The 1,051,299-nt window shown below is 44.3% G+C and overlaps 8 protein-coding genes, 2 long non-coding RNA genes and 2 pseudogenes across 86 annotated transcripts; 6 read left to right on the top strand and 6 right to left on the bottom strand.

Annotated features, from left to right (window-relative positions):
• Positions 1-313,345: 313,345 nt before the first annotated feature.
• On the bottom strand, positions 313,346-323,992 carry LOC134738647 (uncharacterized). Of its 2 annotated transcripts, none has more exons than XR_010124552.1 (3): positions 323,903-323,992; positions 320,210-320,828; positions 313,346-317,436 (listed from the first exon to the last, which is right to left on the bottom strand). It is a non-coding gene; the product is annotated as an uncharacterized LOC134738647 (long non-coding RNA). The 2 variants fall into 2 exon arrangements; XR_010124553.1 differs by having other exon boundaries at positions 320,521-320,828.
• A 148-nt stretch (positions 323,993-324,140) lies between these two features.
• On the top strand, positions 324,141-331,933 carry LHX1 (LIM homeobox 1). Of its 2 annotated transcripts, XM_063655686.1 has the most exons (6): positions 324,141-324,581; positions 325,074-325,701; positions 327,604-327,830; positions 327,927-328,204; positions 329,519-329,684; positions 330,071-331,928. In XM_063655686.1, exons 2-6 carry the CDS (start codon positions 325,532-325,534, stop codon positions 330,448-330,450), a joined length of 1,221 nt encoding a protein of 406 aa, XP_063511756.1. In that variant the 5' UTR covers positions 324,141-324,581; positions 325,074-325,531; the 3' UTR covers positions 330,451-331,928. The 2 variants fall into 2 exon arrangements, with proteins under 2 accessions (XP_063511756.1, XP_054312886.1); XM_054456911.2 differs by having other exon boundaries at positions 324,141-325,701; positions 330,071-331,933.
• Positions 331,934-335,983: 4,050 nt separating this feature from the next.
• AATF (apoptosis antagonizing transcription factor) lies at positions 335,984-452,095 on the top strand. The gene is made up of 12 exons (XM_054456910.2): positions 335,984-336,516; positions 337,512-337,703; positions 340,184-340,594; positions 341,068-341,205; positions 376,306-376,420; positions 378,204-378,405; positions 378,934-379,098; positions 380,464-380,547; positions 408,393-408,460; positions 410,329-410,409; positions 420,629-420,700; positions 451,825-452,095. Exons 1-12 carry the CDS (start codon positions 336,426-336,428, stop codon positions 451,886-451,888), a joined length of 1,683 nt encoding a protein of 560 aa, XP_054312885.2. The 5' UTR covers positions 335,984-336,425; the 3' UTR covers positions 451,889-452,095.
• Positions 452,096-480,354: 28,259 nt separating this feature from the next.
• On the bottom strand, positions 480,355-812,149 carry ACACA (acetyl-CoA carboxylase alpha). Of its 9 annotated transcripts, none has more exons than XM_054456897.2 (56): positions 811,573-812,149; positions 735,198-735,244; positions 725,592-725,844; positions 679,852-679,984; positions 678,248-678,386; positions 672,918-673,027; positions 672,055-672,136; positions 670,966-671,064; positions 669,233-669,339; positions 665,726-665,836; positions 658,539-658,748; positions 654,237-654,407; positions 653,087-653,248; positions 652,578-652,741; positions 647,802-647,952; positions 646,915-647,018; positions 643,489-643,570; positions 642,906-643,051; positions 641,723-641,873; positions 639,968-640,102; positions 639,478-639,624; positions 638,261-638,449; positions 636,835-636,935; positions 635,354-635,442; positions 629,854-629,978; positions 621,271-621,384; positions 619,923-620,036; positions 618,447-618,536; positions 616,658-616,776; positions 605,448-605,471; positions 602,634-602,777; positions 601,768-601,864; positions 600,749-600,856; positions 595,444-595,500; positions 595,155-595,199; positions 588,407-588,448; positions 587,119-587,334; positions 586,147-586,302; positions 583,287-583,490; positions 576,176-576,331; positions 574,242-574,388; positions 556,800-557,069; positions 550,717-550,814; positions 546,472-546,592; positions 545,027-545,137; positions 525,248-525,391; positions 524,539-524,659; positions 520,873-520,969; positions 517,708-517,804; positions 516,532-516,667; positions 508,282-508,459; positions 506,732-506,844; positions 493,154-493,308; positions 492,318-492,488; positions 484,262-484,398; positions 480,355-482,786 (listed from the first exon to the last, which is right to left on the bottom strand). In XM_054456897.2, the coding sequence occupies exons 1-56, from the start codon at positions 811,608-811,610 to the stop codon at positions 482,663-482,665; spliced, it is 7,152 nt and encodes a 2,383-aa protein (XP_054312872.1). In that variant the 5' UTR covers positions 811,611-812,149; the 3' UTR covers positions 480,355-482,662. The 9 variants fall into 9 exon arrangements, with proteins under 9 accessions (XP_054312872.1, XP_063511573.1, XP_063511576.1 ...); XM_063655503.1 differs by having other exon boundaries at positions 600,749-600,862; positions 811,573-812,043; XM_063655506.1 differs by having other exon boundaries at positions 600,749-600,862; positions 725,592-725,754; positions 811,573-812,042.
• LOC134738639 (high mobility group protein B1-like) lies at positions 538,433-541,982 on the bottom strand (annotated as a pseudogene).
• Positions 557,634-558,157, top strand: LOC129016985 (large ribosomal subunit protein eL20-like; annotated as a pseudogene).
• C19H17orf78 (chromosome 19 C17orf78 homolog) lies at positions 774,759-789,459 on the top strand. Of its 2 annotated transcripts, XM_054456908.2 has the most exons (7): positions 774,759-774,816; positions 776,524-776,610; positions 777,785-778,030; positions 783,742-783,867; positions 786,402-786,526; positions 786,979-787,101; positions 789,382-789,459. In XM_054456908.2, exons 1-7 carry the CDS (start codon positions 774,759-774,761, stop codon positions 789,457-789,459), a joined length of 843 nt encoding a protein of 280 aa, XP_054312883.2. The 2 variants fall into 2 exon arrangements, with proteins under 2 accessions (XP_054312883.2, XP_054312884.1); XM_054456909.2 differs by lacking the exons at positions 783,742-783,867; positions 786,402-786,526; positions 789,382-789,459 and having other exon boundaries at positions 786,979-787,067.
• Positions 812,150-812,175: 26 nt separating the features above from the next.
• Positions 812,176-887,222, top strand: TADA2A (transcriptional adaptor 2A). 16 transcript variants are annotated; one of them, XR_010124524.1, is made up of 17 exons: positions 812,188-812,261; positions 816,600-816,723; positions 828,826-828,932; positions 832,238-832,297; positions 842,976-843,067; positions 845,733-845,890; positions 847,785-847,873; positions 849,925-849,997; positions 863,671-863,734; positions 867,236-867,279; positions 872,094-872,204; positions 874,121-874,192; positions 877,241-877,373; positions 877,935-877,978; positions 881,370-881,443; positions 883,616-884,390; positions 884,857-885,101. XR_010124524.1 is itself a non-coding variant. In XM_054456884.2 (17 exons), the coding sequence occupies exons 2-16, from the start codon at positions 816,699-816,701 to the stop codon at positions 883,799-883,801; spliced, it is 1,332 nt and encodes a 443-aa protein (XP_054312859.2). In that variant the 5' UTR covers positions 812,188-812,261; positions 816,600-816,698; the 3' UTR covers positions 883,802-883,844; positions 885,231-887,222. The 16 variants fall into 16 exon arrangements, 15 of the variants coding, with proteins under 15 accessions (XP_054312861.2, XP_054312859.2, XP_063511582.1 ...); XM_054456884.2 differs by lacking the exon at positions 884,857-885,101 and adding an exon at positions 885,231-887,222 and having other exon boundaries at positions 883,616-883,844; XM_054456883.2 differs by lacking the exons at positions 812,188-812,261; positions 884,857-885,101 and adding exons at positions 812,507-812,637; positions 885,231-887,222 and having other exon boundaries at positions 883,616-883,844.
• A 5,257-nt stretch (positions 887,223-892,479) lies between these two features.
• Positions 892,480-895,310, bottom strand: LOC129016980 (uncharacterized). Its single transcript, XR_008494984.2, has 3 exons — positions 895,070-895,310; positions 893,871-893,964; positions 892,480-892,824 (listed from the first exon to the last, which is right to left on the bottom strand). It is a non-coding gene; the product is annotated as an uncharacterized LOC129016980 (long non-coding RNA).
• On the top strand, positions 895,218-920,515 carry DUSP14 (dual specificity phosphatase 14). Of its 8 annotated transcripts, none has more exons than XM_063655518.1 (4): positions 896,639-896,791; positions 917,696-917,783; positions 918,816-918,916; positions 919,198-920,515. In XM_063655518.1, exon 4 carries the CDS (start codon positions 919,290-919,292, stop codon positions 919,884-919,886), a length of 597 nt encoding a protein of 198 aa, XP_063511588.1. In that variant the 5' UTR covers positions 896,639-896,791; positions 917,696-917,783; positions 918,816-918,916; positions 919,198-919,289; the 3' UTR covers positions 919,887-920,515. The 8 variants fall into 8 exon arrangements, with proteins under 8 accessions (XP_054312856.1, XP_063511590.1, XP_063511588.1 ...); XM_063655521.1 differs by lacking the exon at positions 896,639-896,791 and adding an exon at positions 898,118-898,471; XM_054456881.2 differs by lacking the exons at positions 896,639-896,791; positions 918,816-918,916 and adding an exon at positions 895,218-896,466.
• A 4,902-nt stretch (positions 920,516-925,417) lies between these two features.
• SYNRG (synergin gamma) lies at positions 925,418-1,014,928 on the bottom strand. 38 transcript variants are annotated; one of them, XM_054456858.2, is made up of 23 exons: positions 1,014,739-1,014,928; positions 1,005,815-1,005,855; positions 1,001,664-1,001,785; positions 992,037-992,167; positions 990,941-991,046; positions 990,263-990,374; positions 984,765-985,067; positions 983,012-983,245; positions 981,974-982,051; positions 977,441-977,637; positions 976,293-976,541; positions 974,446-974,579; positions 968,443-968,561; positions 968,167-968,229; positions 960,155-961,099; positions 949,004-949,597; positions 947,411-947,574; positions 946,223-946,276; positions 945,355-945,451; positions 943,019-943,167; positions 927,508-927,618; positions 927,149-927,184; positions 925,418-926,030 (listed from the first exon to the last, which is right to left on the bottom strand). In XM_054456858.2, the coding sequence occupies exons 1-23, from the start codon at positions 1,014,813-1,014,815 to the stop codon at positions 925,899-925,901; spliced, it is 4,248 nt and encodes a 1,415-aa protein (XP_054312833.2). In that variant the 5' UTR covers positions 1,014,816-1,014,928; the 3' UTR covers positions 925,418-925,898. The 38 variants fall into 38 exon arrangements, with proteins under 38 accessions (XP_054312833.2, XP_054312837.2, XP_054312838.2 ...); XM_054456862.2 differs by having other exon boundaries at positions 949,004-949,462; positions 1,014,739-1,014,902; XM_054456863.2 differs by having other exon boundaries at positions 949,004-949,459; positions 1,014,739-1,014,902.
• Positions 1,014,929-1,018,544: 3,616 nt separating this feature from the next.
• On the bottom strand, positions 1,018,545-1,048,691 carry DDX52 (DExD-box helicase 52). Of its 7 annotated transcripts, none has more exons than XM_054456874.2 (15): positions 1,048,389-1,048,691; positions 1,047,163-1,047,364; positions 1,038,716-1,038,846; positions 1,037,539-1,037,724; positions 1,035,462-1,035,605; positions 1,034,003-1,034,114; positions 1,032,213-1,032,285; positions 1,031,361-1,031,564; positions 1,029,844-1,029,934; positions 1,026,898-1,027,020; positions 1,026,627-1,026,777; positions 1,026,374-1,026,449; positions 1,025,266-1,025,337; positions 1,023,794-1,023,886; positions 1,018,545-1,019,783 (listed from the first exon to the last, which is right to left on the bottom strand). In XM_054456874.2, exons 1-15 carry the CDS (start codon positions 1,048,473-1,048,475, stop codon positions 1,019,726-1,019,728), a joined length of 1,803 nt encoding a protein of 600 aa, XP_054312849.2. In that variant the 5' UTR covers positions 1,048,476-1,048,691; the 3' UTR covers positions 1,018,545-1,019,725. The 7 variants fall into 7 exon arrangements, with proteins under 7 accessions (XP_054312849.2, XP_063511571.1, XP_063511572.1 ...); XM_063655501.1 differs by having other exon boundaries at positions 1,023,783-1,023,886; positions 1,048,389-1,048,582; XM_054456873.2 differs by lacking the exon at positions 1,018,545-1,019,783 and adding an exon at positions 1,019,828-1,022,143 and having other exon boundaries at positions 1,048,389-1,048,582.
• Positions 1,048,692-1,051,299: the final 2,608 nt, after the last annotated feature.

Genomic DNA, 1,051,299 nt, shown 5'->3' with positions numbered 1-1,051,299 from the left:
GCTGGGACTACAGGCGCCCGCCACCACGCCTGGCTAATTTTTTGTATTTTTAGTAGAGACGGGGTTTCACCGTGTTAGCCAGGATGGTCTCGATCTCCTGACCTCGTGATTCGCCTGCCTCTGCCTCCCGAAGTGCTGGGATTACAGGCGTGAGCCACCGCGCCCGGCCTAAGATCTTTTTAAAGTCAAAGTTACTCCTCTCAAGAAAGAGGACAGAATTCCTTCATAAACTGCACTGATCAGCATCTGCCCCCCTTGAGCTCCCTGTCCCTGACTGCCATGCAGGCTCTGACCCATCCCTGCTTCATTCTTGGCCAAGCGCCTAGTGTAGTGATGTTTCACTTTGGCTTGTCATTGGGGTCAAGGAGGAGGATATTTTTAATATTTCAGAAGCCCAGCGGCACCTGACTGATTAAATCAGAATCTGTAGAGAAGGAGCCATGTGTTGGTTTTTATTTTTTCTTTTTTTTGAGACGGAGTCTTGCTCTGTTGCCCAGACTGGCGTGCAGTGGCACAATCTCAGCTCACTGCAACTTCTGTCTCCTGGGTTCAAGTGGTTCTCCTGCCTCAGCCTCCCGAGTAGCTGGGATTACAGGCATGTGCCACTACGCCCGGCTAATTTTTGTATTTTTAGTAGAGATGGAGTTTCTCCATGTTGGCCAGGCTGGTCTCAAATTCCCTGACCTCAGGTGATCTGCCCGCCTTGGCCTCCCACAGTGCTGGGATTACAGGCGTGCACCACCATGCCCAGCCGATATTTCTTAAAGCTACTAGTTGATCTCATTGTGTGATCAGGTTCAAGAATCAGTGGCCTTTGAGCCACTCACTCATGTCCAAGAAACTGCTTCCCATGCACACCTGTGCTTCTGAGCTCATGCCTGAAAGTTTAGGTGAGGGTGAGCTTTCATCTGTCCCTCAGGTTCCGGAAGGTGCTCATTCCGGTCCTGGCTCCATGGCTTTCCACTTAGATGGCTTCTCAGCCTCCTCATCTTGGGGATAGTACCATTAATACCAGCCCTATCTACCCCCTTCCTTTTCAACAGAAGTTATAAAAATAAAATGAGAGAGTATCGGTAAAAGATGTTCTGTAAACCAGAGGACACTGCACCCAGGACTAGCACACAATAATACAGACTTTGATGTGGTGGTTAATTTTGTGTATCAACTTGACTGGGCCATGGGTTGCCCAGATGCTTGGTCAAACATTCTGAGTGTTTCTATGAGGCTGTTTTTGAAAGAGATTAACTTTTACATTGGTAGACTGAGTCAAACAGACCCCTAATGTGAGTGGGTCTCATCCATTCAGTTGAGGGCCTGAATAGAACAAAAAGTCTGACCTCTCCCAAGTCAGAGAATCCTTCCTACCTTCAGACTAGACCTGAAATATCAGCTCTTCCTGGATCTCAAGCATGCTGGCCTTTGAATGGAAATGATACCATTGGTTTTCCTGGTGCTCTGGCCTTCAAACTCAGGCTGGAATGAAACCATCAGCTCTCCTGGGCGTCCAGCTTGCTGACTCACCCTGCACATCTTGGGACTTGCCTGCCTCCATCATTGAATGAGCCAATGCCTTATAATCTCTTGAACACACACACAGTTGGTTCTGTTTCTCTGGAGAAACCTAATACACTTGATGAAAATGAATGTAGGTGTCCCAGTGCTCCCTGCATAGGGGGTGCAGGGTTCAGCTTGCTCTCTAGAACTAAGCCCAACATGGAACTTAGAAGTTGGAGTAGGGGCTACTCAGGTACCCCACCCCCCACAGACTCCTCCATGGTGGCTGGAACCCGATCTTAGCTGCCCTGGGCATGCTGTTCATCAGCTTTCCCTGTCCCAGTGGTCTGGGCCATCTAGAAGACTCTCCTGGGCTTAGTCAGGTACAGGAGTCTTCTCCCTGCTTCACTCCCTGGGCAGCAGGCTGGCTGGCCTCTGGGAAGACAGGTTCACTTAAACCAAAGGGGATTGAGGCTTAAATTACAGGCCACACACACACAGGTGTGTGCTTATTTCCGGTATACAGGCAGTCCCCCAACAAAGAGGGAGGGTCTGAGGTCCTAAGGATGAGGAGGATGAGGTCTGATTCTCCTTTAAGCAGCCTCTGGTGCCTGGCGTGGTGTTTATACACCGAGTGGACACTGCTCAGCAAGTGTGGGTTAAGTACACGGGAGCTGGGGAGGCTGTGGCCGTGGGTGTGAAGGGGCTGGGTGGGGGTCCATCCGCTGCAGGGTAGAGTTGGAATGAAGTCAGAGGAGAGAGTGGTGGTTAAGAGCAGGAGCCTGGCTGCCAGACAGTGCTTGCTTTGAGTTCCAACTCTGTGGCTTGCTAGAAGTATAAATGTGGACATGTCCCTTAAATTCCAAGCCTCAGTTTTCATCTTCTATAAAATGGGGATGACAATGGTGTCCACTTCAAAGGATGGTGGTATGGATTGAAAGAGGTCATACATGTAAAACCCTCAGCCCCATGACTGGAGGAGCATGGTAGCTGCTCCTCAAAGCCTCTAGGGCCAGATCTAGAGGTCAGGGCGCTGGGCTGTGCTTCCCAACCAACCTGGCCTCCGTTTTCCTGTAGGCTCTGGCCCCTTTCATCTGCAGTGCACAATGATTTACCACTGGGAACTGCTGGAGGGAGTTGAGGGAGGAGAGGGGTTGGAATGACATTTGTAGGATCCCCCTTTGTCAGGGCTCCAAGATCCTGAGATGCTAAGACGGAAAAGGTCTAAGAAGAATTGGCAGTGACTTGGTATTTTCGGAGCAGCTAAATCAAGGCTGGCACCCCAGATCCTTGCTGCAGGCCTGAATATTTTTTTGACAGGAGGCTAAATTGTCAATCCCCCTCCCCCTACGTTGGGGTCCTGAATTAGACAGCACCCCCCCACCCCCGCTCCGCCAACACACACACACACACACACACACACACACACACACACCACCACTACCACCACCGACTCCTGCAGGGCCAGGTGCCAGGGATCCCCACAGTTTGTAAATGTAATCAACCTTGAGGTTTCTCACTTCCACAGGTGCAATTAGCATGCCCATCTGCTAATCCCTGATTAATGGTGTTTACAAACATGGGGCTCCACTGCAGAGCCGCTCAGCCACTCCCTCCTGGGGTTGTGAGGCAGGGGTCTTCCCCGCAACCTCTCCCCACTTCTTCAGGCCTCCTCACCAGCCGGAACCCCTCTGCCTCTCCTTCCCCAGGCAGTGAACAGAGCTGGAGGTCCCTCCTCCTCCTCCCCCGAGCTTTCTGGCCCCTTCTCAGTGTACACATGTGGAAGCAGAGAGCAGGGAAAGCAGACAGGGAGGCTTGGCGGCAAGGCCAGGATCCTACTCATCCCTGTCCCACTGATTCAGTCTACCAGTGTCTTTCTTCCCAATTCTGAACTTCAAGGATGTGTACTGGGCATGCTGCCTTTATTCACCACTCAGCTCCAGCCCTGAGGCCACACATACATGTCCCCCTGCAGGAGTTCTCGGTGGGTCAGAAGTCCGGTACCAAAAGCAGGATGTCAGACAGTGCCGGGTCCACATGTGGGCCCTACCTTAGGCAAGTCACTTACCCTGATTGAGCCTCAGTTTCTTAATCTGTCAAATGGAGATAAGAATACTACTTACCATGTAGGCTTAAGGTTTGTATGTGAGGATTAATGATGGGATACATGAAAAAGACTTAGCACAGTGCCCGGGACACAGTAGGTGTTCAATAAATGTGGGCTTTTAATTGCGATGATGATGATGACAATGATGATGATGATGATGAAAGGAGGCTTTTGAAGCTAAAAAAAAAAAAATGCCCAAGAATGCCTCCTCCTCCTCTCACCCCGCTCTCTGGGGGGAAGGGCAGGTCCCAGCTCATTACTGGTGGGGGCTGCATAGGGGGAGGTGTCAGATTGGAATCACTCCTGGGTCTGTTTGCAGCTTCCCTGTTTCATTAACACCTCCCTAGTGGTCTTCAGCTCATCCTGCTGGGGGAGGTGCTCCAGAAAGTTCTAACGGCCTCCTACCCAGCCCAGAGCTCAGTGCCTCTCACTTCTGGGCCTGTGCGCCAGGTGACATAGAGGCAGTTTTATGCTGGCCGCTGACCAGAGGTTGTCACTGTCCCCCTCTCCTGAGGGTCCTGGAAACCTGGTCAGGGGACGAAGCACCTGGAGCGGATCCTTCCTTTTATCCTCTTCCCTCAACCTCTAATCCATAGGTTTTAATCCCCCATCTCCTGGGCATCGCAACATGGCCACTTTCCCTTCCTTCAGAATCCCCGTGTGAACAGGGCGCAGTCTCAGGTTCCCATCCCACCCGTCTCTTGCTAGCTGGATGCCCAAGGCAAGATACTTGTCCTCTAGGACATTTAGTTGTCTCTTCTGTAAAATGAGGATGTCATACCTCACAGGGGGTTAGCACAGTGCCCAGTAAATTGTAAACTCTCAATAATTGGAAAATATTGTAGTTATTTTATGGGCAAAACAACTGCTCTCAAAGCTATCTTTTTAAATCGCAGAACTGTGTGTAGCCCATTGGGGGTGGGTGGAAGGGGAGCAGGGCCAGAGCCTGAGGACCATTAGCACCTCCAGAGAAGCTGGAAAGGGCACGAGTTCTGCCTCCCAGTTAATTGGCTCAGCTCCTTCCCCAGATTGGGAAAGGGAGAGGGGTTGCTCTTTGAATCAAGACCAGGAGATTTCTACCTCAGGCTCTGCAAAGGCTGCTTTGAAACAGGACTCCTCCTGACTGCACTCCAAGGATTTTTATGGAAATGCCTGTCCTTTGCCCCTGCCGTGTGCCCTCTCGGTCACACTATTCCATTTCAGAGGACACCCTTCACCAGCTGCTGTGGGCCGGGGAGGAGGGGCTGGGCCTGTCTTTCTCCTGCCCTATCTGCAGCCTGGCCCTTCTCCCCCTCGGACTCCGGCTTTCTTGCTAAGGTTTGTAGGCATCAGAAGGGAGATTCCATGAGAAGCAGTACCTTTGTGGTTTATCTGCAACCTGAGAAAAAAATCCATGGGCTGGCCGGGCGCAGTGGCTCATGCCTGCAATCTCAGCACTTTGGGAGGCCGAGGTGGGCGGATCATGAGGTCAGGAGTTTGAGACCATCCGGGCCAACATGGAGAAACCCCATCTCTACTATAAATACAAAAATTAGCTGGGCATGATGGTGGGCGCCTATAATCCCAGCTACTCAGGAGGCTGAGGCAGGAGAATCCCTTGAACCCAGTAGGCAGAGGTTGCAGTGAGCTGAGATCGCGCTATTGCACTCCAGCCTGGGCAACAAGAGCAAAACTCCGTCTCAAAAAAAATAAAAAAATAAATAAATAAATAAATAAAAATAAATAAAAATTCATGGGCTAAACAGCTCCCTTTAGAAAGAGGAAACTAAGCCAGGCGCGGTGGCTCATGCCTGTGATCCCAGTACTTTGGGAGGCTGAGGCAGGTGGATCACCTGAGGTCAGGAGTTCAAGACCAGCCTGGTCAACATAGTGAAACTTCATCTCTACTAAAAATACAAAAATTAGCTGGGCATGGTGCATTCCTGTAATCCCAGCTACTCGGGAGGCTGAGGCAGGAGAATCACTTGAACCCGGGAGGCAGAGGTTGCAGTGAGCTGAGATCACGCCACTGTACTCCAGCTTGGGCGACAGAGTGAGTCTGTCTCAAACAACAACAAAACTTTCTTGCAGGCCCCCTGCTCCCTACAACTGCAGACACATAAGCCCTTCCCGCCCTCTAGGAATATCCCTGCCCCACTTAGACCTCCCAGCAGGAATCAGCCTTACTGATTTTGTATTCCGAGGTCCCACCACAGGGCCAGGCACGTGCTGGGTGTTTCACAATGATGCATGAACAAGTGAATAAGTCCTGAGGTTGGAGGCTGATTGCCTCCCCTTCCTCTTCTCTGCAGTGGGCTGGAGGGGCAGATCCCTGAGCATGCCTCCAGCCGGCCTTGACCTTCCACTTTCAAGCAGTGTCAGAGGAGGCAAGTCAGAAATCATCCCCAGCCACAGCTGGTCTTGCTTCTCTGAAACAAGGGAGCTAATTGAGGCTGAGGAGACGCTTCACAGACTCCCTCAGCCCCTCAGCTCTGCAGAGACCCACCTGTGCCAGACTTTCCGTCGACAGCCCCTTGCATAGATAGGGGTACCAACCTGGGTCAGGCACTGTGCATGGGGCTGGATCTTGTCTGAATCAGAGCCCTGAGGCCGACACGCACTCTAACAACAGTCTCGCTTCAGTGAGTATGCAACCTGGAAGCCGTGTGCTTGGAACAGGAGGAGGAGTGATGTGGTGATGATGATGGTACTAACATTTGTTATGCACTTACCATGGGCTTACATGCCTCATCTTGTTTCCCTTACCATACTTTCGTTTGTTTGTTTGTTTTCTTTTATAGACAGGGTCTCGCTCTGTTGCCCAGGCTGGAGTGCAGTGATGCAATCATAGCTCACTGCAGCCTCCAACTCTGGGCTCAAGTGATCCTCCCACCTCAGCCTCCTGAGTAGCCTCCTTAGCCACTATGCCCAGCTAATTAAAAACATTTTTGTTGTTGTTGAGACGGGATCTCGCTATGTTGCCCAGGCTGGCCTTGAACTCCTGAGCTCAAGTGATCCTCCTGCCTTGGCCTCCCGAGTAGCTGGGATTACAGGCATGAACCACCGCCCAGGCTTCCTGAGTTATCTTGACAAGCTCTAAGTGGGGCATTCCAGTGGAGGTGCTGGGAGGCACCTCCATCCAGTTTCCCACTGGCTTTAGCTAGTGTTCTAGGCTGGGAGCCCAGAAGTGACAGCTCAGGGCTACTGTGGGGTGCTGCAAAGAGCCTTGGCCCCACTGCTCCCAGATTTGAAGGCTCAGGCCTGGGGTGAGTTTCTTAACCTCTGAGCTTAGTTTCCTCCCTGTAAGATAGAGCCAATAACTGCTTTCACCCACGGTTGTGCTGGGAGGCTTGAGAGATGATGCCCTTGGCATATGGTAGACCTTCAATAACCCTTCCTTCCTTTCCATCTTTTTTTTTTTTTGAGACGGAATCTTGCTCTGTTACCCAGGATGGAGTGCAGTGGCCTGATCTCTGCTCACTGCAACCTCTGCCTCCCAGGTTCAAGTGATTCTCCTGCCTCAGCCTCCCAAGTAGCTGGGATTACAGGCACCCACCATGACCGTACCTGTCTAATTTTTGTATTTTGAGTAAAGGCGGGGTTTCACCATGTTGGCCAGGCTGGTCTCGAACTCCTGACCTCAAGTGATCCACCCGCTTTGGCCTCCCAAAGTGCTGGGATTACAGGCATAAGCCACTGCGCCCGGCCAACCCTTCCTATCTTGCCTCTTCCTTCTTCTCAGCAGCCTCCCTCTGTGTCTGCCCCTTTGCCCTTCCTAGCCTGGGGTCTGGCATCTCCTCCCCCTTCACCTCTGCCTCTGGTTTCTGATGAGCTCTGTCCTGTCTGCCTGCCCTGGCTGGGTCACTGGGGGCTCTTTGCTGTTGCTCCCTCTCTGAGGCTGTGTCTGCACACCATGCCTGGACCTCTCCTTCCCTCTCCCCACCGGCTTCCTGTGCCCTCGGGGCTGATCGATAGCAGCCGCTGGTTATCGATTGGGGTGGGTGTTCAAGTGTGACTGCCGCAGGCTGATATTGATGGGCAGAATTGGTGCTGAGGTCCCAGTGGAGCAGCAGCTGGGCAGCCTGGGGCTTTAGGGGGAAGTGGGGTTCTCCCCCCACACTTGAGGGGACCTGGGAGTGGGAGTCCTTAAGGGGGCAGACACCACAATGATGAGATTTGGGGCTGGGGGCAGAGGGCCTCTAAGGACAGAACGCCAAGGCTTAGCTTAGGCTGTCATTCATCAAGTATTTATTGAGCACCTACTATGTGCCAGCTGGGGATATAGCAGTGAGCAAGTCAGCAACAACCAATAAGTAAAATTATATAGTATGCCGTAAGAAAAGTAGAGCAGGGAAAGGGGACATAGAGCCCCGTGGTTGGGGGAGGACACAATTTTAAACAGGGGGACTGTAAACAAAGGCCTGGAGAAAGGGCAGGAGTGAATCCCCAAGAGCATTTCAAGCAGTGAAACTCTTAAGTGCAGAGGCTTCTGGGTGGGAGTGTGCCTGGTGTGCTCTAGGCCAGTGTGGCTGGAGGGAGGTAAGGAGTGGGGACAGTGAGAGGAAATGGGACAGACAGAGAGGTCACGGAAATAGAGGCTGGGTGCCACTGGGAGCGGACAGCCCAGGGCTGGAAGCTGCCCAACTCCAACCTGCACAGCCTCTGTACAAGGGTAGCTTCCAGAACATGGTTCCAGAGCCAACTGACAAGGTCCCAGACACTTTACCTGCTTTGTCAATGAGATCGTGTGAATTAGGTTCTATCATTACCCTGTTGCAAGGCTGGGGAGACTGAGGCTCAGAGACATTTGACAACTTGCCCCAGGCCATGTGACAGAGCTGGAACTCAAACCCAAGTCTGACTCCAAAATTGTGGCTTTTGTTGTTATTGTCTTAGCTGTTTTTAAGTGTACCAGTCAGTAGTGTTAAGTATATTCACATTGCTGTGCAACAGCTCTGCAGAGCTCTTTTGCCTTACAAAATGGAAACTCTACCCTTTAAACCGCAGCTCCCCATCCACCACCCAGCCCTTGGCAAACACCATTCTCTGTTCTGTTTCTATGAATTGGACAACTTTAGATACCGCATAGAGTGGAATCATACAGCATTTGTCTTTTTGTGACTGGCTTATTTTAGCATCATGTCTTCAAGGTTTGTCCATATTGTGGCATGTGACAGAATTTCCTTCCTTTTTAAGACTGAATAATATTTCATTGTCTGTATACACCACATTTTGTTTATCCATTCATCCATCAATGGGCACCTGGGTTGCTTCTGCCTCTTGGTTTTTTTGAATAATGCTGCTAGGAACTTGGGTGTGCAAATATCACTTCAAGATCCTGCCTTAGGCCAGGTGCAGTGGCTCACGCCTGTAATCCTAGCACTTTGGAAGGCCAAGGTGGATGGATCACTTGAGGTCAGGGGTTCAAGACCAGCCTGGCCAACGTGGCAAAACCCCATCTCTACTAAAAATACAAAAATTAGCCAGGTGTGGTAGCGCATGCCTGTAATCCCAGCTACTTGGAAGGCTGAGGCAGGAGAATTGCTTGAACCTAGGAGGCAGAAGTGCAGTGAGCCAGGATCGCACCAGTACACTCTAGCCTGGGCAACAGAGTGAGTCTCAAAAAGAAAAAAAAAAAAAAAAAAGACCCTGCCTTCAGTTCTTTTGAATATATACCCAGAAGTGGGATTGCTGATCCGATAGTAATTCTATTTTTAATTTTGTGAGGAATTGCATACTGTTTTCCATAGTAGCTGCACCATTTTACACTGTACCCAACAGTGCTCAAGGGTTCCAATTTCTCCACATCCTCAATAAGACTGGTTATTTTCTGTCTTTCTGATGGTGGCCATCATAATGGATGTGAGGTGGCATCTCCTTGTGGTTTTGATTTACATTTTTCTGGTCATTTGTGATGTTGGGCATCTTTTCGTAGGCTTGCTGGCCACTTGTGTGTCGTCTTTGGAGAAATGTCTATTCATGCTCTTTGTTCATTTTTAAATCAGGTTGTTTACTTTTTTGCTATTGAGTTGTAGGAGTTCCTTATATATTCTGGATATTAACCTCTTATCAGATATAAGATTTGCTAGTATTCTCTCCCATTCTGCAGGTGGCCTTTTCACTCTGTGGGTTGTATTCCTGGATGCACAGTTTACATTTTGATGTAATCCTATTTTTCTACTTCTGCTTTTGTTACCTGTGCTTTTGATGTCATAAGAAGTCATTGCCAAACCACTCCTCTATGCTGTCAATAATTCTGCCTTTTGGTGGGTGGGAGGGAATGGTCAGGGACTATTGCAACAGTTGAGGGAATAAGGACGTGTTTAGCCAGGAACATGGAAGCCCCCAGGTGGTGCGAAGGCAGTGCTTATGGTATTCCAGTTACAGAGGGGCTTTCATGGAGCAGAGTGATGTCCCAGAAGGCAGAAATAGGACCAGTAGGAGGCCCAGGGAGGCAAAAAGCAGCTCAATCTAGCAAGATTCCAGAAGTGGAAGAGGATACCTTGGAGGTAGTGAGCTCCCTGTCACTAGAGTCGTGCGAGACCTCAGTTGATCACTCAGAATATTTCACAGGGGCTTCAGACAGAGGATATGTTTGGGTTGATGGCCTCTGATCCCTTCTATGATTCCATAAGGAAGGAGGGAGCTCCAAGGTTCAGCCAGCAGGGTGGGATGGACGGGACTGCAGCTGACAGGTATCCCCTCCTCTGTGCCTGGGGAAGTCTTGTGCTTTGAAGCCTAGCTGTGCAGGAGATTCCCTTAAGTTGCCATCACCCTGGAGCCTGAACCCAAGCCCTGGCCCAACCCATCCATAGGTCTTGGAGACCTGGACTGGAAGAGAGGAAGAGAGATTAAGCTGTGCCTCCATTGCCTGCCAGGTGCTGCTCGTAGGCAGAATGGAAGAAACAGACTTTAGAACCTGGCGGACCTTGGTTCAGGTGCTGCCTCAGCCATTGGCTGAGTGGCTTTGGGCAATTTCTTTAATGTCGCTGATCCTACTTTTCTTCATCTGGGAGCAAGGGGTTGTCACCTCTCTTGTGGGGTTTACTGCAGAATAACAATAACAGGGGCCTGGAGTCTGGCAGGTGCTCAGTTAACCGCACTGATCAGAATTAAGCTCCTTACAATTTCCTTTTAGCACCCTTGGAAGCCAAGGACCTGAGCCAGCTGCACCCCCAACATACCCCGTCCTGTGACTGCTCCCCATGGCTTGTCCCCTGCCAGCCTCATAACCTGGGTGGACCTCAGCCTTTTATCTCCTACTGAGGGCTGGGAGTGCAGACTCCGGATCTAGAACCCAACAGGGCCACAGTAGACACCCAAGCCAGCTCAGGGCCCCTCTCTTGGTCTGATGGGTGGGGCTGAGTGGCGGCCTGACACTGACGTCCTGTCTGTCTGTCTGTCCTCTGCCTCTTCCTGTCCCTGTAGCTGCTGACCCTGGTGTTTCCCCACTTCCGGCTTCCCAGTCCCTCTCAGCCCTGCACCTTGTGCCCCCACTCACTTTGCGCATTGCACCCAGAGATCGCCCCACAACCACCAACCCAGCCCATTGTGGAGAAAAAATAAAATCTCATTAAAGGCCATCGATTTTCTTCCAAATTTGCTGTGAGTACACTTTGAGGCTCTTCCGTATTCCTGCCTGCTCCCACCTCAGCCCCTCAACTACCCCTGCAGCTACGCTGGGGAAACAGGGGTGTCAGGGTTGGCAGGTGGTATGGAGGGCAAGGGGGCCCCCAGCCCCCCTTAGCCGTTCAATGTGGCAAGACCCTGGATATGTCACTGATTTCTGGGGAGAGAGTATTTCCCCGTCTGTCTGTCCCCGTCTTCCTACAGGACTTGGGCTGTGTGTTGCATTGTGTATCTGTCTGTGTGTCAGTTTGTGTTTTGTGTGTATCTCTGTGGTGTGTCTCTGTGCATCTGTGTCTTTTCATTTCTGCATCTGTGCATCTGCCTCTGTGTGTACAGGTGTGTTTGCGTGACTGCAGGGGGTGTGGGGGGCTGGGCTTGCAGTTGAACTCTGGATGCTCTACTGCCCATGAGATAGCCAGCCTGAGGAAGGGGCTTGACTTGGGATAAACCCAAGATATGATTCTCCTCCATCAAGGACCAGAGGCTGGGCTGGGATCTAAAAAGGGCACAGGCTTCCCTGCTGCCTGCTGCCCCCTCCTGTCCCTATGGAAATGGGACACCCTGCTGATTTCCTTGTGATGTTAGATTTGGGGTTTTGGGGGCTGGTGGAAGAGACTTCAGACTGGGCGTGGTGGCTCACACCTGTAATCCCAGTACTTTGGGAGGCCGAGGTGTGTGGATCACCTGAGGTCAGAAGTTCAAGACCAGCCTGGGCAAAATGGTGAAACCCCGCCTCTACTAAAAATACAAAAATTAGCTGGGCATGGTGGTGCGCACCTGTAATCCCAGCTACTCAGGAGGCTGAGACAGGATAATCACTGGAACCCAGGAGGCAGAGGTTGCAGTGAGCTGAGATCAAGCCACTGGACTCCAGCCTGGGCAACAGAGCAAGACTCCGTCTCAAAAAAAAAAAAAAAAAAAAAAAAATTCAAACCTCATATGGGGGCATCATTTCAAACCTGATGTCGGGTTTCTTCATCCCCTAATCTGAACTAAAGGGTCCCAGGTGGGGGACATTTAGAGTTGGATGGACATATACTGGCCTGGTGAGTCTGGAGAGAGTGGACTAAGAGAGAAGGCTGGGCAGTGGCGGTGCCCTGCAGGGGTATGGCATAAGGGCATTCATGTCTGCCTGGGTCATGTTCCTGGGGTAATGTCAAACATCAAGGTCAGCCTTGACAGGGACAAGAAAAAGTCACAGAAGGGGCCCTTTGGCCTTTGTTGGGTGGGGAGGCTTGTGACCTGGTTGTAGGCCGAGCCTCTTCCCTCTAGCCTATTCGCTAGGCCCAGAGGTCAGCTGCGATCCTGAATTGGCCCTCTAAGACCTGGGACACTGCCCCACGCCCCAGGGTGGGCATCTTGATGGGGCCCCTACTGATAAGGGGCACGGGGTATGTTCCCAGGTGTGTGCCCTCAATGAAGTATCACTGCCACCTTTTGCCCCATCCCTGCACAGGCGTGTCATGTGAGTTCATGGCTGTGCGTGTGTGTTCTCCCTGCAGCCTCTGCCGGGGAGCTGGAAGCAGCCCTTCGGATTCCAGGGACAGGCCAGATTTATGACACTGGGAGAAATATTTAGGCCTGAGACAGTTTGGTTGTGTTAATTATGGAAATCTAAAGATAATCTATATTTAATGCTGAATTTTGTCAAATTTGCTAAAGAATTAGGGGAGCGTGTGCAAACAGTGACACTTCAATGAAGAACAAGGTGCAATTAAACTCTGAAATTTACAGTGGAATAATTGGAGAGCATGACAAATATAGTTATCAGCAGCAACTAATTAGGGGTCTGCTCGAGGTTTCTGGGCTTGATTAATCTCGCCTGGATGCTAATAAGTTATGTAGAGCAGATGATAACCGGTTTGTCTCCTCCTTCCTTCTACCCTCTCTCCAAAGCACTTGAGGGGTAAGAATGTGACCCATTCAGTTCATCCCTCTGTGCAGCCCGGCCTGAAGGGGAGGGTGGGGGCACTCCAGCTCCTATGCTGGGACCCCTGCCCAGGTAGGGATGATGTGAACACCTTGCGCCGCCCCTGCTCAGGCATCCTGGGGGCTCCCTGGCTGGTAAGTTCTTCCTGGTGTCTCACTTGAGGCTTGTTGGGATTGGGGGAGAGTGGCTTGGAGCCTGTGTTGGGGTCTCACTGAGCCTCAGTGGGCCAGATTCATTCCCTTGCTATTGATGTAGCCATCTGACTCTCACCTCTGCTTCCACTTCATGCCCAGTGGGAAGCGGCACTGGAAGCCCCCGCTTGGACCTGCAATAGATCCCATGCACCGTCTTCCTTGGCTGGGCACTTCCCTCCCTCTCCCCTCCCAGGCTTCTGCTAATCTTCCTCACTGCTGATTGTGGCCAAGCCTTGTATCCACTGATTAAAGTTTAGGCTGGAGCTGATGTTATTACCCTGTTGGAGTGTGGCCAGCACCCTGGGCACCACCGCCAAGTCCAGCTGTGAAACAAACACCACCGCCTCCCTTTCTCTGTCTCTCACCCTGTCTCTGATTCTCTCTGTGTCTAGTCTCTCCCCTGTCCTGGAGCCTCCCTCAGACCTGCTGCCCTTGTCACCCTTCAGGGGCCTACCCGGTATGACCAGCTGGCGGGGGAGAGGTGATCACCTTCCCAAGAACTCTACCTTCCGCCATCCACCCCTTCCTCAGAAGTCCTCCTGTCAGCTGCCCCACCTGGGGTCCCCCAAGGCAGCTCTGTGCATGGACCCCACCCTGAGCACCCCTTGCCATCTCCAGCCACTTGCTCAGTGTCATTGGCCACAGGATGGAGACTGACAGTCTCGGATGAGGCTGATGTATCCAAAATGGGACATTGGATGAACTTCTTCTATGTGAATGTCATCAATACAACCGGGTCTCTCAAAGCATGAGCATCCGTGAGCACGCATGTCATAGGAGGCTGGGTCTCTGCTGTGGCTGGTGGAGGGGATGCTGGATAGGACAGGGGCCTCCAGCGTCTCCTTCAGAGAGGAGATGCGTGGCTTCCTTGAGGTCTGCTTCTCTTCTCGCTTTTGGGATGAGGAGCTTTGGGGTCAGACACACCCAGACTTGTGTCCCGGCCCTGGGGGTCCTGGGCTCTTCTTTTCCCATGTCTTGTTTTCCTTCTTGTAGCACAGGGATAATTCCTTCACAGTGAGGAGCGCAGGAAACGGGCTAGGAGCTGAGCAGGCCCCGAGTACATGGACGCCCTCCCCTCCCCACTCCTGCTCCTTCCAGCTCCCCACCCCTCCACCCTTCAGGTGGACTTGCACACTGTTTTAATCAGTGCTAGGATGCTGACATGAAGGAAGCTGGGGTGGGAACCAGGGCCCAGAGCTTCACCTCACCCCAAAGCTGCTTGAGTCAGGGAACCCACCTAGCTTGAGGTCTGGTGTGTAAAGATAAGAAAAAGGCTTTGTAAAGTCTCCAGCGAGGTCAGAGGTGCTGCTCTTGTTAGTGAGTAACAATGTGCTGGAGGAGTGAGTTCCAGTAGGCTCCTCACCTCTGCTCTCTCTCCACATGATAGGCCTAAAATGTAAATCCTGTCATGGCCTACCCCTGCTCAGAAACCTTCAATAACTCCCTATTGCCTCCAGGATAAAGTACAGAGCACAATGGTCAACACTGTCCACAGTTGGCCCCAGTCTGGTTGTTTCTTTCTTCTTCTTCTTCTTCTTCTTCTTTTCTTCTTCTTCCTCTTCCTCTTCCTCTTCTTCTTCTTCTTCTTTCTTCCTCTTCTTCCTCTTCTTCTTCCTCTTCTTCTTTCTTCCTCTTCCTCTTCCTCTTCCTCTTCTTCTTCCTCTTCTTCTTTCTTTCTTCTTCTTCTTCTTCTTTCTTCTTCTTCTTCTTCTTTCTTCTTCTTCTTCTTCTTCTTCTTCTTTTCTTCTTCTTCTTCCTTCTTCTTCCTTCTTCTTCCTTCTCCTTCTCCCTCTTCTTCTTCCTCTTCTTCTTCTTCTTCCTCTTCCTCTTCTTCCTTTCTTCCTCTTCCTCTTCTCCTCCTCCTCCTTCTCCTTCTCCCTTTCTTCTTCTTCTCCTCTCCTCCTCCTCCTTCTTCTCTCTTTTTTTTTTTTTTTTTTTTTTTTGAGAAAGAGTCTTACTCTGTCCAGGCTGGAGTGCAGTGGCAAGATCTCGGCTCACTGCAAACTCCGCCTCCTGGGTTCAAATGATTCTCCTGCCTCAGCCTCCCGAGTAGCTGGGATTACAAGCGCCCACCACCACACCTGGCTAATTTTTGTATTTTTAGTAGAGATGGGGTTTCGCCATGTCGGTCAGGCTGGTCTTGAACTCCTGACCTCAAATGATCTGCCTGCCTCGGCCTCCCAGAGTGCTGGGATTACAGGCGTGAGCCACTGCACCCGGCCCCTTTTGAGCTTCTTGAAGTCCCTTTGCTGTACCCACCCAAACGATGCCCTGTTCCCCAAACTCCCACAACACCTGACAATCTGTAGGCTTTTATTGGATCAATTTCCATTTTCTGACATGCTTTCCCTCCCACTCCCTCCCCACAGCCACTTTCTGGGAGGCCCAGCTCAAATCTCATCACCCGCTAAAGCCTCCCCTGATGCTCCTAGTTCCTCCAGCCATGCCCCCGCCCCCGAACCCCCAACCTGAATTCCCTCTGGTTGCACAGCTGTTCCTTGCATCTGTATCAGGTGCGTCCACCAGAGGGCGACAGATACTGCGGGCAGAAGCAAAATAGCCCCAGGATTGGCTGCGTTTCCCCTCCCCGCCCCCGGACCCATCCTGCCTCTGCTATGCTGTCCCCTGGACTTCCAGCCTGGCATCCTCACCGCTGGACTTCAGGGCTGGAGGACTTGGGAACAGTGCATGTTGTGTCCCTTTTCTGCAGAGCTGCCATCCCTGAAGATTTGGGTGAAATGACAGAACCAGCTGCTCTTGTTTGTGTAGTGCGTGAGTTTCCCAGTCACTGTTGACATTCTGGGTCCCCAGGGCAGGGTTGAGTGGCTTTTTTTGTTTGTTTTGAGATGGAGTCTAGCTCTGTTGCCAGGCTGGAGTGCAGTGGCGTGATCTCGGCTCACTGCAAACTCCACCTCCCGGGTTCAAGTGATTCTCCTGCCTCAGCCTCCCGAATAGCTGTGATTACAGGCGCCCACTACCACACCCGGCTAATTTTGGTATTTTCAGTAGAGATGGGTTTCACCATGTTGACAGGCTGATCTCAAACTCCTGTCCTCAAGTGATCCGCCTGCCTCAGCCTCCCAAAGTGAGCTACTGCACCCAACTGAGTTGGCTCATTTTACAGATGGGGAAGCACACCTTGATCATGGCTGTGTCTTCCAGAGACTGGAAAGTCACGGGTGTAGAATGCTGTGGACAGACTAACGCTTAGAGCAAATTTGCTGAGGGTGACGTGGCCTGTAAGGGGAAGGGTTGGCACTCGAACCCAGGCCTTTCTGACTGCTGGGTGAGTGTGTTTTTCTCCACATCAGTTTTTCTGATTATTCAAGATGTAGGTTTAATTCTGTCATCGTCACAGCCCTGACTCTGAGGCAACTGTAAATGGTGCCCCAGGCCTCAGACCCCAGCCCCCAAATCCCCACATGCTGCGCATCTGTGGACAGGTCACCGTCCCCTCTGAGCCACATCTTTCTGTGAAATGGTCAGGTGATGTGTAGCCTCTTCCTCACAGGGTTATTGTGGGACAGAATGAGATGATGCCCGCAGAGACCCCTGTGCTCCAGGATGGACCCCCTGTGAACCTGGGCTGGGACACTTCCCCAGGGGCTCTTAGTCTGTCTCTTGGGGGCTGGGACGGGGAATGCAAACACCTGCAGGTCTCCTTCAGCCCCTCTTGGGGGAAGGAAAAGAGACCTGGGGTCTCCTTCCTCAGGATTCTCCAGCCCTTGCAGCTGCTGGAAGTGAGCGGGCTCCGTCGCCATGGCAACGTGGGCCAGCCGCCTGCAGGGCCGGTCCTGTGCCAGCCGCCGTTGACCTCACTTAGGATGATTACCTTTCGGCAAATAAAATAATTGTGTTAATAAAGAGGCCGTTCGCCTCTCATTCCCTATCCCGCTTTGCCTGTTTCCCATCCCCATCCGGTGGAAAGAAAGGATTCTCTCCACCTGGTTACCCCTGGCCTGTGGGATGCCTTACTCTTAAATTGTTGACGAGACCCCGACTGGGTTTTAATCTTGGCCAATATTAATCGTGTCCCACCATTCCCATCTTGCCTTCTGCCTCCTTGCCCTGGTGTCTCTTTTGAAGTTGTACAATTGAGATTATACTACTCATCCTGTCTTCTTTGGACATTTTTTTTTTTTTTTTGAGACCAGCTTGGTCACCCAAGCTGGAGTGCAGTGGTGCGGTCTCAGCTCATACAACCTGCGCCTCCTGGATTCAAGCAATTCTCCTGCCTCAGCCTCCCGAGTAGGTGGGATTACAGGCGCACACCACCACGCCCAGCTGATTTTTTTGTGTTTTTAGTAGAGATAGGGTATTGCCATGTTGGCCAGGCTGGTCTTGAACTCCTGACCTCAAGTGATCTGCCCACCTCGGCCTCTCAAAGTGTTGGGATTACAGGTGTGAGCCACTGTGCCCAGCCTGGACATATTTTTGAACATCAACAGGGCCTCCCAAGCTATTATAGTAATAAATTCTATTTTTTGAGGGTCTACTGTGTGTTATACTCTTTATGAATGCCTTTGCAAATGCCCTCTGTCTAATCCCTTTAACAACTGTGCAAGTCAGGAGCTTCAATACCATTTTACTGAGAGAGAAAATGTGTATGTGTATATTTTGAGTCTGGGTCCCTCTATGTTGCTCAGGCTGGTCTCAAACTCCTGGCCTCAAGCAATCTTCTGGCCTTGGCCTCTCAAAGTGCTAGGATTATAGACACGAGCCACTGCACCTGGCCAAAATGTATGTTTTGACAGGGTTAGAAACATGTGTTGGTTCAACTTCTGGATTGCAGAACAGGCTTCTCTAACAGTGCCTGGGAACATTCAGTTCAGCTGCAGGCAGATACACGCTTGCCATGGGCTCAAAACTGGGCTGGGCTTCCAGAGGGGAAGAAGAGAGAAACACAGACCCTAGGAAGCGCCGAGTCAGGGATCAGTGGGTGGGAGTAGACGGATATAACCATGGAAAATGGACATGCAGGATGCAGTGTGAGATGCAAGGTGCAGTGTGGCTGGTGCTCCAAGACCAAGAGAATGATGGAGACCCCGTGCCAGGTGCTGCAGAAGCAGACCCCCAGAGAGACACTGACTCAGCGATGGAGGCCATGAGAGGGATGAGGAGGATGAGACTGGCAGTTACTGAGCCTCTGATAGGCAGCTGACACTTTGCTGAGTGCTTCAAACTTGTTATTTCACACAATGCTCATCACAACCCCATTTTACAGATGGGGAAAGTAAGGCTTAGAAATTTCAAGTGAGTTTCTCAAGGTTACACAGCTCATGTAGAGCCAGGATTCAAACCTAGATCAACCTGACCTCCCTGCCTGGACTCAGTGGTCTTTTGACTCCATCAGGCTGATCAAGGATGGAAAGAGAGAGAGATAGAGGAGAGTGAGTGAGAGAGAGAGAAAGAGAGAGAGAGAGAGAGACCCATGAAACAGATTGAGCAAGGCATGGAGTGCAGGCTTCGTGCTCAGGGTGGGGCCTCTTTTGGGTTTGACAATGCCTTTGCACCTGTTCTTTGAGGCTCTTGTTTAAGATTTGCCAAAAAGAGGTCACCCAAATTATGGCCGATTTAGAAAGTTTGCTTTTCACCAGTGCACACAAAATAGTGCAAAGAGATTAGGCTCTTCGAAAGGTCATTTTAAGCCTTTCAAATAGTGATTAAGTCAGGGCCCTGCAGGCAGTGTCATCCTACGTTCTCACACTGCAAGGGGACTGCCCTCACTGGATTCTGGGGTGTCTCCCATGACTAGAGGAAAAGTGTCATCCGGACACTATGATAGAAGTCTAGATTTGGCGCTCTCTGTGAGTCTGAGGGCGTCTCCCCTTCTGCACCCGGCCACCCCCATGAGAGGTCCTGCCAAGTGAGTGAGCCTGCGGCGGCAGGGGGTGCAGTGCCCATCATGCACACTAGATGGCGCTCTGACATTGGACAAGCCTCTGAGCATGTGGCTGCGTAGTGGCCAGAGGGCAGGGCGGGATGGCTTTGAGGGGAGGCTGGTCTCACCGGACCTGACACCCCGACCTAGGGTAGGCCAAGGGGCACCGGAGATGTCAGAAGCCAGGCTAGGGACCAGGAACTCTGCTTCTCCACCCGTGACTCCTGGTCATTCTTGGGTTGGGGCTGAAAGCGGGGCAGTGGGAGGAGCAGAGGGACCAGAGGGCAGCTGGAGGGGAGGGATGGGGGTGGGAGAGCACATCAGCAGGCCCTGGCGGGCCAGCCCAGCACCCCTCAGCCGGGTAAGGGCCTGGGGAAGGCTGTCCTCTCATTGGCCACTAAAGCCTAGGGTTGTAGACCTGGGGTCTCCCAGGAGTGGTTTGGCCATCTGCCTTACCCTTAGACAAGAGGGCTGGGTAAGAGGCATGGGGGCTTGTTTACAATGCCTGCAGCTGGTAGGAAAGGAAGCCTTGGCAGATGTGACTGAAGGATCAGCTTTGCTCGGAGGGCAAGACCCAGGCACAGGACCCAAAGGCCTCAGATTTGTGTCCCTGTTTAGGCATGTGACCTTGGGCAAGTCGCTAAGACCTCTGCTTCCTAATCATGTCTGCTTTCAGAGTTGGGAACCTTGAATGAGATCACGCACACAAAGGCACTCAGCACACCAAATGCAGGACATCCCTCCTGTCCTGCCAGTTTGCAGAAGTGGCATCTTGCATTGTTTCCCTGCCTGCAGGCCCAGTAAACACTCAGTGCTATTGAGTGATTGGTGCCTGGGGGTGGAGGCAGCTGGAGTTGGCAGTGTTCCAAAAGGGGCCTCCAAACCTTGTACTCGGGGGAGTATCCTTGAGAGACCCCGTCCTCAGATGTCCACATTTTCCATGTTTGGAAATGCACGCCTTGGAGCTGGGCCTGACTGCTCCGCTTGCCCGCTCTTTGTCTCGTCCCTTGTCTGGGGCTCTGTGGGATCTAGAGAGACAGACAGAAAGGAAATCCCCAGCACTTGCTTGCGGGAGAAGAAAGCAGAGGGGTGGGCTTTTCTGGGACCTCTTCTCCAGCAGTCTGCTTGCTTACTTACCTCACATCTGGTGCCGGAGGCGGAAACTGAGGCAAGGGAGAACCTTAAGGACAAACTACAAATCCCTAAATGCTGGTAGGGATAGGAGAGTGAGGTGGTGAATTGACTTCCCGGCCCCATTGCAGGGACTGAGGGGGTCTGTTACCCTCGACTCCTGGGGGAGAGGTCTCTAATGGTTCACTAGAGACATTCGAGGAGTTAGGAGATGGGCAGGGAAAGGTCTGGGAGGAGGAAGTTGAGGGTAAGGGCATTGGGGGCAGATTTATTTGGTTAACAAATGTTCCACAAATGCTCAGTGAGAACCTCATGTGGGCTAGGCACTGGTCTAGGTGCTGGGACTTGGGGGCCCAGGTGAATAAGATTCCCGCACTGGGCGAGTTTCCTGGAGTAAAAATCAGGCTGGCTGGGGCTTAACTCTATGTGGCTGCCCCGTATCATCTAACACCTCTAAGACCCAGTTTCATCATCTGTAAGGTGGGGATAATAACAATGTCTCCCCCATGGGATGACCGTAAATGTTAGATGCACGGAAGGTGCTTAGCACCCAGTTCCTGCATTTAACAAACGTGAACGGAGGTGGAGTTTATCAGTATTATTGTGATCAAAGCTCCGGAGAGTGTGACCTTGAGCAGATTGCTCACCCTCTTTGAACCTTGGGTTCCTTATCTGAGAAATGGGTTCATGACATCTGCCCTGCCTATTACCACAGTACCCTGTTGTTAAACCAACTGAGATAATGCATGGGAGCACAGGGGATTTGTAAACTACATCACACACAGAGGGGAATGGTCCATTTAAATGGTTTGGGGTACACGTGTGTGCATGTATTTCTGCACATGTGTGACTATCAGAGACCCCAGCATTTGTGCTCCATCTTTCCTGCAGGTTTGTGTCCCTGTTTAGGCATGTGACCTTGGGCAAGTCACTAAGACCTCTGCTTCCTTTTGTGAAAGGGGCTAATCATGTCTGCTTTCAGAGTTGGGAACCTTGAATGAGATCACACACACAAAGGCGCTCAGCACACCAAACGCGGGGCGTCCCTCCTGTCCTGCCAGTTTGCAGGCCGTCTGAGCTCAGGTCAGCTATCAGATGGATGGATATATGGTATCTTGGCAGTTCATGTTAGGAGTCTCTCCCTGGAGCCCTGGGGCCGGAACTGAGGTGCTGGCAGAGGTGTGGAGATGAGGGCCAGGCCGAGAGTTGCAGCATTTCTCCAAAGACCTTAGGGAAGTGAAGAAATAAATCTTTCTCAGAGATGGAGATGGGATTAACCCTTCCCCCTACCTCAACTCTGGGCTGGGCAAGGTTGTCTGCAGAGGTTGGGGGTCCTTGCTCCCCTCTTCCAACATCCTCTTCTCCATGCACCTCTCCACAACTGACCCCTTTCCTGTTAGTCTTAATTCCTGCTGCCAAGCTACAGAACAACCCAGGGAAAAATAACCACACCTGGGTAATTTTTGTGTTTTTAGTAGAGACGGAGTTTTGCCACGTTGGCCAGGCTGGTCTCGAACTCTTGACCTCAGGTTATCCGCCCGCCTTGGCCTCTCAAAGTGCTGGGATTACAGCTCCACACCTGGCCTGTTCTAGAGGTTTTTGATGTACCCCTCCTGGCTCCTGGTACCTGCTCACCTGCATGAATACTTGTTAGTGCCCAGGGCTCCCCAGCCCCATCTCCCCAACCAGCTGACTGAGGGGTGGAGCCAGGCAGGGTGCAGCTTGGGCCTGAGGATGAAGAAGCAAAGAGCCAAGAGAGCCAGCTCCCAGCCATATATACCCATTTCTAACCTCTCTTCCCCATGAAAGGGGCGGTAGGAAGCAGTGTGGTGGAGTGGAAAGAGAGTGGGTGTTGGACTTGGCCAGGCTGGGTTCAAATCCTCACTAGCTGGGGGTGTCTGGGGCAAGATGGGATGGTAAGAGGACCTAGCCTGTGGGGTGGACATGCAACCTTCATGGGATAAGCTGTGTCAGGTGCCTCCAACTGTGAGTCCAAGCCTGTCCAAGTCTCAGTTAACGAGGATTTGGGCAATTTTGTGCTCCCCCCTACTGCCATCTCCCCACCCCAATTCTTTCTCAGCTCATTGATTGATTGATTGGGTAAAAGGATCATGGAGAGGATGCCATCCAGCTGGAGATATGGTGTGAGCTGAAAATCCCAGAGTATATGTCCTTTCCAGGACAGCAGAGACGAGAAGAGCTTTTCTGGCTGGGAGATTCCAAGAAGGCTTTGTGAAGAAGCAGCGGCATTAACCCGGGTTTCTCAGTGGGCTCAGACTTACAGGTGGAGAAGGGAAGGGGATGCGGTGGGAGGAATGGCATGGGCAAAGGCCTTCTGTGAGAAAGCTGGGCACACAGCTGTGAAATGGCTGTGAATAGGCTGCTTTCCTAGAGCAAAGAATAAGTGCGGTAAAACGGAAAGGGCGTTGTTCCCAATTCCTGGATTATTAAAACAAAAGTGGGATATATTGGGAAAAGAGTAGGAGGCTGAATTATTTGGATAATTACAAAAATGTTCCCTTAAATCCCCGATTTGCTTTGCTCCCTGTGGGTGGCTTGCCTCCTTTCTCCTTCACCACAAGGATCACAGGCTTCAGAAACACTGAGGGGAATGTCCCCAGAGAAGAGCCCCTCCCGTCTCCCCCTCTCCCTCAGGTCATCACTTTGCCTCCTTAACCCCACTCCCACTCCTCAAAGAAAGAAGGTGGTGTTGGAGGAAGACTGGAGGGGGAGCCCCCTATCTGAGGTCCCCAAACTGTCTTCAGAGAAAGGGAGGAGCAGCCTCAGCTTGGCGTCTAGGGCCCTGTTTCATCCTTGAGTCCATGAGGGAGGAGGATTCTGCTCCCTGCCAGAAACATTCCTGTAGAGTATCTGCATCACATCCGGCTCACACCCTCTTCCTTCAAAGAACAGATACCAGGAGATGGTGTTTGGGCAAGGGGATGGAGGAAGGAGGGGGAGAGGAGAGGGAGGAGGGGATGAAGAGGAAGAGGAAGAGGAAGAAGACAACAAAGAGGAGAAGAGGAGGAGGAAGAGGAAGAAGAGAAGGGGAGGAGGAAGAGGAGGGGAGAGCAGGAAAAGGAGGAGGAGGAGGAAGGGGAGAAGGAGGAGGGGAGGAGAGGGAGGAGGCTTAGGCGGCCAGCTGTCAGAGCTGCTTATTTTATTTTTCTTGCTCCTGGAGCTGGCTGGCAGAGTGGTCCCCGATAACAGCAGGAATGGAGAACATGGGCCGAAGGAGGAGATAATTTAGGCCTGTTTCCCTGGCTGATTCCACTGTGCCTCCCTCTATCTCTCTGCCTCTGATTCTCTCCTCCTCTGTCTCCCTCGTTGTCTCTGAAGGAGACGAATTCCAGGTGACTCCCAGGGCTACACTGTGCTTCCCGGGAGCTGCGTGCTGGGGGTGATGTTTGTCCCTCCTCACTGTAGACTGAGCTTGGGATTTCTCACCCCCCAGTTACTTAGATGTGGCTTTGGTCTTCTTTGGGGCCCTAGGGTGGGTGGGGAGCCCACATTTTCTCTCTCCCCCATTCTTCTAGAGCCCAGCCAGCCTCCATGGGCCACCAACTACATCCTCCATGAAGAATCTTCAAAGTTCTAGAGCCCCTATTCCCAAACCATTTCCTATCTTTTTTATTACATGGACTTACTCCAAAAAGGAGCGAAAGAACTTGTACACGTTTCCATTCTGATCAGTTCTTCCTGGATTTTCTGGGCATTTTTGTTACCAGGTGTCTGAAAGATCCTGAGTGCTATGAACTGGCTTTCACATCTGTGACCCGCTGTAGCCCTCCCACAACACTGGGCCCAGGGGTGTTGATTTTCTTTTACAAATGGGGCAACTAAGGCATGTTAACAGCTGAGCCTAGGTTTGAACCTGGTTCCGCCTGTGCTGGTGCAGAGCTGTTTCCCCTGGGATGTATGTCTCCAGTGTCACTGCCCTTCCACTGGGTTTCCTACTTTTACCTAACATCGACTCACACGGTCATTTTTGGGGTGGCAGGGCCTCCTGTCTTGTCGTTTTAATGGCCACATGGCATTCCATCATGTTGATGGATCATTTTGTTTGGTCACTCCCTCATTGTTGGATATATGCGACGTGTCTAATTTCTTGCTATAATAAATGCAACTGCTGTATTTTGTTCAAATTACTGTTGTTATCTTCATCCCCTGTATGTTCCACGAGTAGGTTCAGGAATGGAAACCGGGACTCTTTGTCTCAACAGGGTCTGGGGTGGTGGTCAGTACCTGGTGTTTTGACCCAGAACATGATTAAAGCAGGGATGGGTGGCAGCCACCTCTTGGGGCTGCCTTGGATTCACCTCCAGCCAGAAGAAGCTACAATGCCCCCTTTAGGGGCTGGCACATTGATGCACTGTAAATTCTCCATGTGCACATGTGGCAAAGTCTGGACCCACTTCATTGACACATAACATGGTTTATTTCAACGTTACTCAGAGCCAGCACCACTACAAAATCTGGGGGGTGAAAGGACCCATAGTATAAATCTGCACCAAACATTAGCCAGGGAATTTAATATTAGTCAAATGGCCAATGTTATTAACTGGCTTAACACAGAAACTGCTAATGGATTTCTCGAAACAAGTAAGAAGGCTTAGAGAATAGACTAGTTAAATGTTATAACCATAAAGTTCAGTCTTTAGCCATAGCAACTCTGTTTGGTGGAAAGCATACATTTTATGAACAAAGTGAGTAATTTGGGAAAAAGGATCAAAGACAGGAGGAGACCCTTGTTTCAGTTCCAGTGTAAAGGGAGGTTGGTGGTGCAGGTGGTGAGTGGATTTAGGAATTCAGATGGCCTTCCGGGGATGTGGGGCTCTAAGAGCTGGCAGAGGAGGGAAGCAGAGGGCCCTGGTCACTGAAGGGATGAGGAAGCACCAGATCCTCCTGATCCACGGGGAGGTGAAGGCACAGAGCAGGAAGGAACGCGCCTGGGGTCAGGATTGGATTCCTGTGGAGTTCCAAGCATCTGAGCCAAGCTGCCTCCTGGTTTTGCAAAGCATGGATATTAATAAGGGTGATTAGTAATCATGACGTGTGAATAATAAGGGGATGGTTAATTGTCCTGGTTATGATGAACAGCAGTCACTGGGAGAGGGTGGGGCAGCTGGGACCCCCAACACACATTTACACATACTCGCTCCCGTATGAATCGTTCCTGGCTGCTGCTTACGAGGCAGCAGAACCAGCAAGCTAGAAGGGGATCCGTATTTTTTTTTAATATAAAACCTAATAAGGCCGAATATAAAAATTCATTTATAATTTCGTGGCTGGGTGCAGTGGCTCACACCTGTAATTCCCGTACTTTGGGTGGCTGAGGTGGGAGGATTGCTCGAGCTCAGGAGGTAGAGGCTGCAGTGAGCTATGATCACGCCACTGTACTCCAGCCTATGTGACAGAGCCAGACCCCATCTCTAAAAAAAGATAATAATAATAATTTCCTTTTATACCATTGTGAAAGGACACATTCACAGCAGAAACTCTGGAAAATATATAAATATATGAGGAAGAAAACAGAAACCACAGTAAACATTTTGTAAACACTGTAAACATTTTGTAAACACTGTAAACAAATATACATTGGAGGTGTATATCCTCCAGCCTTTTCTTCCATGCATACATAAATATAGGCATAAACAGTATTTACTTATTTATTTTCCACAGGGTCTCATTCTGTCACCCAGGCTGCAGTGCAGCGGCAAGATCATGGCTCCTTGCAGCCTCAATCTCCTGGGCTCAAGCAATCCTCCCACCTCAGCCTCCCGAGCATCTGGGACCACAGACATGCACCACCACACCCGGCTGATTCTTTGATTTTTTTGTAGAGATGGCTTTTCCTATGTTGCCCAGGCTGATCTCAAACTCCTAGGCTCAAGAACTCCTCCCGTCCCGGCCTCCCCAGGTGCTGGGATTACAGGCATGAGCTGCTGTGTCCGGCCTATGAACTGTATTTGAAACAAAACATAATTAGGATGGTATCCTGCATGGCATTTGGTAACTTGCATTTTTTTTTCTAACTTACAGATACTTTATGTGCTCTTCTCCATGGCATTAAATGGTCTTTGAGAATGTGGCTTTTTAACAGGGGAACATTATTTGGGGCAATGGGGACTCTGTTAGGAAAGAAGTCCATCCTTTCTTGCCTCCCCCAGTTAGGAACGCTGCAAGGTCTTTGGGAAGGTGATGCTGGGGTGGGGCGGGTTACCTGGTGGGTCCCTGTGGTCAGGAAGTGGGGCAGAGAAGGGGGCAGGACTGCTTCAGAACCTGAGCTTGATGGAGGAAAATGTCTACTGAAAACAGTTTTTCCTCATACTCAGTTGAGGGTGGACAGCAGCCAGAATCCTTCACTGGGCACGGTTAGAGCCTCATACTGCTGTTAGCACATGGTCCTAGAAACATCTTTGAACCCTTCTGAGCCTCAGTTTCCCCATCTGTATGCAGAGGAAGCAGCAACTATCTCTTGCTCACCTCCTTGTGGACTGTCATCAAGGACTGAGATACAAGCCCACGTATGAAGTCAAAAAGTACTGACGATGGAGCTCCCATCAGGTAGAAAGAAATGGGACAGACCTCAGGGTTACAGAAGAGAGGCCAAGAGACCTAGCCTTCCCACTGGCCACCTGTGAGACCCAAGGGAAGCCCTGTCCTCTTGCCCGAGACTTGCACGTAAACTGCAGGGCTGCACTCGGCAATCTCTAAGTATCCTGAGAGCTTCCAGATCTGCACTTCTCAGATAGGCCAAGCTGGATCTGGCTACAGACGTTCAGGACACCTGGCTGGTGCCAGGGTGAAGGAGGGTCAGTGCTGCTGCTGCCTCAGTGCCCTTTTCTTGGGGAAAGGGTCACAGATGGAGCCACAGACCCTCTATGTCATGGTTGAGCCACTCTGGAGAGAACATCTTCTGGTTTTGCCTGTGGAGATGGGGGAGTGTGTGTGATTTCATCTTTCTTAAAAATGGGAAAGAAATCACATGACAGGAAAGGATGGTCTAACTTCAAGGGCTTTCCCACCAATACCAGGAAACCTCTGACTGCCTCCTACTAAGCCCGCCTCCCCCTATCTCAGCATTGCTCATCACTCCTCTGCATTCATGGACTGATGGCAGATGGGGCACCGTAGAATCACTGGCACTTACATAGCTGTCACTTTGTCAGCATTATTATGCAATTTTTTTCTTTCACCCCACCCCTCTTATGCAATTTTTATCCATTCGTTTGTTAATCCACTCGATACATGAGAAGTATCCACTGTCTATTTCTCGATACATGAGAAGTATCCACTGCCTATTTGACCTACTGGCCCTGTGACCATGGGCAAAGTGCTTCAGCTTCCTGTCTTCAATGTCCTCATCTGTAAAATGGGTCTATTGTAATGTAACAAGTTAATGAATATCGTTAATGTAACAAGTAAAATGAAATAGTAGGCTGGACAGGGTGGCTCACACCTATAATCCCAGCACTTTGGGAGGCCGAGGCGGGTGGATCACCAGGTCAGGAGCTCGAGACCAGCCTGGCTAAGATGGTGAAACCCCGTCTCTACTAAAAATACAAAAATTGGTGGGGTGTGGTGGCAAGCACCTATAATCCCAGCTAATCGGGAGGCTGAGGCAGGAGAATCGCTTGAACCTGGGAGGCAGAGGTTACAGGGAGCCAAGTTCGTGCCGCTGCACTCTAGCCTGGGCGACAGAGCAAGACTCTGTCTCAACAAAAAAAAAAAAAAAAAAGAAAGAAAGAAAGAAATAGTAAACGTAGGGTGCTTTGAACAATGCTGGAAACATAGTAAGTGCTTGATATCTATTTGCTGTCACCATCAACACCATCATCATCATTACTGCTACTGCTCCTGTTGTGTGCCAGGCGCTGTGGGTAAAGCGAAGGCTGAGACACAGTTCCTGCTTTCAGGGAGTGCACAATCAGCTGCTTTCTCTGGGAGCTCCAAAGAAGGGAATGCAGTAGAATTTTGACAGGCAACCCCTCCACTCCATGCCGGCTCCCAGCTGTGGCTCCAAGACGTGGCCCCTGCCACCAAGACCCAGGCCAGTGTGTGGCTTCACCCAGTCCTTAAAAAGAACCAGCCCCTCCCCCCAGCTCCCTCTCCACTGCAGCAGCACGAAGGCTGCTTGGAGAGGTGACAAAAAATTAAAATTAAAGCTAAATTAAAAAGAAGATTCCCATTTCCTCTCCCCATCGCACTTTCCACCTTAATTTTATCGCATCTTCCTTCTCGTTTTATTGACTTTTAGAAGCATTGCCACAAGATTTAGTGTGGAGCAGGAGGGGAGGTAATAAATGTGGTGCTCCCCTTGCCTCCAATTAATTCTTCCAGTGGGTGGGGGTAGGTAGAGAAGAGGTGGCTGCCCCTGGATGTGAAGCCCCGGGAAGAGGGATGCTTTAAGACCACAGAGGTGGGGGAGATACCTCATGGTGGAAGTGATGCTAGCTTTGGTTTTTGTCCCTTCCCTGGACTCGTTTCCTCATGGCAGAGAGAAAGAGAATCAGTCCCAACCATGCTAATCAGGCCAGAAAACAGAAATCAGAAATTACACTCTCCCTGATCTAGCTTTAAAAATAACTCCAGAAATCTCCCCTCCTCCCAAACTCCACCCATATTTCTTGGGATGAAGATTCCCCACCCACCAAACAGGTCTTTACTTAATTTTATTTTATTTCATTCACTCTTGGTACAAGGCATTTTTTCTTTGCCCCATCCCCCCTTCTTCCTTCCTCTATTTTTTTGCTTCTCCCCCCGCCGCCCCCATCTCTAATATCATTTTCACCCACCCACAGAGACCCTACGTGTTTGTAATTTTCTTCTGACTCTAATGGCCCTGGTTTCCCCTCAGTATTTAAGCGGAACAAGACAGAGGTAAGTGGCAAATAAACAGCGGTTCCTATTTACGCTGCCAATTTTGGTTGATGTTGGAAAGTCTGCCTTTAAATTAACTCTGCTGCTGTCTGATGCAGAGGAGTGTCTGCCAGGCGCAGAGAGCAGCCGGCTCCCTGCTGCCCAGTGCAGCCCCTCACCGTATTACCTGCCCGGGTTAGCTGGAGGATTGGGTGGTGGGTGGGTGTGGAGAGCTGGTGCCCAAAGTGGTTTATTTTTTTTTAAACAGGCCTCTCCCCTCTTCTTGGCTTTAGCCTTTCACCTCCATAGGCCAGTGGTTCTCCAAGTGTGGTTCCCTGGCCAGCAGCATCAGGGACATGTTAAACGTGCAAATTCTCTAGCCACCCCAGACCTACTGAATCAGAAACTCTGGGGGTGGAATCCACCCATTGTGTTTTTTAAAAACAACTTTATAGAGGTATAATTTACATATCATAAAATTCACCCGTTTTAAGCATACTAGTCAATGGTTTTTAGTAAAGGTATTGAATTGTGCAACCATTGCCACAACCCGGTTCTAGAACATTTCTGTCATCCCAATAAGATCCCAGGGGTCAGTTTACAGTCAGTCCTCTCCCCATCCCCTAGCCCTAGGCAACCACCAATCTACTTTCTGTCTCTATAGATTTGCCTTTTCTGGATGATCTTTTGGATCTGGCTTCTTTCACTTAGAATAAAGTTTTGTTAACAGCTTTATTGAGATGTAATTCATATACCATACGATTCACCCATTTAACATGTACAATTCAATGGCTTTTATATTCACAGAGTTGTGTGGCCATCATCACAACCAATTTTAGAACACTTTCAAAAGAAACCCTGTACCTCTTAGCTGTTCTTTCCAAACTCCCCTAGCCCCCTCAATCATAGGCAATCACGAATCTACTTCCTGTTTCTAGAGATTCTGGGCATTTCATATAAATGAGAAATCATATAACATGCGGTCTTTGGTGACTGGCTCCTTTCACTTAGCAAAATTTCAAGGTTCATCCATGTTGTAACAATACATCATCAGTTCAGTTCTTTTTGCTGCTGAATAGTATTCCACTGTATGGATGTGCCACATTTTGCTTATCTATTCACCCCAAAGTTGTGGACTTTGGGGTTGCTCTCATTTTTTGGCTATCATTAATAATGCTGCTCTGAAAATTCTGTACAAGTCTTAGCAGGAACATAAGAAATCTGTATTTTTCTTTCTTTTTTTTTTTTTTGAGACAGAGTCTTGCTTTGTCGCCCAGGCTGGACTGCAGTGGCGCCATCTTGGCTCCCTGCAACCTCCGTCTCCTGGGTTTAAGCAGTTCTACCTCAGCCTCCCGAGTAGCTGGGATTACAGGAGCCCGACACCATGCCCAGCTAATTTTGCATTTTTAGTAGAGACAGGGCTTCACCACGTTGACCAGGCTGGTCTTGAACTTCTGACCTCAGGTCTGGTGCTTCCTGGCGTCATTCCCATCTTCCTGAAGAGCCACCCTGGCCTCGCCATCTCAGTCAGTCAAACCACTTGTGCAAAGGCTCCTTCCCCTGGGCTCTGGACCCTGTAGGAATCCATCCCATTAACAGCTTCCAGATAAACCCAGTTTGAGACAGTTCCTTAAGCTCTGGGTACTCAGTTTTCCAGGCTGGTGAAGGCTGTGAGAATGCTGACCCTCTGGGACGCGCGGGGGGCGGGGGGCGGGGGGAGTCCCTGGCTGGTGCTCTCATTCCAGGCAGGCAGAGGTTAGGGAAGGGTAGCTTCCCTAACCTCTGTCTGCCCCATTTTCCACTAAAGTTATTTTGGGCTCCCAGTAGGTTGCTGGGTGGACTTTACATCGCACTTTGACATCCTGCCCTGTCACCTGGCTCTTCTCCTTGGCTCGGCCTGCCTTCCCCCCGGACCCCGCCGCCTCCACAGCGCGCCTCCAACACCGCTGTCTCTGGCCCGCGCCCCAGAGCGCTCCCGGCTTTCTTTCCCATCCTTCCCATGAGCGGAGCCGGGCCTGGGGCGCCTTAGGCCGTGACGATCTGCAGAAGTCTTTGAGAATGCAAGATCTTTTGGAGCCCTCGGTCCGCCAGGGCCAGGTCCAGTCAGGACGCCCGGCTCAGACCCCTTCCCAGCCTGGGGTGGGCCCAGGCCCGTCTGCCCCCACTGCCTTGTGTTCCAGGAGCCCCCGCTCGGAGCCCAGACCCCCTGCCCGAAGGTGAGAGTGCCGCTTCTCTCCGTCGGGTGAGAAGCCAGCCCACGTCCCGCCGGCCAGGCACGGTGTCTTTCGGGGCGCCCCACGGGAATCCCTGTGCCTCCATCGGCGCCCTCGGCGGCGGGGCAGTCTTGGCCCTCTCCCCTCGCCCCTGGACCCGGCCCGGCTCGCGGGTGTAGCTCTTCCTCCGGCCCCCTTCCCTTTCCGGGCCGCGCGCCCGCCCCGCATCTCGGCGGCTCCTCGGCAGTGTTTGTTTTTATTGGACGCACAGTGACCGTGACGGGCACCGGGCGCGCGGTCTCATCACCACGATGGGTGTGCATGGCGCGGGGCGGGGGGCGCTGCCGGCCTCGAGCGAGGGAGTGGGGAGGAGGGGGTGCGCCCGTGCCCTGCCCGCCCCGAGTTCCCGGGTCCGCGAGCCAGCACCGCAGCGAGCCGCCCTTCTGGGCCGCTCCTCTGTTTTCCTTTCCCGTCCGTTCCCTTTGCCTCGGCTGCTCGGAGACATGTCTGGTGGCGATCGGGGACCCAGAGCCCGGCGGCCGCTCCTGTCCCCGTCCCCGCGATCCCTGTCCCTTCCCTTCGTCTCCCCGCGCAGCGCTCTCCGCCGCGGAAACTTCGCGTGACGCAAACTCCTGGGGGGGGACAGCGGAAAGGGGAGCGTGTACCTTGTGAATTAAGAGATTTAGTCACTTGTGGAATGACTTTATTTTATAGCGACTTCCTCCCCGACTGAGTGATGTTGCATGCATTGGTTGTATTTATAACTTAATAGCTTTTCTCAATTTTATTATACTTTTTATGATACTTGTGGCTTTATGGGACTTCATAATTTTTCTCAGATTCATTAAATTCAGCTGAGGGTGGAGCTCATGACTGGAGCAGGTACCCGACTCCAGGATGGCAGCGGGAGCAGGCGGGGTGCCACCCTCCCCACCCTCTGCCCCTCCTCAGTTACTGGGCCTTTTACTGACTGCTGGTGGCTATGGTGGTGGTGGTGGTGGTGGCGGCGGTGGTGGAGGCGGAGGCACGGTGTCTCTCGGGTGATCTTGGCTTAGTTTTCTCATCTAGGATGTGGGATTTGCGGGGAAACCTGCCTCAGAGATTCCTGGCTGTTTCTCAGGCAGCGGCCCACTTTTGGTGATGGACTGTGTCTGATCTAGGCTTGTACCCAGTTCCCTCGCTGCCTTCCTCTCTGCTTCTTTCCAACACTAACTCCTAGAATCAGAAACGCTTCCAGATGTCCCAATCCAGCCTCCTCACTCTACAGATGGGAAGACCGAGGCTCAGAGAGGTGCCACTCCAGAACCAGGGGCAGGCAGACCCGCTTCTCTTCACTCCCACTCCACTGCTCTCTGCTGTCTCCAGGCAATGGCCGCAGACTCCAGCTTTGCCCTCAGCTTCCTTCCTGCCTCCAAATTTAATGTCCTGTTACGGTCTCAGAGGGAAGAGTATCATCATCATAATAGTTAATATTGATAGAACACACACAATTATGTTCTTTAATCTTCACAACAGCCCTGCCAGAGTAGCTACTAGTGTTTACCATTCTACAGATGAGGCAGCAGAGGCACAAAGAGATGAAACCATTTGCAGAGTAAGTGGCAGTGCTGGGGTGGAGAGACTCAAGACTACTGTACTCTGTGGTGACCTCATCTGTGGTACACTACGACCACAGTCACAGCTAAGCGGATTATTTGCATATTTTCCTGATGACTTCTCTCTCTCAGAATTCTTTTTTTGTTGGAAGGAGGTGGGTGGGAAGAGCAAATAGTCCAGAGGATAAATTAACAGAGCAGGGGCTCTTAATTCTAGAGCTGTGATCTTGGTTGACAGAGTGGGAGAAGGCAGAAGGGGATGTGGGTCAGCTGTGGGTGGAGAGGATGGTGGGGGCACTGGCACGAGTGTCTCTGCTGCCCTCAGGCTTTCTGGCATCCAGGATGGTAGTGATTACTGATAGATGGCAACTTTAATCAAGTGCCAGCACCTGCCCTACTCAGAGCCTTCCAGGGGCTTGAAGACCTCTTTTATTTCTGAGACTCCAATACATTTAAAAATGAAGAGATACCAGACAGGGTTGCAAAGGTGTCATCTGATTTACATTCCACAAGTTAACACTTTTAACTCACAATAGACGATGCATATAGTTGTACCGCTCACAGGATCATTTCAAGGCTTAAAAGATGGCGAATGTAAGGTAAGTTCTACGGCAGCAGATGTACTCATCCCCTGTCTTGGTCCTTGCTGTAGCTCCCGCATCTAGAGCAATGCTTGGCACGCAGGAGGTGCCCCACCATCTTGGCTGCTGCTCTGATGAGTGAATGGTGCACTCTAGCATGGGTTGAGAGACTCCAGCTTAAACCTATGGGAGAAACACCTTCTTTCAACCCTGTTGGGATATCCCTGTGGCTGTCAACAGACCCCATTTGGAGATTATGGTAAAAGGATAAATTGGGGCCTTTGGTGGCTTTGAGGCCAGAGTGCTGTGGCCAGCCTGCCCCCTCCCTCCTAGCCCTTGTCCCACACAGGCCTTGTTGCTCCCCTTGCCAGCCCTTCTCAGGGTTTGCCTCTCTAAGGGAGTCTTCCTGGGCCAACCTTGCCAAATCCATAACCCCCTGATCCTGTTACTTAAAGGATCAGTCTAAATCAGAGGTTCCTGGACCCTTGCACTGCGGACCCTCATGCAGGAGGGGGCCCTGGAATTCTTGCATAGAGGTCTTTCGACCACTAGGTCTGCCTAACTGTACTTGGAGACCAACAGAAGCCCTGTCGTGTTGATGTCTTTGTTTTTATTTTATTCTTTCCAAGACTATTGTGAAGAGTAAATTAAAATTCTTTAAACGTGTTCCTGGATTTATTGTAGCTTTGGGTCATCAGGCATTTCGTCAATCAACAGATGTTAGAAGTACAACCACTAGTGTGCGGGTGACTGCATGTGGCTGGTGGGGTGGTGAGTAACTTTTGGATGCTAAAAAGGATCTTTGGAATCTGGAGAGTTGGACACTCCTGCTTAGAGAATGCTGTCTTTGTGTGTTCACAACTGCCAGGTTAACCACTCACATGGTGTGGTGATGGTGTGCTGTATATGTGATCAGAAAGTATATTCAGTCTCTCAGATGAGACTGCAGGAAGGCAGTGGTGGAAAGGGTGTGGAGTCAGGGGGCCTAGGTTCGAACCCTTGCTCTACTTGTGAACTAGAGAGACATCTTGCGCCAAACCATGACCTCTTTTAAGTCTTAAGTTTCCTCACCTGTAAAATAGGTGAAGCAAAACCATCTCCGTCAAGGGGTGATGATGACCAGGAAAAAGCTTGTAAATTATCGAATGCCAAATCAGTTGTCACTATGGTAAGCATCAGCCATCAAATTCTTCACATACATGCAGTGGGCTCTCTGCAAGTCAACTGGCCCAGCCCATCGGAAAATGTAACAGCCCCTGCTGGCTCCTACCTTGCCTGGCTCCCCAGCCTGAATGGGAGCTGTGCCCCACGCTTACTCTGCTCGGAGCCTCCATTACGGGCCTTGAGTGCAGGACCCTCAAGATGCATTTGTAACTTTTATTGTTATATCTTTTAATTTTATTTTGCTCTCTCCACTGTCTTGAGCAGGGGAGATAGGGAGCTGGTATTTATTGCTGTTCCTGCGACCTACCTCTTGGAATGTATGTATCAGTTAATTTAATCTCTTCTGGTTTTATTTAAACTGTTTTTCCTGATTCACTCTCTTCACTTCTCCATCCAGAGCCCCTCCTCCTCCATTTCCCCCCCACCTTTGCCCCCTCCCCTCTGGTCCCACCCTCCTTTCTGTGTCTGCTTTGGGCTCTGTCCCTTTCCTCCTCCTTCTCCCCCTTCCTCCCCGTCTTTCCTCTTAGTCCTCCTCCTCCCTCCCTCCTCCCACTCTCTCCTCCCTCCTCCCTGGCCTCTGGTCTGGGCCTTTCCATTCCTGGGTTAAGGGAGGATGAAGGGGCCTCTTGCACTGAGGTTGCTACAGTATTTTCCTGGCTTCCACTCCCCCCTCTTCTCTCTCTCCCTCTCTGTCTCTCTCTGCCCCGTTGCCTGATTGACATTTACAAATTACCCAGCTGAAAGTGTTCAATCCCTGACCCGCCTGTTTCTGTTCAGCAATGAGTGAGATTTGCAAGCATTTTGTCATATAATTACTGCAAATCCCTTGAAAATTTCCACAACAAGGCCAGATGAATGGTAATTTGGGGGCCTCCAGCCCCCAATTGCCTCAACAGAAGAAATCTGAGGCCAGAAATGCAAACCAGCCCCCGATCCTTGGTATTTATTTATTTATTTATTTATTTGGAGGGTCAGGAGGGGCTCATTGGTCGTTTTGTTTATTTCCCCTAGAGATTTCTGAGGAAAACTTGAACGGTGCAGACGCATACTTCTCCACCTCCTCCTTGTACGCATGCTGTAAAATATTTGGATTGGGAGATTTATTTGCTTTACATGAGTGTATTTGTGCTGATTTTATTGTATTGACTGGGTGCATTTTTTCTGCGTTCTACTACAGTTTTATTGTGTGCCAGTCGTGGGCATACATCACCCACATTGTTTTCCGCAAAAATTACGCCCCATTTCACTCTGTCTTGATAGGACTTACTGCATTAGTACCTGAGTGCGGAGATTTGCTGCTGCTGTAGCTACCCTGCCACCTGGGGCCACTCCATCTGGGCAGCACCAGGCACACTGGGCCACAGACACGGATACCTGGGTTTCTGTGGCCACCCCTGTGTCCCCTAATGTCTGGTAGTCTTGGCCTGTAGACCTGGGGAGGGGGATGGACATGGTGGAGGGGGACTGCAGTTGGCCATAGGGTCAGTGGTCCTGGGGAAGAGGGTGGAAGAGGGCACAGCTGAGCAGTAGGTTGAGGAGGACATGGGGATCTGTTAATGTGTCTGCTTCCTGCCAGCATGTGAGGACATTTCTGCCCACAGGGATTCATCCCTGAGAAGCAGGCACGGGCCTTTCACAGTCTCTCCTAGGGACTGATAAGTATGATGGAAACCATGAATTTCACACTTACTATGGGCAGGGGGTGTGGCGGATAGCACGGTTGTTCTCCCCATTTTACAGATGGGGAAATGGCGGCATGGAGAGACTTGGCCACTTGCCCTGGGTCACATCATTAGGGAGTGGCAGGTGGAGATTGGAGTCCATGCTCCCCCGACCCCAGAACCTGCTTTTTCACCCCCTCACGAAGAATAGGAGAAAGGAGGTAGGTAGTGAGGATGGTGATTTAAGGCAGAGGAGTTTAAAGCTGGAAAGGGTCTTAGAAACCATCTCACTCACCTCCCTGAAAGATGGGGAAACTGAGGCCCTGGGGAGGTCAGCAATTTGCCCAAAGCCAAGCAGACTATGGGTGGTCAACTGAGCGAGCCTTATTTTCCTCCTTCTCCTGGGGCCATTTACAGGGTTGGGGTCTGGCTTTTGGGTGTCTGTCTGGCTTATGTGGCTACTCCCTGGTGTAAGTTTCTGTGAATGTGTGTGTGAGGTTGTGTGTGTAAGAGTGTGTGTACGTGTACATGTCAGGCAGAGTGTAGCACCGTGAGTGTGCCGTGGCTGATTTGGTGGATGAGATGGATTGCCTGATGCAGGCCTGGGTCCCCGCTGCCCCTGAAGGTGGCAGTGAACTTGGCCTGTGGTCACCCCTCCAGGTTCTCTTGTCTGGTGGTTCCTGAAGTCGCCTTTCCAGTGACCACGTTTTATGGGGGGCTGGAAGATAGGTTTGGGACTGACATGTTCCCAGGACTTCCCGAGTGACCCTCCCATGTATAGCCATTTGTCCCAGGTGATCAGTGAGTGCACGGGAAATGCAGTGGATTGATTTAAACATCTCAGCCCTCACCCCTCCATATACTTTTTTATTTTTTAAGTCAAAGCTTATATAATTAAATTAAAAGAAAATATGTCTAATAATAAACTGTATTTCCTCATGGTAAAGTCCCATTTTTGAAGCAAGGTTGTAATATCATATCTAGAAATGTTTTCCCTTGGGTATTAGCTGTCTCTTCCAGTTAATTGTTTCTATCATCACATCAGGAGCTTGTAAGGAAGGGGTGGGGAGGGGGGTGCGGTCCTGCCTCCTGCCTCAGCAGTGCCACCTCCAGGAGGATCCTCCAGAAGGAAGCTGCGCAACATCAGAGGCTGGGCGTGTTTGAGGGTGTGGGGTCAGTCCCAGGCCCATGTGGCTCAGCTGCCTCGTGAGGGCAGCTCTGGACACAGAGACCCCTGCAGGTGTCGCCAGGGAGGCCTCTGCTCCTTAACCAGCCCCACAGGCAGTAGCATGTGCCTGCCCTTTGGCACACACGTGCCTATGTGTGTGACCCACCCCCATGTGCACAGATGTGCTTGCACACACAGACATCACAAACCTGTAGGTGGACAAACTGCCACATGCAGACACCACCTCACTTGTGTGCACAAATGCATGCAGACTTGTGCACACTGTAGGCACACTGCAGCACATGGGGTGTCGCAAGCTGATTTTTTGTTTTTTTTTGAGACAGAGCCTTGCTCTGTTGCCCAGGCTGGAGTGTAGTGGCGTGATCTCAGCTCACCACAACCTCCACCTCCCAGGCTCAAGCCATCATCCCACCTCAGCCCCCTGAGTAGCAGGGAATATAGGGGTACGCCACCACACCTGGCTAATTTTTGTATTTTTTGTAGAGATGGGGGTTCACCATGTTGCCCAGGCTGGTCTTGAACTCCTGGGCTCAAGCAATCTTCCCTCAGCCTCCCAAAGTGCTGGGATTACAGGCGTGAGCCACCGAGCCCAGTCACAAACTGATTTTATATTTGTATAAATACCACTCTTTCCCTCAAATTGAAGTCAGCCTATGGCTTCAGAGTCAAGAGACCAGGTTCCAGCTTTCTCCCAGTGTTAATCTGTGTGACCTGAGGCAACTCCATGCCCTTTCTAGGCTTGGGGTCTCTCTCTTGGTAGAAGCTCTGATGGCCCCAAGTCTCTCTGAGTTCTACCTTCTCTTCTCGCAGTTATGGCCTTCTTCTCACTCAGGGTTTCTTAGAAGGAGGCACGAAGGGGATCTCTCCTTCTTCCTGAACTCTAGCCCCTGCTTTGTCTCCTGGCACTCAAGGTCCCCAGGCTTCCTCTAACCACTTTTGGTCCAGAGGCCTTTCTTCACAATGCTAAGGTCCTGCAGTGTCCAGAGGCCATCGCAGTTCAGGCCACAAATATGGGAAGTAGGCAGCAGTGAGCCTGTCATGGCTCTGCCCTCTTCTCAGCAAGCCTGGAATTTGGGTTTGCACGGAAAGCTTTAAGGGGTCTTCTGGGTAGCCCCTGCAAATCCTAGACACCCTCTCCCTGCAGATCTCCATACGCAATGGCAAAGATGGCTCATCCCAGCCAAACTGGAGCCATAAAGGTATGAGATCAGTAAAGGCCCAAGGGGCTGCCTGAAGGAGAGGAGCAGGAAGGAGGAGATGAGTGGCTGCCGAGGTGGCAGGGCCAGTAGGAATACTGGCATTCTTTCTTTTTTTTTTTTAGATGGAGTCTTACTCTGTTGCACACGCTGGCGTGCAGTAGGAAGATCTCAGCTCACTGCAACCTCCGCCTTGGGGTTCAAGCAAGTCTCCTGCCTCAGCCTCCTGAGTAGCTGGGATTACAGGTGCCCAGCACCATGCCCAGCTAATTTTTTTATTTTTAGTAGAGACAGGGTTTCACCATGTTGTCCAGGCTGGTTTCGGACTCCTGACCTCAAGAGATCCACCCACCTTGGCCTCCCAAACTGCTGGGATTACAGGCGTGAGCCACTGCACCCAGCCAGAATGCTGACATTCTTAACCCCAAGACCATCTGTCCCTGAGGACAAGGCTCCTGACTCAGTTTCCCCTGACAAAGCCAGAAATGGAAGTAGAAAGTTTTGAGACAGGTGTTTGTATTTGTGTCCTAGATGGATTTTCACAACATCTCATTCTTCACTCCCCCTAAATGAACACCCTCAATGGTGGGGGTTGGGAAGAAGGGGGAGAAGGGTGGTAACCAGGGGCAACCCTCCTTTCTCTCCCTCATCCCGAGTTAATGCCACTGAAGAGCTCTCCAGGGCCTGCGAATCACCCACATAATTATGCCTGGAGGTAATGGGCTTGGAGAGGTGGGGGGGGGGGGGGCGCTGAGGGGCAGAGGGGAGCTCAGGCCAAGGGATTTGTTGAGGAGGAGGAACAGAGCGATCTCCCCCACCGTGGGGGGTGGGCTGGGACAGAATGTGGGCGCTGGGCAGGTGTGGATCTCAACTGTCAACCCCGCATCCCAGGTCTGCTTTTCCCACAGTGACATTGGAAGTCTGACCTGGGGGCTGGGGGAGGGGAAGGAGGGGATTATGTGTGGCAGTTTTTCCTGGCTTGGAGTCTGATTTCTTTCAAGAATCCAACCTGAAGTCCAGTTTGTCTTCTATTGTCTGGTTTGAAACTTGGTTGTGTGTGTGTGTTTGTGTGTGTGTGTGTGTGTTTCTCACGGGTTTCCTAGTTTGGGGAGAGGTAGGTCAAAACCAGGTACCCGACTTCAGGTTCTTCTCCTTCTTCTAACTTCAGTTCTCTCCTTGGAGGAGGGCATGTGGAGGAGGGGTGTCATGTCAGACACCTCCACTTCCTAGACACAGGAGGGAAACTGCTACCGCGGCTTACAGCTGCCAGCTCACCCCACAACACATTTCTACACAGAGGCTGGAGAGAGCGTGAGTGTGTGTGTGAGAGACAGACAGACGTACACAGGCAGAAACAGGTAGCAAGGGGTTAAGCTGGAGGGGTCTTTGCAGAGAGTGGGGAGGGGGCGATCTTTGAGGATAAAGCTAACTTCCAGGAGCAGAATCCCAGATTACAAGGCAAGCCAGGGAGCGGGGTCCAATGGCTGGTCTACGTCATCAGTGTCTAGATGCTTCTCTGCCTCCTCCTGCCAACCCATCGCAGTTCCAGCACAAATTTGCATTTAAATAGAGATTTTTTTTTTTTTAATGAGAAGGACCCAAGGGAGCCCCCAGACTATTAAGTTTCCTTCTGGGGGCTGTGCAGAGCCTTCTTCATTTGCCCCTCCACTCCAGCCTCCACCCCTCCTCCCCCAACTGTCATATTATTCTGCAGCCATATATTCTGAGGGACAGATGAGGCCCTGGCTCTGACAATCTGGGGGCACTTGTGGGGACAATGGGGCCAGTGCTCCTGGGAAGACTGAGAACGTGCAGCCCTCGACCCTCTTTGTCTGCTGTGCCCAAGCACCCCACCTTCAACTCCTTTAGGCCTGGACTGTCGGTCTTGTTGCCGGCTCCGGGCTGCAGGCGATAGTGGCAGAATCCGTGTTATCTCATCACATTGGGCAGTGTGTTAATTAAGAGGCAGGAGACCCTATTTGAGTCTTGGCTCTGCTATCCTGAGGCTGTGTAACCTTGGGCAAGTTGCTCAACCTCCCTGAGCCACAACTGTCCCATCTGTGGAATGGGGGTAATGATAGAATCTTCCCCATATGTGGGTGTGAGGTTGAATGAGATAATGTGGCATGGTGCTTAGCAGAGTGCCTGGCACACTGTATGCCCTCGATAACCAAATTGAGAAGATTGGATAGAGCGAGATTTCAAGAAAAGCGTCTGATGCTGTAGTGGAAAGAGCAGGATCTGTAGTCGAGAGCCTGGGATTCTTTTCCTGCAGCCTTAGTTATGAGCCATGAGGCTTTCCCATCTATGGCCTGAACTTTCCTCCTCTGTCAATTGGAGATTCTGAGTTAAAACTCACCTCAGAGGGTTTTTGTGAGCATCAAATGATACGGCCAGGGCTCAGGGTCCCCAGCACACAATTGGTGTTCAGAAAATATTAGTTCTTCTCTCTTTCTTCTCCCACAGGGTGGGCGGGGCAGAAAAACATCCCAGGGGCTTGGAGAATGTTTGGGAGGACTGGGGCCGGGGAAGGTGCCCAGGGATTTGCAGCTCAATGGGAGAGGGTATGGGTTGGTCCTAGGACCCCAAGCCCGGATGAGTGGGGACATGACATTGTGTGTGTAGGGGAGGTCACGGGAGATGAGGGTGTCAGCACAACTACGGCTGATGGCCGAGGAGCCTGGGAGGGAAACTGAAGGAGAAAAGGTCAGCTCAGGTGGTCCCCCCACCTACCTCTCCCCCAGCTCCTCATCACTGGTTCTGGGAGAAGGAAATGAGACGTGACAGATCTCTGGCCACCTGGGATAGGCTGAGAATGGAGACAGGATGGGCATAGGAGGTGCGTGTGTCTGTGTGTGTGTGTGTGTGTGTGTGTGTGAGAGAGAGAGAGAGAGAGAGAGAAGGAGGAAAGTAGGGAGGAAAGGAGAGAGACCTGTTATTCCTGATTCGCCTGTCCCACCATCCCCTGCCCCGGGACCCAGATTAGTGCTGGCATCTCAACTAGCAGAGTGACAGTGACAAGTTCTTTCTATGGTTTAATTTCCCTCTCCCTCCTCTTTCAAATCTTTCTCTCCTTTCCCTTTTTCTTTTTTTCTCTCCCTCTTTTTTCTCTTCTTCCTTCTCTTCTGTTGTAGTTTCTACTTCCTTTCCTCTGTTTCTTTTCCCTTTTTTCTTGAGACAGGGTCTTGCTCTGTTGCCCAGGCTGGAGTGTGGTGGTACGATCTAGGCTTATTGCAGCCTTGACCTCCCGGGCTCAAGTGATTCTCCCACCTCAGCCTCCCGAGTAGCTGGGACTATAGGTGCATGCCACCATGCCTGGCTAATTTTTAAATTTTTTATAGAGACAGTGTTTTGCTATGTTGCCCAGGCTGCTCTTGAATTTCTGCAATCCTACCACTTTGACCTCCCAAAGTACTGAGATTACAGGTATTAGCCACTGCACTGGGCCTCATTTATGTATTTATTTTATTTTATTTTATTTTCTGAGACAGAGTCTTGCTCTGTTGCCCAGGCTGGAGTGCAGTGGTGCCATCTCAGCTCACTGCAACCTCCACCTCCTGGGTTCAAGCAATTCTCCTGCCTCAGCCTCCTGCGTAGCTAGGATTACAGGGGTTAGCCCAGCTAATTTTTGTATTTTTAGTACAGATGGGGTTTCACCATGTTGGCCAGACTGGTCTCTAACTCCTGACCTCGTGATCTGCCTGCCTCGACCTTTCAAAGTGCTGAGATTGCAGGCATGAGCCACTGTGCCCCGCCCTCTTTTTTTATTTTTAAGGAAATAATGTCTTACAGACAGACTTCAAGAGCCTCCCCCAACCGGCCCCCAGGGCATAGCTAGCTCTTAAGGCACCTGTGTGAGAATTAGGACCCTACGGGAAGGACCTTGCCCTGTGGGTACAGGGTGTGGCTGGTTGATGGTGCTTTCTATGAACAATTAAAGGCATCTTTCCTTCTGATGGGGAAGCCTCATACCAGGGCACGAGTTAGCTGGTGGAGCAAAGGGTGGACTTTAGCCCTTGCTTTCCTCCTTGTGCGGTGAGCAACCTGCACACCCATATAGGGCAGTCCTCCACCCCTTTTCCCTCTTCTTCCTCCCACTGAGGGGCCATTCTATACTGATGCTGTTGTGTATCCCTCGCATCTACATGTGTATATTTCCCCCCTTTTCTCCCTTCCCTTTTCAATTCCTTTTCCCTCTTTCTCCTCCTGTTCCCAGCACTCACTGTGACAAGTCTTACACACCAGTCTCTTTGTATGCCTTTGTATGTCTTTGTGTAGCAGCCTTAGTATGTGTGTACATTATTATTGCTACATGGGATGGGTGTTCTCGTGGCATTCTTTCAGGGATTGACACATCATAGGTGCTCAAGATGGTGTGACTGGGTTGTGTGTCTATGTGTGTCTCTCTGTGCATCTTGGCTCTCTGGCACTCCCCAGCCATTCCTTCCCCAGAGCTTAGAAGGGAGAGGGAATTAGAAGGGAATCCCACAGGGCTGAGGGCTTATCTCCTCCAGTCTCCTCTCAGCCTCTTCCTGGTCCATGGCTGTTTCACCATGATACTCAATCTTCCATGGAGACCCTGAAGAGGGTCTTGCCCTGCCCCATTGGCCTTGAGGTGGGGCCCCCTCTGCTTCCCTCCCCAGGCTTCCTAAGGCCTCCAAGCCAGAGCTGGTAGGAGAGTGGCAGGGGAGGGGGGAGTGGGAGGAGGAGAGGGAGCCCAAGGAAGCTGGGCAGGGGCTGGCGGCCCCTGGGACCCCTTTCTACAAGGACAGAGGCAGCACCAGCTGCTCCACAGAAGAAATATTCCCCAAAGTCAGAGTGGTCATCTCGTATTTTAAGTGGCCCTTATTTATCACCATCCTCCTGGGCTCCCTATCGCTGCAAATGATGATAAAAGACAGCGGTGAGGGGGGCGCGGGGACTGCTCCCGGCTGGCCCTGCTGCACCAGGGGAGGCGCAGGCACACAGCAACACACGGGCACAGCGACATGCATGATGACATACACACACAGATGCAGACACAGACACGCAGTACCATCCATGCCAACAGCTACACACACACACACAGTGACATGCACACACAGACTTAGCTGCAACAGTGACATGCCCACAAATGCTAACCACAAACATACATGCTGGGGGACACCCAAAGCTGTGAACATACACATAGCCTGATACAGGCACAGGGACACATTCACTTGCACACACATATACCAATATGCATGTACAGTGATAGACATACACCGGCACACACATGTGACAAACATGTCACTCACCAAAACAAGCACGCACTCACATGCTCACCCCAGGCACTCACACCTCAGTGTACAATACCCACTCCTCGAGCCCACCGTGCTGATGTATCCACCATCTTCAGTGTGACTCTACGTGTGTCTGCCTCAGATGACCTCTGCATAGAGTCCACTGTCTCTATGTGGCAGCCAGCTCATAAGTGTGTACTCTACTCCATCCACACCTAGCCAAACCCGTGGATGTGCAAATGCATTCATAGTCCAACAATATAATGAACACCAAACCTCACCTCTCACCATACACAGAAATTAACTCAAGATGTAAAACAATACGACTTCTGGAAGAAAACGTGGGGGAAGATTTTTGGGATCTTGAGGTAGGCAGAGATTTCTTGGATAGAACATAGTCATAGGCTAGAATTGCATATCATTGAGCACAAGCTCTGAAATCAGAAAACCTCTCTTTGATTCCTGTCTTATTATATAACTGGCTGCATCGAACTTAGGTAAGTTACTTGCTTTCTCTGAGCTCACATGCCTTCTTGTACAATGAAGGTATAATACTACCTACCACTCTGGATGCCTGTAAATTTCAGAGAACTAATGAATGTGAAATAGTCTTTTTTAAAATTTTTATTGTTTTTGAGACAGGGTCTCACTCTGTCACCCAGGCTGGAGTTCAGTGGTGCAATGTCATTGCAACCTCCGCTTCCCAGGCTCAAGTAATTCTTCCACCTCAGCCTCCTGAGTAGCTAGGACTACAGGCATGTGCCACCATGCTCAGCTCATGTTTTAGTTTTATTTACTTATTTATTTATTTTTTGTAGAGATGAGATCTTGTTATATTGCTCAGGCTGGTCTCAAACTCCTGGGCTCATGTGATCCTCCTGCCTTGGCCTCTCAAAGTGCTGGTATTACAGGTGTGAGTAATGGTGACTGGCCTGAAATACCCTTTGAAAGTTGTGATGCACTATATGAAGCTTGGCTAAATAGAAAAGTTTTGTGTATTGTAATTATTCACACACATACTTAGGCATACCTCTTAAATAAGCAGTCCATAACCCACACACCTTCCTGCCTGCTCACTCAGGGGAGCTGGGATTGGGGCTGTCACATTGACCTTCTCCTTATCCAGGGAAGTCTCCCTCCACCCTAATCCCACACCCGTTTCCACATCCAGTTGCCAATCAGCCTCCCTCCCCAGCCTCAGCCCATTAGTACAGCTCCCTGGGGGAATCTATTTTTTAAAGGTTATTAGCAGATTATTGGTTCTTTATCAACCTCAGGCCCCAATCTCCAATCTCCCAACGAAGCTATTGTCGCCTAATAAGATGCACTTGATAATCTTGGCATAAAGGTAGTGGAAGGCCTGGCGGGGCGGGGGCAGCTGGAAGGAGGGAAGGGTTAACAGCACCACCCCAGCCCCCACCCTCTCGGTCCTCAAATAGCTGAACTACTGTATGTTGTAGTTTTCAACTGCAAATCATCTTTAATAGCAGACATCACGGGATGGCTCATTACATTAAGCTATTTTTCATGCTATCTCCTGTAATATCCTCTAATCCAATGCGTTTCAAATCACCTCGGGCTAAAATAAGAGACATAGCGATGTAATAGCCTAGTGTATTAGTGGGTTAATTGCCCTGTTGTACTCTTTCTAGTAGCTATCTCTGGAATGACTTCTATATTAATTGTAAATTGCTTAATACATTTAACTCCTTGCCACCGCCCTATCCCCTAACGAAGGAGGCCACTACCCAGTTGCTTGTGTGTGTGTCTGTGTGTGTGTGTGTGTGTGTGTTTTGTGGGCACTCCTTTCCAACTCTGGTTCCCCTCTGTCTCCTTGGTCCAAGCTGGAAGAGCAGGTTTGGAATATATTTCTCTGTCTAATGAGTGGAAGGGAATGAGACATGCATTTATCGAACACCTACTATATGCCAGGCCCTGGGCTAGGCCTTTTCACCAAATGCTGTTTCATTGGAGCCTCAAAGACCCTGAGTAGTGGCAGCATTCAACTCAGAGGTCATGCAACTTGTTCAAGGTCACAGAGCTATGATACGATGAAGCTGTGGTTACACCCAGACCCGAGGGCTCCTAAACCACAGTGGCTGAGCGTGGGGCAGGACCCTGGGGCTTTGGACATTAGGTCAGATGCGGTCAGCAGGGTCCTGGGGCAGCTCCTGGTCTGCAGGGGAGAGACACAGTCCTTGAGAGACACAGCCCTTGACCTGTGGGAGTCCCCAGCCTGTTGGGAGAGACACAAGCCTTGCACTAGGGGAGTTCCCGGTCTGTTGAGGGAGCTCCAGCCTCTAACCTGGGAAGCCCTAGTCTGATGGGAAGACAGATCCTCTGCCAAGGGAAGCTCAGCAAATGGGGGACACAGCTCCTGTTTTGGGAGCATCCACTCTGACGGGAGGGATATATGTTTGCTCTAGAGAGTCTCTGGTCTGATGAAGAAAATGTCACTTCTGTCCTGGAGGAACCCTCAGTCAGATGAGGGAGACACTGATCCACACAGGGAAAACGGAAATAAGGTGCAAATGAATGACAGGCAGGCAGAGCAAATGCACACGGCAGACAGTGAGCTCAGAGCACAAGGGCAGAATCAGCCCTGGCCTGCGTGGGCCTCAGGGCCAGACTAGGGGTCCCTCCCTGTTCGTTGCCTCTCTCTCCCTTCCTAGATGTGTGGTCTCTGAACTTCCCCGGGGCTGCCCCTCTCCCAGTCTGCGCAGGGAAGCACCCTGGCCAGGGCAGAGGTAGAGACCTTCTCCTCTTGGTGCTGACAGCCCCAGCCGGCTCCCCCTTTTCCACAGAAGCCTCCAGCGGCCTGTGGGACTGGGGCCTTGGGACTCTCTTTCCTCCTCTCTGGACAGGTGACAAGTGGGGGTCCATGGGGGAGAGGAAGGAGAAAGACCAGGGAGGCGGAAGGAGCTGAAGGATGAGCATAGGGCCTGATGAAAGGGTGCCAAAGTCACAAGTCACAAGGACAGACGAGTGTTTACCTTCTACAAAGTAGCACTTTCCACACACACAGGTACACACACACACACACTTGCGCACACACATGCATGCACACACATAGGTGCACGCACACACAGGCACACACACACACGCACACACATAGGTGCGCACACACCCGCACACTGCGCACACGCACACACACACAGGGACACACGCATGCACACGCGTACACGTGCGCGCACACACGATGCATTCTGCGTACCAGTCATACGGGAGTCACAGGATTGAAATATTCTTGTCCCGCTTTCTCGGGGCACATAGCTGGGCAGAGGGACCCAAGTTCAAAGTTGCCTCACGGAGCCTTCTTCCCTCAGGGGCGGTCCTAACGACCTCAGTCTGCGACAGAAGCGGGCCTTGGAGGCTCTCGGTGAGTCTGGGCCCGGGACTGTGGCCTCCTTGCTCCCTGAGCTAAGTCCTTGGGCCAAAAAAAGAGAAAGAAGGAAGAAGAAGGAAAGGGAGGGGAGGGAAGGGACGCGGGGCGGAGGGCGCAGCGGGGCGGCCTGCGGAGCCGGCGTGGCTCGGGGTGGGGGCTCGGCCGGAGTTCCCGCGGCTGCTCTGCCGCGGCCGGCTCGGGAGCAACCTTGAGCGCGGCCGCGGAGACAGTGATTTAGGTGCCGGCACCGGAGCGTGAAGGTAAATGGCCACATTTCACCGTCGGGAGGTGAGCCGCAGGCGCCCGCCCTGGCCCTTCCCCCAAGGCCCCGGGCTGGTGGGGGCGGGAGTTTTGCTGCCCCTCTCTGACCCGCTCGGAGTCCCGCCTGGGAGGGCGGCGCCCCCAGGGTGCAGGACGGGAGGGCTGCGCCCGGCTGGGGGGTGAGCAAGACCCCTAGAGCTGCCTTTCCCGACCCCTTCCTGTTTGGGGGGCTGTTTCCCTCACTTCCCCGTCGCCCTGGCCTCCTCCCCAAAGCTGCTTCCAGAGGGAAGCTGAGAAGCAAGTGCTTAAAGCCACTGGCACTTGGGGGCGCCACCTTCTCTCAGGAGAGGGTGGGTGGCGGCACCTCCTGGGTGCTAGTCTACGCGCAGGGAGCTTCCCAGCTCACCTCCTCTACTCACCGGGTTCCAGTGAGGCGGGGCCTGCCTTATCTCCATGGTGCGGATTGGGAGCTGAGGCCCAGGAGCTCGAGGGACCTGCGGAAGGCCACGCGGCTGGAAGGGGTGGAGGAGGCTAGGGACCCAGGCCCCTGAGCCTCCTGTGCTCTATTGCCTCTAAGAGGTTTGAAGTGGGGTGAGGTGGGGGGTGCTTGCGGGTGTGGGAAAGGTTGGCATCTGGCCGACCTCACTACTTTTGTGTGTGGAAGTCCTGGTTATAAAAATAATACAATGGCCAGGCGTGGTGGCTTATGCCTGTAATTCCAGCACTTAGGGAGGCTGAGGCAGGAGGATCGCCTGAGCCGAGGAGGTGGAGGCTGCAGTGAGCCGTGATCATGCTACTGCATTCTAGGCTGGGCAACAGAGTGAGGCCCTGTTCTCAAAAAAATAATAATAATACATGCTCTTCACATTAAAAAAAATGCAGAAATGTGGGTGTGATTTGAGAACCCTTCCTCCTTTGGGACAAAGCTTCCTTCCTGAGGCCCTGCCCCTCCTACCAGGTGCTGAGCCCCTTGACCCCTCCCGTTCTAGGTAAAGCAGATGTGAGTGGAATGCTGAGATGAATTGTTCGATTCATTTCGCTGTGTTGCTGAAGAGAGGAAAAAAGAAAGCGAGCCATGTCAGGGCACGCAAACATTGCCTGCGCAACGGCATAGCATGGCACGATAGCCCCCAGCCCATCATTTTCCAGGCTCCAGCAGGATGGCAGAACAAGGCAGGGTAGAGGGGCTCAGGGCACAAGGTCCTGGCCAGGGAAGTCTCCAGCCAGTGCCAGTCTACACGGAGTCCTGCAGCAGATGGAAGGGAAATCGTTCCCTGGCTCCACTGGGGCATCTTTGGCCATTATTATTCATAATGGCTGCTTTTTACTGGAAACCTACTATGTGGGTGGTGTACCTCTAATCATGCCAGCAGCCCTATGAAGTATGTATCGTTGTCCCTATTTTATGGATAGGAACACTGAGGCCAGGCCCCTGGCATAAGACCCCATTGCTGAGAGGTGGTGGAGCTGGGATTGGACCCCGGTTCCACTGACCCTAAAGAGATTCTTGTTCCCGCAGCCACTGTCTCTCTACTCCACTGTCTGTGTCCTGGGGGAGAAAAGGGGCCTGCCGAGGCCTGGGGGAGCCTGCTTGGAGTTGGATGGTGAAGGAGACTGACCTTTACCACATCGATGTGGTTTTCCTGGGACCATTCTCCTAAGAAGTGGGGGCGGGACCCTGCTTAGAGAAGGGGGTGGTGGGTGAGGTAAGTGGAGGTCGAAGTTCTCATCTGGTCTTCTAGTTTCAGGGGCTCTGTGGGCCCCTCACCCCATGTTACCCCCAAACATGGGCAGAGAGGAGTCAAAGGCAGATGGAAGAGAGTCGCTTTGTGGGCAGTGACCTGAAGGTTCCTGGGTTCTGAGGGTCCCAGAGGAGGGTGTCTGGGGTGGGAGAGAGGTCATCCTTCATGGCCTGAAGACCAGAAGAGGGTGTCAGGGATGGGAGAGAGGTCATCCTTCATGACCTGAAGAAACCTTGGCTGGGCCAGAGAAACTAAGTAGGGGTTGGAGGCAGGTGTAGAGTCTCCCTTCCCCAGAACAGGGCCCCTGTGTGGGAGCCAAACAGGCACAGGGCCCAGGTGCCTAGCAGGCTGAGTGGTGCAGAAAGCCTGAGTTCCTCACTTCTCATAGCTGACATTTATGAAATACCTACTATATGCCCCAACTGTGCTAAGCCTTCTCTTAATGCTGACAGCTATCTTATCCAGTAGGAACTTTTATTAACCCTGTTTGACAGACGAATAAACAGAGGTGCAGGCTCCCATCAGCTGAGACTCTCCCAGGCCTGCTTCCACCCACCTGGGTCAGGAGGGCACAGCGTTTGGGGAGGGGGCTCCAACCCTTTTAATCTCAGCACAGGGCCCGGCACCTGGAAGTCTTCAGCAGATGGAAACTCTTGTCATTATTCTTGGCTTTTAGTGGGTAGAGCTTCAGGCTGGGGCCAACTTGCCTTTCAACCCATTGTCTCCTTGCTTGGCTCTGAGAGCCAGGGGTCCCATCTTCTTACCTAGGGGCCTCAGGGCACACCTCCCTCCCAGCTTCTTCCCAATCTGCCTTTCTGCCTCCATCCTGGCCCTTGATCTTGGAAAGATGCCTGTAGCGGCACATGTGTGTATGTGAACACGATCGAGGTGGAGTGGGTGACTTCAGAGATGTCTCATTCTGTGATGAAGGCCCGGCAGAGAGCAGGGAAGGGTGTCCTAGAAAACCCCTCCCAGGACAGGCTCTGATCCTAGGTCAGGGATCTCTCCAGCCTTCACAGAGTGGGGAGCTTCAGGTTCCTCACTCCCACCCTTTCTGAGCTGGGACTGTCATATGGATAGAAGTGGGATGCGAACCTCTTTCCCTTCATCTGTCTTCACAGTGGTGACAAGACCAGGGGAATATCCTCTTTCTGGGTCCTCAGCCGTCTGCTGCCCCCTTTCTTAGAATCATTGGTTCACCCAGTGCCACACTTGGCAGGGATCTCAGATTCCAGCTGTTCTGACCCCATCTTCTGATAGATAAGGAAAGGGAGGCACAGAGAAGGGGAGTGACATGCACAAGGTCACACAGTCAGTTGGTGGCCAGCCTGCCGTCTCCTGGTGATGCTGGGGAAGGCAGCCAGATGATCATCACATAGAGCTCCCACAAGACTGTCCCTCCTCTTTCCTGGGGTGTTGTCAGCTGAAGCACTGGCCACCCCCTCCCCATCCCCACGCACCAGGCAGAATTGTCTTAGTGCAGCAAATTGTTCATACACATGTAAGCAAATATCTTCTCAAATTATCTCTTATCACCAAACAGGCTGCGATGCTCACCGGCTGGAGGGCTGAGGTTGTCTTTCAATCCACTGATGATGGGGAGGGGGCAGGGAAGGGGGGGCCGGCTGACACCAAAAATAAACCAGCGGAGTGGGGATGGTTGTCGCAAGGGGCAGAGCGAAGTTGTCAGGCGGCGAGAGCTTGTGAGGCGGCAGGACGATAATGTGGCATGACACTTCTGAAATGAGCGGCCCGTTGCCATGGTGAGCAGCCAGGAGGGACCGGCTCTCCCGAGGCTGAAATAAAACACGCTTTAAATGATGTTTGATTAGAATTTAGATCATGTAACCGAATACCTCAGTCCTCCTCTTCCCTGTGCTTTTCTGCTTTTCTTCTTTTCTTCTCTATTCCCCTTTTCTTCCCTCTGTCCCCACCTCTCCCCATCCCAGGGCAGACACAGATACACTCACACAGGCACACACCCACATGCACACACATGCAAATGTGCACCCAGACACACACATGCACCTGCATAAGCATAGGCACACACATGCAGATGTGCACCCAGACACACACGTGCATGCATAGGCACACTCACATGCACACACATGTAGATGGGCACCCACACACGTGCGTGCATAGGCACACATACGTGCACATGCACATGTGCACCCAGACACACATGCATACATATAGGCACACACATGCACACATATGTATATGTGGACCCAGGCACACACGTACACACACATGCAAATGTGCACCCAGGCACACACATGCACATGCACGTGCAAGTGCACACCTGCATGGACACATACATATATACACACCTACCTTTCTCCTCTCCTCACCCCAGTTGTTCCATGCCTCAGTTGGACCTTGAATCAAAAATTCCAGCTCAGAGCAGATGCTGAGGATGCCTTAGAGGGCCACAGCACTGATCCAGGATCAAGGGCTTGAGTTTCTGTTCTTTTGCTGTAATAACAATAATATTAAAACAATACAAGGCCGGGTGTGGTGGCTCATGCCTGTAATCTCAGCACTTTGGGAGGCTGAGATGGGTGAATCATGAGGTCAGGAGATCGAGACCATCCTGGCTAACATGGTGAAACTCCATCTCTACTAAAAATACAAAAAAATTAGCGAGGCATGGTAGCACGCACCTGTAGTCCCAGCTACTTGGGCAGGAGAATCGCTTGAACCCGGGAGGCAGAGGTTGCAGTGAGCCAAGATCACGCCACTGCACTCCAGCCTGGGCGGCAGAATGAGACTCTGTCTCAAAACAAACAAACAAAAAAAACAAAAAACAATGCAAATACTCCAAGTCCCTTGTTTGTGCAGCCCTTTATTCTTCATAAAGCTCTTCCAAATGTAAGTTCATATTTTGTTCTCACACACAAAAAGTGAGAACAAAATATGAACTTGCATTTGGAAGAGCTTTATGAAGCTTTTTTTCTGATCGTACCCATTTCCTAGAGGAGGAGCCTGAGGCTCAGAGAAGCCAAATGTCTTGCCCAGGATCATGCAGCTGGCAAGACACGAACCCGGCACTTCCAGAGTCTGCTCTTTGGGTTCTTGGGGGACGCCCCTGTAGGAGGAAGGGAGCACAGCCAGCTCCCTGTCCCCTGGATGCTCAGACGTTTACTTGTCCAACATGTTTTGAACACTCACTTTGCCATTGGCTTTGGCCTGAGTAAACCAACTAAGGTATGGGCAGAGAGACCCTGGCTTGCATCTAGAGGGTTTTGGGACACACATTGTGATGTTCTGGCTATATGCCCCCATTTTTTGGTGTAGTAACAGATTTGTGTTATGTTTGTGGTGTTTTTCCAGGGCGTGCTGCCCAGGTGGGGAAGACAGCCAGTCCCAGGGATGGAGGGTGCTCCCATGATTCTTTGCTTGCTTGCTTGCTTGCTTGCTTTTTCTTTCTCTCTCTTTCTTTCTTTCTCTTCCTTCCTTCTTTCCTTTCTTCCTTCCTTCCTTTTTCTCTTTCTTTCTTTCTTTTCTTTTCTTTCGATAGATGGGGGTCTCACTATGTTGCCCAGGCTGGTCTTGAATTCCTGGGCTCAGGTGATCCTCCTGCCTCAGCCTCCCAAAATATTGGGAGTATGGGTGTAAGCCACCGTGCCTGGCTTCTGCTGTGATCATTGAGAGTGGGTAACAGAGGGCAGGCTGGTGCTGTGCAGGCTGGGAAGCAGGGGTGCTCCCTGGACTCCCCATTGTTCGTGCCCCCCCAGAGCTTCTCTGAGGCCCTAGAGAGGTTGTCATCATCCTATTCTATGACGAAGAGACATAGCCTGTCCCAGTGTCCGTCTTCCCTAACAGACCAGTGTCTCCAGATAGTCTCTCTGTTTACCAGCCGGTCCATCCTTTCATTCATCACTTCGCCGGCACACACTTGTTCTGCACCTGCTGTGCACCTGGCTCTCACTAGAGTCAGACCTGGTCTCCACCTTCACAAATGTGGGGTTTGTGGGTAGGTGGCCTGGAGACATACACACACAGACACACACAGTCTCCTTTAGTGCAGAGTGAGAAGTGCTCTGATGGAGGAGGGAGCAAAGTGCTCTCGGAGGGTCAAGGATGGGATACTCCCTGTCTGGTGGGGATCAAGGAAGTCTTCTTGGAGAAGGTGACATTTGAAGAAAGAGCAGGAATTCCAGATAGTCAAATAGGAAGAGGCAGCCTAGGAGGAGACACCTCAATGTGTGAGAGTCCATCCTTACTCAACAGGCTGGAAGCTCCCTGGGTCAGGGAGGAGGGTGTCTCTCTCCCATCAGACTAAGATTTGAAAGGCAGAAGCTGAGCCCTTGTGCACACCCCCCTCCCAAGACTGGGGATTCCTTGAGGGTGAGTTGATATCTCCTATTTCTCTCATCCTTTGTTCCAAATTGCAAGGCATTTATTTCTTTGCATTTCCTGTTAGTTCTATGATAGCAGGGAACCTGCTTTATACATTGTGTCTCCCTAGTGTCTGTCAAGGGACTTGTTCTATACAAAGGAGTCAATATTAGGCTGGGTGTGGTGGCTCACGCCTGTAATCCCAACACTTTGGGAGGCCGAGGTGGGAGGGTCACGAGGTCAGGAGATCGAGACCATTCTGGCTAACAAGGTGAAACCCTGTCTCTACTAAAAATACAAAAAATTAGCCGGGCGTGGAGGGGGGTGCCTGTAGTCCCAGCTACTCAGGAGGCTGAGGCAAGAGAATGGCGTGAACCAGGGAAGCGGAGCTTGCAGTGAGCCGAGATCATGCCACTGCACTCCAGCCTGGGCAACAGAGCGAGACTCTGTCTCAAAAAAAACAACAAAGGAGTCAATATTTATTGAGTACTTGCTGTGTGCCTGGCATTGTGCTAAAGGCTTCGCATGTTATTAACTCTTTCAATGCTTACAACAGCCCTTTGAGTCAGGAACCGCCACTGGCCCCATTGTACAGATGGAGAAACTGAGTCTGGGAGGTTAATTAGTTTGTCTGAGGTCATATAATTAGCAGTTGGCAGAGTCAGGACCCAGTCGTAGGTGGTCTGGCTTTGAAGGCCATGCTCTCACCCCGAAATCTCATACACGGACCTTAATTATCTGTAAGTTGGGTGGGCTCAGCTTCCCCACATGACTTGGAGGGGCAGCACCTCATGGCCAGCTCCAACAGCCTGGGCGCCGCTAGCTTTGGAGAAACTCTTCGGAGCTTTCAAGGCAGTAAAGAGTGAGTGTGGGGTGTGGTGAGGAGTGAGGCCACTGACAAGTACCCGGGGTCCCCAAGGGAGAGATGGGGGGTGGGAGAAGCACACAGGTCTAGAGGGTTTAGCTAGAGTTGGGAAAGGACTGAGGAAGTGGGGCCACAGAAGTTGACAGAGGCAGGTAGGCAGGGGCAGTCATTGCCTAGAACCAGGTCTCCCCCTTCCCTTCCCCTCCTCTGTCCCTGTCCGGTCATGGTCAACACTTGAACCCAGTCCTTCACTTCCAGCCCCACAGCCCTGCCCTCAGCTGGCCTTCAGCCCCCTCACCCGGCCTCCCACCTTCCTCCTCTGGCCACCAGTTAGCTTCCTACAGCAGATTCGACTGTTTTATTCCTCTGCTCCAAGACCTTCCATGGCTGTGCGTGACCCCCCCAGGCAGCAGCCCAGATCTCAAGCCTGCTCTCCAGCCCCGATGTGATCTCATCCCAGCCGTCCTTTCTGGCCTTGCCTCTCAAGTCAATTCCTGGTGTCCTTTCTTATCTGCATGTGCCCTCTCCATGAATCCCTCACTCAACCCCTAGTCGAATGCCTACTGTGTGTGTGTGTGTGTGACTCAGCTCAAGTCTTTCCCAGCCTGGAGCACTTTCCCTGACCACTCCTTCCAGAGGCATGTCTGTTATGTGCAGTTCAGAGTTCCAAGTTGTTAAATTATTTCAAGTTCTTTCCTCAACTCGACTGTAAGCTCCCGGAGGAGGAGATTGTGGATGGCGGCGATAAGTGTGTGTCTGTACCTGCTAATAACAAGCACCTATTCAGTACCAAAACAATTCACATCCAAGGATTCCCAGCCTTTGCGCTGCGTCTCCCTCCAAGGAAGTTTCTGTGTGTTTGGTCCTCTTTGGGCCCCAGTTGCTGGGGAGGGAGGAAAATTGAAAGAAGCCCCCAAATCTCAGATTAGTTTCCATCAGGCAGAGTATTTCTCCCAGGTGAAAAGGATAGAAGTGGATAAAGGCAGAAGGGAGCGTGGGGAGAACCAGGCCGCTGTTGGGGCTGAGGCTGGTGAGGGTTGTGGGGAGACTGAGGCACCATGGCCATGCTGCCGGAGGGAGCAGGAGATGGAAAAAGAGGACTCTAAGAAGTTGGGATTTGTTTTAGGAATGTAAATGCCCATTTACAGATGCTTTGGTCAGAACTGGAGCTGCATTTCAGTGTGCTGTGGTGATGGAATGATGTCTTCTCTGAATGCAGCACCATATAGAGACTGGCCACAGGGTGACCCAGAACTACACAGGTTATGCTGTCACTTGAGGAATGCCTGCCCTGGGCCAGGAGCTACATTTACACATAGCAATGTAGGTGCTATGGATGCCACCTGAACCAATGAGAAAACTAAGCTTCAGAGAATTTAGGAACACTGAAGGGAGAGAGGAGGAGGAAGAGAGGGAAAAAGGTAGATCTGGCCCTGACTCAGAACTTTAACCCTTGACCTCTAATCTGAGAACTACATCTTAGCGTGGGGCCACCATGGCCATTGAGCGCCATGCTGTGGGAGATGTAGCAGGCTCATTGGGCTAGAAAATGAATATATCAGTTTAGCTCTGTCCTTGGGGTCAGAGGTGACCCAGGCCAAGGTCTCTGTAGCCATTAGGAGCCAGATGACGGTTTGATTTGTTAGCCTGGGGAAGCCCTCTTGTGAAGCCTGAGATGGGAGGGAATGGGAGGACCTGGGAGACGTGCAGCAGGGTGGGCCGGGGCCATTGGATTGCTGACCATGAGGCCTTGTCACCATGGATGACCTCCATTGCATGGCTCGCCGTATCAGTGAGCCTCCTCCCGTTGGCATGGGTAGCCTCATTGGGAAGTGGGCACCTTTATAACTAAAAATCACTTCTTTTAGTGGGTGAAGGGTGGGGCTTGGCTCAGCACAATATGGCGGGAAGCAACCCAGGCTTGCAGGTCAGGAAACCTGGGTTCTAGGCCCCATTTGGCTGCAGGGGAGTCCCTGAACGTCACTGTGTGCCTCAGTTTCTCCACTCATAAGTTGTGGATGCACATGCCCATTCTGCTCCTCTCAGAGGATGCTGCAGATGTGACAGTGATTTGAGGGGTCAAGTTCAGTGTTCAAATGCAAGCTGGAGGTGAGAATGGGGTCAGTAGCTCTTTAGCGAGATGAAGCCTCTGAGAACGGGCCAGTCACAGGCTCACTGATATAGTTTGGATATTTGTCCCTGCTGAAATCTCATGTTGAAGTGCAATTCTCATGTTGAAGTGCAATCCTCAGTATTGAAGATGGGGCCTGGTAGGAGGTGTTTGGATTATGGGGGCGGATACCTCATGAATGGCTTGGGCCATCCCCTTGGTGATAAGTGAGCTCTGGATCAGTTAGTCCACGTGCGGTCTGGTCATTTAAAAGTGTGTGGCGCCTCCCCCACCCCACTCTCTGGCTCACTCCTGCTTTCGCGTGTGACATGCCTGCTCCCCCTTCACCTTCTGCCATGACTGTAAGTGTCCTGAGGCCTCCCTAGAAGCTGAGCAGGTGCCAGCACCATGCTTCCTGTACAGCCTGCAGAACTCTGAGCCAATTACACATCTTTTCTTTATAAATTACCCCATCTCAGGTTTTTTTTTATAGCAATTTGAGAATGGCTTAATATGCTCACGCTTGGTGTGGGCAGCCCCATCAGGGCAGATGTCATTAGTGAGATCCCCATAGCCGAAGGAAGGGGCTCAGGCAGGCCTGGAATCTGTAGAAGGACGGAGCCAAGAGACAGGATCCTGGCAGACAGGGACTGTCATGCCTGCTTTCCAGGACCCCTTGGGAAAAAGAATTTTTTGCATCTCTATCTCCCGTCAATTGACTAGGGGCCCCGCAAAGAATAGTAACAGAAATAATAACAAAAGCTCACATGTATTGAGGGTTTACCACGTGTCAATCTCTATTCTAAGCACTTTACCTGCATTGACTCATATTTGCCTCACGGTAACTCCATGTAAAGGTGGTATTTTTATCCCTACTTTACTGATCAGAAACCCAAGGAGTTAAGTGACTTTTCTTAAGCAGTTAAGTGACTTGTAAGTGGCAAGGTCGTGACTCAGTCCCTGATGATCCAGGTCTTGTGCTGTGTTATGCTCTCAGGAAGTAATCCTGAATCCTTTATGCTTCAGAGGGTGACTCCTTGGCTAAAAAGACTTCATTAGTCCCACATCCAACAGCAGGCAGGGGTCCCCACCTCCCCCACCAAACAGCAAAACCTAGACTTGAATCCCAGCCCTGGCTGTTATTCGCTGCTTATGCATTCCTGGCAAGTGAGTTCATCTGTAAAATGGGTGAACAAACATTTGTTGAATACCTGTCATGTGCCATATATATATATTTGAGACAGAGTTTTGCTTTGTCACCCAGGCTGGAGTACAGTGGCGCAATCTCAGCTCACTGCAACCTCCACCTCCTGGGTTCAAGTGATTCTCCTGCCTCAGCCTCCAGAGTGGCTGGGATTACAGGTGCCTGCCACCATGCCCAGCTAATTTTTGTATTTTTGGTAGAGACGGGGTTCCACCATGTTGGCCAGGCTGGTCTCAAACTCCTGACCTCAAGTGATCCGCCCACCTCAGCCTTCCGAAGTGGTGGTGGTACAGGCGCGAGCCACTGCACCTGGCCAATGTGCCAAATTTAATTGAAGCCTCACCACAACCTTATGAGACAGGCATTATTTCCTCCATTTTACAGCCAGGGAAGTTGAGGCACAGAGGGGTTAAACAAATTACCTAAGGCTACGGTGAAATAGGCTGAAACGGAACCCAGCCTGTCTGATTCGGAGCTCATGCTCTCCTCCTCCTTCCTCAGAGTGTGAGCCACAAAGCCTCAATTCCTGGGGTGATGATAAGTGTGAAAAAGGAGGTTTCTGTGATCAACTCTGCTTAGGGAAGGCTGTTTGCAACAAAGTTAAACAGACTATTTGCTGCAGAACTTATCAGAGCCTTTATTGTACTTTTGCACACTGGGTAGTCCCAAGAGCAGAGCAGAGTTAGTATGAACAAAATCTTTGCTGTGAGCAAGTTAGTTGAGGAGAAAGAATCTTGGGGGAGAAGGGTTCCTTGGAGCTCACTTTGGGAAATGTTGTACTTCATCCTGCTGCTTTTCTGACAACAACAATCATGAAGACAGCAGCAATGTTACTAACATCATAAATGAGATCATCCACTGCTTGCAGAGGCTCATTCCTGTAATCCCAGCACTTTGGGAGGCCAAGGCAGGAGGATTGCCTAAGCCCAGGAGTTCAAGACCAGCCCAGGCAACATAGGGAGACCCTGTCTCTACAAAAAATTTAAAAATTAGCCAGGCATGGTGGCACACACTTGTGGTCCCAACGTCTCAGGATGCTGACGTGGGAGGATTGATTGAGCCCAGGAGGTGGAGGCTGCAGTGAGCCAAGATCGCACTACAGCACTCCAGCCTGGGTGACAGAGTGAGATCCTGTCTCAAAAAAAAAAAAAAAAAGGGTTGGGGGGCCAGGCGCAGTGGCTCATGCCTGTAATCCCAGCACTCTGGGAGGCCAAGGCAGACAGATCACTTGAGATCAGGAGTTTGAGACCAGCCTGGCCAATATGGCAAAACCCTGTCTCTACTAAAAATACAAAAATTAGCTGGGCATGATGGTGGGCACCTGTAATCCCAGCTACTCGGGAGGCCAAGGCGGGAGAATCACTTGAACCCAGGAGGTGGAGGTTGCAGAGAGCCGAGATGGTGCCACTGCACTCCAGCCTGGGCAACAAAGTGAAACTTCATCTCAAAAAATAAAAATAAAAATAAAAAATAAGGGATCATCACCATCATTATCATTATAAGCTTTGTCTCAATTGCGATGTTACTTTCTTCCTATGTTATTTGGGAATTTTTTCAGGACATTGCCCTCCTCATTCTCCCCCGATGTTAAGTGCCCTGATTCCTTCCTTGTGCTCAGGGCAGTTTAAGCCTCTAGGGTTCACATTCCTTGTGCCTGGAACACCTCTGTTCTCTGCTCCAAGCTTTTGCCTGGGCTGTCCTTCTCCGGTTGTCCTCCCTTTCTCTCCTTCCCAGCCTTGTTCTTGGAGGAAAGTGAGAGAGGATTGGAGGGGAAGCGATTTGGCCAGGGGCATGTAGTGTGCCCCACCCCAGCCTCTGCTGCCTCCTCTCCCACAGAGCTTGACTCCATAGACCTCCCTTCTGAGAAGCCCTCTCTGATGGCCTCATCCCAGGGCAACCACTTAGCTACTTGGGGCCTCTCTTGGTCTTTTGATACCTACTCTATATTATATACTGTGCAAAGGGTTGGGTTTTTTTTTTTTTTTTTTGGTGTACTATATTTATTTTTTAAAACACAGCTTTATTGAGGTATAGTTTGTGTACCATAAAATTCACCCATTATATTTATATGAAAACTGTTTATTATAATCAAGATTTTACATAAAGAAAAGAGCATGAGTGAGTACACACAGAGGGATGAATTTTTACAAAGTAAAAACATCTGTGTTATTAGCACCTGTCTCAGAAACAGGACACCTTCAGAGAGATTTATTAAAAACATACAAACCAATCCACAAGAATTTCCCTTTCCTTCGTCCGTCCTGCCCTGCTCTTTCTTTCTCATTCCTTCCTTCCTCCCTCCCTTCCTTCCTCTTTCCTTCCCTCTTTTTTTTTGAAATAGAGTCTTACTCTGTTGCCCATACTGGAGTACAATGGCATGATCTCGGCTCACTGCAACCTCTATCTCTCAGGTTTAAGCAATTCTCCTGCCTCAGCCTCCTGAGTAGCTGGGATTACAGGTGCACCACCAAGCCTGGCTGCCTCTTTCTTTCCCTCTCGCCCTTCCTCTTTCCTCTGACGAGGTACCCAGGCAGAGCCTTGAGCTGTAAAGGGTCAGATGTTGAGTGTGGGCAGTGCCTGGGCGTCCTGAAGCACAGATCATTCCTTCTCCCTCCCTCCGTCCCTTCCCTTCCTTCCTTCCTTCCTCTAACCCCTTTATGTCTCCCTTCTTTCCTATTGGCTCTCATTCCAAATACCATTTGGGGTTTATAGTGAGAGGCACAGCCAGAGTAAATGTAAACGCCTGCCAAACAGTGCCCTGGGAGGCAAGGAGCGATGGGGTCAGGAGCTGAAAGACCCAAGTCCTGGCTTGGCCGCTGCCAGTTTCGAGGCCTGCGGCTTGTGACCACACCTCCCTGTGCCTCAGTTTTCTCTTCTGTGAATGAGAATTATGACACGACTGACTTCAAAGGGTGCTGAGAAGATGAAATAAGGTATTTTCCCCTTATGCCTGCCACGTGGTTACCATGTGCTTGCATGCAGGAAGCTCTCAGTGGCACCTGGAAGACAATTGCATTTCTTACTAAGATGAGACACAGATGGTGAGAATCATTGCCATTTATTGAGCACATACTACCTGTGAGGACTTTACCTCTCATCTGCACAACCATCCTGCAGGGAGAGGGCATTATCTCCAGTTTACAGATGAAGAACTGCAAGTCCTGAAGACACAGGTTGCTAAGGGTTGGAGCTGGAGCTTGAACCCAAGGTGTCTGGCTCGAGTGCCCATGCCCTAATCACTGGGCAAGCCTTACATCAATTTCTCCTGGACCCCTTGAGGTCTGGCTGTAGCTGTGAGCCAAGCATGGTTCTCTCCCAAGTGCTAGGACAGGACCAGGCCAACCACAGGGCCGCCCCTCGGCATGCTGAGAAATCGCCTAGGGGCAGGGATGGGGTTTTGGGAAGGGGACGAGGTACCCAGGCAGAGCCTCGACCTGTAAAGGGTCAGATGTCGAGTGTGGGCAGTGCCCGGGCCTTCTGAAGCACAGATCTGCAGCTCCAGGGAGGATCTGGGGCTCTGGTGCAGGGCGCCGTGGAGGCAGGAGTATGGCCCTGTAGGGTGGTCATAGCCGACAGCCCTGGAGCATTAGAGAAGAGCAGCCTGCCCCCTGCAGATCCTCCCACTCCTTTGAAGGCCAGTGTCACCGGAATGGAGGGCGTGGAGCAGGCCTGGCAGGACATGGCTGGGCATGGGGGTGGTGGTGACGCCAGCTGGGGCAGGACTGAGGCAGAGTGACCTGTCCACCACCCCTGCCAAGTGCTCAGGAAATCCTGGGGCATGGCCTGGAGACTCCCACTGGTGGGGTCTGGTGGGGAATATTGGGGGCATCCCCGGTCTGGTGCCTCAGCCAGCCCCTCACTTCTTGGTGGGGTTCTGCAGGAGCACGGACGTCACCTGCCCTTTTGCTGGCCTCGACCGTCCCTGCCCTGACCTCCAGGCTCCCTGGGGCCAGTCCAGACATCTGTATCCATGTTGCCCCAAACTCTGGAGATTCTGACAAATTTCCTTTCATTGCTTCCAGCCATGTTATTTAAAGTAATTAACCTTAATTTATAAATTTTTATATCAAACGGCCTTTTAACTTTTAGAACTGGCAGGAACAGCCTTATCCCTGGGCTCCTAATAGTTCTCCATTTAATCAAAATTCATCCATCAGGTTCCAGTGTTAAATCATCTTTTAATTGGGAGTTACATTCTGGTTAATAGTTTTATAATTCGCCTCCTCTAATAGTTTTTACCACAGGGATCTCGACTCCATTTTTCCTGACTCTATTATTGCTGGCGTGCGATTCTGCGGGGATGGCTTAACGCGGCCCCGCCTCTCTGGCCTCTGCTGGTCGCCTCTTTTGTTCTTGGTGGTCTCATTAATTCCTGAGAAGAGTTCTCCTTCCTCCTCATTACTAGGGCAGAGCTGCTGTCCTCGTGAGGGGCAGGCTTCTCATTTCTGCAGCCTTAGGAGCTCTGGCCAGGAGATCTCCAAGAGAAAGCTGGAGCCAAAGAAAGGGACAGATGGAGACAGAGACAGAAAGACAGAGAGAAACAGAGAGAGAGGGAATATGGAGAGGAAGGAGCACATGGGAAGCCGGCAGGCCCGGACCCAAGAGAGAGACAGAGGCGTCTGGGAGTGGACTGGCTCCTCTCCCGGCTCCTGCCACTGCTCCTCAGCTCCTGCTTTCCTGGGAGTCGGGGCCTGGGGTGAGGCAGGTGATATAGGAGAAAGGTGGGCCTGCCTAAGACCCCAGTGTGGCCTGGAGGAGTGGCTGGGGCTGGAGGACAAGCAGAGTGGGCCTGGAAAGTCCTTGGAGGTCAGCAGGCAGGGAGGTCCCAGTCCACTCCCTGGTCACTCTGAGTTGCTCCTGTGCCTGTTACAGCATCAGAATCATCACAGATGAGCCGAGGAGCCTCCTGGCGGCCAAGAGGATGAGGGTGTAGAGATCCCAAGATCAGAAAGGAGAGACCTGCGGGAGACAGAGAGAAAGGGAAAAGTCAAGAGTGAGAAAAAAAAGGAGAGGGAAGAGAAGGAGGGGGAGAGAAAGGGAAAGAAAGGAAGAGGCCATGTGTGGTGGCTCACGACTGCAATCCCAGCACTTTGGGAGGCCGAGGCAGGCAGATGATTGAGATCAGGAGTTCAAGACCAGCCTGGCCAACATGGTGAAACCTTGTCTCTACTAAAAATACAAAAATTAGCCAGGTAGGGTGGCGCATGCCTGTAATCTCAGCTACTTGGGAGACTGAGGCAGGAGGTGGACTTGACCCAGGGAGGTGGAGGTTGCAGTGAGCTGAGATCGCACCACTGCACTCCGGCCTGGATGACAGAGTGAGACTCCATCTCAAAAAAAAAAAGGGAAGGAAGAGAAGAAGACAGAGGAGGGGTGAGGAGAAGAGAGGATGTGGTCACCTTGTCAGGGAGTCCTGGCCTGTGAGGAGATGGGCCTGTGTGGGTACATGCACATAGACGTGTGCATACATGGGCACTCACACAAACCCACACATGTGCACAGGCCTGAAACCAGTCCTAGGAACAGCTAGTGCAGGGCTGATGCTGGGCTGGGACGTGCCTGAAGCCTGGGGGTGGGAGTCTCTGAGAAGGCCTCCAGGAGACGTGAGCTGCGAGGGGTCAGGGAAGGGCCAGGGAAGGATGGAAGCTGGGCTGAGGCCATTGAAGTGAGCTTCCCTGGGGATGGAGGGCCTGGGTGGCTGGCGTACCCTGAAGTCATGTCTTGCTGAATCTCTAGTCTCCACCTCTGATTGGTGACTTTGCAAGACAGTAGGTCTCAGCCCTGGCTGCACGTTGGAGTCACCTGGGAGTGTTTAAAAATCCCAGTGTCCTGGCCTCACCTCACATCCTGTGATGGTTTTAAAGTAGATCCACAAATCCTTTGAGGCTCCTCCCTTCTGAAGATGGAGTCTAATTCCCTTCCCCTAGAGTGTGGGCTCCTTCTAAAACACAAACGCAGCGGAAGTGGTGTGATTTAGGAGGTTAAGGCAGGGAAGGTACTGAGGCTTCCTCTCTGCACTGCTTTGAGGCAGCCAACTGACGGGTCATGAAAACACTCAAGCAGTCCTGTGCAGGGGCTCATGTGGCCAGGAAATGAAGCCTTTTGCTGGTGGCATTGAGTCATCTCGAAGCAGGTGCTCCAGCCTGGGCTAACATCTGAACTCCAACCTCAGGAGAGATCCTGAGTCAGGACCACCTGGCTCAGCTACTCCTGGATTTCTGACCTCAGAAACCATGGGAGCTCCTAAATGCCCATCAACCAATGAGTGGATAAAGAAAATGTGATTGATATATATATATATATATACATACACACACACACACACACACACACACCATGGAATACTACTCAGCCATAAATACCATGGAATACTACTCAGCCATAAAAAGGAAAGAAATAATGGCATTTGCAGCAACCTGGATGGAATTGGAGACCACTCTTCTAAGTGAAGTAACTCGGGAGTGGAAAACTCAAACATCGTATGTCCTCACTTATAAGTGGGAGCTAAGCTATAAGGACACAAAGGCATAAGAATGATACAGTGGACTCTGGGGACTCGGGGAAAGGGCGGGAGTGATGAGGGATAGAAGACTACACACTGGGTGCGGTGTACACTGCTCGGGTTATGGGTGCACCAAAATCTCCGAAATCACCACTAAAGAAATTATCCATGGAACCAAACACCACCTGTTCTGCCAAAACTATTGAAATAATTTAAAAAACAAAAGAAAAAAAAAGAAACCATGTGAGCTAATGTTTGTTGTTTTTTTAAGGGGCTAAATTTTGGGAGGTTATTTGGTATGCAGCAATAGGTAACTGACACACATTCATTCCATCAGCATCCCAGGGGGTGGGGTTGGACACAGGTGTGTTTTAAAGCTCCCCAGTCGTCTAGTGTGCATCCGGGTTGAGAACTGCTGCCCTAATGCCTGTGTGTGCATGAGAGTGTGTGCCTGTGTACAGGCCACATGCGTGTGTATTGACGGAGGTGCCATGTTCCACTTTTGTGTAACATTTGCCAGGGCACATTTGCCAGGGCATATAAGTACAAGCCCCGCCCACCTTGTGTGTTCCTCTCAGAGTGCATCAGTCCCTCTGTCCCAGGTACTTGTGTCAGGGTGTGGCTCAAGAAGGACTGGGGCATGGAAGGAGCCTTGGAGGTTTTGTGGCCAGACCCACATGGGCTGTTCACCACTTCCTCTCTGTGTGCCCTCTCTGAGCCATAAAGCTCCCATATTGGGACCTGCAGATCAGCACTCTTCCCGAGACTTCAAGGAGGCAGTATTGGAGCTGGTGGATGCCTCCTGGGCTGGTTTTGGCAACGTTTTGGTAGCCCTGTCACTTTTGTTATAATGGCTCTTGGCGTAATGCAATTTGACCTGCAGCTGTGCATACAGGAGAGCAATCAAATGTGTGATTTCCTCTGCAGGACCTGACCTGAAGGAGGGTCTGCACTGGGTGGAGGGCAATTTTAGTCATGGCTGTATTAGGGTTTACGATTTAAGGCCAATTGTCTTGGCCTCTGAAATGCCAACTGGCTCAGATTGGCAGGATGAGGAGTTGGTCTTCCACACTGGAGAATAAAGATGTTGATTCTGAAGCAGGAAGCACAAGAACTTTCTACTTTCGATGAGGCAGGCTGGTGGCTCCAGCTGAGCCCAGACTCCCCCCAGCTGTGTGTCCTGGGCTGAGCCTCTTATTTTTGCTAGGCCTCAGCTTTCTCATCTATAAAGTGGAGAAGCAAATGATCTACCACCTCTTGCATGTGACATACTGTGTCTCCCCACCACAGGCCCTGTCAGGCTGCTGGGTAGCCTAGGAGAGGGACCCTCTGACCCTCAGACACAGCCCAATCCTCAAGACTGTGCCTTCCATTCCATTGGAACCAACTTCACCCTCAATGACCCCCAGCGAGGCCTCCAGGGAAGGTGGGAAGAAAAGGAAGGGTCACCACACACCTGCCTTTGCCCTCCCTAGCAGGGAGAAATCAGGGAGGATGTAGGGTGGAGGAGGAGCTTGATGCCCAAAGATGCTTGGGTTTGGAGTTTCTTGGTGGGTGAAATAAAATGGGAAGAGAAGGAGAAGGAGGTGGAGGAGGAGGAGGGAGAGGAGAAGGCAGAGGAAAAGGAGGAGGAGAGCAGCATTGGTTGCAATCCTGCCATGTGCTCCAGGAGCACTCTGCTCAGACCTTCCAGCCCATTGTGACATCTGAGTTTCATGACAATAAGGATGATTGGTGCCATTTTACAGAGCAGGAAACTGAGGCTCAGGAAGATGAAGGAATCTCCTTGCTCAGTGTCACATGGGCTAAGGAATACAGATGGAACCAGGGTGGGAGCTCTGGCCCAGTGACTACAAAGCCTGGGCATTACTGTGGGGACTCGAGGGCAGGGAGAGGTCCAGGCCTTGGACCAGGCACCTTCTCCCAGTGGGGCCACTGGCCCCATTACTTAGAGGCTGTACTAGGTTAGGGGTGGATGACGAGAATGATGGTGTTAGTGAGAGGTGCCCAGGACTGCCCCTGAAGCGAAAGGATTTAGGTTAGACTGTGGGAAGCATGCGGGTTCTGAAAGCCCAGGGTGGCAGGACACAGGGAGCCTGTGCTGCCTTCTTCCCTGGGACACTCAGGAGCTGGTCAGGAGCTGAGGCTCCCTTCACACCTGGTAGGCCTGAGCCTGAGAAGAGTTGAGGGTTGGCCCTTCAGCGAGGCAGGGGGATTGTCAGGTTGACCAATGCAGGGACCCACCAGCCTGTGTTTGGATGGACAGACTACCTCTGATTCTGCTGGTGCAGTTGGAGATCAAGTTCACAGGCTTCAGATATCAGAGCTTATAGTTCAGCCCCTGTCACTTGTGAACAGAGTGACTTTGGACAAGCCCCTTAACGCCCTGTGCCTCAGTTTCCCTATCTGTAAAATGAGGGTGAGAAAAAAGCTGTTTCATAGGCAGTGAGCATGCTAAATGAGATAAGTGCTTTACAGCATTTAGCCAAGCCCTGGGCATAGAGACTCACCCAGTAAGTGGTGATTGCTATCATGAACTGTCTGGGAAGGCAGGAGGGGGCAGCTTGCTCCAGAGCCTGCAGTTCCACCTGGGTGGCACTGAGTGGTCTGGCATTAGTTTTGTTACCAGAAAGTGGTCTCAATCCAGACCCCAAGAGGGTTCTTGGATCTCACGCAAGAAAGAATTTAGGGGGAGTCCATAAAGTGAAAGCAAGTTTATTAAGGAAGTAAAGGAATAAAAGAATGGCTACTCCAGGCCAGGCGCAGTGGCTCACGCCTGTAATCCCAGCACTTTGGGAGGCCAGGGCGGGCAGATCACCTGAGGTTGGGAGTTCAAGACCAGCCTGACCAATATGGAGAAACCCCGTCTCTACTAAAAATGCAAAATTAGCCGGGCATGGTGGCACATGCCTGTAATCCCATCTACTTGGGAGGCTGAGGCAGGAGAATAGCTTGAACCCAGGAGGCAGAGGTTGCGGTGAGCTGAGATCATGCCATTGCATTCCAGCCTGGGCAACAGAGCAAAACTCCATCTCAAAAAAAAAAAAAAAAAAAAATGTCTACTCCATAGACAGGGCAGCCCCAAGGGCTGCTGGTTGCCCATTTTTATGGTTATTTCTTGATGATATGCTAAACAAGGGGTGGATTATTCATGCCTCTGCCTTTTAGACCATATGGGGTAACTTCCTGATGTTGCCATGGCATTTGTAAACTGTCGTGGCGCTGATAGGAGTGTAGGAGTGAGGACGACCAGAGATCATTCTTGTTGCCATCTTGGTTTTGGTGGGTTTGGGCCAGCTCCTTTACTGCAACGTGTTTTATCAGCAAGGTCTTTATGATCCGTATCTTGTGGCAACCTCCTGTCTTATCCTGTGACTTAGAATGCCTTAACCATCTGGGAATGCAGCCCAGTAGGTCTCAGCCTCCTTTTACCCAGCTCCTATTCAAGATGGAACTGCTGTGGTTCACATGCCTCTGACATTTCTGACTCACCCTTTCTGGGAGACCTTGAAAAAAATTCACCAAACCTCTCTAGGCGTCAGTTTATTTAATTGCCAGATGGAGACCCAAGTCCCTGTTCTTCTCTGGGGATCCAGAAATGATCAGTGTCTACAAATGTGTTTGCAGATGTTCTTGGCCTGAGCAGATAGAGTCCACCCTTCACTATTCAGTTGGGTTACCTCATGGGTCCCCAATAATAAACCTGTTCCCCACCCACACCCATAATAAACTGAAAAAACATTTATTTATTTATGGTTTTGAGACAGAGTCTCACTCTGTTGCCCTGGCTGGAGTGCAGTGGTGCTATCTTGGCTCACTGCAACCTCTGCCTCCTGGGTTCAAGCAATTCTCCTATCTCAGCCTCCAGAGTAGCTGGGATTATAGGCACCTACCAACATGCCTGGCTAATTTGTGTATTTTTAGTAGAGACGGGGTTTCACCATATTTGTCAGGCTGGTCTCGAACTCCTGACCTCAGGAGATGCACCCGCCTTGGCCTCCCAAAGTGCTGGGATTAGAGGCATAAGCCACCGCACCTGGCCTGAAAAAACATTTATTGAACCCCTCTCTTGTGCCAAGGCACTGTGCCCAGGCCACGGAAGTTACAAGGAACACTTGTTGGATGCCACCTCTGTGTTCTAAAGGATGCACAACCATCTGTAACCTGCACAAACCACCCTGTGAGAGAGACATGACAATCACTCCCATGTTACAGATGAAGAAGACGTAGCTTTGAGCCAAGAGGTAACTTGCTGAAGGTCACGTGGGAAGACAGTCAACCAGCTGCAGTGCAAACGCACCTGCTTCTGCCTCCAAACCCCTTCCTGTGCCTTCCATGCTGTCACTTGCTGGTGATTCCACAGTGCGCTCCTGGGAGCTCATGTGTATTGTCATTTCTGCAAATGAGCAACCGAGATCCCCAGAGGTTAAATCCCTGGTCCTATGCCCTTCCACTGGCAGGTGGCCACATCCCCTCCAAACTCAGTTTCCTCTGACCCCAGAACCCCGGCTCACTCCTGCCTCAGTGACCCCCTCCCACCATGGGACACAGATGCCTTTGGGTCCTACTCTCTGTTTTCCTGTTTCCTTTGTGACCCTCTGTGCCCCCTGAATGAGGTCCTGATCATCAGGGACTCTGCCAGCTGGGGAGCTTTGTAAGGTGTAGTCACCCTGGGAGGGTCCTTGCTTGGGCCCACAGTCTTGGGGACTGAGGTCTGTGCAGTGACAATAGAGGATTGTTAAATAAGGAGTCACAATCCTCCAGCACATTGTCCAACCGTGGCCTTTTCCTCTGACACGTAAACGCTCATTGAACCCATTTCACAGGTGAAACAGCTGATGCCTGAATTGGGCCCTTTTCCTTTCATCAATCGGCCAGAGCAGCTGAGACCAAGTCCCTGACATGGCCCTGTGGGCCTGGCTGGCTCTGTCTCTGGTAGAATAAGAGGTGAGATCAGGGACAGAGAAAAAGGGAGCAGGAAGGAAAGCTCAAAGGTAGAGCCAGCCTCAGGGTTGCAGAGCCTATGTGTGTCTGCAGGGTCTGGTGCAGAGAACAGAGAGATGGATTGGTGCTTCTGGTCCCCATCCCTCGGCTCCCAGAGACAGGCTGGGGTTCACCCCGAAGTGCTGGATCCTAGTGGATGTCCCACTGTGGGCCTGAGCTGGCCGCTGATCAGCTTCCTGCCTCACTTTGCTACCTTCCCAGTAGAACTGTCACTCGGCCCAGGGGTGATGGAACAGCTGAGGGACAAACAGGGGACCTGGCAGCAGAAAGGGGAGCAGTAAATCTCAGGGCTTTCAGCACTGCCAGTTGGTGGAGTGGTGTTAGAACCCCTCTGGCCTTATACAACCAAGTGCTTATTTTCCCCAGAGGGAAGCGGATGGTGGGGAAGGAATAGAGGGGAAGAGGCAGAAGGACAGGAAACTCACTGGAGAAGACAGAGACAGAGCAGGGAGCGGAGGAAGGAGCCCAGGGAGACAGGCTGAGTCTGAAGTTGCAGATCCTGACCGGGCTGCTCTGGAGTGGCAGCCAGCCTCAAGGGCCTCCGTTTCCGTGGGGGAAGAATTTGGACTCTGCTTCACGGGGAGCAGGCCTCTGTCTCTTTTGGGGATGGAGACGGGGCAGTTAGAGCTTCCCCAGGCCAGGGGCCCTCCCCTTCTCCCACCCCACGTCCAAGGAGTCTCACGCTTCACCCCAGCCCCTCTACCCTCTGACTTCTGACCTGGGAGAAGCTGCTGGTTCCTGGAACACGATTCCCAGGTCAGTGAACTGCCAGGCTTCAGCCTTAGAAAGAATCATGCCTCTGTCTCACAGATGGGGAAACTGAGGTGCTGGCAGGGGCTTTGGCTCAGATTTGCGCAGATGAGGCTGGGCTCCTCTCCTTCTGCCACAGTGCAATGAACAGTGGCACAGCCCCAGCCCACTGATGCCAAATCCTGGCTGGTTTTTGGTTTTCTGATTAATCCTGTGAGGAGGGGAGACAGACCCAGGCCCCCTTTTCGCTCCCAGCACCAGATAGATGATTCTCTAGGGCGAAGTGAGGCTTAGAGGCAACGAAGGAGCGGGGGAAGGGCAGGAAGCATCTATCAGGGGCCTCATGGGGATGGGTATTTTATATCTGCTGTTCTTTTGACTCATTACCATCTGTGGGGCAGAAATTATGACTCTGATTTTACACGTGAGGAAAGCCAGACTCAGAAAGGTTAATTAAATTGTCTAGGGTCACTCAGCTGGTGAGTGGAGGAAACCAGGATTCGAATCCAGGTCTGGCCCCAAAGTCTGGGCTCTTTCCAAACTGCCATGTGCATGGGGTGATGGATGGACATGGAAGGAGAGCGGCTGTCATGCCCTGTTCCCCCAACCCCTCAAAGTAGGCTGGAGAGAGGAGCACAGGAAGCCGGTGAGGGGATTGTGGGGCTCAGTGGGGCGGGATGGGAAGACACTGCTTGTTGTTAGACCTGGCGAATCTGGGCTGGAATCTTGGCTTTGCCACTCCGCATCTGTGTGGCGTCAGGCAAGTCCCTTCTCTTCGCATAATAAAGCAAGTGGCTTCGAGGTGTCTCCCTGATGTTTCATGAGTGAATGAATGAAAAACAAATGAAGGTGTCAGGAGGAAGCACACCTATTCTTTTTTTTTTTTTTTTTGAGACGGAGTCTCGCTCTGTCACCCAGGCTGGAGTGCAGCGGCGTGATCTCAGCTCACTGCAAGCTCCGCCTCCCGGGTTCACGCCATTCTCCTGTCTCAACCTCCCAAGTAGCTGGGACTACAGGCACCCACCACCACGCCTGGCTAATTTTTTGTATTTTTAGTAGAGATGGGGTTTCACCGTGTTAGCCAGGATGGTCTCTATCTCCTGACCTCGTGATCCGCCCGCCTTGGCCTCCCAAAGTGCTGGGATTTACGGGCGTGAGCCACCGCGCCCGGCCAGAAGCCCACCTATTCTAGAGTCAAAGGCTAGAGTGCCAACGGTGCCTCAGGACAGGTCCTGCGGAGATGAGCCCCTGAACCTCTGCTTCTCTCAACCCACTTAAATGAAGCCCCAGTCTTCCCCAGACACCACGTGGAGGCCGAGAAACCCACTGATAGATGGTGGGTGGGGGTGGACATACTGGTGGCCCCAGTTGGCTTCCTGTCACACCAGGGCATCCCCTCCCATATGAAGTCACCCTGAGATCTCTCTATCCCAGCTAGGTTAGTTGCTGTTAATTAAACCAACTGTTGGACTTAATACCCATCCCATTAACATGTCTCCCAGATCTAGTAATTATGACCAGTGGAGGAAGGGCACGGGAGCTTTGGGTGGGGATGCAGGGGTTTGAAAACCAAGCCAATCTGCCTCACAGAGAAGAGAAGGGGCAAGTTCATTCCTGGATATGAGGGCAATCTGGCTGCAACATTTGTCACCCCGTTGATCGCCAGGGTTGATTTGGGTGATCTGGCTGGCGACACCCGTCCTCCCTCACTGCTCCATGTGTGTCCCTGCTGAAGCTGCACACTTGGAGAGGATGACCTTCCCTGATAGAGGAGGACCGTTCTTTGGTCAAGGGTACACCAGGAGCTGGACTCGCCTGCTGGAACCTCCGAACAACCTCTCAGGTTCACTCCTTGTTTCCTCCTGGGAGTCTTGGAAACATTCATTACAGCCTCAGAATTCCTGGAAGCCTGCTGTGTCTGCATCCCGTGGGGTCTAACTGAGGCCCTCTGGCCACCACAGCCCTTGGGACCCCTTTCCCATTCAGCTTTCTCAGAGCCACTGGGGCAGGGACAGGGAAGTTGGAGGTGACTGTCGTTGGTGCAAGGTAGGGGCCAAGAACTCATCTGTGGGGTGAGAACGGAGGCTGAATGGGAATGAGGATTCCCATTTGGAATCCAGTTGGAGAGCTGGAGTTACCCCAGCTCCACCCACACACACCTGTGTTCAGAATGTTCCCTCTGTAGCTCTTTGGGACCAGGTAGGGCTCCCTAAATCCCTCTGTACTCTGATCGGGCCTTCCTGGAGGGTGGGTGGACTTAGAGGCAGATGCTGGACCTACGCAGAGATGCTCAGACTATTAGTAGGCCCTCCCCTTGTGCCTTCTCCTTCCTCCTTCCCTCCCAACTGGGCCCTCCCCACTGCCCCCAGTGTCAGGGGCCAGCCAGGGCAGGAAGGGAACTAGGGTGGGGCCCTCAGAGGTGCATAAATCATTATTGGCGAAGACCTCAGCCCTGAGCCGCTGGGTGGAGGCTGCTGCTCATGGTTCAGGCCAGGGCATAAATCATAATTCCCCTACAATAGATCCTTTTGCAGCCGCCATCAGGAAAACTGTGTTGGTTTTATCGATTTTTTGACACGGGGGCCTAGGCAGCGGGCTGCTCCTGAATCATTATGAAATGAAACTGATTAGGAATTCATGGAATACTAAATAAACTTTACGAGCCCGTTGTAAGTTTTTTGATGCATGGGGAGCGGAAAATGAAAACTAATGATATAAAAATTACACAGCGTGCTGAGTATTATTATACTGCTATTGATTTGTTTCAAACTGTACATCAAAATCGAAGAGGGCTGGGGCAGTGCCTGCAGCGAGGCTGGGGATATTTGGGCTCACAAGGGCTGGAGGGCTTTTTTTTTCCCTTTTCTATTTTTATTTATTTATTTTCTTTCTCTTTCCTCCAACCTCCTGCTCTGTAATCTGACACCCTTTTCCCCACCTCTTCCAGGGAAGGCCCTGGGGAGCTGCCTCTTCATCCACTCACAGGGCACTCCCTTCTTAGCTGGAACCTGGACCCTGGCTCAACTTGAATTCCTTGTCCTCCCGCTGGTTTCTCTCTGGAGCTGCATTTTCAACCTGTGAGTCTCTCTTTTCCCTTCCACCTCCCCACCGTTTCTCTGGGGAAGGACAGTGTGCTTCAGGGAAATGAGGTGGAGATTCGTTTCTTGTGTAGCCCCTTGCTGTGTGACCTTTGGCATGTTGCTGTGCCTCTCTGGACATTGTTCTGGATAGCAAAAACAGTGGACTCATTAGATCAGGGCCTCTTAAAGCATTGTCTGTGGACAGGCCACTGTCATCTTCACAGCTTGTCAAAAATACCAATTCCTGGGCCTCATCCTTAGATGAACTGACTTCATTCTCAGAAGGGGGAATCTGGGGCCAGGTGCGGTGGCTCACGCCTGTAATCCCAGCACTTTGGGAGGCTGAGGTGGGTGGGTCACCTGAGGTCAGGAGTTCAAGACCAGCCTGGCCAACAGGTGAAACCCTGTCTCTATTAAAAATACAAAAATTAGCCAGGCGTGGTGGCTCACACCTGTAGTCTGAGCTACTGGGGAGGCTGAGAGAGGAGAATTGCTTGAACCCAGGAGGCAGAAGTTGCAGTGAGCCGAGATTGTGCCATTGCATTCCAGCCTAGGTGACAGACTGAGACTCCATTTCAAGGAAAAAAAAAAAAAAAAGAAGGGGGAATCTGTTTTATAAGTTCCCATGGGACTCCCGTGCACTGCAAATGCTGATCTGAAGAGACACATCTGAGCCACTTATCCCATTGGGCTGTCAGAGGTGGCCTTAGAGCTGTGAGTATTGCCCTCTATATTAGTCAGCTTTTGCTAGTTTATGGTGTAGTAATGAACAATCCCAAAATCTCAATGGCTTATAGCAACATAAGTTTTTTTTTTGTTCATCATACATATCTGCTGCAGGTTGTTTGTGACTCTGTTCCATGTGTTTTCATTCTGGGGCTCGGGCTGAAAAAGCAGCTCCAATCTCGTGGCAGAGGGAAAGAACAAGAAAGATGGTGGAAATGTGAGGTTCAAAGGCCTTAGCTTGGGCATGGTCTATGTCCCTCCTGTTCCTATTCCATATGCTGAAAGGAGTCTTACCGCCAAGTCCAACAGTAGGATGGGAAGTACAATTCTCCCACAAGGATGGGTACCAGGGAGAGGCCCTGTAGGGATGGGTTGGGAGAGAAGGGAGTGGATTTTGTAACACGTCATACCAAAGCCTTCTGGGCTTGGTCTTGGGTCCAAGCTGCCCTGGGATTTGGAGTTCCGGGTCTTGTACTTCCACTTGACACATCCCTGTGTCTCCATAGCAACTGTTTACTGACCCCCTCCTCTATTCCCTCTGAGACCCTGGCCATCCTCCTGGGATCTTCAGTGAGCAAAGCTTCGGCCCTCTGGCTCGAAGTGTCTCTGTTTCCTGCATTTCTGCCTGCATGCTGGGGAGGCCTGAAAACACTCACCCTGGCTCCTCAATGGAACTGCTGTGACAATTAGAATTCTTTTGTCAAACTGTTCTGTATCTAAATTCAGAGAGTAAATTTAGATTTTGTGTATTGGATTTTCTTAAAGTGGAATGCGTTCGGTAGCTTTCTTTTTAGCAAGTGTTTTACTTTTTCACAAGAGATGGTTCACACCAGTTATCTCTTTTGCTGGTATTCTTTTTTTTTTTTTTATCAGGTTCAACTTCACATCAACCTGAGTCCCAGAAAGGTTGATGTCTTCCCCTGGACACACAGCATGGCATTCCCAGAGCCATGTTGCTGCCCAGATCTGGACAGGCCAGGGCAGCCTCCTCTGGAAGCCCATTTATGCTTGAAGTCCAGGGACCACTTGTGGGAGACCCACTTGCTCTTACTGGGGTCTGGGAGATGTCAGGGACATCAGTGGCACAAGCTTGACCCAAGGAGACTTCAGTATCTCTCTGAGGACATAGAAACACACTCACGCTGACACTCACATACTCTGCATACAAATCTTTTCAGAACCAGACAAAGTGGATAACACAATGATCCAGAAGGGAAGCAGAGTGCAAGTCTTAAGGTTTGAGTTCAAATTTCAGTCCTGCCCCTAACTGGCTGTGCGGTCTTGCATAAGCTACTTCTTTTATCTGGGACTCCATTTTCTTCCACCGTCAAAGATGAATTTAAACTCAATCTACCTGGGATTGGAGTGGGCAGAGGTGAACACACTGGCACAATTCCCACCAGATGTTGAAGCCTATACAGTCCTAACTCTTTTCAGTTTGGAGAAAGATGCTGATGGAAACCCAAACTCAAACTGGCTTAAGCCAAAAGGAGAAGTTATTGAAGGAGCTCTAAGTCACATCTGGAACTTTGGAGACAGCTGAGATAAAGCCCAAAGCTGGCGGTGAGGGACCACGTGTCAGGGGAGCTTGGAGACAGCCGTGTAGCCTCGAGGCTGCCCTAGGCGAAGGGAAAGGGTGTCCACTCCACCGTCAGCATCCCATTTCTACAAAAGCCTGGCTGGTGAAGTTTCAACCAGGTGAGCCATGAGCAAAGCTGGTTTCTGAAGGTACAGACGTGGGTTCACAGCCAGTTCCACCTTTTCGCAGCTGTGTGACCATGAGCCAGTCCCCCACTGTTTCTGAGCAGAGTTTCTGAGGGTCGAGTGCAAAAATGTAAGTGCTGGCTGCACCCTGGCTTCCAGAGAGCGCTCAGGCAAGACTCACATGCCCTGGGGCTAGAACCTACCCTGGCATGCAAAGCTTATCCCCTGAACCAATATGTTGGCTTGTGTCTTCCCCTCTAGTCTTTGATCAAGGGCAGGGCCACGTCATATTTGCGGTTGTTCCCAGTCTTGGCACTGTGCCTGCTGTGTGGCCGTGTAATCCATGAATGGCTGTGGAATGGAGCTACAGGGAGTGGCTGATGGGATCCTCCACACGGCATGTCTGCCCACATAGGACCTGAACATAGCTGGGCCCCTTCAGCCTCTGTCCTACCCCTGCGCCCACCCTATAGCCATGCAGCACACACAAGGCCAGTTCCCAACATGTGGGTGAACAGTGTGGGTTTCACTGAAGTTTTTGTGGGAAACCAGGGGAGCAGATGGCATCATACAGCACACTCCAGCCTAATCACAGCAGCCCTGGGTTTCTCCCTTCTCTCCTTCGTCATCTCTCTTCCAGGCAGTGCTCTTCCCCTCCTCTCCAATCCCAGTTTCTTTAACAAAACCAAACCCTCGTTTTACATCCCTAACGAAGCAAAACAAAGCCGGATAGGACACAGACCACCAGGCTCCTGCTCCACCAGTATCTCATTCAACCTCCTTTATCTCCATCTTTTTATTGTGGCCAACCATTTTATCCCCACACAGGCCTCTGTGCCCTGCACACACAACAGCTTCCTCAAGCTGCCCTCCATGTGGGTGCCGTGAGGCTCCGAGAGGAGACAGGACTTGCCTCATGCCACCCAACCCCTGGGCAGGGCTCCTCCCTGTCTTGACCCCAGAGGGCCTAGGTTAGGTCCCCTCCCCCCCATTTGTCCCTGTGGTTGGGCATGGGGCAGGATGACACCTGGCTGGCTGATTCTCCTCACAGAGTTTAGGGTGCTACACACACTGAATTCAGATGTGGCTCTGAGCAGCCCGTTCATTCATTCCTGGCTGTATCGACTACAGAATTGAGTGCTACAAGCAAGGAGTTTAGCTCTTATTCTCCTACTGATTTGATGTAATGTTTGGTTTATTCCTGTCCCTTTCTCCCCCCCTCCCCCATCAGTTTGACATTTGCATAGTGTTTCCCTGCAGTTTTGTCGAACACACATGGGGGTTTTGCTGGCAACTCCCTGCTTTGTCTTGAATGGTTTTCTTTGGGGGAGTTTTGAACTCACTGAGGCGTCTTCCTCCCTCATCCTGGAGTTTGTGTTCTTCCCCTGACTGGGGAGAGGGCTACATAAATAATGAGACTTCCCTGGCTCTCGCCACCCGCTGCCTGAGCCTATGGGATTCCTGTTGCCATGTGGCCTTCAATTATTCCCAAGTGTCCTGGGTGGGTGGGGGCCTCAGGTGCCCATGAATAAGTCTGCCCCTGCAGGTGGGTAACCTCAGCCTGCCCACCAAGCACCTCTGCCAACGGTTTGGAATCCTGAGATGCTGGCGCTGCTCAGCCGTGAAGCTTAGAGGCACCCTGGCAGGCTGTCCAGGCCTCAGGGCTTGTGGACACCTGGTGTCTTAGTGTGATGTCCCCCAGAATCAGACCTGATATAAGGATTCAGGGGAGGTGGTTTACTTGGGAGTTGAAAGAAAGTCCAGGAAGGAATGGGAAGTGAGACCGGGAAGGTTACCACTGTGAGTGGCTGAGCTCAATCCTGCCCCAGTTCTCCAGGTTACTCAACACGCCTGAACCCCCCAGGGTGAGAGAGGATCAGGTTGGGACCCCTCCTCCTATTATAAGGCTGCTGAGCCAACAGAGGCAGGGCTCGCTGGGGACAGGGAGAGAAATCTGCAGATTCCTGAGTCCTGACTCCTGCACCTGGACCTCTTTTCCAGCTTGCTCTAGAGTGGAGCTAGAACCAGTGGGATGAGGTTTCAGGGTGCAGCTAGTTGCTGGAGAGGAAGCCTGCACACAGGCAAATGCACCAACAGAACTGGCAGGAGATGGTCAAGTGATTAAAGTGATCAAGCAGAGGTTGAATCATTGCCTGTCCGGGACGCTGTAGGCAGAAGGCAGGGAGCTAGCCAATATTAAACACCTTCTGTGTAGCAGTTCTGGATATTTGGAACTAGAATGCAAGCTCCTTAAGGACTGGGGCCCACATTTTATTTACTTTTTTTTTTTTTTTTTTTTTTTTTGAGACAGTCTCGCTCTGTCACCCAGGCTAGAGTGCAGTGGCACAATCTTGGCTCACTGCAACTTCTGCCTTCCAGGTTCAAGTGATTCTCCTGCCTCAGCCTCCCAAGTAGCTGGGATTACAGGCACGCACCACCACACTCTGCTAATTTTTGTATTTTTAGTAGAAACGGGATTTTGCCATGTTGGCCAGGCTGGTCTTGAACTCCTGACCTCAAATGATCTGTCCGCCTCGGCTTCCCAAAGTGCTGGGATTACAGGCGTGAGCCACTGTGCCCGGCCTGTTTACCTTTGAATTCTCAGTGCCTAGCGCTGTGCTTGGCTCTTGGTTGTAAAACCTAAAATAACACGAAAAATAGCGACCATTGACAGCCACCTACTATATTGTAATGAATCCTGACAACAATCACTCATGGCAGGTACTATAATCTCCACTTGACAGATGAGAAAACTGAGGTTCGGTGGGGTTGAATGACTTGCCCCCGGTCATATACTTCCTAAGCAGCAAAGCCAGGGTTGGAACTCAGGTTTGTCTGCCTTCCCGGGTCCCTGATTTTTCTCCTCCTTGTGGCGTGTCACTGCATCGGGACGGTGGTTGCACTACGGATGTCCCTGGAAGGCCCTCTTGCTTCTGAGGTTCTGTCTTGTTAGCTGCACCTCCCTCCACCCCCAGCCAACCGCAAAGAAAAGGAAAAGTCCTTTCGTCCTCCTCAGGTGGCTCGTGGTGGATTACTTAGCGCTTGACACGGCGTGTCTCTGTGTCACTGTTCCCGGGCGGAATTAAATCAGGGCAGGAAAATATTAATTTGGAGTTGGGGATGGAGGCCGCTCCTTTCCAATTATTCTCCACCTCGTCAGGCTTATCCTGGCGCAAACAAGGAAGGAGGCTGGATTAATTGCTTTGGACTCTGCCCCACTCCGGTCCCAATTACTGGGCCGGCTTGGCTCCCAGCATTATGAAGCACACTGCTGTGCAGGAAATTGTGTGAAATTTTAACGGATTTTCAGATGTAATAATGGAGCACAGGATTCAAGGCCAGCATTCGTGGGGCAGCCGAGCCCTCTATGCCTCGGCTGAGGTTAAGCTGTTTGGGGTTTCTTTGTATATTAAAGGATCATCTGGTTAACCCCAAAGCCCAGGGCCACCAGAACTGTTCAGACTCTGACCCCACAGAGGCAGGGTGGGCTCCTGGAGTGCAAGGAAACCCACTGCCTTCATGATAATAACAACACCATTTCTTGAGCCTCCGCAACGTCCCAGGTACTTACCCCAAACATCTTTAAACCTGAGCCTTTGAAGTTCTTCTTATTTTTATCCCCCTATCTTATAAGGGAAGAAAAGGGAACTCAAAGAGGTTAAGTGATTTGCATAAGGTTTTCTGGCTACACAGCGGTGAAGCCAAAATTGGAACCCAGGTCTGTCTCCAAAGCGACCCTGTTTTCTGTACCACTCTACCTCCTCCCTCATCTTCTATTTCATCTTCTTAAGGATGCATTATTACAAATGTGGCTTCCCTACCACACCGGATAGCTAGAGTAGAGTCCTTTCTTGTTCTGTCTCTGCATCTTCAGCCACTATCAGGGTACCCAGCACCAACAGGGGCCCAGGAGAGGTTTGTTGAACTGCAGTCAACCTGACCCAGTTGGGCATGACCCAGCCCCTGGACTCCAGGATTTATAAATGGAATGAGGGAGTGGGCTACTACAACCCACAGACATCTCTGGGTCCTTGAGGTGAACCCCATTTGAGCCATATGGAAACCACAGAGAGGGTGAGGAGGGGGATCACATCCCCATCCTAACTGTGTAACAGGGGCTGTCCAGATGCTCCCCATATATCGTCTCTGTCCATCTTCACCATGACCCTAAGAGATGGCCAGTTATTAGGAAGTGGGTGTCTAAGGGGGGAAATCTGTTCTATTGTCAAAGGCAAGAGGTGGCTGGTGGCTTGGTCGGCAGTAGGGACTTTGATCTCTGCATGGCCAGCTCTGGAGGCTATGGCATTATAAAAATGCATTGAGAGAATTCCATAAAATCTGCCCAGCAGAGGCAGGCGGCTGGAGAAGAGGCAATAACCGTGGAATATGGAGTGGAGTGGCCAGTGATCATGGAATATGAGAACCCCTGCCTTGGGGGCTAGGCATGACTGGGACACATTAGGCTGCTAGGGATGTATCTGGGGAGAGTGGTTGGATTTGCATTCTGGCCTCACTTTAACAACTGGAAGAAAATTCCTGGGAGGGAATCACAGTATGGCTCCTTGGCCCCCACCTTGAGGCACGACACAGGGGGGTCTATGATGGCTGCAGAGGAGCGGGAGGATAGGGATAGAGCTGGCAAGAGGGGTGACTGACTTGGGGGAGGGGGCAGTGAGAGGGAAGTGAGCGCTATGTAGCTCACGAATTTTAGACTCTGCTGGGGCCACTACATGGAAAGAGAACCAGGTGTTCATGGTGGGCCCAAAGACAAGGACACTGGAGGCAATGAGGGTGGAGGAATGCAGGTGAGGCACACAGGGACCATCATTAGCTGTCCAGTTCCTACCCGCCCCTTTCAGCAAAAGGAGAATTAATTATGTGCAGGGGATGCCCCCTTAATGGCCATCATTTAGTTTAATTTAAGAAACAGATCCCTCCGCACACCCCCCTTGGTCAGCAGCACCACCACTGGCAGCTGCATTGATTAATGGCCTCCTCTTGGATACAGGAGAGCAGTGGTTCTCAAACTGGAGCACGCCTGAGAAACGCCTCAAGGATTCCTTTACACACGGATTGCAAGACTCCATCCCTGGGTGGTGTCTGATAATTTGGATTTCTGACAGGTTCCCAGGTGATCTTGATGCTAGTAGTTCCGGGAACACACTTTGGAAATCACTGTAGTAGAGACAGGATTTCCTGTAGTCTCCCCACCCTCAGGACTCAGGAACTCTGCCCTTCACTGACCCCTCTCCCAAGGGTCCTCTAATCCAATGGGGGCGGGCATAGCCATCTCTGCCACTTTACTACCCTCAAGTGCACCCATCTCTCCAATGGTGTGTAAGACATGTGCATTCTCTGAGCATCACGGTGATCACACCCCTGGGCATTTCTATTCCAAAGAGAGATGGATGAGTGCCAAGGACCCAATTCCTGGACCCCTCTGTCTAGATGCAGTCCCTCCTGAACTGGATCCTGGGGGACCCACCTGATGCACCCTCAGCACCAAGCCAGCCCAGAGGTGTCCCAGGAGGCTGGTCCCCTATTCTGCAGGGCCTCTGCTCCTATGCACCAGGTGAGAGAGGTCAGACGGCTAGCATCTCTGGCAGCCCGGCAGTGGCAGGAGGGGGCCCACAATTACAGACCTAATTGTGTGACCACAGGCAGGTCCCGCCCCCCATTGATTTGGAGCTGGCACTGCGGGCTTTGCCAGGGCTACCATCCAGAGAGCCTGTTTGCACCTGTGTCAAGGCGAGCTCAGGAAACCTAATTAGCTAGTTTGGTGTTTTATAATTAGGTCCTTTAAAAGAATTCATAGGTGGTGATAATAAGCCCATTTAGAAATCTATTAAGCTTTGGGGGAAGTTGAATAGAAACCTTGTAACTATGTGTACACTTGCTTTCTCTTTCCCCTCAGTGTCTCCTTTCTCCACTTTTTTCTCTTCTCTCGAGTCCTTCCTCCTGCTGTCTTTCCCACTCTATCGCCGGAGTTACTGACTCCTGCACCCATGCTAAATGCAATCCTCTTTTATTGTTTAGGAAGTCTTGCACACATACTGAAGCATTTAATCCTCCTCACAACCGTCAGAGGTGAGTACTGTCCTGATACCCACTTTATAGATGAGGAAACTGCAGTGCAAAGAGGTCAAGACACCCATCTGAAGCGACATGTCCTTAAGTCGCTGAGCCAGAAGTGGAACCTGGTCAGTCTGGCCTTACCCCCTCAGCAAAACTCACTTTGCTCAGCCTACATTGCCCGACTCACCCACAGCCCAGTGCTCCTGGCTCCAGTGCTCCTACCAAGCTGGCTGAGTTGACATTTTACACATCAAATTCCTGCTTTCTCAGAGACCTTGTGCCAGGGCTTAGCGTTAACTTCAGATGGGTCTGTAATGAACAATGGCTTCTAATAAATTTCGCTTCTCTGGCAACTTTTCCCACCTGGATTTCTGACAAGGTAGTATGGTAGAAGAGCAGACTGGATGCTCCCCTCCCTCTCTTCCTCCTTCCTCCCACCCTTCCTCCGACTCCCTCCCTCTCTGAACTGGGGCTGAGAAGCCAGAGATGAAGTCAGCCAGTTTCTAACTGAAGGGCTCAAGGGATCCCCAGATGCTTCCAGATCTACATTAGAGACCCTAGCCCTCTCTTATCACCCCGTTTATTTCATTCCGAGCACTTATAACATGACATTCTCTCAAAGATTTGTTCACTTATTCATTCACTTGTTTATTACCTATCTCTCCCCATGAGAATGCAAGCGCTGTCAGGGCAAGGACTTTATTTGTATATATCTGATTCCCTGGAGCCTGCATTGGTTCCTAGCACAGAACAGGACTCAATAAATAGCGTTGAATGAGCAAATGTGTTGAACCTGATACTCAGTTTCCTTATCTATAAAATGGGATAATAATATCTGCTCCGCAGGGTCGTAAAGAGTTTGGCACACAGCAGGTGACCCACAAATGGTGTTGCCCTCACTCCACCCCCTGCAGACCCCAATAAATTAAGCACTGAAATGCCCGGAGAAGCTCTCCTACTTAAAAAAGCCCTTGGATGAATCCTCTTTTTTAGAGGGCAAATAATTTTTCTTTTTTTCTTTTTTTTAAATATAATTGTAAAAATTTTAAATGAGATGAAATCTCTCTATGTTGCCCAGGCTGGTCTCGAACTTCTTGGCTCAAGTGATCTGCCTGCCTCAGCCTCCCAAAGTGCTGGGATTAGAGGTGTGAGCCATGGTGCCTGGCCAAGACTTTTTCTGTAAAGCAAATGAGCCCTCCTAGATTTATCTGCTTTGGAAATTGGGTGCTTTTGTTTATACTGGTCTTCCCTAAAGTGGACTGACTGAGTGCATATAACTATAGAAGTGTATATATTAGTGTCTTGTTACAATAGTTAATGATTATGCAGATTCTGAGAGCGTAAGTTCAAATTGTGCCGCCTTGAAGCATAACAATGACTGCAGAAACATGAAAGTCAGACATAGGGCTGCTGCTCTTTAGCACTGTTGGTAGAGAGCTTGCACTCTGACAGCTGTATTTGGAGCTAGGATCCCCCACTTGCTAGTTGCAATGACCAGTGGCATGACTAGTTGCATGACTGAATCTCTCCAAGGCTGCATTTTTTCTTCTGTAGAATGGGGGACAGTGAGGTGATAGTCATAATATTTGTACCTATCTTATAGCATAACAACCCTGTTAAATGAGGACATGAGATCATTCATTCAAAAAAAGCTTATTGAACACCTACTATGTGCCAAGCACTGTTCTGAACTCTAGCAATTCAGCAGTAAGACATTTGATGCTGCATAAAGCTTACATTCTTTTTTTTTTTTGAGATGGAGCTTCACTCTTGTTGCTGAGGCTGGAGTGCAACGGCATGATCTTGGCTCACTGCAACCTCCACCTCCCAGGTTCAAATGATTCTCCTGCTTCAGCCTCCTGAATAGATGGGATTACAGGCATGCGCCACCACACCCGGCTAATTTTGTATTTTTAGTGGAGACAGGGTTTCTCTATGTTGGTCAGGCTGGTCTCGAACTCCCGACCTCAGGTGATCTGCCCGCCTCGGCCTCCCAAAGTGCTGGGATTACAGGCATAAGCCACCGTGCCCGGCCTGAAGCTTACATTCTAGTGGGAAATAATGCATGTAAAGCTCTCAGAACTGTGCTCAATGAATACTGGCTAGAAGGGTGACTGTGGCTGTACAGTGACATGGCTTATGGATATAGGTTCTTACCTCCATAGCCTCTTCAATGGGAGAAGATGTACACACGGCTGGACACATCTCCATGAAATTGATCTGTGGTGAGATTGAACCTGCTCCACTCTTTCATGAGGGTGGAATTCTTTGCACATGTGTGTGCATGCGTGTGTGTTTTGGAAATGGGTGGGTGTGGGTGAATGTTGGGCCTTTTCAATCTGACATTCAGTGGTCAGGTGTCAACCTCATCTTTCCTTGTACAACTTATTGCACTGTCTTATGCCTTCGTCTTCCATAGTCTGCTTTTGCTCACCCTGTTCCCTCCTCCCAGACTGCTTTCTTCCTGTCTCTGCAAACTCTACCCATCCTTCAAGGTCTTCCTTCATGAAGCTGTCCCTGAACCTCTCCACTGGGAGAAATCCCTCCCTTCACTCTCCATCTTCCTCCTCTCTTATGCTTGTGTCCCTTCCTCCCCATTCCCTTGATCTGTTTCTCTTCCCCTGCTGAACCATGGACTCCTTCAGGACTAGATCCTGTTCTGTCCTTTGCACTGCATTGCCTTACTTGAAATAGATTCTCAACAAACATTTCTTAGGCAATTAAACAAATGCATGGCTCAGAGGATTTATTTTGAATCATCAGACTTTACTTTTTCTGGGGTGAGAGATATGAGGCAGGAACCTGGTCTGGAGCAATAATGGCCTTTTTTGCATTGGCTGTTCTGGCTGTGTGCAGATGCTCCCACTTGTACAGCAAAATCTGCCTCTCTGCACACTTTCACATGCATCCATAAGGCCTGGGTGGTTGTCTTGGGTGTATATTTGGGGGGCTGGTTACGGTGGCAGCCCAGTGCCCAGTGATGGATGAGGGGGGTGGAGGTGACTTTCCCAGGGGAAGATTAGCGCCTGGCAGCTATGATTTGTCTCGTGCCCTCCTGTCCTTTTGCTGGGCCCCACTGCGGAGTCATTCATTACAGAGGCTGCTGTCACAGACTGGGGGCAGGGGCTGAGCAATGTGTGCATGTGTGGGGGTGGCAGGCAAGACCCCTTCCTTAGGAGAGACTCTCATGCCAGAGACCAGAGACCACTCTGACTATGCAGCAGCTCTCTGGAGTTCTGAGAGAAGAGGACCAAGTTGTAATTTACCTTCTAAGACATACCACTGCACTCAGGGGCAACACTGTGTGATAGGGTGGGGAGGGGCATGTCGTTATTCATTCATTCACTTGGCAAAACATTTTACGGAGTGCACACCAGATCTGTTCTGTCCCTTCCAGGAACTCACGATTGCTGAAGGAAGATGGCCATGTACACAGACGGTGTTGGGAGGGAACAGGGGCTGGTGTGATAGGTGCCCTCCAGCCTGGGGCACTTGAAGGCAAGTGAGAAGCCATAGGGGATGGTGGAAAGAGCACTGAACTTGGAGGCTGAAAACTTAGGCTTGGGTCCTGGCTGCATTACTTACTAGCATTGTGGCTTTGGGCCAGTCACTGAAAACTTGCTGATGCCTCAGTGCCCACATCTGTGAAATGGGGCTGTGTTAAAAGTGAAAAAGCTGTCAATGTGCTTATTTATTTATTTATTTATTTATTTATTTATTTATTTTTGAGACAGAGTCTTGCTCTGTCACCCAGGCTGGAGTGCAGTGGCGCCATCTTGGCTCACTGCAACCTCCGACTCCCTGGTTCGGGTGATTCTCTTGCCTCAGCCTCCCAAGTAGCTGGGATTACAGGCACGTGCCACCACACTCAGATAATTTTTGTATCTTTTTTTTAGTAGAGATGGGGTTTCATCATATTGGCGCGGATGGTCTTGATCTCCTGACCTCGTGATCCTCCCGCCTCGGCCACCCAAGGTGCTGGGATTACACGCGTGAGCCACCGCGCCTGGCACAATGTGATTTTTTAAACTGGAAGGTACTGTATAGGTGGGTGGGATCACTGCTTTGTCAGTCCTGTTGCAGGGATGGGATGGGGGCAGGGCAGCCAGATAAGATTCTAGAAAAAAAATAGAACCCCTTCCTCCCAATCCCCACATATTTATACAGTCCTCTGCAGTTTACAATGCACTTTCACACTCTGTATTTCTTGTTCCTTACAACAACTTTGCAAGCCAGGTCAAGGCAGGCATTATTAAATCCCATGTTGTAAGGGAAGAAGAAGCTCAAAGAGGATAAATGACTTGCCCAGGGTTAGTGAGCCCAGTCAGTGGGTGAGCTAAGGCTGGAATTTGGTTCTTTCTGATACCCAGGCCCGATGCTGTTTCCCTGCTTCTACACACCAGAGCCCCTCTGTCCCTGCTCTGGTCTGGATGACATTGCTCCCATCCCCCTGGGGCTCCCATCCCATAATGGATGCAGTACCTTCCCCAGTCCATGCACCTTCATTGTGCCAACTCATGACCACTTTTGGACACAATAATGTCCAAAAGTAGCCATGAAACCAGAGAGAGCACTGTAGGTTTAAGAGTGTTCGATGGGAAGAGGAGACCAAGCTGAGATTTCCCAAGGGCTCTCACCCAAAACTGGTAGGCCAGCTGATAAATTAGTATGATAAGGAGAGAAGGAGAAAACTGAAGAGAGGGGAAGGAAAGAGAAGAAAAGGCAATAAAGAAAGAGAGAAAAAGAAAGGAAGAAAGAAAAGAAGGAAAGAGGAAAGAAGGAAGGGAAAGAAAGAAAAGGAGAAAGAAATGGAAGTTGGGTGACGAGCATGAAGAGGGAGTAAGGGAAAGGGAAAAATAAAAGAGAGTGGGAATAAGACAGAAAGGAATCCAGGAGAGATAAGGAAAGAGAGAAAAGGGGAAGGAGGGAGGCCAAAGAGTCTGGGGAGGGCGCTGGGGGGAGGGCCAGCTCCACTCTGGCAAGGGGTGGGAGATTGAAGGCTGAATCGCAGCAGGCAGTGAAGGAGAGGAATAAGTCATAAACGCTGCAGGGGCAAAGGTCAAATATAGACTGATGGCTCCATTGTTTCCCAGCCGGTTCACCGGAGGACCCTGTTGGGGTCTGCTGAGATGCTTAACCCTTCCCTGCCCAGCCCTTTGATGGTGAGGCAGGTGTGGGGATGCAGAGTGAGAAAAGCACCTGTGTGTCCAGGGTGAGGATTAGGGGGTTAGAGTTGGGATTGGATGGGGGACAGGGTGGGGACTGGGTCATGGAAGAAGGGACTCAAAAGTCCTCTCCACTTCAACTCATAGGAGGTAGAATAAAATGAAAACATACCACCTCTCTTTTTCTAATAGTGGTAGTCCTCTTTTGCATCTCTGTAGAGATTTCCTAGGGAAGAAGGAAGTTCTTGGGAAATGATTGAGTAACACCTATCAACAACAATGATAAATAGTATTAACAAAATAAATAAATGTTTACTAAAGAATAAAATGAAATTCATATTAATTAATATTTATTAACCATTAATATATGCTGTTATTGTGCAGTGCTTATGGGTTTGAAAATAACTTTAACAAACATGTTATTAAATCTAACAATCCTGTGTGATAGGTATTATCAGCACCATTTTATCAGTGAAGAAATTGATGCTCAGACTTGTCCAAATTGTGCCAGTTAGCAGCTTTCTGAATCCTAATCCACAGATCTTTGCACTACCCAGAATTTTCCTTGGGCAGTATCATACTCACCATAGAGGAAAAACAGAGACTTGCAGGAAGGCTTTGGTTATGAAATGACGCTTGCCGGTCGAGAAAACCAGATGTAGTTGGTTAGAGAGGGGATGAGAGGATGACGTCCATCTGTGGGACAGGTCTTCAGAACCACGGACAGTTCTCAGACCACCGTTTCCACATCCCCTCTTCGCCAGACTATGAAGCCTTGGGTGGGTGGGGAGGTGGTGCGGGTGGAATACCACCAGACTCCTTGAGCCCTCCCCAGGGGAGAGCTGGGGGGCTGGAGGATGGGATGTCTACTCCTTGTGGGCTGTAACTCCACCCCCCATCCCATGATGTATAGACTGACAAAGGACTTAATGCTGTGAATACATAAAGCGGCGGAGGCCTGGGCGGTGGAGGGTGACAGCTGCCCTTTAATGCTTGGCTTTTTAAAGATCATGGTAGAGTTCAGAAAGTATAGTCATGAGGTTTAATGATTTAATGGGGACGACTGGGGAGCAAAAATAGTTACTGCACCCTGGGGAAAAGTGACTCCTCATGCATATTACTTTAGCCTAATGGCCTATAACGCCCTCCCCCCGTGCCCACGGGGGGAGTCACGCTACATAGCCGCTGTAATACCGAATGGCCTGATTAAATGCATATTAAACAATACTAAATTGAGGAAAAAAAGGCGGAGGCGGTGCTAAATGTATTTATTCTGTGAGGGGAAGATATGACTCCTCCTCTAGCATTGGACGGAAGAAGTCCTCCTGCCTAGCTGGCTCCCCAAAAGATGTGGTGTCCCAGTGAGATTCAGAGGGAGGTAGGAACCTCATTTCTTTGGGAAGAACTTATAGGGGAAGGCACCTCCAAAATTGGAGGGAAATGCTATACAACCAAGGATCTGGAATGCCAGGAGTAAGAAGGGTCCACAAGATCTACTGTCCCAAGAGGCCCCAGGGATTCTCAGCTTGGAGTTCTGTCCACAGATATGTGGTTTGATTCTAATCAGTCATTTTTGAGAGGCTGCTTTTCTGTAAAATCAGGGGCTACTTTGGGATTCTTGGGTCCACTGTACTGGTCTCCTTACCTGTAAACCACTCCCCTCCCTCAACATGGTCCTGGTGATCAGTTTCTAAAATCACTGATGAGGCTACAGTGAGAATGAAGCCTTAGTTCTTCAATGCACCTGGGTTCTATAGACCATGAATACATGCTGGAATCACCTGGGTAGGTTTTTAAACTACCAGTGTCTGGATTATTCTCCCCAAGAGATTCTGATTCACTTGGCTTGGTGTGCCTCCCAGGTGTTGGTATTTTTTAAAAGCTACCCAGGCAAGTCCAATATGCATCCAAAGTTGAGAATCACTTTAGTAGAGTGTCAGAGCTGGGAGAGACTTTGGAAAGCACCCAGTTTAAGTTCTTTATTTCAGAGATGAGGAGTTGAGGCTCAGAGAGGCCATGACTTTTCCAAGATCCATAGAGATGGACTGGACTCTTGACTCCCAGCCCTGTTTCCTTTCCATTGCACTCCTTCCTTTTTTATGGTAGAATGAACAAGGTCAGATCAGAACCAGTGACTATGAAACATCAGAATCCTGGCTCTGCAGCTCCCCATCTCAGACCCAGGCAGACTCAAGATAGCATTTTTTTCCCCCTGAACTTAGGTAAGAGGGATTCTTTGGTCACTCAGCTCTGTCTGAGATGTCAACACATGTGGTTTTCTGACCCCAAGAACCTTCCAGACCACCTCTCTGGCCCCTAATCCCGTAGGCCCTGGCTGACCTATGGTCTCACATAGTGAAACTTTTTAAGAGCATGGGCTCTGGAGCCAAGCTACGTGGATTTAAAGCTTAGACCTGCCACTTATTACTGGTATAACTTTGGGGAAGTTAGTTAACACCTATGCGCTTCAGTTTTCTTATCTGTAAAAGGGAGATAATAACAGCACTCACCTCATAAGACTGATGTGAGGATGAAATGAGTTAATTGTGTAAAAGCACATAGAACACTGTCTAACATGTAGTAATAGCCATGTAAGTGATAACTATTGTTGATTTAACGTTTTAAACATGCCTCCCTATCGAAGATTGAAATGCATTAAATAGTTCATATATTTATATTTGCCTTCCAACTCCAAAACCCTTAAGGATAGATTCTAGGGCCCACACTTCAGAGATTTTGGCTCTCTCAGATCCTGAATGGCCTCAGGTTCTAGTCAGGATCCAGGTAAGTTCTTCAGACATTGCCTTCCACAAAGTGGAGGAGAAAAAGCCTTCCAAAGCTTGAATGTGGAGAGAGTAAGGAGGACAGGAACATGGTTATGTAGAAGCTCAGCTCCAGGCAGAGTGCCAAGATGAAGGTTCTACCTGTCCTCTGGGCATGTTTGAAATGCTTAAAGATACCTAAGTAGGTGGTGATGGCTGCTAGACCCAAAAAAGCACACTGGCAAGTGAAATTAAGCAGAAAGGAGTCCTGCTTCTGGTTTCCTTGTGGGAATAGTGGTGGCCCATGAGTGTCCATTCACCTTTTTACATACTCCACAGCCTGACTTCATTGAGACACAATCTGATTTCCAAACTGAGCTTCCTGTTTGCTTAGCCACTGACTGGGATGCAGTGAGACAGGCCCCCAAACCATCCAAGGCATGGGCCGCAGTCCACAGTGCTCTTCCCTGTTTCTGGCAAGCACCTGTCCATATGTCATGGGGAGAATGAGACAGGAGTATGGACTTCAAGGAGGCACCATCTTCTCACACTAGTTTCTGAACTTTTAGATGCTTTAGTATAGAACTTTTAGTATAGGACTGTGCAAGAGTAGCCTTCCTAACATCATCGCCAGTGACTACCCTTCCCAAGCCTTCTATCCTGGAACACAGCCCTACCGTCCCCAATTCATGTTGCTCCTTTTGACACTCCTGTCTTGGCTCACCCTGCTTTCTTCATCTGAATTGCCTTTCTCCATTATTCCATGTCCAACTTCTGCCCATCCTTCAAAGCCCAGGTTAAAAGCCATCATCTCTAGCAAGTGTCCTCTGATTCACCCAATGGAATGGTCTCTCTCTGTCTTGAGCACTTTACAGTTTTCATATTTCCCTCCCTCATTGACCTGATCACAAACAGCCTTGTACCACCATTACCTGGACTCCATGGCTCAACCACTAGACTCTAAGCTTCGGAAGGGTATGGGCCCTTGTGTAACCAATCTGCGTGTGCCCCACACTCTACAGTCTAACACCAGGCTTGCCCAGAGTTGGCATGTATTGTTGAACAGATGGTAGAGGGTTGAGTGAATGAGTGAGTATCCTCACCTACCCTGAAGATCAAACCTCATTAAGTAAGAAGGTAAGAGTTAGGCTTCCATAGACCTAGTCAGAAAGACTTAAAAGGAGTAGAAGACATCCCCCTAGAGGAGTCAGTGGCAGAACCTCTCAGCTCCAACCCCAGACCATCTGCTTGGAGGAGCAGGGAGAGAAGGAGAACTGTGATTGATTCCTCCTTTCTGTTCCACCAGATACCCCTCCACACACTCACACACAGCGTCACACACACAGACCTTACTGCCTACTCTCCTCCCTTCCTCCTCCTTCAACTGCATTTAACATAAATGCCCATTAAAAAAAATTCTCCCCTCCCTGTGACTGCATGGGCCAGACCCTCCCACCCCCAGGTCCCTGACGCTCTTAGATTTTCCTGCTGCCACGTTCCACCCTGAGCCATGTCTTCTAGTATTTTGCTTTCAAATTGTGTCTCCTGCCATTTGTGCCACATTTAAAATGCTAACAGTACAGAATGTCATTTACAGAACCGGGGCGTTTGCTCCGGAAAATTAATTTGACTTATTCCTTCTGCCTGTTCCTATCTCCAGGCCAATATTATGCTACTCATTCTACAAGAGTAATACTTAATGAATAGGACTATTAATAATGTCAAGGTCCGCAGGGGCCTGGCGGCTAACGGATAGGCGTAGACGGAAGGAACCCATCACCTGACTCCTGGTTTAATGTCCCATGAAAATATCAGGCACTGCAGTGTAATTATGGAGCAGGGAGAAGCGAGTGGATGACGACCCAGAGTTTCTTAAATATTTTTCAAATTAGTTGATGCTTTTCCTTTTGGGGGAGGAGGATGTTTATCCCCCCACCCCCACTCCATTTTAGTTCTGGTCTAGAAGAGGAGGTGGACCTATTTTCATTAAACATACTCATGCATGCACGCGCACGCACACACACACACACAGTGAGAGAGAGAGAGAGAGAGAGAGAGAGAGAGAGAGAACAATATATAACTCAGAGATGGTAACAGCTACTTTCACCCCAACATGTTGAGATACTGTGTTGGGTATGAGAAGGGGGAAGTGGAGAGCATAGGTTTACATTTAGCAAAAGAGAAAAACACAAACAAGGAAAAGAAAAAGTGGAATTTAAAAATCTGATTTACAGAGTATCCCAGTAATCCTCCTTTCTTCCATGCACTTCCTCCTTTCCCAGTGCAGGTAGAATTACCAAGGTAACAGGGCTTCTGGAGAAAACAAGAGGTCCTTCATTATCTGCAGCCCCAGCCCTCATCATCCCCTTCCCACAGTCCTGAATACCCAAGGAGAGGAAGAGTGGCCCTTGCTGTACAGCTTCTTCATTGCTTGAAGCCTGATTCCTTTCAAGCCCTGAGATTATGGCCCTGGGTTGGCCCACATGGCTGCTTTTATAGGAATGGAGCAGCAGGGTTGGGCAGGAACCGTGGGAGAGGGAAGACGGGAGGGATGGGGGAGGCCAGGACTGGGGGCAAAGGAGCTGGAGTGGGAGTCCTGTATGTCAGTCTCATCTCATGTGCAGAGAGTGGATAAGGATATCTGCCTTGCAGAATGGTGGTGAAGCCATGAGATAATGGGTGTGAAGGGCCTGGGGCTGGGGCTAGCACACAGAGGGGCTGATAATGTTAGTCCCTTTTGTCCAGTTCACAGATGGTGCAATCAGGCTCCACCATAGCAGGAACCAGGCATCTCTTTCTGGTGCAGAGTTGAACAAAGGATACTTGCCTCTTGCCCTGGGTGATGTGTGGGAGCTTCCAGTGTAGTGGGGGAACCTCTGCTCTTGAGGGGCCCTCAGACTCCCATGAAGGAGTCGTGTTCCTACCCGAGGTCCCCAGTCTTATGGAAGAGACTCAGTTTCTGATCTGAGAGGGGCTTCTGGTCTGGTGCTGGGACCCCTGTCCTTGGAGCATTCCCATTCTTATGGAGTAACCACAGTGCCTTCCACCAGGGAGGTCTGCAGTCTTATGAGAGTTCCAGCCCCCTGGTCTGAGAGACATTTTAGTCTTATGGGAGAAATCCAGCTTCCAATCAGGGTGGGGGCCTTCTGATCTGGTTGGGGAAACTGGGCCCTTACGCTGGCAGAAACTCCCGTCTGATAGAGGAGACACAGCCTCTGTTCTGGAAGGCCTCCCAGTTCGATGGTAGAGAAACATTCTTGCTCCATGGGAGCCTAAATATGGGGAGGGATGTATAACACTTGGCATAGTAAAATCCCAGTCTAACGAGGGAGGCAGAGTCTGTCTTTCAAGAGATTTCAGTCTGATGAGAGAACAGGGTGGCCTAAAGAAGGCCCATCTGATGGAAGAAAACAGAGCCTGCCCGTCAGGGAGCTCCCAGACCACTGGGGAAGAGAGACCCCTTGGCCTCAGGGGATGCCAGTGTGATCGGGGAGGGCTTTTCTGCAGTGGCAGATACCCTGGTCTTATGGTCTTATCGGGAAGACATGGTACCCAAGATTGGGCAGCTTCCACCCTTTACAGGGATGGCAGGGCGAGTAAAGGCAGGCAGACTGCAGAAACCCCGAAAGAGGGGAGGCACAAACCGTTCAGCTCAGCTGGGAAGAAATCGGCTCAAGCCCATCAGGGTGACAGATACCCGGGGAGGCTGGGCGTGCCAAGCTGGACCGGTCCGGCCTGGCTGGAAGCCAAGCTGCCCGCTTTTTCTCAGTGCCTGGAGACCACCCGCCTTTTCAGTACCACGGTCAGCGGCCTCTTCTCAGGCGCGCGCCCCAGTCCCGCCCCGGGTTGGGCTGGCATCCAGCCTCCCGGCCCTTCTGCGTGTCCCTCGGCCCACCGGCATCCCGGGCTGGAGGTGTGAGTGGGGCAGGCGACCGGGGTACGAGAGGCGGTGGGGTGCCTCCTCCGCGCGTCTCCGCGAGTATCTGTCTCCCCCATGCGTCCGCTGCTCCTCATAGAGGCGTCGGGAGAGCGTGTTCGCGACCTTCTCGCTGCGCCCGCGCCTGACCCTGCCAAGAGAGGGGACACTTCCTCCACCTCATCCCCTACCCCAGGGTCAGGAAGGGGGTCAAGGCTTCCTCTTGGGGTCAGGTCAGCGGTAGCAGGTCAGGTGTCTCTGAAAGCATGGGGGGTGTGTGTGTGTGCCTGTGCACGCGCCGCGGGTGCGTTTGGGGATGTCGCAGGGAAGAGATCATCTTACTACCATGTCTTCTTGGGGCACTGCAGTACCGAATGATCAGGAGAGGAAATCTTCCTTCTGGCTCTGGATGCCCTGCTCACCGCCTGGGTGGGTCAGGCCTGGGTCTGTAGCTGATCTTGCGTTCCCTTCCCCAATCCTGAACTGCTTGTGTTAGAGTCTCTGCAGGGACATCTGGCTTCTGCCGGGGACCCTGAGGGGCCCATCCCATGCCAGCTGAAGGTGGGGAGATCAGGGGCCCTACAGACATTTTGCCCAGCCCTTCCTCCTTTCTCTCCATCACCTGCTTTGGGCCCCTTAACGCCTGAACCCTAACAGATCCAGGTGGTCCAACCAGACCCTGCTCATTCCACTCTTCGTACCCCCACCTCCCAGAAGCAAGGTAGAGGTGTTGAAGGGCCTAAACACAGAGAGACATCCCACCTCCATCCTCATAAAAGGCAAATATGGAATCAGCAAAAAGAAAAAAAGGCCAAATAAAAAGTCATAAAGTCATCCAATTAATAATTATTCTGAGGGACTCATCAGAATTCACAGCTGGGCCAAGAAAATGGTGGAAGGAGGGGGTCAGAGAGGACAAACGTGGGGGGCGCCTTCTTGTCCCTCACCCTCAGGTGAGAGTGAAGGCGCCTCCTGCCAAGTTCTCGTTTTCTCATTCGCTTCTTTTTTTTTTTATGGGGCATCCTGAGTGTAAAAAATATGACTTGCCTTTATGGTGCTCCAACAGGAATGAAGCTATAAAATTATGAACAGGTTTTATGACGGCTATTCGGGGGATGCTTTTATATTGATGGTATACAGCCTGAATCTGTCTTTTTTGCATCCCACCCCCCTTCCCTGGGCAGGGAGGGGAAGTCTGTGTAACTATTTTTCATGCATTTAATATATTAATTATCCGGTAAATGCTCCCCAGGCTGTGCTCAGGACATTGGAGAGTGACAGGTTCTCAGCGAGCCTCCGAAGGCAGCGCATCAGCCTGCAGTGTATTATGTCGGCGAGGTCAGGGTGGGGTTAATGTAACTTTTTATTTGCTGATTTTTCATAGGCGGGAGCAAAGCTGGGATGGAGGGAGGGAGAGAGAAGGAGGGAGAGAGGGAGGAGAAGGTGCCACAAGAGCAGAGATAATGGTGAGGCAGATCTCTCCACCCCCAATTCACCTCTGTCAATGCCAGGAGGTTTGATTAGGTAGGAAAGGAGCAGTGGCCTCTCCTACTGGCTCTGGCACCCAAAGCCACACACTCCTGGTGACACTCTTGGGCATGAGGCTTTCCCTTGCTGCATCTTGCACCCTTGAATGCAGGCACAGTGTCACCTTCCGACTCCTTCTCACTTGCTGAAACTGAAACCCTGGCTCTCGGGTCTGGAAGAAAAACTATAAGATTACCGCGGTAGTGTCTGACCAGCTTCCCTTTGTATACTCCCAGATAGGTGCTTACACACAGCCACGTGGACTTGTGCACACACAAACTGGCTTTGTCACTCGAGTTTGCATTGTCCCTCCTGCACGACATGTCAGATTCTGATTCCTCGCCCATTCACAAAGCACAGCTTCTGGCAATTAAACAAGGGAAGCGATGAACAGGTCTCACTGGCCACAGTTTCTCTTCTCTGTCAATGATACCAAGAGCACTCATGCCTAGAGCCGAGACCCTGTCCACTCTGCAAAAAAGGAAATCTGTCAGCCAACCCATCTCTGTCTGGAAAGCCTGGGGAGGGGGCTGTTCAGGGGGCCTGATGCCCAGGTCACCACTGGGCCTACGTGTGTGCTCCAAGTCTTGAGAGAATAAAGGCTACTTCTTAGATCAGACTGGGACCTCTCTGTTCCTGGCCTCTTGCCCCCGCCCTGCCATCTGCCGGCCCCAAGAGGGCAGCACAGGTGGGTCTTCTCTGCTTTGACTGGTTAGTGATCATGAATACTTGAGTCCTGGCTCCCTAACGCTTTGAAGCCTTTATTTTGGTTTTTGTTTAGAGTTTTTTTTTCTTTACTGTAAAAATGTTTAATCATTCAGAAAAGTAGAGATATTATTAGCATTATTATTTTAGGATTGGGGTAGACACTTTTGTGTGTTTAGCCAGGAAAATGGCAGCTCCTGCTGAACCAGGAGCACAGACCCCTGGGTTCAGGGCCTCAGCTCTGCCTAGATGTGCTGTGTGATGCCTCTTTGTTCTTCACCAAAGAAGACAAAGTAGGGGCAGGATACTCCTGAGGTGCTGCAGACCCACCTACCTTTGCTCACTGAGGACTCAAGAGTGTGCGCCCACTTGCACATGTCCTATCCCCCTCCAACGAGAGAAGTTAGGAGCTTGAGTTCTAGAAACAGGGTCTTTGCTTTGCCACTTCCTGCTCTGTGACCTTGAGAGAGTTCCTTTCCTGCTTTCAGATTCAGTTTCCCCATCTGTAAATTGGGGCTCATTATATTAGGGGTGCAACCTTATAGGAATGTTGTAAAGAATAAAGAAGTGGAGCCGTGTAAGATGCTTAGCTCAGTGCCTGGTACAAACACTATTGCTGTTGCTATTGTGATTATTACTATTATTATTTTGATTCTACCCATGCCTACCCGCCCTTTTTTTTTTTTTTTTTTTTTTTTTGACGTGGACTCTTGCTTTGTCACCCAGGCTGGAGTGCAGTGGCATGATCTCAGCTCACTGCAATCTCCGCCTTCCAGGTCCAAGCAATTCTCCCACCTCAGCCTCCCAAATAGCTGGGATTACAGGCACCCGCCACCACGCCTGGCTAATTTTTGTATTTTTAGCGGGGACAGGGTTTCACCATGTTGGCTAGGCCAGTCCCAAACTCTTGACCTCAGGTGATCCACCCGCCTCGGCTTCCCAAAGTGCTGGAATTACAGGCGTGAGCTACCACACCCGGCCACCAGCCCATGCAGCCCAACCCCTGTGGAGTCACCACTCTTCTACAAATTTGCAAATTCTGCATTCCAAGTGGCTATTTCCTCTTAGGCATTTGGCCTGAGTTGTGGCATACCATGCGATAGGTGTGCAGTGATGTGTAATTGTGGTCCAAACAGCAGAGCTTAGTAGGCAAATGCCATTGCCATCTCTATTAAGTCAGCAAGGGGGGTATCATTAAGGATGCAACATTGTTGGGCACCTGTAGAGGGCTGGAGGCCTTATGAGGTAGATAATATTATTAAACCATCTCACTGGTGAGGATCTTGAGGATCAGGGAGATTCAGTCAATAATATGCCAGCCTGAGGTCACCAAGTGGTAAGAACCAGGGCTGCGATTTAAGGCCACTGACTGCACAGCTCATGGGCTTCCTGTTTCTTCAGGCTGCCTCTGGCTCCATTTTGTAATGATACCAACTAAAGCAGTGAGAGCAACCTTGTGAAAATCTAAGTGCCTACTATCTGTCAGACACTGGTGAGGGGCTCATGGGGGCTCACAACAATGAGATGTTTTTGCTGGTCTGGAGGAGTCTGAAGGCCACTTGGGGGAGATAAGACATTTAGTAATAGCAGTAGTAGTAGTGCCACTACTCATAATATAAATAACATCAGCCACAATAGTTAATGCTTACTCTGTGTCAGGCACTTTTCCAAGAACATTATTCCACAACCCCATAAGACAGGTATTGTTATTACCCACTGGTCTGTAAATGAAATTCTGAGGTCCAGAGAAGTTAAGGTGAGCAGAACTTGCACAACTTCTAGTGGAAGATTCTGTGTCGGGACCAAGACTGATTCCAGAGGTGACACCCTCAAACTCGTCATCTGCTGTGTGCCAGGTACCCACTTTTCACAATTCTCTTTCAAGTTTAGAATTCTCATGCTCACTTAGGTGTATATAAATGTGTTCGCTCTTTTGTAATTTTTATTTTTGCAGAAGTATTTAATGAGAGTATTTTAAGTGCTGTGTTACTAACCATAATGACAATAACTACTAAATGTCTTGGCAATGAGGTTTGAGGGCCTACTATGTGCCAGGTGTTGTGTTAAACGCTTTGTTTGCGTTACCTCATCTATTTTTTTTTTTTTTTTTTTGAGACAGAGTCTCGTTCTACCTCCTAGGCTGAAATGCAGTGGCACAATCTCAGCTCACTGCAACCTCTGCGCTCCGGGCTCCAGTGACTCTCTTGCCTCAGCCTCCCTAGTAGCTGGGATTACAGGCGTGCATCACCACGCTCAGCTAATTTTCATATTTTTAGTAGAGACGGGGTTTCACTATGTTGGCCAGGCTGGTCTTGAACTCCTGACCTCAAGTGATCCTCCTGCCTCGGCCTCCCAGAGTGCCAGGATTACAGGTGTGAGCCACCGCACACAGCCTCTCGTCTCATTTTCTCAATGTCCTTGTGAGGCGGGTAATATTATTGTCACCTCTGGTTTCCAGATGAGGAAACTGAGATTTTCAGTTGCGAAGTCACACAATAAATGGTGAAGCCAGGAAAATGGTTTAAGTCCAGGCAATCTGTCTCCAGAGTTTGAGCTCTTAACCCAAAGCTCTTCATGAGAGAGAAGCTTATGGAATCCAAGGGAGTTCCCTATCACTTCCCTGCACCCCAGTCACACTCTCCTCCTTCCCCTCAAAGAGCTTTGAGGTAGAATTTTCCCAGAACCTTTATATATGTATGACAATGTATAGAGAGATTTTTCCTCATAAATGTGATCATTCTGTTGTATTGTTCTGCAGATTTCCCTCCTTTCATGTTGATATATGTAGACCTAGGTCATTCTTTTAACTTCTACCTAATATTCCAGAGAATGGGCTTACCATAATTCACCCATTGACGGACATGTGGATTATTTCTGATTTTTTGATATTGAATGCAATGAGCAATGCTTCCTTGGGTATTCTAATACCGGCTTTTCAGGCACATGTGCTCAGCAGCTAGAAGTGAAATTACTGAATGGAACAGAATGTGCCTTTAATATTTTTCTAGTTGTTGCCAAACTGTCCTCCAAAAAGGCTGCATGCTCCCCCCAAGGCATATGGGAGGACCCCCATCTCCTGATCTACCATTAATGGCTATTATGCATATTTTTTTCCATTTTTGCTAAACTCGTATATGAAAAAAAAGTCTTCATTGTTTTAATTTCCCTGGTTACTACTGAGACTGGGGACCTTTATATTTGCCTTTTTTTCTGTCTTCTTTACTCTTTTTATATCCCATTGATGCATATGCTTTGCCCATTTCTTGACTGGGTTGAGAGTTTAAGGTTCTTATAATATTAATTTCCTGATGATTAAAGTAATACATGTTAAACAAAGAACATCAGAAAACACAAAAAATAATAAAGAAAATGGATATCACACATAATCTCACCATCCAGAAATAACACTTGGCATCATATTGGTGCATTTTTGCCACCCTTTTTCTCTGTGCAAATATATGTACTTTCTTTCTTTCTTTTTTTTTAAATGGATTTTTGCTCTTGTTCCCCAGGCTGGAGTGCAATGGTGCAATCTCGGCTCACTGCAACCTCCGCCTCCTGGGTTCAAGCGATTCTCCTGCCTCAGCCTCCTGAGTAGCTGGGATTACAGGCATGCGCCAGCACGCCTGGCTAATTTTGTATTTTTATTAGAGACGGGGTTTCTCCATGTTGGTCAGGCTAGTCTCTAACTCCTGCCCTTGGGTGATCCGCCTGCCTTGGCCTCCCAAAGTGCTGGGATTACAGGTGTGAGCCACCGTGCCTGGCCCAACATATGTACTTTCTACCTCCATTCCTAGCATAGCCTGGTATATATGGCCTTGGACCATTTTCTCCACTTGTCACTATAAAGGGGACATTTTCCTATGTTATTAAATATTTTAAACACTATTTTTATATTTGCTTAGTATTGATCCAATTGATGTGTTAATATTTAGTCATTATTCTAATTGCTAGACATATATAGGCTGTTTCCAGTTTTCCACTATTATATAATAAATAATGCTACAGTGAACATCTTTGTACATAAATCTCTGTCCACATCTCTGATTATTTCCTTAGGATAGATTTCTTCAAGTGGAATTACTAGATCAAAGGGTATACATTTTTAAAGATTTTGATCCATATTGCCAAATTGCTTTCTAGAAGGGATACATCGATTTCCATCCCCATTCACCATGTATGGGACATATATTTAACTGCACACTTTACAATTTAAAAAAAAAACAACCACTTTTCAATTGGAAGGTAAATGTATCTCTTTATTGTCTTAATCTTCATTGTCCCTTGCAGGGAACTTAAACATATTTTCCACTTCTCTTGGCCATTTGTATTCTACGAATTGTCTCTCCATGTTTTCTGCCCACTTTCTACAGGACTTATCCTCATGTTTTAGACAAAAAACCTGAGGTTCAGAGTAGCTGAGTAACCTACCCAGTTACATAGTTGGCAACAGCCACAGCCAGAATCCAAACCTCTCTTACTCCAAGTCCTGAGATCTTGCCCTGTGCTGCTTCTCTATGACTCTAGAGCAAGAATCAGCAAACTACGACTCAGCCTGCTGACTGTTTCATAAATAAAATTTATTGGATCCTGGCCACGCCCATTTGTTTACTATCATCTATGGCTGCTCTTGCACCATGGCAGAGGTGAGCAGTTGTGACAGATAAAGCCTAAAATATTTACAATTGGTTTTATAGAATTTTTTTTTTTTTAGACAGGGTCTGACTGTGTCACCCAGACTGGAGTGCAGAGGCGTGATCTCAGCTCACTGCAACCTCTGCCTCCCAGGCTCAAGTGATCCTCCCGCCTCAGCCCCTCAAGTAGCTGGGACCACAGACACGTGCCACCATGCTTGGCTAATTTTTTGTATTTTTTTATAGAGACAGGGTTTCACTATGTTGCCTAGGTTGGTCTCAAACTCATGAGCTAAAACAATCTGCCTGCCTTGGCCTCCCAAAGTGGTGGGATTACAGGTGCGAGCCACTCTGCCCAGCCCCAGTTTTACAGAAATGTTTTATGGAAAACATTTGCTGACCTATGCACCCACTGCTCTGGAGTAGCACTAGTGTATCATTTCAAATGTCCTAGCAGCCCTCTTTTAAAAAGTAAAAAGAAACAAGTGAAATTAATTGTAAGAATATATTTTATTTTCTTAATAATATCAAGATATTAATATATAAGCACATAATCAGTATAAAGATTATTAATGAGATTTTTGCATTTTGAGGAGGGATACTATCTTTGAAATCTGTTGTATATTTTGCACTTAGAGCACGTCTCAATTTGGACTAGTCAAGTTCAAGTGTTCAATTGCTACATATACCTAGTGGATTACCTTAAGAAACAATACAGCTCAAGAGCCCCAAGTTTTTCACCTGTGAAATGGGGATGGTGCTAATATCACTCACTTTGCAGGATTGTTGCAAGAATTGAATGGGAAGCTGTGTGTGTATACAGTTTGTAAAGCACTGCGTACATGCAATGGTGATGATTATAACTATGGGCTGGGGGATCTAGGGTGACTTGCCTTTCACTCTGAAGATGAGTAGAAATTTAATAGGCAGAGTGTAGTTACTGCTGAGAATAACTCCAATGGTCACACATACATATACTCATACCACGTTTTTGTTTCTTCTCTTCACTGGTTCAGTGTCTTCTGAATAGTATTCAGGCTTAGAGAGGGCGGGAGCAAGTCTTGCTCACTCAGTGCAGAAGAGATTGTTCCATTAATTCCTCAAATGCCCCATTTCCTGTGGGCTGTGCCTATGGCCACTGGAGGTGTCTGTCTCTGAACTGCCCTGCTTGGCTGCCAAGCAGAATTAAAATTTGTCTTTTTAATTTACCACTTTATTCATCTATCAAATACTTACTGAATACCTATTGTTCAACAACCTCTGAGATGAGAGTTCTTTTCATAAAGGATTTCCTCAAAACATATAACTACAACAAAGTTACTGAAATTAAAATGAAAAACAATGAGAAAGAGGTAAACACGTTTAGGCATAGAACCTGTGTAACATGAATTTAGGCTCTGAGCTTCTTGGCAACCAGGGCAAAAAGGGAAATATATTATATTACATAATTTCCACTATCTGGGAGAAAAATGTGTGCTACTTTTTTTTTTTTCTAAAAGAGACAAACTGCTCCTTGGTACTACATTCAAGCAGGTCATCATCACACAAGGCAGTCACACAGGGACTCTGAGCAGCATAATAGACAAAGCCTCCAACTGCAGATTTACAGCAAGTGCAGCCATGGTCTTCCTGTGCTTGTTTCTTGTGTCTGCCCTCAATAAAAGCTGAGGGCACCATGTTAAAGCTCAAACTCAATGGAGGCAATACTACAGGAGTCAAACCTATGTAATCCAGGTATGTGGCTTTCTAGTTTAGCTTGAAGCAAGGAAGGGGTTTTGAATGCCCATGGGAAGGTCTGCCCCAGCTGTCTCTGAAATCCAGTCCATCCTCTTCTTTGCCACTGCCACCACCTACGATGGGTCCTTGTCCTTTCTTGCCTCCTCTTTGGTCTCTCTCCTGGACTCTCTTCCATTGAAAGCCAGCGATCTCTCGGCTACACAGGCCTGATCATCACCCCAACACTCCACCAGCTCAAAATCCATCAGTGATCTCAGTGGTGGGATTTGGGGTGAATTTGTTTGCACTCAGCTTGGAATTTTTAATCATTGTTTGAATTCTTTATAATAAGTATGGATCATACTTGCAAAAACAGTAGGATGATTTTACTTTAGAAAAAAAATCTGGGCTGAGATGCCCAGCTGTGCCGAAATGCTAATGGTGGTTAATTCTAGGTGCTGGGACTATGGGTGGTTGTTACTTTTTACTCTATATTTAAGTATATGTTTAAAGTTTACAAAATCATTTAGTCCTTCTTTTTTGCTTTTTTTGTAACCTGAAACCCACTCACTCCTCCTCTGAGCTCTCACTGTTCCTTTTGCATAGTGACATCATTTATTAGGTACCTACTGTGTACAAGGCACTCTTAAAAAATATTACTGGATTTAAACCATATGTTGAACCCATTTCATGGATGAAGGAACTAAAGGTTGAGAGGTTATGGAGGAATTTGCCTGGGGTCACAGGACTGGAGTGACAGAGATGTGATTAGGACCAGCAGTCTGCAGCCAAACTTCCAGTTTTCCTTTACACTCCATTCTCCTACTCAGCACATTGTTTGTTTTTTTTTTTTAATTTTTAATTTTTATTAAAAAACATTTTTTTTGAGACAGGTTTCTCTGTCACCTAGGCTGCAGTAGCTTACTGCAGCCTCGACCTCCTGGGCTCAAGTGATCCTCCTGCCTCAGCCTCCTGAGTAGCTGGGATGACAGGCACGCACTACCATGCCCGGCTAATTTTTGAATTTTTTGTAGAGATGAGGCCTCGCTATGACCCAGGTTGGTCTCAAACTCCTGGGCTCAAGTGATCCTCAATCTCACCCTTCCAAAATGCTGGGATTATAGACATGAGCCCTGGTGCCTGGCCTCATTGGCTCTTTTATTTCTTTTTTTTTAATACTTCTTTTTTTTTTTTTTTTTGAGACAGGGTCTTGCTCGATCACCTAGGCTTGAGTGCAATGGCGTGATCACGGCTCACTGCAGCCTTGACCTCCCAGGCTCAAGTAATCCTCCTGCCTCAGCCTCCCAAGTAGCTGGGATTACAGGCATGTATCACTACACCCAGCTAATTTTTTTTTAATTTTTTTTTTTTTTTTTTTTTTTTTTTGTAGAGCCTAGGACTTGCTATGTTGCTCAGGCTCATCTCAAACTCCTAGGCTCAAGTGGTTCTCCTGCCTTGGTCTCCCAAAGTGCTGGGAATGGGCGTGAGCCACCGTGCTGGCCTCTTTTATTTTATCTTTCTTTTCTTTTCTTTTTCTTTTTGAGGCAGAGTCTCACTCTGTCACCCAGGCTGGAGTACAGTGGCAGGATCATAGCTCACTGCAGCCTTGACCTCCCAAGCTCAGCCAAGCCTTCTCACCTCAGCCTCCCAAGTAGCTAGGACCACAGGCATGTGCCATTGCCCGTGGCTAATTTTTGTTTTTATTTTATTTTTTTCATAGAGGTGGGGTCTCCCTGTGTTGCCCAGGCTGTTCTCGAACTCCTGAGTTCAAGCCATCCACCTGCCTCAGCCTCCCAAAGTGCTGAGATTACAAGCATGAGCCACCATGCCCGGCCCTCTTTTATTTCTTTGCAGCAGCATAGTACTTGGCATATTCTAGGTGCTCAATAAATGTTTACTATTACACACAGGTGCTTCCTAAATACCACTTCTATGGTGGGAAATTTTTGAAATACTGATTTTTTTCTTCCTTCACAACATCCCTTCCTTTTACCCCTCGGTATCGTTGCCTTAAAGGACCTCAGAGGATGAGGCCTGAGCCCAGGCAGACCCCTGAGAGCCAAGAGGGTGTGGCTGAGAGGTGGCATCTAGATAGCTTCATGGAGAATCCAGTGCCTCGACAGGAGGAGCAGACCCCCTAACGTGCCTTCCATCATGACCTGGAAGGACACAGAACTGAAAGTGCCACTTGGACAAGAGAGAAGATCCTCTTAGAGGGTGCCTGGGTGAACAGATCACATGGAGGATCACGTGATACTCTCTCCACCCGGCCCCCAGCACTACAGAAGCCCTCCCAGACTTAGATGGAAGTCTAGGGAAAGGACGAGAACTCCGAGGAAATTCAAAAATCACTGAGACTGAATTTTTTTCCACTGCTAGTGGCACAAGGACTCAGAATGGAAATTAAATTGCATTAAAGAAAAAATGTTTTATCATAAGAGTCTCTGGACTGAGACTTTTACCACACCGCCCCTAGCTGGGCATTTGCTTGGCTGGAGAAACACATTTCAGGGTGGCACTGGCCTCTGAGCATGCGGAAGGAAGTGTGGAATTCTAAGCCACCTACTGAGGGCAGGGAGGTACTCAGAGTTCGGAACCCGGAAAAGCAGACAAACATCCTGAGACCAAAGTTAACGGAGACTGACAGGTGTTCTTCCCACCGGGAAGGTCTCCCCTTCTGTGTGTGGAGGTGGCCAGGAGGGCCCCCTTGTTGGCAAACTTAGAGTTTCCTCCCAAGGTATTTTTGGACCCATTACGCTCTCAAACAGGAACCTAATTAAATAAATATATATATATATATATATATTTTTTTTTAAGGGATGGGGTCTCACTATGTTGCCCAGGCTAGTCTCAAACTCCTGGGCTCAAGCTGTCCTCCTGCCACAACCACCCAAAGTGCTGAGATTACAGGCGTGAACCACTGCACCTGGCCCAGGAACCCAATTTAGACCCAGAATTCCACACCATTGACCATGGAAACAATGATCTTGGCCTGAAAAACTTTTAGAGCAGATATGACGAGTTGCCTGTGTCTGCATCATTAGTGCCCTGGTGGACTTTCCTTCTAAGCAGCACAGCTCCCTGGGGGACCTTCAAAAGGAGTGAGCCGTGAAATGGCCCCCCAGGGGATAAAAAAGAAGGGGGTCTGCTGAATGAAGTTACTTACCAGTGACCCTGCCAATTTGAGCCTCCACCTGGCAAGGACAGTGAATTTGGCTTTGCCATGGTTGATGCTGCCAGAGAGAGCTTGGGCAGTGGGGTAAGGAGGGGCCACATTAGTGGACCAGCCGGGTGGCTGAGATGTGGTGGGAACATCACTGTGCTCTAGTTGCAAAGTCTGGTGCCAGTTTTCACTCTGCTCTTACCAGCCTGGCCTGAGAAACCCACTGCCCCTTTCTGAGCTTTGGTGCCCTCCGTTAGACATAACTGCCTCACACGGTTGTGGGGAGGGCACTTGGTAAGCTCTTGGTGACTTCCCCTAAGGATCCATCTTCCTATTTCACTAGCAGCAGCCTCATCCAGTCTTAGCTGCAACCCCATGTCACCCGTGGAAATCCTGTTATCCCATGAAAATGCTGTGATTCAATGCAATTAGGATAAAGAGGGACCTGGGGGCTACCACCAATGATTACACTGCAGCTGGAAAGCAAGTGGCCTCTTTACTACCAGGAAGCGTGGGGTGTCCTTCAGCCTGCCTAGTCAGTCAGGACGCTGGTACTGGGCCTCCTGGATGACCCTACGCCTTCTTTAAAGCCAGATAGCCCATATTCCTGGCACACACTTTCATTATGCTCTTCCTTTGGGGTGTGGTGAGGTTGGTGTTAATTGCGGGGCTGTTCATAATAAATTAGCTCTGAGCCTGGAATTTTTGTTTTTGTTTTTGTTTTGTTTATTTTATTTTATTTTATTTTATATTTTTGAGACAGAGTCTCACTCTCTTGCCCAGGCTGGAGTGCAGTGACACGATCTCGGCTCACTACAACTTCCACCTCCCAGGTTCAAACAATTCTCCTGCCTCAGCCTGCCAAGTAGCTGGGATTACAGACGCCCGCCACCATGCCCAGATAAATTTTTTTTTGTATTTTTAGTAGAGATCATTTAGTGAAACCACTTAGGTTTCACCATTTTGGCCAGGCTGGTCTCGAACTCCTGACCTCAAGTGATCCACCCACCTTAGCCTCCCAAAGTGCTGGAATTACAGACTTGAGCCAAGGTACCCGGCCAATTTATTATTATTATTTCAGAGACAGGGTCTCACTCTGCCACCCAAGCTGACCTGCAATGCTACCATCATAGCTCACTGCAGCCTCAACTTCCTGGTTCCACCTCAGCCTCCCGAGTAGCTGGAACTACAGGCATATGCCACCATGCCTGGCTAATTTTTGTGGGTTTTTTTGTTTGTTTTTTGTAGAGATGGGTTCTTGGTATGTTGCCCAAGCTGATCTCAGACTCCTGGGCTCAGGCAATCCTCTCACCTCAGCCTCCCAAAGTGCTAGGATTACAAGCATGAGCCACCACAGCCGGCCATTTTTGTTTTAGTTGGAATATTCACAGCAAGAAAGCCACTGGGGCATCAGCCTTTCCTGTACATTACCTCATTCCATCCTTACTACGCTCTGCTGAGGCAAGGTAGGCAAGCATTGTTTTACGTTTTCAAATCTATTTTGTATCTCTCCATCACCTCTGCCATCTTCCTAGTCCAAGCCACTGTCAATTCTTTTTATTAAGGTTTTCTAAGGTATAGTTTATATTTAGTGAAGTGCACAAATCCTAAGCATACAGCTGGATGAAGTTTTACACCCAGGTTACCATTGCTGAGATCAAGCTATACATTCCCAGCTTTATAGCAGGCTTCCTCTACCTCCCTACAGCCATTATCCCTCCCAAGGATAACAGCTATCCTGACTGCTATTCTTACAGATTCCTTCTGCCTGTTTTTTAACTTCATATAAATAGCACCGTACAGCGTGTCCTCCCTTGTGTTGTGAGATTCACCCATGTAGCATGCATCAATCAGTAGTTTGTTCTTTTTAACTGCTGCATAATGTTCCATTATGTGAATAGACCATAATTTATTTGTTCATTCTATAACTGGTGGACATTTGAGTTGTTTCCAGCTTTTGGCTATTACAAATATAGCTTGTGTCTTTTAGTGGACATTATGCTAGGTCATAGAGTACATTTATTTTTAGCTTTAAAAGGTACTACCAAATATTTTTTTCCAAAGTAGTTACATTGATTTACATTCCCCCCAGCAGTGTATGTGAGTTTCAGGTGCTTCACAACCTCATCAGCCCTTCTTGGTATTCTTGGTCAGTCTTGTAAAATTTAACCACTCTGATGGGTCTGTAGTAGAATCTCATGGGGATTGTACCTTGCGTTACTCTGATGATAAATGATGTTGAGCATCATTTCATTTGTTTATTGCAAGCCACTCTTATCCTCTCATGGGTCACTGTGCAGAACTCCTACCCAACCTTGCTCTTCCTGCTCTGGGCCTCTCCAATCCCTTCTGTCCAGTACAGCTGCAGCAAAGAGTATTCTTAACATAGCTTTTGGGTCCTGCTGCTCTCCTGCTTAAAACCCTTCTATAGCTTTCCCTTGCCCTTTGGATCAAGGGCCAAATCCTTGACCTGTTCCTGCTTTCCCAGGACTCCTGCCTGCCTCTCCAGCTTCATCTAAGACCATTCTGTCCCTTGTACTTCAGCCACTCTGGTCTCTTTTGGGCATGTGAGTTGTTTCCAGGTTTTAGCTATTACAAAAGCTCGTGTCTTCTCCTTCCCAGCATTTATCTTATATTCTCTAATTATATGCTGATTGTTTGATTGATGTCTGTCTCTGCTACTAGACAGTAAGATCCATAGGAGCAAGCCCTACACTTGTCTTGCTCATTTTGCATCTCTAGTGCCTAATGTAGTGCCTGACACATAGTAGATCCACAGTACATATTTGTTGAATAAGTAAATACACTGATATGGTGTGTCCCCACCCAAAGCTCATGTCAAGTTGTAATCTCCACATGTTGAAGGAGGGGCCTGGTGGGAGGTGATTGGATCATGAGGGCGGTTTCTAGTGGTTTAGCACCATTAGTGCTGTCTCGTGGTAGAGTTCTCATGAGACCTGGTTGTTTAAAAGTGTGTAGCACTTCCAGGCCGGGTGCGGTGGCTCACGCCTGTAATCCCAGCACTTTGGGAGGCCAAGGCGGGTGGATCACGAGGTCAGCAGTTCGAGACCAGCCTGACCAACGTGGTGAAACCCTGTCCCTACTAAAAATACAAAAATTAGCCGGGCGTGGTGGCATGCACCTGTAATCCCAGCTACTCAGGAGGCTAAGGCAGGAGAATCGCTTGAAACTGGGAGGCAGAGGTTGCAATGAGCCGAGATTGCATCATTGCACTCCAGCCTGGGCGACAGAGCGAGACTCCATCTAAAAAAAAAAAAAAGTGTGTAGCACTTCCTCCTTTGCTCTCTCTCTTCTGCTCTGCCATGCACCTGCTTCCATTTCACCTTCCTCCATGAATGTAAGTTTCCTGAGGCCTCCCAGTTATGCTTCATGTATAGCCTACAGAACTGTGAGTCAATTAAACCTCTCTATAAATTACCCAGTCTCAGGTAGTTCTTTATAGCTGTGTGAGAACGGACTAACACGTACACCTCCAGTTTACAAATTAAGAAACTGAGGCTCTGAGAGGGAAGGTGCCCTCAGGTTGCAGACCTGAAGCTAGAAGCCACATTTCCTGATTCTTCAATGCTCTTTTCACCATACCCCAATGTCTCTGATGAGATGATGAGTGAAAACATTTTGCTGTTGCTTTTACACAATTCTAGTGTAAGGATTGCTGTGTTATGACTATTGTTGTTGTTATTATTATCGGGTGGCCATCAGAATGTCAGCTCCAGGAGAGCAGCAATGGTGTTTCATTTTCCACTGGATCCCAGCACCTCAGTACAGTGCTTGGAACAGAGGAGACACATTGGTGGGAGTGACAGTTAACTATTGGTTGAATTGCAGCATTGCTGGCATAGACTAGTATAAAGAAAAATGTCAGCTCCTTTTAAAAGCAGATGCTATGGAACTGTTCATATGTTTTCATTTTGCTGGGACTTTATGGGACTGATTATTGTCACCAGAAGCTGGTGACTGGTACCTGGAAATCTGTTACATGCTAAATGGTATTCACTGAGACTCAGTAATCCCAAACTTCCTCTGGTTGCACTTAGGCAGGTCGACTTTCATTTTCCCCCTTGGGAAAAAGTTAGCTTGAATCATGAAGGATGGAAGAAAGAGGACACTCAAAAGGCCACAAGGAACCTACCAAAGAGAATTAGGGCTTTGCTCATTGTTGGCAAGCAAATTGCTGCTGCTCATTGCAAATGAGTCTTATTTGTCCACCATCAAGTCTTATCTGCTCATCGTGGCAGGTCCTGCTGCTGCGCTGCTTGGCAGCAGATGGGTTCCAGGGATGGCAGCTCCGTGGAAGTAATAAAATGGCATTTCTCTTCCAATTGTCTCTCATTGAGACCTCTTGGTAATTCAGATTGATTGTCTTGCAGCCCAGCACAGGGACTGACTGAGTGAAGTTTGTCTGGGCCCGGGCTTTTATTGCTGTCTCAGGAACTGAATGATATACACAGCCAGATTATTCTCCAGCTGCCCAAGGGTTCTGTCCTTTCCAGTCATGGGCAAGCCCTGAAGGTGGGTGAGGCGAGGAGGCTCCTTCAAGTCTGGAACCAGGCTTCTGGACTCCTGGCCCAGTGCTCTGTTTAGAGCAGCTGATACATTACCAGGAACAGGCCTATGATAGTCTTCATCACCTGCCTCGGCCAGGACCACGGTGCCTCAGCATTCCCAGTGGCTTCAGGCTTTGTCTGCAGTGGGAATGTCTTGTCCATCCCCTAAGATCCATCCATCTGGGAGTCCCAAGATGCTCCCAGGGGTGCAGCCCCACACCCTTCCTGTAGCCCTGCCTAAGCTCTTGGTGCCTGAGGGAACGGAGAGAATCAATACCTTCTTAGTTTTGAGCTGTTTATCAGTTTTTTTGTTTTTTGTTTTTGAGGTGGAGTCCTTGCTTTGTCGTCCAGGCTGGAGTGCAGTGGCACAATCTCGGCTCACTGCAACCTCTGCTTCCTGGGTTCAAGTGATTTTTCTCCTGCCTCAGCGTCCCAAATAGCTGGGACTACAGGTGCATGCCACTACGCCTGGCTAATTTTTGTGTTTTTAGTAGAGATGGGGTTTCACCATGTTGGGCAGGCTGGTCTTGAGTTCCTGACCTCAGGTGATCCACCATCCTCAGCCTCCCAAAGTGTTGGGATTACAGGTGTGAGCCACTGTGCCTGGCCTGTTTTGTTTTTATGAGCAGGGAGAGTCAGAGGTTCTGGGGTGCTGAGAGTGAATCTGGGGTCTGGTAGGGCACTATACACCCCCTCACCCCAACAGCTAAACCAACAGCTAGAGTCTCTGCTCTGAAGGCTCTTGAAAGTCCTGTGTTTAAAGGGCCAGGCCCCCACCCCTGGGAGCAAGGCCAACCTCGTGCCCCCTTGTACCCTCTCCTTTCGATTTCTGTAAATTTTTTTAGTTCTCCTCCTGGCCCTTTCTCCTCTTTCCCCCATTTCTGTATCCCCATCCCCTCAGACCCATCTACCCCTCAACCCCATCTGACTGCCAATTGAAAAGGCCTGAAAATAATGTGAAATAATATAGTATCACCCAGAGGCTGCTGACAGGCAGTGTGGCCACCTCTGAAAACAGGCAGGGAGGCAGGCAGGGCAAGGAAATTATAGGCTGCACAAAGGAGAAAAAGTTAAAGTGAGAGCTCCATAAAAGAAAGTGGAACTATTATGCTGCAAAATGCCAACTCATTACAAAGCGGCCAAATAAGAGAGAAATACGGCGCTGCCTGTAATAGCAGTTTACAAGGGAACATTGTACAGCAACAGAAGAGACGCTGCCATAATTTGCTCTAACAACTCCAATTATCCCTTTTATTGATTTGGCAACACATTTAATAGGAGTAGCCACACCTCTTCTGTTACAAATCATTAAAGGTGTTGAACGGTGTAATTTTAAAATTGTCCTCCTACAGTTGTCAGTATGACAGCATAATTCCCCCTGATTTCGGCTATGTAAACACCGAGGCACAGTCATTTCCCCCTTACAAGGCCAGAGATGTTGTCAGCCTGGGGTTTTTGTGCAGAAACATCCATTTAATGCATATCTTTTTTCCCCGGCCCGCTCTCCTAATTGCAGCGAGGTTTGGTTTACTTTTTTTTTTTCCTTTCTCTCTCACTCCTTCCCTCTTTTCTTCCAACTAAGAGGTGTGTGTGATGGGGGAGGTCAGGGACGGAAATAAACAGGCTGTTTGGTCTTCTCTTTCTTCCCTGGCAGCCTTAATTGCTACTTAAGCGTGGGCCCTGCACTTAACATCCGGGGGGCAGGCCCAGTGCGCGTGGTGCAGGCCGGACGCGCTGTGCACAGTCTCCGGAGGCTGCCAGTGCGCCCCCGCCCCACCAGCGCGCCCCCGCCCCACCAGCGCGCCCCCGCCCGGAGGGCCCCAGCGCGCACGCGCTCTCTGCAGGGAGGCCTGTAGGTCTGTGGACCCGAGGCCAGCTCCTAGAGGCTGGGCGGTCAACGGGGTCAAGGGACAGCCACGCTGGGACGGGGGACGGGGACGGGGGAGCCCCTGTGGCGCGACTTCTTCCTCTCCGAGTCCTGTCTGCCCTTGATGGAGCCACTGGTGGGGGTACTTGCTGGGGGTCGGCCACTTTCGCCCCTCCCTCGCCAGCCCGCCAGCTCCCTAAGCTTCTGTGGTTTTTTGTCACCACCACACCTCAGTGTTGAGCTAAGTGAGGAGGTCCCCCCAGCAAATGTATTGGACGGAAGGAAACGGTGTGCGGGAGGAGGCGGAGGAAAGTAGGTCACCCGGGGCTCAGGTGGTGAGAAGAGGCAGCCAGGCAGGGTGGCAGGTGGGGTGTGGCCAGCTTGTTGGGTGTCCCATCCTGTGCTGTTGGGGGCGTGGAGGGTAGTGTGGGGTGGCCAGGGAGGGCTCACGTCCTCATCCCCCTCCTCTTTCCCAGGACCACACCCAAACCCTCTTCAATCCCCTGTGTGTGGGCTGTGGCAGGGGTCAACCTCTTGTGTTCAGGTCCCCTAGGGGCCCACTCCACTCTACTAAGAACCAGGGGTCAGGTGCTGTCAGGGGAAGCCATGTGGCTTGAGGAGTTGAGACCCTTTCCAAATCCACCCCTGTGGAATCTTGAGCAAATCTCCACACCCGACTTAGCTTCAGTGTGGTGGAGGTGGGCCCAGCACCTCTCTTGAGGGAGTGCTGCTGTAGGTACCTTCCAGCAGGCCAGTCTCCTGAGCTGGGATCACCATGAAGCTGGCATCTCTCCTGGTAGCACCTATTCTGGGGCCTTGAGCTCCTACACTCTTACACTGGAGTTGAACTTAAGCTGCAGCAGGAGGGATTTAAGCTAGACCCGCAGAATTTGAGCTCTAAGGACTTGCTTAAGATTGGGAGAGTACCTTCCTCTGCAGGGGGGCCAGCAGAGGGGCTCTCCGGTTGAGGGAGGGTTATGCTGGCCCAAGCATTGCTATCATAGCCACAGCTGGGCTTTGCCTCAGAGTCTGCAGGAGCAGGGCCCTTGGCCTTGGCTCCCAGGACAGTTGGGAGATGGAGGACAGCCCCAGTAGCTGCCATCTTCCTGTCATCTACCCACATGTCTCCAGATCTGTTTGCCTGGATCAGGGCCTGACTCCTGCCCCACATGGGCCTGTGTACCATTCAAGAAGAAAGCTTAGCTGTCTCCAACCCCAGCATTCCCACAAGGGAAAGCTTGAGATCTGCTGAGGGAGGGTCCCGGGAAGGGGCCTTCTTCTGTTCTCCTGTACAGCAGAGGTGTTGGCATGTGTACGTGTGTGTCTGCATGTGTGCGCATCTGTGAACATCTGTCTGTGGCTCTCGTTCTGAGCACCTGTGTGTCTCTGCTTCTGCCTTGTTCTGTCTCGGCACCTCTGGGTGTCTGCGTGTCTTTTTCTAATCCTGTCTCTCTTTTTGTGCTTCTCTGGGCCTCATCTTTTCATCTTTGTGTTTCTTGCTTATTGTATTGTAATACCCATTTCCACGCAGGAATTCTTCTACCAGACCATGGGCTCTGTGAGGGCAAAGACTGTCTTTTGTCTTCCCGTGTGTGCACATAGTAGGAGCCTAGTACATTTCTGTGGAGTAAATGAATGGAGATCTGGCTCTGCGTAAGAATCCCTTAGTGTCTGTGTCTCTGGCTGCCTGACTTTCTGGGTCTCTGTGACTCTCAGAAGCTAGTTTTGTGGTTCTGTGTAGGGGTATACCTAGTTTATTCCCATGCATGTGTGTATTTCTTATGGTAGTTTTTCTCTCCTTGTCTGTGTCCGTTTCAGGTTTGTTGATCTGCCTGAATGTCTCCGCATGTGGCCTCACATCTCTCCCCATGCCTGCTGGTCTCAGAGTATAATGGGTGCTGAGTCCAAAGCAGGTGTTTGCTGGGCATTTGTGGCAGGGGAATTGGACTTCCAAATCTGCCCCCTCTCCACGTGGGTGAGCTTCTCCCAGACTCTCCATCATAAGAGGCTGTGAACACCCGAAACTGATCACCTTCTCAGCCTAGAATGGGAGTGAGCTGTGGTCCTCTCCCTCTCTTCCTCTCACTGTGACCCCAATCACAGCACCTGCCCTTCTCTAATTGGCCAGTGTCAATGGAAGGGGGAAGGGAAAGCTGATGTCCAAGGAGGAAGTCCCATTAGGTGAGCCAGAGCCAAGTTATTAGTGGTTAAGATGTAATTGGAGTTGGTGAATAATCTCATTCAATTCATCACGTATTTATGGCGCATCCAGCTGTGTGACCTTGGGTGCGGTGCTTCACCTGTCTGATGAAATAAAACCTTAATGTTTGCCAAGGACCCTGGATTTCTGAGATTCTGAGTCCCTGAAGCTGGAAGGAATCTCTACCGAATTCCGATCACTTGCTGCTGCCTCTCTCCTTGCCTCTGAGTTATTTGTGCAATTACCTGCATTCCCTCCTAAACTCTACATTCCTTCAGGCCAGGGTCTTATATAACTATCCCCCACAGTTTAGTGCCTTGCACACAGTGGGTGATTTATCAGTTTTTCTGAATGGATGACTGAATGCTAGGCACTGTGATTAATAACAAAGAAATAGAATTAGAAGCCCTGTGCTTAGGCAGTATACAATTTTAGGGGAACGGGGAGGGCAGAGATGACCTTTGCACTTTATATTATAGCTTTGGGAACTTAGGTGAGTTCCTCAGCCTCTTTGTGCCTCTATCTCCTCATTAATAACGTGCAAATAATAACGGCTACCGACTAAGGATTTTGTGAGGATTAAATGTGATCATATGTATAGTTAAATCCTTAGTGTAGTGTTTGGCACTTTACTAAGTGCCTTAATTAATGTGTGTTCCTGCTCTATTCCCAACTAGAGAACAAGCACCAAGCCCTGTGGATTTCAGAAGGGGAGAAATCACTGATGGGTGGGGTTTTTGGATTGAGGCTGGGAAGTGGTGATCTATAGCGAGATTTCTATAGACTGCTTTATTGTACCACATGCTTCTTTTTTTTTTAATCTCCCCTCACTTCCTCCCCTCCCAACACACACGAAGACAAATAGCAGGTGCTCAGAAAGTATTTATTGAATTAATGCAGAAAATGAAGCCCATTTCTTTGTGGCTAAAGATAGCAGATCCCAAACCAGGCTTCTCAATGGAATCACCTGGGATCTTTTTAGAAATCTACTTTCTTGCCCCTCAAATCCAAAATTCACTCTGTCTCACACACACACATACTGATCAGAATCTCCAGGTTTGGGCTCAGAATTAATGTTTTTTAAAGCTGCCCAAGTGACTCTGATATGTGGACAATTTGGGATATCCTGGCTTAGGATATGATCAAGATGATAAATATTTAATGTACATTTGAAAATAATTGATATCAGATTGTAGGATATAAATGTTAAACATTCAATTATAATTTAAATATTGTTTATACAAGCCTGTGTTCATACCCATGTTCCACTCCCATGTCTGCTTAACCACATGGGGGGAATATTGGAGTTGGGGGTGAGGAAGGGTGCATGTCTCAGTGGGGCTTGAAATTGGGACTGGAAGGAGAGCTTGGCCCAGATCACAGACATGAAGCAACCAAAAGGGAAAGAGAGAATGCCGGGCATGATCTGCAAAGCTATAGAAAGAGCTGGTTACTACATCCACTTCCTTTGGCCAGAACTCCACCTCCACGGAGTCCTCAAAGATCTTCTCCTGAACTCCCCACTCCCCAGCCTTGAGAGGAGACACCGGAGCTGGAGGAAGCAGCTTTATCCCTCACTTTGTGGTTCAGTCCAGCCTGTTTTCTAAGGAGTAAAGGGCAGTGGAAGGATAACTAAGAAAATAATAATAACAAATGAAAGCATCTCTGTGGAGCTTTGAGATGGTTTTGTGGTTTTGACATCGTTGGTTTATTGTGTCTGCTATGCTTGTCATTACAAGGAACTACATCGTCTCTTTAGTGTGACCAACACATGCTGGGTCCCTGCTATGTACCAATCCAACCCTGTAAAGTGGAAGTCATGACTATTTCCATTTTACAGATGGGGGACTGTGGCTCAGAACCCAGATCCCTTGACCCCAAGGCTCATGATTTTCCCGCATGCCTTCCTGGGAATGGCTCCAGCCGATGGAGCCTGGGGTGAAGAGACCCACTAGCTCCGTGGACCACACCCTGCCCTTCTCCTTGTGGTCCCTCAGCTCTCCTTTCTTGTTGCTTCCGTCCCTATCCTTTTCCTGAGTGGTCCCTCCTCAAGTGTGTGTCTGGTGCCCCAGGAAGCTCCTCTTTCACCCACCCCTCTACCACCTGCCCTGTTTGATTTGACTTCATTCATTCGCTTGTCTATTCATCTACCAGATCACCTAGCAAGCACTTGGCAGGCTTGGCCAGGCATTGTGCTAGGCTCAGGTATCCAGAGGTGAGGAAGACCTTTCGGAGCTCCCAAGCAAGAGACGGCAGTACATTCAAGGCCAATACATTGGGTTCAGCACTCCAAGGGCAGAGAAGAGAAACCAGCCTCCAACTTGGCCCTGTGAAAACTGGACTTTTCATGTTGCACATGACAAGGGTCCAGCCAGAATGGCTAAAACCACCCACACTCTGGGGGTACCTCAAGCAGTGGGGGGTAGAATCTACCCTGAGGCTGCCCAGCAGATCTGTTGCATGGGCCACGGGCCTTCCTGGGTTGGAAGGGTGCGCCTTCCTCTAATCTTCTACCCGCAGGGCCCCTCAGGAGGCTTCTTTATTCTGGTTAACTTTCAGTTCCCTCCAAATGATCTGTCTTCAGAAGGGCTCCACCTCCTTCTAAGTGGCATTCTTCCCTCGAGTTCTGTCCATCCCACTGTGTGTGTGTGTGTAAGATAGCAAGAGAGATGGAGGCACACATGCATGCTTATATCCCATCTCAGCCTTTCTCCGTGGCTGGTCTTGGGCAGTAACTGAAGAGCTGGAGCCCCCATTCTATGCAGTGAGCCCCACTCTTGCCCTTTGTAGGGAGCATGTGGGCAGAGTCGCCACAGGAGTCCCTATCCTGGTGGGGAAGAGAAGGCATGACTTGAGAGCTCTCAGCAGAGCCCAGGCTCAGGAGAAGAGCAAGCCAGTGGGACAGGAAGGAAGAGGAGGAGAAAAAAGGACAGACCTTGGCAGTGGGATGACCAAGGGCAGAATCCTGGGGCAGCCAACAGCTGCCACCTCCCAGGAAGACAGGAACCAGGGCCCCTTGACAGGAGCAAGACTCCCACCCCCAGTGGCTGAGCCTCCTGCCCGGGAGGTCGGCTGGACCCAACCAGGCCGGGGTTGTATGTGTCCCCCAGTGGGGACAGTGTTGGCAGTTCTAAGGTCTCAAGGGCCAAGGGGTTAAGTGGGCAGCAGGAAAGTTTGTGGTGTCAGCCGTTTTCTAGTTCCCTCTCCCTTATCCCACACCCTGTCCCCCAAAAAGCCCCCAACCCAATCCTCCTCCTCCTGTCCTGCTCCTCCTCCCTTTTCCATTTGGAAGAAGGAGGCTTGCTGTCTTTGTATTTTAACTGTAGCAAAAAGATTAAATTGTTTACGAGCCGGGAGCCTCTGCTGGTTGGATGAGCCGGAAGAGACAAAGATAGACATTCTAATTCTCCCCTGTTCTCCAGGCCTCCGTCCCCCTGGCTGCTGCTAATTCTTTTATCTGCCCCCAACACTCCAGGCATTATGTGCATTCATAAAAAAGGGGGGGTGCAGAGAGCCCTCGCCGAAGCCAGCAAAATTACTGTTCTCTGCGCGGTTTCTCCGATAGCAATCTCTTGAATGCTGATTACTTTTTTCCCCTCTCCCCTGCCCCCTCCCCCTTCCCCGGCACCCAACGTAAGTTGGTGTTTAACCCTTTATCTTTAGCAAGCAGAAAGACATGGAAAACATCTCACTCAGTGGGTGGAAAAAAAAAAAAAAGGCAAGGGGGGGCAGGGAAAGAAAAAAAAAAAACCCAGCACAGAGAAGAATTACTGTTATCTCCTCACCAGAAGAGGAACAGCACAGATAAGGGAAGCCTGAAGAATTAAAAGAAACGTAGCGTTGGGGCTCTAAATTCATGCCGAAGCCGGTTGTATTTGTCTGTCACGGGGGTTCATAATTTTCCGAGGTTGTTTTGATAGACTTATTGTGCGGACTGCATAGAAAACTCATCAGCATTTGTTGCCTCTGAGCGTTATTGTCAGAGGTAACTGCGTGTCTATAGACTGGGGGAGATAATGGCTGAAGTAGAAAGCAGATAAAGCCCAGGCTCTTCTCATTAAGGACTATCTCTGCCTCCGCAGACCGGCCGGGATTGAGTGACTGGGGCAGCAGCATGGGGCATACATTATGCCAGCAAAAGCAAAAGGCGGCAGCATGAGTGCGGGCAGCTGGAGGACCCCATGGCCCTGGATAAATGGCCGAGAGGAGTGCTTGAATGGTGCCTGCAGCATGGTTGGCTGCAGGAGTGCCAGTCGGGGGCACCCAGGGGCTCCCTGAGCTCTGGGGGTTTGCGGCAGAGCAATGGGGGGGGGGGGGTTGCAGTGCAGGCAGTTCTTTGGTTCCATTCTGACATTGCACAGAGGGGGAGACTGAGGTCTGGAGAGGGGAAGGGGTGTGTCTGGGGCCTCCCACTGAGGGAGGGCAGAGCAGGTTCCTCTGATTCTGGGGTCTTTATCTGGATCCATGCCTCACCTGTGCAGTGGCTGAGAGATGGGAGCCTCCCATAACCCAGCCCACTGTCCACGTGTAGATGTGGAGGGTCATATACTGTTAATACCAGCTACCTGTGGGTCCCTCCCTCCCTCCCTTCCTCCAGCACATTTTCTTGGAGTGCCCATGAGAAGCCAGGCACTGGGGAATGTGCGGGCACTCTAGTCACGGGTGCACTGTGTGTAACCCCCCCAGCCATCCTCCTCCCTCCATCTACTATGGAACCACCCTTTTCAGCAAAGGGGGCAGGCAGACCTGGGCAGAGAGGCTCACAGTGTCCTCAGGCCAAGCCTAAGGCCAGATGGGGACAAGCTGTGCAGTGAAAAACTAGAGGCTGGGTCAGCAGAACTGGGCTTTGTGTAGCCTGGGAGGAGGACACTTCTCTGGCCCGTTTCCCATCTGTGAAATGGGAACAATAACGTAGCCCACTTCATAGGGTGGTTGAAAGGACTGATGAGATAGTTTATAGAAGAAGGTTTGTTAGCACGTTGCCTGGACACACTAAGTGTTCAGTAAGCCTGTTATTATCTTCATAATGATTGTTCCTCTGGTGGCCCTAAGGACCTTCGGGACAGCTCAGTACTGCTTCCTTCATCTGACCCAGGGTGGGGCCTCCAGGGAAAGGCGTCTGAGCTGTAAGTGAATGTTTTATCCTTGTCACATGCTCCCATAGAGGGGAGGCCTTGGCATTGTCTGAGTCCATTTCTCTCAGTTGGCTGATGAGAACTGAGCCCAGGGAAGAAAGGGCCCAGCTCAGGGCACACCGCAGGCTCCAGACAGAACTGGACAAAGGACCAGGTCTCACAGCCATGGGAAAACCTTGGATGCTTTCTTTGGCAGCATCCTGCCTTCTGGGTTGCTTCTGCCTGGGAGGCTGGCCAGGCAGGAGAGTACTGGTGCATGCTTGCAGCCATCAGGGGAAGAGGGGACCCGAGGCCCTGCCACCAGCCCCAGGGACCCTGAGCCCATATCTGAGGCTGTTCTGGTCTCTTGCCTCCTCAGAATGACCTGGGCCAGGCTTGGGAATGCCAGCGCTTTTAGCAGTTGATTGATCTGCATTTGGTTTGGCTCAGGCCAACTGAGAGGGGCAGCATCAACACCACAGGGATTTAGTGATTGAGGGGGTGATGGACTACAGACTGGAAGAGGGGCTCCGGACAGACGCTGGGGAGTCTAGAGCGTCAGCCTGGGGGTCGCTGAACACAAAATCTGCAGTATGAGCACAGGAGCCACTCTGGCCCTGTAGGACTAGTGGGGAAAACCAACACAATATAAGTTCTTACAAACAACCAGTGCAGTGAATGAGAAAACTACAGGAGTACAGAGGAGGGAGGAGCCAGCCTGGTCCAGGGTGGCGAATGGAGAGTCCAGGAGACAGTAGAGTCAAGACTCGAAGATTAGATAGTGGACACAGTGGGGAAGGGCATTCCAAGCAGAGGGAACAGCCTGTGTAAAGACCCGGAGGCAAAGAAAAGCGTGGGATGAGTGGGAACAGTGAGGAGGTGGGTGTGTGCATAGGGGAGGGGGAGGCATGTTGAGAAGAACCTCAAATGCCGGAGGAAGAAGACAGGGCTTTATCCAGGGCATCAATGGGGTCCCCTGAGTGTTCCAAATAGCTGGAAATGCTCACCTCCTGGAAAATTGGGCTCTACCAGTGACCACTGCCCTTGTAAACTCCCTGCACCGCACTGTCCCCAGCTGTCACTAACTCAATAAGGGACTGATAAGTGATGGCAGAGTCTGGCAGGAGTGGCAGAATGTGGAGCAGAAAGAGCATAGACTCTGGAATACCTGCATCTCATGGATTTAAAGTTAAATCTCCGTTTCAAGTTGTGTGACTTTGGGGGCTAGGCACGTAACCTCCCTGGACTCAGTTTTCTAATCTATAAAGTGGGGACAACGTCTGTCTCCAAGCATAACTGTGAGAATTATCTGGGGATGGTGTGAAGTGCCTGGCATGTCGCAGCCTTGAAACAAATGCCAGTTCTCCCTCCCCCACCCACCATATGCTGCCAGCATTGCAGCTGCGGCAGTGTGTCCTGGTACCTTGTCCTTGCCCTCCTCAGTCAGCGCTCACCTGCAGGCAGCCCTGTGGGCCGTCACTCATCATCTGCCCTGTGCCCAAGCACTGTCTCCCTTGCTTTTGCTGACCATGATGTCCTGGCTTTGGTCCCAGCCTGTCCTCCTTGGCAGAACACCTGGCATTTCACTCCACCCTCACCCCCAACCGGTAATACCTGTCAGCCCAGCCTTGCCAACATCCCTAGATGTGACCTACACCTGCCTAGACCCACAGACTGTTCCCTAGACCCTTTTGGCTGTCCAGGCCAGACCTGTCCCTAGTCCACCTGTCAGTTCCGTGCTCTGTAACACAGCTAGGTACTGGGAGGTTCTGGACCCTGGAAGGTCTCAGGGTTCCCCTGCAGCTTGGGTTGGGTGCAGGGGTAGATTCAGGGTGGCAGGCTCAGCTCAACCTCACAGAGAGAGTTATGGCTGAGAGTTATTTCCTGAGAGTCAGGAAACTTGGCTGAACTCTAGCTAATGGGCTGTGTGGCTGTGGGCAATACACTGGCCCTCTCTGGGCCTCAGATTTTTAACCAATAATTGGAGAGGATCCATCTCTAAGGCCTGTTCTGGCTCTAATGGTCTCGGATTCTAGGAGGAAAGGGCCAGAAGTCCGCAGCAAAGGTCTGTAACCTCCTTCCTCTGTGCCCTGAAAGGGGCAGCAGAAAAGCCTCACATCCCAGCGCAGCCCCGCCTCCGCTGTCTTGGCGAGGCACGCACCCACTCCTCGGGATTTACAATGGGCTGAATTCATTTGCATGACAAAATTGGCTCGGGTATCCAAGTGTTGCAGGAAGACAAGTGTAACATTACGCAGAACAAGCAGCTGGGAGGAAGGTTACCACCGACAATGAGGGAACAAGATGCCCGCCCACCCGCAGCCTGTGCCAACCTTTCATCCGCAGGCATGGGGGGCTGCCCCGGGGCAGTGTCAGGGGTGGGGGAGAAGAGACCTGCAGGCATGGAAGATGGCTGCCTGCCCAGGGATCTGGGCTGGGTGGATGGGTCGGATGGGAGGGGAACTCCTGCTCCTAGGGTCTTCTCACTGTTAGGGTGAAGAGGTTTCCTTTGCTATTTCTAAATGCCTGCACCATTTAAATGGTCCCAAAGTTACCTCCCCACTCTCAGGACTTGATAACACAAGAACTTAACCACCAACCATGCACCGGTCCACTCATCCACTCTTTCATCCATTCACTCGCTCATCCACACGTCTGCCATCTATCCACCTGCCACCATCCATCCGCCTGCCACCATCCATCCATCCATTCATCCATTCACTCATGAATTTACCCATCCGCTCATCCCCCCATCCATCTGCCTATCCATTCTTTCATCCTTCCACGCGCCTTCCCACTCCTACCCACTCACCTATACGCTCATCTATTTACTAATCCCTCTGCCCACCCATCTGTCCATCCATCTATCCTTCCATCCACCCACTCATCCACTTACTCATCCACCAGTCCCCTCATTAATTCACCCATCCACCCTTGCATCCATCTAACAAAGCCAGATGTTGGACATGTGTTTGTGCCAGGTACAGCACTGGGGATTTCTCTGTGCCTCAGCTTCTTCGTCTATAAAATAAGGGTAATAATGGGATCTACCTCACAAGCTTGACCATGGCCCAGACTAAGTGCTGTATAAGTGTTTTCTGATGTTAATCTTATTAGGCACTGGGGAATCTAAAGGTAAATAAACAGAGTTGCTGCCCCAAAAGAAATCACACACTTGCTGGGGAAAAATGCAAGAAAACTGGCATTAGGGGCCCTCGTGGGATGTGCTCATCTGTAGGGAAATATTAAGGGTTGTGGGAGGGCCAAAGCTTGGGCGTCCTGTCTCATTCCAGGCTCGCTTGGGAGGTAGGAGGGGACAAGAAGTATTGTTATTGATCTTTGTATATTACAGATGAGGAAACTGAGGCCTAGGAGAAGCCCAAGACCACATCACCGCACAGAGACACCAGGACTGAACGCTGTGTCTTCTGACTTGTGGCTTCCAGCAGCCTGGATCATGCTCTTCTTACCTCATTTAGGTAGCAAGAGAAGGCTGCTCCAAAGCTACCTTACTCCCAGGTTGCAGGAGCAGAACCAAGACGTTCAGATCCCTTGAGGAAGATAATGGCTCAGCATGAGGGGGCCTCACCCAGAGCCCTGGGTCTGCTCTGAGCCCCTCACTTAAAGAGGGAAGCTGACCAAATGAGGTGGGCCTGCTCAGGGGACTAGGGTTGGGGGAGGTGGACATCAATTTGGTCTTTGGAACTGAGGCCTGAGCAATGCATTCTGGCTGTGCTATGGGTGGGGAGTGGGGAGCGCACCACGGAGCTTGACCTCAGCATAGAATGTGGACTCTGCTTAACACAGCTGAGGGCTGCATGGGGCACAGGATGGAGATGTGCTGTATGCAGTCCTAAGAAGTGGAGGCAAGATCAACCCATGAAAGCTACAGGAAAATATGCCTACATGAAATGTACAGGAAGGCACATTTGATCATTTCTAACTATAATGATCAGTTCCCACTTCACAGAACTGTTCCAGGCAAAGTGGTCATGTCCTTGTCACTAAAAGCACTGAGATGCTAGAGGGGGCACAGTGTGGTAGAAGAATTGTGGCCTTTGGAGCATGTCAGGCCTGAGTTCAAATCCAGATGTTGCCTGATGCTATCTGTGTGACCCCAGGCAAGTCACAGAACTTCTCTGAGGCTAGTCTGAAAAATGGGAATTAGAAATCTCCATCACAATAGTTTGTGAGAATCCAGTAACAATGACCAATGCTTAACAGTGTGCTGGCCGGGCGTGGTGGCTCACGCCTGTAATCCCAGCAGTTTGTGGGGCCGAGGTGGGTGGACCACGTGAGGTCAGGAGTTTGAGACCAGCCTGGCCAACATGGTGAAACCCCATCTCTACTAAAAACACAAAAATTAGCCAGGTGTGGTAGTGCACACCTGTAATCCCAGCTACTCGGGAGGCTGAGGCAGGAGAATTGCTTGAACCTGGGAGGCAGAGGTTGCAGTGAGCCAAGATTGTGCCACTGCACTCCAGCCTGGGCAAAAAAAAGTGAGACTCTGGGCTGGGCACGGTGGCTCATGCCAGTAATTCCGGCACTTTGGGAGGCTGAGGTGGGCAGATCACCTGAGGTCAGGAGTTTGAGACCAGCCTGGCTAACATGGTGAAATCCTGTCTCTAGCAAAAATACAAAAAATTAGCCGGGACTGGTGGTGCACACCTGTAATCCCACCTACTCGGGAGGCTGAGGCAGGAGAATCGCTTGAACCTGGGAGGGGGAGGTTGTAGTGAGCCGAGATAGCACCACTGCACTCCAGCCTGGGTGACAGAGCGAGACTCCATCTCAAAAACAAAACAAAACAACAGTGTTCTGAGTAAGTCTTCCTCACAGCCAATGTGTCAGACAGGTCCTTTAATTGTTTAAATAAACTTTTCACTTTACAATAATTTCAGCAGAGGTAGTACAGAGAGTTCCCATAAGCTCCCCACCAAGCTTCCCCTACTGTTAACATCTTATGTCAGCAGCCAGCATAGTATTTTTGTCAAAACTAAGAAACCAACATTGGTACATTTCTCCACCTTACTAATGAGGTTTCAGAGGCACAGAGAAGCTGAGCTTCCAGCCCACAATCACAATGCATTATGACACATTCAATGAAATGCAACGTAGGAGAATGCCCAGCACTGATGTCTTTCCCATTCCAGAAAACCTAGGTGGGTCTGGGCTCCACTGTCTGTCTTATTAAGAGGCCCTGGTGGGCTGGGCCTCATCTCTGCACCTGTGTCCATCTTCCCTGCAGCAGAACAGAGCAACAGAGCAAGTGGCACCAGAGAGACCACCCACGGAGGGCACTTTATGAAGAGTGAGGATTGGCTCTGACCAGTGCTTATCAGCAGGCACACAGTAGGTGCTCTATAAGGATTTGTTGCATAAATTAACAAATGAGCAGTGAAGTAATGAAGTAGAGAGCATTTCACTTTGTGTAGAAGACTGAATTCAGGCACTTCCAGGAGCTTTTCCAAATTTAAAGCTCTGGGAACCTGAGATGACCAGTCTCCTCCCTAGCTGGGCTCCATTCCTCCCCTGAGAAATTGGAAGCACCAATTTGCATCCTGCGTACAGCAGGCACTCAACGCATGATGCCGATATTAGTATCTCCACCCACATTTTCCCTTGGTCCCCATTTCACCTCCACTTATTTAAATTTTATTTTACCCTGTTGTGCATTTTCTGCAAGCTGCCTCCAATCCTTGAAGGGGGTGTGTGTGTGTGCATGTGTGTATCCATGGTGGTACATAAAGAAACCAAGAGGCTGGGCGAGGTGGCTCATGCTGGTAATCCCAACACATTGGGAGGCCAAAGTAGGAAGATCACCTAGCCTGGGAGTTCAAGACCAGCCTGGGCAACATAGGGAGACCCCAACTCTATAAAAAATAAAAAATTATCTGGGTGGGTGGCACATGCCCGTAGTCCCAGCTACTTGGGAGGCTGAGGTGGGAGGATCACCTGAGCCCAGGAGGTCGAGGCTGCAGTGAGCCATGATCACACCACCGCACTCCAGCCTGGGCAAAACCTTAACAACAAACAACAACAACAACAACAAAAGCACAAGCATGAAAAGAAAGACACTGTGGAGTCAGTCACTGATGGTAATAATGGGTAATAATGGGGTAATTATGTGTCGGAGGTGAGATTGGTGGGTGGTCCTCTACTTTGAGGTTCCCAAGGGGTATGGCAGGCCTCGTGCTGGGGATGCTGTGATGGAATGCCTAGCCTCTGTTTTCAGGAGCTCAGCGCCTGGCAGAGGGGTCAGCCCATGACACCAGATGTAAGAATCCCCTGGGATCAGCCTGCACGCTCCAGCGGAGGGTCCTCCAGGCACCCGCCCCCAGCATCACACAGGCTGCAGCATTTCTCTGAACCAAGGGCTCTTAGGGCCCTGGCCCTCACATGGGAACCTCCTCCCCACTTCTCTCCTTCAAAATCCTTCTCTTCACTTCCTGTCCCTCCCACATCTCCTCCTTGTCCCCTCAGCAGCCCCACAGCTTTGTGTTGGCCTCTGCCCCGCGATCTCACGCCTCTATGTGGGAGTTTGGGTTTGACTCCCTCGGGAGACTGTGAGAGCCTTGGAAAGAGGAACTCGGCTCCTCCCCAGCATCCAGCACAGTGCCCCTCAAGTGGGAAGATGCGAAAAGGTCCCTCAAAGACCTGGCAGTCCAATACACACCTGGCCTTGGCCCCAGTGGCAGGAGCCAGCAGCACGTCTGAATTTACTCATCTGCAGGGCGGGAATGAGAAAGGAGGGCACGCCCCGGCCTGGGAGTATAGGCCATCACTGAGAGGGTCGCCTCTGGGGCTGCTACTGCTCTCCCCTCCTCCATGGTAACCCTGGGAGCTCTTGGAGCAGGTTCAACTGTGTTCCTCAAAAGATATGGCCAAAACCTAAATCCCAGTGCCCATGACGTGACCTTATTTAGAATAGAGTCTTCGCAGATGTAATTAAGGATTTTGAGATGAGATCATCCTGAATTCAGGGTGGGTCTAAATCCAATGGCTGGTTTCCTTATGAGAGACAGAAGAGGGAGATTTGAAACACAGAGAAACATAGAGAAGGAGGCCATGTGAAGACAGAGGCAGAGACTGGAATGACACCCAGCTACAAGCCCGGGAACACCAAGATTGCCGGCAGCCTCTAGAAGGTGGGAGAAAGACTCCTTCAGAGCCTCTAGAAGGAAGCAGCCCTGCCAACACCTTGGTTTCAGACTTCTGGACTCTGAAACTGTGAGAGAATACATTTCTGTCTCTTGAAGCCACCAAACTTGTGGCAATTTGTTGCAGCAGTGCTAGGAAACTAATGCTGCCCCTTTCTCAGTATCTTGGTTCACCTGTCCCCAGCACGATTTTTTGGCAACCTCTCAGAACAATGAGAAGACATCACCCATCCTTGCCCCTCAATCCAAGGATTGTGCTGGGAGATCTCACCAGTAACACTGCCACCTAAATGCTGGTAACTTCCAGCACATCCTTCCCTGTACCTCAGTTTCTCCATCTGGATAGTGAAGAGTTGGGCAAGCTGATTTCTAAGGTCCTTTCTAGCTTTAAGAGTCCATGTGACCCCAAACTATAAAGCTACTAGAAGAAAACATGGGGGAAATGCCTTATGACATTGGTCTGGGAAAAGGTCTTTTGGATAAGACCTCATAAGCACAAGCAACAAAAGCAGAAGAAGAAAGTGGGATGACATCAAACTGAAAAACTTCTGCCCAGCAAAGAAAACAATCAGCAGAATGAGGTACAGAATGGGAGAAAGTATTTTCAAACTATGCATCTGATAAGGGGTTACTCTCCAGAAGATGTAAGGAACTCAAATAACTCAGTAGCAGAAAACTACTCAGGAGACTGGGGAGGGAGGATTGCTTGAGCCCAGGAGGTTGAGGCTACAGTGAGCCATGGTCATGTCACTGCACTCCAGCTTGGGACCCTGTCTCAGAAAAAACAAAAAAAAAATTATTTGATTAAAAATCAGGCAACAGACCTGAATAAACATTTCTTGAAAGAAGAAATGAAAATGGCCAACAAGTATACAAGTATATGAAAACATGTTTAACATCACTTTTTTTTTTTTTTTTTTTTGAGACAGGATCTGGCTCTGTCACCCAGGCTGGAGTGCAGTGGTGCGATCTAGGCTCACTGCAACCTCTGCCTCCCAGGCTCAAGCCATCCTTCCACCTCAACCTCCTGAGTAGCTGAGACCACAGATGTGTGACACCATGCCTGACTAATTTTTGTATTTTTTGTAGAGACAGGGTTTCGCCATGTTGTCCAGGCTGGTCTCAAACTCCTGAGTTCAAGTGGTCTGCCCACCTCAGCCTCCCAAAGTGCTGGGATCACAGACATAAGCCACTTCATTTGGCCCTAACATCACTAATCATCAGGAAGATGCAAATCAAAACTACAATAAGATATCATCTTACCCTAGTTAGAATGGCTATTATCAAAAAGACAAAAAATAACAAGTGCTGGTGTGGTTGTGGAGAAAGGGGAACTCTTATACACTGTTGGTGGGAATGTAAATTAGTATTGCCGCTATGGGAAACAGTATGGAGGTTCCTCAAAAAATTAAAAATAGCTTGTAATCCAAGCACTTTGAGAGGCTGAGATGGGAGGATTGCTTGAGCCCAGGAGTTCAAGGTTGTGATGAGCTATGATTACACCACTGCACTCTAGCCTGGACAACAGAGAGACACCCTATCTCAAAAGAGAAAGAAAAGACTAGAAAGACAGAAAGACAGAAAGGAAGGAAGGAAAGAGGGAGGGAGGGAAGGAAGGAAGGAAGGTAGGAAGGAAGGAAAGAAAAGAAAAAGGAAAGAAAAGGACTATGATCCAGGAAGGAATAGAACTACTATGATCCAGTAATCCCACTACTGGATCCAAAGGCAATGAAATCAGTATGTCAAAGAGACATCTACAGTCCTCTATTTATTGCAGGGCTATTCATAATAATCAAGATATGGAATCAACCTAAGTGTCCATTGGTGGATGAGTAAAAAAGAAAATGTGGTACATAGAAACAATGGAATACTATTAATCCATGAAAATATGACATCCTGTCATTTGTGGCAACATGGATGGACTTGGAGGACATTATGTTATGTGAAATAAGCAAGGCACACAAAGTCAAATACTGCATGATCTTATTCATATGTAGAATCTAAGAAAATTGTTCTCATAGAAGTAGAGAGTAAAATAGTGGTTACCAGAAACAGGGAGCTGGGGGTGGTGAGGGTGGGATGGGGAGAGATTAGTCAACAGATACAAAGTTATGGTTAGATAGGAGGTGTTCTATTGCACAGTAGGAGGGCTGTAATTAATAGTACTGTACCAGGCACAGTGGCTCATGCCTGTAATCCCAGCACTTCGGGAGGCTGAGGGAGGAGGATGGTTTGAACCCAGGAGTTCAAGACCAAGCTAAGCAACATAGGGAGACCCTGTCTCTACAAAAAATAAAAAGTTAGCTGAGCGTGGTGGAGCATGCCTGTAGTCACAGCTACCTCCCACCTCGGCCTCCCACAGTGGGATTACAGGCATGAGCCACTGCTCCCAGCCTTGCTTTGGGCTTTTCTTTCTTTCTTTTCTTTTTGTTTTTCTTTTTCCTTTTTTTTTTTTCCGAGATGGAGTCTCACTCTGTTGCTCAGGCTGGAGTGCAGTGGTGGCGCTATCTTGGCTCACTGCAACCTCCGCCTCCCAGGTTCAAGCGATTCTCCTGCCTCAGCTTCCCAAGTAGGTGGGATTACAGGCGCCTGCCACCAAGCCCGGCTAATTTTTGTATGTTTAGTAGAGATGGGGTTCCACGATGCTGGCCATGCTGGTCTCAAACTCCCGACCTCAGGTGATCCACACGCCTCAGCCTACCAAAGTGCTGGGGTTACAGGTGTGAGCCGCCATGCCCAGCTCGCTCTGGGCTTTTCTAAGCTCTCTCCATTAGTCCTTACAACAACCTTGTGAATTAGGACTCAATACCCCAATTCCACAGAGGAGGAAACGAAGAAGTTGCGGGGGTTGGCTTCCTTGGGCCGGGCCAGGGATTCTGCAGAAGTGGCAGAGGTACCCCCATGTGCTGTCCAGCTTGAAGAATGGGGCAGGGTAGGGGCACAGTCTTGGTGAGGGTGAGAGATTGCTTACAAGGAACTGAAACATTCAAACTTATTTAAGGGGAAAGGAAAGAGGGAAGAGAGGGAGGGAGGAGGAAGGTATAAAAGAAAGACTATATGGGGGGATTTATGGGAGGATTCAGGGGTCTCTGCCACCGAGAGCCCACTCAGGCCCCCTAGTCCCCTTGCCGTCCCAGTCAACTGCAGATGCTAAATTCTCCTCAGCAGCCCAATCTGGGGGAGGGCACTCTAGGAACACGAGATTGGGCCTGTGATGTCAGGCATGTGAGCAGGTGGTGCCCAGAGCTCTGCTGACCGCAGGGGTGACCTCAGTGAGGGGCTGCCCCACTTAGGCCCTCATGCCTGTCTTCTGCCAAGTGAGAGCTCTGGCTCTCAGTTAAGCAGGTCTGTGATCCATCCGCTCTCTCTAATTAATAATGACAGTAGCACCGCTTCCCGAGCATTGATTGCACTGTGGCCCTGAGATCGGTGCAGAGCCAGCTGCCTGGGCTCCAATCCCCACACCACCACTTTCTAGCTCTGTGGCCTGAATGAGTTTCTTAGTCTCCAAACCTTCATTTCCCATCTGAAATCGGGATGTTCTAGCTCCCACATAAACGTCTGAGGACCAGCCGAGCTCATGTGTCAGTGGGGAGCTGGGGACACAGTAAGCCCTCTTTCTCAGCATCATGGCTATGTCATTATTCTTATTCCTACAACACTACCAACATCGAGGACATACCAAGCATGGTACTAAATGACTCCTTAACTCATTAGTCCTTATGGCCCCAGAGAGGAGGAGACTGAGGCTCCGAGAAAGCACCTGGCTGCTCACATCAGGCCCCTGGTCCACGGCAGAGCCCTGCACACCTGCTGAGCTGTGCGACTCCCAGACCTCACTAAGCCAGAGCACAGCAGAGTCTTCCAAAGACTACAGAATCTTCCCACGTTCAGTGGGAGGAAGGAGGAAGTATTTATTGGGCATCTACTGTGTTCTTATGATGAAATATGAAGTTTACACCTGATATAGGTGGTTGGTCTAATTATTTTCAAGGTAGAGATGAGAAAACTAGGCAGAGAGATTCCGTAGCTTACCTACTGCTGCATGGTAGCACCACGCTGCCCACACTGGGGCGTCGGGCATCTGACATGAGAGCCAGGAGCTTCCCAGACTGGAGCACTGGTGTGTGACTGTGTGGGTGGGAGCGTGTGTATGAGTAGGGGGTCAATGTTTGCCTCCTCCTTCTTCCCACTGAACTGACCACAGGGTGTGCGTGTGTAAGAGAGTGTGTGCTGGTGTGTAAGAGTGTGTGCCTGTGTGTGTAAAGGAGTGTGCTGGTGTGTGTGTAAGAGTGTGTGTGTGTGCTGGTGTGTGTGTGTAAGAGTGTGTGTGCTGGTGTGTGTGTGTAAGTGTGTGCTAGCATATGTGTAAGAGAGGGTGCTGGTGTATATGCATGTGTGTAAGAGTGTGTGCTGGTGTATGTGTAAGAGTGTGCTGGTGTGTGTGTAAGGGTGTGTGCTGGTGTGTGTAAGAGTGTGTGTGCTTGTGTATATGTGTGTAACAGTGCTGGTGTGTGTGTGCTTGTGTATATGTGTGTAACAGTGTGCTGGTGTGTGTGTATGTGTATGTAAGAGTGTGTGCTGGTGTGTGTAAGACTGTGCTTGTAAGAGTGTGTGCTGGTGTGTGTGTATGTGAGAGAGTGTGTGCATGTGTGTGAGAGGAAGAGAGTGTGTGAGAGAATGTGTGTATGCTTGCGGGTGTGTATGTGAGAGAGGGAGAGAGAGACGGGGGATGTGTGTGTGCCTGTGAGAAAGGTATACTTCTGTGTATGTGTGTATGTATGAGAGTGTGTGTATGTGTATGTGTGAGAGTATGAGAATGTGTATGTAGTGTGTGTGCATGAGTGTGTGTACGTGTGTGTTCGTGTGTGCATGTGTGAGAGTGCTCTGTGTGGTGTGTGAGAGAGTGTGCTGGGGTGTGTGTGTAAGAGTGTGTGTGCTGGGTGTGTGTGTATGTGAGAGAGGGAGAGTGTGTGTGTGAGAGGGAGGAAGAGTGTGTGAGAGAATGTGTATGAGAGACTGTGTGCCTGCGGGTGTGTACGTGAGAGGGAGAGAGAGAGACGGGGGAGAGTGTGAGTGTGTGTGTCTGTGAGAGAGAAAGGTATACTTCTGTGCGTGTAGGTGTTGAGTGTGTGTATGTGAGACAGTGTGAGTGCGTATGTGTATGTGTGAGAGGAAGAGAGTTTGAGAGAATGTGTGTGTGGTGTGTGTGTGTCAGTGTGTGGCCGGGGAGGGGGCCTCTGTCTCCTGGGCTGCTTGTATCAGGGACAGTGTGTGGTGTGCGTGGGAGTCATAGGGAGGCCTGGGAGCTGGGAGCAGGCACCAGCCTATTAATGCCGCCCTCCTGAGGTGGATGCAGATAAGTGGCCCCAGGGGCCGGGCCCGGGCTGAGGCCCCTCTAACTGGCTTGTTGCCATGGAGGTGCTAGCTGTGAATACAGGCCTATAAGTCCAGCTCAAGCCTCCCCTTCCTGGCAGGAGAAGACCCCCAGCTGGGGTGTGTTTGTCTGGCAAGGGAACGGCAGAGCCATCCCGTCCACGCCCCCCCCATTATTTAAAGCAAAGGCTTCCGTTCCTTCCATTTTCCCTCAGGAGGGCTGTCCTGGGTCAAGGGAGAAAATGGCTGTCTTGATGGTCGCGACACTGGGGAATGGTGGGTCCCCTTGCGGTTGGGTGACCAGGGCAGGCAGGGAAACACATGTGGTTACGCAGCCACACCTGTGTTCCAGACCGTACAGCCAACCCCACCCAGAGACCAGACTCCTGCTGGCATCGGGGACACTGAGAGGTTCGGGTGGGTCCCCGAGCAGGGGCAAGTTTATGTGAAAACCACCAACTCTCCCGAGGTGGGCTCTACCTGGAGTCAGGACACGTGAGGGTTTTCGTTAATATTTTCTTGTGAAAAATTTCAAACATTAAAAGCCGGAGAGAGCATTTAATAAACCCCGAGTACCCACTACTCAGTTGCAACAATTATTAGCTTTGTCCATCTCGTTTCATCTGTCCTCTCTTTTTTTTTTTTTTTTTTTTTTTTGCCAGGGTAGTTGAGAGCAAATCCCAGATATCAGGTGACTTCATGTGGAATGACTTCAGTAAGTACCTCTCACTAACTGGCCATGCCAGGATCACACCTGAGGAAATTAACAGTAATCCCATGGTGAGTGTCAGCTGACGCTCAGTCCCTCTTTAACTGCACCCCACCTCCTCCCGTAAATATGTAAACCCACACTGCAAGGGTGGATGGAAGCCCATGTGGCCGGGCGGCTTCTGTGCTTTAGCTTTGGAGCCTTAAGAGGGTGAGGGTTGAATACCTGTGGCTTTGGGTGGGTGGTTTGTTTTATGGGGCCTCCCTTTCTTCCTATGCCAAAGGTACTGACCTCTCCCAAGGCTGTCGGGAGGATTGAATGAAATTGTATGAGTACAGTACTGGGTACTTGGTAGGGACTCAACGAATGGTGGCAGTGCTTATGATATTTTCTATTTTGCATATAAGGAAACTGAAGTTCAGAGCAGGAGAGTGACTTGCTCAAGCTCACACAGCTCAGAGTGGTTAAGCTAGGATGGAAGCGTAGGTCTTCTAAGTGCTCTGGGATGTGCGTTCAATACAGCCCCCTCACCCCGTCTAATACTGGCCTTGTCTGCCACCACCCCATACTACAAATGGAAATGACACAGAGGGTGACATCAACAGGTCCCTTTTTCTCAATAGCCACTGGATCATGGTGCTGTGGGCTGAGCAGATGATTGATAGGACATCACCGGGCCTGGCTCTCCAGGAGACCTGGAACAAGATCTTGCCCCTCTCTGGGCCTCAGTTTCCCTATCTGTACCACAAGGGCATTGACCTCCACGTGGTCTTCGAGACCTCTTCCAGTTCTGCTTTGTTCGCACCAGGGTTAGTAACCCTGGGAATGGGAGAGACGGAGATACTTGAGGCTGATGGGGAGTTGCACAGCCCCAGACCCCAGGCTGCAGGACAGTATGGGGATGAGGGCGATCCTCCCATATTGGAGATCAGGGATGGGGTGGCCCAGCTGGGTAGAAGTGAAGCTCCCCCACCCCCACTGGATTGTGAAACTCCTGAAATTAGGGCTGTGACTTGTACCTTAAAAGTATCACATAGATGAGATAAAAAATTTCATCGATGTAATGGATAGAACACTAGATAGGAGATCAGTAAGGAAATAGAAGACTTTAAAAACACTGTAAACCAGCTAGACCTAACAGACACTGCTTTCTAACGGTGATTGAAGAGCACATTCCACCCAGCAACAGCAGAATACACATTCTTCTCAAGTGCACATGGACCATTCTCTAGCATAGATCATATCTTAGGCCACAAATCAAATCTCAATAAATTTAGAAAAATTGAAATTACACAAAATATGTTCTCTGACAACAGAGGAATGAAATTAGAAGGTCAAAAACAGAAGGAAATTTGAAAATCCACAAATCTGTAAAAATTAAACAACACACTCCTAACTAACCAAAGGGTCAAAAAATAAATCACAAGGGAAATTAGAAAATACCTTGAGATGAATGAAAACAAAAACACAACATACTAAAACTTACGGGATGCAGTAAAGGCAGTGCTCAGAGGGAAATTTATAGCTGTAAACACCTACATTAAAATAGAAGATCTCAAATCAATAACCTTCCACCTTACTAAAAAAACAAAAGCAAACTGAATCCAAAGCAAGCAAATAAAAAAATTAGAGCAGAGATAAATGAAACAGAGAACAGAAAAATGATAGAGAAAAATTAGCAAAACCAAAAGTTGGTTGTCTGAAATGATCTACAGAATTGACAAACCTTTAGCTAAACTGACCGAGAAAAAAAAAAAGAGAGAGAAAACTGAAATTACTAAAGTCAGGAATGGAAGTGGAGACCTTGCTACTGACCTTACAGAAATAAAAAGGATTATACAATTTCACTGATAGAGAGATTTGAAAGAAGCTCCACAACATTTCTAGAGATTGGAGAGAACATCCGGAAATAGTTACCAGTAGTTGCCTTCAGAGAAACAGGGCTGGGGAGGGTGGAGCTGGGGTGCCTGCTTTTTATTATAAGTCCTTAAGGGCTATTTTTGTAAATGCTTTGATTGCAAAATATAAGACATATACAGATAAGTGGATTTTTAAAAAGTACTGCTCAGTAATTTATCACCAAGTGAATATCCATGAAACCACCACTTGGTCAAGAGGAACTTTACCACCTCTCCAGAAGCCCCTCCTGTACTCTATCCAATCCTCCTCCCCAAAGAAAACCACCATTCTGACTTTTATGGCAAATACTCTTGCTCTCCTTGATAGTTTTGCCATCTCTACACACAATAGTTGGGTTCAGTTCATGCTCTGGACTTGATAAATCCAATCACGTAGCAGGTCCTCTTTTGGGTCCGGCTTCTTGCATTTTACATTCTGTTTGTGAGATTCCCCATGCTGTTGTAGGAAGCAGTCGTTGGCTCAAATTTTCTTAGCTGTATCATATTCCATTTTATGAGTACACCATCATTTATGTGTCCGTTCAACTATTGATGGAATGGGCTTTTTAAAAAGCCATGTACCTAAAGGTAGGTTGATTAAAATATTTCTGATAAAATGCACATTTAAAATGCAACTCAACACATATTGGTTTAATTTCATCCCTAGGACCCTCATTCCCTTTTCTGCTCCAATAAGTCATGAAGACAGCTTGGGTCTTGGAAGAAAACAGGCCGTTTAAGCAGGAGCCCAGAGGGAACACATCTGAGAGATGCCCACACCCCCATGGGGTCCTCTCATCAGCCCTTCTCCCCAAATTTTCAGCCTCAAATGGGGGAGGTCACACAGATGGAGAGAAACCACTCTCTCCCTTCCACCCAAGGTCTGCAGATTCCTGACACGCATACGAGTGCACACCCAGGCAGACAGGCAAGAGCGTGCCCCCCACACATGAGCACACACACGGGCACCTATGCCTATCCCAGAAGTGGCAATTCCTGCCGGCACCTGACCAGCAGGTGAGGTCTGTGCACGGAGAAGTTGGTGGAAGAAGAGGAGGGTAAAGAGGGGGGGAAAATCCCCTCATTTCTGAAGAAATGTCCCAGATTAGATTTGTAAATCAAAAACCAATATATAACATGCAAGAATTGATCTGTTTTATATTCCTCAGTTACATTTTTGTGAAGCACATTTAGAAGATTTAGAACGTATTTGCGCCTGCTGGTTGGGCCATTATATGCTTGAGTTCATACATCTATTTGTGAGGCTATAAAACAGGCATCGACTACCATGTAAATTGTGTTCTCCACAATAAATTATATGCATACTTGCAAAAATACATAACTGCCGTGCCTGGGCCAACGCGGCCAGAATACTAATGAGGGCGAAAGTTGCTTTGTCCCTCTTCTCCGGCCTAATTTAGCCTCTACATCAAAAATTATGTAGGAAAAATCACTTTATCCTCTCACTGAGAAATAAAATAGCACTCATGGGCACCCTCATCTCTTCCCACCCCCCTTCCTTTTAACCGAACACTACCATTTTCATACTAATTTTAGCTGCTCCAGGTTTACGGGGAGGAAGCCTGGCTGAGCTGAAGCTGGGGTGCCAGTGGGCCGCCTGCATGTATGAGAAGGCTGTGGGAGTGGGCACGTGCACACACACACTCACACACACACATGCATACACACGTAGTCACATTCCCTCCGTGTGGTTTAAATTCGCTTGTGCCAGGGCATGTTCACAGCATGCACACAGACCTACATGTAAATGTGAAGACTCACCCCAGACACACATGCACAGACACTCCACGAGCATTTGCCCACGTGGCACAGATTCATTCCCTCTCCCCGGTACAGACTCCTATGCACAGAGACACGCTGGGGAAATTCAGTTCAGTTCGGTTCAATTCAGTTCAAACAGGTCAGTCCAGCAAACACTGAGCACCTATTATATGCCATGTGCTGTACTTGGCATTGGGACTACTGAGATTTTTTTTAAAAAGACAGAATCTCAGCTTATAGCTCAGGGGAAGAGGCAGCTTTAGGAACAAATGCAGACAAGTCAGTTTGCTGAGGGCTGTAGCAGAGACAGAGCATACAGGTACACACACTCACACCCTGGTCATTGTCAGTGTGCGTATTTTCCAGTACTCATATGTGCACACACACATGCACACAGAGTCCCTGCACTTACACAGGCACATACCTCACACCACATGGACTCACGTGTGCATGCACAACACACACATACACACACCGGTACACTCAAGCATCAGCATAGCCACCCTCCCACTGATACCACATGCTGGTGCCTGCCTCACCTCTGTCTTTCCTGCAAGCCCAAGTTAACTTCACGCCCTGTCTGGCTTGCCCTCTCTTGGGTTCTGTTACTGTCTATCCTGGAAGCAGAGCCACTTCCAACAGCAGGCTGGCTAGTGTTGCTCCCACTTCTCCCAGGGGCCTGCCCAAGGTTCCATCTTGCTAGGAGCTTCCGCAGGCTCACAAGAGGAAGGAGAAGTAGACACAGGAAGATCTCATTTCCATGACCTCAGGCCAGTCCGTGCCCTGTCCCGGGCCTCAGTTTACTCCTTTTCTTTTCTTTTTTCCTTTTCTTTTTTTTTTTTGAGATGGAGTCTCACTCTGTCACCCAGGCTGGAGTGCAGTGGCGTGATCTCTGCTCACTGCAACCTCCCCCTCCCAGGTTCAAGCGATTCTCGCGCCTCAGCCTCCTGAGTAGCTGGAACTACAGGTGCGCACCACTACATCTAGCTGCTTTTTGGTATTTTTAGTAGAGACAGGGTTTCACCATGTTTGCCAGGCTGGTCTCCAACTCCTGACCTCAGGTGATCCGCCCGCGTTGGCCTCCCAAAATGCTGGGATTACAGGCGTGAGCCACCGCACGCCCGGCCTACCCATTTTTAAAATGTGGGAATTGGATGGTCTCTGAGGCCATCAGGCTCCAGATGTCCACAGTTTGTGCTGAAGAAGGTGGCGCCTCAGTCCAAGTCAGAGAGTGTGAGACAACTGCAGAGACGCCCCCAACCTGGAGGCATCTCGGCTCTGCTCCGAGCTCCCAGCCTAAGAGAAGCGTTTGACCTCAGGGGCAGGCCTCATGAGGGCAGGAGAAGTCATGTCCTGGAGAAAAGGAGTGGCAAGATGTGGTAGGGGAGAGAAGACTTGGTGCAAGAGGGCCAGCTCAGATATTTATAGGTGCCAGCCACAGTTCTAGGGGAATTTCATTCTATCTTCAAACACCTGAAGGGCTGCCGTGGGGCAGAAGGAAAGGACTTCCTCTGCATGACCCAGTTGGTAGAACTAGGACAGCGGGAAAGCGATGGAGGCTGCAAGGAGACAGAAGCCTTTGGTTGAATATAGCGATCAGCGTGATTTCTCTGTGCGTGCGCCCGCCTACCAGCATGCGTAGTGTACATTCTGCTGCTGTGTCTTCCATCTCCTTGCAGCCCTTTCTTTCCTCTGCTCCCTATAGCTCATCCTATGGCTTTTCATACCATACTATTTTCTCTTTATCTCAGCTTGTTCTTGGAGTAGAAAATATGTTCTTTTTAAAAACGAAAATCAGATTTTTATTGAGGAAAATATTAAGTTCACATGATGAAAAATTCAAATTGGTCAAAGGGTGTACCGTGAAAAGTAGGTCTCTCTCTCTGGCTGCCCAGGCTCTTCCGGCTCATCATCATCCAGCTTCATTCTCCAGAAACAACCACTGTTACCAATTGTTATGTGTTTTTTCAGAAATACACTGTGCGTGCAAGCATCTCTCTCTGTCTGTTGATCTGTCCTTTATTTAACACAAATGTGAGCATACCATGTGCCCTGATCCTTGCTTCCCCTCTCCTCCCCTCATCCCAACCTAACTACGTAGCTTGGAAGCTGTTTCTGAGGAAAAGTTCTCCATTGGGCAATATCTGACAATGAAATGGGCTAACGAGCTCTCAACACTGGGGATGTGGAGGCACAGGCTAGATGACCACTTGGGGAAAGAAAAGTGGGAGAGTTGGGCCCTTCCTTGGGGAGGAAGGTTAGATTCATGCTGTCTAAGCCCCTTTCCATGAACCAGTTTCTTGGATACAAAGAGAACAGCTCTCTTTATCTTGCGTTCTTCCCATTTCTCCCCACTCCCTTCCAGCACCCCACAAGCTGGGCCAGGGTCACCAGTGTTTAAAGCCGCCCAGCCTTGGCTTCCAGCCCTTGTGTAATTGACAAGAATTCCCCCCCCTCCCTAAGAGATGGCCTCTCTCTGTGCCAGCCACATGCCACTAAACTCCAAATTAAGAGGCCCAGCTGAGATTTCTGTCTTATTCCACCCATACTCCTGGGGCCAATCCTCTCTCATTTCAGGAGGGGAATGGAACTCAGAGTTTGGATTTGGGAAGGGGGGTAGAGGGGGCTCGCCACCAAAGCTGGCGCCTCTATGCTCCAGAGAGATGTGCGTGTCCTACCATGCGGCTTAAGACTTCTCCAAAACACCGTCCCCCCAAATCCAATAAAATTGCAAATTTCACTGTATTTCACAATATCCTAAATAAACATGAACAGCATGCGTTTCTCTTCCTTGCATCAAATATTAATCTGCCCGTGGCCAGCGCCCGCTCCCCCGCGTGTGTGCGCACGCTGGGTAAACACCGGGGAGATTGTGATGCCAGACCTTCCCTTCTCTTCCCAGAGTCGAGAGCATGACAAATTTTTCTCCTAATTACACCTGCCACTGTTTGCCTTCTAATACTGTAAATCCTCCATCACATAGATTTTCAGATTCGGGATTAGGTTCTCTTCCTGTCGTACAAATGATTGGAGGGGGCAGGGATAGGGGAGGAGGCTGGGGTGGCGTGGGCTGCATGGCCTTGCTTTCCACGGTTTCGCTGTGAGGAGCCCTGAGCTGGGCACCGGCAGTGTGTCCAGGCACCTCGCCCTTGTTCAGGGTGGGAAGGAGATGTCAAGAGGCAGTGGGGAGGAGGGAATGGAGAAAAGATACCTGTGCAGGTGTACAGAACCTGCTCACCCCAGGTTCAATAGCCCCCGCTAGGTGCCCAGGAACCCTGGAGATAATAAAGTTTCTGAGATCCAAGGGAGAAGGTGAATGTGCAGCTTCTGGTGCGGTGCCCAGCACGGAGTTGGTGGACAGTGAACTGGAGCTCCCTTCCCCCTGAAGGGGGATGAAGCCATCCTCATCTCTCTCCTGGACTGTGAAACCTGGCTTCCCACTGGTTTCCACCTCACCTCACCCCTCTCCAAAGAACTCATTGTCCCCAGCTGCCATAGGCTCTTTCTAAACCCAGAGCCCTCCATCGAGACAGGCCCCGTCTCAGAAGTCCAGCCGACTTCCCACCATGTTTGAATAGTGTCCAGCCCCATCCTCTATGGCCCTCCACCACCGTCCACCTCAATTCTCCTGCCTCATGCCCTGTCCTCAGGCTTCCTGTCCACCCGCCGTAGACTGAGCCTACCACGTCTACCGCCTCACCCTTCCCCACATGCGCTCTGCAAACTGCTACCTCCTCTTCTTTGCTCCCTCTGCCTGGAATGGATGCCTGTTGAAATTTCAGCTTTCTTCCCAGGTGTTCACCCCCGATTACACCACCTCCTTGAAGCCCTCCTTTGTGATCCCGTGGAGCTTCACATCTACCACGTTTGGGACTCAGACCTTTGCCTCATCCGTCAATGCTGTAGGAGGGTCTGTAGGTGCTTTCAAGGTGGAGTCCAGGTCCTAAGCATCTTTGTCACCTCAATACCTCGCTAGTTTCCAAGTCTTGGCACTGCAGAAGGATGATACCCGGTGCATGGTCGGGGGGAGCATCCTGCTGTTTCTAAATCTCATGACCAAGTCAACTGCCTGCTCCAGCTGTGGGAGAGAATGGGCAGCTGCCCACCTGGCAGGTAACAGGGAACCCCAGCCAGCGCAAGAGGATCAACCCCTCCAGGCTACGGTGACAGAAGGAGGAAGGAGGACATTGAAAAGCCCAGACCTTCCCTTCCCTTCCCCCCTGCAGCCTGCGCTGGTCTGATAGGGTCCCCTCCCAGTTGTCTGTGTGTCTGGAGCATCCAAGCTGTACAAAGGACACCCGAATCATTCTCCAGGGCTTTTGGCGTATGCAGTGTTATTGGCTATTTTAATTTGGTGAGGGAATGCAGGTAACAGCTTTGGCTTCTTATTACCCTGGGGTCCTAGAGGCCCTTCTGCCTCCAGGTCTGCCCCAGCCCATTGGCGCAGGAGGACCCCATCCCACTGTGTCTGAAACCTCGAGCTGGGCTAAGAGGGGCAGTCTTAGGCGGGTTCCAGGCTACCCTGGTGAGGTCTCCATCCTTTCAAAGCTCCCCTGGAGTTGTTCTCGAAGCCTCTCAGAGTCAGCTTGTTCAACTTGAATAATAACTGTCCCTGGCCTTGTCCCCTCCCCACACATTTCACCTTCAAAGGGCCAGGAGAAATTTCCCTAATTAATTAACTCCCCTGCAGCCTGCCCTCCATGTCATTGGGTGATTAATCGTCACTGTGACTTTAAATCCAGGGGCGGAGGGAAGTTGGCAGTGGTGGAGGCCAGAAGCAGGGATGCTGGGGGTTGGGGGAGGCAGCCTGAGGGCCTTTCCTGGGGTTGGAAGACCCCCATCTCATCCCCATTCTTGTCCTTGCCCAGGGCCTGGCCAAGAGGCCCCAGAGCCAGACCACAAATACATCCATCAATAATCAATCAATGAGTCTCAAATAGAGACGGTGAGAACTAGGCCATTCTGGGAGAGGCGGGGTGGCTCCTGCCTATTCTAAAGTCTGCAAAACAGGGTAGCAGTTAAGAACATGGGCTTTGGAGTCAGGAGGAACTGAGTTCTAATCCTGACTCTCTTTCCAGCCGTGTGGCCGATGGCAGGTCACTTTGCCTTCCGGGGCCCCAGTGCTCTCACCTATACAATGGGGATGAGCAAATAGGACCTACCTCCCAGGACACCTGGGAGGATGAAATGAGATCATGTGTCTGAAGCTCTTAGCATGGTGCGGGGGACACAGCAAGTGCAGGGGACGCAGCAACAGTGTGGCTGCTGCTGCTACATCACGGAGGCTGTAAGGCCAGACTCCTCATCCCCAGTGCCCAGCTAGGTCCCTTGCCCCCCCAGCTCTGTTGTCTTTAGTGGCTCTTCTTCCTCACTCAATCCTCTGTGCAGAGTCACACAACCCAACCCAGCTGCTGCACTCACCTGCTGCATGACCCTGGGCAAGGTGCTTACTTTCCTTACGTCTGCATTTCCTGATTTAGAAAATAGGGTAAAACTGCCCTGCCTGCAGGCTTCCAAGGCTCTGGCACACACACAAGGAGGTAGCCCAGCCCTTCCTCTGAGAAGTTCCATGACAGGAAAGACAGAAGGGGAAAGAAATACTTGCAAATTCAGTGTGAGCTATGACAGAGGTGCATGGACGTTCAGCAGGAGGCAGGCAATGGCATCACGGGCTCAGAGTGCAGTGAGGATGAAAGATGATTCTACACATAATAGTTGCTCAGTAAACATCTTTTCCCTTCTCCAGCCTTACTCTCTCCATATAACCTAACTTTTTAGACTCAGCTGCTTTCCACCTCAGAACCCCAATCTCTGTCCTTTCTGCTGAGCCTGCAAAATCTGGAAGGAGGGATAGAAGATGGGCCCCTTGGGGAGCCCCTTCTATCATCACCAACCTTAGCTAACATTTGCTGTTTACTGTTTCCAGGCACTGGGCAGGTGTTCTGCATAGATTAATCTAATTGAATCCTCACAACAGCTCCACGGAACAATTGTCAAGGCTGACCCAGAACCTAAGGGAGACAGACCAGAGGGATAAATCCAGGTAGGCTTCCACTGGAGCTGCAGAGACTTAGGGTTTGAAAAGTGGGTGCGGCCAAAGAGGGGTGGTCCCATCCGAAAAAGCAAATGACTGGCCCTCAGACTCCTGGCAAGACCCAGGAGGCCTGTGGTGCTCAGGTTTATTCATTTCATTCACTAGTTTAAGGAAGCGTCATTGATCTTGTGCCCTGTAGTGGGGAGTTCAGTAAGCCCAGTTCCATCTCATCTCAGCAGCTCCTCTCTGCCGGAGTTCAGCCACCCCAGGTGCTCTGTGAGACAGATACACCGGTGGGAGCCTCTGTGGAGAGTAGGGGTTCGTCCTGCCTACAGAAGGTGTCTGGGACTTAAAGCAGGCTCAGAGGAATCTCCGGGATCTTTCAGTGCGGCTCCAGGCTCCCAGTGAGCCTGTGGTGTGGGGTGGGCATGGGCTGGTGAGGAGTGAAGGGGTGTGGAGGGAGGGGGACCAGCCTTGCTCAAGGTCACAGGGGTTCTTAGTAATAGAACCCAGACCACTGGGCACCAGGGTTTTCCAGAACAGGATTCCCAGTGGGTGTGGTGTGGCTGTGATTGCTGCCATATGGGGGTAGGGGGACAGCTGTCAGAAACAGCATTTGGGGGAACAATCAGGGTGGAAACAGTATCCAGAAGGTCAGGGTGCCAAAATTTTGTAGGCAGCACAGGGTAAATTAAACAGGTTTTGAAGCAAACACACACATCTTACTGCCCCGCCCCTTCTCAAGCTGTGCGACCACGGACAAGTTACTTCACCTCTCTGGGCATCAGTCTGCTGAATGTGAAGTGCTTACTTTTCAGAAAGGCTAAGACAAATGTCCATTTTCTTCTTTTTCCTTTCGCTGCTTGCCCCCTCCCTGGGAGCTTCACCCTCACTGTAGTTCCTGGTGGACTCATTCATTCATTCTACAGGGGACCGATTTAGTACCAGGTACTGTTCTAAGCACTGGAGATAAGGAGTGAACAGACAAAAACATCTACCCTCAGGGGGTTCACACTCTAGTGGAGGGAGACAGACAGCAAATTACATCAGTTATTTAAGTGTCTGAGTGCTTGTATAAGTGCTATACAGAATGAAGCGGAAAGGGGCCATAGAGGGTGTTGTGGGAATGGGTTCGATTTTAAAGAGAGTAGTCAAGGAGGGCCTCATTGAGAAGGTGACATTTGAGCAAAGACCTGATTGAGGCGAACCCTGCTGATTTTGGGGGAAGGGACTCCTGGGCAGAGGGAACAGCCAGCACAAAGGCCCTGAGGAAGGATTGGCCTGGCCAGTTCAGGGAGAGGCGAGGAGGCCAAAGAGGCCGGTGGAAGGAGGGAGGCTGGCATGGCAGGAGGTGAGGTCACAGGGAGGAGGCCAAGGGAGCCAGATGGGGCGGTGCTCACAGACCACTGCAAGGGCTTCGACTCTGAAGGAAGCTGAGAGCCAGGCAGGGTTTGAGCAGGGCAGGTACATGGTATGACATAGAACGCGGTTCCTCTGGCTACTGGTCAAGAGCAGGCTGTGGGGGAACAAGGGTGGAAGCCCATTTGGAGGCTACTGCAGTCACCCAGGTGAGAGGCAGTGGGGGAGAGCAGTGGTCAGATTCTGGATGAATTTTGCAGGGAGAGCTACCCAGGTTAGCCTGATGGATTGGCTGTGGGGTTGAGTGAGAAAGGAGTCAAGGGTGATGAGGCCCGGAGGGGTTAGGGTGGGCTGCTTCTGAGTGTGCTGTGAGCCAGTGCCTTTCTCTTGTATAGAAGATGTCCAGACTGCTGTCTCCAATAGCCTATACCCTCCAGTTCCCTTCTCTCCTGGTCCATGGAGCTCTGTGGCAGCCATTTCTACTACAGTGTGGACCTTGCATGGGAGCTGTTAGGGAGGCATGTGCACACACACGCACACTCACATGTGCGTGTGTTCATGGGCTGCCTCCAAGAGCTTCGATCCTGTTTTATGTGATTGCATCAGAGGCCTCCCTCCTCTGATGAAGAATTGTTAAGGAGGCCAGGTGTTGTGGCTCACGCCTGTAATCCCAGCACTTTGGGAGGCCGAGGCGGGTGGATCACTTGAGGTTAGGAGATCGAGACCAGCCTGGCCAACATGGCAAAACCCCGTCTCTACTAAAAATACAAAAATTAGCTGGGCATGGTGGTGCACGCCTGTAGTCCCAGCTACTCGGGAGGCTGAGGCAGGAGAATCGCTTGAACCTGGGAGGCGGAGCTTGCAGTGAGCCGAGATGACACCACTGTACTCCAGCCTGGATGACAGAGCAAAACTCCATCTCAAAAAAAAAAAAGAAAGAAAAGAAACGTTAAGAAGCTGAAGCCCTTCCATATGTCTGAGCCTCGGTGTATTCATCTGAGAAATGGGAGTGAGGATTGTGGAAGAACCCTGGGTTGGGGTGAGGGCTGGGCAGGTAGGAGCTAGAATGCCTGGATGTTGTTGCCATGAAGCTAGGAGAGGGCTGGAGGTTCAAGAAGGTTTCTATAGATACCTGGGTTGGGGGAGGGGGTGCAGAGGGAGTGGGGTCAAGATATGAGGCATGAGTCAAGGGTGTGGGGTTGGAGGGTGGGGTGTGAGAGGTGGACCCTGGGAAGAGCTGAGGGACCAGTCTGGGAGGGGTGAGGTGCTTGGTAAGTACTTGGTAGAGGGTGCAGCAGGTACTCTGGTGAGGCGCTGGGTACTGCAGCATATATGCAGGGTCCGTGATGAGCCCTCTAGGTATTCAGGGCTCTCTGGTGAATGCGCATCACCTTGTTTACCTCCTTTCATACTCCTGTCACCTTCGCCAGCTCCACACTGCCCCCTGGCAGGGCCTTGTGTGCACCAGAAGTGAGTTCTCCCTGGGGCCTTGGCATTCTGTTCCCTCTGCCAGGATTGCTTATCCTGGATGTCCACGTCCTTTCTTGCCTTCTCCACGGCTCTGCTCACGGGTCCTCCCCAGCCAGGCCTTCCCTGACCCTACCCAATCTGCAGCCCCACCCAGCACTCCCTCTTCCCTTCTCTGACTTCATTTCTTTCCGTAGCGTGTGTCACCATCTTTCATCTATTTCACTGATTTTGCTTATTATCTCCTTCCTCTGAAAGCTAAGCTCCATGTGGGTAGGGACTTCTGTTTTTTTTTTGTTTGTTTGTTTTGTTTTGTATTGTTTTTGAGACAGAGTGATGCTCTGTTGTGCAGGCTGGAGTGCAGTGGCACGATCTCAGCTCACTGCAACCTCTGCCTCCGGGGTTCAAGCAATTCTCATGCCTCAGCCTCCTGAGTAGTCGGGGTTACAGGTGTACAACACCATGCCCAGCTAGTTTTTTGTATTTTTAGTAGAGACTGGGTTTCACCATGTTGGCCAGGCTGGTCTTTAGCTCCTGACCTCAAGTGATCTGCCCACCTTGGCCTCCCAAAGTGCTGGGATTACAGGAGTGAGCCACCACACCTGGCCTGTTGGTTTTTAACGGTGGTAAAATGTACATACAGTACTTATTATTTCAATCATTTGTAAGTGTACAATTCAGTGGCATTAAATGCATTCTCACTGTTGTGTAAGCATCCCTGTCTATACCCTATACTTTTTCATCATCTCCAAAATAAACTTTGAGCCCATTAAACAATAACTTCCCCATCCCTCCTCCCCCCAGCTCCTGGTAACCTCTATTCTATTTTCTGTCTCTGAATTTGCCTATTCTAGGTACCTTACGTAAGTGGAATCCTACAATATTTGTCCTTCTGTGTTTGGCTAACTGTACTTAGCATAATATTTTCAAGTTTGATCTATGTTGTACTATATATCAAAATTCCATTTCTTTTTATGGCTGAATAGTATTCCATCACCTGTACACACAATATTTTGGTTACAACTGCATGCTCTGTGCCTGGCATAGTGCCTGACTCATGGTCAGTGCTCAGTAAATATTTGTTGAATGACTGAGTGAATGAATGAATGACTGAGTGAGTGAATGAATGAATGAATGAGTGAATGAATGAATGAATGAGTGGAAGGGGTGACAAGTCTTTATGGTTTTGTTTTTGTTTTAGAACCATCGCGTTTGAGAGCCTAGAGAAGTGTTTGCATAGAGATGACAATAAGTGCCCCTGGGTGTTGAGGAGAAAGGGGGCTGAGGGTAAATGGTGTGTGAGCAAGGGTATGAAGGGGGGTACAGCTGGTCTCCCCGAAAGGGGTTCCTTCCTGCCCTGGGCAGAGCACCTCCACCCTCCCTTCCTCACTCCAGAAGAGCCTGGGGCGGGAAGTCTTTCGCAGGAATCCAGTCTCAGGCTCCCTGCCCCTGGCCTGCTTTGGCTTCTTCTCTCCCTTTGGGGTGCCTGGAGTGTATGTGGGGTGCTCAGAGTGTATGTAGGGTGCTCTGTGCCTCAGGAGGGGGCCCCAGGTCTGGCAGGCTGGAGACGATGTCCCTGCCGGGCAGCTGTCCTGAACCTGAGATTGCCGAGGGTCTGAACTCACCCATGAGAGGGTCCAGATGTCCAGCCTCATCCCTGCTAATTAGTGCAATTAATTAGCAACTGGCTTCATGGCTCTGGGAGTCCTGAGCTCCTTTGGCACGCTGGAACAGTACTGCAAACAGGTGTCGGGGGAGTTATGGGGGTCAGTGAAGGAGACAGACTGTAGGCTGACCCTTCCCTGGACAGAGAGCCCCCTGCCCAAGAGTGATTGCAGTGGCTTTTCTCTCTTCTATCTGGCTGGGCCCAGGAAAGCCATGCCTGGGAAATGGTGGAATAAAGGGAGGAGGCCCAAGTCCCACGGCCAGAGCTGCAGAAGGAATAGGAAACACGGTGTCACCTATTCCGGGTTGTTGCAGGAAACCTGGGCTCTGCCAGAAGATCCCCTGAGCCCTGCAGGAGATACAGCCCCTGTCCTGGGAGATGTCCCCAGTCTGATTTTGCAGATACAATCACTGCCCTGGGGGAGCTCCTGGTCAGATTGGGGAATTAAGTAGAAGACACAAAGTTGAGGCTGGGCACAGCAGCTCACACCTGTAATCCCAGCACTTTGGGAGGCCAAGGCGAGCGGATCACTTGAGGTCAGGAGTTTGAGACCAGCCTGCCCAACATGGTGAAATCTGTCTCCACTAAAAATACAAAAACGATTAGCTGGTTGTGGTGGTGCACACCTGTAACCCCAGCTACTCGGAGGCTGAGGCAGGAGAATTGCTTGAACCCGGAAGGCAGAGGTTGCAGTGAGCCAAGGTTGTGCCACTGCACTCCAGCCTGGGTGACAGAGTGACTCTGTCTCATGAGAAAAAAAAAAAGGGACACAAATTTAAGAAAACAGTCCCTGGGCTCTTTGAGTAACACAGAGATAAGTGCCAAAGGAAGAGGTCCAGAGAAGGGAGGGTGGGTACTAGGGGGAAGAGCTGTCCTGCTGACCTTGAAGGAGTAGAGGGCAGATCTCAGCGGGATGCCCTTGAACTTCCTGGAAACAGTGAGCAGCAGCACTGAGTTGGGACTCACTTGAGGGAGAGGGTGGCCAAGACACAGCACAGACCAGGCAGGCAAGCGCCTTCGGACTTCAAGCTAGAGATGGGGGGCGCCGAACCTACTCAAGGTTGAGGAGAAAAACTGCCATTGACCTCCATGAATAAGGGCTGGAGGGGTGCGGGCCCAGCTTGGGGGATAGAATCAGAGAAGCAGCAAGCTCCCACCACCTAGGGAAGATGTTCCTGTTGAACGCCATTGCTACCAACTGGCCATGGGCAAGAGAAAGAGGGTGGCTGGGGAGAATCACAGTCCGGAGGGAGGTGTTTGGGATGAAGGGATAAGTATTTTACATTTTGCTTTAGCTTTTTTAAAGGTCCCAGAGGGGCATTCACATAGGGATGACAATCTATCAGGAGGGGGTCTGGGGCTGAGGAAGGCGGTCAGGCCAGAGGTTAAAGATTCAAGGCAGCCTCAACACCTTTACCTGGCACTAATGAGATGTTAATAAAGATGTCCCTATTCTTCTATGTGTGGTCTATGGAACAGCAGCATCAACACCACTTGAGAGTTTGTCAGAAATGTAGAATCTTGGGTCCCATCCTGAACTGACTGCTACGGTTTCAATGTCTGTGTCCCCTCCAAAATTCATGTTGAAACTGAATCCCCAGTGCAACAGGATTAGGAGGTGGGGCCTGTAGATGATTAAGTCATGAGGCCTCCACCCTCATGAATAGATTAGCACCCTTATAAAAGGGCTTGAAGGAACTAACTAGGCCCTTTTTGCTCCTCTTCTTTTCTGCCATGTGAGGACACAGTAACAATGTGCTGTGCTGGAAGCAGAGAGCAGCCCTCTCAGACACAAAATTTGCCGGTGCCTTGATCTTGGACTTCCCAGCCTCTAGAACTTCAAGAAACAAATTTCTATTATTTATGTATTACCCAGTCTGTGATATTTTCATTATAGCAGCACAAGTGGACTAAGACACAGACTAATCAGATTCTGCATCTTAACAGGATCCTCCAGTGATTCATGTGCACATTGAAGTTCAAGAGGCTCTGCTCCAGATGCTATCATTATTCTCCTAATTTTATGGTTGAGGAAGCTGAGGCTCTGATGGTGAAGAAGATGGCGAGGCATTGGCTGGAGGGGAGAGTTCAGGTACTTAAAGGACCTGGGTTTAAAGTTCAAGGGGCATAAGTTTCCCAGTGGGGAGCAGGGAACATATGTTGCGCAGTGCTCTGCTGGTAAATGTTTAACAATTGATTTGAGGAATGGGGGGGATCCTGATTTGAAGTGTTTGCCAATTTCCATGGTGTAACTACTCCCGCCATGGTGAATTTCAAATTACTAACCTGGTGTCACTGAACATGGCCTCGGAAAGAGACAACCATGATTGGCTCCAATACACCACTGATCTATATGTGTACATATGTTTTCTTAGCTTAAGAGAAAAATCCGAAGAAACAGATCCAACCCCTCCCCCACCAGCTTTAACCTCTGTTCACTCCCTCCACACCCCTAAATGTGGACAGACAGACAGAAATACTGGCAGACAGATGGATGGTGCTGTGCTAGTACCTCTGCATATGATTAGCTTATAGTGTTGCATGTGTCTGTCCCCTTCCTTGGGGATAGGATCAGTGACATGTTGGCCTCTGCCCCCTATCCTAACTAAGTGTCACCTTCAGCCAGACTGTTCCAGCAGGTTCTCCTCAGAGAGTGAGCGCTGGGAGCTTGGAGCCCAGGCCTGGGTAGATATCAGTGGTCAGACATGCCTAGTTTACTCTTTTCACCTGGAAACTTGATTTCTCCTAAGCCTGAGAGCACTGTGTGGGTGGAGCCCAAGTAAGCAGCCTGGCGCCATGACCCGCCCCAGCTGTAGCCTGTTCTTCCCATATTACCCAGAGCCTTCCAGGTCTGGGCTGCTGCCCGGTCTTTCTTTTGAAAAGTTGAGGACCATGGGACGCCTGCGCAGAGCTCAAAGCTCTAGCTTCTAGTCTTCCGTTGCTGCTTATTCATGGGTGGTCCTGGGAACCCATTTATGACATTTACACACTTGTTTAGGGTGCTTTTGCATTCATAAAACGCTTGGATGTACATTGTCTCATTTCATCCTGATAAGAATCTTGCAAGGCAGGTGCTATTATACTTTTTCTTTTTAAATTCATTAGAATATTGAACTTTTTTAGTTAGCAGAGGAAGCAGGGCCTTCGTGACATTAAGAGAATTGTGTGACGTCACCAGGCTGGGAAGGGCCGGGCTGCACTGCAATTGAGGTTCAGTTTACCCACAGGTAAGCGAGATGGGCAGACTCAGTTCTCTTTAAAGTCTCTTCCAGCTCTGACATTCTGGACATTGGAAAGGTCAGGGGAAAAAATGCCAGGAGCTCTTTTATTTTTTTAAACAGGGACATTCTGCAGAGTGGACTGGGTGTCTGCGAGTGCATGGATATGTGTGTGCATGTGTGTGGATGGGTAGACATGAGTGTGTGAGAATGTGGCTGTATTGAGGGTACATGAACGTGGATGTGTGTGTAGGCACCAAGGTGTGCCTCTGGGTGTTGGTATTGTGTGTACAGGTGTGGTTGCATCTGTGTGTGCAAGGTGTGTAGGTGCATAGGTGTTGCTGTGGGTGCAGGGTGCTGTATGACAGTGAGTGTGCCAGTGTGTGACAGAGTGTGTGTGGATATGTGAATAGGTGTGTATATGTGAGTGTACCAGTGTGCAACAGAGTGTGAGTGTGGATGTGTGAATAGGTATGTATAGTGAGTGTGCTGGTGTGTGACAGAGTGTGGATGTGTGAATAGGTGTGTGTGAGTGTGCTGGTGTGTGGAGTGTGAGTGTGGATGTGTGTGTAGGTGTGTATAGTGAGTGTGCTGGTGTGAGACGGAGTGTGCATGTGGATGTGTGAATAGATGTGTATAGTGAGTGTGCCGGTGTGTGACGGGGTGTGAGTGTGGATGTGTGAATAGATGTGTATAGCAAGTGAGTGCATATTGGGAGAGAGAAAACGTGGCACAGCACCGATTGACGTCTGTCTGTCCTTCCACCTCTCCCAGCACCCTTGTCCCCTCCTCCCCACCCTGTGGTGCCTTCGTCCTGATCCTCAAAGGCTCTGTGGGGGTTCTGGGGCTGAACGCCTGCCTGCCTCCTCCCCTTCCCCCACTGAGGGCCAGGACACACTCCCGGCCGGAGCGGGTGGCCACAGTCCCTTTTCCCTGAGCCAGTGCCTGCGACGGGTGCTGGATTAGCCGAGGAGTGATACAATGGCACATATGGTCCTGAGTGCCAGGTGCGGCCCAGGGCCCCTTACTCAGTGCCATCGGGATTAGAGCTAATGAGTTGGAAGGAGTTAACAATGCTTCGGGCCAGCGGAGGCCCAGGAGACCTCTCAGGCCCCGCGCTGCGGCCGCCTTTCACCACTGAGGTGTAATCCACTTTGAAATCAAAGGTGGTACAAAGTATGAATTTAAATTTGACATTTACGGCTCCGGTGAGATGACGTATTCTGGAAAGCTCTCTTCTTCTTTAAGGGGGCTGGGGGTGGGAGAGAAGGCAGGGGGAGGGGAGGAGAGTGAAGCCATCTGCTCTGAGAGGAAGGCCCAGGCTTGTCCAGGCCTGTCCAGGCCTGGCCAACTTTCCCCCCATGACTTGGGCTGGGGGAAAGGGGTGGGGTGGGAGTTTTGGGGGCAGATGGGAAGAAGGAGGGGGTGGCATCATTCATCCTCCCAGCCTCAATTCAGAGGGTCCCCCTAGTATAGGGCTCCCTGATCCCTAGGAAGGAGTCCCTAAGAAGACAAAGCCGAATCCTTGCCAAAAAGATCTTTAGCCCCATTTTTTTTTCCTGTTGGAAAAAAAAGTTTTTTTAAACATTGTGGTAAAACATATATCACTTATACCATTTTAACCATTTTTAAGATTACAATTCAGTGGCATTAATTACATTTCACAGTGTTGTACAACCACGACCACTCTGTTTCTAAAACTTTTCACCACCCCAAACAGAAACCCTGTACCTGTTAAGCAATAACTTTCTATTCTCTTCTTCCCACAGCCCTTGGTAATGTCTACTTTCTGTCTCTATGAATTTGCCTTTTCTAGATATTTCCTGTAAGTGGAATTATACAATATGTGTCCTTTTGTGCCTGGCTTATTTCACTTAGCATTGTGTCCTCAAGGTTTATCCGTGTTGTAGCATGTGTCATAACTTAATTCTTCTTAATGCTGTGTAGGATTCCATCCTATGTCTATGTCACATTTTGTGTTTCACATTTTGTGTTTCCATTCACTGATTGATGGACACTTCAGTTTGGCCATCGTGAATAATGCTGCAATGAACATGGGTGTACAAGTATCAGTTTGAGTCCCTGTGTTCAGTTCCTTTGGCTCTATACCTAGGAATAGACTTGCTATCATATGGTAGTTTTAGGTTTCACTTTCTGAGGAATCTCCAAACTGTTTTCCACAGTGGCTGCACCGTGTTACAGTCCCACCAGCAATACACAAGGGTTCCAATAGTGCCACATCCTCTCCAATGCTTCTTTTCTGTGTGTTTCTGTTTTAATTATAGCCATCCCAGTATGATGGAGTGATAGCTTCCTGTGGTTTGTTTGTTTTGAGACAGAGTCTCTCTCTATCGCCCAAGCTGGAGTGCAGTGGCACGATCCTGGCTCAAGGCAACCTCTGCCTCCTGGGTTCAAGCGATTCCCCTACCTCAGCCTCCCGAGTAGCTGGGATCACATGCCTGTTTGCTAATTTTTGTGTTTTTAGTAGAGATGGGGTTTTGCCATGTTGGCCAGGCTGGTCTCCAACTCCTGATCTCAAGTGATCCGCCTGCCTTGGCCTCCCAAAGTGCTGGGATTACAGGCGTGAACCACCGTGCCCGGCCCACCTTCCTGTGGTTTTGATTTGCATTTGCCTGTGCTTAGGGAGGCGGAGCTTCATTTCCTGTGCTTGTTTGCCATGTGTGCCTCTTCTTTGGAACCTGGCCGCATTTGATACACCCAGAAGCTGAGGCTCTCACTCCCCAGCATGCTGTGGTATCCTGCGCCCTTCTCCATTTGGCCCCAGCCCCTCTAGGCTTTTATCCTGCCCCGCCCCCACCCTCGCACTCCCAGCAGCCTCTGCGACTCCCACATTTTCCAGACATCTCCTGGACTCTGCTGACTCTGGACTGGGTGGAAGAAGGGGAGGCATCTGCTATGTGTGGGGCACCAGGACTCCCTCAGCCCGCCTCACTGAGTCCCTTTCCTCACATCCCTCCACAATTTCTCCTACTCACTCTTCCAGGCCAGACAGCGGCCACTCTGGGCTCCCCGAGAACCAGTCCATGTCCCAGCATTGAGCTCCTCATAGTGGATGGTAACTGTGAGCTCCATTGTCAGGATCTTCTCCAAGAGCAGGAGCTGTGCTCCCTCCCTCCCCCGCCAGGGGCCCTCAGCAAGGAGCCCTGGGTCAGGCAGGTGCTCCTTGCATTTTCTTTGATCCTCACTCTGCCACATCTCTGTAAACCTTGGTTTGGGAGAGGCAGAAGGGATGGGAGAACACTGACCCTTGCTGACATGTATTGGGCACTTACTATGTCCCAGGCCATGCTAAGCCCTTTGCTGGCATTGTCTGTCTCAACTTCACAGTAACTTCCGCAAAGTAGGCACCTCTGTTATCTTCTTTTTTTTTTTTTGAGATGGAGTCTCGTTCTGTCACCCAGATTGGACACTCACTGCAACCTCCATCTCCCAGGTTCAAGCGGTTCTCCTGCCTCAGCCTCCCAAGTAGCTGGGATTACAGACACCTGCCATCATGCCTGGCTAATTTTTGTATTTTTGTGGAGATAGGGTTTCACCATGTTGGCCAGGCTGGTCTCGAACTCCTGACCTCAGGTGATTCACTCACCTGAGCCTCCCAAAGTGCTGGGATTACAGTTGTGAACCACTGCGCCTGGCCTGTTATCTCCTTTTTTTACAGAAACACTGAACTCACAGGTGGGCCCAAGGGGCCTGTTTTCCAGCCCCACCCTCCCATCTATCTGTTTGTTTGTTTTGTTTTTTGTTTGTTTGTTTGTTTGTTTGTTGAGATGGAGTCTCACTCTGTCACCCAGGCTGGGGTGCAGTGGTGTGAACTTGGCTCACTGCAACCTTCACCTCCCAGGTTCAAGCAATTCTCTTGCCTCAGCCTTCCGAGTGGCTGGGATTACAGGCGCGCACCACCATGCCCAGCTAATTTTTGTATTTTTAGTAGAGACGGGTTTCACCATGTTGGCCAGGCTGGTCTGGAACTCCTGATCTCAAGTGATCTGCCTGCCTCAGCCTCCCAAAGTGCTGGGATTATAGGTGTGAGCCACTGTGCCCAGCCCCTGCCCTCCTATCTTTGATGGACACTCTTGGGCCCTCCCAAGCCTTCCCTTCTGGATTTTCATACCATTTCATCCCACATCTTGCCCCCAGGTTGGGTAGGGGTGATGAACAGAAAATAACATCTGCCCCCTTACCCAAGTGTAGGCCTTAGGTAGCCCAAGCTCCTCCACAAGAGTGTGTGACTCCTCTATGTGGTGAGGAAAGGGTGAGGGATTCTTCTCCCTCTGCTACAGATGAAGGAACGGAGACTCGGAGACATTAAGCAACTTGTCTGATGTTACACAGACAATGGGGATGGAGATAGGGCTTAGTCTCAGATCTTCTGCTCTCAAATCCAGAGCTCTTTGCTTTAATCAAGTTGCCTCCTTAGAAGCAGAGCTGGTTTCATCAACCTGTAGCAGGCATTTAAAAACACAACCCCAACCTTAGTCAACCTTAGGTTGACTTTCCTCTGCCCCTGAGTTTTCTCATCCCTAAAATGGGAATCAAGAAACCTACCTCCCCCAGTTGCTGCGAGAGGTTATAAGGACTGAGAAGCACCTAGCTCAGCGCCCGGCACATGGAAGGTGCTCCATAAATTACTTTCCCTTCGCTCTTTTAGCACAATCTCTCCCCACTTTTCTTGGGGGTCTGCCATGGTGGGAAATGAGAATTTCTGGTCTGGGAGGTAGTCGACCGCGTTTGAAGTGACAGTGACAGATGGGAGGGTGGCTCTCCCAGGCGCCCGGCCAGCCCCACGGTGCGTGTCCACCAGTCCCCGGACATTCCCTCCCTCTTCCTGGCCCACTATGAGGTGTCATTTGCCGCCTGTCCCTTCTCGTCATCGATTTCTAAGTCGTTAATTAACGGGGCTTGTCAGCTGGGAAGATGAATTCTGTCCTCGGCTCTCGGGGTCTTTTGTTTTGGGATTGTAAATGTTATAGATCTCCCATGATGGAAGGCCATGAGGTCAGGGGGTGCTGGGCTGCCCAGTGGGGGTGGCAGGCAGTGAGAGGAGCTTGTGGGCCTGGCTGGATCTCGCTAGTCTGGGACAGGCCCCTAGGAGCCTTCACAGCAGCCTCTATTGGCTTGGCTCCCTGGGGATGGGGTGGGAGGGAGAGAGGAGTTTTCCTGCCGTCGAAAGCTTTCTTCTGTGACAAGCTGCCCTGTGCCAAATGGTATAGATTCAGCCATGCCCAGGATGGGGACTGGCTGGAGGGAATATAGACTCTACTCAGTCTGATGAGGGAGATAGCATTATCCTCAGGGATTAGCTAGTCTGATGGGGGAGACAGTGTTATCCTTGGGTAATAACCGGTCTGATGAAGGAGTCACAGCTCTGGCTTGGGAGAGCCCTCAGTCTAATAGGGGAGACCGAATTCCTGTTTTAGGAGAACCCATAATCAAATGGGAGAGGTGCAAGTCTGCCTTGGGAACCCGCTAGTCTGATGGAAAAAAACCAGACCCTGTCCTTGGGCACTTATAGGCATTGAGGAGATAAGATATTTGCAGGCAAAAATTCACTCATAACTTGACTTAAGTGGATTTGGATCCTCTATCTCCTGATACCTGAGGCAAACCATTGCCTGAGCCAGCGGGTCCCCTACGCTGAGGGAATCCAGGCCATCCCCCTGCCTCTCATGAAAGATAAGATCTCAGAGAAGGGAAATGATTTCACCATCAGCTGAGCTGAGTTTCAGGAGGGTAAAACTGATGCCAAAGAACACAGATTGATATAAAAATGAAAAATTGTATACTTGGCTTTTGATGACTTGAACTGCAAATGGGTATGTGTTACGGGAAGAGCTTACAGAACACTGACAAATAGCCATGGAGTGGCCATATACATGAAGGAGGCCTGGCTCCTCTATGCAAAGGGAAGCTGGGGGTGGGGAGGGGAGGACATGCTGTTAGTTTTCTGGGTGCTGAGAGCCACTCTGTCCTGCGGCTGAGTAGGGTCTGGCTGCACGTGGACTGGAATCCAGGATAGGCCCTCAGGAAACCTGGTTTGGGCATCAAGATTGCTTCTATCTTGCTGTGCAAACTTAGGGATTTTTTTCCCTGTCTCTGGGTCTCTGTATTGCAAAAGGAGTAGATCAAAGTTGTGGGCCCCCCACCTCCAACTCTCAGAAGCAGCATGGGTGGAGCTCGGGCTTCCATGCCACCAGGTATTTGAGTTTGGTTGTGATCTATTGCTTTGGCCAAGTAGCTCAACTCGTTTGAACTTCATTTCTTTATCTATACATTGGAGATGACAGCAGCACACAGTTTTTAAGGTTGTTGTGATATTGTGGGTAAAGTGCGTACAGCAGGGCCAGGCTCAGTAGGTGTGGCTGTCGTTCTTATTATTTAGGAGAACCCACATCAGATGGCAGAGATACAGCTCTGCCTTGGGAACCCCTCAGTCTGCTGGAAAAAGACAGACTCTGTCCTGGGGAGTTTAGGCATTGAAAGAATAAGATATTTGCAGGCAAAAATCCATGCATAACTTGGCTGAAGTATATTTGGATCCTGTGTGTCCTGGTACTGATGACATTACTAGTAAACAAGGGCCTTAGAGAACCCTTGGCTCACAGGGACCAGCAGGCCCAGTGTGCTGCCCCGAGCCCTGTGGCTGGAGGAACTGCTTTCAGCTCACTGAACGTTTACAGGAACTTCAGGTCTTGTCCCCCCACCTCAGTCATTTTATCACCCAGTCCTCTTTCTGATCCCTGGGACCCTGATCTAGAGAGTAACCTTGATGCCTACCTGCTGCTGGGGGTGGGCAGAAGAGATGTGCCCCCAGCCCGGAGCTCTCAGAAGCTGCCTGGCTCCCAGGTTCCTGCCGGAGCTGGAGGAAACCTAGCCTGGTTTGGGCAATGGTTCCTGGGGATGGGGGTGGCCTCAGCCTTGGGGTATATCTGGGAGGGAACAAGGATGCAGAGGTAAAGTCTTGCTGCTGCTGGTGGTAGGAGGCCTTCCAGGATCCTGTGCTTTCAGGCTGAGATGGGGAGGGGGCCTTTGCTGTGGGACAGCCCCAGGAGGGACAGGGACACTGTGTCAGCCGCCACCCACTCCCTCTACCTTATGAATGAATGAGTCTAGGATAGCAGGCCCCATTCTTGGCCTCCTCCAGAAGTGGGGAGTAGGAGAGGGGAAGCCTAACATGACTCGAATGCAGGGTGCTACTTGTAGAGCCAGACAATGAGTGCCAGCCCTGGATGTGAAGCCAAGTCCAGGGGGCACAGGTGTGGAGAGGTGCCCCCTTAGGTTCCTCCTAAACCCTTAGGTGCCACCTGACCCAAGCCCCCATTTTACAGATGAAGGAACTGACACCTGGAAAGGGCCAGACATTTACCCAGAGCCAGGGCCAGAATCCAGACTTCCGGGCTCGTAGCCCAGTGCTCTTTCCTCATCACCACGTGGTAGAATAAGGCCAGGACTCCACAGCCTCCTTTCTGTGCAATCTGGGTCCCCATGGCCATTTCGGTCATCCCCCAATGTCCCATCGGACAAAACTGGAGGTTAAGGCGAGTGGCTGTGGAATGAGCCGCTGTGGGAGGTGCAGCTTCCTGGCTTCCCCTTCCGGAGGTCTCAGGGTTCAGGGAAGCCACGGTGTGGTGGGCAGGGTGATGGGGACTGTAGCAGAGGATGCCCGCTGGGAGGCAGAAGAGCCCTGCCTGGGGGCAGGGGATGAGGGATGTTGGTGAACGTCTGGGGTCCCTGCCCCAGGCCTGGGGTGAGACGACTCCTTCGTGCGGGCTGCAGGTGCCTGCTTTCCTCCTGCAGAGGTGGCCACCGAGGCTCCTGCTATAAATCATGAGCTAAGGGGCTGGAATCAGGAAGGAGGAGCTGGGCGGGGCACTGTTGGGGAAATTTACAGTGGTGATTTTCTCTTCCAGACTGGGAGCTGAGGGAGCTGTAGTAACTCTGCCATGGCTCCTTGTCCATATCACCCATGCCCCCCTCTGGAGGCTCCATTGACCTCACAGAAGCAGGGGTGAGGTTATCACAGGGAGGATGCAGGAGGGACTTCAGCCAGAAGGTCCCAGACACTGGGATGGTCTGAGTATACAGAAATGGGTGAGTGCTGGAGGCAGCAATGTGCAGAGGCCGGGGTGAATGGTATAGCCTATGGGGTACCACTTAGCCATTTGACAAATAGCAGGCACCTTGCATGTGCCACCTTTGCCTGTGCCAGGTGCTGCCGAACATGACAGATGTGAGCCAAACCCTCTGGAGCCCAGGGGCAAGATGGACTTTTATGGAATAAACTGCAAACACATCCTCCCTGGGGATGGTGAGCCTCCTTGCTGATTCCTTATGGCCAGAGGGAATCTGGAGGAATCACTGCCCTCCAGTGTCTGGGCCAGGTCGGAGGCCCGGGAGCTGCCTTCCTGGCCCACGCTGACCCCCATCGAGGTCTTCATTACAGCTGACTTTCCCATTCCCGCCTCTCACGGTGGCATCTTCATACGGCTCTGGGACCATCGAGTTTCCTGAGCTCTTCTCCTGGTCTCTTCCAACCAAGTCTCAGGGGCCCCAGCTTTCTCTAGGGTAAAGCCTGGCCCCATCTGGACATGGAGAAAGCCCTATCCCCCTCTCCTCCCCGACTTCTCAGAATACCCAGGTTTCCAGGGCAAGGGCTCAGGAAAGATGCTACTGGAGCAACAGAGGTGAGGGGAGAAGGGAAAGGGGCAGAGGCACCTCTGTGGCACTCAGAGAATAATTTAAGATGCCGAACAAAGATTCCAGACCCAGAGGTAGCCTGGGGAGGAAGAAAGAGTGCCACAGACATTTGGAGGCCTGATTCTTGGCTTGGCAACCTATCAGCTGTGTAACCTTGGGCAAGTCACGGAGCCTCAGTTTCTTATCTGTAAAATGGGGTTAAAAACACCCAACATTGTGGCCAGGTGCGGTGACTGAGGCCTGTAATCCCAGCACTTTGGGAGGTCAAGGCAGGAGGATTACTTGAGCTCAGGAGTTTGAGGCCAGCCTGGGCAACATCGTGAGACCCCCGTCTCTACAAAAAATTTAAAAAAGAATTAGCTGGGTCTGGTGGTGCATGCCTGTAGTCTCAGCTGCCAGGGAGGCTGAGGTGGGAGGATCACTTGATCCAGGGGTGTGGAGGCTGCAGAGAGCCAACATTGTGCCATTGCACTCCAGCCTGGGTGACAGAGTGAGACCTTGTCTCTATAAAAAAGATAAAAAAGGCCAGGTGCGGTGGCTCATGCCTGTAATCCCAGCACTTTGGGAGGCCAAGGAAGGCAGATTACTTAAGGTCAGGAGTTTGAGACCAGCCTGGCCAACATGGCGAAACCCCTTCTCTACTGAAAATACAAAAATTTCCCAGTCATGGTAAAGCATGCCTGTAATCCCAGCTACTCTGGAGGCTGAATCGCTTGAACCTGGGAGGCGGAGGTTGCAGCCAGCCAAGATTGTGCCACTGCACTCCAGTTTGGGTGACAGAGTGAGACTGTGTCTCAAAAAAATTAAAAAAAAATTAGCTGGGCATGGTGGCACATGTCTATAGTCCCAGCTACTTGGAAGGCTGAGGCAGGAGGATCACTTGAGCCCAGGAGTTTGAAGCTGCAGTGAGCTGTGATTGTGCCACTGTACTCCAGCTGGATGACAGAGTGAGACCCTGTCTAAGAAAAAAACAAACAAACAAAAAACCTCCCAACATTGCCTTTCATGAGAGTTAAATAGAATAGTTTGTAAATCAAAAGGTACACATATGCAAGCAAAATAAGGGGACAAGATTAAATAACAATAATTAAACTTTATTAAGCAAGCACCTATTCTGAGCCAGACATTGCCTTACTGAAAGCTCACAGTAACCCAGCCGGCAGACATTGTTAGTCTCACATCTTATAAGCAAAGAAACCTTGGTGCAGAGAAGGTATGCAATTTGCCACTGTCTCATAAGTACTGACGGAGGGGGATGGAGGCTCAAACATCTGTCTTCAAAGCCTTAATCTCACCCAAGTCAAGAGGGTGGACTGGTGGTTGAGGTGTGGCCAAGGAGGGTAAGAACTAGAACTTTTGCCTCCCTTCCCTTCCCCTTCCCCTTCCCCTTCCCCTTCCCCTTCAACCTTCGCCTCCCTTTCCTTCCTTTTTCTCTCTCTCTCTTTCTTTTTTTATTTGGCAAGGTCTCAATCTGTCACCCAGGTTGGAGTGCAGTGGCACAATCACAGCTCACTGTAACCTTGAATTCGTGGGCTCAAGTGATCATCTGGCTTCAGCCTCCCAAACTGCTGGGACTACAGGTGCGAGCCACCATGCCTGGCCAGAGCTTTTTTTCAGACATCTTCTATCTACTTTTACTAGGTAATGTTCTCACATAATACAAAATTCAAAAGGTGCAAATGGGTCAGAGTGGAGAGTACATCTTGCTTCTTTTACTGTATAGCCTTCCAGAGAGAACTTATCTATGCATAGTAGGCATATATGTGTTAATATGTTTGTATACATATTTAGATATTTAGATTGGTAGATGATAGATCATTTAAATTTTTTTTTGCAAAAACAGGTCCATAGTAGGTGCACTTATTTCTAGGAAGCACTTCCTGTCAGCCAGAGGTGAGCTCCCTGTGACAGGAGGCGTTTAGACAGAGGTTGAGTAACTGCCTGGGGTGTTGCAGAAGGGAACCCACCATTGGAAGGGCTGGTCTGTGCTTCTAGCCGAGTGGTTCCTGAATCCTCTCTGTCCCTACGCTTTGCAGAGATAGAAATGAGGTGTGGGGAGGTGAAAGGAAGTGACCTGTCCCACAGCGAATCTGCAGAAGAGCCAGTGAAGACCAGGTAGATGAAAATGAGGCTGGGGCCATGCCCATGGGGAGATGTTGGATGATGCTTGAGTGCAAGATGGCAGCAGGCCGGGAGAGGCCCAGAAGAGAACTCACCACGCCGTGGGGGTGAGCAGCAGGGGGGACAGCAGCATGTGCATCTCCCAAAGGCCTCCAGTTTGTTTGTAAAGGCTCAGGCAGGAATCTGCCCTCGTGATCCTGAGGCCTCATGTTTCAGGGCTCAAAGCTGGCCCTGGGGACCGGAGGTGGCAACTGGTGTCTGACCCCCTAAACCTGGGGCCTCCACTGATCAACAGACCAGATAAGGGACAGCTCACCCCCTGACCTTAGGGCCTTGAGGCCCAGGGCGGGGAGTGGGTGGTGGTGCTGCAGTTAGAGGATCCCATTCTCAGGACAGTAACCCTCGAAAGAACTTCTCACCCACTATTTTCCAAGCTTTAGTCACTTGCATTCTGCTTTTGTAATGTTGGCCATTTCTAAGTTCCCTTGTATTTTTAAACTTAAAATAAAGTGCATGTATCTTAAGTGTACAGTTTCATCAGTTTTCTCTTGCGTATTCACCCATGCAGTCTGCCCCATCACAATACGAAATATTTTCAGCACCCAGAAGCCTCCCGCATACGCTCCCACTCAGTGCCCCCCAAAAGTAACTATAGATTAGTTTTATGTGTTTGAACTTCCCATAAATTGCCTCATCCAGAAGGTCCTCTTCTTTGTCTTGCTTCCCTCACTCAACATCATATCTGTGAGCTTCACCCATGTTGTTGGGCAAGGCAATAGTTTTTCCTCATTCATGCTGCCTTGTACTCAGTGGTATGAGTACACCACAATGTATTTATCCATTCTCCTGTTGGTAGACATTTGAATTATTTCTGGTTTGAGGCTATTAAAAACAGTGCCACTGTGGACAGTCCTATTCATGTATTTTGGTGGACACATGACCACATTTCTGTTGGGCATACATTTTGATGAATGGTCCACCATTATAATATCACACAGAATAGTTTCACTGCCTTAAAAATCCCCTGTTCATCCCTCTCCCCACCTCTCCAAACCCCTAGCCACTACTGATCTTTTTGCTATCTCAATAGTTTTGCTTTTTGCAAAATGCCATATAATTGGAATATAGCATGTGGTCTTTTAGACTGGCTTCTTTCACTTAACAATATCGTCTTAGTTTGCCTACCACGCCCTACCATGTCCTCTCTACCCTACCCTACATGTCCTCTCATAGCTTGGTAGCTCCTTTCTTTTTAACACCAAATAATATTCCATTGTGTGGACTTACAACAGTTTGTTTATCCATTCACCTATTGAAGGACATCTTGTCTAGCTCTAAATTTTGGCAATTATGAATAAAGCTGCTATAAACATTTGTGTGCAGTTTTTTTTTTTGTGAGGACATAAGGTTTCAACTGAGTTGGGTAAATACCTAGGAGTGCAATTACTAGATCATATGGTGAGATTATGTTTCCCTTTGTAAGAAACCACCAAACTGTATTCCAAAGTGGCCATACCATTCCACATTCCCACCAGCAATGAGCAAGAGTTGTTGCTGCTCTCCCTCCTCGCCAGCATTTAGTGTTGTTGGTATTTGGGGTTTTAGACATTCTAATAGGGGTGCGCCATCTCATTGTTGTTTTAATTTGCAGTTCCTTAATGACATGGGGTGTCAAGCATCTTTTCATATGCTTATTTGCCATCTGGATATCTTCTCTGAAGAGGTAACTGTTCAAGTCTTTCGCCCACTTTTTAATTGGGTTGTTTGTTTTCTTATTGTTGAGTTTTAAGAGTTCATTGTACATTTTGGAAACAAGCCCTTTGTCAGATAAGTGTTTTGCAAGTACTTTCTCCCAGTCTGTGGCTTGTCTGTTCATTCTCTTAAAATACACTGTATTCATGTTAAAATGAAACTTCATATCACAATGGTAATGGGGAAAGCAGAGTAATTTGCCATGAAAGAAGGTAACCATAAAAATTTAAAAATAAAATGCCCAATGTTTCAAGTTCTTCTGCTCTGACCAAAAAAAAAAAAAAGAAAAAGAAAAAGCCCAGTGTTATTCCATCCTGGCAGAGTCCTGCCACCTGCTTCTGAGCTCTAAGCCTGAGGCTTAATGTCTATTGTTAGAAAAAGAACTAACAAGTGGCAAAAGGTATGCAAGCTGTACCAGCCTCAAACCAAGACCTTCTCGTAGTCAAAATCAGAAAGCTTGAAAAATAATTTAAGGAGTAACTTTTTTTCCATATAAGCAATCTTATTGAATGCTGGTCAACGTAGCACCTGACAGAAACTTTGGGAATCACTGATCTAGTCCACTCCCTCGCCCTTGCCTCTACCTCGGTGCTAAAATCCTTTGATCTTTCACCCAGTGTGTGCGCACCTCCAGTGACCAGGAAATCACCCTTTTCCAAGACAGCCTGTCTCTCCGGAGGAAGTTCTAGTAGGAAGTTCTTTATTGCGTCAAGCCAAGTCTCCCTGCATCCTCCCCTACTTGTCCTACCTCCCCACTTTGAGGAATCCCAGGATCAAGGCTCATCTGTTTGTTCCAAAGAGTCATTAACCTTTTACAGCCTCGGTTTCTTCAGCTAAAAAAATGGGGGATAATAATACCCACTTTCCAGGGAGATCTTTGTGATGAAACGAGATACAGCATGTAAGGTGCTCAGCCCCATGCCTGCTTCCCAGGTGGGTGAGAAAAAAGGAGGCCTTTTGTTGATTCAGCTGTGAACTTGCCACAGGAGGAAGTGGACATGGGTCTGCACCATTTTTTCTGGTTGATGTCTCAGCATCGTTGAGAGGGGCCAAGATTTGAAAGTCTAGGAAGGAACTGGGTCTATGTTCTGATGGACCCCTAGGGATAATCTGATCCAAGCTCTTCATTTCATAGCTTAAGAATCTGGAGGTTAGAGGGGCTGAGAGATATGTCCAAAGTCACAGAGCAAAAGGCACAAAGGCAGAGCAGAGACCTGTGGGGCAGGCAGTGGTTTCTTAGGGCTGAAAGGAGCACCAGACCTGGAGTCCTGAGCCCTAGCTATGGGCCGTGCAGCTATTAATATATAGATACTGTACTATGTGGCCTTGGGCAAGTATTTTTCCCTCTCTGGGCCTCAGTGTCTTCACTTGTAAGATGAATCATTGACCTAAATATGTTTTTTGTTTGTTTTATAGAGACAGAGTCTTGCTATGTTGACCAGGCTGGTCTTGAACGTCTGGCCTTAAGCATTCCTCCTGCCTCTGCCTCGCAACGTGCTGGGATTACAAGCATGAGTCACTGCACCCAACTGACCTAAATGTTTTTGAGGCTATTTCTGGATCTAAAATTCTATGATCAAGGAGGTAGTTCTTGAGCTTGAGGAAAGGGTGGGACCAACTCATCTGAAGACAAAGGCATTCCAGGCAGGAGACACAGCACAAGCAAAGGCTGGGAAGTAACTGGATTAGATTGGGCATCTGGGCGATGAGACCCCAGGGCATTTTAAGTGTACAGAAAAGTACTTAGCATGGTATCTGACTCAATAAATTCTCTTTCCCTGAGCAAAATTTCCCACTTCCACATCTCTACTTCATCCATTAAATGGAGGATAATGTTTGTGGTGGACTTGCTGAACCCAAGTAGTGAAGTCATAGCCCAGCACGAGGCTGCCTAGCTAGCAACTAGATTTCCCAGCCCCAGACAGGAACAGACACTTTTCAAAAGAAGACATACACATAGCCAACAAGCATACAAAAAAATACTCAACATCACTAGTCATTAGAGAAATACAAATCTAAACCACAATGAGATACCATCTCACACCAGTCAGATGGCTATTATTAAAAGTCAAAAAGTAAGAGATGCTGGCGAGGTGGTGGAGAAAAGGAAACACTTATACACAGCTGGTGGGAATGTAAATGTAGTTCAGCCATTGTGGAAAGCAGTTTAGCGATTTCTCAAAGAAGTTAAAACAGAATTACCATTCAACCCAGCAATCCCATTATTAAATATACACACAAAGGAAAATAAATCATTCTGTCACAAAGACACATGCACACATATGTTTATTCCAACACTATTCACAATAGCAAAGACATGGAATCAACCTAAACGACCATCAACAGTAGACTGGATCAAGAAAATATAGACCGGGCACAATGGCTCACCTGTAATCCCAGCACTTTGGAGGCCGAGGCGGGCAGATCACTTGAGGTCAGGAGTTCGAGACCAGCCTGACCAACATAACAAAACCAGTCTCTACTAAAAATACAGAAAAATTAGCTGGGTGTGGTGGTGGATGACTGTAGTTCCAGCTACTCCAGAGGCTGAGGCATGAGAATTGCTTGAGCCCGGGAGGCAGAGGTTGCTGTGAGCCGAGATCACACCACTGCACTCCAGCCTGGTACATATACACCATGGAATACTACTCAGCCATAAAAAAGAAAGAGATCATGTCCTTTGCAGCAACATGGATGGAGCCGGAGGCCATTATCCTAAGTGAACTAATGCAGGAGCAGAAAACCAAATACTGCATGTTCTCACTTGTAAGAGGGAGCTAAACATTGCATAGATATGAACACAAAGAAGGGAACAACAGATACCGGGGCCTGCTGGAGGGTGGAGGTTGGGAGGAGGGAGAGGATTGAAAAACTCTCCATCATGTACTATGCTTATTACCTGGGCGATGAAATAATCTGTACACCAAACTCGCGTGACATGAAATTCACCTAGATAACAAACCCGCACATGTACCCCGAACCTAAAAGTCAAAATTGAATAAATAAATGTTCCAGCCCCTTTGTGGCTCGGGGTGGCCACATGACAAAGTCCTCACCAATGGAATGGGAGCAGAAGTGATGTGTTGCAACTTCCAGGCCTGGCTCTTAAAACACAACTCATATGCTCCTCCCACTTTTGATTCTTTCTGAAGACATGACGTGGGCAGGCCTGTGACCCGGTGTGACCATGTAGACAAGAGCATCACCAAGGGGTAATAGGGGAAAGCTCATGGAGGGAGCCAGGCTCTTGTTTGGTTGTGTGGGGTGGAGCAGCCCTCCCACCCACCCTGTTACATGAGAACAAGGTAAACCTTTCTGTTCTTTCAGCCAGTGGACCCTTTCTTACAGCAGCTCAGCCTTTTGCCATAACGAACACAATGTCTCTATGTGGGTAGGGGCAGAGGGGAAAATCAAGTGACTCCTCAATCTCGAGTTTTGAGGGTTTCTGAGGGCTAGCTTGCTGTTCCTCTCACAAGAAGCTCTGTCTTTCACCATTCTCCCTGGGTGATGGCTATCAGCCCATTAAAATGCACAGAAGGTCCCTATTTTAAAAAAAGGAAAAGGAAGGAAAGAAGGAAGAGAGGAAGGGAGGGAGAAAGGGAGAAAGGGAAGGGAAGGCAAGCATAAAGCCAAAGAAAGATCCCTAGGGTCACAGAGCTGTAGGAAGTCTTAGAGATGACCTTGTCCACCTCCAACCCTCCCAGTTACCTCCCCCGTACCCCCTTTTTTTGCATTTTTTTTTTTTTTAGTAGAGATGGGGTTTCACCATGTTGGCCAGGCTGGTCTCGAACTCCTGATCTCAAGTGATCCACCAACCTTGGCCTCCCAAAGTGCTGGGATTACAAGCGTGAGCCGCCGTGCCCGGACCTCACCCTGCCGTTTTTATAGAAGAGGAAAACAAGTCTCAGAGAGGTATTGTCATAACATAAACGAAATGTTTAGGGGTTGGGGAAACGAGAAGGTGAGGGTGTATGTGCTGTTGTCCATGGTCCTGAAACTTCTCACACTCCAAGTCATTATTTTTCTCTCTCTGGGACCTTGATGATTCCTGTTTGCTCTCTTCCAGGAATTCTGAATCAAGGAAGAGGAGAGGGGGTCATGGGGCAGAAGAGAGGTCACTGACAGAGAGGGGCACAGGGGCAGAAGCTGTCCAGAGGCATAGTCGTGACAAGTTCTCAGGGAGAAGAAGAGAGACTTTTGTTTTGACATTGTTTTCAAACAATGGCGGTTGCCTGGAAAGAAGCCAACCACTCTACAACTATAGCCTAAATACTAAATGACTGAGGAAGAATAAGAAACGTGTGTCTCAAATGATACAAAGCTGTGCATGTGTCAACATGAGCAAACTAATTCAGATGGGCACGTAGAATACAAATGGGAGGGGGATGGGGTTGACTGTCTTTGTTTTTCTTTTCTTGCCTGATGAAAAATTTGCAATTTTTACACTGTCAGAAAGCAATCAAAACTGTGATTATGGTTCACAATTTTGACAGCTAGTTTCATGTACTTTAAGTAGTTCTATTCTGTTTTAGACAATTTGAACAATTTGCTTTTCCCTTGGAAGTTGAGGAAAGACTGCACATGCCTTTAATTCCCACTAAACCTGTGTGGAGAGCAAACCATACAGCTGGCATTTGTTGAACTCTGCTCTAAGCAAGCATGTTGTGCTTAAGAACTCATTTATTCCCCATAACAAACCCAGGTAGATAGGTAGATAGGTGCCATCATAGTAGATGAGGAAATGGAGTGTCAAAGTAGTAGGTACCTGGTCCAAGGTAGCCTGGCTCCACATCCTGTATTTTCAGCCCCTGGCTAGTCCAATTCTTGGTATCTTACTGGGCCACAGCAGAACCAGACATAGGCTTCCTGGTTCCCAGGGTAGACCCTTTCCTTCCTGCCATCTTCATGCAGTACATCTCAGAACTGGGGTGTGTTTACCAAAGGGATATGCAGTGCTAAGGAGTTGCACAGATCTGCACAGACTGAGGCACAGGACTGGTCTTAGAGGGAAAACCACAGGGAGGAAAGAGTGGGTTTCTCTTGAGACCTGAGCTCCAGCCCCACTTCATGGCCCAGAGAGCTCCGGCCAGGGAGGAATATCCAATTTCCAGGCATGGTTGAAACCGGAGCTGGGTGCCCCCACCAGCTTGCCTCCTGTGTTCCTCCTCCATGTGTGCTGAAGTGGAATAGGCGGAGGGCACAAGGGGAAGCATTGTTCCTGCCCCCACCTTGTGCAACCCAGCTCTCAGTGAAGCGTGGAGGAATTTGTGTAACTTTCCTGGAGGTTAAGAGCAGGTCAGTGCAGGGCTGCAGCCCAGGCTACTCTCCCAGCAAAGGGAGCCTCAGGCTAAGCCAGGCGGCCCCGTGGGAACAGAAGCACATACCTGCTGTCCATGCCCTGAAACGGGAGGGCAGCCTGAGCTGCTGGGCGTGAAGATGCAGATCCCAAATCCCCCAGCTGCCCTCCTCCGGCACAGAGGCAGATCATAGAAGCCTGAACTGACAAGGAACCTGGAAACAGGCAACCAAATGCCCACATCTGCCAGGTGGGCACACTCAGGCTCAGAGAAGAAAGAGGAGCTTTCATGAATCATGTACCTTCCTGAGTGCCATGCATTCATTCATTCATTCATTCACTCATCATTCATTCATTCATTTAGCAAACACTTGTGGTGGAATGTCAAGGGCAGACACTATCACTATCCTAGAAGTTTCTATGTATTTCTTATTCTGGTTGGCATTCAGGAGAGACAATAGAGACTCAAAGAGGGCATGAGATCTTTCCAAGGTCACACAGCTGGTTTGAGGCAGGTCTGCTAAGTGTCAGCCTAAGCCTCTTTCCCCTGCACAAAACATGCAAGCGTGTATATATGGTGTATGGAAAGTCAGACGGAAAAGTGGGTCCTAAGTCATTGGATCAACTCTCTTGTCTCCTGGCAAATGATATGACAGAGTCAATTCCACTCAGCAATTGATTTGGTGTCTACTCTGGGCAAAATACTTAATTGATTCTCTTCTTCTGGGAAGATTTCCAGGAACCAACTAGCCTCCTGCATTGGGAAGTTAGTCCTGATCAAATCTTTCCTCCTTTAATTAAGCCATTTTCCCGTTTGTCATACACAGGATGTGAAGATAGCTAGTGTTTCAAGCAAAGTTCTTCCTCATCACAGGAAGGCAACGAGGTTGGAATGGACCATGAATGTGGCAGTACAAAGGTGTGTTCACACTCTGGCACCTATAAAGAGTCAGAGCCCAACAGAGATTGGTGGGATGAATGAATGTACACGAAATTCAACATTTAAATGGCACTCCAAAGGTTTACAGAAGATGTTCATGTACACTCTTTCAGTCCACAAAGCAATCCTGGAAGGCAGGCACTTTATCCCCATGTCACAGATGGGAAAATCGAGGCTCAGAAAGCATAAATAGGTTGCTGAGGGTCACAGAGCTCATGGGCAGCCATGTTAAGATCCATACCTAGACCTCCTAACTCCTAGTCCAGCACTGCTTCTGTGACGCCACATGGCTGAGGTACATGTATGTGGTTCTAGTGGACAGTATTAATATAATGATGGTGGCAGGTGTGTTTCTCTGGCCTTTCTGCAGGGAGGGAAATGCTGAGCTGGTCTGAAAGCCACTTCTTCCTACCCTTGAGTGGGGGGTGGAAGTAGAGGAGAGACATCTATCTGGCCAGATGTGTTGGGAGGGAGGGTGAGTCCATGGCTTGGGTTAATGATACTTGCCGCCCACATCACTGGGTGGTGGGAACAGGTGGCCAAGACTGAGCTGACCAGTGGGACTAGGCTGAGCTAGGAGGCACCAGCTGCTGTCCAGATAAAAATGACCTTTCTTAGCCACAGCTCCCCCAGGGAGAGAGATATGGAGTATCTCATCCATGGTCTTCACCTTAGTGCAGACCCCCATCAGTGCTCAACAAGACCATTACAACTGCCTCGCAAACTGCCTCTGTACCTAACTTCATCCAGTCCCATGCCAGCTTCGTACTGCTGGCAGAGCTGTGTTTATATGGCACAAATTTGTTGGTGTCACTTATCTTCAGAGAAGCCTTCAATCCTCTCCCCACTGGTACACAGCCTAAACTCCCAAGCAGGCGCTCACTATTTGTCCCCAACTTACCCCCTAAATCTGACCACAAAACTCCCCTTTAAGTGCCCATACCTCAAAGACGTTTCCCACCTCGACTCCATTGTTCTTGCTGTTCGCTTTGCCTGGGATGATCAGGTACAGTGACTTGTGCCTGTAATCCCAGCATTTTGAAGGCTGAGGTGGGAGGATCACATGAGGCCAGGAGTTTGAGATCAGCCTGAGAAACAGAGCAAGACCTTATCTCTATTTTAAAAAATGAAATATTGCTGCTGGGCATGGTGGCTCACGCCTGTAATCCCAGCACTTTGGGAGGCCAAGGTGGGCAGATCACCTGAGGTCAGGAGTTTGAGACCAGCCTGGCCAACATGGCAAAACCCTGTCTCTACTAATAATATGATAATTAGCTAAGCATGGTGGCATGCACCTGTAATCCCAGCTACTCAGGAGGCTGAGGCAGGAGAATCACTTGAACCCGGGAGACAGAGATTTCAGTGAGCCGAGATCGTGCCATTGCACTGCAACCTGGGCAACAAGAGTGAAACTCCATCTCAGGAGTGGGGGGAGAAGATTGCCCTTGCCTGGGATGCCTACCTCACACCCTATTGGTCTCTGACATTGATCCCTCCTTCGTCTCAATTTGCAACTCAGTTTTCCTCTTGTGACATTTGCCCCCTTCTTACCTTGTGTTTCTGTTCCTTTTATCTCCTGCCCTAGACCAGGAGCTCCTTCAGTATCTCATTTAGTTCCCCCTGCCCCCCAGCATGGCACTTAATCATGGAAGGGGCTTAGGAGCATACAGTGGGCACGGGAAGGGGCTGGGAAGAGGGAAGGCAGGAGGGGGCATGCTCTCAGTCTAGGATCCAGAGCCAAGCTGAGCTGAATTCAAATCCCGACTCCACCACTCATTAGCCGTGTGACTTTGGGCAAGTTGCTTTAACATCTGTGCCTCAGTTTCCTCATCTGTCAAATAGGGATAATCATTTGCCTCATGGGACTCTTTGAGGATTAAATGAGGTAACAGATTAAAACATTCAGAGCAATGTCTGGCACATAGTATGTATTCAATAAATGTTAGATATTATTTATAATTTAGTTACATAAATGGGCTAGATGAGATTTCATTGTCATGAGAATTTCAAATGGAGAGTGAGAACTAACATTTATTTCTTATTTTATTTTTTTGAAACCAGGTCTCACCTGTCACCCAGGCTGAAGTACAGTGGTGCAATCACAGCTCACTGCAGCCTCTAATTCCTGGGCTCAAGCAATCCTCCTGCCTCAGCCTCCCGAGTAGCTGGGAATACAGGCATGTACCACCTTAGCTGGCTAGTTAAAACATTCTTTTTTTTTTGTAGAGACAGAGGTCTTGCTATGTTGCCCAGGCCGTTCTCAAACTCCTGGCCTCAAGCAATCCACCTGCCTTCTGTAACCTCCCAAAGCACTGAGGTTACAGAAGTGAGCCACCATGCCTGGCTCCATGAAGAACTAACATTTATTGAGCACCCGCTCTGTTCCAGGCAGGGCGCTCGGCATCTCCATGTGCTTCTCCTCATTCAATCCTCACAAGGATGCCAGGAGGTAGGCATCATTCCCATTTTTCTTCTGAAGAATCTGAGGCCCAGGGAGGTTTGCGTGGTGGGCCTGTGGACACAGATGGGAAACCGTGGGACTGAGGGTCAACCCAGATCTGTGTGACTCCATCTCTGTGCTCTCTTTCCATTCAACCTGACCGACTCAGGAATTCAGAGGGAGATCCCTAGGAAGTGGTCTCTAGAAGGAGGCACACCTCCATCTCCTCACAGGCCAGCTCCCCTACCCAATCCCTCACAAGGCCCAGCTCTCCAGGGAGTAAGGGTGCTGGTGCTGAAGTTGAGGGGGGATTACCAGGGTTGGGGGCCTTTCCCGACTTCCCATGGATCCTCTCCTCTTCCTCTCCTGCAGCAGCTGAGCCAGGGCTGTCTCTTGGGTTCAGTCCGGTTGGCTCCAGGCCAATTCCAGATGTCACATCAGGCCTTGGCTTTCAGAAGGCTGCAGGGGGTTCCTCCAGGAAGGGCAATGTGCTTCCTCCAGGGTCCACCATGGAGGTGCCGCTGTGCCACTTGGGAAAGCAGGAGCTCCGGGGAGCCTAACCCACCGATTCTGGGATCCTGGCCTTGGCACCCCTCAGCTGGTCTCAGGCAAGATACTTCAGGGCAGAGGGACTCAGCTTCCCCATATGCAAAAGGGGAATAATCTCTATTCCCCAGCTTGCCATGAGCATTAGTTAAGATTGCAGACTTAAAGCTCCAGGCCTGGTGCTTACTAGATGCTCAGTAAACACTAGTTTCCTGCTTCCTCCACATCCTCCCCCTCTCCCTTGGAACTGTCCTTTGAGGGCTTTCTCTTATGTTTTTCAGGAGATCTGCTTGAAAATGTCCACCTACTGAGGTGCAGAAACTACTCGGGGAGGCTGTACTGGGCCCCTTCTTCCAGCTGAGGTCCTGGTCACTTTGGCCTCTCCCTCTAGGTGTGGGGTGGAGGGAGGACTTTGCCCTGCCTCCAGCCCTGGGGCCTTGTTCCTTCTGACTTGATACTATAGCTGCTGGGATCAGAGGTGACTGGGAGACTGGTTTGGTCGAGAAGGAGGGTAAACGGTAGTGCCTAGCCTGCCTGGACCACTTTCCCATCCCCAGAGGATGCCATTTAACTCCCACTGCAGGTGCCATGAGCCCCAGACCCTGCACTGACTTGGGGAGAGGGTGCACTGGGCCCCAATTTGTCTTATCTCTTGGCCAAATTCCAGGCATTCCCACTGTGAATCCCAGGAACTCAACTTATCCTTGCCTCTCTCGGGTCTAGGGATTAGCATCCCTTCTCCTGACCCCTGATGATACACCTCAGGGAGGCCTGGCCCAGACCTAGTCAGCTGCTTCATCAGCTCTGTGGCTCTGTGCTCTAGAGCTCCTGTAAGGGTGACATGCTTCTCCATGCTTTACAGATGGATAACCTGAAGCACAGAGACGTCAAACAGGCCACACAGCTGGAAGTGCCAGGACCAGAGCCCAAGTTTATCCAGCTCCAAAGCACATGGTCTTTCTCCCATACCCACTTACCTCCCTACCTCCTAGTCTGAAGTGGAAACACTCAACAAAGAAAGCTCCCTCACCACCTAATTGATGTGGCATTGGAAACAGCCTTGTTCTTCCTCACCTAGAATAGACTCCCTTTGCTCCATTCCAGAGAGGGGAGAAGAAGCAATGAACTGCAGAAAGAATCTGAAGGCCACTGTGGAAGGAATTGGCCACGGATGCTGAATGATGACAACAGTGCTGGGCTTGTCCTGACCTGGCCTCACTCCGGCCAATTTTCCCTAATTAACATGGCCCTGGGGAGGGAGCAGGCTGCCTGGAATAGGAGTGAGGAAAGACAGATTAGGGGTCACTCTCCTGGCTTTAACTTGCATGGGCTTGCTGGGTTCCTTTAGATCCCTGCATGAACCATTCAATGCACACCATACATGTCTATTAGGACTCTTGGTTGCAAGTGACAGAAAACCTTCCTCAGCTTCAGAAAGCGGGGAGAGTTTATTGATTCTCATAATGGAATAGTTCAGGGGTAGGTCTGGCTTCGGGTAAAGTTTGATACAGGGCCCAAATGACATCACCAGAATCCATCTCTCAGCTCAGTTGCTTGTGTTTATCTCTATTCTTCAGCTCTGTGGCTGGCAGAAATAGCTGTGCCACACTAAGATACATACTCGCCTACTCCAGTGGAAAAGAGGGAATTTCCCTTCCCAGAAGCCCCAGCATTTCACTGGCTGTGATTGGTTTATATGCTCTGGAGCTCTCACTATGACTGGAGGAGAGGGTGGAGGACACAAAGATTGAATAAACCCAGAGCCCATCCCTGGAGCTGTGGGTGGTATAATCCCACCAGATCACCTAGGGAATGGAGAAGGAGTAGTTTCCCAAACGGAATTTGGGCTTCAGTTTTTAGTAGACAGGGCAGTGAGTGCTGGGCGATCAACAACAATATCCCTCCCACCCCAACAAGGAGAGCCCCAGTCCCCATTCAAATAGCCCAGCTCTGGCTCTGAATCACCCTCTCTGCCCCTCTCCTTTCATCTCATCCCATCCTGCTCCTGAACTTGCAGCTTGGGCTCCATCACAGGACAGGGTCCCTAGAAGCAGAGTCTGAGACAAGGATTAGGGTACATGTGATTCATCAGGGGTGTGGTCCCAGGAGAAACGGTATGAAAGAAGCAGAATTAGGCAAGGGCAGAGATGAGCGAGGATGCAGCCTCAGCCAGATTCAGCCTGATATCACAGGGCACTCTGGAGCATCAGCTGCGCCAGAGAGTTGGTCCCTCCTTGAGGCAAGGGGGCCAGCCTTTTGCACTCTCCTCCCCTCATGTCAATCAGTCATTGGTTATGGGCTTCCCAGGAATGTGTAACCTTTCAGGGTAGGCAGCTCCCATTCAGCCAGTGCAATTCTCCAGAGATGGGGGCAGCTGAGAGCCATTACAGCTAACATGCCCAGCAGCAAGGAGGGTTTGGGCAGAATGTCAGCTACAGGCTCCTTGCCTTGCCCTTCAGATTGAATACTCAGTCCCGTTGTTTCCTTGGCAATGGCCTGACTCCCTCCATGATCCCAGGGCTAAATCACCTTTATACCCCTCTGGCTGCTTAGCAATGCCTCTCCAAGCTTGGGGGACCCTAAGGGCCTCCTACCTCTAGCACTGCTCCCAAGGGTACCCCTGCTCCCACAGGGCCCCTAGAGCAGGAGCCAACCAGAGAGAGCTGCCTTGTGCTGGGATGGAGCCTGGGGCTGTCTTGGACAATGGCAGAGTCCCTGGCCTCCTGGTTTCCTCTGCCTCACTGCTCCCTAGTTCCGACTTTTGTCTGCTACTTTGGCATTGAGCTTCCTGGGACATCTGCCTCCTTCTGGTGTACATATTGGAGCCTCTTCTCAGGATGGTCAATTCTGTTGGCCTTTCCAGTTCCCCCACCCTGGATTCTTCTCTAGGCGGCTGATGCCCTCTGACAAGAATGGTTTAAGTTAAGTCTCTTGCCAGGTGCCAACTGCTTTTGAAGGCTAAGATTCTGTCTTGTTTGAGAGCTTTGCTTATTAGTTTAAGAGTGCTGGGCTGGGCGCAGTAGCTCACGCCTGTAATCCCAGCACTTTGGGAGGCCAAGGCAGGTGGATCATGAGGTCAGGAGTTCAAGACCAGCCTGGGCAACATGGTGAAACACTGTCTCTACTAAAAATATAAAAATTAGCTGGGTGTGGTGGCGCATGCCTGTAGTCCCAGCGACTCAGGAGGCCGAGGCAGGAGAATCGCTTGAACCCGGGAGGTGGAGGTTGCAGTGAGCCGAGATCGCACCACTGCACTCTAGCCTGGGCAACAGAGCAAAACGTCATCTCAAAAAAAAAAAAAAAAAAAAAAAAGAGTGCCTCCCCCATACAAACTTATAGGACAAACAAATGTTTCTAAGACATATGAGCAACAAAAGTTAACATTCTAATATACAAAAAGTTTTTATGAATCAACAATAAAATATGTGAACACTGCAACAACAAAATTGGTCAAAGGACATGGTCAGGAAATATTACAAGAGAAGAAATAGATATGAGAAGGTACTTGACCTCACTAGTAATCAAATAAATTCAAATTAAAGCAGCAATGAGGAATCATTTGTTCACTTTTCCCATTGGCAAATATTTCATGTTACTGAGGATGAGGAGAAATGGCCAGTCTTGTGCTTTGATGGTGGGACAACAGCAGTGTAAAGAAGTACACTTCTGGGCCAGGCACAGTGAATCACGCCTGTAATCCCAACACTTTAGGAGGCAGAGGTGGGAGGATCATTTGAGCCCAGGAGTTTGAGACCAGCCTGGGCAACACAGTGAGACCCCATTTCTACAAAACATTTAAAAATTAACCAGGCATGGTAGTACATGCCTGTAATTCCAGCTACTCAGGAGGCTGTTGTAGGAGGATCACTTTAGCCCAGGAGGCTGAGGCTTCAGTGAGCCATGATTACACCACTGTATTCCATCCTGAGCAACACAGTGAGACCCTGTCTCAAAAAGAAAGAAAGAGAGGAGGGGAGGAAGGAAGGAAGGAAGGAAGGGAGGGAGGGAAGAAGGAAGGAAGTGAAGGGAGGGAGGGAAGAAGAAAGAAAGAAAAGAAAGAAGGAAAGAAAAAAGAAAGAAGAAAGGAAAGAAAGAAAAGAAAGAAGAAAGAAAGCAAGAAAGAAGAAAGAAGAAAGAAAGGAAAGAAAAAGAAAGAAAGAGAAAGAAAGAAGAAAGGAAGGATGGAAGGAGGGAAGAAAGGAAGGAAGGAAGGAAAAGAAAGAAGGGAAAGGAAAGGAAAGGAAGGAAAGAAAGACATTTCTGGAAGGCAATTTGGAAACCCTTGGCAAGCCTGGAAAATGTGTATAACCTTAGAATCTACAATTCAACTTCTTGGAATTTATCCTAAGGAAACACTGAAAGATGTGCCCAAGGGTATATGTGCAATGATGTTTATCTCAGTACTATCTATAATAGCAAAAAAATGGAAATGACTTAATAACCCATAAATAGAGAACTGGTTGAATCAATTATGCTTCACTCATATAATGAAATCATATGCAGCCGTTAAAAATGATGCCTGGGGCATAGTGGCTCACACCTGTAATCCCAGAGCTTTGGGAAACTAAAGCAGGAGGATCATTCGAGGCCAGGAGTTCAAGACCAGCTTGGGCAATATAGTGGGATCCTGTATCTGCAAAAAATAAAAATAGAAAAATTAGCCAGGCGTAGTGGTACATGCCTGGAGTCCCAGCTCCTCAGGAGGCTAAGGTGGGAGGATCGTTTGAGCCCAGGAGTTTGAGGCTGCAGTGAGCTATGATTGCACCACTGCACTCCAGCCTGGGCAATAGAGCAAGACCCTGTCTCAAAAAAACAAACAAAAAAGATGTATGTATCTATTGACATCAACAGAGCACCATAATCCGTTAAATTTTAAAAAGGTTACAAAAGGTCGTGTAGAGTATGCTTCATTTTTGTTGAATTGTATACCTAAGTGGGTACTCCCAGGAAGGAATCTGGAAGAGTAGTCTCCAAAATTTCTAGGTGGTAGGAAGTGGATTCTGTGGTTTGTGCCTTCTATAGGTAACCAGTGCCCAGTGACCATCTGGGTGTGCCCCGTGGTCCCAGTTCTCATTCTGATGGAGCTGACTTGCCCTGGGATTAGGATGACTGACTGTGCCCTTGGATAGGCTCAAGGGGATTGACCAGGGGACATCAGCATGGATTATTCTAGAGATCCTGAGAAAGACTGTGTTGCATAGCAAAGCTCTCTAAAACGTACATGGTGTAAAACAACAACCATTTTATAACCAATTCTGTGGTCAGGAATTTGGAGAAGGCACAACTGGAATGCCTTGTCTCTGCCCCATGATATCCAGGGCCTCAGCTGGGAAGTTACAACTTTCAGCTACAGATGACTTGACCAGGAATCAGCTGGAGAGCTCTTCAGACCTGGAGTCACTGGAAGGCTGAGCTTAGCTGGAGCTGTCGACTGGAGCACCTACATGCGGGCTGAATGTAGCTTGGACTTCTGACAGCTTGGCATCCGGTTCCCAGGGGTGGTGTCTTTAAGAGGGAAGACTCTGGAGGGTATTTTAAGAGTCCAAAGCAAAAGGGGCAAGGCTTCTGACTTAGCCTCAGAAACCACGTCAGCACCACTTTGCCACATTCTCTTGGTTGCAAATGAGTCACTAAAGCCAGCTCAGATCCAAGAGGAGGGGAATTAGACCCCTCTTCTTGATGGGGAAGTTACAAGGTCACATTGCAGAAGAGCATGTAAGATGGAGATATCATGTGGCCTTCTACAGAAAAGACAATCTGTCATAGACAGTCTTTTTTCCCTGCTGGACCCAAAGCTTAGAGATGCGAGATTTGGAATAGCTGTAGCTGCCCTGGAATCACGAAGGGGAAGCCTGCCTATAAAGCCAGCATGGAGGAGATCCAAGGGATGCCAGAGAGTGAGAGTGAGACAGTGTGAGAGAGAGAGCAGATCCAGAGGGCATCATTCGAGCCTGACCATGCTCCTTTGTCCCAAGAGCCAATAATCCCTTTACACTTAAGCTAGTTTGAGCTGTTTTCTACTACGGGTAGAAGAAATAGTTCTAATCAATACAAGAGGATTTTAAGAGGATTTTACTACCTTTTTATACTTTTTCATTTAAAAAATTTTTTAATTCTTTCTTTCTTTCCTTTTCTTTCTTTTTTCTCTCTTTCTGTCTCTCTTTCTCTCTCCCTTTCTTTCTTTCTTTCTTTCTTTTTCTTTCTTTCTTTCTCTCTCTCTCTCTCTTTCTTTCTTTTCTTTCTTTCTACAGTCTTACTCTGTTGACCAGGCTTGAGTACCGTGGCATAACCAATTATAGCTCACTGTAGCCTCAAACTCAGGGCTCAGGTGATCCTCCAACCTCAGCCTCCCAAGTAGCTAGGACTACAGGTGCATGACATCACACCCAGCTAATTTTTATTTTATTTTTTCTAGAGACCAGGGTCTCACTATGTTGTTCAGGCTGGTCTTGAACTCCTGGCCTCAAGTGATCCTCTGGCCTCAGCCTCTCAAAGTGCTAGATTACAGGCATGAGCCACTGAACCTGACCTACATTTCCATATTGCTTGAATTTTCCATAATAAGTATGTTGTATTTTCAGTGTTTCAAAAAATTTTTTTTGAGACAGAGTCTTGCCCTGTCACTCAGGCTGGAGTGCAGCGGCACGATCTCAGCTCACAGCAGCCTTGACCTCTCAGGCTCAAGCCATCCTTGCACCTCACCCTCCTGAGTAGCTGGGACCACAGGCGTGCACCACCAAGGCTGGCTAATTTTTAAATTTTTTGTTGAGATGGAGTCTCACTATGTTGCCCAGGCTGGTCTTGAATTCCTGGGCTCAAACAATCCTCCCATCTCAGCCTCCAAAAAAAGTGTTGAGTGGCGTGAGCCACTGGACCTGGCAAACATTTTAATTGAGCAGCCATTTGTGAGTCACCGATGGCAAACACCCTGACTTTAATCACCTCACATTTTGATCAATCTGAAAAGTAAATAATTTGCCTCCCATTGTCTTTTGTTAAAGCACAGCACCTCCCGCTCCCATGCCACCACCCCTAACCACTTCCTAAGTTTTCTCTAAGATTCAAGCACTTACCAAATATTCCATTCAGTACAGAGTTATCTGGTGTGATGGCCTCTGCACAGCATGGTTCCTGGCCTTCAGAGCCCTCAATCTAGGCAGGAGACAGAAGTGAACAGAATTGTTTTGATCAAGGGCTGTAAGTACTAGAATAGAAGAACAGCATGCTGTGGGAAGAAATGGAGAAAGAAAGGAGAATTCCTACTAAAATGGAGGCGAAGGAGGCATTTCAGGTAGAGGAACTAGCTTGAGCAAAGGCCAAGTAGTAGAGCCACATAGGATGTATGATTTGTGTGGTTAGCATGATGCAAAACAGGTGACTACAGGGTGTCCTTGAATGCTGGTATAAGACGTTTTTGCTTTATCCTAGAGACAATGAGGAGCCACTGGAGGGATCCAAACAGAGAAGTGTCATGATCAGATTTGAGGTGGGACAGTCAACCTGATGGTGGTGTAGACAGTGGATGGGAGAGACCCAAGGCCAGGTAGGTGGCTACTGCAATAGTCCAAGCAATCAGTACTGAGTCCTACATAGCCTTGTGCCCTTGTAGTTACTCTGTCTAAGCCTCGTCTGAGAGTAGGCATTCTCTGCTGTCTATGCCCGGGCCTGTGCTTGAGGAGAGAGGTCATTCTGGCCTTCTGGTCTTCTCCAGAGCCATGCTCTGACCGTGGTCAGCGGCCTCGTCCTGCCAGAGCCCCATTTATTTGGCTTCCCCGCTACACCCAGGTCGTGGTTCTACTTAGGGTGTGTGGGAAGTAGGAGCTGTCTCTCTCCACCCTCATTTAGTCAGCCTGACTGAGGAGTCTCCAGATTGGAAGCAAGTCTTCAAATATTAACGGCGAAAAAGAATAAAAACAAGAACAGCCACATGTATGACAAGACAGTATCAACACTTTGCATGGATTATCCCATGTAATACTCTTGGCAACCTTATGAGGTGGATGCCATTGCCGTGTCCATTTCACAGATGAGAAAATGGAGTCTCTGAGTCGTTCATGCAATGGCTGCTCACTCTGGGGCCTCCAATAAGGCATAGCCTAGAGTCCACACCACAGGCTGGATGAGGTCCTTGGTCTCTACAGCCCGGAGTGCGGTGGCCTTCTTTCTACTGCTGCTTATTTGTCCAAGCTCAACAAGGGTGTCCCCTCCTCTAGTGATCCCAACCCCCATCCCCAAACCCTTGTTGCCACTTCAGGTTTCCCCACTCCCTGCTCTCCTCTGCCCCAGCATGCATCCATCTGGCTGCCCTGCCATGGTTTGCTCATCTGTCCTAGAGGGTGAGCTCCCCAAGGAGAAGCAGACAGATCTCACTCTCCCTGTGGTCCCGTGCCAGCACAGAGAGGCTCTCGCTGAAGGCATCAGATGTTGCAGTGGGAGGAGGGGGCGCCCTGCTGCCCTCCCTGCTTTGGGGCTTTCCACCTTTCCAGAGGAATGGGCTGCCTCCCCAGCCTCCCTCTGAAACTTGCCCCCACCCCTGTGTGAGAGACTGAGAGGGGCTTTCCCAAGCTGTGTGTCCCCTGCCATTGAGATCACATCCCCACCTTCTGTCTTTTCTTTTCCAAATAAGCATCCAAATTCAAAGGCTGTGATAAGCTCTAGCTAAAGGCTGGAAACCAGCTCAGACTCACATACCAGGGTGTCCAACCCATGCCCAACCAGGAAAAAAGAAAGAGATTGAAGGAGAAAAAGGGAGAGAGATGGTCACCAAGCTGAAGGCAGATGAAGAAGTGAGAGAGAGCAAAGTGCCTTCTTCCTGGGAGGCTCCCTTGTGTCTGGAATGATCAGAAATGGGGGAGAAATGGTACAGCCTTCAGCAGACGAAATTGAGCAGTTGTGCTGTGAGGCGAGCTGTGGTACTTAAATGCAATAGCTGATCTAATCACTAGTCTCGTTCTCTGGGAAGCTTTTTGCTGCATTTTAGCACAGAAAAGTGTTGTCTTTCTTTTGTGGCTGGAGCTGCTATTTAAGAAAGAAAAAAAAAAATCAATATGCCTTCTCTGGCTTTCATTCTTTTTCCCCCAAAAGGTGTTTCTTTGGGGAGGGGGGAAAAGATAGAGGGGGGAGTCAAGGAGCGTTTTTGTCATTCATAAGCCATGGTGACAAATCCTTGACATCATTCGCGGTTCCTATCGATCAGCTCCGTCCGCGGCACCAGAGGACAAATAGAAATCATTTGTCTGTCTTGGCTCCCAAACAACCCGAGACAAAGGGCTCGGCCAGCAATCAGCAGCTGGAGGTATTAGCAGCGGGTCAAGTTCAGAGATCAGAGGTCAAACAGGTTGTCATCAGTTTCTCACAGCCATCAGAGCAAGGGCAGGGGAGGGGCGGAATAAAACCCACCACCAACACAGCTGGTTCTTATTAGCCAAATCCTGCCAATCCTGCCTCCCTGCAAAGAAAGACGGGCCACCGCCCCCCCAGGGACGCCCCGGGGTGCAGGGTTTCATGGGCTGGCGGCAGGGGTGTGAGAGGCCAAAGAAGAGAAGAAGCAAGATCTGAGCTCTGCCTCTCGCTGTGTGTCCTGAGCACCCTCCCAAGGGAAGCTCTGAGTTATTCTGTCCTGGGCCGTGAAAAAGAAAGAGAAAGAGGAGAGAGAGAGAGAGAGAAGAGAGAGAGAGAGAGAGAGAGAAGAGAGAGAGAGAGAGAGAGAAAGAGAGAGAGAGAGACCGGGACCTCAGGTTTCTCTGGGAGTCGTAGCAAGCAAGTTAATCTTGTATAATTGGAAGTGGCTTAAATGGCTTGGGAAACAGGGGATGCAGCCAGGGTACAGTTGAGTCACGTTAAGTCCCTGATTACACATCACCTGTTTTGGTTTCTCCTCCCACCCTCGAGATGAGACCCAATTCTTAGGACAATTAATCTAGACAAAGATATGGAAGGATGAGGGTGGCATATCCAGCCCCCGTGGAGGGACATGTATAGTGGGTGACTGGGGAGTGAGGAGAAGCATGACAAATAGGATGGCATCTGACAGCTCTTTTCACTGAGCACTTGCCATCAAGGCTCTGGGCCTGCTGCAGCCGTTATCTCACTGAAGCATCAATGAGAGCCCTGGGAGGGCCTATTGGTTCCATTTCACTGATGGGAAGACTGAGGCCCAGAGAGATTAGATCACCAGTATCATTGAGGCCACAAAACACATATCTGAAAAGTGGATCCCAGGGAACAAAGAAAGGGGCACCTTTGATGGGATCCACTTTTCACTTTTCAATGAGCACAAGTCCAACTGATGGGGACATGTTGAGAGTTCTGGGTCCCTGACCTCGCCAGCTGCTCATTTGGCACACCCCCAAGCACCCAAGGACTGTATTGCCTTACAAGAATGAAAAGACCCAGAATTGGAACTTGCAGCTCCAAGGAAGACCCCCGTGAAGGGAGAGAAAGGTAATTCAGGAGGTTTGGAGCTCACCAAGGTGGGAACACTTTGAGCCCACACTGGCCCAGGCTGGAAGGCAGGACCTCACCACACTAATCAGGTGGTAAATCCAGCTCTCAGGAGCCTACTGGCCCTCAAACCTTCAGTGCCACTGAGTCACGGTGAAACGGGAGGGGGCAAGTTTAGTGCATGTCTGAAGACACATGGTGGCCTGTCACCCAAAGGCCTCTGCTGGAATAGGGGCCCTTCTCAAGTCTAGGGGGCTCCAGGGGACATAGGACACATTTTAATGAAGATGAGTAGGGAATTCTCTGATGCACCCGTTACTTGTTCCAACTCTCTCTCTCTCTCTCTCTCTCTTTTTTCTAAGAGGTGGGGTCTCACTATTTTGCCCAGGCTGATTTTAAACTCCTGGGCTCAAGTGATCCTCCTACCCTGGCCTCCCAACGTCCTGGGATTACAGGCATGAGCCACCACTCCCGGCCTGTTCCAGCTCTCTAAGGAAACTTTAAGATGTGGAAGAAAAAGAAAGATAAAGGCAGTAGTGGAGCTGTGAAGATTGGAGTCTTTGAAGGAAACCTCAATGATGCATGTAGGATAAATATCCTTCTGAAACAGGAGCCCTTAAACAGAACTAAGACCTGTGGCTATAAAAGGGTAGCCTGAGGATCTACACATCTGCACGTGGGATAAAACTGCATAGAACTCAACACACACAAACAAACACATGTGAATGTAAAACTGGTGAAACCTGAATACGGTCAATGGGTTGTACCCGTGTCCATCTCTGGCTTGTGCCATTGTACTATAGCTATGCGAGATGTTACCACTGGGGTAAACTGGATGAAGGGTATATGGGATCTCTCTGTATTACTTCTTACAACTGTATGTGAGTTTACAATGACCTCAAAAGACAAAAGTTATAAAAAGGAAAAATAAACAAAAAAGCATTTTGTCCCCTCAGCAGAGTTCTCTCTGCCTCCTGACACAGAGATAGGAACAGGCACAGTTAGGAGAGGAATAAGTGCTCGATCCACAAGCTCTCTCCATGTAGAAAACAGATAAGAATGGTCTGCATTATGTGTATTTTTCACCAAACCCATCCTTCTGAAGAACATTGTATTTAAGCACACATTATTATCCCATTATTTGGTGAAGAAAACTGAGGCCAGGGTGGTGTACTTATTTGCTGGAAGCCACAGTGGCTGAGCTGGCATTTCAGTCACAGTCAGCTGACTCCAAAGCCTGAGCTCTTTCCACCACATCACAGTGGTCAAGTTGGCAGTGTTCCTATTTCCAGAGCCCCAGAAAGTATGCTCTCCAAGGGTAGATTTAGCCTAGGAAGCTAAATATGCCAATTCCATCAAGCATTCATTAAATACTTTGGCGTCCAGGAGTATGGAGGGGTAGTTTTTTGTTTGTTTGTTTGTTTTTAAAAAAACAAAATAAAAGAGTCCTGTCCTCAAGGATCTGAGTCTGTGGTTTTGCCTAGAAACTAACATGCCTAGAGATGGGCCGAACTTTCCTAACAGCAACACAGGGTCAGAGAAGACGGAGATGTGTGGGAAGGGGGCCTCTTGGAAGGGGGCAACTATGCCTCTTTCTTTTCCTTTTTTTTTTTTTTCTTGCTTTGAGACAGAGCCTCGCTCTGTCACCAAGGCTGGAGTGCAGTGGTATGATCTGGCTCACTGCAACCTCCGCCTCCCAGCTCAAGTGATTCTCCTGCCTCAACCTCCCAAGTAGCTGGGATTACAGGCGCCCACCACCATGCCTGGCTAATTTTTGTATTTTTAGTAGAGATGGAATTTCATCTTGTTGGCCAGGCTGATCTCAAACTCCTGACCTCAAGTGATCTGCCTGCCTCAGCCTCCCAAAGTGCTGGGATTACAGGTGTGAGCCACCACTCCTGGCCTCTTTTTCCATTTTTTTGTTGTGGCAAAATTACACGTAACATAAAATTTACCATCTTAACCATTTGTAAGCGTATAATTCAGTGGTACTAAGTAAATTCATATTAGGTAAAACCATCATTATCATTCACCCACAGAACTCTTTTCATCTTCCCAAACTGCAACTTTGTACCCATTAAACATCTCCCCATTCCCCACCCTCCCCGCAGGCCCTGGCAACTCATTCTACTTTCTGTCTCTATGAATTTGAGTACTCTAAGTACCTCATATGAATGGAATCATACAGTATTTGTCTTTTTGGGACAGACTTACTTCACTAGTGTAATGTCCTCAAGGCTCATTCATGTTGTAGCACATGTCAGGATTTCCTTCCTTTTTCAGGCTGAATAGTATTCCATCATATGCACCTACCACATTTTGCTTATCCATTCGTCTTTTGATAGATACCTGCATTGCTTCCCCGTTTTAGCTATTGTGATTAATGCCGCCATGAACATGGGTGTACAAATATTTTTTATTTTTCTCCATCTTTTTTTTTCAAGATGGAGCTTTGTTCTGTCACCCAGGCTGGAGTGCAGTGGCGCGATCTCAAGTCACTGCAACCTCCGCCTCCCAGATTCAAGCCATTCTCCTGCCTCGGCCTTCCGAGTAGCTGGGACTACAGGCGCCTGCCACCATGCACGGCTAATTTTTGTGTTTTGAGTAGAGATGGAGTTTCACCATGTTGGCCAGGCTGGTCTCTAACTCCTGGCCTCAAGTTGTCTGCCCGCCTCGGCCTCCCAAAGTGCAGGGATTACTGGCATGAGCCACTGCGCCCTGCCACAAATATCTTTTCAAGATTCTGCTTTCAATTCTTTTGAGCATATACCCAGAAGCAGAATTGCTGCGGCACATGATAATTCTATTTTTAATTTTTTGAGGAAAGGGGATGGCTTTGACTTAAGGATCATACAGTTTGGTTTCATTTTTAGTTTGTTTGGCTTGTTCTTTAAAAAAAAAGTAATATATGTACATAATTCACAATTCAAAAGGTGAAGTCTCCCTCCCACCTCTATCCTCCAGTCAATCACCCGGTTCACCTCCCTGGAGTCAACCAATGTTATCAGCTTCTTGCTTATTCTTCAAGAGAGATTCCAGGCATGTACAAATACGTCTATCTATTAGAAGGGTTTCGATAGGTGGAGAAGGGAAGAAAGAAAGGGCACCAAAGAGGATAGACTTGTCATGGGGAGATTCATCCTACTAGGATAAATTTTTTCTGTCTCTGTTTTAGGGGTGTCTCTTATAAACATCACATGATTTGACTTTAGTTTTTTGACTCAATCTTTAAGTCTTTGTTTTTTTAATATGTAGGTTTTGTCCATTTACATTTTTTTCTGTATTTAACTGGTTTTGCCTTATTGATAGACAGAGGGAAAGAATTCCTTTGGCAGAAACAAATGACCCTTAGTTTTACCTCCTGGTTGATTTTTAATCTTGCTTTCAAAGATTCTGATCTTCTAATCTTTGCTGTCCCTTTTACCTTTCTTCTCTAGTGTTTTGGAAGAAGCTTTTTGTTTTGTTTTGTTTTTGAGACAGAGTCTTGCTCTGTCACCCAGGCAGGAGTGCAGTGACACAATCTTGGCTCACTGCAACCTCTGCCTCCCAGGTTCAAGTGATTCTCCTGCCTCAGCCTCCCAAGTAGCTGGGAGTACAGGCGTGCGCCACCACGCTTGGTTAATTTTTGTATTTCTAGTAGAGACAAGGTTTCACCATGTTGGCCGGGCTGGCCTTGAACTCCTGACCTCAAGTGATCCACCAGCCTCGGCCTCTTAAAGTGTTGGGATTACAGGTGTGAGCCACCATGCCCAGCCTGGAAGAAGTTTTTATTCCATTATTGGTCAACTTTTTAACCAGTAAGAATATTTTTAAAAAATATTCTTTAACTTGTAATCATTTAACATTTTATTTTGAGAGTCTTGAGCTCCAAAGAAATAAAGAATAATACAAGCAACACCTATATTCTTACCATTTATCATTAATGTGCCAGTAATCAATGTATTGCGTCTTGGCACCAAACCTGCCATCATTTGCCTGCTTCATGTTACTGCAGCTGGACCCTGTAAACACTTCTCCTCTACACACACTGGTTTTGTGGATAGAGGGCTCTAGAGGAACATCACGAGGCACAGCAGAAGAATGGGCTTCTCTTCCTGGTTCCTGAGTTCAATTTCTGCTCCTGGGACACAGCTGCCAGCAGCGTATGGGAGACCCAGTGGTGCTTACCCTCTGGCAATTTACACTGGCACCCCTGTGGTTGGCTTTCTGCTTGCCAGCCCTGGCCTGTCAGCTGTGGCCCAGCTTTGGCTTGAAGCACCTCGGTGAACCTCTCCACATAGTCCACAGCCCCACTCTCTAAGGTCTGACTCCCAGGCATGGGTTGGGGGTTTCTCCCAAGTGCCATGGTTCCTTGGGTGTGATCCTGAGCCCTAGAGGTAGTAACTGCCCCCCATGTCTGCTACCCTTCTTTAAAGCTACCTTTTCCCCTCTTAGTTGGTAACCACCTTTTATTAGTTAATTTTTTCAGTTAACTGCTTTTTATATTACTTTTTTTCTATGTGGTTTCTGTCTCCTGACTGGACCTTGACTCATACATTTAACAAAGTTAATATTTTTGTCACATATGTTTGCTGTTTGTTTTTTTTTTCTTTTAAGGAAATTACACATTACAGATATAGCTAAAGTCCCTTCTAATGGCCATCCCTGGTTCTATATCCATTCTCCAAGAGGGAACCATTATTATGAGTTTGAGGTAAATCCTTATATTTTAAAAATGTTTCCATCCATTCGTATGTATCCACAAATAACGCATGCTATTTTTACATTTTAAAATGTATATGAGTGATATGCTTTTCATATCGTTCTGAATCTTTTTTCTATCTACCCAGCATTATATAACTTGAAACTATGCATGTGGATATGTATAGATCTAGTTAATTTCTCTTAAACTGTTGTATAATATCCCATCATATAAACATATCATGTTATTAATTCATTCCCCTATAAATGGTCATTTGGATTGTTTTCAATATTTGGCCAGTTGCAAACAATGACGCAATATACATCCTGCATATGCATATGACAGAATTTCTCCAGGGAATATATTTAGAAATGGGATTTTCTGAATAGCTCATAGAGGATGTACTTTCTTTCTTTTTTCTTTTTTCTTTTTTTTTAGAGATAGGGTCTTACTCTGTCGCACAGGCAGGAATGCAGTGGCATGATCATGGCAAGGATGTACATTTTTAAATGTTATTAGATGCTTCTTATTTGTAATAATGCTATCATTTTCTTCATACCCTCATCAACACTTTATTTTATTTATTCATTGTTTAGAGACAGGGTCTTGCTCCGTTGCCCAGCCTGGAGTACAGTGATGCAATCAATCATAGCTCACTGCAGCCTTGACCACCTGGGTCAAGCAATCCTCCTATCTTGGCCTCCCAAAGTGCTGGGATTACAGGTATGAACCCCTGCATCCAGCAACACTTTATATTGTTAGACCTTTTAATTTTTCCCAATCTGGTGGGTAAAAAATAATATCTCACTTTTCTTTTCATGGCTTTAGTGGCTATTTGAATATTCCTTTGTATGAATTGTCTGTTCATGTGTTTCTCATTTTTCTGTTGGGTTGTCTTTTTCTTACAGATTATAGAAATTCTTTATATATTCTGATAGATACATTACATATTGCAAATATCTCCCAGTAAATTGTTCACCTTTTAATCTTGCACATGGTATATTTTGCCTGAGACAAGATTTAATTTTAGCAAAGTTAAGTAATCTATTTTTTTTATTTTATAGGATGTTCTTACTGTGTCTTTCTTGTTTGAGAAATCATTCTTTAACCTGGGTCATGAAAAACATTTTCTTATAAGTTCTTCTAACTGTTTTTCATGTTTAGATCACTAAAACATCTATATTTTACTTTTGTTAATGACATGTCACAGCTCTGTTATTAAATAGCCTTTCTTTTCCCTAATGATTAGTGATGACATCTCTAACATATGCTATGTTCTTATATATAGATAGGAATCTGTTCTTGGGTTCTCTGATCTGTTTTATTGGTTTATTTATCTATTCCTGTGTTAATTAGGATGTTAAGAACCCAAGCTGCTATTATGAGAGTTCCAACAATCATGTGACTTAAAAAACAAAGTTTATATTTTATGCATATAACCTTGCAAGGTGAGCTCTGCTCCGTGGAGCCTCTCCTTCATGCTGCTGGCCCATCATAGGTTGGCCAGGGGCTGTGCTCTTTGTCATGTCCATGCTAGGGCCTCAGCTAATGGAACAGCCACTATCTGAAATGTTGGTGATTGCCATGGCAGAGAGAAAGAGAGCACTGGATGGTCTTGTACCAATCATTAAATGTGTCCTTCTAGAAGTGACACACTTCACTTCAGCTCACAACTCATTGGCCCCATGTAACTGAAAGAGACCAGGAAATGCAGGCCTATCATGTGCCAGAAGGCAGAGAGCTGGGAATGTTTGGGGAACAGCACTAATGACTATGACACACGTGCATTTTAAGTTTATAAATTTCCCTCGAAATACGGCTTTAACTGCTCCTTAGAAATTTTACCCAAGACTTTCATTATCATTTTAAAATAAGCATCTCATTTTGTAATAGTTTTAGATTTAAAGAAAAATTATGAAGATAGGAACTGGAAAGTTTCCATATAACCCCTCTCAATGTCCCTTACTTAACATCTTATATTCGTATGATATATTTGTCATTATTAATGAACCACAATACATTATTATTATTATTATTACTCTGTTACCCAGGCTAAAGTGCAGTGGTGCAATCACATCTCACTGCAGCCTTGACCTCCTGGGCTCAAATGATTCTCCTGCCTCAGCCTCCCGAGTAGCTGGGACCACAGGCACACGCCACCACACCTGGCTAAGAGATGGGGTCTCTTTATGTTGCCCAGGCTGGTCTTGAACTCCTGGACTCAAGTGATTCTTCTACCTCAGCCTCTCAAAGTGTTGGGATTACAGGCATGAGCCACCACAACCAGCTCCAATACATTATTATTAATTAAAACCCATACTTTAATTCAGATTTCCTCTGTTTTTACCTGATGTCCTTTTCCTTTTTCTTTTTGGAATATTTATTATTTTATTTATTATATGAGATCCAGGAGAGAAAGGAGCAATGTAAAATCCAGCAATCCCTAGTGGTATATATCCAAAAGAAACAAAATCAGTATTTCGAAGAGACATCCACAGTTGCATGTTTATTGTGGCACCATTCACAATAGCCAAGACATGGAATCAACCTAAGTGTCTATCAACAGATGAATGGATAAAGAAAATGTATTATATATATACAACGGAACATTATTCAGCCACAAAAAAGAATGATCCTCCTGCCTCAGGAAGATCCTGTCAATTGCAACAACATGGATGGAATTGAAGGAACCTAATGTCCTTTCTCGATTCCAGGATCCCATCCAGGATGCTGCATTACATTTAATCATCATGTCTGCTTCAGCCCCTTTTGTCTGTGACAGTATCTCCGGTGTTCCTTGTTTTTCATGACCTTAACAGTTTTAAGGAGTACTGGTCAGGTATTTTGTAGAATGTTCCTAAACTGGGATTCATCTGATATTCCTCTCATATTTACACTGAGGTTATATTTGTTTGTTTGTTTTGAGATGGAGTCTTGCTCTGTCACCCAGACTGGAGTGCAATGGCATGATCTCGGCTCACTGCAACCTCTGCCTCCCAGGTTCAAGTGATTCTCCTGCCTCAGCCTCCCGAGTAGCTGGGATTACAGGTGCTGGCCACCACGCCCAGCTAATTTTTGTATTTTTGTAGAGATGGGGTTTCACCATGTTGGCCAGGCTGGTCTTGAACTCCTGACCTCAGGTGATCCTCAGGTGATCGGTCCACCTCGGCCTCCCAAAGTGCAGGGATTACAGGTGCAAGCCACAAAGTTATGGTTCTTTTGAGAGGGAGATCACAAAAGTAAAGTGCCATTCTCATGATGTCGTACCAAGGGCTTATACTATCGATGGGATATTGCTGTTGATGTTAACCTTGATCACACAGCTGAGGCAGTGCTTGTCAGGTTTCTCTACTGTAAAGTTACTCCTCCTCCATCACCCCTTCCATAATGTACTTTTTTTTTTTTTTTAGACAGAGTCTTGCTCTGTCACCCCGGCTAGAGTGCAGTGGTGCAATGTCAGCTCACTGCAACCTCCGCCTCCTGGGTTCAAGCAATTCTCCTGCCTCAGCCTCCCAAGGGGCTGGGATTACAGGCACCTGCCACCAGTCCCGGCTAATTTTTGCATTTTTAGTAGAGACAGTGTTTCGCCATGTTGGCCAGGCTGGTCTTGAACTCCCGACTCAAGTGATCCACCCACTTCGGCCTCCCAAAGTGCTAGGATTACAGGCATGAGCCACCACGCCCCATCCATAATGTACTTTTTGGAAGAAAATCACTATCCTAAGCCCACACATAAGGAATAGGAAGTTATGTTCCACCTCCTGGAAGGCAGAGCCTCTACATAATTGAAATTCCTCTGCACAGGAGGTTTGCCTATTCTCCCCATTAATTTATTTATTCAACCATGTATTTGTATCAGTATGGATTCGTGGATATTTATTTACTTTGGATTATAATCCAATACTGTGTTATTTATTCTGTTGCTCAAATTATTCCAGCCTTGGCCACTGGGAGCACTTTCGGTGGGCTCCTGTGTGTCTTAGACATACCCTCGTCAATGTGAGTTGTTTTATATCTGAGCATTTCCTTATTTTTGGCACTAAAAGATGCTCCAGGCTCATCTTCTATATTTCCTGTCTAGTCCAAGAATCAGACGTTTTTCCAAGAACCCTTGTTCTTTTCACTGGAGAATGGTATTAGAAACCAAGATGTGAGCACTAGGTGTGATTGTTGCTACTGGTGGTCATTGCTTCTAGGCCCTCAGTTGGCAAGGCGAAGAAATATATGTGTGTATACTGACCATTTATCCACACATATCTATACAAAATTCTATATGTAATCATCTGTATTTCTATTAAGCTAAACATAAGTTCATCTGATGTCTCCAACTCTCATCCATTACCACATGGATCATTCAAGTTCAAGTTCAATGCTTTGCTTATGTATAACCTCCCATTACAACCACTTGCTGGGAGCAGTGAAACTCTGGGTCCCATCTGTTTACTTAAACGTTCAACAAACCCCCGTAACATGGGTTTCCCTGTATAACAAACCTGCACATGTACCCCTGAACCTAAAATAAAGGTTAAAAAAAGTTCAATTCCAGTATACATATATAATGGTTTCGAATTTCTAACCTTTTCGTTATTATTATTATTATTTGAGACAGGGTCTCGCTCTGTCACCCAGGCTGAAGTGCAATGGTGCAATCTCAGGTCACTGCAACCTCCGCCTCCCAGGTTCAAGCAATTCTCCTGCCTCAGCCTCCCGAGTAGCTAGAATTACATGTGCACACCGCCACGCCTGGCTGATTTTTGTAATATTAGAAGAGATGAGGTTTCTCCATGTTGGCCAGGCTGGTCTTGAACTCCTGGCCTCAGGTGGTCCACCCACCTCAGCTTCCCAAAGTACTGGGATTACAGTAGTGAGCCACCACTCCTGGCCTCATTATCATTTAATTCTAAATATTTAATTAATTGTCATTGGTTTACTCTTTAACTATGAATTATTTAGAAGTTTGGGGGGTTTTTTGTTTCATAACGTAGAAGGTTTTGTTAGCTTGCTTTCTCTGTGGTTGATTTCTAATTTTATTGCATTGTGGTCTGAAAACATGTTCTGTATAATGTTGATTCTCTGGAATGTTTTGAGAGTTCCTCTGTGATCTAATATGTAATTCTAGTAACAGTTCCATGTGTGATTGGGGAAAAACATATAAATTTTGGTACATCTACTCTATGCCATTAAAAACATCATTATGAAAATGTAGAAAGTACACAAATGTTTGAGATAATGTGAAATGGAAAAAAGAACACGAAACACATGTGATATTAGCAGCAATGTAAAATCTTCAGGCATAAAAACAAAGACTGGAAAAGAATAAACAAGAATGAAAATAAGCATTGACTACTAGTGGTAGGATTCTAGATAATTTTTTTTCTCACTTCAAAATTGTATTTAATGTGTTTTACTGTTTCTGTAATTCACAAAACTCTAAAAAATGTTTATCCTGGAAAATATTGGTTTGGATAAATTAACAAAGGCTTAAGAGCATTTAGTAATACAGCCTTTTTTTTTTTTTTTTGAGACACAGTCTCACTGTGTTGCCCAGGCTGGAGTGCAGTGGCGTGATCACAGCTCACTGCAGCCTCAAGTTCCTGAGCTCAAGCAATCCTCCTGCCTCAGCCTCCTAAGTAGCTAGGACTATTGATGTATGCCACCATACCTGGCCAATTTTTTATATTTTTTTGTAGAGATGAGCTCTCACTATGTTTCCCAGGTTGGTCTTGAAGTCCTGGCCTCAAGCAATCCTCTTGCCTCGGCCTCCCAAAGTGCAAGGATTACAGACTTGAGCCACCACACTCGGCCAACAGACATTTTTTGAGCTCTTGCTATGTGTAGGGCACCACGCTAGATCTTACGGATCCAGAAATGCTAAGTCAAGGTCACTTTCTTCAGTTTCTAACTCTAAATGTCATGGCTATGTAGTTCAGAAAGGGCAGACCAAGCACAAGGAATTCCTATACAGGGCACCTAGTGAGAGGGCCCCAGAGAGGTCCATATATGGTGCGGCTGAAGACACCATTGGGAGAAATTAATTTAGACTCAGCTGGGGGAGAAGAGGGTATGCAAAGTTTACGGTGGGATTCATAAAGGATCTCAAGGGGGTAGACACAGGGAGGAACTACAGGCAAAAGGGAGACCTTGAATACTAAAATTTGATATTTGTGTAAGATTTTATAATTTACACACCCTCCTAGCACACACACACATGCACACACATACATGTTCATTGCTTTTTACCTATATTTATGCTATTTACCCTGTGAGGCAGACATTATTCTTTTTATACCCATTTTTACAGTTGAAAACTGAGGTTCAGAGAGGGAAAGCAACTTGTCCAAAGTTACACAACTGGAAAGTGACAGAGGCAGGACTCCGATACTAGTTTTCTCACTCCAGGTGGAGGTTTCTTCATGTAAATCCCTCTTTGAAAATAACTCTTTGGCAATGCACTTAAAAAGAGCCACAAAAATGTCTCATCAAAGCTGTCCCGCTCAGTGAGAAGAATAGTATCAAGTGTCCTCTCAAGAAGGAGCTATTATGAACACAGAAATTGAGGACCAGAAAGTCAAGCTAGGTGGACGGTTGAGCTGAGCTAAAACTGAATTGGGTGTTTTGTGGAACTAGACTCTTGTCCTTTGCTGAGCACAGAAGGGGCCCATCCAGCTACCCCAAAGGGCACCAGACCTTGGTGCTGGGAGCACAAAGCCAATGCAGCCACTGGTCCATTCTAACCCAGCTCTGCAGCCTCTATTCACATAGTCCCTCAGACTGTGGAATGAATGAATGAATGAATGAATGAATGAATGAATGAATGAACAAAAATGTTCTGCTTCTCACCTCCACCTTTTTCCCCACCACCCACCTACTTGGTGTGAGAGCCCTGTTCTCCACTCCCAAAGGTCAACCCCCAACATCCCTCCTCTACTATCTGCAGGAAATCTACTCAACCTCTTCAGTCTGACTTCTCAACCAGTAACTTATCCCCCTCCTCCTGCCACCTTCTCAGCTGCCCCCAAGCCTGGCCCTGGGATGAGTGAAGGTTACCTGGGAACTAGCATTCCCAATACTGCCCACCCTCCCTGCCCCACAATACACACTCAGTTACTGACTCTCCCACTTCTTCTCCCAATTTTCTCATCCCGCTGCTAAGTTGTCCATTTAACTGACATCCTATATGGCTTTTTTTTTCTTTTGAGACGGAGTCTTGCTCTGTCACCCAGGCTGGAGTGCAATGATGCGATCTCGGCTCACTGCAGCCTCCACCTCCTGAGTTCAAGTGATTCTCCTGCCTCAGTCTCCCAAGTAGCTAGGATTATAGGCGCCTGCCACCATGCTTGGCTAATTTTTGTGTTTTTAGTTTTGCCATGTTAGCCAGGTTGGTTTTGAACTCCTAACCTCAGGTGATCTGCCTGCCTTGGCCTCCCAAAGTGCTGGGATTACAGGTGTGAGCCACCGTGCCTGGCCTAACATGTTATATGTATTTATTACAGATAATCTCAAATCCATTTTTAAAGAGAATAGGGTGTGACTTCATTAATAATAATACATATTTCTTAGACAAACACATATTTAACAAATATTTATTGGACACCTATTATGTGTGTAGCTTTGTGTTAAATGCTGGCAATACAGTGACAAGCAAAACAGCTACACTTCCTACCCTTATAGAGTGTACAGTCTAGTCAGGGAGGCAGACACTAAGAAGTATGCTTATAAATAAATAAATACGTACAGTTGTTCCTCTGTACCTGCAAGTTCTGCATCCACAGATTCAATCAACCATGGATCAAAAATATTCTTAAAAAAAAAAAGAATAGGCCGGGCACAATGGCTCATGCCTGTAATCGCAGCACCTTGGGAGGCTGAGGTAGGCAGATCACCTGAGGTCAGAAGTCCAAAACCAACCTGGCCAACATGGTAAAACCCTGTCTCTAGTAAAAATACAAAAAAATTAGCTAGGCATGGTGGTGTGCACCTGTAATCCCAACTACTGGGGTGGTTGAGGCAGGAGAATCACTTGAACCTGGGAGGTATAGGTTGCAGTGAGCCAAGATCGCGCCACTGCACTCCAGCCTGGGCAACGGAGTGAAACTGTCTCAAAAATAAATAAGAAAAAAAAAATACAGCAATAAAAAACAATGTAATATAACAACTATTTACATAGCATTTACACTGTATAGGGTGTTATAAGTAGTCAGACTTGATTTAAAGTCTAAGGGAGGATATGCATAGATTATATGTAAATCTTATACTACCCCATTTTATACAACGGACTTGAGCATCCTTGAATTTTGGTATCCGAGAGGAGTCCTAGAACCAACCTCTCACAGATACCAAGGGGCAATTGTACGTGTGACAAGAGCTTTGAAAGAAAAAAAATAACAGAAGATGCCTACTCTAGATTTGCACAGAATGCAGAGCTAGTAACAGCTCTAATGATCACAACACACGCACTGAAGTCTATACATTTCCCTGTAAGCACTGCTTTAACTGCACCCTCTAAATGTTGACATTAAGTGCATTCATTATCATTCAATTCTAAATATTTAATAATTTTTGTTGATTTCTTTTTAACCCACAGATAATGTTGAGGTGAAGTTTTTTTTTGTTTGTTTTTTGTTTTTTTGTTTGTTTGTTTGAGACGAAGTCTTGCTCTGTCACCAAGCTGGAGTACAGTGGCGTGGTCTCGGCTCACTGCAACCTCCACCTCCCGGGTTCAAGTCATTCTCCTGCCTCAACCTCCCAAGTAGCTGGGATTACAGGCACCCACCACCACACCCAGCTAATTTTTGTATTTTTAGGAGAGACGGATTTCACCATGTTGGCCAGGATGGTCTCGATCTCCTGACCTCGTGATCTGCCCACCTCGGCCTCCCAAAGTGCTGGGATTACAGGCGTGAGCCACCGCGCCCGGCCGAGGTGAAGTTTTTCATTTCAAAACATGTAGGGTTTTGGTAACTCTCTTTTGGTGGTTGATTTCTAATTTTATTGCATTATGAGCTGAGAACCATAATGTTCTGTATATGGTAATTCTCTGGAATGTTTTTAAGACGTCTCTTGTGACCTAATAATTGTCCACACTGGGCTACCATTCCACGTCCAACTAAATAAAAATAAGTCTATACATTTTGGTATATCAACGTATATCAATGCCATTAAAAGGATTATTAAAAAGATCATGAGAATGGAGAGATGAAAAAGCTGCCCAGGAGAGAAGCTGAGGGAAGAAAACGTGTGAAGGCTTTGGGGCAGAAAGGAGCCTTTGAAAGCCTAGACTGGCGGTGAGGCTGTAGCCAAAGAGAGGCAGGAACGGGCAGACACTGATAGGGGTGAAGTAGGCAGGGGCCAATTTATAAATAAATAAAATGGAAAATAATATACGTGAATAATAACCGAATAGCATTACAAGAGCCAGTCATCACCTCCAGGCCCCCACTGGCCTCCCTCAAGAAAGTACAGCGCAGCAGAGACTTCATCTCGAGCTGATTTGGACTTTGGGGGTCAGAAAGATAACTCAGCGGGCCAGTGCAGTCCGCCTCCACTGGTTCCCAGCTGGATTCCCTCCACCACCTCTCAGCCCCAGGTTCCTCACCTGGGAGTAAGATCCACCCCTCAGGCGGTTCTGAGCTCAGGGGACGGACCTAATGGCTGCAAGGCCTGCGTCCTAACGGGCTTGCAGAACTGCCAGCGCCCCGCCCCGCTTCTGTGTCATCTCTCTGCCTATTCGGGGCGCTCCCAAGTGCGGGCTAGCGTGGTGGTGACGCGCCGCAGCTGCAGTGTGCCAGAGCCTGGGTGCGAATGCAGCCATTCTGCTAGCTGTCCCTGGGCCGGCTGCGACTCTGGGTCTCCAAGCCAGTACCCGCAAAAATGGAAGCAATCACTCGATCCACCTCATATGGTGGGGGGAGGGGTAACTGAGCGCATAACTCACTTTAAACACCTGGCGCCGAGCCTGGCACTTAATAAGCGCTCATTAAACGAGGGTGTCCTTGCCTTGCCGTCTCCCGCATTCGGGCCGCTCCCCGCATTTCCACCTCGCTCCCACTGCTGGGTAAATGTTCATCTGGACGGGGACAGGATCGGGAACCGCCCGGTAGGGGGTCTGCGCGGCGGCGTCCTCCCCTCCTCGTCCCGCTCTCCCGCTCCATCCCCGCGGCCTGGCCAAGGGCAGCGCCAAGGGCGCCCGCGGAGGGCGCAGCTGCCCGGGACGGAGCCCCCGCCGCCCCCACCGCCGCGCGGGTGCTCCAGAGCATCCAACTTCATTTCCACTTCAATTTTATCAGCGGCTGGGGAGCCGGGCGGGAGATAGGAGGCCGGCCCTGACACGAATTAGCCCGGAGATTGCCAGATACGCCTCGGTCCGGGCGCCGGCGCCGTGCGCTCGCCTCCCTCGCCTCTCCTTTGTGTCCGCCTCGCCTCTAGGCCTTGCCGCGCTCCATTCCCGCGGCGCTGGCCCGGGCCAAGCGAAGTGCTTTGCCTTTGGCCACGTTGAGCGCACCGAGACTGCCGCGGGCGCGGGGCTCCAGGACCCGTCTGCTCCTGGTGGCCCCAGCTCCTCAGGGTCCGGCCGGGTCACCTGGGCCGATCCTGGCGCGCACGGGCCTCGCTGCTCCTCCCCCGCAGCCCCTCTCGCCCTCCCGGGGACCGTGTGAGGGGAGCAGCTGGGAGCTGCGTCTGGAGGGCCTGTGCGACTGGGCAACTTGTCCTGTGCCTTGTCCATGCCATTACATTCATCCTCCCAAGAACCCTGAGAAATGAGGAGATCGTCAGAGAAAGGGAAACTGAGGCTCAGAGAGGCGACAGTACTCGCCCAAGGTCACGCTGCGAGTAAGTGGTCATCTGTCCATTCCCTAGAGCCTCGGTGAGGGGGGTTGTTGGGCATATTTACACAGTTGGCATTTCCCCTTTACCTACTATGGGAGGTTGCTAGAATTGATTATTCCCCACATTTATTGCAAGTATGATGAGGATGATGGAGGCATTTAGAGCTTCCAAAGACAGGAGCATGACTTCCTTCCACACCCTCTTCTCCCAAGTGCCCTCCCAGGACACACCCCCTCCCAAGCTTCCTCCCCACTTCCCCCTACAACCCCCCACCCCAATCCAGGCTTGACCCAAAGACACTGTTTTGCTGTGTTCCAGCTAGACCAATGGTGGAGGCCCAAGAACCATCTCTGGGACCCAGGGGCGTCTCTCCCCAGCCCCTCCCTAGAGCTTAGGTGAGGAATGCTAGCCCTACCTGGCTCCCCACCTCTGTTTTGGGGTGCTGCTGGGGAAAATTTATATCCCTCTCAGGTTTGGGAACCAATCCCACACTAAAAAGAAAGAAGAAAGAGAGAAGGAAATGATTTTAATTTTTTCAGGTCCAGAAATGAAGCAGAAGTGAGTAAATTTTAATGAAACGGTGCAAAAATGACATCATTTACTCAGAAATCATTAATTTGTCAGCATTAATATTTCAGCTACAACATTGCCTGTCATTTTGTGCCTGCAATGACTGATAAATCTATAAAAGCGTGCTGCTAATTTACTGAATATTTATGTGCAGTGTCATTTGCAGAGTAAGAATGGAATTTATTTCATGCCGAGTTCTGCGGGAGAACATTCCCCACAAACCTTCACCCTGGTAGGTGGGGGAGGGCAGGGGGAGACTCCAAACTTCCTGGAAAACTGGTAACAGGATGAGAAGAAAGGGGGCCCCTCGGGGCTCAGCCCCCCAGCCCCAGAGCACAGGAAGGGAACATCTCACTTTTGCTCAGGTGGTGCACAGGCAACTCCTGGGATCCCCTCCGGGCCCCCATCGTGGCCAGTTCACATTTGACCTCTCCTGCAGCATTCTCCTCAAAGCTATCTGCTCCCAGAAAGGTGCACTGGATTCTGCTGCCCTCTCACCGCAGTGGGAAGGTGCGGTTACTGGCTCGCTGGTGTGGGGCAGGCCCTGGAGAGGATGGCAGGGCAGGTGGGCTGCAGGTCCTGGATGGGTTATCAGAAGAGGGGACCTGAGGCGGGGGGTAGTGGCTCACACCTGTAATCCCAGTGCTTTGGGAGGCCAAGGCAGGAGGATCACTTGAGGTCAGGAGTTCGAGACCAGCCCCACCAACATGGTGAAATACTAAAAATACAAAAATTAGCCAGGTGTGGTGGCGGGCACCTGTAATCCCAGCTACTCAGGAAGCTGAGGCAGAAGAATTGCTTGAACCTGGGAGGCAGAGGTTGCAGTGAGCCAAGATCGCACCACTCCACTCCAACCTGGGTGAGAGAGGGAGACTCTGTCTCAAAAAAAAAAAAAAAAAGAAGAAGAAGAAGAAGAGGGGATCTGAGAAGAGCTAATGTGCCTAACATGGAGTCAGGCAGCCTGAGTTCCAGTTCTGGCTCTGTGAATATTCTCAGTAGTCTGGGTCTCAGTGTCCTCATCTGGAACATGGGAACACTATCAGCATCTGCTTCCAGAGACACAGTGAGGATTGGCTGACCTAATGCATGTAACGGATCCGGGAAACATTAGCTACTGCTGCTGCTGCTGTCACTGAAGGAATCACTGCCAGATTCCCTGCTCCTGGGGTGTTCTTTTTCTGGGTCTTTTTCCCCAGGTGGGAAGTGGGAGGCCCTGAGACCCCATCCCTACAATCCTGAGAGGAACACAACCCCCAACAAGGCTCCTCCCTCCCCTACGTGGGTCTGCTTCCCCAGCCTCAAAGGGGAGCCCCATTCTCCTCACCCACTCCCTTCTCATTTTCATAGGCTGAGTCCCCAGAATTCCACGGTAGTATCTATCCAGAAGCACCTTCCTGAAGCGCCCAGCCCAGCCGGTGTTTCCCTGGCCCTCAGAGCTGTCCATTTCACAGAGAGCAAAATCAAGGCTCTGAGAGTGGTGCCAGCTGCCTAACGACCCCTCGCCCCCACTTCCCCTTCCCCCATCCCAACAAGAGCACGAATCACGAGCCTTCAGGTTTTGCACAATTTTGCTCAATTTCCTGCCTGAATGGCACAGGGCCTGACCCTCTGCAGGTGCTCAGGAAATGTTCGTGGAATCAATAAAGGACAGCTAAATTTCCCATCTTCTGAAAGCTCTTTGTCTCCTCCCTCCCTCCTGCTCCCCACACTCCATCAGGGCGGTTGGTGGCCTCCTCCTCTGCAAAGCCTCTCGAATGGCTCCTTTCTCTTCTTTGCCCCTGCTGCTGCTCTAGTGGAGTCCTTGCTGGCACTTACGCGGGCCACTGCACTAAGCTGCTCAGAGGTCCCTCTACCTCCATTTCCCGCCTCTGATGCAGTCGCCCTGAGCTGCCAGCGCTCTCTCAGGAGCATCCTGCCAGCACCACTCCCTGACTTACAGCTCCAGCGGTCCCCACTGCTGGAGAAATGGCACCCATCTGCCCTTCCAGATCTGGCATGCTGGCCTCTTCTTCCTCTCTGAGAGCCCTGCCTGCTATTTAACATGCAGGTCAACCCTCGTCTGTCTCCAGGGCTTTGCTGTCCCTTCTGCCCAGTGTCCTTCCATTCCTCACAGCCAAATCACATCTATCCTTCAAGGCCCATCACAGCCGATTCTGGTCCCTTCAGAATTCCTCCTTATCCAAGCAAGGCCGCCGGGCACAGGGAGCTGCCTTCTCTCCCAAGCAAGCCCTAGTGTGGGAGAAAATGTCAGGCAAAGGAAAGGAAGGGCACCCATTGTCTACATCTTGGGGAGAACAGTGGACTGGTGGTCAGGGGGCCTGGGTTCTCTTTCTGGTCAGCACCATGTGGCCTCGACCTTGCCTATCTATGAAATGGGCTGGTCCAGATCTCTCCAGTCCACACTCTGAATCTATCACGTTCAAGGCTGCATCTTGCACCAAGCATAGCACAAGGCACATAGTTCCTCAATGAATACTCACTGAATGACAGACTTCTAAAGTCCTGCTCTATGTCAGGGTTCTGAGATTCTGCAACTTGGTATTGTCCAGGCAGACATTTGGGGGATTACCCAGGGACAGGCAGAAGGAACTGCTTCACTACTAACATTGAAGAGTGACAGACTTTCACATAAATGACGTTATTTAATCCTCGCAACAGCCCTGTGGCCTGCACCTCCCCATCACCATTTCATAGATGAGGAAACTGAGGCTAGAAGGTTAAGTGACCTGATCAAGCTCACACCCAGGTCCTTGGCTTCAAATCCAGTGCTCTTTCTGCTGCCCCCCAAATAAATGCTTTCATTTGCTCTTAGAATAAACCCCAAGCTTTTTGTGGCCGGTGAGACTGTGTGATCATGCCCCTGAGATCTTCTTCAAACTCACTTGCCCCCCTGGATCAGAGCCACACTGGACTCTGGCTGCCCCCTTGAACCCTGTAAGCTCATTCCCTCCTCCAGGCCTTTGCACTGCTATTTCCTCCACCTGGAAAGTTTGTCTTCGCCATCCAGATCTCAGCTCCCATGTCACCTTTTCAGAGGCCTTCCTTGCCCACCAAGCTAAAATAGATATTTTGTTTCCCTCAGATACCACCTGACATGGTCTCACATGTCTGTGGCCTGTTGGTTGCCTGTGTCCTCCCTGAGGGGTTCCTGGCTGCCTGTCTGGCCCTATAAGCCAGGTCTCTGGAACGCACCTGGCTGAGAGTGACTATTGGATGGATGGATCCACGCCTCGCAGCTCTGCCTGGGTGTGTTAGAGGAAAACTATGAACCTCCTGTCTTCCAGGAGAAGAGATGGGGTGGTTGGAAGGCAGGGATGTTGTAGGTTGGGGGCACCAGGAATGCAAGGTGCAGCCCAGTCCCAGAAGCTGGATTCCAGAGAAGGGAGGCTGGGAGGCGCTGCCCACCCTTGTCCTAGCCTCGCCCCCCTCCACCCCCACGCCTCACACTCATTTCCTTCCCAGAGTCAGTCTCATTTACTTTCCCTAAAAGCCGCTGGAGGAGCCAATATGTACGTGATGAATATTTCATCTCCTGAGCGTGGGTTTGCAGGAGAGCTGTGATCCCCCGGGGAGGGAGCGCTGCCCAGCCGTGCCTGGGAAGAAGGGGGGCTGAGGGGGGCACTGGCAATAGGCTCTGAAAGAGGTAGGTTTTAGGGTCCACCCACCTGCTCCTGCAGACACCTTTGGTCTTGGGAGGCTCAGAGGGGTCCGGGCAGCCCGAATCTGAGGCACAAATACTTCGTGCCGCGTGGAGCTCCCAGTCCTTCGTTGGGGCTCGCCTGTGGCGAGGGGCAGACGTTTTCCTGAGCACAGAGATGCATGAAAAATGGGGAAAATGAGGCTTAGGGAGGTTGAGAGGGAGAGCGGAGAGAACTACGCCAGGGTTCTGAGGTTCTGAGGTTTGCGCACCCACGAACCCACACTCGGGAGATGTCCAGGCTGGAGGTGCCACTGGCATGACTACGGCTGAAGGTGTGGAACACGTCCTGGTCTCACATACAGCGGCCTCTCAAACAGGAGTCTGGGAACTGTCTCCCCCTGGGGACGGGGGCTAGGAAGCTTCAGCCTGAGAAGGGAAGGGAGGGACAGGTAAGCACAGAGGAAGAGGGAGGAATGAGGAGCATGAGGCTCACTTCGCTCCTGCCCCGTGCCCATCCCCAGCCCCACACTGTGCTCTCCGCCCTTCCCCTCCATGGCCACAGCAGCCAATGACGGCCAAGGCGAGCTTATCTAGCTCTGGAAGCTGCCAGTCCTGGTTGCCAGTCCTCTGCTCCCTCACCAGTTGACTGACCTTTGAACCTACCTAAACCTCAGTTTCCTCATTTGAAAAATAGCATTAGTTATACCACCTGGCCGGGTAATTCTGAAGGGCCAGCAGAATGCCTGGCACATGATAAAGACTCAGGTGATTTAGAGTCTACACCACATACACACGCACACGGGCACACACACACCCCACCATCACCTCTCCTCTGTCATCCACCTCTGGTTTGAAAACAAAGGACCACCCGTTGCCTCCTCCTTCACCAGGCTCTCTCACCTCTCCCTCTACCGTGTCCACCCCTCACCACACACCCCACTCCACAACCTTGAGCCTCTGTTCCCTGAGGAACGGAGTGGGTGTTGGGAAGGAAAGGGAGGTATCTCATCTCCTGGGCCTCAGCCAGCCCTGGGCCAAGATGACCCCTTGCCGCAGTGTCCCCCAGCCCTCTGCAGCCAGACCTGCCCCTCCCCCAGCGGCCAGGCTCAATCCCGTCCCTCCATCCCCACCCACCACATTACCCTCTGAATACTCTCATTATACCATTACTAATTAGGGCTGCTCAGCAAATTGGCGGCTGCATTCGAGGGAGACAGTGTGCGGAGCATATGGCATAATATCGTATTAATGAACACTCTAAATTCAAACCCGGGTCAGCTGCTCGCTTCTCGCCAGTGTCACCCACGCTAAAGGAGGGAGGGGAAAAAAAGCAGTCAACCTTTCCCTCCCTTCCCTTGCCTCTCTCCGAACACACATTCCGCAGCGTGGGCTGGGCTGGGCTGGCATCGCACTGTGGACCTGCATGGCCTGAAGAAGGGCCTCCCTCCCGCCATGTGTAAGCAGACGCTTCTACGATTAGAACTAATTAATAATAAACCAGGGCCATGGCCAGGCTCTTCCCCTATATTAGCTCTGTGGTTCCTAACATCCCTGCCGAGGGGGCTTCAGCACAGGGGGGCGAACTGAGAGCCTCTGAGGTCACGGTGCTTTTTCCGGGTGACAGGGTGGCTGGGCTGGACATCAACCTAGGCTTTCTGCTCTCCAGTCCTGCTTGTCCTGCTCTGTCCAGCGCACAGGTGGAGAATTTGGCTCGTCAAGTTCTACCCGGCACACCTGGGTGGACGAGCACCTTCCTCTTTCTCATTCTCTCTCCCTCGCCGCTCTCCCACGTTCTACAGAGGACGCGAAGAAGATGATGAATTCACGTATGGCCTGGGAGTCTTGGTGGTACCCCCGGCCTCCCTGCATCCTGGGAGGAGGAGATGAAGCGGAAGCTTGGGTGGGGGGCGGATTCTGGGGTCAGTCTGAGGAGGCCTTGGGGAAGAAGTGAGCTCCAAGCAAGGCTCCCAAGAGGAATGGAAGGGCCTGAACAGAAGCTGGCTTGCCCTCAGCCGGGGGCAGTGCCCACAGATGCCCTGGATGGAGCCTGTCCAAGGCGTCCTGTGTCTGCTAGTCTGAGCCAGGGATGAGCCTGAACGGGCCTCCCATGCTATCCGTCTTGCTGTCTGATGGGCTGTTGTCAGTGATCCTCAACAGGATCACGGGTTTCTTGAGCTCCCGATTCCTCATTTCACATCAAGGTAAGAGGCTGCTTCATGCCTGCTGCCCTTGAGCCCAGAGACTGCGGAAAGCGAGGGGCTGGCCACTTGTGCACACATCTCCTATCTCTGCCCAGGCTTGTCCTTGCCCTGATCAAAGCATCCTTCAATTTTGCCTCCCCCAAGAAGCCTTCCCTGATTAAGACCACAGAGTCCTTAGCAACTGAGAGTGTCTTAGAGATTGATCTTAGGTGGTGTCCCCAAATTGAGGACTGGGCCTTTCTATCACAGAAGGGAGGGTGGCCAGATTTTGCCGAAACAAACAAACAAAAACCTCTCCTGCCTGTGCCTGCCCCCACTCCCAACTCAGGGAGCTGAGCTTCCTAAGCTGGGGCATCCTCCGGGTCTCAGGTATGGGAGTGCTCTGGGCTGGGAGTCAAGGTAGATTTCACCTCCAATTAAGTCACAGTGCAAATCCCTTCGGGCCTCTTCTCTGGCTGCAATCTTTGTGAATTCAGTTCCTGACATCCTCCCAGTCCTCCTCACCCAGGGGCTGTGAAGATCAGCAGATATTCCGGGCCCAGGAAAGGGTTTATCAAGACATATTGTTAGGCGGAATCTTGTCAAAGAATTGGAGCTCTCAGGCTCCTCTCTCAAGTCTAACAGGAACAAGGGGTTCCTGTCCACCTCTTGGGTGTATGTGATGAGTGTATATGTGTATGTGTATGTGATGTGTACGTGTATGTGATGAGTCTGTGGGGGAGGACTGGGGATGATTTGGGGTGTTTACTTTCTTAGCAGGGCCCCAATCTGGAATCTGGGAGGAGTCACTTGGGTTTTAACCTTCATTTTACTGTAGGTCTCCAGGGAGTGAGTGCCTTCTTTCTTTACTTCTCCGTCTATGGAATGGGTGTATTCACAGTAGCTTAGCCAGGACTGAGAGATGCTTCTGTGAAAGATCCACTCCATGAGGCTTGAGACTCTGGCCTAGCTGATCATCCACCACTTCCCTCCTCCTGCATTGGCGCCATCAAGATGGAGGTGCTGCCTGACCAAGTGACTGCTCCTCTCCTAGGCTGTCAGACAAGAAGAGAGGCTGGAGTGCCCTGTGCCACCGCCCAGAGACCTCTGCTGTGGGCAGCCTTGAGCTAGCCTGCTGCGGGGCCCTTGCTGCCACCCAAGGTGCGAGAGGCCCCCTTGGCGACAGACGTTCAGCCCTCCGCCGCATGACAGGTGCCTTCGTTTGTGTCTGCAGCACCAGGACCCAGCCTCAGCCACTTGGGGGCTCTGCCTGTGCATGCCGCCCCCACCCCATCCCGCGCCCCCAGCCACCTTGCCTGGTATCCAGGCCACACTGTCTCATCCTGGGCCCTGCCCCACTCGCCACCACTCACACCATGGTCATAGGATCATTTTCCTTTGTCTCCAGAACCCGCACACCCTCCCCTCCTCCCCATAGCTCTACCAGCAGGGGAGCCCAGGAGAAGCAAGTAATTGTCGCCCCTCCCAGCCCAGACTAGCCAGGCGGAACGCAGGGGTGTCAGTGAGCCCTGGATGACAATTATTTATCTGCCCCCACCAAGCCATTACCTCCCCCCGGCCCTGCCCCGCCCTGCTGCTGGACCCCCATCCCCTCCCTCTCTAGTAGAGGAGTAAACAAACTCACCCAGGGAGAGGTGTTGGCTGGTCTCTGGATCTTAGAAGCTGCTTGTGAGGACTTGTCTGGGGGTGGGGACACTCCCACTCCATCTCTCCAGAGGCAATAATGCAACTCTATGTTGCAGATTTGGCTCCGTCGTGCGTGTTTGTGCATGTGTGTGTGCGTGTGTGCGTGTGTACCTGCGTGTGTGCGTGTGCGTGCATGTGCGTGTGTGTGTGTGCACATGTGTGCGCGTCTGGGTGTGCGCATGCATTTGCGTGTGTGCGTGTGTGTGCGTGTGTGTGCGTGTGTGTGTGCGTGTGAAACAAGGTTCCAAGGAGGTCTGGACTCTTCCCAAGGAGGAGAGGCTGAGCTAGAAGGGAGCTGAAAGGCCATCTCCTTGGAAGCCTGAACCTGGGGCCCAGGGAGGTGAGGGACCTTCCCCAGGTGACAAAGCCAGCAGGAGGAACCCTCAGGTCTGGGTAAAGTGTACTTTCCGCAAGTGACCCCTATTGCTAGATCTCTGTTCAGAGACCCTGTAAACACCGCAACCCCACACCCACACTTTTCACACAGCCTTCTCCCATTGGCCCTATGTCTGGGGTGAGAATGGGACCAGCTACGCTACTTGCAGTTCCCAATGCAAAATGAAAGTGCAGGCCCCTTGTTCAGACATTATTAAGGCTTTCAAGATAGCGACAGAAGAGCATTAAACCATTAAACCTTCTAACCACAGGGCTCTGTACACAGATCACCAGCCCATGAACCTGGCCCTGGGCTAGGACCTTGTCAATCTATTTCCTCTGCAGCTGTGAAGACCTTGGGTAAAATCCCCACACACATTCTAGAAGCCTCCCTGCCTGGTACCAGGGTTCCATAGCCACTGCCACCCCCACCACAGCAGTCAGCCCAGTGACTCCAGCCTGGGGAAGGGAAACTGAGTCAGCATTCTGGACCTGGGCTGATCCCCAGAATCAGGTGGGGAGCTGGCCTGGGGGTGAGACTGCATCTGTCTCTTGCAGGGGGCAGTGGGCATAGGCTCTAGCATGAAGAGAGAAGCTGCTCAGAGCCAAGGCTCTGCGGATTTCAGAAGAGGCAGGAGCCAGGGTTTTCTGGGAGCCGTACTTCCTCCGTTTTTCCGTGTATCTTGTAGAGGGCCTGTGTTTTTCACTTTTGTGGGTATGTAATGTTGTATATGCAAAGAAAGCCTGTGCTGTGTGCCTCACGTGTGCACTCACAGCCCAAGTGCAAGGTAGGCTGGCTTACTGCCCACTCCCCTCCCCACCCGGTGCCACCCCCATGGGTGTCCAGGCCCCCATGCCCATGGAGGGCATGTTCCTATCCTCGGGCATTCTGCATTGGAATTCAGGCCTTTGCCAGCCTGTTCCGTGCTCGCTAACTATAAACTATCTGATTTATATTCATTAACCAGTACTAGACAGCGGCAGGCACAGGCTAACTTCAGTGGGGGACAGGCCTCCATCGACAGGCGGACTGCATTTCAGTTAATTAAGGGGCTGTAATTGTTGTCCAGGACAAGGGTCCCCAGGGCACAGGCTTTGTAAATAACTACCCTCCACTGCCCCCATCTTTCACCCCACCCCTCCCTGCCTACTTTCCTCCTTCACAGGTCTCAGAAGCCAGGTAAAGTACCTGGGACAGGAAAGAAGGCTGTGGAGAAGTGGGAGTGAAGACCTGGCTGGCGGGGGATGCCCCTCCTACATCCTTGTAAGGCCACAATTCCCTGGGGTAGGCTGGGGCTAGGCTGGGGGAGCCCTGGGCAGAGCATGGTAGGCTGGCTCATAAAAAATGATTTTACTGCCCAAACTGGCTGAGTCCAGGAAGGTAGGACCCACCTCCCCACACGCACTCTTGCACGCAGGGACAAACACAGACACACAAATGTACACATGTACACCTCTCCAGATTGAGTTATTTATGCTGTTTTCCCCTCACCTGCCTACATACCCACCCTGTGAGCTCAGCCCTGGCACCTGGGCACTGGGCAGGCTTTCTGGCATCTGTTGGGCACAGGGGGACTTCAGGGGGTCAGGCAGAAACTAAACAAGAAGGAGCTGTCATCTCACCAACCCAGAAAAATGAAGGGAGGCACCCACCTCTCATAAGAATTGATGAGGGAGGCTTGTGGCCTTTGGAACTCTCAAATAGGGGGACTTCTGGTCTGATAGGGGATGGGAGGGCCATTCAGGGGCTCCCACTTTGATAGGGAAGAGAGTCCCTCCTCTAAAGAAATTCCTGACATAGAGTGAGGGACGGGAGATGGTCTGGGAAGACGGGAGTCTGATGACGGAGGTACACACTAAAGATGTCCACAGCACCAGTGTGAACAGGTATCATTCAAGTGTGTGGATGGTCCCGGAGAATGCCACAGAGCAGGCAGGGCCTCCAAGGAGACGAGAATCTTGAGCAGAGCTTTAAATTAAGGGATGATCCAACCATGGCAGTGGAGGAGGCAGCTTTGTCCCAGGCCTGTTGCTTCCAGCTCTTCTTTGCACAGACGCCTCCAAGCGCCCACTATGTGCCAGAGACAAGTGGCAAATAAAACTGCCAGGTTCCCTGCCCTCCCAGAGAGCAAAGAGTGAGAGACCATATGTGCACGCGTGTGTATACACACCTGTATGTGTGCAGGTCATATGTACGTATGCCTATGTGCTCTGAGCATATTTTCCAAATATCAATTGAGGGTCTGCTACATTTCAAACACCCTATGGACACAGGACAAAACAGCAAGCATGACATTCACCTGTGTACGTGTGTGGGCGTGTGATACGTGTCTGTGTAATGTGCACATGTGTCTGTGTGTGCGTGTGCAGGCCCTGCAACGGAGCTTTCGCCAGCCCACTCAGGACTTGAGCCAAGTCTCCTACCTTGCAATCATTCTCCTGGAATTACTATCCTTGGATATTTTTGAACCTGTGACTACTTCTGCTTGCACTCCCCACCTCCACCCCTTGCTGTGGGCCAAGGGAGCCTACATGTGTTTTGTTTTCTGCCTAAAAAGGTATCTGCTGATCTTGAGTCACTGAATAATCACCCTAAGTCAAATCAGAATTGAGTTTTGTTAGGCCCGGGTGGGTGGATCGCTTGAGCTCAGGAGTTCAAGACCAGCCAGGGTAGCATGGTGAAACCCCATTGCTAACAGAAATACAAAAAAAAAGTAGCCGGGCTTGGTGGCGCATGCCTGTGTTCCCAGCTACCCAGGAGGCTGAAGTGGGAGGATCACTTGAGCCTGCGAGGTGGAGGTTGCAGTGAGCTAAGATCACACCATTGCACTCCAGCCTGAATGACTGAGTGATACCCCATCTCGAAAAAGAGAGAAAGAAAAAACAACTGATTTTTGTGAACTTTACTCGCAGTTCAGGAGATCTGCACCCATCCTCCACCCTGCACCCCACCCACACCCCATCCCAGGCATAAATCTCAAAGTTGGCTACAACCCTTGTAGCGACTTTTGACAAGGTGCTCTGGAAGTAGGCATTTAACTTGGATCTATCTAGACGGAGTCTAGCAAAGAAGAGAAAATAAATTTCCATGTCTATCCCCCGCCCCACCCCCATTTCCACCTATCAGCCCTTATCTAAAGGAAAAATTAGAGAGTTATTAGGAGTTTGATTAGGGGTGAGCAGGTTGGTAATGAAATTACATTTCAGCTCTTTCTCAGCCCCTGTAAGTATTAAGTGGTTTGATCAATGGTGTTCACACAATTAATTCTGCCTGATTGCAGAGAGTGACTGTATTGACAGCTGGGTTTCCCACCTCGAACTTTGTCTCTTAGCCAAACGTGCCTTCGGGAAGCTTGGAGGGTGCAGGTGGGGGCCCCTGTCAGTGAAGCCCTTTGCTGAATGCCACCTTCAAGCTCATATGGATTATTTTTTCTTTAAGCTTAAAGGAAATTTAGGAATCACATCAAAATTAAATTATTGAGTTCTAGACCAGGAGAAACGAGATCACACACCCTCCTGCACCAGTTTCTTCATTTGAGCAGCATTTCTTGAGCACCCACGCCAGCTCTGAGACCTAATCCTCTCCAGGCTCTCTTCCTGGGACAGGGCAACACAGCCGTCTTCTCCTAGCCTCTCCTGAGTGTTATCCCTGGCTATCAAGAGAGCCTTCCTGTATCTCACTCAAATCTCTGCTGCTTTAATTTAATCCACCGACTCTTGTTGGGTCTTTTAGGGATGTAGAAGGCTGCTTCATATGGCCCTTCATGAAACAATATGCCCGACAACAAAGGTTGTGTTCTTGATGCTGGGGAACCTCCAATTTCTGGGACTCTGCCCACCGTGACATATTTCTTTCCGTCACCCCACCCTGTATCCCTGTGGCCTCTGGACACATTGCTTCAGCAGGGGTGGGGTGGCACTTTGTAGGTTTGTGGTGACTCTTTACATAATTCCAGAGTAAGCCCTGCTGCTCAGGAAGCTTCCCTGGAGAGGTTACATTTCCTGGAGGGGAAGGCTGTAGGGGTGTGGGTGACCATAAGATGCTGGGAAGGCTGAAGGGGCAAAGAGAGGACACAGGTAGACTGAGACTGGGAACCACGAAATTTTCTAATATTGTACTATTTGAACCTTCACTGAAGGACATGTGCTATTTTTTATTTGTCTGTTTGTTTTTTGAGATGGAGTTTTGCTCTTGTTGCCCAGGCTGGAGTGCAATGGCGGGATCTTGGCTCACTGCAACCTCTCCCTCCTGGGTTCAAGCGATTCTCCTGCCTCAGCCAGTAGCTGGGATTACAGGCATGTGCCACCCTACCCAGATAATTTTTGTATTTTTGGTAGAGTTGAGGTTTCACCGTGTTGACCAGGCTGATCTCGAACTCCTGACCTAAAGTGAGCCACTGCCTTGGCCTCCCAAAGTGCTGGGATTATAGGCGTGAGCCACCGTGCCCAGCCAGCACGTGCTGTTTTAAGAGGTGGATTCATGAAATTCTCCCAACTGCCCAATGAAATAGATGCTCTTTTATGCCCCTAGAGCAGATAAGAAAACTGAAGGATAGATGAGTTAAGGTCTCCTCCAACCTAGTAAGTGGTGGGACTTCCTGAGAGGAAGACTGGAAAGGGAACCTGCCTTCCTTGCTCAGCTGGGGCTCACCCTAATGCCCCAAAGACCTCCTCCACCTTTGGGCAGCCTTTCTCCAGCAGAAACAGAAGTGAGGGCTAGCCAGCAGCCCTGGGGCACCCCGGTCACTCATCCTTACCTGCACTTTTTTCTCAATGTCAAGAAGGCCTTCTTGCTAGCATGTCTGCCTCAGTATCCCAAGAATTCCTGTTGAGTCACTTGTCCAGTTCTGACAGCAATGGGCAAATTGTAACATCCAATGCCAGCGCTGCAGCACCAGGGGTTAACAGAGGAACCCCTTGAAGGAAAAGGATTCTGTGCTCCTAACTAGCAGGATGTACTGAGTGAAGAGGCCAGCTGGCCAAAGCCTTGGGTGAGGGGCTCATGGGCCAGGGAGGTGGCCTTTTATCTGTTTGGCCAAAAAGAAGGGAAAGGAAATGGTTATAAGGCCCTCTTTCTTTTTGTAAATGTTTACTCCAGACTCTCAGCCCAACAACCATAATGACCAACAATGAAGCATGCAGTCCACTAATTTTCATCCATTCATCTGATAGGATATATGCATCAACAATACATAAAAACATGGGGACATGTCCGTGATATAGTGTTAAAGGTGAAAGGCAGTATGAACCCAACTTGGAGTCTGTGTGTGTGTGTGTGTGTGTGTGTGGCCCTGTGCTGAGCAGTAGCCACAGATAATCTTGTGTACCCCTGTTCATAATCCTGTGGGGTGATAGTATAATTATCCTCTTTTTATAAATGCGGAAACTGAGGCTCAGAGCAGTTAGGTCACTCACCCAACACAGCTAATACCTGGTAAAGTCAGGATTCACATGTGCTCTTAATCATTGCCTTATAATGATCCTGTATCCTTGGCCAATCCTTTTCACCTTACAAAGGACATTCGTGTTTATGATTTCAAATAAAAATTATTCACAGCCACTCCAACAAGCATCTAATAATGAGCCCATTTTAGAGATTAAGAAACTGAGACTCAAAGAAGTTAAGAGACTTGCCCAAAGTCACAGAGCTAATCAACTGTTGCAAAAGAAGGACTCCAACTCAGGTCTGTACAGATGCAAAACCCTGCACTATTTCAGAGAAAAATAGAAACAGAGATAAAAGAAGCCAACATGGACAGACATCAAAACAGACACAGCAGAGACAGAGTGATGCACAGCCCTGAAAAAGGGAGAAAAAGCACTTCCCTCCCTCTGCCTGTCTCTACTCAAATGTAGAGGGGAAAATATCATTTTAAGCAGGTGCCTTGCAGCCTTGCATTTAAGAAAAACGCATGGAATTAAGTTCCTAAAAAGCTAGGACAGCTGAACCAAACCATCATTGGGGCTTGAAATGAGATTTTATGTTTTCCCCATTCTGGGCACTGAGCCGTCAATGGTGCCACGTGCCAGGCTGGTGAGGACCACTTGTCTGTTACAGGTACCAGGGGATGGTGGCTGTCCGCCCAGCCTGGCCCAGCCCGGCCCTACCCTGGTGGGTGCCAGCTGCTTGCCAGGCCCATGAGAGGGTTCGGCTCAGAGAACATCTGTGTGGGTGTTCTAGCTCCTTGCTGCCCAAAGTGTGGTCCACAGACTGGCAGTACAGCACCCCAGGGGAGCCTGCTAGGGATGCAGAGTGTCAGGCCCTGCCTTCTGAATCAGAATTTTCTTGAACAGGAGCTGGGAGTGATGTGCCTACCCATAGCAGTTTGAGAAACCCTGCTCTAGCTGAAATCTGAAAAGAGGAAGGACGGGCCCAGGTCTCAAAGGCCCCTTCCTCCCGCTGCCTGGGGCCCCCAAATCTGAGCAGCGCACACAGACTCTGGGAGAGCTGAGGCCTGACAGGTTGTGGCTGTGGGTACAGGGGAAGGCGGGAGGGAGGGGCCCACCCCACCTGAACCGCTTGAGGCGCCTGCCAGCCTCAGCCAGAGAGGGTAGGGGTGGGGGTTTGTCTTTGTCAGCAGATCTTTCTGGAAGGAGAGTCAAGGTGCCCCTAGTTCCCTCCCCTCCCACGTGAGTGTGAGAACGCTGTGTGCAGGGATGGAGGGCAGGTGGCCAAGGGCACCAGGTTCACCTTCCCCAGAGGCACCATGGTCTTGACCACCGTCCCTGCCCCTGCTGGCCCCAAGGGGTCAGACCAAGGAGCTGCTTCTCTCCAGAATAAGGAGGACCTCAGCCCCTCTGCTCCCTGCCCCAGCCCTGAGAGAGTTTCCCTTCCTCCTTCCTCCCCCGACTCCTACTAAAGCACATGCTCCCCACAGCCTCCTCCAGGCCACCTGGCTCACAGGGCCAGTCCCTCTGACCATCAGAACCTAGCAGGTGTGGCCCTCGGCTGGCTCCCAGCACACAACTCCTTAAAGAGACCCTGAGAACACAGACTCAGAGGCCATGGGTGGCTGTGATGGCAAAGAGTTGTGCCCATGGTCTCAAGCCTGGGGAAGGGGCTGGGCTGCCTCTTTTAGCTCACAGAAGTAGACATCATCTAGTTCGAGAGGTTCTCAGTCCTGGCTGCACACTTAACTCATTTAGAGAACTTTCGAAAGTACAGAGGCATGCGGCCCAGCCCAGACCAATAGAATCAGAATTTCTTGGGATAGGTGGGAGTGGTAGGGGAAGAGGCATTCGTATTTTTTAAATACTCAAGTGCAGCCACCTAGCCAGTCTACCCACCTCACTGTCGATGAGGAAGTGTGGCCCAGGTAACAACGACACAGCTGCACCCCATAGGAAGGGCTCACTCAGTGTCTCACAGCACAGCCCAGAATACCACCTGCCCAGGCAGCGCAACAGACACCAGCCACTAACAGGTCTACCAAGCTCAGGCGAAGGTGCAGAGGGAGCACAAAGGCCCCTTCCCAGCTGGGCTGGGAGAGCCCTCCTCCCTCACCCTCCAGCTGGGAGTTGGTGGGGCAGGGACAAAAACTGGTGCAAAGAGCTCTGCCCCTCAGCCGCTGTGTGACCTCGGCCAAGTTGCTTAACCTCCCAGACTCTCCATTTCCTCAAGTATTTAAAAATGCCTAGGCTGGGCACGGTGACTCACACTTGTAATCCCATCACTTTGGAGGCTGAGGCAGATGGATCACTTGAGCCTCAAGAATTCAAGACCAGCCTGGCCAACATAGTGAGACCCCATTAAAAAAAAAGTTAAAAATAAAAAAAAAAAGCCTAAATTGCAGACTTTCGGTAAGGATGCCTAACACATGGAGGTGCTCAGTAAAATATTGCTGAATGAATGAATGAGTGAGTGAGTGAATGAGTGAATGAATGAATGAGTGAGTGAATGAATGAATGAATGAGTGAATGAATGAATTTACACCCGGTGCTCTACTTTGACACCTAAGATTGGGAAACCAAACCCAAGACAGTCCTGGTCATCCAAGGTTCCTGGGCTTTTGAAACTTCTGGGAAGGGTGGAGGCAGGTGAGGTGGTGAAGGCTTTTCTTCAAAGGGCAGAGTTTATCCACATGGTTGAGGCCCCAGGATTTCAGGCCAAGGTGTGGGCAACTTGACAAGAATAAGTGTGTCATTCATCTTCCAGAGGCTTCCTGCCCCGGCCTGTTCCACTGGAAGAGCTTTAGCTCCACTGTGGGAGGGGCTGGACTACTCTCCTTCCCTTCACCCCTCTCCCCTGCTGGGGCCCAGCCAAGGCATGGGAGGGGGTGGGCGGGGGGGGGGGTCACCTAGATGCAGTGTTGAGCTGTGCTGAGATCACAGAGATGCTGGTGCGGCTGACCCCTGGGGTGCAGGAACTGGCAGGGACCCCCATCCTGGGCCAGCAGGGGTGAGTCTAGCCAGCAGAGGGAGGTGGGACCCTCTCAGACTGGTGACAGGTAATTGGCCTACTCTGAGAGCTGGAGGAAGGAAGAGAGTGAGGGGAGTCCCTCTCAGCCTCCCCGCTGCCTACAGGCTCCAGCAGCACCCACGGGCACCGCCCACACCACATTCCCAGTCAATTTCCTGAACCTCAAACTTCTCCCTGCTAGCTCTGCTTCACCGCCGCTGCCGCTCCCCTTTCCGTGAAAGCTGCACCTCCTGGACTTCTTTCTCTTATTCCTCCCCCCACCCCATGTCACCATAACCTCCGGTGCCGGTGCTGGCTCCCCACCGCAGGGTGCCCCGGGCCACAGGTGAGACCGGGCAGGGCCCACCGCAATCAGCTCCTTTATCACTGCTTTGATGAGACAAAAACCCTGCGGATGGATGAAGAGATCAAACTAACCGTCCTGGAGCAGGAAGGCGGGGTAGGGAGTATCTCTCAGGATCTGAGCTGCCATCCTGGGGCAGGAGGGGGCACTGGCTTGTTTTCCTTCCTTGAGCAGGTACAAAAGAAGCCACATTCACGTAACCCTGCCTTTGAAGCTTGCCTTTGAAATCTGGACTCCTGGGTCTGTGCCAATCAGGCCCAGACGCCAGTGCCCCCACCCCACCCAGCCCACTCAGCCCTCCACTGATGCCGCTGTCAGGAGATCAAAGTGTCTTGGCCCCCTCCTCACCTGAAGTCTAGGACCCGGGGTTGGGGACAACTGTCAGGACCAGGGCACAAACACAGATTTCAGAGGACTCCCAAACATGCATCGGGCATCTATTATCTGCCAGATGTCTTCACACATAGGGATGGCCTCATTCTTCCTCACAGTCATCATTGTGTCCTGGGTCCCCTTTTACAGATGAGGACACCGAGGCTTTGAGAAGTTAAATAACATATCCCAGCAGTTAGGACTGGAAACCTTCTGATCCCATATCCAGGGCTGTCTCCCCGCTGGAGAGTCCTACCACCCTAAAGAGAGGACAATTCCCAATTCCTGGCCACTAATCCAGTGATATGCTTCAGTCCGCAAAGCCAGCATCTCATAAAAGCCGCCCCTTTCTTATTTCAACGTGCGCTAATTTCCTTCCTCCCCTCCTCTTCACAGGTAGGATGGACAGGCAGCCAGGTGTCTGCCAGGGAGCCCAGTTTTCTTCTCCTCCAGGCACATCAACCCTCACTTTGCCTTTGAATTTCTGGCAGCAAGGACTGGAGAACCCGTGGAACAGGAGTACCCCTGTCTTAACGCTGAGTTCCCCCTTAGAATAACGGAGGGGTGGCAGGGGCCAGCCCCCATGCCCTCCTTCCCAGGTGGAGGGAGGCAGAGCGGAAGACCTCCCCCATTCCAGCACAGGCCGATGCCTCTCTCACCTGACCCCTCACCTGGCGTTCTGCTTCCTCTCAGCACCCCATCTCCTGGCCGCTTACCTCCCTCCAGACAACCCGATCAAAGGCAAGAACCTGGGAGCCATTAATGAGCTCCTCCTCTCCTCCTCCGCCTCTCTCCCCTCTCCACCCCTTCCCCTGCTCTTCCTGCCAGGACATAAATAAGCAATTCTCCCGGGTGGAACAGGCTGGGCAGAGGCGGAAGGACCCTTCTACATCTGCTCCCTCAAGCTGAGGCCCAGAGAGATGGTGACTTTCTTATGGCCACACAACAAATTAGTGGCTGAGCTGGGACCAGGGTAATATTTAGACCTTTGGACGCCTAAACAATGAAGAAATTTTGTTTTCTCCTGCTGATATAGGTGTTTCAAAATAGAAACAATATGAAGCTGTGAAACAGAGCTAATAAATATCAGCTCTGTCCAATAGAACTTTCTAAATGTTTCGTGTGTGTGTGTGTAGACAGGGTTTAACCATGTTGCCCAGGCTGTTCTCAAACTCCTGACCTCCCAAATAGCTGGGACTACAGGCATGAATGCCTCTGCTCCTGGCCCAATAGAACGCTCTGCAATGATGGAACTATTCTCTATTTGTACTGTCCAATATGATAGTAACTAGCCACATGTGGCTATGAAGCACTTGAATCATGCCCAGTGTGACTCAGGAGATAAACTTAATTTCATTTCACTTTAATTGACATTTATATAGCTACATGATATGTGATCATGCTAAGTCGACATCACTTCTTTCTAGATTTTTTGCTTGCAAAATTCTGGTTAAGTTTATCAAAACTGAACTTTTTGGTTTGGGTTTTGTTTTTTTTTTTGGGAGGGAGGGACCCTAAACCACTAAGGCTAACTATTGAGAAAACGTGTCCCATCTAGAACCCAAATTTGGGTCTGTAAAAAGGAACAAATACAAAGAAAAATCCTATGGGAAGGTGTTAAAAGAGAGATAGATTACATCGTGGCGGGCATGGGAGGGCCACCTAAGGGGGACTTTCAGGAGAGGGCAGTGAAGTAGACCTTGAAGGATCCGTGCAGGGGAGGTTAGTGAGAGGTAGGGGCATCCAGGCAGTGGGAACAGCATAAACAAAGGCACAGAGGCAGGAAAGGTAGAGTATGCTCAGGGTCAATGTCTGGTGCACAGGATATATGTAGGATCAGCAGGACATGAAGATTTCCCAGTTTTCTGAGCTGCAAAGATTTCCCAGTTTTCTTTCACCTTGTGCTCAGACCATTGTCCAGTTTTCCCAGAGGACCAATGGTGGCCGTCTCTGCTGGAGGAAGAGAAGACCCATCTGCAGCCATGGGAAGGGAAGGGGCAAGCAAGGAAGGCAGCCAGTGTCAGTGGGCCACGGTGATGGAGGGGCTCTGGGTCTCCCCATCTGCATTCTAACTCTGGCAGAGACACCCAGAGGGTGGGACAGATGCTGAGGCCAGGTAGAATCAGAACCCAAAGGACCTTAGAGCCCCAAACTCCCCACCTAAGTCTGTGCCCCAAGGTCCTCAGTAACAGTATCCTGTTCCAGGTGGTTGGGAGTGAGAAGATATCCCCTCCATGGTCAGTTAGGGATACAAAAAACACAAACTATAAATTAATATAAGAAAGAAAAAATAGTGACTGCAATACGGGCAAAAGATAAGAACAGGCAATTCAAAAAAGAGGAAACCCAAATAAATGATCAACAAATAGAGAAAGATGATCCACTCCATTAGTTCAGGACAGTGCAATTAAAACAGCAGTGTGAGGCCAGGCACAGTGGCTTATGCTTGTAATCCCAGGACTTTGGGAGGCCGAGGCAGGAGGATCACTTGAACCCGAGTTTGAGACCAGCCTGGGCAACAAAGGGAGATTCCATCTCTACAAAAACTCAAAAAATTAGCTGGGCGTGGTGGCATGCACCTGTGGTCTCAGCTACACAGGAGGCTGAAGCAGGAGGACCACTCGAGCCCAGAAGGTTGAGGCTGCAGTGAGCCATGATGGCATCACTGTACTGCTTCCTGGGTGACAGAGTAAGATCCTGGCTCAAAAAAAAAAAAAAAACCCCAAGAAACAGACAGCAACACAAGAACGACAAACAACAGTGTGACATCATTTCAGATCCATTAGACTGGCAAAAATGAAAGTCTGACGATACCCATGTATCGGTGTGGACGTAGAACAACCTAACACTGTTGGAAGGAGATTATTCAAGAGTTGGGAGATTAGTTTGGGTGAAATGGCTCACGCCTGTAATCCCAGCAATTTGGGAGGCCGAGGCAGGTGGATCACCTGAGGTCAGGAGTTCGAGACCAGCCCAGACAACAAGGTGAAACCCCATCTCTACTAAAAGTAAAAAAAAAAATTATTTTTATTATGGTGGTGTGCCCCTGTAATCCCAACTACTTGGGAGACTGAGGCAGGAGAATTGCTTGAACCCGGGAGGCAGAGGTTGCAGTGAGCCACGATCGTGCCATTGCACTCCAGCCTGGGCAACAGAGTCAGACTCCATCTCAAAAAAAAAAGAGTTGGGAAACTATAAATGGATACACCCTCTTTGGAGAGCCATTTGGCAATATCTCAGAAACTGTTAATGTTTGTACCTATTGTTGTATTGATAGTTCCCAGTGACTCACACCTTCCAGTATCCACATCCTCACACATTAACTCTAGGGATGGCCATTGACTTGCTCTGGCCAATGGGTTATTAGCAAGAGTAAGGCAAGCAGAGGCTTAATAAGCACTTTGCACAGGGTGGCTTGTTCTCTGGGACACTACCTCTTAGAATCCTGAGGCCACCATGCTGTGAGAAAGCCCAAGCTAGCCGTATGGAAAGGCTATCGAAAAGAAAACTGAGGAACACACCTGACAGCTAGAACCACAGGCCCATGCATAGGGTCCCGTTGAGCTGCTTCAGATGTTTAAGTCACCCAGGATGCAACCCCAGACATCGTGGAAAGAGACAAGCTGTTCTCACTGTGCCCTGCCGAATTTCTAATGCATAGAATTGTGAGCAAATAGAAGGGATGTTGTTTTAAGCCACTAAGTTTGGGGGAGGTTTATGATGCAGCAATAGATAACTGATAGACCTGTCACCCAGCAATTTCATTCCTAGTTATGAGCCCCAGAGAAACCCTTGCATGTGTGCACAAGGAGAAATATACAAGGATGCTTATTATAGCCTATCAATAAATGAAGGACAAATTGAGGCATATTTCTTCATTCAATAAATATGGCACAGAGCTATTTGTAGGAACAAGAATAAAACCCAAAAACATACTGAACAAAACACCGAAGGTGCAGAAGTTTATATATGGGATGCCACTTATATAAAGTTTAGAAGTATACAAACTCATACAATATAATGCTTACATATTTATAATCTGTAGTTTAAACTTGCATGGAAAGAGTAAATCCTAAATTCAGGAGGGTGATTACCTCTGGGAAGTGGGGGAGGAGAATGAGTCTTGGGGGATGAGTACAGGGGGTTTCCATTATACTTATAATGTTTTGTTTCTTTAAAAAGATATGTATCTGAAGCAAATATAGCAAAATGCTGAGATTTAACAAAGCTGAGTAGAAGATACATGGGTGATCATTATATTATTGTTTATAGTTTTTTTGTATGAGAAATATTTCATAATAAAAAAGCTAATTTAGAAAATAAGAACGGGATGGGAGGCTCTGAATGGTGACAGACAATTTAAGAAGATATAGAGAGCAGGCGTGGTGGCTCACACCTGTAATCCCAGTGCTTTAGGGGGTCAAGGCAGGAGAATTTCTTGAGGCCAGGAGTTTGAGAGCAGCCTGGGCAACATAGTGAGACCCCCATCTTGACAAAAAATTAAAAAATATTTGCTGGGCCCAGTGGTGTATACCTGTAGTCCCAGCTACTCAGGAGGCTGAGGCAGGAGGATCCCTTGAGCCTGGGAGGTCAAGGCTGTAGTGACCTATGATTGCACCACTGCACTCCAGCCTGGGCAACAGAGAACAGCGCCAGACCATGTCCTCCCAGAAAAAGAGAGAGAGAGGGAGAGAGACAGAAATGGAGAGAAGGTTCTGATGCCTCCTAGGCCTGGACCCAGACATCACCTCCCCAGGCCAGCTGCATTCCTGCCCATGGTTTCTTAAGTATTCTGTGTATCCTTATCATAGAAACCCGTCTTTTATTTAAAAAAAATTTTTTTTTTTTAATTTTTTAAGGCTGGGCTCTGTGGCTTACGCCTGTAGTCCCAGCACTTTGGGAGGCCGAGGTGGAAGGAGCACTTGAACTCAGCAGTTCCAGACCAGTCTGGGTGACATAGTGAGAACCTGTCTTTACAAAAAAAGAAAAAATTAGCTGGGCATGGTGGTGCACACCTGTAGTCTGAGCTGCTTGGGAGTCTGAGGTGGGAGAATCGCTTGAGCCAGGGATTTCGAGGCTGCAGAGAGCTGTGATCATGCCACTGCACTCCAGCCTGGGCAGCAGAGAGAGGCTCCATCTCTAAATAAATAAATAAATAAATTTTTAAAAAGACTGCAAATAGTCAAGTTGCTTCAGCCTGGTGGAGAGGGTGCAGAGAAGCGGAGTGGTACTAGAGCATGCAACCAGGACTTAGAAGACCTGAGCGTGAGTCAACTCCTTCACAACTCTCTGCAAGACCTTTTGCAAATTGCTGTCTCTCTCTGAGCCTCCATTTCCTCCTCTGAAATCTGAGGCTGGTGGATTAGATGAAGGAGAGTTGACGGACAGAGCTATCAGAGCCAACAAGGAGCTCCTTCCACACCCAGCCAAGATGACTTCATCTCCATAAAGGAAGGGAGAGCAGGCATTTGAAGAAGCCACTGGGGATTGTGCTACCCACACCTAGCTGAGATGATCTCTCAGGACCCTCCACTCCCAGCATTCTAGGAGTCCATGATATGGTGGGGTCTACCTAAATTCTGTTAACATTGTTGGCAAAATTAATAGGACACATCTGAGGGATCTGATGGACATACTCTCCCTGCCTCTTGGGCTAGCCAGTCCATCCATCCATCCACCCATTCATGCATCCACCCATCCATCCATCCATCCACCCATCCATCCACCATCCGTCCATCCATCCATCCATGCAGCCATCCATCCACCATCCATCCATCAAACATTTATTGAGTGCCTACGATAGGCAGGTACTGTGCAAAGTACTGGAAATTCAGCAGTGTACAAAATAGATGTAATAATAATTAAAACATTAATCTCAGGCTCACTTCTAAGCACTTTTTTATTCTGAAAACAGTTATATGAAGTAACCACTCTAAGTCTGGGTACAGTGGCTCATGCCTGTAATCCCAGAGCTTTGGGAGGTCAAGGGGGCAGATCGTCTGAGCTCAGGAGTCCAAGACCAACCTGGGCAACATGGTAAAACCCTGTCTCTATCAAAAATACAAAAAATCAGCTGGGTGTGTTCGTGCACACCTGTAATCCCAGCTACTCGGGAGACTAAGGAATGAGAAATGCTTGAACCCAGGAGATGGAGGCTACAGTGAGTCAAGATCATGCCACTGCACTCTAGCCTGGGTGACAGAGTGAGACCCCATCTCAAATAAATAAATAAAAAATAAAGTAGCCACTCTATAAGTAGCCATCTGTGTTACAGATGGGGCAACTGAGGCACAGAATGGTTAAATATCTTGTTCAAGACCACCAGAGTAAGTGGCACAGCCAGGCTAGGAACCCCAAGTTCCCACACAGCTAAGCCCTCTGCAGACAGCTGTCCACCCTTCAGGCCTCTCTTCCCAGGCTTTCTCCCCCACAGCTATCTGTGCAGATGTGGGACTTTCTCTCATCTCCTACCTCTGCCTCCAAGCCAAGGCCTTTCCTTGTGGCAGGGAGGAGGGACTGTGAACCACACAGGAGCCAGGTGGGCCCGCTATGTGCTGGAGGGAAAGAACGTGGTCCCTCACATCATTTGTGAAGTTAGAGAGGGCCACTCAGCTCTTGCAAGCAGATGGGAAGGGCAGAACCATCTTTCCAATTGATCCTGGTGGGAGTCCTGGGAGGTGGGTGGGATGGGACCACGTAAGACCCGGAAGTCATCAGTCATATAACTACCACTTATTGAGTGTCCAGCACTGATTCAAGGGAGTTCTTGACAAATATCTCATTTAATCTTCATAAAACTCCCTTAAAGTAAGGGTAAACATTACTACTCCCAGTTTATAGATGAGAAAACTGAGTTTAGAGAGGCTAGGTAATTTGCCCAAGTTGCTAAGCTGAAATTTCAACCCAGGTTTTTTAACTTATTTCATCACTCAACTAATGGTAATATTTGCAGGAGCCAGGTGCTGCTCTAGGTGCTGAGGACAGCAGTGAGCAATGCAGCAAGGTTCTTGCCCTCATGGAGCTTCCATTCCAGTGGGAGGAGGCAGGGAGTAAACAAGTAAACAAATGACGATCATCATCTGAAGTATGACAAGTGTTATGAAGACAATAAAAGTGGGGCTTATGACTGAGAATGCCTGAGAGACCTCCATTCCGTAGCAATACGATGGACTGGACACCCTGCAGACAACCTTCCAATACAAAACACCTAGAAATGCTGGGTAAAAAAATATAACAAACATCTCACCACAGGTACAGTCAAGGTGGCAAAAAATTGAGGGAAATCTCCAGGAGTCAAAACCAAAGAAGACTGCTCCTGTCTTCACCTGGACTCAAGTGAAAATGAAAAAGCCACCAGGCGTGGTGGCATGTGCCTGTAGCTCCAGATGCTGAGGAGGCTGAGGCGGGAGGATCTCTCTCTTTTTATTAAAAAAAGAAATTGTAGAGATGGGGTCTCACTATGTTTCCCAGGCTAGTCTCCAACTCCCGGACTTAAGCAATCTTCCTGCCTTGGCCTGCCAAAGTGTTGAGATTACAAGCGCGAACCACTGCGCCTGGCCAGGAGGGTCTTTTGATCCCAGGTCAAGGCTGCAGTGAGTTATGATCGCACCACTGCACTCCAGCCTGGATGACACAGCAAGACCACATCCCTAAAATGAATTTTTTTTAAAGAAAATGTAGGCCAGGCGCAGTGGCTCACACCTGTAATCCCAGCACTTTGGGAGACCGAGGCAGATGGATCACGAGGTCAGGAGTTCGCGACCAGCCTGGGCAACATGGTGAAACCCTGTCTCTACTAAAAATACAAAAATTAACCGGGCGTAGTGGCGGGTGCCCATAGTCCCAGCTACTCGGGAGGCTGAGGCAGGAGAATCGCTTGAACCCGGGAGGCGGAGGTTGCAGTGAGCGGAGATCGCACCACTGCACTGTAGCCTAGGCAACAAAGCAAGACTCTGTCTCAAAAAAAAAAAAAAAAAAAAAAACACACCACACATATGAAGAAAAAGAAACTGCAGCTGGGTGCGGTGGCTCATGCCTGTAATCCCAGCACTTTGGGAGGCTGAGGTGGGTGGATCACCTGAGGTCAGGAGTTTGAGACCAACCTGGCCAACATGGTAAAACCCCATCTCTACTAAAAAAAAAATAAAAAATAAAAAATTAGCCAGGTGTGGTGGCACGCACCTGTAGTCCCAGCTACTCGGGAGGCTTAGGCAGGAGAATCTCTTGAACCTGTAAGGCAGAGGTTGCAGTGAGCCAAGATTGCCCCACTGCACTCCAGCCTGGGTGACAGAGTGAGACTCCATCTCAAAAAAAAAGAAAGGCAGAGTGTGGGTGGTCGCCCCTCTCACACAGAGCTCCCAGCTGGAAGGAGAACTTCTCTGTGGTGCCCTGAGGAAGGAAGAGCAGAGACAGCAGCTGATGGAAACAGCCACAAGCCTCACATCAGGACCTCCGTTCACTTCTGTTCTCTTGTTTGATCATCACAGCAATCTGAGGGTGTCAGCAGGGTGGGCACCACCACCCCATGTCACAGATGAAGAAACTGAGGATCAGCGAAGCTAAGGGCCTTACCTAAGGCCTCACAGATAAGGTGTGGCTGGGCCCACACCAGAAATGGTTCCTGAGAGGAACATCCATCTGCAGCCTTCCTCCCGTGCCTACTGCCCTCAATCCCACTCCTGCACAGGCTCAACTCCCCTTGGCCATCAGGGCCCTGGCAGCAGAGGGAGTGGCAGTCAAGACACGGCCAGGAGCAGAGAATCTCAGGGCAGCCGTGCCAGCTTCCCAGGCTGGGCTTCCCAACCTCTCCACAAGTTTCCTGGGAAGAGTCCCATGGAATGGGGCACCGGAAACGAACTTTATAAAATTCTCCACAACCAGCCAAGCAGAACCTATTTTCCCTCACAATGCAATTAACAGCACCAACATTTACAAAATATGATTACAAGCGCTTTGGTTAAGTAGAGGAAAGTATATTAGATAGCAGCGAGGGGTTGATCTTAATGTGCATTTTTTCGAGAGACTTGCATTTTCTTTGTGCAAATAAAGAGGCCCTAAATTCTCCATAGGCACTAAAATCAATGCAGTGGAACCATGATAACAAACACAGGCTCCACTTTTTGCTACATCCCCCAATTAATTAAGCCTTTCACGGGCATGTAATTAGGAACATTAGCAAGTCATAAAATTGCCGTGAGTCTTTAAATTATGTGCTGGCCCTCAGCAATTTGTTTTTAATTCCTTCTGAAGACAATGGCACTGCGGGGCCCAATAGATCTTCATAGCGCCTACTGTGCTGTTCGTAACAGCCCTGCCCCGGCTCCCCTCCTGGCAGCTCTGGTGCCCGCATTTCAGCTCCCAGGGCCCAGGAAGTGCCTGGCAGCTTTGCTTCTCCCTTCTCTCTCTCTCTCTCCCGCTTCAATTCCTCCTCTTCCTCTTTCCTTGTGCTTTTCTCTGTCTCCTTTCACCTTTATTTTTATTCTCCTTTTCCTGGGCCTCTTCCTCCTCCTTAAATTCATCCTCCACTCTTTCTTTTTCCTTCCCTTCTTTTCTCAGCTCTTCACATTCTTCCTCCTCCCTTCTTCCTTTCTTGCCCCTTGACTTGCTCATCTTTGTTTTTACTTCCTCTTTTTTTTTCTATCTTCTCTTTATTTCTCCTTTTTTCCTCCCCACTCTTTTTCCTTCTCATCCACTGTTTTCTTTTATTTGTTTGAGACAGGGTCTCACTCTGTTGCCCAGGCTGGAGTGCAGTGGTGCAATCACAGCTCACTGGAGCCTCAAACGCCTGGGTTCAAGCCATCCTCCTGCCTCAGCCTCCTGAGTAGCTGGGACCATAGGTGTGCTCCACCACGCCTGGCCAATTTTTAAAAATTATCTTGTAGGCCAGGCACAGGGGCTCATGCCTATAATCGCAGCAATTTGGGAGGCTGAGGTGGGCAGATCACTTGAGGCCAGGAGTTGGAGACCAGCCTGGCCAACAAGGTGAAACCCTGTCTCTACTAAAACTACAAAAATTAGGCTGGGCACAGTGGCTCAGGCCTGTAATCCCAGCACTTTGGGAGGCCGAGGTGGGCAGATCACGAGGTCAGATGTTTAAGACCAGCCTGCCCAACATAGTGAAACTCCGTCTCTACAAAAAATTAGCCAGGCGTGGTGGCAGGCACCTGTAATCCCAGCTATTCAGGAGGCTAAGGCAGGAGAATCGCTTGAACCTGGGAAGTGGAGGTTGCAATGAGCCGCGACCGTGCCATTGCACTCCAGCCTAGGCAACAGAGCGCGACTCTGACTCAAAAATAAATAAATAAATAAACAAATAAACAAACAAACAAACTACAAAAATTAGCCAGGCATGGTGGCAGGTGCCTGTAGTCCCAGCTCACTGAGAGGCTGAGGCATGAGAATTACTTGAAACAAAGAGATGGAGGTTGCAGTGAGCCAAGATCACATCACTGCACTCCAGCCTGGGCAACAGAGCAAGACTCTGTCTCAAAAAAATAAGTAAATAAACAAAAAATAAAAATTATTTTGTAGAGACAAGGTCTCACTGTGTTGCCCAGCTGTGTTACTTGCACTCCTGGCCTCAGGTGATCCACCCGCCTTGGCCTCCCGAAGCACTGGGATGACAGGCATGAGCCACCGCGCCTGGCCCTCCTTCACTGTTTTCTTGTCTCTCTTCCTCCTCCGTCCCCTCTTCTTTCCCTGCTTCCCCCACACCCAGCACAAGGCTCCTCCCTGCCTTCCCTGTGACCCCTCAGGAGTGAGCCGGGCACAGGGGCTGCTCCCCCTCCCTCACCCTCCCACCAGACCCCGCTCCTGGCTCCTCGATTCCCATCCGTATTGTAAAGAACTAGCCTGACCTGCCACCCTGACCTGCCACCGTGTGATTTGTGGCATCAGTTATATCCCTAGGGAGCCAAACCCTGAAGCAATCTGGAGGTGTCTGAGAGGATGAGGAGTCGGGGTGATGACCCCTGCTCCCACCACCCTTCCTCCTCTGCGGGCCAAGCAGAGGACTGTGGTATTTGCCTTGCTGGCCAAATGCCCTAGAAAGGATCTATGTCTGCCTTGCACTCATCTGCCAGGGCCCCGGCACCCATGGGAGTGTGAGAATCCTGGCCCTGACTGCTATCTGTGGCCCTTCCAAGCCTGTTGCCACTGGCTTCAGGCCTCAGGGGAATTAAGTCTTTGGGCTCAGGCCTTCTAAACCCAGCCCCGCCCTTGCCTCTTCCACCCACATCTCCCTTTTCTACCATCCAGAGGTTTCTTTTCTTTTCTTTTCTTTTTTTTTTTGAGACAGAGTCTCGCTCTGTTGGCCAGGCTGGAGTGCAGTGGCACGATCTCGGCTCACTGCAACCTCTGCCTCCCAGGCTCAAGCGATTCTCCTACCTCAGCCTCCTGAGTAGCTAGGATTACAAGCATGTGCCACCACGCCAAGCTAATTTTTGTATTTTTTTTTAATAGAAATGGGGTTTCACCATGTTGGCCAGGCTGATCTTGAAATCCTAACCTCAGGTAACTCTCCCACCTCGGCCTCCCAAAGTGCTGGGATTACAGGCATGAGCCACCGCGCCCGGCCCCATCCAGAGGTTTCTAACATGAATCGAGATCTACTGGAAGATGTTGACCTGAGCCTGGAATAGCACCCGTGTCTTCCACTACCAGCCCCATTGGCCAATCAAACTGTTTTCCAAGGTGTACTGAAATTTGGGTTAGAGAAGGACCGACTTCTGTCTGGGCCCCTGTCCCTTTCCTTGGTACCACCAGTGTTCCACCCCACTCCTGGAGGTCACAAGACTTCTGTGAAATCTTAGAGTCTCCAAGTTTTAGAGCCAGGAGGAGCATTACAAAAGAGTGTAGTGGTGCAATCACAGCTCACTGTAGCCTTGAACTCCTGGGTTCAAGCCATCCTCCTGCCTCAGCCTCCTGAGTAGGTGTCTATGGAGACTCTTCTTCTCAGTCTCTTCTCAGCTTTTTCTCTCAGTGAAAACCAGCTCTTTCTGTACTTCCCAATGGTGATAGGCATTGCAAGTACTGGATGCTATTTTGAGTTCTACTTGCCTTCTGCTCACACAGCAAGATTGTCTTCTCCACCCTACTGAGGTTAGTCATGGCCTTTGTGTTTTGTGTGAACCAATGAAATGCGAGCAGAAGTGATATGTGTCATTCCGGTGGAAGTATTGAAGAGCCGAGGTACAATTCTCCATGTCTTCTCCCGGCTACCATGGAAGCACATGTGGATATGAAGATATCATGGTGGAGGTGGCCTGGAATCTCTGTCATCACATGGTGGCAGCTTCCCTAGAAAGCTGCCCAGACTCACAGAAGATTTTTTATAAGCCAAAAGTAGACATTTGTTGTGTTAAGCCACTGAGATTTTGATGATGTTTGTCACCACAACATAACCTGTCCTGTCTTGACTAATCCACCAAGAAAGAGCCTCTGATTGGTCCAGCTTATCTTTTTGCCCAGGCGTATCCTGCGAACTTGTTTGTTTGTTTATTTTCTCCTTGACCATTCACTGAGCCAGTGTGGGGATTAGTTGCCTTCAGGTCAGATGCCTACACTACCCCAGTCAGGGAAAACAGTTCTTCAATGTGTAAGCTTCCCCTACTCACCAGAATAAATGTAACTTAACTTCTTCTTAAATGCGATATAACTTGTTATGTTGGCCTACAAGGCCCTCAGTGAGCTTACGCTCTGTCTACCTCTCTCCAACCACATTTTCCTCTTCTCCCAACCCTCTTTCACATTTCAGGCCCCAGAGACACTGAGCTTCTCTTCATTCCCTTATCACATCAGCTCTGTCACAAGCCATCTCTTTATACATGCTGTTCCCTTTGTCTAAAATGCTGTTCCACTCACGTCTCCTCCTGAGGAGATAGTGATTTTAAAATGTTTTAAAATGTTATTGTGTATATTTAAGGCCTACATTATGATGTTATAAGATACATTATCTGGCCGGGCAATGGGGCTCATACCTGTAATCCCAGCACTTTGGGAGGCCAAGGCGGGTGGATCACCTGAGGTCAGGTGTTCAAGACCAGCCTGGCCAACATGGTGAAACCCCATCTCTGCTAATAATACAAAAATTAGCCAGGTGTGGTGGCGCACGCCTATAATCCCAGCTACTCAGGAGGCTGAGGCAGGAGAATTGCTTGAACCCGGGAGGCGGAGGTTGCAGTGAGCTGAGATTGCGCCACTGCACTCCATCCTGGGCAACAGAGCCAGACTTCATCTCAAAAAAAAAAAAAAAAAAAAAAAAAAAGATGCATTATCTATCTATCCAGATGTAGATATAGATAGTAAAATAGTTACTACAGTGGACCAATTAACATATCTATCATCTACGTAGTTACCCATTCCTCTCCTCCCCTCCCCGCCATGGTAAGCGCAGCTATAATCTATTCATCTAACGAAATTCCTGAATACACTATTATTAGTCTTTATGCTGTTTATTAGATCTTTCAACTTGTTCATTCTACAAATTTGCTACTTCCTCTCCTTTGACTTACGTCTCCGATTTCCTTCCCCCCATCCTGACCCTGATAACCAGTCTTTTATTCTGTCTGTATATATTTCACCTTTTTTTTTTTGTTTTTTAGATTCCACCCGGAAGAGAAATGGCTGGGTTGTATGCTTGTTCTATGGTGATCTCATTTCCTTTAAGTATGTACCTGGAAGAGGAATGGCTGGGTTATATGCTTGTTCTATGTTTCATTTTCTTTAGGAACCTCCATACTGTTTTCCTTAATGGCTGCACCAATCTACTCTTCTGTTTTTTAAAGTCCCAGGTCAAAACACTGCATGTTCTCTCTTATAAGGGGGAGCTGAACGATGAGAACACATGGACACATGGGGGAGAACAACACATACTGGGGCCTGTCAGGGGGTGCGGGGGGAGGGAGTGCATCAGGAAGAACAGCTAATAGGTGCCGGGTGATGGGTTGATCTGTGCAGCAAATCACCATGGCACAGGTTTACCTATGTAACAAACCTGCACATCCTGCACACGTACCCTAGAATATAAAATAAAAGTTGATTAAATTAAAAAGTCCCAGGCCAAATATTACCTGCTCTTTCTAGCCGTCCCTGGTCAACCCTAATCTGTGCCCGCACAGCACTCTGCGCATACGGCTAGTGTAGACTTACCACGTGCACTTGAGCCTATTTGCTTATCTGTCTGCCCGCCTGGTCCTTCCAAGACTGTAAGGATCTCATGAGATGAGCAGCATCTCTGTCATCTTTCCATCTGTCTCCTCACCCCAACACGTTGCCTAACAACAACGATGATGAGAAGGCCAATATTTATTGACTGCCTGCCACTGCCCTGCACTGGGCGAAACACCATTCAGAGCTGATCTCTTCAAACATCACTATTACTGCCCTATTCCAGATCCTCCAGAACCTCTATACTCGATTGCCTCCCTATGGTCCTGCAGAGGGTCTTAGTAATACTCTCTTGAATGAATGAATGTTGCCTTCATGAAATTACTAAATGAATAAATTAATTCTGACTTATCCGCAAAGAAGAGACCAGGAATTCATGTAACACATCCAGAAAAAAGCTAAAGATTACCTCCTCCCTCATTCACATAGGCCTGCTTTGTAAACTGCCTAGGCAGCTGTGAGCCTGTCTTCAGGGAGTCTGGAGTCCCCAGTGAAAAGGACACACATTCCCCCTCTTGCTGGCACAGGCAGGCATTCCCTGGCCCTGGCCAACAGCCCCCTTCCAGCCCCAACCAGGACCCACTCGCAGTCTCAACGCTAAGGCAGGTGGGTGCCCCAGGAGCCCAGCCCGGAGGCAGCTGCATTCCCTCAGGACAGAGAGCTGTGACTGGAAGCCTGGCGAACGGAGTCTAACCTTGAGTAAGTGTTTTCTTGTTGTCATCCGCAGATCTAACGCAAAGCCTGCAGAGAATGCGCGCTGGAGACATATATTATACCCAGAGCTTTTTATCTCGCACATGCGACCCTGCCCATCATGAGCTGTGCGTTTTATTCTTGCTGGTGGGACAAAAACCACCTCCCACTGCAGCATATATCAAGGGAAAGAATGTTGAACTTTCTTTGCATTAATATAAATAGCTGTTTAGGCCTCATTCCCCAGCCTGGGACCCTCTGTGCACCTGTCCTTCATCTACTCTATTTGGCATCTGGTTCAAGTTTGGTTTATTTAGAGCCCAGGTCGGCGGGCTTTTACATATTAAAGATGCATTTTAAAAGAGCATTTTCTATTCTAATTTGGGGGAGCCAAGCTCTTTAGGGCTTTCGGGAGCGGTGTCCACCTGATTTACATTTCCCCCATTGGAGCCTAGCCACAGAGGCACATTCGAATGTAAATAATAGTGATGGATACATGTATCTTTAAAGATCCATTTTCTCTCCATTTTTTCTTTCTTTGAGGGGAGGGGACAGGCCAGGGAGGAACTGAAGTATTCAGGCTGTGGGGGCAGAGGAAAGAAAGAGGAGGGAGGATGTGCTGGGTTTCCCAGGAAGGCTGCAGTTCCCAGGGGACAGAAGGCAGCAGTTCAGAGGGCTGGGGGGCCAGGGTCTCTGCAGGAGGCAAGGCCAGTCCCTGCTTTGTCTGGGGAGAGGCTACTGTACTGCGATTGAGCCGGTGTTCCAATATTGGCTCCAGGCTGGGCACGGTGGCTCACGCCTGTAATCCTAGCACTTTGGGAGTAGGAGGCAGAGGCAGGTGGATCACTTGATGTCAGGAGTTCCAAACTAGCCTGGCCAACATGGTGAAGCCCCATCTCTACTAAAAATATTTTAAATATTAGCCGAGCCTGGTGGTGGGGGCCTATAATCCCAGCTACTTGGGAGGCTGAGACGGGAGAATCTCGTGAACCCAGGAGGTGGGGGTTGCAGTGAGTCGAGATGGCGCCATTGCACTCCAGCCTGGGCCACAAGAGTGAAACTCTGTCTCAAAAAAATTGGCTACAGTGTGGCTTTGGGAAGTTCCCTTCACCTCTCTGAGCCCACCAGGCCAAGGGATCATAGAAATCATCCCACACAGGTTGGCCATGAGGAATAAGTGAAGTGACACCTAGGAAACCCTGGCACAATGCTTGACCCACAACCTGTGAGCAGCTTTATTCATGTTGGCTTTTGTTCATTATTATTATCCTTGTAAATCTTGTCTTCTATCCCAAGCGCTGGTGCCCTGCACATGGCAGACACTTGATTAGTGTGTATAAGCTGGACTCCCTTCATTCAATGGCAAGAAATTTACCTGAGCCTGGTGCAGTGGCACACACCTGTAATCTCAGTTATCTGGAGGCTGAGGTGGGAGGATTGCTTGAGCCCAGGAGTTCAAGACTGCCGTGAGCTGTGATCATGCCACTGCACTCAGCCTGGATGACAGAGCGAGACCCTATCTCTAAAAAAGAAAGAAAGAAAGAAAGACATTAACCCAGCTCCTACCATGGGCTGGAGGAAGATGATGATTCAGATATGGTTCCTCACCTCTACCCACCTGCCACTCCTGCCAAGGGCAGGTCTTACCCACCTCCTGGTGGCCTCCATCTAAGCCATGCTCTCTCATACTTTCCATGCCCTAAGCCCAGGACCTCCTCTCCCCTCTGCTTCACCAGAATAGATCCCATTCAGCCCATTCCAGGAAGCCTCTCCGACCCTCCGAGCTGGGTCAGGTGCCCTCCCTGAGGGTCTGGAGTGCCCATTACTTCCTCCCATCACACTGCTTACCATCCTACATGGTAACTGGTATGTCTGTATCTCCTACTAAAGTCCAAGCCCCAGGAGAAGAGGAATTGTGTCTGTTTTGGTCACCTTTATATCCCCAGCCTGGCAGATATTAGGTGCTCAATACATGCTTGTTGAATGAATGAATGTCTGTATAACCAAACCAACACCTAGCACACATTAGGTGCTCAATATGTGTTTGTTAAATAAAATGATGAAGTTGATGCTTTCAAGGAATTCACAGTCTTATCAGGGGTCAATGCACATGCTGCTATTTTGTGCAAATGGAGCTCAGAAGGAGCAGCTGGGAGAGTCAGGAGGACTTCCTAGAGGAGGCGGCAGGTCAGTAGGGTCTTGAAGAATAAGTAGAGATTGTTCCAGAGGAAGAGGGAGAGATGTTGAACAGAGTGGAGATTTTGACAGGGGAGAGACCCCGAATGGGAACACTAAGAGACAGAATTCTTTCCTGGATCTTGGGCCAGGATGCTATTGTTAAGCAATTCGGGATGGGATTCATCTGGGATGTGTTCAAATGTGGGCACAGGTAGAGCTAATTGTGGGGAGCAGGGAGAGGCTGGAGCAGTGCGGTGGGGAGGTGTCTGGCCTCAGCTGTAGCTGGGAAGTGGGAGAGAGAGTGAGGAGAGAATGCCCACCCCTAATCCCTGAAAGGAGACCCAGCTTAGGTGCTCACGTCCAGGCAGGGACCAGGCTTGGTTCCCCGAGCCTCTGAGGGGCTGGGATAGTAAGGATGGAGGAGGAGATGAGATGAAGGTGCCCTCCTGGCCTCGATTTCCCCAGCAAGAAGCTTGGGCTGATAGGATTGCTTCAGAAATCCAAGGGAGAAAGCCTAGAGCCATCACTCAGGAGCCATGGTGGGGAGCAGTGGTGATGTCAGAAGCAATGACAGTGCAGAAGGGAAAACAAGAGTGGGGAGAAGGAAAGAGAATCAGGGACCAGAAGACCCCTTGACCCAGAGAAACAGGAAGTTAGGGTGGGGAGAGTGGGAAATGGGTGTTGGGACAGCAGGGCAGGGGTGCAGAATAGTGGGGGACAGGGGAGCACCTCCCAGGGAGGGAGGTTCAGAGCTCAGCTATAGCAGTGCTGGGAGGAGGAAGGTGGTGGGGACTCTGGAGGCGGAGGGCAGATGAAGATGTTCTTTCATCTTCTTCCCGGCAAGAAGGGGCCGAGCCGTGATAGGGAGAGTGACGGAAAGTCTCATTGGAGCTGTTGGTTTGAAAGAATTTGTCTTTGGAACAAGCTTTTTATCAGTCAGCTTTAAAGATCAGCATTCCTTAGAGGCTGCTCCATCTTCCTCTCTCTCTGTTTCTCTCTCGCATCCCCTCCTTCTCCTGGTCCCTCTGTCTCCCTTCGCATCTCACGGTCCCTTTTTTGGCCCCGCATTTGTCTGTGTGGTTTTTCTGCTCCTGGAAATCCCTTGCCCTCTTCTTCTGCCTCACTGCTTGCTGACAACAGGCCAGGCCCTGCTCCGTGTCTCCAGGTGGCCATGGGGACAGAGGGGAGAGGGCAGGGGCAAGACTGGCAGAGCCACCAGTCTGTGATCTGGGGTGGGCTGTGAGGCCCTGGGCCCCAGGGAGGAAAAGGGGTGGGGAGAGCCGCAGGCCATGGGGTCCCTTGCCCCCGCCACAGCCCCCCTTTCCAAGCCAAAGTACCTTTGCTCATCATGGCCAACTGCCCAACTATGGCCCTCACCTGTCACATGTCCACAGCAGAGCCAGGTTCGAGGAGCCAAGGGAGAGAGGATGGTGCTTACAGGGTGTCAGGCTCTCTCCCATGTCACCCAGAGAGGAGTCTTGGCCTCATTTTCCCCAGGGGAAATTGAGGCATCCCACTCTCATGAGGCAAGTGAGGGAAGGGCAGATGGAACTGATGGTGAGGAGGGGGCTGGCTCGAAGGTCAGAAGGAAGCCAAGCCAGAAAAAGTCGGGGGCTGGGCCACCCTCCTTTTCCAGTCCCTCTCCTTTCTCATTAGCATTTTATGTTCCCCACCATCAACCGAGATAGCCTGGGCCTTATCTCATCTCCTGCCCTGGCTTGGATGGCCTGGAGGATTCTCATTTCCCACCCCTGGGTGTTTAAGCTGAAAAGTTAATGATTTGTTTTTCTTGGAGGGGATAGGGCTGGGGGGCAGGCATGGGGTCACAGGTTTCCTTGGAGCCACCAGGAGCTTCCTTCTTTCTTTCTAGTCCAGGAGGGGCCGTGAGCTAGGGAGGAGGGGAGTCCGTTGGTGGCCTGGGTGTCAGGCCTGAGCTGCAGCTCCAAGAAGCCCCAACCCGGGGCCAGCAACTCTAAGCCATTTCTGAGGTGCCTCATCAGTACCCCACCCTCCAGAGCTTGGGGGTGACCCTCCGGGGCACCAGGCTCCCTCCCCACGCCAGGCCCTGCTATTCCTAGTGTCTGGAATGGGAGGGGTCTGTGCTCCATGAGAAACAGGGAGCGAGCCAGGCCATGTGTACAGAGAGGCATCAATTTCACAGGGCTTGCTCCTGAGTGGGTTTCACATAAAAGGATTAAAGCGAGAGGAAGTGCAGAGGAAATGGGATATTGGACACCTTGTTAAACGGGCTGTCAGGGCTCCCAGAGCGTGGGTGCTAACTCTATTCCCTGTCTCCAAAGAGAGCAGGCCAGGCCATTACCTGAGCGATCAAAGATAGGGCGTGTGAGTCCGGAGAGTTCTGACAGAGCCTGGAGGACCAAGAGCAGGGCCAGGCAGGAAGATGAGGCCTGGACTAGCCCCACTGCCACCTCTCAGGCCTCATTCCTGAGGGGTTAGGGGAAATGGAGGCTCAAAGCTTCCACTTACCTGTGCCTGGGGAGCTCCTGGCCCTGGGATTAAATCACAGCACGATTTGGGCGTGGGGAGGGAGGTGGGAGGGCATTTGACCTAATGATGTGTAGATTACCATTTCCTTCCTTAACACCAAGGGACATTCTTTTTCCTGAGCCCCGGAATTGGCTCAGTTTGTGAATGAGTCTGATGGGATCAGCACTTTTCCTGGAGAGATAAGAGGGTTATCAGGGTGGAGGGAGGTCTTCCTCTGGGAGGAACAGCGGAGAGAAGGACCTGGGGGTGGGGGGCATGCTGTGGGGAGGGTCTGAGTGACCTACCAGCCGGGTAGCTCACCCATCTATACCGGGACCCCTGGCCGTTCCCCCTGGCTGTCCCTCCTCTGTCTGGACTGCTTCCTGCCCACTTCACCCAGCCAATTCTTGCTCATTCTTTATATTTATTTATTTAGTTTTGACTCTCGCTCTGTCACCCAGGCTGGAGTGCAGTGGTGCGATCTCACTGCAACCTCCACCTCCAGCAGGTTCAAGCGATTCTCCTGCCTCAGCCTCCCAAGTAGCTGGGATTACAGGTGTGCATCACCATGCCCAGCTAATCTTTGTATTTTTAGTAGAGACAGGGTCTCGCCATGTTGGCCAGACTGGTCTCGGACTCCTGACCTCAGGTGATCCACCCGCCTCGGCCTCCCAAAGTGCTGTGATTACAGGCGTAAGCCACCGAGCCTGGCCAATTCCTGCTAATTCTTTAGACACTTTGCAGCCCTGGCTGAATGTTCGGATGCCGTGGGAAACTCTACACACTTTCTCAAGCTAGGACCCACCGCAGAAGATGCAGCCGGAATCTCTGGGGGCTCTAGGCAGGGTCTTCAAAGCCCTCTTACAAGTGCCCCAGGAGGCTTTCCCTAATGCCTCAGGCTGTTAGAGACCCACCCCCTCTGTTTCCTCAGCTCCTGAGGTAGGTCTCCACAGGTCACACCTATGACAGGACAGGGTAGTTTTCTGTTTACCTTTCTGTCTAGACCTCCCACCCCAGACTGTGAACGCCCTGAACTTAGGGCCAGGGGCACTCACCATTGCCCCCTGGGCTTAACCCTGCACTTGGTGGGCTGCGGGAGATTGGGAATGAGAGCAGGTCTTAAGTCATCTTCCCATCTCCTCTACCTGCAGCAGAGGCTGCGTAGAGCTGGTCCTGGTGTGCACATTGAATGTGTGATGATCGCATTTCATTTCACCCTCTGAGATGGGAGGATGGGAGGAGAGTTAGCAGAGGTCCCCTCATCTTGCCTAGTAGGGGTGCAAATGGGGTTTCAGGACAACTCCTCCCCTGTTCCCACCCCAACGCCTTTGATTTTTTTATTTTTAATTTTTCTTTTTAGAGACAGGATCTCACCTAGACTGTCACCTAGACTGCAGTGAGGTGATGCAATCATAGCTCACTGCAGCCTCGGAACTCCAGGCTCAGCCTCCGAAAGCTCTGGAAATACAGGCGTGAACCACTGCACTCAGCCACCCCTGACTTTTTTTTTTTTTTTTTTTTTTTTTTGAGATGGAGTCTCACTCTGTCACCCAAGCTGGAGTGCAATGGTGCAATCTTGGTTCACTGCAACCTCCACCTCCCAGGTTCAAGTGATTCTCTTCCCATGCCTCAGGCTCCCAAGTAGCTGGGATTACAGGTGAGCATCACCATGCCCAGCTAATTTTTGTATTTTTAGTAGAGACAGGGTTTCACCATGTTGGCCAGCCAGGTCTCGAACTCCTGACCTCAAGTGATCCTCCTGTCTTGGCCTCCCAAAATGCTGAGATTATAGACATGAGCCACTGTGCCCGGCCCACCCACTGATTTTTAAATGCTTTCAACATGGGGAGGTGAGAATTTAGATCAGAGATCAGCAAATTTTTTCTGCAAAGAGCCAGGGTAGGCCGGGCACAGTGGCTCACTCCTGTAATCCCAACACTTTGGGAGGCCAAGGTGGCTGGATCACCTGAGGTCAGGAGTTCAAGACCAGCCTGGCAAACATGGCGAAACCCCATCTCTGCTGAAAATACCAAAACTAGCCAGGTGTGGTGGCATGCACCTGTAATCCCAGCTACTCGGGGGACTGAGATAGGAGAATCGCATGAACCTGGCAGGTGGAGGTTGCAGTGAGTCAAGATTGTGCCACTGCACTCCAGCCTGGGCGACAGAGTGAGACTCCGTTAAAAACAAACAAACAAAAAACAGAGAGCCAGGGTAGTAAATATTTTAGGATTGATGGGCCGTAAGCTCTTTGTCTCAACTACTCAACTCTGCTGTGGTTGTTCAAAAACAGCCAGAGACATAACATAAATGAGTGGGCGTGGCTGTGCCCCATAAATGCTTTATTTATGGATGCTGAAATCTGAATTTCATATAAGTTTCACATGTCACAACATTTCTCCTGTTGATTTTTTTCAACCTTTAAAAAAGTCATCCTTCCTTCGTGGCCATATACAAACAGGGGCAGGCCACCTGGAATAGGCCAATGGGCCATCATTTGCAGATTCCTGGATTAGGTGAAGTTCCCAATTCCAAGCTTGCAGCCCAGCTCTGCTCTCCCCCGTCCCTTCCACCCCCACTCACTCCTGAGGTTACCAGGGACCTGGGCCACACCAGCTGCCCCTTGATAAGATAAAGGTATGTGTGTGAAGGGACTAGAATAAGTGAGCGGAAATCCTGATCCCTCCAGGGATGGGGGCGGGAGTGTGAAGGCTGTGAATTTGAGAGACGTGCTGATAAGTAATGTGGTTTCACTTCAGGTCATTTCCTGAAAGTCAGATCCACTTTGCACGTGAGGACAAGAGTGGGAGCTTCCGATTCACTCTCAGGGCCTCCAAATTAAAAGCCAAATAGGATGTAGCTTTTGCCTGGGCTGCGTCTTCATCTGTCAAGAGCAGTTATCTTCAGTGTGCCACCGGGGCCTGCTACTGTCTGTCATTCACCCCCACCCAGTGCCTGTGGGGGCATGCACACCCCAGCAGGGGGAGGTATCCAGTAACGGGTCCAAGATACCACGGGTTATTCCAACAAGGAGAGAGGTGAGATTAGGGGCCCCTGAGGGAGGACTTACCCAGCCAGGTCTTTAGAGGAACCTGCCACTTCTGGCCCAAACTTCTAGCCACAGTTTTACCACTTAGGGCCTAGGCTAGATTCTTGGAGGTTCTCTCTGGAAAAGGGTTGGGAATGCTCTACAAGGGCCCAGTTATCTAGAGAGGAAGGAAAATAGCAGAGTCTGATGCTCAGAAACTGCCAGCTCAGGCCTTGCACTGTGGCTCACATCCATAATCCCAGCACTCTGGGAGGCCCAGGCGGGAGGATTGCTTGAAGCCAGGAGTTTGAGACCAGCCTGGGCAATATAATGAGACCCCATCTCTACAAAAAACATAAAAAATTAGCCAATGTGGTGGCGTATGCCTGTAGTCCCTGCTACTCAGGAGGCTAAAGCAGGAGGATCACTTGAGCCCAGGAGGTCAAGGCTGCAGTGAGCTAAGATTGCACCACTGCACTCCATCCCAGGCTAGAGTGAGACTCCATCTCTAAAGAAAAAACAAAAAAACATGCAACAAACTGCCAGCCCCAGCCCCTGTGGGGAGAGATGGGAAAGAAGGCAGGAAGATGGATGGTGACTCAGAGAAGACCCAGAAAGGAAGGGCCTCTGAGTCACATACTCAGATTCCTAATCTCAGCCCAGACCTTGACTTGCTGTGTGACCTTGGGCCAATTGCTTTGTCTCTCTGAGTTTAAATGTCCTCAACATGGACAGTCTTACCAGCTTTGGCCCATCTGAAGCCTGCACAGTTTAAGGCCCACAGGAAGCCCGAGAGAACATCTTGTAGGCCCCGAATGTCATTCCTGTGCAGGACTGAAAGTCAGTGTGTCCCGGAAGACAGCCTGGACGCAGTGTGTTCTGCAGTAGGACCACCGAACTCATGGCACCCTGTTCTTTCCTTGCTCTCCCCCGCAGCAGCAGTCTGGGGGCCTAGAAGCTGAGCTGACCTGTTTCTTTGTCCTCCTTGCTCCCAAAAACTCCATAGGAAAAGACACTCTTTGTAATCAGAAGACTTAGATTAAGACTCAGCTCATCACCAGTCACGTGATCGCTGGCAAATGACCTCTCTGAACTTCGGGATTCTCATCTATAAAGTGAGTCTAACAACATCTCATTGGGCTGTGGTGACAAGTTGTCTTAGGAATATGAAAGTGCTTTGTAAACATAAGGGGCCACGCCTGATACATATTTACATTTTTCCCTCTACTCACAGCCAGTCACAGGCGTCTCACTATGCTCTAATGCCATCCTAGCCATGCTGCAGAGATAGAACCAGAGTGGGCAAGGATTCTGTTGACACCCTGCGCCATCCCCACCCCATGATTTGTCAATGCTGGAAGCTGCAATGCTGGACTCCTAGACTTGATTTATTGGAAAATGGGGCTTTCATTCCCATTTGCTTCAACCAGCCCTGGCTGGGTCCCCACACCCTGGGTAGCTGAGCCAGGCTGGGATGTGGCCTCCTAGCCATGCTCTCTGGGCCCCACGGCCCTGGCCTATCACCTCTGCTCCCACCCAAATCATCCAAGGCCTTGAACCTGGTCTCCCTGCCTTGCTATCTGAGAATCAATGGTCCCACACCTCCCAAGATGACTGAGAAGGGGAACGCTTCTACCCCACCTTCTCCCATGTGTGGGCGCCATGCCTTCTCTGTAAAAACAATCCAGTATTGTTTGAAAAATTACAAGAGCAGAATATGCTCCTTAGAAGACACTTAAATATAGGAATATATAGGAAAAAGAAAAGGAAGAAAGAAATGTGGTCTAATAGCCAGAATTTACAAGGAACTTAAACAAATTTACAAGAAAAAAAAACCATCAAAAAGTAGGCAAAGGATATGAAAAGACACTTCTCAAAAAAATACATTTACGCAGCCAACAAACATATGAAAAAAAGCTCAACATCACTGATCATTAGAGAAATGTGAATCAAAACCGTAATGAGATACCATCTCTCACCAGTTAGAATGGCAATCATTAAAAACTCAAGAAACAATAGATGCTGGCAAGGCTGTGGAGAAATAGGAACGCTTTTACACTGTTGGTGGGATTGTAAATTAGTTCAACCATTGTGGAAGACAGTTTGTGGATTCCTCAAGGATCTAGAACCAGAAATACCATTTGACTCAACAATTCCATTTCTGGGTATATACTCAAAGGAATATAAATCCTTCTACTATAAAGACACATGCACACCTATGTTTACTGCAGCACTATTTACAATAGCAAAGGCATGGAACCAACCCAAATCCCCATCAATGATAGACTGGATAAAGAAAATGTGGTACATATACACCATGGAATACAACACAGCCATAAAAAGGAATGAGATTATCATGTCCTTTGCAGGGACATGGATGAAGCTGGAATCCATCATTCTCAGCAAACTAACACAGGAACAGAAAACCAAACACCACATGTTCTCACTTATAAGTGGGAGTTGAACAATCAGAACACATGGACACAGGGAGGGGAACATCACACACCAGAGCATGTTAGGGGGTGGGGGAAGAGGGGAGAAACTTAAAGGATGGGTCAATAGGTGCAGCAAACCACCATGGCACATGTATACCTATGCAACAAACCTGCGTGTCCTGTACATGTATCCTGGAACTTGAAGTAAAATAAAAATAAAATGAGAGAGAGAGAGAGAGAGAGACAAAAGAGAAGAAAGAAAGAGAGAGAGAAAGAAAGAAAGAGAGAGAGAAAGAAAGAAAGAGAGAAAGAAAGAGAGAGAAAGAGAGAGGGAGGAAAGAAAGAAAGAAAGAGAAAGAAAGAAAGAAAGAAAGAGAAAGAAAGAAAGAAAGAAAAAGAAAGAAAGAAAAAGAAAGAAAGAAAGAAAGAGGAAAGGAAAGGAAAGGGAAGGAAGGAAGGAAGAGACTCGCTCTTGGCCTTCCTTTCCTCTGTGTCTGTGCCCTTCTTTAGGAAACCCTGTGGACTTGCCCCTACTGGAGCCCAAGTGGCTCAGCCCCTCCAGGCTCGTAGGCAGTCAGGGCAGTGATAGTGATAGGACCTCCTTGTCTATGGCCCTCCTAGCAACAAGCCCTGTATACAGTGGGTGCTCAATAAATGTTGCTTGGTTGACCAGGTGAGGGTACATTTCCTGGGATGTTAGTACAGTCTTGTTGAGAGCAAGAGGAGGTAGTTGGTTACCTGGTTCTTGTGAGGCCAGGAAGATTTACATAACATTAGGGGTTCAGAAATTAAGATTTGGGGCAGAATGGCTAGATATCAGCAAAATAATGATCCTTTTAATGACAAGATGAAGATGGGAACTCTAAGGCTCTGTTTCTCTGCTATGGGGTGGAAAGTGATGTCTCCTTTGAATGGAATTTTTTTCATTCATTCATGCAGTCAGCTAATACTCACTGAATTCCTTCTGTGTGTCAGCCTCTGGGCTCAGACATGAGCAAGGAAGGCACCCAAAGAAAAAGTAAGAATATTTTGTCTGTCAATGGATGAATGGATAAAGAAATGTGAGATATAGATATAGATATAGATATAGATAATATTAATCAGCCTTTAAAAAGAAGAAAATCCTCCCTTTGCAGCAACTTGAGTAAACCTGGAGGAGATTATGCCAGACACAGAAAGACAAATACTGCACGACCTCTCTTACATGTGAAATCTGCAATAGTCAAACTCATGGAAACGGAGGTAGGTGGAATGGTTGCTACCAGAGACTAGAGGAAGACCAACTATTGTCGGTCTTGGGGTATAAGGTTTCAGTTACATCAGATGAATAAGTTCTGAAGATCTAAGGTACAACAATGTGACTCCAGTGAACAATATTGTATTGTATACTTGAAATTTGCTAAGAGTATAGGTCTTAAGTGTTCTTACCACCAAAAGGAAAGAAAGAGAAGAAAATGGTACCTGTGAGGTAATGGATGTGTTAGCTTGATTATGGTGAATATTTCACAATGTATACATCTATCAAATCATCAAATGAGACACCTCAAATATATGGTGTTTTTTTTTTTTTTTTTTTTTGAGAGAGTCTCGCTCTGTTGTCCAGGCTGGAGTGCAGTGGTGCGATCTCGGCTTACTGCAACCTCTGCCTTCCGGGTTCAGGCAAATCTCCTGCCTCAACCTCCCAAGTAGCTGGGACTATAGGTACGCACCACCGCACCTGGCTAATTTTTGTATTTTTAGTAGAAACAGGGGTTTCACCATAATGGCCAGGCTGGTCTCAAACTCCTGACCTCAAGTGATCTGCCCCCGCTTGGCCTCCCAAAGTGCTGGGATTACAGGTGTAAGCCATTGTGCCCAGCCAAATATATGCAATTTTTAATTGCCAATGCATCTCACTAAAACTGGGGGAAAAGAAGGACGTTTTTCTGGAGGAAAAGGACTGGAGGTGGGAGAGGCGGGGAGGGGAAGGGAGGGAGGTGAGAAGAAGAGGAGGGAGCTGAGTGGCTGCCTGTTTCCAGGAGGCTGGGAGAACAGTGTGGCCTGAGTCCTAGATGCCCTGGCAGTCCACAGTGAGTGTTGGGGGTGTCCTGCCTCCCGTGCCCTTTGCTGGTCTCCTACATATAGAAACCGCCCTAGCAATGGGAGGAGGGCTGGCCAGGGGATCCCTCAGCATCCTACTCCAGGTAAAGGAAGCTGTTTCTCTCTCTGTGCCTGCACAGCACCTGTAAATGCCATCATCTTAGATCAAACTTAGATCAGACTAGTCCCCCCATACCCCTAAGCAATTGGTGGGGACCGGTTTGATTTAAGTTACCCATGGTGGGCCTGGAGGTGGGTAGGGAGAGGAGGGAATGTAGTTTAAGTTAAAACAAAACAAAACCAAAAAACATTTGTGGCTGAGAGCTCTCAACTGGAACAGTCTGACTGGCTGGGCCCAAAGCCAGAAGACAGGTCCCGGGATCAGGTGACCCCGCCATGCCCTTGGGAAGGCCCTGGGGGGTTGAGGGATTAATGCCACTTCCTCCCCAGGCCACCCTCCAGAGCCCTGCCTTTTCCTATCTTCCTCCAGCCTCATCTCCCATCAGGATCCTTAGTTTGAGGTCTGAAGGGAGGGAGGGCCTAGACCCAAGGACTTCCAGAATAGAGAGGAGGTGAGGGTTCGCTCTACAGCTAAGCCTCAATGCCTACTGCCCCTAACCCCTGCCAGGCAGCCCATCCTAGTCCAATACCAGGGTGAGGCACCAAGGATGCAAAGAAGGTGCTGCTCTGAGGGAGCTCAGCAGGGCACAAGAACCCCTTAAGGGGGTGCAATTAGTGCCATAGAGGTGACATCTCCAGGTGCTATGCAGGCAGAGATGCAAACAGCTCCCTTTACCTGGAACCAGAGAGAAGAGGGGGCATTGAGGGGGGTTCTTGATGGTTGAGTAGGAGTTTGCCAGACAGAGAAGTGGTTGGAGGGCGTTTTCAGCAGAAGCAAAGCATGAGCAGAGCACGCAGGGGTGAAGAAGGCTGGCTGTAAGAAACAGCGGGCTGCTGTGCGGGAGTGGAGCCAGAATGCCTGGTTTGCATCCAGTATTCCAGTTCCTCTCTTTCTTTCTCTCTTTCTCTCTTTCTCTCCCTCTTTCTTTCTTTTTCTTTTTTTAAATTTTTATTCATTTATTTATTTATTTTATTTTTGAGATGAAGTCTCACTCTGTCACCCAGGCTGGAGTGCAGTGGTACAATCTCCACTCACTCCAACATCCACCTCCCAAATTCAAGCGATTCTGCTGCCTCAGCCTCCCGAGTAGCTGGGACTACAGGCATGTACCACCACGCCCAGCTATTTTTTGTATCTTTAGTAGAGACGGGGTTTCACCATGTTGGCCAGGATGGTCTCGATCTCCTGACCTCGTGATCCACCCACCTCAGCCTCCCAAAGTGCTGGAATTACGGGTGTGAGCCACTGCGCCCAGCCTGTGTAGCTATCTTTAGATACACAAATACTTACTATTGTATTACAACTGCCTACAGTATTCAGTACAGTAATGTGATGTACTGATTTGTAGCCTAGGAGCATAGGCTATGCCATAGAGCCAAGGTGTGTCATAGGCTCTACCAGGTAGGTTTGTGTAAACACACTCTCTGATGCTCACAGAGTGATGAAATCGCCTAACAATGCATTTCTCAGAACATGTCCCCATCGTTAATCAACATACAACTGTACATGATAAAGCACGTAGAGCAGTGCCTGGCACATAGTGAGCATTTGATCAATGTTAGCTGCTATCATTATTATTATTATCAGAGAGGTGGAGGGGAGTGGCCACAGAACAAGCTAGAAAGGGAGGAGGAAGCCTGCGTAGGAAGGGCCTTGAACACCGGGCTCAGAAGCTTGGGGTTGATACTGAAAGCAGCAGGGAAACGTTTTTTAAATAGAAGAATGATACAGTTTACAGACAGTTTACTCCAGGACCTGGCAAACAGCAGGCATTTAATAAATACCTCTTGAATGAACGAATGAATCAAGATTGGAGGAGGAGAGACCAATTAGGTGGCCACTTCAGCAACCCAGGTATCCCATCATGAGGGCTGAACCCAGGGCAGCTGCCATGGAGTTTTGGGGGGACCCCCAGCCAGGCACTGGGCTTCCCTGCCCACCCCCACCTGCCCACCCCCCGCCTAACCAGGACAGGCAGCTTCGTGGTCCCCGCTGCTCGTGTGCAGCGCACAACACTGCCTCATAACTCACTGTGCTTATGATGAAGCGGAGCGGTTGTTTGGGAAGACAGCCACTCTGATACACAACAGCCCCCAGGGCCGTTCCTGATGTTTCTCTTCCACCATCCACTGCTTAACATGCCAACTCTCCCTCCCACAGCCTGCTCCCCACGCCCCTCCAATGGCACCAATCTCTTCCCCCATTCACACACACCCCTCCGCCTGCCTCTACAGTGCTGCAGCCTGGAGGAAATTTATTGCAGCTCCAGACTGCTATGGGCAAATACTAATAAAATGCTGTTTTGCTGCAATTTGTTTAATTGGCCACAAAAGAGACGTCGTGAGCATGTGCAGCCTCTGCCCATGCCTGCCTGCCTGCCCGCCTACCCAGCTCACAGATGCTCTCTCCTCCCTCCGCCTTGTCTCCCTAGCTGTGGCTACCGAGAATGGGATAATGCAGAGAGGAGAGACAAGAGCGGAGGCCAAATGAGCCCATCTCCATCTATTCTTACAGCATTTTACTGAGTGAACCTTTCACCCATGAACCTTGGGATCCTGTGAACAGCCAGACTGCCTGGGTTCAAATCCCACTACTTATTTCCTCCTCTTACTGGTGTCACCTTAGGCAAGTCATGCAACCTCTCTGTGCCCCAGTTTCCTCAACTGTAAAATGGAAACGATAGCAACACTGTTGTGAGGGTTCAATGAGCTACTTCCTGTAAAACACTCAGAATAATGCTTGGTCCATAGGAGGCGCAAAATCAATGTGAAGGACTTGGACTGCTTGGGTTCTAATCCCAGCTCTGCCATTTAGCAGCTGTGTGCCTTGGGCACGTTACTTAAGCATTTTGTAGCTCCATTTTCCCATCTGTGAAATGGGGATAGTGATTACATCTATCTCATAGAGTTGTGTGAAGATTAAAGGAGTCAATCAACAGAAAGGGATTGAGAACAGAGCCTGCCACGAAGTAAGAGCTGCAAAAGCATGAACCATTGTTGCTAAACAGACAGTGGCAGTGGTGGGAGCTAAGTGCTCTGGGTGGGGGTGCTCGGGAAGACTTTGCACCCCGCGTTCCTTCTCTGGAGTGAGTTGTGGGGCAGGGGTGAGTCCCCAGAGATGGGAATTCCCAATGGTAAACAGTTCGAGCTGGTTCCTTGTGTCTTGAGGCCAGCGAAAGACCCTCGCAATGGGTTAGGAGGTGCAGTGACCCTGCTACAGCTCCCCAGACAGAGCCTGGAGCTGTGCTGCTGCTCGTGGGGTATGCTCAACCTCCCAGCTGCTCCCCTCTTGGCCCCTGGCACCCACTCCCCGGGGGTGGGCATCTTGCCACCCGCCAGATGGCACTAGCAGAGGCTGGGGCGTTGGGGTGGGTGGGGACGTTAGGCCAGGCTGCAAGAGCTGGGCACAGGGGTCTTGGGACAGATGGGCTTGTGTCTGTCCCAAGAATAGCATGCCTGGGGCAGGGCGGAGGCAGCCCCATGAGGCTTTTGGGAGCTGGCTGAGGCCTATAAGATACAGTGCACATGAGCATTCATACATTTACACACACCCACGCACAAAAATGTGCGGCGTGTTTCCGGCAACCTTGACTCAGCTGGCTCAGGCACCTTTGTCCAAAGGAAACTCACCACTCCTAAAGAAACCTTGCACCCTGACCTCTAGGTCATGAACGCTAGAGCGTGCCACAGGTTACAGGAGGCACTTACACCACCTCCACTCTGAGCTTTGCTTCCCTCATCCGCAAAATGTGGAGACACCTTCCCTGTCTCCTGGGGTGGAGGTCAGTGGCATAGGCCTGAGAAGAGCACCCTGAAGCCAGCTGGCCAAGTTTGGATTTAGGCTTTTCTCCTGGGGATTCAACTGTGTGCCCTTGGGCAAATAACTTCACCTCTCCATGTCTCACTTTCATTATCCATAAAATGGGGATGAAGACAATAGCACATACCTCAGAGGGGTGTCATGAGGGTTAGAAAGGAGCTAATGCCATGAGTGCAGGAAACGGGGCGTGGAAACGGGGCCTGGCACCGCAGGCGTGCCCTCTCTCTGGGCCACTTCATGACTGCTGCCCAGCGGCAGTTCCTGTTGCTGTGCTGGACTCTCTGACCGCCAAGTGTGGGGACTTGTCTCTTCCCTGGCACATGGTAACATTCAGCAAATGCTTCTTGGCTTGTTGGCAGGATGGGTGTCCTGTGCAGGGGTCCCAGCCTGCTAGGGTGGGCAAGTTGCTGGGAAGCTTCCCCAGCGACCCTCGGAGGCCCTCCGCCCTGCCGCTTCATCTGGAATGGTACCATCTGCAGCCACAGGCAATCCCGTGCTATCCCTGCAGCCCTGGGCTGGGTGCTCTGAGCCTCCCTCCTCTACAGTCTACCCACAAATCGAAGCCCGCCCTGCCTCTGACTGCTCCCCTTCCCAATTCAGGCATAATCTCCCCCAAGCAGGGCTTTGATCCCGCCTCCCCCACCTGAAGCCTCTCCCACAACTCCCTGAGCTGCTCAGTGAAGTGCATATATCCTCGCTGTACTTTCTAGGCTCTTCCCCGCAAGGTGAGGGCCTTCCCAAAGCAGCCTATCTTCCATTGTACGGAAGAGAAAACCGAGGCCCCAGAAGGGAGAACGGTGCTGCCTCTCACAGTCCTGAGGAGAGCAGCCAGGAGAGCCGGAGTTCGGGGTGTCCAACAAGGAAAGGACCATGTAAGTCAGGGGCTGGCACTGAACACCTACGTCCTGCCCCCACCCATGAATGGCCCCACATTCTGTTGACCCTCTTCCAATCTTGGGCATTCAATGGAGCAGGGGGTCGGGGTCTGGGAGTGGGGTTGGAGGAATGAGGGAGGTGGGATGGTGGGGGGCAGAGCGTGCCCTCCCTGGCTCTGTGAGGCCGATGCAGCCAGCTGTGGCGAGCAGCAGCTGGATACACACACCAGGATGCACGGTCCCACGCCCTCTGCCAGGGCCCAGCAGTCACGGGAGAGGGAGGCCAGGGAAGGCAGTGAAGTGGCTGGTGAGGCTCCCAGGAGGGGGTGGGAAGAAGGGGAGGCCTGGGGAATGCTCCGCCGGCCCCAGGGCCCCAGGTTTCCCCCAGGAGGCCTCTGGTACTCCTCACCCTGACTCCACCAGGAGGTGGAGTGACTTTAGGGTTTCTGTAGAGGAAGACCCAAGCCGGAGCCTTGTCGCCCACTCCATCTCTGGGGAGCGGGCTGCACTGTGGTCGTAGGAGGGTGGCAGGAGTGGACAGAGTAGCCACAGGCCCCAGGACTGGGAGGGGAAGATCATCGTTCAGAACAACCCAGGAAACCCAGGGGCAGAGGGGTGGGCTCCATGCCCTCTGTTCCCCAGCACCAGGGACTCTCTGTTTGAGTTCCTTTGAGGGGTTAAAGGAATCAGGAAAGAGAGGCGATGTCAAACACATGCTTCTTCCCAAACACTGACTGAGAAGCAGCCTCAGTGAACAGGAGCACAGCCCTTGCCTGCATGAAATCTGGAGTTTAATGGAAGAGACAGAGGACAAGTTCACAGGCACTTCCCCATCTGTGTTTTCAGGGCCATAATAGGTTCGTGCAAAAGCTGGCTTGGACAAGTGGGCACCTACCTCAGTAGGGGATATGGGAGGCTTCCTGGAGGAGGTGACGCCAAGCGAGACCAGGAAGAGGAGGAGGAGCCGGCCAGTGAGGGGAGCCCAGGCAGGGAAGACTGTTCCTCCCGCTGACAGAACAGCATGTGCCATGACCCAGGGCAAGGTGTGGGGGTCATTTTGAAGAACCCAGAGTTCAGAGTGGCCAAGAACACCAGCGGTAAGGCTGGAGAGGTGGGCTAGGACCAGGTCATAGGAGAGTTATGACCCAAGAGCATTTATTTATTTTATTATTTTTTTTGAGACAGAGTCTTGCTCTGTCGTCCAGGCTGGAGTGTAGAGGTGCTATCTCAGCTCACTGCAACCCCCACTTCCCAGGTTCAAGTGAGTCTTGTGCCTCAGCCTCCGGGGTAGCTGGGATTACATGCATGCACCACCACACCCAGCTAATTTTTTTGTATTTTAAGTAGAGATGGGGTTTTACCATGTTGCCCAGGCTGGTCTCGAGCTTCTGGCCTCAAATGATCCAGCCGCCTCAGCCTCCCAAAACGCTGGGTTTACAGGCTCACACTACCGTGCCTGGCCGACCCAGGAACACTTAAGTAGTGGAGGAACAAGCTGAAGTTTGCATTTTCAGATCACTCTTATTGCAACTGGAGAGTAGACAAGAGGCAAGGAGGCCAATTAGGAGGCTGGTGCAGTAGTCCAGGGTGTGCAGCTGGTGTCCTGACCAAAAAGAAGTATTTCAGATGGAGAACTGATGGGAGCTGGAAATGACCGGTTGGTGGAGTGAGAGAGGAGAGGAGAAGGTGGAGTGAGAGAGGAGGAGTGGCTGTAGTACCAGTCACCAACATGTAGGATGCCAGGGTTGGCCAGTGGGGCTGGGCCAGGCCTTGGGTTTAACCTTGGTCCTCTAGAGTGTAAGGAGCCAGCTCCTCCCGTGTCCCTGCCCCATGCCTCCTCCCTGGCCGATGTGCCAAGCACCAGGTCCAAGCGTGTGGCATTCGCTCGCCAAACCCCCTCAGTGTGGCAGCAGTGCAGGGAGAACACGGAAACCTGTAGCCACCTGGTTCTTGCCCTCTGAGCTCTTCCAGTCAGTAGAGGAGGTGGGCCGTGTGTACAAACAACAGCCACACGAGGTCTGATCTGTCCAAGTCCGAACTTTATTGCTTTTGACCACAGGCTGTTTGCAAGGGCAGTAAATGATTAAGGGCCGCATGGGTGGTACGGACTGTCATTGCCTCAGAGAGTCTGAGGAATGGGAAAGCCCTTCTGGATGTACAGAAGAGAATTCTGGTCAGGGCTGGGGGGTGGAGAGGGACAGGGTTGCAGGCAGATTGGGAGCTGGGAGACTGGGTTCAAAGCCCCAGCTATGCTTCAACTTGGCTGACTGTGGCCAAGGACTGTATCTCTCCAGGTCTCTGTTCCCTCATCTGTAAAATGGGGGAAAAGATAAAGCTTAATTAAACTCCCAGTCTCCCAGTCTGGCGTGGGATTGTAGAGTGAATGGACCCAAACAGTCTCTGAGAATGTATGTGCCACTCCTTTGAAAGGGACTGGGGTCCACTCTACCAAGGTCATAGGATTTGTTTTGGAAGGCCAGTGTTTTTAGAGTTAGGCAGACCAGAGTTCAAATCCTGGCTCTGCCATTTACTGGCTGGGTGCCTTTAGCCAAGTGGCACGACCCGTCCAGGACTCCTTGTCTGTAAAATGGGATGGCTCCCCCGGCATACAGGGTGAATAAGATTACTGACCCCCATTGGCATGGGCATGACACCGAATCTCTTGGGCAAGTTCACACCAGCCCCAAATGCCCCAGGGAAAGAAGCCTGGGCCTGAGGGCCTGCAGGGACCTTGGCCATTCTTCACCACAAATCTTCCCAGCTGCACAAGAGGTCCTCATTGCCCACCTCCCTCCCCATCCTAAAGCTTCCCACTGACTCTGCCGAGTGGGGGAGTGGGGCCAAATCTCCTGCCGCTCCCCCTCTGGCCCAGATAACACACACATCAATGGGGACCCTGGCCTGCGGAAACTGGCCAGATAAACACTGCCTGCCTCAGATAACCGAGGCCCTATCGGCTTGGCATCTTGTTCTCCAAACCACAGGCGCTGATGATAAAGGGATTGTGTAGGGGGCTGCATCTGCTGGGGCCCAGGTGGGAGCTTTTTGCAGGTTTTTTGGTTTTTGTTTTTCTTCCTCTCACTATTATTTACAACAAATGTTTGGCCCCTTCAGGGACAAGCCAGTCCTCTGGCAGCCAGGGTCTCCCAACTAGCTCCCCCTCCCTCTCTCATCAAAAGCCAGACGGCCATTTGTTCCCCCTGATGGATTTCCAAGGGAGGGAGAGGAAGGCATTGGAGATGGGATTAGGGGGTGGCAGACAGGCAAATTCTGTTCAGAGCTTTTGGTGATTATAGAAAGCTTGGGAGGGAGGGTTGCTCCTTCAGGGACACCTGATACTAACCAACATTTATTGAGCACTTACTATGTATGAGGTGCAGCTTATTTGATCCAGTGGGAGTGCTAACCATCCCCTTCGTTTCCATTTTACAGGCAAGACAACTGAGGTTCAGAAGGTCACGATACAACTGGTAAGAAAGACTAGAATCAAAGGCCAGGTTTGAAGCAAAGCCTCTGCTCTTGCCCTCTGCACCCTGTTCCCAGGGGCCGCCCCTGCTTCTGGCCCTTTCTGGGGCATGGAAAGGAAACAGGTGGCTGCTCTCCTAGGCACAGAAAAGTCTGAGCCACACCTGGAAGCTGGCTTTGGGCCAGAGCTGGGATGCTGGGCCGGGAACCTGGGCCTGGAGGGGTCTTGCTGGCTCCCTGGCTCTAGGGTTGTCACATCGTGGGTGGCCTTGGAGGTCATCTGGAGCAAAGGTCTCCTGGGACAGACAGGGAAACTGAGAAGAAAATAGACGTGCGACAGGCCTGGGATCAGCCAGCCAGTGGGTGCTGCTTGAAGACCTTGGCTCCAGGTGATCCCAGCTCATTGATTTTACAAATGAGGAAACTGAGGCCCAGAGCAGGAAAACGACTTGCTAAAAGGCTACATAGCTAAAGTCAGTAGAGCTGACACTCAGGAGGCTGAGGCAGGAGGATCACTTGAGCCTAGAGGTTCGAGGCCAACATGGGAGGCTCTCTTAAAAAAAAATTAAAATAAAGTTGAGCTAGGAATCCAACCTAGGCATCTTGACTTGCGGTGCAGGGCTATTTTCACTCTCCCATATTAGACATACACCACCAGATACAGACACAGAAAACCACAGCCACAGAGGCTCAGGCACAAGGGGCAACCCGGGGGGCACAAGACATGTGCACACTTCCAAGTATACGTGCTCACACCTGGCACTCCCACGACACTGTGTGGGACCCGCTGTCCATCCCCCCACCCTAGGACCTGAAGGAGACCTAGCTGGACTTGCTCTCTCCTCCCCTCCCCCTCTCCCCCCACCTCTAGAACAGCACCAAGCCAGGGAGCTCCACGCTGTGCTTAAAAAGGGCACTTAATTTTTCATTCTTAAATGCTGGGATGCTCTTGTCTTCCAGCTTCGCCCAAACCCCTTGGTGGAGATGGATGGAGGCGCGGAACACAGTTATCAGAAAGATTAAGCCAGGACTTGTCATTTTTTTATATCACAGAGCAGTCAGCTCGACGAGTGATGTCCTCCAGTCCGCCAGGATGAGTCCAGAACCTTTAGTGCCAGTAGTAAAAAAGACTATAAAAAACACCATTGGAGAAAGGGTAATGATGAAATTTAACTGCTCCCGATCACACACCTGGGGTCTGCTTGCCAAGGAACCGGGGGGTTCGGCCACATCATCCTTTACTGCTGTGTCCTTGTCTGTGCATTTAAGGTCCTTCCACTGAACCAGAACATGTGTCCATGGTGGGGAGCCTGGGGCTGTCTGCCCCATCCCACCCTGCATGGTGCAGAGCACAGAGAGCGGGAGGGAGCAGGGCAGACTCTGTCCTAGGAGGCCTTGAGACCTGTTGGGCCTGGAAAAGGGGCTGTAGGGCTGGATACCCCAGGAGTGTTGCTGAGCTGCAGGGTTACAGAGGAGCTCCAGCCACAGGGCTACTGAAAATAGCATGGGGCTAGACTGTGGTTGGCTAGAATCTTCCTTCCACTTACCCTTCCTTCCATCCTCCCTCCCTCCCGTCCTTCCTTCCTTCCTTCCTTCCTTCCATCCTCCCTCCCTCCCTTCCTTCCTTCCTCCCTCCCCCCTCCCTCCTTTCCTTCCTCCCTCCCCCCTCCCTCCTTTCCTTCCTTCCTTCCTCCCTCCCCCCTCCCTCCTTTCCTTCCTTCCTTCCTCCCTCCCCCCTCCCTCCTTTCCTTCCTTCCTTCCTCCCTCCCCCCTCCCTCCTTTCCTTCCTTCCTTCCTCCCTCCCCCCTCCCTCCTTTCCTTCCTTCCTTCCTCCCTCCCCCCTCCCTCCTTTCCTTCCTTCCTTCCTCCCTCCCCCCTCCCTCCTTTCCTTCCTTCCTTCCTCCCTCCCCCCTCCCTCCTTTCCTTCCTCCCTCTCCTCCCCTCCTTTCCTTCCTTCCTTCCCTCCCTCCATCTCACTTTATGTGCCAGGTACTGTGTTACCTACATGATTGTCACCTGAATATTCTCACTGCTCTTAGAATACAGCACTCTGCTTACCTAGTTTCTAGCCATGTCTCCCCACCCCAGCCCCTCCTGTCCCATGACCCCATACCACTCTGCCCACTCGACCCTCCAAATGCTCTATTCTAGCTGTATTGAAACATTCAAAATAATTTGCTTTCTTCAGCCTCTGGGCTTTCACGCATGCTGTTCCCTCTGCCTGGAACCCCCGTCTGGCTAACCCCTACTCATTAGCAGGTCAAAGCCACAGCTTCCTCCAGGAAGCCCTCCCTGACATTCTCCAGTCAGCTCCCTTGCCAAGAGCTCCCTGCATCTCCCCTTTGTTGTACGTATCATCACAGTATATTGTCACTGTTGGTTTAATTGTAAGGCATGTGAAGGCCCCTGTTGAGGACACTATTCTGGGTCTGGGAATTTAGCAATGAACAAAACAGACAAAATCCCTGGCCATCATGAAGCTTATATCCCAGTGAAGGTGGGCAGACCAGGACCATCCGTCTCTTTCAACCTTTGTGGACATGTCACTAAAGGTATGGCTGAGTTTAAACCTGAAAACGGGCCAGGTGCAGTGGCTCACACCTGTAATCCCAGCTCTTTGGGAGGCCAAGGCAGGTGGATCACTTGAGCCCAGACCAGCCTGCGCAACATGATGAAACTCCATCTCTACAAAAAAATACAAAAAAAAAAAAATTAGCTGGGCATGGTGGCATAAGCCCATAGTCCCAGCTACTCAGGAGGCTGAGAGGGGAGGATAACTTGAGCCTGGGAGGTTGAGACTACAGTGAGTCGAGATCGTGCCACTGCACTGCGGCCTGGACAACAGAGCAAGACCCTGTCTCAAAAAAAAAAAAAAAATGGCCAGGCCTGGTGCCTCACGCCTGTAATCCCAGCACTTTGGGAGGCCAAGGCAAGTGATCATTTGAGCTCAGGAGTTCAACATCAGCCTGGGCAACATAGCGAAATCCCATCTCTACCAAAAATACAAAATGTAGCCAGGCATGGTGGTGCATGCCTGTGGTCCCAGCTACTCAGGATGCCGAGGTGGGAGGGTGGCTGGAGCTTGGAAAGCGGAGGCTGCAGTGAGCTGAGATTGCACCACTGCACTCCAACCTGAGTGACAGAGGGAGACCCAGTCTCAAAAAAAAAGCCTGAAAAGGACTTTTGAGGTAGGTGGGATTATCGTCCCTGTGCAACAGAGAGCCCTCAGGTCACTGGTTAGGGAATAGCAGGACCAGGGTTCAAACCAAGGCCGGATGGGCCCCCTAGCTTGAGCGTCCTCCTTGCTCAGCCTGCCTGGCCTCACTGGCCCCTTTGCTATTCCTAACATGCAACACGTGCTCTCTCGTCCAAGCCTTTGAACACACGTTTCCCTCTGCCTGGAATACTCTTCCTGCTGGCAACCTTAGGCTCCCCTCTGGTCTCCTTCAAGTCTTTGCTCAAATGTCATTTTCTTAATAAAGTCTTCCCTGACACAACTCCACACACATGCTCCTATGCACCTCATATTCTATATGTTACCTGTTTTATTGTGTCTACCTTTACTAGAGCGTTGGTTCCCTAAGGGCAGAGCTTTTGTCTTTTCTGTTCATTGTCATATCACCAGTGCCTATCATAGGTGCTCAGTAAATATTTGCTGGGTGAACTGATGGACACAAGAAACACAGTGCTGAATCAGGCCGGGTCCCTGCCTTGAAAGGCCTGAGTCTGGCCAAGGGAGACAGTCATTGTCATCTGAGTGAATCATGTTCTAACACAGCAAACTTCCTCCTATCCTTGTCCCCTTACCACCTCAGGACACAGCCCTCTCCCAAGACTCAGCCTTTCTCTGGCACTCAGATTGTCTGTCTGTGGGCAGAGAGTGCCCCGATCGGCCCCAGGGAAGGTGAGCTGGGAGTGGTGGGGTGAGTGGGACCCACAGTGGCTGACCTGGCACAGCCGGCACGGTCCCAGTTCTGGAGCAGCCCTGGGGGAGCTGGGGAGAGGAGGGGCAAGCAGAGTGCAGGCAACAGAGCCCCAGCCCCAGCCCCAGCCTGCTGATGGCATCGGCTCCTGTCCCCACAGTGCCTGTAAAGGGCCATTCCTTGGGACCCAGGAGTCCCAAATGCCAGTCCAAAACTCCACACCTGACCCACCAAGGGACCTTGAGCAAGTCACCTTCCCTCCCTGAGTCCCAGTGTTTTCTCCCCTAGGGATTAGAACTGGCAGGGCAAGGTGGCTCACGTCTGTAATCCCAGCGCTTCGGGAGGTGGGCAGATCACCTGAGGTCAGGAGTTCAAGACTAACCTGGCCAACATGGTGAAACTCCGTCTCTACAAAAATACAAAAATTAGCCAGGCATGATGGCAGGTGCCTGTAATCCCAGCTACTTGGGAGGCTAAGGCAGGAAAGTCACTTGAACCCAGGAGGTGGAGGTTGCAGTGAGCCGAGATCATGCCATTGCACTCCAGTCTGGGCGACAGAGCTAGACTCTGTCTCCAAAACAACAACAACAACAACCTACACAGATGGCTCCAAACCTTTTCAAGGATAAGGACCCCTCTTTAGAATTTTTTACTGAAGCATCATAAACATACACAGTGATTTTTCACAAAGTTCATCAGCATCTTGACCAAGAAATAAAACATTACTGACTCCCAAGAAGTCCCCTTATGGCCCTTCCCAGTCCCTACTTCCCCAAAAGGTAAAGATTGTCCTGATTGTTAACACTAGATTGTTTCCCCTGTTTTCTGAACCTTGAGGCTCCCTTCATAACTCTACAAAATGTTCTTTTGATTTTAGCCCCCAAGATGATGCTCACCAGCTGGAGTTCACGCCCATGTTAATTCCCTCCCACATCGAATCAGGCTGATCTTTGTGACCAGTAAAGTATGGCAGAGATGACAGTATATGGCTTCTGAGGCTAAGTCATCAATGGCAGGTGGCTTCTGCCTTGCTCTATTGGATCACAGCTCTCGGGGAGCTGGGTGCCCTGTTATGAGCCATCCTCTGGAGTGCTCCACATAAAAAGGAACTGAGGCCTCCCACCGGCAGCAGGTGGCAACATGCCAACCACACAAGTGTGCCATCTTGGAAGCAGATCTTCCAGCCCCGGTCAGGCCTTCAGATGACTGCAGTTTCCACCAACATATGACTGTAACGTCACAGGAGACCCTAAGCCAGAGCCGCTGGCCAAGCTACTCCTGAATTCCAGACCCATGGAAACTGTGAGAAATAGTAAATATTTATTGTTGTTTTAAGCTACTAAGTTTTGGGATAATTTGTTACACAGTAATAGATAAGTAATACAGTATTCATTGATTGAGCAATACTCAATGAACCAAGCCCCTTTGGTGTTCAGTCAGCCTTTAAAGGAATTCATTTTAAAAATTATCTGAATAGTATCAACACACACTTGAATAAAGGACTTTCATTTTGGTCCTTTTGACAAAGACATCGTTCAGGCTAAGGACCGGCAATAACTGCAATGTCCCTGCAGGATCTGAGGCCCCAAGTTTGGGCCAGAGTGTGGAACTAATGTTGACTCAGTTGACCTCTAAGGCTCTTTTTATATGAAAACCCTGGACTCAGAGACTTTCAGGGACCTGTCTGCCAGTCCTCACTCCTTCCATATGGTTGGTCAATAGAATGTCATAGTGAGGAACCCAGGCTTTGGGGTCAAGCAGGTCTGTGTTCAAAGCCTGGCTCCTCCTCTTCCCAATCTATGTGACCTCCTCAAACAAGTAGCTTCAAATAAGTATACTCTGAGTCTCAGTTTCCTCATCAGAAAAATTGGAGAAGAGACGCCTGGCTCCTAGGCTGTCGTATGAAGAGGAAATAACACATAGCTTGTCCTTGTGATGAGGCAGCTGTGATGATCTTCAGACCACAGACTGGCTGGGCACTCTCAGGGGTGTCAGGAGACTGTTCCCCTCTCACCCGGCCTGCCCTGCGGGTGGCTGCACCCCTCCTTTGTGTTTAAAGGGCCAGGTGACCATATGGCCACCTTGGCAGGACTTGGATGGAGTGGAGCCTGCTTCCTCTCCCTCGTTAGCGTCGCCCGGGGGCCTGCTCTCTCCTTAGCAAAGGCCTGGATAACGAAGGCCACAGCCTATTAATTGCAGTGACAGTGATAAAGGAAGAGGGGGAGGCTGCTATTTGTCTTGCCCGTAACCTCTCGCATCATTCCAAGATGAATGAAAACTCATTTTCTGCTTTGATTCAGTCTAATTTCTCTGGGCCCCCTGGGCCTCATGGGGGGAAGGGACTCACAGCCCTTGCTGAGGAGGAATCGCGGGGAGGAGGAGAAGGGGTCAGAGGTCACAGAGGGAGGAGGATGGGCTCCACTGGGGAACCAAGATCTTGGTGGGGGCAGTGATTAGAGCATTCAGTCATTAAGCGGATGGCAGGCTGGGGCTTACACAGGTGCTGGCTGAGTGCATTCACAAACTAATCTGGTGAAGAGGTGAATGTGCTACCCACTTCACAGATGAGACAATGGTGGCACTTGGGAGAAAATGGCTGGCACAAGGTCACACAGCCAGTGAGGGCCAACGCCCAGCTTCAGCAGGGAGGAGAGGCTGGCCAGGGTCCTCACTGGCTCTTTCCTGGTCAGTCAGTCGCTCACAGCATGGCGTCCCACCTGGATGAATGACTTCATCAGCACGGAAGTCCCATGGACGGGAAAGGACCATCCAGTAGGGAAGATGCCAGCCTACCTGTCCTTTCTCCCTCGGGGACTGGAAAAGGAGAGGGGCCAGGGGATGGGGAATGGACCGTTTTGTCCATCAAGGAACAAAGACTTGCCAAGTAGGGCCTTGTTGGAATTGCCATTTTCTCTGCTGTAGGATGGAGCCAACAGTCCCCGCTTCCCAGAACCACACGGTGGCTGGAGAGGGAGGTGATGGGCATGTGTGTGAGGGTGCTTCACGCCCACTGCTTCCTCTCTGTCGAAAGGGAGAAGCAAAGCAGTCATCCCCAGATATTTGACCTGCTTTGTCCTAGGTTAACCATCTCCGGGGGTCAATCTGCTCCTTAGTCCCTGCACCTGCCTGTCCTGATCTATCACCTGGGTCCCCTTTGATGGTCCAGAGGTCCCCTTACCACCTCAGGACACAGCCCTCTCCTAAGACTCAGCCTTTCTCTGACACCCAGTCCATCAGCCTGTGGGCGGAGAGTGCCCCGATCGGCCCCAGGGAGGGTGAGCTGTGAGGGGCAAGATGAGCGGGACCCACAGTGGCTGACCTGGCACAGCCAGCACGGTCTCAGTTCTGGAGCAGCCCCAGGGGAGGTGGGGAGAGAAGGGGCAAGAGACTCAGGACCCAGAGAGTGGGACGGGCCTGGGTCTGTGATTTCCCTGCTAAAGTGGCCTAGCAGCCGCAGGGGAGCCGTATGGACTGTGAAGAAGGTGGGAGATAACCCCAGGCCAGCTGCAGGTTCACAGGAGAAACTCAGCTACGTGTGTCCAACGCGCTTCACACAACATCCTCCCGGGTCTTTGGGCCACAAGGTGGAGGCGCTGTAACTGGGAGGAATTTTCTGATGGTGCAATGCATGAGTCAGCATTGGCTCTGGAGCCCGGCAGCCTGACGTGAGCCGCAGCTCTGCTGTGTGACCTTGGGTAAGTTGCTTTGCCTCTCTGGACTTCACTTTCGCTATCTGTAAAACAATCTTCCTCATATGGTTATCAGTTCACTTACGTAAAGCACTTAGAGCGTGTGTCTAAGTGGGTTGGGACAGGCCTGAGCCTGGATTGTGCTCTGAGGGGCTGCAGCCAGGCTAGGAAGGGCTGGTGGAGGATGTGCGTGAGAAGTAAGGCAGCTGACTCGACTCATGGCCCCCTCGCCCCCCACCAATCTATGGCATCCTCCCATCTGCCCCAGATCTGAATTGCAAATGAGCTTCCTTTCCCCACCACTCCAGCTGGAGACAGCTGAGTCCAAAGAAGATGCGTCCCTGCCCCTGTAGGGCGCCCTAGCCTTGTTCTGTCTCAAAGGGTCTGCAGGCGGAGCCCTCAGACCAGGGCCCCTTTCCAGGATCCTGAGAGAGTAGGCAAGGACCAGTTAGAGCCATCTAGCCCGGCATTCAACGCCTTCACAGCCTGGCCTCACCTTCTCTCTCTGCTCCCATCTTCATTCCCATCCCGCATCTCCCACCCCACCCCCTTATCCATAGGCTCAGCCTAAGTCCTATAGTAATGTAGGGAAGGTAGATGATATTTGTTGAGTGCTTACAGCACTGAGTGCTGTATTATAAGCATCGACTTGGATATACCTTCTACAACTCTATGAGGTATGTACTGTTGAGAATCCCATTCTACAGATGGAAGGACTGAGACTCAGAGAGGTTACATACCTCTAGCAGGTGGCAGAGTTGGGACACAGACACACAATCACATCTTGCTCCCTCCAGAGCCCAGCTCTTAACCATTACTCTGTTCTGCCATGAAGCACACCCTGCATAAAATATATAGGAGAAATGAAGTCAGGGAGCCGGGACCTGTAATGAAGAAATAAAAGGAGTTTCTAGAGGTAGTCATTCATCCACTGATTTGATATTTACCAAGCATCTACTAGATGCTGAGCACTCAGGGATAATTATATTGATGATGAGAATAACATTAATGGTAGTAACATTAGTGATAGTGGTAAGACAAAAACTATTGCTGACATCTTCTGAGCTCCTATAATGTGTTTGGCACTGTGCTAGGTCTTCTGTTGCAGAACTCTAATCCTTACAGCAGCCCTGCAAGACAGTTATTATTATTATTATCGCCACTTTATAGATGAGTTCATTGAGGCTCAGAGAGCCTGTATCTAAATTCACTTAGATTTCAAGCCTCTGAGCAAGAATTTGAACCCCTAGATTGTCTTTGAATAACAACAACAACAACAACAACAACACTCATGAGACTGTCTAGCATTTATTGGATACTTTTCAGACAGTCTGCTAAGCACTCAAAATGATCATGTAAGCCAGGTGTCATTATCATCTCCATCTTAGTGATGAGGAAACTGTGGCTTGGAGGTCAAGTAAACTGCTCAAGGTAATGGACTGAGGACACAGTGCAGCCAGGATTTGGAGCCAGGTCCACCAACCTGTGCGCCTTCTATTTCCCCACAATGCCCCGCAAGGAGAGGGCTGTCTAGAGTAAGCAGTTTAAGTACAAGGACTTTATTCTCTCTCTTCTGGGCTAATGCAGCAGCCTCCTACTGGGACTTCTCTAGTTGCTTCTCCTCCAAACCTTCATTCATAGTTATTACCCTACTGACAGAGGTACTGTCCTAAAACTCAACCGGTGGCAGAGGCAGCTAACTGTCCACCAAAAGTTCATGCTGCACCTTTCAAAGGGGGCATATATCACTGGAGGGCACCACCCTGCCAGGTCCTGCATTTCCCAGAGCCCTTTTGCAACTGCTTGAGGCCATGTAATTACTTCTCGTGGGTGGAATGCAGGCAGAAGTGATGTGTGTTGCTTCTGGGCCGAGTGATTAAGAAGCGACTGTACCTTCTCCATCCTCTCTCTTTCCTTGTCCACCAGCTGGAAGTGGGGGATTCCAAGACCTTCCAAGATTCCTCACTCTTAGGGGTGTTGTGGACTGACGTTTGTGCCCCTCCCCCAAAAAATTGATATTTGTAATTCATATTCATAATCAAATTCAAAATTCATATGTTGAAATCCTAACCCAATGTGATAGTATCTGGAGGTGGGCCCTTTGAGAGGTAATTACGGGTAGATATCAGGTCATGAGGGTGAGGCCCTCATGAATGGGATTATTGCCCTTATGAAAAGAGGAGACACAGTCTCCCCTGTCCCACTCTGCTCTCTGCCGTGTGAAGATACAATGAGAAGACAGCTGTCTGCAAACCAGGAAATGGGCCCTCGCCAGACACCAGATCCACAGCAGCTTGATCTTGGACATCCCAGCCCCCAGAATTATCAGAAATAAATGTTTGTTGTTTAAGTCACCCAGTCTATCTATGGTTGGTTGTTATCACAGCCCAAATTGACTAAGACAGGGGTGTAAGGAGGCTGGTGGCTCCTGAATCACCATGTGGAAGAAGTGACCCAGCAATCTAGAGCACCCGTATTGGACTGTTGTGTAAGTAAGAAGGACACCTTTTGGGGGAATCCACTGAAATTTGGGGGTTTACTTATTACAGCAGCCAGGCTTACCTAAAGAATAATATATTCACTCCTGGTTCATAATTTTTTTCCTTTTTTTTTTTTTTTTTTTGAGACAGAGTCTCACTCTGTCGCCCAGGATGGAATGCAGTGGTGATCTTGGCTCACTGCAACCTCCGTGTCCTGGGTTCAAGTGATTCTCATGCCTCAGCCTCCCAAGTTGCTGGGACTAACAGGCATGTACCATCACACCCAGCTAATTCTTTTTGTTTTTAGTAGAGACAGGGTTTTGCCATGTTGGCCAGGCTGATCTCAAACTCCTGACCTCAGGTGATCAGCCCACTTCAGCCTTCAAAAGCTCTGGGATTACAGGCATGAGCCACTGCGCCCGGCCATGGTTCATACTTCCAAATGGGTTCATACTTCTAAATGGTTTCTTCCATCTGAAGAATAAAGCCTAAACTCCTGGCCATTGTCTATAAGACCTTTCACAATCTGGGTTCCGCCACCTTTTCAGTCCCATCTCCCACCCCCACCTTTAAAAAGAAAATGTGTTCAATCACAGAACTGCTCTATTCCCTGACATAGCATGGTCTTCATACTCGTGGGTGTTTACACGTGCTGACCCTCTCTCTGGAACACTATCCTGCTCTTCTCTTTAGAAAATGTTGATTCACCTTTCAAGACCCGTTTTCCATATTACCTCCTCTTTGAAATCTTCCCTTTCTGTAGCAGAGGACGTTGCACCCACAGAAACCTCCACAGATGCACTTATCAGAGTGCATTGTAATTATTTGTTCCTATATCTGATTGTCTGACCAGACTGTGGAGTCCTCTGGGGCTGGACTTGTGGCCCATCAAGTTTTGTATCACCAGTGCCTTACAACATAGAAGGTGCTCAGCAAAGACATGGATTTATGGATAAACTGGTAAACAACCAAAAAGTCTAAAGTGTATGCCCCAAGTTCTGCAGGGCTTAGCCTCAGGCATAAATCCCTCCACAGAGATGAAACTGGGAAGTCTGTTTCCTGCCCTTCAAAGACAAAGTGAGTCCTGGTGCAGTGGCTCACGCCTGTAATCCCAGCACTTTGGGAGGCCAAGATAGGCGGATCACTTGAGGCCAGGAGTTCAAGACCAGCCTGGCCAACATGGTGAAACCCTGTCTGTACTAAAAAAAAAAAATACAAAAATTAGTCAGGCATGGTGATGTGTGCATGTAATCCCGGCTACTTGGGAGGCTAAGGCACAAGAATCGCTTGAACCCAGGAGGCGGAAGTTGCAGTGAGCCAAGATCGTGCCACTGCACTCCAGCCTAGGTGACAGAGCAAGACTCTGTCTCAAAAAAAACAAAAACAAAAACAAAAAACAAAAAAACAAAGTAATACAGGCCCAGGGCCCCAGAGGGAGAAGCAATCCTGTGTCCTATCTTGTCTAAAGTCCCTGAAAATTCCTCCCACGGCCTGAACCCAGATGACCCCTTAGGGCTCATTCTTAAGACAGGGGAGAGGACTGAGGAGAAATGACGGGTTCTAGACTTAAGCTGATTCATTCACCTGCTTCAAGGCCTACTGAGAGCAGAAGGCCTGGCCTCAGCCTCCTCCTGAATAACCGTGGGCTGTCTCCAGGGTTAAACAGGCCTGGGTTCGAGTCCTGGTCCTGCCATTACTCATGGGACTTGGACATGTTGATCATATCCCTGTTTGAAAATAGGAAAATACCACTCTCAGGGTTGTTGTGAAGACCTACAACATTTCTTATTGGTTAGGTCTTACATTTTCTAACCTAAGGATGGGCCTCCTAGCCAGGACCTGGGATCCAGGGCATCACAGTCCCAGGACATCCTGTCTTCCTCCCTCCTATCCCCACCTCCACCGCTGCTGAGGCCCTCTGTCTCCCCAAGAATCTCAGCTGCTTCTGCAATGAGTTCACGCTGGATTTTTTTTTTCTTTCACCAAGTTGTGAGTGGGGACATAGCTGAGACACTTGGGGTTTTAAGTAAAGAAAGAGTCTGATGGGTGCAGCACACCAACATGGCGCATGTATACATATGTAACAAACCTGCACGTTGTGCACATGTACCCTAAAACTTAAAGTATAATAATAATAAAATAAAATAAATAAAAAAAAGAAAGAGTCTGAGACTTGGAGAGATAGGGAAGGGATGGGATGACAAGGAAAGAAAGGAAACAAAGGTAAGACAGGAAAATTTAAAAACAGAGCTGGCCGGGCAGGGTGGCTCACACCTGTAAACCCAGCACTTTGGCAGGCCAAGGAGGGCAGACTGCTTGAGCCCAGGAGTTTGAGACCAGCCTGGGCAACATGGTGAAAACCCATCTGTCCAAAAAGTACAAATATTTAGCCGGGCATGGTGGCACATGCCTGTAGTCCCAGCTACTCCCAGCTAAGGTGGGAAGATTGCTTGAGCCCAGGAGGTTGAGGCTACAGTGAGTTGTGATCATGTCACTGCACTCCAGGCTGGGTGACAGAGCAAGACCCTGTCTCAAAACAACAACAACAACAACAAACAGAACCAAAGACCAAGACACTAAGGCACACAACAGAGACAGAAAGATGAAGACAAAACAGAGAAAGAGCAAGAAAGAGAGAAGCAGAAGTGGAAAGGTACAGCCACGGAGAGAGTGAGTCAGAGGGGGAGGGGGCTGTTGACAAGCCGGGCAAGGACAGGGACAAAGTGAAGGCCCCTCGGCCCCCAGCTGAGCACGGCTTTCAGCCTCCGAGGGTTCTGCTGCTGAGAAAGCAAAGTCTCTTCTCCCTCATTCGAATGAATTTGATATTCAATCAATGAAGATTAACTCGCCCAAGGTAAGGGGGTTTTTCCATCTGTAAGGAAGTCGAAGACGATTATGCAGATGAGAAAATTACCCTGAGATGAGGAGCCTCTCGTATATGATAATTATGTGAAGGGTGGACTCCCACACTGATTAGCATATCTCCAAGACCAGACCCAGATGGAGGAGGCAGGAGGAGCAGAGGTCACCAGGAATCCCCCTCGGAGAGGTGGGTTGGAGATGTCCCAGCCCCTAATGGTCGTCTTTGTAGAAGAGGACACGTCGCCACCGTCAGTAAAGACTAACTGGAACCTTGTTCCCACAGTGTCCATCGAAGCTGCCTGGGCCAGAGCAGGGCCGATCAAGCTTTAATATGAGTACGAAGCCCTGGAGATCCTCCTCAGACGCAGGCTCTGATCTGGGGGGTCTGGGTGAGATTCTGCCTTTTTTTTTTTTTTTTTTGAGACAAAGTTTCCCTCCTGTTGCCCCGGCTAGGGTATAATGGCACAGTCTTGGCTCACTGCAACCTCTGCCTCCCAGGTTCAAGCGATTCTCGTGCCTCAGCCTCCCAAGTAGCTGGGATTACAGGTGCCTGCCACCACACTCGGCTAATTTTTGTATTTTTAGTAGAGATGGTTTTTCACCATGTTGGCCAGGCTGGTCTCGAATCCTGACCTCAGGTGATCCTCCCAAAGTGCTGGGATTACAGACATGAGCCACCGCACCTGGTTTTTTTGTTTTGTTTTTTGAGACGGAGTCTCCCTCTGTCATCCAGGTTGGAGTGCAGTGGCGCAATCTTGGCTCACTGCAACCTCCACCTCCCAGATTTAAGCAACTCTCCTGCCTCAGCCTCCCAAGTAGCTGGGACTACAGGTGCCTGCAACCATGCCCGGCTAATTTTTTGTATTTTTAGTAGAGACGGGATTTCACTGTGTTAGCCAGGATGGTCTCAATCTCCTGACCTCGTGGTCTACCCGCCTCAGCCTCCCAAAGTGCTGGGATTACAGGCATGAGCCACCGCACCCGGCCAGGTTCTGCATTTCTAAGAAGCTCCCAGCTGATGCCAATGCTGCCAGTCCACAGGCCACACTTTAGAGGTCCTGACTCTGTGGTTCTCACCTCTGGTTGCACCCTAGTCACCTGGGGAGCATAAAAAGTAGACCAATGCCTGGGGCTCACTCCAAACCAATTCAATTAGAACCTTTGCAAGAACAGCCTGAACACTGGAATTTTTTTTTTTTTTTTTTTTTTTTTGTAAAAAAAACAATGATTCTAATGTACAGCCATGATTGAGAGCCCCTGACTTGAACGGTGCCTGGAATCCTGAGAAGTCCATGGATCTATTCCAAGTCTCCAGGGACACTCAGGCCCTAAGACCCTCAGAAGCCAGAGGCCTGGGCCGGGGCCAGAGCAAGGGCTATGGAAGAGGCAGGGAAGAGCAAAAAAATGGAATAACCCAGCTTGGGAATGGACTGAAGACACCGCACTGGGTGTGCTGGGGAGCCTTGAACCACAAAAACCAGCTATGGTGTGTGAAATACCCGCTGTGGACTAAGCCCTGCACATGTATTCTCTGTGACTCTTAAATGGGGTTATTTTTAATCCCAATTTGACAGATGAGGAAGTTAGGCTCAGAGAGGCAAAGTGATTTCCCCAAGGTTGTAGAGTTGGGATTTGAATCCAGCTGGGTCTGACCCCCAAAGCTCAGGCCATTGCCTCCCACCCACTGGGGAGGGGCCCTGGGGGTAAGCTTATCCAGGGAAGTTAGTGGCTGGCCCTGGACCCTAAGGCATGACTGAGCTAGGGGGTCCCTCCGGCCTGCTATGCCAGAGGAAGGCCAACCTCACGTGATGGAGGGGAGTGAGCAAGGGCTTGGAAGTCAAACAGCCTTGGGTTCAAATCCTGGCTTTTATGAGCCTTGTAACCTCAAGCAAGTCATTACCCTCTCTGAGCATCTGACGGGCTCCTCCTTGGCCAACAGGGATGATAGGACCAACTTGGCAGGGTTGCTGAGAGAAGGAGATGAGGTCAGGTGTCTCATGTGTGTGCCATGGAGTCTGGGCAGGGTTTTCCTCTTTTGAGGGAATGGAGGTTGGCTGAGCCAAGGCTCAACGGCTCTAGGACTCATCAGAGCCCACTTCTTCGGAACTTTGGCAGGGTTGCCACAGGCTCCTCATCTACTCTGATGCAACACCGATGGTAACCTAGGGCTTTCCAAATGATGCACCGGGCCTGGATCCAAGCCTGTCTGAGTCTGGTCTGGGCTCATCAGCAATATCCCACCATACAGACAGCATTGAGTGTGGCCCTTCTGCCTGGGAGACCTTGGGGCGCGGGCCCCAGCATCTCTCCCATAGCAGATGCCCCATTGCCTGTTGGTGGGCAGGGGTGGGGAGTTCTATAAAGAAAGGCAGTGGGCTTGGAACCTTCCAGCACTAGCCAGCCTTCCTGTCCTCTCCCAGGAATTCCCCTTGGAGAATCATCCTGTCTCCATGACTGCTGAGTAAGGGTGTGTCCCACACACGTGGCCCTTGTCCACTCACCAAAGTGTGCACTCTGCCTGGAAGGGGCTTCTTTAGTTAATTGCCATGAAATCACCCTGTGTGGCATCAGGGAGGAACATGCCTTCTGAGGGCCTCAGTCTCCAGCTCTGTAAAATAGGGACAGTAATGGGTGCTCAGTGAAGGTTCAAGGCCTTCTCCCTCTGAACACACAACCTCTCCTCACCACCAACCCCACCCCCAGCACCTTTTTGGCTACCATTCACTCAAACAAACAGAAACCAGGGGCTGGGGTATACTGACTCAGAGGTGGGGGGCGCCCCAGTCTTCACCCTGTGTTTCTATTTCCATATTGCTCCCCACAGTCTTCCCCTCCTAGCCAGGCCAATGGAGGATGAGGATGAGGAGAGAAAGAAGGGAAAAGAAAAGGGGGCTACAGTGGTGGAAGCTGGGAGCTGCACCCAAGCCCCCATGTCTCTGTGAATGCATTTCTCTGTTTTCTGTGTCTGTGACTCTGTCCTGTCTCTGTCCCTCCCTCCCTCCTTCCCTCTCTTTCTCTCTGTCCATGGATGTGTTGGTGTACTTGTCTGGGCATCTGCGTGTGTGTAGAAGTGTATCACTGTAACTTTGTGCCTGTGCATGCTGTAGTTGTGTGTGTCTCCGGCTCTGTGTGTGTGGGGGTGTGTGCACCCCTGTCTCTGCATGGATGTGTGTATAGCTCTGAATGTGTGTGTGTGAAGCAGGGGATTGTGTCTGTGTACATGTGTGTCTGGACTGGAGTCTATCGGGGTGTGTATGTTTGAACATGTGTATGATAGCATCTATGGGTGTATCTGAATGTGTGTCTGCATGGGTGCATATCAATGGTGTATGAAGATCTGAGTGTGTCTAGGTTACTGTGTATCAGTGTGGAGGGGTGAGTGCCTGGGAGGGGATGAGTCAGAAGCATGTATGTGTATCTGTATGCACCTGTGTGGGTGTTTGACAGTGTATGTGGGTGTCTAGGTGTATCAGCATCTGGGAGAGAGGGGTTATCAGCATGGAGGGTGAGTGTGTGCATATGACCGTGTCTATCTTCTCAGTATATGGGATGTAGGGTATGTTTGTGTATCTGTGTCTGGGAGGAGTGTGTTGGTGTGGGGGAATGTGTATCCTATGTGAAACTTGTGAGCATATATTAGTGTGCTGGGTATGAGTATGTGTGTGTCTGTACAGGGGTGTCAGTGTGTGGAGTATGTGTGTGTATCTCTGTGTAGGTCTGAATGGGTGTGTTTCAGTGTTTGAGGAGTGTGCATATCTGTGCACAAATCACTGTGAGTGTGTCTATCAGTATCTTCAAGTAGGGCCTATGTGTGTCTGCGCAGGGTGTATGGGAGTGTGCGGCTGCGTCTGTGTGTGTGTCTCTGTCTGTGTGTCTGTGTAAGTCTGCACCTCTCCAGCTTGGCTGGGCCCAGGCACTGTAAATCCATCAACTCCACATGATTTTGTCAATTCTGACAGCTAACTTCAACATGACGACAAATCTGGCCCCAGAGGGTATTAAGCAAAGACACATGAGCCTATAATTTTCTGCTTCCACGTGTGAGATGCTATAATAATCAAAAGAAAATGAGTTTCTAACTACCCCAGCTCTTTGTGCTGTTGCCTTCATGCCGGCTGCACTAATTGAATCACCCGGCACCACTGTATCAATGGTAACTTGGGTATTGGGGGGTAATCAGGCGTGTGGGGGGGACCAGCTTGGAGAGGTGCAGGGGCTTTTGTGAAGGTCCCATCTGCCTCATGCACCAAAGCCGCCAGCCGCCCGCCCGCATTTGGCTGGACAAGGGAGTGACTGAAGGGCAGTCCCTCACCAGGGGGAAGGCCTGGGAGGGGATGCCTCGGGGAGGGGGCACCTGTACCCAGATGCTGCAGCTCAGGCCCCTTGGTCCCGGAAGGAGAATTGTACAAAAATAATAAAGATCCAGGCTTTGGAGATCAGCCTACCTGGGCTCAACCCTGGATGATGGCCCGTATGTCATTTGATTTCTGGAGCTTAGTGTCCTCATGTAGAAAGTAGAACAGCCAATCTACCTCACAGGGACATAAACACAGATTAAGCACCCTCAGTTGCCTTGCAGAGTGGAGGCACTTGGAAGTTGTCATAATTTTTACTGTTACCAAGTATTGACAGTGCTTTCCCATGCCTTATCTGCTAGTCTCTTCACAGTGTGAGATAAGGCTCATTATCCCATTTTATTTCTGAAGAAACAGAGGCTCAGAGAAATTAAGTAACTTGGCCACTTGGGAGAGACACATCTCTCTCTACCTACAATTGCAGGGGCTTGATCAGGATGTATGTGTGCTTTCTAAGAAGGAGGAGGAACAGTCCCTTATAACTTCTAGAAGTCCCCTTGACAGTCCTGTGACTCATTAAAAATCATAATCACTCACCTTGCGATAGCAGTTGCCAGGGGCACTTACTGTGTATTAACTCATGTAACCCACACAATGAGTTTATGGGGTAGAAACACAATTATCCCTGTTTTACAGATGAGAAGACTGAAGCACAGGGAGGCTAAGTAACTCTCCCAAAGGTCACGTGGTTCGTAGGTGGTAGAACTGGGCTTCAAGCCTGGAAAGTCAGTCTCCACAGTCCTCATTCTGATCTATCATTTGTCCTTCCTCTTAAAGATCCAGTTGTGCCCCACACTCACTTTTGCCCCTCAAAGTCTTCTAAACTGAATCCCACATTTGTCTCTAAGAGCTGTCCTCTCTGTACCCAAGGGACCATTCCTCCCGACATCAGGCTGCAGAGTGGAATGGAAATCCCTCCATCCCCAACCTCACTGTGCATCCTCACATCAAGGCAGGAGATTACCCCATCTTGCTCTCTAGCTCTTGCCTTCCACTCTAGCTCACCACTTCCAATCAAATAGCAAGTGTTCACCAAGCAACCGTTGATATTCCTGGACCTGGTTGGAGAACTGAGGGCTTCAGAGAGGAAATTATTTTAACTCCATACTTTTGTACAACAAAGCTTGAAGCAGTAGAAAGAGCACAGGCTTTGGAGACAGGCAGATCTGAGTTCTGATTTTGGCACTGGCACTCACTAGCTGGGGTCCCTTGGGCATGTGGCTGAACATCCCTGTGGCTCAATTTTCTCAACTATAAAATGGAGACGTATTTCCCCCTAAGATCAGAAAAAGGGCAAGTATGTCTGCTCTTATCACTCCTATTTCACACTGACCTGGAGATCCTGCCCAGTGCAATAAGACAAGAAAAAGAAATAAAAGACATACAGATTGGAAAGGAAAAATAGAAGCCATCTTTATTCACAGACAACATGATTGTCTTCATAGAAAACTCTAAGAATCAATCAAAAGTAAAACTAGAACTATTAAGTTCAGTAAAATTTCATAATAGGTCAATATTCAAAAATCAATTATATCTCTACATGCTGCTAATAAACAATTGGAAGTTGAAATTAAAATAAGAACATTAATCCCACCTCACAAGATTCCTAGAAGGAGTCAAATGAAGTAATATTTATCTAGAAGTATTTTGCTTTTGTGCTTCCTGATGAGCTTTCTTGAGAGAGGAAGAAAGAAAGACTGAAAGAGAATCACACCCAACACCCATCCCCTCCTGTCTGCACCAAAACCGCAGAGAGGGAGTATTTCTGATGCATCCTCAATGGTTGTGCCTATTTCAAATCTTAGGGCTTTACTTATCCACAATTTGGGAGAGGCGGGACCTGGGGAGATGGTTCATCAAAATCTGGGGCTCCCTGGGGAACATGTTGTCATGGACACATGAGCATTGTCCACCATGGTGGTCTGCCCAGAGAGGGACAGAGAGCCACAGCCTGTGTGCACTCCTCCTCCTGTCCCTCCACCTGCTCTTTTGTCTCATCTTTGTATTATTCTGCATACCTGCTGAGCTGGGCCCAAAATGTACAATGCGACCTGAACAAATCTTAGGCCATTTGAAGCCTGGGTCACATCCAGAAGAAACCCTGATAGTCTCCAAAAGCATTGATTGGCAACGAAGCCTTTGCAAAACTCCCAAACAAGCGGCAAGGTGGGAAAAGAAACTATGTCGCACAACAGACAGCAAAACTCTCTCCAAATCCTCTTCAGGCCTGCCTTTCTCCAAAGTGTCATAGGTCACTACACTCCCCCACCCCCTTTTTTCTTTTTCCTTTGTCTCTCCTAAAATTCCAGCTCTGCTCTCTCTTGCCTCCACCTCTAGTTGACTGGATCGATTCTATTCTGATCCAGCTTTTGCTGCTAACTTTATGCTTTTTCTTCAGGGAAGCATCTTCCACTTTGTATCCGTATCTATCACCTTGATCAGCTCAAATGTGGGAACATGGCAGGAGAAGAAAGGCTGTAAATATTCACATCTTAGTATTTTTGCTCCTGCTTCATCAGAAGCCTTCAAGTGGCTCACAGCCTTGTAAGAGGAGGACAAGTATAGATGGCTACACCATACCACAGTGACATTCTCCTCAAGGCTGGTCTGAAGCACTATAGATGCAAAATGGAGGTTCAATTCCTGCAGCAGGTAGGCATCAGGAGGAGGCGACTTTGAACTGGGGCTTGAAGAATGAGTAGGTATTCCCCTGATGGGGGGACAGAGAGGAATGGGGAGAGGAGGGAGCAGCTACACTTCACCTCCTCACTTTGTATCCGGTATCTTCTTTTATTTTTGAGACGGAGTTTCGCTCTTGTTCCCCAGGCTGGAGTGCAATGGTGCGATCTTGGCTCACCACAACCTCCACCTCCCGGGTTCAAGTGATTCTCCTGCCTCAGCCTCCCAAGTAGCTAGGATTACAGGCATGCGCCACCACTCCCAGCTAATTTTGTATTTTTAGTAGAGATGAGGTTTCTCCATGTTGACCAGGCTGGTCTCGAACTCCTGACCTCAGGTGATCTGCCAGTCTCAGCCTCCCAAAGTGCTGGAATTACAGGCATGAGCCACCACACCTTGCCCAGTATCTTCTTTACTACCCACCCTCCCACCAATAGTCTTGTGAGGTGGGTATACATGAATATTCCCATTTTACTGAATTGGAGACTGAGGCCCAAGAGGAAATGAACTTGTCAAGGTCACCCAGAGAATAGTTGGAGCTGGTAGGACTTGAATTCTGGACTCTGTGGCTTCAAAGCCCTTTTGGTGGGCAGGTGAAGGGAGAGGAGAGAGAACTTCAAATAGCCTCTGTGGTGGGAGGGTGGGGGTGGAGTGAAGAGGCTCTGGTCACCTGGACATACAGGTGAGACCAGTGAGGTGCAGTCAGTGTGTACGGCAAGTCATCATTTGTGGCAGAGGCAGGAAAGACTATACGTATTTGTTTATTCTTGGATATAAGGTCTCTGGAAGGGCACCCAAGAATCTGGGGACATTGGTTCCCCTTGGGATAGGAACTGGGAGTTGAAAGGGAGAACCAGGACACTGGGGTAGAGGTAGAGGGAGACATTCCATCCTCTCTTTTATGCTTTTTGAAATTTGTTGTTGTTGTTGTTGTTTTCACATGGAGTCTTGCTCTGTCGCTCAGGCTGGAGTGCTGTGGCATGGTCTCGGTTCACTGCAACCTCCGTCTCCCGGGTTCAAGTGATTCTCCTGCCTCAACCTCCCGAGTAGCTGGGATTACAGGTGCCCGCCACCACATCTGGCTAATTTTTGTATTTTTAGTAGAGACGGGGTTTCACCATGTTGGCCAGGCTGGTCTTGAATTCCTGACCTCAAGTGATCCACCTGCTTTGACCTCCCAAAGTGCTGCAATTACGGGCGTGAGCCACCAAGCCAGGCCTGTTTTTGTTTGTTTGCTTGTTTGTTTTGTTTTGTTTGTTTGTTTTTGAGATGGAGTCTCGCTCTGTTGCCCAGGCTGGAGTGCAGTGGCAGTCTCAGCTCACCGCAACCTCTGCCTCCAGGGTTCAAGCGATTCTCCGCTTCAGCCTCCTGAATAGCTGAGATTACAGGCGTGTGCCACCATACCCGGCCAATTTTTTGTATTTTTAGTGGAGACGGGGTTTCACCATGTTGGCCAGGCTGTTCCTGAACTCCCGACTTGAAGTGATTCACCAGCCTCAGCCTCCCAAAGTGCTGGGATTACAGGCATGAGCCACCGTGCCTGGCCATTTTTTGAAATTTGAATCATGTGAATGTGCTACGTATTCAAAAAAAACCCAAATTGTTCTTAAAAGAAAGTAAATTTAAAAATAAACATTACAGAGTCACATTAAAATCCAAACTAAAACAGTCCCCAGCCGCTGACCATGCACTGGAGGGTCACCTGGTGTCTCGGTTGTAGCCCCCGTTGGGGCCTGGTTCCGCTGCAGAAGGGATATGCGTGGCGTCTAAGTCAGCGGCAGGGCCCTCGGCTGGCTGCCACCACGGCCCGCTCCCCCTCCAGTCTGATGGGTAGGGGTTGTCAGACGGAGGAGCAGAGGGGGCTGCAGGAGAGACGTCCGAGATGGGACGGGACATTTGGGCAGTTGGGGCCGATTTGTCGCCATTTTCACGGGCAGACTTGTGAATTAAGTGGCATGAAATTGAGCACAGACCAGGCTCCCCCCCAGAGACGGGGCAGCCCCCGCCCAGGAGGGGAGAAGGCAAGGGGGCGGGAGCGGGAGGGGTGGCCCCGCTCCACGCTCAGCTGCTTCTGGGTGCAGATGGAGAGAGAATGGAAGGGGGAGGGGCTCAGCTCCTCCTCCCGGGCCCCTCCTCACCCTCAGCTCTCCTCCGACAAGCAGAGGGCCTGTCGGACCCCAGCGGTGGGCTAGCCTGGACTGGCTCCCTTGCGCCCAAGCACCGCTAGGAGTCAAGGCTGGGGTGGCAGCCCGACCAGACACCCATTCAGGGGGCCCCTCAGCATCTCTCTGCTTATCTCTGCGTCTCTCTGCTGCCATTTTTGCTCAGTACTGAGAAATGACGACTAAAGGGAAGCAGGGCCTGACGCTGCTTCTCTGGATGGATAGAGAAGCTTTTGTGCCAGGAAGAGTTGGAGGCGGCAAAGCCTCCAGTGGGAGATATGAGGCTCGTGGATTCCGGTTTGGGTTCTAACCGGGTGGCTTTGAGTGAGTTCCTTATCCTTTCCACAGCCTCCATCTCCTTATCTGTAATAATAATGATAGCAACCCTGGGCCTGGTGTTGTTCTAAGTGTCTTGTGTACTCTGCAGCAATTCATTCCATCGTGATAATACCTTATCCGGTAGCACTGTTATCAGTTACTCCCCCATTTTACAGATGAGAAAACAGATCATCCGGCCAGTGAGTGGTGAAAATGGGATTTTTGTTTAACACGCTGTCACCTCGGGGAGTCGAGGGGAAGATTAAATGAGATAATGAACATGTATAGTTTACCCACGGTGCGTGTGTAACAAATGAGAGCTGCTGTCATCACTGCCCTGTCTGCCTCTCGGCAGGGGACAGGTAGCTCAAATGCAAAGTGTTTTCAGATCACCCAGTTTACATTTCATGGACTTGACAGACGGAAGACGAAGGCCCAGGGAAGAAAAGTGACTTGCACAAGGTTACTTGAGCTGGGCTAGTACTGGACAGACAGCTCAGTGACCTGAGTCCTTGCTCTGGAGGCCCCTAAGGACATCTCGGGGCTCTGCTGGTGGGCGAGGGCCTGCTTTACTTGTCCATGAGGAGAGGCACAGCGTGGAATTTCAATTCTCCTGGGCACCGCAGGCTCCGAGTTCCTCCCGGGGCGGGAGTGGGACCTAGCCCCAGCCTGGGTGGGGATGACGGGAGAAGACAGCCTTAGTCTGCCAACCTGGGCACCTCCCGCTGGGCAGAGCTTTGTCCCACAATTAAAAAGGATGTGTTTGCCTCAGCGCCAGGCCCAACAAGCCCATGAAAGCCACAAGGAGGCCTGCAGGTGGCCAGGGGGAGGACAGGCCCCATGGTGCTTAATAGGACCTAATCTCCACCAGTGTTGTCGGAAATGAAAATGAAAAACAGCCGCGATTTTGTGGTTTAAAAATTAGCATGTGTGCCTACATCGTAAGCCCCTGGCCTGCATTACCATACAGATTTACCCCAGGCCCAGCACGTGGCCAAAATATGTAATTACACACAGGCTCGGGGTAGAAAAGTTGCTCTCTTCATTGCTATCTATATAATATGGATTTTAAAAAATGAGAGCTAGGTCTGAAATGTTGTGAGGGACTTACTTCATGAGGTATGCTGCCCATGGCGTTTGAGGAGAGGGAAGGTCTCACCCCCTCAGCAGTATGTGATTGGGGGGGCACATGGATATGCCAAGTTCAGAGCCATCTCCCCGGGCTGGGGGAAGAGAACAAGGAAGGGAAAGCCTTGCTATGAAGGATGGTGCTCTCTATGCCTGGGTCCTATTCAGTGCTCTCATTTGCATTCCCTCCTCCAATCTGCACAGGAAACCTGAAAAGTAAGTATCCTTGTCTTCACTTGAAAGATGAAGACACTTTGGGAGGCTGACGTGGCTGGATCACTTGAGGCCAGGAGTTTGAGACCAGCCTGGCCAACATGGTGAAACCCCATCTCTACTAAAAATACAAAAATTATCTGGGCGTGGTGGTGCACATCTGTAATCCCAGCTACTCAAGAGGCTGAGGCACAAGAATCGCTTGAACCTGGGAGACAGAGGTTGCAGTGAGCAGAGATCAAGCCACTGCACTCCATCATAGGTGACAAATTGAGACTCTGTCTTGAAAGAAAGGAAGAAAAAAAGAAAGAAAAGAAAAGAAAGGAAGAAAGAAAGAGAAAGAAAGAAAAAAGAAAAGAGAAAGAGAAAAAAGAAAGAGAAGGAAGGAAGGAAGGGAAGGAAGGAAGGAAGAAAAAGAGAGAGAAAGAAAGAAGAGGAAAGTGGGGCTGGGAAGTGGCAAAGCCCAAAATTCAAACTCATGACTCCAAAGACTGTGCATTTTCCAATATGGCTCCCAACTCCAACTGATGAACAGAGACCTTAGTTGAAGTCACTAGGGGAGGCTGAAGGGAGTGATAGATGCAGGAGGTGTGTATCAGTGTTCAAATATGAAGACTGAAGAGAATTGGGGTCTTCACATAGGGATGGATGGTAGGAAAGAAAAGAAAAACAGAGATCCCAACCATTAGCACAAAACTGACACATAGTAGCTATGAGAAATGAATGATTGGTAGAATGAATGAACTGAAGCCCTAAAATAAAAATCAGCATCCTTGTTCCCGGCTGGGTGGGGGATAATGCCCAGATACTGAGAGAGAGGAATAAATCAGTGTCCCAATGCGGGATCAATGTCCCAATACAGAGTTGGACAGGAAAGGGAGTTCCAGTGTAGAAATCAATACCCCAGTGAAGATTTGGTTGAGGCCATCAGCATCTCATGTGGGGATCAATGTCCCAAAGGAGAGTTGGTTAGAGGAATTGATGCCCCCCACCATACGGATGGGTAAGAAAGTCAACATCCCAATGTAGAGATCAATGCCCCAATTCAGAGTTGGTTAAGGAAAATCGATGTCCCAATGTAGGGAGCACTGTCCCAATATCCGGATCAATGGCAGTCAATGATATACAAAAGTAGTGGTAACAATGTTCCAACGTGATATCAATGATAGCCAAAGTCCCACCATAGAAATGGATGGGAGTTCATGTCCCAGTGTAGACACCAGCTTGCCAGTATGAAGATCAGTAGGACACCTATTTGTGACTTCTAGGCTTCCCTTGGAGCTTTTCTACTATTTGCTCTAAAGGGGTGACAGTTCCCAGGGTCCCTACTCTGGCTAAGTCCTCCACTGCAGAAAATTTGGACATCTGCCCCAACACACCCCAGCCTGGTTATCCACAGTAGTTCCTCTTGGAGTTCCCCTTGGACTTCTGTAGCCAATCTCCAGAGACAGCTTGCAAATGAGTCCAAAAGATCCCAGCAGCCTGGAAGAGGCTACTTACTTTCCAGGGATTATTTCCTGCAGGGAGACCAGGCCTCTGGCTCTTCCAGACTCAGCCCAAACCAGTAGCAAGTGAGATACAGTCACAACCAGTCACGTTCTCACCCCTTGGCTTGGTATGTGTCTAAAATCCACAGTTATCCATGTTACTATTGCATCTGTCATTTGAGTGATTGCTTCCCCACATTTTACAGCTGAGAAAAGCAAGGCCCAAAAGAGTAAGTAGGTGGCCGCAGAGAAGTGGCAGAGATGAAACTGGAAGCCTGATCCCCACCTGCCAGCTCAGCCCTTTTCCAGCTGATCTAGGTTGATGTAGCAGAACACACCCCCGCCCCCAGCCTAAGTGGGTTCTGGGAGTGTGTCACCCAGTTTAGGCAGACAGGTTCAAAGGATCTCTCCCCCAAACCTTCACTTTCCTGCATCTTTCCCATCACCGCTCAAATTCCCCAAAGTTGGGAGACAAGAAAAAGGGCCCTGTTGCTCTCCAGGTTTGGCGATGGAGTTGAGGGGTGAGATGACTAAAGCCTCCCAGCTTCAGCTGCCCCAGGGGCTTAAGGGGAGGGTGTGATTTTTCTCTTGCTCAGACAAAGGCTGGGGCTGTGGCATCTGTCACCGACTCGTGTGTCTTGCAGCTGCTCTGACAGTCAGACCCAAGGCAGGTGCCAGTTTGGGGAGGGAGGGGCATGAGGGCCCTCAACATGCACTCAAACTCCACTTCTTCCCCTCACCCTCACGTGTAAATGCAATGTCTCCTGCCACCCTTCCCCACCCCAACAAGCCCACCTTGTCCCTCCAAGACCTAGGGTTTGGGGGATGAGACCCACATTCCCCATGGCTCTACTACCCCTTCCCCAAGCGCTTGTCCTGCCAAGCTCTGCTGCCATCGCCCTTGAGCACCTTTGCCCAGCCAAAGAGGAGCTGGGGGGAGGGGCTGTCTGGCAGGATATAGGGGACCCTTGTGTCTGATGGGATGTCTCTTTACTCAAGCTTCTCTTCTGGGACCAGAGAGTTTTCTGCAGGCCTCCTGAGAGGCTGGAGCCTCCAGTTCTTCACCCTGGGAAGGGGAGAGGCGAGGTATACAAACTCACAGAGATGAGCAGACACTGCTGGAAGGGGAGAGAGAGAGCCTGGGGTATTGTCAGACTAGGTGCGTGTGTGAGAGAACATGAGAACACATCCCCACTCACAGGGATATTCATGCACATTTTTGCGGACATACATGCATACATGTGAACGCGTGCACACACGCATTCTCATGAAGCCGTGTGACAAGTTGGAAAAGTGTTTCAAATACCCAAACAATCAGCACTCTGTGTTCTCCATCTTTTCAAAAATATTTATTTATTCACGTATTTATTAAAATCACATTACAACCCCATCCCCACTTTCTTTTTAATGTGTGAAGAAAAGCTTCAGGCAAAAAAATTTTTTAATTAAAAAGAAATGTAAAATTTTCATTTAAAAAGAAAAAAGAGAATGTCTAAGGCAGCTGAGACTCCTCCGTTTAGGTGACTAATTGTAAAATCTATGATCATACATGTATTTTCCTTTTAATTCTGTGAGCAGGGAGAATCTGGTCAGGGCAGCAGTAGAGCCAGGAGGAGGAAGATGAGGGTGGTGGTGAGAATGTCCCTATTAAGAAGATGATACAGGGGAAAAAGAATATTTCTGTGCAAGCTGCTTGGTGGGGAAAAATGTAAATTTTATACAAAGATGCTCCAGAGCCTCCTTCCCAGTGCAAACCTCTAGACTTCTTGCTCCCACTCGCAACCTCCCAGCCGCCTCCCTCTTCTCCCTGCCTGTCCCAGGCCTCTTCTTCCCTCCCTCCCTTGCAGCCCCCACCCCTCCCTAGGGCCCCCTCCTCAGATGCAATCCCCCTGCTGTAATTTCTGGGGGAATTGCTTCATCTCGGGTGCAGATATATTTGTGTCAAGGTGCAGCTGCACAGATAGCCTTCCTCTATGCATAGTAAGAGGGTTTCAGAGAGAGAGGTTGTGCCCAGAGCAAGGCCTTATCAGAGCAAGCTGCCTGCCATTTATCTGATTCCCCATCAAATAGGAAAACGGGCCTCAGGCTGCTGCTTCCACTTTCCTTGGGAAAGCCATGGGGGGAATAATAATTTACTCCAATCTTTTTGTTTCCAGCGCTCACCTTCAGCCTGACACAGCCCCTCTGCCACTCCCCGCTTCCAGCAATGCCAGCCTGGGGGTACAAGGTTGAGCCCCAGCCCCCAAGGGCCCACCCCAGGGACACCCCCAGAAATGCCCTTGCTGGTTGAGTGGACCTTCATAATGGATTGGCACGAGCTGGAGAAGATCCCCTTTGGCATCAGGGAGTGTAGGCACAGGAGAAAGGAGGCAGAGACCCAGTGGGGAGCCGGGGAGGCTTGGCCTGGCTGCAGGGGGCCTGGCTTCCTTCCCAGCCCCCACACATATGCAGATCACCCACGAACTCTCACTGTGTGCGTGTGTATGTGTGTCTGCTCACACGCCCAGATGCACATGCAGTCCTTGTATGAGGACCTATCGGTACCTTTATCTGTGTGCCTGTCCATCTGTCTGTCTGTCTGTGTCTGGGGAGGAGATGAATGGGGGACTGGGGGCGGTTTCTGTTCTATGTCACAGACTCTGACCTCTCATCTCAGTTCACAATCCCAACAGCCACGAGCAAGTCCAAGATGGGATGACAGGGACCGTCTGAAAGGGAGTGAACAGTGGGCAAGGGAGGGGTCCCAGCCAGGCCTGGCGGTGGGTCGTCTTGCCTCATCCTCCCTGGCGAAGGCTGCTCCAGGGAGCAGCAGGCAGCCCATCTGGTGCAGGAGCTGCAGAGAGGTGGGCAGCGGGGAGGGGGCTGCTCCCCACAGGCCAGCCATAAATCACAGTTATGTGGCCAGGGGGCAGGGGGCAGCCGTAGCAACACACACAGGACGAGGCAGAGAGGCCAGGGTCAGGTGCAGCTGTAAATTGTCACCTAAATGCTTCCAAGTGAAGGCTAATCAGAGAGCGGTGACAGAACACACCCGGCCCCACCCTGCCCCAGTGGGCACACTTATGTCTGTGCAAGCACATACACACTCACAGATACAAAAGCATGCTGGGACATGTTCTGCATACAAAGCTGCACATGCAAAGGTGTCACACCCATACCTGGATACACAAAGACACACATGCTTGCTAGTGCCATGTGTGCATGTGTTCAGACACCTACTCCCAGGCAGCCCTGTACCCATCATGTTCATTCAGACCCAAGGACACAAAGATCTACCTAATGCCCCTGGGTGGAAACACCCATGGGCAGGTGGGCATGGACAGTGGAGAGCAGACACTGTCTGATGCCCAGGGCTAGTATGATCTGGAGGGCAAATCCCCCACCGGGAAGATGCAGGAATGAAAAGAGGTAAACGTGCTGAGTGGAACTGGGCCACCCCAGCCCTGGAACCCCGGTGACTATGCTCTCCTCCCAACCTCTCCCTGGCTGGGCCTTCATGCCATTCACCAGCCTTTCTCTAGAAGATCATTCCTCAAATGTGAAGAGCTCACACTGCACCCATGCTGGAGTAAGATGAAGTTTGGTCTCTCCCTGCACCCATGTTGGAGTAAGGCTCTTTCATTCATTCACTGCCATCTACGAGGCGTTGTGCGAGGCTCTGGCAATAGAATGCCCCACCCTCAAATGTAAAACCTAGCAGAGAAGAGACAAATGAGCAGATGCTTATGGCACATGGGGATCCTTGCTGCAAGCGAGGCTAGCCCAGGGCAGTGAGGACATGGCAGAGGGGGACAAGGAAGGCGTTCTGGAGGAAACTATACCCAAGCTGAGGCCTGACCGTGGGAGCCAGCCAGGTGGAGAAGCAGAGTGAAAGAGGGAAGTGCCCAACCCTCCCGGAGAATGTCCATGGCAGCAGGTAAGGAAGGCAGGTGATAGGATGGCCCTTGGCATGTGCTGAGGCACCCCACAAGGCATCCACCTATGAGCCTTGAAATCAGCAGTGAGACCGCTACACTCCCTTACCTGGACCCCTCAGGGGACACCCAGCTTGCATCTCCCAGGGCTTCCCTGGTGACTCTTGTACGCTGTTCTCCATGCAAAGGCAACCTGACCTGAGGGAGAACCGATAGCTGGACCCAGCCTCCGGCAGATGGCATCATCATTGGTCAATGGAACAAGGATCGGGAGCCCTGAGGGGCGCTGAGAACAAAAGCACCGAGCCCCCTTCCCCAGCCCTCTTCTCTCAGGCCTCCTGGAAGTCCGCGGAGTTTCAGCAAAGTCTTCTCTGATTCATTCTCCATGCAGAGGCTTTTCAAAGGTGCTCAGGGTAGCTCTGCGAGTTCCATGGAGCACCTGGGATTGAGGATGATGAGGATGGATTGAAAAGCAGGACTCTGAGACCCCAGCCTCAGTTCAGCCCTTCATCCACTTGCCCTATTGGGCTCCCCAGCAGGACTGCATTTAAACAAAGGACTCAGTGTGGGAAAAGGGCCAACCCATAGGACAAAGTCCAAAGGCAGCTTGGCATTCAGCAACCCCCAAACTTCACCCTATCTGCCCTTACTCCTGTGACTCAGCCCAGGGGTCTCTCCGCAGCCCTCAACACTCCCCTGCTCCCTCATCCCACCAGCCCTCCTATACACACCAGTCCCCTTATCCCTCCCACCCCCGCCCCACCCTGACCCTCTCCCCAAGCCAAACTCCAACTCTTCGTTTTCATTTCCAAACACTCCATGAGTACCTGCAACATACAAGCCCTATCTCTTGTAAGTCTCCTCTAGAGAAGTCTGGAAGATGCAGCTTCATTTTACAAATGAGAAAACTGAGGCTCGAGAGCTTAAACGATCTGTGACCTTAGGAAAGCCGCAGGAAAGCTCATTCTGGGCCTGACCTAAGCCTCCAGGCACAGAATTGATTCCCCTCTCTTCCCTCCCACCCACAGTGACCATGGAGCAGGGGCTCTCCTCTCCTCATTCTTGCACCAAGGCTTAGAAGAAGGCACAAGTTTCTGGGGGTCAGTGATCAGAGGTGAGAAAGAGGAAGAAGAGGACCAAGGCATCCTCAGAAGCAAAGAGTAGGGACAGGGAGCCCTGCCATGGACCAGATGGCCACAGGGGAAGGGATGCCTGTGGGTCACATGTTCATAAAGGGAGGCCTGGCCTGGCCACGATGGCCATTGACATCTTCAGGTGTGAGTGTCCTGTCTTTTTTTTCCTTTTTTTTTTTTTTTTTTTTTTTTGAGACAGAGTCTCACTCTGTTGCCCAGGCTCAGGTGCAGTGGTGCGATTTCGGCTCACTGCAACCTCCACTTCCCAGGTTCAAGTGATTCCCCTGCCTCAGCCTCCTGAGTAGCTAGGATTACAGGCACACACCACCATGCCTGGCTAATTTTTGTATTTTTAGTAGAGACAGGGTTTCGCCATGTTGGCCAGGCTGGTCTCGAACTCCTGACCTCTGGTGATCCACCCGCCTCGGCCTCCCAAAGTGCTGGAATTACAGGCATGAGCCACCGTGCCCAGCCAAGTGTCCTGTCTCTCTTAAGGGGGTGGCTCCTTCCAGTCAGGTAGAACAAGAGAGAAGAGAGCAGAGGCTCGGGCTCTCAGGCATGCTTCCGAAACTTCTGGAGCCCCAGTTTTCTCATCTCCTCAATGGTACGAGTAATATTAAATAGTATCTGTCCAGGATTGTTGAGAGAACTCAGTGTGACTGTGCCAGGAGCCTATGCAGTGCAGGCTCTCCACACATGCCCATGGCTTCCTCCTGCCCTGAAGCATGAGGGTGGGCTACGTGCTTGTTAATTGATGGAAATGCCTGGGTAGAGGACATCACATCTTGAGGTAGCTGGAACTGCACAGGGCCTCTGCTCTGCATCTGGCCTGCATGTGACATGGTGTGAGTGAGGAGTCCTTTTTTCTTCTTCTCCTACCCACTGCCTGTCCTCTCTTGCCCTGGGGAAGGACCAGCCCCCTCAGAGCTTAAGCAGATAAAGAACGCGGAGCAGCCCCTTCCCAGCTGGTTCAGGGTTTTTTTTTCCTAGGTAGGGCTGCCCCTCGACCCACACCCCAGCCCAGCCTCGCAGAGGCCTCTGATCCCCCTCATGGATCACTGCAAATGGACCCAACGCTCTCTGCAGACAACAGCCTGATACAAATTGGCAGGCAAAGGAGGGGGCAGTCGATACGGATTAGAAGGAAGGACCTCCCCTGGCCTGGAGCCTGGGGCCCCCATTGATCAGCATCTTCACTGAGGAAGCCAGCTTGGCCAGTGGCCAGTGGGCACCCAGGTCGGGGCCATGGCCTCAGTCCGCCACCTTACCCTGCCAAAGAGTCCTGAAGAACTGGGGACTCCCAAGTGCACTTTGTAGAGGGGAAAACAAAAAATCAAGGAAAGATCGGGGAGAAGCAAACAGGCAACCCAGCCCCAGCCCCAGCCCCAGCCAGCTCCGCACCTCCAGCAAAGCCAGTTTTTCTTGGTGTTGAGAAAATGGTCAGCAGCTTGTCACAGTCCAGTGAGTCTAAACAGCCCTCTGGAAATGTTGTTGAATTTCAGTCCCAACGCAGAGATACCCATATACATGCCTGCCTCTCCTCCTGCCCCTTCCTGAAACACAAACAGTTCTCTCATGGCTGCATACATGCCACGCGATCCAATTCTGTCTGAGAGCATTTGTTGAGTACCCATGTGTGCTAGGCTGCAACTATAGACAGCTTCATGCCCTAAGGAATATATGTGTAAGAGAAAAGACAAACGTGATAAGAGGTCATCATAGGGCTGGGGGAAAGGTGCACCTACAGAAGTACAAGCAGTGTATAGAGGAAGGAGTGATCAACTCGGCTTGGGGATGGCACTTCTCACAGGAGATGTCTCAGCAGGGTTTCTAAGGATGAACAGGAGTTTGCCAGGTAAACATGGTGACAAGTGAATTGTTATCATGTTGCTTCCCACCAACATTTGGCCACACACTGGGCTCTCCTCCCTTTTGCTGCCTGTGCACTTTCCATTACAAGCTTCTTTCACTCACAACACCCTCTATGCTGTTCCACTTGCCTGCAATGTTCTTTCCCTTCATCCCTGACTATTCTCTGTTCAATCTTCAAGGCTCACCTTAAAGAACTATCTCTCCTCGGAGAGAGCTATGGCCCCCCTAATTAGAGGCAGCCATAGCATCCTACCTCTTCCATTTTCTAACTCTAACGAGCTCGCTGGTTGGTTGGTTTGCTGGCTGGCTGGTTGGTTGGTTGGTTGGTTGAGTGGATGGATGGATGGATGGATGGATGGATGGATGGATGGATGGATGCATGGATGGCTGCATGGATGGATGGGTGGATGCTTTGTTCAAGAAGCTAAAGTAAAGAGAAATTAGAACTGCAGAGATATGTAGAGTACAAGGGAGTGGGATAACTGTGGTAGAATCATGGGAGATGAAACTGAAGAGTCTGCCAGGGGTGGGATGGTGGAAGGTCCTGTAGCCATGTCTAGTACACGTTGACATACAAAGTGAATCCTAGAACCTTAGCAGTATGTTCTGGAGATAATAGCATCTTTGAAGGGGTAGAAAGGATATGATACCTTTCCTCCCCATCATAAGGGTCACAGCCAAAATTTCTATAACAAAAACCAAGTTAATAAGAGAAAAGCATTAAATGTATTTAAGCAAAGTTTTATGTGACACAGGAGCCTTCAGAAATGAAAACCCAAAGACTCAGAGAAAACTGTCTATTTTTACGTTTAGGTTCAATGAAGAATGGACAGCCATATAGAAATGTGATTAGACAGAAAAGATGTGACCTAACAGTAAGAGACTGAGTGGGGGAGCCCAGCAAGGCCTGTCTGTTCAGATTCTTTTTGGCCTCTCTGCGTAACATTCCTTCCTCGCTGGTATAGGGCAGGACCCCTTCTGGAATGAGGGTCTTATGACCTACTATCAGACAAGGTAGGTCAGAGAATTTCTTTATGGCCAACTCCTACACACAAAGGCAGGGGAAGGGGTAGAGTAATATTTCTAGTTTCTATGACCCGTCTTGGAGAAGAGGAATTCTAGTTTCCATGGCCTGCCCTGGGGGAGAAAAGGGAGGAGGAGAAAAAAGACCAGAAGGTCAGAGAGAGACTTTGTTTCTGAGGTCCCGCCAGTGTCCTCCAGTTCAAAGTACTCAGCATGCCAAAGCGCCAAACTGTGGGGTATCATTTTCTAATCCCCAATACCTTCATTTTACAAATGAGGAAGCTGACGTCCAGAGAAGTGGGGCTTGCTACGAATCCACCAGAGGGCAGAAGCAATGGCTCTGCTAAGATTATACCCCTGAGCTTGGGCTCCAGGTCCAGGGCTCTTTCCATGGCACACTCAGCCTCCTATATCCCCGGAGGGATTAGACGTGATAAGATATGCCCTTATTTTTCATGGGTCTCCTAGGTTGGGCCTTCCTCTCTGGATATATTGCCAAAGGCCATGTGCTGTGCTCCCATGCACACAGCACCTGTATCCATCAGAGCAAGCGACTGAAACCCAACTTAATCTAGTTTCATCCAAAAGGGGAGCATTGGCCTGTGTAACTGGGAAAGGCAGGTGCGGCTGACTTCAGGTGCAGCTGGATCCAGGCACTCAAGCAATATTGCCAAATCTTACAACTCCGTGTCTGTCTTTGTGTTGGCTACATCCTCTCCTCCTGATGGGCTTCCTTCATCTGGGGTAAGAAGGATGGGTGGGGACAGATGGCATGACCTCATGGAACTGGTAAGGTAGAGAGAGGGAAAACTCGCCTCTGTATATAAAATCCCAGCTAAATCTTCCAGTGGTTCCAGCTCAGGTTCAGTCCCTGTGATTAGAAAAATGGGGCACTATGATTCGGCAATCCTAAATTTCTGGATCTCATGTCCGTGTTAGAGGCCAGGAGAGGGCATGGTACAGTGATTGACAGCTTATCCATCGAAATGGAAAGGAGAGGACAATTGCTTCTCGACCTTTTGGCTAAGATCAAGTGAAAGGAGAGGACATTACTTCAAAGGGAAGGGGTGCTGTTCAGAGCAAGGGAGGGATGCTGGCAGTCAAAAATGACAGATGGCCACAGCAGTCCTATTCCAGTGCTGGATAACAGGGCAGCACCTGGATGAGTCCTTGAGTATAATAATAATAATAGGCCGGGCACGGTGGCTCACACCTGTAATCTCAGCACTTTGGGAGGCCAAGGCAGGCAGATCACCTGAGGTCAGATGTTCGAGACCAGCCTGGCCAACATGGTGAAACCCCATCTCTACAAAAGTTAGATGGGCATGGTGGCACCTGCCTGTAATCCCAGCTACTCGGGAGGCTGAGGCAGGAGAATTGCTTGAACTCGGGAGGCGGAGGTTGCAGTAAGCTGAGATTGTACCACTGCACTTCAGCCTGGGCGACAGAGCAAGACTCGGTCTCAAAAATAATAATAATATAGCTTTTAGAGTATCCTCTGCAAGTACTCTGCATACATTGTCTTATTTAATCTCATTTAAATTTGAAGCGAGAAGGTTTGAGTCCCAGCTCTGCCATTTATCAGCCCCTGGGCTTGTCACTGCAACCTTTTGAATCTGTTTCCCATCTGTAAAATGGGAAGAATACAGCCCATTTTCCTGGAGCGTAGGGAGGGTTCCCTGGAAACCGAAGGGATACACAATGTTAGGAGTAGGAAAGGCTCCCGGTAATGCTTGCTCACTGATCCTGGGTGCAGACAAGGAACCAGGAGACACTTTGAGCAAACCAAAAGGCGTTCAGGCCAAAGAAGCAATGGGCTGACTTCCAGCCCGATTCCCTGGGAGCCCTGGGCTGGGTGGGGCCCTCCTGGCCTGGCCACTCTCCATACAGGAGAGAAGGGTGGAAAGAGGAGTTAATGCATCACAGGGCTGGGCAGGAAGAGAGGATTTTTCATTTTAAAATGTTCTGAAATAATTCATATTTGCTTTGCAGGATGGTGTTGTGCGCTGTCAGCTCTGTAATAACTTTTAGGCCTGTATTTATTGTTTTGCCTTAATGATTTCATGTTGCTCCAGTGTCGAGAATTCTCAGTGTCTTGTAACACATAATGGCAGAGAAGACTCAGGCCATGGCAGGCATGGAGGGAGGGGATCATGCTCCCCCACAGATCCCACTGGTCTCCAGGAGATGGCAGAGCCTAGAGCAGAAAGTGGAGGCCTTCAACCTCTGTGCAAAGTTATCTGCGAGCACTAATTCTCAACAACACCCTAGGGAGCTGGTACTATTATCCCATTTTACAGAAGTGAAAACTGAGCCTTGGAACAATCACAAGACTTGCCGTCTGATCTTGTGTGACCAAGCCAGGATTTAAACACAGGCCTGTTGGTGGGTCTTCAACTTTGGCATATATAGAAATTACCTAGAGAGGGCCGGGTGCAGTGGCTCACGCCCATAATCCCAGCACTTTGGGAGGCCGAGGCAGGTCGATCACAAGGTCAGGAGTTCAAGACCAGCCTGGCCAATATGGTGAAACCCCGTCTCTACTAAAAATACAAAAATTAGCCGGGCCTGGTGGTGGGCTCCTGTAATCCCAGCTACTCAGGAAGCTGAGACAGGAGAATCACTTGAACCCAGGAGGCGGAGATTGCAGTGAGGCGAGATCTCGCCACTGAAGGGATCCCACTCCTGGGTGACAGAGCAAGACAAAAAAAAAAAAAAAGGAAGGAAAGAAAGAAAGAAAAGAAAGAAGGAAGGAAGGAAGGAAAGAAAGAAAGAAAGAGAGGGAGGGAAAAGAAAAAAGAAAAGAAAAGAAAAGAAAAGAAATCACCTAAAGAGAATCTAAAATATGTGTCCCTAGGACCCAACTGTGGAGATGGAATTCAGTAGGTCTAGGATGGGGGCTGAAGCTCTGCATTTAACAAGGTGCCCAGATGAGTCAGAGCCATAGAACTCAGCTGGTGGCTGGGACCACACTAGTCACATAATCAGTGGGACCGAGTTCCTCAAGAATTATGTTCCCATGACTGGCCCATTTCTCTCACAAATGTCCCATCAGCTACTCCTGTTCCTCTGCCATTCTCCATCCTGTATCTCTGAGGGCTTGAACTGCCCCCCACCCCCAGACCTCTAGCCCCTTCTGTGAAGCCGGGAGAGGAAGGGGAGAGGAGGGGAGGAAGGGGAGGCTTTCTTGGTTGCCATGGTGATTCTCCACCTCCCAGTCTGTGGGGGGAGGCAGCTTCATTGTGAGCCTCCAGCCAAGGCCTGGAGGGCAGCAAGCTGTCCTGGGCTGGGAGGATACAGAAGGGTGGGAAGAGGACTCTAGTCACTGGGGAGAGGGGAGCAGGGGAAGACAGGCTGGGGAACAAGGAGGAGGACCCTCGGCCCAGGGCAGCCGGAGCAGAGAGCCAGCCCCTCCAGATGCTGGGGCTGCCAGCCTTCAGCCCAGGGGGCGGAGAGGGGTGTGTGCAGGAGCTGAGGCTGACAGGGCCTGATGCTCCCTGAGCCCAGAGCTGGCAGAAGACCCGGGGCAGGTGGTGGCAGAGATGCAGGGACGGGTGAGACAGCTAGAGAGGCTGGCGCAGGACAGAGTCAGAGCCACAAGGGCTGGGAAAGATCAGGGCTCAGAAAGCAAAGAAGAGATAAAGAAAAATAAAACAAAGCAAGAGAACCCCTCAAGGACCCCAGGCCGTGGCCCACTCCCACCCCCAGCGGGGCCAGGGCTGGCACAGCCTGGGGTCCCAGCCTGCTGGGCTGGGCTGGCAAACCGGATGGCACAGGCTGCGGCAGAGGCAGATGGAGCAAGGAGGGGCCTGACCCACGGCCCGCTGGGGAATGGCTGGGATTGTCTGTTCTTTGGAGCCCTCCCACTGTTCCCCAAACCTCCTGCCTCTGGGAGCATGCTGGGGAAACAGGGAGAAAAAAAGAAGCAACATTTCGGAGCCAGCGTCTCCACCTCCTCCTGCTCCATATTGGCCTTCTTTCCCTGCCAGTGGCACGTGCTGCATGCTCCCAACCCGGCTCTGGCAAAGACCAGGACATTGTTGGGGGGCTGGAGAGTGATGCAGGGGAGGAGAGAGGAGGGAAAGACCCTGGGAGGCGACAACTCAGAGGGGAGGAAGAGGAAGGAAAGCAGAGCCCTGGCAGAGGCCATCCCTCACCACCAGTATTTTTGAAGCAAGCACTTACTTGGTACCAGGCCCCACTGAGTACTTCATGTGTATTCACTCATTTACTCCTCCCAACAGTCCTATTTCATAGGTGCTGTTGTTCTAATCCCCATTTCACAGATGAGAAACTGAGGCAGATAGGGGTTGATGACCTGCCCAAGCGACAAGCTGGGAATCAGCAGGAAGAGGGTTTGAACCTAGGAGAGGTTCAGAGGTTGCTCTCTTAGCCCCTACACTCTCCTGTCCTTCATACCCCTCACCCACATGTTGAGTGTTTCAATACTTTTTTCTTCTTACCCACCTTTTCTCAGCGTTTCTCCAGCCAGCCCTTATTCCTTCTGGTGGTGTGTCCCAGTTTGCCTGGGCCTCTAGGCCAGCACCAGGACATGAATGGCCGGGAGCAAACACATCACTTGTGTGGACACACGGACACACATGCACGACTGCTGTGGAGTCCACCAACATGTGAATGTATGTACACATCTGTACAGAACAAGTGCGCACACCCATGTGTCTGTGTACATGCACATGGGTCCATTCGCCCATGTGAGGCCACCATTCATACCACACCTTGGGTGGGTCTTGAGTTCTCACCCACAGAGCATTAACTGTGGCAAAATAATCCCAAACAATGATTGAGCCAAAAAAAATCTGTTTGGCTTTGTACTAAAGTGCTGCTTGGCATATGGGGTTTTTGGCAATACATTTACCTTTTAGGTTTAGCTCGGGCTGATGTGGCTTCCTGCATGTCAACCTCTGAGAACCTGCTAGATGCCAGGCCCTCGGCAAGGCACTACCCAGACAGTCTCTCCACGCCTCACGGCAGCCATGAGGCAGGGCTTGCCATCCCCATTTTACAGACAAGAACCTTGAGACAGCGAGTTCCCATTTGCACAGACTCACAAGGAGAGTGAGGATTCGAACCCCAGGGCAGTTCAAGGGTTGGTAAAGCTTGAGTGCCTGCAGGTGGGTTGTGAGCCAGACATGTGACCTCCCAGGCGTGCCTCATCTGTCTGGAATGTGGCTGCCTCACCGTCTGGTCACGTCTGGGCCCCTCTTCTGCAGCCAGGCTGGTGGGTATGGAGGGGCTGTGGTGGCTCACGCTGAGCTGCTCTACAGAAGGCCCCACACAGGGCCGGGTGCAGCGAGGTATGAAAAAGGCTTTTCCCCAGCGATGACGAACACAATAGTGATGGCTCAGACTATACAAAGAACAGACGGACTCATCACCACCACACAGACACAGGCATATCCATTCCTTCAGTGTTTATCAAGCACCTACTATGTGCCTGGCATTTATTGGGCTCTGAGGACCATGCAAATAGGAATCAAGCTTGGACCCTGCCTTCCTTCCAATAGCTTAGGAGAACAGTGATCAGGTGTGGAAACAGCTTTCATTACAAGGCTGAAAAAACCTGAATGCTGTAACAGAAATGCAGATGAAAAATGAGATTCTACTTCCCATTGGGGACATCAAGGTAGCCCTCCTGGAGAAAGAGGCTCCTGATGGGTCTTGGAGAATGGGTATGATTTGGTGCAGTAATGAAAGTGAAGGGGTTCTTGGTTTTCTAAAGAGCACAGTTCAAGACATAGGATGGGATGTTGGCGGGTGGACATAGGGAAAGCAAGTAGCTCCATTTGTCTGTGGCAAAACTGTGTGAAGGGAGTGGCAGGAGGTAGGTTAGGGTCAGAGGACAGAAGATCTTGAGACGCTGGACCAAGAGTTTGGATTTTATAGACAAGAGGGAGCCATCAAAGACTGTTGAACAGGGGAAATCCTTGGGACCTGTTTCATTTAGTCTAGACTAATCTGCAGTTGTGAACAAAGTAATAGATTGGAAATAAACATGCATGCACACATACACATACATGCACATCTTCAGAAATGTGCAGACGTGGCGGACCCAGTGGCTCACATTTATAATCCCAGCACCTTGGGAGGCCGAGGTGGGGGGATTGCTTGAGCCCACAGTGAGACCTTATCTCTACAAAAAATGAGGATCACTTGAGCCCAGGAGGTCAAGGCTGCAGTGAGCCATGATCGTGCCACTGCACTCCCACCTGGGTGACAGAGCAAGACCCTGCCTCAAAAAAAAAAAGTACAGACACACGTGTACATGAATGTACACTTCAAAAGCAAAAGATTAATTCCTGAACCCAGCTATTTAAAAATTCTGAATTGTATTTGTTTATTTAAACATGGCCGGGTGCGGTGGCTCACGCCTGTAATCCCAGCACTTTGGGAGGCCAAGGCAGGCGGATCACCTGAGGTCAGGAGTTTGAGACCAGCCTGGCCAACATGGTAAAACCTTGTCTCTAACTAAACATACAAAAATCAGCCAGGCGTGGTGGTGAGTCCATAGTCCCAGCTACTTGGGAGGCTGAGGCAGGAGAATCGCTTGAATCTAGGAGGCAGAGGTTGCAGTAAGCCCAGATTGTGCCACTGCACTCCAGCCTGGGTGACAGAGGGAGACTCTGCCTCATAAATAAATAAATAAATGTAATACATTCACAGTATCTAAAATCCAAATGAAATATAAGCAAATGGCTGGGTGTGGTGGCTCACACCTGTAATCCCAGCACTTTGGGAGGCCAAGGTGGGCAGATCACCTGAGGCCAAGAGTTCCAGACCAGCCTGGCCAACATGGCAAAACCCCATCTCTACTAAAAATATAAAAAATTAGCCGGGTGTGGTGGCGGGAGCCTGTAATTGCAGCTACGCAGGAGGCTGAGGTAGGAGAATCGCTTGAACCCAGGAGGCAGAGGCTGCAGTGAACCGAGATCATGCCATTGCACTCCAGCCTGGGCAACAAGAGCAAAACTCCGTCTCAAAAAAAAAAAAAAAATGTATATATATATATATGCAAGTATGCTGAAAAATTAAGCTACTTCTCACCCCATGTTCCAGGGCCCCAATTCGTTCTGTCCAAAAGCAAGTACAGTGGCCAGTTTGAGAGCTCCTTCCAGAGACCTTCTGTGTTTAGACAAGCAAATACCCAGCTGCATTGTTATTACATATGTTTTTCTGCACCTTGGTTTTCTCATGTAATATACCTTGGAGATCCTTACACATCAGTACACGGAGGGCTGTCCTGGTCTTTTTAACAGCAGTATACTCCTCCATAATAACAGGACACTTACATTATTTCTGCTCTTTTGCTCTTACTAAAAATGTTGCAATGAAAAATCGTGAACATATGTCATTTTGCTTAGTCATTCATTCAGACATTTATTGAGCACCTACTATGTGCTGGGCAGCATTCCAGGTGTTAGAGATAGAACAGTAAACAAAACAGGCAGAAGTCCCTGCCCTCATGGAACATGACTTCTATTGTGAACGTGTGAGTACATCTTCAGGATACATTCCTAAAAGTGGAACAGCCGAAACAAAGCATCTGTGCATTTTTAAAATTTAGTAGATAAAGCCAAATCCCCATCCCCACCAAGAAAGAGTCTATCAATTTACCCTTGCAATGTATGAGAGTGCCTATTTTCCCACACTTTTACCAACAAAATGTTATCAAATATTTTTATGTTTGCCAAGGTGACAGGTGAAAAACAACTGTGATTTTAATTTGCATTTCTCTTATGATGAGTGAGGTTAAGCATCTTCTCATATATTTGAGAGCAATTTCAAGGCTGGGCAAGTGGCTCATGTCTGTAATCTCTGCAGTTTGGGAGGAAGAGTCAGAAGGTTCGATGGAGCCCAGGAGTTCAAGCCCAGCCTGAGCAACTTAGGGAGTCCCCATCTCTACAAAAAACAAAAATACAAAAATTAGCTGGACATGGTGGTGTGCGCCTGTAGTCGCCTCAGGAGGCTGATGCAGGAGAATCATTGGAGCCTGGGAGGTCAAGACTGCAGTTAGCCATGATCATGCCACTGTACTCCAACCTGGGAGACAGAGCAAGACTGTCTCAAACAAACAAACAATTTCAGGCCCTTTCCTGTCAACTTTCTGATATCCTTTGCTCATATTTTTATTCGATTGTGGATATTTTTCACACTGAGCTGTGGAATTTTTTTTTTTTTTTTGTCTATGAAAGAAATTAGCTCTTTGCCTGTGGTGTGAGTTGTAAATATTTTTCCCCTAGTTTGTCATTGGTTTTTGGACTTTGCATATGGTGTGTTTTTTTTTTAATGCAGACTTGTAAAATGTGAAATAAAATTTTAAAGAAATTCTGCTCATGCAATTTGCCTCCTTATGGTGAAGTGTTTGTTAGGATTGAAAGAGATATAGGCTAGTGCAGTGGCTCATACCTGTAATCCCAGGACTTTGGGAGGCCGAGGTGGGTGGATCAGCCCGGCCAACATGGCGAAACTCTTCTACTAAAATACAAACTCTTCTACTAAAAATACAAAAATTAGCCAGGCATGGTGGCACGCTCCTGTAATCCCAGCTACTTGGGAGGCTGAGGCATGAGAATCACTTGAACCTGGGAGGTGGAGGTTGCAGTGAGCCCAGATTGTGCCACTGCACTCCAGCCTGGGCAACAGAGCGAGACTCAGTCTCAAAAACAAAAAAAGAAAAAAGAAAAAACAAAGGTATATAGATGCCAACAACATAATCTTGGGTTCCATTGATAAAAGCACATGTTCTGGCTGGGCACGGTGTCTCACACCTGTAATCCCAGCACTTTGGGAGGCTGAGGCGGGTGGATTATCTGAGGTCAGGAGTTTGAGACAACCCTGGCCAACATGGTGAAACCTTGTCTCTACTAAAAATACAAAATTAGCTGGGCGTAGTGAGCACGCCTGTAGTCCCAGCTACTAGGGAGGCTGAGGCAGGAGAATCGCTTGAACCCAGCAGGCAGAAGTTGTAGTGAGCCGAGATGGCGCCATTGCACTCCAGCCTGGGTGAGAAGAGTGAAACTCCATCTCAGAAAAAAAAAAAAAAGCACACATTCTAGAAAAGGAAGGTGAGTGTCCTATCCTTTTCTGGTGCTCCATCTTAAGAGGTCTTTGGACAAAGGGGTGCAAGCTCAGAGGAGGGTAACCAAGATGGTGACTGGGTTTTAAATCAAGTCACATAAGGAATGGCAATAGAACTGGCATCTTTGAGCCTAGAGCAGATCGCTGTCTGTGACTATCATCTGAGGCAGTGGCACTAGCCTGATGATACAAAACCAGCTGTATGGTGGAGATTCTGGGAAGCCAAGAGTCAGACAATAGAGCTCTTTTCAAGGCAGAGCTGTCTAAAGGTGGAATAGCCTATTTTGTGAGGAAGTAGTTCATTAACAGAGATGCACGAACCGGAACTCAATTACCACCTCCCAAAGATGCCAAGGGTTAGGCCACATCCCTTTCAAAACTCCTTCCAATCCTGAGACCTCGTCATTCTACAAGAATACAAGGAAGAGGCCGGGCGTGGTGGCTCACCCCTGTAATCCCAGCTCTTTGAGAGGTCGAGGTGGGCGGATCACGAGGTCAGGAGTTCAAGACCAGCCTGGCCAATATGGTGAAACCCCGTCTCTACTAAAATACAAACATTAGCGGGGCATGGTGGCAGGCGCCTGTAGTCCCAGCTACTTAGGTGGCTGAGGCAGGAGAATCGCTTGAACCTGGGAGGCAGAGGTTGCAGTGAGCCAAGATTGCGCCACTGCACCCCAGCCTGGGTGACAGAGTGAGACTCCATCTCAAAAAAAAAAAAAAAGAAGAAGAAGAAAAATACAAGGAATATTAAAATTCCTCATTTTACAGATGAAGAAAAGGAGGAAACTGACATGCATTGTGCACCTACTTTGTCCTAGGCACTTCAGCATATATGACTTTATTTTAAAGGATGAGAACCAAGAAGGTTGAGTGGTTCACCTAAGGCTGCACAGCAATCTACAACTGGAACCCAAGTCCCCAGTCTCCAACTCTAGAGCTCTCTCCACTGAACCTCCTGTCCCTGTTGAATAATTAAACATATGTTCATTGCATGTTTATTGCATACCTATTCTGAATGGACACTAACGTGGACAAGAAAAGCACATTGTATGCACGGTGTTAATAAAGTCATGGGGTCTTTGCTCTGCAGAAGGTCACTGCCTAGTGGGCAAGTACAGGTGCCATCTCTGCGTTGCTTGATTTAATGCAAATTATGTCCCCTGGAGTTGTGCAATGTGGTAGCCCCAGATAGACCAATAAGGAAATATGAAGCGATTTGGCAAGTGTTGTAATGAAATCACACACAAAGTGCCACGGGAATGTAGAAGGCATAATTAATTCTACCAGGGAAGTGAATCCAGGAAAGCTACACAAAGAAGGTGATGCCCGAGCAGGGCCTTGAAGGGTATGTGAAAAAACAAAAGGCAGAAGAGAATAATATGTATATTCACGCCACAAACATTTATTGAGCAGTTCCAGGTTTCCAGGGATAGATGAATAATTCACTATTTAGTAGGGGAAACAGACAAATCACCAATAAATTGTCATAGTGTGTAAGTGTAACCGTGAAAACGTACTCGCCAGGCAGAAGTGGTGATAGCTCCTTCTGGATAAAGTGAGGCATCTGGGAAAGCTGGAGAAGTGATATCTGAGATTTTAGGAACAGAAATAAATATTTTTCCAGGCTGATGATAAGGCAGTTGGGAGAAAGGGAAAAGCATTCTAAGCAGAGGGAATGGCACGTGCAAAGTTTCTGACTCTTGAAAGACGATTCTCTCTGTCTTCAGGTGCCCAAAGCAGATCTGAAAGGCTTGAGTGGAAAATGCTGGCATGGTGGGCAGCCAAGCAGGAGGTGGAATTGACATACAGGCGTTTGGGCAGGACCCACCAGGTTTCCAGATGAGTGGGGAAATGGCATTGGTGTGTATCGGGATTTAGGAGGCTTAGCAACCTTCCCTTCAAAGTCATGCCCCAGATTGAGAGCTGGAAGAGAAAAGTGTGAGCTGTAAATCCCCAGCTCCTCCCGCTGTGCCCAGTACTACAGAGCTAGGAGTCTCCACCAGCTCTCCAGTCCCACCGCTGCGACCCCGGCTAATCCAGCCTCTTGGCCCATCTGACACACACTTCCACTTAACATTTTGTTAGTGACTCTATAAACGAGCTCTCCCTGACCTTCAATCCCTGGCTAATTGCTGGTTTCATGTACAAGACTAGCTTAATTTTATGTGATAATTACCTGAGAGTGGCAATACATATGGCATTGCATGTTCGAAATGTCAGGCCTGGAAATCTACCAAGTGGCCATAGTCAGGGGCAAAGGGAGGAGGCAGCCAGGGGCCACGAGGAGAGACAAAAAATGGGGGCACCCAATGCAGACAGAACTCCAGAGAAGCAGGGTCCTGGTCTACAGCAGGACTCAGAATCCTCAGCTGGCACAGTACACCCAGGGGCACAGGCCAGAGGAGCGGCACGTGCCACAGCCTCACATGCATGTGTGCCCATCTCAGAGAAACACCAGCCAGGTCAGAGGCATGGCTCATACATGCTCTCAGTCACCTTTTCAACACACGCTTACTGAGGCCCTACTGTGTGCCAGGCAGTGTACAGGCAATTGCACTAGTTTCAAACTCCCACCCCACCCAGGGAAGGTAGGAAGATGTGGAGGGTATGTTTGGGTTGTCACAATTATTTGGGGGATGCTACAGGCACTGAATAAGCAAGGCCAGGAATGCTAAATGGCCCACACAGTCCCGTTCAATGAAGAATTGGCCTTCCTGTCGCTTGAGCCCAGGAGTTCAAGACCAGCCTGGGCAACATGGTGAGACTCCATTTCTACAAATAATAATAATAATAAACCAATTAGCCAGGTGTGTTGGTGTGCACCTGTAGTCCCAGCTACTCAGGAGGCTGAAGCAGGAGGACCCCCTTGAGTTCAGGAGGTCAAGGCTGCAGTGAGCTGTGTTCTTGCCACTGTACTCTAGCATGGACTACAGAGCGAGACCCTGTCTCAATTAAAAAAAAAAAAAAAAAAAGAATTGGCCTCTCCAAATGCCTGTGGTGGCCCCACTGTGAAACACCCTGCTGAAAAGCATCACATCTAAGCCAGGACCCCAGCCCGAAAGAAGCCAAGTGTCCTCTGCCCTATTGGAGATTACAGTTGGGGAAGGAAGACAATGGCAAGGACTTGTGCTGCATGACAGAGTAATGGAAGGGGACCCAGGAACATGTGACAGGTGAACTGACAGAGTCCAGAGTTCAGAAAAGACCTCCCTTTAAAAGTGACGGCCGGGCACGGTGGCTCACGCCTGTAATTCCAACACTTTGGGAGGCAAAGGGCGGTGGAGCACGAGGTCAGGAGTTCGAGACCAGCCTGCCCAACATGGCAAAACCCCGTCTCTACTAAAAATACAAAAAGTTAGCCGGGCATGGTGGTGGGCGCCTGTAATCCCAGCTACTCAGGAGGCCGAGGCAGGAGAATCGCTTGAACCTGGGAGGTGGAGGTTGCGGGGAGCCAAGGTCTCACCACTGCACTCCAGCCTGGGCGACAAAGAGAAACTCCATCTCAAAAAAAAAAAAAAAAAAAACAGTGCCATTTCAGAACTAAGCTAGACACAAAAGGATTAACATGGCAGGGTTCCACTTCCATGAAGTACAAGAGGACTGAAATTCATGGAGAAAGAAGTAAAAGGGTGGTTGCCAGAAGCTGGGGGAGGAAAGATGGGGAGTTATTGCTTAATGGGTACAGGGTTTCTATTTGGGATGATGAGAAAGCTCTGGAGATGGACATTGGTGATGGTTGCATAGCAATGCGAACATACTTAATGCCACTGAACTGAACACTTTAAAATGGTGGAAAATGGTAAATTTTATGTTATGTGTATTCTACCACAATTTTAAAAAACAGTGCTTACAAATCTTTGTTGTGCGCCGCTGTCCCCTGCCAAAAACTGTCATTTCAGCTGCATTCTAAAGGAGGGGCAGGACACAACTCATCCATTCATTTGCTGCACAATAGTTGAACAGCACCTGTAAGGCACAGGTTTGGAAGAATTTCTGTCTTCTGCATCTCAGGTTGGATAAATAAAGCAAGTTCTCTGTCTCACAGTGCTTCAGTCCAGCTAGCAAGAGAAGCACGTCTCTCTGGTACACAGAAGAATGAATCCAGAGAGGGGACCCACACAACTCAGTAGAAACACACCGAGGAGAAAGGCAGTGCATCTGGAGGATGCAGGGAATTAATGCTCTTTGGAGAAGTGGCCACAACATGATCTTGAGAGGTGGGGGCACTGGTATAGGCTGAGATGGGGGAGAAGCCAGCCCAGAAACTGCCTCTTTCCTGGATGACCTCTGTCCCCAAGACCATTTGGGGCAAAGGAGCTATTTACTATAGGAAGTAAAGACTCGTTTTTCTCCCAGCACCTTTGGTGCCTAGAACAGCACTTGGCACGAAAATAAGTGAATACGAAACGATATCTGTGTGTGTCTGCACCACGTGCCACACACCTGGGTACACACATCCACTGCAGAGGGACAGCTCAGGTTCATTTTTTCCTCATCACTCCAGGGAACAAGGCAAGGCAGGGAAGGTCTAGAGCCCCATGGCGGTGGGGCAGGGGGGGCATGGGCAAAGAAGGAGAAAGGGTGCTCCTGGTCACCTTGGGGGACCCTTCTGTGGGAAGCCCATGTGCACACACACTCAGAGGCACACAGGCCACAGGATCAGGTAAGAGGCACAGTCCCCAGATGAAGGCAAGTTCTAAATAACCCTTTAGCCTCCTCACCCATGGAACTGTGGACTCCTAAGCTGTGTTGGAGTAAATTACTTGCTTAATGAGATTTCAATTAACAAAAACAAATTAAAATCACTTTGGTAATTAAGCTGCTGTGAACCTCGCCAGCAGCTCTCCCTCAGACCTCAGATTTCCATGGGGAAGGAGCCGGGAACGGGGGTCCACTTGGACTCAGGCAGCAGTGCTGCTGAGACCTAGGCAGGGCAGGGGGCTCCCTGCCTTGGGGCTTCCACCCCGGGAGCCACAGCTTCCTCAAACAAGAGGTGGGTGTAAGGGAGGGTACAGTACACAGCAGGCAGCACAGGCTCTAAACTTCCATTCACATCGAAGCCCTGCCACTTGGTGGCTGTGTGACCTAGGGCATGTTAATTAACCTGTCTGAGCCTCAGTTTCCTCATCTGCAAAATGGGTTAATACTAGTAACCTACATCATTGGGTTGTGGGAAGATTAAAGGAATGAACGCATGTAAGAATATAGAAGAGGGACTGTCCCACAGCAGGGGGTCTTAACTCACTTTACCCTGTGTGGTGCTATGGGGGGACTTTTCCAGCCTTTATGATTTGCCTTGTCCTGAGCCCCAAACCCCTCCAGGGAAGCCCTATTTCTCTGAGTTAGGTGAATGAAGATCTACCCACAGAGGTTCCCTTGGAGGTTAGGTTTCTCCAAGTTCTGTCCCACCCAGGCCCCCATCTCTTTTCATCAGAGCCAGCAGCTCAAATCTGGGAGCTATGACACTCAAATCTCTTGAAGAACAAACACTCCTGTCTCTGGGTCACAAAATCACCCCCATTCTCCCACATGAGAGGCCGGGAGGGTTAAGTAGTGCTGATGTCACTGGCCCCATTCCGCAGATGAGTAAAACGGCTTAATGAGTAAAGCAGTGCCCGGGGCTGGCTGGAATCTGAGGAACCCACATTCTCATCCAGTGCTAACGGAACTGTAAACAAGTTCAGCCTTTCTGGAGGGCGCAATGCTAAGTGTATAATAATTTGAAATTATTAAGGTTTTAGATTTTTTTTGTTCTTTAAAGTTTGTAGCATTTACACTTTTGAAGTTATTAAAGCAAAAACTACACTAAACCTTTTGGGACAGCTGTGTGTGTGTGTGTGTGTGTGTGTGTGTACTTTACATATAACATGTTTATATATATATATATATATATACACACACACACACACAAACACATACACACACACATCCCAAATGCCAAATGTCATTTTTCTCTGTGGCGGTAGAAAATACAGATGGTTTTTGTTTTACTCATTCATTCACTCATTTGTGCAACAAATATTTTTATTTTTATTTATTTTTAATTTTATGAAGACAAGGTCTCACAGTTGCCCAGGCTGGAGTGCAGTGGCATGATCTCAGCTCACTGCAGCCTTGACCTCCCAGGCTCAAGTGATCCTCCCACCTCAGCCTCCCGAGTAGATGGGACCACAGGTATGCACCACTGGACCCAGCTAATTTTTTATTTTTTATAGAGACAAGGTCTCTCTATGTTGCCCAGGCTGGTCTTGAGCTCCTGGACACAAGCAATTCTCCTGCCTCGGCCTCCCAAAGTGCTCAGATTACAGGCATGAGCCACCGCACCTAGCCAGCAAGTATTTTTAGTGTCCATGAAATAGCACAATGAACAAGACAGACTTAAACCCTGTCTTCGGGAAACTCACAGCCTCTTGATGAAGATGGACATTGAACACAAAACGACAAGGTGAATATTATAGAAGAGGAAGGGCGGGGCCTCAGATGCCCATTACAGAAGGAAGCAATGGAGAGGGAGAGGTTTGCCATAAACATTTATTTCTTTTGTAATTAGACTAAAATAAAACAATGTATACATTTTTAAAATGAATCCCAAGGGTCCCATAACTAGTTAGTAACAGAACTGAAAGTGGAAACTAAAAGCCTTCTGGCTCCTGGGCAAATGATTTTTTTTTTTTAACTGACACCCATACCCTGGGAAGTTTCGATAGCATCCTAGTCTTCAGTAAAAAATATCTCAAAACTCTCAAAAGAGATGTCTGACAGAGGTGGTCCTATCATCTATGCACCTCTTGTCAGATGGAGGAGATATATCCTCATTCATACATCCATGTCAGATGGAGGAGGCTTTGTGCACACACACACACACACACACACACACACACACACGCCCCTCTGACTCCTCCTGGCATGCCCTCCTTCATCTGTGTGGCCTTTCTGGGTGATGAGAGATGTCACTGGGATCCAGAAAAGGTCACTCCAATTGGCCACACACATACGCCCCATGCCAGATGGTACTGGGTCAATGGGCAGTGGGTAGCTCACCACCACTCATCTCTGGAGGAGGAGTCCCAAACATTCCTTGCTCTCAGTGGCCCCAGTCTCCCCACCGGCTGACCTCCAGTCCTGTTTCAACCCACCCTGGCTGGGTCTGCCATCTGGGGGCCAGGCAAAAGGGAGAACCTCTCAGCACCCAGCACCTCCCACCATCTGCTCCTTCCCGCTCCCTGAGAAGTGCTAATCTAGCAGGGCCCTTCCCCTGCAGACCCCTTTTCCCTGGGGAAGGTGAGGGTGGTGCCATCCTCTAAGTGCCCAACTTGGGTGAGGGCTGCTGGAGCCGTGATGCCCTCCACTGGGAGATGCCACCCGATTCCATGCGCCGTCCTCTCCTCCCTTCAGACTTCATGTATCATATTTTGTGCTGACTTCAGACAATAAAGGGAGGAGGACACAGAGTTGTACTTTCCAAGTAGCTGGCAACCCTTAATCAATGTTAATTGGCTCTAATTAGCGTATGTTAATTAATGATATTTACTACAAATTAAAGGTATGAGTGCTCCCAGAGGGTTTCCTGTTCATCCAATTAGTGCCAATTAGTTGCAATTAACACGTGTAAATGAGATTCCATTGAACCCAAAACAAACAGCACAGAATCTCTCAGATTCCCCCTTGCACCTTTCCAATCAGCCGGAGGAGGGGGTGGAGCGTGGAAGGTGAGGGAGAGACAGGAGAAAGAGAGACCCCCCCAGACTGATCTCTTGCAGGAAGCTGACCCTCCCACCCACCCGGAATGAGAGCGGACAGAGCCATACTGGGCAGAGCAAGCCCCTGAGCATGCCCTGCTGCCCCTGGCTCTCCCTAGGGAGGGCTCCCTAAGGGCCCTGGCCTTGAGATGCTCTTTAGAGCTGAGGACCATCTCTTGGACATCTGTGAACCTGCCAGGGCTTAACCTAGTGCATGGCACATAGTAGGTGCTCAGTGAAAATAAAACTGGGGGCCGGGCACGGTGGCTCATGCCTGTAATCCCAGCACTTTGGGAGGCCAAGGTGGGCGGATCACCCGAAGTCAAGAGTTCGAGACCAGCTTGGCCAACATGGTGAAACCCCATCTCTACTACAAATACAAAAATTAACCTGGCGTGGTGGTACGTGCCTGTAATCCCAGCTACTCAGGAGGCTGAGGCAGGAGAATCGCTTGAACCTGGGAGGTGGAGGTTGCAGTGAGCAGAGATCATGCCACTGCACTCCAGCCTGGGTGATAGAGTGACACTCTGTCTCAAAATAAATAAATAAACAGGATGAATTAAAAGTTGGTTTCCTTGCATCAAGGTCCAATATCTTTAAATATAGAAAATTAAAGGCTGTAATGGTTTTTCTTAAAGCATGCAGTGTTCTCTTCTCCATAAGGTCTTCCCAAGGGGCCTACTAAGGGGCAAAGTAGGATTTGCCTCTATGACGTAATTTTAATATAATCTATATTTGTCCACAGAGATTTTACTTCACTGCTAATGCTATTTCTTTTTTACTCAACTACTCTCTGAGGCCCAAACCTCTGTCATGGCTAGAGAAACCACTACCATGAATAGTCAACTGCTACCCCTAGCCAGCCCAGCGGCTCACGCATGTAATCCCAGCCCCGTGGCTCACACCTGTAATCCCAGCACTTTGGGAGGCCCATTAGGGAGAATCACTTGAAGCCAGGAGATCGAGACTAGCCTGGACAACGTAGCAAGACCCCACCTCTATCTTTAAAAAGAAATGCCACCTCAAATTATCCACCACACAGAACCCTCTGTAAAACGGTGATGTAAGATATAGCTCCCAATAACTTTTTTATTCCTAGTCACTTTGGCTACACCAAACTTTTACATTAATGTTGACATTCATTAATTTATTTTAGAGACAGAGTCTCTCTCTGTCATGCCCAGGCTGGAGTGCAGTGGTGTGATCTTGGCTCACTGCAACCGCTCCCTCCCAGGTTCAAGTGATTCTCCTGCCTCAGTCTCCCAAGTAGCTGGGATTTCAGGTGCCCGCCACCTTGCCTGGCTAAGCTTTTGTATTTTTAGTAGAGACAGGGTTTCACCATATTGGCCAGGCTGGTCTTGAACTCTTGACCTCAGGTGATCCGCCCGCCTCGGCCTCCCAAATTGCTGGGATTACAAGTGTGAGCCACCGCACCCAGTCAATATGTATTATTTTAAAATATTGACTGTTGACAGTGTCAGGTGCTGCTTCAGGGGCTGGGGATACAGGAGTGAACAAATCGTCTATGAATCCCCGCCCTTGTGTAGCTCACATTCCACCGTGTACTATTACCTCCCACCTTGGGATTCGGATGTATCTAGAGTCAGAGTGACTTGGGTTCATATCCCAGTGCTGCCTCTCAGCAGCTATAGGGTAGGGTTATTTAATCTCTCTTGGCCTCGGTTTATTTATCTGTAACATGGGTATGCTGATACCTGTCTCAGAGGCATATTATTGGGAGGATTAAGCTCCTTCCCTTGTCCCATTCCCCGGTGGGGCAGAGTTTGGAGTTAAGCCACAAGGAAGGTAGAAAAGAGGGAGGTAAGGGTGCAGCACACCAACATGGCACGTGTATACATATGTAACAAACCTGCACGTTGTGCACATGTACCCTAGAACTTAAAGTATAATAATAAAAAACAAATAAATAAAATAAATAAATAAACTATTAACAGAAAAAAAAAAAAAAAGAAAAAGAGGGAGGTAAAAGCCAGAAGCTCACTCTGGGCCCGCAAATGAATGTCTTATTAAGTCCTCCTCTCGACGTCTCGGTTGGCTATCAGGGCTGGCCACGACACTCCCTCTCACCTGTGCGGCACTTCACAGTCTACAAAGCTATTGCGCGACTAGCCTCCCAGTAAATTCTCATCAGCCACACGCTGGGTTAGGAAAGTGGGTCCAGGAGGAACCTGGTTTGGAAAGGGGGAGTGTTTCTACTATAAAGACACATGTACACGTATGTTTATTGCAGCCCTGTTCACAATAGCAAAGACTTGGAACCAACCCAAATGCCCATCAGTGATAGACTGGATAAAGAAAATGTGGCACATATACACCATGGAATACCACACAGCCATAAAAAAATGAGTTCATGTTGTTTGCAGGGACATGGATGAACCTGGAAACCATCATTCTCAGCAAACTCACACAGGAACAGGAAACCAAACACCGCATGTTCTCACTCGTAAGTGGGAGTTGAACAATGAGAACAGACGAACACAGGGAGGGGAACATCACACACCAGGGCCTGTCGGGGGGTAGGAGGCCAGGGAGGGATAGCATTAGGAGAAATACCTAATGTAGATGATGGGTTGATGGGTGCAGCAAACCACAGTGGCACGTGTATACCTACGTAACAAAGCAGCACATTCTGCACATGTATCCCAGAACTTAAAGTATAATAAACAATAATAATAATAATAATAATAATAAAGAAAGGGGGAGTGCTCCCTGTATCATGCAGGGCTGAAGCCCAGACATCTGACTCCTCCCGGCATGCCCTTCTTCATCCATGTGGCCTTTCTGGGTGACGAGAGATGTCACTGGGATCCAGAAAGGGTCACTCCAACTGGCCAGAAGCAGGGATTCACCCACTTATGCCAAGACTGAAGGTGGGTCTTTGCATGTTGAGGCGCCAGGGCCCCTTCAGCTGGAGCAAGATTGCCTCCAGGTCAGAGGCCACAGCACCCATAGCTCTTGTGTCCCTTCCTTTGGCATCTCAACACTGCCCCCACTCTTGGATACTCACGCAGGGTGTTTGATCATTTCAGATTGCCTCAGCATCCCCTTCCACAAAGCAAGGGGGTATGCTGAGATGGCCCTAAAACCCTTTCAACCTGATATTCTAGGATTTTGGAGGTCCTCTGCAGAGCGCTGGCCCCACTTCTCCACTGACAGGCAACCATAGAAAGCCTTGGTTTTCCTCCTCCTTGGGGGAGCTGTCCCACCTGTGATGGCCTAACGGGTCCTGCTCACCCTCAGACCTTTCTCACTGATTCAACGTCATCTTCCACCCCCACCCCGACCTTCCCTGGGATAGTGACGAACCACCAGACATGGTCCGCAAGAGACCCAGCCTCGGAAAAAGTTCTCCATCACCCTGATCAGACCAAAGTCGATTTGGAGGCCAGGGGGAGGACGGGAGCCAATGGCGTTTAGTAAAAAGAGCTCAAGTGGGTTATCTTCAGGGAGGGGCATGTGGCTGCAGAATGGATGTCTGTCCTGGGGACTCTTGGGGCTCACTGTTTCTTCCCTACCACTGCACCCCACACCAGGGCCAGCAGGGCATGTGGGAGGGAGTCTGGAAGCAAGTGAAAAGAACCCTCTGCTTAGTGCTCTTCCTCCCAGCAAAAATAAAACTACCACGGTTGGAGGCCTCCCTGGGCCAGGCACAGTGCTAAGCCATTGACTTGCATGATTTCCATTTAAAGGGGGTGGCATTTGCTCCATTTTTTATCTCTAAGTGCTGTGGGCATCTTGAGCTGGGCCTGGTCAGCTTTGGGACTGAAGATCAGCCAATTCTGGCCATGGAATAGGAAGGTTGCAGTACACGGTGAGGAAAATGCTGCCCACTGTGTCCCACCAATCAGCACACACGTGCACATGCGCGCACACACACACACATGCACACACACACACACACACACACATCCCTCTCCTCTCTCTTGGCCAGATGGATGCTGGCTCCATCAGCCTGGGCTGAAGCTAGATCCAGGGAGAGGAGGCTACCTCTAGGAAGGCTACAGGTAAAAAGCTAAAGGAATCAGGGACATGAGTGGGGCAAATTCTCAGCTTTCAATGACAAGAACATTGCCTCCAAACCAGCAATTCTGGGTGCCCATGAAACTCGAGGATAGAGAAAAGGGAGACTGGCGAAGTGTCTGCTTTTTATCCCACTAATGCCTCTTGAGAAGTGATATCCCTCTAAAGCCAAAGTTCCTGAGATGAGGTTTAACATGGCCACTTTGGAAGAAAAAAAAAACCCTCAGCTCCAGGAATGTAACAACAGAAGATAATTAAGGTCTAATAAGGTCAGTGTTCCACCTTAACACCTTTTCAGTTCCAGTTAAAACCTCTACTAATTTGCCAAGAAAAACCAGCCTCACTTGGGTCTTATTATTTGAATCACGTTCTGTCTCTTAATTTAAATGAGAGACTCACATAAGGATTTTTTTTTTTTTTAAATTACAATGCCGACTTTCTTCCAGTTGATTACGGTATATGACTCTCTGTTGGAAGGCCATTATTTTTTGCTATGATTTACAAAGCATTTAAAGCGAAATCAATGTAATAAATATCGAAGTATTGTAATAGATAATTCCATATATTTAACTGGAGACACAGCACAGCCCTAGTTCAGGCAGTCAGGAGATGAGCAGGGTGAGGATGGGGTCCGGGAGACACCTGGTATCCACTCTTCTCTTTTCTCCCCTTTTCTTTTCTCTATATTCATTTAGCTAGTATTCACCCAGCCCTCCCTAAGATTCTGCACACTGGACTTGGGACTGTGGGGAGTCATGGGTGCTCAAGATGCATCATCCAGGGGCCGTGGACTGTTTGAAGAAATTCCTCTGCAACAACTGGCTCATGAATACTGGAGGCCACCATGGGCGGAAGGCTACACTAACACCGTCTAAGGAGCTGTGATGAGAAAAGATTCTCATCACAGTGGAGGAGAGGTCTGGGTGGGGGGCAGGTCAGGAAAGGCTTTTGCTGGCATCTCTTCCTTTCTTCTTTCTGCTCCTCCCTTCCCCTTCTTAACTCCTCCTTTCCCTCCTCTTCCCCTGCTCTGCCCTCCTCTCATTCCTGTCTCTTCCCTCCCTGGACTGAGCTGTCTCTAGGCCTCTGGCGGCAACCAGCGCATACTGGCCTCTGACTGGACAAGCTCAGCTCAGGACAATCAGCCCAGCATTTGCAGCCGTGAAAGCCCCCGAGGAGGGGAGAAGTGTGAAGGTGGATAGGGTGCCCAGCATTCATCTGCCCTCTCAAGTGTGTGACCTTGTGTTCACCCCCAGTGACAGAGCCCACAGCAGTGTTTGCAGGGCCAGCGGCTTTGAGCCTGCCTGCCCCGGGGCAGGGAGCAAATTTCAAGCTGCCTTCCTTCCTGTGCACCCCCATCTCAAAAAGGACCCAGAAGCAGGTTCCTTTCCAGCTAGCCCCTGACCTGCCACTCCATGAGGAGCACCCCCAGCCCCGCCACTTCTTCCTGGCCTCAGAGCTATTGTGTGGGGGTCACACATCTGCTCCCAGGTGGGCTCTGCTCCCAGGTTCCTGGCTGGATTCAGAAACTCATGCCCACCAGTGAGGGGGCCACACATGGGCCACCAGCCTATGGGTGGGTCCAGATAACACATCTCCACTGCAGGTCATGTGTTCTGTCTGCAGAGCTATTCGAATGCCATAGGATCTTAATAAGGGCTTTGTGGACTCAATGCTGCAGCTCGTGATGGGGTGTGGATAGCATACTTTTAGCAGATCCCAGAGAAGGAAGATGTATGGTCCCTTGCCGTACCACCCCAAGCCTGAACCCAAAGCCCCAAGTCCCTAGCTCTGAATAGATTTCACCATAAATCCCAGCAGGGGACGCGCAGAGGGAAAGGGAGCAGAGAAAAGAGATTTACAGCGAACTTGCTTCCTGACACCTCTTTGGCCCGTCCCATAAAATAACAATATCATCAGATAAATCATACAGAGTCTCAGGGGACCTTCCCCTTGTCTTTGTGGGGTCTTTGAGGGGAAATGAGGAGACATGGTCAGGTCCACCCAGCTGTGTTCTCCCTGGCAATATCAGTTCCAGCTGTCATGAGGACGTCTCAGATTTAATCCCTGGGCTATGTGTGGGGTGGTGGGGTAGGAATGAGGTAGGGAAGAAGAGTGTTGGCTATGGACACCCAAGAGACAGCATGGCATAAGAGATTCAGCATGAGCTTTGAGCAAATCCCGGCTCAAATTCCTAGCTGTGTGACCTCAGACAAGTTACTCAACCTCTCTGGGCCTTGGTTTATTTCTCTGTAAATGCAGGGCATGGAATATCTACATGACAGGATACGTGTGAGGAGTTATTGAGAATAGTGTATGCCAAAGCTGGTGTATCGTAGGTACTTAAAGTACAGGAACTATCGTAGCCACAAATGTTTTCTCTCATCTAGGATATAAAATGCTGTGGCCGTGTTCCCAGCAGAGGGAATCAAATGCTGAGCCCTCTGCAGAGACACCACACTCCCTTGTCCTCTCTGGCTATTGTCTCAGCCTTGGTCTTTGAGCTTAGAAAGGCAGAGCTCCCCATTAACTCACAATGTGACTGTAAACAAGTTTCTTCCCCTCTCCAGGCCTGTTTCGCATCTATAAAATGAGGAGGTGGAAAGTACTTGGTCTTTAAGGCCCAGTCCATTGTAAGATAAAATCTCAAATCAGGAGAAATTTCTAACTGTAACCAAAGGGAGCAGGCAGGACCCAGACGCTGCAGGCAGTGAAGCCAGCTGAGACTGGCATGGTCATGCAGCCTGGGGCGGACGCTGTTGCCATCCTAGGAAGGGACTGTAGGGCTCCATCCAGCCGGTCCCACAACTCTGACCACCCCAAGTGAGAGATTCCTCTGCCTGCAGCCTGCATGGCCGTGGACACAGTCTGCGGCATTGCACCAAGGGACCTTCGTCCAGAGGGAGGGCTGTGTTTCCAGAGCTGGGAGCTGGGTGGGTGAGGCTCCATCCCGGCTCATGCGTCGTACCTGGAGCAACCTCGTACTTCCCTTCCTGCCTGTGCGGTCTCCTCCTCTCGCCAGTCCTCCCCAACCCTGTTTTTTCCCCTTCCTTTAGCATCTTCAGCTATTAAGGATGATAGCTTGGGCTTGGGCTCCAGTCTTCCAGCCTCTGCCCTCTCTCTCTCTCTTCATCCTTCCTTCTTTCCTTTCTCCTCTTGCTTTTCCATCTTCTCCTTGTACTTCATTTCCTCCTCTCTTTCCTTCCTTCTCCAGTTCCTCCCTTTTCCTCCTTCACTGTTTGATTTTTAGCCCTCTGTTTGATTTTTTCTTTCTCTTCTCCACTCTTCATTTATTTCTTTTCATCCTCCTCCCGGTCCTTTTTTCTGCTTTGTCACCTCCTTCGTTTTCTTCTCTCTCTGGCTGACTCAGGGGAACGGAGGTGGGCTTATCTGGAGGGAGTGAGTGAGTGTGTTGGGAGGTGAGGGTGGAGGGCTGGAGGGGGGCAGTGATCTGGCCTGAGCCCCTCCAGTATCGCTCCAGCCCCAGCCGCGGGAGGATCAGGAGTTCACCCGCAGGGCAGCTGTCAGCGGCTCAGTGGATGGATGAGTGAAAGTGTAGGGGGTGGGGAGATGAAGTTGCTGGAGAAGGGGCCCTTTTTAAATAAAAATGAAAGGAGCTTGGCGGATGAGGTGACAGGGACTGTTTCGTAATAAGCCCTGTCCAAGGCACCTCTGCCAGGGGACCCAGCCCTGCTGCCCACCTCCCTCCAGTCCTGTGCCCTGTCTCCATCCCCAAAGTTTCTTTCAGCACAGAGCCTGTTTGTTTCTCTGATCTTCTGGGCAGGCCAGAGAGCAGGCAATCCCCTACACTCAACTCCCCAGAACCACCCCCCGCCCAGCCTTCCCCATCTCCCACAGTGGGGCGGCTGGGATTGGAACCCTGGGCAACCTGCTCACAGAGTGATGTCTGGGCAGATTAGCACCCCAAAGCTGGCAGGCCTATTAGGAGGCCTTTGTGGGGGAGGGGGCCAGGGAGGCGAAAGGGATTTTCCATTCTCTGAGCAACTGGATTACAGTCAGGGGATCAGGGAAGAACTGCTACTTAAGCTGCCTCTGCCCTGGCTCTGCGCCTCTCACGGGCTCAGCAGGGATCTTACCAAGCCCTGCCTTGCCTGCTTTTGAAGAATCTTTATGTAACTTGAGTCAGGTTTAGGGGCAAAACCAAGTCTCATCTCCTCCTGCCCAGCCCTGAGTTATTACACCAAACAGGAGCTCAAGAGGGCTCCGCTTGCCACCACCTCTGCCAAGCCTCACCTTCCACAGAGCCCCCAGGTCTGGAGGTGGATCTGGAAGGTGTGACTCAGAATGGTGAAGTGACTTGCTCTGAGTCACACCGCGAGTGAAAGGCAACCAGGGTAGCTACCTGACTGTGGACTGGATTTATGGGAGCATGTTCTCTGAAGAGTGAGCCAGGGACTGGAAGGGGCCCAAGACTCTGCTGTTCCCCCTACAAGAAGGAAGTTTGCAGTCTGGACACGGTGGCTCACACCTGTAATCCGAGTACTTTGAGAGTCTAAGGCAGGATGATTGATTGAGTCCAGGAGTTCAAGACCAGCCTGGGTAACATAGGGAGACATCTCTATAAAAAATTTAAAAATTAGCCAGGCATGGTGGCATGTTCCTGTGGTCCCAGCTACTTGGGAGGCTGAGGTGGGAGGATAGGTTGGGCCCATGAGTTGGAGCCATGATAATGCCACTGCACTCTAGCCTGGGTGACAGAGCAAGACTTTGTCTCAAAAAAAAAAAAAAAAGAAGGAAGTTTGTTCCTGAGTTTTTTGTCAGCCCAACATATGCTTTAGAGGGAGGGGAACCCTACTCCCATTTGTTCTCTCAGTCTGCAGAAGACCAGACCACAGTGGATGGTGAAGAAGAGGAGAGATGTGGAGAAGATTAAGTTGAAAGAGTCCCAAGTCTTAAAGCCTACTCCCAGCCTTATCACTAACTTGCTGTGTGACCTTGGACAAACCACCTCTCCTCTCTGAGCTTCAGTTTTCTTATCTGCAAAATGGAGATGAAAACTTCTCTTTCAAGCATTGCCTCGAAGGGTGAATAAGACAAGGTACTAGAAGAGCATCAGGCACAGCCCCTGGCACATACAGCTGCTCCATCAATAATAGTGGAAGCAAAGTCTTTTCCCCAGGAGCTGCTGGAAGCAGAATCTTCCACCCAGGAGCTGTGCCCACTCCCTAGGATAGGAGGCTCTGCTACACAGCCAGGCAACTGGTTCTTCCCACCAGGAGGGCAAATCCATCAGATTCAGCAAGATTGGCCTCCCCGGCCTGGCATAAGGTTACAGGGGGGTCATGACCCCATACCTTAGGTCCACTTTCTAGAAACAGTTCACACACAAGAGGCCCAAAGACCCCCACCCTAGCCCTGTGTGGCCCCTGAAGGCCTTTTGCTGACAAAGTGGTCATCTCTGACCTTCCTGATGGCCTGTGCTCCTTCCAGCCAGAAAATGTCTGTGATCCTGTGACCCCTAGAAGCCCTGCCTTGCTAATGGTTTTATGATCTTCCCTACAGAATTCTCTCTTTGCCTTCTATACCTCTCAGCCCCTTTCAGTAGGTCCTAGTCAAAATAAACAACGTTTATGACCAGAGCAAGATTCAAGGTCTACATTGCAAACAAATGCAGAGCTCTTTGAAGGTGCCTGGGGAATCCATCACTTCCTGGGGTGTGACGTTCCCCAGGCCCAAGGGGAGGTGGGCCCTGGGAAGGGACTCAAGCCTGGGAAGCTGGGCCCTGGATCACAGTTTAGAATCTGAGGATCCCCTGCTGCCTCTCCCTCCTCAACACCAAACTCATCCTCTATGCAAAAGGAGAGGGGAGGGGAGAAGAAGGACTGGGCATGGCATAAAAGGTCCGCTGTGCCCAGCAACCTCTCCTACGCTATGTTCAAGACCACCTTGGTGGCCAGGACTTGATTCTGTATGTCATCAGGGGAGAAGACAAAATGAAAGGGAGGGGGGAAAATACAGAGATAAACAAAGACACAGGCAGCAAACAGGAGTGAATGAAAGGGTTAGAGACCAAACCCACGGGTCTCAGCCTTGATCCCTACTCTGGCACTCACCTGGACAGAAGAGCCGCCACCATGGCCAGGTTGGGACAACTTTCCTAAAGAAAACTCATCCAAAACTCTGCAGGCCAGTGTAGCTAAAGGGAGAGAGGGAAAGAGAGAAGCAGGCTCCCGTCTGAGTTTCTCTCGGAGGCCTGAGTGAGTGAGAGTGATTACATGGAGGGAAAAGTGGAGGCCCTCCATGGAGAATGAAAACCCTCTCCTCCATCCCACCGCAGATGAGAGGCAGAAGCCCTCCCCCATACTCTCCTAAACATCCTCCAACAGAGAAGGGGCCTGCAGGCTGCAGCTCAGGATGTCTTGACTCAGTTTTGCCTTCTGCACGCTACTGTGGATGAGAGGCAGTCTTCTCTGGCAAGTGTGGTCACAGAGCAGGTTTGTTTTCAAGGGGGACTGGCCCTGCCTGGGGAACTGTTAGTGGAGAATATTAATGTGGGTTTCCCAAAGGCCCAGGTCTGAGAGCAGCTTTCTAGGACACGCAGCTCAATGCGTTCTTCAGCACCATGCCAGCCTCCAGAACTGGGGCACGGGCCTGGGGGCTAGTGTTCTCTGACTCACAGCTGGGCTTGGGGGGTGGGGGGAGAAAACTTTCCTCCTGGAGCCTGTGTCTTATCATTTACCCTGCTAAAAATATTATGCCATCCAACAGGTTGGGTGAGGAGCTAGCCAGGAAATATGTGTAGGTAGCAAAGGTATCTATCACATTTATCAGATCCCCACGTATAGTATTTGTATATGTGGCATATAATTGTTTGATGAGTGCGTCAGAGAGAGATAAATTGGAAAGGAAACAAAGACACAGAAAGAGAGCTGGAAATGCAAGTATGAGTGTTTCCAGGATAAATATACTTTGTTTGAAATTATTCTTTGCCTAAACTGAAAGAATAATAATTTTTAATAACCTTTAATGACCTTATACAAGTAAATGTAGATGTTTCAGCAGGGCGCCCTGGTACCCAGCACAGTGCTTTTTGTATGGAAAGTCCTCCATGTCATAGAGCTTTTGGTCTAGAAGAGCCTTGGAGACCATCTCAGCCACTGGGTCTCAACCTTGGTTGAACATAGAATCACCTGGGGAGCTTCAAAAAAAAAAAAAAAAAAAAGATGCAAGGGACTCATCTCCCAGAGATGCTGATCTAACTGGTCTGGGGTGGAGCCCAGACATCCGTATTTTTTGAAAGCTCCTCGGATGATTCCTCTGTGCATCCAAGGTTGAGAACTGCCCATCCAGGCCCATTCTTTTTTTTATTTTTTATTTATTTTTTTTGGGACAGTGAAGTGGCGCGATCTTGGCTCACTGCAACCTCCGCCCTCTGAGTTCAAGCAATTCTCCTGCCTCCCGAGTAGCTGGGATTACAGGTGCCTGCCACCATGCCTGGCTAATTTTTGTATTTTTAGTAGAGACGGGGTTTTGCCATGTTGGCCAGGCTGGTTTCAAACTCCTGACCTCAGGTGATCCACCCGCCTCAGCCTCCCAAAGTGCTTGGATTACAGGCATGAGCCACCACGTCCAACCCCAGGCCCGTTCTTTACAGATGTGCAAACTGAGACCTAGAGAGCAGGTTACCTAGATCCACACAGCTAACTGGCAGCAGAATCAGGATCAGAGAAGCTGATCAGGCATCCTGACTCTTATATACCTCTCTGACATGTTTGTCAAATGAGCAAATAAAAGGTTGATCCTCTTTTGGAGGCATCTGTCTGCAGAGACCAGCTACCCAACCCCCTCTCCCACTCCTACGTTTTCATATTATTTTCATCAGAGGCTAGACAGGCTGGCATCTTGACCCTGATCCTCCAGGCTTCCCATCCTGAAGGCCTCAGAGTTCATAGGGCAAACACACAGTTCCCAGGTCAAAAAAACTGTCCACCAGGTCTGGAGCCTCCAAGAGTAACAGAGCAGCTGCTGCTCCATGGCCATACGGAGCGTGTCAGTGAATGTTAGTGTACTCCCCAGAGCAGGGGTGGAGGAGTGTGCATGTGTGTGTGCAAATGTGCACATGCACACAAATGCACATTTCAGGAGGAGACTGGGCAGAACAGTCTCCTGTATGTGGGCACACATCCTTCCGGGCACATCAGCACTTGGCAGTGAGAGTACCAACATGTGTACACATACATGTCGACATGTGGGATGATACGCATATTGCTGTTAGCATCTGTCTATGCAGCAGGATAGGTAAGTGTGTGAGAAAATGTGTAAATGTAACAAAGACTTTGAAAAGCGGACTGTAGTGTGCTGCTACATATATCTAGAATCGTGTACCAGTACAGAAATCTGAATCTACATTTCTAAAATCTACATTTACACTTACCTGTGAAGGCATATATACGAAAATATGTACATGACTGGGTGGCCATGTGACTAAGTGTGACTGGCAGTCTGTGTTTGCAGGATGCAGGTTTACGTGAGACAGAAAGGTTTCTGCTGTTTCTATCACACTTCCCCTAAGTAATCACTGGGAAATATATATGTTGGAAAACTGTATCTTTCATGCTTAAATATATCTCAGCATCTATAAATGAAACATGATATTGTGCCAACTGAGATGCTACACATTAACGTTGTTTATCATTGATAGAATTAAATAACCCATGCAAGGCCCTGGTAGCATTTCTTACAATTTTATTTAACACTGTTTTGGCCAAGCAGCACTTGGCAAACACACATACACACTGTGGCTTACTGTAACAAATGCACGATTTGTAGGACATAATACACAACACAAGAAAAGTATAACAAAAGAGTGTCATCTAAAAATTCCAAGTGACCCCCGTCTTTCTTTGGGGCTCATCTTATTCCCCTTCCTTCCCCAAACCTGATGAAAACCCATCCCTTCACACTTCCCTAGGAGGTCTCTGCATTCGTGCTAAAGACAGATAAAGTGGAGGGTGAGGATTTGAGGTAGGGGAAGAGATAACACTCCAAGACCTGGTCTCTGGAATGTGTCTACTCCTCCCCAGTCTGTCAGAGACAGGCCCAAGCCCCAGCATGTGTTAAAACTGAGAGACCAAAGAAAGCATTTTTTTATAGGTTCTGCAGACCCTCAACATTGACTGACATAGTTACTCATTCAGAAGGAGGAAAAGGAGCTTTGTACTTATCAGATTGGTAAATCCTTCATTAAAATATTCATATAAATAGTTCCTTGCTTTTATTTATTTTCTCTTTTTTTTTTTTTTTTTTTTTTGAGATGGGGTCTCACTCTGTCACCCAAGCTGGAAGGCAGTGAGTGGCATGGTTCTCAGCTCACTGCAACCTTTGCCTCCCGGACTCAAGTGACCTCCCACCTCAGCCTCTCGCCTACTTTTCTTTCTTATGGGGAAACTATATCCTTCCCGGAGCCTAAATGCGAACAACCTTGCACACAGTTACAGGCTTGCCAGCTCACCTTTCAAAATGTGTGCTGGTCAATGGACTAGAATGTTAGCTAAATTATGAATGGCCTGAGGGAAAAGAAAAACTAAGAGCTGGGAAGCTGGGGTCTTCATCTACACAACCAAACTTGAACATGAGCAAGATGGTAGGACCACCAATAACCATCCTGCAAGCTGAAAATGCAAAGTGCTTCCTTCCTTACCAGCCACTGGGCAGTGAAAAAAAATCACATTTAGTCCCCTGAATAGATGGCACTTGCAGATCTTTTCAAACTTGCCAAGGACTTCATCTCCCAAGACTCAGGCCAAGATCCCACAGGGAACCTCAAAGCTCTGTTCCCTAGGATCTGTATTTTTGTTTTTGTTTTTTAAAATTTTTTTTAAGTTTTTATTTTTGGAGATGAGGTCTCACTATGTTGGCCAGGCTGGTCTGGAACTCCTAGCCTCAAGCAATCCTCCCATCTTGATCTCCCAAAGTGCTGGGATTACAGGCCTGAGCCAAGGTGCCCAGCCCCTAGGATCCGTTTTTAACCATCCCTGGGCTTCATTTTGGCACAGCAGTACCAAGATTGAGACAAGAAACTCTTCCCTATGCTTGCTTTCCTATGTTCTAAGTTTCTCTCGCTACTTTTTCTCCTATGGAGACCCCTTAGGACTGTAAAATAAAGGAGGCCAAGTCCAATTTAAACAGCAATTGGACTTAACTCCACCCCTGTGCCCCAAATCCTCTGCCACTAGCAATGAAGCAGTCATCAGAACTGTCTTTTTAGACAGCCCCCGGCCCCTCTCCAAGGACCAGCAGGGCTATCAGCCAACCTGTTTGGGGGACAGCTGAATGTCAACACCAGAAAGTATTGTATCATCTTCGCACCGCTGGAGTCAGGAAGTGGGCTCTCCAGAGCCTGGTGCCAGGGCCTGTCTCCTGAGTGAATACAGAAGGAAAAAAAGTTTCCTAACATTTGGATTCAAAGTGAGAACGGTGAATAGCACCCATCATCACTGTGCGTGCAACCCCAACAAACAGGCGTGCGCGCGCGCGCGCACACACACACACACACACACGCACACACACACACACACCACACACACACACACACCCACCCTGTCCATGCAGACAAAATCATGAATCATCTCCATGGCTGAACGTTTTAGCGTTCAGTAATATTCTCAGAGGCCCAAGGTTTTCAGCCAAATCCCAGGTCTGTGCACAAGGACACTGCATAAATCCCTCCCCTTATGAAAGGCCAGTCTGAGCAGATGGGACCACTCTTAAGTAAACTGTAGAGCCCTCCCTTCATCCATCTCGGAAGGAGCAGCGGGGGGGGCTGGCCCTCTCAGCCCCGAGAGCAGAGAGCGGCAGAAGCTGTTAATTCTTGAGGCTAATGTTCACATCTCCAACTTATCTCTCCGAGGGGAAGTGTCCATTTGACCACACGATCCTCCCTCCCCTCCCCTCCCCTCCCCCAAGGGGAAATCAAATCTTGAAGTGAGACCGGAGGAGCTGCTGCGGAACGTGAGCACGGGAGAGCTGGTGGGGGTAGGAGGCGGTGAGGGGCCGAAAGGCTCCTCAAACCCAGTTTCTTTCCATGCTAAGGCTAGGGAAATAACCTCATGGCAACTACACTTTCCGATAACCCGCCTCATTAATATTTATTAAACAAAAGATTTTTTTAAAGAAGAAAGGGCCAGATAATTAAACACTCAGCGGAGGTAGATGGCATCAGTTGGGCTTCCTCCACCCTGTTCTCGGTGTGGCCCCCACCCGCAGCCTAAGCCGAATGTGTACCTTGTACCATCAACCTCCCCAGCCCCTGCTCATCTCCCCAGGTGTGTCAGGAAGACACAAGGCAGGTGGAAGGAGAAAGAGACAGACTCGGGCACCCCAGGTGCTCACCAGGAAATGCACAGACTGTGAAATTATACCAGGGCTGGACAACTTACCACCACACTGGAACCCTTGGGGTACTGAAATAATTAACTTGCTAATCAGCTACACCTTGCTCTTTCTTTCTTCCTGGAAAAAAACAATTGCAAATCGCCTTCCCATCAGGTTCCCATGTCAGTCACTTGGAGACCAACAATGCTTTTGAAGAAATACACTCTCTGCCGCCATGTAGACTGAAATGGGTCATACCAAGTCAGGCCTCCTCCTCCCCAACCCTTCCCACTAGGCCTCAGGGGGGCACACAGGGTCATACCAAGTCAGGCCTCCTCCTCCCCAACCCTTCCCACTAGGCCTCAGGGGGCACACAGAGACACAATGTTTATGGAGATGCAGGGGTTTTTTTTTTTTTCCGTCCACGGCACAGAGCTTTTCCATCTCCGTTAAGCTTTCTTGCTTTCAGCCCCCTATTTAGCCTGCTTGCTGGCACTAAACAGCCAAGATCCATGTGAAGAAAAGAGGATTGATTAGAATCGTAATCATGATCCCTGGCATTCGTCCGGTGTTAGTGTTCACAAAGTGTTTTCACACATTATCTCATTCGGTCAGAGGAGGTCGAAGCTGGAAGGGACCTCAGTAATCATTTAGCCGAATCCCCTCATGTTACAGATGGGAAAACTGAGGCCCGGAAAGGCTAAATGTCTTCCCCAATGGCCAGGGACAGTGTAGCCAAGTCTCCAAGCTCCTTGTCTAGGAATCTGTGCTGCTTCCAACCCTCTGAAAAGAAAGAGCATGGTCACGTTTTTGCTCCACAGTAGATATTAAACAAGTAGATATTAATCCAAAAATGAGAAGAGTGGGACATGAGAATGAATAAAAGCAACTCCTGTAAGAAATGGCTTGGGTGGGGTTGGGGGGGGCGGCTGGAAGTGGGGAAGACAATTAGTCTAAGTCCTGAATGGAACATGTTAATTAGCAAAGTTCCCCCTCTTTTTGTCCCCCTTCATCTCTCCACTTCTCTCCAGGTTTAAAAATATGAACATTATGCAGCTTGGAATCTAAGGCTTAATTCAGCTGCAGGTCCCGGGAGGAGAGGGAGTCTTTTCTTGGCTTCAGATCTGGCACCTACGCTCCCAAGGGTTGGCAGCATGACGGGCTTGTGTGTGCCTCTGTGTCCACTCAAGACATTGGATTTAGCAGTGAAAACCAGGCATCTTGACCCTTTCACAGATCAGATGATTTGCAAATTAATGGCTCTTTTCCGCCAAGGCTCTGAGGAGGTTAAAAAATATTTCTGGTGAAGGGGGGTGGAAAAATATAAAACGGGGAAAGGAAAGGAAACTGACATTGGATTTTGTGTCAGGAAAATACTTCCCTGTGAATGGCGCTTGTGTGCGTGGACATGGGTCTCTGCATTTCCATGGGGCTGTCGTGCCCCTGTTGCCCGAGCCTGTTGGAAGGTAAGCGGTTCCTTTGTGTGTTCGTTTATTACTAAGCCCAACTCTTTTCCCTCTAAAACTCCTTCTTCTCCCTGTTGAGCTGACCATGCTTCTGGATTTATGAAGAGAGATGTTTTAGCAGAAATCCCCCAGAGTGTCCCATCAGCCCTAAATCCCAGGCCCGCTCACCCCCCCAAGACCCCATGACACAAAGCATGCCAACACGGCTTCCTCTTGCCTATGCATTAGCCATCCATTGTGGCAACCTGACATCTCTCACACATAAAACCGTAAGAGAGAAATAAAATATCTGTCTCTTGGCGAAAATAAAGCTTTGCCTCCCTCCTGATGTATAGGATATAAAATAAAGCCTCGGCTCCAATAGTGGGTTTTCCTTATGCCGGAGTTGCCTTTGCACACACGGAAACAATGAAGACGGATGGTTTGGGATGAGGCCCAGCCTCCTGGGGCCACCTTCACCCTCTTTTATTATAGTCTCTCCCCCGTCCCTGCCTTTTTCTTTCTTCTTCACTTTCTTTCCTTTCTGGGTTGGATTTACCTTTTATATGCCCTTCTCTTTCTTTCCCCTGGAACTTTATTTCTCCTGCTCACTTTCTTTCTAAAGCTTGACAGAGATGGTGGGAAAGGAGCCAAGTTTCTCACCTTCCCAAACATGCCTGCCACCTCTCCTCGCCTCCCCATCTCCGATCCCCAGCTCTCTCTGGACCACCAGCCCCTCTGACTCATTTTGCTGCTACTGCTTTGAGATTTACTTTGGTCAAATGTACAAATGTTCCCAAGAGACAATTAAAATTGTGTTTAGTGGTGGGGGGGTGGATTTTTTTCTAGGGAGCTGCCCTTCCTCCCTCCTTTTTCTGTCTGGGCTGGGTGGTTTATAGATCTCAGCATTTCTTTATTTAGCCTCTAAGGAGGCCAACAGAGCAAAGCTGCCACCTCACAGGGGTGAGAGTTGACATTCACCTCCCAAACCCAAGCCTCAAAGCTGCATTACCAGACAGACTGTAGGCGTTGGACCCCTTCCAGCCAACTCAGCTACCAAGAGGACCATCAAGTCCCAGACCAGTCCCCTGCCTCTTCTCCCCAGTCTGAGAACTGAGGGTGCTGTGAGGGAACATAGGGGGCTTCCCCATGCTCACACAGAGAGACCAGAACTGTCACCCTCACAGTCACAGAGACATGACCACCTTCCTGCCTCTCACACACTTGGCGCTGCTTCCCACAGTGCACAGAGCCCACCTTTCCCTCCTTTGTCCCTAGAGGCCTCTCTCTTGCCTGGTGGCAACTGCGCCCCTCTGCGCCTCTGTGTCTCTCAACCCAAGTCTGAGGAGGGTTGTCTCTGGAAGCCTCTCCCCATCCTTGCCCTGACCTCCCACCGCTCTCTCCTTCCATCCAACCCCAGACTGCTTCTCAGCCCATTCAAAACCTCACTTGCCCTAGGGGACTGCAGGACACCGCCCAGGTCCTTGGAAGAGTTAGTACTGCCTGAAAGAAGGGGGTGCAGGGTCTGGGCCCCTGGGGGAACAACATGGGAGGGGGAGCTGGTATTGCAGGGGGGTAAGAAATGTCCCGGGGACAGGGGTGGCTTTCAGCCTCTGAAACTGATCTCCCCAGGTGGAGGGCGGTAGAAGGGCTTCAGTGTGTGTGACCACATCACCCTAATCTGAGGAGATCCTTATTAATGCTGCCCAAAACCTGGAGGGGGAAGGAAGGCAGCAACATCTATGGAACTCTGCCCAAAAGTGGAGGTGGGGGCAGGGCTTAGAGCTGCCAAGTCCAGAAAAAACTCAATCCCAGTCCCAAAGGTCGTTAGCTTTGGGGTTCTCTCTCTCTGTCTCCCCCTACTTGATGTCTCTCCAGATATCGGCAGTGACCACCGCCATTAGGTAAGGGGAGAGAGTCAATTAGTGAGAGGATTAATTACTGTGACGCACGAGCCCCGTTTGTCTTCCTTACTGGGTGTGACTGTGTTCAGACAGAGGAACACGGGCACGCACCCAAATACACATTGTTGTCACGCCGTCTTAGACGTTTTATTTATTTGTTGGATTTCTGCCCAGAGCCGCTTTTCCACGGGCGCAGAGTCTCCCACCAAACACGCTGCCTCCTTCTCTCAGCACGCACTCGCCTGTCCCAAAGCCGTACACCCCCAGACCCGCGGGACGCCCCCTCCGTGCCTGCAGGGCCGTCGGCTCCGCGCCGGGACCCGCGGCCTTCTTCGTGGCTGGGTCTCTCTCTGGGTCTCTTTTCTCTTTTCCTCCACTTCTCCCCGTATTTCCCCGACAGATCTTTCCTTCCTTTATCCCCGCCTGCTTTTCCGCACTCCGTCTCATCTTTTCTCTGGTTTTCTGCCTTTATTTTCTTTTCCTGTCCCTCTCTCCTCACTTCTGCCTCTATCTCTCTTTTCTGTTCTTCAGCTCAGCGTCTCCCTCCCAAGATTATCCACGTCCTGTCTTTGCTCCGCGGCGCGGAGCTGACTCGCAACTGGGATCTCCACGCTTGACCTTGCTGTTCCACCCGCTCCCTGCCCCCCCCCCCCACGCCCCTGCCCCATGCCCAGGGTCCCTCCAGCGCTCGTGGGAAGCCGGAGTTGTTTAGCCAGGCCAGGCGCACACCGTGACGCCCCGGCCTGCCGGATGCTGCCCTTTCCTGGCCCTGCGGTCCCTGCTCCCCTTTAACCAGCCCAAGCCCCCCTTGGTTTAAAACATGGCCAGGCGCAAAGGGCACACTGGAGCAAGGTGCCAAGCTCCCCACCCAACTTCTCACCTTAAATAGTGCGCTGACCTAGGGATCTCGGACAAGCCTCCTAAATTGGGCTTCCTGGCCGGGAAAGTGGAGATAGTACCCTTCTCTTCCACCCTCCACCACCCGCTTGCTATACGGTTCAGGGGAGACAGTGATACAAGCTGTAAAGTACTGCACACGAGTAGATCACTTCCATGAGACAGTGATGGGTGAGATTAAGGCAATTTGAGTCCGGAGAGAACTAGACGGGAAGGAGAGGCGGGAGACCTTGGCGCTCAGATCCGAGCGACCTTATCCACGCAGTTCCCTGCGTGGCATTACCGCGGCCTCACCGAGTCTGGGCGGAGTTTGCGTGGCCTCTGAGACCGGCAGAGTCCAGGGGTGCTCCGGGCTGGCTATTTCCTCCCTCCTCCGGGATGGGTGTAGCAGGGTGTGTACTCCGCATGGGGTAACCTCCTAGAGCTGGCTACGTCCCAGGCGCCTCCTTTCACGGCCTTATCACTCTTTTCTGCTCCTTGGGCTGTTCTGGAGCCGAAGAGAGAGGAGGGAAGTGGCCAGGGGCGGCCATCATCCTCGGGATCAATAGCAGCCGAGAGTGACTGGGCAGGCTCTGTCCGTGGGCCGAGCGTCATTCTGGAACCTGGAGGGGGCGGGGGCGGGGGAAGGAAGGGAAGTGGAAGTTTGAGAGGGGCACCTTCAGGCTCCCCAAACTGCATGGCAGCTGGGGAGGGCTGACAGAACCCTCTCCAACCCGGGTTCTGACCAGGGTCCCTCTGGGGCTGATCGTCAAGGAGCTTCTCAAGAAAAGAAACCTGGACTGTGAAAGTCACCTCCTAGGCCCTCTGGGGCCGTATCCAGGGGTGCCTGGGAGGAGGGTGGAAAGGATTCTTCAGTCACCGAGCTATCGGCGAAAATGATCCCCGCGGACCCTGGTCCAGAATGTACAGGTCCTGGGCGGTGTAAGTGGCTGTGGGTCTGTGGAGGACGTTGGGTAGGAAAGCGCTTGCGTAGTTGAGGATGCAGACAATAAATGTGGCCGGGAGGGTGAGGAGGGAAGGTTGGTGCTCTTGGCTGAACGGACAGTGGCTTAAATGCAGAGCTGAGCTGAGCGGCTTCGGAGATGGCGAATTTAGAAAGCCTGGTCAGTTTTCTCTCCATGTCCCTGCGACCGATTGTGTTTTAAAACAAAAGCTCAATGGAAACGAAAACAAAACAAAACCCACCATTAGTCTAATGTGCTGTCCCCGTGGAGGAGTTAAATCTGGACTCCAAACCTAGAATCTGGAGCCAAGAGGCACACTTTGAGTTGCGCTCCCGGCCCCCCTTGCAGAGACGCCAGGGTTGGCTCCTGCGGACCTGTTTACTGAGCCATCTGGACACCAGGACGAGCGGAGCCTGACGCCCTAGAGCAAGCGTCCTGTCCTCACCCTCAACTCCCCTGCCTCGCTGGTCCGTCTGTGGGGAGGGGCCTTCTTTCCCCTATACCTAGGTCCCATGGTTCTTGCACCCCCAAATGGATGGAGCAACCTCCTCCTGCCCACCGAAGGGAGGTGACAGGCCTTGGGTTGGGGAAGGGCGGGCAACTAGGTCCAGCTGTCGTCCGGTAGGTCCCACTGACCGCCGCACACTCCACCGTGACCCCTCTGCTTTGCATGAGAAGAAGCCCAGCTGGGACGGGGGCGGAGGCGAGCCACCCGGGACTGGGGCCACTATAGATTCCAGAAAGGCGCGATTGGGTCGAGGGTGCTGGCGGCGAGAACCCGGACAGCTGCGGGGAGGGGAGGAGTGTGAGGACAGCAAGGCTGGACTGGCCCCCTCCCCGCAGGCTTCACGCAGCGCAACAAGCTGGGAGGCGCCTGGGGGTCCGGGCGGAAGAAGTGGGGACCCCGTGCCACACGCTCTTGGCGCTTCCGGGGGTGCCAGAATCCTACCGAGTACCTGTTGTCTCCCGCCGGGAAGTGCCGGGTCCGCAGGAGGAGCGCGAAGCCGGGTCCGCAGGAGGAGCGCGAAGCCGAGTCCGAGCCCGCGGAGCCCGCCCCCTAGATCGCAGAATCGCCTTCTCCATCCTCTGCCCTGCCCCGCGTCGGGGTCTGGGAGCGACCGGCGGAGGCCGGCGGCGGGCGGGAGCTGACTAGTCCCCTACGCTCCTCCGGCCCGCAGCGGGGAGCCCACATGTGTATGTGCAAGAAGGTGTGGAGAATGCGTTAGGGTCCCGGCACCCAGGGGTCAGGGCAGAACGCCAACGAGTCGCACTGCGGGTCTCCGCGGCTTCGGTTTCCATGACATGGTGACGCCGGCGGCAAGGCGGGGGCTGCCTGTGGGCCTCGAGGTTGCTGGGCGGTGCGGGCGGAGTCAGCAAAGGGGCGTTGGCAGAGCCCTAAAACCCCACGGTTCCACGGAGCGCAAGCCAGATTCGCTGTAGCAGCTTCCCCGTTCGTCCGAAGAGGGTATTCCATCTGCACAGCAGGATTCCCTGCCAGCCCAGGTTCACTGCGACTCCGCTTCCCCTAGCATTTCCCCCGTTTCAGCTTCCGGCTGGTCTGCGCATCGCGAGTGGGGTCCAAAGGCCAATTCCACAATACCAGCCAGCTCCGGAGGGACGCCCACCATCACTGCCTTCCATGCTCGGGCCAAATGAGCCTTCCTAGCACCCCCTCCCCCGAAGCACAAAAACGGGGAGCAAAAGTGGGACCGCCCAGCCCAACCACCTTCAGACTCCACTTCAGGAGAAATCCTGGTTAAGCCGACCCAGAACAGGTGTGGTCGAAACGGAATTTAGGGTTTGACTTGAGTGCTCCGAAAAACTAGAGTAACTCTTCCAGGCGAAGGCACTCTAGACCAGGATCTGTCCCCCACGTGTGGGCAAATGCGCCCCTGGGGGCGGCGGTCCCGAGTTCCTAGCCAGAGCGGGATTAGGGAGTTACGGGTTCCCTGAGGTGTGAACTATGGAGGGTGTGGTCTGCTGTTGTCTGGGGAAGCCGGTGCCAACCCGAAGCCTGGACAGGGGAGGACTGGAATCCCTGTACACGCTGCCCATACACTGCCCGCCCATCTACTGCAGCCTCTTCGTGGCGTCCCGGCACCCCCCTCCTCCTTCCCTCTTCCCAACGCCACGACCACGACCCCCAGCCGCCGTTGGAGCCCTCGGTTTCCCGCCTAGTCGTTTGTTTTTGTACGTAAAAGGTGTCTCCGGATCACAGTTTTCTCAGAACTTTCCCGCCAGGGTTGCAACTCCTCACCCGAGGCGCTTCCCGGTCCACTCCTTCCCCCGCGCCGGCGCCGCGCCTCCGGTCTCCCCGCCCCCATCAGGAAACCGCCCGAATCAACTTTGCGAGAGTGCTCTGCGGGAGACAGACACTCAGCTCGCCCAAGACCCGGACCCTGTGGACTTTGGATGGATTGGGGGAGGGGGCACTGAAAGAGGGACGGGAGGAGGGAGATTCTGCTGCTAAGAGCCCCCTCCCCCTCCAAAGATGTGCGCTGCGCTTGGGACAAACTTCCAGGTCAAGAAAGTACGGGGGGACAATGCCAACAGCCGCTGAATTGCAAAGCCCAGCAGTGCAGCGGAGCCGCCTGGGATTCCGGACCCGGCTGCACCCCAACCTTCCACAAGGCTCGGTCTTGGACTACCCCCACTCTACAGCAGAACTCTGGCCTCCGCCTGCGCCTATTCCCTCTCTCTCTCTGTCCCTCCCATCGAAACCCACGCCTTACCGGAACAGGAGGGGGCCCAGGCACGGTGCTGCCCGCCGTCCGCGCCGCGCGGGGCCGCGGGTGCCGCCGCCACTGATCCTCTAAACGCGGTCTCCCCGCACTCTCCCGGGCCGGGGGATGCAGAATGGTTTACAGAGGGACCGCGAGGCGCTGATTGGTCGCAGGCCGCAGTGACGTCGGCGGGCGCTGCATTAAGGCGAGGGGGCTTCCAGAGCTCAGCCAACAGCCAGGAGCAGTGACCAAGCCGCCGGAGCTGGGGAGAGACGCACCGGGGCGGCGACTGGGCCAGGAGACCAGGGACTGAGGGACGCGCCCGGGGAGGGCCAGCAACGAGCCGCGGCCCGGGCGGCGACAGCGGCGGTCCGCGCCGAGCCGTTCCAGCCGCCGGCCTACTGTAGCCGCTGCGCCAGGACATTTTTTTTTTAAAGCTCTCCAAGCTGCCCCCCTCCTCCCCGACTCCTCCCGCTGCAAAAGAAAAACAAAAAAAAAGGAAGGAGGCTAGAAAGGAAACCCAGATTTGCCACCACAACGAAAAAAAGAAGGGGAAAAGGAAAAGGAGAGAAAGTCGAGCGACTGTGGGGTTAGACGGAGGCAGACAGAGCGTGGGCCGAGCGATGCGAGGCTGTGCGCCCAGGCGGCCGCGAGTTGTGACTGGAGCCACGATGCACGGCCAGGCGCGGTGAGAAGCCAGCCCGTAGTGCCTCCCGAAGGAGCCCGGGCGCAGGGAGGGTCGCCCTGAGGACACGGAGGCCGCCAGGCAGGCCAAGGGCCGAGGTGACTGGGCTGGGGCGGTAGGGAAGGAGCGAGTGCGCCTGGCTGCCTCCGCCCGGAGTTGTCCCTCTCTGTTTTCGATTGACACAAACACTTCTCCAAAAGCGGGGAAACCTAAGCAACAACAGCAATCAACACCAAGATCTTCCTCCTACCCTCCCCTCTTTCCCTTCTCCCGCGGTCGGCCCTCGCCCCCTCCCCCAGGCCCAGCGCCGGCGCTCGGCGCGTCCAGACCCGCAGCGCGATGCTGGCAGTTTAGGATCCAAAGCTTCTCTGCTCCTTTTGTTCTTTCCTTCCCTTTTTTTAAAAAGAGGGGGAAAATCCCAGTGGTGGGCAGCCTGGCACGCACACACTCGCCCTCATACACCGACAAAAGCAGATGCACTTTGACTTCTGACAGCTCTACCTCAAGCCCCAGAGAACTCAGCGGCGCTTTCCTCGCAACTCGAGCTCGGCGAGTCGTCGTCTTCTTCTTCTTCTCCGTTTTTATTTATTTATTTCCGTTCCCGCCGCCGTTCTCACTGACCTTCACTCCTCCTCGGGCTCTGAGCAGAAGGGTCGCATTCTCTCCCGCCTGAGACTTCTTTTCCTCGCCCCAGGAGCTCAGGCGGCGCCGCTCCAGCCCGGGGCCCCGGGACTCCCCGGCTGCACACTTCACTGAGACGCCCCCAGGCCCCGATCAGCCTCGTTTCCTCCACCCTACTTTGATTTCCTGGTGCGAGTTGTGGCTTGCACGGCCGAGTGTGTGTCCTCTTTTTGGAGAGACTGGGGAGCTCGTGCCGGTTGTCTTCAGGAGTCATCCCCTGGGCTCTACTTTGCCCCTCTCTCTCTGGGCCTCATCAGACCAAACCAAAGACCATGGTTCACTGTGCCGGCTGCAAAAGGCCCATCCTGGACCGCTTTCTCTTGAACGTGCTGGACAGGGCCTGGCACGTCAAGTGCGTCCAGTGCTGTGAATGTAAATGCAACCTGACCGAGAAGTGCTTCTCCAGGGAAGGCAAACTCTACTGCAAGAACGACTTCTTCCGGTGAGTACTTTCCTCCCACGCCTCTGCCGCTCCCTCCCCGCGGGCCCTTCCCGGCCAGCTTCGGATCAGAGGTTAGCGTGGCCTCGCTGCCCAGTTAGGAACTGCTTCTAGAGAGGGCAGCCAAGTCCCGCGGGCGCCCGCCTCTCCGCCAGCTGGCGCGCTGGGAGCCCGGGACGCGGCCCTGCTTGCATCCTGGAAACTATGGGTCTGGGTTTGGCTGCATGTGCCTGGGAAGAAAGGATCTGAGCCTGACTCGGCCCAGAAGCCCTTTCAAGCTTGGAAGAGACAGGGCAGCCTCGGGCGTTGTAGCCCAGACTGCTGTCTTTCCCGGAGCCAAGCTCTGCAGCAACTGCATTCTCCAGGCCTTCGGGGTTGTTTGCCCTCCAGGCACAGCCCAGGCTCCCTCCCAGCCACTACCTTTTCCGACCCCGAGCGGTCTTGGCGGGAAGCTCCGAGCCTTTTGCGTAGAGTGTCTGGAAAGAACTCGGCCTTAAGGCCGATCCTGCACGCCCGGGGGTCTTCCCCAAACCCGGACATGCCTCCGAGTGCAGACCTGGGCAAACTGCTGCACTGTAGCCTGCGAAGTGCCCGGAGCTTTTTCCTGCTTCCCTGGCTGCCGAAGTTGTCTGGTGGTTCGGCTTCAGCCCCAGGCGACTCCGACTCCCACGGGCTCCGCTCAGTAGTCCTCCTAGGAAACTGCCAGCCACAGCCAGCAACCTCCTTGCTGAAACCTGGGGGAAAGCCAAGACCTCTAGCTTGCTGGTGGAGAGACTTCTCCCTACCCCCCTTATCCGTTTAGCATTTTAATTATATTATCGTACACTCACAATTTCGCCGCTCCATCCACACAAACACAGAAGTCAACAGAGAAGAACGGGCACAAATGCGAATTGTAATTCCACCCTACGGATGTGAAATCTCGCAATTTACTCGGCTGACTTGGTCTCTGCTTTTCTGAGTTTGTGGTCATAGTTCAAACCAGGGAGCAGGAGGAAGAGGGATTCAAAGCCACTCAGAGGGCCAAGACGCGCTGTCCCCAATGCCGCTCCAGGACTCGTGCCTGGGGTTGGGTTGCGTGGAACCATGAAGCAAAGCTCCGTGCTCTCTGGTATTTCGGGAGAACGCGCAGGCTGAGCCTCTGAGCCTCCGCGGGCTGCCCGGTTTTCCTCAAGGACTGGATCATAGCGGGAGGGTGGCAAGCCGTACTCGTACCCGCTGCCAGTGGGTCCCTGAGCCTGGCTTCCACAACCCGCGGCAGAGCGCCCAGAGCCAGCTCCCGCAGCTCCCGCTTTTGCCAACCTGCCCCGCTTTAGGCAAGAGCGTGGCGGCGGCCCCGCTAAGGCTACGGGGGGGCTCTCCGCGGCTATGTTTGTTTACCAACAGCGGGACTAGACCTAGCCAACCCCACGCCTATGTGCGGGTCCTTTTGCGTTGAAGGAGAGAAAAGCGGCGCTCCGCGCACGTTTATATAGAGTTCTAATTATAATTCGACTTTTCTGAATCTAATCGGAAAATAAATGCCCCTGTTCCCCCAGCCCACACAGGTCACTGCCTTGCCACCTTCTTTAGACGATGCATCTTTCCTTTGGGATAACGCTGGGAGTGAGGCTGGGGCTTGGGGGATAGCTTGGGCCCCTGGCTCTAACCGCGTGTATCTCCTCCCTGACTCTTCCCTGGTGCCGCGCTCTCTCTCCTACTGCCTTCTCACCTGCTTAACCGGAATTCTGCCTCTCTTTATCTCTCTCTTCCCTTCTTTCTGTGCTCCATTCCTCCTCTCCTACTTCCTCCACTTTTTACATCTTCCCCCTCTCTCGCTGTCATCTTTCTCCTCGCCTGTCTCCCCTTGCCCCTGGCTGACCCATCCCCGCCCCCGCCCCCCACCCCCACCCCCACCCCCCGCAGGTGTTTCGGTACCAAATGCGCAGGCTGCGCGCAGGGCATCTCCCCTAGCGACCTGGTGCGGAGAGCGCGGAGCAAAGTGTTTCACCTGAACTGCTTCACCTGCATGATGTGTAACAAGCAGCTCTCCACTGGCGAGGAACTCTACATCATCGATGAGAATAAGTTCGTCTGCAAAGAGGATTACCTAAGTAACAGCAGTGTTGCCAAAGAGAACAGCCTTCACTCAGGTGAGGCCCCAATTCCTGGCTGGCTAGGTGCAAGCGGGTCCTGGGGGAGGAAGGCTCGCCAAGGCCCCGGCTCATCTGTCCCTTCCCTCTTCTCAGCCACCACGGGCAGTGACCCCAGTTTGTCTCCGGATTCCCAAGACCCGTCGCAGGACGATGCCAAGGACTCGGAGAGCGCCAACGTGTCGGACAAGGAAGGGGGTAGCAACGAGAATGACGACCAGAACCTGGGCGCCAAGCGGCGGGGACCGCGCACCACGATCAAAGCCAAGCAGCTGGAGACGCTGAAGGCCGCCTTCGCTGCTACACCCAAGCCCACCCGCCACATCCGCGAGCAGCTGGCGCAGGAGACCGGCCTCAACATGCGCGTCATTCAGGTCAGGCCCCGGCGCGCCTCTCCATCCCACAGAGGCCCACACTGCCACTTTGGGCATCCAGGCCGAGCCCGGGAGAGCCCTGAATCCAGAGAGAAGTGAGAGATGGAGTCCGGAGGCGGGGTGCCTAGACACATCCCGAGCCTGTGGGACCTATGAAATGCCTGATGCCTTCGAGCATCTAGAAAGTCCTCTTCCCAGCCCAACAGAGGTGATCGTGGCAGTGGAGGGGGAGGGACGGGAGTTCAGCCAGAGGCTGGAGGAGGATAACTGTTGAACACTCTGGAGAGAGTGGAGAGCCCTCTTTCTGCACATACCCCACCCCCACCTCGGGTTCGGAAGGGTCAGAGAAGTCTGTGTCCCCCAGAGTCAATCAGTCTCTCTGCCTTCTGCACAAAGTGAACTCTTCCTAAGTCTGCAACTCCAACTTTGTGATCGCTTGCTCCAATTAGACAAGCGCCAGATCAGGGACTTCCCCTTCAAAGAGAGGTGGTTCCGGCGGGAGTCAGCTCTGCTTCCAGCGGGTTGGAGTGAAATGGGGATGGGAGGCTACCTGGAGGCAGCTGGGCCTGTGGGCGGAAAGGAGGTGAGACTGCTGAAGCTCCAGGCCAGGGGCAGTCTCTGGCTCAGTGCTAGGTGTCCGGTTCACCGGTCCTGGATGCCCTGCGTGGGTGTGGGTGGATGTACCTGCCTGGGAGGCTGGCTGTGCATGTGCACACGTGTGCAACACGGAAGGCCCTGAGGCCTACAGGAGACTGTGAGAACCCGTGTGCATGAATGAGAAGTCGTGTGTCTGTGTCACTATTGGCAAGAAGCTGTGGATAAGTATGTTTGGCACTGTGAGATTGTGCATGGGTGTAGGAGACTGTAGGTTTTGGTATCACAGGCTGTTTCTGTGTCTCTGTCATGGTTGGGGGGAGGGTTGCTGCAAGAGACCGTGAAATGGAAACGCGGTGTGTGTCTGACATTATTTTGGAGAGGCGTAGTCTCTATGTGTGTACAGCCCCAGAGAAGCTGTAACTGTGATAGTGTGACTGTTAGAAAAACCCCAGCTATACCACAACTGTCCCCCCTCCAGACAGGGCGGCCTGTCCAGGTCCTCCTGTGGGATTCCTGCTCACCATTGGCTCAGGGTCCGCCCTGAGTGGTCCTAGTCAGAGATCGCACCGTCACCACTACCCTACACACACACACACACGCGCGCGCGCGCGCGCGGAGTCGGCTAGCCGGGCGGTGGAGGGGTGCTGGCTAGGCCCGGAGCACCCCGGGGTCGGGGGTAGAGTCTGGGTGGCCTCACCCCGCCGCCATATGCTGCAGGTCTGGTTCCAGAACCGGCGCTCCAAGGAGCGGAGGATGAAGCAGCTGAGCGCGCTGGGCGCCCGACGCCACGCCTTCTTCCGCAGTCCGCGCCGGATGCGGCCGCTGGTGGACCGCCTGGAGCCGGGCGAGCTCATCCCCAACGGCCCCTTCTCCTTCTACGGAGGTGGGTGCGCGCCGAATGGCTGGGCACGGCCAGGTCGGGGCGGGCTTCGTTGGAAGCGGGTGGCAGCGCGGGGGGGCACGCCTCGCTCTCTGTAAGCCACTGGAGAGTTGGGGCGAGTAGGGAGAAGGCTGGGAGTAAATCAAGGGGAGGCGGCGAGACCGAGGGCCCAATTCACGGCCCTGAATGACCGGGGTGGCTGGTAAGGGGCAGCTCCCGGGCTTGCGCCCAGCCTCCTCCCTGCACCCAGGCCCTCAAGGGCTCCCCGCGATCCGCGAGTTCCCCGCGTGGCCTTCCTCAGCCTGCCGAGGTCGCGTCTTCCCTCCCTTTCGGTCCCGCCGGCCCCTGGCCGGGCCCTGACGTCCTGCTCCCTCCCCGCCGCTCCGCAGATTACCAGAGCGAGTACTACGGGCCTGGGGGCAACTACGACTTCTTCCCGCAAGGCCCCCCGTCCTCGCAGGCCCAGACGCCAGTGGACCTACCCTTCGTGCCGTCATCTGGGCCGTCCGGGACGCCCCTGGGTGGCCTGGAGCACCCGCTGCCGGGCCACCACCCGTCGAGCGAGGCGCAGCGGTTCACCGACATCCTGGCGCACCCACCCGGGGACTCGCCTAGCCCCGAGCCCAGCCTGCCCGGGCCTCTGCACTCCATGTCGGCCGAGGTCTTCGGGCCCAGCCCGCCCTTCTCGTCGCTGTCGGTCAACGGTGGGGCGAGCTATGGAAACCACCTGTCCCACCCCCCCGAAATGAACGAGGCGGCCGTGTGGTAGCGGGGTCTCGCACGGTCTGCGGAGTTCGTGGTTGTACAGAAATGAACCTTTATTTAAGAAAAATAGAAAAAAGAAAAAAAAACATAAAAAGCAAGTCCCCACCCCCTTCCTCCAGCCTCGAGAACCATTCTCCTTCTGGGGAGACCGGATGGAAAAGGGGGACACGAAATAGGATCCAAATCGGCCTCGAGGTGGGACTGGGATCCGCGCACTGGCTGTCGACGTGCAGAACTGGGGCTCCCCAAAGGAAACGCAGACCTCTCCCCAACTCCCACCTGGACCCGGATCCGTAGACAGACCCCGCGGGCGTGTGCGCCTTGCAGGCGGGCGGCGAAAAGACGTCCAGGGCAGCCGCGGGTGCGCACAGCCATTGGCGATGCCAGGAGCCGTGGGGAGGGAGGCCGTGAGGACAGCCGGGTGAAGGAAGCGAAGCGGCCCAGGGCGCTCCCGGGCCAGCCAGGAGGGTTCTAGCTCTGGGATATCCCTTATTAGTGTTGTCTCAGAGTTCAACAACAGCGACAACAAACTCTTAAAGCTTCAGAAACGCCGACCTGCCGTGCATCAGGTGGGACTATATATATATTTTTTGTCTATCTGGATTTTTGGTTTTTGTTTTTGCCAAAATTGCAAAATTCTAAATGTAAAGCCCTCCATATCAACTCTTCTACCTTCGCAAAACTACACATACACACATACACACGTACACGGACACACTCGGTAGGATGGTCTCCAGCCAGACCGCTCAGTAAAATGACTTGAACATCAGCTGTACAAGAAAAGTATTCTACCTTCACACACAAAAAGTTAAAAAAAAAAAAAAGACTATTGAACTAAAAACAGTCAACTGTTTACGTATAATGTTAAATTCAGGAGTTCAGTGTTTTACTAATATATCCTGTTTTGAAACCTCTTGTTCGAAAACAAAATGTTTTGAGCAATCAACCAAAATTTTTCCTTTTCTTTTCCTGTAGATGTTCTGACAGATTTGCAGGGCTTTCGGCTCACTGTGCTAGTATGTAAAAAGGTGTTGTTTACACGAGGCAAAGAGAACACATGCTATTCAGACAGTTGCCAAATAGAATAATTATAGCACAAATACTGTAAAGGTGCCTGGCACCAGCAACCTGAGAAAGTGTTAAAAAAAAAAAAAAAAGTGTTACAAGGTTTAAAAAAAAAACATCTTTGCTAATTTTTTGTCCTGTTGAACATTCATGGAATTGTTAATATGACTTATATAGACCCACACAGGTTTTATTTTTGTGTCTTTAAAATAAAAGTCCAAAATATTTAAATTTTATGGTCAAATATGCAGTCAACAGCTGCTACTTTTTCTTTATATATTAAATTTCTCATATGTCTTTTATTGTTCTAATAAACCTAAGCTTGTGTGACCTCCAGTGCATATTAGACCATTCACTGTATGAAAGAAAACATGTTGAATAAATTTGTGAGTTTTTAATAAAAATAGAAAATCTGATGTTTAGATAATTGGTGTGTTATTTGATGTTTTCAAAGGGGAGCCCTGATGGGGAGCTGAATGGGTCCTCAGAAGCCAGGTGGAAAAGAGAGGCAGGATTGGGGTGATATATCTGTTTTTGCCTTGGCTGTGGCTGAAACCTTTTGCTAATGCCAGCCAAGCTTTTCTCTGTGGCTTCCTGCTGTTATTAGCTACAGATTTACATCCTGTGGATTTAACTGATACCGTTGAAGAGATGTTTGCTGATAAGTTAATATAGAATTTGAAATAGAAATCAAATCATGGCTAAAAAATGAGTGGTCTGGGTCTGTGATTAGGCATAAGATTCAAGGCATTCCCTCTTTCACTCTCCCTGCACGTGCAAAACTGGGCTTGTGAGTATCAGATACTCGTAATACATAGTTAGAGGTGGTCCTTTTCAGTTTCAATTCATTTCCTATAGATAATCCGGCTTTCTAATTTGGTAGTTTGAAAGATAATGTAAAGGCTTTCTAATTTGGTGGTTTGAAAGATAATGTAAAATGAATGTATAGTACAGCTAGAAATGAAATACTTTAATCCCTTTCACAGAACTGATATGAAATTGTTGTTTTATAGTATTTGTTACCTTCGAAGTTCCCCAGAAGGAAAACTATTTTGCCTGGCACAAGATACATATTAAGTTTCTCTGAAAGATGAACAAAAATAACTAATATCGAAATCAAATTTCAACTGAAAATGTTCTAAAAGTAGCTCGATTCTTTCCAGTCCTTCATTAGACTTGGAAGAAATTTGAATATTTTATCTACTATGAAATATTCTTGTGGATGTGTGTGTTTCAGTATCAGATGCTATTAGAGTTCTGGGATTTCTTTTCCATATCACCTAGATTTCACTCTGGATTATTTATTTCCTTATTTAAAAAGTCAAAGGTTTGACATTAAATGGTATATAATTTCCAGTGCTGTTTTCAAATGTTGTTAAGACACAGCCAAGTTTATCTTCCCTGCAGAGAAGGCTTTAAAATAAGCAATATTTCACTGCATCCATATGATGGCTTATCTAATGGGGGAGGAGGCTATCTGGGAGGAATCTGGCAGTGTTCTTTCAGAAATAAAAATGTAGGAAATACAGAGGAGACTTTTGAAACTCCCAGCCTCTGCATGCAGCACATTTCTTTATTCGCTTTATATGCAATCACTGGATCGGCTTGTTTTTACCTTTTTAGCATTTATACACATTAAATCCTAGCTAACTTATTCATTATAGCCTCTACTCCCTAGCCCCCTTTAAAGACATTCATTTAAATGAACTGCGTTCATTGGGAAGCTGCATTTTCCTATCAAGGCTGCTGAATTATTTAGCAGCTTTATTGTGGAATCGGGGTATTTGATAAGAAGCGTTTTCGGGTTGGGCACATGATGTGGATTCGATTCTTCTAACTCCGTGGCTGTGGCCACAGTCTCTTCCCTCGGCGCCGGATTCAGAATCCTGGCGAAAACCCGAACAGGTGGCAACGCTCAGCAGTCAAATTTGGAGCCGAAGGCCCCAAGGAGGAGGCCTGGAAATGTCAGGGCCTGTTCTCCTTCCCATCAGTGCTCTGGCCCCGAGGTGCGGGGTCGCGCGGCACCATCCCTAGGCGGAGCTCCCGCGGGAGGCGCAGCAGGAGGGAAGCGCCACTACGGTCCCCTCTCGCCTGAGAGGGCAGCCTGGTTTCTCCCCGTGGCCATCTTAAAGCCACCACCTCTGTGCCTCTCGCCACCTGCCTTCAGGGTTCCAGCAGCAGGGAGCCACCATCTGCTCTGGCGAGGGAGCTGAAGCTCACCCACCCAACTTCTCTGGGCTGGCTGCCGCTGGTGAGCTGCTCTGGGTGAGGCACTTGGGGAAGTATTACCTGTGGAGAGCCAGGATAGGCATTGCCAGGGCTGGGACCTGAGGGTGGACAGCATCTAAGTAGAGGCAAGTGGGAACTTGGTTTTCCTAAACTCTTGAAACTCCTTGTCAAGTGAGTAGACAGTTGTTTGGGACAATTGGAAAGTGTCACCCCTTGCCCATCCTCTGCTGTGCCTAATCGCCTGCCACTTTGCAGCCCTTGGAGGGCAGGGAGAGGGATTGTGGACTGGGTGCCCCTCCGCCTTCTCTGGAGAAGGCCATCCTGTTAGGGAACTCCTCACCCTTATTCTCCTCTCCCTGTTCCTCTCATCTGCTCTCATCTCTACAGCAGTCAGAGGTTGAAACTCCTCGCCACAGTCCACTCTCCATCTCCATCCCTACCCCATCAATAAGCCCTTCCCCCACCATCTCAAGACACTGGAATGCAGGTAGGGAGAGGCCTCCAGAGGGAGTATTTGAGAGTTTGCTCCCTTGTCCCTTGCCTCAACTACTCTCAGTTGCATCTTAATTCCTAGAATTACTTCCTCTTCCCTCCACTCCTAGAGTCCCCTTTCTACCTTCAGTATAAGGTCAGGCAAACATTTTGGGGGGCCCTGGGATGTGTGTGACAGTAGAACGGTCTTGATTCCTTGCTAAAATGGCTTCCCAAGTCAGTAGGGACCAGGACAGAGAAGGGAGAGTAAGTAAACAGGTCTATGGCATTTTCTGCTGAGTGTTTGCCCAGCACAGCCCCCAAATTGGCCAGCAGTGTCCTGTTTGCATGACAGCTTAGAGGTGGTCTCTGCACTGACTCACCTTCCTTTCTCTTTTCTTCCTTCTCTTTACCTCAAAGGCCAGGTTTCTAAGCATTGTAAGTACCCAACATAGCAAGGGAATAGGACTGCAGGAGGTAGTTTCTTAAATGTGGGGTGAGAGAAACATTTTTGTCCTTTGAAGCCCCATGGCACCTTGTCAAGGACCAAGGAACACACTTTTGCTTGGGAGGCCCCGATGCAGGCACAAGACTGCAATTATAGAGGATAAACCAAAAACTGTTCTCTTAGGCTAAGCTCTCTTATGGATGGTAAAAAGCAGTTTTCTTCTCCTGAGTCCCCTGCCTAGCCTGGCATTCTTTTCCTTCTATGTCTGAGGGGGTTTGCCCTCAGACAGGTTCTCCTTCCCCTCTGCAGCCCTGGTTGTCTTCATTCTTCAAGAGCCACTTTACAGGGACATGGAACAGGCTCCACTAAAGTGGTGTCCTCTTATTGCTCTTGACCCTGAGGACATGTGAAGATTGTGAAAGTCAGAGATCCTCTCTTCCCTTGGTTTCCATGGGAGACAGTAGAGAGCTGAGGGTTCCCCAGTTGTTCAGCTGTGGGATCCAACTGGCCCGGGCTGTACCCAAGGGGCACTGCCACAGTGCACCACTAACACCTCTTTTCTGGATCCTTTTGAGGCAGATTCTGTTTAGAGGGGTCTAGGTCTCTACAGGCAACCTCCAACAGATACCATAAGAATAGACCACTTTGTAGTCACACTTATCATCCCTTATTGCAGTTTCTGTTACATGTTTGTCTACCCTCCTAGGCTGATCACCGTGGGGAGAGAATCCAACTTACTTATCTTGTATCTTATCTAGCAGTGCCTGCCACATAGTGGGCAGTCAGAGAATGCTTGATGAAGGAAAGAGGATGTAAAGCGATTGTATCTTTCCGTGTGCCGGGTGCAATTACATTTATACTATTAAGTCTTTATATTTTGAGTCTGCCCTTCTAACGGTAGACCTGTATTTTTCTGCATTTGTGCACCTGCTTAAAGTGTCTGAGCATGCCCTCATCTCTGAACAGCAAATAATCAATACCGAGGGGTATGCAGTGGAGTAATCCACACCCCACCCCCTTTTCCTTGCTCAGGCAAGGATACTTAGAGACGCCGCAGAAACTATCTTTAGCCACAGCGATTCCTAAGTATTCCCATTAAGAAAGACGCCAGCAGTCCGCCACACACACGTGCATATCCCTGACACAGGATTCCCAAATCCTGGCCGCTGAAGGGCGGGAGGCGTGTGCCCGGCCTCAGACTACTCTAAATTGCGAAATGCCAAACCTGTTCTGGGTCCCAGTCTCTGTGTGCCCGAGTGCGCACCCGCGATTCGAGCAGCTTAAGCTTTACTCCCGCCTCCTTCCCAAATCAGCCACCGTGGGCCACGGGTACGCTATGCTTTATTTCTAAGCGAATCTCGCACAAATCTCGAGGCATATTTTGTACAAGGGGACATTGGCCGCGCGCATCGCAATCCCATCTCAGCGACAGAAGCGGTCACGTGCCTTGGCGCGCTTCCGCACCGCCCCCTCCCGCGCCCGCGCCCGCGCCCGCGCACACGCGCCCGCGCGGCTCCAATCCCTTCAACCTTCCGCGCTTCCGCCTTCATCCTAGCAACGCCCGCAGTGACGCACAGGCCCCGCCCCCTCCCGCGCGCCTCCCGGAAGTTGCCCGTCCAGAGCTGTGAGGTAGCCTCCGCGCGGTCTCTGGCGGAGTCGGGGAATCGGATCAAGGCGAGAAGACCCGGCAGGCAGGGAGCTTCGGGGCCGGGGGTTGGGCTGCACATTTACGTGCGCGAAGAGGAGTGGACCGGGAGCTGGTGACGATGGCGGGGCCGCAGCCCCTGGCACTGCAACTGGAACAGTTGTTGAACCCGCGACCAAGCGAGGCGGACCCTGAAGCGGACCCCGAGGAAGGTGAGGCCGGACTGGGGCAGGCCACGTGCGGAGCGGTGGGCCAGGCCCTGTGGGGCCCGGGGGCGACGTGGGAGGGGCGTGCGCAAGGCCGCCGGGCCTGCGCTCCTTCGCTTGGCGCGGAGGAACGTCGCCTCCCGCGAGGGTGGTCCCGGGCTCGGGAGGAGGGCTTCGGCTTCTTTTCACACGCACTCGAAACTTAGTGCTCGGCCGGATGGGCGGAACAGATCGAGGGCTCAGGCCGAGAGGAGCTGGTCTTCAGGTTTACTTGCTCCAGGCCTGTTGGAGGGAGCCAGAGTCTGCTAGCAAGTTGGAAGTTAGCTTTGAGGATGCCCTTTCTGGTATTGCGTTAGAAAGGGGGAGAAGAAAGTCTTATGTTTTTAACTCAGGTTGCCCTTAAAAACTAAGTTGGAGACTGATGGAAGGATTTTCTGATGCTATTTAAGCCTCTTGAAGTCTCAAGACACTTGTTCAGTGGCTGACGACTGAGACTCCTGTTCTGTAAGCTGATGTTCAGAGTCTAGCTGGGAGTAATCCTGCTTTAGACTTGAGTCAGAAGTGTGAGAAAGGGATAATAAGGAGGGATAAATGCGAGTGCTGAACCGTATCTTAGGAAGATCAGTTGAAGAAACCCGGGGCTGTTTAGCCAGAATAAGCAAAGAAAACTCCCCAAAGAATGGGACAGAGTGAGGGGAGAACGTGATGACTGATTTAAGATATTGGAGCGACTGTCACACATTGAAGAGGAATTCAACTAGTTTGATAGAATCCAAGTCATAGAAATAGATCCCACTAGTAGATGCCGGGAGTCAACTTTCTGTTTAGAAACAGCAATAAGACAGTGTTCTACTTTGGGAGAGAATGAATTTCCTATTCCTGGAAGTTGGTGGGGATTTCGTAAAGGTCGTTCAAGTATGAGATAAATAGGTCGACCGGGGTTCCCGTTAAAGTTTCTGCTAACCTGGGGATTCTGTTTACTTTTCCCTCTCCCCTAACAGCCACTGCTGCCAGGGTGATTGACAGGTTTGATGAAGGGGAAGATGGGGAAGGTGATTTCCTAGCAGTGGGTAGCATTAGAAAACTGGCATCAGCCTCCCTCTTGGACACAGACAAAAGGTATTGCGGCAAAACCACCTCTAGAAAAGCGTGGAATGAAGACCATTGGGAGCAGACTCTGCCAGGATCGTCTGGTGAGTAGACATTTTTGAATGGAACTCTTCTCTTCCCTAATTTTTTTAGGATTAAAATCCTCCGGTCACCCCCCATGATCTCTGCAAGAGTAGTCTGCAGATCTTTTTTTTTGAGACAGAGTTTCGCTCTTGTTGCTCAGGCTGGAGTGCAATGGCGCCATCTCGGCTCACCGCAACCTCCACCTCTGGAGTTCAAGCGAGGCTCCTGCCTCAGCCTCTCGAGTAGCTGGGATTACAGGCATGCACCACCACGCCCGGCTAATTTTGTATTTTTAGTAGAGACGGGGTTTGTCCATGTTGGTCAGGCACCCCATCTGTTATCTTAGGAGAGACCATTGATTTGGTATTAGAAAGGGTCTTAGAGGTTACTTCATTTCACTTCATAAGGAATCTAAAGCCCAGAGTGATTAAGTTGCTATACTCCTTATGTTCGGACTAATGGCTCACCCTACAATGGAGTGACAGAGAAGGCAGTGCATTTTGGCTACTGGAGAGGGTTATGAGCTGAAAAATCATTGTCTCAGATGAGCATGTTACCCTTGAATTGTGACCCCTGACCTTTGGTTTTCCAGGACTTGCATTGAAGCACTGTGTGATACTAGTTATTTGTGAAACTCATTTTTTGCCATTCTAAAAAATCACATAATCCTTCTCTTCCCAGCAAAAGTTAGGAGTCTGTGCGCTTATAGTTTTAAAGAATTATAAATTTCTCATAGTGGAAGAAGGGGCTAGATATGGTGATTACTGGGAGAATGTCATTTGTTTTCCTTTAGAAAGGTCAGGGGTGTCATGTTGAGAATCCACAGATAATATAAAAGGAACTATCATTTAGGTTATGATATCTATGATTTAGTCCTTGATGTAGTTCTGGGAGCTCCTGATAAGCTCATTTCATATTCTTTGCCTAGAGACTGATAAAGGGACCAATCATGAGACAAATATGATAATATTTATTGAGTTCTTACCATGCGTCAGGCACTGAGTTTAACTCTATAATTTAAGTTCTAAGAGCCTGGGACACAGTAAGTCCTCAAAAAAAAAAAAAAAAATTATAAAACTACCTGGAATTAGACAGATTTTTATAAAAAATTATCACCATTATCACTACATGTGTCACCTAATTTAATCCTCCCAATTGCCCAGGAAGTTATTACTACTTAGCCCCATTTTACAGATAAGGAAATTGAGGGGCAAATTGGTTACATAAGTTTGCTCAAGGTAATATAGTTAGTAAGTGGAAGAAACATAATTCAAATGAAGGCTGTCTGTCTCCAAGATGTACACTCTAGTAAACTCTATGAATGTTTCTTAATCTGAGAAATGGCATACATTCAAAGAATTTAAATAATAATTTCTGTTTACTGTTTTGGCACTTAGTTTTTGTATTTATATTTTTGGCAGCTTTGTGTCTTAAGTTTATATATACCTCTTTAAAGAAGTGCTGAAGACCTGTCACGCTTTCCTAAAATCTTTATTTTATTGAAGAAAGTTTTTGGAAACTGGTCCGTCTATCTTAGAATCATACTTGAAACACATGGGGCTTTTATGTTCTACCATGGAACAGATTGGATAAACTGTAAAAACCTCTAAATATCAGATGATACTCTAAGCATAAGTCAAACAAAGAGCCTTAACTAGCACTCTGTCTACTATAGGATCAAGTTCAGCGTCCTCATGAAAGACGAGACCCTTCCTGATTATTCTCATCTCCCATCACTTCCTTGTGCATCCTGCACTCCAGTGCGTTTTCCCTTCTTGTCTATGAGCTGTTGCCTTATGCTTCATAAGTAAAATTATATCTCTTTCTCCACATGATACCATCCCCCACCTTTCCAGGAGAGTTAGGTGGTTCCATCTCCATACACTGTGTACTAATGATGTTGTAATATAATTATTGGCATGCATATCTACCACTCCCACCAGACCATGAACTCCTTCCAGCAGGTATTAAATTCTATTTGCCTTTCCTTAGCCCCTGGCTCATAATGAGTGCTAATAAGTATTTAGTAAATAGGGCACACGGATGTGATAGATTGTACATTTTTTCAGATCAGGTTTGGGAAAACTGGTAATTCTCTTAACACCAGTTGAAATCTTACTGTTCTTCAAGGGCCAGAGCAAATGCTAGCTCTTCCTTAGAGCTTAGCTTAAATTCACTTGCCCCACAGTTAAAATTTCTCACTCTTCCGGGTTATTGAAATTTTGTCAAAGCACATCTGATTCTTCCTTGAGTTGTAATTTTGTGAGTCTGTCTTTCCCACTAGCTCCTTTTGTTAGGGTAGGACCCATGTTCTATTCATCTTTGCTTCTCCCTTAGCATTTTGGAGATTGTAGATGTGTAATAAATATATTGTTGAATTGAGTACAGTAAGATATTTTCCCCCTGATGCCACAGTGCTTTAGTTGAAATGAATTCTATGGCTTGGTATTTTCTCCAGGTAACACCCATTTTTCTCTTTCTTCCCTCTCTTCTTGTTTAGACGAGGAAATATCTGATGACGAAGGGTCTGGAGATGAAGATTCAGAGGGACTGGGTCTGGAGGAATCTGATGAGGATGACCTGGGTGCTGCTGAGGAACAGGAGTGTGGTGATCACAGGGAGAGCAAGAAGAGCAGAAGCCACTCTGCAAAAGCACCGGGCTTCAGTGTCCAGAGCATCAGTGACTTTGAGAAATTTACCGAGGGAATGGATGACCTTGGGAGCAGTGAGGAGGAGGAAGACGAAGAGAGTGGCATGGAAGAAGGGGATGATGCGGAAGACTCCCAAGGCGAGAGTGAGGAAGACAGGGCTGGAGATAGGAACAGTGTGGATGATGGTGTGGTGATGACCTTCTCTAGTGTCAAAGTTTCTGAGGAAGTGGAGAAAGGAAGAGCCGTGAAGAACCAGATAGGTTTGTACATGGTTTTGATGATTGCCTATTTTTCAAAGTATCTGCATTTGGTCTACTTTTCATTTGTTTGTTTTTGGCTATTCTCTGTCTCCTGTGTCCTTTCAATTAGTTTGTGACATGCCCCACTTACCCAGAAGCCTAAAGCCCTATTCCTGTATGCTTAGCCAGCCATTTCTGCACTGATCTGCTTAGCTGGTTCTGCTCTAGTACTTCCTGCAACTGGGGAAGATTGAAGAGAAGAGTGTTTTCTCCTCTCCTTGGGTTTTAGCATTCCCACTCTGCTGTAGCAAATACTTGCTTCATGGATACTGAATTTATTTTCTCTAATAGAGAATATTTGTTTCCATGGCATAAAACTGCTAAAGCTGTGGTGCTTAGAGACTGGTGTGGTTTCCTGTTCTTCCCCGCCCCTGCCACCTCACCCCCAGAATATTTTATTATTGAGGAATGGGATTCTCTTTTCTTCTTTTCAGCACTGTGGGACCAGCTCTTGGAAGGAAGGATCAAACTACAAAAAGCTCTGTTGACCACCAACCAACTTCCTCAACCAGATGTTTTCCCATTGTTCAAGGACAAAGGTGGCCCAGAATTTTCCAGCGCCCTAAAAAATAGTAAGAATACTTATGTCCTGTTGGGATACTTAGAACCACTTTGTCAAATGAAGACAGCTTTGATTGAAGTGGACTGGGAGCTTGAGCCATGTTTATTGTGCTTTCTTCTCATCTGCCCTTGCTCTCCCCTCCCCATCCCCCTTGGCTTTCTGAGTTGCTTTTTTTTTTTTTTTTTTTTTTTTTTGAGACAGAGTCTCGCTCTGTTGCTGAGTCTCAGGTACAGTGGCGCGATCACAGCTTACTGCAGCCTCATCCTCCTGGGCTCAAGCAATCCTCCCACCTCAGTGATCCTCCCACCTTAGCCTCCCGAGTAGCAGGGACCACAAGCATGCACCATCCTGCCTGTAGAGAGGGATATTTTGTAGAGACAGGGTCTCACTGTGTTGTCCAGGCTGGTCTCAAACTCCTGGCCTCAAGCAATCCTCCCACCTTTGCTTCCCAAAGTGCTGGGATTACAGATGTGACCTACTGAGCTGGCCCTGAGTTAATTCTTTAAAGCTCAGAGAACACTGGTTGAAAACCCACTGATGTAGAAAGGGAGAAAAAGAATGTCTAACTCAGCTCATTAAACTTGGTTGTATCATGTGTTTAAAAGATGCTTCCTATGTTTGAGAGGTTTTTAGAACAGTGTGCTAAGATGATCTTATTTATATCTTTCTTTGAGTGGCACAGAGTGAGGAAAGATGATATGCCGAGGGAGGAACACAATTTAGCGGAGAATTACTGAGCTATAAAGAATTCTAGAAGAGGAAAAGGAATTGAGAGACTATTTGGTTCCCAATGTCTTCATTTTACACATGAGAGAATTGAGACCCAGAATGACTTGCCCAAAGTTGCAGAGCTTATTTGTGTATGGCGGAGATGAGGCCCCAACTTTTCTACCTTATGATGTAGGAATCTTCCCTCTGTACCCCACTGCCTCCTGTGTGCTGCTTGCCTGTGTGCCCAGTGGCACTGAAGGACTGCGGCAGAGGGAGATTTAGGGTGAGTGTGCTGTGTTTGGGATCTGTATATATCTATATCTAGATATTCAGAGTCCTCATGAAAGAGATATCTATATCTATAGATATAGATATATATCTATAGATTCTATATCTGTATGTATGTGTGTGTATATATATATATATATTTGGGAGGCCTTGGCCTCCCAAAGTGTTGGGATTACAGGCATGAGCCTCTGCGCTCAGCTGGGATCAATATGTCTTACTTGCATGCTGAGACTTCATGTTTTCATTTGCTCTTTAAAACTTATTTTTTTAGTATCATGGAGTTAGAGTTGGAAGGGACCTGAGGAGGATATCTAATTTGGCATCTGCCTGTAGGTAGAACCGCCTTAAGCCATTCAAGATCAATGTATAGGATTTCCCAGGTAGGGAGTTCAGTGAACGTTTCTTGTAGGTGAATACCTGATGTAATTAGGAATGGCTTCCTAGAGTCCAGTTTTTGGGTTTTGTGTCCTGCCACACTTGAAGTCTGCTTCTTCCCCTGTGGGAAGTCTGGGCAGTCCTTCCCAGGAACCTTATGTGGCCTGTGTGGGTGAGATGGGCCGTTTATATCCCCGCCCCTGTCTTTGCCCCCTTTCTCTCTCAAATAGATGACAGATTGATGGTTTTCAAATTTTTGAGATTTTTGGAGCACTTCTCTGCTATTTTTAGTGTCCTAGTACCCTAATTCCTGGTATGCCTTTGGAATGAGACCTAGACTGCTCTAGAGTAAATGTTTTAAATGTTTCACGATAAGGCCTGTTTTCATTTTGTTACTCATTATTCTTTTTGCTTGAGCCTTTTTCATTTTAAAAAATTCATCTTTAAATATAGATATTTTAGGGGTTAGTCAGTGTCCAGTATAATGGACACATATTCTTGGATACGATTTAATTTCTTTTTGTTATGAGGCAGGGTCTTGCTCTGTTGCCCAGGCTGGAGTGCAGTAGCGTGATCATAGCTCATTGCAGCTTCAAACTCTTGGGTTCAAGTGATCTTCCCGCCTCAGTCTCCTGAGTAGCTGGTACTACAGGCATGAGCCACCATGCCCGACTAATTTTTTCTTTTTTTGTGGAAATAGGGTCTCACTATGTTGACCAGGCTGGTCTCAAAACTCCTGGTTTCAAATGATCCTTCCGTGTCAGCCTCCCCAGAATGCTGGGATTACGGGTGTGAGCCACCATACTCAACCCATTTAGTGTCTTTAATCACTGCAGTGTTATTTAACTTTTATTTTGTTCTGATCTTTTTACTCTTTTTTGTACTTAACCAATTGCCTTTACCTCATTGATGAACCTCAGTTAATCTGACAGCATCTATTAATCTGACAGGGTGGGCTGTGGTGAAGGAGGGAGAAGAAAGGAAGTTTGGTATCACATATTCTAAGGTGGGAGGCTAGGGAGTTTTCAAGTAATGAGAATTTCTGTGCATTTGAAGAGTAGCTAATTTTTCTTGTGGCAATATGACATAATATGTTGTATACTCCCCTGTCTTGATAAACAGACTTTAAGAAAAAAATTCTTGGCTAGGTGCAGTGGCTCACGCCTGTAATGCCAGCACTTTGGGAGGCTGAGGTGGGCTGATCACCTGAGGTCAGAAGTTTGAGACCAGCCTGGTCAACGTGGTGAAACCCCGTCTCTACTAAAAATACAAAAATTAGCCAAGTGTGGTGGCAGGCGCCTGTAATCTCAGCTACTCGGGAGGCTGAGGCAGGAGAATTGCTTGAACCTGGGCGGCAGAGGCTGCAGTAAGCCAAGATTGTGCCATTGCACTCCAGCCTGGGCGACAAGAGCGAAACTCCGTCTCAAAAAAAAAAAAAGTCCTTGGCCAGGCACGGTGGCTCCCGCTTATAATCCCAGCACTTTGGGAGGCTGAGGCAGGCGGATCACTTTAGGTCAGGAGTTTGAGACCAGCCTAGCCAACGTGGTGAAATCCCATCTTTAATAAAAATACAAATATTAGCCAGGTATGGTGGTACGCACTTGTAGTCCCAGCTACTTGGGAGGTTGAGGCAGGAGAATCACTTGAACCCGGGAGGCAAAGGTTGTAGTGAGCTGAGATCGTGCCAGTGCACTCTAGCCTGAGCGACAAGAGCGAAACTGTCCCCCCCCCCCAAAAAAAAAAGAGAGAGAGAGAAAATTCTTGAGCACATTACTCTGGATGACCAATTTATACTGTGCTGTATAGCTGATGTGGAACATAGGCTGAATGTGTACCAACCCCAGAACAAACACTGGAACTTATTGTCTTTAATTAAATCTCTTTTCAATTTGCTTGGTCTTACAGAGTAGTTAAAATCAGACCGGCTTGGTTTAGATTTCATCTCAGCAATGGATTAGCCATGTGACCTTGGGCAAGTTACTTCACAGTAAAATGGGGATAATATGGTTGTGAGGATTAAAGGACATGATCAATAGAAAGCATTAGCACAGTGTCTGGCACACATCTCACCATGAATGTTAGGTACTAGTATTATCTTTTTCTGCTCAAAGAGGCTTTGGCAGTGTTCGATCATGTGAGCAATCACTCAATAGTTATCAGTGTAACTGAGCCTCACTAGTCTTCAGTGTTTTTTACTTTTTTATTAGTATTTGGATTCTTTATATAATTTAAATTAACTAATTGTTCTGGAAAGTGTTATAGTTTACTAATACTTACAATGCAGTGTTGGCCTCTTATGACACTATGGAAAGATGGCTACAGATTTCCTTATTGCCATACCCAGCTACTACCTCCTTGAAGTGTTTAACTTTTCCTTGAAATACTTTTCTTTGGCTTGGTGACACTACCTGTGCTGTTTGGGTTCTCCTGCCTTTCTGATCTCTTCTCTGGTTCCTTTTGTATCCTCTCAATGTAAATTTCATTCCATTTAGAATCTGTCCTCAGGTTGTGTTTTCTTAATATAGTCTCTCCTTGGCACTGTCACTTACTCTGATAACCCTAACTATTGCCTCTAAAATAACAGACTTCCAGCTGTATTCTAGCCCCAGTAAACTCTTGAGTACCATGCCTTTGTAGCTTCAGCACCCTAAACTCTACTTTTCAGAAACTAAATGAATATCTCCTTCCTCTCCACACGCCACCCCAAACACGTAAACTTAGTCCCTAGTCACCTTGATGTTACCTGTTGGTAATTTAAACTTGAACTGTGGAAGTGATTTCAAAGACATCGTCTGATATTTTAGTGGCTGCATAAGTGGTGAGTCATGGAGTAATCTTAACAAAATTAAGGGATTTTCTGTGCACAAAACCATTTCTCTAAAAGGATTTGCTTTTTCTCTCTTTCTTTTTTTTCTTTCTTTTGAGATGGAGTCTCTCTCTGTCACCCAGGCTGGAGTGCAGTGGTGCGATCTCGACTCACTGCAACTTCTGCCTCCCAGGTTCAAGCGATTCTCCTGTTTCTGCCTCCTGGGTAGCTGGGACTACAGGCGCATGCCACCACACCTGGCTAATTTTTGTAATTTTTTTTAGTAGAGATGGGGTTTCACCATATTGGCCAGGCTGGTCGTAAAACTCCTGATCTCGTGATCCACCCACCTTGGCCTCCCAAAGTGCTGGGATTACAGGTATGAGCCACCGCGCCTGGCCTTCTCTCTTTTAGAAAAATTTTCTACTGTGTTAGGAAATACGTCTTTTATGTTGGTGGCAATGATATGTAAGGAAGAAGGGAAGTTACTTAAGGAAATCTCACTGTGAGTTATTTAAAACTTTTCATTATGGGATATATCAAACTTATATAAAAGTGGAGAAATAGCACAGTGAACCCCCACATGCCTTCACCAGCTTAAGCAATAATCAATTCATAGTCAATCTTATTTCATCTGTAGCTATACCAACTCTGCTCACCTTCTGGATTATTTTGAAGCAAATAATACACATTCTCTCATCAGTAAAATTTTCAGCATGTATGTTCAAAAGATAAGGATTTTAAAAATTATACCATAATCTCATGTAAAAACATTAACAGTAATTTCTTAATAAACATAACTGGCCTGGTGTGGTGGCTCATGCCTGTAATCCTAGCACTTTGGGAGGCCAAGACAGATGGATCACCTGAGGTCAGGAGTTCGAGGCCAACCTGACCAACATTGTGAAACCCAGTCTCTACTGAAAATACAAAAAATTAGCTGGGTGTGGTGGTGGGTGCCTGTAATTCTAGCTATTTGGGAGGCCAAACAGGAGAATCTCTTAAACTCGGGAGGTGGAGGTCGCAGTGAGGCGAGATCACGCCACTGCACTCCAGCCTGGGCAACAAGAGCAAAACTCCGTCTCAAAAAAAAAACAAACATACAGACTGGGTGTGGTGGCTCATGCCTATAATCCCAGCACTTTGGGAGGCCAAGGTGGGCGGATCACCTGAGGTCCGGAGTTCAAGACCAGCCTGGCCAACATAATGAAACACCATCTCTACAAAAATACAAAAATTAGCCAGGCATGATGGTGGGTTCCTGTAATCCCATCTACTCAGGAGGCTGAGGTGGGAGAATCTCTTGAACCCAGGAGGCAGAGGTTACAGTGAGCAGAGATCATGCCATTGCACTCCAGCCTGGGTGACAGAGCGAGAGTCTGTCTCAAGAAAACAAACAAACCAGCAAACACAAAACATGACTGATTTGGATGGGTGGGAAAATTGTGAGTACAAGTCTTTTTTGTTTTTTTTCTTTTCTTTAAGGCGAAAGATCCTGGAGAGTATTTCTGTAACAGGTACTCTACTGTCTTTTTCAGAGTTTCCTCTATAGCTTTAAATGAAGTGATTAAAGAAAAGCTAAACTTCAGTCATAATAAGTTGACCTTTCAGTGCAATGCGTGTTATTAATGTATTTAATGAGATGCATTACAAACTGCAGTGAGCACCATGTTTCATTACAGGTCTAAAATGCAATATCATTAAAGACCTTTAATAGAAACAATGGTTGACATTTTGATATTTCCCGTAAGCAGAACATCCAAGAACACAGTATAATGTAATATAAATACAGAGGAAGTATTAAGATTTTTTACTTTCCTAAGAGTATGAAAACACATTTCACTATTAATAAATTATATTTTGTTTGCACCCTGTTATCTTCCCATTTCATACTTACACTCTCATATCTTTGTGGTCCTTCCCCAAAAGCCCCAATTATTTTGACTTGACTAGACTAAAATTTTGTTTTTTCCCCGAGATGGAGTCTTGCTCTGTCGCCCAGGCTGGAGTGTGGTGGTGCGACCCTGGCTCACTGCAACCTCTGCCTCCCGGGTTTAAGTGATTCTCCTGCCTCAGCCTCCGGAATAGCAGGGAGTACAGGCATGTGGCACCACGCCTAGCTAATTTTTGTATTTTTAGTAGAGACGGGGTTTCACCATGTTGGCCAGGCTGGTCTTGAACTCCTGACCTCAAGATCCGCCCGCCTCAGCCTTCCAAAGTGCTGGGGTTACAGGCATGAGCCACCGCACCCGGCTAGACTAAAATTTTTAATGGTAATTTGTCCTCAGCAATAACAGATACCTTAAATAATAATGTTTTAAATTTTGCGTAAGCTGTGGGCAATCATGGAGTCTTGATAATGTTTTGTTTTTAAAGTTTTACTTATTTTTAAGTAGGCAGTACATTCACATGGTTCAAAATTCAAAAATACTAAAGACTATATACAGTGATAATCCTGTACCCCTGCCGCCCAGTACCCTGTCCCACAGGCAACCAATTTTATCACTGAAATCCCCCCCTTTTAAACTACTTAGTTGCCTTAGGTGACAAATCCATAAACACTTATTTCGGAGTTCTCTCAATGAACACTTTATGGGTTCTTGGCAAAGTTCTCACAATGTTCTGTAGAACCTTGAAATATTTTTAATTACTTGGGATGGGTTTAAGTATTGCTTGGGATAAAGGCACTTGCAACCCCTTCTAATTGTAACATTGTGTAGGCTTAAGGACCCTTATTGCTGCAGACTTCATCTAGCCAAGATGATGTGAGTAAGATTGATCTTTTTGCTTCAGCTGATGGCTATCATTTTTAAAAATAGCTTCAGTGTTCTAATTATAAAAGTATGTCATGCTTATTTCAAAGATCGGAAAATACATAGAAGCATAAAGAAGAAAATAAGGATTAGCTGTAATCCTACTGCCCAGAGATAACCATAGTTGTCATTTTGATGAATATCCTTCCAGACCTTTTTGCGTGCACACACACACACCCCCCACACACTTTTTAAAACAAAAAATGGAATCATATAAATATGTACTATTTTCAAGCTTATTTTTCCTACTTAATATTTCATGTCAGTATATTTAGATGTACATCAGCATTTTTAGGAGTTAAAGTATTCCTTTTTATAGATTTACTGCAATTTAGTTAACCAATCTGTATTGATGGGTGCTTAGGTTTATTCTAGCTTTTCACTTGTACAAAACATGCTTTAATAAACATCCTTGTACATACATATTTGTGCAGTTTGTCTAAAAATAGCACTGTCCAGTAGAAATATAATGCAAGCCGCATGTAATTTAAAATTTTTTAATAACCACATTTTTAAAAAGAAACAGGTAAAATTAATTTTAGACATATTTAACCCAATATATCAAAGATATTATAATTTCAATATGTGATCAATATAAAAATCTTAATGAGATATTTTACATTCCTTTTTTCATGTTAAGTCTTTGAAATCCAGAGTATATTCTATAATCACAGTTCATCTCAATTGGGACTAGACACATTTTGAGTGCTTAGTAGCCACATGTAGCTAGTGGATACTGTATCATATTGCCCAGATCTATATTCCTTGGAAATGTAGTTGCTGGGACAAAGGACTTGTACATTGATTTTTTTTTTTTTTTTTTTTTTTTGAGGCAGAGTTTTCACTTTTTTTCGCCCAGGCTGGAGTGCAGTGGCAGGATCTCGGCTCACTGCAACCTCTGCCCCCCGGGTTTAAGCGATTCTCCTGCCTCAGCCTCCTGAGTAGCTGGGATTACAGGCATCCACCACCACGCCTGGCTAATTTTTGTGTTTTTGGTAGAGACCGGGTTTCACTATGTTGGCCAGGCTGGTTTTGAACTCCTGACCTCAGGTAATCTGCTTGCCTCAGCCTCCCAAAGTGCTGGGATTACAGGCGTGAGCCACGGTACTGGGCCTTGTACATTGTTTTTTTTAAAAAGGCTTTTGGAATATATTGCCTAACTAGCCCCTGGAAGAATTGTAACAATTTAAATTCTCATCTGTAACAGTTGTTTTCCTACACTCCTGCCTCCACTAGGTATTATTGATCTTCTTTTTGCTAAACTGTAGGTAGGAAATGAAGGCAATCATTTCTTGATAAGTTTCTGTTTGATATTTACATAATACCTGTTAGCATTGAAATAACATATGCTGTGTTTTATCTGTTTATTAGAGTGAGTTTTGTGTAGGAAGACTTTTTGTCCCTTTTGAGCTACTACTTTGTCCAACTTAGTTAATTAGGCATTTATATAATGTAGAGAGTAAAGCTGGATCACAGAGCAAGAACTTTTCCAAAGTCACCAAGTGGTGGAATGAGGAGGGGAGTGTCACGGATTCTTAGGCACTGATTCTACCTACCCTGAAAATATAAGTCCTAAATGGGTCACAGACCCATGGGAGCTAAGGGCAGCTTAAAAACTACTGATACCAATCTAGCTAGAAAATGCATTTCACTGTTTTGGGGTTGGGTTTCTTAGGAGTGAGAGTTGTCTTCAGCACCAGAAACAATTTTTTTTTTTTTTGACTGCTCCATAGACAGAGCAGGGCTATCCCATAGGCAGAGTGGCCCAGAGTAGCTCAGAAAAATAATTTTTAATAGTAATGAGTTAGATAAGAAAGTAGCCCTGACTTGGAGTAGCTAGTAGCTCCATAGTAGGATCACTGTGTCACTATATTCATGGTGAAGTTGTACATATCATTGCACAATGGAACCTCTTTATATGTACATTTAATTAACTCAAACATAACTATATGTGCCTGGCCAAAAGAAAAAGAGGGAGAGGCTGGGCACGGTGGCTCATGCCTGTAATCCCAGTACTTTGGGAGTCCGAGGCAGGCCAATCACCTGAGGTCAGGAGTTCGAGACCAGTTCAAAATGGCAAAATCCCCTCTCTATTAAAAATACAAAAAATAAGCCGGGAGTGGTGGCGGACGCTTGTAATCCCAGCTACTCGGGAGGCTGAGGCAGGAGAATCACTTGAACCCGGGAGGTGGAGATTGCAGTGAGCCAAGATCGCGCCATTGCACTCCAGCCTGACGAGCAAAACTCCATCTCAAACAAAACAAAACAAAACAAAAACCAAGGAGAGAGAAACTGTTTATGTAGTGCCAATAATTCTGCCTGCCACTTTATTCAGTGAGCGTAGGGTATGCATGAGATGGCAGGCGGATTCTTTTATTGCCTTGGTTATTTTTTGTTCTTGGGTACCTCTTTAGTGAGCATCGATCAACAGAATATCAATCTAGTGCTTAAAGTTACAGCATGCGGTCTTTGTACAGGACGGTCCCTAAATTGAATCATCTGTGTTTAATTGGCAAAGTGCTGTATGGGCTAATGTTCGAGGGGAAAGACTGGCTGTGTTGGACTTATTGAAAGATAGCACAATGCCACATATTACGTACAATATAAGGGATTTTCAAAGTGGTTTTGTCAAAACTTGATTTTTTGCTTTATGCTCAGACTTTAGAACCCAACTGCTGCATAAGATGATACTCTATTGTTTATGTCTTAAAACCTGTTCTTAAATTGTTTTTTTAAAATCACACAGGAGTAAGATAAATATACAGAAGACTTCAGGAAGACAGTACTCCTTTGACTGACATTCAGTCTCATTTTATTTGTTTTACTTCTGTAATTTTAGATAATTTGTTTATATCACTGTCTTGATTTATTTATTCTCTGATATGAAAGGTGAGACTGCTGCTAACGGAAGTAAGATGGGGATTGAGAACTGACTTATCTAGCAGCATGGTGGGCATCCTTGACCTTGATGGAGTTTGGCAGGCTGGGCGGCTTACAGGCTTGACTGGAATGGGTTTAAGAGAGAATGGAGTGGCTGGGCACAGTGGCTCACACCTGTAACCCTAGCACTTTGGGAGGCCAAGATGGGCAGATCACTTGAGCCCAGGAGTTCAGGACCAGCCTGGGCAACACAGTGAGACCCTGTCTCAATTTTTAAAAATTAATTTTAAAAAAGAAACAAACAAAAAAAGAAAATGGGGAAAATGAAATAGTAAAGTATAGGCAGCTCTTTGAAGGGTTGTTGCTTTAAAGGGGAGCAGAGAAATGGGGCATTAGATGGTGAAGGATGTGGTCAAGAGAGGGGTGTTTTGCTTGTTTTTTTTTTTTTAAGGTGAAATATCAGCGTGTTTGTATGTTGATAGGAGTGACCCAGCAGAGAGGGAGAAATTGATGATGCAGGAGAGGGGGACATCTGTTGTCACAGTGTCCTATAGTGGATGAGTGGGGATAGAGTGGAGATGGGCCAGTGCACAGGAGTGCCTTAGATAGCAATGTGGACCATCTCATGGTGGCGGGTGCCTGTAATCCTAGCTACTCAGGAGGCTGAGGTAGGAAAATCGCTTGAACCCAGAAGGCGGAGGTTGCGTTGGGCCAAGATCATGCCACTGCACTCCAGCCTGGGTGAAAGAGCAAGACTGTCTTTAAAACAAAACAAAACAGAAAAACCAATAAACTGCATTTACAGTGTAATTACCATGTAAATAAGGTAGACTACTAGGACAGGGAAGAATTGGAAAATTGTGTTTTCTTCCCTGTTTTTTCAGTCATGGCTCCTAGGCCACTCAAAGGAGAATATTCCTAGTTTAGTTCAAGTTTTTAGTTGCTCTCCATCACCAGCTTAAAATCATGCTATTTTCAGTTTGCTTCCTATTAATTTATTTTTTCCCTTTTGCCCCTCTCCCCCCCCCACCGTAGCTCAGTTTTATCATCTCAATCCTTTTTTTCCTAAACTTTACATCATGCCATCTCTTGTGTTAAATTTTCCATTTTGAGCTGGTTGTTCTCTAGGAGTAGCACAGCTGTGCTCTTGGGCCTTTCATTGCTCTTCTGGGGAGAGCTATCGCTTTCGGGTTTTCAGGCTCTCTTTTGTTATCTCAGTTTACTCTGTCAGTTTGCTGCCAAACATGCATCCAGAGTAAGTTATCTGAGTTCTTGTAGGTTTGAAAATACTGTGCCCTCATTCCTCATTGATATATTCTTGTTTGATTGGGTAGACCTTTCTAGATTGAAAATTACTTTCCCTCAGAATTAGAAAGTATTGCCTGTTACTGGTTTCCTCTTGCTGCTGTAACAAATTACTGCAAGCTTGGTGACTTAACAGCACACATTGATTATCATATCGTTCTGGAGGTCACAACTCCTAAAATCAAGGTGTCAGCAGGGCTTTGTTCCTGGAGGCTGTAGGGGAGAAATCTGTTTGCTTGCCTTTTCCAGCTTTTATAGGCGGCCACATTCTTTGCTCATGGTCCTCTTCCATCTTTAAAACCAGCAATTCCATCTCTCCAACCTCTCCTTTCCTGACTCTGACCCTATTGCCTTCCTCTTATAAGGACCCTTGAGATCACATTGGACCACCTGGCTTATCCAGGATAATCTCAAGATCCTTAATTATATATGCAAAGTCTTTTTGATTTTTTGATATGTTACTGACAAAGCCACATTCACATGTTCGGGGTTTAGGATGTAGATATCTTTGGGGGACCATTATTCAGCCTACTATGTGCCTTATTGTCTTCTACCATCCCAGTGTTTTCCAGTGACAAGGTATGAATCTCATTCCTTTGTGGATGACTTATTTTTGGTCTCTAGACATGTTTGGGATCTTTTCATCTTTGGGATCTTTTCTGGTATTTTTGTTTTTTATTGAGAGAGGGCCTTCATCTCTTGCCCAGGCTGGAGTGTGGTGGTGCAATCATGGCTCACTGCAGCCTCGAACTCCTGGGCTCAAGTGACCCTCCCACTTCAGCCTCCCAAGTAGCTGGGCCTCAGGTGCGTGCCACCACGTCCAGCTAATTTTTTTCTTTTTTCTTTTTTGTAGAGAGGGAGTCTTGCAGTGTTCCCCAGGCTGTCTTTATTCTTGATTTTCTGAAATTGCCTGAAGAGATGTCTAAGTATGGGTCATTTTTTATTTATTATGCTAAACATTTACCTTAGTAAGTATGAAGACTGGGGTCCTTCAGTTTGGGGAAAATCTTTTCTAATATTTCTTTAATAATTTTCTTCCTTCCATTTTCTCTGTTCTTTTAGATTTTAAGCCTGAATTAGCGTTGTGTCTCTTATGTGTTATTTAACATTTTCCATCTTTTTGTGATTTTACCATGTTTATGTTCTGAAAGATTTTTGAAGCTGATTTCCAGATTTCTTAAAAAAAAATCAATTTTTTAAGTTGTTATTTTTAAGCTGCTGAGTTCATATTTTATTTTATTGTAAGACAGGGTCTTGCTGTGTTGCCCAGGCTGGAGTGTAGTGACGTGATCATAAGTCACTGCAGCCTCAAACTCTTGGGCTCAAGTGATACTCCTGCCTCAGCCTCCCAAGTAGCTGGGACTACAGGTGTGTGCCACTTTGCCTGGCTAATTTAAAAAAAAATTTTAGTAGAGATGGGGTCTCACTATGTTGCCCAAGCTGGTCTTGAGCTCCTGGGCTCAAGTGATCCTCCTGCCTCAGCCTCCCAAAGTGCTGGGATTACAGGTGTGAACCGCCATGCCCACCCTGAAGTTTTCATTTTAAATCATATTTTTAATCTTTAAGGGGTCTTTTGATTCCTGAGTGTTCCTTTTCTGTATAATTAATAAGAGCATATTATGTAAATTTAAAGTTTTTTTGTTGTTGTTGTAAAGTCATTTTAATTCCTGGAATTGTTCCTGCCTCAACCAGATTTTTTGTTTATCTTGGACATTTTCCTTTCTTGGCGGGGGAGGGGGAGAGGTAGAGATGGGGTTGCCCACCATGTTGCCCAGGCTGATCTCAAACTCCTGGCTTCAAGTGATCCTCCTGCCCTGGCTTCCCAAAATGCTGGGATTACAGGCATGAGCCACTGTGCCCTCCTTTTAAAATTTGTATCCAATACCTATATACAATTTAAAGAGTCAGATAATTCTAGGAAGCTTGTTATGAAAACCAGTAGTCTGCTGCTTGGGTGTATCACTTCTGTGCCATAACCCTTTCTCCTGAAGCAACAATTATATTTTAAGTTATTTTGTTGTATCTTTTTTTGTTTTTTGTTTTGAATCCATGGATTTCTCTAATTAACATGGTTTGTTTCTACTTGACTTTTCAGTTTTAGGCATTACCTGTTGACTCCCCTTTATAAAAATGAAGATTTAGCTCTTATTCCTACTACACTCATGCATACTTTCTGGTTATGTTATTAATTTGTCCCTTTGTGGTTATATTGTAATTTGGTTAGATCAGTGTTCAGTATTTACATTATGTCTGTAAACACTTTTCACAGCTGAGTCATGTAATAAATATACTATGATTATTTTCCTTTCTCACACATTGTTTTGTTTTCTAGAGTTAATTGTTACATTTTTGTTTGAGTTTTCTGTGTAGTAATTCAAGCCCAAACTTTTCTCCAGTTAGCTAAATCTCTTCTCAAGTCTTAAGTTGCATCAAATATTGTGCCAGTTGATGTTCCTTAAGTCTCTCCCAGAGCTTTTCGACCTGCTCTCATCTGGCCTGTTCACCTTCTCAGGTGTCCAGCTGTCATGCTGGGATGTGCCTTCACCATCATCCTGGGTGTTACCTTAGCTTCTTGCTTCTGTGGATCTCCTATTCCAGAGTCTTTCTTGGCTACTTCCAATTTTTGTTGCACATCCTCTCATAGCTTGCTGAGAAGGGGTGTGTGGGAGGTAAATTTTTTTAGACTTCAGTTGTCTGAAAATACCTTTATTCTATCATCAGGATTGATGGTTTGTATATAGAATTCTATAGAATGTTACATTGTATTTCAGCTTCTAAAGTTGCAATTGGTAAATCAGAAGCTGTTCTGATTCCAGATCTTGCCTTATTATTTTTTTTTTTTTCCTTTTTGGAAACTGCAGACTTTTCTTTGTCCACAGAATTCTGAAATTTCATGATGATGCACCGTAGCGTAGATCTGTTTTTGTCTGTTGTCTGGAGCACTTGGAGGGCCTTTTCAATCTAGAAATTCATATCTTTCAGTCCTGGAAAATCCTCTTGAAATTATTTTGTTCTTTACTTTCTCCCCTGTGTTTCCTTTCTCTCTGTCCTCTCTCTTTCTGGAAGCCCTATTACTTGGCATCAGACTGTTTCTGTGATTCTTTTTCTCTTCAGTTTTTCATCCCTCCCTCTCTCTTCTAAGACATTTCCTCAGCTTTATTTTCAGTACTTTCTATTGAGTTTTTAAAGTTTTCTTCTATTTTTTTCTTTTTTCTTTTTCTTTCTTTCTTTCTTTCTTTTTTTTTTTTTTTTTTTTTTTTGAGATAGGCTCTCACTTTGTCACCCAGGCTTGATATTGATCTCGGCTCACTGCAGCCTTGGCCTCCTGGGCTCAAGCAGTCCACCTGCATCAGCCCCACAAGTAGCTGGGACTACAGGTGCACGCCACCACGCCTGGCTAATTCTTTGTAGTTTTTGTAGAAATGAGGTTTTGCTGGGTTGGCCAGGCTTGTCTTAAATTCCTGAGCTTAGGTGATCTACCTGCCTTGGCTTCCCAAAGCACTGGGATTATAGGCGTAAGCTACCGTGCATGGCCTCTTCTATCATATTTTTATTTTATTTTATTTTATTTATTGTTTGGGTTTTTTTCTTTTTTCTTTTTTCGAGAGAAGGTCCCACTCTGTCACCTAGACCGGAGTACAGTGATGTGATCATAGCTCACTGCAGCCTCAGACTCCTGGGCTCAGGTTATCTTCCTGCCTTAGCCTCCTGAGTAGCTAGGACTACAGGTGCATACCATCCCATCTGGCTATTTTTTATTTTTAATAGAGATGAGGCCTTGCTGTGTTGCCCAGGCTGGTCTTGAACTCCTGGCTTCGAGTGATCAAGTGATCCTTCTGCCTCAGCCTCCCAAAGTGCTGACATTACAGATGTGAACCCTAGCGCCTGGCCTATGTATTTTTGTATGTGTTCTTCCTGCATAGTCTGTTTCCTCTAAGCTGCTTTTTTTTTTTTTTTTTTTGCTTTTGCTTTAACTCCTGTGTAACATGTTACATGTTTTTCTTGGATTTTGGTGATCCTCTGCGCTGTCTGTTGATTTTTAAGTGTATCATACCAAAAAGTTGATTGGGAACTTTGTATGTTGGATGGGGCTTTTTGTCTATGGTTTCCATTGTAAAGCCATCTATCTGTGCCATTTTGGAAGAACTCCCAATGGCAGTATCTTTAGATCTTTGCTCTTTATGAGATCAAAATCTAGAGGACTTCCAGTTTCCTGCCTGGTGGCCAACATTCTAGGAGGTGGGTAGGCTTGGAGATCTAGGCATTCAGTTTGTAAACTTCAGCTTAGTCCCCCTGTTTTCAATATTATGCCTTTGCCCTCAACTATGATCTGGAATCTCCCTGTCCAAAGACCCTCTCTTTAGCTCTCTTCAAGGATAAACCTCTAAATTTTGCCTAAATAAGAAGATAACGATATTTTAACTGCTCCACTTGTTTTTAGGCCTGCTTTGATCTCCGTTTCTAGAGGTGCTGGGCACTGCCAGTTCCTGAATCCTCTGCATTCTGTTTCTGGGCTGTAAGTGAGGTTGCATCTGATTCTTCATTGCTAGCACCCCAGTCATCTTGCTTAGGTTAGCTAAGTCAGTTATTATTTGTCCATTTGCTTTTTCAGAAACTGGTTTGTTGAGATATAATTGACATAATAAATTGCCCATATGTCCAGTGTGTAATTTGACATTTGTATACATCCGGGAAACCATCACCAGTCAAGATAATGAACATATTTCTCATCCCCAGAAGTTTCCTCAGCCTCTTTATAATCTTTCCCTCCTGGCCTTCCCTGTTTGTCCCTAGGCAACCACTAAATCTGCTGTCACTGTGGGTTAGTTTGCATTTTCTAGAATTCTATTTAAGTGGAATTATACAGTTTGTATCCTTTTTAGTCTGGCTTTTGCTCAGCATAATTATTTTGAGCATCCTCCATATTTTTTCATGTGTCAGTAGTTCATTGCCTTTTATTGCTGAGTAGTATCCCATTGTATGGATGTACCACAATTTGTTTTGTTTCCAGTTTTTGGCTATTACAAATAAATCTGCTACAAACATTTGTATAGATGTTTTTATATGGACACAGACTTTCATTTCTCTTGGGTAGCTAAGAATAGAATGGCTGAGTCACATGGTAAATGCATGTTTAACTTCCGAAACTGCCAAGCTATTTTCCAAAGTGGTTATACCATTTTGCAGTCCCACCAGCAGTGTATAAGATTTCTAGTTGCTCCACTTCCTCATAACATTTGGTATGTTCTTAATTTTAAACATTCTAATAATTGTATAGGTAGGTTACAGAACTGAGTTGCTATCCCGTCTCTCATTCTTTGCCTTTCTTTTGTGGGTTTACTCCTTTTAAAAGTTACTTTTTAAAAAAGTTACCTTAATCGGTGGAATAGAATAGAGAGTTCTGAAACAAATTCATACAAATAATGGGCAGTTGACTTTTAAAGGTGCAAAGTCAAGTCAGTGGAGAATGGATAGTTTCTTTATTTCTTTTTTTTTTTTTTTTTTTTTTTTAAGAGACGGTCTTCCTTTTTTGTGGAGGCTGAAGTGCAGTGACACGATCATGGCTCACTGCAGCATTGAGCTCCTGGCTCATGCAATCTTCCCACCCTAACCTCCTGAGTAGCTGGGACTGCAGGTGTATGCCATCATGGCCTGCTAAATTTTCTTTATTTTTCTTAGAGATGAGGTCTTTTTACGTTTCCCAGGCTGGTCTCGAACTCCTGCCCTCCTGCCTCGGCCTCCCAAAGTGCTGAGATTACAGGCATGAGCCACCATTCCCGGCCTGGATAGTCTGTTCAACAAATGGTGCTGGGACAATTGTGCACTCATTTGCAAAAAAAAAAAAGAACTTCAACCTGTACCTCATACTTGATATAAAAATTAACACAAGACAGTCAATTTATATTAACTTAAATATAAATCATAAAGTGTTTTGAAAAACATATGGGAGAAAACTCTATGTCATTGGGTTAGGCAGTTTTTAAATACAATATCAAAAACATAATCCATAAACGAACAAATTGATAATTGGGCCAAATCAGAATTAAAATCTTTTGCTCTGTGAAAGATATGTCAAAATAATGAAAAGATAAGCTATAGACCAAGAGGAAATGTTTGCAAATCACATAATTAACAATCAGCTTGTGTCCAGAGTGTATAAAGAACTCTCAAAACTCAACAATTAAAAAATACCCATTCAAAAAAAAATGGGCAAAAGATTTGGACACTTTACCAAAGACAATATATGATAATAAATAAGCACATGAAAAGAGATTTAACTTAATGATTAATGTTTAGCAAGATGCAAATTAAAACCACAAGGAGATACCTCTACATACCTATTAGGCCAAACACAAATACACACCCGACAACACCAAGTGCTGGGAAGAATGTAGAGCAACTGGAACTTCCATACATTGCTGGTGGGAATGCAAAATAGTACAGCCACTTTGGAAAAACAGTCTGGCAGTTTTTAAATAAAGCTAAACATATATTCATCATATGAGCCTGATCCAGTAGTCTCTGTCTTAGATATCTGCCCTAGAAAAATGAAGACATACATTCACACAAAGTCTTGTACATGCACGTTCATAGCAGCATTATTTATAATCACCAAAAACTGGAAACAGCCCAAATGTCAATGTGCAACAAATTGTATATTAGTCAGCAATAAAAAGGAATAAACTATTGATACATGCAAAAACGTGGATGAACCTCAGGGGTATTATACTAAGTGAAATATGCCAGCCTCAAAAGGTTTTATACTTGGAAATTCCATTTATATGACATTCTGGAAAAGGTAAAATTATTGGGACAGATCAGTGGCTACCATGGATTAGGAATGGGAGAAAGGTCTGAGTGCAAAGAGGCAGCCCAGCTTTCTTCTTTGTTTTCTATGAGTTTCTATTTTCCTCTCCACTAATCTTGTATCCTTGGAGTATTTTCCACCTGTTTTCCGCAGTGGCTCTCTGTTGAACCCTTCAGCCTGGCTTGATTGTTGTGTACGTTTTGCTTGGATTGAGGGAGGGGGTATGTGTGTGCTTATTCCCAGATAAATCTGGGAATATTTCTTATGGTAATGGGTACATGATACAGTACTTTTAGGGATAGAGGAATGGGCTACATCGACCTATAGTGTCATTTTTGCTTGAAATATATATCCTTGGTACTAGAACCTTACCCAGAAGAGAATAATAGATTACACAGAGCTTCTAGATTTTGATGTGGGTTAGAACTGAAAAATGAGATGTCTTTAAACTCTTTTTCCTTCTCTCTTTGATAAGTGATATAATGTGGTTTGGACACTCAGAGATTCCTGAGATTCCAGGTTCTGGTTGATGATTTACTGCAAAATTGCTTATAAATTGAAGTAGAAAATGTTTTGCAGACCTGGCAGCTTTCTGGCTTCACACCCATTTGTCACCCAGCATTTCCCTTTGTGTATAGAACAAGAATTAATTAGGCTGCACTGCAGGAAAAGTTTATGGCTATAATTTATATAGGATGAATTTTTTTTTAAAGAGACAGCATTGTTTTGTTACACCTATATACATGTAAGTGTGTGTGTATAGAAAGTGTTTTTTTCCCCCTCTTAAAGCAGTGTCTGTAAGCTTCTGGAGTAAACATTTTTTTTTTTTTTTCTTAATGCAAGATGATAGTGTAATAGATGCATTTATCGTGATTGCTGTCTGATGAAACTGTTGGGGTTTTTTGTTTGTTTCTCGTTTTTTAATTCATTGTTTACTAGTGAGAACACTCAGTTTTAGGTTTACATTTTAGACATTGGCCAGACTTGTCTGGTTTCCAGAGCTTTGTATTCTTTCTGTCTCTTGGAAGACTTGGGATTCTGTCTTTTTTAGGGTCTTGCTCATTCAATTAATGTTTTCATAATCAATGCAAGTCAGAACTTGCAATTTGTTCCTGATTTGCACATTAAAGAGCTCCATTAATTAAGAATCCTGGTGTTTGGCATGTTCCCGCAGGATCTGTGCATTATTTACATGGTGAAAGTGCAAGATGCAAGTTTCTCAGTTGTAGGGGCAATTGCAGTTAATCCTGCTTTTTCTTTCTTTCTTCTTTCTTTCTTTTTTCCTTTCTTTTTGCTTGTGAGTAACAATTATTTCACAACTCATTGAAACTCCTTAAGGATACATTGTACCAAAATAGGAACAAATTATTCAAAAGAGGGGGCTGTGGTGAAAAAGTAGAAAGTAAATCCTTTGTTTAAAGGAAAACATTTTCCTAGAAGACATATAACATTTATGGGGTGGCCCCTACTTGGCTAAATGTATTTTAAAAGGTATAATAACGTTGAGTTGTCATTCTCTGTATTCTGAATTTGTGGATTTCCCCTCTTGATAATAGTAGTTGTACCGATAAATGAAGTTGCCTTTCATAACCCAAATAATCCCAGAAATGGAGACAAGTATAACCCTGTGCTTATGTCAAACAGCTGTTTTGTAATATTCCTGTTCAGTTGCTTTTGCATGAAATGACTTTTCAAGAGTATTTGGGTTGTTATCATTTCTTTTGGAAGCCTTTGTCTAAGCCAGTGGTGGTCTTCATCTTGATATGTAGGAGAGTGTAAAAAGCAGTTAGAAACATGAAATCAGACCAGTGGTTCAGTAGGTTCCTCCTTTCCAGTTTTAACCATCGCTAATGCTTATCTACTCATAGTATATTTTCCTAATACTAGCTAGTTTATCCCTAAAAGTATCATGAGAAGCTGCAAAGCATTTTCCAAAATAATGGAGACATTTTTTTCCACCTGGTATTTATGAAACTTGCCAAGGGTTTTATGGGATTTAATTTGTCCATATGTTCTTCTATTAATTACGTTGAAATGTATATACAGCAGTACGTCTTCACTGTGAAAAAAATGTAAATAGTATAGATGTATATAAAGGAAAAAGTAAAAGCTCTCCTAGTTTTCCAAATTCCCACATCTACTTCTCAGGGAAAACATTACTAACAATTTCCAGATATTTTAATATGTATATATTTTCCTCCACTTATGTTTTCTTCTGTGAAATTTGAATGGCAGTTTGACAAGGAGAGGAGGCTGGGGATGGTGGGGTGAGGAAAAAAGGACATAACCTATAATGTTACTTTTGAATTATCTGGTGGGCAAAGTGGCACACATGCACCTGTAGTCCTAGCTGCTTGGGAGGCTGAGGCGAGAGTATTGCTTGAACCCAGGAATTCGAGGCTGGATTGAGCAGTAATCATGCTACTGTACTGCAGCCTGGGCAGCAGAGCAAGACCCTGCTTCTTAAAAAAAAGAATTATCTTAGAGAAAGTCTGTATGTCATGACACCTTAAGACATAATTATCTCTTGATTATTATAATATAATTGTTATATTTTTAACCTGTCCCCAAATAAGTTTGCTTATATGACCTGCTTTGAAAGTTTGTTATACATGGACACACTTAACTTTAGCTTGAGTTCTTTGGTAATTTTTAATGCCTTTCATGTAATACTGATTGTTTTGCTTGGTGTTTAATCTCAAATCTACCAGTTCCTATTTTTCTTAGGACAGTTGAGTAAATTTGCCTCTGAAAAAAATCCAAAAGGCTACTATTTTAAGAAATTTATACCAGCTGTTCCCAGTTTCATAACAAGGAAAATGTTTACAGGTGGAGAAGCTGCTCAGACAATCTCTTAAGGATTCTTACATGCTAAAGATGAGGCATAGTGTATGCTACACAGATGTCAACAGTGGTGAGGGTTGAGGGCAAGGGCAAGGGTGAGTTAATTTAACTCAATAAATTTTTTTTTCTTTTCTTTTTTTTTTTTTTTGAGACAGAGTCTCGCTCTGTGGCCCAGGCTGGAGTGTCGTCGCACGATCTCGGCTTGCTACAACCTCCGCCTCCCCAGGTTCAAGCAGTTCTCCTGCCTCAGCTTCCAGAGTAGCTGGGACTATAGGCGACCGCCACCACGTCCGGCTAATTTTTGTATTTTTAGTAGAGGCAGGGTTTTGCCATATTGGCCAGGCTGGTCTTGAACTCCTAACCTTGTGATCTGCCCTCCTTGGCCTCCCAAAGTGCTGGGATTACAGGCGTGAGCCACTGCGCCCAGCTAACTCAACAAATTAAAGAGCATTTCTGGTGTCCCCAGTAAGACACACAAGGTAGAATAATATGAGTAAAAAGAAATAAAAAAAGGATGACATTTTTGAGAATAGGCATTAATTTTCCTCTGTCTTGTTATTTTTATTGTGCAAATACAATGCTAGATGCCAGTAAACTCAAAAATAACAAAAAAGCTCCTATTGTTAATTGTGCACCACTTCCCATGTACTGTATTAAGCCTGTATGTACAAAGGTCTCATTTAGCTCTCACAGCAGCCTGTGCAGTAGGCTGTAGTAACTGTGTTGTACAGATGAGGAAATCAAGGCTTGGAGAGGTTAGGTAGCTTTTTTCAGTCACACGATTGGTGAGAGGCAAAGCCAATGTAGAAACTGAGGTCTGCTGTGCCTCACAAATGTTGCTCTTGGCCACACTGCCCAGTCACCATGCATGTGGTTTAACTTAACTCTTTCATCTGAGGGTTTTCTCCCCTTTTCAAAGAAAGTATGAGGAAACATAGATATGGAATAAATGTCACAGCTTAAAGCAATGAAGGCAGGAGAAATATGGAGATGAATTTGTATAGGACAGAAGGCTTAGAGCACAAGAAGTAGACATGTCCTTCAGTTTTTCTAAAGATGCTATTTCCTGGATACTGTTTCATTCACTAAGAGTTAGACTTTCAGGGGGTCAGCTGATCTAGTTCCTTCTCCTTTAGGCAGATAAGACCATTTTTTAGGTGATAAATAATGTTTTTTTCTCATGATAAATTATAAAAATACAATATGTAATCCTTGTATAAAATTTAGAAAATAGCCAAGCAGGCTGGGGACGGTGGCTCACGCCTATAACCCCAGACCTTTGGGAGGCCGAGGCAGGTGGATCACTAGAGGTTAAGAGTTCAAGACCAGCCTGGCCAACATGGTGAAATCCTGTCTCTACTAAAAATACAGAAATTAGCTGGGCGTGGTGGCACATGTCTGTAATCCCTGCCTCAGGAGGCTGAGGCAGAAGAATCACTTGAACCTGGGAGGTAGAGGTTGCAGTGAGCCAAAACCGTGCCACTGCACTCCAGCCTGGGCGACAGAGTGAGAGTCCGTCTCAAAAAAAAACAAAAAAAGGAAAAGACAGAAAATAGCCAAGCAAAATTAAGGAAATATTTCTTCCCTAATCCTAGCAGCTAAGAGTTAAGTATTTTTAATATTTTGGTACATGGTAAATATCTTTTCTAGGTTTTTTTTCTCAGTGGCTATGTACTTAGAACAAAAATGGGACTCTATTCTGTAATTTGTTTTGCAATCCATTTCTTTCTACTTAACAGAAATTATGAATATTTTTCCCTGTCATTAAATATTGTTCTATAGCATTATTTTTAATGATAGCATAGAGTTTCCATTGTGTGGATAGTTTAACCAATTCTTTATTGTTGGACATTTGGATTGTTTCCAGGTTTTCATTTTTATAAATGATGTAGTAAACATCATTATTAGTAAATCTTTACTCATATGCATACTTACTTTGTTGCATAAATCTCTAAATGTGGAATTAGTACATTTTCTAAGAATATGCAAAATTTTAAGGCTTTTTATCTATATAGCCAAGTTGCCTTCCAGAGAAGTTGTGTTTGTACATTCTCACCTTTTTATATGAGTGTCAGTTTTCCTTATCCTTGTCAACATCGGATACAATAATTTTGTTTCATCTTTGTCACTTTGACAGGTGGTATCTGGGAAATGGTATCTGTTATTTTAATTTACATTTCCCAATGTTTAATGAAGATAAACATTTTTGCTCCCTTACATTTATTGGTCCTTGCTATTTCTTTTGTGAATCAAACAGGGAAAATTTTGAACTAGTTCTAGGGATAGATGATCTCCTTGTCAGTCAACCTTAATGCCACTCTAATTCTCCTTTTTTTGCTTTAATCTGTTTCTTCTTGTTTGGTTTTCTGGAATTACATCTACCTCAGAAGACCTCTTTGTATTGTTGAAGTTTAATCTTAATTGCCTTAAAAAATAATAAAAGTAAAACTTGTTTGTTGTGAGGTGTTATTTTCTTTCAGACAATACTGAGTCTATTTCTTCCCCCCCAACAATACTTAATGAAATATGTAATGTAGATTGTGAAAGTATTTTTTCCCACTCATAAGTGTCCTCTAGAGATAACCATTTTAAATAATTTATCTGTCTTCCAGATACTTTGTGTCAATATAAACTTTTTTCAAAACATAAATGAAATTATGCTTTACATCTTCCCATGTCAATGCCTGCAGGTCTACTTTTTTTCGTTAAAATTAATGTTTGTTATATTTGCTTTTTTTTCTTTTTGAAGCGTTTTAAAGTAAATTACAATCATCATGCCATTTGCCTCTAAATATTTCTGTTTATAGCTCTAAAAAATGAGGATGTTTCTTAGTAACACTGTCATCTCACCTAACTAAATTAATATTCCTAATACTGTACGCGTACTTCATATTCAGATTACTTCGTTTATCCCAAAAAGTTTTTTATAGTTTGGTTTACTTAAGCCAAGTTCCATTTTATACTAATCCTTTTCAACAGCTGCACAAAAAGTTACCTGGCTAAACTAAAATTAAGTAGTCCCCTATAAATGGACACTTAAGATGTTTGCAGTTTCTACCTATTATAAACAATGCTGAAAATAACATTTTTGTACCTACCTCTTTGCTTTAAAATTATTTCCTGAGGGTTAGTTTCTAGAAGAATAGTAGGTCAGGAGCTGGGCATATATAAAACTTTGATACGTTTTGCCAGATTGCTTTCTGGCTATGTTATGCTAACTAAACTCATCAGTTGTGTACACAGAGTGCCCCTTTCGGCACGTTTTTGCCAGCATCAAGCATTATCAGAAAAATATCCCACTGTTTTAAGTTTTTCTTTAAAAAATTATTTTTATTAGTAAAGCTAAGCATCTTCTGTGATGTACGTGGGCTTTTGAATTTTGGAGACCATTAATCCATTTGTTAACATTCTTCTTTCAAATTCAGCAAGTATTGCTTTATCTTGCCTTACTGGACCTGCTTTCCATCCATGTGATGTGGGCTTCCTTTAGTGTCTCCACTGTTTTTTCAAGTGTGGGAATCAAATTTGGACATGACATTTTAACAGAATCTCACTTGTGTTTTTTATCATGTGATGGTATTGGGGAGGGAAGTTTTGTCATTTTTTTAGTAATTGAAAATTTCATTACACTCTGTTTCCCAGATAGTTTTGATACATAACCCTCAAGGGTACATTGATCTAGAAAATGAAAACTGTGCAATTGTTTTTTAAGCTTATAGTAGTGTTTCAATTTCTGTATCTGTAAAATGGTGATGCAATAATAGTATCTACCTCAAAGGATTGTTAGAGGACTTAAATGAATTAGTACATATAAAGTGCTTAGGCGAGTGTGTGGTACTTAGCAGGTCCTTACTGAGTATTAACTATTAATCTGAATAGTGATGGTACAATCTTTTAAGGGTATAGCTCTTGGGCCACAGTATTTGTTTTCCTCTTCTTGAAGGGATTAGGTGAATAAAGACAGTACTATACATACAGCTAGCTCTTTGAAGACTTGAAATGCACATGTAAAAAGTACATACCAAGGAAGATATTAGGATGTTATTATTTCTTTTTCAGTTATCCATTCAATAACATTTGCCAACACCAAACATACCCAAGGGAATAGTTAACAGTTTCTGCTCTCAAGGAGCTCATAGTAAGGTGAAGCTGCTTTTAAAGCATCATTTAAGTGTTTTTACATAAACACAACCTCTCAAAGTGTTTCATTTTGAGTTGGAGAATAAACAAACCTTAGTCTTACTAGTATTAAAAGAAACACAATTAAAACAATCTTTTATTTTCTGAGTCTCAGTGTTTCAATTTAAGGGATGGTAATTACTAAATTTGCAGGAGAATGCATTGTAATGTGCCTAGCAAAAGTTGTTAATTGTTTTTGTTTTTAAATTCCTGTCTGGCAAAATGGTTTTGAGACACTCTTAAGATAATCGGGAGTAGCCCGATTATCTCACAGTTGTTATATTAAAATAAAGAAAATGTTGTTTGACTACTTGCTTAACAAAAGGTCAGTTTGTTGAAGATACATAGTTGATATTAAAGTTAGGAAGTATGTAGTCTACATTTTGTTTGTTTTTCAGCATTTATATTGAAGTGGTAGTGTGATCATATTCTGCCATGAGACTTAGGCAACACCTCTCTAAATGAAGAAAACATTTGTAGAATACCTTTTATGGCCCAGGTGATGTGTTGGATGCTGGATGACAGGCTGAAGCTGCCCTGAAGCAGCTTTAAGGTGGTGAAATCAGACTCACAGCACAAAATGGTTAAGTGTTGTAACGATATGAAGGATCCTGAGAGAGGAGTGATTAATTCTGCATGGAATCCCTGTTTTAGAAAGGTATTTTCTGAATCTCCATTTTCATCCGTTTTTTCCAGACCCATACTATAGAGAGAATTTGGGCATTTGGTTAGAGACAGTTTCACCACAGCAGAGGCTGTTTTTTTTAAAGACGTTAAAATATGAAAGAGTGAGACTTCTTAAAAATCAGAGGGGGTTACTTGGATTGTGGTTCTAATTTTATTTTTAATAAGTTTCCTTTCTTCACAGTTTATTTTAAATTTTAATAAAATTTTAAATTATAAAAGTAATATATGCTTATAAAATATTCAAACAGTTCAAAAGTATATCAGATAAAAATGAAAGTATCCCCACTCTCCCTGAGTAACTACTGTAAGACAGTTTAAACAATTACAGTACTTGTAAATAAACTTGATTTTTAAGTACCTCATATTCTGAACATTTACTCTTTTCTGTTTAAAGGGGGAGAGTAAATTTTCCTTTTGGGCAAAGTGCTCAGTAGCTGTGGAGGTTGTCTAGGAACTGTGAAGTGGAAGGTAACTGTAGTAGATTTCGGGAAGTACATTGATCAGCTAGATTGCTGTGTCCTATAGGGCTTTTTAAGGATTTATTGACATACTTCATCAAGGTATTTGAGAGAGTATTCAGGGAAACCTAAGAAATTCTGCAGTTCTTTTCCCTTCTTTATAAATTCATGCCTGATCAGAAATTACAGCTTGAGTGGGATGTCCCTCCACAGAACTCAAATGCACACTATCTATCATGTTACTACTTAGTGTGGCAGTAATGTAAAATGGTAAGAATTTTTTTTCTTTTTGTTTCTATGAGGAGACTCACCCAACATATATTTTATCATATGTCTCTTCAGCTCTCCCTTATTTCAACTTGTACTTACTCCCCCAATTCCCCACATCATTCTCTTAAGAGAAAAAAATAAGTTTTGTCCACTGAGTCCTTTTTCTTATTTGATTTAATATATCTTGGGTTGAATGTTTCTCACAAAAACACTTTGCATTCAGAATTAGCCTATCAAGTTGTTTCCTCCGTAGACTCCTGCATAGATTGCACGCCTTCTGCTGTGGTGCCCTCTGAGATATGAAAACCCACGTCTGCTTTTGGCTTAGCCTTCATGATTTTAGAATATAAGTCTCTACACTGTGCTTTGAAAAGTTATCCTTGTGGTTATTTTGTACCATAAAAAAAAAAATTCTACTTTTAGTCCGCAGAACTCACCAACAAACTGGGACAGAAGTCCTCACACTATTCCATTTAAAACCATGGTCCTCATAATAGCACACACATTTATCTAAATCTGAATATATATACACATATACAGGTATATATATACACACATACAGGTATATACTTGGATATCTAAAAATTCTAGTTGGCCATATGTTGGAAATGATAGCAGCTTATCCAAATGGTTGATGTTGAGGAATTTGTAACCTGCAGTCCTCTGTCTTACTGGTAACGCCATTCTGCTTGGGGAATATAGAACAAGCCCAAACAGTAATACTGACTGAATTCGGAATTATGATACAGTGGAGCCTTCACACAATTCTTTGTTGAAGAAGTTAGGGCCTAAATGTTAAGGCTTATTGTTATTCTGAGTTGATAATCTCTGCCTTGCTTTAATAATTTTTCCTCATGCCTGGGTAGCCCGCGAGTTGCACAATAATCACTCACACAGCTTTGTAATCAATGCCCAAAGTAATAGGATTCCTCTGGCCACCGGCAATTAATAAATTTGTGTCTTTTTTAAAACACTAGCAAGTCGGGCCTGAAATACGACTGACTGGCTCTCCTCATTTGCATATTTATTGCAGTGGAAAAATTCTTACCAGATGATTGATGCTGAGCCTGCCTCTTGAATTCCAAGCAGCACATTATTATGAAATGAAAAATGCCAGCCATACAGTTGATTAAAGTTGAAGACAGTGGAATCGGTGTTTTTTAAGATTGTGGGAGAATTAAAGGCATATTTTAATAGATGTTGACAAGAAGTGAACTAACAAAAGCAAAGCAAAGGATTTGCTTGAAAAGATTTAATCAAATGTCTTTCTTGGGGGATTAATTGCTGGGGATGACTAGTGCAAGTGGCAGGCTTGTGTGGATTTGAATGAAAAGTATTGTTCTCAGGCCAATATATCGTGTGTCATTTTGACCTATAGTTTAGCTCTAGTTCTAGAGTTACTTTTGAAGGAGAAAAAAATGCTCTTGTAATCTGTAAATTCCAATTCAATGTATTTATCTGGGGTAATATGAATGTGGGAGTTTATGTGTACTTGTGTACATAAATAATTGTAATGTTTGCATATTTATTTAAAAACAACTGTATAGATATTTAAGAACTGATAAGATAAGCTTTATTTACTTTATACACTCACTCTTCCTGTTCTCACTTCACGCCATTGCCAGAAATTGTACTTATTGGTTTATAATCTAATTAATGAACTGTGTGTCCATGCCCAAACTTATTCCTCGCTTACAGTTCTGTTTATGTTGGACGGCCTAGATGAATCAGGGGAAAAAATAAAGCTGTTAGGTGAAAATGGTTTTTAGACTGGTGACATTTTATATATAGAATGCTTGCATATGGGTAGCATCTAAATGAATACCTAATATAGGAGTCTGTGAATACTGTCCAATCCCAGTACAAGCAGAGCTTAAGGTTTTTACCATGTGAAATATGATTTTTGATAGTAATATGCCTTCTATTTTTACAGCATTTAAAAAATTCTAAAATGCCTTAGTATATAATAACACAGTTCCTATTTTTACCTTATTCTGTGAGATCAACAAGCAAAGGCTTGTCCACATTTTATAAACGAGAAAATTGAGACTCAAAGAGATACCCATTCAGCATAACATGACTAGTTAGTGACAGTGTCGGTTAAAATACAGGGCCCCTAACTCCCAGTAAAGTACTGTTTACATTTATCCTCTACTGAAAATTATTCCTAAAGCTGGTGGCCAGATGCTTAGGTTGAATCTTGGTAATATGATGAGGCATATGTCCTTCTTAATATCCTCTTAAGGGAAAGACCTTTGGAAATGGACCATGTAGGGTAAAATAAACATATATATTCTTGACAGTATCCATTTGTTTTCTGGCCATGTGCCAAGAGGGAGAGGGAAGAAAGTATATGAATCTTTGCTGCTTTTCTTAACTTTTAACTCTTGTAATAATTGGGAGAAAAAATAGAGGTGAATTAAAAACTGTTGATTCATTCTATTTATTATTCACAGGGTTGAACAGCTAGAATTCAGTCCTGTATGAACAATAGAGAGTGGTTTTTTTTTAAATGTTTGTTTGTTTTGGCTGGGAAGAATTCACTGATGGATTTGAGTTTCCAGGAGAGAGTCTTTCCCTCACTCTTGTCAGCTCTGGCTTGGAGGAGGCCTACCACTTGCAGCAAAGGATTGTCCCATTGTCTCAGATTTTACATGCCATCTAGAAGGAAATGCAGCCCTAATATTGCAAAGAAATAAGAACTGCGTTCTAAGTCTCTTTATAGGAAGTTGTCCATGTGTTGGGCCACTGGTGACATTTACTTTGATAAACTTTTTTTTTTTGGTGGTTAGAAGCACAGATTTGCAGATTTCATCTCTGGTAGGTCTCTTGACACTTTGATGCATGGTACTGCTATCCCTGAATGGAGCCTAAATACTTCAGGGCTACTTTCTGACTGGGTGAAGGGGTGTATAAAATGAGAACATATGAGAGAGTTTTAACAGAAAGGCACACTTTGATTTACTGATATTGGCTCTCTGCTTTCTTGTTGGATTGATATGCTGCCTAATATATCTGCAATGGATTTTTTTAAAACTGACTTGAACAAAATAAAAAGGCTCGTGTAGCTACTTGAAAATGGCCCTTAAAAGTTGTAGTCTTTTGTTGGATATTTTCACAATTCTTGGGTATGCTACATGTTAGAGTCAAATTCTGACCTGCATGTTGGGGACAAGTAGCTATAAATAATATAGACTGCTTTCAGCTTATTCTCTGGGTGGTTGTTGATTTTATTTTTTAGATCATGGACACATGGTACTTACAGGAATTAAGGGCCAGACACTTTGCTCTTCTTGTTCTTTTAATTTTTCTTTCTTTCTTTTTTTTTTTTTTTTGAGACAGGGTCTTGCTTCGTTACCCGGACTTGAGTGCAGTGGGATGATCATGGGTCACTGCACCCACGCACTCCTGGGCTTAAATGATCCTCCCACCTCAGCCTTCCAAGTATCAGGGACTATAGGCATGTGCCACCACGCCTGGCTGATTTTCTTCTTCTTCTTTTTTTTTTTGGACAGTCAGGATCTCACTGCGTTATATAGGCAGGTCTCAAACTCCTGGGCTCAAATGATCCTCGCCTTTGGCCTCCCAAAGTGTTGGATTTACAGGCATGATCCATGGTAACTAGCCTAAATTTTTTATTGTGGTACACAACATATAACAAAATTTACTATCCTAACCATTTTTAAGTGTACAGTTTAGTAGTGTTAAATATATTCACATTGTTGTACAACCAATCTCCAGAACTTTTTCATCTTGCAAAACTGAAACTCAACCCATTACACAACAGCTCCCCATTTCCCTCTTTCTCCAACCCCTGGTAGCCACCATTCTGCTTTTCTCTCTGTGATTTTGACTACTGTAGGTACTTCATATATTGGAAATAGTATTTGTCTTTTTTCTAACTGGCTTATTTTACTTAGCATAATGTCCCCAAGGTTTATCCATGTTGCAGCATGTCAGAATTTTCTTCCTTTTTAAGTCTGAATAATACTCCATTGTTTTTTCCTGGTTTTTTTGTTTGTTTGTTTTTGAGTAGGCTCAGTTTGAAGCATTATAGATGACTCTTTTCTATACAACGATGAACTGGGATGGTGGGATTATTTATTGTGCTCTGGTTTTGGGATTCTTTTATTTTTGTTTTTGTTTTTCCTTGAGACGGACCCTTGCTCTGTCACTCAGGCTGGAGTGCAGTGGCACAATCTTGGCTCACTGCAACCTCCCCATCCCGGGTTCAAGCAATCCTTCCACCTCAGCCTCCCGAGCAGCTGGGACTACAGGCACGTGCCACCACGCCCAGCTAATTTTTTTTTTTTTTTTTTGAGACGGAGTCTCGCTCCTTCGCCCAGGCTGGAGAGCAGTGGCTCAATCTCGGCTCACTGCAAGCTCCGCCTCCCGGGTTCACGCCATTCTCCTGCCTCAGCCTCCTGAGTAGCTGGGACTACAGGCGCCCGCCACCGCACCCGGCTAATTTTTTGTATTTTTAGTAGAGACGGGGTTTCACCGTGGTCTCGATCTCCTGACCTCATGATCCGCCCGCCTCGGCCTCCCAAAGTGCTGGGATTACAGGCTTGAGCTACCGCGCCCGGCCTAATTTTTTGTATTTTTAGTAGAGATGGGGTTTCATGGTGTTAGCCAGGTTGGTCTCCATCTCCTGACCTCGTGACCACCCGTCTCAGCCTCCCAAAGTACTGGGATTACAGGTGTGAGCCACCGTGCCTGGCCCAGGTGTTTTTTTGTTTTTTTTGTTTTTAATGGCGGTAAAATATACATGACATAAAGCTTATCATTTTAAGTGGACAGTTCATTTTCATTAAGGACATTCACACTGTTGTGCAGCCGTCACAACCATCCACCTCCAGAACCTTTTCATGATCCCAAACTGAAACTCTGTGTCATTAAACAGTAATTCTCCATTTCCCCTCTTCTCAGCCCCTGGTAACTACTGTTGGACTTTCTGTCTCTATGAATTTAACGATTTTAGGTACCTCATGTAACTGGAATTATACAATATTTTTCCTTTTGCATCTGGCTTATTTCACTTAGCCTAATTATTTCAAAGTCCCTTCTGGGAAAATTTTTTTTAGTGTTTTCTTTTTTTTTTAATTTTTAAAAATTTTATTGTTAGAGACAGTGTCTTGTTCTGTCACCCAAGCTGGAGTACAGTGGCGTGATCACAGCTCACTGCAGCCTCGACCACCCAGGCTCAAGGGATCCTCCCACCTCAGCCTCCCAAGTAGCTAGGACTACTGGTGTACACTGCCATACCTGGCTAATTTTTTATTTTTTTGTAGAGACAGGGTCTCCCTACATTGTCCGGGCTGGTCTTGAACTCCTGGTCTCAAGCAGTTTGTCCACCTCAGCCTCCCAGAGTGCTGTGATTACGGGTGTGAGCCACCACATCAGGCCTTAGTTTTTTTGTTTTTGTTTTTGAGATGGAGTCTCACTCTGTCGCCCAGACTGGAGTGCAGTGATGCAGTCTTGGCTCACTGCAACCTCCACCTCACGGATCCAAGTGATTCTCCTGCCTCAGCCTCCCGAGTAGCTGAGATACAGGCATGCACCACCATACCCGGCTGATTTTTTTGTATTTTTAGTAGAGACGGGGTTTCACCATGTTGGCCAGGCAGGTCTTGAACTCCTGACCTCAAGTGATTTGCCCACCTCGTCCTCCCAAAGTGCTGGGATTACAGGTGTGAGCCACTGTGCCCAGACTGATTTTTTTCTTAAGATAGAGAGCAACTGGTTAAGAATCTTGGTTTGGAACAAAGGCATTTTGAGTTTTTTTGGTGATAGTTATGTATTACAAATTCTCCCAAGTGGTATGATATGCAAATTATAAAGGATTACAGAATTTAGAAATGATGTAATCAAAGACCTTATTTTAAACAAGGAAGTTGTATTTATATAGTTTGATATGCAGATTATTTGAAGGAATGCAAAGTAGTTATTGGACCATTGAGTTCTTTCTGACTAGTCTGAGATGGCTGTCTCAGGTAGGTTGGCTCTCAGGCCTGATGTTGAAATAGAATGCTATAGTATGAAATATATGGAGAACTTGTCTAACTCATGTATTCGTGTCCTACTGATGGAAAAAGTTGGGATATAAACTAGTGAGAAGTCTGCTCATGCTAGACAGGGTAGAAGCAGAAGCAGAAAAGAAAGAATAAGACATAAACATCATTTAACCTAAGTTTGTGTGGGCTGCAGTTTGTGTGAAATGTAAATATATGAATGTTGGGATTGTTGAACGGAAGTAGGGATGCTTGTGAGACTACAGTTACGTAAGTGAAAAATGGAAGGAGTGATAGAAGCATGGCCAGAGATAAATGGGCAATTATTAGTGACAGTAAGAATGGAAAACACAGAATTCAGCAACCAATTAAACATCTAGAATAAGAGCACCCAAATGTGAGTGATCTATGAAAACACATTAAACAACGCAGAGAGGTTCAGACAGGGAGAGGTATTAGGTAGGAAGAAAAAAGTTCTGTTTCTGACACTATGTGTGAAGGAGAGATGGAACAACCACACGAAGATTTTCTAGCAGTCACTGGAAATGTGAGAGTTTGATTATAGGAGAGGTGTCTGAGTGCTTTCAACACATAAATGGTGACTCTCAGTGTCTAGTTAGCCCCTTGAGTAGAGTTATTCTGATAGAGAAGGTAAGAATTCTGTTGTCAGAGGACCAGTTTTGTTTTTTTGGGGGAGATTTTGGAGACAGCGTCTCGCTCTGTTGCCCAGGCTGGAGTGTAGTGGCGTAATCGTAGTTCACTGTAACTTCAAACTCCTGGGCTCCAGCAATCCTCCCATCTCAACCTCCCAAGTAGTTGGGACTACAGTGCGCACCATCAAAACCTGCTAGTTTAAAAAAATTTTTTGTAGAGCTGGGGTCTTACTGTGTTCACCAGGCTGGACTCAAACTCCTGTGCCCAAGCAATCATCCCATCCTGGCCTCCTAAAGTTTTTTTTGTTTGTTTTTTTGAGCCAGAGTCTCACTCTGTCGCCTAGGCTGGAATAAAGTGGCACAATCTCAGCTCACTGCAACCTCCGCTTCCCAGGTTCAAGCGATTCTCCTGCCTCAGCCTCCTGAGTAGCTGGGATTACAGGTGCACACCACCATGCCCGGCTAATTTTTATACTTTTAGTAGAGACGGGGTTTCGCCATGTTGGCCAGGTTGGTCTCAATCTCCTGACCTCGGGTGATCCACCCGCCTCCACCTCCCAAAGTGCTGGGATTACAGGCATGAGCCACTGCACCTGGCCTCCAAAGTTCTGAGATTATAGGCACAAGCACTGCCCCTGGCTGAGGATGAGTTTTGTTCTGTGTGTGTGGTTTTTTTTTAGAGACAGGGTCTCACCTTCACTCTGTTGCTCAGGCTGGAGTGCCATGGAGTGATCACTGCTCACTGCAGCCTCAACCTCCTGGGCTCAAGCCATCCTCCCACCTCAGGGCCCCTCCACCAAGTAGCTGGAACTACAGGTACGTGCCACCATGCCTGGCTAAATTTTTTTTTTTTTTTTTTTTTTTTTGGTCAGAGCTGGGGTCTCACTGTGTTGCCCAGGCTGGTCTTGAAACTCCTGGACTCAAGCAGTCCTCCCCGAGGATCAGTTCTTTTTGTTTTGTTTTGTTTTGTTTTTTCCAGACAGAATCTTGCTCTGTCGTCCAGGCCAGAGTGCAGTGGCATGATCTTGGCTCACTGCAACCTCCACCTCCTGGGTTCAAGCAATTCTCCAGCCTCAGCCTCCCAAGTAGCTGGGATTACAGCCACCCACTGCCACCCCCAGCTAATTTTTTTGTATTTTTTTTTAGTAGAGATGGGGTTTCACCATGTTGGCTAGGCTGGTCTCAAACTCCTGACCTCGTGATCCACCTGTCTCGGCCTCCCAAAGTGTTGGGATTACAGGCGTGAGCCACAGCGCCCGGCCAACCAGTTTTTATTCTGAAAGTTTTTATCTGTAGACTATGTACTTCATCTTGACCAGTTCTATTACAGATGCATCTTATTGGCTCCAAGGAGAACCAGGTGAGAATATATTCTCAATGCCCAAATTTTTAATACACAATTCAATACTGCAAATAGAAAGTCATTAGCTTGGGTTTTCATATGTGAACAGGAACTTTTCCATAAGGATATGTGTTGAGAGATGGAGTGAAGGATGTGGCATCTCAAACCAGAGGCACATATCTCCTGGGGGCAAGGTGGAAGGTGTTGGTGGTGGGGATGCCTAGACAAAGTCCTACTCTTTAGGAGAAGAGAAGGAAGTGCTCAAGGAGCTGACTGATAAGGAATAGTCCAGGAGGTCAGCGGGTAACCTGTAGGAAGATACCTAAGAAACTTAATACCAACGGAACAAATTAATGGTTATAATGAGAGGCCAGGGAGGAGTTTGTCAAACTTAATACATTTAAGAGCTGATAATGTATTGGACTCTTACTCTTTGCAGACACTTTTCTAAGTACCTTACATGCATGATCTTGCTTGTTCCTCACAACAATCCTGTGAGGTAGGCAACGTTGTTATTTCCATTTGGGAATATTTCAGAGAGTATTTAGTTCCTGTGCGTATCCTGTGCCTCCCCTTCCTCCCCACACCCAGAACTGCTCAGGAGTCATGAGTTATAGGCATCACCTACTTTGGAGAATTGTAGATAATTAATTGTCCTTTCTCTGTCCTTTATTTCCCAGGTCACAAGGCACTGAAAGCATTGTTGAGGTCATTGGTAGGTCTTCAGGAAGAGTTGCTTTTCCAGTACCCAGACACTAGATATCTAGTAGATGGGACAAAGCCCAATGCAGGAAGGTAAGAGAACAGAATCATGGAGTTGCTTATTTTCTTTTCATTTGGATAGTTTCCCGTCATTTATGAAAGAAAAGCTAAGTTCTCTTCAGGCAGATATTAATGTTAGTAAAATAGAGTCTCGTATTTACCTGATGGTCAGGATGGCACATAAGTTGGTGATTAGATTTTAGATTTTTATATTTAGTTGTACCTGATGTGCTTTGTGGTCTTAGACAAAGGTTTGCCTTCTCTTTAGATCTATTGGAATTAGAAGATAAAAGCACTTTGTTTTTTAGGGATGGGGTCTTACACTGTCATCCAGACTGGAGTGCAGTGATGTGATTGCAGCTCACTGCAGCCTCAAACTCCTGGGCTTAAGCAGTCCTCCTGCTTCAGCCTCCCAAATAGCTGGGACTACAGGCACTTGCCACCATGCCTGGCTTTTTTTTTTTTTTTTTTTGTAGAGACAGGGTCTTGCTGTGTTTCCCTGTCTGGTCTCAAACTCCTGGGCTCGAGCCATCCTTCCACCTCAGCCTCCTAAAGTGCTGGAATTATAAGCATGGGCCACTTCACCTGGCCAAAAGCACATTTTTTAAATATTAATGCTTAATTAATGTTTATGAAACATTCTGTGCCCATACCATATATTGGAATCACTGGTCACAGCCATCTCCTTTGAATAAAAGCTGTTATGAAAGATGGAAAAATTTCAGAAACAGCAAAATAATTATTTTTCCCCCTGAAATTATTACATTTGATGAAGATTTTTCCCCCTTTTGTTTCTACCTGCTGTATATACCTGCTTGCTTTTTTTCCCTCGAGCTTATCTTTTGTTTCATTTTTTATCTACTGAACTAGTTGGGAGGACAAAAAGGAAGCTCACATTTATTGAGCACCTATTATATGTTCAGGTCGGTAATCCAGTGAGTGCAATTGGCAGATAGTTGGAGGTTGTATTACATTGCCATGGCAGTTGCATAGATGGCACTGCAGGTTAGTTACTGCTAATTCTGTTGCCTACCGCTTTGAGTTTTCTTCACATTCACCTTCTCTTGTATTTGGTTCAACTAATATTATTCATCTTTCCTTAACAGTTGGTTACAGAGAGACACATTTCCCTTATTGATTTGAGGATTAAGATTGTAGAAATATGGTTATGTGTTTAATTTTTAAATACTGTCCTATAATACTAAAGGCCTGGTTCATACACATTTCTAATAATTCTTTTAAAACCTCATTTATTTTTATGGTTTGCTTACGTTTTAAAAAATATTTTGAAACTAGTTCTTTTTATATCTGTTTTAAAAGTTACATGAGGCTGGGCGTGGTGGCTCATGCCCTGTAATCCCAGCACTTTGGGAGGCTGAGGCAGGTGGATCACTGGAGGCCAGGAGTTTGAAACCAGCTTGGCCAACATAGTGAAACCTCATCTTTACTAAAAATACGAAAAAAATTAGTCGGGCATGGTTGCACACACCTGTAATCCCAGCTACCCATGAGGCTGAGGCATGAGAATTGCTTGAACCCAGAAGTGGAGATTGCAGTGAGCCAAGATTGTGCCACTGCACTCCAGCCTGGGCAACAGAGCCAGACTGTCTCAAAAAAAAAAGTTACACGAGTTTTTGATTGATCTCATGAATATTCTTCTCAAAGAACAAAAGCCATCCTCATATCTTTGGTGTTATTTTGAATGGAGACAGAACAGGTAAGGCCTAAATATTCTCAGTCCTTTATGTGAGCCTAGTTTTTTAAATTTAAGTAATGTTTGTTTACACTGGACATAATGTTCTTACTGGTTTTCTAGTGAGGAGATTTCTAGTGAAGATGATGAGCTGGTAGAAGAGAAGAAGCAGCAACGAAGAAGGGTCCCTGCAAAGAGGAAGCTGGAGATGGAGGACTATCCCAGCTTCATGGCAAAGCGCTTTGCTGACTTTACAGTCTACAGGAACCGCACACTTCAGAAATGGCACGATAAAACCAAACTGGCTTCTGGAAAACTGGGGAAGGCAAGTGTGTGTATGCGTGCATGTATATGTAAGATAGGTTGTGGCAACTTGAAGAAGTTTTAAGAAATTGGAACTACAGCTTATTTATACGGATGTTGTCATGATGTAATGGTAATCATTCATTTCTATAGCAAAATCTACCGAACTTCTGGCACTGGGGTTTATATGATTCAGACTTGGGATTTTAACTTTATTAGAAAGAATGTTTTATTCTTAAAATTGAGGCCTTGTAAGTGTTCAAGTGCTGAAAATCCAAATACTTTAAAGGAGTGGATTTCAAAGCAATAATTATTAAAGTATCAGAAGCTAATCTCTGGGTGTAGAAAAATGATATGACCTGCTTAAGACTAACTTTTTTTTTTTTTAAGAACAATTATAGCCACTCACAAACTCAGTCCTTTACAGAAAGTCCCTCCGGAAAAGACGATTTTCTATCTCTCTGCTGACACAGAAAGATAGAGAAACCAACGTAGCTTGCCTTCAGCACTGATTTTCTGCATTATCTGACACTGCTTAATGTTGTTGCAGGGTTTTGGTGCCTTTGAACGCTCAATCTTGACTCAGATCGACCATATTCTGATGGACAAAGAGAGATTACTTCGAAGGACACAGACCAAGCGCTCTGTCTATCGAGTTCTTGGCAAACCTGAGCCAGCAGCTCAGCCTGTCCCAGAGAGTTTGCCAGGGGAACCGGTAAGAACTCTGTGATGCAGAGTGATTATGAGGAATAGTTTCTATGAGGCTTATTAGCTGAAAAACTCGTAGCTATTACCTGTTTATATAAGAGGTTAGTGAGAGAAAGGAAAGCAACACTACTTTACTGGATTACTGAGAGAAACTTAACTGTATGTAAGAGGAGAGAGTTTTTAAAAATGGGGCTTCTATTAACTCCTGTGTGTCATCTTCTCTTAATTTTGAGTTTGATGCAGGAGTCTGGTAGTGGAAGCATTCATAATCCAATTTTCAAAATTCAATTTTAAAGCTACTTCTGTAGAAATGTCAGTATTGAAACAAGTGTGTACTTTAGGCTCAACGTTTGCCATTTAGGTACTTTAGAAAGGGTGCAGAAGTGGAATAGTCAAATTCTTTTGTTTAAAGGAAACATTTAAAATTTTTAATTATAGAAGAAATATATACTTAATGCTTTTTTAGTTTATAGCAACTTAAAATGAAAAGCAAAATTCTCTACTCTGAAAATTTCACTCCTGAGGTGAAATTTTTTTATTCTTTTTTTTGTCAATTGCCTGTTAACGTAACTCCTGAGGTGAAATTTTCAGTATTTAATAGTTGTAACAAGTTTACAGTTAATAATTAATAGTTGTAACAAGTTTTTGTGTCTTTTCTATTTGTGTAACTATATATGTGTGCAAATAACAAATATATATGTATAAATATGGTTGCCTTTTTTACTAAATGAGAGACATTTATGTATGTATAAATATGTAAAATATTACAACTGTATTTAAAGTCTTGCAACTTTTAAAATCTAGTAAGTCCTAGATACTCTTTCCATTTCATTACCTAGAGATCTACCTCATTTTTCCTAATGACCTCAGAGTATTCCATTGTATGGATGTGCACTATCATTTATGCAAACAATGGATATTATGTTGTCTCCAGTTTCAGAAACACTGCTACAGGAAAGATTCCTGTACATGTATTATGTGTTCGTATAAATATATGGGTAGATTTCTTGAAGTGGAAGTGTTAAAGAAAATACACCAAATTCTGATAGATGTTGCCGAATTGCCTCCAAAAAGGCTGCATTAATTTCAGTCGTAGAGGTGAAAAATGGTATCTTCTCATTCTAATTTACACATATTTAATTTGAATGAGGGTAAACATATTTTCATATGATTATTTATGGGTTTTTTTGGTCAACTGCCTGTTAATGTTTTTGCCTGTTTTCATATTGGACTGTTTTGTTTTTTAATTTTAAGAACTTTTTATATCTTAAGGAAAACAGTGCTTTGACTGTTCTACATATTATTTATAGTAGCTACATTAGTTAGATAACCTTATTGGGATTCACTCTTTTCTTACTCATTGTTAACATAGGAGATCCTTCCTCAAGCCCCTGCTAATGCTCATCTGAAGGTCTTGGATGAAGAAATCTTTGATGATGATGACTTTTACCACCAAGTGAGACTTTTACACTCTCTTGTTACAAATCAGGTTTTAGCATTTTAAAGCAGCTTATAGAATTCTCTGAACAAAGAAGTTGCTTATTTTGGAAGGATAGAGTCAGACAGTGAGTTAGAACTCCCGCGTTCAAAATTGACTTACAGTGTCATTGTGGATTTGTTGCTTTTCTTCTATTTTATGTTTTCCTTTTGAAATGAAAACAGCTATAGCTACTTTGTTGTTGCTTGAGTGTAAACTATCTGTAAAACAGTTTCAGGTTTTTTTCTTTGAGTCAAGTGGGTTCTTCTTTCTGAGCCATTTTTGATGATGGAGGATTTGTTAGTTATTTGGTTTCTTGTCTCATTACTATTAGAATGGGACGTGGAGCTGGAGGCCTGGGATCCCAGAGTTCTTGAATTGCGCCACTGATTCTATTATCTGTTAAATCTTGTTCTTAATGTCTTTTTGTGCCTGTTGAAGTCAGTTAAGTATGTATTGAGAATGTCTGCAACTGTTGATTATAATAAGAGCATAGTGCTTTTGAAGACAGAGAGAATTGGTAGAAGTTGAAATATAGTCCAGTTCTCAATATGTTTTCAGACTCCCCCACTTCTTTCCCTGACATTACTCTCTGCTGGCATGCTGTTCTTTTTAATGATGCCAGAGACTGTTAAGATAGACTAAACATTTGGGCTATTCTAGAGAACTGAAATAACTTCCTGTATTCCTGAGTTCTTGATAAGTTATACTTTTTTTGTTTTGTTTTGTTTTTGAGATGGAGTCTCGCTCTGTCACCCAGGCTGGAGTGCAGTGGCGCAATCTCGGCTCACTGCAAGCTCTGCCTCCCGGGTTCACACCATTCTTCTGCCTCAGCCTCCCGAGTAGCTGGGACTACAGGCGCCGGCCACCAGGCCTGGCTAATTTTTTGTATTTTTAGTAGAGACGGGGTTTCACCGTGTTAGCCAGGAGGGTCTCGATCTCCTGACCTCGTGATCTCCCCAAAGTGCTGGGATTACAGGCTTGAGCCACTGCACCCAGCCAGATAAATTATACTTCTTAATAGAGTATGTGTTAGGCTGTACCCTTTCTAGCTTAGTGGAGAATCGAGGAAGCTGTTCAGCAGTGATGTACCAGTTATTGTTGAGCCATTGTTTATCAAGATAATTTTTTTCTCTGTCAAATTTTTAATGTGCTAACTTTTGCCAAGTAATTTGCGACTGCTTGTTGAGGGTTTAGCCGTGGCTGCTGTACTGTGTATATGGATATGAAGAAGAACTTCTTAGGAAAATTACATGTAAAGTCAATACAGTACAAGTGATTTTACTATAAAATCACTTTTACTATAAAATTGGGGATACCTCTGGTTTTGCCCTAAAAAGAGAAAAAGACTTTCTATTAATTTTCTTTATTCCTTCTATAATGTTTGATAAAATTATTGCCGTAAGTAAGTCTTAAAAGTAATGATGAGAGGGTATAGGAAAAAAGATTGGTGTCGCTGCAGCTGTTCCCTGTCAGAGGTTCTGATTCTTTTTTCCTCTTATTGTATTCATTTGTCAGAAGAGTAAGGAACTCTATTTTGTTCTGGAGTGTCTAAGGAAGTACCTGATATGGGATATTAATGCTGTATAATTGTGTGAGATCACGGGAGACAATCAAAAATGTTCCAGTCCTCATTAATTGAAGTGTACATTGTTCGATGGAAAGTGCATCATAAATTAAATAGGCTTAATAAAATAAACTGAAATTACTGGGGAGAAGTTGCCTCTGTTGGCAATCCTTAGTCTGAATTTTTTTTTTTTTTCCGCCTGGAGGTCTGTTTAAAAAGAAATAGCATTACTTGATTGGCCCTTCATCCCAATTAATAATTTTAACTTCGATAAATTCTGATTTCAGAGTTATGACTAGTCACATCTTAGCTTTTCCCCTTGCTGGTTAATTGGGGTGCTGGGGTTAATCTAAATTAAAACTTAAACTAATAGAGGTCAGCAAGGCAGCTGAAACACCTGAGTGAAACAAATGGGGCTGCCAGGCACAACTTTATCTTGGCTGTTTCCCAAGAGGGAAGTGGCAGCAAATTGGAGTTGTTTCAGCCTTCTGTAAAGGTGAATGATGGGTGACACTTGTTAATGTACAGCATCTCCGGAAGCATTCCAGATTGCTTTGTTGCTACACCAACTGCTGCCATCCATGCACTGTCAGTAGGAACTGGACCAGTTGCCAACATCTGGCAGCACAGCAAGGAATGGGTGCAAGTCTTGAAACCCTGCAGATTCTAAATATGGTGCTTAGAACTGTGCAGGCTTTAATCACTTACTACTCTTTGGCAGCAGGCTACGACAGCTGATCCTAGCCTCGTACATCGCATTCCGACATCTGCTGAGCTGCAAGGCAGCTGCGCATTCATTTTCTTTCCTTGCCTTTTCTCTTTGCTTCCCATTCCCCTTCTTCTTCCCACTCCCCTCACCCTTCAGTTTTCCTCCCCCTCCCCAATATGCTTCTTGGGAGAGATGATCTGTAAAGATTACTGCTTCATTGTGTGCAAGTAATTGTGGTGATGCCAGGCCCTTGACAGACACAAGGTAGCACCTGTTCTGCTGACCTGGTTAATTTCTTCTGTTGAGTGGGATTTTCCAGAGATTGGAGCTGAAGCCAATTCAGTGATAAGGCTAAAGAAAATGGCTGTATGTTTTCTGTCACCTCCCAGTTAAATTGGCTTCATAAAGTGCTTTCCTTTATTTGTCAGAGTAGTAAGCCTGAGCTAAGTGTTGCATTCAGAAGTGGTTCAATATATTACAATGGGCCTGTGAGTTTTCATTTGTTTGTTTTTTTTTTAACATGGTCATATGGAAGGGCTGGGTGGTGAATATAATACATTCCCCCTTTTTTAAAACATACTTGAAGCCAGACTCTTTGGGTTCATGTTTTGTAAGGAAGAGATTATAGCCACATTGAATTTTAATGTTCCATTGTAAGGGTTTAAAGGCTTACTTGGTTAATTCAGGTGTCTTGAAGCTGTGTGACTGCCCTAACTACTGAGAATGATGTGTGGGGTCAGAACACTCCCCCTCTACACACACATACTCATTCACACTTTCATTCTTTGTTTCTTAATGGGCTTTAAGTTACCATATCTTTCAAAATATACTTGTATTATTTAATAAAGGTACATGTATATATGTATGTATATGTGTGTGCACATACATACATATGTATGTGTGTGGGCCATAGAAGATAGTATCTGATATCATAAATAATCTTATCATTTTTAGAGCTGAAAAGAACCCTAGAAGAAACTGAGACCTTGAGAAGTTAAGTAACCGTCTGACATCATATAGTAAATGGCAACACTGGTAGTTAATGTCAGGACTTCTTAGACCAAGGCTTGCTCTGTCCATACCTTTATTTCTTAAATATTTCATTCTTGAGCCATAAAGAGATTTCACTGTAGTATTACAGTTTTCACTTTGTAAATAAATAAGCTTTATTTTCATAGAACCAGAAAAAGTATTTTGTGTTAGAAAGTAATTTTTTTCCTTAGAAGGCAAATGATTTATTGAGCTTATGTTACTTAAACAATTCTAATGAAAAAATTAGCTTTATAGTTTCGTTACCGGTTTGTTTGGAAACTGGAATTGCTGAAAGCGTGAAGTATAGCCAATGGTGAAGGTTTTATGAGAGAAACTGTTCATCTGCTTCAGAAAAGCATTGCGGGATTTTACTTCCAAACAGAATTACTTTACAGTTGGCCTATTTCTTGTCAAAGCGCATTCCTAAAGGCAGTTTCACAAAACATGAAGGTTGTAAATGACCACGAAGGATGAGCCATTCAGAAATGTTTTCAGTGTCTGTTATTGTCATGATCCTATCTGCTACTTCATAACATTCAGTTCTCTTCAGATCTGTTGTCTGTATCACCATTTAAGGCTTTTGTTTTGTTTTATTTTTTTAAACCATCAGATGATCTTTACTTGGTAAGCCTAAGTTTTTAAAGAATCAGGGAAGGACCAGGATTTGCTAAACACTAGTGGCGTGCCAGTCCCTGGACTAAGTAGATAGGTACTTGGCATGTGTCTTGATTTAATCCTCACAAGATCCTCGTATTGTGATGTAACTGCACTTAGCAATAAGCTATATAAAGTGGCTGGTTTTATTCTTTTCATATCCCAGATTGCAAACTAGTTTCTTGTCACTTCATGCGATATTTTGTTCTGAAAGGACTAATTGAGCTTAGATGTCCACAGATCAATACCTGGATTTCTAAGAGTTCATTAGGATTTTGTATGTTGCTTCTAGCTCTTTAGTTTTGATCTGGTTTGTCCTGTCACTTTGAATCTAGCCAAGAGTATCTAGAGAACGGCATAATAGGTTTTGCTCTTTTGATGACCACTTTGATGGGTTAAATTTCTTCTTTCATTTGCCATCAGGACATGTCTATAACTGACCTTGCCACATGCTGAACTTTTGTGTCTAAGACATTTGATAATGCCATAAACAAGTAATTACTAATTCAGTGAACTACTAAAAGTCGATAATGTTGAGAAATAGAGAAGAGGCAGGCTTTTTGACATGACAGTTTACGTTAATTAAATTGGTGAGTGATTAATATGGACAGGTGATGTGGTGGAATTGTATGCATTTAGATCTTAGTGTGAATAAGAGATGTCCCAAGCTACCCTTATGTTAATGTGATACGATTTTTTTATATATTTCTTGTTTTTATTTATTTATTTTGTTTGTTTGTTTTTGAGACAGGATGTCACTCTGCTGCCCAGGCTGGAGTGCAGTGGTGCAATCTCAGCTCACTGCAACCTCGACCTCCTGGGCTCAAGCAATCCTCCCACCTCAGCCTCCCAAGTAGCTGGGACTATAGACAGGTACCACCACACCCAGCTAATTTCCATATTTTTTGTAGAGACAGAGTTTTGCTGTGTTGCCCAGGCTGGTCTTGAACTCCTGGGCTCAAGCAGTTTGCCTGCCTTGGCCTCCCAAAGTGCTAAGATTACAGATGTGAGCCACGGCACCCAGCCGGGCAGGATGATATTCTTACTTTCACTCACTGGCATATATCTTTCCAGTGGTTCAATTGATGGTTAATAACATGTTTTTAAGTCTGATTTGAACCTGCCTCTGTGAATGAGTTGTTGGACTCATGTCTTCTGTTCAGGGCAGTATTTTGTTTTTAGTTTTACTTTAAAATGTTGCTGTTGAGATCTGGATAGTGTTTCTTAAAAGTTTGATGAAACTTATTACACATAGATATTTATGGTTATCTTAGAGAGAACATATGTATGAAGTATATAAATTTTAAAATTGGCCAGGCATGGCGACTCACACCTGTAATCTCAGCACTTTGGGAGGCCAAAGTGGGTGAATGACTCGAGCCCAGGAGTTTGAGACTAGTCTGGGCAACATGGCGAAACCCCGTCTCTATAAAAAATGCAAAAAAAAATGAGTCAGATGTGATGGCACTTGCCTGTAATCTCAGCTACTTGGAGACTGAGGTGGGAAAATCATCTGAGACCAGGAGGTTGAAGCTATGGTGAGCCAAGATCACATCACTACACTCCAGCCTGGGCAACAGAGAATAAATAAATAAATAAATGAAATAAAAATTAAAAATTGAAATTATGATTGAAGATATAGCATGGAATTAAGTTTCTTGGGGCATAGTAATGGTATTAAAAACAACTCAAAGCAGATACCAGGGCCCAATTAAATTTCAGTTTTAATAACTGCAAGATTATTTTATATACCATGTATAAGAATTTTATTGGAACTGCATGGTAGTTTCTGCTTAAGACATTTTCCACCAATAGTGCTGCCATTGTATATCTGTCAGTGTTTAGACCCAGGTATGTCATCAATATTAGCATTTGGTTGCTAGCTTGGGCTCACTATTGTGGAAGCTGCACAGAACAGGAAGCAAAAGCCACATTTTAAATGTGAAGTCTAGAAATTTCATCAAACAGGAGCGTCAAGGTAAGGTGCACATGACTGGACCTCATTTCTTTCAGCTTTCTTGCTTTAAAAAACATCAGAGCATGACTTGAGTACTACTACTTTGTTTAAACAAAGGTAAAACCTCAGAACGGAGCCTAAAACAGTACATTTTACAGGGCCAGCTAGGAAAGAGATAAGAATTGGCTTAGAAGTGTTGAAGAAACTTTTTCAAACACAAAAGGTACCTGGAGAGTTTGCTAGGCAAATATGTGGCCAAAATTACCCTTTTTGTACTAATATGCCCAGTGTCAGCCAACTGAGTGCAAATTAAACACAGGATCCCAGCAGTATTTTAGTAGCCTCAAGTATAGAATTTGGCACTCCTCAAGAAATGGAGACATTACCTTTTCACTAGAGGAGGCATGAGGTCTTGGTATTAATGTGTTGCTCCTTTAAAAGTAACATATCGGAAAAATGATTTAGCAAAGAAAGGGGAAGTTTATAGGCATCTTCAAATATGTACATGTATTGTGAGAAAATCTTCACACTCTATACATCTGACAAAGGACTGATATCCAGAATCTACAGCAAACTCAAATCAGTAAGAAAAAAAAATCCCATCAAAAAATGGGCTAAGGACATGAATAGAAAATTCTCCAAAGAAGATATACAAATGGCCAACAAACATGAAAACATACTCAGCATCGCTAATGATCAGGGAAATGCAAATCAAAACCACAATGCGATACCACCTTACTCCTGCAAGAATGGCCATGATAAAAAAATTAAAAAACAGTAGATGCTGGTGTGGATGCAGTGAACAGGGAACACTTCTATACTGCTGATGGGAATATTAACTAGTACAGCCACTGTGGAAAACAGTGTGGAGATTCCTTAAAGAACCAAAAGTAGAACTACCATTTGATCCAGCAATCTCACTAGTGGGTATCTACCCAGAGGAAAAGAAGTCATTATTTGAAAAAGATACTTGCAGATGCATGTTTATAGCAGAACAATTCACAATTGCAAAATCATGGAGCCAACCCAAATGCCCATCAATCAACGAGTAGATAAAGAAACTATGGTGTATCTATATGATGGAATACTACAGAGCCATAAAAAGGAATGAATTAACAGCATTTGCAGTGACCTGGATGAGATTGGAGACTATTACTCTAAGTGAAGTAACTCAGGAATGGAAAACAAACATCATATGTTCCCATGGATATGTGGGAGCTAAGCTATGAGGACACAAAGGCATAAGAATGATACAGTGGACTTTGGGGACTCGGGGGGGAAGAGTGGGAGAGGGGCAAGGGATAGAAGACTACAAATATGGTGCAGTATCTACTGCTTGGGTGATGGGTGCACCAAAATCTCACAAATCACCACTAAAGAACTTAGTCATGTAACTAAATACCACCTGTAACCCAGTAACTTATGGGAAAAAAAATGTATATGTATTGTTGATCTAGATAAAAACATAATCATTTTAAAGTTGGATAGCATCTTTGGAGACCATCAAGTCCAAACTCTCTTTTTAAAAGTGCAGAAAATGGAGCCTGAAGGAAGTACATGACTGTTGTAAGGTTTACCCACTTAGTGAATTAGGACATTGAAACCTGTGTTCTTGCTCCCAGTTTGATTTTCTTTTTGACACACTATACTCCCTTCTGATTGGACAAGTTTGAAAATCCTTTGAGAATTTTATTTTCAAATCTATATCTGTTTAGGACATTGGAGATCTACTGTATCTTTTAGCACTCTGACAATTCACAAGTATCACTTATATACAGTTATAAACTTTATTCAGTTAACATTTATTAGTCTGGGCACGGTGGCTCACATCTATGGTCCCAGCTCTTTGGGAGGCCAAGGCAGGAGGATTGCCTGAGTCCAGGAGTTCAAGACCAGCCTGGTCAATATAGTGAGACCCTGTCTCTAAGAACAACAACAAAAACATTTATTATGCCAGATGCTAGTTTTATAAAGGCTGGTAAGACCAAAATCCCTGCCCAAAGAATTTGTGTTACCTAAGAAGAGTGAATATCTATGTAGTCACAAAATTAAGAGTATGACTTTAATAAAATTAAGGTGGAGAAAATAAATATTGAAAAGAGCAATCAGGTATTTGATATAAAAATGTACATGTGGTTCTCTAGGGTTCTCACAAACATGCCTCAAGCATTCGTTAGCCTACTGGTTTACCCCTCAACATACACCTGATCTAGTTCTACAGTAATTTCTCTATAACTTGTAAAAGGCCTTACGAGGCACTATTTGACATAAACATTGGATAATACAAATTCCATGTTTTCCAAGAATGTAATCATTGTTGGAAGCCATATTGAGTTGCTGGTATCCACTGTTACTTATTTCAGGGTAGAAGAACCTTCAGATTGGTGATAGGTAGAAGGGGGTTCATTTTGCTATTGTCTACTTTTGTGGATGTTTGAAAATTTCTGTAATAAAAAGTTAAAGAGGAAAAAAGTATTTCTTTTTTCCTTCCATTCATTTAACAAATATTTGAGTATCCACTGTGTATTTATTGAGTAACTACTGTCCTAGGCTGTGCTGTCTAATATAGTAACCACATGTGGCTGTTTAGATTTAAATTTTGATTAATTTAAATAGAATAAAATAAATGGTTCAGCTCCTCAGTCACACTAGTTATATTTCAAGTGCTAAGTAAGCACATGTGCTAGTTGCTGTTGTATTGGATAGTGCAAATGTAGAACATTTCCATTACCACAGAAAGTTCTCTTGGAGCTCTGTTAGAGGCTGGAAGAAAACAAGTTCCTGCCCTCATGAGCATTCATTCTAGCTTAGAGGTAGGATGAAACAGGGAACTACATTGTGACAAATGCAGTAGAGAATGATGAAACTGGTTACAGTGAAAGCGAGCCCTAGGATAGGGAAGTGATGGTTACTGTTTTAATTTAGGATGTTTAGGAGATAAAGATATTTGAGAAGAGACCTGAGGAAATGACAAACAGAGCCATGCAGTTGTCTGGGGGAAGAGCATTAGGGACAAAGGGGATGGCAAGTGCACAGACTCTGAGGCGAAAGAGAGGCTAGCGTGTTCCAGGAAAAGCAGGGAGGCCACAGTCATGGGGGTCGGTGGGGGAGTAGGCAAGAAAGAGGATGGTAGGAGTGGAAGTCAGAGGTAATGGGAGGCCAGGTCCTGTGGGACCTTGTAGGCCACTGTAGCACTTTGATGTGGCTGAGATGGGAAACTACCAGAGGATTTTGAATATAGAGGAGTAATATGATTGGACTCATATTTTAAAAGGATCACTAATGGCTGTATTAAGAGTAGACACGAGAGAATAGGGGGCAAGGTGGCAGACAGGGGACCAGTTAAAAGACTCTAGTGATAATCCTGGCAAGCGATGGCAGTGGCTTAAACTAGGGTGGTTTTGGAAGAGAGAACTGGTTGGATTCTGGATTTATGTTGAAGGTTGAGCTGACACAGGATTTGCTGATGGGTTGTATATGGTATATCAAAAGAGAGTAGTCAAGAATGACCATTAAGGTTTTGGCCTGAGCAGTTGGAGGGATTAAGTTGCTATTTACGGAGTTGGGAAAAAACAGTGAGAGAAGCTAGTTTGGAAGATAAGTCAGGAGCTCGGTTTTGGTTATATTGCCCCCTCCTCCCAACCCCTGTGGACCTATGTTGGCTTTATTTTGGTTACTAGGACCTATGTTGGCTTTATTTTGGTTATAGATTAGTTATATTTTTTATGATACTTCTGCCACATTCATGTGGAGTTGTTGAAGAGTTATATATATATTTTTGGAGTTCATGGGAAGGTCCAGGCTGAAGGTATAAATTTGCGAGCCATCAGCATATAGGTTGTATTTAATACCATGAGACTGAATGAGATTACCTAGAAAATGAAGGCAGAGAGAAAAAGAGATTCGAAGCCCACGTTCTGGAACATTCAAACATTTATAGATTGGGGAGATGGGAAGGAGCAACAAAAGTGATGAAGAGGGAGCAACCAGTGATGTAAGAGAGAATAAAGGAAGAGTGATTTTCCAGGTTGCATGTAAAGAAAGTGTTTCAAGAAGGAGGAGATCGCTTGAGCCCAGGAGTTTGAAGCTGCAGTGAACTATGATCATACCACTGCACTCCACCCTGGCTAACAGGAGGAAACTCTGTCTCTTACCCACCTCCCACAAAAAAAAAGTGAATTCAGTGTTATCCTGATACCCAAACCAGACTAAAACATCACAAGGAAGAAATTACAGGCTGGGCACAGTGGCTTAGGCCTGTTATCCCAATACTTTGGGAGGCCAAGGTGGGAGGATTGCTTGAGCCCAGGAGTTTGAGACCAGTCTAGGCAACATAGGGAGACCCCATCTCTATAAAAAGCAAAAAAACTATCCAGACATGGTAGTCCATGCCTGTAGTCCCAGCTATTCAGGAGACTGAGGTGGGAGGATCTGCTTGAGGTTGGGAGGTTGAGGCTGCAGTGAACTGTGATTGTGGCACTGTACTCCAGCCTGGGCAACAGAGCAATACCAAGAAAAGAGAGAGAGAGAGAGAAAGGAGAGAGAGGGAGGAAGGAGAAAGAGAGAGAGAGAGAGAGAGGGGAGAGAGAGAAAAAGGGAAGGGAGGAGGGAGGAAGGAAGGAAAAAAAAAAGGAACATAAAAAGGATTACACACCATGACCAAGAAGGATTTAGCCCAGGAATGCAAGGTTAGTTTAACATCAAGAATCAATTAATGTACTATAACATATCAATAGAAGATGGAAAGAAACCACATGATCATCTCAATAGAGACAGCAAAAGCCTTTAACATCTTCTCATGAGAAAAACATTTTTAAAACAACTAGGGATAGGAGGAAACTTCCTCACCTGATAAAGAGCATCTGTGAAAACCACAAATAACATTGTACTCAGTGACCAGAGACTGAATGTTTTCTCCTGAGATTAGAAGCAAGACAAGAATGTCTGCTCTTGCCACTTATTCAGCATTATACTATCTAGCCAGGGCAGTTAGGCAAGAAAAAGAAAAGACATCCAAATTGGAAAGGATGAAGTAAAACTATCTTTTATTTGCAGATGATATGATCCTATATATAGAAAGTATCGGCTAGGCACGGTGGCTCACGTCTGTAATCCCAGCACGTTGGGAGGCCAAGTGGGTTGGATCAACTTGAGGCCAGGAGTCAAGACCAGCCTGGCCAACATGGTGAAACCCCGCCTCTACTAAAAATACAAAAATTAGCCAGGCATGGTGGTGTACGCCTGGCTGTAATCCCAGCCACTGGTGTAATCCCAGCCACTCATGAGGCTGAGGCAGGAGAATCACTTGAACCTGGGAGGTGGAGGTTGCAGTGAGCCATGATAGCACCACTGCACTCCAGTCTGGGCAACAGAGGGAGACTCCGTCTCAAAAAAAAAAAAAATACTAAAGAAGCCACCAAAAAACTACTAGAGCTAATTAATAAATGAATTCAGCAAAGTTGTAGGATACAAAATGAATGCACAAAAATCAGTTGTGTTTCTGTATACCAGCAATGAATGACCTAAAAAGGAAATTAGAAAAATAATTCCATTTAAAATAGCATCTGGCCAGGCGTGGTGCCTCACGCCTGTAATCCCAGCACTTTGGGAGGCCAAGGCGGGCAGATCACAAGGTCAGGAGATTGAGACCATCCTGGCTAACACGGTGAAACCTCGTCTCTACTAAAAATACAAAAAAAAAAAAAATTAGCCAGGCGTGGTGGTGGGCGCCTGTAGTCCCAGCTACTTGGGAGGCTGAGGCAGGAAAATGGCGTGAACCCGGGAGGCGGAGCTTGCAGTGAGCCAAGATAACACCACTGCAGTCCGGCCTGGGTGAAAGAGCAAGACTCCAACTAAAAAAAAAAAAGCATCTAAAATAATAAAATACTTAGGAATAAACTTAACCGAGAAGATGAAATATTTAAGACACTGAACATTATAAATATTGCTGGAAGAAATTAAAGACCTAAATAAATGGAAAGCTGTCCCATGTCCATGGATTAGAAGACTTAACATTGTTAAGATGACAGTACTCCCCAAATTGATCTAAGGCTTCAAAACAATCCCTATCAAAATTCCTGTTGCCTTTTTTTTTTTTGCAGAAATTAACAAGCTGATTCTAAAATTCATATGGAAATGTAAGGACCCAAAATAGCCAAAATTATCTTGGAAACAGAACAAAACAAAGTTGGAGCATTCACACTTTCCAGTTTCAAAACTTACCACAAAGCTCCAATAATCAAGACATTGTGGTGCTGGCATAAGGCTAGGCATATAGATCAATGGAATATAATTGAGAGTCCAGAAGTTAACCTTTACATTTGTAGTTAATTGATTTTCAACAGGAGTACCAAGACGATTCAGTGGGCAGAAGAACAGTTTTTTGTTTTGTTTTTTAACAAATGATGTTGGAGAAACTGGATATCCACATGCAAAAGAATGAAGATGGAGTCTTCCCTCACACCTACACAAAAGTTAACTATAGTGAATCATAGACCCAAACATAAGAGCTAAAACTATTAAACTTTTAGGAAAAAAACAGGAGTAAATCTTCATGCTGCAGGTAGATCAAGTGAGACAAGGGCTGAGAGAGAATTGATCTTGGTTTAGCAACGTGGAAGCCGTTGGTGACCTTGACAAGAACTTTTTTTTTTGAGACGGGGTCTTATGTCACCAGGGCTGGAGTGCAGTGGGGCTCACTGAAACTCTGCCTCCCAGGCTCAAGTGATCCTCCCACCTCAGCCTCCCAAGTAGCTGGAACTAAAGGCATGCGCCACCATACCCAGCTGATTTTTGTATTTTTAGTAGAGATGGGGTTTTGCCGTGTTGCCCAGGCTGGTCTCACACTCCTGATCTCAAGTGATCTGACTGCCTCAGCCTCCCAAAGTGCTGGGATTACAGGTGGGAGCCACCACGTCTGACCAACAAGAACTCTTTCAGTAGAGTGGTGGAGGGGTTCAAGAGAGAATGGGAGGAGGCCTGGCTCACACCTGTAATCCCAGCGCTCTGGGAGGCCAAGGTGGGCAGACCACTGGAGATCAGGAGCTTGAGAACAGCCTTGGGCAACATAGCAAAACCCCATCTCTACTAAAAATACAAAAAATTAGCAGGGCATGGTGGCATGCGCCTGTACTCCCAGCTGCTCAGGAGGCCAAGGCAGGAGAATCGCTTGAACCCAGGAGGTAGAGGTTGCAGACTTTTTTTTGGTGGCTCCCGCCTGTAATCCTAGCACTTTGGGAGGCCGAGGCAGGTGGATCACTTGAGGTCAGCAGTTCAAGACCAGCCTGGCCAACATGGTGAAACCCCATCTCTACTAAAAATACAAAAAATTAGCCAGGCGTGGTGGCGGACGCCTGTAATCCCAGCTACTTGGGAGGCTGAGGCAGGAGAATTGCTTGAACCCAGGAGGTGGAGGTTGCAGTGAGCTAAGATCGCACCATTGCACTCCAGCCTAGGCAACAAGAGCTAAACTCCGTCTGAAAAAAAAGAGAGAGAGTGAGAGGAAATAAATTGGAGACAGTGAATATAGACAGCTTTGAGGAGGTTTGTTGTAATGGGAATAGAGAAATGGGACAGCTGCTGGAAGGTTTGAGAGAGAGTTTTAAGATAGGAGATGTATTTTGTATGTTGATGGAAATGATCCTGTAGAGAGGTAAAAATGGATGTTGCAGGAAAGAGGTAGGAATTGCTGGTCAGTACACAAGTAGGGAGGGGTTGGTGTGATGAATAGAGGGAAGGCAGGACTTATGAGTACAGTTGCAGGGAGGTAAGGGGTGAGAGCATGTGCAGAGTCCTCATGTGAGTGATTCTGTGTTATTTTATGATATTTCTTATGAATGAAGGAGCCGAGAGTGATAAGATGTAGGAGGAGATGGAGGTTTGAGAAAAGAGAGGGTAGGAAAAAGTTACCTCAGAGAGTGAATGGACTAGGAAAGCGTAGTTGCACTGTCAGGTAGCCTAAAAGACCCCCACAGGTTACTGGTAATATGAAAGTGAGGCCAGTTTGCAAGATCTGGTCTTTCTCTCACCACATTCATCCATGTGGATGCAGGTACTGAGATTTAACATGGCTTGGGGTTTTGCCACGGAAGTACAGGTAAATAATCCCTTGCCAACAATTCCGAGATTAAAAATCTGAAAACTCGTAGTTTTTGTTTGTTTTGGTAAGTTTGGCAAACTACTGTGGTGGCAGCACCTGATCTGAATGAGCATGAAGCTATTTATAGGCTTTATTTATCACATATATGTGGGAATATATATTTTGCTACAGAAATTTTGTGTTTGACTTTGGGGTGCTGCCCCAGACTCTGCTGACACATTTATGACATATGCAGTGTATTACCTTTCTAAAATATGAAACATTCTGAATTCCAAGATACATCTATCCCTAAGGGACTGTGGGTCTGTACGACAAAAGGACAGCTTGCAGGGGGGTTCAGGGTGTATATCAGGGGTGATTATCCTGATGGATTCTGGAATCTCATTCACCTGGGTAAGGAGGGAAGTAAGCACAGGAGGAGAGGAAGAGGGATGCTGAAAAGGTGGCAGGATTGATGGTTTATTGATTCTGGTGGGGCTGAAGAATTATTGGCATCTGAAGGCTAGAGGAAGAATGCTGGAAATATAGGGAGAGATTTATTTCAGCTGGGCTTTTGGTTCTTAAGGGACATAATCACAGAATACAAGTTAGTACTACCCTTTCAGTTTCCTACTTGTGAATCCTTCTCTAGTTCAGAATGACTTCCTTTTTATTCTTTAAACACAAATGACATATAGTAAAAGAAACCTTGCTAAATAAAGAATGCTAAAAAATAGTAACTGAGCTGGTATCCGAGAGGATCTAAAACCCTTCTTCCTGCCTTTATTATAAATGGAGGGGGAGGTACACACCAAGACATCCATCTAGTGACCAATGGGCAGAATTTTTGAAGTGGGAACTCTTGGAAAATCTAAACAACACCACCTTCCGTACATTGTTACTTTTAGTATGGATTAGAAAGCATGGCTTGCTGGGTACAGTGGCTCACTCCTGCAATCCCAACACTTTGGGAGGTCAAGGTGGGAAGATTGCTTGAACCCAGGAGCTTGAGACTAACCTGGGCAACATAGTGAGACCCCATCTCTATAAAAAAAAAAACAGTAAAAAAAGTAACCAGGCATGGTGGCTTGCGCCTGTGGTCCCAGGTACTCAGGAGGCTGAGGTAGGAAGATCACTTGAGTGCAGGACCTCAGGGCTGTACAGTGAAGTATGATTGTGCCGCTATACTCCAGCCTGAGTGACAGAGCAAGACCCTGTCTCTAAAAAAAAAAAAAAAAAAAAAAAAGAGGTTTCCTTAAATTTAAAAAAGAAAAAAAGAGGGCCAGGTGCGGTGGCTCTTCCCTGTTATCCCAGCACAGGGGAGGCCAAAGCGGGTGGATCAGCTGAGGTCAGGCCAAAGCCTTTGGGAGGCCAAAGCGGGTGGATCAGCTGAGGTCAGGAGTTCGAGACCAGCCTGACCGACATAGTGAAACCTCATCTCTACTAAAAACACAAAATTAACTGGGCTTAGTGGTGCATGCCTGTAATCCCAGCTACTAGGGAGACTGAGGCAGGAGAATCGCTTGAACCCAGGAGGCTGAGATTTCAGTGAGCTGAGATCACACCATTGCACTCCAGCCTGGGCAACAAGAGCAAAACTCCGTCTCAAAAAAAAAGAATTGCATCAGTCAGTCACTTAGTCCTTGTAAAATTCCTTTTATTTGTTGGAAACAGAAAAGCAAATTGGCAAGTTTTTTAGCATTTGAATTGCTTTAATTCTTACTCTGTCTTCACTCATCAGGGCCTAATACTGATAGTGATTTACTTACACTTCTAGTTAATAATTAGACATTGGGAGACACGATATATCATGCCTAATGGAAATATATGGGGTCTGATGAGAAAGTTTTCTGTGTTGACTAATAAATTTTAACCCAAATGGCCAAGCTTAGTGAAATATTATGGCCTTTGAAGTATTTTAGGGCTTGTGCTGAGAAAATAGTACTGCTTTATTCAATGAATGAATTTATCGTTTCTTCCAAATCATAGGCCTTAGCGCTAGCTCCGGAGTGGAGGCATGCTGCAACGCAGAATCAAAAAGTGGAAAAACTAATCAAATCCTTAAAGACCAAGGGCAGTGAGGCAGAATTAGGCTGACTTTTTCAGTGGTAGCCTCTAGCTATACATTCTTTTATTTGAGTAACCAAAGGTGGACTATTTGTAACTTTAGTATTAAGATGCTTCTTAGACCTTATTCGCATAACCTGATTTCCTTTCATTCTTCCCTGTATTATTCTGTAAATATTGCACTTCCCCTTGCAAAAGGTGGCTGCTTTTCATGCTTGTTGACAAAATCTAGAAGACTGCTTGCTACTTGACTCTTTGATTTTAGGAATATTATTTTGAGATAGGGTCTCACTGTGTCACCCAGGCTGGACCGTAGTGGTGCAGTCGTAGCGCACTGCAACCTCACACTCCTGTGTTCAAGCTATCTTTCCACCTCAGCCTCCTAAGTAGCTAGCACTATGGGTGTATGCCACCACACCTGGCTAATTTAAATTTTTTTCTTTTTTTTTTTTTTTAGCAACAGGTTCTCACTGCATTGCCTAGGCTGGTCTCAAACTACTGGCCTCAGGTGATCCCCCTGCCTCAGCCTTCCAAAGTGTTGGGATTACAGGCATCAGCCACTGTGCCCAGCCCTTAGAAATATTATTGAATAATCACTGTATGCAAAGGCAGTGGTGGAGTTCCAGGTATTAGGGGTGAGAGTTTCAGTCAGATGTATCCCCTGCCTGCAAGAAGCTTATAGTCAAGCAAGCAAGATGACATAAGCATAAATAACCAGAACGCTTGGTGAGTGTGTATCGAAGAATTCAGAAGAGGGAGAAAAATAATAGTTTCAGGGAATTATAGAAGGCTCCAGGGAAGAGGACATGGCATTTGATCTGGGCTTTCAAAGAAGGCTAGCCAGGATTTTAGATACTCTGAGGTTGGGAGGAGGCCTTCTACATAAATGAGTTGTGTAATCAGGGGATTGTGGGGGAGCTGAAGGTCAGGGAAAGAGAATCGCAGATAGTTCAAACAGAATAAATGATAAAGGAGAGGATGACTTTTGCTCCAGTTTCTCATGGTCTAGTTTGGAAAAGTCCTATAACCCATAGCATACTTTTTAAATGTATGACTTACCATTTTTGTGGATTTTCTATACTTGTTACATTTTTATCCTTTCACTCTTATTTGTTACACATCTTATTTGTTACCTACGTTTGAAAATCAGTAGAAAGGAAAATTGAATTACTGTACTTGTTGATTGTTAGCAGCTGTGGCGATTTAGCTGTGGAAGATGATCTATTTTATCCTAAATGGGGTTTAGGGATTATCTATGAGCATGATCTGATATTCCACAGTATTTCTGTTTATTGAATACTTATGTTTTGCTGAGTGCTTTACTTTTATCTTTTTAAGTCCCGAAACAACTTTGTGAGGTATAATTACCACTTTATAAGATGAGGAAACTGAATCTCAGGGAGCTCAAGGAACTTGTCTTAAACTACACAGGTAGTAAAGGGCAGAGCTGGAATTCAAGACCGGTAAGTCAGACTCTTTGGTAGATAGTTACACTTAGATTGGACTGTGCAGTACACACTTCACATAAGTGAAAATTCGTACCTAGAAGCATTAGCTCTTAGAGAGTGGGAGATGGAAACCTGTAACAGGTATTTGACAAGCCTATTTCATAGATAAAAGATACTTAAATAGAAAATCCTGTAACTAGGCTGGGCATGGTGGCTTATCCCTGTAATCCCAGCAGTGTGGGAGGCTAACGCAGGAAGATCACTTGAGGCCAAGAGTTCAAGACCAGCCACGGCAACATAGACAGACCCCATCTCTACAAGAAGTAGAAAAAATTAGCTGGGCATGCATGCCTGTAGTCCCAGCTACTCAGAAGGCTAAGGTGGGAGCTTTGGAGGTCAAGGGCACAGTGAGCTATGATCATGCCACTGTACTCCAGTGTGAGCGACAAAGCAAGGGCCTGTCTCTAAAACCACACACACTGTAACTGAAATTAATTCAGACCTTTATTACAAAGATGTCAAGACATCTGTCTTGCAGTAAAAGGACCAACTTAAAGAGACTACAGGAAAGGTTAAGGGTTGTGGGGCGTATAGAGGAAGCACCAAAGATGTGCTTGCTGTCATTTCCTGAGAAGAACCAACTTTTTCCTTTAGGAAATGAGACACAAGAGGGAGTGTAGATCTGTATCATTTTAATAGTCAAAGAATGAGTTTAAATAGTTAAATGGCTTTTTTGTTTTGGTTTAGTTTTTGGGTTTTGGTTTTTGAGATGGAGTTTCACTCTTGTTGCCCAGGCTGGAGTGCAGTGGTGCGATCTCGGCTCACTGCAACCTCCACCTCCTGGGTTCAAGTGATTCTTCTGCCTCAGGCTCCCGACTAGCTGGGATTACAGGCATCTGCCACCACGCCTGGCTGATTTTTTTTTTTTTTTTTTTTTTTTTTTTTAGTAGAGATGGGGTTTCACCATGTTGGCCAGGCTGGTCTCGAACTCCTGACCTCAGGTTATCCACCCACCTCGGCCTTCCAAAGTGCTAGGATTACAGGTGTGAACCACCGTGCCTGGCCCCAGTTAAATGGTTTTTTTTTATTTTAAATTCAAGTACTCTTGGAATGCGGGGTGGGGGAAGGATAGTTCTCATCCACTTAAAACCGTCCAGGTTTGTTGAATAGACCAGTCTATGTGTTTGTTGTGTAGGTCATCTGGCCTATGTAAGACATGTGAGAAGGAGAATATTGTGTGGGGAAGTCATATCATTGAAAATGGTAATGACAAAGATATGTTCAAAAATAACTGACAAAAAACAGGTAGGTTTCTCTATTCCTAGGTCGATAATGGTGCCCTGGATTAGAGCCAGGTTATTGTATATTGACTCCTTTTGTGTAAAAACACTGAAATGGTGTGTGGGTGGGGGGAAATGATAAAGCAAACACAGATTTGATATTTTCTCTCAGAAATAATTGTTTTCTGGCTGGGCGCGGTGGCTCACGCCTATAATCCCAGCACTTTGGGAGGCTGAGGCAGGCAGATCACGAGGTCAGGAGCTCGAGACCATCCTGGCTAACATGGTGAAACCCTGTCCCTACTAAAAATACAAAAACAAAATTAGCCGGGCGTGGTGGCAGGCACCTGTAGTCCCAGCTACTTGGGAGGCTGAGGCAGGAGAATGGCGTGAACCCAGGAGGCGGAGCTTGCAGTGAGCCAAGATCGCGCCACTGCACTCCAGCCTGGGCGACAGAACGAGACTCCATCTCAAAAAAAAAAATAATTATTATTATTTTCCCCTCTGTGTATATATGGAGCTCCTTCAAGGGGCCCCTGAAGGGGATGGAGTGGTGATTGTGTTCAGATGGAGTCTCTGCTCTCACACAGTGTACAGTCAGCAAGGGGAGGAGGTAGACGTTATCAAGGAGTCCATGAGTACAGTGTACAGTAAGAACAGCAAAGGTATGGTGCATGTGTGTGAGTGCAGCTGTGGTTAAGAAAGGTTTCCCTCAGGAAGAGATGATGAAGCGGAGATTTAACAAATGAGTAGAGGAGGAGGCGTGGGAGGTCAGTGGCTAGGGAAGCCTGTTCCCGCAGTGCATATGCAGAAACAGCCTCTGGTGTGAGGGCCCACGGAGCATTTCACGTACAGAATGAAGCCTGGTGGGCCTGCAGCACAGAGGCGGAAGGTGGGTTAGATTGGAGAGGTAGACAAGGGCCCTAGTGGTACCCTGTTAAATGTCCTGACACATTTGCTTTTTGAAAATACTACTCTTGAGTACAATGAGGAGACAAAAATGAAGGGACAAGAGTAAATGAGAGGAAATCATTACACTGCCTCAGGCAAGACCATGTCTGTTTTATTCTTGTTTCTCCAGTGTACTCAAAAAATATGTATGAGGGCCGAGTGTTGTGGCTTACGCCTGTAATCCCAGCACTTCAGGAGGCCAAGACGAGTGGATTACCTGAGTTCAGGAGTTCGAGACCAGCCTGGCCAACATGGAAAAACCCCGTCTCTACTAAAAATTTATACAAAAATTAGCCCGGCGTGGTGGTGCACGCCTGTAATCCCAGCTACTCGGGAGGCTGAGGCAGGAGAATTGCTTGAAACCGGGAGGTGGAGGTTGCAGTGAGCAGAGATAGCACCACGGCACTCCAGCCTGGGCGACAGAGCGAGACTCTGCCTCAAAAAAAAAAAAAAAAACGTATGGGGTGAACGAAGATGATAGTAGCCTGTACTGGGTGGAGGCAGCAGAGATGGAGAAAAATGGACAAATTCGTGAATATAAGACTTGAGATAGTTGAGATATTGGGTGTAAGGGAAGAGGAATTTCCAGGGGTAACTCTTAGGTCATTGAAGCCTTGAGAACAGAAGGAAGTTCTTGGGGGAAACCCTGTGGGGTGAGAAGAAAATAAAGATTGGAACTGAGTCGTGAGGAGTGGCAGTATTTAATGGCTGGCTAGAGGGGCTGGCTGAATGTGGAGTAAAGACAGAGAGATGCCTCACTGATACCGAGAAAAGAGTTTCAGTGAGGTGAGAACATCCAGTGTCAGTTGCTGCTTGAAGAAGTCTAATAGGACGAGTAGTGCCAGATGCCCATTAGACATGGAGATCCTGAGACCTTAGCACAGGTGGTTTGAATAGAATAATGGAAGCAGAAATATTAGGTGGTGGAGTTGTTGATTCGGGAGTGAATGGGCAATGTGGAGTGGGAACATATAGTTGGGTAGTAGGTCATTTTGTGCCAATCTTTTACTATAGGCATGTATAGTAATTCCTTCCCAACTATTTGAAATTATAGTATATGTAATTTATTTTTTGTATGCCTCAAATATGGTATATAAAAATTGCAAGAGACTTCTTTTGGGGATAATTTTTTTTTTTTAAGTTGAAGTCTCACTCTGTTGCTCAGGCTGGAGTGCAATGGCGCAATCTTGGCTCACTGCAACTTCCATCTCCTGGGTTCAAGCGATTTCTCCTGCCTCAGCCACCCTAGTAGCTGGGATTACAGGCATGAGCCACCATGCCCAGTTAATTTTTTTGTATTTTTACTAGAGACGGGGTTCACCATCTTGGCCAGGCTGGTCTCAAAATTCTGGCCTCAAGTGATCCGCCTGCCTTGGCCTCCCAGAGTGCTAGGATTATAGGCGTGAGCCACCACGCCCGGCCCTTTTGGGGATAATTTGAAAGACTAGGGAGCTGAGAACCAAAAAAGGAGGTAAGGCAGGAGGTAGAGCAAGAATAGATACATTTTCACTAAGAAGTCTTGTGGGAGAGAGAGGGAATTCACAGGAAGAGTAAACCCAATCCTTTGAGTCTGCTTTTGTATCTCCCAGTGAGGAAGTTTGAGGAACCCTGACTCAGCTAGGCCAAGTAAGTTTGATAGAGGGTTGCCCCAAGCTTTTTCCATCTCAAGCATCTGTGGCTATGAACTGTGGAAGCCTAAAAAGTAGGAATCAATAACTCTGGGTCACAAATTCAGAAAGCCAAGGAATATGTGGTCATAAAGCCAAAATGCTTTTAAAGTTACTTGGTTTTTCAACAAGGGTGCCAAGACAGCTCAGTGGGGTAAGTAGTCTTTTCAACAAATGGTATAATTGGATATCCACATGTAAAAGAATGAAGTTGGACCCCTACCTTACACTATATATAAAAATTAACTCAAAATGGATCATAGACCTAAATATAAGAGCTACACTATTAATTATAAACCTTTTAGAAGAAAACATAGGAGTAGAGCTTCATGACCTTGGGTTAGGCAATGGTTTCTTCGATACAAATCAAAAACACAAATGACAAAAGAAAAAATTGGACTGTATCAAAATTAAAAACTTTTCTGCTTCAAATGACACTATCAAGAAAGCGAAAAGACATTACAGAAGGAAAATGAATAAGGGACTGGTATCCAGAATATATAAAGAACTCTTACAGCTCAATAACAAAAAGACAAATAGCCTCATTTTAAAATGGGCAAAGGGTCTGAATAGACATTTCTCCAGTGAAGATATACAAATGGCCGGTAAGCACAGGAAGATGCTCTGCATCATTAGCCATTAGGGAAATGCAAATCAAAGCTGCAATGAGAATGTATCTTACCTGCTAGGATGGCTGTCAGTCAGTGTTTACGTTATTATTACTAAGTAAATGTTGTTCTCAAGTGTCTTAGTCTGTTCTGCATTGCTATGAAGGAATACCTGAGAATGGGTAATTTTTGAGGAAAAAAGGTTTCTTTGGTTCACTCTTCTGCTGGGAAGATTGGGCTTCTAGTGGAAGCCTCAGGCTGCTTCTGTTCATGAAGGAAGGCGGAGGGGAGCTGGCATGTGCAGAGATCACATGGCAAGAGAGGAGGCTAGAGGACTGAGGCATGCCAGGCTCTTTTCAACAGCCAGCTCCCAGGCTCTAATAGAGCAGGAACTCACTCCCCACAACCAAGGGAGGACTTCCATCTATGCATGAGGGATCTACCTCCATGGCCCAGACACTTTCCATTAGGCCCCTCCAACATTGAGAGCAAATTTCGGAATGAGGTTTGGAGGGGACAAACATCCCAACTATAGGAACAAGCGCTATATTATGATTACATTTTTCTTACAAATTTGTTTTTTCCTAGAGCTAATAATGCCTGTTTTTAAAAGATTTGCTTAGTTTTCTGTGTAACTATTGCTGTTTTTCCCTATATACTCCACATGCCTTGAATATATAAAATAACCTATCCTTTAGCACCTCCCTTCTACTTTTCCCCCTTGGAAACCTCATCCTAGAGCTCTCTGGACTCTTCTGGCGTGGCTGCACACCAGGCCTGCTGGCTGTATTCCTGGGACTTGCCTTTGCTTGTTCCCTAAGTTAGACCTCTGTTTTCTAATATCTTATGTCTTGATTTTTGTATACTCATTTACTGAAGTACATCTTCCTGTGAAAGAGTACACAGAAAGTAAATTGTTGAGTCCTTACGTGTATGAAAAATGCATTTATGTAACTCTCATTATACTTGGTTAATAATTTGGCTGAGGAGGCAGAGGCTGCAATGCGCTGAGATTGTACCACTGCACTCCAGCCTGGGTGACAGAGCAAGACTGTCTTAATAATAATAATAATAATAATAATAATAATAATAGTAATAATAATAATAATGCTGTATATGGAATTTGAGTCTGGAAGTTATTTTCTATAGAATTTTGAAGGTACCTTGCTGTCCTCTGCTATCTGCTCTTGCTATTGAGATGTCTTTTCCCATTCAGATTTCCATTCTTTAATATGTAGGGTGACTGTATAATTTATTATCAAAACTGGTACTTGTAAGGTGCTAGCCTGACAGAATATTAGGACAACAGGTGTAAACCAGGACTTTCTTGGTAAACTGGGACATATCACCTCTTTATATGTAACCTGTTTTTTCTTTAACTGCTTAGGATCTTCTCTTTACCTCTGGTGTTCTACATTTCATGATGATGTGTCTTGACAAAGGCCCTTTTTTATTCATTGCACTAGGTCTTTGCAGTTGTATTCCTGTTCTTTCTTTGATTTGGGAAAATTTTCAGTATTCCTTCAAACATTTTCTCTCAGCCTTTGTTAGTTAGATGTTTGACTTTCTGGATTATCCTCTAAATTTTTGTCTGTCTTGCAAATAAGCAAGGGGATATTATCTTTTTGCCTTTTGGCTTTCTTTTTGTTTTGTATCAGAGATTTTCATTCATTTAAGTTCTTCTGTTGGATTTTTAAAAATTTTCTGTTTAGTGTTTAATTTCTCATTTTAGTCTTTTTCACAGCATCCTGCTCTTATCAAAATATACCCTCTCTCACTCCTGGAATATTCATTGTAAGTTTTGGGGTTTTTTTTCTCCTTTTTAAGCATTTATTTTGTTCTCTGCATTGCTTCCTTGAGTCTCTTTTCTATTTGTTTGGTTTCTGCATGAGGAGTCCCTCAGATGCAGGCGATCCTTAACTGTCTGTTCATATTTAAGAGTAAAGCATTAAAGTTTATTATTCGGAATCTCTGAAACCTGGGAAGAGCTTTTTGGCTTCTTTAAATATAATTATGCTGTGAACTGACCTCTTTGTTAGAGTAGCCTTGGATGTCAGAATTTGTATTTGTTTGCTTTGTTTTCTATATATCTATTTGTTTGTGCTGCTATAGTAAAATACCACAGACTGGGTAATTTTAAAAGAACAGAAATTTATTTCTCACAGTTCTGGAGGTTGTAAAGTCCAAGAACAAGAAGCTGGCAGTTTCTGTTGTCTGGAGAGGGCTGTTCTCTGCTTCCAAGATGGTGCCTTGATGCTGAATTCTTCTGAGGGAATTCACATGGCAGAAGGTGGAAGGCAAAAGGGACAGACTCCCTCCATCATGCCCTTTTAGAGGGACGCCTAATCCCATCCACGAGGGCAGAGCCTGCGTGACTCAGTCACCTCCCAAAGGCCATTCCTTCCAATATTGTTGCATTGGGGATTAAGTGTTCAACATATGGATTTTGGGAGACACATGCAGAAGACCATAGCAACTTTGATATCTAATTTTGGGGGTGGGAGGGCAGACACCATTCAGTTTCTTCCAGAAAAGGCTCCTCTGCTTTCCTGCCTAGGAAATTATAGAATGGGCTGTTAGCTTTCTACAAATAAGGTGGCAGAAAGGGAGAGGTTTCAGAGATTAACATAGAACTTTTCCCTTGTACCTCATTCCAGCCTTCTTTGCCTGGTATCCTCTATTCTGGAGCTTCTGTGGTTCAATTTTTCCAAAGAATAAATTTCTTTTCTCTCACGAGAGGGGGTGAGTGGTAGAAGTGGTTAGTCACTTGGCTGTGTGGGATAATGGAGAAGGCCCAAGTGGTTCTGCTCCTTCTCTTTTTCCCACCTTGCGGGGTAACTGCCAGAGAGCTGATCCTCACAGGAATTCTGCAGCCTAATACAATTAGCTTCATCTTCACCTTTATTCACTCTGGGCGTTTGGGTGATAACTTCTCCATCTCCTTACTGTCTTGGAAAAATTTATGAAAATACGCACGCATTAGTGGTCCCTTTCTCTTTTTTCTTATAAGTTAATATTTTATTCTTCAGCTGTCTCTTAGAGGGGTTGAGAAGAGATAAACTAATGTGTTCAATCAGCCATTTTTAACTGTTTCTAGCATGCATTTTTTCTAATGAAAGTATTATAAATGTTGATTTAGATGCTTAATAGTACTATTAGTCCTGTTCCTCATGTATATTGGTATGGGTTAAATAGGTTTCTGTGGCCGACCTGAAAATCTAACTGTATCTATGATTTTCCCCTAGAACTAGAGGTATAATCAAGCCTTTCTGAATTGATTATCTGGAGGAATTTTAACAGACTAGAGCAAAAACATTTTATCTCTCTCTCTCTCCATTTTCCAAATCACATAGAAAATTACTACAAATACTATATCATCATTGTTGAAATAAAAAGCTCTAATAATTGTAACAGAAACTTGAATTTTAGTAGAAACGTTTATTTGTAAAGTTAAAGCTATACAAATTAAAATTAGAAGTAAAATTGAATTCTTCAGCCAATATCCTCAAATCTCTTTTTTTTTTTTTTAGCGACTGTTTTGAAAGCAATTTTCTAATTAAATTTAAACCCAGTGATAGTGGTAGCTTTGGGAAAATAGTAATAACCACGGGAATCATTTGTTTAACTGTATTTTTTGTTGTTGTTGCTTTCTTTTTCTTACCGTGAACACAACAGAATCTTCTGAAATATTGGACTGAATAAACTAGACCTAGCTAGATAGACCAATAAAACAATCTTCCAAGTCATGAATGAGTAAAGATAGTCATGCAAAGCGCTTGTGTGCGAAAATGCAGCTCAGAATATGTATAGTACACAAAGTGCTTGAAAGTAAATGCTGCACCAACTTGATGTGGGAATTGCAGAGACCACTGCAGTGGGGAGCTCCAATTTCCAGCCTTTGGCAAGGGCATATTCTTCCCAAGGATCGCCCTGTTGTGCTGGGGCAGCCTTCCATGAGCACTTGCTCCCCGGTGACCCTGACTGCCCAGTCTCAAGGGATCTGAGAAAATTAGGAAAACCAGGAATGGTTGTTGTAATCTTTTGTATGGCTGGAACGAGGTAAGGGCAATGAAATGCAGTTATTCCATTATTTTCCTTCCTTTTTATTTTTCTTTCTCTTTTATTTCTTCTTCTTTATTATTATTAACCACTCCCCCTCACTCCCCCTACTCCTTGCTTTTGGCAGAATATTGACTAGGAACCAGAAGCCCATTTCTGCTTAGCCTTAAGGGCAGCTGTTTACACAGCAGCAGTGTTACATAGGTTTACTGTGTCGTATGTCTGTGTAACACCGGATTTGGATCTTGTATTTAGCTGCCAGAAGTGACTGTGATGAAGTAGGAGAGATAAACTGATAGATTGGCTGCCAGAAAGATGTTGGGAATCAATCAGATACACAGGGTAGAGAAATAGCTTGCTGTTTTCTAGTGATAATAAAACCAGCGGCTTCTGGTCCCTGCATTCTTAAACATAATTGCTGTAGTAATAATGTCCAAAATAAGCAAATGAAAAAACATCATGGGAGGTTTTCTAATTGCAATTGAGATATCCTTTTCCCTTTTGCAATAAAGATTCATCTTTTGGAAGTGAATATTTTTTATAAATTTGTTTTACTTCTTCCAGTGCCTACTTACATAAACATATGAAATTAGAAAGAGATCTGCTTTCAGAGGAATTTATTTCTCTTTCTTCATTTGAACCACTGAAGCCCACAGGCTTCAGCTATTTGATTTGATGAAATATCTCTATTGCCACCGTGCCTCACCTACAAAATCATTGCTAATTTTTATGAAGAAACAAGTTTTAAGGCCAAACCTGGATTATTGACAGATGATTAGCAGAACTAGTTTTTCTTAGCGTCTTCTCTTAAATTTCTCTCAGAAGATTTTTGGAATTTTAATCTCTGTTTCTCTTTCTCTGCATATAGCACTTGTAGTTCTATTATCGTAATTTAGGGTTTTTCTCCCTTAGTGTTTAACTTTTAAAACCATTGCTTCTCTTCGCCCAGGACTTTAAGATTCAGTGCAGATTCTTAAGTCTGTACGAAAGGTACAGATGTAGATTTCAACTGGGTGCACAGGAGTCAGGCTTAAAATGACAGTAAGAGAGTCATTTAGAATAACTCCCATGGAGTTAATTGTATGGGATGAGAGACTAATCCCCTGTGGTATATTTGCAGTATACAAATGACTTTCTTTAGGTTCCCTCTTAAAATTTGTGTGGCTATGAATGTGTTGGTATCATGTGTGGCTAAATCACTTAATAGCAAGCATGGTAGAGTAGCAGCTATGGAAAACAAGAGGATGATGCCCACACTTTTAATTACATACAGTAAAGGCTTTTTGCCTGAGGAAGACCTTCCTGACTGTTGGAGGTTATAGTTCAGAAGTTAACCTTGCACCATTATCCTGTTGGTGAGAAGCTGATGCATTTCCCTTTTTGCCACACAGCCCTTCCCACCTGACCTTTTAAAGATTCTCCATTGATATCAATGGAGTGGACAAAAGTAATCATAGAAATAATGAAGGGAATGTTGCACACTCATTGATCTGTTTGAAATGAACTGTAGTACAATAAGTCTTCCAAATGGACTTCTGTTCTCAGCTACTGCTATAGCCACCTTTTTAAAGATATATAACTATGAAAGGGTTAATGGGAATTCAGTAATGCTCTTGCCACTGGGTTGTCCCTTATTGATTGTAGTTTTAGAGCTGTCACTATGCCATTCAGAATTCCTTCTCTGCCCTTTTAAAGTCAGTTGTACTGGAAGATGATAAATAAATTCGTTGCTTTCCTTTTTCCCCTAGCTCCTTCGAGAACTCATAGAACGGAAGACCAGCTCCTTGGATCCCAACGATCAGGTGGCCATGGGAAGGTAATCTAGATACAGCTTTCTGTTCATGCAAGCAGCCTATGTAATAGTTTCTCCCCTTGAGTCCCTTTAATTCTACCTGCAAAGCAATGATTGGTCCTATAATTATTGAAGTTAAGCAAGATAAGAGCTAGAAAGAAAATGTGACTAGTTGTTTATCCTACATTGCCTAAAGTGCAATTTGTAAGGAAATTATAAAATACCTGTGTGTTTGTTTTTAGAGTTTGTTTTCCAAAGTCTTTCTTATGCTCTTTGCTCCCTGGTTTGCATTGTGATTGTATCCATATCAATCTGTTGACCAGTGGATAGAAAGCAGCCACCCAAATGTGAGCTCTCAGCTGTCAGAACATGGCACTGCGCACAACAGGTTCCTTGCTCTCAGTCGAATCTGCTTTGTTAGAGTCTGCCCTAATTTAGACCTCCACCCCTTCAGTAAAAGCTTCAGCACAATTAGAAGTGGAACGTGGCAGCATTACCCAGATGTCAGGGCAGAATGTAAAGTAGTGAAGGAAGGCCCTTGTGTGTATGCTTCATCCTGTGGTTGGAAAATAAAAAGGGCATTTAGAGTGCTACCTAATGAATAGTGTACATTTAAATAGCCATGAGCCATAATTTGCAAAAGCATGAAAGGAAACAAAAGCCGCAAGTGCCAGAATAGGATTCTAGGCAGAGCAGCCATTCGAGAAAGCAGTGAAAAATTTGTATTGATGAAATAATTTTATTTGAGTAAAATATTATTTGAATTTTAGGGTGGGATGTTGATATTTCGTTTATCTCTGGAATGTTATAGAGAGCTGTTGGCTATAAATTTAATGTGATAGAGCAAATTGCATTTAAGTGGTGATTATATTGTACATTTATCTGACTTTACAATAAAATAGATTATGGTAATTAAGATTATATTAAGATTACAGTAATTGGATTTCCCTAGATTTTTTTTTCTGGTGTTGAATTTTCGTTGTATAAATCAGGTAGGATGACTAGCTGCTGCTGCTGTTTCTCCTTCTTTTTCTTTTTTTCACTTTAGTTCATATGAGCAATTTATGAAGATTTTCTTAGCCTAGTATCCCTTATTGAAAAATTAATTCCTTCTTATTTAAAACGACTGCAGAATATGTGAATCTTGTTTGGATTCTGATCCAAACAAGCCAACTGTAAAATTGAGACATTCCAGGAAATGTGAAGACTGACTGAATATTTGATAATAAAGAATTATTGTTGACTTTTTTTTTTAGATGTAGTAATGGTATTGAGATTATATTGAGGGGAGAAGAGTCCTTATCTCTTCTCTTGTATAGCAACACATACTGAAATATTTATAGATGAAATGAAAATTAACAATTTAAAACAATTAAACAATTTAAACAATTTAAAACAATGAAAAACTAGTATCAGTAGTGGATAATTATTTAAAAATTAGCAAAAATTGGAAAGCACAAGAAAAAGCACTGGAGGATTACCAAAGGGAAAGTTAGATTTTAAAAATTCATGCATTCAAACCCACCAGCAGTTGCAACCTTAGTAACAGAACATGCTGCATAGCTAAAACATTAAAAGAAAACCCAAGCAGCTCTACTAAATGTGATGGGTTTGCCTGCAGACTGGTAGATTTCGTGTTTGTCACAGCAACTCCAAATACTAAGGAGCATTGTGAACCAAATTTGCTGTAGAATTTCCCAGCTGCCGTTTGTTTTTTACCATTGCACAAATCCTGTTCAAGTGATTAGTCAGTTTGGCCCCAAACTAGCTTGAGGAATTTGATGTAGGTTGATGATTTCTTTCTGCAGGGTTGTTAGAATAATTCCAATTTGTCAATATGTATAACTATTTCTGTTAGTGATGATGCATAACATTGCTTGTGAATTTTCCAGGCAGTGGCTTGCAATCCAGAAGTTACGAAGCAAAATCCACAAAAAAGTAGATAGGAAAGCCAGCAAAGGCAGGAAACTTCGGTGAGTTACTTTTCGGGAAAAATGTCAACATATATTGTATATGTATCTCTTCTCTTGCATTCTGGCTGTTATGTCATTTTTCTTTTTCTTCTGATAATTCTGTTTTTAAGGATCAGAAAAATAAACAATAGTTGAAGGTTTATTGCAACTCAGTTTTTCTTATTCTAAAATGGAAATACAGTTTCATTGACTTTTGTGCTACTGTTTGTTGTGAATAGATGGGTGAAATAATATATGCATTCCCTTGAAAGAGGAAAAATAAGAAAACAAAAGTAAGATAGTTGAAATTATATTAACTTTAACAATTAATTTCTATAGAATAATATAAAAATGTTATGGCCAGGCATGGTGGCTCACGCCTGTAATCCCAGCACTTTGGGAGGCCGAGGTGGGCAGATCACTTGAGGTCAGGAGATCAAGACCATCCTGGCCAACATGGTGAAACCCCATCTCTACTAAAAATACAAAAATTAGCCAGGTGTGGTGGTGGGTGCCTATAGTCCCAGCTACTCAAGAGGCTGAGGCAGTAGAATCACTTGAACCTGGGAGGCAGAGCCAAGATCATGCTACTGCACTCCAGCCTGGGTGACAGAGCGAGACTCCATCTAAAAAAATAACAATAATAATAATAAATATAAAAATGTTATTGTCTTATTGGTCCATTTTTATGATGCCATATGTGCACACAGTATGCTGAAAAGATATAAGTGAAGGACTACAGGAAATGTTAACGAAGTTATTAAATGAGAAGAGAAATAAAATGTTTATGAGAAAATAGAGCAATTTCTGACTTTAGGAAAACCCTCCCCTGTGAGCTCTTTAAGGAGTTTTATAAGGGTACAGATAAAAGAAACTGACCTCGCTATACTTTTAGACTTGGTAACTGTCGTGTGTGTGTGTGTGTGTGTGTGTGAGAGAGAGAGAGAGAGAGAGAAACACAGTGTCATCACACAAAGTCTCAGTGTCAAACTACCTGTAATTCAGGTGCACACTGAGAGAAAATCTTAAACTTGTGTTAGGATAGTTTTAGGCAGGTAGTTAACCACATCCTTATTAGAACCTGCCTATCATTAAATTCCCTTTCGACAAATGTGGGTCTATCTGATTTTTAAAGATCTTTAGATTTCTCAATTACTTTAATGAACTTTTTAGTGTTTAACACAACTCATCAGGAAATGCTGATTTTTCTTTAACTTTGCAGAAGTACACAGTATCAACAGCTTTGCAAAGTATCATCCTTTGATTTAGGGTCGCTTTTTTAAAATCTCAGGTTAAATTGTTATAATTTGCTTACCTCTTTTTATACCTTGAAATTTCCGAATCTTCATAGTTCTCTAGGTTCATTTTCAGAGGTGAAGAGCATGGACTTAAGACCCAGACTGCCTGAGTTTGAATCTCAGCTTTGACATTGATTAGTAGTTACTTTGGGCAAGACCCTTAAACTCTGTGCTAGTTTCTTCATCTGTAAAATGGATATGATAATATATCAGCCTTGAATGGTTGCTGTGACGATTAAATGAATAGGGTATGTATGGCTCTTAGAATAGTGCCAGGTACATAGTAAGCACTTATAAGTGTTTGTTGCCATTATTACTGTCATTATTATTGCTATCAGTATTCCAAGGTTAGGTCAGTCTCTTTTCCTAGTGTTCATTTATTTGTTTACTGACACGTCTCTTCCGTACCTGTCTCACCCCAGCCCCCTTCAAGGATTTAAAGAAAAAAATGTTACTAATAGTACTTCATAGGTGACTAGGCTGAATGATTATCTTATTTTTTATTTTTGGGATCAAATTTTTCTCCAATACTGTACTTTTAAAATTGTAATTTTATGAGGACATAAATGTTCTCTAGAAGGAAGAGCTTAGGATTTCAAATCACAAGACTTGCGTTCAAACCCTGACTCTGTCTGGTGATATGATTTTGGTTGTTCTTTATTCTCTGGACCTCACTTTTCTCATTTACTAAGTGGAGGTAATAATCCCTGCTTTGGAGATTTGGTATGAGAATTAAATGAAATCATGTGTAAATATCTGGTACATAGTAGGCATTCAAAAATGTTTGATATATCAGTTTGAAAGGAAAAAACCAGGATTTTGTTTTAATGGCAACTGCTTTTTATATTAATGAATTCAACTAGCTTCATTAAACTGTTCATTACAGGTATGTGTCAATGCAATTAGATACCTTTGCTTTTGCAGCGTTTTGATAGCAGTGGAGACCCCCACATTCTCATATCCAGAGGCACTAAAATCTTATTCTGGCAAGAGGCATTCTTTTTAAACAGGGTTAAACATGAAAACATAATAAGTGGTTTTAGTGTCCTTCACCTTCTAAGAAGATGGTCATTAGGTGGTAGTTAAGACCCAGTCTGCCCTCAGGGAGCATACACAGTCATCTGTGCTATCTGTGGAGGATTGGTTCCAGGATGCACAAACAGTCGCACACCCCCACCCCTGCAGATACCAAAATCCACAATGCTCAAGTTCCTTATATAAAATGGCATAGTATTTGCATATAACCTACGCACATCCTCCCTATACTTTAAATCATCTCTAGATTACTTATAATACCTAGTTCAATATGAACGCCATGTAAATAATTGTTACACTACACTGTTTAGAATAATAACAAGAAAAAAAATTGGGACATATTCAATATAGACACAATCATTTATGTCTTAAGTATTTTTTATCCATGGTTGATTAAATCTGTGAATGCTGAACCCACAGCATCAGAGAGCCAACTAGTCTGGAGAGGATGGCAGACCCTAGCCGACTGAGGTGCTGTGTGGGAGGTGTAGCAGTAGAAATAATCCTGCTCCACCCTTGAGGGATGCAGACTGCTCAGGAAGACTTGCACAAGACAACTTCCTCACTGAGCCTTGAGAGATTAGTAGGCGTTTGCCCAGTGAAAGGCAAAGAGAATGTGTGCAAAAAGGTTTGTAAGCTTGAGAGAGTCTGGGGCCCATTTTGGGAACTGTAATTAATTTGTTTTGGCAGAGACTTTTGTAGCAAACTGGAATTTGAACTAATTGGTCTGATTCCAGAGCCTGTTCTTTTAACCTCTGGCTGTTGAGTTCTTTCACTGGCAGGACCAACTGGCCTATACCAGCACCAAAAGTGAATGAGAGAATGGCAGGAGATAAGGCTTACATGCATGGGTGAGTGCTAGATCATGGCCACGTTAAGAATTTTGGACTTTATTCTGTAGACTGTAGTGAGTCATTGAAAGATTTTAGGCAGAGGAATATTGTCATCACATTCACATTTTAGGAAGATAATTGGCTGGGCGCAGTGGCTCACGCCTGTAATCCCAGCACTTTGGGAGGCTGAGGCAGGTGGATGGCTTGAGGTCAGGAGTTTGAGACCAGCCTGGCCAACATGGTGAAACCCCATCTCTACTAAAAATACAAAAATTAGCCAGGTATGGTAGCGTGTGCCTGTAGTCCCAGCTACTCGGGAGGCTGAGGCAGGAGAATCGTTTGAACCAGAGAGGCAGAGGTTTCAGTGAGCGGAGATCATGCCACTGCACTCCAGCCTGAGTCACAGAGCGAGACCCTGTCTCAAAAAAAAAAGATAATTGGAGATTTTCTATAAAGGACTAGAAAGTTATGAGAGCAAGTCCTGGAAGGAATAGGAGATGACGGATTGAGAGACATTTATACAGGTGAGTAGTTCTTACTTAAGAGTGGCCACACATGAAGAGGTAAAGGAAAGTGAGAAGGTTGGAATGACTCCCAGAGTTTCAGGGAACTAGATAGGTCTTGGTAGTAATCACTGATATGTATAAGAGAGAGGCTGCAAGGAGAACATCTTTTTTGTTGTTGTTTTTTGAGAGAGGGAGTGGATTCAGTTTCTGAATATGTTGAAGTTTGACACAACCTTCAGAAATCCAAGTTGAGATATTTTTCAGTCGCGAGGAGGATGTGGGTATTTATTAGTTGATAGTTTGGCAACAGCTTAATTGCTGTTTACCCAGGGAGGGTACGGTGTGACAAGAGTACAGAGTGACAAGAGTAGAATCCTGAAGAATGTCAACATACGTGAGACAGGGTAAGAGGAGCCCATAAGAATGCTGAGGAACAGTGGCCATTGAGGGAGGAGGGCAGGAGGAGGTTACGACAGCGGTGTGAATACAGGACAGTGTTTAGTAAGGGGTCAGGAGCACCTGGTGCCTCAGAGAAATCACAAAGGGCAGCATCATTTCTTCACATTAAATGCCTTTGGTTACTGAAGAATTCCAGAAACCGCAAACTAAAACTTTCCGTACTTGAAAGGCCTCTAGAATTTCTGTGTAAACTTTTACTATCTTGATTGGTTTGTTTCATAAAAGCCTTTTGGAATCCAGTTGTAAAGGGAATGAGAGAAATAGAAAACCACCACTAGGGAAACCCCACAGTAATAATTTTTGCAGGCAAGGTCCACAATAGATGCTAAAATCAATGGGCAGAAATTTGAGGAGAAACTGTATTTATTTGGTCTCTAAGTATCTCCTCCAAGATATTTGTCCATTACAAAGAGAAACATAGTGGCTTTGCAGTAATCTAGCAGATGCCACCTTAACCAAGTGTTCAGATGAACAGCACCAGTAAAAAGACATATCTACACCCCTGTGTCTTCAGTAGAAAGATACAACATCATTTCTGTGGTATTCTTGCAAAAAAATGCCTAACCTTAATCTCATCATAAAACAACATACAAATCCACATTGTGAGACACTCTACCAAATAAATGACCAGTACTCATCAAGTGTCAAAGTAATGGTAAAACAAGGACTAAGGAACTGTCACAGATTGCAGGACACTAAGGAGACATCACAGCAAGGTGTAATGTGGGGTCTTAGAGGCCTAAAATTATTACAGAACAAAAAGTTTTTAATGTAAGTTCATGTGTGTTGAATTGGTTTTGGTTTTGTCATCTATACTCACCTGGCTCATCTTGAGACCACAAATGTGAGGATCTGGTCAGAATCAGAGAGTAGTCTTTACTCATAGCAATAGCATAACAACTAACATCTCCAGAAATCCCAGGTCAGGCACTGCTAAGCAGTTTACATGCAGAGGCAGAAAGAGCATAAGCTCTGGAGCCAAACTGCCTAGGTTTGAAAGCTGACTTTTCCATTTCCTGGCTTGAGACTTTGGACAAATTACTTTACATCTTTGTGCTTCAATTTCCTCATCTGTGAAAGGAGTATAATCATAGAAGTGATAATTTCATAGGGTTGTAATGCAGATTAAATGAGCTAATTCATGTGAAGTAATATCCCCAGTGTTACATAGTTAGTAAGTAGCAAACTGGAATTTGAACTAATTGGTCTGATTCCAGAGCCTGTTATTCTAATCTCTGGATCTTGAGTTGTTTCACTGGCAGGACCAACCCTGTACAGGCACCAGAATGACATCTTGGCAACCTTAGCATCCTTTCCTAAGGGGTTAAACCAAGTGGCCCCCCAGGCTAGATGAGAATATTATAAACAACTTAATTGAGTTAGACTTCAAGAACAGACGGTGTATGCCAGCTGTCATCACTGATACTAGGTCCCACCATTGAGCAATTTTTGCTCCTTGTTTGTGATAGGGTTGTATATGTAAGACTTCCAGAAATGTTGTAGCAAAGATTAACATTACCTTCTGGAAACAGTTTAAATAATAACACTTCATTAGTTATAAATGATACAGCCTGGTCAGACTTGCTAATTGGATGCTAGAAAATAACGTTTTTTAAAAAAACAAATATTTTGGTTTTTGGAAATACAGTAATTTTAATTATTGATTGTCAGTATTCTACTCAGCATTACATATAAGTGGATTTAGTTATGATTTAATCAGAAATCATAATGTAGATGGATCAAACTCCCAAGCCTTTAATAATATGACGTCTTACTGTGTTGGTCTGTTCTTCCACAACAAAATATTTATCTTTTCTTAGTATGGTTGGTAAAAGGTGATTTAATATTAAAACATACACCCATTTTCAGTGGCACTGAGATTAGATGCTAAGTACAGATTACTAAATGGTCTTTAATCTGATTTTTTCCTAAAGCCTGTATTTTATCATGTAGTTAATAGTTATTAACCATATTGTATTAAATGTAAAGATATTCTACAGAGCAGTACCATCTAATAAAAATATTAATATGTATTATATATGCAATTTTAAATGTTCTAGTAGCCACATTGAAAAAGTAAAAAGAAAAAGGTGAACTTAATTTTAGTAACATTTCATTTAACCCAATATATACAAATATTATTTCAACAATTTACTATTTTAAGAATTATTAGTGATATGTATTTTTTTTTGTCCCAAGTCTTCAAAATCTGGTTTGTATATTATACTTAATTACAGTACATCTCAATTCAGACTAGCCCCATTTCAAATGCACAGTAGCCACGTGTGGTTAGTAGCTACTATATTGCATAACACAACTGTAGGGTACAGTTCATAGTCTTTGTCCAGAAAGTGAATTAAAGCCGTCTGTGGACACAGCCAAGAATAGTAATCATACTTTCAGAAGGACACTGAAGTTTAGTGAGGCCTAAAGACATTAAAAGATATATTTAATTAACAGTATTTTTGGTTTATATTTAAATAAAAGGTTATATAAATATTTATGCTCATACATTGACATAACTTTTGGGAAGGCATTTTAATTCAGTCAAGTTTACATATACATACCTTTCAACTCAGACATTTCACATCTAAGAGTTATGTATTGGCCAGGCTCAGTGGCTTATGCTTGTAATTCCAGCACTTTGGGAGACTGAGGCGGGAGGATCACTTGAGTTTAGGAATTTGAGACCAGCCTGGACAACATAGCAAGACCCTCTCTCTACAAAAGAAAAAAAAAATTAAAAAATTAGCCAGGCATGGTGGCGCTCACCTCTAGTCCCAGCTCCTTGGTGGTGGTCGGGGCTGGGAGGCAGAGGTGGGGGGATGGCTTGAGCCCGGGAGGTCAAGGCTATAGTGAGCCGTGATTGCACACTGCACTCCAGCCTGAGCAACAAAGCAAGACCCTATCTCAAAAAACAAAATAAAACATCACCAACAAAAAAACGAGGATACATAGAGGCCTTTTTTCATTTTATAAAAAGTGAAGAATTAGACTGGGCATGGTGGCTCACGCCTGTAATCCCAGCACTTTTGGAGGCCAACGCAGGTGGATCACTTGAGTCCAGGAGTTCTAGACCAGCCTGGGCAACATGGTGAAACCCCATCTCTACTAAAAATACACATATTAGCTGAGCATGGTGGTACACTCCTGTAGTTCCAGCTACTCAGGAGGCTGAGGTGGGAGGATGGCCTGAACCTGCGAGTCAGAGGTTGCAGTGAGCCGAGATAGCACCACTCCATTCCAGCCTGGGTGACAGTGAGACCCTGTCTCAACAACAACAACAACAAAAAGTGAAGAATTAGAAGCAATGTATGTGTTCAAAAATATGAAAATAGGGTACTTCTGTTCCTACGGTTATATGCAGCTATTTATAAATTGTTTATGGGACATTGCTTATAAGGCTAGGTGAGAAAAGAATTCATTCAAAATTGTATGAATATATATATAAAAGGATCATTATGTGAAACAAACGTCACAACAATTGTCTATAGGTGGAAGGATTGTGTGTGGGATTTTTTTTTTGTTTTTGTTTTTTAGATAAGCTCATACTCTGTAGTGAGCCATGATCACACCACTGCACTCCAGCCTGAACTACAAAGCCCAGACCGGAGGGCTCACTGCAGTCTCAACCTCCTAGGCTTAAGCAATCCTTCCACCTCAGCCTCCTGAGTAGCTGGGACTACAGGCACATGCCACCATGCCTGGCTAGTTTTCTTCCTTTTTTATTTTACTTATTTATTTTTTTAAGACAGAGTCTTGCTCTGTCACCCAGGCTGGAGTGCAGTGGCCTGATCTCGGCTCACTGCACCCTCTGCCTCCTGGGTTCAAGCGATTCTCCTCCCTCAGCCTCCCGAGTAGCTGGGATTACAGGCACACACCACCACACCCGGCTAATTTTTGTATTTTTAGTAGAGACAGGGTTTTGCGGTGTTGGCCAGGCTGGTCTTAAACTCCTGACCTCAGGTGATCCACCCGCCTCAGGCTTCTAAAGTGTTGGGATTACAGGCGTGAGCCACTGCACCCAGCCAGTTTTTTTACTTTTTGGTTTTTGTTTGTTTGTTTTATTTTTGAAACAAAATCTCTCTCTGTCCCAGGCTGGAGTGCAGTGGCATAATCTCGATCCACTGCATCCTCCATCTCCCGGGTTCAAGGGTTTCTCCTGCCTCAGCCTCTCTGTTTACTGGGATTACAGGCATGTGCCACCACACCCGGCTAATTTTTGTATTTTTAGTAGAGATGGGGTTTCAACATGTTGGCCAGGCTGGTCTTGAACTCCTGACCTCAGGTGATCTGCCCCACCTCGGCCTCCCAAAGTGCTGGGATTACAGGCGTGAGCCACCGTGCCTGGCCAGTTTTTTTTACTTTTTGTAGAGATGGGGTCTTGCTATGTTGCCCAGGCTGGTTTTGAACTTCTGGGCTCAGATGATCTTCTGCCTGGCCTCTCAAAGTGCTCAGGTTATAGGCATGAGCCACTGCGCCAGGCCAACTGTATGTGTTTTCTCTGTGGTTTGTTTTTTTTTTCAATTTTCTGTATTTTATACCTTTTGTATTACTTTTTTTCTGGGTTGGTGTGGGGGTATAGACAGGGTCTTACTATGTTGTCCAGGCTGGTTTTGAACTCCTAACCTCAAGCAATCCTTCTGCCTCAGCCTCCCAAAGTGCTGAGATTACAGGTGTGAGCCACCACACCCTGCCACTATTATTTGTATAATAGGGAAAATCTTATCAGTATTATTCTTGTAAAATTCATTTGTTGAAACAAAGAATTACCTTTGGGAGGCTGAGCTGTGGGTGATATAATAAATAATTAAATTATTTGATATGTATAAAAATGTTCCTAAAACTTTAAAATATTATGTATTAAATACATGAAAATACCACATTTTGTTTTATGGATAGTGTTTTGCCCTAGTAGAGTTTTTTGGGTTAGAATTTTATTTTATGTATATAGAGAGGGCACATTATAATGAGTAGAAAAGGATACCCCTTTGAATTGTCTTTGGTATGATTTGGTCTGTATAAGGTCATATATTTTCTAGAGCATCTCAAACACATCATACAAAATATTTTTTTTTTTTCCATTTGGTGGGAAATGTAGGTGATATAACTTAAACTTCCATAGTGCCTAGACTGAAGATCTAGGAATCAAACTTACTGTGAATTCAGTTGTGTTTCTCCATTTAAAGGTGGGGGAAATGAAAGACCCCCTGGATCTAGTGCATGGAGATGACGTGGAATTGCAGACCCCTTTTCTGCCTTGGGGAACCAGTGGCAGTGTGTGTGGTGTTGGTGAGGTGTTGCATTCAGATGCTATACCACTACCTGTGCTGCTGCCAGTAGATGGCTTTTGTGACATCTATTAAAATGAAAAATGCTTAAGATATATGTAGAGGAAGAAAATGAGGTAGTCAATTCCTCATTGTCTTTAGTCTGGAATAATGTTTAAGGGTTGTATATTGCTCAAAAGCACAAGTGTACCTATTCTTTTTTGGGGCTGTGCTATAAATGAATCTGTGTTGAACTGTCATTTACAGTATACTGTTATCAGACTTTTCTCCTGTAGCATTAGGGAAAAAGGGAAAAATGTACAGTTAGCCCTACATATTTGTGAGTTCCACATCAGTGGATTCAACCAACCACAGATTGAAAATATTGAGGCATGGGGAAAGGAGCGTTGTGTCTGTACCTGTGAACAAGTGCAGACTTTTTTCTCGTCATTATTCCCTGAACAATACATTGTACAACTATTTACATAGCATTTACATTGCATAAAGTATTTTAAGTAACCTAGAGATGAGTTAAGTATATGGGAGCATGTGTGTAGATTACATGCAAATACTTTGCCATTTTATATGAGGAACTTGAGCATCTGTGGATTTTTGCATCCATAGGGAGTCCTGGAACCATTCCCCCACAGATACCATGGGATGACTGTAGTTGGTCATCCCAACGACAGTGGTAAGTGCCTATGAATTTTTCCCTATCCCACTTTGTAGCCAAATGTTCCAGTGATCAGTTCTGGAGTTTGTTAACTCAGGGAATGTGTTTCCTCTCCTAGGTTAATAGTTACTAATGTTGCTGCCTGTTTGCTTCCTGCTTTATTTAGGTTTCATGTCCTTAGCAAGCTACTGAGTTTCATGGCACCTATTGACCATACTACAATGAATGATGATGCCAGGTGAGTAACAGATTAATTATGTGTCTCAGATGGCTTCATGACAGCCTGATATTGACCTGCTCTACAGTCTTCGCCCTCTCCATTTCTTCTTATCAGTTAACCATTTGTCACTGGCATCATAGTAAGGGTCACATCTCTTCACCCTCATAATTACTATAAAACCAAACCAAAAACGCATAAATCTCAGTGCTGCCTTTGGTGGTTTGTTTGTTTTTCCTGTTTTGTTTTGAACTTTAGCCCAGCTCCCTGGGACATCTGAGCTCTCTAGGACAGGGCAGGTGGCCCATGTTCTTGCCATTTGTACTTGGGGCTGTTGTGCATATGCTTTCGTTTTGAAAGTGGCTCTAGTGAGTGCTCTGGAGATGTGCATATGTTGTATTTGTTGGGGATTGTGAGTGTTTTTACAAAAGATGTATATGCTTATTTTATAAAGCTGAAACAGAAATACAGAAAAAAAGTGTATGCTCATAATATTACTGTTCAGAGATAACCTTTTTAAAATAACAGTTTATTCTGTATCTATTAATTGGCATTGTATAATGAAGAGCTTCCTCTTCTCCCTCATTTATTTACCATTTATTTATACATTTATATCAATATGGACTCATGTTTTCCTATTTTATTCAATGAGTTATGTTTATTTTGATGTTAAAGTTGTCCCAGATAGTGGAAGTGCCTTCAAACTGGCTTGTGTCCTTCAAAGTTGTCTTCAGTCATTCTTTGAGTACTTCCTTACTTTCTGGCACAAGAAGATGTTTAATGCTCATCTTAGACTTTCCATCTTCCAGCCCTGAAATCAGTCTTTCTCGAAGGAGTGCTGGTTCTTTTTAGTGGATCGTGGTATTTAGAAACCAAGATATAGGTACTAGGGGTGCTCCTTGTTAGTGAGTATTGCTATTTCTAGGCCTGTCAGCAGAGATTGGAAGTGTATATGTATACACTCACACATACACAGAAGACAGCCACTTTTAACATCTCACAGCATTTCATCTCAGTTTTTGTAAGTTCCCTTTCAGTATGTTCCTGTTTTTCTTTTTTATATTGAAAGTATACTTGGGAAATGTTTTATATACTGAGAGCATTTTCATGTCGTTAAAATAATTAAAAATTTTCAATGACCAAATAATATTGTTATAATATTTATTTAGCCATTCACTGATTGTTGGACATTTAAATGGCTTTTAATTGTCATCATTGCAAATAATGCTATGAGAAGCATTTTTAAACATATTTACCAAGTGAAATTATTGGTCATAACATAGGCACAGGTGGTTTTTGCCAGTTTCTCCCTCAAACTACATATAACCTTTTTATTTTAGAGTATTTTGTTTGCTACCAAATGCCAGCAGATTTTCCCCTCCTTGTCTGAAAAGTATGAGATCTGCAAATTTTGACAAATACTATTATTATTTTTTATTTGGTTTATTCAGTACTTTGAGCACAAAACAGCTTATGGATGGTTCTGAGTACATTTGTATCTGGCTTTGTGACCACATCTGCTATCCTGTGCTTTGCAAGTGAATGTCTAGATATGGCTGTGGTTTTTTGTTCATTTCTGGATCCAGTCTGTTTAAAAATTGCAGAGTAAAGTGAGTGCATCTTAGATTCCCCGTCAGGATGCCATGAGAAACTTACATCAAGAAGAAAGCAAAACTAGATTTTGAAAATTAAACCAAACCCTTTAAGGTTACGTTATTATCCCAGGCATAAAATGAAATCTGGTTTAGATACTAGTGGTATCTTTTGATCATAGTACTATAAAATCATTCAGAAATCAACTTTATGCCATTCTTAGTTGGAATTTTACTTGAATCCCTTGAGGTGTACTTAGTTTTTCCAGAATCTTACCGATATTAACTCCTAATTTTTGAAGGTCTACTATTTGCTAGACATAAAAATTATTTGAAAATGACTCTATTAGGATTAATTTGGGTATGGCCTATAAAAAAATATAAAACCTGACTACAGAGGCATAAGGAAATGGAAGTTCATCTTTCTGACAGGATAATTCTAGGGGTGGTAGGCAATTGTTGGCCATGGCTTTTGCTTCTCGGTGGTGTTAGGGCCAACATCTCTTGGTCTTTCCCCCATAGTCCCAAGATGGCTGTTACAACTTAACGCCATCAAACATGCATTCAAGGCAGGAAGAAGAGGAAAGAGCTGTGCCAGCCATGCATGTTTGTTTTTAATCAGAAAAGTAAAAGCTTCCCCAGAATTCCCTTCAGCAAACTTTTTGTATTTCATTGGCCAGAACTGTGTTACGTTGCCACTCCAGGTAGAGCAGGCAAGGGAGAAGGGGTTAGAAATGTGTTTGCTGGGTGACAGTCCTTGTGACATTTATAAGGAAAAAGGGCTATCCCTTGTGGACTGATTCCTAATTACCAGCATTGTTCTCCAGCTGGTTTAGCTACTTAAGGAATGGAATAATAGTCTTGTAGCTGGAGAACTGAACGTTTGTTTTTACCAAAGTGCACACCATTCTCATTGTGTTTCCTAAGGATAGGGAGACGTGTCCATATCAACTGCTCGTGCTTTATGGTTTGAATAGGCCAGATTAACTATGGGTATAGTAAATAGGCACAGCTCGCTCTCCTAGTGTCAAAATTTTTAGGGCCAGTAGGTATTGTTAACTTTATCTTAAGTAAGAAGGAAGCAGTAATAGCTTATCCTGCTTTGTTTTTCTTTAGTGGAAAGACAAAAATGGAAGTAATCTAGTACCATTCTATTCTGTGTCCCATTTGTACACCACAAATAGGAAGCTTTCATAATTGTTAGAATATCAATATCACTGCATGCTACTTTTCCTCAAGTAAATATTTTTGGTTTTCCTAAGTTATACATATGTCATTCTTGGTGTGCCGGGGGCATAGAGAATTTTTTTAAATGATTTCAAGGTAGTGAAGGACTTTATAAGCATGACCACAGGGCCAGAAACTAAAAGGTAAAATATTAATAGACCTGACTACATAAAAGTCACATTGAAAAAGACATCAAAAACAAAGTTAATAGGTAAATGATGAACAAAAAAATTCCAGCGGATGACATATTTTTCTACTATGTAAAGAGTTTTTACAAATCTCTAAGAATATCCCAATAATAATAATGGACACAGCATGTCAACAAGCAGACTTAAAAATCAAAAAAGAAGGTCGGGCACAGTGGCTCACACCTGTAATCCCAGCACTTTGGGAGGCTGAGGCGGGCGGATCACAAGGTCAGGAGATCGAGACCATCTTGGCTAACATGGTGAAACCCCATCTCTACTAAAAATACAAAAAATTAGCTGGGCGTGGTGGTGGGCACCTGTAGTCCCAGCTACTGGGAGGTTGAGGCAGGAGAATGGCGTGAACCCAGGAGGTGGAGCTTGCAGTGAGCCGAGATTGTGCCACTGCACTCCAGCCTGGGCGACAGAGTGAGACTCCATTTAAAAAAAAAAAAAAAAAAATCAAAAAAGAAAAATTTCAAGGGCCAAAAACCATAAGCACTTTCAACCTAATCAAAGAAATGCAAATTAATATAATGAGATTTCTTTTTATTATTTTTTTTTGAGACAGAGTTTTGCTCTGTCACCCAGGCTGGAGTGCTATGGCACTATTTGGGCTCACTGTAACCTCCGCCTCCTGGGTTCAAGCGATTCTCCTGCCTCAGCCTCCCGAGTAGCTGGGACTACAGGCGTGCACCACCATGCACACCCCCCCTCCTTTTTGTTGTACTTATTCAGTTGGAAAATACTGAAAGGATTAGTAATACCCAGTGTTGATGGTGTAAGGAAAAATGCACTTTTGCATACTGTTTTTGGAAATGTAATTGGCAAAATCTTTTGGGAGGATTATTTGACATTGTGTTTCCAACTTTTTTTTGTTTTGTTTTGAGGTGGAGTCTTGCTCTGTTGCCCAGGCAAGAGTGCAGTGGTGCAATCTTGGCTCACTGCAATCTCCGCCTCCTGGGTTCAGCAATTCTCCTGCCTCAGCCTCCCATTGGTCAGTCTGGTCTCTAACTCCTGACCTCAGGTGATTTACCTGCCTCGGCCTCCCAAAGTGCTGGGATTACTGGTGTGAGCCACCATGCCTGGCCCTGTTTCTGACTTTTAAATGTGTCTGTTAACACAAAAAAATGTACTTGTAGGAGATAGTCTTTAATAGTTGCCAAATACATTTGTGTCAAGGATCTTTATTGCAGTATTGTTTGTAGAAAAATAAAAAATCCAAATGACCCAAACTAAATAATCACAGTAAAATCATTCAATGAATTTATTATTTTTTTTCTTTATTATTATTATTATTATTATTATTATTATTATACTTTAAGTTTTAGGGTACATGTGCACAATGTGCAGGTTAGTTACATATGTATACATGTGCCATGCTGGTGTGCTGCACCCATTAACTCATCATTTAGCATTAGGTAAATGATCTCCTAATGCTATCCCTCCCCGCTCCCTCCTAATGCTATCCCTCCCCGCTCCCCCCACCCCACAACAGTCCCCAGAGTGTGATGTTCCCCTTCCTGTGTCCATGTGTTCTCATTGTTCAATTCCCATCTATGAGTGAGAACATGCGGTGTTTGCTTTTTTCTCCTTGTGATAGTTTACTGAGAATGATGATTTCCAATTTCATCCATGTCCCTACAAAGGACATGAACCACATCATTTTTTATGGCTGCATAGTATTCCATGGTGTATATGTGCCACATTTTCTTAATCCAGTCTATCATTGTTGGACATTTGGGTTGGTTTGAAGTCTTTGCTATTGTGAATAGTGCCGCAATAAACATACGTGTGCATGTGTCTTTATAGCAGCATGATTTATAGTCCTTTGGGTATATACCCAGTAATGGGATGGCTGGGTCAAATGGTATTTCTAGTTCTAGATCCCTGAGGAATCACCACACTGACTTCCACAAGGGTTGAACTAGTTTACAGTCCCACCAACAGTGTAAAAGTGTTCGTATTTCTCCACATCCTCTCCAGCACCTGTTTCCTGACTTTTTAATGATCGCCATTCTAACTGGTGTGAGATGGTATCTCATTGTGGTTTTGATTTGCATTTCTCTGATGGCCAGTGATGATGAGCATTTTTTCATGTGTCTTTTGGCTGCATAAATGTCTTCTTTTGAGAAGTGTCTGTTCATATCCTTCGCCCATTTTTTGATGGGGTTGTTTGTTTTTTTCTTGTAAATTTGTTTGAGTTCATTGTAGATTCTGGATATTAGCCCTTTGTCAGATGAGTAGGTTGCGAAAATTTTCTCCCAATTTGTAGGTTGCCTGTTCACTCTGCTGGTAGTTTCTTTTGCTGTGCAGAAGCTCTTTAGTTTAATTCGATCCCATTTGTCAATTTTGGCTTTTGTTGCCATTGCTTTTGGTGTTTTAGACATGAAGTCCTTGCCCATGCCTGTGTCCTGAATGGTAATGCCTAGGTTTTCTTCTAGGGTTTTTATGGTTTTAGGTCTAACGTTTAAGTCTTTAATCCATCTTGAATTAATTTTTGTATAAGGTGTAAGGAAGGGATCCAGTTTCAGCTTTCTACATATGGCGAGCCAGTTTTCCCAGCACCATTTATTAAGTAGGGAATCCTTTCCCCATTGCTTGTTTTTCTCAGGTTTGTCAAAGATCAGATAGTTGTAGATAAGCGGCGTTATTTCTGAGGGCTCTGTTCTGTTCCATTGATTTATATCTCTGTTTTGGTACCAGTACCATGCTGTTTTGGTTACCGTAGCCTTGTAGTATAGTTTGAAGTCAGGTAGCGTGATGCCTCCAGCTTTGTTCTTTTGGCTTAGGATTGACTTGGCGATGCGGGCTCTTTTTTGGTTCCATATGAACTTTAAAGTAGTTTTTTCCAGTTCTGTGAAGAAAGTCATTGGTAGCTTGATGGGGATGGCATTGAATCTATAAATTACCTTGGGCAGTATGGCCATTTTCACGATATTGATTCTTCCTACCCATGAGCATGGAATGTTCTTCCATTTGTTTGTATCCTCTTTTATTTCATTGAGCAGTGGTTTGTAGTTCTCCTTGAAGAGGTCCTTCACGTCCCTTGTAAGTTGGATTCCTAGGTATTTTATTCTCTTTGAAGCAATTGTGAATGGGAGTTCACTCATGATTTGGCTCTCTGTTTGTCTGTTATTGGTGTATAAGAATGCTTGTGATTTTTGTACATTGATTTTGTATCCTGAGACTTTGCTGAAGTTGCTTATCAGCTTAAGGAGATTTTGGGTTGAGACAATGGGGTTTTCTAGATATACAATCATGTCATCTGCAAACAGGGACAATTTGACTTCCTCTTTTCCTAATTGAATACCCTTTATTTCCTTCTCCTGCCTAATGGCCCTGGCCAGAACTTCCAACACTATGTTGAATAGGAATGGTGAGAGAGGGCATCCCTGTCTTGTGCCAGTTTTCAAAGGGAATGCTTCCAGTTTTTGCCCATTCAGTATGATATTGGCTGTGGGTTTGTCATAGATAGCTCTTATTATTTTGAGATACGTCCCATCAATACCTAATTTATTGAGAGTTTTTAGCATGAAGTGTTGTTGAATTTTCTCAAAGGCCTTTTCTGCATCTCTTGAGATAATCATGTGGTTTTTGTCTTTGGTTCTGTTTATATGCTGGATTACATTTATTGATTTGCGTATATTGAACCAGCCTTGCATCCCAGGGATGAAGCCCACTTGATCATGGTGGATAAGCTTTTTGATGTGCTGCTGGATTCGGCTTACCAGTATTTTATTGAGGATTTTTGCATCAATGTTCATCAAGGATATTGGTCTAAAATTCTCTTTTTTGGTTGTGTCTCTGCCCGGCTTTGGTATCAGGATGATGCTGGCCTCATAAAATGAGTTAGGGAGGATTCCCTCTTTTTCTATTGATTGGAATAGTTTCAGAAGGAATGGTATCAGTTCCTCCTTGTACCTCTGGTAGAATTTGGCTGTGAATCCATCTGGTCCTGGACTCTTTTTGGTTGGTAAGCTATTGATTATTGCCACAATTTCAGATCCTGTTATTGGTCTATTCAGAGATTCAACTTCTTCCTGGTTTAGTCTTGGGAGAGTGTATGTGTCGAGGAATTTATCCATTTCTTCTAGATTTTCTAGTTTATTTGCGTAGAGGTGTTTGTAGTATTCTCTGATGGTAGTTTGTATTTCTGTGGGATCGGTGGTGATATCCCCTTTATCACTTTTTATTGCGTCTATTTGATTCTTCTCTCTTTTTTTCTTTGTTAGTCTTGCTAGCGGTCTATCAATTTTGTTGATCCTTTCAAAAAACCAGCTCCTGGATTCATTAATTTTTTGAAGGGTTTTTTTGGTCTCTGTTTCCTTCAGTTCTGCTCTGATTTTAGTTATTTCTTGCCTTCTGCTAGCTTTTGAATATGTTTGCTCTTGCTTTTCTAGTTCTTTTAATTGTGATGTTAGGGTGTCAATTTTGGATCTTTCCTGCTTTCTCTTGTGGGCATTTAGTGCTATAAATTTCCCTCTACATACTGCTTTGAATGTGTCCCAGAGATTCTGGTATGTTGTGTCTTTGTTCTCGTTGGTTTCAAAGAACATCTTTATTTCTGCCTTCATTTCGTTATGTACCCAGTAGTCATTCAGGAGCAGGTTGTTCAGTTTCCATGTAGTTGAGCGGTTTTGAGTGAGTTTCTTAATCCTGAGTTCTAGTTTGATTGCACTGTGGTCTGAGAGACAGTTTGTTATAATTTCTGTTCTTTTTCATTTGCTGAGGAGAGCTTTACTTCCAAGTATGTGGTCAATTTTGGAATAGGTGTGGTGTGGTGCTGAAAAAAATGTATATTCTGTTGATTTGGGGTGGAGAGTTCTGTAGATGTCTATTAGGTCCTCTTGGTGCAGAGCTGAGTTCAATTCCTGGGTATCCTTGTTAATTTTCTGTCTCGTTGATCTGTCTAATGTTGACAGTGGGGTGTTAAAGTCTCCCATTATTATTGTGTGGGAGTCTAAGTCTCTTTGTAGGTCACTCAGGACTTGCTTTATGAATCTGGGTGCTCCTGTATTGGGTGCATATATATTTAGGATAGTTAGCTCTTCTTGTTGAATTGATCCCTTGACCATTATGTAATGGCCTCCTTTGTCTCTTTTGATCTTTGTTGATTTAAAGTCTGTTTTCTCCGAGACTAGGATTGCAACCCCTGCCTTTTTTTGTTTTCCATTTGCTTGGTAGATCTTCCTCCATCCTTTTATTTTGAGCCTATGTGTGTCTCTGCATGTGAGATGGGTTTCCTGAATACAGCACACTGATGGGTCTTAACTGTTTATCCAATTTGCCAGTCTGTGTCTTTTAATTGGAGCATTTAGTCCATTTACATTTAAAGTTAATATTGTTATGTGTGAATTTGATCCTGTCATTATGATGTTAGCTGGTTATTTTGCTCGTTAGTTGATGCAGTTTCTTCCTAGTCTCGATGGTCTTTACACTTTGGCATGATTTTGCAGTGGCTGGTACCGGTTGTGCCTTTCCATGTTTAGTGCTTCCTTCAGGAGCTCTTTTAGGGCAGGCCTGGTGGTGACAAAATCTCTCAGCATTTGCTTGTCTGTAAAGTATTTTATTTCTCCTTCACTTATGAAGCTTAGTTTGGCTGGATATGAAATTCTGGGTTGAAAATTCTTTTCTTTAAGAATGTTGAATACTGGCCCCCACTCTCTTCTGGCTTGTAGAGTTTCTGCCGAGAGATCCACTGTTAGTCTGATGGGCTTCCCTTTGTGGGTAACCCGACCTTTCTCTCTGGCTGCCCTTAACATTTTTTCCTTCATTTGAACTTTGGTGAATCTGACAATTATGTGTCTTGGAGTTGCTCTTCTCGAGGAGTATCTTTGTGGTGGTCTCTGTATTTCCTGAATCTGAATGTTGGCCTGCCTTGCTAGATTGGGGAAGTTCTCCTGGATAATATCCTGCAGAGTGTTTTCCAACTTGGTTCCATTCTCCCCGTCACTTTCAGGTACACCAATCAGACGTCGATTTGGTCTTTTCACATAGTCCCATATTTCTTGGAGGCTTTGTTCGTTTCTTTTTATTCCTTTTTCTCTAAACTTCCCTTCTCACTTCATTTCATTCATTTCATCTTCCATCACTAATACCCTTTCTTCCAGTTGGTCACATTGGCTCCTGAGGCTTCTGCATTCTTCACGTAGTTCTCGAGCCTTGGCTTTCAGCTCCATCAGCGCCTTTAAGCAGTTCTCTGTATTGGTTATTCTAGTTATACATTCATCTAAAGTTTTTTCAAAGTTTTTAACTTCTTTGCCTTTGGTTTGAATTTCCTCCTGTAGCTTGGAGTAGTTTGATCATCTGAAGCCTTCTTCTCTTAACTCGTCAAAGTCATTCTCCGTCCAGCTTTGTTCCGTTGCTGGTGAGGAACTGCGTTCCTTTGGAGGAGGAGAGGTGCTCTGCTTTTTAGAGTTTCCAGTTTTTCTGCTCTGTTTTTTCCCCATCTTTGTGGTTTTATCTACTTTTAGTCTTTGATGATGGTGTTGTACAGATGGGTTTTTGGTGTGGATGTCCTTTCTGTTTGTTAGTTTTCCTTCTAACAGACAGGACCCTCAGCTGCAGGTCTGTTGGAGTTTGCTAGAGGTCCACTCCAGACCCTGTTTGCCTGGGTATCAGCAGCGGTGTCTGCAGAACCGCGGATTTTCGTGATCTGTGAATGCTGCTGTCTGATCGTTCCTCTGGAAGTTTTGTCTCAGAGGAGTACCCAGCCGTGTGAGGTGTCTAGTCTGCCCCTACTGGGGGGTGCCTCCCAGTTAGGCTGCTCGGGGGTCAGGGGTCAGGGACCCACTTGAGGAGGCAGTCTGCCCGTTCTCAGATCTCCAGCTGCGTGCTGGGAGAACCACTGCTCTCCTCAAAGCTGTCAGACAGGGACATTTAAGTCTGCAGAGGTTACTGCTGTCTTTTTGTTTGTCTGTGCCCTGCCCCCAGAGGTGGAGCCTACAGAGGCAGGCAGGCCTCCTTGAGCTGTGGTGGGCTCCACCCAGTTGGAGCTTCCTGGCTGCTTTGTTTACCTAAGCGAGCCTGGGCAATGGCGGGCGCCCCTCCCCCAGCCTCGCTGCCACCTTGCAGTTTGATTTCAGACTGCTGTGCTAGCAATCAGCGAGACTCCATGGGCGTAGGACCCTCTGAGCCGTGCGGGATATAATCTCCTGGTGCGCCATTTCCTAAGCCCATCGGAAAAGCGCAGTATTCGGGTGGGAGTGGCCCAATTTTCCAGGTGCTGTCTGTCACCTCTTTCCTTGACCAGGAAAGGGAACTCCCTGACCCCTTGTGCTTCCCACTTGAGGCAATGCCTCACCCTGCTTCGGCTGGCGCAAGCTGTGCTGCACCCGCTGTCCTGCGCCCACTGTCTGGCACTGCCTAGTGAGATTAACCCGGTACCTCAGATGGAAATGCAGAAGTCACCCGTCTTCTGCGTCGCTCACGCTGGGAGCTGTAGACCGGAGCTGTTCCTATTCGGCCATCTTGGCTCCTCCCCCATTATTTTTTTTTTCTTGAGACAGGGTCTCACTGTATTTTCTGGGCAGGAATGCAGTGGTGCAGTCATAGCTCCCTGCAACCTCCAATTCCTGGGCTCAGGCCATCCTCCCACCTCAGCCTCTTGAGTAGCTGGGACTAATAGATGCACACCACCACACTCCACTAATTTTAATTGTGGTAAAATACATGAAACAAAATGTTCTGCCCTTTTGACTTCTTGTTCCCAGAGGCACCTCCGCTTATGGTTCTTAGCTTACCCACATCTGGAAGTAGAAACCCTCTTCTTTTCCTTAGTTGCTCATTGGTTCCAGTTTATCCTTCCACAAGTGCCTAAATTGGATTAATCCTCAGTAGTTTTGGTGGGGTGTCCAGTTGCGTATCCTTGAATCCCCCTATATCCCTTTTCCAGTTTGAACTCAGTAAATTTGCCCTTGGTTGACTTAAATTGAAACTGGAATGTAGCTCATTAAGGGAGAGAGAGAGATCTTTAACACAGGATATTATCCTGGTGGTGTATCCTGGTGGAGAAAGAAATGCTGTCTTTGAAAGGATAGTGGCATCTTCATTTTGTTTCTCCTGTTGTGTAGTCTGAGTAGTGTTATCTATTTAGTTAATTTCTGCTGATACAAATTCTTTTCTCATGCTAAGAATTTTTCTTTTCAAGCAATCTATTTAAAAAAAAAAAAAAAAAAAAACCTTTTAAAATGCAAAGTAGCCAAGTTGTGTCCCTGTATTACCAAATTTCCCTTTGGGGCATTTCCTTCTAGGTAGATGTTGGATATTGATTTATTGCTTTCGGATCTCCTTTGTTAGTGGAAATCTTATGCAACCCCTGATACTTTCTATGTGCTGCTCTAGTAGATCTTTACTCTTCTCTAGTATGAGGTTTACAGGTGGTTTGTATTGCATGCCTGACGAGCATTCCCAATATTGAAAGAAAACAAAAGAAAGCCCAATTTGTCCGTGTATTATGTGTTTGCCTGCAAGGGTGGGGGTTACCATGAGCCTAAAAATGATCCCTGGCTTTGCTAAACCCTTGATGCTCTTGACACGGGGCAGCTCAGCTCCCAGGACAGCATTATCTTTTTGTTGTTGTTGTTGTTGTTGTTTTTTGAGACAGAGTCTCACTCTCTCACCCAGGCTGTAGTGCAGTGGGGTAATCTCAGCTCACTGCAAGCTCCAACTCCAGGTTCAAGTGATTCTCCTGCCTCAGCCTCCCAAGTAGCTGGGACTACAGGCACACACCATCCCTCCCCTCCGGCTAATTTTTGTATTTTTAGTAGAGGTGGGGTTTCACCATGTTGGCCAAGATGGTCTGGATCTCTTGACCTGGTGATCCACCTGCTTTGGCCTCCCAAAGTCCTGGGATTATAGGCGTGAGCCACCACACCTGGCTGACAGCGTCATCTTTAAGCGGCAAAGGATCACTTGTTTTTGTAGAGTCAGAGCTATCAGTGGCCTAAGGAGAAGAAAAGGCTTGACATCTCATAGGTAGAGAGTCCTCTAAGCGTATTATCACCAGCAAGAACAGGTCAGTACTTTACTTGCATGATTTGCAGGGCTGTTGTTCACTTCTCTATTGAAGTTATTCTAAGCTCATCAAGGACCTTTTAGAAACAGTGCTTACATTGCGTAATGTGAAATCCCACCTGCCCCATGCCATTAGACCAGAGGGAGTAAGTATGATGTGACCATTAAACGTGCTATGTGTATATCAAAATATCACATACACCCCATAAATAAGTACACATATAATCTATCAATAAAGAAAAAGAAAAGCCAGTATTGGATACTAATATGGTTTGGATCGGCATCCCTGCCAAATCTCATGTTGAAATGTAATCCCCAGGGTTGGAGGTGGGGCCTGGTGGGAGGTGATTGGATCATGGGGGTGGATTTCTCATCAGTGGTTTAGCACCATTCCCCTGGTGCTGTCCTCATAACAGTAAGTTCTTGAGAGATCTGGTTGTTTAGCAGTGTGTGGCTTCTCCCCTGTCCCCACTCTCTCTCTTGCTCCTGCTGTGGCCTTGTGAGGCGTTTGCTCCCCCTTCACCTTCTGCTATGATTGTAAGCTTCCAGAGGCCTCATCAGAAGCTGGACAGATGCCTGGTTCATGCTTCCTGTACAGCCTGCAGAACCGTGAGCCAGTTAAACCTCCTGTCTTAATAAATTACCCAGCCTCAAATATTTCTTTACTGCACTGCAAGAATGGCCTAATACAGATGCATTCCAAAAATGAAAATAAAATAAAATAAATGCAGATGATCTCTCACTATAGTTCTAACAAAGTGAAGGAATTTGGGGTTATGGAAATAAGCATCTGCTTTTTGCCTGTGTTTTTGACAGACCTTCTGAGGCAGACTAAGTTAATTGTCATTTGTTGTGTGGATGTAAGTCAGTAAAATGCTAGTGTGACGAGCCAAACAAATACTGACTGAGACCCCTGAGACAGGAAGAGATGTGTTCCTCAAAACTGGCCACTGACTCAGATTTGGGAAGGGGCATTCATGTGAACCTGCTCTGTTGGGATTGGTTTTGGCTGTCAGGATGGAAAGGGTCTGATGACGGCAGTCAGTTTGATGCATGCCAAAGAAAATAAGTGTTTGCCTTGCATTAAATGCTGCTTCAAGGAGAGGATATTAGATAGATTTGATGCTGGTACTGTCTGTTAAAAGTGTAGGTATTGAATTTTTCTAAATAGATTTCCCCCCCTTATTCCAAAAATGGTAACAGGATTAACATTTTGTAGGTACTCCATTCCTTTGCAAATAACTTAAAGAAATTCTCAATACGTACAGCAAGAGTTTCAATTTTAGCTCCCTATTCTCTGCCCCAAAATAAAAAACCACCTTTCCCACTCCTTTTATAAAGCTGCTGGCATTAAAAAAGAGCAAGGAGAGGATCCTTTAATGATAAGTACTGAGCACCAAATACATTATTGTTTTACATCTGGAGTTTTAGAAAAGAAATGTACAAATGTAATCCAGCCTTGTAAAGTGCTTTGTCAACATCACTGCCACGTTGTTCTTGAGATGCCTTGGTATAATAGAATTTGTACAGGCAATTTATCTTCAGCTTGCCATTTTTGTGTATGGGTCTGCACCCTAAATATGGGCATACTCTACCACTCTACTGATGATATTCTTTTCCCCCAGTTGGTAACCCAGAAGATAGTTAAACCATTTCTTGCTCCCCCCTACCTATATTTAATAGGAATATGCACTGAATCATGGTGAGATATTCTGGTGTAGCTTGCTCAGCATTTGAGAACACATCAGCTAATAACCCCTGAAATACCCTCCATAGAGCATTTTCTGTTGGTTAAAAACTTGCAAGCAAGAATGGCTAAAGTACAGATGTTTTCTCTGAGGCTTCTTATCTCCTAAAAAGACACAGGTTATTCTGACAGTTGAGACAAGCCCAGGCAAATACGCAACATTGATCTAATCAGCAGGAACAAGAACGATGTTTTAACTGGGGCTACCTTTTACCAGCGTCATTAAAGGCTCCCATTACTCTTTTATTAGAGGTTCCCTCTCTTCCTTATCAGATTACAGAATGAACATAACTCATGGCAGTGATTTGATCTCTTGTTAAAGAGGATTACAGTTTTGCATTAACTCGGATTGACACAGTTTATAATTCGCTTGTTGATTCTCAGTGGGGTAGCACCACACGTTTGACCCCCCAGCAGTGCTGAGGGGAAAGGACCCGCATATATCATCATTAAAGATGGCGTCCAGCACAGAGATAGGGGCACCAGGCCTTCTTTTTCCAGTAATGTCAGAAAGGACAAAGGAAACACTCTCAAGTTCAAACCTAAGCTTGGGCCAGAGTTTTAAAACTGGGTTGGAAAAAAAACACTGCTGTTGTTTCTTCTATTTTTCCTGATTTGCTACTGTTCAGTCTCTTATTCTAGAGAATTTGCATTGTCAAAATGAAGCCTTGGCTCCAAGCAGGAGGTAGAGTGATAAAAGCACATCTTCTAGAAGGAGATTTGTAGATGCTGAACAGATAAATCCTTCCTCAAAATGGGCCTTTTTGACTATAGTTCTCATTTCTACACTTATATTCTCATGGCTTCTTCAAAGGATTGTAAATCCTCTATTTTTCCCAAAGGGATATTTCACATTCTTTAAAGTGTGTGTAAATGTTTCTCTTAAGGACTTGTTTTTTAATTTTTATTATTATTGGCTTTCTAAATATATTGCAATATCTTATAGATATTGTATTAATCACAACGAAGTAACTTGCAAGTTACTTGCAAGCAGGTAGGCAATAGCTAAGTTTTTCACCTTAATTTAGTTAGTCATAACCATGTTATTAATGTTTCCCACAGTGATCACTGAGCCAACAGTCGATTGCTAAGATACCATTTCTGTTTCTAAGTGCAGTTATCCTTCGCTCTGATTTATCCACTGTAAGTCTGTCCCCTGTGTCTGATGGGCAATGAAATAACATAGAATAATCATATCATATTTCACTTACTGAGAGTTTACTATATGCCAGACATTGCACTAAGCCCTTCACATATATTTTCATTTGTTCCTCATAAAAAAAAAAAACAGTGATTGATGTTATCTGCATTTTATAAGAATACTAAGGCATAGAACAATTAAGTAACTTGCCTAAGTTGAACAAGCAAGTAGTGGAACAGGTATGTGCATCTAAGAGTGTGGTCCCCAACCCCCACTGCTATTGCCAAGAAATTAACAAGCTTTTAGAAATATTTGGGAATAATGTGCCACAGGGAAGCCCCCCACCCCCACCCCTAGCCACTCTTTCAAAAACTTCTTTGGGGGGGAAAAAAACTTCTTTGTGGGGGGAAAAATGCTTTACCCCCACCCTTTCTTTTATAGGAGAGATACTTTCTATACAGGAAGGTTTTGGCTGTCAGTCATTCATATTTTAGTGTGAATCACTGGATTCCCAAACCTGGTTTTATGTTATATCATTCTGGTTACAAAGACTTTAGACCTCATAATTAGCTTTGAATCCTGATCTGGCATATTTAGTCAGTTTATGCTTGTAATTCTATTCTCTGCCACAGTCAGGCACCTATCACCTGTCTACTTTTCTTAGAGACAATATCTTTTTCCCATATAATAAAAATAGTGCATGCTTATGGAAGAAAATTTGAAAAATATAGAAAGGACAAAGAAAAATTTGTCATCCTGCTATTGAGGGTAGAACATTATTAATACTTTTACATGTTTTCTTATAGAATTTTTTGTGTATGTATTTTATACAGATATATACATAAGTGTTTGAAAATTTTTTCAGATTAACTTATAGTATAAGCATTTTAATGCCTTAAGTATTTTTAAAAGCATTTTAATAACCTTATAATCTATTATGGAATATTTATTATTGTTGGACATGTAGGTTGTTTGTAGTTGCCTTTCTTTTCAAGTAGTGCTGCAATGAACATATATATACAGAAATCTATGTTCTAGGTTTTGCTGTGTCTTTAGAATAGATTTCTGGGTCAAATATCTAAACTTTCTAATGACTCTTGATGAGTTTTACTAAGTTACATGACTCTTTTCTTTCCAGCGGAGGCTTATGTCATTTTATCTTTGCTAAGCGGGAGAGCTCTTTCTTCTTTTCTTTTTTTTTTTTTTTTTTTTTTGAGAGTCTTGCCCTGTCACCCAGGCTGAAGTGCAGTGGTGCAATCTTGGCTCACTGCAATCTCTGCCTCCCGGGTTCAAGTGATTCTCCTGCCTCAGCCTCCCAAGTAGATGGGACTACAGGCATGTCCTGTTACACCTGGCTAATTTTGTATTTTTAGTAGAGACGGGGTTTTGCCATGTTGGCCAGGCTGGTCGCGAACTCCTGACCTCAGGTGATCCACCCGCCTCGGCCTCCCAGAGTGCTGGGATTACAGGTGTGAGCCACCGCACCCGGCCGGGAGAGCTATCTTTTAAAAAATATTTCTATTTAGATATAAAAGTTACTTATTGTTTTTAAGTTCATAACAAATGACACCTTATTGAGGACGTATAATATGGTAGGCAGTGGGCTATAATCTAATGTTTATTTTCTTTTATAATAGTAAATTTGAAGAGTATTAATCATGTATTTGTATCATTTGTAGTTGTTTTTATCCTTTGCCCATTTTCTTTTTGAGTTTTGACTTTTCTTTATGAATTTTCTTCCTGTATGAATTCTCTATATTATGGCTATATTTATGGTTATATAACATTTCCTGGTTTTTGTAGATTTTCGCATTTTGCTTACCTTTCAATATTAATGATTTTTATTGGTCACATAGAAGTTTTACTTTTTAACCTAATTAAATATGTAAGAACCTTTTTGTGGGGGATGTTTTTCATTGTTTTATGATGAGGCAATCTCTCCTGTATCCCAGAACAATTATTCACCTATATTTTATTTAATTTCATCTGAATTTTTTTTTCTTTTAATCTACTTGGAGCATTGTTTTAATATATTGTTCAATGATCTTCACTTTTTATTTCTACTGCCTCTTTTTTTGAGTCCAGGTCTTTTTTTTTTTTTTTTTTCTTTTTTAACAAAAGACAAGGTTTTACTCTGTTGCCCAGGCTGGAGTACAGTAGCACAATTATATAGCTCACTGCAGCCTCGAACTCCTGTGCTCTAGTGATTCTCCTGCTGCAGCCTCCCAAGTAGCTGGGACTACAGGCACACACTACCCCACCCAGCCTTTTTTTTTTTTTTTTTTTCCTGTAGAGACATGGTCTTGCTATGTTTCCCCAGCTGGTCTTGAACTCCTGGACTCAAGCAGTCCTCCCACCTTGGCCTCCCAAAGTGCTAGGATTACAGACATGAGCCACCACTGCACCTGGCCTTTTAATTTTTTTTTTTTTTTTTTTTTTTAAGACGGAATCTTGCTCTGTCACGCAGGCTGGAGTGCAGTGGCGCCATCTCGGCTCATTGCAAGCTCCGCCTCCCGGGTTCACGCCATTCTTCTGCCTCAGCCTCCCGAGCAGCTGGGACTATAGGCACCCGCCACCACGCCCGGCTAATTTTTTGTATTTTTAATAGAGATGGGGTTTCACCATGTTAGCCAGGATGGTCTCGATCTCCTGACCTCATGATCTGCCCACCTCGGCCTCCCAAAGTGCTGGGATTACAGGTGTGAGCCACCATGCCTGGCCAATTTTTTTTTTTTTAATTCCCACATCAACTATTACACTAACAGCGTATTAACCAATAGTCTCTATTCTCATCAGTTCTGTGTTTCATTGCCAGATTCACCTTCCTCCAATATCACATGCTACTCTTTGCCTCTAGCATAAAACCCAGACTCTCAAGCCTGCCAGTCAAGGCCATCGATGACTTGTTGCCTTGCCACCTTTCTCTCCTTATCGCCTATTTTACCCCGTGTGCTGTCCAGAGCAGACACCTGCAATCCCTGGGACACACTCCCTATTCTGCATGTCTGTCCATTCTGCTCACAGCCTGCAGCATCTCCCACCCCCGTCTCACTGTTGTTTCCTGTTGAAATATTCAGTCATGAAGTCACCAGCCTTTCTAGGGAGACTTCAGATTCTCCACCCCCACCGAGCAGGTGGCTTTTTCTTCTTTGAACCCATTCTGTTTGTTCCTCCCTAACAGTTAGACTGTTAACTGTGTAACAGTTAACAGACGCACTTATTGGGGGTTTTTTCTTGCTAAGAATGTTAACTTAAAAGTCAAAGAAGTATGCCTATGTGTACTGTAATCTTGTATTTGGTATTATCAAGATTTTATGTTCATATATTTGGAATAATATATTTTAATTTCAATTGTAGTATTTGCAAAACACTTCACTTAAGGTCTTTTTCCAGTTATTGTTGGCCTCCTCTGAGCTCGGCAACTGACTCAGTATTCCTGAGCACCTTGTGCCCTCGCTCGTATGCAGTGCCACCCTGGGAAGCCTTCTTTATGGCCCATGGTTTCTTTCTTTTACAAAGTGAAAACAGGCCTCTTGTTCACTGGATTATTGAGAATAAAATGTTCTCTTTAATTTTTTAATTTCTGAGGACTATTTTAAATGTAACCCCTAACAGATCATTATTTAAATAAACAAACTTTGTGTTTTCACATCTGTGTATTACGCCACTATCCCTCAGCATGCAATACAGATACAGCCATTTCTGTGCAAACCCCAAAAAAGTTGGGTAGAGGCTTCCTGTCTGAGATGCTTTTAAAGGCCTCCAGCTTGTATGTTTGTTTACAGTTTGCTGTTTACAAGATTATTTTTGCAACTGTCCTGTAAGATGAAGATGAATTTCTTGCCTCTTTTGCTGAAATCTCTCCAAATCATCTCACTTCTTTAATATACTTTCCTCTGCTTCCATGTCACTTTGTATAGATGCATATTATGTATAGCATCTACCACCAGGTTGTTTCCTAATTATTCATAGGTCAGGTCTCCATGCTAAACCATTGTACTGCTTGAGGGCCAGCTCCTTATTTTGTTCTTAGCTCATGGCCATGTTGGAAAAGACCCAGAATGAAAGGTTCTCCTCTGGGACTTCTGATTCCCAACCCTTTGCTTAGAGGGTTTTGGGGGTCATTTTTACTTAGTATTGAACCCTGGGAAAGGCTCTCTCAAGAACACTCTTACATTTCCATCACTTCCAAGACCCTAAACTTTGTATACACTATAGGTTTTCTCCTGCTATATACTATATACTATAGGTTTCTCCTGCTATATACTATATACGATAGGTTTTCTGTGCTATTTAAACCAGGTTTGGTTCTGATGGCCTTCCTATAAATTATTACAGTCAGTGTCACCTATCAGGAATTCTTGGGTCCAGAGGAATTTCGTATTTCAGATTTTCTTGGATTTGGAAATATTTGTATTATCCCCGTTCAGCATGCCTAATCTGAAAATCTGAAATCTGAAGTGCTCCAGTGAGCATTTTCTTACAGCATAGTTTGTGTCGGTGCTCAAAAAGTTTTAGATTTTGGAGCATTTCAGATTTCAGATACTTGGATTAGAGATACTCACCATGCAGTTACTATGGAGCACGAAGCCCAGCAGGGTTCTGCAGTGATTTATAGCTTTTGGTCAGTGTTCTGGACTCTGCTTTCAGGATTTTTCTTTAAGAAGAAAACAGTTCTGGAATGGATTCTGTAAGTGCATTAACAAAGCAGAAAGGCCTGGCTGCTTTGTTATTTTTAGTGTTGGTATTAAGTGTCAAGCTAAGAAAGGATATTTAGATGGAGGACCTTACCTCGTTAGACTTGGAGTTCAAGTTGCTGGCAGCACGTGGTCATGGGAAGCTCTCACCAGCCACCCTCGGAAGTGAGGTCTTGAATGAGCCATAACCACACCCTACGCTTTACCACTGTCTCCCTGGGGAGCAGAACACTTTATAAACATTAATTCTTTGACCCCCTGGGCACCTCCACTTACATGGTAAATAAGACTGAAGGCCTTTCTTCTACAATATAGATGAGGAAACATCAGCCCAGAAGGGAAATTACTTGATGAGAGACAGGCGAGCAGGCATGGGCCCTGAGGTGTTTGGAGTCTCAGTAGCTGACCTGCAGCAGCACTGGTGGCTGCCGACACCCAGGAGACACAGTCCTGTTCCGTTCCCCTTTTTGCTTCTCAGAGGGTAGTGAGGGTTGGGCCTTTTGTCTCTTGTATGGAATGTGAAATGCTGCAAAGATGAGCAATGGTTCTTCAATGCTTTGTGCTCCCCTATAAGAAAGAAGAAATCAATACACATTTTCTCATACACACACTTGGCAGCACTCTGCCTCCTCTTCCACAGCTCAGTCCTACAGGGGGAAGCACAACTATGCAGCCAGACAGACTCTTCAGGGTTCAGGGGAGGAAATGCAAACTGCTCACTTTGCACTTAGCAGTCAGGTTTTTTAGAGCCAGTCGTATAACTGGCTGAGGTAATCAAACTGCTGACCTCAGGGACTAGCTGGTGAAAGGAGTGGGAGAGATGCCCTGTTGCAGCCCCCCTGTTGCAGGCCTGCTCAGTGCTGCTGGGGAAAGCTCACCTGGCAGGTGTTTAGGACAGATGCTCCTTTTGCTGAATTTCTGATTTGCAGAGGCAGGAAGGAAGTTCTTTGAAGGATACTATTAAAAACCAAAAAAAATATGGACAGATTGAGAGCAGCCTTTTTTTTTTTTAATCAATTAATAGGCATACAGTCCGAACAAGAGCCCCATCTCAGACTGGATTTTATTTTTTCATCAGAAAATGTGGTATCGATATCTGTAATTTTGTCTTACAGCTCACTGCCATTAAACAGTTGTGTGGGATGTGAATAAAAAAGAATTTGCTGCCATTGTTAGGAGAAATGGTAGCTTGGGTGTCAGAAGAGCCTTGCAAGGCAGGAGATGAGTTTAGGGGGAGGGCGGGGGAGCGGGGACTCAGGCTCTGGGGTCCTTGGCGCGGAGACCATTAGACCATTAGAGTGTGTGTGGGATCACCAGGGCAGGGTGTCAAAAGAAGAGAGGAAGCCAAGAGCAGAACCTGGGAGAAGGAAGGCAGAGGAGAGCCAGGAGAACACATGCTCCTTGAACACTCTGGGGGAGACTTCCGGGCAGGGCAGCTGGCCAGCAGCTGGAAGGGCTTGCTCCCGAGGCCCCGGCGGTTCCTCTGTGTCTCCTGACTCGCATTGAAGAGCTGGCACTTTGCATTTGCTCACTTAGTAGTTGCTTCTAAGTGCATTTTGATTGGTACCGGATTTCTAAGCAAAAGAAATCCTCCAACTTATTACCAGAAGTAATAGCAGAGTGCCTTGCCAAAACTCTGTGGGTTGACATTGAATACCCTCACTAATTCCTGCGTGTTGAAGTTAAGCTAGAGCTGAGTGATGCATCCTGTGCTCCCCCAACACACACACACACACGCACACACGCACACACGCCCTGGGTTGTTGGGCAGCATCCTGATACGGATATAAATGTAACTGGAATGTCAGTCTCACCTTCTGTGCAGTTGGGGGAAGTGATTCACGTCTAAGCAGTGAAGCATCCCCTGGCTTTTAACAGGAGCTGTTAGAGAGGCTGCTGTTTGAACAAGGAGCTTCATCTTCCTGAAGCCAGCAGTCACAAAACCGTAAACACAACACCAGCCAACTCTATTGCGGGGACCGTGGTGGCTTGACGTTAATAGTAAACATCTCCAGCAAGGCAGAGAGCTCTGCATCCCAGGTCCAGAATAAAAATAAATAAAAATAAAGAGAAACCCTGCTAAAAGCAGTGTGATGATTTGTCGTCTTTCCTTTGTGAGGCCATTTGTCTTCTCTCACATCAAATCTGTTATAAAACAGTCAAACTGTGAAAGTGGAAATCATCCCGGGAATATGGAATATTAATGCGTGGAAAGAGCAGCGCCCCTTTTGTCTGAAGAGTGGCTCCTCCCCCACCCCTCTGCTTTTTTGCAAGTCTGCTAAGGTAAATTATTTTTCTTTAAAATCATGTGGAAGATTTGAAGCTAGTAGTAGGGATGGTGGAAGTTTTGAGTATTTTTATTCCTTTGTTAAAGTGCAGGGGATTTGTAACTGGCTTGAGTAAGGAGGAAGCACAAGTGAGAAGAAAACCTGTCCATGTGCAGTCCCCTTCTCGCCCCCATCCCTCTCCCCTCTCCTCCCTGTTCCCCAGCCTCTCAGTTCCTTTGTTTGGGGCCTGAACCTGCTTCTTGGAACATTTATAAATCTTGAGTCTGTCTGATCTTTAGGGGACAGGCCAGAGGCCGTGTGTCACCATGTGTAATTTAGAGCTGTAGGGCTAAAAGCTTTTGCAGAGGTTTGAAGGACCTAGTTCTGACCTGACCAAAAGAACGAATTGGAACAGACCTTCTAGAGTCTCCTTCAAGCACTGGGGAGGATGGTGATGAGAGCAGACACACGGGGTAATTTATGGGCTCCCCTGACTGGTGGCTGGGTCCGCTTGGAAATGAGTCGTGTACTGCCACCTTGTGGCAGATTCGGACGGCTGCGGTTTTGTTGTTTTGGAACCTTGTGAAGAGTTCAGCTAGTATCGGATTGGACATGATTTGCCTTGTATCTAGATTTAGGTAATTAGTGATAGATAAGGGGTGTCTCTGAGTCATTCTTATTTTGCTAAGTTGATCCTGTTAAGAAATAAGCCTTAGCTGAAAGAAGGCTGCTTTCTTTCCCCATTACCTCCTTTCTTCTGCTTTGTGGTTTTTTTGTGGGGGTTTTTGTTGTTGTTCAGTTTTGGTTTGTTTTTTGGTATGGAATTATGATGAGATTTCAGGAGAGAAGCCTGTGATCCTCCTTTGGTTGTTGGGGGATGTTAAGAGGAGAGTGAGGGAGAGTAAGTACCGACTTTTTGGCCGTATTCAGAAATCCTAAGTTTTCTGCTATAGTGATTTTTGTGCCATTCTGACTAAATACTAACTCCTTATAAGCACTGTGTCTTTTTACTTGGATTACTTTCCCAGCAATCCAGGCTTCTTGGGGAGCTAAGTTTTTCTTTCTTTTTTTTTAGATGGAGTCTCACTCTTTTGCCCAGGCTGGAGGGCAATGGCACAATCTTGGCTCACTGCAACCTCCGCCTCCCAGGTTCAAGTGATTTTCCTGGCTCAGCCTCCCAAGTACCTGGGATTACAGGCACACACCACCATGCCCAGCTATTTTTTGTATTTTTAGTAGAAACGAGGTTTCTCCATGTTGGCCATGCTGGTCTCAAACCCCTGACCTCAGGTGATCTGCCCACCTTGGCCTCCCAAAGTGCTGGGATTACAGGTGTGAGCCACTGCACCCAGCCTTGATGAGCTAAGTTCTAATGCATGTCGCCTGTGTCTGAGCCCATTCCCATGACATACACAGGGCTGCCCCTACCACACAGCCCCAGAGAGCACAGGGCGATTGCCTGCCATTTGGATCAGTATGTTTCTCCTTTTAAGTCATAGAGACACTTCTCAAATATCTTTCTCTCATTTGTAAAGTCACTGATACAGAGTAGGATGGATTTGGGTCGGGGAAAGCAAAGGAATGATGAAAGGAGGGTGCCATTTTGTCCCTCGTGTTGGTTGGGAGCAACCGTAATGCATGCACACAGGTCCTCAGCATGTTGCTCTGTCTCATTCCGTTTCTCATGATCATAGATGATGATGCCATTTATGCAATGCGGACTTTGCTTAGTGCTGTAAAAACAGTATGTTTAAGGAAGATATTGTCACCATCTTACTGATGAGGAAGCTAAGATTCAGGGGGCTAAATAATTTACCTAAGGTCCTAGACCCAGTAAGGACCTGAGCCAGTCAGAACCAGCTCTGACAGCACCTTGCAGCCCCTCTGCATTTGTGATACCATGCTCTATGCCATATAAAAGCATTCGCTTTGTTCTATTTAACTATTCAAGATTTCTATTAAGCTGGCTTCTCTAAGGATATAAGAAAAGAAAGCTGCTGTCCAAGCCGGGCACGGTGGCTCAAGCCTGTAATCCCAGCACTTTGGGAGGCCAAGGCAGGCGGATCACGAGGTCAAGAGATCGAGACCATCCTGGCTAACACGGTGAAACCCTGTCTGTACTAAAAATACAAAAAAAAAGTTAGCCGGGCGTGGTGGCGGGCATCTGTAGTCCCAGCTACTCGGGAAGCTGAGGCAGGAGAATGGCGTGAACCTGGGAGGCAGAGCTTGCAGCGAGCCGAGATGGTGCCACTGCACTCCAGCCTCGGTGACAGAGCGAGACTCCGTCTCAAAAAAAAAAAAGGAAAGCTGCTGTCATGTGGTCTGTAGACATTTTTAAGAGGAAAATGGAGGAGTGAGTAGCCTTTGCCCTTTGGCCTACTTTGGTTTCTGGCATTCAGAATGGAGGCACGTGCTTTATTGGAGAAGGATCCCTTTGTTTGGTGCCGTTAGCACGTGCCAAGTGATAATTGGCAAGACATCTTTTTTTCCGCAGACATTTGGGAGGCCCTGGGCATACTGGTAGATAGAACAGAAGAGAGTGGAGGCCTTGGGAAGACAGAGAGAAGTATGTGTTCAGAGTGCAGGAGAGATGGAGTCCTGCTCCACCTGCTTTGGGCTCACAAGGGCTGCGGGTTCCGAAGACCTTGCTTTTGGAGCTTTGGCAAACGGAGGGCTCATAGGAGTGCAGTCAGGATGGCAAGCAGACTCGGTCACAGGAGGAATGGAGGGAACTGAGGCCACTGAACCTGGAAAAGAACAGATTTAGTTAGAGGAAGACATCAAATAGTTGAAGTGCTGCCACAGGGAATAGTAGTCAGCCTAACTTCTCTCCTGGCTTTAGAGGGACAAGAGGCCATGGCTGTAAGTCCTAAAATGACAGAATTGGGTTCAGCAGGAGGAAGAATGTTTGTGTGTCTCCCCAAATGGAGTGGTTTGTCTGAGACACACTTACTGCATGTATTCACCTTCCCGATCTAGCTTCTGCTGTGCCTTTCATGTCTTTGTAAACCTCCACAAAATCTAACAAAGTTCAAATAAACATTCAAATATTTTTAATTAATTGATTATACCCGTAGTATGTTAGGCTTTGAGGCCAGGAATCATGGAATCATATACATCTAGTACATGTTTAAGCTTCCACCACACTAAGCAAATTGTTTTCAAAGACAAATGTGAAAAAAGGCAGCATCAGTACATCACCAGTAATTTTAAAAGCACACATCTGTCATCGGTGACCACGCTGGTCGGTGCAGAGCAGGCATGCGTGTGAATCTCTCCGCTGACTGACCATATCTGGATGGACTCTACTTGTAGGGTTTCAAATCGGATCCAGACCCTGCTAGCCGTGAGTACTGCTGTGATTGGAACCCTTTGTCCGACTTGCCTGCCGTGTGCTTTCTTCTTTTCCCTTGATTCTGCAATGTATGTATGGGATTGAGTTAAGGCAGAAGCAAATGCTACAGCACTTTTGTGTGCAGTGTGGGAGAGGTAGAAGATTAGAAAGGAAGGAAGGGCCACGACATTCTGGGATGTGTCTTATATATTTAGGGAGACCCCTCACTCATAAGAAGCAACAAATGAACAATTTTTAATTAGTCAAAGACAAATTATGTGTATCATTTTATGTATTTATTTATTTTTAATAGAGACAGGGTCTCACTGTGTTGCCCAGGCTGGTCTCAAACTCCTGGGCTCAAGTGATCTTCCCACCTCAACCTCCCAAAGTGCTGGGATTACATGAGCCACCATACCTGGCCTATGAGTCACTTTTCGTCTGGAAAGCAGCAGCATTCTCTCTGCCAGCTCCTTTGGAAGACTGGCGCGTAATACTTGCTCGGAGACCATGATGCGCTTTGGGAGGCTGCACAGGCTTTTTCGGGGAGCAGTGGAATGGCTGTGTTCTCTCTGCTGTCCACCTGTCTTTGTGGGTAGGTACAGTTTAGGGATGTCTTGGAGGCCTGGGGGTTCCAGGGCCAGTGTAGGAGGAGTGTGGTTTTCTGTAGAGTGGATGGTACAATTCCTTCAGAATCCCCAGTGCTGCAAGCTACTGACCTAGCAAATTGAAAGCCCCACACAGATCATTTGCAGGTTTAATATGCTCCTTTGTACTGTTTGCCCAAATGACGTCGTGAAAGACAGTGATCTGTGTTGTGGTGGGGTGAGTGCACATGTGGAACTGAAGGGAACATATTTGGATCCACACATCGGTGAGGGGCAGCATTCTCATACACATACACCCCCATTTCTCTCAGAGCTTTTAAAACCTTACCTGCCACTCAAGTGATTGCAGTTCACAGCTAGCTACAATGTGCATACTTTAAGTCTCTTCAGAAGAATCACATAATAAATAAGCCAAATCCTAAGACAGACAGACACACACACACACACACACACACACACGCACACACATTCTGTCTTTATGGAAAATGGCTGCTAATCCATGATCATTTTTTTTTCTAGAAACAGGTTTTATGATAATATAGTAAAAATATTAAATTAGAAAATGCCTCACTAAGGGTTATAAAACCTTACTGCACTAGAGATAGGTAATTATCCCCTCTACAGCCTAATGACGGTTTAAAAGAAATAAAAATGTTAGTGCTCATTACTTGCTTTTGTAGGTTGCAATAAAGGGTAAGTTAAATTTTAATTCAAGGAAGAGCCCCTGCTATCAACCTTCTACCTCGGGTCCAAGTCCTGTTAATTACTCCGCAGGCTGCTCCCCGGCATGATACCAGCATGAACACATTGTCTACAGTGGACACTCCCACTGACCATGAGTGTGTGTGTGCTGGGGGATGGGGGGGATTACAGATCAGTGATTCGCATCTTGATTCTTAATGTGATGGAGAGCAGGAATTATGTATTTTTTAAAAAAATTGATTATGCATAGCCTTAAGGGGACCTCAGGTATGAAACTACACACTTACCCTGGAGAATCCGATGGAACAAGGTTAACCTGGAGGATTGATAGTTTAGCTTCTCCACATGGCTAAATCCCAGTTAGGAAGATGCAGCCGGGGGCAAATGTTTATGCAGTGGAAGGCGGTCTGGCCCTCGGTCCTGTGGCACCTTTTTGTAGCCTCGTCTTTACTTGCAGTTTTTCTTGGGATGGGGTAAGGGCTATGGACGTGTTTTGTTTCTTTTCAGATGTCTTTGCCTTTCCCTAAGCACCTAGATACCTGCCTAGGTTTGAGGGAGGAAGAGCTCAGTGCACCCTGCAGCTCAGTCTTCACACTGGGGTATGCAGAGACTTTCCAAGGGGAAGGTAGACACGGATAGTCAAGGAGTCAAGTCTCCAGATATACGCTCTTTCCTAAAGCTGTCTGCCCCAGAGCAGGCCTGTGCTGGAGGGCCAGGTTCTCCTTTTACTCTCGTCCTTCTCCGGCCTTGAAAAGCCTCCCTCAAGCCCATCCTTAAAGTGACATGGACCTCGGGCTGCCACAGGAAAACCTCCAGTTCCTCAAACACAAGGACAGCTGGAAATATGGGTACAGATATTGAGAAGGGAAACACCTAAGGACTAGAGGACAAGCCCTGTGCAGGCCGGGTGGTTTCCGTGTCTTCACTTCCAGCAGAATCGCCGGAGAACACGAGTTGAATTGAGTTGGCAGTTGGTTGACCGTTAGGACTAATGTTTGGGGACAAGTCACTGTGCGATTTTTTGTGTGTGTCGTATAATTCAGAAAGAGCAAAAAGAATCAAGTGGCATTGCTATGCCAGAACTCTGTCATTCCTGTCTGCTTGTTTATATGACAACGTTTCTCAGTGCTTATGTCAACAAAAAACAAAGAGTAGAATTGATGCTGAACCTTCCTTCATTCTGGCAATAAATAATATTCCTCCATGGATCCATGAACAAATGGAGGGAAAAGCCTCATCCATATCATTAAGGGATGCATTTCCAGTAACATTTTACACATGTATGAATACTAAATTTTCACTAAAATTAGGATATATTGTATCATGTTATTATATATTGATTATATCCTAATAATAATCCAGAGGAACATTTTTAAACTACTTAGAGCCTTATAATGTCAAACAATTAAAATATTTTCATTTCAATTTTTTGAATTTTAAAAATTTCAAAAGTGTTCTTATTTACAGACTAATGTGGCCAAGAAGTATGATAAGGGTGATTGATAAAAGACATTCAAGCATGAAACCATTATATTAGGACAAAACTCTGTAGGGAAAAGTCAGGTGGAAATAAAATTTAAAAAGAAAAAGGTGCTATAAAATGTCCAAGTTAAAGAGTTTATGTGTGGCCCACGCCTGTAATCCCAGCACTTTGGGAGGCCAAGACGGGCGGATCATGAGGTCAAGAGATGGAGACCATCCTGGCCAACATGGTAAAACCCCGTCTCTACTAAAAATACAAAAATTAGCCAGGCGTGGTGGCGCACACCTGTAGTCCCAATTACTTGGGAGGCTGAGGCAGGAGAATCAATTGAACCCGGGAGGTGGAGGTTGCAGTGAGCCGAGATCGCGCCACTGCACTCCAGCCTGGCGACAGAGCGAGACTCCATCTTAAAAAAAAATAGTTTATGTGTTACCTGAATGAACGATGAGTATCAAATCATTATGACATGTAGGTTCCAATGCAGGCATTACGAAAGTTAATTTTCACAACATCCTGGTCATTATATATTTTGTAACTATTTAAACTTACTGTGAAAAACGTTATAAAAATGCGCAACCCTCCCTTCTCCAACCTAGTAAAGAGGCAGGAAGGGCTGTGCCTCCCTGTACCACCCAGCTGCTCAGGGCAGGAGCCAAAGCCAGGACCTGGAAAAAGGAAGGGCTGAGGCCAAGCTGAACCGCTGGAATCTACAGTGGGGGTGGCCGGTGCAGGGGGCGTGGGGCGAGCATCTTCATCCCCGTGCTGCTCCTGGGCCCCAGGGAGGGTCTGCTTTGTCTCAGAGAAGGGAGTGGAAGAGTCAGCCAGGAGGTTGTTGCTATGTGCTTCGTGAGAAACGGTGAGATCTGACCTAGTGGAAGCCTGGAGGAGCTGTGAAGTTTGAGATGCTTTGAAGGTAAAAACGGTCACCAGCTGGTGATAGCGGGTGAGGAAGACGTAAAAGTTGAAATTGCTTGGGGACTTTTAGATTGAAATAATCCCCTATTGATATTCTCTGTCTCTGAAAATATTTTAAGAACCCAGACCACTCAGCTTCCCAAGTTGCTTTGCCATGAACAGCTGCATCTGTTTGTCAGCTTTGCCCACCTGAGTGTGAAATGATGTTCTATGAAAACATGGGTTTCAGCATTTCACTCTCTGCTCCTGACACGTGAACCCTGCTGCGGACAGTAACTGCTGCCTTCGGCCCAGGCATTGCACTGATACTGCGCGCAGAGTGGAAGCATTTGCTCAGTGGTAATGATGGGGTCTGGTGCAGGCAAGCACGGCGAGGCTGGAAAGGGTATGATTGTGAAGGGCTAAATAGCCTCGCGCCTCTGCATTTCCTTCTCATCAGACGTTGTTGTCTTAAAGTCACACTGTCCTTCTGTTATGGCAACTCTCCCTTTCACGCCATCTAATTTTGTGTGTGGAAACAGCTAGAGAGACTTGTCTTTACTGGCAAATAGGCGGGCCATGGTGTGATGAAGTGGAGCCTGCCCCGGGCACCACGGTATCTGTGTGACAGAGCTGGTGATTTGGAAGCCGTTGGTTTGTATTTGGTCTGGGGCTGCCTTCCACCTTGTCAGGCCTCGTCTGGGCTGATTGAGGCTAGTCATATGGATGTGTGTAACAGAAGAGCAGAAGAGATGGGTGGAGCCAAGGGGGAAGCTGTGTCCTTTGTCTGTGGCCTAGGGGTCTGCTGGGTAGTTCAGGGTGAAGGCATCAGCACATTCTTGGGATAAAATTCCTGTAATAAAATTGGAGGCCTGTTTTCTGCCCTGCACTTTCACTGCCTGTCCCTCCCGCGGTCCCCAACATGATAAGGCTAGCTTACATTTGTGGCTTCTGTAGTTCTTCCTTAAGATGTTTTTCTCTTGACTTTTTTAAAGCTTTGATACTCTATTCTTTTTGTTGGATTTCCTAATTGTAGTACCTTTATTCCTATCCATAACTATAGTAGGGTGACTTCAAAAAAAGACCAATAGTTTTTTGTGTTGAAGCCTTGCTGTTTGAAAGGTGGGGTTTTTTGGTTTTGCTTTTAAAGTCAGATGTGCCGATGCTGACCCTCAGATGATGAGAGCACTTTTAAAACAAGATGGCAGGCTGGAATTTGAGTTTCATCTTGAGAATATCCGAGCAGGTGTAGATTTCTTCTGGGGCTCCTGGCCCATGACCTGAGCCCTGTGTGCGCCCACCCTGTCTCTGTGAGGGCTACTGGCTGGGCCTTCTGCAGAGCGTGGACATGGATGGCTGCCTCTGCAGTCACGTGCTGCACGCCCACCTCCCTGATGATAGGGACGTCCTCATACGGGTCTTGCCTGCTTGGAACCTCGTGGGTCCCTCATGTCTCTGCAGGGAGGATCTGCTCTGTATCCACAGGGGAAAGTGTTCTGGAGCTTCTGTCTCAATGATAGGAAAGATCGCTGCCCCACCCAAACCCCTTTTAGGTTTTCCAGGCCTTGACACATGGCTTTGGCCGGATGTTTTTGTGTATGTTGCATTTAAAAGAGTTTGAAAGTGGTCATTTACTTTTCTTTTTAGGGGCCCAAGACCCTGGCATGTTATTGTTTTAATGTCAAAACCCAACTTTAGAAATAAATTAGCCAATCATATTATTTATTAGACTGAGAATAGAGACAGGGCAGCTGGGGAGTATGGAAGAAGCTTGGTTCTCTTCCTGAACAACTGCACAGATGATAGTAATTGGAATCGTGTTGCTGGCTCATTTTCATTGTTTTTCAAGTACTGCCAAGTCCAAGAAAATGTATGAAAACTAAATTATATCCCCCTACATCCCATGTCTGATTGAATCCTCCTCATCGGGTGGCGGTCTCCTACATCCTATTAAAATATTCAATCTTGTTTTCTTACTTGAAGAGCCTGTCTGCAAAGGGCAAACTTACAGAACACTCATTCCCTGGAGACGGGTGTCCAGCCGCACTGGACCATTTCCATATTTTACTGTTTGATTGGGTTTCTTCCTTCTGTTGTATTTGTGAGTAAGAGCTGTGGGATGCATGTTTAATTACATGGCTGTGTTTTCAACAGAAAAAACAGAATGGGGTATTTTCCAGCTTCTGTGTTCCTTTTTAACCTTGAATAGTGAACCAGTGTGTTAACCAGTTTGCTGTGTTTGTCTTTTAGGACAGAACTGTACCGCTCTCTTTTTGGCCAGCTCCACCCTCCCAACGAAGGCCACGGGGATTGACATCGCCCACCTCCGACACCCAGTGGGCGCCTTGGCTGGTGCGGCTGCTGGTCCAGATGGAGGAAACCAGTGACTTTATGGGGCTGAGCTAGTAGGGAAGCCCCTGGGAAGGTGCTGCGTTCCGAACCTGTGCCTAATACATGCAAGGGCGCTGCCCCGCCCAACACTGCCTTTAAACGCCACAAATAAAGAGCATTGTTACCGCCACCACCGCTTGTGGTTTCTTAAGAGGCTGAGAGTCAGTCTGGTTTGGTTCTAGTGGATGACACGTTTACTGAGCTTTCTTTTTTTTCTAGTCCAGTGGCCTCCTCATACAATGTCAGACTTGACGTTTCCTTGACCCACTCACCCTGGCGGACATGCAGATTGTTTGCATAGTGTGGCTGTTGTGGGTGAAATGAACGTGGGAGTGCAGGTGTCCCTTCAACACAGTAATGTCCATTGATCTGTATATATACCCAGAAATGGGATTGCTTGATCGTAGGGTAGTTGAATTTTTAGTTTTTTTAGTAACTCCTTACAGTTTTCCATAATGGCTGTACCAGTCCACGTTACCCCCGGCAGCATGGCAGAGCTCCCTTTTCCGCATCTTTACCAACATTTGTTAACTTTCATCTTTTTTAAAAAAAGTTTTTATTGCCATATAATAGTTGTATACATTTTAGGGGTTCATCTTTTTGATAGTAGCCATTATAACAGGTGTGAGGTGATGTCTCGTTGTGGTTTTTCTTTTTTTTTTTCATTTATCTTTTTTTTTTGAGACTGAGTCTTGCTCTGTCTCCCGGGCTGGAGTGCAGTGGCGCGATCTCGGCTCACTGCAACCTCCACCTCCCAGGTTCAAGTGATTCTCCTGCCTCAGCCTCCTGAGTAGCTGGGATTACAGGCACCCGCCACCACGCCCAGCTAATTTTTGTATTTTTAGTAGAGACAGGGTTTCACCATATTGGCCAGGCTGGTCTCGAAATGCTGACCTCAAGATCCGCCCACCTCGGCCTCCCAAAGTGCTGGGATTACAGGCGTGAGCCACCGCGCCCGGCCTCATTGTGGTTTTTCTATGCATTTCCCTAATGATTAGTGAGGCTGATAATTTTTTAATGAGGCTGTTGGCCATTTGTATGTCTTCTTTTGAGAAATATCTGTTCAGATTCTTTGCCCATTTTTGAAATGGATTATTTGTTTTCTTGCTTTTGGGTTTCTTATATGGATAAGGGGTATAGGTGCCCAGTGTAATACTATTCGGCCTTATAAAGAAGGAAATTCTGACACTTGCGACAATGTGGTTGAACTGGAAGACATTATGCCAAGTGAAATGACTCAAGCATAGAAGGACAGAGACCCCCTAATCTCAATTATATGTGGAATCTACAAAAGGCCAACTCGTGGAACTAAAGAGTAGAATGGTGGTTACTGGAGGCTGAGCGGGGTGGGGAGCAGGGAATGCAACATGTTGGTCAAAGGCTACAGTTTCATATCAGAGGAAGTATTTATTTATTTATTTATTTATTTTGAGATGGAGTCTCGTTCTGGAACCCAGGCTGGAGTGCAGTGGTACAATATTGGCTCACTGCAACCTCTGCCTCCCAGATTCAAGCAGTTCTCCTGACTCAGCCTCCCGAGTAGCTGGGATTACAGGCGCCCGCCAACAACATGCCCAGCTAATTTTTTTTTTTTTAAGTAGAGATGGGGTTTCACCATATTGCCCAGGCTGGCTTCGAACTCCTGACGTCAAGTGATCTGCCCACCTCGGCCTCCCAAAGTGCTGAGATTACAGGCGTGTGCCACCACACCCAGCCCCACTTGTCATCTTTAGTATTTTGGGGTCCTCTTCTGTGTCTAGAAACAATCATACAGAATAGCCCCAGTGATTCTCAGCAGGGGAGGAGCCAGGGAGGAAGTTTTGAGATCTGTTATACAGCAGGGTGACTATAGTCAATAATGTATTTTTCAGAGTAACTCAGTAAATTTCAAATGTTTCACCATAAAAAATGATAAGCAAGTGAGGTGATGGATACATGGACAGGCTTGATTTAATCATTCTACATTGTATACGCTATCAAGACATCACATTGTACCTCATAGGTGGATACAATTATGTTTGTCAATTTAAACTATTAATTTTAAAAACACTTAAGGCCAGGCGCTTTGGCTCATGCTTGTAATCCCAGCACTTTGGGAGGGCGAGGTGGGTGGATCACTTGAGGTTGAGACCAGTCTGGCCAACATGGTGAAACCCAGTCTCCACTAAAAATACAAAAATCAGCCGGGTGTAGTGGCACGTGCCTGTAATCCCAGCTGCTTGGGAGGCTAAGGCAGGAGAATCGCTTCAACCTGGGAGGTGGAGATTGCCGTGAGCCAAGATCACGCCACTGCACTCCAGCCTGAGTGACAGAGTGAGACTCCTTCTGAAAAAAAAAAAAAAAAAAAAAAAACTTAAAAGGAATGATTCTGGGATAGGATGCTGCTTTCTTTTAATTTTTTTTTAAAAAGGTTTCAGCTACACTGGGCACACTCTGCCTATGGGGTACCCCTGCTCTGCAAGGAGCAGTTTAAAAAAATAAATTTAAAAGGGTTTTGTGTGTGTGTGTATGTGTGAGACAGGGTCTTGCTCTGTCTCCCAGGCTCGAGTGCAGTGGTGTGATCTGTGATCATAGTTCACTGCAGCCTCTACCTCCCAGGCTCAAGCAATCCCCTCCCACCTCAGCCTCTCAGGTAGCTGGAACTACGGGTGTGTGCCACCACACCTGGCCAGGATGCTGCTGAGTGGATAATGTTTAGTGGTTTATCACAGCTCTGAGGAGCAGAGACTCCCCCAAAAACCTAGGGGACTTTGTAATTTGGAGGCATTTGCCTATTGTCACAAATATACAGTTGTTTGACTTTTTTTGTCTCCTCTTTTCATGTATAAAGATTCTTCTAGAGTCCTTTTCCACACTCACCATTCCTAAATCACTATTGATATTAGCTCTGGTGTAAATCTGGCAGGAGACGATTCACTTGTTTTTCATCCAAAGGTCAAAACCTGGAAATTAAATCCCCATAAGGGGAATTTATTGGCTTGCTGTGGTCAATATGCGGTGAAGATTATCTTGCATAAGTAATGTGTGCATATGGGTGGCGACCATGCTGGCCTGAGCATGTCGTAGGTCCTTTGCCCATCTCTTTATTTAGAGCTATGGGATTAGAGAAGGCATGTTGGATCCAGGCAACTGAGTTGAGTTGTAGTTACTATAACTACTTGTTTTTGTTTGTTTGTTTTTTGAGACAGAGTTTTGCTCTGTCACCCAAGCTGGAGTGCAGTGGTGCAATCCTGGCTCACTGCAACTTCCACCTCCCAGGTTCAAGCGAGTCTCTCATGCCTCAGTCTCCCAAGTAGCTGGGATTATAGGCTCGTGCCACCATGCCTGGCTAATTTTCGTATTTTTAGTAGAGATGGGATTTTACCATGTTGGCCAGGCTAGTCTCGAACTCCTGACCTCAAGTGATCCGCCGGCCTCAGCCTCCCAAAGTGCTGGGATTACAGGCGTGAGCCACTGCGCCTGGCCCTAACTACTTGCTTTCAAAGTGGAGTTTTGATATTACTTTGAAATGTCAAAACCAAGGGACAGATTTTTGTCCCCAGGAATCCTCTATATCATTGCCTTGGTGTCAGGGACAGCCGCACAGTGCCTTCGGGCTGGAGTGCAGAAGAAGCGAAGCCTGACATCATCTGCATCACAGTTGAGTTTTAACGTAAATGAATCTGCTGAGCTCAGGATGGAGCGGATAGGAGGGAGGAGGGTTTTTCCATCTCATATTAATTGGACCTTGGTATGCAGTGACTTTTCTTGTCTCTACAATCACCTCTTTGGCTTGACTGTCAGGGAAATGTTTACTTTCCAATGTGTCTCCAGTTACCAAAAAAAAATCAACCGAAATAGGAGAGTTCCCCCACACCCACATTCACTGCTTTCAAAATGATCCCCTTTTAAAATACAGAACATCCCACGTTGTCCATCTAGCCGTGAGGGTTCTAGATGATGCTTGGTAGGACAGCAAAGAAATGACCTCTTAGTACTGAGGTTTCTATGAGCCTGACGCCAACCTGAGTTTCCTAAACAGAACCTTTGTCATCGTTACTCTGATGAAGAAAAAGATTTAAACACGTCCTTCAAAATATTTGGAGTCCAGCAAGTTTAATTAAAACGAGTTAAAAATGAGAGCTGAGAAAGAAGGAACTGACAGAATTTTCACTGAAGGGAGGCTTTGCATTTTAAAATTCAGAAGACCACCCTCCTTCCAGCCAAGAATAAATTGGAAACTATTTTAATTGACACGGATACTGCAATTCAACTGTTACTAGAAAGACAGATTAGTTGATTGATTTGCATTTTAATAAAACTAATACTTTACATTTTGGTAGCTAATGCTGATTTTCAAATGAGTTGAGAACAGTTATCAAGAGTTCCAATCCAGAGCCCTTTTTCAGTGTTGACTGAAGCATTCCTCTCTTTTGTGTGGAGTTTGCGTTTATTTTATTTTTGCCCAGCTGACTGCTTCACACAAGACACTCATAAACCATGGACCTTAAAGATCTCACCAGTACGGCAAGGTGGTGAGCTGGTCACGCTGAAACGTGGCTGCAGCCACAGCTCCACCCTGCCCAGGTGTGCACCAGAGATGGGAGCTGGGAAAGAGGGCAGAGGGCCTCCCTTCAGGGTGGAGGAAATGCTAAGGCTGGCTTTTTGTCTTATTATTTTATTTTTGAGACAGGTTCTTGCTCTGTCACCCAGGCTGGAGTGCAGTGGTGCAATCTCGCCTCACTGCAGCTTTGACCTCCTGGGCTCAGGTAATCCTCCCACCTCAGCCTCCTCAGTAGCTGGGGCCACAGGCATGCACCACCATGCTGGCTAGTTTTTGTGTTTTTTGTATGGATGGGGTTTTGCCATGTTGCCCAGGCTGGTCTCGAACTCCTGAACTCAAGTGATCTGCCCACCTTGGCCTCCCAAAGTGCTGAGATTACAGGCGTGTGCCACCACACCCAGCCCCACTTGTCATCTTTAGTATTTTGGGGTCCTCTTCTGTGTCTAGAAACAATCATACAGAATAGCCCCGGTGATTCTCAGCAGGGGAGGAGCCAGGGAGCAGTTTGCAGGGGAAGACTTGGTTTTTACTCTGGACTGTTTGATATTTTTTACTTATCCTTAAAAACAAAATCCTCATGCAGCCATGTCTGCCACTCCCCTGCACACACGTATACCAGCTGAGAAGCATGGTACACAGTGTTCTGCATTTAATATTAATAGCTCAGTCAGATGATTTCCATGTTTTCGCAGATGTCACACTTTCATTACTAACTAGTCATTCCATTTGGGGCCTGTATCAATATTTCACCAAATCCCCTGTTTGGGGACATTTACATTGTTTCTAAGTTTTTGCTCTTAATATACAGGATAATAGTAGAGGAGAATATTTGTGCATCAAGCTTGTTTATTGTGGTTCTTGAGACTTTTGTTTTCCTTGGTGTATATCTTTAGGAGTAAAAGGAATCAAGTGAAAGAGTCTGTGTGTTTTTAGGGCTCTTGAACATCGTGGCGGCGTCAGGGCCCTTGTCCACCCCCACTTGCCTAGGCCAGGCCATCTGTAACACACGGCGTGGAGGAGCCAGGAGGACACTGGTCCTGGAATTTGATTCTGGGATTTATTTCTTGCTCCCCAGGGACCCCTTCAAATCAGCATGCTCCTCTGGGAGGATTAAAGAGCTGCTTCCTGTAATGTGCTTTGAAATGATGCTCCAATGAAAGATGGTGGATAAATAGAAAGTGACACCATCATCTCCCTCCCTCCCAGGCGCCCGTATTTTTTCTGGCTGCTGGATTGCATATAATCTGCTCTCCACGTGCCCCTCTTGTTTTCATGCTCTTGCTACTTTCGGAGCCTTCACCCTGGGGTCTCCCAGGCAGGTTTTCCTTGTCCTCTAGACTTTTGGTGTGCAGCCATTTCTCTCCAGGAACGCTAGCTAGGGCTCCCTATTGAACATCATTTGGAACCCCTGGGCGTGTGAGAAGACACGAGAAAGCCAGCCCCCCACTCACTCCAGCAGCTGACTCTGCATTGCCAGCTTAGGGATGCAGTTTCCTTTTTAGAAGTTGATTATTTCCTGCTGTCCACATGCGTTGCTAAAACCCCTCCAATGTGACTGCCTCTCTCAGTCTTACCATTTAATCCAAAGAGAGCAGAGTTTGAGGCTTAGAATGAATCCAAATATGATGTTGGTCATAAAGGTTGGTGCCATTCCCCAGGAATGAAGCAGTCACTCTGTACATGGAATGTGTTAATGCCAAGATCCACGTCTCCCTGGATCCAGATGCACAAATGAGGTAGGTACGTGCCTCAGCACAACTGTGCAGGTGGGTGGAGGTGAAGGGTGTCAGGGAAGGGCCCGAGGCTGGGTGCAAAAGCATGGGTGTTTTATGCCTGGGCCACTGCCTGCCCCTCTGGCGACATCAGAATAGTGCCACTTTCTATCCTTGCTGTTCTATTGCCCATGTTTAATAAACACAGACACAACAGTGAGCCTGGCCTAAAATGAATGAACTTTGTTTTCTGCATCTCAGTTTGTGTTTTTACTTTTTTGTTGTTGTTATTGTTTTGAGTCAGAGTCTCGCTCTGTTGACGAGGCTGCAGTGGCATGATCTTGGCTCACTGCAACCTCCACTTCCCAGGTTCAAGTGATTCTCGTGCCTTAGCCTCCCGAGTAGATGGGATTACAGGCATGTGCCACCACGCCTGACTAATTTTGTATTTTTAGTAGAGATGGGGTTTTACCATGTTGGCCAGGCTGTTCTTGAACTCCTGACCTCAGGTGATCCGCCTGCCTCGGCCTCCTGTGTTTTTAATTTTTATGTATGTGGCTGGGTGCAGCGGCTCATGCCTGTAATCTCAACACTTTTGGGAGGCTAAGGTGGGAGAATCACTTGAGTCCAGGAGTTCGACCTCAAGATCAGCCTGGGCAACAAAGTGAGACCCCCCTCTCTACAAAAAATAGAAAAAAATTAGCCAGGTTTGGTGGTGTGCACCTGTAGTCCCAGCTACTCAGGAGGCTGAGGTGGGAGGATCACTTGAGCCCCGGAGGTCAGGGCTGCAGTGAGCCATGATTGTGCCACTGCACTCCAGCCTGGGCAACAGAGCAAGACCCTATCTCAAAAAATAATAATAAATGTATGTATGTGCATGTGTATCGGGGCATTGTGCTAGAAATTAAATAAAGCTTGCCTTCGTGAAGAGAACCATTCTCTTTTTAAGTTTACCTCTTTTACTTTCTTTTCTTACTTTCTCTTTCTTCATAACGTTTAAAAAATAATTGCCAGCAATTTGGTAAGTTCAGTAACTAATTCTCTCTTAAGTCCAGGCTGCACATCACCCTGCTGATTCGTGTGGATTCAATTTGTCCAACAGTTCTATCGATGAAGTCCTCATTATCCGCTCCTCGTGTGTGGAGGGAAGGAAGGTTGTAAATGCAGCCTGAGTGCACCTTATCTAACTTTTGTTTTTCTCGTAGATCTATAGATTTCCTTTACGGTGCCTTTCTTGCCCATCGTGTGGGGTCTGCCAATAGGATCATTGCCTCAGCTGCATTTATATTCCTGAGAAGTTTACTCCATTTATTTCTCCTGGTTCCAGGTTCTCGGAGTGCATTTGTTGAGGTCAAGGACACCATGTTCTCAGGAAAGAAAATTTTAAAGAATGTGAAAAAAAAAAAAAAAAGCAACAGCTGCACGTCACTGATCAGGTAGAAAAAGAATATAAGGATCCCAATAGGCATCCTGACGGTAACACATGAAGACTCCTGCCCACCCCTCCCTGCCATCTGCCTCTTTACGACTGGATTGGAAATGAGCTCCATGTGTGCTGGGCAGGCAGGTTCCTGGCACTGGCAGCTGGCCGCTTCTCTTTTCTGCGATCTGCCCCTCCCGTGCTACCAGGTTCTAAGAGGGACTTAAGAACACATTGCTAGCGCTGGCTTTGGCTTGTGTGATGTTTTGAGTAGAGGACACGTGTGATTGAAGGCTGGAGTCGTGGAGAGAATCGTGGACTAGAAATCAAATCTGCTGGGGTCTGACCTTGAGGAAGTCACTTCCCTCGGGGTCCTTATTAGTGATCTGAGGGTCAGTTCATGGCTGCTAAGGACTTTCCCATTCTGAAGCCGCTGTTTCTAAGTAAAAGCAGCATCGCAGACATGGGTTAGTGCGGTGTGAGAATGTTGTTCAAGTCCATTCCTTCAGGTATTTCTTGACCTCCTACTGTGTGACAGGCACTGGGGGGAGGCTTAGCAAGGGGCTCTTTTCGCAGGTGACCCAGTCTCTAGGTGGTTTCTGTTGCCCTCCTCTTTTCTTCCGTAGGGTTCTCTAGACTTGGGTCTCATCAAAAACCGCTGCCCCCACTGCAGTTGCTCTTAATCTTGGCTGGAACTCCTGGAAGCTCAGGCTCTGGACCCATTTTCAGGCTTAGCATCACTTACTTTCCCAAGGTTCTGGCTCTCCAAGGTGAAAGCGCAGCCTCAGGGGAGGGTGGTAGCCCCGGTGCTCAAGGCCCCTTACATCCTGGGCCTTCAAAGTCTGGCTCTGAGAGACTGCCTGTGGGATACAGGTGCATTAGTATGCAGGTATGCTGATACAGAGCACAAAGCAATTAGCCTGCTGCTCTACAATTTCTGCCTTTCCCCAGCAAGTGTGGCTCAAGTTTTGGTTCCTTTGCCTGCATGGCCAGCACCGTCCTCTCTCCTGTGGGGAGGCCTGGGGGCTTCAGGGGATGCCTGTTCTAACTCTAGGAGAGGTCCGGAGCATCTAGACCACAGCTGTCCGATAGAACTTTCTAGGATGATGGGAATGTAATCTGGCTGTTCTGTGCTATCCCGCATGGTAGCCACCAGCCACGTGTGCACTTGCAGGATGGCTAGCAGCTAATGTATTAGACAGTTCAGATCTGTATGACTATTTTCCAACCTTTTGCAAGGCACTACGAGGGCTAAAATTAAAGATGAGGCAAATGGTCAGCAGATGGGGTGGCAGGAACTCCAGCTGTCCCCGGGCTGAGGGGCTCGGTGTCTTCACACACCTGTGCCCACCCCAGCAGGCTGGGTGTAAGGCTCTGTTCTAGACCTGAGGTGGGGCTGGTGGTGTGACCTGTCTCCACTGATTTCTTGGCCCTGAGGCCTGGGGTAGGTGGAGGGCATGGGGAAGCAGGCGGTTTTCTGCCTTGGTGTCCTGGGTGGTCGGGGGAGCCCGGGAGGCTGACTCAGTCTCATCTCCTCCTGAGGGACTGGGCTCGGAGCTGAATCCCCGATGCCGTAAAATTATTTTCCAGTTGGACTCTTGTGTCCTTCAAAGTTGTAGCACACTGCACTTGGTTTTAAGAGCTAAATGTAAGGCAAATACAGAGCAGTTTAAATGTGATAACTCTGAGTTCATATTGTTTGAGGAGATAAGCAGAAAGGAGCAGGTGCTTTGAATTCACTTATCAGCGTTTTCGCAGGCTCCCATCCCTCCGCACCCCCCACCGAGGTGCTGTGATGTTCCACGAGGATCTTGGAATTGGAGGCTTCCCCAGGCTGCGAGACCACCGTTTCATCTGCTCACCTTGCTGGTAAGGCCAGGGCTTTGTTCCCGGGAGTGCTTGGGCCCCAGGTGTGTGTGTCCGGGAGGCTCCTGCCGGGCAGGGCAGGGAGAGGGGCCTGGACTGGGAAGTAAGCCCCTGTGACAGGCTCCTCAAGCCTCTGGAGCCCTGGGGAGAGTTTGCATTTTAAGGTCACATCTCCATCCTCCAGGAGAAGGATGAGAGGGGCCGGCTTTAAGTCCTAGTTCTTGGGTATATAATTAAACGGAGATTTTCCTTCCTGAAGGAACAAAAAGAGGCCAAGGACAGCCTAATTGAAACCGCAAGATTGCTTCTCCAAGAGTGGCCTGAGCAAGTGAGCCGAGGTAGATTTGCAACTCTGGCTGGTGGGGTGGCCCAAGCCAGCGGGGCCCAGGTTCGGCTGCTGACGGCGGTCCACAGGAGGGGAGGGTCTGTTGGGCAGGGGAGCCTCTGCCTTGCTTCCTTTTAGGGCGAGCCTTTGGTTCTCCTGTCCCAAACAGCAGGGGGGGGCGGGGGGGTGCGGCACGTGGGAGCCAGCAACACACACTGGTCACCACTGACTGCTCCTGCTGTCCTGGCACTTCCGCCCCCTCCCAAAACGGCAGCCCATAGTGACTGGTCGCAAGTGCCATCAGAAATGTGCGCCGCTTTATTTACGAGGCTGTCAGCCAGGCTGGCTCTTCCAAAGTCGTCCATTACCAGATAAGTGAAGGTAAAATAGTGATGCTTTATTAATTGCGGGTATGGCTGCTAATTAGAACCCAGGCATGGGTTTTTATACCTGTTTATATACACTTGCTCCAGAGCGGAAAGACTTTCTCATCTCTCCTTGCCTCTCCCCCACCCCCAGAAGAGAATTTCAACTTTAAGACAAACAACTTCATTTACAAGTGTGTCTCTAATTAGCTGCAGAATTAGGAAAGCTGAGCTTTCCCCCATAGAGCCGCTCAACCCTCGAGGGAGACTGGTGGAATAGAGAGAATCGCATTTCCAATTATTTTGTTGAATTGCTAATTTAGTTATTGTGCCTGGTGTAATTGTGATGGGTATTGGGTGTGCAATTCAATTTGTTTTAAATATTTGTGGGAAGGCTGATCAGTAATGGAGCTGACCTATTTTGTGGCCCAAATTGAGAAAAAAAAAAAAGACTAAAACACAACAGCCCACAAAGATATAGTTTGTTTCCATTTTTATTTTGATCTCTCTCATCCCTCTTAAGACCATTGATGCAACAAAAGGATTAAAAGATGACAGCACTTTGATCTTCTCCCTTTGAAAGCTTAACTGTCCTTGGTAGTTTAATATGCAGATATTTTAGGGTAGAGTTTAGACGCATTGCTGGAGTTGAGTAGTTTCTGCCTCCTAAAATTGCATTTCTGCATGTGCCTAAAAGTGATTTGGGGTACTCAACCTTCTAATAGTGTGTAAAGTAGTGGAGGTGTATCTGTAACAACGCAAAGCTGTGACAGCCACAAGTTCGCCACTCCTACTGGGCAGAAGTCCATTGCAGAGTTCCGGAATCTTCCCTCCAGGCAGCGCCACGTGCAGAGGTTGGTGGCCAGGAACCCCACCCTGGGTGTTTGCATAAAGCTCACCCCTTGGGAGCCCTGCTCCTGGTTGGTTTGAGCCTGTGCAGGTGAGAGGAGGGCTAGGTGACAAGTTTCCTCATGGCTGGCGGTGACTCTGTGGAGCTAGCTCCTGGAGGGCCAAGCTCCAATGTCCCTCTTCAGCCAGAGTCTGGACCGGGAGGTATGGGCCAGGGAAAATCTGTGATGTAATCTTGTTTACATGCCTATTGGATGCTGAGTCATAAACACAGTCTGGGCCTGGGCCTGGGCCAGGGCTGTGGCTTGAAATCAGAGCTCTGCTGGGACCTGAGGTCACAGAAATAGATTGCAGGACTTAAGCCTTGGGCACGTACGACCGAGGCCGCTTACAGGTGACTGGAAGCCCTCACCTTCCACAGCATCCCGCCGGGCCCGCCAGGCGTCCTCAGACACAGGCTAACTAGGGCTTGGTTGGGCAAGATCAGAGGGTGGCAGACCAGAGCAGATTTTGAGAAAAGGTTATAATAAAATTGGTCATAGACGCGGCTGTTGTAATGAATTTGATCCTAAAGGATTCGTTTTGTAACTCGATTAGCTTAGCAAGGTGCCAGGGTCAATTTCCATGCTTAGCTGCTGAAGAGAAGTTTAAACTTCATTACTCTTACGTGAGAGCTCACCCAGACCAACTGGAGGAACTCAGCCCCAGGTGGATCCCTTTTAACAAGCCGTTCTGGAGGAGCTGGGCGAGGACAGCTGATGGCCGCAGCTGCTGATCCTGAGGAGGGGCTGGGTCCTGTGCGAGGACAGACAGGAGAGTGATCATTGAACCAGCCAGGCTGGAGCTGAAAAGGAACTGGCAAGCAGCTAGAGCAGCTGGGGATGGAAGGAGGAGGAGGCGTTTGTGGAAACAGCTGCAGGGCAGGAGGGCAGGCTGCGGGGTAAGGTCTGTGTAGCCTCTACCCCGTGATGGTGGTGGTGGTTATTATTTGAGACAGTCTCGCTCTGTCACCCAGGCTGGAGTGCAGTGGTATGATCTCCGCTCACTGCAACCTCCACCTCCCTAGTTCAAGCGATTCTCCTGCCTCAGCCTCCCGAGAAGCCAGGATTACAGGTGCACACCACCATGCCCAGCTAATTTTTGTATTTTTAGTAGAGACAGAGTTTTGCCATGTTACCCAGGCTGGTCTCCAACTCCTGACCTCAGGTGATCCACCCACTTTGGCCTCCCAAAGTGCTGAGATTATAGGCATGAGCCACCAGCCCAGTCTCCATTTTTTTTCTACAGTGTTGTTATTGAGGTAGAATTTACATACCATAAAACTCACCCGTTGTAAATGTACAATTCCGTGGGTTTTGCTACATCTGTGGAGTTGTGCTGCCACCAACGTGGCCCATGTTTAGGACCATGTTCTTATCACCCCACAAGTTCCTCTAGCTTTGCCGGAACTCCCTGCTCCCAGCCCCAGGTAATTTGCCTTCTTTTCTGAACATTTCATTTAAAAAGAATCATACAATCTGGAGTGTTTGTGTCTGGCTTCTTTCGCTTGGCATGAGGTGTTTATATTCTTTATTCTAGCATATGTCAGTACATTCCTTTTGATTGCTGACTAGTCGTCCATTGCGTGGATGTACCACATTTTGTTTATCCACGTGCCTACTCATGAACATTTGGATTGTTTCCAGATTTGGGCGATTATGCATGAAGCTGATATGAGCAATCACAAACCTTTGTGAAAGATGTTTTCATTTCCCTTGGGCAGATACCTAGGCATGGAATTGCTGAGTATGAAAGCTTATATTTAGCTTTTCAGAAATTGCTAAACTGTTTTCCAAAGTGCCTGTATCACTTTTTATTTACACCAGCAAAGTGTGTGGGCTCCGGTTTCTCCACATCCATGCCAACACTTGTAATTGTCTGTCTTCCAGTTATAGCCTTTCTGGCAAATAGTGGACTCCCATTGTGGCTTTAATTTGTTTCCCTAGTGACGAATGATGTTGAACATCTTCTCATGTGTTCATTATTCATGTATCATCTTCTTTGGTGAGACATCTATTCACATCTTTTGGTTTAATTTAAATTGAGTTGCCTCGTTGCCTGTAAGGATTCTTTATATATCCTGGATTCAAGTCACTTATCAGATATATGGTCTGCAAATATTTTCTCCCAGTCTCTGGCTTGTCTTCATTTTCTTTCTTTTTTCTTTCTTTTTTTTTTTTTGAGATGGAGTCTTGCTCTGTTGCCAGGCTGGAGTGCAGTGGCGCAATCTCAGCTCACTGCAGTCTCCACCTCCCGGGTTCAAGCAATTCTCCTGCCTCAGCATCCCAAGTAGCTGGGACTACAGGCCCCCGCCACCACACCCAACTAATTTTGTATTTTTAGTAGAGACGGGGTTTCACCATGTTGGCCAGGATGGTCTTGACTCTTGATCTTGTGATCCACCCGCCTCGACCTCCCAAAGAGCTGGGATTACAGGCATGAGCCACTGTACCCGGCCGTCTTCATTTTCTTAATGGTGTCTTCTGGAGCACAAAAGGTTTTAATTTTGATGAAGCCTAATTTATCAATTTCTTTTTTTCTTTTATGGATTATGTCATATCTAAGAAATCTTTTCCCAATCCAAGGTCACAAAAATTTTCTCCTACATGTCTTCTTGTGGATGTTTTATAGTTGCAGCTTATATATTTAAGTCTGTAATATATTTGGGGTAAATTTTTGTCCATGGTGTAAGAGTCTAAAAATATAACTTTGTGTATGGATATCAGAATGTCTTGGCACCAATTTGTTGAAAAGGCTAGCCTTTCCGCCATTGAATTGTCTTGACTCATTTGTGGAAAATCAATTGACCCTACATGCTAGGATTTATTTCGAGACTCTCAATTATATTCCATTCTATTTGCTTGTGTTTATATCTGTGAACATTTTGAAATCAGGTAGTTTAAGTCTTCCAAATTTTTATCAAAATTGTTTTGAGTATTCTGGGTCCTTTGCATTTCCGTATAAATTTTAGGATACATGGCCGGGCGCAGTGGCTCACGCCTGTAATCCCAGCACTTTGGGAGGCCGAGGTGGGCAGATCACAAGGTCAGGAGATCGAGATTAGCCTGGCTAACATGGTGAAACCCCGTCTCTACTAAAAAAACACAAAAATTAGCCAGGCATGGTGGCAGGCGCCTGTAGTCCCAGCTACTCAGGAGGCTGAGGCAGGAGAATTGCTTGAACCCGGGAGGCAGAGGTTGCAGTGAGCCAAGATCACGCCACTGCACTCCAGCCTGGGCGACAGAGTGAGTCTCCATCTCAAAAAAAAAAAAAAAAAAAAAAATTTAGGATACGTTTGTTAATTTATTTTGCTTTTCCTTTTTCTTTTCTTTTTTTTTTTTTTTTTTTTTTTTGCCTGAGACAGGACCTTGTCTTTCACCCAGGCTGGAGTGCAGTGGTGTAATCACGGCTCACTGCAACCTCAACCTCCCGAGCTCAAGCCATCCTCCCACCTCAGCCTCCTGAGTAGCTGGGACTGCAGGCACATGCCACCACACCCAGCTAGTTTTTTTTATTTTTTGTAGAGACAGGGTCTCCTTATTTTGGCCAGGCTGATGCTGAACTTCTGGGCTCAAGTGATACTCCCGCCTCAGACTCTCAAAGTGCTGGGATTACAGGCATGAGCCACTGTTCCTGGCCTAAATTTGTTAATCTCTAGAAAAATGTCTGCTGGAATTTTGATAGGGATTACACTGACTCTATAGATCAATTTGGGGAGAACTACCATCCCAACAACATTGAGTCTTCTAATCCATGAACGTGGAATATCTCTTCAATTGTTTTTATTTAATTTCTCTCAGCAGTGTTTTATAATTTCAGGGTACATGTCTATTTCTTTTGCAAAATTATTCCTATGTATTTTCTTGGTTTTGATGCTATTGTCAATGAAATTATTTTAATTTCATTTTTAGATTTCTTCCTGCTAGCGTACAAAAATACTATTACTGAGTTTTTAAATTAATATTGTAGCCAGTGACTTTGCTAAATGCATTTATTAGTTCTAGTTTTTAAAAATGGATTCCTCATATAGGATCATGCCAATTGTGAATAATGAGTTTTAATCTCTTCTTTCCAATCTATAAACCTTTAATTTTCGTGTAGCCTATTGCATTGGCCAGCACCTCCAGTGCAATGCTGAGAAGTAGCAAGAGCAGATATTTTTGCCTTGTTCCATCTTAGAGAGAAAAGCATTCAGTCTTTCATCATCAAACATGAAGTTACTTGAGGTTTTTCACAGACGCCCTTTCTCAGGTTTTGGAAATTTATTTTTATTTTTATTTGTTTTTTGAGACAGAGTCTCACGTTGCCCAGGCTGGAGTGCGGTGGTGCAATCTCTGCTCACTGCAACCTCTGCCTCCCAGGTTCAAGCAATTCTCCTGCCTCTGCCTCTGAAACAGCTGGCATTACAGGCGCATGCCACCACACCCGGCTAATTTTTTTGTATTTTTAGTAGAGATGGGGTTTTGCCATGTTGGCCAGGCTGGTTTCAAACTCCTGACCTCAAGTGATCCACCCGCCTCGGCCTCTCAAAGTGCTGGAATTACAGGCATGAGTGCTGCGCCTGGAGGAAATTTCTTTCTATTGATAGTTTGTTGATAATTTTTATCTGGAATGGGTATTGTATTTCCAAATGCTTTTTATGTGTCTACCGAGAGGGTCATGTGACTTTTGTCTTTTACTCTATTAAGATGGTGTGCTACATTAATTGATTTCTGGGTGTTAAACTAACTTTGTACTCGTGGGACAAATCCCACCTAGCTATGGTGAATAATTTCTTTTCTTTTGAGACAGGGTCTCTTGGGTGGAATGCAGTGGTACAATCATGGCTCACCGCAGCCTCAACTTCCTGAGCTCAAGCGATCCTCCCACCTTAGCCTCTTGGGTAGCTAGGACCACATGTGTGTGCCACCACACCTGGCTAATTTTCTTTTTTTTTTTTTTGAGACAGTTTTGCTCTATTGCCCAGGCTGGAGTGTGGTGGCATGATCTTGGCTCACTGCAACCTCTGCCTCCCAGGTTCAGGTGATTCTCCTGCTTCAACCTCCCAAGTAGCTGAGACTACGGGCATGTGGCTCCACGCCCAGCTAATTTTTGTATTTTTTGGTAGAGACAGGGTTTCAACATATTGGCCCCTCTGGTCTCGAACTCCTAGCCTCATGTGTTCTGCCTGCCTGGGCCTCCCAAAATGCTGGAATTACAGGCATGAGCCATCGTGCCTGGCCCACACCTGGCTACTTTTTACAATTTTTTTTGTAGAGACAGGGTCTCACTATGTTGCCCAGGCTGGTCTCAAAGTCCTGGGCTTAAGCAATCCTCCCTCCTCAGCCTCCCCTAGTGCTGGGATTAAAGTTGTGAAACTACTTAAAAACAAAAAATGTTGCATGGAATACTATGCAGCCATAAAAAGGAATGAGATTATGTCCTTTGCAGGGACGTGGATGAAGCTGGAAACCATCATCCTCAGCAAACTAACCCAGGAACAGGAAATCAAACACCACATGTTCTCACTCATAAGTGGGAGTTGAACAGTGAGAACACATGGACCCAGGGGAACGATGCACACCAGGGCCTGCTGGGAGGTGGAGGGGGTCGAGAGGAGGGAATTTAGAGGGCAGGTCGATAGGTGCAGCAAACCACCATGGCACAGGTATACCTATGTAACAAACCTGCACATTCTGCACACGCATCCTGTTTTTTTTTTTTAGAAGAAATAAAATTCATATATATATATATATATATATATATTGCTAGGATGGGCATGGTGGCTCACGCCTATAATCCCAGCACTTTGAGAGGCCAAGATGGGTGGATCACTTGAGGTCAGGAGTTTGAGACCAGCCTGACCAACATGGTGAAACCCCGTATCTACCGAAAAATACAAAAATTAGCTGGGTGTGGTGGTGTGCACTCAGATGGTGGGAGGCTTAAATGGGAGGATTGCTTGAACCTGGGGGTGGAGGTTGCAGTGAGCTGTGATCATGCCATTGCACTCCAGCCTGGATGACAGAGTGAGAACCTCATCTCAAAAAAAAAAAAAAGTGTGGGTGTGTGTTGCTGGATTCAGTTTGCTAATTCTTTTTTTTAAGAGATGGAGTCTTGCCACGTTGCCCAGGCTGGGGTGCACTGGCTATTTAAGGATATGCTCATGGCATACTACAGCCTCAAAATCCTGGGCTCAAACAGTCTTCCTGCCTCAGCTGTCCAAGTAGCTGGGACTACATGCATGCCACCGCACCTGGCTCAGTTAGTTAATATTTGCTAAGGATTTTTGCATCCTGTGTTCACAAGGGATACTGGCCTGTAGTTTTCTTGTGATGTCTTTGGCTTTGGTATCAGGATAATACTGGCCTTGTAGAATGAGTTGGAAAGTGTTCCTTCTGTTTTCTAAGAGAGTTTGAGAAGGACCAGTATTATTTCTTTTTTTTTTTTCAATATGAAGTCTTGCTCTGTCACGCAGGCTGGAGTGCAGTGGCATGATCTCAGCTCACTACAACCTCCACCTCCTGGGTTCAAGCAATTCTCCTGCCTCAGTCTCCCAAGTAGCTGGGATTACAGGCACCCACCACCACACCCGGCTAATTTTTGTATTTTTAGTAGAGACAGGGTTTCCCCTTGTTGGCCAGGCTGGTCTTGAACTCCTAACCTTGTGATCTGCCCTCCTTGGCCTCCCAAAGTGCTGGGATTACAGGCGTGAGCCACCGCACCTGGCCGTGTTATTTCTTCTTTAAATATTTGACAGAGCATTTACCAGTGAAGCTTTCTGGGACTGGGGCTTTACTTTGTGGGAATTTTTTTTTTTTTTTAAGACTGAGTCTCGCTTTCTTGCCCAGGCTGGATTGCAGTGGCATGATCTCGGCTCATCACAACCTCCGCCTCCTGGGTTTAAGCCATTCTCCTGCCTGAGCCTCCCGAGTAGCTGGGATTACTGTTGTGCGCCAACATACCTGGCTAATTTTTGTATTTTTAGCATAGACAGGCTGGATTCACCATGTTGGCCAGGATGGTCTTGAACTCCTGACCTCAGGTGATTCCCCCACCTCAGCCTCCCACTGTGCTGGGATTACAGGTGTGAGCCACCGCGCCTGGCCTGTGGGAGGGTTTTTAGTGACTAATTTCTTTATTTGTTATAGGTCTATTTGGATTGTGTGTTTCTTCTCAAGTCAGTTTTGGTAAATTTGTGTCTTTCTAAGAATGTGTTCATTTTACCTAAGTCTAATTTCTTGGCGTAAAGTTGCTCATAATATTTCTTTATAATCTTAATTTTGGTAGAGCCACTAGCAATGTCCCCTCTTTGATTCCTGATTTTGGAAATTTGTGTTGTTTCTCTTTTCTTCTTGTCAATTTTATTGGTTTTTTCTTTTTTTTTCTTTTTTTTTTTTTAGATGGAGTCTTACTCTATCCCCAGGCTGGAGTACAGTGGTGCGATCTTGGCTCACAGCAACCTCCGCCTCCCGGGTTCAAGTGATTCTCCTGCCTCAGCCTCCCAAGTAGCTGGGATTACAGGCGCCCACCACCACGCCTGGCTAATTTTTGTATTTTTAGTAGAGACGGAGTTTCACCATGTTGGCCAGGATGGTCTCGATCTCTTGACCTCTTGATCCACCCAACTCGGCCTCCCAAAGTGCTGGGATTGCAAGTGTGAGCCACTGGGCCCAGCCTGATTTTTTTCAAAGAGCTAACTTTAAGTTTCTGTTGACTTTTCTCTGTTGTTTACTGTTTTCTCTTTGACTAGTTTCCACTTCGACCTTTATGTTTTCCCTTATTCTTCTTGCTTTGGGTTTAGTTTATTCTCCTCTTTTTTCTTCTCTGTTTTTTGGGGGATCTATTCATTGATCCAGATCCAGACCTGTTATTGTTGAATTGTCTATTTCTCCTTTTTATTCTTTCAATTTTTGCTTTCTGTATTTTGGGGCTCTGTTGTTAAATATGTATACATTTATAATGGTTATAGCTTCCTGACAAACTGATTCTTTTAGCATAATAAATGTTTATTTTTGTCTCTAATGACATTATATATATATAGATAGATATAGATATTGATATTAATGTAGCCACTCCAACTCTTATGGTTACTGTTTGCATAGTAGATGGTGTTTTTATACTTTTACCCACTTGTGTCTTTGAATCTAAAGTGTTTTTCTTAAAGACTTAAGACCCAGCTTCCACAAAATTAAAAAAATTAGCCAGGTGTGGTGGTACACACCTGTAGTTCCAGCTACTTGGGAGGCTGAGGCAGGAGTAACAGGCATTTTGTTTATTTTTTAAAATTTTTAATTATTATTTTTGAGACAGGGCCTCACTCTGTCACTCAGGCTGGAGTGCAGTGGTGTGATTTAGGCCCACTGCAGCCTCAGCCTCCAGGGCTTGGATGATTGTCCCTCCTCAGCCTCCCGAGTAGCTGGGACTACAGGTGCATGACACCATGCCTGGCTAATTTTTTGTATTTTAATTTTTTGTAGAGATGAGGTCTCCCTATGTTGCCCAGGCTGGTCTCAAACTCCTGGACTCAAGCAATCTGCCTGTCTCAGCCTCCCAAAGTGCTGGGATTACAGGCAAGAGCCACCACACCGAGCCTAGATTTTTTCACCTAATCTGACAGTCTATCTTTTGATTGGAGTGTTTAATCCTTTCAAATTTAATGTAATTATTGATAAGGGTTCATTTGTTTTTCCTTTACTGCTTGCTTTTGTGTTTTTTAGAGACAAGGTCTTACCCTATCCTGCAGGCTGGAGAGCAGTGATGTACAGCTCACTGCAGCCTTGAACTCCTGGGCTCAAGAGATCCTCCTGAGTAGCTGGGACTACAGGTGTATGCCACCTGTAGTCTATTTTTTTTTTTAATTTTTCTGGAGACTGGGTCTCACTTTGTTGCTCAGGCTGGTCTCAAACTTCTGGCTTCAAGAATGCTGGGGTTACAGATGTGTGCCACCACACCCAGCCCCAGTGTTGTTTTTAATATATATATATATATTTACATACATACATGTTAAATTGTGGCTAAAAAAACATAAAACTTACCATCTTAACCATGTTTAAGTGTACAATGCAATAGTGTTAAGTATATTTACATTGTCCTGCAACAGATTTCCAGAAATTCTTACCCCACAAAACTGAAACTTTATACCCATTTAACAATTCCCAGTTTACCCCTCACTCCAACCCCTGGCAACCACCATTCTTCTTTCAGTTTCTATGAATTTGACTACTTTATTTTTTATTTATTTATTTTTTTGAGACAGAGTTTCTGTCACCCAGACTGGAGTGCAATGATGCGATCTCGGCTCACTGCAACCTCCGCATCCTGGGCTCAAGCGATTCTCCTGCCTCAGCTTCCCGAGTAGCTGGGATTACAGGTGTGCACCACCATGCTCAGCTAACATTTGTATTTTTAGTAGAGATGGGGTTTCACCGTGTTGGCCAGGCTGGTCTCGAACTCCTGACCTCAAGTGATCCACCCACCTTGGCCTCCCAGAGTGCTGGGATTACAGGCATGAGCCACTGCACCCAGCAGAATTCGACTACTTTAAATACCTCATATAAGTGGAATCCTACAGTATTTGTCTTTTTGCAAGTGGCTTATTCCACTTAACAGAATGTCCTCAAGGTTTATTCCTGTTCTAGCATGTGATTGGATTGCTTTCCTTTTTAAGGCCGTGTAATATTCCATTGTAAGTATAGACCACATTTTGTTTATCAATTTATTCTTTGATGGACATTTGGGTGGCTTTCACCTCTTGGCTATCGTGAATAATGCTGCTGTGAACATGGGTGTGCAAATATATATTCAAGGCCCTCCTTTCAATTCTTTTGGATATCTGCCCAGAAGTGAGATTGCTTGATCATATGTAGTGGTTTTTTTTTTTTTTTTTTTTTTTTGAGACAGGGTCTCACTCTTGCCCAGGCTAGAGCATAGTGGCTTGATCATAGCTCACTGCAACTTCAAACTCCTGGGCTTAAGCAGTCCTCCCACCTCAGCCTCCTATTTTTCATTTTTATTTCGTTTTTGTTTTTTTTGAGGCAGAGTCTCGCTGTGTTGCCCAGGCTCAAGCAGTCCTCTCACCTCAGCCGCCCAAGTAGCTGGGACTACAGCCATGTGCCATCACCCGGCTAATTTTTTATTTTTTAATTTTTTATACAGATGAAGGTCTCACTGTGTTGCCCAAGCTGGTCTCAAACTCCTGGGCACCTTAGTCTCTCAAAGTGTTGGGATTACAGGTGTGAGCCACCACGCCCGGCCCTACTTTTAATTTTTTGAGGAACCATTTTTGCATAGCAGCTACACCATTTTCTATTCCTGCCAACAGTGCACAAGGGTTCTAATTTTTCCACATCGTCTGCAACATGTTATTTTCTGTTTGTTTTTTATAGCAGACATCCTAATGGGTATGAAGTGTTGGGTCGTTGTGGTTTTAATGTGCATTTCCCCAACAATTAACGATGCTGAGCATGTTTTTATATGCTTCTTGACCATTCATAAATCATCTTTGAAAAAATGGGTTTAAGCCTTTTGCCTTTTGTTGTTGAGACAGGGTCTTGCTCTGTTGCCCAGGCTAGAGTGCAGTGGCGCGATCTCAGCTCACCGCAACCCCAACCTCCTGGGCCAGTGCTCCTCGCACCTCAGCCTCTCAAGTAGCTGGAACTACAGGCATGTGCCACCATGCCTAGCCAATTTTTAAAGATTTTTTTGTAGAGATAGGGTCTCACGATATTGCCCAGCCTGGTCTCAAACTCCTGGACTCATGTGATCCTCCCACCTCAGCCTCCCAAAGTGCTGGGATTAGAGGTGTGAGCCACTGCTACCAGCCTTACTATGCATTTTAAAGTTATTTTCGGCTGGGTGCGGTGGCTCATGCCTCTAATCCCAGCACTTTGGGAGGCCGAGGCAGGTGGATCACCTGAGGTCAGGAGTTCGAGAGCAGCCTGGCCAACATGGTGAGACCCTGTCTCTACTAAAAATACAAAAATTAGCCGGGCATAGTGGTGGGCGCCTATAATCCCAGCTACTTGGGAGGCTGAGGCAGGAGAATTGCTTGAACCCGGGACGCGGAGGTTGCAGTGAGCCGAGATTGCATCATTGCACTCCAGTCTGTTTGACAGAGCAAGACTCCATCTCTAAATAAATAAATAAAGTTACTTACTTAGTGGTTGTTCTAGAGGTTACATAACAACATATTTGAGATTAATATTACCTTAATACTGGCAACACATAGAGACTTGGTTTTCATGTTGTTCCATTTTTACCCCCTTCTTTGTGTGACTGTCATACATATTACGGTTCTATATGCTATAAACCCCAAAATACAGTGGTATACTTATTGTTTAATGCAACTTTATGTCTTTTAATGAAGTTAAAGAGAACACAGTTTTTTATATTTACCTAGGTACGGTTTACCTTTTCCCAGTGCCTTTTCATTTCTTTGAGTAGATTTGAATTATTATCTGGAATTATTTCTTTTCAGCCTCAATTATTGCTTTTAGTATTTCTTATAAAGCTGGTCTGCTAACAATGAATTCTCTTTTTTTGTGGAGTGTCTTTATTTCACCTGTACTTGTTTTAAGGACAGTGTTGCTGGATATAGGATTCTTGTTTGACAGCATTTTTCTTCTTCTTGTGGCACTCTGACAATACTGCCCCACTGCCTCCTGAGGTCCATTGTTTCTGATTAGAAGTCAGCTGTGATTTATTTTGTTATTCTTCTGTAAGTGATAACTTGTTCTTCTCTAGCTTCCTTTAAGATTTTTCTTTATCTTTCAACAGTTTGGCCATGAGGTATCTAGGTGTAGGTATCTTCGTTTATCCTACTTGGGGTTTATTGAGCTTCTTGGATCTGCAGATTCATGTTTTCCATCAAATTTGGGAATTTTTCAGCCACTATTTCTTCAGATATTTTTTCCATTTCTCTCTCGGCACCCCCAGTACACATATGTTGGTAAACGCACTGTTGCTGCACAGGAGTGTGAGGCTCTATTCATTTTTCACTCTTTTTTCCTCTCTGTTCTTCACATTGGATAATTCTATTGCTCTATGACTTCACATTCACTGATTCTTCTGTCTTCCCAAATCTGTGTAGTTCCTCTGGTCAACTTTTCAGAATTTCCTTTTCAAAAACTGGGATAAATATATGATTTACCATTTTAACAGTTTCTAAGTGTATAGTTCAGTGACATTAAGGACATTCACATTGTTGTGCAACCGTCACCACCATCCACCTCCAGAACATTTCATCATCCCATACTGAAACTCTCCTCATTCAACAATAACTCCCTGCTGCTACAGTGTCTCATGCCTATAATTCCAGTGCTTTGGGAGGCTGAGGCAGGAAGATCGCTTGAGCCCAGGAGTTCAAGATCAGCTTGGGCAACACAGTGAGACCCTGTCTCTGCAAAAAAAAAAAAAAAAAAATTTTTTTTTTAAATTAGCTGAGTGTGGTGGCTTGCACTGTAGTCCCAGCTATTCAGGAGGCTGAGGTGGGAGGACTGCTTGAGCCCAGGAGTTTGAGGCTGTAGTGAGCTATGATCATACCACTGTACTCCAGCCTGGGCAATAGAGCGAGACCCTGTCTCTAAAAACGAAAACAGTAATTCCCAAGTTCCTCTCCCCACAACCCCTGGTAACCACTGTTTTACTTTCTGTCTCTGTGAATTTGATAATTTCGGATACCTCATATAAGTGGAATCAAACTATCTGTTTTTGTGTCTGGCTTATTTCACTTAGCATAATGTCTTCACACTTCATCCATGTGTCAGAATTTTATTCAGAATGTGCTTTTGTTTGTTTTGTTTTGAGACAGGGTCTTGCTCTGTCACCCAGGCTGGAGTGCAGTGGCGTGATCACGGTTCACTGCAGCCTCTACCTCCCTGGGCTCAGGTCATCCTTCCACCTCAGCCTCCCAAGTAGCTGGGATGACAAGCGTGTGCCACCACACCTGGCTAATTTTTTTTTGCATTTTTTGTAGAGATGGAGTTTTGTCATGCTGTCCAGGCTGGTCTTAAACTCTTGGACTCAAGCGAACCGCCCACCCTGGCCTCCCAAATTGCTGGGGATTATACGTGTGAGCCACCATGCCTGGCCAATTCTTTTTTTTTTTTTTTTAAATAAGGGCCCAAGGTTGTCCTACCTGACCCTTTAATTCTGTAAATGTGTGTGTGTGTGTTTTTAAGTTTCTGCCCAGTTGTTTTTGTTTATTTGTTTGTTTTTTGAGACGGAATCTCATTCTGTCACCCAGGCTGGAGTGCACTGGCATGATCTTGGCTCGCTGCAAACTCTACCTCCTGGGTTCAAGCGATTTTCCTGCCGCAGCCTCCCAAATAGCTGGGATTACAGGCGCACACCACCACACCCAGCTAATTTATTTTTAGTAGAGACAGGGTTTCACCATGTTGGCCAGGCTGGTCTCGAACTCCTGACCTCAAGTGATCCGCCCGCCTCAGCCTCCTCAAGTGCAGGGATTAAGCCACCACACCCAGCCTCTGCTCAGTTTTTCTTTTTAAAACTTCTTATTTTTTAAGCCTAGCTTCATAGGGGCCGCCCTTGTGCCTAATGGTCAGCCAATGATTTAGGCAGATGTATCTTGAGCCAGCAAGGCATCTATCTTCTGCTGATAAGTTGTGTGTGTGTGTGCGCGCGTGGGGGCTGCATATTAAAACATTTCAGGAGTTTTGAAATCTTCCCTGGCTTTTACTTTCTGCTGGGCCCTCTGGCATTTCCTCTTCATGTGCCCACAGGTTCTATCAGCTAGGGCTGTGTGGCTAGCTTGGGCCTTCTCTGATCTCTCCTGTGTGGATGTGCGGGGAGCTTATCAAGCCCCTTGTGGCTGTCTCATTTCCTGCTTCTGTTAAAGCTCTAGCTAGGCTGCTGGTCTATTGCTTGAGCCAAGCTGAGCCACTGGTCTTCCCTGGATGTTTGCTACTGAGTTACTGCTGTTCCTGACAATGCCAGTGGGCATGGAGTATTTTTATCCAGACTTCAGCTCTACCCATGATCCCAGATGAAAATCTGCCTAGAGCTGGAAGGGATCTTAGGGATCTTCTTGTTCCACACTCTACTTTCACATCCCAGGGAAGGCAGGACTCCAGAACGCCCTTGAGCTGCTCAAGGCCTGCCCTAAGTGAGGGCAGCCAGGCTTAGAGATCGGTCTTCAGGCTCAGCTGCACAGCTCCTCAGTGGCATTTCTGCTTAGCGTCCATGTCACCCAACACCTAGAGACAATCCCTAGACCCTGCCCTCGCCAGGGGGATGGTTCTCCACCAATACCCTATGAGGAAGGTGCCCCTGAGTGATGACAGGTGTCCAGTCTTGGGAGCAAAAGAGACAGGGCATGGAGAAACCTGACCTGCACTGAGGGTTTGCTGCTCATGCCCTGCACTTGATTCACATTAACTAATTTAATGTCATTTTTCAAAATGCCCCATTGAGGTCCACATTTCACAGATGAGGAGGCAGGAACTTGCTCAAGGACAAGAGTGAGAGGCTGGATACTGGAAATCAGCTCAGGCTTATTCCAAAGTCCCTGTTCTTGTAGTGATTATGAAAGGAGCTGTTTGCAGGGACAGGAATGCTCTGTGAGCTTTTTCCTGCTGCAGAGCCTGGACTTGTACAGTGGGTTCTGCCTCTTCCCACCCCCAGCCCTCCCTGATTACTCTAGGCCAGTCATGACACAGGATGTTGGCGATCAGACTCAGCGCCTTCTGAGCTATTCTGTCCTGTCTCCGTGCGGTTCCTAGTGGGCTGAGCCCACTGTGTGGCTCCAAGTCTCCTAAGGTCTCAGGCTCCGTTATCATTCTGCCCTCCACCAACCACAGGAAACCCCATGGTTTGGAAGATGTTGCTTATTACCAAGATACTGCATTTCTAAAGATGTCCTACCCCCATCACTTATTATCAACACCCATTAGAGCCACTGGCCAGCAGGAGGTGACCAGGACTGCACTTCCTAGGTAAAACTCCAGTCAACACAAAGACAACGGCATGGGAAGACTGCTGCCTGAGGCACAGCAGGATTCCTCGAGCACTGGAAATAGCCGATTGTTTCCCACTCCTGTGGGTGGCCCGGGCATACTATCCTGGGTGCCCCTCCAGCTTGGGGACTGCACACCATCAAGCTGAGCTTGGACCCAGTTTTCTTGGCACTCAAGACTGTGCTCTTTTCATTCAATTAGCTGCATTTGAAAGCTTTATACACAGCCTTCCTGTGCCCATAAACCACCAAAGGACAAACCCTTGCTCCTTGGCCTGGCATTTAAGGATCTTTATATCTGATGCCGGCTTGTTTTTTGGGAGTTCATTGTCTATTACTCCCCCAAGTGACTGCTCTACTCCCCTTCAACCTTCCCAGTGCCCCCCCAAATAACTGTGTAAATCCCAGTGCCCCGGCCTGGAATGCCCTGGCTTCCACCCTGCCGCAGCTGGTAGCATCTCTCTGCCAATAAGCTTCATTTGTCCATATCACTCCCTCTGGCCCATGCTGCTCTCTGCCTCACCATGTGGAACAGGGCAGGCCCAGGTGTTACCTTTCTTGTGCCCAGGGCCTGAGGAGCCAGTGGTTTGAAGGAAAGTTTGCCTTTCAGCTCAGTGCCTCCCTACAGGCCTTTCCCTGCTGCCCGGCACCGAGCCCTGTGTACTAGGGGTGAACAGTCCTCCCCATGGTCCTTAGGCATTTGCGTTCATCACGGTGTTATTGTTCAGCCGGGGAAAGAGAGGTGGGCTTAGGTCTGGATCCTAGAACCCTCGCTGTGCAGTCTTTTCCTTACTACCCCAAAGTAAGACCAATGGGGATTTATTATTTCCTTTTGTTGAAAAGAGGAGTGAAGGAAGTGTAGCGCCCCAGCAGAAGAAACTGTATTGGGCAAGCTCCCGGAGGCAGCAGCAGAATCCCGCCTCAGAACCACCAACAGGTGCTGGCTGAGCGCTTACACCTGCGGCCTGTCTTCAGCTGCCTGCTTAGGGAGGAGGGAAGAAAGAAGAAGAGGCCCAGGCTGCCACGCAGACTGGGCTTCCTTGCCCATGAAGAGCAGCAGTGGGAGGCAAACAGTAGCAATCTTCCCCCTGGATCCTTTATCCTGTATCTCCCTTCTGACTCCCCTTTCTGGAACATCTGGCTCAGGGTGAATCAAATTGATATTTTCTTAACACTCTATTTCATTTTAGAAAAAGCAACCCTTTGCTTTGCAATGTATCCCAAAGAGAGAGAGAGATACAACATTGAGTTTAATAATCAGCAAAGGGCAGGGATTTGCCTCCTGTGACCTGTATCTTTGCAGACATTCAGGAATTGGTGCTTATTCCTACCTTAATTACAGGGATTCATAGAAAGCTTTTTTTTTTTTTTTTTTTTTGAGACGGAATCTTGCTCCGTCACCAGGCTGGAGTGCAGTGGTGCAATCTCAGCTCACTGCAACCTCTGCCTCCCAGGTTCAAGCAATTCTCCTGCCTCAGCCTCCTGAGTAGCTGGGACTACAGGTGTGTGCCACTGCTCCCAGCTAATTTTTTATATATTTTTCGGGGGTTTCACCGTGTTAGGATGGTCTCAATCTCCTGATCTCATGATACACCCACCTCAGCCTCCCAAAGTGCTAGGATTATAGGGGTGAGCTACCATGCCCAGCCCATAGAAAGCTTTTTCAGAGAGAGAAACTGAGGCAGAGGGTTGAAGGCACGCAATCATGAGCTTCCTGCCCCAAGTGCCTTTTTGTGCCCAGAGTTAAAAATCCATGAATAGCTAAATAAAGAAAATCTAAAACCTCCCTCTAAAATCTCTAACAAGGGCCATGCGGCCCTAGGGTTTACATTGAGTTATCAGAGCACTCTCAACTTCCTGTATGCTGAGAAGGGACTTCTGAGGACAGTGGGCTCTGGGCTTCAAAGGCTTGGAGCTGTTATCCTCACTAAACAGCTGCGGTCTTTCTTGTCCCTGCTCTAAAGACATTCTCTTTTGGAGGGGACATTCCTGCCAGGACTCCCATCCAGCTCTCAGCAGGAAGAAGTTTCCCATCCTGAAAAACTCAACAGAAACTAAAAAACTGACTCTCTGCCATGGGGTTCCCAAGCATTTGTAGCCTTTCAGAATTTGACCTTGATTCAGCCGATAAGACAAGACAGGGCTGGCCAAGGCCAGCTTTTTACTGCCTACCCATCATCTTTATGCACGTTCAGGAGACAAAGGGCTTTAGGTGTCACAGGGCCATGGAGGGGCTTGCCCCACACTGAGCCCCTGCTGAAAGCAGAACAAGAGATGAGGTGGCTGGGCATGGATTGAAATGACAAACTGTAACTCTTCTACAAATGTAGAGGTTTATTTCAACAAAATGTGTAAAGAGTGCATCTGAAGCTCCTGCTCATCACGGTATGTGTCCATCAAATTCTGAGACAAGTGAAGCCTGTTTTGTAAACGAAGAGAACAGATAATATGGCAGTCTCTGTCCAAGCAGGTCTTGGTCAATATCCATCATTTATACTCCTCCTGCCTTAGTAGCCTTGCATGTGTGAGGGGCTGTGGGAATGTCAGATTGCTCATGTTCTGTGCCTCCGACTTGAAAAATCCTTGTCCAGGGTAAGACCTACGGTGAGGAGCTCTGGGGATGGGGAGGAGGCATTACAGGGTTCTAGAGAGGAAACATATTTGTTTGTGTCATAATTTGGTGGGGAGAGGGGAGGTAAATGAGTGTAACCCATCCTGCCTCTGAAGAGATGCCTGGACAGGCCTCCTTGGGGGTGCAGGACTTCATACCACTTGTAGATATGTGGGATTTGATTTATTGCAAAAAAGCATAGAAGAATAATCTGGTCAAAAATGAATCCAATTCTTAGTAGGTAAGCAAATAGCCAGCAATGGTCAGTGCATTTTCCTGGACTGAGAATTGTCCCCCACTGCTTTATGCCCTTCTCTGAAGGTGCTGAACACCCGCACCTTCCACCAGGGCAGCCGGGCTGAGGCTCTGACTCCTGGGGGCTGTCTGCTCCATACCCAGCCATACGGTGCCCACCTGCAACCCAGAACCATTGACAAGTCCAGCCAATCTATCCGCACAGATTCCTCCTGAAGAAGGGAAGGTGGAGCTCGTTCTTGTGTGCAAACTACAGGGTTAAGGCTCAGAACTGTAGCTTATCCAAGAGCATTCATACCACTGCTTCTCAAACGTCTTAGTGATTTCCTCCTTGGTCATCAGTGACAAATGCAATTAGCTGCACTAAAGGAACCGGATGCTACACCAGCCCTGATCACCTGCCACTCTTGCTTTAGGAACAGGGGAATCAGTAAGTTCTTTTCTTGAATAAACTAGTTGTTGAAAGTAAACTCTCTCCACCACCTGAGGAAGCCCCTGATGCCAGTGAGGAGGGGCCAGTAAGCCTGGAGGACAGCAGCACCATGACTGAGTTGTAAATAATCTTAAGGTCATGTGGATTCTGTATTTCCTGGAAGCCTCCCTCATAGGGAAGGCCAGCTCCTGGTGCTGAGGGTGTAGCTGTCACCAGGGTCCTTTCAGAGCTGTGGGGAGACCTGCTGCCTGTCTACATTCTGGGGGAGAGTAGAACCGTTAGCTGCTAGGACAGTAATCCTGGAACTAGGGAAGAGTGACTGTGGAGGCACCATTAACCTCTCAAAACCATCCAAGCTCCAGGCTTCATAGGAACAACTTTCCAAGTCCTCAAAACAGACTATCTCACTGGCTCTCCACATGGCATAAATAACTAGTTTCCACCAGTGCAGAAAGGGCAGTTCTCTTCTGGCTCCTCCTCTGCCAACTCAGGCTTCACCGCCTGTGGAACTGCTGGGGCCCCTCACGCCACTGGCCTTGCAGCTCCCAGCCACATGCGACAGCTAGTCCAGCAGTGATGTGCAGGCGAGAGGCAGGCCACCTACCTTTCCCTTTGTCCTCAGAGACTGAACCCAAGGTTGAGGTCCCCTAAATCAAGAATAACTGGGTCTATTTTCTTTCTCTGCTTCTTGGCTCACAGTTTTGCCCTCATCTTTGAGTTCCTATGGAGCTTGTAGTACATTTTATGCTCTAATTTTTCTTCATAAAAGGTACCGTGGTTGGTTAAACGGAATCATTCCTCTCCGGTGCCTACTGTGTGCTGGGCTAAGAGTCGGGGTAATAAACAATGGACTTGAGGCTTCCTCCTCTCCTTAGCCCTCCTCTGCTGCCTGTGGCTGCGGCTCATGGGGCCAGGGGTGAGGGGGGCTGCTCACTGCCTGGCAACTCCTCATGCTTCCCCATGCTGGGGGGCCAAGGGGCTGTCAGGACAGAAGGGGCAGCCCTGCTTTGGGTAGTAAGACCTCATGGTACATGTTTGTACCTTTCATTGCCTTCTCAGTCCTGTGCAGGGAGTGGAGGACTAGGCCTGGCCAGGGTAATAAATACTGAATGGGGTAGGTGTGACTGGTGGGCTGGAGGGGATTCTGTGATCTTACATCCCAGGATATCATGCATAACCTGAAACACTTGAGAGGAAGTAAAATGCCACTTTGACTCCAGTGCTGGGTCTCCTGTGCCTTCTCATTACAGTGGTTGCAGTTGTTAAAAGGCAGCTCTAGCCCTTTTCTCCAGAGACAGGGCAGGGACAGGCAGGAAGCTCTTCCTACGTGGAAGGGGAATCCATTGTGGAGAGGATCCGTACGACTTCTGCTCGCTGAGTGGGTGATATGTGCTGGGTCATATGGATGATGGAATCCATGGCAACCTCTGGATTGGCCTGGACCAAGCTGGAAAGGAAGATTGAGAATGGTGAAGAAAAGAGAGGCAGAAGTGTCTAGATCAGGACAGCTAAAGAACTGCCCAATAAACATGCGTGCACCGTCCACTGCAGACATTTTAGTCACGCCTCACCTTATTTGTTTCCCTATATTACAAATATCCAGCCAAGGTAGTGCAAGATGAACCCAAAACATTTTGCTATGTTGAAAAAGGAATTAAACCCAAAACAAAAACAATGGGGGCATGTCACAAAGACAGCAATTGGGGCATCAAAATAAGCCCAGTAATGAATTATAAATCAGTAAAAAATAGAACTTCATGAGTCTATACCAATAATGAATATATAAAAGAATCGGCAGGAGTGAGGACTGAGTGGTGACTGGTAATTGTGGAGGGTGTGCTGGAGTTGGAAAGTTATCATTTTGCAAGCTCATTGTAAAGGCTGCACCAGAGGGAAATTTTGATGAAAGCAAGATACTTGCATGGCCTTAAAATGTCTTCCCGCAGACTACTTATTAGGTGCAAGGGGGGAAAATCATAATTATACGGTAGAGAAATGGAGCAACATCTTGACCAGGGGATGAAATTAACAAGAGGAAGAGCAGATAAACAGCATGTGCCCCCAGATGTGGTGCCCTGTGAAGGTTCTGGCCAGAGCACCTCACCTGCATCTCATCATGGGGAGACATCAGACAAACTCAAAATGAGCAATGTTCTACAGATGGTAGATATCAGATAAAAGTTTTTAATCAATGTTAAATTTACAAAAGTGGATCATTTTATGATGGTTATGTAAAAGTATCCCTATTCTCAGCAAATGCACACTGAAATATTTGGGGGTAAAGGCCATGATATATGTAACACTCTTAAGTAGTTCAGAAAGAGGAAAAATGTATACACATATGGGAGGGCAGGCACACTCATAAGTGATATAGCAAGGGAGAGAAAATGTAACAGGTAAATCTGAGTACAGATGTTATATATAGGGGTGTTCCTTGTACTGTTTTTAATTTTATAACTTTTCTGTAAGTGAAATGTTTCCAAATAAAGTTTTATAAAAATGTCCCTGCAGTCTCTACCACCGATCCTATGGAGCAGACTGAAGCCTCTAGAAGGATACAGCTAACTCTTGGCTGGAGGAGGTGAGGAGGTGGTTTCCCAGGAAACCACCACACACACAATCAGCTTTCCTCCCAGAGTCGTTCATCCAGTTTGAGTATCAGCATTCAGAGCTAAGAGGTGGGCACAGTGAACTCAGCCTTCATCTAGCTGAGATTACTAAGTGCCCCTGGGGAGCAGTAGCTGAAAAAGAATTGGGCTTCAGGCCGTATCTGTACCTGTGGGTCAACTACAGCTGTCTCAAACAGCAAGAGACTGCAGAGATTGCAAGGTTTCTGCGATCATCTCATGATTTGTTTGGAAACTTTTTAATCCAAAGAAATTAGCCCTCCTTCTCTAGCGGAGTTCTCCACATTGGTCTCACCTGCGGATTTGCTTGAGGACGTAGTCTCTGCTGATGCATTTGATGTTTTCCTCTATTACCGAGTGAACACCATCCTCCTCTGTCAGCTGTTTCTCTAGCCACTCTGCCAGATCCTTATTATTGTCCCAAACATAGGCCTGCAAACAGATGACTCTTGGTCAAACACCAGGGGTCAGGCCAGGCCGGGACACTCTGACTGTGCAGGATCTGAAGTGCTTACTCCGAAAGTGTGCTCCGTGTCCACGATTCTCCTTCACTGTCGGCATCGTGCAGGAGGAGGAAGTAGGCCTCGCGGCAGGAGCTGCGCCCCTTCTCCTTCTCTTCCTTTATGGACACAGGTGTACACCTGAAGTCACCATGGGGCTCTCCCGAGCACTCTGGTGCTCATACCCTGACTCTGTCCTGTCAGACTCTAGGGACCCACCTATTTGACAAAGGCTAAGAGAATTCAATAACCTGACAGATTTGAGAGAACCAGTTAAAAGCCCAAATTACTTAGTAAAAGTGTGATTGAGAAGGCGAGGCTGTTTATTTGGTGTTTTGCTTTCAGAGGAACTGAGACACAATGCCTAAAGTATAAGTCTCTAGCCCCAGTGAGGCCTGGCAGTCACTGGATGGATGAAGTCTCCTGAAATAGAGCCCACTGTCTTTCGATGAGGCACAGACGGGGAACTGATGGGAGGGAAGTCTTGTTGCCAGGGTAGAGCCACCAGGTCAGAAACCTAAGCCCCATTTTATTACCTACGAGAGTATTCGAAAGGATCAAGACGTCCATAACCCTGAAAGTCTCAACAAACCACCTCTCACCTCCTTTTCAAGATCATTTAGCTGAGTATTTCCTAGGTGGTTGACTACATAATAATTCAGGAGTGTGTTAGTAGCCTAATAGCCTTCTCCTTGCTCTCTTCTCCTCTCATTTTCTTTACAAATAATTTAGGAATCGTTTTGTTAATGGTTTCTGGAAAACCAAGTACCACAATTAGGGCTCATTCATATTTATGTCATTTTGTTTGGGTAATTAAACACAAAGCTCGTCATTTAAAGGTGCGCTATCCTTCTCTGTTATCACTAATGAAGTCAAAGTCAGAATGACAATGAGTTTGATGCTGTAATTTAATAGGTGGGTACATTAGGGACTCTGAGGCTTTGAGGTTTGAGACGTGACTACAAGAAGCCTGTATACAAGCAAGGTCACCAAAACCACAGCTGTGACTACTGGGCTGCAGAGGAAATGTTTTCATCACAAGAGGCCTCAAGCAGTACAAAACTGAGCACTAGCCTATTTTCTAACTATCTCGTGCCTTCAAATATAATGGTTTCTTTTCAGACTCTCACATCCTGTCTGTAACTTAGCTGCTGACTTAGTTGTGACTGGTTATTTAATGTATGTCATTTCATCGACGTCTCTGTTTCTAAAAATTAAGTTCTTTACATTGGAAAGATGAAGGCTTCCGGGGACTAAGGATCAGCAGTATGTCTCTTTTAGTTCTTTGTCCATTTCTTTTTCTGACTCAAATGTGCCCAGTTCTGTTTCTAATCACTGATAAGCAGATCAGCAATTCTTCGGCTGGGGTGTGTGGCCCCGTCAGTGCAAACCTGAGTGAGCCTCTCCTCTCTGTGCCTGGGTTAGGACTCCCAGCATCTCTCAAGGCCAAACTGCCTTGAGAAAGTGTTTTGCGCCTAAGGAAAGGAAGTGTCACATCAGCCCCTATCCACGAGGGAGAAGGTAGCACTGCTTTTCCCATAACATGGTTTTAACTCACTCTTGTGACCCAGCTTGCTGCATGCCCCACATATGGATGGGTCCCCCTGGACTCCTAAACATCGCCACCTAAATTTCAACATTTCCGTTTCCATCATTGGCAATTTACTCTTCTGCTCCATGGTTTCAGGACTTCTACACATACCCCTACTTATGAAGATTGGGGTGGAGGGGAGGAAAAATAAAACAATAAATGCTTCTTGGATTTCAGAATGGAAAAAAAAAAAAAAACCCCAAGATTTTTAGATTTACCCAAGAATCCCAAAGCCTTTAGTTTAGGAGAATATTTAATACTCTTATTAATCATTTTTAATCCGTTTGCTTTTAATTAAGAAACAGCATGATGCTTTCCTATCAACATATGCCAGGGAGCAGATTAATTGTGGCTTAAGATAACTCTCCTTGATTGGTGTAATGTATTAGCTAACGAGATGCCTGCTTCCAACGATGCTCAGACACTACACTGGAAAGCCAGCTACCCTCTAGAGAAAACTCTTCTGCCTTCCCCTCCTGCAGCCACAGAGTATGCTAGGTGTTTAAACATTTTGAAAAGTTCCCAGACAGGATTAGGGCAATGCATTCCAAGTTTTACAGTTGCTTGAAAATATGGGCCCTATAAAAAGATCTGCTGTTTACGCAAAGTACAACTGGATGACAATGACCATGCCAGACCCCAGTGGATTATAGCCTAGAGGAGTACATGAAGGAAAGGGGTCTCAAGTTCTAATCAGCTGCATGTTTAGCAAAAATAAACTTATGTAAGCATAGTGCCACTGGTTTTTCTCAACCGACCTGGGAGGGTTACTATACTGTTGTGGGCTAATTTGCTCCACCTGGGAAAAGCAAGCTCCCTTCCACTGGGTTATAGAGTTTGCAGTTTGTTTTTTTTTCTTCCTCCAGACAGGGTCTCCTCCTGTTGCCCGGGCTGGAGTACAGTGGCATGATCACAGCTCATTGCAGCCCGAAACTCCTGGGCTCACGTGATTCTCCCACATCAGCATCCTGAATAGCTAGGATTACAGGCATGCCCCACCATGCCTGGCAAAACTTTTTTTGGTAGAAACAGGGTCTCATTATGTTGCCCAGGCTAGTCTTGAACTCCTGGGCTAAAGCAGTTCCCCTGCCTTGGCCTCCCAAAGTGCTGGGATTATAGGCATGCGCCACTGTGCCCAGCCAGAGCCTACAGTTTCTTGTTTGCTCTCTTAGAACAGTTGTAAGACTCAATTCCAGTCACCCAGAAGGATAGGCCAACCTTATTCCCAGGAAGAAGGCATTATTATTTCCCTCTTTAAAATTATGAAAATGGGCCTGGCACAGTGGCTCATGCCTGTTATCCCAGCAATTTGGGAGGCTGAGGCAGGGAATTGCTGGAGTCCAGGAGTTTCAGACCAGCCTGGGCAACATGGCAAAACCCCCTCTCTACAAAAAAAATCAGCCAGGTGGGGTGGTGTGTGCCTATAGTCCCAGCTACTTGGGAGGCTGAGGTGGGAGGGGAGGATCACCTGAGCCCAGGAGGTTGAGGCTGAAAGTGAGTCATCATACCTACTCCAGCAGCCTGGGCAACAAAGTAAGACCAAAAAAAAAAAAAAAAAAAAAAGAGAAAGAAAATGTGGCCAGTCATTCCTAGTATTCTAGCGTGGACTTTAAACAAGTGTGATATGCTAGGCTGCTAACATCATGACAGGCCTGGGCCCGTATGCCACCTGTCTGCATATCCATCTGTATCAGAACATTTTACCAATAAAATATCAATAATTCTACATCACAACAGTGGCCTGTCCTAAAATGAATGTTCAACAGACACTTTCTCTCTACATCAGCGGATAAGTATCTCAGGCACTAGTCAGCCTCACTAATTTTATGTAGTAATTAGTCTATCTCACAACATCTAAATGACCTGTTTGGAAAGTTTCATTTCTAACATATTGGATAGCTGTTAAGTCCTCCTTAGACAATAGTTCAGCAGGGCCAGGGAGTGACCAGGGCACAACCTGATGGATGTGAGCCCTGACTACTATACCCTACTAATAACTCACCTTAGGAGCTGCTTGGAGACACCTCCAGCTAGGGAGGCTCCTCCCATTTCTGACCTTCTAGACTTCTGGGAAACACACAGCCTGATGGGTGTAGGGATGGCATACACATCCCAAGGTACACTCATATTTTGGAAAGACATTTTCAATACACCTACACTTACAAGGCTAAGCCCTATCCAACAGAAGCCCAAGAAAGGATGTGATTTTTTTCCAGAGGCTTTAGAGTACAATAGCCAAAGGACATGTGGGCTAGGGTGGCCATCAGACCCCTGTGAACCAAGCTCCTGTGAGCCAATCCCATCTCAGCTCCAGGCCCATAGCAGGGCCAAGCAATGCTTTCCAGGTTCTACCTCACCTCCTCCCTGCCTGGCCCTGTGTGAGAAGTTTGGTGTATGAGACTTATTCATCAGTAGCCTGAGGCCAGGTTTTGAGGTCAGTGGAAATAAGAGACCCTATCAATAGTGCTTTTTCCTCTATGATCCTCACAGGGGCCTCCGTTGAGCATTCATTGCACTTGGAAATCCAGAATAAGAGCAAGTGGGTAGCTGTGTGAACAATAAGAATGCACCATGGCATCAGGTTGTGGGAACATGAGAGCATGCCAAACTAAAGAGCGTCTGAGCACCCACTGTGCTCAGGAGTCAGCCTCCTTTCCGCCGAGGTCAATCAGCTGTACATTTTTGACTGGTACATTTTGACTGGTCTATGTTGCTATTATTTTTTTACTTTCTAACATGGAGGAGGGGAAACTAGCATATTTTGAATGTCTACTGAGCCAGACATTGTGTTCCATACTTTCTCTTTTTGGAGACAGGGTCTCTGTTGCCCAGGCTGGGGTGCCGTGGCGCCATCATAGCGCGCTATAACCTCAAATTCCTTGGCCAAGCGATGCTCCTGCCTCAGCCCCCTGAGGACCTAGGACTACATGGGTGTGCCACGACACCGAGCAAATTTTAAAATTTTTTGTGAAGACAGGGTCTTGCTTTGTTATCCTGGCCTCAAGTGATCCTCCCACTTCAGCTTCCCAAAGCACTGGGATTACAGACGTGAGCCACCACATCTGACTTATGCTCCATACTTTACTCATGTTATTTAAAACTCACCGAACCCCATGACATAAACACCACCCCCATTTTACAGATGAGGGAATGGAGGCTTAAATAATATGCCCATGCCAGTAAATGACAAAGCTGGGATCCCAGTTTATGAGATTTCAAAACCCACATTCTCATTGTTCCATGCAGAGTCCTAATTTCAATTTCTACTATTGGGGTTTGGGAAAAAATAAATCAGCCTGTTTGAAAAACCACATACTTCAAATTTTGGATCTAAGAATCAAGTGAGAAACCATGCCCAGGATACAAATGTGTGCCATGTTCTTATGACCCAATTTAAACTACTGTTCTTGTTATTTTCGTCAAGGAGCTGTAGTGATGCTTTGCTTCTGCCTGCAGTGAAACTATGAACCATAAATCCTACTATTTCCTATAGTAGGATCGTCCCAGTGGATTCAAACAGACTCCCATAACTCATGGTAACAGATATCTCTAAGGGAAACAAAAGAATTATAGTGCTCAGTTATATAACATCACCGTGTCTTCAATTTTCTGTCCCAGAATCTCTGTTTTCAGGATTAAGATTAAGAAAACAAATTCTCTGGGAACAAAAAGAACACATGGCATGGCTAATAGATGCCTATCATGAAATGTCTTTTCTTACCAGTAACCAACCACAATAAGGATTAGAGGGTCACTTCCTGGTGCAAAGCCAGGGTCTAGACTCAACCAGTCTTTGCACTTGAGAAGCACAACACACAGTATCTATCGTTCTTTGAACAGCCCCCCCACCCCCCAAAAAAAACACCATTTCCAAACAGCAAGCAGATTGTACATCACTCCTTCAGAGGCACACAGATGGCTTTTTAACACTGCAACCCTTTCTTCTCTCAAGGGCGCTGCAGATTTTATCACCCACCCCACACTAAACTAGGTCCTGCTGAGCCTGCAGAATATGGAAGGAGGTTTCAAAGCCACATGCCCTGACATCATAGGATTACCCATCCTCACATTCAGTCTTTGGCATTCCTCTCAGAGAACTCAGGAGAATGCTGCCTTTTGTAGGTGGGCACAAGGGAAATAGCCTCAATGCTCAGCATAGTTGGCTCCCAGTGCCTAGGCAGCCTCTTCCTGAGCTATGGGGTTGGGGTTCTCTTCTGTGCTTCAATTCCAGCCAGGAGCTTGTACACATGTGGTCAACTGTTCTCTCCATTGATAAGAGATGGCAGTGACCTATTTCTTCAGATGCTCTGTCCGCTTGGGAGCAGGATGCTAGGGAAAAGCTGAAGGGCCTATCTACTTGCTTCATGCTTGGGGGGAAACTATTCCTTCTCCTCATCCTTGTGCCTACTGAGGCTGGACACATCCATTAGTGACTAATGTGGTAGGGAGGCAGTGCAGGCCTCTCCTGGCCAGACACATACACACACACTCCATTTACCTAGCCGGCCACTCTTAACTAGAGAACAACCTCTTATTTTACACTTGCGTGACTTTCAATGCCAACTTCCACTAGAAGCTGCTGGTAGCCACTGACAAAATTGTCTCACTCAATTATGATGCCACAGACTGACCTTAACCTGAACCAAATGTCGGAGAAGGCTGTGCTCCCCCACTGCACATTTGAAATATTTATCCAAAGAAGCTTTTCAGTCATAAAAAAATGGGCAGACTTAATACAAAGGTGAATACTAGAAGCACCCCAATTCACTGGCTTTAAAACTGACAGCAAATCTTGGAGCTCCTCCTTGAGAATGATTAGCAGAGGCTTCAGGCAACACTTTCTAGGCAGAGGCCAGAGTGCCCCTCTTTGTGGACCAGGACCCTTCAAGCCACCACCAGCCACCCAGCCCTCCATCAATACTCTAACCTGGTAGTCACCAAATGTTTGTGATCACATAGCAATGAGAAAGACAAATATATTTTGAGCACATACTACCAATATTCTGATAAAATGCATATATGATATAAATGATTAATCCATATATTAATTACTAATAAAGGTTAATTTCTTTTTGTTAGTAAAAATAGAAATAAAAGTTCCAGCTTTTTCTTCCCATCCTCTCCCATGGAGTGTCTTATGCAGCCCACTATTCCAGGGGCAAATGCTGGTACCCTTGCTAGGTCATCCTGGCTTGAGACCTGCCCCATCCCCAACACTGAGGCTAGAGCACCAGGGACACCATCTCAGTGGGGTTACTGCTCTAGGTCACGAGCCCTCTCTGTGAGATCACCCCAAGAAAATGCCAACTTCATAGATCCCTTTCCCTGCATAAGGGTGGATACTTCCTTCCATCTCTGATTGGAAGTAGGCAGCTCTTTAGTTGTAGTCATGGCATCTTCTTCCAATCACATCCTGTTAGGCTTCTGCTCTTAGCCCCTCCAATTCCCTCCTCCACACAGCCCCCTGAGTGGTCTTTCTAAAATAGAAGTCAGAGCATGTCACTCCACTGCTTAAAATACCTGAGTGGTTTCCCACAGGCCCCAGGACAAAGTCCAAACTCCTTGACAGCTTACATGGCCCTGTGTGATCATGCCCCTGCCCCTTCTTCCTACCAGGCACCCAGTCTCTGAGCTGCCCTGAAACAGTTGCAGGATATTCCTTTGATGCATGTTGCTCTTACTCTCACGGCTTAGGATGATGCTGTTCCTTCTGCAGGAACATTCCTCCTAAGCCCTGACCGCCCCCAAATCCAGCCTTTTCCTCTGGTTCATTTCTGCTTTGTTTTCCAGCCTCTGCTGAGACATCACTTACTCCACAAGGCTTCTTAGACTCTCCCCCATCCTTCCCAGAGAGGGTCAAGTATCCTTTGCTGTGTTTAACATGGGCCTCACTATTATGCATGACCTCTTTATCTGTCTCCCCCTCTAGATGGTGAGCTCTATGTGGATAGGAACAACATTTGCCTCTTTCACTGCCATGCCTCCAGAACCAAATGCAGTGTCTAGTACACAGTAAGTGTTCAAAAAGGTCTGCTGAATGATTGCGCAAGCTGTAACATATGCCCTACCACCTCCTCTGACAAGATGTCATGACACGACATGTTAGGGGGAGTAGCTGGGGGAGGAAACAGCTTGGATCTCTATGTTTCCCTTCCACTCCTGCCCTTAGAGGCCTGTGGACTCTTTGCTGGCAAGCCTTGCAGCCCTCAGGTGGTGTGAGGAGCTCAGCAAAAAGGCTTCTCTTTGAGTGTCCCACCTACCTTTACTGTTCCTTCCACTTCCACAAACCAGCGCCTTAACATGGCTTGAATCTGGCCGTCAGTCAGCTCAGGGTTGGCATTGTGGATTTTCTTCTTGACCAGGTCCTCCAGCAGAAGACGCCTCAGCCGCCAGTAGAAGAAGGTACGGGATGTTTTCCAATCCAGGATATCCTACATGCAGAGAAGAATAAGCTTAGTCAGCCCAGTCCTAATTCCTGCTTAATGCTCAGTCTGGAGGGAAACCCACAGGCATAAAAACTGATTCTCCAGGCAAGCCCTTCACAGACAAGAGCTGGCTGTAAATTCCTAGCACTTCCAGATGTCCCCCAGGGCAGAAATGCAGCCCACATGCCCTGCTGTCTGCAGCACTGTGCACAGCCATGGGTCTGGCTAATGCTGATCCCACACATGGCTGAGATGTTCTGGGGAAGCGGCTGTGAGTTCCCAGATAACCAGACAAGGATAAATTGGTTTTGAGAAGATGGATCAAACAACTTGCAGATCAATTATGAATTAGCTACTGTGGAAGCCTTGACCCTATAGTAACCCACATCCTGAGGACCCGTCACCAGTGAAGTCACATGTGACTCAGTTTCCCACCAGTAAAATGCAGCTTGCCTCCTGAGGAATTAATGGAAACCTAAATTATACATTGTTTTAGGATGATAACAGTTACAGAAAAAGCGAAAATCTAAAAAATATTGAAAATGTTTTGATCTGCAGAAGTTGTTTTAATTTGGCCCTCATAGCTCCCTGCTTGTGAGCCTGTGTGCAACCCACACACACACTTGCCCACATGTGGGCCTCTGACAAGAAGTGGCAACCATTGTACTTACGCTAATAACACCCTTCTCCTGCATCCGGCCTGGTGTGTCGTGCAAGTCAGCAAACTGCACGGCTACCTGATGGTAAATGGGAATTAGGAATTCCTCCCGCTCCTTCAACTTGTTCTCCAACTCCTTCCGCTCAGCTGTGCTTAGCTCTGGGGTCCCTGCAATTAGATAAACATGCCCATCACACTCTGTAATGACCAGGAATCTCTCTGCACAGAAGCAGCCACAATCACGGGAAGCTCAACATCAGCCTGCCCCCTCTTCCCTCTGTGGCCTGGCTCTCCCTTGTCTTCTCTGCTCTTTGCTGATTAACAGGGCCCTACAAGATGCCAGACCTGTCTTTACCTTGCCACAGGAAGCCCACATGCCTTCTTTTCCCTGTGGCAGTCACAAGTGTGAAGGCAGATGGCAGCCCCTCTCCCATGCCTCTCCCCTAGAAGGTGCAAGTAGCGACCTAGAGGCCTGGAGCATATTGCTGACACCACCCAGGCTCCTCCTCCTCCTGAGGCCAGTAATTGTACACTGACACCACGCCCATCCCTGCTGACCAGCATCAAAGCAGCTGGGCTATTCCACACATGGGATGTGGTGAAAGCACCCCTAAACTCCAAGCACAAACTAGTAGCTCCTGTTTCCCTGTGTACATGCGAGTTATCTGCCAAACTTGGCAAGGACCTGAATAACTCCTAAAGGTACAAGCCATAGTACTTCATGGCTTCTAATCTCAGGTTTATATACTTTTAACCTCTAATTAGTAGAACTCAATCTAATTAGAGCCAGATCCTCATGTCTTGTGTCAGCTCGGTGGGTTAGCCTGTGCTCTCCTGCCTGGACTGCTACTGCCAGAGCCAATCCCTGACCAGAGTGACAAAGACATTCTACTTCTTGGGCTAAAGGAGAAGAAGGATGTAAAAAGAGAAAGAGAGTCGGCAAACCTCATGTGGATCACTGCGCACGGTACCCTGACTCAACAGACAGGAGACTTTGGAACCCCTTATATCAAGGAGGGACCCCTCCCCCAATCAATAGTGTCCCAGTAGAGGTGTTGCTATGGTGCGCCTTTCTTCCTAATTACTTTCAGAATGGAATCGGCAATCAATACTGAAAATTTAGCTGCCTGCCTAGTAAGGAGGAGTAAGTCTAGCTGAAGGAGCAATAGGTGACAGCCCCTGGTGTTAGGGACACCCTGAAGTGCTTTGTCACTAAAGCTGACAAATAAATACATGAGCACAGGATGCAGAAGAGGAAGGTCTATTTCAAGCATGTCTGTCTGGGAACAGGCCTTGTTTTTTACACCACAATGAATCATATGCCATAAACAGCCTTGGGCTGCTGACTGAGCCGTAAGTATTATACATAAACACAGGTTAACAGAGGAGGGATGTAACTATAGTACTTAAGTTTCATTTTTATTAGTTTTTTGGATGCCCAACTCTACCTCTTTTTTTAAGCTCATCACCATTTTAAAACTGTGATGAAGGTGCCACTGATCTGCTGCTTTAGGCCCCGGCACCTCAGCAGTGTTCCTTCAAAAACACCTGAACAGCATGAACGCACAGGGCCCCACGCTAAGGGATGACACAAAGGCCCATGCATTCTAGTGTAGATCTGCCTGGAGGGCTGATGGCAGGAGGGCTGATGGCGGGAGAGCTGATGGCGGGAGGGCTGATGGCGGGAGGGCTGATGGCGGGCTGATGGGAGGAGGGCTGATGGGAGGAGGGCTGAGGGATGGAGGGCTGATGGGAGAAGGGCTGAGGGATGGAGGGCTGGCTGGTGTCTTCGGAGATGAGACATTCTCAGAACACCCTTGTTAGGGAAGCAAATGTTTTCCCTTCTCCACAGAAAGAAACCAAGATTCCCTGGAGAAATAGCTGATTCTAGGGATGAGGTAGGGAAAACATCAGATGAACCTGGGGTATATTGTGACAAAAAACAAGGAAGCCCTCAAAAGACGATTGAGACATGTTAGAAAAATGCAGGAGCCAGTTTTGAATGTGTTCCCACTGGCCAAATCTGGGACAATGAGCACTAAAATAAATAATGATATTTATTAACAGACAGAATATTTGTGGAATGAAACTAGAATCTACCAATTCACCCTCATATAAGTAATTAAATGAGGGAGAAGGGAAAGGGAACACTCTCTCTTCCAGCAGAACAATAAGTGTAGAGGAAATGATGGAATTAGAAAAATCACCGTTTTACAAGCATCACAGTAAATTACTCTGCCAAGAATCATCAATGGATGTCAAAGCCAGTGGGTGAAAGTTTGATAAGAAACAGAATATTCACAAAGTCTTAAAATATTCCTTACAAATCACTTATTAATTACAAAGGGGAAAATGGTAACTTTATCGTGGATTAACCTAGTGAACAACACCTTAAACAAATAAATTATCACCAATAGGACAGACTGATACCATGACTCCTGATGATGTCCTGAGAAGGACAGAACGTGACTTCTGCAACACTCCTGCCCAAAAAGCAGAATCGGAATCTAACCACAAACCCAAACTGAGGAAACATGCTACAAAAAAGTGGCTCACTCTTCAAAAATGTGAAAAACATGAAAAACAAAGGTCAAAGAATCAGTCCAGATTAAAGGAGACCAAAAATACTTGACAATGAATTTCAATGTGTGCTCATTAGATCAGATCTCAGACTGCCCCCTCAAAAAAAAAAAAAAAAAAAAAAAACTAAAAAGGACATTGAGACAATTGGTAAAATTTTAATATGAATCATGGATTAGACAGTAGTATCAATGTTTACAGTTCTTGATTTTGATAAATGTATTGTTATGTAGGAGAAAGTCTGTGTTCTTAGAAATACACACTAATATTTATGAATAAAGAAGCATTAGGGCCAGGCGGGGTGGCTCACACCTGTAATTCCAGCACTTTGGGAGGCTGAGGTAGGTGGGTTACTTGAGGCCAGGAGTTTGAGACCAGCCTGGCCAACATGGCAAGACCTTGTCTCTACTAAAAATACAAAACTTAGCCAGGCATGGTGGCACATGCCTGCCATCCCAGCTACTCAGGAGGCTGAGGCATGAGAATTGCTTGAACCCGGGAACAGGAGTTTGCAGTGAGTTAAGATGGCACCACTGCACTCCAGCCTGAGTGAGTGAGTGAGACTCAGAAAAAAAAAAAAAAAGGCAAGAGGTCCACAGATTACTTTCAAATGGCTCAAAGAAAATGCATATGTGTGTGGAGCAAGAGAGAATAAATACATGTACACATGTGAATATGCAGAAATAATAAAGCAACGGGATATTAATAGGTGAATTTGAGAAAAAAGCATTGTATTATTCTTGTAACTTTTTTGTGAAATTGAAAAGTTTTAAAAATTAGGCAAGCTGGAAAAGAAAACTTATTCCTGGCTATCCAATGCATACAATCAATAATCAAAGGTAATATTTATAGGGTACTGGGCACCATTGTTAAGTGCTTTATATCTGTTAATTTATTATCACAACAACCTTAGGAGACTGGTATTCTTATTAATTATTTCAATTTTACAGGTGAGGAGACTGAGGCACTGAGAATTTACGTGACTTACCAAGGTCACAAAGCTAGCAAGTGATAGAGCCAAGACTCAAATGCAGCAGTTTGGGTCCCAAAGCTTTTGAACACTGTTAGCTGTCTCTTCTCGCTTACCTGGGCAGAAGACACGTGCTTCAGTAGTAGTGTCCCTTTAATTTCTGAGAGGCTAAGTGATGATGGTGGGCTCCTGGCTGATAAAGTTTCTATCTTAGTCCCAATTCCATAACTAAGACCAGGACAATGTCTCCAATAGTTCCCATTCCGATGCAATTTCCTAGGCAGGCCCAAGATTTAAGAGTTGCGTCTCTTGTTACTGTCAGTTCAAGAACTAATACAACAATAGGTAAAGTCACAGCCCTGCAGGGAGCAAAGGGATGGCAAGACCACTGACATGGCTGAACGCACATATACATGGACCATATCTAACACACCATTTATTGAGCATTTACCAGGCACTGTACTCAAATCTTTCAGGATCACAAATCTCATAATCACCAAGCACAATTCAGATCTACACACCTACATCTGGTTAGCTGTTAACACTGCTGCCAAGCTGAATACTTCAACGTTACTGAGTGCTTTCCCAGTTGCTTCAGGTACATCATCTCCAATCCTTAGGACAACTCAACTTTACGCCAGGGTGTCTATTTTACAGGTAAGAAAACTACAGCTCTGAAATGTAAAGGGACTTCCCCAATGGCATCCAGCTCTTTTTTTTTTTTTTTTTGAGATGGAGTCTTGCTCTGTCACCCAGGCTGGAGTGCAGTGGCGCGATCTCAGCTCACTGCAACCTCTGCCCCCTGAGTTCAAGCAATTCTTCTGCCTCAGACTCCCGAGTAGCTGAGATTACAGGTGCCCGGCACCAAGCCCGACTAATTTTTGAATTTTTCATAGAGATTTGGTTTCCCCATGTTGGCCAGACTGGTCTCAAACTGACCTCAGGTGATCTGCCTGCCTCGGCCTCCAAAAGTGCTGGGATTACAGGCGTGAGCCACCGCACCTGGCTGCTGCATCCAGCTCTTAAGTGGGAAAGTCAGGATTTACACTTGGGTCTGGCTCTCTCCAAAGCCTCTGTTCTTCCACATTAAATGGTATTGAAGGCTGGCAAGCAGATATCTTGCAGTGGCCACTATAGGGAAACCAGCTGGAGAGTTGGTTTGTTGTTTGCAAGGAGTTAAGAGCAAGGCTCAGCACTGGCTGCAGAAGAGGGAGCAGCTACGGGCTGAGGACAGTGTTTCAGAAACCAGGCTTTGGCTTCGCCAAATTGGAATGATGGAGGATGCTGGCTTCTGGGATAACAAAGGTCTTGCCCTCTCAATCAAGCTATTCTAGAGCTTTGAAAGAATAACAAAATAAATGCCTGCAATGCTCTGGCCCTCCTGAGACTAGGAAGATCACAGGGCATTCCTCCAAAGCCTACCTTGTTTGATTCCTTCAGTAATGCCTCTGATTATGGTTCAAGACCCACCTCAAAAAAGCATCAAAACAAGGAAAAGACTGAAGTGGAGAATATATGTGTTTTTAAATGCCCATGTGAAGGTCAAGGATTTGTGTGCTTTGTTTTAGGGGAAAAAAGATTTTTAAAATTTTATTTTCTAAAAATAAAAGGCTGCTGTTAAGCCGGTTATATCATGTGTTGCACACCGAGGGCCCCTCTCTCCTTGTACAGCAAAGCAGCCAGCCCCGGTAATGATTTAGGGGAGATTAACAAATATGTCAATGTCTATTTTCTGCTTAATTTAAAAGCGGCGTCTATAAAGATTTTTGACTTCTGAACCCTGTTCTCCTGAAAGAAAGAAGGTAAGAATGAGGAGGGGGATAAAGAGTGATTATCCTATCATTGATCGTTTGTCAGGAGCATTTCTTATTCACTGGACTATTGTAAAAAGCTAAGCTCTCGATCAATTCTGTAAGCTCCCTGTACAATTAAATATCTTGAAATGGTTTTCTTTCTTTTCTAGCCAGATTGCAGGGCCTCGGGGTTTTTAGGAAAGCAAGTTGGTGTGTACACGTGTGTGAGTGTGTTTAAGAATATGCTACAGAGAGAAAAGTCATTCTTTTCTAGAATTCTACATTAGGAAATGGCTGAGCGGGAGTCAAAAGGTAGGTGCTCCCATCCTTTCCTATCCAAAATAAAAACTCCCTATGCAAGTTGGGAGGACTGCCTGAAGCCAGGATTTCAAGATCAGCCTGGACAACGAAGCAAGACCCTGTCTCTACACACACACACACACACACACACACACACACACACACACACACACACACAAAATGCCAAGTGTGGTGGCTCACACCTGTAATCTCAGAACTTTGGGAGGCCAAGGTGGGAGGATGGCTTGAGCCCAGGGGTTCAATACCAGCCTGGGCAACAGAGCGAGACCCTGTCTTTCCTCCCGCATGCCCCCCAAAATTAGCCAGGCATGGTGAAGCATGCCTGTAGTCCCAGAGATACTCTGGTGGCTGAGGCAGGAGGATCGCTGGAGCCCAGGAGTTCAAGCTGCGGTGAACTATGACTGTGCTGCTACACTCCAGCCTAGGTCAGGAGTGTCCAATCTTTTGGCTTCCTTGGGCCACATTCGAAGAAGAAGAATTATCTTGGGCCACACATAAAATATACTAACGATAGGCAATGAGCTGAAAAAAAATTGTAAAAAAATCTTGTAATGTTTTAAGAAAGTTTACAAATTTGTGTTGGGCCACATGTGGCCTGCAGGCCACGGTTGGACAAGTTTGGCTTAGGTGAAAGAGGGTGACCTTGTCTCTTAAAAAATAAGTCCTCATGAAATCCTAAAAATGCACACTTCTAATTAAAAATTTTAAAGAGTTAAACAGAGACGAAATATCACTGATCAAATAAGAAGAGCTAACAGTATTGAGATGTTACCGTGTGCTGGTACTGTTAAAGTACTTTGTATCTCATTTAATCCTTACAACAATCCTAAAAGATGAGGAAACTGAGGCACAAAAAAGTAACTCACCCAAGGCCACAAAGCTAGGAAATAGTGGAGTTATGATTTTGGACTAGGTAATCTGGTTTAAGAGCCCATGCTCCTTAAACAAAGCAGTTCAAATTGACTTGAAAGTATCCGCAGCACAATGGCCTATCAGGTGTTCCCTGGAGCCAGGATACAAAGAAAAGCCACATTTCTCCTCCATGGTATCAAAGGTGAAGAGAGGCTGGACACGGTGGGTCATGCCTGTAATATCAGCACTTTGAGAGGCCAAGGTGGGAAGGATTGCTTGAGGCCAGGAGTTTGAGACCAGCCCAGGCAACACAGGGAAATTCTATCTCTACAAATATTTAAAAATTAGCTGAATGTGGTGGCGCATGCCTTGTAGTCCTAGCTACTTGGGACTGAGGTGGGAGAACTGCTTGAGCCTGACAGGTCGAGGTGTGGTGAGCTGTGATCATGACACTGCACCCCAGGCTGGCAGACAGAGTAAGAATCTGTCTCTGACTGAAAAAAAAAAAAAAAAAAAAAAAGCTAAAGAGAAACTCCCAGAGGAAACGGCTGATTTCTGCAGCAGGAGGCTATTTTTTGCCCAGCCATACCACTTAAATAGGCCAGGAGAAGGCCAGCCCTAGTCTGTGTATGAACAAACTACATCCTAAAAGTAGGATTTGGGGGAGGTGACGTCTTCAAAGCTTGGAATAAAAATCAGACTGGTAGACTAAAAATTCTCTGCTCAGCCAAAGGCTCTAGGCAACCTTGTAGAAATCTTTTTCCTTTTCTGAGTTGAGTTCCTCATTTATGTAACAACAATCCCAGTCTGGCAAGCAGGGAAAACGTTTTATAAAAGAATGTGATATTAAAGTGTTTTTAAAAACATTCTCAACTTTTAAAAAAGTTATACTTGGTGGCAGGCACCTGTAATCTCAGCTACTTGGGAGGCTGAGGCAGGAGAATCGCTTGAACTCGGGAGGCAGAGGTTGCAGTGAGCCAAAATCGCGCCACTGCACTCTAGCCCAGGTGACAGTGTGAGGCTCCATCTCAAAAACAAAACAGTTATACTAAGAAGCCTATGTAAATTTAAATCCAATTTTAACTTTGATGGGCCCTTCTTCCTTTACTTAAGAAAGCAATTTGTGCCGGGCACGGTGGCTCACACTTGTAATCCCAACAATTTAGGAGGCCAAGGCGGGCGGATCACCTGAGGTCAGGAGTTCAAGACCAGCCTGACCAACATAAAGAAACCCCATCTCTGCTAAAAATACAAAACTAGCCGGGCATGGTGGTGCATGCCTATAATCCTAGCTACTCGGGAGGCTGAGGTAGGAGAACTACTTGAACCCGGGAGGCAGAGGTTGCAGTGAGCTATGATCGTGCCATTGCACTCCAGCCTGGGCAACAAGAGCGAAACTCTGTCTCAAAAAAAAAAAAGAAAGAAAGAAAGCAATTTGCTTTGATTGGTTCAATACTTATGATGCTAGAGATAAGAACAAGACCACCCTCCCCAGAAAGCTCCTGAATATCTCAGATATTAAAACATACTCCCATCCCACACCCTTGAGACTGAAAAATTAGCATTAAAAAGACTGGAATCTTATTAAGATTCAGAAGTACAAACACAAGCAGTTGTTTAAAAGATCTATGTAATCACGTTTTCTATGTTGAAAGAAATTTTTCTATAAAGATAGTAAGATAGGTAAAATAAAATAAAAAAAAATCCTGCGAAACTATTTCTATATCCATAACAGGTGTGCCTTTCTTTACACAAAAGCGTTCTTGAAAAACTGCGTAAATCAGATCCTGTTTTAAATGCCTTAAGGGAGCTATTTCATGAGGAACCCTGCAGTGAATCCTTTGGTAAGGCAAATAATCCTTTTGTAATGGGAATAATTTCTCCCAATGTATCTAGCTTTTTTTTAAATCCCATTTTCATATATCTGCTTTTCTTCAACGGGGGCCATACCTATCTAAATACACCCATATTTGCATATTGACTTTAACAGCAATCCTCTCAGGGGATGTTTAACCCTAAAGTTCCTTGCAATAGTGTTAGTGCTCTACTGTTCATATTTTTAAAAATCATTATATTAATAGAAAACCCAGAGATTTCCAAACAGGAATAAAAAAAAATACTGCTCCCTCATCAGTCCCATCCCTGTGTTTCCATGCAGACATATCCATATAAAAAAGGTCAGGAAACAGCACAGAATTCTCTGAATTCTTCTGGTAGAAATATGCCTCTGCAGTCTTCATTATTTTCCTTCCCTAATTTGCTCTCCCTATGTCTGGCAGGTCAGGATACAGGGATCTGGTCATTTGGGACCAAGACACATTCTGATGACAGCTTTCTCTTGGGTTCCCTCTAACTAAATGCCTGCCAGGTCCCTCTGGCCAAACAGAATTGTGAAACACTGCTTCCTTGGGGGAGGTAAGCCCAGGTGCTTTTATAAATACAATCAGATTAAAGGATCAAACTAAAATGACCCCTTTCTCTTCTCAGAAAATGTTGTCACTATTGCACTAAACTTCACCAAGCCAAATAGCTTCTGAATCAGTGTGAGGGGTAGGTTTTCAGCTACTGCTAACAAAAGAGAGGAGGCAAGATCCCATATCTACCTTCGTGATAGAAAGCCTCGTGTTATTTCTCAACAGCTTCCTTACCGCAAAGGACACAGTGGCCATAGTGTCAGTGAGGACACTCCAAGTTCAACAGGTGAGAGGTGAAAGGCCACTCACTAAGGCACGCATATCGGAACTTCTTTCTTTCCTAGTCTTAACTTTCTAGGCAAAGACATACTTTCTGCCTCAAACAAGCAACTCTGGCTCTTTTCAGCTTTCAGCCTCTCGAAGATGGACACAAGAGTTGGAAAAACACAGCTCAGATACTTTGACCACCTCTGCCAGAAAAGCAGCTTAACCCTTAAGTCCCCTTAGCCCAGGGAACCTCCTTTTCTTGTCATTCTGGCTGCTACAGAAGGCTTGCGAGGAAGGCATTCCTGAAGATTTTTACAGAGAAGCGTATCCTCACCTGCCACTACAATGCTCCATATCTGCACCTGGGGCAACCTTGACCCTGAAGGCATGGTGGGTGTGGACAGGCCTAGAAGGACCAGGCGAGGGCCAGCAGCATTGCTCACTCAGTCCATGCTGCTGCTCCCTGTGGCAGGCAGTCAGGGCATGTTCTGTGTGGGCGCAGTGCGGTGCTGCGTGGCAGGCTGCCCAGCTGCCTGGGAACAGGGCCACAACTAAGACCAAGTTCCCCCAAGCAGCTCCTTTGCCCAGGTGCTCTTCGTTTTGAGAGAGTGGGGCAGTGGGGAACTTACAATTGCTTCACAATTGGGCTGGACAGTTCTCTCTCCATCTAAATTGATTTGTCATTTCTCTCCGAACACAAGAGGAGGGGAAGGATCCAGGAGAGGACCTCAGGTCACAGCACTCAAGAGGCCAGGCTAGCAAGGCCGCCCAGCTCCACAGCCACTCTCCCTGCTCCTGGCCTTGTGAGGCAGTAGAAGGATGTCAAAGAGAGACAAAAAGGACTTGGAGGGCTGCAGCTCCATTTCAAGAGAAGAAATTTAATTTCCTTAAGGCAATCAAATGGTAGGAAGTAATTCTCCTTGCAATGACTACCAAGCCCTGGTTCTGTGAATCAGGGTCAGAACTGATTCAGCAATGCAAGACTCTGGGGCCTGGGCTTTGTTCACTTTTCTTTCTGAGGTAATTCTTCCCTTTACTTCTATTAGGAATCAGTGTAGGCATTATTTACATATTTTCTGTTATAATCACAGACCTGCAAACTAGTACTTCACCATCTTTCCACCCAAACCATGTAAGATGACAAAAGCCATTTAAAAAAATAAAAATTCTAGAAGAGATGAAGTTAGCTGCTCAGAAGTCAAATATTACTCATTCTTATAAAATACATAGTAATTATGATTTTTTTTTTTTTAAGACAGGGTTTTGCTCTTCTTGCCCAGGCTGGAGTGCAATGGCGCGACCTCGGCTCACTGCAACCTCCACCTCCCAGGTTCAAGCGATTCTCCTGCCTCAGCCTCCTGAGTAGCTGGGACTACAGACATGCACCACCATGCCCGGCTAATTTTGTATTTTTAGTAGAGACGGGGTTTCTGCATGTTAGTCAGGCTGGTCTTGAACTCCCAACCTCAGGTGATCTGCCCGCCTCCTCCTCCCAAAGTGCTGGGATTACAGGCGTGAGCCACCGTGCCCAGAGTAATTATGTTTTTGAACACAGTCAATCAGTTGTGCGCTGGTTTGTCTAAGTGATCTGTGAGCACGCTCCCCAGTAAAGAGGCAGATTTGGTGAGAGAACGGGAACACAAGATAACATCCACTCCTACAGGCTTTCTCCTAAATCAGATTTTCTCTGTGGAATTGGCTTTAGATTACAAAGGGAAAGAATCCTTGTTTAATTTAGTTCAGGCTCAGTATTCAGCTGAGGAAAAAATCTGAAGAAATCCTGAGAAAAGGAGAACACAGAGAATCAGAATTCCATTCTGGACTCTGATGTACATTTATTTATTTTGTATCTTAGATGATTCACTTTTTGGCCTCAGTTTCCCAGTCTGAAAAATGAGACCATTTTCACCCACTTTGTGAAAAAGAATTTTGGTAGTTTGGTTCTAGGCATTGCTAAAAGACCCAGAATCATTGTGAACCCCAAAGGAGCTGGGTTCATAGTATGTCCTGTTATATCCAGGCTGACCTGCTTTGTTGCAGAGACAGCTGCCTGTGTAGGATATTCCTGAGAGACAGGACTATACTGCTGTTTCTTTCATATTTCCACATGTGGGACTGAGCCACAGAGAATACTGGATACCAAACATGGCCATCTGCTTTTTCTAATGATTAAGTCGGAAAGATAATGATGCAATGAAGTAAATGCATGCTCATCTGCTCCTCATATTAGCTAGGCAGAGGTGTGATCTCGATTTTATGGTTGGAAAAAAACTGATGTTCGGAGAAGTTAAATAATTTACAAGACTCGTAGTTCATTATTCTTATTCCAAGTCCACTGCTCATGTTCTCAAGCTGCCCTAGGCCAGAGCCTGCTTCACATTTAGCAGACTAAGGGTCCTTTTTCAAGTGCCATTTTGGTCAAGGTTAAATAAATATGGTTTTCTCCAATGCGGATAGGAAATTGATAATGAGATGATTTGTAACAAATGATTAAACGGCTATCACTTGGGAGTCTCCTCCCTCTCCCCTTCATGTGCTTCAAAAGTTAAAAGGTGCTGGTTGAAGGTGGGAGCGACATCACTTTCCTTGAAGAGAAAGAAGCTTTATCCCCACACCCCTCACCATCCAGTCCTTCTGCAAACGGAGAAAGGATCCCTCTCCCTACCACCCAGTTACTCTGAAGGGATGATAACAGCCATTGGGGGGTTAAAAAGAGGCAGTGAACCCCCAGTTAATGAGTAGGAATTCAGCAGGCAGTGTAAGATAAATGGAGCTCTCTCTGCTTCTGCTAGAGTCAGCATGAACTGCGGCCCTGCGGCTTGTTTGTGGCAAATGGAGTGCGCGAAATATCAAAGGGCAGTGATCCAGAAGAAGACCGACTTTGACAAATTTTAAATTGGCCAGAAAGAAAACCAGCAAAAAGAAAAAAAAAAAGAAAAAAAAAGGAAAAGAAAAAGGAAGAAAAACAGGAAAAAAAGAAAAAGGAAAATGATGCAATTTGCTGTGTCCTGCAATTGTGGCATTGCTGCCTTTGTATGGAATTAGTGGTAAACACAGCGGCAACAATCGGGGGATGCTGGGAGCAATTATGAGCCATCTAAGTGAGATGCTTATCAGTGGCTGAAGCTTTTAGAGCTCTCTCTATGTACAGTTGTAAGTAACTTGCTCTTGAGCTGCAGTTACTTTAATTAAAGCGTATGGGGTTGGTCAGAAGTAATTATTCTGTTTGGAAAACAGAAAAAAACCACCTCAACAATTCTGGGTGGCAATAGATTTTAGAAACAACTCTCATTTCTTGTATGTGTGCATTCCCCATAAAAGGATCAGACTGTGGTGAGTTAGAGTTATTGGTGGCTGTTACCCAGTGGCAAACAATGGGACACAAACAGGGTTTCTTGTAACCCAAGTCACAGTGTTTGGCAGGCAACCTGGCTCAGGGCTCCAAATGCCTGGATGTACAGTCTCCACAGTGTAGGTAAACGGGATTTTTCTGTCTCTGGATGGTGGGGATATACAGTCCACAAATGGTACTCTATTAATTAAATTACCATTTGGAACATAAATGAGCTAGCATCTCTCTTCTCCATTCACTGAGTTTCACTACCTTTTAAAGGCAATCTCTGTTCCTTTAGAAAAAAACAAAAACAAGACAAACCAACTGACAAAAGAACCTCGAGCAATTATCTTTACTAACATAGCAAGGGGCTCAATGGGAGACCTGGGCAGAAAATCAGTGTTTTAAAAGAATCTGAAACTCATTTAGACTCTGGACTCAACACAGGACTCCCATGGTTTAGTCCTATGTTCAAATCGCAAGTGGCTTCCAAAAGCTCTGAAAACAAATGAGCAACAGAGTAATGGCTGGAAGCATTAAGCACGCCTGCTCTCAGGGCTATTCTGGCGGCAGCTACTGTTTGGAAGCACACAGTGTGCAATCTTTACTTCTATTTCTCTAGCTCAGGATGACCCCGGAACACCGCCTGGGTAAAGACTCCTGCTTCTCTATCCCATCTCTCAGAAATGAAGTGAGCTGTCCAAAGAAACAAGCAGAAACAGGACATATTTAAATCTAGCATATTCTCTGGTGAGGCCTGCCCCCAGCAGCAACTCTAGCTAATCATTCTCTACAAGGACATCTTAGAAAGACGGGCTTTTTGTACTCTAAGGAAATATCAGGAAAAAAAATCAGGTGACTTTTGCTTTTTTAGGGCTCACTTTCCCTATTATACACACTATTTCATTCTACCAGAGTTCTTACCATATAGAGGACAGTAAATAAAGATTATCATGAATTTGATCAAATGCTTCAGTGCCTCCTCCCTTGGCCTATGAATGCACTCATCACAAATCAGCTGAATGGCTCATTGATTTGCCAGAAGGACAAGCAGACATACCCAATCGCTCAGCCAAGTGGATGTAGACTGGGTCCACCCGACGCATGGTTTTCACCAGATCCTTTCTGCGGAATTTGATTTCTACTGTCCCTTCTGGCTCCAGAACAGATCCCCTGGATCAGAAAGAAAGAAAACAAAACAGAAATAGAGACACTTTAAAGGAAGGAGACAACAGAATGAGGCCAGTTACAATTTGTGGACCAGGAAATAGCTTCATTATCATTTTGCCCACCTATGGTTAACAGACATCTCCCCGGGGAGAATAGTAGGCACCAGAGAAGTGTCTAAGTGAGGTATGAGAAAGGCCTGGCAAAAAGCAATTAAAATAATTCTCATTACCACACCAGTCGACTTCCATTTCAAAGGGAGAAGAATACAGATTCCACCACCTACAGCTGTTAAGAGTAACAGGAATCACATTATTTTCCAGGGAAAAAAAATGCTGTAGGCACAGTGACAGGGGAACCACCTCCATCACGTAGGATGTACAATGATGAAGGGCAATACTTCATCAATACTATCCACCCATCTATCTATCTATCTATCTATCTATCTCACCTATACCACAGCTGTCAGTCTGCTTGTAGGACACTGATCAGACACACTAAGCCAGGCCAAGTAGGAGGTAAAACATTCTGCCCAGTGCTATGGAAATGAGCAGAGTCAAAGGTCTCAGGGTTACTTTTAGTGCGTACTAATGATGTTCAGTCCCCAGAAACTTTACCCCAAACATCTTTAAAAAAAAACCCATAGCTTTCTAGTTTAAAAAAATTATAGCTAATGTTTACTATGTACATGGCACTGTTCTAATCACTTATGTATAAATCCTTACAACAATCCTATGCCTAGTCTCCATCTACTATGTAGTAAGGTTCTGTGATTATTCCCATTTTACAGATGAGAAAACTACGGTTTAGTAAGTTATGAGACTTGTCCAAATATAACAAGAGGCAGAACTGGATTTGAAACCAGACAGTCTGATTCCAAAGTCTGTAGAGGAATTGTCTCTGATCTGATATCAGATGAGTTTAGGACTTAAAAAATAATAAACCCCTAAGTACAGAATGTAAATAATAAGCCTCTTAGCCTAGAGGTTTGACAGTGAAACTACTGGACTCTCCTAAGCAGCCTTTGACATAGAAGGCTGAATTTGGGGGGACAAGAGAGAAGTGGCCGGTCCATTAAAATGACTGGAGGTAAGAATTTCCTTGGAAAATGTCAAATACGTTTTGAAGTTTACTTAGGAAAGAGGTGAGAACAGATTACAAAAGAATGCCAGATTAGATCTGTTTTATTTAGGTAGTTTCAGGTACCACCTCCCAACAAGCCTGAGGTTCTCCCTTACAGTTTTTTGGGTGCTACAAACACCATGGTCTTCAGCTTCCTAAAATGCTAGAGTGAGGACCTGGACTGTAATGGAAGGAAAAAGCTTTGGTTTGGAATCACAGGATGTGGGTGCTGTAGTGCCATGGCTATAACATTCTCCAGGAAGAAACCAACAGCTACAGGGTCCCTAAAGGCAGTGAATGGAAATGTGGAAGGCACGCTACCTGCTTTCTCGGTCAGCATACATCTCCATGTGCCGGGGGTTGATGGAGGAGTCAATCACCACCCAGGAGCCACCCCGCAGCTCAGCCTGGGGAGGAATGTAAACCAGCACAGGCTGGGAGCACTCCCTCAAGCCGTCCACAATGTAAGCACCAAACTTCAGCACTTGGTCGTACATATCTACGGAGAATGAGACAAATTAGAAATCATGAAATTTCTCTTCCTCAAAGCAGTACTTTTAAACACTGTTCAGGACCTCTGGCCATGAATAGCCTCCTCATACGATGCCTCCTGTTTGGCCACCCTAAAGACTAAAGGGAGTATCGACCTGTATCCCATTCAAGACTCCAGAGGATCTTCAAAAGCACAGGACAGCAACAGAGAGATGCACTGTCTTTCACAAGATACAGTGTGTAAGTCTTCCAGATTGCCTTTCCATTTTATATCCTCTCTGAATTTCTGTACTCAGGTTTCACCACATTAATTCACATTTGCTCTACAAACGTTGAGTATTTTTCATGTCAATATGTGCTCTCCCACTACATTAAGTTTACTAAAGGAAGGAACTATTCTACCTCTTTTCAGTTATTCTCATGATGCTTAGCATAGGATGAGTTCTTCAAATGTGCAGCTAATGGAAATTGATCCTTTAAAAATTTTATCTTCAAAAACTATTTTTCATCTTGGTATCCCGATAGCCCTGCCCAGTGCCTGAACATAGTTAGTGCTCAACAAATAGCTGCTGAATGAATGAATGCTGAATAAATTAGTTATATACTCTGGAAAGAATATAAGGAGAAAGAAAAACAAATTCTTTAACAGTTGCATTTTTATAGGGTACCAGTGAGAGAAAAATTTAAAAAATACTTAGGAAATACCACACAGCCACATGAGAAGAAGAGACCCAACCAGGGCAACATAGTGAGAACCTGTCTCTACAAATAATAAAAAATTAGCTGGGCATGGTGGTGCATGCCTGCAGTCCCAGTCACTTGGCTGAGGTGGGAGGATCACTCGAGCCCAAGAGGTCGAGGTTGCAGTGAGCCATGATCTTGCCACTGCACTCTAGCCTGGGTGACAGAACAAGACCCTGTCTCAAAAACAACATAAAACAAAATAAACAAAAAACAAGAGAGGAACCACCTCTTCATTCTGCTAAAGACTATGCTTTGTAGACTGGGAATGGTAGCTCACACCTATAATCACAGCTCCTTGGGAGGCTGTGGTGGGAGAACCGCTTGAGCCCAGGAGTTCAAGACCAACAGAGAGAGACCCTATCTCTACAAAAAACAAAAAAATTAGCAAAACATGGTGGCACATTCCCATAGTCCCAGCAACCCAGGAGGGTGAGGTGGGAGGATCTGAGCCTAGGAGGCCGAGACCCGCAGTGAGCTGTGATCATGCTGCTGTACTCCAGTCTGGGTAACAGAGCGAGGCCCTGCCTTAAAAAAAAAAAAAAAAAAAGTACATTTTGTAATCCCTCCAAAGCCAGGAGCAGCCTGAAGGAAAGGACCCATGATGTACACATAAAGTGAGTCCCTGGAAAACTGGATCAGTTATTTATTTCCCAACTTTTTATGGACTTCCCATTTCCCAGATCACTGAAGTCCATTGCTAAAGCTTTAGGTTTATGAGTCCAGATGTTTAATGAGTACTTCAGTGGAGCCACAATGGATGCTTTCTAAATACCAAATAACAGGTTCAACTGAGATCAAACTTTCTTATCAAAGAGAGGATCTCAATTTGGAATAAATCAATTCCGGGAATCCAAGGCAAAGAAGCATTTTTCAGGAAGTTAAGAGCAAACCAAATAGAAATTGCTTTCATTGTAGTTACTGGTAAATTAAACTGCCACCTTCTCCAAAGTAAAAATGGCTTAATATACAAACCATCAGTGAGTATAGTTCACTGTAAGGCACATACTCCACTGCCCCAACCTGGTGTGTCTGTGAAGACTTCAGAAATTCCAAGTTGCCCCAGAAAATACTCCCTACTCTATGTGGAATGTGTATGATTATATACTCCATGTATATGATCAGGGTGAAGACATTTATTCCTTTGGGAGAAAAGCTAACACCAAAAAAATTTACTGCTAATTACACAACTGCTGTATGAAGAGCAGGGAATAAAGGACTTTAAGCGCTTTATGCTAATTCTGTAGTTATGAAAATAATTGCTCAGTTCAAATTATTTTAACTAAATTAATTCTTTAGTGGATATTTCAACCAGTGCTACATAATAAAATAATTGTGTAATTAGCAGTACATTTTTCAGTGCTGCCAAGAGTACAGTCTCAGAACAAGTAACAGAAAAGAGTGTCCCTCAATGATATCATGCAAAGACAGGAAATGGAAGGTATAGATAAAAGGAGAAAATAAAGCAATAAAAGACAGCACAAAAGTCATTCTACCTGAAAAAGAAAAAAAAAGTTAGAGGTAAGTGAAGACAAAGTTTCCAGCTCTTTTACTCACTTCTTCTTGTTAAAGACTTAGCTACAACAAAATCTATCTCTGCATTATAATTAACAGATTGACATCCCAAAAAGAAGGGGAGACTTTATTTAAAATGTATTTTCATTCATCTATTTAAAAAAAATACTAGATTTCATGGTATATACAAACAGTTTTGAATGAAGATGAGTGTGTGTGTGCGATTTTTACTTTTATGAAATGGACGTGGGCTCCTTTTTGTCATCATCATGGCTAGCTTATTGTGTACCAGGGAACATGATTATATATACACACATATAAATCATTTAATCATCAGAACATTATCTTGTTTATATATCCAAGTTGCAGGTGAGTAAACTGAGGCTTAAATAAGAGTGAGTGGTGGAGATAAGACTCAAATCTAGATCTTGTTGGCCCTAATGTCCACATTCTACTACTTCATTTGATTTTTTTTCTTTTGAGGTGGGGAGCGGGGCGCCAGGGTCTCGCTCTGTCGCCCAGGCTGGAGTGCAGTGGCACGACCTCAGCTCACTGCAACCTCTGCCTCCTGGGTTCAGACGATCCTCCTCCATCAACACCCCAAGTAGCTGAGACTACAGGTGTGTGCCACCATGCGCAGCTAATTTTTGTATTTTTTGTAGAGACAGGGTTTCACCACGTTGCCCAGACTGGACTCGCTGAGCTCAAGCCATCCGCCCACCTCGGCCTTCCAAAATGTTGGGATTACAGGTGTGAGCCTCTGTGCCCAGCCTCTACTACTTCATTCTTACTGCTAGGAGAGACAGCATGAGACTGAGGTACTCTGCTTTCCAACATCTAATATGATGAGTAAAATAAAACCAGAAAAAGAGACTTGAATACATGATTGAATATTCCCAACTGTTGCTGGATTTCCTCTGTGTTCAGAAATGTTCAAAACTATACTGATAACACTATCAGCCTGTGTGAGGCTTGGATCTGACTGCCAAACAAGTATTTTTTGGCCCCAAGACTGTGAGTAGGAAAGGAGCATCAGGGTTTGTTAAAGCTGACATGTTTGGGACTAATATATTGCCTCCATCTTACTTGGAACACCTATAGACCCACAGCCCAACCATCAAAACACCCAAAAGGCAGGCTATTAAAATATAAACAAACACACAAATAAACTCTGTAATCAACATGCTCAGACTGAACTGCAGCTGCCCCAAACCACTTATTTTGAAAGGCAGGTTGAAACACTTGGCAACAATCTGACACACAATTGTGTGAAATCCCTTCCTATTTAAGAGACAGAGCAAAAGCACAGCCAATAGCAGCAGGGGAGGGGTGATCCCCAAGGGTTTAGGTTGGAAATCAGTCTACAGAATTTTAAAGCTATGCATATGCTGTCAATTCTCAGGCCCTGAGAAACGCAACTGGGAATGGAAAATACTGATAGGTTCCCTCACTGGAGAGGCGGGAGCTTGGAGTTTTCTAGCATGCTGGGCAAAGCACATCTGCATGAATGGTGATCACACACAACCTTTGCAGTGTGCTCTCAGCACCTAGGCACCAATCCTGCCTAGGGCTTTTATTGTTATAAACATGGATAAACTGTGGCAGCCATGTGTATCAAACAAGGGAACAGGGTGGCACAGTGTTTCTACAGTGTCCCACACTCTTGAAAATGAAACAGATCTTATTGGCTTGGGCAAGATCATCTGTTAGAAACTGAAGGTAAACATTAGCCATACACAAGCTACATATACATAATGTCTGTCCTTAGTTCATTATGATCGCCTGACACTGTATTTCAACATCCTAGTAATCAGAGACTTTAAAATAGACTTTCATTCCAGTTAAAGTTTTCAATAAATTTTTTTTATTGTTATTTATAACCTGTCCCAGGAAAAAATAGTAAGTATAACATGAAAAGCCAACTGAGAGTGACCCTGTAGCACCAGCAGTGAGGCAGCTTAATATCACTGGGATTTGCATCCTATCAAGCTATTCATGCTGAGGCTGGGACCCTGGTGCTAATTTCTAGTAAATTTCACGCTTGATGTCTCCCTGTTGTGGGTCATTGCTGGTTCGTCTAAATAAACTGCTTCCAAATGGCTCTTCCATCTAAATATTCAGCCAGTTTTTATAATTTAATTTTGCATTATGCTGAATAGCCTTCCGGCCAGATAGAGCTCATTGGAAAAAAAGCACCAATACCATCTTGACGTGCTTTTATTTATTTATTTATATTTTTACTGCTCGAATTAGACCTCCTAGGCCGACTAGTAAAGAGTTTTTTTTTTCCCTTCACTAATGTCAATTTTCAGCATAGCAAGAGCTGTCTCTAATCTTTTCCTACTCATTACACACAATTTTGGAGTCATTTTACCCACAGTGCAGTCGGCTCCTGGCTGTGTGTTTGTGTGCACTGAGGGATGGCATAATTGTTTATTTTCCCTCCCTGCATAATCCCCAGCCAGTATTGAAACCAAAACTGCAAACATCTCCCCAAGGGATGTGAAGAATGACAAGAGGCCCTCAGTTTAGGTCCCTTTACATGAGATAATACAACACCCTGACCTGTATGTAAATATGAAAGGCACTGTTCCTCCCCTTCCTACCTTCACAGGGATCTCTATCTTCCCTAAGTCTTATTTGTCTTACACGAGGTGTAAAAGGATGCATCAGCACCAAAATTAAGACAGAACTTGCCCTGGTCTATATATCAGGCCAAAAACTCATTTCAGACCAAGGGCAGCGGGGAGAAAGGAATGGGTACTTATTGTTTAAGGGGTATAGAGTTTATGTTGAGGATGATGAAAAGTTTTGGGTGTAGATACCAGTGATAGTTACACAACACTGTGAATGTATTTAGTGCCACTGAATTGTACACTTACAAATAATTAAAGTGATAAATATTATGTATATTTTACCACAATAAAAAATGAACTCATTTCTGAGCTCTTGAAATTTCTTTTCACAATAACCAAGGACATCCCCAAAGTAGAGGGGAAGTAGGTGGATAATAACTTTTTCAGGAACCTTGACATTCTGTTATAGGGATATTCTAGTAGATCTAGTTCTGGTTTTAGGCTCTAACTGTGTTACAGGGAGCTACATCACATCAGCCAACTGTGTTACAGGGAGTCAGACAGATCCACCTTCCTTTCCCAACTCTGCCATTTTTTAGCTGAATGAGCTTGGGAAATTTACTTAACCTAATTTACATAAATCTTAATTTATGTAAAATGTGGATAACAATATAACCTACCCCTTAGAGGTGCTTGTGATGATTATGTAAGATAATACATGTAAAATTGTTAGCACAAGTTTCTGGTGAAAAGAGCTCAATGAATCTTAATTGTTGTTCTTATTGTTACAGTGCGGCAGCCAATCTGGGCCTGAGCCAAAATATGTAGCAGAATTGAAGCTTTTCCCAGAAGTGGCACATTGGAAACTTTTGAACTCTGAACTCCAGTTAGGATAAAATATCCAGGGTGACACTCTGAAGTAATGTCAGGAAGAGTACATTCTCAATGGGCCCCCCACAAAGAGATAAGTAAGGAGTAATAGCATAGCATTCTCTCCCAGGTCTCAACAAAAACATTAGAGCCAAGGAATTTGGGATCAAGTGAAATCTAATGCTGAATGAACCTCATATATATGAATGAGGGGGTTTCAGGCCCCCCTACCCTTTGATATACTACTACCATCTTCTTTTGAATATCCTGGTATTTTGTTTATACATTATGGCTTTATCATTTTGCTCAAGACATTTTTCTTGTCTCTGTGAGGCAATGTATTGTTTCTGACTTATTTTGACTTATTTTTGTTCTCTGAAGTGGCTAGCATAGTTCCTAACACACAGAACTCAATAAAAATGTGTAGGATTGACTTAACCGTATACTCTCAATTTCTCACGGTATTTCCACTAATTTATTATCTCGGTCAAAAAATAATTCACCTTGATAATCTAAAAAATATATACAAATATTAATTTGGATATATAGTCCAAGTCTCCCCCAAGAAAAGTATAAAATGTGGTAGTTCTCCAGCAAATACAGGCAAAGGTAAACTTTTCAACCAAAAAAAAAAAAAAAACACACACACACACACAAAATCAACCTAGTCTACATTTTGCCAAGGAGGCCTGGCCATACAGGGCTCTTCCTAGACAAGTAAGGAAAAATTGTCGGCAAAAATTTCAAATCCCTCTTGCCACATAACTGACCATCTGGTAGTTTCCCCAGGCATTTCCTCCCTCATAGGCTGGGGGTGCTTCTGCCCTAAGCTATTTTTAAGTGTCCTATTGAGAGTTCATTGTTTCACATTTTGTATGTCTTAAGCATTTTCTTTTCTTTTTCTTTCTTTTTTTTTTTTTTTTTTTTTGAGATGGAGTCTTGCTCTGTAGCCCATGCTGGAGTGCAGTGGTGCAATCTTGGCTCACTGCAACCTCCGCCTCCTGGGTTCAAGTGATTCTCCTGCCTCAGCCTCCCAAGTAGCTGGGGATTATAGGCATGCACCACTACACCTGGCTAATTTTGTATTTTTTGTAGAGACAGGGTTTCACTACGTTGGACAGGCTGGTCTCCAACTCCTGACCTCAGGTGATCCACCCACCTCGGCCTCCCAAAGTGCTGGGATTACAGGCGTGAGCCACCACGCCTGGCCATCCTAAGCATTTTCTAATCACTATTTACTCCAACAGTTTCTACTCCTCCCTCCTTCCCCTAACCTATCCTACTGTTTTTTCCTTTTTTTTTTTTTTTTTTGACACGGAGTCTTACCCTTTTGCCCAGGCTAAAGTGCAGCGGCACAATCTTGGCTCACTGCAATCTCTGCCTCCCAGGTTCAAGTGATTCTCCTGCCTCAGCCTCCCGAGTAGCTGGGGCTACAAGGGCCCACCACCACGCCAGCTAAGTTTTGTATTTTAGCAGAGACAAGGTTTCACCATGTTGACCAGGATGGTCTCAAACTCCTGGACCTCAAGTGATCCACCCGCCTCAGCCTCCCAAAGTGCTGGGATTACAGGTGTGAGCCACCCCGCCTGGCCCTATCCTATTGCTTTAGAACCCCAAATTCTCCCCAAGTCAGATGGAATTGATACTTAGCATACTCTCATACCCTCCAGGTATGTAGTCTCTGGCTTAGCATGGCCATGAATTCTCTGGCCATGGGACAGAGGGCTTCACTACTGTAAGAGGTAGTGTTTCCTTTGGCTCTCCCTGTAGTGTCCACAGTCGCTCTACGCATTAAGGATTCTCCGTAAATGGTGATACTGGCTGCCTAATTACTTAGCAATTCCCATAGCATGGAGTAGAGCCTTTATAATAAGGTCTAATATGCTGGAGCCACAGGCCCAGGGCTGTTGTTAGATAATAATACAACATAGCACAAATTGCCACAAAGAACAGCCTCTGGTATTGAATTTGTTCATTTTCTTCCAGTAAATGCTAATTTCTGTATCTGTCTTGGTCACTGTAGAACATTAGGAATAACACCAACAAAGTATATGCCCAGAAAAGAGGGACAGAGTCACAATCCTATTTCCCCAGCACCATCAGAATGGTCCAGCATCCACCTGTGAGAGCGAGATCCACAACAGTAGGTCACCTCAATAACACTAGTAGTAGATTATTCTGAAATTCTGTATGGAATTATAAAATGTACTTTTTTCCATTCAAGTTGCAACTCAAAAGATGTCTCAGAGAGGGTAGAGTCCCCAAAAAGCCTAGGCTATTAGGACACCCACAGATTCTGCTGAATCTACACCCTCCCTCTGCCGCAGAGTGCCCAGTAATCAGTGATGCCCCTCCAGCCCACAGGCGGGCCAGTCACCTTTCATTCCACCAGAGAAGCCTCTCCAGTTGGCAAAGACCATCAGAGGCAGCCCTTCCCGGTTGAAGTCCTTGATGGCCTGATACGTCTTAAACGCAGAATCTGGGAACCAAACCTGGCCAGCCTGCTGGATTATCTATTGGGAAAAGTCAAAGAAGACACAATTAACAACACAGCTCCAGGGGGAAATCTCTCCAAGGTGAACAAGATTTTACTTATTTAAAACTGAAAACTAAAAATCAGAGCAACAAAAACTATTGTTCATCAAGATCATCATGTTTGGAGTAAAAAAGAAGAAAGGATCCTCGATCTTTGACCTTGTCAAATACTATTCTTTTTAAGTCCTGATTATAACAACTGTGTAGTCAAAAGGGAAGAATGCAGTCCTAAGAACCCTTGTTCTAGGTTTCTCAAAAGCTACTTAAAATGGCTCCATTGTGTTACTCTTTAAAGCAAGTCAATTGTACATAGTCTCCCAGTCCTTTCACCTTTGTGCTTAGTATAGCATTTTCCTGTACTGTGGCTAACGAAGAGACAATTGATGTCACACTGCTGAATAGTCTCCTCCCTGGCCTCCCCGACCCCTCACTTCCTGAATGGTGTCAGGATGTGAAAATATAATCCATCCTTTAAAAAAAAAATGGCACCAGGCACAGTGGCTCATCCCAACACTTTGGGAGGCCGAGGCAGGAGGATCCCTTGAGCCCAGGAGGTCCAGGCTGCAGTGAGTCAAAATCACACCACTGCACTCCAGCCTGGGCCATGAACCATGTCTCAAAAAAAAGGGCTGTGGTGTTCACGCTTGGCATTAGGGCAGACTTCACCGTTAACTCTAGCTGTAGCTCTTCCATATGTATACTCAGAGAATAGGGGACCAAAGAGCCTTCAGTATTATCTCAGCTGCCTTTCTGTAAGACCATCTCCCCAACAAAAGTATACTATTTTCTAGCATCGAGAAGACTACAGTAAAGACTTATTTAATTTTTGAGGCAGATTTAGCTTCTAGTCCGTTTAGACTCACCTTAAAAGTGAGCACATGATGTTCTAAAATCATTCAAGGCTGCTGATGCCCTTCCCTCTAAAACTGATGGTTTGCAATGTTCCCGATGTATTCACAGGCACTGCGAAGAGAAAAACCCTCCAAGCACAGCCCCCAGTGTACTTGAGGTGGCCTACCTTGGCTTCAGAATCCAGGTTTGCTGGATCAGCTGGGATACTTAGTTCTACTGTTCGGGTTTCTACAGCAACAACTCCCACAGGTATTCCTCCTAGCCTGATAAAACATGAGTCACATAAGAACCCAATGTATGTCAACATTATAGCTAGCCATTTGTTTTCCAATCCCAAATCAAGACATTGGGGAAAAAACTAGAAACAAACACAGAGAGCAGGGGAAATCTGATTCTTCTACGAGTTAAATGTGAGACTCTATGGATTTGATATTTACTCTCTAAATATGGTGGGAAACCACCCTCAGAATCACTTCTATTCGGAAATGTCCCAACACAAGATAAATTCAAACCAAGGGCTGTTCTAGGGGAGCCTCTGCATTTAGACTCAACAGCCTAGCACATATACACATCCCTACCCCTGTGGCTGCTAAATGAAATTTCTCAGTTCACTCTAGAGCATCTCCTTGGTGAAGATGGTAGGAAATGGTCTGAAAGGCAGTACGAATCTGAGACTTTCAGTAACTTTTAATGAGGGCTGACCTTGCTGAAATGGAGCTGTAGTTTTCTATGGAATATTAATAATGTGGTTCCAGATAAGATTTGAGGGTACAATAGGTCTTACTATTGGGTGTGTGGATAGGGAGTATGTAGGCATGTTATGAGGATGATGAAAAACACATGCCAAGAATACGGAAGTGGATCAACAAGCCCTTAATTTTCTCCTTCCTTGGAAAAGACAAATGGGACAAGGATAATTTTTAGTAGTAATGCTGGTGAAGTCTATATTAGAAGTATATATTTAATCTCAAAGCTATGTTAATTTAAAAAACTGTTTAGGAGCTCAAAGCCTCTGCACCTTATACTCCACTATGACTTCCCAATTTGGTCCTCATAAAGATTTTCTAGGAAAAATCAGAGAGCAAGACAAAGTACAGGGTGAGTCTTTACTCTGGAAAATGTGATGCAGTCTTCATTCTCACTGTTGCATTCCTTGGGGTTGGGGCTGGGATGGGTTATAGTCTCTCATTTCTCACAGCATCTCCATAACAAACTTTTCCATGACGGATGGCCTTTGGTTGTTAAATTGGCTAGTGAAAATGGATTCCTGTCATCACAAGAGGCCTGACAAGGGCCTGAGTGGAGACCACCCACCCCCTTGTCACTTGCCTGCACCGAATCAGAATCAAAAGCCCTCTAGACAACCAGACAACGAGCAGGAGGTACACAGGAGGGTTTCGAAATATTTCCGTTCACAATGATTAACAATCCAACTGGAAACTTGTAATTGCAAAAGCCACCCTAAATCGGTAACTTATAACTTATATATTAGGGCCCATGTGACCTAATAAAGAACATCTTTATCTGAGTATTACAGTTATTTATTGAACTTGAAAACAGCTCAGAACAACTTCTGTTTTCTATTATACTTCATATAAATTTTATCAGGCTAGCACATGAAGATGCTACATCTTGTTTTATAGTGTGTCCCTGGACAAGGTGCCATGGAATAATAAAAGACAATTTACAGCCAATAGCACACATATTCCAAACATACATACCAAAGATGAGTTTTGGCAGCACTTACAGTAACAATCCCAGAAGAATACATTTATATTTATTTCTTGAAATGCCATTGCTTTTGAAAGAAGCTAGAGCTCCATTTGTGTTTTATATACTTGTGAGTATGTGTATATGTTTGGAGTAAGAAGCCCAGAACTCGTCAGATGGAAAGAAAGGAGGAAGTCAGAGTGAGTGTTGCAATAAACAATGGCAGAGCTAACCAAAGCCAAGCTTGACTGATCTTGGTCGCAAAGCAATCTCTATCCTTCTAATCATAAGTGTAAAGTATTATTCTTTTATTTCCCATGGGAGGATCTTAAAGAACTTAACAAAGGTTTGGCTTTCTGAGACTTAAAATCTGTCATGTTTTTTCACAGACAGGAAAATTGAAGCAGAATAGATGAGATAAATCTCAAAAAAGTTGGTCTTAGTGTGCCGTGAGGAATCTAACAAGCTGATACAGGAGTCGAGTATCAGGGTTCTCGCTCCAGTGTATCTCCTGCTTCCAGCTCCCCAGTGGGAATTTTACCAGGCACAGAGAATACTTCTCACTGGGACTGAGAAGCCTGGGGTGAGATAAAAGACCTGAGACTTTAAAGAAAACAGACAGGTAGGCTCTGGGACATTCAGTCTGAGCTGACTCCAGGCCAGAATCCTATTCAGAGTCACAGAGGAAGACCCTGTCTGTGGGATTTGCCCTCTGATGGCTTCTTGTCACAGGCAGCATGGAGGCGTGCTGACCTGCTGTACTGAGAGAACCACAGAGCCTAGAATTATTTTCAAGGCTAGAATCTAAATCTCAACCCAATGTGGCATGTTTGAGAATCTTGAGCAGGTGCCACTTTTCACCAAGATAAGGAAAACTGATTGCCCCCAGAGGAAGGTGAGCTCCAGATGCGGTCCCTCAGCAGCATGTCTCTGCAGTGCAGAATTAGATTAAGATCAGTCGTGGCAGGTGCTCGTTATAGCTCGTTGTAGCAAGCGCTACAGATTATTTTGCACAGAGCTTGCTGTTGAGTGAAGCACTTCTTAGAGTAGGTATTAAAATTTAATAGAAACTTCAATTTCCCACTTGAAAAATGTAGGTATCTTGGCAACCTATTTCAGCTTATTTTACTCTTGTTTCAGGTAAACTTTTTTTTTTGGCAATTCAAATCTGATTATAATCCAATATAGTACATTTGTCACTTAAATAATTTCGGTGCCATGAAGAACCTCTTTCCAGTTACACAGAAAAGCAGACGAGTCTCTGAATCATTTGTCACCTATTCCTGAAAGAAAATTGTCTTTGGGAGAGGGAAAGTCATTGGTGGGCTCTGGCTATTGTAGTTGGGCTTTACAGCTCCCAAAGTGTTTTTCCTGAAACATTATAAAAAGGAAATGTTGTCAAAATTAGCCTTCAGATTAAACGCATCATTGGAGTGACACACAAAATGGCAACTGAGAACCAGCACTCCAATTATTCTGCCTTGGGCATGGCTATAATCCAATATTCTCAGACAGTTCAGACAAAGACAACATTATTGGTATATATCTATATAGCCATGGCTCTTTCTTTCTTATTTTTAGTTGGGAGGAAAAAGAGCTGCCAAAACAAAAGAGCTCTTACCTGGCTCTACCAACCACCACAGTCTGTGCCCAGGGCTGCATAATCTCTGAGAAAGATCCGTAGTCAAAAAAGCCACTCAACCACTGACCTTTTTGGGCTATGGAAAGGAAAGAAAGAAAACGGAGAATAAGGACAGTGAATCCATTGACAATGTGCTGGAACTGACGAATTTAAGGTGGTTTGGGGGATTATTTTGGGGAGTTTGTTGTTTTTAACCAAATTATAATAGATGGAAGCATTAGGCAGCTGAATGTTCATCTGCCTTCAGACATCATCTCCTATTTCATTTGCTAGTCTGCATAAAAAGAATCATTTATCAGCAAAAGCATAATTTATTGTTAAACAACAGGGTTCAGCTAGCAGAGAGAGTCTGCATGCTTTTAAATAAATAACTTGACTTTCTTCAAGACACTACAAACATTTGTCAAAAGGCTGCCAAGTCATTAAAGATATTTTCAAAATGTCTATTTCTATTTTAAAACTTGCCTTACAATTTTGTTTGATTTCACTGACTTTCTTTTAACTGAAGGCTGAAAACAACCAAACAATAAGTATTAATGATCAGATAAGGATCCAAATTTGGAGGGAAAAATAGGAACTCAGTTTCTCTGCTACAAAAGCAACAAGATATATCTACTTTATTAAACAGCTGATAAAGTATAATCTTTCTACAAAAAAGGGCCACATATTCTTGACAGATAGTAAAAATACAATGGTTAAGATGCACATACTTAATGCCATTAATCTTCCTTGCACATAGAATTTTCTTCACTGGCAAGACCCAAAATTTTCAACATGTTAGTTTAAGAAAAAAACTGTTGTTCCACAGGTATGAATGTTTGACCAAAGCCCCATAAAAGCTTCTGCAAATAACCGTTTCCTAGTTTGCCCTCTCAGCTCACGGTTTTCAGTGATTCTTCTAATTTGAACATGGCCCTCCACCCCCTAAAAACCCAAGTCCAAAACCAATTAAAAGTGGAGATCTGAGCAAGCTAACCTCTGCTGACTTAAACAGGATGGAGAGTGTTTTATCAAGACTAAACTTGTAATTACTGTGTTCTACATTCCTTGCCTCTATGGCCCCAGTGTAAAATGTGATCATCCATTTCAAAATTATCTCTCCATCCGTGAGCCCAAAGCTGATCGTTTAGATTCTGGTCTTGTGTTGGGCGTCAGTTTGAAGAATATCACAGCCCTATCTCCTCTAATAAATGACTTTAACTTTTCACCTAGAAGATATCTGCTTTAACTTATCACAGGGAATCATCTGCTTTCTTTAACACTTCTACTAAATTAAAATCTGAAGTCACTCGATTTGGGAGCGAGTGTTAGCTGCACATAGACAGCAGGATGAATTACTAGGGAGTCAATGAAAAAATATTATCCAAAAAACAGAAAACTTAGTTTATCAAAAATTTCATTTTATTCTGTGGATCTCATTAATAATGGCCAGGATAATGCCCACCTACACACACATACTTCTGTTCACCCATGAAAGAAGGGCTCAAATTTTGGTGAAGGTTCTAAACCAAATTTCTAGGTTCATCAGAATACTGAATTTTAACTTTATATCTTTGGATCATTTTCTAATTCTTACTTCAATAACAGGGATTTGGAACTACAGAATTAAGTTCAAGATGGAAATGTTTTCTTCTTTAAAAACTCTCGTGCTAGGGGTAGGAGGAGTCACTGACTATTGTAGTTGTGCTTCACAGTCCTCAGAGAGTAGATCCTACCCAGTTCCGATGCAGAACCTTAGAAGCTGGCTAAGATGGCCTCCCATATTTCCCAGGAAAAAACTCACTAAGTCTTATTCCAAATTCTAGAAGTAAAGAGGCTCACTTCATTCCCAGAAAAGTCCTGCATTTTAAGACTGACAGGTGGCTGGGCGCGGTGGCTCATGCCTGTAACCCCAGCACTTTGAGAGGTGGGTGGATCACGAGGTCAAGAGATGAAGACCATCCTGGCCAACATGGTGAAACCCCGTCTCTACTAAAGTTACAAAAATTAGCTGGGTGTGGTGGCACGCACCTTTAGTCCCAGCTGCTTGGGAGGCTGAAGCAGGAGAACCACTTGAATCTGGAGGTGGAGGTGGCAGTGAGCTGAGATTGCGCCACTGCACTCCAGCCTGGTGACAGAGTGAGACTCCGTCTCAAAAAAAAAAAAAAAAGACTGACAGGTAATCTTAGGCTCATAGTTCTTATCATAATCATGGCACAAAAAGAAGGGGAAAGAAGGGGTAAGTGGAGGTGGAGGTTGCAGTGGGCTGAGATCACACCGTTGTACTCCAGCCTGGAGGACAAGAGCGAAACTCCATCTCAAAAAAAAAAAAAAAAAAAAAAAGAATGGTAGGGAGAAGATTAGTATGGTGATTTTCCAGGCATGTAAGAAAAACTATTTCATTTCATTAAAATTAACAAAAAGCGGCACTGAAGACAACAGGTAAAGTTATAAATTAAAATAAACACTTCTCTCATGTTTTTATATAATAGAAAGTCTAATGTAGATATTGTAGAAAAACAATATAATAGCTATGTAATAGCTATGTGACCTTGTACGAATCACTCAACTTCTCTGATTTTTGTAAAACAGTTATCTTTCTTTACCTAAGAGAGGTCGTAAGTGCAAATAAGATAACGTATATGGAAGTGCTTTACAGTCCCACCTGGCTTACAGTGGGTACCCACAAAGGTTTATTAGGTCTTCCTTATGAAGACCTCTCTTTCAGCAAAATCACAATGACTTTTACACTTAATAAAATACCTTCTGCAATCTCTTCTACTTTTATATATAGCCTTTCTTTGAAATAGTTGCAATAAATATGCAAAAAAGAACAAATGCTTCCTCACATAGTTTGAAAAAATGGATTCAAAATACAGCAGAGGGATTTGGTGCTCCACAAAATAACCTCCTGATAAGTAAAGTTTGCTAGAACAGTCAAATGGACTGATAAATGAGAATGTACACAGAGTTACTTCTTTTTCCTGTTTTGTTTCTAAGTTAGGTAAAAGACAAAGCAGTAGATTAGATGTATCTGGAGGGAGGGCTTATTCTCACTCCATGTATCTATATAATTAAAAGTTCTGGACAATCTCTTCATGAATAAATGAGCTTACAAAGTAGCCTTCTATTAATTACTAAAGCAAGTACCAATACCATTACCAATATCATAAGAAAAGAAGGGCACATGCAGCGTGGGTGCTCAGAGCTTGCTGAGAAGAGTGAAGTCATATTCTATACTGAAGGGTCTCAAAGACGTGTGCTAAAACGAAACTGATTAATCTCTTTTGGTTATAGGGATTAGATGACTGAAGATTCTAGTCCTATAATTCTATGATTTTATGGCTTATATTGAACTGTTTAAAGTCTTTGAACCCATTAAGTAATACGTGCTTTAATAACAGAATAAACAGAAGACATGTATTAGTGACTGCACTGCTTGACTCAATGGGTGATTGGGAAATCTCATTTTATTTATTTTTCATTTGTTCATGAAGGATTTCCCACCTTTTTCTTCAGAGGGTTGGTTTTCAGGTCTTTCTCATTTCTAGGTACTTAGCTCTGTTTTCTTAGTCACATGTGATTGTTCAGGAATTGGATAGTGATTGAAAAGAACGCTAAAAGCTTAAGAGCCAGGTACTATGGGGTCCTCAAACATATACATACTTGGGTGAGGACGGCCTGCTAGCATCCATCGAGGATCGTATGGGGCCTTTGTGGGAACAAACTCGATGATTCTGTCTATAGGATCCTTTGAGTTCAGAAGAGGAACTGAACTGTGCACGCTCTAAAAGGAGATTGGAAGAGAAAGAGCACAGCAATCAGTCAACAACAGTCCTAGACTCCAACTCAGCAACAATAGTTATAGACAAAGACAGCAGGGCCCACATATGGAATTACACCCAATAGTCCCAATCTTCAGCTGGAAGAATCCTACGTATGTGCCAGGCCCAAGGAACATGTATAGGTCAATAGTCTCATTTAGGAGGCTGGCACAAAGCGGTGTGTTTTGACTCTTGATTTCAGTGTGCCCATGCTTTCTGGGATGCTCCTCTGAGGAATGAATGGCTATTACAAAGGAGAAAACCCACAATGAGGAGGAACTTAATATACTGGGATCTGAGCCTTAGGTAGGCCATGAGGGCTTCCGTGGCTGGAAGACATTAGAAAGGGGCCCAACAAATGAAATCCAGAGACATTTTAAAGGTAGAAGGCAAAATATGGCTGTAAGGAAAAGAGAAATCAATAGCTTTCAGAGAAATATTTTATAAAAAAATTCCTCCACCATAAAGACAAGACAAACACAGAGGCAGTGAGCTGTGGCGGAAATGACAGGCTCTGCAGGCCATGTCAGTACTGGGTAGGAAGGGCTCACCTTGGGCATGTAAGACAGCCAGTGCAGGACAGTGAAAACCCCTTCAAAGTCATCACACACAGTGCAGTGGGTCACCCCATTGTTGTGCATAATCTGGATGCCCCCCAGCTGGTTATTGGAGGTGTACACTTCCCGCCCGAGGACCTAGAGAAATGAGCAAGAGAAAAGACATTTGTCTCTATAGAAATAAAGGCATGGTCTATTTCACAAGTCGCACTAAAATGGGTTCTTTTCTCCACAAAACAGAGACTTCAGTCTCCATGGGTTGTTCTGAGGGACTATCTGAATCTTCTTCCTAAAAAGAAAACTTAGAAAACAAAAAATATGAGACTGACGCGCTGCCACCTGCGCTAAGAGGGCTTACTATAGCATTAGGAGATATACCTAATGCTAAATGACGAGTTAATGGGTGCAGCACACCAGCGTGGCACATGTATACATATGTAACAAACCTGCACGTTGTGCACATGTACCCTAAAACTTAAAGTATAATAAAAATAAAATAAAAGATTAAAAAAAAAGAAAACAAAAAATACTTTTAACAATCACATTCATGGTTGCAATTTTAAAACCAGCAAGCCCCTTTCTCTCCACCAGCTGCCACAGATAGGCAAAGCATACTTCCACCCTCAGCTGAAACTGCAGTGGTGGGTAAGGCTGAGACCCAGAGGCATAGGCTACCTCATTGCGTGCAAGTCTCTTTGCGCACAGACACAAAAAAGTAACATGCCTGTCTTTCAACAATATTTAGTGACAAGTCTCAGTTAAAGAAACTCTGGGGGCTTAGGTTCCTCATTTTTAAAAAGGCTTATTTTTTTCCTTATATTTGATTTTTATTAGGTTGGTGCAAAAGTAATTGTGGTTTTTGTCATTTAATGGCAAAACCACAATTACTTTTGCACCAACCTAACACTGGCCTCCACGCACAAGACCTAAAGCTAGCAAAATCCTGAAGCAACTCATGATACATACATGAACCCCTAAGTCTCAAGTCTTCTTTGTGTGCTGGGTGCAGGGCTGTGATTTATACCCAAGCACGCTTCCCCTCCTCCTTCCCTTCCAAGGCTCCAGGGAGTTCAGGGCCTCAATCCCTGGTATATCCCTGGAGGAGTTTAATCCTTGTAAGGTCAAAGGGCACCTGCAATTGGAAACCACAAAGTTTCCTTTAAGGAAGAAAAAAAGAGGAAGAAAAGATATTCCTGGACTCGGAAATTGTAGGGTTTCTTTTTCCCTTGAAGACTGGTTAATAATTTCTTTCAGGGAAGGAGGTTTTCTGACCCAGCAGATGGAAGCCGGGCAGCCTGATCACTGACTATTGCAAACTGCTGAGTGTGTAGTAATTGCCAGTCATCTAAGGTAGACCCGGAGAGCTCTAAACAGTTGTAGAGTGCTTACTGTATTTTACCTTTTCTTTTTCCTTTCCTCTCCTCCTTTAAAAAATAATGACAGTACAAAATTTCTTCCCTACGTGTATTCATTTTCAGTCTCTGGGGAGAATCTAACTAACTAAGGGCCAGCAAAGTCTGCCTGTATATTCCCATTTTGCCCCTTCTTGTTAGGAGCTTTGAGAGGTTCCCCCTGCATGCTGGGTCAGCATCCCCATCAGGACCCTCCAAAGGTGGAGGAAGTTGGTGACCAAAGTAATAGCCTCGGTGTGACCCAATTGGCCTTGATTCCATTTAACTTCAGCTAGGAAGGGCATAAGATACTTTTCTGAAAGGAATATGGAAAGCAAAATTGCTCTTAGATTACTGTTTTCCTTGATAAGGAAGCGCAGAGAACAAGCCTTTACAGGCAGCCCCAAGCTGAGCAACATGCTGGCAGCTCCTTTGAAGGAGCCTCGTGAACAGGGGAGACGGTATCTGACCACTGAGCTCCCATCCGCCTCTCAGTCCGTCTCTAATCTCAGCCCAGGCACTGCGGCTCTTTTCTCATTCTCCTGCTGTCTCTTTCCATTTGCCCTCTTTCTGACTGATACACTGATCTCTCGGTCACTCGGCTTTCTGCTCCGCTGAGTCCATATTACTAATAACACCTCCGCCACGGCCAGTTTACCTCATGAAGGCAGGAGCACATCATTACAAAATAAACTCATAACTTTGACATTCTAGCAAATACACGCCGTTTGTTATTTTTATGGCTTTAGTCTTTCTAACAGGCAGAGGGCATTACATACCTGTTTCATTTATATCTTTAAATGTGCACACACATGCACACTCACACATGCATCAGGAAACAAAACAGAACAAAAAATCCAAACCAAAGCAAATATCCAAAGCAGTCTGTTGAGGCGGGAGCCTGGTAGAGGCAGAAACCCTGTCACTTACGGAGGCCACGCTCTGATCTGGCTCTGGTTTTATGGTCATCATAAACCCGATGGCCCACAACTGGTCCTTCTGGGACAGACTGCTTCTCTGTTAGAAGGCATTCAGTGTGATCAGCAGTATTTTTAATTATTAAAATAAAATTGGATAGGGGGAAAAGGAATAAAAAAGGAGACACTGTGCTGACCCTGAAAATCTGATATTCACAATCTAGGTCAGGAGCCAAGTACTCCTTGTTGCCCAGAAGAGAGAGCTGGGGCCATTTTCTACTCAGAAACGCTATTTTCTTCCTATCTCTAATACCTGATAATGTCCAACCACTTAGAATCTTACACATCTCCAAAACTAATAATGGACCAATGAAGAACTACACTCAGAAAAAGGGACCACTCAGCTGTTTAAACATACTTTCTTCTGATGTCTTTGCCTCCTCATTTAAAAGTGATCCTCTGCCACTTATCCATTCTAGCCCGTATTTTTACAAAATAATGGGAGGCAAACTTGGTAGGCTCAGTAACTGAGTACTCTTCTGTTTACAAGCTAAATTAAAATTCGGGTTCTGATGCTTTGGCATTGTTCTGAAAAGGCAGCAGTATTTCTACATCTCTCCTTTCCTACGTTTAGAAGAAACCTCACTAGGGCTTAACATACCAAGAACATTATTTCTGAGCTAAAGAAGTGTTTGTCATGTGAGAAAATTCATTTAATTCGGAAATTAAGGAGAAAAATTACAGAATAGACTAAGAGTATCCCAATATCACTCTCTGACCAGCCTTATCTTGGGAGATGGGGGGTAGGGTGGGGATGGTCACAGAAATGAAACTGCTCCACTAATCACAAACAAATGCTAACAATCATAACTACTTAACTATCGGTGAAGAGAAAGCAGTACCCTCCAGTTCATCTTCAATGACCACATGTTTGGAGTATGCACCAGTAGAATGAGGGCGCACACAATAGCTCCTGATTTATAGGGGTCGTTGCTGACTCAAGTGGTTTTAACGATTTTAGAATACTTTACAACAAAAGCTCCAACCAAGGAAGCAGAATCTGGGTTAGGATAAAATCCATTCTGCCTAACTCTGAAATGATCATGCTATAACAGTTACACAAACCCTCATCGGTATCTAGGAAGATGAATGGAGCCCACATAGACTTAGAACCATTGTTGTCTTCCTCAAGGTTGCCCTACTGACCTTCTACAGAAAAACCTGGGGTCAACAACTCTCATCAACATAATTTCATGAAGTAGGTGAGCTGCGTTCAACACTCTTAAAAAACTTTGACCTACGCATTTCTTGCCGTGTTTCAGTTCCCAAATATATTCCTCTTACATTCTACTTACTGGATGATACAAACTTTTAATTTATCTGTCCAGCAAGCATCAATAATCATTTAAACACAGGATTGAGTCAAACAGAGGTGATTCTCCTGAGGCCTCACTTTCTTGCCCTCCAGATCTAAGTGGAGAAGCAGTACCATGCAATATTAGGAATGGGCTCCACCTCGGGGTCCTCTGCTGAAGAGTGCCATGCTGACAGAATTGAATAAGGGCTGAATCTGAGAGGAAAGAGGATCTTGACTCATTCTCAATATAAACTTAAGCCTCATCCAGTACTTCATTCATTGCAGCCGGCGGACCTAAGAATTATGGGCACCACATAAAAGCCGGTGATTAGCAGAGACACAATTGTTAAAGGCTCCACCAAAGATGCTACGTAGCCTTTAGAAACATTGAGATACATAAGAAGTACAAATGAATGCAGTCGTACGTCCATGCTCAGGCCTCTGCTGCTGCTGCTGCTTATCTAGAGACACTGCAAACAGCTCAGGTTTACCACAGCTGACAGGCAATGAAAACAGCCTAATATACCGCCTGCTCTCTCCCTTAAAGCCCTTTTTGGAGATCAAGATAAACGCGTACTTCCTTTCCCCCATGCTCCAGACGTTTGACTGAAGTGGCAGAGCATTGTGAGGTTTTGTGCAAATGAAATCACTATGTAATATTGAATGAGTGCAGTATTTACTTGTCAGGATATTTGTCAGCACGGGCATTGAGATTTCCAAGTTTCACAGATGCAAGTTAGCTCAATTTTTTAAAAATTGCCTTTGTCCTGACATACACATTATGTTGGGGACCCTTAGACTTATAGGCAAATATTTGCAATCATGTGCTGAAGATGTGAAAAATTATGATGCATATCAATGATGGAATAAAAAATGAAATCTATTCCTTCTCTTCCCCTTTTATTCAGTCTTTTCCCCCTTTTTAAACAATCCTCGGTGGGTCAGGACATCTATTTAAGGAAGCAGGGAATACAAAATTCCTCCTGCATCTAAGAATTAGGCTACACAAGCTGAGTCCTCGCTGCAATCCTCCTTCTTATTAGGACATTTCCATTCTCAAGAGGATTTGAGGAGGGGTTTTGTAAATTTACTGAGTAATTGTCATCACTGGACTTCATCCATGATTCCAGATATTAAAGTCACTCTGGGATCTGTCAGGTTATTGATAAAGGTTGGCTAAAGCTGAAAGAGAACAGATATGAGAAAGAATAAGCAGGAGTAGGGGAAAAGTGGTAAAATAGGGACAAAAGAAAGAAGGAAGGATGAGAGAGAGGAAAAGGGAGGGGGGGAGAAAAGAGGAAGGAGAAGAAAAAAATGCAATAGCTCATCTACTCAGTGCAGCTAATATCCTCCTCCCTGACCTGAGAGGACTACATTTTAAAAATCTGACAAGTAATTCAATCTCCAATTAACAATTTTAAGTGGTGCTGCACATATCACTGTGTCAATGTTTCTTCAGGAATATATCCAAGGGTGAATGGAATTAAATCTCTAGGGAGATGGAACCAGGACCTATGTGACCACCAAGATTATTTGGGGGTTCCAAAATACAGTTTCTTAATACATAGGCAAAGGGTTATAATTTTTTCCCCACTTTATTGCCACTACTGTCACTGGCAAACTGGAGTGCTGGCTGGCAGGTGCTAGGCTAGGGTTGGGGTAGAGAAGGGGCTCAGTGACATACTGTGGGCAGAGGAGAGAAAAGCCTCTGACATGAGCCACAGCTGGATTCAAGACCATCTGCTATAAGACCAAAAATCTCTCTATAAGCAGCAAATTATGAAGTGATCAGGTATGCTGAAGGATAAACTGGGGCAAAGGGGTGGTGCTGCCAGTGGAAGGAAAAGAAACAGCCAAAAAGAGGCTGAATATAGGCCAGAAATAACACTGGAAGACATCTCTTTACTGAGGTACAGGGCTCACTGGAGAACAGAGGAATGAATTAGACAGCAGAAAGACAAGGATTTGAAGGTGGAGTGGGTAAGGAACAGAGACTCATTTGTAATGTAAAAGGTAGAGAGGAGCCACACAATAGTTTGCTTGCTAAATGTATGAGAAGAAGCACAGGCTTCTGGAAAGAAAGCTGCCAAAAGTAATCACTCACCCTAGGGGGACCCACCAACTGCTCACATAGGTAGGGACTTGAGATTTCTGATGATGAGTTAATTCCAAACAGAAATTCTTTTTTTTTTTTTTTGTAGAGACAAGGTCTTGCTACGTTGTCTAGGCTGGTCTCGAAGACCTGGCCTCAAGCAATCCTCTCGCCTCAGTCTCCCAAAGTGCTGGGATTATAGACATGAGCCACCATGCCCAGCCAATTTTTAAAAATTTTAAATAAAGTCTGGTTTATTGAAGTATAATTTACATATAGCAAAACTGTCTATCATAAGGTATACAAGTCTGTGAATTTTAATACACATAGTCATATAACCACCACAACAACCAAGATAGAGAGCATTTTCATCATCCCAAAGTCTCCTCCTGTTCCCTTCCCTCCCTCCACCCCTAACAACCATTGATCTTTTTGTTCCAATAGTTTTGCCTTTTCTAGAATGTTACATAAATGGAGTCATACAGTATATAGCCTTTTGAATCTAGCTTCTTTCAGTTAGCATATTGCATCTGAGCCTCATTCATGCTGATGCAGGTATCAGTAGTTTATTTTTATTCCTGAGTAATATTCCATTTTATGGAAGTACCACAACTTGTCACCCGTTTGCCTGTTGGTATACATTTGGGTTGTTTTCACTTTTGGAGGATTATAAATAACGCTGCTATAGACATTTGTGTACAGGTTTTAAGAAAAGCCCAACCTTTTTCAAAGTGGCTGTGCCATTTTGCATTCCCACCAACAATTTATGAGAGTTCCAGCTGTCCTGCATCCTCATCAACACTTGGTATTTGTCAAACATTAAAAAAAAAAAACATTTAGGCCAGGCGCAGTGGCTCACACCTGTAATCCCAGCACTTTGGGAGGCCTAGGCAGGCGGATCATGAGGTAAGGAAATTGAGACCATCCTGGATAACACGGTGAAACCCCATCTCTACTAAAAATATAAAAAATTAGCTGGGGCGTGGTGGCACGTGCCTGTAGTCCCTAGCTACTTGAAGGCTGAGGCAGGAGAATCGCTTGAACCCGGGAGGTGGAGGTTGCAGTGAGCCGAGATCGCGCCACTGTACTCCAGCCTGGGCGACAGAGCGAGACTCCGTCTCGAAAAACAAACAAACAGACAAACAAACAAACAAAAAAACCATCATTTAGTGGTGTCAAGCTGTGGTTTAATCTTCATTTCCCTAATGACTAATGATAAGCATCTTTTCATGTGCTTATTTACCATCCTTATATTTTCTTTGCTGAAATGTCTGTTCAAATTTCTTGCCTGTGTTTTTAATTACTGGGTTGTTTTCTTACTGAGTTTGAGAATTCTTTTGGATACCAATCTTTTATCAGATTATGTATTTTCTAAAGATGGAAAACTTTTTTAAAAATCCCTGTTGTCAGTCGCCGCCTACTGGTTTTACTGAATAGGCTGTGACTGACTGCATTGCTCACCAGTGGCCAGGCCCCGAGTCTGGTGTTTGCAGGGCCTGGCTCTTAGGGGAGTAGCACTGACTTATTATCTCTGTGGCCTTTTGGTTTGTGTTTTCTCATTGACATCTGGTGGGCAGCAATTTTATTTTTTCCTTTAGAACACACGAAAAGCCTATTATTGTCTTTTAGCTAAATTTCAGCTCCATGAAAGCAGGAATCATCTTTGTATTGCCACAGCATAAGAACAGCTTTATACCTAACAGGCATGCAATAAATGCATGTGATCTACCACAGTTCTATGTATTCTATAAAAACTCAACTGATTAGTATGTTCAGCAAGTTAAACCACTATAAGCAAAATAAGTCTTTCATATTAGTGTTATAATGTGTAGTGGCTTTCTGAAGCAAAAGGAGTGGTTCAACTTTCCTACCTTTTTAGTTTTCCCCATTGTAGATGCCCCTTCCCTCCCTCCCCTTGTCAAAATTCTTTACATGGGCTAAAATTAAACTAGTAATTCTAAGTACTATAAAGTCATATTATGTTAGGAATGCTCTTTTGAGCTGCATAAACCTGCTTTATCTATTGAGAAAGGCATATTTTACTAATGGGTCAGGTAGAAAATGAAGATACTCAAAAGTTGATTACATGTTCCAATGGTCTTGACTTCTCATATTTGCATCTTATGCTATTGGTTAAATTTGGGTGGGTTCTTTTCCTTACCAACACTGATTTCTCAATTTCTTAGATGCGCATACTATTTTAGAAGGCTTAAATCCCAGACACTGAGACAATATTAAAATTAGGAACCAGTCAAAAATCAGCCAGAAAATCTTGAAGCCCAGGCATGGCAATCTGTAGTTCAATCTAAAAAGCTCTTTAAGCTTCTCCTTTCATAATTCAACATTCCTGACTGTGTACATTAGCTGATTAGACTGTGTGATGATGGCCAATCTGAATGAGAAGGGACATAGCTAGATTTGGATCCATGCACAGGGAACATTCCCTAGAATGATGAACAGCTAGGAGTCAGCTTTCTAAACAGTCTCGTTTCCGCTTCTTTATCATATTCATAGACCAGTCTGTGCACAGCCAGGGCCCAGCTCTGTCTTCCTTCTAGAAAAGACTGGAGTCCTTGCATTTCTAATCTACCAACATGTGCGGTTCTTGCACTTTTAATTTATGAGTGTTTAGGGGGGACCTCTCTGACTTGGGAACATATTGGCTCGGTCTAATGCTTGGAGATTATTAAACTTGGAGCTATGCTCCACTATCAAGTCTACAGATCTTTTATTTAGAAGATATGGTGCTCTAAATGCACAAAGAGCTCCCTGTCACCTTCACATTAAAGCCCCTAGTGCCTGGTAAATGGAATTATATAGCTGTCATCTTCTTTCCCCAAAGTTTTAAGAGTACAATGGGCTCATTTTTTCACACTCCATCCCAGCTTCAGAACTAAGAGACCTACTTTGTATTGATTTAAGGTCTCAGAAATAAATAAACCTGCTTCACCACTGTGATTCACAACAAATTCATGATACACTATTGCATGATATATTTCAAGCTCTTGCTCTGGCTCTCTTTTTCCTCTGGTGAGTGATGGGGGAGGTGGGAGGTGGTAGGGAGCTGCAAAGCTGACAGCCTGATGGTTATTGGAGATGGTTGCTGACTGCAAATCCAAGAATAGACACTGTTGGAGGAGTATGGGAATTTTTTTACAACTAGGGGGCAGGGGTGAGAAGCTAATTTACTTGGGCTTCAGGCTGGGGTTGGGGGAGAAGAAAGGCTGAAGAGAGGAGAGGGGCTGACAGAGTAGCAAAGCTTCAAGTAAGCACTGATCTGCAAAGACAGAGCTATGAATATATGTAGAAAGAGAGACAGGTGAAGAAAATTCAACATATGAAGGTGTAACATACTACTGAATATAAAATGAAGAAGACGAAGAAACCAATCTTCCTAAGGAACCGTGTGTACAGAGCTAAGTGGGCCCTTAGCTTGAGTTCAGAGACAATGTTTTATTAGAGACAGACAGTGCAGAGACCCTACATGCCACCCAAAGTGTGAGGTAGAGGCATTTCTTCATTCTAATACTCAGGACACATCAGAACCCTGGAGGTGGAAATGGACAATGGATATAGGGTAGAGATATAATGAAGGTCTACATGGATGAAGTGAGCCAGAGACTGTTCACTGAGGCAAGAGGGTAATACATTCTAGCAGTTTAGCTTGTGTTTGTGTACCCTTAGGGTCTGAGTACCTAAGTCTACATCACCTTTACTGATTCCACCAAATCTTAGACCCAATGAGTTTTAGATGGTATCTACAAATATAGCAGTCAAAAAGAACTATCCTCCAACCTTATATCAGGATCTTGACTTTCAACAAGGCAGAGGAGGAGAAAGCAGGAGATAATCGGGCTCCGAAGATACTGCATGGCACTGCAGGAGACCCCTAAGGTTCCAAGGAGTACTTCCAAGGGGAATTAAGTTTTAACTGTTTCTCTTGTTTCTTCTACTTATTTCACATTTTTAATTGGCAAAGTTATTTATAAATCCAATTTCTTTTCTATCTTGGAATAGCATTTTCATCTTCACTACATTTGTTCTTGAGACAAGACCAGACTCTGAACACAAAAGTACATGAGAAAGATTTTGGTTCCATTCAATTTCCAATTGGTCGTATCATAAAACTGGGAGTTTCTTTGTTAAATTCGAACACTGTCTTTAAAGAGTGATCAGTCTCTCTGTACAGGGAAACAGACTTTAGCCAAATATAAAGAAGAACTCACAGATGAATACATAGATGAATGGGATTGGCTCCAAAAGTACTGAGCTCCCATTCAGTTGAATTTTTCACACATAATTGGGTGACTATTTAGCAATGGTGTCACAGAGGAGATTCACACAACAATTGTGTGGTTGAACTTTTGAGGATCCTCCCACTCTCAAGATTTATAATTCTACAGCCACTTGTGATTGTGAACAACATATAGTGTTTACTTTTCTGTAATCTAGATAAGAAACAAAATTAAAAAAATTTTAAATCATCATGCTCTTCAACTTCCATTCCTGGTCTCACAGGTATGTAATAATTTTACATATCACTAATATGTAATTTAATATATAATACCCTAATATGCAATAACTTTTAAAATTCCCCACCTCCTATCTATTCACTCCCCAGCCTAAAACAGTTCCCTGGCTACAGATCAATATGCATCTTTATAGCATCACAGAATACTAGATATTGAACAGAATTTAAGATTAAGAGATCCTCTGGTCTTCTACTTAAAAAAAATAAGCAAACCAAAAACAGGCTTAATTCACTTTATTTTTCTTATGTAAAAACTCTGTGTTGTAGCCACAGTTGGAGCCTGGGTCCCCTGCATGGAGACTCTGGTGTGGGTCTTGACGAGGTGGTCAGTGAATTCCTGACAGGAAGACTTGATGAATACAATCTCCTTCCAGAGGTCGGGGGTCAGGCAGCTGTAGGTTTTAGAGATGGCATCAAAGGCGGCCTTGAGAAAGTTCCCTAGGATGGCAGTGCAGCCCCTGGCTGAGGTGTAGCAGTCATCAATACTGGCCATCAGCAGCAGCTTCTTGGGCACCAGGGCCGAGACGATGCCAGTGCCCCGGGCGCGGGGATGAGGCGCACCAGCACAGAGCTACAGCCACCTGTCACCTTGCAAGGGATGGTGTGGGCCTTCTTCTCCCAGTAGCCTCTGTGCATGGGGACAATGAAGAGCTCGGCCAGGATGATGGCCCCATGGATGGCAGTGGCCACCTCCCTGAAGTACTTAACACCCAGACCAACATGGCCATTGTAGTCCCTGATGGCAACAAACATCTTGAACCTGGTGTGCTGGCAAGCACGGGTCTGCTTCTGCACTGGCATAATCTTCAAAACCTCATCCTTGAGAGAGGTCCCCACGAAAAAGTTAGTGATCTCAGATTCCTTGATGGGCAGGGAGAAGAGATAGATCTCCTCCAGGGACTTGATCTTCATGTCCTTGACCAGGTGGCCCAACTTGGTCATCCATTCCTTGCCCTCGGCCTTGCCTCCATGAGCTCTGTGGGGCCCAGGCCCTGTTCACGGCCATGGTCCCAGCCCTGGATGCCACTGCCAAAGGTTTCACGGTTCCCCATCTCAGGCACCCCCACACCTGGCTAATTTTTTAATTATTTTGTAGAGGGGGTCTTGCTTCTTGCTATATTGCCCAGCCTGGTCTTGAACTCCTGGCCTCAAGCCATCCTCCTTCCTCAGCCTCCCAAAGTGCTTGGATTATAGGATTACCACGCCAACCTGATTTTCTACTTTAAAATGGGAAATGTATTATGCCTTCCATTTCACAAAGAGGAAACTAACATCTAAATAGATTAAAGCCCAAAGTTGCTTACCTAGTAAATGTCAGGGAGAAGAATCATCAAAAGTTTTTTTTTTTTTTTTTTTCTTTCTGAGATGGAGTTTTGCTGTTTTTGCCCAGGCTGGAGTGCAGTGGTGCAATCTTGGCTCGCTGCCACCTCTGACTCCCAGGTTCAAGTGATTCTCCCGCCTCAGCCTCCTGAGTAGCTGGGATTACAGGTGTGTGCCACCACGTCTGGCTAATTTTGTATTTTTAGTAGAGACAGGGCTTTACCACGTTGGCCAGGCTGGTCTCAAACCACTGACCTCAGGTGATCCGCCTGCCTCTGCCTCCCAAAGTGCTGGGATTACAGGTATGAGCCACTATGCCTGGCCAAGTTTTTTTTTTTTTTTTTTTAATCTAAAGGTTCTGTAACTCCAAAAAGTTTGAGCACATTCATAATAGGTTGTCAAACATAATTTCCGAGTCTGTATTCAATGCCCCAAATAGGGTCTCAGAGCTTTCACTTTATCTAGAAGCTCTGGACTGGTACTTGCTGTAGGGTCTCCCAAATTCTTAGACCCTAAGCCACCATATATGCATGGGCTCTCTTAGAGTCAGAGACAACTTCTGTAGTGGAGCTCTGTGTGGCGATTCCACCCTGCAAGATCTCCAAACCAGAGCAATCAGGATTGCTGGCAGGTCACTAATGCACACTAATAGAGTCAAACATAACCTGGTATAGTTTTCTACCAAACTTGAGGAATATCAAATGAAAAACAAACAAAACAATGCCCGCAAATGGGGCCAGATTTACCAATATTTTATGTGTGGGGAGGCAGCGTTTGAAAATTAGGGAGATCTGTCCATTGTGCAATACTTTCTGAGAACTCATTCATAATGCTAAAGCAAGGATTACTCAGAAAGGAAGCTAAAATGCCCTCTTTAGAAAGGAGAGTGATCCCATCTGGAGCTATGGGAGTACAGGGACTGTCTATTGTGAAAATAGGTAGTTAGGGACTTTTAAAAATGCAAATTGCTAGACTGATCCTTAGAGTGATTATGAGCTATTGTATCAACAAGTCCTTGGGGACTCTTGTAGACAGATGACTGACATATATACTACCCTGTCACGACCGAACATCATGCCTCTCACGTTAATGGCTTTCCAAAGTGCGTTGATTGTTGCTAGATACATCTATTGGGAAAGTCAATACATGAATGTACTGCCACAGTGAGGACTGTCATCTAACATTTTCTTGAAGGAATTTTTGCCTTCAAAGAATCAGAAAGTATAGAGAATAATGTGTTCGTATTTCCTTTCCAGAACCAGGATAAGAAATTGCAATGAGAAGGAACCCTAAATGCACCTTAGAGAAGACTACGGCAGTGCCAATGTTTTACCTATTTTGGCTCATTTAATTCTCACAACGACTCCGGTACACAGATACTATTATTATTCTCTCTTTTACAGTTAATAAAACTGTAACCCAGAAAGATTAAATAAATTGCCAGAGGTCACACAACTAAGTAGGTGGTAGAGCCAAGAATTAAACCTGGGCAGCCTGGCTCTAGCCTCTCCATGCTCATAACATCTTTTTTTTTTTTTTTTAACTAATAAAAAAATTGTAATTTACTTAGAAGCATTCAGAATGCCAACAAAACAGCTGCAATTTTTTTTTTTTTTTTTGCAATTACAGAGTGGTATTCAGTTAACAGAACAATTGTTTCATATAAGCTGCATCAGAGACAATTGAAAAAACTACCATCCCCATATATAACTTACGTGTGCTATGCACCAACAACAACCTGCTTAAAATTTTTATGCCAATTTACAACCCCCATACTGTACCAGGCAAGGTTAGTGGCTATGAAAATACCACCAGGACAGGGCTATCTAAAGACACATTTGGTAGTGTGTTAACTATACAAAAGAAGACACCACACAGTTTTAAAAAATTCTTATACAGCCTTACATTTCAATTTTTTTCTTTAAAAGGAGTGAGTTGTATACAGGGGGATTAACCGCTTTATAGACAAGAAAAAAATCTGTGCTAGAACCAAATTATTCATCATCATCATCTTCTTCATCTTCCTCCTCCTCATCCTCTTCATCTTCCTTCTTTTTCTTGCTTTTTCAGCCTTGGCAACTCCCTTTTTTGCTGCATCAGGCTTTCCTTTAGCTCAATATGCAGCAGTATCCTTTTCATATTTTTCCTTCAGCTTCGCAGCCTTCTTTTCATAAGGCTGCTTGTCATCTGCAGCAGTGTTATTCCACATCTCTCCCAGTTTCTTTGCAACATCACCAATGGACAGGCCAGGATGTTCTCCTTTGATTTTGGGCGATACTCAGAATACAACAGGAAGAACGATGAAGGAGGCCTCTTGGGTGCATTGGGATCCCTGAACTTCTTTTTTGTCTCCCCTTCAGGAGGGATATAGGTTTTCATTTCTCTTTCATAATGGGTCTTGTCTGCCTTTGCCATATCTTCAAATTTTCCCTTCTGTTTAGCAGACATGGTCTTCCACCTCTCTGAGCACTTCTTAGAAAACTGAGAAGTCGACTGAAGCATCTGGATGCTTCTTATGCTCCTCCCAACAAGTTTGCACAAAAAATGCGTATGACAACATCTTGCCTCTAGGCTTCTTAGGATCTCCTTTGCCCATGTTTAGTTATTTTTCCACAGTGAGGCACAGAGTCACCCAGTGCCCATCTGGCTCTCGCTTGCCCTGGCGCTGTCTCTATCGTAACCTCTTTAAGTTATGTGAAAGTTACAACGCTGCCCGCCCCACAGTGAGAGCTAAGTAATCTCTCCTTCCCTTCTTGAGCCTCCATGACTTTCATGTTGTGTTTCAGAGAGTCATGGGTGAGCACGGAGACTATACAGTGCAGGTCCCTGGTGTAACAGACAATTCCCACTCATGAGAGGAACTCTAGTACTGTGCCTAACAGTGTCAGCTATGACAACTTCACATTTCATACTACATAGCTGCAGAAAAATACGTATATGAGAACCAGAGAGAAATGTAACTTACTTGCACCAAGTTTCAAAAGCAAGATTAGCAGAATTAGCCCCCTACCAAACTAATGGCCCTAGTCATACCCATCACATAATTTCTTTTTTCTTGGCAGATTCAGTGGAAACAGGGGCCTGATCTCGCTAAGGGGGATGAGAGTATAGGATTTTTTTTTTTCCTAAAAAAGAAGCAGAGCTTTAAAATACAAGAAAAGTCACATATCATCTCTTGGTGAATCTATCACCTGCATATCACTGCCTTTGGCATATACCTTACCTTTACAGGCAGTTAATGTCCAGAGGACAACCATAAACTGCATACTCTTATTTCTCTGGATAGAGAATGTGCTCTCTCTCCCCAAGTCTGGGGCAATGGATTGAGAGCTAGTAGGCTCCAGTACACATCAGTGTTCCTTTACAATACAAGTTCTTCCCAGCCTATCTGCCACCTAACACTATGTTAAACATACTAATACTTTTACCAGGAAAGGGAGAAAAAAATAAAGTAAAAAGGAAACTGAGAGGAAGAGTGGTGGGGGGAGGGAAAGTAAATATGATCATCTCTGCAAATGTCCAGTGGCACATAGACTTAAGAGTTTATGACTCTGCAATCATCTCAGCTCCTTAAGGGTGCATCTTACCAGTTCCCCAAGTACACAGGTTACTGCCTTTGCCAGGCCAGCATGACTCCCTTCAAGCAGGGTAATTTGCCACACACATCAGGTCTGCCACGCAGTGAGGCATTTTAAGGAATCTGTCACCCACAGCCTACAGTTCCTAGAGTTAGGATCTACTACCTTGAGTGACATGAAATAGCAAGCCCCTAGAAACTTCTCTTATTAATGTCATCATTCTCACGATATTTGGACAAACAGGAAAACGACCGGACCACCTTCCCTTAGGCTTTACAGACCACTAAGCAAAGAGGCCTGAGCTTTCTTCAATGAAACTTAGGGACATGAAAGTTCCTGTTCTGACCCTGATCTAGTCTCTGTCAATGAAACTAAGTCACTTTCCCTTCTGTTTTTGCCTTCCTGTCTACAAAATATAGCCCTGATACAATTAGCCCATTCCAGAAGATAGCAAGGAACCAGACAGATATTCTTGACTGAATTTCAAGTAAACCCACTTGGGCTGCTTCTAATCACCAGCCTACTGCCTTTAGTTCTAATGTCAAATGTGCTTAGTAACACTCAATAAAATCCAGATACTACATCTCATCTCAATTTGGGTAATATTTTGAATATTTTACAAATAACTACAGGCAACAAAGCAAGACAGACATGGAAAGAAGATACACAAATGGTGAGTTCACAGGGGGAAAAGGATAAAAATACAAAGGTGGGAAGCACTTCCTGGTTTTGGAATAAAAGACACAGTGGCAAAGGATGAAGTCCATGAATAAAACATGTAAGTATACAGAAAAACCACCAAAAGTAAAAAAAACAGGAAAACATCAGAAAATATTTATTTTATATGAAGGTTACTACTGTTGGCTATAAAAAGAAATCCTTCAAAAAGTAAGAGTCTTTGGAAGCAAAAGATAGGAAGGTGTAAACTAATTAAAAAAAGGCTAATGACAGGCAACATCATGTGTACGCCGAGATGGAGTATAGCCATAAAAGCCAGGCACACACATGCAATGTATTAAGTTGAAAATGCTGTCTCTTCAGCTTCATATCTATTAAAGGAAGAAACAATTTACAGGTTGCTGCATTATGGGAGTATGATATGTGGACTGTCAACCTTTTCTCTTCAAACTGAACCATGTTAAGTAAAATCAATGATGGGGTTTGCGGGGTAGGGGATGGAAGGGGAAAAGCAGGGAGAAAGAAAGTTTTTAAAAATCTCTGCCTCAGCAAAAGTTTTCATTAAAATTTTAGACAAATGATCCCTGTGTCCTTCTCCCTTGCTGCCTGGGGCTCCATGCTATTTCTATGCAAATAACAACCTCGTGGTTTATATCTTATTATTTCCACCGGAGCTGCAGCGACATGACCTGAGATGTGTAAGAGGTTGGGGGGGGGGAGGGCAGAGGAGGGGAGCTGGAGAGGAGAGAGAAAGGGAGAGAAAGAGAGAGAGAGGGAGGGGGAAAGGGAGGGGGGAGAGCGAGAGAGGGTGTTCACTCAAGTGTGAAAAAATATTGTCAGGAGTGAGCATCAAGAACAAAAAAAAATTGCAGGGATAACGTGTTTATTTCAGTCCCCCCCCAAAACCCCCCAACCCCCCCTTCCTGCAAACCAGCACCTTTTAAAATTCATTGGGCATCAGGCGATCATGCACAATCCATCTGCTTTCACTTTATCATTTGCATTTCATGCCTCCTGGCTTTTGATGTGCTGATACTTTGATGCAGTCAGGAGACGCGCATTATCATTATTTCAATTTTCAAAGGGGTCAACGGGATCGGCACTTGCACACACAAGATTTTTTTCCCCTACAACCTCTGAACACCCCCACTCCTTATTCTTCACCCCAATGTTTAACATAAAGGATGAAGACTCAAAAAGGTGGGGGTCAAATATTTACAGTCTAAGACTGTATATAAGCTTGCATATGTCTCCTACATTTCCGCTTTACACAGGTACATACTATGAGCAAAATGGCCAAGGCTTAAGAAAGGAGGCTCTATAATGTTTCAAAAACACAAAGACTTTCTCACACATGGACACACAGGGCGGCACACAGACAGAGAAAGAGGGGGATCTATATGCAAGACACAGACACAAAGAGACAGAAAGATCAGCACCCACACAGAAAGAGACATGCACTCAGGGTGACTTGCACACACCCAGAGTACACAATACAGAGAGATACCTACAGAAAGAAAGGCAAACAAAGATGAAGAAAAACACCAGCACACACAAAGACAACACACAGAAGGAGTGAGTCAGAGGAAGCCATCAGAGCATGGTAGTTTCCTTTTTCATACCTTATAGGCAAAGGGGCTGATAGGACATTCTGAACGAATTTGCATAAAATCGGGTGTCTTCAGCAGCACAGCTCTATACTTAAGAGGAGCTGACATGAAGATAGTGAAGCAGGCAGAGCGACATTAGGTAACCTCTGTATCTGATCACTCCCTTCAGCTAAAAATAATCATGTCCTTTTGGAAATGAGCATTGTTTGGTAAGTTAAAGCTATAGCTTTATTTGTCTTTCACCCTGTAACTAAGCTTTTCTTTTAACAAGCAGCCCTGTAAGCTATGAAGGTGAATATAATGAATTTGATTAGAACAATTCAATCAGATTTTAAGAAATCAATCTCTAATGTTTCTTCATGGCACAAATGAAATTCAACTAGCAAGTTTTCAAGCAAAACAAAACCAAAAACCCAACATCTGCTTTTTGTAATATTCTTTGTATATAATATAGTATAGGGGCAGGGGGGAGAAAGAAACTCAATATAAGAAGATATATTTCAGAAATTAGCTCTCTGACTGGGTATGGGAACATCATGGAAATATAGGTTTTTTAAGTACCATTATCTATGAGAACAGAATTTTTAAAATTCTGTTCTCATAGATAATGGTACCTAAAATTATCTTCAGCATTCATCAATATCTCATCCTAAGAAGGTATCCAAAAGAGCAACTTAAAAAACAACAACAACCTTAAGACTCTCAGCAGTTTCTCCCACTGCAATAATAATCTTCAGTAGTAGTGGTTCACAACCTTTATTTCCAGGCTACTCTCCAAAAAGGGAGGAAGACAGCCAAGTTCGCTGCTGTTAGCACTGCTGTGCCTTTCCTTGATGAGAAAAGCAAGCCCAGAGGAGGAGACAGAGTTCATATGAATGCACAGAGCAAGCTGATCACATCAAATGATTCCTCTAATTTCTGACATCCACAAAATCTAATGAAACCAATGGAATTATCAACTTTTTCCTAAATGGGAATGACAGAACACTTAATTCTTACCCTTACACTTGAAAGTCAAGACTTGATAAAAAGTTCCTGCAAGTGGAGTAAACATAGTATCTGATACAATTTAGTATGTGTATTAACTCCATAAGCTCAATCACCAAATCATGTTAGAGAGAGGAATGGGAAACTGAAATTTGAATGTGGGCCAACACTTTTTGCCAAGAACTAGGTACTCTTTTTTTTTTTTTTAAGAGATGGGGTCTTACTATGTTGTCCAGGCTAGATTCAAACTCCTGGGTTCAAGCTATCCTCCTGCTTCAGCCTCCTGAGTAGCTGGGAATCTAGGCATGCCCAGTAGAACTAGGTACTTTTACTTATGTTTTCTCATTTGAGCTCCACATTATTTAAAGGTTTAAATTATCCCCTTTGACAGATAAGAAAGCTGAGGAGCTGAGAGGTTATATAAGTTGCACAAGGGCAGTCAGCCTCAGACTACTCCATTACATTTTTCTGGCCCTGAAGAGAAAATAATCTTTCTATGCTTGCAAAGATGTCAGAACTGCACTGTCCTTTATATATTCAGGTATTCTTAGATAGTTTTCACTCTTTCGAGCAGTGACCTTGCCATCCATTTTTTTCCCCTTTGGAAAAGCCCTTGTGAAGTTGGACTAAAAAGGCACAAACCTTTCTTTGGAAGGGAAGATAAATCTTTACGCATACTCTTTCCCAGTAACCCAGCCATGCATCCATCCACCCATCTTCCCACGCAATATTTGCCAAATATTTCTTCTATGTACAAGAGACCACCATTTTCAAGAGGTGTATTTACAGATTTCACAAAATCATTAAAACTTGATAGTCTCAACACCTAGGCTGGTACCTAATTCATGATGTAGGCCTGAAATGGGAACTAGCACAGCTGGAATCAGAGACAGCTCAATGTGTGTGTATAGATCTCCTCACATCTTTTACTAATAGATTAAGAAAAAGAGAGGAGAGGTGGGACAGAACAGAAGCGTTCAATTAATTCTGTCTTTCTACAACAACACTAAAACATAAGCGCTTTAGAGCAGCGGTTTTATATGGTTTGTTCACTAACATATACACAGGGCTTGGAACAGTGCCCAGAAAACAGTAAGTACTCAAAATAGTTGATAAATGAAATGAATGAATGAATGAATGAATAAAAAGGCAAGCAAGTCAATGGGCAGAAAAGATGGAGGGAGAGGGGAAGAGATAGACTGAGGAAGGCATGGATTGAACTGCTTCCTTCCAAATCAGGATCTTGAATTAAGAATTCACACAACAATCTTCAATCAGCTATGCATACTTCTTCAAAACCCTAGAAACTTACTTTGTTGAGGGCTCCAGCTCCTGTTAGAATTAAGTGAGAATTCTCAACCTGGATGGTTCTCTGTCCCAGCCGGACAAGGTAAGCCCCAATCCCAATGGCCCGGCACGTCACCTTAGAAAAGAATAAATTCTACATGTCACATATTTATGTCCTCTCTGAAGCTATAAGAACTAAGGCATAGATAAGTAAAATCCAAATTAACAGAAATAAACATTGCTTTTTATGAAGTCTGTTTGATTGACAACAACATACACACACAAAAATTTCGTGGTCAAAGAAAAGAAAATACAATGATGCAAAATTCAGGCTGGGTGCAATGGCTCAGGCCTATCATCCTAGCACGCACTTTAGGAGTCTGAGGTGGGCGGATCGCTTGAGCCCAGGAGTTCAAGACTACCTTGGGGCCGGGCGAGGCAGCTCACACCTGTAATCCCGGCACTTTGGAAGGCTGAGGCCGGCGAATTACTTGAGGTCAGGAGTTCGAGACCAGCCTGGCCAACATGGCGAAACCCTGTCTCTAGCAAAAATACAAAAATTATCTGGGCGTCGTGGCACGTGCCTGTAATCCCAGCTACTCGGGAGGCCAAGGCAGGAAAACCACTTGAACCCAGGAGGCAGAGGTTGCAGTGAGCTGAGATCACACCACTGCACTCCATCCTGGGCAACACAGTGAGACTCTGTCTCAAAAAAAAAAAAAGACCTACTTGGGCAACATAGCGAGACCCCCATCACTACAAAAAATTTAAAAATTAGTTGGAGATGGTGGCACATGCCTGTAGCCCTAGCTACCTGGAAGCTGAGGTAGGAGGATCACTTGAGCCCAGAGGGTAAAGGCTGCAGTGAGCTATGATTGCACCACTGTACTCTAGCCTGGGTGATAGAGTAAGACCCTGTCTCTTAAAAAAAAGAAAGAGGGGCCATGTGTGGTAGCTCACGCCGGTAATCCCAGCACCTTTGGAGGCCGAGGTGGGTGGATCACGAGGTCAAGAGATTGAGACCATCCTGGCCAACATGGTGAAACCCCGGCTCTATTAAAAATACAAAAATTAGCTGGGCATGGTGGCACTCGCCTGTAGTCCCAGCTACTCAGGAGGCTGAGGCAGGAAAATTGCTTGAACGCGGGAGGCGGAGGTTGCAGTGAGCTGAGATTGTGCCACTGCACTCCAGCCTGGTGACAGGGCAAGACTCCATCTCAAAAAAAAAAGAAAGAAAGAAAATAAAAAGAAGTTAAACTAAAAGCTAAAACAAAGTGCTGGGTTTATTTGAAAAATTCAGTTATTTATATTATCCTATCTTCCTATTATCATGTGTGATTAAAATATAATTACAGACATACAATCTTCAAGAAATGCTCTCATTTGGGACTGAATAGCAGTGATAAGAGAAAAAATAAACCTAGCCACACAGCCAGCTCTTCAAAAATTTCACATTCTAGAAAGATTTACCAGGCTGATGGTAATGATCTCATTATAGGCCAATGAGGATTCTCCAGCAATCATTCCAGAACCTCGAAGGTTCTCAGGTCCAATTCCCTCTTCTTTCCCAATAATATCTGTTATCTTGTACCTATTGGATATGGCCATGTCAAATTATGAATGTCAAACACAGTAACAACAAGCCATTAAAAGAATAATCACCATCAAAAAGCTGCTAAAAGTGTATTGAAAGCTTATATTTAATCCCAGGGCTTTATGTGCTTCCTTTTATACTCTTCATTCATAAGTCTTTCCTTCTTAGCTTGGTGCCTATTTTACCTGGAAGCAACATGGTTTAATAGAAAGAGCAAAATCTGGAATTAAGCAGATACACTTTTTTTTTTTTTTGAGGCGGAGTCTCGCTCTATTGGCAGGCTGGAGTGCAGTGGCGCAATCTCGGCTCACTGCAAGCTCTGCCTCCCGGGTTCACACCATTCTCCTGCCTCAGCCTCCTGAGTAGCTGGGACTACAGGCGCCCGCCACCATGCCCGGCTAATTTTTGTATTTTTAGTAGGGACGGGGTTTCACAGTGTTGGCCAGGATGGTCTCGATCTCTTGACCTCGTGATCCACCCGCCTCGGCCTCCCAAAGTGCTGGGATTACAGGTGTGAGCCACTGTGCCCGGCCAAGTGGACAGATTTAAATCCTTGCTCTGATACACACAGGAGTGTGACTCTAGAAATAATAATAACTTCTACAAAATGGGAATAATAATATCTACCTCTAAGGGTTGACAAGAAAGTTAAACTAAAGCAAACAAGGAAAAGGTTTGATGTTATAGATGGCCTTCAGATTTTAGATGCCCTCTCTTATTTTCTAGAACAAGTTTCTTAAAAACAAGGTCAATGTATATCTCTATAATGAGCAATAGGCATCATATCAACAATTTTAGACAATTTTACGTAGGAAGAGAATATCCAAACAGAGCGGTAGTGAGAATGCTCAGCTTAGTTTCTCAAGTCAAAAATCCTCTTCTAAGGTAGGATGAAGCAAAGGTCAAATTACTGAACTCCCATTCGTATTCCTTCATAAATATCAAGTATATACACAAGGGTCCCTGGATATGTCCTCTGGAGGGGCAGGTAGAATGTGTGTAGAAGTGAAATGCTGACCAAGTTGTCCAGAAAGCATCCTGTGGATCTAGTGGGAGTCACTCATCTCTCTTCCTGGCAGGGGATTAGGAATGATAGCTGATAATGGGAAATGGGAGATGGGGAATGCAACTAATAAAAGAAAGGAAAAATACAAAGTTGGAAGTAGAGATGGGCATATATTATTTATTGTTCCACGTGTACCCAGAAGGCTTGGCAGTGGGCAGTTTTATAAATTGAAATAATAAATAAGTACCCCATAGTGGCTCTTAAAATACTTTCTCCTGCCCCCACATTTTCCTGCTCCCTTCTTCATTTCCAGCCCTCCATCAATTCTTTTTCTTTGCCCTTGCTGTTGGTCTGTGACTTTGCATCTCTGCTTCCCAGATTCTGCTGCCTTTCTATTTTTAGCCTCTCCTAATATCCAATAATTTCCTAGTTCTTCCTTTTGTTCTGTATCTAGACTGTATCCTAAAGTTATGTCAGAAATGAGGCTACTGTCCCTTAAGGGGGTTAATTAACTACATTAATTGTATATGTGTGTGTGTGCCTGTTTGTATAAGGTCCATATAGTCATAAATATTCAAGGACCCAGCCAGACTTGCCTGTAACAAATTCAATATTCATAGATTCCAGAAATGAAGAGTTAAAAAATATCATAGGGGAAAATCCCATTCAGAGTAGCAAGAAAAAATGCAAAATATTTAGAAATAAGCATGAAGAAACTGGCAGAAGCTCACTGTAACTATATTGTGTCCCAGGGCACCATGATGAACTCCCAGAAGCACTGCAAGATATTTTAAATTTTTGAGAGAAGCACTATTATATGTGATATCTGTGACCCTATATGAACTACTAGCTTTAGATAGTTCATAGTAGTTCACTAACATTAGAATAGTGCTACATTCCTTTTGAAAATGTCCTGTCTTTGCAAGCTAGATTTTTGAAGTTTCTGTGAAAACTCAATGAAGAACAAGAAATGTGGGTGGCTATATCCAAGCTGATTCCAAGGTTTGAGATGTTATGCAGACACAAATATCTCATTAGTAAGTAACTGTTAATTATTTAAGAATAAATTTTTTCAATTTATGTATATAATTTTTTCAAATGATTATTAAGTTCTTAGGACAGAAATACTTATTGTTTAACTACCTAATAAGCAGAAATATTAAGTATATCTTATAGCCTAGGGGTGCTATGAAAAAATTACTGAGACACTAAGGATGCCATGAACCAAGAAAGTTTGGGAACCTCTGGCAAAACCTATATGAAGAAAACTACAAAACGTAAAAACAAAACAAAACAAAAAACCACTCATATAAATGGAAAAACATACCCTGTTTCTTTTTGGGGAAAGTTGGTATTACGAAGATGTCAGTTCTAAAATTAATGTGTAAACTCAATGCAATCTGAATCAAAATCATTATGGAAACTTTTTTGGAATTAGAAAAACATGAGCCTCTAGCCAAACACAGTGGCTTGCACCTGTAATCCCAGCTACTTGAGAGGTTGAGGTGGGAGGATTATTTGAGGTCAGGAGTTTGAGACCAGCCTGGGGAACCTAGCAAGACTCTATCTCTAAAATTAAAAAAATAATTAGTTGGGCATGATGGCACCTGTCTATAGTCCCAGCTACTTGGGAGACTGACATGGGACAATCTCTGAAGCTCAGGAGTTTGAGGGTTTAGTGACATATGATCACACCACTGCATCCCAGCCTGGGCAACAGAGTGAAACCCTGTCTCTAAAAACAAAAACCCTCTACATTAAAAAAAAGCAAAAGTAGCCAATAATACTTGAGGAAAAATTAAAATGTGAGAAAATTTGCCTCACTAGAATAGTTTAAATACTGTGGTATTAGCCCAAGAGCAGACAGACAGAACAAAAAAACACAAAAGAGTAAATTTTCAGTAAATAGTATTAGGGCAATTAACCTTTTTTTTTTTCTTTTTTTTGAGATGGAGTCTTGTTCTGTCACCCAGGCTGGAGTACAGTGGTGTCATCTCGGCTCACTGCAACCTCCACCTTCCGGGTTCAAGTGATTGTCCTGCCTCAGCCTCCCAAGTAGCTGGGACTACAGGCAAGCGCCACCAGGCCCGGCTAATTTGTGTATTTTTAGTAGGGATGGGGTTTCTCCATGTTGGCCAGGCTGGTTTCGCACTCCTGACCTGAAGTGATCTGCCTGCCTCGGCCTCCCAAAGTGCTGGGATTACAGGCGTGAAACACTGCACCTGGCCGAGCAATTAACATTCTTAAAAATACTTGCAGATAGATTATATAAAAACGTTCAACTTCTCTGGGAGTCAAAAATACAAGTTAAAATAACAATTGCCATTTTTATTCAATTGTATTAACTCACAATAATCAATGTTGGCAGGGGTGAAGAAAAATTAAAGAGGGAAACAAATCCTATTCTACACTGCTGACAGAAATGCAAATCTTGGGAAGGCAATTTAAAATTATTTTTTAAAACCCTTAAAAATTGACTTTTTGACCTGCAATTTCACTTCTAGAAATTAACCAAAAAGGGATGATCAGAGCTTTTAATTCCTGAAAGTTTATATGAAACTTATATAAATGTCCCTTAAGGGGGTTCAGCCCAGGGATATGAAAAATTAGAAATAGTCTGAATGTTCAAATATATTTATTATAATAAAATACTATGTAGCCATTAAGCATCATATTCTTAAATAACGTTTTAAGAATACATGAAATTTCCCCAAAAATAGTTTTTAGCAAAAAGGATAAATTATAAAAGAAATTCTTGTTATAATCTCAATCACATAGAAAAAAGATATGTCTATAGAAAAGACAGCAAGTGTATAACATAAATTCATAATCGTGGCCTGAAGGTGGGATTGTGACTAATTTTTTTTTTCTTCATAATTGTTTACATGTTTCAGTTTTTCTAAAAGGAATTAAGTATTATAAATTTAAAAATTTCAATCAATAACCCAAGGTTCTTCAGCTAATAAGTGGTAGAGCTGGATATAAACCTAAAACATCTAGATTATGTCATCTTCAATGTTCTTCAAGGTTATGAACAGCCGTACAATATGGAAAAAAATACCATATTCTCCTTTCTTTAGTCATGAACAAATTATTCCAATACATATATACCTACCTGGATTCTCCTTCATCCTCCACGTGTTCACAATGGACAGAGTTGAGAGCACTGACTCTCTTATAATCTTGAGGGGTCAGATACAAATACCTGTATCCCTGTGTAGCACAAATAGTTTTTAACTCATTATTTGCCATTGTCATATAATCAGAAGATACAGCAAAGCATACATAATGAAGCTTGTTCCACAGCTAGCTTTAAATTGCCACATCACTTCTTAGGTTTACTGTCTAATAGAATACTAGCACAGACAGTCCTCCTTTGAAAGATGAAGTGCCTATTTTTTCACTCACTAACTGTCCTTGAAACAAGATACCTTCTAGCTGCAATTCCAAGTATATTCCATTCATTTCACTTTCTTTCTTTTTTTTTTTTTTTTTTTTTTTGGTTGAGACAGAGTCACTCTGTCGCCCAGGCTGAAGTGCAGTGGCGTGATCTCAGCTCACTGCAAGTTCCGCCTCCCTGGTTCACACCATTCTCCTGCCTCAGCCTCCCAAGTAGCTGGGACTACAGGCACCCACCACCTCGCCTGGCTAATTTTTTGTATTTTTAGTAGAGACAGGGTTTCACTGTGTTAGCCAGGATGGTCTCAATCTCCTGACCTCGCGATCTGCCCGCCTCGGCCTCCCAAAGTGCTGGGATTAAAGGCGTGAGCCACTGCTCCCGGCCTCATTTCATTTTCAACAGGGTTAAAGAGTCATTTTCTGATCTTTAGTGACATCTCTATTAAAGATATCAACATGCAATTAAAGAATTGTGTGAATTACTATTTTTCACTCTCTCAAATCCACAGGATCATCAAAATAAATACAAGCAAGGGATAAGAGAAAACCGCAAATCTAGGAGATTCGATATTAAAATCAGAAGTCTATACAGTGCTAATAGTGAACACTGAACTCAGATCTTTTGTTTTTTCAATAAACAACTCCTAATGCCCATTTACATGTAAACAATTATACTAACATTTCATAATTGATTTATATGTATCTATACACACAGCCACATACAAAGTAGAGGTACATGGTATATGTGTTTAACTTAAGTGAATTAGTCACTCAGTCAAAAAAATAAGTAAACACAGGGAAGCATTTTAAATACTATGAGAAATTATGCCCACCATTTAACTCAATAAATGTATGTCCCACAGTGAGCACAACATGGAAAAGACATAAATCTGCAATTGGTCTTGCATGATTTGTGTCGAGAATGCCTGATAGCACTGAGTGTCATTAGTATGTCAGTCAGTACACATTTACTGAGTGCCTATTATGTACAAGGTACTATTCCAGGCACTGGAAAAACAGGAATTAACAAAAATAGACAAGAATTCCTACCCTTATGAAACGTACCTCCTACTGGGAAAGTCAGGAAATACACAAAATAAGTAAAATGTATAATGTGAGTGGGAATAATGTTTAAGGAAAACAAAATGAAAGAGAAGGTACACAGTCGAACTTTTAGAAAAAATAACCAAGGAAAGCCTCATTGAAAAGTGTCATTTGAGTAAAGACCTAAAGGAGCTGAGGCTATAAGACATGAGCATATCTGAGGAAAAAGCATTCTAGGTGGAAGAAAGAGCAAGTACAAATGCACTGAGGCACAATGTGCTTCGCAGTTTAAGAAAGCAGAGTCGGGTAGAGCCAATGTGTGGAAAGGTTGGGGGAGGCTGTAGCAAGAAATGAGGGCAGAGTGGTACTGGAAAGCCAATCTATGTAAGGCCTTGTAGGCAACCATATGATCTTTGGCTTTTACTTGAAAGAATTGGGAAGCTATTAAAGGGTTTTAAGCAGAGAAAAATTTTGTGATCTGATTTATATTTTAACTAGATCATTCTACTTTTTTTTTTTTTTTTTGAGCAGTCTCCTTCTGTCACCCAGGCAGGAGTGCTGTGGTGCGACCTTGACTCACTGCAACCTCTGCCTCCTGGGCTAAAGTAATTCTTCCACCTCAGCCTCCCAAGTAGCTGGGATTACAGGCATCCGTCACAATGCCCAGCTAATTTTTATATTTTTAGTAGAGAGAGGGTTTCACCAAGTTGGCCAGGCTATTCTCGAACTCCTGACCTCAAGCTGATCCATCTGCCTCAGCCTCCCAAAGTGCTGGGATTACAGGCATGAGCATGAGCCACCACACATGGCCTCATTCTACATTCCGTTGAGAACAGACCTTGGTGGGGCTGGGAGCAAGGCCAGAGGCAGGAAGACCAATTAGGAGGGTACTGCAATATGCACGTAAGAAGAGTTAGACTACTGCTACTGCTAGTAAGTAGCAGTGGAATTGGTTAGAAGTACTCAGATTCTGGATATATTTTAAGGTAGGGATGCAAACATGATTTACTGTTTAGATGGATGAATGGGGTATGGAAGTGAATGTGGGGTGTGCAAGAAAGACAGAAGTCAAGAATAACTCCAAGGTCTTTTACTTGAACAAATGAAACAATAGAGGTACCATCTGTTGAGACAGAAGACTGTGGGAAGAACACATTAAAGGAAGATGAGAAGCTACCATTTAGGCAGACATTTAGGCAGATGTAAGTAGAGATGTTGAGTCTGGATATATGAATCTTGTGTTCAGGGGTAAGATATAAATTTGCAAGTTTATCAGCTTGTACATGAAACTTAAAGCTTTAAAAGACTGGATGAGGCTGGGTGCGGTGGTTCACACCTCTAATTCCTGCACTTTGGGAGGCCAAGACGGGCGGATCACTTTGAGCTCAGGAATTCGAGACCAGCCTGGGCAACGTGGAGAAACCCCATCTCTACAAAAAACAAAAAAATTAGCCGGGCATGCTGGTGCATGGCTATAGTCCCAGTTACTCAGGAGGGTGAGGCTGGAAAATTGCTTCAACCCAGGAGGCAGAGGTTGCATTGAGCCATAATCGCACCACGGCACACCAGCCTGGGCAACAGAGTGAGAACCTGTCTCAAAAAAACAAAACAAAATAAAAAACCAGGATGAGATCACCAAGGGAAGGTGAATAGGAAAAGAGGAGTAGTCCAGGGACAAAGCCCTTGAATCACTTTTTTCCTTCTACCCTACTTTCTATATTGGCTGTCTTGCCAAACCACCAGGTGAGAGGGCATTGGGTCCTAGTGGGGTTGAGAATGGGGAGTCCAGAACTTCTTGGTCCTGCTGCAGCCTCTGTGCTCCTGACATGTCTCCATTCACATTTTTTTATAATCAAAAAAACTGGCCAGGCACAGTGGCTAATGCCTATAATCTCAGCACTTGGGCAGGCCAAGGTGGGAGGATTACTTGAGGCCAGGAGTTTGAGACAAGTCTGGGCAACATAGCAAAACCTTGTCTTTATGAAAAATAAAAAAATTAGCTGGTTATAGTGGTGTGTGCCTGTAGTCCCAGCTACTTGAGAGGTGGAGGTGGGAGGATCACTTGAGCCCAGGAGTTGGCAGATGCAGTAGGCTATGAATGTGCCACTGCACTCCAGCCTGGGTGACAGAGCTAGACCCTGTCTCTCAAAAAAAAAAAAAGAGATAAAATTAATATAACATAAAATTCAACATTTTGGTTTTTAAAGTTTTTTTTGAGTCTCACTCTGTCACCCAGGCTGAGTACAATGGCACGATCCCGGCTCACTGCAACCTCTGCCTCCCGCATTCAAGCAGTTCTCGTGCCTCTCTACCTCCTGAATAGCTGGGATTACAGACGTGTGCTACCATGACCAGCTAATTTTTTATATTTTAGTAGAGATGGTATTTCGCTATGCTAGCCAGGCTGATCTCGAACTCCTGGCCTCAAGTGATCTGCCTGCCTCAGCCTCCCAAAGTGCTGGGTTACTGCATCCAGACAAAATTCACCATTTTGAAATGTATAACTCAGTAGACTTTAGTATATTCAGATGTTGTGCAACCATTACCACTAATTCCAGAATATTTTCATCAGCCCCAGAAAAACCCCTGTACTGGATCAATTCCCATACTTTAATAAAGTTTTTCTATGAACTTTATTGAAATATAATTTACATGCAATAAAATTCATCAGTTTTAAGTGTTATAATTTGATGAGTTATGACAAATGTATGTACTTAGGTAGCCACCACCACAATCAAAATGTAGAATATTTCCATCATCTCCTGAAATACTCTTACATTTAAAGATGTGAAAGGCAGCAAAGGAAACTGAGAAAGAGGAGCCACGAATGCAGGAAGATAAAAAGGAGACTTTGGGCTCTTGGAAGCCAACAGAAGAAAGTATTTCAAGGATGAAGGAATGACCAACTGTGTCAAATGCTAATGCTATTGTCAAATAACTAAGGTGAGGACTGAGAATTCACCATAGAATTCAGTAATATGGAATCACTGGTGACCCTGACAAAAGCAGCTTCAGTGGAATGGTAAGGGTGCAAGCTCAAGTGAAGTGGGTTCAAGAGGGAATGGGAGAAGAACATCTGGAGACAGCAAGAACAACTCCTTTAAAAAAATTTTCCTGTAAAGGGAAGGAGGGGAGGGATAGTGACTGGAGGGGTGTTTGTATGCTAAAAGGGCTGATACAGTACAGAGGGAAAAAGTGCTGAGGCACAAAAGAGCATGAAGAAGTGTTGATCATACACTTAAGTTAGCAAGAAAGGAGATCAAGTGTACAAGAGGAGGGATTGGCTTCAGACAGAAGTAGGAACTGTTCATTCAAAGTGTAGAAGAGAAGGTGAAGAGTAAGGGCGCAATGGATGCAGGTACATGGGAGCTTGTAGAAGCTCTCTTCTCATTGTTTCTCTTTTCTTGAAAATTGGGAAGCAAAGTCTGATGATATCAGCTAAGAGTGGGGAGAGGGAAGTGGGTGTTAGAGGTTTGAGGGCAGAGATGTGAAACCGTCATCCAGGAGGTTGCTAAGCTTGAATTTAAAGTAAGATCAGTCAACAGAACTGTTTTTTTCTCCATCAAAGTTCAGCTGGGCAGGTGTAGGCATGGGAGCAGAATGGAGAGAGTTGGATTTAAACACTCTGTAAAAGCACAGAGTAAGCAGAGTGAAGAGAGAAGCAAGTTGAAGCAAGTTGAGAGAGAAAGTTGAAGGTGCAGAAAAGATGGTGATTACAATGATTAATCAAGGACTGACCTTGGAGTTTAAGCCAGATAGGAATGAAATGAGGTGTAAGGAGGGAGTGAAGAACAGAAGAAAGGTGGGAGGATAAACAGGTGAGTTCAACTCAATGGTACTGATGATGATTTCAAAGGATTGTTGGACTAGAGAGAGGGAGCTGGAAAGAGAGGATGGAGGGGGTAGCAAAGAAAGAGATACTTGAAATTGAGATTATGGGGAATGAGAGGCTGAGCTAGGTCATAGGATAGAACCACTAGAAGAAAAGAAGTCAAGAATCCAAGAGGCCAGATTATGGGAAGGATCATCTACGTGGATATAGCAATCACCAAGAATTATCACATGACTATTAGTAATGGACAGAGTGACAATGTGCCAGGAACTAAAAGATGCAAAGAATGAGAGGGAGTGACCAAAGGATCAGGAAACACAAGGAGCAGTGAGGGTATGGCACAGTCTGATGACATGAGATTCAAAGATGGGATTTTTTCAGAGAGAAGGGAGAGGTGTCTGGAAGCAGCAATGAGGATCAAGGAGGACAATATTCCCCTTCCAGGCTCAGTGGTACAAAAGAAAGACAGAAATCAGTACTTCAGAGGGCTACAGGGGAAGCAATATCTTTAGAGGAGAGACAGATCTCATGGTGAACAAGGAGGTTGGAGCAGAAGATGAGGAGGTAAGGGATTTTGTTGATGATTGACCATAAGTCCTGGAGGCCACAATGAAATAGTTTAAAGATATATATTTTTGATTTAGCATGTCTCACACTAAATGCATACCTACTATTTCATCTAGTGCTCAACCAAAGAAACAGCAACCTGTTTTATAGATGGAAGAAAAACCAAGTGAACATACTGAGAAATAATTTGTCTCTAATATGGTGTCTTAAGGAATTTTCACAAATAATTTTGTTTATATTTAATTTTTACCATAAGTGGTGATTTTTGAACTTAAACCTCTACCCTTCCCCCACCTCTCTACACATGTAGCATAACCATATAGCACCTTGAAGTAGTATATGTTCTTATTGTGTACCTTGTAAGGATCCTCAGGATCTACCCAGGCCACATGAAACATATGACGAATTTCTTCTGCCAGTCCGATTCTTGCTCCACTGTTGGCTGATACATAGATGCGTGGAATACCTTCTGCCCTAGCAAGTTCAGAAGCTCTGAGAAATAACAAATCCTCTTGAGGCCCAAAGGACCCAATTCGGTATGTGATGTCATTGCCAATAACAATGATATCTCGGCCTTCTGGATATTCAGGACTTTTAAAGGTCATTTTCCAAGCTACCATGCCAATCTGGAAAGGCATAAACAAACAAATGAACAGAAGTTTCTTACAGGCAGAATTTTTTTCAGGTTCGTTTAAGGTATCAGAGTATACCTAGGCACAGCCATTATGTAAAATACACATTGCTAAAGAGCCAAACTCCCTGTGGGAAACTACAAAAGACATTCTAGTATACTGCTAGATTATGCTGAGAACAGCTGGTCTACTGTGTATTTCAAAACTGTCTCAATTCCTTCTTTGGGCCTGCTCAAAGAAGACAGAAAAGCCAAAATCTAAATGCACTCAGGATACATGTGGAAGAATGCCATGGCACTGTTGATTAAATCTAGATTTCTCATTTTACTGCTGTATATACTAAGACACTGATATGGTTTGGATGTCTGTCCTCTCTAAATCTCATGTTGAAATATGATCCCTAACATTAGAGGTGGGGCCTGGTGTGAGGTGTTTGGGTCATGGGGTGGATCCCTCATGAATGGCTTGGTGCTCCCCTCTGATGTGAGTTCATGCTAGATCTAGTTGTTTGAAAGAGTGTGGCCTTTTGTGGGTGAAAGCAAGCATGAAGAGAGTGCTATGAATGCCTTGGGCACACTAAAAGAGTACAAGGTGGTGGGTTGCTGCCTGTCCACCCCCAAATGCCACATGCTGCCTTCTATGGTATGTGAATCTTTGCACCTAATCATGTCATTGCCAAGTCCCATCTCTGGTACTTGGTATCTCAGCTAAAGAAGATAAGGAGTCTTCAGGGAAAATTGTCTACTGTAGGTAGGTGTTTGAGAAATCCCCCCTGCAGGTGAAGAAATCTGGCATCTAGCTGCACTACGACTCCCGTAGCAGCACCTACAACCTGTACTGGATATCAGGACTTGACCACCATGGGTGCTGTCATCCAGTGCTAGTGAGACATGGGCACCTGGCATCACACACAGGCCCACTCCATCCAGATCATGAAGGTGGAGACTGCGGCCAGCAAGTGCTGCCAGCTGGCGGTCAAACAGTTCCATGACTCCAAGATCAAGTTCCCACTGCCCCATGGGGTCCTGCATGGTTAGCATAAGCCATATTTCACCACCAAGAGTCCCAACACCTTTTTCTAGGTGCAGGGCCCTCTCACCCAGGTGTGGCTTAAATTAACTCAAAAATGTCACGGTGCTAAAAAAAAAAGAGTGTGGCACCTTGCCCCCAACCTCTCTCTTGCTCCCTCTCACCTCTCTCTTGCTCCCTCTCTCACCATGTAATGTGCTGGCTCCCCCTTCACCTTCCTCCAAGATCATAAGCTTCCTGAGACACTTAGCAGAAGCCCAACAGATGCAGTTGCCATGCTTATAGAGCCTGCAGAACCATGAGCCAAAAATAAACATCTTTTCTTTATAAATTATCCAGCCTCAGGTATTCCTTTATAGCAACACAAATGGACTATCACAGACACTATTTCCATCTTTTTTGACATTTGTTCCAAGAAATCTTTAACACACAAGGAAGCAGAAAAAGGATCACTTCTCACAGACTGTACACTTTTCATGATCCAGGCTCCTTGTACTGTCCTCTAGCATTTGATAGGAATAACAGAAACACTCTTTACTGATTTGTTTCAGGTATGTTCCATTTCTGCTAGAATTTATCAATGCTCAACATTGCATCCTTGTGGGCATCTCTTGCTTTCTCCTAGCACCAGAAAAACCAAAGGATGGAAAGAACTAATCTCTTGCTGCACTACATGTAAATCTCTGCTCTCTGTTCAGCAGCATCTGGCCAGCTACACAAATAAATGATATTGACTTAAAAGGCAGAGGTGACATGTCTCTTCCCAAACTCTCACAGACCTCTTCTGTTTTAATCCCCTTCTATATGAGAACTAGTCAATCCTTCTACTTGTATATTTGCTAGTTCCATTTCTCTTCTATGCTATTCACTCATACTCTAGTTACAGCTATAGTTTTTCATGTCTGCCTGTCTGTTTCCCCTATACCTGGATAAGTAATGTTTTCCATTCTTTTTTTCTCCCTTTCTTTCTGTCTCTCGCCCCCCTCCTTGCCCCCACCACTCGCCACCAAACACAAAGCCTACCTACCAGATGAGGATCCCTGGTCCTGCCTAATGGAGCCCAGCCACATCTGCAGCCTTGGTCCCTCATCCCCAGGCTGCTGCATATCACCTCATTGGGGAGCTGGCCATCAAGAAGGGCCATTAACAGATGTAAATAGCAGCATCCCTGGAAAGCCACATGCATCACCCAGACTCAACCAGGCCAGTGATCATAAGCTCTGAGTACACATTCCTCAATCCAATTGCACATCCACTGTAATCAGGCTGGTTGAAGCATTCTACACAGCTATTTGTGATTCTCAGCGTTAGGAAATATATATATGAAACACCCACAGATAAATATAAGCTATTTAATATATCATATCATTGGCCAAATACAAGTCAAAATGGATATAATACACAGAAAAAAATCCAATCACTTTCTAAGATAAGGTATTACTCTATCTACTCATTAAAGACAGAGAAAGGAAGGAAAAATAGATCATTCAAAAAATAGCACAGTGAACACTCAAATATCAGGATAATTTTGGTTGTGGTTTCTAAGAAGCTAGTTAATATAATCCCTGCACGAGGAGAAATGCTTTATCTGCCTTCACACATGCCCCTCTAAGCCCAAACCTTTTGTTTTTCAGGAATGAAAAGCTATTTTCTGTCAATTTTCCTCTAAATGCATTTGTAGTTAGAAAGATTGGGTTTTACACCAAATTTTATGATATATTAACCTTAGCCACATAGGCCAGAAGCAGCTTAGATACAAGCCCTGAAGAATCTACTTCAGCATTTGTGTGCTAATGTAAACATTGTGACCATGTGGCACTGGGCAGGCAAATAATACTCTTATCTTTCATTACTACCTGGGGACTCTAACTGTGTCACTTGGGCAGTGAGTTCAGCAATTGGCTAGGTCATTATGCTTGCAATATTGACTTCTAATTAGGTGTCAACACAGCAGCACCAAGAACACACTATTCTTTATGAATGTCTTTCCAAAGTATGTTGCTCATCAACCGCCTCCCCGCCCCACCCCCCATCTTAAAAAGTACCATTACAGAATGGAGAGTGTTATCCCAGTTTCAGTGCAGCAAGATTCCTGATCGGAAGACATTCAGTTTTGAGGTAGCATGATGGACAAACATCTAAGAAAGCATCTATTATTCAATTTACATTAAAATTTAGATTTCACTGCTAATCAAAGGATAGGGCATATAAAGGTGAACATGGGCTTTGGAGTCCAACAAATTTAGATCCAAATCCAGGCACTATCACTTATATTAACTAACTGTGATCTTAAGAAAAGTATTTAATTTTACTGAGCTTCAATGTCCCCACATGTGAAATTAAGAAAATAATACCCATGGGTTTGATAAACACACTATTAGAAGCAGAAATCTACTATATTAACTTCTACGTAAAAAACTTTGTCTTTCTCTCTCCTCTCCTCTCACTCTGTCCAAATCTTACCCATTCCAAAAGGTTCATCCAAATTCCATTTCCTCAGTAAAGCTTCTCCCAGCCTAAAGTAATTCCTCTCTTTTCTGATCTCCTACTAAGACCTCTGTGTAGAGAATTTTTTTTTTTTTGAGACAGAGTCTCGCTTTGTCACCCAGGCTGGAGTGTAGTGGCACAATCTTGGCTCACTGCAACCTTCAACTCCTGGGCTCAAGGCAATCCTCCCATCTCAGCCTCCCAAATAACTGGGACTACAGGCATGTGCCACCACACTTAGCCAATTTTTGCGTTTTTTTGTAGAGACAGGATTTTACCATGTTGCCCAGGCTGGTCTCAAACTCCTGGCCTCAAGCCATCCTCCTGCCTAGGCCTCCCAAATTACTGGGATTACAGGCGTGAGCCACCTTGCCCAGCCTGAGAATTCTTCTGACAACTAATTATATGCTGCCTAGGATTGCTTTTGGCTTACCATCTTGAACGATTATAGCATCTCCTCTAGTGCTTCCCAGGAACACTAAACATAGTCTGGGAGTAATAAATGCTTGCTAGTTCCAGTCTTTTTTTTTTTCAATTTAATTTTTTTTTTAAGACAGGGTCTTGCTATGTCATCTAGGCTGGAGTGCAGTGGTGCAAATACAGCTCACTGCAGCCTCGGCTTCCTGGGCTTAAGTGATTCTGCCATTCAGCCTCCTGTGTAGCTGGGACCACAGGCGTGTGTGTTACCACCATGCCCAGCTAATTTTTTTTATTTTTTGTAGAGGTGGGGTCTCACCATCTTGCCCAGGCTGGTCTTGAACTCCTGGACTCAAGTGATCCTCCTGTCTCGGCCTCCCAAAATGCTGGGATTACAGGTGTGAGCCACTGCACACTGCCTCACTTTTAAAAATAATACTTGAAAAATAGTTAACACCAAGGGCTTAGAACATTGCCACTTATATTTTAGGAATCATAGAATAAGAGACCTGAATATTCTTAAACTATTTTATTTTAAAAATAACAATAGCTATCATAATAACTACCATTAATTGAACATTTACTATCTGCTGTACTGTTCTAAAAGTTGACAACTACTGATAGTGGTTAAGAGCTTAAGCTGCAAAGTCAAGCTGTCTTGGTTTTATGCTAGCTGTATAACCTTGGACACTTAACCTTTTACAGCTTCACTTTTCCAATTATAAAATGAGGATGACAGCTCCTTTCTGGAGGTATTGTTGTGAGCAACACCATATTAAACTAGTACAGAGCCTGGCATACAAAAGCCCTCAAATGGTAGTTATTATTAACTCGAAGGTAGCTGTAATTATCGCCATGAGGAAATTAAGGCACAGAGGAATTAAGTAACCTGTCCTTATAGCTAATGTGAATTGCTTACTTATTTTTTTTGAGATGGAGTCTTGCTCCATCACCCAGGCTGGAGTGCAGTGGCGCGATCTCGAGTCACTGCAACCTCCGCCTCCCGAGTCCAAGCAATTCTCCTGCCTCAGTCTCTTGAGTAGCTGGGATTACAGGTGCATGCCACCAGGCCTGGCTAATTTTTGTATTTTTTTTTTTTTTTTTTTTTTTTTTTTTTTTTTGGTAGAGATGGGGTTTCACCATGTTGGCCAGGCTGGTCTCGAACTCCTGACCTTGTGATCCGCCTGCCTTGGCCTCCCAAAATGCTTATTTTTTAAAAGGAGGTTCACATACACAAAAACGGTATTTTCTTTTTTTTTTTTTTTTTGAGACAGAGTCTCAGGCCATTGCCCAGGCTGGAGTACCATGGCGTGATCTTGGCTTGCTGCAATCTCTGCCTAGGTTGGAGTGCAGTGACGCAATCTTGGCTTGCTGCAACCTCCACCTCTCAGGTTCAAGTGATTATCCTGCCTCAGCCTCCCAAGTAACTAGGATTACAGGCACGTAACACCATGCCCGGCTAATTTTTGTATTTTTAGTAGAGACGGGATTTCACCATGTTGGCCAGGCTGGTCTCGAACCCCTGACCTCAGGTGATCTACCTGCCTCAGCTTCCCAAAGTGCTGGGATAACAGGCATGAGCCGTCTCGCCCAGCCAAGAAATGGTATTTTCTTTACTAGAGAAATTAAGGAAGTATATTCCTTAATTAAAAAGATATTAATAGAAAAACTGGCAAAAAAAAAAAAAACAGGTCTGTGCTTTATTTAATAGAATTGTATCAATATTTATTTCTTAGTTTGGTAATCATATCATGGTTACATAAAGTATTTTAACATTAAAAGAAACTGGGACAGGGTATACCAGAACTCTCTAATACTATCTTTGTAACTTTCCTGAAAATCTAAAATTACTTTGGAGGGAAGTAAATTGGATAGTAAGATCACTGTTAGTGTTCTGTACAGCCTTATAAGATGATGACTGAAGACTATGAATAGCATTTAAAAATACCCATGATGTAATACTAAATTAGAAAAGGGTTCAGACTCAGGAGCCACATTCTGAGACTCTGAATCTGCATCTAAGATAATTTGACAGAACTGAGACTCAGCTTTCTAGCCATATACCCTGAGGTAAGTTATCAACCTCCCTGTACCTCGGTTCCTTCACTGGTAAAACAAGGGTAATAAAAATCTACGGCATAAGTTTGTTGTAAGGATTAAATACATGTTAAGTCCTAGGATAGTGCCTGGTATATAGTAAGTGCATAGTATGAATGACAACTTCATCAATTGAAAAGCACTTTGGGGGGTAAAAACAAAAATAAATAAGAAACAGCAAAATGAGGTGATAATTATTGGGATGATGAAATTGTATTTTTTTTTTCCATTCTCCAAATTTTCTTTTTTGTGTTTATATTGCATTGATAACTTTAAATTTTTATAAAATAAAAAATAACTGAGAAAAGAAAACTACCAAATACTTCTTCACTGGATGATAGGTACGTGGGAGTTTATATTATTTATGCCTACTTTAGTGTACGTTTGAGCATTTCCGTAACAAAAAAAAAAATTTAAGGGGGGAAAAAATCTCACCAGCCTAATTGATTTCCCATATTTTAGAGGAACTAATTCTAGATTTTAGTCATACTACAACAGATCTTATTTATATAAAATTTGAAAGAGATAAATGTATGAAAATTAAAAATCAAGACTCACTTTAAAGAGAAAGAAATATCAAGAACTATGTTAGTTTGTTGGGTTATCATTTCATTTTCTAAAAAGAAATGCTCTCCAATGATGTGGTAGAGTGTAAACATATGTATATATAGGTTTATACAATATTAATGTCTCTACCTCAGAAGTAACTGCTTCAGTGTTTTTCTGGTCTGATGGTTAAATACATATTTATATTTTTAAAGTCAATATTTGTACAATAGACAAGAACAGTGCCTATCAGCTAAATACATATTTAGGACTGTACCACATGTATTACAAACATGTACTAAAATCGAAAGCTTATATTTATATAGAACCTTTCATCTTGAAGAGGGCTAAAGAACTTTACAAACATATGTACATAAAAGGACGTTTGCACTGATAGTCAGGGAAGGTACTCATTCACCCACTCCCCTATTTCTTCTACCAGTCCTGGGTAGGAACACATGGTGTCAACAGATGCAAGTCTGTAACAGCTGCAAAGACATACAACACAATAATCCAGTTGTGATGCACAGTCACTGAGAGGAAGCTTGCAACTTCAGAATAGCAACTGCTCTCCTCCAGTGTAGAAGCACCATAGCCATTTCCAGCTTTGTGTTTTTAAATTATTCTCTACCAAACTCAACTAATCACTTGACAAAATTGAATTTGATACTGGAAATGGTTTCTGAATGCAAAATACTTTCTGTCTGATGATGAAAACTAGGTTGAAAAACGCTTCCCTCTGCCCTTGTTAGATTTAGGAAAAAAAAAAAAGGGTTACAACGTTCAGGAGAAATGGTTCAAAATATTCTACCTAAGAATAGCTTCATCTCAAAGGATTAGGTCATTGCTTCGGAAGAGAGTCATATTTCACTCTCTAATTAGTACACTGTAAGTTTTTCAGTCAAATTACTTTCTATAGATGGGTCTATCTATATTATATACATAATGGAGATTTCATATAGAAAATTCTACAATCACTATAAAAGTATACACAGTGTGACAATGTGATTAGCAATGTGACATTCATTGATTTCACCTAAGCCCAATCTGCGTGTATATTAACTGAAGAATAATGACTAAAGGAGACCCCATCATTTAATCCCTGTTTTTGGGGGTCTTCTCTTTCTCTCCAACATTTTTATCCAGGTGAAACCCAGTGAAAATGACATGCCAGGACTAAGAGCTGAAGGAAGATGGAAGAGCTAAGAAATTAACAAAAAGGTACCCTGTAGCCTGCATGTAAGTGGGTGGGTTTATGGTCTAATGAGTTTTAGACTCAAACGGGCAGTGCCAGCGTCGTCTTCTCTGATCACTGCCTCTCTCATGCACTGACTAACCAAGTGGTCCTAGGTACTTCCTACAAATTATTTTTTCATTACTATAGCCATGAATAAGTTTTAAAATATTTAATTTCAGATTATTTTTCATAACAGAACATTCCAATGAGCAGGTTTATTAGGTTTAGGGTTATCAACCTAAGCTAATTATCTTAAAGTGAGAAAGGAAACAGGATGAAAAGAGCTACAGTGAATAAGCTAAGGATAAGCAGAAATAAATATTTGTTTCCCTTATACAAGTTCTAAGGCAGAACATATTTCTTTGGCTACATTCTGATTCTGGAATGAACACGCTCAAGTGAGGGAGGAGGGGATGGGAAGGAGAAAGCAAGCAGAAGAGAACAGTCTTATTTAACTGTTTTTATGTGGGTAAAATGATTTGTGCCACAGTATTTCCATAAGAAGTGGGACCATTATTTTCCTGTAGAAACACATTTGGTTTGAAAAGTACCACTGGACAGGACGTGAAAATCAAACCAAATGAATTATTCACAACCTCCGATCAGAGGTGATCATTATTTCTGACGCTCCAAACAGTGATTAGGATTCTGCCCTGAGATGTCATTTTCTCGCTGAGTAACACCAGCGATACAGAAAGGCATTATCTATCTATCCATATATGTATTTTTTCTCCTGGGAGGACCTTGGTTTAATGTTACTATAACAGATAGTGAAAACATGATAATATTAACATTTATTCTTATGATGCCCATAAATGCCATTAGTCTGACACAAAGTGTCAACACTAATCATGACCCAAAATTAACACCAAAATTGACATCAACATTAATTGTACTATCAGTGTGAATAGAATGTGCAAGTGCACACAGGCACTTCCTAAAGCTGCTGTTGTTACTACAAAATAAAACAATATTAAGCTCAACAAAGAAATTTGCAGGAAAAGCTAAGGGCAAAACATGCCAGGATTTTGTTTTTTAAGGGTGAAAGACATATCCATCAACTCTAGCTATGCTGTGGGAAGCAGAAAGGGAATATCTTTGCCACAGTTGCCTTTCTTACATCTCCACACTTTGACTTGAGCTGTAACAATACCTTTCCATACAGATTTAAATACAGGTTAGGCTGCGGCTGAGATGTTAAAGCTGTATTTGTTATATTCATGCTAAAAGCTTTGTTATATTCATGTTAAAATGATCTTGAGTTTTTTTTTGGAAGAGTCTGTAAAAGCTATTGTTCTAATTCTGCTAATGCCAGGAAGATGACTACCCTGCAAGGCCCTTGAACAGCAATACAAAGAATCCAAGCATGTTAGCGCTAACCCAGACTTGGACATCATCTGCATCATAAAGATGAGAAAACTAAGACCCAGAGAGCAGGAATCTAAACTTGAGTCCCTTCTCAGATATATAACAAAATGTTACCTCTTTCCCCCTTTTGTATCTTGTATCCAAGCATGAAAAAGAGTTTTTCAGCTCTTAAGAAAATTATTTTGAGCTCTTTCACGTGATCACAGAACACTAAATAATAGAACATTGATATCTGGCAAATAATACAATATGGAAAGGCATTGACATATTTTTCAGCATGGCTTTTCCAAATGGCACAAATTAAGTCAAATATTGTATTTTAAGCCTTATGGCTTAATTCAAAAATGGCTGAACAAACTCACCTCAACCTCTCTAAACAGCGATAAAAAGGTAAGAAAAATATAACTTTTAGAGCAAAAAATTTTCATCCCAGAGGTAATTCTTTGAAAATGTTATCAAAGACTAGAAATAATAATTTTGAACAGGGGAATTATTTCTCCCTGTAACATTTATATACATGAAACCACAGTAATTTTACACATGTACACACAGTAATTTAACAAGCATAGGAATTATTTTTTTAAAAACATGCAGTGGAGCACATAGAAGCCAGTGGTATTTGAGAAATGGGGCCCAGGATTAATTGGTTGGTATGGAAATTAACCAAGTTGGCCTACTATAGTCCCAGAAGCCTTGTCCATTAATCATACAAATGAGTGCTGAACTCTGGTGCCCCATGCTACTCCTCATTCTCTGGTGTCATCTGTTGCTGTCCTGATGTTCATTATTGCCTCTGGTTGGAGCTGTAAAGTTTCTTGACATAGGGTACTATGTCACATTCTTTTTCAGTAAAATCTTACAACTTAAGACAGGTATAAATATGCTGGCAAGTACATTCTTTTGTTTGAAGGCTATCTCTAGACTTATTTTTGAAAGAAACTGAGGAGCCCTCCACAAGTGCTACTTTAGTGAGCCAGTGGATGCATTAGGATTTTCAAAGTCAATCAAGGTTATTGAGCCTCATTTTGCTATCAAAAAAATGAGTAAAAACTACTCAACCTGATGAGAAATCTCCAACACCAATAATAGTCATTCAGAAGGAATTCTGAGAAAAGTATATACATCCCAAAAGAACAGTGTCAGAAATTCATTAGAAGTAATTCCATGGTAGGAAGACTTATTTTTCAAAATTAGCCTCCATATTTTTCTAAGGAGGGATCCAAATTTGGTTTGGAAGATCATTTTAGACAAAGACTTGCAGCCAAATATACTTACTTAGAATGGGAATAAAAGAACAAAAACATAGAATTAACATAAAACTATCTTACCATATATGCCATAATATATCTTTCTCTATACTTAATCTCAAGGATTCAAAATTGATTTTTCAAAGCCTTGATGAAAAATAAGGCAAGCACAAATTATGAATACTTATGTATAATCATAATCATTTATGGATAATCATAATTATACATAATCATATGTATTCGACCCTTTTCTGCTGAGGATCCCAAAGCACTTATAAACATTCTCCTAACTTTAGGGACAGATTAATGGCAAAGATCCTTTTTATAAGTTGAACAATCAATGCATAGACCATGGTCCTGTTTTACAGACCTGCTTCGCTTAGGTCTATTTCAGAACTCACCTTCAGCGTAGTACAATTTAAATATGCCTCTTTTCTAACACATATCTAAAAGACTGACACTGACTCAATTTCTATACACATCATGAAAAGGCAAACTGATTTCAAAAGAATGAAACAAAAGCACAGTAAAGTACCTCCAAATCAGCATCACATTCAGGGAGCTATTTTGAAGTTAAACTGAGTAAAACAATTTAAAAAATCTAATGTTAAATATTTGGGTCCTGTGTTCATGAGAAATGGCCTACCCTTTTCTCACCACCAAAACCCATAAGCATATACACACTCTCTACAGGCAGAGTTTTAGAACATAATGCTTTCCACTAGAATCTGAGTCCAGGATAACCCAAGCAATTCCTTTGAGAGTATGGAAAATGTCAACCAAGTGAATTAAGACAGAGGGTTATGGTGGTTTTTCTAAAATAAGAGGTCCTTTGGGTTAAGAGGTCCAGCCTAAGAACTGTCAAAATGGATCTACTAATTAATTTCTTCTAATCTTTTAGGCTTATATGAGCTTACCAACTTCCTTTCCCTACCAACTCCTAAATTGTTTTTTTGATACTCAAATTAGAGATTCAAAGGATTATAGTAACATGTAAGTGAGGAGCCCAGTCAAAATGGTAAGATTTGTTTAAGCTGGTCAGTAGATGCAGGGGTATTTGTCATATCAATCTGTATTTTTTTATATGTTTAAAATAAAAAAATTAATGAGATGCTATACTTTGGGAGACATAGGATATCAGTACATTGCCAACAATTAAAACAATAATTAAATATGGGTATTAGTTGGGCTGAGCAGTTCCAAAACTGAACCCCTAATCCCCACTGTCCCTACCATTTCACCCCTGAGAACATAAAGCAGGACTAAAACCAAAATACCAGTCATGATGGCAGCTAGTCTTTTTTTTTTTTTTTTCAGCCAGAGTCTCACTCTGTCGCCCAGGCTGGAGTGCAGTGGTGCGATCTGGCTCACTGCATCCTCCACCTCCTGGGCTCAAGAGATTCCTACTCTAATCCTGAGTAGCTTGGGATTACAGGCGCCTGCCAACACGCCTGGCTAATTTATATAGATATATATCATCTGTATAGATATATATTTTATATATATATATATATATTTTTTTTTTTTTTGTAGAGATAGGGTTTCGCCATGTTGGCCAGGCTGGTCTCAAACTCCTGGCATCAAGTGATCCGCCGACCTTGGTCTCCCAAAGTGTTGGGATTACAGGCATGTGCCACCACGCCTGGCTGTCAGCTAGTCTTTAAACTTTAATTTACACTACTTTATTTCCTCTTCAATGATCCTCTTCCTTAAAAAAAAAAAAAAAAAAAAAAGTAGATCCCTAATGCAAGGTTCAAAGGATCTTCAACCAAAGAGTTAAAATTGCAATTGCTTATTGCAGGAACACTAGGTAAAGGCTACTATACCAACTGAAAAAAGAAGGACACCAGTGAATCTGCCTCAACAAACAAGGCAATTCAAGAGGCTCATGTGAATGCTAAGCTGCTGAGAAGGAAAAACCCTGACACCTAGCGCCCATCTGAAAAAATGAAGGCTCAGAGCTACCACAATTCTTAAGAGTGGTAGTGTGTGTAGAGGTGACCATCAAATTGCATTCAATTTTTTTTTTTTTTTTTTTTTTTGAGATGGAGTCTCGCTCTGTAACCAGGCTGGAGCGCAGTGGTGCGATCTCGGCTCACTGCAACCTCTGCCTCCCGGGTTCAAGCGATTCTCCTGCCTCAGTCTGCCGAGTAGCTGGGACTACAGGCACCCGCCACCACGCCTGGCTAATTTTTGTATTTTTAGTAGAGACAGGGTTTCACCATGTGGGCCAAGATGGTCTCAATCTCTTGATCTCATGATCTGCCCGCCTCAGCCTCCCAAAGTGCTGGGATTACAGGTATGAGCCACCGCGCTCGGCCCCAGTTGCATTCAATTTTCAATATACTTTCCTCCCAGAAAAACTTTTATGCCAAGAATTCCAGTCTCTGAATACCAACCCTTTTTTGGGTATACATCTTGTACCTAATTATTATAACTGCTTCCAAATACGACACCGCAACATCGTCTTCTCATCACAGTTTTTCATTATGACAGGCATGATGAGACAGAATGTTAAAAAGCTGCCCATGTTCTGATATGGTAAGAAAAACAGGGTCCTAATTTCTACTAGCACTAAAGTTACTATGGTAGTTGACTCTCTAACATATCTTTCGGCATTGCCCAATTTAGAGATTATTGGTCTAGTTCGCAGAGCTGATAAAAAGAAATAAAATAAAAAGAATGCTAGTAACTTATTTCAGAATAAAGAAGAGCATAGTCTCAAGAAGGCTAGGATTTTCTTTGTCCTACCAGGCAAACTTAAGTTGTTCTCTGTCAAGTCTGTTATAGCCCTTGGCTTGATCTTAGCCTGAGCTTTTTAATAACAGGATTTAGTGCGAAAAGCAGCTGTACTGGATTGAGAACTGTTACTCAAAATGTCCCCACCTGCAATTATAGCTTCCACCAAAGGATCAAAACAGGTTAGCAAACTGGCAGGAAAATGAAAACAATTCCTCCAAAATTGAGAAGTAGTAAAGTAGAACTGTTGGATAGCTGCATTTCTTCTGTATCCAGGCTCAACAGCACACATTCATCTAGCTGTGTATTTACATACAGTGCCCATCACTGTAGCATCATAGCAGCTAGAAATGAGATCAGTTTAGTCTATGTTGCAATCACATTTTCCTCAATTTTCATCTTTACTTGAAACTATTAAGAAAAATCTTGGACAACTCATCTTTGGAGCTATTTGCAAGTAATGTAGTTCACAGATTTAGTCTACATCTTTTTTATTCCTACTCTAAATTCATACTAAATGTAATGCCATTCAAATATGACAATGAGAAAAATGTGTTCTCCTATACCTTTCATCATGCATTAGGTGGTATTCCTTCAGTTACATCTTTCTTTATGGGGAAGGGACAACTAGGAAAATAGAAAGGAGACAGTAGCTAATACCACATCAGAAAAGCTGTCTCCTGCTCTAAACACAGGCATAAATGTTCAAAATGCAGGTCACATCTCTACTGAAACAGCCAATAATCCTCCTCAAATGGCAAAGAAGTTACCTAAAACTAAATGGAACTGAATTGGTCCAAGTCCTGGTCCCATCACCTTTTTACCTATTTACTGTCCTGGAAAAAAAAATTAGAAAGACTGGCCACCCATACAGCCAATGGTCTGATAAGTGCAGGTTTTCTGCCTTCGATCATGGAGAAAAGCACCTCAATTCATGGGAAAACTCTGAAGGAATCTCTCATTTTACCCTTACTCCTTATATCCATGTGCTAGTTTTCAAACTCAGAAACTCCAATCCTTCAAGGTAATGCAATACCACCCACAATGATGACCTGGTAGAGCCGTCACTTTTGGAGAACACCACATTATGATGATTTAATGTCTATATAGCACCAATGCATTTACATTGAGCCTTGGCTTTCAGAACATTAACAGGTCAATTTTTTATTCTTTTTTAATAAAACTATTTCTCAAGGCTCTGTTCAGATGCCCATTCTCTTTGGGACAGGACAGATTTGCTCCAAATCTCATCAGCATGAGCTCTTTTCATTCCCTTCACATCATTCTTGGGGTAATATGTAGAGTGCCAGGCTCATGACAAACTTGCTCTTTGGCCAAAGAAAATTAAACCGCAATAGCTGAAAGTCAACTTGCCCTGATAAAACTGGGCTCAGCACGAGGAAATACATCCTACTGACACTTCGTCATCTCTTAGGCACAGCTGTTTCTCAGAGTTCTGACTGCTGAAACTCCATCCTTAGATTGGTCAGTCTCTCAGTGGACATGCTCCATTGTATGTTCAAGCTATTGGTAGCAGAGTTTGATACTAACACCCCAACCTCATTCCTGTTGTGCAGTGCCCTATAATCTAACTAAGGCCAATGACTGACTTCACCAGCTATCCTGGGCATTAGTCACTAACTGCTCACAAAAGAACATCAGTCTAACTCCTCCCAAGCTCAAAGGCTCAGAAACAGCAAGCTAACACTCAGCCTCAATCCTAGTCAATCATTTGAAAAGAAAAAGAGAACAAAGAAAGTAGGCAACTAAGGAGGGAAAACTGTAGAACAAGAAGAAAGTGAGAACTGACAAAAACTCAAAATCTTTTGAACAAATACTATTCACTTTCTGGTTTCAAAACTATTAAAGCACTGGACAAAGGAAAACATGTGGCTCCTATACTAGATCTACTACTAGTCATAGCTATAGTCCTATGCAACTGTTTAAGACATATCTTTTCCACTAAGGTTTGTTAGGTCTTAAAGGGGTTAAAAAAAACCTTTAATTTTTAAAAAATTCGTGTGTGTGTGTGTCTGTGTGTGTGTGTGTGGTCTTTGGGTACAGAGGCCCGTATAATAAGACTATTTGTATTCATACTGGCAGAGTAAACACTACATGTTCATGCCCAGGCAGCTCTGTGCTTGTAATTTCAGCAAGAACAGAGCTCTGTCCCTCTGGGACTTTACTATTCCCTGAGTCTCCATTCGCTCAAACACAGAATGAGGGCAGAAAGGAAGCAGGAGAGAAAGATCATGGCAAGGGGTTTCACACAGCACTGCAGCTAGCTTTCACGTGGCCAAAAATCTCATTTTGTGTTTTAATTACATTAGTTAAAACCATTTTACTCTCAGCCCCATGTTCACAAGGGTGCCTTCCATTCCTGAAGACTACACTGTTCAGTGAATCAGAATTTAAGTCTAGCACAATGAAGCTTTTCTTTGCTGCTGAGGGGCTCACTAGGCAGATGCTACATACAGTGGCACAAACCTCTGTTTCAACTTCATGTGCTGATGAGTATCTATGCTTGTCAAATGTTTTGCATCCTTCCACCCCAGTCCTCTTGACTTTGCTATTTGTTGAGACTCCTACAAGTCTGATACTCTCCATCTGGTCTAATGCTTGCATCCATCTTGATACCAAATCATCTACTGTTGGCATCCGCTGGCATATTACTGAAATAGCCACACACCTTGCACATACAGTGAAATTTTTTGAAAAAGATTGAACAAAATAGAAACAAACTGCTTATCACTTCCAAAGGTCTACCCAGCCTGTTTGTGGTGAAGACACAGGTAAAGATTACTCCTTCAATGGAATGAAATCTATCTAGGGATTATATTTAAGGTTGAAATAAAAATATCTCTCTTTTTAGGTTTGTTACTGGTATTATCATTGTTATAACTGTACATTAGGAGCACAGTTAAAATCAGAAAGAATCATAATGCATGGACAAGAGTATGAGAGTATAGGGCAAAATAGGACTTTATATCACTATTCATAGGTCACTCTGAGAGAAAGGATGCCAAGGCTAGAAAATGCACTCTTGGGATAATTCTCAAAAAATGAGTTCTTTGCTATATTCTTTTATGTTTGAACCCCTAATTCTGATTGAGCCCCTTCAAGAACACATTTATCATGCTCACAACAGCACCAGATCAAATGAATTGAGCATGGAAAAGACACTGAAAAATGCATTTATTAATATGAATCCAAATAAGAAAAAACATTAGGCAAAACAATACTTAAAATGTTTTCATTATAGAAAATCCTGGCTAGGCACAATGGTGCACACCTAATATCCCAGCACTTTTCGGGGCTGAGGCAGGCAGATTGCTTGAGCTCAGGAGCTTGAGACCAACATGGTGAAACCCCATCTCAAGAAAAAAATACAAAAATTAGCCAAGTGTAGTGGTGCACACCTGTAGTACCAGCTACTCAGGAGGCTGAGGTGAGAGGATCACTTGAGACAGGGAGGTCAAGGCTGCAGTGAGCTGAGATTGAGCCACTGCACTCCAGCCTGTGTGACAGAGTGAGACACCATCTCAAAAAAAGAAAAAAGAAAAAAAGAAAATCCTCAAATCTCACACACAGACAAAAACAGGGAAAATAATCTATTTGCATGTACCTATCACTTAGCTTCAATGATCAACTCACGACCAACCCTGTTTCATCTACACACCCACCCTCACATCTCTTTATTTAGAAGCAAATCATTGCATCTGTAAATGTTTTAGTCTGTATCTCTAAAAGAAAACAATATTCCTTTTTATTTTTTTAAAACTGAGTTCGTGTTAAAAAATACTATTTTAAAAAGCAAAATCATAATACCATTATCACACCTAAAAAATTAATAATTTCTTGATACTTAGTCAATGCTCTCTCTAAAGAACTCTCCCAACAAGACTACCATGCTGCAGTGCTATTTAATGACCACCTCACAGAAAGCTGGTACTAGTGGGCACAGAGATAAGAAAAGTAAGGGGGGTTTCAACTACTTGCCTCATTTCCTCCTGGAAGCCTGTTCATGTGGACCAGCTGACCTTGATCATCCAATACCAGTTCAGTGTAAGTCAGCATGTCAGAAGGCAGAGGGGGAGATGGAAGAAATGCTTGAGTGGACATAGACTCCCAGAGTTTGATCAGGGACTAGTGGAGAAAAGAAGTTTGACTAATCAGTCACAATAATTTTAATATAGACAAAAATAACTATTAAGATTCAGTCAATCTGGTTTTGCCTTCTTTTCCAAGTGTTCTGCAGAGTGTAAACATTAGACTAAATTCTCCAGCTCCCATTCTCAGTTAAAATAGATTTGTAATTACTTTTTACATGCCAAAAGTCAGGCACTTTTCCAAAAAGTCAAACTACTGAGTGATTCCAAATCAGCACCAGAGCATTAACAAACAGGAAAGACCTAACACTATCATAGGAATATTAAAATTAAAAAACTAAATAAGTAGCATCAACTCCTTAAAACAAAGAAAAAGAAAATTCTAAAGAAACTTGACAACAAAGGAATATCCAGGAAAATGACATGACACTCAGCTAATAAAAAGAAAATCCAAGAAGGCCAGAATGAAGTTTCTACTAGAAATTCCAGGGAAGAAACCTCTTTCTAATATTTTTCATAGCTATAGGACCATACACAGGAATTAGCTCACTAGATGTGTGTGACTATTTGTAAATGTGCAGATCAATTCTGCTCAATTTTGAAAAAAACAGACATACCAATTCATTTAAAAAATATTATGATTTCCATTTCCAACTTCCTATAAATAAATCCCTTGTGAAGTGGGAGCTAGTTCAGCTCTTTCTTTGCTTGCCTCAAAACAACATTTGAATCCCAAATGACTCATACATACCTATGTGTCCTAATCACTGTGTTTATGCCTATTATATAGGAAGAATTACTTAGAATGTGATTTATATTATATTTATATAGAATGTGATTTATATTATATTTATAGCACTGGCATTGGGAAACAGAAGTAACACTCGGCTTTTATGCTAGCAATGCTATAAAAGGGAAATACCGAATGAAGGTATCTTTCAGGAGACAGAACTTGTAAACAAATGGTTGCATAAAGGTAATCTGTTGTATTTGTGAATATCAGGAATTCTACACAGACTATTTACTATGGCCACATACATTACTTTACTAAAATTCAAATGTGGTAATACTGGTAGTATTGACTAGGAGACTTGGAAAAATCCTATATTCATAGATTTTTTTAAAAAGGACAAATTCAGTATTCTTTTGATACTTTATTCTTTATTGGTTGCATTTTCTACTGGTGATACACTTTTCTTGCCTTCTATTGATAGAAGAAAAATCTGCAGCATAGAGATGATTCACCATACAGATTGAAGGAATTTGTTTTCATATAGAGGTTGAGATTCATAATGTCATATTTTCTCATGCTAGTTTTTATTCAGCTATAACAAATCTCCCACAAAAGAACTTATACTCTAAACTGTGTACCATGAACTCTATATCCATTTGTCTATGCTATCTGTATTGATCTCATCATATTAATCTAGGGTATCAACTAGGAACCAGGGTTATATTGGAAAATGAGAACTAAAGTATCAGATCTCTTTTTTAATATCCATAATTTGAATATAGACTTAGGAAATACACATGTAACTCTTCACACAGTCACTGTAAACTATCACCACAGGAATATAATCTTAGTTTACTCTCTCCTACTCAATAGAGACTTCTATTCTCACCATTCCTCTCATTAATTCATAAAGAACCATCCAATATCTGAGTTGGCAGTCACCAACCCTCAAATGAAATAGAAATGAAAACAGTGTCAAGATATTTCTTGCCCTTTGGAGTGCTCCCTTCTAGCCAAAACCACATCTGATGGAAATTCAGGGAAACCTTGCCTCCTTAGAACATGTCAGACCCTCCAGTTAGGCATCTTACCTGCCGAAACATCTCTGGGATATCATATATGTATGTTGTCCCTAAGGATTGTGCCTGGAACCTCTTTGATTGCAGCAGGTCTTTGGTCACATAAGGAGTATTGATTAACATTCCATGCAGTGGTCCCTGTTTGTCTCCATATGCCTGAAACATGATCTGCAGGAACAAAAAATGGCATGGGGAGTTAAGAGACAGAAAAAAATCAGAGAGCTACCTAGAGGGGCGTTTTTTGCACAAATGTTATCTCTTCGAAAACATTTTTGGTAGGTTGAGTAGCTGAGATATGCCTCTTAACATTGGGTACTTGGTGTTCTCACCTCTCCACAGATTAACCAACTCTAAAAAATATATATATATAACCAGACATATACCATAACTGCTCTCACTTTTAGATTAGTTGAAATCAACAAGAAAGAAGGCAGGGTGCGGTGTCTCACGCCTGTAATCCCAGCACTTTGGGAGGCCGAGGCGGGCGGATCATGAGGTCAGGAGATCGAGATCATCCTGGCTAACATGGTGAAACCCTGTCTCTACTGAAAATACAAAAAAATTAGCTGGGCGTGGTGGCGGGCGCCTGTAGTCCCAGCTACTCGGGAGGCTGAGGCAGGAGAATGGCGTGAACCCAGGAGGTGGAGCTTGCAGTGAGCCGAGATTGTGCCACTGCACTCCAGCCTGGGCGACAGAGCAAGACTCCGTATCCAAAAAAAAAGGAAATAAACAAGAAAGCACAGTGCACATTTCGCATCTCAAAGACAGACTGACCATGCTAGCCATCTAAAGTGAGTTGAATCTCATATACTCAGAAATGAAGTACATCAACTAACCAGTCTGAGCAGCCCTAGTGTTGAAGTTGAAGAACAGCTATGCAGTAAAGATAATTCTCTTCTTTTCCCAATGGCAGAAGGCCAGATCAAGACTCTACTATATCATCTGTGCTTTAGTCCTTTAACCCACTTGATTAGATGGTACTTCATAAGTATTACTAGCTACGCAAAGGCTTCAAAGATTTCTGCCAGAAGTGGATTTCATCCATCCATCTAGATAGTTAATTCTTGTTAGCCCATGAGAGATAGCCTCATATTTTACATATAGTAAAATAACCATATTATATTAAATTATGTATATTAAAAACATATATATGTGTATATATATATGTATATATATACACGTATTTACTTCTCCTCAAGATACTGTCTACAATATCTTGTAGGAGCTAGTGAATAGCTCCTGCAATACCTATATTGTCACATAATGAAATCACTACACTGGTTTTTAATCATTTTAACTCAAATATTTCTAGAGGAGTGCTTCATACTCCATATATTTAGATAGTTTTATTTGCTTATGAATATTTATAAAGGATGCCATTATTTCAATTCAATTAATATTTATTGAGTGCCCAGAGGTTGTATAACACTAAACTAGGCACTTCATGCACGGATACATAAAATATAAATTCCCAGTGCAGTGAATACAAATGGAGATTGGGATGTAAGGGTATGTGTATACCTACATATCTATTCAGACCCCAAAATAAGCACAAGTCTACCATTAATGAATAGATTTGTGGACCTGATATATATGCACAGGAATAGAATTAAGTACTTTCCCTAAATCCCGGGTACAGTTCATTTGTAAATCCTTAGCCCCTTAGCTCAAAGGAATGAGTGTTCTGCTAATTTGTCAATCAGGTCCTGTTCTGGGGAAAACATGTCTCAGGCTGCTTTAAAGGCCCAGAGGCTGGAGCTCCCAGTCCTCTTCCACAAGGTCAATAGGAAAAGTCGCCCTGGGGGAAGCAGAATTAGTAATGTCTTAGGAATGTGACAGTAAAAGCAATAACGTTTTAAGAGATTCAAAGTGTTAAGTAAGGCAAGGGTACAGTATGAGAAAACTGTACTCAGAGCAAGTAAGCTGAATCAAAATAAGAAAATGGGGTAAACGCAGCAGGTTCCTAGAACTACATTTCTCGTCTGTTAAGAGAGACAAGACCTTGAGACTCGGTTTGGCCAAGCTTTGGGATGAAGACAGGCTGGTCATAGTTAAGCAACATAATCGTGCACTGAGGAAGGGGATTGGAGAAAACAATCTAGGTACATATGTCTATTGCTGGCAGAAATTTAAATGGTACAAACATTTTGGCAGTTTGTCAATTTCTTATAAAGTTAAGCATATGCTTACTGTGTCCCAGCAATTACACTTTTACGTATTTACCCAAGAGAAATAAAAATATATCTACACAAAGATTTCTAAATGAATGTTCACAGCAGCTTTATTACTACTAATAGCTCAAACTAGGAAATAAAACCCCAAATGTCCATCAACAGGTTATCTTGGAAAATAAGAAAATGAGAACTAGAGGGCCAGGCGCAGTGGCTCACGCCTGCAATCCCAGCACTTTGGGAGGCCAAAGCAGGCAGATCACGAGGTCAGGAGATCAAGACCATCCTGGCTAACACGGTGAAACCCCGTCTCTACTAAAAATACAAAAAAAAAAAATTAGTCAGGCGTAGTGGCGGGTGCCTGTAGTCCCAGCTACTTGGAAGGCTGAGGCAGGAGAACGGTGTGAACCCGGGAGGCAGAACTTGTAGTGAGCTGAGATCGTGCTACCGCACTCCAGCCTGGGCGACAGAGCGAGACTCCGTCTCAAAAGAAAAAAAAAAAGAAAGAAAGAAAAGAAAATGAGAACTAGAGTTTCAGTCCTTTTTTTTTTTTTTTTTTTTTTTTTTGTTGAGACGCAGTTTCACTCTTGTTGCCCAGGCTGGAGTGCAATGGTGCAATCTTGGCTCCCCACAACCTCTGCCTCCTGGGTTCAAGTAATTCTCCTGTCACAGCCTCCCAAGTAGCTGGGATTACAGGCATGCGCCACCACGCCCAGCTAATTTTGTATTTTTAGTAGAGATGGGGTTTCTCCATATTGGTCAGACTGGTCTCAAACTCCCAACCTCAGCTGATTTGCCCACCTTGGCCTCCCAAAGTGCTGGGATTACAGGTTTGAGCCACCACGCCCAGCCAGTCTTTTTTAATACCCATAATTTGAATATGGACTTAGGAAATATACATGTAACTCCTCACACAAACCGTTGTAAACTATCATCACAAGCATGTGGTCTTAGTTTACTCTCTCCTACTCAATAGAGACTTCTATTCTCATCATTCCTCCCATTAATTCATAAAGAACCATCTAATATCTGAGTTGGCAGTCACCAATCCCCAAACGAAATAGAAATGAAAACAGTGTCAAGATATTGTCTGCCCTTTGGGGGTGCCCCTTGCTAGTCAAAGCTATATCTGATGGAAACTCTGGAAAGCCTTGTTTCCTTGGAACATGTCAGAGCTCCCAGTTAGTCACCTTACCTGCCAAAACATATCTGTGAATATAAACATTTTGATAAATGAATGTAAAAATTTTGATAAATCCATTAAATGGGGCCGGGTATGGCAGCTTACACCTGTAATCCCAGCACTTTGGGAGGCCAAGGTAGGAGGGTCCCATGAATCCAGGAGTTTGAGACAAGCCTGGGCAACATTGTGGGACCCTGTCTCTAAAAAAATTTAAAAACTAGCTGGGCATGGTGGTACATGCCTTTAGTCCCAGCTACTTAGGAGGCTGAGGTGGGAGGACTGCTTGAGCCAAGGAGGTCGAGGCTGTGGTCAGCTATGATTACAATATTGCACTCTAGCTTGGGCAAGACAGTGAGACCCTGTCTCAAAAAAAAAAAAAAAAAAAAATCCATGAAACGGAATACTATCCAAAAATGAAAAGGAACATACACATAATCTATGCAACATGGCTGAACCTCAAAAACATTATGCTGAGTAAAATAAGCTAGACACAAAATAGTACACACTGTTTGATTTAAATTCTAAGACAGGCAAAACTAATCTATAGTAACAGAAAGCAGATCAGTGGTTGCCTAAGGCCGGGGTTGGTGCTTCTATCTTTGACTGCAAAGGCGAATAAGAGAACTTTCTGCAGTGATGTATCTACCATGACTGTGATAGTACTTACATGGTGTATACATTTGACAGAATGAATTGAGCTGCACACACAAAATGAGTCCATTTTATTATATGTAAATTGCACTTCAATAAAGGTGTTATTATTTTTAGAGGCAGTGTCTCACTCTCTCGCCCAGGCTGGAGTGTGGTGTTACAATCATAGCTCATTACAGCCTCAAACTCCTGGGCCCAAGTGATCCTTCTGCCTCAGCCTCCTGAGTAGTTGGTACTACAGGTGCATGACACCATGCCTGGCTTTTTTTTTTTTTTGGTAGAGACAGGGTCTTGCCTTGTTGAGCTGGCTAGTGTCAAACTCCTGGGCTCATGTGATCCTCCCACCTTGGTCTCCCAAAGTGCTGGGATTACAGGTATGAGCCACCATGCTCGGCCCTAAGATGATTTTAAAATGTTATTTTTCTTTTTTTTGAGACGGATTCTTGCTCCATTGCCCAGGTTAGAGCACAGTGGCACGATCTCAGCTCACTACAACCTCCGCCTCCGGGGTTCAAGCAATTCTCCTGTCTCAGCCTCCTGAGTAGCTGGGACTACAGGCCCCTGCCACCAATCCCGGCTAATTTTTGTATTTTTAGTAGAGACAGGCTTTCACCTTGTTGGTCAGGCTGGTCTCGAACTCCTGACCTCAGGTGATCCATCTGCCTTGGCCTCCCAAAGTGCTGGGATTACAGGCGTGAGTCACTGCACCCAGCCTAAAATGTTATTTTTCTCTTACACTGCACATTGGAAATCAATTCACATATGCAATGGATTACCCAAATCTCTTCTCCCCATTATGACTGCCTGACATCAGTGTTCATTACAGCCTATACTACAAAGACTGTACAAGGAAAATGAAACAAAATAAAACTCAAGCCAATCAACCTTGTTCCTTATTGGCAGAATGAATAAATGATGTGCTAGGGCAAGAGGCTGATAGTAATAGGAGTTCCTGAATACTCAACTATCTATGTTAGTTCCATTTTCTACTATAATGAACGCAGTAACTAAAAACTGTAAAGTATATGTTTTAGAAGTTCATGAAAATATGTACACATTTTATATATCAAACACCTTTCACCAGAAGCCATCAAAAAGATTTTAGAAAATAATTTCTGACCCGTAGTCTGCTCCCTTAGAACCCCGCATTTATTTATAATAGCACATATTTGCCACAAAGAAACAAATCATTTGTCTTCTTCCATTGTGATGTAAATTTCTTGAGTACAGTTTGCTTTTTGTCTTTATATGCATAGTGCCTGACATACTATAAGTAGTCAATCAATATTAAATTAAAAAACAAATGAATGAATAACAGACATGGTTCTGTATTAACTTCATACAATGATTCATTAAAGAAAGGGAAAAACAGTTTGACAATAAGCACCATGTAGGCATTAGGAGCACCAGAACTGGGTTGGAGGCTGCTCCTTTTGTCAGTTCCCACCTCTAGCCACAGGCTCAAAAGTTAGTTCCCATGTGGCAGTAGCTCTTGAACTCTCTCAAGTGAAGAGTCTGTAGAAGACCTCTTCCTTCAGGGCTTTTAAGATATGCAGGACCCTAGGTAAAAAAGGTTCTCCTTCAGGCTGAAGGTGGTTTGTTCATTCTTTCAGATGCTTATTGTGTGCTTATTTTGTACCATGTGTAATACTAAACCCTGATTGAAGGCATCTGTGCCTTTCACACTCCTGTGTCACCATTAGCTAGCATGAGGGATATCTCAGAGTTTCCTAATAAAGGAAAGGAAAAAAAGAAAGAAAGAAAGTAGTTATGAAGAACAAACATATTTATCAAAAACATTAAAATCTCAAGTGGCCATCTTACTTTTCACAAGAATAGACCTGCCTTGAAGCTATTGTAGAAATTAATTAAAAACATCCCTACCCATTGAAAGCTTTGACTGAAAATGTCTTTAAAGTTGCACTAAAAAAACATCAAATACAGCAAAAAGTATTGAATACTCTTTCTTTTGGTCACCACTCATGCTCTTGGGCCCTCTCTCTCTGTTTTTAACTGCTCACTTCTCATAGGATAGATTTCTCTAGTCACCTCACTGGGAATCAAAGCACAAAATGAAAGGTCATTCTGACAACTGTCCAAACTGAGATTTTTAAAAATTCATCTTCAAAAGATTGAAAAATATATTTTCCTGACTCTATTCCTGGATTTAAAAGGATATAGATAAAAACAAGAGACACATAATCTCTCCCTGGCACCCAAAGCACAGAATAGACTGAAACCCTTGTTTATACTGGAGCACGTTCATCCTTTAATCAGAAGAAATGCAATTCTTGAATTCAGGCCAAAGCCATAAAATATCCTAGTTCTTCAAAAATGTGAACAATGGTGAACCAACCTAATTTCAGTATCATAGTAAAGAGCCCAAATATTTAGAAACCAACGTAGTAAAAAAGATTAAAAGGGAATTCTCTGTTTCACAGAATTAGTGTACTGACTCACTTTCTATTTTTACATTCTCAATTTTCCTACCTGAAAATGGGTTTAAATTTGCCACTTTGCTCTTGTATAATATATGACACCCTGAAATCTTTGAAGTAAAGGGAACAACATAATAGATAACACAATAAATATGATAAAAACAGAAACAGAACACAATAGATAAATATGATAGATACTGATGATGGTAGTGCTCATGCCACTAAACTTATGTTGAAATTTTCCTTCTTTAACATAGAAGTTGGCAACATAAATCCAACAATTCTCTTTTCCTCACTTGCCAATGAGTAGTTTAATTATGGTGAAAACGGAAAGGACGCATCAGACCAGAGATTAGATTGCTGAAATAACCCATGAGCCCTCTAAAAAAAGAGCCTAAATTGCAGAATAACCTCTGGAGTCAGGTTCACTTGGCATCTGTTAGTGCGTACCAATACATGACAAATGGTTAAGGGTTTTATAACATCCATGATAGAGAACATAGGCAAATCTTATAAGGCAGATGAAGTTTTTCAAATTCATACAATCATTTAATCTTATAGAGGATAACCCCACCAGGTGAACCAATGGGATTTGTCAGTTTGAGTCTTCTATAACAAGGACGAGTGTCTTATCTGTAGGACCAAATCAAAACTCTGAGGAGCCTGTTTGAGTATTGTACCTGTGCTGTCCTGGAGTCAGTCACTTCCTTGTATAGGCTGATATCCAAGTAATAGCCAGACTCGTTTGTCAGGAAGAGGCGGATGGGAATTGCTTTTCCAGTTGGCGTCAGGCGAATGTTGATTTTCAGTTCTGCCTGGAGGACGCGCAATTTCCAAAGGCGACTTCCATACCGCATTACCATGCTCCGCACAGATTCCTCAATCTGACACAGACACATCACCAAGCACAAAACTTAAATATCTTGTAACTAAGACCTGTTTCAGGTCTGCTCATATTTGAGAAAGAAAGGCTAAAAAAAAGAGGTTAGTTTGTGGAGATGCACACCTTACAAAAAGTAGTCAGATAGTTTCTCCCCAAACTATTCTTTCTTGGAACAAGTCAGGGACAATTTCATGCTGGCCTGGCATTTGAGTGGTTTTCTCTGGATAATAACACCCAAATCTCTGTAACTCCTTCCCCTTTCCCAATTATATTCATATTCTATATCAAAGATCTGCAATATCTAAAATTACAAGCCATGGGATTTAAGAGGAAGCCCCAAATAAGAATAAAATCTCTAGTTAAATAGCTATTAAGTAGCATTTATATGCATGGTAACTATGTTTCATTGCACTTACAGGACTTTAAATCAACATAGCAATTACCACCATGAGCTTTTTTTCATACAATTTTATTAAACTTTATAATATATGTCTCTTGGTAAATTGCACAAATTAAAGAAAGGCAATTTGTAGGTGGTGCTAGAACATTCTCTCTAAACAGAGCTCTGAAGCTTGGCCACTGCTAAGTCCATCTAGGATTCAAGAAGATGGGGCAGATGTTCCCACATTTTTCTAAGTTTATACCAAGGCAGCTTAATGCTCTTAGTTTTTAAGGGTAGGACAGTTATTTTAACTAAATGGCCTTAGACATGATTTCTTGTTATTTACATGCTAAAGCAAAAATTTTTTTCCCCAACATGGCTGCATAGAACATAATGCAGCTAGAACATGCTATTCGAAATTAATGTTTCCTTAAATGAAGTATCTTTCTAAAATGCTTCCTCAACTTCTTAGAAAATCTCAAGAATATCTTACATTCCCTTTCTCTTGTGGTTCTTTAGTAGCATGTGCCACCCTCGCAGTTTGTTTCTGCACCACAGAATTTTAAGTTAGAATGAATTTCAGGGAGTTAACCTCTCTATTATCATACTTGCTTGTTAACCAAGAGATATTTACCCATTCTTTTCTTGAGGAAACAAAAGCCAACAATCTTTATGAACAGAAAATTGGCAGCTATCTATCATTAGAAAAGCAGAGCCAGTGTATATGGATGGTTAGAATGAAAGCAGAGGCTGATCTGAAAAACTCAGAGAAAAGGTAACCCAAATCTAAAAAAAATACAGCTGTACAGTGTCCATGCCATGTTTTAAGTCTCCCAGCTTATTAGTCCCAGAATGCTTAGGAGAAGTTTTGCTTAAACTAGATGATGAGATTTGAGTCAAATGAGTAGCCCTGTCCTTGGCGTTCCTTACAGACTAAAGCAACCCATCATTAGCTTGGAATTTTGAAGGGAAAAAGGTAGAAAACTACTTCTCAGATCTCAGATACTAAGTTCAAGAAGCAAAAGTCTACCAGGCATGATGACTCATGCCTGTAATCCCAGCACTTTGGGAGTCTGAGGCAGGAGGATCACTTGAGGCCAGGAGTTCAAGACTAGCCTGGGCAACATAGCAAGACCCTGTCTCTGTAAGAAAAAAAGAAAAAGAAAAAAAAAAAAGCAGCAGCAGCAACAGCAAAAATTCATGCCTACAACTGATCTTGAAAAAGGGAGATATGGTTCTCCTATCCAAATTCCACAGTATCATGATAGAAAGAGTTAGAAGGGGCCAGGCACCGTGGCTCACACCTGTAATCTCAGCACTTTGGGAGGCTGAGGCAGGCAGATCACTTGAGGTCAGGAGTTGGAGACCAGCCTGACTAACATGGTGAAACCCCGTTTCTACTAAAAATACAAAAATTAGCCGGGTGTGGTAGCACATGCCTAGAGTCCCTGCTACTTGGGGAGGCTGAAGCATGATAGTCTCTTGAACCTGGGAGGTGGAGGTTGCAGTGAGCTGAGATGGTGCCATTGCTCCAGCCTGGGCAACAGAGCAAGACTCTGTCTCAAAAAAAAAAAAAAAAAAAAAGAAAAAGAAAGAAAGAAAGCAAGCGTTAAAGGGAGCAGAAACAGAGAGCAGCCTGTCTTTATTACACCGGGGATAAAAGGTCAAGTACAAAATCACCTTGTTTTTCTTCCTTAAATTATATAGAATGCATTTCAGAATAGACCCTCAGGGAAGAAAATATACATAATACATGTGAAATTCCTTATCAGCCAAATTCTCTCCCTGTGGAAAAACACTAAAGAGAGATAGGTTAGACACTTTGAGAAGGTGCATTATCTCACTAAGGCCACCAGGTAATTAAAATTTAGTGCACAGAAGCAGTAATTTAGCCAAAATGCTTAGTAACAGTAAAATTAATAATTCCAGATGAGAAATAGTAGGGAATAATACAAAACAGGACCACTATTATGGCAAATATCATAAAACAGGTACCAACAAAAGAAAATGTTTTCACATTTTTGTACTGCTTATAAGTGACTAGCAAGCTAACACCAAAATCTTCAGTTTTGAGAACTGTTTTCTCAATGGCTATGTCAAATTTTTGACACTGTCCCAGAAACTCAATCTTATAAACATTCTATAAACTTTATAGATTAAGGGCTCAACAGCCTGAACAAGGCGTACCTGTTTCCAAGTCCAAGTGAGATAAATATGAATGAACTTCTGTGCTTATGCTTGCTAGTGCTGGGAGAGAAGCTAAGGAGAAATGTACCTTTGATGGGTCCATGATAACCGTGGGCACAAAGTTGAGGAAGATGTGGTTACAGTCAGTGCGGACATTTGTATTGTTAAAAGCAACTTCCAACTCATCCATGGCTTCCAGGAGTAGCCGCTCCCCTTCATTTTGCAGATATTCAAAAGAAGCTTCCTATACAGGAATAAAATAATCAATATTAATGTAGTTTAAAAGAGGCAATAAAGAAATGGCTATTATAATCACTTAAGCGGCAGTATGTCATGAATCATAAGGCACTTGGTGAAGAGATTGTTTATCTTTCTCCCTAGAGTCAGTCTAGTAACCACAGGGAGTGGGGGCAGGAAAGGGCCAGATAAAGAGTCCATGTCAGCCCTTCCTCCTTACTCTTAGTGTATCATTCTCTTCCAAGAGGTAGAAATACTGGGCATCCCCATAGCTGTAAGTTCAATAGGATGATATTTCACATATGACAAACAGAGCTATTTAGAAAGGAAAAGCTGAAGAAAGGGTACAGCTATGGGATATAATAATAATGAACACATCAGGAAGTGCCTTGCTATATACAGACACTACCCATACCTCTAGACAGGTGTACAATGGGATCACCTCTTTCCTAACTTATCTCCTTATGCTCTATCATCACCCAATTCTTCCTGTGATTTTTCTGTTTGTATGCTTTTTCTTTTCTTGAGTGCTATTATGCTTCTGCTACCAAGAAAAATCAAATTAAAGTGGAAAAAGAGCCTTCATGTTTTATTTTTTTCAGATGCACTTTCTGCTTTGTAAAAAAAAAAAAAAAGCCTTTATTATATGAAATATTTACTTTTGTAAACATTGAAATAGAACAAGAACCTTGATTCAAAAAATAAAAACCTGATCTTTTTTTTATGCTCTCTCTCAGCAGAAGAATAAAACCTAATTTTGAATCATATCTATTATTCTGTCCCTTCCCTCAGGGATAACATCCCATTAAAGTACAGCACCCACCTTGGTGACCAGATCAGAATGCCTGATGATTGCACGAACAAAGAACCTGTAGTCTGTCACTTCCGTGCCCACTTCCACCTTGGCTGCCCCGAGATACAGGTGCATCTTGTGATTAGCACATGGAATGGCAGTGAGGTCAAAATTTCTCATCCGGTTCAGCTCTAACTGGAAAGCCAGAGCAGGCTCCAGATGACGATAGATACGATCCTCCTCAAACTGAGTACAAGAATCAGAGAAAAAACAGCTCACAAGAGGCAGTTACAAAACTATACTATGAATGTGAATGTAAAAGAGATGCCTGAAAATAGAAACATAAGCTATGATGTGCTAATGAGCAACAAAAATGAGCTACGTTCAAGGCTAATGTTATAGCTTATATAAGATTAGGCACTAAAGTACCTATTACATAGGTACTTTATAGGATGATATTCCTAAACTTTCATCATTTATGATTTTACAAGTGGTGATAATATACATTAAAAACAAACAAAAAATCCTCAATTTCCTTAGAACTCCTACAACACTTAATGTCTTTATATAATTCATTTTTATATTAATTACAGACTGCTTCACATTAATATCTACTTCACATGCCAATGTTTTGAGCTTACCCAACTAATCTAAAAATTTTCTCACTTATGATAAGTACAAAGGACATAATAAATACTCAACAAACAAACATCATACAATTTTTTAATTAAAGAGATATTTGGCTTTGGAACACTACAGCCATAGATATATAATTACTTATATATGTTTTTTAAAAGTTGTATTAGTATATAACTTTACTGTATTTACTGTATATGTACTGTATGTTTCAGTGAAACTAAAGTATTTTTCTGGAATACATGTCATGTCAATTGAGTGAATAGAGAAAGAGAGTCAAAAATATAAGCCGGTAACAGGAAGAAAGCAACATGGTCTGAAGTTTTGTATTTTAAAATTGAAAAACAAATTCACATAAAGTAGAGTTGAGTATCAGTGAACTATTTGTAGATAACAAGAATGGTCCTTTAACATCACATCATTAGGATCATTCTACAGGACAAGGATCATTTGGAAAGGTATCACCTTCGTTGAGTAGCTCAATACATTTGGTTGTTTCCCAAACCAAACTCTTTCAGAAAGGAATCGGCTTTAGTTCTAAGACACATGTAAGGCAACAGAAAGCACAAGTTCAATAAGAGAAAAAACAATGGCAAGAAGAACATATGGCAAAGATAAGCCGCTCTTGGGCTTTTAAGAAAAAGTAATTTTTTTTTTAAATAGGAAAGAAATCAATCCTTACCTTATCCCTTGCTCGGAATGTAAAAAATTTAGGGAATTCTCTCTGTATTAAAGAAGGGGGGAAAAATGTGTCAGTAGTTCATAGACATGGCTCTTTGGGAACAAACAGTATAGAAACAGTTAAGCATTTAGAAGACAGTTTTCTAGAAAAACGTGCTTCTTACCTAAGCTTAGTCCAGGAAATATGAAAGATCCTCTGCATAACCATCACTTTGACCCCATTTCCAAATTTGAGAATCACCACATTATAAACCTAATTTTAGTATCTACCCTCTCCCAGGGGAAAAAAAATGTATGAATTTTTTAAATCTCCCAAGTGAAAAAAAATTTTTTGCTAGGTATTGCTCTTGGCACAACCCAGCAAATAAAACCAATATACCCTTGCGCAGCAGTCACTGCAATAGTAGTTACTGGACTGATTTCCCAAGTTTCTCTTTAAGAAACTCTTAAAATGTAAACTACTCAGACAGTATAGAGTGCTCAGTCCATGATTTTCACATTCATTCTCAAGTCAATAATGTCAAGGGTTTAAATGATAACATTTGAAGATGAAGAAAAATTTAAGATGCTACCTTGGTCACTACCACTATATGTACAGGAAAGAATGAGGTTAGAACTAGTGAACTTGTAATCATTAGGTCTTCCTGCTTTTTTGTAGGGCATTATACAAAAAAAAAAAAAAAAAAAAAAAGCAATTTACTAGAACCTTATTAATTAACAAAGATGAATTCAATTAGCAGAGTTCATTAGTTTCTGAAATTTAACTTACTAATGCCAAATACCCCTGTTTCTCAGATGGGAAGCTCTACCGGCAGTGCTGGAATCGAATCATTACTATTTGCCTCTGTAGGAGGTTTCATTAGGCATCTTCTTCATTATGAGTGCAATATAACCAAACACTTATCAGTACAAGGCAGAGAGACCGGGACTAGCTGCCTATATATCCTCAATGAGCTTTAGGAACTGTGAAGGAAACATGGAGTGAAAATCTTCTGGTGGCAGGTACTCTCATGTGTTGTCCTATCTGATGCTCTTAACAACCTCTAGGGGTAGATATTGTGACCCTCATCTTACAGAAGCCTTGGCTCAAGTATATGCTCAGAATCACAGAGCTGGAAGATAAACTTGGGTCTCTCTAGTGCCAGAGCCCATGCCCTCTGATCTCTCAAGGGCAGAGTATTACCTTTCTCTTTTTATTATAATCTAAATTCCTCATTTAGAGGATTTCTCTTTGATGAGACAAAAACACAGAAATTAAGACTTTAAATTTAAAAAGCAGAAAGCAAACAAAGCAAAACTCATGCTGTAAACCTGTGGTTCTTGAATTTCCTGAAAATTTCTTGAATACGTTCCATAAATGTTACACCTCACTCTCACCTTAACTAAAGCTTGCACAGTTAATAAATCTTTTTATCTTTTCCCTGGTATTTTAACTGTAAGACTGCATTTAAAAGGTTCCTAGGAGCTCATTTACCAACCTCAGGGAAATCCCTTTTTAAAAGCCTTTTTAAAGTGGATTTTACACAGGACTGAACTTCTCCCAATGAAGTTTTGTTCTAAATAATTCTCTGACCCCCCTCCCTGCCATGAGAGTGAAGCACATGGGAATGACTTCAAGGCTAAGTAAGATGCATTCAGCTGAGGTGTCAGTAAATATCATGCTCATGGTTTTATATAACCTAGTTTTGGTTTTATTCTAGTGAGGTACAGCTTTCAGAGCATTACCTAAAAAGTAACACATGTCAAAAAAGGAAAAATGACAACATCTTTCCATGGAACTCTCTGAAAGAAAAGTCAAGGAAAGTGATAATATGATATTTTAAGCACACACTTTTCTATTCTGCCTTAACTATTATTAGTTAATTAATTAAAATGTTTGTTTAGGATGCCATTTATTTAATTATGTACATTTATAGGATCAAAACCATTTCCTTTCAAAAACAAAACAACAGTAATAAAAAATGCTTTCTTTTCCACTAAACCAATTAAGAAAATTTGTAGTAACTGAAAGGCATATAAAGCAGTTTGAATGGAAATGCCTTTAATACAAATAATGAAGAAACTAATTCTTAGCAGAGATGGGCAATGACTACCAATTAGAAAAACCACTTTCATTAAGGTTAGCTAAGAAAAGGTGTCATGAGATCATATAAACAACTTTTTTTTTTTTTTAACTTCGGAGTAAATTTGTAACTCCCCGGTAAAATCCTCAATTTAAGTATTAAACATTCAGAACAAGAGACGGCAAGAACCTCTGTGCAATGGAAAAGTGGAACTACTAAGCAATTCTTCAGTGACATGGAAGTCTGAAGACTCTTACAAAAAGTAACCTCTTTTGGCACTCAAAAACCACAGAATCACAGAAAACGCAGAAAAGAAGAAATCTAAAAGTCTGATCCTACAGTTTTAGTAAATTCTTTTATCCTATCTCATCCTCATACTGCCAGTTTTTCCACTGAAAGCATTCATGCTTATTCCATCATCAATGTATTTGCTTTCCAAGTATTCTACTAGTGTCATGGGCAAATATCATAATTGAATGTACACAAAGAAAAACCCTCTTAGTGTTCTGGTACCAAAAAACAAAAGAATGCAACATTTCACAGGAAGAAATTATGCCCCTGCTGTGTTCTAATCAGCCAACCATCATCAAGACAATCAAAATAATTTGCCCAAATTAGCCAATCAAGACGCCCTGCAAATCAGAGAATGTGAAAACCTGCAACAAAAAACATCATAGCTGATTATGATACTAATAATCATGTTAAAAACCTAATGAGATGAAGAAATTGGGAGCTTGCTGGTGCAATTCTCTTTTACCTCAACATACTGAGAACTAATTATATAGACTGTAATTAAAACAAAAACCCAAATCAACCCTTCTGAAAACTAATAGCTGGTCCACTACCATACACAACTATCTTAAAAAAAAAAAAAAGAAAAAAAGAACTACTAATTCTGATAACTGCTCATATAGTGAGCTCTTTCTTCAAGGTCCAAATAATCCAAAACATTTCATTTTAAAGTGGGAATCACACAATAGTCATAAAACAACTCTCTCTCAGGAGATTTGTAGATTTTCTTTTAAATCTCATGAAATTTTACAAGGACAAAAGGTTACATTTTATTAACAGATGTAAAACTGTCTGATTTAGAATCTTATCATGGTTTTAGGACCTAATGGGGGATAAGAAGAAGTCCTGAAAATTTGTATTCCGATGTCCTTAGCCAAACTTTGCTGAAAGAAATATGGAAAGCTTAAAAAAAAAAAAAGTATAATATTATATCCCAATTAGACAGCACTTCCTGCTGAATCTTTTGGAATTCCAGACCTAAAATGTGAGTGAAACTAAGAGAGAGTGAGTCAATAAGTTTTAACTAACAGAAAACTGTGGAGCTGCAGTTTAGATAGCTGCAGAAATTCAAGAAGCCTCTTTTCCATTCAAGGCTTTGATCTTTTTTCTTTTTTTTAACATCTTGTCCATTTTTTTCTTTTATTTTTTATTTTCAGATGAACATCATGATCTACTTTATTTTTTCTTAACAAGTAGAATATATTTACAAAAAGAGACTTGTTTTTCCTCAAAGTTTCTGTTTAAATATCAATGTTAGGCAGTTATTCAAGTTCCATTATGGGCACTTGATTTAATTAGATGGTTATGGAAACAGAGTCAACTCCCAGCCTCCTTAACACTGGTGAAGAATGCTGTCACAGAAATAATCTCCATGCAGTGTCAAGGGACTAGGGTGGCAACAGACATACCTGTGGGCAGCTATCTGGGACAACTGTGGTTAAACTACGAAGTACTGTAATTGCTTATAGCAATCGCTGGCATCCAAATCAGTACCTAACAATATACACAGCTCTCTAGCAACTTCTCCTCTGGCCCTCATTTGTCTTGTTCTGGTTCTGAGGCAATTTGAAAGACCAACAACTATATAACAGCACAGCTTGCTTTATTCCACTAACCAATGTGCTTGAATCAAACTTGGTAACCTTCCTCCTCTCCCGGCTCCCTCAAGTGCAAATTCTCTCTTCCATTCAATAATATAGGGATTTCACAGCATAGGACAGGGGAGGCTGCATACATCACAGTGGATTACCAAGAAACCACAGAGATCAAGGGATTCATCTCTGACACTCCCAGAAAGCTTCCTCTTTTTCACAGTACACTAACTATGGGGCAAGCACAATCAGATGACATGACAGAGGCTAAGCATCCTTCATGAATGTCAAGCTACCATCAGCAAAAGAACTCACAGCAGCACCATGACAGTGACCCCCAGATTTGTACAGTTTCTGCCAACGCTTCCTGGCTAATGTAGATCCTGGATTGTATAATAGATTCTGGATGGAGTTCGGTTTAATAGTTGCCTTTGCACCTTGCAAAATCACTTATCATTTTTAAAGGGACTAACATAAAAACACCCCAACTCCTCTGCCATTCAATTCTTCAGAGCAAATGTAGTCCTCACTTAAACCTTAATGTTCTCTATGCTCTAAAGCAGCTTTTCCTACACTCATGACAAATCAAGTCACTTGATAATTTAAGTGATTTCCCACTTGATGCCACTATAAATAGGAATCAGACAATGATTGTCACGGAAGACCCCCTGCTGGCCTCATTTTCTAGCCGATTTTGCCTATACATGTCCCTATTAAACCTAGATCCAGAAATATCAGGAGAGCAGAGAGAAAAAGATGTTTTAAAGCTGTTAAGTATACTCTTAATACTAGGGCATATTTATAACTATACACTATAGATTCAGATATAAGAAAGGGTTTTTTTATGTTACATATATGAGAAAATGTCAGTGAGAACTAATCACTTTGGTTTTTAAAAAATTTTAGTTAACAGTTTTAGTTGATCAGTGTATTTATTATAGAAACCAGTTAGTGTGCTATAGATGTGAAGATTCCATCTAATCCATTAGCAAAAAGGAAAACAATTTTACAAATTTAGTGTTATTCCCTAGAATATGCTGTTATTCTAAAGTCGGTGATAAAAAGCACAGTAACATGTAAGAACCTAGCACAATACTCTTCTAAAATCCAGGGCCTGGCTCTGGCATGTCTACCTTAGTTCTGATCAGCATCTACCAGCCACAGTGTTTATTCACGGGCTTTCATATTCTATCCCAAAGTATCAATTTTATTCTCTAAGCTCCTGATTTTTCTTCCTAAAGCCCTAGGGTTCTTTTTAAGCTCCTCATACTTCTCCACTGACTCTGTTTCCTATCTAAAGTTATTGATTGTTATATATCTACACTCTGCTTGATTTCCTGACATCAATAACACAGGGGAGTCATGTAGTCCACAACATTTCCTAAAGCATTTCAGAAAATCTTAGCTCTCTTGTTTCTCTATAGACTAGACCAACAAGGTGAACTGTATGAAGGAAAACAAAATGTCAAGTCCTGAAAACCTAATAAACAAAAGGGTAATAAAAGCAATCACACATAGGTCCTTGAGTTTAGAAAGTCCTTTCCAGAATCTCAAATGCCATCTTCATTGTTGCAAACAAGCAAGGCTTAACAACCAAATTATCTTAATTGCTAAAACCAAACCAAACCAAACAGGCCAGGCACAGTGGCTCATACCTGTAATCTCAGCACTTTGGGAGGCTGAGGCGGGCAGATCACCTGAGGTCAGGAGTTCGAGACCAGCCTGGCTAACATGGTGAACCCCTGTCTCTACTAAAAATACAAAACTTAGCTGGGTGTGGTGGCACATGCCTGCAAACCCAGCTACTTGGGAGGCTGAGGCCAGAGAATCGCTGCAACCCAGGAGTCGGAGGTTGCAGTGAGCTGAGATTGCGCCACTGCACTCCAGCCTGGGCGACTAAGCAAGACACCCTCTCAAAAAAAAAAAAAAGAAAAAAAAGACTTCTTAACATCCTCTAGAATCTTAGTTAGCTACATTAGAATCAATTTTTATGAAATATTTTGATTATAATCAGTCATTTTGAAAACAACATGTTGATTCCAAACTGGATTTCTGGCCTTACTGCTGTCACTGTACTGGGTATGATCATATGGGTATACCATAGTTTGGATACCAGGCTATTAACTTAATTCTCTTTTCAATAAAAATTTTAATCTCATAAATATTAACAGTTAATTCAGTTAAATGGGAGAATAAGCAACAGTGTTTAATTTTTACTTATTTCCTGTTCCTACAATTAACATAAGACAAAAAATAGCAACTTGGCTCTGTCAAGGCATTTTAAATAATAAATCATTGTTCTTTAGAATTGAGACTTCTCAATAAAGAAGCCAAGACCACAAAATGCAACGGGCTGTTCTTGATTATTGATTCACTATAAGCACAGAAGAAATTACTAGTTAGCTTGTTTCTACCTTATTCATGTGGATAAATGCTCATGTTCATTCTTAACTGTTTCTCAGAGATATATTGAGAATTCATTATAGGGTTTAAAAAAAAAAAGAAAAAAACCTTTAGCTGGAACACTTGATATAAGAATTTAAAAAAAATTTTTTTAATTAATAGAGGACGGGGTCTCATTATGTTGCCCAGGCTCATCTCAAACTTGTGGGCTCAAGCAATTTTCCTGCCTCAGCCTCCCAAGATGCCGGGATTACAGAGAACTGAATATTTATTATCATAATTTCTAAAAGAAGAAGGATCAAATATCAGTCCAGCCCTTCTAACATATATTCTGGTTAAATAATCAGTGGCAGACAAATAAAACAGTAAGTAATCTTTCATTATTGTTCATTTTACTTACATGAAATCTCTGATCCACCTCATAGTTGACCTGTTTTCTGAAATCCTTTCAAATAAAAGAGAGAAAGGAAGGAAAGACAGCAGAAGTTGGCAATTAGTAACAAAATCAAAAAGAAATTGAGTAAAAGATGATGAGTTAAACTAATGTTTTTTAAAAATGAAACTTACAGAAAAGTGGTTATTTCTCTGCATAAATTCTACTAGTAAGCATAAGATTACAATCCCATTTTTTATTAAGTTGTAGCAGCAGCATAAGAAATATTAAAGAGGTACAATTCACACGTCAGTACCTTTTGTGCAACCAGGAAAGTAAGGCGCCGGATCCCATGGTCAACCAGGGTAGCTTTCTAGGAGCAAAAACATGTAAAACAGAAGATAGACGAGATTTCCATTCATTCTAAATTTTATCCCATTCAGCCCTTGTAAGGCTTTGGCGGAGTTAAACATCCTTTTTGGATATCTTTATCTTAGCTTAGTACCTTCAAATGTGCAAGTGAACAAATTTCAACCTGGATCCTAGGACTAAGTCTTACGAAATAAATTTTATATTGATTTGGACAAAACTGAAAGAGAACTTTGTGGAGGAGAAAGGGTGATATGAAGTCAACTAAATTACCTCAGAACTGATTTACATAAAGGTAGGCCATGACACAATTTCTGCTTATAGAAATCATACAGTTGGGCATGTATTCAAATGTAAACATTAATATTGATAAAGATGCTAAATGAAATAAGGTAGAGAGAAAAAGAAGGACTTTCCATAAAACATAAAACACAGGTCCTAAACTGTTTAGATTGTAGATGTTACCTACCATCAGATACAGCATCCCTAGAATTCAGTCTAACAAATTGTAACCTTTCAGTTTTGATACAACAGTTCCCCCTTACCTTACACAAAGACATTTTTTAAAAAGGTTCTCTTAAAATTGTTAAAAGCAACATTTAATAGGCCTTTAAATTTAGGAACTATTCATATCTCCACTAGGCATAGGCGACTAGTATATTAGAAGTCAACAGAAGGCTGGGAGTGGTGGCTCACGCCTGTAATCCCAACACTTTGTGGGGCCAAGATGGGCAGATCACTTGAGGCCGGGAGCTTGAGACCAGCCTGGTCAACATGGCAAAACCCTGTCTCTACTAAAAATAGAAAAAAATGAGCTAAGTGTGGTGGCACATTCCTGTAATCCCAGCTACTTGAGAGAATGAGGCATGAAAATCGTTTGAACCAAGGAGGCAGAGGTGGCCAAGATCGCATCACTGTACTCCAGCCTGGGTGACAGAGTGAGACTGTCTCAAAAAAAAAAAAAGAAGTCAACAGACACCAGTAGTTTCAAGACAGCCACTTATATGAGTCTTAGGCATCTGGACCTAAAGCCTTCCTCTTCCCTATACTGTTCATTTGCTTCAAAAGGCAGGGACAAAGAAACAAATTAATGAATTAAGTAAAAGACATGTGTTTAGAGGTCCCTAACAAAGAAGGATTATAACAGCAAGCAGAAAAGCAACCCCACCAGTTGAATGACCTGAGAAAACATATGAATAGTACAAATAGAAAAGTAATGTGGACTTTCACAACCTACATCCAGACTTTAGTTTGACCACATTTCTTGCTATAACTCTAACCAAGAGATACGTTTATAGGCCAGTTCTTAACATTCACGATACTATGTATTTTTTAAAATTTAAATTGTCTTCCCCTTATAAGGAAGCACATTCTTGGGTTATTTCTTCCAATTTCTTCAATTCTGCGATGGCATTGCTGAGTAATAAAATTAATTTTATTAACAGCATAAACAAAAGATAACTGGAAAAATTAATTTTCTATAAGCAAATAATAAAATAATAAATTATCAGGTCAAATATAAATAAATTTTGGTTTAACTGCATTAAAAAATTTTTGTACTGCCATCACACGCCTTGCTGTAAATAACCAAGTATTGACACAACAATATGAAAAAAATGTGTCGAAAGAAAGGAGGGGTTTCTCAGTGTGGCCAGGAACAGAAATACTTCTTCTGACATCAACAAAGATTCCACTACAGTCAAGTCCTTCAAAGACAAGCATCAATAGCTATGTTCTGGCAAGGGAATAAAATAACTTTAATAATGCCATGATTTAAAATCAAAATTGTTATTGCTTTTAAAATTCCACAAGTGGCTGACAATAACAGCAGAGCAACAGGATTCTGATTACATTGTAATAATGCGGGTCTCACAGCAAGTCCACAGCTATTACCCAGCGATTAGGCGTCAGCACCTGGAGAAACTCCATTTACACTGACTGCTTCAATCTCCTCCACAAGTCATTTACAAATATATGATCCTAATTTCTATGAGAGAAAAAAAGACATGCTGGGACTAGAAGATTATTTGGACAATTTGGATCAACCTATTTGATAGTTTAATGTGTGCTTTAAAAAAAAAAAACTTTTTCTAAACTGCTAGGAGCATGATCATGAAGTGAAAAACAAAACTAGTTACCACTTCATCTTTTGTTTTTTTCTTAAATTGCTTTTCTTTCCTTTTCTTTCTTTTATATATATATATATATATATATATATATATATATATATTTTAACAAGGAGATGAAAATGCCAAATGTCCCTGGATAAGCACAGTACCTGATGTAGTAAATAGCTTCTCTATGCTTAGAGTGTCAGCACAGTCTACCCTTACCTTTCTAAATAGCCTTAGGCAAAGACATTGGATTTCTCTGTGCCTTAGTTTCCACACCTAGTCAAGGAAAAGGGTAATTTCTTATTTCTCATTAATGTTACAAACATATGTAGCAAATAAGAAGAAAATGCTTTTTTTTTTTTTTTTTTAATTGAGATGGAGTCTCGCTCTGTTGCCAGGCTGGAGTGCAGTGGTGCAATCTCGGCTCACAGCAACCTCCGCCTCCAGGTTCAAGCGATTCTCTTGCCTTAGCCACCCGAGTAGCTGAGACTACAGGCGCTCACCACCACACCTGGCTGATTTTTGTATTTTTAGTAGAGACGGGGTTTCACCATATTGGCCAGGCTGGTCTTGAACTCCTGACCTTGTGATCTGCCCACCTCGGCCTCCCAAAGTGTTGGGATTACAGGCGTTAGCCAATGCGCCTGGCTGAAAATGTCTTTGTAGATCAACATGCGTTGATAAATATGACACTTAGATTTGAGGGCAACAAAAAGTGTCAAGTTGTGGTCAAATTATGGAAAAATACTCAAACATGAGCAATTAGTGCCTCAAAACCTAGGAAGAAACTTTCATAGATTATTTCATGAAGCAGCAGCAGCAGCAGCCACATATAACATTAAGACTCTTCCAAGCCGGGCGCAGTGGCTCACACTTGTAATCCCAGCACTTTGGGAGGCTGAGGCAGGCAAATCACCTGAGGTCGGGAATTTAAGACCAGCCTGACCAACATGCAGAAACCCCATCTCTACTAAAATACAAAAATTAGCTGGGTGTAGTGGCGCATGTCTGTAATCCCAGCTACTCGGGAGTCTGAGGCAGGAGAATCACTTGAACCCGGGAGGCGGGGGTTGCTGTGAGCTGAGATAGCACCATTGCACTCCAGCCTCGGCAACAAGAGTGAAACTCCATCTCAAAAAAAAAAAAAAACAACAAAAAACTCTTCCAGCAAGGATTACCTTGATCACTGGCTTTAGGTTAATTTTATGTGGTCACTGGCCAACGGCAAGAAGAAAGGTAAATTTCTGTCTACAGAAAAAGCCCTAGGTATATCCCCTACTTTCACTTCTCTGGAAGCACCTTTTCCTCATATTGACCACTGCAATCTCATAGTTAGTTTAAGTGCTACAACAGCGTCATGGAATAAGTACTAAGACTCATAGTCATCACAAATTTACCATTTTTTCCCCTAGATATCTACCATTGGCATTACATGATGTGAATGCCAATGGTACGAACTGTCTACACCACTGAATTAAATTTTGAAAACATCTATTGAGTTATTTCTCTGCAAGAAGTCCACGGGCTAAGTGTTGTCCACTCCAAGAGAACACATGGGTCTTGCCATCAAGGGCAGTTTAAGAGGACACTTTGCTATCTATCACATATCATAATGAAATATAACTGTAGATTATCATTTTAAGCATGCCTATGCTGTCCCCTCAACTAGACTATAAGCATCTTCAGGGCTAAGAATGTATTATTTACTAAAGTACCTAGATCTGTGCCCCCTATACCTGGCATCAAATCCTTAAGTTCTAGTATTTGCTCTATCATCTTCTAGCTGGTGACCTAGGGGTCTTAATTTCTCTGAGCTCCAGCTTTTGCCCATGTGTACAACTGGAATAATTCCTGACTTACCTAACCCCATGGAGCTGTGGTAAGATGCAAATAAAAAATTTAGGTAGAATTTTTTTATAAATAAAAAGCATTATTATTGCTAATAAATGTATGCTGACCAATTAGGAATTCAAAGGAGGAACATACATTTTAGTTAGGGCTACTCAGAAGTCCTCACTGAAAAGATGAAATTTGAGACAGTTCTTAAGACAAGCAAGATTTAGAAAGAAAGGTGAAAGAAAACTTTCTAGGTAAGAGGAAGTCAAAGAAGTACAGTAAATGAGGCACATTAGACAATGAACACAGGTCTTTTCACAAAATAGCAAAGGCTACATGTTAGTCTCTCAACAGGCTGATGATGTTGAAGCTAAAGTTAAGGAGGTATTCTGAATGTCAGAGAGAATGACTGTTAAGTGGGAAAATAACATGGTAAGAGCACATTTGGGACATTTAATTTTGTGGTGGTGAGCAGAATGGAAACTCTTTGGAGCAAGAAAGTGAAGGAAGATAAGTAGATCACAAGTAAGCCTGCTGCAGTGTCTCAGGTGTAAGATAGTAAGGGTTTGAATTAGAGATGGCAGTGGGAATTTTAAAACTGGAAAGAAGAAAAAGAGAAAGGGTAAAAAAGACTGCAAAGAAAAACTAACAGACCTTGGTGACTGACCAGATACAAATAAATATGTACAGATTGTGGGTAGAGGGGTAAAATGAAGGAATGTCAAGGAAAAAGTCAATGACTTCTGAATGATTGGGAGTAAAAGGTATAGTGAGGTTTTTTGTTTTGTTTTATGAGGGGATTGGAGAGGGACGAGAAGAGGTGAAGGAAAATGATGGAAAATGTCCATTTAGACAATGGCATTTGATGTCAACAGGAGATATCCAAGTGACATAAAATTGAAAGGAGGATAGATATATAACTGATATTTTCAAAGGAGGGGAGAGGAAGACACAGAAGGGACCTAAGGGGAGTTTGGGCTTAGACATGTGGAAAGTCACCAAAGGAAAATACTTGGTAGGGGATTCGAAGTTCAAAACTGGAGCTCTGGGAGAGATTTAGGAAGATAACTTCCCTTAAAAACATTTTAAATATTTGAGGTCTATATCTGTTGACACACAAAGATATTCATTATACATTATTAAGTTACTTTGGGATTTTATCCCTAAACGCAGAACTAGCCATAGTTCTGAGAGTTATGATAAAAGACATAGCCATAAACTAGCAACTGATAAAAGGATAGCTATGATACACAGCCAGTAGGAAAGGGGCCATCACGAGCTTCCACCCAATCAAGAACTTACATTTTGCTGGGTAAATTCTCTGAACATAGCTGCCAGCCTGTCATCCTCAATATCACAGTCAGTCTTGATAGCCACATTGAGAATGTGAATTGGTTCATCCCTGGGAACCTGTAACTCAAGAACACAAGCCAAAGAAATTATGAGGCTGGCCAATACAGATGCAGGTAGAAGTTATAATATTTGGTAGAATACCTGAAAAAGAGATACACCCCACAGGATATTTTGGTTTGCCCAGCAGTAGGAATGAGCAAATTGAAACCACTGCCCAATAGCCACAGAGAGATTAAATAAGGTAAAGCATATAACTTTTAAAAGATAAGGCAGCAGAGGCATTAGTAACAGGTGGCCCAATCTTTACTTGGCATGAAGCTGAAGATCACTATGTCTCACCTTTTTTACCAATAAAATGGGGGTGAAACTATTTGCCATATCTCTTCACAGAATGTGAAGGAAAATGAGTGATATAAGCCATCTGGACGTGTTCCCACATAATTTATTTCCTTACAATTTATCAAACAATGGAAGTATCAAATCATGAAAAAATAACATTGTAGAGAAAGAATAATTTATTTACTGATAAGTAAAAAGAAATGATTTAATAAAAAGACAAAGTTTTAAACAAAATGCCTACTTTTTTTCTGTAATCTAAAGTCCTCCATTCTCTGAGGACTATGATTGCACCACTATGCAAAAATATAAGCCATGGCTGAGTAAGAATTCCAGCAACCAAAGGTCAAATCCTTAAAACAACATTCAGAGATTCAGAGGCAGCTGCAATGGACATAGCTGAGCCCATTCTATACTACGGACTCCAAAATTAATATAGTTTTTTTAAAGTTAGGATTTATATTCCACTTGTTTCCAGAAAATACTTTGGTGAGGCATACAAAATTAAATACTATAAAGTGGGGTAAAAGGATGAATTCTTTCCTATAATAGTTCAAAGTCAGAAAGATAGTATACAGTACAAGTGCCATGTCTGAGGGGAACAAAGCAGTCTCCCAAAAGGGACATTATACCTTATCTTCATCATAAAGAGACGTGTGACCCGCCTCCGGGAATGTGGGACTCTGGGGTGGGGAGTCAGAGAAGCAGCCCATCACTTCATCAAAGATCCTAAAAAATACAAGAGAAACACCCACCATGAAAACCCAAGTGGCAGGATACTAACACTGCCATTGCCAGCTGAGTCTAAAAGAATAATCTTAGCCTGGGCTCAATAGTTAACTGAATAGAATCACCAGTGGCTAGAGGTGACATGCAAAATTTCACCAAGTGGCAGAAATTAGGAGGATGGATTGTTTAAACTTTAATAAACCATATATATTTTTTCTTTTTTAGAAAGAATGATCTAAAGCTTTTTTGTTTGTTTTGTTTTCCTCATATGTAAGATATGAGCACTGTCATCACTCGTCTTAAAGTAACAGAAAGTGCCTGGAACTTGAGTAGTGACAGACCAATGTAATTACCCCTCCCCCTAGGGTAATGCATCAGTATACATCAAGAGATAGATGCTGAATGCATTTAATCAAAAGATGTATCGTCTCTTGTGGGGCTCACTCTAGTGTTATGTTTAATTTCTCCTGACATTTCACTCATCACAGAGCAGACAGCTTCTTCTGTGGCTCCTCAGGAAAAGATGGTTTTTGTTTGTTTCTTTTTTTCTGACCAGGCCCATACTACAAGTAGAGGCTTGTAGAATCTGAATGAGAGGTAGAAATGCAAGGATATATACCTCTCCAAGGGCATATACAGCAAGGGTTACATCTTTTTAGCTGGCTCATGGCTGTTCGGGAGACCTTTATTCATTTTGCAGAAAGCTGAGACCCCAAAACACAGATGTCCATGGCTCCCCTTGTACAGACATAGTTCCACAATGTCTTACCTGACAAAATCTTCAAAAGTCCGAAAAGAGACCATTCCGCCCATCCGCTGACAAGGTGGAGTGAATGAGTTGTCCAACAGTACATCGCTGACACTAGCTACATGGGTCATGCCATAGTGGTTGAGGTTGGAGGAGAAGGACATTCTAAATGGTAATTCAATCACGTTCATTAGACAAGGAGGGTAGGAGCAAGGACTGGGAAAGTAACAGTAGGGAAAAGGAACTAGGAGAAAACTCTGAAGTAGGGTCAGGTTGCAGAGCAGATTTGGTTTTTTTACCCACTATGGATAAGGTTGTTTTGCTGGATTCATGTTAATCCTTTCTTTTGAATTTCCCTATATAAACTATATTTTCATCACTCCAAAATTTCTTCAAATAAAAAGCTAAGGACTGTTAGGAATTTCCAGGCAGTTTTAATACAATTACATTATAAGATGTCCAATGAATGAATAGCACATAGGGGTTAAAAACCATCCTGCATCTTCCCCCTCCCTAAAGCATTTCCTCCTTTAAAAGGAAGTAAGCAAGCCAAGTGAGTTGTAACTATGCAATGCTTAAGGCATTTTGTTTTCTAGGAGCTGTAATAGAGTAAGTATTCACAGATATATAAAGAGATAGGTATATATATATGTATGTAAAACAATTGTAATTAAGTCACCTGGAATGGTTTAGTAAATAATTATATAAAACATTAGGGTACAGAAACAGGTCACAGTCTACAAAAGGAACTTTACTGAGTAATTTACTTTTTCCTTTAATGGGTTGGTACGGATAGTTATTGGGGTTACAGTTCTCCCTTTTTGAAAGAGAGCTATTTTTCAACCCCAAATTGCACGTTTTTCTTTTCATAGTTAAGCACTTCTATACCAAAACAAAAAAATCTCCATTGAAAGCCCTTAATAATTTCCAGCAAGATACAAAAGGGCAGAGCATGGGTCTCAAAGTATGTGTAAGCATGACAAGCAGCTGCTAAACGGAGATGCTTGAAGAGAACTGAACTGATTTGTTCAACCTAAAAACAATGAATCTCTATATTTCTTGATGCACCTTAACAGTATGTACTGATAAATAATACTGTAAAGTGTTTCTGAATGCTCAATCAGGACAGCCTGTTAGGAAGGATCAAGCTAAAGGATGCCTCCAGGACTTGCCTGACATGTTACCAGCATACTGATCTGAAGCAAGTTCAGGGCAAGGCAAATTCATGGCACTTGAATTTGGGGAACTGCCCCAAAAATCTCCTTGAAGTACACCACCTGCAGTGTTGCAGGGGGAAGAGAGACGACAACGTGGACTTGATATCTGGGTACATATTGTACCCTATCGCAAATCATAATTACAAGGCAGTGGAATTCTTTGTAGGATGGGAGTGCTGCTCACACAGACTATAGAGACTGACACTCCAGGTTTTTATTCCTTTGGCGAGTGATGACTATGGAAAAGGTACATCATCTTTTGACAGTACTCGGGAGTAGAAGGCAAAGTGGGAGAGGAAACCATTGATACAATGAATGAAACAAACAACGAAACACACATCAAGCAAGTCTTACACATGGTGCTCACTAGAAACTGGGATTCAGAGTTGTATTACCACAGAAGTGCTATCATCCTCCTCTTTTCTAGGATCACCAAATATATTTACTAAAAGAGCAAGTTTGTGAGGCATTGTATCTTTTCTACTTGCTTGGCATTAAGCAGGAAAGATAAAAGGGTTCCAGACCACATTTAAAGGGAACTCCCTCTGAAGAAGCTAACAAACTATGTTTGTGGCAACCATGGGGTTAAGTAGCTTTTTCACTCAACTGAACCCCATGGGAAATATCGACTATTCAGTTTCCCCTCACTGCTATGCTTGTGAACCAGGGCGGCTAAAGGCAGGCAGGAATGAGCCAAGCCCACTCACCAAGGGAAGATTACAAGACCAATTAAAAGCATTCCCTTTCCTCTCCACATCCAAATTGGGATCTAAAAGCTATGATTAGTTTTGATTACTTAATATTTTAAAGGGAGAGGGACAAAATAAATGTAAATCTATAAATAGTTCCATGTGTAGCTGATTATCTGCAAAGATCTTGCCATCAACTTACTATTGCTTTTGCATATTGTGGATTCAATTCCAATCAGAATTGTTATCCTCTCAAACTTGCATTGTGTTGCCTTGCTTGGTTCAAGAGACAGGAGAACCCAAAATACTAAAATATCACTTATGTTATATTAGCCTGGAAACCTCCACACAGGGTTAAACACATCAAAACTTAAATATACTTTTCCAATGTTAATCTTATTATAGGTCTGAAATAAAAACTGACTATCATTATAACATTTTAACACTTTAGAAAATTAACTAACAAACTGATAAAACATGAGATCAGCTATTTCTGGATCTGCACTCCTCTAAAAGGAGAAGCAAATTAGAGAAACTAAAAATTGTAAAAACTGTGAATAATTTGCCAGGATAGGAGTAACCTTAAGGGTTTCTCCTCTGAAAGCCCCAAACTACACAGAGAACTTAGCAAAAGAAGATGTTGCTAGCAAGGCTGAACATAAGGCAGACAAACCCCCTATCATATACAGCTAGATGGGAGCTTCTCCATACTGAGGCTTTTCAAGTAGTGCTTTTTGAACAACTGAAGAAAAGCTGAAGACATGTTTTCCAAACAGAAAGAATAATTTAGTATGTCCAAAGGGGAGCTCAGGACTCCCTAGCAGATAACACATTATCATGTCAAGTGTTGTGTTATTTTTTTCCTGGTTTCACTATTCTAAGTTACTTAAAGGTGCTTTTAATTGGAAAAGAAACTAAACATACGGTACCTGTTTAGCGTAGGGATGTTCCCTCTGTAATTAAACAACCACAGTTAGTTACTGATAGGTTAGTGAAAGCCATAATAAAAGAATTGTCAGAGCAGATATAGACCAGTCATGAGGAGCTCCAATTTGGCAGCTCTGGCATTCAGCAGACATAATTAAGTGCTCATTACCCTTCAACCCCCAGGATGCCTCCAAAGTGGCATGCTCCTAACCTACCTCACCACAGCAGCTGTTGATGGAAAGGGTCAAAATGTATTTACCATGGATTTTAAAAATAGCTCTATTACCAAAAAAAAAAAAAAAAAAAAAAAATGCAGAGTAGTGGTAAAACACAGGCTGATGAAAATTAATTTAAGCTATATGATATGGTATATTAACTTAAGCTTCAATAAGAAATATAATTCTTCACAGGATTCTTAGAGACTCTTCTTTCTTGTTCCTATTACTGAAGGTGTAATAAGGAGGTCCAGGGAAGTTGATTCCACAGCTCCTCCTACCTTAATCGCTTATCCAGGATATGTGACAGACCTACAAATTCTCCACCAAAGAAAAGTATCCAGGAATCTGGGTTCCCAGCTACCTGTTCTAAGTCTTTTTAACCATACTCTTCCTCCCACGAAGAAGAGCAGAGGGGAAGGTACTGTATTCTAGGAGCTTAAAAGAACTGAAAATCATGCAGGAAAATAATGATAAATGATTCTATGATCAGAGCAGTATAAGTTGTTAAAATTAATTAATACATTGTAATTAAATGAGTTTAGGGTCATAATGATTTTAAAAATTGCTGTTAGCTTAAAAACTCTAGGCCTCTCATAAATAAAACCTTATCTAAATTTGACTACCATAGAACTTCCTTATAATGTGCCAAAATCATGAAAGAAAGAGCACGATAAGAATAGGAAACTGCAAGGCACATCTCCCACATTCTCTTTGGCCTTTGCCACTAACTCCTTTTAAAAGATTTCCCCAACTGAAAAATAATCAAACAAATAAAAACCTTTATTTTCAATGTTAAATGGGCAAAGTTATACTTACCACCTACAATTTAGGGGCATTGTAAGGGGGCTGATTGGTTGATATCTTAACCTTCTAACATTCTTTTATCAGCATTTAATCACTGTTGGGGTTTTCTAGCACACAGAGGACTTAATGGGCAGAACATAGTGGGTGGTGCTGATGATATGTGGGAAGGAAGATAGAGGGAGGAAAATGATGCACTTTCCATGGCAGTAGAAGGAGCAGAATAGACTGAGCAGGCCATATAAATAAAAAGCTGTGACATATCACTGCACACAAACTGTATACCTCATGTGATTTGTGAGTAGAAATGCTCTTTGCATCAAACCTGTATCACAGAGTGAATTCATAAGACAGCAAGAGCAACCTCCGAGTGCAGAAACCTGAACCTTTGCTGTTTGGATTCCTTAAGCCTCTCACTCAGGAGGGTGGGTTTTATTTTTACAAGAGATCCTTAGTTATAACGCACTTGGGCCTCAACAATACAGAAAAAATATGCACAGGTTCTAGAACAGAGGGAGGTACAGCTGAACAGAAAACTAACCGCAGATGCTAATGAGAATAGTCTCCCTTTTACGATATAAAGGATACTAAAGAAAGGGGCCACCTGCACAGTTTCTTACCATGAATCTCAGTTCAGAGAGAACTCTACAACCAAGGAAACCTCAGGTTCCATTCATCCAGGTTTCTAGAGTTTAAAAACCAGTATAATCTCTCTCAACTGTTAACAAATTTCCTAATCTAATAAAACAACCTAACTGCTTCTGTAGCTACATTCTAATCCCTTTGGGAGTCTTCACAGGATGACGGCCATGTTTTCAGTAGAAAAAGGCCTGAACTGAAAAGAACACCAATAACAACAAAAAGCCAGGCTTTCTCCACCAGCAACTCTCAAGCTCCTACAGAGAGCTCCCTGCTGCTTTGTTATAAGAATTATGCACCATCTACACAGTATGGGGCAAAAAGCAAAAACTCCAACATCTCTAATTTTTAAAGGAATGGTCCCAAATCAATCATGTAAGTAGGTTTAGAGCCAGCTTATCCACTTTGGTAGAATAAGAATCTGTGGGGATGTAAGGGAGATAAGCAAGGAAGGAAGGAAGGATAAACTGTCTATTAACAGATAAATACTTAGTCATGTCCATAATGATCATTTACATGTTTCCTTTTTTTTTTCTTTCTCTTTTTTTAAGAAATAGAGACAAGGTCCCACTATGTTGCCCAGGCTAGTCTTGAACTCCTGAGCTCAAGTGATCCTCCTATCTCAGCCTCCCAAAGTGCTAGGATTATAGGCATGAGCCAGCAAACCTGGCCACTACATATTTTTCATCCTATACAAGGGCTATATGGTCAATTTAAGAATATGACAAATGTGGCATATCGCACACTACTATGATACACCAGAAAGCTAGATTAACACTCTGTACCAAAAAAAAAAAAAAAAAGCCACACACACAACTAAGGGAAGAGATTGTATAGGAGTCAAATATTCCATTTATGTAGCTGGAAATAAAATTTGCCACATTCCACTGCATACTCATCATGCAAAAATAGTCAAATTAGGCCGGGTGCAGTGGCTCATGCCTATAATCCCAGCACTTTGGGAGACTGAGGTGGGTGGATCACTTGAGCCCAGGAGTTTAAGACCAGCCCAGGCAACATCTCCAAAATCCATCTTTATACACACACACACACACACATACACACTCACACAAATACAAAAGTTAGCCAGGTGTGGTGGCACACAGTACACCTGTAATCCCAGCTACTCAGAAGGTTGAGGTGGGAGGATCGCTTGAGCCAGGAGGCAGAGGTTACAGTGAGCCAAGATCATGCCACTGCACTCCAGCCTGGGTAACAAAGTAAGTCTCAAAAAAAAAAAAAAAAAAAAAAAGAAAGTAAAATTGCTCAATCTTTGATAAGGCAATCAAGTATATTTTCAAATACATAAATGGGATATAAATTCACTTCTTATCTGCTGTTTGGGCTATTCAAAACACTTATTATAATGAATCTTCATTTACAACATTTGATAAATATTAGAACCACTTTCTTTCTAGTAGATTAGCTCCATTTTACAGATGTGATAACCAAAAAACCAAAGAGGATGCTTTCAATGACATTGTTCAATATGGTGTCATAAACGACAATCTACACCTGGCATTTTCTCATCTCGGCTCTCCCAGTTAGCATTCCACATCAATATAGATTTTAGAGAAAGACAAGAGAAATCCTGTGAATTCTGAGGTTCCTGGCACTAAGTCACCTCTGATTTTATTGCTCTGCCTGCCCAGAATGGCTGGAGAGCTTGCTTCAATATGAATGCAAAGTCAGAGTTGCCGCCTGCTAGCTGAACCCTCTTTAATTTAAAGAACACTGACTTCTCTGGCAGCCACAAGTTCTGTGAGCCTTTTTACCATCCCTTCCAGCTGAATTTCATTTGGCTTGATTCTAGCTGGCCCTACATAAATCTTTTATCATATAAAAATGCTCCTGATTCTTTTGCTTCCTAACTTGAAGAAGAAAAAAAAAAGAGCCTATATGAAAATGATGGGGATGCATGCAAACAAGCAGTGGTTACATCAAGCTGTGACTGAAAGCCAGTATAGGGCAACTCTTTTGAAATCAGGCAGCAAAGCAGAATCAGAAGAGGTCAGCTGAATAACCTACTAGCAGCCACTAACAGCAGTACCATAGGAGAAAGAGCAATTTGACTGGCTGTGACCAGTGGTGGTCTCTTCGCGTGACTATATTTCTGCAGGAGAATCCAAATCAAGAACTGTAAAACACATCTGAACCATGTATTTCTACTGGCATCTCCCCCACCACCTCCTTGCAGTTCAGATGCCCTGATTCTACTGCAGAGCTTTAGTTTACAATAAAATGATCATTACTTCATTCATTTGCAGCCCCTCCAAAGCCCCTTCTTTGCTCTGCTAGAAGATTTTGCTCTTTCTGAAACAAGTATACCAACAGAGCTACAGCATATTACTGTTGCCTGCTGTATAATTAACTGTGAACCCACAGCACAAAACTACAGGGATTTACAGGTGTCCTGGATTCTGCTTTTCCTTCCCCCAGGACTCAGCTAGTCTTCCTTGACAAGAAGGGACCTTGGGCTACCCTAATGATATATTGAGAGTTTTAAACTCAACTCTCCAATCTTACAAGTCTAGAGTGCCAAAATAACACAGCAGAGACTAGAAGCTGAGCCACAGATACAGGAAAGCACTTTGGTAAGCACTTAAACCTGCTGAGAATCTTCTCTTCTGCCAGATACTTGCATCTTATCAGCAGACTACCCTGAATGAAGGAAGCAAGCACTGTAAGATTTCATTTATTTATAGCTCATTCTGGCTTGCTAACTACAACAAGTGCTCCCACTGCAGAAACAATGCTACAAGTTGGATGACGTCTGAGTATATCAGTACTATCCAAAGAAAGGTCTAATCTCTGGGTGTTAAAGATTATCAGAATTCTTGAGAATGGCAGTTGGCTACCAGTTAGTCACATGGAAGGCTCCTGATTTCTAACCTTCCTTATGAATAAAAAGTCCAGAGGCCACCCACCAACAGCTGAACATTGAGGATGGATGTCAAGCAGCCTAAACTCAGCCATGACCAAAACACATGCTATCGGGGAAAACACAGCCAACCTCTTCTGGAGGTAAGACTTGATAAAAGAGAAGTATTTGAATTAAAACATTATAACACAGAAGGCCAAATTCACAAGTAGCAAATAGCAGAGAAGGTACAGTGGAATCCCACTTAACTAAAGCATGGATTTCCATCTACGAAATAGGTGGAAATAAACACCAATAGGTCCTCACCCATTATATATGTATGGAAACGTACAACAAAGTACACTTCCATCTCCTGCATCAAATGTGATGCTTCTTATTTGAATCACAGATTAAAGGTTAAAAAGATTACTCATGTTCACTAGCGTATATTAATTATAAAAATCACTTGGAGTTTTAAATTGTGTACTCCCAGACTGTCATATTATATTATATAGAGTCATATGCATAGGCACAATTTATGAGATAATATACTTTACATATGTTTGTATAAATATAGCTATATTCTAAAAGATCAAATACTAGTTGACTGAAGAATTTGTTTCCAGATTATCCTGAGGCACTTAATATGCCCAAAGCTTAGTGAAATCCTGAAGGTCAAATGATTCAATGAATTGTGCAAAATACAGACATTCAGGATGATGCTTCAGTGTAACAAGCTTTCCCATCTCCAGCACCAGTGAGTGATACTTAAGTTTCTGAATAGGAAAAAAGACAGACATATACAAAACTTGGGCTCTAAACCCTGAGACTCACTAGGGGAAGAAGGAGAAAAAGGAATATTCAATGATATAGTTTGAACTCCAGGATTAAGTCATGTAAAACTCACTAAAGGGCTGGGCTCACAGAATCTTCAATGAGAGAATTAGGTTCTAGAAGTCTGCACAATAATAAAATGCTCCCTTAGTATAGACCAGTTGCCCTGAATATTCCTGCACCATGAAAACAACTTGAGATAGTCACTTCTCCTTCAAGAACACAAGTCAGTTAAAAAATGACACATTAAAAAAAAAAAAAAATCCCCTCCCCTCAAAAAGAATCACACAGCCTTTAAATGCTAAGAAGGTAAAAAACGAAACACACACACACACACACACACAACATACACATGCATTACATATACATATACATATGTGTGTGTGTGCATATATATGTATATATATAAAAATATGTTTCTAACTATGCTTAAATCAGAAAAATCTCTTCAGATGCTGTTCAAGTGAAGGAAATTTTAGAAGTAAAGGGTAAATCCAGACCAGGAGCTTCCCTGAGTGAAGTTCTAGTAACTGGATCCTCTGCTGAATAAGACCTACAGATGTCAAATAAGTTGGAACTACAGTCCCCAGAAAAAAAATTTGGAAGTCTTGGGTAGAAGATCAAAAAGGAGATAATATACCTCAACTGATGCACACCTAGCAAGAAGGATGAAATAGGAAGTCACACAGATTAGGAATAAACTATTTAGTAATCTGCTTTTTAAAAAAATTATTGGAGTTTTTTTTTCCTAAAAATAGTCGAATTATACCAAAAAAGAGTAACCACATGTCAAACAATGCAAAGTCCTATGATGAATTAAAACAAAAACAAAAATGTACCAAATATGTTACTACAAAGCAACTGTTCAAGTGTGCTAAAAAACAGGTGTCTTCTCCCTTTTCAGAGGCTCCCCTAGTCATTTGTAATATATTTTGCCCACTTCTCTAAAAATCAAAACAGGTCCTAATAAGTAAGATACAGGTCTTCAATCCCAACAGCAACTAAGGGATTTTCCTGAAAAAAAAACAAAAAAAAACAAAAAAAACAAAAAAACAAATAAAAAAAACTCTGCTGCCAGTTTGCAGACAGAGTGCCATGTTTCACCCCAACCTATGGAGGCTAAATCACAGTCAAAAACAAACTGCGTGACTGGGAATTATAGTAAGAGGAGTTAAAAAACAAAAACAAGGGCAGGTGCAGTGGCTCACGCTTGTAATCCCAGCACTTTGGGAGGCCGAGGCAGGTAGATCACCTGAGGTCGGGAGTTGGAGACCAGCCTGACCAACACGGAGAAACCCCATCTCTACTAAAAAATCAAAATTAGTGGGGTGTGGTGGCGCACGCCTGTAATCCCAGCTAATCGGGAGGCTGAGGCAGGAGAATTGCTTGAACCTGGAAGGCAGAGGTTGTGTTGACCAAGATAGCGCCACTGCACTCCAGCCTGGGCAACAAGAGCAAAACTCTATCTCGAAAAAAAAAAAAAAAAGCTGCAGGAATGGAATTCCACACACAATGAGATTGCAGTCTTGCTTTGATATTACAGCTTACTAAGACACTTCTAATGATGTGCTGGACAAACTCTGTCTACTTCAAAAACACCTAGCTAGGAATGCGAAGACCAAGTGCAAGGAAAGAAAACACAAAAAATTGGTTAAACAAAATACCGTGGCTCATGCCTGTAATCCCAGCACTTTGGGAGGCTGAGGCAGACGGATCAAGAGGTAATGAGATCGAAACCATCCTGGCTAACACGGTGAAACCCCATCTCTATTAAAAATACAAAAAATTAGCCGGGCGTCGTGGCAGGCACCTGTAGTCCCAGCTACTCGGGAGGGTGAGGCAGGAGAATCGCTTGAACTCAGGAGGGGGAGCTTGCAGTGAGCCCAGATCGTGCCACTGCACTCCAGCCTGGGCGACAGAGTGAGACTCTATCTAAAAAAAAAAAAACCTGTTTTCTCCCCCAATAATTTTTGGTCTGTACTAGGTATGGTGGCACATGCCTGTAGTCCCAGCTACTTGAGAGGCTGAAGCAGGAGAATTATTTGAGACCAGCCTAGGAACATGGCAAGACCCCATCTCTATGGGAGGGGGAAAAAAAAATTGGTTTGTTAACCTCAATTGGGAAAAATATAAAATTCTGTTTTGCATTGATAAGTAAAATATGTATGATTCATATGCCTTTTCTTTATTCTCACTGATTTTTAAAGCATTCATAAAACATTGTAGTGTAACATCTATAACATCAAGTGTGGATAATTCCTGTAACTACTAAGAATAAGCAACATAAGAATAATAATTTTTCCTCTCTCTACGAGCACTACCAGTAACCAAAAAAAAAAAAAAAAGAGGGCTCAATGTGACTGTCCTAATTAATTTTTGGTCTAAGTTGAACTGTCTAATATAGCAGCCATTAGCCACATGCAGCTAGGGTAGTACTTGGAATACGGCTAGTTTATATTGAGATATGCTGTAAGTATAGAATACATGCTAAATTTCAAAGATACCGTATGAATAAAAGAAAAAAATATTAACAATTGTTATTACATATTGAAATGGTATTTTAGATATAATGGGTTAAATAAGATGTTATCTGAATTAATTTTATCTGTTTCTTTTTACTCTTTTAAATGTGGCCAATAGAAAATTTTAAATAACATGTAGCTTGTATTATATTTCTATTTGACAGTACTGGTTTAGAAGTAGTAACTGTCAATTATAGCTGTTCATCAGAGCTCAGAGGAGCTTTTCAAAGTGGTCACCTGGACTCTAATCCAAAATGAATTGGGTCTTGAAAGTCAGGAGCCCAATATGTGTATTTTCAAATTACCCCTCAGATAATTCTGAGAATCATTAATCTAGAGGTTAGTGGACATAACTGAGCCTTACAGGACAGAGTGGAACAAATATTGGTAACCCTCTGTAACTTCTTTCTGTAGAATGAGAAACAATATGCTTTTTGCCTGCTTGATCAAAACAATAACACACAAAAAAAGTACTGGAGTTAGAAAAAGAAGAAAAGTACTTGGCTCAAAACTAGCTAAATCTAAAAGAGCTTAGATGTCTGTTTAAGATGAGCAGGCCTATTGTATAATAAAGACTTTGGCCACTGTCTCTGGTTCCTGGAAGAGAGACTAAATCCTTATAATTTCCCAAATAATAGGAGTGTCACTGTTATTTATAAGCCCCTTGGATCACACCCGAGTTTATGCTAAGAGATGAGATGACTCAGAAGGGGAGCTGGTCACTAGAAAGACCAACTATATGATTAGAGGGTTGAGGGCTTTCAGCCGGCTGGACCTCTGGGAGGGGAGATTGAGTTTAATCATGTAGGCTATGATTTAATCAAGCATGCCTACGTAATGAAGCCCCGATTCTGGACACTGAAGGTCAATGGAGCTTCTTGGTTGGTGAACACATGGATGTGCTGAGAGGGCTGATAAACTCTGATTCCACAGGGAACAAACAGGGAAGCTCCGTGTTTGAGACCATCCCACACTTCACCCTAAGCGTCTTGTGCTTTTGGCTGATCCTGACAATAAAACTGTAGTGCTTGAACTCTGTGAGTTGTTCTTCGGGAATTATCAAACTGAGAAAATTGAGGGGACCCTCAAATTTGTAGCCAGTTGGTCAGAAGTGCAAGTGGCCAGGGGACCCCACTTATGGCCCCATCTGAAGTAGAGACAATTTGGTGGTGGACTGAGCCCTTAGCCTGTGGCATCTGATCTAACTTCAGATGGCTAGTGTCAGAATTCAATTGCAGTACACCAGCTGGTGTCACAATAAGGTTATAAATCCAAATTTTAACAAAAACATTTGGGGGAAAAATATATTTTTTATATATATAAAATATATTTTTTTCATATATATTATAGATAATGTATTATGTATATAATCTTATAAAACTAAATTCAAGTAGTAAATCTGCAATAACTGAACAAGCTACACTCTGAAACTGAATACATCATTTTATGATCAAACCTGATCATTTGATCCTAAACAAAAGAACTTAAGATCCAAAAAACATTAAAGCGATTTTAACATTTTTCTGGTTTTCACAAAGATGATTTTATTTTTCCTTTTTATTTTGCAATTATCTTCACCTTCACAGTTACACCAATAATAATGATGACCATAACAATAATAGTCCAGCAGGTTTAGAAGGGAGACTTCAGGGAGATTACAGGATTACTGTTATGTTCAAGTCTGATCTTTATCCACAGGCATGTCCAGATGTTGGGAGGGACAGGCATATAAGTTTTGTAACCACATTGAACTAACCAAGATTCACACTCTTGACATAGAAAGGTGAATAAGATTTCTTAACAAAGCAGTCAAGAAGAATTTCTCTCATTTTTCAGCCAACATTCCCTCACCAAACTGGACATATCCTCAAATAAAAAAAAGTAGGACAGGGAGAACAATTAAGAAAGACAAGGAGAGTGATGAGGAGGGAAGGAAATCAGAAGCGGCCCTGCAGCCTGACTACAAATCACTGCCCAAAGGGAAGAAGGAGAAAGCAGGAAGAAAAGGAGAACTGCCCTGAGAATTACAAAGAGCATTAAGTATAGCGTGTAGTTCTCTACAATTATTCAAGGAATGCAGGAAAAGAAAGAAGACTGAGTGCTGTGCCCATGTGTGCCATGAGTACTTTGCCGCTCACTGAAGGACAACCATTCGTTTCTAGAAAATGAGATTCTGAAATCCATGGAGGCAAAAATGTACCGAGAGATGCTTGCTAAATCAAGGATATATGCTTTTCTCTGCCAGCCATAAGGTATTTTCGAGGTAGAGAAGTGAAAGGATATTCTGAGACAAAGAAGAGAGGTACTTTTTCTGAAGATGCCTCTGCTCATCTGCCGACCTCTGCTGGATCAACAGTGGCATCCAGTGGCCAAAAGTCTCAGCACAGACTTCTTTGTCTCCAGAAAGGGTTTCTATTGCTTTGGGTGAAGTGGCAATTTAGAACAAAACCATTTCTGGTGTCTATAACTAAGGTTCCCCAAAGACACAGTACTTTGTAATACCAAGTGAAGAACCAAAGGCCATAAAGAAGAAATGGAGAGGGGCAGGTTAAGATTGGCTGTGGTATTTATATTTCCTGTGGTATTACTAAAAAGAATGAAAGCACAGGAGGGGATGAACCTATGTGTGGGTGGAATTCCTAGATTTTCATTGCCTTAGAATACTTTTTAAAAGATAGCCTATAAGATAAAGTATTTTCATTTTAAAACAAAAGCAATTCTGAAACAAAAATGTCCATATGTACATTTTATTTTTTAAAAGACACAGGAAGGGACAAATAATGTAATTATCATGGCTTAATTCAGTAATTTATTTGAGATTAAGAAGTTTGGTTCTGTAATGTAATTTTTAAAAACTGATTGAATTTCAACTGCTAAATTCAGGTTGTCTGTTTTAGGAAGATAATGAAACTGGCTCAGGTATAACCTCAACCCATAGCAAACATGTAGAAAAGAAAAGCATTCCACCCAAAATATTTTTTTGGTCTAATTGCTGATTTAAATTGTTAAAAAGAGTGATTTTTCTGGCAAAGTTCTAGCAAGTAAAATGCTAGTAAATTCTTTCTAATTTTTTAAAAAAGAAAAACTATTTCCTCAGTGACATAATACAAGCAAGAACGAATGGAATAATCCTAAACTTTCATCTTACTTAGACCATAATTTTTCTCTTTAGATCAAAGAAGTGGGCACCAAAAGGCTCTTCTCTTATGGTTCATATTGTTCATTTTTTGCCCTACATTTCTAACTAAAAAAACATGGAATTGTCATACACATTACTCCCCTTGATTCTCATGGTATACCCCTGGCTGGCTCGGGTACACATACCACTTCAAACTCACCTGTTTGGATGAGATGTGGGCAGCATGAACTGGAATTCCACCACACAGGTGTTGTCCTTAAGCTGGCGGTGTTGTACACTGTTAAGTTCGTAGGCAATATAAGCCCTTCGAACATACACCTGGTTCAAAAGAAACCCTCAGTAAATAAATTTCAAAAACAGAAATTAAGAAAATAGCCCAGAAAAAGAGTCTTGAAACGAGGTATCTGAGGCAGAAGGTGCTCTGTGGGAAGAGAAGTCCCAAGGCCCTATGTATACGTACATATCTTGCTTTAATTAATAAAGCTGGAGTCTTAATACTATAACCACGACTACTAATGAAAACAAAACTAGGCTGCCTCTGCTGGACACCTATGTGCACTGTAAACCTTCTTCCACACTAACCTAAACCCTGGAGAAGATTTAATCTTTAGCAAAAGACAGCATATAGAACTACAACTGTTAATCTATTAAGCATGATCATTTCAACAGAAGATTAAGCAGTGAGAAAAATGAGAGGTGCTGATTTTGAGCCACTTACAGAGTGAAAATAGAAGACACAAGCAATCACAGTACAGTTCAACTCTTTTACTATCTCATGTCTTTGTTTTATGTCCTCCCCGACTTCTCTACCCGCTCAAAATCAGTTTTCAGCAAACCCTGATCAAAAGCAGTAAGGCATAAGCAGTAAGACATAATTTGACATATAATATCTCAAATACACAAACTTGACTCAAGGGTTAAAGGAACAGCAATAAAATAAAATAAAAATAAATTTAAATTAAAAAAAGAAACAGCAATAGGCTACATCTCTGCAAAAACTGTCAGTCCAACCTCACACATTTCACAGCAAATTTGCCATGCACATAAAATGCTACCTGAGATTCTATGGCACGGGAAGTATATAAGGAAGCTTCTCATTAAATGACATGAAAACACTACAAAACACTTAAATGGTTTATAACTTTTGGCGTTTACTGAGTAGGATAATTTACACTCTACCACAGAGTACAAATAAAAAGTAACACAAAAGAGCTGGCAACAGACTACCGTGATGTTACATTACATAAAATCATCTAAAACACTCTTTTTCCCCATCTTCAAAAAACATCTATTTGGCAACTTTACAGTGGTATTCAGGGCCTGCAATTTTTGTGCTTAATGAGGTAGTGTGCTGTAGCGGAAACAGAAGTCTTTGGAGTCAGATTAGCCTGGGTTCAAATGCAAACTCTTCCACTTATTATCTATGTTATTTTGGACAAATCACTTAACCTCTCAGAGTCTCACTTTCTTCTTACTTCCTAAAGTAACTGTAGGATTAAATGAGAAAGATAAAATACCTAAAACACAGTTCATTAAATGCTATTACTTTCTTTCCTTTGAGGAAGTATTTCATAAGAGCTGCTTGACAATCCAAAACATAACTAAAATCAATTTTAATTTGGCCCAAATCACACAATAGTAAGATGACACATGCTCTGATCAGCCATGTATTTTCGCTTTTTGTGTTACAAGGAATCCTAACTCATTATGAAATGGGAGAATTCAAATACCTGGAAAATAGAAACTACTGAAAAATGCTGGCAGCTATTTTCCTGTGATTGGAACCTAGAAGCTGGTGACGAGTTCAGATGAAACACTTGAGCAAAGTATCTGAGTAAGCACGTACTGTTTCAGAGGAAAAGAGACTAACTACCCTTAAGAACCAACCTTAAGGCCAGAGAACTAGAACTGACATGGCAGCCAAATAGACAGAAGAAAGCAGCTAGAAACAAAGGAAAAGGTCATGTCCCATTACCATAAATACTTACCTCCAGAGCTGCCATCCTCACTACTTGGTTGCTGTGATAGAAGAAGTTTGGTAGGACATCAAAAATAGATGTTTCTGATAGGATGAGTTTCTAGAAGATACAAAGACAGGCTTAAGCCTTACATCAAAAGGAGAACAATTTCAATGGACACTATTTGGCATTTGAAGCATTTAGTGAAACCTAAGAATTTTGTCTCTGAATGCCATAATCTCTCTGTGCCCCAGCTTCCTGAGCTACAAAATGGAGAAAATAAAATACCTATCCTCATAGGGCCGTTGTATTATATGAGTAAATACATGTAAAATTCTTAGAATACTGAATTAACAATGCATTATTTGTATGCTAATATAAGTGTTTATGACTATTATTCTTTTCTGACATTTATCTGAACTCTCTAAATATTGTCTTCACCAGGCATGGTGGCTCACGCCTATAATCCCAGCACTTTAGGAGGCCAAGGCGGGCAGATCACTTGAGGTCAGGAGTTCGAGACCAGCCTGGCCAACATGGCGAAACCCTGTCTCTGTTAAAAATACAAAAATTAGCCGGGCATGGTAGTGAGTGCCTGTAATCCCAGCTACTCTGGAGGCCAAGGCACAAGAATCACTTGAACTCAGGAGGTGGAGGTGCAGTGAGCCGAGATTATGCCACTGCACTCCAGCCTGGGCAACAGAGTGAGACTCTGTCTCAGAAAAATTAAATAAAATAAATATTGTCTCAATACTCCACTATGGTAAACCCTAGATTTGAACCCCAGTTGAAACCCTAGATTTCAGCTATTAACCAAATAAGAAAAAACATCCTTTCTTCCCCTCTAGATTCCCCAGGAAGAAATGTTACAGAAAGTCTAAAGATTCCCCTGGGCCAGATATAACAATGGTATCCTTGTTCCCAGGTAGAAAAATATAAAGTCATTCCTGAAAAGATAATGTTTAAAAAATAATTGCGGTGGTCCTTCTGATTAGTAGTAAAATTAGCCAATAATCTCTTAAAGATGGGCTTTTTATAAAGCTTAATAATAAGCATTAACATAAAATTAAAATTAAACGATACTTAAATAGCTTTGCCTCCAGAAGAGTAACAACTACCTATGTACACATCTGATTCAAATATCATAAATCATCAGAGAAATGTGTGTGTGTATATATATATATATCAGAAATCAACCAGCCTTGTCATTTAATTCTGGCCTAGAATACTTTCTAGGTAAAGTACAAAGATAAAGACTTCAATAGGACACTTCTATCAAGGCAGGCCTATTTGATTTTTAAGCTAAACCACAATTCTAACAGTATTTGTATGAAAAAAAATTCATAAGTATAAATCATTTTAGAAAGTCAAGGTATGAAACTCCATTACATGGAAAATCAAAATTAATTAATTGATTAATTATTTAAACTATGCTTGAGAATAAAGGAGGTAAGAGTCCAGATAGGCAGGAAAGGGCTATATGTATATATATATATATATATATACCTGCAGGTTCTCAATGCAAAATTGATGTCCATACATGTCAATAGCTGATAGGAAGATAGACTCTACTTGGTTATGGCGAAGCTCATATGATGGCAAATGGGAGGCAATAAGAACCTAGAGTGAGAACAAAATAGGAGGCACACGTTCCTCAGGGAGTGATTATTCTAGACTCCTATTAGGCAGCTCTGATACAAAAGCAATAAATATAAATCTGTAAGTGCAGGCATCACAGATAAAACAGAGACCAAGTAAAACAACTTCTAGGTCCTGTAACATAAAGCCAGTGCCACCAAATACTGAATCTCAGTTGACTCTCACCATGATTTGCATTGTGGCCAATTTCCCATGATGGATAGGGGGAAGGGAGAGAACACAGCTTCCATCAAGTTCCATCAGTGTATATGATTTACCATTGCAAAGCTGCTGGTCCTAGGGACTGCATGACTAGCTGTTAATTGGGAATCAGGTCTGGCAGGGAGCAGCTGTGGGGAAGGTAGATGCAGCAGAGCTAGCCTTTTACAACTCTGAAGTAGAAAGAAAGACTAGGGAAAGCTGCTTTGACAGCCCCAGGTACTCAGCACCAAGGAGAACGCGTCAGGAAGTAACACCAGTGCGTGTGAGGGGCAGAGAGAGTGAAAGCAGTGTCACAAACAAACAAACAGTGACACGGTAGGATCTGAATACCCTCAGCAGGTCACTGAGAGGTTCAATAGCTTTGAGTAGTTCACTGACATGGATACAATTGTAGAGAAAGCAGAAGGTCACTGAACAGCTTCAAATGCTGCTTCCTTGTCAATGCCCATGCACTGAAACACAAAGGGAGTGCCAACTCTTGGCTTCCCTGCTGAAACCTTTTGGAATGGAAATGAAGACTGCAGGGTGAAACTAACTGGACTTCTCTGGGATTGTTCTGATTGCTACCGCCTAAGATTCATTTCATTATCTTTCTGCTTTCCACACTTGATTATTTCCTGTACACTTGGAAGTTTTCATCTGCTTCTAAGCTCCCTTTGGGAAGTAAGAAATATTGAGTTTATTTTCTTCCCTGAGTGTCCTTTCCTCCACCTGACCCTGGTTTACTATCACAGGGCTACTAGGGAGGGAAGGGAATGATACCAGGATTTTTTAATGGGGAAAGGGCTTCTATTTTAAAGAGACGCAGCATTAATCTTTTCCTTTCTCTTTAAAAAACATACCACATGAAAACATTTGTTCTGAGGAAAATGTGACACATATATAGAAAATAACATGTTCTTTGTAAAGTGATTAAGCAAAAATTCATTGTGTCTAGGACTGCCTGATCTATGAAAGCCATCCCTCCTTTAAGAAAACCAACAAATGTCCTTACCTGGCGTGCTCGAAGTGCTACTTTGGCATTGGTGGTCTTACTGAGTTGAGTTAGCTCTGTGAGAATATTCAGCAGCTCATCAGTGAGAGTAGGGTCCCGGCCACACAACTGATCCTAATTGTTAATGTAAAAAAGAACATAGATAGCCATATTAAAAAGAACAGGTGGATAGGATTTTAAAATAGAGAAAAGGAATGAAAACAAAGTAAACCCAGCTGGATTAATAAGAAAATGCAAACTTCCTATTATTTTTACCCTAAACAACGTGGTAAAGAAGATCCCAGAGGAAGTTTGGCTAAGGAGAGGCAGCCCAAATCCCTCATTCAAAATTCCTAATGTATTTCCTTATAAATCAACACTATACTTTTAACACGCAGAAGGAATCATTAGAGACCACTAAAAGGGGCCAAGGGGATTCTGAGTAAGAAATAATACATATGTCTCAGTTTTAAGAGAAAGTTTTAAATAACAGGGACTAAAGGCCTTCCTGTTTCCCCTCCCACTTTTGGAAAGAAGGTAGATATAAGGCAAAAAGAACCACCCCAGTGGTTTTGATCTCATAAACCAAATTTTCAGCAACCCAGGAGGATGCAAAACAGAAACACAAGAATAAATTATTTATTTATAAACACACAGTAACTAAAACACCATCTCATATGTTGGCAATTCTGCATCCCAAATCATTTCTCTTCTTCCTGTACCAAGAATCATTCCATGATACTTAAACATGTGAATCCTTAGCTGAATTAGAGGAAAAAAACAGGCTCCTACTATAGAAACCATGGTTTATTCAGTATTGGGTCCTTCCTCTTCTAAGAAGTAAAAAATGTTAAGAAAATAATCCCAATCATATTCTGAGAGAAATATTCTTACTGGAGTCCAGTGGAATATCAGTTTATTCCCTAAATTCATCCATTATCCATGCAATTTCCATCTAAGCTGAAAAAACTGTAAATGCAGTTTTTATAAATGTCTGTCCTTTTTGAATTTTACAGAGCTACTGGTAGTAGTAATTATTAACACCACACCATATAAAATATATCCATTTAGATATCACTACCTCTACTTGGAGTTTTAGATAATTGCCTTGGCTGGGCAGGGTGGCTCACATCTGTAATCCCAGCATTTTGGGAGGTCAAGACAGGAGGACTGCTTGAGCCCAGGAGTTCAAGACCAGCCTAGGCAACATGGTGAGACCCCATCTCTAAAAATAAAAAATAAAAATAAATAAAATAAAAAATTTTTAGGCTGGGCGCTGTGGCTCACACCTATAGTCTCAGCACTTTGGGAGGCCGAGGTGGGCGGATCATGAGGTCAAGACCATCCTGGCTAACACGGTGAAACCCCGTCTCTACTAAAAATACAAAAAATTAGCCAGGCATGGTGGCGGGCGCCTGTAGTCCCAGCTACTCGGGAGACTGAGGCAGGAGAATGGCGTGAACCCGGGAGGCGGACCTTGCAGGGAGCTGAGATTGCGCCACTGCACTCCAGCCTGGGCAACAGAGCAAGACTCCGTCTCAAAAAAAAAAAAAAAAAAAATTAAGAATTGCCTTTGTATTTTAATAAATATTTATTCTCCCCCTACTACCAATGGGACATGAAAGAAGACCCAAAGGGCCTGCTTGTTGCTGCATGTTAATCTTCTCCCTACTTTGATTATCAGCCCTTTTCTTGAAGAATTTCTATTTCATACTTAACCTTCCCCATCTCAGGGATACTCTTTATAGACTTTTATCACAGAAGTATAAATAAATGCAGTATAAATAAAAGACATGCTTTTTCCAACACCCCTACCTTCCACATCACAAGGTAAATACTTTTGAAATACTCAATGCCATTATGCTGGGAAGGTTTCTCAAACCTTTTTTTTTTTTTAAGAAAATGATAGAATGAGATTCTGGTTCCCTAATCCACCAATCAGAGGTCTGGTCTGACTGTCCAGAGTCATAAAACATATGATGGGATTTATAATTAAGGAAGTGCAAGTACTGTTTTCACCCATTTAACCCAGATAATTCACTCATCTGAGTGAGAAAAATAAAAGCTGCTATTAAAGTGAAGATAAACCCAGAGGTTCTACTGAACAGGTAGTACAGATTAGAGAATCTGTTCTACCTATCCTAGGCATAAAAGCAAACAGGAGAAAGAAAATGCAAGTAAGTCTCACCTTTTGCTGAGAACTAATGAGCAAAACAGAATTTCAAAGGAATATGTAAAACTACCAGAAACAGGACCATCGAAAGACAGAAGGAAAGAACTGATAGATAACAGTAGGTAGGGAAACCAACATAATTTTTTCCTACCTAAGTCCCTTTCCTAATGTGCTTAATAGAGCAAACATACTCCTTTCCGAGGTACTTACTAAAATCATTGGAATGACCCACCAAAATGCCTAAAAACATAAGAAGTGTACTGGGTAATGCCACAACTCACCTCCTCTGTACAAAGCCAGACTAAAGTCTCAACATTAAAAACAAAAGCCAACATGACAAAATAAGAACACTAGGGCCGGGCGCGGTGGCTCACGCCTGTAATCCCAGCACTTCGGGAGGCCGAGGAGGGCGGATCGCGAGGTCAGGAGATCGAGACCATCCTGGAGAACACGGTTGAAACCCCGTCTCTATTAAAAATACAAAAAAATTAGCCGGGCGTGGTGGTGGGCGCCTGTAGTCCCAGCTACTCGGGAGGCTGAGGCAGGAGAATGGCGTGAACCCGGGAGGGGGAGCTTGCAGTGAGCCGAGGTCGCGCCACTGCACTCCAGCTTGGGCGACAGAGGAAGACTCCGTCTCAAAAAGAAAAAAAAAAAAAAGAACACTAATCACCTCCGCAACCTGTATCAGATTTGATATGGAATGCATTCCCTTTAAAGGAAATATAGGTTTACCTTTAGAGATTAAACTAAAATTTTTAAAAATGGAATTATCCTCTTGCATAGTTACAGATCATGGTTTTTTGTTTTTTTTTTTAGACGGAGTCTCGCTCTGTTGCCCAGGCTGGAGTGCAGTGGCGCGATCTCGGCTCACTGCAAGGTCCGCCTCCGGGGTTCACGCCATTCTCCTGCCTCAGCCTCCCGAGCAGCTGGGACTACAGGCGCCCGCCACCATGCCCGGCTAATTTTTTGTGTTTTCAGTAGAGACGGGGTTTCACTGTGTTAACCAGGATGGTTTTGATCTCCTGACCTTGTGATCCGCCCGCCTCGGCCTCCCAAAGTGCTGGGATTACAGGTGTGAGCCGCCGCGCCTTGCAGTTACAGATAATGTTCTAACTTAAAAGACAAAACAAAGCAAAACACGCAAAACCACTTTTTTTAAAAAACCACTTTTTTATTTTATCTTTCCACTATGAGAGAAAGGCAGCAAAAAAGCACTTCAGGAAAAAGCAACAGTATGTGTAAGAAAAGCGAACTATGGAGATTAGAAAAAATAAATGTGGGCCGGGCGTGGTGGCTCACGCCTGTAATCCCAGCACTCTGGGAGGCCGAGGCGGGTGGATTACCTGAGGTCAGTTCCAGACCAGCCTGACCAACATGATGAAACCCCATCTCTACTAAATACAAAAAAACTAGCTGGGCGTGGTGGCGCATGCCTGTCATCCCAGCTACTTGGGAGGCTGAGGCCGGAGAACTGCCCGGGAGGTGGAGGTTGCAGTGAGCTGAGATTGCATCATTGCACTCTAGCTTGGGCAATAAGTGAAATTCCGTCTCAAAATAAAATAAAATAAAATAAAAATAAATAAATAAGGCCGGGTGCGGTGGCTCACACCTGTAATCCCAGCACTTTGGGAGGCCAAGGTGGGTGGATCACCTGAGGTCAGGCGTTCAAGACCAGCCTGACCAACATGGAGAAACCCCGTCTCTACTAAAAATACAAAATTAACTGGGCGCAGTGGTGCATGCCTGTTATCCCAGCTACTCAGGAGGCTGAGGCAGGAGAATTGCTTGAACCCAGGAGGCAGAGGTTGTGGTGAGCCAAGATCGCGCCATTGCACTCCAGCCTGGGCAATAAGAGCGAAACTCCATCTCAAAAAAAAAATAAATAAATAAATAAATAAGTGCGAAGTAATTATCAAACACTATGAATTAACCACTATTTTCATTAGTCTATTCTGACTTGGAAGTTTTCCATTCAAATATTTTCTCCACTGTCATCATTAATACTTAGAAAAAAATTGGCAACAGAAAATTATGTATAGAATAACTTCCTCAACCCTGTCTTGTCCCTGACCTAGACACAGGATTCAGGTTCTGCAAGAAAACATCAGGGTTTTTCAGAACCACCTATCTTAAGATGCCAATTAACATCCAATAGGAAGTTTATTACCCTCTGTCCTAGAGACAGGCTTCTTTTGGGCAACTGGAGAAACCAACATCACCATCTAATCCTGGTGAACATTTTGTAAGGATACCTTTAGATGGTGTCTAGGTCAGCAGATGTGTTTAGTCAACATAAAAAGGTTTGTTTAAAGAGCCAACCTGCTGATTTTGGGATTACAGGTCACTTGCAAAAATCTGGCGTCCCAATCCACCAACCAAAGGTCTGTTCCAACTGTCCAGAGTCATAAAACGAAGTGAAAATTATTATTCAGCCATACTGGTACAAAACAGTTATTTCTTGCTTTTACTTTTGACCTAGATGGTAGCTAACTATAGGAAATAGTTCGAATTTGCAGAAATACAACAAACATGATAAAATGTTAAACCCATAGCCAAGGCTGGGCACAGTGGCTCATGCCTGTAGTCCCAGCATTTTGGGAGGCCAAGACTGTTTGAGCACAGAAGTTTGACAGCAGCCCAGGCAACACAGTGAGACCACATCTTTAATTAAAAAAAAAAAAAAAAAGCATAGCCAAAGTTACATAGTTGACTGACAGAAGAAACCAACATAGTCCAACTTGATCTTAGAAGGCAATTCAAAACGAAAAGAATGTGACCTTATGTGTAATGTCCTCAAGACATTAACTATTGTTCAGCCGGGTAGGCACTAAACCCAGTATCAGCAACGAACTGGTAGCTTCTTCTAGTTATATCTGCACTTTTTGACATCCCAAAAAATGTCATAGGGTAAGTTTAACAATTGTTAATATCACCCTTAATCAGTGAACGTGGAATCACTGAGAAAGACTTTTCTTCTTTATTTACATATTGGACAAAATTATTTGCAGTCAGGTTAAGTGGAGGAAGGAAAGGTGCTGATCAGCATCATAAATTCTCCCCATCTAAACCAAATCAGGGGTTCATAGGCATGGTATTACTCATACAGAAGCATGGTTTATAGCATGTTCATGTGGACCATATCAAAAATAAGTTACAAGCAGTGAGGGGAAGACTACTTACCATCAAGGTGGCTAGAAGATATGTACATTGCCATCTAGACAGCTATGAAGATGTTGATACTTTGTATTTGTACCAATTAGCTTAATCTGGCTAAAGATTAAAGAGTTCCTTAAATATCTCTAAGCAAACATAAACAATGTTCTGAGTTCTAAGCTTTTTCCTATAAAGTTAAATTTAAGAAATAAGAAGAGCTTTCAAAAAATAAATGTACTATTGGTCTTCCAGACTTTGTGTTAAATTGTGTTACAATGTCCCTTTAAATGGAGGAAACCTGCTAGGACTTTAGCCTTTTACCTGCTACTTTGCTTTCCAGACAGAGTTAAAGATTACCAGAAATCTGCCTGACAGTCCATGAGGCAAGTTACCACTGGGCAAGTTATGCTAACACCTGGAGAGGATAAAGGTACCTCTTTACTAGAGCAACGCATATCCCATGACATTGACTCATGGAAGCCTGATTTTCTTGATACCTCCCTCCCTGTATGTTCAAAAGCCCCAAAAATCATCATCTAGCTCAGCAAAGCATACTATCAACATTCCTACTTCTAGAAAGCAGAGAATGGAATACTGGGCACATAACCATCAATCAGGAAGACAAGATATGCAAAGAAAGGGGAACCAGCAGAGAACACAAGCTGGGGGAGTCGAAGTGCTACCATGTGCAGGTGACATCTGTAAAAGACACTAAGATCCGAGGAAAGAATAATCCAAACAACCAAAATGGCTCTTACCAGCTACTACCATTAATGCAGACGTGGGAGAGGAGGAGGGAGAGGAAGAAGGAAGGGGGAGCAGCTAAGCCTTGTCAAAGAGGAAAAGAGGAAGACATGTCTGGCATTCAGTAACATCAGATCAGAAAAGAGCACCGTCTTGAGCTTTTACCCATGTTCCATAAGTCACTGCTAGCTGGCCCTGAGCTTGATCATATCATTAACTTCTTGATTTCCAAATCTCTAAGATGAAAGGAAAACAACTGATATTTGAAAAGAAATTAGTGACATGAAAGCTTACAGATCCTCTTATGTTTACTGGGTCTCATTTTGTTTTTGTTTTTTTTAAAGAAAAATGTAATGACACCAAAATAAAGAAAAGGACAAATATGGCTTCCTGGTTCACATGTTCAACCGTCCTTCTCCTCCTCCTCCTCCTCCTCCTCCTCTTCCCGTCCCCCTTGTCCTCCTCCTCCTCCATCCTATTCACCCAAACTCAAACTCTGAAACAGCTCCTTTCTCTAAAGAGCTCAGCCTGTTGGAAAGAAAGTTTGGGTACTATCCATGCAGGTAAGAAGTAATCAGGATGACAAGGTGGGAGAAAAAAAGAACAGCGTGGAAAGTCAGAGTCCCATTGGCTTCTGCCTGTCCTGACGGGCAAAAGCAGAAAGCAAAGCCTCAAACCAGTTCTCTGACAGGGCCCAATGCCTCTGCAGCACCCCCCGTGTAATTACACACTTGAGTGACTGGACTCTGAAGAAAATTGAAGGCCTGAGCTCCGAACAGCTGCCATTTTCTCTCTCCATCACACCAGCGTGATTACTTGAGAAATGAACAGCCCCGGCTCAAAGCTACTCCAGAATTCTCAGAGGAAATATGGCTCCGTGTTCCAATAATGAGATTCTTAAGGCAAGCGTTACTTACAATCACTCCGCAAAAGGAGCGAGCTGAGCCCCTATATCTTACAAATTAGAATTTAAGAAACCCAGCGACAGTCTTGGACAATCATTACTCTTCTGCTGCTCCAAGGATTCTAGGCTTTGGTCTATTTTTAGTGCAGAAAACTGTTAAGTTCTTAAAAACGTAATCACAATAAAAAGAAAAACTCACCATAATTAGCTTCCTATAAAGGCAAATTCCACCCCATTCTAGGTCCAAACTGACAGATTCTTCTACCCTCCTCATAATTACCCTTTTCTGACAGAAAGTCTTGGCTTTATCCAAATGAGATTTAACAATCCTTTCATTAAATTAAAAAAAAAAATCTAAATAGTCTTTCTTCCTTCTTTTGACTGACAAAAAAAATTAGCAAGTTGCCATAGATTATATCATTTCTTAGCTGAAACCTGTTCGCTTGGGGGAAGTTGAAGTATTACATTGTACTGATATATATATTTTTCCCTCTCAAATGCATCTTCTCGTTTCCCCACCATCTAGCCATTCTAGGGTAGCAAAGGCAATGAACTCTCCCTACAATTACATATTTTTTAAAGTGGCTATTCTAAAAAATGTTATATGATTTAGAGTTAACCAGCTAGGCAGATAACTGAATGAGTGGCACTCTTGTTAATCAGAGGTGTATGGTAGATAGTTTCCCTTCATTCCGAAGTAAGAAATAAAAAATAGCTATGAAGATGTATGTTTTTTTCCTCCATGAAAAAATGATGTAATTAATGTACCAAGAATCCCAATTCCACAAAGAGACAAAAAAGAAAACTCCAGGAGTGAAAAGGCACTATAGTCCCCAAAAAGACAGGCATGCAGCAGCAAGGCAAATGCTCAGGACCATGGGGTGAGGGACTCTAGGAATAGTCCTACTGTACTAATTCCTACAACTAACTCAACCAGAATGAGCTAGGAGTGAAGGACTTGCAAGTCATCTTTAAAAATCCTTCAGCCCACAAAAATTCCACCCACTGGCCAAATGCACATTAGCTCTCATCAAACTTACCAGGCTCACTCCCTATTCCTATTTCCTACTAATTCTTATTTTACTAAGTTATGGGGAAAAAAAATCATACATTTACTACCAATACAATAATCCGAGCTTAGATTTTCAATGTAAATAAAAAGGGACCAATGAAGATGCAGAATACATTTAAATTTCTCTGGTCAGGGAGGGGGAGTGCTGGATTTCTAATTTTTTTTTTTTTTCAAGTTTGACATGAGAGCCATTGCTTGTATCTACGGAACAAGAGTTAAAATTAGAATATATTGGCTAAATAAGATGAAATTTTAAAGCTGCTGTCATGATGACCACAGGAATGGCGAAGCACGGGGCATTTCTAAACAGAGTTAGGAGGTATAAGTTCCTGTGAATGAGTATATGCATAATGGCCAGAAGAGTCATTTTCTCACTAAAGCAGGTTCCTTCAGACCAAGGACAAAGATGTGAGAAACTGTTAATCCACAGCTCAAGCCCCACTCATCCCATAATTATAAAAGGCAGTAGTTTTTTTCTCTGGCCATAGCCATCAAAAGGAAAAAATACTTTTTGCATATCACTGACGGTCCTTACAAGTTCTGAAAAATGGTACTCACAATAAGCATTGTGACCAGAAGATTCTTCTTGGTGACTTGAGCGTGAGAGAAGATGTAGTTCAGTACAGTGTTCATGTCACTTTTATTCTCTTCCCGGAGGGCGAATACACATTTGTCATAGTGACCTGCACACCATGAAAAGAACTGGTTCTCACCCATGTATAAATGTTCACATTTACATGCTATTTGTTTTGTACTGTCTATAATTTATGAGATGAGCAGTGAGAAGAAACATCATAAGGATTTTCTTGGATGGATTTGTACAGAAACTGGCAATGCGATTTAGTAAAAGGAACACTGGACTAGGAGTCAGGCAATTTGGATATAAGATCTGGGTTCAAGGCCTAGTTCTATTAGCAATTTACTGTGTGCTCCTGGGCAAATCATTTTACCTCTCTGGGCCTCAATTTTCATTAAATTTTTTAAAAATTGGGGAGGTGGGTGTGCCTTAAAGACTGAAAGATTGGGAATAACTCAAACCCCAATCTTACTCTAAACTCTCTCATGATTTCTTTAGAAGAGAAATTTCTGCTGTTTAAAAAGAAATGTAAATATCATTAAACTTAATGATCTTTAAGGTCTCCCCCAGAGCTTGAGATTCTGATTCCATGTTTGACTTGCAGAAAATAGTTGACCCTAACCAGTAGGAACAGTTTTAGCTCAAAAAATAAAACCACATCAAACTTAGCAATATCCATGAGAAGTGTGACTGCTACCCCTGGAATCAACATTTTCTTCTGTTAGTCCCTGAAACAGCTAAGCAATGCCTAGGAACGCCAAATCCAACCCAAGGTATAGATCAAGGAGAACCTTGCATTAAGTCAAAAGGTCTGTAGGGAGACTAAAGTTATGCATATTTTCACTTGCCTTCCATAAGGCCACCAGGGGCAGGTTAGTTCTGAGTAGGAAAGCTATGTTTTACAACAGAAGCATAAGCCTCTGGTACACTGTAGTGATATCTGCCATGGGATATAAGTAATATTCAGTTCTTTAGAAAACAGCTTACCTCAGAATTAAATTTCCAAGTAAAGAGGAATTAGTGTTTGAATATTCTCAAGGGTCAGAATTTTATGAAATCACGAACACAGTAAAGGATTATCACCTCAGTTCAGATTCCATGTTAAGTTACAAGTCAGAATAGTGACGTTCAACTGCATTATCGTGGTTTCCTAGAACATTGAGTACACTGGACCAGTGTAACCAGGCTTTTAATTATTCTAAATATTAGAGATTGACATAAGCAATTTTTTTCCAAATAAAATTATATTTGAAAAACAATGGACTATAATATCGAGAGAGCTGCCAATTTCATAAAAGACACATTTAGACCAAAAGGGAAGCTGTTTAAAAATTAGCTGTCGTGTATTAATATTTTTCTCTACCAAGACTTAGCTTTGAAGTGACAACACAAATAAACTTTGGCAATAGGACCAGGGGAAATAAAAAGAACACATTTACCCGGGGTGAGGGGAGACATTAACAGAAAGAAAGCAATGATACTTTCTTGTTTTTTTTTTTTACTTAGAAGATCCTGCATACCAAGACACTCTTTTTTAAAAACATTTAATTGGCTGGGCACGGTGGCTCACCCCTGTAATCCTAGCACTTTGGGCAGCCAAGGCGGGTGGATCACTTGAGGTCAGGAGTTTGAGACCAGCCTGGCCAACAGGGTGAAAACCCATCTCTACTAAAAATACAAAAATTAGCCAGGCATGGTGGTACACACCTATAATCCCAGCTACACAGGAGGCTGAGGCAGAAGAATCGCTTGAACCCAGGAGGCGAAAGTTGCAGTGAGCGGAGACTGCACCACTGCACTCCAACTTGGGTGTCAGAGTGAGACTCCATCTCAAAAAATAAAGAACAACACACACAAAACAAAAAACAAAACAAAACAGTTTAATTATGAAATATATATACAGAAGAATATATAGAATATATGGTATCAGTTGAAATAAACACCCATGTGTTATTTTAAAGCTATTAAATTTTAATAGAACATCTCTAGTATCTTTGAAGACCCCTGCGTACCCCTCCTCAGAAACAACTACTAAGCTGAATTTTATGTTAATTATTCTTTTGTTTTTCTTAACTTTTATCACCAATGTACGTATAGCTTAATTTTCCTGGTTTTTGAACCTGAAAAAAATGGCATCACTTTACCATTTCTTTTCCTTAACATTGTATTTTTGAGATTCATCCTTTTGTTCAGTGTGTATGCCTTGGTGCATCCGTTTCCACTGCTGCATAGTAATCCATGGTAGGAATATACCAGACTTCAATGATCCACTGTACCTATGTATATTTAGATTGTTTCTTGTCTTTTTTGAGATTATGAACAGTGCTGTCACAAATACTCCTGTATATGTCTCCTAGTAAACATGTAATAGTTTCTCTAGAGTATATTTTCTAGGAGTAAAATTACTAGGTTAAAGAATACAAATAAGTTCAACTTTATTAGGTACTGACCAACTGTTACCAAAGTGGTATACCAATTTGTACTTCCATGTACAGAAGCAATGAAGATGATGATGTGACTTTTAAATTTTTGCCACTCTCATTGTGGTTTTGGTTCATATGACTCTAATTACTAATGGGATTGAGCATCTTTGTGTAAGTTTATAAATTATTTGTACTTCTTCTGTAAAATATCTTTCTATATCTTTTGCCCATTTCTCTATTAGGATGTCTTTAACTTGATGATTCATACCAATTCTCTAGATACTTCTAATTATTTTTTAGGTATATATTTTGTAAATATCTTCTCACACTTTGTAGCTTATATTTTCAGTCTCTCTTTTTTTGGAGACTGTGTCCTGCTCTGTCAACGGGGCTGGAGTGCAGTGATGCAATCACGGCTCACTGCAGCCTCGACCTCCCCAGGCTCAGGCGATCCTCCAACCTGAGCCTCCCAAGAAGCCAGGACTACAGGCATATACCACTACACCTGGCTAATTTTTGTATTTTTTTAGAGACGGGGTCTTGCTATGCTGCCCAGGCTGGTCTCGAACTCCTGGGCTCAAGCAATCTGCTGGCCTTGGCCTCCGAAAGTGCTAGGATTACAGGCTTTTCAGTCTCCTTATGATGTATTTTGATGAACAGAAGTTCTTGAGTGGAGTTTAAATAATCAGTCTTTTCTTTTGTAGTTTGTACTTGCTGTGTCTTATACAACAAAATCTTCCTATCCTGAGGTTATAACGATATTCTAACCATTTAACAGCTTCACCTCTTTAGTTCATATTTAAGTCTTTAATTTACCAGGAATTGATTTTTGTGTATAGGTATAAGATAGGGATTCCATTTCTTTCTCTCCTTTTTTTTTTTTTTAAATGAATAACCCATTGTGCTGGTATCATTTATTGAAAAAAAAAAATCTGTCCTTTCCTCATGATCTACAATGCCTCCTCTATCATAAAATAAGTTTTCATATATGGCTGGATCTGTTTCTGGGTCATTAGGTTCCACTGATCTATAAATCTATCCCTACACCTATCTCACAATTTCTTAATTAATATGGCTTTATATTAAATCTTGATATCTGATTAGGCAAATCTTTTCACCTTGTATTTCTTTGGAAGCATCTTGGTTATTGTGAGACTTGTCTTTTATGGAAATTTTATAATTAGCATTACAAATACACTAAGAGAATTTTTATTGAAATGTCAATCTACAGATGAATTTAGGAAGAATCAGCACCTAATAGTGTACGTTCCAATTTAAGACCTTGATAATTTATTTAAATCTTCTTTACTATTATAATATTCTTGATTATAATTTTCTCCAAAAGAGTCTTGCACATTTTTTGTTAGATTTACTCCTTAGTATTTCATCTTTTGGGTTGCTATTTTATCAACTAATTAATTAATTATTTAGAGACAGGGTCTTGCTCTGTTGCCTGGGCTGAGTGCAGTGGTACAATCATAGCTCACTGCATCCTTGAAACCCCGGGCTCAGGCAATCCTCTTGTTTCAGCCTCTTGAGTAGGTAAGACTATAGGCATGTGCCATCATGCCTGGCTAATTGTTTTTACGTTTTTGTAGAGATGGGGTCTCACTATATTGCCAAGGCTGGTATCAAACTCCTGGCCTCAAGTAATCCTCCTGTCCTGGCCTCCCAAAGTGCTAAGATGACAAGCGTGAGCCACCTCATCTAGCCTGCTATTTTTTTTTTTTCCTGAACTGCTTTTCTAAACAATTGCTCTACTGTAAACAAATACTGTTGAATTTTGTATGTTGACTTTTGTATTTAGCAATCATGTTAGATTTTAAATAATTTAATAATCAATCTGTGAATCCTTTGAGGCTTTCTAAAGAGACACCCTATCATATTTAATAATGGTAGATATATTGCTTTATTACATTCTAGCTCTTATACCCTTTAATTCTTTTCCTTGTCTTACTGCACTGGCTAGGACATCCACTATAATGCTGAATAGAAGTAGTGACAGCAGGCATCCTTGTCTTATTCCTAATCTTAAAGATAATGTTTTCAACGTTTTACCATAATGCATGATGTATCCTGCAGATTTTTTTGTGGGTCCCTTTTGCAAGATTTTAAAAGTTCCATTTCACCCCTAGTTTCCAAGAGTTTGTCATGAATGGATGTTAAATTTTGTCAAATGCTCCCTCTCTCCACACCCTGTTGTCTTGAGATAATGAGCATGTTTTTCCTCCTTTCATCTATTTCATGATAAATTATATTAATTGACTTTCTCCAAACTGGTCAACCTTGAATGCGTGGGATAAAGCCAACTTGGTTGTTATGTATTATTTTGTATGTTATTGGATGCGGTTTGCTGATATCTACATGAGGATTTTTGCTAGTCATAAGTAGCACAGGCTGCTTTTAAAGGAAGTGAAAAGGAGCAGATAAAGGAAAATGTTTCAAATTTCAGATAATGTTTCAAATTCTGTGATGTTTCACTGCCATCTTGTGGCAGGAAGCAATGTCAGCAGTACACAGCTTTAAAATTTTAGCCAAGGTTATTTCACACTTAAGAGACAATTTATCATTTAGTGAAGCTCTTCAGAGAAAGCCAGGGATAAAGTCCACCTAAATGATATACTAAAAAGTACTGGAAAATCTGAACTTGCTCTTCCTAGATGCCTCTCGTTCAATTCATGGATTAGTTGCCAAGAATCAAGCTCTTCAGATATGGTTTTCTCAATTTCAGCCTGTGATGACTCAACCAACTTACACTATACAAGGTCAAAAAGATATAAACAGGAATGGTAATCTCTATTAGAAAAATTACTTCAGACCTTTCTCAGAAGCACACTGGATTCCTAATTTCATCAAGCTGTGTTTCGTTGTTCTTTCTTTAGAGCTAGTGGATAAAGAGGTTTAGTTTTTAAGGGAGTAGTGATAGGAGACTGTTTATTAATGGGAAGTGCTGTTGACAGGAGGGGGCTTAGCTCTTACACAGTCCTATAGGGATAGTTTGGGTTGGTTATCAGAATCAACGCTTTCTTAGCTAGAGAGTCCTCAGGAAGAGGCTTACCATTCTGGAATTGTGTCTCTACTCGCAGGTACTGCCGGAGCAGATCCATCACCACAGCCTTCATGTGGCCTCGGATGCCACTTCGGTACCTAGGCAAATAGAAAGTCTCCACTGGAAAACCTGACAATCCAACACTATTAAGCAATAAACCCAAAGGCCAAATTTACCTCCACGACATTCCACTGAACTGCTTTCCCTCTGAATAAAGAACAGCCTAAAATGAACTACAAAATTAACTTAAATTCTAAGTCTAAAAGAAATCTCACTATAGACAAGACCTTTTTTAATAAAGAAAAGACAACAAAACCCTGCATAGCCCCGCCTACCAACACCTTGATTCAGTTCCTACTGCTAAGTAGAAATTATTACCATACTCTTGAAATGGCTGAGATATCTGAAAAATTTATAAGTATCTTAAAGTTAAAAGCGTTCTGTGAGGCCGGGTGCCGTAGCTCACATCTGCAATCCCAGAACTTTGGGAGGCCAAGGCAGGAGGCTCACTTGAGTCTAGGAGCTCCAGACCAGCCTAAGCAATATGGCAAAACCTCTTATCTACAAAAAATACAAAAAATTTAGCCAAGCATGGTAGCATGTGACTGTAGTCCCAGCTACTCAAGAGGCTAAGGTGGGAGGATTGCTTGAGCCTGGGAGGTGGAGGTTGCAGTGAGCTGAGATTGTGCTACTGTACTACAACCTGGATGACAGTGTGAGACCCTGTCTCCAAAATAAATAAATAAATAAATAAATAAATAAATAAATAAATATGCTCTGTGAATATCCCTTTAGTATTAACAGCAACAACCACAATTACTTTTGCACCAACCTAATATAATAGGCTCCATAAGCTAAGAAGAAAAAATGTCATACTGGGCCCTGTGACAGAAGAAAAATTAGGAGCTTCATCAAAATGGCAAGGAAAAAGAAAACAACAAAATTTCTGTGCCTTATTAATTGACAGGCTGGACGCAGTGGCTCATGCCTGTAATCCCAACAGTTTGGGAGGCCGAGGCGGGTGGATCATTTGAGCCCAAGAGTTTGAGATGAGCCTGGGCAACATGGCAAAACCCCACCTCTTCTAAAAATACAAAAATTAGCTGGATGTGGTGGTGCACAGCTGTAGTCCCAGCTATTCAGAGGGGTTGAAACAGGAGGATCACCTGAGTTTCGGGAGGTTGAGGCTGCAATGAGCCATGATTGAGCCACTGCACTCCAGCCGGGGCAACAGAGTGAGACCCTGTCTCAAAAAATAATAATAAATAATTGACGGAAAAAAATGTAGAATATTAAGAAGTCAGAAATATTGAGCATGAGAGTTAGCTCACAATTCTAAGATATTTAGAAAAGACAAGGTACTTGCTAAGATATAAGGTGCTTTCTAATTTCTTGAAGTCAAATCTGAGGTAAATTTTTTTGTGACCACTTGAAAGAAAGGAAGACATGAGTGTGGACAGGTCTGGGAATCTGGAGTTACAAGTTACTACCTCTGTACCAGCTGAACAATGCTCTGAGTATTCATAAAGAAGACTTCCCGTTCAGATTTCCGGTTCAATGTAGCTGCATGGCTATCTAGGATGTTGGCAATCTAAGATATAAGAAAGGGAAAAAAATGAGGCCCAACCCAACAAAATGCCCCAAAGCATCAGCCTCTATAGCACGACCAGTAGGAATCTTCTTCTTATAACATGGCAATTCCTATCTCTCATATGTTGGCAGCAGCTGGAAGTTACTAGGCATAGTCTATATAGAGAATCATGCTAAATAAGCAAGCAGATTTCATCCCTTGTCACCCTTTCCCAGATGAATTAATGACTACATTACAAAAACTATCATCTTACCAATATCTGTTCAAGGTCAAGATCCAAACTTCACTCCCCACTTATCTACCTATATTCCCTCCATGTACATCTGCTTTATGGGTAAAGAGTAAAGATGCTGCCAAGGTAGTAAGAATGTCTCTGAAAATAAAACTACCAATAGGCCATGTGTGGTGGCTCACACCTGTAACCTCAGCACTTTGGGAGGCCAAGGAAGGAGGACAGCTTGAGTCCATGAGTTCAATACCAACCTGGGCAACATAACGAGACCCCCATCTCTATAAAAATTTTTTAAAAATTAGCTGGGCATAGTGGTGCACATCTGTAGCCCCAGCTACTTGGGAGGCTGAGGTGGGATGAGCCATTGAGCCTATGGGGTCAAGGCTACAGCGAGCCATGACCACACCACTGCACTCCAGCCTGGGCGACAGAGCGAGACCCTGTCTCAAAAATAAATAAATAAATAAACAGCTGGGCACGGTGGCTCACGCCTGTAATCCCAGCACTTTGGGAGGCCGAAGTTGGCGGATCACGAGGTCAGGAGATTGAGACCATCCTGGCCAACATGGTGAAACCCCGTGGCTACTAAAAATGCAAAAATTAGCTGGCATGGCGGTGTGTGAATGTAATCCCAGCTACTCTGGAGGCTGAGGCAGGAGAATTGCTTGAACCCAGGAGGCAGAGGTTGCAGTGAGCAGAGATCAGCCACTGCACTCCAGCCTGGCGACAGAGCTAGACTCCATCTCTAAATCAATGAATGAATGAATGAATGAATCAATCAATCAATCAACTAATATCACTCTATTTTCAATTCATGAAAATACCTCTAATTAGGGAATAGCCCCAGGAACAAAGTTATAAGGTATACATGATCCAAGTGTGCTTTTCTCATAACTACAGATACTTTATCCTTCACATACAGTACTTTCACTGTTGGGTTTGTACCCTGAGGCAGTTTTGTGAGGAATACAATGCTTAAAAATATACAAGCACAACATCCAAAAAGTAAGGAGGATCCAAATAGGAAGGAGTCCTACATCATAAACTCTGGCATTGGTAGCCAGAAAAAAATATAGTGTTATCCTATAAATACCTGCTGGCTGGGAAACTGACAGAGGACTGATGTGATGTTGCTAGCATACTGAGCCATTTCCTTCTTGATAGACTTCTCCACATTGGGGGGAATGCGGCCAGACACACTGGTCATGATATCTTGCAATTCTAGGAGAGGCAGGGAGGGATCTCTGAGGGTTTTCATCAATCGCTCTACCCAGTCTTTTACCTAAAAAGAAAGCATTGGTAAAATAGGACCCAAGTTAACACAATACCCCAAATAAAAATATATATAGTTGTCATTCTGTATATGTGGGAAATTGGTTCCAGAACCACCACTCATATATGAAAATGTGCACATACTTGAGGCCTACGGAACCCATGCATAGAAATAGTTGTGGGTTCCATATCTCATCAATACTGTAATTTTGATCCATGTTTGGCTGAAAAAATCCACATATAAGTGGACCCACACAGTTCAAACCTGTATTGTTCAAGAGTCAACTATATCTGAATTCACTATCATATACTACTTCTTTTCAATAAAAATTTATATAATTTTCAATAGATATGGGGTCTTGCTATGTTGATCAGGCTGGTCTCAAACTCCTGGCCTCAAGCAATCTTTCCATCTCAGCTTCCCAAAGTGGTGAGATTACAGGCATGAGCCAACTATCATAGAGTACTTTGAAACTGCAACATAAGCATCTAACATTGTCCCTATTCTCCAGTTTAAAAAGGACTAATCACGGGCGGGCACAGTGGCTCACACCTATAATCCCAGCACTTTGGGAGGTCGAGGCGGGCAGATCACAAAGTCAGGAGTTCAAGACCAGTCTGGCCAACGTGGTGAAACCCCACCTCTACTTAAAAAAAAAAAAAAAAATTTGCCGGGCCTGGTGGCACGTGCCTACAATCCCCAATACTCAGGAGGTTAAGGCAGGAGAATCACTTGAACCCAGGAGGTGGAGGTTGCAGTTAGCTGAGTTTGTGCCATTGCACTCCAGCCTGGGCAGCAGAGCAAGACTCCGTCTCGAGGAAAAAAAAAAAGGAGTAATCACAATTAAATGTGAAGTCCATGACAAGGATAAGAAACATGGATTTAAAGACCTCAAGTCCCACAACTGAAGGTGAAAGAGTTCTAGGCCAAACAGCTTTCTTTTCCTCCCTCTTAAACAATCATTATGAGACTTGGAACTATTTTGGAGAATAGGTATCCCATTTGTACATCCCTTCCCCAGGAGACGTGATTCATACCTTGCTGCTAAAGAAAGGATCTGGAAGGCAGTATCCATTCATTACGTTGACCAGATTATCCAGGACATAATGGAACACTCGATGGAGTTTCTCGCCTCTGAGTGCCGTGCTCTGGATCCGTGGCAGACTACCTGTGTGAAGTTCAGCCTGTCAACCCCAACAAGAGATCAAGTCATCTACTACTTTTGATCTAAGGTACAAACACACCACTGCAACTTAAGAGTTATCATTCAAAATCGAGACATCATACCCAGCTACCAGGAGGGAAGTCAATGGAGGAAACATAAGGAAATTACAGAATCTTAGTATTACAGTAACTCTTGCAAACTCTAGTTCCATAATACTACAGGTACAAATACAAGGCATAAGATTAATAGGGGACAAAGCTAAAGAAAACACTGGCAAACCAAGCACTGAAATCACTTGCCTCTCCAAACGACCAAGTTCTTTAGCTCTTAGAGAGCAATATTCGGAGCACCTTCCTACTCACCTGCTGAACCTTGCTGGGGTTGTCCAGTTGCATTTTGGCTAGTACACAGCCAGGGTCAAGAGCTGCTCCAGGTCGCTTGACGTAATGGATACAGCCAGACTCCACAGCTGTTAAGGTCATTACCATCTTCATCACCTATAGTGAAAAATAAATTAGACTCAGATTTATCTCTCTTTACACAGGTGAGTGCTTAAAAGAGGTAAATTTTTCCCTTAGCATCTAAGTTGGACCACACCTAATTTGACCAAGAAAAAATGGGAATTTACCAACATCTCCTAGGGACTATCAAGGCAGGCAATTAGAAAATCTCTCAGTACCTCACTTTGGGAATTAATAACAGTTATTGACATCTCCCATTTCTAACTTTTAAAACCATTTTGGCATAATTTGTGATTATATTTGTTTTGTACTTAGAAAGTAAGGAACAATTTAATATCCTCATACCAGTGAATCCAATCTAAGACATCCAGGCCAAAACCTAAGGATCATTCTTCACTCCTCTTTCTCCCTTACCTACCAATTACCAACCCAGCCAGGCATATCTTCTAAACCTTTCTCAAAAATCTTCCTCTCTTGCCATCTTTTCGGTTTACGCCTTCTTCATTTCTGGCCCAAAGTACTTCAAAGACCCCCTAAGAGATCTCCCTACTTGCTACATATCTCCCGCAAGGTCACGAAAAGCAATCTTCCTAGACCCCAAATCTCATCATACTACTTTTCCACTTAAATCTTTCAGAGATTACCCGCTGCCTCCAGGATAGGGTAAACTTACTAGTATGGCTTACAAGATCCTTCATAACCTCACATTCAAGATCTCACATTACTTCTTTAGCATCTTTGCTTGTCCCTCCCCATTAAACCTTAGTCTATTCTCAAGCCACACCAACACATACTTGCAGTTCCCTAAATACACTGTGCTGTCTTGCTTCTGTCTTTGTACATGCTATTCCTTCAACTTTAAGCACTCTTCCCTGCCCTTTTTCACCTGCTCTATCACTATCTGTCTTTCAAAACTAAGATCAAATGTCTCTTCTTTCAGAATATCTTCCCATACAAGCTTAGCTTGATTTGGGTTAGGTGACCCTCTGCACTCTATGCTTAGCTCTCTTAAAATTAATCACATGACATTTCTTGTCTGTTTTGTGCCCCACCTCCATGTATTTTCTCTGGATAGCCAGCAGTTAGGACACCTAACATTCAACAAGTGCTATTGCCTAGTATGTATTTTTAGAGCTAGAGATTCCTCATGTGCCAAAGTGTTTTTATGTGTTTTAAAAATCTTAAGGTTCACACTTCTAATTAAGCCAACTGATGTTTCTTTTTCATTCTTACTTCCAATCTGTTACCTTTTTTTTTTATTTTTTAGAAACAGGGTCTTGATTTGTGGCACAGGCCACAAATTGTACCACTCCAGTACAGTGGTACAATCTCCATTCACTGCTGCCTTGAATTCCTGGGCTCAAGGGATCCTCCTGACTTAGCCACCAGAGTGGCTGGGTAAACAGGCATGTGCCACTGTATGCCACTAATTTTTTAATTTTTCATAGAGACAGGGTCTCACCATCTTGCCCAGGCTAGTCTTGAACTCCTGGGCTCAAGCGATCTTCTTGTCTCAGCCTCCCAAAGTGGTGGGATTACAAGCACAAGCCACTGCTCCCAGCCTCCTTTCTGTAACTTTTCAGTCCTAGTCCATCCCAGCCAACCCTTTTCCTACCTTCCCCTCCCATGATCCCACAGTCCTTTCACCACCCTGACCTCAATCTCAGCATAGCACTGGCCAGCAAACACATGACCTCCATCTTCTACAATGTACTGGATTAACTTCCCAGCAGAAGGTGAGCGCATCACCGATGGGTCATTTTCCTTCTCAAACACACAGGTTTTATTGCCAATCGTGATGCGATACCTAGGAGACAAGTGGAAGTATGTAAGCTAAGAAAGCACCTCAGAATGTAAAGGAGAATGGTAGAGAATATCAACCTTCAAAGAAAAAAATCCTGAACTTTATTATACACACACACACCCCCATTCACTGCATCTTTGTTTATAATGTCAATTAACAAAAATTTCCTTCAATAAGGATCAGATTAAATATCATATAATCATATAATGGAATACTACATGACTATTAAAAATAACAGGTACCACCATTTAAAAAAACACACACAAAGATATTGATGACGTAATAGCTAACATTTCTTGAAGCCTAGCTATGTTGTGGCAATGTTCTACACATTTTCAACATGTTAATTTATTTCATTCTCATAACACCATAACTGGTGTTGAACATTTGTGAATTTCTTTTTTTTTTCTTTTGAGACGGAGTTTTGCTCTTGTTGCCCAGACTGGAGTGCAATAGAGTGATCTCGGCTCACCGCAACCTCCACCTCCTAGGTTCACGTGATTCTCCTGCCTCTGCCTCCCAAGTAGCTGGGACTACAGGCATAAGCCACCACATCTGGTTAATTTTGTATTTTTAGTAGATACAGGGTTTCATCATGTTGGCCACGCCAGTCTTGAACTCCCGACCTCAGGTGATCCACCTGCCTCGGCCTCCCAAAGTGCTGGGATTACAGGCGTGAGCCACCGCGCCCAGCCACATTTGTGAATGTATTTAAAGAAAAACAGTATGTACATGAGTGTAACTTGTATATGCATATAAAATTTCTACTCAAATATATAAGAAACTTTTAACAATGGTTACTTATAAAAAGGGGAACTTATTTTTCATTGTCCACATACACTGCAGTGGTAAGGAGACATGTTTTTAATTATAAACACTTTTATACTCTTGATATTTTTGTTAAGTGCATGTACTATTTTTTTTTTTAACTACAAATGAGTACCAAAAAAAGCCTGGGAAAATCCCAAGAGCTAGTAACTAATAAGAGAAAAGGCTAATAGGATACCAGCAAATGGACCTCAAACAGCCACTTACCTATCCACTTCCTCTTTCATATACGTAGTATAACTGCTGCCATCATAGGACAAGAGCAGTCCACCGTCACTCAGCCGATGTACATCTACTTCTACACATGAGCCATTCATGATCACCACATAGGAGTTGGGGGACTGTCGAGTCACCTGTAGGGAATGAGAATGAGGATCAGTGTGTCCCTTCCAGGTACAGCTCCAAACGAAATTTGAATGCTTCAAAAATACAGGTAAGAAAGATCTGTCAGGAGGAAGAAAATTCATGGCACTGATGCTATTTACATCAGTGTCTGTGGACATGGCTCAGTCCTGCTGTAAGCAAAGAGGACAACACAACCTTAGCTGTTTTTCCCAACTGTGGTTGTTCCCTGTCTCTCCTTTATCTCTTGGCGGTATATGTGAAGTTGAAGAACAACAAAAAAGATTTTCATAGAACAACAAATGCTGCTTCAGGACACTGACACAAATAATGACGGTAATTCACTAATACCCCCATCCCTGCATTAAATCAAACTTTTTCTCCTGACTCAACTTAAAGAAAGATAGCTAAAAAAGTAAGGTGCAAGCTCCAATGGGGTTCTGCATACCTTAAGTACATACTTGACTCCCTCATAGATAAGTTCAACATCTACTGTATTCAGAAGTGTATGAGCAGGAAGGACTTGACCCCTGAAAGAACAACAATGCGAAAGAAACTTACTACAAAGTTCTAACAGTTAATAAGAGAATCTAAAAGATTATTAATTGTAGCATTTCCTAGAATAACAAAAGACTAGAAACAACCTAAATACCTAAATGATCATTTGTAAGGAATTGATCACATCAATTATGAATCTTATAATGGATTTTTTTAAATTAGGGTAAAATACACATTACATTAAATTTGCCATCTTAACCATTACAAAATGCACAGTTCTATAGTGCTGGGGATACTAACACTATTCTGCAACCAATCTGCAGGACTTTTTCATCTCGCAAAAGTGAAACTCTACACCCATTAACAACTCCCAATTTCCCCCTCCCCCCAGTTCCTGGTAACTGTCATTCTACTTTCTGGTTCTATGAGTCCAACTACTCTTCATACTTCATATAAGTAAAACCATATAGTATTTGTCTTTTTGTGACAGGCTTAATTCACTTGCCCTAATGTCCTTAAGATCCAGCTATGTTTTAGCATGTGTCAGAATTTCCTTCTTCTTTAAGGCTGAATAATACTCTATTGTATGTATATGCCACATTTTGTTTATCCAGTCACCCATCAACCAACATCTGAGTTGCTCCCATCTTTTAGCTACTGTGAATAATCCTCCTATGAATGTGGCTGTGCAAGTATCTTTCAGACCCTGCTTTCAATTCTTTCAGAATACCCAGAAGTGGTATTACCAGATCATATGGTAATTCTATTTTTAATTTTTTCAGTAATTGCAATACCATTTTTCAATAGTGGCTGCATCATTTTACATTCCCATCAAGAGTGCACAAGTGTCCCAATTTCTCTACGTACTTGCCAATACTTGCTATTTTCTGTTTTTTGACAGTGGGCATCCTAATGGGTGTGAGGTGATATCTCATCATGGTTTTGATTTTATTTACGTAATGATTAGTGATGTTGCGCATGTTTTCACATGTGGAACAAAACATACAGACATTAAAAAGATGTGAACTAAAAAACACTTTAAAAAATATACTGTTGAGTTAAAAAAGCAAGGTAAAGAACAGCTTCATAGCATGCTACCATTTGAGTTTTAAAAAACCAGGAGGTGGGAAGAAACAAATATTACATGTTGATACGGTTCAGCTGTGTTCCCACTCAAATCTCTTCTTGAACTGTAGCTCCCATAATTCTCATGTGGTGTGGGATGGACCCAGTGGGAGACACTTGAATCATGGGGGCGGTTCCCCCATACTGGTGGTAGTGAATAAGTCTCGTGGTAGTGAATAAGTCTCACGAGAGCTCATCATTTTATAAGGGGAAACCCCTTTCACTTGGCTCTCATTTTCTCTCTTGGCTGCCACCATGAAAGATGTGTCTTTGCTCTTCCTTTGCCTTCCGCCATGATTGTGAGGCCTCCCCAGCCATCTGGAACTGTGACTCAATTAAACTTCTTTCCTTTAAAATTAGCCAGTGTTGGGTATGTCTTTATTAGCAGTGTGAGAACAGACTAATATACATGTATATGTTCATGTAAGTTTAGGATATCTTTGGAAGGTTAGAAAAGAAATTAGTAATATGAATTTACTACAGGGGACGGAAACTGGATGGCCAAGGAACAGAGGTAAGAGAGAGACTTTTCACTGCTTATCTTTTTTGTGCCTTTTGAATTTTGAACCACATGAATGCGTTAACTGTTCTTAAAGATAAAGATTAAGTTGGGCGCAGTGGCTCACACCTGTAATTCCAGCTATTTGGGAGGCCAAAGCGGGCAGATCACGAGGTCAAGAGATCAAGACCATCCTGGCCAACATGTTGAAACTCTGTCTCTACTAAAAATACAAAAACAAGCTGGGCGTGGTGGCGCATGCCTGTAGTCCCAGCTACTCAGGTGGCTGAGGCAGGAGAATCCCTTGAACCTGGGAGGCGGAGGTTACAGTGAGCAGAGATCACGCCACTGCACTCCAGCCTGGTGACAGAGCAAGACTCCATCTCAAAAAAAAAAGATAAAGGTTAAACATGAAAAAATTATAAAACTTCAGTGTAAGCATATCTACTCCTAGCAACTGAAACTTTATTTGAGAGTCTTAAAAAAGGCCGGGCAGCCGGGCACGGTGGCTCACGCCTGTAATCCCAGCACTTTGGGAGGCCGAGGTGGGTGCATCACAAGGTCAGGAGATTGAGACCATCCTGGCTAACACGGTGAAACCGTGTCTCTAATAAAAATACAAAAAAAAGTAGCCGGGCGTGGTGGCAGGTGCCTGTAGTTCCAGCTACTCGAGAGGCTGAGGCAGGAGAATGGCATGAACCCGAGAGGCGGACCTTGCAGTGAGCCGAGATCGTGCCACTGCACTCTAGCCTGGGCAACAGTGCGAGACTCTTTCTCAAAAATAAAAAAAATAAAATAAAATAAGTAAAAAACAAAAGCATTTTAAAAGGAGGTGGGGGGAGGCTTGTAGAGGAAAATGCATTTGACATATTTGTACACCAATAAGAAAACTATTTAACTAGGTTACAGATTATATGTTGCAGAACAGAAATAAATAAGACTGGATTGGTAAAAAGCGGCCCATGTATACAGGGAGTTGAAAGTCACGCCAAGGGATTTAGATTTGATACAGAAGAGAAATGCCAAGCTGCTGAAGGTTTTACTACATGAGAGTAACATAGTGAAAGATACTTATCATAGGACTTGAATAACTCTGAAATCTCAGTTCAATTTTTAAATTTTGTTTCTTTTCTTTCTTTCAGATACCTCAAAAGGGAATTGATATAAGTCTAACAACACAGAAGGAAATAAAAGTGCCTGTGATTAAAGTGCTTTAAAATGATTAGCCACTTGGAACATTCCTCTGGGGACTCAAAGGCAGAGCTTAGTCTCCTCAATCAGCATTAGAAATTAGTTTAGCCCCATAGACGTCTGACCCTCTACTTGAAAGACTCATGAGGTCATCCTGAATATCAGCCTTAATTATTTATCTCTGAAAGGTGGTGCAGGTAATACATGAAATATTTAGGGTTCAGCGCTAGGGAGAAATACCAGATTTTTATCACCAGGGTTTGGAGAGATTTGATACTTATACAGGACAGAATATCTACTGCAGCTGGATTCCAGTTTTTAAAGAAGCAACCTGTTCTAACTGTGGTATAAGTTAATGTCTAGAATCTGCAGTTAGACTCCCCAAATAATTTGCCATAAACATCAACATCCCCTCTCTTTCTTGCCACCATGGTCCATGAATAACAAGTAGCACTCATAAGCTGCCAGGAATGGACAGAAGAATAAATGGGTCTTTGAGCTTCAGTCCCTGTACCCAGGACCATTGATTAGTTTGTGTAGCCTACAAGAAAAAAAGCCTACCTTTCTAAGGAGTGAAGGAAGTTAGAGACACTATTCCGCAGGCTCACATCTGCCACGTGGAGGGCCCCACACACAACCCCCAACATGGTGTCAGGTCGTTCAGCCTGAAAAGAGGAAAAAGAGGGCAGATCAAATACATGGTCACTTGGCACCACAGCCTCTCAAATGAAATCAGGCTCAAATTTGTTGTGATGAAACAGCTAGCAATGAAAATCTCCATTCTCACTGCCCAACTGATTTTTTAGATAAAAACGAACACACTCACTTTTAGAATTTGATTAGAGGCACCATTTGAAGAGAAATGAAAAACAACTTTCTTCTTCTCTCCCTAAGACTTCCACTGAGCCAATCATTGAGTAGCTCAAAAATAGGCTTCTGACAGAAATAAATTTAAAAAAACACAACGATTTGGCTACTGATAATCTCAAAGAAAAACGGTGTATAGCCAAAATTTGGACCTCCAAATTATATGAATCTAACGATTTTATACAAAATCTTGGATAATTTAGCATAGCCCCAGGAATTAAGGAATAAGTGATAACTCTTGATCTAAATGAGGCCTCTCTCTTCAGCATCTGGTAGATACAGAAGTTGGCAACTATGGACCAGATTTAACATTAAATGAAGAAAAAGAAAGTAATTCAATCTCTGCATGCCTCTCTTCAAATATACCTCAGGAAGTAATGCTAGAACATAAAATGACTGTGTTACACAAGCACAGGAACCATCAGAGTGCTAAAATTACACTGACTCCTAGATTTTTCCAGGTAGATCAAGAACCATTTACATTAGAATCAAATAAACTTCATTTAGTGACAGGGATTGAGCACACAAGTCTATAAAAACCCAATCCCAGCATCTGTTTGTGCAAGTGGAGAAATACACACCTGTACTTTTTCTGCTATCAGTCTGTCCAGCCAGCCAGTATCAATTCTGTTCATCTGAAAGCTTTCAGTCTCTAACAATTTGATCAGGTATTCAACTGTAGTTCGAAAGTCACCCCGAATAGACAGCTCCTTCAAAGCCACCACCATGTTTCTGGGAGAAGAACAGAGGCCAATCTGTTTCAGCAACAAACACTTTAATGTTTTTCAATCATTTTAAAGATCTGTTTGGCCAGGCATGGTGGCTCACGCCTGTAATCCTAACACTTTGGGAGGCCAAGACAGGCGGATCACAAAGTCAGGACATCGAGACCATCCTGGCTAACACGGTGAAACCCTGTCTCTACTAAAAATACAAAAAATTAGCCAGGCGTGGTGACGGGCACCTGTAGTCCCAGCTACTCGGGAGGCTGAGGCAGGAGAATGGTGTGAACCCAGGAGGCGGAGCTTGCAGTGAGCCAAGATCACACCACTACACTCCAGCCTGGGCAACTGAGCAAGACTCTGCCCCCCCCAAAAAAATAAAGATAAAAATAAAAGAAAGAACTGTTTCATTCCTTTGGAATCTTGAGAGGGAAGGGAGAGAGGCAGTTCCAAAAACAAATAAGGGTGCACATGTTAAGTGTGCTCATTCATGTGCATTCGAGAGAGGAAAATTCGCAAAAAGTCACAAAACATATGAATTCTAACTGATATTACCATAAGAGCATCAGCAAATCAGAAACATTTCATTATAATGAGTACAGAACAAATTATAACAAATTATACGCAAACCACCCTCAGCTTTTACTTACTAAGTTTCCCTTATTCCATTCATTTATTGTTGGCTAACAAGAATTAGGGCATTAATTCTCCCTATCCTTATACCTTATTTATTTTATGTATAATTTATATACAGTAAAATATACTTATTTTAAGTATACAGTTCAATGAATTTTCCCAAGTGCTTAATTTAAAGATTTCCATACAGTAAAGCAACTCTCTGGGTGCAGTCATATATCAGCCTGACACTGCATGTGAGAGTGTTTTTTTTTTAAACTGCATTTTGGATATCTATGCAATGTTTTGCTCATTACTTTTATTACTTCCCAGTTAAGTGCAAAGTGATCCAATTTTAGCAGAATTTCAAATACTAGTGGGCTTTTCTGTATATTTATGCCCAGTGTCTATCCTGCACGGGACAGGTACTTACTTCAACAAATATTAATTATGTACCTCATATTAATAAGACACATACTATGATTGTAAGGAAGAAAGAACATAAATACAATAATCACTTTCAAAATATATGGCAGAATATCATCAATGCCAGTCAGAATACTTACACAAAGTTCTGGAGAGGTTGTAAGAAGGGAGAAATTCATCTCCCTACAGTTTCATGAAAAATGTGGAATCTGACATGTGCTAAAGTATAGCTGATAATTGTAACTGTGAGAGGAATCATATTCCAGGTGGTCCAGGCATTCCCTCAGCCTAAAGTATTATTCTGTTGCCCACCTCTGTCCTCCTTTCTATGTCCTCCTTTGACCTGACTTACTTCTACAAACTTCCAATTATCAATCCAGATGTCACTGTCTTCTGGGATACCTTCCCAGAACCCCTCTAGACTGAGTTAGTTGACTCATCTGTATGATCCTATAATGCCCTTAAATAATCTGACTATCATCATACTTAATACATTGTATTTTAACTGCCAATTGTCTTACACCCACTGGATTGTAAAGATTTGTGAGGAGAGAGATTCTATTTTGGACCTCACTGTATTGCCAGAACCGGTAGATAGTAGATACTCAGTAAATATTTGTTGAATAGAATGAATGAATGGGCCTGGCAGAGTGGCTCACACCTGTAATCCCAGCACTTTGGGAGGCCGAGGTGGGCAGATCACTTGAGGTCAGGAATTCGAGACCAGCCTGGCCGACACGGTGAAGCCCGTCTCTACTACAAATACAAAAACTAGCTGGGTGTGGTGGTGGGCACTCCATGTCAGAAAAAAAAAAAGAATAAATGAATGAACAGAGGAAACAGCAAGAACAAAGAAGCAGAGGGAAGAAACTACAGGTTGACAAAATTAGCCAGGCATGGTGGCACGTGCCTGTAATCCCAGTTACTCAGGAAGCTGAGGCAGGAGAATCACTTGAACCCAGGAGGAAGAGGTTGCAGTGAGCTGAGATGGTGCCACTGCACTCCAGCCTGGGCGACAGAGCAAGACTCTGTCTCAAAAAAAAAAAGGAAAATACAGCTTGAGTTCAGGGAATGGTATGATTGAAGCAGAGGTATAAGGATAGGAATGATTGGCTAATCCATTCAACCAACATTTACTGAATGCTTACTATGTTCAGGGGATATAGCAGTAACAATACCATGTTCTCATGGTATTTAGATTATGACCCATGGGAAATTATACTGGAATATACTGGAATATATGAGTTGGGGCATTCTGGCAAACAAAAGTCCAAACCTCAAGCTGAGATACAGACCTAATGTAATGAAGAAATAAGAAACAAAGAAAGCTCTAAGCTGAAGAATGAACTTTTGGCATAGTGTCAAGGAGACTTACTGTAGACAACGTATTTTTAACATGCTAAAAATTAAGCTAGTTAGCTTTGTACGGTAGACAAATGTACAGAGCTGGTCAGAAATAAGGAACAAGGCTTCTGGATTGGGTTATAGGACATTCCCTGAAGAAAATACACAGTGGTCTGCCAAATCAGGACTTAAACCTAAATGCCAACAGAGGCCAGTCTGGGAACATAAATGAGTGAGGCAGACTGAATAGGAGCTGTGTTAACTACAAAGTTTATGTCCCATCGAAAAGAAGCAGCCACACAAAACTAGCTGTTTTTTGTTTGTTTTTTGTTTTTTTGAGGCGGAGTTTTGCTCTTATTGCCCAGGCTGGAGTGCAATGGCGTGATCTTGGCTCACTGCAACCTCAGCCTCCTGGGTTCAAGTGATTCTCCTGCCTCAGCTTCCCGAGTAGCTGGGATTACAGGCACTTGCCACCACACCTGGCTAATTTTTGTATTTTTAGCAGAGACGGGGTTTCACCATGTTGGCGAGGTTGGTCTCAAACTCCCGACCTTAAGTGATCTACCCACCTCGGGCTCCCAAAGTGCTGTGATTACAGGTGTAAGCCACCATGCCCAGGCAAAATTAGCTAACTTTTAACGATTAGAATGTACAACCAATGTTGTCATTATAGTCCTACTTTTAAGAGCTAGCAGAAATTCATATTTTGATTTCAATCCCCTGATTTTTTAATATTGTCAAATTAAAAAAAATTAACACTCTGTGAGCCCATCAAAACACATCTGTACGTTGAGACTCACCAGAAAGCCAACAATTTGCAAGCTCTAGTGTAAACCTTTTTCACTTTGCAGAGCATAATATGGCAGCGAATATGCTTATAAGGCAACTTCATATCAATATTTTTTTCTGGTAGCAGTGTTTTAATTTTGAAAAATTCCACTTATAGTTTTGAAGAATGAGAAGAAATGTAAAGGACAAAATAGAGAAATAATGAGATTTCCCTACTTCTAAAAATAATATTAAAAACTAATTAATCAAGGCTGGGTGCAGTGGCTCATGCCTATAATACCAGCACTTTGTGGGGCTATTAGAGCCCAGGAGTTTGAGACTAGCCTGGGCAACAAAGGGAGACCCCACCTCTACAAAAAATTTAAAATTTGCTGGACATGATGGTGCACACCTGCAGTCCCAGCAATTCAAGAGGCTGAGGCAAAAGGATTGCTTGAGCCCAGGAGGTCGAGGTTTCAGTGAGCTATGACGGCACCACTGCATTCCAGCCTGGGTGACAGAGCAAGACTCTGCCTCTTAAAATTAATTAATTCAGGAAATTGATAAAAATATAAAACTAATCAATAAGTGTTTATTAACACAAACAACCATATATTAGGATTAATAAATTACTAATAAACAAATGCTATTTATTAATACTAATAAACACTTATTATTACCTACTCCGTGTACAGTTCAAAGGTAAAGGGAATGGTATTAAATGTTTGATACAAGGCAATAAACCATTAAAAAACAGAAAAGAACTAGTTCAAGTTTCAATTTTGGATAGATATTCCAAAAGATCTAAGCTGTTAAAATTACCTCCTTCAGCCCTATGTTTTAGGCAAGCAAAAGTGCTGTTAATATTCATTGTTTATGATTAATAGAATATTATCTAACATTTATGATATAGCAGTTATATTTGCATAAGCTGTTATATACAGCACACTAAGGTCTCTTATATTAGCAATGTCCTTTTCATAATATGAGCAGTATAATTTTATTATTTTAATTAACTATAAGAGTACATCATGGTGACTATGGCTCATAACAATAGATTGTGTACTTGAAAATTGCTAATAGATTTTAAGTCTTCTCACAAGAAAAAAATAAAATAAAAGTCTATGATTTATTTGATACCTAGTTCTTGGCCAAGAATCTACCTCCCCTCAATAACAATACTGTTCCTGTGGAAAAATAAGATACCTTTAAAGCAATCAATTTTATACATTTATCAAAAATATTTGAAAGGAAAAATACTTCAAAAGGCTCAGAACAACAAACAGAAAAACATCTGCCAAGCACTGCATAATTTAATACAACACAAATGCAAGTACAATTAAAGATATTCAAAATTTCTTCAAAAAGGTTGTTCATATTATTACTTTGACAGCAGATGATTCCTATTCCCATGCTCACACCTTCACTTAAGATTAGCACAAATTTATTTTGTAAAATGCAATCAAATGCTATTATACTCACGAAATTGCCTCCTCTCTGTTTTCTCCCCAAGAAAAGCAGTGACCAAACTGAGAATCAGCAAATTCATGAAGTCCCCCTGCAGCGGCAACACTGAAATATCCCCAAACATTCTTATTGCTACGGAAATTTAGTTCCTGAACTGTTCCTGAGCTGGGCTTAAAACCCTGTTAGAGAATAAAGAATGAGAGACCATATTATGTTTCGAAGGAAAAGAAGATTTATATATTCATTGTTTAAGTTCTGTGTTAATCACACACAGAAGCAGAGAAGACACACAAAAATGATAAAGGCCAAGACCCAGTGCCATAGACCCACTGAAGACTCTACAGTGACTTAAGTGGGATTAAGTAACCAATGAAGCAACGACCATTTACTTATCTGCTCTGAGAAACCTCTATATTTCCCACTCCAGAGGAAGTCCCAAGATATTTCAGAAGTATACTCTCAGATACTATCTTAACATTAAAGTTCATTAAAAGGAGGTATAAACCTTTTAAGTGATGGGTTACCTCATCTGGATTTTCACTAGTGATCCGAGCAGCAATAACATGGCCCCTTGGGCAAGGAACGTGTGCAGAATCTTCAAAATCAATGGGAGAATCACCCCAGGGAGATACTCCGTACATCATACGGATATCCTTGATTCTATATAGAGGAATCCCCATGGCAATCTGAAAGGTAATAAAACACACATCTTTAATTTTTCAGTTACTTCCCTTAAAGTGTAGAGGCTATCAGATAACCTAAAATATTTTTATTTTTGGAGCCACTCCCTAAAACATTCTATTTTTATAACCTGTATTCTACAATCATCAACTCTAAGTTGCTTGAAATACAATATATCACTACATATAAGTAGTTAGAATATTCTCCACTTCTAAAGAAGTTCCCACATTCCTAATGCAACAGACACGAGTTCCCCTATTGTCATTTCTCCATCACGTAATAAGAATGAAAATATCCAACACAGGAGTAAATGTTACTAGCCATCCAAAAACAGACAGCTAGAAAGTCTTAATTGTGTCATAATTATCTCTTCCATCCCTACAAACCACTGGAGGAAGTAAGTAAATCTTTAGTCTTTAATAGGAACCCAGAAGATGTTCTCAATGTGGGCAAATAATGTTAGATAAAAATAATATCAAGCCTTATCATTAACTATTACTGCTTTCCATAATATTTGTTTCCTGGGCTGAGAGAAGACAATAATATTGACAGCAAGCACTTTACAAATTATAAAAATATATGTGTGCTACCACACTCTTGTAAGGAAAAACTTCAACCACTAATATCTGATGCAGAATTATTTCAATAAAGAACACTAGTAAAAAAAAAAAATGAGTAGGGAATAATTATAATACAAAGTTGTGAAGTTTACTATAGCTAAATAATTGAATAAAGCATACATTATTAACATTTATTTCTAAAACATGACACATTACATCAGATGTGTCTGGCTAGAAAAAATAACATTCCTATGTCTATACCACATCAGGAAAACCAAACCACACATGCATAACACATACAGCGTGAAAGAGAAACGACCATTAGGTGTGACTCAGATAGGAGGTGCTTTTCTCTTGTCACACACTGGTTAAACTCATTTTTCAGGCCTCTCTGACTTTTCTAGGCTCTGCAACCCAGATCAGGGAGACTCACCTGGAGCTGTGCTGCAGGGAGATTGACATCAGCCACCATCTCTGTACAAGGGTGCTCTACCTGCAGCCGAGGATTCAACTCCAGAAAGTAGAAGCTGCCATCCTGGCTGTACAGGTATTCCACAGTCCCAGCACTCACATAACCCACCATTTTGGCAAGTTTCACCGCACACTAAAAGAAGAGAGATAAGCAAACGTAAGTATCTCACCTTATCCAACTGCTAGACCACTACAGCCTCTCACTGACTCAACAGTTCAGTGTGTATAAGAGCCATCAAAAGCTTTTAGCCACATGAGAGCACATTTCTGATTATTATACAATATCCCTGGACAAGGATGAAAAACTCAATGAAAAATCGGGAGAAAAGAGCATTTTTCACTTTGCATCAAAAGCAACCTCACCCCATCAGACATAAATGCATGCAGACAAAAAAACATGGGGACAGACTCTTGTCCAGTTTCCAGTATTTCCAATATGCTCCTCTTCTTCCTAGAAACATAGCTAACTAGCTAGAGAATAGATTTTTTTTTTTTTTTTTTTTTTGGAGACAGAGTCTCACTCTGTCTCCCGGGCTGGAGTCCAGTGGCACAATCTCGTGGCTCACTGCAAACTCTGCCTCCCGGGTTCAAGTGATTCTCCTGCCTCAGCCCCCCAAGTAGCTGAGATTACAGGCATGTGCCACGATGCCTGGCTAATTTTTGTATTTTTAGTAGAGATGGGGTTTCCCCATGTTGGCCAGCCTGGTCTCAAACTCCTGACCTCAGGTGATCTACTCGCCTTGGACTACCAAAGTGCTGGGATTACAGGCGTGAGCCACTATGCCTGGCCTGGTTAGTGGCTAAGTTTTGACAAACAGGACATCAGCATTGGTAAGTGATATGCATAACTCCTAAGTCACAGATATATATATAGATATATATATATGGAGATGGAATCTCGTTTTGTCACCCAGGATGGAGCACAGTGGCGCAATCTCGGCTCACTGCAACCTCCGCCTCTCAGGTTCAAGTGATTCTCCTACCTCAGCCTCCTGAGTAGCTAGGATCACAGGCACATGCCACCATGTCAGGCTAATTTTTGTATCTTTAGTAGAGATGGGTTTTCGTCATGTTGGCCAGGCTGGTCTCGAACTCCTGATCTCAGGTGATCCACCCACCTCAGCCTCCTAAAGTGCTGGGATTATAGGCGTGAGCCACAGCACCCGGCCCTAAGTCATATTCTGAAAAGGAAATGTCTCATTCTCTATTCCTGGCTTTTTCCTTCTTATTCACTGGAACATAGTCATGATAGTATAAGCCAGCTTCAATCATGCAAATGAGAACACACTAAGAACAGCAAGAAAAGAAAGAAAGGAAAAGAAAAGAAAAGAAAGAGAAAGAGAAAGAAAAGAAAGAATGAACCTGAATCCCAAGATGGCCTCGTGGAATAAAACACTTCCACCAGCCCTGAAAAGCTCACCTCAGACTAGGATGGGAGAGAAAAATAAACTTCTATTTTTGGGGGAGTCCGCTGTGTTTTTTGGACCTTTTTGTTATAGCAGTTTAACCTGTATCCTAATCGATACAGGAATTATTAAGTGCAGGTAGAATGTTGCTGTTTAAAAATATTAAAATATGAGATGCTAGCTTAGCAAAAGGGTAGTGGGTAGCAGAGAAACAGATACTGCAGGCTGGAAAGGTGATAACCTCTTTGTTGGGATAACACAACATTTGGTAAACTGTTTCCTACAATAACTTGGAATACTGACCACAGACCAACTAAACCTTAAAAAAGATGGTCTGAAAGGGTCAGAGTGTCGAAAAAGCCAACTTCTTTTGTATCCCCCCAAACAGAAAATGAGATTATCACCCTGAAGCAACTCAGTGTCAAAGATCAAACGTGCTGCTTTAGTTTCAGCTGGCCCCAAGACAGCCAATATTAAATCGAGGCAAGAGAGGCTAAGCACAGAAGCCAGTAAATAATAGAAGAAAAGTTTCTATACCTAGAAGAAATCTATGAGTATGATTAATCCAACCCAAAGCTGATTGCAAGCAAATAGCCCAGAAGCTTAGTAAGTATTTGAAGGAATTGTATTTCTAAACAAACCACAAACCTGGCCTTCCAAAGCCTGCGACTGATGATTGGGATATTTGTGCCCTCAATCCTGCACCAGCAGGAAGTGGGTTGTGAAAGTTCTGCCAAAGAAGGCATAGCCTCCAAAGCCCAACTCACAGAGAAAACTGAATGAGGAAGAACTTCCCAGAAAACAATGTTAGGTGTCTTGAAGGACAATGAACAAGGGATTTACTCCCTTATTGCACTTCTCTGGAGTGTGCAGTAGCAGAACCAGGGACAGCCAGAAGGTCTAACTGAGGTAGTATTCTATTATATAGCAGGGAATCATTGCAATTCCTACCTAAAAAGGAGGATTTGATAACTGCTATGGACCAACGATTGCTATGTATTTTTCATTTTTCCAAATGAGAGTTATCCTGTTCTTATTCCATCATTGTATATTGGGTATATGGTGAAGGCAGGGGAGTTATGATACCAGGTAAATAACTTGTATTTTGAGTCACTGGCCCATGAAAAGCCACAATACATATCTAATGGAGAGGAATAGACATCATATAGAGATCCGGAATCACCTCCAGTAATAACCCATCCAGTTACTAGTAACTGGATGGGGCTTCAGGCTGTCTTCCTTGGACAAAGGCTATGTGTGCTCTAAAAGTAGGAAAAAGGATAAAGGGATAATGGGTAGCCAGAGGAATAGACTGAGGCACAGATTATGAAATGCCCTCCAGTGACTTTTCTCTACTTCATCATTTTAGGAATAAAATCCAAATTTTTGCTGAGCGCATGGTCACCCAGTTAGTGACCACAATTCCTAACATCCTTTGTGCTAGGTATAATTGTGTAACTGAATTTTGTCCAGTGGAATGTGAGCAGAAGTGATGTATGTGACTTCAAGATCATGCTTCCATATGCTTGCCCTCCACATCCCCTGTCTCTTCCTCCCACAGGCCACAATGTGAACATAATCTTGTGTGAGTTAGCTTAATCATGAAGATGACAATGTCCAAGAGCAAAGTTTGGCAAACTTTTTTGGTAAAGAGCCAGATAGTAATTATTTTCAATTTTGTGGGCCATATAGCCTCTGTCACAACTATTCAATTCTACCATTGTAGTGATAAAGCAGCCATAAATAACACATAAATAAATAAGCATCACTGTGTTCCAACAAAATTTTATTTAAAAAACAGGCAACAGGTGAGCAATAAACCTGTTTCTGGTAACAGCTCATCTCTGAACTATGATGAAAGAGAAATAGAAACTTACACCTTGTTTAAGCCACTGTATTTTGCTTATTTATTTATTTGTTTTGAGATGGAGTCTTGCTCTCTCACCCAGGTTGGAGTGCAATAGCACGGTCAAGGCTCACTGCAGCTTTGACCTCCCAGTGTCAAGTGATCCTCCCACCTCAGCCTCCCAAGCAGCTGAGAGTACAGACATGTGCCATGACACTCAGCTAATTTTTGTATTTTTAGTAGAGATAGGGTTTCACCATATTGCTCAGGCCGGTCTCGAATTCCAGCGCTCAAGTGATCTGTCTGCCTTAGCCTCCCAAAATGCTAGGATTACAGGCAAGAGCCACCATGCCCGGCCAAGCCACTGCATTTTGAAGGCATCTTTATTACAGCAGTTCAAGAGTACATTCTAATATATACACAACATCGGAAATAGACCTCTAACACACATGAAATATATTTTGAAGAATATATTTTGATGTAGAGACTGGGTTAGGACTCCAGAAAAGACCATGTTCAGGCCTCTAAACTATAGTTATTCCGAAGGCATCGTTCATGACTTTGAGAAACTATTTTCTATACAAAAAGATAGAATGTGTGAACTCTGAAGATATTTAGAGGACTTTCCAAAAAAGATAATAGAGTTGATTAAATTCAGCTGAAGACTTGATGATACTCAACCCAGCAAATAAAACTACCTGATTATGAGCCTCTTAAAAAAATCAATCATAAGATTAAAAATTTCAAAACATTTCTCTTCTTTATCCCTGTATCCTGAAATGGTACATTGATTTTTTTTAGAAAGCATTAACTACTTTTAGAGCTTGACATGTTCCTTGACAATTCTCTTAGTGGGAGAACAGTAGAATTTTTTTTCTCTAAGAAAAGGACATAATTTTATTAATTATTCAGAATCATTGCTTAAAATCCCATTGTTCTCAGATTGGTACATGAACTGAATGAAAAATGTTCTGTGTAAGAAAACATAAAGTAAGCCTTTTAATATATGTACCTGTTCCATGTGTTCAAATACTGCTGGAGTAGCAATAGTAGCAGGTGCTTCTTCAATAATCTTCTGATGCCTGCGTTGTACAGAGCAATCACGACCAAACAAAGAGATAGCATTGCCATATTGGTCCGCTAAGATCTGCACCTCCAGATGACGAGATTGTTTGGCTAGTCTCATCACAAATATGGGAGATCCAGGAACTTCAGCTTGAACCTGTATTAGAAAAGGGGGGAAAAAAAACCAATTCTTAAATTTTAAACTTTTTATCTATCTTGATAAGCTACTTTGATTTCAACAAGCAGATGTCCAGAAGTGTCAGGAACCATGTTAATCAGCAGAAATACAAAACTGAATAAAATACAGTCCATGCTGTCATCTTTAATATCTTTAAGATGCTGCATTCTTACATAATCAATATTAATTGATAAATATGAAAACATATGAACATCTGGTACATCACAAAGGTAAACAACAAAATATTTGAAAACATAGGCACATACACAAATCCAACAGGGCAAAATACTGCCATCCTGTACTCTGTACAACCAAACGTACAACTTGTTCCAGACAAGATACTTTCCTGGTTCACATTACATCATATATGGTATTGTTGCAGCCAAAGGACTTTCATCTTTAGTTTTGAAGAATATTACTGTTAGGGACAGAATTCTAAAATGGTAACTATTCTTTTTCTCAGCACTTTAAATAATCCCAATGATTTTTGGTTTTCACTGTTTCTACTGAGATGCCAACTGTCAATCTTATTGTTACTCTTTTGAAAGTAATCTTTATTCCTCAGCTGGTTTAAGATTTTCTCTCTTTCTGTCTTTTATAGGCGGGAGAGTGGTAGATTTACTCTGATAAGCATAGATGTGGTTCTTCGTATTTGTCCTGCTTGAGGCTCATAGTGCTTTTTGAATCTGTCCTTGGTATCTTTTATCTGTTCAAAGAAATTCTTAGCTTTTCTCTCTTCAAATATGGCTTCTGCTTCATCATTTCTTCAAATATTGCTTCTGCTCCATTCTCTTTCTCTTCTCCTCTGAGACTTAAAGTACATGATGCTAGACCATTTCACATAACCCGTATGTCTTTTATGCTCTGTATCTTTTTTGCTCTGTTTTGCCATGTAGCAAGTCATCTCAAAACTCAGTGGCTTGCTTAGAACATCAACCTTTTATGATGTGGTTCTCATCTGGGCAGCTCTTCTTCTGGTCTTGCACTTATATACATATCATCATTTGGTAGCTTGAGTGGGGTAGAATGGTCTCACTCTGATGTCTGCTGATTTGTGCTGACTGCTGGCTGGTAGGTCTAGGGAGCCTCAGCTGGAATCGTTCATCTCCAATGCAGGTGGCTTCTCATCCTCCAGCAGGCTAGACTAGGCTTCTTCAGTGATGTGTTCCAAGAGGGGAAGAAGCTGTAAGGCCTCTTGAGGTCTAGGCTCTAGAATTTACACACCACTTTGGCCACATTCTAATGGTCTAAGCAAGCCACAAAGCCAGCTAAGATTCAAGGGGTAGGGAAAATAGATGCCACCCCTGGAAGGGAGGAACAGCAAAGTCACATTGCAAAGGGTGTACATACAGGAATGGGAGGAGTTATTGTGGCCATCTCTTGCAAACAACTTACTATGCTCTACCCTATGGCCACAATAATTCACATACCTCCCACATGCAAAATAGACTCACCCCCTCCCAAGACCCCCCAAAGTCTCATCCAGTCATGGCATTGGGCTTGACATCCATTTTCTCATGAGTCATGTCCAGAAGAAAATGAGGTTCCTTGGGTGCAACTCCTCAGGTACAGTTTCTCTTGATCCAAAGACCTGGGAACTAAAAAGACAAGTTATCTGCCCCAACACTCCCAATATTTATGATGATATTGGGAGAGGATAACTGCAAATGAGACTGCTGTTCAAAGAGGAGGAAATAGGAGATACATAGTAATCATTGGTCCATAGCAATTCTGAAATCCAGATAGGTAAATGCTGTCAGATTCCCTTACTCCAGGGTCAGGAATGCTTTTCGTTTTGTTTTGTTTTGTTTTTCAGGGTCTAGTTTGGTTCCCTGGGAGTGGGTCCTTAATCCATGGCATCCCCTGCTCCTAGCTCTGCCCTCTGGGCTCCTGACTCCACTCTCTGAGAAATCTCTGTTTTTATTTGAAATGACAGCTGTTTACAACTGAATAGCTTTCTGTCTGCTTCCTGCCCATTAAAAAGTTTAAAGCTCAGAGGTCACTTTTCATTTTGAACTGTTTCTGGCCCTTTCAGTCCCTTGGTGCATTCATCAACACAAGTCTCTTGACAACTTTGTGGGTTTCCTATGAATCATATTGGAGTTCACCACTACCCAAAGAGACACATCCACAACTCATGTCTGCATAGACCTCTCTATACTTTGGGCACGTCAGAATGCTGTGAGACAGTACCCTTAAGATACTTAGGGCCAGGCATGGTGGCTTATGTCAGGATGCTGTGAGACAGTACCCTTAAGATACTTAGGGCCAGGCATGGTGGCTTATGTCTGTGATCCCAGCACTTTGGGAGGCCAAGGTGGGAGGATCATCTGATGTCAGGAGTTCGAGACCAGCCTGAGCAACATGGTGAAACCTCATCTCTAGTCAAAACACAAAAACTAGCCAGGCATTGTGGTGGGCACCTGTAATCCCAACTACTCGGGAGGCTGAGGCAGGAGAATCACTTGAACCTGGAAGGTGGAGGTTGCAGTGAGCCGAGATCGCGCCACTGCACTCCAGCCTGGGTGACAGAGTGAGACTCCCTCTCAAGAAAAAAAAAAAAAAGATAGTTAGAAGCATGTTTCCAGCTGAAAGGGTTAAAAATATATATATATATACTTAGAAGCATCTTTCTAGCTGAAAGGGTAATTTATTAGCTACTACCTTAAAGATCTCTGAGGCCTTAAAGTCACAGGCACTCTTGACTTGGTCTTCACTCTGAGGCATTTTTTGCTTTGCAAATCTTTTGCCAGCTGGAGAGACTCGGGATGAGAAACAATTCTACTTTCAACAAGTTCTGGGTCCTTTACATTTCTGTAAATTCTGTAAATTCTGCTTGAAAGCAAAACATCTTCTTTAGCTTACCTCTCTTTTACAGTTTCTTAGCATAAGCAACTAGAAGCACTCCACAGATACTTTAAACACTAGTAGAGAAATCCTTAACCAGATCCATGACTTCATTAAATATATTATTTGTCTTCCAAGTTACCTCAGATAACATTTTTTGCCAATTGTTCCATTATTACAGAACATGGATCTTTTTTCCAGACTCCAGTAACAATTACTACACTGCTTTTCCAGCCTCCCTTAACAATTCATCATTCTTCCAGTCTTCATTAACATCCTTCTCACCAATTTTCCAGCCTACACCTATGACCCAGTTTTAAAGTCAATGTCTTACATTTTACTTTTCTGTTATGGCAACATCATACTGTTAGGTATCAATTTCTGTGTCAATTATCCATTGATACCTAACAAACTACCAAAATCTTAGTGACTTGGTATAGCAACCATTTTATTTTATTTGCTCATGAGTGTGTGGATCAGCATTTTGAACTGCACACAACTGGCAGTTCTGATCTTGCCTGAAGTAACTCATGCAGCTATAGTCATCTGGCAGCTCAACTGGGGTTAGATGGTCAAATATGGTCTCATTTACATGTCTCAAATGTGGTGCTGCTAACTGTCAGCTAGTAGGACTAGGAGGCCTTAGCTGGGACAACTCATCTCTGCTCATGTGACCTCTCCTTCTCCAGTAGGCTAGAATGGGCTCTTCACATGGTAGTCTGAGGGCTCGCTCCAAGACAGCAAGAACAACAACTACAAAACCATTGCAAATAATTTCTCACATTGCTCTATGTTTTTCATCCTTTTGTCTCTCTTCATGCTTCAGTCTGAATTTCCTTCTGATCTACTCACCAGTCATTAATTATTTATCTTTTTCTAGATTTTTTTGTTTTGTCACCCAGGCTGGAATGCAGTGGCATGACCATAGCTCAAGGCAGCCTCAAACTCCGGGGCTCAAGGGATTCTCCCATCTCAGTCTCCAGTGTCAGTTACTGATTCTCCTCAACTGCATCTAATATGCTATAATTTTAAACTCCTATATTGACTTCTTCTTCGTCTTCTTTTTTTTTTTTTTTTTTTTTTTTTTTTTTAAGACAGGGTCTTGCTCTGTCACCCAGACTGGAGTGCAGTGGCACAATCTCAGCTCACTGCAGCCTCTGCCTCCTGGGTTCAAGTGATTCTCCCGCCTCAGCCACCCAAGTAGCTGGGATTACAGACATGTGCCACCAGGCCCAGCTAATTTTTGTATTTTTAGTAGAGACAGGGTTTCATCATGTTGGCCAGGCTGGTCTTGAACCCCTGACTTCAAGTGATCTACCTGCCTCAGCCTCCCAAAGTGCTGGGATAATAGGCATGAGCCACCATGCCCAGCTACTGATATTGACTTCTTAATTTTAGTTATTGCATTTTCAGTTCTAGAACTTTTGTTTCTTCTTTAAGATTTCCAGTTCTCTACCAAAATTCTCAATCTTGCCTTTAATTTCCTTCAATATGTTAAGCAGAATTACTTTAAAGTCCTTGTCTGATAATCTCAGTATCTAAACCCTCTGGGGGTCTGTTTCTACTGTTTTGTTCTTCTTGGTTTTCAGTCATCTAATTTTGTATGCTTATTTTCAATTGAGTGGTTGATATGCTGTAAGAAAAATTAATAGAAATAATTTTAAGTTCTGGATGTTATCTTTCTCTGGAAAGGATTTACATTTGCTTCCTGCAGGTGTCTAGAAGCACTAGCAATCCTAAAACATCTTGCTTAAATCAGAGGTTGAATGTTTTGAAGCCAAGATTTAGTCCCTGTGAGGGCTAGTCTATTTCCAGTTCACCTTTTCTCCCATGATGTAGTCAGTCCTTAAAGATCCTAACCTAAAATGTGGGAGGTTTTCCAGGGCACCGCTCCCCAGGAAGCCCTCTTAGTCTTTTAAGACTGTTGAAAACTTATCAGCCTTTCAGGTGCTTCTTCTTGAACTATAAGATATATCTAGGGGAAAAGTAGCCTCGTATGTCAGGCTCACATCTCTGGGTTTCCTTCTTCTCCTATAGGTTAGCTCCATAATTCTTCACTGTCTTGAATGGTCTCTAATGCCGTAAAATGTAATATATATATAAAAAGAAATCTGGTTCAGCTTTTCTAGTTTGTTCCCAATGGGATGATTGGTTTATTCAGCCAACTAGTATTGAAACTTAAGGACTTTTTCACAGAAAACCTCCCCTTAGTGTTTTAAGACTTTTCCACTATTTGATTCCATAAGTAATGAGTAGTTTTGAAATGTCTGTAAGAGTTAACATTAATTAACATGCCTTTTTTTTCTTTTTGCTTCTAAGAGCAAAGTCTTTTTCTCTAGGCCCTCTGAGTCACTGATCTACCTATGAAATTAGAATTCAATGAAAAAAATGTAAAAAAAAAAAAAAAAAACCCAAGGTAATATTCAATTTCTGACACTTAAAATAGGATAATGTAGCAAAACAATACCTTATTTATTGATTTATTTATTTTACAATTTTTTGTAGAGATAGAGTCTCACTTTATATTCCAGACTGATCTCAAATTTCTGGCTTCAAGCAATGCTCCCGCTTTAGACTCCCAAAGTGCTAGGATTATAGGCATAAGCCACGAAGCCTGGCCAAGACAACACCTTTATCATTTCCTTTATCTAGTACAGATGCTCTTTGACTTACAATAAGGTTATGTCCCAATAAACACAACATAAGTTGAAAATGTTCTAAGTCAAAATCGCATTTAATATACCTAACCTAATGAACACCATAGATTAGTCTAGCCTACCTCAAATGTGCTTAAAACACATTAGCCTACAGTTGGGCAAAATCTTCTAACACAAAGCCTATATTATAATAAAGTGTTGACTGTCTCATGTAGTTTACTGAATGTTGTACTGAAAGTGAAAAACAATAGCTGTATGGGCACTTAAAGTAAGATTTATACTGAATGCATTATCACTTGCACACCATTGTAAAGTCGTTTGTTTGCTGATTGACTTTGTAAGCTGAAATTTTAAGTTGGGGACCACCTGTATATGAAATCATGGAAGACCCAGCTTGTAAGATTTTCCTTTTAATTCTTGACAGTGAAGCAAGGAGTTTGCTGCTAAGTGTTTTAAGGGGGAAAAAAAAAAAAAAAAAAGCCAAATAAAAGGTAGCATGGCACACTAGTAAAAGAAGTGCAAAGTAGAAGATGATGAGGAAACTATGAAAAAGAGGGAAGCTAGGAGAGTGAAAAGAGTAGACTTCTGTCCCAATTTTCCATTTTTTGACAAATCTTTTACTATGTATTGGTAGGAGGAAAAAAAGTGAGTTAAACATGTGAGGGTAACTCTGAGGGCAGAACAAAAAGAGACCCCTGTCTCCCTTTTCTCGCTCTGTTTAAGATTCTAAAAAGACATCACTTCTTTGGTTGTCTCCGCAACCAATGTATAGTATGGCCACATCAACTTGGCTGCAAAGCAGAGGGTAAGGCAAAGAGAGATCCTACATCGAGCTTTCCTGAGTCACTCTCAGTTCCTATATACTGTGGGCCTGCCATAGGGTTCCTGTGCCAGGGTGTGGTGGCCATGCAGCACAGGCTAGGGTATACACTGCTGGGACAGCAGGGTAGATGAGACATATGATAGAAACTCAGAGGTCTCTAGGCAATGTGAACTAAAGTGAGAAAAAGTCAATCAGAGAGCCTGGGCTTGGCCAAGCCAAGAGCAACCATATCAGTATCATACCACCATATCACATATTACCTACAAAGTCAGCAGAACAGGGGCACAAAAATATAGAAAGGTATTGATTTTTCTTTGCCATTATGAGGTCCTATAAGCCATACGCACCATGTAGGGAAGAGCTATCTGAGAAACTGAGCATGTTTATATAAGACAGAATAACTCTACTGTTTGAATTACCTAATTAAATAAAACTCAAAATTGAGTTGGACATTTCGTTAACCTTTTTTCTCTGCTAATATGCAGGTAGAAACTAGAGAGAAAGACAATTAGCTATAGACAAAATGAAACATTAAATATTTTCTGGACATCCAAATTATAGTATGAGTTAAATCATATATCTCTGATATACATGTTAGTTCAAACAAACAAAAACAGCTTATACTCCACCTGTCTGAAGAGGTTAGGGAAGTCATCTGCATTGTTGACTTTTCTAATTCCCTTCCCTCCTCCTCCCTCTGAGGCCTTGATCATTACTGGATATCCAACTTCCTCAGCTGCCTTCAAGAAGAAAGAAAAAAAAAATAGAACAAACAGTGTTATTACTAGGGAAGGAGAAAACTGGCATTTTTCTCCCTTTAAGAATGCAGTCATTAAGTAAGTCTAAATACAATAAAATAGAAAGATCTTCAAGATACACTATTAGGTGAAAAAATAAATAGTAGAACAATATTTGAAGTATTAGGTTGAACCAAAAGAAATTGCCTTTTTCATAGATTAAAAAAAATGACTGAATATAGGCAATTTCTTATGGTTCAATCTAAACTAATGTCACATGGGTCAAAAACAAAATTATATACGCATTCATATACCCACACATGTAAGTGCAAAGAAGTGAAGTCCAGAGTACATACCAGCAATGATTTAGAAAAGAAAGATGGGTCCAGGCACAGTGGCTAACTCCTGTAATCACAGCACTTTGGGAGGCCAAGGCGGGCGGATCACCTGAGGTCGGGAGTTCAAGACCAGCCTGACCAACATGGAGAAACCCCGTCTCTACTAAAAATACAAAATTAGCTGGGTGTGATGGCGCATGCCTGTAATCCCAGCTACTCGGGAGGCTGAGGCAGGAGAATCGCTTGAACCTGGGAGGTGGAGGTTGCAGTGAGCCAAGATCACGCCATTGCACTCCAGCCTGGGCAACAAGAGCGAAACTCCATCTCAAAAAAACAAAAACAAAAAACAAAGAAAGATGCGTGGATATAAAACTTTCCTTTTTCACTGTATATATTTCTGCATTATTGGAATTTCTTGCTTATGGTATGCAGGTATCCATGTATTACAATAAAAAAAAAAAAAGACATAAGGAGTTCACTTAAAATAAGCTGAAGTGGGGTTGGGCACAGTGGCTCATGCCTGTAATCCCAACACTTTGAGAGGTTGAGGCAGGTGGATCACCTGAGGTCAGGAGTTCGAGACCAGCCTGGCCAACATGGTGAAACCCCTGGTCCTATTAAAAATACAAAAAATTAGCTGGGCATGGTACTGCATGCCTATAATCACAGCTACTCCGGAGGCCGCGGCACAAGAATTGCTTGAACCTGGGAGGCAAAGGTTGCAATGAGCCAAGATCGCGCCAATGCATTCCAGCTTGGGCAACAAAGTGAGACCCTGTTTCAATAAAATAACCAAGTCATTCCTTTGTCAAAATATTCCAGTCTTTTAAGGTTTTGCTACATTATAAAAATATCTTTAAAATGTATCACCAGGCCTGGCCCAGTGCTTCACACCTGTAATCCTAGCACTTTGGGAGGCCAAGGTGGGTGGATCACTTGAGGTCAGGAGTTGGAGACCAGCCAGCCCAACTTGGTGAAACCCTGTCTGCACTAAAAATACAAAAATTAGCTGGGCATGGTGGCGGTAACCTGTAATCACAGCTACTCAGAGGCTGAGGCAGGAGAATCACTTGAATCTGGGAAGTGGAGGTTGCGGTGAGCTGAGATGGCATCACTGTACTCCAGCCTGGGCAACAGAGTGAGACTCCAACCCAAAAAAATAAAATAAAAAAAGTATCACCCAGAAAAAGAACATTTCAATTTTTAATCTGTCAATCGATTACTTAATGGATGAAAATCTTTTACGCAGTCTCACCTTTTCTAATGTTTCTTTAACTCTATTCTTTTCTATGCTCATATAAACAGAATTAGTATGATGAACTCAATTGCTGAGTGATAGATGATCAAAGAGATAGCTTAAAAAAAAGAGAAAGACTTAAAAAAAAAAAGGAGGCATCCCACAGGAGGTCAGTAAGTAAGAAGGTAGGCCTTTTAAAAATATATGAAAGCTTTAGTCACAGGTCGCCCATTAAAAATATTTTGGAAGAATTTTAACACTTTAATATAATGTTAAGTAAGGAGCGGGGAAGTAGAAGGACAAAAAAATATTAAGTAGAAAAAAGTATTATGATTACCAACACAATACATATAGTAAGACCCAAAGCTTATAATTATCATAAGTATAGGAATCTATTAATAAAGATTTTTACATGATATAAATCTATGAGTTGAAAAAGGATTTAAAAATATGAATAGGTTAACAGGCATTATCTTTGGATGGTGTGTTTGCATGTGGCTTTATCATCATCTTTGGCTTTTCAAATTTTCTACCAGAAAATGCTGTTTATAATTATAACCAGAAAAAATAAAAAAGAATGTTAGTCGATAAGCAAAATAGCTAGAATAGCTAGTTCCTTACAAAGAGCTTCTACTCTTTTGCAAATTATAACAAACAAAATAAAGCATTTGCAATTCAATTAGAAATATTAATTCTTCTTATTAAGGAGATTACAGGATGTTTAACTTAAAATGCAAACAATACAACAAAATTATTTGAACATTCAGCATCCCTCTTGAATTTACATGACACAAGTCAAACTCAAGCAGTGTATTTTTCTACAATAGCCTCTTTCATTATCTTTCATTATACCTGGAAGCATAACCAACACTTTAAACTATTTATAAAAGTGAAAGGGGAATAAATTGGAGGGAACTATAAGGAAAGAAAAGGTAATGTTGGGGAAAGGATCTCCTTTTGCCTAGGTTCACATTTCTACATGGATAGACAATAATTAAGAGTAACACTTTCAGTCTTTCTTGGTTCACTCCCTTGCTCCTCCCCAAGGGAAAAATAATAAATTATGTGATTGGTCAACTTGGAAGGAGGGACTGAATATGCATAGCTCAGCCTCTTCCCCTTTGGGATCATTGGTCAACTTGGAAGGAGGGACTGAATATACATAGCTCAGCCTCTTCCCCTTTGGGATCAGCCCATTGCACAGGACACATGCTCTTTGTCAGCTCTCAGCCATACACTAAGCTGAATTAAGCTCTCTCTCTGTCGAGGTAAATCTGTGGTCATTCAGCACTGCCAGTAACCAGTGGGTGAGTGAGCCTGCTTAACTCTGGTGTTCAGTTTACAAATTTGAATGTTGCTACACACTTAAGCCATTTTCACCAACATCTCTGTTCGTAATAAAGTTGACTGTTTGATCTCTGCTTCCTGGCTTCTTGGTTCTCAATTCAACCAGTGGAAAAAGTATGTTGTTTGTTGTCCCCACCCTCACACACTAACAGGTGGTAGAGAAAGAGAGAATCAGCACCTCCTTAAAACTCTGACTTAATCACCTAAGAAATGTTCTGTCCAGATGAGCAGCCTGCTTCAAAATGAATTTAGATTATTTACATTTAAAGTCACTTCCTCAATCTGTACTTTTTAAAGGCAAAAGACTTATGCAATCTAAAGAGAAACCAGAGTACTCTATACTTTCAAACTACACCTCCTGGTCTTACATCCCTAACACCACCTTGGGTGTATATCACGAGCCAGGCTCCCAATCTCCACATTTGTGACTATAATTGGTCAGTTGAAAGGTATCACTCCCTGGAGTTAGTAACCTACCTGTAGCCCATCATCCACATCTTTCACATAACCTTTTTCATATAGCTCTTGGGGAACATTTAAGATACGTTTTGAAAAATCATTTTCCTGCCAGTCCACACGAAGACCTGCAATAGACAATAGCAACTTAGGGCAATTACAAGAGCTTCTGCTCTTGTCAATTTTCTGCTCTGCATTCTTTGAAATTCTATCATATTTATCCAAAACTGAGAGTGGATGGGAGAAAGAAGGATGCCATAAACCCTGATCAGTCCTTGGGGTTAACAGGATTTAGCCATAGCATGACCCAGCAACTTGGGTTCTTACGCTGGCAAAAGCCAGCCAAACTAACAGGGAGCAACTTATAAAAATGCAAAGACATACAAGATCAAAACAAACAAAAAAAGAGCATGGCATACTTCTCACAGCAACTCAGCAGGCAAAATACCTTCAAACTGTGTGTTCAGGCCTGCTCCAGGGCCAAGAGGTCTGGGAAATAATTCAATCTTTATGAGCCCTTGGAAATAGAAATGGCGGTTTTATCGGCCTCAGCAGAGTCATGATTCCATGCTCTCTGAACGTCCCTGTACTGAGCCACAAGGGGAACACTATAGCCTCTCCATTCAAACAAGAACAAATTCAACCTTTTATTTTAAGCTATTTGACCCAGCAGATCTGGAGAGGATATTGCAATCTCCCTGGAGTGCCAGAGTAACAAGGGTTCAAATCTGTTCAGCCTCAAGACCGTGGTCATTCCCATTTAAAAGAGGTTTTAGTGTATGTCTGTTCCTAGTGCTTGAGTACTAAAAAAAAAAAAGGTTCATATTGTTATCAACTATAATAATTCACATGGAACTGTTTAAGGGATGTGTTGAGAATAAATCACTCTTTGAAAATTCTTGCCCCTCTGGCATGCCTGGAAGAAAGGTTAATTACTGACCTCATTTTCTGCATCAAGGGCAACTGAGGTTGAATGGTTTTTAAACAGTCAAATCAAATCATCAATAGATTGTGGGTTGATATCAAGAAAATATTGGCGCCAGGCGTGGTGGCTCATGCCTGTAATCCCAGCACTTTGGGAGGCCGAGGCAGGTGGATCACGAGGTCAGGAGTTCAAGACCAGCCTGGCCAAGATGGTGAAACCCTGTCTCTACAAAAAAATACAAAAATTAGCCGGGTGTGGTGGCGGGTGCCCGTAATCCCAGCTACTCGGGAGGCTGAGGCAGAGAATTGCTTGAACCCGGGAGGTGGAGAATGCAGTGAGCCAAGATCATGCGCTGCACTCCAGCCTGGGCAACAGAGTGAGACTCCACCTCAAAAAGAAAAAAAAATAGAAACAAAACATTGGCAAGGAAACATTTGAGTAAGTGGGTTTTAGGTTTTTCCTAGTGATCCAGGCTACTCCCAGGCAGGTCCGAAGACCCAATTCCCCCTGGGAAGCCCACCTCTGACTCTAGCCTACCCAGAGTACATCTAAACCCACAAAACCATATATATGTTTTCCCAGAGTTTTTCTAAGTTAACTCACAAGATCACTCCAGATCACAATTTAGCATTTGTGTCCCTGGAACTAAATTTATATTCCTAAAAGAATCACAGGTGTATTAATTAAGCCAGGAGCTACAAGGTACCATTAATCAATCAGTATTCCATTTCTTGTCAAGTATCCCAATACTTTTTCAAAAGAGGTAAGTCCCAAATATCCTACTGAGCTATTCTGTACTTCAAGATACAAACAAGAATTCAGTTCTTACCACTGCCGCTCCAGGGAAGAGTTGGGATACCTGCAGTTTGAGCCACTATGGAAGATGCAATCTTATCCCCTAAAGCCCACATGGCCTGGCTTGGAGGACCTAAAAACAAAACAGGAAAAGAATCCTGACTGTAACACCTTGGCTTCATTTCTGGCACATGTAGTTGCCTTGTATTATAGCTATTTATGTATTTGTCTTGTCCTCCCCCCACTCCTCACATATCAAGGAGATCATAAATTGATTATGGGGACTATTATGCTTTGACTTATCTTTGTACCATCTATAAAACCTAATGTAAGCTTTTTGTGCAGAGTGAGAGCTCAATATATATAAATATATGCTGAATTAAATTTTTGACAAATCTAGCTATAATGTTATCATTCTTCATGATCCAACTTTACCAGATCAATAAAGTCTTCTTTTTTAAGTCAATATCCTGAAATAAGGACTTTAAAGTTTTAGGATTCAAGTCTGAAATAGCATACCCTCTTCGGTCTTAGGGGAACCCAAAAAGGAGACATCTTTAAAAAGGTTTACAAAATATAATCTTCATTGTTTAAGGTCTCTGAGACAGAGAGAAAAATGCTTTGAGCTATATAACCTCTGTTTTTCTCTCTGGTATAATGACAGCAGAAAAGTCAGAAGAAGTATCTCTCACTTGTAGGAGTATCACCTATATGCTTAAATGCAAAGGTGCTGATTCATATTTAAGGGCACACTGCCAGGGCATCCTGAGTATTCAATTATCTTCAATATCTAAAAACAGGTCATTTTCACACATGCTTTCTTAAGGTTAGCTGCAAAGTTTTAAAAGGTCAGTGTTTTAGAAACCAAAGCCTTCTCCATATCTCCATATCTGACCCAGGGACAGAAAACAAAATCAAGATGAAGTGAGATAAGCAAAAAATGAAAAAAATGAAAGAAATGAAGAGGGTTACTCTGAAAGTTAGTAATAGATTGAGGAAAAAAAAAAGAGAGAGAGAGAGAGCCCAGCACATGTTAAACAGAAAATCAGACTATAGAGTAAAATGTGGGCAAAATTGACAGAAAGAAACAGAAAGACAGGAACAATATGTCAGAACGGCTTACCCATGAAGGCTATGCCATTTTTCAAGAGAAGTTCCGGTAGTTTGGGATTCTCAGAAGCATGACCCCAGCCAGCCCACACTGCCTGCAAGGGAATACAATATAATTCATTCTTAAAATTCATACAAAACCCCCACAAACTGCATGAGTCTCTATCCAGGCTGGCCCTGTTTCTTGAGGTACAATAGTTTCACAGCAGCCTAATGCTTAATTCAGCTTCTATGCTTGATTGTTGGCAAACTCTTTACAGAGTAACAATAAGTAGTCCATTGTGGCAAGATCTCTGAAGGGGTCAAAACCAAGTTGAAATTGATATTAAGATCCAGTTATGCTTGTTGCTCTTTAGGAAACTCAATTCATAGCCTAGGTTGTAAAGGGCGTTTTCTAGAAAAACTGGCTATGTTCCACATATTCAATTACTATGGCCACTCCATCACATCTTTATTGATTACACTGCCATCTAAGTTTAGAGTTTTTTCCTCTTTGGGCTTTAAGGTACCTACCCTAAACTTACTAACACAATGTGACAGGGAAGAAACAGCCTACTTCTTTAATATACCATCATCCTTTAGGCTAATATTCCATAACAAACAGGTAATTTTTACTGGCTCAAAGGTGAGATACCTAGAATAAATAATCTCTGAAAGACGTTTCCAAAACTTCTGCTTGTATTACGTTTACTTTATTTTTAGCCATTCCATTATTTCCATCTTTCTTTTCCTTCTTTGGTTTAGTTATCCCATACACAGGCATTTAATAATTTTCAAAAACGATGCTTTACAAAAATGTTCTTCTCTAGATATCCCCTTGTGCCTAACTATAAAATGGCTGAATTTGGCTTTAAAGGACACATTGGCATCTCTTACTTGTACTGGGATCCTTTTAGCAATATCAAGAATTAATTCCACATTTGCATAGTTGTTGTTGTTTGGTCCTCCAGGCACTGGCACATAGTGATCTGCCATCTTAATGTATTCTGAAAATGCAAGTGAATTAATAGAGAACACATGATTGTTTTTTGCCAGAAATTTAATTGCACAGCAAAACTACGTAAAGGCCAGGGACTATCATAAGTAACCACAGGACAAACAGCATTAGGAGGATAATTTCCAGGACCATTTAGTTCGAGGCTCTTAGTTTGTTAAGTCACAAGCACTAATACGAGTTAATCCCATATTTAGAAGCTCTTATACTAAAACAGCAGTTCTCCAACATTTCACTATGTAATCTTTCTGAGGAATCTTTATGACTTCTATATCAAGGCTGATGTGTCTGTCAGTTAGGGGCCCAAGTGCAATTACTCTATTCTGAGAAAAAGTTCTAGTCCTGATATCCTTTGTCTTTAACTGGCACTGGACCTAGAGAAAGCCCTTTTCCTGGTACAAAGCTTGACAGAATGGAGAAAGATAGGAGAGCCTGAATGGCTTGCAAACTGGCTAAACAAGAAAGGTTAGTTACAGGAGTGTCTGGAAAGAGTTTATCTGGAATACTGAGGGTTAACAGGTATTTGAAAGAAACTTTAGAAAGATAACCACTTTCTCATATATATTTGTTGTACAGTATTCCCTTTCAAATTTGTCACCTAACATCTCTATTTTCCTATTCTGGCAATGACAACTGTAACAGAAGAGCTACCACGTGTAGGGACTGTAACTAGCACGTTATATATACATTATCTCATTTAATTCTCTCATCAACCCAATATGTGATATGTGACAGAAAATGATGGCTTGAAGGAGTTAAGTAACTTCCTCAAAGTTCATTTCCACCATTTATATATTTATTTTAGCTTTCAAATTTCAACTCAAGCATCCACCATTATTTACTAATAATAAATTTATTTTATCTTGTTCTTTTTTAAAAATGTAAGTTCCAGGATACATGTGCAGGACATCCAGGTTTGTTATATAGGTAAATGTGTGCCATGTTGGTTTGCTGCACCTATCAACCCATCACCTAGGTATTAAGCCCCACATGCACTGGTAAAGGACAGGAACAGACAGACACTTCTCAAAAGAAGACATTTATGTGGCCAACAAACATATTTTTAAAAAAACTCAACATCAGTGATCATTAGAGAAATACAAATCAAAACCATAATGAGATATCATCTCACGCCAGTCAGAATGGTGATTATCTTGTTCTTATTTCTAAAAGATTTTAAGTCCTTTCTAAAAAAAAAATTCTACTAAAAAAAATTCCGCTAGAATTTCTTCAAAATTAAAATAGGTTTATTGTTCTCTTTGATTATAGGAGGGAAAGCATGTGAATTATTAAATAATGTTAGATAATACAACAGAATATAACAATACTATATTTTAAAAGTGAAAATTGGCCAGGCGCAGTGGCTCACGCCTGTAATCCTAGAATTTTGGGAGGCTGAGGTGGGTGGATCATGAGGTCAGGAGATGGAGACCATCCTGGCTAACATGGTGAAACCCTGTCTCTACTAAAAATACAAAAAAATAGCCAGGGATGGTGGCACACGCCTGTAGTCCCACCACAGACAGAGTGAGGCTAAGGGAGGCTGAGGCAGGAGAATTGCTTGAACCTGGGAGGTAGAGGTTGCAGTAAGCTGAGATCACGCCACTGCACCAACCTGGGCGACAGAGCAAGACTCCATCTTAAAAAAAAAAAAAAAATTAGATGGGCATGGTGGTGGGAACCTGTAATCCCAGCCACTGGGAAGGCTGAGGCATGAGAATTGCTTGAACCCAGGAGGCAGAGGTTGCAGTGAGCCGAGATTGCGCCACTGCATTCCAGCCTGGGGGACAGAGTGAGACTCTCACCTATTGTGCCACCTCAAAGACAACCAGTTTATGCTTTACTGTATATAAAGATATATATTTTTTGGCATATATATGTTTAATATTTTTTATGGATACCTAATATTTCAATAGCCTATATAATTCATTTGACTACTAACTTATCGATGGAAGTACAGATTATGTATAATTTGAAAAATAATAAAATAATGTGTGTCCCTGTACGGCTGTCCAATTACATCCACAGATATGTTACTAGCAATAAAACTATTGGGTCAAAAGGTATTCACAGTTTCAGACTCTCACTAGCAACATGGGTACCAAATACTCTCACCTATGTTAGGTATTATCAATGTTTTCAATTTTGTGAGTTTTGTAAGTTAAAAAAAAAATCTTTAGTATTGTTTTGGTTTAGATTTCTTTTTTGTTTGTTTGTTTGTTTTTGAGACCGGATCTCACTCTGACACCCAGACTGGAATGCAGCGGCATGATCATGGCTCACTGCAACCTCGGCCTCCCGGGCTCAGGTGATTCTCCCACCTCAGCCTCCAGAGTAGCTGAGACTACAGGCATGCGCCTCTATGCCCAGCTAATTTTTGCATTTTTTGTAGAGACAAAGTTTCACCACATTGTCCAGGCTCACCTTGAACTCCTGGGTTCAAGTGATCCGCCTGCCTTGGCCTCCCAAAGTGCTGAGATTACAGGCGTAAGCCACCATGCCTGGCCCTCCATACTTTTTATCAATAAGGTATAATCTCTTAATCTTAAGGTAGAGTATCTTCACAGATAACATGAAGAATAATATGGTTTCAAGGATTTGCATCAAAATAATTGCGCATGGGGTTAAGAATATAGATGAAACTAGATTAGCCATGAGTTGATAATTATTGATATTGCATGACAGGTAGATGGGAAGGGATTCATTATACTCTTCAACTTTTACATAGTTAAAACACACACACACACACACCAAAAAACACATTCATTTAAAATGCAAATCCTTAGATGTCCAACACACACACATACTCTCCTTAAAAGACAAAGTCTGTGCTTTTGAGGGTGGAAAACAAGGTCCCCCTTGGCAAATACTATATCACATCTTGTAGCCATCTGTAATTTCTAGAAAACCACTTGTGTCATACCTTTATGCATTTGCATATGCTGTTCTTTCTGTCTGGTACACCTTTCTCTCCCCTCAATTGCTTCACTAACTCTTACTCATTCTTGGTTAGACATAATCTCTTTCAGAACGCTTTCTTTCTCTTTTGTTTTTTTCGTTGAGACTGAGTCTCGCTATGTGGCCCAGGCTGGAATGCAGTGGCACGATCTCAGCTCACCACAACCTCCTCCTCCTGGGTTCATGCGATTCTCCTGCCTTAGCTTCCGAGTAGCTGGATTTATAGGTGCCAGCACCATGCCCAGCTAATTTTTGTATTTTTAGTAGAGACGGGGTTTCATCATGTTGGCCAGGCTGGTCCCAAAACTCCTGACCTCAAGTGATCCACCTGCTTCAGCATTCCAAAGTGCTGGGATTACAGGCATGAGCCACCACACTCAGCCTAAGAAAGCTTTCTCTTAAGCCTGCCCCCAAGAATTAGATGTCTCATCTCTGTGTTCTCACCGGACCCTGTGAATGTTTCTTTTATAGCACTTGCCTCATTGTATTGAAATCATTTGTTTCCTAGAACAAGATCACATCTTATTCAACTGTCAGTCTCCATGTTAAGGCAATGAATAAATGAATTAATTGGAGTACCAGGTAGAAATGAGTGAGGAAAAAGAAACCGGGCCGGGAGCAGTGGCTTACACCTGTAATCCTAGCACTTTGGGAGGCCGAGGCAGGTGGATCACAAGGTCAAGAGACCGAGACCATCCTGGCCAACATGGTGAAATCCTGTCTCTACTAAAAATACAAAAATTAGCTGGGTGTGGTGGCACGCACCTGTAGTCCCAGCTACTTGGGAGGCTGAGGCAGAAGAATTGCATGAACCCGGGAGGCGGAGGTTGCAGTGAGCTGAGTTTGCACCACTGTACTGCAGCCTGGCGACAGAGCAAGACTCCCTCTCAAAAGAAAAAAAAAAAAAAAACTATGCAAGATAATCTGTATTTATTATAGATGATCTCATCTTTACAATTATCCAGTGAAACAGACATTAGGATCTTCCTTTTATAAATATGAAACCTGTGGCTCAGAGATGTGAAAGTGTGCATCTAAATGATTTCATATAATAACATGATATAGTTTGAATGTATGTCCCTCACCAAATATCATGTTGAATTGTAATCCCCAGTCTCGGAAATGGGGCCTGGTAGGAGGTGTTTGGATCATGAGGGCAGCTCCCTCATGAACGGCTTGGGCCATCTCCTTGATGATACGTGAGTTCTCACTCTAAGTTCATATGAGATCTGGTTGTTTAAAAGTGTGTGGCACCCTCCCCACAATTCTCTGTCTTGTTCCTGCTCTGGCTATGTGATGTGCCTACTCCCCCTTCACCTTCCCCCAGGATAGTAAGCGTCCTGAGGCCTCCCCAGAAGCAGAGCAGATGCCAGCACCATGCTTCCTGTAAAGCCTGCAGAATCATGAGCCAATTAAACCTCTTTTCTTTACAAATTACCCAGCCTCAGGTATTTCTTTATAGCAATGCAAGAATGACCTAATATATAACATTTGCTTTCTAATAAATTGGTGACTTCTCAATTTCTAAATAAGATGACATAATAACCTTTCTTTCTTAGGAATAATCATAATACCATTGTCTCAACAAAGAAAAAACATATGCAGACTAAAATAAGTATAAAAGGATAGCTCTTTTTTGCAGCTTCCTAGGAGTAAAAGATAAAAAAAAGTAAAAAAAGATAGCTCTTCACATTATCTGTAGGTACTCTACCTTAAGAGATTATACCTTAGTGATAGAAGGTATGGAGAAGAAAGACTAGTCATATCTTTCAGCTATACCAATAGTCTTTATCTACAACTATCAGACAGAGAACCATCTGAGTAAAAAGAATATATAGACGAATTTACAGAGTGAAACACACTTTGGTCCCAAAAGGTCTCTCCCTCAGGAGGAGAAAAAAAAAATCTTAGCCCAGAGTTTTTCTATAATTCAATATAACGCATAAGGAAAAAACAGCATTTCCTTCTAAATCTTTCCACTTACACATTCCAAAGAATGTGGCATAGCAAATATTTAACACTGAAAAAGGCATACACTTGAAAGCCCAAATCAACACTTTTGTTAAATTTCTTCCTACTTAGCCCTAGAACACAGGAATCTGTATTGAGGTTGACTATAGTGCAATCACTTTTATATGCCACTTGGAAGTCCTGTGTTTGGGAATCCCCCTAAGTTAACATTCTCCTACTTAAAGGCTGTGCTGTTCCACGTTTTAGTTTTGAGAGTGATGCTTTCATAATGCTAATAACTCACCTGCATTGGCTTTAAGGTCTTCAGGTGTGACCATGACAACGAATCGAATTGCACGTTCATTTCGAAACATTTCATAAGACCACCTACGGATAGACCGCATGCATTTCACTGCTGCAATGCCATTGTTAGCAATAAGAACCTGGGAGGGGGAAGGAGATGGGAATGGGAGGAAAAGGCAGAAAAAAGCAATAATGGAGGAAAAGAGATGAGAGAATTTTTGCATATCGATCTTTCTGTGTAAAAGTCATACTTTCAACCAAGAATTCTTGTTACTGGTCCAGACTGTTAGAAACTGGCTTCCCCATGGCCAAGCAGTATCTTTAAATGTTAACTAGGCAAATACTTGAGTATGTGCCAGCTAAAACATACTCCTTTCTAACTTCATTTATTTGAAGGGAAAAGTCACAATTACTTAAATCCTGTGACTTTGTGAATTATTCTACCATACTACCATATCAATCACTAGGGAACAGAAGACAATGAAATTCAGAAGGATGATATATTATTAAATCAGGAATGGGGGAAGGCCAACCAGTGCAGGGCCATGCACTCTTCTCTGTTGCAATAAAATGAGGTACACAGCACTGAACATGTTTAAAAACCCTGGTATTAGTTACTTTTCTCCAAAATACTGAACTCCAATACCTTAGAATTGTAGAGAATGCCTCAGAAAGAATGGTCACTGTTGTAGAAAAATCTAAGAATCCTGAGACTTTCTGTAAACAAACCTTTCATCTCCTTACCTATCTTGCAGTCATGCCTCTAAGGATAACATAGACTAATAGACACATACTCTGTCTTTATTGGAAGACTAATAAAAGGATGCTGATGAAGTAATACTTTTAGGAGTGGAAATACAGGTCCCCATCCTTTAATCTTTTAATCACTGGAAGCTATTTCAGCCAAGTCATCCTCTCAGCTCTGACATGGTTTAGATAAAAGTAACACGTAATTACATTTCAAAATACCTGGAATCTGTAAGTATATCATGTGGTATATTACCTTGAAACATCTCAAATACTTGGTGGAAGCCAGTAAGTCACAGTGTATCAAACTCTTAAAGCTTTCTCTTCTGAAACTCTCTCTACTCCCTTAGCTTTCAATCCAATGCTGTGGCATATTATCTCTCCACCAGCACCCACAAGCTAATCAATTCTTCATACCCTGTCAGATCAGCGCAGCCCCACCCTGTAAAACCACAAGATCTTTCAAAAACATGTTTTGTTTTGAGACAGGGTCCCTCTGTCACCCACGTTGGAGTGCAGTGGCACAATCCATAGCTCACGGCAACCGTGAACTCCTGGGCTCAAGTGATCCTTCCGTTTCAGCCTCCCAAGTTGCTAGGACTCAAAAATAACTTTATGAGCACTATTTTAACTCCTTAATTAGCTATGATTAAATTATCTGTGGTAAATACATATTATAGGAAAACAGTGAAGTTATATTAATAGGATGCTAAGGAAGCAGAAAGGCTAAAATTCACATAAAGAGGCAAAGCCTCTGAGAATCTAAATATCAATTGGGAGCAAATCTAGACAACAAATCTAGGCAAGCATTAAATCCTATGTGCTTTTGACAAAATAATTCAGCAAGTTACAACTTACCTTCTCAATCACTTTATTTCCCCCAAAGCGAGTAACAAATTCTGCTGGAGAAGCCACAGTGAAATCTCGTTGAGAATCTATTTTCTTTCTGTCTCGGCCCTGCTTTACTAGGTGCAAGCCAGACATGCTGGACCTATAAAAATACAGAAGCCATAAAAACACCACCTATATTTTCTGGAGACCTGCTTTTCACTACCATACCCATAACAGTACTTTCACAACTGCATCCTGTGAAGACTATATGCTGGCAGGTCACATACTTTTCAAATAAAAGAGAGAAAAGAAAATGATTCTTGCTTGTGGAAATTTAAGAAAAAAAAAGGCGTTTCTGAATAATAAAAGATAATATCAAGGTTTACCAGCAGATGCCATCATAAAGAGATAGGCAAAGGATAGATGGTAGAAATAATAGACTCAGAGACCGTTAAAGCCAAAAAACAAGTTACCAGGGTTGTTTCTGGATCACGACTCTGGTGTGCAGATGACCTTCACCTCTGTATCTCTGACTTCTATCTTTCATATGAGCTATAACTCCACATTTTAAAACTGCCTACTAAATGTTTTACCTGGGTATCCCCTAGGTATTTCAAAATGAACAACTCCAAAACAAAATTCTTTACAAGGCAGCATAATATGCCATATTTAATCAGTTTTAAGGTTCTACTTCTTTTCTTTTTACTTTAAAAAAATCTCCTAGGCCGGGTGCAGTGGCTCATGCCTGTAATCCCAGCACTTTGGGAGGCTGAGATAAGAGGATGGCTTGAGACCAGGAATTCGAGACCAGCCTAGGCAACACGGCAAAACCCTGTCTATAAAAAAAATACAAAAATTAGCTGGCACAGTCGTGTGTGCCTGTAGCCCCAGTTACTTGGGGTGGGGGGGCGGGGGGCAGCTGAGGCAGGTGAATTGCTTGGGCATGTGTGGTCGAGGCTGCAGTAAGTCATAGTTGTGCTACTGCACTCTAGCCTGGGTAACAGAATGAGATGGGTGTCTCAAAAAAAAAAAATCTGAAATTGGTATGTATTTTACAGTTGATGCCTTATTAAATTGGCAGTACTGTTTTTGTTGTTGTTTTGAGCCAGAGTCTTGCTCTGTCGCCCAGGTTGGAATGCACTGGCCAGATCTCAACTCACTACAACCTTTGACTCCCAGGTTCAAGCGATTCTCCTGCCTCAGCCTGCAGAGTAGCTGAGACTGTAGGTGCGCGCCACCACACCTGGCTAATTTTTGTATTTTTAGTAGAGACAAGGTTTCGCCATGTTGTCCAGGCTGGTCTCGAACTCCTGACCTCAGGTGATCCGTCCACATCGGCCTTCCAAAGTGTTGTGATTACAGGCATGAGCCACTGCGCCTGGCCGGCAGTACTGTATTTTTTCTTAGTGGTACATAAAATAACAGCATTTCTAACAATCAATGGCACCTTGGATTAGACAAAATATGATAGTGGAAACAGCACAGGCCTGGGTTTACATTCCAGATCTGTCCACTTAAATGATCTTTTGCAAATAATTTAACCTTCTCAGCTTCAGTGTTCTCTTTGTAAAATATGCATAATATTCACTGTCCCGGTTATTTACCTATTGTCTCTCAGCTCCAAACCTACCCTTTTATGCTGTGCTCTGTGACAATGGGGCCAAGATTCTGCAAACTTCATTTCCAAGACTCCTTTGCTAGCTCCTTCCTGTTCTGTTCACCAAACCGGAAGGCAGAAAGGTAAGAAAAGGGCCTTCCTTCCTATTTCCCAGCTGTTATCAGCATTGCTCCAGCTGTAACAGAGACTTAATTCCAGTCTCTAGCTTCTTTCAACAGTCTGGTGAAAAGCCATAGAGGTACCAGCAGCAGTGGGTTGTGGCTCTTTGGCAGTCAGGATATCAACCTTGCCATGCTCACTCATCCTCTGGACCTCACTGCCTGAGCCTATCAATCACTTGTCAGGCCAAGGATCTGAGTACCAGCTACTCAAAGCTTACGCCCAGAGGTCCAGGCACCAGCCCTCCAGGGGACCTCCACCAAGCTCCTAGGTTCTGGTAACACTACCTCCCTTTTGTTCTCCCAGACTTAGGGGTGATAGCTACTTCCTCTAGTTATTAACTCTGGGGTACCTCAGCATGCCTTTTTTGTTGTTGTTCTTTTATTCTTCTAACACCCAATTATGCAATTCTCACTATTGAATGTTCTCTGTTTGTAACACCTAGTACAATTTATTTTCCTTGTGACTGCACCTTGACTGATAGACCCTCCAAAAGAGTGTTCAGAGGATTAAATAAGATAGTGGATATAAGCTCCTTTGTACACTGTTTCATAGACAGCCGTTTTCTTTTCCTGTTCCCACCTTTTCTTCCTTTCCCCTACAATTTAAACTTGATGGGGCAGTAAGGTATCTTTTCAAAATAAGAAGGTATGATTAAAATCTTCCCACATGCAGCAAAATATCTAGCTTTCTGTGCACATACATAGTTTTACATATATATATATAAATAAGACCAGTCTTTCTTTCTTCTCTGAGTGTCTCTATGCATAAAACTCAATGAGTGGGCATTTTCCCTACACTTCACATGACTTAGTGTGGCTCTTAACTTGCAAAACCACCACCTACGGGAGTATAACAAGAAGGGAAAAGGCCAGGCACGGTGGCTCACACCTGTAATCCCAGCACTTTGGGAGGCCGAGGCAGGCGGATCACTTGAGGCCAGGAGTTCTAGACCAGCTTGGCCAACATGGCGAAACCGCGTCTCTACTAAAAAAAAAAAAAAATTGCCGGGCATGGTGGTGCACGTCTGTAATCCCAGCTACTCAGGAGGCTGAGGTGGGAGAATCACTTGAACCCAGGAGGCAGAGGTTGCAGTGAGCAGAGATCAAGTCACTGCACTCCAGCCTGGGCAACAGAGCGAGACTCTGTCTCAAAAACAAAAAGACAAAAAGACAAAAAAAAAACAAAAAAAAAAACAAGAAGGGACAGTTCAGAGTCTAGCAGCTACTTTGCCTACTAGACTTAAGGACAGCCATAACAAAGGCTATGCACTCTGCTGTTGGCACTCAATATAAAATGATCTGTACCCTTCTTAGAGATTGACATTTCAAGCTGGTCAATCTATTAAACTTTTCTTCATCCTTTTCTATCCAGGTATTTAGTTATACTGCATCTGGACTGGAACTTTAAAGTTAAGAGGCACCTTATAGAAAAAGAGGCCCACAAGGAGAATGATTTGTCTAAGGTCACAAAGGAAGTCTGTAGCATATATAGACCAGAAAACCAGGTTTCATGGTCATTTCAATGTTCTTCCAATTACACTATGCAACATATCTAATGATAATAAACACCAGAGGTCTAAAAACAGTGCCAGTGTACATGTTTTGTTTCATTTTTTTAATTGCTTCATTTTTCTTTCATACATTCTTTTTAATTTTTTTATTATTGCATATATTTTTAAATAAACAAAAATTACCTTCCTGTCCTCAACTTTGTCATGAACCTATTTCTTTTGGGCTCCACGTCCATGGATCATTATCAGTGTATCAGACTGAGCAATAACATGAATGAATCTCAAAAACCTCATGTTCAGAGAAGGAAACCAGACACAAAAAAGTATATACCATATGACTCCATTTATATGACAAGGATAACTAATCCACAGTGCAGAACACGAATCAGTGGGCTGGGGCTATGGGAACCGACTGCAAGGGAGTATGGGAATGATGGAAATGTTCTATATCTTGATCTTGTAGTAATGGTTACACGGGTAGATATATGTGTTAAAACCATCAAACTACATAATTTTAAAAGGTGAACTTGGCCTGGTACATTGGTTCACACGTGTAAACCCAGCACTTTGGGAGGGCAAGGCAGAAGGACTGCTTGAGCCCAGGAGTTCAAGACCAGCCTGGGCAATATAGAAAGAGCTCATCTATACAAAAAAATCAAAGAATTCGCCGGCCTTGATGGCACACGCCTATAGTCCCAGCTACTTAGGAGGCTGAGGTGGGAGAATCACTTGAGCCAGGAAGACTAGGCTGCAGTAAGCTATGATCACACCACTGCACTCCAGCCTAGGTGACAGAGTGAGATCCTGCCCCCACCCCACCAAAAAAAAAAAGGGTAAACTTTACTGTACTTAAATTATACCTCAACAAACCTGACTTTTGAAAGTACTCATTTAACTGCCAGGCATGATGGCTCCCGCCTGTAATCCCAGCACTTTGGGAGGCTGAGGCGGATGGATCACTTGAGGTCAGGAGTTCGAGACCAGCCTGACCAATATGGTGAAACCCCGTCTCTACTAAAATTACAAAAATTAGCCAGGCGTGGTGGCAGGCACCTGTAGTCCCAGCTACTCGGGAGGCTGAGCAGGAGAATCACTTGAACCCAGAAGACAGAGGTTGCAGTGAGCTGAGATCACGCCACTGCACTCTAGCCTGGGCAACAGAGTTAGACTCCATCTCAAAAAAAAAACAAAAAACAAAAATATCATTTAACTGTCCACATGAAACAGGTACATTTGGCTGTAAATTATTCCTCAATAAAGTTGGCTTTTAAAGAACTGTTACTAATGGTATGGAAAGGCAACACAGAGAATAAGGCTAAGGAAGTACCCACACCTTGAAAATCAGCAACTATAAGTATGGCACAATCAAACATTTCTTCATCTGTCCTCATTATCTTCAACCCTCTAGGCACCTCCACTTCATATCCCACGAGTATTTCAAAGTCTGAGGATACAAAAATGTCAATCAAAATGCAAACTAGGACTGATCTTCTTAGGAACTTCCATTTTTCCGTTACCCCATATACATTTAGATACCTAACCAATACCATGTGCTCTCCGGCAGAAATATAATCTACTCTATCACAACTTGGCTTTCTCAACAACAGGAATCCACCATTGCATTATAGTATTTTTGTCAGTACTACTCCAATTCATTCTTCAAAATGCAGCTAAACTGTCAGTGCTCCCAGTGAGCCTTTGCTGATACTGATCCTTCCAACTTCACCCCTTAAGGAGATAGATAATTGAGCTTCCTCTGCGCCACACCAGAACATGCACTTACATCTTTCTTCCCAATCACACTGGACTGTTACATGAGTTTAACACATCTGTTTTCCCTGATAAATAGTGTGTGTTCCTTGAGGTCAGATACTCTTATTCATCCCTTGAGGTCAGAGATTCTTATTTATTGCTGTATCTCCAGCACCAAAGGGTACCTGGCACAGATAGAAGCTGCTCAAACATCTTTGGGCTTTTTTTTTTTAGACAGAGTCTCACTCTGTCACCCAGGCTGGAGTGCAGTGGTCCAATCTCGACTTATTGCAACCTCCACCTCCCAGGTTCAAGCGATTCTTGTGCCTCAGCCTCCCAAGTAGCTGGAATTACAGGTATGTGCCACCACGCTCGACTAATTTTTTCTATTTTTAGCACAGACGGGGTTTCACCATGTTGGCCAGGCTGGTCTCAAATTCCTGGTCTCAAGTGATCTGCCCGCCTCAGCCTTCCAAAATGCTGGGATTACAAGTGGGAGCCACCACACCTAGCCTGTTCAAACATTTCTGAATGGTGATTATTATTTATTAATTATTGACAACTACACAAAATAACACTATTTCTGAGTACTCGCTATGGGACAGACACTATGCTAAGCTCTTTACATGCATTGGCATATTAATCCTCACAATAATGCTATGATGTTTGAGCACCATTTTACAAGTGAGGCTCAGAGGGATTAGGTAACTTGCCCATGATCATTCACACAGCCAGAAGTAATAAAACAGATCTGAATCCAACCTTTCTGACTCTTAAGTACTTGAACTTGATACCCTACAATACTGCCTTAAGTTAACCTGCACTGAATATAGTCACAGTTAATTATTCACTGTATATCCATGTAAAGAATTATGTTTTTAGAGCAGGGGTATCCAATCTTTTGGCTTCCCTGGGCCACATTGGAAGAAGAATTGTCTTGGGCCACATATAAAATATGCTAACACTGGCGGGCACAGTGGCTCGCGCCTGAATTCTAGCACTTTGGGAGGCTGAGGTAGGTGGACCACGAGGTCAAGATATCAAGGCCATCCTGGCCAACATGGTAAAACCCCGTCTCTAATAAAAATACAAAAAATTAGCCGGGCGTGGTGGCGTGTGCCTGTAGTCCCAGATACTTGGGAAGCTGAGGCAGGAGAATAGCTTGAACCTGGGAGGCGGAGGTTGCAGTGAGCCGAGATCACACCACTACACTCCAGCCTGGCAACAGAGCAAGACTCCGTCTCAAAAAAAAAAAAAAAAAAAAAAAAGAAACACACTAACACTAATGATAGCTGATGAGAAACACACACACACACACATCTCATAATATTTGTTTTTGTTTTTGTTTTGAGATGGAGTTTCGCTCTTGTTGCCCCAGGCTGGAGTACAATGGTGCGATCTCGGCTCACCGCAACCTCCGCCTCCCGGGTTCAAGCGATTCTCCTGCCTCAGCCTTCCTGAGTAGCTGGGATTACAGGCATGCGCCACCATGCCCGGCTAATTTTGTGTTTTTAGTAGAGATGGGGTTTCTCTGTGTTGGTCAGGCTGGTCTCGAGCTCCCAACCTCAGGTGATCCACCTGCCTCGGCTTCCCAAAGTGCTGGAATTACAGGCGTGAGCCACCACACCTGGTCAAAAATCTCGTTTACGAATTTTTTGTTGGGCCTCATCCAAAGCTGTGTTGGGCCTCATCCAAAGCTGTCCTGGGCTACATGAAGTCCATGGGCAGTGGTTTCAACGAGCTTACTTTAGAGCAAATAACAGGTGATGTTTCTTTAAAACAGTTTTTGGAGAACAAATTTCTTAGATCTTTGCTGCCCATGTCTTCCAATGTTTACATATAAGCCCCAAATACATGCCGGTCATACTAACCATTACAAATCTCAATTCTCTCAAGAACTGAAAGAACGCCTGATGATGTTATTAAATAAATAACTGATACGATTATACTCATCTGAGATGACATATACTAAATAAATGTAGTCTTAAAGTTATCAAAAAATTAAGATAAAATTAAACATGAAGGAAAGGGCAAGAGTAAAAGGCAATGCCTTTTAGGAGAACTTTTTTTTTTTCATTGAAACTGTAAAAATGTGAAGATACTAGAATGTTAATTTGACAGCTCTAAGAAGTAATTTTTTAATGTTGCACAAAATGTAGTATGAATTTCATATATTCAATTAAAAATGTGCTTATGTATCTAATAAGCAAAGTTGAACTACCCTTGCGGAAATGTATTACCTGTTCAATGGCCTAAGGGATAATAGGTAATTTTACAGAGGGTGATACGAGCATTTGTAAAGCTCTGTATAACTGTATAACATCATGTAAATTTGTATGATTTTGTTTTATGAATATAGTTTCAACTTGCTAAGTAAAGCAATAAGGGGCAAACACTAAACTTACTACTTAAAAAGCATTAAACAGTTAGACTTTGTAATGATAGTCTTTCAAGGTTTACCCTTGCTGCCATTATGCTGCTATGAAATTCTCAAAGCATCTTGAGAAAAACAAGCTTTGATTCCCCTTGGAACTTTCTGAACAGGGCAAAGTATATAAAGTCCTCTCAAGGGAAAGCCAGAAGTTAACAAAAAAAGGCATCCTATAAGCAAGTTAAAAGAAAGATCAGACTTTAAACACAAGCATTTTTCTGTGCATCATCCTGAAAGATTTCAAAATGAAAAGAAGAGAATAAAAAAGGATAAAGAGTATAAGAAAGGCCAGGTGCGGTGGCTCACACCTGTAATCCCAGCACTTTGGGAGGCCAAGGTGGGCGGATGGCTTGAGGCCAGGAATTCAAGGCCAGCCTTGCCAACATGGCAAAACCACATCTCTACTAAAAAAAAAAAAAAAAAAAAAAAAATACAAAAATTAGCTGGGCATGGTGGTGTGTGCCTGTAGTCCCAGCTACTCGGGAAGCTGACACAGGAGAATCGCTTGAATCTGGGAGGCGGAGGTTGCAGTGAGCTGAGATCGCACCACTGCACTCCAGCCTAGGCAACAGAGCGAGACTTAGTCTCAAAAAAAAAGAAACTGACTCTAGGCAAATAACCAATAAGTACTCCAGTGCCAGCACTATCTGTGCAAAACAGGAAACAAAGTGTGAAGCAATGCAAGCACATATGTGAAATTTGGCTCCACACTAAATCCGGCTTCATGCTTAACTATATATTAAAAAAATTGGCAAACTGCCGACACATTTTTACAATACTTATTTTTACTTTAATCAAGACTAAGAACTTTAACTATGAAAATGTTAATTAGCCAAATTTCTCCAGTTCTCTATCAGGTTTTAAGGAATATTTTATTATCTAAACTTTTCCACGTCTTTCTCCCCTCCTTACCAGTTCCTTACTACATTGTTTCATAAATAACCTTTTCAAATCTGTAATTTGAACTAACTCTTAGATAACTTCTGAATTAGACAAAATTATTATTTTTTCTCACTAATCACACAACACTTTCTGGCACATTTTGTATATAGAATCATGTGTTAACTAGAATTCTTATCCTTAGTAACCTAAAACTTTAGTGAAACCCGAAAAAGCAAGAAATCCTGAACCAATAGAGATAAAAGCATTATAGATAAGAACAATTCCACAATTTTTAGAAACACATTTCCCCATGTCACAACCTTTTCTTAATTGGAACTGACCCAGATATTCAATGAGCATCAAAAATAATTTTAGGACTTTTTTTTTTTTTTTTTTTTTGAGACAGTCTTGCTCTGTCCCCCAGGGTGGAGTGCAGTGGTGTAATCTCAACTCACTGTAACCTCCTCTTCCCAGGTTCAAGCAATTCTCCAGCCTCAGCCCCCCAGTATCTGGGATTACAGGCACACACCACCATGCCCACCTAATTTTTGTATTTTCAGTAGAGATGGGGTTTCGCCACACTGGCCAGGCTGGTCTCGAACTCCTGACCTCGGGTGATCCACCCTCCTTGGCCTTCCAAAGTGCTGGGATTATAGGCATGAGCCACCATGCCTGGCCAAGATTTTAATTTACACAAAAAGATTACCTAAAACATTTATCCCATTCACTGTACTCAATTCTTTCATGTTTAACAGTTTATTTAGATAACTTCTTTTTTTTTTTTTTGAGACGGAGTTCCGGTCTGTCGCCCAGGCTGGAGTGCAGTGGCGCGATCTCGGCTCACTGCAAGCTCCACCTCCTGGGTTCACGTCATTCTCCTGCCTCAGCCTCCCGAGCAGCTGGGACTACAGGCGCCTGCCACGACGCCCGGCTAATTTTTTGTATTTTTTAGTAGAAACGGGGTTTCACCGTGTTAGCCAGGATGGTCTCAATCTCCTGACCTTGTGATCCGCCCGCCTCGGCCTCCCAAAGTGCTGGGATTACAGGCGTGAGCCACCGCGCCCGGCCTAGATAACTTCTATAAACGGAGATATCAGACACTATCATTTAAAGTTAGTTATTTCCTTGCTAACCATGTTTTTAATAGCCAGTGAACATAAGGTGCTCACCTAAACCTAAGTAACAGCCTTAAAGGTAAATACATTGGTATTTTTTTTTGCCAATAACTCAGAAGACTTAGCTAACAACATTAAGTTACTCTCATTTGTTGAAAAAAAAAAAAAAGGCACACAAACCAAGATCATTTTGTTTGGGCTAAGTTAGTAGTTTTATAACCTTCTATGCCAAACATTGACATCTCAAAATATTTAGCATAGACAAATATAAAATCCAGACAAATAATGTATTCTGACAATTCTGAAGGCATTTCTAGTTTTATTTTACTAATAATTTTAAAGCCAGCTTGTTTAGTAAAGTTATACTTAAGTCACGTGAACTTGAAAATTGTTTAGACTTACTTACTTAATTTTTAAGTGCTCTTTTATTTATAAGCCAATTTGGTAGACACGACATGTAACAATAAGTGTGCATACAAATAAACACATCTAGACATATACAGACGTACACAAACGAAGATTCAATTGCTTTTAACTTGGAATCTTAAGGCATGAGATAGCAATACAAGCTTGGGGGGTTTTACTTTGTTTGCCCCAATAGATAATCCAATGAAGGCTGTGAACCAAAATTTCAGATAAAGCAGTTCCCACAGCAGTTTGACACGTGCAACTCCATCCCACTTTCCCATTCAACAGCAAGCTCCAGATTCCAAACAATATTGGGGCCAAACAGTATTGCAACTTCGAGAGAAAATTCTAAGGAGGGCTTAATACTAGACCTCAGAACTCCGCCTAGGGTGTCCCCTTTGGAGAAGCTGAGGTCTGGAGGATCCCTGGGCCGTCCCCCTTTGGGGTCCAGCCTTAGAGTGTCAGACATCTCTGACCTTAGGTGGGCACTGGTGCTGCTTAGCATGTTTTCCCTTCAGAGGCGATGGCCTACTATGAGGTTTCCTTTTGTCCCTGGATGAAGGCCAGGACTTCTGGCATCCTTATAATTTGATAAGGCCACACTTTCCCATGCTTCCTGTTCCACTAGAGTGATAGCCATGAACTGTAATGACAGGAACTGGAGGCTGGGTGGGTTTCTTTTGTCCTTAGCCAGTAGAGTAGGGGAAGGGAAGAAATTAGCATGAGAAAACAAGGTTTAAGTCGCTGAAACAAATGCCAGCTCTCCCCAAGCTGTGCCACACGTAGGGATCAGGGACCACAACTGGAAAAGATAGAAAGGAGTCCTTCAGAGTGGCCCCGGCCAGAAACCTGCAGTTGCTTCTGTGTTTAGGTGCTGCCCACCAACAGTCCCAAGTTGGAAAGGAAAAGAGAGAGAGAGACTGAGATTCCCCTGTATGGAGCATGAAAAACAAACGAGAAAAATAAACCCCAAACTTTGGGATTACCTCCTGGCTGGCTTGCCAAAATACGTTACCAGTGGAGGGTGTACAAATTCTTGGTGTTTTGAACAAAGAATTGAACAAAACACACAAACAAAGCAGGGAAAGAATAAAGCAACAAAAACAGAGACTTAACTGAAAATGAAAGCACACGGTCAGGCACAGTGGCTCACATCTCTAATTCCAGCACTTTGGGAGGTAGATGTGGGGGATAACATGAGGTCAGGAGTTCGAGACCAGCCTAGCCAACATGTTGAAACGTTGTCTCTACTAAAAATACAAAAATTAGGCCGGGCACGGTGGCTCACACCTGTAATCCCAACACATTGGGAGGCTGAGGTGGGCGGATCACGAGGTCAGGAGATCAAGACCATCCTGGCTAACACAGTGAAACCCCATCTCTACTAAAAAATACAAAAAATTAGCTGGGCGTGGTGGCGGGCGCCTGTAGTCCCAGCTACTCGGGAGGCTGAGGCCTGAGAATTGCTTGAACCCGGGAGGCAAAGGTTTCAATGAGCCAAGATTGCACCACTGCACTCCAGCCTGGGCTAAAGAGCGAGACTCCATTTCAAAAAATCAAAAAATTAAAATAAAATTAAAAAAAGAAAATGAAAGCACACTTTACAGGTTGGGAGCTGGCCCAAGCAAGCCACTCAAGGGTCTGGTTACAGAATTTTCTGGGGTTTAAATACCCTCTAGAGATTTCCATTGTTACTTGGTATACACCCTGTGTAAATAAAGATGATGAAGTAATGTTACAAAGTCATTTATTCAATGTATATCCTATGTAAAGGAAGAGGATGTTTCCTGTCATAACTGAAGTGTTTGTTTCCATTTGATTTAGTTCTAGGAAGTTCTTGGGTTCCCTGCCTCCAGGTCCTATTTGCTTGCATAGTTCTCATTGTGTCCTCACAGAGTGGAAGGGGAAAGGCAGATCTTTGGAGCCTTTTTTTTTTTTTTTTTTTTTTGAGACAGAATCTCGCTCTCTCTCCCAGTCTGGAGTGCAGTGGTGCGATCTCGGCTCACTGCAAGCTCCGCCTCCTGGGTTCAAACCATTCTCCTCCCTCAGCCTCCAGAGTAGCTGGGACTACAGGTGCCCGCCACCACGCCCGGCTAATTTTTTGTATTTTTAGTAGAGACGGGGTTTCACCATGTTAGCCAGGATGGTCTCGATCTCCTGACCTCGTGATCTGCCTGCCTCGGCCTCCCAAAGTGCTGGGATTACAGGCATGAACCACCGCACCTGGCCTGGAGCCTATTTTATAAGGGCACTAATCCCATTCGTGAGGGCTCTGCCCCATGATCTACTCAACTCCCAAAGGCCCCACTTCTTGACATAGTGGTAATTAGATTTCAACATATACATTTTTTGTGTGTGTGAGGCAGAGTCTGGCTCTGTAGCCCAGGCTGGAGTGCAGTAGCACGATGTCAGGTCACTGCAACCTCCATCTCCCAGGTTCAAGCAATTCTCGTGCCTCAACCACCTGAGTAGCTGGGATTACAGGATCCTACCACCATACCCGGCTAATTTTTGTATTTTTAGTAGAGATGGAGTTTCACCATGTTGCCCAGGCTGGTCTCGAACTCCTGGCCTCGGGTGATCTGCCCGCCTCGGCCTCCCAAAGTGCTGAGGTTACAGACATGAGCCACCACGCCCAGCCTCAACATATAAATTTTGGCAAAGACACATTCAGACACTATATATTAATATATACTTATATATATGCACGTTTTATTTCTATATGTATAGGCATGAGGTTTTTATATAAAAACTATGTTATATATAAAACACATTTAAGGCCAGGCGCAGTGGCTCACGCCTGTAATCCCAACACTTTAGGAGGCCAAGGCGGGTGGATCACCTGAGGTCGGGAGTTCAAGACCAGCCTGACCAACATAAAGAAACCCCATCTCTGCTAAAAATACAAAATTAGTGGGGCATGGTGGTGCATGCCTGTAATCCCAGCTACTCGGGAGGCTGAGGCAGGGGAATCGCTTGAACCCGGGAGGCAGGGGTTGTGGTAAGCCAAGATCGCGCCATCACACTCCAGCCTGGGCGACAAAAGTGAAACTCCATCTCAAAAGGAAAAAAAAAAAAACCAACCACACACACATGCGTGTGTGTACATATATATGTATGTGTGTGTGTGTGTGTGTGTGTGTGTACATATATATATATATATATATGTATATATATATACACTTTTTTTTTTTTTTTTGAGACAGAGTTTCGCTCTTGTTGCCCAGACTGGAGTGTGATGGCATGATCTTTGCTCACTGCAAATTCTGCCTCCTGGGTTCGATCGATCAAGCAATTCTCCTGCCTCGGCCTCCCAAGTAGATGAGACTACAGGTGCCTGCCATCACACCCAGCTAATTTTTGTATTTTTAGTAGAGACAGGGTTTCACCATGTTGGCCAGGCTGGTCTCGTACTCATGACCTTAGGTGATCCACCCGCCTTGGCCTCGCAAAGTACTGGGATTACAGGCATAAGCCACTACCATGTCCAGCCTATATATACATTTTTGAAATATATATTTATACATGTATATACATAAAAAATTTTGATACTATATTATATATATACACAAACATAGATTATATATAATATATCTCAGTTACTTTGGAAAAAAAAATTTTTAGAGATGGGTTCTCATTGTTGACCAGGCTGCAGTGCAGTGGCAGGAATATATCTCCCTGCAACCTCAAACTCCTGGGCTCAAGCAATCCTCTGGCCTCAGCCTCCACAGTAGCTGGTACTACATGCTCATGCCACTGCACCCAGCTATACTGGAGTTACTTTTATACCTCTTTGCCTCTCAGTGGAAGTTTTGCTTGGTTATCCCCTCAAAGGGTGGAAGAAGTGGTAAAAAAGAAAAAGGCAATTACAGAGGCAGTTGGGGGGAAAAAAGGAATGGAAAAGGATGATCTAAAGACAGATTTTGCCAACTCAGTGTTTTTTGTTTATTTTCTGTCTTTGCCTAAGTTTAGTTTAACTTTCAGTAATTTTCTTCAAAATAAAAACTCTACATTATAAAAACAAGCAAACAAAAAAGATAATGGAGGGATGCCAGGCACAGTGGCCTGTAATACCAACACTTCTGAGGGCCAAAGTGGGAGAATTGCTTGAGTATAGGAGTTTGAGATTAGCCTCGGCAACACAGTGAGACCCCATCTCTACAAAAAACTTAAAAAGAAAAAAAAAACAGCAGGCATGATGGTGCATGCCTGTAGTCCCAGCTACCCAGGAGGCTGAGGTGGGAGGATCACTTGAGCCCAGGAGTTCAAGGCTACTGTGAGCTATGACTGCGCCACTGCACAAGCAAATCATTCAAGTCTTTTATGTCAATTCTCTGCAGGGAGGTGAAGACCTGCAAGAGGCCTGAAGAAGGCCTGACTCATTTCCTCCTCAGCCTGAGTTCTAATGGCAATAAGAAAGGTCCCAAAGTGAAGGAGTTCGTCATCCTGAACAACTCTGTCTGACTACATGTCACAATTACAGCACGCACCTTTCCTAGCCCCAGACACACATTCTAAAAAAGTTTTCTGCAAAACTATACAACATCTTTCCTTTACAGCAGTTGAAGAGACTTCACTGGAAATACTAGCCAAATCCAGGGAGTAAATTTGATACATCTGAGGTTCCCTTCAGGAAATAATAGCACAGCAGGGTCTGCATGGGGTGCTTGTTTTCAGCGTAGCTATAATATCACACATGGGCTCAGGGATCTTTTCTTCAAATTCCCAATGTAAAATAAAGATTTAGAAATTCAGGAGCCAATACGCCCATTTTTATTCATTTTCTTAAAAAAAAATAGCCTTTATTTTTTAAAGATAGAAAAAAAATGATCAAATAAATTTCAGGTCTTAGCTGTCAGTACCTCACTGGTTTTTTAAAGATATATATATTACCCAAATGTGGTAGCCTAACACTTACCTTTGAAGCATATAATATCTCATTTCCTTATTTTCCTCTGGAGAACCCTCCATATCAAGATGGGAAAAGAATGGAAGCTTTTTCTTCAGATTTCGGCCTTGTAAACACAAACCGCAGTTCCTCCTTCTGTTGCAGCTGCTCAAAACCCCAGAGGACAAGAGATACTGTGCCTTCTGCCTGGCTTCAGTCAGACTAGAATACTCCTGATGGCCTCAAACTATAGTCTTTTTGTCTAATTATTCCCAATTTCCTTCTTTCCCCACCTTTCTCTTCCTTTTTGCATCTTCTCTCCTCCACACGCTTAGCTTACACACAGAATTAGTTGATTTCCCAAGGGAACTGAGAGGAGCCAGGCAGAAATATAAAAGCTTGTGTAACTAGAAAGTAGATCTTAGCAGCTCTCCTTTAGTTGCAGCAACATTTTCAACAACAGTCACTTTCTTCTGACAGTCGATGGAGAAAAGCTCCACTGCCTCTCCTGGCTGCCAGGAGCACATGACAGGGAAAGCCCAAGACAAAAAGACAAAATTTACAAGGACAATTAAGCCAAGAAAATAATGGGCTCATGAAATCCAGAGGGAGGAGCACAGCTCAGTCTAAAGAGGTAATTTCTGAGATCCAATCAAAACAAATAATACCAATTATCAGACTGCACGGTGGGGAAAAGCAGGTCAGGTGGGAAAGTAAGTACGTAGAAAGGAAACATGCCACCACTAGGGAACTTAGAATCAAGTGTGAGCCACGATTCTAATTTTCAGGCCAAAGTAGTGGTACATATAGACACCTAAACTAAGGTTTTATGCACCAAAGCTTGAGAATAAGAATGGAGCTGGTACAAAAGGGATAGAGAAAAGATTGTGCGTTAAACCCTTAAAAGAAAAAGAGACCCTGACAAATATTTTGGAGGTCTAACCCCCTTAAGCAGGGAAGAAAAATCCTGCCTAGAAAGACTACTTACTGAGACACATATATTACTATGAAAGCAAATTTGCCACAGACAGATCTCTTAAAGAAATAAACACTAGCTGAAAGTTATATTGTAATATCTTCCTGTTTTTAGCTTTTACTTGAGTAGATGCTCATGATATTCTGTGTATTAGGAAAAAAATCAACGGCAAAAGACCCTAAAGGCTTAGAATCTATAGAATGACAACTTCCTGAGGCAAGTCCTCAGGCCTGTACACCAAATCTAACCTGAATCATGAACCATAAAAAATTTATTCCCATCAAAATGCTGGATAGAAATAGTTAACAATCTGATGCCAACCACGCTGAGAATATATTAAGCTTCCAGAAGAACCTTGGAAAACAGAAGTACACAAATGATCTGGAGCGTAGATAGAAGTTAAATAATCAGATAAAAGATAAATGATTACAACAAACAAACATTGATCTGAAGGACATTCGGGCAACTTAAGTTGTAAAGACTCAAGTTGCCCAAATTTGAAAGCAACTCAATCAGGCCACCCAACATGACAACCAGCTATAATAAAAAATGGAAGTCCTGGTTGTTCTCTGGTCTGTACTTTGCATCATCCCTTCCACAATGTGCCAATGCCCATTAAGTTAGTCAAGTTTACTTTCCCTTTAAAGAACCAAGCTGACACAGAGGAGCCCTTCTATCTTTACGTCTCTTCAGAATAACCTGTCTCAAAAATAGAGCACTGCAGCCTTTGTTCAGGACAGTTCAGTAGCCACAGATGAGAAGCTGCTCAATTTTACACACACCTAAGTGTCTACAAAACAAACTTGTTATACAAGTTCACCATTCAAAAATGCAAATAAAGCACTAAGTGTAAAAATAAGGCAGACTATTTTGCACTCAACTATATCAGAAAAATATACTAAAGAGGCACACTCAATAATCGAGTTTACACTTCCTTTCACCAAAGGGATCTTTCTACGACAACCAAACACTAACACAGCATACCCAGGCCAAAAGCAAAGCTAGAAATCTATATAGATCTTTTATGGACACTGCTGCTCACAGTCTTTCTTTAATATTAGAATACAGGAAATAAAAAGCCACATTCATTTCTCCAAATTTAAAGCACCCCCCTTTTAATCTATCATGAACAGTGTCCAACGTAGACACATACCTGGCACAAAATCCAACTAGAAGCCCACATTGATCCCAGCATTGTAACATGCCAAACACCAAGGATGACGTAGCAGTTTACCCGGCAGACAGTGATGCATTCGCTAGCTTGACTGCAACGTAGTCTGAGTTATACTGCAGCACACACACTGTGAGAGACTGTTTTACATTGGGGCTTTTACAAGCAGAGAAATCTTGGATCAAGGATGTGTCTCTGTCAAAAAATCAAGGGACCATATATTGAAAGGTTTCTTTGTAGACTCTAACTTCTGATCCATTGACCTATATGCCTAGCCTTGAAGCAATGCCACATGGTCTTGATAACCGTGACTTTACAGTAGGTTTTGAAATCAGGTAGTATGAAGACCTCCAACTTCACATTCCCTTTTCAAAAGTGTTTTGGCTATTCTAGGTCCTTTGTTTCCATGTAAATTTTAGGATCGGCTTGTCAAATTCTAGAAAGAAAAAGAAAGGCTGCTGGAAATTTGATATGGACTGTGAATTTATGATCAATTTAAGGAGAACGGCTATCTTGACAATATTGAGTCTTCTAATCCATGAACATGGACTGCCTCTCCATTTATTTAGATTTTATTTAATTTCTTTTTTTTTTTTCTTTTTTGAGATGGAGTCTCGCTCTGTCTCCCAGGCTGGAGTGCAGTGGCATGATCTCCACTCACAACCTCTGCCTCCTGGGTTCAAGTGATTCTCCTGCCTCAGCCTCCCGAGTAGCTGTAACTAAAAGAACACCACCACGCCCAGCTAATTTTTTGTATTTTTATTAGAGATGGGGTTTCACCATGTTGGACAGGCTGGTCTGGAATTCTTTTTTTTTTTTTTGAGACAGGGTTTCACTCTTGTGACCCAGGCTGGAGTGCAATGGCACAATCTTGGCTCACTGCAATCTGCAACCTCCACCTCCCGAGTTCAAGCGATTCTCCTGCCTCAGCCTCCCGAGTAGCTGGGATTACAGGTGCCCGCCAACATGCCAGGCTAATATTTGTATTTTTAGTAGAGACGGGGTTTAACCATGTTGGCCAGACTGGTCTCGAACTCCTGACCTCAGGTGATCCACCCACCTCAGCCTCCCAAAGTGCTGGGATTACAGGCGTGAGCCACCGTGCCCAGCCGGTCTGGAACTCTTGACCTCAGGTGATCCATCCGCCTCAGCCTCTGGGTTTGGGATTACAGGCGTGAGCCACCACTCCTGGCCAATTTTATTTAATTTCTGTCAGCAATGTTCCACAAGTTTTAGTGTATAAGTCTTATACCTTTTTTGCTCAATTTATTCCTATTTTATTCTTTTTGATGCTATCATGAACAGAATATTTTCTTAATTTCATTTTTGGATTGTTCATTTCTAGCTAGCATATAGAAATATAATTAACTTTTCTATATAGATCTTACATCCTGTGATCTTGATAAACTCATTTAAAAATTTTTTGTTAACAACTTTACTGAGATACAATTCACATACCATACATTTCACCCACTTAAAGGGTACAATTCAATAGTTTTTAGTATATTCACATAGTTATGAACTATCATCACAATAAATTTAAGGACATTTTCATTTCATTATATGTGTCATTTTTTAAAGAGACGAGGTCTTGCTATGTTGCACAGGCTGGACTTAAACTCCTGGGCTCAAGCAATCCTCCTGCCTCAGCCTCCCAGGCAGCTGGGACTACAGGCACGTGCACCACGCATGGCAATTTTAGAACATTTTTATTACCCCCAAAAGAAACCCCATGCCCAGTAGCAGCCACTCCTCATCTCTCCAATATGCTCCCCAATCCTAGCCAACCACTAATCTACTTTGTCTTTATAGATTTGCCTATTACAGACATTTCATATAAATGGAATAATATAATATGTGGCCTTTTGTGACTGGCTTCTTTCATTTAGCATGTTTTCAATGCTGTAGCATGTATCAGTACTTCATTTCTTTTTATGGTTGAATAACATTTCAATGTGTGGACATACCATATTTTGTTTATACATCATCAGTTAATAGATATTGGGTTGTTTCCATTTTGTGGCTCTTATTAATAATGTTGTTATGAACATTCATGTATAAAGTTTTATGTGGACATATGCTTTCCTTTCTCTTGGGTATACAATAAGGAGTGAAGCTGCCAGATCATATGGTTCATATGGTGAGAGTTTAGTTTTATAAGAAAGTGTCGAATTAGCCGGGCACAGTGGCTCACGCCTGTAATCCTAGCACTTTGGGAGGCCGAGGCAAGTGGATCACTTGAGATCAGGAGTTCGAGACCAGCCTGGCCAACATGGTGAAACCCCATCTCTACTAAAAATACAAAAATTACCTGGGCATGGTGGCAGGCACCTGTAATACCAGCTACTCAGGAGGCTGATGCAGGAGAATCGCTTGAACCCAGGAGGCGGAGGTTGCAGTGAGCCAAGATTGCGCCATTGCATTCCAGCCTGGGCAACAGAGCGAGACTGTGTCAAATTAGAAAGTGTCAAAAAAGAAAGTGTCAAATTATTTTCCAGAGTGGCTGTATCATTTTACATTCCCACCAGCAATGTACAAGAAATCCAATTTTTCTGCATTCTCACAAACCTTTGGTATTGTGTCTATTTCTTATTTGAGGCATTCTGATAAGTGTGTAATGATATCTCATTGCTATTTTAATTTGCATTTTCCTAATACTAATTAATATTTGCATTTTCCTAATACCTAATAACTATTAGATAATTATAAAACATCTTTTCATGTGCTTATTTGCCATAGGTATATCCTCTTTGGTTTCATTTGCTTCTTTTTAAAAATCATTTCTCTTTTCTTATTGAGAATTTCTATTTATTTTATTTTTAATTTTTTGAGACAGAGTCTTACTCTTTTGCCCAGGCTGGAATGCAGTGGTGCAAACACTCAATATGCTCAAGCAATCCTCCTGCCTCAGCCTCCCAAGTAGCTGGGACCACAGACATATGCCAACATGCTCAAGTAATTTTAAAATTTTTGTAGAGATGGAGTCTCAAGTTCCTGGGCTCAGGAAATCCACCCCGCTTGCCTCCCCAAAAGCACTGGGATTACAAGCATGAGCCACTGCACTCAGCTGAGAAGTTCTATTTATTGATTCATTGTTGTCATGCTTAAAAAAACAGTATTTAAGGGGCCAGGCACGGTGGCTCATGCCTATAATCCCAGCACTTTGGAAGGCAGAGGCGGGCAATAACCTGAGGTCAGGAGTTCGAGACCAGCCTGACCAACGTGGAGAAACCCCATCTCTACTAAAAATACAAAATTAGCTGGGCGTGGTGGTGCATGCCTGTACCAGCTACTCGGGAGGCTGAGGCAGGAGAACTGCTTGAACCCGGGAGGCAGAGGTTGCAGTGAGCCAAGATCGTGCCATTGCACTCCAGCCTGGGCAACAAGAGCGAAACTCTGTCTCAAAAAAAAAAAAAGTATTTAAGATGGGGCACAGTGACTCACACCTGTAATTCCAGAGATTTGGGAGGCCAAGGCAAGAAGGTCACTTGAGGCCAGGAGTTCGAAACCAGCCTGGGCAACATGGTAAGACTGTCCCTATAAAATATAAAAATAAAAATAAATAAATATGTTTTTAAAAATTATTTAAACATGTTTTCCTTTAGGTCTTTGAACACATTTACAGTCGCTACTTTGAAATCTTTGTTAAATCCAGTATCTAGGAACACTTGTAGATAATTTCTATTGACTTCTTTTTTTCCTAAACATGGGTCACATTTTCCTGTATCTTTACATGTCTCACGGCTTTTTAATTAAAAATTGAATATACCCTGTCATGGGATTAGAAAACAAATTATGCATATGAACAATTTACAAATTGAACATATGAACAATTTGGATTCTGATTTCTTTCACCCATGAAAGTTGTTGTTACTACAGTTTGTTTCTTTCTTTCTTGGCTTAATCATTTGCCTGAGCTAAATCTGTGAATTGTTTCCCTAACAGTGTGCAGCCACTGATGTCTCAGATCATTTTCTTTTTATTTCTTGGTTTTATGTTTAAATGTGGCTTTTGAGGAGTCACCCCTATGTCTGTGTAGCCAATGATTAGATAGAGTTTATGCTCATATACTTAAAGCTAGAAAGGCTTTTATCCGCTGTTTATGGGTCTGGAGTATGGGGGATACAGAGTAGTGCATTCAAAATTCAGGTTTTTCAAGTCTGCCCTAGCTGTTACTTTCCGTTGGGCCTTATCATGTCTCTTCTGTGCATGTACATGCCTCAGCCTGCAATAAGCTTGCCGCAACCACAAACACGCCTCAGTCTGGCAAAGTCACTGGCCTGTGCCACTCACCCACTGCCAAGTGGTCACTTCTCCCAACAATGCCATTGAGCATGGACATCATCCACCACCCAAACTGGGTAAACTCCCTTCGACCACAGCATCAAAGAGGCTGGTCTTCATGGTCTACCCACATTGGCAAAACTTCCATGACGAATCAGCTGGGGAAAGGAGAATAGGAACAATCCCAGACAAGAATACCACAAACTCCTACTGTTTCACGGAATTTTAGCAGTTTTTTTTTTTTTTGAGACGGAGTCTTGCTCTGTCGCCCGGGCTGGAGTACAGTGGCACTATATCGGCTCACTGCAAGCTCCGCCTCCCGGGTTCACGCCATTCTCCTGCCTCAGCCTCCCGAGCAGCCGGGACTACAGGTGCGCGCCACCACGCCCGGCTAATTTTTTGTATTTTTAGTAGAGACGGGGTTTCACCGTGTTAGCCAGGATGGTCTCAATCTCCTGACGTTGTGATCCGCCTACCTCGGCCTCCCAAAGTGCTGGGATTACAGGCGTGAGCCACCGCGCCCGGCCAGCAGTTTTTTAATCATAAAATTTTCTCAAATTATTGTATGCCTTTTGGTTGATTTCAAGAGTGTTAAAATGGTTAATTTTGTCAAGTTTGTCAATCTTTATAGTTGGTTTTTGTGTTGAAGATCTGCCAGTCTCCTCATTCAGCTATACCTGGAAGTCCTCCCTGTTTTATTTACTTTTTAATGACCAATATAACTTCATACAATGAAGTGGAAAAATCTTAAGTATAAAACATATATATGTAAAATTAATATATATATAGCCATATAACCAATCACCTCATTAAGATACAGAATATTTCCAGAGTCCCAGAAGGCTTACTTGTGTCCCTTCCTAGTCAATATTCTCCCTTAAGGTAAAGACTACTCTGACCTTTTATAACCATTGATCAGTCTTGTTTACTCTTGAACTTCATATATATAGTGTTATATAACGTATGTACTTTCATGTCTGACTTCTTTTGATCAATATTATTATTATGTTTATAAAATCTTTTTTTTTTTTTTTTTTTTTTTTGCAATGGAGTCTTGCTCTGTCACCCAGGCTGGAGTGCAGTGGTGCACTCTCGGCTCACTGCAACCTCTGCCTCCTGGGATCAACGGATTCTCCTGCCTCAGCCTTCCAAGTAGCTGGGATTAGGTGAGCACCATCACACCCAGCTAATTTTTTTTGTATTTTTACTAGAGATGAGGTTTCACCATTTTGGCCAGGCTGGTCTCGAACTCCTAGCCTCAACTGATCCTCCCACCTCGGCCTCCCAAAGTGCTGGGATTACAGGCGTGAGCCACCATGCCTGGCCTTATGTGCATAAAATTTATCAACGCTTACCACTTGGTTGAATTTACGGAAAAAAAATTCACCCATGTTGTGATACAGCAGTAGTTTGTTCATTTTCATTTCTGTATGGTATTCCATCATATGATATACCATGATTTACTTACCTATTCTACTATTCACAGATATTTGGGTTGTTTATGAATTTTGACAATACTTGCTTATTTTTGATGGATAAATGAACTAATTTCCTCTGGGAATATACACTAAAATGAAATTGCTTACTAGTGAGGTATGTGCATGTTTAGCTTTAAATGATACTGCTAAATAGTTTTCTAAAGTGGCTGTACCAATTCATATTAATACCAGTGATGTGTGAGAGTCAGTGTGTTCCATTTCCTTGCTAACACTTGATATTGCTGTTTTTTTAATTTTAGCTTTTTTGGTTGGGATATGTGTTTAACTCACTGTAATTTTAATTTGCAAATCCCTGATGACTAGTAATATTGAGCACCTTTTCATATGCTTACTTGACATTTGGTATCTTCTTTTGAAGTGCCTGTTGAAGTCTTTTCCCCATATTTCTATTGTGTTGAATGTCTTTTTTCTTATTGTTTTGTTTTGTTTTGCTTTGTTTTTGAGACAGAGTCTCGCTCTATATCACTCAGGCTGGAGTGCAATCTCAGCTCACTGCAACCTCCGCCTCCTAGGTTCAAGTGGTTCTCGTGCCTCAGCCTCCCAAGTAGCTGAGACTAAAGGCGTGTGGCACCATGCCTGGCTAATTTTTTATATTTTTAGTAGAGATGGGGTTTCATAATGTTGCCCAAGCTGGCCTCAAACTCCTGAGCTCAGGCAATCCATCCACCTTGGCCTCCCAAGGTGGTAGGATTATAGGTGTGAGCCACTGTGCTCAGTCATAAGATCCTTATAGTAGGATATTTTAATATTCCTCTTCAGCAACTGATATAACAAGTAGAAAAAAAAATCAAAGACACAGAAGAACAACAAACTGAAAAACTGAACATATGTAGAACCTATAATCACCAACTGCAACATATACATTCATTGCAAGTGTTTATGAAACTTTATCAAAATAGACCATATACTCAGCCATAAAGTATCAATAAATTTCAAAGGTCTGAAATCACATAGCGTATATGCTCTGAACACAATGGATTACACTAAAAATCAGTAACAAAGGTAATAAAATTCACAAGTGTCTTGATATATTTCTAAACAATTTATGAGTCAAAAAATCACAAGGAAATTAAGAAAATATTTTAAGTGAATAATAATGAAAATGTATATCAAAGCTTAAGGAATATAATAAGATGAATTTATGAGTGAATACAAAGATAAAGAGATGGATATCAACAAAGCCAGAAGTTAATTCTTTGAAAAGGCCAACTGAATTGATAAATTTCTACTAAGACTGATAAAAGAAAAAATGCTAATTGCCAATATCAGGAAGGAATAAGGACGAGGGAATCACTATAAATCCTATAGAAATGAAAAACAAGCATATTATTACAAACTTTACGCCAATAAATCTGAAATGTTAGAAAAAAATTGATAAATTTCTTAACAACTTTCCATTCCACCCAGAAAGACATGAAAATCTGAATAATCCTAAATCTACTACAGAAATCAAATACATAATATGTATAATTTAAAAACTACTAGCCAGGTGTGGTGACTCACGCCTGTAATCCCAGCACGTTGGGAGGCCAAGGGAGGTGGATCATTTGAGGTCAGGAGTTTGAGATCAGCCTGGGTAATATGGTGAAACCCTGCCTCTACTAAAAATACAAAAATTAGCTGGCTTAGTGGTGCGCGCCTGTAATCCTAGCTACTCGGGAGACTGAGGCACAAGAACTGCCTGAACCTGAGAGGAGGAGGTTGCAGTGAGCCAAGATTGCGCTACTGCCCTCAAATAAAATAAAATAAAAATGAAAATGGAAAAACAAAAACTACTACTATTATCTTTTGTGACTGTTCCCAATCAATCTTTATACCTCTACCATTTGTTCACAAGTATTTATTTTATGTTTTTATTTACTTTGTAGAGACAGTCTTGCTCTGTTGCCTAGGCTAGAGTACAGTAGCACGATCATAGTTCACTGCGGCCTTAAACTCTTGGGGGCTCAAACAGTCCTCTCGCCTCAGCCTTCCGAGTAGCTAGGAATACAGGCATGCAACACCATGCCCAACTATTTAAAAAAAATTTTTTTAGTAGAGTATGGGTCTCTCTGTGTTGCCCAGGCTGGTCCCAAATTCCTGGGCTCAAGCAAACCTCCTGCTTTAGTCTCCCAAAGCGCTGGGATTACAGGCATGAGCCACGATGCCTGGCTTCAACAAGTATTTATTGAGTGACTATTATATGCTATAGAAAATGATGAGTATACAGCTATAAACAAAATATATGGTTTCTGCGCTCATGTTACAGTATAATGGAGACAAGAAATCAAATAAATATACTACTAAAAATATTACAAATTGTGATAAATGCTATCGCAATGGGAAAAAAAGGAACACTGTAACAATAGAGCCTCTTTAGGGAAATGATATTTGATCTGAAACCTAAAGGATAAAGACCTCAAGTGATCAAAGAGAGTGAAAGTGAATTCTAGGCATAAGGACCAGTGCATGTGGCCTTGAGATAGGAAAAATATTGGCCTACTATCTTTTCATGGGAATTGAAAGGCCAATATGATTGAAGCCCTGTCAGCAAACGGAAGTTGACAGAAGTCAGATCATTCAGGGTCTCATGAGCTGAGTTAAAAATTTTGTATCTAGGCCAGGTGTGGTGGCTTACTCCTGTAATCCCAGCACTTTGGGAGGTGAGGCGAGAGGATCACTTGAGTCCAAGACTTTGAGACCAGCCTGGGCCACATAGTGAGAACCCATCTCTACAAAAAAATTTAAAAATTATCCAAGCAGGGTGGATATCCAAGCATGCGCCTATTGACCCAGCTACTTGGGAGTCTGAGGCTTGAGCCCAGAAGGTTGAGGCTGCAGTGAGCCCCGTTTGCACTACTCCAGCCTGGGTGACAGAGCAAGACCCTGTCTCAAAACAAAATAACAGAAAAACAAGAATTTTGTATCTTATGCTATGTGCAGCAAGAAATAAGGAGGCAAGAGTATAATACAGACAGGAAATCTAGTTAGGTGATCATTCTAGTATCCAAGCAAGAGTTGACGTGCTAAGGCTTGGACTAAGGTGATTGCAAGTGAATGTACTGGGGTCAATACTGGAGATAGAATCAACCAAACTGAAGTAGAATTCCCAGGTTTTTTGGTTTGAGCAGAGTGGCTGGAGGTGCTATTTAGTGAGATGTAGAAGATTGGGGGAGGATCAAATTTATGAAGAAGGTAGGGGAAATCAAGAATTTAATGTCTATAGGACATTCAAATGAAAATGTCATATAAATAGGTGAACATAACAAGTGATCTCAGAGGATAGGTCTGGGATGGATATTATAAATTTGGGAATCATCAGCATATAAGCAGTAGCAAAGGGATGAATTTTATATATAGAAAATGTGACTGGGTACAGTGGCTCACACCTGTAATTCCAGCACTTTGGGAGGCAGAGGCAGGTGGATCACCTGAGGTCAGGAGTCCAAGACCAGCCTGGCCAACATGGTGAAACCCTGTCTCTACTAAAAATACAAAAAATTAGCCAGGCATGATGGTGGGTGCCTGTAATCCCAGCTACCTGGGAGGCTGAAGCAGGAGAATCACTTGAACCCAGAGGCAGAGGTTGCAGAGAGCCAAGATTGCAACATTGCACTCTACCCTGGGCAACACAGCGAGACTCCATCTCAAAAAAAAAAAGAAAGAAAATGTATATCAAGTAAAAAGATAAGAAGGACCAGAACCAAGCAATGAAAGTATTCAACACTCAGAGGTTGCATGAAAGCAGAAGGGCTTGCAAGGGAGACTGGAGATTGGTAAGAGTAGAATGGAGGTAACACAGGAGTCATGAAAGTGTAGTCTTTAGCAGAAAAGCAGGCATGTGTTTCAAGAAAAAAGTAGTCACTTGTATGGAACTGTTGAGAGACCTAGAAGGATGAGAACTGAAAAGCATCCACTGATTTAGCAATACAGTAGTCATTAGTGGTTTTTACCAGAGCAGTTTCAATAGCATAGTTGGGCAGAGGACAGAACAGAATAGCTTTAAGAATGAATGGGAGATGAGGAAGTAGGGATAGCACTTCTGAAAATCTTGACCACAAAATGGGGCAGAGAGATAAGGCAATAATCCAAAGGGAATGTGGCTATCAAAAAAAAGGTCTTCTATAAAGATAGAAGAAATCAGAGTGCTTGGAACACTTCTCAGGACCCTCCCTCCTTTGGTCATCCTCTGTTCCAAGCACTTGGAACACTTCTCAGGAAAGAAGGAAAAATGTTGTCAGCATTGTTCTGGGTTACAAAACATACACACACACACACACACACAAATACACACACATACACACACATGCATGAAGGAAAAATGAGAAGGAGAATACAGATAAAAGTAAGTTTGAAATGAGGTGTTAGAAAGAAGAATTACTAGCCAGATAGTCTCTATTTTCTTAATAAAATAATGTGGCAAAGCTATAAATTAAAAGTGTCTAGAAGAGGCAGGAAATGGCACAAATGGCACTGCTGGTTTAAGGACAATGGAGAAGAAATGAAATTACTGTTGCAGAAAATGGAAGGCCAAATTACCAGAAGAGAAAAACAATATAGGAGAAATAACAAGAAAAGCTTCATATTAGTTGGGCATGGTGGCGCGCACCTCTAATCCCAGCTACTCGGGAGGCTGAGGCAGGAGAATTGCTTGAACCCAGGAGGTGGAGTTTGCAGTGAGCTGAGATCACGCCACTGCACTCCAGCATGGGTGACAGAGCAAGACCCTGTCTCAAAAAAAAAAAAAAAAAGAAGGAGGAGGAGAAGAGAAAAAAGAAAAGCTTCATAGCACAGGCAGCATTTCAGAAGGTCCTTAAAGACTGATGACCTCAGATGGGCATGGTGACTCACACTTGTAATCCTAGCATTTGGGAAACTGAGGTGAGGAGATCACTTGAGGCCAGGAGTTTGAGACCAGCCTGGACAACATAGCAAGACTTCATCTTATAAAAAAAAAAAAAAAAAAAAAAGGGAGTGATGACCTCCAAGGGTAAATGGAATTTCAACAGTCAGGGAAATGGCATTTCAATAAGGATACATGACAAAGAGAGACACAGGAAAAGAGACTGAGACACAAACAGAATGATCAAAGGGCATAAAGATGGAAAGTATATGGAATTTTAGGAAACAGGCAATTGTCTACTGCAACTGGAATAAGCAAAGAGGGAAAAAACACTGGGTAGAAACAAGACTGGAAAAATCAGCTGTGGCCTGATCGTGGAAGAATTTGAATACCATGACTGAATGCCTCCACCACTTATTAGGTAGGTAAATTACATAATCTCTCTGAGCCTGTATCCTCCTCTTCTGGAAAATGGAGATAATTAATGCCTATTTTACAAGACTGACTGTTGTTTGGTTACATAAGATAAATACTGAAAGCACTTAGTGCTTAACTCACAGTAAATGCTCACTAAATGGCAGTAAAGGTTGGGGTTGTTATCTCGGGCTTTACTCTGAAAGCAGAGGGAAAACATCACATGTTTTTGAACAGATGTGAAACAGGGAGAGACTAAAGTAAGAGAAAATAGTTAAAGGCCATTGCAATAGACTAGGCTAGAGATAATGAACACCTACATAAGGTCAGTGATGGTGGGAACTGAAATAATAGATATAAAGGCAGCTGGGTCTGGTGGCTCACACCTGTAATGTCAGCATTTCGAAAGGCCAAGGCAGAAGAATCACTTGAGTCCAGGAGTTTGAAACCAGCCTGGACAACATAGCAAGACCCCATCTCTACAAAAAAAATTTTTAAAGAAACAAAAAAAATATATAAAGGGAAAAAATATAGAGATGACATGACACAATTAGTGGGTCATGATACATTTAGCGGATCAGGATATCCTGGAACCCAAATTCAATATTCTGAACACTCTGAAGAATCTTTCCTTGATGAACTCCTAGACATTTTCCTGACTAATGGAGTCCCAGTTTCATGACTATCATTAGATTTTACTAGGGAGGAGGTTAGAATTTTTACTTATGAAGAATTATTAAATTTAGCATTTTGAGATAAGAATTTTGGGGGGTTGCAGGAGGGAGAGCATCAGGAAGAATAGCTAATGGATACTAGGCTTAATACCAAGGTGATGGGTTCATCTGTGCAGCAAACCACCATTGCATACATTTACCTCCTGCACATCCTGCAGGTGTACCCCATAACTTAAAATAGATGTTGAAGGGAAAAAAAAAAAAAACTAAAGAACTATGAATCTTTGGAGAAAGAATACTCAGAAAAATATGAGACATCAAACTATGGTTATTACAACTTCATTTTCATTTCAACAAGCAGTGTCTCCATCTGACAGAGGATTAATAGCCAGAATATATAAGGAGCTCAAACAACTCAATAGGAAAATATCTAATAATCCAATTTTAAAATAGGCAAAAGTTCTGAATACAAATTTCTCAAAAGGAGACATACAATTAGCAAACAGCTATATGAAAAGGCGCTCAACATCACTGATCATCAGAGAAAAGCAAATCAAAACTACAATGAGATATAATCTCACTCCAGTTAAAATGGCTTTTACCCAAAAGAGGCAGTAACAAATGCTGAGAGGATGTGGAGAAAAGGGAACCCTTGTATTGGTGGTTCCCTTGATGGTTGTATAAATTAAAACACAATGGGAATGTAAATTAGTACAGCCACTATGGAGAACAGTTCCTCAAAAAACTAAAAATGGAACTGCCATATAACCCAGCAATCCCACTGCTAGGTAAATGCAAAAAAGAAAGGAAATCAGTATATTGAAGAGATATCTGCACTCCCATGTTTATTACAGCACTATTCACAATAGCCAAGATTTGGAATCAACATAAGGGTCCATCAACAGATGAATGGATAAAAAGAAATATGTAATAAAATAGAGAGTATATCTACTCCATATACACAATGGAGTACTATTGAGCCATAAAAAAGAATGAAGTAGATATTTCCCTAAGACACATTTCCTTTCTACTATATATTCTTTTTTTTCTTTTTTTTTTTTTTTGAGATGGAGTCTCTCTCTGTCACCCAGGCTGGAGTGCAGTGGCGAAATCTTGGCTCACTGCAAGCTCTACCTCACGGGTTCACGCTATCCTGCCTCAGCCTCCCGAGTAGCTGAGACTACAGACACCCGCCACCACGCCTGGCTAATTTTTTGTATTTTTAGTAGAGACGAGGTTTCACCATGTTAGCCAGGATGGTCTTGATCTCCTGACCTCGTGATCCGCCCACCTCAGCCTCCCAAAGTGCTGGAATTACAGGCATGAGCCGCTGCGCCCGGCCACTCTACTATATATTCTTGTGCAAGTAGATTTCCATTTGTACAACTTTAATTTCAATGTAACAAACATTTATTAAGCACTGAAATGTGCCAGGCATTGTTCTAAGCTCTGAAAAAGTGCTTCTTGGCTCAGGATTCATACCAGACTCTCCTGGAAAGTATTAGAATAACGATTCCTGGGCTCCACGACCAGAGGCTGTAATCTAATAAATCCAGGATAGGACTCAGGAATCCACACTTTTTTTTTTTTTTTTGAGATGGTATCTTACTGTGTCACCCAGGCTGGAAGTACAGTGGCACGATTTTGGCTCACTGCAACCTCCGCCTTCTGGGTTCAAGTGATTCTCCTGCCTCAGCCTCCCAAGTAGCTGGGACTACAGGTACATGTCCCCATGCCTGGGTAAGTTTTGTATCTTTAGTAGAGACGTGGTTTCACTATGTTGGCCAGGCTATTCTCAAACTCCTGACCTCAAGTGATTTGTCTGCCTCAGCCTCCCAAAGTGCTGGGAATTTACAGGCATGAGCTACCGCACCCGGCCAGGAATCCTTTTTTTGTTTTTTTGAAATGGAGTTTCGCTCTTGTTGCCCAGGCTGGAGTGCAATGGTGCAATCTCGGCTCACCACAACCTCCACCTCCTGGGTTCAAGCCATTCTCCTGCCTCAGCCTCCCGCGTAGCTGGGATTACAAGAATGTGCCACCATGCCCAGCTAATTTTGTATTTTTAGTAGAGATGGGGTTTCTCCATGATGGTCAGGCTGGTCTCGAACTCCCGACCTCAGGTGATCCACCTGCCTCTGCCTCCCAAAATGCTAGGATTACAGGCGTGAGCCACCGTACCCAGCCGGAATCCATATTTTTAATAAAGTCTGTTGCACAGTTAAGGAGAACCTAAATATTGTTTTCCATTTTACAGATGTCTTATGTCTGAGCTGTATTTACTTACAACACTTCTGACACCGAATGTACAGGTTTTTTCCATATCAACAACGAGTTCTGTCCAGATACCAACTGGGAGTCTCACAATTGAATTCTTATATTAATTACCCAGAGTTAGCATAGATCCTACAGGTTAAGGGCTCAGTTCCACAAGACTGTCCCCTACTTCAGATACCAGTTGCAAATCCCAGCCACCTGTACTTCTGACCAACCAGCTATAAATCAGAGATTCCCATGACCCCTTCCTTGTGTTTGATAATTAGCTAGAATGACATACAGAACATAGGAAAAGAGTTTACTTACTATTACTGATTTATAAAGGATACAACCCAGGAACTCAGGAAGAGACACATAGGGCAAGGTATGGGGGAAGGGGCACAGAACTTCCAAACCTTCCTCCAGGCATACAGCTCTACCAGAACCTCCATGTGTTGACCATCCCAGAAGCTCTATGAACTGTTGTTTAGGAGGTTTTATGGAGGTTTCATTAAGTAGGCACGATTGATTAAATCTCTCGCCACTTGTGATTAGCTCAATTTTCAGCCCCTTGCCCCTCCCTGGAGGTTAGAGAGCAGACGTGAAAGTTCCAACTCTCTAATTATTCCTTGGTCTTTCTGGTTACCAGACCCCAGCCTGAAGCTATCCAGGGGCCCTCAGACCCCAGTCATCTCATTATCATAAAAGATACTTACCGGTCAAGAAATCCCAAGGGTTTTAGGAACTGTGTGCCAGGAACCCAAGGATAGAGACCAAATGCTTATTTATTATCACAGTATGACATGAAAGACCCTTAATGACCTGACCTCTGTCTTACCGGCCTCTTCTTTTGCACTGATCATGCTGCCCATCTTCCATTCCAGTAATAGTCAATGACTTGTAATTGCCTGAAAATGCTAGACATTTCACTGATACTTCTGCACATGTTGTCTACCCCACCAGCTCTACCCTTACACACACACACACACACACACACACACACACACACACACACCCCTAGCTTTGCTAGCCTTTTTTTTGTTCATCCTTCAAATTCTAGTTCAAACATCTCCAAGACCTTATTGGACCCTTAACAGAACTCATTGAGCCCACCATAATAATGATTAGTACTGTTGTGAGTATTATAAATAATGTTAAGCACCTGTGACACAATGTTTGGCTAGACACTAACATATCCTATGGGTAATAAGAACCCACTGAAGTAGTGTCATGAGATGAAGATGTGGAGAAAGGGGAAACCTCGTACACTGTTGGTAGGAATATAAATTAGTACTGCCACTATGGAAAGCAGTATGAAACCTCTTCAAAAAACTAAAAATAGAGCTTCCATATAACCCAGCAATTCCACTACTGGGTATATATCTAAAAGAAAGTAAATCAACATATCAAAGAGATATCTGCACTCCATATTTACTGCAGCACTATTCACAATAGCCAAAATTTAGAATCAGGCCAGGCGAGGTAGCTCATGCCTGTAATCCCAGCACTTTGGGAGGCCGAGGAGGGTAGATCACCTAAGGTCCGGAGTTCGAGACCAGCCTGGCCAACATGCCGAAACCGTGTCTCTACAAAAAATACAAAAATTAGCTGGGTGTGGTGGTGTACGTCTGTAGTCCCATCTACTTGGGAGGCTGACGTGGGAGGATCACTTGAGCCCAGGGAGGTCGAAGCTGCAGTGAGCCATGATCATGCCACTGCACTCCAGCCTGGGTGACAGACAGAAAAGAAAAAAAGATTTGCAATGACATGAGAAAGTGTTGTTATATGGGGAAAAAAGCAGAAAGCAGAGCTGTATATTCATTATAATATCATCTATATGTATATTTTTAATGACATTTATCCTTAAGTGGTAAAAAATATAGAAAGGAAATATATAAAATATGAACAGTGATTATTATGGAATGATTGTATTCCTCAGTGTTTCTATTTTTTTAAATACTTTTCGAGGCTGGGTGCGGTGGCTCACGCCTGTAATCCCAGCACTTCGGGAGGCCAAGGCAGGCGGCCCTGCCTAGGCAACAGGGCGAAACCCCGTCTCTACTAAAAAATACAAAAATTAGCTGGGAATAGTGGCGGGCACCTGTAATCTCAGCTACTCAGTAGGCTGAGGCACAAGAATTGCTTGAACCCGGGAGGCGGAGGCAGTAAGCCAAGATCATGCCACTGCATTACAGCCTGGGCGATACAGCAAGACTCTATCTGGAAAAAAAAACTTCTTGGATTTCCTACTTTTCTAATAACAAACCTACATTACTTCTAATCATTTAACAATATAAAGTAGTAAATGCAAACTTCACTTGTAAATTTATGCTAACAGGAAGAAAAGAGGGGGAAATGCATGCATTACACTTGAAATAATAAAAGTAATAAACACTGTCAAGCAGCTGTACCAAGCCTTACTTACAACATTCATAATTTCATTTCCACAATTAGCTAAGTTTATAGAATGCACTCCAGAGACTAAAATACATACATGGCCACAGACAGCTCCTGTTTTCTGAATGGAAAGAAGGGGAGGATGGGAGATGGAGAGAGGAAACTAGTGCCCTCAGCAAAGGAGTACCAAGTTGCAGATCTCATAATGACCTTCTCTGTCTACTCACTACAAAGGCACCATGGCAACTGGGAACCTCAGAATATCAAGGAAGGAACACTGAAAGTGGAAAGTTTGGAGAGCTATTAGGGGAAGGGAAGAAGCTCAGGAAAGCTAAATGAGAAATGCTAAGAAAGTCAATACATAAGAACACTCTCAAACTATCTGTAAGCAAAGCCTTAATATAAACAAAACCAGAGCCAATTTCCTTATTTCCCATGTCAAAGCTTGATAGTGATGAACCAATAGATAGGAAGCAGGAATAAAATTTCCTGCACTTTCTTTTCTTTTTTTCTGTTTTTGAGATGGAGTCTTGCTCTGTTGCTCAGGCTGGAGTGCAGTGCAGTGGCATGCTGTCAGCTCACTGCAACCTCCACCTCCCGGGTTCAAGCAATTCTTATGCTTCAGCCTCCCAAGTAGTTGGGATTACAGGTGCTCGCCACCACCTGGCTAATTTTTGTATTTTTAGTAGAGACAGGGTTTCGCCATGTTGGCCAGGCTGGTTTTGAACTCCTGACCTCAGGTGATCCGCCTGCCTTGGCCTCTCAAAGTGCTGGGATTACAGGCGTGAGCCACCGCGCCCGGCCTCCTGCATTTTCAATAGTGGTTATTCTCAACGTGTGAATTATAATGTTGATAGCATATCTTTGCCATCATCAAAAGGCTTTCAGACCTAAATTTCCGAGTTTTAAGCACTAACATGCAAAAGACTTAAAGAGGTTTTTCCAGTAAAAAAATTTTTATCTTATAAAAGGACTCCTTGATAATAAATAATATATTATACCAGTATGGCACATTTTACTATTCCAAAAGCTTTCATAGCTATTACTTAACTCTATCTCTACCACTAGATTTAAATAAAGTCATTTCAAACTCAAGGAGTTTAAAGTGAGACTAAAAAGAAATGAGAATCTGTATGTCTTTCCTAGTCAAACACAAACATATATAGCTAAAACTAAAAAGCTCTGCCATAAATGGTACATAAAATGATTATAAAATTCATTAAAATATCATCATTAATGCAATTAATTAATACCAATTGTTGCTCTGTAACTATAAAAAGTGTAGAATGGTAAATCTTCCTTTATTTTTCCTTCTGTTTCTCCATATGCTACCAAATTTTCACTAGCAATCATATACTTTCATGATTTGCTAACTTCCTCTTAAACGAGTCACTAGTCACTGTCATAAAAAAAAAGGTGGGGGGGTGGTAATGTGATAGAATGTGACAGATTAAGAAATTTAAAGAACATAATACACAATTTGTAGACATGGATTGGATACTTGCATGAAGGAACCAGAATTTTCAGGTTCCTTGGAGAAATGAATAGAGTGTGTATATTAAATTAGATTAAAATTTATTGAAATAGAAAGTGAAAATTTTTCGACTAAAAAAAGCAGATTATAAAACAGTGTGTACAGTATGACCTCATTTTAGTAAAAAAGTATGAATATATACATATATGCATAGAAAAGGATACAGATGGTAGGGAGTAACCTTTGGGTGGCAAATATACAAGGGTTTATGTTTGCTTGCTTGTGTTGTTTTTTATTTTCTATTCTGCTTCTTTAATAAAGCATGATTTAAAAATATTTTTTCTAGGCTGGGCATGGTAGCTCACACCTGTAATCCCAGCACTTTGACAGGCCAAAGTGGGAGGATCACTTGAGCCCAGAGTTCCAGACCACCCTGGGCAACGTGGTGAGACCCCAACTCTACAAAAAATTTTAGGCTGGGCGCTGTGGCTCACGCCTGTAATCCCAGCATTTTGGGAGGCCAAGGTGGGTGGATCACGATGTCAGGAGTTCAAAACCAGCCTGGCCAAGATGGTGAAACCCTGTCTGTACTAAAAATACAAAAAATTAGCCGGGGGTGGTGGCAGGCCCCTGTAATCCCAGCTACTCAGGAGGCTGAGGCAGAGAATTGCTTGAACCTGGCAGGCAGAGGTTGCAGTGAGCCAAGATCATGCCACTGCACTCCAGCCTTGGCAACAGAGTGAGACTCCATCTCAAAAAATAAATAAATAAATAAATAAAGTTAGCTGGGAATGGTGGCATATACCTACAGTCCCAACTACTCAGGGACTGAGCAAGAGGATTGCTTGAGCCCAGGAGTCTGAAGGTACAGTGAGCCATGATCACACCACTGCACTCCAGCCTGGACAACAGAGAGAAACCCTGTCTCTAAAAAAAATTTTTTAAGTATATATAAATATATATTTTCTAACTTCTATCCCTTTCTAACAAGGCTAACATTTAATTAGAGAAGAACTGCTCAACAGAACATAAGGTCTGGGCGCAGTGGCTCAAGCCTGTAATCCTAGCACTTTGGGAGGCTGAGGCGGGTGGATCACCTGAGGTCAGGAGTTCGAGACCAGCTGGCCAACATGGCGAAACCCTGTCTCTACTAAAAAAACAAAAATTAGCCAGGCATGGTGGCACACACCTGTTGTCCCAGCTACACGGGAGGCTGAGGCAGGAAAATAGCTTGAACCTGGGAGGCAGAGGTTGCAGTGAGCCGAGATCACACTACTGCACTCCAGCCTGGGCGACAAAGTGAGACTTCATCTCAAAAAAAAAAAAAAAAGCATATCTGTTACACCAAAGGTTTTAGTTTAGTGTAGTAGTTTACAGTACAAGCCCTGACTAGATTCAATACCCAAGCTGGCCACCTTGGGCATGTTATTTAATTTATGTCTCAATTCCCCATTCATAAATTGTGGGCAATAGGCCAGGCACGGTGGCTCCCGCCTATAATCCCAGCATTTTGGGAGGCTGAGGCGGGTGGATCACCTGAGGTCAGGGGTTCGAGACCAGCCTAAGCAATATGGTGAAACCCTGTCTCTACTAAAAATATGAAAATTAGCCAGGCATTATGGTGGGCACCTGTAATCCCAGCTACTTGGGAGGCTGAGGCTAGAGGACTGCTTGAACCTGGGAGGTGGAAGTTGCAGTGAGCCGAGATCACGCCATTGCACTCCAGCCTGGGCAACAGAGTGAGACTCCATCTCAAAAAAAAAGAAAAAAAAAATTGTGGGAAATAATAGCACAATACCTACCTCATGGGATTGTTTTGACAATTCAGTGTGGTACTCCACATAAAGCACAGCAGAGTATCTGGCATACAGTAAAGCACTTATTAAATGTAACCTATTATTACCATTATTTTTCTAACTAGCCACTAAGAAAACTTGACTAATATTTCCTAAAGTTAATGTGAAAAATAGAATGTAGGAACAATAGATAGGCCTTCTCTCACTATTGTCCCCTAAACTTCTCTTTTGACCCAATGGAAGAAGTTGAAAGTCAATCCCAGATCCTCCCAGAATCTGACCTTGACACTATTATTTCCTATGGATAAAGGTCTGCACAGCTTTATATGAATTGTGAATGAAAATGAAATGTGGCTGGGCATGGTGGCTCACACCTGTAATCCCAGCACTTTTGGAGGCCAAGGCAGGCAGATCACGAGGTCAGGAGTTCAAGACCAGCCTGACCAACATGGTGTCTCTACTAAAAATACAAAAATTGGCCGGGTGCGGTGGCTAACACCTGTAATCCCAGCACTTTGGGAGCCTGAGGTGTGCTGATCATGAGGTCAGGAGATCGATACCATCCTGGCTAACACAGAGAAACCCCGTCTCTACCAAAAATACAAAAATTAGCCAGGCGTGGCAGCGTGTGCCTGCAGTCCCAGTTGCTGGGGAGGCTGAGGCAGGAGAATGGCGTGAACCCGGGAGGCGGAGCTTGCAGTGAGCCAAGATTGCGCCACTGCCCTCCAGCCTGGGCGACAGAGCGAGACTCCGTCTCAAAATAAATAAATAAATAAACAAATAATAAATAAATAAATAAAAATAAAAATACAAAAATTAGCCAGGCATGGTGGTGCACACCTGTTATCCCAGCTACTCAGGAGGCTGAGGCAGGAGAATCACTTGAACCCAGGAGGCGAAGGTTGCAGTAAGCCGAGATCGCGCCACTGCACTTCAGCCTGGGCGACAGAGCAAGACTCCATCTCAAAAAAAAAAAAAAAAAAAAAAGAAAATGAAATGACTAGTATCATGGGAGAAACTTTACAAATTATTTCTAATTACAAAAGAGCTCAAAATTTTCTAGTTAAATTATTCTGAAGAGTCCAACATCTTTACAGGCAATCTCATCTGAATTCTCAATTTTCAAAAATATTGGTAAAGTACTTTTCTTTCTAGATCAGAAAAGAAATAGAAATATAACTCAACTTCAGAGCCCTTCCTGAGTGAATACACTTTATCCCTCCAAAGCAACAACTATTGTCTTGAACCCCAGTGACAGACATCTTATGCTGGTTTTAGGTATACACAGATAACAGCAAATACAGATTGTTCTCAGATAAAGTTGTTAACCAAACATGCTTCATTTTATGTTGACCATAAAATGAAGGTCATTCAATGACTTGAACATATGTTTTAAGACACATGAGAGAAAATTGAGATCGAGTTTCAAACACTATTGATATGGGAAGGGGACAGGGAAGTGCTGGGTAGAGAAGGGCAGAGTCCCTGCCAAGGGCTCCACCTTTGACCTGTGCCTATGGACCTAAGTGAGAACAGGCATGCCTGTTTTTGCATCCAAATCCTTCATTTTCCAAGACTACTCTGGCCTGCGACACCCCCAATCCTGTGCCCATATAAACCCGAGACCTTAGCAGGCACAGACACAAGTGACTGAACATCAAGAGGAGCAGAGGAACAGACCAGCACACACCAGCAGGCCAGCAGACTTGCAATGGCAGAACGACAAGGCAGAGAAAGAGGAGGGACGTCTGGACACCGAGGGGAATTCAACTCAGGGTGGTCAGAGAAGAGTCCGGCCGCCAGGAGCCCTGATTCCTGGGGAAGACCACCTCCCTACTCCAGCCCCTCCTTCCAGCTCCCCATCCATGTCGCTGAGAGCCACTTCCACCACTCAATAAAACCTTGCACTCATCCTTCGAGCCCACATGTGATCCAATTTTTCTGGTACACTGGGCAAGAGCTCAGGATACAGAAAGCTGTCACACTGGCCCTCTGCCCTTGCAATAAGGCAGACGGTCTATCGAGCTGGTTAACACAAGCTGTCTGCAGACAGCAAAGCTGAAAGAGCACACTGTAACACATGCTCACTCAGGCTTTCGGAGTCGCAGACATCACCCCAAGATGGTGCCGTGGGGCTGGAGCCCAAAAGTGCTTCCCATGGCTGCTGCACCTGCCCATCTGCATCCTCTCCTTAGGGGTTTGAGCAGTGGGGCAACCGAAGGAGCGAGAGACATCCCTGTGGCACATCCTGCAAGGGAGATGAGGGAACTCTCCTGTTTCACTATAACATGAAGTATACACTGGGCAAGGTAGCTCACACCTGTCATCCCAGCACTTGGGAAGGCCAAGGCCAGACAATCACTTGAGGCCAGGAATTCAAGACCAGCCAGGGCAACATAGCAAGACCCCATCTCTAAAAAAATTAAAAAATTAGCTCAGCACGGTGGTGCACACCTATAATCTCCACTACTCAGGAAGCTGAAGCAGGAGGATTGTTTGAGCCCAGGAGTTGGAAGTTAGTGAGCTATGATTGCGCCACTGAACACTTCAGCCTGGGTGACAGAGTGAGACCAAACAAACAAACAAAAAACCCGTACATTTAGCATAGGATAAAAAAGATTTAAAGAAATCACACTATGCTAGAGAGGAAGGAGGTGGATTTTTAAAAAAGAGGAAAGTAATCACACTATGCTAAAAGGTAAAAGACCCAAATGTGGAGATAACCTGTTCCAACTGTACTTCAACCAGAAATTCAGCTTATTAGTTGACAAACTGTTTACAGTTCTGTTCGGTTGATAGCATGTGGTGAATTTTAAGTATGCAAAACGATCTGACCTCAAGTGACATCCCATAGGAGCAGAGAAACTGCCAATATCCATACAACTAGATGGCTCTGTTATATGCCACCAAATTGTACACTGGTTATCAAAATTAAGATGTCCACTGGCTGGGCACCTGTAATCCCAGCACTTTGGGAGGCCAAGGTGGGTGGATCACCTGAGGTCAGGGGTTCAAGACCAGCCTGGCCAACATGGTGAAACCCCGTCTCTACTAAAAATGCAAAAAATTAGCTGGTCACGGTGGCTCACACCTATAATCCCAGCACTTTGGGAGGCCAAGGTGGGCAGATCACCTGAGGTAGGGAATTCAAGACTAGCCTGACCTACATGGAGAAACCCCGTCTCTACTACAAATACAAAATTAGCCAGATGTGGTGGCACATGCCTGTAGTCCCAGCTACTCGGGAGGCTGAGGCAGGAGAATCACGTGAACCTGGGAGGCGGAAGTTGCGGTGAGCCGAGATTGCGCCACTGCACTCTGGCCTGGGCAACAAGAGCGAAACTCTGTCTCAAAAAAATTAATAAATAAGCCAGGTGAGGTGGCTCACGCCCACCCATACTCCCAGCACTTTGGGAGGCTGAGGCGGGCGGATCACGTGAGGTCAAGAGTTTGAGACCAGCCTGACCAACATGGAGAAACCCCGTCTCTACTAAAAAATACAAAATTAGCCGGGCATGGTGGTGCATGCCTGTAATCCCAGCTACTCGGGAGGCCGAGGCAGGAGAATCACTTGAACCCGGGAGGCAGAGGTTGCAGTGAGCTGAGATCATGCCATTGCACTCCAGCCTGGGCAACAAGAGTGAAACTCTGTCTCAAAAAAAAAAAAAAAATAGCCAGGCATGGTGGTGCATGCCTGTAATCCCAGCTACTTGAGAGGCGGAGGCAGGAGAATTGCTTCAACCCGGGAGGCGGAGGTTGTGGTGAGCCGAGATCACGCCATTGCACTCCAGCCTGGGGAACAACAGTGAAACTCCAACTCAAAAAAAAAAAAAAAATTAAATTAAAAAAATAAATGAATAAATAAGTAAAATAAAATAAAATACAAAAAATTAGCCAGGCATGGTGGGCTGGGCACAGTGGCTCACACCTGTAACCCAGCACTTTGGGAGGCCGAGGCAGGCAGATCACAAGGTCAGGAGTTCGAGACCTGCCTGACGAACACGGTGAAACCCTGTCTCTGCTAAAATACAAAAATTAGCTGGGCATGGTGGTGCGCACCTCTAATCCCAGCTACTCAGGGTGCTGAGGCAGGAGAATCGCTTGAACCCAGGAGGCGGAGGTTGCAGTGAGCCAAGATGGCGCCACTACACTCTAGCCTGGGGACAGAGCGAGACTCCCTCTCAAAAAAAAAAGAAAAAAATTAGTGGGGCATGGTGGAGAGCACCTGTAATCGCAGCTACTTGGGAGGCTGATGGAGGAGAATTGCTTGAAACCAGGAAGCAGAGGTTGCAGTGAGCCAAGATCATGCCATTGCACTCCAGCCTGTACAACAAGAGTAAAACTCAGTCTCAAAAAAAAAAAAAAAGTCCACATTCAGCCTTTCTTCTTAAATGTTCAATTGAATACTAGTGAGTTCCAGAAATATATCAACCTGGCTGATATATCAACCTCTAGCTGATCTTATCTAAAAATAAAAAGCCAAATCAGTTGTCTACAACGAGGTCTGTATATTCCCACCAAGCTATAACTACTTTTTACTTAGGGTCTTATTTTCTTTTCTTTCTTTCTTTTTTTTTTTTGCTCTGTTGCCCAGGCTGGAGTGCAATGGCATGATCTCGGCTCACTGCAACCTCTGCACCCTGGATTCAAGCACTTCTCCTGCCTCAGCCTCTCGACTGGCTGGAACTACAGGCATGTGCCATCATGCTCGGCTAATTTTGTATTTTTAGTAGAGATGGGGTTTCTCCATGTTGGTCAGGCTGGTCTTGAACTGCTGACTTCAGGTGATCCACCCACCTTGGCTTGCTAAAGTGCTGGGATTACAGGCGTGAGCCACCACGCCCAGCCAGGGTCTTATTTTCAAATGTTTGGGTCATTAAGCTTAGAAAGTGATTCATCCAGCTGGGCATGGTGGCTCACACCTGTAATCCCAGCACTTTGGAAGGCTGAGGCAGGCGGATTGCCTGAGATCAGGAGTTGAAGACCAGCCTGGCCAATATGGTGAAACCCCATCTCTACTAAAATACAAAAAAATTAGCCAGGCGTGGTGGCACACACCTCTAGTACTAGCTGCTCAGGAGGCTGAGGCACGAGAATATCTTGAACCTGGGAGGTGGAGGTTAAAGTGGGCTGAGATTGCACCACTGTAATGAAGCCTGGGCAAAAGAGCAAGACCATCTCAAAAAAAAAAAAAAAAAACAAAAAAAAACAAAACGGCCAGGGTCAGGCATAGGCTGACAGGCACAGATTACAGGCTCATGCCTGTAATCTCAGCACTTTGGGAGGCCAAGGCAGGTGGATCACCTGAGGTCGGGAGTTCGAGTCTAGCCTAACATGGAGAAACCCTGTCTCTACTAAAAACACAAAATCAGCCTGACGTGGTGGCATATGCCTGTAATCCCAGCTACTCAGAAGGCTGAGGCAGGAGAATCTCTTGAACCTGGGAGGCAGAGGTTGCGGTGAGTGGAGATTGCACCAGTACACTCCAGCCTGGGTAACAAGAGCGAAACTCCATCTCAAAAGAAAAAAAAAAAAAGGCTGGGCGTGGTGGCTCATGCCTGTAATCCCAGCACTTTGGGAGGCTGAGGTGGGCAGATCACCTGAGGTCAGGAGTTCGAGACCAGTCTGGCCAACATGGTGAAACCCTGTCTCTACTAAAAATACAAAACAGCCGGGCATGGTAGCGGGTGCCTGTAATCTCAGCTACTTGGGAGGCTGAGGCAGGAGAATCGCTTGAACCTGGGAAGTGAAGGTTGCAGTGAGCCGAGATGGTGCCACTGCACTCTAGCCTGGGCAACAGAGCGAATCTCCCTCTAAAAAAAAAAAAAAAAGAAAGAAAGAAAAAAGAAAGTGATTCACCCAGTCTTTCATTGGACTCTAGAAAATACATGAGGCAAATCGTCTCCATCACAGGAAAAGTCTATTTTCTATTTGGGCTCATCCATCATACCACTAGACTTCTCAGCACCTAAACTTGAGAGAGAGACTCAGCCCCATCTTACATTATGGCAATTACTTCATTTGGTTTCAGATGACCTCTATTTAACATCTCCTAGGAATGTACCTGCCCCCTTAATCTGTGTCACCCATGAAGGATTAGGCTATTCATTCTAAGAGCTGATCCTAAACTCAACTTAGTCTCTATTTAACTTTGAGTTCCAGAAGTGAAAATGAGTATCTGAATCAATATCTTCATTTTTATAGGTGACTCCAAGGAGATAATACTTACTGTCCATGGTCACACACCTAATTAGTGGCAGATGTCATAACAGAGGTCTTTCCCCTATCAAATGAATTTGACTCAATTAAAATTACCCCAAAGGTCACCATATCAGTGACTTAAGGAATGGATAAACAGAAAACGTTTTTTCTATTTTAGAACATTAGCTAGCTGAGGAGTGAGTTGGAACTGGCATTGTCTCCTTTCCATGCTGCTGATCACACTTCAATCCATGGCTCCTCCATGAGCTACGGACATGATTTTTACAACAGTAAGGCATGCAAAGAAATTCCAGACACTCATGCCACTGACCACATAGACTTTGCATAAGAACCATCAACTTTGGGAATGACTCGGCAACTACAAACTGCCTTGTGATATCACTAGCTGAGTTTCTTATAACGCGTTTATCTCACCATAGCCAAACTCAGTTTCCTAATCCAGCAAATGGATATTATGTTTCACATAGACTCAAACTGGACAGATTTCTCAAGGTGCTGTGTGGTTTTATGGATTTAGAGTTAAACCAGTCTTTCCCAACAGGGGCACTATGACATTTTGAGTAGGGGATTTCTTGGTTGTGTACGATTATCTACTATACCACAGAAGGTTTAGTATCATTGGTCCTTTGTCCTTTGTCCTTTGCAAGTAGTCCCGCCAGTCACAACCCCCCAACACACACTTCCAAATGACCTCAAGAGAGAAGAATTTTGTCCTTTGTCTGCTAAATGCAAGTAGTCCCGCCAGTCACAACCCCCCTACACACACTTCCAAATGACCTCAAGAGAGAAGAATGCCACCACTAGTATTAACCTTACAGCCAATCATTAAGTGAACTATAAAATAAAAAACGTTTACATAAAGACCTAATCCCTTTTCCCTGCCACTAAAATACTGCTCTCTATTCCTCTTTTTAACCCAGAGATAATGCTTTGTTCACTAACTCCATAAAACCAACTTTGTCTGAACTAGTTATATAATTAAGACACCTGTATGGACGGGGAAGTAGAGCAGAAAAGTTAGTGAAATAAAATCGGGATATGAGTTTGAATCTAAGTTCTCTGGCTATTCAAACTTAGGCAAGTTATTTCTCCTCATTGGGCCTTAGTTTTCCCAACTATTAAAAAGTATTTTGTGGCCAGGTGTGGTGGCTCATGCCTGTAATCCCAGCACTTTGGCAGGCCATGATAGGAGGATCGCTTGAGGCCAGGAGTTCAAGACCAGCCTGGGCAACATAGCAAGACCTCTGTCTCTATTTAAATAATGTTTTAAATTAATTTTTAAAAATAAAATAAAATAAAAAGTGTTAGGCTAAATTATCTCTCTGGTTTATTACAATTCTAGGAACCTGTGAAGTAAAACATAATTAACTTGCTTTACACTTTTCTTTTGACCTCTACATAGCTAAATGAGGGTGACCACTAACAAACACTGCTTAGTCTCTCAGAAGCCCTGATCCCAAGCCCCAGGGATAACAGTAAGACAGATCACATCCAGCCAGATCTCATACAGGATTTTATTATAGAGTCAGTATATTTAGTGTATAAAGTAGAGCTGAATTATTTTATGACCCATTAATAATAAAGGTGCCAAGATAATAACAGCAGCAACAGCCACCCTAACTTATGTTTATCTAGGGTACACCTATAATCTGAATGCTGGCTGTACACAACAATCACCTGGATACCTTAAAAAAAAGCCCCAGTTCCACACCAAGCCAGTATCAAATGAATCGAAATCTCTGGGGATGGGGCTTATCTCCCAAGGCTCCCCGAGGTGATTCTGATGAACAGTGAGAACCAAGAACCACTGATCCAGACCTTTTAATCCAAGAACTGAAAAGTAAATGACCAAAGGTTAGTATCTCACACTCTAGTTATATAATCAAACATCGATAAATAAAAACAATCTAGTGTTACTATGTACTGACATTCTCAGTTAGGGAGAATTGTGTTTCTAGAGAAAAAGGAGAGCTCTATTAACAGCCCTTTACTGGGGACTGGCCCTGCTAGAAACAGAATATAACTTCCTGACAATCTGATGAATTAGTTCAAAAAAACTTACTACGAAGTTGACAACCCCTGGAGAATTCCTATCAATCATCAAGACAGTTAAAACAATGTTAGTCAAAGTAGTACAAGAACTGAAATTCCTCAACCTAACTCTTACTCACTAGGTCTTACTGAAAGACCTAGCAGGTAGAAGTGGCCAGGTGTAGTGGTTCATATCTTTAATCCTAGCACTTTGAGAGACTGAGGCAGGCGGATCACTTGAGGCCAGGAATTCAAGACCAGCCTGGCCAACATGACGAAACCCGGTGTCTATCAAAAACAACAAAAATCAGCTAGGCGCGAGGGCACGCACTTGTAGTCCCAGCTATTCAGGAGGCTGAGGCAGGAGAATCTCTTGAACCTGGAAGGCAGAGGTTTCAGTGAGCTGAGATTGTACCACTGCACTCCCATTTGGGCGACAGAGCAAGACTCTTATCTCAAAAAAAAAAAAAAAAAAAAATTGGCTGGGCGGGGTGGCTCACACCTCTAATCCCAGCATTTTGGGAAGCTGAGGCGGGCGGATCACGAGGTCAGGAGTTCAAGACCAGCCTGGCCAACATGGTGAAACTCCATCTCTACTAAAAATACAAAAAATTAGCTGGGCATGGTGGCAGGCGCCTGTAATCCCAGCTACTTGGGAGGCTGAGGCAGAAGAATTGCTTGAACCCAGGAGGCGGAGGTTGCAGTGAGCTGAGACCCCACCACTGCACTCCAGCTTGGGCAACAGAGCAAGACTCCATCTCAAAAAAAAGAAAAAAAAAAAGACCTAGTAGGACATGAAAAATTTGATGGGAACATACATGATTTCTGAAAAATACATCATTTCTGACTTCCTCAACAAAGCTTTGAGTCCAGTGACATAGGAAAAGGCAAAGCAGTCTTGGCTGAAATCATTCTTGCTCTTTTCAGAACATAATCAGCAAAACTAACAAGACAGATTAAATAAGTAGACCATTAAACTCTCTCTTACCTTATGTGCAAGGCCAAGCCATCCTGTAGGCTAGAGATCCCCAAATCAGAGAGTGTATCTGAGCCAACAGAAGCAGGTGACAAAGAGCCCTCCTTCTCCTCCAGTAGGTCCAGCTTCACCAGGTTGCTGATCTCATCCTCTGAGTTATCTTCAGACACAGAACCTATTATGAATCGAGAGTGCTGGTTCAGCTCCAGAGGTTTGGCCAAGGCAGATGGTTCATCCATTATTCCTCCAAAATGAGCTCTTAGAGCTACGGAGAAAATGAAAAGTGAGAAAGGCAGGTTATGAATAATAATCTATATCTGAGGTCAGCCAGAGGTTATATCTAATAAACCATAGCTGAGACTTGGAAGCAAGGCAATTTGAGAACTAACTTCCTTGGCTATTCTATTTCAGGGCCTTTAATTTCTACAAGGGAGGAAAATTGAGATCATGATAACTATGCGCATAAATTAAAACCAGTTCCCTTTTCCTCAAAGAAATTTTTCTCAAAAACCTATAAGCCATTCCTAATCTCATTATCATTTGGTGGTGTCCAGGAAATAATTATGATCAATGGGGAAACATTTGCAGTAGGCAAAAGCTGCTTGTTGTGATATTGCTATTTTGGTTGTTAGTAATGGGGGAATACATGGTAAGGTTTTGGATAGAGTAATGGTTGTTTGAAATGACATTTAAACTACATAATGCTCATCTGGCTTCAAACACTATATATTGAGAGGCTATAACTTTTATTTTATTATTTATTTATTTGAGACAGGGTCTCACTCTGTCACCCACACAGCATGCAGTACTACAATCATGGTTCACTGCAGCCTCAAACTCTTTGGGCTCAAGTGATCCTCCTACCTTAGCCTCCCCAGTAGCTGGGACTACAGGCACATGCCACCATGCCCGGCTAATTCTATTTTTATTTTTTATTTATTTATTTATTTATTTATTTAGAGATGGAGTCTCGCTCTGTCGCCCAGGCTGGAGTGCAGTGGCGCGATCTCCACTCACTGCAAGCTCTGCCTCCCGGGTTCATGCCATTCTCCTGCCTCAGCCTCCCGAGTAGCTGGAACTACAGGCGCCCGCCACAATACCCGGCTAATTTTTTGTATTTTTAGTAGAGATGGGGTTTCACCGTGTTAGCCAGGATGGTCTCGATCTCCTGACCTTCCGCCTCGGCCTCCCAAAGCGCTGGGATTCCAGGTGTGAGCCACCGCACCCAACCTTTTTTTTTTTTTTCTTTTTTGAGACGGAGTCTCGCTCTGTCGCCCAGGCTGGAGTGCAATGGCACGATCTCAGCTCACTGCAACCTCCGCCTCCCGGGTTCAAGCAATTCTCTGCCTCAGCCTCCCAAGTAGCTAGGATTACAGGTACCCACCACCATGCCCGGCTGATTTTTGTATTTTTAGTAGAGATGGGGTTTCACTATCTTGGCTAGGCTGGTCTTGAACTCCTGATCTCGTGATCCACCCACCTCAGCCTCTCAAAGTGCAGGATTATGGGTGTGAGCCACTGTGCCCGGTCTAATTTTTAAATATTTTGTAGAAATGGGAACTCCCTATGTTGCCTAGGCTGGTCTTGAACTCCTGGGCTCAAGCAATCCTCTCACCTTAGGCTCCCAAACTGCTGGGATTACAGGCGTAAGCCACTGTGCCTGGCCTATGAATTTTACATATGTGTATACTTTTAAAACAAACTCCAGATAGGTAATTTTTAATTAAACAAAAAAACTTTACTTGTCCTCATGAGTTTTTTCTTAAATTATGCATTTTAAAATTTCACCCCAAAATGACTACTTTTGGCTCTAATGTGCTGACATTGATATAAGGAGAAAATGAATCTATCACCAAATTTAAAATCTATAATCATCTCAAGTAAGTATAATTTTTCTAAATGTAGGGCCTTACTAGTTAGGATTAGATACAGCCAATAGCTAACTAAGAAACTAATTAACAGCAAACCATCATGGCACGTGTTTACCTACGTAACAAACCTGCATGTTCTGCACATGTATCCCAGAACTTAAAGTATAATAATAAAAAAAAAAAGAAAGAAAAAGAAACTAATTAATAAAAGACCAAAACAGCAACATTCATTCTCTTTTATGGAATGAAGTGCTGCCCATAAAAATTTAAAAATATTTTTTAAAAACCAAAATAAGAGCCCACAACAATAAAAACCCCAACTAAATGAAACAATATTTATTCTGTCATCTCAAAAATCCTATTTTAAAATTTCAAAACTCCAGATCAACTCAGTATTAAATAGCTTGTACCCAGATCAATTATTTTAATTCAGAAAATAAGCCTGGGTGCAGTGGCTCACGCCTATAATCCCAACAACTTGGGAGGCAGAGGCAGGAGGATTGTTTGAGTCCAGGAGTTCAAGACTAGCGTGAGCATCAAAATGAGATCCCATCTGTACGAAAAAAAAAAAAAAAAGATTGGCCGGACGCGGTGGCTCATGCCTGTAAATACCAGCACTTTGGTAGGCCGAGGCGGGTGGATCACCTGAGGTCAGCAGTTCAAGACCAACCTGGCCAATATGGTGAAACCCCGTCTCTACTAAAAATACAAAAATTAGCTGGGTGTGGTAACACGTGTATAATCCCAGCTACTCGGGAGCCTGAGGCAGAAGAATCGCTTGAACCTGGGAGGCGGAGGTTGCAGTGAGCTGAGATCATGCCTCTGCACTCCAGCCTGGGTGACAGAGCAAGACTCTGTCTAGAAAAAAAAAAAAAAAAAAAAAGATTAATAATTCCCAACTGTGGACCTTTTAGAGGTTCCCTTGACTGATCCCGACCTCAACTTGTATACTGATGGAAGTTCCTTTGTAGAAAAAGGACTTTGAAAAGCGGGGTATGCAGTGGTCAGTGATAATGGAATACTTGAAAGTAATCCCCTCACTCCAGGAGCTAGTGCTCAGCTGGCAGAACTCATAGACCTCACTCAGGCACTAGAATTAGGAGAAGGAAAAAGGGTAAATATATATACAGACTCCAAGTATGCTTACCTAGTCCTCCATGCCCATGCAGCAATATGGAGAAAGGGAATTCCTAACTTCCAAGGAACACCTATCAAACATCAGGAAGCCATTAGCATATTATTCTTGGCTGTACAGAAACCTAAAGAGGTGACAGTCTTACACTGCCGGTGTCATCAGAAAGGAAAGGAAAGGAAAGGAAAGGGAAATAGAAGCGAACCGCCAGGCAGATATTGAAGCCAAAAGAGCCGCAAGGCAGGACCCTCCATTAGAAATGCTTATAGAAGGACCCCTAGTATGGGGTAATCTCCTCCGGGAAACCAAGCCCCAGTACTCAGAAGAAGAAATAGAAGGGGGAACCTCACGAGGACACAGTTTCCTCCCCTCAGGATGGCTAGCCACCAAAGAAGGAAAAATACTTTTGCCTGCAGCTAACCAATGGAAATTACTTAAAACCCTTCATCAAACCTTTCACTTAGGCATTGATAGCACCCATCAGATGGCCAAATCATTATTTACTGGACCAGGCCTTTTCAAAACTATCAAGCAGATAGTCAGGGCCTGTGAAGTGTGCCAAAGAAATAATCCCTGCCTTATCGCCAAGCTCCTTCAGGAGAACAAAGGACAGGCCATTACCCAAGAGAAGACTGGCAACTAGATTTTACCCACATGCCCAAATCTCAGGGATTTCAGTATCTACTAGTTTGGGTAGATACTTTCACTGGTTGGGCAGAGGACTTCCCCTGTAGGACAGAAAAGGCCCAAGAGGTAATAAAGGTACTAGTTCATGAAATAATTCCCAGATTCGGACTTCCCCAAGGCTTACAGAGTGACAATGACCCTGCTTTCAAGGCTACAGTAACCCAGGGAGTATCCTAGGCGTTAGGTATACAATATCACTCACACTGCGCCTGGAGGCCACAGTCCTCAGGAAAGGTCGAGAAAATGAACGAAACACTCAAATGACATCTAAAAAAGCTAACCCAGGAAACCCACCTCGCATGGCCTGCTCTGTTGCCTATAGCCTTACTAAGAATCCGAAACTCTCCCCAAAAAGCAGGACTTAGTCCATACGAAATGCTGTATGGACGGCCCTTCCTAACCAATGACCTTGTGCTTGACTGAGAGACAGCCAACTTAGTTGCAGACATCACCTCCTTAGCCAAATATCAACAGGTTCTTAAAACATTACAGGGAGCCTGTCCCCGAGAAGAGGGAAAGAAACTATTCCACCCTGGTGACATGGTATTAGTCAAGTCCCTTCCCTCTAATTCCCCATCCCTAGAAACATCCTGGGAAGGAAACTACCCAGTCATTTTATCTACCCTAACTGCGGTTAAAGTGGCTGGAGTGGAGTCTTGGATACATCACACTCTAGTCAAACCCTGGATACTGCCAAAGGAACCCGAAAATCCACGAGACAACGCTAGCTATTCCTGTGAACCTCTAGAGGATCTGCGCCTGCTCTTCAAATGACAACCGGGAGGACAGTAACTAAAATCGTAAATCCCCATGGCCCTCCCTTATCATATTTTTCTCTTTACTGTTCTCTTACCCCCTTTCACTCTCACTGCACCCCGTCCATGCCGCTGTACGACCAGTAGCTCCCCTTAGCAAGAGTTTCTATGGAGAATGCAGCGTCCTGGAAATACTGATGCCCTATCGTATAGGAGTTTATCTAAGGGAACCCCTACCTTCACTGCCCACACCCATATGCCCCACAACTGCTATAACTCTGCCACTCTTTGCATGCATGCAAATACTCATTATTGGACAGGAAAAATGATTAATCCCAGTTGTCCTGGAGGACTTGGAGCCACTGTCTGTTGGACTTACTTCACTCATACCGGTATGTCTGATGGGGGTGGAGTTCAAGATCAGGCAAGAGAAAAACACATAAAGGAAGTAATCTCCCAACTGACCTGGGTACATAGCACCCCTAGCCCCTACAAAGGACTAGATCTCTCAAAACTACATGAAACCCTCCGTACCCATACTGTCCTGGTAAGCCTATTTAATACCACCCTCCCTGGGCTCCATGAGGTCCCGGCCCAAAACCCTACTAACTGTTGGATGTGCCTCCCCCTGCACTTTAGGCCATACATTTCAACCCCTATACCTGAACAATGGAACAACTTCAGCACAGAAATAAACACCACTTCTGTTTTAGTAGGTCCTCTTGTTTCCAATCTGGAAATAACCCATACCTCAAACCTCACCTGTGTAAAAGTTAGCAATACTATAGACACAACCAACTCCCCCAATGCATCAGGTGGGTAACTCCTCCCACATGAATAGTCTGCCTACCCTCAGGAATATTATTTTTCTGTGGTACCTCAGCCTATCGTTGTTTGAATGGCTCTTCAGAATCTATGTGCTTCCTCTCATTCTTAGTGCCCCCTATGACCATCTACACCGAACAAGATTTATACAATCATGTCGTACCTAAGCCCTGCAACAAAAGAGTACCCATTCTTCCTTTTGTTATCGGAGCAGGAGTGCTAGGTGGACTAGGTACTGGCATTGGTGGTAACACAACCTCTACTCAGTTCTACTACAAACTATCTCAAGAACTAAATGGTGACATGGAATGGGTCACTGATACCCTGGTCACCTTGCAAGATCAACTTAACTCCCTAGCAGCAGTAGTCCTTCAAAACTGAAGAGCTTTAGACTTGCTAACCGCCAAAAGCGGGGGAACCTTTTTATTTTTAGAGGAAAAATGCTGTTGTTATGTTAATCAATCCAGAATCATCACTGAGAAAGTTAAAGAAATTCAAGATCGAATACAATGTAGAGCAGAGGAGCTTCAAAACACTGGACCCTGGGGCCTCCTCAGCCAATGGATGCCCTGGATTCTCCCCTTCTTAGGACCTCTAGCAGCTATAATATTGCTACTCCTCTTTGGACCCTGTATCTTTAACCTCCTTGTTAAGTTTGTCTTTTCCAGAATCGAAGCTGTAAAACTACAAATCGTTCTTCAAATGGAGCCCCAGATGCAGTCCATGAGTAAAATCTACCACGGACCCCTGGACCGGCCTGCTAGCCCATGCTCTGATGTTAATGACATCAAAGGCACCCCTCCCGAGGAAATCTCAACTGCACAACCCCTACTACGCCCCAATTCAGCAGGAAGCAGTTAGAGCGGTTGTTGGCCAACCTCCCCAACAGCAGTTGGGTTTTCCTGTTGAGAGTGGGGACTGAGAGACAGGACTAACCGGATTTCCTAGACCGACTAAGAATCCCTAAGACTAGCTGGGAAGGTGACCGCTTCCACCTTTAAACACGGGGCTTGAAACTTACCTCATGCCCAACCAATCAGATACTGAAGAGAGCTCACTAAAATGCTAATTAGGCAAAAACAGGAGGTAAAGAAATAGCCAATCATCTGTTGCCTGAGAGCACAGTGGGAGGGACAATGATCGGGATATAAACCCAGGCATTCGAGCCAGCTACAGCTACCCTCTTTGAGTCCCCTCCCTTTGCATGGGAGCTCTGTCTTCACTCTATTAAATCTTGCAACTGCAAAAATAAAAATAGAAAAATGATAATTCCCAATTGTGATTTTGAGGTTGCTCTAAGATATGGTACATTAATAGATAATAAATGAATTATTAATAACTCTGTATGCTATAACCCACTGTGAAGTATGAAAGTAAGTGGACAACAGTGTTCCTTGACATCAGATGAGAAACCGTCAATACTTTAAAATATTTGGGAATCACCACTCAACATGTGAAAATTACATATGCACGATTGTTCTGGTGTAATTTGTGAGTCAGTTTATTCACTTACAGAGAGAAACAGCATTCATAAATGCTAGAGTAGTGTGGTTCTCAAAGTGTGGTCCCTGGACCATTGGCATCACCTGGGAACTTGTTAGAAGTGCAAATTCTTGGGCCCTACCCCAGACCAACTAACCGTATCAGAACCTACAGGCCAGCATCCATTAATCTATGCTTTCACAAGCCCTAAAGTTTGAGAATCACTGTGGTACAAGATAAAACAGTAATTAACAAATTGGCAAGACTGTTAAAACAAAACTAAAGAAAACCTATACCAGCCTGGGCACCATAGTGAGATCCCATCTCTAAAAAAAATTTTTTTTTAATTAGCTGCGTGTGGTGGCATGCACCTGTAGTCCCAGCTACTGGGGAGGCTGAGGTGGGAGAATCGTTTGAGCCCAGGAGTTTAAGACTGCAGTGTGCTGTGATAGCACCACTGTACTCCAGCCCTGGTGACAGAGCAGGACTCTGTCTCAAAAAAAAAAAAAAAAAAAGTAAAGGAAACTATAGACATTTCCCTTTTTTTAAGGGCAGGGTCTTGCTCTGTCACTCAGGCTAGAGTGCAGTGGCATGATCCTTGTTCACTGCAGCCTCAAACTCCTGGGCTCAAGCAATCCTCCAACCTCAACCTCCAAAATAGCTGGGACTACAGGCATGCACCACTATGCCTGGCTACTTTTTGTTTTTTTGTACAGACAGCATCTCCACATGTTGTCCAGCCTAGTCTCAAACTCCTGAGCTCAAGTGATCCTCCCACCTTGGCCTCCCAAAGGGTTGGGATTATCGGTGTGAGCCACTGAGCCCAGCCTAACATTTTCTGAAAGTGAACTGGAGATTACTTTAGCTAACTTTTATCTTTAACACTAGAATCAGCCGGGCGCAGTAGCTCACACCTGTAATCCCAGCACTTTGGGAGGCCGAGGCGGGTGGATCACAAAGTCAGGAGATCGAGACCATCCTGGCTAACATGGTGAAAACCCGTCTCTACTAAATATACAAAAAATTAGCCGGGCGTAGTAGCAGGCACCTGTAGTCCCAGCTACTCAGGAGGCTGAGTCAGGAGAATGGTATGAACCCAGGGGGCGGAGCTTGCAGTGAGCAGAGATCACGCCACTGCATTCCAGACTGGGCGACAGAGTGAGACTCCGTCTCAAAAATAAAATAAAATAAAACTAGAATCAAATATAAAAGTATCACGCAACGTGAGCCAAGATCACCACTGCACTCCAGCCTGGTGACAGAGTGAGACTCCGTCTCAAAAAAAAAAAAAAGTATCATGCAACAGAAAAAATTTGCTGTCTAAATTTACTATACATTTCTCCCTTGAAATATTAGGTCTTAAAAACTGTTCAAGACCAGCCTGCCCAACATGGGGAAACCCCATCTCTACTAAAAATACAGGCCAGGCACAGCGGCTCATGCCTGTAATCCCAGCACTTTGGGAGGCTGAGGCAGGTAGATCACTTGAGGTCAGGAGTTTGAGACCAGCCTGGCCAACATGGCGAAACCCCATCTCTACTAAAAATACAAAAATTAGCCGGGTGTGGCGCATGCCTGTAATCCCAGCTACTCGGGAGGCTGAGGTAAGGAGAATCGCTTGAACCTGGGAGGTGACAGAGCGAGACTCTGTCTCAAAAAACAAAAAACAAACAAAAAACTTTTAAAGGGCTCCCATTATTTTTGGCCAGGCACAGTAACTAATGCCTGTAATCCCAGCACTTTGGGAGGCCAAGGCGAGTGGATCACCTGAGATCAGGAGTTCAAGACCAGCCTGGCCAACATGGTGAAACCCCATCTTTACTAAAAATATAAAAAATTAGCCAGGCGTGGCAGTGGGCACCTGTAATCCCAGCTACTTGGGAGGCTGAGGCATGAGACTTGCTTGAACCCAGGAGGCAGAGGTTGCAGTGTGCCAAGATTGTGCCATTACACTCTAGCCTGGGTGACAGAGACTCCCTCCGTCTCAAAAGAAAAAAAAAAAGGAAGAAAAAAGGCAGAGAGGGAGGGAAAAGGGGAAAAGGGAGGGAAAAGGGGTAAAAGGGAGGGGAAAAAGAAAGAAAGGGGGAGGGAAGGGAAAGTCCAACAGACTGACCACACTGAAGAACACCAAAAGTTATAGCAGCAAAAAGCCTATTTCTTTCACATTTACAGCAGTAAATAGTTAAGTTTAAAAGTAACAGTAGATCCAAAAAATAAAATCCCATCCCAACTAACAGAAGATAATGGGTGCCTTCTTCACAAAGTAAGAAAGCAAGGCACTCAGGTGCAGATTCTAGCTTGCAGTCTGACTGAAGTTAGACGACCACACACAAAAAAGAAAATCCACAAGGCACAATTCTTTGATTCCATGAGAGAAGAAAAAGAGTTAATAAAACATGGTTCCTGGGCTAATAAGCGAGAGTCTCAATAAGGCCAACTTCAAGTTCCTAGCTAAGAAGACCATGAAGGCAGCCTTCTCTAAACGGTTACATAGATTGGAGGCAACTCAGTGTGAACAGCTAAAAAGCCTGTCCACAACTGTACTGAATAGTATTTCCCAGGCACGAGCCTACAAACCAACAGAAAAGAGAGGTCATGTATGGAAAATTACTGAGTAGCTGTCCAGACACTCTAGAAGCTACTCCACAGCCTGTCCCATTTCCACTGATTCTAGTCCTGAATTAAAGAGAAAACACAGTTGAGTACCATTGTTAGACTCTTTGTTCCCTTCAGGTTATCCACCCTAAATCTGCCTATATTATTTTGTGGAAGTCAACTTTTAACACAAAAGCCTACAGTTTGATATTTTACAACATGAACAAAATTTTTATCACATTGTAAACAAGGAGTATTATTTGTAACTGACCTCTTATAATTTTTACTGTCTGAGTAGATATCCACTTCCAAAAAGAACTAGAGAGAAAAAGAGAGAAAGATTTTAAGGTTTTTTTTTTTTTAAGAAACAAACTTTTGTCAATTCCTGTTTTGCTCAGCATAATGCAAAGGTAATAATATATAAAGTATCTATTTTACTGGTCAAATCTGTTATTTAACTTAAAGCACAAAGTTTAGCAGTTTATTATTTGTTCAATTCTGTAAATCAAACACATTACATAAAGCCTTTATTGTTTAAGAAAATATTAAACAATAGAACAAGCTTACCATTTCACAAGGTGGCTTTTCCAATTGTATACTCAATGAATACATTTCAACATTTTCATTTCTAATATTTCATCAAAAAAGAGGCAGTGGGGAGAAGAGAACCACTAGATTCTCTACAATTCACTTAAGCTCTGATTATGTTTCCAAGCGGTTACACCTACACACAAAGGTTGGGAGCCAGGGGGAAGACAGAGTGCCCATTATACTAAGTCCCTAAACTGTAAGGGATCAAAGAGTCTCTTGCAACTCCCCAAATCCTCGGTTTCCTTCTTAAGCCTGACAATTTAAATGTATCTAGGGTAGAAATTCTCAACTCTGATTATATTTAAGAATCACCTGCGGAGCTTTTAAAAATTTTACAAAGTCTAAACTCCACCCTAGATCTGCTGAATCAGAATTGCAGCTGGAGACCCAGGGATTTCAACTTTAAGTTCCACAGTTAATTGACACTGATGGAAATACATGCTTGAGAACCACTGGTTCAGGACAGAGAAGAAACAAAAGGAAAGAACCTATTACACTGATAGGGAAATCTAAAACTTCCAAGAGAAGACCCCTAAATGACAAGGGACAAGATTTAGGAATATTAGGATTTATCCAGTTATGCAGTCTTGAGCTAGTATTATTCCCTACAATTGAGAAGAGGAAGGAAAAAGTTTGGATCATGTAACCAAAGATGCAGTGAAGGTGGAGTTAAAACCTAGGACCAATCAAGCTCAAACTCTGACTGTCAAGTATTACAAGTGACTGCAGACTTGAACAGGTCACTTAACGTCTCTGTATATCGTACAGACAAGCCTCCTCATCTGTAAAATTAAAAAGAAAGTCTTCTGGGCAGTGGTGTGCACCTATAGTCCCAGCTACTTGGGAGGCTAAGGCAGAGGTGTGCTAGAGTCCAGGAGTTGGAGGCTGCAGTGTGCTATGACCACACCTGTGAAAAGCCAATGCACTCCACCCTGGGCAACATAGCAAGACCCCATCTCAAAAATAAATAAATTAATGAATTTAATTAAGTTTAAAGAAGGTCATATGTACCTCATGGGACTCCTGTGAAAACTAAGAATATATGAAAGGATTTTGTAAACTATAATGCAATAGGCCAGTGTTTTTCAAATTATGGGTTACCACCCAGCAAAACATTAAGAAATCAATTTAGCAAGTTATAAACAATATTTTGAAAATGAAATAAGATAGAAAATGTTAAGATATACCATAGTTTATGAGAGTATCCATAGTTTTGTAAATTTTTGTTTCAGTTATATATAGGTCATGATGTAAATGACATTTTATTATGAGTTGTGTCAAAAAAAGTCTTAAAGCAGCCAGATGTGGTGGCTCACACCTGTAATCCCAGCACTTTGGGAGGCCAAGATGGGCAGATCACCTGAGATCAGGAGCCAAAACCAGCTGGGCCAACATGGTGAAACCTCGTCTTTAATAAAAATACAAAAATTAGCCGGGCGTGGTGGTGTGTGCCTATAATCCCAGCTACTCAGGAGGCTGAGGCAGGAGAATCGCTTGAACCTGAGAGGCGGAGGTTGCAGTGAGCCAAGATCACCCCACTGCACTGTAGCCTGGGCAGGTGAGCAAGACTCTGTCTCAAAAAAAAAAAAAAAAAAAAAAAAAGCCTTAAAGCCACAACTAATCCTTACTCCCTCACCCCCTCCACTTTATAACCTCACTAGACAGCAAAGACAGCCAGTTAAGTACATAAACCAATGATTCTTAAAAGTGTCTCAACTGTTGGAAATTTGATGAAAGCTATGGACCTTTTCTTGACAAAAATGTACCCTCATACAAAATTTTCCTTCCATACAGGTTTGGGATTCCTAAACTCCTGCCCTGAGTTAGGTTAAGACCTCTTTCTCCAGAAAGAGGACTAAAGAAGAAGCTGACCTTTGGGGAAGGCTCATATAATTGCTGTCTTAGTTCTAAAACAAGGCCTTTTTCCAGATCCAGTCTGCCTACTCAAATAAAAATTATTTTCTTCATTATATAAAATTGTTGACAATGCCAAATTCTATTTAAAAAATACAGAGAGAGAACGGGGGCAGCCAAGATGGTCGAATAGGAACAGCTCCAGTCTACAGCTTCCAGCGTGAGCGACGCAGAAGACGGGTGACTTCTGCATTTCCATCTGAGGTACTGGGTTCACCTCACTAGGGAGTGCCAGACAGTGGGGGCAGGACAGTGGGTGCAGTGCACCGTGTGCGAGCCGAAGCAGGGCGAGGCATTGCCTCACTCGGGAAGCACAAGGGGTCAGGGAGTTCCCTTTCCTAGTCAAAGAAAGGGGTGACAGACGGCACCTGGAAAATCAGGTCACTTCCACCCTAATACTGCGCTTTTCTGATGGGCTTAAAAAAACGGCTCACCAGGAGATTATATCCCCCACCTGGCTCGGAGGGTCCTACACCCACGGAGTCTCGCCGATTGCTAGCACAGCAGTCTGAGATCAAACTGCAAGGTGGCAGCGAGGCTGGGGGAGGGGTGCCCCCATTGCCCAGCCTTGCTTAGGTAAACAAAGCAGCCAGGAAGCTCCAACTGGGTGGAGCCCACCATAGCTCAAGAAGGCCTGCCTGCCTCTGTAGGCTCCACCTCTGGGGGCAGGGAACAGACAAACAAAAAGACAGCAGTAACCTCTGCAGACTTAAATGTCCCTGTCTGACAGCATTGAAGAGAGCAGTGGTTCTCCCAGCACGCAGCTGGAGATCTGAGAATGGGCAGACTACCTCCTCAAGTGGGTCCCTGACTGCTGACCCCCAAGCAGCCTAACTGGAAGGCACCCCCCAGTAGGGGCAGACTGACACCTCACACGGCCAGGTACTCCTCTGAGACAAAACTTCCAGAGGAACGATCGGACAGCAGCATTCGCGGTTCACGAAAATCCGCTGTTCTGCAGCCACCGCTGCTGTTACCCAGGCAAACAGGGTCTGGAGTGGACCTCTAGCAAACTCCAACAGACCTGCAGCTGAGGGTCCTGTCTGTTAGAAGGAAAACTAACAAACAGAAAGGACATCCACACCAAAAACCCATCTGTACAACACCATCATCAAAGACCAAAAGTAGATAAAACCACAAAGATGGGGAAAAAACAGAGCAGAAAAACTGGAAACTCTAAAAAGCAGAGCATCTCTCCTCCTCCAAAGGAACACAGTTCCTCACCAGCAACAGAACAAAGCTGGACGGAGAATGACTTTGACGAGTTGAGAGAAGAAGGCTTCAGATGATCAAACTACTCCGAGCTACAGAAGGAAATTCAAACCAAAGGCAAAGAAGTTAAAAACTTTGAAAAAAATTTAGACGAATGTATAACTAGAATAACCAATACAGAGAACTGCTTAAAGGAGCTGATGGAGCTGAAAGCCAAGGCTCGAGAACTACGTGAAGAATGCAGAAGTCTCAGGAGCAGATGCAATCAACTGGAAGAAAGGGTATCAGTGATGGAAGATGAAATGAATGAAATGAAGCGAGAAGGGAAGTTTAGAGAAAAAAGAATAAAAAGAAACGAACAAAGCCTCCAAGAAATATGGGACTATGTGAAAAGACCAAATCGACGTCTGATTGGTGTACCTGAAAGTGACGGGGAGAATGGAACCAAGTTGGAAAACACTCTGCAAGATATTATCCCGGAGAACTTCCCCAATCTAGCAAGGCAGGCCAACATTCAGATTCAGGAAATACAGAGAACGCCACAAAGATCTCCTCAAGAAGAGCAACTCCAAGGCACATAATTGTCAGATTCACCAAAGTTCAAATGAAGGAAAAAATGCTAAGGGCAGCCAGAGAGAAAAGTCGGGTTACCCACAAAGGGAAGCCCATCAGACTAACAGTGGATCTCTCGGCAGAAACTCTACAAGCCAGAAGAGAGTGGGGGCCAATATTCAACATTCTTAAAGAAAAGAATTTTCAACCCAGAATTTCATATCCAGCCAAACTAAGCTTCATAAGTGAAGGAGAAATAAAATACTTTACAGACAAGCAAATGCTGAGAGATTTTGTCACCACCAGGCCTGCCCTAAAAGAGCTCCTGAAGGAAGCACTAAACATGGAAAGGAACAACCGGTACCAGCCACTGCAAAATCATGCCAAATTGTAAAGACCATCGAGGCTAGGAAGAAACTGCATCAACTAACGAGCAAAATAACCAGCTAACATAATAATGACAAGATCAAATTCACACATAACAATATTAACTTTAAATGTAAATGGACTAAATGCTCCAATTAAAAGACACAGACTGGCAAATTGGATAAACAGTCAAGACCCATCAGTGTGCTGTATTCAGGAAACCCATCTCATGTGCAGAGACACACATAGGCTCAAAATAAAAGGATGGAGGAAGATCTACCAAGCAAATGGAAAACAATAAAAGGCAGGGGTTGCAATCCTAGTCTCGGAGAAAACAGACTTTAAACCAACAAAGATCAAAAGAGACAAAGAAGGCCATTACATAAATGGTAAAGGGATCAATTCAACAAGAAGAGCTAACTATCCTAAATATATATGCACCCAATACAGGAGCACCCAGATTCATAAAGCAAGTCCTCAGTGACCTACAAAGAGACTTAGACTCCCACACAATAATAATGGGAGACTTTAACACCCCACTGTCAACATTAGACAGATCAACGAGACAGAAAGTTAACAAGGATACCCAGGAATTGAACTCAGCTCTGCACCAAGCGGACCTAATAGACATCTACAGAAGTCTCCACCGCAAATCAACAGAATATACATTTTTTTCAGCACCACACCACACCTATTCCAAAATTGGCCACATACTTGGAAGTAAAGCTCTCCTCAGCAAATGTAAAAGAACAGAAATTATAACAAACTGTCTCTCAGACCACAGTGCAATCAAACTAGAACTCAGGATTAAGAAACTCACTCAAAACCGCTCAACTACATGGAAACTGAACAACCTGCTCCTGAATGACTACTGGGTACATAACAAAATGAAGGCAGAAATAAAGATGTTCTTTGAAACCAACGAGAACAAAGACACAACATACCAGAATCTCTGGGACACATTCAAAGCAGTGTGTAGAGGGAAATTTATAGCACTAAATGCCCAAAAGAGAAAGCAGGAAAGATCCAAAATTGACACCCTAACATCACAATTTAAAGAACTAGAAAAGCAAGAGCAAACACATTCAAAAGCTAGCAGAAGGCAAGAAATAACTAAAATCAGAGCAGAACTGAAGGAAATAGAGACACAAAAAAACTCTTCAAAAAATTAATGAATTCAGGAGCTGGTTTTTTGAAAGGATCAACAAAGTTGATAGACCGCTAGCAAGGCTAATAAAGAAGAAAAGAGAGAAGAATCAAATAGACGCAATAAAAAATGATAAAGGGGATATCACCACCGATCCCACAGAAATACAAACTACCATCAGAGAATACTACGAACACCTCTACGCAAATAAACTAGAAAATCTAGAAGAAATGGATAAATTCCTCGACACATACACCCTCCCAAGACTAAACCAGGAAGAAGGTGAATCTCTGAATAGACCAATAACAGGCTCTGAAATTGTGGCAATAATCAATAGCTTACCAACCAAAAAGAGTCCAGCACCAGATGGATTCACAGCCGAATTCTACCAGAGGTACAAGGAGGAACTGGTACCATTCCTTCTGAAACTATTCCAATCAACAGAAAAAGAGGGAATCCTCCCTACACTCATTTTATGAGGCCAGCATCATCCTGATACCAAAGCCGGGCAGAGACACAACCAAAAAAGAGAATTTTAGATCGATATCCTTGATGAACATTGATGCAAAAATCCTCAGGCTGGTCGCAGTGGCTCATGCCTGTAATCCCAGCTCTTTGGGAGGCCGGGGCAGGCAGATCACCTGAGGTCGGGAGTTCGAGACCAGCCTGACCAACATGGAGAAACCCCGTCTGTACTAAAAATACAAAATTAGCTGGGCGTGGTGGCACATGCCTGTAATCCCAGCTACCCAGCTACTAAGGAGGCTGAGGCAGGAGAATTGCTTGAACCTGGGAGGCGGAGGTTGCGATGAGCCAAGATTGTGCCATTGCACTCCAGCCTGGGCAACAAGAGTGAAACTCCTACTTTAAAAAAGAAAAAAAAAGAAATCCTCAATAAAATACTGGCAAACCGAATCCAGCAGCACATCAAAAAGCTTATCCACCATGATCACACCATGATCAAGTGGGCTTCATCCCTGGGATGCAAGGCTGGTTCAATATACACAAATCAATAAATGTAATCCAGCATATAAACAGAACCAAAGACAAAAACCACATGATTATCTCAAGAGATGCAAAAAAGGCCTTTGACAAAATTCAACAACCCTTCATGCCAAAAACTCTCAATAAATTAGGTATTGATGGGACGTATCTCAAAATAATAAGAGCTATCTATGACAAACCCACAGCCAATATCATACTGAATGGGCAAAAACTGGAAGCATTCCCTTTGAAAACTGGCACAAGACAGGGATGCCCTCTCTCACCACTCCTATTCAACATAGTGTTGGAAGTTCTGGCCAGGGCAATTAGGCAGGAGAAGGAAATAAAGGGTATCCAATTAGGAAAAGAGGAAGTCAAATTGTCCCTGTTTGCAGATGACATGATTGTATATCTAGAAAACCCCACTGTCTCAGCCCAAAATCTCCTTAAGCTGATAAGCAACTTCAGCAAAGTCTCAGGATACAAAATCAATGTACAAAAATCACAACCATTCTTATACACCAATAACAGACAGAGAGCCAAATCATGAGTGAACTCCCATTCACAATTGCTTCAAAGAGAATAAAATACCTAGGAATCCAACTTACAAGGGATGTGAAGGACCTCTTCAAGGAGAACTACAAACCACTGCTCAATGAAATAAAAGAGGATACAAACAAATGGAAGAACGTTCCATGCTCATGGGTAGGAAGAATCAATATCATGAAAATGGCCATACTGCCCAAGGTAATTTATAGATTCAATGCCATCCCCATCAAGCTACCAATGACTTTCTTCACAGAACTGGAAAAAACTACTTTAAAGTTCATATGGAACCAAAAAAGAGCCCGCATCACCAAGTCAATCCTAAGCCAAAAGAACAAAGCTGGAGGCATCACGCTACCTGACTTCAAACTATACTACAAGGCTACAGTAACCAAAACAGCATGGTACTGGTACCAAAACAGAGATATAGATCAATGGAACAGAACAGAGCCCTCAGAAATAACGCCACATATCTACAACTATCTGATCTTTGACAAACCTGAGAAAAACAAGCAATGGGGAAAGGATTCCCTATTTAATAAATGGTGCTGGGAAAACTGGCTAGCCATATGTAGAAAGCTAAAACTGGATCCCTTCCTTACACCTTATACAAAAATTAATTCAAGATGGATTAAAGACTTAAACGTTAGACCTAAAACCATAAAAACCCTAGAAGAAAACCAAGGCATTACCATTCAGGACACAGGCATGGGCAAGGACTTCATGTCTAAAACACCAAAAGCAATGGCAACAGAAGCCAAAATTGACAAATGGGATCTAATTAAACTAAAGAGCTTCTGCACAGCAAAAGAAACTACCATCAGAGTGAACAGGCAACCTACAAAATGGGAGAAAATTTTCGCAACCTACTCATCTGACAAAGGGCTAATATCCAGAATCTACAATGAACTCAAACAAATTTACAAGAAAAAAACAAACAACCCCATTAAAAAGTGGGCGAAGGACATGAACAGACACTTCTCAAAAGAAGACATTTATACAGCCAAAAAACACATGAAAAAATGCTCACCATCACTGGCCATCAGAGAAATGGAAATCAAAACCACAATGAGATACCCTCTCACACCAGTTAGAATGGCAATCATTAAAAAGTCAGGAAACAACAGGTGCTGGAGAGGATGTGGAGAACTAGGAACACTTTTACACTGTTGGTGGGACTGTAAAATGGTTCAACCAGTGTGGAAGAGAGTGTGGCGATTCCTCAAGGATCTAGAACTAGAAATACCATTTGACCCAGCCATCCCATTACTGGGTATATACCCAAAGGATTATAAATCATGCTGCTATAAAGACACATGCACACATATGTTTACTGCAGCACTATTCATAATAGCAAAGACTTGGAACCAACCCAAATGTTCAACAATGATAGACTGGATTAAGAAAATGTGGCACATATACACCATGGAATACTATGCAGCCATAAAAAATGATGCATTCATGTCCTTTGTAGGGACATGGATAAAATTGGAAATCATCATTCTCAGTAAACTATTGCAAGGACAAAAAGCCAAACACCACATGTTCTCACTCATAGGTGGGAACTGAACAATGAGAATACATGGACACAGGAAGGGGAACATCACACTCTGGGGACTGTTGTGGGGTGGGAGGAGGGGGGAGGGATAGCATTAGGAGATATACCTAATGCTAAACGACGAGCTAATGGGTGCAGCACACCAGCATGGCACATGTATACATATGTAACTAACCTGCACATTGTGCACATGTACCCTAAAACTTAAATTATAATAATAATAAAATAAAATAAATAAATAAATAATATATCATGTGGCCAGGCGCAGTGGCTGACATCTGTAATCCCAGCACTTTGGGAGATGAAGACAGGCAGATCACTTGAGGTTCGGAGTTCGAGACCAGCTGGCCAACATGGTGAAACCCCACCTCTACTAAAACTACAAAAATTAGCCAGGCATCGTGGCAGACACCTGTAATCCCAGCCACTGGGGAGGCTGAGGAAGGAGAATAGCTTGAACCCAGGAAGCGGATGTTGCAGTGAGCCGAGAATGCAGTGAGCCGAGAATGCACCACTGCACTCCAGGCTGTAGACAAAGTAAGACTGTCTCTCAAAAAAAAAATATATATATATACATATATATTTTTAAATATATATATGTACTTTTTAAATACATATATATCCTATATATACACTATATATATAATGTATTCTTCAGCTTTTATTTGGAGACTCTTGAAAATTTTTGCAGAAGGCTCCCAAACTGTGCCTTATGTTCCTGAAAATGTGGTAAAGCTAATTACAGCTAATGTATTTAAGAGTCAGCCTGGGCCAGGAGTGGTGGCTCATGCCTGTAATCTCAGCCATTTGGGAGACTGAGGTGGGAGAATCCCTTGAGTCCAGGAGTTCGAGACCAGCCTGGGCAATATGACGAAACCCCATCTCTACCAAAAAAAAAAAAAAAAAAAAAAGCTGGATGTGGTAGCACATGCCCATGGTCCCAGCTACTTGGGAGGCTGAAGTGGGAGGATCACTTGAGCCCAGAAGGTCGAGGCTGAAGTGCCACTGTATTCCAGCCTGGCCAACAGAATGAGACCTTGTCTTAAAAACAAAAACAAAAACAAAAAAAGTCAGCCTGCATTTCATTCAAAGATTTTTTTTTTCTTTTTGTTGAGACAGAGTCTCAATCTGTCACCCAGGCTGGAGTGCAGTGGCACGATCTCAGCTCAATGCAACCTCTGCCTCCCGGGTTCGAGCGATTCTCCTGCCTCAGCCTTCCGAGTAGCTGGGATTACAGATGCATGCCACCACACCTGGCTGATTTTTGTATTTTTAGTAGAGACGGCGTTTCACCATGTTAGCCAGGCTGGTCTCAAACTCCTGATATCAGGTGATCCACCTGCCTCAGCCTCCCAAAGTGCTGGGATTATAGGTGTGAGCCAGTGTGTCCGGCCCAGAAATATTTTTCTAAATAAATACAACAGATTTTACCAAATTTAGTTAGCATATTCTCCTTGAACTCAAATTACACTGTATTTTCCATGCAATTCTAATAAAGAGGCAGCAATTAGTTTTCGTAGCCACTGATAAAAGTATCCAAGCTTATATAACATGTCCTTGCCTCTCAAGTCATAGTAAGTTCACTTAAATGTTTTAAAAGAGGCCGGGTGCAGTGGCTCACGCCTGTAATCCCAGCACTTTGGGAGGCCAAGGCAGGTGGATCACGAGGTCAGGAGTTCGAGACCAGCCTGGTCAAGATGGTGAAACCCCGTCTCTACTAAAAATGTAAAAATTAGCCAGGCCTGGTGGCGGGTGCCTGTAATCCCAGCTACTTGGGAGGCTGAGGCAGAGAACTGCTTGAACCTAGAAGGCAGAGGTTGCAGTGAGCCGAGATTGTACCACTGTACTCCAGCCTGGGCGACAGAGTGAGACTCTGTCTCAAAAAAAAAAAAAAAGTTTTCAAAGAGAATAAGTGAATTTGCCTTTTTCATTTTGTCATTTATTTTTTAATGGATTTTGGTTATTAATTCAGTGATTCATAAAAGGATTACAGAAAATTTTATTTTAAAAACTATTTTAATTTACCACAAGTTTTAAATTTTAAAATAACAAGAACTTGTGTTCCAAATAGTGAAACAGACACTGATTATTCAAAGATAAATAAGATTTGTCCCTAGCTAAGTGGCTATTAACACCTAAATATACAATTACGGTAGTATAATAATCTCTGAAAACACTTACAAAAAATATAAATGAAAAAAATAAAAAGATAAAAAGTAAAAAAGAAATTTAAAAATTTTTTTAAAAAGAAAAAAACCCTCTAGGCCAGGTGTGGTGGTTCACACCTGTAATCTCAGCATTCTGGGAGGCTGAGGCAAGAGGATGGCTTGAGCCCAGGAGTTTGAGACCAGCCTGGACACCATGGCGAAAACTGTCTGAAGACAGTGGGTCGGACTGGGCATGGCAGCTCACACCTGTAATCACAGCACTTTGGGAGGATGAGACAGGCTGACTGCTTGAGGTCAGGAGTTCGAGACCAGCCTGGCCAACATGGTGAAACCCAGTCTCTACTGAAAACACAAAAATTAGCTGGGCGTGGTGGCGTCCACCTATAATCCCAGCTACTTGGGAGGCTGAGGCAGGAGAATCACTTGAACCTAGGAGGCAGCGGCCACAATGAGCTGAGATCATGCCATTGCATTCCAGCCTGGGTGACAGAGCGAGACTCCTTCTCAAAAAAATAAATAAAAATAAATAAATAAATAAACTAAAAAGGCATAACCCACAAAAAGACCAAAAAAGAAATTAAAAAGTCTGGGTAGACAAGAAGACAATTTTCTTGGAAAGCAGACAGAAGAGCAATAAATGACTAGGCAAGCCCAAGAAAACTGAATCATAACCCATCTGTGGTAAAGTTACGAACAACACAATTTATGTCATAGGTTCCCCAAAATGTTCAGAAAGTGAAGGTGAAAGACAGCTAAAGAAAATAAGGAGGATTGGTTGAAATTGTTTCCGAAGCTTCAGATCATTACATTTTCTCTCCAACTAGTGAAGTCAGGTGCCTGCTGCTCTACCATCCTGAGACTTTAGGTTTATTCTTTAGAGAGGGTTAAACAGAGGGTTTCTAGATTGGGGGATACCAGTAACAGTAAGGGGCAGGGTACAATACTGAAAATAAATAAATTAAGTCAATATATTGAGTAAGATTTTCCGGTCCTCTTTCCCTAATCGTCACCCTCCCGGAGAGAGATTACAGGATCCTTCTTTTTTTTTTTTTTTTTTTTTTTTTTGAGACAGTGTCTCACTCTGTTGCCCAGGCTGGAGTCCAGTGGCATGATCTCAGCTCACCACAACCTCTGCCTCCCGGGTTCAAGAGATTCTTCTGCCTCAGTCTCCCGAGTAGCTGGGACTACAGGCCCGCACCACCATGCCCAGCTAATTTGATCCACCTGCCTTGGCCTCCCAAAGTGCTGGGATTATAGGTGTTAGCCACCGTGCCCAGCCTAAAGGATCCTTCTTTGGAGAATCTGACCAGCTCAAGGAGAAAAAAATAACTAAAGTTACTAACATCAACGTCCCTAATTGAGTCGCCCAACTAGATTACACTGTAGTAAGCTAACCACCTCTAATCAGCTTTCTACACTTCCTCTTAAATATAAACAGACAATAAAGATTACCAGATGTCTGAGAAAAACTTCAACATGAAAGACTAAAAACAAATAACTACCTGTAAATTTAAAAAATGCAACTTGAAGAAAAGAGATTACAGGGAACAAGAAACCATTAAAAACTACAAGGGTCGAGGGGAGGGGAAAGCAACTTCACCTCTGTGGTATTTTCCCAAAAAACCCATAACCCTAGTCTAATCATGAGAAAATATCAGACAAATTTGAATTGAGGGACATTCTATAAAATACTTGACGAGTACTATTCAAAATCATCAAGCCATTACAAAAAAGGAAAGACTAAAACTATCACAGATCAGGGGAGATTAATGAGACATGACCACTAAATACAATGTGGTATCCTACATTAAATATTGGAATAGAAAAACACATCACTAAAAAAGAAAAGCTACAGAAGGCCAGCATGGTGGCTCATGCCTGTAATCTCAACACTTTGGGAAGCCTAGGCAGGAGGATCACTTGAGGTTAGGAGTTTCACATTACAATGAGCTATAATGGAGCCCCTGCACTCTGGCCTGGGCGACAGAGAGGGACCCTATCTCTAGAGGAAAAAAACCCAGGAAATACAGTTTTATAGTTTAGTTACTATTGTACCAATATTAATTTCATAGTTTTGACTAAAGTATTATGGTTAGCCGGGCATGGAGGCATGCACCTGTAATCTCAGCTATTTGGGAGGCTGAGGCGGGAGAATCACTTGAACCCAGGAGGCAGAGGTTGCAGTGTGCCGAGATCGTGCCACTGCACTCCAGCCTGACCAACAGGGCAAGACTCTCTCTCAAAAAAAAAAAAAAAAAAGTATTATGGCTATGTAAGATATTAACAACTGCCTACTTGAGGGTAGCAGATGGGAGGAGGGAAACGATAAGAAAAAATATCTATTGAGACCAGGCGTGGTGGCTCACGCCTGTAATCCCAGCACTTTGGGAGGCCGAGGCAGGTAGATCACGAGGTCAGGAGATCGAGACCATCCTGGCTAACACAGTGAAACCCCATTTCTACTAAAAATACAAAAAAATTAGCCGGGCGTGGTGGTGGGCGCCTGTAGTCTCAGCTACTCAGGAGGCTGAGGCAGGAGAATGGCGTGAACCTGAAAGGTGGAGCTTGCAGTGAGCCGAGATCACGCCACTGCACTCCAGCCTAGGCGACAGAGCAAGACTCCATCTCAAAAAAAAAAAAAAAAAAAGATTTGATTGCCCTGCTAGATTATGGAATTGCATGCAGCCTGTAGCCCCTTTGTTTTGGTCAATTTCTCCCATTTGGAATGGCTACATTTACCCAATGCCTGTATTCCCATTGTATCTAGGAAGTAAATAACTTGCTTTTGATTTTACAGACTCATAGGCAGAAGGGACTTGCCTTGTCTCAGATGAGACTCTGGACTGTGGACTTCTGAGTTAATGCTGAAATGAGTTAAGACTTTGAGGGACTGTTGGGAAGGCATGATTGGTTTTGAAATGTGAGAACATGAGATTTGGGAGGGGCCAGGGGCTGAATGATATGGTTGGCTGTGTCCCCACCCAAACCTCCTCTTTAATTCCCACGTGTTGTGGGAGGGATCTGGTGGGAGGTAATCGAATTCTGGGGGTGGGTCTTTCCCATGTTGTTCTCCTGTTAGTGAATAAGTCTCACGAGTTCTGATGGTTTTAAAAACGGGAGTTTCCCTGCACAAGCTCTCTCTTTGCCTGCTTCCATCCACGTAAAACATGACATGCTCCTCCTTGCCTTCCACCATGATTGTGAGGTCTCCCTGGCCATATAGCACAGTAAGTCCATTAAACCTCTTTCTTTTGTAAATTGTCCAGTCTCGAGTATGTCTTTATCAGCGGTGTGAAAACAGACTAATATACGGGCTCAAGTGATCCTCCTACCTCAGCCTCCTGAGTAGCTGGGACTAGGCGCACACTACCACACCCAGCTAGCTTTTTTGTGATTTTTGTGGAGACAGGGTTTTGTTATGTTGCCCAGGCTGATCTCAACCTCCTGCTCAAGCGATCCTCCAGCCTCAACTTCCCAAAATGTTAGGACTGCAGGTGTGAGTCACAGCTGGTCTGAAATATTTTTAAAATAACTATTTTAGGCCAGGTGCGGCGGCTTGCACCTGTAATCCCAACACTTCGGGAGGCTGAGGCAGGAGGGTCACTTGAGTCCAGGAGTTCCAGACCAGCCTGAGCAACAAAGCATAATGCCATCCCTATTTACGTAAAAAAAAAAAAAAAAAAAAAAAAAAAAGAAAATTTTTTAACAAGAAAGAATTTTTTAAAAGCTAAAAATATGATCACAGCAATGAAAAAACTCAGAAGATAAGGTTAAAGAAAAGCTTTCACAAATCAGAATAAAAAGTCAAAGAGGGCCAGGTGCGGTGGCTCATGCCTGTAATCCTAGCACTTTGGGAGGCCAAGGCGGGCGGATCACCTGAGGTCAGGAGTTCAAGACGAGCCTTGGCCAACAGGGTGAAATCCCAACTATACTAAAAATGCAAAAATTAGCCAGGTGTGGTGCTGCACGCCTGTAATCCCAGCTACTTGGGAGGCTGAGGCAGCAGAACTGCTTGAACCCGGGAGGCAGAGGTTGCAGTACCCAACCTGGGCAACAGAGTGAGACTCCATCTCTCAAAAAAAAAAAAAAAATATTCAAAGTGATGAACAACAGGAGAGAAAAAGAAGATTAGAGAACCTGTTCAGAAGGTCCATATCTAAGTAACGGAAGCTCCCAAAAGCAAGAACAAAACAAAGGGCAAAAATTTTAATCTGATAATCATGCCAGATTGCCACGGTCATTGCCAGATTAAAAAGGCCCAACAAGTGCCTACCATAATGAATAAAAACAGACACCAAGGCACATCACTGAAATTTCAGAAACTGAACACAAGAAAAGATCCTACAAGCTTCCAGAGAGAAAAAAGTTCACATACATTTTAAATGATCAAGAATTTGAATGCCTTTCAGACTTATCAGAAATAACAACAGAAGCTTGAAGGTTATTAAACAATGCCTTCAAAATTCTGAAGGAAAATTATTTTCAATCTAGAATTTCAGACACAATAGGTTGCTGATCAATTGTGAGGAAAGCACATATTTTCAGATAGCAAAATCTCAAAATAATTATCTCCGAGAATGATGCAATTAGAAAACATAATTCATTTTACAAACACCAATGCCATACGGGCACAATAATTCCAGCACTTTGGGAGGCAGAGACAGGCAGATCACGAGATCAGGAGATTGAAACCACGGTGAAACCCCGTCTCTACTAAAAATACAAAAAATTAGCCGGGGGTGGTGGCGGGCACCTGTAGTCCCAGCTACTCGGGAGGCTGAGGCAGGAGAATGGTGTGAACCCAGGAGGCAGAGCTTGCGGTGAGCCGAGATCGCGCCACTGCACTCCAGCCTGGGCAACAGAGTGAGACTCCGTCTCAAAAAAAAAAAAAACCACCAATGCAATAATTGATGTTGGCAAATATCGTAAATATATGTTAAAACCATTGGAAAAACGGTTTTCAGAAAACAACATATTCTTTATTATTTATTATTATTATTATTTTTTGAGATGTAGTCTCGCTGTTGCCCAGATGAGAGTGCAGTGGCGTGATCTCCGCTCACTGCAACCTCCACCTCCCAGACTCAAGCAATTATTGTGCCTCAGCCTCCCAAGTAACTGGGATTCAGGCGTGTGCCCCAACACATAGTTAATTTTTATATTTTTAGTAGAGATGAGGTTTGGCCACATTAGCCAGGCTGGTCTCGAACTCCTGTCCTCAATAGATCCATCTGCCTCGGCCTCCCAGAGCGCTGGGATTACAGGCATGAGCCACCATGCTCAGTGAAAACAACATATTCTTACATATATATATATATAAAATATATATAAAACATATATATAATATATATTACATATACATACATCTTACATATATATTTTACATATATACGTATATAAGATACATCTTACATATATATATCTTACGTGTGTGTGTGTGTGTGTGTGTGTGTGTATATATATATATAGCTTTTTTTTTTTTTTGAGACAGTCTCGCTCTGTTGCCCACGCTAGAGTGCAATGGCCCGATTTCAGCTCACTGCAACCTCCACCTCCCAGGTTCAAACAATTCTTCTGCCTCAGCCTCCCAAGTAGCTGGGATTACAGGTACCCACCACCTCACCCAGCTAGTTTTTTTGTATTTTTAATAGAGACAGGATTGCACCACGTTGGCCAGGCTGGTCTCGAACTTCTGACCTCAGGTGATCCACCTGCCTCAGCCTCCCAAAGTATTGGGATTACAGGCACGAGCCACTGCACCTAGCCATATTCTTACATATTAATTACAAAAGGGAAGAGTATTTTTACAATGGAGAAATCTGATGGATACCATCTTAACTAAGTATTCAAACTAAATATCACCAATATTAGGAAAAACTGACATTATATGCCACTGGATGTGATGCAATAGAAGTATACAACAGGCTAGGCACAGTGGCTCACGCCTGTAATCCCAACACTTTCGGAGGCTGAGGCATTAGGACTGCTCAGGAGTTCAAGACCAGCCTGGGCAACAAAGTGAGACTCCGTCTCTATAAAAAATAAAAAAATTAAAAATTAGCTAGGCATGGTGGCAGGTGCCTATGGTCCCAGCTACACAGAAGACTGATATGGGCGGATTGCTTGATTCCAGGAGGTCGAGGCTGCAGTGAGCCATAATTGCACCACTGTACTCCAGCCTGGGCAACATAGTGAACCCGTCTCAAAAAAAAAAAAACAGAAAAAATTAGTTGGGTGTGGTGGCACATGCCTGTAGTCCCAGCTACTTGGGACCCTTAGGTGGGAAGATCGCCTAAGCCCAGGAGGTTGAGGCTGCAGTGAGCCGTGACTGTACCACTGCATTCCAGCATGGGCAAAAGAGCGAGACCCTGTCTCGAAAACAAAACAATGAACAAACAAAAAAATGTGTTTCGGGCTGGGCGTGGTGGTTCGCGCCTGTAATCCTAGCACTTTGGGAGGCCAAGGCAGGTAGATCACCTGAGATTGGGAGTTTGAGACCAGCCTGACCAACATGGAGAAACTCTGTCTCTACTAAAAATACAAAATTATCCAGGCGTGGTGGCGCACGCCTATAATCCCAGCTACTCGGGAGGCTGAGGCAGGAGAATCGCTTGAACCTGGGAGGCGGAGGTTGCAGTGAGCCAAGATCAGGCCATTGTACTCCAATGTACACGGCCCCCTTTTGTACTTTTAAAATGTTGAACCAGGCCAGATGCAGTGGCCCACGCCTGTAATCCCAACACTCTGGAAGGCCGAGGTGGGCAGATCACCTGAGGTCAGGAGTTCCGGACCAGCCTGGCCAACATGGTAAAACCCTGTCTCTATTAAAAATACAAAAATTAGAGGGGCGTGGTGGAGCGTGGCACATGCCCATAATCCCAGCTACTCGGGAACCTGAGGCAGGAGAATTGCTTGAACCTGGGAGGTGGAGATTGCAGTGCGCTGATATTGCACCGCTGCACTCCAGCCTGGGCAACAAAGCAAGATTGTCTCAAAAATAAAATGAAATAAAATATAAAATAAAATGTTGAAACAGGCTGGGCACAGTGGCTCACGCCTGTAATCCCAGCACTTTGGGAGGCCGAGACCAGAGGATCACCTGATGTCAGGGGTTCAAGACCAGCCTGGCCAACATGGTAAAACCCCGTCTCTACTAAAACTACAAAAAATTAGCTGGGCATGGTGGCACACGCCTGTAATCCCAGCTACTCGGGAGGCTGAGGCACGAGAATTGCTTGAACCCAGGAGGCAGAGGTTGCAGTGAGTCAAGATCCTGCCACTGCACTCCAGCCTGGGGTGGCAAAGAGTGAGACTCTGTCTCAAAAAATAAATAAACAAATAAAATAAAATGTTGAACCACATGAATGTATTGCCAACTGAAGATTTTAAGTAAGTTTAATAAGAAGCTTTCCTCAATTAATGCCATGCTACTCTGATCCCTTATCTCGTATCTGTCAGAGTATTTAGCCAGACAACTGAAATGTTATTCACTTATTTCTTTAATATGTGTTACTACGTAATTGACTCTGGGTTATCTCCTAGATGAGGCTGGGAAAAGTTATTCTCTCTTCCAGAAACAACAAAAAAGAGAGAAATGGAGGTCTTGCTATGTTAACAAGGCTGGTCTTGTACTGCTGGCCTCAAGCAATCCTCCCATCTTGGCCTCCCAAAGTGCTCGGATTACAGATGTGAGCCACCGTGCCCAGCCTCTTCTAATTGTTTTAGATCCACCATCCTCAATGCCTCACAATGCTGTGTAAACACCAGGCTTTCACAGGCTGCATTTTTTTTTTTGAGACGGGAGTCTCGCTCTGTCACCCAGGCTGGAGTGCAGTGGTGCGATCTCGGCTCACTGCAAGCTCCGCCTCCTGGGTTCATGCCATTCTCCTGCCTCAGCCTCCCGAGTAGCTGGGACTACAGGCACCTGCCACCACATTTGGCTAACTTTTTAGTAGAGACAGGGCTTCACCATGTTACCCAGGATGGTCTCGATCTCCTGACCTTGTGATCCGCCCGCCTCAGCCTCCCAAAGTGCTGGGATTACAGGGGTGAACCACCGTGCCTGGCCATGCTTCATGTTTTATCAGAATTGCAACAAATATTTCAGTTACAAAACTAGGAGACATAAACTAAGTCGTTATTTCAAACATTATCCTCTAGAAACATTTAGAGGCCTCCAGGTAAAGTGCCATTTTGTGAATTCAGAAAGTTCTAGGATGAATCAATTTATGCTCATAATCTTATTTCATAGAGCTGCATTTGGAGAAAACCAGAGTCTCAAGGAAAAGAACTGGCTCATGGCTGTATAATCTCAACACTTTGGGAGCCCAAGGCAGGAAGATCGCTTGAGCCCAGGAGTTTGAGACCAGCCTGGGCAACATGACGCAACCCCATCTCTACCAAAATTTAAAAAAAAAAAAAAAAATAGACAGGTATGGTGGTGTGTGTCTGTAGTCCCGGCTACTTGGGAGGCTGAGGTGAGTGGATCACTTGAGCCTGAGAGGTTGAGGCTGCAGTGAGCCATGATCGTGCCAGCGCACTCCAGCGAGGGCGACAGAGTGAGACCCTATCAAAAAAAAAAAAGAAAAGAAATTTCTTCCTTAAGGAAATACTGCTTATTTTTTTTTTGCCTTCAAGTCCTACGGATGTGTTAAGGCATTATACTTTATATTACCTAACAGAGATCTATGCTGGAGACATTTACAGGTTAAAGCAAAAATTCCTAATTCCTTTGTAGCTACAACATCCTATGCAGTTTTAGGGAGGCAGTTTTAAGTTGCAAATTATGTTAATAATCTGTTAAAGTAGAAGATTAATGGTAATTATCTCTATAGTTAATAGGAATTTTTTAGCCAATGAGTCTCTACTTTTATTCGCTTTTTTGTAATCTTACCGTTTTACGGGTTTGGAAAGATGCTTGACACATAGCTCCTATAATAATTATTATTTTTTTTTTTTTGACACGGAGTCTCACTCTGTCACCCAGGCTGGAGTGCAGTGGCACAATCTCGGCTCACTGCAAGCTCTGCCTCCCGGGTTCACGCCATTCTCCTGCCTCAGCCTCCCGAGTAGCTGGGACTGCAGGCACCCACCACCACGCCCGGCTAATTTTTTGTATTTTTAGTAGAGATGGGGTTTCACTGTGTTAGCCAGGATGGTCTCGATCTCCAGACCTCGTGATCTGCCAGCCTCAGCCTCCCAAAGTGCTGGGATTACAGGAGTGAGCCACGGCACCTGGCAGCTCCTATAATTATTAATCTTTAAGAACATGTTAGATAATGACACAACTTTTTTTTCTGAATTACAGAAGGATTCTCTTCTCCTCCCACAATTGAAAATACTAATTTCTACTGTATTATTCCACAGTTTCTATTTTAATTTACTTTTTTCCTCAACTAAGACTATTAGGATATTAGCCATCCAATTACAGGAAAAAAAGATTTTAAAGAAAGAAAAACACTAGCCCTAGACCTGTTAAACCAGTCCACGTGACAGGTATAAAAATTTTCCCAGTCATTGACTGCAAAGGAAATAGTCTTACATAGTGATCTACACCTGAACCTATTCACAGCACTTTAGAGAGGTCAACATCAGATGAGAGAGTGTTCTCTGAGGCTGGCTTTCACAATACCAGGTCTTCAGCATTACCTAGCTATTGAACTATAAATTCACTAAGATAAATGCCACCATTTCCCAAGACTTCCTTTTTAAAAAGCAATTTAATCTTATGCTTGATGTATTTCTATTATGCACTGGTAAATCAAAACAAAACAAGCCTGGCGTGGTGGCTCATGCCTATAATCCCAGCACTTTGGGAGGCCGAGGAGGGTGAATCACCTGAGGTCAGGAGTTAGAGACCAGCCTGGCCAACATGGTGAAACCCTGTCTCTACCGAAAATACAAAAATTAGCCAGGTGTAGTGGCACACCTGTGTAATCCCAGCTACTCGGGAGGCTGAGGCAGGAGAATCACTTGAAATCAGGAGACGAAGGTTGCAGTGAGCCGAGATCGCACCATTGCACTCCAGTCTGGGTGACAGAGCAAGACTCCATCTCAAACAAACAAACAAAACAACAACAACAAAATTCTACAACAGTAGTAAACACAGATGGCTTCATAAATTAATACTTTACCTTTGGCATCTTTCATATGCCCACTTTAAAATGTTTAATATTCTTGGGTTCACATCAGTCCTCCTGTTACGCATTCAGTTTTACTGAGAAATGAAGAAACTGAGGCAAGAGAAGTGGGAAGAAACTTGCTATTTGTAGCAAGCAGGCATCTATCTGGACAGGTAAACTGTGGTCCTGCTCTATTAGGCCACAATGCTTTTCTGAAAAGTGCCTGTCAAATAAGCAGCACAGAAATCCTTCTCATCACAGACATCCAGGGCATCCCCCTCAAGAAGGGACAAATATGAGTATTCCTCCCTGCTGAGGGAGAAGAGACCATGTAACCAAAGAAAGCATGCTTCTCAATCTATACTACCGAATTGGGAGGGAAAAAATGAATGGAAAGAGAGAGAAAATCCAAGGAAATAAACTTCTGAGACTGAAGATGTGGTTATTAGGTTTATCCACACATTAGGAAATTACTGAAACATCGCTTAAGTAGAAACGGAATTAGGAAGGCCTAGGGTCTTTTTTTATTCCAATCTTAAACCCCCAAACAAAAATATCTGAAATTAAACTACTTCTCCTGAGCAGTTATATTCTTAAATGCCTCTATAAAACCCACAAGGCCTACACGAAGTCCCTGATTTTTAGAGGTGATTTCAAGTGTCCATTAGTGTCCACTCTCCCACTCCCAAATCCAAAATAATGTTGGCCCCGATCCGGGCAGGACCTTCACGCACATTTTCCTGTGAAGTCATTAGCTTCACATCAGCTTCCTACGTCCTATTTCCAGTAACTTCCCTTGATCAGCATGGCAAACGAGAAGGAGAGAGTAACAAAAGGCATGTACATTTACTACGTCCCTCGCAGAGAACATAATAAAATCCTGGGAACAGGAACTGGCAGAGACAACCTGCCTGGCCCTGGCTCTCGCCACGATACAAAGGCACGGAGAGACCAAGTGAGGTCTGCACCCCACACCTCACTCTGCAAGAGAGAGAGGACTTTCAATGCAATCAGACCCAACCCGCAACGCCCCCTTCCCACGTGGTCTTCTCCCTCTCCCGAGCCCAGAATCGGATTGGAGAGGGGTCTGGAAAGAATCAGACCACGCTGGAGCTGGGCAGGAGGGGTGGGGGGCGAGCTCCAGGCAGAAACTCCAGCCCCTTCCTAGAGGAGCCCTGAACTGTACGCTTCCCAGTTCCGGGATCTGAATTCCCACCTCCCGAGACCCCAGACCTCTCCATGTCTCTAGGGAGGGGACCTCAAGCCCTCAGAGCTGCAGGAAAGGCTGGACTGCCCGGCACCGGGTCTGGACAGTGTGGAGCCCAGGCCGCGTGCGGGCGAGCGGAGGCTGGGAGGCGGCCCCCTGCCTGCCGCCGCCCCTCCCTTGGCCCCAGTTTCTCCAGGTCCCCGGTCACAGGGTCTGGGCCGGCCCTCACCTCACCTCAGGGTGGCAACGTGTGCGGTCGGGCGGTTCCGGAGCCCCTGCGTGGAGGCACTGCTGGGCGGGAGGAGACGCCGGCGGCTCCGGCGATGGCTGACAGGCGCGCAGCACCAGGCCGGCCCGGCACACGGAGAAGGGGCGGGGCTTCAGGGGGCCTGACCCGCCCCCACCCCGCCCCGCCCCTGCCTCCCACCTCAGCCGGGGAGCCCCATGAGGTGACTACGTCTGGGGTTACTCCAGGCCGTTCACCTCCGACCCCGCTCCGGGCTGTGGCGCGGCCAGGGCCGCCGGAGGGCGAGGCGCGGGCCCGAGAGCTCAGCGGCAGCCAATGGGAGGTCGGCGCGGGGCGGGGCGATGTGAGGCGATGCCGATGGTCCGAGCGCGGATCTGCCATTCCGGGCTGAGCGGCTAGAGGGCGGGCGGGCCGCGGGCGGGATCTGGGCAGTCGTGGCGCCCCTGGCCAGGCCTTCGCGGCCCCTTCTGCCACAGCCGGGTGCGGGGCCAACCCCTCGGCTCCTCCTCCTGGCGGAGAGGGGAGTGGGGAAAGCGGTCCCGCATGCGCCTCGCATCAGGGACAGAGGCGTCCCAAGTGAGGGGCCAGGACTAGCCGGCCTGTAGAGGGGGGAAAGGGAACCCAGAATTAAGGCGGGCTGAATGGGGCAGGCGATGTGCGGGCCTGTTTAATTGTCTGTTTAATCCTAACACATTAACAAGGGGTGGGCAATCGCGTCCACTACCTGTCCTCATCACGCTGGCTGGTTTCCAAGTCTGGGCGAGCTAAGTAACCCCATGCTGGAGCTCCATAACCAGCCCCCCGTTTCGCTCCTCAGCCCCGAGACAGCCCACTCGAAAGGTGTTATACATGCTGGATCCTGGCGTGTTGAGGAGAAGCCTCAGTAAACGAAGCTCAGTAAGAAGGGGAATGTACCAAAGAACCACCGTCTTCTGCCTGCCCGGAGCAAAATAGTTGCCAAAGCGTTCCAGACTTTTCGGATTGGAGAATGCTTCCCGTCCTCCACGGTGCGCACGCCGAGCCTTTGAGAGGAAGCCAGTCGGTGTCTCTAGTTTTGCCAGTTACTTCATAGCAAGACTTTTATGGTAGCTGTGTGTTGAAAATTAATAATAACTGGAAGGGGTCCCAACAATACAAACATTGCGTAGGGAAGAAACTTGGAGAAAATTGCACTTGAGAAGAACAGGGTGAACTCAGCCCTTCCAAGGAAGAATTTAATGAAGCATGCAGCGCACCTTCTTAATGCTTACAAACTTGTGAGGAAGGCCAGGAGAGGTGCAGAGGATGACAGTTTGGTAGGAAGAAGTTCTACGCCAGAGGGTAAAAAGTGAATAGATAGAAATACATGCCCAGGTAAGAAGTTCTTGGCGGAAGCTGAGGCAGGAAGAGGGAAAGATTGGTCAACAAGGAACAATATTTATCTAGGAGCCCTCATAATCCCACTAAGTGGGGCTTCCCTAAGAATTTATCAACTCATTTTTAAAATAATAGGGTCAAGCACGGTGGCATGTACCTGGACTGTAGTCCCACCTACTCAGAAGGCTGAGGTGGGTGGATGGCTTGAGGCGAGGAGTTCAAGGCTATATGTAGTGTACTGTGCCTGTTCCTGTGAATAGCCACTGCACCCCAGCACTGGCAACGTAAAAAGACCCCATCTCTAAATAAATTAATTAATTAAATAACAGGGACTGGAAGCAGAGAACTTAGGAAAGAAGATGTGGACTTTAGAGAACAGGGATTCATATTTCACAATAATTATATCACTGATATATCAATCAGTTGGACAAAGGTAGTGGGGGGAAAAAGATAATTGAGCAAGACTTCCTGGTTTAAAAGTAAGATGTTTGATTTGACTCACCGAAAAAAATGGCCTGGGAAGAGGGAAGCCTTGCCTTTCCAAACAGCAGTCTCTGAAGCTGACATGAAGGGAGTGACTTTAAAAGAACTAAAAACCATGCGGTTGCCTCTTATTTTTCTTTTACCTTTCCTAGATCCTATTAAGTAATAGGAATTCTTTCCCCAGGATTCTTTTTTTTTGAGATGGAGTCTCGCTCTGTCGCCCAGGCTGGAGTGCCGTGGTGCAATCTCAGCTCACTGCAACCTCCGCCTCCCAGGTTCAAGCGATTCTCCTGCCTCAGCCTCCCGAATAGCTGGGACTCCAGGCACACACCACCAAGTCCAGCTAGTTTTTGTATTTTTAGTAGAGACAGGGTTTCACCATGTTGGCCAGGATGGTCTCGATCTCTTGACCTCGTGATCCGCCCGCCTTAGCCTCCCAAAGTGCTGGCCACAGGCGTGAGCCACCACGCCAAGTCTCCCCAGATTCTTAATGGTGTTGCTGTTTACCAGCTTTAGGAGCTCTGCAAAACCAGGGATTTACCCTCAAAAACTGTCCTTATGTGAAATTTCAGCCAGCCCCTGCATGTCCTGCTTTTGACCTCACTGATTATTTTAAATAATTGAGCTTTCTAAAGAACTGGCCAAAGAAAGGCCTAATAGAAGCTGCAGTGAAAAAAAGTAATTAAGGAAGGATGAGTTACGATACCAAGGTCACTTACAGAGGATCTAATAATCTAATTGTTATCACCAAATGCTAAGACAGCTGGGCAGAGAATGAGCAAAGAGCTGTGTCTTTAAGACAGTACAACTGGAATTTCAGCAACCCCTGAGTGTTAACGGTGTTTGGTGCATGCCACAACCTGCCCATCCCTACTGTAGGTTCTTTAGAGCTGCTCCATGAGTTATTGCTACACAAGCTATTACGTCTGTAAGAGGCGGAGGAGGAGAACCAAAGGGTGGAGAGAACTTACTATATTAGACTAACAATACTATATGAGACTAACAAATGGAAGAGAAGGATGAGTGGTACATTTCTAGAAGCTGATACTAGAGGTCTGTTATGGGTTGGATTGTATCCCAAAATTCACATGTTGAAGTCCTAACCCCTAGTACCTCAGAATGTGAGTATATTTGGAGACAAAGTCTTTATAGAGGTAATTAAATTAAAATGAGGTCATAAGGGTGGGCCCTAATCCAGTATGACTGGCGTCCTTATAAGACGAGGCAATGAGGACACAGACACATATATGAAGACATAGGGCATCCATGGCCATCTACAAGCCAAGGAGAAAATATCAGAAAAAAACTAACTGCTGACACCTTAATCTTGGACTTCTAGCCTTCAGAACTGAGGAAATGCGTTTCTGTTGTTTAAGCCACCAGTCTGTGGTACTGTTATAGCAGCCCTAGAAAACGAATACAAAATCCCAAATATATGACTTCCAGGGTTTTCAAGGTGATGTAAAGGTATTAGGGATTCATCCTGAGCATCCCAGCTACCTTCCAACCTTCAAGTTGCTTTCTTATCTTCCTGTGGGTAAAGTCAGAAAAGTATGAGAGGTCCCTGTCTTCGAGGTGATTATAATCTATTTAAGAAGACAAAACTAGCACATTAAAACAGAGTGTCTGTGTCACACTCTTTATATAATAGCCATATGAATTTGTAATAGCCATAGATGAGAAAAGATAAATTCTCAAAAATTGATAAACCCAGATATATATAAACATTATATGTGCCACTGTCCAGACAGCTTCATTTGGCATTTTTCGGTCAAATATTTAGATTAGGGCATCGTTTCTCAAAGTATGTCCCACTGACCACCTGATGAAACAAACTCTAGGGTGCGCCGGGCGTGGTGGCTCACGCCTGTAATCCCAGCACTTTGGGAGGCCGAGGCGGGTGGATCACGAGGTCAGGATATTGAGACCATCCTGGCTGACATGGTGAAACCCCGTCTCTACTAAAAATGCAAAAAATTAGCCAGGTGTGGTGGCGCGCGCCTGTAGTCCCCGCTACTCCGGAGGCTGAGGCAGGAGAATGGCGTGAACCCACGAGGCGGAGCTTGCAGTGAGCTGAGATCTGTCTCAAAAACAAACAAACAAACAAACAAAAACACCAGGGTGCTTGTTAAAAATGCAGATTCCCAGCCCTTTTTTTTTTTTTTTTTTTTTTTGTGTGCAGCAGCACAGTCACAACTCACTGCAGCCTCAACTCCTGGGCTCAAGCGATCCTGCCACCTCAGCCTCTCAAGTAGCTGGGACTACAGGGACATGCCACCACACCTGGTTGACTTTTTCTCTTTTTCTTTTTCTTTCTTTTTTTTTTTTTTTTGAGACGGAGTCTCACTCTGTCACCCAGGCTGGAGTGCAGTGGCACGATCTCGGCTCACTGCAACCTCCACCTCCTGGGTTCAAGCGATTCTTCTGCCTCAGCCTCCCAAGTAGCTGGGATTACCGGCGCGTGCCACCATGCCCAGCTAATTTTTGTATTTTTAGGAGAGATGCGGCTTCACCATGTTGGTCAGGCTGGTCTTAAACTCCTGACCTTGTGATCCACCCGCCTTGGCCTCCCAAAGTGCTGGAATTACAGGCATGAGCCACTGGACCTAGCTGACTTTTTCTTTTTTTAAAGCATCCCTAATAGTTAATCACCCTGAAGTTTGAGAACAGTCGTTTAAGATTTATCATTATTGTTCCCCTCTTTGCTGCCAGAGTCTCTGTTGAACAACAAGGCCTTCAATACCTGTCACTCTTAGGACAAGAAAGTCTCCCAAGTCAGGTTTGAGTTGAATCAAGGGAGGAAAGAAAGTGCCTTAATAGAAAATAGAACCATGGGCTGGGTACGGTGGCTCACGCCTGTAATCCCAGCACTTTGGGAGCACAAGGCGGGTGGATCACCCGAGGTCAGGAGTTCTAGACCAGCCTGGCCAACATAGTGAAACCCTGTCTCTACTAAAAATACAAAATTTGTGGCAGGGCACAGTGGCTCATGCCTGTAAACCCAGCACTTTGGGAGGACAAGGCGGGTGGATCACCTGAGATCAGGAGTTCAAGACTAGCCTGGCCAATATGGCAAAACCCTATCTGTACTAAAAATACAAAAAATTAGCTGGGCATGGTGGCAGGCGCCTGTAATCCCAGCTACTGAGGAGGCTGAGGCAGGAGAATTGTTTGAACCTGGGAGGCAGAGGTTGCAGTGAGCCGAGATCGTGCCACTGCACTCCAGCCTGGGTGACAGAGTGAGACTCTGTCAAAAAATAAAAAATAAAAAATAAAAAAATTGCTGGGTATGGTGGCACGTGCCTGTAGTCTCAGCTACTTGGGAGACTGAGGCAGGAGAATCACTTGAACCCAGGAGACAGAGGTTGCAGTGAGCCAAGATTGCACCACTGTACTCCAGCCTGAGCAACAAAGCAAGACTCCATCTCAAAAAAGAAGAAAAGAAAAGAGTCCAGGCACGGTGGCTCACTCCTGTAATCCCAACACTTTGGGAGGCCAAGACGGGCGGATCACCTGAGGTCAGGAGTTCGAGACCAGGCTGGCCAACATGGCAAAATCCCATGTCTACTAAAAGTACAAAAATCAGCCTGGCATGGTGGCGGGCACCTATAATCCCAGCTACTTAGGAGGCTGAGGCAGGAGAATCACTTGAACCCGAGAGGCAGAGGTTGTAGTGAGCCAACAGTGCCACTGCACTCCAGCCTGGGAGACAGAGAGCGACTCCGTCTCAAAAAAAAAAAAGAAAAAGAAAAGAAAATAGAACCATAAAGAGCCCCCTGTCCTGGGGCTGTCTGACCATGAATCCAAATTCGTAGATAACAAGGTCAGTGATCAATCTTTAGGACAGAGAATAGAGGAATTATTGGGATATTATTTCCTGCTGACCACCAATAGTTATACTTTAATCTGGCTTCTGGCACTTGCCATGCTTATTCTTATCCTTATACCTTTGTTTATGGTGGCAGACTTGTCCAACTTTTCTTCTATTTTTCTGAATCTTTCTAGTCCTTGGAAGTCCCATTTTCTCCAAGATTTCTCTTACTTCTCCAGCTTTCACTGATCTGTCTCTCTCCTCTGAATTCTTGTAGCGATATGGTCATACCACACAGTTCAGAATTTTTTTTTTTTGAGACAGAGTCTCGCTCTGTCTCCCAGGCTGTAGTTCAGTGGCGTGCCGTCAGCTCACTGCAACCTCCGCCTCCTGGGTTCAAGTGATTCTCCTGCCTCAGCCTCCCAAGTAGCTGGAATCACAGGTGTGTGCTACCATGCCCAGCCAATTTTTGTATTTACTGCAGAGACAGAGTCTCACTATGTTGGCCAGGCTGGTCTCAAACACCTGACCTCAAATGATCCTCCCACCTCTGCCTCCCAAAATGCTGAGATTACAGATGTGAGCCACCATGACTGGCCCACAGTTCAGAATTTAATTAGGATATATATTTTTTTGTCTGCATACTGGTTTTAGCTCTCCAGTTAATTCTGAAGGCAGAGACCATCTCTTATAGTTTGCTATCCCCTTTTAAAGTTCTTCGAGTAGGACTAGGTATTTCTATTAGTAAGCGCTTCATTGACTGAAATAAAGATTAGCTCTGTACCTGAGAGGCCACTCTGCTCCTGATGCCTGCTTATCCATCTTCATGTTGTCTCTGAGAGGCAAAGCCTCCAGGTGGGATATTTAGCTGCTTTACAGATGGACAGAATTCATCAAGAAAGTCAGTGCCTTGCCCGCAACTGTGGCTCCAGTTGTGATATAAAAGAAAAATAAGACACAAAGTCCTTATCTGAATACTATGTCTCTTTGCTCTTGCTAATCACTCCAGTTTATCCAGAATTAAGAGCCTGAAGGAACTTCATACCATAAGGTCAGAAAATGTCCTCAGGGAGGCCACTTCATAAGTCTAGTCCAAATGATGAAAGGTAGAATTGCACAATGAAGGACAGCGTGAATAGTTGAGACTCCCCATGATGTTTTCACATGGACACAGGGTTTTCACATGGCATTTCTGCTCTCACTCCTTCCTTATCCAATAGCAAACACTTCCAGTCTCTATACTTCAGCCAGTTACCAAATCCTAACTTCTTCCTCCATGACACCTCCAATATATATGTTTTTAAAATCACTTTCTACACACCTCACAACTAAAATACCTGGAGAAATTTTAAAGGGCTCTTTAAAGACACGAAAATGGACAAGATGACTTGTTTGGATTTTGCCCAATCGTAGGATTCTGACATTTTATGTTGATCAGCTTTATAGCCTAGCCATCCCTGACTTCACTTTCCTCTAAAGCCATGACGGTGCTCCTGGTAAGTTTATTTCCTGCCCCGTCCCTACCTTCTCTTTAGACTTCCCTAGTGTCTCCATTATTCCTATATCAGGTTCAGGTTTTTCCTGCTACATATTTAGGCCTCTACCTGTCTTCTACCTTCACTCTCTATTGTTGTTATTATATATGAAACACAATACATAATAAAATATAACATTAATAATTTTGTAGAGCCTTTATCGTCAAGAAAAATTGAGCCATCATTCAATTTCTTTTTATCCTTTTAATACCTTGTCTTAAAATTTTCTTGTATGTCATATCTTAGAGCAGAAGATTTCACAATGTCATGTCTTTTTTTTTTTTTTTTTTGAGACAGAGTCTCACTCTGTCACCCAGGCTGGAGTGCAGTGGCACGACATCGGTTCACTGCAACCTCCGCCTCTTGGGTTCAAGCAATTCTCCTGCCTCAGCCTCCCAAGTAGCTGGGATTACAGGCACCCACCACCACGCCTGGCTAATTTTTGTATATTTAGTAGAGACAGGGTTTCACCATTTTGGCCAGGCTGGTCCTGAATTCCTAACCTTGTGATCCACCTGCCTTAGCCTCCCAAAGTGCTAGGATTACAGGCGTGAGCCACTGCGCCTGGCCACAATGTCACGTCTTTTTAAAAATCTCACCTCTAGGCCAGGTGTGGTGGCTCATGCCTGTAATCCCAGCACTTTGGGAGGCCGAGGCAGTAGGGTTACCTGTGGTCAGGAGTTTGAGACCAGCAGACCAACATAGAGAAACCCTGTCTCTACTAAAAGTACAAAAATTACCTGGGTGTCACGGCAGGCGCCTGTAATCCCAGCTACTCAGGAGGCTGAGGCAGAAGAATCCGTTGAATCCGGGAGGCGGAGGTTGCAGTGAGCCGAGATCATGCCATCGCACTCCAGCCTGAGTGACAGAGCAAGACTGCGTCTCAGAAAAAAAAAAAATATATATATATATCATCTCACCTCTGGTTAACTCCTAGATCTGCAGGTAGAAAGTTATTTTCCAACACAAGTCTTGTTTATCAGTGGACCTATTGTGCTGATGTGCCCAATTTTTTTTTATTGGAAAAGAAAAAAAAAAAGGAAGAAAGAATAAAGACAACAAAAAAATCCATGAAAAGGAAATGTAGCTGAAATCAATGAACAAGATGGCCATAATCAGTTGAATAACATAGTTTTGGGGGTGAATACAGGCAAGCAAAACTGAGAAGAACCGATTCTTGGTATTGGCGGTGTCAGTCTCAAGAGTGGCAGCAACTCTACCTTCTCTGTGCTCTGTATTGTAAACAGCTTGAGCTCTTTAATCAGATAGGCTATGCTTTAAATCCTGACTCTGTCGCTAATTAGCTCTGTGGCCTTGAGGAAGTGACGCCTTTCTGAGCCTCAGCTTCCTTATCTATATTATATATATCTATCTTATATTCAGGATATAAAGCCTAGCTTCTAAGGTGGTGTTTTGGATTAAATGATGTAACCAACATGTTAAGCTTCTGGCACAGAGCTTGTAAGATAGTAGGCACACAGAAAATATTACTTTCCCCTTTCTCTCCATGTTCCTTTCCTTTCATTTCCTATTAGTAATCAATACAGAACAGAGTGCTTTATGGATCCTCACTTGATTCAGAAATTGTGATTGCTGGGCGCAGTGGCTCATGCTTGTAATCCCAACACTTTGAGAGGCCGAGGTGGGTGGATCACCTGAGGTCAGGAGTTCAAGATGAACCTGGCCAACATGGTGAAACCCCGTCTCTACTAAAAATACAAAATTAGCCAGGTGTGGTGGCACACACCTGTAGTCCTAGCTACTTGGGAGGCTGAGAAAGGAGAATTGCTTGAACCTGGGAGGCGGAGGTTGCAATGAGCCGAGATCGAGCCACTGCACTTCAGCCTGGGCAAGACAGAGTGAGACTCCGTCTCAAAAAAAAAAAAAAAAAAAATTGTGTCATTACTAAATTCACTGCCCCCTGCACCCACCTTGAGCAACAGAGTGGAGGCCCTGTCTTAGCTATGAGGGAGGCTGAGGAAGGAGAATCACTTGAACCCGGGGGGCGGAGGTTGCAGTGAGCCATGTTTGCACCACTGCACTCCAGCCTGGGCGACAGAGCGAGCCTCCGTCTCAAAAAATAAATAAATAAAAAATTCAGTGGCTAGGCACAGTGGTTCACGTCTATAATCCCAGCACTTTGGGAGGCCGAGGTGGGTGAATCACCTGAGGTCAGGAGTTCAAGACCAGCCTGGCCAACATGGTGAAACCCTGTCTCTACTAAAAATACAAAAATTAGCTGGGCGTGGTGGCGGGAACCTGTAATCCCAGCTACTCGGGAAGCTGAAGGAGGAGAATCACTTGATCCCAGGTGGTGGTGGTTGCAGTGAGCCAAAATTGAGCCATTGCACTCCAGCCTGGGTGACAAGAGCAAGACTCCATCTAAAAAAAAAAATAATAAAATGAAAGTTTTATTTTTATTTCACCAACCCATCCGCCCCAATATTTCCAGGTTAATGGAGCATGTGATCAGGGACCTTGGGATATTATGAATCCTTTACCCTTACTTGGAAGGAGCAAATGACTGTGGCCTGAGCTTCTGAGTACCAACCAAAGGGCTGGCACGTGTGAGTATGCCCGGCCCCACTCAGGCTTATTATTGCATCACACAGGAAAGATTCTTTGGCCCCTTTGGCAAGCATGTGTAATAGTAGGAACTTGCATATTTTACAAGTAGGAGTGTAATGAGGACAATCCCTTAGAAAACAGTTTGACATTAATTGGTAAAGTTGTACATACCTTGCATACCCTATAACCAGCTTCTACTTCTGGATTTATACCCTGGAGAAACTTTCAAAACTGCCCCAGAAACATTGCTCATTATGGCTACAAACTGGAAACAACACAAATGTCTCTCAACAGCAGAATGAATATATAAATTGTGATATATTCATACAATGAAATATTATAAAGCAATGAGAATGAACAGATGATTGCTACATGAAGTAATATGGATGAATTTTACCAACATAATGTTGAGCAAAGAATGTATGTTTCCTGCTACAAAAACAGGCAAAACAGGCCAGGTACCAGTGGCTCATGCCTATAATTCTAGCACTTTGAGAGGCTAAAGCAGGAGGATCACTTGAGGCCAGGAGTTCACGACCAGCCTGGGCAGCATAGGGAGACCCTATCTCACAAAAATTATAAACAATTTAGCTGGGCAGGTGATACACGCCTGTATTCCCAGCTACTTGGGAGGCTGAGGTGGGAGGATTGCTTGAGCCCAGGAGTTGGAGGCTTCAGTGAGTCTTGATCACACAATTCCACTCCAGCCTGGGTGACATAGCAATACCCTGTCAAAATAAAACAACAACAAAAAAATGGGCAAAACAAGCCAGGTGCATGCCCCTGTAGACTCAGCTAGTCAGGAAGCTGAGATGGTAGAATCACTTGAGCCTAGGAGTTCAAATCTGGCCTGGGCAACAGAGAGAGAGAGAGACCCCATTTCTAGAAAAAAAAAAACAGGCAAAACTCATTTGTGATGGCAAGAATCTGGATAATACATTCTTTTTTTTTTTTTTTTTTTTTTTTTTTTTTTTGAGATGGAGTCTTGCTCTGTAACTGCAGGCTGGAGGGCAGTGGTGCGATCTCGGCTCACTGCAACCTCCGCCTCCCGGGTTCCAGCAATTCTCCTGCCTCAGCTTCCCGAGTAGCTGAGATTACAGGTGCGTACCACCACACCCATCTAATTTTTGTATTTTTAGTAGAGACGAGGTTTCACCATGTTGGCCAGGCTGGTCTCCAACTCCCGACCTCAGGTGATCTGCCCGCCTCGGCCTCCCAAAGTGCTGGGATTACAGGCGTGAGCCACTGCGCCTGGTCCCTCCTTTTTTTTTTTTTTTTTTTGAGACAGTCTCACTCTGTCACCAAGGCTGGAGTGGTGCAGTGGCCCAATCTCGGCTCTGCAACCTCTGCCTCCTGAGTTCAAGCGATTCTCCTGCCTCAGACTCCTGAGTAGCTGGACTACAGGCATGAGCCACCACGCCCGTCTAATTTTTGTATATTTAGTAGAGACGGGGTTTCACCGTGTTGGCCAGGCTGATCTTGAACTCCTGACCTCAGGTGATCCACCTGCCTCAGCTTCCCAAAGTGCTGGGAATACAGGTGTGAGCCACAGTGTCCAGCTGATAATATTTACTTTTGATGGTGAGTAGTGACTGGGAGAACACATAAAAGAAATTTTCAGCCCAGACGCGGTGGCTCACGCCTGTAATCCCAGCACTTTAAGAGGCCAAGGCAGGCGGATCACTTGAGGTCAGAAGTTCAAGACCAGCCTGGCCAACATGCTGAAACCCTGTCTCTATTCAAAATACAAAAATTGGCCAGGTGTGGTGGCTCACACCTGTAATCCGAGCACTTTGGGAGGCCAAGGCAGGCGGATTGCCTGAGCTCAGTAGTTCAAGACCAGCCTGGGCAACACGGTGAAAACTCATCTCTACTAAAAAAAAAAAAAAAAAATTAGCTGGGCATGGTGGTGTGTGCCTGTAGTCTCAACTACTTGGGAGGCTGAGGCAGAAGAATTGCTTGAACCCGGGAGGTGGACGTTGCAGTGAGCTGAGATTGTGCCACTGCCCTCCAGCCTGGGTGACGGAGCTAGATTTTGTCTCCAAAAATAATAATAAATAAATAAATAAATAAATAAATAAATAAAAATTAGGCCGGGTATGGTGGCTCATCCCTGTAATCTCTGCACTTTGGGAGGCTGAGGTGGGCGGATCACCCTGAGGTCAGGAGTTTGAGACCAGGCCGACCAACATGGCGAAACCCCGTCTCTACTAAAAATACAAAAATTAGCCAGACTTGGTGGCACATTCCTGTAATCCCAGCTACTTGGGAGGCTGAGACAGGAGAATCGCCTGAACCTGGGAGGCAGAGGTTGTAGTGAACTGATATTATGCCACCACACTCCAGCTTGGGCAACAGAGCAAGACTCCATCTCAAAAAAAAAAAAAAAAAAATACATAGCATTTGATTCCGTTTATATAACATTCAAAAATAAACAAAATATTTTTAGTGATACATATATAGAGAGTTCAATTTTTTTGTTTGTTTGTTTTTGAGATGGAATTTCACTCTTGTTGCCCAGGCTGGAGTGCAATGTCACAATCTCAACTCACTGCAACCTCCACCTCCTGCGTTCAAGCGATTCTCCTGCCTCAGCCTCCCGAGTAGCTGGGATTACAGGCATCTGTCACCACGCCTGGCTAATTTTGTATTTTTAGTAGAGACAGGGTTTCTCCATGTTGTTCAGGCTGGTCTTGAACTCCTGACCTCAGGTGATCCGCCTGACTCAGCCTCCCAAAGTGCTGGGATTACAGGCATGAGCCACCACGCCTGGCTGATAGTTCAATGATTTTACAAAACATGGAAAAATAAAGATTGGGAGGAGGAAAGAGACCAGAGGACCAGAGGCACAGACATGTAAAGAGCATCCATGATGCTGGCAATGTTCAATTTCTTAATTTGGGTGATGGTAACATATGTTCACCTTTTCAGTATTATTATTATTATTGAAAATATACTTATGTTCTATATACTCTCCTGTATATGTGGTATATTCCACAATTAAAAAACGGCCGCGGCCAGGCCGAGTAGCTCACGCCTGTAATCCCAGTGCTTTGGGAGGCTGAGGCGGGTGGATCACTTGAGGTCAGGAGTTTGAGAACAGCCTGACCAACATGGTGAAACCCCGTCTCTACTAAAAATACAAAAATTAACCAGGCGTCGTGGTGGGCGCTTGTAATCCCAGCTATTCGGGAGGCTGAGGCAGGAGAATGGCTTGAACGTGGGAGGTGGAGGTTGCAGTGAGCTGAGATCACGACACCGTACTCCAGCCTGGGGGACACAGTGAGACTACGTCTCAAAAAAAAATTAAGAAAAAGAAATAAAGAAATAAAATGGCCATGCTGGTGGCTCATCCCTATGATCCCAGCACTTTGAGAGGCTGGGGTGGGAGGGCTGCTTCAGCCAGGAGCTCAAGACCAGCTTCGGCAACATACTTAGACCCTGCCTCCATTATTAAATTTTTTTTAATTTAAAAACAAACCAAAACAAATGAACAAAATGGCATACAGCCTTTAAAAAGCAGTAGCATAAACCAGACGCAGTAGTTCATGTCTGTAATCCCAGCACTTTGGGAGGCCAAGGCAGGCGGATCACGAGGTCAGGAGATCGAGACCATCCTGGCTAACATGGTGAAACCCCATCTCTACTAAAAATACAAAAAATTAGCCAAGTGTGGTGGCAGGCACCTGTAGTCCCAGCTACTTGGGAGGCTGAGGCAGGAGAATGGTGTGAACCCGGGAGGTGGAGCTTGCAGTGAGCCGAGATCGCGCCACTGCACTCCAGCCTGGGCGACATAGCGAGACTCTGTCTCAAAAAAAAAGAGTAGCATAGTGTGCAGGTACAATAATTTTAAAGCTAGAAGAGGCCTTGTAAGCCATTTTGTCTAACGACCTCATTACAGAAACCAAAATAGAGGCCAAGAGAAGACAAGTGACTTGTTCAAATTGATTTAGTCAATTAAAGAGCCTAGGGTAGTCCTCCTGGCTTCCTGTCAAGTGCTCCTTCTGCAGAACCATCCTGATTCATCCATTTGGTCCTAGTTCCTACTCTCTTCCAACATCATATCTCTGAACTGCATATGTCATAAAACTCATAACTTTTTTCCTGCTAAATTTGATGTTTTTGTTGTGGGAAAAGGAGATCAGAAGAGATATACTTTGCTCCACTGATATTCCAAATGCTTAGAAAGTCAGTCAAAATATCTAGGAGTAGAGAAATAGTCTATTAGAAATAATAGAAACATGGATCTATTTGTCTACACTTGGATTTTTTTTTTTTTTGGTGGGGGAGGATGGAGTCTCGCACTGTTACCCAGGCTGGAGTGCAGTGGCGCAATCTCGGCTCACAGCAACCTCCACCTCCTGGATTCAAGTGATTCTCTTGCCTCAGCCTCCCAAGTAGCTGGGGCTATAGGCATGTGCCACGACGCCCAGATAATTTTTGTATTTTTAGTGGAGATGGGGTTTCACCATGTTGGCCAGGCTGGTCTTGAACTCCTGACCTCGTGATCCACCTGACTCAGCCTCCCAAAGTGCTGGGATTATGGGCGTGAGTCATGGTGCCCGGCCTACTCCTGGATATTTTGACTGCAGCTCTTCCACCGCTCTGTCCCCGACAGTATGGCCTACTCCAATATGCAGGCTGACTTTTTTTTTTTTTTTAGATGGAGTCTTGCTCTGTCACTTAGGATGGAGAGCGGTGGCATGCTGTTGGCTCACCACAACCTCTGCTTCCTGAGTTCAAACGATTCTCCTGTCTCAGCCTCCCAAGTAGCTGGGATTAGAGACGCTACCACTCCTGGCTAATTTTGTATTTTTAGTAGAGACAGGGTTTCACCATGTTAGTCAAGCTGGTCTTGGACTCCTGACCTCTAGTGTCCACCCGCCTTGGCCTCCCAACGTGCTGGGATTACAGGTGTGAACTACCGTGCCTGGCCCAGGCTGACTTTAGAGTCTTTAAGTTACAAAAGAAAAGGGTAGGGTCTGAGAGGTGATCAAAGAAAACTCTTAGACTTCATCTTTGGCCAAGCACAAGGTCTCTTTTGGGAAAAGTGAGCTCTTTTGCCACCTTGTGACACTGGATGAGAACAGCAAGCCCTCAGATCAATTCCTACTCCTGCTCCAAGGTGGCAGCATTGTACCGTGGCATCTAGGAACTAATGTACAGCGTTTCAAATAGAGCAACAGGAGGGAAGGTGATAATACCTCAGGGGAGCAGAGAATCAGTCATCATGTTAAGGAAATAGTAAGCAAAAATCACAAAACCCGAGGAAGGCAATGGAGCCCCTCTGCCCTAACCACCTCCTCTGCTAAGAGAAGCAGGCAGCCGGAGGCAAGAGGGTGGGGAGGATGAATAAAGATTTGCTTGGACCAAGAAAGATGTGAGGCATTTATGTTCCCTCTAGTCAGTGGCCTCATTTCTCTGCTTTCTTTCTCACAGCAAAACTTTTTGAAAAAGTTTTCTAGGCCAGGTGCAGTGGCTCACACCTGTAACCCCAGCACTTTGGGAGGCCAAGGTGGGCAGATTGCTGGAGCTCAGGAGTTTGAGACCAACCTGGGCAACACAGTGAGACCCTGTCTCTACAAAACATAACCCATCTCCAAAATAAAACAAGACCAAAGAAGCTGTAGAGTTTGATAAAGACGGAGTAGATCTTTATTCTCTTTTTTTTCTTTTTTTTTTTTTTTTGAGACGGAGTTTCGCTCTTGTTGCCCAGGCTGGAGTGCAATGGCGCAATCTCGGCTCACTGCAACCTCCACCTCCCAGTTCAAGCGATTCTCCTACCTCAGCCTCCCAAGTAGCTGGGATAACAAACATGTGCCACCATGCCTAGCTAATTTTTGTACTTTCAGTAGAGATGGAGTTTCTCCATGTTGGTCAGGCTGGTCTCGAACTCCCGACCTCAGGTGATCCACCCGCCTCAGCCTCCCAAAGTGCTGGGATTACAGGCATGAGCCACTGCACCCAGCCCTTCATTCTCTTTTATGTTCCATCTATCTATGCCATCACAAAGTCTACAGATTGTTACACTAGATACTAAAAAATACAAATTTGGAAAAATCTTCAACAACAGTTATCTGTCTAGGAAAACCTTCCCAAGCCACAGACAGTACCACTCACCTGCCGTATTTAGCTCTTCCTCACAACCTCTCAGCCCAATGGTCATCGGAATGTTGTCCACCAATACTCAATTCACTATTCAGGAGTGTGAAGATGTGCAAAACTCAGTAGGTATGTCTGTGCTAATGTGAGTTTATGTATATAACTGTGGATTAATTCTAGAGATCATATGGTTCAGGGCCGGCCAGGGTGGCTCACGGCTGTAATCCCAGCACTTTGGGAGGCCGATGGGGGCAGATCACTTGAGGTCAGGAGTTCGAGACCAGCCTGGCCAACATGGTGAAACCTATCTCTACTAAAAATATAAAAATTAGCCGGCGAGGTGGCACACACATGTAATCCCAGCTATTCAGGAGACTGAGGCAGGAGAATCACTTGAACCCAGGAGATGAAGGTTGCAGTGAGCCAAGATTATGCCACTGCACTCCAGCCTGGGCAACAGAAAGAGACTCCATTAAAAAAAAAAAAAAAGGCCAGGCACGGTGGCTCATGCCTGTAATCCCAGCGCTTTGGGAGGCCGAGGCGGGTGGATCACGAGATCAGGAGATTAAGACCATCCTGTCTAACACGGTGAAACCCTGTCTCTACTAAAAATACAAAAACATTAGCCAGGCATGGTAGTGGGCGCCTGTAGTCCCAGCTACTCAGGAGGCTGAGACAGGAGAATGGCGTGAACTTGGGAGACAGAGCTTGCAGTGAGCCGAGATCGGGTCACTGCACTCCAGCCTGGGCGACCGAGAGAGTCTGCCTCAAAAAAAAAAAAAAGAGATCATATGGTTCAGGACTCTCAATTTATAGAAGAGAACATTTAGATCCCAAGAAGTCAAGTAATTTTCTCAAGGTGATAGCTAATAACAGGGCCTGTACTAGAACTCAATTGTACTGACTCCTAGTCCTAGTTTCCTGCTCTATTCTAGAAATTATATTCCTTACTAGAAATCTCCACATCTTTTCGTGAAAGTATATAAATCTCTGTGCCTGTGTCAGTGAGCATGCATGTAAATGTCTACGTGTCTATCTGCAAGTATTTGTAAAACATATCAATGGGCGTTTATGGCCTTCCTGCTCGAGAAACCTCTGGGTAATCCAGTTCTCTATGTCAGCACCGGCAGCGAAGTCAGAAGAACTCTGAGTGAATTATTAATAAGCAGAATTAGCCCTTTCTCCAATTAGATCTATTCCTGGGTCTTCAGGAAATGGGGCAAAATAATCAGGGTGGAATCAGAGTCTCTCAGGGTCAAACTTGGTTCCAGCTGCGTGCGGTGAAAGCAACTAGAGGCAGAGCTATCAAGGGCTGTGACAGATGAGCAGTGGTCTGTCTGCAATGAGCATGTGCTCAAGCTAACATGGATACCATCTTGGTCTTCAGCCTGATCATTGCATCCTATGATGCCAACAAGAAAGGTAAGTAATTCTCTAGCCTAATCTCCTGGAAAATACAGAGAGAGGCCTAGAAAGAGTTTCGGGGTCTCTTCCACCAGCTAGAGATGTAGCTGATATCCAGCAAGCAATACTTTCCAGAGTTAATCCCATGTATCCACTCGCCTCTAAGAAAGACTGCAACTTATTCATTCCAGAGAGATAGCCGTCTGTTTCATGATGAGAGGTCTTCAGAGAATGTGATGCATTCTTATGTCTTGTTCATGTAATTAACATTAAAAGTCCTTTCACTGTTGGATGGCTTTCTTTAGAGTTTCAGTATTGTGATCACCTAAGATTCCCAAATTCATACTGTTCATAGGATGTTGCCTTTTTTAAGTTGGTACATGTAAATAGCTAGATGGTGATATTCTTGGGTGGGGAGAGCTGAGGGAAAGGGTGATATTGGGTGGAATGGCATCATTTGCTGCTCTTTGGTAACTGCTTATTTAAAACATGAGTTTTCAAAGTTTCATAAACATTTCATCTCTAAAATTAGCTAATCAAGGCTGGGCACGGTGGCTCATGACTGTAATCCCAGCACTTTGGGAGGCCAAGATTGGTGGATCACCTGAGGTCAGGAGTTCGAGATCAGCCTGGCCAACATGGCGAAACCCCATCTCTACTAAAAATGCAAAAATTAGCCAGGCATGGTGGCATGCACCTGTAATCTCAGCTACTCACGTGGCTGAGGCACAAGAATCACTTAAACCTGGGAGGTGAGGTTGCAATGAGCTGAGATTGTACCACTGAATTCCAGCCTAGGTAACAGAATGAGACTCTGTCTCAAAAAATAAAAAATTAAAATAAAAAAATAAAATTAGCTAATCAGAATTAAGACCAAATGGCACAAGGTGCAGCAGACGAATTTGACAAATTATAAAAATGTCACAACCCTTTGAATTATGTGCCAAAAAGCATAAAAGCATAAATAACTAAGATCTATGGTTCTGTGGAAACCTATAGAGATACCAAGGTCAGACAATATAAATCTCCAAAAGCTTTATTTAATACAAGAAAGAAGATAGAATAGGAGGGAGAAGAGAAAATAAGCAGTATTTAAGGAAATGGGTTGGTTAGTCTTTCATTAACTTAGTAAGTCTTCTTAACTCTATTTTACCTTTCTTTGTCCTAAGGGTAATAGATTGGTACTCAGTATTCTTTATACTAGGTCAACTACTACTTTGTGTGTATTTGGCTGGGTGTTCTTTTTTGAGGGCTGGGCGTAGTGGCTCACACCTGTAATCCTAGCACTTTGGGAGGCCAAGGCAGTTGGATCACCTGAAGTAAGGAGTTTGAAACCAGCATAGCCAAAATGGCGAAACCCCATCTCTACTAAAAATACAAAAATTAGCTGGGCATGGTGGTGCATGCCCGTAATCCCAGCTACTTGGGAGGCTGAGGCAGAAGAATCCCTTGAACCCAGGAGGCGAATGTTGCAATGAGAGGAGATCACGTCACTGCACTCCATCCTGGGCGACAGAGTGAGACTCTGTCTCAATAAATAAATAAATAAATAAAAGTAGTCTTTTTAGAGAGTGTTTGATCTCCCAAGTTGCAAGTTTTATGAGCAGGAACTGCATTCTTCCATATCTTCTCCATTGCCTAGAATTCTAAAAAGTAAGTACCAGTAAATTCTGATTTTCCCCAAACCTCCCCCGGTTCCCCTCCTCCCCCTCTGCTCACCCCCAGACCTCAGAGATAGCAGTTGCCGAGTGGAACAGCTGCCTGGGATCTTCCCAAAGGACGTGAGAAGCATCAGAGAATTGCAAATGCAAGGTAGGGAATGGATCCTTTCTGGAAAATGATATTGCCATTCCAAAAAATTTTTACCTTTAAAAGATGTCTCATCTTCCCACTTCCTAGCCCATATCTCAAATATCCTATTTTAAGGATATGTATCCTTCCAGGAGGCTTTCTGGAAACCAATCTTTAAATTAACTGTCATTACCTAAGGCATGCCTATGTTACTCAAACAGATGGAGATGAAAAAAGAGAAGGAGGCAGAACCTACCCCTCTCTGCATTAAAGAAAATCTATGAGCATTTCTCTGTGCTAAATTTACTGCTTTCACCAACCTTCATGGGAACCATGGCAGGAAGAAAGGCAGGACTTGTATATCAGTACTATGAACACAAACTGAAGAAGAAGTTAACTAAAAGTAGAGAAAGTACAGCAGTGGAGTTTAACAGGGGTCATGAATGGAAGCGGGTTAGCTTGGCACTGTTCAGATTAAAAACCAGCTTTAGCCAGGCATAGTGGCTCACGCCTGTAATCCCAGCACTTTGGGAGGCCAAGGCAGGTGGATCACTTGAGCTTACGAGTTTGAGACTAGCCTGACCAACATAGTGAAACCCCATCTCTACTAAAGATACAAAAATTAGCTGGATGTGGTGGTGCACGCTTGTAACCCCAGCTACCCGGGAAGCTGAGGCAGGAGAATCACTTGAACTGGGGAGGCGGAAGTTGCAGTGAGCTGAGATGGCGCCATTGCACTCCAGCCTGAGCAACAAGAGCAAAACTCCGGGCAACAAGAGCAAAACTCAGAGATCGTGCCATTGCACTCTAGCCTGGACAACAAGAGCAAAAGCTTCAAGGTCGGGTGTGGTGGCTCACATCTGTAACCCCAGCACTTTGGGAGGCCAAGGTGGGAGGATTGCTTGAGCCCAGGAGTTCGAGACCAGCTTGGGCAACATAGCAAGACCCTGTCTTTTAAAAAATTAAAAAATTAGCCGAGCATAGTGGCATACACCTGTAGTCCCATAGTCCCAGCTACTCAGGAGGCTGAGGTGGGAGGATTGCTTGGAGATTGAGGGAGTTTGAGGCTGGAGTGAGCCATGATTGCGCCACTGCACTCCAGCTTGGGTGACAGAGCAAGGCCCTGTCTCAAAAAAACCAACCAAACAAAAAACAAAACCAGCTCCATTTTTCTATCTGGTTCTTCTCCTTCCAGAAACTCACACAGAAACCAAAAGGACAACACTCATTCAAAACCGGACTATAGCTACCCTGCAGTGCCTTGGCTCTGACAGCAAAGTAAAAGTCAACCTTGTATATTTGGAGAGAAGACCAAAGGTCAAGCATATTCTGAAGAACCTGAGAATCATTGCTGCTCCCCGCAGAAACAGCTCTGCCTCCTCAAGCTGTCACCTAATCCCTACATCCAAGTTTCAGACTGGATCTCTTCTAACAGGCAGAGGTGAGATTGGAAAAGAGGAAGGGGGCAGGCACTAACTTTTAGTTGACATCCTTGAAGGCAGCCGGAACTCAGTAGCAGGAAAAGCTACAAGAAAATGAATTATCCTCCCCTTGGGCAAATCTGTGTGCTCTCTGATAGTCAGTTTTACAATCTCTAAGATCCCTTCTTAGCCCTGATACGCTGTGATTTTCATGTGATCTCCATTTCTGATGGGTCTTCTTTCGACAGTTTTTTAAAATTTCTTTTTTGTTTGTTTGTTTTTGAGATGGTGTCTCGCTCTGTCACCCAGGTTGGAGTCCAGTGGTGCAATCTTGGCCCACTGCAACCTCTGCCTCCCAGGTTAAAGTGATTCTCCTGCCTCAGCCTCCCAAGTAGCTAGGATTACAGGTGTCTGCCACCATGGCTGGCTAATTTTTGTATTTTAAGTAGAGACGGGATTTCATCATGTTGGCCAGGCTGGTCCTGATCTCTGACCTCAAGTGATCTGCCCACCTTGGCCTCCCAAACTGCTGGGATTACAGGCGTGAGACACCGTGCCTGGCCAGGATTTTTTTTTTTTTAATTTCATTTTGCATGCACACAGTAAAATATTCAAACAGCATAGATTTATAGTGAAAAGTAAGTCTCTCTCCTACTCCTGTCTCTCAATTCTCCAGTTCTCTATCCCTGATGGAACCACTATTATCAACTTATTATATTTCCTTCCAGAGATACTCTAAGAATGTATGAATGTGCATATTTTAAAAACATAAATGGTAGCATACCATATACATTGTTCTGCCCCTTGCTTTTGCTTGTTTTTGTTTTTATTGTTGTTTTGTTGTTGTTGTTGTTGTTTTCTTTGGAGATAGAGTCTCATTCTGTCACCCAGGCTGGAGTGCAGTGGCACGATCTCGTCTCACTGCAACCTCCTCCTCCCAGGTTCACGTGATTCTCCTGTCTCAGCTTTCCAATTAGCTGGGATTACAGGTGCCCGCCACCACACCCAGTGAATTTTTGTATTTTTAGTAGAGACAAGGTTTCACCATGTTGGCCAGGCTAGTGTTGAACTCCTGACTTCAAGTGATTCACCCACCTCAGCCTCCCAAAGTGCTAGGATTACAAGCGTTAGCCACTGCGCCCGGCCAATCCCTTGCTTTTCCATTTAATAATATATCTTATAAGTCATTAAGTCATTCCATTTCAATACATATATATTTACCCCATACTTTTTTTTTATATTTGCCTCATTCTTTTTAACAGTTTTACATTATTCCATAGTATGTCTCTTCCATAGTCTTTTTTTTTTTTTTTTTTTTTGAGACGGAGTCTCACTCTGTCACCCAGGCTGGAGTGCAGTGGTGTGATCTCAGCTCACTGCAAGCTCCGCCTCTCAGGTTCACGCCATTCTCCTGCCTCAGCCTCCCGAGTAGCTGGGACTACAGGCACTCGCCACCACATCTGATTAATTTTTTGTATTTTTGGTAGAGATGGGGTTTCACCGTGTTAGCCAGGATGGTCTTGATCTCCCGACCTTGTGATCTGCCCGCCTTGGCCTCCCAAAGTGCTGGGATTAAGGCATGAGCTACTGCACCCAGCCATGTCTCTTCTATATTCTACTAGCCCCCTATTGATATATATTTTGGTCGTTTCCAATCTTTTGCAAATACAAACAATTCCGAAAACAATGACCGTATATATTCTTCTTTTTTTTCTTTTTTCTTTTAATGAATTCTTTTCCCCTCTTTCACTATTACTCGGGATCTATATATATTCTTCTTGTATACCTGCGATTTATCAATAAGATTTATCAATTTATCAATAAGATTCCAAGAAGCAGGATTGTTGCATCAAAGGTTGATAGTTACTGCTAAATTACCCTCACTAGAGGTTGGTTCCATTGTGCATACCCACATTGGGTAAGAATGCCTATTCCCCCACAGCTGCTGGGCAGTGGTTCTTAACCTCAGCCTGAAGTTTCTCTCCTTCTGCCCTCCTTTCCTTTTCTCACCCTTTCTTTTTTTCATACAGTTTTTTTTTTTCTTTAGTGTAGCCAGTTCCTTTTTATAAACTGGCAATCCCCTAGATGCTATTGCTACATTACTGGAAAAATAAAATAAAACTTGACATTTTTAGAGAAATTGGGGATCCACAAGCAGAATAATGGAAAAAACTTTAAACTCTAGACTAAAACTGGGAAATAAGTAGATAGGCTCTCAGGATGTGACTCAGGTACTGTAAATTATACATGCTAACATGTATAATTTACATGTTACAGAAAAACTCTTAAAAACTCAAAAGCGTCAGGTGCGGTGGCTCACGCATGTAATCCCAGCACTTTGGAAGGCCGAGGCAGGCGGATCATGAGGTCAAGAGATCAGGACCATCCTGGCCAATGTGGTGAAACCTCGTCTCTACTAAAAATACAAAAATTAGCTGGGCATGGTGGCGTGTGCCTGTAGTCCCAGCTACTCGGGAGGCTGAGACAGAAGAATAGCTTGAACCCAGGATGCAGAGGTTGCAGTGAGCTGAGATCACGCCACTGCACTCCAGCCTGGCGACAGAGCGAGACTCTGTCTCAAAAAACAAAACAAAACAAAATTAAAAAATTAGCCAGGCATGGAGACACGCGCTTGTAGTCCCAGCTACTCGGGAGGCTGAGACAGAAGAATGACTTGAACCCGGGAGGCGGAGGTTGCAGTGAGCCGAGATCACACCACTGCATTCCAGCCTGGGCAATAGAGCGAGACACCATCTCAAAAAATAAACAAACTCAAAAGACTCTGGCAGGGTTTTGAACTTTGAATATTAATGCAAATTAATTAAATCAAATTGTTTCCCTCTTAACATGTGACACCTTGCTGTCCATGGCAGCTGTGCTGGGGAATAGTGGACTTAAGTCATTTTGGAGTTTGGAGCACTCTGGGTGGAGTTAATATAGTGCTAGGCATTGTGAGACTTGGGGCAATTAAGGACATTAGCTCTTAGAAATTGGGACAAGGAAAACTGAGAGGTTAAGGGGGAGGAGAGATGCCAAAGATCAACCTGACCTAATTTAAAAATTTGCATTTGGTTAGCCTCCCAGAGAAAAAGAAACTCTTCCTCCTTCCTTCATAACATAGTAGTTGGTTCCCACATCTAGAATTTAAGCTAATACTCTGTACTATTTGAGCTATGCAAAAAGATCAAATGGATATTTGTAGATTAGTTTGGGGACCTAATCATCACTCATGATACATTTTTATGAAACCACAATGATGAATCCCAAACAACCTATTTATTTATTTGAGACAGAGTCTTGCTTTGTCCCCCAGGATAGGGTACAGTGGTGCGACCTCAGCTCACTGCAACCTCCGCGTCCCAGGTTCAAGCAATTCTCGTGCCTCATCCTCTCGAGTAGCTGGGATTACAGGCCTGCACCACCATGCCCAGCTAATTTTTTGTATTTTTAGTAGAGATAGGGTTTTGCAATTTTGGCCAGGCTGGTCTCAAGCTCCTGTCCTCAAGTGACCTGCCCACCTCAGCCTCCCAAAGTGCTGGGATTATAGGCGTGAGCCACCTCACTTGGTCCAAAACAACAAATTTATGTATGAACTTTTGAAACATAATCCCTTCTACAAGTTTGAAACTTCCTATTCTGAATTTAAATCTCCACTCAGTACCAGAAGTGATAAACCTCAAACAGCGTAGAAATAAAAATTAGAGCCGGGAGTGGTGTCTCATGCCTGTAATCCCAGCACTTTGGGAGCCTGAGGCAGGCAGAACATGAGGTCAGTTCGAGACCAGCCTGGCCAACATAGTGAAACCCCATCTCTACTAAAAATACAAAAATTAGCCGGGTGTAGTGGTGTGCGCCTGTTGTCCCAGACAGTCTGCATAGGAGGATGTCCTGGAAACGGTCAGAAGACAGTTCATGAAAATGTCCTCAAGTAAAATAGAAATTTGGAACTGTAAGGGTGAGAATGTTCTGCAATACAAATGCTCATCAGAAAATGTGGGTCAACATGGAATGTAGAAAAAGGTAAATGGAGACTATTTGTTATTATTTAAGAAATTTGGAAAAGGAAAAGACGGCTATTATCAATATTTCAAAATTTCTTTTGGTGGAGACAGATGACTCATTAGGTCATCTTTTTCCCCCTCTTTCCATCATAATATCATTCAGTTTGCAAAGTGTTTACACACATGCTTTCTCATTTTTATTTGTTTCTGATCTTCACAACACCCCTGTGAAATAGGTAGAGCAAGTATTATTTTACTGTTACCATCTTACAGATTAAAAAAAACAAAACACAGAGAACTTGTGGTGACTTGTCCAAAGTGAGATTTGTTTATTTTTATCTAATCTGACTCATAAACATGTAAGTTATCACTTCAAAGAACTGACTAGCACTATGCTGAAAATGTTCTTGTTTTTCCTTTTGAACTTCTTGACTTTATGTCTGTCTCTGCCAATGTCTGCCAACACTGTCTTCCTGATTAAACTGGAATCAGGGATTATCTCTTCCCCTATGATTTCGTGTACAGTGCCTGGTACTATGGCCACTGGCCTCTGAGGTAAAGGACTATCATTTTCTCATGGACTTAAGACATGGACGAGTAATTTAGAAAAGTCAAGTAGAATTTATAGACCTTAATTTAATAAGCAATGATATGAGACCACTAAAAATAGAACAGAAACCACACTGTCTGAATTGGATTAGGTCAATTCTGGAGATGAGTGAGGATATTTCCAGACTCCAGCTAGACTCTATCCATCTCCCATCATTTCCACTGCTGGTGTGAATCACATCATCTCTCATCTGGACTTTTGCAATGGCCTCCTAACAGGTTACCCTCCTTCTACTCTTGCCCACCCCAAGCCATTCCCAACACAGTAGCCCAGAGATCCTTTGAAAGCAAGGCCAGGCTGGGCACAGTGGCTCACCTCTGTAACCCCAGCACTTTGGGAGGCCGAGGTGGGCAGATCACTTGAGGTCAGGAGTTTAAGACCAGCCTGGCCAGCATGGTGAAACCCCATCTCTACCAAAAAATACAAAAATTAGCCGGGTGCGATGGCGCGCACCTATAGTCTCAGCTACTTGGGAGGCTGAGGCACGAGAATCATTTTAACCTGGGAGGCAGAGGTTGCAGTGAGACAAGATCACGCCACTGCACTCCAGCCTGGGTGACAGAGGGGGACCCTGTCTCAAAAAAAAAAAAAAAAAAAAATTGCTGAATGAATGAAATCGAGGAGTACATGAAGCTGGGTGGCTTTTCCTTCTTCCAGCTCCTCCTGCTTTCCCCAGTCCCCTCTCAGAGTAGTTGATCTAGATTCTACTAGACACACTTGCAGCAGTCATTAAGGCTAACTGATATTTCATGTTCTTCCTTGGACTTTGGAGCCATCTCTTTTTAAAGAAGGAAACTGTCTACAGTTTTTATGGCCTTCATCTTTATTATTATTGTGGCCTAAATAATGATAGGCAATGATATCATTGGTATCACTCCTTCACTTTGATCCTATGTTAGTCAAAAGTCCCATGGGCATTTAATCCATATCTCTTATTAGTATCTCTATCCTCATTTACTCTTGGCATTATTTTGTGCTCACACCCTAAACCTATGGACAGACAGGTTAATGGGACCACAATTGGAAGTTTACTATCAGCTGGGTAGGGTTTTATCAGGTAAAATCAAAGGCAGGATAAAGTTTTCCTCTAAAGTTTCATCTTTTCTACTTTGTTTTATAGCTTTTTTACCAGGGATCTCACAATGTAAAGTCTATCCAGTGATGGGGGCTTCATCAGAGACTTTTTCCACCACTACCCCTTCTATAACTCCTGGGAATAAAGAAGAAGAGAAAACTACAAGTACTGGTAATTTTTCTAGCTTTGAAATGACAAAGTACAGAATAAGTAGGAGTAAAATGAGAACAGTAAAGAAACATTTTTATCACCAACGTTAGTCTGGATCTACTGATATTTTTCTTAAGGTTGAGAAGTTACTGAATGTACATTGAAAAATCATTCAATTTTTTATTTTAAAAAATTAGCTTCTCTAGGCCGCGTGCTGTGGCTCACATCTGTAATCCTAGCACTTTGGGAGGCCGAGGTGGGCGGATCACCTGAGGTCAGGAGTTCAAGACCAGCCTGACCAACATGGTGAAACCCCGTCTCTACTAAAAATACAAAAATTAGCTGGACGTGGTGGCAGGTACCTGTAACCCCAGCTACTTGAGAGGCTGAGAAAGAAGAATCGCTTGAAGCCAAGAGGTGGAGGCTGCAGTGAGCCGAGATTGTCCCACTGCACTGCAGCAGGGGCGACAGAGTGAGACTCTGTCTCAACAACAACAACAACAACAACAAATTAGCTTCTCTATAAAGAAGGTCCCAGAAATGTTTGTAATTTGACACCATCAATGATCATTTATCTCCACGCAAATGAGCTCACCCTGTTGCCAGAATTAGGGACAGAAAAAACTGTATTTCTGTAGTAGATAATTCTAGCCACTGTATGTATAGATGGACAATATTTAAACACTAAGCAATTATAAGAGTGATGACACCAACCAAGTGCTTTTCTTTTTCTTTTTTTTTTTTGAGACAGGGTCTTGTGTTGCCCAGACTGGAGTGCAGTGGTGCAAACATGGCTCACTGCAGCCTTGACCTCTGGGGCTCAAGTGATCCCCCCACCTCAGCCTCCTGAGTAGCTGGGACTACAGGTGCGTGCCACCATGTTCAGCTTATTTTTAAATTTTTGTAGAGACAGGGTCTCGCCACATTGTCCAAGCTGGTCTCAGACTCCTGGGCTCAAGCAATCCTACCACCTCAGCCTCCCAAACTGCTGGGATTACAGGCATTGCCCACCACGCCCGTCCCCAAGAGCATATATTTGTTTTGATATGGAGTCTCACTCTGTCACCCAGGCCGGAGTGCAGCGGTGTGATCTCGGCTCACCACAACCTCCACCTCCTGGGTTCAAGCAATTCTCCTGCCTCAGCCTCCTGAGTAGCTGAGATTACAGGCATGCACCACCATGCCTGGCTAATTTTTGTATTTTTAGCAGAGACAGGGTTTCACTATGTTTGCCAGGCTGGTCTCAAATTCCTGACTTTGTGATCCACCTGCCTTAGCCTCCCAAAGTGCTGGGATTACAGGTGTGAGCCACTGCGCCTGGCCTCCAACAGCATATTTTCATCTTCACTGTTTTTTTGGTTTTTTGTTCTTTAAGATGGAGTGTCACTCTGTCCCCCAGGCTGGAGTGCAGTAGTGCAATCTCAGCTCACTGCAACCTCTGCCTCCCGGATCCAAGAAATTCTCTTGCCTCAGCCTTCTGAGTAGCTGGGATGACAGGCATGCACCACCATGCCTGGCTAATTTTTGTATTTTTAGTAGAGACGGGTTTCACCATGTTGGCCAGGCTGGTCTCAAACTCCTGACCTCAAGTGATCTACCCACCTCGGCCTCCCAAAGTGCTGGTATTACAGGCGTGAGCCACCGCACACAGCCTTCTTCACTGTTTTTTAGCAACAGTCCTCCTTAAATTGGCCAGGACTAAAATTCTGTAAGATTCCAATTTGGGTTATATCCTAGTTTCTACCAGGGGAAAAAATGTGATATTAGTAATGACAAGATGCACATTAGCGCCTGTAATATTCCAGCACTTTGGGAGGCCAAGACTGTAGGATTGCTTGAGGCCAGGAGTTCAAGCTCAGCGGGAAATATAATGAGACTCTGTCTGTACAAAAAATTTTTTAAAATTAGCCGGGCATGGTGGTGTTCGCCTGTGGTCTGAGCTACTCAGGAGGCTAAGGTGGGAGGCTGGTTTGAGCCTGGGAGAATGAGGCTGAAGTGAGCCGAGATTGTGCCATTGCATGCCAGTCTTGAGTGACAGAGTGAGAAAAAAATGCATATTAGCCATTTGCCGCCAGATTGAGCTTCTGACCCAGAAGCAGTGCTAATTTTTCCATTTCTTCCTCTTCTATTCTATGAAAGCCAGGAGAAACATAGGAAAGGCGATTTTCTAATCCCATAAAATATGTCAGAGCAAAATGGTAGGAACCCTGATAAAGCTGACAGTAAAAGAAGTTTAGAGCTCCATGTGTACCCGAGATTTTTCTTCCTGTGAGCAGTGTAAGAATCAGCCCTATGTGATTATGGAAAATCTCCAATTCCAGGGAAGGTGACTCACTGGGAAGAGAGTGCAAAAGAAGTTAGAGCAGAGCCCATGATGCTCAGCTCACCCTCACCCCCTCCAACCCTGAGTTTGAATTGGAAATTCTGCTTCTGCCTCTGGGTTAGTCTGGGCCTCTAATAGTCTTGTGAGCCAGAAGAACTTCAGGTCAAAGGATCAATCTCTTCCCTCTCTCAAATTTTCTTTTCTCCCTCTTCCACTCCCCTCTCTCCTTTAGACACAGATGAGAACCTAGAGAAGAGACAGAAATGGAGTATTGTGGTCAAAATTCTGATTGCTGTCACCCTGTTGCTCAGCGGAGTCGCCATTATAGTATTTGTAATTTTTGAAGTCCCATGTCCTGTAAGTTTGCTGTTGTATTGAATCCTTGAACTTAATCTATAAAGACTTTCTTCTGTTCCAGAAGCAGCTTGGCATAAGGAGAAAAAGCATAGACTTTGGAATTTGAGGAGATGTGCCACTCACACTCACTAGCTGAGTGGTGTTGGGAAAGTTGCTTGACTGTTCTAACCTCCGTGGCCTCATGTGTAAAATAAGTCTCATGATATTTGCCTCTCATGGTAGTTATAAAGATTGAGATTCTGTGTGAAAGGCACCTGGCACATAGGTGCTCGCTAAATGCAGTTCCTTTCCTCTGCTGTACTTAGACATTTTCTAGGAAGGTTAGGTCCAATAGGACTGAATATTTTATTTAGAAGAGATGACTTCCTTTAAGTTGCCCAACAAGAGGTTTGGAAGAAAACCAAATGCTTACCAGCCACTTGATATTAATACCAGTCATTTTCTCCCTTCAGTGTCAATGCCTAGGAGCCAGGGAGCTGTGCCAATGCCAGTGGTTGTGGAGATGGCAAAAGAAGGGAGGTCAGCCACCTGGGACAGCTGAATCCAAGCCTGACTCTCAGCCCCAGAAGGAAAGTGTTCTCTGTGTGGTTTATGTCATTTGCTTAAAGAAGGTGGGGTAGGGGCCGGGCGCGGTGGCTCACACCCCTCTATTCCCAGCACTTTGAGAGGCTGAGGCAGGTGGATCACCTGAGGTGATCGAGACCAGCCTGACCAACATGACGAAACCCTGTCTGTACTAAAAATACAAAAATTAGCCAGGTGGCACATGCCTGTACTCCCAGCTACTCAGAAGGCTGAGGCAGGAGAATCGCTTGAACCTGGGAAGTGGAGGTTGCAGTGAGCCGAGATTGTGCCATTGTACTCCAGCCTGGGCAACAGAGTAAGACTCTGTCTCAAAAAAAAAAAAAAAAAAAAGAAAAAGAAAAAAGAGAAAAATAAAATGGGGTTAATATATAAGTGCTAGGAGATTCGTCCCTAAGAGGACTGTGAAAAAATATATTTTTTAATGTGCTGGGAACAGGGAGCTGCTTCAGTTATGAAGCAAACGTGGGCAAACAGTAGGATTTTATCCTACTGTTTTCCTAACATCAGTCCAGACATGATACAATAGGGTGCTTATTGAATACACATACCTCTGGGCCCCATATAAACTGAATCAGATAATTTAGATTGGAGTCAAGAATCTTACTTTTAAGATTTTTAAGGCCAGGCCTGATTCATCATGCCTGCAATCCCAGTGCTTTGGGAGGCAGAGGCAGAGGCAGAGGCAGGAGACTTGCTAGAGTCCAGGAGTTTGAGACCTGCCTAGGCAACATAGCGAGACACTGTCTCTATAAAAAAAAAGTATATATATATATACACACATATACATATAAATATATATAATCATATATAAAAATATATGATTTTATATATAATATATAATATATAATATAATATATAATATATAATATATAATATATAATATATATATATATAAATGGCCATTTATATATATATACATAAATGGCCATTTATATATATATATATAAATGGCCAGCTGGGCCAGGCACGGTGGCTCACGCCTGTAATCCTAGCACTTTGGAAGGCCGAGGCAGGTGGATCATGAGGTCAGGAGATCAAGACCATCCTAGCCAAAATGGTGAAACCCTGTCTCTACTAAAAATACAAAAATTGGCAGGGCATGGTGGTGTGCACCCATAGTCCCAGCTACTCGGGAGGCTGAGGTAGGAGAATTGCTTGAACCCAGGACACAGAGGTTGTGGTGAGCCGAGATTGCGCCACTGCACTCCAGCCTGAGAGACAGAGCAAGACTCCGTCTTAAAAAAAGAAAAAAAAAAAAGCTAGCTGGTGGCGTGTGCCTGTAGCCCTAGCTTCTTGGGAGGCTGAGGTGGGAGGATCACTTGGGCTCAGGAATTGAAGTCTGCAGTGAGCTATGATCGAGCCACTGCACTCCAGCCTGGAAAAAGAGTGAGACCCTGTCTCAAAAAAAAAAAAAAAAAAAAAAAAAATTATCATTTCTCCTGAACATTGGAAGAAATAGGCCTGAGGGGACTACAAAGTCTAGTCCAGAATAGAATTAGAGATAACCACGTAGCTGCAACTGTGATTGAACTTCTATGAACACAATAAGCTACTAAATGATAAAGGAATAAATGATAGGGCCAGGCGTGGTGGCTCACGCCTGCAATCCCAGCACTTTGGGAGGCCGAGGTGGATGGATCATGAGGTCAGGAGTTTGAGACCAGCCTGACCAACATGGTGAAACTCCATCTCTACTAAAAATACAAAAAATTAGCCAGGCATGGTGGAATGCGCCAGTAATCCCAGCTACTCAGGGGGCTGAGGCAGGATAATCGCTTGAACCCGGGAGGCGCAGGCTGCGGTGAGCCGAGATCACACCACTGCACTGCAGCCTCGGTGACAGAGCGAGACTCTGTCTCAAAAAAAAAAATAGTACTAAGATAGCAATCTTATATACATTATCTCATTTGAGCCTTACAGAAATCCTGGAAAGTAGCCAGGGCAAGTATCTACATTTTACTCATACTTAAGTTGAGGCTTGAAGAGGTTATGTGACTTCCCAAGGTTACACAGCTGGTAGAAACAGAACTATGATCCAGATCTTTTAATTACTTTGCTAGTGGGTTATAGGTTCCAAGCAATTATAGGTTCTCATACCTATGTGCACCTTGATCATACTTTCTCAGTGTAATTATCAATTAACAAAGAGGCAAAATGAAGTGCACTTGGAATTACATGGGGTTTTGTACTTAGCCAGCCCTTTTCTTGGTACATGAAGAACTATACACTTGCATCCTTTTTTAACTTTCATATTTCCTTTCAATCTCTAGGTTGGACAAGATGCTGCCAATTCATCAAACCCAAAGAAAGCTGCAGGGATCACTGTTATCCACCAGACATACTTCTGAAAAGTTCTGCTCTATCTCAAACACTGAATGATACTACACAGTCTTCTCCCTATTAATATGGGCACATTCTTGCCAATTTCACACTCGTATCTTCAGCAGGGACATTAATATCAAACACCAATTCCTGGTTAATGAAGGGAGAGTGTGGGCTTAGCAGAGTTACCCTCATGCCCCTATCTGGGCCACAACCTTCTGTAATTCACTTCATACATCCATCTAAATGGATACCTTTCCATCCCCTCAAATGAGAACAAAAAGCATTCCCTCCAAGCACTATGAATGGACCTTACTGCTCTCTTTGACAGAAGACTCAAACACAGCCTCTAAGGAACAAGGCAGCTGTTAGTGTGACACAGCTTCCAACTCCTCTGTTATCTTCACAGCTGACTTCACACTCACTGGCCCTCAATAGCTTAGAGTGGGACTCCTGATCTCCTTGGTTGACGTTTATAAGGTTTTGTAATTTAGCTTCTGGTACCACATGTACCTATCCACACACTGCTGAAGGGAACTTGACCCTATGCATTCCAAAAGTCTTCCTCATAAGTTATCCCCAAGGGGTTCAGGGACTACAGACCATTAGTACCCAAGCAAAGTCTTCTGACAATCCAGAATTCCTAAGGTGGCTCTGATATTATATCATACTTTAATAGAGAGCTGCATACCTTTTGGACAAAGATTCCAGAGCAAAATAATTATGATAATGCTGTTTCTCACAGGAGAATAGCTATGAGTCAAATCTAACCTGCTTAAATAAGAGTTTGGTGAGAAAGTGAAACCACCTGATCTTGAATCAATGTTGAGGTGAAAAAGGAAATGTCAGGAGGGATAAGACAGGGTGAGGCCCTGCTTCTTTTCCTAAGAGTCTGAAACCATTCCATTTCATTTTGGTGAAATGTGCCTGTTTCTAAGAAATTCTGTTTTCTTAGTTCTCTGGTTAAAAAAAAAAACATAAACTGTATCCTTCTTTCTCTCACTTCAAGTGCTGTCCAAAAAGTGATTATCAAAACAATACCAACAGGGGAAAATCTCACCCTAAGGCTCGATTTAATATTCAAGTCCAGCCTGAAAGAGAACACATATAAAGCATGGATAATGAGGACATGTTTCAAAGAAGCTCCAAAGAACCTCTAGGGCCGGGCGTGGTGGCTCACGCCTGTAATCCCAGCACTTTGGGAGGCCAAGGTGGGTGGATCACCTGAGGTAAGGAGTTTGAGACCAGCCTGGCCAACATGGTGAAACCCGTCTCTACTAAACATACAAAAATTAGCCGGGCATGGTGGAGGGCACCTATAATCTCAGCTACTGGGGAGGCTGAGGCAGGAGAATCACTTGAACCCGGGAGGTGGAGGTTGCAGTGAGCCGAGATCTCACCATTGCACTCTAGCCTGAGCGACAGGAGCAAAACTCCATCTCAAAAAAAAAAAAAAAAAAAAAGAACCTCTAAATGTCCATAGAGCATACCTTGAAAATATAGCAGAGAGGAAAGAGCACTGAAGTTGGCATTTGGATGAATGAGTATATTATTTGCATCCTGCCACTAATCTACAATGTTGCCTCAAGTTTATTTTGCCATCTGTGACTTAGTTTGACAATAAAATAGGAAGAAAAAAAATGCCTGCTCTTTCCCAAGACCACTGGTGAGGATTAAAAGAATTATATACTTAGAAGCTCTTGGTCCAGAACTAATGCCTACATGCATCCTCACCCTTTCCAGCCTCACCCACCACTGAATGTCCCTTAATCCTGAAATATGAGATTTCCCGGGAGATAAAACCTATGGCAAAATCTGTGCTCATCAAGTCTTCTACAAGAGTATAATTGGAGGCCAGGCACGGTGGCTCAAGCCTGTAATCCTAGCACCTTGGGAGGCTGAGGTGGGCAGATGGCTTGAGGCCAGGAGTTTGAGACCAGCCTGGACAACATGGTGAAACCCATCTCTACTAAAAATACAAAAATTAGGCAGGCATGCTGGTGTGCACCTGTAATCTCAGCTACTCCAGAGGCTGAGGCACAAGAATTGCTTGAACCTGAGATTGAACCATTGCACTCCAGCCTGGGTGACAGAGCGAGACTGTCTCAAAGAAAAAAAAAGAGTATAATTTGGGTAACATTTGTACTGACTTTATAGAAATTCACAGACAGAATCAAAATTATTTTGCTTTGGGGACAATTTGTTTCCCCTGACAAAGCATAGACCCCTCTGAGGATTTTCTGACTCCCTAATCCATTAATAACTTCAAGTCCTCTATTCTCTTACCAGTGAAGATCTGTAAAAACAGAGATGGGAGAGATGGCAGAGGAGAAAGGAGAACTCCTGTGTGGGCTTTGGGATGTGGATCTGCAGATCACTTCAGAGCTGGGCACCATTTCTAGTGTCACCATTATAGACCAAGTTATACAAAACTTGATAAAACACTGTTTCTGTGGAAGTGCCAATTATTCCTGTGGAATTATTCGCTGTTTCTTTTCTTTTTCTTTTTTTTGAGATGGAGTTTCGCTCTGTTGCCCAGGCTGGAGTGCAATGGCACAATCTCAGCTCACTGCAACCTCTGCTTCCCGGGTTCAAACTATTCTCGTGTCTCAGCCTCCCCAGTAGCTGGGATTACAGGCATGCGCCACCACACCCAGCTAATTTTTGTATTTTTAGTAGAGATGGGGTTTCACCATATTGGTCAGGCTGTTCTCCAACTCCTGACCTCAAGTGATCCACCCGCGTCGGCCTCACAAAGTGCTGGGGTAAAAAGTCCAGGCATGAGCCACCGCGCCTAGCCTTATTTGCTGTTTCTATTGCAAGTTCTTTCTTATTAAGCTACCACACTTTGTTTTTATAATTATTAAAGTGCATTCTCGGCCGGGCGCAGTGGCTCACACCTGTAATCCCAGCACTTTGGGAGGCCGAGGCAGGCGGACCACGAGGTCAGGAGATGGAGACCATCCTGGCTAACAAGGCGAAACCCCGTCTCTACTAAAAAAAAAAAAAAAAAAAATTAGCCGGGTGTGGTGGCAGGCATCTGTAGTCCCAGCTACTCGGGAGGCTGAGGCAGGAGAATGGCGTGAACCCGGGAGGCGGAGCTTGCAGTGAGCCGAGATCGTGCCACTGCACTCCACCCTGGGCGACACAGCGAGACTCTGTCTCAAAAAATATGTATATATATAAAATATATAATAAAATAAATAAAGTACATTCTCATTATAAAAGCTTTTAGAAAATAACCAAAAGTATAAAGAATAAAAGTAATACCTAATCTCTCTTGCCAGAGATAATCATTAACACTGGTTAATATGTAATCAGTGGTTAATATATCTCTTTATGGACATTATAAATATATATACACATATAATAAAAAGACACATACACAACTTCATATTCTTCACACCACTTTAAATCTGTCTCTTTGGCTGGGCACAGTGGCTCATGCCTGTAATCCTTGTACTTTGAGAGGCCAAGGCAGGTGGATCACTTGAGTCAGGAGTTTGAGACCAGCCTGGTCAACCTGGTGAAACACCATCTTTACTAAAAATACAAAAAATTAGTTGGGCGTGGTGGCAGGTGCCTGTAATCCCAGCTACTCGGGAGGCTAAGGCAGAAGAATTGCTTGAACCCAGGAGGCTGAGGTTGTGGTGAGCTGAGATCATGTCACTGCACTCTAGCCTGGGTGACAAAGCAAGACTCCATCTCAAAAAAAAAAAAAAAAAAAAAAACTGTCTCTTCTTCTTGGCTAATATATTACTACTACATTTCAAGAAGTTGTGTTTATTTTCAAGTTTTAGAGGTGACTAGAAGCTGTTCCATCTTTTTTTAAATTTTAATTTTTTGAGATGGGGTTTCGCTCTTGTTGCCCAGGCTGGAGTGCAATGGCGTGATCTCGGCTCACCGCAACCTCCGCCTCCCGGGTTCAAGCCAATTCTCCTGCCTCAGCCTCCCAAGTAGCTGGGATTACAGGCATGCACCACCATGCTCGGCTAATTTTTGTATTTTTAGTAGAGACGAGGTTTCACCATGTTAGTCAGGCTGGTCTCAAACTCCCGACCTCAGGTGATCTGCCCACCTTGGCCTCCCAAAGTGCTGGGATTACAGGCGTGAGCCACCGTGCCCAGCCTGTTCCACCTTTTTAAAGGGTTGATGTCACCCCAATACTTTTTGATAGGCCCAAAAATTAAGATAGGTAGTTGCTTAGGGCAAAGAAGGTACATTCACAAAAACCTCCAATTTAAACTTTTTAAGTTATTGCTGAATGACATTAAGTAAACAGCCATATTTGCGTGTGTATTAAAAGCATTACTTTGTTAAACAGAAACACTTAAAATATACAACAGCCAGGTGCGGTAGCTCACGCCTGTAATCCCAGCACTTTGGAGGGCCGAGTCGGGTGGATCATCTGGGGTCAGGAGTTCGAGGCCAGCCTGGCCAAGATGGTGAAACCCCGTCTCTACTAAAAATACAAAAATTAGCTGGGTGTGGTGGCACATGCCTGTAATCCCAGCTACTCGAGAGGCTGAGGCAGGAGAATCGCTTGAACCCAGGAGGCAGAGGTTGCAGTGAGCTGAGATGGTGACACTGCACTCCAGTCTGGGTGATAGAGTGAGATTCCATCTCAAAAAAAAAAAAAAGATAAATATAAATAAAATATAAAACATATTTTGTATCTCTGTTTTGCCATTTCTTCATTTTTTAGATAAACCCATAATCTCAAAAATCAAAGTGACCTGGGACTTTGGATCTCTGAAAGGCCTGAACAAGCCATTAACATCCTTCCTTTTCTGTACTCCCAGGCTAGTGCAATGGTGGTTTCAGGAGTGGTACTGGCTTTAACCATTATTTCCTCATATCTCCTACCCCCTCCTATTAATATTTTGGATGCTTTCTAATCACTGCCCAGCAGATTCTGACCTAGAGCACTTTTCCTATGTCTATGTCTATAACTAGCCATTTTCCAAGAAAGAGTTGCTGCATGTACTTATGACTAAAGGCCAGAAGAAATCTTTTTATTTTTTGTTTGCCCTGGACAGGTTGAGAGTCCTATGATCCCTTCCTCCCCATCCCACTGATACTCCACTCCCACTCTCAAAAAGTATTCCATTTTCTGAGTTGACACAATGGCCCTCAGGTTGCCTTGAATTACTTATCTTCTTTATTATTATTATACTTTAAATTCTAGGGTACACGTGCACAATGTCCAGGTTTGTTACATATGTATACATGTGCCATGTTGGTTTGCTGCACCCATTAACTCGTCATTTACATTAGGTATTTCTCCTAATGCTATCCCTCCCCCACCCCCCCACCCCACGACAGGCGCTAGTGTGTGATGTTCCCAGCCCTGTGTCCAAGTGTTCTCATTGCTCAATTTCCACCTATGAGTGAGAACATGCGATGTTTGGTTTTCTGTCCTTGCAATATTTGCTCAGAATGATGGTTTCCAGCTTCATCCATGTCCCTACAAAGGACATGAACTCATCCTTTCTTATGGCTGCATAGTATTCCATAGTGTATATGTGCCACATTTTCTTAATCCAGTCAATTACTTATCTTCTTATATGTACTTACTGGTTCTTCTGCTTGAAGCCCAGTATCTGTGTTAATTTGTATATCTCTATATTACTTTGTATCAACAAAGCACCATGTTCATAGCAGATACTAAAAATATTTGTTGATAATGTCACACCACCAAATGGATAAGCTAAGGGTAGCATAGCTGACTTTCTAGAAGAGAATGAAGTAAGCTTTATTTTTACATCAAAGTTGCTATCAGTTACCAGGGAGATGCAAACCAGTAAAGGGTCATACTATAATTGTTGCTAACACTTGAATTCATCTCTTTAGACTTATTTTCCCTCACATTTCATTATCTGTTCCTTTTTCTCTTCCTCTTCATTATTACAACACTTTTCTTTTGTCTTTCCTTATTCAATGACCTGACTTGTCAGTGATCAAATTCTAAAAATTTCCCTCAATCTGAACTTCTAGTGAACTTCGATCCATGTTTACACTGAAATTTCAGATCCAAAAAGTCTTTCCTTTACCCCACCCTCCTTCACTTGGTGCAGTGTAGCAACAGGTGCACCTTGGACCGTAATTGAGGAAATTTCACTGGACTCTTGTGAATTTGCACCATCCAGTGGCTACAATTGCTAACTACATCCTCTGAAAAAAGGCAGTGGGCACAAATAAAAAAATGTAAAATAGGGGCTGGGCGCTGTGGCTCACGTCTGTAATCCCAGCACTTTGGGAGGCTGAGGCAGGTGGATCACAAGGTCAAGAGATCGAGACCATCCTGGCTAACACTGTGAAACCCCATCTCTACTAAAAATACAAAAAATTAGCTGGGCGTGGTGGCGCGTGCCTGTACTCCCAGCCACTCAGGAGCCTGAGGCAGGAGAATCACTTGAACCAGGGAGGCGGAGGTTGCAGTGAGCCGAGGTCGCACCACTGCACTCCAGCCTGGGTGACAGAACGAGACTCTGTCTCAAAAAAAAAAAAAAAAAAAAGTCTGGCCTCCTCTTCTAGCTGCTGTGTTATCACTTTTTTTTTTTTTGAGATGAAGTTTCGCTCTTGTTGCCCAGGCTGGAATGCAATGGTGCAATCTCAGCTCACTGCAACCTCCGCCTTCTGGGTTCAAGTGATTCTCCTGTCTCAGCCTCCCAAGTAGCTGGGATTACAGACATGCGCCACCATGCCCTGCTAATTTTGTATTTTTAGTAGAGATGTGGTTTCTCCATATTGGTCAGGCTGTCTCGAACTCCTGACCTGAGGTGATCCGCCCACCTCGGCCTCCAAAAGTGCTGGGATTACAGGCGTGAGCCACCATGCCCGGACTTTTTTTTTTTTTTTTTTTTTGAGACAGAGTCTCGCACTGTTGCCCAGGCTGGAGTGCAGTGGCACAATCTCGGCTCACTGCAACCTCCGCCTCCCGGGTTCAAGTGATTCTCCTGTCTCAGCCTCCTGAGTAGCTGGGATTACAGGTGCCCACCACCATGCCCAGATAATTTTTTGTATTTTTAGTAGAGACGGGGTTTCACCATGTTGGCCAGGCTGGTCTCGAACTCCTTACCTTGTGATTCGCCTGCCTCGGCCTCCCAAAGTTCTGAGATTACAGGCATGAGCCACCGCGGCCAGCCTGCGGTATCACTTTTTAACTCCTCTAACTCCCTCCCTCTGTTCTAGAAAGAAAAGAATTTGATTCGCATATCCATGCTTTCAATGAAATCCTTTCACTCCAATGAACTCATTCTTCCTGGTAGATTAATTTTAAGCCTTTTATCTCTAGCTATAGATAATAATAATAGCTAATATTTGATGCACATTTACTACGTAAGAATTAACGTCTTTGCTTTCTACTAAAGTAATGTTAGGAAAACAAGTGGGTTTAGGGAGCATATCATTGGCCTGAACTACCATATCCTCAGAATCTGTCTCCCCATACACTCTCTTGCCTCAGTTTAATCTGCATACAATTTTCCACATTGTAACCAGTTTTTCAAAATACAGATTTGATCTTGTTACTCTTTTGCTAAAAAACTTTCAGTGAATTCCCACTGCTATCAGGATAAAGTACAAAACCCTCAAGACGACTGCCAAGGCCCTAGATAATCTGCCTCTCTCCAGTCTCCTCTGCCCCACTCTTCCCCTTCTCTAGCTTCAGTGGCAATGGACTAGCTCCTTTCCTGCCTCAAGTCCTATGCTGCTCTGTCTGCCTGGAATATTGTTTCTACTCTCTCATCCCCTTTCCCCTTCTTCACTACTATTAGCCTGTTTAACTTTCCACTCTTCCTTCAGATATTGGCTCAATAGTCACCTCCTCAGTCTGACCTTCTAAACTCCATCAGATTCCTCTATACTGTTTTATAGTGTAAATTTCCTTCGTGGTATTCATCTGTTGGTAATTATGTGTTTCCGCAGTATTTCATTGATGCCTGGTTCTCTTATAGAGAGACAATGAATCTTACACTGTATTCCTAGGCCCAGGGCTATGTCTCACACTTTTGTAGCGACTTAGTAAATACGCGCCCTTAATGAAAAAACAGACAGAGGGGGATTGGGTTGGTCCTTTTCCCAGAATCTCTTTGTTTCAAGGTTCCAGATACCAGAAATTTAGAAGCCATTTTCTAGGTGCCCTTTCTTCTTTTACCGTGAGTCACCAGATTACTATTAAATACTACTGATCTTTTTCTCACTTACTCCTTTGAGGTAGTTACAATTACTACCTGCATTTTATAGAAGAGGAAGTTGAGGATCAGAAACTTGCCCGAGGTCATAGAGCTAGCAAGTGACATAACTAGGATTCCGACATAGGTAGGTAACTTCGAAATCTCCATACTCTTAACCACTACACATCACATAACCTCTATTTATGTCTTTCATTGATGTTTCTATTGAGTGGCTGATCTCTTTCTTATCTATTTCTAGGAGCTGCTTCTGCGTGTGTGTGTGTGTGTGTGTGAGAGAGAGAGATGGGGTCTCACTCTAGGAGCTGCTTTTGTGTGTGTGTGTGCCTGAGATGGGGTCTCACTCTAGGAGCTGCTTTTGTGTGTGTGTGTGTGTGTGTGTGTGTGTGTGAGATGGGGGTCTCACTCTGTTGTGCAGGCTAGAGCGCAGTGGCATGATCATGGCTCACTGCTCTAGGAGCTCTTTATATTTGATGATTAGCCATTTGTGATATGAGTAGCAAACATTTTTCCATTTATGTGGTTTTTGTTTTTGTTTGGTTTTTTTTTTTTTGGAGATGGAGTCTTGCTGTGACCCAGGCTGAAGTGCAGTGGCACAATCTTGGCTTACTGCAACCTACGCCTCCTGGGTTCAAGCAATTCTCCTGCCTCAGCCTCCCTAGTAGCTGGGATTACAGGCATGCACCACCACGCCTGGCTGATTTTTGTATTTTTAATAGAGACAGGTTTTCACCATGTTAGGCAGGCTGGTCTCGAACTCCTGACCTCAGATGACTCGCCCACCTTGGCCTCCCAAAGTTCTGGGATTACAGATGTGAACTACCGCACCCGGCCCAATTTATGTTTTGACATAGTATTTTTTTTTTTTTGCTGTACAGAAATTTTGAGTTTTGTATAGTCAAATTATTAACCTCTGTTTCTATGCCTTCTGTATTTTGAGCCATAGTTAGGAAGATTTTTGCTTCCCCATGTCAAAATTATGTAGGAATTCTCTCATATTCTCTTCTAATAGTTTTATAGTTCTTTTCTTTTTCTTTTTGAGACAGAGTCTTCCTCTGTCGCCCAGGCTGGAGTGCAGTGGCGCGATCTCGGCTCACTGCAACCTCTGCCACCCGGGTTCAAGCAATTCCCCTGTCTCAGTCTCCCGAGTAGCTGGGACTACAGGTGCACGCCACCACACCCAGCTAATTCTTGTATTTTTAGTAGAGACGGGGTTTCACTATATTGGTCAGGCTGGTCTCAAACTCCTGATCTCAGATGATCTACCAGCCTCGGCCTCCCAAAGTGCTGGGATTACAGCCGTGAGCCACCGCACCTGGTCTTTTTTTTTTCTTTAAATATTTAATCCACTTGAAATTAAAATTACATGGCAAGCACCATAATATTTCCTTTTTTTAGGGCCTAAATGGTCTTAATAATGCTCTGCTGACTACATTCCACCTCCATCTTTACTGCTACTTCTTTCCCTTAAATCTACTTCTCCCTTTCTGGATTAATGGGCTCCTCTCTGTCTTACCTGTTGTCATCCAAGTTTCTATTCTTCACTCTTCCTTCTTTTGTGTTTTTCCATTCAATGAGTTCAAGCAATCTTGTCTTCTCCTGTGGCTTCCAATTTGCCATCAATCTCTTGCTCACTCCCTCATCTATTTAACTCTGACCTGAATGTCCTCCTTGGCTTTTTTCTGTTTTTTTAGACGGAGACTCCCTCTGTCGCCCAGGCTGGAGTGCAGTGGCGCCATCTCGGGTCACTGCAACCTCCGCCTCCCAGGTTCAAGCGATTGTCCTGCCTCAGCCTCCTGAGTAGCTGGGATTACAGGTTCTCGCCACAATGCCTGGCTAATTTTTGTATTTTTAGTAGAGACGGGGTTTCACCATGTTGGCTAAGCTGGTCTCGAACTCCTGACCTCAAGTGATCCACCTGCCTCGGCCTCCTAAAGCGCTGGGATTACAGGTGTGAGCCACAGCACCCGACCTCCCTTGGCTTTTGAATCCATCTATTGAACAGTGCCTGTATATTGTACAGGCACCTGAAACTCAACATATCCAGAACAAAATCTCTCCTTTTCCCTTCATGTCTGTGCTTGGCCCTCTGCTGTCTCTCTCTGGGTGAGTAGCATCAGTATCCACATCAGCTGGACACCTGAGGACCATCTCTAATCCTACCACCTTCTTCTCTCTTCTCCCCCTAATTAATTATTTCTTAAATACCTTTAATCAATTTCTTCTTCCTCCTTCCCATTCCAATGATGTTCAGGCCCTCACTATCTCTTACTTGGACTGCTATAACTCCAGGCTTTGTATCTTGCCACTTCTCAATCCACACCACTGGTTGGAAAGATAAAGCCCAGATTAGTGATAGCATTGCTCCGCAATTCAAAATGCTTCACTGGTTCCCCATAGCCTTATAAATAAAGTATAAAGCCCTCTATAGTCTAATCTCTACCTGTGCAAGTTACTCTACTTTAGGAGGGGCCTTCCTGTATCTTACTCCCTGCACTCCAGTCACAAAGACCAAACTGGCCATGTTATTTCATATTTCTGGGCCTTATATAATTTGTTCTTTCCACTTGGAATTTCCTCCTCATTCTTCTCCAAGATTTAACTCATCACTTCATAGAGTTCTACCACTTAATTCTCCCTAAAATAAACTAATCTCTTCTTGGAGCTCTTAGTATCTCTAGCATATCTCTGTTACAGCACGTATAACTTTGTATCGTAATGTTTGTGTGCATATCTGTCTCCCCAACTGGACAGTGAGCTGCTTCTGGAGGGAACACCATTTTATTAGTCTTTGAATCCCTAGTACCTGGCACAGTCCTTGGCCTATAGTAGGACTCAATACTTACTAAATGAAGGAATGAACAACTAAGAATGCTCTAGAAGTTTCAAGCAAAAAGCCTTGGTGAAAGCTAGCAGGCTATCAAAAGGCCTCTCATGCTATTTTACAGGCTTAGAAACTCAAATTTTCCACACATAGAGAATAACCCCCTTATTAAGGAGCAGAATCACACTAAGCAAGCTCAAAGGTAAAATTGTCAATTAGTTTATTAGTTTATGAGAATTATGTCATATGTACAGAAATTATTAACTTACAATGAGAAATATAATTGTCATATGTACAGAAATACTATCCTTTGCATAACGCATGTTCTGAATCTGAAGGTAGTTCTATGAGGGAAGCCGAATCATTCATGCATCATTGTGTAACCCATGCATTCAAAAAGGGGGAGAAAAAAAGTCTTATTCTAAGGGGCAAAAAAATTTAATCTTTTTATGTACAAAGTATATATATATAGTACATAAACATATATATAGTTTATGGCATTAAAACTTTGTGGGGGAGAGGTATATGTCTAAAAAGGTTCTTTAGGGCTGGTAATAATGACTAAAAAAACTTGAAAAACATTAGTTTAATCCCTACAATAATTACTATTATTATTATTATTATTTTTTGAGATGGAGTCTCACTCTGTGGCCCAGGCTGCAGTGCTATGGCACGATCTCAGCTCACTACAACCTCTACCTCCAGGTTCAAGCTATTCTCCTGCCTCAGCCTCCCTAGTAGCTGGGATTACAGGCGTGCAGCACCACACCTGGCTGATTTTTGTATTTTTAATAGAGACAGGGTTTCACCATGTTGGCCAGGCTGGTCTCGAATTCCCGACCACGGGTGATCCACCCACCTCGGCCTCCCAAAGTGCTGGGATTACAGGCGTGAGCCACTGCATCCAGCCTACAATAATTTGTTGTTGTTGTTGTTGTTGTTGTTGAGAAGGAGTCTCGCTGTGTCACCCAGGCTGGAGTCCAACGGCGCCATCTCGGCTCACTGCAAGCTCCGCCTCCTAGGTTCAAGCGATTCTTCTGCCTCAGCCTCCCGAGTAGCTGGGATTACAGGCACGCGCCACCACGCCTGGCTAATTTTTGTATTTTTAGTAGAGACAGGGTTTCACCATGTTGGTAAGGCTGGTCTTGAATTCCTGACCTGATGATCCGCCCGCCTCGGCCTCCCAAAGTGCTGGGATTACAGGCGTGAGCTGCCCCGCCCGGCCTTACAATAATTACTTTTTAAGAAATTAGAGGCCAGGCACGGCGGCTCACGCCTGTAATCCCAGCACTTTGGGAGGCTGAGGCGGGCAGATCACCTGAAGTCAGGAGTTCAAGACCAGACTGGCCAACATGGAGAAACCCGCCTCTACTAAAAATAAAAATTAGCCCGACGTGGTGGCAGATGCCTGTAATCCCAGGTACTCGGGAGGCTGAGGCAGGAGAATCGCTTGAACCCGGGAGGCGGAAGTTGTGGTGAGTTGAGATTGCGCCACTGCACTCCAGCCTGGGCAACAAGAGCGAAACTGCATCTCAAAAAAAAAAAAGAAAAAAAAAAGAAGGCCGGGGGCGGTGGCTCACGCCTATAATCCCAGCACTTTGGGAGGCCGAGGCGGGTGCATCACGAGACCCAGGAGATCAAGACCATCCTGGCTAACACGGTGAAACCCTGTCTCTACTAAAAATACAAAAAATTAGCCGGGCATGGTGGCAGGTGCCTGTAGTCCCAGCTACTGGAGAGGCTGAGGCAGGAGAATGGCGTGAACCCAGGAGGCGGAGCTTGCAGTGAGCCGAGATCGCGCCGCTGCAATCCAGCCTGGGCGACGGAGTGAGACTCCATCTCAAAAAAAAAAAAAAAAGAAAAAAGAAGGCCGAGGGTGTTGGCTCATGCCTGTAATCCCAGCTCTTTGGGAGGCTGAGGTAGGTGGATCATCTGAGGTCAGGAGTTAGAGACCAGCCTGACCAACATGGTGAAACCCTGTCTCTCCTAAAAATACAAAAATTAGCCGGGTGTGCTGGCGCATGCCTGTAATCCCAGCTACTTAGGGGACTGAGGCAGGAGAATTGCTTGAACCCGGGAGGCAGAGGTTGCAGTGAGCCGGGACGGCACCACTGCACCCAGCCCGGGCAACAAGAGGGAGACTCCATCTCAAAAAAAGAAAAGAAATTAGAATAACAGGGGTTAGTTTTAAAATTTAAATATTAGATGGCATTAGTCTGATAAGTATCTCTATAATATAGTGGACTATAATGGGGTAATAATGCCTGAAATGCACTGGCCAAGGCTCTCTTCCTTGAATGGGCACTAAGTCAGCCTCAGCCCTCCCATTACTGTTCCATTACTGACTAACCTCTCTCTTTTTCAGGTTGATTCATTCTCCCTTTGGATATGCTATATATATTCTGTATTTTTCAGAGCCACTCTGTCTCCTAAACTAACTTTACGTATCTCTGCTGTGATCCATTACCTTCTGAGACGGTATAAAGTAGTGTCAGGGATTGTGGTAGTAGTCTGAATCTCCACTATGCTGCCTACTTACATTCTCTTAAGTATCAGCTTCTGCATCAGTAAAATGGGAGTAATACCACCTCCCTTAGAGGGTTTCTTAGGGATTAAATGACAGAATATATACAGAAAGCCTTGAATAGTAGCTATTTTCAGTACCAAGGGAAACCCTGCTGTGTCATTTTGAATAGTGTGTTTGTCAGTGCATGATTAAGTAGCAAAGGATTTCAGATAAACGCTTGTCTTTGGCATGATTATAGAATCCAGAAAATTAATAAAATAAACAGGCAAACGCTTTATGTGTTTGGCTGTGTAAAAATAACCAATTACAGTCATTTATGTAAACAATTTAACGTGTAGGGCCTAATTATCATGCAACACCATAACAATTACATGTATTATTAAATATGCATCAGATTAACCTTGTTGTTAAGTATTGATTACAATAAAAGTACTTACTCTGTACTCTAAGGAAGTCTTATAGTTAATTGCTAATAAAGCATAAGTTTGTTCACTATTTGCATTAATTAAATGAGACATAGCTCCTGAGTTTGCTCTCCATTTGAGGCAAGGCTGGATCCTCCATCCTATATTGCAACTACACATTTGTCCTGCGACCTGTGAGATAACATACACTTTCCTTAGTATTCTATAGTGAGGAAAATGCAGAAGAAACTGCCAGTAAAAAAAATTCTGTTTAATTGGCTGTTGTTCTTGAAACCTACAGGTTTCCAGTAGATAACAGTTTTTGATTTAAACAATGAAAAATTCTATGCTGAGCACTAGTTAACCTACGTAGAACAACTTCTAAATAAGCCCCAGGATCATCCTGTGGAGCACTTCTATAAATAAAATTATATTTGACTCCCACCATGAACAAGGTAGTAGTAAACATACATATATCATCCCACCCCCCCCTTTTTTTTTTTTAGACTGAGTCTCCCTCTGTCCCCCAGGCTAGAGTGGGGAACAGAGTGACCATGCCTCACTGCAACCTCTGCCTCCTGGATTCAAGTGATTCTCATGCCTCAGCCTCCCAGGTAGCTGGGATTACAGGTGCATGCCACCATGCCCAGCTAGTTTTTGTATTTTTAGTAGAGCCACAGTTTCACCATGTTGGCCAGGCTAGTCTCGAACTACTGACTTCAAGTGACCCACCCACATCAGCCTCTCAAAGTGCTGGGATTACAGGTGTGAGCTGCTGCATCGGGCTTTCATCATATCCTTATGAAACGCTTATGAATTAGACATTATTATTTTCATTTTACATAGGAGGAGAAAAGAGATGCAGGAAGATAATAACTTCCCTAAATTCTTTTTTTTTTTTAGATGGAGTTTCACTCTTGTTGCCCAGGCTGGAGTGCAATGGTGGGATCTCGGCTCACGGCAACCTCTGCCTCCTGGGTTCAAGCGATTCTCCTGCCTCAGCCTCCCAAATAGTTGGGATTATAAGCATGCACCACCATGCCCGGCTAATTTTTTATATTTTTAGTAGAGATGGGGTTTCACCATGTTGGCTAGGCTGGTCTCGAACTCCTGATCTCAAGTGATCCGCCCGCCTTGGCCTCCCAAAGTGCTGGGATTATAGGCGTGAGCCACCGCACCAGGCCCTAAATTCTTAAAGGTGATAAGGAGTGGAGACAGAATTCAAATTCAGGAAAGTTTCAAAGTCCATGCTTGCTTTTTCAATTATATTAAACGATGCCAAGTTCCTTGCATATTCCAAACATTTATTGGGCACCTGTTGGTTGCACAAGAGTATACACTGCCTGTCACCAAATGATGCAAAATAATTTAGGAGCCTGTTTTGGCAGTCACAAGGTGGAGGTCCTGTACATTAGGCAGAAAAGTATGCAGCTAGGCAGCCTAGTAGGCATTTTAAAATTGTCTAATAAACCGAGCCACTTAGCAACGATATATTTCTAGTTCACCTAATGTTTTGGGTTCTGCCCAAAGGCTGGTGACTCATGAGACAGATATTCCGCACTCTGTGTACATGAGAAAGAAGTCAGTAAGGTGAGGAAGAAGCAGAAGAGATGGGTAATGAAGGCCTGGATTCACGAAAACTGTTTAATGGCCATGGCATTATGAAAATCCTGATACCAGCCAACTCTTGAGTGTTAAATAATGAGAGTCAGTTTATTAGTTATATTTGGACAGATCTGGTTTTTTGCTTTATTTTTATAAATAATATTCTAAGAAATATATTTTATTTAATTTACTTATGGCATATTTAAACGTTTTTTGGCAAATAAAAATTGTGTATATTCATGATGTACAACATGTGTTGATAGATGTACTCATTGTGGAATGGCTAAATCAAGCTAACTAACAAATCCATTACTGCAAATATATACCCATTACCGCAAATACTTATTTTTTTGTGTGGTAAGAACAACTAAAATCTACTCTCTTAGCAATTTTCAAGCATATATATTTTTGTTTGTTTGTTTTTGTTTTTGTTTTTGAGACAGGGTCTTGCTCTGTTGCCCAGGCTGGAGTACAGTGATGCAATCTTGGCTCACTGCAACCTCTGCCTCCCGGGTTCAAGTGATTCTCATGCCTCAGCCTCCTGAGTAGTTGGGATTACAGGCATGCACCACAACGCCTGGCTAATTTTTGTATTTTTAGTAGAGATGGGGTTTCACCATGTGGGCCAGGCTGGTCTCAAACTCCTGACCTCAGATGACCCACCCACCTCAGCCTCCCAAAGTCCTGGGATTTCAGGTGTGAGCCACAGTGCCTGGCCTCAAGTATATATTTTTAACTATAATCATCATGTAGTATAATAGATCTCCTGCACTTATTCCTGCTGTCTAACTGAAATTTTGTATCATTTGGCCAAAATCTTCCAATTCTTTCTCTCTCATCCCCTGGTAACCACCATTCTGCTACTTCTACAAGCTTGACTTTTTTAGATGCCACACATAAGTGAGATTAAGCAGTATTTGTCTTTCTGTGCCTGGCTTATTTCACTTAGCATAATGTCCTCCAGGTCCATCTATGTTGCTGCAAATGACAGGATTTCCTTATTTTTTAAGGCAGAACAGTATTCTATTTTGTGTGTGTGTGTGTGTGTGTGTGTGTGTGTGTGTGTGTGTGTGTGTGTGTGTGTGTGTGTGTGTATACATACATATATCTCTCTCACATTTTCTTTATTCATTCATCCATTGGTGTACATGTAGGCTGTTTCCATGTCTTGGCTATGGTGAATAATGCTGCAATGGATATGAGAGTACAGATACCTTGACATGCGGATTTCATTTCCTTTGGATATATACCCAGAAGTGGATTATTGGATCATATGGTAGTTCCATTTAAAAATTTTTAAGGAACCTCCATACTATTTTCCAAAATGGCTGTACTAATTTACATTCCCACTGACAGTGTACAGGGTTTTTTCTCCACATCCTTGCCAATTCTTATCTCGCTTTTTCATAATAATCATTCTGACAGGTGTGAGGTGATATCTCATGGTGGTTTTAATTCACATTTCTCTGATGATTAGTGATGTTGAACATTTTTTTCACATACCAGTTAGCTATTTGCATGTCTTTTTCTTTTTTTTTTGAGACAGAGTCTCGCTGTTGCCCAGGCTGGAGTGCAATGGTGCGATCTTGGCTCACTGCAACCTCCGCCTCCTGGGTATGATTCTCCTGCCTCAGCCTCCTAAGTAGCTGGGAATACAAGCGCCCGCCACCACGCCCAGCTAATCTGTGTTTTTTTAGTAAAGACAGGGTTTCACCGGGTTGGCCCGGCTGGTCTTGAACTCCTGACCTCAGGTGATCCACCTGCCTTGGCCTCCCATGCTACTTGCATGTCTTCTTTTGAGCAATGTCTTTTCAGGCCCTTGTCCACTTATCTGATGTAGGGGTCGTGAATATTTTCTCCCATTCTGTAGGTTGTCTCTTTACCATTTTTTTTTTTCCAGACGAGGTCTCACTCTGTTGCCCAGGCTGGAGTAAAGTGGCACAATCATGTGTCACTACAGCCTCAACTGTCTGAGCTCAAGTGATTCTCCCACCTCAGCCTCCCAAGTAGCTGGGACCACAGGCGTGTGCTACCATGCCCAGCTAATTTTTTGATTTTTTTGTAGAGTTGAACTCTCACTAAGTCACCCAGTTTAGTCTCGAACTCCTGAGCTCAAGCAATCTTCCCATCTAAGACTGTCAAAGTGTTGGGATTACAGGCATGAGCCACAGCACCAGGCCAGAAACTCTACGTTTGATTCTAACCACAGCAGCTTAGCAGCTGAGGACAAACTGTTGGGATATTTTGGTCTCAGTCAATGGCAGCCAGGTTACCAACCCTGACAAGATACAAGTTTTCTTCGTTGGGTTCCTGGTACAAAAGTCAACCTTTTCAGTTAGTTATGAATGAAAGGGCATGAAGATTGTGCTATTAGTTTATCCTGAAGGTCAATCTTCAAAAATACTGGTTCAACATGAATTTGGATATTATTAATATAAATTTATGGCTTAAAGAGGACAAAAGGTGTTTTTTCAGGTTCCTTTACAGAGATATTTAGTGAGGGAACAAGGCACTTAGTCATCTTTGCTATGACAGGTTAAATACGAGGTGTACTGGGAACATGTAAGAGGGTGACTTAACTCAGCCATTGGGGGGTCAGGAGACGTGTTCCTAAGGAAGTGATGTCTAAGTGAGGTAGGCAGTACCTTGGCAAAAAAAAGCTTGAAGTTAAGAGTGCATATGAGAAATGAAGGTATGTCCGCCTGGCTGGCAAATGGAGTCTAAGATGGGGCAGTGATGATAAAGATATAGGAAGATGCTAGATCTGGAACGGCCTTCTAAAAAGAATGACAATATAAATTTATTGTACAAATGGAGGCACTACTGAGAGTGAAACCAGGCAATATTAACACTTAGGTAGGGACAACAGATGTAAACCAGGCTATTCTCAGCAAATCAGAAATTATGGTCACCCCACTTGTAAGTCACATTCAGGTGCTTGGACTTTCAGTGAAAGCATAGAGTATATATCTTCCACATTTTGCCTAAGTGACTTCATTCTTTTTTTTTTTTGAGACAGAGTTTCGCTCTGTTGCCCAGGCTGGAGTGTAGTGGCAGGATCTCGGCTCACTGCAAGCTCTGCCTGCCGGGTTCACGCCATTCTTCTTCCTCAGCCTCCTGAGTAGATGGGACTACAGGCGCCAGCCACCACACCTGGCTAATTTTTTGTATTTTTAGTAGAGATGGGGTTTCACCGTGTTAGCCAGGATGGTCTCGATCTCCTGACCTCGTGATCCGCCCGCCTCAGCCTCCCAAAGTGCTGGGATTACAGGCGTGAGCCACTGCACCCAGCCAGTGACTTCATTTTTACTTTTGCCTTTACTTGCTCATTTCACAAATATTTGAGGATACACTTCAGAGCACTGAGGTTATAAAGACAACAGTGTCTGTTCTCAAGGTCTGTCTAGGTAAGACACACAGCCAAATAAACAATTCTAATACAGTTATACAGTTTTAGTTCTGACGCCTCCAGTGAGCTGTAGACTTGTATTTGTCATTTCCAGTCAGAACGCAAAACACAGATCCAAAACAGAACTTTCAATTTCTCCTCCAAATCTGTTCTTCCTTCAGCTGGTCGTGTAAGTGATGCCACTACCACATCCACTTAAGACAAAAACCCAGAGGAGCGCTGCCTTAATCAGTAATCAGTGTTACCCTTCTTCTCACTGTGCATTTTAATTTCGCCACATCTTTTTTTTTTTTTTGATACGGTGTCTCACTCTGTCACCTAGGCTGGAGTGCAGTGGTGTGATACTGGGTCAATGCAGCCTCAACCCTCTGGGCTCAAGCGATCCTCTCACCTCAGCCTCCTAAGTAGCTGGGACTACAGGCATGCGCCACTACGCCTGGCTAATTTTTGCAATTTTTGTAGAAACGAAGTTTCACCATGTTGCCCAGTTCTCGTGCCTCCTTGAACTCCTGAACTCAGGCAATCTGCCTACCTTGGCTTCCCAAAATGCAAGGATCCCAGGGGTGAGGCACCGTGTCCTGCCCTCTCCACATCTTTCTTAAGCACACTGACTAAATTGGTCTAAGTAGAGCCTAACATCAACTGAAGGGAGAGGGTAATTTCCAGGTACTTGAATGCTATGATTTTTGTTTTTTGTTTTTGAGACAGACTCTTGCTCTGTTGAAAGGCTGGAGGGCAGTGGTGCGATTTCAGCTCACTGCAACCTCCACCTCCAGGGTTCAAGCAATTCTTGCGCCTCCCAAGAAGCTGGGATTACAGGCATGCGCCACCACACCCAGCTAATTGTTGTATTTTTAGCAGAGATGGGTTTTCGCCATGTTGCCCAGGCTGATCTTGAACTACTGGCCTCAAATGATCCACCTGCCTTGGCCTCCCAAACTGCTGGGATTACAGGCATGAGCCACTGTGCCTGGCCCCTGAATGCTATGCTTTTAACGACTAGATCTCAGTATTATGTGGGACTAATTTTTCTACAGTATTACAACACTGATTACTGATATTCATTATTGACAATCATGACATCCAGATCTGGATATTTACCTTAGCTAGTCTCAAAATTTGAGTTTCAATAAGAAAGACACAGATATGTCCTAAATGACTGATCCCACTTCCACTATGTGAAGTTGAGAGTGGTTGTAAAGCTGTACAGCTATAGGTGAAACACTAATGTTAATCAACTATCTGTTGAACAACTACCGTGTAAAAGGACAATTTATGCCTTAGAGAGCAATTTAAAATTTTTTCAGAGATGGGGGTCTTGATACGTTGCCTAGGCTGGTCTCAAACTTGGGCTCAATACATCCTCCTGCCTCAGTCTCTCAAGTAGCTGGGATTACAGGTACACACCACTTCACCAGGCAAAGGACAGTTTTAATATTTCTACCATCCATTCTCCACACAGCTGCCACAGTGATCCTTTTTTTTTTTTTTTTTTTTGAGACGCAGTTTCACTCTGTTGCCTAGGCTTGAGTGTAGTGGCACAATCTTGGCTCACTGCAACCTCCACCTCCCGGGTTCAAGTGATTCTCCTACCTCAGCCTCCCGAGTAGCTGGAATTACAGGCGCCCGTCACCATGCCCAGCTAATTTTTTTTGTATTTTTAGTAGAGATGAAGTTTCACCATGTTGAACAGGCTGGTCTCAAACTTCTAACCTCAAGTGATCCGCCTGCCTTGGCCTCCCAAAGTGATGGGATTACAGGTGTGAGCCACCACTCCCGGCCCACAGTGATCCTTTTACAGCAAAGCTACTCCTTTGGTCTCAACCCTTCGTCATATTCTGTCACTTCCCAATAAAATCCAAACCTTATCAGATGATACATGATCTGCCTATGATTTCCATCTAATTTCTCTCATTTGCTGTGCTCCAGCCACACTGGTCTTGCCCTTTTTCCATGCCAAACAAATCCCCATTTCAGGGCCACTGCACTTGCTGCTTCTCTTCTAGGATAGTTTCCCTCTAGAAATCCATGTAGTTCCTTCTCTCACTAAATGATCAGATATTTGTTTATGTGCCTCCTTAGCTAAAAGGCCTTCCTTATCTACCCTAACTAAAAGAGAATTCCCCACATCACTCTTATCCTTTTATCCTGATTTATTTTTCCATAAAACTTGCCACATTACTGGGCATTATCTATTATTTAGTAATGGGTATATTGCTTATTGACAGTCTTCCCTACTATAATATGAGCTCCATGAGGCAGAGACTTTGTTTTGTTCACTGCTGAATTCCCAGCACCTACAACAAGCCTACTCACTAAACATTTGTTGAATTAATGAATCTTCAGGATACATCAAATGTAAAATATCCTATCATATATTTATTGATGTGATGCATAGGAAAATGTCTGGAAGGGTACATACCAAAATGTTAATTATTTATTTAACCTGGTGGGAGGTGGTTTTTCTTTTCTTTTCTTTTCTTTTTTGTGTGACAGAGTTTCGCTCTTGTTGCCCAGGCTGGAGTAGAATGGCAAGATCTTGGCTCATTGCAACCTCTGCCCCCAGGGTTCAAGCGATTCTACTGCCTCAGCCTCCCAAGTACTGGGATTACAGGTGCCTGCCACCACGCCCGCTTAATTTTTTGTATTTTTAGTAGAGACACGATTTCACCATGTTGGTCAGGCTGGTCTAGAACTCCAGACCCTGTGATCCGCCCGCCTCGGCCTGCCAAAGTGCTGGAATTACAGGCGTGAGCCACCGCGCCCGGCAGGGCTTTTTTTTTTTTAGAATGAACTTGTATTATGCATATACCAAAAAAGAATGAAAGGGTTCACACAGGCATAAAGTGTAAGTGAATTCTAAAAAACGGTTGAGCAAATTTATCAAAGGCAGACTTCTAAATAGATGTTAACAGTTATATAGTTCAGATAAACCATGGTTTGAATTCCCTTCCCCAGTACTTCCTAGCAGTGTGATCCCAAGTTATTTATGTGTCAGTGCCTAGATTTCTTCACCTGGAAAATGGGGATAACAACAGGTGCCTACCTCACAAGTTTTAAATGAGACCGTGTGTGTAACCTGCTTTGTGCAATGTCTGGCATGCAATAAGTACTCGACAAATGGCAGCTATTAGAATCATCATTAACAGCAGTAATAGGAGATGTTAGGACATACCTAGCCCTCAAGATTGACATCAGAGTAGACCACCACATCCTCTCACCATTGCGCCTCAATTTGGGCCTCTGAAGCCCAAAGAGGGGATGGTTCTTTCCAAAGAAGACAATTTCGACGTTCCAGAAGCATCTGATTGAAACGCACCCTCTTCACCCCTTAAAATCAGTCTGGTTCATCCACGAGCAGCCCTTCGGGGCCCGGACTGGAGAGGCAGCCACGGCTCGCCGTCCCTGGGCCCAGTTCCCTCAGCCTCAATTTCCCTTGCTGCAACAGGGGTGGAGGTGGGAACGTTATCCCCAAACCCAGGCAGTCCCGGCTCGGCCCGCCTCACCGCACTCCGGAGGGGACCAAACAGCCCCACGCGCCGGGAAGCCTCAGGCAACAGGCCATGCACCACACGGGCAAAGTGATTACTGGTCGGATCAAAAGTCAGGCAAGCGGCTCAGCCCCATCCTCCCAGTTCTCGGGCACGGGGACAGCAGCGGGCGCAGGGCAGGGACCGGGAAAAGGCCAAGGGGGCGGTGGCGGGCGCTCGGCAGCCGGTGGGGCCCTCCACGGCCGAGGGGCGGAGGCGGCGGGCGCGCGGCACACGGCGAGCTCGCCACTACGCCGCCCGGGGGCGCGCACGCAAAGCCCGGAGGCGCGTGCGACCGGCGGCTCCTTGGCGCGGATTAGGGGGACTCGGCGAGGTGAGGCGCCACGCAGCGCTGGGCGGGCGGGTGGCGGGGCGCGAGCCCCTCTAGCGGGACTAGGGGGAAGCGGGGGGCCACGAGGTGCGGCGGGGGAGGAGGCGTGGGCTGCGGGCCCTGGTGGCGGGCTTGACGCGGCGGGCTGGCTGCCTGGCGGCCTGGCGGGCGGCGCCGGGCCTCGCCGCTCTGTGGGGGAGGGCGGTTCGGGACCCGGCCTGACCCCGGGGGCCCGCCCCGCGTCTGGGCGGTGCCCCAGTGCCCCGGCCTCGCCATTTCCTTCTCAGCCCTGGAGCGCGTCGCTCTACCAAGAATGGCCACTGTGCCTGATGCCCCTGACCAGAGTTACCCATTTGAATTTCCTAGCAGGCCCCCCAAAGTAAGTATTTCGGTATCCTTTTAGAGTTGAGGCGCAGGTAAAATAAATGACTGGCCCAGGCCGGTCCCACCCCGTAAGGATTTGAAGGTTGGCTCCACAACTCGGGAGCCTGCGCCTTTTCTCCTCCCAACGTGGACTCCTGCCCGGCGAAGTGCCTCACTTCCTTCTCCCGGTAACCGATTTGAATTTGGCGATTGTTAGTTTGGAGCTAGCGCCAGTGCTTCCACGGAAGTTGGTGTCAGAATGTGGTCTCTTGTGAAAGGAGGAGAAAGAAGATTCTGCAGACTGCAATATTGTGCTTTTTTGCCTTTTTTTTTTTTTCTCCTAGGCTGTACTGCAGTGCAGTGGCACGATCGCGGCTCACTGCAATCTCTGCCTCCCAGGCTCAAACGATTCTCGTGCCTGAGGCGCGGGCCACCACTCCCAGCTAATATTTGTATTTTTAGTAGAGATGGGGTTTCACCATGTTGGCCAGGCTGGTCTCGAACTCCTGACCTCAAGTGATCCTTCCACTTCGGCCTCCCAAAGTGCTGGGATTACAGGCGTGAGCCACCGCGCCCGGCCCTACTATTTTTTTATTTTTTGAGATGGAGTTTCTCTCTTTCGCCCAGGCTGGAGTGCAATGGCGCCATCTCAACTGACTGCAACCTCTGCCTCCCAGGTTCAAGCGATTCTCCTGCCTCAGCCTCCCGAGTACCTGGGATTACAGGCGCCCGCCACCACACCTGGCTATTTTTTGTATTTTTAGTAGAGATGGGGTTTTGCTGTGTTGGCCAGGCTGATCTCGAACTCCTGACCTCAGGTGATCTGCCCACCTGGGACTCCCGAAGTGCTGGGATTACAGGCGTGAGCCACTGCGCCCGGCCTCCTACTGTGCTTTTTTGAGTGTTGATCAGTCCCTATTGACTGTGCATCCTTTACTGGACATCTGTTTTTGTTTTTGTTTTTTTTTGAGAGGGAGTTTCACACTTGTTGCTCAGGCCAGAGTGCAACGGCGCGTTCTCAGCCCACCGCAACCTCCACCTCCCGGGTTCAAGCAGTTCTCTTGCCTCAGCCTCCCAAGTAGCTGGATTACAGGCATACGCCGCCACGCCCAGCTAATTTTGTATTTTTAGTAGAGACAGGTTTTCTACATGTTGGTCAGGCTGATCTCGAACTCCCGACTTCAGGTGATCTGCCCGCCTCGGCCTGCTAAAGTGCTGGGATTACAGGCGTGAGCCACTGCGTCCAGCCTTGACATCTGTATTTGAAATGACACAGCTATCCCTTAATAAGACACTGCGCAAGTAACATACTCTTTCAGAGCTTGCCTTCTTTTGAAAAAGCAGCTTGCCCCAGAAGTGTGGGAGTGAGGATTCAAAGAATCCCCACACCGTGGTACCCACGGGTACCTAGCAAATGGAAAAAGTTCAGTAAATTTGGCTGTTATTTGATTGCTGCGTTTGTAATACACCCTTGCTAGACTCATTTTTCTTCAGAGCTGAACTATTCCTGAGACTACAGCAAAGGGAGACAGACCTACCCCACCCCAAAAAGGGAAGGTTCTTTGATGGCAGCGTTAGCGGAAATGTTGCCCACACTTAGTGATGAATTATTCTCCAAGCTAAAAATTACCAGGGTGAAAAAAACCACTTCAGAAAAGCTAAAGATAAATTAACCTTTTGTAGAATTAACATTCATTAGTCCACTAATGTGTGTTTATTGTATTCCTCCTGTATGCTTGGCATTTTAAAAGCATACAAATATGTATCCGATATAGTCTCTGCTTTCACTTATTTATTTATTATTTATTTTTGAGACAGGATTTTGCACTGTCACCCAGGCTGGAGTGCAGTGGCACAATCTCGGCTCACTGCAACCTCCACCTGCTGGGTTCAAGCAACTCTCATGCCTCAGCCTCCCGAGTAGCTGGGATTATAGGCGCCCGCCACCACGCCAAGCAAATTTTTTTGTATTTTTGGTAGAGACGGGGTTCTCACTGTGTTGCCCAGGCTGATCTGAAACTCCTGACCTCAGGAGATTCACCTGCCTCAGTCTCCCAAAGTGCTGGAGTTACAGACATGAGCTACCACACCCAGCCTGCTTTCACTTAATTTAGAAGTGGGGGAAAATATACATTCAGAAGTAATACTCACAAAGTAGAATGTGAAAAATGCCAGATAAAAAGCTGTGAGTGGGCCGGGCGCGGTGGCTCATGCCTGTAATCCCAGCACTTCGGGCGGCTGAGGTGGGCCGATCACCTGAGGTCAGGAGTTCGAGACCAGCCTGGCCAACATGGTGAAACCCCGTCTCTACTAAAAATACAAAAATTAGCCAGGACTGGCGGCCTGCGCCTGTAATCCCAGCTAATTGGGAGGCTGAGGCAGGAGAATCTCTTGAACCCGGGAGGCGGAGGTTGCAGTGAGCTGAGATTGCGCCATTGCACTCCAGCCTAGGCAACGAGAACAAGACTTAGTCTTAAAAAAAAACAACAAAAAAAAGCTGTGAGTGTACAGAAGAAGGATTATTTTTTGACTTAGTGTAAAATATTATTTCATTTCTGCTTCAAAGAAGATACTTTGGGCTAGGCATGGTGGCTCACACTTGTAATCCCAGCACTCCAGCACTTTTGGAGGCCAAGGTGGGCAAATCACTTCAGGCCAAGAGTTTGAGACCAGCCTGGCCAACATGGCGAAACCCTGTCTCTCCTAAAAATACAGAACAATTAGCCAGGTATGGTGGTGGCACATGCTTGTAATCCCAGCTACTCAGGAGGCTGAGGCATAAGACATGAGAATCAAAAATGAGAACCAAATGGAGAATGAGAATCCCTTGAACCTGGGAGGCAGAGGTTGCAGTGAGTACTCCAGCCTGGGCAACAGAGCCAGACTGTGTCTCCAAAAAAAAAAAGAAAAAGAGACTTAGTCTATCCTCCAAGCTGGAGTGCAGTGGTGGCTCACTGCATCCTCGACCTCCCAGGCCCAAGCGTTCCACCTCATCCTCCTGAGTAGCTGGGACCATAGGCATGGGCCACTGTACCTGGCTAACTTTTTTTTTTTTTTTTTTAAAAGAGATGGGGTCTCCCTATGTTGCCCAGGCTGGTCTTGAACTCCTGGGTCCCAGTAACCCTCCCATGTCAGCCTCCCAGAGTGCTGGGATTACAGATATAAGCCACTGTGCCTGGCCCTGTTACGTACTTGTTGAAAGAGTAAGGAACAAATGTATGTTGTAATAGATAGGATTTTTTGGTTTCCAGTTGCAGAAACTCGTTCAGTCTTATTATTAAAGTTGAGTTTATTAAAGTTTATTAAAGATAGAGAAATGAGAGAAGAGTTAAACAGTTGAGCCACCTGGGGCTAGTGATCTCAACAGCCAGAGGACATGGACTGAATTCTTTGAATGAATTCTAGTGAATAACTAAACTCCAACTGCCTTCTGTCCTTTCATGTCTTACTGAAGATCCAGATTTCTGGAAGAAGAGACCTGGTTGCTTTAGCTTTTGTCAGGGGTGGGGAATGGGGTATTGTGATTGGCAGCCCCACCAGTACCACATGAAATGTGGGAGGGTCAGTTTCCCAAGTAAAGGTGGCAGCTAAGGAGAGAAATGATGCTGAGTAGAGAAAGCCAACAGTTGTTTATTAGAAACGTGTAGCATTTGCCCCTCCCATCCTCCGTGCCCCTCAGACCCAGATCCTTCCTCATAAAAAAGAAAAAGAAATATGTAGCATTTATAGAGGACCAGGTACCATGCTACATTACTTATATGGATTATGATATTTGATTATGACATTTAATTCTCACAACTTTGGAAGGTAGGCACTGTTATACCCACTACAGAGGAAGAAACAGGTTTTCAGAGGTAGAATAATTTTTCAACATTACAAAGCTAAGATGTGGCAGAGCTGAGTATGTTGCATATCTTTTCTTTATCTCGTCCCTTTGAATGATTTTCTGATCCATGTGCCACTTTTGTTTGTTCCTAGGGAGTCATCAAGCTTTGGTGTATGTGTTCGCTGGTTCTGAAGTCTTGAAGAAGCTCTGTGCTGAGGAAGACCAAAGCAGCACTCGTTGCCAATTAGAGAATGGACCGTTTGGGTTCCTTTAGCAGTAAGTACAGTGGGAACAAGTCTCAGATGACTTATTATTATTTTTTTTTGAGATGGACTCTCCCTCTGTTGCCCAGGCTGGGGTACAGTGGCATGATCTTGGCTCACTGCAACTTCTGCCTCCCGGCTTTAAATGATTCTCCTGCCTCAGCCGCCCGAGTAGCTAGGACTACAGGTGTGCGCCACCACACACAGCTAATTTTTTTTATTTTTATTTTTAGTAGAGATAGGGTTTCACCATGTTGGCCAGGCTGGTCTTGAACTCCCGACCTCAGGTGATCCGCCCACCTCGGGCTCCCAAAGTACTGGGATTACAGGTGTGAGCCACCACTCCTGGCCTTCAGGTGACTATTAATAGCAAACTAGAGTGGAAGTTGATCAAGGAAGAAAAATAAACAATGAAGTTAGGCAATAAAGCCCTTTGACTCTGATTCTAAGGGAATTATGAGTATCAAAATAAAATCAGTTAATACATATTGATTACCCATTGAACACATGACACAAACATATGACCCTGGGTCTTACAAGAAAATGAAGCGGCCGGGCGCAGTGGCTCACGCCTGTAATTCCAGCACTTTGGGAGGCCGAGGCAGGCACATCACGAGGTGAGGAGATGGAGGCCATCCTGGCTAACACCGTGAAATCCCTTCTCTAGTAAAAAATAGAAAAAATTAGCCAGGCGTGGTGGCAGGTGCCTGTAGTCCCAGCTACTCGGGAGGCTGAGGCAGGAGAATGGCATGAACCCGGGAGGCAGAGCTTGCAGTGAGCCGAGATTGTGCCACTGCACTCCAGCTTGGGTGACAGAGTGAGACTCTGTCTCAAAAAAAGAAAAAAAGAGAAAATGAGGCTGAGATGGACCAGGCATATTCTGATTAACCTGTAGTTAAACCTAGAAAAGCCATGGGATTTCTGTTTAGACTAATGACATGTTTCAGGCACCTTGATAAGAAATGTGTTAGTGGTAAGATAAAGGAAAGATCATCCCACCTCCCCCTTGATGTGGAGCTTGTTTCTAAGAGTAAACCACAGTAGAATAATGTAGAGAATTATGGGGTATGTATGGAGTAAATTCAAGTAGCCATAACTATGGATAAAAAAATTATACTGGCCGGGCGCCATGGCTCACGCCTATAATCCCAGCACTTTGGGAGGTCGAGGTGGGCGGATCATGAGGTCAGGAGTTTGAGACCAGCCTGGCCAACAAGGCAAAACCCCGTCTCTTCTAAAAATACAAAAATTAGCTGGAGGTGATGGCTGGTGACTATAATCCCAGCTACTTGGTAGGCTGAGGCAGGAGAATTGCTTGAACCTGGGAGGCAGAGGCTACAGTAAACCAAGATCATGCCACTGCACTCCAGCCTGGGTGACAAGAGCAAGAATCTGTCTCAAAAAAAAAAAAAATTATACTGCTCTTTTTCCCTGATTCTGAATATATGAGATTTCGCAGAAATAGAAATTCCATTGTTAGATGTTTAGTAGTATCCTAATGAGAAGAATCAGAAAAGTACTTTTTGGATGTTGTTTCCTCTTCAACAATTCGTGTTTTTTTTGAGATGGAGTCTTGCTGCATTACCCAGGCTGGAGTGCAGTGGCATGATCTCGGCTTACTGCAACCTCTGCCTCCCGGGTTCAAGCAGTTCTCCGTCTCAGCCTCCCGAGTAGCTGGGAGTGTAGGCGTCTGCCACCACGCCCGGCTAATTTTTGTATTTTTAGTAGAGACAGGGTTTCACCTTGTTGGTCAGGCTGGTCTTGAACTCCTGACCTCAGGTGATCCACCAGCCTCGGCCTCCCAAAGTACTGGGATTACAGGCGTGAGCCACCACTCCTGGCCTGACAGAACAATTTCTTAAAGGAGCTCTAATTTACTTTTTGATCACACTCCTAATATAAATTTAGAAGAGAATGGAGTCTTCAGACACATCTAGTTCAACTCTTTCATTTTACATATAGAGAAATCTAAGTGGACTGCTTCAATGCTGGGAGTGTCCAAAATAATGTTAAACTTCTTTTTGGAAATAATTTCAAACTTAAGTTGCAAGAATAAGAATACAAACAATACCCACATACCTTTTGTTAACCTTTTACTCCATCTGCTTTGTCATTTGCATGCGCGCTGTCTCTGTTTCTCCGTGTATGTATATATATGTTTTTTATTTTTTAATTTTTTTTATTTGTAAGAGATGGGGTCTCACTCTATCACCCAGGCTGGAGTGCAGTGGCACAATCATAGCCCACTGGAGCCTTGAATTCCTGGGCTCAAGCGATCCCCCACCTTGGCCTACCAGTGTATTGGTATTATAGGCATAAGCCACCATGCCTGGCCCAATCTTTTTACTATTAAGGTTGCAAAAAGATGATTCCCCCCACCCCGCCAAATCTAGTGCTCTCTCCACATTTACTAGTTAGCATTTTCAGTTTTTATTTTAGGTTCAGGGGTACATGTGCAGGGTTGTTATATAGGTAAACTTCTTGTCACAGGGGTTTTGTGTACAAATTATTTTGTCGCCAAGATAATAAGCATAGCACTCGAGAGGTAGTTTTTGGATCCTCTCCCTCCTCCCATTGTTCACCCTCAAGAACGCCCTGGTTTCTGTTCCCCTCTTTGTGTCCATGTGTTCTTGTTTTTTTAGCTCATACTTGTAAGTGAGATCAGAGGGTATTTGGTTTTCTCTTCCTGTGTTAGTTTGCTTAGGATAATGACCTCCAGCTCCATCCATGTTGCTGCAAAGGATGTGATCTCATTACTTTTTTATGGCTGCATAGTATTCCATGGTATATATGTACCACATTTTCTTTATCTGTTCACTTTTTTGCTTATTTTTTATTATGGACACAGGAATTCCTATTTTTTCAATGATTTATGATTTATTAGCATACATAACTAGCTAGGTTCATGGATTATTCCAAATTTGGCCACCGGGAGTCCCTTCAAATGGGCTCCTACATCCTTATAGCGTACCCTCATCATTTTTTTTTTTTCTTTTTAGCATCTCCATCCTTTTTGGCGTAACTAAATACTCCAAGTGCATCCTGTACTCCCCCCGCCCTGGAATCAGCCACTTCTCTGAGGAGTCCTGGTACTTTTACAAGGGAGTCATGTCAGAGACCAAGATCTTTTCATCTACTAGAATATTTTTGCATCTTGGCCCTTTTGGCTGACAGAACTAGGAAATATATGCATGTTATGTGCTATATACATGTATGCCAGTATACATACACACATACACATTTACGTACACATATACTTCTTTTTAGGAAATCATGAGTTCACATTGATACCTCTAATTCATCATCATAGGCTTTTTTCTTGTCTGCATTAATTCCTCATTCACATGTCTTACTCAGTGAGAACCCTGGCTCCCAACATCAATATAATTCCACTATCCCCTGCCCTCAACCCCTTGTACTTACCAACTTCCTTGTTTCCTGGTTTAATCTGTCGCTTAATCCTTTTTGCAAAGATAAGAGGACTGTTTTTTACTCTAATTTTTTTCTTCTTCTTTTCTCTTTTTTTTTGAGACAGACTTTCGCTCTTGTCACCCAGGCTAGAGTGCAGTGCCACGATCTCAGCTTACTGCAATCTCCACCTCCTGGATTCAGGTGATTGTCCTGCCTCAGCCTCCTGAGTAGCTGGGATTACAGGCGTCTGCCACCACGCCTGGCTAATTTTTGTATACGGGATTTCACCATGTTGGCCAGGCTGGTCTTGAACTCCTGATCTCAGGTGATCCACCCGCCTTGGCCTCCCAAAGTACTGGGATTACAGGCACAAGCCACCGTGCCCGGCCTCTAATTTCTTATAGGAAAGATAGCATACTATATATATGTGTTCTTTTGTACTTTTAAAAAAATTCTTCAATCAGCACCAGGATTGTACTTTTTTTTCCCCACTTAATAGTATCTCCTGGAAATACTGTATTAGTTGGTAGAGGTTGTCCTCATTCTGTTTTTTATAGTTGCATAATACTTCATTATGTGGATATGTTATTATTCAAATAATTGCTTATATTTGGACATCTAAGTAGTATTTTGCAATTACATCTAATATTATAATATATAACCTTGGACGTGTGTATTTTTGTATTATTGGAAATGTATATTCATGGTAAAAAATTCCTAGAAGTGAGATTGCTGGGTCAAAAGATAATCCCCCTGTATATGAGTTGTACTATTTTGTATTCCCACCAGTGATACGTAAGAGTGCCCGGGCTGGGTGCGGTGGCTCAGGCATGTAATCCCAGAACTTTGGGAGGCCGAGGCAGGTGGATCATAAGGTCAGGTGTTCGAGACCAGCCTGACCACCATGGTGAAGCCTCTACTAAAAATACAAAAAATTAGCCGGGCTTGGTGGTACGTTCCTGTAATCCCAGCTACTCAGGAGGCTGAGGCAGGAGAATTGCTTGAACCTGGGATGCAGAGGTTGCAGTGAGCCAAGATTGTGCCACTGCACTCCAGCCTGGGCGACAAGAGTGAAACTCCTTCTCAAAAAAAAAAAAAAAGTGTCTATATCCCCACAGCCTGACTAATTATATTGTCAGGCATTGAAACTTTTGCCAATCTGATGGGTGAGAAACTATATGTCAGGGTAGTTTTAATTTTTATCTTGCTTATGAGTGAAGCTGAACATCTTTTCATATGTTTAAGGCCATTTTATGTCTCTTTTTTTTCCCCAAATTATCTTTGTGTCTTTTGCAGCAGGATCTTTGGTCTTTATTCTCCCTCTCAATTTTTTTTTTTTTTTAAACGGAGTTTTGCTCGTCACCCAGGCTGGAGTGCGATGGTGCGATCTCGGCTCACCGTAACCTCTGTCTCCCGAGTTCAAGCGATTCTCCTGCCTCAGCCTCCCAAGTAGCTGGGATTACAGGCACATGCTGCCACGCCCAGCTAATTTTTGTATTTTTAGTAGAGATGGGGTTTCCTTCGTGTTGGCCAGGCTGGTCTCGAACTCCTAACCTCAGGTGATCTGCCTGCCTCAGCCTCCCTCTCAATTTTTTAAAGTTGTTTGCATACTAGGGATTTCAGTGCTTTTTTCTGATATGTTTACAAATATTTTCTTACAGTATACTTGCTTTTTTACTTTCCTTATGGTGTTTTTGCCAAAAAAAGTTTTTTGTTTTCTTTTTATTAGTGTAGTCAAGTTTATTAACCCTTTATTGAATTTGAATGATGGTTAAAAAGCCTCACTCGGCCACACATGGTGCCTCATGTCTGTAATCCCAGCACTTTGGGAGGCCGAGGCAGGCGGATCACGAGGTCAAGAGATTGAGACCATCCTGGCCAACATGGTGAAACGCCATCTCTACTGAAAATACAAAAATTAGCTGGACATGGTGGCACACACCTATAGTCCCAACTACTTGAGAGGCTGAGGCAGGAGAATCGCTTGAACCTGGGAGGCAGAGGTTGCAGTGAGCCGAGATCGCACCACTACACTCCAGCCTTCCAGCCTGCCAGCCTGGCAACAGAACGAGAGTCTGCCTCAAAAAAAAAAAAAAAGCCTCTTTCTTGTTTCCTGTTATCTCAGTGAAAAAATAGATAAATAAAAAGCCTTTCTCTTAGGTTTTAAAAAATTTTGAAATACCTTTTGAAGGACAGTTGGGCTCTGTGTATCAAAAACCTAAAAAATGCTTAATAAGTGTACACTCAATAATTCTAGTTCTAGGAAAATATATATCCTGAGGAACAGATATGAAATGTACATACAAGAAACCGGGCACAGTGGCTCATGACTGTAATCCCAGCACTCTGGGAAGCTGAGGCAGACGGATCACCTGAGGTCAGGAGTTCGAGACCAGCCTGGCCAACATGGTGAAACCCCGCCTCTACTGAAAATACAAAAATTAGCCGGGTGTGTTGGTGGGCGTAATTCCCGCTACTTGGAAGCTGAGGCAGGAGAGTGGCTTGAACTTGGTAGGCAGAGGCTGCAGTGAGCTGAGATCACACCACTGTACTACAGCCTGGGCAACAGAGCAAGACTCCGTCTCAAAAAAAAAAAAAAAAGCTGGGCATGGTGGCATGCATCTGTAGTCCCAGGTATTAGGGAGGCTGAGGTGGGAGGATCACTGAGTCTGAGAGGCAGAGTTTGCAATCAGCCAAGTTTACTATTTGGAAATAAAATACATAGACAATATGTCTACATACGTGATTTCTTTTTTTTTTTCTTGAGACATAGTCTCGCTCTGTTGCTCATGCTAGAGTGCAGTGGCACGATCTCAGCTCACTACCACCTCTGCCTGCTAGGTTCAAGTGATTCTCATGCCGCAGCCTCCCGAGTAGCTAGGACTACAGGTGTGCGTCACCAGGCCCGGACAATTTTTGTATTTTTAGTGGAGGTGGGTTTCGCCATCTTGACCAGGCTGGTCTTGAACTTCTGGCCTCAAGTGGTCCACCTGTCTTGGCCTCCCAAAGTGCTGGGATTACAGGCGTGAGCCACCATGACTGGCATACATAATTTCAAAAAATAAAAATGATAATGCCTTAACTGTAATAAAAGAGATAAATACAAGAGAAGTAATCTATGGTAAAACAATGTAATTTATAATAAAGCAATATGTATTTCAATATGTTTACACATGATTATGATAGAAGACATGATTTAAGTACTAGATACTTGAACCCATATGTTGAATCACTGTGCATATACAAATGCAGAATGATTCAAGTGTGTCATGTTGGTGACTAATAAACACCAGAAGCTAGAATAACTAAACGTTCTGAACAAAACAAAATACATTCTCCTCTAGACTTATATACAGTTGCCTTTCTGGAAATTTCAGTGCATATTAAAATTGTCAAAAATACTTTGCTTTATATATAACATGGAATTAGGTTCTAGGTCATATGAGATTTTTCATTCACTTGAATGTCTGGTGGGACATTTGAAAGTTGCACAGGACACGCAAAAAAGTCAATTTTTATTAGAATATATTGAGCATTGTAGGATATCTAGAATCCCTGTTTTAGGGGCCTGCAGAATGCCCGTGGGGCTCTGGTCATTGCGGCAACAAAAAGGTACCTCCTCAGATTTCCAAATGTCTCCCTAGGGGGGAGTTGAGTACAATTAGGTTATATAATATAATGGATACAATGGAATGTTATTTATCCATTAGAAAGAACAAGGAAGGTCAGTGTGTATTGTCACGAAAACATGTCTGCAATATATTGTCAAGTGAAAAAACATGTATGATATTCCACTTTTTCTTTTGAAACGGAGTTTTGCTCTTGTCACCCAGGCTGGAGTGCTGTGGTGTGATCTCGGCTCACTGCAACCTCCCCCTCCTGGGTTCAAGTGATTCTCCTGCCTCAGCCTCCTGAGTAGCTGGGATTAGGCGCCCACCACCACATCCAGCTAATTTTTGTATTTTTAGTAGAGGTGGGGTTTCACCATGTTGGCCAGGCTGGTCTTGAACTCCTAACCTCCAGTGATCCACCCGGCTCAGCCTCCCAAAGTGCTGGGGTTATAGGTATGAGCCACCGTGCCTGGCTATTTTTTCTTTTTATTATTTTTGGTAGAAGCAGGGTCTCGCCATATTGCCCAGGGTGGTCTTGACTTCCTAAGCTGAAGCGATCATCCTGCCTTTTCCTCCCAAAGTGCTGGGGTTACAGGCATGACCCACTGAGCCCAGCCTCTACTTTTGTTGAATATATGTACTATATTATATAGAAGAAAGGTTGGAAAAATATTTTTCAGAATGCTAATTGTGGATGACATACTTTACAGTTTTATTTTAGTCTGGAATGTTAAGAACTTACAAAGTAATTGCTTTTTTTTTTTTCTTTTTGAGACAGGGTCTTGCTTTCTTACCCAGGCTGGAGTGCAGTGGCGTGCTCATGGCTTACTGCAGCCTCGACCTTGGCTCAAGTGATCCTCCTACTTCAGGCCTCTGTATAGCTGGGACCACCAACCATGCACCACTGCACCTGCCTAATTTTGTGGGGTTTTTTTGTAGAGACAGGGTTTCACCATGTTCCCCAGGCTGGTCTCGACCTCCTGAGCTCAAGTGATCCACCCACCTTGGTCTCCCAGAGTGCTGGAATTACATGCATGAGCCACCGTGGCCCACCCAGTAATTGCTTCTTGACATAAGGATTTAAAGAATCACTTTGCGCCTGCAATCCTAGCACTTTGGGAGGTTACACCAGGTGGATTGCTCGAATCCAGGAGTTCAAGACCAGCCTGGGCAACATGGGAAAACCCTCCCTCTACTAAAAATACGAAATTTAGCTGGGCTTGGTACACAGACATGTAATCCCAGCTACTTGGGAGGCTGAGGCATGAGAATTGCTTGAACGTGGGAGGCTGAGGTTTCAGTGAGCTGAGATCAAACCATTGCACTGTAGCCTGGGTAACCAGAGTGAGACACTGTCTCCAAAAAAAAAAAAAAAAAAAGACCACTTTTCAGGAGTTCAAGACCAGCCTGGCCAATATGGTGAAACCCTGTCTCTACTAAAAATATAAAAAATTAGCCGGTCGTGGTGGTGTGCGCTTGTAGTCCCAGCTACTCGGGAGGCTGAGGGAGAAGAATCGCCTGAATCCAGGAGGTGGAGGTTGCAGTGAGCTGAGATCGCGCCACTGCACTCCAGCCTGGGCGACAGAGCAAGACTTCGTCTCAAAAAAAAAAAAAAACTACTTTGCTCAGTGGCTGATGCCTTTTTTAAAAATAGGATAGTTGGAGGAAAGAGAGAAGCAAGCTTATATCTAACAGGAAGTGAGGAAGAGGGTAACTTGGTAGAAGTTGGCATCTGTCACTTAATATACAACAATTTTTGGCTCAATGCAGTGGCTCACTCCTGTAATCACAGTACTTTGGGAGGCTGGGGCAGAAGGATCACTTGAGGCTGGGAGTTTGAGACCAGCCTGAGCAACATAGCAAGATTTGTTTTTCTATATTAAAATTTAAAATGGGGGAAATGAAGTAGCTGCACAGTTTCATATATTGAATTTGAAGCTACTGCCAGGAGTACATTTTTTTCTTTCATCATTTTCTTCTGTGTCTTTTTTTTTTTTTTTTAGATGGAGTTTCGCTCTTGTCACCCAGGCTGGAGTGCAATGGTGTGATCTCAGCTTATTGCAACCTCTGGTTCAAACGATTCTCCTGCCTCAGCCTCCTGAGTAGCTGAGATTGCAGGTGCCTGCCACCACATCTGGCTAATTTTTGTATTTTCAGTGGAGATGGGGTTTCGCCATGCTGGTCAGGTTAGTCTTGAACTCCTGAGCTCAAGTGATCAACCCGCCTCGGCCTCCCAAAGTGCTGGGATTATAGGTTTGAGCCACTGCGCCCACCCTCTCTATCTTCTTAAAAAGAAATAAAGAGAACAGTGATCATCACTTGGAAGAGGGAAAGGTACCTTGAAGAATGTTTCTTGGACTTTAGGGAGGCAAATACTATTACAGAATGTGAGAAATCCTGTTCCAGGCTGAACAAATTAAATTCCTTCATCTACCTTCAAAGCCTTTCTTCTCTTAGATTCTTGTGATTGATCATAGAAAACAATTTTGCTAGGTTGCCGTGACTCTAGAGGCCGAATTTGGGGCAACCAGGGACACATATATCTGCATTTTTATGAGTTTTGAGAGTTTGGATTGTACTCCTTGTCTTCATAGTTTGGAGACATACCACTGTCATTGGAGTAGAAGATCTGCTGTGTTATGTTACTATGGGAGTAAGGGAGGAAGCTTCCTGGGTTTCAGTTCCCACTCAGAGCCAGGTGTGGTGGTTCATGCCTATAATTCCACCACTTTGGGAAGCTGAGGCAGGAGGACTTCTTAAGACCAGTGTGGGCAACACAGTGAGACCCTGTCTCTACAAAAATTAAAAATTTAGCCAGGCGCAGTGGTGCAAGTCTGTCCCTCCTCTTGGGAGGCTGAGGTGGCAGGATCACCTGAGCCTGGGGGGATTGAAGCCACAGTAAGCCGTGATCTCACCACTGCACTCCAGCCTGGGCGACAGTCTAAGACCCTGTCTCAAGAAGACTCTGTCTCAAGAAGACTGTCCCAAGAAAAAAAAGAAAAATCCGAACTCAAATATAAAATAGTATATTCCAAGATATGTATTTAGAGGAGACATGTATTTAGAGGCTAGCTGAGTGTGGTGGCTCATACCTGTAATCCCAACACTTTAGGAAGCTGAGGCAGCTCAAATTCCTGGGACCGTTTGAGCCCAGGAATTCGAGACCAGCCTAGGCAACATAGTGAAACTCTGTCTCTACAGAAAATAAATTTTAAAAAAGTACCCGGGTGTGGTGGCTTGTGCCTGTAGTCCCTGCTAGTTAGGAGGCTGAGGTGGGAGGCTCACTTGAGCCTGGGAGGTTGAGGCTACATTGAGGCATGATTGTGCAACCACACTTCAGCCTAGGTGACAGAGTGAGACCCTATCTCAAAAAAATAAATAAAGGAGTTTTCTCTTATTTGCCCCAACTTTTTATTATGAAAAATTTTAAACTTAAATAGAAAAGTCAAAAGAACAGTACAGTGATGATGATGTGTTTTTTTATTTTTTTAATTTTTTTTGGAGACGGAGTCTCTCTCTGTTGCCCAGACTGGAGTGCAGTGGCATGATCTCGGATCATTGCAACCTCCACCTCCCAGGTTCAAGCAGTTCTTCTGCCTCAGCCTCCTGTGTAGCTGGGACTACAGGTGCATACCGCCATGCTTTGCTAATTTTTTTGTTTTTTTGTTTTTTTTGAGATGGAGTCTTACTCTGTCGCCCAGGCTAGAGTACAGCGGCGTCATCTCGGCTCACTGCAACCTCTGTCTTCTGGGTTCAAGCGATTCCTCTGCCTCAGCCTCCTGAGTTGCTGGGATTACAGGTGTGCACCACCACACCCAGCTAGTTTTTGTATTTTTAGTAGAGATGGGGTTTCACCATCTTGGCCAGGCTGGTCTTGAACTCCTCACCTCATGATCCACCCGCCTCGGCCCCCCACAATGCAGGGATTACAGGCATGAGCCACCGTGCCCAGCCAATTTTTTTGTATTTTTAGTAGAGACAGGGTTTCACTGTGTTGCCCAGGCTGGTCTCAAACTCCTAAGATCAGGCAATCTGCCTGCCTCAGCCTCCCAAAGTGCTAGGATTACAGGCTTGAGCCACCATGCCCAGCCGATTATTATTATTATTATTTGAGACAGGGTCTAGCTCTGTCGCCCAGGCTGGAGTGCAGTGGCACAATCTTGGCTCACGGCAACCTTTGCCTTCCGGGTTCAAGTGATTCTTGTGCCTCAACTTCCCAAGTAGCTGGGATTATAGGCTGTGCCCCCATCCCTGGCTGTTTGTATTTTTAGTAGAGACAGGGTTTCACCAGGTTGGCAAGGCTGGTCTCAAACTTCTGGCCTCAGGTGATACACCCACCTTGGCCTCCCAAAGTGCTGGAATTAACAGGGTAAGCTAACGTGGCCGGCCTACAGTGATTATTTATATGCTTGCTACCTAGATTCAGCAGTTGTTAACATTTTGTCAGATTTTCTTTATACTGTATGTGTAGGTATGTTTCCATTTTATGCTCCTGGAAAAATAAGTTTGGGATATTATGAAACTTCCAGTTAAAAATGTGTTTGTGACTGGGCATGGTAGCTCATACCTATAATTCCAGAGCTTTGAGAGGCCAAGGCAGGAACATTCTTTGAACCTAAAAGTTCAAGACCAGCCTGGGCGACATGGTGAGACATCGTCTCTACAAAAAATTAACCAGGTGTGGTGGCATGTGCCTGTAGTCCTAACTACTTGGGAGGCTGAGGCAGGAGGATCGCTTGAGCCCAGGAGTTTCAGGTTACAGTGAGCTATTGTCAAGCCACTGCACTCCAGCCTGGGTGGCAGAGCAAGACCCTGTCTCTAAAAATATATAAATAAATGAACAAACATATGCTTGTATATTTCTCTGCAGGGTTCATATCTACGTAAATGCTGTGTGAAAAGGAACAATGCTGCCCTGAAGTTAAAAGGATCATAATTTTTGCTTTTTTTTATTTGTAATGAGCTCATCTTGTCTCCATGAACTTTTCAGCTCAGCTCACTACTTGTGTGGTCATTTGGGGATTTTCACCTTTTTGCACTTAAGATAACCATAAGGTGATCTGAAATGTGCATTTGTTTTCTGTTTGTTCTAGATGATCCCTCTGATAAGCCACCTTGCCGAGGCTGCTCCTCCTACCTCATGGAGCCTTATATCAAGTGTGCTGAATGTGGGCCACCTCCTTTTTTCCTCTGCTTGCAGGTAACTCACTAATGCTGGCCTCTCCTAGCCTAGTTTTATGCTATTTTTTATGATGTAATATTTCGGAGATTACTGTCAACTGCTAAGGAGATCTATATCTTATTAAATCTATTCCTTCCAATTTTTCTTTTTCTTTTCTTTTTTTTTTTTTTGAGATGGAGTCTCACTCTGTCGCCCAGGCTGGAGTGCAGTGGTGTGATCTCTGCTCACTGCAATCTCCACCTCTTAGATTCAAGCGATTCTCCTGCCTCAGCCTCCTGAGTAGCTGAGATTGCAGGCACACACTATTACACCTGGCTGATTTTTGTATTTTTAGTAGAGACAGGGTTTCACCACGTTGGTCAGGGTGGTTTCGAACTCCTAACCTCATGATCCACCTGTCTCAGCCGCCCAAAGTTCTGGAATTACAGGTGTGAGCCACCGCGCCTGGCCCCAATTTTTCATTATATGTTTTACCAGTGAAAAGTTGAGAAACAGAGCAGTTAGATGAGACAGACTGTTGATTAGTCCACATCTGTGTTTAAACCTACTACTTGGCCGGGCACAGTGGCTCATGCCTGTAGTCCTAGCACTTTTGGAGGCCAAGGCAGGTCGATCACCTGAGGTCAAGAGTTCAAGACCAGCCTGGTCAACATGGTGAAATCCCATCTCCACAAAAATAAAAAAAAATTAGCTGGACATGATGACGGGTGCCTGTAATCCCAGCTACTTGGGAGGCTGAGGCAGGAGAATCTCTTTTTTTTTTTTTTTTTTTTTTTTTTGAGACGAAGTCTTGCTGTGTCACCAGGCTGGAGTGCAGTGGCACAATCTTGGCTCACTGCAACCTCTGCCTCCTGGGTTCAGGTGATTTTCCTGCCTCGCACATTGCACTCCAGCCTGGATGACAGAGCAAGACTCTGTATCAAAAAACAAACAAACAAAACCCTAATAGTTAACAGTGGTTGTTGTTGTTGTTGTTGTTTTGTTGAGACGGAGTTTCACTCTTGTTTCCCAGGCTGGATTGCAATGGTGTGATCTTGGCTCGCCGCAACCTCTGCCTCCCGGGTTCAAGCGATTCTCTTGCCTCAGCCTCCCAAGTAGCTGGGATTACAGGCATGCGCCACCACACCTGGCTAATTTTGTATGTTTAGTAGAGACGGGGTTTCTCCACGTTGGTCAGGCTGGTCTTGAACTCCAGACCTCAGGTGATCTGCCTGCCTCGGTCTCCCAAAGTGCTGGGATTACAGGGCGTGAGCCACCATGCCCGGCTGTTTTTTTTTTTCTTTTCCACGACAGAGTCTTGCTCTATCACCGAGGCTGGAGTGCAGTGGCGTGATCTTGGTTCACTGCAAGCTCTGACTCCCGGATTCAAGGGATTCTCCTGCTTCAACCTCCCGAGCAGCTGTGGTTACAGGTGCATGCCACCATTCCCAGCTAATTTTTTATATTTTTGGTAGAGACGGGGTTTCCTCATGTTGGCCAGGCTGGTCTCAAACTCCTGACCTCAAGTGATCTTCCTGCCTCAGCCCCCAAAGTGCTGGGATTACAGGCGTGAGCTACCACGCCCAGCCATAACACTGTTTTTTTAAGTTAATTTAAGGTATTGAAATTACAGGAAACAGAACTGGAAGATTATTCCTTTTGTTGACACTGTTTATTGCCTTGTTGAAGACTGATCTCTATACAGATGACAAGGGATGAAACAATTTTTGTGGGTGATAATGGTAATAATAATACTAATTATAAGTACTTACTCTGTCCCAGGCACCATTTTGAGTACTTTACGTGAATTAACCCTTAAATCATCACTATAAGCCTATGAAGTACCTATGATTAGTATCCCCATTTTATAGATGAAGAAATTTAGGCTAAGAGAGGTTAAGTAACTTGTTCAAGGTCACACAGTAAATACCATATTTTATCAGATCGAAGACACCATTGATTATAAGAACCACCTCAATTTCAGAAATGTTAAAATGTAAAACTGGCTGATGAAAGTTGTAATGTACTTTCGATTATAAGATGAATCTTGATTTCAGAGAGTTTTTTTGAGACAGGGTTTCACTGTGTCCTCTAGGCTGGAGTGCAGTGGCATGATCATGGCTCAATGCCACCTCTATCTTCCAGGCTGAAGTGGTCCTTCCACCTCCCCTTCCCAAGTATCTGGGACTACATGCTTATGCCACCATGTCCAGCTAATTTTTTTTTTTTTTTTTCTGTGGAGAAAGGGTCTAGCCTTGTTGCTCAGGCTGGTCTGGAACTCTTGAGCTCAAGCAGTCTTATCGCCTCAGCCTCCCAGAATGCTAGGATTACTCCAGGCTTACTTCAGGGACTTTTTATTTTTCTTTAAAAAAAAAATAAAGAATTTTTTTTAGAGATGGGGTCTTGCTCTGCTGTTCAGCCTGGAGTGCAGTGGTGTAATCATAGCTCACGGCAGCCTTGACCTCCTGGGCTCAATGATCCTCCTCCCTCAGCCTTCCCTGAGTAACTAGGTCTATGGGCACAAGCCACAATGCCCAGCCCAGAGTTTAAAATATGAAAAAATATTTATCTTAGAACGGCTGAAATACGGTTACAGAGCCAGGATTCAAATTTAGGCTGTATGATTGTGATTCCAGGGCATATGCTCTTCTCAAAGAGTTGTCTTAGAAAAAAGTATTTTTTTCAGACTTGTTTTTTCTCTGTGAGGGCCACTGAAAAGTTGTGATCATGATTCCACCATTCTATTGCAGCTGCACACAAGATTAAATGAATCCTTAAAAAATTGTTGTCTGGGCTCATTGGCTCACGCCTGTAATCCCAGCACTTTGGGAGGCCAAGAAAGGTGAATCACAAGATCAGGAGTTCGAGGCCAACCTGGCCAAGATGGTGAAATCCCGTCTCTACTAAAAATATGAAAATTAGCTGAGTGTTGTGCCGGGTGCCTGTAATCCCAGCTACTCAAGAGGCTGAAGCAGGAGAATCAACTTGAACCTGGGAGGCAGAGGTTGCAGTGAGCCGAGATGGCGCCACTCTAGCCTGGGTGAAAGAGCAAGACTCTGTCTCAAAAAAAAAAAAAAAAAAAAACAACTTGTCAAGAAGTGGTGTGGTGGCCCACACCTGTAATCTTAGCACTTTGGGAGACTGAGGTACAAGGATCCCTTGAGCCTAGGAGTTCAGGCTGCAGTGAGCTATGATGGTGCCACTGCACTTCGGCCTGGGTGACAGAATGAGACCCTTTCTCCAAAAATAAAATTTTAAAAACCCAAACGTGTCAGAAGAATAACACAAACCACCTCTGTCCTTTAAGAAAGTAGCTTTGCTAATTTAATTTTCTTTCTTTGCAGTGTTTCACTCGAGGCTTTGAGTACAAGAAACATCAAAGCGATCATACTTACGAAATAATGGTAATGATGAAGTTGCTGGGAGTTTCTGTTCACTTTTTTCAAGAATTAGACTGGGAAGTAGTTTTTCTTTTCTTCCATTTTTCTTTAAGCTCTCTTGGACTTCAGGGAATTAGTTTTCTTAATCTCTGAGTATCTTTACCTTTTCTCCCCTTTGGAAATAGGTAATTATTATCCAATAAGTTTTTTAGGGTTTTGTGGATCTATCAAGGTATTTAAGCACAAAAATAGTTTTATATACTCAGATTTTTGTTTGAAATTTGGAAAGTATTCAAAGGAAATACTTTTGATATGAGGATAACAGGTATGCTGCTTTTTAAACTCATTGATAAACATAGCCAGTGTGTTGTCACTGTGTGCTCATGGTATTTTTATGTGGTTCATGTGGACAGTGGTGTTTTTGTTGAGCAGTTCATTCCCTTGCCTTGGGGAAATTAGTTACCTTCTGAGAGTCAGGTTATAAAGTGAACACAGCAAATGAGTTAATACATAAAATCACTGAAGAGGCAGACTGGTTTATAAGTCTGAATAAAACTTGGCTGTAGATTAATTGTATTGCCACCTTTAAAGAAGGAATAAGAGTGTTCGTAGTGTCCTTCCAAGCCCTGGCAATGGGTGTGGGTGGTTTAATAAGCCATAGTGAATATCCAGTCTGCTTGACTGGTATATATACCTTTGTCAAGGTAGTTTTGTCGGCCAGGCACAGTAGCTCACGCCTGTAATCCTAGCACTTCCAGAGTCTGAGTTGGGCCGATCACTTGAGGTCAAGACCAGCCTAGCCAATATATGGTGAAACCCCGTCTCTATTAAGAATACAAAAATTAGCTGGGTGTGGTGATGTGCACCTGTAGTCTCAGCTACTTGGGCGTTTGAGGCAGGAGAATCGCTTGAACCCGGGAGGCAGAGGTTGCAGTGAGCCAAGATCGCACCACTGCACTCCAGCCTGGGTGACAGAGTGAGACTCCATCTCAAAAAAAAAAAAAAAAAAAAAAGAGAAAGATAGTTTCGTCAGTTATCAGAGCATATTAAGCATATAACTAAATCTCCTACTTAAAGCAGTTTTCTGACATTTGGCCCCCATGCAGTTTTTCTTACAGGAAAGGATGCTGGCAGGCTTGACAGTTAAAATTTCACATAGTAGATTAATCTATATTAGTTTTCTATTGATGCTGCAACAAATTACCAACAATTAGATATCTTAAGACAACACAAATTTGTCTCACAGAAGATCATTAGGCTTAACTGGTTTGCTCCAGGTTCCATAAGGCTGAAATGAAGATGTTGGCCAGCCTGGGCTCTCACCTGGAGGCCCTGGGGTAGAATCCATTTCTAGGTTCTTTCAGGTTGTTGGCAGAATTCGCTGCCTTAAGGTTTTAGGAAGGATGCCACTGTTTTGATCAGGGCATGTTCTCCGTTTCCACAGGCTGTCTGCATTACCTGGCTCTGGGCCCCCTTTCTCCATCCTCAAAGCCAGGAGCACAGGAAGTCCTTGAGGTTGTTGATGAAATCCAGGGAATCTCTGTGACCTCTCCTACTGCCTTATTTTTCCTGTGCTGAATCTTTATGAGTGATTCTTCTGCTTTCCTCTTCTACTTTGAGACAGGGTCTCACTCTGTCACCCAGGCGAAAGAGCAGTGGCACAATCACAGCTCACTGTAGCCTCGACCTCCCAGGCTTAAGCTATCCTTCTATCTCAGCCACCTGACTAGCTGGGACTATAGGCACAAGCCACCATGCCTGGCTAATTAAAAAAATTTTTTTGTAGGTCGGGCTTGGTGGCTCATGCCTGTAATCCCAGCACTTTGGGAGGCCGAGGCGGGTGGATCACGAGGTCAGGAGATCGAGACCATCCTGGCTAACATGGTGAAACCCTGTCTCTACTAAAAACACAAAAAATTAGCTGGGTATGGTGGCGGGCACCTGTAGTCCCAGCTACTCGGGAGGCTGAGGCAGGAGAATGGCGTGAACCCGGGAGGCAGAGCTTGTATTGAGCCAAGATTGTGTCACTGCACTCCAGCCTGGGCAACAGAGCGAGACTTTGTCTCAAAAAAAAAAAAAAGAAAAAGAAAAATTTTGTAGACAGGGGTCTAGGGGTCTTTCTGTGTTATTCAGGCTGGTCTCAAACTCCTGGGCTCAAGTGATCCTCCCACCTCAACCCTCAACCTCCTAAAGTGCTGGGATTACAGGTGTGAGCCACCACAGCAGGCACCTCAACTATGTATAAGGACTCATGTGGATTACATTGGGCCTATCTGGATAATCCAGGATAGTCTCTCTACTTTAAGGTCAGCTGATTAGTAACCTTTATTCCATCTGTAAAGTCCTTTCCCAGCAGTACCTCGCTAGTGTTTGATGAAATAGTCAGTAAACAGGAATCTTAGGATGAGGGGAACGTCTTTATTTTTATTTTATTTATTTATTGAAAAAAAAATAGAGACAGGGTTTCTCCATGTTGCCCAGGCAGGTCTCGAATTCAGGGGTTCAAGTGATCCTCCCACCTTGGCCTCCCAAAGTGCTGGAATTATAGACATGAGCCACCATGCCCAGCCAGAGAACATCTTTAGAATTGGGCCTCCTACAGCACTGTAGTATATTTACTTCAGTCTCTTAAAAGTTTAGAAAGGGTGAATCAGCATCTCTGAGCCTGACTATTGGTGGAGTCCTATTAAAATGAGTTTCTGGGCTTATGATATTCAGGGTCAGATTCTAGGCCACAATGAATTAATCAAAGAACTAGTTAGAGTTCTTGGGAGCCAACTAGCTAGCCTTCCTCTATCCATCTCTAAACAATTTCAGTCTTTTAATGGCTTCAGTAATTGTAAGACTTGGAATAAATTTTTTCCCCCTTTAATTGCAAAAATGAAGGGTTAGGAGACTGTTCAAAGTAGCTGTGGATTTGAGTTAATTTCACCAAGGTTATCAGGTCTTCAGAAAGCTGGTTTATTTTTCCCAAATTAATGCAAGAATACCTAGAGTCAGAATACAAATTTATTCATTCACATTGTGAAATAATTCCTTAAGGGATAATTCAGTATAGCTTGGGTAGGTTGGTAGTCATGCTTATTCACTGTAGGAAAGCTGACCATGAGCTTTCTTTAGCTATTCTGGCATCATGTCTTCTTCATAATGCTGAAAGCACTGACTAAGTTTCACTTCACATCACTTCATTCTGATTACATCATCCTTTTCTCACATATTCAACACCCATACAATCACATTTCAGAGTACTGTCCTTTACTTTGGGGAGCTTTTGGGGGTTACTAATACTTCCTTTTTGTGGCCCACCTTATTTATTCCCAGTGAATCTTTCCTTCTATAGGCATGATGACCAAATTTTAGCTTTCTACACAAAACTTGATTTTTTTGCCTCAGATAACTTTAAATGGTTTTCAGTACTTTTGTCATGTCACAGAGCTATATTTTTGGGAGTTACTCATGCTGTGGTAGGTGGTGTGTTAACCAGGATTTCTGAATTCTGTGCCTATTTTTGTCTTGTAATTCTTAGAACTTTGAACAAGTCCAGGCAGCTCTTTCTGCCACACCCTTTTATACCAGTAATTCTTAAACTTCAGTACGTAAGAATTGCCTGGGAGCTTCTTATAAATGTAGATTTCTAGACTCTTCTGTGAGAGATTGTGGTTCAGAAGTGCTGAGGTTTGGTCCAGGAGTTGAATAATATTAATTAAACTTTATGTAAAACTGCCTTGTGCCTTCTTTGGTGTGTCTGTGATGTAGAAAGTTTTTATTGTTTGTCTCACAGTAAAGTTGGTTGAGAAACAATATTCTAAAATACAGTTTTACAGATGACAGTCTCTTCAACTAATGTGTGCGTTGTCATATTTACATGTCTTTTGGTACTTGCTGAATTGAGAGTGATTATGAATTTAGTATAGATATAGACTCTGAAATTTCTCTGTTGGATTTCATAATACCTCATGTGCTAGACATATTCGTAGTACGTGCTCAGATGAAAAAATGTGTTGCTTATTGGTAGTGTAATCTCACAAATCATGACTTTTTTTTTGTCAGTAACAAAAGGTATAACAAGTTCTAAGTGCCTGTGTAATCTGAAGACCTCTTGTGTGGTCTTCAGATTATTATTTTTTTTACTTGTTATTATAGAAAAGTTCAGATATGCACAAGAGAGAATGATGTTTGGTTATCTATTGCTATGTAACAGCTACCTCAAAACCTCATGCTTAAAAATGACCATTTTATTATCTCCCACAGTTGTGTGGGTCAGGCATTCAGATGAGGCACAGCGAGGGTGGCTCTTGGCTCCACGTGATGTACTTAGGCTGAAAGTCCCAAGAGGGTTATGAATTTAGTATAGACATAGACTCCAAAATTTCTCTCTTGGATCTCATAATACCTCATGTGCTAGGCATATTCATAGTACATGCTCAGATGAAAATGTGGTCATCATTGTGCTAGGCATATTCATAGTACGTGCTCAGATGAAAATGTGGTCGTCATTGTAACCAACTACCACATAGTGGTAATAAATTTCTGTTTACCCATCACTAACTCTTAAAATTATTGACTCGTGGCCAATCTTACTTTATCTAAACCATCACCTTTTCTTTTATCTTTTCTTTTTTTTTTGAGACGGAGTCTTGCCCTGTCGCCCAGGCTGGAGTCCAATGGGTTGATTTCGGCTCACTGCAACCTCCGACTCCCGGGTCCAAGCGATTCTCCTGCCTCAGCCTCCTGAGTAGCTCAGATTACAGGCACACACCACCATGCCAGGCTAATTTTTATATTTTTATAGAGACGGGATTTCGCCATGTTGGCCAGGCTGGTCTTGAACTCCGGACCTCAGGTGATCTGCCCACCTCGGCCTCCCAAAGTGCTGGGATGACGAGCGTGAACCACCGCACCTGGCCTAAACCATCACCTTTCTAGATTATTTTGAAGCAAATATCCTAGACAGTATATCATTTCATCTTCAAGTATTTCATTAGGTCTCTACGTAATTCTAGTCACTTTTCACATTCCCCGTCATTTCATAAAGGCTTAATATCTAAAACCCTGCTGCCTTTTTTACCCCTGAAACAATCACTGTTCTGATTTTTTTTATCAGCGTAGATCGGTTTTGCATATTCTAGAACTGCATATATATGGAATCATACTGTATGTACACTTCTGTTGTTTCTAGTTTCTTTCACTCAGCATTTTTTTTTTTTTTTTTTTTTTTTTTGAGACAGAGTCTGGCTCTATTGCCCAGGCTGGAGTGCGATTGCACAATCTCAGCTCACTGCAACCTCTGCCTCCTGGGTTCAAGCAATTCTCCTGCCTCAGCCTCCCAAGTAGCTGGGATTATAGGCGTCCACCACCACACCCGGCTAATTTTGTATTTTTAGTAGAGACAGGGTTTCACCATGTTGGCCAGGTTGGTCTCGAACCCCTGACCTCAGCTGATCCACCTGCCTTGGCCTCCCAGAGTGCTGGGATTACAGGTGTGAGCCACCGCGCCTGGCCTCACTCAGCATGCTTTTGAGTTTTATTCATGTTGTGTATGTTACTGGTACATTTGCTACTAATCATTTCTTTTAATTACTGAGTAATATTCTGTTGTATGAACATAATACAGTTTTTTATCCATTCTCCCTTTGATGGACACCTGGGCGTTGCCCACGTTTGGGTTATTGTGAATAAAGCTGCAATGAGTATTCCTATATAAAGCTTTCTATGTACATATGTTTTCACTGTTTTTTGGATAAATACCTAGGAGTGAAATTGCTGGGTCATAGAGTAAATGATTGTTTAACTTTTAAAGAAACGATTGGCAAGTTTTCCAAAGCATATGTATCATTTTACACCTCTGTCGACAATATATGAGAGTTCTGATTGCTTCATGTGCTTGTCAACATTTGGCATTGTCAGTTTCATTCATTTTAGCTATTTTAGTCAGTGTAGTGTGGTATTACAATTTTTTTTTTTTTTTTTTAGTTTTTGCAGTTTGTTTAATTCAGATACAAATAAGATTCACACATTTCAATTTTCCAATTGGTTGCCTTTTACGTATTTTCTATTCTGTATGGGTTTTCCTTCCCTTTCTCTCATTTCTTTTTTTTTTTTGGTCTTATTTTAGAATAATTATTTTTTAAATTTTATCTTCTTAAATACATAGAGAAATAGAAATAGAGTTTTGCCATGTTGTCCAGGGTGGTCTTAAACTCCTGGACTCAAGGGATCCTCCCATCTTGGCCTCCCAAAGTGCTAGGATTACAGGTGTGAGCCACCGTGCCCAGCCATTTTTGGGTTTACTGAAGTTGCAAACGTAGTACAGAGAGTTCCCATATATCCTTCATCCTGCTTCCCCAAATGTTAACATCTTACATTATAGTACATTTGTCAAAATTGAGAAATGAACATTGGCCGGGTGCGGTGGCTCTTTCCTGTAATCCCAGCACTTTTTGAGAGGCTGCGGTAGGAGAATTGTTTGAGTCCAGGAGTTTGAGACCAGCCTGGGCAATCTAGAAAGACCCCATTGCTGCAGAAAAATGTAAAAATTAGGTGGATGTGGTTGCACATGCTTATATTCTTAGCTACTTGGCTTGAGTTCGGGAGTTTGAAGCTACAGTGAGCCATGATCACACCAGTGCACTCCAGCCTGGTCAACCCACAAGACCCTGTTTCAAAGAGAAAAAAGGGCTGAGTTCGGTGCCTCACGCCTGTAATCCCAGCATTTTGGGAGGCCGAGGCGGGCGGATTACTTGAGGTCAGGAGTTCAAGACCAGCCTGGCCAACATGGTGAAACCCTATCTCTCCTAAAAATACAAAAAATTAGCCAGGTACAGTTGTGCGTGCCTGTAATCCCAGATGCTCTGGAGGCTGAGGCAGGAGAGTCGCTTGAACCCAGGAGGTGGAGGTTGCGGTGAGCCGAGATCATGCCACTGCACTCCAGCCTGGGCAATGGAGCAAGACTTGGTCTCAAAAAAAAAAAAAGGGAAAAAGAAATGAACCTTACTACAATACTAGTAACTATAGATTTTATTCAGATTTCTCCAGATTTTCCACAAATGTCCTTTTCTGTTGCAGGATCCAATTGGGGATCCTACATTGCATTTAGTCATAATGTTTTCTCCAATCTGTGACAGTTTCTTAGATTTTCCTTGTTCATGACCTTGACAGGTCGAAGTGTATTCTGTACAGTGTCTCTCAATTTTGTCTTCATAGGTTTGATATTTTATCATGATTAGATTTGGATTATAGATGTTTAAGTGGAAGATCACAGAGGTGAATTGCCTTCTCATTTTATCATATCAGACGATACATAATTTAACACTGGTGATGTTGAAAAATGAGCAGCCAGCCATAAGAGATGCATGAGGCAGGGTGTATGTGGGAAGGGGTATGGAGCTTTCCTGTCCTCTCTGGGTACACTGCCCTCCACCTCCATGTGTTCAGCAGCCCAGAAGCTCCTCGCTCTCATTTCTTATTATTTGTTTGATTTTTAAAAACTGGATTGTCTTACAGATGTTAGTACAGTCTGGATTTTGTTGACTAATGTGTTCCTCTCTCTTCTGTGTTTCCTATAAATTAGTAGTTACATTTAATGACTACTTCAGATTCATTTAGGGCCATTGTCTGGATCTGCTAATTCACCAAGGATTGCAAAACATTAATCTTTTAATTCTATCACTCATTTTAATTTATCAGTTAGAAATTTCTTATTATTATGTGGTCCCTTGGAGTAACGTTTATACAGGAAAGGAAAGAGAAATGATGATTACTTCCCTTTATTTACTAGTTTTGAGAATATGCATTGGTTCCCTAGCATCCTCTGCATATTTAAAATATTTGATATTTCAATCCTTTGTGGTTGTTATCCTTATTGATGCTCAAAATATTCCATTTTTAGTTAACAGGAGTCTCTGGAAGTTGATTTCTGAATTTTTTTGACATGACCTTTATAGTCTTTAAGAGCTTCTTTGCCTATAATCCCAGCACTTTGGGAGGCCCAGGCGGGCGGATCACCTGAGGTCAGGAGTTCGAGACCAGCCCGACCAACATGGAGAAACCCTGTCTCTACTAAAAATACAAAATTAGCTGGGTGTGGTGGCACAAGCTTGTAATCCCAGCTACTCATTGCTACTGGGTGGTCATTTTTTCTAGACCTTTTCAATGAACAATGTTAGGGAAATTATTTTTCTTTTAAGATACAACACATGAGTTCATAATAAAACTTTCAATTTAAATACGAGACTACAAGAGTTTTGTTTGTTTTGTTTGTTTTCTGTTTGTTTGTTTGTTTTTGAGACGGAGTCTCTCTCTGTCCCGCAGGCTGGAGTGCAGTGGCGCCATCTCGGCTCACTGCAAGCTCCACCTCCCGGGTTCACACCATTCTCCTGCCTCAGCCTCCCGAGCAGCTGGGACCACAGGCCCCTGCCACCACACCCGGCTATTTTTTTGTATTTTTAGTACAGACAGCGTTTCACCATGTTAGCCAGGATGATCTCGATCTCCTGACCTCGTGATCCGCCTGCCTTGGCCTCTCAAAGTGCTGGGATTACAGGCGTGAGCCACCGCGCCCGGCCTGTTTTGGGTTTTTATGAGACAGAGTCTCTTGCCCAGGCTGGAGAGCAGTGGTGCAATCTCAATTCACTGCAGACTCTACCTCCCGGGTTCAAGCGATCCTCCTGCCTCAGCCTGCCAAGTAGCTGGAACCACAGGTGCGCACCACCATGCCCAGCTAATTTTTGTAGTTTTTGTAGAGACAGGGTTTTGCCATGTTGCCCAGGCTGGTCTCAAACTCCTGAGCTCAAGCAATCCACCCACCCAGGTCTCCCAAAGTGCTGGGACTGCAGGTGCATGCCAACACTCCCAGCTAATTTTTGTAGTTTTTGTAGAGATGGGGTTTCCCTATGTTGCCCAGGCTGGTCTCAAACTCCTGAGCCCAAAAAATCCACCCACCCAGGCCTCCCAAAATGCTGGGATTGCAGGCATGAGCCACCATGCCTGGCCAACCACGAGGTTTTTACATAACCTCACAGATCTTACAGCTATATCTTTTTTTTTCCCCAAGCCAAAAATTACACTTCCCAATGACACTAACCAACATAATTATTTATTTGCTTTACCTCATAACATATACACATACACTAATCTCAAAATAACTGTCAATACTAAAGAAACAATTTAAGATTTGGCAATTTCTTTTGTTTTTAAGGTATATCCTACTTAGAGATATTTAGTCAAATTAAGTGTTTCAAAATCACTTGAAATAGTTCCTTTCTGTGTGATTATGCCTTCAAATTGATTTCCGAGTTCATTATATTTTGCATTTTATTCTTAAGATTTTGAAGTTTATTTTTATTTTTATTTTTCGAGATGGAGTCTTGCTTGTTGCCCACGCTGGGGTTCAGTGGTGTGATCTCGGCTCACTGCAGCCTCCACCTTCCAGTTCAAGCGATTCTCCTGCCTCAGCCTCCCGAGTAGCTGGGACTACAGGTGCGTGCCACCATGCCCGGCTAATTTTTATATTTTTAGTAGAGACAAGGTTTCACCATGTTGGCCAGCCTTGTCTTGAACTCCTGACCTCAAGAGATCCACCTGCCTTGGCCTCCCAAAGTGTTGGGATTACAAGCGTGAGCCACTGAGGCCAGCCTAAAGTTTAATATTATACTCTTTGTGTTTCAAAGTTAAACCTACAAGCAATGAATATTCAGAGACATCTAGCTTCTGGATAGACGGCTCTACCCTGTTCTCTTTCTTCCTCCCCATAGTAACCTTTTTTTTTTTTTAAAGTGTGTTTTATTCTTCCATTTAAAAAAATACATACATATTTGTCTTTTCCTCTTTCTTAGCTAAATGGAAGCATACTAAAATATTTATCTCTACCTCTGTGTTGTTGATATGTATTTCTGCATGAATTGCTTGGCATTTATAGGTGATATGGAGGCCCTTCTAGCTAATGGTGGAAACGGGTAGGAGAGGTGGACAACTAATAAGAATGTACCCTAGGTATCTCTCATCATTCAGCTGTGAACTATTACTACAGTTGAAGTTCCTAGATTCCATTTATTTTTAATTATTATTATTTTGTTTGAAACGGAGTCTTGCTGTGTCGCCCAGGCTAGAGTGCAGTGGCGCGATCTCGGCTCACTGTAAGCTCCACCTCCCGGGTTCATGCCATTCTCTTGCCTCAGCCTCCCAAGTAGCTGGGACTACAGGTGCTCACCACCAGGCCCGGCTAATTTTTTATATTTTTAGTAGAGACGGAGTTTCACCGTGTTAGCCAGGATGGTCTCGATCTCCTGACCTCGTGATCCACCCTCCTTGGCCTCCCAAAGTGCTGTGATTACAGGCGTGAGCCACTGTGCCCGGCCTATTTTTGATTTTTGAGGCAGAGTCTTGTTGTGACGCCCAGGCTGAAGTGCGGTGGTGCTATCTCAGCTCACTGCAACCTCCGCTTCCGCAGTTGAAGTGATTCTCCTGCCTCAGCCTCCTGAGTAGCTGGGACTACAGGCGTGTGCCACCATGCCCAGCTAATTTTTGTGTTTTTAGTAGAGACGGAGTTTCACCATATTGGCCAGGCTGGTCTCGAACTCCTGACCTCAAGTGATCCGCCCGCCTCCGCCTTCCAAAGTGCTAGGATTATAGGCGTGAGCCACCGTGCCTGGCCCCTAGATTCCATTTGTATCTCTGTTCTTAAGCAAAACTTTTTTCTCCTTAGACTTCAGATTTTCCTGTCCTTGATCCCAGCTGGACTGCTCAAGAAGAAATGGCCCTTTTAGAAGCTGTGATGGACTGTGGCTTTGGAAATTGGTAAGAGCTTGGTGTTAAGAGTTGTCCTGCCCTAGTGGGCTCAGAGAAGAAGCTGTTGTTGAAGAGTAAAGGAGGGAACCTCAGGAAGAGAAAGTATGTGTTGCTTTCCTATCAACCCATGATTTAGAGACAAGTTAGTCCCCTCTGTACATTATTTTTCCAGTGTCGAAATGTGTCACAAGGATATGGGATGTTTAGTGGTCCATGACTGAGCAGCTTTAAAAGGCCACTTTGGATATATCAACAGTGGGAAGATTGATTATTATTCCTTTCTGAATAGTAGGGAAGTTTAGTTTTGTTAGTTATTACTCCCTTCTGATTTTATGAATTTTTGTTAGTTGTAGATGCCCTAGTCATTTAAGTGAATCAGACTTTAGCTAGATGGTCATACCTAAGATTCAAGTTTCACAGACTTCCTGATAGCATTCTCTGTTTTTAGCTTTCAAACACCTGCCTTAGTCCAAAACCGGCCAAACTGAATAGCACTCATTGCTGTTGACCTAGGGGGCAGCACCACTTAATGCTACCACTTTCGTTTTTATCTTTTGGGAACACTTTCATATGGATGCTTTTATTTTATGAACTCGATAGCAGAGGCATTATTGAATATATTTTGTTCACAAATTATCTGAAGCCTAGGGGGTTGAAATGATTTCTTGTGATTAAATAGCTTATTACTGAAGGACTCTTAATTAGGTCCTCCCTGTCCTGACTTGCTAGTGTATATAACCTTTCTTGGTGTTCATCAGAGTAAACTCTGCTGCCTCCCTTATGTCCAGGGACCTGAAGAAGGAGACCTGAATTTAGTTCACATTTTGCTTGTATTCATTCATTCAGTATTTATTAAGCGTCATAAAATACTGTGTACAATGAGAAATACCAAAGGAGGTAGAAAAGTAATCACTTGTGAGGAGTTTGCTAGTCATCTTTGGCCTAGTTTTTCATTTTTTGCTTACCATTCTCTCTAAAATAGTCTAATCCTCTCTGTCCTCCTTCCCTCTTAACAAAGAACATAAAAAAGACATAGCTTCTCTATCTGCTGTGGGTAAGGCACTGAGTTTGGCAGTGAGTGGGCTAGAGCTGAGAATATGAGATGCATCCTGTCTTCAGAAAGCTTATAGTTTAGCAGGGGACTTAAAATATCTATACAAGTGATTGAAGTACACAAAACAGCACAGTGATGCCTTGGGGAGGTCAAGTGAAATGCTGTGGAAGAGAGACCTTGAGGAAAGGACTTCCACCTCTACCTCTCCATTACCTTGGCTCAAGTCAGGGATTTTTTTTTATTGAGACAGTCCCACTGTATTACCCAGGCTGAAATGCAGTGCTGTGATCACAGTTACTGTAACCCCGAACTCCTGGGCTCAAGGGATCTTCCTTCCTCAGACTCCCAAGTAGTTGGAACAACAGGTGTGCGCCACCATACTCAGTTAATTTTTAAATTTTATTATTATTATTATTATTATTATTATTTGGAAACAGGATCTTGCTCTGTCGCCCAGGGTGGAGTACAGGGGCATGAGCTCGACTCATTTCAGCTTCGACCTTCCAGGCTCAAGTGATCCTCCCAGCTCAGGCTCCTGAGTAGCTGGGACTACCGGCGTGTGCAGCCACCCCTGGCTAATTTTTGTATTTTTTGTTGAGATAGGATTTTACTGTGTTGCCCAGGCTGGTCTGGAACTCCTGAGTTCAAGCCATCCTCCCACCTTGGCCTCCCAAAGTGCTGGAATAACAGGTGTGCGCCACCATGCCTGGCCAGATTCTTAAGCAAGTTTCTTAATTCTTTTGGGCCTCATTTTTTCTTCTTCGAAATTGAGATAGTAACAATACCCATACCACAAATTTAATACTAGGTTTAACTTAAATTCTGTTGTGAATGTTTCTAGCTCAGTGCCTGGCATCTCATAGCAGCTCTAGTAAAGAAATGTTTATGTGAAGTGTATGGTAAACCATAAAATATTATGCAAAATAAAACTATATTTCTGTATATTTTGAATGTTCTGAAGTCACTTCTTATTATTTGCAGCAATTATTTCTGTAGGGCCTAGCTCACAGGAAAATTTACAAATTTTCCAATCATCTTATTTATTTATTTATTTATTTATTTATTTATTTATTTTTTGAGATGGAGTTTGGCTCTCGTTGCCCAGGCTGGAGTGCAATGACGCAATCTCTGCTCACCGCAACCTCTACCTCCTGGGTTCAAGCAATTCTCCTGCCTCAGCCTCCCAAGTAGCTGGGATTAGAGGCATGCACCACCGCGCCTGGCTAATTTTGTATTTTTAGTAGAGACAGGGTTTCTCCATGTTGATCAGGCTGGTCTCTAACTCCCAACCTCAGGTGATCACCTACCTCCCAAAGTGCTGGAATTACAGGCGTGAGCCACTGCTCCTGGCCTCAGTCATCTTTCTTTAAGTGAAAAAGAAAGGACTTTTTAGTAATTACTTCTGTGTTTTAGACTAGCAAGATATGGAACACCAGATTACACCAACCTAGGCTTATATTTGTCTCATTTTTCTGCTGATATCTTTTTGATATCAATTTGGAAATATCAGAGTATATTATATGGATGTGACTTAAAATATCAAAAGAGCAAATGATGCTTTTACTATTATGTGTAAATGCAAGTACCACTTTCTTCTCTCTTTTTCCCACAATCCTCTAGGCAGGATGTAGCCAATCAAATGTGCACCAAGACCAAGGAGGAGTGTGAGAAGCACTATATGAAGCATTTCATCAATAACCCTCTGTTTGCATCTACCCTGCTGAACCTGAAACAAGCAGAGGAAGCAAAAACTGCCGACACAGCCATTCCATTTCACTGTAAGTGCCTCCCTATCTTGATAAGAGATACTTAGCTCATCCTTGGGCCCTGTTTCAGTAGCAGATAAACAGTGATTTGATGACTTGGACAGCTAATGATATCACGGAAGATAGGAGGAGTTAGTATGGCAGCTATTAAGAGTCAGGATCTACCCGGCATGGTGGCTCGTGCCTGTAATCCCAGCACCTTGGGAGGCCGAGGCGGGTAAATCACTTGAGGCCAGGAGTTCAAGACCAGCCTGGCCAACATGGCGAAATCCTGTCTCAACTAAAAGTATAAAGATTAGCTGGACGTGGTGGCAGACACCTGTAATCCCAGCTACTGGGGAGGCTGAGGCAGGAGAATCACTTGAACCAGGTAGGTGGAGATTGCAGTGAGCCAAGATCACATCACTGCACTCCAACCTGGGTAACAGAGTGAGACTTCATCTCTTAAAAAAAAAAAAAAAAGAGGATTATAATGTGGCAAAGAAGGAACATATTCTAAGGGTCAGAGTTATATACAGGACATCAAGGTGCTTGAAGCCAATGTGTAGTTCCACCTACCTTGAGTCATTTGAACATACCAGTTAACTTCAGTGCTTTCCTTTGTAAAATAAGATGTCAAAAAGGGAAAATCTTTTCTATGCTGTTATGAGTGCAAGTTTTTTTTCAATCCCTTTGGAGAGCTTATGATTATACATATGAGTTGCTTAGAGAATACAGTATTTGACTCATTATTATTAATTGCTCGGTGTCTAGCCCAAGAATCAGTTTGTTATTTTTGTTCACTTGGTTGTGTCAGTGATAGCGAACTTTTTAATCTCATGTGCATGTGGGACCAGTGGGTCTCTTAATAAAATATAAACAAAAACATGATGAATTATAAATGACCATCTTTCCTGAATGACTCCCAGGGCACAAGTAATGAGATATGAATGTTTTCCCTTCCCTTTTCTCTTTCCTCATACTCTCTAGAAACAGTTTTATAGCTGACTAACTTAAAGGCTGGTAATATCTCTTTTTTTTTTTTTTTTTTTTTTGGAGACAGAGTCTCGCTCTGTCTCCCAGGCTGGAGTGCAGTGGCATAACCTCGGCTCACTGCAACCTCCACCTCCAGGGTTCAAACGATTCTCGTTCCTCAGCCTCCTGAGTAGCTGGTACCACAGGTGTGTGCCACCACACCTGGCTAATTTTTTGTATTTTTAGTAGAGACGAGGTTTTGCTCTGTTGGCGAGGCTGGTCTCGAACTCCTGACTTTAGATGATCTGCCCGCCTCGGCCTCCCAAAGTGCTGGGATTACAGGTGTGAGCCACCGTGCCTGGTTGATACCTCCTATTTGGATAGCACTTTGATGTTAGCACTTTGTTCTCAAATTCATTAGACCATTTGTTTCCTAACAGCAACCCAGTGAGATAGGCAGAGCAAGTGCTTTTGTTTTACATTCGAGAAGACTGATGCAGAAAGTTTAGTTTGTGCAGGGTCATGGGATTAGTGTGTGTTGGAGCTAGGACTTAATTCCAGCTAACTTCCAATTCCAGTGTTTGTTTTTTCCCGTCTTTTTTTTTTTTTGCCTCTCAGTTGGATGAATTTTGTAAATTGAGGTTCATCCTAAGGGGTAAGGGAGCCGAAGCCAACGGTAAATATTTAGGTTCTGTAATATTAAAAGAAAAAAGTCATGATTTCCTTTCATTTTAGGAAAGCAGAAATCAGAAGAAATTTCCCCATATTTACTTAAAGGATTGCCTGAGTCTTGGTTTTTCTTTTTAAAAAACCTGTTTTCATAATACTTTATCTTTTTCACATTTCCTTTTATAAAAACCATTTTAAATATTATTTATTCTTGGACTATTATGTCATTTTTTTCATGCCAATATTGTATTAGTTAACTCAGAAACCTTCTAAATTCTTCCAGCTACAGATGACCCTCCCCGACCTACCTTTGACTCCTTGCTTTCTCGGGACATGGCCGGGTACATGCCAGCTCGAGCAGATTTCATTGAGGTAGGATAAATGTGTTTTTAGCACAAAGTAGGAAAAATTTGTTTTTGTTTCTCATGAGCTTTCTGTCTCACCCATAGATTCCGTACCACTAAAAGGAGATTTTTCAAGGCACTATAATTTGTAAGACCTTTAGGCAGCCACATTTTCTTACATTTGAGTGCCTTTTCTCATTTGTAAACATTTTCACATATGGAACAGTAAAAATTCTTTAAACAAACAGCCTATTTCTGGCCAGGCACAGTGGCTTACACCTGTAATCCCAGCACTTTGGGAGCTGAGAATGGAGGATCGCTTGAGTCCAGGTGTTTGAGACTAGCCTGGGCAACATAGTGGGACCCTGTCTCTATAAAAGATAAAAAATTAGCTGGGTGTGGTGGTGCATGCCTGTAGTCCCAACTACTTGGGAGGCTGATATGGGAAGATCACTTGAGCCTGGGAGGTTAAGGCTGCAGTGAGTGGTGATCATTCCACTAAACTGCACCCTAGACAACAGAGTGAGACCCTGTCTCCAAAAAACAAAAAAACCCCAGAAAACCCATATCTTAAGTTGCATCAGTGCTGGCTTCCACTTCCTTAGGTATGAAATTCCTGTAGTCTGGTTCTTTTTTTTTTTTTTTTGAGACAGTGTTTTTGCTCTTGTTGCCCAGGCTGGAGTGCAATGGCATGGTCTCGGCCCATTGCAACCTCCACTTCCTGGGTTCAAGCGATTCTCCTGTCTCAGCCTCCCAAGTAGCTGAGACTACAGGTGCCTGCCACCATGCCCGGCTAATTTTTGTATTTTTAGTAGAGATAGGGTTTCACCATGTTGGCCAGGCTGGTCTCAAACTCCTGACCTCAGGCAATCCGCCAGCCTTGGCCTCCCAAAGTGCTGGGATTACAGGCGTGAGCCACCGCACCCGACCTGTAGTCTGGTTCTTATTGTACATCTAGGGGCTTTCAAGATAGTACTGTATCAGGGGTTGGCAAACTTATTCTATTAAAGGCCAGATAGTAAATATTTTAGGTTTTGTATGCTGTAAAGTTTTATTGTAACTATACTTTGTCATTATTGTGCTAAAGCAGCATGGGATAATATAAGAACAAATGAATACGCCTGTGTTCCAGTAAAACTTTATGTACACAAACAGACAGTAGGCTGAATAGTAGTTTACTGATTCGTGTACTATATCCACAAGTGTATAAAGAATGATGAATGTGTATAAAAACTGTATGTTCCTTGCTCAGCTATGGAATTAAAAGACATGTGAATGTAGCCACAAGTCTCTTGATTTATCATCTAATTCACAACTTGAAAGATAGTTTGGCCAGATGCGGTAACTTACACCTGTAAATCCCAGCGCTTTGGGAGGCTGAGGCAGGCGGATTGCTTGAGCTCAGGAGTTTGAGACCAGCCTGGGCAACATGATAAAACGCTGTTTCTTCAAAAAAAAAAAAAAAAACCCAAAACCAAAAATTACCTGAGTGTGATGGCACATGCCTGTAGACCCAGCTGCTTGAGAGGCTGAGGCAAGAGGATCACTTGAGCCTGGGGGTTCGAGGCTGCAGTGAGCCAAGATCACACCACTGCACTCCACTCCAGCCTGAGTGACAGAGTGAGACCCTGTTTCCAAAAAAAAAAAAAAAAAAAAAAGGAATGAATTGACTTTATTTATTTATTTCAGAGACAGGATCTTGCTCTGTTTCCCAGGCAGTCTTGAACTCCTGGTCTCAAGTGATTTTTCCACCTAAATCTCCTGAGTAGCTGGGATTATAGGTGCATGCTATTGTGCCCAGCTCAGACTAATTTTAGTTTTTAGAGCAGTATGTTTAGCTTCATTCCTAAACTCATAACTACTCCAATTTTTTGTTGTCACTACTGCTTGTAAGGCTCTTAGATTTTTCCCATGACTTCCTATTACCTGTGCCAGTATTGTGGCCTTTTGCCTTATTTAGACTTTTTAAACAACTGTTTGCTTGTGTTTTTTCTGTTTACTTCTAAAGCATGGCTGCTGTAAAGACATTAATCAAAGCTGATGGGTTTGGGGTGGGGATTTTTTTGTTCCCCTAAACAGGAATTTGACAATTATGCAGAATGGGACTTGAGAGACATTGATTTTGTTGAAGATGACTCGGACATTTTACATGGTAACAGTTTATTTTGTCAAATGTTTATCGAGCGCCAACTGTGTGATGACACTGTCATGGGTGCTAGGAATTGAAGGATGAATAGAACATGTCCCCTGCCCTTATGGAATTCAAAAATCTAGTGGTTAAGTCGCTGAACTTACTCTGTTGTTGGATTTTGACCACAGTGAATAAGACTTGTGATGAGGGTAAAAATATTGATTATATAATTTATATAATAGTAGTAGGAAATATCTGTTGGACTGTGTGATTTAACTTGTATCTGAGGTAAGTCTACACTAAGGTAATTGGTTAAATGGCCCTCACTTGCATTCTTAGAAGGAAGGGAATCAGTTTGAATTCTTGGGACTTCACTAGCAACTGCTAACACTAACTATTTTGTTACCCGAAATTTCCCCTAGCAAGGAAAAAGAATGGAAATTCCTCAAGAGTTTTTAGGCCCAAATGGGGAATTTCTTGTTTCTCAGGACTGTTGAATTTTCAACACTGCTGGATTCTTTTTTATGTTTGTTTTTGAGACGGTGTCTCACTCTGTTGCACAGGCTGGAGTGCAGTGGCGCGATCTCGGCTCACTGCAACTTCTGTATCCCAGGTTCAAGCGATTCTCCTGCCTCAGCCTGCCAAATAACTGGGATTACAGGTGTTTGCCACCATGCCCAGCTAATTTTTGTTTTTCTATTAGAGATGGGGTTTCACCATGTTGGCCAGGCTGGTCTGCAACTCCTAACCTCAAGTGATCTGCCCGCCTCAGCTTCCCAAAGTGCTGGGATTACAGGCGTGAACCGCCACGCCTGCCCCAACACTGCTGAATTCTAATCTTTGATTAGCCCTTTAAGGGTTTATGTTAACTCTTTTCCTAAAACTTAAGTGGTGAATGCCAAAGAGCTGTTAAGAGGAGATAGTTAGACTTTGAGTCCCTTTTTTCCTTCTTTCCATTTTCAGTGAACTACATACTAATATATACTAATACTACATAATACCCAATACTTTTTTTTTTTTTTTAATTTTAGTTCAGAATTGAATATGATGCAGTAGATCAGTAATTCTCTATTGGAATCTGTATTTCCCAAACAGCATCTTGATGATTTCTGTTAAATTTACATCCCAGGCAGGAAAGACAAGTAGAGTATGCTTGTTAAATTATAAATCAAGTTTTCATATTGCATGAACTGGTACACTGTCCCTAGAAGGGGAACTTGATTCTTTTCTCTCCATAGAAGAGCTGCCTGGATATTTATTATACCAGATCTAAGATAAAGAAATAGTCTTCATAAAAATTTTACCTTAAGAAATTTTTCTCTACACATTTCTTGAGCGGTGGGTTTTTTTTTGTTTTTTGTTTTTTTTGGCAAAATTTTATTCCTCCTTTTCTCCCACACAACTTTAAGGAAAGTCAAAGTGACGCAGATTGAACTAAAAGAGGAAAGCTTGAAAGCAAACTACTTTAGCATTAACTAAATCCATTGTATTTGTTCAGTCTTCCATGTCAGTCTCGTCAATCCCAGTGACTCATGTTATCTTTTCTCACCTCTTGTGGTGTTCCCTTTGAAGGTAGTATGCAGACTGCCATTCAGTATTTCTCCTCATACACACCAGCTTTAATTAAAATGGTATTGTTTTCTGGCTTGTATCTTTCTTATAGAACGCCAGACTACTCTGCACAAAAGGGGCAGCTTCATAAATATTCTTTTAGATTCTGCTCAAAAATACCAAATTTTTGGCTGGGCATGGTGGGTCACACCTATAATCCTAGCACTTTGGGAGGCCAAGGCTGGATGATCACTTGAGGCTGGGAGTTCAAGACCAGCCTGGGCAACACAGTGAGACCCTGTCTCTAAAAAAAAACCTTTAAAACAAATTTTTAAAATATTATTATAGTTTTTCCTCCTCCTCCTCCCTGCTTTTTATTTTTACTTATATATTTATTTTTTACAGAATTTTAAAGTCAACATCTATAATGTTAATAATGGCTCAACTTGGTGAATCACTTCTCTAGAGCCTAATCCAAGGTCTTCATTTGTACTTCTCAACATTATTAAGAAAACTGTAGTAATGGTTGGTATTTAATTTCATTCTTCATTCTTCATGGGAGCAGGACTTGCAGTTCCTTCTGGTTCACTTGGGGTCCTTTTTGTAATTAAGTGGGGATAAAAAGAAACAGAAGCAATTGATTGATCAGCAATTTATAGTTCAGTTAGCTTTTCAAACCCATAACATACTTTAGGTATTTGTACTCTCCCTGAAGTTTCTATAGCCCTGTAAATTATTGATTTTCATTTGAGCTATAACTGGAATTTATGTTATTAATCTTTATACATAGTAGCTTTAACACAACATAAATAATAATTCTTTCCCTCTGCCCCATAGTAAACTGTAAGATGTTTAGATGAGTGCTTTTATTTTTTATTTTTTTTGTGTGACAGACTCTCACTCTGTCACCCAGGCTGGAGCGCAGTAGTGTGATCTTGGCTCACTGCAACTTTTGCCTCCCAGGCTCAAGTGATTCTCGTGCCTTAGCCTCTGGCATAGCTGGGATTAATGCCACCATGCCCAGCTAATTTTTATATTTTTAGTAGAGACAGGGTTTCGCCATGTTTGCAAGGCTGGTCTCAAACTCTTGGCCTCAACTAATCTGCCCACCTCTGCCTCCCAAAGTGCTGGGATTACAGGGGTGAGCCACCGCGTCTGACCCTAAATGAATGCTTTTAAAAAGATAACACTTCAGATTTGGGTATGGTTGGCTCACACCTGTAATCCTAACACTTTGGGAGGCCAAAGTGGGAGGATTTCTTGAGCCCAGGAGTTCAAAGTCAGCCTAGACAATAAAGTGAGACCCCCACCTCTAAAAAATAAAAAAGATGATAACATTTTAAAGAAGCTTGTCAGCACTACAGACCAAAGGAATGACTTGCTCATGCCACAGAGAGGTATTTTGTTTACAGCTCTGAGTCCTTACAGTAGCTCCTGTGGCAGCATGACCATGTCCAGGGGCATATTGTCCCTGAGCTGTCACTCGCCGAACACTCAGTGAAGTGCACTAGGAGGCCGTGGAAAGTCAGGAAGGAATGAAAAGGGGCTTTATAAGCACACCTGGAACAGAGAGAGGGGCATAGATTTTGTGGAAATCAGGACACTGATTCAGCCTCTGGCTTGCTTCTGAGTCACGGTATAATCATGAGTAAGTCCTTGGAATCTTGCTTGCTGTTTCTTTGTGTCCTCTGCCATTAAAGAATATGTGACACTGATTAGTCAGAGTGTAAATGTCTCTAATGAAACATGGTACATAATTCAGATTTGTGTTATTATCATTCCATTATACCATTATGCTCTTAATGTTACTGAGCATTAACAACATTATTTTTATGGTTCCTCATTTAGAACTACTGGAAGGTTGCAGACTGTTTGGCTGGGTTTTGTATTTAGAACCTATCCAGAATATTGGCTGATGCCACCAAGACCTTTTCCTCACCCACACAAAGATTTTTGCCTTGAATCATGGAATTTGTTTAATAAATTTGGTTTGCGTGGTTCATTATAGAGACCTGGGACACAATGGAGGGATAATTGTATTGCAACCATACCAGAAGGCTTTCAGAATGTATTTCAAATATATACTGCAAGTGAAGCAGTATCCAAGGAAAAATAAGGAAGTTTCGTGATTCCTAATTGGTACTTACTCATATTTTATTGAAATAAGCAGAAATGTTTGGTTCAGAAAGAGAGATAAAGAAGACTCATATCTTAGAACTGTCTTGTCTCATGTATGTTGTGAGATCTCAGTGCACATGCTTAGTGTAGTTCCTTCTTGCTGCCGTCTCTTTCCCCATCTCCTTTCATTCGTAAAAATTCTTCCTAAATTTTTAGAGTACTCTTTCCCTGAGTTTCTCAGGATCCTAAAGTCCTGGTTGTAGTGTCTTCTAAGTCATTGTTGCCCCATAACCGAGGCAAGCAAGAGATATGATGAGCTCCTCCTATATGTTGGGTCTGTGTTTCCAATACTTCTCAGGGTTGCACCTTAGTACAGTTCACAATTTCTTTTCCCTCTGTCTGGAAAGGTAATTTTAGAAAGTTTTCTCTTCTAGGTGTGGATCTGTGGACCCCTTCACCTCCCACTGTATTTTTCAAATTGTATTTCTTTGGCACATATTATTAGCCTTTAAATCCTTTAACAATTAGTAGAGCAGAGGTCCAGCCTGGTCTCTGTATATTCACCTACTGGCAGTTCCTTTCACTTTATAGTGATTTCACTGTTTTTTTTTTTTTTTTGACATGGAGTCTCGCTGTATCGCCCAGGCTGGAGTGCAGTGGCGCAATCTTGGCTCACTGCAAGCTCCGCCTCCCGGGTTCACGCCATTCTCCTGCCTCAGCCTCCCGAGTAGCTGGGACTACAGGCGCCCACCACCACACCTGGCTAATTTTTTGTATTTTTTAGTAGAGACAGGGTTTCACCGTGTTAGCCAGGATGGTCTCGATCTCCTGACCTCGTGGTCCGCCCGCCTCGGCCTCCCAAAGTGCTGGGATTACAGGCGTGAGCCACCGCGCCTGGCCTGATTTCACTGTTTTATACATAGGATATTTTAGACATGAATACTATCAGTAATAATTGCTAATACATATAGCATTTACTATTAGTTACCATTCTAAGCCCTTCATATATATTAAATCATTTAATCCTCAAAACCTTATGAGTTGCATATTATTATTATCCTCATTTTTGTGGATGAGGACATTGAAGCATAGAAAGGTTAAATAACTTGCCTGAGATCATACAGCCAGCAAGAGGTAGAGTCATCCCCAAGTCTGTGTTCTTAATACTGTACAATACTTAACTGTCTTTACAATCTTGATTTTTTTTTTTTTTTTTTTTTTGAGACAGGGTCACGCCCCGTTGCCCATGCTGGAGTGCAGTGGCACAATCATGGCTCACTGCAGCCTCAACCTCCTGGGCTCAAACTATCCTCCCACCTCAGCCACCTGAGTAGCTGGGACTCCAGGCGTGCACCATCACACCTGGCTAATTTTTAAAATTTTTTTGTAGAGACAGGGTCTCACTATGTTGCCCAGGCTCAACCTTTAATGTTTGTTGGTGTTTCATTTTTGTGAGGTTTCACATTTGTTATCTTCTATAGCTTCAACACATACCTGAAGAATAGATATTTTCCTGTTTTACATTCAGGGAAGCAGACAAAGAAGTTAAGTAATTTGCCTAATCCAGGGGTGTCAATCTTTGGGCTTCCCTGGCCCACATTGGAAGAAGAAGTGTCCTGGGCCACACATAAAATACATTAACGATAGCTGATGAGCTAAGGAATAAAAAGCAAACAAACTCATATGTCTTAAGAAAGTTTACAAATTTGTATTGGACTGCATTCAAAGCCGTCCTGGGCTGCATGTGACTTACGAGCCACAGGTTGGATAAGCTTGGCCTAATGCTTCCTGGTTGCTGACTTTAGCCATTAGATCACATGATCTTCCCTTCACAAAATTATTTGTGTGCATCTTGGCCAAAAGCTTGGGGGAAAATGACTTAAAAAGTGTTGCTTCTAGGGAATACCTGTGTCACAGGTTTCTACTTGTTTGGTTGCAGTAGGGATTTTGATTGGCCTCCCTGCAGTTAAGGCCTCTGAGCTGATTTTCTTGCCAAGCAAGCAGTAAGTGCCTTCTGTCAAGAAAACAGAAACATGTTGTTAGCTATTTTGAACAATGTTAGAAATACATTGCAGTGGGAAGGAGCTGCCTCTGACTTCTGCCCACTTCTTGAAATATTTTAAGGCTAGCCGTTTGGAAACTTTATCATTCTCCAGTGTAATCACAGGGAGACTGTGCTTCCCCCAAAGCTGAGATTTCAGGGGCCTTGTATCAATGGACAAATTACAGGTGATTTTGGTTTGTTTATTTTTAATGATCTCTGGTTCTCTGTTTGCTAGCTTATACGGCAGCTTCCAGCTGCTTTAAGTAGACTGTGAGCAAGTGATTCTCATTCTTGTAGATTCTGCCTTCTCATTTCTGTTCTGCCTGCTGTGCTGTGGTCCTCCCTAGGTTATTCATACAGTTAAGATCTTGTATTCAGTTGCTGCTATCTGAGTATGCTCAGAGATATCTTCAAATATGAATTTTTATGTGGGAGAATTCCAATTCTCCTCCCATTTGCTCCTATGTGTTTCTTTTCTTCCTTTTGTTCTCCAGAGCCAGTTGTACAAGTTTAAACTACTGAAGTGATCAAACTGTAGTACCAATTATCAGCAGTATTTATTTAGAGGCTTTTTTTTTTTTTTTTTTTTAAAGAAACAGAGTCTCATTCTGTTGCCCAGGATGGAATGCAGTGGTACAATCTTCAGCTCACTGTAGCCTTGAATTCCTGGGCTCAAATGATCCTCCCGCCTTAGCCTCGCAAGTAGCTAGGACAACAGGCACACGCCACCACACTTGGCTAATTTATAAAAAAATTTTTTGTAGAGACAGAATCTCAATGTGTTGCCCAAGCTAGTCTCAAAACTCCTAGCATCAAGCAATCCTCCCACCTCAGCCTCCCAAAGTCTGGAATTACAGGTTTTTTTGTTTTTTGGCTTTTGTTTTTGAGACGCCTTCTGTAGCCCAGGTTGGAGTACAGTGGTGCAATCTTAGCTCACCGCAGCCTCTGCCTCCCAGGCTATAGCGATCCTCCCACCTCAGCCTCCCAAGTAGCTGGGACTACAGGCACATACCACCATGTCTGGCTATATTTTTGGTACATTTTTGTAGAGACAGGGTTTCACTATGTTGCCCAGGCTGGTCTCTAACTCCTAAGCTCAAGCCATCTGCCCACCTCAGTTTCTCAAAGTGCTGGGATTACAGGTGTCAGCCACCACGCCCGGCGTTTTTTAAAAATTAAATCACTCCCACACAAATCTCAGAAAACAACATGGCATCAAAAATCGCAGAAATGGGCCTGGCGCAGTGGCTCATTCCTGTAATCCCAGCACTTTGGGAGGCCAAGACGGGCAGATCACCTGAGGTCAGGAGTTTGAGATTAGCCTGGCCAACATGGTGAAACCCCGTCTCTACTAAAAATACAAAAATTAGCCGGACGTGGTGGTGGGCACCTGTAATCCCAGCTACTTGGGAGGCAGGGGCAGGAGAATTGCTTGAGCCAGGGAGACAGAGGTTGCAGTGAGCCAAGACTGTGCTGTTGCACTCCAGCCTGGGCGACAAGAGTGAAACTGTCTCAAAAATAAAAAATAAATCACAAAAATGTTTTGTTAAAATTAGCAGTAATTTTACTGGCTCTTCAAGAGATTTTCTTTCCTATTAAATTCATCTTACTGAGTAGATAAATGAGATAAGGCTTATAAAGATCTTGAAATATGGCCAGGTGCGATGGCTCACACCTGTATTCTCAGCACTTTGGGAGGCCAAGGCGGTGGATCACTTGAGGTCAGGAGTTGCAGACTACCCTGGCCAACGTGGTGAAACCCCGTCTCTACTAAAAATACAAAAATTAGCTGGGTATGGTGGTGTGCACCTGTTATCTCAGTTACTTGGGAGGCTGAGGCAGGAGAATGGCTTGAACCTGGGAGGTGGAGGTTGCAGTGAGCTGAGATCATGCCACTGCACTCCAGCCTGGGAGACAGAGCGAGACTCCCATCTCAAAAAAAAAAAGATCCTGAATATGGTAAGTACTCAGTGTGTTTTAGCTATCATTATTGTATTTGTTTCCCTTTCTGCCTTGAACTGTTGACTTCCTAATCCCTCCTTTCTCTTAAGAGATAGGGTCCACTATGAAACTTGTATTTGGTTATATTGTATGTCAGAGGCACTTCCTATCCTTGTTTCTACCCGCCACTTCTACCACATAGGCTTGTAAAGTGCATCTCCACCAGCATAACATTCTAAAGCCCATCATTCCACAGCAACTGTGTTATTAAACAGTAACAGGTATAGGCATTCTATGATATCTGGACTTTTATATGTAAGAACCCTATAAATCAAGAAATATTTCATTTGTAGGAAGAGTTCTGCTACCTAAAAAAAAAAAGAGTTTGAAAACTATTGCCTTGAATCTTGGACCTGACAGTATTGAATTATTTTTAGTTTGTGGGCAGGATAAGGAAAAGTAAACCAATGTTTAAATATTTGAACTTGTTAGAAATGAACAAAAAGAATCTATGGTAGTTAATTTTTCTTTTTTACCCTAAACTTTTAAAAATACTGCATTTCCTCACCTCTTCAGATTATCCAGATAGGACTTGGGTTATTTTTATCTCAGACCCAAGGGAGAATGACCTGGTTAAAGTACTCCTCGCCATCTCCCAGTGATTGAAGTTACATACACATATATAGGACATCTGCTAGCCCAGCATGTAAGATTTTGGTATTGAACTTTCCAGTCTAAGAATATCCTTCAGATGAGAACATGTAGAGAGAGAGAAAAAAAAGAAAAAGAGAGTATCTTAAGGGCAGGTAGCAGTGAGATGCACAGTAATGAGTCAGTATGTGGTATCAGAATTTATCTCTATTATCAGGGTTATTAACAGTGCATCAGCATTGTACATTGCTCAATTTTTGTTTGCTTTCATGTAATAAAAGAAATTGTTGATTCTAATGAGCCATTGTATTCTGTTCTTTTACTTGATTGGTCCCACTTTTTTTCTACCCTAACATATACTTCCAGCAGAAGTGTGGCTTCCAGTTGTTCCATGGAGGCACCTTCAGGGACTACTTCTGGGAAAGGCAGCTGGAGCTAGAACAGGCAGAAGGGGTTCAGCTAGAGCAGATCTGACTTATCTGTTCCAAATAAGATTTTATTTGAACATACAGTTTAAAACTTACTGTAGTAGAACATGTAAATAATGTGTTGACTCATTGCCCTCATTGGCTAAACTGGAACTTGGATCTCACATTGTTTGGATGAGGAATGAGATTGTATTACTCTTCAGAGTTAATCAGCATTCCAGAGGCTCTAGGCTCTATTTTGGATTGAAGCTTACTACCTTGAAATAACTGATTCTTTTTTTTTTTTTTTTTTTTTTTTTGAGACAGAGTTTTACTCTTGTTGCCCAGGGTGGAGTGCAGTGGTGTGATCTCGGCTCACTGCAACCTCTGCCTTCCGGGTTCAAGAGATTCTTCTGCCTCAGCCTCCTGAGTAGCTGGGATTACAGGTGTCCGCTACCACACCCAGCTAATTTTTTGTATTTTTTAGTAGAGACAGGGTTTCGCTATGTTGGCCAGGCTGGTCTTGAACTCCTTCATCTCAGGTGATCCACCCGCCTTGGCCTCCCAAAGTGCTGGGATTACAGGCGTGAGCCACCGTGCCTGGCTGAAAGAACTGATTCTAATACGTAGCCAAATTCTTTGTTACAAAGGTTGGTATGTTATTAGAAATTACCTAACATTGAGCCTCTGGAGCTTCTGCCCTGAAAGTTGAGCTATGCAGTTTCAGCAGGTACAAGATCTACCTCAGACACAAGAGGCGCTATGCCAGGACCAATGGGAAGGTTTTCCAGTTCCTTAGTGCAAAATGTGAGGACATTCTTTTCTTTTTTTTTTTTGGAGTCTTGCTCTGTTGCCCAGGATGGAGTGCAGTGACATGATCTCGGCTCACTGCCATCTCTGCCTCCCGGGTTCAAGCAATTCTCTGCCTCAGCCTCCTGAGTAGGTGGGATTACAGGTGCCTGCCACCTCATCCGTCTAATTTTTGTATTTTTAGTAGAGATGGAGTTTCACCGTCTTGGCCAGGCTGGTCTTGAACTCCTGACCTCATGATCCACCTGCCTCGGCTTCCCAAAGTGCTGGGATTACGGGCGTGAGCCACTGTGCCTGGCCAAGGGCATTCCTTTCTAAGGAATCCTCAGCAGATAAACTGGTCCTCTACAGAAGAAAGCATAAAAAAGGGACACTTGGAAGAAATTCAAAAGAAAAGAACCTGCTGAGCAGTCAAATTCGAGAAGTCAAATTACTGGTGCATCTTTTGCACCAGTGGCCAAGAGGAATGAGAAACATGAAGTTAAAAAGGCTCAATGAAAACAAGCTAGCAGGGCTGCTAAGGAAGCAAAAAAGGCTAAGCTAGCATCTAAAAAGACCGCAATGGCTGCTGCTAAGGCAGCATCTACACAAAAGATGGTGAAGCCTGTGAAAGTGTCAGCTCCCCGAGTTGGTTCAAAACACCAAGTTGGCAGATGAGATTCTTAAAGATTGGACTGTAAAAAAATATAAATTATATTACCTAACATTTGAATAACGTATTTTAGTTTTTCAGAGGACACGTGGCAGGTTATATTGTGCTATAGAGCCTCTTCCACAAATACATTCAGTAATTAAAACAAAAACCACCAAACTCTCAACTTACACAAAGCTTAATTGATAACTTATTAAGAAAACTTCAGATTCTATTGCAATCATTCAGTCTCAAGGTGCTTTCAGGATGAGAAGAAAGGTTTAATGTAGCATAGTGGCAAGTTTTGCATTACTCATATTTTCTTCTAGCGTTGTTACTATCCGGCATTCATTTCTTAACCCTAGAGGTCTTCTGGTTATAAACAAAAAAAAAACCCGTGGGAGTTTTTTGCTTCTGAAGTTTTTTTTTTTTTGAGACGGAGTCTCACTCTGTCACCCAGGCTGGAGTGCAGTGGCGTGATCTCGGTTCACTGCCAGCTCTGCCTCCTGGGTTCAGGCCATTCTGCTGCCTCAGCCTCCTGAGTAGCTGGAACTACAGGCGCCTGCCACCGTGCCAGGCTAATTTTTTGTATTTTTAGTAGAGATGGGGTTTCACCATGTTAGCCAGGATGGTCTCGAGCTCCTGACCTCGTGACCCACCCGCGTCAGCCTCCCAAAGTGCTGGGATCACAGGCATGAGCCACTGCGCCTGGCCGCTTATGAGGTGTTTTTAAAATACACATTTCATTTTCAATTAAGGCAGATTTAGAATATAGCATGAACACAGAGAAACATTTAGACAATTTCAGTATTTTTCCTACTTAATACTCTGGAACTAGACTGCTTGGGTTTGGATCCCTGCTCTGTACTTAACAGCTGTGTGATCTTGGGCCATTTGTTTTGTATGCATGATGTATAGGGTATATGCGGGAGTGATAGGAAACAAGAATGGGGCCGGGTGCAGTAGCTCACGCCTGTAATTCCAGCACTTCGGGAGGCCGAAGTGGGTGGATTACTTGAGGTCAGGAGTTCAAGACTAGCCTGGCCAATATGGTGAAACCCTGTCTCTACTAAAAATACAAAAATTAGCCAGGCATGTTGGTGCACACCTGTAATCCCAGCTACTTGGGAGGCTGAGGCAGGAGAGAATCCCTTGAACCCAGGAGGCAGAGGTTGCAGTGAGCCAAGCGCCCCTGCACTCCAGCCTGGGCAACAGAGCGAGACTCCGTCTCAAAAAAAGAAATGAGTGGAAAGGTAGGCATAATCAAGACAGTAAATAGTCTCGTGTAACATGCAAGAGTTTGAACTGTATGTGGATGGGAAGCCACTGAAGAATTATAAGCAAGGGAATTACACCATTATATTGTGCTTTAAAATATTTCTCAAATACCATTTGGAAGGGGTGAGTTAGAGTAAGGCAAGAATGGAGTCAATAAGTGAGTAATGATGCCTCTCCTACAAGATAGCATGAAGATGACAGGAGAGACAAGATGCCTGAGCTAGGGAATAGGATTAGGGATGAAGGAATGAATTTGAGAGATGTAAGTGTTAAGTGCCGTGTGGCTAAGACTCATCAACTATGGAGGAGAAGGAGGGAGAATCCAGATTGAGTTCTGTCTTGGACAGCTATCTTTACTGTGATACAGTTATCCCACATAGGAGTTTTAGAGGATAGGAAAGGGGTAGAATATAAGTTTGCAACTGAAGGGCATGTGAGTAAATTATATGCAGTAGGAACTGGAGTTTAAAATGGATATCAAGTTTGAAATTATGCATTTTGATGGTAATTGGACCCATAGATGTAGAGGAATTTATAGGACTAAGATGAGGGGTCAAAAGAAATTAGAACAGAACCTTTGGAACTCTGAAGATGGAAAGAGTGGCTAGGGAAAGAAAGAACCAGAACTATTACACTGATTAAAACTTTAACTATTTACAGCCTCTTTCCTCCTTATTCCCTGTGTCTTTAACATGAGACTGAAGCCAGGAAAGGATTGGGTCCCAGGAAATCAAGCAGGGCTTTTACACTGGTTAGGGTACTTGATGGAACTTTTCACTACAGAATGCAAAACTCTACACTCTAAACAGTTGCTGCTCCCCAGCTGAAAACTCCTACTCTGGGAAAACGTCTACACTGTACCTTTATTCACGTTAGTCTTGCCTTGACATTGTCTCTTTCTTCTGTGCAGTTATGACCACGATCAATATTCATTCTTTTTTTTTTTTTTTGAGACGGAGTCTTGCAGCAACGCCCCGGCTGGAATGTAGTGGCGCCATCTCGGCTCACTGCAACCTCTGCTTCCCAGGTTCAAGCAATTGTCCTGCCTCAGCCTCCCAAGTAGCCAGGACTGCAGGCACTTGCCACCACGCCCAGCCAATATTTGTATTTTTAGTAAAGACAGGGTTTCACTATATCGGCCAGGCTGATCTTGAACTCCTGACCTCAAGTGATCCATCCACTTCAGTCTTACAAAGTGCTGGGATTACAGGTGTGAGCCACTGTGCCCAACCAACATTAATTCTTTTTTTTTTTTGAGGCGAGTCTCACTCTGTTGCCCCAGGCTGGAGTGTAGTGGCATGATCTCGGCTCACTGCAACCTCACCTCCTGGCTTTGAGCGATTCTCCCACCTCAGCCTCCCGAGTAGCTGGGATTACAAGGTAACTGCTATCATGCCTGGCTAATTTTTGTATTTTTATAGAGATGGGGTTTCACCATGTTGGCCCGGCTGGTCTTGAACTCCTGACCTCAGGTGATTCGCCTGTCTCAGCCTCCCAAAGTGCTGGGATTACAGGTGTGAACCACCACGTCCAGCCCAATATTCATTCTTATGAGTACTCTGATGCAATTTCTAGCCCATGTATTACCAAAGATCAGATATTCACTATATATAGTAATAGATACATAACCATGTCCAAAAAAGGTATTTAATAGAAAGGAGAATTTTTTTAACTTTTATTTTAAATTCAGGGGTACATATGCAGGTATATTGCGTAGGTAAACTTGTGTCATAGGGTTTGTTATACAGATTATTGCATCATCCAGGTATTAAGCCTAGTACCCATTAGTGATTTTTCCTGATCCTCTCCCTCCTCCCACCCTCCACCGTCTGATAGGCCCTAGTGTGTGTTGTTCCCCTCTGTGTGTCCATGTGTTCTCATCATTTAGCTCCCGCTTATAAGTGAGAACATGTGGTATTTGGTTTTCTGTTCCTGTGTTAGTTTGCTAAGGATAATGGCCTCTAGCTCCATTCATGTCCTGGCAAAGGACATGATCTTATTCATTTTTCTGACTGCAGAAAGCAGAAATTATAATCTGAGTAATGCCATAAGATATATAAATAGGGGAAAAATAACTTACTGATAGAGAAATTCATTATGCTGGAATATTTTTATGTTTTCTAGACTAGCGATTGTGGAGTAATTAGCAATATGAGGTTCAAAGTTTGGGTAAAAGATTTCTTTTTGTCTTGGTTTTATTTATTTATATTATATTATATATATATGATGTGTATATATAGTATATGTATGAATTTATTTGTAGCTCTGAAGATGGCTGTGGTAGATATCTATCATTCCAGGTTAAAGGAGAGACAAAGACGAAAAAAGTAAGTATAAAAAACCATCCTGGCCTCCTTTCAGCTTTGGATTATTGTTTTGTGTCTGTGTGTCTGTCTGTGTGTCTGTGTGTCTGTCTGTGAGAGAGACAAGGTCTCACTCTGTTGCCCAGGCTGGAGAGCAGCGGCACAATCATGGCTCACTGCAGCCTCAACCTCTCAGGCTCAATCGATTCTCCCACCTCAGCCTCCTGAGCATGTGGGACTACAGCAGTGCGCCACCATGCCTGGCTAATTTTTTGTATTTTTTGTAGATACGGGGTTTTGCTATGTTGGCCAGGCTGGTCTCAAACTCCTGGACTTAAGTGATCCTCCCTCCTCAGCTCCCAAAGTGTTAGGATTGCAGGCATGAGCCACTGTGCCTGGCCTCAGCTTTGAGTGATTGACCACATATAGTCCATGAGAGAATGCTCCACTTGTGACTCATCTTTTGACCTTGGAGAAGACTCTTACCCTCCTTAGACCTCAATTTTTCCTTCTCTCAATTGAGGATAGTAATTCCTGTGTTATTTTTATATCCTCTGTCCTTATCCTTTATTGATGTTATGATGAACAATGAATGATATGGGTACACTGTTTTAAGCTCTTTGAAGTAAAAGAACAAGATAAAATAAAGGCATCAAGACATTATTGTTACACTTTTTTTTTTTTTAATATTTGTGAATCATTCTTTGCTTTTCTCTCTTTTTTTTTTTTGAGATGGAGTCTTGTTCTGTCACCCAGGCTGGAGTGCAGTGGCGTGATCTCAGCTCACTGCAAGCTCTGCCTCCTGGGTTCATGTGATTCTCCTGCCTCAGCCTCCCAGGTGGCTGGGACTATAGGTGTGCACCACCACGCCTGGCTAATTTGCATTTTTAATAGAGATGAAGTTTTGCCATGTTGTCCAGGCTGGTCTCGAACTCCCCACCTTAAGTGATCCATCCCCCTCTGCCTCCCAAAGTGCTGGGATTACAGGCATGAGCCACTGTGTTCAACCTTTTTTTTTGTTAAATAAGAGACAGTCTCACACTTACTCTGTCACCCAGGCTGGAGTGCAGTGGCACTATCATGGCTCACTGCAGTCTCCAACGCCTGGGCTCAAACAATTCTCCCACCTCAGCCTCCCAAGTAGTTAGGACTACAGGTGCACACCACCACACTTTGCTAATTTTAAAACCTTTTTTCTTTTTTTAGGCCGGGCGCGGTGGCTCACACCTGTAATCCCAGCACTTTGGGAGGCCGAGGCTGATGGATCACCTGAGGTCAGGAGTTCAAGACCAGCCTGGCCAACATGGTGAAACCCTGTCTCTACTAAAAATACAAAAATTAGCTGGGGGTGGTGGTGCATGCCTGCAGTCCAAGCTACTCGGGAGGCTGAGGCAGGAGAATTGCTTGAACCTGGGAGGCGGAGGTTGCAGTGAGCCAAGATCACACCACTGCACTCCAGCCTGGGCGACAGGGTGAGACCCTGTCTCAAAAAAGAAAAAAAACCTTTTTTTTTTTTTTTTTTTTTTTGAGATGGGGTCTCACAATGTTGCCTGGGCTGGTCCTGAACTCCTAGACTCAAGGCATCCTACTGCCTTGGCCTCCCAGAGTGCTGGAATTAGAGGTGTGAGCCACTGCACTTGGCCTGTTAGGCTTTTTTATTTTATTTTTATTTTTTATTTTATTATTATTTTTTATTTTATTATTATTATTTTTGAGACAGTCTTGCTCTGTCACCCAGGCTGGAGTGTAGCATGATCTCAGCTCACTGCAGCATCTGCCTCCTGAGTTCAAGCAATTATCGTGCCTCAGCCTCCCAAGTAGCTGGGACTACAGGCATGTGCCATGATGCCCGGCTAATTTTTTATTTTTAGTAGAGACACAGTTTCGCCACGTTGGCCAGGCTGGTCTCAAACTCCTGGCCTCAGGTGATCCGCCCACCTCAGCCTCCCAAAGTGCTGGGATTACAGGCATGAGCCACTGCCCCCAGCCCTATTGTGCTTTTTTAGTGGTCTCATTCTAACTGTTCATTTTTTAATGAGAAGTCTTTCATCTAAAAGGATTTCAAAGGAATTCTGAACAAGTTTCAGGCATACTGGTTATTCCTCTCTTTGCAACATATCAAAAAGTATACATTCAGACTTAGAAATTATGGATCTCAGACCCCTGTTGGTTTCAGAGAAGAGTATGCAGAGCGTATAAGTGTGCATGTGTGTGTATGTATGTGTAGGCATGTATTTACTGTGGTGTTACTAACTGTAGACACAGTGATATCTCAGCAATAAAAAGGAGAGAAGCCAGGTGTGGTAGCATGAACCTCTAGTCCTAGCTACTTGGGAGGCTAAAGTGAGAGGATGACTTGAGCCTAGGAGTTCAAGGCCAGTCTGGGCAACATAGGAAAACCCCATCTCTTAAAAAAAAAAGTAAAAGAAAAAAAAGGGACTTGAGATTCACTCTGGAGGAACTAAGACGTGATCTAAAGCAGCAGTCCTCAACCTTTTTGGCATCAGGGAGTGGTTTCATGGAAGACAGTTTTTCCATGGATGGCTGGGGGCAGGAATGGTTTTGGGATGAAACTGTTCCACCTCAGATCATCAGGTATTGGTTAGATTCTCATAAGGAGCACACATCCTAGATCCTTCACGTGAGCAGTTCACAATAGGGATCGCGCTCCTGTGAGAATCTAATGCTGCCGCTCCTCTGACAGGAGGCAGAGCTCAGGCGGTAAAGCTGCTCACCTGCTGTGCAGCCTGGTTCCTAACTGGTCCATGGCCCAGGGGTTGGGAACTCCTGATCTAAAGTAAAACTTACTTTCTGCAAGTCTGGAGTTAGCTTCCATGAAATGCTGAAGAAGCATACCCAGTTGCTCCTATGAGAAGCTTCATTGCTAGTTATGAATACCTCTGGTATAAATCAGATTCAAGACACATAACTTTGCCTGGTTTAAATTCTCTTTTGCTTAAAACACAATTCGAGCTAGAGAGTACTGTAGAACTCAGTTGTTGATGTTGCTATCAAATCTTTTGTTTTATAATGCCCTTTCATTAAACATGCACAATATTTATTTCTAGTACCGCCAGTGTTGTGTGAATGCACAGTTGTAAATGTTGAATATGTGATCATGGTGCCCTTTAGCAGATTTCTCTAAAATGGCTGTTCTCAATTATTTCCACAAGCTGAATAGATTAACTTTATGACATGGACAGAGATTCCTTTCGGTTTCATCTTAAGTGACAGACAAGTGTTTTTCAGCATTTGTGAGTGGTTATTGATTCATTCATTCGTTCAGCAAATAGTCATGGAGAGTCTACTATGCCCAACAAGAGGAAAAACCCATGATGCCTGAGAGTCTAAAATTGTGTTAGTGATTCACTGACCTGCAGAAGTTTGTGGGAGTGACTTCTTTGGACCTCTGTATTGTATTCCACCTCAGCATGTTTAAGATGTCTGATGACAGCTATATGTGTAAAGCATTAGTAAATGTGAAAATAATTCTAATGCACAAATTATTGTGGCTTTTCATTCTAGAATTATAAGAGACCATGGATTAATCAACCTTAGAAAGTTTCAATGTAAGTATTAGCAGTTTTCTTTATTTTACAATTTTTTCCCAATATTATTGAATAATTTTAAATAAATCATGTATTGTAGTTGTTAATCCAAGTTGCATATTAGCCTGGCTGTCACCCCAGACTAATAAAGTAAGAATCTCTGGGGTTGGAGACACAGCATCTGCATTTTTAAAAAGTCTTCAGGGCGATTCTGATCCATAGTAAGAGTTTAAAAGTATTAATTTGGGGCCAGGCGCGGTGGCTCTTGCCTGTAATCCCAGCACTTTGGGAGGCTGAGGTGGGCGGATCACGAGGTCAGGAGATCAAGACCATCCTGGCTAACATGGTGAAACCCCATCTCTACTAAAAATACAAAAAAAAAGATTAGCCAGGCGTGGTGGCATGCACCTGCAATCTCAGCTACTCGGGAGGCTGAGGCAGGAGAATCACTTGAACCCACGAGGTGAAGGTTGCAGTGAGCCGAGATCACGCCAGTGCACTCCAGCCTGGGTGACAGAGCGAGACCTGGTCTCAAAAATAAATAAATAAACAAGCAAATAAATAAATGTATTAATTTGTAGTCAACAAAACTTGTAGTAAAATTCTTTTTTAAAAATTTGTATAGTAATTACAGTGTGAATATTAATGAATAATTTTCTGGATAGAGTCATGTTTTGCAACTATGTGTTAAGCATAACATAACCTTAATCTTCAGGTTGTAAAAATATTTTAGATAAAAGAAAGTGATCTTTATTTTGGATGGTTGTAGACAGACAAAATAGATGATATTTAATATTGTATGACGGTGATAAAAATACATATAGTGATTTTTAAAATAAATGCCACCTTTGACCTTACTGTGGTTTTTTGTTGTTGTTTGTTTTTTAAGAGACAGGGTCTTGCACTATTGCCCAGGATGGAGTGCGGTGGCGTGATGGTATCTTGCTGCAGCCTTGAACTCCTGGGTGCGAGTGATCCTCCCACCTCAGCCTCCTTATTACAGGCTCGAGCTATCGTGCCTGGCCTTTATTATTTTAAATATCAGAGATACCTAAGCAGGGCAGAAAAATTCCCTGTACTTTTTCTTCTTCCACAACATAGAGGCTTCCACAACTAAGAAGGATGATGTCATAATAACAATCACAATGTTTATATGAAAATATTTGTAATAGTTGTGTGTCACATTATTTTTTTTTTGTAAAGAATAACCTAATGGTTAGGTTTGTACAATAACTTAATGGTTATTGTAAAACATCCCAGTTGATAGATTCTTGTAGGGGTATTTATTTAATAATACATAGCATCGTAGGGTTCAGTCAACAAGGTTGAGTGTCTTTTTAGTCTAAATAAATATCTAGCCAGGCATGGTGGCTTGCGCCTATAATCCCAGCTACTTGGGAGGCTGAGGCAGCAGATCGCTTGAGCCCAGGAGTTCAAGGCTGCAGTGAGCTATAATCATGTCACTGCACTCCAGCCTGGGCAACAGAAAATCTATATTTTTAAAAAAAATATAGCCATGATCATAAGTATGTTACATTTTAGGTCCTTTATTATTTATTTATTTTTTGAGACAGGGCCTCACTCCAGTTGTCCAGGCTTGGAGTGCAGTGGCTCAGCTCACTGCAGTCTCCGCCTCCCAGGCTCAGGTGATTCTCCCACCTCAGCCTCCCAAGTAGCTGGGATTATAGGCATGTGCCACCATGCCCAGCTAATTTTTTGTATTTTTAGTAGAGATGGCGTTCTGCCGTGTTGTCCAGGCTGGTCTTGAGCTCCTTGGACTCAAGCAGTCTGCCCACCTCGGCCTCCCAGAGTGCTGGGATTATGGATGTGAGCCACCATGCTGGCCTTATTTCCTTTTTTTACTTTATGTTACATATTTTTCAAGTTACTGTAGTGTTTTGAGGATATCAGTTTTTATAGGTTACATAATATGTACTTTATTAGTTGAATATGTTGTATATATACATATAAGAGATATAATTATATGCTTAACTTCTCTCTTTAGGTATTTAGCTTGTTTTCAGTTCTTTTAATCATTACATAAATAATGCTATGATGAACTTGTGAATAAAGCTTTGTCATTATTTAGGATTTTTTTAAAGGTAGATTTTTAGAAGTGGGATTAATACATCTAAAATTATGACCACTAAAAATTACTTATGCCTGCTGCCAAGTTGCTTTCCAAAAGATGGTTGTATTAAATTCTGTTTCTTCTAGCAGTGTATGAGATTCCCTAGTGAACCTCATCCTTATCAAGACCTGTGGATTTGTAGAAATAATTCAGGATCAGAATTATTGGTCATGTTCTAGTAGCCACAGTAGTAGGTTCTCTATCTGAATTCCCGGGTTTTCCATAATATGTCAGTTAATTTTTGATCTTTACTCCTTGTAGACATTGACTCTTAGATAAATTCTTCTTTCAACTGATAGAGGTCAGTTTGGCTTCATTATTCTATTATCCATATTTTTTCAAATAGAGGGCTGAGGGGAAGCTCTGTTGCTTCTGAGAGTGTAGAAGTAGCGTGTGCAGTGTGGTTTCAGAGGTTTTCAGTTGCCATTATACTGAATATATGATTGACCTTAATATGGTAGGCAGGGTTTTTTTTTCTTCAAATTTAAAAATTTTACTCCATTTTCTTCTGCTTTGTTTTTTGTTGTTGTTGGTTTGTTTTTTTAAAATGATCTATGGCTGCTCCTTAAATCAGCTTCTAGAATTTTTGGATAAGAATGTCTCCTGCAAGAGAAGAGATTCACCTAAAAAGAGGACTTAATTTAAATAGCTGTCATAGGCTGGGCGTGGTGGCTCCCAGCACTTTGGGAGGCTGAGATGGGAGGAATGATTTTGACCCTAGGAGTTAAAGACCAGCCTGGGCAACATAGAGAGACCCCATCTCTGTATAAAAAAGCCAAGCATGGTGGCATGTGGCTGTAGTCCCAGGTATTTGGGAGGCTAAGGTGAGAGAATCTCTTGAGCCTGGGATGTTGAGGCTACAGTGAACTGTGATTGTGCCACTGCACTCCAGCCTGGGAAACAGAGTGAGACCCTGTCTCAAAACTAAAAAATAGAAAGGCCAGGCGCAGTGGCTCACGCCTGTAGTCCCAGCACTTTGGGAGGCTTGAGGCGGGCGGATCACGATGTCAGGAGATCGAGATCATCCTGGTCAACATGGTGAAGCCCCGTCTCTACTAAAAAATAAAAAAATTAGCCAGGCGTGGTGGTGCACGCCTGTAGTCCCAACTACTCGGGAGGCTGAGGCAGGAGAATCGCTTGAAGGTTGGGAGGCGGAGGTTGCAGTGAGCCGAGATCGTGCCACTGCACTCCAGCCTGGGCGACACAGCGAGACTCTGTGTCAAAAAAAATAAAAAATAAAAAAATAAAAAAGTAAGCTAGGAAAAAAAAATAGCTGTCCTAAATGAAAGTCTGTATCTTTAGTCCAAGAGTAGATAGAACTAACCAAATTACTGATTGAAACGACCCAAGTAGCAGCTCGAGAGTTCCTGACTGCTCCAATCTACCAGTTATTGTTAGTCAGTTTTACTCTCCATCTTCTTTGCAGATACATCTTTGGATTAGTTGTTTGGTCAGTAGTGATCCCCAGAGTTGCTGCTCTGGTGTCTCTGCATGATATTTGCATGACAGTTGTCAAATAAAACTTCATTAGCAGTAAATTAAGTTGTAGTAGTTAATTTAGTTTGGAGAAAGGCAAAATGACCCATATGAAGGATGAAAAAAATACCTTGCTTGAGGATGTGTAGGTGGGACATGCAAGAAATCACACTTTTTCTCAGCTAATGGGAAATCTTCTGGATGGATTATTTTGTCTGTAGCTTCGTTTTCCTGTGGGAGTTAATACCATAAATTCTGGCCATAATTCTTCCTAAGAATGTAAGATCTGCCTTTAACTGTCTCATCCATTACTGCCAGCAGTTCCTGCCCCTGTGTAGTTTAAAAGACAGTGAGGTGATTGGGCGCAGTGGCTCACACCTGTAATCCTAGCACTTTGGGAGGCCGAGGCGGGCAGATTGCCTGAGCTCAGTAGTTCAAGACCAGCCTGGCCAACATGGTGAAACCCCGTCTCTACTAAAATACAAAAAATTAGCCGAGCATGGCGGCGTGCCTGTAATCCCAGCTACTTGGGAGGCTGAGACAGGAAAATTGCTTGAACCTGGGGAGGCAGAGGTTGCAGTGAGCTGAGATCACACCACTGCACTCCAGCCTGGGCCACAGAGCAAGACTCCATCTCAAAAAAAAAAAAACAAAACAAAACAGTGAGGTGGCTGGGCGCGGTGGCTCATACATGTAATCCCAGCACTTTGGGAGGCCGAGGCGGGTGGATCACCTGAGGTCAAGAGTTCAAGACCAGCCTGGCCAATGTGGTGAAACTCCATCTCCACTAAAAATTCAAAAATTAGCTGGGCATAGTGGCGGGCGCCTGTAATCCCAGCTACTTTGGGAGGTTGAGGTAGGAGAATTGCTTGAATCCAGGAGATGGAGGTTGCAGTGTGCTGAGATCGCGCCAGTGCACTCCAGCCTGGGAGACAGAGCAAGACTCCATCTCAAAAAAAAAAGACAGTAGATGTGGGAGATGATCTCCAGTGGTGGAGACGATCTCCAGTGATAACAACATCCCTGTGGGATAGTTGCTATGGTGCTGTCATTATGATTAGTGTTTTGCATTCTTGGCTTTCCTGTTTGCTTCCTGTCATGGATAAGTTAGTCATGTGAGGTTATGAATAATGTTCTTCCATTTTACTAATTGTAAAAAAAAAAAGTGCTGAAAACTCAGGGATCCTTACATTTCCCATGACACATTTATGTTTTATTTTCTCTGTAGTAATGGAACGGCGGTATCCCAAGGAGGTCCAGGACCTGTATGAAACAATGAGGCGATTTGCAAGAATTGTGGGGCCAATGGAACATGACAAATTCATTGAAAGCCATGCATGTAGGTGGTTTTTGAGCCTTGAGCAGTATTTGTGTGTGTATATTTATATAAATAGGAGAGATAATGATGTGTTTTATGTGAAGTTCTATAAATAAATAAATGGATATTTCTCTCTTTGTTCCCCTTTATTACCATGAGACAAATTTGGGACTGTGGGGGTGGCAGAAGAGAGGTTAAACAGCCCTAATGACTTCCCCCATTGCCCCAGATAAACAATAATTTAGTAGTTTTTCTCCCTACTTTGTATCATGGGAACTTTCAAATATATATAAAAGTAGAGATAATAATATGATGAACTCCCGTGTGTATATCATCCAGCTTCAGCAGTTTTCAACACATGGCCAGTCTGGTTTCATCTTTACCACTCACTCTTCCCTCCTGCCCTCAACTGGATTATTCTGAAGCAAATCCCAGACATCATTTTATTTTGTTCATAAATATTTTAGTATTAAAAGTAGTTTTAAAAATGAAGACAGAGATGGATAGCTTGTGGAGATAGTACTTCCATCGATCTCTTGCCTTTCTGTGGTATTTCTGTGAGAGCTCTACCTAGTTACCATTTGATTTTTCACTATAAAAAATTAAAAGTTGTTATGAGGCTGGGCGTGGTGGCTCACACCTGTAATCCCAGCACTTTGGGAGGCTGAGGCAAGAGGATTGCTTGAGTCGAGGAGTTCGAGACCAATCTGGGCAACATAGTAAAACTCCATCTCTACAAAAATACAAAAATTAGCCAGGCATGGTAGTGCACACCTGTAGTCTCAGCTACTTTGGAGGCTGAGGTGGGAGGATTGCTTGAACCTGGGTAGCGGAGGTTGCGGTGAGCTGAGATCACACCACTGCACTCCAGCCTGAGCGACAGAGTGAGACCCTGTTTCAAAACAAAAAACAATATGTTGGTATGGCAGTAAGGCCTAGATTGTTAAAATAATATGGACTCTGGCTTATTCTGTACCTTTCATCATGACATTTGTGTATGTGGCCTCTAAGTTTAGTTCTGGGAAGGTACTCTACTAAGGCCCTTATTCTCATCATGAAAATATTTCTTACATAGCATTGCAGACATTTATCTGAGCCAGGTTGGTTGTCCTCACCAAACACCTTGTTTGGTTAGCATTCTTTGTGTGGTTTGTACCAGGTGACTGATCCTTTACTTCCTGTCCCAGTTTGGGACACACCCCTGGTTTATGTGTCACTCCAAAGAATTACACCCCATGGATTGTCCAGGTTCTTCCTTCATTCTCTGTTTCAAAAGCAGCCAAATTAGAATGATTTGTAGAACTTTTAACAGAAGATAGTTAGAGCAGGGAAACTTGGTTGTTAAAAAAATTATATTTTGCCCGGTGCGGTGGCTCATTCCTATAATGCCAGCACTTTGGGAGGCTGAGGCGGCTGGATCACCTGAGGTCAGGAATTCGAGACCAACCTGGCCAACATGGCAAAACCCCATCTCTACTAAAAATACAAAAATTAGCCGGGTGTGGTGGTGGATGCCTGTAATCCCAGCTACTCAGGACGCTGAGGCAGGGGGAATTGCTTGAACCCGGGAGGTGGAGGTTGCAGTGAGCCGAGATCATGCCATTGCACTCCAGCCTGGGCGACAGAGCGAGACTCTGTCTCAAAAAAAGAAAAAAAATTGTTACTTTTGTAGACAAATGAATTCAACCATTTCACTAAGTTTTCTAGAAGACCGTTCCAGCTGCTGCCTCTGGAGACAGCAGCTGGAAGACAGCTGAAGTATTTCCTCAGCTCTTGGGTAAAATTTCTAATGAGAAGTTACCAACAAGTAAGATTCTCCAAATGAACTTGCCTAGTCTTATAAGGCAGAATTAATGAAAATGCTCAATAGCAAAAGTGCTCACTAATGTTGCTTTTATTTTTGTAATTTTTTCCTTTATTCCTTTTGGGGAAAACAGTGGAATTTGAACTCCGAAGGGAAATCAAGAGGCTCCAAGAATACAGGACAGCAGGCATTACCAATTTTTGTAGTAAGTATGCTTCAGCTACATACCGTACCTGAGGGGAAGTATCTTCCAAACACACAGAGGAAGTCTCTGAGTTGTTGTGAATTTTTTTTAAAAAAACAAGTTTTCCTTTACCAGAATGCTTTAAATCTTTCCAGTAAAGTTTTGACTATTTAATCCCTATAAATACCTTTATATAGATTATCTTTGGTAAAATAAAAGTTGTGAGACAAAGGAAAGAGAGGTGCTGCTTTAGATTTAGGATTCTGCCGAGGCTCTTTAAAAAAAGAGAATCTTGGGCTGGGTGCAGTGGCTCACACCTGTAATCCCAGCACTTTGGGAGGCCAAGGCAGGTGGGTCACTTGAGTCCAGGAGTTTGAGACCAGCCTGACCAACATGGTGAAACCCTGTCTCTATTAAAAATAAAAAAATTAGCCAGGTGTTGTGGTGCACATGTTTAATCCCAACTACTCGGGAGGCTGAGGCACAAGAATCGCTTGAACCTGAGAAGCAGTGGTTGTAGTGAGCCAAGATCATGCCACTGTACTCCAGCCTGGGCGGCAGAGGGAGATTCTGTTTCAAAAAAAAAAAGGAATTTTATATTTTAGGTGTGTCACCCTTTTCAAATTTAATGATACATGGTCTTAGAATTTTTATAAAATAATGAAGCTTCAACTCGCTTCAGGTGCTTGCATCCCAGTTACTTGGCGTAGTGACAATAATTATATTATTAGCAGCTAACATCTATCAGATATTTACCATGTACCAGTCTCTATGCTAACCATTTCACTTGGATCAAGTCACTGAATTCTCATGACAAACTTATAAAGTACCATTACTTCCATTTAGTGAAGAAATTAAGGTATAAAGAGGTTACAGAGCTAGTTTAGCTAGTTAGCACTAGAACCAGGTCATAAGAGATAGTGTATTATAGTAGTTAAGAGCTTGGGCCTAGACTTAAAAAGCTTGAGTATAAATTTTGGCTCTCCAGCTTGCCAGCTCTGCGATGTGATTCTATCCAAATTTTTCTTTCCTTTTTTTTTTTTTCCGTAGAGACTGGGTCTTGCTATGTTGCCCAGGCTGGTCTCAAACTCCTGGCCTCAAGCAGTCCTTCCACCTTGGCCTCTCAGAGTGCTGGGATTACAGGTGTGAGCAACTGTACCTGGCCTCTATTCAAGTTTTAATTTTCTAAGGTTTTTAGAGTTAGTGTAAAGATTTAATTAGAGATACTGCATATAAGCATAGCACAGTATCTGGCACACAATAATTCCTCAATAAATGGCAGTTTCTGTTGTTTTGCTGTCATTGTTGAAATGATCTTTAGCATTCCCTCCTTCTTCCTATTTGAAGTTTTTGTGATTATTGACAGCTGTCACCTACTATCTATAAGAAATAGTTGGCTTCTTTTTTTTTTTTTTTTTTTTTGAGACGGAGTCTGGCTCTGTTGCACAGGCTGGAGTTCAGTGGTGCCATCTTGGTTCACCACAACCTCTGCCTTCTAGGTTCAAGTGATTCTCCTGCCTCAGCCTCCTGAGTAGCTGGGACTACAGTCACGCGCCACCATACCCGGCTAATTTTTTTTTTTGTATTTTTAGTAGAGAGGGAGTTTCTCCATGTTGGTCAGGCTGATCTCGAACTCCTGACCTCAGGTGATCCGCCCACCTCAGCCTCCCAAAGTGCTGGGATTGCAGGTGTGAGCCACCACGCCCAGCAATAGTTGGCTTCTTAACACAGCCCTGTGGGTGCAACATAGCCTTATGGATGTAAGTTCAGCCTAGTATGATGGTTCTTTAACAGTGGAAACCATTTTTGAAATTAAATTTTGTGTGGAGCCCCAATCTACAAATAAGATAAAAGTGGGCCGGGTGTGGTGGCTCACACCTTTAATCCCAGCACTTTGGGAGGCCGAGGTGGGCTGATCACCTGAGGTCCAGAGTTCAAGACCAGCCTGACCAACATGGAGAAACCCCGTGTCTGCTAAAAATACAAAATTAGCTGGGCATGGTGGTGCGTGCCTGTAATCCCAGCTACTCCGGAGGCTGAGGCAGGAGAATGGTTTGAACCCGGGAGGTGGAGGTTGCTGTGAGCCAAGATCGCGCCATTGCACTCCAGCCTGGGCAACAAGAGTGAAACTCCGTCTCAAAAAAAAAAGATAAAAGTGGAATTACTTTGGTTGAACTTTAATGGTTCAATTTATGTGTAGAGCCCAGGACCCGCCAGTATCTGGCAGTGCCCTTTCTCTTTACATTAACCTCTAAGATACTCCTGTGGTATCCTGGGGCTCTGTGGAACCTAGTTTGAATTTTGAAACCCACTGGTGCAGTATTTTGGAATCTGTGATCCTTTGTTTACATGTAGAAAACACCACGCAGCTCTTCTGTTTAGCAAGATGCATATAGAGACTCTGATAACTAATTTTGGTTTCCTGATATTGGCTGCCTCTGAGAAATATGGAGAAGAGGTACTACATGTCAAAGAGAACTCTTTTTGTAATTCTGATTGTTTTTTAAGGAAAGGCATAGGCTTTCCTTAAAAGTCACTTGTGTGACTTTGAAAAAATTTATAAAAATAGAAAAAGCAGGAAGCAAATATGACTATAGTAAAAGTTGGTTACTTTTTGAGAGTGGAAATATGAGCAATTCTTACTTTCTTTGTATTTTTCTGTTGGTTTTTTTCTCCCAAATTTCTTACAGATAGAAAAGGAATACAAATATTTAATATTTAATACTTAGTATTAAGAAAAGGATTTCAGACTAGGGAAAATCTACTTGGGTCTTGGAGAAATAATTGCAAAAGCAGTTTCGCAAAGGGAACAGACTTTAAGAACAAAACCCAAAACCAGTTTCTTGGTCAGTTAGGAAGCCCTTCAGTTCTGCTGCATTGTCATCGTGGTCATTGTGTTTTCTTTTTTTTTTCTTTCTTTCTTTCTTTTATTTATTTATTTATTTTTATTATTATTATACTTTAAGTTTTAGGGTACATGTGCACAATGTGCAGGTTAGTTACATATGTATACATGTGCCATGCTGGTGTGCTGCACCCATTGGTCATTGTGTTTTCTTATACCCCCAGGTGCCAGAACCTACGATCACCTCAAGAAGACACGGGAGGAAGAGCGCCTTAAACGCACTATGCTCTCAGAAGTTCTCCAGTATATCCAGGACAGTAGTGCTTGCCAGCAGTGGCTCCGCCGGCAAGCTGACATGTGAGTAATTACTCCAGGGTGAAGGAGGCATTCTTTCTGGGATGCCTTGGCCTTCACATGTATTTCTGGGCACCCTAGATGGCAGAGTAATAATAATTGAGTAGCTAGAAGAATTCAGAAATATTTTAGCAGTCCATCTCAGAAACTGTGCCATACTGACAGTTTTGAGAAACAACTGACCTCCTAGAATCATACTTTACTACTTTGATCTTATTTTTTAAAATTAGTGTATTTTCCCCCAGCCTTCTACCCATGACTTCAACTCTCTCTTCATACCTAGATTTTCACTGGAGAATCATGTTTGTATCCCTTCCCCTTGAGTGGTGTTAGTGGTGTTCTAGATTATAAGCTCTTCTTAACAAATCTGAGGAATTTTTCTTCCTCAGAACAGATTTTCTTTCTTGCTCAATACAGTAAGATATCTGTAAAACACAGTTCAGTCCATCTCATTACACTTCTTCGAGGTGACCTAGCTGATAAATGGCACCCAGTCTCACCGGGGCTTTTGGAAATCACCTTGTTTGATATGACCTAAGTTTAAATTCCTCTTCTTCGTTGTAGTGATTCCGGCCTGAGTCCTTCCATTCCAATGGCTTCGAATTCAGGTAATTATTTCTCAGGCCAGAACAAGTCTTAATTGTGAAGTTTGCATCGTAGGGGTTATAGTGACCCAGCAATCTTCCTTCCTCTGTGGTGTCAGGGTGCTTAGGCAGAGTAACAGTAATCAAGTGTTAGCCCAATATATAAACATCAGTATGTTTTCAGAATCTTCATGGCCAGACAGAGACTATCCTCAGAGTGAGAGCATAGAGTAGAGAGAGTATAGAGACAGGGGAAAAAAGAACTTCAGAGAGGTAACTTCTTTATTTTACCAATGTTCATGAGCAGTTAGTTTACTGCAATTGTGTCTACCACTAATTTTGAGACTTATTTCACAGGAGATAAATTAAAAGCTTTTTATTTTATTATTTTTTATTTATTTACTTATTTTTTGAGACAGAGTCTCGGTCTGTCGCCCAGGCTGGAGTGCAGTGGTGTGATCTCGGCTCACTGCAACCTCCGCCTCCCAGGTTCAAGTGATTCTTCTGCCCCAGCCTCCCGAATAGCTGGGATTACAGGCACGCACCACCACGCCTGGCTAAGTTTTGTATTTTTGGTAGAAACGGTTTTGCCATGTTGGCCAGGCTGGTCTCGAACTCCTGACCTCAAGTGATCCACCCACCACGGCCTCCCAAAGTACTGGAATTACAGGCGTGAGCCACCGTGCCCAGCCTAAGCTTTTTATTTTTATATAACATGAGCAAAGAAGCATGTTACTTGCCAGAAACATAAGGATTTCTAAGTTGGAGACCTAAAGTATTTCTATTTCTTCGTTTTACCTCTTTGAGTATGTCCTATTTTGAGATTAGTATATAGAGCAAGATTAAGCCATATGCTATCTGATGATCCTTGGTGATTGGTAATCGATGACTGGGAATTTGGGGAGGTATGTCTCAGTAGATTCAGAATCTGGGTCTCAGATTTGTCCGTGTTAGGGACTTTTTTTTTTTTTTGAGTGGAGTCTTGCTCTGTCACCCAGGCTGGAGTGCAGTGACGCGATCTTGGCTCACTGCAACCTCTGCCTTCCGGGTTCAAGCGATTCTCCTGCCTCAGCCTCCCAAGTAGCTGGGATTAGAGGTGCCTGCCACTTTGCCCAGCTGATTTTTGTACTTTCAGTAGAGATGGGGTTTCGCCATGTTGGCCAGGCTGGTCTCGAACTCCTGACCTCTGGTGATCTGCCTGCCTCGGCCTCCCAAAGTGCTGGGATTACAGGCGTGAGCCACTGCGCCTGGTCACTGTAGGGACTTTTTTTTTTTCCCCGATTTATTCCTTTATTTCAAGTAATTTTTTCTTAATATGGAAGGAAGAAAAAGGTAGTGTTTTAGGGGAGTGGCCAAGACAGTGAAATCAAAGTTTTATTTTGTAAGTTTCTTATTGCCAACACTCTACCCCCAAAATCTAAATACAACTAAGTTAATACTGGCCAATTAAAATGAAGGAACTGGGCCAGGTGCAGTGGCTCATGCCTGTAATCCCAGCACTTTGGGAGGCTGAGGCGGGCAGATCACCTGAGGTTGGGAGTTCGAGACCAGCCTGACCAACGTGGTGAAACCCCATCTCTCCTGAAAAAAAATATATATATAAAAATTAGCTGGGTGTGGTGGTACACATCTGTAATCCCAGTTACTCCGGAGGCTGAGGCAGGAGAATCGCTTGAATCCGGGAGGCAGAGGTTTCAGTGAGCCAAGATCGTGCCATTGCACTCCAGCCTGGGTGACAGTAAGACTGTCTCAAAAAATAAATTAATTAATTAAATGAAGGAACTGGCTAACATGATCATAGATTTTTGTTCTCTGTACCGTCTGCACTGACTTGTTCATTGTTTCTTTTTTCTTTTTTTGTGAGACAGGGTCTCCCTCTACTATCCAGGCTGGAGTGCAGTGTGTGATCATGGCTCACTGCAGCCTCAAACTCCCAGGCCTAAGTGATCCTCCCAATTCAGCTCCTGAGTAGCTGGGGCTACAGGCGAATGCCACCAAACCTGGAGATTTTTTTTTTTTTTTGGTAGAGACAAGGTCTTACTATATCACCCAGGTTGGTCTTGAACTCCTGGGCTCAAGTGATCCTCCTGTTTCAGCCTCCCAAAGTGCTGAGATTACAGGTGTGAGCCTCTGTACCCGGCCTCTTGTTCATTGTTTGTTCCTAGCCTGTGTTAGCCTTTCTCACCCCTTATATTTAGGCTGAGGAGATCTCTTGCTCTCCTTTATATTCTGAGTTCTTAAGGCATCTATGTATTGGAAGCCTGGCATCTTTGATTGTAGCCTAGACTCTGGTGACTTTTGTGAGGAACCAAATGGTTTTATCTCCCTTTTTGAAGGATTTGGAATAATCCCTTATGCCTTTTGTTGATATAACAGAGAAGCCTGTTTTCCACCAGAGGAGCTTGTAACAGTCCCTCCCCTTTCTCTGCCCCACTTGAAAAGCAACCTCTATAAAACTTCGACATTTTCTTTGCTTAACTCAGTCTATCCATTCCCAGCTGAATACCAATCCCTAATACACATTCAAAACAAAACCAAAAAAGTTTTGCTCATCAAGCTTCCCCTCCTGGCCAGTGACTTGGGTTTCTTTCTCAGGTGTGTGAGTTAACCTCAGCCCCTGCTTTGCCATATAATGGCTCATTGTTCCTGTTTGTGGATCTTGCAGGTAAACAGGGCTACTTTGGAAGGAACAGATATTCCCTCACATAATAAAAAAGAAGGGCCTTTTGCTGGCCTAACAGTCTTTCTTTGATCTGAAGGCACACAGTACTTGGTTAATTACCATGTTTGCCTTGTACTGCTGGCCAAGTGGCAAGGATTAGGGAATGTCTGTTCTGCAGTTATTATTTCCATTCATCAGCTGTCAAAGCAGGCATTGTGTGACTTTTCTTAACTGGATGACATCTGGGCATCAGATTTTAGAGTCTCCTACATGGTTAGGAAGAAATAGGTGATAGTCGGGCATGGTGGCATATGCCTGTCTTCCCAGGTAGTTGGGAGGCTGAGGCAGAAGGATCACTTGAGCCAGGGAGATTGAGGCTATAGTGAGCTATGATCGCAACACTGCACTCCAGCCTGGGCAACAGAGTGAGACCCTGTCTCAAAAATAATAAGAGATAACTACTGTGGTGAGTAGTTACGTTTGATGCTAAGGTATGTGTGACTGTATGTGTATTTTAGCAGATTGTGGGTAATTCATGTCCCCTGAATATGTAATTCATTTTTATTTTCAAGTGAATGTTCGGGTGCCCACGTTGTTAGCTAAACAGGCCTGAGGGAATAGGACAGGATTTCCTAAGCTGGATATAGTGATCCTATACCTAGCTGGCCTGGCTGCACTGAACTTTTTAATACTTTACACCTGAGAAATTGTCGCTCCTATTAAATCTATGCTGTTTCCTTTCTCTGTCTATAGGTAGACGGAGTGCACCACCCTTGAACCTCACTGGCCTCCCTGGCACAGAGAAGCTGAATGAAAAAGAAAAGGAGGTAACAAAAGGGACGGGGCTGGGAGAAAGAGAATAGGGGCTGATTATTCATTGAGTTGTCATTAAAAATCCATTACAGGGTCAAACCCCTTTTGTTTCATTCATCTAACTTATATGCACAGCTTTGGTGAATCCTAGAAGTCCAAGAGCTAAAGTGCCGTTTGTGGCAGATCTCAGAGAATTGCTTGCTTACCTTGTCACCCTACCACCATTCCTCTTTTGGGGAAAGCACATGTGGTGTGTAGATTACATAATACTAGCAACTATCATCTATTGAGCACTTACCATGTGCTACTTTACTAAGTGCTTTATGTAAATAAAATTAATTTTTTGTAAACCTAAAGTAACTTATACATGAAAATAGGTATTTCCTATCAGAATGGCTGCCTTGAAAAGTTCTATACTTATTCCAACAACATAATCATTATTTAAAACATTTTTGTAAATTGTCTCCAGAGCATGTTTATAAACATAAGGAAAAGATTTTTACATCACATATAGTCATGTTAATTTTAATTTTAAAAATTATTATTATTTTATTTTTATTTATTTATTTTTTTTTTGAGACGGAGACTTGCCCTGTCGCCCAGGCTGGAGTGCAGTGACGCGATCACAGCTCACTGCAGCCTCCACCTCCCAGGTTCAAGCGATTCTTCCGCCTCAGCTTCCCGAGTAGCCGGGACTGGACTACAGGCGCGTGCCACCACGCCTGGCTAATTTTTGTAGTTTTTAGTAGAGACGGGGTTTCACCATGTTGGCCAGGCTGATCTTGAACTCCTGACATGATCCATACACTTCAGCCTCCCAAAGTGCTGGGATTACAGGCATGAGCCACCTCGCCCAGGCTATTTTTTTTTTTTTTTTTTTGAGACAGTCTTGCTCTGTCACCCAGGCTGGAGTGCAGTGGCGTGATCTCGGCTCACTGCAACCTCTGCCTCCCAGGTTCAAACGATTCTCCTGCCCCTGAGTAGCTGGGACTACAGGCGCATACCACCACACCCGGCTAATTTTTGTATTTTTAGTAGAGACGGGGGTTTCACCGTGTTAGCCAGGCTGGTCTCGAACTCCTGACTTCAGGTGATCCACTCACACCAGCTCCCAAAGTGCTGGGATTATAGATGTGAGCCACTGCACCAGGCCTGATTTAAAAAATTATGTGACCTACTTTTTCCAATTGCAATCATCAGACATGTCTTCATATTGATTTTATCTGTTTTTAAAATTTAAAGCCAGCCTCATAAGAGTCATCATGAGTAGTTTTCAGAAAACTGTGTCACATCTCTGAAGTCTGTTCCTCTTTTGGAGGAGTTCCTCTTTTGCTCCTCATATGCTCCTTTTATAATTCCCAAGGTCAGTTCCCCATCTCCCACCATATATCATTAGTTCAGTTCAGATAATACGGAAGGGTCATAGTGTAGGGGATAGTGTTAGTCTTATTTTATCCATCAGGAACAGTAACGATTAGTTTGGGAGTGGAAGGAAATGTATGTAGTATCTATGTATTGCTGAAGAAGGTCATAGGTCAGCCTGATTCAAATATTGAATGGCCTGGAATTTCAAGCTTTTTTTTATCCTTACCCACATAATGGTGACCTCAGATTCCTCATTGCTGGATAATGTGGCAATTTTCTAGATTTTTAGCAGTTAAAGTTACCTCCTCTTAGCAAGGTCTCTTTATCTCCTGTCCCTTTGAAGTAGGAAATGTAATCCCCAAAGCAGGGACTACTGCTTTATACTGACACTAAAAACAATGTGATGCAGCCTTGAGAATCCAAGTGTCTATGCGTCCTGCCCCCACTGTGCCCCATGGCTCTTCCCTGACCATTGGTGCTGGGACTGTACCTGGGCATTTAGTGTTTGACTCCTGAAAGAGCCAGGGTGCTCCTCAGGAGCACATATTTGTAATCCCTAACAAACCCAGGCCCCTGAGCCAGCTGGCACGTGCTAAAGGCTCTTCTAGCATCACACCCTGGCTTTCTCTTCCTGGGTGTGTCCTTAGGGAGTGTTCTCTCCAGAGAGGAAGAGACTAAATGGAATGTAGTCCAGCCACCCATCAGCTCCTATAAATAGTTGGAGGTTGATGTCACTTTAAAAAAATTTTTTGCTATACCTGCTGGATTAAATTACGAAAATGACAGATGTTAATGTTTATTAAATTTGCCATGTCTTGCAGCTCTGTCAGATGGTGAGGTTGGTCCCTGGAGCCTATTTAGAATACAAATCTGCTCTATTGAACGAATGTAACAAGCAAGGAGGCTTAAGACTGGCGCAGGCAAGAGCACTCATCAAGATAGATGTGAACAAAACCCGGAAAATCTATGATTTCCTCATCCGAGAAGGATACATCACTAAAGGCTAAGGCTCCAAGGGCTTGGGATCAGAAGTCAGAAGTTTGGAATGTGGTGGGTCAAAGGACAGTGTGGGTGGGCATTCTGGAGAGTTGTTTTTCAGCTGAATTCTCATGGTGAAAAGAGGGGAAAGGACAAAGGAAACCTTAAGTTGTATTAAGTCTACTTTCTTCTCCATCCTGCTTTAAAACGCTCCTGTTGTTGGTATTGTGCTGCAGAGTTGTGTGCTACATAAGCTATTATTAAATGTGAGTGGGCATTCATTCCTAACACCTCTTGTAACTAAAAGAACCATAGTACCTCACATCACAGTGCTGGTAGAAATAGAACTAAACCACAGTCTGTAGTCCCAGGAGTCCAGCTCAGATCCTTATATTGCGAGGTAAGTTTGCTGATTATCTGCCTTGCCTTCAAACACTACAGACAGATTTAAAATAAAGAGAAAGGTTTTAGAGCATAAGACAGCTCTTGTCGAAGGATTTTTTAAGCTGACACCTTTTTTGTTTTGTTTTGTTTTGTTTTTGAGACAGAGTTTGCTCTTGTCCTCCAGGCTGGAGTGTGATGGCAAGATCTCAGCTCACTGCAACCTCTGCCTCCCGGGTTCAAGTGATTCTCCTGCCTCAGCCTCCCGAATAGCTGGGACTACAGGTGTCCACCACTACGCCTGGCTAATTTTGTATTTTTAGTAGAGACAGGGTTTTGTCATGTTGGCCAGGCTGGTCGCAAACTCCTGACCTCAGGTGATCTGCCCGCCTCAGCCTCCCAAACTACTAGAATTACAGGTGTGAGCCATCACGCCCAGCCTAAGCTGACAACTTTTATGGGTAAAGGGGAAGAAAATATCCTTATGATGGTCTTATCCCAAACTGCATCTTTAACTTCGGCCAGGCAAGGTGGCTCGCCTGTAATCCCAGCACTTTGGGAGGCTAAGGTGGGCGGATCACGAGGTCAGGAGTTCAAGACCAGCCTGACCAACATGGTGAAACCGTCTCTACTAAAAATACAAAAATTAGCTGGGTGTGGTGGCGCATGCCTGTAATCCCAGCTACTCAGGAGGCTGAGGCAGGAGAATTGCTTGAACCCAGGAGGTGGAGGTTGCAGCGAGCCGAGATCGCACCACTGTGCTCCAGCCTGGGCGACAGAGTGAGACTCTGTCTCAAAAAAAAAAAAAAAACAAAAAAAAAACTTTAATGTCTGGCTTTGTACTTTGCAGTCTGCCTGTCTAATCTGCAGTAGTCTTTTGAGGAGGTGGCACCGGATATAACATGTCTCTGTTATTTTTAGAATTAATTAAAATGTTTTGCTATTTAATTTGTGGGTGTGTCAAATATTCTGGTAACTGAAGCACACTTAAGGTGTTGGATGCCCGCCTCATCACGCTGCACTGTCTGCTGTCATATGTGTCCTGAACTCACCCTGTTTTTGCCCTGGGTTTCCCAGGATACCAAGCCCCTGAGGATGGAGATGATGCAACAAACCTCAGCTTTGCTTGGATTGAGACTTGAACCCTATTTCTCAATGGTGAAAGGCTAGCCTGCAATAAAAGCTGCTTTTAAAACAGAAGTAAAGCAGCTTTATATATGGGACTCACTAGATATGAGGGTAAGTAGCCCCACCACATGTAAAACTTGGTCCTCAAACCCTTCTGCAGAATAAGAAGCCAAACTTATGGTTATCTTGTTTCTGTTAGAAACAAAGTTGTATATAGAAATAACTTCATCAGAATCTACACAAATCACATCGAATAGCTGACTGTTTAATTCCTTCTGCATTCAAATATCTAATTAAAATATTGTGTGCTTTGTTGGAAGCATCTGCTCCAACTTTTGACTGTTGTAAATATGCATGCAGGTGGGAAGGGATTCATCTAAGGGATGAGAAATGAAAAAGACACTCTCAGGACCTGAGGGAATTCAGATAGAGGACTTCGATTTTTTAAAAAGAATGACGTGAAAATGATCTGTTTTCCTTGTATAGTCATATCTCATAGAAAACATTTTACCACTACCATCACCCCTAGTTGGTTGTGAAGTGATTGCCTCTTATCCCTGAAAGGAAACTCCTGTTCTGAAAAGTTGGGATGCATTAGACACCGGTGTTAGGTGATGTCTGTTGTAGTCTGAAGAGTCCTTAACCTTGATTAAGGAAGGCTTCCTGGGAGAGGTGGGCTTTTGGGGCAATTATATGATAGAGAAGAGAGAGAAAAATGGCAGATGGAAGTGGGAGACAGTTCCACACACGGGGTGGAGAATGATGTGGAGGCAGCAGTGGGTGTAAGGACAATGGTGCCAAGAGATTTATTTGGCTAGAACACAAGGGGCAGCTGGGTAGTTAGGAGTAGGAGGATGGTAGGACAGTCTGACAGAAACCTTGGAAACAGTTGAACTCTGAAAAGCTGATGGGAAATCAGTAGATTTCATGAGGAAAATGGCATGATTGAAAATAGTAATAGAAAAATAAGACCGAAGTTTTAAATGACTGGATTTTCGAAAGTAGGATTATTATTTCTTTGGTATACCCAACTTTGCAAAGATACGTAGCATTGCATCCTTCCTCTTTGCTTCTAGACAGGGTTGGCCATAAACCAACTACACTGATAGAGGTCTCTCCAGATTGTCTCAGAAGAGAGAGAGTTTACCCTGAAACTTAATGACATGAATAAGACCTGTTTACTGAAATTTTTATTGCAATTTAACGTTAAAAGTTTCCGCTGGAGTTTTATGCATATTTTTCTCTCTAAGTGGTGGGAAATAAAGAACAAATCTCTTTCCATGTAATGACTCTTCTCTGTGCTCAAAGACCAAGAAAGACTCTGTCTCTTGAGATACCAATTAATACTAAATATTCACGGTTTATCTTTTCCTGGGTCCCAGTTTCTTTCCTTTTATTGTTAACCATCTTCACTTCCCCCGCTTTTAAAAATCTGAACTCAATTAAGCAACCAGTCATTGAAATCTTCCTCAGCTGGGGGTTAGCGGGAAAAGGGAGAAAACCAATGGCATTCATCAATAGCAACAAAATCCCAGTTTGTAAGTCATTCTAGCTTTAGGAAATATGTAGGTATGTAACAAGAGAAAAACTCTCCATTGAAGAATCAGAGGCCACATTACACAGCAGTTTGGGAAAACTCACTCATAAATATGTATGAGTTTTATTATTTCTTTGGTAAACCCAACTTTGCAAAGCTTTACACCTAGAATCCCTCCAAAAAACACTTTTTCACCCATCTTTAAGCAAACAGTGGTACTATATTCTCAACAGCATTCTGGGGAACTTCACCCATTCATTTTTAAGGATATCTTTGTGGACACCTTCTAAATATACATTGCATTATTCTTGACAACACAAAAGGGTTTTCTGTATCTTACATGCATCTAGCTTTTTGTTTGAATTTCTAAAAATTATATTTAAATAAAAGTTTGATTCAAGAGATACTGCTGATCTGGAAGCTTTGCTTTCCTTTCCAACGTGCTTAGCCAAATGCAGCTAACCTTTCCCACATCTGCCAGAAAGGACCATCTTTGGAACACCAGGACACTGCCATGTCTGTGGCCTTGCATAGAAGAGTTGGCCAAGCTAAAAGATTTCTTTTTAATCAGACACAGGCTGGGTGCAGTGGCTCATGCCTGTAATCCCAGCACTTTGGGTGGCTGAAGTGGGAGAATCACTTGAAGCCAGGAGTTTGAGACCAGGCTGGACAACACAGCAAGACCCCCATCTCTATATTAAAAAAGAAAGAAAGAATGCTGGGTGTGGTGGCTCACGCTTTTTGTCCTAGCTACTTGGAAGGCTAAGGCAGGAGGATTACTTGGGCCTGGGTAGTTAAGGCTGCAGTAAGCCATGATTGTGCTACTGTAATGTAGCCTGAGTGACAGGGCAAGACCCTGTCTCTACCAAAAAAAAAAAAAAGATGATACCTAGTCCTTTTGAGCCAAATGTAAGTGAAACAGAACAAGAGCAGGGTCACAGCAGCCTGAATAGTAATAGTCCTGCTGACATAGGCACTTGATTTGGGAGTGAGAACAGTAGTGAAGAGCTTTTAGGCAGGTGGCTCAGGCCTGTAATCCCAGCACTTTGGAAGGATGAGGTGGGCAGATCACTTGAGATCAGAAGCTCAAGACTAGCCTGGCCAACATAGTGAATCCTCGTCTCTACTAAACATACAAAAATTACCCAGGCGTGCTGGTTCACGCCTATAATCCCAGCCTCAGGGAGGCTGAGGCAGTAGAATCACTTGAACCCAGGAGGCAGAGGTTGCAGTGAGCTGAGATTGCGCCACTGCACTCCAGCCTGGGCAACAGAACAAGACTGTCAAAAAAAAAAAAAAAAAAAAAGTGAGGAGCTTTTAACTTAGGAATTTGGAAACTAAGTAGCCAGTCCTTGAGGTGTGCATCAGAACTGAGGTGTTAGTATGCTGTGTTTGAGGAGGGAAAAATGAAGTTTCTGAGAGGTATGGAAAACCAGTTTCTTTGTCTAATGGCAGGGAGTTCTTTTTCTGTTGTTTGTTGCCTTGGCTTCCAGCAGTTAAGGTGTACTGCAATCAAACTGCCCTTTGATTTGATTGACTAAGCTACAAATCAGAGACATTATTTAAGGGAAAGATGAATGTCGTGCATCTGCCATTACAATTCCTTTGTCACTTGAGTAGCTTATGCATTGTGTCCTAGGCCCCCTTCCCTGTTGACAGTAGAAATAAGGAAATGGAGATAGCACAGGAAATTACAACTAAAAGGTTCAAACCCCTGAAAACTACAAAAAATTTATTTCATAGATGTAGCCCTGAAGGTCACTGTACTTACCCTTGTCTTTGAAAACCCTGTAGTTAAATTTTGCCAGCCCAGACTTGGGCTGGATAATTGAGTCTGATGCACCTATTTTCTACGTTAGAGCACCGGAATGGATTTTTGTGGCACCAAACTAATCATTTGGTTGAATTAACCCCCTCTTCTTAACCAAGCAATACTTTTTTCATCTTGGTCTGGTCTCCCCTGAGGCTGTGGGTGGCAAAAAGCTTCCAGGTAGCTTATAATAATCCTGCCTTGGTCCAGAGTTGTGTTGAACAGAATCAGCATCTTAGGAAATATGGAAAGGAGAAGGCCTCACAGTTGTTTTAAGAAACCAGCACTTTCTTAAGCAGAAATGCTGAATGCTGCCATCAAATCACCCTTATTCAGTGAACTGACAGCCAAGTGCCAACTCATGACACTTCTAACATCTCTCCTCTTGTTGGAAAGCTAGCTGCCGAGTATACTCCCCATTTCTGAAATTGTTCGCAATGACCTAAGACTTTCTTCCTATTGAACAATATATAACTATTGATTTGGATCCTTCCCTCGCCCCTCACCTTTCATTATCATCATTTAGGGAATTCCTTTAAAACCGAAAAACATATTAAGAAGTTAAAAATCAATGGAGGGCAGGCATGGTGACTCACACCTGTAATCCCAGCACTTTGAGAGGCTGAGCTCAGTGGGTGGATCACTTGAGGTCAGGAGTTCGAGACCAACCTCGTCAACATGTTGAGACCCCCGTCTCTACTAAAAATACAAAAATTAGCCGGGCGTGGTGGTGCATGCCTGTAATCCCAGCTATGGGAGGCTGAGGCAGCTGAGGCAGGAGAATCGCTTGAACCCAGGAGGTGGAGGTTGCAGTGAGCCGAGATCGCACCACTGCACTACAGCCTGGGCAACAGAGTAAGACTGTCTTAACAAAAAAAAAAAAAAAAAAAAAAAGGAATTTGGGTTGTGGGCTCTTAATCACTTCTGATACAGTTACTACCAGAGATAGCTAACTCCTGGACCGAGGGAGAGAATAGAGCATTTGCCCAATCGATGTCCCCCTATAAGAAAACTGATGTTTTTATTTCAGTTTCTAATCTTTAGGAAGCTGTCAAAGATGAAAAGGCCAATTTTTGGGGTAATTTAATAGCTTTTCCCAAAAATTATTGAAAAAGCGCAAAAAGTTCAGAAATGCCTTGAAGACTCTAGCTGAGATGGATGGATTGATTTGAACTTTTAGTAGCAAACGAGACAACAGGATTCCGACCCTGAGATCATGGTTATTTGCTTTGGAGAGATGGGGTAACAGCTTTTCCACACAATATCCTACTAGGAACCTCTTTTTAGCCTTTTTAAGGGCAAACTGCAGCTGATAAAGCCACTCCAGTGGAGGCAGAAGCATTTAAGCTCTAGCCACAGACAGGTGATAGGAATGTCAACCTCACCTGGCTGTCAACCCAACAGGAAAATCTTGGCCTTGTTCTGGGCATGCATAGCTTCAGATTCAGGACACCTGTCAGATCTAAGATGGGCATGGGTTTTAATTTCATTTAATTTCAACTTCCAGTGATACAAATGGCAGATGCAAAGTGAAATGCTTTTGAGAGCAAAGTCTCCCAGGGGTGCCTCTGCCCGCCCCCAGCGACTGTGGAAAAGAAGGCGTTTGTAGGAGAGAAGGGTGGCTATAGACGTCATTGCATCATCCAGATCCCAGCTGTGACCTGGCTCAGAGTTTTCCAGTTAAAAATAACCATGGCTTACAATTGGGGGAAAAGAGTAAACTGTTCCGTCTCCATGGAAACTAGGAGTGTGTGTGTTGGGGGGTGGGGGGAAGACAAGCTACAGATTTCTAGCACATTTGGCAAGATGGGGTGGATGTAGGGACCAGAAGCTTAGAGGCCCTCTGGTGAAAGTTGATACCCCTATTTAGCATCCAAGATGTGGCCAGACACTGCTCCAGGGCTCTGGAGACACTGCATCAAGGATTTGTTTACAACGATATGTACATCTTGGGTCTGGTGAAGAAATAATTTGGGTCTTCTGACTTCCTGTAACAGATTTGCTACTATTTGGCAAAGCAAAGAGCAGATGAGCAAGACTGTAGGTTAGATGTTGCCTTTTAACCAATCTGGGAACTTCCGTTACCTTTCCATTCACATTCTGTTTCTTAGCATATTCAGCACACCTTCATTTGCATATTCAGTAGTTTGGTTATGATACATGTAGTAGTTTATAACTAGAGGAGAAGTCTCCAGGTTTTTTGGGCTGGTTTGGAAATTTACTCCGCTTCAGTAAGACCAGGTTTTCTTCTTTGTTCCATGAGCTTATGCAAAGCATCATTCATTAGCTTGTTTGTCTTTAAAGGTAGGTCTCTTATCATTTCTGGTATACTTACTACCAGAGATAACTAACTCCTGAGGGGAGAATAGTTCACTTACCCTTTTTAAAAAGGTCTCTAAAATTTTCTTTTCTTCAAATACATTCAGTTGTAAACAAAATCGTTTTAAACACTTATTTTATTTTATTTTTTTTGAGACGGAGTCTCGCTCTGTCACCCAGGCTGGAGTGCAGTGGCGCAATCTCAGCTCACTGTAACCTCTGCCTCCCGGATTCAAGCAATTCTCCTGTCTCAGCCTTCTGAGTAGCTGGGACTACAGGTGTCTGCCACCATGCCCGGCTAATTTTTATATTTTTAGTAGAGATAGGGTTTCACCTTGTTGGTCAGGCTGGTCTCGAACTCCTGACCTCAGGTGATCCACCTGCCTCAGCCTCCCAAAGTGCTAGGATTACAGGCGTGAGCCACTGCACCCAGCCATTTGTTTATTTTTTGAGATGGAGTCTCACTGTGTCACCCAGGCTGGAGTTGCAGTGGTGTGATCTCGGCTCACTGAAACCTCTTCCTCCCTGGTTCAAGCAATTCTCCTGCCTCAACTTCCCGAGTAGCTGGGATTACAGGCGCACACCACCACGCGCAGCTAATTTTTGTATCTTTAGTAGAGACAGGATTTCGCCATGTTGGGTCAGGCTGGTCTCCATCTCCTGACCTCAAGTGATCCACTTGCTTCAGCCTCCCAGAGTGCTAGGATTTCAGGCGGGAGCCACCTCGCCCCACCAAAACACCCATTTTAAAATTAAGATTTATAGAGCAGGCTGGGCACAGTGGCTCATGCCTGTAATCCCGGCTACTCGGGAGGCTGAGGCAGGAGAATCGCTTGAACCCGGGAGTTGGAGGTTGCAGTGAGCCGAGATCGCGCCATTGCACTCCTGCTTGGGCAACAAGAGTGAAGCTCCGTCTCAAAAAAAAAAAAAATTTATAGAGCAAATAACTGAGGAAGAAGTAGGGATTGTTGACATTACTGGCCCTCTACAGCTAAATGCTTTCTTGTTTACCTGCCTGGTGTACTGAAAAGATCTGAGCACTAATCCCTGTTCTGGTATTTAATAGTAATGCAACCTTGGGCTGTTTCTTAATCCTTCATGTCTAAAGTGTGGTTGGTAATACCTACCTGACTGGGTTGATGAAGATTAAATGGGCCGGGTGTGGTGGCTTACGCCTGTAATCCCAGCACTTTGGGAGGCCAAGGCGGGTGAATCGCCTGAGCTCAGGAGTTTTTTTTTTCTTTTTGAGACGGAGTCTCGCTCTGTCGCCCAGGCTGGAGTGCAGTGGTGCGATCTCTGCTCACTGCAAGCTCTGCCTCCTGGGTTCACGCCATTCTCCTGCCCCAGCCTCCCGAGTAGCTGGGACTACAGGCGACTGCCACCACGCCCGGCTAAATTTTTTTTTTTTTTTGTATTTTTAGTAGAGATGGGGTTTCACATTAGCCAGGATGGTCTCGATCTCCTGACCTTGTGATCCGCCCACCTCGGCCTCCCAAAGTGCTGGGATTACAGGCGTGAGCCACCGCGCCCGGCCTGAGCTCAGGAGTTTTTGAGACCACCCTGGGCAACATGTGAAACCCTGTCTCTACTAAAATACAAAAAATTAGCTGGGCTTGGTGGCGCACGCCTGTGGTCCTAGCTACTCGCACCATAGCACTCCAACTTGGGCTACAGAGTGAGACTCCATCTCAAAAAAACAAAAACAAAAAAAACAAAAGATTAAATGGGTTAAGGTATATAACACACCTGGTGCCTCCCTTCCTTTTCTTTTCCCACTGAGCCTTTTCCCACTGAGCAGTCAGGTATGAGCAAGTACATGATTTTCCTGTACCACCCAATTCACATCATGCAAAAGTCTCACAGAGGGACATGAAGATCTGCAAGAACAAATGTTAAAACAGACAGATGTGCATTTTACAAGGATGTTGTTTATCTTGAAATTCTCATCACTGCATCATTGCTACTGCCCAAGGGTTGAATTAAGGGCAAAACATTTCAGAGACAGATTTGAAATTACCTAATTATCCTAGACATGTTGTAATGTTCCCTTTGATCATGCCTGGCTCAAAAAGCTTGATGTCAGGTTACAGAACTGTATGCATACTTTGATTGTAATTGTGTTAACAAAAGTAGAAAATCTTGCATACAATCAAGACCAGAAAGAAATCCAGATGCTAATTGTTGTTTTGTTAAGTAATAAAATTATGGTGAGCAATGCTTTTTCTCTCCTTTTTGCTTTTTTTTTTTTCTTATTTGTAATGTGACAATTCTTTATTACTTGGAAAGTACATTTTATGAGAACTGTGAAAACTCGAAAGTAGAAGTTCAAAGTATTTTACATTTAATAACATCTAGCTAATCCTTATGATATCTAGATAAGGTGCTACTTTACATCTTATGAAATAGCACAAGCCTTAGGCAAACTTCTGTAGTAGAAGAAATGTGTTCTGAGACTTCTGAGACTTCTATCCTGCTAGTTTTTAAGAAATCTTTTCTCCCAGAAACCTGGTGTCCAGTGTCCCTCTCAAATCTGCCAAAGGACAGTAGCTTAAAGATTTACTTATCTCAGGGGAGTTGCATTTTTATAGCCATCAATGGCATATAATTTGGAATTACAGGCACAGGCAAGCAGGCCTTCCGAATCTTTGTGAGCCACAAGACCCGATGGCACCCTGAAATCAAAATTCTGTAGACTGGGAGCCTTGTTAACCTCTGTTCCTCAATTCTGACAGATCAAAGCTGTTGCTAATTTGTTAACCAGAGGCAATGGTACAAATGGAAGATGCAACTATTCATTCTGAGGGACCCATAAAAGTCTTGATTAATCTAAGGAGCAGTCATTGCTCAAGCAGTTAAGGAGAATGTTTTTGGAAAGGCAGACATCAGAAGCTAAGCAGAGTACAAATTTCCACCCTCTACTTACTGTGTTAATCGTATCAGCTCTCACTCTTCGTAGATGCTGCCCTGCTTGAAAGCACTGCTTATTTAGCTGGGAGTCAGGAGAACCCAAACCCTACCTGGGCATAGACAAATTGTAATTTTATAGCAGACAGCCTTTAAAATGTTTCTACATCCACAATAGTTGACACTGCCAGGCGCAGTGGCTCATGCCTCTAATCCCAGCACTATGGGAGGCTGAGGCGGGAGGACTGCTTGAGCCTAGGAGTTCGAGACCAGCCTGGGCAACATATTATTTAAAGAGACCAGGTCTCTTTAGTAATAACAAGGCCAGGTGCGGTGGCTCACGTCTGTAACCTCAGGGGGCATCACCTGAGGTCGGGAGTTCAAGACCAGCCTAACCAACATGGAGAAACCCTGTGTCTACTAAAAACACAAAATTAGCCAGGCGTGGTGGCGCGTGCCTGTAATCCCAGCTACTCGGGAGGCTGAGGCAGGAGAATCACTTGAACCCGGGAGACGGAGGTTGCACTGGGCCGAGATTGTGCCATTGCACTCCAGTCTAGGCAACAAGAGTGAAACTCCGTCCCCCCCAAAATAATAAAAACTAATTAATTAGCCAGGCGTGGTGGCATGCCTGTAGTCCCAGCTACTTGGGAAGCTGAAGTGGGAGGACCACCTGAGCCTGGGAAGTGGAGGCTTCAGTGAGCCATGATTGCACCACTGCACTCCATCCTGAAGCCTACTTAAAAAAAAAAAACAGAAGAAAAATTGACATCTGTAAAAAAACTCACATACTTACAGTCTAGAAATGTGCTGTCCAGTAAGGTAGCCACTAGCCACATGTGGCTATCTAAATTTACTAAAATAAAATTTTAGATTCACTTCCTTAGTTACACTAGCCACATTTCAAGTGTTCAGTAGCCACATGAGGCTAGTGGCTACTGTACTGGATAGTGGTGATACAGAACATGTCCATCATCACACAAAGTTCTACTGGACAGTGCTGGTCCAGAAGAGAATACCTTCAAATTGCATTTTTGGTAGAGGCATGTATAAGCCCGCACTTCCACATTCTGTAAAGGCATAAAGCGCCTCCCTACCCCTGGGCATGTCTGTACAGTCATTAAATGGTCTGACTTCAGCACTTCTTTCTACTTAATCTCTAAATCTCTAAATCTTGACACGCACATCGCACACAACACAAACTCTATTTTAGCCTACCTCCCTCCTCTTCACTGACTCTTCATGGTAGGTTTAGTTCTCATAATCCATGAAAATGCCTAGCTCCTTGTCACTAGAGCTTGTTTTGGAAACCTGCCTACAGTGTAACAAGCTGGAATGTGAAGAGGGATGCATCTATCTGTGCTGCTGAGTCATTGAGTTGACTGAAGCTTCAAGGACTAGGGGGTGCTGAGCAGAAATGAAAACACACAATCCTTTCTGTTAGAGATTTGCTCTTTTCGTATTGGCATGTAAACAAGTAAGTCACTAAGTGAATTGACGTCACAATTTAGTGTTAGGAAGATGCTTTTCCCAGGCACGATTTGAACTCAGTGGTTTCCTGAATCTAGCAAAGTATGCTGCTTTGTTTTCTCTTAGATTAATTTTGCCTAATTTTAAAGCTTTGATTCTCTTTTTACGAAGACGAAAATAAATCTCTCTAGTCTGGGCCTTTTTCGTTTCCCAGGATTATCATTAAAATTGTCACTAACTTTTAGATAGTCCAGCACGCACCGGATGACTCTGAAGCCGGTTGGGCAGTGGAGATCGGGAAGAACATGAAAAAGCTTCAAAGCTTTTCGTTGAAGACTTCGGGAGATGTAAACCCCAAACGCGGGTTTTACTTCTCCGCTCCACCCCTCCCCGCAAACCCATGCCTACTCGTTTGACTGCTCAGCAATTCTGAGGCCAACGATTTGCAACGGCGAGGAGCAGGGGCTGGTGAGTCAAGGACTGGGCATGAAGTCAGGACTCTTAGGTGCCTTGACTCACGGCAGAGCCTTGAGGAAGTCGCTTTGCCTCCCACGTGTCTCCCCTCACCTGCCAGAGGCGGAGGGGAGGCGGGGCTGTGCTGGAAAACATCCATTTCGCATCGACTTGTTACAGATGGGCAGACCTGAATTTTAAAAGACCCTCAGAGTCACACAGCAAATGAGCCCTCAAATGCCCGTGTCCCGCCTGCGCTCTGGAGAACCCCTGCCCTGCCGCGGGGACTCGGGCGGTGGGTGTTGGCTCCGAGACTAGGACGGCACCTTGGCGTGGCGGGAGCAGGCGGAGATGCGCACGGAGGTTGCATGTTCACCTCCGGGTCTCGGGCGCCACGGCTGCCCGTACCTGTTCCAGCAAGGGTCAGCCAGGAACTGCCGCGCTACTGATTTTCCCTTCGCTCTTGGGTCCCAACTCCCGGGCTCTCCGGGCTGGGGAGGCGGTGGGGTGGGGTCGAGGCCGTCCCGAGCCACCCGCGGCGGCTTCACACCTGTATCGGATTTGCTTTCTCGACTTTAATCCTCTCCAATCCCGAAAGCACCCCAGCACAGCGCCCCCGCAGCCCGCCTCGAGCCCGGCTCATACGCAGACGCTGACTGGGGAAGCGAGGGATCGCCCGTGTGTGAGGCACGGTAAGAGACCAGGGGACCTGCACCGAGGAGCGCCCTGTAGGTGGCCGCTGCCTCGGGAGCTCGGGGCGCGCCCGGGCCAGCCCCCACGGCGCAGAAGCCCAGCGCGCACGCGCACCACCTGCCGCCCCGCGCTTCCCCCCGCCCCGCGCCGCGTCCCCCCACCTCCGGAGAGGGCGGCCAGGCGCAGGGAGCGTGCGCGCGGCCCGCCCCGGGCGCGGGCGGCGGGAGGAGGAGGCAGCGCGCGCGGCGCCCAGCCCGCAGAAGCCGGCGGCCGCGCAGGAGGACGGAGCCCCAGCCGCGACCCGCGACGCGCTGCGCCGCGCCGGTAGGGGACCCGTAGGCCCGGGGGGGGGGGTTGTGGGGAAGGTGTTGGGATGGGGGCGGGAGGGCGGTACTTCGCGCTTCGGGTCCCTGGGCGCAGGGGGACCCAGAGGCCCGCGCGACCCCGCCTCTGGAAACTTTGTGCCGGCGCCACCACCTGCTCCCCGGCGGTCCTTGACTCTTCTGGGCGGCGCGGGGAGGAGAGGCCCGGGACCCTCCGCAGCGCACCCTCGCTTGCCCTGGGCGTGCGCCCCCTGCCGCTCCCCCGCCGCGCCGCGGCGCACCCGCGACCCTGTCCCTGTGCCCCGGGGCTCCAGCATCCTCGGCCGCGCCTCTCCTCCGTCGCCTTCCGACGCCGCTGAGGCCGCCTAGTCTCGCTGGCATCCACCCGCTCTGGAGCGCGCCGCGGCTTTTTGCATCTCCCCGAGGTTTCTGGTGCATGGATAGAAGCAACTTGACTTTCAGCGATGCCAAGTGTCCAACTTGAGTCTTCCTCTGCGGTGGTAGATGGGTGTGCGCGGTGCTAACATCTGTCTTTTTATTTCTCCTAAGTACCCTTGCTCTGGAGCGAAGTTGAGTTTTTGTTTGTAAAGAGGAGGTGCGTGCTGTGGCCGCCTTAAGTGGATTGTATAAGTGTATTTAGGTGGATGTTGCCAGTGGTACCAGCCAGTGTTATGGTAACTGGGCATCCCAGAGGCTAGGGAAGGAGGAGCGACTTACAAATGCAGTTTTACTATGCAGGGATTTTTTTTTTTTTTTAAACCACCTTGTACTTTCTATCCGGCAAGACCTCTGGACATTTAATGTGTGTTAACTCGTTAGCTGTTCATTATGGTTTATAAGAGAGGGGGGTGGAGAGCGTTACCATCCCGTTTTACAGATGTAAAAACGGAGGCGAACAGCAAACTCCGGGTATCCTTAGTAACCTTAAAAGAATAGGGACCAAGAGATTTAACCCAGAGTCTCCTGGAATTCCTAGTCCCTAAGGCCACTCAGAAGTATAATGGAATGTTGGACCGTCCTCCCTGACATTCTACAGATCACTTAAGAGTCAGAGAGGCCGAGGCCAGCCGGCAGCTCCATGCCTGAGACTCAGCTCTGCCACAAAGTTAGGTCACACTGGACAAGTCACAGTTTCTTTCTGCTCATTTCCTTCCTGCTCTCTAAAACCAGGGGAACAAAGGTGCTGTATTCTTTGCAGAGTTGTGCGTGTGTCTGGAGGCTCCACTCCCTTGAGCTGCGATTTGGTTATTGTTAGTTGTTGTGGACTCATAAAGGCCCCCAGTCTTGGTTCCCTTGAGAAATGCAGGGAAGGGGGCACCCCCACAGTGAACGCCTCTTCTTCGCCAGAGACGCCTGAGAACTCACATCAGGGACACTTCACATCAGGGACAGGCCAGGCCAGGCCAGGCCAGAGACCCTGACCTGAGGGGGAGGGACGAGGGTTGCCACGAGGAGGTAGGAAGGAGCCCTGCACAGGAGGCTTGACACATGGGTCCTATTCCTGCCTCCAGCTCTGACTCATCTTCTGACGCTTGGGGGAGGAGAGGTAGTTGCTTGGTATTTTTGGCTTTCCCCCATAAAACTGGAGACAGTTTCCTTCATTCCAAGTCGTTTTAATGTCACTGTTGAACGTGTGTGTCCTGAGTTCTCATCTGAAAGCTTTCACATCGGTTGACTGCAGGTATGAGTTCTGTAATAATAATTAATAGAGTGGCATAAATGTATATTCATAAAAGACTAGCCAAGTATGTAAGTCCAGGAAATCCTTTAAGACTTTAACATTTTTAAAGGTGGACTTTAGGGAGGGCTATGTTTGATGGGTTCCTTTGCAACTGGGAGTTTAAGGCAAAATGGATTAAAAATGCTTTTCCCAAAATCACGAGAAATACATTAACCATTCTCTGTGACATTTAAACTTTACTAATAAGGTTAAAGCTTTCTTTTGAACCTCTTTCTCAAAAGTAACTGCCAAGTGCATCTTGATCGGTTTGTGTGCATCTTTTTAGACTTTTCTAAGCATTTTTATAAATGTTCGTTTGCACAAAGTGGTTTTTTAACCGAAATTAGTTATTTTAAAGTTGACTTGTCCTGTTTATAAAGATTTGGCTTCTGTCAAGAACAAGTAACGTGTTTAAGTACAACTGTTGGTAAAGTTTTAATAATCCTGATAGACGGTGTTACTTCTCAGGGCAAGGGGCAAATTACCCCTTTAAACAACTTCAGAGTAGTAGAATCATTACGATCCTAGGTTTTACTCTTAGGTGCTGAATAAAACTTTCCTATTTAAAAAAATCTAGGACTACTAGCCTATTGTTTTGTCTTTGCTTATAAAGAAACGTCAAAGGGAGTGGAAGGCAGGGAGAGTTGCTAAAGCAACCAAGGCCTGGGTATAAACTTACAGAGCTAACATTTAAGATGGCTTTATTATTTATGAAAGCTTCACTTCACCTGGGTGAAGACAAAGGAAAGTGTTAATGTGGGCACCCTTCAAATCAGTAATTTCAGGAAATGGATGGGTTAAAACAAAATTCATGTCAGGAGTCTGTGGATTTATATATTATACATTTACCGAGGACTTTTACCATGCTAAAGGTGCTGTGCCTGAATACAGAGGAAGAAGGCAAGTAAGGTCGGTCTCTGACCTTATGAAGCTGACAGGCAAATAGTGACAATCAGAGAGGGTTGGCCAGAATTGTTGTCATGGTTCTGAATTCCCAGAAATCAACATTAGATTTATTGAATTGTAAATTATGTAAAAAAGTGTCTAAAACAAATGGATAATTTGATGAATTATTTTAACGAAAACATAAGTGTAACCATCTTGCAGGTCAAGAATCTGACTCCAGAGGTCCTAGCCAGAAACTACCCTGACTTTTATGGAAGTCCCTCCTCCAGAGGTCCTAGCCAGAAACTACCCTGACTTTTATGGAAATCATTTCCTTCTTTTCTATAGTTTTTATCCCCTAAATATAAATCCCTAATTGACATAGTTTTATTTTGCTTGTTTTTAACCTCAATGCAAACTAAAAGTAGATACTCTTGTGAATTCTTTCTGGTCGGCATCGTGTGTGTGTGTGTGTGTGTGTGTGTGTATGTATGTGTGTGTGTGTGTATGTATGTGTATACACAACGCACATATATAATTTTTTAAATTTCTGCAGCATGCTATTTTAAAAGATTTATCCATATTGTTGCCTATGCCTGTAGTTGTTTTTGTTTTTTAATTTTTTTAGAGACATGGTCTCACTATATTGCCCAGGCTGGTCTTGAACTCCTGGGCTCAAGGGATCCTCCTGTCTGGGCCTCCCAAAGTGCTGGGATTACAGGTGTGAGCAACCACACCCAGCCCAGTTAGTACATTTTTGTCTTATGAACATACCACAAATTACCTGTCCACTGTTGATGGACATCTGGGTTGTTTCTGGTCTAGGGCAATTACGAACAGCCCTGAGTCAGGTGTGCATACCTTCAGCTTTACTAGTTGATACCTGGTTTCCAAAGTGGTTGTACCAATTTACATTCCTTCAGTGGTGTCAGCTTTGAGTTTGTAAGTCACTGTATTTGCTGTTTAATCACAATTATGCTTGAATATTTTCTGAATGAATGAATAAAGGTCCCCAGGTAGTCTGATCCCTGGCCTGTCATGTACCAGTGTATTTTTATTTAGTTATGTGGTTTGGACTAACCACCCAAACACCAGAAATGGTTTTCCCACTGTGTTTGGTTGACAAATATCTAATGGAATCCTTTCATCAATCTTTTTTTTTTTCCGAACAGATGAGTAGTTATAGGAAATTTTAAATATGCAAAATGAAGTACTAAAAATAAGTGGCTAGTACCTAGACGTTTTTTAAGGCTCTTGAATGAATCCTGCCTCTGGTGAATGTTTCCATTGTGCCCAGCCCTAAATGTGTAGGACAGTGTATTGTGCAGGAACCCAGGCCTATCGTTGTTAAAGTACCCTCTGAGGATGAGACTCCTGAAGAGGCACTGTGCACAGACCCTAACTCATACTTCTTGGCAATTCCAAAGTAACCACAGACTCTGTGCTACAGGAATCAATGACTCTTTTAAACGTTTTTTTGTTTCTTTTTTTGAGACGGAGTCTCACTCTGTCGCCCAAGCTGGAGTGCAGTGGTGCGATCTCGGCTCACTGCAAACTCCGCCTCCCAGGTTCATGCCATTCTCCTGCCTCAGCCTCCCTAATAGCTGGGACTACAGGTGCCCGCCACCATGCCCGGCTAATTTTTTGTATTTTTAGTAGAGACGGAGTTTCACCGTGTTAGCCAGAATGGTCTTAATCTCCTGACCTCGTCATCCGCCCGCCTCGGCCTCCCAAAGTGCTGGGATTACAGGCGTGAGCCACCATGCCCGGCTTTTAAATCTTTTAAATGTATTTTTCTCTAAATTTTCCTTTGCCTGAGAAAGTAGAAGTAGCTTAGAGCAGGGTTTTTGTTCGTTTTCTTTGTAAGAGATGGAGTCTAGCAGTGTGGCTCAGGCTGGCCTTGAACTCCTGGGCTCAAGGGATCCTCCCATCTCAGCCTCCTAAAAGCTGGGACTGCAGCATGTGCCACACCCAGCTTGAATTCCTGCTTTCTGAACAGACAGTTGCCAGCTTCACTTTGATTGCCTGGGTTTAGTTTTGCCAGCTGGATTTAAAGTGTGTGTGTGAGAGAGAGTGAGAGAATGTGAGAAAGAGAAGGAGCAGGAGGGAGGGTGTGGGGAGAGATGGGCAGTTCACCTGAGGGCAGCCATTAAATTCAGGAGTTCATTAAGTACTTACCATGTGCCTAGTATTATGTGCTGTGTTTCTGCCCTTACAGCAGAGTGTTATGCAATTCTGTAGGTTTACAAAATACCTCAGGGGAATCCTTTTTAGCTGGAGGGATAATGGAAGAACACTAGCACAAAGACTGAGATTTGTAGATCCTTTTTATTTCTTCTCTAAAGCATCTTGGAAAATAGCTAAATCACTCTATTTTCAGTCTTTATTTACATAAGTCACAAAGACTTTTTTGCTCATTATAGTAAAGATTTTTTTTCAGATTCTCTAAAATAATCACAATTTTGGAAACCACATGCGGATAAATTAGAAGTTTTCAGGAAAAGACACCCAAAGGAGGAGGAGTAAGAAGTCGTTAGTATGGGAACCTGTTGATCTGGGTGATGGGGGAGGAGCCCTGTCGTGTTCTTTGTCACCCCGTCGTCGGCCTTCCAGCGGGCAGCTTTCACAGAGGAGCTCCATTTTCCACCTGTTGCAGGGCAGGGGCAGCCTCAGCCTGGGCGAGGAGGCCTGGGGCTGAGATCACAGCCATGCCCTTTCATGTGCAGCCCACCCAGCTCACCTGGGCACGTCCCATTCTGTTCTTGCACCAACCTAGAGCAACCAGAGGTCCAGCTGGGTCAGCTTTTCACACCCCATGCCATGTTGAAACCTCTGTGGACAAGAAGGTTCTTTTGAAGTTCATATGCAACTGCTGGGTTTACTTCTATCTTTGTCCCAGAACAGTTTCTGCATCAGTGGCCTAGGGCGAGTTTGTTTGTTTGTTTTGACTCCTTATGTCTTTGAGTGTGTGGGTACATATGAGAAAACTCCCTAACTGGAGCATGCTGCTTCTGTTGACAAGTAAACATTATGTGGCAGAGAGCGCCTTCTAAGCACCAGCCTTCCCCCACCCCCCGGGAGAGTGACCAGGAGGTGAACTTGCTTTAAGTTTTTTTTGTTTTGTTTTGTTTTTTTGAGACGGAGTCTTGCTCCATCACCAGGCTGGAGTGCAGTGGCGCGATCTCAACTCACTGCAACCTCCGCTTCCCAGGTTCAAGCAATTCTCCTGCCTCAGCCTCCCGAGTAGCTGGGATTACAGGTGCATGTCACCACGCCCAGCTAATTTTTCTATTTTTAGTAGAGATGGGGTTTCACCATGTTCAGGCTGGTCTCGATCTCATGACCTCGTGATCCGCCTGCCTCGGACTCCCAAAGTACTGGGATTACAGGCATGAGCAACCGCGCCCAGCCTGCTTTAAGTTTTAAGGAAGCACTTCTAAAAATAAAATCTGGAAGTACTGTCAACATACAAATTACATACAAATTTGAAGATTTATAATGAAGAATTTTGCCAATTTAGCTAAAATCTAAATCTTAAGATTTAACTAAATCTTTTAAATCTTTGTGTTTCATTATAAAACACAAAACATTTATAATGAAGACACACTTCGTGTCATCATTGTAAATCTTTGGTGTTATTCTGGCTCCTATATAAAGAGCACTGGCAGGCTCAGGCCGGAAGTGGAGAGGGGGCTTGGACTGACAACTATGTTGTTAATTTTCTTCTATTAAAAATATTTTTTACTTTTGGAAATTGAAATCATATAGAAAGTTATGCTGGGCACAGTGGCTCACGCCTATAATCCCAGCACTTTGGGAGGCTGAGGCGGGTGGATCACTTGAGGTCAAGAGTTCAGTCGAGACTAGCCTGACCAACATGGTGAAACCCCATCTCTTATAAAAATGTAAAAATTAGCCGGGTGTTAGGCCGGGCGCGGTGGCTCACGCCTGTAATCCCAGCACTTTGGGAGGCTGAGGCGGGTGGTTCATGAGGTCAGGAGTTCGAGACCAGCCTGACCAACATAGTGAAACCCAGTCTCTACTAAAAATACAAAAATTAGCCAGGTGTGGTGGTGGGCCCCTGTAATCCCAGCTACTCCAGAGGCTGAGACAGAGAATTGCTTGAACCTGGGAGGTGGAGGTTCAAGTGAGCCAAGATCATACCACTGCAATCCAGCTTGGGTGAAAGAGCGAGACTCCATCTCAAACAAACAAACAAAAAATTAGCCGGGTGTGGTGGCATGCACCTGTAATCTCAGCTACTTGGGAGACTGAGGCAGGAGAATTGCTTGAACCCAGGACGCGGCAGTTGTAGTGAGCAGAGATTGTGCCATTGCACTCCAGCCTGGGCAACAGAGTAAGGCTCTGTCTCAAAAAAAAAAAAAAAAAAAAAGAAAAGAAAATTATTGAAAGCAAATTAACCAGCATCATAACTCACCATTCAAAAATCACTGGTCATACTTTATCTTTTATAATGCTTAAAAATTAAGCATTATCAAGTCAGAGCTTCCTTGGGCCATTTCTCTTCCTTTCCCACTGAGACAACCACTCCCATGAATTTGGTACATTTCCTTCCAACTCTATTTAAATATCAATTTTACTTCAAACTGCATTTTTTTTTTTTTTTTAAAGACAGAGTCTCTTCCCCAGGCTGGAGTGCAGTGGCACAATCTCGGCTCACTGCAACCTCCGCCCTCTAGGTTCAAGTGATTCTCTTACCTCAGCCTCCCGAGTACCTGGGATTATGGGCATGTGCCACCATGCCCAGCTAATTTTTGTATTTTTAACAGAGATGGGGTTTCACCATGTTGGCCAGGCTGGTCTCAAACCCCTGACCTCAAGTGATCCACCTGCCTTGGCCTCCCAGAGTGCTGGGATTACAGGCGTGAGCTACCTCGCTCAGCCTTCAAACTGCTTTTTTGATGAATGTCAAAAGGACATAGAGGCCGGGTGTGGTGGCTCATGCCTGTAATCCCAGCACTTTGGGAGGCCTAGGGAGGTGGATGACTTGAGCCCAGGAGTTCAAGTCCAGCCTGGGCTACATGGCAAAACCCGGTCTCTACAAAAAACACAAAAATTAACTGGATGTGGTGGCTCATGGCTATCGTTACAGCTACTTGGGAAGCTGAGGTGGGAAGATTGCTTGAGCTCGGGAGGTCGAGGCTGCAGTAAGCCATGATTGTGCCACTGTGCTCCAGGACTCTTGCTCAAAAAAAAAGACAAGACAAGACTAGGTATGGTGGCCCACGCCTACAATCCCAGCACTTTGGGAAGCCGAGGCCAGCCAGAGTATCACTTGAGTCTGGGAATTCAAGACCAGCCTGGGCAACATGGCAAAACCCCGTCTCTACAAAAAATTAGCCAGGCGTGGTGATGCACCCCTGTAGCCCCAGCTACTCAGGAGGCAGAGGTGGGAGGATCACTTGAGTCCTAGAGGTTGAGGCTGCAGTGAGCCTAGATTGCGCCACTGCACTCCAGCCTGGGTGACAGAGCAAGACCCTGTCTCAAAAAAAAAAAAAGACAGAAATCTTTACTAGCCTTTATTTTGTACTATCACATATGTTCTATGTTTAGGGGATGGAACTCTTAGAGCATTTCACATTATGTTTCTTTTTTTTTCCTTTTTGTCACATGATGTTTCTTGTTAACAAAAGTTGGAGAAGTATTTAGTGTTTTACAGAGCTTCAGTTACTTGGTGTAAACTTTCAGCCAAAGATGATCCAAAATGGAAATGGAGTGGAACTTGTTTTGTGTACTAGATTGTATCTTTTTTTTTTTTTTTTTTTTTTGACAGAGTCTCGCTCTGTTGCTTGGGCTGGAGTGCAGTGGCGCAGTCTCGGCTCACTGCAAGCTCTGCCTCCCGGGTTCACGCTATTCTCCTGCCTCAGCCTCCCCAGTAGCTGGGACTACAGGTGCCCGCCACCACGTCTGGCTAATTTTTTGTATTTTTAGTAGAGATGGGGTTTCACCGTGTTAGCCAGGATGGGCTCTATCTCCTGACCTCGTGATCCACCTGCCTCGGCCTCCCAAAGTGCTGGGATTACAGGCGTGAGCCACCACGCCCAGCCTAGATTGTATCTTAAATCCAAATGACTACTGCATTATATGAAAGTAATCAGTTTTGTTTTGTTTGTTTTTTACAAAAATTACACTTATGGAGTTTCTTATTCCATTTATCCTCCTAGAAAGTACAAGAGATGTTGATTTTTTCCACAATATCAGATTACTCTTAGTAATATTTTTAGATTCCTTCTAAAAAGGTACTTGCTAGAAATATGAATTCCGAGGCCTTCACTTCCAGAAATTCTGATTAATTAGGTCTGGGGTGGGGTCTAGGAGTCTGCATTCTAACAGGCAGCCCAGGTGATTCTCGTGTAGGACTCCTCGGGACCACACTTTGAAGAATGCGTCTACTATGCTGTGATGGTTTTATAACTTACTAATTTCAACCAAGGATTGGTGTCATAGCCCATTCTCACGCTGCTATGAAGAACTGCCTGAGACTGGGTAATTTATAAAGGAAAGAGGTTTAGTTGACTCACAGTTCCACACTGCTGGGGAGGCCTCAGGAAACTTACAGTCAGTGCAGGCAGGGGAAATGCCAGACGCTTATAAAACCATCAGATCTCATGCGACTCAATCACAATCACCAGAATAGCATGGGGGAAACTGCCCCCACCTGGTCCTGCCCTTGACACGTGGGGATTATGGGGATTACAATTCAAGGTGAGATTTGAGTGGGGACACAGAGCCTAACCATATCAGTTGGCAAACCTTTTTTTTTTTAATTTTTTTATTTTGAGAGATGGGGTCTCACTGTTTGGCTCAGTCTGGATTACAGTGGCATGATCCTGACTCACTGCAGCCTCGAACTCCTGGACTCAAGCAATCCTCCTGCCTTGGCCTCCCAAAGTACTGGGATTACAGGTGTGAGCCACCACACCCGACCCTCTAGAAGTGTTTTTGTTTGTTTGTTTGTTTTTTGTTTTTTGAGACAGAGTTTCGCTCTTTCACCCAGGCTGGAGTGAAGTGGCGCGATCTCGGCTCACTGCAGCCTCCATCCCTCCCGGGTTCAAGCGATTCTCCTGCCTCAGCCTCCCGAGTAGCTGGGATTATAGGTGCCCACCACCACACCTGGCTAATTTTTATATTTTTAGTAGAGACAGGGTTTCACCATGTTGGCGGGGCTGGTCTCAAACTCCTGACCTCAGGTGATCCACTCGCCTCGGCCTCCCAAAGTGCTAGGATTACAGGCGTGAGCCACCATGCCCCGCCTAGAAATGTTTTACTAATTAGTAATGTAGTCTTCTAAAGGGAACTATTACATTGTCATATTGTGTTTCCAGACAGCATTTTTTTCAGTTAAAGCCAAGGGAATAACTTCAGGATCCTCTGCCTTGGGACCCCTCTCGTTCAGCTGAAAACTTCATCCTTCCCTTTGCTGTAGGGTGGCATAGACACCCAGTTGCCCTCACAATGCAGTCCGACTGCTCTCGGCATGGGAGCGGGCATGGCCTTCGCCAGTTGCCTCCATCCCGCTGAAGCAGAAGACTCAGCTGTTTACCTCACCCTGCTCGGAAACTCTAGCGTGGTAATTATAGGTACCTTTGATTTGTAAAGAAAAATGGGAAATTAATTTATCAATACATTATAAGTGAAGTTAATTTGGTATAAAATCACTAAAAGATGTGGAATTGGACCAGGTATATGATAAGGAAGTCCTCATAGAGTGAAGGTTGAAGCTCACCGCTGGAACTTCAAGGATTTTGATATGTCTAATGAGACATCAAAGATGATCAAAGGGTGATTATTAACTACTGAGCTCTTAGTCTTGTGAACTTTATTCTAATTTAGAAATTCTGTTCTTTATCTTCCCTTAAAGTAATAATGAGCTTGTAAGGACTGAAATCTTATTTATGAAAAGACCTGCATTTTCTGAGATGTCATGGTCTTGCTTCTCAGAGGGCAGTAGTAACTTTGACAGTTTTGAGGCAAACTCATACCTACCTGGGTTTTATTGCTGATCAGTGATTTTTTTAAGCACTTTGCCTCTAGATGTTCTGACTTACATAAATAACAGTTTATCATTTAACCAAGCACATATGATTCACATTTAATTTTTACCACTTAGTCCTGGAAGATTTTAAAATGTTATTTATATAAGCCGTTGCTCAAATTGGTTTCCAGTTATCACTAAACAAGTTTAAATACAGTTGTGGACTTTTGCGAGCTTTTTATTGGATATTTCACACCCGAAGACCATCTTGTACCACCAACAGTTTAGGATTCTTAGAGATTACTCCCCAGACTGTAGAAGTAAAGCATAGTCACATCAACCTGACCTTATGTTCCTTAACTCCTTTCTCGCTGCAGTTTCCCGCCACCCCACACTCGCCCCGGCTAATGAAATGTACGTTTTGGTAGACTTTGAATGGATGGATCCGTTGTGGTCCAATTGTATGACTGAGCCACAAATGGCGAACTCATGGAAGGACGGTTCTGGTCCCAGTGGGGCTACTAATTTTCTGTGTAGAGTCTGGGAAAGCCTCTTAACCTCCATTTACCTCTGATTCTCTGGGAACGGCAACAGCAGAATGATACTGATCTGGGAGAGGCTGAGCAGTGCTTATGTGGCTTATGTGGGACAGGTGCCCGAACCTGCTGCCACAGGTCAGTTGGGGCAGAATGAGGCAGATTTTCACATTGTATTAAGTTAGTTTTTAATGAGTTTAATCTTCAGTTTGCACTTTTCAAAAACTGTGTATACAAATCACCTGGGATCTTGTTAACCTGCTGGAGCCGATTCTGTAGGTCTTGGAATAGAGCCTGTGTTCTGCATTTCTTTCAAGCCTCCAGGTGGTATTGATGCTGCTGGGGCTTGGATCACACTTGATAAATGGTGAGGGCTGTAGAAAAGGGCTATATTCTCCATTCCAAGTCTAAAACAGGAGGCTCTTTTTTTTTTAGATGGAGTTTCTCATCACCCAGGCTGGAGTGCAATGGAGCGATCTCGGCTCACTGCAACCTCCACCTCCTGGGTTCAAGCGATTCTCCTGCCTCAGCCTTCCAAGTAGCTGGGATTACAGGTGCCCACCACCACGCCTGGCTAATTTTCGTATTTTTTAGTAGAGACAGGGTTTTACCATGTTGGCCAGGCTGGTCATGAACTCCTGACCTCAGGCAATCTGCCTGCCTCGGCCTCCCAAAGTGCTGGGATTATAGGCATGAGCCACCGTGCCTGGCCAAGGGGGCTCTTGAAAGGCAAGAATGGGAGGAGAAAAAGCATGGTATACAATCTATAAAACAACTCCCCAAGAAACAACTCAGGTTTTCAGTACTATGGGCTGTTTTTTCTTCGCTTTGATCACCAGTTTTTTTGCACCAGTTGTTTCGTTCACTCAATGGTAGTCCATCTCTTACTGTTACTCAGTTGTTTTTATATGTGTATCTTGTGTCATTTCTGTTAGATGATAAAATCTTAGCACAGGGTTATGCCTTACGTTACCTGTATATCCCTGCTGTAGTTACTACTGCTGCATAACACACCTCTAAAACTCGTTGTAAAATAACTATTTGTTTTGTTTGCAAGTCCCTGTTTTTTTTTTTAAGACAGGGACTCGCTCTGTTCCCCAGGCTGGAGTGCAGTGGTGCAATCACAGCTCCCTGCAGCTTTGACCTCCTGGACTCAAGCAATCCTTCTGCCTCTGCCTGCCATGTAGCTGGGACCACAGGTGCACATCACCACGCCCAGCTATTTTTTTTGTTTGTTTTTTGTAGAGAGAGTCTTCTCATGTTGCTTCAGTTGGTCTCGAACTCCTAGGCTCAAGCAGTCCTTCCGCTTCGGCCTCCCAAAGTGCTGGAATTACAGGCTTGAGCCACTGCCCCTGGCCTAAAATGACTGTATTGTACTCACAGATTCCTGTAAGTCAGGAATTTGGACCTCACTAGTGGGGGCAACTTGCTTTTGCTTCACAATGTCTGAGGCCTTAGGTAGGAGATTCAAAGCCTGGGGGTGACTTGATGGCTGGGAGCTATAATCATAATAAAGTATCTCTACTTACATATCTAGTGGTTGAGCTTGGGTATCAGCTGGGACTCAGTTGGGATGTTAGCTGAACACCCATGGCCTCTCCGTGTGGTAGCTCTGTTGGGCTAGTTTGGGCTTCCTCACAGCATGGCAGCTGGGTTCCAAGGGCAAGTCCTAAGAGAACAAGGTAGCAGTGTGCGACATGTTTGTGCTCTGGCCTCAGAAGCATCATTTCTACTGTATTTTTTTGTTTGTGCTTTAAAGACAGCATCGTTCTGTCGCCTAGGCTAGAGTGCAGTGGTGCCATCATAGCCCCCTACAGCCTTGAACTCCTGAGTCCAAGCGGTCATCCTGCCTCAGCCTCCCAAAGTGCTGGGATTACAAGCATGAGCCCCACGCCCAGCCTTTACTGTATTCTTTTGGTTGAGGCCGTCACAAAGGTTTCTCAGGGTTCAAATGAGGGGACATCAGCCCCACTGTTGGATGGGAAGAGTGTCAAGATTACACTGTAAGGGCTGGCCACAGTGGCTTACGCCTGTAATCCCAGCACTCTGGGAGGCCGAGGTAGGCAGATTGCTTGAGCCCAGGAGTTTGAGACCAGCGTGGGCAACATGGGGAAACCCTGTCTCTATGAAAAATGCAAACATTAGCTGGCCATGGTGGCGCACACCTGTTGTTCCAGCTACATGAGGAGGCTGAGGTGGGAGGATCACTTGAACTTGGGAGGCGGAAGTGGCAGTGAGCCAAAATTATACCACTGCACTCCAGCCTGGGCTACAGAGGGAGACCCTGTCTCAAAAAACAAAACAACAAAAAACAAGGTTACATTGTAAGAATGTCATGTGAGATGGGAGATGCTGTGGCCATCTCTGGGGAATACATTCTGCAGCAGTCGCAACAACACTGAGCAGGGTGTTGGCCACATTGCATAAACTCAGTGAAAGACTGTTGTGTAAATGAGTGGTAGGTAATTTAAGCACCAAGGTGGGTGAGGACCAAATACAAGAATTCAGTTCCAGATGTGAACAGATTACCCCATGGTACCGAGATAAATGCAGACCTTCCACCTTTTATAGTTATTGATGGTCTCTTCTTGCTATCTCTACTCTTTCTGTTTCCAACATGGAGAATCTATGAATTGATCACCTGGGACTGAACTTCTTCAAATCTTTGCATTTGTGTCACGATGCTGACATGGTTTTTCCTGCTTATCTAATGTATTGCCCTTCTTCTTGGGCTGTGGCATATCCCAGCAGCTGGCTAGTATCTTACAGTGATCGGGCTGGGAGTGGTGGCCCATGCCTGTAATCCCAGCACTTTGGGAGGCCAAGGCGGGCAGATCACCTGAGGTCAGGAGTTCGAGACCAGCCTGGCCAACATGGTGAAACCCCCTGTCTCTACTAAAAATACAAAAATTAGCCAGGTGTGGTGGCATATGCCTGTAATCCTAGCTACTCGGGAGGCTGAGGCAGGAGAATCACTTGAACCCGGGAGGTGGAGGTTGCAGTGAGCCGAGATCGCATCACTGCACTCCAGCCTGAGTGACAGAGCAAGACACCATCTCAAACAAAAACAAAAACCAATGATCGGCTTCTCTTAGCCTCAGCAAATGCAGTGTGAACAGGCGCTGGTCCATCTGCGGACATCGAGATGGCTGGCCTGGTCACACCTATATAGGCAGCTGCTCTGTGGCTGCATGTCACACTGAGGGACTATCTGTGGCTGAACCGGAGTGTGACTCTCAGTCTTTGGCTTTATATATCTTATGTGTATTTATCCTCATCTCAGGACACTATCATATCAGTTAATTAATACAATGAGAAAAGCAAAAACGATCCCTCCTCCAAAGTAAGTAGAAGATGTTGAGATGTTTTACCACAATTGCTAAAGCTTTCCAGGTGACAGAACAATTTGTGAATATCTTTTACTTCATTTTACTTTAATATGTATATATGAGACAGGGTCACCCTGGCTGGAGTGCAGTGGCACAATCATGGCTCACTGCAGCCTCGACTTCCCAGACTCAAGTGACCTCCTCATCTCAGCCTCCTGAGTAGCTGGGATTATAGGCGCATGACACCATGCCTGGCTAATTTTTAAAATATTTTTTGTAGAGACAGGGTCTCATTATGTTGCCCCGGCTGGTCTTAAACTCTTGGGTTTAAGGAGTCCTCCTGCCTCAGCCTCCCAAAATGCTGTGATTACAGTTGTGAGCCACTGTACCTGGCTGAAATTTTACTTTTTTATTTTTACTTTTTGTGACAGAGTCTCGCTCTGTTAACCAGGCTGGAGTGCAATGGCACGATCTTAGCTAACTGCAGCCTCCATCTTCTGGGTTCAAGCGATTCTAGTGCCTCAGCCTCCCAGGTAGCTGGGATTCCAGGTGCACACCACTATGCCCGGCTGATTTTTGTATTTTTAGTAGAGACCGGGTTTCACCATGTTGGCTTAGCTGTTTTTTGAGTTTTTTGGTAGAAATGGGGTTTCGTCATGTTGCCCAGGCTGGTCTCCAACTCCTAAGCTAAAATGACACAACCACCTTGGCCTCCCAAAGTGCTAGGATTATCATTTTTGTTACTAAATCAGAAATGTGGGCCGGACCTGGTGGCTCACCCCTGTAATCCCAGGATCTCTTGAGCCTGGGAGATCAAGGCTATAGTGACCTAAGATTGTGCCACTGTACTCTAGCCTGGGCAACAGAGAGAGACTCAGTCTCAAAACAAAAAGAACTAGACAGACATTTACTTTATTAGAAGGAGAAAATGTGATTACATAAGCTTTTTGAATATAAAAAGGTAACAGTGTAGGCCTCTCCAGTATATACTCTGGCCCTCTGAAATTCCTAAAACTGAAAGTATTTTAGTGAGAGCATTTTACACAGTCATCTGAGGCACTGTTGTGGCCATTTTCTGCTGTTGACTGAACATGAAAAGAAAAGCCGTAGATAGAATTTCAGTTAACTGCTGATTCTGGTGGTTGTCATCATTTTTTTTTTTTTTTTTCTTTTAAAGAAAAGTAACCTCCATGGCATTAGGATGGATGCTCTCTCTGATTAGGCCATGACCCCATGTAGCGATTCTGAGTGTCGGGTACCACTGCTCCAGGTTCGGATACCGGTGCTGACCATAAGGCTACAAGGCTGATGCCCGCATCCCAGGAGCTCCGCGGTGCAGGGAGCAATCAGGTGTTATTAATATTAGTGTATGTATTACTGAGATTAGAGGCCCGCTGGGAAGACACTAATCTTGTATTTTGTTCAGTACTTAGTGTTCGATGCTTATTATCCAAAAAGACCAGCATCGTCTCTGAGAAGATGTTGCTTATAGCTGGTTAAGAACAAACCCGGCCGGGCGCAGTGGTTCAAGCCTGTAATCCCAGCACTTTGGGAGGCTGAGGCAGGTGGATCACCTGAGGTCAGGAGTTCAAGACCAGTCTGAGCAACATGGCAAAACTCTGTTTCTACTAAAAAATACAAAAAATTAGCTGGGCGTGGTGGCACGCACCTGTAATCCCAGCTACTCGGGAGGCTGAGGCAGGAGGATCATTTGAACCCAGGAGGCGGAGGTTGCAGTGAGCCGAGATCACGCCATTGCACTCTAGTCTGGGTGACAGAGTGAGACTCCATCTCCCCCCCTGCCCCCGTCCCCCTGCAAAAACAAAAACAAAAAAGCCCAAAAAACCCTGGGGTTGGTTTAGGACAGCTCTTCCTTTCTGTCTTTCACTCTACCCTACCCCCATCTCCCCAGCCAGGAAAACATTTTTTCCTCCAAGAAGCACGTGCCATTGCCAGAGCATCTTGGGAAGGCCAAGTTGAACACCATAGACAGTGATGTGGTCATTCTTAAGCATTCTCCCTGGTCATCTTCGTCCCAGAGACCATTGTCCTGCAGTGGGATGGCATGTTCACTCAGAGAGCACCATGCAATTTGTGATCCCTCAAATACGGGTCAAACTCTGCTACCCTATCTCCTTTCCCTGTCTCCCAGGACACATTTACTGAGTAGATTTTCATGCACCTGTGATGTAATACCCATGGGTTTTTTATTTTTTACCATCTAGTTCTACTTGATCTTAGAACTGGATGACTCTAGGGCTTCTTGTAGTGCCTACTCTGGGGCTGCTCCTTGCTGAGGTCCACCCTCTGCAGCCAGGGGGATGTTTTGTGCACCAGATGGTGTACCAGGATGTGGCAGTAGTTCCCTGTTCTGGCACTAGGGGAAGCCCATCTGGGCTTAGCCTTTCTGTAAGTAGCACTGAAACACCTTCTTAGGCAGATCCACACCCCCCCGCGTGTGTGGCAGACGCTGGCTGGTGGTGTGGAGCGCCGCGAGGCAGGTAATGAGAACACAGCCACGATGCAGTCACCGCAGAGAAGCAGTGTGTGGACTTGAGCTAGAAATCCGGACACCTTGCATCTTTTCCTTGTTTCACTTCTCAAGTTGAAATCTCTCACCCCTTCTGAACCGTGTATTTTCCAATCTGTCAAGGGGATCAGGAGTGTTTGTCAGAGAAGCATCTATAGCATCTGTGCCCTCTACATGCCCTCTGGTGGAAGTTGTTTTCCTGAAACCTGGGACCAGCTTTGGCATTTTAAGCAGGTTTGTTGGCAAAGAGATGGACTGGCAGCAGCAGGGAGGGAGCAATGTGTCTGTCTCACTTGGATTCTGCCCCGAGGGCTCACAATCTGTTTTCCCTATAGCACCAAGTACCCTAACACCACTCAGCAAATGTGAGTTAACAGAATCAGCCCGGCTTCCACAGGGAACCTGGGCTCCTTTGCCTCAGGAAGGCAAGTGCCTTCCCAGACAGCGTAATTTGGGAGGATGCATTGCTCTGCCACCCAGGCTGGAGTGCAATGGCGCGATCTCAGCTTGCTGCAGTCTCTGCCTCCCAGGTTCAAGCGATTCTCTTGGCTCAGCCTCCCTACTAGCTGGGATTATAGGCATGCGGCACTGCACCCGGCTAATTTTTGTATTTTTAGTAGAGTCGGGGTTTCACCATGTTGCCCAGGCTGGTCTCAGGTGATCTGCCCGCCTTGGCCTCCCAAAGTGCTGGGATTATAGGCATGAGCCACCATGTCTATGGCCAAGCCTCTCTTAATTAGACAACAACTAGATAACCTACTTGGAAATTTGATTAGCATCTTCCAGATTTTCCACAATGAGGAGCGTCATCCCTAGTAGCTTGAAGGCCTAATTTTGTGTTTATTACCATAGTGACTGCTTTTTAAACCAGTAGGATTCTGCCAGGGAAGACTTGGAAGTGGCAGGAGACCCTGCTCTGCTGTAGGAAAGGATGTTCTCAGTTTCTGCCCTGTTCATATTTTACATCCAATGCACACACACGCAGTTTCCTTATGTGACTGCGTCCTCGTTCCTCCTCATGCTGTGATTTCACCTGTGGACTGCTCTGTGTACTCCCGTAGCATTAACCAGTCATGGGATGTGGGCTCCCAAAGCCGGGCCCAGCCTCAAGTGAGGAGGCAGCTCCCTTCAGAGAAGGGCAGTGTCCAGGAGGGACTTGTGGTCTGTTAGCACCAGCATGCCTGGTGCCTCAGTCTTGCAGAGGGAATGCAGACAGAGCCACAGCACTCACCTCTGCAGTAGGTCTCAGAGCGTGCCCCCGACCCACAGCCTCACCTCAGAAGGGCAGCTCTTCCAGCCCCACTCTAGAGGGACGGAATCAGAAGCTGGGGAAAGGTCCAGCAGTCTGTGCGCACAGCCCTCTGCGGGATTCTGAGGCATACTCAGGTTTGAGAGCCCCTGCATTATAATGATAGAAATAGTCGTAAATGGAGCCAGGCACAGTGGCTCACGCTTGTAATCCCAGCACCTTGGGAGGCCAAGGTGGGTGGATCACTTGAGGTCAGGAGTTTGAGACCAGCCTGGCCAACGTGGCAAAACCCCGTCTCTACTAAAAGTACAAAAAATAGCCGTGTGTGTGGTGTACGCCTGTAATTCCAGCTACTCAGGAGGCTGAGGCAGGAGAATCTCTTGAACCTGGGAGGTGGAGGTTGCAGTGAGCTGAGATTGCGCCACTGCAGTCCAGCCTGGGTGACAGAGCCAGACTCCATCTCAAAATATATATATATATGTAATATACATATATATATAATATACATATTATATATGTATTTATATATTATATATATTTATATAATATATAGTTATATATATTTATATATTTATATATTTTTATATAATATATACTTATATATTTATATATTATATATTATATATTTATATATATTTTTATATATTTGTATATTATATATTATATATTTATATATATAATATATTATTATATATTTATATATTATATATTATATATTTATATATTATATATTTTTATATATTATATACAATATACATATTTATGTATTTATATATTATATATTTATATGTTTTTATATATTATATATTTATATATATTTTTATATATTTATATATCTATATATTATATATTTATATATTTTTATATATTATATATTTATATTTATATATACTTATATATTTATATTTATATATATTTATAATCGTTTCTTTTTAAAAAACCATTTTAAAATGTTAAACATACGTGTCATAGGACCCAGCCCTTCACTCCTGAGTATTGAACTGAGAGAGGAAGGCATATGTACGCACAAAGACCTATACGTGGATGCTCATAGCAGCTGTACTCACAATAGCTTTAAACTAGAGACAACCCAGGTTCATCAATAGGTGAATGGATAAACAGATTGTGGTTATCTATACAGCAGAGTACTATCAGCAGTAAGAAGTGAACTGTTGCTAACCTAGCGTCATGGGTGAATGTCTAAGTTATGCTGAATGAAAGAAGCCAGACCAAAAAAAAAAACCCCATATGTATATACATATATGTATACTATATATATATATTGTGTGTGTGTGTGTGTGTGTGTGTGTGTGTTTAGTTTTTGAGACGCAGTCTTGCTCTGTTGCCCAGGCTGGAGTGCAGTGGTGCAATTTTGGCTCCACTGCAACCTCCACCTCCTCCTGGGTTCTAGTGATTCTCCTGCCTCAGCCAGCCGAGTAGCTGGGATTACAGGTGTGTGCCAACATGCCCGGATAATTTTGGTATTTTTAGTAGAGACCTGGGTTTCTCCACATTGGCAAGGCTGGTCTCGAACTCCTGGCCTCAAGTGATCCACCCTCCTCGGCCTCCCAGAGTGTTGGGATTATAGGCGTGAGCCACCACACTTGGCCTATATATATTTATATGCTATAAATGTATAAAAGTCCATTGATAGAAAAGTCTAGAGTGCAAACCATAGTGACAAGAAAGATCAGTGATTGCTTGGGAATGGGGTAAAGCGCAAGAAAGGGTTGGATTATAAAAAAACATGAGGAAATTTCGAGGGCGATGATGGATGTGTTTATTATTATGATGTCCTGGTGTCTCCATTGTGTACATATGTCAGAACTCATCAGGTTATGTACTTGATTAAGTTGTATAGCAGTTTATATGTCAAGTACACCTCAACAGAGCTGTAAAAAACACACGACAGGTCTGACAGTTACCTGGGAAAGGCACGGGAACAGGTGGTAGAAGAACACATTTTTTATGATGTTCATGGTACTTACATAGCATAAATGAATAAAATAGGGCCAACATGGAAAAGAAAACAAAATGCAGGAAAATGTCAAATTGCCATCCTGAACACCAGCACCGCCTGTAGTTAGCGTTCCTGGCTGCAGCCACATCTGCAGTCCTGCTCCTCGTGAAGCCGTCCTCCCTGCCATGTCCCGGCCGCACCTGTCCTTAGCTTCCTGGTGCACACTGTCCTCCACCTTGTGTTCAGGCACGGGGCTGCTTGGCTCACCCTCGCTGCACCTGGCCTGTCCATCCTCTCACCGCGGTGCCACCCAGGCCTTCCCACTGCAGGGCTGGCTAACGGTGCATGAAGAGACTCGAGTCCGTGTTGTGTCCTCACAGCCCACCGAGCAGGCAGTAGTGCCGGACATTTCGTGGATAGGTTGTGGTCTCTGAGTCTCCTCTCAAGAGGAGGAGATTTGTCTGTATTATTGTCAAAACTCTATTTGTCACACCGTGGGTTATGTGTCAGTAACAAAAAGCTGAGACTTAGGCTGGTGTTTCTTACTGGTGCAGCCTTTAAATGCACACCTGCAAATGTTCAGCGCACCTTCCACCTCCTGGCTCTATTTCAGTCAAATCCGAGGTCGTAGTGAAAGTCCGTGAGGAATTCTTTGGAACTTCCTGATTGGCTGTGTCCTTGCCTCCTTGTCTTCCTGCAGATTTGATTTGTATCCACTGTCACCAGCACTGCTCACTTAGGACTTTCTGGATCCAGACCCAGGCAGCGCACACTGGACTCTTGAGGAAGTGAGTACCCCACCACTGCCTGCCTGTTGAACCCGCGGAGGCTCTTGTCTGACTGAAATCACTGCAGGCTTCCCGACGGTCCCCTGGGTGTGGGCAGGCGCACTTGCCACTGGGCACAGGTGATAAAGCATTGTGATTTTTTTTTTTTGGTGAGAGGAACAGATGTAGCTAAGATCTCAGGAAACTGAGAACTTCTTTTTCTGCTCTTATTAAATGTCAATATATATGTAATATATATATCAATATATATATAAATGTATATATTGACATTTAATAGCAAACACTGGAATAATGAGAGGATAGCGACGTTCAGACGGTTAAAAGCCAGTGAGATTCATCGTGGAGCTCAGAATTAAGGTGAAGTTATTTAGCCACACCCAAGGTCAGGTCAGGTAAAATGCTCATTTAACTTACAGGAATGAACTTTGAAGACCATGGCCTTCAAATTGCCTGGGATTATCTCTATGGAAATGCCACTGTGTTCACATTGTCACAAAATGATAGGAAATAGTTTGTGGTTTTGTGTTTGTTTTTGTTTTGAGACAGAGTCTGTCACCCAGGCTGGAGTGTAGTGGCATGATCTCAGCTAGTTGCAACCTCCGCCTCCCAGGCTCAAGCGAGTCTCTTGCCTCAGCCTCCCGAGTAGCTGGGATTACAGGCGCTTGCCACCATGCCCGGCTAATTTTTGTATTTTTAGTAGAGACAGGGTTTCCCAATGTTGGCCAGGCTGGTTTTGAACTCCTGACCTCAGGTGATCCACCCGCCTCAGCCTCCCAAAGTACTGGGATTACAGGCATGAGCTACCTCACCTGCCCTTTTTTTTTTTTTGAGACTGGGTCTCCCTGTTGCCCAGGTTGCAGTGTGGTGGTGGCGCAACCACAGCTCACTGCAGCCTCGACCTCCTGGGCTCAAGTGATCTGCCCACCTCAGTCTCCTGAGTAGTTGGGACTACAGGCATGCACTACCACACCCAGCTAATTTAAAAAAAAAAAAAAAAAAAAATTTTTTTTTTTTTTTTTTTTTTTTTGGTAGAGATGGGGTCTCACTGTGTTGCCCAGGCTGGTCTTCTGGTCTTGAACTCCCGGGCTTAAGCAATCCTCCCACCTCAGCCTCCCAAAGTGCTGGGATTACAGGTATGAGCCACCATGCCCAGCCACCACCCCCCCACCCCACTTTTTTTTTTTTTTGGACAATCATCAGAGAGCTGAATTTTACATTGATTTCACATGTTTGTGTCTTAGGTGACTTTTCCCAACTGTTAATTGATAGAAAATGATTTGTCTGTATACTTGAAAGATTGTACTGTATTATAAAAAAAAAAAAAACCCTCTAATCTTCCCATTTGACAAACGTGACAGAAGGCTGTGATGAATCAGTAGCATTTTAAGTACTGACACATACCTGTATTTTGCAGGAAGGAGACTGTAATTTTGGATTCCTTGGTGGAGGAAAATAAAACACTCTGGTCTTGCCCCCAACGATGCAAGTGTGACTGCTGGCGTCTTCATGAGCTCCAGAGGTCACAGCACGCTACCAAGGACTCTCATGGCCCCTCGGATGATTTCCGAGGGAGACATAGGAGGCATTGCTCAAATCACCTCCTCTCTATTCCTGGGCAGAGGCAGTGTGGCCTCCAATCGGCACCTCCTCCAGGCTCGTGGCATCACCTGCATTGTTAATGCTACCATTGAGATCCCTAATTTCAACTGGCCCCAATTTGAGTATGTTAAAGTGCCTCTGGCTGACATGCCGCATGCCCCCATTGGACTGTACTTTGACACCGTGGCTGACAAGATCCACAGTGTGAGCAGGAAGCACGGGGCCACCTTGGTGCACTGTGCTGCAGGGGTGAGCCGCTCAGCCACGCTGTGTATCGCGTATCTGATGAAATTCCACAACGTGTGCCTGCTGGAGGCGTACAACTGGGTGAAAGCCCGGCGACCTGTCATCAGGCCCAACGTAGGCTTCTGGAGGCAACTGATAGACTACGAGCGCCAGCTCTTTGGGAAGTCCACAGTTAAAATGGTACAGACACCTTATGGCATAGTTCCCGACGTCTATGAGAAGGAGTCCCGACACCTGATGCCTTACTGGGGGATTTAGTGCCACCGAAGCCTGCGTCAGCAGCCCGAGCGGGGCCGGCATCTGCTCCCCGCCGTCTGCTCCCTCTCCACTCTCTTCTCAAATGGCTGACTTCTGGTTCTCCCTCAAGTGTTTTTTACACTGGGTGTTCAAATTTATTTTAAGAGATAGGGAGGGAGGGGACATAAAGGGAATGCACACATTGCTAGTCACATTTTTAAAATTAACATTTTGGAATAGTGTTTATGAAAATCTTTAGCTTTTAATCATTTTTACCAATTTGAACAGTTCAATAAACTGGTTCTGCTCTCTTCTGAATCTCATGCCTTTGGCACCTTGGTAGGTGCAGGAGGAGCTCAGTGCAAAAATCACTTTGGGGCCTCATTAACCCTTTAGAGACAAGCTTTGCCCCAGGCTGCTGACCAGACAGATGCTTAGGGAAGGTTGATACCAGCTTCAGTCTCTACTGGATTAGCCCTACTCTTTCCTTTCCCTCTATTATTTAGTGACTCTGTAAGTTAAAATAAATACACCCTTATTATTTAGCTGTTAAGTTAACTATAATGAAATCTGCTGCAAAAACTCTCTTGGAATCCATGTGCCCGGGATTATATTAGCATTATTTTTAATAAATCTATATGCTTAACATATTAGAATTTTTACTAATAATTTCGGGGTGTGTGTGTGTCGATGATGGAAAAAAGGTGCTCTCCAGTAACTGCTGAAATGTGGCTCCTGTGACAGTTGTGAACACTACTTAAAATACACATCCCAGCAGAGTCCTGTCGGCACGTCACATCCTGGTGGACGGGCAGACACACCGTCCCCAGTGCTGGGCCGGTGGGAGATGATAATAGTGCATGCTCTGATCAGGGGTGCTGGTTTTGGTTTCCTGTTGGTTAGTGGAGCGCCCTGAAGCAGCCTGTCCTCCATCAGAGAAACTGGTTTTCAATAAAAGGTGCCTCTGCTTGACTATTACCACATACGAAAATGCCCTAAACCAAACCTCAGTATGAGCGATAAGCAAATAACAACAATGGTTGCCTTTGTTTAACTGACTTTGGGAATGTCACCAGTTCACTGCTCCTGATAAAATGGGCAGCACCGCTCATCAGATACATGGTAGAAGGTGAATGAGCTCGCCCCTGGGACACTCCTGGGCACTTTCCACGTGCCCCCAAGTAACCACTGTCCTAGGGTGTGCCTTTCTTCTGGATGGAGGGCATCCTGGGCATCTGCCCGTGTGATGGGAACCTGCCGCGGCACTGCTCTTTCTTTGGCTCCATTTGTCAGGGAGGTTGTAGCTTGCTCACCAGAGGACTAGTTTTCTAGATTTTTTGGGTCAGTTTTGGCAGGAAGCCATACATAGGCCAGTAGCTACATATTTAGACAAATGTCCTCCACATTTTACCTGGTTTGTGGCAATGGTTTTTTTCCATCTAAATTCTACCTTTTATTGCTTTATACCCGTGGCTGCCCACTGTTATAAACATGCATCATTATTCTCTAGAAAAATTAAAATAAAAAAATTATTAATAGTTTCTATGGAAAATCAGAGGAACCAACAAATGCTGTAAGATCAAAAAAAAAAAAAAAAAAAAAAAAATCCAGGGAGGCTCTGGCTGCTTTAGTATGAGGCTCAGCTTTGAGTCTGGGAGTTTCTGAATAAGCGCCCCCAAATAACCATTGTCGTAGGGCGAGAAGACACCTGGTGACAGATGTTCTTGGTAATTAATGAAAATTACCTGTAGAACTCCTGGCAAGCAGCACTACGGGGCTGTAACTAAGAGTTCTTCGCACGTGGGAAGCTGAACACCTTTGTAATCTTAAGCGCATGGGTCCCTGTTCATCCTAGTGACTTGGATCTACGTGAAATCAACCCAACAAATACAAGACCAAGAAAAGGCTTAGTAGCCTGACATTCTTCTACACTTGTATTTTGGTTAGGGAAGTTTAACAAGGGGTGATTTCAGAAACCCTGAGAATATTTTAAAGGTAAAGCTTTATAATGTCTAAACATATCAATTAGAGCAGTTGTTTTTATTAAAATACAAACAAGGGAGAAACCATACCATCTTCTAAAATACAGGTGCGAATTCCACATCACACAGAAGACCGCATTTCGCTAAGGACCACAGCATTCACTGGTTAATAAAGCCACAGCTACAAAGTAATGAGATGTCCCACATGAGTACTTTTTTAACCACTTATATTCACATCAACATATAAATAATGGAATTAATTAAGTAAAAACTTCATTATAATGCTATTTTGTTAGAAAAGTATTTGTAAAGTGGCATTTTTCCCCCAAGAGCTGTTTCACTTAAGCTTTATTTCCTCGGCCTGGCAAGGGGCGGGCTTTTCAGTATTGTTATTTGGTACACACTTAACTGAAGAAATAAGTAAGTAACTTAAACATAAAAAACATAGTCGACACACATCTTGCCCTGCATTCTGACATTAGCTGGAATGGTCTACAGCAGGCTACAATGCTCCCTTCTGAATGGCAAATGTCTGAAAATGTCAAAGTTTATTAACTGTTCACAAAGGCAGGCATTTGACCTCCAAGGCGTTAAAGGGATTTTTTTTTTTTTTTTCGAGACAGAGTTTCGCTCTTGGTTCCTAGGCTGGCGCTATCTCGGCTCACCGCAACCTCCGCCTCCCGGGTTCAAGCGATTCTCCTGCCTCAGCCTCCCGAGTAGCTGGGATTACAGGCACCCGCCACCACGCTAATTTTTGTATTTTTAGTAGAGACAGGGTCTCACCATGTTGGCCAGGCTGGTCTTGAACTCCTGACCTTGGGTGATCCACCCGCCTCGGCCTCCCAAAGTGCTGGGGATTACAGGTGTGAGCCCAGCTAAAGGGAATTTTTGTAGTGGTCCCCAGTACAGGGCCAGCATTTCCTATTTCTGTAACATACAGCCCTATAATCTTTGCAAAGCTGAAGTACACTTTAAATAGGCAAACAGAAGACACCTTTAAACAAATAAGACCCCCCCAAAACCCTTCAAATACGTATATGTACACAAAATATTCAAATAATTAAAAATTCACAACCCCTATGGAATGCTAACTAGTAGCCTCAGGAAAAATAAAGCATGGAAAATATCCTCATATATCCAGTACTTCTATCTCAAGCATGTCCAGACAAAAATTAAATTACACCCTAAGCCATAAAAATTTTACAGGCAAAACATCCCACCAAAAAAAGAAAAGTGCTTATTAATGGCCATTCAAGCAGTGGGGTGAAGCGGGCTGACACAATGCACAGTATGGAAATAAGTAACCTTGGCTACGGTTTCCAAGGACACGGGGCTCCTGGCTGACAAGGAGAGCTGACGTGAAGCTGAACGCAGCGTTGAGCCATTTTAATAAACGTTTATAAAGAAAAGCCGCACAACCGTGTCCCACACTCCTTGGATCCCTATTGGTGGCATCTAATTAAATATTTCAAGTATTCAAGAGATATGAAAGGTAGTGAATACTTTTCATAGCAAAGGCTTTTTTTCTGTTGACATCTGCTGAATTTTCCTGTGGCACCTCCCAAGGAGTGACTAAGCCTACCGTCCTTGGTAAGGAACATGGGGATTATACTAAGGAATTTTATCCAAGGCATTCTGGAATTTCTCAGGAATAGAAACCAGCCCAGCTACCAAGTGAGCTTTTTAAAATGTTGATACCGGGCCACTGTGACATGACAGGCGTCTATACAGCATTTCAAAAAAATGTTTCAGCAATACAAATTCAAACTGGGAAACTTTTTATTATTATTTTTTAAGAGACAGTGTCTCACTCTGTCATCACCTAGGCTGTCACTGCAGCCTCAAACTCCTGGACTCATGCGATCCTCCCACCTCAGCTTACCTAGTAGCTGGGACCACAAATGTCCACAGATGCACTCCACCACGCCCAGCTAATTATTTTTTGTATAATTAGCTGGGGTCTTACCATCATGCCCAGGGCTGGTCTCTAACTCCTGGGAAACATTCTTATTGCAAAGGTAGATTCTGCTGTCATGGTTCTGGTATGAAATTTAGGCCAGGCGCAGTGGCTTGCACCTGTAATCCCGGTACTTTGGGAGGCTGAGGCGGGCAGATCGCCTGAGGTCCGGAGTTCGAGCCTGGCCGACATGGAGAAACCTTGCCTCTACTAAAAATACAAAATTAGCTGGGCGTGGTGGTGCACACCTGTAATCCCAGCTACTCACAAGGCTGAGGCAGGAGAATCGCTTCAACCCGGGAGGCAGAGGTTGCACTGAGCTGAGATTGTGCCATTGCACTCAAGCCTGGGCAACAAGAGTGAAACTCCATCAAAAAAAAAAAGAATGTTTAAGGCCAATTAGCAGCCTGCTTCACTCCAGCTCCACGTGGAAGTGGTGCTGTCCAGGATGGAGGCGCCGAGGCCTCAGGAAAAGCCTGCCAAAAGCTGTCCCACCTGTGTTGTTAGAAACACCCCACTAGCCTTGTGGTAGGCAAAAGCTCCAAAGGTGCCCATTCAGAGTGAGCTGCCTCAGTCAGGAATGGCCAGAGACGGTATCATTGGGAGTGAGTAAGAAAAGCCTTTCTCTCCTCGGTGCCTCTCTGTGCATTCGGGCACACAGAAGGTCAAGCAGAAGCCTCAGCAACAGCTGTTTAATGAAAATGTTCCACACTTTCTTGGAGAACACGGAAAAGCTGTAAGATGGAGCAAGATAGAATTTGTCCTGAGAGGGGAAAATAAATTATGTAAAAGCAGCAATTATATAGACAAGACCAACTTTTTCAGTTTAAAAATAAAAGTCTAGGTCAGAGGGCCTAAACCACACAAAGTAAAGCACACGAGATTGAAAAATCTCTTCATAAAGTGCATAATCAACAATTCAGAGAGACGTGTGCCCTAGATTGGTAGTTCTTCCCAGGAATAACACAGCTCTTAGCCACTTGGGTTTTTTTCCCCTAATTTTATGCATTCAGATTAAATGGCAAAGACAATTCCCTGCTCCAGGAAGCACGAGGCTTTTCCATCTAAAATTCAGTACTGTTTCTGGACAATTTTCTTCTACTTCTTCTAAGTCATCTATCTATCCCGTAAATACACATCTTGATACTTTACACTAGGCCGAGAGCTCCACATTTTCACCCTGAATTAATTTTCAGGTTTTTCTCACAGATACTGCAAAGTCAGGCCGTGTTGGTCCCTATGCAGTCATCTTTGGAAATTTGGAGAGAGGCCACTGCAAAGAGATTTCATTCCACTGCCTTTCCAAATCTTGTCTGAGAAAACTCCATGGTCACAGTCTTTGCATGCGGCAAAACAGGTTTGCAGTGAAGGCTCCTGGGGGAAAGGATATTATCCTAATACACAGGATTTGGGCTGTCAAAATGAGCATTCTTCACGACTGCAGAGTGCCCAGGCATGTTTTGGGAAAAAGTCTTGAGAGCTGACAGAAGTGAAGGAAAGGAGTACAGAACTGGTTCAGTTGTGACAACCAAGTGGGTAAAATCTGCCCTCACCCGCCTGCTACTGTCCAGGGGAGACGGGCAGAATCTTCTCCATAAAAAGCAGAACATCAGTTTAATCACAATTTCCTCTTTTTATTAATTTCAGACATTAACAAACTAAATGCAGATAAATGCATTCTACTTCAAAGGACAGTAAGTGTCCTAGATAAAAACAAGCACTGGCTCCAAGCAGTCGCCCATTCTAGTCCCGCAACGGTAATCTATTTTTCTTCAAATGTCAGTTCTTCACAGTTTCAATACTGCAGCAGCAAGTTCTTCCTTAGATCAAGAAAGCTGTGGTCCGTATTTTAGGAAATCTTAAGTAGAGATAAGTGAGCAAGCTTCTGGTGCCACGTGCAGTTTGGGTGGGACAATTTTACCTGAAGTCCTGCAGACTGGCCGTGGGGATGACGGGGGCCTCGTCCCTTGCGGTATTCTTCATATCGATTCAGGGAAGCGAACTGTGCAGTGCTCGCATTCTATTTATTGGTCCCTGTCACCCCGTGGGGTGTCACAGAAAAAAAAAAAAGTCAATGCTTCACAGAAGAGTTGTTCAGAGCAGGTCAGGCAGGACAAGGCCAGGAGGCTTTGGTTCGACACAGTTGATCCAGAAGTTGGCACAACTGGCGTGATATTGGTGCCCTCCATAGGCCAGCTTGAAACTGTCTGTTTCTGAGTTGAATGCCTGCCAGAAATAAACAGAGATGTGGGACAAGTCAGGCTTTTTCTGCATCTCAGAGCTTTTCAGCAACCAACGTGTACATCTCTCCAGGTCACAGAGGCTGAGGCCAAAATGGCACACACACAAAAGCTGAGCGGATAGCTACAGGAATTCAAGAGAGGTTTTTTACTGCTAATTAAAGGTATAAAATTGTTACCACTAAACCTAGTTTCAGCAAAAGGTGGCCAAATCTTCCAAGGAAAAGGCAGACAGGTTATGGGGCGGAGGGGGGAATCATGATAAGGGGAACTGAAGTAGCCAAGGGCTGTGGATAGCTTTCATCCCTCACTGTGCTGAAGGAAGCCCTCCTCCTAAGGCCAGCATCTGACTACAGCACGCAATCCTTTACACTCTGGTAGCTGACCACAAGCCTATCATGACAAAAAATTACAAAGGAGTTAGAGAAGGAGAGAGTTAGAAAACAAGACAGTTAGAGAATGACAAATAACAACTCTTAGGGTCTAATGGCATTGACCCTAGTGCCACTGAATTGACCCTAATGCCTAATGAGTCTACATTATCAAAAAGTCCAAACAGGTATAGAGTTAAAAAAAAAATGCCTCAAAATGAATGGGCATTAAACACATAAGAATTATTTCCAGGCAAATAGGCTTATCAGTAAGCTACAGTCAGCCATGGAAAAGTAGAGTCCAAACCTCAACCACTTCCTGGGGTTAGTTTGCTAATATGCACTGCAAATAAACAAAACTCTAAAACCCAATTTGCTGCTTGTCTGTTAAAATGGCTACATGGCTACATCCTGAAGCTCTTTGATCTCCATCTGTGTGTCACTACAACTTCCAGGCTTCCAGAAGTTGCTCATTCTGTCACCCCATTCATCACAGAGAAAGATAACTGCAACACCAGAAGCCAATTATGTGAAATAAGCATGCAAATAAGACAGAAGTGGACCCACACAGACACATTAGGAGACTCCATCAAACATTATGGGAACAAAACTGACTCAGTGAAGGATTCATGATTGGAACAGTTCAGGATGGCAACGGATGGAATCATCCAATTTGCCCTCCACACTCAAAATTAAAATGGAGATGCTAAGATAAGGTGTAACTAGTTCATACTTTTTTAGGATGTTCTTCTGCAGGCTTCTCTTCTTTCTGAAATAACGTTGAAACCATAGGTCAACAACATTCCCAGAGCAGGGCCTCTTGCCTCCAAACACATCCTTACAGGTTCACCCTTTTCTCCTCACCTCCCCACTGTGCACAGGGTGCTGCAGGCATGAGAGCCGCGTCCATTCCCTCCACAGCTCCCCCGCCGCCCTCTCGAGGGAATGTGTCTGCTCCTACCATCAGCTTTTAGGACTTGACAAAACCCCCACCCCTGGTCACAAACTTTGCAGTAAAGTGGGCCAGATGAGGTTGTCCAGAGTCACGTTAGGGAATCCCTTTGCCGTCTACAAGGAGGCTGCGTGACTTACCCGGCTCCTCGAGTCCACATTCAAGAGGCACACTCCACAGGCAAGTTCCTGAGCATTTTTAATCCCAGGCCGTAGCATACAGGAGGAAAAATCCAGCGAGTTTTCATCTGGCTGTGAGGATGACAAGACAAATGGGTAAGAAGTCCAGCAAGTCCACACGCTGTTCGCTTCACTCCCTCATCACTCACCCTCAGTAGGACTAGCGGCAAGTACTCTAACACCACCACTACAAGAATTTAACTTCCCACATATCCACTGGGAACCCATCATGGTTCCGGGTGCTAGGAAGGCCGGCACCAGGACAACACGCCCTCTGTCCTCTGAGAACTCAGTCTCGGGTGGGCGCCAGGGGAGCCAGTGCAGTGCCATGAGTCCTGGGTGTGCTTACTTGGGGGAAGTCCTGAGGCCAGGGCACAAGGAAGCAGCACTTAGCCCAACCCCAGGATGATGGGGCCTGAAGCCAGAGACTGCTTCCTAGAACTTTTTCTTTCTCTTTTTTTTTTTTTTGAGACAGAGTCTCACTCTGTCGCCCAGGCTGGAGTGCAATGGTGTGATCTCGGCTCACAGCAACCTCCGCCTCCTGGGTTCAAGCGATTCTCCTGCCTCAGCCTTCTGAGTAGCTGGGATTACAGGTGCGCCACCACGCCCGGTTAATTTTGTATTTTTAGTAGAGACAGGGCTTCACCATGTTGGTCAGGCTGGTCTTGAACTCCTGATTTCAGGTGATCCACCCGCCTCAGCCTCCCAAAGTGGTGGGATTACAGGCATAAGCCACCGTGCCTGGCCTGCTTCCTAGAACTTAGAATCACCTTGGCTGAGTGTAGATGGGAGCTGCTAGGTGAAGGGGACAGGGTTGGGTGAGGTAGGGGAGGGAAAGATATTCTATGCAGAACAAGCAGCACAGGCAAAGGCCTCTGAGCTAAAGATGGGGTATGGGAAGGAATCTAGAGGGTGGGGGCAGAGCCCAGGAAAAGAGGAGATGAAGCCGCAGCATGAGGACTTCAAGGAAGATAAGGAGCATCCTGGAAGCCACTAAGGGTTCCAACTGGATCACGACAGGCCCAGGTTCGTATTATTGACAGATCCCTCTCGCTACAGTATAGGCAATGAATTGGGGGTGGCAATCCTCAGAGCGTAGGCCTCAGCCAGAAGTCTGTTGTAGCAGTCCTGGAGACAGATACCGATGGTCAGAATGAAGGCAGCAGCGGTGGGGAATGGAGAGAAATGGGCACGTGAAAGAGATGCCGAGGCAGGAGAATGAGTAGGCCTGGGTGACCTGCTGGATGGGAGAGGTTGGGGGACCCGGGCAGCTGAGAGGATTCACCATAAGAAGACATGTGAGAGAAGGACCAGGTTTGAGGATGGAAGCTGAGGAGAAGAGTTCAGTTTGGTCCAAAAGGAGCTGGAGCTGCCTGTGGGACAGCGAAGGCCACATGCTATATAAGCAGGCGGTTGGATACACATACAGGCCTACTGCTTGTGGAGAGATCTGAAAGTCACCAGCTAAAGACCATAAATAGAACAACAGCTAATATGCCCTTACTTTGCCAAGCACTATACTAAGCTCTTTACATGCATTATCTAATTCACTCCACACACACACACACAAACACACACACACACACACACACACACAATGGTTAAAAGGGTAGGTCGCAATCTTGGAAAGCTGTCCAGTCACTTTGTTGCTCAGACTGGAGTACAGTGGCGTGATCACAGCTCACCGCAGCCTTGACTTCCTGGGCTCAAGAGATCCTCCCACCTCAGCCTCTCAAATAGCTGGAGCCGCATGTGCGTGCCACCATGCCCAGCTAATTTTTTGATTTTTTGTAAAGATGATTATCTCCCTATGTTGCCCAGGCTGATCCTGAACTCCTGGGCTCAAGTGATCCTCCCAAAGTGGTGGATTTACAGGCATGAGCCACTGTGCCCGGCCCCACAGCACACTTTTATTTATTTATTTTGAGACAGGGTCTCACTCTGTTGCCCAGGCTGGAGTGTGGTGGTGTCATCTTGGCTCACTGCAGCCTCCACCTCCTGGGCTCAAGCAATCTTCCCGCCTCAGCCTCCTGAGTAGCTGGGACTACAGGTGTGCATCACCATGCCCAGCTAACACATTTTTTTTTTTTTTTTTTTTTTTGAGATGGAGTCTTGCTCTGTAGCCCAGGCTGGAGTGCAGTGGCGCAATCTCGGCTCACAGCAACTTCCACCTCCTGGGTTCAAGAGATTCTTCTGCCTCAGCCTCCCAAGTAGCTGGGACTATAGGCGTGCACCACCACACCTGGCTAATTTTTGTATTTTTAGTAGAGATGCGGTTTCACCATATTAGCCAGGCTGGTCTTGAACTCCTGACCTCGTGATCTGTCCACCTTGGCCTCCCAAAGTGCTGGGATTACAGGTGTGAGCCACTGTGCCTGGCCACACACTTTTAAGTTTAATCTGCACTAATAACATTTTCTCCATCACTTTTTAGCACTGAGGAAATCCCTCAGGCCTGACCAAACAGGGACAGTTGGTTGCCCTGTGATAGACATAAATAACCCTGAAAGCTAGACAATAGTAAAATTTAAGAACTAGAACGTTTTAAGTATTTATTACCACTATTTTTAATATAATATATTCAACTGCAAGTTTATATCATTTGTGTTTGTTTTGTCTTGCTTTTGAGATAGTCTCACTCTGTCACCCAGGGTGGAGTGCAGGGGTGTGCGTGATCATGGCTCACTGCAGGCTCAAACTCTTGGGATCAAGCAATCCTTTTGCCTCAGCCTCCTGAGTAGCTGGGACTACAGGTGTGTGCCACTACACCTGGCTACTTTTCATTTTTAGTAGAGATGAGGTCTCGCTATGTTGCCCAGGCTGGTCTAGAACTTCTGGCCTCAAGCGATCCTCCCACCTCAGCCTCCCAAAGTGTTGGGATTAGAGGCATGAGCCACTGCACCCAGTCTTCATTTAATTTTTAGTAATAACCATGTTTAACAACTGGCTTATAAAATTCCTGAACATTTAACGATCAACTCTTGCAAGCCAGTAAGAACTGGATCTAACACACTAGTGTGACAGAATGGAATCTCAGGTGGGAACCTAGAAGTTGAGGAGTTCCTCTCAGAGGGCTTATCCTCACTCTAAAGCGGGAGGTGAGATCATCAGCTGTGTCTGAAATAGCAGTAGCCTTGCAAGCTCCAAGCAGCAAACTCTGGTGGTGTGATTGTCTCCACCAGCACACAGTGGGCCAAGGTCAGGGAGAAGGTGGATGGCTGCACTGATTCCAGTTGGGTTCGGTCTAATGAGGATGACTGAAGGGAGTGAGGAGGGATGCCCCATGCACCGTGGAGAGTAAGGAGGTGAGAAAAGAAGTGAAGACAGAAGAGAGCTGATAGGAACACAGTAAGAGACAACATCCTGTCTTGAAAACCAAAAACAAGAGCAGTGCCAGTGAAGAGTGAGACAACGGGAGGGTTGCCAATCTGGACTCAGGAAGTTCGATGTCGGGGTTCGAGATTGCACAGGCGCTGCACAGTGTTTGCTAACACAGCCCATCGTGGTGATGCCAGTGGGTGGCTGAAGTGCAGGGGAAGCGAGGGCTCTGCGGTCCAGGCAGTCAAGCATCTGGGAGCCTGGCATGGCAGTTGGTTTGTCTTCATGGATACTGAGGTGACCCAGGATGATGGCAAATTCCTGCCAAATTAACAGCTACATTTCCCATAGTTTTTCCAGTCTGAACCACTGAGGAGTTTCCACGTCGTTTTTGAGCAACAAAGCAAAATTATATGATCCGTATTTTTCCTCGCCAGAAAAAAAAAAAGATTTCTCCTTATAAAAATGTGTAGATTATGTATGATGTTCCCTGTTCCTTTCTGATTTGAAATAATAAACCATGAACTAGCTCCGCAAACCTTTCTTAAACACATTTGAGCTAGATCCACTGAGATCACAGCAGGGGAAGGAAGAACACACGGTTTTCAAAGAAGAAAAGGTGAGGTGTGTGTTTCAACTGTGTACAAAAGGACTCTGGTGTAGGTGATCAAAGTAAACTTCCATGGCCTCAGCCAAGTCATAGGATATTTTTTCTTTTCTCTCTTTTCTTTTGTAGTGCAACCGTGGTCACTCTGGTGAAATGTAGAAGAGGCTGGCGCTAACACTTGTTTGTTCTGCAGTCAGTCATCTGTCAAATGGTAACTATTTCACTTGCCCTAAACCGCTCTCCCATCTCTATGTATCTCAGATGGACATAAAACATGCTCTGGAAGTGAAAAAATAGTCCATATGATTATCACAATTATTCACTTTGACCAACTCTTAGCAAGCTTTTAAAAGAGGCTAAAACATAGTATCACCTCTGTAATCTACATTATAGATAGTCATCATGTTACTGAATCAGGGCTATTTGAGAAATAATTAGAATCTGGGAGAACTCTGAATCCTGAAATCAAGCAAATTAATAGAAGCCCCTTAATATCTGTTTACCAAAGCATAAGGAAAGCAAATGAAAAGATCATACTGTAATCGCCAATGAAAACCATAAGGCTCTGCATAAATGACCCTGTGATCAAATTACACTTTCAGCTGACAAAATTAACCTTCTTAAGTACACATGTATAAACAGGGTGTTTATTGTAGTGTAATAATAACAGTTTGGCACCAATCGTATAAGGTAACAGTTTGGCTGTCATCATATAAGAAGGTATGCCCTCTACAAGTCACCTTAAATGGATCATCTCCTTATTTGGCAAGTATTTCATGCATTTAGTAAAGATTTTAAAAAATATATACATATTATATATGGCCTACTGACACTGATAAGTCCCAGTGTCAGACTGAGATATATAATCCTGAATCTTTAGCCTACAATAAACTGCTACAATGGTGTCCAGGAAGATCCTTATTAAGGAAGAAGACTTTGGTAGTAATTAGTGTTCTTCATCAATAATCTTTCTCCTTTTTATGGAATGGTAGGAGGGGCCTTCCCTGCCCCTTTTTCAACCAGGCATTGGCCTGTAACTTCCCATAGTCAATAACTAAGCGAAAGTCACATGTAGGCCGGGTGCATGGTGGCTCACACCTGTAACTCCAGCACTTTGGGAGGCCGAGGTAGGTGGATCACCTGAGGTCAGGAGTTCAAGACCAGCCTGGCCAACACGGCAAAGCCCTGTCTCTACTAAAAATACAAAAAAATGCCAGGAGTGGTGGCTCGCACCTGTAATCTCAGCACTTTGGGAGGCCAAGGCGGGGGGGGGGGGGGGATAACGAGGTCAGGCCTTGGAGACCAGCCTGGCCAACATGGTGAAACCCCGTCTCTACTAAAAATACAAAAATTAGCCAGGTGTGGTGGCGCTTGCCTGTAATCCCAGCTATTCAGGAGGCTGAGGCAGGAGAACTGCTTGAACCCGGGAGGTGGAGGTTGCAGTGAGCCGAGATTGCATCACTGCACTCCAGCCTGGGCGACAGAGCGAGACTCTGTCTCAAAAACAAAACAAAACAATTAGCCGGGCGTGGTGGCGGGCGCCTGTAATCCCAGCTATTTGGGAGGCTGAGGCAGAAGAATAGCTTGAACCCAAGAGGTGGAGGCTGCAGTGAGCTGAGATTGCACCACTGCACTCCAGCCTGGGCGACAGAGGAAGATGCCATCTCAAAAAAAAAAAAAAAAAAAAAAAGAGTGTCACCTCTGGGAGGAAGCCTTTAAGACCAATGTGCTATTTCTCATGTTTCCTTGACACTCCCATGGTGACCAGCTATGTTCCACATGGTGGAGGCTCTGTCAACCTGGGTCACTGGGTAAGGACATGGCACAGAGCCCCCCACCAACTTGAGATGGACATATAGCCTGAGCAAGAAATAAAGCTTTGCTTTTGCTAAGATGGAAGAAGGTATTTGTTACTGAAGCATAACCTAGTCTAATTTGACTGATACAAAGGATGATCTAGACACAGGTTCCATAGGCAATTATAAAGTTTTGGTATTTGCTTGGTTACAATGTCTTGTATAATCTTTCCTATTGCTGCTTAACAAAGCACAAACTTAATGGCTTAAAACAACATAAATGTATCCTCTTACAGTTGTGGATTTCAGAAGTCTAAAATGGGTGAGCAGGACTGCATTCCTTCTGGGAGTTCTAGGGGAAAATCTGTTTCCTTGCCTTTTCTAGCTTCTAGGGACGGCCTCTGCATTCCCTGGCTTGTGGTCCCATCTTCAAAGCCAGCAGGTAGCATCTGCCACTCTCTTCTTCTCTCTGCTTCTGTTGTCACATCACTTTTTCTCACTCTTCCCCTCCTACCTTCCCTAGGATCCATGTGATGACATTGGGGTCACCTGGATAATCCAGGATACCTTCCCCAAAGAAAGACCTTTAACTTAATCCCATTTGCAAAGGTAACATATTGACAAGTTCCTGGGACATGGGTAGCTTTGAGGGGGCCATCATTCTGTCTACCACAGCTGCCTTCTGTCAACTGAGGACAGCCATGCAGAGACATAGTGAAGATCCTGTCTCTAAAACATTGTGCAGACTGGCAGGACGACAAAAATGCTATCATCATTGAAAATAAACTGTTCTCCTGATATGTCACAGCAATAGGAAATAAGGACTCTGAAATTCACTGGTCAATTTCACATTGAAAGGAAGTAATAAAGAATTCATATTTCACTGAGGTGAATAGTGGAATCAGAGAGCCTGTGTGATTGCCAATGGACTAAAATTCAGGCGAATAACAACCTTTTCTCTTCTCTTAAATTTTATATGGCAAAAATCGATTAATTTTCCAGGACAGAATTCTCTGTTTGTTCCAAACCTACTGAACTTCAACCCACTTCACAAGATAAAACCTTAGATGACAAGTCACTTAGGGAGCCAACCTCAGAGTGCATCACATCTCACTAAACCAGGTGAGTTTTACCTCTTAAGAAGCAGGTCTTCAGTCTGTGCCCGGAGGAGACATGCGCTTCTACCACAAGAGGGAGTCTTAGTCCACGGATAAAGAGTATTAAAGAGAAAGAGAGCATAAAGCTTTGCCAGTACAGTCAGCCCTCGGTATCCATGGGTTCCACATCTGTGGGTTCAACCAACCTCAGATCAAAAATATTCGGAGGAAAAAATAGAAAAAAACAAAAATGATACAAATAAAAAAATCCAATACAGTATAACTATTTACACAGCATTTACACTGTATTAGGTATTATAAGTAATCTGGAGATTCTTTAAAATACACAGGAAGATGTGCATAGGTTATATGCAAATCCTATGCCATTTCTTATCAGGAACTTGAATGTCTGCAGATTTTTATATCCAGAAATTGGGGATGTCCTGGAACCAATTCCCCTCCATGGATAGGGGAATGACTGTGTCATTTCCAGCTTAAATAAACATCAAGGAGCCACAATTTGGAGTTGAAGACTGTGTACCCTGCCTTCCTCAGCCCAAGCATGACTACTGTGATCCTGCACTACATTCTGTGGCTTTCACTGGAGAAAGCGATGCAGCTGTCTTCCGACAGGAACAGCCTCACAGGGTCTTCATGGGAAGAAATAAGTCATTTTCAGTAACTTAAAAGCTGGAAGTAACACAGAGTAGGAAGAAGAATGGATTCTGAAATGATACAGATTCAAATCACAGACTTGTCAGTTTCAGTCAAGTTTCATCTCAAAGCCCTAATGTCTTTACCTGTAAAAGTGATCATTATACTTCTAGAATATAATCTAGCTTCTAGAGACGGCCTCTGCACTTCTTGGCTTGTAGTCCTATCTTCAAAGCCAGCAGGTAGCATCTGCCACTTTCTTCTTCTCTCTGCTTCTGTTGTCACATCACTTTCTCCCACTCTTCCCCTCCTACCTTCCCTTTATAAGGACTCATCATGTGACGACATGGGGTTACCAGGATTAAATTAGAATGAATGTAAAGCATATAGCACAAGGACTGGCAGGCCCTAGGTGCAACATATTAATAAATGGTAACCAGAAGTAGTAGTAGTAATAATAGTAATAGTAATAGTAGTAGTATGGAATCAAAGGGCCTCACTGTGGCAATATAGTTCATTTAGGAAGTCATTTACCTGAAATGAAGCAATAGTGTTAAGCATTAAAAGCTTCCCATAAAACCTCAATCATCCCTCTTTCTAATAATGATTTCTCCGCTTTGAGCGTCTAATCCAGAGTCCTGGGAGTTTGTATAGTTTTGTTACAAATGATTTGAACTACATAGACGTTGGTTTATGTCATTTACATTTATGCAGCTATTCTTATCAGTTCTGCTAGAGTAAAGGCTTCTTCATGACAAGTAACACCTTACACTATTTCTGTGGAATGTGTGCTATTCCTCATGCAGTGGGCAACTCAAGTTTCACAGACAGAGGACACATCTAGCAGTTATCAAGGGTACAATGACATGGTATAATCTGGGCAAAGAATGATTGTTGTTCTGTCACGGCTAACCTAGTGAAAAAAGCAATTATAACGGAAAGCACATGGGTAATTAGAGAAATGAATACTCTGGTGTTCAGGTTCAATTTACAATACATTCCTGTGTTGTCAAGTTGGAAGATTAATTCATCTCTATACCCTTACCTGGTGTCTTAAAAAACAAAAGTTAGGTAAAAACCACTCTTTAGCATCTAGACACTGATGCTAGAAAAGGATGCTTAGAATGGGAGTCAGGGAAGGGCATAAATGCCCAGCCCTTTTCTCCATTTACCTCACATTTGTTTACACTAAAGGAGTAAGAGCCACCATATGTGAACAGGGCAACGCTCCAGGTTAGATGGGCCCCAAACCCAATAGGCTTTCTTCAAAATAACAAAATCAAATTCCAAGGTCTCTTTAAAAAGGTCTGGACAAAACTAATCCGTGGTATAAAAAAAAAAAATCACACCAGGGATTATATCTGAGTAGGGTGATGATTAGGAAGGTGCATAAGAAAACTTCTGGAATGATGGAGTAGTCTATATCTTGATAGAGGCATGGGTTATATGAGGGTATGGATTTTTCAAAACTCATTGAGTGGTACAACCAAGACTTTTGCATCTTATTGTATATATATATATATATATATATAATATATATATATATATTTTATCAAAAGAAAAAGAAAAGGTGTGGAGGGGTGTTCAGAGTCTAGAAGGTGCAGCTGTAGCAAGCTTGTAGCCACAGGAGCTTGGGAAAAGGTACAAAAATGAAACTGGCTTGCACTTCACCTGGTGAGAGGAGCTACCTCAAGAAGTAAACGCACAGCAGCAACCTAGGAATCTCCCCACTTATCCTTTCCCCCAAATTCACAAGCTTGGCAAGTACGCCTGGTGTCTGTGATACCTTTTCTTCTAAGAGCTCATGGTAAGGAGAGAGATGCTTTGTAATCACAGTTATCTTTTCCCAGCAGCACTAGGAGAGAAGAGATGGGTGGCTGATTTGGGGGATGTATAGAAATCTAGTTTTCAAGTGTTAACTGCAATAAGAACTGATTGCCACCCAAACAAAGAATGTTAAAATCCAAATGTAAAGAAGGAGGCTTTTAAGTTACTCTACAGTCCTGGTATATATATATATATATATATATACAAGGGCAATGTGCAGAAAAGAACTCGACTGTTTATAACAAGTTGCTGCCAGAAAAGACTCCTGGTGTTTGAACTCATTAACCTTGATACTAAAATCAACCCACTCCCCCTGACAAAAACTTTAGTACTTCTCTGGTTTTACCCACCCAACCTGTCCATCTCAAGGAGGCCACAAAGAATAGAGGTTGAGAAAGTTGACTTCTGACTTTCAGAATAAACCCAGGCCTCACCAGTATCTCTGTGCTTCAGTTTCTTCATCTGTAAAAGGGGAGAATAAAAGTAGCTACTCCTATGATGATATTCAGGCTTAATCTGCTCCATATTAGGACAAAGTCAGGAAGCGGCAGGTGGGTGAATTAGGAAAGACGCAGACACATACTGATCTCCAGGTTCACAAATGGTGACACATCCTTCTCTACCCCACAGCTTCACAGGCACCCTCGGCACATATCACTAGCCAATCAATTTCATTAGTAGCTGGAGCTCAGGAAGTAAATGCAGAGTTTAATGCATTTCTCTGATCCAGAGGATAATGAACTGAATTCCAGAAGCTCAAAGAAAATTGAAGGACTGCAGTAAACCCGTGCTTTTTCTCCCAAGTTCCTTGGATTAGTCATCGTAACGGTTAACCAATCCATTAAGGACAGAACTGGAAGACTCTCATTCAGACCCCAAGAATTCTGCCTCTCTGAATGTAAATAGAGAAATAGAGGATAAGTAGTAAACTACCCCCATTCCTTCTCCCCAGCTTCTGTTCGCAGTATTCTGATTCAGCTGCCTTTTAGGGGCAGTGGTGTGTGGTACTATACTCCTCCTTAGTCAGGTGGACTGTCAGGACAAAAAATATATGGTAGCTTGGGCATGATTCTCCTCTGCTTCAGGAGAGGATGACGGCAGGGTAAAGATGTCAGGTTGCCATGCAGATTTACTGCAATTAAAGTCCCTAAAGTAGTCTGGGCGTGGTGGCTCACACCTGTAATCCCAGCCCTTTGGGAGGTTGAGGTAAGAAGACTGCTTGAGGTCAAGAGTTTGCGACCAGCCTGGGCAACATAGTGAGGCCCTGTCCCCACCAAGCCAGGCATGGTGGTACATGCCTGTAGTCCCAGCTATGGGAGGTTGAGATGGAAGGATCACTTGAGCCTGGGAGTTCAAGGCTGTAGTGAGCCGTGATTGTGCCACTGCACTCCAGCCTGGGTGACAGTGTGAGACCCTGTCTCTAAACAATAAATAAACAGGTAAATAAATAAAATTCAGTTTTGAGAACTTGATAATCTATCACTACAATGGAAAGGAGAAGTGGGCAAGGGTAACAAGGGCTATATCTACAGGGAGGGTTTGTGCAAGTGAATGAAGGGTAATGATACATTTCTCCTACCAGAGTAAAAACACTTGTTTTTCCATTATAAATGCAACAAATGCTATCAAAAGAAAGTTGAAAAAATGAAAAAACTAAAAGAATATTTAAAAATCCAGGGTTTTGGCTGGACACAGTGGCTCATGCCTGTAATCCCAGCACTTTGGGAGGCCGAGGTGAATGGATTCCTTGAGCCCAAGGAGTTTGAGACCAGCCTGAGCAACATGGCAAAACCCTGTCTTTACAAAAAATACAAAAACATTGGCTGGGCTTGGTGGTGTGCACCTGTGGTCCCAGCTACTCAGAAGGCTGAGGTGGGAGAATTGCTAGAGCCCAGGAGGTCAAGGCTGCTGTGAACTGTGATCACGTCTTTGTACTCCAGCATGGGTGACAGAGGGAGACCCTGTCTAAAAAAGAAAAAAAAAAAAAAAAATCCAGTGTCTCATCACCCAGACACATCCCTAATATCATTTTGGCAGATTTCCTTCAAGCCCTGTAGTAACAGTTCTGTGTCATTCAAACTTCATGCTCCTTTACAAAATGGCTGTGTAAGATCCTGGGGTAAAGATTCACCACAATTTACTTAACCAATCCTCTAGATTCGGACTTTCAGGTTGTCTCTAATTTTTCACGTTTACAAAGAACAACTTTGTGCACTTAACTTGCTTCTTTCTGTGAATTCATATTTAGAATCGCTGCCTTAGGACATTTTCTCAGAATTGGAATTACTGAGTCAGCTACTCTGAATGCATATTAAGTCCTTTAATTCATTCAACTTTTACCGAGTGTTTACTGAATGTTTACATAGTGCCTGGCACTGTGCTCAGATAAAGAAGAAAAGATGAAAAACGCAGTCTTGATCTCTATCTTCAAGAAGTTCACAGTCAGGGAGAAAGCATGGTGCCAAACTTCTCTTTCCATAGGTGATTCCGCCCTACAGTATACAGTCCACATTTTACCACATCAACACTACTAGTATTCAAACAAACAGACCATACAAAAATTGGGCTTAACTTTAGTAGGCAGGCCAGGCATGGTGGCTCACGCCTGTAACGCCTCTAGCACTTTGGGAGGCAGAGGTGGGTGAATTACTTGAGGCCAGGAGTTCGAGACCAGCCTGGCCAACAGGGTGAAACCCTGTCTCTACTAAAAATACAAAAACTAGCCGGGCGTGGTGGCACGCGCCTGTAATCCCAACTATTTGGGAGGCTGAGGCATGAGAATTGCTTGAATCTGGGAGGCGGAGGTTGCAGTGAGCCGAGATCGCGCCATTGCACTCCAGCCTGGGCGACAGAGTGAGATCTGTCTCAAAAAAAAAAAAAAAAAAAAAAAAATTAGTAGGTAAAAAATGAAACCTTGTTTTAATTTGAATTAATGTTTACTGATTAATTGTACCTCCCCTTTTATGAATCACTTCACGTTTTTGCTCATAAGTTACTGGGATGTTGGTATATTTCTCGTTGATTTGTATGCTTCCTTTAAAGAGCAAAGACATGTGCCTGCCATCTGTATGCACTACTACACCTCCTAGTTTACAATTTAATCTATTTTTTCCACACTTAAAATGACTTCCACTCATACTTTGGAGTTATGCCATTTGGCCTATATTGAGAAATGTAATAAGAAACTACCCAATGAAAACTGTTGCTTTATTTACTGAAAGGATTTCTCTTTTTTCTGAAGGCAATGTTGATTATATTAGTTTCCTCTTTATGAGAACCCACAGAAGAAATTTCTTTTTGATATTAATATCAAGGCCAGACACAGTGGTTCATGCCTATAATCCCAACACTTTCGGGAGGCCAAGGTGAGTGGATCACTTGAGCCCAGGAGTTTGAGATCAGCCTGGCCAAAATGGTGAGACCCCGTCTCTACTAAAAATATAAAAATTAGCTGGGTGTGGTGGCGCATGCCTATAATCCCAGCTACTCAGTAGGCTGAGGCGCGAGAATCGCTTGAACCCAGGAGGTGGAGGTTGCAGTGAGCCGAGGTCACACCACTGCCCTCCAGCCTGGGTGACAGAGTGAGACTCTGTTTGAAAAAAAAAAAAAAAGAACAGTCTGGTAGAGGTATGCAGAATAGATTGCTAGGAGATTAAAAAAAAATGGAACCAGTAACCCTAGCTATGAGGTCAGAAGTTCAAAGGTGATAAGGGCTTGAATTAGTTAACAGATTTTTTTAAAAAAGATTTCTAATTTCATTATATTTTCTTTCTTTCTTTTCTTTTCCTTTTTTTTTTTTTGAGACAGAGTTTCACTCCTGTTGCCCAGGTTGGAGGGCAGTGGCGTGATCTCGGCTCACTGCAACCTCCGACTCCTGGGTTCAAGCAATTCTCCTGCCGCAGCCTCCCAAGTAGCTGGGATTAAAGGCATGCACCACCACACCCAGCTAATTTTGTATTTTTAGTACAGACGGGGTTGGTCAGGCTGGTTTCGAACTCCCGACCTCAGGTGATCCACCCACCTCGGCCTCCCAAAGTGCTGAGATTACAGGCATGAGCCACTAAGCCTGGCGTTCATTATATTTTCTAACAAAAAAAAAAATAAGGTTTCTAACTTCATTTTCTTTTCTTTTTTTTTTTTTTTTTTTGAGACAGAGTCTTGCTCTGTCACCTAGGCTGGAATGCAGTGGCATGATCTCGGCTCACTACAACCTCCATTTCCCGGGTTCAAGCAATTCTCCTGCCTCAGCCTCCTGAGTAGCGGGGACTACAGACACTCGCTACCATGGCCAGCTAATTTTTTGTTTGTTTGTTTGTTTTTTTAGTAGAGATGGGGTTTCACCATTTTGGCCAGGCTGGTCTCAAACTCCTGGCCTCAATTGATCTGCCCGCCTAGGCCTCCCAAAGTGCTGGGATTCAGGCATGAGCCACCACGCCCAGCCTAATTTCATCATATTTTCTAACTACTAATAATATGTAGGTTGTTATGAATTTTTGCCAAATGCAGTACATTTAAACTCCTGAATTTAGATTAAAAAATATATTTTTTAATCTATCTATCGACCTATAGACCGGGTTATGAGACTGGTTAATTTTTGTATTTTTGGTAGAGATGGAGTTTTGCCATGTTGTCCAGGCTGGTCTCAAACTCCTGGGCTCAAGTGATCTGCCCACCTCAGCCTCCCCAAAGTGCTGGGATGACAGGGGTGAGCCACTGCACCTGGCTGCTTGAATTTAGATTTTTAAAAGAATTTCATTATCACCAAGTAAACATAATTTTATCTCTTTTTTCAAATATTAATACTCCATTTCTTATTTCACTTGCCGGAACAGTATTTTTTTTTTTTTTAATTATCTATATACAATTTTAGGTTAGAAAATGAGAAGTGATTCAAGGGAACAGGAAAAAGTTTTGGAAATTACTTAAACTCTTAAGGACTTTAATATTACAAACCAGAAGCAACATGACAATGGTGAGAGGATGTGCTGCTGAAGACACGTTGTTGGGGTAGCTGGGTATCCACCTGGCTATCAGTTCAGAAAATCAGAACTGCTTCCTCCCACACAGCTGCAAACCCATTCAGATGGGTCGCAGAGTTCCATGTTAAAAAAAAAATTGGAATAGCATATTTATTCCAGCTGTGGAAGGAAGATAAACTTCTGACTATTGTGAAATAAAGGATATCATCAGAGACAAATTGAATAGGTATGAATATATAAAATAGTTTTGCCCAATGAAATGTAAAAAAGGGACAGTAATAGAGGAGGAAAAAAGCTGATAAAAGTTTACAACCTTATATATATGTATATAAATCTATTACAAATATGAAATATATAACGTCAATAACCATATTCCAAGGAATAAATGGTCAAATGGTCAAAAGAGTCCAATCCGTTTATACACAAAGGAAACAGAAATAGTAAATTGTCATTTGGAACACTGCAAAGCCTCTCATGAAATTAAAAAAAAATGTAAAAAATACCTTAGGGAATAATTGCATGCTTGTTAAATTAAGAAATTGATAGGACATAATGTAGAGAAATGTATCCATGTACTTACATATTTCTGGTAGCATTGCAACCAATACAAGCTATTTGGAAAGCCTTCTAATAAATGTAACAACAGCTACATATGCATGCATGCACCTGCGCAGACACACACACTGACCTCCCAGTCCACTTGGAGGAAATACATCCCCTCAAAGGAACAGTGATTTGTCTATTCAGAGAACTACTCATAACAGGGAAAAATGAAAATAACCCAAGAACCTAAAAAAAGAAGGGCTAAACAAACTACAGGATGGCAACATGAGGTATCATATAGCTTTTTGAAAGGACACAGATGGGGACATAAATAACTAGAAGTGCAAAGGGAGTATCTCAAACCACTGCTTTGCAAAACTTCCGTGTATTATGTGAATTAAGACAGGTGTAGCCAAAGTGAATGTTTTCCTATACTCTTTTTTTCCTTAGGTTCACTGGGCCTTGGAGAGATCAGAAGCCCACCTGGTACTGTTCAACTGACCACACACCTGTGATCTCCCTCCTTTAATATAACATGCTCCAGTTGGCACCTTCAGCCTCCAGTAAGTACCATCATAGGAATATACATTCTGCTTTACAACTTAGGTTTCTGGAAAGGAAAGCAACTGCTGAGTTGTCTCATGGGCTTACTGTGAGTGTGGCGAGTGACATGAAGCCGATTAGGTTATTCCATACTTTATCGATGTCCTTCAGCAACTGCTGGAGTTTCTCACTGCACACTGCAGTGGCTTTTATCCCCAGCTCCACACGCTTGGTTACCCTGTACACTTCAACAACACCTGACGGGATGAGAGAGCAGAGAGAGAGTGTTGGCAGTGGAGACACAGAGGAACCAGACAGGAGAGCATTATTGCTTGCTGATATCTGTTAGAAACAATGGGTATATCTGGACAGAGGTGTACTTACTATTCTTTGGGACCAATCCACTTCTCAATGCTGCTGTATAGCTTACTGGTAAGAGCATAGACGCTGCACTGCTTGGGTTCAAACCCCAGCTATGCCTCTTACTGGCTACGTGAACTTAGGCAAGTCACATAACCTCTCTGTACCTCAGTTTCCTCATCTGCGAAGTTGGGATGGTAACAGTAGCTCCTCCAAGGATGGTTGAGAGGATTAAATAGGGTAGTATGGTAAAAGGCTTGCAACAGTGCTTGGAGAATGGCAGGCACTATACAAGTTATTAGCTTTTGTTTTTTGGGAGGTTTATTTATGAGTCCATCTGTTTTAATCTGGGAAATCCCAATAAACTAGCTGAAAATGGGGACAGTAAAAATTTAAAAGAATCTAAATGTTAATAGCATCACAAAGTAATTAAGAAACATCTCACCCCTCTGAATCTGAAGGTCTTACAAACACTTTGACTTCACTTATCTTTATACACGTAACAGGATGCAGAACAGTTCTTTTCCTATGGTATCTAAATTGTGGTTGAACTCTTGAAGCAAGGATGAGAGGTGCTAAGTACCTCCACATTCTAAGGACAGGCACCAGACACATCCCTAACCCCTGCAATGTGACAGTCACCAAAGACATGACCCCGACCTCTCTAAGTGAACACTGGAGGAATTCCAGGGCATCTTCAGAGCAGGGCCTCAGCAGCCCTGTGTACAGCACTATGGCTTTTCTTCTTCCTTCCCCAAGAGAGGGGCAGAAATTACTGCCCACCCTAAGCCAAGTGAGGGGGCTTCTAAGAGAATCTTCCCTAGATACAAGGATACCAGGAGAAAAGACAGGTGCCCCATTTCCTGGTGGACATCTGCTTATGCAGAACTGTGCCTGTTTGAGCAAGAAAAGAAGACCCCGAGCGAGGTGGCAGGAGTAAGGCAAAGGCTACATCCCTTCACTATCCACTCATCCAGCAAATATTTTTGAGGGTTAACTATGTGCAAGACACTAGATTAAGTGTTGGGGACACACCAGTGAAAAAAACAGACCAAAATCCTTGCCTTCTTGGAGGTTCATTCTAGTGAAGGGAGACAGAGTAAAAACAACAAGTAGCTAGGCGCAGTGGCTCACGCCTGTGATCCCAGCACTTCGGGAGCCCAAGGTGGGTGGGTCGCTTGAGCTCAGGAGTTCGAGACCAGCTTGGGCAACATGGCGGAAACCTGTCTCTACAAAAACTACAAAAATTGGCTAGGCGCGTGGTGGCGTGCACCTGTGGTTCCAGCTACTTGGGAAGCTGAGGTAGGAGGATTGCTTGTGCCTGGGAGGTGGATGCTGCAGTGAGTCATAATCACATCACTACACTCCAACCTGGGTGACAGAGTGTGACCCTGTCTTAAAACAGAAAAGAAAAGAAAAGAATAATAAGTAACATATGTAAGAAATTAAAGGTAATAGGGTTAAGGAGAAAATCCAGGAGAAAATGGGATGGGAAGTGCCGGGGTAGGGAGAGAGGATACTCTTTGGAGAGATGTATGCTAGGAAAGATTTCACTCAGAAGCTGACATTTGAGCAAAGATTTGAAAAAGATTAGGGTCCAGTGTGTGTGGCTCTGGCCACGGGCCAAGCCTGAGCTTGGGGAAGGGAGGAACACCAAAGTGGACAGAGACTACACTTTCACGTTGGACTGACACATCGAACTGCTGCAGATGGCCAGGAGGTTAAGGACTCTGTGGTGTCATTAAGCGGTCGAGAGAAAGAATATAGAGTATGGTAAGGAACTGATGGGAGACAAGATGATTTTATTTTACTGCATCAGTAGTTCAGATTCTTTGATAAACCAGTAACACAGATATAATTTTACATTTTTGCTATTACGTATATAACAAGGATGAGGAAACTTAGCCATAGAGACTTAAGTCCAATAGTTTACTACCTGTAGCTTGAGTGTCTTACCCACAAATGCAGATGCTTCTTACTGAAGTCATACGTAACTTGAGAGATCTAGCTTAAAATAATTAAAGGGAAAATGGAAAATAATGCAAAGTGCCATCATTTTCAATAGTAAATATGAAAGAACATACCTAATAAATATTCCATGCCTTGAGCTGACTGAATTACTTCTGTGCAAACAGAACTACTGCTGATTCCATTTAAGGTATCATTTGCCTTCTTAATGACCTACAAGAAATGAAATCACATCACCTTACATAACTGAGAAAAGTCATTGCAAATCAATTTACTATTAGTAGAAAACCCAACCGAAAAGCCAGGAGGTGTGAAGAAATCTCATTTTATCCTTGAAGAAACAATCCTCCATTTCTTTAGAAGAGAAAATATGTTTTTTTCCTTTTGTTTTGTTTTATTTTGTTTTGAGGCGGAGTCTCGCTCTGTATCACAGGTTGGAGTGCAGTGGCAAGATCTTGGCTCACTGAACCCCTGACTCCCGGGTTCAAGTGATTCTCCTGCCTCAGTTTCCTGAGTAGCTGAGATTACAGGCACGTGCCACCACGTCTGGCTAATTTTTGCATTTTTAGTAGAGACAGGGTTTCACCATGTTGGTCAGGCTGGTCTCAAACTCCTGACCTCGTGATCCGCCCGCCTTGGCCTCCCAAAGTGCTGGGATTATAGGTGTTGAGCCACCGCACCCGGCCAAGACAGGTTCTTTAGCTTAAATATTATTTTGATTTAGTCAGAGTTAATGAAATCACTTTGTTATTTCTTAAACACAGTGACAGATGAGGGGATGACTGACACATGAGCCAGTCTGCTATTGTAAGTGTGAAAGAAGCCTCACCTAAGATGCATGACTTCCACAGAGTTACACTTTGCCCAGGGACATCCAAGTAAGGCTCTCCTGAAGTTTGCCTCTGTCAATTCAAATGAACCAAGAAGGCAAAAAGGCACAAGAGAGCACTCACATATGTGTGAACGTGAAGGTGACATACTCACATTCAGGGCACTCCCCAGGCATCTCTGCCATTCATATGCATATCTCTCATTTTCCTGTGAATTTGTTAAAAAGAACTGGGTTAAACACGCAAACCTGGAATCTTCTAATGATGACTCTGTCAATTCAAAGAGCTTGGAGGACTTTCCTTTTTATTACAATCACTCTAGTTCAAGCAGTTTATGTTTTCTTTTTGTTTTTGTTTTTGTTGAGATAGGGTCTTGCTCTGTTGCCCAGGCTGAAGTGCAGTGGCATGATTTCTGCTCACTGCACTGGACGCAAGCAATCCTCCCACCTCAGTCTCCAGAGCAGCTGGGACTATAGGCACACACCACCACGTGAGGCTAATTTTTGTATTTTTGGTAGAGGTGGGGTTTCACCATGTTGCTCAGGCTGGTCTCGAACTCCTGAGCTCAAGTGATCTGCCCGACTTGGTCTTCCAAAGTGCTGAGATTACAGGCATGAGCCACCATGCCCAGCTGCAGTTTATCTTTTTGAACTCACTAATAACTATGTTAAATTACTAATAAATGTAACTTCTGAGCACAGGACCTGTGAGTCTAAGGGACATGCTTTCCAGCAGCTTCCCCCTGTGAGTGTTGCCTCATTTGTTCCATCAGTAACAGTGTAAGCTTTTCTTCGAAGGCACTCAGCATGTAGCTATCTGGTACAGAAACTGCTATCAAGCCACTGGCTTTCCACTCCCCAGTTATAACGCTGTGTGGCTGTGCGTGAGGACGTGGCCCATGTGCACATGTAACAAGGAGTAGGGAAAGGTGGGAAGTTAAGTGTGTTGACCATAGGAGGAACATAGCGTGGCACTAAGATGCAGCAGACAGAAATAAAAAATTCAGAATATTTTCCCTGTCTCCTCTACGTTGAGGTTTCATGAAGACAATAAAGTCTAAGTGCTCAAGAAGAATTATACAAACACTGCCATCCTTGTGAAGTCCCATGAATAGTTTTGGTTTTAGGGTCACTGACTAGTTTCAGTGGGTGCCACACCTGGGAAATGTTTTTACCCAGGGCTAATGTTACCCTTGCCTCACTTTAATCACATAGTTTATGTCTGGTGCTTTGTGTCTTTCTGCCCCTCATTTTCCCCAAGTGAAAGCTGACAGCATTCTTTGTTGGGGCCCTGTGTGCTTGCTGGTCTGTTACCCACCCCCTGTAGAAAGCTCTCCTCTCACCTCCACCTCTCCCGTCAGGTCTTTGTACTTGTCTCGGATGACGGGCAGGGCGGGCTTCTCATTCAGAGTATTGGAACGGTCTCTGAAAGGCTGCTCCAAAGCCGGAGAAGGAGAAGAACGGCTTATTTCTTTATCACCGAGGCTCAAACTCCTCTTGTGTGATCCTGGGAGAAGGGGATAATATAGTCAAAGGTTTTGGCTACTTACCTTAGTTCAGGCAGAGGCTCTTCCTCGCTACCATAACCCTCTTCTTTTTTTTTTTTTTTTTTTTGAGACAGAGTCTTGCTCTGTCGCTCAGACTGGAGTACGGTGGTGTGATCTCGGCTCAGTGCAACCTCCGCCTCCTGGGTTCAAGCAATTCTCCTGCTTCAGCCTCCTGAGTAGCTGGGACTACAGGTGCGCACCGTCATGCCTGGCTAATTTTTGTATTTTTAGTAGATACACGGTTTCACTGTGTTGGCCAGGCTGGTCTTGAACTCCTGACCTCAAGTTATCTGCCTGCCTCCACCTCCCAAAGTGTTGAGATTACAGGTGTGAGCCACCGCACCCAGCCCACGACCCTCTTCTTCAGATGCTTATGTCATGAAGCATTCACAAACACATTCCTCATTCATTCTTTCTGGGAAGCTACATGTTAAATCCTTTCTACTGTTCTCTCTTGCCTGGTTTCCCTGCGTTTCGTTTTCAACATGACTCTTCTCTGATCTATCACAAGTCTTCCATAATGCTCAGTGCAGAATCAATGGAGTGGAGAACAAAAGCACCTTTCTAAATATCAGTATGTAAGAGTTGTGTGGCTTTTCCAGTCATTTGTTATGGATTTGTAACCGAGTTCCTTCACAGGCTCTCAATCCAGCTGAAATCAACGACCCCTCCTGTCAGGATGAGATTAAAGCAGAAGAGGCAAACTCAAATGCCTTCAGAGACCAGGCAAATAAAGTGAATAACTTAAGTAGGTCCGCTGAGACAGGAAGCGGTGGGGATTATAGCAGGAGAGAAAGAATGACCCACCTACAGGGAGCGGTGCTCTTCGGCTCCAGCTGCTTGTCAACATATGGGAGTGCAGACCTACTAGTGCCAGATATTATGACTTCTCAAGAAAAGTTGGAAATCCAGATTGGGAAATCTCATGTCTTTTAAATACTGGCAATTACTTCGTACTTAAAAATCTTTTGTGTGGGTCAATGTGATATGCAGGCTGGATGCAGATCCCCGGCCCCTACACTGCAACCTTTGGATTAAAAGACATTATCTGTGCCCAGGGAACATAAGCGGAGCTAATGTGCCTACAAGTGGCTCCAATCCATTTATCTGGCTCTTTTAACACAGCACACCTCTAACCAAATGAGCTAATGAGCAATACCTGCATGCTGTGCTTGTTTTTAGCCCATAAAGCAGTTATCTGAGGGATGCTGATTTTGACTCCAGTCTCAGAGAAATCTTTATTATAGCTATCTGTAATTGACCCTGATTTCAAAGATTAGAAAAATCTATTTCCTGCTAAACCAGGGAGCAACATTTTATTCTTAAGAACATCTAACATCTCAGTGGAAAAAAACCACAATAGTAAAATCTACCTTGGAAGCTACTCACCTTGAACAGAAAGGTCAAAGGTTGCCAGCTCACTTTTGATCATTTCTTCACTGGATTTCATTTTGCTTTGTGAAGTGGCTACTAAGAAGTCAAATTTGCTGATTTTGGGCTTTTCACTTTGAAACTCTCCAAAGTCATCTGAACATTCGTTGGGGGTTTCTTGAGAGGCGCCACTGGACGCTGGGCTGGGACACGTGGCCTCCTGGCTCCGTTCAGCCGTAGGCAGGTCCTGTCTTGTGAAATCTTTATAGTCTCTGTTTTCATATTCCTTTTGCTCACCAGTCTGAGGAATCGTGTCTTTAAAACTGGCAAAAGCTGGGAAGGTAGTCTCTGGAAGAGCATCTTCACTTGCAAAGGTCGTTACTTTGGAGAGAGATGTCATGGTGATATTTTCAGAGCTGCCAAATGAAGTCTCTTTCTTTTGAAGAATTGAGGTGGCTGAGGGGGATCCACTTCCTGCTGAGAGGACAAATGGAGAGAGTTTTCTGCCCTGAGTTGCATCATCCCTGTCTGACCAGTCATAGCTTGTAAGTGTGCTCACTGCAAAATTGCTACTGTAGCTTCCAAAAGCAGCATATTTTAAGTCCTCTATATCTGAAAGGGAAATAAGACCCCACAATTAGAGGCAAGCAATTTAGGCAAAATGCCCTAAACTCTGTAGAAGCAAAATGCCTAGCATATTTGATTAGTTTTATACTATGTTGAAATTAGCTAAATTTAGAGTTTGTACTAAAATTAAAAGAGTTGGGCTGTAAAATCTGATCTTAAAAAAACCCACATTAGCCTTGAGTTGGCATTTACATTTAGTTACCAAGAACCATTTTCTTTGGCTATAAAAATTACTAAAAAAAGATAGGAGGTTCATCTACCAATGTATACACTGTTTAAGATTAGGGTCATTTAATAAATTGTTCCCTTATCAACTTAAAAATATACTGATATTCCTTGCCTAAAACATGTCTCCCTTTATCTTGACTTTGTTGGAAAATGTGCCTTTAAAACATGGTCATGTGAAATGCACATGGCAAAATAATTAAAAGTTGACAGTTTCTCAAAACTAACATGAAAATAATGTCATCTAACTTTTAATCAATTATTAGGGTTTCTGTCATAATATTAGTAATTATTAGGATTTCTGTCTCAGGCAATGCCAAATATGAGATTTTAATCAAGCAATTACTTACCTAGTTGTTATTTTGGTCAAATTGGACGTCATATTGCTGTGATGAAGTATGAGGAAAGAAAATCAATCTGATCTACTTTAGCCCTTAAAAAATACAATAAAAAGATCTAGGTCCTGTTGGGCTCCACTTTTTCCTTCAACTATGTATCTACTCCCCATTTAAAAAAAAAAGGAAAGAAGAAAAAGAACTGCCGGGGCAGACGACTGATTTTACAAAGCATTCTTAATATACAGTTAAATAATTTAAGAGGTAGCATAAAACAGCATAAAGAATGTAGGTTTTTGATTTGGAAAGACCTGAGTTCAACTCTGCTGCCTACTATTTGTATGACACTAGGCAAATGATTGAACATTTCTGAACCTGAGTTTGCTTATCAGTAAAATGAGGAGAAGACCACGTACTTGGAAGGACTGTGTTATGACCATCAACCATGAGCATGTGTGTAAAAGGCCAGGTTGGTGCTTGGTGAGCAATACATAATAGCTAGTGTCTGCTCAGCATAGGTGCCACCAGCCTCAACTTGACAGTTAATTGCTGCTTTAGGGCCTACAGTGGAATTTCAAAGCAAAAATGAAAAGTCAACTCAGCATTTTAGTGGTGTTACTTGGAGAAAATTTTCTTGCTCATTTTCAAAAAGCAAAACCAGCCGAGACTGAATTAGGCTGGTGTGGAGAAGTGGGTTGATATGCATTTAGTTTCATTGTAGTCACTGTACATAAGGCAAGAAGGCCAAATACGAGACTCTCCCTCTGACAACCACATATGTGATTTACAAGGAAAGTGCTCAAAAGTTTTATGACCTAGATTTTCAGAACTAAGTCAATAAGTGAACCGACATGGAGTCATTCTTCTCTTTCATTCACAGCAATACTGCATAATTTATGAGGGGTAAGAGGCTCCTGACATTTCCATAGCTCTTCTAATGGTATAATCCAAATCTCTCTTTCTTTGAGCTGTTAGGAAAGGGGTACTAAGTTAACAATAAAAACAAAAAACACTAGTCGTACAAAAAAACAATCAGCAAAAAGCAAACAACTTTCACAGAACGATGGCACGTTTGAAAATTCTGTGGTGCAATGGTACCCTTCAAATGCGGTTTATAAAACAGAAGGAAAAAACGATTCAGGTGAAAAGTGGTTTTTTTTTTTAATTGATTTTTTGAGATGGAGTTTCACTCTTGTCACCCAGCCTGGAGTGCAATGGCGCGATCTCGGCTCACTACAACCTCTGCCTCCTGGGTTCAAGCGATTCTCCTGTCTCAGCCTCCCAATTAGTTGGGATTACAGGCACCCGCCACCACGCCCAGCTAGTTTTTGTATTTTGAGTAGAGACGGGGGTGTCACCATGTTGGCCAGGCTGGTCTTGAACTCCTGACCTCAGGTGATCCGCCCGTCTCGGCCTCCCAAAGTGCTGGAATTACAGGCGTGAGCGATTGTGCCTGGCCTCAGGTGAAAAATTTATAGTTTAGAATGAATGGAAAAGCCTTTAGCCCAAAGCTTTCTTGGTCTTTTGCTGTAGTGATTTTTTGTTTTCGTTTTTTTCCCCATGATTTAAAGGGACCAGAAGGTGTCCAGACTCAAATGAGATGAAATTCAATCGGGGGTGATGCAGTTAAATACAGGACTATTCTTGGAGAGATACATTCAGAAAAATGTTTCATAATACAGATATTTTTATTACTAGGCCCTACAAAAGCGTTTTGGGAAACTATATTAGGAATTGCTTCCAGAATCTTTCCTATTAAAAGGTTAGCAGGCCGGGCATCGTGGCTCACACCTGTAATCCCAGCACTTTGGGAGGCTAGGGCAGGTGAATCACCAGAGTTTAGGAGTTCGAGACCAGCCTGACCAACATGGAGAAACCCTGTCTCTACTAAAAATACAAAATTAGCTGTGCATGATGGTGCATGCCTGTAATTCCGGCTACTCAGGACGCTGAGGTAGGAGAATCACTTGAACCCGGGAGGCGGAGGTTGCGGTGAGCCGAGATCACGCCATTGCACTCCAGCCTGGGCAACAAGAGCGAAACTCCGTCCCAAAAAAAAAATAATAATAATAATAATTATAATTAGCTGGGCGTGGTGGCACGCACCTGTAATTCCAGCTACCCGGGAGGGTGAGGCAGGAGAATCTCTTGAATCAGGGAATCGGAGATTGCAGTAAGCCAAGATGGCGCCACTGCATTCCAGCCTGGCAACAGTTTGAGACTCTGTCTCAAAAAAAGGAGACAATTTCCCTAGAAGCAAATGACAAATTTAATGAAAAGTTAGCTCCAGTTCAAACACTGCAATCAAGATATTACTATGGTAATAAAAATATCTTTCTGTGCAATTATGCAACAAGAAAATGTCTTTTTTTAAAAAAACTAAAATGACTCATATAATCAGGTAAAAGGCATTACAGGGAATAAGGGATTGCCTAAGCTGAGGCATTTTTAAGCATTTTAAAAATTTCAGGAAATCTTATTTTTATTAAAAATGATACGCCTGTAACATCTTGCCTTTTGGAGCAACTCCCAGAAAAGACTAAATGAAAGACTAGGAAAGCAAATGAAAGACTTAAAAAGAAATATTTTATACTTAAAATGAAGAGTAAATATGCAAGAGTCACTAAAATCAAGCCTCAAAATTGAGTTTTAAATTTACTTTTGCTTATTTGTTGGCTATTATAGTGTGAAAAAGTAATTTCGTAAAGTGTAATTCATTTGAACACAAGTACTGATGGTACATAAGGAATGTGAGACAGAACACCGTGCCCCTAAACTTAGAATTTATAAACAATATAATTACAGGGGAGTATGTTCTGGCATAGCAAATATATGTAAACCATTTACTAAGAAAAATGTGGTACATCAGTTCATTGAAGGTAGCTTAAAGTAAGAAAATTCTTCATTTCCCCTGTTAATAGTTCTACATTTCTAAGCAGTCCAGTTATAGGTATTATTGTATAATGGTCTTAAAAATATTAAAGATTATGTAAGATCTACAACATAAGTGATAGAAAAAATGATGTGGAATAACCCACATTTTAGTTTGTAATCACTGAAGCTAGTATAGATGGGTTTTCAATTTCATAGCCAAATTCTGAAAATTGCAAGAGAAAAAGGAAAAAGAAAATGGAGAATGAATGCAATAAAATGAACAGAAAATCACTACTGTATTTCCAGTTCTGCTGCGAAACTCCTAGGCTGTGCTAGGCTGACTGCATTTGCATACAGATAATATGCCAAATTGTTGTTTTAATGCATACATCTGTTTGCAATCAGGGATGTCCTATTACAAAGGCCAAAGAAATAAATGTATACGATCTGTTTTCCATCGTGGATCTCAAATCAAAACACATATTTCTTGCTTATGCTGGCAAGTAACCCTATCAGTCTCTTCCATAACCTCTATTCAAATCTCTTTTGAATGGATGTTGTACATGAAAACAGGGTATTTTTTGGAACAAAGAATGTTGGCTGCTACTACAGGACACAGACGGCCAAGCTCATTCCCAGGGACATTTGCTAAAGCTGTAAGTATATGCCCAGGTGAGGAAGAGTTACTGGCTTTTGAAGGAGTCTGGAGAAAGAAGAAAGGAGATATATGTGCAAATTCCACTATTCTCATTTTATATAGCAATAAAAATGTTCATTGGACTAAGAAATATATTTTAATTTACAGTACTGATGTAATCTAAACTTCATTTATCAAAGCAAACCGTAAAATACTTGTACATTTCAGTTTCTCTCTACCCTGGGCCCTAATCTCCCTTAGTTCCTATTCTATCTTTGATCTGCCTATGAGATCAGTCATATTCATATTCTCTATTAACTAAAAAACCTGGTCTGTGTCCTATAAGTCTCAAACACTGAAGAAAACAGGAATGAAAGTGATCGCAGTATAAGTGACAGGCTGAAAAATGCTGCTGTTTAATTGCCTTCCAGTGTTTTCTAATCTGTATGAAGATTTCCTGTTCTTCATTTGTACTGATTCACACAACTCTATGGTATAAATTATATCCACACTATCTATAAGCACCTTTGGATTTCTGTGTTAGTGTTTTAAGTTCAAAAAAGAAAACTGGAAATCCTGTGGATATTTTAAGTTAGAGGAAGACAGAAGGCCAAGGAATGGTGTCAGGATACACAGTGGGACTGTCCCTGGTCATCAGTAAAAATCTCATCAAAAAGACACCAAATGAACACAGAAGACAGGAAGTGCAATTGAGGCCTTTTGGTTCTCTGCATTAGTTTAGGATTTAGCACAGGTTTTTTGATATTGCCAGTGTTCCCTTCATGTTCATTTGCTTTTTTTTTTTTTTTTGAGACGGAGTCTCGCTCTGTCACCTAGGCTGCAGTGTGAGTGGTGCAATCTCGGCTCACTGCAACCTCCACCTCACAGGTTCGAGCAATTCTCGTGCCTCAGCCCCGCGAGTAGCTGGGATTATAGGCACGAGCCACCACACCCGGCTAATTTTTGTATTTTTAGTAGAGATGGGGTTTCACCATGTTGGCCAGGCTGGTCTCCAACTCCTGACCTCAGGTGATCCGCCCGCCTTCGCCTCCCAAAGTGCTGGGATTACAGGCATGAGCCACTGTGCCCGGCCGTCATTTGCTACTTCTAAAAATCAGCAGGGATTCTGATGTGAACAACAGAGTGACTACAGAACAACAGATACATAGGTATACTTTCTCAGGCACTGATACATGAAGTGAAGCACTAACCATATGTTACTTGGCATCAGGGTAAACAAAACAGTATTTTGTTTGTTTGTTTAAACCTATAGCATAGAATTCTTCAAGTCTTTTTTGCAAAAGAAGTTTAAGTCATTACATTATATTAAAACTACCTCCCTAAAAAGTAATGTTACTTTGGAAATATTCATTACTCAATTTGTGAATGTATGCTTTACACACAGTTACATTCAGTCATTTTCTGCAGCCTGCTCAGATAAACGCAGAAAAGAGTTAAAATAAAGCAGTCCTACATGGACCAATCTAGCATTACAGAATTCCATTGACAAAGAAATTCCTCAGCCAAAGCCATCAAGAGATTGGTTTTATAAATAGCACGGGAAAATCCAAAATAAAGGGCAGCTGGCGTTATCACTAGATAGAAGCTACACTAAGATCTCTTTCTTTCAAATTTGTTAGGAGCACATATCATAAATAAAATACAATGCATTTACACAAGGTTTTTGAAACCAAGTATTATTCAACTTTTTAAAGCAGTATGCTCTGGAAAATGCTGTATTTTGAATGGCAGGCCTGGCTTTTCTCAGAGTTAACCTAAACCTCTATATGCAACTTTTCTTTCTTAAATGGCATATTTAAGACACTACAAGTGATCTCTTAGGAGTCCTATTCAAAATCCTCATCTTCTTCTAGGCCGGGTGCAGTGGCTCACACCTGTAATCCGACTACTTTGGGAGGCCGAGGCAGGTGGATCACCTGAGGTCAGGAGTTTGACACCAGCCTGGTCAACATGGTGAAACCCCATTTCTACTAAAAATACAAAAATTAGCTGGGCGTGGTAGCAGGCACCTGGAATCCCAGTTACTTGGGAGGCTGAGGCAGGAGAGTCACTTGAACCTCAGAGGCAGAGGTTGCAGTGAGCCGAGGTCCAAGATCGAGCCATTGCACTCCAGCCTGGGTGACAAGAGGGAAACTCTGTCTTAAAAAACAAAAAAACCAAAAACAAAACAAAACAAAACAAAAAAAACGGGTGCAGTGGCTCACACCTGTAATCCCAGCACTTTGGGAGGCCAAGGCGGGCGGATTACCTGAGGTCAGGAGTTCGAGGCCAGCCTGACCAACATGGAGAAACCCATCTCTACTAAAAATACAAAATTAGCTGGGTGTGTTGGCATGTGCCTGTAATCCCAGCTACTCAGAAGGCCGAGGCAGGAGAATCACTTGAACTTGGGAGGCAGAGGTTGCAGTGAGCCGAGATCATGACATTGCACTCCAGCCTGGGCAACAAGAATGAAACTCAGTCTCAAAAAAAAAAAAAAAAAAAGTCTTCATCTTCAGTGATTTAATTTCCTTCCTTCCTCAAATTCTAAAAAAGAACAAAGAATTAAAGCCTCAAAACATAAGAATACAAAATGTAAACCATGGAAATATCCCCTTTTTCCAGGGATTTTATTGCTTTGGGGTTTCTAACCTGAAAAACAGTAATATTCTCAAGGTTTTTTTTTTTTTACTGTTACCATACTCTAAAATGGAGAAAATATTTTCCATGTTTGGCCTACGCTTGTTGCCACATTTCACTGGTCCTTCTAGAAAATGTTTTCTTAAAAATAAGAATGGTTCAAACCTTACTTTGTTAGACACACCCCCTAAAGTAGCATGTTTTAAGAATTTGCTTTATGTACTATGAGTAAAAAAAAAGGCTGAGGGTTGCTTCATCATACAGAACACATAACTGCAAACCTAACATGCTCTGCAATTAGAGGATGGAGTACCCAATTTTTCTTTCTTTGAGACTAGGTCTTGCTCTGTCACCCTGGCTGGAGTGCAGTGATGTGATCACAGCTCACTGCAGCCTCTACCTCCCAGGATCAACTGATCCTCACACTTTAGCCTCCTGAGTAGCTAGAACTACAGGAGCCCACCACCGTGCCCGGCTAATTTTTGTATTTTTTGGTAAAGATGGGGTTTTGCCATGTTGCCTAGGCTGGTCATGAACTACCAGTCTCAAGCAATCCACCCACCTTGGCCTCCCAAAGTGCTGGTATTACAGGTGTGAGCCACCGCGCCCGGCTGAGTACCCAATTTCAAACTCAAATCAAATTCCATCCTGAAGACTTCCTGCTATTAATACAGAACACTTTCCATTATGCAGATTATCAATTTAAATACAGTTTACATTTACTGTGCTCAGAAGTCCATTTCAATATTATTTGATGATATATATCTAATAACTAGTTATTAGATAACTAGATAGTTAGAGTTAACTCTTTCCACAACACTCAACTCTTAGGTCTTTTTCCCCACCTTCCCCTTCTCTTCTCTTCAATGTAATGCCTAGTAGAGACAGATTCTCTACAATAAAATATGATCAGTTTCTTCAAGAGAAGAAACTGCAATAAATGTTCTTTCTCCCTATCATGTAAAGTAGTGTAAGGTTTACTCTTGTTTAAGTTTTTAAAGTTATATTTCAATCCAATGCCATGTTAAAAACTTACATTAATGGAATTATAAGAAACAAAGGCTAAAATGTACCAATACTTTCTTAGGAGACAAGTGTTTGACGAAACAAAACAAAATGGGAAAACCCTCTAGTCTCAGGATACTATTGCTTTAAACTTGGTATCAGCCAGGTATTTCTTTGGTCTAACCCTGAAAAAGTACAAATTACACACATCCCCACACTTTCAAAATATGCCAAAGAATTATTTATTAACACAAGACTTACAGATCACAAAAGAGAGTGATACAGAAGAGCTGGAAAAGAAGTCATCAGAATAAGCATGCAGATCAGTATTTGCAGAGGAATATACTAAAGCAAATTCGAAGGCACATTCACACAGAAAATGTCTAAATCGAAAAAAAGACATCAGAAAAGCAGCCAAAAAAAAAAAAAGAATGCTAATTAAATACAAAGATTTTCAATGTCAAAGAAGAGGTACTTTACAGATAGGTAGGTAGGTAGCTACAGAAGTCTTGCTAACCCTTTGAAAATGTCACAGATGAGGGTTAGCTCTCGCTGCCAATAAAACCATATGATTTTAATGACTGCACGTCAAGATGCTTCAGTGCCACAGATTAAATTTAGTCAGGGGGAAAAAGCAGCCTAGTTGAAATTATATGCAGCAAGTGCTCAAAGGGTTAAATGTAATAATATGCAGAGAAATCAGGCAATGTTATCAGTATTATCTACCTTCCATACAAAGAATTATAGCAAGAGTTAAAAGAGACAGTATCCCCTTCAGAGTTAAGTTAGGGCTTCTAAACAGGATTAAGGTCCACAGATAGCAATCTACCAGGTTTTATTTTCTCTTCATCAGCTCACTTCTTATTTCTCCAACAAGAAGTACCTTTAACCCTCAAACTAAGAGAGCAAGAGATACTGTGGTGAACATGAGGATAAAATAAAACTACATTACTTTGAATAAGTCCTTGCCATTTACCCTCTACAATACATTTATGCAGCAATTTTGCACAACAGCAATATAGCGCATTGGTCAGACATCAACCCCTTTTAACAACCGCTCTAAAGGGATACTGCTCCTTTCTGACAGGAGGTTTACAGATCAATGGGAGGAAACAATCTGCTTTTAAGAATATCCTCCAACTGAAGAGAGTTAGCTTGAACATTACAGGCTCCAAGCTGGGGGTGTTCCAAACATACATAAAAGAACATGAGCACAGAAGATTATTTTAACAGGTCAGTAAGAACAAGCTTGGTCAAAAAAACCAACCTCCAAATAAAATGAGGGAAAAAAAAAGACACCCCAAACCCGGATTAGACTCATTTCATAAAGACATCTAGCTTGGCACTGTGAAAGAATATAGATTCACTTTCAGAAAAATAGTTTCTAATTAATAACTTCAGAGTCCAAAAGGCCAGTATACATGTTATGAGATTTTTAAATAAAAATCCAATATTGTTCAGAAAACAGAGCACTTTGCAACCAACTGTTGTGGTTCAAGCAACTCATACAAAAAAAAAACAAACCCACAATCACTCGATCAAACAAACAGCAGCAAAAAAATTAGAAAATTTCTGAGGAAAAGTACAAAAAAAAAAAAAAAAGAAAGAAAGTAGACAGTCAAGGGCACAGGAGCTCTTCAGACCGCCCACTGCATTTGAAAAACACCTTAGCAAGTAGCAACATGAAACATGCAATGTCTCTGCTAACTTGCTCCTGATTCAGCACCCTGTTTAGGAATTCCTACAACATTTCCATAACCAAAGGATGGATGCAATTTTGTTTTCCCACTTGCCAATTTGACATATGCAAAAGCTATAGGATTTTACAATTTCTGCCTGAATCTGTAAACTTGGAAGTGTCTCACGTGTCCCCCCTAGTTAGACAAAACCAAATCCTTCATATGCATAATACATTTTCTAGAATAATACAGTGATACTGAGATATTTCTCATTATTAAAAGGCCACAAAATAGGTTTATCTTTCTATATACATATCAAAAAACAAAACAAAAGAAAAACCAGGACACTTGGGAATCTAGTTTTTATGACAGAAGTTGAACTAGAGAGTAAATTGCTACATGTAAATCTACACAGAATTTAAAGAGGGCTCCCTAATAAGATGTTTTCAAACATTTTATCAGAAAGTTAGCAGTTACCCTATCCTAGCATCTACAGATTTGTTACAACTTAATATTTCCAGTAATAGAGTTAACACTGAAAACAGCTCCTGGATTCCACTGACAACACACACCCTCCTCTTTGCCAGGCCCTGACATACAGAACATTCATATATAAACTCTTTCCCTCTTCTTCTCTTAAAAGGGTGTGGCAAACTGCACTACAAGTGGTTAGAAATTTTTACTTTCTTGACCTAACAAGAGTTAATTTCTGTAAATCAAACAGAATACTATACTGGCAGTTGCTGTGTATGCCCAAGAGAAGAAAAAAGGAGAGGGAAACACTGATTTTACTCACAGAAATGAAGGAACACTGCTGGCACTGCAAAAGTCTTTATCAAATTTCTGGCAATGTGAGGTTCACTTAGCAGTGACTTTTTATGTGCCTCTAACACCAAGCTGGTGCTAGATTTCAAAAATGAAAATATCTTAGCTACCCAATCTAAGTTCCACAGTAGCCATAGTATCCGTATCAAGTATCCATAGAATCAAATTTAACACTGCTTTAAGGAGACTGGCAATAAAGAGGTTGATTATTAGAGATTCATAAAGATAAAGGGCCAGAGCCTTACTCATGTAAATCAACACCCGCAGAATCATCTTTGAAATCTACAACACCATCACCAGAGCAATCTCACCAATTCCTCACCTGCAGCAGGAGGATGCTGGCCACTAACTGTTGGTAAATCCAAAGAGCTATCAGACATGACATGCTTAAGATCTCCTCCCACATCAGCCAATTTCATGTCAAACTGAACAGAGAGTGCATCTTCAGAGTCCTCCTTGCCAACACTGCTGCCACCAATGGAAGGGAGATCCAAGGACTTCACTGATGCAGAGTCTTCTTTGGTGTGTCTGAAAGCCACTGCTTTCTCTCCCAGGGATTTGTCCGAGTTTATGGATGAAAATTTACTGGAGTGGAAGTCAGCAAAATCATCATCACTTTTTCCTGAAGGAGTGTTATCTTTTAGGTCTTCAACACCTAGTCCAGACCCTTCCAGAGAAAGTTGTCTGAAGACATCGTACTTGGTAGACGCAGCAGTCGAGTTTTGTCCACCCTTCACTGTGCTGCCCATGTTGCTGGTTAGAGGAACAGGACTGGCTTCCTCTTTAAGGGCATCATATTTGTCATCTGGCTTTTGCTCAGATGAAATAGAGCTATTACTGAAAGCCATAAAATCTGCAAAGTCATCCTGCTCCCCAGCAGGTGCTAGACCAGCATATTCCCCAAAAAGGCTGAATTCTCCAAAATCATCAGCCAAACTAGAAGTTTTTGTTGATGCCAGTGCTGTCGTAGTAGCAGCAGAACCTGTTGACTGTGGTGTAGAAACTGATTTTGATGTGCTAAATGCAGCTGAAAAAGACAATGGTTTCTCGCTGCTGCAATTAACTGAGGAAAACATATCTAGGTCTGCTAAGTTCAGAGGGTTTTTCACTTGTGCTTGTTGTTTCTGTTGTATAGTTCCTGAGGGGAAGGATGGTGGAAAAGTTTTGTCTTTTGTCGGTGGCTCTAGTGGTGATACACTATCGGCTGTTTTAAAATCAGTGAAACCATCATCAGTTCCTGCAGATCTGAATTCTGCAAAGCTTTCTCCTGAAAGAAAAAATAACACCAAACAAATGGGAATGCTGAACTGAAAACCATATAATACACAGCATATTAAACTGCAAGCATAATTTTACTGACTTTTCTCCACTGACTTGACATTACTTAATAATGTTTACATAGTTTAAACCCTATCGAACTACACATTTGTTTCCACACTGAAGTCTAGTGATACTGAAATAAATAGAAATCGAACTGAAAGTACCTGACAGTACCATTTTCATTTGCTCATGCTTTTAGTGTGGGATCTCTCTTAGCTCTAGATCCTACAATTGGCTAAAAGTACTCCTCTCAAGACTGTTTGTTCCCACAGCTAGCCAGCCAAGCAGACAATACAATAAGAAATAGGGCTAGAGGTTCTTGAAGAGAGGCATATTAAAACAGTTGCCCTTTAAAGATAAACATGTTACCCATTAAAAAAATCAGAGGTACCAATAAAGTATTACGAAAAATCCTACATCTAATATTCAGGATGTACAACACTTGGTTCAGCCAGGCACTTTAAGAATAACATTAGATACTATGTGGTCTTGCTCAAGTAAATGAAGGCATTAATTTGAAGGGAACTTTGATGAAAATTTTTGAAAAGGTATCTATTTATTTGCAAAGCATTCTAGGTGGGGCACATAGTAAAGCAGCTCCTCCCCATAGTCTCTAATAAGCTGAATCTCACAGAAAAAAAGTCCTTGAGCACTTGAGCTTTTCTAGAAATCAGCTGTCTCACTGTATCAATGAGCACTTATTTTTATTTATTAAAATTCAAAAGGATTTGAATAAATACCAACTCTATTATATAAAGTTTTGGAGGGTATGACTTAGACTTTAGTTTACGTTACGCTACTCTGAGGATGGGGTAACTGACGGAATTGTTTATTTATTTATTTATTTTTAAAATAAAATTTCTTTTGCCCATGACACAGCTCTCAAGAGATCCTGAGAAACATGTGTCTCAGAATTGTTTATTTTTATATTCTGGTTAAATAGAGTGGGTACTTACGTACTTCTCATAAATAATTAAACAGACTCCGTTAAGACATCGATAAAAATTTAGGCCTCTGATTCTTTTTTTTTGAGACAGAGTTTCATTATTGTCGCCCAGGCTGGAGTACAGTGGTGCCATCTTGGCTCACTGCAACCTCTACCTCCCAGGTTCAAGTGATTCTCCGGCCTCAGCCTCCCAAGTAGCTGGGATTACAGGCACCTGCCACCACGCCTGGCTAATTTTTGTATTTTTAGTAGAGACAGGGTTTCACCACGTCGGCTAGGCTGGTCTTGAACTCCTGACCTCGGGTGATCCACCTGCCTCGGCCTCCCAAAGTGCTGGGATTACAGGCGTGAGCTACAGCACCCGGCCCAAGGCCTGTGATTCTTAAAAGGTTTCCATATTCTTTATTATCATAGTAATGTTATCACTCAGGTACAGCATCAGGATACAGATGATCTCAGTTTTCTAATAGCATCTGAAGGTCTACCATAAAATCCACTAGGCTATATCAGGTAATAAAAACCAGAGATAAACCAAATGTAAATATAGTTATGCCAAGGCTGAACACAGTGGCTCACACCTGTAATCCTAGCACTTTGGAAGACCAAGGCGGGTGTATCACTTGAGGCCAGGAGGAGTTCAAGACGAGCCTAGCCAACATGGAGAAACCCCATCTCTACTTAATATACAGAAAAATTAGCTGGGCATGGAGGCACATGCCTGTAATCCCAGCTACTCGGGAGGCTGAGGCACAAGAATTGTTTGAACCTGGGAGGCGGAGGTTGCAGTGAGCCAAGATCCCACCGCTGCACTCCAGCCTGGGGGACAGAGAGAGATTCTGTCTCAAAAATAAAAATAAAAAAACAAATAAATATAGCTGTACCAACCAACATCATTTATTGTTTAAAAAAATGACTGCCATTTCTGGAGATTAAAATTAAGTAAATTAAAATATAAGCTTTAATTTCCTCACCCATTTTTAAAAATTACATTTTCCCCTAAAAATGACATATAAGAGCATATCAATAATAAAAATGTATTGAGAACCAAAATCCAATTCTTAAATTGGCAAATAAAATAATGCAGGCTTAAAATATACTGTGCTTGGGCCAGGCACGGTGGCTCACGCCTGTAATCCCTGCACTTTGGGAGGCCAAGGTGGGTGGGTCACCTGAGGTCTGGAGTTTGAGACCAGCCTGGCCAACACAGTGAAACCCCATCTCTACTAAAAATACAAAAAATTAGCTGGGTGTGGTGGCAGGTGCCTGTAATCCTAGCTAGTTGGGAGGCTGAGGCAGGAGAATCGCTTGAACCCTGAAGACAGAGGTTGCAGTGAGCCAAGATTGCGCCATTGCACTACAGCCTGGGCAACAAGAGCGAAACTCCATATCAAAATAAATAAATAAATAAAATAAAAATAAAAATAAATTTAAAAAATAAAATATACTGTGCTTTTAACAAGATATATACTTGGATATAGCAGGTGAAAAAAAAAGCACCAAAAACAATACAAGCTGATTTTTCCTCCTAACCTGAGATAGTTAACCAATTCACCAGCATAATTCATCAACACCAAGGAATTCATCTAATAAGAAAGGAACAGCATTCAGATTTCCTGTAATTTATATTTATAAGACATACCACTAGTAAAACTCAAGTCAATTTCACAAACTGACAGAAGATGTAAAACTTTTAAAAATCACCCTAGAATTTTAGATTAGTAGTATCACTGATTATACTTGTATTATTTCTGAAAATGTAGAGGTGATAAGCAGCCATTTTTATCACAGCCTAAATTTTTAATGTGTTGCTTTGAAATATCTGTGAAATTGACAAGTATTGCTTTGTTTGTTTGTTTTAATCACCACAGCAAACTACACTTACTGATGAATTGTAAACTTTTCCATTGGAAATGTAAGCTGGGTGAAAGGGCTAAAAGGAAATAAAAGCGGGTGAGTTTACAAAGGGAATTTGTTGGCAAATAAATTAGTCACAGTCAATGGAAGCTTGTCTTTCAGAAGGCATATTAAGCATATTATTTCATGGTTAGACTTTTGGTTAATGTCTACATACTTGTAAGTTTCCCTCTCCGTCACTTTTTAGACTCCAAAAAATCTCAAGAGACCACTTTTTTGCTAAAACTTCAATAAAAATGTGTCTTTATACAGAACATTTCCTCATTTACTTTAATTTATGGCTTAAACTCTGGAGATGGAAAAAAGGAAATATTATTAAACTCTGTCATTCAGTAACCTAAGAAATCCACAGCTCTGAACAACACAATACTATAAGATTCTTCATAAATTCTAAGATACTAACGTACTTTGACGAAGTCAAGCCAATGTATTTTTTGAGTATAAAAAAGATATCACACCATTTAGGAAAATAAAATCTATTCTCCTAAAATGAACAAAGTTGGCAACTCTACTTGGAAGACCTTAGAATTAAAGTTAAGATAGGAATGAAAGCAAATAAATGAAAATAACAACAATCTGGAACTTTGTTTAAAAAGTACTGAAATGTGGCTGGCCATGGTGGCTCACACTTGTAATCCCAGCATTTTGGGAGGCTGAGCTGGAAAGATTGCTTGAGGCCAGGAGTTCAAGACTAGCCTGGGCAACACAGCAAGACCCCACTGTGGTGGTGCACATCTACAGTACCAGCTACTTGGGAGGGAGGCTGAGGCTGCTTGAGTCCAGGAGTTGGAAGCTGCTGTGAGCTATGACTGCGCCACTGCACTCCAGGCTGGATGACAGAGCAAGACACTGTCTCTCAAAAAAAAAAAAGTATTGAAAAGGCAGGACTAAGGTACTGCTTACATTTTGGTGACACCACTGTCTTTTCCTATTGTCTGTTACAGGAATACACATTATGGTCATTAATACCATATTACACAAGAACCCTCATGTTAAACCATGTGCTCTTTACTCCAAACTTGTCTTGGCCCAAGTGTTGATGAAAGCATTGCTAGGTGTAAATAAAAACCTAACAAGTCAAAAGTTCCCCTCGGGTTTATCTCTGTTACTCCCACTGTGTATCCGATACAGGCACTTAGGAAGAAATGGCTATTACATTCTAAAAGCTTGGATAAAACAAAAGAAAATATTTCTAGAACCTAACAGTTATAAGGGGCTGAATATTCTTATAAGTGGTGGGCTTTCCTTCTTTAAAGATGATTAAGCAATACAGTTTCTACCATACCTACCTACCTTCTCTCCCCCACCCCTAGCAGAAGGGTAGAAATAAAAGATTGCTGAAGGATGTCCCAAGTTTGAGCATTCAATAGGTAAAGATAGAATGTGGTATTGTTCCCGGAAGGAAATTCTCATTAGAGTATACACATTTCATAGCATGCATAGTTAAGCTTTGCAGAACATAATTTGACCTATGGGTTATCTAAACCCTACCCATCATGTTTACAGAAGGATTTAACCACAAACATAACTTTCAGTTTTTACATATATGACTCCCAAATGATCATTTTATATCCCCTTGTACTCTAAGTCTTACTATCAGAGATGGTAACCACATGTGCACATAAACCCCTCTCTCTTCATCTTTCTCATTAAATTACAGCCAATCTTGAAAATCTTGTAAAGTGGTGATTGAGTTTGACACAAGCAAAGTATAGTAACTGATCACTCATTCTTACTGGATTAGCGCGCAGATGATTGAATATTGACGTCTGTATCCTTGAACATACTAAGTGAGCATTGTTTGGTTACTGCTTCTGTTTGAAATGATCCTGTGTTTTGGTTGTGACCCGAGCTTTGAAGTGCTACTTGCCATTCCCTTTCTTTCACAGAGCTCTCACCGTTCTAACATGAAGGATTTGGTAAAATACGAGTTTCGTTGAGTCCTGCTTACTCCCACTTGGTCATCTTTGTAGGAATCCAATGTTTCATTGGTTTGTTTTTAAATTATTTTTAGCTGATGTTCATGAAGAAAAGTGAGTACCTATAACCACGCTACTAATGAAAGAAAATCCTAGCTAAGAAGGTGCATTTCTGTATGAGAGCTGTGTCCTACCATCCTTTGGGCTCTCTGCTGGAAGAGTAGAATCAAATCTTACATAATGCCTTTTTAATTGTACGCTCTAGTATTATAGATGTAAGACAGTACTGTAATATACCTCTGTGAATGTATCTTGTACCTGCTTTATGATATGTAGCAGTGACTATGCCTTAATCAAGTCATTTTTAATAATGTTATTCTAGAATGTTTTCTTTCTAGATCATGAGTGAAAGGCTAAAAAATAACAAACAATAATGGTACCAAGTACCACAACAGCAATAGAAAAAAAAAATCCTGAAAAGAAAAAGACTGGCCAAGTGTGGTGGCTCACACCTGTAATCCCAGCACTGTGGGAGGCCGAGGTGGGCAGATCACCTGAGGTCAGGAGTTTCAGACCAGCCTGGCCAACATGGTGAAACCCCGTCTCTACTAAAAATATGAAAATTAGCCAGGCATGGTGGCAGGTACCTGTAATCCCAGCTACTTGAGAGGCTGAGAAAGAAGAATCGCTTGAACCCAAGAGGTGGAGGCTGCAGTGAGCCGAGATCATGCCACTGCACTCCAGCCTGGTTGACAAGAATAAAACTCTGTTTCAAAAAAAAAAGACTAGTTGCTGCCTTTACAGCCCGCAGATTGCTGTACTGCTAATACTTCAAGCAGTGTAGTTTGAGTATTAGCAGTACATTGTTGAGCAGTGTAACAAATCAGAGTAACCACGGCTCTCATTTGACAAGGGAATTTAACTTGTCATGCAAGCTCCCCGTGAAAGGGAATGCCCTATCTTCAGAGGAAACTACACTGATTTGGAATTTGCCCTAAATTTTATTTTATTTTTACTGTGACCAGGCTGGGGTACAGTGGCACAATCATGGCTCATTGCAGCCTCGACCTCCCAGGCTCAAGCAATCCTCCCACCTCAGCCTCTGGAGTAGCTGGGGCCACAGGTGTGGCCAGTAGACGAGGTCTCACTATGTTGCCCAGGCTGGTCTCAAACTCCTAGGCTCAAGCCATCCTCCCACTTTGGCCTCCCAGAGTGCTGGAATTACGGGCATGAGCCACTGTGCCTGGCATGCCCTAAATTTTAGAAAATAAATAATTCTCGATAACTGAAGCACATTTACCTCCTTGTAATTTCTAGAACCATAAGAAGTAATCTTATCCCCCTTCTACTAGATAATCCCCCATTCAGTACCTATCATTTTTTTTTTTTTTTGAGATGGAATCTTGCTGTGTTGCCCAGGCTGGAGTGCAGTGGCATGATCTCGGCTCACTGCAACCTCTGCCTCCCTGAGTTCAAGCGATTCTTGTGCCTCAACCTCCTGAGTAGCTGGGACTACAGGCATGTGCCACCATGCCTGGCTATCTTTTTTGTATTTTTAGTAGTGATGGGGTTTTACCATGTTGGCCAGGCTGGTCTGGAACTCCTGACCTCAGGTGATCCGCCCACAATGGCCTCCCAAAGTGCTGGGAAAACAGGTGTGAGCTACTGTGCCCGACCCTATCATGATATTTTTTAAAAACAATGGCTTTTTTTTTTTTTTTTTGAGATGGAGTCTTGCTCTGTCACCCAGACTGGAGTACAGTGGCGCAATCTCGGCTCACTGCAACCTCTGCCTCCTGGGTTCAAGCAATTCTCTTGCCTCAGCCTCCTGAGTACCCGGGACTACAGGTGCGCACCACCACACCCGGCTAATTTTCATATTTTTAGTAAAGACGGGGTTTTGCCGTGTTGGCCAGGCTGGTGTCAAACTCCTGACCTCAGGTGATCCACCCTCCTCGGCCTTCCAAACTGCTGGAATTACAGGCGTGAGCCACTGCACCCAGCCTAAACACGGTTGCTATTATTAAGGTTTTTGGAATTAGAATACTTATAGTTTGGGTATCTATTATAAACACAACTACTATACCATATTGTTTTATCCATTCAGTTTTTTTCTCCTAAACACACATACACACACACACTAAAATAAAGGGAATGCCACTGAAAGAACCATCGAAAATCCCTTTTTTATCAAAAATGGAAATAATTTATCCTTTTGAGGACTCAAAAACTTACCTAAAGGTTTATTCTCTGCTGTCTGTTCGAGTTCTCTGAAAGCACTATATTTATCACCAGGATCTATGATAGAAAGGACAGAAGCTCAGTTAAGGTTAGGAATCTTGAAATCACAGCTCCAGGAAGTGAGGCAGATTGGTTTAACCAAACACTATTAACATGTGGTATATAGGCATTTTACATATTTAGCACAGAAGATCACCACTTAAAGATTCATACAATTTAAATATTATGCAATTTAGCATTCACAAGTTTATGAATTTACCAACTTTTTACCTCCAGGTGGAACAGTATTTTCAGAGGACTTGTCAGCTGCAATTCCTTTAAACACAGCATATTTGTCCATTGAAGGCAATGCTTTAGTTCCAGGAAGTGGCATCAACAAAGAAGGGGCACTGAAGGAAAAAATAAACATATTTTGATGACATTGAATCCTTCCTTTATTATCTAAAAGGAAGTTAGAATTAAAATGGCAAACAGGTATTTCATTAAAACTCATGGCTCTCTGCTTTAAAAGTTAGAAACTATATAGTATACGTATATACCACAAAGAAAAAAAACAATGTCCTTTTTCAAAAAACAAAACAAAACAAAAAACATTACCCAAACAATCATTTTTTTCTTGATTAAATGAAGAGGGGTCAGATCCATGCTGACTGTCTAAGCATCTCTTTAAGCCATAATAACAACTGGCATGGCGTTGGAAGTAGATTATTAAAGAATGATGACTTCCTGCAATTTTAACTTAAGGTCCATAAAACTGCAAAAGTGAACTGTTCCACATATGTATACTCAATATTTTAAAATAAATCATGTTAACCTTAATATAAATTATTATCTTCAATGGGTTCAGAGTGCAGAGGTAGAATAGTTAATATAAAAATCTATTTATGAAATGCTGTTCAAGCCAAAATGTAAATTGTTTTTCTTCTGATTGTACTGCATTGCCTACTGGTAGAAGTGCATACATCTGATAAGCTGCCATAGAGTTCATACAATTTGCATTTTTACAAGGATCACATCAGCGGTTGCAGAAGCTATATTTGTAACAAAACAACAATCACTTCAAAATTAGATAAAGATACTTTTGCCTGTGGACATATTTCGTGCTGGATGGAAAAATAGTGTAATGAGTAGCATCTGTGTGGGTAATTCTTAGAAGGCTTAAACACATACTATAAAAGCATTACTTTTTTTTTTTCTTCCTCTTCTTCTCTTATCAGACCCAGGCAGCTCCCTGGAAGAACACCTTTACATATGAATGACTACATTCCACCACTAGTTTGTGTCATTCAATACCATGCACAAGTTATATAAATGGATTTCTATTGAGTTCTTTGCCCTGGAGCAAAAATCTTTCCACAGTCATTTAAATCTTCTTATCAGTGGCTTACAAGCAAGGTAAAAACTAGGCTCTGGCAGCTGCATGCTAATGGGGTACACAGTCCTTTTAGGGCTTAATGCCATCAAATATTATGATTTCACATCACCACCAAACAGCTGCTACATAACTGATCTTGACAAATGAAATAAGTCATCATCTATACATTGTAAGTGGACTTTTTAAAAGTTCCATAAGTAATTAAAGTACAGTTCACTGTACAGAATGTTACATGGGAATAAAGGAAATTAACATCTTAGGGAAAAAAACCCCCAAAGTTGAATGATTTCTTTATTTTTCATGACCCTCCAGCTTTAGCTATGGCCTTTTAAGGCTCATCGGTAAAAATCTTTCTACTAAATGTTACACTTAATTGATTATTAATTTTAAAATTATATTCACAGAATTGGAAAAAAAACAACAACAGAATCTTTAGGGTAATGAACTACTGCTTGCTGATTAAAGTCAACAAAATTCCATTCAAAAAAAGTTATGACTCAAGACTGTAATTTTATGCACACTGCAAATGAATATTTCATTCCAGTTCTTTCTCTGAAGTTATTATTTTAAAAAACCACTGTAATCACCATGAAAGTGTTTATGCCAGTTACATAGTAGTCATCATCCGTTCCAAACATGAAGACAGTATTTCTACACTTTCACACTAATAAAAATACTCAAGTGAGAAAGGCATATATGATTTTACACTTAAGAACCTGTATTCTACTAAAAGGTAAGACTTAAAAAATTCGGCCACAAAAAAGTATTTTACATTTTCTCTAGTGAATCTATTAGTGTTTTACAATCACTCCATATGACTGTGGTGGATAGCTTTATTTAGTTGCTTACCCTGCTAAATATATACATTTAAAAAGAAATATTTTGATCTCAGCAGAATAAACTAACCAACCCCAAAGTCCTATATGTTAACCCTTTGTGAACTTTTATTTATTTTTTTGAGACAGTGTCTTGCTGTGTTGCCCAGGCTGGAGTGCAGCGGCACGATCACAGCACACTGCAGTTTCGACCTCCTGGGTTCAAGTGATTCTCCTGCCTCAGCATCCCAAGTAGCTGGGACAGCTGGTACTACAGGCATCCACCACCATGCACAGCTAATTTTTGCATTTTTTGTAGAGTTGGCATCTCCATAGGTTGTCCAGGATCAAGTGAACTCCTGGGCTCAAGTGATCTGCCCGCCTTGGCCTTCCAAAGTGCTACGTTTACAGGCAAGAGCCACTGCACCCAGCCTTCCCTGCCAGCATTTTTTTTTTTTAAGACAAATTCTTACTCTTGTCTCCCAAGCAGGAGTGCAGTGGCGTGATCTTGGCTCACTGCAAACTCCACCTCCCAAGTTCAGCAATTCTCCTGCCTCAGCCTCCCAAGTAGCTGGGATTACAGGCACACGCCACCAGGCCGGGGTAATTTTTGTATTTTTTTTTTTTGTAGAGACGGGGTTTCACCATGTTGGCCAGGCTGGTCTCAAACTCCTGACCTCAGATGATCCGTCTGACTCGGCCTCCCAAAGTGCTGGGATTACAGGTGTGAGCCACTGTGCCTGGCCAACCCTGGCCCCCTTGTTGACTTTTCTATGATCAATGTCCCATATCTGCTTTGTTGATTAGGCTCCCGAGTGCCTGGCATATAGTATTTTCTGAATGAATGACTGGATGATATTGTTGCCTTCCAGAGGCCCTTCAGGTCTTATGTGCGGGCTCAACTGCCATCTCTCCTTTGACTCATCTAGTTTAACACCAAGTCTAACCAATTTCTCAGATATAAACTGTTCAGTGTCTATAACTCTAAACCCCGAGTAATTCTCATCACCTCACAGCAGGATTACCATGGCAATTGAATTTATTCTATACACAGTAGCAAGAATCACTTTCATTGTGCCACTTCTTACTCCTAAAATGCTTTATAATAGAGTATATCATAAGTCATAAGCCATCCCACAACTGGTGCTGTCCCTAACTAATGTTATTTTCTCACAGACTAACAACGCTCTCCATCCCGGTCTACTCCTAAAACCTTACTTGCCTTTTCCTCTTCTCTAACAAGTAATGCCCATTTTCTGTCCAAAATGGTCTTTCCTAGGCTTAGCTATTCACATCATGATTTAACAAATCTCTTTTTAAAACAGTTTGGAGTACAGATTATCATAAACTAGGGAATACATTTTATATATACATTTAAGGACTAATCCTAAGAGAACTTTATCAGGTAATTTAAATACGAGATAAAACTAAGTGTCTTTAGAGCAGGAACTGTGGTTTTTACTTCTGTATTTCTCATGCCTATCCCAGTGTCTGGCATATAGCAAATGCTAAATAAATGTTTGTTGGATGAATAAATGAATAATGAGTATGAATTCTAGATAAAACCAAAATAGTTTCATTCAGCCGTGCGTGGTGGCTCAAGCCTGTAATTCCAGCACTTTGGGAGGCCGAGGCAGGCAGATCACCTGAGGTCAGGAGTTCAAGACCAGCCTGGACAATACGGTAAAACCCTGTCTCTACTAAAAATACAAAAATTAGCTGGGTGTAGTGGCGCATGCCTGTAGTCCCAGCTACTAGGGAGGCTGAGGCAGGAGAATCACTTGAACCTGGGAGGCAGAAGTTGCAGTGAGCCAAGATCACGCAACTGCACTTCAGCCTGGAGACAGAGCAAGACTCCATCTTAAAAAAAAAAAAAAAAATAGTTTCATTCAAGGAAAGACGGAAGTAGTCAAGTCAGGGCTGAATGTAAGAGGAATAGCTGCAAAGTATCATATATGAAAGTAAACTATTACATGGAGATAATGCCACACAAAATTGCTAAAACCCCATATATCTCAGGTCTGGCTACCATCTTAAAACTTTCTACCCCCAAATTTTAATTTCATCTACAAACAGTTTTGCTCAGAGAAATAAACCACCCATTTGATAAATTAGGTTTATAACCCACATACTATAATATAGTCATCCAACAGATCTTTATTAATTACATATGATGGGGCCAAGCACTACATATATAAAAATGAATGATTGTCTTCAGATACTTACAGCCTAGAAAGGGAAACAGTCAGGTAAACCAGCAATTACAATTAGGGCACAGATAATCGTCAGGTACTATAGCAGTAGCAAATGAGGTCGGAATTGGTTAGGAAAAACTTCCTATATTTAGCTGATTTCTGAAATGGAACTATAACTATGGGGAGATCAGGTACGGGTACTTCAGACTGAAGCAAACAGAACGGATAAAGCTTGAAAGAGCATGGTCAGTTTGGAGTCATGATGGCAAGGCTGGAGTGTAAGTCATGGGGAATAGCAAGAGTTGAGAGTGGGCAGGAGTTAAGATCACACACTGTCACACAGAGCTGACAGAGTTAATGGTGGTAAAGGAGAGAGGACAGAGCCAAAGTAAATAGCATGTTTTTAATTTGGTGACTGAATATGGTGACATCATTCACCAAGGAAGGGAATAACGATTTAACACATTTTTATTTGGCTTTGAGTAGGAAAACAATAAAGTTAATTTCATGCAGTGAATTTGAGATGCCTTGAGTCATTCAGATAGGGATGCTTAGATAGCAGTAGTACATATAAATTTTGCTCGAAGGAAGAGATCTGGAGTAGAAATACAATTTATGTGTCTAGAAGGTTTAACTTGTGTTGGTGCAGCAGTCCTGGAAATACCAGCACTCTATGGTCACATTCCTTATATGTTTCTTCTATATGTTATGTATATGCATTTAATATATTTTTAAAATCAGGAGAATAATCTCTTTTCCTAATTTGTAATTCTCTATAATGCCTATCCCTTAGTTCTTGTTACAGTGTGTATGCAGCAAAGTGCTGACTAAGAGATAATCAATTGGCTAAAGGGGAAGAAATGAGCGAAACTGCATAAACAGGAACATAGGAGACATGGAATCTGTATTCTGACAATAACCAATTCGAAAAATAAAACCAAAGGAATTCATATCGCTTACTCTGGTGTCTGATGTGTTCCACTTTGCAGAAATATCTAAATACTTTTTTTTAAAATGCCGCTGGGCATGGTGGCTCATGCCTGTAATCCTAGCACTTTAGGAGGCCAAGTAGAGAGACTCAATTGAGGTCAGGAGTTTGAGACCAGCCTGGCCAACATGGTGAAATGGTGAAACCCCACCTCTACTAAAAATACAAAAAATTAGCTGGGCATGGTGGTGGACACCTGTAATCCCAGCTACTAGGGAGACTGAGGCAGGAGAACTTGGGAGGTGGAGGTTGCAGTGAGCCGAGATCACGCCACTGCCCTCCAGCCTGGGCGACAGAGCAAGACTCCATCTCAACAAAAAATTAAAAATGCTGACAACATACTGAATCAGTTACTGTACCTGAAGGTTAAGGTGGCGTGTAAAACCTTAGAGAAATGTTTATGCAGCTGTCTATGCAAACAACAGAAATCTGAAGGCTTAAAAAGACACTAATGTCAAATATACAAGAAATGTGAATGAATATGATTAGAGTTCTGAATTATGATTCTGTGGAAAAGCAACAGTACACAACATTACAAAAATGTACAATTATGTGCTCCTGCCTAAAAAACTTTTTAACAGTTGAAGACCTTGCTTTAATACAGGAACACGAAGTCATCACTGCACAGGTGCTCTTAGCTATAATAAAGGTTTGGCACAGGTAAAAAAGAATATTGACAGGCAGGTGTGTACTTACAGGAAACAGTAGGAGCTGAAGTTTAAGGTGGACAAAGGGGAAAGAAATTTGAAGAGTAAAAGTATTAATACAGAGGGAATAATCACGGAAAGTAGTAGAGTAAGGAGTCTTAATTTTTAAATTTCTCACACCTAGCCTTCCTATTATGGATGCCTCTTTCTTAATGGTTAAATGCAATGTTAAATATATTAAACTCTTTTCTACCTGTTTCCATGCTGGGAGTTACTTGTTTTTGAAGAAGCAGGCAACTCTTGGAAATCACTGAATGAATCATCAAGGGATTCTGACTTAGAAGCATCTTGAAAATCCTGGAAGTCGTCTTCTTCTGGCTTTACTACCTAGGTTTATAAAGGTCATTTAAATAAATAGCGCTGACTGACAAAATAAATACACAACAAATTAAAAGTCAATCTCAAAGACTGCCTTTAAAATTTCTCAGTTTAGATACATTAACTCAAGTGCTTATGGCAGGAATCCTGTTTTGTATTTTTAGATACTCTCTGGTACAAATGGTAAAAGACTGGTTTAAATAGCTAATCTAGGCTGGGAGCAGTGGCTCACGCCTGTAATCCCAGCACTTTGAGAGATCGAGGCGGGCAGAGGTCCTGAGGTCAGAAGTTCGAGACCAGTCTGGCTAACATGGCGAAATGCCATCTCCACTAAAAATATAAAAATTAGCTGCGCATGGTGGCATGTGCCTGTAGTCCCAGCTACATGGGTGGCTGAGGCAGGAGAATCACTTGAACCCAGGAGGTGGAGGTTGCAGTGAGCTGAGATCGTGCCACTGCACTCCAGCCTGGGCGACAGAGCAAGACTCTGGCTGAAAAAAAAAAAAAAAAAAGCTAATCTATACATTTGTAAAATAGCTGAATAACATTCATTGGGTTACTGAGCGCCTACCAACTTTAAAAGATATATCTAGCCGGGTGTGGTGGTGGCGGGCACCTGTAATCCCAGCTACTTGGCAGGCTGAGGCAGGAGAATGGCTTGAACCTGGGAGGCAGAGGTTGCAGTGAGCCACGATCGTGCCACTGCACTCCAGCCTGGGCAACACAGCAAGACTCTGTCTCAAAAAAAAAAAAAAAATTAAAAAGGAAAGGTCAAAATGCTAAAAAAAAAAAAAAAAAAAAAAAAAAGACATACAGATATATCATGCATGTTTGCAAATTAAGTGACACAAGCTCATCATAACCAATCACATACTTGTACAAAGAGTGGACACTGACTCCTAATCCCACACTCCAGAAGTACTGTTAACAGCTCATTTGTTTTAAAGAAAAATGAGATTACACTATATTGCTCTATACTTTAACTATATAACAAAGACACATTTCCATGCAGTACATGTAGATCTATCTCATTCAGTTTAGTGATTACCACTGTGTGAATGAACTGAAATTTATTTAACCTTTCTCCTCCTGTTGGATATTTAGCTATTTCTACTTTTTACTCTAACAAACAATGTTACAACAAAAATTCTTGTATACCTTTGCTAATTTGAGTTACTATTCTTGGGATAGATTTCTAATAATGTGACTACTAGGATAGAAGATATAGACATGCTGAGGCTTTTTTTTTTTAAACTCAGTCTCCTTCTGTTGCCAAGCAGGAGTGCAATGGTGTGATCATAATCATAGCTCACTGCAGACTTGAATTCCTGGGATCAAGTGTTCCTCCTGCCTCAGCCTCCAGGGTAGCTGGGACTACAGGTACACACCACCATGCCCAGCTCAACATGTAAAATTTTGATAGCTATTGCCAACCCTGCCTTTCAACAAGGCTGTACCAATAAGCCTAGAGTGTATTAGTCACTTTTACCCTACTTTTTCAATGACATTAAATATTATATATTTAAAACATTTTTGCTAATCTGAGAAGTGAAAAACTAAAGTATTTTAATTTCAGGTTTAGCAGTTTTCCTGAAAGATACAACCTAAGAATTTAAACGTGCTCACCATAATCCAGTAACCTACTCTATGTATCCCTGGAAAAAATGGTGCCCAGATTCACTTTCAGTGATTATTTGAAATATGCACAGCTTCGCCATTTACCTGATTCGCAGGGTAGGTTGGTATGAAACCACTAGAAGCCTGGGCTGCAGCTCCACCCACTGGTCCAACAAGGTTAATGCCCATGACTGGCTGGCCAAGGCTGAGAGGCATGGAGCCCGCAGGGCCTGAAGGTATCACAGTTGGCTGACTCACCGGTGTAGGCAGAGTCATAGAAAAGCCACTTAAAGATGGAATAGGAGCTGCTGGGAACTGGTTTAAAGCATCAGGACTCATTGCAGGAATGCCCCTCTACAAATGATAGAAAGAAAATGGATTAGGGGATTGTAAACCATATACGGTCAAAATCTGGCTGAGACCGAAAGGTAAAAATCTGTAGTCTTTGCATGTTTCCACTCCAACTCTCAAAACTCATGAATTTGATTTAAGAAAAAAAGTTACAAGGTCAGTGCAAACCTAATACTTAACAAAGAAATGGCCAACACATATCAGTTCTGACATTTTCACTTTCTGACAAGTTTGGTTAATTCTATATGATCAAATCATTTAAAATGACTTTGCAATAAAAGAAAAATTTATACCAGACTGAGAATACTTTATATCTATGAAATTTTAGAGAAGAATTTCAAAACACAGAGTAATTTCACCTATTACTGACTAACTTTCAAGTTCAGAGAATGTTAATATTAAAAGTCTTTAGGCCAGGCGTGGTGGCTCATGCCTGTATTCCCAGCACTTTGGGAGGCCGAGACAGGTAGATCACTTGAGGTCAGGAGTTCGAGACCAGCCTGGCCAACATGGTAAAACCCCATCTCTACTAAAAACACAAAAAGTAGCCGGGCATGGTGGTGGGTGCCTGTAATCCCAGCTACTTGGGAGGCTGAGGCACGAGAATCACTTGAACCTGGGAAGCGGAAGCTGCAGTGAGCTGAGATCGCGCCACTGCACTCTAGCCTGGGCAATAGAATGAGACTCAGTCTCAAAAACAAACCAAAACAAAAAGTCTTTAAACAAAGGAATAACTTGCTATTATGCACATCATATAAACTCTACATTTTTGAAGTACTATATCCTGAAAATGATCTAAATTTTAATGTACAAGGAGTTACACAATGTAGTAAAAAAGATTTCATATCCTTGCAATTTATATTAATAAAGTTATTTGATCTAACTTAAGAAACATTGTTTACCTGTGTTACCGCTATCATGGCTAGAACGGTATAAAGTTCTTCTTTTGTAAGTTTGCCAGGTGTAGTTCGATTAGCTAAGGCCCATATCTGTCCAAGAGTTTCCCTGGGAAGCCCGGATGACATCAGAATGGGATACAGTTTGGCAGTATCTATTCCAGTTGGAGTCATTGTGGTTTCTAAGATTTTCTTATAGGCATCTATTAAAGGAAAGACCAGATTACAAATGGAAACACATTCCAAGTGATTTATTTTTTGGGGTGCCATTGTTGGTATACAATAATAATCTTCAATAAAACTGCTTTAATAGAACCGAAGCCATGTCAGGGTTTAAATTGCTTTAAACATATTCAAGTGCAGCTGGGCGTGGTGGCTCACATCTGTAATCTCAGCACTTGGGAGGCCAAGGCGAGCAGATCATCTGAGGTCAAGAGTTCAAGACCAGCCTGGCCAACATAGTGAAACCCCATCTCTACTAAAAATACAAAAGTTAGCCACGCGTGGTGGCATGTGCCTGTAAGCCCAGCTACTCAGGAGGCTGAGGCAGGAGAATCATTTGAACCCCGAGACAAAGGTTGCAGTGAGCCAAGATCGCGACTCTGCACTCTGCACTCCAGCCTGGGCAACAGTGAGACTTCGTTTCAAAAAAAAAGAAAAAAAACTTTGAAATATTCAAGTGGAAATGTCCAGCAGACAATTAAGAGTCTGAAGTTTGGTACTAAAGATAAAATTTAGGGCTAGAGGTAAGACAAAGTCTTATAATTCAGTAGAAGATTGTAACAAGACAGCATGCTTTGGACTTTACAAGAGAAGCTGTAGAGTAATGATGGTGGGAACAGTTTGAAAAGAGCAACAGGAAGTAAGAATTATACCAACATCACTCTTCTCCAGTAAATTAGAGGCTGTGAGAGAAAACATCATTGGAGAAGGTGCTATGGAAATACAGCCTTTAAGGAAAGACGCAGTTTCTGTTAAGGTGAGGAAGCAGAACAAGTGTCTTAAAAAGGGGGGTACAGTTGGTGAGTTTTTGACAATAACATGGGTTTTCCAAAGGACCAAGTGGGAAATGTTGTTAGATATAGGGCTAAAATAAAGAATGCCAATATTGCATGGGACATACTTGTACTAAAAAATTATTTGCTGTTTACCTGAAATTCAAATTTAACTGGGCATCCTGTATGGTTATTTACTAAATGTAGCAAGCTTACTTAGGGAAATGAAAGTTAGTAGGGCTAAGGGGGACAGAGAAACTGTTTAAAACAAAAATTTTACATCTGGGATTATAAGTATGGATTACAGGTTAGTGGGCTCTCCATAAGAACACATATTTTTGGCCAGATGTGGTGGCTCACGCCTGTAATCCGAGCGCTTTGGGATGCTGAGGTGGGCGGGTCACAAGGTCAGGAGTTCGAGACCAGCCTAGCCAATATGGTGAAATCCTGTCTCTACTAAAAATAAAAAAAAAATTAGCCAGGCGTTGTGGTGCACACCTGTAGCCCCAGCTACTCGGGAGGCTGAGGCAGGAGAACTGCTTGAACCCGGGAGGCAGAGGTTGCAGTGAGCCCAGATTGCGCCACTGCACTCCAGCCTGGGTGACAGACTGGTTCCGTCTCAAAAACAAACAAACAAACAAACAAAAACATATTTTGACTAGAAAGTATACGCGCATGTATGTTTCGAAGGAAGAGGGAGAAAGTAAAGTAATACAAACTAGCAGAAAATGGATAAAACTCCAAAATATACCAAGATCTAGATTTCGTTTGTTTGGCTTGAGGACAGAGAAGATACAAACTGTCTAAAAGGCATTTGGAAGAAAAGCCATTATTTTAATGTACAGTTGAATTGTACATACTATTTTGGTAACAGCCTTTTGTCATTATGAGTAGTATCAGAAAATGCATTTGAATGAAAACTATAAAACATTAATGCAAGAAATTGAAGGGGACATAAAAAAATAGAGAAATATTCCATGTTCATGTTTTGGAAGAATCAATGTTGTTAAAATGTCCATAGTACCCAAAGCAATGGGTAGTACAGATTCAATGCAATCCCTATCAATACCAATTACAGTCTTCACAGAAACAGAAAACATAATCCTAAAATTTATATGGTACCACAAAGGACCCAGAATAGCCAAAGCCATTCTGAGCAAAAAGAACAAAACTGGAGGAATTACAGTACATTACTGTATACTACCTGACTTCAAATTATACTACAAAGCTATAGTAACCAAAACAGCTAGTAATAACACAAAAAAAGACACAGAGACCAATGGAACAGAATAGAAAACCCAGAAATAAATCCACACATCCACAGTGAACTCATTTTTCAGAAAGGTGCCAAGAACATACATTGGGGAGGGTCTCCTCAATAAACGGGGCTGGAAAAACTGGATCTCCATATGCAGAAGAATAAAACTAGACCCCATCCCACACCAAATAAAAAAATCAAATAGAAATGAATTAAAGATTTAAATCTAAGACCAGAAACTATGAAACTACTAAAAGAAAACTTGGGGAAACTCTCCAGGACATTCGTCTGGGCAAAGATGTCTTGAGTAATAACCCAAAAGTAAAGGTAATCAAAGCAAAAATGGACAAATGGGATCACATCAAGTTAAAAAGCTTTTGCACTGCAAAGGAAACAATCAACAAAATGGACAACCCACAGAACGGGAGAAAATATCGGCAAACTATCCATCCGACAAGGGATTAATAACCAAAATATATAAGAAGCTCAAACAACTCAATAGAAAAAAAGCTAATAATCTGATTTTAAAATGGGCAAGACAACTGAACAGGCATTTCTCAAAAGAAGACATGCAAACAGCAAACAAGTTTATGAAAAGAGGCTCAACATCACTGATCATCAGAGAAATGTCAATCAAAACTACAATGAGATATCATCTCACCCCACTTAAAATGGCTTTTATCCAAAAGACAGGCAATAACGAATGCTGGTGAGGATGTGGAGAAAAGGGAACCCAAGTACACTGTTGGTAGGAATGTAAATTAGTATAGCCACTATGGAGAACAGTATAAAGGTTTCTCCATAGAGGCTGTACTAATTTATAAGCCAAGATTCAAAAGCAACCTAAGTGTCCATCGACAGACGAATGGATAAAGAAAATGTGGTACATATACACAATGGAGCACAATTCAGCCAAAAAATATTGAGATCCTGTCATTTCCAACAACATGGTTGGAATTGGAGGACACTATATTAAGTGAAAAAAGCCAGGCATAGAAAGACAAATTTCTTATATTCTTATTCATTTGTGGAAGCTAAAAATTAAAAATACTGAACTCATGGAGACAGAGAATAGAATGATGGTTTCCAGAGGCTGAGAAGGGTAGTGGCAGGGGGAATAATGGGGATGGTTAGTGGGCATAAAAATATAGTTGGATAGGAGGAATAAGATCTAGTATTTGATAGCACTACAAGGTAGCTACAGTCAACGATAATTTATTGTACACTTAAAATAACTTACAGAGTATAATTGGAATGTTCCTAACACAAAGAAGTAATACATGCTTGAGGTAATGGATACCCTATCTACCCTGTGTGATTATTACACATTGTATGTCTGTATCAAAGTATCTCATGTACTCCATAAAAATATACACTTATTATGTAGCCATAAAAATTAAAAATAAATTTTTTTTTGCTTAAAGAAGAAAATGCACTTTAAGGATTTTCTTTTCTTTTTGGCTTAGCAGTAAAAATATATGTAAAGAAAAAGTAGGTCAGGTGCAGTGGCTCACACCTGTAATCCCAGCACTTTGGGAGACCAAGGCAGGCAGATCACTTGAGCCCAGGAGTTTGAGACCAGCCTGAGCAACATGACGAGACCCCGTCTCTACAAAAAAATACAAAAATTAGCTGGGTGTAGTAGCATGCGCCTGTAGTCCCAGCTACTTGAGAGGCTGAGGTGGGAGGATTGCCTGAGCCTGGGGAGGTCAATGCTGCAGTGAGCCAAGATCCTGCCCCTGCACTCCAGCCTGGGTGACAGAGTAAGATCTTGTCTCAGAAAAAAAAAAAAAAAAAAAAAAAAAAGTAAACACTATCCTTCACATCTTCCAATGTGAAAAAAAAGATCCCACATGGTCTTTTATTTCATACAGTATTACATGACAAGTCATAGAAAGAATATTTTTAAAAATATAAACTAAGAATTCAGAAAATTACATTAAATATTTTAGTAGAATTCTTGATAAGTTATTAATTGCTGAAGTAAATATTTGATAATGTCCATTAAAGCATAATAAATCGAAGAGCGCTTTTAGAAATAAAAGTACGATGGTTGATAAAACATTAAAACAAAACTATTCTCCTCTATTTATATAGTTATTCCATACATGAGGCAGTCTTATGAAACACGACATTTATTTAATTTCTGTACTCTTTCAGAAAAAAAGAAAAGTGACAACTCCTCCTGCATATTTTGTAACTACAACAGTAAATATTTACAACTACATTTACAATATTTAAACAAAAATATCCAGATGGGAATCCTGGGTAAAGAAGCTTTTTTACCTGGAACCAAACTCTCATTGTAAATCCAAGGAGGCATTCTGGGCTGAGCAGGATCCTGTGAGGGAAATACTCCCACACCTAGAAGATAAAAAACATTAATGTATATAGTGGTCCATGAAGAAGATAGCGAAATCACACTGAGTCATGGTTTTTCATAAAGAGCACTGGCTGGAGGCACTAAAAAAAGTCACCAATACAATTAAAATATTTGGTCCCCCCTGCCTCCGATTCAGAATAAAATATTTGATTTCTAAGCAACTCTTGTACGTTAACTATGTTCTAAAGAGTAAATTATACAAAAACTAAAATGTATCAAATCAATACTCTAAATCATATAAGCCTTGCACCATTTAACATGTATTACAAATTAAGGAAAAAAACATGATAGATGATATTGTAAAATTATGTATCTAAAAATATTTAATTGTCCAAGCTTTACTTGCAGTTTTTACTAATGCTTCTTTGCAAAGTTTCATTGTTTTTTAACCTACATATGATACTGCTGTCTTAAATATATAGGACTTTTGGAGGCTTTTTGTCCAGTAAAATATCCTCCCAAAAGTTTGCATCCTAGGCTGCCCACATTCTAATTCATTTCTGAGGGTTGAATTCATACAATTTAGATCTTTTAGGCAGTAGTGCATATGATTTATTTTAGAGAAACCAAAACTATATTCTCATTGGTGACTTTTCCAGTTACATTTTAACTTTTCAACCTTTATGGAAGAACAGAAAGTATAAGGGGGGAAAAAAAGAGAGTTTTTATAAAATAAAAGGAAAGAAAATTTTAAATCAGAAATGATTCCAATTAAGAAAACCAGTTATCAAAATCATTTTTAAAAAGGAGTAACTGTGTTGAAAGAATTCAGAGCAAAATCTTAGGGGTTAATTGGAGAAAGGAATGAATTAAATATATTTCAAGCAAAATTTCGATTAGCAAAATCAAGCAGCATTCATTTGAAGATTAATGCTTAAGGTGTTAGCATTTGAGCAACGTTTGGTTAAACAAGTTTTTTGCTGAATGTTTCACGAGCTCACCACTCTCTTCAATTGACAGGTTTTGATCTGAAGTCTTTTCTGCCTCTGCAGTGGTGGTACCACTTACACATCCATCTACAGCAATCCCGTTACTGGCCATTAAACTGGGATACTTCTTACTGGAACCTGGGCCTAGGGCTTTGTGGCCAACTTCAGAAATATTTAATTTAATTTGTTCCTGCCCAGATGTACTTATATCACAAGACACTAGGAACTTCTCCTCCAAGGAAGGGCCTAAACAAACAGCATGAAGGATTATTTGTATATAACTGTATATGTTTAATCTTTTTAATCATCCATCTCCACCCCCATATTCTTTTTTTTTTTTTTTTTTTTGAGATGGAATCTCACTCTGTCACCCAGGCTGTAGTGTACTGGCATGATCTCAGCTCACTGCAACCTCTGCCTCCCAGATTCAAGCAATTCTCCTGCCTCAGCCTCCTTAGTAGCTGAGATTATAGGCGCCCGCCACCAAGCCTGGCTAATTTTTGTATTTTTAGTAGAGACGGGGTTTCGCCATGTTGGACAGGCTGGTCTCGAACTCCTGACCTGAAGTGATCTACCCACCTCAGCCTCCCAAAGTGCTGGGATTACAGAAGTAAGCCACTGTGCCCAGCTCACCCCCATATTCTAAAGGGAGGCCCTGCCACATATAATGTAAACATTGTGGCCAGGCGCCATGGCTCAAGCCTGTAATCCCAACACTTTGGGAGGCCAAGGCAGGCAGACCATGAGGTCAGGAGTTCAAGACCAGCCTGACCCACATAGTGAAACCCCATCTCTACTAAAAATACAAAAAATTAGCCGGGCATGGTGGCGGACACCTGTAATTTCAGCTACTCGGGAGGCTGAGGCAGGAGAATCACTTAAACCCAGGAGGTGGAGGTTGCAGTGAGCTGAGATCACGCCACTGCACTCCAGCCTGGGTGACAGTGCAAGATTCTGTCTCAAAAAAAAAAAAAGTAAACGTTGAAATAATTCAATCACTGCACATTTGTATAGGACTTGAGAGACTTCAGAGATTTTAGAGAATGTAAACATAATTATCTACTGTGATTCTAAAGAATTCTATGAGACAGTAGGTGGAAGAGTGTAGTGGAAGGAAGGAGCACTACCTTTGAAATCTGACAACCTACATAAGATAACACTTTCACTAATTCCTAGGGAGGCCTCTGGCCAGTAACATCATCATCATCTCTTGGTCTGTTTCCACATCCATCAAATGAGACAGTCTGGACTAAGTACATGTCTGCCAAGATCCCTCCCAGCACCCTGTCTCAAGCCAGGATGTGTAGCTGTCTCTATTCATTTTATAGATGACAAAATCTAAGGCACACCAAGGACAAATTGATAGTAAATGAACAACCTGGGCTTCTGCCCCCAAGTGCCCTGTCACTGAAGCTGAAAGACTACTTTCTAAAGAAGCCTTTCCTAGCTCCTTATTCTTAAGAAAATGATATCGGTGAATCTCCCAAACAACAATCTTCTGGAAAAATCAGAAGATTTCTTTTAAAGTTATAAGGCAGTTTAAAGTGCTCCTAGTTGAGGAGCAAAAGTTTTAAATCACCTTTCTGGAATGTCAAGACCCCAGAACTTAAAAATCTAGACACTTGTTTTGTTGAATTTCAACAGCAGTCATACATTCATGTACATGTTTATTTGCCAACATCGCTGGATTATTCTACTTATATAACAGAAATAAGTTATCCCAGGATATCTTAAGAATATTTTCATTAATAATGCTAAGAGTTACCTGCTTTTGGTACACTGTGTGAGGCTGAAGCAGTAGAGAAGTAAGGAATTTGCCCAGGGACACCATGTAAGGCAAAAGGCACTGGACTCTGACTTGGAGGGAGAGGCTGTGTCCCAGGCTTCTGTGTATGCAACTGGCCAAGTGGGGTGGAGGGGTGGAAAGACTGAAAGGGCTGGGACGTGGAAGAAGGCCCACATGGGGGAACTTCAACAGGCCCCTGCATAAAGTCACTGAATTCTTCTTCATCAAGAAAGGCAGGTGATGGGGAGAGAGTTTTAGTAGAATGAGATGATGTGGGGCAATCTGCAAAATGGAAAATGGCAATGAAACACACAAAAATGGAAACCAACAGAGAAAAAGGAATTAAGATGTAGTGCAATTCCAAAAGAATATATTGAAACATAAATAGTGGAGGTGAACAAGAAATAACAAGTAACAGTAGTCAAAAGGAATTACATGATGCATATAAAACACTTTGATGTCTATTTATACACAATTTTATGTCTTTTTAAAGGGGAGTTTTAATAGCTATTTTGCATTTGGTTCAAAAAAGGTAAAACTAAAAATGCATGTATCTATTCATTTATTTTACAGACAGGATCTTGCTCTGTCACCTAGGCTACAGTGCTGTGGCATGCTCATAGCTCATGATCATAGCAGCTTCAAACTTGTGGGATCAAGCAATCCTTCAGCCTCAGCCTCCTGAGTAGCTAGGAATATAGGCACATGCCAGCATACCCAGCTAATTCTTCCTTTCTTTTTTTTTTTTCATAGAGATGGTGTCTCACTATGTTGCCCAAGCTGGTCTCGAGCTCCTGGCCTTGACTGTCTTTCTTTCTTTTATTAGATTAATAATTTTTCCCCTGAGACCATTAATGATTTACATCAAAGTGATGATTACTTTTGAAGTCGAAATGATCTGTTTATCTAGATAATATTATCTCAAACAATATACATCAGATATAAGAAAACCTACCTATATAGTGCTGAATACAATTTGGACAGATATATACCATGATGACTAAATTTCATTATTTATTAAGAAATTCAGTAAGAAATAATGCACAATACAAACTTGTAATTTTTGAAATACCATGCCTGATCCACACACTTGCATAGATCATATTTCAGTAAAGTTACCAAGTGAGAAATAAAAATTACAAAAGAACTTTTTTTTTTTTTGAGATGGAATCTTGCTGCGATGCCCAGGCTAGAGTGCAATGGCATGAGCTCAGCTGACTGAAACCTCTGCTTTGTTCCCCTGGTTCAAGAGATTTTTCTGCCTCAGCCTCTCAAGTAGCTGGGACTACAGGTACGCACCGCCATGCCCAGTTAATCTTTGTATTTTGTGTGTGTGTGTGTGTGTGTGTGTGTGTGTGTGTGTGTGTGTGTGAGACGGAGTCTTGCTCTGTCGCCCAGACTGTTGCTCTGTTGCCCAGATTTGAGTGCAGTGGCGTGATCTCGGCTCACTGCAACCTCCGCCTCCTGGGTTCAAGTGATTCTTCTGCCTCAACCTCCCAAGTAGCTGGGGCTACAGGTGCGCGCCACCACACCCAGCTAACTTTTGTATTTTTAGTAGAGACAGGGTTTCACCATATTGGCCAGGCTGGTCTCGAACTCCTGAACTCGTGATCTACCTGCCTTGGCCTCCCAAAGTGCTGGGATTACAGGTGTGAGTCCCCACGCCCAGCCCAATTTTTGTATTTTTAGTAGAGACGAGGGTTTCCCCATATTGGCCAGGCTGGTCTTGAACTCCTGACCTCAGCTGATCCACCCACCTTGGCCTCCCAAAGCACTGGGATTACAGGCATGAGCCACCATGCCTGGCCAAGACAAGAACATTAAACACATTATTAAGGTGATATTTTCTTGTGAAAAGCATCAACATTAGGATATCATAAAGAGCTGAATCAAACAACTATAGTCAATTTAAGAAAGTAAACCCTGCCTGAAGACTACAACTACCTTTAAAAGATCTTTGGCACTAAAGGATATAAATGTCACTGTGGCTTTTTATTGTTAAATGTAAAATTCACTTATGTAATAAACCTGCTCTACTGGGGCTACATTTAACATGAAGCTCATTAACAATACTATTTTATTGTTGCTTCTTCACATTTATTATTATTATTATTATGATACTGGGTCTCCCTCTGTCATCCAGGCTAGAGTACAGTTGCACAATCTCAGCTCACGGCAACCTCTGCCTCCCAGGTTCAAGCGATTCTCGTGCCTCAGCCTCGCAAGTAGCTGGGACTACAGGTGCCCACCACTACGCCCAGCTAATTTCTGTATTTTTAGTAGAGATGGGGTTTCACCATGTTGGCCAGGCTGGTCTCGAACTCCTGACTTCAGGTGATCTGCCTGCCTTGGTCTCCCAAAGTGTTGGGATTATAGGCGTGAGCCACCACGCCTCGCCTTCTTTGTTTTGTTTTTGTTTTTGTTTTTTTGAGATGGAGTCTAGCTCTGTCGCCCAGGCTGGAGTGCAGTGGCACAATCTCAGCTCACTGCAACCTCTGCCTCCCAGGTTCAAGCAATTCTTCTGCCTCAGCCTCCCGAGTAGCTGGGATTACAGGTGTGCACCACCACGCCTGGCCCCACATTTTATTTATTTATTTTTTTTGAGACAGAGTCTGGCTCTGTCACCCAGGCTGGAGTATAATGGCGTGATCTCTGCTCACAGCAACCTCCGTCTCCTGGGTTCAAGAGATTCTCCTGCCTCAGCCTCCTGAATGGCTGGGATTACAGGCATGCGCCACCACACCTGGCTAATTCTGTATTTTTAGTAGAGACAGGGTTTTGCCATGTTGGTCAGGCTGCTCTTGAACTCCTGACCTCAGATGATCCACCCACCTCGGCCTCCCAAAGTGCTGGGATTACAGGCTTGAGCAACCGCACCCGGCCTCCCCACATTTTAAATTACTTTGAATTTCTTTAATATGACTAAAGTCAGTTGTCACAATAAGCAGTCTTTTTTTTTTGTCACTGACTTGAAGCTCAGGAGTAGTCTTTTTTTTAAGAAATGGCTCTTATCTGAAAAATGGAGACCCTGCATACTTCTTTCCTCCTTTAGGATCAATGTGATAAAACCTGGATGCACTGAAAGTTCTAAGAAAGATGCAAAATATGCAAAATTATTGCCTTAATTAAGTTTGTTTAAAAAAGAAAAAGCCCTCCCACATTGTATTCCAAGCCTCCCAACAATTACCAAGACTGGATTTAAGTTCTCAATTTGGGTTCCCAGCTACTTAAAATATTTTTTAAATGGACCCTATTTCCTTGGGATATACTGTAAAGATCAAACCAATGTTTCTTTGCATTTGGCTGGAATGTGTGAATTCTACGTGGAATATATTTTGGCCCATACCAACTCTAGCAGCTATGTATATGATTAAAAAGAAGTATAAAAGTTAAATGATGGGCCAGGCACAGTTGCTCACACCTGTAATCCTAGCACTTTGGAAGGCTAAAGCAGGTGGACTGCTTGAGCCCAGGAGTTTGAGACTAGCCTGGGCAACATGGCGAAATCCCGTCTCTACAAAAAATACAAAAATTAGCTAGGCGTGGTGGTGTGCATCTGTAGTCCCGGTTACTCGTGAGGTTGAAGTGACAGGATCGTCTGAGCCTGGGAGGTCATGGCTGCAGTGAACTGTGATCGTGTCACCGCACTAGGGCAATAGAATGAGACCCTGTCTCAAAAAAAAACTTATATGATCAATATAGTTTGTATATTCAGTATTCAGTATTTTAAGATAAACAATCTATAAAGAGAAATTTAAAAGGTGCCTTTGGTGGTAGAATGGTTGGAAACTCTTTTTATAAATACTTTAGAACTAGGTTTTTGGTTTTTTTTTTTTTTGAGATGGTGTCTCACTCTGTTGTCCAGGCTGGAGTGCAGTGGCACAGTCTTGACTCACTGCAGCCTCCATCTCCCAGGTTCAAGCTATTCTCTTGCCTCAGCCTACCAAGTGACTGGGATTATAGGGATGTGCCACCATGCCTGGCTAATGTTTTGTATTTTTAGTACAGATGGGGTTTCACCATGTTGGCCAGGCTGGTCTTGAACTCCTGACTGCCTTTCTCTACTTTTCCTAACCTCCAGCCTAGGTCTAGTTTTAGTATTAACTTCTAATATATATTCCTAAATTACTTCTTGACTAGCTTATTCGGCTTATAATTTTCATTTTTAGATATGTTTTTCCTTTCTAATCTCAGCCTGATTGCTAATATCTGTTTTCTTTTCAATCTTGTATATTTTATTTTGGGGCATACTTTTGGAATGGGAATCTTAAGTGAAATTAACAGAACAGAGTCAAAGTTGTCCCGGAAAAATCAAGAACTGGTTATATGCTAGTGATTATTCCCTCTTGATATCACCCATGAAAGGTACTATAATACAAGGGTTCAAGATAAAATTTATCAATGCAACATTTTCCAGCAGAAGATAGTACTTTCTTGGCTGGCTAAATGATTTATGAAAACTGTTCACCTATTAGGTATGTTTTCTTGGAATCAGCTGATAAAATGTCAAAATGTTGAATTTGGTTTTTTTTGTTTTTTGAGATGGAGTCTTGCTCTGATGCCTAAGCTGGAGTGGGCAGTGGCATGATCTCGGCTCACTGTAACCTCCGCCTCCCGGGTTCAAGTGATTCTCCTGCCTCAGCTTCCTGAGTAGCTGGGAATACAGGCATGCACCACCATGCCCAGCTAATTTTTTGTATTTTTAGTAGAGACAGGGTTTCACCATGTTGGCCAGGCTGGTCTCAAACTCCTGACCTCAGGTGATCCCACTCGCCCCGGCCTCCCAAAGTGCTGGGATTACAGGCATGAGCCACGGCGCCCGGCTTGAAATGTTGAATTTTTAAAAATAATGTGGTAACAATTACGCAAATACAAGACTCATTTCAACAGCTAAATGTTCAAAAGAACAACCAAACCCCACTCCCCAATCCCTTTACCCTACTCTAAAACAGGCACATTTCTTTTTGCTTACCTGACAATAAATGATGATAAAAATTACAAAGAAATGCATTAGGGAAACTAAAATTTCAAGAAGAGCATTATTACACCCATGATTTTTTAAAATGAGGCATTTTAAGAATTTGTAAGTTTAATCACATTAAGTAATGAAATCAGAGCTAGTTCATAAAAATTACTATAAAACAATGAGAATTAAATGGTAAACTCCTTTATTACATTTGCTCTGAGTGAATAGATTTTACTAATGTTAACATATTTATATACAGAAAACTTACAGGTGAAATTGTCATACTGATATTTAATTAGAAGACAAAGAGGTTTTTTCCTCCCAAGACAGTTGTTATCCAGACCAGAGCTCTTAAGCCACTGTATATTTGAGAACATCCAAATCTGTACTTAGCTTGAAGGAAGAGTTCTACATTGACTTTTCACATACACATATAATGGCGATGTAAAGAAACAGGGACTACATAAATCACCTTCCCAGAAAAGAAAAATGTAATGCCTCTTAAAACTACCTGGTTTCTTGGGGTGTGATGCTGGAGTAGGGTGCATTTTTGCATCTCTGGAAAACCCATCTAAATTTCCTTTTATGGCTTCCAAAGCATCATCTCTACTCTTCTCTCCTGTCTAAGAGACAATAAATATATGTATATTTGTTTACTTATCCCTCACTGTATCCTAAACCCTCCCAAATTAAGAAAAGCACAGATATTCATCTATTTCCAATATTTTTACCACATACTTCTGATAATGAATTCTCCAAGTCAGAAAGACGTTGGTAAATGATTAAACAATGACACTCCACAGAAAATAAAAACATTAACAAGGCCAGTGTATAAATACTTTAGGATAGACTTGTTTGATATTAAGTGTCCTGTGAAGGCTCTAAGAGAAATATGAAATATCACTGAATTCAGGATTACTGCTTCCCAAGAAAAAGATTACAAACATTGCCATGATACTAAAAAAGAGTTGAGAAGATAATGGCTGATACCCTATTCTCACTGACAGCACTGTATCTTTACAGAAAATGAAAAATCCTTCACATTAGGAATTAGATAAACCGAAATGAGAAGAATCAATCACAGCCTCAGCTTGGGCTGGTGCCCCAGTGACAAAATCCACTCAATGAGTGGGAAGAGGCACATTCAGGGTGTGTATGTTCTGGGTGAAGAGAAGTATTGAAATACTACCTTGGGTTTCACACTGCTCAAAAGTCTGAGCTTTTGCTTCTGCTCTTCAAACTGGCGTCTTTTTCTTTCTTCTTCTAAGAGTTTTTGCTGCTGTTCAAATCGTTTCCTGAAGGAAAAATGAACTAATAAAGAACCAGCTCCCAGGATTATACACTGTGTTTGATATTCAGATTTCTAACAGTTTCAGCAATATCATGTTGCACTTCCAGAAGTGTAAATTTCATTGCTAAATATCCAGTTTTCTTATGACAATCCTGTTTCCTCACTATATTAATTCCAAAATATTTGACATGAGTCTAAAGAATGATTTACCTAAATTATGTATATGAATTTATTTCTCATCTAATTTGCAAGAGGAGGAAACAAGCTTTTGCATACAAAAGTATTCTCAAAAAACAGGCAGACAAACATAAGAACACACTTTGCTCTGCATATTAAAAAAGAACCTGCTTGGGAAGGCAGTGTCATACAGCAGAAAGAGTAATGATTTGGGAATCAGGAAGCCTGCCTTTGGGTCCAGGCTTTGCTGATAACTGTGTAACCTGGACTGACAAGTTGTTTCATTTTCTTGGACTTCACTTTCACTAGATATAAAACAAGAGGGTTGAATTAGAGGATCTCTAAGGTCCTTTTTGACTCTAAACTTATAATAATGGTAGTTTAAAGAGGCTTTTTTGTTTTTTTGTTTTTAAACAGGGTCTCACTGTGTTACCGAAGCTGGAGTACCATGGCATGATCACGGCTGACTGCAGCCTCAACCTCGGGGCCCAGGTGATCCTCCCACCTCAGCCTCCTGAGCAGCTGGGACTACAGGCATGAACCACCAAGCCTGGCTAATATTTTGTATTTTTTGTAGAGACAGGGTTTTACCATGTTGCTCAGGCTGGTCTCGAACTCCTGGGCTCAAGCAATCTGCCCGCCTCAGCCTTCCAAAGTGCTGGGATTATAGGCATGAACCACTGGGCCAGGCCTTAAGAGTTTTAAAGACAACTTTTGACTGTTTTAGTTTCAAATCTGCACTAGAGATCATTAGACAATTCTTAAGATAGATGCTATAATGTATCTTTGTTATCCTTTAATTCTGGTGATCTCTTACTGCTGCTCTTCGGCAAACTGCTTCTGCATGTCTGGAGTATACTGTGGGCCTGGAGGACGCATGCCCAGGAAGGGTGCTTGTCCTAGGTAAGGCATTCCCGCTGCTGGCATTGGTCCCATTGGTATTCCTGCCTAGAAGAAATAGACAAAGGCTTAAAAAACACAATTTATCCCTTTAATTATCACACACAAAAATGTGACATCCATAAATTCTATCTTAATACTTTTATTTGTAAAAAATAGAAATATATTGTATTAAAAGATGCAAAGATGCAAATAAATAAAAGATGTAAATATACAAAGAAATATATTATATTAAAAGATGCTAAAAATGGAAGGCTCCCCTTAATATCTAACCCCTCCGTTCCCTTCACTGTCCCAGAGGTGACCACTGCTAATAGTCTGATTGGTGTGTTATGGAACTATATGCCCACAAGTTACATTCTTGTGAGCTCACTAATCCTCTTTGAGAAGAGGTATTATATATTTTCATATCTGCAATAATAGGTAAGAGCCTGGCATATGGTAAACATACCACAAATGAAATTAAATCTGATTTTCCAATATATATGAGAGGATAATGAATATTTTGATGTTATCAAAGCCCTAATAGTCAAACTTTTATAGAAAATGACACATATTCAATAAAAAATGACATAATACAACATTATAAAGCTTGTTAAAGTGTCCAGAAATAAGAATAACACAATAGCTAATCACAAAATTTAATAATATTATGTTTTTAGAGACAGGGTCTCATTGTGTCACCCAGGCTGGAGTGCAAAGACGCAATCACAACTCACTGCAGCCTCCAACTCTTGGGCTCAAGAGATCCTCCTGCCTCAGCCCCAGAGTAGCTAGGGCTATAGGCGTGTGCCATCGATGGCACCTGGCTCAAAATCTAATATTAAGAATGATGACAATGATAATACTTAAATGGCTAATTTTTAATGAGTGAAAACTCTTCTACTACTCAACCTTCTCCCTGAAAAGTTCCCCTTCTGTCCCTAACTAAAGTCTGTCCGTGAAACACTCTCATTTGGAGACTGCTACTTCTCTTCTATATTTCCTGTAAGTGGGGAATATTCCTCCTTGCTTCTTCTAAACCTTTTCTCCTCTCTCTACCTTCAAAAACCTGAATACATTTTAATTTCCCACTAACAGACTTCATCATTTACTATCCGATCTTGTTCATGTCATCTACTGACGCTCAACTTCCTCATTCTTCCGTTGAACACTTCAGACTTTGCTGTCTTCCATTCTACCCCAAACTGCTCTTGGTAACATCAACCATCACCCACATGGTAACTCACCCGACACTGTGGGCTTCCAGGTCTTTAGCCTCCTCATCACAATCATGCCCAACATACAATTCCAGCTTCCCATTCCATGGTAATACCCGTGATCTATCTGCACCAAAGACTGCGTCATGTCCAAAATCTGGATGTTAGGCATCCCGACACTTGACCACCACCTCCTATCCTTCTAGCTCATCTAGACCAGTAATTCTCCTATCTCATTAATATCTCCCACCTGTTAATTTATTTTTTTTCCCTGAGCTTATTTTGTAGGTTCCACCTGTTAATTTTGCCACTTTTCTCATGATTAATCATCTTCATTATATCCTCACTTCCCTTCTTGCTCAACTTAGATTCTAGGGTTCCATATTAAATGCCCTTGTAAATATCCTTAATTCCCTTAATTGTCAATTCCTTAACATGGTCTCCTGGGAAACTTCACCCCTGATTAGACTCAACTAATCGACTTCTCCATGCTTATACAAAAACCACTGAACCATGCTGGAGAGAAAAACATTGAGGATTCACTTTAAATTCTTTTTTTTTTTTTTTTTTTTTGAGGGTCTCACTCTGTCACCAAAGTTGGGATGCACTAGTGCGATCTCAGCTCACTGCAACCTCCACCTCCCAGGCTAAAGTGATTCTCCCACCTCAGCCTCCCAAGTAGCTGAGACTACAGGCATGTGCCACCACACCCAACTAATTTTTGTATTTTCAGTAGAGATGGGGTTTCACCAGGTTGGCTAGGCTGGTCTCGAATTCCTGACCTCAAGTGATCCACCCACCTTGGCCTCCCAAAGTGCTGGGATTACAGGCATGAGCCACCATGCCCAGCCAGCTTGGAATGCCTTTGGAGGGTTTCTAGCACTCTACAACTGGAGTTACACACAATATTGGTTTATTGCTAACATTCTCTATTCTAAATCTTGGGTGGAGATAGCTGTGTATACTTATTTTAAATCATAGTATTGATCTCTTGCTGCTAAAAATTAGTATCACAGTCCTAGAATTAAATTTTTCTTTTTTTTTTTTTTTTACTCATTTCACCCAAAGTATATAAAATACAAAAGAAACTACCCAAATCATAGAGATTAAAAATAAGGCAAAGTATTCTACAAAAATAATAAAGAATGAAAGAAAGGTGTTATGCATATTGCCTTCTTACTTACAAACTCCTTTCTTGAGGAACATTCAAATTTACTAAACGGCATTTTGTGTTTCCCCTACACCTGGAAAGGAGGGACTGTCTAACTTTTAATAGACTTTCGAAATCTAAATAAACTAAAAGGTTAAGAGATACTAGTCTTTAATTATATACTGAATGGATGACATAACAAAAGAAAGAACTCAGAAATCTGAGATACATTTGATAAACTACTGATGGCACTTAAGATTTCAATAAATTGAGAAGTATAGTATGACAGTTAAGACTAAAAGAGTAAAAGTGTCCATTTCAGTCAGAGCCCCAACAGTTTTGTTTTGACAAGTTGATCTTAAAATTATACTAAAGGGCAAGGACCACAAATCAGCTATAATTCTGTAAAAGAAGAAGGATGATCCATACTACCAGATATCAATGCTTATTTCAGGCTAGATAATCAAGGCATAAGATAATTACTGATGCAAGGAAAGACAGATACAGCAATGGGACAAATACACGAGCTCAGAAATTAATCCAAAGCATATAAAGAAATGTGATATTACAGGAATAATCATAGAAATCAATAAATTAAAAATGGGCTATTTAGGGCCGGGCGTGGTGGCTCACACCTGTAATTCCAGCACTTTGGGAGGCCGAGGTGGGCAGATCACAAGGTCAGGAGATCGAGACCATCTTGGCTAACACGATGAAATCCCATCTCTACTAAAATACAAACAATTAGCCGGGCGTGGTGGCAGGCGCCTGTAGTCCTAGCTATTTGGGAGGCTGAGGCAGGAGAATGGTGTGAACCCGGGAGGCGGAGCGTGCAGTGAGCCAAGATCGCGTCACTGCACTCCAGCCTGGGCGACAGAATGAGACTCTGACTCAAAAAGGAAAAAAAAAAAGGCTATTTATAAATGATTTGGGAACAACTGACTACAATGGAACATAATAAAATTATATCCTTCTACCTCACACTGATTCTAAAGAACAATTCTAGGTAGGTTAGAGACTTAATTTGAAAAGACAGGCCAGGCGCATTGGCTCACACATGTAATCCCAGCACTTTGGGAGGCTGAGGCAGGCAGATCACTTGAGGCCAGGAGTTCCAGATCAGCCTGGACAACATGGTAAAATCCCATCTCTACTAAAAATACAAAAATTAGCCAGGCATGATGGTGCAGGTGAATTACTTGAGCCCGGGAGGCGGCAGTTGCAGTGAGCTGAGATTGTGCCACACTCCAGCCTGGGCAACAGGGCGAGACTCTGTCTCAAAAAAAAAAAGAAAAGAAACTTAACATTTTTTAAATAAGAAGATACAGAGAGGGAAGAATGTCTTAGATAAGTCAGAAAAAAAAAGAAATGATTTATCCATCTGTCTAAATTTCGACACAACATGACACTATAAACAAAATTAAAAGAGATGCCAACGACTAGGAGAAGATACTGGCAACACATGTAACTACAAAGGATTAGAATCTAGAATATATAATGAACACTCAGAAATCAATTAGATCAAAACAGCAAAACATTAGAAGCAATTTAAATGTCTGTCAATAGAACAACATATAATCACTCTATGAAATACCACACAGCAGCTACTATGAACGAACTTGGCATAATTTTACAACAGGGATAAATCTTGGAGGAAAACAATGTTACATTAAAAAGTCAAGAATTTGAAGGGTACATACGTAAAATTTAGAACCTAGAAAATACGATATATTGCTCATGAGTATACAAATACATAAAATAATAAAAGTATAAAAATATGGCCAGGCACAGTGGCTCATGCCTGTAATCCCAGCACTTTCAGAGGCGGTGGTGGGTGGATTGCTTGAGGTCAGGAGTTCGAGAGCAGCCTGGCTGACATGGTGAAACCCCATCTCTACTAAAATACAAAAATTAGCTGAGCAAGGTGGCGGGCACCTGTAATCCCTGGTACTAGGGATGCTGAGGCAGGAGAATTGCTTGAACCCAGGAGGTGGAGTTTACAGTGAGTCGAGATCGCGCCACTGCACTCCAAGCCTGGGCGACAGAGTAGTAAAAAAATATATACGAGAACTATAAACACTGAATTCATGATAGTGATAACAACCTCTGAGGAAGAAGAGGAAGGAAAGTATTTTTCAATTCTTTAAAAAAATGTAAAGCAAACGTGGCATGTTAAAATTTGATAAAGGTAGGACATGACTACCCATATAAAAAATCCCATGGAATCCAAAAAAAATTCCCAGAGCTAATAAAATGAGTTCAGTAAGGTTGAAGGATACAAAACAAACATATACAATCAATTGTATTTCTATATACTAGCAATGAATACATGAACACTGACATTAAAAAAACACCACTATAATTACTCAAAAAATCAAAATATTTAGATGTAAATCTAACCAAACATGGATGTGACTTTCATGCTGAAAACTATGTAAATGATAGTTTACATAGTCTTCTGATAGAAGAAACCAAAGATCTAAACAAATGAAAAGACATCCCATATTGATATGCTGGAAGACATTAATTCTCCCTAAATTCATACAGAGGTTTAACACAATGCCTATCAAAACTCCAGCAAGAGTTTTTCCAAAGATAGACAAGACTATCCCAAAATTAATATGGAAAGACAGAGGAACCAGAATAGTTAAATTTTGAAAAGAATAAGAATGTAGGAGGAATCAACCTTATCGTATAGCTACCATCATGAAGACTGTGTTATTGGTGAAGGAACAGGCATATACGTAAAACAATAGAACAGAGAACCCAGAGAAAGATCCATACAAGCATGCCCAACTGATTTTTGACAAAAATGTGAAAGCATTTCAACGGAAGCAGAATAGCTTTTTCCACAAATGTTGCTGGGGCAATCACACTTGCATAGGTAAAAAGAGAGAGATAAAAAACAACCTCAATCTAAGTCTTAGATCTTACACAAAAATTAACTCAAAATGGAGCACGGACTTAAATTAAAACTATAAAACTTTTAGAAAAAAATAAGAGAAAATTTTCAGAATCTAGGGCAAGGCAATAAACTCTTAGAGTTATACCAATGCATGATCCATAATAGGAAAAACTGGTAAATTAAATTTCATCGAAATTGGACTTTTGCTCTGTGAAAGACCCCGTTAAGAGGGTGAAAAGACAAGCTAAAGACAAGAAGAAAATACTTGTAAACCACATATCTGACAAAGGACTAGTACCTAAAAGATATAAAGAACTCTCAAAATTCAATAGTAAAATACCAAAAAATGCAATTAGAAAATGGTCAGAAGCTATGAAAAGGCATTTCTCTGAAGAAAATATAATGATGGTAAATAAACAAATGAAAAGATGCTCAACATCATCTGCACATTAAAACCATGCAAATTAAAACCATGAGATATTACAATGTACCTGTGAGAATGGCTAAACAAAAAATAATGACACTAAATGCAGGTAAGGATGCAGTATAATTGAACCTCTGATACATTCCCGGTGGGAATGTAAAATAGTACAGCTACTCTGGAAAAAAGTTTGGCAGCATCTTAAAAAACTAAAAATGCAATACCATGCAACCCAGTAATTGCACTCTTGGGCATTTATCCCAAGAAATGAGGACATATGTTCACGCAAAAACCTTTATTTGTAATAGCCAAAAATTGTAAACAACTCTGATGTCCTTCAGTGAGCAAAAAGTTAAACAAACTGTCATACATCCACACCATGGACTATTATTCATCAATTATAAAAAAATGAACTACTGATACATGCAACAATTTGGATGAATCTGAAGGGATTATTCTAAGCGACAAATGCCAAGCCCAAAAGGTTAATGATTCAATTTATATAACATTTTTGAAAACACAAAATTATAGAAATGGGGAACACACTAGTGAATGCAAAAGGGGTAAAGTGGGGCAGGAAGGAAGTGAGTACAGCTACAAAAGGGCAACGTGAGGAGATCCTTGAGGAGATGGAAATGTTCTGTATCTCAGCTGTGCCAATGTCCATATGCTGGTTGTGTTACTATAGTTCTACAAGTTTTACCAATATGGGAACTGGGCAAAGGATTTCTATTATTTCTTACAATAACACAACAGTTTGCAACAGGTTTACACATGTCCATCATGTGCTCTAAACTTGCCTAGATGTTTGAAATGCTTCAGAATAATAATTTTAAAATGTATTGTACATCATGAGGAGTGTTTTCTTTTTATGTGTTTTGGGGAAGGGAGAGATTATAATAATCAATAATAATATAATAATAATCAAGACTAAATTTCTGGCTGGCACGATGGCTCACACCTGTAATCCCAGCCCTTTGGGAGGCCAAAGCAGGTGGATCACTTGAGGTCAAGAGTTCAAGACCAGCCTGGCCAACACTATGAAATGCTGTCTCTACTAAAAATACAAAAATTAGCCAGATGTGGTGGCATGCACCTGTAATCCCAGCTGCTTAGGAAGCTGAGGCAGGAGAATCGCTCGAACCCAGGAGACAGAAGTTGTAGTAAGCCGAGATTGTACCACTGCACTCCAGCCTGGGCAACAGAGCCAGACTCTGTCTCAAAAAAAAAAAGACTAAATTTTTTTTATGTTGACTTTTATCTGAATCATCACTTTTATCTCCAAAGACTTAAGAGATAATTAAAGGAACAATGGGTTTGCTTCATGTATGTCCCTGGTTGGTTAGGGCTATTGAGTTTCGGCGGGGGGAAAATAAAATCTGGATGTTTTTCTCCTTAAAAAATGGTGAGCAGCGGCCAGGTGTGGTGGCTCATGCCTATAATCCCAGCACTTCGGGAGGCCGAGGCAGGCAGATCACCTGAGGTCAGGGGTTTGAAACCAGCCTGGTCAACGTGGCGAAACCCCATCTCTACTAAAAATACAAAATTAGCCGGGTGTGGTGGCACACGCCTGTAATACCAGCTACTTGGGAGGCTGAGGCAGGAGAATCCCTTGAACCTGGGAGGCGGAGGCTGCAGTGAGCCACGATCGTGCCATTGCACTCCAGCCTGGGCAACAGGAGCAAAACTCTGTCTCAAAAAAAAAAAAAAAAAAAAATGGTGAGCAGTTTCCAAACAGTATAATGCCTGTCAGCAAGATGAAAGGTTAAAGAAAAAGACTTTGGCTGTTTTGTCTTAGAATCATTAACACACAAGCTTCTGATATTCAGGGACATTATTAAGGTACTAACAACTCTCATAGTTTACTTTTTTCTTATTGTTCTGCATATTACAGACTCTTACTGTTTTTGGTTGTTTCAAACTCTAAAAACATTTTTCAGATAATTGTGTAAGTCATAAAATAATGTTTACTGTAAAAATTAATGATTTAAAATTTGTATCAATTGTTATTAAGATTCAGTATTAAGCTTAGGAAGTCTTAATTTAAAATACATTGTATTCTATGGAAGATTGTTTTTAGTTATTTGCTGCCTTTATTCTTTTTTTTTTTTTTTTTTTTTTTTTGAGATGGAGTCTCACTCTGTCACCCAGGCGGAGTGCAGTGGCACAATCTCAGCTCACTGCAACCTCCGCCTCCCGGGTTCAAGTGATTCTCTTGCTCAGCCTCCTGAGTAGCTGGGATTACAGGCATGCACCACCAAGCCTGGCTAATTTTTGTATTTTTAGTAGAGACGAGCTTTCACCATGTTGGTCAGGCTGGTCTCGATCTCCTGACCTCATCATCTGCCCACCTCAGCCTCCCAAAGTGCTGGGATTACAGGTGTAAGCCACTGCTTCCAGCCATTTGCTGCCTTTATTCTAAGAGAACTACACATCCCTATGTGGTTTACATTCCTCCTGGTATATTCCTCCCCTATTGATGTTAAGGCCACATTACTTTGGTGAGCAGAAGTGACTAATAAATGCTACCTCCAAGTGTTAACTTTAAAAGACATCACAGGGTTTGGCCATCTCTTTTTCCTATGCCAAGAGCCTAGGATGTCCTGGCTGAGGGTCCTAGGATAAAGAAAACATGGAGCAGAGTCAGCACTAACCCATAAGGATATGTATCACGAGTGAGGAATAAACTTTTGTAAGTCACTGAGATCTGGGGACTGTTTCTGCAGCACAGCCTAGTGAAAGCTAGCTTAACATGAATTAAAAACCTACAAAATCTCAATGTATTCCCTTCCTTCTAGAGACGGATAAAAAATGATGCTGGAAGTTTTCCTGACCCTTTAAACACAAAACAGAAGCTTTATTTGCATAATTGACTTCAAAACAACAATGGTTTCAACTTAAAATTCTGGTCGTGAACTCCTAATATTACTTATTTATAAGTTATATACATGTGTTACTGTATAAAAGTATATACTGTATAACAAAAGACACAGAAATAGAAAATGTTAAAGTATTAGGTAAATAAGTAAACTAACGCAGAAACAAAAAACCGAATACTGCATGTTCTCACTTACCAGTGGGAGCTAAACACTGGGTGCACATGGACATAAAGATAGGCTCGACAGACACTGGAGACTACAAGACGGGAGAAAGAGTGGGGGAAGGGTTGAAAAACTACCTGTTGGTACTATGCTCACTACCCGGGTGATGGGTTTCATCATACCCCAACCCTCAGCATCACACAATATATTAGTGTAACAAACCTACAAACGTGCCCCCTGAATCTAAAATATAAGTTGAAAAAAGCCAAAATAAATAAAGTATTAGGTAAAAAAGAAATACAGTATATGGCCTTAAAGATAGCTGTTAATAGTACAAAAGCAAAAACCTTTCTTTCCTCCGGCCTTTTTTTTTTTTTGAGACGGGAGTCTCACTTTGTTTCCCAGGCTGGAGTACAGTGGCATGATATCGGCTCACTGCAACCTCCGCCTCTCGGGTTTAAGGGATTGTCCTGCCTCAGCCTCCCGAGTAGCTGGGACTATAGGCATGTGCCACCACGCCCAGGTAATTTTTGTAGTTTTAGTAGAGATGGGGTTTTGCCATGTTGGCCAGGCTGGTCTCAAACTCCTGACCTCAAGTGATCTGCCCGCCTTGGCTTCCCAAAGTGCTGGGATTACAGGCATGAGCTACTGCACCTAGCCTTTTCCCTCACTCTTGGAGGGTGAACACATCATCATTTTAGTTTGAAGGAAGCCATTTATTTATGCTTATTTCTAATTGTAACATTAAGCTCTTAGCCTGTAGCTCTTGATATATAAACGTAACAACAAACAATAACCTTGTAAGAAACCAACTAAAGAAGCAAGTACCTGCATAGCAATAGGTCCTTGGGACATCTGAGAGCTGTAATTCATTCCCATAATGCCTTGCATATTAGGCTGCATGACAGAGACCATAGGAAATCCTTGTTGCTGCATCGGCATCAGGCCTGCTGAAAATATAAAGACATTATTAAAGTCAATGTGTTTTAAAGTTTATTTTCTTAAAACCATAAGTACCTAAAGGACTTGTTACTTGGCAGGAAGCAGAGTGTAATGGAAAAAGCACAGGGTCCTGAGTGAGACAGATGTGAATATGAATTCCAACTCCATCATTTACTTAGCTGTGTGATCTTGAACAAGTTCAAAACTTCATCTGTAAAATGACAATAATATCTCTTCTATGGAATTTGTATGCATATTAAAAAACAGTATGGCCTAATTGGGGTACTCAGCCTTCAAGATGGCCTCCCAATGATCTCCGTCTCCTGGTATTCATACCCGTGTGTTGTTCCATTCCATACTGAATGGGGCTGATCAGTATAACCAATAGGATACTGTGGAAATGACAGCATGTAACTTCGAAGGCTAGTTATTTTTTTTTTTCTTTTGAGACAGAGTCTCACTCTGTCACCCAGGCTGGAGTGCAGTGGCATGATCTCAGCTCACTGCAACTTCCACCTCCTGGGTTCAAGGCTCCCAAGTAGCTGGGACTACAGGTGCCTGCCACCATGCCTGGCTAATTTTTGTATTTTTTAGTAGAGATGGGGTTTCGTCATCTTGGCCAGGCTGGTCTTGAACTCCTGACCTCAACACCCGCCTCAGCCTCCCAAAGTGCTGGGATTACAGGTGTGAGCCACTGTGCCTGGCCTGAAGGCTAGTTCTTAAAAGACACTGTAGTTTCCTCCTGGTTCTTCTGGATCACTTGCTCTGGAGCAAGCCACTGCCACGTCATGAAATACTCAATAAGACCTATGGAGAATCCATGTGGTAAGGTACTGAGGTCTTCTGCCAAAAGGCAGCATGAATTTGCCATCTATCTCAGTGAGCCACCTTGGCAGCATCTCCATGAAACTTTCAGATGACTGCAAGCCTGGCTGACATCTTCACTGCAATCTCCTAAGAGGTCTTGAGCCTGAACCACCCAGCAGAGCTACTCCTAGATTCCTGACCCACAGACACACTATGAAATAATAAGATGTTTACTTTTTAAAGTTCGGGATAATTTGTTACACAGCAGCAGATAACTAACAAAATAACAGTAAGGAGCATGAACTCTGGGAGCCAACTAGAAATGACACATACTACTTTGGAACCTTGGGCAATCTGCTTCTTTCTATGCCTTGGTTTCTCATTTGTAAAACTGTTTCTTACTTACTATGCTCAAAGAAATGTTATTCTTCTTCCTTTTTCTTACATGAATAGGTAATATAACAGTTACCACAAAATAGCCATCAGCATGTGCAATGGCAGAAAACTGTCACGAATGTATGATTTAGGCTAGTGTTTCCCAAACTTCTCCAAGAGCAGAGGTGAATGAATATACATCCCTTTGGGATTTTAATAAATACTAAATGCCTACCATATGCTAGGCATAGTTCTATGTGCTTGGTACACAAGAAGTGAATAAAACAAAATCCCTACATAGTCTGAGCACAAATTTCATTCTAATTTTGCATTCAAACTACATCCATGTTGGTTCTACCATAAGGAACTTTATATCAAACTGTCAATTTGAAAAATTAAAGATCTAGGAAATTATACCATGTTTATCTTATGGTTTTTGTGTACCTTCCAGGTTATTTATAACCTAGCCTAATTTCAGAAGCATGGACACCCATGTTTGTGGCTAACAGTTATTAGAGGTAGGCCATTCACTTATTCAAGTATTTGAAGCCTATTCTATATTAGGCACTATTCTAGGGACATAGCCATGAACAAAACCAGGTCTTCACTCTCATGGAACTTACACTGTAATTAGGAGAGATAGATAACAAAAAAAATAAGTACATGTCAGGTGGTGATAAGAGCTAGGGCAAAAAATAAAGCAGGGCAAGGGGGAATGGAGTGGTTGTTATTTTACATAGGGCAATCAGAAAAAGTTTTACCAACAGGGTAGTATTTCAACAAGGACCTCAAGGAAATAAAGAACCAAGCCATGCAGATATTTGGGAAGAATATTCCAGACCAAAGAACACCAAGTACAAAGATCACGAGGTGTCAGGGAGAATTAGAATACACAGATTGAAAACAGCCACAGTAAGATGTTTTCCGTCTTATTTCTTTGGACTTGAAGTTTTATTCATTTTAATTGATTTTATTTTATTTCTGAATGGGTAACTCAGATATCTGGCATAATATTTCAAGGCACAAAAGTGTACACAGTAAAAAATAGGTCTCTTTCTCTCCTCTGTCTCCTGTTCAAGTACTCATGATCTTGTGGCCATCCTTGCTGTCGGTTTCTTACATATGTTTTCAGAAATGATCCACGCATAATTTAAAGCCTCCAAATGATGAAAAAGTCCATTCTAACAACTGCTAAAAAAAAATCTCCAAACCAATTCCAAATTCCCTAAGAAAAAATATCAGGCAACACTTTGGGATCTCTTCTTGTCCAGTTCCTTTGCTCCATATGCATATTTTTACTTGAAAGTGTATAGAAATGCAAAATAACAAACATGATAATGGACACATAACTCTGTAATACCTTCCTAAAGAACAAAAGATCTCAAACCATTTGATCTCAATCTGGGACACATCTAATTACAGATAGCTTAAATAATGCATAAACGTGAGCACAGTGAAAAGAATACAACTGACCCTTGGAAAACCTTACCTGAAACTCAACCACCATCACTGATTATAAATGAAGACAAAGTCAGGATGAGCCACTGACCACCTGCTACTGAGCTGCTCTTTATCTTTTATCTCTACTGCTGACCTAGGAGTCTCTGTTTCTCTAGCAAATCTATGACAACCAATCAACGCTGGCTTTTTAAGAAGAGCCAGTTTTCAGAAGCAGCTTGGTGTGAGGGGAGAGGGAAGACTGTCAGAGTGAGAGAGATGAGCGGAAAGAAGCCAGAGAAAGGCAGATCTATTCCTTCTTCACTGTTATGTCCCAGTTGCATGGCAGCATGGGTCAAAATTATATTCCTTCACTATTATTTCCTTGAAGATAAAGCTAGAATTGATATTGGTGGGTCCTAGTCTGAGACCAAGAGAGAAAAGGTATACTTAGTAGAGAAATTTCTAGGACTAGAACTGAGACTTGGCCGGATGTGGTGGCTCATGCCTATAATCCCAGTGCTTTGGGAGGCCAAGGCAGGAGAATCGCTTAAGCCGAGGAATTTGATACCAGCCTGGGCAACATAAGGAGACCCTGTCTCTACAGAATATTTAAAAATTAGCCAGGCATGGTGGTAAGCACCTGTGGTCCCAGCTACCTGGGAAGCTGAGGTGGGAGGAATGCTTGAGCCTAGGAGGCTGAGGCTACAGTAAGCTATGACTGTGCCACTTGTACTCCAGCCTGGGCAACAGAGCAAGAGACCCCATCTCAAAAATAAAAATAAAAATAAAAAACCAAACAAAATCCTGAGACTTAAATACTTAAGCTGAATCAGACTATGTGATCTCTTTTAATTTCAAAATTATATGTTTATAAAACATGATTATAATAAGATACTATCATATAGAGAAACAATAGCAGTGTGAAACAACTAAAGATGTTTGTTTATTCATTCAACAAACATCTACAGATAACCTATTATGCTAAATCAACATGCTGGGTGCTACAGATAATGCTAGATGAGCATTAGACAGACGTGGCACTAACAATCTAGCAGAAGACTAGATAGAAGGAGAAAGACATCATTAAGTGAATTACAGCTCGTTTCATTTTTATCACATGTTCTTTAACATTCTTGTCCTAAAAGTCTCTTTCACCTCTGAGGTTAAACAATCTATGAACATAATGTTTATATAAGTTTGGGAGAAACGAGGAGTGATCCTTATTCCTCCCCAAATTATATAATTTTTGAGAAATTTTAAGAGTAGCTGTCATATAGGACATATAGGTTTAAGAGTGTAGAAAATTTTACTCTATTTAGCAGCAACAGAACTTATTTTCTATTTACATATTTAATTCCCAGATTCAGAAACACAAGAGTGAAAAATAAAAGTTCAAAACTTAAGCTCTCACATACCTTGAGGGGGTCTTATCCCACCTGTAACAGGAAACATGAAGCTGAAAACAGAATAAAAATACATTATAATCTTCATATGCACAAAGATTTCAAACAACACGAGTACTTCTTTATATGGATAAAAGCCTCGTAGATGGGACCTGGTGTTTGTTCCCCACCACAATACTGAACTGCTCAACATCAGTACACTGAGCGTCCATAGGATGCATGTCAGCATGCTACTGCAGGCGGAAACTTGTTGAAACAAGACAGAAGACCCTGAAACTAGTCCTGGCTCTGTCACTGTGTGTCCTCTCTGGATTCCAATTTCCCCATCTACAAAATGAGAGAGTTTAGATTCAATTCAGTCAACATCTATTGAGTGTCAACTACACGAAATGATGGAATCTTATAACCAAAAATACACATATGCTGGCAAATAACTATACCACAGGGTAAATGTGCTAACTGCTATAAGCGAGGTCCAAATTATCAATAGAGATGAGAAGAAAAAGATGAATTTTAATGGGCTATATCTTGAGAAGTTTTATGGAAGTAGCTCTGGAGCTGAATCTTAAAGGAAAATAGAAGCACACTATATATTTTGAGCAAAAGCTCTGAGGCAGAGATGCAGGGATGTTTGGAGAAATGAATGTAGGTTAAATGTTAACTATATGATTTAAAAGCAAGCAGATTGTACAGGGCCTTTATTTCTATTTTTAATTATTTATTTATTTTCGTGAGATGGAGTTTCACTCTTGTTGCCCAGGCTTGAGTGCAATGGTGCGATCTTGGCTCACTGCAGCCTCCACCACCTGTGTTCAAGCAATTCTCCTGCCTCAGCCTCCTGAGTAGCTGGAATTGCAGGCGCCCGCCACCACGACTGGCTAATTTTTTGTATTTTTAGTAGAGGCAGGGTTTCACCATGTTGGCCAGGCTGGTCTCGAACTCCTGACCTCAGGTGATCCACCCGCCTCGGCCTCCCAAAGTGCTGGGATTACAGGCGTGAGCCACCGCGCCTGGTCAAGGGCCTTTAAAATGTTTAATTTTATTTTGAATATTATATGAAGTTGTCAGAGGTTTTATTGTTATTGTAGTAACTATACATAACATAAAATTCTATCATTTTAACCACTTTTAAGTGTATAATTCCATGGCATAATTAAGGACATTCACAATATTGTCAACCATTACCACTATCCATTTCCAGAACTTTTCCATCATCCCAAACAGAAACTCTGTACCCATTAAACAATAAGTCCTCATTTTAGAGCATAAGAAAGCTCTCTTCTAAGGGTTTTTTAAGCTGACAACTTTATTTTTATTTTATTTTTTTGAGACGGAGTTTGCTCTTGTCATCCAGGTCGGAGTGTGATGGCATGATCTCAGCTCACTGCAACCTCTGCCTGCCCAGGCTCAAGTGATTCTACTCCTCAGCCTCCTATGTAGCTGGGACTACAGGCGAGCACTACCAAACCCGGCTAATTATTGTATTTTCAGTAGAGACAGGGTTTCACCATGATGGCCAGGCTGGTCTTGAACTCCTGGCCTCATGATCTGCCTGCCTTGGCCTCCCAAAGTGCTGGGGTTACAGGCGTGAGCTACGGCACTTGGCCTAGGCTCTTTTAAATAAAGGTTAAGCCTGGGCGACAGAGTGAGATTCCGTCTCATATAAATAAATAAATAAAGGTTAAAAAGTTAAGCTCTGGCCAGGCGCAGTGGCTCACGCCTGTAGTCCCAGCACTTTGGGAGGCAGAGGTAGATGGATCACCTGAGGTTGGGAGTTCCAGACCAGCCTGACCAACATGGAGAAACCCCATCGCTACTAAAAATACAAAATTAGTTGGGCGTGGTGGCGCATGCCTGCAATTCCAGCTACTCAGGAGGCTGAGGCAGGAGAATCACTTGAACCCAGGAGGCGGAGGTTGCAGTGAGCCAAGATGGCGCCATTGCACTCCAGCCTGGGCAACAAGAGTGAAACTCCCGTTTCAAAAAAAAAAAGAAAAAAAAAATTAAGCTCTGGTTGTAGATGAAATAGCCAAGGGCACATATCCAGCAACAAAACAACTAAGGACAAACTTGGAGAATTCTTATAGTGAAAACTGAGTAGGAAATGGTCATTGAGAACCAAGGGAGTGCTTATAACTGAGAGTTATAACTGAAGAAGGACCACATTTCAATAAGGTAGTAGTTACCAATGTCTAATGCTGTAGAATAGTGATGAGAATGAAGATTAAAAAATAAATCACTGCTTTCAAAAATGGTGATCGTTAAGTGAGTTAGTTTCAACAAAGAAAGGGGAAGAGACCCTAGGGAGAAAAAATTCAAGAGACAAAATACATACCTACTGATTTATAAGGTTTTTAAGGAAATGGGATTAACACGCGAAGGAACAAAAGGGGGCCAGATGAGGTGGTGCATGCCTGTAATCCCAGCACTTTGGGAGGCCAAGGCAGGCGGATCACTGGAGGCCAGGAGTTCAAGACCAGCCTGGTCAACGTGGTAAAACCCCATCTTTATTAAAAATACAAAAATTAGCCAGGCGTGGTGGCATGTGCGTGTAATCCCAGCTATCCAATAGGCTGAGACATGAGAATTGCTTGAACCCAGGAGGCGGAGGTTGCAGTGAGCTGAGATTGCCCCACTGCACTCCAGCCTGAGCACGCAGAACGACAGAATGAGACTCTGTCTCAAAACAAAACAAAACAAAACAAACAAAGTAGCAAAAGGGATCTGCTTTGAAAAGGAAGTGGGACTTCTTTCTCTGAGCCTAGAAAGAAAAAGGGACAAATCAAGGAAGACTTCTGAGTGAGAAAGGCTCTTAATCCAGGAGTCAAGGATCTGAAAAGGAGGTTTCTAGATACTCTTTAGAGAATCTAGTGAATGGCTGGGGCTGGTGGCTCACACCTATAATCCCAGCACTTGCGGGGCCAAAGTGGGAGGACTGCTTGAGCCCATGAGTTTGAGACCAGCCTGGGCAACATAGTGAGACCTCATCTCTCCAAAATAATAACAACAACAACAACAACAATAAATAACATAAAAATTATAATGGTGATTCTTTTCCAGAAAGTTTTCAATTTACTGTGCCCAGTTCCATCAAAAGAATCACTATCTATGGGCGTTATAGCCTTAGATACAGCCTTAGAATGAATTTCTCAAATAATAAGAGATGAAAGAAGAAATTACTCCTTGATTCATGGAGAATGGATGCTGTTTTAGCAGACATGAGAACATTAACCTTCCCATGCATTGCCATCAGAGCTCTTGGATGACCAGGCACATTGTCAAGAAGCAGTAACATTTTCAAAAGAAACTTTTTTTCTGAGAAGTAGGTCTCAACAATGGGCTTAAAATACTCAGTAAACCATGCTGTAAACAGATGTGCTGTCACCCAGGCTTTGTGGTCCAATTTATGGAGTATAGGCAGAGTAGATTTAGCATACTTTTAAAAAGCCCTGACATTTTCATAGTGGTGAGTATTGGTTTAATTTAAAGTCACCTGCTGCATTAGGCCCTAACAAGACAGTCAGCCTGTCCTTTGGTGCCAGACATTGACTTCTCTCTAGCTAGGAAAGTCTTAGATGGCATCTTCCTCTGCATTGAAAATCTGGCCAGGTATGGTGGCTCATGCCTGTAATCCCAGCATTTTGGGAGGCCAAGGTGGGTGGATTACCTGAGGTCAGGAGTATGTGACCAGCCTGGCCAACATGGTGAATCCCCATTTCTACTAAAAATATAAAATTAGCCCAGCGTGGTGGTGCGTGCCTGTAATCTCAGCTACTGGGGAGGCTGAGGCAGAAGAATCACTTGAACCCGGGAGGTGGAGGTTACATTGAGGCGAGATCACGCCACTGCACTCCAGCCTGGGTGACGGAGTGAGACTCTGTCTATAAAAGAAAAAAAAGAAAAGAAAAGAAAATCTATTGTTTAGCGTAGCCACCTTCATCAGTGATCTTAGCTCTTCTGAATAACTTGCTAAAGCTTCTACATCAGCATTTGCTGCTTCACCTTGCACTTTTTTGTTATGGAGATAGCTTCTTTGCTTAAACCTCATTAACTGACCTGTTAGCTTCCAACTTTCTTCTGCAGCTTCCTCACCTCTCTCTCAGCCTTCAGCCTTCACAGAATTGAAGAGACTAAGGATCTTGCTTCAGATTAGGCTTTGGCTTAAGGGAATGTTAAGGGTGGTTTAATCTTCTATCCAGACCACTCACCCTTTCTCAATATCAGCAATAAAGCTGTTTCACTTTCTTAACATTTGTGTTTCCTGGAATAGGACTTTTAATTTCCTTCAAGAACTTTTCCTCTGCATTCACAACTTAGTTAACTGGTGTAAGAGGCCTCGCTTTTGACCCACCTCAGCTTTCAACACTTAATGACTAAGCTTTATCATTTCTAGCTTCGGATTTAAAGGGAGAGATGTGCGACTCTTCCTTTCACTTGAACACTTAGAGGCCATTGGAGGGTTAATCAGCCTAATTTCAATACTGTTATGTCTCAGGGAATATGGAGGCCCTTGGAGAGGAAGACAGGGGAACAGCTGGTAGGTGGAGCAGTTAGACTACACAAAACATTTATCAATTACGTTTGCTGTCTTATACGAGCTGGGTTTGTGGTGCTCCAAAACAATTACACTAGTAACATCAAAGATCACCGATCACAGATCACCATAACAAATAATAATAATGAAAGAGTTTGAAATATTGTGAGAATTACCAAAATGTCACAGAGACATGAAGTGAACACAGGCTGTGGAAAAATTGTGCGGATAAACTTACTCGATGCAGAGTTGCCACAAACATTCAATTTATAAAAAACTGTATCTGCTAACTGCAATGAGGTATGCCTGTATTCAGTTTTTAAAGACATTACTCATATGCTAAAATTGATAAATTTAGGAGCAATGAATACATTTAAGTAATCAAGCTGTCAAGATTTTTAAAAATCAGGCTTAAACATTTAAATTAGTCATATGGCCTAGTGGCTCAAAAGAATTGGAAACTCGTGTTATGTTTTCTTTCTTCCAGCTTTGCCATAAAGTAACTGTGAAGCTCTGTGCAATCTCCTTCACCCCTTGTCTGGTTTCCCCTCTGTCAAATGAGGACGTAGAATCAAGTCTGCCAAAGTCTCAGCTAAGACAATCACATAGACATGAATACATAAACAGATGTATAAAGGTTACCTTGAAAACAAAATTAATACTGTCAAACATGACTTTCTCTAGTAAGAATTTAGCAACTTGAACTGCTTAGTGACCTATGAAAAATTCATATTTTTCTCTGAAATGTTTAGACAACTAATATCAACATGCTTAAAGACTGGTTAGATAAGCAGTTAAGGCCTTAATAAGACAGTAAAAGCTTGGCAAAAAACTGGGCAGGAAGGTGACCAACAATTTAATTTCAAAGATAAAACCACTCATTCTTATATTACTGACATCTCGGTATGAAAGCAGAGCTCTGTCACTTACCTATCTCATCCGTCCCTCCTTTTCAGTTACCTTTGCTACTAACCTAGATTTGACACTAGGCTTCAATTCTCAGGCCCAGACTCCTACATAAAGACTTCCTAATGGATCTCCCCACCTCCAGACTCTGGTTTCTAATTCATCTGATGCAGCACAAGTGAGAGACATCTTTCTAAATGATGGACCATTACACAATAATTAAATGGTCCTTTAGCAAGATGCACTCCTGAAGTTAAAACTATGGAATGATTTCCCTGAAACTGAATTTCCTTAGTTTAAACTCAAGGCCCTCTCTAGTTTGGGCACAACTCTACTTTGCAGTTTTATCTCACAAAACTCTTCTCTGCCACTCAGAGCCACAGTCATCTGGCACTGCAGGTACGTTGTTTCCTTAGTGTTCACTAGGCCTTCCCATCTCTATGACTATCTCTTGACCGCTTCCTCTTCCTCTAACTCTGTGGGCCAGCTGAAATACCACTTCTTTGCCTTTGATAGAGCTGGAATCCACAAATATTTACAGAATTTTTTTATGTGCAAAAATGTGCTAGAAGCAGTGAAAGAAGAAAAGATGAGGAAGCCCTCTAAAAGCTTGTAAAAGATCAGGAAAAAACAGACAAGTTCACAAATGATAACATCCCAGAAGAACATGACCTCTTTGTTCTCCTTTACTTTGTACCACAGTTATTTTGTACATTCTCCAAGGATGGGACCATGTTTTGATGTCTTTTTAATTCATTACAGCATCAAGAACAGTACCTTACCCATGTAAGCATTCAATGACTACAGACTAATCCAGATCTTTCAACTTTTTTTTCTGCCTTGATTAAAAAAAAAATTTATATTTCTCATCTCGGGTAAATTTTGCCCTTTATACAACTCTACCATTTATTCTAAAGTAGCTCATTCAGGACACCAATCAAAAGTAAGGTAATATTAAATTTGGAAAATGTTATTGTGTTTTGCTTAGCCTCTTAGAATAGAGAGAAGTATCTAAACAATACGGTCAGGTATAGTTCATGGATTTTCTCCATTAGAGGTGTAGAGAAGTTACCTGGTTTTTTTTCTTCAAATATACTTAGGTTGCCATAATGTTAAGTTTCCTTATAAAATAATTTCAGGGAGGGTGGGTGGCAAAAAGAAAATTAAAAATAAAATAAAATAACTTCAGCCTTTACCATTACTCTCTAAAAAAAAAAAATAATATTCCTTTTTCTATTGAGGATACAGCTTCTCAGCCTCAGAAAGTTGCCAATATATGTAACATATGTACCATACATTTTTCAAGGTAAGGATCATTTTACCCACTTCTTTCTCTCCCGTATATCATTTACAGTTTCAGAATGCAGATGTTACATTTACAAAGGAGGGAAATTTTAAAATCATTCTAATTTCTATCAAAATTCAACCCATATTTCTTTAAAAAATTTGTGTCCATGGACCAATGATACTCAAATACTATAAACTAAAGGGAATAATGCATTTGAATTTCTGAACCTGAGGTCCTCCCCATCCAAAAACATTTTTTAAGTAAATAAAAATTTGGGCCTAGATATCAATTCTTCTAATTTTACATTTTCCCAGAACTTGGTGCCATGATTAATCATATACTTGATCAAATTAATGCCATCCAGGGACATTTTAGAAACTGTAATCACATATAGGAAATAAATAGAGGATGCCGGGCGTGATGACTCAGGCCTGTAATTGTAGAACTTTGGGAGGCCAAGGTGGGCGGATCACTTGAGGCCAGGAGTTTGAGACCAGCCTGGCCAACATGGTGAAACCCCGTCTCTACTAAAAATACAGAAATTAGCTGGGCGTAGTGGCGCACGCCCGTAATCCCAGCTACTTGGGAGGCTGAGGCAGGAGAATCGCTTGAACCCGGGAGGTCGAGGTTGCACTGAGCCGACATCGTGCCACTGCACTCTAGCCTGGGTGACAGAACGAGACTCTGTCTCAATCGATCAATCAACAAAATTAGCCGGGCATGGTGGCGCGCACCTGTAATCCCAGCTGCTCCGAGGCTGAGGCAGGAGAGTCGCTGGAACCCAGGAGGCAGAGGTTGCAGTGGATCGAGATCACGCCGCTGCACTCTGGCCTGGGCAACAGAGCAAGACTTCCTCTCAAAAACAAAAACAAAAACAAAAAAACCAGAAAAAAAAAAAAAAGAAAAAAGAAAAAAGAGAAAGAAAAAACAAATAGAACGGAAATTATTACATATGTTTCTTCTCCAGCCAGAAACTGGCTTATACGAAGTATTTATTTTTTAAAAAACCCTCTAATGAACGAAGAGAACAAAAGAGAAAGCAAAAAGTTTAAAAATCTAAAGTTAAAGATGTGCAGAGGATATGAAAAATGGGGTTGCACACAGGTGGTTTATTGAACAGCCACTGCTCGTTTCCTGACAAGCACCTGCAAGAGGTGATAACTTTAAGGACCTTACACTTTTGTAGTGTTCACGACTCCGAAATTGAAACACTGCATATAAAAAAAAAGACCTAACACTTCGTTTTCCAAAGATAATTTAGGATACTGAAGATGCAAAGCTACTTTTACCTCCAAATGTGTGTGCTGTTATGTGTTGGTTAGTAAAACAAAATCAGACTAGGTCATTATAGAAGTGGAGTGAAAACTTCCCAGAATAAAATATTTCCTTAAATGATAACGAATCTGTCAACTTGTAAAATCTACATCTCCCTTACCATTCTGAGTATAAGAACCACGGCAGTTCTTGGCTGAAATGTGGCAGAGGGCAGATTTGTTTAAGGGCTGAGGCTGGAAGCTTTGTTCTAATAAATGCGCAACTGCTGTTTAACAGTGCACTTTCTTTGTTTTTAAATGCCTTTTTAAAAAGGAGACAAGTCTTAAGAGTTAGTGTACAAGACAAGAACTCTATCTCAAGACCATTACTAATTCAGAGGTCTTTAGATGTTCCTGCTGTTTGTCGCGGGTTAAGGAAATAAAGAGGACAGGACACTCTAAAAGGGGAAGAGACAAATCGTCCACACACACACCCCCCTTGGAAACAGTCCTCCAGCTTTGTGAACAGATTTTTAAAGCCCTCCCTCCAACATATCTGGTTAAGTCTAGAAAGCCCAGGGAAAGGGAAGACCCTGGTCGCTTCAGAGGCAGCCAGGACTAGGAGCGGAGTCGCGGTTCCTGATTTACACCGCCGCCCCCCCACCCCACCCCACCCCAAGAGGACCCTCATCTTCTCTCCCCTCCCACACTGGGCGCGCGCTCGCTCCCTGCTCGACCCCAGGCGGCCGGCGCCCCCAACTGATCCCGGAACACAAGCGTCCAGCACCCGGGCTCCACACGCCCCTTTCGGCCTGCGTCCCCGGGGGATGACCCTCCTCCCGCAGCCCAGTTCCAAGGAGAAGGATCGGAGCTGGAGAAAACTGCCATAACTGCCAAGCGCCCCTCGCCGCCCCCGCGGAGGCCAGCGGGCTCCCGCCCGGCTCTTCACACCTACCCGCCTCCTCCGGCGGACCCCGCGCCGGCTCCCGCGGCCCCGCCGCCGCCAGAACCAGCTCCTGGCCGCAGCGCCATCTTGCTCCCGACCTGCCGCTGCCTTCGCTGCCGCCACCTTATCAGCAGCTGTCAGCCGAAGACAGCCACTTCCGGGTCAAACACCAGGCCCCACCTAGCCGCGGACCGGGCGATGGGGCGGGGCCGCACGCCCACGTGACACCCCCGGCCCTCGGGGAGGCGTGGCGCGCCCACGGCACGTGATCCGGCGCCGCAGGGGTCCCCCAGGTTCAATTATAGCTCTCGGGCTGGTGGGGCGGTCGCGGGCGCCTCTCCAAGGGAGCTGATTCATTGTCTGGTAGGCCCTCTGCAGGGCCCAGCTGGCGGCCCAGTGGCAAAGCGCCGTTGGTCCTCCGTTTGAAAACCATGATCGCGGTTGGTGGAAAGAGTAGGCTGAGTCCTGATTTTTAAACTATACGGTGGGTACACTGGTGTTCTTTTATTGTTACTGTTTACACACAAAGAACAGATAGGTCCTGAAGGGCCCTTTGATAGTCTCGCAGCACTGATTAGTGATCAGCTCTCCCCTCTTTCTCTGGAACTCGGTAGCTTCATGTTGGCACCTATCGCAGACGCTGAAGGCATTTAAATTTTATTTTAAATCAACCAAGAGCCCAAAAACCCAACCCATATTTCAAAAAAACCCCAAGGTGTACTACTCTTGTTTGGTTCTGCCATCCTGCCACCTTACAATCCTTTTGTTTTTCCTATTCTTGCAGGCAAGTGCAAAACAGTGGTTTTTGGAAGGCAGTTCATAATTACTCTGAAGCTATTTCGGCATATTTTTTACTGATTTTCTTTTTTCTTTTTTTTTTGAGACAGGTCTTGCTCTGTTGTCCAGGCTGGAGTGCAGTGGCATGATCATGGCTCACAGCAGCCTCAACCTCCTGGGCTCAAGCGATCCTCTCGCCTCAGCCTCCTGAGTAGCTGGGACCACAGGCATGCACCACCACACCGGGCCAATTTTTTTTTTGTAGAGATAGGATCTATGTTGCCCAGGCCGGTTTCAAACTGCTGGGCTCAAGCTATGCTCCCACCTCGGCCTCCAAGTGCCAGGGTGTGAGCCACATGCCTGGACTGTGATTTTTTTTTTTTTTCTTTTAATCAAACTACTGTCTGGAAGTAAAACATGGAAGTTGAGTAATTTTCTCAAGCACGTAGTTTGCTTGCTAACAAGTAATGGATTAATTAGCTTTATGTTTTCACTCTTGTCTCAAGGTTTTTACTGGGTAATAATTTGTAATAAGTTATTAGGCACAAACCACTGGTCAGGAACTGTACACGGATTTTAAAAAATCCTCAGTATCCTTAGGAGTTACAATTGGCATCTTACAGATGAGAAAATCAAGGTTAGAAACAGTTACTGTCATTTGTCCAGATCATACAGCTACAAGCAATAGGATCAGGATTCAAATCCAGGCCAGTTTGACTCCAAAGTCCTTGCTCATTTCACCAGAGCCAGCTATTCAATTTTTATGTTTTTTGTTTCTTTTGCTGTAACTGCCTATTCACTAGTATTTCACTCCTTCCCTTCCTTGGGTGAAGCTGAAATTTATGTAGCACATAGTTCCAACTGCTGTGAAGGAGCTAAATTTAGTATTAATACATTGACAAACTAAGTTGATACAGGTTACTGCAGATACTTTAAACAGACACAATAAAGTCAAGGATCATAGATGTGACCTCAGTTTGTCCTGGAATCCTTTTTGTTCCTCTTCTTTGCCTATTGGTTTTTACATTTGCAGGATTCAACTCAGGATGTCGGCCTTCCATGACATCCCCAATCTGGGTTAGATGCCCTCCTGTGATGCTTTAGCATCATGGCCTTACATCTAACAGAGCACTTGCCACACTAGTCATGTGCTACATGATGATGTTTTGGTCAGCCACAGACAGCAGATACAATGGTGGGATGAGAAGTGGGGGTGGAAGACAGTGAGACTGATGATCCTGACCTTTTGTAGGCCTAGCATAATGTGTGTGTTTGTGCCATGGTTTTTAACGAAAAAGTTTTAAAAGTAAATAGTAAAACAAAACAAACAAACAATAGAAAAGCTTCTAGAATAAGGATATAAAGAAAGAATTTTTCTACACCTATACATTTGCATTTTAGGCTAAGTGTTATTACAAGAGTCAAAAAGTTTATAAAGGCCAGATATAGTGGCTCACCCAAGGTCAGGAGTTTGAGACCAGCCTGGCCAACATGGTGAAACCCTGTCACTACCAAAAATACAAAAATTAGCTGGGTGTGGTGGCGCACGCCTGTAGTCCCAGCAACTCGGGAGGCTGAGGCAGGAAAATCACTTGACCCCAGGAGTCAGAGGAGTGAGCCGAGATCATGCCACCGCACTCCAGCCTGGGCGACAGAGCAAGACTCCATCTCCAAAAAAAAAAAAAAAAATCTAAAAAACCCAACCTGGACTACAAGCAAGACCTCGTCTCTACAAAATTTAAAAATTAGCTGAGTGTTGGTGGCCCGCACCTATAGTACCAGCTACTCGGGAGGCTGAGGTTCACTTAAGCCTAAGAGGTCAAGGCTGCAGTGGGCCATGATTGTGCCACTGAACTCCCAATTAGGTGACAGACCCTGTTTCTCAAAAAAAAAAAAAAAAAAACTTATAAAGTAAAAAAGTTACAGTAAGCTAAGATTAATTTATTGAAGAAAAAAATATATCTAATACATATAATACATAATATATATAATGTGTGTGTGTGTATGTATATATATATTTTCAAGACAGTCTTGCCCTGTCACCCAGGCTGGAGTGCAGTAGCGCGATCTCGGCTTACTGCAACCTCCGCCTCACAGGTTCAAGCTATTCTCCTGCCTCAGACTCCTGAGTAGCTGGGACTATGCCACCACACCCGGCTAACTTTTTTTGGTATTTTTTTAGTAGAGATGGGGTTTTGCCATGTTGCCCGGGCTGGTCTAAACTCCTGAGCTCAGACAACTTGCCCGCCTAGGCCTCCCAAAGTGTTAGGATTACAGGCATGAGCCACCACGCCTGGCCAAGAAAAATATTTTCAATAAATTTAGTATAGGTTAAGTGTGCAGTGTTTATACAAGTCTACATGTTCCAACTGTCTATAGCATGCAGGACAGTACTATGCTGTACGAGTTTGTAGCCTAGGAGCAATAGACTATACCATATAGCCTAGGTGTACTGGTAGGCTATACCATCTAGGTTTGTGGAAGTAAACAACATGATGTTTACACAATGACAAAATCACCTAACGATGCGTTTCTCAGAACTTATCTCTGTCATTAAGTGATGCGTGACTCTATTTGCTCCTTTATCTCTAACATTACATTGTAAGGGTAAGGACTGTGTTATCAAGCCTGTATTCCTAACAAAATCTATGTTTGTTAAAGAAATATTTATTGTGAGTTTACTATGTGTCAGGTACAGTGCTAGGTACTTACAATTTGAGACATAATTTCATAGATGAGAACACTGAAACTCTGAGAAATTAAGAACTTACTCAAAGTCACACAGCTGGCAAATGGGTTGCACCAGTATATCTACCTCCGGAATATATATTGGGTAAAGGATCTGTTTGCATGAACAAACAAAAAAATCATGTTCTTGTAACTATTTTTACATCCTGTACCAGTAGGTCTTTCTTTAAATAAATTCTGAAGATGAACAATTTTTGTCCCATCTAAAATATTCAAAGCAAAGTCCACCTGTTCTGACTCTAGAACAAAAAGCTACGAATAGAGGAAACAAATAAGTTGAATTCAAATGCTGCTGAGAAAAGGTAATGTATATTATAGTTCTGTGGTAGTAATGATAACATTCAAGTCATTCTTAGGCACCAGTCCTACGTATATGAAGTCAATTTTTCATTCCATTGTACAAAACTCATATTTGAGAAAAATCTAATAGCTAATAGTCTCCAACACCATATGATCATAATCCTTTAGCTTAGGTAGAGATCTACTTACTAAATGAGGCACCATCAACCTAAGGAAAGATAAGCTGTAAGAGAATGAAGACAGAGGTATATCAAGTAACAAAAACATTCTTCCTTATCAGGATAAAATGTTTATCAGTATTCAAATAAAATAAATGGAAAGAGACAGGAAAGAACATGGTTAAATCACAGAAAATGAAGAAAGGGAGAAGCTGATCATGATCTTGTACAACATTATGACAGCGCTAAGGTATTAAGTATCCAATACAAGGATACTTAATAGACCAAAGAATTTAAAATCCCAGGGAACTGGAAAAACCAGCCACAGAAGAGGCCTCTCTTTGTTGTGGTTCACAATACAAAAGGCCATCAACAAATTAGGAAATATTAAAATTAAGAGAGCAGCAGGTTTCTTCTTGGTAGACAGCCCATGCTACCATCTACAAAGTGAGCAGTGGAAGGGGTATTTAATGTCAAGGCTTTATTTTGAATTTCTGTTCCAGATGCCTCTCCACAGCATTCATCACACCTTCCTTCACACTTGAAGGGAAAAGTCCTTAAGAGTTCACCACATTTTGGTGTTATTTTTAGCATAAACATTTGTTCTTCTATAAGAAGTATCTCTCTGGATTCAAACCACAGAAATGTCAATGAATGTTACTTCCATTGTATAATCATTTAAAAGTCACCTACAGAGCTGGGTGCAGCAGCTTGTGCCTGTAATCTCAGCTACTCAGGAGGCTGAGGCAGGAGGATTGTGTGAGGTCAGGAGTTCAAGACCAGTCTGGGCAACATGGCGAGACCCTCATCTCTACAGGAAAAAAAAAAAAAGGCACCTACAAATTGAAATTGACTTGATAGTTTAGGATCATTTATCACCAGTCCCATGTACTTGTAGTTGATTTCAAACGTTTCGTACAGGTGACTGTAAGACTTCAAGTATTCCATGAAAACAACATTCATGCTGGGATCATAAAATTACATTTCTGGGACAGTATTTTTAAAGTCTGTTTTTAACTTTTGTCTTCAAGAGCTACTTTCTTCTTGCTGTTGTGACCAGTGACCTTTTTCCTGTAAAGAGCAAAGTAAGGAAAATCGAATAAAAAATTCTACATATATTTACTTTCCATAACCCTACCACCAGTTTAATGAACATTTACTGAAACGTACTGTGTATGAAATAATGAGGCACTAGGAATACAAAGATGCATTAGACATGGTCTCTGCCCTTTAGAAAATCACAATCACCTAAGTGAGGCAGAACCATCACAGTAAACTACATTACTACATGGTATGACAGATAGATTCGGATCCTGACCTAATGAGTTCACATTGATTCAGTGCTTACTACATGCTAGAAACGGTTATTAAGTGCTTTACATGTATTAACTCGGGTAATTTTCCTAACAACTTATGAGGAGTATTCTATTATTATCCTCCGTTTACAGATGAGGAAAATGAGGCACAGAGTGGTTGAGTAACTTGCCAGTCATCACTCACTGGTAATCCATGTTAGACACGAATCCTATCAGTCTGATCCTATAGCCTAGTGAAGGTTGAATGTCATTAACTAAGTGGTAACAGATAAAGGGAAAAAGTTTTGAGAAAATAATCAATGTTTGCAAACTATTATTACAGTAATACAAAGTTCTTTGGTGTATATTAACTCATATAATCCCAAATCCCAACTCTACACAGGGAAGTAGATATTAGAACCAGTTCTTCTGGCTCCAAATCCAGTTCCTCCCCGACTCACTGCATGGGGCTGAGTTTATGGTGCCTGAAGTGAGGTCCACTAGGCAACAACGATTCAGGTTTGTAGCTCAATGGGGAAGTTGGGGCTGAAGATATGACCTTAGGAGCTATCAGCATAGAAGTATGAGCTGAGCCTATAGGCATGGGTGGGATCATTAAGGAAACATCTATAACATAGAGGTAAGCCAGAGTTGGATCATGATGGGTCTTGCTTGTATGCTATACATACATAAGTATGTATACATACATACATAAGTATACATACATACATAAGTAGTATGGCCTTTACATATGAAGAAAATGGAGACACAACCAAAGCACCTTAAGCAGGGGGCTGATATGACAAGATTTATATCAAGTGTCTTCGAAGTCTTAGTACAAATTAAGTTGTAATAACCTCAGAAGAAGGCAGGTGCAGTGGCTCATGCCTGTAATCCCACCACGTTGGGAGGCAGAGGCAAGCAGATCGCTTGAGTCCAGGAGTTTGAGACCAGCCTGGGCAACATGGCGAAACCCCATCTCTACTAAAAATAAAAAATATTAGCCAGGCACAGTGGCATAAGCCTGTAGTCCCAGCTTCTCAGGGGGCTGAGATGGGAGGACTGCTTGAGCCCAGGAGGTCGAGGCTGCAGTGAGCCCTGATTGTGCCACTGCACTCCAGTCTGGGTGACAGATTGCGACCCTGTCTCAAAAAACAAACAAACAAAAAGCCCCAGAAGTATAAATGCTATAAACTTATAAAAATCAGCATTTAGACTGCACGCGGTGGGTCATGCCTTAACCCCAGCACTTTGGGAGGCCGAGGCGGGCGGATCACAAGGTCAGGAGATCAAGACCACCCTGGCCAACATGGTGAAACCCCATCTCTACTAAAAATACAAAAATTAGCTGGGCATGGTGGTATGTGCCTGTAATCCCAGCTACTCAGGAGGCTGAGGCAGGAGAATCACTTGAACCCGGGAGGTGGAGGTTGCAGTGAGCAGAGATCGTGCCACTGCACTCCCGCTTAGCGACAGAGATTCCATCTCAAAACAAAAACAAATCAGCATTTAAAGTATAATTATTTAAAATACTGATGTATCTTATTAAAATTCAACATAGCCACCATCTTATGTTCTAGTTGATTTTTGACCTTTGTAAAAACTTTCATCAGTTGCTGCTCAGTGCCTGAAAGGAGTGCATTTGTTATCTTGGCTTTAAGACCATCCAAAGAGTAACACATGCACAACAGTTCCGATGTGACCCACTCCTCTCCCACCAACAAGTCTATTAAGACAGATTAGGTGACCAAAGTGGCCAAGCATAACAAGGTTCACTACCAATCCACTGGTCTAAGTGTCACCCAGAAACTGTTGCGACAGAAAATTAAAATTTAAAAATGTTGGCCAGGTGCAGCGGCTCACACTTGTAATCCCAGCACTTTGGGAGGCCGAGGTGGGAGATCACATGAGGCCAGGAGTTCGAGTTCGAGACCATCCTGGCCAACATGGTGAAACCCCGTCTCTAGTAAAAATACAAAAAAATTAGCCGGGCATGGTGGCAGGTGCCTGTAATCCCAGCTACCCAGGAGGCTGAGGCACAAGAATCACTTGAACCTGGGAGGTGGAGGTTGCAGTGAGCCGAGATTGCGACATTGCATTCCAGCTTGGGTGACAGGTGGCAGAGCAAGACTCCATCTCAAAAAAAAAAAAAAAAAAAAGTAAATGTGATTGTGAAGCATTCCCAAAACTGAATAAGTACAAATGGAATTAAAAGGATTGATCATTCAAATATACTTTTTTCAGTTTGTAGCACTTAACCCTTCCCAAGTTATTAAAACTTAAAAGTATGATAACATTTTGGGATACTATATATACACTGTATATTTGAACTGACTTTTATTCCTCATAGTCAATACCAACATGTGAAAACTCTTGTTCACTTATTTACAAAGCGCACACTAATTTTCATGCCTCTGTTCATTTTGTTCCCTTTTCCATGCCTAAATTTTACCTATCTTTAAAGATAGTTCTACTTTGTTGAAACTTCTGTAACCACACCAATTCACAATCATCTTTCTCTTAACTCCTATTTTATTTAAAAACCAGTCTCTAATTTTCTGTCATGTACACGAATCTTCTTTCCCTAACTTCAGGAAAGCAGTCTCATTTTATATTCGTTTGTATACCCTACCACCACCAAGTACCTTGCAGAACAACTTGGTAAATGCCTACTGGGTTAATGGAAACAGTTTTTTTCTAATGACTTCTATAGAACAGACGTGAGGTAACTGGATATAAGCATTAGCATATTTCACAATGGTAATATCCTAGGCCACTGATAGCACTCTCAGGGGAGAAAAAAACAATAAATTATAGACTTGAACAATTCTATTAGAGTATATAATAACCTGGTTCTGGTAGAATGTGAAGAGTGCCATTTTCCTTAAATAACGGAAAGAGTATAACTGTTCAAAATATCTTGGCCTATCCTTTTCAAAATACAAAGCTTCCTAGTATTACTGGGCAAAATAAGGTAGCCTGTATGTATGCTAAAAAACTATACTTTAATATCCTCATAAAACTCAGCTAAGCTAGCACAAATTTATCTAAGTAATACTTTTTACAGGTGTTACAATGTGCATCTGCATAAGCCTGAGATCATATTGAAATCCTGCCCAGAATATGGTGCTTCAAAGAAGACTAGATCCATGTAAGTCAATGGTCCTAACTATTGGCCTTAGTAGCATGTCCTAATGTGGGCTGTGTAGAGAAGGTGGGCAGTATAATTCGAATTTATAGAGAATTGAAATAATATTTTCCAAGATGGAAAAAAAACAGATCATCAACATATTGGTACAGAAAAATTCCAATATTAAAACAAATTCCTGGCCAGGCACGGTGGCTCACGCCTGTAATCCCAGCACTTTGGAAGGCTGAGGCAGGTGGATCACCTGAGGTCAGCCTGGCCAACATGGTGAAATTCCGTGTCTAATAAAAATACAAAAAAAAAAATAGCTGGGTGTGGTGGCAGGAGCCTGTAATCCCAGCTATTTGGGATGACGAGGCAGTAGAATGGCTTGAACCCGGGAGGCAGAGGTTGCAGTGAGCTGAGATCACGCCATTGCACTCCAGCCTGGGCGACAGTGCGAGACTCTGTCTCAAAAAAACAAACAAACAAACAAATAAATTCCCCAATTATAGGCAGCCTAAAATATATTATTTTTATCATGTTTTACAACAGACTGTAGTATCAATTCTACTTCTAAAAATTTACCTAAGGAAAAATAATGCCTACTATAACTTTATGATGGTATCAAACAGCCATTTTTCTTACCACATACTTACCGTTTATCCTTAGCTTTTTCTAAGAAACATTTTGGAGTTGTACTAATGCTCTCCCTTTCCAATGGTTTCTTAATCATCTTTTTCTTTTGTTTGCTGAAAGTTACAAAGTAAAAAAGGAAACAAATTAAGTGCAACTTCAATTAGAAGAGTTAAAGCTAAAATTAGTTTTGATCCTTGATCACAAAATTCATTTTTTTTTTTCTTTGAGACGGAGTTTTGCTCTTGTTGCCCAGGCTGGAGTGCAATGGCGCAATCTCGGCTCACTGCAACCTCTGCCTCCTGGGTTCAGGTGATTCTCCTGCCTCAGCTTCCCGAGTAAATGTGATTACAGACATGCACCACCACGCCCAGCTAAATTTTTTTTGAATTTTAAGTAGAGATGGGGTTTCTCCATGTTGGTCAGGCTGGTCTCAAACTCCCGACTGCAGATCATCCGCCTGCCTCGGCCTCGCAAAGTGCTGGGATTACAGGCGTGAGCTACCGCGCTTGGCCACAAAATTCATTTTTTAAAACCATTTACTGGTTTAAGGTGGGGCTGTAACTACTTTAATAAACGAGATCACCTAATAGCATTTACAGAGCTAACTCAAAGGGATGATAAATTCAATCAACCTTTTAAAAAGCTACTGACTGTGATTAAAATATGTCCTGTGCCAACCTTATATCCTGTTGTCAACAAGCATCAGAGTTTGATTTTGATCAATTAAGTTTTTTACCAGCTTTATGAACTAAAATAATTCTCAGCATATTTTACTTATACTGAATACTTTTAAAAGAATCTGAATACTTAACATTTCAAGGATAAGCCTAGGTGCAGTAGCTAATGCGTATAATCCCAGCACTTTGCGAGGCCGAGGTGGGCAGATCACTTCAGGTCAGGAGTTTGAGACCGGCCTGGCCAATGTGGTGAAACCCCATCTCTACTAAAAATACAAAGATTAGCTGGGCGTGGTGGCACACACCTGTAATTCCAGCCACTTGAGAGGCTGAGGCAGGAGAACTGCTTAAACCTGGGAGGCAGAGGTTGCAATGAGCTGAGACTTCATCTCAAGGAAAAAAATAAATAAATAAAGGATAAAAAACTGGCAAGGAAATAACATGTAATATTCACAGTTTTTGACTGGGCGCAGTGACACATGCCTGTAATCCTAGTACTTCGGGAGGCAAAGATATAAGATAGCAAGATCACTTGAGGCCAGGAGTTCAAGACTAGCCTGGTTAACACAGCAAGACCCCATTTCTACTCCCCAAAAATCTAAAAAATATTATAGCCAGGCATGGTGGTACATGCCTGTAGTCCCAGCTACTCAGGGGACTGAGGCAGGAGGATCACTTGAGCCTAGGAGATCAAGACTACAGTGAGCTGCGATCATGCCACTGCACTCCAGTCTGGGCAACAGAGCAAGAAAAAAAGAAAAAAGAATGTATATACAAAGAGACAGACAAAGATACAGGTAAATTCAAGACTGTACCTTAGTAGTTTCTGAAAACCTTTTATGTATTCTGGTACAGGACACCCGGCCTGCTGTATAACATTGGCAACGCTGAAAAAGAAACCCATAAACATAAACTTGTATCTTTGCTAAATTGATGTTTATGAATGTAAACCCTCCGTACAACCTTATGGGGAACTAAAACTACACAAAGTAATCCACAAAGTGTTCTGATATATTATCAATTATTACCTGATGTAAGCACATTGGATTACAGATAGAACTATCCACTGGGCTGAAATTAATGCATTGATGAATAACTATGGATAGCAGCTATTTCAACATTTATCAAGCCCTATAAAGCTGGTAAACTCAATCTTGGAGGAAGCACTGACTGAAGCCAGAGTCAAGCTTAAATTCATTAAGTGAAAGTGCCTACTATGGGGTTGGCACTGTTGCCAAGTTTTTTGTGTATAGTAACTTCTTCACTCTTCACAACAGGCCTGTGTTTGTAAATACTATCACTATCCTCATTTCACAGATGGAAAACTGAGGTGCATAGTTACACTAATATTTGGGTCATGAGATTCACATGCTTGGAGTTGCTGAGGCCTATGGTGGACAGGCTGTTGGAATATACCCCCTACACACGCACATCTGAATCTGCTTAAAGCAATACAAAGGCTGACAGGTGGCAGAGCCAAAGCTCAGAAAGCACAATCAAAATATTTACCAAAACTGATAAACAGATCTAAGTACAAACCCCCTTTGGCCAAAACTAGATTTCATTAGCTAAAAATGTGAAGTGTTAATCATCATCAACCAAAAATTACTGTAGGCAGTCAAAATGCAGGAAACTCATCTTCTACATTAAAATCTAACATCAACCATTGAAAGAGTCCTATGAGTCTGAAACTTACAATGAACATTCCATTTTGAATATGTATTTCCAAATTCTAATAATGGAAGGGCAAAAACAAGGCCTTTTGATCATTTTTCCTTTCCCATGGCTAAAATTTGGTCAACTAACACCATTATCAGTAGAATTTGGGACACAGCCATTTTGTAATTATCTCTTAATTGAATATACATATAAGAATAATGAAGCAATTTTGCCAATAACACTAGGTTATTTTTTCTAATTTACCTTCTTAATAATGGCTTATCATCTTCAGTGAAAAATGTAATTGCTTTTCCCTTATTCCCTGCTCTTCCAGTTCGACCTAAGAAAAATTAGACCATTAAAAAACACATTTTGGGGGGAAGGAGGCTCTCAAAATTCTTTTATAAAAGTCACTGGATTTTCACAGCACTAAGAAGTGAGCATATGCGCAGGGAATAGCAGGGGTCCTAAGACAGATCAGTGGGTGACAGAGGGGAAGGAAAAAAAGACAACTCACCTATCCTGTGGATATATTCCACTGAGCTGGTTGGAAAGTCATAGTTGATCACCAAGTTCACACCTTTAAAATCAATCCCTCTTGCTAGCAAGGCTGTACAAATCAGAACCCAGATTTTTCCTGCTCTGAAACTGTGGACTGTGTTATCTCTCTGGTTAACAGAATATATATTAAATTGTTTTAGAATGAAAACAGGTACTTCATAAATTTAATGTCAATAGTTTAAAATCAAGTAGTTCTTCTGAGTTTCAAAGTATACATTTGACTTTACCTGTTGTTGTGTTCTCTCTGCATGAATAACATCCACATTAATACCCTCATATATGAGCTCATGAAAAAGTTCTTTAGCCCTTTCAATGGACTGAACAAAAACAAGAACAGGTGGATTGAAACCCTAAAAGAAGACAAAAATTGGCATACATAACTCAATCAAGAATACAATTGGTCATTATTTCATAATTTGATTGTAGTTTCTAACAACCCAATTCAATTTAGTGTACTTTCTTGGCCAAATTTCTTGGGCTAGTGGTCTAACTCTGCCTCCATCTTCGTCACCATTCTCTCCAATTGGTTATTTCCACTCAACTTGAACTATATTCTCCATCTTGCTAATTCCAATAATGTTGTCTAATCAATCCCCCTACACCCCCTTACGATAACAGATGCCCAAACTTTGAAATAATCATCTCTTGACTTCTGTGCCTCAAAACCTTTTTTTATTCTGCTTAAAATGAAAAAATAATTATCTTTTTAATTCATTGGGCTTTTTGGGGTGAAATTAATTTTTTTATTCTTATGGATTTAGGGGTACAGGTGCAGTTGTGTTACACAGATATATTGCATACTGGGGAAATCTGGGCTTTTAGTGTACCCATCACCCCAATGGTGTACACTGAACCCCACAGGGGGTATTTCATCCCTCACTAACTCATTATTTATCCTAATTCTGGTGCTCTCCCCAAGCTTAGTCCTTGGTTCTCAGTTCTTTCAATATAATCTTTATTTTACTGAGTTGACTCTCTACTACTATCTCTAAGTAAACTTGTTTTTTTTTACTACATCTGATGTCTGTGAATCTAAGCAAATTATTTTTACATTTACACTATCAAACCCTTACTCTCTCTCAAACCAGCTTTCTACCTTTTTAACTGTTCATATTAGAGTTTCTTAGCCTTTTTTTTTTTCTGAGACGGAGTCTTGCTCTGTTGCCCAGGCTGGAATACAGTGGTGCAATCTTGGCTCACTGCAACCTCTGCCTCCCAGGTTCAAGTGATTCTCCTGCCTTGCCCTCTTGAGTAGCTGGGATTACAGGTGCGCGCCACCACACCTGGCTAATTTTTTTGTATTTTTAGTAGAGACGGGGTTTCACCATGTTGGTCAGGCTGGTCTCGAACTGCTGACCTGATGATCCGCCCGCTTCGGCCTCCCAAAGTGCTGGGATTACAGGGGTGAGCCATCGCGCCTGGCCGAGTTTCTTAGCCTTTTTATGATGGCTTAAACATCTCTTTTGGAATCTAATGAAAGCTAAGAAACTTTCTAATAAGTAACTACTCATTCACACAAAAATCTTACGTATAATTTTAGAGGGTTTGCAGACCTCCCAAAGCTCATACATGGCTAAAAATCTCTGGTGTATAATCTCCAAGGAATATCCTGGAAAACCTTAAATTTCCTAGTACCAAATGATTCTCTTAAGAATATTAATAAAATACATTTAGCATTTACTATGTGCCAAGCACTATTATATAATAAGTACTATGCTTGTACTAATGAATTAATAGTAAAACAGCTCTATGAGGTAGATATTATTATCCCATTTTACAGACAAGGAAAATGTGGAAGAGAGGTTAAGTTGTGCAAAGCTATAGTGGTGGAGCCAGAACTACCCAAGTAGCCTGGCTCCAGAGTCCATGGTCTTAACCACTAAAGCAAACCATTCTATAGTCACCAGGTACTTGCAAACTTTTCCCTTTCAGCCTCCAACTATACTTAATGTCCCACCACTAAGGCTGCTGCCCTTATTTCTTCCTCATCTCTGCCTACCCCAGTTTAAAAGCCTGATTGGTTTCCTTACTTTCCATCTTTCCCATTACAATTCACCTTACATATTACTGTTTAACTAATTTTCCTTAAAAATTATGTAGTCACAATTAGCCAGGTGTGGTGGCAGGCACCTGTAGTCCCAGGTACTCGGGAGACTGAGGTAGGAGACTGGCGTGAACCCAGGAGGCAGAGCTTGCAGTGAGCCAAGATGACGCCACTGCACTCCAGCCTGGGTGAAAGAGCGAGACTCCGTCTCAAAAACAAAAACAAAATTATGTAGTCACATTCTTCAAAAACATCCTGACCCCAGCTCTCCTGTCCAACCTGGTTTTCTTTAATTCCATACCATAAACTGTTTGCCTTAGACAGGTAACTGCTTCATTAGTCTTCAAACACATGGTGTTCACTTCCACCTCTTAAGGCTTTACTCAAGCTGCTCCCCCAGCCGTCAATGCTCTTCCCCTCCATGTTTTATCCTGAAAATCCTTCAAGATCAGTTTAGTAGCATTTCTTCTATAAGGCTCAACCAATTTGGCTCACCCTGGTGGCCCCATTATGACTATATGGATGCTTAAAAAAGTACTCGTTAGCCCTTTATGACACTTTATCAGAGACTATCTTACACAAGTGTATTTATTTTATCCCTCTAAATAAGACTAAATTCCAGGGGCAGGGCTTAGGAGATTTCTTGTATTGTCCAGCGCTGACACCTCAGTACTTTTTAACTATGGCTTCTACTCAGTTCTTACTGAAAGGATAAAAACAGAAAACCCCACTCAGTGTCCTACAACACCCCAGTTCTTCTATAAGAAACCAGCGGAGGGATGGAGCAGGCAAATGTGGAAAAATGAGATTCTCTGGGCATCAGATAGATTGTTTCCTAGCCTAATCTGAGCTGCGAAAAGACAACTTACCATATTCTGAGAGGCAAGCTTCTGTCCCTTGGGATAAGAGTTAGGACAACGTGCTTCTTAACAATTTACTCCTAGATTACTAAATACGATGCAGGATGATCATATAGTTAGCACAATGTACTTGCTTATCAATTTACCAGTGGATTACTGAATATGAGGCAAGATGATGATGATACAGTGCTACCACTGTAATAGCCTCCCACCAGTAATATAAGACTTGGCAAACTTTACCAAAATTCAAGAAGGTAATACAAATATACCTTTTTAACAAGTTCTCTCATGGCCAGAAGTTTTCCAGTCTCAGATCCAACAAAGAGAAGCTCTTGTTCTACAGTTTCTACTGCAGAATTCCTGAGAAGAAAATATACCTTGTAGTTTGTAAGAGTTAATTTTTGCTTTTTCCCCTGAACTCTAAATAAATGAAAAAATTTACACACAACTCCGACAAAATCAATTTTTCCACTGTCAATATTAATAAGTACTTAATTATTTATACTTTAACTTGAAGACAAAATTGTTATTTTTAAATGCTTTCTTCTAATTTTAAAAATATCTTGAAATACCACCCATTAAAACTTATGTTTCAGGCATAAATTTTCATGTATTTGATTATTTAGTTATAAAAAATTTCTAACTGTAAAATTATTGAGTAAAATAATAAAAACATTTTTAAGGTTGTTATTACACATGGTTAAACATTTTTCTTAATGATTAGCAAAGATTTATTTATAGACCAACAGTTAGGGGTGAGATATATTAAGACTTTATTAATACTCTGTAAGATGTTACAATGTACTGTGTTGTATTATAAATATTTTTCCCATTTAATTATGTTTATCTAAATATATTTACATATAAATTAATTATATGTAAATATGTTTAATTTCCCATTTAAATTATGTTTATGGTGAACTCATTCTGCTTTCCTCTTTTTTTTTTTTTTTCAAGATGGAGTCTCACTCTGTCACTCAGGCTGGAGTGCAGTGGGGCGATCTTGGCTCCACCTCCCAAGCTCAAGCAATACTCCTGCCTCAGCCTCCCAAGTAGATGGGATTACAGGCACACGCCAATTTTTGTATTTTTGGAAGAGACGGCGTTTCGCCATGTTGGTCAGGCTGGTCTCAAACTCCTGACCTCAGGTGATCCACCTGCCTCTGCCTCCCAAAGTGCTGTGATTACAGGTGTGAGGCACCGTACCCAACCTTGCTTTCTTCTTATAAACAGGAATTTTAGGTTTAAAATAGGGTATTCTTTACTGTTCCATTGGCTACTTTTTCACTTAATATGGTACTACAAACACTTTTTCATATAGCTACAGTCTTCCTACATCATTACAGGGGTTACATAATAATCCATCAGGTAGCAATATCATAATTTCTGTAAACTTTTTTCTGTCACTGAGCATTTATTTAGCATAAAATGCTCCCCAAAATATTTTTTAAAAGGAAATATATATCAAGTGGCTCAATAACATCAGGTTCTTCCTCTGTGGTCCACTTATTTAAGCCATCAAAGAAACTAAATCTTCTAGGTGGCCACAGAGCTCATGTTATACTCTGTGGATGGAAAAAAACACCTAAAAGCATGATGACAGGAATGTTAATATGACAATGTAAAAACCTTCTTTTAGATTACTCTAAAATAACACATTTCAATCAGTAAAACTCTCTCCCTTGCTAGTCTCAGGCCAAGAAACCTATCTCCTTCAGTCTTTAAAAAAGACTTGTATTTAAAAAAAAACAAATCAGTGTGATAATGTTGAAAAATAATTAAATACCTTGCTCCAATGGACACACTGATGACATTGTCCAGGTTGAGTTTGCACCACTGTTCAACATCATATGCAAAAGTTGCACTGAACATAGCTCTTCGGACCTTGTGGGATGTGCAGGCCAGGAAAATGGAAGCCAGCTGGTCTCTGAACCCAGTTTTGCCATCTTCAAACAGTTTATCTGATTCGTCTACTACAAGCCACTCAACACTAAGAAATAACAAAACAACTTGTGGATACTGAACTGAAAGATCCAAGACACTTCACTAAACCGTGGGGGCAGTGGACACATGAGGAAGCCAAACTATGATGCTGCTTCTCAGTCCCACTTTATCATGCCAGAAAAAAAAAATAAGAAAAACAAGCAGGTGATATGGTTTGGCTGTGTATCCCCACCCAAATCTCATCTCGAATTGTAATCCCCACGTGTTGAGGGAGGGACTGGCTCATGGGGGCATGCTCTCTCTCTCTCTCCCATCTGCCACCATGTAAGATGTGCCTTGCTTCCTCTTCTGCCATGACCGTAAGTTTCCTAAGGCCTCCCCAGTCACGCCCTGACTTGTGGGTCAATTAAACCTTCCATTCTTTACTTCATTGACCCCATCACCATTGCTGAAAGATGCAAAAAGGTCTAGGGGAATTCTGTACTAACTGCTTATCAAAATGTGTAACTTTCTTCCAGACAAGATAGTTTTCTTTTCTATGAATTTTTTTAAAAAAACCATTATTCTCAGTGCCAACACTGACTGAAGGTAGCAAACAGCAAGCTCCAAAGACAAAAAATACAAGCAATGGAGGACAAAATATAATCAACTAAATTAAAAATACACACGAAAGACATGAAAATATAATCTATACCTTGTTAGGTCGATTCCGGGGGGATCTTGCTTTAATAAATAGATTAGTCGATTTGGAGTAGTCACAAGAATATCTATAGGAAAAACAAACGGTAGAAATTGCAAAAACAGGATTTATCCCTCTTGAACTAGGAATTAAGCCTCCTCAACTTGTTAATAACCTGAAGTGGGAAGTAGTCATAGCCAACAACACAAAACTATTATATCCCTACTTTCCCTTTATTATATCTGACCAGCTTTCTCTTTTTTTTTTTTTTTTTTTGAGACAGGGTCTTGCTCTGTCACCCAGGCTGGATGGAGTACAATGGTGTGATCATAGCTCACTGCGTGCAACTTCAAACTCCTGGGCTCAAGAGATCCTCTGGCATCACCATTCTGAGTAGCTGGGACTACAGGCACATGCCACTGCACCTGGCTAATTTTTATTTATTACTATTATTTTTTTGAGACAGTCTAGCTCTGTTGCCCAGGCTGGAGTGCAGTGGCACGACCTCGGCTCACTGCAAGCTCCGCCTCCCGGGTTCACACCATTCTCACTCCCGAGTAGCTGGGACTACTACTAGCTGGGACTACAGGCGCCCGCCACCACGCCTGGCTAATTTTTTGTATTTTTAGTAGAGATGGTAAATTTTTTTTTACTTTTATTTTTGTAGAAACAGGGTCTCCCTATGCTGTCCAGGCTGGTCTCGAATTCCTAGGCTCAAGCAATCTCCCTGCCTCAGCCTCCCAAAATGCCGGATTACAGGCATGAGCCACAACACCCAGCCTCTTCTCAATTTCTAAGAGGAAAGAACAATTTAATTTTCAAACCTTTTTTTTCCCTCAGGAAAATCATTTTTTTTACATGGAATTTTATGCAGAGGCCCAAGATTTAAACAAAACAAAACAAAACAAAACAGATGAAAGCTTATCTCCAAGTGGACAATGTCAAAAAACAAAAAGAAAGAAAAATAGATGAAAGCAGATCCTCTGGCTGATATAAGGGTGAGGATGTAAGCCGTTCTTTTTGTTTTTTTTAAGATGGAGTCTCACTCTGTTGCTCAGGCTGGAGTACAGTGGTGCAATCATAGCTCATGGCAGCCTTGAACTCCTGCGCTCAAGTGATCTTCCCACCTCAGACTCCCAAGTAGTTAGGACTATAGGCATGCACCACCATGCCTGGCTAATTTTTTTTTATTTAAAAAATTTCTTTTAGAGATGGAGTCTCGCTATGTTGCCAAGGCTGGTCCCAAACTCCTGGCCTCAAGCAATCCTCCCACCTCAGCTTCTCCATAGCTACAGGTATGGAGAAGATTACAGGTGTGAGCCACTACACCCAGCTATGCATGCCATTGTTGTCTGCCAGAGTATTTCCATGGCAGATTAAAAATCAATGGTATAAATCAGAATTTTTCAGCCTCAGCACTGTTACCACTTTGGGCCAGCCAAGTGTTCGTTCCAGGGGACTGTCTCTTGTGCACTGCAGAATGTTTAACAGCATCCTTGGCTATAGGCTAGTAACTACAGGCTAGTAGCACTGCTCCCCAGTTGTGACAACTACAAATGTCTCCAGATTATTGCCAAATGTCCCTGTGGTGAAAGGTGGAGGGCAAGATTGTCTCTAGTTGAGAACTACTGGTATATATTTATGTATAACTTCTCAGTACAGTGAGAAGGAGATCTCTTTAGTTCTTCTAAAATTCAAATTTTATACATACATGACTATATTTTAACAACACTTACATAGCAATTAGGATATTTATAATTTCCAGATTCCTTACATGCTCTACATCCCATGTATGAATTCCTTACCAAACTTTTTAGATGATTTAGGTCCAAATTTCTTGGCTGCCACTGCTGCTTTGTGGATCATGTGTATTCTGAATCCTGTTCCCTCAGAAATTTTTATTAACTCTCTGTGAATCTAAAAAAAAAAAGATAAAAACATTAGCTGCTACCATACCTGGACAAGATGTATACTCTCTTTTACATGATTAATGAAATAAATCTATTACCAACCCATGAATATCTGAAATTAAACTCACAACAATCTGTAGATTAACCTGAAATCTCAGCATTTTGAAACTTCAATGCCTAATAAGATTCAATAATTTCTTCAGGTGGAATAAACTAGGTCCCAGAGATAAAACTAACCTATTTCGTATTGTTTTCAGAATACAGTACTACTGGCCAGGTGCGGGGGCTCACACCTGTAATCCCAGCACTTTATGAGGCCCATGTGGGTGGATCACTTGAGGCCAGGAGTTCGAGACCAGCCTGGCCAACGTGGCGAAACCCCATCTCTACTAAAAACACAAAAACAATTAGCCAGCTGTGATGGTGCGCACCTGTAATCTCAGCTACTTGGGAGGCTGAGGCAGGAGAATCACTTGAACCTGGGAGGCAGAGGTTGCAGTGAGCCGAGATGGCACCACTGCACTCCAGCCTGGTCCACAGAGCATGACTGTCTCAAAAAAAAAAAAAAAAAAAAAAAATACACACACACACACACACACAGTACTATTACAAGACTATTTCATACTTGATATGTGTTTCATATTAAGCACATTGGGAGGGTAGAACAGATCACTGTATAGTTTTCCCTTCTCAAAAAAAAAAAAACTGAGATGAGTCAGGCATAATGACTCATGCCTGTAAGCCCTGTACTTTGGTAGGCCAAGGTGGGAGGATCACTTGAACCCAGGAGTTCAAGACCAGCCTGGGTAACATAGGGAGACCTTGTTTCTACAAAAAGAAAAAAATTAACCAGGCGCAGTGGCATGTGCCTGTAGTCCCAGTTCCTCAAGAGGCTGAAGCGGGAGATCTCTTGAGGCCAGGAGATCGAGGTTGCAGTAAGCCATGATCACACCACTACATGCCAGCCTGGGTAACAGAGTAAGAATCTGTGGCTAAAAACAAATAAAAAAACCAAACAAATAAATAAAAACCAAAACTAAGATGAGTACTCCTTTTTTCAGATGAGGAAAATAAATGTCCAAGAAGGACTATATTTCATTAGCCTTTCAACTTCAAAGACCTTAAAGCATTTACCAAGAAGTGTAAATATTAAAATCACTGTGTTTTAGAAACTTACAGAAAGACTTAAAAGACTTGCCCACATGGAGTAAGATCCAGCACACTGTGCTGTGTAAAGGATACTTGACCATGACAGAAGACATGGATGGGCCTAAGATCTTTTTATTACCTTCAAATAAGAAAGATCACTGAAGTAAACACCAATCACATTCTCTTCAAAAGCTACAAGTCATACCTGGCTGGCAAGTTCTCGTGTTGGTGATATAATCAGGGCTCTGAAGCCTTTATTTGCAGGTTGTTTCAGCTGCATTAAAATAGGAATGCTAAAAGCTAATGTTTTTCCAGATCCAGTTGGAGCAGAAGCCAGAAGTTCCCGACCCTAAAAAGATAGGGTATATTAAATACTACAAAGAAAATACATAAATTTTTCAGAGCCTGGTCAAATAATGCTACCAGCCATAGAAAAAAACAAATACAATTTTACATAACGAATCTAATCTTTCAAGTCATATCTGCTTTCCTAACATCATCCATCCATGCCACCATCACCCCAACAAAGTTTCTGAGCATTGCCCTTAAATTCCCTTTGAATGAGTGTAAAGAATACGGATAACTAAAACTCAAAGATAACCCATAACCTAAGTTATATCCATTATTTCAATTTTTCTTTTCCACTAAACTATTGTCAAAATAAAATTATAAAACCAACTTTTTGTCCTGGTATCTGTATTATTCAATCACTAGGGAAGGTTTTATTAAACAACAAAATGGCTGAAGAAATAAAAAATGGCAATGACCTGAGGGACAGAGTAATTTACAGGAGACAATTTTCAAAAACTCACTGTGATTTTTTTTTTTTTTTTTTTGACATGGAGTCTCACTCTGTCACCCAGGCTGGAGTGCAGTGGCGTGATCTCGGCTCACTGCAACCTCTGCCTCCCAGGTTCAAGTGGTTCTTCTGCCTTGGTCTCCCGAGTAGCTGGGATTACAAGCACACGCCACCACGCCCAGCTAGTTTTTGTATTTTTAGTAGAGACAGGGTTTCACCATATTGGCCAGGCTGGTCTTGAACTCCTGACCTCGTGATCCGCCCGCCTCCGTCTCCCAAAGTGCTGGGATTAGAGGCGTGAGCCACCACACCCGGCCCACTGTGATTTTTTAAGCTTTAAGCTAAAGCCATGACAGAAACAATCTTAAACAAAAATTAAAAGCAAATTTACTATAACATGAGTCAACAGCATCATTTAAATGTATGAATGTATTCTTATTTCAGCTCTCAAAGAAAACGAAAAGGACTAGTATAGAGATGAAAAGGTATCTTATATCCTTTGGAAACCAGAACTGAAGGCCATCTCGGTTACATGGGGAAAAAACCCAACTCTCATTGCTACAGAAACAAACCTCAGAAAAACTCAACATCCGAAAACCTAAGTTAATCCATACCTCTATCAACAAGTGACTGGATAACAAATTGTGGTATATTCATACAACATAATACTACTCGGTAACAAACTATTGCTCTATGTAATATAGAAGAATCTCAAAGCATTACGCAAAGTGAAAGAAACCAGAAATAAAAGATTAATGTGTGATTCCACTCATATAAAACTCTAGAAGAGGCAAAAGGAATATACAGCAGTAGAAATCAGAATAGCAGTTGCCTCTGAGCAGGGGCAGGGTGAGGACTGAATGGAAAGGGCACAAGAAAATTGTCTGGGGTAATACCTATGTTCTCTATCTTCACTGGAATAGTGGTTACACAGGGTATGCATTGCTGAAACTCACTAAACTGGGCACTTAAAAATCTATGCATTTTATTGTATGTAAAGTACACTTTAATAATAAAAAGTATTCGGAAAAATAAGTCAGTTTATGTACAAGAACTTTAGAAAGCATTTTTATTTCTGGAGTAGTTCCTGGGCATTATAAACTAAATAATGAATGAATGAATAGAACATAATCCCCATTCTCCAAGGGGTTACACACTAGTAAAATGAAAAAGATAAATATGATTGGTGCGAATACAAAGTAGTGTAAAATGTAAAATAAATGTTGTAAGGAAAAGAACACACCAAATACCACGGAGAACTGCAATGTGGGGGAAAGGGTACTAGAAAAGGAAGAAGATCACATCTAGATGGAGTGATCAAGACAACTTTTATGGAGGCACAGGCATTTGATGAACCTTAAAAGGAAGTGAAGGATTTTAACAGGGGAGATAAGGTGGAAAGAAAGAGTTCAAGAAGAGAGAGAAGAGAATGAGCACACACAGAGGAAGGAATGTTACAGGCATTCTAGATCTTCGTACTCACATGCAGCATAACTGGGATGGCTTGCATTTGGATTGGCGTAGGAATTTGGAAACCTGCATCTAGAATGTTCTGAAGTAGTCGAGAATTGATTTTATATTCCTGGTCAAGTTGCTGAAATGTAGCAATTGGGTCAGGAAGATCGGTTCCTTGGACGTGAATTTTGTGTTTATTCCGCAAGAAGTTTATCTGAAAAGTGAAGTAAAGAGGCCACCATGGATATGGCCAAATAAATACATTCTCAGATGTTATAAAGCAACATTAATAGTTTCTGGGATAACCTTTAGCAGCAAATGAAACTTTTTGGTTAAATCCAAGAATCAAAACATCACAGATATTAGGTACATTTCATGCCCTTTCATAGAAAACCTTCATAAAATGTCTATGCTTTCTTCATATTAATGTGTTACTGTCATAGTCATAACTTCTAACCTTAAATAAACTTCTTAGAAGGCAGGCATTGAACCCATCTACTATTTTAATATGGTAGTTAGCATACAAGTATCAATGCTTTTTGATGATTTACCCTAAAACTCTGCTTATTAAAACTGAGTGCCAAAAAGTGGAGTCTAGTAGTGTTGATTTGGTTTGTTTCCCCATTCTCTGGACCAGAGACAGCCAAATTCTGGTTTCTGGGTTACTGAAGCATTGCCATAGTAATCCCTGAAGTGAGCTGAATACACCTCTCCATCAGGAATACGGCAGGTGTACAGCAGACACAAAAAAGGCATATTTGTTGTTTCTTCCATATCCTACTCCTCTGATTCCCAAGTCATAAAACACCTTTCTTAAGAATTCTAACCCTCTAATCTGTGTCAGAGGAAATCCTTCTAAACCGGTGAGCTCAACACAGAGAAGAAAGGGAGCCAAATTTTGTTTGTTTATCGAAAGCAGTTACGAAATTTTAAAAATTTAATTCTAAACATACTATCAATCTTGAAACTTGAGCAGGTCAAGAATTTTATATATATATCGGCAATTTAAACTTTAAAATGTTCACCCACAGCACAAATGCCTACTTTGCTTTAAGTTTTCATTAAAGTAAAATCTAAATGAATGTAATTAACCTTCTATCTTAACAAAACTATATTCACGTTAACAACAGAATAACCCAAATCCAGCGAATAAGTCACTAGGTCAGAAAATATATATACTTTTGGCCCCAAAATATTTTTCTAACCTTTTCTTTTCTGAGATTCTCCAACTTTCCGGAAGTTAGTTTACTTTCTCTCTGAACTTTTTTGTCTTCAATCTTTGCTTCTACAGATGACATCCACTGTATAGTAGCACCTTCTTCTTGGGAAGTAATTTCTAAAATATATTTTTAAAAAGTAAAAGATTTTAACAGTCTAGGCAACATAGTGAGGACCTGTCTCTTCAAAAAAAAAATTAAAAATTAGTCAAGGGTGGGTGGTGGTGCAAGCCTGGAGTCCCAGCTACTCAGGAGGCTGAGTGGGGAGGATCATTTGAGCCTGGGAGGTTGAGGCTGCAGACAGCTGTGATCATGACACTGCATTCCAGGCTGGGTAACAGAGAAAAACCTTGTCTCAAAAAACAAAAAAAAAAAAGAAAAAAGAAAAAAAGGTTTTAATCTTGGGTGTATGTGTAGCAAGAGAGCCATACCTTCACACTAAAAAAGGAAAGAAAAAGTACAGCTAATGCAACTAGATAAGAGAAAGTAATAGGATGTATAAAAATGGAAATGAAAAGGCAAGTTCTGTGTTGGTATGATCAGAGCTCTGAAGCTTACTATCTTCCCTTTGTTGGCTGTTTCAGCAGTGTGCTGAGTATACTTGAAAACAACAGGGGACTAATTGAAAAGCAACTTAAACAATGATAAATTTCTTTCTTTCTTTTTTTTTTTTTATTTGAGATGGAGTCTTGCTCTGTCGCCCAGGCTGGAGTGCAGTGGCGCGATCTCGGCTCACTGCAACTGCTGCCTCCCTGGTTCAAGCAATTCTCTGCCTCAGCCTCCCAAGTAGCTGGGATTACAGGCATCTGCCACCATGCCCGGCTAATTTTGTTTTGTATTTTTAGTAGAGACGAGGGTTCACCATCTTGGCCAGGCTGGTCTCAAACACCTGACCTCAAGTGATCCGCCCGCCTCGGCCTCTCAAAGTGCTGGGATTACAGGTGTGAGTCACTGTGCCCGGCCAAACAATGAGAAATTTCAATAAGGCAGCCAGGTTCTCTATATGTAAACAACCAACAACTAAAAAATAAATATAATGAAAGATCTCACTTAAAATAGCAATGAACGGCCAGGCGTGGTGGCTCATGCCTGTAATCCCAGCACTTTGGGAGGCCAAGGCGGGTGGATCACCTGAGGTCAGGAGTTTAAGACCAGCCTGGACAACATGATGAAACCCTGTCCCTACAAAAACACAAAAATTAGCCAGGCATGATGGCAGGTGCCTGTAATCCTAGTTACTCAGGAGGCTGAGGCAGAAGAATCACTTGAAGCCAGGAGGTGGAGGTTGCAGTGAGCTGAGATTGTGCCACTGCACTCCAGCCTCGGCAAGAGCCAGACTCTGTCTCTAAATAAATAAATAAATAAATAGAAATGAACATAACACAATACTTTGAGCTACTCAGTATTATAAAGATAGCCATTCTCCCTCAATCTATGAAGAACACTAGCCAATTAAAACTAATGGCAGAATTGTTTTGGTGACTGGACCAGCTGACTTAACAGTTTGCATGGGAGAATAAATATGTAAGACTAACCTAAATTTTTTTTTTTTTTTTTTTTTTGAGATGAAGTCTTGCTCTGTCGCCCAGGCTGGAGTGCAGTGGCATGATCTTGGCTCACTGCAACCTCTGTCTCCCAGGTGATTCTCAGCCTCCCGAGTAGCTGGGACTACAGAGGCATGCCACCATGTCCAGCTAATTTTTGTATTTTTAGTAGAGACGGGGTTTCACCACGTTGGCCAGGCTGGTCTCAAACTCCTGACCTTGTGATCCGCCTGCCTCAGCCTACCAAAGTTTTGGGATTACAGGTGTGAGCCACCGCACCTGGCCTAACCTAAAGAAATTTTAAGTTTAATAAGCAAAGACTAGTTCTACAAAGCAAAGACTAGTTCTAATTTCTAAATTAGTTCTAAAACTAGCAAAGACTAGTCCTAATTTCTTAATTTTTTTTCAACTTCACTGAGGCATAAATACATACAATAATCTGCATATATTTAAAGTATCTAATTTGCTGAGTTTTGACACATCTACACACCCAAAAAAGTATCACCACATTCAAGGTTATTTCTATCACTTCTCCAAATTTCCTCATGACCCCTTATAATCCATCACTCCATGCATAGGCAACCACCAATCTAATTTCTGCCACTATAGATTAGTTTGCCTTTTCTGGAATTTTATATAAACGGAATCATGTCATGTGTACTAATTTTTGTCTGGCTTCTTTCACTCAAAGATAGTTATTTTGAAATTCATCTATGTTGCAGCATGTATCAACAACTTACCATTTTATTACTAGGTAGTATTCCATTGTATGGATGTACAGTTCATCATTCACCTGTTGAGGGACATTTGGGTCATTTCCAGCTTTTGGCTATAAGTAATGTTGCTATGAAAATTCGTGTACAAGTCTTTCTGAAGATGTATATTTTCCTGTCTCTTAGGTAAATATTGACAAGTGGAATAGCTGGGTAATATGGTAAATATATGTTTAACTTAAAAAAAAAAAAAAGTCCCAAACTATTTTCCAAAGTGGTTGTACCATTTTACCATCAACACTGTGAGAGCTTGTTTCTGTACATCCTTGCCCATACTTGGTATGGTCACTCTTTTTTATTTTTAGCCATTCTAATGGGTATGTAGTAGTATTCTATTGTGGTTTTAATTTGCCTGATGGCTACTGATGTTGAATGTCTTTTATGTGCTTATCACCATGTGTATTATCTTCTTTAGTGAGTAGATACAAGTCCTTTGATATACATTTTGCAAATATTTTCCCATCTGTGGCTTGCCTTTTCATTTTCTTAATGTTATCTTTTGAAGAATGAAAATTTTTAGTTTCGATAAGTCCAATATATCAATTTTTTCTTTTTTAAAAATTTTTGTTGTTGTTGTTGTGCTAAGGAACCTTGACATATCTCAAGGCCACAAAGATTTTTTTCCTGAGTTTTCTTCTAGAACTTTTACAGTTTTAAAACTTCAGTCTGAGTCATCTGAAGTTAATTTTTGCTTACAATGTAAAGTTAGGTTTGATGTTCACTTTTTTCCCCATGGATCCAGCACCGTTTGTCGAAAAGACTTTCTTTTCCCCGCTGAATTACCTTATCACCTCTGTTGAGAACTAATTGACCATATACGCATGGGTTTGTGAACTAGCTATTCGGTTTCACTGATCTATATATAAGGGGGTCTTCAAAAAGTTCATGGAAAATCCCTATTATGAAGAAACTATGCAAAAATTTCAAAATTTTTTGCACCAAAATAAACTCATACCAACTTGTTATAATATGGGTGAACTGGATCTAGTCTGAGACACTAAAAAGGATAAGACAGCAGTTTGAAAAAAACAACATGAATTCTGTTTAAAACTGAAGCAAGAACAAACTTCAAATTTACAGTGAAGCTTGGGTAGAAGAATAGTGAAATCACTGATGCTTTATGAAAAGTTTATGGGGACAAGGCCCCAGAAAAATCACCTGTTTACAAATGGATAACCTGTTTTAAGAAGGAACAAGATAATATTGAAGATGAAGTCTGTAGCAACAGACCACCCACATCAATTTATAAGGAAAAAATTCATCTTGTTCATGCCCTAATTGAAGAAGACTGTTGATTAACAGCAGAAACAATAGCCAACACCACAGACATCTGAGTGTATATAACCAATTACAAGCTCATGCTTGTAATCCCAAATATATATATATGGTTTGGCTTACACCACATATATATTTTTTTCAAGATAGGGTTTTGTTCTGTCAGCCAGGCTAGAGTATACAGGCATGATCACAGCTCACTGTAACCTCACACTCTTGGGCTACAGCAATCCTTCTGTCTCAGCTTCCCAAGTAGCTGGGACTACAGACATGTGCTACCACGTGCAGCTAATTTTTTTTTTCTTTTTGGCGTCTTACTGTGTCACCCAGGCTGGAGTGCAGTGGTGTGATCTCGGCTTCGGCTCACTGCAACCTCCGCCTCCCAGGTTCAAGCGATTCTCCTGCCTTAGCCTCCCAGGTAGCTGAGATTATAGGCATGTACCACCACGCCCGGCTAATTTTGTATTTTTAGTAGAGATGGGATTTCACCATGTTGGCCAGGCTGGTTTCGAACTCCTAACCTCAGGTGATCCACCCACCTCGGCACCCCAAAGTGCTAGGATTACAAGCATGAGCCACCACGCCCAGCCTTCTACCTACCAAATCTTAATGAAAAATTAGTTGAGCAAATTTTCCATTAGATGGGTGCCAAAACCACTGCTCCCAAATCAGCTGCAGACAAGAGCAGAGATTTCAAAAGAAATTTTAAACAAGTGGAATCAAGGTCCTAAAGCATTTCTTTGAAGAACCATAACAGAAGATGAAACGTGGTTTTACCAGTTTGATCATAAAGACAAAGCACAATTAAACCAATGGCTACCAAGAGGTGGAAGTGGTCTAGTCAAAGCAAAAGTCGACCAGTCAAGAGGAAAGGCAACAGCAACAGGTTTTTTGGATGCTCAAGGCACTTCGCTTGTTGACTTTCTGGAAGGCCAAAGAGTAGTATCTGCTTATTATGAGAGCGTTTGAAGAAAGTTAGCCAAAGCTTTAGCAGAAATTTCTACAAAAAAAATTCTGCTAGAATTCTAATTGGGATTGCAATGATTCTGTAGATCACTGTGGGAAGAAAATATTGAGTTGCCTAAAATATTGGTATGCCTCTCCACTCCACTGGATTTTATAACATATAAGGCCATAGTAATTAAAACAAGCTAGTATTGGTGTACAAATACAGAAACAGAATAGAAGAGGTCCAGAGACAGACTTGAATATATATGGAAAATAAGTATACAATTAAAGTTGCATTAAAGTCCAATAGAGAAAACACGGATTATCAACATATGGTATTAAGACAATTAGTCAACATAAGACAAAACACCAACATATGGTATTAAGACAATTATGTTATTAAGACAATTATTCAGACATCTGAAAAAAATTTTAGTTCCCTATTCACTCCTTATACCAAATAAAATTTCAGAGGGTCAAAGATTTTAATATAACAGATTGAAACTACAAATAAGAAAACAGAGAAGTTGTTTTTTTCTTTCTTTTTTTTTTTTTTGAGACAGAGTCTTGCTCTGTCACCCAGGCTGGAATGCAGAGGCATGATCTAAGCTCACTGCAACCTCCACCTCCTGGGTTCAAGCAATTTTCCTGCCTCAGCCTCCCAAATAGCTGGGATTACAGGCGTGCACCACCATATCTGGCTAATTTTTTTATATTTTTAGTAGAGACGGAGTTTCACCATGTTGGCCAGGCTGGTCTCAAACTCCCGACCTCAAGTGGTCAGCCCGCCTCCACCTCCCAAAGTGTTGGGATTACAGAAGTGAGCCACTGCACCCAGCCTAGAATTTTAAAAAAACAAACGTAATGCACAGAAGGCCAAAAAGTAAATAAATAAGACAAGTGACATATGACAATCCGGAAACATATTTGTAAACGTAATATGCCAGACATAGAGCTAATTCCTTCAATATATGAGGTTTAATAAATTAAGAAGAAACAGATGAACAATGTAATATGATAAGGGAACAATGTAATACAATAAGGGTACAATGTACACGAAGAGACAAATTTACAAAAAGAGAAAAGTCTCATACCTTGCTGGAAGGCATCAAAGTAGAATAACTTTAAAAAAAACTTTGTTCCCTTTATGAGACAGTTGGTACTAAATGACCCAAATCATTACTAATTCACAAGCTCTTCAATTTTCCAGTTAAAAACAGATACATGCCTGGCTGGGCGTGGTGGCTCACACCTGTAATCCCAGCACTTTGGGAGCCCAAGGTGGGTGAATCACGAGGTCAGGAGATCGAGACCATACTGGCTAACATGGTGAAACCCTGTCTCTAATAAAAATACAAAAACAAAATTAGCTGGGCGTGGTTGGCGGGCACCTGTAGTCCCAGCTACTCGGGAGGCTGAGGCAGCAGAATGGCGCGAACCCAGGAGGCGGAGCTTGCAGTGAGCCAAGATCGCGCCACTGCACTCCAGCCCAAGCCACAGAGTGAGACTCAGTCTCAAAAAAAAAAAATAAATAAAAATAAAATTGATACATGCCTACACATTTATCATAGATCTATGGCCTAAATACATTTGTTGCCACAATGGTTACAGTACATAGCTGTGTATTTCTGGTGGCCCAACATTTGAATCCTTTTCCTAAGTTTGTGGTGTGTCTTTCTTATTGGTAAAGGTTTTATCAAACTTCCTTGCAGCCAGGGAAGAATAACTTTTACTGCAGCACTGTAACAGCAAAAGCATGCAAACAATGTACTAAGTGCCCATCACACAGTAACATGTCAAATTGATCATGGGGCATCCCTACAATGTATGATGGGCGACTATGCTGTGTTACAATGAACAAGGCAAAGTACTTTCTACTGATGCAATGTGTCTGGTGGATAAATCTATTTGTTAACTCTGCAATTCCACTTCTAAGAATTTATGGGACAGATATACTCACATATACATGCAAAGATAAGTAGAATGACACTGCAAAACTACAACAGCAAAAATGTGAAAACTATAAATATCTATCACACAGGAACTTGTTAAATCAATTATGCAATACACACAATGGGATACAATGCTGTGTTAAAATGAACAAGGCAATGTACTTCCTACTGATTCCAAACAACCTCCAAGATACATTGTTTTTAAAAAAGGGGAAGGTAGTAGGAGAGGTTCCCAACAGAGTGTATATAAAGTAATCAAAGTATATAAACAAAGTATGAGGAGTATTTGTTTTTTTTGAGTCAGGCATAAATATATAGGAATAGAGTGTCCCTAGAAAAATACAAAAGAAATTGATTAACAGTGGCTGCGTGTGGAGTAACAGGGGACTGGAGATAAACAATAGGAAGGAACTTTACTTTTCATCATTGTATAACTCAAGTGTTTACCAAAAAAAGATAAATGACTAGGAAACTTAATATTATAGATTAAAAAAATATAAACAGCCCTAGAGTACAGTACAAGAAAAAAAAAAAAAAAAAGGTCAGGCGCGGTGGCTCACATCTTTAATCCCAGCACTTTGGGAGGCCGAGGCAGGCAGATGAGGAGGTCAGGAGTTCAAGACCAGCATGACCAACATGGAGAAACCCCGTCTCTACTAAAAAATAAAAAAATTAGCCAGGCGTGGTAGGGCACACCTGTCCCAGCTACTCAGGAGGCTGAGGCAGAAGAATCCCTTGAACCTGGAAGACAGAGGTTGCAGTGAGCAGAAAACATGCCATTGCACTCCAGCCTGGGCAACAGAGTGAGACTGTCTCAAAAACAAACAAACAAACAACAAAAAAACAAAAACCTCTGTCAAAATGGACAAAGAGTAAGAAGAAACAATTCACAAAAGGTGAAATATTAATGTCCAGTAAAGCATACAAAAATATGCTTGACCAGCCAGGTGTGGTGGCTCACGCCTGTAATCCCAGCACTTTGGGAGGTGGAGGCGGAGGCGGGTGGATCACGAGGTCAGCAGATCGAGACCATCCTGGCTAACACGGTGAAACCTGGTCTCTACTAAAAATACAAAAAATTAGCCACGTGTGGTGGCAGGCGCCTGTAGCCCCAGCTACTCCGGAGGCTCAGGCAGGAGAATGACATGAACCCAGGAGGCGGAGCTTGCAGTGAGCCAAGATTGCACCACTGCACCACAGACTGGGCAAGAGAGCGAGACTCATCTCAAAAAAAAAAAAAAAATGCTCGACCTCACCAGTTATCAGTAAAATATAAAATTGTTTCAGGCAGGGCGCGGTGGTTCACGCCTGTAATCCCAGCACTTTGAGAGGTTGAGGCGGGTGGATCACGAGGTCAAGTGATCCAGGCCATCGTGGCCAACATGGTGAAACCCCATCTCTACTAAAAATACAAAAATTAGCTAGGCGTGGTGGCACGCACCTGTAGTCCCAGCTACTCGGGAGGCTGAGGCAGGAGAATCGCTTGAACCCGGGAGGCAGAGGTTGCAGTGAGCCGAGATCGCGCCACTGCACTCCAGCCTGGCGACAGAGTGAGACACTGTCTCAAAAAAAAAAAAAAAGTTTCATTCATTAGCTTGGCAAAAAAATTAACACCAATAATATTCAGCACTGACAAGGACTTGGGAAGTCATTTTGTAGTATTTTTCAGAGAAAGGGTACATACCCTTTCACCATATGATGCTACTTTTCGGATGGTATTCTGCAGAAATAACAGTACCTGTAGAAAAGGATTTACGTATAAATACCTTTACTTAAAATTATCTTTGCTGTAACAATATTTCTAATGACAAATACCTGGAAACAACCTGAGTGCCATCAGCTGACAAATGACCTTACTGTCTGACTTGTAGCCATAAGCCTGTATTATTTTTATAACTGAAAAAAATTAAAGAGAAAAAACATGACAGAAATCAAACACTAACCTGAAGTCATCGTCTTCCTTTTTTTCTTGCTCTGCTCCCTCTTCCTTTCAGTTAGGCTCTCTTCTTTTTTCTCTCCATTTTGGGGCTTCTGATGTGTTTGTGATGCTCCACTGTACACACCTGAGACAGACTTCTTGTTTCCAAAAAAGTCCAGTCCCTGAAGCACCTCCGAAGAATCAAAGTCATATTTCCTTTTTCCTATCTAAAACCCAAAAAATTTAAAATGAAACCTACTGACAGAATACCATTGCTTTCATTCAAGCAAGATTGTTCAATGACTCCTCATCTTTTCTACCCTTTCACCAAGTATCTGTCGAGCTAACAGGTGTCTGGACAAACGGAATCTGAAGAGACTTTCTCTGACCTCATAATAGTAACATATTAATATTAGCAATGAACACATATATGCTTACTACATGTCAAGCAGATTTCTAAGCATGTTTATACATATTAAATTGCTTCATATTTACAACTCTATAAGGTAAATAGCAGTATTATGAATGAGAAAACCAAGGCATTCGGAAATTAAGTAACTTAAGGCAGGTCTAAAAATGAGTAACTGGCAGACTTAGTAGCATTTAGACCCAGATAATCTGGCTCCAGAGTTCATACTCACCAGTTAGAGAAAGAAGAAACACATGTCACACGCATATACACATCCAAACAACAAAGTAGACATTCAAGATTTTCCAGAATTGGGCCCCAATTGACCTCCCCCGATGTATGACTACTTCTCTAGGTAAGATCCCCCATTTCTTAATCGCTCTTCTCACTGGTTACTTAAGCCATGGGGTTGAAGCAATAAAAAGAATCACGCCCAGTACAACTATACGCATGCCAAGCCAAACTTGGGGAGACTATAGTAAGAGAATCTGTTTTCTCCATCTTTGGTGGTTTCTGTTTTCGAAATTCCTTTCCTCTAGGTTCGGAGAAAAAGTTCCTTTTGAAAGGAGGATTCCAACTTTGCTTTGAATAAGAGGGAGGAAACAGCGTTTCCGTGCCAGGCCCAACTAGGTCTACAACAGGATAGTTAAAGAGCTTATTCAGAAGGCTTGAACCGAGCAGCCGTGCAGGCAAGCCGAACACAAAAGGAAGCAAAATACCCTAAGGGTGGGGAGAGCCAGGCCACGGGTGTCCACGTGCGCCGGCCTCCCCGAGCAGCGGGTTCATTCCCAGGCTCCTGCTCCTTCTCAGTTACTCGGCCCTCGGTCCCTTGGGCACAGTACCTGGAATCGAGCTGCGTCTGCCGAGAAGCGTCTCGTGTCGAATTTGGCCCCCGCGCCGAGCCGGCGAAACAGATCGTGGACGTCCATCTTTACCCAGAAAGCGCCACTGTTCTACAGCGCCTGCGCAGACTACTTCCCGGGCCCCGGGCAGCGTCGGAAGAGGGCGTGAGCGTAATTGGCTCCTGTAGGCGGAGCCTGGCTGGGTGAGAAACGAGGCTATTTTATTATCGCGTACTCCGTCATTATTTATCTTTTTTTTTTTTTTGAAACAAGGTGTCTCTCTGTCGCCCAGGCTGGAGCGCAGTTGCGCAATCGCAGCCTCGAACTCCTGGGCTCAAGTGATCCTCCCACCTCGGTCTCCCAAACTGCTGGGACTACAGGCGTGTGTAAATTCTTTTAAAAAATATTTATCAGTATCCTCTTATGTTGGGCACTGTTCTAGACTTTGAGGGATACTACAGTAAACAACATCTTAAGATTCCCCTTACGAAGCTTACATTTTAGTAGGGACAACAGATATTGTTAACAAATAAGCAAAATCTCTGTAAAGTAATAAATGCTATAAAACAAAAAGGTGTAATTGATAGAAAAAATGATGAGGGAGCTGACTTAGTGAAATTCACTCTGTTGAAGTGATAACTTGAGCTAGGAGGAAGCAACCTGTCCAAGATCTGGGAACAGCATTCCAGATAGGGGAAACACGTGGCTGAAGGGAAAAAAATTGGAACCTTGAGGGAATAGAAAGAATGCCGGTGTGACTGGAGCCAAGTTGCAGTCTGATAGAGTAGTACAGATAAGGTTGGAGGGACAAACAGAAGCCAGATCTCACAGAATCTTGTAACAAGGTCATAGTAAGGAATTTGGACCTCCACCTTGGGAAACTATTTGAAAATTTTTATGGAGAGAAGAACATGATTTAGTTTATCACATTTAATTTTTTATATTTATTACATCTGTACGAAATTATTTACTGCTTATTGCCTCTTCCTCTTCTGGAACGTAAGTCCCTGAGCACAGGGATATACTTTGCTTCTCTGTGTATCCTCAGTTTCTATGCACTTTGGTGAATGAATGAGTGGATGTTTCATAAAGGATTACACTGGCTATTTGGAGAATGGACCATAGAAAAGCTAAGAGTGGAAATAGGTTAGTCAAAGTAGAATGATGATCATGGCTTGTCTAGGTTGGTATCTGTGCTGAGAGAGATAAATGGATTAGATCTGGCATGTATTTTGGAGGTAGAGCTAAATGTACCTGACGGATTTTATGCAGAGGTGAGAAAAAGGGAGGAATCAAAGATCACTCCTAATTTTTTGGCTGAGTAGATGGCATGCCATTTACTGAGCTAAGAAAGCCTAAGAGAAGAAGGGCTTTCTGGTACAAGTGAGACACGGAGGGTGGAATCAATTGTTATGTTTTGGACGTGTTAAGATGCCTACCTAGTTGACTTTAAGTGGAGATATATAAGTAGCTATTTGGTTCTGAATCTGAAGCTCAGGAACAAAAATTAGGGCTAGAGAAATTAATTTGGAAGTCATCAACATATAAATGATACAAAGGAGTTGCACCATATAAGCATTTAACTTATAAAAATTCAGTTATATGTATTCGACCAAAGAGAATGAAACATACTTGAAATTGTATGGGTGAGTCCTTTACAATCAAGGAAAGCAGGTGTGAGGTGAGCATGTGATGGGGGATGTGAATCTGCCATTTCTCAGATGAATTCAGTCCCTTACTCCCTATTACACTGGGGGTGGTGGTCTTCCTGTCCCAAGTGTGTCTACTCTTTAGGAATTTCCCAAGTACTTCATCTGTTGTTCAATAAAAATAATTTATCTTTGGCCAGGCAAAGTGGCTTATACCTGTAATCCTAGCACTTTGGGAGGCCAAGGTGGGCAGATTACTTCAGCTCAGAAGTTTGAAACCAGCCTGGGCAACATGGCAGAACTCCATCTGTACAAAAAATTAAAACATTAGCTGGGTGTAGTGGCACACACCTATAGTCCCAGCCACTTGGGAGGCTGAGGCAGGAAGATTGCTTGAGCTTGGGAGGTTGAGGCTGCAGTGACTCGTAACGACACCACTGCACTCCAACCTGGGTGACAGAGTGAGACCTTGTCTCAAAAATAAATAAAATTAATCTATTTCAACATAAGAGGAAAAACTCAATATTAGTGTGTTGATCTTCAGTTTGGCACATAAATATGGCCACAGCCATATATAAAATTAACATGTATGAAATGACAACTACAATACTTTGTGGATGACTTAGGGAATTTAAAAAAAATTCAACTTTATGAGATTTTTTTTTTCTTTATGAGCTGATTTAGAACCTAATCCCTATGTAAGTGGTAACAAACCCATCTCCAAAAGTATGAGCATGAATGTGATCACTTAGAGAAAATGTGTGAATGGAGAAGAGAAGGGGACCCAGGACTGACCCTATGGTACTCTAATGCTTGGAGATGAGGTGGAGGAGGAGACACCTGTAAAACAAGAGTCTGAGAAGAAGCAAGTGAAGTAGAAAGCAAGCAGTGAGGTGGGAAGACCAGGAATTTGGTGTCACCAAAGCCAGATGGAAGTTTTAAGAAGGTAGTGATCAGCTATTTCAAAGGCTGTCGAGAGGCTGAAGACAGAAAAGGTCACTGCATTTGGCAACGTGGAGGTCACTAGAGCCCCTGATAATGTCAGTTTCAGGGACACTGGTGAACAGAGATGATTGGTGAAGGTGGTGAAATGGAGATGGATGAAACCAACTCTTCCAAAGATTTAGCTGAGCAGGATAGCAGAGAAGTGGGATGGTAGCTATAGCCAGATGTGGATTCAAAGGAGGGTTTTGCTTTTGGTTTTTGATATTTTTAAATATGGGTGCTAGGAGATGTTTGTAAATTATATGGGATTACCCAGT

The sequence above is a fragment of the Pongo pygmaeus genome, chromosome 19, assembly GCF_028885625.2.
Source record: "Pongo pygmaeus isolate AG05252 chromosome 19, NHGRI_mPonPyg2-v2.0_pri, whole genome shotgun sequence".
In the NCBI taxonomy this organism is placed as follows: domain Eukaryota; kingdom Metazoa; phylum Chordata; class Mammalia; order Primates; family Hominidae; genus Pongo; species Pongo pygmaeus.
This window is presented reverse-complemented; position numbering and strand designations above follow the sequence as displayed.

Coding starts and splice junctions, on each gene's coding strand:
- SYNRG (XM_054456858.2), bottom strand. CDS start 1,014,815: ATGGCGCTGCGGCCAGGAGCTGGTTCTGGCGGCGGCGGGGCCGCGGGA. Junction 977,638..981,973: donor CAATGAGAGTTTGGTTCCAG/GTAAAAAAGCTT, acceptor TTCCTTTAATAG/ATGCCTATAAGAAAATCTTA. Junction 943,168..945,354: donor AGGCATGGAATATTTATTAG/GTATGTTCTTTC, acceptor TCATCCCGTCAG/GTGTTGTTGAAGTGTACAGG.
- DUSP14 (XM_054456881.2), top strand. CDS start 919,290: ATGAGCTCCAGAGGTCACAGCACGCTACCAAGGACTCTCATGGCCCCT.
- TADA2A (XM_054456884.2), top strand. CDS start 816,699: ATGGACCGTTTGGGTTCCTTTAGCA. Junction 816,724..828,825: donor CCGTTTGGGTTCCTTTAGCA/GTAAGTACAGTG, acceptor TGTTTGTTCTAG/ATGATCCCTCTGATAAGCCA. Junction 849,998..863,670: donor TGACTCGGACATTTTACATG/GTAACAGTTTAT, acceptor ATTTATTTGTAG/CTCTGAAGATGGCTGTGGTA.
- AATF (XM_054456910.2), top strand. CDS start 336,426: ATGGCGGGGCCGCAGCCCCTGGCACTGCAACTGGAACAGTTGTTGAAC. Junction 336,517..337,511: donor TGAAGCGGACCCCGAGGAAG/GTGAGGCCGGAC, acceptor CTCCCCTAACAG/CCACTGCTGCCAGGGTGATT. Junction 340,595..341,067: donor AGCCGTGAAGAACCAGATAG/GTTTGTACATGG, acceptor TCTTCTTTTCAG/CACTGTGGGACCAGCTCTTG.
- C19H17orf78 (XM_054456908.2), top strand. CDS start 774,759: ATGGATACCATCTTGGTCTTCAGCCTGATCATTGCATCCTATGATGCC. Junction 778,031..783,741: donor ATCTCTTCTAACAGGCAGAG/GTGAGATTGGAA, acceptor TTTGTTTTATAG/CTTTTTTACCAGGGATCTCA. Junction 783,868..786,401: donor AGAGAAAACTACAAGTACTG/GTAATTTTTCTA, acceptor TCTCTCCTTTAG/ACACAGATGAGAACCTAGAG.
- ACACA (XM_063655503.1), bottom strand. CDS start 811,610: ATGTGGTGGTCTACTCTGATGTCAATCTTGAGGGCTAG. Junction 638,450..639,477: donor ATCCTTTCTTTAGCAGCAAG/GTATGAATCACG, acceptor CTTTCTTTTTAG/GTAAAAGACTGGGTAGAGCG. Junction 586,303..587,118: donor ATTCTGATCTGGTCACCAAG/GTGGGTGCTGTA, acceptor ATTCCTGTATAG/GAAGCTTCTTTTGAATATCT.
- DDX52 (XM_063655498.1), bottom strand. CDS start 1,048,475: ATGGACGTCCACGATCTGTTTCGCCGGCTCGGCGCGGGGGCCAAATTC. Junction 1,032,286..1,034,002: donor TAAATCATCTAAAAAGTTTG/GTAAGGAATTCA, acceptor TTTTTCCTATAG/ATATTCTTGTGACTACTCCA. Junction 1,026,450..1,026,626: donor GGAATATATCCACAGGATAG/GTGAGTTGTCTT, acceptor AATTTTTCTTAG/GTCGAACTGGAAGAGCAGGG.
- LHX1 (XM_054456911.2), top strand. CDS start 325,532: ATGGTTCACTGTGCCGGCTGCAAAAGGCCCATCCTGGACCGCTTTCTC. Junction 325,702..327,603: donor TGCAAGAACGACTTCTTCCG/GTGAGTACTTTC, acceptor CACCCCCCGCAG/GTGTTTCGGTACCAAATGCG. Junction 329,685..330,070: donor CCCCTTCTCCTTCTACGGAG/GTGGGTGCGCGC, acceptor GCCGCTCCGCAG/ATTACCAGAGCGAGTACTAC.